The sequence below is a fragment of the Macaca fascicularis genome, chromosome 8, assembly GCF_037993035.2.
Source record: "Macaca fascicularis isolate 582-1 chromosome 8, T2T-MFA8v1.1".
Taxonomy (NCBI): Eukaryota; Metazoa; Chordata; class Mammalia; order Primates; family Cercopithecidae; genus Macaca; species Macaca fascicularis.
The window spans coordinates 94,016,426-95,169,858 of record NC_088382.1 but is presented as its reverse complement, the minus strand read 5'-3'; the positions used below and the strand labels follow the sequence as shown (position 1 = coordinate 95,169,858).

At 36.2% G+C, this 1,153,433-nt stretch overlaps 5 protein-coding genes, 1 long non-coding RNA gene, 1 other non-coding gene and 4 pseudogenes across 41 annotated transcripts; 6 read left to right on the top strand and 5 right to left on the bottom strand.

Annotated features, from left to right (window-relative positions):
* Positions 1-16,103: 16,103 nt before the first annotated feature.
* CA13 (carbonic anhydrase 13) lies at positions 16,104-52,810 on the bottom strand. 2 transcript variants are annotated; one of them, XM_005563640.5, is made up of 7 exons: positions 52,648-52,810; positions 47,653-47,850; positions 39,246-39,364; positions 32,127-32,222; positions 30,871-30,933; positions 30,200-30,355; positions 16,104-18,934 (listed from the first exon to the last, which is right to left on the bottom strand). In XM_005563640.5, exons 1-7 carry the CDS (start codon positions 52,682-52,684, stop codon positions 18,815-18,817), a joined length of 789 nt encoding a protein of 262 aa, XP_005563697.2. In that variant the 5' UTR covers positions 52,685-52,810; the 3' UTR covers positions 16,104-18,814. The 2 variants fall into 2 exon arrangements, with proteins under 2 accessions (XP_005563697.2, XP_073856140.1); XM_074000039.1 differs by lacking the exon at positions 39,246-39,364.
* Positions 52,811-76,868: 24,058 nt separating this feature from the next.
* RBIS (ribosomal biogenesis factor) lies at positions 76,869-83,556 on the top strand. Of its 2 annotated transcripts, XM_045398459.3 has the most exons (4): positions 76,869-76,955; positions 79,721-79,837; positions 82,172-82,288; positions 82,577-83,556. In XM_045398459.3, exons 2-4 carry the CDS (start codon positions 79,724-79,726, stop codon positions 82,646-82,648), a joined length of 303 nt encoding a protein of 100 aa, XP_045254394.1. In that variant the 5' UTR covers positions 76,869-76,955; positions 79,721-79,723; the 3' UTR covers positions 82,649-83,556. The 2 variants fall into 2 exon arrangements, with proteins under 2 accessions (XP_045254394.1, XP_065375498.1); XM_065519426.2 differs by lacking the exon at positions 82,172-82,288.
* E2F5 (E2F transcription factor 5) lies at positions 79,955-128,083 on the bottom strand. 5 transcript variants are annotated; one of them, XM_074000036.1, is made up of 9 exons: positions 127,582-127,763; positions 120,053-120,391; positions 94,446-94,555; positions 93,439-93,600; positions 90,919-90,962; positions 89,653-89,717; positions 87,736-88,003; positions 84,968-85,015; positions 79,955-83,460 (listed from the first exon to the last, which is right to left on the bottom strand). In XM_074000036.1, exons 2-9 carry the CDS (start codon positions 120,110-120,112, stop codon positions 83,351-83,353), a joined length of 867 nt encoding a protein of 288 aa, XP_073856137.1. In that variant the 5' UTR covers positions 120,113-120,391; positions 127,582-127,763; the 3' UTR covers positions 79,955-83,350. The 5 variants fall into 5 exon arrangements, with proteins under 5 accessions (XP_073856137.1, XP_073856138.1, XP_045254391.2 ...); XM_074000037.1 differs by having other exon boundaries at positions 120,053-120,386; XM_045398456.3 differs by lacking the exon at positions 120,053-120,391 and having other exon boundaries at positions 127,582-128,083.
* Positions 128,084-157,005: 28,922 nt separating this feature from the next.
* LRRCC1 (leucine rich repeat and coiled-coil centrosomal protein 1) lies at positions 157,006-198,654 on the bottom strand. Of its 9 annotated transcripts, XM_005563636.4 has the most exons (19): positions 198,346-198,654; positions 195,935-196,140; positions 195,562-195,627; positions 192,638-192,805; positions 190,441-190,616; positions 190,133-190,342; positions 182,155-182,348; positions 180,852-180,999; positions 179,266-179,414; positions 175,712-175,916; positions 174,842-174,981; positions 173,245-173,446; positions 169,912-170,097; positions 168,980-169,154; positions 167,245-167,408; positions 164,812-165,020; positions 164,580-164,717; positions 161,525-161,660; positions 157,006-157,690 (listed from the first exon to the last, which is right to left on the bottom strand). In XM_005563636.4, the coding sequence occupies exons 1-19, from the start codon at positions 198,447-198,449 to the stop codon at positions 157,568-157,570; spliced, it is 3,099 nt and encodes a 1,032-aa protein (XP_005563693.3). In that variant the 5' UTR covers positions 198,450-198,654; the 3' UTR covers positions 157,006-157,567. The 9 variants fall into 9 exon arrangements, with proteins under 9 accessions (XP_005563693.3, XP_005563694.3, XP_073856133.1 ...); XM_005563637.4 differs by lacking the exon at positions 161,525-161,660; XM_074000032.1 differs by lacking the exon at positions 182,155-182,348.
* A 183,796-nt stretch (positions 198,655-382,450) lies between these two features.
* Positions 382,451-1,118,787, bottom strand: RALYL (RALY RNA binding protein like). 21 transcript variants are annotated; one of them, XM_045399163.2, is made up of 10 exons: positions 1,118,567-1,118,787; positions 1,042,989-1,043,037; positions 759,815-760,093; positions 523,444-523,519; positions 492,805-492,837; positions 454,465-454,512; positions 442,254-442,411; positions 431,231-431,344; positions 416,075-416,247; positions 382,451-383,414 (listed from the first exon to the last, which is right to left on the bottom strand). In XM_045399163.2, the coding sequence occupies exons 3-10, from the start codon at positions 760,068-760,070 to the stop codon at positions 383,397-383,399; spliced, it is 876 nt and encodes a 291-aa protein (XP_045255098.1). In that variant the 5' UTR covers positions 760,071-760,093; positions 1,042,989-1,043,037; positions 1,118,567-1,118,787; the 3' UTR covers positions 382,451-383,396. The 21 variants fall into 21 exon arrangements, with proteins under 21 accessions (XP_045255098.1, XP_045255100.1, XP_045255096.1 ...); XM_045399165.3 differs by lacking the exon at positions 1,118,567-1,118,787 and adding an exon at positions 1,117,124-1,118,357; XM_045399161.2 differs by lacking the exon at positions 1,042,989-1,043,037.
* LOC123575419 (small nucleolar RNA U13) lies at positions 384,348-384,457 on the top strand (annotated as a pseudogene).
* LOC102123465 (glucosamine 6-phosphate N-acetyltransferase-like) lies at positions 467,652-469,303 on the top strand (annotated as a pseudogene).
* LOC102141377 (26S proteasome regulatory subunit 7-like) lies at positions 608,975-610,231 on the bottom strand (annotated as a pseudogene).
* LOC123575454 (U6 spliceosomal RNA) lies at positions 622,331-622,437 on the top strand. The gene has a single exon (XR_006700728.1). It is a non-coding gene; the product is annotated as a U6 spliceosomal RNA (small nuclear RNA).
* On the top strand, positions 1,118,426-1,126,549 carry LOC141407430 (uncharacterized). The gene is made up of 2 exons (XR_012416482.1): positions 1,118,426-1,119,328; positions 1,126,323-1,126,549. It is a non-coding gene; the product is annotated as an uncharacterized lncRNA (long non-coding RNA).
* Positions 1,126,550-1,138,744: 12,195 nt separating this feature from the next.
* Positions 1,138,745-1,140,243, top strand: LOC102122833 (tropomyosin-like; annotated as a pseudogene).
* Positions 1,140,244-1,153,433: the final 13,190 nt, after the last annotated feature.

Sequence of the window (1,153,433 nt, the reverse complement as noted above, 5' to 3'; positions counted from 1 at the left end):
GTTCCTGTATTAGTTTGCTGAGGATGATGGTTTCCAGCTCCATCCATGTCCTTCCAAAGGACAGGATCTCGTTCCTTTTTATGGCTGCATATTATTCCATGATGTATATGCACCATATTTTCTTTATCCAGTGTATCATTGATGAGCATTTGGATTGATTTCACGTCTTTGATGTTGTGAATAGTGCTGCAATGAACATACGCATGCATGTATCTTTGTAACAGAATGATTTATATTCTTTTGCCTATATGCCCAGTAATGGGATTGCTGGGTCAAATGGTATTTCTGGTTCTAAGTCTTTAAGGAATCACCACACCGTCTTCCTCAGTGGTTGAACTAATTGACATTCCCACCAACAGTGTAGAAGCCTTCCTACTTCTCCACAACCTCACCAGCATCTGTTGTTTCTTGACTTTTTAATAATCACCATTCTGACTGGCGTGAGATGGTATCTCACTGTAGTTTTGATTTGCATTTCTCTAATGATCAGTGACGTTGAGCTTTATCTCACATGTTTGTTGGCCGCATAAATGTCTTCTTTTGAGAAGTATCTGTTCATGTCCTTTGCCCCCTTTTAAGGGAGTTGTTTTTTCCTTGTAAATTTGTTTAAGTTTCTTGTAGATTCTGTATACTCAACCTTTGTAAGATGGATAGATTGCAAAAATTTTCTCCCATTCTGTAGGCTGCCTGTTCACTCTGATGATAGTTTATTTTGCTGTGCAGAAGCTCTTTAGTTTAGTTAGATCCCATTTGTCAATTTGCTTTTGTTGCAACTGCTAGAACTTTTTTTACCCTCTGTTTGGAAAGTACTAAACATCAGCAGTGACACCTAGTGTCTGGACCTAAAAAAGGAATCTGGAAATACTAGATTGTTCTTAAATCTCCCATGTTGACAGATTGTACACATTCAAACAAATAACAGCTAACATTTATTGAGGGTTCCAGGCACTGCAATAATTCCTTTATGTGCCTCATCCTGTATAAGATGCACACCAAACTTATTATACGGATACTATTATTATTTTCATTTTTATGAATTAGATAAGCAAGACCTGGAGATGTTAAGAAACTTGCCCTCCAGCCTGGGCAAAATGGCGAAACCTTGTCACTTCAAAAAATACAATTAGTCTAGCGTAGTGGTGGGCACCTGTGGTCCCAGCTGCTTGGGAGGCTGATGTGGGAGGCTCAGTTGAACCCAGCAGGTCGAGGCTGCAATGAGCCAAGATGTGCCACTGCACTCCAGTTTGGGTGACAGACCAAGACCTTACCTCACATAAAAAAAAAAAAAAAAAAAAAAAGGAAAGAAAGAAAAAGAAGAAACTTGTTCATTCTAACAAGCCATCGTACTTTATCCTCTGTCCTTCAAGTGAGAGTTAGTACTTCCCTCATGGCCACTGCCCTTAATCTAAATCTAAAAATATGCAGAAAGTCATGCTTATATTGGGCCTTAGGTGATTCAGTTGGGGGTGGGTAGGGCCAGCAATCCCAAAGGCTTCTCCAAATTTTTTCTTATATGAAAAAGCAGTACCTGAGTTCTCTAGAAACTCAAGGCTAGAAAATTCTAATCACATTCCCATAACTTTTCATGAACAAATAAGTGCTTTGCTTGCTCTAATGCTAGGAATGTCCTCTGAAGAATGGAGTCTTGTGTATGGATAACTGGGTAGACAAGGTACCACAGAGGAAAAAGCTAGGCTGGGCAAGGTTGTAGATTGCTTTTAATGCAATCGCTGAGCCTTGAAGGCAGGGATGTGGTCTTGACCCAGCGGAAAACCTGGAATTGAATAAGGAATGGAGAAAGAACAGTAGCTAACTTTCAAAGAATCCCAACTCACTGGGAATCTTGACAAGAATGGAGCATGCCAAAGAGAAGGGCAGGGAGGTAAGACAAACACAGGGGCCCTTTGTAAGAAAGATTTTTATCAAAAAGCTTTTGATTAATGGGTCTTTGAAATCCACTGGTTGATCAAAGCTGCTGAAGACCCTTGATCTAGTCCATCCCACCTGCAGAGAAGAACAGTGTTCACAGATGAGACTCTATGCCACTTGTGGAAAACTTAGAACAAGATTACACATTTATAGAAGTATAGGTGAAGAGTAATCCAACATTCAAGCAGCCTTGGCATTAGGAAATTTTAATCCAAACCTGCTTTTACCCGAAGCCAGTTCTCCTTATTTTGTGCTTAGTAGAGGTAGATCACAGAGGGCTGAGCACATCAAATGTTTACTGTTAATGAATACTTCTCTGCCTTCTCTTCCCTAGCAGCAGCAAAAGCAAGGCCCAGTGGAATCAGTTTGGGACCCAGAGGATTAACAATGCCCAGAGCAGGTGGCAGAGCTGCTCCCACAGGGAATGGTGGCCAAGTGATGCACCTGGAAGGTAGGAGGAGGAGAGAGGGAGGTGAAGACAAAAGAGAAGAAATTATGAGACACCAAATGCGAGCTGACTTGACTCACTCATGACCACAAATGAGACACTCTTTGGGAATATTTAGAAATAATTAGAAGAGGGAGACTTCGGAAGGGGCTGAACTCTTGCACTAGCAGGTGGGAGTAAAGTAATGGCCATGGTGCCCCATAGGCTCATGCACTCCCAGGCAGTGCAAATCAGCTTTTCTGATGCGACACCACCACCTGGTGGTTAAGATAAGGAACAAGTCACTGCTGTCTCTGTACCTTCCTTTTTCCTCTTTAGAGGAGATTATGCTCACATAATTGTTTCCTCTGAAGGCTTAATTCCTGTTAAATACTCCTTTTCCTTTACTGCATATTCTCCCTTTCAAGTACTGACCAGTTACTGTAAGAACATTTTATTTTATTCTCTCCATCCTCTCCCTCACTCCCTTTCTCTCTTTCTCACCCTAGCAGTGTTGTTCTGGAAGATAAGGGGCCCATAGTGAAGTGACCACCTGAGTATTGGGAAATATGGCATCTATTATATTGTGAGTAAGGATCTTCACTATGAATCAGCTACTTGAAATAAGATTTATATTGTTGAACATTGCATGAAAACTTTTAGGGGGATTTATCAGGGGAACCAGCTCCCAATATTTCAACGTAGGTTCTTTTCTATTTTCCCTAAGTGTTGGCCGGTCTGAGAAATAAAGGGAAAGAGTACATAAGGGAGAAATTTTAAATCTGGGTGTCTGGGGCAGACATCACATGTCGGCAGGTTCCGCGATGCCCCCTGAGCCATAAAACCAGCAAGTTTTTATTACGGATTTCAAAATGGGAGGGGCGTAAAACAGGGTGTGGGTCACAGAGATCACATGCTTCAAGGGCAATAAAGTATCACAAGGCAAATGGGGGCAGAGCGAGACCACAGTACCAGGGCAGAATTAGAATTGCTGATGAAGTTTCATGTCCCACTGGGCACGCATTGTCACTGATAACATCTTACCAGGGGACACGGTTTGAGAGCAGACAACCGGTCTGACTAAAATTTACTAGGCAGGAATTTCCTAATTCTAATAAGCCTGGGGGCACTACAGGAGACCAGGTCTTATTTCATCCCTTATCTGTAACTGTGTAAGACAGACATTCCCAGAGTGGCCATTTTAGAGACCTCCCCCTAGGAATGCATTCTCTTTCTCACGGCTGTTCCTTGCTGAGAAAAAGAATTCAGCAATATTTCTCCTATTCACTTTTGTAAGAAGAGAAATATGACTGTTCTGTCTGGCCCCTCAGGCAGTCAGGCCCAATGGTTATCTCCCTTGTTCCCTGAAAATTGCAGCCATCTTGTTCCTTTTGGATGCCCAGATTTCATATTGTTCCAACACACACGCTCTACAAACAATTTGTGCAGATAATGCAATCATCACAGGGTCCTGAGGTGACATACATCCTCAGCTTACGAAGATGACAGGATTAAGAGATTAAAGTAAAGACAGGCATAGGAAATTATAAGAGTATTGATTGGGGAAGTGATAAATGTCCATGAAATAAATATTCACAGTTTATGTTCAGAGATTGCAGAAAAGACAGGCATAAGAAATAAAAGTATTAATTTGGGGAAATAATAAATGTCCATGAAATCTTCACAATTTATATTCTTCTGCCATGGCTTCAGCCGGTCCCTCCATTCAGAGTCCCTGACTTCCCACAACAGGGATTTCAAAGTACTGAAGTACTACCGAAAACACTTTGTGAATATGTGCATGTGCATAGGTGCATTAACGTCTTAAAAACTGCAATATCTTTTAAGGGTTTTTTTTTAAGGAACACCCATGCACTCAATATAACATAAAAGCTGACATATAATTATAGATTTATACCTGATCTTCTATAGATGCACACAACTAATCCAGAAAATTAAGGATTATATTGTCAATGTATGTTAGTTCAAATGTGCATGAAAAAATATTTATTGGTTAATTAAATACCTATTGATGTCTATCATGAGTCAAACACAGTTTAGGTGCTAGAAACTCTGGGAAAAAAAAAAGAAAGAAACTCTGATTAACAAAATGAAAACCACATCCTTAAGGAGGTTACATTCTTGTAAGAGAAACTGATGTTTAAAAATAAATAATATTATGTTAATAATGTTGTAAATGCTATGAAAACTAATAAATCAGAGCAAGGAGAAAGAAAGTAACAGGGCTGCTACTTAGAAAGTGTGGTCAGGGAAGGCCTCTTTGAAGAGGTGACATTTGAATGAACGAGGAAGTGATTCATATGAGTACCTGGGGAAGAGCATTACAGGCAAAGAGAATATCCACTGTAAAGATTGAAAAGGCCTGGCAGAAGAAAAACAAGGAGGGTGTCAAGACTGAAGTGTGGTGGGTGGGACAGGGGGAGAGAATGGGGGCAGGAGCTGCAAGAGCACAGATCACAGAGTACTCTATATGCCATCATAGGCACAGCAGATTTTGTTCTGAGTGATAGGAAGTCACTGCAGTGTGGAGCTCAATGGAGTGAAGCACTCTGACCTGCTTTTTCAAAGAATCACTCTGGCCCCTGTGTGAACAATGTAGGGGGTAAAGAGTGGAGCAGAGAGACCAGCTGAGAGCCATATTTTAAGAGTAGCATCCATAGGACTTGCTAGCAGATTCAATCTGGGTGTGAGTGAAAGAGAGTGAAGAAATGACTGTGAGTTTTGTGTAGCTAGTGGTGCTATTTACTGAGATGGAGCATCCTGGGGAAGGGAAGGTTTCAGGCACAACAAGGGGATGGGAAGCAGAACTGAGGGATCTGGACATGCTAATGTGGAGGTCACTGTCAGACATTCCATGGAGCAGTCTTATAGGCAGTTGGGTATATGAGTTCCAAGTTCAGGGGAAAGACTGGGAATGGATATATATCTCTGATATATGCTGCTATACACACACATATATATAGTATATGTATCTGAATACATATACATATATGATATATAGTATATATCTGAATATATATACATATATGATATATAGTATATATCTCTGAATATATACGTATATGATATATATACACACATATATGAGACATATATACACACACATATATATATCTCAACTATGTTTTTAAAATCATGGGGCTAGAAAACAAAAATTACCTAGGAAGTGAGTGAAGTAGAGAGAGAACAGACCGGAAAGCAACAGCTGGTGAGGAGGGAGGAAACCAGGACATTCAGCTCAGAAGGCAAGTGAAGAGATAGAAACATGACATATACCCATGTCTAGTAAATAATTAAATTCATGATTAGGCATTCACTAATTCTCTGATTCTGCATCAAGCATTGAAGAGGAATAAGTGGGCAAGGGTGAAAAAGCATAGATAAATTTTGGTTTTGATTTACAACTTAGTTACAAAGTATTTCATATGTAAGCTTACCTATATGAAATTATTACAGAACAAGAGTAGGTAATTAAGTTTCACCAAGTCATTTGAAAGATGCTACCTGATCTAATGATAAGCTGACACATTCACAAGAAATATGAGCCATCTATAGAGACTCATTCAAGCATACTGAGATAGATACAGCTGAGATCTTTTATACAAAAAAAAAAAGGTTAAAATGGAATATATCCTCCTAGCCTTTTCAATCTTACTGATTTTTAACAAGCGTACACTTTCATTATATATGACAAAAAAGTCTTTGCTTGAATACAAATGAAGTGTATTCTCATAACAAAGAAAACAAACAGAGCTCTCTTTTTCTTCTCTTCCTTAATATTGGTTGAGAAGACAGATTTGGCTTTGCTTTTTCTTAATAAAGTCATTTATATAAAAGAACATTTGGAGCTCAAATTTCAAATTCTTCTGATGAGCGAGCAGGCTCAGCTGAAAGCATGCTTCTGGGTGGCTGCAAAGCACAACAGAACCTTTCATTATTTGAGGAAGGAGCATTTCAAGCTTGTGTTTGTCCAGGCTCCAATTTCTAAGGGGAAAAACACAGAAAGTACATCCACTATACAGGAAATAAGAGAAGGAAATAGATGAGGGTGTAGGAATTACTGTTTTACTTGATCTCAGGATGTCTGAATGACAGATGGAAAAACCCAGCACAGCATAGTCTTTATGCCAAGAGAAAGGGGCACTGCTAGATACACGATATTTGGGTATTCCCTTGGGACCAGGGCTGCAGAAGTTTCATAGATCCCAAAGATTTTTATTATACAATAACCCTGAAAATTGCCTTTAAAAGTCATTATACCTGTAAAACCTCTACGCAGTCACAGAGCTATGATTAGTCTTACTTATATTTATCTCAGTCAGTTCCTTCTGTCTGCATCCCTGTATTTCTCTTCTTGCACCTCATCCTAGCTGGCTGAGAAAACATTGCATCTACCTGTATCAAATGCTAACACAGGTTTCCTAGAAGAAAATTCCTATGAAAATAAAACATAAATTAAATAGATAAATAATAAAATAAAGAAACAGGTTATATTGAGTTTTGGGGGTTATGCTGTCTCATTGTCTTGAATTACAACACTTCACTTTCTTTTGATATATTCAATAAGTAGTTTTAAACAATATTGTATAGTCCTTGGGGGCTATACTGAGACTTTCCCACAAGAACTTGAGAATAAGTAAAGTGAGCTTAATATTATATGTTTGCTCTCTCAGAGTTGGACTTTGCAATATATACCTTATGAATAAGAACCAAAATATGAAAACACTCCTTAAAGGGCACAGTAGCTTCACATTTGAAAATGTTACTTGAGTGCATGTGTTAATATGTCCAATAAAAGGATGTGCCAACTAGGGAAATGGTGGATTTATCACAGAATAGAAAACTGAGAACGACAGAAGCACATATTGCTAGTTTATCCAAATATAATCCAGTGTTTAAGAAAACATTAGTCAACAGGCCAAGTATTTTAGTCCTTTTGGCAAAACTATACATATTTTGAAGAAAATGCTGGGAAGTACAGCCAACAAAATTCTATTATTATGTCCCACTTTGAAAATCACTCTTTAGATGAGTTGGATGTTTCAGACAATTTATTTCTCCTATTTGCCTTATTTTTTCTGAGATCCATACTCACCAAGTAAACATCTTATATAATTTGGTTTCCTGTGTATGGTGGACTTCCTAGTGGTGCTCAAGAAATATTTCTTGAATGAACGTTCATGTTTGATTAGTGTTCCAGCTAATGTAAGACTCATATCACTCATTATAAATTAATAACTTGATTTTTTATCTTATATTTCAGACTTGTGAACTCACTTATGGTAAGTCTGCCAATAAGAAAGGGACATAGTGCTGACAAATTAGGTTTCTGATTTTGCAGAGCTGAGGGCTTGACTCCAGACCTAGAGGACTTCATCAAGGTTCATTCACTCCTGAGACTCTCCAGGAAAATACCCATCTGGTCTACTCCCGGCCACACATGCCTATTGCATTGCTATAATCCAGCAAGAAAAAAAAAAAAAAAACCACAGTGTAACAAATCTGTCAAGATAGGTTACTGCTCTTTTCCAAGAGAAGAGGAAAGAATTGCAAGGTAGGGCCTTGGAGATGTAAATGCCTACAGGTAGAAAAGAAGGCATGAGAAAAAGTGGGAGGCCAATACATGTAAAAGTTGAGACTGGGAAAGAGCATGGCAAAGAAACTTGAAGCTCATGGTCAGAATCATTTAGAAATACACAAGAAAATAGAAGGCACTAGGGAGAGGTTTTCAAAACCGAATGCTTAGAACAAGAGGGGTGACAATTTGCTAGCAGCAAAACTAGGTAGGGAATTTTTGTACATTGAACCCAGGGAACTGCTTGGCCAGGGCCTTAAGAGACAATACAACAAGTTGTTGGGACTTGAATTTAAGAAATTAACTCAAACACAATGAAAATTATATTGTCCCTTCAGCTTCTAAACAGGAATTAACACAGATCCCTTGGCCTTGGACTTGATGGGAGGAAGTAAAGTGGCAAGGAAGAGATAACAGTAAAAGTGAGGAAGGGCCATAAAGGAAGAGGGAACCTAGAAGTGCCTGGACTAGAGTGACCAGTGCTGTGTCTAATAGTGTGAACACTATTACCTTTTGGTATCTGGGTAATATATTTGTGTATGTGTATATGGTTTGATTACAGCATATGCCACTCTGCTCAGTAGCACTACTTTAGAGGAAAGGAGTGCTGGGAAGAACAAGTGGTGGGACACTGAATCATGGGGCGTGCTTTATAGGAGTGCTTCTTTTTTTTTTTTTTTTTTTGAGATGGAGTCTTGTTCTGTCATCCAGGCTGGAGTACAGTGGCGCAATCTTGGCTCAATGCCACTTCTGCCTCCCGGATTTAAGCGATTCTCCTGTCTTAGCCTCAAAAGTAGCTGAGATTACAGACATGTACCACCACACCCAGCTAATTTTTGCTGTTGTTGTTGTTGTTGTATTTTTAGTAGACATGGAGTTTCACGATGTTGGCCAGACTGGTCTTGAACTCCTGACCTCAAGTGATCCACCCGCCTTGTCCTCTCAAAGTACTGGAATTACAGGTGTGAGCCACAGTGCCTGGCCACGGGAGTAGTTCTTAATCCTTCTGGTCTCAGGAACCTTTTCACTCTTAAGAGTTACTGAAGATCCCAAAGAGCTTTTGTTTATGTGGATTATATCTGTTGATATTTACTGAATTAGAAATTTAAACAGAAGATTTAAAGTATTTCTTTACTAATTCATTTAAAGGTAATAAATTCATATAACAATAAATTAGCATAAATAACAAATTTTGTGTAAATAATATTTTACCAAAAAAGGTACAAAAAAGAGATATTTACATTCTTTTTTATAAATCCCTTAATGTCTGGCTAAATAGAAGACAGCTGGATTCTTACAGCTATTTCTGCATTCAGTCTGCTGTGATAGGCTGTTTTGTTTGAACTGTTTGAAGGAAATCCAGACTCACACAGATATGTAGCTTGAAAAATGGAGGAGGAAGTTAGTAGCTTTTTCAGAAAATTGTGTATATTTGTCTTCAGTACTACACTAAAACCTAACAAGTGGTGGTTTTTTTTTTTTTTTGAGATGGAGTCTCGCTCTTGTCACCCAGGCTGGAGTGCAATGGTGTGATCTTGGCTCACGGCAACCTCCGCCTCTTGGGTTCAAGAGATTCTCCTACCTCAGCCTCCCAAGTAGCTGGGATTACAGGTGTCCGCCACTACACCTGGCTAATTTTTGAATTTTTAGTAGAGACAGGTTTCACCATGTTAGCCAGGCTGGTCTCAAACTCCTGACTTCAGGTGATCCCCCTGCCTCGGCCTCCCAAAGTGCTGGGATTACAGGTGTGAGCCACTATGCCCGGCCACAAGTGGTGGTTTCTTAAAACCATATGAATAAACTTTATCAATAAACCATACAAATAAACTTTTCATGCTTTCTTCCAGTAAAATCTAGTGTTCTATATTGAATTTTGAATAGATAGATTTTTCTGTGCATGACTGTAACATCATGCACTGGTCATTTAGAAAATATCAGTCCATTGAGTTAGGCATATCTTCAAAATATTGACACAATTCATTATAAAATATCTCCCCAATCACATTTATTCAAATAATCAGTGGTCTAATTAGAAATGTCTCTATCCCTTGAAAAGCAGGCAAGCCAACAGAGGCATATACAAACTTTCCAAAATCCAAATTTTCTCTTGAAAAATCTTATTTCACTATTGCCCACAAATACTTTAGCTTGTTTTTCTTGAAGTGACAAGCTCACTTTGTTCATTTCCAATAAAATATTTGCCAATTACCCAAGTCTGAATATCCATAGTTTGTCAGTTTTTCTATCAAATAAAAATGGTGCTCTACAAAAAACAAAAATGGCTAATTCAGTTTGCCATTCAGACGATCACAGAAGTGCTTCCCTAAAGGTAATCGTCATACTTCAATATGCAGCAGCAGTTCTTCATTCGGGTTTTCCATTTCTTGACTCCAAATATTAAAAGAATGTAGACTCAGGGTGGGGATTTAATAAAATTAGCAATTTTTACTTAGGAACAAGAACATTCTTGAAAGAAACTAACATTTTAAAACAGCGATTGGACAGTGGTGAAGACAATAATGACTCCTAGTATTGTTTACTGCCACAGCCTTGATTTATGTAAGAAACCAGAGGTTTTATCCATCAACCCTTTTGTAACAGCAGTGCAAATGCCAAAACAGTTATTAAAAAATGCAAATAACACTTGGTACCATTATAAAATAGTTTGACCTCAGTGACTCCTTGAAAATTTCTCAAGGATCCCTAGGGGCTTGCCAATCTGCTGGTCTACTGCACTGGCTGTGAAAGAAATTGTCCTAGTTGTCCAGATGATGGCAGCAGCAGATTTTACTCAGAGGAGAGATGTGAGAACCTTAGCCAGAACAAAAAAGGGCAACACTTGGTTAGAAATCCTGGGGAGGATGGGCGCCGGGCCTCACTCCTGTAATCCCAACAATTTAGGAGGCTGAGGCAGGTGGATCACCTGAGGTCAGGAGTTCGAGATCAGCCTTGCCAACATGGTGAAACCCCATCTCTACTAAAAATACAAAAATTAGCTGGGTGTGGTGATGTATGCGTGTAGTCCCAGACAATTGAACCTGTGGGGCAGAGGTTGCTGTGAGCTGAATTGTGGCATTGCCCTCCAGCCTGGGTGACAGAGTGACACCCTTTCTCAAAAAAAAAAAAAAAAGAAAAGAAAAAAAGAAAACCGAGACCATCCTGGGGAGAGAGGTTACCTATTTTGTCACAGTGCAATCTACCCTGCCACATCTTGGAGTAATTTCACAATTGATAAACTGGCATGTCCTGGGGGAATGAATTGCTTGAGTTTTTAGGTGAATAATCTATGGACACTTGCTATTTATTGAGGCAGAATAGGTTGCAGGATATGCTAATTTTACACGTGATCAGAGTGCTTATCCATGTGTTCATTCATCAGGGTTTTCAACAAGTACTTCTTGAACCACCTGCCAGGACAAGGCACTGTGAATAGAAGGCATGATCATTCCGTGCTGGTTGCTAGACAAGTTCAAAGAAGGCTAAGAGAGATGAGGATTAAATCTAACAGACGTGTCTCTGCCTTCTTGGAACTTCAGAGAGGCCAGCAAGAGACAGGCCACAATGCTCAGAACCCAGTGTCCACATGTGAGTCCCACATGGGACACCAACAAGATTGGGTCACCCAGTAGCTCTGTCCCGCTGAAATGCCAAGTTTGCAATTCCAGGTTTAGTTCCCAGGTCTGACAGTCCCTATTCTTCCTCATGCCAGTTAATCACTTTATCAAAGCATTAGCAAGAAAAAAAATTTAAATCTTATGCCTTATTGAAATGCTGACTCTACTTTTGGCTTGAGAAACATCTCTTAATTGAATGACAGTTATCTCCTGGAAACTCTGAATTACCTCATGAATTTTATTCTTTTCTGTCCTATTTGAGCCACTTTTTCAGGTCTAAATAGATATTTGTTGCTTTTGCTGTGCAGAGTATTTTCCCAACCTTTGGGTCCTAGCCCCCATTTTCTTTCACTGCAGTGTCCCTCTGAACCCCACCACTCTTAGTCTGCTCAGTTATGAAAGAAGCTGACTCCCGCTGCTGCCCTGAGCCAATGTTCTCTCCATTTGCCATGAGGACTTGATGAAGAATGGGCATGTGACTCCATCCAGGTCAGTCAGAATTCAAGTCAGACACTTTTTGAAGTCTTTGGACATAAAAGCCCTCCTTTACCTTCTAGAAGCTGTCTTATAGAAGGTGGTATAGGTACAGAGGTGCAGGCATTCATCTGCCAACACGAGGGGAAAGTCTCACTGCTAACAGAGCCCACAGAAGTTGGGGGGCAGCCAAGAAGTAGAGAGACTGAGGCCTGATTGCAGGTCCTGGCTTTGCCATGATGAAAGCCAGCTTTACCTCTGGACTTTTTGATTGTGTGAATCAATAAATTCCATTATTGGTCAGGCGTGGTGGCTCACACCTGTAATCCCAGCATTTTGGGAGGCCAATTCAGGAGGACTGCTTGAGGCCAGGAGTTCAAGACCAGTCTGGATAACATAGCAAGACCCCATCTCTATCAGAAAAAAATTAGCCAGGCATGGTGGTATACATCTGTAGTCCCAGCTACTTCGGAGGCTGAGAGGGAGGATCACTTGAGCCCAGGAATTTGAGGCTGCAGGGAGCCATGTTTTCGTCACTGCACTCCAGCTTGGGTGGCAAAGCAAGACCCTTCTCTAAACGAATAAATAAATAAATTATATTATTTGTTTTGGCTATTTTGAGCTGAGTTCCTATTATTCTAAAACAAAAGAGTCCTCATTGATACATCTCCCTGTCCCCAGACACTAGGTACCAAACCACACAGGGAACCAAAGAACTCAATTTCCAAATATACCACACTTGGAAATCTTCATGCTTTTTGTTAATTTTTCCAGAACTAATAATTTCTTCATTTTCTCCACATTCCCACAGCACTCTATAGATGCCTAAAATTAAGAAAACTAATATTTTGTATTGAGGCATTTTGTTTTTATACGTGCCGTGGAAGTTTGAGCTGTTTAAGAGCAGGAATAACATCTTAATCATCTTTATATCTCTAATCCCTAGCATTACATTTAGCATCTAACATGTCCAATAAATGGTGGTCAAATTAAATTTACAGAATGGGAGAGAAGTATAACATTGGTTTTCTCTCTCTGGAGACTTCCACCCTAGCATCAGAGTCTTTTGTCTGACCTAATAATGGAGGTGCTCAGCGCTGGTGTCTTGGCTGGTCTTAAGCCCATATGGTCTCAGATTCAATCCTAGACCTTTCCACTAATCTCTGTATCACAAAGTGGATGGCCTTTCATGTGTCTGGCTTCTGGCGAGGTTCCATCTACGGGTACTAGTGGAAATTTAGTGGATACAACAAAGAGAGAACCCAGAGTATTTCTCCCCTCCTCTCTGCCTCAAGTAAGATCTTAGATAATAACTGTGTTTTTTAAAAAAAATAACCAGATCCTACCACTCAGGCATATTTTCATTTCAACTCAGCTGTTCCACAGCTCCTGGGCTCCAAGAACACTGCCTCCTCCTGTGGAAGGCGGGAGCCTCCTGCTCTTGCTAATCTCTTGGTTGCCTCACTGTCCTCTGTTTGGTTTCTCAGCATCTTTCATCACTTGTATAATTAATCCCAAGTATTTACACCCTCTGTTTGGAATACTGAGTGGTTTCTGTCTCCTTTCTGGAACCTGACTGATACTATGCCATCTATTTTTTTTAATGCCAGTATCATTTAATTATGTGTTTGTGTATGTGTTGAGCCTTTAGACACATAATACAGTTATGTATCTCCTCCATAACACAGTTATTTCCAGGAGTCCTTCTTAAAATACAAAATCTTTGTGTAACATATTTTTCCTAAGTCATATCTTCCATAAATAACTTAGGGCTAAGTTATGGTTCATCTGATCTCATTGAGACACAAACCCACACAGTTTCTGCAACTCTCACTCTCTGAGCACAGCTAAGATAAACTGACCATTCTCTTCACCCAGAAGAGCTATATTGGAAGCAAACTCATTTGAAACAAGGAAGTTTAATGTACCCACTTTCTTCCGCTGGGTAACTTATTCTGGCAGGAGTGGTGAAGCAAGAAAATGCTGAAGATCTTCAGGAAGAAAGACTGCTGTCAGCCCATGACAGAGACGGGGGTCCTTGCTTGGTATAATTTCTCTTTAGGGAGGGAAAGGCACGTTTCCAGCCACACCAGAAAAATCGCCAATTAATTCGACTCAAGAAAGAGTGATTTCTATTCACCAAAATTGAGTATTTACTATACATCAGTCATGGTGCAAGGTGTTAGGGTAGAGTAAGCATACCAGCAAAACTGTGAAGTGGTTCAAGTCCACCTTGATTATCCAAACACTCAGATCATTCACTCTTGTATCAAGCTAACTTTCCTTCTGTCAGAGTCTTTGGTCCTACCAAAAGTTGACATATGAAGATCAGTTATACTCAAGTGCATATCACTACTGGTAACTTGGAAAATTTTCCTGAGTGGAGTTTGCATTTCAATGGGTATTGAAACCTTAACGTAAAGGATTTAGTCTTCTTCAGTAAAATGTGAAAGAGCTTGGTGAGGTAGTTATCTGAGGGCCAGGATGCCTTCCCATCCTCTCAAATAAGACCACTATTTCTTGACCTACATTTTCTGCAGCCCCACTCAGAAGGTACTGAAAGCCTTTCAAAAAATATCCCATTCCCACACCATTTTTGATAGAACGTGTATAAGTAAAGCTACTAACTTTATGTTAGAAAAACAAAAAAGGACTTCCCTATGAACAGCTCAACAAATATTTCAAAGCATAATCTTACTCTTATCCCAACCTCCCCTCCTGTCCCCTGCCCCTCCCCTTCCCTACACCCTCCCCTTCTGCCCTCCCCTCCCCTTCTCCTCCCCTTCCTTTCTGTTCCCTTCCCGAAAATTTAGTCCAATGTCTATAAGATAGAGCCAAGGAAGGTGGACACTGCATGATGACAGGAGGGACAACGCTGCCTAGCCCAGGATGCCAGAACCCAAGCTGAGTGAGACAGGCATCTGTGCAGTGTGAGGGTGAGAGGTGAAGTAGTAATGGGGTATTTGCTACACACAGAAGAATGAGCCAAATCAGAAACTATGTTGGGGATAATGGAAGCCAGGTTTCTCACTGTTGGAGAAGGAAATTACAAATATAGAAATGGAGAAAACTAGAATGAACACTGTAGTGCTGGATTAGAATTGGAGATATGAGTGTGAAATCATGTTTTAATGTAAATAAGTATAGACATGTAGATGTTTATCTGTGCGTATACATTCTCAACCACTGTTTATCAAGAGGGCCTCAGAGTAGCAACATTCCAATAGCAATGAGCTCACCCAAATCTTGGTTTTCTCAATACTATTTTCTACTAAAAGAAATCAGGGCTCCTTGGTTCTAGGGCTGGGAAAAGAAAAGTATAAAATGATCCAGGAACATATGATAGCTGCCAGAAAGTAAGTACATGGGGACATGACAAAAGGACACACAAGTCAGCTTGAAGGTGCTCCTGCTGGGCAAAACAAAAAATTTGAGCATCAGAATAAACAATGATAACAACAGATTACAGCCTATTAAATAACACAGGTATCTCTAAATCTATGCTGGAAATAAATGAATAAATTACAGGTTTAATGAGGAACAGAATATTTACATACTCTTAAAAGAATCCCTTCCTAACAAATATTTACAAAGGACACAATAACTTTAAAACAAAGACATCTAGGAGACACCATCTGATACAGTTTGGCTGTATCCCCACCCAAATCTCATCTTGAATTGTAGCTCCCATAATTCCCACGTGTTATGGGAGGGACCCAGTGGGAGGTAATTGAATCATGAAGGTGGTTTCCCCCATACTGTTCTTGTGGTAGTGAATAAGTCTCAGGCGATCTGATGGTTTTATCAGGGAAAACTGCTTTTGCTTGATTTTCATTCTCTCTCTTGCCTGCCACCATGTAAGATGTGCCTTTTGCCTTCTGCCATGATTGTGAGGTCTCTCCAGCCATGTGGAACTGTGAGTCCATTAAACCTTTTTTTCTTTATAAATTACCCAGTCTCAGGTAATTGAAGGACACATGAAGGAAACATGAAAACTAAGTGGACAAGTTATTCTTGAATGGATTGAGTGGTTAATAATAAAGCCAAGTTTGTGAAAATGAAAGCTTGTCTCATTTTCTTTATTGTGGTTGAATCCAATTTAAATTAAAATATGAAATGCTTAACAATCATAAAATCAATATTTGCTGTGGTAAACAAAAGAGATCTACACTAGTATTTACAACTTTTTAATTTGTTTAAAAAGGAAGCAATATAACCATTTTAACACACATTTAAACCTTTTGCCTCTAGGAGATATATCAGTTAACACACAATATTCAAGGAAATCAGTGCTGTATAGATATTTTTGGTCTATTAAGGTGCAATTTATAATACAGAACCAACACAACATTGCAGCAGAAACCATAAGTTACAAAGCAGTAACTCTCACAGACAGTAATTAGAACCCCTGTCCTACATGCCCCTCCGGATATAGCAACTTACATTCTTCGAGAAAATAGGTTCTTTCTCTGACTGGGATACTTCACAGGTCTTTCCAAACTAAAGAAACACTTTTCCACTCAACACTGGCTTTCAGAAACCATTAGAACTTTTAGTTTTACAAGTTACAATTAATTAGTATTCCTTTAAAAAGAAACTATTTTCAAAAGATAATGTATTTTACTTGTTATATTAACTTACAGTACATTTGATTTCAAGCAGAGAGATAATTACCAAAGACAGCAAATAAAATTTTTTTAAATATTTGATTCATTAAATAATTGCTACAGATCAATCTTCTAAAAGCCTTAAACTAGACACAGAGGGGAAAAGAACATTGACCAAAGTATTAGCTTCACTCTTCAGGAGCTCACCTTATGCAACAGTATCCATCACTGTTACACAATTTACTGATATTCAGTTACTCTATCAACATTGCAGGATAAGGTTAATTATTAAAATCTACATTCAAGCCAGGCGTGGTGGCTCACGCCTGTAATTCCAGCAACTTGAGAGGCCGAGGCAGGTAGATCACTTGAGGTCAGGAGTTTGAGACCGAACTGGCCAACACTGCAAAACCCCATCTCTACTAAAAATACAAAAATTAGCCAGGTGTGGTGGCAGGTGCCTGTCATCCCAGCCACTAAAGAGGCTGAGGCAGGAGAATCATTTGAACCCGGGAGGTGGAGGTTGCAGTGAGCCGAGATCATGCCACTATACTCCAGCCTCGGTGACAGAGTAAGACTCAGTCAAAAAAAAAAAAAAAAAACTACATCCAGAGGAAGAGAGATATAAGAAACAAATCATCAAAATCAAGGGAACTCAGGTAAACTTATGTTAGAAGATGACAAAAGTATAGCATGTGTTCAAATCTTAAATGTGGTTATTAAGTTAATGCTTAGTGTCTCTCCGTTTGTACCAGAAAGAGCAAAAGAAACACTACTCTTATCCCCCACCAAAAACAAACCAAAAAAAAATAATAATAATAGGTTAAAATTAAGATCAAGCTCCACCTGACAAAATTAAGAGATGGAGGGACATGCATAAAAGGAAAAGTGAGTTTTGCCATGGAAATGGGTTGAAGGGCTTAGGGACCCATTATATATTTATAGGAGACTGAAGTAATTTTTTCCACAAATTGACAGAATAATGACCCACACAAGACTGCGTCCTGCTTTGCTGCCAAAACACCAGGCAAAAACGGGCAAGGTGTTCATCATGCCTGAGGGCAGCTGTGACTGCACTGGTACTATGTTATATGTTAGTTTCAAACCATGTTAATGTCATAAACTGGCAGGCATTGCATTTTGTCAACTATCAGCCAGTTCATTATTAACATTACTGAGTGAATATTATATATGGTATAATTCATTACAGTGTAAATAGCCATTTATACCCTGAGGAATTCCTCACCAAGACCATAAGGAATATTTTTGATCAGTGGAGGAGACACATTAAGTAGCTTTATCCCATTGCCCTTAACTCTTATATTGTGCATTTTATTAAAGGTATCATGCAATGAGAGTTAGCAACATAATCACTGCAAAAATTATCCTTATAAGAAAACATAATCTACTTTTTATGAATTGGAATAACAACAAAATATTAAGCAGAATCACTTGTTTCAAAAAAAAGTATCACAATCCTATCATTTGAGATGTAAGTTTCCACCTAACATCACTGAGAGCTGTGACTAATTCAGTCTCTACGGCAAGGTAAAATTTTTAATACATTCTGAAGTTTGCAATGTTAACCATATTTTCATGCAGGTTGAAGTAGACATATTTCATGGCTTTTAATATATGTCAAACAATGCTTACTGTGAATATCCGTGAGTGCAAATATGAGACAGTAAGTTAGTAAAGAGATCTAAGCCAGTTGGGCTTGATGGCCCAGGCCTGAAATCCTAGCACTTTGAGAGGCCAAGGCAGGAGGCTCACTTGAAGCCAGGAGCTGGAGACCAGCCTGGGCAACATAGCAAGACTCCATTTCTAAAAAAAAAAAAAAAAATTAGCCAGGCAAGCTGGGTCCTACGTACTCTGGAGGCTGAGGTGGGAGGATCACTTGAGTCCAGGAGTTGGTAACTACAATTAGCCAAGACGGTACCACTGCACTCCAGCCTGGGTGACAGAGTGAGACCCTATCACTAAAAAAATTACAAAGAGAGAGAGAGAGAGATCTGGTGTTCTTTGTGACACTGAAGCTCATAGTAAAATGGTTTCTATAAATTAGAATTCTACAAAGGAGTTGTTGGCAGAGACTTTTGTGTTGTGTTTTGTTTTGTTTCATTGTCTCTCCACAGCCATGTTTGGGGGAGTTCATTGGTGATAATTTTTAACGGAAAGAGGCTCTCACTTTGCGGCCCTTCAGAGGCTGCGGTGGGCGGTGATTGCTCACCAGAAAAGCTGCTGCTTCACCCTCCGCTGTGCACAGGAGACTGCGGAATTTGGCCAGCTGTAGAAGAAGAAAAGAGTTAGCTTCAGCATAGAAATTCCCACCAATATTAATGAATTGCCCTGCATAAAGAATTAAGATATATTTATAACCAGGAACAAAAAATATTGCAACGAAATTTTTCTGTTATATGTCATATATAATAAAGAAACTCTTTTGCTAAATTCTCATCGCTCTACAAATACCTACAGGTTCCAAAATTAAATGTATAAGCATTTTTAAGTTGATGATCAAAGTAACAAGAGGAAACATCTAGAGTGTGGTTTAAAGAGTAAATATCTAGAAATCAGAGAATGTTTTTCAATGTTTTTCAATCTGTAAACACATACATTTTATGACAAAAATGAACTCAACTATATATGCTCTTTTGAAACCTAATTTTTTCACTTGGTATATATACTAGCCATTTTTGCATGACAATAAATATCAACCTACATCACTATTTTTTATTGCTGAAAACTTTTCTATTATAAATATGTTTTATAAATTTTTAACAATCCCTTGGTGGTTTAATATTATTTATTAAAAGTTAGTACAGGCCTAAAGTGAAGTTGGAAAAATTAAAACTAATTTTATCTTCTCAAAAATATGCACCAAAATTATATTGTCAATTAATAAAAGTAAATCTTTGGTGTTTGTTTTATTTTGATGAAGACAAATTAGGAATGAGAACCTACAGTCTCTAAACTTTGTTAACCATCTAATCTCAGAGTCAAGCAAATTCAGACTAGGACACATCCTTTAGGTTTTCATCAAATACTTGATGCCTAAAATGTTTCTTATACAGTACTAACCAGGATGGGGGGCAGAGGGGAGGGAGGGCCTTTATAAGAAATAGGCAACAGTTTGTAACTATGCTCTAAGGCAATAGGATCAACCATCATATATACAAGCAACCATGTTTTCCACATGTGGTATTTTGAGGGCTTTATTTGTTTGTTTGCTTGTTTTTTGAGACAGAGTCTTGCTCTGTCGCCTAGGCTGGAGTGCAACGGCACAATCTCAGCGCACTGCAACCTAAGCCTCCCAGGTTCAGGCAATTCTCCTGCTTCAGCCTCCCATGTAGCCGGGACTACAGGCACGTGCCACCACGCCCAGCTAATTTTTGTAGTTTTAGTGGAGATGGGGTTTCACCATGTTGGCCAGGATGGTCTCGATCTCTTGACCTCATGATCTGCCCTCCTCAGCCTCCCAAAGTGCTGGGATTACAGGCAGGAGCCACCACACCCAGCCATTTTGAGGTTTTTTTGTTTCGTTTTGTTTTTAAGTACAGATATGGGAAGGAGACAAATGTTTACAACATACTATTACTCATGTTTCAATAGACCAGATCATTATAGCTAAAACCACATGAGGCTTAAGAGAATCTCTGGTCAAGTAGCAGAGGCTAACAGCAGGGGCTAACCTCTGAGACCATAGGAAAGACACCTAGTCTTCTGCAGATCATGACGATCCAGGTCTGTCTGGAGTGGTCATTCCAGGTGGCTGTGCAGGAATTCTGAGTCCTGAATTAAAGCATGGGTCCACAGGCTTCATCAAGCAACCTGCCTCCACAGTGATACTGCTGATTCCTCCGAAGAGGTTGGCTTTATTTTTCTCCCACAACCCCAGCTCCTGCCCCTGTTCAATCCCTCTGGAAGTTGATCATGGCTCCCTGCCCCAGCAGCACTCTCAGCTCACCAGTCTAGAACTGGATCCGACTTCAGCTCCTTCTCTGAACAGCCTGTGTATTTTGGTAAGAGTTCCTAGACCTGTTCTGATGTCTTGCCAAACCCCTTCCCCTTATAACTGGGTCTCACAATCATTTGGCCCAGCTAGGTCAACCCTGTATTTGCCAGTCCCCATTCAGATTTGCTTCTCTTGGCTCTAGGTGTCCTCTACTACTGCCCTGGCCTTAAAATGCACATCCCTGGCTGGTTCCCACTGGTCTTATCCCTTTATGTGGTTCCAGGCTTTATCCAGGCAGGCAACAAAGCTGCCCCCTGTCACTGAGGCTGACTCAGTACCTACAGGTTCCCAGTAGAAATGTTCCCAGTTCAGCCTTGAGGCTGAAGCAGGTATGACCTGTTTTGCTGGTTTCCTTGACTCTAATACTGAAATTCTAATTTCATTGTGTAGCAACTCCAATAAGCTGAAATACTCTTCTTCTATGATTCTGTAAACAGCTTTATGTCACTCTTATGCTCAAACCTCTTTGATAGCACTCGACTGCCTGCCAAAATTGAGTAATAATAAAAATAAGTTCTGTTACGGAAAATGATGGACTAGGCACTGGGTTAAGTGCTTTACATTACCTCAGTTAATCTCCAAAATATCCTTATCAATAATATATAATTATTCCATTTTACAGATGAGAAACTTGAGGGGTAGCTGAGAAGTTTCAATAAATAAGCCATCTTGACAAGCCATGCACAAACCACAGAGAAACTTGTTTTCTGTTTCCCCATTTTCCCCTATCCTTTTAATTTACATTTTATTATGTAAATATTCAAAAGGACACAAAAGTAGAAAAAGCAACATCATAAATCACCAGGAATCCATGACCTAGCTTCAACAATCATCGACATACAGCCAATTTTTCCATCCATTCTCCCACCAAAGCTCTCTTTGCATTTGCCATCCTACCCAAACTAGGCTATTTTTAAGCAAATTCCAAACATCATATCATTTTAGTGTAAACATTTCCAAATACATCCCTATAATACATCACATTTCTAACATTTTTATAGGTACCCAAAACAAATGTGTCAGCATGGCTTCCAAGCCCCTTGACCACCCAGTTCTAACTAACCTTCCTAGATGGATCTATTATGTCCACACGCATGTCTCACTCTAAGCCAGTTTTGGGAGGGGTGGTCCCAAAGCATCTGAATGAAAATACTTTGAGTTAATTCTTAAAAATTCAGATCCCTGGACCCTACCCCAAATTTGTGAATTGGAATTTCTAATAAGGTCCAAGGATTCACTTTTTTCTTTCTTTCTTTCTTTTTTTAAGATAGAGTCTCGCTCTGTCACTCAGGCTGGATTGCAGTGGCATAATCTCGACTCACTGCAACCTCCACCACCTGGCTTCAAGCAATTCTCATGCCTCAGCCTCCGGAGTAGCTGGGGTTACAGGCAGGCGCTACCACACCAATTTTTTTTTTTTTTTTTTTAAGTGGAGACAGGGTTTTGCCATGTTGGCCAGGCTGGTCTTGAACTCCTGGTCTCAAGTGATCCTCCCGCCTCAGCCTTTCAAAGTGCTGGGAGAAAGATTCTCCCCAGGGCCTGAAAGCTTAAGGGAATGAATAATTCCTCCCTCCTCAGGCCCAGTCCCAAGGCGCAAGGCCACTTGCTGCAGCAGTGTGTGTCAGCAAGATAGCAGAAGCAGGAAATGAGCTGGCTGGAAGACACACACCCCCTGAAGATCCAGAGGGAGGCCGTATGGGTATATGCAGCGGTCACATCAGACTGGGACACTTCCTGTTTACAGAGGACTATAGAGTCCCTCCCCCATCCTCACGTGGGGATGACGCCATTTTAGGCCTCCCCCCATCTGCACCCAGGCGCTCATTACAACATCGTGTTGCTCCACACCGCCTCGTGTTGTCTGTCTGTTGGTGCGCTCTCAGGGTTCAAACCGATACACAAGCCTTGCATCTAGTATCAGTACCCGCCCTACTGTCCACGGCAGACCCTCCGAGCTGCCATGAGTGTTATCTATCAGTCTTTCCACTATGGAGGAAAAATACAACAATCCTTTACTTACCATACTCATACAGAAAAATCCTGTTATGGAATCTTAATCGAGGAATGTGTTGAGTCAGGGAAAAGTTACTATAAAGTAAAAAATCTAGGAGTATCTGGCAGTCGTAATGGGACTACATGTCCAAAAGGTAAGCAGTGGCTTTGCTTCACCAAAATTGGACAATGGGGAGCAAACACTCAAGTGCTAGATGATATAAAGAGAGAACAGATTACAGCCAAACAAAAGCCAACAGCCCCCCTCCAAAATTACCCGTGGCATTTCCATCCCTTTATATAAAACTACAAGCAGACATATCCCATCCTAAGCCAGGAAATAACCTGTTTGTAGATCTAGGAGAACTCATCGCCCTTACCATGAATGTGTGCAATCACTGGGTATGCGGGGGAGCCCATGTGAGTGAACAGTGGCCACGGTATGGAATAGACTCTATTCCCCCTTACTTACTAGCATCCCAAAACTCCAGCCTCACTTTCACTCCTCAGGAATGCCCACAGTCCTGGACACGTCTAGTAACAGGGACGATGTGCATATCCCGCAGGTGGAATAAAACCCATCACGCCATAGGTGAAAGCCCCTGTCACCAAACCCTAACAGTCAATGCCTCCACAGCAGAGTGGTAGCCAAAATTACCCCACGGAGCTTGGTCTCCTTCTAACTTAAGCTACCTCAATTATGTCTTGCCAAAAAAGGCCTGGTACTGTACCAACACCATTAACCCTTATGCCGCATACCCCAGCCTAAGTGCACTATGGGACAATCCTATTAACACCAGCCTACAACAGATTGCCCCTGATGGATTCTTTTGGATATGTGGAACCCAGGCATACTCATGGCTACCTTATCACTGGCAAGGTACTTGCTTCCTAGGCACAATTAAACCTGGATTCTTTTTTACCTCCAAAGCAGGCGGGCAACACCCTCGGAGTCCCTGTGTATGATAACCTAACCAGAGAAAAATGATCCTTGGAGGTAGGAGGGAGCCAAAGATGACAAGAGGACAAGTGGCCTCCACAACGGATCATCAAATATTACGGCCCTGCCACTTGGGCTGAGGATGGTCCATGGGGTTATTGCACTCCCATATATATGCTAAATAGAACAATTAGACTACAAGCTGTTCTAGAGATAATCACTAACCAAACCGCCTCAGCCCTAGAAATGCTCTCACAACAAAACCAAATGCACGCAGCAGTTTATCAAAACAGGCTAGCACTAAACTACTTATTAGCAGAAGAGGGTGGGGTGTATGGTAAGTTTAATATCTATAATTGCTGTCTTAACATAGACAATCATGGAAAAGTGGTTCTAGAAATCGCTTCAAACATCAGAAAAGAAGACCATGTATCAGTCCAAACCTGGAAGGGATGGGACCCAACAAACCTTCTAGGAGGGTGGTTCTCTTATTTAGGAGGATTTAAAACACTGGTAGGGACAGCAATCTTCATCATTGGGAGCCTCCTGTTTCTCCCTGTGTTATCCCACTAATAATAAAAGCATTAAAACTCTTGTTGAAACTACAGTTAGCCTCCAGGACAATCCAGACGATGCTCCTGCTACAACGACACGATGGATACCAACTCGTCTCTCAAGAATACCCCCAAATTAAGTTTTTCTTTTTCCAAGGTGCCCATGCCACCCTATGTCACTCCTGAAGTAGTTACTGAGAAAGTCATCCCTTTTCCCTTTTCTATAACCAAACAGACAGGAATGAAAGATTCTCCCGGGGACCTGAAAGCTCGGCAGGGGGTGAACAACTCCTCCCTCCTCAGGCTGAGTCCCAAGGCACAAGGCCACTGACGCCAGCAGCATGCGTCAGCAAGATAGCAGAAGCAGAAAGAGAGCTGGCTGGAAGACACATATCCCCTGAAGACCGAGAGAGAGAGGCCATCCGGGTACCACATAGCAGTTACATCAGACTGAGATACTTCCTGTTTACAGGAGACTATAAAACCCCCGCCTGCCCTGTCCTCACTTGGGACTGACGCCATTTTAGGCCTCAGCCCGTCTGCACCCAGGTGCTCATTAAAACAACGTGTTGCTCCACAGCGCCTCGTGTTGTCTGTTGGCCCGCTCTCGGGGTTCGAATGGATACAAGAGCCTTACATCCCCGGATGCAGACGGGTTGAGGCCTATGGCTTCAGCCCCAAGTGAGGACGGGGCAGGGGTTTTATAGTCCTCTGTAAACAGGAAGTGTCCCAGTCTGAAGTAACTGCTACGTAGTACCCAGATGGCCTCCCTCTCGGTCTTCAGGGGGTATGTGTCTTCCGGCCAGCTCTATTCCTGCTTCTGCTGTCTTGCTGACGCATGCTGCTGGTGCAAATGCCCTTGCACCTTGGGACCGGGCCTGAGGAGGTAGGAGTTATTCATTCCTTTAAACTTTCAGGCCCTCGGGAGAATCTTTCACTGGGATTACAGGGGTGAGCCATGCGCCCAGCCTGAGAAAGAGCTGTTATCCAGACTATATAAAGGACTCTTGCAAACAACTCAATGTTAAAATGGACAGATGATTTGAACAGATACTTAACAAAAGGAAATACATACATAGCCATTAAGCATATAAAAAATTTTCAAAATCAGTGGTCATTAGATAAATGCAAATTAAAATCACACATACCCACTAGAATACCTAAAGTTAGAAAAATTGACAATGCCAAATGCTTGCAGGGGTATGAAGCAACCAGAAATCTCATACATTGCTGGTGGGAATTTAATATGACACAGCCACTTTAGAAAATAATATAGTAGTACTTTACTCAGCCGGGCACAGTGGCTCATGCCTGTAATCCCAGCACTTTGGGAGGCTGAGGCGGGCAAATCACTTGAGGTCAGGAGTTCGAGACCAGCCTGGCTAACATGGTGAAACCCTGTCTCTACTAAAAATACAAAAATTAGCTGGGTGTGGTGGCGAGTGCCTGTAATCACAGCTACTCAGGAGGCTGAGGCAGGAGAATTGCTTGAACCCGGGAGGTGGTGGTTGCAGTGAACCAAGATCACACCACTGCACTCCAGCCTGGGCAACAAAGCGAGACTCCTTCAGAAAAAAAAAAAAAAAAGGAAAAGAAAACAATATAATAGTACTTTACAAAATTAAGCAAACATGACCTAGTAATTCCAGTTCTAGGTATTGACACAAGACACATAAAAATGTGTGCACACAAAAGTGTGCAAATTATTCCTAATATCCATATATGGATTGCCATTATTCATAATGGCCAAAAATTAAAAGCAAACCAAATGTCCATCAACTGTGAAATATATTTTTAAAATATAATATATCCATACCATGGAATATTACACAGTAATAAAAATTAATGAAATGGGTCAGGTACCATGGGTCACACCTATAATCCCAACACTTTGGGAGGCCAAGATGGGTAGATCACTTGAGGCCAGGAGTTCAAGACCAGCCTGGCCAACATTGTGAAACCCCATCTCTACTAAAAATACAAAAATTGGCTGGGCGTGGTGGTGAGTGCTTGTAGTTCCAGCTACTCAGGAGGCTAAGACAGCAGAATCACTTGAACCTGGGAGGTGGAGGTTGCAGTGAGCCAATATCACGCCACTGCACTCCAGCCTGGGCAGCAGGGCCAGACTCTGTCTCTAAGAAAAAAATAAAATAAAATAAAATGGATGAATCTTAAAAAGATTATACCAGTAAAAGAATTCAAACACAAAAATCTATTGTATGACTCATTTAAATAAAATTCTAGAAAAAGTAAAATTCTAGCGACAGCACATCAGTTGTTGCCTAGGACTATAGTGAAGAAGGTGAAGGACTGCAAGAGAGCACCAGAAAATTTTTGGCTGAGATCTCTATCTTTTATTTATTTATTTTGAGATGGAGTCTTGCTCTGTCACCCAGGCTGGAGTGCAGTGGTGCAATCTGGGCTCACTGCAACCTTGCCTCCCGGGTTCAAGCGATTCTCCTGCCTCAGCCTCCTGAGTAGCTGGGATTATAGGCGTACACCACCACACGTGGCTAATTTTTGTATTTTTAGTAGAGACAGGGTTTTACCATGTTGACCAGGCTGGTCTCGAACTCCAGACCTTAGGAGATTCACCCGCCTTGGCCTCCCAAAATGCTAGGATTAGAGGTGTGAGCCACAGTGGTGGTTGAGAACTACATCTTGACTGCAGTAGTTGTAGCATGTCTATATACAGTTACCAAAATCAGCAACCACACACTTAAAATTCATGAGTTTCACTGCATGCAAATAATATCATAATAAAAAATAGTTATTTTTCTTTAAAAGGAGAGTAGAAACAAAGCCAAGTATTTTGCATATTGAATTTCAGCTAAGTAACCCAATGTTGATGATTTAAGATAACCCAAAGAGACTTGGCAAGAGAAGTTGGCCCTCCAGAGAAAATGACAGATTTGTCTTCAAAAGGATCAGAAAATAGTACATTTATCTGCTCACTGGCATGGCAGTTAAGAATTTAGTCCTCAATGAGTGACTCTGAGAGAGAAAAATGGACTTAAATCAAGAAAAAGAAAATGAAAAACATCTGATTTGCACCTTAGGTCAAACTGTAACTTGACAGGAAACTGTGGAGAAAACCCTAGGAAAAAATCCGGACAACACTACACTTAATATTCATATCTCCTTGGGCATTTCTTGATTGTGACAGTGTCTCAGACTTACCTTGTTTTTGATGACCTTGGTAGTTTTAATGACCTTGAGAATACTATTTTATAGAATGTCCCCTGACTGGATTTTGCCTGATATTTTTTCATGGTTAGACTGGGACTGAATTTTTTTTCTTTTGCTTTATTCTTTAACTTTTAAAACCACCACAATATCAGATTTTAATAAATTGAATTGTTACTCAAATAACTTTCTCAATTTGGTTAGAAACTAAAATATGTGAAAGTGTTGCTACTAGAGGAGATTTAAGTGGATGCTCCAAAGTGAATTAACAATCACTTCAGAGCTCTAAAACACAGCTATTATTTTATATACTGTTCTGCAGAAAAACCACATTAATAATAGTAATCCATTGAGCCTCAAATAAGACAAAGTAGTGAATCCACAGCTAGGCAGTCATAATTCCTAAACTTGCAGGTAGATATTTTTAATAAGGTTAACTTTATTATTTTTAAGGAACTAAACTATATATTTTGATATATTCTCCTCCAGATCACTGGTGGATTGAAAGCAAAAAATAAAACTAAACAAAAAGTTATTTTCCAAGTGGCTTTAAGAAATAACAGTCTCCTTGAAATATGATGGAAAATATGATTCCCTTATTAACCACCTTGATGTTATAGTTTATTCATTCTTAATATCATTCAGTTCAAATTTAATAAAGAAATATAAAAGTAAACCATTTAGCATGTGACAGGGAGAAAAATGAATTCCCTTATTAAGGACTCTGAATCAGTAACAGGTCATTTTTCTCATGATACAATGATAGAAAAATTCACAGGAGTTTTCATGTCAGTCAAGCTCTGGATTTCTACACAGACCTTTGTAAAATGTTTTAAAAAGTATACACACTAGGTTATTATTTGCCTTTAATCCTAAAAACAAGGTCAACAAGGAGAAACACCCAACAGAAAGAAGGATGTGTTCAATGCTCCAAGGGGAAATGCTGCCTGAAATGATCTCGGTAAAGGTGGGCCAGCTCTGGTATCATTAGGAGGAAAAATAAAGAGGTAGGCAGGTGGGCAAGCCCAGTACATGTGTACTTTATTAGCTGCAAAAATTACTAGACTATCACGCCTGTAATCCCAGCACTTTGGGAGGCTGAGGTGGGCAGATCATGACGTCAGGAGATCGAGACCATCCTGGCTAACATGATGAAACCCCGTCTCTACTTAAAATACAAAGAATTAGCCGGGTGCGGTGGTGGGCGCCTGTAGTCCCAGCTACTCGGGAGGCTGAGGCAGGAGAATGTCGTGAACCCGGGAGGCGGAGCTTGCAGTGAGCCAAGATCGCGCCACTGCACTCCAGCCTGGGCAACAGAGTGAGACTCTGTTTCCAAAAAAAAAAAAAAAATTACTAGACTATGTTCATGATAAGATATTGCACCTAATTCAAAAAGAACAACAAAAACAAAACCAACGAAGAAGCACAGCATCCAAGAACACACAGCATCCACCCATCAGATTGGCCAGCCCCCTGGTTCAGCGCTCCAGGCACAGTTTTTGAACATTAAAGACTGGATATCCTGACGGGGCGCAGTGGCTCATGCCTGTAATCCTAGCACTTCGGGAGGCCGAAGCAAAAGGATCATTTGAGGCCAGAAGTGGATCACTTCAAGACCAGCCAGGGAAATAACGCAAGATCCTGTCTACGCAAACTTTTTCAAAGCAATAAGCCAGTCATGGTGGCGTGCCACTGTAGTTCCAGCTACATGGGAGGCTGAGGCAGGAAGATGAACAGCTTGAGCCCAGGAGTTCAAGGTTGGGGTGAGGTATGGTTGCATCCACTCCACACCAGCCTGGTTGACAAACTGGATATCCTGAGTCTGGCAGACTCTTGGCCTACAGGGGAAGCTCCATAAGCATTTAACAGAAGAATGAGTGACTAGATGTCTACACAAAAAGAGCCTCCCCACAGCCTCTCTACAAATGCTTTAAGCATTAAGCCCCTCAGACAGCCCAACAAAAGTTTTTGTCAACAAATGCCAAAAGATCAACAATTCTTCCTCTCCCTCTCACTCCCCTCCCCTTTCTCTCTCTTTTCTCTAACACTTAAATGAGATCTACCCTCTTAACAAAAGAAAATTTTTTGAGACAAAAGTCTTGCTCTGGAATGCAGCAGCATGATCCTGATTCACTGCAGCATCTGCCTCTTGGGTTCAAGCAATCCTCCCACCTCAACCCCTCGAGTAGCTGGGACTACAGGCACGCACCACCACACCTGGCTAATTTTTGTATTTTTTGTAGAGATGGGGTTTTACCATGTTGCCCAGGCTGGTCTCAAACTCCAGGGCTCAAGCGATCCACCCATCTCAGCCTCCCAAAGTGCTGAGATTACATGCAGGATCCACTGTGCCCAGCCTACCCACTTAACTAGTTTTTAAGTGTACAAAACAACAATATCTTACACTTAGCAGGCACACATTTCTTAAGGCACTGCACGAATCACTGTCCTCAAGTTTCACTTGGAAATTTGTAGAAGCAGGAGTGGAGACTCAGGTCAGAAAGAAAAATGTCACCTTCTATAAGTAGCCTGTCTCTGATTTTTTTGTTTGTATCTCAGCCTGTTTATATCCCCATATAAAACAGCAACAAAACAAAAGCAAATGATTATAGTGCTCAAAATGATGCTTCACTTTCATCAGTGTCGCTATGTACATTTCTAAGAAGTGGCAAATAAATCGTCTAATCACAGAAGGTCAAATATGAAAGGGGCACAGATCTCATCTAGCCCAATCACCCATCTGATGAATAAAGAGAAAACACAGACTTCAAAACACAGCAGAAATTAAGGGCAGGGTTGAAAAAAAAAAAAAAAAGCCCACTTTCCTCTAAGGGAATCAGTATCAACCTGGAAGAGATTATGTACCTGTTGAGAGCTGACGTTTATCGGTTGCTTTAAAACAATCCATATGACACTCTCAAGAAGAGGTGGAACTGTAAGAGAACCAGGATATGTCCAGTAGTCCCAGGACGGTGGAAGCAGAGATAATGGGTCAAAATTTGTGAATCGAGTTTGTTTACCCTGGGGGAACAAAAAGAATTCCCACAAATTATAATGGGATAGCTTTACATAGACCTCAAAAAACATACATCCATGCACATCCATTATAATTATGTAAATATAGAATATCTGCATCCAGAGTTATCTAATATCTTCTTTTAGTATCTTTTAAAAAGCATCTATCTTCATCTTAAAAATTTTAGATAAAGTAACATATCATATAGATTTATTTAAGAAGCATAAGGTTTGTTTTAATATAAGTGGTCCTTTAAATGTGTTACAATTAAAGGCTTACTCTGTAATATAATACCAGAGACTAGTTATGCATAAGTATATGTATTCATGTTGATTTTAGGTAATTTAAGACCTTTACATTCAAAAGATAAGTGATAACAGGTTACTTCTGCTTTTTTTCCATCAAGTATGCTGCAAACTTCAAAGCAGGCAGCATATGTCTAAGTCTTTAAAGGAAGATAAGAAAATGTGTGAGAGAACAAAAAATACGTTAATTATTAACAAATAGTAATTCATTTTACCTTTTCTTTAATGGAATCCAAAATGTCAGTAATCTTTTGCAGTTGGGAATTAGGTTCACCAATCTAAAAACATAAAATTTCAAAAGAAATGGTTACTGTAGCAGATCAGGTCGGAATCACTCAATTTCAGCCACCATTTTAAAATTATTTTTAAAAAACCTCAGCCAGCACAGAACATACAGTGATTGTTCTATAACAAAGCTTCTCTTTTACCTGCCAGTCTTATCATGACAGAAGGATCTGAACAAGATAATATTACAGGGTTCCTGTACTGAACTTGCAGCTTAGACCCAAAACTAATAGTAACAGCTTAATATTTGTTAAGTTTTATCAGTGTTTAAGATGTAGGTTAACTTGAGAGAAACTTTGTGTAAGACAGTCTAACAAATAACCTGCACTACCTAGCTAGATGTGACAGTCAGCCCCTCAATTCAAACGGACAATGGTGGCATCAAAATGCTAGATGCAAACATCTCACATTTGCAGCCTAAAATGATTTGAGGTTGCAAATCAAGAGAATATATCATCATAAGCAAACTCATCATAAATTATAGATTCATAAAGGATCCTCTTTTCATTATTACAGGTGTTCTGAATCTACCTGAAGGTTTTAAAGCACCTGGATCCTGCCACAACCACCCCTACTTGGTGTCCAGAGGCAAGGAACTGTTGCCATCCATGGTATTCCCTGTTCATGAGTTACAACATATGGAGAGTATGGGGTGTGACAAAGGGGCACGCCTACAAGAATGTGGAGGCGGAGGGAGGTGAGAAGCCCAACCTGTTCCCAGGTATGATGACAATAATTGTCTAACCAAATGTGAATATTAGATTAAAGGAAATACAATAAATTTTTTTTTAAAAAACCAGTGAGCACATTGGGACAATATGTCATTATGGTGAGACCAGTGCTTGAAAAATCAGGAGCTTGAACTTTATTCTGTCCTAAATAGTATACAATTAGGAAGAGCCCAGAATAAATGTTTTCTTCCAGTATCTCAGTTGTTATTTCTGCTGCTGTTCTTGATGTTGATGCTGCTGTTGTTATTCACATAAAAATGATCAATGGACAATAAGAAGACTTATAAGACAATGCTCCTAAATGAATATATAATTTTTAAATATTCATTGCAAAAGGAAAATGCTACACCTAAATTGAGTTTACTATTAAACAAGACGGTTAAATGTCTACTTCGTGACTGAAGCTCTTTCTTCAACAAGGCTGATCATTTAACATGAAATCAGTAGATTCTCACCTGTAAAAACACTCCCAAGACAGCCAGTCCATCTGGTTCATGAGCTGCCTCAACAAAGCTGGGGTATTTGTCTGAATTCCAATGAACAACATGGAGCTGAAAGGGAGATACACAACATAGTAGGAATGTTTTGTTAGACATCCTGAAAAACATAAATGCAAATAAAACATTTACAAATTTTCTGGTGCTGTACACTTATGTATAATGTATTTACCACAAGAATCTTGGACAGAATCCTCTTATTTATTTTTGTCCAAAAGTGAAAGTTCATGCAGTGAAGGATCACAGTCACGTAACTACCCTGTGGTGCACTATATTAAAGACTATATAGAATGCCTCGAGCATCCTAGCTGGATATGGTAGTGCATGACTATAGTCCCAGCTACTCAGGAGGCTGAGGCAGGAGAATTGCTTGAACCCAGGCGGTGGAGGTTGCAGTGAGCTGAGATTGCGCCACTGCACTCCAGCCTGAGCGACAGAGCAAGACTTCATCTCAGGAAAAAAAAAAAAAAAAAAAAGCTTTGAACATCCTTCACAGCCCCTCCAGCCCTAACAAACTCCAGTCATTGCTCCCAAGTAACTGGAGGCTCCTCCATGTCTTCCACAGATGAGACTACAATGCAGCAGCCTCAGATCAGATCCCGGCCGGCAGTAAAGTCCATGGAAGGGGCCCGAGCTCACAGGTAGGTGGAGAAGTCAACCTCCTACACAGTAGGTTTTCCAGGACAATCCCGCTACCAAGGACAGTGAGGTTGCTTCTAAAACTGCCTAGTTAAATGTTTACTACCTGTCATTTTAAGACTTTTTATGGCTTGAAAACACAAAGTCTCCTTATGAGTAATTATGTTAAATAGCATTCACACTTTTTTATTATTAAGAGCATTTTTAATTGGCAAATCATAAGTGTATACATTTATGGGGCACAATGTAATGTTTTAATATATGTATAAATGTGGAATGATTAAGTCAAACTGATGAACATATTTGTCATCTCACACATAAAAATGCTTATCATTTTGATACACTTACCACGTTCTATGAATATGTTTAGATACTTTGCTGAAAGCAAGTTTCATTGGGGGAAAAAGAGGTAGAAAATGGGAGGGTAGCTGGTGCTACTAAGGAGGGGGATAAATAGACAAGGGGGAAGGGAAGGAGGTGGAGGGCCTGGAACTCTGGAAAACAGACTTCACCCACCTCACAACTCTACTCATATGCAAGCAGCCTCATGCAACACCTAAAGGTATCCTAAATGTTTTACCATTGCAAGCAATACAGTATCTCAAACACACCCACAAGTGTGAAAGATTTCAGAATAACGATAAAGAAGAAAACCACTTTTGGGGAGTCTTCCCCAAAAGGACAAACTGAGACAGAAGCCAAAGGGCAATGCGACATGCCCAAAAGATTTAGCTACGATCATAAGTGGTGATCAAGCCATGGTGTCCAAGGACCTGATATGAGGGACTGACTTCAGACAAGATCTCCTTCTAATGAATCCCTTTTGTTTATCAGGAAGAAAATATTTTTGTGAGTCTTCATGCCCAAATCATCTTTCTAGCTGACTGTTACAGAGAGGATTTAGCATTTTCAAATACATCTTTATCCCATCCTTTAAATATAACTCTATGTCTTACAGGCAATTTATAGGAGATAATTTCTGAATAGATAACAATCATAAACAGTCAACTGTAAAACTATAAAACAGTGTACCATCCACAAATAATCAAGGAAGACTGCGATATCAGGCAAGTAATATAAAAGTGGATTCCTATAGTGCCATGTTGCAAGTTGGTGTGAGATAGTTGGGGGAGGAAAGAAACCTGAAAACACTGGGTGATGAAACAGAATTCATTTGGCTCACATGAGACAGATGACATTCACTGTCAGGGAAGGGCTGATAAGGATGTTAAAATTGTTTCAAGTGACTCCGTGCCAATGCACCAGTTCTCTTAGTAAGAGATGAGACCAAAGAGAGGAAGATATAAAATGACTTCTTTAGGGTCACAACCAGAACTGATTAAAATATGAATGTGTAACTAAAGAGAGATGAATGGACATATATATATATCCTACATATAACCATCCTTCTGCTAGCTAAAAATACAACTATTTAAACTATGATGGGAAACTAGGCCAAGAAAATATTTTTCTTTCTCTCCTACACACCTTACTTAACTGGCAGCAATAACTTCACAGAGAAACTGATACCACTTCTATTAACATTTATATTTGAATTAAAACATAAAAACCCCAGCAAACTCACATTTCCTGACTAACATTGACAACAGCAGTGATTTGAGCTGAAAGACAAGAAATTGTAGCCACTACAAAAATGAAAATTAGATTCTCCCCTACTGGCAACTAATTTCTAGATAATAATATTAAAATTTAGCAGTTTCAAACACATATTAGTGGTATGCAAAATATACTGCCAAATACTATGCCAAAAATCCATGATGAATGTTGAAATCAGTTTTATTATTAGTTACATATTTAAAATGCTTGCTATATATTTTGCCTCAACTTTCATTAGACAAAGTTCCAAACACAGAATGGACAATTAGCCTAGTTTTGCAGATGCCTAACTTTTGGGATAAAATGTTTCTTGATTTAGATCACTTTAATCTCTCTGTAATATCACAAACCATCATATTAGGCCTAAAATTAAATTTGTATATGTTGCAACTTTAAATGTCTTTTTTCTTTCTTTCACTTCTTCTTTTTACTTACAAGGGAACATAACTTGATGATGGTTATGAACTTAGTACAAAAGTGGCTGGAAAAACTAATCAACTCCTTGGAATCACGGAGCTGAGCACAAAAGGGTTCTTTTGAACGTGAAACCAAATGCAAGGACTCCCAAATGCCCCCATCTCCAGCCTTGACCTCTTCTTAAACTCGAAGTTTTTATCCAACAGCCTACTTGAACATGAGCCTAGAATGCCTAACAAGCATCTCAAACAACGTGTCTAAAACAGAGAGTGAATTCCTCTCTGCATCCTGCTCCTTCCCAGACTTGCACATTTTAGTAAATGGCACCACTAGCCTCCGATATGCTTACACCAAAACCTTAAGAGTGTTTCTAAACTCCTCTTTTTCCTTCCTTCAATCATGACATCCTTTTCATCAGCAAACCCTACTGACTTTATCTCCCAAACATCATAGATTTGTCCAGCTCTCTTCGTCTCCACCACCCCCATAGTCCAATTTACTGTCACTGCTCACTTGAATGACTTCCATAACCTAGTTCTTCTCCCTACTTCAACATTTGCCTGACAACAGCCTCCTCTCCACCCAGCAGCTAGTTATATTTTATAAAATATAAAGCAGAACATGTCATTCCCCTGATCAAAACCTTCCATTGTCTTCTTCCCACTGCATTACAGATAAACTTCAGACTGCTTACCATGCCCAACGGCACCCGATGTGGCATGGTCCCTGCCTGCCTCTCTGGGACAGAGCCCATAACTGTTCCTTTCTCATTAATTCCAATCCTATAGGCCAATGACTTTCTCCTGTTGAACATGCCAGCCACACTCCTGCCTTAGAGCACTTGTGCTTGCTGCTCCCACTTCCTGGAAAGCTCTCTCTAGATTTTTCTCACAGTGCTTTCTTCTTATCATTCAGTCTCAATTCATGTATCACCTCAACAAGGCTTTTCCTAAGCCCTCAGCCACTCTACCAGATCACATGGTATTGTTCCCATCAAAGAACTTACCATGCACCATTTATTTGTTTATTGTCTACCTCTCCCACTCCACCAACCCTGAGGTTTGACCCAGACTTTCTCTCTCTGCATTTCCTATCTCAGTCCAGAAACATGGATCCTGCCCTTCCTCACTCTCAAACCCACCAATCGACAGATCCCACTAAAGCTGCCACTGCCAGCCAGCCAGCCTCCACTTGCACTCTCATTTATTGCCTGGAACTTTCCCCAAAAGTTTCCTCCAAAGCTCCCCTTAGCCACTCCTGCTTCCATCCAATCTATTCTCAAACAATAGTTGTGAATTATTTTTGAAATGCAAATATCACCACTTCCCAATTCAAAGCCATTCAGTGGATTCCCATTGCGCTCAGAATCACCTTCATAATCCTTACCAGGACTTACCTCAGTTAGATCGGGCCCTTCCCAGCCTCTCCAACTTTGCCTCTGACAACTCTCCCCGTCATTCTCCATGCTCTAACTACACTGTTGAAGGACATACTGTTTTTCAAATGTGCAAGCCTCCTTCCCAACCCACATCCTCACACATGATTTTATGCAAAACTACTGCTATCTCCCCAGTTGACCTGGTTCCCTCCCCTTCATCCATCCATCCACCTGGTTTAACTTAAAACAGATGCCCATCCCATAGGGCAGCATTTTCTGACCTCAAATATGTGTGAGGCTGCACTCCCTTCAGGGTAAGCACCAGTAAGCTGTGTAAAGATTAGGAGCGGGTTTGATTCTCAAAGAATTCTTACTGAGTGAAAGAATGAATGAATATATAAGCCAATGAAATAAGAAATAGCCTTGAATGCATATTAAAGAACAGTATACAATTCCAAGGGTGGGTGCAGTGGCTCAGGCCTGTAATCCCAGCACTTTGGGAGGCCAAGGAGGGAAGATTGCTTGAGCCTGGGAGTTTCAGACCAGCCTAGGCAAGATGTCCAGACTCTGTCTCTACAAAAAATAAAAAATAATTAGCCAGATGTGGTGGTGCCCACCTGTGGTCCCAGTTGCTCCGGAGGCTAAGGTGGGAGGATCCCTTGAACCCAGGAGGTCAAAGCTACAGTGAGCTATGTTTGTACCGTGGCATTCTAGCCTGGGCAACAGATCTCAAAGAAAAAGAAAGAAAGAAGAAAGAAAATCTATTCCAAGTTTTATTCACAAAGCTTTATCTTTAAATGCTGGTGCTGGTCATAGCTTTTTTGTTAGAGTCTCTCATTAAAAAAAATAAAATAAAATACTGGCTGGGCGCGGTGGTTCACGCCTGTAATCCCAGCACTTTGGGAGTCTGAGGCAGACAGATCGCCTGAGGTCGGGAGTTCGAGACCAGCCTGACCAACATGGAGAAACCCTGTCTCTACTAAAAATACAAAATTAGGCACGGTGGTGCATGCCTGTAATCCCAGCTACTCAGGAGGCTGAGGCAGGAGAAGCACTTGAACCCAGGAGGCGGAGGTTGCAGTGAGCCGAGATCGCACCATTGTACTCTAGCCTGGGCAACAAGAGCAAAACTCTGTCTCAAAAAAAAAAAAAAATACTGTTTGTTTAAAGCATGCATAAAAATGTATGTCTTAAAATATACTTAAAAATTCCTAGATGCTTCCGATTTGTATAATATTTACCTGGAGGACTCATACTTAGGTGTCTTAACATGAATTGAGTCTCCAAGGTCTCCATGTGAAACAAAAGAAGGGAAAAGAACTATCTGTAATGTTGTAAGTTGTACCTAAGTTTTTGAATAAGTGAAATTTGCATTACAAATTTTTTCCATTTATAAATATATAAATGAATCAAAGGTTTTGGTCCTTTCTTTCACTGGTTTGCTTTAAATAAATAAATAAGTAATAATGATTTATTGCAGAACAACAACAACAAAAAGTCTTTATCTACAGAAATGGCCCTTGATCTGCAGGTAAGGACTCTGAGCCTTTGACACGTGTCAGGAGGACCCTTTTCAGGAAACTACTTGCCAGCTGGCAGAAAACCTAAGCCTCTCTGAGTATGTAGTACTTTCAAGTTTATTAAAGTACAAGGTGTAACTACACAAAGCATTTTGACCAATTTCCCTGAGTTGCTAAGGAAAATGAGAGACCAGTGATCCAAAGCAACCAGTAATTAGTCCCGAGGGTGCTTTGGACATTTAGTACAACATGTTATATTCAGAACATAAAACTTTAGAAAGAAAACATGAAAACTATTTGGTAAATGATCCAAATTGAGACACCATACAAATTCAGGAGTCCCACTTTCTACCTTCTTGACATAGTTTGTCCATCATCATAAAAAACTTTGTATGTACCTTTTATTTCTCTACCCTGAGGACAGAGCAGGTTCCATACCCTAAAGCTACTTGGCCTCAAACACAAGTGATTTAGTGGCAAAGCAAACGATTTGGATGATAAACTTAAAAGGGCAGAGGTACATGTCAATGGAAGAGTGAAACTGGAAAAAAGTTCGATTGTCGGATTTCTCTGAACAGCAGGGCTATACGGGGTATCTAAACTCTACAGCTCAGTAACCATGAGAACATGAAGAAAAACTGCACTTGCCTGATAACTTAGCTCTGTCTTGCCTAGGTGACTCAGAAACCAAATTATTTTCACAGGAATAGTACTGATTGAGTCATATAATTCATTTTCATCTCATGGTAAAGTTGGGTGTTAGTAATATTTAATCATATTAAATCTGAAGCTTATTATGCTTTGTTCTTTAACCAGAGGATTAAAAAAAGTAGAGTATTTTTTTAATCCAGATTCTGCACAGAGTATTATTAGTGAATATAATTATAAGGAAAAAGGAGTAGAAACAACTCAATAAATGCTTTATTGTGTTATAATTTACCAATAAGCTGAATAATTAACAGATTTTTATTTTATACCTGTAAATATAGAGACAAAGTGGAGTTCAGAAGAGTTTGTCTTTTTTTTTTTTCTCAGTGAAACTTTGCCCTTTACCTATTTAAATATTACCTATTTAATGTGGTCTTTACATATTAGTGGATATTTGTATCTGGATGAAATATGACCACATTTGGACATAAGACAAATGTTTCTCTCTCTACTCACTGGCCTTTCAATAGATAGAAACAATTTGTAATTTGGTATCAGACAGATCTAGATTTAAACCTGTTTCAATGCTTTCTAGCTGGATAAATCGCAACCAGTTTACTCATTTCTAAAATGGGAACATATAACCCTAAGCTCTCAGGGTTGGTTTAAGGCTTAGGAGGGCAACATTTGAAGCTCTCATATTGATAAACTCTCATATTGAATGAATAAAGCCATTTCAGACACTAAGATACCTAATTGGCTCAGGATCTGTTTGGAATCAGTAAAGTTGTCTCTGTACCCTTTAAATCCCACCATGTAGGAGAACCGTGAATCACAAAGATATGTCTGAGGGCTTACCTCTGCAGCATAGCTCACTCCATCTACTATGTGCTCGGAGCCGTGGTCATCAGCAGACCCCCAGTGAAGGTGAAACTGCCGTAACCTGTAGCTTCCAGCGAGAGGACCACCACGCAGAACTAAACACCAACATGTTTTATATTGTTAGCAAGAAAAAAAATTTACGTAAGCTGCTCAAACCACAACATCTCCCTGCATTATTCTGTACGTCCATGTCCTCCAAGGAATTTTTTACAAATATGTCATTTGTTTTGCTGACAAGAATACCACTTTTAAATACGTGTAGAGTGAAAATAGAACATTTCTAAAAACTTAAAGCGTCCACAATACAGATTTTTATGGAACACCTGAGAAATCATCTGGTTAGAAAGCTATAGAAATTAGGGCTTCTGAAAGGTAAGGGATGGTGGTGTTTACCTGAGGATAAGTCAGCCTGTCTGAATGAGGCTGTGACATGCAGAGAGGTCCAGTTTGAGCTTGGTAGAGCAGTGCAGCACTGTGGTTAGGGCGCAGCATGCAGCAGTTAGAAGGCCCACACTCATGCTGTCCTTTCCTAATTATGTGATCTTGAACAAACTCTAGCTTCTTTTTTTTCTTTTTTTTCTTGAGACAAGGTCTCACTCTGTTGCCCAAGCTGATGCAATCATGGCTCACCGCAACCTCTAAATTCTGGGCTCAAGTCATCCTCCCACTTCAGCCTCCCGAGTAGCTAGAAGTACAGGCGTGCACCACTACACTCAGCTAATTTTTTTTTTTTTTTTTTTTGTAGAGACGGGGTCTCACTATGCTATCCAGGCTGGTCTCAAACTCCTGGCCTCAAGCGATCCTCCCAAAGTGCTAGAATTACAGGCATGAGCTGCCACACCTGGCCACAAACCCTAACTTCTAAGCTTTATCTTCCACGTGTAAAAACAAGATAGTAATGGCACCTCCTCCTAATGCTGTTATTAAAACAGAAGAAAAATTGAAAACAAAGCACTTATTACTACCTGACACACAGTCAACACAATCAACACAGTTTTTTACTGTAAAAACAGGCAAAGCAGGCACACCTTTTGTCCTTAAATTCTGTATTCTTGGGGAAATGTGAAATACAGGACAAAAATAATTTTTCAAAAACCTGTCATATCTTTGTCACTTTGACAAAGTACATTTGAGTACTTTTCCTCAGCAAATATGATCTCTAAAACTATGACAATAAATCATATCTTAAGTATATAGAAAAATTTCTTAATAGAAAACATAGTCCTAAATTGTCTCATCCTAATTAATCTTTATTGGGCATGTTTAAAGCATATAAGAGAATCAGGAAGCGTTGGATGCTAAATATACCATAAGCATTATTAAATTTCCATGAACAGTCCTGGCATGATGGCTCACACCTATAATCCCAGTAATTTGGGAAGCCAAGGAGGGAGGATTGCTTGAGCCCAGGAGTTCAAGACCAGCCTGGGCAACATAGCAAGACCCCATCTTATTATTTAAATATATATTTATATAAATTTAATACGTATATATTTAATAAAAATATATGTTATATAGTTGATATTTAACATCTATATAGAGAGCTATTTTATATATATACATTTTTATTTTTTTGGCTGGGTGTGGTGGTTCACACCTGTAACCCCAGCACTTTGGAAGGCTGAGGCAGGTGGATCACTTGAGGTCAGGAGTTTGAGACCAGCCTGGCCAACATGGTGAAACCCTGTATCTACAAAAAGAAAAAAAAAAATACAAAAATTAGCCAAAAGTGCTCGCTTAAACCCAGGAAGCAGAGGTTGCAGTGTTTTGGGTTGTTTTTTTGTTTTGTTTTGTTTTTTGAGACAAGGTCTCTCTTGTTGCCCAGGCTGGAGTACAGTGAGGCTCAAACTCGCAGCCTCAATCAGTTCTCCCACATCAGCCTCCCTAGTGGCTGAGACTATAGGCGCACACAGCTATGCCCAGCTAGTTGTATTTTTTTGTAGTGATGGGGTTTCACCATATTGCCCAGGCTGGTCTCAAACTCCTGGGTTCAAGTGATCCTCCTGCCTCAGCCTCACAAATTGCTGGGATTACAGGTGTGAGCCACCATACCAGCCTTAAATTTGACTTTTTAAAAATTGTTGGTAATTTGCTAACCCTAGCCATTTTCCTAAACTACACTATAGTCAGCTGTCTTGAATGACAAACAAGCTGGCAACAGGATCTGTTTGCTCGTGCATTTACTCTCTGCCAATTAGGATGCAAATTCCTTTGAGGCAGAAACTGTTTTGGTCCCCTGTATCTCCAGTGCCTAGAAAGTACTTGAATCAATTAACATTACCAAGATAAAATATGAGACCTCACCTGTTAAGGCACTCCTCCACAAACTTTAGTTTGTAGGGATGCTACTGAAGTTACCTAGGAATCACTAAAATCTAAGTTCTTAGGACTAGTAAACCTGAGAATAATCACTTTATGGTAAACTTGTTCTCTGAAGTAAAGCTACATGAACAGCACATCTGCAATTTGCTTGGAATCTAGAGAAACAAGAAGCAAGAGCACAAATCTGCCAGGATTATGCCGAGAGAAAGACAGAGAGAGAGAGAGAGAGAGAGAAAAACCAAAGAACATAGATGTTCCCACTCAGTAGGACCTTGTATTATTTAGGGAGCCAGAGGAACCTTAGTTAAATCTGACTTACTTTACTCAGAGCATATATACACCAAGCTACTCTCTCATTCAACAATTATTAAGAGCTTACAATGGGCTAGCAACTATTCAATACTAATTATGCAATGATAAACAAGTTTGTTCTTATCCTTAAGAAACTTAGTCTATTGAAGGAAACAAATAATCATAATAGAGCTTTATATAATTATCACATCGTCATAGATTACCAATTCATTTCCTAGCTATCTTGGCTCCTGGGAGGATTATACACCTATGGTATGTCCACCTACTAAATCTTTTTCTGTTTGTTGTTTGTTTTTGTTTTTAAGAGCATATAGTGTAAGATCTTGTGAATAATTTGTTTGACTTAAGGCAGTTACCTAGAACCAGATAATGGAAGCATAACTGAAAAATTGGCATTTTCCAGAGATGAAAATTAAAGAACAATCACTGAATTCATCAAGTTACTGCTCTTCCTAGCAGGACTTTCTTAATCAGAAGACAACTTTATTTTTGAAATCTTTTTAAAATTTCAGCACACATATTTTATCCACAAAAAGAACACACACCATTACTGTTAGTAGTAGTAGTTACTAATTGTTATTGAATGCTTACTATAATCCAAGAACTATTTCATTTATAAAATACAAAAATTAATACCACATATTTTTTAAAAATAAAGGTTCCAGCAATGAATAATGTTTAAGTATTTAAGTGTTAAATGGTAAATATTAATTGATTTCTGGTGGTTTGTAATTTTATTGAGAGTTAATCTATGTATGCTAAGGCACCCTAATGCTGTGTCATGGTATTTTCCATGTGTTTCCGTCATACAAAAAGGTTTTTTTTTTTGCGACTTAAACACACATGTATTGAGTGCCTACCATGTGCCAGGCACCATCCTAGGTAGGTAAATAAGACATAGTTGTTGTTCATAGAGAGCTTTAGCTAAATGGAAAGACAGAGAAGCCAACTAGCAGTTAAAACATAATGTGGAGAGTTCTGTGTCAGGAAAATTCCAGGATGCCCTGGGAGCCACAACAAGGGTGATAGGGCCTCAGGTGAGCTTCCCAAAGAAGCAAGATACTGTTTGAGTCCAGAAAGACCAGGAGCTCAGGTGAGAACAGCCTTGTCTTTCTTCATCAGACTACCATTTCAGGTGAGCTTCCCAAAGAAGCAAGATACTGTTTGAGTCCAGAAAGACCAGGAGCTCAGGTGAGAACAGCCTTGTCTTTCTTCATCAGACTACCATTTCCCCTGTATATTACAGCCAACCGGAAGTCTTCCTAAAGAATTTCATGAGCCAGGCATGGCACAGTGACTCATGCCTATAATCCCAGCACTTTGGGAAGCTAAGGCGGGTGGATTACTTGAGGCCAGGAGTTCAAGACCAGCTTGACCAACATGGCGAAACCCTGTCTCTACTATAAATGCCAGGAGTTCGAGACCAGATTGACCAACATGGCAAAACCCTGTCTCTACTATAAATGCCAGGAGTTCGAGACCAGATTGACCAACATGGCGAAACCCTGTCTCTACTAAAAATACAAAAAATTAGCTGGGCGTGGTGACGTGCACCTGTAATCCCAGCCACTCAGGAGGCTGAGGTGGGAGAATCACTTGAACCCAGGAGGCAGAGGTTGTAGTGAGCTGAGATTGCACCACTGCACTCCAGCCTGGGTGACACAGTGAGACCTTGTCTTAAAAAAAAAAAAAAAAAAAAAATTTCATGAGCCAGGCATGGTAGTGTCCGACTGAGTGGGGAGAAGCACTTGAGCCTAGGAGTTCGGGACTTCACTGAGTTATGGCTAGGCCGCTGCATTACAGCCTGGGAACAAAGCAAGTCAAGAAAAGAAAGAAAAGAAAGAGAGAAAGAGAGAGAGAGAGGGAGGGCGGGAGGGAGAGAGGAAGAAGGAAGGAAAAAAGGAAGGAAGAAAGGGAGGGAGGGAAAAATTTCACATCCACCCGCTCCCTTTTGCTCTCTTTTGAAAGGATTTCTGAGTAGTTCTCTAAAGGTTTAACTATGGAGCATGGATGTGTCCAGCCAAACAAGCCCTCCAAGGACTATGAGGAAGATTTCATGCCTGTGGTTTATTGACATGCCTGAGGTGGGATTCAGGGTTAATCCTGGTAAAAAATGGCTTCTTTACAAAATGGAAACTGTTTTATTCAAATTAATGTGGTTTGCTACAGAAGGTATCTTTGTGTTTTTTATAGTTTAGCAAAAATAAAAATAAAAAAAAAAAACAGCAAAAACTTATTTCGTTTAACTACGGTGGTTTCTTCTTTTTAATTGACTTAATCTCCCAAATCGCCATGAAACAATCTCTTTGGTGGGCGGTAGGTTTATCTTGAGAAAAACAGAATAAGAATCATGACCCATATTTACATAGTTACTGTCTCAGAGGACTACAAAGTACTTTATGGATATTTTCAATTAATCCTGGTAATTTTATTGTGAACTAGATAGGAAAAGGATCTTCATTTAAAAGAAAGAACACACACTACTGATGACAAAGTATCAAATCTGGAAACATAAATTGATTTCACTGATTAACCCGAAGTAGACAGAAAACGAAAGGAAGAGAAAAACAGAAGAGAGAGAAACCTGGGTTCTCATACAGCAAATTAGAGTAGAAATTTTTTGCCTTATGAATGTCTACATTTATAAAGAAAATACTTAAAGTTTTAGATGAAGTAAAATGTAATCTTTTCTCATTCTAGAATGAGTAGCTTTACTTTTTTTTTTTTTTTTTTTTTTTTTTTAGATGGAGTCTGCTCTGTTGCCCAGGCTGGAGTGCAGTGGCACGATCTTGGCTCACTGCAACCTGTGCTTCCCAGGTTCAAGCCATTTTCCTGCCTCAGCCTCCTGAGTAGCTGGAATTTCAGATGTGTGTCACCACGCCTGGCTAATTTTTGTATTTTAGTAGAGATGAGGTTTCACCATATTGGCCAGGCCGATCTTGAACTCTTGACCTCAGGTGATCTGCCCACCTCGGCTTGCCAAAGTGCTGGGATTACAGATGTGAGCCACCACACCTGGCCTTATTTTTTTATTTATTTGTCTTTTTATTTTCTGAGACAGTTTCACTTTTTAAATGTTTGAGATATTGTAAACAGTAACAAACTACAATTATGGGTGGTATAAACTTTGTATTTAGAAGACTTGGACACTTTTACAATAAATCTATTACATTAACCACAAGAGATGGGGTCTTCCTATGTTACCCAGCTGCCCTCGAACTCTTGGGCCTAACTAATCATCCTCCTTCCCCAGCAGCATGGTGTACCAGTGTGTGCCAGCATGCTTGGCTTAACCATTTTTATTAATATAGATTCACAAAACTGAGGGGTTGAAAGAAACATAGTTGAATATGTATACAAAAGGCCAGGTCCCTCCTTACTTGCATTTCTTCCAAAAAGTTGAAAATACCATGTATTTATTTGTCTTTATGCATTTTTTACAATGCTTTGATGAAAATGTACTACTTAGGCCAGCATGGTGGCTCCCAGCACTTTAGGAGACCGAGGTGGGTGGATCCCTTGAGCCCAGAAGTTCAAGATCAGCCTGGGCAATATGGCAAAACCTTGTCTCCACAAAAAATACAAAACTTAGCTGGGCATGAGAGCACATGCCTGTGGTACCAGCTACCCAGGAGGCTGAGGCAGGAGGATTGCTTGAGCCCAGGAGGTCAAGGCTGCAGTGAGCCATGATCGCACCACTGCACTCCAGCCTAGGCAACAGAGCAAGACCTTGTCTCAAAAAAATAGATAAATAAATAAAAAAACTTACCACTTTTATGAATTTGACAAATATGAGGAAAAAATGTGTGTGGGCTTATAATTTTTGCTAACCATAAAGCTTTATATAAATATAAGATATTACTACTAATCTAAATCAGGGCTCAATTAGTAAGTAAAAACTTACTTTCAATTAAAGATTTTTAAAAATTAACTATATTTTTTCATTAATATAGCTAATACAGCTCCATCCTGATCTTAGACTAAAAATAAAAACAATCTGTCAGAGACCCTAAAAAGTGTTTCCAAATATGATTCTCTCTAATATTTTATCTCATCTTACATTTAAACTTGATACCTTGGGCAGAAACTCTGCCTGGGCAGTAGATCGTCTGAAGAGGGATTAAACATTCATTTCAAGAAAATGTTTTTTTCATCACTTAATAAATTAACAAATAATCTGTGAGTCCATTATTTATTCACGGTGTGAAAGACACTATCCCAAGAACTAATCATTAAATGAAATGATTACATGTCCTAGAAAAAAGTATTAATAGGGAATGTACAGAAAGTTTCCAATATTTATATATTTTTAAAATTAAACTTCTACTTTCCCTCCCTTCAATGTTCATTATTAGGAGAAAGGTACATAAATAACGATACGAGCATAGATAATACAATTCAACTTTTAAAATTATTTTATTTTTATTTTATCTTTATTTTTTGAGAATGGATCTTGCTCTGTCACCCCCGCTGAGTACAGTGGCACTATCATGGCTCACTGCAGCCTTGACCTCCTGAACTCATGCAATCCTCCTGCCTCAGCCTCCAGAGTAGCTGGGACTACAGGCACACCCCATCGTGCCTGATTAATATTTTATTTTTTGTAGAGATGAGGTCTCACTATGTTGCCCAAGCTGGTCTTAAACTCCTGGACATAAGCAATCCTCCCACCTCAGTCTCCCAAAGTGCTGGGATTATACGTGTGAGCCACCACACCTGGCTGCAGTTTAGCTTTTTAAACAAGATATATTTTAATCTGGAAAGATGTCTATAAAATATTTGTAAATGGGAAAAAAATTTCAGAGTTATATAGCATTATTCCAAATGTATTTTTAATAAGAAAATGCAAAGCAAGGATGATACACATGTATGTATACATAACTAAGCACTGAAATATTATGGAAGAAGTAGTTACTTCAGGAGAGACTGTGGGAAGAAAGAGATATTAATATTTGTCATATGTTTCCATATTGTTTTATTTACTATGAGTGGATATTACTTTGGCAATTAAGATAAGGGAATAAGTTTTTTTAAGAACTAAACTTTTTCTATTAAAGCATGTACTAAATGGCATTATAGGTTTGCAAATAATGCTAAGATAATTATGGCTAATATTTTGCAGAAACAAATCATGAAATATTTATAAAAGCTATTAAACTTCAATATTTTTATAATGGTAAATTCTAAGTTATAACAAGTTAAGGTCAATTTTAAATTATCATGCAACATATCCTTTTCTAAATACTCTTTATTATTTTAAGGTAAGATTATCTGAAGGTTCAAATATATAACAAGATATCTCAATTCACACAAAGAAAAAATGTGCTTCGATTTGACAAATTCCAGGTCTAGCAAAAACAAAACATGAAAGATTAGAGAGTGTATTCTAGGCTGGGCGCGGTGGCTCACGAAGGTAATCCCAAGACTTTGGGAGGTCAAGGCAGGTGGATCACAAGGTCAGAAGATCAAGACCATCCTGGCCAACATGGTGAAACCCTGACTCTACTAAAAATACAAAAAAAATAGCTGGGTATAGTGGTACGCACCTGTAATCCCAGCTACTTGGGAGGCTGAGGCAGGAGAATCGTTTGAATTCAGGAGGAAGAGGAGGAGGTTGCAATGAGCCGAGATCGTGCCATTACACTTCAGCCTGGCATCAGAGCAAGACTCCGTCTCAAAAAAAAAAAGTGTAGTCTAATTATTCAAATGCTTCACCCACCACCACACACACACAAAAAGAAAAGCCAACCTGATTTGTCCTCTGTGTCATCAAAGTCAACATTGAAGGAATGGCCGCTGTTGCTGATGATTTTAGCTGAGCTTGGGTCATACTTGATACTAAGTGGTCGGAGGGAAGAGTCATATTTCACTTCTTGGGTTTTAATCTCAATCGGAGATTGCTGATCGCCATCAGCAATAGGGAAAAATTCCTTCCAGTGAATAGGACCTTAAATATATAGGACCAAAAGAAAAGGATTAAATAAGGTCTTTCTTTCAACAAACATACATTGAGCATAACGCACTGTGCTTGAAATGGAAGAAAACACAAAGATTAATACAGTAAGATTCTCATCCTCAGGTCCTTGGCATCTAATTTTTTTTTTTTTTACAAGATGGGTTGTTTTTATTATAGATGTGGGAAACTCTTGGTGTGCCTTAAGTCATTTTCAAAATTAAACTAACCCTTGTAGACAAAGGAGTCTGTAAATTTTATAAAGTACTCTCCAAAGGTAACCTTCTACCAAACTAAAAACAATAATACAATTCATCATTGAAAACAATGACATTCAGTCTAAGCTCCAAGAATGAGCTGTTGCTCCAGAGGTCAAGTTTGCAGATTGGGAGAGTCAAAAAAGCTGAAAAAAGCCATGAAGCAAAGAAAGGGTGTCATTCTTAAAGATGCTGTGCTTACTTCTTTATTCTTCCTTCTATCACTCAGTGCTATCTTCTAGTGTCACTCAGGCCTCCACTCAATTACCTGTGATGTGCAACAGGCATACCAAGAAAACATACAAATTTTTCACCTAGGATAATCCAAATAAAATGGCTGCACCATATCAGGAAATGTAATATTGTTGATTATCTGCAGTGGAGTCAGGTTGTAATTTATTTCTCTCTTTCTTCATTTCAGAAGGTTCTTCTGTGGTTATTTTGCCAATGTTACATTTGAATTTTAACACAAGAGACAAGTGTCATCCCGGTCCTCTATTCAAAACGTCAAAATCGTATCCAGTTCACAAATCAGACACATTAGAGGAAACTGAAACGAGCCAATCAGCTGACAGTTCCCTTTTCAATCCTCTTTACTTCTTCGGGAGACTCTATAAAGTCTTGCCTCTCAAAATCAGCAGCAAAGCTGTAGTTTCATGTAAGCTCCACATCATTCTACAAATGTGAGTCACTTTATAGGTTATAGGTTCTTATTCTCTTCTCTCTACTATTCCTGAAATTTATACAGCTATCACCACCTACACTGGGCTACTGACTATAAGGTTTACCCACCTACTTTGCTAAACAATCTTTCACTAAAAATCAAGTACTAATTAAAGAAATGCAATATATCACAATCATCAAAAAACTCTAAAGAGTAAAACTCTAAATCTTTTTTTTTTTTTTTTTTTGAGACATGGTCTTGCCACATTGCCCAGGCTGGAATGCAGAGGTGTGATCTCAGCTCACTGCAGCCTCAACTTCCCAAACTCAAACAATTCTTCTTCCTCAGCCTCCCAAGTAGCTAAGAATACAGGTGTGCACCACCACACCCACCTACTTTTATAAAAACTGTTTTTTTGTTGAGAGAAAGTCTCACTATAAGCTGGTCTCAAACTCATGGGCTCAGGTGATCCACATGTCTCAGCTTCTCAAAGTGTTGGGATTACAGGCATGAGCCGCCACGCCTGGCCCAAATTCTAAATCTAATACCGCTTACTATGCATCATTTTTGCAAAAGAGAATGCACACATACACATATTTTTTCTTTCACATATCCTTCAGGCACAAAAAGTCATAGCATAAATATATAACTATACACTTAGCTTAAAAGATGTCATCTGACAAACTGGACTTCAAAGCCACTTGAGCATCAAAAGTCCTTGCTTAGAATGTATTACAGAAAAAGCCTTGTTTATTCAATAATTTTACCATCTTTCTGAGTACTTTTTCTATATATAACCCAGACCTTTTTTCCCCCTTAATTCAGAAAAAGCCTTCTATTTCACTGCCACCAAGTAAGAGTTAACCTAATGAAAATTCAATTTCAAATACGCAATGTGTGTTTCACAACATGCAGGTGACATTCTTCCAATCACTAAAGAGTTGCTTTCTTCTCCTAATTGCTTTGCTCTCCTATTTCTAGTCATTTATAAACAGAACTATTTTTCTAAAAAGTCAAACCAAAATAAAATACAAGTAATAATACTTTGTATCACATTTCCAATATTATCTACTAACTACCATAGTCAGTTCAGCACCCTGCCTCTTAAAGACGTACCCTTTTTCAATTTTTCCAAAAAAAATTTCCTCCTCCTTCTCCTCCTTCTCCTCCTTGTCCCCTCCATGACCCCGCAGGCTAGTCTAGAACTCCTGGCCTCAGGCTGTCCTCCCATCTCAGTCTTTTGAGTAGCTAGGATTACAGGTGCAAGCCACCATAATCGGCCTAAACATAATTCTTTTTTTTTTTTTTTTTTCAGACGAGTTTCGCTCTTGTTGCCCAGACTGGAGTGCAATGGCGTGATCTCGGCTCACTGCAACCTCTGCTTCCCAGGTTCAAGCAATTCTCCTGCCTCAGCCTCCTGAATATCTGGGATTACAGGCACGCGCCACCACGCCTGGCTAATTTTGTATTTTTAGTAGAAACGAGATTTCTCCATGTTGGTCAGGCTGGTCTTGAACTCTAGATGTCAGGTGACCCACCCGCCACGGCCTCCCAAAGTGCTGGGATTACAGGCGTGAGCCACCGAGCCCGGCCAGCAGAATTCTTAATTAGAGATATGTGGTGGTTGCTCAATTGATTTAGGAACTTTTAAATATCTACAGTGATACACACTTTTCAATGATGTCACATTCCCTAAACTAAACTAATAAAGCAGTCAAAAGTTAGGGGAAGACATCTTAAGTTATTTGTCAAGGCAGTACCCTTTCAGGGCTTCAAGACTTGATGTTTCATCAGTGTTGCTATCCCCAGCTTAAGTTTCCTTTTATCTGCTCAGTCACTGGATTTACCAATGTTTAAACAGAAAAAAAACAACAACAATAAAACTTGCCTAGTTAAGCCCAGAGCGGTGGCTCACGCCTGTAATTCCAGTACTTTGGGAGGCCAAGGCAGGCAGGTCACTTGAGGTCTGGAGTTCTAGACCAGCCTGGCCAACATAACGAAACCTTGTCTCTGCTAAAAATACAAAAATTAGCCAGGCATGGTGGTGCGTGCCTGTAATCCCAGCTGCTTGGTGGAGCTGAGGCGGGAGAATCGCTTGAACCCAGGAGATAGAGGTGGCAGTGAGCCAAGATAGTGCCACTGTACTCCAGCCTGGGCAACAGAGCAAGACTCATCTTAAAAACAAAAAACAAACAAACAAAAACCTTGCTTAGTATATAATACATTTCCAATAGGATTTTCCCAATCTTTCTCTGAAGACCACACCATTAAGTAAGGATGTGGTCTTCAGAGAGAGATTGCATCTAAAAGAAGGGAATGGCTAACTCCTAACAGAACAATTCCGAATAGAAATACAAAACCACTCCTTATTAATGGCTTTGCTAAGATGAATTTTTTAAATTCCTGAAATAAGCTTCATCTGGGCCAGTGATTTCTAACCTACTAAAGAGTAATCAATATCCATTGATTGAAATACCCTTCTTCCTAACTACCATAAGGGCGCAGTTGGGATTCAATGACTGTTAAATAACTCTAATAAAAACGACTTCAGCAGAGAGGGAAATGAAAATAGATTTGTCATGTTTTCCCCCTAAACATTCACTGGAAATTAGCAAAATGTAAGATTATAATTATGGCCTTAATCAAGAAGAAGTCTGTCTATACACCTTTTATTATTAAAGTTATAAATTTTACCTGCTGCCATTTTTAAACTAGCATGTTTAAAAACAGTCTACTATTAGAAATTAAACAGGCTACAATTAGAAACGGAATTTTTCTGTTAGTTTGTGAAATTAAACTTTCTATAAAATTTGACCATTCTATACTATTCAATCATGTACATGCTAATAGAAGGAAAGTATTATTATTCACAGCCTTAATTTTTTTCTTTAATTATTATTACGTATTTACTCCTTAAAAAGACAAAAATTGTATATATTTATGTGTACAACATGATGTTTTGAAATATATGCACATTGAGGAATGGCTAAATCAAGCTTTAATTTTGCCAGTTATTTACTATAAGGCTTTTTGGTGTCACTGCTATTATTTCAAATAATTATTATTTGAAACAATCAGTTCAGTTTAACGTAGTAAGAAGAAAAAATGTTTTTACTTTTGATAATGTGGGATATGCAAGATGAAAAGTGTATGTCTCGTTATTGTTTATCCTATAATTTCAGTAATCCTTTGCTCACCCTGCAAGGATGAGCATGGAAAGAGAGGAAGAGTGAAGAAGTAACCCACGATGTAACTTCATTTCCAGCAAGAACGTGAACCCTTACCAAAGTCCCCAGTAGTAGTCAACCAACTGCAAATTGCTGTGGGAATATTACAGTAACAGTTATTAGGAAACATACAGTTTTTTGTTTGCCACGAAGCCAACTTAGTCTTCAATGTCACAATGCAAGTTAAGATTTCCTAAATATAGTTCCAAAGATTTTCTATGATTTGTTTCTCCTAAGTGAATAGTGAGCTTAAAAGACTGAAAGCGGACTTGTCCTTATTTCATCAAAGTGTGTCATCAGACTTCTAATTTCCAAGCCTTTAATTGATAAGTGGCTGTTACTAGGCAAAGTCCTTGGCTTTTCAGATGAAGGTGAACGCACACGTATGAACACTTGGGAGTTTGGGGAATCCTGATAGAGATACACACCAACGCTCACATCCACTACCAACAACCCGTCCACCCTGACAAGCCAGCTCTCCGCTTCCTGCACTGGGCTCTGAGGAGTGCTGCTAGGTTTAAAGAGGAACCGAAAAGTTTCCCAAAGTGCGAGGCGAGTGTGCGGTCAGCGAGCGCCGGGGCGTCGCGCCAGTCCTCCCGCCCCCCCGCCCAAAGCCCCCCTCGGATCAGGAAAAGGCGCTCACCATTGTGCTCCCGGTATCCCCAGCTGAGCCTCGACATGGTCCCTCGGGGTGGAAGGCAGAGGAAGATGTGGCTGGGCAGCGAGAGCTCGGAGGGAGCGGGCGGAGAGGGGCGCGGGAGGGAGTCTGCTAGGGCGGGACCGCGGGGCGCCGGCGGCAGGAGTGCGAAACCGTGAACCCAGCCCGGGGCGCTCCCGCCCGCGTCCTACAGGCGGCAGAGGCGTGCGGGGAAGGCGCCCCCGCGGCTGGCTGAGTCCTGGAGGGCGCGAGTCCCTGGGGGATCTCCTGCCTTCTGAGAAGGAGTCACTCGGGAGAGGAAAGTTTTGCCTAGAGGGCTTCCAGGAAATAAATGAGTCACCAGAGCCTGGAACTGCCAGGCTGGGAGGTAGGGATCCCGGTGGAGGCGTAAAAGAGGTCGGTGATGGTCGTGGCAGTGGTGATTACAAATACAAAACAATAATGACGATGGTAATCACCACCATTGAAAAAATCACTACTTATTAAGGGCTTACCGTGGGCAAGGGTCTTAGCTAAGATGTTTACCCACGTTTTCCCATTAGATACTCTCAGCATTTCCTCCAGAAAGACGTGTGCCCCCTAATTAGGAGATCAGGCTTAGGAGACACGAGGTAACCTGCCCCAGGTCGCACAGCTAAAGCGGGCGGGGTCGTTGTTAGAGAGGACCAGCTCCCTGTCCTGGACTGGCTCCATTGCCCATTCACCCTTTCCTTACCCCTTCCTCTCACTCTGCAGACTTGTGGCTTGTTGAGTGAGGAAACCAAAACCAGTTGTTGAGATTTGGTCCCAAAATTCTGCTGTCCTCCTGACCCCGCAAGAAAGAAGGTTTTCAGAACATCTTTCCTGGATGCTTGGTGGGCTTGTTACCCTAGGACTGGAGTCAGAACTAGCTGCAGAGACTTGAATTTCTGGCCTGGAATCGTGAGTGTTCTGGGTTCAAAGTGAAAAATAAAACTTGGGTAGATGAACCACTTTCTACCTCCTTGTCTCGGGTCAGCTGCCTCATATTTTATAAATCCAAGCAACCTCTTTGTAAGGAACCTAGTAAACCCATTTTCAGTAACTGGATGATTTCGTATGTCAAGATGAATAATGTTCTTAACGTTCTAAGTAAATATCAGTTACTGATACCCAATAATAGTGGTTACATGAATGGATGAATGACTGAATAGACCAAAATTGTTAAAGAAATTTTGGTCGTCAGTGGGTTTCAAATACTTACCAAGTTGTTACTTCTATTGCTTGAGTACACAGTTTGTAACCACCCAGTGGGTTTAACTTGCCCGCTGTCAAGACAGAGCTGATTTATCAAGACAGGGGAATTGCAATACAGAAAGGGTAATTCATGTAGAGCCGGCTGTGCAGGAGACTGGAGTTTTATTATTACACAAATCAGTCTCCTCAAGCATTGGGGGATCAAAGTTTTTAAGGACAATTTGGTGGGTGGGGGACAGCCAGCAAGTCAGGAGACCTGATTATTTGGGTCAGAGGTGAAATCATAGGGAGTCAAAGCTGTCTTGCAGTCAGTCAGTTCCTGGGTGGAGGCCGTGGGATCAGCTGAGCCAGTTTATGGATCTGGGTGGTGCCTGCTGATCCATCAAGTGCAGGGTCTGCAACATATCTAAAGCACTGGTTTTAGGCTTTACAATAGTGATGTTATTCCCAGGAGCAATTTGTGGAGGGTCAGAATCTTGTAGCCTCCAGCTGTATGACTCCTAAACCATAATTTCTAATCTTTTGGCTAATTTGTTAGTCCTACAAAGGTGGTCTAGTCCCCAGGCAAGAAGAGGGTTTGTTTTGGGAAAGGGCTGTTACTGTCTTTGTTCTAAACTATAAACTATGTTCCTCCTCAAAGTTAGTTCAGTCTATGCCTAGGAATGAATAAGGACAGCTTGGAAGTTAGAAATAAGATGGAGTTGGTTAGGCCTGATCTCTTTCACTGTCTCAATTATAATTTTGCAGTAGTGGTTTCAAGTTCCTTCTTGTTTAAATTCATAGCTCAGTCTATATAATTTTCTAAAACAGCAACCTAAGTATTGGCAACAACCTTTCATAGGAAACTAGTTAGATCATCTGTAGAGCATCCATCACTCAATGGACTATTTTTTTTTTTAGATAGAATTTCGCTCTTATTGCCCAGGCTGGAGTGCAATAGTGCGATTTCGGCTCACTGCAACCTCCGCCTTCCGGGTTCAAGCGATTCTTCTGCCTCAGCCTCCAGAGTAGCTGGGATTACAAGCATGCCCTACTACACCCGGCTAATGTTTGTATTTTTAGTAGAGATGGGGTTTCACCATGTTGGTCAGGCTGGTCTCCAACTCCTGACCTCAGGTGATCCACCTGCCTCGGCCTCCCAAAGTGCTGGGATTACGGATGTGAGCCAACACGCCCAGCTGCCATTCAACGGATTATTGTCCATTTATAAAAAGAATGAAGATCTCCATGAGCAGAGCAGATGTAAAGTGAGTCCTGGGATGTATTGAGGATGCGGGGGCAGGGGAAGCAAAGGAGCAAAGAGTGTATATAATAGACTACATGCTTAAGAAAAAAAATTAGAAATAAAAAACTGCACACATATTTTCCGATTTTTACCAAAAAAGTAGAGAATAAGCCATGAATCAATAAAAATGGTTCCTTATAGAGGATGAGCGTGAATGGGGTGGAAGTGTCAGAGGCAATGGAACCAACCTCTGACTCCTAGGTTCAAGCGATTTTTCTGCCTCAGCCTCCTGAGTAGCTGGGACTATAGGCGCACACCACCACACCCGGCTAATTTTTGTATTTTTAGTAGAGACGGGGTTTCACCATGTTGGCCAGGCTGGTCTCGAACTCCTGACCTCGTGATCCGCCCGCCTCGACCTCCCAAAATGCTGGGATTACAGGCGTGAGCCACCGCACCGGCCCCTTTTGTTTATTTACTTCTCTAATAAACCTGCTTTACTTTACTCTGTGGACTCACCCCAAATTCTTTCTTGCATGAGATCCAAGAACCCTCTCTCGGGGTTTGGATTGGGACCGCTTTCCAGTAACAGAGGGATAGGGATTAGTAAAGCTTCTCAGTGTATCTTTTTGACTTTTAATCATAAATGTCATTAAATTAACTTCAGCCTAAAGCTGCCTACTTATATATTTTAGTTCAGCTTAAAGTTTTCTCTGTATATAGTGAACTCTAACCTAACTAGATGTGTAAATAGACTGTAGCCCACTCTTGTGCCAATCACTGAGTGTTGGCCAGTCAAAGGCAGCCAACTGTTCAAACCCTGTTCAACTAAGGTAAACTTTGAGCTGTAACAAACCAGCTGTTTCTGTACCTGACTTCCATTTTCTGTCCATCATTTTCCTTTCCCTGTCCATCAATCTAACCACACAGAAGGGCCAGAGTCTCTCTGAACCTATTCTGATTGGAGACGCTGCCCAATTTGCAAATTGTTGTTTGCACAATTAAACTCTGTTCAACTTAATTTGTCTAAGATTTTTCTTTTAACATTGTTCTGCATTTTTAAAAAATAAAATTAAATCAAAGAGAATAAGAAAGCAAACCCTGAAATTGAATTCAAACAGAAACAATTAAAATTAATTGTATATTGAATTGATAATGTAACCATAAAGAAAAAGTTAAATAGCATTCGAATATAGTACTTTGGCTATATATCCTTAGTAGGACATATAACATATTAAGAAGAAATGCAAGAAAATCTTGAACGTTACTAGTAGGTTTGTTTTTGGTAGGATGCTGGTGTTATGCTTCTGAAACCATTTTTCATTGGTTGGTTGGTTTGTTTGTTTTTTGAGATGGAGTTTCGCTCTGCCACCCAGGCTGGAGTGCAGTGGTGCGATCTCCGCTCACTGCAACCTCCACCTCCCGGGTTCAAGCGATTTGCCTGCTTCAGCCTCCCAAGTAGCTGGGATTACAGGTGCCCCTCCTCCCCAACCCCATGCCCTGGCCCTGGTCATTTTGTGTTTTTAGTGGGGACAGGGTTTAACCATGTTGGCCAGGCTGGTCTGGAACTCCTGACAAGTGATCCACCAGCTTCGACCTCCCAAAGTGCTAGGATTACAGGCATGAGCCATTGCGCCTGGCTGGAAACCACTTGTGTGAAAATCGTAAGATAGAGCAAATGAACAAATATATTGATAATCTCTGGAAGCATGATTTTCATTCTGGTTTATATAAAAATAGGAAATGACAGAAGCTAAGAAATAAACCCGTGGTGTTGCATTTGAACATTCTCTTCACTGAACGATCCTAAAAACAATAATATCCCAATAATAATGAAGCTAATAAACCTTAAAATCTATAGCCCTTCACTGAGGGACCACTTCTAAAGCCATATACTAATTTTATATTTGTAACTTTATGTTCCTTTCCTTAAAAAAAAAAAAAGTCCCAAAATTGTAGTAGCTTCAGGCTCTACAAATTTGAATCTCCCCCTTGCTATGAGACACTGAAACTGCCCAGTGGGTTCATCTTGCCCATTTCTTAGGCAGAACTAATTATTGATTAAGACAGGGGAATTGCAATAGAGCTAGCTAAATGAGTGACTGGAGCTTTTTTGTTTGGTTGGTTTTTTGAGACAGGGTCTCATTCTGTCACCTAGGCTGGAGTGGAGTGGTGTAATCATGGCTCACTGCAGCCTCCACCTCTCAGGCTCAAGCATCCTCCTGCCTCAGCCTCCCACGTAGCTGGGATTGCAGGCATGTGCCACCATGCCTGGCTAACTTTTTTTTTTTTTTTTTGTAGGGGGAAGAAACAGGGTCTTACTATGTTGCCCAGGCTGGTGTCAAACTCCTGGGCTCAAGCAATCCTCCTGCCTTGGCCTGCTCCCAAAGTGCTGAAATTACAGGTATGAGCCACCATGCCCTACTCACAGTTTTATTATTACACAAATCAGCCTCCCACCAAAAACCAAGGTTAGGGTTTTTCAAGAACAGTTTGGCAGGCAGAGGGCTAGGGAATGGGTGATGCTGATGGGTTGGAAATGCAATTATAGGGGTGTAGAAAATGGTCCTCATGAGCTGAGTCCACTTTTGGTGGGGGCCACAGAGGAGTTGCTGGTCTGGGTGGGGCCATATGGTCATCATAAATGCAAAAGCCTGAAAAAACATCTCAAAAGGTCAATCTCAGGTCCTACAATAGTGATGTTATTTATGGGAGTAATTGGGGAGGTTACAAATGTCGTGAGCTCCCGAACAAATGGCTTTGGGAAGGGTTATTACCATTGAAATTATAAACTAAATTTCTCCCAAAGTTAGCTTGGTTCACACTCAGAAATGATCAAGGGCAGTTTGGAGGTGAAAAGCAAGAAGAAGTTGTTAGGTCAGACCTCTTTCACTGTTATAATTTTCTCACTATTATGATTTTTGCAAAGGTGATTTAAACACTAGCACCCAGATCTTGTTTCCTAAACAGCAGTCCCCATTCGAAGGAACCAGAGCTACTTGGAGAAGTGACTAGTTTTGTTAGCAGCTGCGAATCTGTACAGGTTTACAGCAACCTCAATTCTTGCCTCCTCAGAAGAAAGAATTTGACCATGGGGCATAGGGCAGAATGAAAGACCAAGGCAAGTTTTAGAGTAGGGATGAAAGTTTACTAACAAGATAGAGGGAACAAAAGGAAGTAAAGTACACCTGGGAGAGGGCCAAGCCAGCAACTTGAGAGACTGAAGTGCACTGTTTGATCTTTGACTTGGGGTTTTATACATTGGCATGCTTCTGGGATCTTGCAATCCTTCTTCCCTGATTCTTCTTTGGGGTGGGCTGTCCACAGGCATAGTGAACTGCCAGCACTTGAAAGGGGCTGCACGCACAGTGTGTTTACCAAAATTGTGCACATGCTCACTTGAGGGGTTTTTCCCTTACCAGTTGAGTGTTCCTAGTGGAAGATCATATACCAGTTAAACTCTGCCATTTGCCTCTTAGTGTGCATGCTTGAGACCACTCAACCAACTCCTGAGATCCTATCAGGAAGCTGCTGATCACCAACTTTAAGTATTTCTATCTATTGGGAGATGGCCTTTTCCTGATGCCAGTTGCAACCAATTATTATTTTAGAGAAGCAGTTTAATAACCGCCTGACCATCACCTGATGGTTGTGTGACATTCTTGGTTGGGGGGCAGCAGGGGCTCTCCTGCCTTGCTTATGTCTGCCTGACTACCTACGTAAGAGTTTCAGGTCTAGAGCAGAGAAAGACCAAGATGAGCCTAGAACATATTTCTTATGCCAGAAAGCTAGAAAGCATTCAAACACACACACACACACAGGCACATTAACACACACACACACACACACACATACACAGATACGCACAAATAAGCTAGCTTAAAGGAGGACCTGCTGACAAATTTGGGATAATTTGACCATCAAAAGAAATAATGATAGTAATAGATTATAACTCCCCACCCACTGAATATCCATCAATGCATAGTGATGCCGAGAGAGAATGAGAGATCTTCTTTATGTCCACTAGTAAATACAGATTAAATGACAAAATTTTAAAACCACCATTTTTGCAAGGCCTATATAATCTCTGTATAGTCTCTGGTTCAGGCAAGGATCAGTAATGGGTACTAAAACTTCTGGATGAAAGGTTATTGGGGAATAGAATACAGTCTAGGATTAAAAGAGACAAAAGATATGTAACAACCAAATGCAATGTATGACACTTAATTAGATTCTAGGTTACATAAAAACTGTAATAAATGTTTGGGGGCCATTTGGATAAATTTAAATATGGACAGCATCTATGTGATATTATTAATTGATACTAATTCTCTCAGGTGTGATAATGGTACTGAGAATGATTTAAGAGTTCAACACTAAAGCTACAGGCTGAAGTACTTTTTTTTTTTTTTTTTTTTTTGAGATTGAGTGTCCCTCTGTTGGCTGGAATGCGGTGGCGCAATCTCGGCTCACTGCAACCTCCGCCTCCCTGGTTCAAGCAGTTCTCCTGTCTCAGCCTCCTGAGTAGCTGAGACTTCAGGCACACACCACCACGCCCCGCTAATTTTTGTATTTTTAGTAGAGACGGGTTTCACCATATTGGTCAGGATGGTCTTGAAACCCTGAACCTAGGTGATCCACCCGCTTCAGCCTCCTAAAGTGCTGGGGCTGAATATCTTGATGTCTGAAACTGACTTCCAAGTGTCTCAGTAAATAATTGATTAATCTAGCTGAAGGATATTTGGGAGCTTATGACACTATTCTTACTATTTTTCAGTAGGATTGAAATTTTTTCAAAAAAAAAAAAAAAAAAACTGAGGAAACAAAAGAGGAGGAGACTGCCTTGTCCTGATGCCAGCTGCATCTACATAACGGTTTCAGGTCTAGAGCAGAGAAAGACCAAGATGAGCCTAGAAATCAAATGAATGAATCCATTAACTTACTAAATAACCTTTCATAACTATTTGTGTGGTTTCTCCTTAACAAAGAGCCTCTGTCTCCAGGCTCACAACCATTAAGTGTAATCAAGTAAAAGAAGACTAACACTGGCTGGGCACACCTGTAATCCCAGCACTTTGAGAGGCTAAGGCAGGAGGATTGCTTGAGCCCAGGAGTCCAAGACCGGCCTGGGCAACACAGTGAGACCCTCTCTCTGCAAAAAAACCCACAACTATATATATATATATATATATATATATATATATATACACACACACATATATAAGCCAAGTGTGGTGGCACCCATCTATGGTCCCAGCTACTTGGGAGGCTGAGGTAGAAGAATCACTTGAGTCTGAAAGGTGGAGGCTGCAGTGAATTGCTTGAGCCTGGGAGACGGAGGCTGCAGGGAGCCGTGATCATGTCACTGCACTTCAGCCTGGGTGACAGAGTGAGACCCTGTCTCAAACAGAAAACAAAAACAAAAAGACTAACACTAACCAAATAACCCAGAAATGCTGACCCACAATATGGTCATCATCTCCACCTCACTCTTTTTTTGGTGGGTGGAGGTGTGGGGTTTTTTTTTTTTTTTTTTCACTTCACTTTTGAACCAGTTAGATCCAATTTAAGCTCCCTTAAGGAATGAAATGTGCCTAAGTCCACTCTCCTCTTCAATGACACTGTGTGTCATAATAAAGCAGCACTTGTAGATTACAAATCTAGCCATAAAAATAACAGTAACATATTAAGGAAATATCCCTCATAAGTTCATACTGTTTTATTAGGGCATGTATACAGACTCTCCCTGAGATGCACATTTTTCCAGGTATTCTTGTTTTTTTTTTTTTTTTTTTTTTTTAGACAACCTTGCTCTGTTGGCCAGGCTGGAGTGCATCCTCTTGGCTCACTGCAACCTCCGTCTCCTGGGCTCAAGCAATTCTCCTGCCTCAGCCTCCCGAGTAGCTGGGATTACAGGCCTGTGCCACCACACCCAGCTAATTTTTGTATTTTTAGTAGAGATGGGGTTTCACCATGTTAGCCAGGCTGATCTCAAACTCCTGACCTCAGGTAATCTGCCTGCCGCAGCCTCCCAAAGTGCTGGGATTACAGGCGTGAGCCACCGCGCCCAGCCCCCAGGTATTCTTTTTAAAAACTCTAAATGTGAACCGAAGTAGCTATTATCATCTGATTTTTATCAAGCACGAAACTTAGATGAGCAAGGTTCCCCAGTCCCCTAGAGAGGCAAGCCACACAGTCAGGGACATAGCCCCAGTCTGCAGAGTCCCAAGTCCAAGGTGCTTTCCAGTTTGTGCCCAGCTTCCTTTATTCATTGAGTCCTGTGATTTGTACAACCAGGACTTATTAACCACAAGAATGTCTTATCACTTGATATCTTGTGGAGATTGTTGACTTTATGGAACTGATACTATATGGGGTTTCGATTTCTTTATTTTCTTATTCCTAAGGTTAGGCTTGCATAATGCAGTCTCCCAAAGAGGAATTTGAGACCCAAAAGGGTTAAAGGACTTCCTCAGGTGACCAAGGTTTCATGCCAAGATAAGGATTCTCAGATCAAAATTGAAAGGATAATTTCAGTAAAACTCTTCTCCAGTCACCTCTCCAATGATAACTTTCAGAAACTAGAGCCAAACATTTCTTTGTCCTATATTGTCAGATAAGAACACATTGCTAATACCCAATTTCTACATTTTTGTTCTTTTTTAAATTTTATACAGTTTTCTAATCAAAATTTATCCAGACCCTATTTTGTAGTGTTTCATATCTTATTTGAGCATATTACAAAAGAAGGTAAAGTGTGAAAGAGAAAAAGGAGGCATCAAGACTATTTAAAGGGAAATACATTTGTATAAATATCAGGTCAGTGTTGAAAAGTCCAGATAATTCATGCCAAAGTAATTCAGCTGTTAAAGAATTTAGTGGTTCCTTGGCCTAGAATGAATAAGTCAATGTCATTCTATTGCTGTCAACTCTTTGAAATATAACCACAGAGAGATATTAGGGGTGTGATAGGAATTCTGTCATCAGCTCTTGTGAGGTTTATCTATTCCTTTCTGTCCTCTAGAAAAGGAAAGTTTGTTCTTTTTATTTATTTATTTATTTTTTTTTGAGAAGGAGTCTCACTCTGTCGCCCAGGCTGGAGTGTAGTGGCACAATCTCAGCTCACCGCAACCCCTGCCTCCTGGGTTCAAGCGATTCTCCTGCCTCAGCCTCCTGAGGAGCTGGGACTACAGGAATGGACCACCACGCCTGGCTAATTTTTGTATTTTCAGTAGAGACGGGGTTTCACCACATTGGCCTTGAACTCGTGACCTCAAGTGATCAGCCTGCCTTGGCCTCTCAAAGTGCTGGAGTTACAAGTGTGAGCCACCGCGCCCCTGGCCAAACAGTTTGTTCTATGAAGAGCAGTACCCATATCCCCCTCTCACCACTGAGGAAGGTGTGATTTACCCTCATTCAAAGAAGTTCTGACTTGGATGCCACCATTTCACTACTGAAAGCTTGCTGTACTAGCCTATGTGCCTAGCAAAACTGCACTCTTGCTGAACATATACTGTTTTATCCTTTATTGCCTCCATTGCCAACTCCATTCACTCTTCTTCATTATTGCCATCAGCATACTAACATGTTCTGGAATTTCTTCTCATTAGGAGGAAAATTTATTCCTGAATTTACATTTTCCATTTGCTACCCACCCATTCTCTCTGGAATTCCCTGGGTTCTTCTTTCTATACTCAACTGCATTATGTGTTAGTTAGGGTTTTTCAAAATCATGTATATGTATTGAGAGAGAAAATGAGATTTATTATTAAAAATGGCTCACTTCATTATGAAGCCTGACAAGTCCCAAGTTCCTCAGAGTGAGTAGCCAAGCTGGAGGCTGGAGACCCAGGAGAGCTGTTGGTGGAGTTTCGGTCCAGAGTCCAGCAGGCTTAAGACCCCAGGTAAAGCCATTATTTCAGTTTGAATTCTAGAGTAGGAAAAAGCCAATGCCGTATCCCAAAGACAATCAGGCAGAAGGGAGTTTCCCTTACTTGGAAGAGGATCCGCTTTTTTTTTTTCTCTCCAGGCTTTCAGCTGATTAGATGAGGCCCAGCTCCTTAGGGAGGCAGTCTGCCTTAGTCTGTCTACTGGTTGAAATGTTAATCTCCTCCAAAAACACCCTCACGTAAACATCCAGAATACTGTTTTACCAAATATCCGAGTACCTCATGGCCCAAATTGACACATACAATTAATCATCACACCAACCTTTAAATTTGGGGGTTTGGGGCTTTCTACTAGAATCTCTCCTCTCTCTACACTTTCTTCCTAGGCTCTTCCGTCAGTTCTTATGGAAGGAATCGACCTAGCTTAGACATCTATTCCAGAACTCTCCAAGTGCTAAGCATATATGTTACTTAAATTTTTGACTAGGTACACTTTAAAAACTAAAAAGGAAAGTGAAATTATTCTTAATGATATATATTATTTAACCTAATACATCCAAAATATCATTTCAACATTAGTCAATATAAAAAAAAATTAATGAACTCACGACTGTAATCCCAGCTCTTTGGGAGGCTGAGGGGGGTGGACTGCCTGAGCTCAGGAGTTTGAAACCAGCCTGGGCAACATGGCGAAACTCCGTCTCTATTAAAAATACAAAAAATTGGCTGGGCATGGTGGTGGGCGCCTCTAATCCCAGCTATTTGGGAAGCTGAGGCAGGAGAATCGCTTGAACCCGGGAGGTGAATGTTGCAGTGAGCCGAGATCATACCGCTGCACTCCAGCCTGGGTGACAGAGTGAGACTCTGTCTCAAAAAAAAAAAAAAAAACAAGTAAATGAGTGTTTCAGTTATCAATTTATTGTCTTTCACGTCTAATTTTACCCTGCATTACTAGCTCTGTGATAATGAAGCTTTAAGCATTTCTTTTTTGCAGCAAGCATAATGTTCAACTTTCTTCAGTGGAAGGTCATTGCTAGAGAAAGGAACTTGTCTTCCTGGTTCCTGAATGTTGTATTTTTTGTTTTATTCTTGCTCCTGTTGGGCTGCTTTCGGCAGCCACATGTGGCCATGTATAGAGACATCCAGGCACTCTGGCCCAGCAGCACACCCAGAGTATGCAGTCTCTCAGCAAGCTGACAACCCTAGCCCCAACCCAGTGACCACCTCACTTCCCCTCCCAAAACAAACCCCACATACTCCAGGTCTCATGCCACCCTATTGGCAAGCAGATGCCCCAACTCCCTCTGCATACCTGCCCACCAGCCTTAGTCTGCCTGCACCCCAAAGAGTGTTTCCCATGGCCTCCTCACACGGACACTGTGCACTCTGGGCTATGCATCTGTCAGCCAGAGTTGTTCCCAATGCTTTGAGTCCCTCTGCACACCTGCATTCTTGCACACCAGTCTTAGCCCACCTGTACCCTGTTTCTTGCTTGTCTAGTAACTGTGGACCAGCTCAGACCTGGACAACCCAGCAAAATTCTCTATCATCCACTGGGTTGCAACCGTATCTTCTCCAGTGATCTGAATCCCTTTGGAGTGGAGGCTGGCATCCAAGTTTGTCCCTCATTAGAAACTTCCTTAGCCTCAGGATATTCTTTAGAGTTCTCTTTTACATCTTTACAGTTGCTCCATTATACTTAATAATTCTTTACAGTAAACTTTCCCTGTTCAAATTACTGTGTGATTTGTCTCCTGATTGGATCTTAACTGATACTATCATATCTTTTACCTTCTTTTTACTTATTTACCTTCTTTTTACTTACAAAGAGTTCCAAATCTGGCATATATTTTATTCTGACAGCACATCTCAATTCAGGGTAGCCACATTGCAAGAGCTCAATAGCCACATGAGGCTAGTGGCTACTATGCTGGTGGCACAGCTCTAGATCTACTGAATTATATCCAATGACTTCAACTTAAATTGTTCACATGGAATTATATACTTTTTCCCTGTCCCAATTTCCCTGTCACATTTCTATCTCATCCAATGGTACCACCATCCACTAGATGCACAAACCAGAAACTTCATAGTCACATTAATTTCTGATTTTCTCTTTTTCTCCTCACCTCTAAATTTTGTCTATTTTAACTCCTAAGCAATCAGTTAATTTCACACACACAGAAAAAAACACCCCACTATACTATAAGCCTAAAACAAAATTCAGAAGATGTATAATTTTAAAACAATCTGTTTGCCCTTTCTTCCTAATCAAATTTTTTCTGCTTTTAAAAAAGTATCGGGCTGGGCACGGTGGCTCATGCCCGTAATCCCAGCACTTTGGGAGGCCGAGGCAGGTGGATCACTTGAGCCTAGGAATTTGACAACAGCCTGGGCAACATGGTGAAACCCTGTCTCTACAAAAAAAGAAAGAAAAAACAAAAATTAGTTGAGTGTGATGGCACAATCTTGTGGCCCCAGCTACTCACTGAGGCACGAGGATCGCTTGAGCCCAGGAGATGGGAGGCTTCAGTAAGCAGTGATCTCACCAGTGCACTCCAGCCTGGGCAACAAAACAAGCAAGATCCTGTCTCAGAAAAAAAAAAGAAAAAGAAAGAAAAAAAAGAGAGTGGCCAAGCGCGGTTGTTCACGTCTGTAATCCCAGCACTTTGGGAGGTCGAGCCAAGTGGATTACCTGAGGTCAGGCATTCGAGACCAGCCTGCCTGGCCAACAAGGTGAAACCCCATCTCTACTAAAAATACAAAAATTAGCTGGGTGTTCTGGTACGTGCCTGTAGTCCCAGTTACTCGGGAGGCTGAGGCAGGAGAATAGCTTGAACCCGGGAGGCGGAGGTTGCAGTAGGCTGAGATTGTACCACTGCACTGCAGACTGGGTGACAGAGCAAGACTCCATCTCAAAAAAAAAAAAAAAAAAAACCCACCAAAAACGTATAAACAATTTGTGTTAATGAGAATATGGTGAAACAGGAATGCTCATACACTATTGGTAGAAAAGTAGAATATATGATCTTTTGGAGAAAAATTGGTAATTTAAATCAAGAATTTTAAGTGTATTCATAACTTTAGATCCTATTGATAAACATGCTGCCTGAGAAAATATTAAGAAATTCTGTCAAAGATTATGCAAAAGGATGTTAATTACATTGTATTTATAACAGAAAAAAGATCTAGAAACAACAGAAGTGATAATGATAAGAAAAGGGTTGAAACACCTTATGTATATCAAAATGATACAATTTTTGAAAGACATTAAATACTGTATTTCCAAACTACTTATTAATGTGTATATATAGATACATAGATTATAAAATTGTATCTGCACAGAAATTTTAATTTTAATAAGCAATATAGTATGTATGCCTAGAAAAAAAGATTGTAAAGAAATACATCAAAAAAGCTGGGTGCAGTGGCTCACACCTGTAATCCCAGCATTTTGGGAGGCCAAGGCAGGTGGATCACCTGAGGTCAGGAGTTCGAGACCAGCCTGGACAACATGAAGAAAGTCTGTCTCTACTAAAAATACAAAAGTTAGTGGGACGTGGTGGTGCATGCCTGTAGTCCCAGCTACACAGGAGGCTGAGGCAGGAGAATCACTTGAACCTGGGAGGTGGAGATTGCAGTGAGCCTAGATCGTGCCACTGCACTCTAGCCTGGGCGACAGAGCGAGACTCCATCTCAAAAAAAAAAAAAAAAAAGAATGAATGAATGAATTAATTAATGAAAGCAAAGTACTTGCAATGACCTGCAGAACTCTATGTAACCGCCTTCAGCCGTGCTGCTCTCTGTTCATTAATCATGCCAGGCTCTCTCTGGCTCTTGGCCTTTCTGCCTAGAGCACCCTCCCCCTAGATATCTGCAAGACCCACTCCTTCTCCTCTTTCCAGTATTCTCTCAGTTTTTGACCGTCTGCTTTGGTTTATGTAAACTCTGAAAATAACACTTTCAACTGAAACACAAAATCATAGTTGAGACTTAGCCGAGAGTTTACATTATCAAACTTGGTAATTATAAAGCACTGCATCCTTTCATTTTTTTAAATTTAATAGCACACTGCCTTCTTTGCCTTTGCCAACTTTCTGAGTCTTAAATATGCACCTGCTAAATATTTCACAGTTCCTCTAATTTTTAACCATTACTCATATTTTAACAAAGTATCATAGTGAAAAAGGACGAGGCATGCCCTTGGAATATTTTTATTGTCTTTGTGATGTGTATTTGACCATTCTTAACCCTCGAATATTTCAAATGCAAGTCCTTCTTTGTGACTGTAATTAGTTCAGGTTCAAGATCCCTAGGCATTTGGCCAGGAGATGATTCTAAATCAAATTTGCTTAATTAAATTAATATGATATTTGTGGAGCACCTATCACATCCAAGAAGCAGTGCTACAAGAAGAAAAAAAGTGTTCTTCTTGGTATATCTTGGCTGTGCTAACAGTGATAGTGCTTTACAATCATTTTTAGTGTATGGCTGCAAACCCTTACCTACTTTTTACATTTCAGGAAGTTTTATTTCATTCAGCAAATGCTTCTTTCACACCTCCTATGTCAAGGAAGTATGTGTTCGTGAATGGAAATTCAAGGTGACTTTTTTTTTCTGGGCCCTGAAAAGAGCACGAGAGAAAAGCATGTATAAAAGTAACATGGTATTTGAATACAGAAACCATACCATGAAAAGCTAAAGCCTGTGACTCACCTCTTGCAGCTTCATAGTAATCTACTGATGGGAGTCACTTTTCCTTCAGTGCAAAGCATTAACATCTCTTTTCATTAACTGGTTCTTACCCTCCAGATATTTCCAGGAATTTGACCTAGATAGAAAGGTGGTGGATCCTGTTTATTCTGCTGCATTTTCTTATATAGGCCGTGTTATAAATTTTCATTTATAGTCTAGAAATAAATGCTCCTGTCATTAGGGGGTTAAAAAAAGATTCCCCATTTCCACAATCAATCATGAAAATGTTCATCTGATTGGTTCCTCATAAGAAATGTAGATTTCTTTTCCTTCCTTCCTTCCTTCCTTCCTTCCTTCCTTCCTTCCTTCCTTCCTTCCTTCCTTCCTTTCCTCCCTCCCTTCCTTCCTTCCTCCCTTCCTTCCTTCCTTCCTTCCTTCTTCAGTCTAAAAGACATTAGGTCTTATAAGGAGGAGAGAGATGGCATCAGCCCACAGAAAGTCAGAGCCTGAACAGGATGGGGAAACCACCTATTCAGGTGGCAGCACATGAAGATGGCAGCAGCCCAGGTGGATGATGAGAGTCCATGGGGGTGTGGAGGACACCTGCATGGCGTGGAGGTAGGGGAAGTAGGTGGCAACAGTGAAAGAAGACTGGTTACATACAGAAAGATGAACCAAATTGGTACATATATTTCAAATCAGGGAGCCAGGAAAAAATGACAAACATGGAAAGGTAGAAAACTAAAACCTGTGGTATTCAAATGAAATTAGAGATATCAGCATGAACTCATGGTACGTACATATAGAAATAAATACAGTTGGTGTGTGAATATTGATAGGTAGATAGACAAATAGTATGTACATACATGCATGTATTTCCTAGCCATGCTCACTGCAAAGACATGGAAGTATCAACTTCCCAGATCTTGGTTTCTTTTCTTTATTTCTTCTCCCTTTTTTTTTTTTTGAGATGAAGTTTCACTCTTGTTGCCCAGGCTGGAGTGCAATGGCACGATCTCAGCTCACTGCAACCTCTGCCTCCCAGGTTTAAGTGATTCTCCTGCCTCAGCCTCCCGAACAGCTAGGATTACAGGCACCTGCCACCACGCCCGGCTAATTTTTTTTGTATTTTAGTAGAGACAGGGTTTCACCATGTTGGCCAGGCTGGTCTTGAACTCCAAACCTCAGATGATCTGCCCACCTTGGCGTCCCAAAGTGCTGGGATTACAGACGTGAACCACTATACCTGACCCAGAGTTTGGGTTCTTTTCTTGTCTTTTTTTTTTTGAGACTGAGTCTCACTCTCTCACTCATGCTGGAGTGCAGTGGTGTGATCTCTGTTCACTGCAACCTCCGCTTCCTGGGTTCAAGTGATTCTCATGCCTCAGCTTCCCAAGTAGCTGAGATTACAAGTGTGCACCACCACACCTGGCTAATTTTAATGTTTTTAGGGTTTTGCCATGTTGGCCAGGCTGGTCTTGAACTCCTGGCTTCAAGCGATACACCTGCCTTGGCCTCCCAAAAAGTGCTGGGATTACAGGCATGAGCCACCACACCTGGCCCCAGATCTTGGTTTCTAAGTATCATTCGTCACCTAAAAGAACCAGGGCTCTGTGGAGAAATGACTGATTCTAAGATTGGCAAAGCATAGGTCCAAAATGAGCCTGAAATGCTTTGTTGTGCCAGAAAGTAAGGAAGTGGTCAAAGAAGGGTAGGGATGGACCAAAATAGTGGGGCAGGTGAAGGAGCACTCACTGTCCAAATCTGGGTCCACATGTGGGTCCACACTGTCCAAATGTGAACATCAAAATAAATTATAATAAAAGACTATATAGTCTGAGGCCAGGCGTGGTGGCTCACCTCTGTAATCCCAGCACTTTGGGAGGCTGAGGTGGGCAGATCACTTGAGGTCAGGAGTTTGAGACCAACCTGGCCAATATGGTGAACCCCTGTCTCTGCTAAAAATACAAAAATTAGCAGGCGTAGTGGCACATGCCTATAGTCCCAGCTACTCAGGAGGCTGAGGCAGGAGAATCGTTTGAGCCTGGGAGGCAGAGATTGCAGTAAGCAGGGATTGAGCCACTGCATTCCAGCCTAGGTGACAGAGGTAAACTCTGTCTCAAAAAAAAAAAAAAAAAAAAAAACCAGACTACAATCTGTTGAATAAGATAGCAACCTATGAGCTCACACTGATCTCAATAAATACATAAGTGGAGGAGAAAGCTTTTACTAGCAATAAAATGTCAACTGATGACTGCAGAAAAGATGGAAATACAAAAATTAAAAATTGGCAATCATCATAGTAACAATTCAGCCAAGAAACATCAATGTGTACCAAAAACAAAAGTTTGATGACTAATGGGATATTCACAGTTTAAATTGTCTCCTTAAAAAAATACTTACTGATTAAAAAAGGGATAACTTTCTGGTTTTCTTGGGTTTTTTTTGTTTTGTTTTGTTTTTTGAAATGGAGTCTTGCTCTTGTTGCCCAGGCTAGAGTGCAGTGGCGTGATCTCTGCTCACTGTAACCTCTGCCTCCTGGGTTCAAGTGATTCTCCTGCCTCAGCCTCCTGAGTATCGGGGACTAAGGCACGCACCACCATGCCTGGCTAATTTTTGTATTGTTTTTAGTAGAGATGGGGTTTCACCATGTTAGCCAGGCTGGTCTCGAACTCCCGACCTCAGGTGATCCACCTGCCTCGGCCTTACAAAGTGCTAGTATTACAGGTGTGAGCCACTGCACCTGGCCTGAGAAGGGACAATTTCATGGGAGAGAAACCTGATAGATACTGTCTTAACGAAGTGATCAAAATTCACATTTCCCTGTAAAGGGACAAATAAAATCATGTACCAAGTAATAGGATGTAATGAAAGATCACAGCACTACTTTTCTGGTATTTTTGTCTGTCTTTCTCCCCCATCACCCAAAACAGTATACACTAAATCTAATCATGAGAAAACAATAGAAACAGAAACATTCTAGAACATTTCAAAAAAATGATTGAATGGTTATTTTCAAAAGCATCAAGCCAGGAAAGCCAAGGAAAGATTGAGGTTCTATTCAGGTAAGAGGTACCTAAAGAGACATGACAACTTGATGCAACACTTTATCCTGAATAGGATTCTTTTGCTATAAAACATGTTATTGGGATAACTGATGGAATCTGAATGACAATTATGGATTAGATAGCAGTAATATGTCAGTATCCATTTTTTTAGTTTTGATGGCTGCATTGTGATTATGAGGGAGAATATCCTTATTTTTTGGAAATACTAAAGTATTTTAAAATACTAAAGTGAAATGAACCCTTCCTGGTTGTTAAGGCCCTTCATTAGTTTATCTTACCAGTCTCATCTTCAGCAGTATCTCTACAACCCCATCCTCTGCCCATATTAGACCTTTGTCACAATCATAGCATGTCCATCTCTGGGTCTAGGGCTTGCTCATGTTATGCTGTATGTATATGTGTATGTATACAGATATATGTATATGTATCCTTTAAATTTTTATTTATTTATTTATATTTTGAGACAGAGTTTTGCTCTTGTTGCCCATGCTGGTGTGTAATGGCATGATCTCAGCTCACCGCAGCCTCTGCCTCCCGAGTTCCAGCAATTATTCTGCCTCAACCTCCTGAGTAGCTGGGATTACAGGCATGCGCCACCATGCCCGGCTAATTTTGTACTTTTAGTAGAGATGGGGTTTCTCCATGTTGGTCAGGCTGGTCTTAAACTCCTGACCTCAGGTGATCCACCCGCCTCGGCCTCGGCCTCCCAAGATGCTGGGATTACAGGCACGAGCCACCACGCCCGGCCATATGTATGTATATCTACAAGGCCTTACAGCTCCATTTTTGCCAGTTAAAATGCTTGAGTTTAAGAAACTTCATGGTAGGGTATGATGATTTGCGCTTGTAATCCCAACACTTTGGGAGATGAAGGCAGGAGGATTGCTTGAGCCCAGGAGTTCCAGGACAGCCTGAGCAACAGAGTAAGACCTCATCTCTACAAAAAATAAAATTAGCTGGGCATGGTGGCATGCGCCTATAATCTGAACCACTCAGGAGGAGGGGCAGGAGGATTGCCTGAGCCCAGGAAGCAGAGATTGCAGTAAGCCTGTGTGACAGAGCAAGACCCTGTCTCCAAAAAGAGGATCATCAAAACACTTCAATACTTGAGAATAAGTGTGTTAGAAACATCATAAAACTTAAAATTTTAGATAAAATTAAATCTGACTCCGACTTTCCCTTCTTAATTTGGCATAAAAATGTGATCTCAGTCTCAAATATATGGAAGTGGGTGGCTTACCTGACGCCCAGAAAATAGGAAACTTTCTCTGGTCTTCAATTCATCACAGTGGCTGCTGAGTTGCTCAATGCCAAAGTCCAGGTTACATTTAAAGGCAGAAAACTCCATCCCTTCTGTGACATTTATTGGTGCAAGGATCTTACACTACTGTTCTTAGGGCTGTGGTAGGGGGTGCCACAGGGAGAGTCTCATGCACTTGCAGAAAGCCCTTAACCGCCCTTTCCCCAATCATTTCTCCAGTCTTATCTTCTCCTCTAGGATTAAGCCATTTCCTGTTTCCACTTTCTAAGACAGATCCAGGTGGAAATATCTTCTACATAACTGGGAGCTTCCATTTTTAGCCCAGAAGAATGAAAATTATTGATAACCATCAGATGAAAGGGAACCCAAACTCATGGCATTAAGGTTTTTCTACCTTCTTGAAATGCTGGGAGGAAAAATTCTTTTAAGCTGCCTGTGTATTTGAGTATAAAACAGCAATATTCTGAATAATACCACCATGCTGCTCAACTCTAATATAGGGATTGGCAATGTTTTAAAGTTTTAAATTGGTGACTGGGTGCAGTGGCTTACACCTGTAACCGCAGAATCTGGGATGCCAAGGAGGGTGGATCACATGAGTTTAGGAACGCAAGGCCAGCCTGGGCAACATGGCGAAACCATGCCTCTGCAAAAAATACAAAAATTAGCCAAGCATGGTGGTGTGCACCTGTAGTCCCAGCTACTTGGGGGTTCAGGTGGGAGGATCGCTTGAGTCTGGGAAGTGGAGGCTGCAGTGAGCAGTGTTCACGCCATTGCACTCCAGCACAGGCAACAGAGTGAGATCCTGTTAAAAAAAAAAAAAAAAAAAATCAAGGCCGGGTGTGGTGACTCACGCCTGTAATCCCAGAACTTTGGGAGGCTGAGGCTGGTGGATCACCTGAGGTGGGGAGTTTGAGACCAGCCTGACCAACATGGAGAAACCCCATCTCTACTAAAAATACAAAATTAGCCAAGCATGGTGGCGCATGCCTGTAATCCCAGCTACTCAGGAGGCTGAGGCAGGAGAATCGCTTGAAGCCAGGAGGGAGAGGTTGTGGTGAGCTGAGACTGTGCCACTGCACTCCAGCCTGGGCAAAAAGAGCAAAACTCTGTTCCAAAAAAAAAAAAAAATTAAATTGGTAAAGGACCAGGTAATAAATGTTTCAGGCTTTGCAGGCTATGCGGTTTTTGTTGCAAGTACTCAGCATTACGGTTATAGCATGACAGCAGCCAGATAAGATGTAAACAAATGAGCATGGCTGTGCTGCAATTACTCTTTGTGGACACTGAAACATGAATTTAAAAGAATATGCATGTGTCACTATATATCATTCTTATGTTGAGTTCCTCCCTATCTTAAGATGTAACTTCATTCTTAGCTCCCAGGCTATACAAAAATAAGTAGTGGGCTGGATCTGGCCTTTGAGCTGAAGTCTGCCTATTGCTGCTCTGAGACAATCAAATGAGAGCTTTAACATGAATATTTCCAGAATTCAGAATTATCTCCAGTCATAAATAGCATATTTTGTGCATTTATCATAGTTCTTATCACTTTGTCAAGAATCATTGTTCCCTGTGCATTTACAATCCAGACGATTGTGCCCTGAGAGATAGAAATGTGTTATGTACTTCCTTTGAGCACCCACAGAGCCTAGGTGTCCAAACTATTTTGACTTAATAGAACTGTGTGGTGGAGACAAGAGAGGGAGGTTGAATAAGTGAGACAAATTTATTATGGAGTATCATATATACAAGGCTGGCTCTGTTCCCTTAGAGGACTATGAGTTTTGTTATAGATGGTTTGTAATTTTATGTGGTGTTCTCATTTTCTTCTTCTCCTTAATTATCTTTGTTTACTTGTTGAATTGCTTCCAAGACAATTATATGAGGTTCAGGTCTGTATAAAGAACTCGGCATTGCCGAGTCTATCCCAGGAAAAGTAAGGTTTCTGAAAGATTATTTTTCTATTTATGATTTTATTGATCTTTAAGATTGTTAGAAAAACTGGAAATTTACTTTTTGCATATATTTTTAAAGATGGAAAATCTTTAAGCTATTTTCTTTATGTATGGTTCATTTGGAACATGGGTAAATATGGCTCTTAGAAAATTAACATGATCCTTTCTTTTGTTTTAGTAATACTTTATGCTTTCAGGTTTTATATTTCACTAACTCTGCACAATAATCCTGTGAAGTAGGTAAGACAGTGGAGTCAAGACTCTTTCAGGTAAAAGTGACTAAAAAATAAAATAAAACAAAGTAGTTTAAGCTCAAAGAAGGTAATATTTTAGTTCAGGTACTTGAGAAATAGAGGGATGGATCTTTCTTCCATCTATGGCTGAATCCAAGGACTCAAATGATCGCATTAGAGTCCTCTGCTCTGTTCAGTTCTGTCTTCTTGTGTGTGTTGCTCTCATTGTAGGAAGACTTCTTCCAAGTTGCTGGAGGAGATGGCCACTAGTAGCCTCCATTTTATATCATCCCAGCACAAAGACACCAAATGCAAGAGACAGCATTTGCCACAAGCTCTAGCTGGAAAATCCTTAGAGGAGGACTGTAGCTATCAGCCCAGCCAGGACCACTTGATCAGAGAAGAATGGTTATCCAGAAAGGGATGCTAAGCGATAATCAATGTTCTCTGAAGTGGGTATAACGACCGTTTACATGCATATGGGAAAGGGAGGCACAGAGAAATGAAGTAACTTTTCCAAGGTCACACTGTTGGTTGGTGGGAAAGGAAAACCAAAAACCGAGGCCTCCTCACTTAGATCTCTGCTCTTGCCTGTTATTTTGCCACTTCAAAATAAAAGTGAGACCTACCAGTTTCCATAAAACACTGTAATGTCGTTCTGTCACATCTATTTCTTTGCCTTCTGTATATACATCAATAGCTTCACATTCAAAGAACCAAATAATTATACCCAACTTATTCGCCTCAGTATTTGTGAATAACTCTGGCCTTATAAAAAGTCCAATGGTTTTGTATATGTTTTGCTCTTACACTTTATGGGCATTTTATACCAGCATTTTTAGGTGTTTTTAACAGGTGGATCTTCAGAAAGAACATAAAAGTTTGAATAAACATACATTGGCAAGCAATTATTCCTCTCTCCTTAGTATATTCTATTCCTCAATTTTTTTATGTGATGGGCATAAACATAATTAAATGATTTATCACAAAAATTGCTTATCTTTCTGTAAGTATTCAAGTGCCTGGTTTGTTGGAAGGAGGACTCGACCAAGTGCTAACCAATGTGGATTTGCGAATTACTAAATTTACAAAAACTTCTAAAAAATTGTTTTAAAAAAGTGCTTAGTTTTACAAAACCGTCTGGCTTTGTCAATTACTAGTTAGTTGTATGGCTGCCAGCAAACGACTTACACTAAACTTTAGTAGTATCATCACTTGCCAAAGAGGAGTGGTTTTATCACCTTATTTTGAGCATAGTGTAGGCTGAAATCTTTTGTAAGCTACAAAATGGCATGTAAATGTCAGTTTTACTGACAGAGCAGGAGCACCGCCATCTCGGACAAACACCGCCACTTTTAAGTTTCAGCTCCCTTTCTAGCCCCGTGCATTTCAAGGAAATCACTTCTTCTCTAACTACAAGCAGATACAAAGAGCAGTCAGTAAAACACAGATAAGACAGCTCAGGCACAGAGTGAAGTAGGGGGAAAGTCTCTTGGGTAACTACCAAACCTCAGTAAAACAGTAGGCCTTAATAAGCACATTCCTTTCTCTTCAGGTGCACTAAGATAGGGAAGCTAAAAGCAGACTTTTAGCTGCCAGTATGCCTGCAGCTGCAGAAGGATGTATGGGAACAGACACACAACTCTCCCTCCCAGATAAGCACAACAAAGAGACACAGAAGCAGTCCAAGCCTCTGATAAACTCTCCCACCCTGAATCCTTAAAAACTCTTAGTCTGTAAGAGAGTGTGGCTCTGACCTAACTCGGCCAGCCGCCACTCTCAGGTTTATTTAAAATAAAACTGTCCCTGTCGACTATAAAGCCAACCTTCGTGCTTCTCTCCTCTTTATTTCTTACATCTACATTTGTTTGAAATCCAGCTTTTCCTATGATCTCAACAAAATAAATAGAGGCACATGTGAAAAGTTAGCTTTAATAGGGTTATTCTCTTGGAAGAACTGAGTCAATTTTCTTAAAACAGAAAAACCTAGACGACATTATGGGTTGAATGTTTTAAGTTCCTTGGTACCCGCTTTACTTGTATATTTTATATTGTGCCTGGTTTCTTGTGCCTCTGCAGTGCTGCCAAAAATTTTCTTTTTGAAACAAGGAAGCTGCAATGAGAAAAGCATTTCTAACTGGCAGTGCATTACAAATCTTCCTTTCGGAGATTATAGCTCTAGATCTTTTCCAACCTCAAGATTCCCTCTAACGTCAGCAGAGCCCTGGAAACCACCCAGAAGTGCACAGCGCCTCCTCCTGGGAGCGTGGCAGAGTCAGCCGGGAGTTCGCGGCGGAGAGCTGACCTCCAGTGCGGCGGTCTTCACTGTGCAGTCACAGAAGCATCTCGGGAAGTTTCTGCACAAGTACCCACGCCAGGAAGGGGAGACTTGGCTGGCTCTATAATGTCCCAAGCTCGCTTGAGCTGAGGATAAGTCTGCAACACCGCGGAAGACAAGGGACGCTAATGAGACTGGACTTCCGAACCTCGCTTTATGGACGGGGTTTCGCTCTTTCAGTAAACCTTGCTCGGTCGAGTTGGCTCTATGAGCGGGACTACGCCAGGTGGGTGGGAACCCGCTCTATGGGCGGGACTTCCGCCTGTGGGCGGGGCTCCGTTCGGCGGGCGGAGCTACGGCTCGTGAGCGGAATCGTGACTGGTTCATTCTCCCCGGAACTTCCTAGACGCCGTACGTGCCAGATGGTGTCTGCTGGTGCTTAGGAAGCTGCACGCAAGTATTAAATTTCTGGTGAGAGTTTAATAAATTAAGTTTTCTGGAGGGCTGGCGTGAAGTTTGTAGGGGTCGGGGTTGGATTGGGCCGGTTTCTTACCGCTGTGACCTGGAGAGTCGGTTCCGTCGCGCTCTGCCTCAGGCAGCCATGCTGGGTAGCAGGCCCGAAACCCCGGTGCTTGTTGGGCTTTCATCTCCTGACAGGGTCCCGGGTTTTGGGGCTGTATCTTTCATGATCAGTTTCCACGTGGTTGTCAGAGAATATCCCTCCACTCGCACACCCCCACTAATGTATTACTTTCTCCACGAACCTTGCTCAGGTCTACAGCTCTAGTAAACCTCTCCACTTGTGTGCTGTCTGTGCATGGTCCTTGTGTATATGATAGGTAGTGTCATGTGTAATCTAATACCTATCATGTCTGTGTATGTTCCGTATATGTCCTGTCATTATGTATGTTCTATATATATTTTTTGTGTATGAAATATAAGTTCTCTACCACACCTGGCATACAGCAGTTGATTAATATATACTAGATGAATGATTGGATTTTGGTTACTATTGTAATGATTTTTAAAAATTTTTTTTTATTTATTTTTGAGACTGAGTCTCACTCTGTCGCCCAGGCTGGTGTGCAGTGGCGCGATCTCGGCTCACTGAAACCTCCGCCTCCTCGTGCCTCAGCCTCCCGAGTAGCTGGGATTACAGGCGCGCGTCACCACGCAGGGCTAGTTTTTATTTTTTTAGTGGAAACGGGGTTTCATCATGTTGGCCAGGTTGGTCTCGAACTCCTGACCTCAAGTGATCCGCCCTCCTCGGCCTCCCAAAGTGCTGGGATTACAGGCATGAGCCACCGCGCCCGGCCTGAAATGATTTTAGATTACTTCATTTGACGGATTTTATTATGTGTATTTTATTTTTTGCATCTTCTGTAATAACCATGTATTTTCTATGGCATTCTTTTTTAAGTAGGAGGAATACTGTTGGGGTTCAAAAGCATTGCTGTTTTAGTTAAGTAGTTCCTTAATTACTTACAATGTAGTAAGGCTACATTGAAGGAAGGTGCAAGGCTACGAGTGAGCAAAGGAAAAAAAGGAAGAATGTTGAAGATGTCTGTGCAAGAGAACAGTTAGACCAGGCTGGCTAGAGCAGGGTTTATAGAGACGTAGCAGCAGATTTAGGGTAGATTCAGCGTGCCAGTAATGTGCCAAGCCAAGGCACGTTGCCCCTTATACATTGGGAGAGCTGTTGAAGGTTTTTAACATTGGGAAGGTCGATCGCATAGCTTGGTGCCAGATAGCCACTGTGCAGATGGCTTAAGCCAGGGGTTGGCAGACTTTCTGTAAAAGGTCAGACACTAAATATTTTGGACTTTGTGGGTCATAGTTATAGCAGGAAAGCATCCATAGCAGCACGACTGAATGGATATAACTGTATTCCAATTAAACTTTATTTTTTATTAATTTTTTTGAGACAGAGTCTTGCTCTGTCACTCAGGCTGGAGTGCAGTGGTGCAATCTTGGCTCACTGCAACCTCCACCTTCCGGATTCAAGCGATTCTCCTTCCTCAGTCTCCTAAGTAGCTGGGATCACAGGCATGTGCCACCACACCCAGCTAATTTTTCTATTTTTAGTAGAGACAAGGTTTCGCCATGGCGAGGCTGGTCTCTGCCTTCGCCTCCCAAAGTGCTGGGATTACAGGTGTGAGCCACCGTGCCTGCACTTGGCCTCCAATTAAACTTTACTTACAAAGACAGGTGCTTGGCCTGATTTGGTCCATGGGCATAGTTTGACAAACAGTGGTTTGAACAAATGGACCTACGGACTTCAACAGTAACCCAGTCCTGAGCTAAGCAATACTATACCATGTTTTTGTATAGCTTTTATATTTATACATGAAGTGCAATACCACATAACGTTAGCTCTGATCTAGTCTGCCTGGCTGTAAGTCCTGGCATCTCCTGGTTATTGACAGTGTGACATTGGGCAGATTAACTTCTCTTTGCATCAGTGTTTTAATTTTAATCTTTAAAATGGGGATAATAGTACTTCTTAAAAAGGGTTGTTGTAAGGAGTAAATGAGTTAAAGCACATTAGTGTGCTTGTACATATAATAAAAGCTCAATACATGTTAACCTAATATTTTAAAAATTATTCCTCATATACATAATTAAAGGCAGATCTGAGAGATGTTTTAAGGTAGAATCTACTGGCTTAATACATCTCTAGCTACGGAGGAAAGACAGTATCCAACATTTCAAGGCAAGGGCCATTCACATAGAGGAAATATGGAAGTCATAAAAGTAATTTAAGGGAGAGAGGGAGGTAGGAAGTGGAGGATTAAGGACTGATTTTGATGGGATGCACAGGTGAGAAAGTGGGGAGAGTAAAGAGGAATAAAAAAGAAGTCAAGAAGGAGGCAGAATCAGTCTCTAAAGTATGATAGGAACCAGAATAGCACAGTAGTATATGGACTAACAGAAGGATGGGTACTGCTGAGAATAACAGTTATTGTTTTGATGATATTAATGAATTCAACCAGCAGATATTAATTGGATGCCTCCTATGGGCCCAGTACTGGGGATACAGGAAAGAATTAGATACATACTCTGTACTCAAAGAGCAGAAAATCTAGGAGTGAGAGACATGGAAATAATACATGCACCAACTTTAAAAATACGAGTAAGATGGAATTTCTTACATTTAATTGGTACCTTTAAAAGCTTAAAATTGACTTACGGTTCATAAATGTGGGCAATTTAATTGAATTTGTTTTCTTTTCTAGACAATGGGCAAGAACAAATTAAGAGGGCCGAAGTCCAGGAATGTATTTCACATAGCCAGCCAAAAAAACTTTAAGGCTAAAAACAAAGCAAAACCAGTTACCACTAATCTTAAGAAGGTGAGTATTAGTTAAGTACTCTGACTTTATTGTTTACAAGCAAAGTGTCATTGTAAGCTACTGAACAACTGTATGCTATTACTTTTTAAAAAGGTTCTTAGTTTTTCCTAGAAAGGTAAGGATGGTTTCATGCATTTGTCTAAAAAAAAAAAAAGAAGAAGAAGAAAAATAACCTCCCTTTCTTGAAAACAAATGTTGAAAAGAAAAAAACATTTTAACTACAAATGTGTGAAGCTTCAATGTAATAGTTTTACTGAAGCATAGAACTCATTTAAAAACCACAGTATGGGAAACAGTTCTTATCTCTGAACTCAAATATAAGAATGTATTAATAGAGGCAAGACATGGGATGTCAGTGAGCACCCATTCTTTTTCTACTAATTATCTCTTTGAAGACATCTGCAATTCAAACAAAAACCTGTAAAATGAAGATAAAAAATATTTATTGAAATGTACAATTTGAAAGGAGTTTCTTTCTTTTCTTTGTTTATATTTCAAAATACCTGAGAAATTTCTTCATCAAGATTAACTAGATTCTTTAAGAAACATTTTTAAAAAAATGTTTTCAAGTTTCAGTAGTAGGTGGGGTCAGCTCTCCAGGACTCAGTTTAATTGTAATAGTCCATAGAAATCTAACATTTCATCTTTCAACTTGCATGAGCTAGCTGAGTTAAGCTTTTTGGTTGAATAGTTTTATGATTTTATAAATGCTAAGAATGAAATTAAGCAGATGATGGGGGTTTTGGGGATAACAGTTTACATAGGATGGTCTTCATAGTTGACACATTGAAACCAAGACTAGAATGATGAAGAGCTAGGAAGTGTTGGGAGTGGTGGGTTTGAGGCAGAGAAATAGCAAGTGCAGAGGCCCTAAGCTAGGGAAAAGCTTGGTGTATTTGACGAAGATTATTTTATTTGGACAGGAGGTACTAGAACTTTTATATATGCCACCAGGTAGGATCTAAGAGAGAGATCTATGGGTAGGTAGCATAAGGTGCAAAGGAGGTAAGGGTTTTGAAGGAGAAACTGTTTGGCAGCAGCAGTGAAGAACAAGAGCACCAACCCTACCTCTCTTACACTTAGAAGAGGAGGACTCCAAGGGAAGCTGTCGTCAGGGGTCCTCCATTAAGACAAGAGGTCAAGGAAGGATTCAGAGATGTACTATTATGTTAGAAGGGACTAAAAGTATTTGATCCAGGTTTCTTGAATAGATGAGGGATAACAGCACTGTAGCCTAGAAAGATTTTGGTCACTCTAAGGATACAGGAAAAAACAAACTCAGTTTCTCTTATTCTCACTCTCATACAGTCACTCAACACTTCCAATACTGTGTTTATGGGGCGATTTCCCCCACACCTAATAATTCTGCAGATGAATCTTCAGCAGGCAGCAGCTAGGTGTCTTTTAATTCAAATCTGACACTGCTGACCTGGAGATAGCATCAGATTCCACAGGTTGAGTCCTAAGCCTCTCTCCAACTTCCAGTGACAATCGCAAGCCCCAGATGTTTTACCTGTGCTTCTCACCAACCAGCTATAAATAAGGGTTCCCATGACCACCTCCTTGGGTTTGATTAATTTGCTAGAGCAGCTCACAGAACCCAGGAAAATACTTTTACCAGTTTATTATAAAAAGTACTACAGAGGAGACAGATGTGTAGCCAGATGGAAGAGGTACAGAGGGCAAGGTACATGGGAAGGCGCATGGAGCTTCCCTGCTCTCTCTGGGTATGCCACTCTCTAGGAGCCCGCGTGTTCAACTATCCAGAAGCTCTTTGAACCCAGGTCTTTTGTAGATTTACGGAGGCTTCATTATGTAGGCATAATTCATTAACTCATTGGCCATTAGTGATGGGCTTAACGTTTATCCCCACTCCTCTCCCTGGAGCACAAAGTCCTAATCTTCTAACCCTGTGTTTTTTATCTGACCAGCCCTCTTCCTGAAGCTATCTAGAGACTCCCAGCTACCAGCCATCTCATTAGCATTCAAAAGACACTCTTATCCCTCTTGATACAATGATTTAAAAAGCTGTATGACAGGAAATGAGGACAAAGACCAAATATGTATATCTTATTATGAATCACAATATCACAGTCACATATTTTGGCCTTCTGTATCAGTAAGTGTGAGGCATATCCACATAAATTCCATTTTTTAAAAACCAAAACCTTTTGTCTAAAATTTCCCAATAAGACTGTAAGAATTTTTGAGTGAATTATCCCTAATTTGTTGGTAAGAGTTTTTAGATTTTAGATTTAACAGGTTAAGGTTGAATATATCTTATCTTTAGTGGTTATGAGATCATAGATTAATGCTTTTTTTCTTTTTTAAAAGATAAATATTATGAATGATGAAAAAGTTAACAGAGTAAATAAAGCTTTTGTAAATGTACAAAAGGAACTTGCACATTTCTCAAAAGGCCCTTCAGTTGAACCTCTGCAGAAAGAATTGGTAAGCAGAAATCATTTGGTTTTTTTTTATGGCTAACAAATTGAGGCTAATAAATTAAACTCCAAGTTTTCAAAGCCTGTAAGTTGAGTGTAACTTTTAGTACTTGGCTCTCTAGTACTAGGCTCTATAGTGTTAATAGCATATTCAGACTCTAAAACATTGTCTGAATATGCAGATTTATTGTTCTACTTCCAAAGATATGACTAGAAAAATTGAATAACAGATTATATAAGTCATCAGTCTGCTATTGTTGTCTACATTTTTAAATATAATACTTTCTCCTTTCAGATTCCTCAGCAGCGTCACGAAAGCAAACCAGTTAATGTTGATGAAGCTACAAAATTAATGGCTCTGTTGTAATATAGTGGTGATGCATCAAATTCTCCACAAAGACCAATAAATTAAATGTTTTATACAATTTTATTTTTAAAAATCTTGTTAATGTACAGGCATTGGCACATTTTAAAAACAAACTACATAAACAGATCTTTCCTATAACCCAGGAAAGTGGAATGTCAGAAGTCAACGAAATGTGATAAACTTAAAGTGCTAAAACAGAAGGCACTTCACAAAATCTGTTCACTGAAACAGTTATATATCCTCGTTTACATCCTTCACTTTACAAGTGGCAGTGAATGTCTGTTTGTATAGAAGGACATACAGAAATACAGGCAGTTTTGTGGCAGTAAAAATATAAGACAAACAAGTAATGAGCCCTTGGCCAACTTGTTTTTGATGACCTGTAGTGTCCTTTAACTTTCCTCTTATAAGAAGAAAAAACAGAAGGATTCACAATTAGAAGAAAAGTTGAAATCCAGAATATAGTTACTTTTGGGAGTGGGGAGGTTTGTGGATATTAAATCACTTATCCCCTAAAGCAATCAGAGCCCTTTGTTTTTATGGTTGAAGTTTTGTGAAGTAAAGAAAGTATTAGGGAAGAACACTTCAGAATCAGTGAACTAAAAAAGGTGTTACATTCATTATTTTAAATACTTAGGTTATTAAGAAGTCTAAAATGTTACACAGTTAGAGGTAGATAACAGTCCCAAGTTTCCATGGAATCTAATAATTTAGTATCTGGACATCAAACAGATCACAAACTCCTTCATTATCATCTAAATTAAAGTTGTAGTCATCTGCCGGGGTAGGAGAAAGCCTTAAGAGAGGAAACACTGCAAACAAAAAACAAATTCATTGTTAAAGATGGTTTCTACATATGGTTAATGATCTTTAACAAAATACTCTCAAATACATCATTCCAAATTAAAGACTTGTGTAATGTGTATTTTAAAAGATTCTCATTTAGTAACAGTTTATACATTGATATTAGATTGAGAAATATAATTTTTTTTGGTTTTTTTTTTTAGATGGAGTCTTGCTCTGTTGCCCAGGTGGGAGTGCAGTGACGCAATCTTGGCTCATTGCAAACTCTGCCTCCCGGGTTCACGCCATTCTCCTGCCTCAGCCTCCTGAGTAGCTGGGACCACAGGCACCCGCCAACACGCCCGGCTAAGTTTTTGTATTTTTAGTAGAGATGGGGTTTCACCATGTTAGCCAGGATGGTCTTGATCTCCTGACCTCGTGATTTGCCCGCCTTGGCCTCCCAAAGTGCTGGGATTACAGGCGTGAGCCACCGTGCCTGGCCTAGAAGTTAAATTTTTTATTGGTTGCACTTACCACTAAGATAATATGACTAAAAGGCACTAATGAGGCCAGGTGCAGTGGCTTATGCCTATAATCCCAACACTTTGGGAGCCTGAGGCAGGTGGATCACTTGAGGCCAGGAGTTCGAGATCAGCCTGGCCAACAAACATGGTGAAACCCCTTCTATACTAAAAATATAAAAAGTAGCCAGATGTGGTGGCAGGTGCCTGTCATCCCAGCTACTCAGGAGGCTGAAACAGGAGAATCACTTGAACCCAGGAGGTGGAGGTTGCAGAGAGCTGAGATCGTGCCACTGCAGTCCAGCCTGGGTGACTGAGGGAGACTCCGTCTAAAACAAAAAACACACAACAAAACACTAATAAAAGTGCTTTGTTTGCCACTTTGCAAACAGAAGAATGAACTGGGCTTACAAAGTCTGCTGATGTTCTCTGCTTCTAGTACATCTCTAGTTACCATAACATTTGCTAACTTAACTGCTACCACTTTGTAGGTTTCTACTATATTGTTAGGAACGAGGACTCAGATCCAAGAACTTACAGGAGAGAAATTATTAAAGTAATTAGCATATTGTAGCTAACTGATACTTAATAATTTTTCAGGTTAGATGACAACATGGTTAATGTTAATACTAATTCAGTGACTTCATATTGGCAGCTTGAAATTGGTCAGGGTAGGGGTATTTACAAAAGCAGGTGTTCAGATCATTTGCTGATTTAGACAAGTTATTTTACTCTTCTTGGGCCAAATCCTTCAGGAGTGGAAAGGGCTAACAGTTTATTTTCAATGAAGGTGAGAAGTATCCCCATATGGATTCCTTTCCCTCAAAATGCAAGTAAAGAAAAATAAATTCTGAAGGATGCCTATTACTTACTGTAAGTATTAAGGGAGAACTTTCATGAATCTTCATAGAAAAGCAGTTAGCAAATATATGTTCATTTCTTTTAAATCATGTTTCACTTATAAATTCCACAAAAGCATTACTTTATGAGTTAGTAAAATTTTTAACCTACTTACCATCAGAAGACATTAACTCATCAATGATATCTCCACTAATAGATCCTGCTGGAAACAGTATCAAAGTTTTGTTACATTTCTGTTAACAGTAAAAGATACTTATATTTAAACAAAAGTAGTCACAGCAGCAGCTTGACTGACATGCACATTTATTTAAAGTACTAGTACTTTGTGGACAAGTTGTTTTCATGAGCACCTACTCTGTGCCTGGCATTACTTTTAAACTCCCAAACTCAAGACGAAGACCAAAAGACTCATTATCTGCCAGGCGTGGGGGCTCATGCTTATAATTCTAGTACTCTGGGAGGCTGAGTGAGGTGGATGTATCGCTTGAGCTCAGGAGTTCCAGACCAGCCTGGGCAACATGGCGAAACCTGTCTTTACAAAAAATATTTAAAAATTAGCCAAGCGTTCGTAGCACGTGCCTATAGTCCCAACTACTTGGAGGACTGTGGTGGGAAGATCACTTGAGCCCAGGAGGTTGAGGCTGCAGTGAGCTGAGATCGTGCCACTGCACTCCAGCCTGGCTGAGAAAGTGAAACCCTGTCAAAAAACAAACCAACAAAGAAAAAACTCATCATCGTTCTACCAAAACTGACTCAGTTTTACAGTCAGTAGTTTTAATTCTCCCAATTATTCAACCTTAAAACTTCAACATCACTTTCCATTCCTCCTGTTAAAAAGTTATCTCCAGATCTCACCCATCAAATGTTATTTTGTCTACAGTGTTTGTCAAATCTGTTCGTTATTTCTCTTCCTGATCTCACTGTAATCACTATTTTAGCCTTTTTATTTATTTATTTATTTTGAGACAGGGTCTCGCTCTGTCAGTCAGGCTGGAATACATTAAGTGCTATCATGGTTCACTGCAGCCTTGACCTCCCAGGCTTGTAATCCTCCCACCTTGGCCTCCCTCCCCAGTAGCTGGACCACAGGCACACGTCACGATGCCTAGCTAATTAATTTTTTTTTTTTTTAGAGAGATAGGGTCTCACTGTATTGCTCAGGTTGGTCTCAAATTCTGGGGCTCAAGCAATGTACCTGCCTCAACCTCCCAAAGTGTTGGGATTACAGGCATGAGCCCCACCACACTTAGCCCTTGTTTTAGCCCTAATGTTCTCAGCTATATAACTGCAAACATCTACAGTTTCCATCGACTCTGAATTCTGCTTCCCAGGGCCAAAAGCATCTTTCCTAATCATATTCTGTGCGCACCATTAGAGGTAATTATGCTATTTCCTTGGTCACACATCTTCACTGGTTTATTGGATAAATGTCCTAACTACTCTGAAATTCAAAGCCTGCTCTAATTTGGCCCAAAATTACTTTCCTTAGTTAGGATTTCCAAATATGAAACCATAAAAACGGAATACTCACTTTTTAAAAATACTTTGTTGAAGCCAATGTGTTAATTGTGCCTAAGCTAACCCACGTAAAACCCATGTAAAGCTTGCCAGCTCTATATCCTAGATTGTACGCTTTTTAAGGACTACATTTTCTTTTTTTTTTTTTTTTAAGATGGAGTCTTACTCTGTCACCCAGACTGGAGTACAGTGGCACGATCTTGGCTCACTGCAACCTCCAACTCCTGGGTTAAAGCAATTCTGCCTCAGCTTTCCAAGTAGCTGGGACTGCAGGTGTGCACCACCATGCCCAGCTAATTTTTGTATTTTTTAGTAGAGACAGGGCTTCACTGTATGTTGGGCAGGCTGGTCTCGAACCCCTGACCTCAGGTAATCTGCCTGCCTTGGCTTCCTTAAGTGCTGGGATTATAGGTGTGAGCCACTGCGCCCAGCCAGGACTACATTTTCTATTGTGCATCCTAATGGCCTGTTGTATAGACATATTTATAGGGGAAGGAAAGGAATAGATGTGGGCAAAAAGAAGCTAAAAAACATTCTATGTCCAGTTAGATCTTGTTAGTGTCACTTTTAACCTGTGAACTCCCATTTTAGCAATGAGACACATCCTAGAGGTAAAATAAACAATTTGGATTATATACAGTATAGTTGTAAATTATCTGCAAGATGATATCTATATTGGCACAATTCATTCATTCATTCCCTAGTCACTGAGAAACTGCCTACCATGCTCCCTTTATTTGGAATCAGTAAGGTACTGCCAAATTAAGAGTTGCACTCTCTACTCCTGATACCCAGTGTGAATTGTTTTAGCTTTTTACAATTTCATAGATGAAACAACTGAGGAAAGTAAGATTTCCTACATAACTGGAATTGAGACCATTTATCAATTCTATAAAACTAAGCTTCCCAAATAAAAAGTATAACAAAGAATATGGAGAAACAAGAGGCATAAGTCACTATGGTTTATACTAGTTTGATTTTTCTTAAAGGTAGTTGGAACATATTTCACTAATGTATCCTAGACTTAGTAAGAGATAAAAGAACCTTACCAAGTAAACTTCAGGTAAAAGCTGACATCTATATATGCCACAAATGGAAAATTCCACACCCGACCTTGTGATAGGTTGCAGTCAAGCCACAGTCAATACTTTGTTTCACCCAAAAAGTAAAACTATTGTATAAAATTATCTTCAGGCTATGTGAATAAGGTGTGTATGAAACAAATGAATACTGTGTTTAGACTTGGGTCCTATCCCCAAGATATCTTATTATGTATATGCAAATATTCCAAAATGTTGAAAGTGCTTGGGACATTTCTGGTCGCAAGCACTTTGGATAAGAGATACCCAACCTGTTTTTATATTTCTTCCTCTCTAACTTACAAAAGAAAGGCTCTGAACCCACCTGAAGATATTTCTGTAGCTGATGTCTGCTGCAGAGTCTGGCTTCTTTCAGAGACATGTTGCTCAGGCAGATTTTCAGTTGCCATGCTGGATTTCTGTGGAGTCACTGGAGTCAAGGACTGCGAGGAAGGCTGTGTGAGGTCATCAGGTGGGGGAACAGGAAAAACCACGGGCTTAGATGAACTCGACTCTTTATTTATAAGCAGCACATGGATAGGTCCTGAATGACTCTTTAGATTGATCTGGTATTTCTTTTGTCCATTCTGACCCTTTGAAATTATTGGGTATAAATAAATGTATAATTATTAACATTTCTAGCTAACTTAAGACAGTAAAATAAGACAGGTAAAGCTATTAGGGACTTACTAAATTCACATAACACAATAAAGTCATTAAGTCAAAACGCAAAACACAAAAGTAGAGACCTAGAGTAGAATGTAATTTTGAGGGCTCTAAACCACTAGTTTCTGAAAAGTAAGCTTTTCATAAATACTGATCATCAAAAACTCTGTTGTAAAATTCTGGCAACCGTCCATTGTTACCATGTGTGACTACATAACATGTCAGGGCCCAGCAGTGCTCCAGGTATTCTCCATATACAGGAAATTTATCCCTTGGAGTTGGCCACCACAGATGTGATCATTTCAACATGCTTCACAGATCAAACTCTTTTTTTTCCTATCTGCAAGCAAAAGGACAACTAATTTCTCCTACAAAGAAATAAATATAACAGGCTTCCAGCTGAAAAAAGTAATCTGTATCCTGAGGCTTCAGACTCCAGTAATACAAATGCCTAAATGTAAACTTTTTGAATAAGGGGGTGGGGGAAGGAGGTAGATAATATAGTAATCTTTTTCTACTCCTTTTGGTTATTGCTTTCAAATTAGTTTGTTTTTAAAAATCTGAATCTGAAAACAAAAATCATGAAATTCATTTATAGAGTCAGTAAATGTCTTTGACTTAATAAGCCAGACAATGTTCTGTAAAAGACCTAATTGAAAGGAATTGATTGTTGATACTTACATTGAACTTTTTCCTCAGTGGCAATTTTTATATCAGTTGTAGATGTGGTGGTGGTGTTTTGAGACAGAGTTTCGCTCTTGTTGCCCAGGCTGGAGTGCAATGGTACAATTTTGGCTCACTGCAACCGCTGCCTCCCAGGTTGAAGCAATTCTCCTGCCTCAGCCTCCCAAGTAGCTGAGATTACAGGCGTGCACCACCACGCCCGGCTAATTTTGTATTTTTAGTAGAGATGGGGTGTCACCATGTTGGTCAGGCTGGTCTTAAACTCCTGACGTCAAGCGATCTACCTGCCTCGGCGTCCCAAAGTGCTGGGATTACAGGGATGAGCCACTGCGCCCAGCCCAATGTGGTCATTTTAACTGATTTTTATAGATTATTGGCCATATCATTAGTCATTTCTTGACATCCTCTAACTTAAAAAATTCAAATTTAAAATAATAATCAAAATGTTAACTCATTTGGTTACTTGGGGATAGATATCTTAGGGATAGGACCCAAGTCTAAACACAAAATTCATTTGTTTCATACACACCTTATTCACATAGCCTGAAGATAATTTTATACAATAGTTTTACTTTTTGTATGAAACAAAAATCACTTGTTAAAGCATTTTGATTACTTTTTAAAAACTGACTTTATTTGAGCTAAATGATACCAATAAATGACTAAGGATATAGTCAATAATCTTTAAAATCATTTATGATTGATTTAGTTCTGTAATTTTACCAAGGTATTAAAGATATACAAATTCAGGTATCAATACTTGCAGATAAAAACTTGAGTAACTCAAAAGTGTTTACACAATTAGCTCACATTCAGCTAAAGAAAATATATTTATCCTTCTTGAGACAGTAGATCCATTTTTTCCCACTTATATAAAAGTTATCCTACATACCATTTCTGGAATGGGTACCTCCAGTTGTGTACCAGAAGGTGCCTGAATGGCCAAAAGTGTATCACCTGATCAAAAAAATAAATATAAAAAGTTACATAAAATACTGTTGATCATGGAATACAATGGCAAGAATGTGGACTCTGGAATCAGAATGTTTGGTTCATCCCAAACTAGGTGACCTTGAGCTTTGTTTTTCAATTCTATAAAATGGGGGACACACAACCTCCTGCGTAGATGTATTTTGAGCATTAAATGAGATAATAGGTGTATAAGTATTATACATGGGTTAGGTATATGATTCTCATTAACAAATTCAGCTCAAGTTGATTTTGCTGTCACTAAGACTCCTGTAAAGTCTGAGATTCTTAAAACCATTTAGCCTCAATTAAATAACACTGTTCATTGGATTGAGGATACTGGATATTAGGTATGAGACAGTGAAATGTTGAGCTTAAATGAATTTATTATTTTTGAAGCCAAATTCTACAACAAATCTCTGTTGAGTTGCAGATTAACAGAACTCTCAGCAAACTTCCTTTAAAAACTCAGGAAATACAGTGGTAAAATAGAACAATAGGCCCATATGTATTTCCAATGTAGTCTTACATATCAGATTCTGCTTGATGAGGTACTTGGCTTTTTTAAATAGGTGGATAATAACACAAATTTAAATATGCATAATTTCATTTTACTTGTGCTGTAATTTTGGGAACACACACCCCCATTTTAGTTATATTAATAACTATAATTACTAAAATGATATTGTTATTTTTAAGGAGAAAACACAGGGGCAGCAAATTGCATAGGAATAGGTTTCCTGGTTATAAGATAGATTCACCTAATTCTTTCCTCATAGTTTCTTTGGGTTTCATTTGTGACCAGCATACTTACTGCATATAGTTTCATAAACAGTGCTGATGAGAACCATGTTCTAGTTCAAGTCTGGTCACTAACTCTGTGACTGTGTGACAATGACAGTTGCTTAATCCCACTCTGATTTAGCTTGCCCTCTGCCCCTGCCTCCTTCCCCTTCCACATACAGTTGATCCCTACCAGTGGAGCTAATGAAGTGAATGCTGTGAAAAGCAGCTATTCTCATGAAAACAGAAACAAAAGCAGCCTATCAATACACAGCACGGTACAGTGAGACACAATGTCCACAACTTCTGAAAATAATGACAGGATGAAGACACAGGGAATTCTGAATCACTCCACTAAATAGGTTAAGGAGAGGAAGAATGCAAGGAAAAGTCTAATGGTACTTACCATTAAAGCAATTACAGATGTCTTCATGAGTTACATAGGAAAATGTACTGTCGTAGGAGTTAAGGAACAACATTTATATCAAGCCCTAGGCATTTAAATTAAGGTAATACATCTGAAGGTCAAAATAACTAAATGACCATATGCACAGAGGGACTGCCACACATGGACAGATGAAAAAAGAAATCTAGTCTAGCAAGGTAAAGACAATCACAATCAAAGGAGTTCCTATCCTTTGCTCTTAGAAGAAGCCATTCTGATTGTGACATTTGAGGACCCTTAGGAGAGAGATGGAAAGCAGTGCACATTCTTCATGGAGGCAGGGCTTCTGGGGGAAGGGAATGATGGGGAAAAGGAGGTCATCAGCAACCATATCAGCTTCCACATCAGGAATTTTCTGTGATTGTTGATTTTTGTTCTTGTATTAAATGGTCAGGTACAGCCACAAGAGGACACAGAGGAAAGGAAAGGCTCAGAAAAGCAAAGTATTATACCCAGGTCCTAGTGATGGGAGGCAAGGCAGGCTACTCAGGGCCACGTGGTTAAGACACCAGGGTGGTTAGGAGGCAGAAGACAGGAGCGGGAGGAAAGCATTAGCCCAGAGCTTTTATTGGGGTTTCCTTGGGAAAAGAAATGCAGGGTGGCCAGTCATGGTGGCTCACACCACCCAGCACTTTGGCAGGCTGAGGCGGGTGGATCACTTGAGGTCAGGAGTTCAAGACCAGTCTGCCCCTGTGCACAGAGGGACTGCCACACATCGACAGATGAAAAAAAAAGTCGAGTCTATAAATGGTGAAACCCGTCTCTACTAAAATACAAAACTTAGCAGGGCATGGTGGCAAGCGCCTGTAATCACAGCTACTCCAGAGGCTGAGGCAGGAGAGCTGCTTAAACCCAGGGGGTGGAGGTTGCAGTGAGCCGAGATCGCGTCACTGCACTGCAGCCTGGGCGACAGAGCAAGCCTCTATTTCAGGAAAAAAAAAAAAAAAAGTGCGGGGCGGGGAGGACATTTCGATTAGCTAGTTTGGATAATTTTGTTTTGAGATGGAGTTTGCTCTGTTGCCCAAGCTGAACTGCAGTAGTATGATCTTGGCTCACTGCAGCCTCTGCCTCCTGGGTTCAAGCAGTTCTCCTATGTCCTCCCTGGTAGTTGGGATTACAGGTGCACGTGGCCATGCCCAGCTAATTTTTGTACTTTTAGTAGGGACTGGGTTTCACCCTGTTGGCCAGGCTGGTCTCGAACTCCTGACCTCAGGTGATCCACCGACCTTGGCTTCCCAAAGTGCTGGGATTACAGGCGTGAGCCACTGTACTTGGCCTAGTTTGTATAATTTTGGTGGGCTCTGAGCTATGCAGGTAGTCCCTAGTTGTCTGGTACCTGGCCCTGGGATGATTAAGGCAGAAGAATATTGCCACCTGGGTGTATGGGCTGGAGAGAGGAGGTCTGGACCTGGACTAGTTAGTTTATATCAAAGGGATGCTTCTGGCTGAGCCCTTGCTGTTTCTAAGAAGTGGCTAGTCCCGGGATGGGCAGTCTTTCCTCAGCCAGAAAGGTTTATTGAGACGTAAAAATACCGTAATATACAGAAAATTTTGTATGTATCACACATAATCATGGTTGGTGCATTGGGAATGGCCAGCATCTTGTAAAGCAGGGCAGCAAAGTCCAAGATAAAATAGATCAATGGCTTTTGAATTTCAGAGCTCCACAGAACACAGCTTGAAAACTCCCATTGTTCTCCAACTGTTAAGGGGCTCGGATCCATAGAAAGGAAATAACAAATGAGATCATGGACTTGTTCACCAAATACATGAAAACATGAAAAGTAAATTATATTGTATACATTAGTCAAAATTTCATGAGGTGCTACAAGGTAAAATATGGTTAGTTTCCTTATGAGTACAGGTAAGTTTATAAACTAAGAGAATCACAGATATCTAAGAGAAGACAGTGGTTTGTAAGAAGCACATGGATATATCAATAATGTTTTCCCCCAATATATGATAGGCACACATGACTTACACCCCTGTTCTCCAGCAGGAACTATTTTGGGGTTCATATTAGGCAGAAAGTATCAAGTATTGATTGTGGGCACATGATATCTCATCTTTAAATGAAAAGTTTTCAAAAGTTTGAGAGCTGCTGAATTTTATACTTCAGAACATTGAACATAATTATTTAAAAATACATATGTACTTAACAATGGCTTCTAATACTCACAGATCTCCTAAGCACACTGGCTAGCATACCGCATTCTATCAATAGGTAGACCAAAAGTCGATTAATCTCTTTTTCTCCCTCGATGCACCACAGGAATAATGCTAATGGATCTGTACTATATAACTTAAAAATGTTAACGTTTAAAAAATATTAGTATATATTATAAGAATATCATAAAATTAAAATGTTATATTTACTTATAAAACTGTCTAAAAACAAAGTGAATGATCTTCAGACTGAAATAATTTATACATACATATTCCAAAGCTATATGTATATGCATAACTTATTTAAAAGGATATCTATTATTAATGGAATCGTCCATCACATTTTTGATGCTTTGCTGTAGCCACAACTTCTGCTGATCAAGTTCTCTTTCCTTCAGTTCTAGATCTTCAATTTCAGCTTTAAGATATCTTAATCTATCTATGACTTCTTTAGTATTACAGCCAGCACCTACACCTCTTAAAAACATATGAGAATTAATATCCTCAGTATCAGATCTAGGTTAATATCACTTAATTTTTACTGTAATAAAACTGACTTATTTAGTAATGTATTCAAGATAGAAGTCTTTGCACTCTTAAAATCAAGCACTAAAAATGTTAAAAATTTTAAACACCGTACCTCTTGCTTAGAAAATTTATTGACAAGAACAACCAAATTACAAAAATTCTCAATCTTCCCTACAATGTTTTCTTGTCATCTGGAAGGCCAGACTGGTTGGTGACTGGGTGCCAAAAGAGTGTACTCAGCAGTCACACCTAGCAGTCTCAGGATGTGACTGAGGTGCTGGTAAAATAAATTACAACCTTTTAATGTTTTGGTGGAATTTTGGATAAAACAAAACAAAACAAAAACGATAGTCAAAGGGGACACATTAGAACAACAGAAATTGTTTGTTACATTCAAACGTATAACCAGGCCACAATTAATGACAACATGCATTTCAATCAATTACTATTTACAAAGTACAAATTCCTATGAAAGTAGTTCTTGCTCTCAAAGATGGGTAAAGACTTAGGAAGAGGTTAACACAAGATAGTATGCAATGTGTGCCAAATGAGTAATAACTCGAGGAAGAAAGTAAGATTTGAACTTTAAGAGTGAAAATCCAACATCCAAGAGAGCAAGGGAACACCCCAACACAGGAGTGACAAAGAGGTCCAGAGAAGTGTGTTCAGGGACAGCTGAGGGGCCTAGCTGAAACAGAAGATTTGAGAGAGATAAACATTGGGAAGGTCAAATTTTACAGAGCATTGAGAAGAAAAATAAAGGTTTCAGAAGAGGGTGCTGGTTTGCAACTTACTTCCACTGGATACTGTTTTTTGACTTTTTTTCAATCAAGTCAATTCCCTCTAAGACATTGGTGATATCATAAATTCTCCTTTTTTGCCTCACAGCCAAAGTATCAGCAGCCTGTTTAGGAAAGACAACGAGAACAGTGAAATAAAGGGCAAGTCATATTTTAAAGCCAAAAAGGGTTGATTATTAAGTCCACAGCAAGTCCAATCTCAAATTTGACCCAGTCAGTTGCTTGGGGACAATAGCTGAGCATGTTCAAAGCATCTCCCAAACATTGCAAATACCAAAGAAACTATTCCATTTAAAAGCCAGCAGATGTTGGAACAGAGAAAGAAATTAAGGTCATGACACAAAGCCTGCAAAAATAAAAGAACACAATAAGAATACTTTGTGTCACCTTATGGACTAATCCTGAGGAGGAGCTACTAATTGCCTATCCATGTCACCTCCTATCTTATTTCTCTGTTCATAAACAGTCTCATCTAAAGATGCATTATTTATTTTTTAAATTTTAAAGAATTACATCTCAGCAATTTACCTTGGTAATTAAGACACTTGGAAATTCTGAACTATATGTACACTCATAATACCTTAAAGTCAACATCTACATTTTTAAACTCATAATGAAAACAGAGGAATGAATCATGCCATCCTAACACAAAGCCCATCAACAAGAAATCAGAATCAATAGCTCAAGATTGCACTAGCAGCTGTTATACAAAAACTTGGTAGTTGCATTCACATTAGATAAGATCAATGAAAACAACATATGCTATCATGTTACGAATTAAACAACACTGTACAATTCTTCTGATTAGTTCCAATTCACATTTTTGATGTTTGTTCCCAGAAGAACAAAGAGAACCTCAAAGGAGTTTTCAAAGTGGATTAGACAATAGCCTGTTTTGAATGTGGAGCCACATTTTAAGATTCATGGTAGTTACAAATATTTATGTCTCAACTGACAATTTTCAGCATATTATCTAAAATATCTAAATGAACAGGATTTAGTTTCACATAATTGGTTAACAGCTCTCCCAGAGAGCATCCCTACTTTCTTCATTCTGTAAAAACCTAGCTCAGCACAGTGTTTGCAATCTGGACCTGCCTTCCCCCTGGAGCAGGTGCCACTGACAGCTATACTCACTGTACAGGCATTTGGGATCTAGAGAGAAATGTCAGTTCTCTCAAACCCATTTTTTTGTGTGTGCCACCAAAACCCCCAGGTTACTACTGTCCCATCATTCAGGTCTTCCTCAGGAAGGGGATTCATGCCTCAGTGGACCAGGAGAGTAAGCAGGATGTGGCAGGAGGAGGAAAAACTGGAGGGTGGGGCTCTTTGTTTTCCAACTCTAACTTGGCACTGTCCCTTCTAGAGAACCAGAAAATTAACAGTAGGACTAGCCATGGTTTGTTTCATTGATACTTTCTTCCCTTGTACTTAGCAATTCCCTTCTTGTTTTATCTGCCTTCATAGAATTTTTACTCTCAACTTTGAGGCTGTTTTTATGAAGAACAATAGATGACAGCAAAATTAACGGTACAAATCTGAAGCTGAGGTTTCATTTCTCACTTTCCTCTCTGTAGAGAAGTAACTCAGAGAACTCCAAGCCATGGCTCTGTGTTATTGGTATCTATGTACTCACAAAAGCGTTCACAGCCATAGCAACAGCACACTGGTTTTGGTATCAGAACATGTTTGTATGAACCAGACCACAAGAGCTAGCCTAGGTCATTAGGCAAAGTGCCATGAGATTTAACTTGTAGCTCAAAGTTTTAAAAAGGTGTCTTGTTTATCATTTATATTTATTACTGCTTAACAATCACAACATTTAAGCCCATTTTCTAAAACTAAACATTATTTCTCAAATACTTTACTATTTAAGTATGTAAACCTATAAATGACTAACATGTACAGATCATATGTAAAAGAATCTCCAGGAGGCTTTTATTTTGGAAAGTCCCATCATTCTTTTTTTTTTTTTGAGACAGTCTCCCTCTCTTGCCCAGGCTGAAGTGCAGTGGTGTGATCTTGGCTCACTGCAACCTCCACCACCCGGGTTCAAGTGATTCTCCTGCCTCAGCCTCCCAAATAGCTGGGACTACATGTGTGTACCACCACGCCTGGTTAATTTTTGTATTTTTAGTACAGATGGGCTTTCACCATGTTGGCCAGGCTGGTCTCGAGCTCCTGACCCCAGATGATCCACCGGCCTCAAACTCCCAAAGTGTTGGGATTACAGGCGTGAGCCATGGTGCCCAGCCAGTCCCATCATTCTTAAGAAATTCTGAAGCTAAACACACTGAGATCCAATCCCAGGGCTGCCACTTCCTATCTTCAGCTGGCCTCTATGCTCACTAAGCCTCATTTCCTTTTTCATAAAATGGTATAACATATACTGAAAGGAGTATTGTGGGAGTTAAATTGGATAATCTTAGCACAAGGTCTACTGCATAGTGATTACTTAAATATTGGCTAGTCAGCCTCATCATCAAATACAGGTTGAAACGGATTGTGGGTAAGATTGTGTGTAAGATTGGTTAAAGTTTGTGTGTATACAGACCTACCTTGTTTTATGTAGTGTTTGAAAAAGTTGTGTGTGAATTCTTTAAAAACTAATTTGGGGCTTAAATACCTAACAGAATCATACCACGAATCTCCACCACCACCACCACCACCACCATCACTACTACCTTCCTCCGTTCATTTAACACCAAAATGTTCCAGGCTTGGTTCTGGGTCTTAAAGATACAGTTGTGACAGAACAAAGTCCCTGCCCTCAAAGAAGGGAGGGAAGTTAATAATATACAAATAATTATGTTTGGAGAGAATGCAGGCAAGAGGAAGGTGCTATATCAAATAGGATTTTCAGGGAAAAAGCTCTCTGACAAGGTGATATTTGAACATTTGAATGGAGTAGGAGACCCCTGTGAATGTTTGCTGGCAGAACATTCTGGGCTGAGGAAGCAGCAAGCACAAAGGCTTTGAAGTGTGTGGGGTCCTTAGCTCCTTCAAGGAGAGGCAGGCAGGCCAGTGTGGCAGAATAATGAGAGGGAAAATGGAAAAAGGAGATAAAGACAGGAAAGGAGACCAACAAGAAGGCGATGGCAATAATCCATGCAGGAGATGGTAGTGGTATGGAGGGGTAGCTATGAAGATGGTGAAAAATGTTAATATTCTGGATATATTTTGAAGGTACGGCAAGCAGCAGGTCTCTAGAGAGGAATCAGAAATTACTTCAGTTTTTGATAAGAGCAGTTACAGATAAGGTAAACTACAGAAGGAACCAGTTTGGGGCACTGGAAATAAAGAAACTGGCCTTGGACCTTCTGACATCCATGGGGAGAAATCAAGGAGACCACTGGACATGAGAGTGTGTGGCTTAGGGGAGAGATCCAAGCTAGAAATATAAATTCCGTAGTCTTCAGCAAATAGACATTTTACACCACAAGAGGGAATGCACTAGTTTGATACAGGAGGTGAGCATAGAAGGGAAGGTTAAGAACCAGCTCTCGGGAAATGTAAGGTCTAGGAAATGAGGGAGCAACCTGCCACTGAAATCAGAAGAAAAGCAGAAAGTGTGGGGTCTCGGAATCCAAGGAAAGAAAGTGTAAGAAAGTGTGACCATGTCAAGTACTGCTATCACAGCAAGTTAGAATTGATCAGTGATTTGCCTTTGGAAAGATCATGGGTGACCTTGATCAGAGCTGTTTTGGCAGAGAGGTGGGGCTGAAAGTCTTAATGGAGAAATTTCAAGAAAGAATGGAAAGAAAGCTAGAGTAGACAACTCTTGAAGAGTTCTGCTGCCAAGAGGAAAGGAGAAATGGGGCAATATTTTTAGGGAACTATGGGGTCTCCAGGAAGTTTTTTTTTTCCTTTTAAAGATGGGAGCTATTTCAACATGTGAGTATGCTGATAGGAATGATCTGGTAATAAAGAAGGAAGAGGAATCATTAACAATGCAGAAGAGAGAAGGGACGACTGCTCGAGCTGGCCATAAGTAGGCAAGGCGGGATATGAATTCAATAAGTGAGGATTAGCCTCAGATAATAACAGGGTATATTAATAACTGAAGTCCAGCAGAGTACCTGGGTACAGATATAGGTACATTAGTAGACCAGGTAGGGAGAAAGGTTAGACATTTCCTTCTGGTTGATTTTTATTCTCTCATCAGCATTGGGATGGAGGAGAAAGGAAAGGAGCTATTAATGGTTGAGAGGAGAGGAGAAAGTGCAAAATATTCCTATAAAAAAGCAAGACAATAGGTAGCATGGAAAGAATGCTGGACAGCACTACTGGCCCCTTTGTAGTTGGCGATCATGAATTTAAAGTGAGACCTATCAGCATTATTTTCCATTTTCCTCCAGCCTGGACAGCTGTCTGGGTGCAGACAAGGGGGTAGGTGGAGAGCAAAGCAAGTCACCATTCCCATCCCATGCTTGCCACTGTAACTGTTGAATACGTATATGCATGTCTTAATCACATTTACTTTAAAAGGCTACATTTACTCTCATATGATTTTACCTATACAGCCATAAAGGAAGCATCTAATTGTATCACATTAACTCAGTTTACAGAAAAACAAACAAAAATATTCCTCTGAAAGAATTTTATCTCCCCTCCAAATATTAAATCCTGTTCTAAAAATATAACCAAAGGTGAACAAAGCAATGTCTATAGGTGGAATAAAATTAAAGCTTGCAATGCTTCTAAGAGGTGCTCAAGACAAATGAACCAGGAAAGCCGAAACAGGTAGTCCATAAGTGCTAAAAACGGCTTTAATAATCATGAGGCCACATCCCTTCATTTGAACAAATGAGCCCACTAAGACTCGGTGTTAACTCTGGATAGGGAGAGACATTATGTGGTAGCTTTATTTGAGTTAGGGTTAGCTGAGGCTCATTGGCTCAGGGTTGTTCTTCTGGTGGACCACGATGTTGTATTAAAAAGGCTAATACCAAAACAATAATAGGAAACACCCTGTCTTTCAGGTTCTCCACGCAAAGCAGGTACTTTATTTGCTGTCTTCCAAAATCACAAGAGTCAATACATGTACACTCAATAGTTTAGCTACTGTGATTCAGAAACTAACACTACAATGAAGCAGGCCAGAATCCCAAAATAGAAAATATGCAGCAGAAGTACTATATAAAACCAGTCAGTTCCACTTGAAAATAAGATGAGAAGGACCCCAAGTGATGCTCCAAAACTGCCTGTAGAGTATTTTAATGAGAATTAAAATAAAAACTGAAAGAACTTGCTTTCAACTCAGCCACATGGTATTTTATGTTGATCTATTCCATGATGAGGTTTGGACTAATTATTACCTAATTTTAAACACTGTTAAAGATAATTTATATCTTTAGATGTTAATGCAGAATGTTTGATTTCAATCCACAATTAAGAGGAACCTTTTATAGGTCAGTAACAGGATAATTGTGTAACAGAATCTTACAGAGACATTATCTAATTCAATGCTCATGGCAGCTTTGGTGTTCTCTCTGTTATATTGGAAACAGATTCACAAAGCTAATGAATGATCAAGGTGGAATTTAGCATTAACTGCATATTCATAAATACATTTTTGGTAAAACATTTTCAAATGGACTTATATAATTTCAAATGACTTTAAATAAATTTGGTACACAGCCAAAAGTTTCCAAGTTATATAACTGCATTGAAGAAGCAATTCAAATAACAATTGTCTACAGGAAGTTTCATATAAAGTGTATTAAATGATCTGAAAAAACAGAAAGATCTTAATTTCCACTTATTACTGAAAAATAATAAACAGTAACAAAAAATTGCATACATGTCTAAAGCTCTGGGACTGTGACCAACACCTTACAGAATGAGGTTTAAAAAATGAAATAGTACCTAAAGTAGACAAAATGTTATAAGAGATAGAAAAATAAGAGATTACTTAAGGTGGGAGCAAACAGGAAATAGTTCCTGGAGGAGGCCACCATGTGTTTTCAATGGGTCTGTAGGGGCTACCAAATCAATAAGGAAATTAAATATAAAAGAATAAATAACTTTAAAGACGCAAAGCGCTCCCTCCAGAAGCTGCATGTTTCAATTCCCAGTCACTACCCTACCACAAGGAAATCTCCTTAAAAAATTTTCAGGGGTCGTCTTGTCACTCCAAACTAACTGCTACTGTACTTGGTATTTCTGAAATGCATAAGCTTTAAATCTTTAAAAAAAAAATTTTAATAAACTTTGTATAAACTTTTAAAAAAGGAAATTCATTTCTATTGTCTTACCAATAGAAATCATTGAAGATGACTCAAATGAAAACAAGATATTTGATAAACTGCCTATTTAGGAAAATATTGCTGAACCTCAGAAATCTATAAATTATTCAGATCTAGAGATTGCTTGCCTACGTTTTCAATTGCATACTTTGAAAATTCTCTTGGCCGATGCAGTGGCTTATGCCTGTAATCCTAGCACTTTGGGAGGCTGAGATGTGAGGACTGCTTGACCCCCGTAGTTCGAGACCAGCCTAGGTAACAGAGGGAGCTCCCTGTCTCTACAAAAAAAAAATTTTAAATTAGCCAGACAAATTGGTACATGCCTGCGGTCCCAGCTATTTGGGAGGCTAAAGTTGGAGGATCACTGGAACCCAGGAGGTTAAGGCTGCAGTAAGCCATGACTGTACCACTGCACTCTAGCCTGGGTGACAGAGTGAGACCCTGTCTCAAAAAGGAAAAAAAGAACAAATAAATAATAATTCTCTTAAGTATTAACTTCCTAAAATAGGAGAAAGATTAAGTGTGAATCTGCTATTCTACTACTGAGATTTGCACCTCCTTCTTTGTTGTTGTTGTTGTTTTTGAGACAGAGTCTTGCTCTGTTGTTCAAGCTGGAGTGCAGTGGCACAATCTCGGCTCACTGCAACCTCCGCCTCCTGGGTACAAGCAATTTTCCTGCCTCAGCCTCCCGAATAGCTGGGACTACAGGCGCATGCCACCACACCTGGCTAATTTTTGTATTTTTAGTAGAGACGGGGTTTCACTGTGTTGGCCAGGCTGGTCTCGAACTCCTGACCTCATGATCGACCCGCCTCGGCCTCCCAAAGTGCTGGGATTACAGACGTGAGCCACCGTGCCCGGCCTCCATATTTAACCTCACCCTGTCAGTAACACAGCATAAAGCTTAGGAACATGGGCTCTGAGGCTGACCCCACTTATTAGCTGTGTGGCCCTGGGCAAGCTACTTAGCCTCAAATTCTTCATCTGTAAGATAACTATGAAGATATTGTTGCTGTGAGGACTAAATGAGTATAATATTTGAAACAGAAGAGTGTCTGGCATGGCCGGGCATGGTATTAAATTCTACAAAAATTTTAAAAATTAAAAAACAAAAAAACAAAAAAAACAAAGGGCTGGGCACAGTGGCTCATACCTGTAATCCCAGCACTTTGGGAGGCCGAGGCGGGTGGAGTTGAAGACCAGCCAAGATGGTGAAACCCTGTCTCTACTAAAACTACAAAAATTAGCCAGGTGCGGTGGCAGGCGCCTGTAATCCCAGCTACTTGGGAGGCGGAGGTAGGAAAATCGCTTGAACCTGGGCAGCAGAGGTTGCAGTGAGCCGAGATCGCACCACTGCACTCCAGCCTGGGTGACAGAGATTCCATCTCAAAAAAAAAAAAAAAAAGAAAAACAAACAAACAAAAAAACAACAGGGATAAACCTAAGCTAATCAGAAAACTAAGTTATACACAAAATCTCATTGCCTAAAGGATAACAAATGGTGTCAGGAACCTAGACTTGTCATATTCAAGAAAAATGTACTAGACAGAATCTACTAGAATGCATATGGATTTTTAAATAATCTAAAAAATCCTGAAGAAATTATAGTGAATATGAACTACGATTTGAGTTTACCTCAACTTTCATGTTAGCTGTCTTCATAACTGCCAACAGCCCATTCTCAAAACTGATCAAAACTCCCCAAATTACTGTGCACACACATACACAAACATACATGCATATACAGCAAAATGTCAAAAATTTCCTTCATGGGAACTGAAGAATATATAGAATAAAAAAGAATATATAGAATAAAAAAGATTTGACTATCTCAATAATTAAAACATATAAAAGAAAATATAAAAACCACAAAATAAAACATGGACAAAATACAGAACTCACAAAAACAAAAAAAGTTAATATTCTTGAAAAAGTTTTCAGACTTTTAATGAGTTAATAAAGGAATACACATTAAAACAATAAAAGTGTATCTATATGAAGGCTTATACATGAATTCATAGCAGTATTCATAACAGCCAAAACTATATATTTAGTAGAGTAAATGTATTCATAAGCAAAGTGTGGTACTTCCGTAAAACAAAATACCACTCGGGGAGTGGAAGGAATGAACCAGTGGTACATGCTACAACATGAATGAATCCCAAAAACATGCCAAGTGAAAGAAGCTAAGCACAGAGTACATATGGTACGATTTCACTGACATGAAACTCTAGAAAAGAGTATTCTAATTCACAGGAAAGAAAGCAGAGTGATGGTTGTTTGGGATTGAGGATAAAGTTGAGGACTGACTGGGAGGAGACAAAAGGGAACTGTTTGGGGTGATGGGAATGTTCCACATGTGGTTGAGGTGATGGTCTTTCAGGTACAAGTATTTATCAAAACTCATTTAACTGTTCGCTTAAAATAGGAACATTTTATTGATTGATTGAGATGGAGTCTCTCTCTGTTGCCCAGGCTGGAGTGCAGTGGCGTGATCTCCACTCACTGCAACCTTCACCACCTGGGTCCAAGCAATTCTCCTGCCTAAGTCTCCCGAGTAGCTGGATTACAGGCACCTACCACCACGCCCAGCTAATTTTTTAATTTTTAGTAGAGATGGGGTTTTACCACGTTGGCCAGGCTGGTCTCGAACTCCTGACTTCAAGTGATCTGCCCGCTCGGCCTCCCAAAGTGCTGGGATTACAGGCGTGAGCCACTGCGCCCAGCCAGGAGCATTTTAATGTCTGTAAATTATATATATAAAGTTGACTGAAAAAAAGTACTCTTCATTACTTTTCAAATTTGCAAAATATGAGAAAATTAGAATACCCAACATTTATTTTATGTATCCATCTACAATCTGTCATTTATCCAACAAACACTTCAAGGTAGCATTTACTATGTACCAGATGCTGTTTAAGTGCTTTAAAAGTAAAAACTCATTTTGATAACCTCTTTAATCATAACCACATGAGGTAGGTAATATTATTGTCCCATTTTTGCAAATGAGGAAACCAAGGCTGAGTAACTTGCCCAAAGGCACTAAACATTATAAAGTCAGGACATAAACTCAGAGATACCATGCTACTTCTGATGCTGTGAGATGGTTGGTCACAATCATATGCTGCTATTGGAATGAAAACTAATTTCATCTTTTTGTAATTTGACAACATTAAGTAAAGGACTTAAAAACGGTTATTATGTTCTGCTCCAGTAATTCTTTAGTATAAACTGTCTAAAAGCCCAAAATGTTTTCTGGAACGTTAATTACCTCTATTACTAAAACCAGTGGACACTATGAAGTCCTATTGCATCCTCTGTAGCACTCAACACTGGCTGGCTACTCCCTCATCCCTAAAACATCATTCCCTGGTTTTGGTGTTACCATACCCTCAGGCTTTTCTCTTATCTTATTTTCCATTTCTTCTGCCCTCTGTTACTGAACTACTAGTGTTTCAGAGTTCCATTCTTGTTCCTCTTTCTGCTAAACACCATTTTCCTTACATAAACTTCATAAATCAACCATATCCAAGTCAGACAGGAAGCCCTCAACTTTATCTTGGGTTCCAAATCTGTAATTCCGATAGGCTGCCAGAGACCTACTCTAGGATGTTCCACAGGCATCTTATTCATGTCCAGAACTGAATATACCATTCCTCTCAATTCTTTCTCCCTTTTGATAACTTCTAAGTGAAAATCGCCACTATCTACTCCGTTGACCAAGCCAGCAATATGGCAGTCATTGATAATTTTTCCTATACCCATAGACTCAGCACCAGGTTCTGTCACTTCCACAATGTGAAGTCACCAGAATCTCTCCATTTCTTATTCTCCCTGCCTCTAATCTAGTTTAGGTCTGTAAATCTGCCTGCAATCCAATATTCTCTTCATGCAACAGTCATCTGATTTATAGCCTCTCAAATGTACCCACATCTTTCTCTGCCTCTTGGCTCTGTCATATACTGTCTTGCTGACTAGGAATGTCCTCTCACTTAACTAAAAACTAATAGCTATTTGTTGAAAGCTTATAATGGACTGACTGGGTCAGCATTGGTAATACAGAAGACGGTCCCTGGCATACAGCGAAACATGGGCAAACAAAGGAATAAGTAATTCCATACTGTGATAAAGGATAGTAAGGCAAAAACCCAGGTTGCTGAGAAAGAGAATAAGCAGGAACCTACTTTAGTCACTTCAGATTAAGGAAAGAGTCAGGACAAGCCTCTGTATGCACTATATTCCCTTAGTTTCCATTGCTAACTGTCACAAATGACTAGAAATGTAGTTGTTTAAGACAATGCAAATTTTTAAAATAAAATTGGCAATTAAAAATTGTACATATTTATCATTTACAAAATGTTGTTTTGAAATATGTATACATTGTAGAATGGCTAAATCAGGCCAGTTAACATCCATTATCCCACATACTGATCTTTTTTTTGTGGTGAGAACACTCAAATTCTATTCTCTTAGCAATTTTCAAGAATGCAATACATTGTTTTTAACGATAGTCACAATGATGTGCATTAGATCCCTCAAATTTATTCTTGTCTAACTGAAATTTTGTATCCTTTGACTAACATCTCCCCAAGCTCCTGGTAACCACCATTCCATTCTTAGATTCTATGAATTTGACTATTTTAGACTCTATATGTAAGTGAGATCATGTGTCTTTCTGTGCCTGGCTTATTTGCTTAACAAAACATCCTCCAGGTTCATCCATGATGTCAAACACTGACAGGATTTCCTTCTTTTTTTATGGTTGAATAGTAGCACAAATTTATTATCTAATAGTTCTAGAGATCAGAAGTCCAAAATGGATCTCACTGATCTAAAATCAAAACATTGATAAGGCTGTGCTCCTTCTAGATGCTCTAAGGAAGAATCCATTTCTTTGCCTTTCCAGCTTCTAGAGGCTATCACACTTCCTGGCTCATGACCCCGTCTTCCAACAGCAGAAAGGTCATTTTCAAGCTTCCACCTCTTTGGTTCTCACTCTCTTCTTCCACTTTTAAGAACTTTCTGATTACAACAGGCCCAGCCATATATTCCAGGAAAAATCTCCCCATCTTGGCCGGGCGTGGTGGCTCACGCCTGTAATCCCAGCACTTTAGAAGGCCGAGGCAGGAGAATCACTTGAGGTCATGAGTTCGAGACCAGCCTGACCAATATGGTGAAACCCTAGTGTCTCTACTGAAAATACAAAAATCAGCCAGGCATGGTGGCGGGCACCTTTAGTCCCAGCTACTTGGGAGGCTGAGACAGGAGAATTGCTTGAACCCAGGAGGCGGAGGTTGCAGTGAGCCGAGATCATGCCATTGCACTTCAGCCCAGGCAACTCCGTCTCAAAAAAAAAAAAAAAAAAAAAAAAAAAAAGAAAAAAAGAAAGAATAATCTCCCCATCTTAAAATCAGCTGATTAGCAACTTTGACCTTAGTTCCCCTTTCCTATGTAACTGAACATATTCACAGGTCCTGGGAATTAGGACATGAACATCTTTGAGGGACCACTGATCTGCCTACAAAAACATCTAAAAGAAGGAAAAAAAAAAACCAAAAACAGATCAGACGGTTTAGAGAAGTGGCCAGTGTGTGTTTGTATATGTGTGGTACAGTGGTGGTGGTGGTGTGTGTGCATGTGTGTTTACACACATGCAGAAGTCCATTTCAGGCAGCAGGAAACGCCTGTGCAGCAGCCCTGAGTTGGGAGAAGAGGGCATGTGAGAGTGCTGAAACAGTCAGTGAGACTGGAGTCATCTAAGAGGGAGTGCATAGACCAGGTGAGAGAGGAAGGAGGGCCAGACTAGGCAGGATGTTGTAGGTGTCTGAATGTTGTTCTAAGTAGAGGTGTAATATAACCTTAAATTCTTAAATTTGATATATATTGATAACATCGGAATTCCTAGGTCAGTTCCCAGCTACTCCCTGAAGCCTTTTATGGCTTTTGTATCACCAATCCTCAAGGCTCAGGTAGGTGCTTCCAAACACCCCTCACAGTGTGAAAAGTGTGGAACTGCCCATTTCTCTTTTTCTGATAACTATAATCTGGAAACTACTAAAATAAAGAACAATGGGGCACATATCTGTGAACACATTTGTTGTATGAAATAGGAAAAAAACACAAAAACGTATATGCCTACTAATAAGAATGGCTAACTCTGGGTAATATGACAGATCAAAATTATGAAGACATTCTTTTTTTTTTTTTTTTTTTTTTTTTTTTGAGACGGAGTCTGGCTCTGTCGCCCAGGCTGGAGTGCAGTGGCCGGATCTCAGCTCACTGCAAGCTCCGCCTCCCGGGTTCACGCCATTCTCCTGGCTCAGCCTCCCGAGTAGCTGGGACTACAGGCGCCCGCCACCTCGCCCGGCTAGTTTTTTTTTTTTTTTTGTATTTTAGTAGAGACGGGGTTTCACCGTGTTAGCCAGGATGGTCTCGATCTCCTGACCTCGTGATCCGCCCGTCTCGGCCTCCCAAAGTGCTGGGATTACAGGCTTGAGCCACCGCGCCCGGCCAATTATGAAGACATTCTAAATCATGTTTACAATTTGGAAAAACAGGTTGGGTACAGTGGCTCATGCCTTATAATCCCAGCACTTTCAGAGACTGAGGTGGGCGGATCACTTGGGGCCATGACTTCAAAACCAGCCTGGCCAACATGACGAAACCCCGTCTCTACCCAAATACAAAAATTACCCAGGTGTGGTGGTGCACGCCTGTAATTCCAGCTACTTGGGTGGCTGAGGCAGGAGAATCGCTTGAGCCCGGTGGTGGAGGTTGCAGTAAGTCGAGATCTCACCACTGCATTCCAGCCTGGGTGACAGAGAGAGACTCTGCCTCAAAAATTATAATAATATTAATAAGTAGGAAAAATAAACATTTGATCTCAGCTATAAAAAGATGTAAGAAATGGAAAATGCTAAAAATTGTTGACAGTAGTTCTCCGTGAGTGTTGTATACTGGGCAAGTTTTACTCTAGACTATATTAACCTTTTCCCAAGCTTTCTACTATTTGTATGTTACTTCAGTGATTGCATTTAAGGTTGGAAAAGGAACATCAGAAAATATATCCTCACTTTCACAAAAATATTAAGATGTAAAAGGAAACTTATGGACTCTTAATTGAGAACAGTCAGTCTTCACTGGCAAAATTAAAACAATGATTTATTTAGGAAGAGATGGAGCAAGATGGCAGAGTAGGACTCTTCAGCAACTTTCCCCAGCAGAAACATCAATTTGAACAAGTATCCATGCTATAGCATACCTTCACAAGAGCTAAGTAAGCCATGTGAGAGATTATACTATCTGGATGCAGCACACCATTAAGAAAAGTCACATTGAAGAGGGTAAGAAGGGAAGTTTTATATTACCCAGTCATCCTTCCCTCAACCCTAAGAAGCATGGCAAGGAGAGAAACACCATCCCTTTAGCACCAATGCTAGGATTGCCAAAGTAAAACCCAACACTGATGAGACCACCACAACCCCCTGTTCCAGGCTAGTACCCATGGACTGAAGCTCTAGACCCAGCCTGGTGCCAAGCAGGATCACACAGCCCCAGGCTTCAGGCTTTCATGGCAAACTCAATTTCTGGGCTGCACCAATGCCAGGCTGATGTCAGCAGTCCAGGGCTCTGGACATCTCACAACACCAGGGATATCTCAGTGAACTTTGGCTTCAGATGTGCACCACTCCTGTGCTGGCCACATCTGCCCCAAGCTTCTGGCCTGCCTCAGTGCTCAAAGTGCTGAAAGAAGCCCTGCCAGCCAAGAATACCAAACCCAACAAAGCTGTCCTTCAGAAATGAAGAAGAGATAAAGCCTGTTCCAGAAAAACAGAAGATGAGGGAATTAATGACTACCAGAACTGTTTTACAAGAAATGGTAAAGGGAGGTCTTCAAGCTCAAAAAAAAAAAGGATGCTAAGGAGTAACACAAAACAATCTCAAAGTCTAAAACTCACTGTTAAAAGTAAGTACACTGACTAAAGATATAAGCAATTTATGCAGCATCATCACAGAATTAAAGTATTCTGGATTTTGTATAAAAGTTAAAAGACAAAACTATTAAAAATCATAATAGCCACAATAATTTGTTAAACAATAGACAATATAAAAAGATAAAACTTGTAACATCAAATATTCAAAATGTGAGGAGGGGACTGGAATAAAAGTGTAGAGGCTTTTTTGTTGTTAAGGTTTTTTTGTTTGTTTTTGTTTTTATGTGATCAAAGTTGTTATCAGCTTAAAATACCCCATTGTAAGATATTTCTTTTGTAAGCCTCATGGTAACAACAAAACAAAAACCTATAGCAGATACATAAAAAGGCAAGGAATCAAAACATACCACTAGACAACAACATAATTTAGCCACAAAAGAAGATAGAGGTAAAGGAAGAAAATGTCTACAAAACAACTATAAAACAACAAAATGACAGTATTAACTCCTTACCTATAAATGATAACCTTGAATGTAAGTGTTAATTAAGTTCTCCAATAAAAAGGCAAAGTAGTTAAATGGATTTTTTTAAAAAGACTCAACTTTATGCTGCCTATAAGAGGCTTGCTTCACCTGTAAGGACACAGACCGAAAATGAAGGAATGGAAAAATATACTCCATGCAAATAGAAACCAAAAGAAAGCAGGTGTGGCTATACATATATCAGATTAAATAGATTTTAAGTCAAAAACTATAAAAAGATACAAAGGTCACTATCTAATAATAAAACGGTCAATTCAGCAACAGGAGATATAACAATTGTAAATATGTGTGAACCCAATATTGCAGCACCTAAATATATAAAGAAAGCATCAATCTGAATGGAGAAATAAACAGTAATAATAGTAGGGGATTTCAACAGCCCACTTCCAATAATGGAAAGATCAAAAAGAAAGTCAATAAGAAAATATCAAACATAAACTATACTCCAGATCAAATGAACCTAACATCCATCCAACAGTAGTAGAATACACATTCTTCTCAACTGCACATGGAACATTCTCCAGGTTAGATTATATATGAGGCCAAAAAACCAATCATAACAAATTCTAAAAGACTGAGATAATTACAAGTATCTTTTCTGACCACAATCATTAACAAGAGAAACTACAGAATATTCACAAATACATGGAAATTTAAAAACAACATGCTCTTAAACAACTAATGAGTCAATGAAAAAATATAAAGGGAAATTGAAAAATAACAAATGAAAATGGAAACGATATAACAAAATCTATGAAATACAGCAAAAGCAGTTCTAACAGGTTTTTTTTTTTTTTTAATGCTTGGATTGTCAGAGAAAACTAAGAGGGAATTTTTAATATATACATATATACTTTAAGTTCTGGGGTACATGTGCAGAACGTGCAGTGTTGTTACATAGGTATACACGTGCCATGGTGGTTTGCTGCAACCATCAACCTGCACCTACATTACATATTTCTCTTAATGCTATCCCTCCCGTAGCCCCCCATCCCCCAACAGGCCCCAGTGTGTAATGTTCCCCTCCCTGTGTCCATGTGTTCTCCTTGTTCAGCTCCCACTTGTGAGTGATAACATGTGGTGTTTGGTTTTCTGTTCTTGTGATAATTTGCTGAGAATGATGGTTTCCAGCTTCATCCACATCCCTGCAAAGGACATCAACTCATCCTTTTTTATGGCTGCGCAGTATTCCATGGTGTGTATGTGCCACATTTTCTTAATCCAGTCTATCATTGATGGACATTTGGGTTTGTTCCAAGTCTTTGCTATTGTGAATAGTGCTGCAATAAACATATGTGTGCATGTGTCTTTATCACAGAATGATTTATACTCCTTTGGGTATATACCCAGTAATGGGATCACTGGGTCAAACGGTATTTCTAGTTCTAGATCCTTGAGGAATTGCCACACTGTCTTCCACAGTGGTTGAACTCATTTACACTCCCACCAACAGTGTAAAAGCATTCCTATTTCTCTAATCCTCTCCAGCATCTGTTGTTTCCTGACTTTTTAATGATTGCCATTCTAACTGGTGTGAGATGGTATCTCACTGTGGTTTTGATATGCATTTCTCTAATGACCAGTGATGATGAGCATTTTTTCATATATTTGTTGGCCGCATAAATATCTTCTTTTGAGAAGTGTCTGTTCATATCCTTTACCCACTTTTTGATAGGATTGTTTTTTTCTTATAAATTTGTTTAAGTTCTTTGTAGATCCTGGGTATGAGCCCTTTGTCAGATGGGTAGATTGCAAAGATTTTCTCCCAATTCTGTAGGTTGCCTGTTCATTGTGATGATAGTTTCTTTTGCTGTGCAGAAGCTCTTTAGTTAGATCCCATTTGTCAATTTTGGCTTTTGTTGCCATTGCTTTTGGTGTTTTAGTCATGAAATCTTTGTTCATGCGTATGTCCTGAATGGTATTGCCTAGGTTTTCTTCTAGGATTTTTCTGGTTTTAGATCCTATGTTTAAGTCTTTAATCCATCTTGAGTTAATTTTTGTATCAGGTGTAAGGAAGGGATCCAGTTTCAGTTTTCTGCATATGGCTAGCCAGTTTTCCCAACATCATTTATTAAATAGAGGATCTTTTCCCCATTGCTTGTTTGTGTTGGGTTTGTCAAAGATCAGATGGTCATAGATGTGTGGTGTTATTTCTGAGGCATCTGTTCTGTTCCATTTGTCTATATATCTGTTTTGGTACCAGTACCATGCTGTTTTGGTTACTGTAGCCTTGTAGTATAGTTTGAAGTCAGGTAGCATGATGCCTCCAGCTTTGTTCTTTTGGCTTAGGATTGTCTTGGCAATACAGGCTCTTTTTTGGTTCCATATGAAGTTTAAAGTAGTTTTTTCCAATTCTGTGAAGAAAGTCATTGGTAGCTTTTTGGGGATAGCATTGAATCTATATATTACCTTGTGCAGTATGGCCATTTTTACGATATTGATTCTTCCTATCCATGAACACGGAATGTTTTTTCCATTTGTTTGTGTCCTCTCTTATTTCCTTACGCAGTGGTTTGTCGTTCTCCTTGAAGAGGTCCTTCACATCCCTTGTAAGTTGGATTCTGAGGTATTTTATTCTCTTAGTAGCAACTGTGAATGGGAGTTCACTCATGATTTGGTGCTCTGTTTGTCTGTTATTGGTGTATAGGAATGCTTGTGATTTTTGCACATTGATTTTGTAACCTGAGACTGCTGAAGTTGCTTATCATCTTAAGAAGATTTTGGGCTGAGACGATGGGGTTTTCTAAATATATAATAATGTCATCTGCAAACAGAGACCATTTGACTTCCTCTCTTCCTATTTGAATACCATTTATTGCTTTCTCTTGCCTGATTACCCTGGCCAGAACTTCCAATTCTATGTTGAACAGGAGTGGTGAGAGGCAGCATCCTTGTCTTCTGCCAGTTTTCAAAGGGAATGCTTCTAGTTTTTGCCCATTCAGTATGATATTGGCTGTGGGTTGTCATAAATTGCTCTTATTATTTTGAGATACATTCCACTGATACCTATAGTTTATTGAGAGTTTTTAGCATGAAGGGCTGTTGAACTTTGTTGAAGGCCTTTTCTGCATCTATTGAGATAATCATGTGGTTTTTGTCATTGGTTCTGTTTATGTGATCTCTTTTATTAATTTGCATATGTTGAACCAGCCTTGCATCCCAGGGATGAAGCCAACTTGATCGTGGTGGATAAGGTTTTTGATGTGCTGCTGGATTTGGTTTGCAGTATTTTATTGAGGATTTTCACATCAATGTTCATCAGGGATATGGGCCTGAAATTTTCCTTTTTTGTTGTGTCTCTGCCAGGTTTTGGTATCAGGATGATGCTGGCCTCATAAAATTAGTTAGGGAGGATTCTAAGAGGGAATTTTATAGCAACAAATGTCTACATCAAAAAAGATATCAAATAACCTAACGTATCTTTAACAAATGAAAATGGAAACAACATAACAAAAGCTATGGAATACAGCGAAAGCAGTTCTAACAGGATTTTTTTTTTTTTTTAAATACTTGGACTGTTAGAGAAAACTAAGAGGGAATTTCATAGCAACAAATGTCTACATTAAAAAGTATCTCAAATAACCTAACATACTTCAAGGAACTAGAAAGACAAGAACAAACTAAGCTCAAAGTTAATAGAAAAAAGAAAATAATAATGATCAGGGCAGGAATAAATGAAATGCAGGCTAGAAATATAGATCAACAAAACTGAGTTGTTTTCTGTGTTTGTTTGTTTTGAATTTCAACCTTTATTTTAGACAGAGGGGATACATGTGCAGGTTTGTTACACTGGTATACTACATGATGCTGAGGTTTGGGGTGCAGATCCTGTCAACCATGCAGTGAGTACAATAACCAATTGGTGACTTTTCAATCCATACTCCCCTGCCTGCCTCTCCTCTCTAGTAGTATACAGTATCTATTGGCCCCATCTTTATGTCCATCTGTACTCAGTGTTTAGCTCACATTTATAAGTGAGAACATGCCATATTTGGTTTTCTGTTCCTGCATGAATTTACTTAGGATTATGGCCTCTAGCTGCATCCATGTTGCTACAAAGGACATAGTTTCATTCTTTTTATGGCTACGTAGTATTCCATGCCATATACGTACCACACTTTCTTTATCCAATTCACCCTTGATGGGCACCTACGTTGGTTCCATGTCTATGAACTCGTGAGTCCATGTGTCTTTTTGGTAGAATGATTTGTTTTCTTTTGGGTATATATTCAGTAATGGAATTGCTGGATCGAATGGTAGTTCAATTCTTAGTTCCTTGAGAAATCTCCAAACTGCCTTCCACTGTGGCTGAATTAATTTACATTCCCACCAACAGAGTATAAGCATTACATTTTCTCCACAGTCTTGCCAGTGTGTGTTATTATCTGACTTTATAATAGCCATTCTGACTAGTATGAGACAGTATCTCAGTATGGTTTTGACTTGCATCTCTCTGATTAGTGATCATAAGCATTTTTTCATGTTTGTTGGCCACTTGTGTATCTTCTTTTGAGAAGTGTCTGTTAATATCCTTTGCTGCCTTTTTTTTTTTTTTTTTAAAGACATGGTCTCACCCTGTTGCCCAGGCTGGGGTGCAGTGGTGCAGTTTCGGCTCACTGCAACCTCTGCCTCCCGCCTTTGCCCATTTTTTAATGGGGTTGTTTTATGCTTGCTGATTTAAGTTCCTTATAGATTCTTTATATGGTTCCTTATAGATTCCTTATAGATCTCACCTTGTCAGATGCATAGTTTGCAAATATTTTCTCCCATTCTATAGGTTGTCTGTTTACTCTGTAGGCTGATGGTTTCTTTTGCTGTGCAGAAGCTCTTTATTTTAATTAGGTCCCACTTGTCAATTTTTGTTTGTGTTGCTATTGCTTTTGGGGACTTAGCTAAAATTTCTTTGCCAAGACCAGTGTTGAGAAGGGGATTTCCTAGGTTTTCTTCTAGAATTTTTTTTTTTTTTTTTTTTTTTTGAGACAGAGTCTCGCTCTGTTGCCCAGGCTGGTGTGCAGTGGCGCAATCTCGGCTCACTGCAAGCTCTGCCTCCAGGGTTCATGCCATTCTCCTGCATCAGCCTCCCGAGTAGCTGGGATTACAGGTGCCCGCCACCACGCCCAGCTAATTTTTTCTTGTATTTCTAGTAGAGAATGGTCTAGTAGAGAATGATCGAGACCAGGATGGTCTCGATCTCCTGACCTCATGATCCACCTGCCTCAGCCTCCCAAAGTGCTCGGATTACAGGCATGAGCCACTGCACCCGGCCTCTTCTAGAATTTTTATAGTTTGACATCTTACATTTAAGTCTTTTATCCATCTTAATTGTTTTACATGGTGAAAGGTAGGGGTCCAGTTTCATTATTTAGCATACGGCTAGTCAGTTATTCCAGCACTATTTATTAAATAGGGAATCCTTTCCCAATTGCTTTTTTTGGTTGGCTTTGTTGAAAATCAGAAGGTTGTAGGTGTACAGGTTTATTTCTGGGTTCTCTATTCTGTTCCATTGGTCTATGTGTCTGTTTTTGTTCCAGTACCATGCTGTTTTGATTGCTGTAGCCTTATAGTGTAGTTTGAAGTCAGGTAATGTGATGCTTTCAGCCTTGTTCTTTTTGCTTAGGATTGCTATTTGGGCTTTTTGGTTCCATATAAATCTTAGAGTAGTTGTTGGTAATTCTGTGACATTGGTAGTTTGGTAAGAATAGCATTGAATCTGTAAATTGCCTTAGGTAGCATACCTATTTTAAAGATACTGATTGTTCCAGTCCATGAGCATGGAATGTTTTTCCATTCACTTGTGTCATTTCTGATGTCTCAGCAGTGTTTTCTAGTTCTCCTTGTAAGAGATCTTTCACATTATTGATTAGCTGTATTCCTAGGTAACTGAATTTTTTTGTGGCAATTGTAAATGGGATTGTGTTCTTGAGTCTCAGCTTGAATGTTACTGGTGTTCAGAAATGCTACTAATTTTTTTTTGCATTGATTATTGAATCCTGAAACTTTTGCTGAAGTCATTTATCAGTGTTAGGAGCCTTTTGGCAGAGTCTTTAGGGCTTTCTAGGTATAGAATCATATCATCAGCAAAGAGAAATACTTTGACTTATTTTCCTATTTGGATGCCCTGTATTTCTTTCCCTTGCCTGATTTCTCTGGCTAGGACTTCTACTACTATGTTCAAAAGGAGGGGTGACAGTGGGCATCCTTGTCTTGTTCTGGCTCTCAAGGGGAATGGTTCCAGCTTTTGCCCATTCAGTATGATGTTGGCTATGAGTCTGTCATAGATGGTTCTTACTATTTTGAGGCATGTTCCTTTGACACCTAATCTGTTGTGTGTGTGTGTGTGTTTTTTTTTTTTGTTTGTTTGTTTGTTTTTTTACCATAAGGGGATGTTGCATTTTCTGGAAAGTTTTTTTCTGTGTCTATTGAGATGATCATATAGTTTTCGCTTTTAATTCTGTTTAGGTGAATTACATTTACTGATTTGCATATGTTGAACCCACCTAGCATCCTAGGAATAGAGCCTACTTGATCATGGTGTATTAGCTTTTTGGTGTCCTTTTGGATTTGGTTTGCTAGTATTTTGTTAAAAATTTTTGTATCTATGTTCATCACGGATACTGGCCTGAAATTTTCTTTTTTCATTGTGTCTCTGCCAGATTTTGGTATCAGGATGATGCTGGCTTCATAGAATGAGTTAGGGAGGAGCCCCTCCTCCTCAATTTTTCTTCTTCAGTGATCTAACACTGCTAGTGGGGTGTTGAAGTCTGCCACTATTATTGTGTGCCTGTCTTTTTGTAGGTCAAAAAGAATTTATGAGTTTATGAACTTTTTTTACACATTTCTCAAAAGAAGACATACAATAAGTCAATGTGTATATGGAAAAAATGCTTAATATCACTAATAATTAGGGAAATGAAAATTAAAACCACAATGAGATATCACCTCATACCTGTTAGAATGGCTATAATCAAAGACAAAAGATAACAGGTATTGACAAGGATGTGGAGAAAATGGAGCCCTTGCATATTGGAGATGGGAATGGAAATAAGCAGAGCCATTATAAAAACAGTATGGAGGTTCTTTTAAAAACTAAAATTAGAACTACCGTATGACCCAGCAATCCTACTGCTGAATATATATCCAAGGAAAATTAAATCAGTATTTCAAGGAGATAGCTGCACTCCTGTGTTCACTGCAGCATTATTCAGAGTAGCCAGGATATGGAATCAACTTAAAATATCCATCAGTGAATGAATGGAGAAAGAAAATGTGGTATATACAGACCTACCTCCTTTCATTGCACTACTATTTTTTGTGCTAACAGATACTGTGTTTTGTACCAATTGGAGTTTTGTGGCAACCCTGCATCAAGCAAGTTTATTGGCACCATTTTTGCAACAGCATGTGCTCACTTCATGTCTCAGTATCACATTTTGGTAATTCTTACAATATTTCAAACTTTTTCACTATTATTATATCTGTTATTGGGATCTGTGATTAGTGATCTTTGATGTTACTATTGTAACTGTTCTGGGGTAGGAGAAACTGCACCCACATAAGACTATGAACTAATTCAACAAATGTTGTGTATCTTCTGACTGCTCCACTCCTGGCCATTCTCCTGTCTCTGTCTGTCTCCATGGGCCTCCCTATTCCCTCAGACAAAACAATATTGAAATTAGGCCAGTTAATAACCCTATAATGGCCTCTAAGTGTCCAAGTAAAAGGAAGAGTCATATGTCTTCCATTTTAAATCAAAACCTAGATATGATTAAGTTTAGTGAAGAAGCCATGTCAGAAGCCAAGACAAGCCGAAAGCGAGACCTACTGAGGTAAACAGCCAAGTTGCAGATGCAAAGGAAAAGTACTTGAGCGAACTTAAAAGTGCTACTCCAGGTGAACACATTAATGATAAGAACGTGAAAAAGGCTTATTGCTGATATGGAGAAAGTTTGAGTGGTCTGAATAGAAGATAAAACTAGCCACTACATTCCTGCAAGCCAAAGCCTAATCCAGAGGAAGGCTCTAACTCTCTTCAATTCTATGAAGGTTGAGAGAGATGAGAAAGCTGAAGAAGAGAAGTTGGAAGCTAGGTTGGTTCATGAAGTTTAAGGAAGCCATTTCCATAACATAAATGTGCAAACCACAAGTGCTAATGTAGTGAAACAAGTGCTGATGTAGAAGCTGTAGCAAGTTACCTAGAAGATCTAGCTAAGATAATTGACGAAGTGGTTAGACTAAACCACAGATTTTCAACGTAGACAAAAAAGCCTTCTATTGGAAGACGATGGCATATAGGACTTTCATAGCTAGAGAAGTCAATGCATGGCTTCAAAGCTCCAAAGGACAGGCTGAGTCTCTTGTTAGGGTTGAATGCAGTTGGTGACTTTAAGTTGAAGCCAATGTTCATTTAGCATTCCAAAAGTCCTAGGGCCCTTATGATTGATATTAAATCTCCTCTGCCTGTGCTCTATAAATGGAACAACAAATCCTGGATGACAGTACATCTGTTTACAGTGTGGTTTACTAAATATTTTCAGCCTGCTGTTAAGACCTACTCAGAAAACAAGATTCCTTTCAAAATATTACTGCTCTTTGACAATGCACCTGATCACCCAAGAGGTCTGATGGAGATGAACAAAGAGATTAATGTTGTTTTCATGCCTGCTGATACAACCTCCATTCTCCAGCCCATGAATGAAGGAGTAAATTCTGACTTTCAAGTTTTCTTTTGAAACACATTTTGTAAATCTATAGCTGCCACAGATATTGATTCCTCTGACGGATCTGGACAAAGTATAGCTTTCTGGAAAGGATTCACCATTCTAGATACCATCATGAACATCCATAATTCATGAGAGGAGGCAAAAATATCCATATTAATAGAAGTTTGGAAGAAGTTGATTCCAACCCTCATGAATGACTTTGAGGTGTTCAGGACTTCAGTGGAGGAAACTAAAGATTCAATTTTAAAAAAGCAATAGAACTAGAAGTGAAGCCTGAAGATGTGACTGAATTGCTGCAATCTTATGATGAAACTGTAATAGATGAATACTGGCGTATGATGGATGGGCAAAGGAAGTGGTTTCTTGAGATGGAATTTACTCCTAGTGAAGATGCTGTGAACATCGTTGAAATGACAACAGAGGATTTTAAATATTTCACAAGTTTAGTTGATTAAGCACAAGAAGGTTTGAGAGGGCTGACTCCAATTTTGAAAGAAGTTCTAATGTGGGTAAAATGCCATCAAACAGCATTTTATGCTACAGAGAAATCTTTGCTACAGAGAAATCTTTTGTGAAAGGAAGAGTCAATTGATGTTGCAAACTTCATTTTTGTCTTCTTTTAAAAAATTGCCACAGCCACCCCAACCTTCAGCCACCATACCCTGATTAGTCAGCAGCCATCAACATTGAGGCAAGATCTCTACCATCAAAACGATTGACTTAATGCAGGCTCAGATGATCATTAACATTTTTAAACAATATAGGATTTTCTAATTAAGGTCTGTACACTTCTTTTTAAGACATGCTACTGCATACTTAATATAGTGTAAATGTAACTTTTCTATGCACTGGGAAACAAAAAAATCTGTGGGACTCATTTTATTGCAATATTCATCTTATTGTGGTGGTTTGGAACTGAACCCACTGGAACTGAACATTATGTTAAACAAAATAAATCAGGCACAGAAAGAGAAACACCACATGATCTCACCCAAATGTGGAATGTAAAAATATTGATCTCATAGAAGTAGAGAGTAGCATGATGGTTACCTGGGCCTTGGGCGGGGCAGGGAGGAGTGGTTGGGGAGGTATTGGTCAAAGGATACAAATTTCAATTAGAAAGAAGTTCAAACAATCTATTGTAAAATATGGTGAGTGTAGCTCGTAACATATTGTACTAGGTTAGTGCAAAAGTAATTGTGGTTTTTGTGATTAAATTGCAAAAACCACAATTACTTTTGCACCAGCCTATACTGTGCTAAGAAAAATGCGGGATGTTAACCTCATCAAATATGGAAGAGAAACAACCTGTAGTCAAAAGGGAGTGATTTGTTAGGTGGTACCTGTCTATCTCGTAACTAGACGTACCAACCAGGGAAAGGCAAAGTATGGAAAGGGGTAACTTTTGTGCTTCCAAAGTAGCTAAGCAGAAGTGGGGAAGCAGTTTTGTCAAATGATCTTTGATTAGGCAAACACCGAGTTTTAAAGAGGCTGTCAAGTTGAGGCCACTTGGTCCATTAGCTGGTGCAGCAAGACCACTACTCAACATTTTCACACTGCCACAAGATTGTTCCTCTAATGGAGTAATGCCCTAGTTTCTCGGAGATGCTGTAAGTGGCATGATGTTACCTAACGCTTAGGCTTAGTTTGATTTCTGGGTCCACCATATGTGTTCTTAAGATGCCAACCTGTTGCTTTTTTTTTTCCATTTAAAAGGATAGTACCTGCTCCCTCTAACCACCTCACCCCATTCTTGAATGATGTTTTATCCTTTGGAAAGAACAAGGCTATGATGTAGTGACTACTGTCTGTATCTCCTGTGTGTGTCTGTTCTTGTCACAAATGTATTTGGGGACACTGGATGCACTGATTTTCTGTAATAAAGTTTTTTAATCACTCTTCCCAAAAAGTAAAAAATAAAACAAAAAAAATGCTGGATGTTAAGTGTTTTCACCACAAAAATCATAACTATGTGAGGCAATGCATATATTAATTAGCTAGCCAATGTATATATACTTCAACACATCATACAGTATATGATAAATATATACAATTTTATCTATCAATTTAAGAAATACAAACAGAAAAAATAAATATTTTTTAAAATACCAATATTTATCATACTAAAGAAATGGCATAATACAATATACATACCCAGTCAAATATATGTGTAAGCACATTAATAGGTATCTCATCCAAACATTTCGTGGCCATGTTCACTGATGGGAAGTGGCAGGATAAGGACCAAAAACTCAGAACTGGTGTCTTAAGTTTTAAGTCAATTTATCTTGTCCAGAACTAGAAAAATGAGATGGCTGACTCCCTTTCTTCTTTTATCTATTAAAGTTGTTTTTCAAATCATGCCAAAACTTCAGGGCCGGGAGCAGCGGCTCACACCTGTAATCCCAGCACTTTGGGAAGCTGAGGTGGGTGGATCATTTGAGGTTGGGAGTTTGAGACCGGCCTGGCCAATATGGTGAAACCCCATCTGTACTAAAAAAAAAAAAAATACAAAAATTAGCCAGGTGTGGTGGCATGCGCCTGTAATCCCAGCTACTCAGGAGGCTGAGGTGGGAGAATTGCTTGAACCCAGGAGGTGGAAGTTGCAGAGAGCTGAGATGGCACCACTGCACTCCAGCCTGGGTGACAGAGCAAGACTCCATTTCATAAAAAAACAAACAAAAAAAACTTCAAAGGTAGGTATACCATTTGCTTAGCATGTTGGTTCATGGCATCAATTCTGGCATTAGATTATTGTATTTCACTTACTGTGGATATCAGGTACGCCATTTAACTTCTTTATGACTTGATTTCCTAATCAGAAAATGGAGATGTAGTATCTCCTTTATACTTTTGCTATGAGGATTAAATGAACACAAGGAAAGTACCTGGCACAGTGCTAGTCATTTAGTAATAGTATAATATTTTTCACTATGATATAGCTTTTGTCTCCTGAGAATTATTTCTTCCATTTAGCCAAACGCCTTGCATTTGATAGATGTTTAATGATTAGACCCTGGAATAGATGTATCTTTATCTATGTATTTTAATAGGCTTCATATTTTATTTTAGTTCTATTTCCACAGGTAACAAAGGCTTTGTATTTTTAAGCAGTTTTAAATTCACATCAAAATTGACCAAAATGTAGAGAAAGCTCCCATATGCCCCCGTCCCTGCTCATGCACAACCTCTCCCATTTACAACGTCCTCCACCAGAGTGGTACATTTCTTACAGTTGATGAACCTACACATGATTATCATCCAAAATCCATAGTTAGGGTTAACTCTTGCTGTTTTACACTATGAGTTTTGACAAATGCATAATGACATGTATTCATCATTATGGTACCATTCAGAATAGCTTCACTACCCTAAACACGGTCTGTGCTCCATCTATTCATCCCCCCTACCTTCTAGCCTCTGGCAACCACTGATATTTTACTGTCTCCTTAGTTTTGCCTTTTTCTGAATGTCATATAGTTGGAATCATAGAGTTCACAGTCTTTTCAGATTGGCTTCCTTCACTCAGTAATATGCATTTAAAGTTCTTCCATATCTTTTCATGAATAATACTATATTGTCTGGATGTACAACATTTATATTTTTACCTGCTGAAGAGTATCTTGGTTGCTTCCCAAGTTTCAGCAATTATGAATTAAGATGCTATGAATATCTACGTGTAGGTTTCTGTGTAGTCATGAGTTTTCAACTCTTTTGGGTAATACCATGGGAACACAATTACTGGATTGTATGGTAAGAATATGTTTAGTTTTCTAAGAAACTGCTAAGTTGTATTCCCAAGTGGCTATACCATTTTGCATCTTCATCATCAATGAATGAGAGTTCCTGTTGCTCCACATCCTTGCTAGCTTTTAGTGTTGTCAGTCTTTTGGATTTTTCACCATTCTAATAAATATGCAGTGGTATCTCATTGTTGATAGTTTGTGGCAAAATACATAAAACATCAAATTTATCATCTTAATCATTTTAAGTGTACAGTTCAGTAGTATTAAGTACATTCTCAACATTGTGCAACCAATCATCAGAACACTTCATCCTGCAAACCTGAAACTATACACATTGTATGAGTTTGCTAGGGCTGCCAAAACAAAGTGCCACAGGCTGGGTGGCTTAAACAACAGAAATTTATTTTCTCACAATTCTGGAAGCTAGAAGTCCAAGATCAAGGCATTCATTGGCCCATTTGGTTTCTTCAGAGGCCTCGCTCCTTGGCTTACAGATGATCACCTTCCTGCTGTGTCCTCACATGGTCTTTCCTCTGGGTGGGAGCATCCGTGGCGTCTCTTTGTATATCCAAATTTCCCCTTTCTCATAAGGCCCCCAGTCAGATTAGATCAGGTCACAGCTTAATTTTAGCTTAATTATCTTCAAACGCCCTATCTCCAAATACAATCACATTCTGAGGTATGGAGGTAAAGTCTTCAACATATGAATTTTGGGGGACATATTTCAGCCTCTAACATCCATTAAGCAACAAATTCCATTCTGTCTTCCCTCAACTCCTGGTAACCACCCTTCTCCATTCTGCCTCTAAGAATTTGACTACTCTAGGTACCTCACATAAGTGGAATCATACAGTATTTATCTTTTTTTGTGACTGACTTATTTCACCTAGCGTTATATCCTCAAAGTTCATCATGTTGCAGCATATGTCAGCATTTTCTTCCTTTCTAAGGCTGAAGAATATTCCATTGTATATATACCATAATTTGTTAAGCTACTCATCTATTGATGGACATTGGGATTCCATCCGCATTTTGGCTATTATGAATGCTGCTGTTATGAACACAGGTGTATACACACCTTCTTGAGGCCCTGCTTTCAATTCTTTGGGTATACACCCAGGAGTTGAAGGGTCCTGAGAATCTGTAAGCATGCACTAAAGTTCTGGCTGTACTACCCACATATCTCTCCTTAGGCTAATTCTACCTTAAAATATTTGCCCGGTATTATAAACTAGGGTCTTTTGTTGTTGTTGTTGTTGTTGTTGTTTGAGACGGAGTCTCGCTCTGTCACGCAGGCTGGAGTGCAGAGGCGCGATCTTGGCTCACTGCAAGCTTCGCCTCCCGGATTCACGCCATTCTCTTGCCTCAGACTTCTGAGTAGCTGGGACTACAGGCGCCCGCCACCATGCCCAGCTAATTTTTTTTGTATTTTTAGTAGAGACGGGGTTTCACCGTGTTAGCCAGGATCGTCTCGATCTCCTGACCTCGTGATCTGCCTGCTTCAGCCTCCCAAAGGGCTGGGATTACAGGCATGAGCCACCACGCCCGGCCAAACTAGGGTCTTAAATTATTTATTTATCCCAGGATGTATGTAACTCAGGCTATCATAAACGGGTACGCATCAGGGACCTGTCAGATAAGACGCACCATACTTTATCACATTAACTCAGGTATCATTCAGGTAATTTGTAAGTTAAAGAATTATAATAAAGGAGATAAGCAATCTTCATCATGCTTAAAAAGCTCAAGATGACACCAAAATGGCAAATAAGATGTATAAATTTAGTTATAACTTACATTTAATAGGAATTTTCAAAACAACATACAGATACATAGTCATGACTATCTTAACAGTTGTTCAAATTCTTAACTGTGAACAAGTGGAATCCTAGCTTAATTTATGCAATAACAGAATTTGCCACCAATACCCTCATTTTCAGGAGCGCAGTACCTCCCTTTTCACAATGGGCAGAGGAATAAGAATAATCATGCATTTTTCCATGCCCTTACACAAATGGAAACCTACCTACATACATTTATTTTTGAAGACGACTGAAAGATGGTATAACACAGAGAATAACAATAAATGGTCTAGTTTTGAATCTTAGCTCTCACTTCCTACTGTGTAACTCCAGGCAAGTTATCTAACCTATCTTGGCCTACTTAACTAGAAGTTTCTTATGCTGTGAAATGGGGCTATTCTGCCAAAATGTTCACTGTTGTTAAGAGGATAACATTAGCTAAAAACATGTAAAATGTTTTGCATGTAGTAAGTTCTTGATATATATTAGCTATTAACAGCATAAACTGGCAAACCACATAGCTTGAAATAACCATGATATAATTTCTTATCTCACTGGAATAAAGAAATAATAACTATCCCACCTCCACTACTGTAAATGAGACTATATAGTGTGGGTGAAGCTGCAGAGATAATGAATAAACTTTCCTCAAATCACTTTCAATGTCTTTCTATTGCCTCCTAATTGTTAAGTTACACTATAACAGCTTTATTAAAATTGATTTTCTGTGTTGAGCCATGTTTTTTTTTTTTTGAGACACGGTTTTGCTTGTCGCCCAGGATGGAGTGCAGTGATGTGATATCGGCTCACTGCAACCTCCGCCTCTTGTGTTCAAGCAATTCTCCTGCCTCAGCCTCCCAAGTAGCTGGGATTATAGGCACCCACCACCACACCTGGCTAATTTTTTTGTATTTCTAGTAGAGAGGGGTGTCACCATGGTGGGCAGGCTGGTCTCGAACGCCTGACCTCAGGTGATCCGCCCACCTCAGCCTCTCAAAGTGCTGAGATTACAGGTGTGAGCCACCACACCTGGCCAAGCCATGTTTTCAATTAATTATACTATTAAGAAGAAATGTGTCACTAAGATACAACCTTACATTCTTATTCTTCAGCAGTATAAGACAGAAAAGAAATAGCATCTATGTGGTCTAGGATACTTTATGATATCCAAAATATTTGAATATTTTACTTGAAGTTTGATATACTTTTTTTATTATTTGGAATATTCAAAAACTGTTTCTTCAAAGCCAGGTGCGGTGGCTCATGCCTGTAATCCCAGCACTTTGGGAGACCAAGGTAGGCGAATACATTTGAGTTCAGAAGTTCGAGACCAGCCTGGACAACATGGCAAAACCCTGTCTCTACTAAATATACAAAAATTAGCCAGGCATAATGGTGTACACCTGTAGTGCCAGCTACTTGGGAGGCTGAGGCAGAAGAATCGCTTGAGCCCGGGAAGTGGAGGTTGCATTGATCTGAGATTGTATCATTGCACTCTGGCCTGGGCAACAGAATGAGACCCTGTCTCAAAACAAACAAACAAAAAAACAAAACCAACCAAAAAACCATATATATACATAGTTCCTTCAACTGCTTTTAAAAAGTCAAGTGTATAACTTAAAAGTTTCAAAAAAATTATGCTGAAATATGCCCCCACCAAAGTAAGAATACAAGAAAAAGAGAAAATGTGTCTTTATAATTTCAAATTAGAGGAAATTTATAATTGTCAGTGTGAATCCATCTCTAATATGTATTATCAAACATGTCTTAATGGGCATGGTATAGTGGCTCACACCTGTAATCTCAGCACTTTGAGAGGCTAAGGCGGGCGGATCATTTGAGGTTGGGAGTTCAAGACCAGCCTGGCCAACATGGTGAAACCCCATCTCTACTAAAAATACAAAAATGAGCCGGGAATGGTGGCGGGCACCTGTAATCCCAGCTACTTGGGAGGCTGAGGCAGGAGAATTGCTTGAACCCGGGAGGCAAGAGCTGCAGTGAGCAGAGATCACACCACTGCACTCCAGCCTGGGCGACAGTGAGACTTCATCTCAAAAAAAAAAAAAAAAAAAGTCTTAACGATCTTTTACTATGGTGTACAACACAAAATATCATCAGAAAGATTTCAATGTAAGATTTTTACATATATAAGTATATATAAATAAATGAAAAGGATGTAAAATACATAAAATGTATATGTTTTTCATACATATATACGAAAACTAATGACATTCAAACTCTTTTCTAGGAGTATAAAGTCATTAATATGAGACATAGTGTTATTGTAGAAACCTTCAAATTTTTAAGAGAGTTCCAGAATGAATAAAGCAATTATTGCTATGAAATATCAAACTTTATATCCTACTCACTGCCTCTGTGACTTCTGTAGGGCAATTATATGGCCACAGATGAAACAGGAGGAAGCTAAAGAATTTCAAGTCAAGAAAGGGCAAAGTTACACCATGTCCTGAGGCAAGCTGAGGGAGAAGATCTCAAAGTCTGGTCATCAGAGTTCAGTTTTATCCGGAAAACCCCAAACTTCCCTGATTTTCTTACAATAAAGTCACAGGCTACAGCTGAATTTCTAGATTTTGAAGAGCAGTTTGCAACCTGTACTTTGTAACATTCCTGGCTTTCTCTGATAACGTCATGACTTCCTGTGAAATTCTTTAAACAGAATCCATTTTAATTCACTACAGTTTAAATACTACACATGCCATACATCACTTTCAGGGAGAGAATGGAAAAAGGGGCTGTGGTGGAAAAAAGAGAACAAGGAATTTCTAGAGGTGGGAAAAAAAATTCCAGGAATAACGTTCCAAAAAGAAAATAGTAGAAATTACTTACCAAAATGCAAATTATGTGCAGCATGCCTCACTTGTATGAAGTTGAACAATTTAGATAATTCAGTTCAACAATCACTGACTGAACACCAACTATATCCAGGGAACGGAGAGGGCACTGAAAGATCTACTTCCCCTTGGGCTACACTGGAGGAAGGCCTCTAGCAGAAGAGTTGGCCCCTGCAAGTCTTGGCCCTTACATTCAGGGAGCTGCCACTGCTTTATGCAGAGCCTTGAGAATGCAGTGACACTCTCTAGCCAGGTAAGGTGGTCCAGGCACTCCCCTGGGTGCTGGTCCCAATCCTCCAAGGACACATTTAGGGAGTCAAAGGGGATTTGCAGTGATTACTGACCGGTTAGTACTTTTTGTTTGTTTCTAAAACTTTGGTTCTTAAACTTGGCGCGCAGAGTGACCACATTCTCTTTATCCTGAGCGCTGGTGAATTCTTCCAAATCCTTCCTAGATCGGTTAAGTCATTCTGTATGACAGAACAGCTTTTGATGCCTGCTCCTGTTTGAAAAATCTGAACGCAGTAAAGGACGACGCAGGGAGAAAGTTTACTGAGCACTTCCACCTCTTTGGATGAAAGTTGTAAAATATCCCCTTTTTGTGTGATAGCAGATCTCATTTTTAGAAACCCATGCCACATGCCACATGAAGTCACAAATCAAATATCCCTCCTAACTATCAGGGTGATGAAAGAAGTGCATAAGGAAGACAATACTATTTTATCGGGGAGGGGCGTGGAAAGAAGTAGTCTTTTTTTTTTTTTTTCCTTTCATCTGGTGGAGATGGCAGACTGGGTTTTGTTTTTCCTCCTTTTTATTTAAACTACAGGAACATGGTTCCAACTGGAATTGCCTATTAAAACCATCCATTCTTAACAGCAAAATCGATATCCACGGTGTCTCCGGGCAAAGCGCCCGTTACCCCGTGAGCCTCTGCCACAGGTGGACGCAGAGCAACAGACACTCGGTTGCCCTCAGGTCCCTGCGCCCGGAGACAGAAGCCACGCGGGCGCGCTCGAGGTCCTGGGCTCTTTGTCGAGAGCCCGGCGTGGCGCCGGGCCCTATTGGTTACGCGTCCGCTCGGGGCCATCCTGGTCCCTCGTCCCTCCCCCATCCTGGCGTACAGGACCTGGGCGCAGGCCACATGGTCCTCGGACTGTCCGGTCCCGGGTCCCCGCTAGGCGCGTCTACACCACGCCGCTACACCCACGCGGCGAGGGGCTGGGCTTCCCCGGGACCCACGGGTTCCGAAGTCCGCCCCCGTCCCCGCCTCCCGAGCTCACCGCTTTGAGATCCAGAACGCCGTCCTTGGCCTCCTGCAGCAGCGACACAAACTTGGTAGTGAGCAGCCCCAGGCTCTTCTCGTGCCTGCTGCTGCCGCCCCCGGCGCCCCCAAGCTGCTGCGGCGGCGGCGGCTGCGGGGCTTGCGCCTGCGGAGGCTGCGGCTGCGGCCGCTGGCCCTGCCCCTGCCCTGGCGGCGCCTGCTGGCCCGAGCTCGCGGGCTCTGCCGCCGCCATCGCGTCCCGGCCCCGCGGTGGTCGGGCCCCCGCGCACTTTCGCTCGCCGGCCCCGCCCGCGGCCACCTGCCGGGTCGGCTCCGCTGCGGCCGCTTCCCCGCCGGTCGAGAGCGGCAGTACTGGTCGCTGGCTGCTGCAAACAACAGGTGTGCGGCGCCCACGGGAGTCTGGGCCGCTTGTCACGCCGGGTCTCCGCCCCCTCCCCAAGCCCGGGGAAGCGTGAATGAGGCCCACGACCGTGGGGGGAGGGGGTGGAAACGAGGAGAAGGGGCTGCGAGGGGTGGGGACCTGAGTTTAAATGGCAGGAAGTGACGCCGCCGCCCGCCGTTGCCTAGAAACACATTTTTCTGTAGGAAGGAGGAGCGCACGAGGAGGAGGAGGGGTGTCGGCGTGTGTGTTTCACACTCGCCTCCCTGGCGTTCGCGAGCTGACCCGAGGAATGCTAATCTCACGCGGCAAAGCAGGGAGAAAGAAAAAAAGGAAACAAAAGAAAAAAGACTTTTATCTGGGCAGAAAGTCACAACGCCCAGCGGCCAAACGTTTTTGAGCCGTGAAGTTGGTTGACTGCTCAGTTTGCAGAGCTTCTGCAGTGGGTTACTTACTTTCTCTGGACGGTTTCTGCTATCTTGCTCTTTTCAAGCTCTAGCATCGTTTGCAAATATTTCAATGACTTGGACCAAGTGCAACGTTTTACTTTATAGCTCATCCTTTTAGATTCGGAGTACAAGAAAAGGCATCGTGGAGTGTTAGGGTTGGTTTTCATCAGTCCTTTCTAAGGCCTTTCCTTTCTACATAGAGAAACGCGTAGAGAGAGAAGTTGTGAATTGCCAAAGACAGGCCGTTAGATTCCAGATCTCCTGTGTTTGACCAAAGTTCTTAGTATCTTATTTGAACCAAATTATATTGTATTTGGAATATTGGGTAGCCACAGGCCCTTGGACTTCAGTGATATTCCAAACCGTTGATGGCAAATGACATCATGGAGATACGAGTAAAAGAAAGTTGGGATTTTTTTTCCTCATTATATTACAAACTCTTGAGAATCCAGACTAAATTTTAAATGACTTGGTGTCACACTCAACACTTTGAATATAGTAGACAATAAAGATTAGGTGAATGAGACCAGTAGCGGTGGCTTACTGGTGATTACGTCTGTAATCCCAGCACTTTGGGAGGCCAAGGCAGGCAGATCATTTGAGGTCAGGAGTTCGAGACCAGCGTGGCCAACATGGTAAAAACCCCATCTCTACTAAAAATACAAAAATTAAAATTAGCTGCGCATGATAGTGCCCGCCTATAGTCCCAGCTACTCCAGAGGCTGAGGCAGGAGGATCTCTTAAACCTGGGAGGCAGAGGTTGCAGTGAACCGAGATGGCACCACTGCACTTCAGCCTGGGCAACAAAGTGAGACTCTGTCTGAAAAAAAAAAAAAAAAAAAAAAAAGATGATTCCATATGGCAGTAATTAATCAGGAAGATTTCATGCAAAGAAAGATTTTGCTAAATTTTACATAACAATAAACTAACAAAAAAAGGTCACTGAAGTAGCATCAAATACAACAGCAGTGTTAACTAGTAAAGCTGAACACACCATTTATATAACACATCATAGGCACAGAACTTTATAACCTTTATTAATAACCTATTCATAACAGCCTTTATTTTAATCAAATAAATCTATAAACTTAAAGTTGAAAATCTGAAGTAAAACATGAAAAATTCAGTTGATGCAACCATTTTCCAACAACCTATGTGAGAAAGCCTATCTCTATGTGATTTGACATGTTTTGCAAATTTATTTTATTGATTATTGTCAAAGAGTATTTCTTAGAACGTACTGAATTAGGAAGATTCTAATTTGTTTTTAACTTTATAACAGAACATTCTGTTATATGTGCAGGGACAGGAATTAATAAAACTAAATGTACTGATATTTTTAAAACTTACACTTCTATGGTGTCTTAGTTTGAGAAAGTACCATAAACTGGGTGACTTAAATAACAGAAATTAATTTTCTCACAGTTCTGGAGGCTGCAAGTCCAAGATCAGGAGGCTGCCATGGCCAGGCTGTGGTGAGGGCCCCCTTCTTGGCTGTCGGATTGTGGCTTTCTCATTGTGTCCTCATATGGCAGACAGAGAGAGAGAGACAGAACAGAGAGAGCACAAGCTCTCAGATTTCTTATAAGGGCACTAATTCCATCTGAGGGCTCAATCTTCATGACTTCATCTAAACCTAATCACCTCCCAAAGGCCCCACCTGCAAATACCATCACATTGAGGGTTAGGGTTTCAACATACAAATTTTGGGGAGATATAGTTCAGTTCATGGCATGTAATCATATTTTATAGTAGCTATCTTGGTAATTTTTAAAAACAATATCTTTTAAATTTCAGCTTTAAAAGGTTTTCTACAAAGCAATTATTAGTGATTCTAAAAGGTCAATTAAAATTTTATTTTGTACTGTTATTTGTGTTTTTCACAATGAATTTTTCATCTCTTTAGATTGCCTGGGGTTCAATTAGAAATTATTCACAAATCAGCAGCCATTTTAATTAGCATTCAAAATCTTATGTCTGTCTGAAGAGCTAAAAATCACTTATACCAGTGGTTCCCAGACTTTAGGAAGAAAAATAATCTACAATGTTTGTTAAAAATATAGATGCTTGGATCCAAACCCCAGGGATCAAATTAGCATTTGATATGAGAATATGACCTGTGAGTCCACATTTTTCACAGTTCAGATAATTCTAATGCACAACATAGTCACTCTTTGAGAAACACCAAATAGCACAATGAAAAATAATGCAATATATATTTTTCCTAAAAATCAACAAAGAACAGAGACTGATAATGCAAAAGGTTTTTAAATATTGCTAAATGTTTTTAAAAATTCTATTTTTTTTAAAAAACTAAGAAGCATGATTTTTAAAAAGTTATGATACAAATAACCTTTAAGAACATGATATTGATCAGTTTTGTAATCTAACTTTTATTTCTGTATCCTTTTGACTATAAAGGAAATAACTCTCAAAAGTCTGTAAATTCCTACATCAGTTCTTTGTGCCATTTCTGACAAAGGCTTAAAAATTATTTCCAGCAAAAGTCAAAACTGGCTGGGTGCTCACGCCTGGCCGGGCACTCACTGTTTATAATCCTAGCACTTTGGAGGGCTGAGAGAGGAGGATCGCTTGAGCCCAGGAGCTCAGGACCAGCCTGGACAACATGGCAAAAACCCATTTCTACAAAAACTACAAAAATTAGCCGGGTGTGGTAGTGCACACTTGTAGCCCCAGCCACTAGAGAGGCTGAGGTGAGAGGATCACTTGAGCCCAAGTGGTCAAGGATGTAGTGACCTGTGATCCTGCCACTGCACTCCAGCCTGGGTGATAGAGTGAGAATCTATCTTAAAAAAAAAAAAAAAAAAAATTGAACTAAACTAAATTTCATTGACCTGTAAGGGTAATAAATGCATGACAGTAATCCTTCATTAAATTCAAATTATGCTGATTAGTTGGGTAGATACTATTATCTATTATAATATTGTTTATATGCCCCTGATTAAATTTTCTTTTTTAAATGCATTTTGGAAGTGCAGCTCCTTATCTAGTTCAGGACTAAGAGGGAAGGCTTAAATATTTTGAAATAGAACAATTTATTAGTCCACAGCTCTTTAAACTTATAGTATCTAACATTTGTGGAATTTCACAAATGCCATTTTTATAGAGATTCAGGATCAATTTACAATATGTACAGTTTTGTCATAATCTGGTAGTTAAATATTTAAGAAAATCCAACACAATTTTGTTTATTGATGATGGCAGACTTTTTTTTTTTTTTTTTTTTTTTTTTTTGAGATGGAGTTTTGCTCTTGTTGCCCAGGCTGGAGTACAATGGCATGATCTCAGCTCACTGCAACCTCCGCTTCCCAGGTTCAAGTGACTCTCCTGCCTCAGCCTCCCTAGTAGCTGGGATTACAGGCATGTGCCACCATGCCCAGCTAATTTTGTTTTTTTAGTAGAGATGGGGTTTCGCCATGTTGGTCAGGCTGGTTTCGAACTCCTGACCTCAGGTGATCCACCCACCCTGGTCTGCCAAAGTGCTGGGATTACAGGCATGAGCCACCACACCTGGCCATGCAGACTGATTTTTTAAGTGCAGTTAGCCCATTCGGTGATCATGAATGGTTGGAACTTGAAACTCTCAGATGCCCTTTGAGCTAACAAATCTCCATCAGAAGGCTGCTACATCAACCCTAATACCTCCTTCTTGTAATCTGTTAGTGAAAATAAAATACAGTTTTCCATTTTTCCTTTCAAAACCTTGCAACATACAGGCCAGGCACAGTGGCTCACACCTGTGATCCTAGCACTTTGGGAGGCCAAGGTGGGTGGATCACCGGAGGTCAGGAGTTCGAGACAAGCCTGACCAACATGGTGAAATCCTGTCTCTACTAAAAATACAAAAAAGTAGCCGAGCATGTTGGCATGTGCCTGCAATCCCCGCTACTTGGGAGGCTGAAGCAGGAGAATCACTTGAACCTGGGAGGCAGAGGTTGCAGTGAGCCACGATCGCACCACTGCACTCCAGCCTGGACAACAAGAGTGAAACTCCGTCAAAAAAAAAAACTTGCAACATACAAACATCTATCTTCTGCACTTTCTAGGTTAAAAAAAATAGAAATATATGTTTCAAAGATTATGAATCCTTTTATTATGATAAACAACATCATTCTTTGCCCACTCATGATATGCTTGGTACAACAATATGAGAGAAAATGCATAGACTTTGTCTTCAGAAGTTTGTACCCTATAAGTAGAAACAGGAAGTGCAGATTATACTCAAGCATACATAGAAATATAATTCATACTCTAGAGAGATTTTAAGTTTTATTTAGCGACTAGTACTCTACGTTTTTGCAAAACTTTATGAAGATTGCATCACTAAAGACAGCAAGCACACAGATTTTGTAAGTTCGGTAATGTTGACAAAATAATAGGTGATGCATGCCAACATTGTTAATACTGAGATTAGGAGGGGCTTTCCAGGATTAGGTTACAAAGCAATGTTCTCTTCGCCACTATTCAGGGGGGAAAAAAAAATCTGACAATCAAAGAAGCCCCTCCTCATACCACCAAAGGTTTAAAGACAACGGGAAGAAGTGGTGTAGACAGATCTCAAAGCCTCTCACCATGTCCTATTCTCAATGAGACATAGCCTAAGAAAATAGAATCTAAAAGCAAGACAGATACATTACCAACAAATACAGTAGTATGTAGATGAAAACAAAAAATGATTTAACAAAAATAAAATAATCCATTGAAAGCTGATATGGTTTGGATGTTTTGTCCTGTTTAAATCTCATGTTGAAATCTGATCCCCAGTGTTGGAGGTGGGGCCTGGTGGGAGGTGTTAGGGTCATGGGGGCAGGTCCCTCATGAGTGTCTTGGTGTGGTCCTACTGGTAATGAGTAAGTTCTCACTCTGAGTTCAAAAGCTGGTTATTTAAATGAGCCTGGAACTTCCTCCTCTCATTCTTGCTGCATCCATCGCTGTGTGAGACCGTGGCTCTTCTTGCCCTCCATCATGACCAGCAGCCTCCTGAGACCCTCACTAGAAGCAAATGATGGAGCTATGATTGTACAGCCTGTAGAATCATGAGCCAAATAGCCCTCTTTCCTCATAAATTTTCCAGCCTCAGGTATTCCTTTACAGCAACAAAAATGGACTAACACAAAAACCATGGCACTACAAAAGCAGACCATGGCAGGGTGGGACTGGGTAGGAGAGAAGGAATCATAACCATGAAGCATGTTGAAAGAATTGTCTACTAGAGGTAATATTGCCAGGCTGTGATTGAAATCCTAGAAAGATTTCAAAGATTCTCATAATATTGGACCTAGACTCCCAAATTCTCAAGGTTATAGAAACAACTGTTTCGTTAGGTTTAAATAAAAAGGTATTCTAATAGTTTAAAGAAATGGAGAAAAATCGAATTGCGTCTATAAATCACATGCTTACTTAATCTATGTGTATAATGACTGCAGTTGGTACATTCCTTGAAGGAAGACAAGGCAAAATTTAATCTAATTGCAGATGTAACGACTTTTCTTCTAAATATCATTTTATGAAACCTGGTAGGAGCCCTAGTGGAAAACTGCACAGCAACCCCTTGGTGGAAAGAAACTGATACAGTGTATTGCTATGGGAAAAGAATGTTTTGGTTGGGTGAGCCTCAGATAAGACACCACAGATTGATGCCCCTAATTCATTCTCAGTATGTATATAAACCAGAGAGAGGGTGCCTGCTACAGAAAGGATGATTTTCATCTCTTTAAAACCCGAACATATGGTCAACAAGACTCTGGGGCAAGGATCAGGGTGTTTATATTTGATTCTAGCCTTTGTTTCATAAGTTCTAGTAAGCAGGTGTTTGTTTTGCTGTGTAGGTGGCTATCCCTGTATGCCTGAACCAGCAGGTCTTTCAGGAAGTAAGAACTGGGTGAGAGATTTGGTAAAGTGCTCTAGGAAAGATATGGTACGAGCTATCTGATGGGAAGAAATTAGATCAGACTGGGGCTTATATCCCAAGCTGTGACAATAAATGTTGGGAATACCAGTATGACTGGGACATAATGAAAGAACACAGATTCTAGGGACTGTTTAACAACTGTTAGATTTATGAACTCCAGAGGAGTCACATGGACAAAAATGATGGTTACATCCACCCCACTGCATGGAATGTATAATTGTGAGTCAAGCCTTAGGATTAGGCATAGTAAGTGAGACCCCTTTTTCTCCCTCTCTCCACCAGTGTTATCAAGGAGTAGCAACACTATATCTCCAAAAGAAGTTAAAAAATAAAGAAGATAATTAGGGATCACCATTAGAGTTCCATTCTCTCTCTTTTGAATCCTCCAGTTATTTATGATCATCCCATAAATCATAAATTAGATGGGACATCAAGACTTCTTGATGAAAATCTACCAACTGAATTAAGTAGTCACAATATTGGCATCTTCACTCTCCTACGCCTGGAACATGTGGATTCATCTACTATTTGTCAGAGATTTATTTACTGGGACTTGCAATGGTGATATCAACCTAAGGATATGTACTTTTTTTTTTTTTTTGAGACAGAATCTCACTCTGTTGCCCAGGCTGAGGTGCAGTGGCGTGATCTCCGCTCACTGCAACCTCCGCCTCCTGGGTTCAAGTGATTTTCCTGCCTCAGCCTCCTGAGTAGCTGGGATTACAGGTGCGTGCCACCAAGCCTGGATAATTTTTGTATTTTTGGTAGAGATGAGGTTTCACCATATTGGCCAGGCTGGTCTTGAACTCCTGACCTCAACTGAGCCACCCGCCTCGGCCTCCCAAAGTGCTAGGATTATAGAAAGGAGCCACCACGCTTGGCTGGGTATTTACTTTATCCATTCCACCTACAATATTTAATATTAATAGAGTTTAATAAAGGAAGCTAGCAACTTTTCTTTATTCCCTAATACCTCAACAAAAAAAGAAAGGAGTTAAACTGTTATCCCCAAAAAAACTCAGGGTCTGGCCATGGGAGTGACCATACTGGGACCCCAAGGGATGACAGCAATAGACTTTTTTCTAATTATCTTCCAGAATGTTAAACTGGAAACTGTTTCCATAACATCTCAATCTTGAAGGAGCTCAGCAGTCTTGGAGAGAGCATATCTTGACTTTGGGAATTTGGTGGGCTGTATGCACACTAGTGCACAAGCTGGAAAATAAATGCATAAACATAAATATATAACGGTACATAAACTGAAAGACTAGGGACTTTGAGTTGAGATACTTTTATTTATTTATTTATTTATTTAGACAGAGTCTCACTCTGTTTCCCAGGCTGGAGTGCACTGGTGGGATCTCAGCTCACTGCAGCCTCTGCCTCCTGGGTTCAAGCAGTTGTCCTGTCTCAGCCTCCCGAGTAGCTGGGACTACAGGTGCCTGCCATCATGCCTGGCTAATTTTTGTATTTTTAGTAGAGACAGGGTTTCACCGGATTGGCCAGGCTGGTTTCAAACTCCTGACCTCAGGTGATCCACCCGCCTCAGCCTCTTAGAGTGCTGGGATTATAGATGTGAGCCACCATGCCTGGTCTGAGGTACCTTTAAATCAAGATTTTGGATTAAAGGATAGGATGCAGAGTAAGCGGCCCTTCTGGGACCCCATGACCCAGAGAGCCAAATGATTTGTAAAACCTCTGCCATCTTTTGAATCATCTCTAGGCAAACTGCACACACACGCATGCAGCATGGGTCAATATAATGCCAACTTCCCTATCACACAATGACCTGAGCTGCCTATTATGAACTGAGGATGATCAGCACCTCCTTCTCACAGATAAGTGAGCCTAATACTTTGTCAGGAAATAGAAATGGAATATTCAAAATTATATAAATGGTAACTAAGTCTCGCAGAGTGTTTGCTACCTTAGTGCACAGTAAGGATTCCACAGGTATCTTCATTTGTACATATCCATGTGATATTAGAGAACTACTCATTCCCTCCTGTAGGCTGAAGGAGACATAGATTAAACAGCAATAGAGAGTGCGATTGAGAGTGCCATGAGGAATCCTGGATCCTTGTCTATTTATGGAATATAGCTAATATTATAGCTAAGTGGTCAGAACTGAAAAATTGGGAGTTTTAGGAATTGGTTCAGGCAAAAATTGGACTCATTGTCTGATCTCACTCAAATTCATGTGTCACATATAGACGGATACCTGAAAAATAAAGGATAGGAAGCATAGAAAATAATGATGCCAATTTGGCATGGCCAAATACAGATGAGTACAACTTAATCTGAAGCAGATGCTATAACATCATTTTATCTATTATAGTTTTGAAATAGTACCAAGGATGGATGATGTGTTAATAAGGATGGCCTAGATTATGTTACAATAACAAATAAAATCTCGCATCTCAGAAGCTTAAAACATCATCATCTGCAGTGAAAATGTATTGACCAGAACTAGTTGCATAGACCCATCCAACCACAATGGTGCCATGAAGTGTGCCTCAAATGGAACAAAACTCAAATACTTACAAACGGCACTAGTGATGGCATGTTTGTGAAATGAGATTGCATAGATACTGTTGTGGCAAATCACTTCAACTACGAGCAAAATAAGTCACACTTAAGGACTATATCAGAGATGTAAACAGGCAGAGTTTGGTAAGAAAACTAACTACATAGGAGCTCACCAGCAGAGGGGCGTATAAAGGTCTTACGTAGGGTAACTATTTAATAAGAATGTTAGTTTTCATATTCATTGATAAGGTCCACAGCTGAAGTAAACGGCAGAGAGCTGTAGGCCATTGCTGCTCAAAATTGAGTGTAAATCTGTCACCTAGAGTACTTGTTAGGAATGTAGATTCTGGTTGGGCACGGTGGCTCATGCCTATACTCCCAGCACTTTGGGAGGCCGAGTTGGGCAGATCACTTCAGCATAGGAGTTCAAGACTAGTCTGGTCAATATGGTGAAAGCCCGTCTCTACTAAAAATACAAAAAATTAGCTGGACGTGGTGGTGCAGGCCTGTAATCTCAGCTACTTGGGAGGCTGAGGTGGGAGAATCGCTTGAACCCGGGCACTCCAACCTGGGTGACAGAGTGAGACCCTGTCTCAAAAATAAATAAAAGTGTAGATTTTTATTCAGCAAGTCTGGGGTGGGGCCTGAGAGTCTGCATAATTAAGAAGCTCCCAAGTTATATAAATGTTCCTGATCCTCGGATCATACTTTGTTTTGCTTTGTTTTTCTTCAGCTTTTATTTTTAGTTCAGGAGTACACGTGCAGGAGGTTTGTTACATAGGTAAACATGTGCCATGACAGTTTGCTGCACAGATCATCTCATCATCCAGGTATTATGCCCAGTATCCATTAGCTGTTCTTCCTGATGCTCTCTTTCCACCCGATGGCCCTCTTCCCCCACAGGCCCCGGCGTGTGTTGTGTGTTTTTCCCCACCATGTGTCTATGTTTTCTCATCATTCAGCTCCCACTTATAAGTAAGAACATGCAATGTTTGGTTTTCTGTACCTGTGTTAGTTTGCTGAGGATAATGGCTTCCAACTTCATCCATGTCCCTGCAAAGAACATGATCTCATTCCCTTTTATGGCTGCATAGTATTCCATGGTATATATGTAGCACATTTTCTTTATCTAGTCTATCAGTGATGGACATTTAGGTTGATTCCATGTCTTTGCTTTTGTGAATAGTGCGGAAATGAACATAACACATGCACGTCTCTTTATAATGGAATGATTTATATTTCTTTGGGTGTATACCCAGTAATGGGATCTCTGGGTCAAATGGTATTTCTGCCTCTAGATCTTTGAGGAATCACCACACTGTCTTCCACAATGGTTGAACTAATTTACATTCCCACCGATAGTGTAAAAGCGTTCCTTTTTCTCCACTACCTCGCCAGCATCTGTTTTTTTTTTTTTTTTTGACTTTTTAATAATAGTCATTCTGACTGGCATGAGATGGTATCTCATTGTGGTTTTGATTTGCATTTCTCTAATCTCTGACCACACTTTGAGTAGCCAAAGTCTAAGCTGTTACAGCACACCATTATGTTGTTTTTCCAGAATACTGTTCCTGGTTATAGACTCTATTAAAAGAGCAGGCCTATCAATGGGGAATCAAATCACAGTATTATTTGTACTAACTGCCAGTGGGATCATGGGATGGTATACTATAGACACATGAACTTTCAAAAGCCAAAGAAATTAACACTGGAAAGATTACTACCCATATTATAAGAAGTAGAACGTGAATTAAATCAAATATACTTTCAGATCTTAATTTCAATTAAGACAGTGGTGTCCTTGCTTCAAAGGGTAAAAATATCCCTGGATACCACTGTTGTCTTTCTCCCTTGGGCATTTACATGGGTATGGGACTATACTGAAATGTTGAAATGCTAACAGTGTATCAAAATGGGACTCAAAACCTGGTGATACAATAAATGTTGTGGAGGACCAGGGAGGATAGGATGGAATAGAATTGACTAATTATATAAATACTATTTTAAAGTGGAATGCAGAGGAAATTTGTGAGCAATATGCCTACTGCCCTCTGCAACATCTGAAGGCATTTGGAGGGTGGTTGCCATAGCAGAACAACCATTCCAAGAAAACATTTCATGAGGCCAGGCACAGTGGCTCACACTTGTAATCCCAGAACCTTGGGAGGCCGAGGCGGGAGAATTGCTTGAGTCATGGAGTTCAAGGCCAGCCTGGGCAACATGGTGAGACCTCATCACTAAAAATAATTTTAAAAAATTAGCCAGGCATGGTGTCATGTGCCTGTCATCCCAGTTACTCAAGAGACTGAGATGAGAGGATCACGTGAGCTGGGGCGGCTGAGGTTGTAGTGAGCCAAGATCATGCCACTGCGCTCCAGTCTTGGTGACAGAATAAGACCCTGTCTTAAAAAAAGAAAAGAAAGAAAGAAAGAGAGCGAGAGAGAGAGAGAGAGAGAGAGAGAGAAGGAAGGAAGGAAGGAAGGAAGGAAGGAAGGAAGGAAGGAAGGAAGGAAGGAAGGGAAGGAAGGAAAGGAAGGAAGGAAAGGAAGGAAAGGAAGGAAGGAAGGAAGGAAGGAAGGAAAGAAAGAAATACTCATCAAACTCTAAAATATTTGCAAAGTGATATTCTTGGGAGAAGGAATTTACCATCATGAAACAGTACCATTTATACTAAGAAAGCAAGAAAGGGTCTAAAGACTTAGATGGTACAAGTAGCAGTGCAACATGTATTGGAATAACATACAAGAGAGCAACTGAAGTGATAAAATCACCAAGTTGAGTGTTGCTATCATTCTGGAGGGCTAAAGTAGTCGTCTTCTAACATGAAAGTGCTTCCCACTTTCACCCCAAAGGTTTGTTCTTGGGTAGTGTACTTGTTCTCAGCCAACAAAAATTTCAATGGTTTAAATGCAGGTAGATATAAATCGCCATAACCTTGAAACAGATTCCAGGTGCAGTTCAGAGGAAATCCAGGTGGTCCTGGCCATCCAAATCAGCCCATTCCATTGATACAGGTGTCTTAGGTAGTACAGATTGGGGAGATACTTATTGCCAGGTGTTATTTTTAAGTTATGGCTTCCAGAAAGTATCAGTGTACTACTAACCATATAGGATGAGTTTGGAGGTGTTCCCTCTTTCTCCACTTTCTGAAAGACTTTAACTAGGGACTGGTGTGATGGCTTATGCCTGTAGTCCCAGCACTTTGGGAGGCCAAGGCAGGAAGATTGCTTTAGGCCAGGAGTTCAAGACTGCAGTGAGCTGTGATTGAGCCACTGCACTCCAGCCTGAGTGACAGAGTGAGACACTGTCTTAAAATATATAAATAAATTTTTAAAGAAAGAGGTTAGCTATGATTGGTTTTATTTCTTTTTGATCTCATTTATAGCAGGGGTCCCCACCCCCAGGCCATGGACCACTGCTGGTCGGTGACATGTTAGGACCTGGACCGCACAAGCAGGAGGTGAGCTGTGGACCAGCCAGCAAAGCAAAACTCCATGATCAGTGGAGGCATTAGAATCTCATAGGAGCAGGGACCCTACTGTGAACTGTGCATGCAAGGGATCTTGGTTGCACATTTCCTGTGAGACTCTAACTAGTACCTGATGATCTGAGATGGAACAGTTTCATCCCAATACCATCCCCAACCACCGTGCCATCTGTGGAAAAATTGTCTTCCACAAAACTGGTCCCTGGTGCCAAGAAATGGTTGGTGACCACTGGATTTTAGAATTTAAGTTATGGCTTCTGAACCAGTAAAGCCATCTGAAGCTGAGCTTTTCTTTGTGGGAATTCAATTTCTTTACTTGTTATAGGTTGATTCAGATCTTCTATTCTTTCTTGAGTCAGTTTCAGTAATTTGCATCTTTTTAGGAATTTGTTCATTTTAACTAAGCCATCTAATATGCTCTGTAGAGTCTAGAGTTGGTAATGCTGTTTCCTTTTTATTCCTGATTTTGGTAGGGTTTTTTGTTTGTTTGTTTTTTAAGATGGAGTCTCACTCTGTTGCCCATGCTGGAGTGCAGTGGCATGATCTTGGCTCACTGCAACCTCTGTCTCCCAGTTTCAAGTGATTCTCCTGCCTCAGCCTCCCAGGTAGCTGGAATTACAGGCATGAGCCACCATGCCCAGCCATCTGATTTTGGTAGTTTTTATTCTCTCTTTTCTATTGCCCAGAGTTGCTAAAAGTGCATCAATTTTGTTTATATTTTCAAATAACAAATTGTTGGTTTCATTGCTTTTCTCTACTGCCTTTTTGTTTTCTATTTCATTAATTTTAGTACTGATCTTTAATATTTCCATTCTTAGGCTTAAGTGGCTCTTATTTTTCTGATTTCTTAAGAGGGAAGATTAACTTATTGATTTGAAACCATTCTTCTTTTTAACATGGGCATTTAAAGCTATACATTGCCCTCTAAACATTGCTCTGCTGTATCCTATATATTTTGCTCTGTTTTATTTTTATTTTCATTTAATTCAAAATATTTTCTACTTTTCTTTGTGCTTTATTTCTTCACTCATAGGTTATTTAGCTGTTTACTGTTTAATTTGCAAATATTTTTGTATGTCTCAAATTTCTTTCTGTGGTTGATTTCTAATTTAACCACATTGTGGTTTCAGGTAATACTTTTTATGATTTAAAACTTTTTAAATCTGTCGAGATTTGTTTTGTAGTCTAGCATACGATATATGCTAGATAATGGTAGATGTCTACTTAAAAAGAATGCATATTTTGTTGTCTTTGAGCAGAGATCTCTAGAAAATATCAGGTCAGATTAGTTTATAGTGTTGTTCAAGTCTTCATCATTCTTGCTGATTTTCTGCAGGTTGCCCTGTGAGATATTGAGAGTGAAATATTGACATTGGCAAATACAGTTATTGAATGGTCTATTTTTCCTTTAATTTTTGCTCATGTATTTTGTGGCTTTGTTGTTAGATGCACATAATGGTTATATATTCATGATGTATTTGCCTTTTGTCATTATGAAATATCCATCTTATTTCTAGTAATATTTCCTGCCTTAAAGTTTATTTTGTCTAATACTAATACAGCCAACCCAGTACTCTTATGGCTGCTTTATAAGCAGTGAATTGCAGTATAATTTTCATACCATAAAGTTCACCCACAGTTAAAGTGTAAAATTCAATAATTTTTACAGACCTGAAATTTACAGAGTTGTGCAAACACCATGACAAAGCAATTTTAGAACATTACGATCACTCCAAAAAGATCCCTCTAGCTGATTTGGAGGCATTCACTCCCCATTTGTATCCCTAGCCCCAGTCATCCACGAATCTGCTTTCTGTCTCTGTACACTTGCCTTTTGCAGACATTTAATATAAATGGGATCATACAATATGTGACCTTTTGCATCTGGCTTCCTTCACTGTGCATATTGGTTTTGAGGTTTGATATGGTTTGGTTCTGTGTCTCCACTCAAATCTCATCTCGAATTGTGATCCCTACATGTTGAGGGAGGGACCTGGTGGGAGGCGATTGGATCGTGGGGGTGGTTTCCCCCATGCTGTTCTCATGATAGTAAGTTCTCACAAGATTTGATGGTTTTAAAGTGTGTGACTTTCTTTGCTGTCTCTCCTGCCACCATGTAAGACGTGCCTTGCTTCCCCTTAGCCTTCTGCCATGGTTATAAGTTTCCTGAGGCCTCCCCAGCCATGCAGAACTGTGAGTCAATTAAACCTCTTTCCTTTATAAATTACCCAGTCTCAGGTATTCTTTATAGCAGTGTGAAAACAGACTAATACAAGGTTATCCATGTTGTAGTACCTTTTCTTTGTTTCCTTTTATTTCCAAGTAGATTTCCACTGTGTGATCATACCACATTTTATATATCCATTTACCAGTATATGGACATTTGCATTGTTTTCCCATTTTGGCAATTATGAATGATGCTACTATGGACATACATACAAATCTTTGTGTGGGCATGTTTTTATCTTGAGTAGATTGCTAGGAGTGGAATTACTATTTCTGTTAACATGTCAAGAAACTGCCAAAGTGTTTTCCAAAGTGGCTATACCATCTTACACTCCCACCCTGTGTGTTCCGGTTTCGCCACATCCCTGCTAACATTTGTTATTGTTGGTCATTTTTATTAAAACCATTTGGGTGGGTGTGAAATGGCATCTGACTTTTATTTTAATTTTCATTTATCTCAGCCTAGTGATGTTGATCACCACTTTTGTGTGCTTATTGGCTGAATGTATATCTTTTTGGGTGAAATGTTTATTCAGATATTTTGGCCCTTTTATACTGTGCAGTCTGTTTTCGGAATTGTACACGTTTTTGTATATTCTGGATATAAATGTTTGATCATATGCATAATTTACAAATATTTTTTCTCAGTCTGTGTTTATCTTTTCATTTTTAATGGTGTGCTTTGAGGCACAAAATTTTTTAATTGTGGTGAAGTCTAATTTATCAATTGTATGTGTATTAGTTTGCTGGGGCTACCATAATATAATTCTACAGACTGAGTGGCTTAAACAACATAAATTAGTTTTTTCACAGTTCTGGAAGGTAGAAGTCCAAGTTCAAGGTATCATTGGGTTTGATTTTTCTGAGGCCTCTTTTCTTGGCTTACAGATGGTCACCTTCCCTATCCCTCACATGGCCTATTCCAAAGTACATGCACATCCTTGGTGTCTCTCTTCCTTCTTATAAGGACACCAGTCAGATTGGATTAAGGTTCATCAATATGACTTCATTGAATTTAATTACCTCTTTAGAGGCTCAGTCTTTAAATACAGTCACATTATGAGGGGTGTTGGGGGTTAGGACTTCAACATGTGAATTTGGGGTTACATGATCAACCCATAACATTATGGATCATACTTTTTCAAGTCTAAAGAATCTTTGCCTAACCCAAGGGCACAAAGATTTTGTTTCATGTTGTCATCTTTTAAAATGTACAAATATTTAATTGACAAAATTGTATTATTCAAAGTGTACAATGTGATGATTTGATATACATTATACATTGTGTATTTATTACTACAATCATCACCCATAGTTACCTTTTTTTGAGTGTGTGTTTGAGGAGAGGTGAGGAGGCTTAAAATCTACTCTCTTATCAAACCATACAGTATTATTAACTAAAGTCACCGTGCTGTACATCAGATCCCCAGAACCTATTCATCTTTTGAGTGAGAGTATACATTTTAACCACCATCTCCCAATTTACCCCAACCCCCAGCTCCCAGCAGCCACCATTATGTTCTCTACTTCTGTGAGTTCAACTTTTTTAGATTCCACATATAAGTGAGATCATACAGTTTTTGTCTTTCTGTGTCTGGCCCTATTTTACTCAGTATAATGTCCTCCAGATTCATCCATACGGTCGCAAATGAAATAATTTCCTTGTTTCTTATGGCTGAATAATATTTCATTTGAATCTACCATTTTTTAAAATCCATTCATCCTTCAGTGAACACTTATGTTGTTTCCATGTTTTGCCATTGTAAATAATGCTGCAATGAACATAAGGATGCAGATAACTCTTTGAGATACTAGTTTTATTTCCTTTGGATATATACCAAGAAGTGGGCCATAAACTTCTAAAAGTTTTATGGTCTTGGCTCTTATATTAATTCATTTTGAATTATTAAAATGATTGAATGCTTAGTCTATCTTTTCTCATCTTTTGCCTATCAACCGATTTGTGTCTTTGAGTCTAAAATGTGTCTCTTATAGGCAAAATATAGTTGGATCTTGACTTAAAAAAAATCTAGTCTGACAATCTCTGTTCATTGACTAGCATATTTAGATCAGGGATCAGCAAACTTTTTCCATAAGAGACTAGATAATACATATTTTAGACTTTTCAGGGAAGTCTCTGTTGCACTCTTAACTTTGCTATTGTAGCACAAAAGCAGCAATAGAATATATAAATGGATGCGCATGGGTGTGTTCCAGGGGAACTTTATTTTTCAAAACAAGCAGCAGACAGAATTTGGCTCGCAGCCTGCATTTGCCAAGTTCTTGTTTAGACCATTCACATTTAATGTAAATATTGATATTATTGCATGTACAGCTGGTACTTCATGATTTGCTTTCTATATATATCAAATGGTTTTATTCCTGTGTTCCTACTTTATTTCCTTCTTTTGTCTGAAATCAACAGTTTTAGTGTGTTATTAAATACCGAATTCTTGTTTTTTCATTATAGAGATAAAATTTACACACTATATAATTCACTAATTTAAGTGTATAATTTATTGATTTTTAATATATTCAGTGCCCCCCAAAACTAAATGTTCCTTTCCCCTCAAACTCCCAGCCACTGGCAACCACTAATCAATCTACTTTCTGTCTTTATAAATTTGCCTATTCTGGACATTTGCATATTGCATGTTGTATCAGTATTCATTTCTTTTTATTGCCAAATAATATTCCATTGTATGGATATACCATATTTTATTTATCCATTCATCACATGATGGATATTTGGATTGTTTCCACCTTTTGGCTCTTTTGAATAATGCTGTTGTTAACATTTGCATATAGGTTTTTGGGTGCACAAAATTTTCATTTCTCCTGGGTATGTACCTAGGGATAGAATTACTGGATTATATAATAACTCTGTTTAACCTTCTGCCGAACTGCCAGAATGTTTTCCAAAGTGGCTGCACCATTGTACATTCCCAGTAGGATTCCTATTACTACATCATTGTCAACACTTACTATTGCCTTTTATTTATTTATTATTTATTTATTTTCATTTTGTTTTATGTAATTTTTTTGAGACGGAGTCTCACTCTGTCGCCCAGGCTAGAGTAAAGTAGCGCAATCTTGGCTCACTGCAACCTCCAGCTCCTGGGCTCAAGCAATTATTGTGCCTCAGCCTCCCGAGTGGCTGGGACTATAGGTGTGCACCACCACACCCAGCTAATTTTTGTATTTTTAGTAGAGAGGGGGTTTCATCATGTTGGCCAGGCTGATCTGGAACTCCTGACCTCAGGTGATCTGCCTGCCTTGACCTCCCAAAGTACTAGGATTACAGGTGTGAGCCACCACACCCAGACAAGTTGATTTTTTTATATGGTGTCAGGAAGGGATACAGTTTCACTCTTCTGCATATGGCGAACTAGTTATCCCAGTACCATTTATTGAATAGGGAGTCCTTTCTCCATTGCTTGTTTCTGTTAATTTCATCAAAGATCAGATGGTTGTAGGTGTGCAGAATTATTTCTGGGCTCTATGTTCTGTTCCATTGACCTATATGTCTGTTTTTATACAAATATTATGCTGTTTTGGTTACTGTAGCTTTGTAGTATAGTTTGAAATCAGGTAATGTGATGCCTCCAGCTTTGTTATCTTTGCTTAGGATTGCTTTGGATATTTGGGTTCTTTGTTCCATATGAATTTTAAAATAGTCTTTTAAAATTCTGTGAAGAATACATTGGTAGTTTAATAGGAATAACACTGAATCTATAAATTGCTTTGGGCAGTATAACCATTTTGACAATATTGATTCTTCCCATCCATGTACATGGAATGTTTTTCCACTTGTTTGTGTCATCTCTGATTTCTTAGAAGAGTGTTTTATAATTCTCATTAGAGATCTTTCACCTCCTTGATTAGCTGTGTTCCTAAGTAGTTCATTCTTTTTGTGGCTATTGTGAATAGGACTGCATTCTTAATTTGGTTCTCAGCTTGGATGCTGTTGGTGTATAGCAATGCTACTGATTTTTGTACATTGATTTTGTATCCTGAAACTTTGGTGAAGTATCAGATTAAGGAGCTTTTGGGCAGAAACTATGGGGTTTGCTAGGTAAAGAATCATATCATCTTCAAACAGGGGTAGTTTGACTTCCTCCATTCCTATTTGGATGCCCTTTATTTCTTTCTCTTGTTTGATTGCTGTTGCTAGCACTTCCAGTACTATGTTGAATAGAAGTGGTGAGAGAAGGTGTCCTTGTTTTGTTCTGATTTTCAAGTGGAATGTTTCTAGGTTTTGCCCATTCAGTATGATGTTGGCTGTGGGTTTGTCATAGACAGCTTTCATTATTTTGAAGTACGTTCCTTCAATGTCTAGTTTGTTGAGGGCTTTTAACTGATGGGAAGCTGAATTTTATCAAATCTGGGTGCTCCTGTGTTATGGGCATATATATTTAGGATTGTTAGGTTTTATTGAACTGAACCTTATACCATTATGTATCGTCATTGTCCTTTTTGATCTTTGCTGGTTTAAAGTCTGTTTTGTCTGAAATTAGGATAGCAACACTTGCTTCTTTTCTGTTTTCCATTTGCTTGGTATATTTTTTTCTGTCCTTTTGTGAGCCTATGGGTATCAATGCATGTAAGATGGGGGTCTTGAAGATAGCATACCGATGGGTCTTTCTTCTTTATCTAACTTGCCACTTGGTGCCTTTAAAAAAAAATATATATATATATATATATGTGTGTGTATATATATATATATATATACTTTAAGTTCTAGGGTACATGTGCACAACGTGCAGGTTTGTTACATAGGTATACATGTGCTGTGTTAGTTTGCTGCACCCATCGACTCGTCACTTACATTAGGTATTTCTCCTAATGCTATCCTTCCTCCAGACCCCCACTCCCCAACAGGCCCTGGTGTGTGATGTCCCCAGCCTATGTCCATGTATTATCGTTGCTCAACTCCCACCTATGAATAAGAACATGTGGCGTTTGGTTTTCTGTCCTTGTAATAGTTTGCTGAGAATGATGATTTCCAGCTTCACCCATGTCCCTGCAAAGGGCATGAACTCATCCTTTTTTATGGCTGCATAGTATTCCATGGTGTATATGTGCCACATTTCCTTAATCCAATCTATCATTGATGGACATTTGGGTTGATTCCAAGTCTTTGCTATTGTGAATAGTGCTGCAATAAACATATGTGTGCATGTGTCTTTATCGTAGAATGATTTATACTCCTTTGGGTATATACCCAGTAATGGGATCACTGGGTCAAACGATATTTCTAGTTCTAGATCCTTGAGGAATCGCCACACTGTCTTCTACAATGGTTGAACTCATTTACACTCCCACCAACAGTGTAAAAGCATTGCTATTTCTCCACATCCTCTCCAGCATCTGTTGTTTCCTGACTTTTTAATGTTCACCATTGTAACTGGTGTGAGATGGTATCTCATTGTGGTTTTGATTTGCATTTCTCTAATGACCAGTGATGATGAGCATTTTTTCAAATGTTTGTTGGCTGCATAAATATCCTCTTTAGAGAAGTGTCTGTTCATATCCTTTGTCCACTTTTTGATGAGGTTGTTTTTTCCTTGTAAATGTGTTTAAGTTCTTTGTAGATCCTGGATATGAGCCCTTTGTCAGACGGGTAGATTGCAAAGATTTTCTCCCATTTTGTAGGTTGCCTGTTCATTCTGATGATAGTTTCTTTTGCTGTGCAGAAGCTCTTTAGTTTAATTAGATCCCATTTGTCAATTTTGGCTTTTGTTGCCATTGCTTTTGGTGTTTTAGTTATGAAGTCTTTGCCCATGTGTATGTCTTGAATGGTATTGCCTAGGTTTTCTTCTAGGGTTTTTATGGTTTTAGGTCTAACATTTAAGTCTTTAAGCCATCTTGAGTTAATTTTTGTATATGGTGTAAGGAAGGGATCCAGTTTCAGCTTTCTACATATGGCTAGCCAGTTTTCCCAGCACCATTTATTAAATAGGGAATCCTTTCCACATTGCTTGTTTGTGTCAGGTTTGTCAAAGATCAGATGGTCGTAGACGTGTGATGTTATTTCTGAGGCCTCTGTTCTGTTCCATTTGTCTATATATCTGTTTTGGTACCAGTACCATGCTGTTTTGGTTACTGTAGCCTTGTAGTATAGTTTGAAGTCAGGTAGCATGATGCCTCCAGCTTTGTTCTTTTGGCTTAGGATTGTCTTGGCAATGCAGGCTCTTTTTTGGTTCCATATAAACTTTAGTTTTTTTCCCAATTCTGTGAGGAAAGTCACTGGTAGCCTGATGGGGATAGCTATAATTACCTTGGGCAGTATGGCCATTTTTACAATATTGATTCTTCCTATCCATGAGCATGGAATGTTCTTCCATTTGTTTGTGTCCTCTTTTATTTCATTGAGCAGTGGTTTATAGTTCTCCCTGAAGAGGTCCTTCACATCCCTTGTAAGTTGTATTCCTAGGTATTTTATTCTCTTAGTAGCAATTGTGAGTGGGAATTCACTCACGATTTGGTGCTCTGTCTGTTACTGGTGTATAGGAATGCTTGTGATTTTTGCACATTGACTTCGTATCCTGAGACTTTGCTGAAGTTGCTTATCAGCTTAAGAAGATTTTGGGCTGAGATGATGGGGTTTTCTAAATATATAATAATGTCATCTGCAAACAGAGACCATTTGACTTCCTCTTTTCCTAATTGAATACCCTTTATTTCCTTCTCTTGCCTGATTTCACTAGCCAGAAGTTCCAACACTTTGTTGAATAGGAGTGGTGAGAGAGGGCATCCTTGTCTTGTGCTGGTTTTCAAAGGGAAAGCTTCCAGTTTTTGCCCATTCAGTATGATATTGGCTGTGGGTTTGTCATAAATAGCTCTCATTTTGAGACACATTCCATCAATACCTAGTTTATTGAGAGTTTTTAGCATGAAGGGCTGTTGAATTTTGTTGAAGGCTTTTTCTGCATCTATTGAGATAATCATGTGGTTTTCGTTGTTGGTTTTGTTTATGTGATGGATTACATTTATTGATTTGCATGTGTTGAACCAGCTTGCATCCCATGGATGAAGCCAACTTGAATGTGGTTGATAAGCTTTTTGATGTGCTGCTGGATTTGGTTTGCCAGTATTTTATTGAGGATTTCTTCACTAATGTTAATCAGGGATATTGTCCTAAAATTCTCTTTTTTGTGTGTCTCTACCAGGCTTTGGTATCAGGGTGATGCTAGCCTCATAAAATGAGTTAGAGAGGATTCCCTCTTTTAATAGAGATTGAAATTGTTTCAGAAGGAATGGTACCAGCTCCTCTTTGTACCTCTGGTAGAATTTGGCTGTGAATCCATCTGGTCTTCGACTTTTTTTGGTTGGTAGGTTAGCAATTATTGCCTCACTTTCAGAACTTGTTATTGGCCTTTTCAGCGATTCAACTTCTTCCTGATTTCCTCTTGGGAGGTTGTATGTGTCCAGGAATTTATCCACTTCTTCTAGATTTTCTAGTTTATGTGCGTAGAGGTGTTTACAGTATGTTCTCTGATGGTAGTTTATATTTCTGTGGGATCGGTGGTGATATCCCCTTTATTTTTTATTGCGTCTATTTGATTCTTCTGTCTTTTCTTATTTATTAGTCTTGCTAGCAGTCTATTTTGTTGATCTTTCAAAAAAAATCAGCTCCTGGATTCATTGATTTTTTGAAGAGTTTTTTGTGTCTCTATCTCTGTCAGTTCTGCTCTGATCTTAGTTGTTTGTTGCCTTCTGCTAGCTTTTGAATGTGTTTGCTCTTCTCTAGTTCATTTAAGTGTGATATTAGGGTGTCAATTTTAGATCTTTCTTGCTTTCTCTTGTGGGCATTTAGTACTATAAATTTCCCTCTACACACGTTTTAAATGTGTCCCAGAGATTCTGGTATGTTGTGTCTTTGTTCTCATTGGTTTCAAAGACATCTTTATCTCTGCCTTCATTTCGTTATGTACCCAGTAGTCATTCAGGAGCAGGTTGTTCAGTTTCCATGTAGTTGTGAAGTTTTGAGTGAGTTTATTAATCCTGAGTTCTAATTAGATTTCACTATGGTCTGAGAGAGAGTTTGTTGTGATTTCTGTTCTTTTACATTTGCTGAGGAGTGTTTTACTACCAATTATGTGGTCAGTTTTAGAATAAATGCAATGTGGTGCTGAGAAGAATGTATATTCTGTTGATTTGGGGTGGGCAGTTCTGTTGATGTCTATTGGGTCTGCTTACTGCAGAGCTGAGTTCAAGTCCTGTATATCCTTGTTAACCTTCTGTCTCGTTGATATGTCTAATATTGACATGGGGTGTTAAATCTGCCATTAGTATTGTGTGGAAGTCTAAGTCTCTTTGTGTGTCTCTAAGGACTTGCTTTATAAATCTGGGTGCTCCTGTATTGGGTGCATATATATTTAGGATAGTTAGCTCTTCTTGGTGAATTGATCCCTTAACCATTATGTAGTGGCCTTCTTTGTCTCTTTTGATCTTTACTGGTATAAAGTCTGTTTTATCAGAGACTAGGACTGCAATCCCTGCTTTTTTTTTTCCATTTGCTTGGTAGATCTTCCCCCATCCCTTTATTTTGAGTCTGTGTGCATCTCTGCATGTAAGATGGGTCTCCTGAATACAGCACACTGATGGGTCTTGACTCTTTGTCCAATTTGCCAGTCTGTGTCTTTTAACTGGGGCATTTAGCCCACTTCACATTTAAGGTTAATATTGTTATGTTTGAATTTGATCCTGTCATTATGATGCTAGCTGGTTATTTTGCCCATTAATTGATGCAGTTTCTTCATGGCATCGATGGTCTTTAACATTTGGTATATTTTTGCAGTGGCTGGTACCAGTTGTTCCTTTCCATGTTTAATGCTTCCTTCAGGAGCTCTTGTAAGGAAGGCCTGGTGGTGTCAAAATCTCTCAGCATTTGCTTGTCTGTAAAGGATTTTGTTTCTCCTTCACTTATGAATCTTAGTTTGGCTGGATATGAAATTCTGGATTGAACATTCTATTCTTTAAGAATGTTGAATATTGGCCCCCACTCTCTTCTGGCTTGTAGGGTCTCTGCTGAGAGATCTGCTGTTAGTCTGATGGGCTTCCCTTTGTGGGTAACCCGACCTTTCTCTCTGGCTGCCCTTAACATTGTTTCCTTCATTTCAACCTTGGTGCATCTGAAAATTATGCATGTTGGGGTTGCTGTTTTCAAGGAGTATCTTTGTGGTGTTCTCTGTATTTCCTGAATTTGAATGTTGGCCTGCCTTGCTAGATTAGGGAAGCTCTCCTGGATAGTAAACCGAAGAGTGTTTTCCAGCTTGGTTCCATTCTCCCCGTCACTTTCAGGTACACCAATCAAACATAGATTTGGTCTTTTCACATAGTCCCATATTTCTTGGAGGGTTTGTTCATTTCTTTTCACTCTTTTTGCTCTAATCATGTCTTCTCACTTTATTTCATTAATTTGATCTTCAATCACTGATATCCTTTCTTCCACTTGATCAAATCAGCTATTGAAGCTTATGCATGCATCAGGAAGTTCTCGTGCCATGGTTTTCAGCTCCATCAGGTCATTTAAGGTCTTCTCTACACTGTTTATTCTAGGTAGCCATTCATCTAACCTTTTTTCAAGGTTTTTAGCTTCCTTGCGATGGGTTAGAACATGCTCTTTTAGCTCAGGGAAGTTTGTTATTACCGACCTTCTGAAGCCTACTTCTGTCAACTCATCAAACTCATTCTCTGTCCAGTTTTGTTCCCTTGCTAGCGAGGAGCTGTGATCCTTTGGAGGAGAAGAGGCACTGTTTTTTGGAATTTTCAGATTTTCTGCTCTGGTTTCTCCCCATTTTTGTGGTTTTATCTACCTTTGGTCTTTGATGTTGGTGACCTACAGATGGGGTTTTGGTGTTGATGTCCTTTTTGTTGATGTGATGCTATTCCTTTCTGTGTTAGTTTTCCTTCTATCAGTCAGACCCCTTAGCTGCAGGTCTGTTGGAGTTTGCTGGAAGTCCATCCAGACCCTGTTTGCCTGGGTATCACCAGCAGAGGCTCCAGAACAGCAAATATTGCTGCCTGATCCTTCCTCTGGAAGCTTCGTCCTAGAGGGGCACCCACCTATTTGAGGTGTCTGTCAGTCCTTACTGGGAGGTGTTTCCCAGTCAGGCTACACGGGAGTCAGGGACCCACTTGAGGAGGCAGTCTGTCCATTCTTGGAGCTCAATCGCCATGCTGAGAGAACCACTACTTTCATCAGAGCTGTCAGACAGGGACATTTAAGTCTGCAGAAGCTGTCTGCTGCCTTTGTTCTACTATGCCCTGCCCCCCACTCTGTGCCTTTTAATTGGGGGCATTTAGCTATTTACATTCAGTTTGTATTTATATGCATGGATTTGTTTCTGTCATCATCTTGTTACCTGATTATTATATAGTCTTGTTTGTGTGTTTACTTTAGAGTGTCACTGGTCTATGTACTTCAGTGTTTTTGTGGTGGCTAGTAATGATCTTTCCTAACATTGTTTAGTACTCCCAACAGGACTGCTTATAATGCAGATCTGGTGGTAACACAGTCACTTAGCACTTGCTTGTCTGAAAAGAGTCTTATTTCTACTTTGCTTATGAAACTTAGTTTGGTTGGAAATGAAATTCTTGTTGGAAATTGTTTCCTTTACGAATGCTGAATATAGGCCCCCATTCTCTTCTGGCTTGTAGAGTTTTTGCTCAAAGGTCTGCTGTTAACCTAATGGGGTTTCCCCTGAGTTGCCTCTTTTTTCTTTCATTTGGCCTTGGAGAATCTGGTGACTTACGTGTATTAGGGATGGTCTTGTTTAGTATTTTGCAGGGGTTCTCTGCATTTCCTGAGTTTGAATGCTGTCTTCTCTAGCAAGGCTGGTGAAATTTTCATGGATGATATGCTGAAATGTTTTCCAAGTTGCTTGCTTTCTCTCCCTGTCTTTCAGGGATGCCAGTGAGTCACAGATTTGGTTTTGTTACATAATCCCATATTTCTTGGAGGTTTTGTTCATTCTTCATTAGTTTACTTCCATTTTGTCTGACTGAGCTACTTTAGAGAGCAGGCCTTTGGGCTTTGAATTCTTTCCTCAGCTTGGTTGATTCTGCTATTAATATACGCAGTTGCATTCTGAAGTTCTTGAAGTAAGTTTTTCGGTTCTATCAGGTCAGTTAGGTTCTGTCTCAAAATGGTGATTTTGGCTTTTATTTCCTATATTGTTTTATTGTAATCCTTAGAATGCTTGATTGGATTTCAACTATCTCTTGAAGGTTGATGATCTTCAGTCCAATCCATGCTCTAATCTCTATTTCTGTCATTTCAGCCATTTCAGCTCAGTTAAGAACGATTGTTGGGGAACTAGTGTAGTTGTTTGGAGGGAAGACATTTTGAGTTTTTGGGTTTTCATAGTTCTTGGTTCTTTCTCATCTGTGTGGGCTGGTGTTCCTTCAATGTTTGAAATTCTTGTCCTTTGGATGGGGCTTTTCTTGTTTGTTTGGTTTTGCTTTTATCTTCTTTGATATCCTTGGGGGGGGGGGGATTCTGACTGTGGTATAAGGTGGGTTCAGCCAACTAGCTGTTTCTGGATTTTTTGGGAGGTCAGGACTCAGCTGAGTATTCCTGGGCTGCATGTACTTCTAAGTCTGAGGGGCTGGTATTAGGCCCCTGACTTTATTCTCTGGCCCTCTGAGGTTGTGAACTCACCATGCTGGAAGTACCAAAGTGTTCCCAGATTGCTGGCCACAACACTCTTTAGGGTGGTTTCATCCAAAGCACTTTATCAAGTTGTGGCAGCAGGATCCATGCTTGTTAATTCATACCAGTGGCAGTGGCAGCACAGCAGAGCGTATACTTGTTGGCTGTGGTGGGTTGCTGATCAGCTGGGGCTGCCAGCCTCCATGTGGGTGTTGGAAGTGGTAGCAGCCTTAATTTTTTGAGATGGAGTCTCACTCTGTCACCCAGGCTGGAGTGCAGTGGTGTGATCTCAGCTCACTGCAACCTCCACCTCCCCAGTTCAAGATATTCTCCTGCCTCAGCCTCCTGAATAGCCGGGATTACAGGCATGCACCACCACACCTGGCCACTTTTTGTATTTTTAGTAGAGACGGCGTTTCATCATGTTGGTCAGGCTGGTCTCGAACTCCTGACCTCGTGATCTGCCTGCTTGAGCCTCCCAAAGTGCTGGGATTACAGGAGTAAGCCCCTGCCCCTGGCCAGCCTTAAACAATTTTTAAATTTCTTTTGTGATTTCTTACTTGACCCATTGCTTATTTAGAAGTGTCTTAAAATTTTCACATATTTGTAAATTTCCCAGTTTTTGTTGTTGTTATTCTAATTTCAGTCCTTTGTGGTCAGAGAATGTGCTTTGTATGACTGCAGCACTTTAAAATTTACAGAGGTTCATTTCATGGCCTAGCATGTTATCTAACCTGCAGAATGTTGTGTGCTTTTGATACAGATGTAACAGTATTCTGCTGTTGAGTAGAATGTTGTATAGATGTCTGCTAAGCTTAGTTGGTTTATAGTGTTGATGTCTTTTATTTTCTTGTTGATCTTCTGCTTAGTTGTTCTATCCATGAGTGAAAGTGGAGTACTTGTCTCTATTGTTTAATAACCAATTTCTCCATTAAAGTCTGTTTTTGCTTCATATATATTGGGGCTCTCTTGTTAGGTATCACTGATTACAACTTCCTGATTAACATTTTACCATTATAAAATGTCTTTACCTTATGAGTTGGGGAAAGTGTAATTGGGCTCCTGGTACTCTTGGCCTGCCCTATGCATGGAAGGAAGAGAGCCCCCTACAGTTTTGTTATGTGTACCAGGAATTTAGTCTTTGTTGTAACCCTATTGAAAGACACGAGGAATGCTCATGGCCTGCCCAGCTGGTGAAATCTCGTATTTGTTAGTGGAGAAGAAATCTTGTCTTCTTGGCCAGGAGCTCCAGTTACTGTGGAGCTGCCATCGGGCTGAACTGAGGGTGAGAGATGATCTTGGTTCAGTGCCACAGGTTTTTGCCATTCTTACTGAATTTAAATTTTTCTCGAATAAATGTTTCTTCTTTTGCTGTATACCCTAAGGATAATTTTCAGTGATTTTAAATGGCTGTTTTAAAGTACTTTGCACCAGTTAACGTTTTGGTGGCAAACAGGTCTGCAGAAGTCCTTATTTAGTTATTCCAGAAGTGGAATTTCCAGTGTTCATTTTTAAACTGTATTATTTTCTTAGTGGCTGTTCTAGTGATGACAATATGCATTTTAATTTAATGCAGCCATCTTTACTACTAATTTCATCCGGTAAACTTTTCTGAAATATAGCTCTATTTTCTTCCCCCAACTTTATGCCATTTTTGTCATGTTACATATTTTATAAATTCAACAATAGTTATCATTGCTTTGTGTCTCTAGCTAAAAGAAGAAAAATACATTGTCTTTTATGTAAAATTTTATCCACAAATTTTACTTTTTATAATACTAATTTCTTTCAATGGATTTGAGTCACTTTCTGGTATCATTTCTTTGAAGCCTTTAGGTTTTCTTCAGCGTTTAAGGCAGGCTGGCTATCAATACACTTTCTTGGTCTTCATTAATCTGAGAATGTCTTTATTTTGCATTTACTTTGAAGAACAGTTTTGCTAGCTGTAGAATTCTAGATTCAGTTCCTTTTCTTCCAGCATGTCAAATACATTGCCACTGCCTTCTGGCCTCCATTGTTTCTGATAAGTCAGCTGTTAAACTGTTGTTCCTCTATATGAGAATATTTTCTTGCTCCTTTCAAGAGCTTCCCTAACAGTTTCACTATAAAGTCTAGATGTCGTTCTTTGTTTACCCCAGGCTTTACTGAAACCTTGTATTTGTAGGTTTTTGTTTGTTTGTTTGTGGTTTAAGAGACAGGGCTCACTATGTTGCCCAGGCTGGTGTCTTAACTCCTGGGCGCAAACAATCCTCCTGCCTCGGTCTTCCAAAGTGCTGGAATTACAGGTATGAGCCACTGCTCCCAGCCATGTAGGGTATTTTGTCAAACTGAGGAAGTTTTCAGCCATTACTTCTCCAAATATTCACCCCTCTTCTAAGACTCCCATTATACATGTTATGTTTGATGTTGTCTCACAAATTTCAACACAAAGATTATCTATAATGAAATGGGGCCTCCTCCTTATGAAGCACTTAAATTATTTTTGTTCCATTTACTTTTAAAATCTTAGTTCAGTACCGATATCAAGAAAATGTATATTTTCTTCCTTTTGGAAATAGAAGAGGGGCATAGTACTTCAGACTTTTGTTCTGCATACATAGCATATGATGTGACAAAAGTGAAATAGTAATACCGTAATGACCTGGTATGGAATGAAATGAGTTACTGCTTCCAGTTACAATATCAGAATTTCTTCATATACAGTGACTAGAAGGGAGAATGAAGGTAGAACAGTGGTGTTCCTCTTAAGGAACAGACAATATTTATAAAACCTTAAATGTAATCTTTAATGAAAAGATATATGCATTATAAAAAAAGGGGTCAATGAGTGATGTGGAGATGGCTACATATACTTTCTTACGAATTCCACATCTTTTATCATACAGATTTCAAATGCTTTTTGGCAACATAAGCACTTTAAAAGAATTGAGCTACATCAACTAAATGACAATAAATATAATTAGTTCTTCATCATCACAATAAGACAACGATTAAAATATTTCACCTCATATAGTCAAAATACTAATCTTTTCATTTACAAATTTGTAGGCAAATGCGTAATTACCAAACAACGTATAGTACAGAAACAAGAAAAATGCTAAGTCTAGTTATGACAGTTTTTTTCTAATAGACAAAACTGTCAACAATTTATTATAAAAAACCTATACAATTAATACTTGATCAAAAGTCTTTAAAAATATATTCATAATGAAATGTGTAGAAAGAGACATTTCAAAGTCATAGCAGTTACTACGATTACAATATTTAATCATTTTTACAATAGGTCTGCTGGTCCATTTCAATTAAATTCATTCTCAGAACCATCACATATCTTGCTGAATTTCACTTAAAGCAAAAGCAAGTTGCTTAATTTTTGCTTCCATTGTTCTTTTGTTCTTGCACGTTTCTTCCAAAAGTTCACGCATTTCTTTTTCAATTTGATGGACCTAAATTGACATGTAAATTTTACATTTTAATTTCTTAAAGAAAATGAATTTTTAAAATGCACTCTGAGAGAAAACTTCCACAATTTATTCTTACACATTTTGAAATTTGTGATGTATTTGAAGAAATGACAGTAAAATGTAACTTGCTCAAATGCTAATAGGAAAAATACAGTATTTATACAGTATACAAAGTACTTTCATGCATTAATATATTATCTACTTAGTTTTCATAAACTTCTTGTGAAAAAGACATGGCTCTCTCTCTCTCTCTCTATATATATATGTATATATATTTTTTTTCCTTTTTTTGAGACGGAGTCTCGCTCTGTTGCCCAGGCTGGAGTGCAGTGGCGTGCTCTCTGCTCACTGCAAGCTCCGCTTCCCAGGTTCACGATATTCTCCTGCCTCAGATTCCCGAGTAGCTGGGACTACAGGCATCTGCCACCGTGCCCGGCTAATTTTTTTCTTTGTATTTTTAGTAGAGATGGGGTTTCACCATGTTAGCCAGGATGGTCTCGATCTCCTGACCTCATGATCCGCCCACCTTGGCTTCCCAATGCTGGGATTACAGGTGTGAGCCATCGCGCTTGGCCAAGACATGGAAATATATTTTAACTTAGCCAGGTGTGGTGGCTCACACCTGTAATCCCAGCACTTTGGGAGGCTGAAGTGGGCAGATCACTTGAGGTCAGGAGTTCGAGACCAGCCTGGCCAACATGGTGAAACCCTGCCTCTGCTAAAATTACAAAATTAGCCGGGTGTGGTGGTACACACCTGTAACCCAGCTACTCGGGAAGCTGATGGAGGAGAGTCACTTGAACCCAGGCGGTGGAGGTTGCAGTAAGGCGAGATAGCACCATTGCACTCCAGCCAGAACAAGAGTGAAACTCCATCTCCAAAAAAATATATATATATACACACACAGACACATACACATACACACACACACACAATTTTAACTCTATTTTAGAGCTTAGAAAATTTGTTTATGGTTGTACAGTTTCTATATATCATAGCTAGGACAGAATCCCATGCTTTTGATTAATCCTTCTACAGTCCTATGCTGCTTATCAATGCTGAGTCACAAGTTCAACTTAAACACCAGTTCCTTATAGATTTTTAAAACTGAAATAACCTCCTTCCCCAAAGAAACTCTATCTTTAATGTAGTGCCTACAGCTTTTCTAAAAATGCTGTTGGTGGTTATATATTGCCATCTTTTTGAGAGATCATTTTATCATTTATTCCTAACCTACATTCTCCTAGGAGGAGCTGTAGTTGATATCGTTAACTTCTAATTGAAATTGTCTTTCCTACGATATCATAACTTCTGATAATGTTACCAATATGACCATCTTTTTATGTTTACTTCATGCTTCCTAACCCCTAATATAGATCTCTCAATCTCTTGTCCCTTAGAAAACTAGTATTTCTCCTAATTTAAATAATCACCACTATCTGATACCTCATAATCCCCTGCCTGCAAACCCAATGATCATATATCATATTTAAGCTCTAGTGCTATTTCTAAAACTCTTCCCTTTGATATTACTTGAAACACTTCCCTTAAGTGTTTAAACCTTAAACTTATTTAGTATTGAGGTTAATACTTAAACTTTACTTAGTATTAACTTATTTAGTATTACCTGTAACCTTATTTAAGGTTTAATCCTTATTTAGTATTACCTGATGTACCCTTGTTAAACATTTGGTAGATTTTTAAAATTTTGAGATAGGATATTGCTGTCACCCAGGCTGGAGTGCAGTGGTATGATCATAGCTCACCATAGTCTCAAAATCCTGGGCTCAAGCAATCCTCACATCTCAGCCTCCTGAGCAGGCAGGTCTACAGGCGTGTACCACTACGCCAGGATAATTAACACATTTTTTTTTTTGTAGAGACGAGATCTTGCTATGTTGCCTAGGCTGGTCTTGAATTCCTGGTCTTGAGTGATACTTCCACCTCAACCTCAACCTCCTAGTAAGTGTTGGGATTACAGGTGTTAAGCCATCATGCCCAGCCTACATTTGGTAGCTTTTTTTAAATTTTGAGATAGAGTTTCACTCTTTTGCCCAGGCTGGAGTGCAATGGTGTGATCTCGGCTCACTGCAACCTCTGCTTCCCGGGTTCAAGCAATTCTCCTGCCTTAGCCTCCTGAGTAGCTGGACTACAGGCATGTGCCACCATGCCCGGCTAATTTTGTATTTTTAGTAGAGATGAGGTTTCTCCATGTTGGTCAGGCTGGTCTTGAACTCCCAGCCTCAGATGATCCACCCACCTCGGCCTCCCAAAGTGCTGGGATCACAGGTGTGAGCCACTGTGCCTGGCCTGCATTTGGTAGTTTTTAAGTAAAATATTTGGAATATCTGTTCACATGAAACAAAAGACTAAATTTTGGACAAGTTATATTCTTATTGCGATTATTTCCAAAGACCTTACTCCCTCTTTTTCTTTGCACAGAGTCCTGAGGATAATGTCATTTAAACAACAACCTTGATTATGATTTTTTTTTTTTTGAGACAGGGTCTCGCTCTGTAGTCCAGGCTGGAGTGCAGCGTGGCACAATCTTGGAGCACTGAAATCTCCGCCTCCTAGGCTAAAGTGATCCTGTGACCTCAGTCTCCCAAATAGCTGCGACTACAGGCATGTACCACAACACCCAGCTAATTTTTGTATTTTTAGTGGAGATGGGGTTTCACCATGTTGGCCAGGCTGGTCTTGAATTCCTTAGCTCAACTGATCCACCAGCCTTGGCCTCTGCTGGGATTACAGGCTTGAGCCACGGCACCCAGTCATATAATTTCTATATGGAGCATTACTTTGCCTTTCTGTTGGTGCACTCTTTTATAGTTGCTGATTTCTGTATCTCCAATTTTACAGATACCTTAGTTTCTTATTACCACTTCAGAAGCAGGAAAAAATGGAAATTCATAATTATCTCACCAGAGAGGTCACATAAGAATCACCTGTGAAATAAAAAAATACCTGAGTCTGACTTCAGACTTAGTGAATGAGTCTCTGAGGGGAAGTTCATGAATACGGTGTTTTTTTTTTTTTTTTTTAAGACAGAATCTTGCTTTGTCACCAGGCTGGAGTGCAGGGGCGCCATCTCGGCTCACCACAACTTCCACCTCCCGGGTTCAAGGCATTCTCCTGCCTCAGCCTCTTGAGTAGCTGGAATTACAGGTGCCCACCACCACGCCCAGCTAATTTTTGTAGTTTTAGTAGAGACGGAGTTTCACCATGTTGGCCAGGATGGTCTTGTTCTCCTGACCTCCTGATCCGCCCGCCTTGGCCTCCCAAAGTGCTGGGATTACATGCGTGAGCCACCGCGCCCGGCCTAAGTACTATTATTAAAAAGCTTCATAGGTGCTTCTGATGTTTGCCTGTGATTTAGCATCACTTTAAACTCATTACTTTGTTAATCATATTGAGATAATAAAGTTGATAGTCTTGAACCCTAGTACTCTTTGATAACTTTTTCCAAGATGGTGATGGATTATGTTTAATACATTCTGATTCTCACCCTGCCTATGTGTAACCAAACAGACTTCTATCCAAGATTAGATATGAAATTTTTATCCAGAGAGCAGAGAAAGTACACATTAGAATCCAATGTACAATTTTTGTTTAGAAATTAGAATTATGTTCTACAATTAATCTAAGTATTACCAACATTTTACCCTGGTTTCATGATAGTTTTGGTAACATTCTTCATATCTATTTGGTCATGAGATCATGTTGCCTTTTCTCTTTATAATTCTCGAAGATCTAACTTACTTAGCTATAGTCATGTAATATACTGATTACTGAAGTGAATTTTACTTACAGTACCTTTAAATTTGCAGAATCAATACACTTCTGCTTTTCATTTGCCAGTTGTGCTATTTCAGCTTGATGAGCTTCAACAATTGCATCAACTTGTTTTTTAAAGGCATCATCCATACTATGAAGCTTTTCCATTGCATTTCTTAAAAAAACAAGAACACCCACATATATATGTGTATATGTGGTGTGAATGTATAGATTAGGATGTTATTTCTTGTCGGGTGGCTCACATTCATACTAATGAAAATATAACTCAGTATTATGAAAATATCAAAGGGCTATTACAGGGTAACTAAAGATACAAGTAGTTCATCATCTAGCAAAATCTATTAGGGTAACAATTAGGTTAGGATCATATATCACTAATATTTGTTATATTTTCATTTTCTGAAAGTTAGAGTATTCTGTTTCCCAATTTATTTTGAGTCTTAGAGTATAGTTTTAATTTTATTTTATTTTTGAGACAGGGTCTGGCTGTGTCACCCAGGTTGGAGTGCAGTGGCATGATCATGGCTCAAAGCAACCTCTGGCTCCCAGGTTCAAGTGATTCTCATGCCTCAGCCTCCCAAGTAACTGAGATTACAGGCTGTGCACCACCATGGCCCAGCTAATTTTCTGTATTTTTAGTATAGACAGGGTTTCACTATGTTGGATAGGCTGGTCTTGAACTCCTGGCCTAAAGTGATCTGCCCGCCTTGGCTTCCCAAAGTGCTGGCATTACAGAGGTGAGCCACCATCTGGCTTGAGGGTATAGTTTATAAGCACCGTTACAGATGATGACTACTATCAATCTTTTTTCTCTAGGTTTTCAATGTGATAATTTGAGAAGTGCATACTACAGATGGTTTAAGTTTATGAACATATATTTGTGGCTTCCTTATGGTAATGCTTAGTGGACAAAACACATTAAATGGTATTCACAAAATTTTCATGCTAAAAGTATCCTGGAGGCAAAACAATTCCTTTATATAAATACAAATAATGCTATTAAAAAAGTAATGTTCATAAAAAGAACACATTTTCTGGTTTTGGTACAGCAATCAGTAATATAACAGATTGAACATAAGGAACATGCATCAAAAGCCTTTTTAAAATTGTACCACTTAGTAGCCAAGTGACTAGGGGCAAGTCACAAGCTGAGTTTTTCAACTATAAAACAGGACAATCCTGCCTGTTCTGCCAAACTTACAGGATTACTGATGGCTTCAAAATAAGATAGAAGAAATCAACCTATAAATTGTAAAAAGCTATACAAGTAAAACCTGTTATTATTAATAATAATTGGCTTATTTTATTACAATTCCATTAAATTAAAAAGTATTTATAGAGGTCTTAGTCATAAAGACAATTCATGTATAAAATCAGGTCTGCATTTTTATATTAACGGTATAATGAATAATGCAATGGAAAAGAGTCTAAAGATTGCTAGGTTTTATAATTTTTATTAGTTTTTTTTGCTAATTATAGAATATGACTTTCTTTTAGAATCTGAAAGACTCCTAACTGTAAATTTGTTACTGGCAGGATAAAAAACTGCAACAGATTCCAAGCCAAGGTTCTTGTTTTAGTACTTGTTGAAAGCAAAGTGGAACAGGATCTATCAACAGAAAACAACTGTGCTATCAACCAAAACTTTCTGCAGTATAACAACACTTTCCCATTAGACTGAATCACAACAAGAAATCAAATTCCAGGTTACATTAGATTTGACATAATTAGAACCTACCTTTAAGTGAGATTTTTGGGCTATCCATAGCCATGTTATCTGTATCACTCTGTCTTCACACAATAACTAATCATGAAGCTGTGCTACTTAATTTTGAAGGTTCCAACTGTATAAATTATTTTTAACAAGTTTAGTTATATTATTTAACACAGTAAAACCTTATTTCCTCTTGAGTATTTTATGGAACCCACATAACAGTGGCAACCAGGTACACATTTTATTTCCTCTCTTTAAAATCGGCTCTTGGCCGGGCATGGTGGCTCATGCCTGTAATCCCAGCCCTTTGTCAGGCTGAGGCGGGTGGGTCACCTGAGGTCAGGAGTTCGAGACCAGACTGGCCAAAATGGTGAAACCCTGTCTCTACTAAAAATACAAAAAATTAGCTGGGTGTGGTGGTGCATGCCTGTAATCCTAGCTACTTGGGAGACTGAGGCAGGAGAATTGCTTGAACCCAGGAGGTGGAAGTTGCAGTGAGCCCAGATTGCGCCATTGCACTCCAGCCTGGGCAATAAGAGCGAAACTCCGTCTTGGAAAAACAAACAAAAAAATTGGCTCTCATTCTCAGCTTGTACTGGCAACTGCTATCTAAATGTCCTCTAGCCTCCTCAGGAGCTCACTGCCCCTGGTAGTCAACTGGCAGTCTCCTCTAAATTTCACTTACAACAACTAAAATATCCCTAGCTGCTTTCATTCAAATACAGTTTAAAATGCTCATCATAATAAAAACAAAATGTTCACATAGCAATTTTTTTTTTTTTGAGACAAAGTTTCGCTCTTGTTGCCCAGGCTGGAGTATAATGGTGTGATCTCGGCTCACTGCAACCTCCACCTCCCAGGTTCAAGTGATTCTCTGGCTTCAGCCTCCTGAGTAGCTGGGATTACAGGCGCCTGCCACCCCGTCCAGCTAATTTTTTCTATTTTTAGTGGAGATGGGGTTTCACTGTGTTGACCAGGCTGGTCTTGAACTCCTGATCTCAGGTGATCCACCTACCTTGGCCTCCCAAAGTGCTGGGATTGCAGGCGTGAGCCACCACATGTGGCCTGCCTCATATAGCAATTCTTATGTGCCAAGCACTGTTCTAAGAACTAGATAATTCATATAAGCTATATCTATTCATAAATACACACACATATATATAAAATGTCAACCTCTTATCTAAAATTTAAGGTAGGTGCTACTGCTATCTTCATTTTACAGATGAAATGGAAATAAACTTCTTGGCAAGTAACTATGTCCTACGAGATTTTTAGCCCTCCTCTCTTTATACATATTTCACCCATTCCACAGTGTTTATGATTAAGGAGATCTCAAATCCTTTAGAACTTAATGCTTACTTTTGTAGTTCAATACTTTTGTCTCTTTCCGCTTTAAGTTTCTTTTCCTTGTTTTCAAATTTTTCTTTCACTTCTTTTACTTGTGTTTCAAGATGACACAGAAGTTCTCCTTTATCATGCCACTTCCGATTCAGTGTACTAATATGAGAAGTAATTTGAAAAATAAATAGGGTTTATTAAATCATTAAGCCACATTTTATTTCTCAGTGGGAAACACTGTACTATATAATACCTGTAAGCTTTTCTAATTTCTTCAAGTTCTACTTCCTTTCCTTTCAACTGTTGTTTTAGTTTTTCTTTTCTTTCATTGTGCCTTTCTAACTTCTCAAGTATCTCATCCAGTTGTGAGGATTTTTCATCAAGTTGTTCTTGAGTGCATTTTTCTATTTCTGTGATCTTTTCTTGTAATCTTTTGATGTGTTCATCTTTTTCTTGTAAACACTTCAAGACAAAAATTGGTGCTTTGTTTTTATTAACTTTAAATGCTTCATATTCTGGTTAATTAGATATGGTTTATCCTTTTAAATAATATTTTAAACACATAAAATGCTTCAAACTATACTACAAGGCTACAGTAACCAAAACAGCATGGTTGCCGGGCGCGGTGGCTCAAGCCTGTAATCCCAGCACTTTGGGAGGCCGAGGCGGGTGGATCACGAGGTCAGGAGATCGAGACCATCCTGGCTAACATGGTGAAACCCCGTCTCTACTAAAAATACAAAAAAATAGCCGGGCGTGGTAGCGGGCGCCTATAGTCCCAGCTACTTGGGAGGCTGAGGCGGGAGAATGGCGTAAACCTGGGAGGCGGAGCTTGCCGTGAGCCAAGATGGCGCCAGTGCACTCCAGCCTGGGAGACACAGACTCCGTCTCAAAAAAAAAAAAAAAACAAAAAACAAACAAAAAAACAGCATGGTACTGGTACCAAAACAGAGATATAGACCAATGGAACAGAACAGAGCCCTCAGAAATAATACCACACATCTACAGCCATCTGATCTTTGACAAACCTGACAAAAACAAGAAATGGGGAAAGGATTCCCTATCTAATAAATGGTGCTGGGAAAATTGACTGGCCATAAGTAGAAAGCTGAAACTGGATCATTTCCTGGATCATTTCCTTACTCCTTATATGAAAATTAATTCAAGATGGATTAGAGACTTAAATGTTAGACCTAAAACCATAAAAACCCTAGAAGAAAACCTAGGTAATACCATTCAGGACATAGGCATGGGCAAGGACTTCATGTCTAAAACACCAAAAGCAACAGCAACAAAAGCCAAAATTGACAAATGGGATCTAATTAAACTAAAAAGCTTCTGCACAGCAAAGGAAACTACCAGCAGAGTGAACAGGCAACCTACAGAATGGGAGAAAATTTTTGTAATCTACTCATCTGACAAAGGGCTAATATCCAGAACCTATAAAGAACTCAATCAAATTTACAAGAAAAAAACAAACCACCCCATCAAAAAGTGGGCAAAGGATATGAACAGATACTTCTCAAAAGAAGACATTCACACAGCCAACAGACACATGAAAAAATGCTCATCATCACTCGCCATCAGAGAAATGCAAATCTAAACCACAATGAGATACCATCTCACACCAGTTAGAATGGCAACCATTAAAAAGTCAGGAAACAACAGATGCTGGAGAGGATGTGGAGAAATAGGAACACTTTTACACTGTTGGTGGGACTGTAAACTAGTTCAACCATTGTGGAAAACAGTGTGGCGATTCCTCAAGGATCTAGAACTAGAAATACCATTTGACCCAGCCATCCCATTACTGGATATATACCCAAAGGATTATAAATCATGCTGCTATAAAGACACATGCGCACGTATGTTTACTGCAGCACTATTCACAATAGCAATGACTTGGAATCAACCCAAATGTCCATCAGTGACAGACTGGATTAAGAAAATGTGGCACATATACACCATGGATTACTATGCAGCCATAAAAAAGGATGAGTTTGTGTCCTTTGTAGGGACATGGATGCAGCTGGAAACCATCATTCTCAGCAAACTATTGCAAGAACAGAAAACCAAATACCGCATGTTCTCACTCATAGGTGGGAACTGAACAATGAGATCACTTGGACACAGGAAAGGGAGCATCACACACCGGGTCCTATTGTGGGGAGGGGGTGGGGGAGGGATAGCATTAGGAGATATACCTACTGTAAATGACGAGTTAATGGGTGCAGCACACCAACATGGCACATGTGTACATATGTAACAAACCTGCACGTTGTGCACATGTACCCTAGAACTTAAAGTATAATAAAAAAAAAAAAAAAAAAGAAAAAAGAAAAGGAACAAGAACAAAAAACAAAAACAAAAAACCAAAAAAAACACATAAAATGTTCATTGTCTTGTGACTCCTAACCCTTAATTGACACTGGGTATTTCCAGTTATTCCAAAGGCTATAATAAGATTCTCCATTAAATTCTGAAATAAAGTTCATTCCAAATTAATAAATATCATGTAGAACTTTTTAAGAGCAAAAGGGCAAATACTATAAAAAGAAATGCATGATAGTCTACCCTAAATTTTACAACAGTTGAAAAACACTGAAAAACAACTTTTGGATACTTTGATCCAAAGATTTTCAAACCTGCCATCTGCTCTTTAACCAAAATAAAATGTCAAACTTACATCTTTTAATTTTCTAATAGTTTCAGTTTGGTCGTCTATGATTTTGCACTTTATTTTTAATGTATCACTATCACTTTCATTTGTCTTTCGCAGACATTCATTCTCTCTAGATAAACTTTCAATTTGAGCCTCCAATTTGCCACGATTTTGGGCTAGAGAAGATCCTAAGAAACAAAAATCATCAATTACAACCTTTGAAACACCTTGGGGGTTTGTATCTTATTAAACTCTAACGAACTGTAATATAATAATAAAAAAAACTAAATAAAGAATCATAGCTTATAATAGTACAATACGAAGAGGAAAAGGGAAGCAAACAAAAAGGCCTCTTATACACTTGTGGGTATTTTAAAACCTGAAACCACAAATAAAGTTGAGAATAAGTAACTCAGATATGTAATATTAATTCATGCTATGACATTCAAACAAACAAGAGCATATTAAAAATTCCTACAGAGAATGAACGAATAAGCAATGCTCCATTACAACTGAATATCTTGGCTGGGCGCAGCTGCTCACTCCTGTAATCCTAGCACTTTAGCAGGCTGAGGTGGGCGGACCACTTGAGGTCAGGAGTTTGAAACCAGGCTGGCCAACATGGTGAAACCCTGTTTCTAGTAAAAATACAAAAAAATTAGCTGGGTGTGGTGGCACATGCCTGTAATCCCAGCTACTGGGGAGGATGAGGCAGGAGAATTGCTTGAACCTGGGAGGTAGGGTTGCAGCGAGCTGAGATCACACAACTGCACTTCAGCCTGGGCAACAGAGTGAGACTCATCTCAAAAAAAAAAACAAAAAACAAAAAACAAATATTTAGCTATTCATAATTTTAAAGGTATCTGTGAATGTAAAAAAACAAAAACAAAAACCAAAAAAAAAAACAACCCACTATATATCTCTTGCTTTACAGAGATTGGAAAGGGAATGAGACTGAGGATTTACTGAAAAATAGTTTTCATTCATATAATATTTTAATTTGTGCATGCACAATAAATGTTGCATATATCAGAAAAGAAAATTAAATGTGTATACTGTACAAATAACTTGAAATCACTGTATACTTATACTTATAATTCTTATAAGTATAAGAATTACTTTTCGCCAGGTGCGGTGGCTCATGCCTGTAATCCCAGAACTTTGGGAGGCTGAGGTGGGTGGATCACCTGAGGTCAGGAGTTTCAGACCAGCCTGGCCAACATGGTTAAACTCCGTCTCTACTAAAAATACAAAAATTAGTCAGGCGTGGTGGCATATGGCTGTAATCCCAGCTACTCAGGAGGCTGAGGCAGGAGAAGCGCTTGAACCCAGAAGGCAGAGGTTGCAGTGAGCCGAGACTGAGCTCAATCACACTCCAGCCTGGGCAACAAGAGCAAAACTCTGTCTCAAAAAAAAAAAAAAAAAAAAAAAAAAAAAAAAAAAAAATTATTTTTAACAATATATTTAGATGTTACTTTGTAAAAGTACACATGGTTCAGAAAAGTTGTCAAATTACCATGGGAAAAAAAATTTAAAAAATCAGAGCCATAACTTCTTCATTGGTGTAATAAACTATTTCTCATTTCCTAAGAGGTCTTCATTCCCCTGCGGCTGGCAAATGCCTACTTATTCTTCCAGATAAAGGGTCGCCTTTTTTCTTGGCATCTTTAGGCAGGGTTGAGTCTTTCTGTCTCCCATACCCAGATTTGCTCACTTATAAGAATAAGCTATTTTCCCTTTGAAAATCTGAGAATTTTACCCTGTTGTGCCAGCTCATGTCCCCATACTTTTCTTTCTGTCCTTAAACCAAATATTAGTGATTCCTTGGCTGCTAGCTCAGAAATAAGCTGGACTTTTTCGTGCTTGAGAAGTTCTATTTGAATACTCTTCTGCTTGTCATCTTCAATTAAAATTTCAAGGGTGTTGATTTGATTCTGTATATTCCCCGAAAAGATAAATAAGAATTATTATAAGTGCTTTATTTTCTATTTTTTCCATCTTACAATGAGAAAAAATGTTATTTAAGCAAATACAAGTAAACATTACCAAATTTTACATTAGAAGTTTTAGTTTTACTAACTAAAGACCAATGTAGATCATGAAATAAACAGCCGAATTTAAGAGACCACTCCTTTAAACAATCTGAATTTTACTCTAAAATTGTTAAAAAGAAACTATACCTGTAATACTCAAAATTTTCACCACGCATTTATATCAATAGTGTTAAAAGTCACTTTCCAGAAATAAATTTTGGGTAAAATAGCATTAATGTTTAAAATTGAGACAACAGCAATAAAGACATTAATTTAATGATTATTACATCTAAGTATATCTAAAACCACCAGCATCACCGCCACAAAATTAATATCAGCAATCCAAGTGGTGCTTCCCAAACTTTAACCATTTGAGTATCACTTTCACAATTTTTGCTGTATCATTGTACTGCTCGCACCTATTTAACTGAACATGTTTCTTAAAACTAATTTACTTATTTTACCTAAATGCTATCTCATGAGCTATACAATTTGTGAAATCATGAGTTTAATTTCTTTAGTTGTACTATTTTTCTTATATGCAATATATAATTAGTATCATTTAAAAGTTCCTTTTGTGTACTTCCTAAAATTATCACAACCTACTTGAGAAAATAATATAAAAATTTTAAAAACATATAATGTTGCAAAGTCTTACCTGTAAATTTGCTGCTGTTTCTTGTTTCAATTTAGAAACTTCTGCCAGTTTTGTTTTTTGTTCCTTTACCATACAGGTCAGATCTTTAATTAAAGAGGAAGACTCATTTTCTTTTCGTTGAGCCCAAATAAGAGCATGTTTGCTCTTTGCTAACTCAGTCGCAACATTTTCAAAACCATCTTTAACCTATATTCCAAAATTATATTATAAATAGCAGTTCTCCAAATAATTAGAAAATATTTGCTTCTGGAAATAGTATCACAGTTTTAGCAAAAGAGTAAGATTTAAAGATAATCTGTTTCAATCTACTAATTTCCAGATGATGAAACAGAGACCCAGGATGATTATATTTGCCTAAAGTGACCCAGGGAATTAGTGTCAAATCTAAAGCCAGAAATCATTTATTTGGGCTGGGCGTGGTGGCTCATGACTGTAATCCCAGCACTTTGGGAAGCCAAGGAGGGCAGATCACTTGAGGTCAGGAGTTTGAGACCAGCCTGGCCAAAATGGTGAAACCCCATCTCTATTAAAAATACAAAAATGGGCCGGGCGCGGTGGCTCAAACCTGTAATCCCAGCACTTTGGGAGGCCGAGACGGGCGGATCACGAGGTCAGGAGATCGAGACCATCCTGGCTAACCCGGTGAAACCCCGTCTCTACTAAAAAAAATACAAAAAACTAGCCGGGCGAGGTGGCGGGCGCCTGTAGTCCCAGCTACTCGGGAGGCTGAGGCAGGAGAATGGCGTAAACCCGGGAGGCGGAGCTTGCAGTGAGCTGAGATCCGGCCACTGCACTCCAGCCTGGGCCACAGAGCGAGACTCCGTCTCAAAAAAAAAAAAAAAAAAAAAAAATACAAAAATGAGCCAGGTGTGGTGGTGCACGCCTGTAAAATCCCAGCTACTTGGGAGGCTGAGGCAGGAGAATTGCTTGAACCTGGGAGGAGGAGGCTGCAGTGAGCTGAGATAGCACCACTGCACTCCAGCCTGGGTGGCCAGATATTGCTCTAAGCACTGAAATGCATCAGTGAATACCACAGATTAAAATCTTTGCTTTTGTAAAGCTTAAATTCTAGGTGGCAGGGACTGACAATATAACAACAAGCATAATAAATTATACATCATGTTAGATGATACTATATGCTTGGGTAAAAGGTTAGAAGGATGTGAAGTGTGTGAAGTGTTGGGAGATGTGGGTTCAAGTTTAACCGGCATAATCACTGAGAATGCAACAATGGAGCAATGACTGGAAGAAGGCAGGGACTGCAGCCATGCAAATGTGTGGGAAAGGAGTGTTGTAGGCAGGAATGTGCCTGATACACTGGAGGACTAGGAAGAAGGCTGTTGTCACTGGAGTGGCATAAATGAAGGGGAAGGTAGTAGGAGATGAACTCAGAGGGCTAGATTGTGAGGTGTTTTGATCACTACTCTGAATAAAATGAAGGGACAATGGAGGTCTTTGAGGAGAGGAGTCATATTACCAAACATGTATTTTAAAAGAACACTCTAGCTGCTGTGTTGGGCATAAACAGAGGGGGGTAGGGGAAAGATAGAGGCAGAAAGATTAACTTGAAAGCTCTTCATATAATATAAGATAATGTGACATACCAGAGTGGCTATGTTAGAGGTGGTAAGAATTGGCCACATGTATATTTTTCAAATAATGGTGACAGAATCTCTTGAGGTACTCAATGTGTAGTGTCAGAGAAAGAGTAATCAACAATAACTTTGTTGTTGGCTTAACCACCTAGAAGGATGGAGTTGTCTTTCACTGGGACAGGAGAAATGTCAAAGTAGAAGGTTTGGTAATAAAATCAGCAGTGAAGTAGAATATGTTAAATAGGTGGTTAGTCATAGAAGTTTAAAATTCATGCAAAACATCCAGGCTGGAGATATAATGATGCTGGAGGAGTTTACCAAGAGAATGAGTGTGTATAGAAAAGAAAAGGAATTTAAGGGCTGAAAACTTGGGCACTGCAATAATGAAATTGTGGAAAAAATAAGATAAACAAAGAGAGACTGAAAAGACGTGACGTAATGGAAAGCCAAGAAAACCAAGAAATGCAGTATGGTGGAAACCAAGCAAAGAAAGAGTATGGAAGAGGAGAAAGCTATCAACCCTGTCTAATGCTACACCTAGGTCAAATCAGATGAGGACAAACTTAACTGACAACTTTCATAGTGTGGATATTGCTGGTGGCTTTGATAGCACAATGCTAGAAGAGCAATAGAGATAAAAGCCAGATGAGAGCAGCTTGGAGAGGAGAGAAGTAGAGAAATCAAAGACAGCAAATGCCCAATTTTGAGATGTTCTGTTGTAAATGGAAGCAGAGAAACAACATAGTAGTCAAAGGAAGAAATGGAATCAAGTGAGTTTTAAGATGAGAGAAATCACAGCATGTTTGTATGCTGAAGGGAACGATCCAATATAGAGGGAAAAATTGCAGATGTAAGAGAACAAGAAAGAAGGCTTACTGAAGCCATATCTTTAAGTAGGGAAGAGGCAATGGGATCTAGTATACGTTTGGTGGGACTGGTCGGAGGAGCACAATTATTCCTCTATAGCAAGGGTTACCAAACTTTTTCTAGAAAGTGCCAAACAGTAAACTGTTAGGCTATACAGGCCAGGCCATATGAACTCTGTTGAAAGTACTCAACTATGGCTGGGCACAATGGCTCACGCCTGTAATCCCAGCAATTTGGGAGGCCGAGGCAGGTGGATCACCTGAGATCAGGAGTTCGAGACCAGCCTATCCAATATGGTGAAACCCTGTCTCTACTAAAAATACAAAAATTAGGCAGGCGTGGTGGCGTGTGACTATAGTCCCAGCTACTTGGGAGGCTGAGACAGGAGAACTGGTTGAATCTGGGAGGCAGAAATTGGAGTGAGCCGAGATCATGCCACTGCACCACTCCAGCCTGGGCGAGAGAGTGAGACTCCATCTCAAAAAAAAAAAAAAAAAAAAAAAAATTGTAAAAAATGAGCATGGCTCTGTTCCAATAAAGCTTTACTTAAAAGAGAAATAGGCAGCGGGCCATATTTGGCCTGGGGGCTTTAGTTTTGCCAATCCCTACTCTATAGTAATAGGAGGGAATTCAGGTTTTCTGATTCCTATCCCAATATTCTATAACGTTTACAATCTTACTTAGTTTTTGCAAGAGCAATAAATAGTAGCTATTATTTACTTGAGGAAACTAAGGCCTCTAAGAATGTATATATTTTACTTAAGATTATGAAGCCAACATTTAATACAGCTATGTTTCTAAAACAAGTCCTCTCATCAAACCATATCTTACTGATTCTGTTTTCAATAAAGAGCTGGGCGCCAATTCTTACATCTTGAAATCTTCTGGCTTCAACAGTTAAAGCAATACGGAATTCATTTTCTAAATCCATATACTGCTGGCTTAACATGTCAATTTTCTCTTGGTATTCTTTTATCACTTGCTCATGTTTTTTCTCTTCTTTGGCTATTTCTTTAGCTAAGGCATCCTGGAACTCAGTATCAGTAAAAAACTCCCTTGTTTCAAGTTCCTTCCTGGAGGGAAAAACATATAAAGATAAAAGGATGATACTCACCTGAAAAGAAACATTGTAAAGGTCTTCACATAGTTCTTAATATTCTATATTCGCTATTGTTAATTCAATATCGGCCTCTCGCTTTCAAACACAGTAATTGGGCACAGATAGGTACAAATAATATGAGTTTTATTTGATTGTGTATTTAATAGTGATGGGGATAAGGGAAATATATCAAATCTTAACTTAATGAGATAGTTCAGAATCATTCTATGGCTTCAGAAATTCTTCAGGTGCATTTGCATAAGATATTTCACTTTATCTACTACTTTGGCCAAGTGTTTGACTTGCAATAAATACAGTCTGATTAACACTGGTGGTTTGTTAATAGAAAAAGTCAGTTAAAGTATAAAATTATTTACTAATCTTTTGATATTGGGCCAGTTAGTCCATTCTTTACAGTTCTCCACTACTTTTCTTGCATTACTGAAACCTATAATGTGAAACCCATCATTTCCAGTTTTTGGTTTCTTTAAACTGGAATGAAACTAAGTAAAGCAAACTAAGTATAAAACTCCTGTATAGGAAACTAAGTACAAAATTCTAGATTTTTGTGATTATTTTCCCCCAATCTTTTATAGTTGTCTCTTCTACACATGATAACAATTTTCCCCAGAGCACCAAAATTTATGTAGATACAAAACAAAACAGGTTTGGGAATAAATACAATTAACATATGATAATCATACAATTTCACTGGTAGGATAGTACATAAATAACTGAAATAGATAAGCTGAAAATGTTCAAATTACTGCAGATTCTATAGAGCAAGAGTTGACAAACTACAGCCCATCAGCCAAATGTGACCTACAGCCTTTTTCTTTGTAAATAAACTTTTAATGTAACATAGCCATGCTGTTCATTTTATGTATTATCTATGGCTACTTTTGTGCTACAAAGGCAAAGTTAGGTATGGCCTACAGAGCCTGAAATATTTTCTATGTGACCCTTTACAGAAAAATTTCACTGACCTCTCCTTCAGAAGAATAAAGAATACTGATTAATTTACTGATTAATTTACTAATTAATTAACTTGGAGGTCAATTAAAAATTTTCTCTCTATATAAAGACCAACTTTTGGCTGGGTTTGGAGAAATGAAAAATAAGCTATATTGTTATAAACCTATACCTCAAATACTGATAACAAAGGCACCTATTCATTTTTTAGCTACTAGTTCTTGCTATAGGGCTGATTCTAATGTATACATACATGAACACGGCATTTTCCAATAACTGATTCTGTCAGACTATACCAATGCTCAGTCACTATCTTTAAATACTGGTGGTGGGGAACCAGTAGCTTTCTTTTTCTATTTTTAAATGCCAATACATTCCTGAGACATTTTTCATTTACCTGTGTTCCTGTTCTTTCAATGCAAGAAGTTCATGAAGTTGTTGCACTTGTTCTCTTTCTCGATGAAGGGAAGTTCTAAGTAAGTATATTTCTCTATCAGCAGCTGAAGCTTTGAGTTCCACCTCTTGGATCAGTCTTATCTGAGTAAAATGCACACAATTACAGTATTTAGATAATAATCTCCCTTGCTATTTTAATGTCAATTTCCATAAGTACCTTTTAAATGACAGTGTCTGGTGACTAAGTTGATTTTCAAAATTTAGGAAATTAATGATGTTTCAGTCACACAAAGTGCAGCCTTGGAAGGAACAAATATACTAGCATTAACTATTGCTTATTTGCATCACAGATTTTAATAATTTCCATTCAGAAGTATGAAAATGAAATTCCTTCAACCACCTGAAAGCCTTTTTAAAAGCCAGCTCTCTCAGAATAAAAGCCTAACTAACTGCAACATTTCTATCAACTTTTCTTTTTAACTGCTTTAAGAGCTAGTAGTGTTAATTTAGACATAATTCAACAGGCTTTGTGACTGTTAAATTAACAGCAATTTAATTTTTGCATATAGCTCACATTTTTTTTTTTTTGCTTATTTCCAATTTTATTTTTCCAATAATAAAAGGGCTTTCATTGTTGTTAACATCTAAAGTTCATTCAAGAAGATACCTACTATTAGACAGATTTTTTTTTTTAAAAAAAGAAAAAACATACTAGCTAATTAGCTAAGAAAGAAGCTTTGCATTTTGTGACAGAAGCTTCTTCCATTTAGCCTCACATCTTTTAGGTTTTCTAGGTGGTATAATTTGTTTCAAAATAGAAGCTATGAATTTGTTTTAATCTATGCCACTCATACACTAAATAGAGAAATACCTGTGCCGCCTGCTGCTGCCTTTTTTGTCTCTCCATTTTTTCTAACGATTTTTCCAGGGTTCTTAAGTGTTTAAGGTGATCCTCTTGTTGATCTTTTGCTTTCATTAGTTCAACAGTCAGTTTTTTAATTTCATTTTGAAGTTTGTGAACCATAACTTCGAGTTGTCCTTTGGAATTTCTCTCTCTAAAAATAATTTCCTTTAGCCTAAAGCAGAAGTTATATGTGGTGTTAAGTATATACACATATAAAAATGATAAAATGGTAATAAGTGTTCAAACTTAGAGAAGATCTGAAATATGTTTCAAATTCTAATTACAGTAAAAACTGGCAGAAAAATAGTGCATCTTTCCCCTACTCCTGAACCTAACATTATGATAAAAAGGAAAATATTTTATATAAATTACTATTCCACAGCAGAACTTTACTAAACAATTTGTTTCAGGCATTATACTAGATATGGACTTAAAGGCAAGCAAGATGAATAAGATGGAGTTTTCTCTGCCTTCGAGGAACCCAGCATCTCACAGAAGGAATAGACATGATAGATTTATAAAGCGATGTGACAGATGTGCTACATAAATAGCAACCTGTAAGTCAACTTGGACTCCTTGTATCTAACCCAGACACCCAATATTGCTCCCAGCTTTGTGCTGGTTAGAACCCTTTCATTACAACTGAAAACTCTTAATCAGTTTCAATAAAAGAGAGAATTTACGGACCTGCATAAGCAAACATAGAGAAGGATGTGGTGGCACTATGCTGAGGGACCACTGAAACCAAGAACATAACACAATCCTAGAATCTGGCTTCAAAAGCAGACTCTAGGAAATCAGATATCGGTGGTCTGCATGGTGTCATGCAAGAATCTTTATGTTTGGGGTAAGGGTACAGGAGGGAGACTATGAACATCTCTGGGATCATATTCTAATAGCCCTGAACCAAACAGGAAAGAGTATCTTTCTCTAGCTCAATTTAGAATGAGTCCTAGGCAAGGCTCTGATTAGTCCAATTGGATTCATATGTCCACCCCATGAACCAATCACTGTGGCCATGGGATACAGGATGTTTACCCAGCTTAGGCCAAGTGCTCACCCCTTACTACAGACAGGTGGTTGAGATGACAGACTGTAAGTCTACTGTTTGGAAACGGGACACTGACAAAGACGCAGCCTCATGAAGAAATTACTGAGTCATGCAGCCAACCCAGTGTAATTTCCAAGGCATATTTAAAAAAATATATCCATCAACTTCTACATCATGGTCATTTCTCCAATTCTTGTCCTTATCATCTTTCTTCTTGACTTCAATGAGAGTACTCTCCGAACTGGTCTTCCTTTGTTCATGCTCTCAACTCCTGTTTGGTATGCTATATGAAAGAGTGCTAGACTGCATATGGGTTGCGGGCAGGGAAGCCACCGAGAAGTAGAAATGGAACAATCATCTAAGCAACAGATAAGGGCCTAAAGAAAGGTAACAGGTTTGGGATACAGAGGAGATAGTTCAACATCTTTTAAGATGATATCAGTATTAATTGATGAATAAAGATATCAATAAAGATGATAATATCAACTGGCTGTGGGATAGGAGAAAGAGAAAGGAAGCAAAAAAAAAAAAAAGATTCCTAGATTTCTATAGCTTTAGTGACTGACTGGATGCTGGATGGGGCACCATTTATTAGGGCAAGAAATATATAATAAAGAAGAAGAATGAATCCACCTGAGGCCATGCTGATCTTAAAAAACTTATGAGGAATACAGACAAGGCATTTTTAGTAGATAATTAGATGAACAGATCTAGTCATCAAGGAGGTTTGGATAATAAAAATACCAAAGTAGATAAGATTCATTTTTTTGAAATTGTATGGCACCCACATGCCAGACCCTTTATTAGGGATACTGATTCCCTACCAAGGCACATAAGGGAATAGGAAGATTAGTAAGGATCTAATCTCAAACAAACATGTGGTAGTGGTGGGGGTGGGGGGTGGCATAGATAGAAGAATCAGAAAAGATTGGTTTTTCATGAAAACAATGAATGCATAACTTGGGAAACACAGGCACAACAATAGTTAAGTAAGAAGAAAGATAAAGTGTGCCCAAAGTCTTCCAGTTTAAATGGACTGGCTAGCAGCCCTAGACACAGCTTCCTCTAATATCCCGCTAAATACTTAGAATATAGAATAAAGTAAAAATTCATACACATATAACTGAAAACAAAAGATAACAGAGTGCCAAAATTTGGGAATAATTTCAATTATAAGGCAAATGGAACTAAATTGAAATTAAAAACAACTCCTCCAACACTCAGGCTTTGCCTCATGAAATTGCTCCATTCTGAAAAACGGAAGACAGATCTTTTCTCTTCCACTGTCTGTCCATGACTCAGTCACAGGGTCTCTATAAATCTGTCACTACATAATGTTGGTTACTTATCCACTTACTGAAAGCAGGAGTGCTGTTTTTCTGAGGTAGAGCACTCTAACTGAACCATCCTGTTCCCTCATCATACCCAGTGGCTTCTTGTGTCAATTCAGACAGACATTTGTAAAATACAAACAAGGCAGGAAGTTGGTGGGTAGTGGTAGAAGGGCTAACAATAACATTATGCATCATAGCTTTATAATTATAGAGGTTTAATAGCACGCATGTTGCATATTAGAATTGTCTTTATACTCGTCAGGTACAACATATCAGAGAACCATGCAGTGGGGTAGAAAACACCATGTCAGTATCACAAAAGTGCTTAAAAGAAACTGGGAACTGGGCTGTGAACTGTGTACATCAACTTATCCAAATGAGATTTTAGAAGGGGAATTATCCACTGCACAATCAGACAGGAAATGGAACCAGGAGCAACTTCCCAAAGTCTGTTAGCAAATGTCAAGTCTAGAAACCTAGTGCTCATTCAAGGATAAGAAACCATAAGAAACTCTAAAAATCTTATAATCATTTGAGGAAAAGCATAACATTAGAAATAATTACAGGAAACAGAAGAAAAAAAGTTATTGTAATTTAAAAAACTAGTATTTTCACAGAATGAAATGACAGACCTGTATTAAAGAATGCAATACAACAAAACAAAACAAAACAAAAAAACCCCAGATAAAATGGGAGACGTAATGGTGAGGATAGGATAAAAACATTAGATTAAGAAACTGGGCTATATGATACCAAAGCTCCCTGCAGAAGATGAGTATGTGATGAAATCAAACATGACCCAAGAAGCTGAAAGAAAAAGGCTGCCAATGCCTGCCCTTTACAGAATCTGGCACTTTATATAAAAAGTTGTTAATCACTGCTCTAGTCTCTTGCTGTTCTTTACTTATAATATTTACCCGACACCTTCCTGCTTGAGGGCTCAAATACATGTATCTGAATTTCTTGTTGATATAACAAGCTATTAAAGTGCTAAATTATCTAATACAATTAGTTCAAATCAAACTAAAACCACATACATTGTTGTTGATTGAACTACACTGAAACTAAGGAATTAAAGTTCTAAAGTCAGTATTCTTTATGCTATGAGGTATCTTCAGGTTTATTAATTTTTTTACCTATCTGTGGTAAGTAAAGCCAGACTATGAATATCATCTTTTTCATTTGCATGTTTATGCAGCTCATCGATATAATCCATGAGTTTATTTTCGGCTTGCTCAGCTCTCCATCTCTTCTCTCTCTCTTGGTCTAGCTGTTCAACAAGGGACTGAAAAAAAACAACAAAGTTATGTGAACTTACAAAAGTTACCTAACTTCTCACAGCCTCAATTTTCCCATTTATAACAGGGGAATAATAGTACCTACTTCAAAGAGCTGCGGTGAAACTTTTTATTTTATTTTTTTGAGTCTCATTCTGTCACCCAGGCTGGAGTGGAGGGGCATGATCTCAGCTCACTGCAAACTCTGCCTCCTGGGTTCCAGCGATTCTTCTGCCTCAGCTTCCTGAGTAGCTGGGACCACAGGCATGTCCCACCACGCTTGGCTGTTTTTTGTATTTTTAGTAGAGACGGGGTTTCACCACGTTGGTCAGGCTGGTCTCGAACTCCTGACCTCAAGTGATCCACCCACCTTGGCCTCCCAAAGTGTTGGGATTACAGGCGTGAGCCACTGCGCCTGGCCAAAAATTAAGTTAATGGTAGCAAAGCATATAGATAAGTGCAGAACAGTGCCTGCTACATAATAACCAATCAATAAATGTTAGCTGCCATTATTATGCCACAGTAGATAAGATTCGTTTTTTGAAATAGTATATACTCATAGCATGGCACCCACATGCCAGACCCTGTATTAAGGATACAGAGTCCTTACCAAGGCACGCAAGGAATATGAAGATTGGTAAGGATCTAATCTCAAACAAACTTGGGGGGGTAGAATCAGACAAGATTGATTTTTCATGAGAAAAATGAATATATAACTTGGGAAACACAGGCACAATAGGTTAAGTAAGAAGAAAGATGAAGTGTGTCCAAAGTCATAATGATAATTATTTATTTTTCAATATTAAAGCCTCTATAGTTGAGAATAAGGGGAGGAAACCAGTAGCCTAAAATGTACCAATTCTATTACTGAAAGAACAATACACAAGTAATATAAGGGGAAGTTAATGAAAAATATAAAATAATGAATCCACAAGTACTGAAGTTTCTCAACATGAGAATTGTCAAGAAAATTTTGAAGAATTAAAAAATTTTTGAACACCTCTTAATCTGGGATCCAGTGGTCCAAAATTGAGTTTCATGAAAGTCCATGAAAACCTTGAAATTATATACATTTGCTTTGAGTGTAAAAATAGGCTTCTTTGAGAAGACCTGTAGAGATTTTTAGATACTGAAAAGGGTCTGACACCCCAAAAAAGTAGGAAGCACTACATTAAGGAATAAGAATTTAAATATTCATAACTGCTTCTTCCTCCAGAAGCATATAACAAATGATTTCACTTAAATCTGATCATAAAAAAATGAAATTTTCATTCATTCAAAAATAACATTACATAAAATCTGGAAATCAGGAAGGAAAAAATAACCAATTTTCATCACTCCAATAAAATTCATACACTTTTTGCTAATAAAAGCATGCATAATTTTTCTGGGACTCTGTATTTAAAATTATTCATACTACTTTTTCTTAATTTCTTAAATCATACCTGGTAAGTGTTGTCTTCTGAGTGACTTTTGTCTACTTTAATTATTTCAGTCTTTGGCTTTTCTGATTCTTGTAACATAGGACAGTTCGCTAAAGATGAGCTTACATATAATTCTTTAAGGTAAGGTGGTTTCATTTTACGATTACAACTGTAAAGAATAAAACATAGCAAATCACTCAAAAAAGTGTGTTCACATTACTTTTCTCTAACATTAACATTTCTAGTTATATACGCAAACAGCTTTTTAAAAAGAATATTAATAAAATTATAGTAACTTGGACAAACTGCTTTATAAATTTTATAATGGGTGTGCTCTGTTGATTAATGAGTACCTCAAAATTTTAAAAAAGATAATGATTTCATAAATGTTCAGGGTTCAACATTTTCAGGTAGGGTAGAATTCTTGGATATATCAGAATAATTTAAAAAGTACTATGGTAAGGTGATACCTAAGAACTCGAAAAGACAGTAAACAGAACTACTCTTTGGGAGTTAAAAGTTTAAAATCGACACATAATGGATCAAAGTTAATAGATTCTATCACTTGGTAGGACCAAAGAAATTCCAGGGTACGTCCTGGAAAAAAGTACAGTGTTTGAAGTGAACTGAATGCCTCTGTGTGTGTGTGTGTGTGTATATATATATGTACATGTAAAATGTAATTGGGTAAGTATGGAAGAATTAAACAACAAAACAACAAAATATGCTTTGCAAAAGGAGAATTACAGAAGCAAAAGTTTACTGTAACCATCCCAGAGTAGTCATTTCTGAACCACTTGTCATGGTGATCCCAATTACGAAAGTACAGACATCGGTTTCCCTTGTCCTTATGGCATTAAACGCAATCATCTTATTCACATTTAATCCTAAACTCAGTGTCATCTGACTAGGACTTGGCTTTCCATCTAGATCTGCCTACAAAGAGAGAAAAGGCTAGTCATGTAGACTCATGTGTACCAGTCTTATTTCCCACTGTAAATGAATGAAACTAAAACCACATACATTCTTTTTGATTGAACTAAACCTAGATTAAACGAAGGTATTCCAGTTCTAAGGTCAGTATTCTTTATGCTATGAGATATCTTCAGGTTTATACATTAATTTTGCAACTAAGGTATAGACACAGAGAAAAGGATCCTTTTATACACATTTACATGAATGTACTGACCAGATCAGAACCTACAAGGCTGAAAAATCAAATATTCAGCATTAGTAAAGTAATAAATATCACCATGAGATAGCTTCGAGAAGCCAGCATTATTAACTTCTGTGTGCCTTAAATTTCTAAAACTAAAACAAGTACCTTACAAAAGAGTTGCAGTTTTTATTGTGGTGCTTAATAGTTTGAATGGTTTTGGCATAATACGGGATTTTTGATCTTCGAGGAACTTTTTTATTGCATTCTTTTCTGTTTCCATAGTCACTTTCAGAAGTTATATCTGTGTCTCTTTTTGGTCTGGGGTCTTTCTCAGGAACATTATCTATTGAATTACAAGTCTAGAATTTAAAAAGCCAACAAAGTTTGTTAAAAGTTCCGTATAAAAAAGATTGAAATTGGAAATTTTCTGAAATATTATGACTTTTTATATGATTAAGGGTTTATAAACTAGAAATGTTTGACATTAAAGACAGGGAATTAAGCTTCTGGTATGGACAAGTAGGCATCTACCATGTTGACTTTCCTGCAGATAACAATTATAAACTCTGGAAAAAATACAAACAAAACAAAACAAAAATAAAAACTACTTGAAGGCCTTAGAAAGTGAACAAAAGTAGGATTATTCTAGAGGGGAGGTGACACTTGGAAAATGGACCAGAATGAGGGTGTTTCTGTTTTTTACGGTTTTTAGCCTGAGAATGTACCACAATCAGTATCATGCAGAGAGTCTAAACCTCAGGTAGGAAAAACCAGACTTCTGGGCCTAAGGAACCAGAGGGCAGTATGAAGTGGACTGCAAGTGGCCCAGCAAAGAATGAAATAAATGAAATGAACTTTGAACTGCTACCTAAGATAAAAACATACAATCTGAGTCAAACCAAGTTAAATCCTTACTGAAAACAAAAATGCCAACACTCTTTGGAGGACTATAACCAAATCTAGAGTATCCACAACAAAACATTCACGATGTCCAGGATGCACTTCAAAATTGCTCGCCATAGGAAGAACCAGGAAAATGACCTATTCTCAAGAGAAAATGGAGACCAAACCTGAGATGACTCAATGTTTGAATAAGCAAACAAGAACTTTAAAATAGTGATCAAATAGTGATGTTCAGTGAGATAATAAGAAATACGCCTGTCATAAACAAAAAGACCAGAAAACTCAGCGCAGAAGTAGAACTATAAAAAATAGAAATTCTATAACTGAAAAATACAATGTCTGAAGTAGAAACTGACTGAGATTAATAGCAGAATGAGACAATAAAGAAAGAGTACACGAACCTGAAGCTAGCTCAATGGAAGTTATTCGATATGAAGAATACAGAAAAACAAATGTTGACAAAATGTACAGAGCCTTGGGGAATTTTGAGGCAATATCAAAAAGTCTACATGGAATCTGAAAGAGAGAGGAGAGAATGGAGCAGAATAAATATTGGAAGAAAGTTCCCAAATTAGGTGAAAACATAAAATTACAGATTCAGGAAGCATAGAGAAACTGGAAGTAGGATAAACACAAAGAAAACCATCCTTAGGTACAATGCAGTCAAACTGCTGAAAACCAACAGAGACAAATTCTTGACAGTAGCCAAAGAAAAATGGCATATTACATACAAGAAATCAAGGATCTTGAATTCATGTTAACTTTGCAATCAAAACTATGGAGACCAGGGACAGTACTGAAAGAAAAAAAAATTGTCAATTGAGAACTCTATATTCAGTGAAAAAGTCCACTAAGACTAAAGGTTAAACACACTACTATCCACAGATGTAACACTACATTTGCTAAAGGAAGTTCAGACTGGAAGTCCTGGCTGAAGGAATATAACACTAGATGGAAATTTGAATCCTCAAGAAGAAATAAGAGCATCACAGTTGATTTATATACAGATAAATACAAATAATGTTTAAACATTTTACTTGAAATGATACAGTATTAACTCTAAGTAGACTATTTCAAGTCTTTTTTTAGAGCATTCAGACCAAAACAAAACCTAAAGAATTGTGACTAAAAAACCAACATTATGAATTAAAACTGAATTATATCCCAGCACTTTGGGAAGCCAAGGTGGGTGGATCACCTGAGCTGGGGAGTTCAAGGCCAGCCTGACCAACATGGAGAAACTCCGTCTCTACTAAAAATACAAAATTAGCTGGCGTGGTGGCACATGCCTGTAATCCCTGCTACTCAGGATGCTGAGGCAGGAGAATCGCTTGAACCCAGGAGGTGGAGGTTGAGGTGAGCTGAGATCATGCCATTGCATTTCAGCCTGGGCAACAAGAGTGAAACTCCGTCTCAAAAAACAAAATAAAACAAAACAAAACAAAAAAACCTGAATTCTAAAAATTATCCAACAGAAAGTAGGAAAGGAAGAAAAATGAATATAAAACAGAGACAAACAGAAAACAAATAACAATAAAATGGTAGACTCTAATCTAACTTCATTAATGATTACAGTAAATTTTAACAGACTCTTCAAAAGAAGTGATGGCCAGATGGGATTTAAAAACAAGACTCACTTTTCTTCTGTCCACAAGACCCATTTAAATATAAAGACACAAACAGATTAAAAGTAAACAGATGCCACGATGAGGTATGCCTCTACACCCACTAGGATGGCTATAATGAAAATGACATAAAAGAACAAGATAGCAAGGATGTGAAAAAACTGGAACCTTCATATACTGCTGCTGAAGATATAAAATAGTGCAGTTACTTTGGAAAGTCTGGTAGTTGCTCCAAAGGTTAAACATATGACCCAGCAATTCTACTTCTAGGTATATAGCCAAGAGAAATGAAAATCTATGTCTACACAAAAACTTATACATAAATATTCATAGAACTATCATAATAATCAAAAGTAGAGGCTACTGAAACGTCTATCAACTGACAAAAGGATAAATAAAATGTGGTATATCCATACAATGGAATAATTATTTGGTAATAAAAAGAAATGAAGTATTGATACATGCTACAATATGGATGAACCTTGAAAATATGCTAAGTGAAAGAAGCTAGTCACAAAAGGCTAAATATTATGATTTCATTTATATAAAATGTTCAAAATAGGCAAATCCAGAGAGAAAGAAAATAGATTTGTGGTTGCTTAGGGTTGACGGTGTAGGTAAAAGGAAATGAGCAATGACTGCTAATGGGTAGCACTGAATTGCACACTTCAAATGGGTGAACCACAGGGTAAGTGAATAATGTATCTCAATAAGGCTGTTAAAGAGGAACATTTCATAATAATAAAAGAGTAACTTCATCAGAAAGACCAAGCAGTCATAAACGTGTATGTGTTTAATAACAGAGCTTCAAACATAAGAAGCAAATAAAGAACTAAAGGGAGAAACACAATCCACAATCACAGAGATTTAAACACTTCTTCATGCTGCAACTGATAGAACTAGATCAACCCCTCACCTCTACAAACAAAAAAACAAGCATCAGCAACTGATAGAATGGACAAAAAATGAGTAAAGACATGGTTCACCTGAAAATACTATCAATCATGCTGACTTAATTGTAGAATATACATTCTTTTCAAAAGCACAATGAATATCCACCTAGAAAAACCATATGCCAGGCTATAAAAAAACTCAATAAATTTAAAAAGATGGAAATTATTCAGAATATGTTCTCTGAACAAAATGGAAGTAAATCAGAAATCAAGGACCAATAACATATCTATAGAATGACAAATGGTTTAAAAATTAATAAAAGACATTTCTAAATATTTCTTGGATTAAGGAAGAAATCACAAAGGAAATTAGAAAAGTATTTATACAATAGCAAAAGCAAAACATACCAAAATTTGTGGCATGCAGCTAAAACAGTGCTCAGAGGAATATTTATGGCTTTAAATGATCATATTAGGAGATAAGTCTAAAATCAATGATGTAAGTATTTATATTAAGAAGTTACAGCTGGGGGCCGTGCCTTATGCCTATAATCCCAGCACTTTGGAAGGCAGAGGTGGGAGGATCGCTTGAGTCCAGGAGTTCGAGATCAGCCTGGGCAACACGGTGAAAGAAACCCTGTCTCTACTAAAATTACAAACATTAGCCGGGTGTGGCAGCACAGGCCTGTAATCCCAGCTATTTGGGAGGCTGAGGCAGGAGAATCGCTTGAACCCAGGAGCCATGGAGGTTGTAGTGAGCTGAAATCAGGCCACTGCACTCCAGCCTGGGTGACAGAGCAAGACGGTATTAAAAAAAAAAAAAAAGGCGCTAGAAAACAAACAGCAAAGTAAATTCACAGTAGAGAAGGAAAATAATCAGAAATCAAGAACACAGAAAACAAATATTTATCAAATTAACAAAGCCAAAAGTCTATTCTCTGAAAAGATCATCAAAACCCCTTGCTAAGCTAATCAAGCAAATAAATAAAAAATAGAGAAAACACATATTACCAGTATCAGTAATGAAAGAGATTTTCATTACAGATCCTATATAAATTAAAAGTATAATAAGGGAATATTAACAATTTTATGCTGATAATGAGATGAAATGGACAAATTAACTGAAAAATACAACTTACTCAAACTGACAAAGAAAAAAAGAACCCGGAGCGAGATTCTACAGTTTGTAAGGTGATTTAATTTTTTTTTTTTTTTTTTTTTAAGAAATTCATTAAAGAAATTTAGTGAAAAGAAAAGCGTTTTCTACAAATGGTACTGAGATAACTGAAAATCCACATGGAAAAGAGTGAACCATATATGTACACAGATCTAAATGCAAAAGGTAAAACCATTAAAACTTTTAGAGGCTAACACAGGAGAATGTTGTTTTGGTATGCACAAAAGTTTTTAAAGTTGCAGAAAACAATGATCCTAAAAGGGAAAAAAATGATAAATTGGACTTTATCAAAATTAAACACTATGGCTTATCAAAAAACCAGTAAGGAAATGAATGTGAGATCCACAAACAGGGAGAAAATATTCATACTAGATATATTTGACAAAACACTGGTGTCTAGCATATATAATAAATTCCTACAACCTGGATAAACAACCCAATTTAAAAATGGGCAAAAATTTTGAACAGGCATTCATAGAAGATAAATAAATATTCAACAAGCGCACAAAAAACTGTCCAACATAACTAATCATTAGTGAAATGTAGATTAAAATCAGAACAAACATCATGATACTCCCCCTAGAATGACTAAAATAAAAGCAATGCTCACCTCACCAAATATTGGTGGTGTGGCAGAAAAACTGGAACAGTCATACATTGTTAGTGAGAATGAAATAGAATAACCACTTTGAAAAAAGTTATCAATTTCTTATAAAACTGAACATACATCTACCCTATAACCCAGAAACTGTACTTCTAGCTGTTTACTGAAGAGAAACAAAGATACATGCTTACAAAAAGATTATACAATAATATTCATTGCAGCTCTACTCATAAACCTCAAATAACCCAGGTTATAAGCTACGTTATAACCTTCAACAGGACAATGGAAAAGTAAAGGGTAATATATTCACAGAATGGCATACTTCATAGAAATAAGTACTGATATACATAATAGCATGGATTTTTAAAAGGTTATGCTGAGTGAAAGAAGCCTTACACAAAAGAGTATACACTGTATGATTCCATTTATATTAGGTTCTAAAACAAATATTAAATAATATATAGTAGACTAAAAATCAGAAAAGTGATTGCCTCTGGAGGCAGTAGAGGACTGCTTGTGGGAGAGGCCATAGGGAACATGATGTTAACCTTCACAGAAGTTTGGATAACAGATATATGTATTCTCAATTCAGGAAATATGCAGACCTGTATTTTACATCAAAGAAAACACCTAAAAAATATTTAACTCTAATTAATGATATGCATGCTTAGTATTTAGGGAGAAATGTACTAATGTGTGTAATTTACTTTGAAATGTGTCATAAGATAGTCTGATACATGAATAGATAGCTACATGACAAAATAAATGTAGTAAAACCTTAAATGTAGAATCTAGTTGGTGGATATATTGATATTCAATAAGAAATTCTTTCAAGTTTGCTGAAGAATAAAAATGCTCACAATAGAATGTTGAAGAAAAACTAAAATAAAGGCAAAACAGTTTTTCACAGATATAAAATTTCCCACTTCGGCAGGGTAATTATGATTTTAAGTCCCATGATTAAGAAAAACAAATGTCTTTATTATAGTACAGCACATTGCAGTAATATTATGACTTTATAAGTTGATACTCGAGATGAAATCATTTAAGAACAGCTCAATGCAATTCAAACTGCATGTGTACTTTTTTCCACCAAGATAGACAGTTAACAAGAAGTCATTTTCTTAAACATTTTAAATATATATAGCAGAGAATCACCTTTCTTTCCAGATAGCTAGACTACTGTTTTTGGTTAACAAAGTAGAAAGAACTAGCACTGTAAGTGAGAAGCATGACACAGTTGAAGAATTTGATTGGACATAAGGAGATATGAATTTGGAGCTCAACTATCTTGCAAAAAAAGTACTTTTAAATAAGTGATTTAAATTCTGGAACTTCTTTTCTACAACACGGACAATAATGCATTAATCTCTATCTACTTGATTGGGTTGTCAAGAGAATAAAATGAGATCAGCCAATAAGAAACTGAAATGTTCACTTCACATTAAAGACATTAAAAGCTTCAATCTAAGTTCTTTCATTGGTAGAAGAGTCAGCCATTAGAAAAGATGAAAGATGAAACCTGAGGAAATGGAGGAGTCCAAAAGTCCAGCCATACAGTATCAATGATGTCAAATAATACGTAGGCAAGCATTCCTGTCTCACTTCTATTACTATCTCCTTATTGGCTCAAACTGAAATCTCTATGGATTTCTGAAACACAGAATCCTCACAGCCTTATTCACTTTCACTCACCTAAGGCAGACCTCTTGTGTATCCAGCATTGTTAATATTATATAAATAATAGTTCAGGATTAAAAACCTCCTGAACCATAACCATTTCATAAGCATTTTCTACTCCCCCCTTCCTAAATTTGAGAAAAAATTTTGACTAAGAAAATTTAGTTATAGAGGTTGGGCATGGTGGCTCTTGCCTGTAATCCCACTATTTTACGAGGCTGAGGTGGGAGAATCACTTGAAGCCAGGAGTTTGAGACAAGCCTAGGTAACAAAGCGAGACCCAGTCTCCACACAAAAAATTTAAAAATTAGCTAGGCACAGTGGCATGTGCCTATAGTCCCAGCTATTCAGGAGGCTGAGGTGGGAAGATTCTTGGGCCCAAGAGTTCGAGGCTGCAGTGAGCTATGTTCATGCCACCATACTCCAGCCTGGGTGACAGAGTAAGACCCTGACTCTAAAAAAAAAAAATTAGTAATAATAACTTAGTTACAAATTTTTAAGTTGAACTAACATTTGACTAATAGCCTCTTTGACCTATAGCACTATCTTTCTATCCTACACGCAGCTAGAAGGGAAATAAAGTAATAATCTATTGCAGTCAGATAGTAGTGGTACCCAAGAGAACCACTGCCACTGTGGATGATAGTGAGAATGCTGGAGCGAGGGTTGGAGACCTGAATAGCAGTAAATTCTAGGAATTGTAGTTCATAAACATAGCTCACAGATTCTAAAAACTAGAGATTCAGTAGCAGGGGTAAAAAAGGATTAACAGCTCAGGAAAGTATAGATTGATTAGGTGATGGTCTACTGGAAAATGAAATTGATACAGGAACTATGTAAATTAACCTGCCATTCAGCTGTAAGTTGTAGAGGTGATTTTGACCGTTAGTCCACTGAAGAGATCATACAGGCCAAAGTATTCCTTTGCGTTAAGTAACACTGAGTCCAAAGAGTTTCCCCCTTGCTTATGGTGGAAATAAAAGGTGGGTGGAATGGAAGTAATGTGAAATACTGCAGAACAAGACAAAGAAATTACATAATGAAGATGTAAAGGAAGACAAGTAAAATGAGTGAAAAATTTGTTACCTTTTACTACCATTATGCAATAACAGAACCCTATTTCTGTAGAGGAAAACAAAAATATATGAACAGTGATGCATTAAAATAGGTTGGTCAGCTAGTACATAATTTTTATTTTACATTTTCTTAACTATGTTTTCTTCAATAAACATGTCTATAAAGAAGTAGGAAAAATAGTTACTTCATTTAGAAGTTGTAAAATTTGATCATCTAATTTCTGAAGTTTTATCTCATTCTGCAAATCGCTTTCATGATTACTTTTCTCTGGCTCAGAAGACTGACACACGGACATAAAAGACGTCAACACAGCATCACTTGGTGGACTTGCAAACTGTTCCAAGGGAACTAACTCATCGATGGGTGCTGTTATCACTGGCATTCTATCAATGATCTATGACACAGAAACAAACCAAAATCCTTTTAATTTATATTCACTTATTGAAATTTGAAGGTATTTTTTATATTACGAAAAAAATGTAAATACTATACCTCATCTTCACTTATATTTAGGGGAGAATCAGAAGAAACTAAATTATCCAAAAGACCCTCTAGGCACTGCAGCTGTGATGAATTTATTTCTGCCAAATTTACTGGTTCGCCAAATATGTTCTTGCAATCTAGGATTCTAAGCTGTGGCAAAGTCTGGAGAATAACTGCTCTGTACCCTTGGAAACAAATCATTCAAAATGAAAACTTAAATATTAAAAAAAAGTCAATTATTTCTAGAATAAACCAAATTTATCAGCTACCAGATATATCCCAGGGAATAGTTTCAGAAGGCAAATAATAAACTTGTTACTTATTCAACTTCTCCAGCATGTAATCATTAAAATACAAATATAAATCATTACATATAAAAGAAACAAAACACTTCTCCTCCACTCTCCATCCCTCTCAAATAACCCTCCTGATGAAGTTCAAAAAGTGAAAATAACTATCTCTAAAAAATTACTTTAAATATATAATGCATAAAATCAGCAGAAATTTATTCTAGGAAGGAAGCTAAACATGTCTTTTATTTTTTAATATGATTAATATAAACAACATAAATGAACATAAAGCAGGATGATGTGGATAATGACCAAAATGACCAAATTTCCCTAATGAAGTCTCAGTATTAGCAAAATATCCCCTTTGTTCTTTTAAATTACACATAACTAATATTAAATCAGGTAAACTATCAAGTAATCAAGAATAATATGTGTATTTTCCCTAAGAACAATTAAATCTGACAAATTAACATTCCTTTGGTACTACGGTTAACAGGAGCACCTTAATCCTGCATAAACGTAATTTTAAAACTATTTCTAATAAAGACCAACAGAGTGATTGGAAGAATTCCAAAAGTAAGAAAGAAGTCTGACAAATTAGTATTAGAAATCTTGAGGGAAGACAAGTTTTTTCAGCAACAAGTTACCTCTCAATTCTTAAGGGAGGGTGACTGTATTGAGAGAAGTACCTAATCTAGGAAAAAAGGTGGAAAACAAAGATTCGAATTGTAGAAACCAGAGGTTCTTGAGACAAGATTATTTAAAAAAAAAAAAAAAAAAAATCCAACCCGAGGGTTTACCAGAGAAAAGAAAAATGCAAGGCTTTAGAAATACGGTTTTCTTTCCAGGAAAGGGTTTCCTCAGAAAACTCTCAAATCTGTCTTGATTTTCAGGGAGACTTTATGGAAAACAATAGGAAATATTTTCCACCTTCGGAAAACAATTACCAAACATATCAGATTTTCTTCTGTGAAATAAAATTACCAACACAGGTTTCCCATGCTGCAAAAAGCCTTCTTGTAGTTGTGTATGAATAATAAAATGAAGCCTCTGTAGCTAACTTGTACTCAAGCAGATCGTTAGAATGTATATTCACATTCTACACATTTCTCTCTTATTGTTTGGTTAAGCAATATAAGTGAGTTCTAGAAATGATAGTCTGGTCTGCTTTATCTTTGTCAACTTGATTGATTCCCAATTAGCTCAAATAGCATTTCAGCAGCACTAGCATCTCTATATATTAAACTTTCTCAAAACAAAATCATTTATTAAAAATGTAATAAATTCACATAATATGAAATTCAAAAGGAACATAGTGAAAAATTTTCTCGTTTCTTAATCTCCAGTTGCCCAGTTCCCTTTCCTGGAGTTAGCCAATATTATAATTTTTTAAAAGTGTGTATTCTTCTAGATGTTTTATGTACATACTGAGCACACACACACATGCATGCATACACATATATGTATGTATATAATGTTTGTGTCTGTGTATGTGTGTTACCCTTTTCACACAAATGGTGGCCTACTGTATGCAGTACTTTACAACCTGCTTTTCATCCTCCTAATGTATCTTGGACATAATTATCCATTAGCAGATAAAGAGATGCTATATTCTTTATTGTGGCTGCATAGTATTATACTATTATTAATAGAATGTACCATAATGATACAATTTTGAGGCATTCACTTATCAAATATGAAACTGCCTAAATAGGAGAATCACTGAACTGTTAATCTTGTGTTCCGTAACAGTCATTAGTCTTAATACACTAATTTTATTTGTAACCATGTTTTCTCCAATATAGAAAATGTTGCAAAGCTGAAGACTAAAATGAGGTCACAAACGCCAATTTCAGGAAAATAAGGAAGCTCTGAATATTAACTATTAGAAAAAATATTAAATTAATTGTTTTTACCTGGTAGTCGACAGACAGGGTTATCATCTCCATCTTTCTCCAAAATAAGATTGGTCAGGAAGTGCAATCCTATCGTACACTGAAGTAAGTGATGGATACTATCTATACAATTACTATGTAGATCAATATACCTAAGTTTATGCTTAATTCCATGAAGGGGAATCAACCCTGCAATAGGAAAATAATTCTTTAAATGCCACAGCAATAGTCTTTCCAATAGCTAATTAGAAATAGTGGCTAGATAGGTTATACTTTTAGAGGCAAACGGGCAGCATTAATAAGATCTTGCTGTGAACAGCTATATCTAATGAATAGGCTATTGGTAAAGTTATTTGTTGTTTTGAAGAAACACAAGTTTAACATTTCTTTGAGGCTTTAGTCCCCGAGGTTCCTGGGCTCTGGTTCTCTTCAAAACAAAATAAATCAAAAGAACTTCCCCAGGTGGATGCACACACTCATATGAGAAAAAGGTAAAGCAATGGCTTTAGGCTGCCTCAACACATCAGTCTTGATTAGCAGACATAAGCAAACCCTGTAGTACACTTCAATTTTGCTGGTTTGAATATAAAATAAATACATTAGCATTCATTTAATTCCCTGGTAATATTTCTCACACAAGCTTATCTAGAACATTTTGTAGCAGTTGCTATTGGTGCCTGGCCCAACTTGGACTTCAGCTGCAGCTGTCATGGACGAGTACTAATTGTACAATGGCAGCGTACCCTTCAACTACTTACAGTTTCTTTTTCTGCCTCAGAACTTTCTCCAAAATGGAGAAACCATATAAAAAGCCATGTAATCATATGAACATTCACGTACAGGTCTTTGAGTGGACACATTTTAATTTCTCTTTGGTAAATACCTAAGAGTCAGACTGCACAATTATATTTAAGGGTTATGTTTACCATTATAACAATAACAAACTGTCAAACTCAGCCAGGCACAGTGACAGCCAGTACAGGCTCACGCCTGTAGTCTTAGCACTTTGGGAGGATGAGGTGGGTAGATCACTTGAGGCCAGGATTTCAAGACAAGCCTGGCCAACATGGTGAAACCCTGTCTCTACTAAAAATATAAAAAATTAGCCGGGCATGGTGGAGCATGCCTGTAGTCCCAGCTACTCAGGAGGCTAAGACAGGAGAATCGCTGGAACCCAGGAGGCAGAGAGTGCAGTGAGCCAGGATCACACCACTGCACTCCAGAGCAAGACTTTATCTCAAATTAAAAAAAACCAAAAACCTCCTTTCCAAAGTGGTTGTACCATTTTAAATCTACCAGCAATGTATGCAAGTTTCAACTGCTTCACAATCTCACCAGCACTGTCACTGTTTTAGCTATTCTAGGGGTGAAATGGTATTGTGGTTTTAATTTGTATTTCATTAATCACTAAGGATTCCAACCATTTTTTTTTTCATGGCTTATTTGCCATTTATGTATCTTCTTGGGGAAGTGTCTGTTCAAATCTTTTGCTGATTTTTTTGGGGGTTGTTTTTCTTCCCCACTATAATGTAAGCCCTGTAACTTATCTTACTTATTGTTGTTGGTTTTTGCATCACTATAAGACAGTGTTTGATATAGTGATCTTCATAAACACGTACTGAGAGAATGAACTATCTTATCCATTCACATTTTTTAGATAAGGAAATTGCATCCAAAGAGTAAACACCTCGCTCAACATTACACAGTAATTAATGACAAGGCCAGGGTTGAAACTCAGTTCCTTCTTTTTTTTTTTTTTTTTTGGAGATGGAGTTTCACTCTTGTTGCCCAGGCTGGAGTATAATGCCGCAATCTCGGCTCACTGCAACCTCTGCCTCCCGGGTTCAGGCGATTCTCCCACCTCAGCCTCCTGAGTAGCTGAGATTATAGGCACACGCCATCAAGTCCGGCTATTCTTGTATTTTTAGAAGAGATGGGGTTTCTCCATGTTGGTCAGGCTGGTCTCGAACTCCCGACCTCGGGCGATCCGCCCGCCTTGGCCTCCCAAAGTGCTGGGATTACAGGCGTGAGACACCGCGCCCGGCGAAACTCAGTTCTAATACCTCACGTCTTTAGAGGAAAAAAGGTTTTAAAAAATTAAAATACAGTTGTTACTTCAGCTTAAGGGTACAAACTAGGTCTTTTTATTTTTTGCATACTAAGCAGCTGGCACAGGGTAGTGTTCTTTTAGTGGGGGAGAAGAGTCAACCAATGAATCAGATTGTTTCAAATATTGATAAGGATTGTGAAGATATTAGAGGAATTCTGCTAGTTCTAACAGATAATTCTAAGAATAGTTATGAAACTGTTCAACTTATCAGCTACATCACTTTAATCAATTAAAAAAGGCAACACTTTGAAAATCTTCTTAGCTGTATTACAGATAAAAAGAAAATATCATTTTATTTGCTCCTTAACTTGCAACAGCCTTTGGAATGCGGCATGTCACTGTTCAACATGGTAGCCATCAGCTACACGTGGCTTTTTATTTTCGAAGTAAAATTAAGTAAAATTACAAATTCAGTCCTTAAGTTGCACTAATTATATTTCTAGTGCTCAATAACCACATTTGGCTACTGGCTACCATACTGAACACAGATTAGAACATTTTTACCACTGTGAAAGTTCTATTGGAACTATTCTTCCCTATATAACAGTACATTGACTAATTGGCTAAAATTAAAACATATTCCCTTAAACTGGATCCTTTCCAATCAAATTTTTCCTGCTACTGATTACCTTGGTTTTTACTTCTAAATTTTGTACTCAGCTGTGGTTCTGGCACCAACAAAACAGAATTATGACTGGAATACACTCTGTAGATGAGCTCTTTGGCTAAAAATTAGATTAATATTCAGAGATATCCAACATGCTTAGCTGAGCTGTTAACTTATCACATGCGGCAAAACATTTAGCATACAGAAAACATAAGCATTTCTACTTACCACTAAGATCATTTATGTGGTTGTATGATAAATTTAGTCTAGTCAGATTAATTAGTTCTTCAAGTCCTAAAAAAAAAAAAAGTAAAATAAAATAAAGCCTTTATAAAATTTAAATAATTAATTAGAGAGATATAGCATTACAATGTTATTTCAGACTGTTCCAGTCTGGTAACAGCGAAATCACTTTTATTGGCATTTAGAAAAAACAGAATTTTAAAAAAATTGACACTTTTTTGGAGAAAATATTTTGTATAATGAGTTTTGGACTCAATTTTTAAGAGTTTCTGATAATATTTATTCCATTCTTTTGGGAAAAAAAAGGACCTAAATCATTTTCCTTATGTTAAGTGTTATAAGAAAATCGCTTACAAACCTTCTACTTTTGTAATCAAATTGCAGGACAAATTTAATGTGCAAAGTTTTGTCAGTGTGTTTAGCCCTTCAATTCGACTTATTTGATTAGATGACAGATCTAGATGTCGTAAATTCCAAATATGATCAATGGCTTCGATCTTGGAGATGTTATTGCAATGAAGATTGATGGCATGAAGAGTTGAATCTAAAGATAATTCTGATATGCTACAAAAGAAAATATACATTATTAAAAAAAAGATTTTAAAAGCATGACCAAATAACTAAAATTAACCAAACAGCATGCAGATACTAAATATGTGCTCTATTCATTGTAGAATGAAATCTTTCCTATTTGTGGTACCTTTGAAATGTCTCACAAAACACAGTGCTTCTTACAACACAACCAAGTATTTTGGATTATTTATACAAATGAGAAACCGCTCAAGGGAGGCAAGTGACAGTGGGCATTTCTAACTCCTATATGCAGTCATCAGCATATATTGAAGGCAGTGCTGAATAATAGTTAATAACTGTAAAGGCTTTGGAATCTTAATATCCCAGTTCGAATCTGCATTCTACCACGGTTTTGCTGTGTGATTTGAGCAAATGACAACTTAAGCCTCAGTTTTCTGACCTCAATTAATTCTCACAATAACTCTAAGCAGTGGGTATCTTAAGGATACCGAAGTGTATAGAAATTAAATAGCTTGCCCAAATTCTTGCAGTTATGTTAACAGAGCGTATGTCAATCCAGATCTCATGCTGGAGATTATAACTTTATTTTCTTCTTCGTGTGCAATAGCTATTTAATCCACAGTCTATTGCATTTTCAAAAAGAAACCATGTTATTGCAATTTCTGTTGAAAAAGTCCCTATTCTCCCTTGTTAAAAGTTAATGGATCTCCCCTAAACAGAACTCATCTCTTCACTCCAATTACTATTTAAAACTGAAGCTTCTCCTGAAGATAGTAGTTCCAGGAACATAAACTACAGTGCACACGGTTTGGAGTTGCTGGATGGGAGATACAGCCAGGAACAGGGACACACAATGTCATGGGCATCTGCTGTAGGTTCAGTAGCAGCTATCTTACAGTTGTAGGAAACTTAACTCTGACAGCAGGGAAGCATTTGCAAATTTCAGACTAGCAACCTTTAAATGTTACTATCTGGAGCATTTCGCAATTATCCCGCCCTGTCATTTACTTGAGTTCTTTCTTAGTGCCAGACCTTATGCTATCAACATATGCTCTTAATGACAGTCATTTATTTTCTGACACATTTCAGTTTCTCGACATTAATAATGTGCAGATAATGCGAGATCGTAGAAAAAGCACAGTGAAATTAGACGGAAAATGGGTTTGAATCCGAACTTCATTCTTTACGAAGTGTTTAAAGATGAACAAATTGTCAATAGACTCTGAGTCTCACTCATCACTTGTAAATGAGAAAAATTACTACCTTGTAGAATTACCGTGAGGATTAGTGATAATGTATATAACATGCACACACAGATGGCATTCAGTAAATGGCAGCTAGTATTAAATAGAAATGTAAAATGTCCCTTGAACACCATCTTCTTGGGATCATCTGGCAAAGTTTAAATCAGAATCCAGAACAAGATGTTTAATTATCAGTAGCAAAGTTCGCGTAGAGGACACGCTACAAAGGAACAGCATATGCAAAGGCACAGAGAAGTCTGCTATGGAACTGCCTGTAGCTCAGTACAGCTAAATAAAGTGTAAGTGGAGAAATGTTAAGAGTCGAGACTAAAGAGCCTCAAGTGCAGGCGGAGACCTGCTTTACAGAATTGCAGAACCAAGTGCCTCATACGCTTTGCACAAGTCGGGGCTTCGAGAGAGGGAAACGGTGAACTAAATATAGTAAGTTTAGTACTTTCAAAAAGTATATGACTATATGTATTGCAGTGTTCTGTAACAGACAAATGATTTCGAAGGGAGGCAAGGAGAACTGAGGCAAAACTAACAGGCAGCTGCGACTGCCCGCTCATAGCTGCCAGAGATACTATCCTGCAGGTTTTTTTTTTCAGAGGGAAGAAGAGGAAAGACGAGAGAACACGAGAAAACCAACAATTAAACGGCAAGCAAAGGAATAAGTAAGCAAAACCAGCAGAAGGAAACAGTGGTCATAAGCTGGTGGAGGACAAGGTCTTGGGGCAGTTTCAAGGCTAAGCAGAGTCGTGTGAAATGCTGGGCAGGAGACAGGGGCGGGAAGACATCCATCCATGGCTCATTCAACCTGGCACTTCGGCAGAGCAGTTTTGGAGAAGTAGGGAGGCCGAAAGCCAGACTGCGTTCACTTAGGGTCTTGGTAAAGCAGTGCCGCGCCTCCGCTCCGCTGTCGCCGCCAGCCACCCACGGCCCCGGCCCTGGCGAATGCGCGGGTCGCTCCTAGCTGCGGAGGGCCCTTTACCTCTGCAAGCCTTTGTCCATGAAGCATACATCCCCGCAGCTGCTGTCGCCGTCTTCGTTTTCCACTTCCGCCTCCGCCTCCGCCGCCGCCGCCGCCGCCTCCATAGCACCGGCGACGGGGAGCTGGGTCTTAACCGGCACCCAGCGAGGGGTCCCTGAGCTTAGGACACGCCTCCCGGAAGCGCGGAAGTGCGGCCCGAGGGGGCGGAGCGAGGACCCACCCTCCAACTGACAGCCGGGAACTTTCCCGCCCTGACGGCTCCGCAAAACTGGAATCCTCGTCCCCACCGTGGAGTTCTTTCCCTTTTACGGCATCTGCGGGTGCTACTCTTCAACTTGCTGTAAAGTGAAACTGCTTCCCGGGCGTGTAGGAGTTGGAGAATGAATGGATTTGTCCTGTGTACCTAGTAGCCGACTGACTTCTGAATGCGGTTTTCACAGGGTTTGGCTTTACGTTCCTTTACATAGTCTTACATACCTATAAATTGTTCCACTGGCCATTGCACCTCCTGTTGATTCATTGAACATTTGTGGGATGCCTTACTGTATGTAGTCACTTCCCTGTATGAGGAAGAAAAAGATGAAACTTATTCTTGTTCCTGGAAACATTCACAGTTCAATAGAGGAAACAGAATTGCCATACAGTATGACGAATGCTAAGAATAACACAAGGACATCTAAACCAACTCTAGAGTGATATGGGTAGTGGGTACGTTTTCTAAAGGAAGTGATTGATGACTGAATAGAGTCTTGCTGGGTCAAGGGGAGCTCTGGATGAAATGGCATTACAGGTGGGAAAGCAATACCTGTATGAGGTCAAATAACCCTCCTGGCTAGATTGCTTCCTAAGGCATAGTAATATTTTAAAACGGAGAAAATGGTGCAGTAGTCCATTTGAAGTGGTCTATTTCCTTTTGAAATAACTCATACAGACAAAAATAAAAAAGATGTTTTAAAAAATGAGCAAAGCCCACACGACATATAGGACACCATAAAGTGACCAAATATTCAAAATTTTGGAGTCTCAGAAGGCAAAGAGAAAACAATAGAGTTCGAAAAGCGGTTCAACAAAATACTATATGAAAACTTTCCAAGTCTAGCAAGAGATTTAGACACCCAGGCACAGGAGGCCCAAAGATTCCCAAACAGATACAATGAAAAAAGGTTTTCTTAAAAAAAAAAAGATTCATCTTATTTTTTATTTTAGATTCAGGGGGTACATGTGCGGGTTTGTTACATAAGTATATTGCATGATGCTGAGTTTGTGGCTTCTAATGATCCTGTAACCCAAATAGTAAATATAGTACTTGATAGGTGGTTATTCAACTTTTGCCTTCTCCCTTTTGGAGCCCCCAGTGTCTATTGTTCCCATCTTTGTGTTCATGCATATCCAATGTTTAGCTGCCACTTAGAAGTGAGAACATATAGTATTTGGTTTTCTGTTTCAGTGTTAATTCACTTAGGATAATGGCCTTCAGCTTCATCCATATTGCTGCAAAGGACATGATTTTGTTCTTTTTTATGGCTGCATGTTGGTGTATATGTGCCACATTTTCTTTATCCAGGCTATCATTGATGGGCATCAGGGTTCATTCCATGTCTTTGCTACTGTGCTGCAATAAACATAGGAATGCAGGTGTCTTTTTGGTAAAATAATTTATTTTTCTTTGGCTAGATACCTGGTCATGAGATTCCTGGGTTGAATGATAGTTCTATTTTTAGTTCTTTGTGAAATCAACAAACTGCTTTCCACCATGGCTGCAATTTGCATTCCCACTGATGGTGTGTAAGCATTCCTTTTTCTCTGCAACCTCACCAACATCTCATATTTTCTGACTTTTTAATAAAAGCCACTCTGCTGCGAGATGATATCTCATCATAGTTTTGATTTGCATTTCTCTGATTATTAGTGATGTTGAGCATTTAAAAAATATGTTTATTGGCTGCTTGCATGTCTTCTTTTGCAAAAAAGAAAAGAAGAAGTCTCCTTTATGGCCCATTGTAGTCAAACTGTTAAAAGTCAAATACAAAGAATTCTGAAAACAGCAAGAGAAAAATTAGTCATTTATAAGGGAACTCTCAACAGACTAACAGTGGGTTTCTCACCAAAAACTTTACAAGCCAGCAGAGACTGGGATGATAAATTCAAAGTGTGAAAGAAAAAAACAAAAAAAGCCAGCCAAGGACACTGTAAACAATAAAGTTATCCTTCATAAACGAAGGAAAAATAAAGGCTTTCCAAGATAAGCAAAAGCTGAGGGAATTCATCACCAGTCGACTGGACCTACAAAAATGCTCATGGTAGTCCTACATACGGAAACAAAAGGACAATATTTACCAGCATGAAAACACACAAATATAGAAAGTCCACTGGTAGATCAAACACACAAATAAGAAAAAGAAAGGACTCAAATATTACCATTACAGAAAACCACCAAACTACAATCATAAACAATGATAGAGATGCAAAGGAACAAGGAATATACAAAAATAACCAGAAATCGATTAATAAAATGGCAGGAATAAGCCCTCACATATCAATCATAACCTTGAATGTAAATGGATTAAATTTTCCACCTGAAAGATATACCTTGAATTAATGGATTAAAAAATGACCCAACAATATTCTGCCTAGAAGAAACTCATCACACTTGTAAAGACACATATGGACTGAAAGTAAAGGGAAGAAAAAAGATATTTTATGCAAATGGAAACCAAAAGCCAGCAGGAATAGCTATATGAATGTTAGACACAATAGACTGTAAGTTTAAAAAAGAGACAAGAAAGGTCATTATGTAATGATAAAGGGATTGGGCACAGTGGCTCACGCCTGTAATCCTAGCACTTTGGGAAGCCGAGGCGGGCAAATCGCCTGAGCTCAGGGGTTTGAGACCAGCCTGGGCAACATGGTGAAACCCCGTCTCTACTAAAATACAAAAAATTAGCCAGGGTTGACTGCATGTGCCTGTAATCCCAGCTACTCAGGAGGCTGAGACAGGAGAATCACTTGAACCAAGGAGGTGGAGGTTGCAGTGAACCAAGATCACACCACTGCACTCCAGCCTGGGCAACAGAGTGAGACTCCGTCTCAAACAAACAAACAAACAAACAAACAAACAAAAGATCAATTCAGCAAGATGATATAACAATTCTAAACATATATGCTGTCTACACCAAGGCACCCAGATGTATAAAGCAAATATTATTAGATCTAAAGGGAGAGAGAGATTCCAACACAATAATAGTAGGGAAAATTTAAGCACCCCATTCTCAGCATTACATAGATCATCTAGACAGAAAACAATAAACAAATGAACAAACAAACAAAAAATGTTTAATTTAAACTGCACTTTATACCCAATGGATCTAACAGACATTTACAGAAAATTTCATCCGAGAGCCAGAGAATACACATTTTTCTCATCAGCATAGGGAACATTCTCCAGGATAGACTATATTTTAGAACACAAAAAATGGCTTAACAAAATTTTTAAAAATTAAATAATGCAAAGTGTCTTCTCAGACTCCATTAAAACAAAACTAGACATCAATTACAAGAGGAACTTTAGAAACCTCACAAATACATGGAAATTAAAGCACATGCTCCCAAATTATTGAGGAAGAAAGAAATTAAAGAGGAAATCAAAAAATTTTTTAGACCAGTAAGAATCAAAACACAACATACCAACATGTCTGGGATACAGCAAAAGCAATGCTAACTGGGAAATTTATAGTAATTAATGCCTATGTCAAAAAAGTAGGAAAGATTTCAAATAAACAATTTAATGATGCACCTCAAGGAACTAGAAAAGCATGAAGAATCCCAACCCAACATTAGCAGAAGAAAAGAAATCATGAAGATCAGAGCGGAGCTAAATGAAATAGAAGCTTAAAAAAATACAAAGGATCAACAAATTTTTTTTTAAAAAAGGATAAACAAAATTGATAACATGCAAACAAAATTCACTAGCTAGACTAACCAAGAAAAAAAGAAGATACAAGTAAACAAAATCAGAAATGAAGAAGAAGGCATTAAAACTGATGCCACGGAAATACAAAAGAGTGTCAGAGACAATTATGAACAACTGTATGGTAATGAACTGGAAACCCTAAAAGAAATGGTTGAATTCCTTGATACATACAACCTACCAAGATTAAACCAGGAAGAAATAGAAAGCCTAAACAGACCAATAATTAGTAGCTAGATTGAATCAGTAATAAAAAGTCTTCCAACAAAGAAAACTCCAGGACTGGATGGCTTCATGCTGACTCCCACCAATTTTTCAAAGAAGAACCAAAGCCAATTCTCTTCAAGCTATTCAAAAAAATTGAACATGAGGTAATTATCCCCAACTCATTCTCCAAGGCCAGCATTACACTGATACCAAAACTAGACAGGGATGCAAAAAGTAAAGAAAACTACAGGCCAATATCCCTGATGAACAGATGCAAAAATCCTCAATGAAATACTAGCAAACTGAATCCAACAGCACATCAAACAGATACTAAATGATCGAGTGGAATTTATTCCAGGGATGCAGGAATGGTTCAACATATGCAAATGAACACGTGATACATCATATCAACAGAATGAAGGACAAAATCCATATGATCATTTCAGAAGATGCAGAAAATGCATTAGATAAAACTTAGTATTTTCATAATACAAAATCTCAACAAACTAGGCATAGAAAGAACATACTTCAATATAATAAAGGCCATATATGAAAAACTCACAGTTAACATCATACTGAATGGGAAAAAGCTGAAATCCTTTCCTCTAAGAACTGGAACAAGATGAGCGTGCCCACTTTCAGCACTCGTATTTGACATACTACTGGAAATTATAGCTAGAGTAATCGGCAATATAAAGAAATAAAAAGATACTGAAATTGGAAAAGAGAAAGTTAAATTGTCCCTGTTTGCAAATGGCATAACCTTACATCTAAAGAAACTTTAGGATTCTACCAAAAAACTCTTAGATCTGAAAAATAAATTCAGGAAAATTGCAGCATAGAATTTCATCATACACAAATGTAGCATTTCTATACACTAATAATGAACAAGCTGATAAAGAAACCAAGAAGGCAATCCCATTTACAATAGCTACAAAAATGAAATACTTGGAAATAAATTTAGCCAAGGAGGTGAAAGACAGCCTTTCTCTGCAAGAAAAGCTACAAAAGACTGATGAGGGAAATCGAAGAGTACACAGTCAATTAGAAAGCCATCTCAAGCTCACGTACCAGAAGAATCAACCTTGGCAAAATGACCATACTGCCCAAAGCAATCTACAGATTTAATGCAATCTCTATCAAAATGCCAACGTCAATTTTCACAGAAATAGAAAAAAGAATCATAAAATTGGTGTATAGAATCAACAAAGGGCTTGAATAACTGAAGTAATCCTGAGCAAAAGGAATAAAGCTGAAGACATCACACTACCTGACTTCAAACCGTATTACTCGGCTATGGTAACCCAAACAGCATGACATTGCTATTTAAAAAGACACATTGACTGATAGAGAAGAATAGAGAGTCCAGAAATAAACCTGCATACTTAAAACCAAGTGATTTTTGACAAAGGTGCCAGGAACATACATTGTAGAGAAGATATCCTCTTTAATAAATGGTGCTGGGAAAATCAGATATCCATGCAGAAGAATGAAATTGGACTACTATCTCTCACCATATACAAAAAGCAGCTGAAGATGGATTATAAACTTAAATGTAAGACTCCAAATTATAAGGCTACTAGAAGAAAACAGAGAAAACATTTCAGAACATTCGTCTAGGCAAAGATTTTATGGCTAAGATGGCAAAAGCATAGATAACAAAAACAGAAATAGAGAAATGGGATTAAAGTTAAAAAACTGTACAGCAAAGAAAGCCCTCAAGAGTTAGGATACCTGCTGAATGGAAGAAAATATTTGTAAACTATTTATCCAACAAGGGATGAATATCTAAAATATGCAAGGAACTCAACAGTAAAAAAATAATAATAATTTCATTAAAAAGTGGGCAAAGAACGCAAATGGACATTTTTAGAAAGAAGACATACAAATGATCAACAGGTACATGAAAACAATGCTTGTCATTAATCATCAGGGAAATGCAAATCAAAATCAGAATGAGATATCATCTTACCCAGTTAGAATTGCTTTTATTAAAAAAGAGAAAATGTAACAGATTCTGGCAAGAATATGGAGAAAAGGGAACTCTTATACACTGTTGGTAGGAATGTAAATTAATAGGGCCACTATGGAAAACAGTATGGAGAATTCTCATATAACTAAAAATAACACTACCATATGATCCAGCAATTCCACTACTGGGTAATTATCCACAGGAAAGTATATCATTATATCAAAGGGATACCTTCACTCTCATGTTCATTGCAGCACTATTCATAATAGCAAAGATATTGAGTCAACCTAAATGTCCATCAACAGATGAATGCATAAAGAAAATGTGGTAAACACAATGGAGTATTAGTTGGCCCTAAAAAGATGAGATCTTGTCATTTGCAGAAACACGGATGGATCTGGAGGTTATTATGTTAAGTGAAGTAAGCTATGCACAGATTGAGAAATATCACATGTTCTCACTCATATGTGGGAGCTATAACAGTTGATCCCATGGAGGTGGAGGTAGAAAGAATGGTAGATAATAGGCTGGGAAGTGTGTGTGGGTTGGGGAGGATGGATGAAGAGAGATTGGTTAATGAGCACAAACATACAGTTAGGAGAAGTAAGTTCTAATGTTCGATAGCAGAATAGGGTGCCTAGAGTTAACAACAATGTAGTGTATGTTTCTTTTTCTTTCTTATTCTTTGAGACAGAGTTTTGCTCTGTCTCCCAGGCTGGAGTGCAGTGGCGAGATCTTGGCTCACTGCAACCTCCACCTCCTGGGTTCAAGAGATTCTCCTTCCTCAGCCTCCTGAGTAGCTGGGATTACAGGTGTGTACCACCACATCCAGCTAATTTTTGTATTTTTAGTAGAGACAGGGTTTTGCCATGTTGGCCAGGCTGGTCTAGACTTCCTGGCCTCAAGTGATCTACCCACCTTGACCTCTCAAAGTACTGGGATTACAGGTGTGAGCCACTGCGCTCAGCCTGTAGTGTATCTTTCAAAATAGCTAGAAGAGATGACTTAAACTTTCTTAACACATAGAAATAAGAAAATACTTCAGGTGGTAGATACCCCTAATATTTTGACTTGATCATTACTCATTCTATGCATGTAACAAAATAGCATATGTACTCCATGAATATGTACAAATATTAAATATTAACAACACAATTAAAAAATCTGTTATCCCACTCCAAAATCTGTGGAAGTTGGCCAAAAAAATTCATAAGGGAAAATTTATAACTTTAAATAAATGCATTACATAACAAGAATAATAACAGCATTAAAGACTGAAAATCAGTAAACTTTCAAGGAAATAAAAAAGGGAAAGAATAAAAGAAATCCTAAATTAATTTATTAATTAAAATAAAGAATATGGTCATTTCAATGAAGAACTAAAAGTAATTTTTCATGATTAAAAAAGTAGTTAACAAACTAGGAACAGATGGAACAATTGTAACTTAATAAAGGATACCTTTGAAAATCCTACAGCAGTGTTACCCAATAAAACATTAAAAGTATACCTGCTATTGTCTAGAAATGATACTCAGACCATCATGATTGTAACCATATCAATTGTCCTAAAACTTACCTCGCGTTTCATTCAATCACAATAAAAGTCCCAACAGAAGCTTTCCTGGAACTTGAAAATATTATTTCAAAATATATGTCATTTCAAAAATGGTATTTTGATGAAAAATAAAGAAAGCAATTAACCATATCAAATATATAAAATATTTAAAAACTGTGGTTATTATAATTATAATATAGACAAATAAATGGAAAAATTAACACTATAGGAATAAACTTTTATAAATATGAAAAGAATTTCTATTACAGCAAATTTATTTACTCACAAAATTTCCTTTCAAAAATATTTATTTTTCAAATAATCAGATCATGTCTTTTTTTTTTTTTTTTTTCCTTGAGACTGAGTCTTCTTCTGTCTCCCAGGCTGGAGTGCAGTGGTGAGATCTTGGCTCACTGCAACGTCTGCCTCCTGGGTTCAAGCGATTCTCCTGTCTCAGCCTCCCATGTGGCTGGTATTACAGGTGCACACCACCATGCCTGGCTAATTTTTGTATTTTTAGTAGAGACAGGGTTTTGCCACATTGGTCAGACTGGTCTCAAACCCTTGACCTCAGGTGATCCGCCCTCATCTGCCTTCCAAAGCGCTGGGATTACAGGCGTGAGCCACCACACCTGGTCTGATCATGTCCTTTGCAGCAACGTGGAGGGAGCTGGAGGCCAGTATCCTAAGCAAACTAACACAGGAACAGAATACCAAATACTGCATGTTCTCACTTATAAGCGGGAGCTGAATAATGAGTACACATGGACACAAAGAAAGAAACAACAGATACTGGGGCCTACTTAAGGATGGATGGTTCAGGGAAGGTGAGGATCAAAAAACTACCTATTGGGCACTATGCTTATTACACAGGTGACAAAATAGTCTGTACACCAAATACCCATGAAATGCAGTTTACCTATAAAACGAACCTGCACATGTACCTCTAAACCTAAAAGTTAAAAAATATCTCTTTTTTAAAAACAAAAGTGGAAACGAATTTTTAAAGCATATTGACATTTTACTGCCATTTTAACATGATTTCTTTGTCCCTAGTTTTATTCTTAAGAGTTTAAAAATACATGATTAGCTAATCAGTTTTTCAGGAACAGAAAAGGAATCCAGCTCAGTTATAATTATTTATTTTTATTTGTCTTGTTTGTATAAATTTACGGGCTACAAATGTAATTTTGTTACATGCATAGATTGATTTCACAGTGGTGAAGTTGAGGCTTTTAGGATATTCAACACTTGAATAATATACATTGCATCCATTAAGTAATCTCTCATAATCTATCCCTTTTACCTCTGTTTAATGAATAGTAAACGTATTTTCTCTTCCATTAGATTTTCATAATAACATTTTTTAAAAAATCTAGCTTACTTTATTGTAAGAATATAATGTACAATACATGTAATATACAAAATATATGTTAATACACTATTTGTGTTATTGGCAAGGCTATTAGCAGTTAAGTTTTGGGGGATTAAAAAGTTGTATGTGGATTTTCAACTGTTTGGGGGTCAGCACCTGTAGCCCCTGTGTTGCTCAAGGGTCAATGGTATATGCAAGGGCTTATTTTGAGATTCTCTATTCTATACCCTTTGTCTATATGTTTGTCCTTATACCTGTAAAACAGTGTTTTGATTACTGTAGCTTTGCAGTACGTTTTGAAATCAGGAAGTGTGATCCCTCCAGCTTTGTTCTTCTTTTTCAAGATTGATTTAGCTACTTGGGGTTCCATGAGATTCCATATATATTTTAGATTTTTAAAATTTCTGTAAAAAATATCATTGGGCTTTTGACAGAGATTGCATCGAATCTGTGGATCTCTTTGGGTAGCATTTAACATCTTAACAATATTAAGTCTTCCAATTAATGTGCAAGGGCTACAGTTCCATTTACTTATGTTTTCTTTAATTTCTTTCAACAACGTTTTGCCGTTTTCATCGTGCAAGTCTGTTACCTTCTTGGTTAAATTAATTCCTAAATAATTTATTCTTTTTGCTGATAGGATAGATGAAATTATTTTAATAATTTCACTTTCAAATTATTCATTATTAGCGTATAAAAATGCAACAGATGTTTGAGCATTGACTTTGTTACTTTGCTGAATTCATTTATTAGTTCTAGCCATTTGTGTGTGTGTGTGTCTTTAGGATTTTCTATATCTAAGATTATATCCTCTGTGAAAAGGATAATTTTACTTCTTTCTTTTAAGTTCAAATTCCTTTTATTTCTTTTTCTTGCCTAATTATCCTGGTCAGAACCTCAAATACTATATTGAATAGAAGTGATGAGAGTGGGTATCCTTAACTTGTTTATGATCTTAGGAGAAAGGCTTTCAACTATTCACCATTGAGTACAATTTTATCTGTGAAGTTGTGCTATATGGCCTTTATTGTGTTGAAATTCATTCAATCAATACCTAATTTGTTGAGAATTCTTATCATGAACGATTACTGAATTTTGTCAAAATTATTTTGGATCAATTGAGATGATCATCGATTTTTTCCTTCATACTGTTAATGTAGTACATTATATTAATCAATTTTCATATATTGAATCCTCCTTGAATTTCAGGAATAAATCACACTTGGTCATGTTTTATAATTCTTTTAATATGATGCTTAATTCAGTTTGCTAGTATTGTGTTTAGGATTTTGGCACCTATTTTCTTAAGGAATATTGGCCTGTAGTTTTTCTTTTTTTGTAATGAGTTTGGCTTGGTATCAGGGTAATGCTGACCTCATAGAATGATAATGTTAGGAAGTGTTCTGTCCTTTTCAATTTTTTTGAAAGGTTTTAGAGGTATTGGATTAGCTCTTTTTTAAATGTTTAGTAGAATTCATCAGTAGAGCCATCAGGCCCAGTGCTATTCTTTGTTAGATTTTTGATTGCTGATTCAATCTCCTTATTAGTTATAGAACTACTCAGATTTTCTAACTCTTCATGATTTAGCCTTGGTAGGTTTTATGTGTCTAGGAATTTGTCCATTACAATTAGGTTATCCAATTTATTGGCATAGAGTTGTTCATAATACTTTCTTATACTCCTATTTATTTCTGTGGAATCAGTAATAATGTCTCTACTTCATTTCTGATTTTAGTAATTTGAATCTTCTTTTTTTAAAAAAACATTTATTTATTTATTTTATTATACTTTAAGTTCTAGGGTAAATGTGCACAGCATGCAGGTTTGTTACATATGTATACATGTGCCATGTTGGTGTGCTGCACCCATCAACTCGTCATTTACATTAGGTAGATCTCCTAATGCTATCCCTCCCCCATTCCCCACTCTGCGACAGGCCCCGGTGTGTGATGTTCTCTACCCTGTGTCCAAGTGTTCTCACTGTTCAGTTCCCACCTATGAGTGAGAACATGCGGTGTTTAGTTTTCTGTCCTTGCGATAGTTTGCTCAGAATGAGGTTTCCAGCTTCATTCATGTCCCTGCAAAGGACATGAGCTCATCCTTTTTTATGGCTGCATAGTATTCCATGGTATATATGTGCCACATTTTCTTAATCCAGTCTATCATTGATGGACATTTGGGTTGGTTCCAAGTCATTGCTATTGTGGATAGTGCTGCAATAAATGTGCGTGTGCATGTGTCTTTATAGCTGCATGATTTATAATCCTTTGGGTATATACACAGTAATGGGATCGCTGGGTCAAATGGTATTTCTAGTTCTAGATCCTTGAAGAATCGCCACACTCTTTTCCACAATGGTTGAACTAGTTTACAGTCCCACCAATAGTATAAAAGTGTTCCTATTTCTCGACATCCTCTCCAGCACCTGTTGTTTCCTGACTTTTTAATGATTGCCATTCTAACTGGCATGAGATGGTATCTCATTGTGGTTTTGATGTGCATTTCTCTGATGAGTAATATCCTGAAGAGTGTTTTCCAACTTGGCTCCATTCTCCCTGTCACTTTCAGGTACACCAATCAGACATAGATTTGGTCTTTTCACAGAGTTCCATATTTCTTGGAGGCTTTGTTCATTTCTTTTTACTTTAAAATTCTCTTCTTGCTTCATTTCATTCCTTTGATCTTCAATCACTGATACCCTTTCTTCCACTTGATCGAATCAGCTACTGAAGCTTGTGCATGCATCATGTAGTTCTTGTGCCATGGTTTTCAGCTTAATCAGGTCATTTATCATCTTCTCTACACTGTTTATTCTAGTTAGCTAGTCGTTTAATATTTTTTCAAGGTTTTTAGTTTCTTTGCAATGGGTTCGAACATCCTCCTTTAGCTCAGAGAAGTTTGTTATTTACGATCATCTGAAGCCTTCTTCTCTCAACTCATCAAAGTCATTCTCCGTCCAGCTTTGTTCCATTGCTGGTGAGGAGCTGCGTTCCTTTGGAGGAGTAGAGGCACTCCGATTTTTAGAATTTTCAAGTTTTCTGCTCTGGTTTCTCCCCATCTTTGTGGTTTTATCTACCTTTGGTCTTGATAATGGTAATGTACAGATGGGGTTTTGGTGTGGATGTCCTTTCTGTTTGTTAGTTTTCCTTCTAACAGTCAGGACCCTCAGCTGCAGGTCTGTTGGAATTCGCTGGAGTTCCACTCCAGTCCATCTTTGCCTGGGTATCACCAGTGGAGGTTTCAGAACAGCAAATATTGCGAATGGCAAATGTTGCTGCCTGATCTTTCCTCTGGAAGCTTCATTTCAGAGGGGCACCTGGCTGTATGAGGTGTCAGATGGCCCCTACTGGGAGGTGTCTCCCAGTTAGGCTACTCCGGGGTCAGGGACCCACTTGAGATGGCAGTCTCTCCGTTCTCAGATCTCAAACTCCGTGCTGGGAGAAGCACTACTCTCTTCAGAGTTGTCAGACAGGGACGTTTAAGTATGCAGAAGTTTCTGCTGCCTTTTGTTCAGCTATGCCCTGCCCCCAGAGGTGGAGTCTACAGAGGCAGGCAGGCCTCCTTGAGCTGTGGTGTGCTCAACCCAGTTTGAACTTTGTTTACTTACTCAAGCCTCAGCAATGGTGGATGCCCCTCCCCTAGCCGCACTGCCACCTTGCAGTTTGATCGCAGACTGCTGTGCTAGCAGTGAGCGAGGTCCGTGTGTGTGGGACCCTCCAAGCCAGGCGCAGGATATAATCTCCTGGTGTGCCATTTGCTAAGACCATTGGAAAAGCGCAGTATTAGGGTGAGAGTGTCCCGATTTTCCAGGTACCATCTGTCACGGCTTCCCTTGGCTAGGAAAGGGAATTCCCTCACTCTTGCACTTCCCAGGTGAGGTGATGCCCCGCCCTGCTTCAACTCACACTCGTGTGGCCTGCACTCACTGTCCGACAAGCCCCAGTGAGATGAATCTGGTATCTTAGTTGGAAATGCTGAAATCACCCATCTTCGGCATCACTCACACTGGGAGCTGTAGATTGGAGCTGTTCCTATTCGGCCATCTTGGAACCTCCCTGAATCTTCTTTTTTCTTACTGTATCTAGCTACATATTTGTTAATTTTGTTGATCTTTTCAAAGAATCAACTTTTGGTTTCATTCATTTTCTCTATCGTTTTTCTTTTAAAAATGTTTTATTGATACATAATAGTTGTACATATTTTTCTGTACATTTGATAAGTTGATACATTCATATAATCAAGTCAAGGTAATTGGGATATCAGTTTTCTTAACTATTCATCTTTTTTATGCTAAGAAGATACAAATTGTTCTCTTCTAGGTATCTTGAAATGTACAATCAATGTGAACTCTAATAAGCCTTCTGATATATCAAACACCAGGTTTTATATATATATGTATATAGTATGTGTGTATATATATAGTGTTTGTATATATTTATATAGTGTATGTATATATATAATGTATGTGTGTGTGTATATATATAGTGTGTGTGTATATATAGTGTGTACCCATTCATCAAGTCCTCTTTCTTATCACCTACTCCAGCCTGTTCTTGGCCTCTGGTAACCACCAGTATGCTCTATCATTATGAGAGCCACTTTATTATGAGTTAGAACATGCAATGTTTGTATTTCTGTGCTTGGCTTATTTCACTTAATATAATGATCTCCGGTTCCATCCATGTTGTTACACATGACATGATTTCATTCTTTTTTAAGGCTAAATAATATATTCCATTGTGTATATATATTACATTTTCTTTGTCCATTCATCCATTGATAGAAACATAGGCTGCTTCCATATTTCAGCTATTGTGAATATTGTTGCAATAATCATGGAAGTGCAGATATCTCTTTAATATATTGATTTCCTCTCAGACATATACCCAGTAGTGGAATTGCTGAATCATACAGTAGTTCTAGTTTTAGATTTTTGAGGAACCTTCATACTGCTTTCCATAGTGGCAGTACTAATTTACCTTTCCATCAAAAGTGTGTGAGGGTTTCCCTTTCTCCACATTTTTTGCCAGCATCTGTTATTACCTCTTTTTTTTTTTTTTAAATAAAAGTCATTCTAACTGGTGTGAGATGGTATCTTGTTGTGGTATGATTTGCATTTCTATAATGAATAGTGATGTTGAGCATTTTTTTTCATATATCTGTTTACCATTTGTATGCCTTCTTTTGAGAAATGTCTATTCAGATCTTTTGCCCATTTTTAGATTGAATTATTTCTGTGTTTTTCTGTGTGTTTGCCATTGAATTGTTAGACTTCATTATACATTCTATTTATTTTCAAACTATCCATCTGACAAGGGATTATTAATTATACAGAGTCAGTGTAATTACTAATACATACATTCTGTTGTACTTAAGTTAAAGTCTCAGATCAATTAGAAATGTCAACTTAAACACTTAAGAGGAAAGCTACCTAGTTTTAAAAACTAGTCCTAATAGTTTATGAAACTTTTTTTTTTTTTTTCATCTAGTTGGATCTGGGACTCTGATATGTATGTTGGTGGAGATGGGGGACAAGAGGGAACATGTTTGAGGTCAATACTGCCTCATTTTGCTGCTTAGAATCTTGTTAAAGTAGCCTTAATTACTAAAGTGACATAAATAGAATATGGATAGGAATGAAGATCATTGAGATTCAGAAAAATGGCAAAACCCAATCCAAGAAAACTAAGAATCACAATAAAATGATACAGTAGCTGAAAGATGAAATAGCCAGTGTAAAAAAGAACCTAACAGATGTGACAGAGCTGAAAACCACACTATGAGAATTTCACAATGCAATCACAAGTATTAACAGCAGAATAGACCAAATTGAAGAAAGAATCTCAGAACTTGAAGACTGGCTCTCTAAAGTAAGAGAGTCAGACAAAAAGAAAGAATGAAAAGGAATGAACAAAAGCTCCAAGAAATAAGGGATTATATAAAGGGGCCAAATTCATGAATCATTGGCATCTCTGAAAGAAAGGAGAGGAAAGCAAACAACTTAGAAAACATATTTCAGGATATCATCCATGAAAATGTCCCCAACCTTTTTAGAGGGGCCAGCAGTCAAATTTAGGAAATACGGAGAACCTCTGCAAGATTCTACACAAAAAGATCATGCCCAAGACACACAATCTTCAGATTTTCCAAGGTTGAAATGAAAGAAAATGGTAAAGGCAGCTAGAGAGAAAGGGCAGGTCACTTACAAAGGGAACTCCATCAGGCTAAAATCCTACAAATCAGAAGAGATTGGTGGCCCATATTCAACATTCTTTTTTTGCTGTTGTTGTTGTTTTGAGACGGAGTCTTGCTCTGTTACCCAGGCTGGAGTGCATTGGCAGAATCTTGGCTCACTACAACCTCTGCCTCCCAGGTTCAAGCGATTTTCCTGCCTCAGCCTCCCGAGTAGCTGGGATTATAGGCGTGCACCACCACACCCAGCTATTTTGTATTTTTAGTAGAGACAGCGTTTCGCCATGTTGGCCAGGCTGGTCTCAAACTCCTGACCTTAAGCATTCTACCCGCCTCAGCCTCCCAAAGTGTTGGGATTATAGGTGTGAGCCACTGTGCCCTGCCAAAGATTGTTAATATTTTAATTTTTTTATTTTAATCTTTATTTTAGATATCACGCTTAGATATTTTCAATGGGAGAGTTGATTTGAATAACTGAGCCTGCTATTAACGGAAATTAGAATTTGAGAGTAGCCTGGCTAAAAATACAAAATTAACCAGGCGTGGTGGTGTGGGCCTGTAATCCCAGTTACTCAGGAGGCTAAGTCAGGAGAATCGCTTGAACCTGGGAGGTGGAGGTTGCAGTGAGCCAGGATCATGTCACTGTATTCCAGCCTGGGTGACAGACCAAGACCCAGTCTCAAAAAAAAAAAAAAAAAAAAAAAAAGGCTTGGGACTTTCCATTATCTTTTAAGATTGTCAATATTTTATTTTTATTATATATATATATATATGTATTTTTTTTTTTGAGACAGAGTCTCACCCAGCCTGGAGTACAGTGGCGCCATCTCAGCTCACTGCAACCTCCGCGTCCTGGGTTTAAGCGATTCTCCTGCCTCTGCTTCCTGAGTAGCTGGGATTACAGGCGCCTGCCACTGTGCCTGGCTAAGTTTTATATTTTTAGTAGAGACAGGGTTTCACTATGTTAGCCAGGCTGGTCTCAAACTCCTGATCTTGTGATCCACCCGCCGCGGCCTCCCCAAGTGCTGGAATTGCAGGCATGAGACACCGTGCCCGGCCTTTATTTTTTATTTTTTGAGGCAGAGTCTTGCTTTGTTGCCCAGACTGAAGTGCAGTGGTGTGAACTTGGCTCACTGCAACCTCTGTCTCCCAGGTTCAAGCAATTCTCCTGCCTCAGCCTCCCGAATAGCTGGGCCTACAGGTGCATGCCACCATGCCCGGTTAATTTTTGTATTTTTAGTAGAGGTGGGGTTTCACCATGTTGGCCAGGCTAGTCTTGAACTCTTGACCTAAAGTGATCTGCCTGCCCTGGCCTCCCAAAGTGCTGGGATTACAGGCATAAGCGGCCATGCCAAGCCAAAGATTGTCAATATTTTATTTTTTTGTTTTATTTTTTATTTTAGATATGCTTAGATATTTTTAATGGGAGAGTCGATTTGAAGAATTGAGCCTGCTATTAATGGAAATGAGAAGTTTTTTCTCAAATTCGTCTTACCATTTTATTGTTTTTAAATATTCCCTATTCCCTGGTTTATGTTGAGCAATGTTCCAATGTTTCTCCTGATTTTACCTTAATTCGATACATTTTTATATTTCTATTTCACTTTTCCCTGAATTTTGCCAGCTTACATTTTATTTCTTTCTGTGGTCTTGACATATCTCCTCTGCACTCCTGCAACTCTGCTTTGTGCTCATATGTCACAGACTTGATTGCAGCATACGATTTTTAACATTCGTGGTGAATCCAAGGTCACATTTTCTAATGCATTTTATTGGTCAGCCATTTCTTCTTATTTCATTTCTCCTCTTTCTGTAGAATGTCTTACACAGATTTGGGGATTGTTCCTTTTTGATTAATTACTCATTTTTGAAACAAGCAAATTTTTCCTGGACCAGCTATTAATAGAGTTTCTGTTTAGGAGGGATCATCCAGATTGGCTAGTAGTTCCCCATGCTCTGGAATTTTTTTCTTTTTCTTTTTTTTTTAGATTTTGTTTCTCCCATATTAAGGACATAGTTATCCTTATGTCATTAAGGGACAAATAATTCAGAAAGCAACATCTTTCTTCTATGCTTCCAAAAATATAGATTTCTGAACTTATGGTTTGTCCCTCTGATGAATTTCTTTTTCTTTAAATTTAATTTAATTTAATTTTAAGTTCTAGGGATACACGTGCAGGACGTGCAGGTTTGTTACATAGGTGAATGTGTGCCATGGTGGTTTGCTGCACCTAACAATCCATTACCTAGGTATTAAGCTCCACAAGCATTAGTTCTTTATCCTGATGCTCTCCCTCCTTTCAAGTCCCACCAACAGGCCCCAGTGTGTGTTGTTCCCGTCCTGTGTCCATGTGTTCTCATTGTTCAGCTCCCACTTATAAGTGAGAACATGTGGTATTTGGTTTCTGTTCCTGTGTTAGTTTCTGAGGATGATGGCTTCTAGCTCAATCCATGTTCCTGGAAGGGACATGATCTCATTCCTTTTGCATAGTATTCCATGGTGTATATGTACCACGTTTTCTTTATCCAGTCTATCATCAGTGGGCATTTGGGTTGATTCCATGTCTTTGCTACTGTGAGTAGTGCTGCAGTGAGCATATGCATGCATGTATCTTTAAAATAGAATGATTTATATTCCTTTGGGTATATATCCAGTAATGGGATTGCTGGGTTAAATGGTATTTCTGCCTCTAGGTCTTTGAGGAATTGCTACACTGTCTTCCACGATGGTTGAACTAACTTACATTCCCACCAACAATGTAAAAGCGTTCCTATTTCTCTACAGCCTCATCAGCATCAATTTCTTGACTTTTTAATAATTGCCATTCTGACTGGTGTGAGATGGTATTTCATTGTGGTTTTAATTTGCATTTCTCTAATAATTAATGATTTTGAGCTTTTTATCATGTTTGTTGGTTGTATAAACATCTTCTTTTCAGAAGTGTCTGTTAATATCCTTTGCCCACTTTTTAATGAACATTTTTTCATGTTTGTTGGCTACTTGTGTGTTTTCTTTAAATGTCTGTTCATGTCCTTTGCTCATTTTTAAAAAATGGGGTTGTTGTTTTCTTGTTTTTGTTTGAGTTCCTTGTAGCTTTTGTATATTAGTTTAAAGGCAATTTTTGAAATGGTGTTGTGGCTGTTTTTATTAAGCCATGCTCTTCCCAGGACAGAATTTGTGTGTTTTAGGATTTCCAGAGTACCTTCACAGATTTTTTTCATTTTATTATTATTACTAATAATGTGTGAGGTGAGCTAATAAGACATCATTTTATTTTAGAGTTGAGATAACTGAGGATCAGTAACCTTGGATATGTATTGCCCATTTTATCGTATAAAATCTTATTTTCTTTTTCACCGTTTTATTTTTTAATGAGAGCTTACTACTGATTCTCTTTCATATTTAGGAACTCTTTATAACTGGAAATGTACAGTGTAAAAAAAATGTATTCTTAATATATTTGCCCTGATAAGTAAAGTTCAATGGAGAATGGAAGCTTTTAAAATTTGCCTATTTTTAGGGCAAAAAAAATTAGTTTCTTTACCTATATAGCAGTAATGAAAACAAATTCTGAAAACCTGAAAAATTTATTGTGAACTGAAATTACATACATATGGATAAATATTGCAGAAAGGTTCTGTATTAATTCGTTTTCATGCTGCTGATAAAGACATACCTGACACTGGGTAATTTATAAAGAAAAACAAGTTTAATGGATTCACAGTCCTATCTGGCTGGGGAGGCCTCACAATCATGGTGGAAAGCAAAAGGCACGTCTTATGTGGTGGCAGACAAGAGAGAATGAGAGCCAACTGAAAGGGAAAACCCATTATAAAAGCATCAGATCTTGTGAGAGTTATTCACTACCATGAGAACAATATGGGGGTCATGATTCAATGATCTCCCACCGGGTCCCTCCCACAACATGTAGGAATTATGGGAGCTATAATTCAAGATGAGCTTTGGGTAGGCACACAGCCAAACCATATCAGATCCATACATTCAGTAATGGGAAATTGAGTACTTGAAATGTCTATTCCCTATAGATTTTGGGCATGTGCCTGGAGACAAAACATATGAGTGACATTTTCTGGGGGGTAGATGTTAACCTAAAACACCCATGATGTCCTTAAAAAATATGTCCCAAGGGATTTAGTAAATATTCTTACAATTTTAATTCTGTTATATCCTATTTAATCTATTGTATTCTGTTTTGTTTTCCTTTTCCATTGTTTTGGTGCTTTCTGTATTTCTGCAGCTGGACTTTATTATTACCTATAATTTTAGCATATGCTCAAAATTAAAGATTGCTTAGTCATTTTAAACTTTTGTCTTTAAATAAGTAAATAACCCAGACATGAACCAATTTAGCATAATTCTCTTAAGGTAGGCAAAAAGACCTACTGTATTAGAGACCCCTCTATTTAGGGGAATAAGAAAGAATCTTGTCTCTGGTTCTAAGTAGCCATATCTGAGAACCCGATTCCCTCTGGAGTCAGGACTATTAGGTAGGACATTTTAACCAGTAAGTAAATCAGTGCCACAAGGGTAGGTGCAGTAATTACACATTTGGGGATATTTTCACTAGGGTTTTTCAGATCTCCTGAGAAAAAAAGGCTTTCTATATAACCTTTGAAAGTGCCTTCACTATAATATATAATAAGAAAAATAAATGAGTCTGCAAACAACAAGAGCTTATTTGTTCATTTTTGTTGAATGTTTACCATGTCTCTGGCACATTATTTATTCTAGTTGTGTTACAGGAAAGGGGTCCAATCCAGACCCCAAGAGAGGGTTCTTGGATCTTGCACAAGAAATAATTCAGGGCAAGTCCATGAAATGAAAGCAAGTTCATTAGGAACGTGGAATAAAATGACCTGCTGATTGCCCATTTTTATGGTTATTTTTTGATTACATGTGAAACAACAAGTGGGTTATTCATGCCTCCCCTTTTTAGACCACTTAGGGTAACTTCCTGATGTTGCCATGGCATTTGTAAACTGTCATGGCACTGGTGGGAGTGTAGCAGTGAGGACAACCAGAGGTCACTCTCATGGCTATCTTGGTTTTGGTGGGTTTTAGCCGGCTTCTTTACTGCTTTACTGCAACCTGCTTTATCAGTAAGGTCTTTATGACCTATATCTTGTGCAGACCTCCTATCTCATCCTGTGACTTAGAATGCCTTAACCATCTGGAAAAGCAGTCTAGTAGGTTTTAGTCTTGTTTTACCCAGCTCCTATTCAAGATGGAGTTGCTCTGGTTCACCTGCCTCTGACAGTTGTATTGTAATTGTATTAAATTCTGGGGTCTCAATGTTATATCCCTGAGATATTCAACATGGGCCTTTGGGTTGAGAGAGTATAACTCAACCTTTGGGTTGAGTTCATAAACCTTGAACTCTAGATCATAATGGGAGCTAACTCTCCCCTACCCTGTGGCTGACATGTTAGAATTGTAACTGTGTTAATGAAGGGTTAAAATAGCTTATCTGTCCATCTGGTCACAATATTCTAGGACATTCGGGTAGACTCTCCTGTACTTTTAACTCATTGGATTAAGTGTCTGGACTAGTTAAGCCTTGGATTAAACTTCAGCGTATATTGCCAACACCAAAACTGACATGGGTATTTAACTATTGGGAAAATACAAAATTATATACAACCTCTTCAAAATAATTCACATGCATTAAAGAGTAAAATGCAAAAAGTAAGACCATAATAATGTAGAGAAAAAAGTATTTATATGAAAAAGTATATATTTATCTAAATCTTGAGATGGGAAAATACTTTTTAAATATAAAGACAGTGAAAAATTAAAAGATCAATTGTTTGATACTGTAGATATTAAGTCTTAAAAATCTCATGAATGAAATTAAAAATTGAAGAACCAGCTGGGAAAAAATACTTGCCTCCCATCCTACAAGAAAGAAGTATAAATGATTGTGATCATTTGCAAAACTCTTCCCTCTCTTTAGTAATAGGAGAAGAAGTGGGATATAACACTGAGGTTTAATCTCCATAAGTCTAAGTGGCAAAAGAATGAGAAAGGTATGATAATGCCATGGGTAGTCACATTAAGGTATATTTGTAGAACCTTTCTGGAAGGCAACTTGGACAATATTTCTCAAGACTTTTCTTAATGTTTTTATCCTTTTTTAGTAATTTTACTTCAGGTTTTTTCTAATAAAGCAATGAGCGATCCAACCAAGATTTATATAGAAGGATGCCAATTGCAACAATAAGTATTAAATTTAAAATAGAAAAACTGGAAACAACTCTAGGATCCATCAATGAAGAAAATGGTTAAATAATGGTAAATATTCATGTGATAGAATACTATGCTTTCATTAAGACCCAGTTATATTTAATAATATTTGTAAATTCTCATTAAGTATGTATTAGCTCATTTTCATGCTGCTGATAAAGACATACCCAACACTGGGCAATTTACAAAGGAAAGAGGTTTAATGGAGAACTCATAGTTCCATGTGGTTGGGGAAGTCTCACAATCATGGTGGAAGGCAAGGAGGAGCAAGTCACGTCTTACATGGATGACAGCAGGCAAAGAGAGAGCTTATGCAGGGAAACTCCCCCTTATAAAACCATCAGATCTTCCGAGACTTATTCACTATTGTGAAAAAAGAACAGGAAAGACCTGCACCCATGATTCAATTACCTCCCACTGGGTGCCCACCACAACATGTGAAGATTCAAGATGAGATTTGGGTGGGGACACAGGCAAATCATATTAAGGTACTTTAAGTAAAATAAAGTCATAAGGTTATATGTGCTGTGTGATTCCCCCACCATAGGTGTGTACATGCGAGATAATTGGTTTAAAGTAATCTTTATTTTAATATATATTTTCTGCATTTTAAATTTTTTCTCTGGTGATAATTATAATTAAAAAACAGAGACTGATAAACTCTTTTGTTCAGTGGAAAAAATGCGATTTGCCTTGGAGTCTTTAAGCTGCTCCAGATTTATGTGCACTTGCTTTAATTGTAAATACCTGAAAAAATATTTCACCCTCCAAAGTTGGTAGGCCACATGTGTAGAGAGCTTATTGCATTTCAGCCCTCTAATAAAGTAAAAGCTTAGCACATCATATCAAAGCAACATACTGTTTTTTTTTTTTCCTAAGAATTAAAGTACTTGGTTGTTACATGTTTATAGCTTAGTGGTGGTTCTTATAATTAAATAAATTAATTTTACCTGCTATTCAGACAAGGACTCCCCAGCCTGAATACACATAAAATTCTTGGAGAAAGGCTTCTGCAATCTGTGAGACATCTGGAATTGTGGCATGAAAAGCTTTCTCAAACCTGACTAAGTGCTCTTTTCTTTCTCTCACAACAGCATTATTCCAGTTGGAGATATAAAGAGGAGAACTATCATTCTCATAACTGTTCTGAGAGTCACCATGTCACATCTTTCACTCCTCAAGCCTTCAGAATTCCAGTGCTAAACATTTATCTGGCATCTAAGGAATAAAGCATTCAGGATAGAAAGGCTGTGATACTACCCTGCTAGTGTCAATCCATATGCACCAGGTCCTGCTGAGGGGTTAAATAGGTTGATACAGGGATGGAAGAAAACAATAAAGTGTCTGAGAGAAATTCTGAGGAAAAAATACTGTGCACCGCCTTTAGGGAAGGTCACCTGTAGCTCTGCATGACTAAGAGCAGCCATCATAGACACTATGGCACAAGCAGCCCAAATACTCAGGGAGACTCCACATTGAGTGAGGTGTATTTTAATGGTCCTTCAGGAGAAACAAATATGCGCGTACCTATTTTGATACCGAATAACAAATTTGTTCCATGGAAATGTCCTATTACTCATTGAAGCCAGGTATTTTCCTCCTTCTTCATTTTTTAAACTGGAAACTTAATTTAGAAAGTTAACATAAATTCCCAGTTTTTATTCTGTTTGCTGTGCTTCTGAAAGGCTTCATGTAATCTTCTTGTAGTTAAGTATTTTGCTTTCCTCTTCCTCCCTTACTCAAATATATTTTGTTATAGCACCTAACATAATTTTTAAAACTCACTTGTGAGTTAATTGAACTAATTTCTGAAATCTTAATATTAAAGTTAAAATGTTTTACCTGTTAAGCATTTAAAAAGCTGTGCACAATTAAGCAAGTTAGACACAGCTAATTGAGAATAAGAGATGAAAAAAATGCTACCTCATTAATGTTGACCCTTACACAGTAATTCTTTACATTTGTACAATGAGAAAATTACTATAGAATGATGAAAAATATGAGGTTTGAATCACATGATAGCATATCTTGAATCACACACTCATCTGCCACTTCCTAGTAATTCTGTTTCTTATTGATTTCAATTTCATCATTAAACAATAGATCTGATAATCCCTATCTTGTTTTTAAAAATAGAATTATATAAAGGAGTTGAAGTAGTTTATCTATAAAGAAATACTAATAAAAATCTCCTGGTAGTGTACATAATGTACATTATGACTCCATAAATGTTAGTTTTGTAATTGGGTTATTCTAATTATTACTATCTACAGTATATAGAGGGTGCTTCAGCTACTTTAAGATGCTTTAAAATATTTTGTAGTTAGTTGCAAATTAGGCTTAATTTTCCACAAGCACATCACTTAGTACACATATTTTGGGTTTTATACTTCCTCTATTGAACAAATTTACAAGCAAAAAGACTCTTATATAAGCATAATTTATCTTGTCAACAATATGTTGAATTAATCTTTATCCTCTTGAAGCTCCTGTTTAAAGAAGATATATATAAACCAACAGTTTTTAATACAGCAGTTGTAAACTTAATAGCCAACCTTTCCGTGGCACCTACTATGTGCCAGGAGCTGTGTTTAACACTTATAGTAACTTATTAAATCAATCAGCTACCTTGTCAGATAATACAGATAAATAAGGAAATCAAGGTATAGGAAATTAAGTAATTTTCCAAGGTTACTGTTACATAACAAAAAATGTATATTCAGTCTTTGCCCCTGGTTCCTGGCACAGAGCTCCTAAAACTCTTGGAATTTCCTGAATGATAGACGTAAGAGGAGCATATATTTTGCTATTTATAATAAGCACCTTTCAGCTACCCCTGAATTTATGCTAGTGAGGTGACTCTTGGAGGATGGGGGCTGGTTGCGGGGATAACCACCATGTGATTAGAGGATTAGAACTTTTAACACCAATTCCAGGGAGGAAAGAAGGGCAGGAGATTAAATTAATCACCAATGATCAATGATTTGATCCATCATACCTATTTAATGGGGCATTTATAAAACTCCTACACTATGGGGTTTGGAGAGATTCTGGGTTGGTGAATACATTCACATGTTGGGAGCACGGTGCACCTCAAACTCCATGGGGACAGAAGCTCTGATGCTCAGGACTCTTCCAGACCTCACCCTATGTACCCCTTCATCTGGTGCTCATATGTATCCTTTATAATAGCCTTTACAATAAGCTGGTAATTGCAAGTAAAGTGTTTTCCTGAGTTCTTTGAGCAATTATAGCAAATTATTGAAGAAGGGTTTGTGAAAACTCTTGATTTGTAGCCAAGTTGGACAGAAGTGTGGGTAACCTGGGAATCTATTATAATACATATGCTTGGCATCTGATGGTGGTGGGCAGTTTTGTGGGACTGAGCCCTTAGTGTGTGAGGTCTGTGCTAACTTCAGGCAGTTAGTGTGAGAATTGAATTAAATTGTCAGATAACCAGTTGGTCTCTGTGGAGAACTGGAGTCTTCAGTAGAAAACCCACACATTTGGTGTCAGAAGTCTTGTGAGTACTAAAACTTCTTTTTTTGTGTAGTCACTCAGCTATTCACTTAAATGAACTGAAATTAAAAATTTAATGTTTATAAAATTTTTTAACATATTTATGATTTTACTTATAAAGAAATCTGTAAAGCCACAAAAAGTCAAGACACAATTCAATGATTGAAAACCGGTTTGTTTACTTAATGGCAACTTTTTCGTGGGTCCTTTACTTATCCAACCTCAGCAGTGCCTCTCCTTTGCAGGCACTGGATTAGGATTGAGCACCCAAGTCCAACTCCAAGAATAAGCGCATTGGTAGCCTCATTCTCCCTTTTCTCACAAGTGGTAAAGTTACCATGGTCTGTCAGTACAGGTTATTGCAACCAGATAAATAGACTTACGTCTTAACTGTGAGAATAGTGTTCTGAAAATCTCTATACCTGTTATAGTTAAAAGCAAAGCTCCTTGGAAATAGTCTACAGTGCTTTTCCTGTATTTTCCTTTTTCTGAAAAAGCTTTCTTTTCGTACTCAACCTATGATAAATCTTGGAACTAGCGTCCTGATGAAAGATTTGAAGTATAAATAGTATGTGGTATTTTGTTTCTAAAATTCTGTAATTTTGGCCAGGTGTGGTGGCTCACGCTTGTAATCCCAGCACTTTGGGAGGCTGAGATGGGTGGATCACCTGAGGTTGGGAGTTCGAGACCAGACTGACAACATGGAGAAACCCCATCTCTACTAAAAATACAAAAATTAGCCAGGTGTGGTGGCAGGTGCCTGTAATCCCAGCTACTTGGGAGGCTGAGGCATGAGAATCACTTGAACCTGGGAGGCAGAGGTTGTAATGAGCTAAGATCACGCCGTTGCACTCCAGCCTGGGCAATAAGAGTGAAACTCTGTCTCAAAAAAAAAAAAATTCTATAATTTTTTTCCTTTACTATCTCTTCTTCCACTTTTTATGATAGCTATCATAAGACACAATTTTTTTTAGGTAATTTTAAAATTATACTTTAAGTTCATAAGACATAATTATTAAGATAAATGTAAAATAAAAGGTTATTGCAATCAAATTTTGAAAATCAAACTGCATTAGCATGAAAAACAGTTTTATTAATATATTTATATGATGTTCACATATATTCAAATATATTCTTTTGATTTTTGTCAACCTAAATAACAAACAGGCTCTCTAAAAGAAAATATATTTATTTTTGAATAAAGCATCGCAGTGGGAATACTCATGCCATAATAAACTATGTACACATTAAGGAAGGCAAAGAAAGACAAAGGTTTTTAAAGGAAAAAATGAGGATTATTACACAATTGTTTTGAAATATTTTCCTTGGTTACATAGATCAATAAGAAGGGTGATGACAGTCAGTGGTTGTCCAGTAGAAACTTCCACTGGAACAGGCACCAGTGTAGGAAATCCTAAACTATAATTGATGAAGTGTGGAGGTTCAGTGTGGATAAGACTGAGAGATTAAAAACTCTGAAGGGACATAGAAACTCTGGTCGTAAGGGAGGCCCTCACATTTTGGTGAGTTTTACCACCAGGAGTTCTACCAGGTCCTCACAGCGAATATCAGAGAAAAATTCACACATGAATCTGTCACAAGGAGGGAAAAATGAACCATTCTGAAATATGCTAAAGCATTTTATTCTTCTTCACAAGGCTTTCCTGCAGGAGAAACTATTTTACCAGAGCTTGACCTACTGGGCTTATGTCAGAGCCTCATCTTCCTATAGGAAGGGAAATACTCAACTCCACTCATCTTGCTCTACCTAAGGGGGAAAAACTGAGAAGCACTTGCTACATTCACGGTCCAGAGTATACACTCACCAAAAGACTGAGATCTTATCACAGGATTGTAGAATACTTCCCCTCTACCTGTACCTTACCACTACATTACTAAAGACCTATTTACTGCAGTTTCTTTAACCCAGTACATTATATCTGCCTAGCAACAAAAAATAAGACATAATTAAAGGCAAATAACACAGTTTGAAGAGACTGAACAGGCATCAGAACCAGAACAAGACCCAGATATGGCAGGAACGTTGGAATGATCAGACCATAAATTTGAAAATAACTATGATTAATATGCTAAAGGCTTTAATGGAAATAGTAGACAGCATCCAGTAACAGATGGGTAATGTCAGCAGAAAGATGGAAATTCTAAGAAAGAATAAAAAAGAATTATTAGAGATCAAAAACATTACGGTAGAAATGAAGAAAGCCTTTGATGATAGGCTTATTAGTAGACTGACCATAGCAGAAAAAAATCTCTAAATTTGAGGATATAACAGTAGAAACTTCGAAAACTGAAGAGCAGAGAAAAAGGACTGAAAAAAGAAAAAAACCCAGAATATCCAAGAACTGTGGGCTAACTACAAAAAGTATAACATATGCATGATGGGGATACTAGAAAAAGAAGAAAGAGAGGAAGGAACAGAAGAAATATTTCAAGCAGTAATGACTGAGAATCTTCTCAAATTATTTTTAGACTCCAAAACACAGATGCAGGAAGCTCAGAGAACATTAGGCAGTATAAATGCCAAAACACTACATCTAAGCACATCATTTTCAAACTACAGAAAAAGAATCTAGAGGAAAAAAACACCTACCTCTACCTATATAGAAGCAAGGATAAGAAGCACACTTGACTTCTCCTCAGAAACCATGCAAGCAAAAAGAGAATGGGGTAACATATTTAAAGCATTGAGTGAAAGAAACCACCAATCTGTACTGCTATGCCTTATGAAATTACTCTTTAAAATTGAAGCAGAAATAAAGGTTTCCTCAGACATAGAAAAATTGAGGGAATTTGTTGCCAGTAAACCTGCCTTGCAAGACATGTTAAATCAAAAGTACTTCAGAGAAAAGGAAAATAATATAGTTCAGAAACTCAAATCTACATATAGAAGGAAAACGTGTCAGAGAAGCAACAAGTGAAAGTAAAATGAAAGCTTACTTTTCTTATTCTTAATTGGCCTAACAGAGAACATTATTCAAAATAATAATAGAAACAATGTATTTGAAAAAATATACATATTCTGTATATGCTTATGCATGAGTGAAATGAATGATAGCAATGATACTATGGGTGGGAGGGAAGAATTAGGAATATTTTGTTATTGTTAGGCATTTGCACTATCTGTGAAGTGGTATAGTATTATTTGAAAGTGGAGTTGGATTAGTCGTAAATGGACATTGCAAACTCTAGGGCAACCACTAAAAAAGTAGAAAAAAGAGGTATAATCAACGTGCTAACAAGGGAGAAAAATGGAATCATAAAATGGTAAATTAAAACCACAAAAGGCAGAAAAACTGTGCAATACAAAAACAGGAACAAAAAACAAGGGCAACAAATAGCACAACAAATATGGTAGCTTACGGTAGCTATTAATCTAACTATATCAATAGTCCCTTTGTGCATCAATGGTCTAATGCACCAATTAAAGGACAGAGATTGTCAGAGTGGATAAAAAAACAAGACCTAATTATATGTTGTTTACAAGAAATCCACTTTCAATATAGAGATACATATAGATTAAGGGTAAATTCATGGAGAAAATAATACCATGCTAACACTAATCATAAGAAAGTAGGAGTAGTTACTTTAATTTTAGAAAGAGTAGACATCACTGCAAGAAAAGTTAACAGGTTTAAAGAGAGCATTACATAATGATAAAGATTTCAGTAGTCAAAGATGACATATGAATCATGAATGTATATATACCTAACAATAGGGGATCAAAATTTGCAAGGCAAAAACTCCTAGAACTGCAAGGAGAAATAGATAAATTTGCTAATATAACTGGAGACTTCAGCGTCAGTCTATCAGAAAGAATGACGCACCCAGCAGAAAATCAGTAAGGACATAAACTCAAAAGCACTACAAACCCACTGGATATAATTGACATCTGTAGAGTTCTTCATCCAAGAACAGCATAATATACATTATTTTTCACATGGGACATTCACAAAGGTAGACCACATTCTGGACCATAAAACACATCTTTAAAAAATTTTAAAGAACAGAATTAATACAATTTCTAGTCTCAGACAATAATGAAATTAATAATAACAGAAAGATAGCTGGAAAAATTCCCACATATTTGGAGATTAAGCAACATTCTTATAAATAACCCATGGGTGAAAGAAGAAATCTCAAGATGAATTAAAAATATTTTGAACTAAATGAAAATGAAAATACAAGTTATTAAAATAGGGGATACAGAGAAAGCAATACTTAGAGGAAAATTTATAGCATTGTATGCATATGTTTGAAAAAAGAAAGATCTAAAATTAATCTAAGCTTCCACTATAGAAAGCTAGAAAAGTAGAATAAATTAAGTCCAAAGTAAGCAGAAAAAAATAAAAAATAAAAATTAGAGCAGGAAACAGGCTGGGCATGGTGGCTCATGCCTATAATCCCAGCACTTTGGGAGGCCAAGGAGGGTGGATTACCTGAGATCAGGAGTTTGAGACCAGCCTAGCCAACATGGTGAAACCCCATCTCTACTAAAAATACAAAAATTAGCCAGATGTGGTGGCAGACGCCTGTAATCCCAGCTAGTCGGGAGGCTGAGGCAGAAGAATTGCTGAATCTGGCAGGCAGAGATTGCAGTGAGCCAAGATTGCACCACTGCTCTCCAACCTGGGTTGACAGAGGGAGACTCCATCTCAAAAAAAAAAAAAAAAAAAAAATATATATATATATATATATATATATGCAGGAAACAATGAAATTGAAAACAGGAAATTAATAGAGAAAATTAACAAAACCAAAAGCTGATTCTTTGGAAAGATCATTAAAGTCAATAAACTTCCAGTCAGGCTAACTAAGAAAAAAAGAGAGAGGGGTTACTAATATCAGAAATGAAAGAGAGGACATAATATTGATCCCATAGACATAAAAAGGATAACAAAGGAATACCATGAACAACTCTCTGGCCACACATTTAATAACCTAGATGAAATAAATGGAGCAATTTCTTCAAAGACAATCTGTCAAAGCTCACACAAGAAGAAATAGGCAGTTTGGATACGTCTATGTTTATTAAAGAAATGGAATCAATCAAAACTTTGCAAAATAGAAGGCCCCACGCCCAGATAGGTTCATTGGTGAATTCTACCAAATATTTAAAAAAGATATTTTACTAATTATCTATAATCTCTTTGAAGGAAGAAGCAGAGGGAATTTTTTCTAACTCATTCTAGAAAATGAGTAGACAAATTATAGGCTATAAGAAAATATTTGCAAAGGATATACAGGACTGTCAGCCAAAATAAACAAAGAACTTAAAACTCAACAATAAGAAAATGAGCAACCTGTTAAAATGAGCAAAAGACTTGAACTAAGAAAAGAAGATAGGCTGAGCGCGGTGGCTCACGCCTGTAATTCCAGCACTTTGGGAGGCTGAGGTGGGCGGATCACCTGAGGTTGGGAGTTTGAGACTAGCCTGACCAACATGGAGAAACCCCGTCTCCACTAAAAATACAAAATTAGTCGGGCATGGTGGCGCATGCCTGTCAGGGAGGTTGAGGCAGGAGAATCGTTTGAACCCGGGAGGCGGAGGTTATGGTGAGCCGAGATCATGCCATTGCACTCCAGCCTGGGGAACAAGAGTGAAACTCTGTCTCAAAAAAAAAAAAAAAAAAGAAAAAAGAAAAGAAAAGAAGATAGACACATCACAAGTAAGCATATAAAAATATTCATCATTATATTATTAGGGAATTGCAAATTAAAACACTGAGATACCATTATACACTTAGAACAGTCAGAATCAAGAACACTGAAAACACCATTTGCAGGCTAGAATATGCAACAACGAGAACTCTCATCATTTATTGGTGTTGGAAATGTAAAATGATAGAGCCACCTTGGAAGACAGTTGACAGTTTCTCACAAAATGAGCCATATTCGTACCATATGATCCAGCAATCACAGTTTGTGGTATATACTCAAAGGATTTGAAAACATGTCCACACAAAAACCTGCACATGGGTATTTATGCAGTTTGTTCATTATTTCCCAAACTTGGAGGCAATCCAGATGCCTTTCAATAGGAATGCATCTATAAACTGTGGTACAGCTATACAAAGGAATATTATTCAGTGCTATAAAGAAGTGAGCTGTCAAGCCATAAAAAGACATGGAAGAAACGTAATGGAACATTTATGAAAGAAGCAATCTAAAAAGGCTACACACTGTATGATTCCAAATACATGACATTCTGGTATGGCAAAACTATGAAGACAATAAAATGATTATTAGTTGCCAGTGGGTAGGTTGGGGAGGCGGATGAATAGACAGAGAACAGAGGATTTTTTTTTAGGGCAGTAAAACTACTCTGTATCATACTACAGTAGTGAATACATGTCATTGTACATTTGTCGAAACCCATATAATGTACAACACCAAAAGTGGAATCTACTATAAACTATGGGCTTTGGGTAATAATAATGTGTCAACGTAGGTTCATCACATGTAACAATGTACTATTTTTGTGTGTGATGCTGATAGCGGAAGAGATTGTGCTTGTGTGGGAACAGGAGATACATGTGAACTCTGTACTTTCCAAATCAATTTTGCTGTGAACCTAAAGCTGCTCTAAAAATAAATTTTATTAATTAAAAAAATTGCACCAAACTATGAGTTTAAAGGGAAGGTTTGATTATATTACTGCTCAAATGTTTCTGCAGGTGGCAGACCTCACTGCTCAGGCAGGAGACACTTCTGCCTTTGGCAAAGAGAAACATGGAGAAAATTCTTTCTTGACTCTAGCTAGCTTTACAAACTCTGGTAAAAGGCACTGAGACATGGCATTTCTCCTTATTAGCTTTGGGATCTTGTATATGTCTCTTAACATGTCTAGCTTTGAGTTTCTCTTTCTATAAATGAGATAAAAATAACCCATACAGATTTGTGGTGAGGAATAAATGGAATGAATATAAGAAGGTGTTTGGTAAAGAGCTTGGTATATATGAAGCAGTGAATAAATCTTGACATGTGAATCTCAGTCAGGGTGATGCAACATAGAATCTTTACATTTGAGTAATGTTTTTCTAAGTGGCTGTGCTATCAAATGTTGTCTGCACAAGTTTGGTCATTGTTAAGAAAGACAGAAATCTAGGAGGCAGTGTAAGAATTAGCTGTTGAAGCTGGAAGTAAATTTATTGAAGTCTTCCTATTCATATGGAACACATCTCTCCTAAACACTTTGCATGCATTATGTCATTTAATCCATCAAATGACACCATGAAGTAGGCATTATTGCTCTCCTCTTATTTATAGGTTAAGAAAGTGTAGCTTACAGATCAATCAACTGTCTAACCTCAGGACCCAAATTTCTCTGTTTGCAAATATGGGAATCTCTATCCTCAGAACCACAGTTATATTCTGAATAGAGAGTTATTCTATTTTTATTTTTTTTCCAGTTTTGCTTGAGAAAGAAGCGGAGGGAAAGAGGAAATAGGGTCCTCACTGAATTTACATCTCCAAGGATATTTAAGCTTAATAGAAGATCTAAAGAAAGTTGATTATTTCATAGGGGTTCTAAACTTTGGGGAAATAATCCCAGAGAGTCCAGTCAAGGCAATTGTGATTGTCCAGAACTGCTCTGGTATACTCAAATGTCTAGAACAGAATCCAACATTCCAAAACTCCTTAGGGCTGAGTTTCCTGATGTTTGTTCCAGAACACACTGGTGTGTCCTGTGAATGGGATTCAGAAGTGGGAAAAATGTTGTTCTCTATGTGAGAACCTGGAGGGAGCCGTAGGCTGCCATAGCTTCCAGACTGCTTGCCTCCATCTTTGAGTCACTCATCTGTTTACTCCCGTGTGGCATGCCAGCATTTTGTTTGTGTACAATGATGCTATGTTCCATGAGCTAGAAGCTCAGCTCCCCAGAAGATGGATAATGAGCTTAGTAGAGAGTGTAAAGGGATAAAATGCCAAGGTTCACATAGCCAGAAACAAGCAAAGCAGTAAAACCTGACTGATGCGTGATTAGCTATTTCTTCTTCCAGGAACAACTGGTATCCTCGACTCAGAGCCATGGTGCAAGAGAGGGCATCAGGGACCATTAATCCCCATGCAAATGCGATTTTGTTAGATGGGAAATTGAGAGGTCTCAAGAGGTGGAGTGTTTTCATGCTCAGAGTTACACAGTGTCTTCCTAAGCCAGAATTAGATTAGTTATAGAATTTTGCACGGTCAGTGAAAGAGAGGAAGTCTAGGAATTGGTAAAGAAAGACTTTCATTAAGGGGTAATTGCAATAGAAGACTATTGTAATAGAGCTCAAAACCCTATTTCCAGAAACATTTCAAGGAAGGAGTGGGTAGGGAAAGCTTTTATATGCAGAGACTGGGGGATAGGTGGGCATGGAAAGAGGAGAGTGTGGAAAACTGCTGGGGGTGATCTTGAAATTTAAGGAACTGAGTCAAACATTGCAATAACAAGAAGTTGAGGTAGGAAATGTCTGTAGTCAGGCATGTGAGTGCATGGGAGCATGGCAGAGGGGTGAAGTCTGAACCTGAGATGGAGTTGACAGTGAAGAAAGTTCACACAGAGTTTAGAGCCTCCTTGTCCTAGTCAAGCAAGCCTAAGTCATGTCAAGATGAACATTTGATCAGTCTTGTTAATATCAAGGCACTATTGCTTTTAGCTACTGTCTACTTTTGTTTTCAGAGTTTAACAAGTAATGTTTTATATATATTTACAATATGTGATGTATCTTAAAGGAACTTCGTTCTTGCTACTTTTTTATGCTACCATTGTCCAGTTACCACAGTCTGTTTAAGGTATATCTACTGTCCTGGCTCTCATATTGTTAGAGCATATTATTATAGGTACAACTTTAGCAGTTGGATTACTGAATAGGTCAGTTGACTTGAAACAGATTTGAAAATTCTATTCAGGAGCAGACTATACTTCTAATCTAAGCTAGACATTTTGTGAAAGTGTATGCTTGGTAATAAGAGAGACTAGAGATTTATTTATTCAGTAAATATTTTTCTGTGTATTTATCATGTTCCTGGTAGTAAACTAGGAGTTGAAAACAAAAAGTTGAATAAAAGTTGTTTTCTGGATACAAGGAGCTCCTAATTTGAACTAAGAGTTATATTATTATGTGGTATAAGCTACATGTAAACACAAAGGTGGTATCTATTTTTTTTATGGAACATGGCCATACTCTTTATCTTTCAGACAGCTGGTTTAATGCCAGTCATTACTTTTCCTACATGGGAATTTGTCTTGACACTTTTAAACTTGTATGGGTTCCCCTTCTTTGTCTTATTTGTCATTTTCCCACTCCAAGGACAATCTTTTTCCTTGAAATTTTGTAATAGTATTGCATACTTCGAATCACATGCCCCACCCACTATGGAAAAAACTGCTGCAGATATTGTTACAAAGCATCAACCTCATTTATTTTTTGTTTGCTTGAAGAACCTAACTGGATTTTAAACACAGCAGTGCAAATCTTCAATATGATAGATCCCCTGGTCTTGCTGAAGGGAAAGTCACTGAGATACATGTGTTTGCTTCTTTGTGCTACACTTTCTTTGAGAAAAGGGACATGATAAGAAAAGTTGGAGTACACACCTGCCTCCTCCCTTCAACCCCTGTTGTCCTCTAAAGCTGACTCTAACTTTGTGATAAAGCAAAGAAGTTTTGAGATAAATAGGGAATGCTGGGGAAGACAAAGCATGAAGAGGAGAAACCAAGAGACATAAAAGCAGATGGTTGCAGCACAGTATTGGCCACAGCCGTATACAATTGTGCTGGACATGTTTCAAGGCTGCCGTGGTTCTTTGGGTCCTTCCTGAGTAACTCCTTACCTCTTCACCTAGCAGCTGTGCTCCTCCACCCTCCTTATGTCATATTATGTAACTTTCATTCTTCAAAACCCACTCTGTTGCTTCATACTTTATGCCTTTTTATATCTGTTGACATTTTGATTGTTTTCCTTATGCAATCTTCAAACAACACATGCTGAACTTGAAGTCAACTTCATGCATGTGAATTGCAGGTGTTAGGTCGCTTTCTTTACTGTTCTTATTGTTAAGTTTTCTTAATGATTTTTGGTAGGGAGCTTTGAAGATACATCAAATGTTGATATTGATCTAATTCTACTTTATATAATAAAATTTATTTTGCAGAGATTTTAAAAAAACTAATAATAAAAAGTCAACTTTAAACTAGAGTTCAGCTGACTAGAACTCTCAAGCAACTTTTTTCTCCTCAATTTTTACTTACAGAGAAAGGTATTGTGACAAGTCAGCAACTTATATAAGGGATATGCTTTAAAAAACTAACATCTCTAAGGTGAAATTTGAGAATCAGCCCACAATCTATTCTTTTTTCTTTTTTTGAGATGGAGTTTTGCTCTTGTCACCCAGGTATATTTAACATTTACATCAGTAGAATTGTGCAATGACAACTAAGGTTTAGAATGAATCATTAAGGAAGAATTTTATTTATTTAACAGTAATCGAAAGACAAAAATAAATGTTGACATATTTTCTATATATAAATATACACACATGTTTTCATAGCAAGGCTTAATTAAAAAGGATTTCAGTTGCTCAAGTTTCTGATTACCATGGGAGAACAATGAATTCCTTCAGAAAACTGTTTAATTCATTTTTCTTTTATATGTGACCTAAAATTTCTAACTTATGAGAGTAGTTGGAAGATGTTTTGAATTAGTATCTCATTTCAAAAGAGATAGGGATCTTTATGATTTGGTGTGACCTACTTCTTGGCAAGTAGTGTAAAAATATTTGGATATGAAAATGAAATCTAAATCCCAACTTTAGATCAGGATATTAAATATCACTCAGTAATTTACTTGGGGTTTATTAAATTCTGAATAAAATTTTGTCTGTTCTCTGTGGGAAGGAAAATCGTTACATAGTGGTATCAAGGGGTTCCAAGTCTAACGTGGAGGATTTTTCTTAGTGTCTGCCATGTCAAATGGATAAAGGAAATCATAAATAGATGAATACATTTGACTACATTAAAAAACATAAATCATATTTAATCAAAAGTCTTTTATTGATTTAATTCCTGCCTTGTTTAATTAAGGATATTGAGGTAGTTGAAGTAGACTAAAAAGGAAAATATGCAAATTAAAAGGCAAATAACCTTTAGGAAAAATGTTTTAAGTATGTACAGATAGTTAATTCCTTGATTAAATGAATAGCACATAAAATTGATAAGAATATTAACATTCTCATAGGCTAATGGGAATAAAAATTGACCGATACTTTGAAAAAAGGAACTAGAACTACGAAATAAATTGAGAAATGTGTCCAATGTCAATAATAGTAAAATAGATGCACATTTTATTCAATTGTAAAAATTATAATACATTGTGGATGTTTTTCAGTTACACTAACCAATGCTACAGATATGTTGAAACTGACATTTTCTTAACACTTGTGCATTATGCTTTGGTTTGCCAACACCTGGCCTATAGAATAACATCCAGATTCTTAGCACACCTCCCTTTACAATCTGTTCTCAGTCTAATTTTCTCAAGGTGCATCTCCATGACTTTCCCACACACAACTTTCTTGCTGGCCTTGCTGAAGAGATGTGCTTCTCACTCTTCACTACTACTGTCCATGTTGGTCTTTCTGACAGACCATTTACTTTCTACATTGTCATCCTCACGAATACCTATTTGTTACTCAAATTTTAGTACTGGTCTCATCTCCTCTCTACTCTCTGAAGGCTTCCCTAAAGACTCTTGTAATCTTTATTTTTTTCATTCTCTCTGCCCCATAAAATATTGTCTCCAACATTGTTATAAGGACTAGACTCAATAATTGCTTTGACATGTGGCAAATTTTCTAGGTAGGAAAGAGGTGTTCTGTGATACCTACTCATCACCTATCTGATACCCTATCAAGGAAATTATTTTGATACTTCATGCCTTATTTTGGCATGTTATTTCTATTTGACTAAGATAATTTACTTCTTTTTCTTACTTTATATGATTATATACAAATGAGCATAGTCTGTTATTACTTTTCAAATGCTAACTTTTATCCTAATATCTGTCTCTATCTCTCCTCTTTCATTAGCCTTACTTCTCATACAGTATTACTTTTAATCTTCTTACTTGTCTTCAATCCAGACTTTGTAAGGTACTTAATTATTGCAGGTGTAAGCATCTGTTAAGTTTGGTTTATCTTCTTTTGAGTCATACTGATCATTCACATTCATAGATTGAATTATGTGTTATTTTTATTATAAATTACTTTTATTTTCTGTTTTATTTTACTATTATAAATTATATGCTTGTTTGTTTTTAATTTAGTTGTGTACGTAGGCTAACTTACCAACGTATTTTATGTCAAGATAATAAAGAAATATTACACAATATTTATTATAAAAGAGGCACTGTGTCTGGCCGGTTTGAAGCTACAAACATAATGTCTCATGTCTACATAAGGTGTGCCTGGGAAGTCCCACAGAGAGCCCAACAGCCACCTTGTGTAAGAACTTTGTTAGCACTAACTAGGATGAAGCAGAAAGCCTGGAAATGTGAACTGACTATGCTGGCTATCTTTGTTCAACTACATTGCCCTACAAATGGTCAAGACTTCGGTGGCAGTTTTAAAACTGAAAATATAGATTACAATAGTCAAGGTTACTACTCTGGACATGCAAACTTTGAGTATAAAAAGTAATTTAATAGCTCTAAGGTGAAGTAAAACTTTGAATAAAAACCAGAGGTTTCAGTGTCATGTGGGAAATGGTCTAGATAATCTTTAATTGCAATCTGAATCTTTAGGTTCTTCAGATTCTTCACTACTGAATTCCTATAATTCTGTATACACAATGTTATCAGGTATATTATTAATGTTAAGTATGTTAAAAGTGAATCTAAATATCTTTTTTACCAAAGCAAAAATATTAAATAGTAATTATAAATTTTTGCTATCATATTGTATTTCTCAAGTCTAGCAATTGTCAATTTTCTTAAGTTTTCCAAGAATCTTTTATAGTCTTAAAAATTATGGAGGCCTCCAAAGAGCTTTTGCTTAAGTGGGTAACATCTATTAATATTTTACATAATGGAAATTAAAACTAAGACATTAAAATATAATGTAACAATTCATTTAAAGTGACAAAAGAAACAATTACATAATATTATACATAAATTATATTTAAAGAAAGAACTGTATTTTCTAAAACAAAAAATATAGTGAGAAGAATGGCATTGTTTTGCAGTTTTTCAAATATCTCTAATGTCTGGTATAATGGCTGGATTCTAATATTTGCTTTTGTATTTAATTTGTTGTTCTATGTTGTGGCTAACTGTATGGAGAAAATCCATTCTTACACAGATGCATATTTGGAAAAAAAACAAGGAACATTTTAATAGCCTTTTAAGATAACTGGATTTCTTTCCTGAAATATAAGTACATATGTCAAAACTCAACGTGTAATTGTTTCTTAACGGTTAGTTGGAAAACAGCATTGCAAATCATTTTAATGAACTTTTCACATACTGTAATATCAAAATCCAATGGCCTGTCTTGCATATTGAATGAGTCTACCTATACATGATTTTGTACATTATATAGTCTTAATTTAGAAAATGTGGGTTCAATTATTTCTGATGATCTTTTCATCATTGACTCGATATAAAAAAAATCACATACATCAGTATCATCACTGATCTCTTGAAAAAATCATTAAGTATTGTGAATCCACCAGTCTCATCACAGCAGATAAAAATCTCTAGCATTCTACTTTTCACTTAAAAGCGTGGATTATATCAGTGGTAACAGATACGCCTAATACTCAAGTGTGAATAACCATAGTGTTTTTGTCATTGTTTTAATTTAAGATGATGGTCCAAGGGAAAAAATGTCCAGTTCAGCCTGCAACTCAATAACTGTAAGAAAGCTTTTTTCCAAGAAATAATTGTATTTCTAGATGGCATCAGTGGCAATTTACACATACTTCCCCTTTTATCAACAGAACATTAAGGTAGGTACTTAAAGAGTCAAGATTTAATGTAATTTATGTTTTGTATTCTTTCATCAAAAATATTTTTAGGGAGCATATATTTAGGGCAACTTGAATCTATGTCTCCCAGGTTGCAGTCTTCAAATTCAGCCCGAATAAACTGTCCATTTACATTTAATTTTTTTTTTTTTTTTTTTTGAGATGGAGTCTTGCCTCTCTATCACCCAGGCTGGAGTGCGGTGGTGTGATCTCGGCTCACTGCAACCTCCACCTCCCGGGTCCAAGTGATTCTCCTGCTTCAGCCTCCTGAGTAGCTGGGGTTACAGGTGCCTACCACCACGCCAAGCTAATTTTTGTATTTTTAGTAGAGATGGGTTTTTACCATGTTGTCCTGGCTAGTGTCAAACTCCTGACCTCAGGTGATCCACCTGCCTTGGCCTCCCAAAGTGCTGGGATTACAAAGTGCTGTGAGCCACTGTGCCTTGCCAAAAAAAGAACATTCTTAAATGAAACCAGCTTTTTTTTTTTTTTTCCTGCACGTGCATGGTGGGAAAAAATACAATGAGCACTAATACAGTTTGGCTCTATTTCCTTGATTTGTGCTAAGAAGCACTATTTTTACCCTTCATTTCGCCATTGTAAAAATATTAGTTTACTTAATGAAAAAGGTAAATAACATGTTAGTACTAGTAGGAAAAGTTTTTGACAGATCCCCGCTGGAAGGGTCTCCATCTCAGGTGTTCACAGAACACCCTTTGAGAACTGCTTGTCTAGTCCTTCTATCTTTCTCTCTCTAGAATGATTATTTCTTGCTTTTTATCTATCCTAAAACTTATATCTCTGTCTCCATCCTCATTCTTAACTTTATTTACTTAAATATAGAGAATTTCTCAAACTCCTTTATCAAATCTACCTACCAACCAGCACCTGGGTCAAAATATTCTGCCTTCCTTCCCATTTCTGTGGCTGAATTATCTATTCATGCTCCTATCTCATGCCATCTCCACCACTTTTGCCTTTGATTCTGAGACAGGAGTTCAGCAAAACTTGTTTCTCAAGACACAGGTTACAAAGACCCTGCTGATAAAACAGAATGCTGTAAAGAAGCCAGCAGAAACCAGTCAGAATCAAGATGGCAACAAAAGCTACCTCTGGTTGTTCTTACCGCTCATTATGCACTGATTATAATGGATAAGCCTGCTAAAAGAAACTCCTACCATTGCCACCAGTTTACAAATGCCATGGCAACGTTTGGAAGTTACATGGTCCAAAAGGGCAGGAACCCTCAGTTCCACTCCCTGCTTTTTTCCCAGAAAACTGATGAATAATCTACCCCATATTTAGCATAAAATTAAGAAATAACCATAAAGATGGCCAGCCAACAACCCACGAGGGCTACTCTGCCTAGGGAGTAGCCACCCTTTTACTCTTTTGTTTTCTTAATGAACGTGCTTTCATTTTACTCTGTTGTCTCACTCTTGAATTCTTTCCTGTGCAAAGTCAACAACCCACTTGGCCTCCTGGCCTGAGCCTCAATTTTGGGGTTTGCTGTGTGACAATTCCATCTTCCCAAGATGTTTAAAATTGGACTCTTCATCTTCTTCCCAACATGGTACATTGGCAGTCTTCTCATCTCAATTAATGGCAACTCAACCCTTTCCATTATGTTGGCCTAAAGCATTGAAATCATCCTGCATGACTCTCTTCTATCATCCCTGACAGCTACCCTGTCAAGATACCACATTTATTCTAGCTTCAAAATACATTTAGTTTTGAGTTCTGTCTTAACACCCCCACTGCTACTGCTCTGGTTCAAGCCCCCACTGATTATTATTTTAATTGGTTTGTAATTGGTCTTTTGTCTTCCAATCTTGATTTTCTATAGCCTATTATCAAAACAACAGCTAAAGAGATATTTTAAAAACTTAAAGTCAAATCACATTAACTTCAAAAGTCATCCTATCACACTTAACGTGATAGCAGAAATTTTCAGCAGCCTGTCAGCTTTGCATGATTTGGCCTTCAATCTTTTCTTCCTTTCTCACTGACGTTATCTCCTTTCTCTCTTTGCCTGACTTACTTTGCTCAAATCACAGAGTCCTCCTTGTAGATCTTTGGAGCCACAAGGCATGATCCTAATTTACAGCCATGCTGTACTTCTTCCTGAAGGGCATTTCCCCCAATACCTGATTTCCCCCTTACTTCACATTGCTTCTCAAATGCCACTAATCAGAAAACTCTCCTTGCGTACCTATGTAAAGTAGCCTTACTACAGCCACTCTATTTCCTTAACTTGCTCAATACATACTTATAGTAAGTATCATCCTTGGACATATTATTTATTTATTTAATTATTTGTTGTCTATTTCTATGATTCTATTAGAATGTAAGCTCTGTGAAGACAGGGACATTTTCTTTTTCTTTAATTAATTTTTTTTTTAACTTTAAGTTTCAGGCTACATGTGCAGAATGTGCAGGTTTGTTACAAAGGTATCTGTGTGCCATGGTGGTTAGCTGCACTTACTAGCCCACTAAGCCCCACATGCATTAGCTATTTGTCCTGATACTCTCCCTCCCCTTGCCACCCCCCAACCCTTTCTAGCTCCAGTGTGTGTTGTTCCCCTCCCTGTGTCCATATGTCCTGATTGTTCAACTCCCACTTATGAGTGAGAACATGTGGTGTTTGGTTTTCTTTTCTTGTGTTAGTTTGCTTAGGATGATAGCTTCCAGCTTCATCAGTGTCAAGACAGGGACAATTTTCTGATTGTTACTGCTATGTTTCTGACTCCTAGAACAGTTCCTGGCATGTAGCAGGCATTCAATACAGATGTTTTTGACACTTAGATCAAGATGGCTGGCTAAAGGTGCTCAGCACTAACCTCCCTAAAAAAGAAGGACCAAAACAACAAATAGATAACCACAAGTTGAATAGAGTGTCTAGAGAACACTGGAATTTAGCAAGGAAGTGACAGAGACTCTCTGAGGCATGGAAGCTTGGGATAGGACCATAGAGAGCAAAGCAAACAAACTGGCCAGGATTAACTGGAAGAACTCATTCAGGGAGAAGTAAAGCAAGAGATCCTCAGCAATCCACACTCTTACTACAGATTCCTGCAGTCCTAGTTATGAGAGCCCAATAGCCCTGAAGGCCCCGAACACAATACAGGGAGCTGCCTGGAGTCCACAAAACTGTATTATTCCACAGAGGAATTTACACTGGGTCCTCCCAACTCACTGACACCCAGGTTACTGCAGCCTGGTGCCAATTTGAGAGGGGAGCAAACACAAGACTGCATCCTGCCCAGGGGCCTAATAGCCCTTGCATCTCCATATCCCTGGGGCACCATTGACATGACACCACATCTACCCAGAGGGCTGCAGTGTTTTGACACCAGTGATGCAGCCATGACCTTGGGACCCAAGCCAACACAGTGCCCTGTACTCTGGGGAACAAGAGGTCCAACACAGCAGGAAAGTTGCCCTCAAGAGAGTGGGAGCCAGTGTGTGATCTTCTCAGAACCTGAGAGCTGCCCACCTGGGGTCTGCTGCCCTTACCATCAGCAACTCTGTCCCCTTCAGCAGTGGAACCACCCAGGGGCTGAAAACTGGCTTGCCCATAGCCAGCTCACTGTTGTCGGCAACCCTGCCCCCTTCAAATTGGATCACCAGAGCCCAACAACCAGCTCACACAAGGCCTGCTGCCCCCGCTGTCAGGTAACTTTGTCCCTTTGGCAGCAGAACCACATGGGAGCCTGAAGATCAGCCTACATGGGGCTTACTACTGCCACCACCAGCAACCCTACCTTCCTCAACAGTGGGGCTGCTATGCACCTGCATGGCACCCAGAGGTCCAAGGACTGGTCTGCCTGGTTCTCGCTACTACCACCATTGACACCCTGCCCTTTCCAGCAGCATAGCTATTGCACACCTGTGCATGCCTCTCAGGGACCTGAGGGATCTACCTTCCCAGTGTCCTCATCCTCAGCAAAGCCACATCATAGCCTCCACAAGCAACCACAGCCTACACCACTGAGGCATTTGCAGACACTGCTGTTACTGATTATGGCCAAAGAAATCATGCAGAGACTACACTACTGCATCCACCCAGAAACAAAACCAAGCACCCTACCAAACTAACACTATAGGACACATTTACAGGAAAAGGTCTCTAATTATGGAAGCTACTTAAGTTGGGAGAAGTAACTATTTCACCAGAAGTTCAGATATAAACATAGGGCCACAAGAAACCAAAACCAAAACCAAAACCAAACCAAACCAGAACAAAACAAAAAACAGGAAGGAAACAGAACATCTCCAAAAGAACACAATAATTATCGAGTAACATGCCCCAAAGAAAAGGAAATGTGTGAAATGCCTGATATGGAATTCAAAATAATAATCTTAATATTAACAAAATCAAGAAAACAATTCATGATCTAATAAGATTCAGCAGGAAAAGCAAGGGTGGTTAATGGGTACAAAAATAAAGTTAGAATGAATAAGATCTAGTATTTGATAGCACAACAGGGTGACAATAATTTATTGTACATTTAAAAATAACAGTATAACCGGAGTGTTCATAACACAAAGAAATGATAAATGCTTGAGGTGGTGAATACCCTATTTACCCTGATGTGATTATTATACATTGTATGCCTGCATCAACATATCTCTTGTACCCCATAAATATATACAACTACTATGTACACATAACAAAAATCTAAAAATTAAAAGAGATTCAACAGAGAGATAGATATCATAAAAAAGAACCAAACAGAAATGTTGGAAGTGAATAATTCAAGGAATTAAACAAAAAATCCAATTGAGAGCTTCAACAATAGACTAGAGCAAGTAGAAGAAAGCATTTCTAAATGTGAAAACAGGTCTTTTAAAAATAACCATTGAACACAAAAAAAGGAAAAGAAAAAGGAGGAAAAAAGAATGAAGAAAGCCTGTGTGACATATGGGACACCATTAAGTAAACAAAGTTTTGTGCTGTGGGAGTTTCAGAAGCAGAAGAGGTGGGAAAAGGCATAGAAAACCTATTTAACAAAATAATAGCTGAAACTTTCCCTCGTCTTGGGAGAGATATGGACTTCCAGATACACAAAGTTCAAAGCTTCCCAAATAGATTCAACCCCAAAAAGTTTTCTACAAGACACATTATAGGCAAACTGTCAAAATTAAAAGACAGAGAAAGAATTCTAAAAGCAGCAAGAAAAAAGCATCAAGTCATATATAAGGGAATCTTCTTCAGACAAACAGATTTCTCAGCAGAAACCTTATAGGCTAGAAGAGAATGAGGTGATATACACAAAATGCTGAAAGAAAGAAATTGATAGGCAATAATAATATAGCTGATAAAACTATCTTTCAGAAATGAAGAAATGAATTCTTTCCCAGAAAAGCACAAGCTTGTCATTACCACTAGACTGTCTATACAAGAAATGTCTAAGGGAGTCACACATTTGAAAGAGAAAAGATGGTATCTACCATAATGAAAACACATGAAAGTGTAAAACTCACTGGTAAAACAGACACACAAATGAGAAAAAGAAAGGAATCAAACTTTAGTACTACAGAATATCACTAAACCACAAAGATAAATAAAAAGAGAAGAAGAAACAAAGGATACACAAACAACTAGAAAATATTTAACAAAATGCTAAGAGTAAGTCCTCGCTTATCAATAACAACCTTGGATGTAAGTAGTATAAGTTCCTGAATTAAAATATATAGACTGTCTAAATGGATAAAAAACAAGACCTAACTATATACTGCCTACAAGAAATTCACTTCACCTACACACACAAAAACAGAAAGTGAATAGAAACAAAAAGATATTTCACATACAAAAAAATCAAAAGTAAGAGTAGCTATGCTTATACCAAACAAAGAAGACTTTAAGTCAGAAAACATAAAAGAAGCTAGAAAGGCATTACATAATGATAATGATAAAGGAATCAGTTCAGCAAGAGGTTATAACTATGCTTCAGTATTACACGCACGCGCGCACACACACACACACACACCCACACCCAATACCGGAGCACCCAGATATATAAAGCAAATATTATTAGAGCTAAAAAGGTAAGGGTGGCATGTTAGGTACATATTTGTCATTTCACCATTTACTGGCTAGCAAGACTTGACAAGAATATGTGTCTAGCATGGGCAACTGAGCCTCACTTGGTATTTCATTTAGCATTTCAAGTGTGTGATGAAGTTGCCTTGTCTGGTGCAATTTTATGTGGCCAGATATGCACAGGTCTGAATTCACAAAAGACCTCACTTTCCTAATCAAGAACAGGTTTAAAAGAGATTCATACATGTCCAGAGGACTTTACTTCCAGGTATGTTGAGAGAGAGAGAGAGAGAGAGAGAGAGAGAGAGAAAGAAACACACAGAGAGAGAGAGAGAGAGAAAGGGGGGAGAGAGAGAGAAAAAAAAACAGAGAGAGAAAGAGACAGACACAGAGAGAAACACAGAGAGAGAAACAGAGAGAGAGATACACTAAAGGTAGAGGTTAGCAAATTGAAGACCTTTGAAGCATACCACTTTCTTTTCTGTATACTTGATTTCTAAAAAAGTAGAAGTGAAAGTTTACTTTACCATAGTAAATTCTAATAAATGCACCTTTGCTTAATTAAGCTTTGGTGATATTTTTGGAAATTCAACAATGTGAAAGTTCTACCAAGATCTTTTCAAGAAATCTTCATTGCAGCAACTCAAGACCCTCAACTCAAAAACAGTGTGCTTCACGAAGGTTCCTTGAGCCTCCTGTTTGGGCTATGCTATCTAACACTGCAGTATGAGATATTTCACCTTGGGTCTGACCTATTATTTGCTTTTTGTTGAGCTCCAAAATGCTAAGGTTTGTTTTTGTTTCCTCAGAAATTAGATCTCCTTTAATAATCCTTTTATTATGTAATCAGATTTAAAAGTTTTTTGCTTATTGGAAAACTGCCTTGCTAGTAATAACATTATTTTCTCTGTCTGTCCTTCTCCCTATTTGATGTGATTCTGCTACAGCAAATTCACAGGGAAGAGGACCAGTTTAGGCCCTGTTGAGCCCATTCTTTAAGACAGTCCTGGGACCTAAGGAATTCAGAAGTTTTCTCCTTAGAATGGCGTTCTTTGGATGCATTTTGCCTTCGGTCACTTATTAAAAACCTTACGAAAACTTTACCCACACTTACCTTGTTTTTTCTAGTGAGAGTCCGACTGCAGAAAAGATCTCCTCTTCAAACCTTCTATCTACTAGGAAATGCATATTTTTCAGATTTTAGGCAGCCCACCAATTAGGTTGTGGAGTCTCAAAACATTAAGAGCATAAGCAATGCGTTCAACTGATTGTTGCGTAGAATATGACATCTTACTAGAGGTAAAATCTGCCTGGATGGCAGAACTTAATCACGCTCACCAGAGCTTTGCCGACTAGTGAGTAATAATAGAGTTAAGATATCTACTGAAAGTAGTACGCCTTTGGAGTAGTCCATGATTTTTGAATACTGAAAAAATGAGGGTTTTTCTTTAACCTCTGCAGAAATCCCAGTGAAAAAAGTGAAAAATAATCAGCTCATTTAAGAATTTGTAGGTATTTTAATGCTTTCTAAGAAGGTAACTATGATAAAAGTATTAATCCATACAAGAAGGTAGAGCATTGAGGCTAAAGGAAATGCTCAAGCTGCTGATTGATTACACCTGACAGGCAGCCCTCACAAAAGAACTGGCCCATATAATGCATGAGGAAGCTGACTACAATGCACAGGCTACTATAAAAATGCCAGAAATGTGGCATCACTTTGGTTCCAAGTGTGAAACAGTTACTGGGGAAAAACCTGGTAGATAATTGGGCAATTGATGTCTGGTGCTTTCAGGACAAGTGCTTTGTGATGCCAGACATTACAAAATATTCCCTAAGCCAGAGAGGACAAATCAGCTATTATACTCAAGTAATTAGTGGAAGGGACTTTTTGCAAACGGATGAGGTGCCTTTGTGCATGTCTTATCTAACAAAACATTGAAAAATTATTATTTTCAATATTATGTGATCAAAATTCCAGCTGAGACCAAATAAGGCTACCAATAATAGTAGCTTTTAGATAGGATCTGAAAACATATTGCTTTGCACCATGGCTCAGTGTGGAAGTGCACAACGGGGAAGAAAGAAAAATATATGGTAAATATTAAAAATTACATACCTTTAAAAGTTGAGACTTAGAATAAGAAATATCTATCTGCAGTCATACTTCTGATTCTTCCTCCCAGAAGAAACCATTTTCTGTTATTTTCAGAGCTTGTCTCCATACTTCTAAGTATAATTTTATCATTTAAAAAAATTTTCAGTTTAGATATTAAAATTGTTAACTAAAGAGATTCAGCTCTTTTACATGAACCTACCAGTTCCATTATTTTCTCTCTTCCTGTCTTCCCAAAGTAGTTATATCACAATTTATTAAATTGTTATTTGGTTTTTGCACTGTCTACACCCTTTAAATATTTTCAGCTAAGCAATTTATTAAATTTATTTTTTCTTGTATTTTTTATTTTCTATTTTTCTTTCATGTACCTCTTACTAATTAATTCCCAAATATTTTGATGGAACTGCAATCTCTTGTCCATATATCCAAGCAGCTGTTTTGTTTGTTTGTTTGTTGTCCTTTTTAGATATTTCTTAGAGTTCTCAATCCTTCTGCTCCAATTTTTACTGGTTACTTTCTTTGTTTCACAGATGGAATCTTGAGACTCTCCATTATGATCAGTCTGGGAATTTCCCTTTACCTCTTTCCTTCATCCTATGTCCTGAATATCATGTTTTCATTATTTCCTGGTTTACACTCTGCTGGAGTACAAATCCTACAGTAATTTCTTGAGAAGGGCTGTAACTATTTTGCCTTCAGTTTTTGAGTTGTTTGGGGATTCATCTTACTGGCTTCCTGCATAGTCTTCCTTAGTTATCAGCTTCTCTAAAGGCAATGTCAGTTACTATCCATTCTTCTAAGTTCTAAAATTTTGTTTCATCTCTTATTTGCTGCTGTTTCCTACTCTGTTCTCTTTATCTTTACACATTGCACATATTTTATTCCTTTATTGTCATTGTAGTGGGGTTTCAGGAGGAAGCAAGTAGCAGCACATTTGTTCAATATACCGTGTTAACTATAAAACTCTCATCTCATTTTTAGTTACCAGAATCGAGAATGACTAATTTGATGTGCATACAGTGAAGGCCAGAAGTAGCTCAGGAAAAAAGTCATTCAACAGAACAGTTAATGTATTAAATTGCTGCTGCCAGATGGAGGTTATACATTCTTCACTGTTGAGGATATTGTGGGCTTTTCCTCCTGTTTTAATTTTTAGTTTCACTAAACAAAATGGGCACTAGATGGCTCTATAAAAGCATATGTATTCAGAACATTCCATTCAGCTCAAGAATTAAAAAGCATAAAATCTTTCAGTACAAAAGAAAATTTAAGCATCTTTTTTAGTTATGAGAAAGTGAGTTGAAAACTATTACTAGCCATTAAGGAATAAATTACACACTTTAAATTTTTGAAGTATTCTTTATTGTCAATAAATATTTATCAAATATGTATGAAATGCCAGCTACTAGGAGCAGTGCTGGAGCTGTAGTGATAAGAGAAACAAAAACGGCCCTGTGGAATTTACTGGCAAAAAAAAAAAAATTCAGAAGATAAACAGATAATTACAAATGATGAATTAAATAGTTCCAAGAATGCAAAGTTGTTTTTTTAAAAAATTTTCTACATTTATATCCTAATTTTCTTTTTTTCCTTTTTTTTTTTTTTTAATTATACTTTTAAGTTCTGGGTTACGTGTACAGAACATGCAGTTTTGTTACATACGTATACATGTGCCATGGTGGTTTGCTGCACCCCTCAAACTGTCACCTACGTTAGGTATTTTTCCTAATGTTATCCCTCCTCTAGCCACCCACCTCCTGACAGGCCCTGGTGTGTGATGTTCCCCTCCCTGTGTCCACATGTTTTCATTGTTCAACTCTCACTTACACGTGAGAACATGTGATGTTTTGTTTTCTGATCTTCTGATAGTTTTCTGAGAATGATGGTTTCCAGCTTCATCCATGTCCCTGAAAAGGACATGAACTCATCCTTTTTTTATGGCTGCATAGTATTCCACGGGGTATGTGTGCCACATTTTCTTAATCCAGGCTAACATTGATGGGCATTTGGGTTGGTTTCAAGTCTTTGCTATTGTGAATAGTGGAGCAATAAACATACATATGCATGTGTCTTTATGGTAGTATGATTTATATTCCTTTGGGTAGATGCCCAATAATTGGATTGCTGGGTCAAATGGCATTTCTAGTTCTAGATCCTTGAGGAATTGCCACACTGTCTTCCACCATGGTTGAACTAATTTACACTCCCACAAACAGTGTAAAACCATTCCTATTTTTCCACAACCTCTCCAGCATCTGTTGTCTCCTGACTTTTTAATGTTCACCATTGTAACTGGCATGAGATGGTATCTCATTGTGGTTTTGATTTGCATTTCTCTAATGACCAGTGATGATGAGCATTTTTCATATGTCTTTTGGCTGCATAAATGTCTTCTTTTGAGAAGTGTCTGTTCATATCTGTTGCCCATTTTTTGATGCTTTTTTATTGTTGTTGTTGTTATTTTCTTGTAAATTTGTTTAAGTCCTTTGTAGATTCTGGATATTATCCCTTTGTCAGATGGATAGATTGCAAAAATTTTCTCCCATTCTGTACATTGCCTGTTCTCTCTGATGACAGTTTCTTTTGCTGTGCAGAAGCTCTTTAGTTTAATTAGATCCCATTTGTCAATTTTGGGTTTTGTTGCCATTGCTTTTGGTGTTTTAGACACGAGTCTTTGCCCATGCCTATGTCCTGAATGGTATTGCCCAAGTTTTCTCCTAGGATTTTTATGATCCTAGGTCTTACATTTAAGTCTTTGATCCATCTTGAGTTGATTTTTGTATAAGGTGTAAGGAAAGGGTCCAGTTTCAGTTTTCTGCATATGGCTAGCCAGTTTTCCCAACACCGTTTATTAAAAAGGAAATCTTTTCCCCATTGCTTGTTTGTGTCAGGTTTGTCAAAGATCAGATGGTTGTAGATGTGTGGTGTTATTTCTGAGGCCTCTGTTCTGTTCCATTTGTCTATATATCTATTTTGGTACCAGTACCATGCTGTTTTGGTTACTGTAGCCTTGTAGTATAGTTTGAAGTCAGGTAATGTGATGCCTCCAGCTTTGTTCTTCTTGCCCTGGATTGTCTTGGCCATGCGGGCTCTTTTTTGGTTTCATATGAAGTTTGAAGTAGTTTTTTTCCAATACTGTGAAGAAAGTCAGTGGTAGTTTGATGGGAATAGCATTGAATCTATAAATTACCTTGGGCAGTATGGCCATTTTCACAATATTGATTCTTCCTATCCATGAGCATGGAATGTTTTTCCATTTGTTTGTGTCCTCTCTTATTTCCTTGAGCAGTAGTTTGTAGTTCTCCTTGAAGAGGTCCTTCACATCCCTTTTAAGTTGGATTCCTAGGTATTTTATTCTTTTAGTAGCAGTTGTGAATGGGAGTTCACTCATGATTTGGCGCTCTGTTTGTCTGTTATTGGTGTATAGGAATGCTTGAGATTTTTGCATGTTGATTTTGTGTCCTGAGACTTTGCTGAAGTTGCTTATCAGCTTAAGGAGATTTTGGGCTGAGATGATGGGGTTTTCTAAATACACAATCATGTCATCTGCAAATAGAGACAATTTGACTTCCTCTCTTCCTATTTGAATACCCTTTATTACTTTCTGTTGCCTGATTGGCCTGGCCAGAACTTCCAATACTATGTTGAATAGGAGTGGTGAGAGAGGGCATCCTTGTCTTGTGCTGGTTTTCAAAGGGTATGCTTCCAGTTTTTGCTTATTCAGTATGATATTGGCTGTGGGTTTGTCATAAATAGCTCTTATTATTTTGAGATACGTTTCATCGATGCCTAGTTTGTTGAGAGTTTTTAGCATGAAGGGCTGTTGAATTTTATCAAAGGCCTTTTCTGCATCTATTGGGATAATCATGTGGTTTTTGTCTTTGGTTCTGTTTATGTGATGGATTACGTTTATTGATTTGAGTATCCTGAACCAGCCTAAGAATGCAAAGTTTTGTGAAAAGATATAAGGTGGTGTTGGAACATGTAGCAGGATGTTTGACTTAGACTAGGTCAAGAAAGCTTCTTTGAGGATGTGAGGTCCCAGCTGATGTCTGAAGAATAAATAGACTGATGAAGCAACTGCCTGAAAAGATGTGTGTTCTAGGCTGAGGAGCAGCACAGTTAAGGTTCCCATGACATGGCAGAGAACATGAGACTGAGAGAAGGCCAAGCTTCCTGGAGTGGAGTGGATAGAGAGAGAGTGGGACTAGGTGAGGCTTGTGAGGTTTCAGGGGCCAAATCATGAAGGTCTGGGATTTCACACTGAGTCTCCGGGAGGTGGAAAGCTATGAGTGTTTTAAGCACACTAGTCATGAATTTATGAATTCATGTTTTTATAGCTAACTCTTGTCACCGTGTGAAGTATGGATTGGATTTGGTAAAATTTCAACTTTTCTAAAGTTGTCCAAATCACTGGATTAATGATGGTCACCAAGGAATGATTGAAATCGTGTATAGTAGTGGCTTTAAGGGTGTGGCTTAGAATCTAGTTTGGGACATGGTAGTCCCCTAGATAAAACCATCAAAGGAAACTTTTGCAGAATACATATATATATATATATATTTTTTTTTCCTCATATATCTTATATTTTAAAAATGTATACATGTATTCATATTGATATGGTTTGACTCTGTGTCCCCACACAAATCTCATCTTGAATTGTAATCCTCATGTGTTGAGCAAGGGAAGTGATTGCATTATGGGGGGTGGTTTTCCCCATGCTGTTCTCATGATAGTGAGTGAGTCTCACAAGATCTGATGGTTTTAAAAGTGGCAGTTTTTCCTATGCTGACTCTCTCTTTCTCCTGCCAGCTTGTGAAGAAGATACCTGCTTTTCCCTCTGCCCTGATTGTAAGTTTCCTAAGGCCTTCCAAGCCATGCGGAAATGTGTCAATTAAATATCCTTTATAAATTACCCAGTCTTGGGTAGTGTCTTTATAGCAGTGTGAAAAAGGACTAACACACACACACACACACACATACACACAGAGCACTATAGCTAAATGCTTACAGTATAATGTGGTCTATGATTCTTATTAAAGTTATTATTTTATTTTTTGATTGAATTTTTAGTTAAGTAAAAATTACTTTATTGTTTATTTTTAGTTAAATAGGCATTACTTTAATTGATATTTGGTTTGGATTGTATCATAAGATGTGAAGGGATTGAGAATGAGGTACAATGGCATAACTTTGCCTACTTTTTGTTATTTCTCATATATTATGTATAACATATAATATTATTCTCCACTATGTGTTTGTACTAGTTTAGCCTTAATCAGTTCAGTCTTCATTTGATCTATAATTGAACAACCCAAGCCATGGGAACATACTATAAATTTTTCTAGAAATTTTAGAGTTGGAAAGGGTGTTACTGATCTTTTTTTTTTTTTTTTTTTTTTTTTTTTTTTTTTTTTTTTTTTTTTTTTTAATTTTACACTGTGTTTTTGTGGAATCTTAGGCAGTTCTTTTAGGGTGTCTATAAGTTGCCTGGGAAGTGGATGAGTTTCAAACTGGCAATACTCTGCCTTCCTCTGCTTTAACTGGAGAAACCCTGCTTATTGGTAAGCTTTTGTGCAAAATTTCATATGATGAGAACTTCATGTTGATATAAAGTTGGAAATACTCTGATTTTGTTCAATATACTCATTTTCATGGGAGCACACTGAGGGCCAGGGTTGTAAAAGGATTTTCACAATTTCCAAATAAAAGAAACAGGACTTTCCCTTAGACATCTGGTGTAAGCAACTCACGAATTCCATTACACACAAAGATAAGCTGACATGTAAATAAATTTGCATGACTTTTTAAAATGAGAAAGCCCAAGTATTTCAATAAGAAATATAGAATTCCCAGAGTAAATAGAAATTAAAAGTTATACAATGTACATATAAAGGGAAAAACATTGTTCTCTTGTATGATGAAATCATATTCTTGTTTTAAATTGTACTGCTTTGCTTAGGTCCATGTTTAAATATAGTAGCATTTACTATAGTCTCTTACAGATTATAGATGTTCGAAATTTTTTTTCTGACCCTTTTTAGGAGTATCTGGAAGGAGGCTACACAGAAATTAGCAGGAAATAAGTGACAACAAAATTTATCAGTTAAGAAGTGACCAAAGAATTAACTGCAACCCCCATCTGGTGCACTATCACATGGTGAAGTGTTAAGTGACAATAGCAATGTAAGAACCTGGCTGCTCTTGGGGATACTTTCAGGTTGATAAGTCCTAAGAATTCAAATGCTGGAATAATAACAGTCCTAAGAATTCAAATGCCCATTTTTCTAGGAGAAAATTATTTTTTTTTTTTTGTAGTTTTGGGAATCTGGTTCAGAGAATCATGAAAGACCAGTGGAGGCATCACTGTGAGCAAGAGTAATAACCACAATATTTAACCATCAATAGGAAGAGGACTTAAAGCAATCAGAATACAGTAAGTCTGGATCAAAGTTTTTGGGGTCCTCTACTGATTCAGATATTATCCCTTCAGTTGCTGGATCCTGGGTTTGCTAGGGGGAAGGCATAGGGGCTTAGGATAGTGACTATTTACCAAGTACTACAGAAATATGTCAATGTACTAATGTTACTGGCTGAAATTCAGTTCCTTTTATGGGAATAAAAAGTCTTTCTCTTTGAAGAATGTTGCCCGGAAATTTATCTGGATCTACTGTATTTATTTCTTAAATCTCTTCTCTTGCCCATCTGTGCACTCATGCAAAATTTGATCGTGGATTTGCTCTTTAGATTCAGATATCACTCTGACTTATTATTTCATCTTTACCTCTTTCCCACATGCACTAATATTTTAGGCTTTGGTGACTCACTTATCTCTGCTATTATTGGTGGCTGACCTCAGTTTATTGCTTTTTGATTACTTTGCTACATTTGTAAATTTTTCAAACATAATTTTGGGAGCTCAAAGAATGCCAAAATTCTATACAAGAGGTGAGGGAAATATATAGAGTAAGTACCTTTCAAAGTTAAAAGGGTAGTGCTTCAGATGCAATTAATATGTGTTCTCTGGTAAAGTAGTTAAACAAATCGGGAAAACAATAAGTGGTTATGAATTTAGACGTTTTCTGTGGGAAAACAAAGAAAGTCTTGATAAACCTCCTGGGTTAAAGTTCAATTAACTATTGATTAATTAATTTAAATATTCTTAAAATTATAGTTATGGTATTATTTTCAAGCTTGCTTTCAGTCAACATTCCCCACAGCATTGGATTGTTGTGTATAGTGCTTCTTTAAAAATATTTATTTCTAGCTCCCATTCTGAAGAGAAATTTTTGTTACTGAATGAGAATTTCCTAGAAGAGGACCTGGAAATCTAGATGTTAAGAAACACCCCAATTAAATCTTATAAACAACCAATTTGAGAGACATTGTTCTGTTTTATAGATCATGTTGTTACAAGGCAATGTTCAAGAACAATCAGAGTGTTTAGTTGAATACTCATAAACATATTTGCTTCTAAATCTATATAAGTAATATTTTTTGTACAAAATGCATTAGTGCTTTAATAGCATAATGTTATAGAAAAGACATTATCTAACACAACTTTCAGTTTATCTATTGTAGATATAAGTTATTTTACAACTTTATAAGTGGTAGGATACTGGTAATGATAAAATGATTCTTTTCCATAGAAAGGTAAATTGTGTCTTATGTAAACGCAATTGATATTGACCTATTCTGCATGTTTTAAGCAAATTTATTATTTCATGCACACACATAGACATACACACACAAACACACACACACATACTCTTTGGGTCATTCTAACATCTTACTGGTTCTCTCAAGAATGAATGAGTCAGGAAGTCCTAGCCAGAGCAACCAAACGAGGGAAAGAAATAAAAGGCATTCAAATAGCAAAATAAGTCAAACTATCTGTCTTCACTGATGACATTATTCTACACCTAGAAAACCATAAAGACTCCACCAAAAGGCTGCTAGAACTGCTACAGGATTTTAGCAAGGTTTCAGAATATGAAATTAATGTACAAAAATTTCTGATGTATTTCTATACATCAGTAATGTTAGGCTGAGAGTCAAATCAAGAACATAATTCCATTCACAATAGCCACAAAGAAAATGAAATACTTAGGAATATAGCTAACCAAAGAGGTGAAAGATGTCGACAAATAAAACTATGAAACACTGCTGAAAGAAGTCAGAGATGACACAAATAAATGGAAAAATATTCCATGCTTATGGATTGAAAGAATCAATATCATTAAAATGGCCATACTGCCCAAATCAACTTACAGATTCAATGCTATTTGCATCAAACTAACAATGTTATTCTTCACAGAGTTAGAAAAAACTAGCCTAAAATTCATGTGGAACCAAAGAACAGCCTGAATAGCCAAGGCAATTCTAAGCAAAAAGAAAAAAGAGTCATCACACTACCTGACTTCAAACTCTACTATCAGGTTATAGTAACCAAAATGGCATGGTACTGGTACAAAAACAGGCACATAGACCAATGGAACAGAATAGAAAACATAGAAATAAAACTGCACACTTCTCACCATCTGATGTTTGACAAGGCTGAGAGAAACAAGCAATGGGGAAAGGATTCCTTATTCAATAAGTAGTGCTGGGATAACTGGCTAGCCATATGTAGAAGAATGAAACCAGATCTTTAGATCTTTTACTGTATATAAAAATTAACTCAAGATGGATTAATGATTTAAATGTAAGATCTAAAACTATAAAAATCCTAGAAGAAAACCTAGAAAATGCCTTTCTTGACACTGGCTTGGCAAAGAAGTTTTGACTTAAGTCCTCAAAAGCAATTGCAACAAAAACAAAAATTGACAAGTGGGGCCTAATTAAACTAAAAAGCTTCTGCACAGCAAATGAAATTATCAGCAGAGTACTTAGACAAACTACAGAATAGGGAAAATATTCATAAGCTATGCATCTGACAAAGGTCTAATATCCAGAATCTATAAGAAACTGAAATCGACAAGCAAAAAACAACCCCACTAAAAAATGGGCAAAGGACAAGATCAGACTTCTTAAAAGAGAACAAACAAGTGAGGTTGTTTTTTGAAAATGTTTATATCATATGAAAAATGTTCAACATCATTAATCATTAGAGAAATGCAAATCAAAACCACAATGAGATACCATCTCACATCAATCAGAATGGCTATTTTTAAAAAGTCAAAAAATAACAGATGCTGGTAAGATTGCAGAAAAAAGGAGATGTTTATATGCTACTGGTGGGAATGTAATTTAGTTCAGCCATTGTGGAAAGAAGTGTGGCAATTTCTCCAAGAACTTAAAAAGTCAAAAAATAACAGATGTTGGCGAGGCTGTGGAGAAAGGGGGATGCTTATGTACTGTTGATGGAAATGTAAATTAGTTCAGCCACTGTGGAGAGCAATTTGGACATTCTCTAAGAGCTTAAAACAGAGCTACCATTTGACCCAGCAATCTCATTATTGGGTATATACCTAAAGGAATATAGATCGTTATACCAAAAAGACACATGCATTCATATGTTCATCACAGCACTATTCACTATAGCAAAGACATGGAATCAATCTAGGTGACTATCAATGATTGACTGGATAAAGAAAATGTGGTACATATATACCATGAAATACTACACAACCATAAAAAGGAATGAAATCATGTCCTTTGCAGCAACATGGATGGAACTCAATGCTATAATCCTAAGTGAACCAGTGCAGGAACAAAAAACCAAATACCACATGTTCTTACTTATAAGTGGGAGCTAAACACTGAGCACACATTAACATAAACATGGGAACAATAGACACCATGGACTACCAGAGAGGGGAGGAGTGGGGAGGGGGGCATGGGTCGAAAATCTACTGGGTACTGTGCTCATGACCTGGGTGCAATATATCCATGTAAGAAACCTACACATGTACTCCCTATAAATGAAATAAAAGTTGAAATTAAAAAGAAAAGAGCCAAGACACTCAGTGAAGAAGCAGAGAGTAGAATGGTGGTTGACAGAGAAGAGGAGAGGCAAATAGGGAGGGGTTGGTCAAAGGGTACAAAGGTCCATTTTTACAAGATGAATAGTAAGTCCTAGATCTCTACTGTATGTCATGATGAAATACAACACAATACTTTATTGCATACCTAAAAATTTGTTAACAGGATAGGTCTTATGTTAAGCATTAACATAAGACATACACAAAAAATAAAAAGGATGAGAGGGATAAAGGAATTAATGAATCAAATAATACCTATGAGGAGTGCTCATTTAATATTTATATCACATTCATAATTATCCCCTCTTTAAAAAATTATCAACAGAAAGTATGTTATCCACATCTTTTGTATCCACCCAAGAAAGAACCAAGCCATCAGTTATTATACTGCTTTTTCACTCAAAAAGTATACATAGTGCCTAGTTGAAATTAATCAACCACCCTAACATTTACCTTTTATAAAGCACATTGAGAGTTATATTTTTAGAGGAATTGAGAAAACAGTTTCTAGGGGCAATGCCACTCTGGTGAATTATATACACTATATTGGACAACGTGGACCATGACAATTTTCAGAGCAGGAGGATTACTGTTAAGTTACTACTTGGGAATCTATATTTGTGCTCTGACACTACTCTCTGTTCTTCCATGGGAGAGAAAAGCTCTAACGAGTGTCTCAGTCTGGGTTGCCCAAAGTAACTGATGCAATCCTGATTCCATATGGTTTAGTCTTTCATAGGTACTTTCTCCACATTATTTATGAATATAGGTCTTGAGTTTAGTAATGAGGGAGATCACATTGCCTGCTTCAGTGACTCAGAACTGAGGCAGACACATAAACTTATTATGATATTAATAATAGAGGAAGGTACAAGCTACACAGTAACCATGGAAACATAGTTAAATGATCAAGGAGTATCAGGAATTTTTAACAGAAAATGTGACATTTAAACATGATCATAATTTTTTTTTCTAGAATGTTTATTTAGTCTTTTAATTATTAAAGTAGTACACAAATCCATTCTAGCCATAAAAATGTCCAACATGAAAGCAAGGTCCTTAAGGATGAATTAGGGAGGTGGGTCTAGAGAGGAGAGTACATGCCAGTGAGTGGAAAATCACAAGTGAAACAGGTGTCATGAAACAGGCATGACATCTTTGGGGAATGTGAATAAGTTATTCAATGTAACTGGGACATAGGATATTATGGGGAGTGATTGACATGAAATTGCAAAGAAGCCTGGGTCAAGGTTTTAAAAGACTATGTTTAGATGTTTAGATTTTCCCCTTTGGCAGTGGGGAACCATTAAAGAGTTTTAGGCACAGAAATAACTTGATTGGATCTGGATTAGAAAGATCACATTGGGAATGAGCTAAGGTAGGAAGGGTCTGAAATCAGAGAGAAAAACACAGAGTTTTATCTGCATAGTTTATTTGAAATCTCACACAAGTATAGGCATTGTTATTTCCATTTTCTTAATGAAGAAATCAAAATCTAGAGGAATTGGGCAATTATTTTCCAGGGTCATGAGCTAGTAGGTGATATGTAATAGGAATCTAACCTCATGCCTCCTGACCCAAGCCCAGGTGTTCTGCTTTAGTCTTTGCTGCCATTCCAGTGATGTTATTGTAGTTAGGTGAGAAATACAGAATGCACTGAGGGCATGCAATGGGCATAAAACAACCAGGAATCTGTTAGAAACATCATTGTTACTGACTTACTGACTATTGTGAGATAGACTTCTAAAGAATATTGAGACTGAAAATTACAGGACCTGGGTTCTTATCCCACATCTGATCTCAGCTGCGTCGGTGATTGTGGAAAGTCATTAAAACATTTTGTGATTCCATCTTATTCTCTGTAGAGCGAGGAGGTTGGTCTAGCTAATTTCTAGAGTCCCTTTCAACCTTAAACGTCTCTCTTTCTTCATAAACATCACTGTGGGCTGATGTGTTTACAGACAGTGAGACAGTGTCACGGGACAGGTGAGGCTATTCATCATTTCCACTCCCATTTAAGATGTGATCAATGTCTTTTTTCTGTTTCGTTGGCATCATATATTTGTCTTTAATGTACAAAATACCACAGTACATTGTAATTGCTTACAGGGGGAATATTAAAAAAAAATTTAACAACCAGTTCAGCATAGGTACTAACCTAATGGGAGAACCCAGTTGCAAACAAGCGGAATGGTCATCTGGTATGTGAGAGCCGAGTATCAGTTCTCAGGGCTTGCATGTTTGAGTCTTCTCTGGACTGTAAGTGACTCAAGGGCAGGACCTGTGTCTTTCTAATTTTGGATCAAATTTTAAGCCAGTACTCGTCTTAGAATTTCAACATTATGTGCCCAATTTGTTGGATGAACAAGTAATTAATTTCCAGCATTTCCTTAGTGTCTGACAATGCACATACCTGCGTTGCTTGAGCTTGTAGTTAGAGAAAAGGATGGCTGAATAGCTCTGCCTTCAATGGAAAGCTGCCAACCCTGAGAGTAAGCAGTCACAGAAATACCTAAGACACTGGGCATTAATTAATTTCTAAAGATCTTTTATTCCTTCTTTAGAGAGTCAATTGTATCATACAACTTGGACTTCTTAAATTTTCTCTTTTTTAAATAAGAGGATTTCAATGGCAACAATTTATTTCTTATTTATTTATTTATCACTTTATAAGCTATGGCGTTTTCCAGTGAAAGTTTTAAAAAAGCCACATAGGTTTAATTTTATCGGCATCTCAGGACTCTTCTTTTTAAATCTCTTCTTCACAGTTTATCCTTTTCCTGATTATCTAATCATGTACACTGTGATTGTAGTGATTGTAAGGCTTTCATAAGTCCAAGATGGCTGAGTCACCATTTTGAATTTATGTGCAAAGCAGCCATAAGGAAACACACACACACACACACACACACACACACACACACACACACTCCTTCAGTCAAGACATATTGATTAAAACTCTTCTTATTTGTTGCATGATGTTGCATGAACTGTACAGTCTTCAGTTCCTTTGTGTCCAGACTACTTTAACTATAACTATATTTAAGAGTGTCAGGGTCTAATTTAGGCTGATGTGTAGTCAAGCAGCTATATTGAAATCATGCAGCTTCTTGTTTAGAAAATGTATATCATCAAAACTCTTATGACTCTAGTTTTCTTTTTTCCTATTTTTAATTCTATGATTCAGGGCCACTTTCTCTATTTCTATTCTGTTTTACATTATTAACGCTTCCTCCAATGTAAACATTTGTTCATTTTTTGAGAGAATTTGCATATTCTCCAATTGTACATTTAGTATCTAACAGGAACTTTTCCCCAAACAGATTCAGCTCTTTGCTGTTTTGAATTAATGGCATGTTTGTGAGCTGAAATGTAATAATGTATTCATGACATGTGAAAGAGAGGTATACAGAGTCATTGTTAACAGCAAGGACTCTTTTTTTTTTTTGAGACGGAGTCTTGCTCTGTTGCCCAGGCTGGAGTGCAGTGGCCGGATCTCAGCTCACTGCAAGCTCCGCCTCCCGGGTTTACGCCATTCTCCTGCCTCAGCCTCCCAAGTAGCTGGGACTACAGGCATCCGCCACCTCGCCCGGCTAGTTTTTTGTATTTTTTAGTAGAGACGGGGTTTCACCGTGTTAGCCAGGATGGTCTCCATCTCCTGACCTCATGATCCGCCCGTCTCAGCCTCCCTACAGCAAGGACTCTTAGAATCTGCAGCCTGAATTCAAATCCTGCCTCTGCCCCACCCAGTTGTACATCATTGAGCAAGTTACTTTACCTGAGACTTGGTGTTCTGATATTTAAAGTCGGGTAGTTATGGTACCTATATCATAGAGTTATCAAGCAATTAATATAGGATTTGGAACATAGTAAGCTCAAAATGTTAGCTTAAAAAGTAAAAGCATAATGGAACTGTAAAGCTGATACATACAATCATGCATCACTTAACGATGAGAATACATTCTGAGAAATGCAGTGAGGTGATTTCATCATTGTTCAAACATCATAGAGTGTGCTTACGCAACCCTAGATGGCATAGCCTACTACACGCTTAGGCTATATGGTAGAGCCTATTGCTGCTACGCTACAAGCTTGTACAGCATATTACTGAATACTGTAGGCAATTATAACAGGATGGAATTTGTGTACCTAAATATAGAAAAGATACAATAAAAATACTGTATTTAATCTTATGGAACCACCATCTTATATGTTGTCCACCATTGCCTGAAATTTGTTATGTGGTGCAAGATTGTAAATGCACATATTATATCTAATATTATTAGTACTGAGCAAAAATTCATGATTAGCTATTTCAAAATTCATTTCTTAATGAAGTTTATTCCTTGACATCAACTGATTTACCATTCATTCCCACCCTTTATCATTGTGCACAGCACTCTGTGCATACAAACATAACCCTGGCGATTACATTGAATTATTGTCAGCTTCCATCCACTCCAGCGTTGGACCGTTACTCTTCCTTTATCATTTAAATAATAACATCTGGAACTCTTCCCTCCCTACCATGATGAGATACCCAGCATCTCTCTCATGAAAATGCCTCTGAGGTCCTCTCCTCTCTTGTGTCTCTTTTTACCTCTCCTGAGCTGGCTGTACTCATATCTGATCCTCTGTTCCTGATCTCTTCTCTCCACTCAAGCCAGCCCTAAATGATACAGTCTTTTCCCTTCATTTCCTGCAAACACCACTCACATAAGACATTTGTATGTATTAGACTTTTTATTTTCTGAGGATTTGAAAGGATTTGCTGTATTATGGAAAAATGTGTTAAATTATCTAAAATTGTATATTTCACATTTTTCTTCATAAGAGCTTCTCTTCTCACTACAGGGAATTTCTCAACAGCTTGCTTTATTCCTGAATCTCCTGATTTCCTGCCTTGGGCCTGTCCCACTCTCTCCAAAGACTCCCTATTCATTAATGTCCTCCTCCCACAGGGCCCAGAGCCCAACCTTTCTCCAACTTTATTATGCGAAACAATTCTGTTTTCTCTATGTCAGTTTTAGCCCATTTGTCCATGTCCTGAGGGCTTTTGTTTTGAATACACATTTTCTTTTAAGCAACTGCTTCCAGCTTTAAAATAATATTCTCTTTCTACCCTTAACTCAAAGATAAATAAGCTATAAATTTTGCTTTTGTAGCCACAGTTGATTCTCAACAGAGTGATCCTTTTAAATTGTGAGTCAGTTACTTCAGCCCCCTGCCATGGCTTCCAGACTCACTCCGAGCAACAGCCATGGTCTTTGCAATGTTTGCAGGACTTCAAGGACCTTCTTGGTCATCTCTCTGACTCTATGTTATCATACTCTCCTCCTCTCTCATCTTCCTCCAACAGTGCTGGCCTCTTTGTTATGCCTTGAACCCAAAGCCTATCAGCCACATATTCACCAAACATCTTTCTACCTCAGGGCCTTCGTACTTGTTATTCCTTCCCCATGGAAAGCTCTTCATTCAGATATCAAATGATTTCAAACTTCACTGCCTTTGAGTTATTTTCTGATGGCCATTGATAAAATAGCCAGAATTTGAAAATCTCTCCTTCTTTGAGAAATCACAGCTTTCCATATTACTCATTTACTTACATATTTGATTATTGTCTACATCTTTCCACTAGAAGGTAAGCTCCAGGAGGCCAGGGACTTTGTGTGTTCTGTTTACTGCCATATCTCAGCAATATATCAGGCACATAGGAGTTGCTCAATACACTTTTGATGATTGAATCAATACATGCAGAAATAGTGGTAGACATTAGGTGCTTGAGGGGCACAAAGAGGTGAGTTGTATTTGGAGGGATCAGGGAAAACTTCACAGACAAGGAAAAATAAACTAGATGAACAAGAAGCCAGGATAAGGAGAGCTTTCATGAGACAGAGGAAGCATGATGTGTAAAGGCATGAAAGAATGAGGTGCTTTTAGGAATCAAAAGACTTTTAATATTGCCAAACTGTATATTCTTTGTGTGTACAAAGGGCAGCCTTCCTCCAAGTATTGGCCACAAACCCGGTGCACTGGTGCAGATTTGCGGATAAGCTAATGAAGCTTCAGGGCCTCTCAATTGCATAATCTGATGAGAGGCTCTATCGATGTGTTTAGAAGGTTATGTTTTTGAAAAGTTTGCCACAGTAAGATATTTTAATTACAATTGGCTAAAAGAGCTGTCTCTTTCCACTCTGACTCACCTCTGTTACACTTCTCATGTGAGGTAGTGTTGAAACGGTCACAGGCAATTTTGGGAATGTGACCTGGGATTCTTTTAATTTGACCTTAGTGGAATACTACATGGTTCATAGTCACTTCCGTGTATAGTTAAATTTTCGCGGGTATTGCTGAATAACTTCCACAAAAACTATCACCTGTTGCATCAACTCACTGACATCAAGACATGAAGATGTAGGACCTGGAATCATACTGTGATAAGAATGTGTCCATGGTGTCCAATACTAGAAGAAGGAAGAGAGTGAGGAGGAACAAGTGAGAAATGTTCAGGGCCAGAAACTAGCCTGCAGAACATTCTTCAACATATTCTAGTTCATAGATAGAAGAAATCTAGTTCAGAGATACAAGAAAGACATTTTTTCTCAATTTGAAAACAATCTTCGCAATCTAAATGTATCACCTACTAGAAGCCTAAACAAACTCCCTAGCTTGCCCAAATTAAAATTTTGACGAGTGACTGAAATCCAAATTCAGCCTTGGGCCTCTGTGGCTTTTATGTTTTCCCTTGCCCCACCATGTTTATCTCTATCCATGCTGAGTCACCCCAAACCTCCAGACATGGATCAAATGCTAAATTAGGTAACTTGATGATACAACCTGGACTGTGGAGACTCGCAGCCCAACAGGATGGAATTTGGTCAGTGAGAAGTGGGAGGAAGAAAGAAACCAAGATATAAATTCCCTCTCCTTTTTACTTTCCTATAAGGTATGCTTTTTCTTGCAACCATTCAGAAAGTCCTCCTTGTTGAACTAGTGCACTGCTGAGAGATGTGACGTGTTTCTTTGCAGTTTGTTGTAAAATGCTGGCCAGCAGGGCCATGTAGCATGTTGTTTCAAGTCTTTCCTTGCCTTGCAGCTTTTTTTTTGTTCATTCTCACCTTTCCTACCTTGCACCTTCTAACTTAAGTGTCAGCACTTCAATCTTTGCTCAGGCTCTTGCCCATGGCAATCCAACTGAGAAGTTACGAAGAATGGACTGTGGCAGTACCAGTAAGAAAGGGAAGCACATGAGAGATGTAAGGCAAGTTAATTGAAAAGAATTCAGTGATCAAGTTAATACTGTAGGAAGAGGAGGTGGGATGAATTGACTATTCCCAGGTTTCTAGCGTGGGCACTGAGTGAATCATGGCGCTGAACAGGTCATATAGTAGAATGGATTTTAAGATAAATAATAAATTTGGTTTCAGACTTGTTGAATTTTATATGTCCTGGATTAAGAAGTAGTAGTTGGAGAGGACTTAACTCTGGAATAGACAAAATAGACAATAAAGTGAAAAGTGAATTAGGGAAGGCAAATGTAGGCATAATTATAGGCCAAATATGAAAAGAATTAGGAAAGCAAAATTTTCCCAGGAGGGAGTAGACAACTGTGACAAACGGCATAGAGATTTCATGAAATGGGAAGCTTACAAAGCAACAAGATGTCACAAGTGATAATTAGGACTTAATAACAGGGATGTCACAAGTGGTCTTGTGAGAGGAGGTCCAATGAAGTGGCCTGCAGGGAAGCCAGAGAGATGGGATTCAGGAGTGAAAGATCACTTGCACTGCAAGAACCATTCCTTTATGCTCAGTTTGTGCTCTTTTCTCAGTTTATGCTGAGCATAAACCTGTGCAGAGGAGACCCTGATGATTGATACTGCAGATTCCTGTTGTCTAATAAAATGGTCCATCACTTTTAATCAGCAATCTATTTATCCATTTCTGATTAACTCCCGCTAAGTTTCCTCATAAAAAATTGTTTTTCATCTCAATAAGATACAAACTCACATGACATCAGCAACACTCCATGGATACACAATTATGGTTACCAATCATCCCTGCTTGCCCTGGACCAAGGGATTTCCTGGGAAGTGGACTTTCAGGGCTAAAATTGGGAAAGTCCTGGGTAAGTTGGGACAAGACAGTCACCCCCTATGGTCCCATCTTACTTGTTGAGAATAAGAATCTAAGTGTCAGCTTATGGGACCTTATGTTTTCTCTGCCATAAAATTATTCTTTGATTTCCCTATATTCTGATATTATTCTATATGAGAAGAATTATTACTTTCTCCTTTCCAAATATAAATCATCCAGTTGTGTCCTGATCCATTGACCCTTGTATTTGGAATTTTGCCTCTTCAAGTGATGTCTCCTTTTTTGTTATTTTAGATGTCTTCCTTTCTTTAAACTTCTTCTTTCCACCTATAAACACACTTGTCTCTTCCCAGTTAAGGAAAAACAACTTCGCTTGGCCTTTTCCCTCTTATGTTATCTTATCTCTCTCCTCCCCTAGTATATGAAATTTCCCTCCCTCCCTCCCTCCCGCCTTTCCTTCTTTCCTTCCTTCCTTCCTTCCTTCCTTCCTTCCTTCCTTCCTTCCTTCCTTCCTTCCTTCCTTCCTTCCTTCCTTCCTTCTTGCTTTTGAGACAGGGTATCACTCTGTTGACCAGGCTGGAGTTCAGTGGTGTGAACATGGCTCACTGCAGTCTTGACTTTCTGGGTTCAAGCCATCCTCCCACCTCATCCTCCTGAGAAGCTGGGACTACAGGTACCCACCACCACATCTGACTAATTTTCCTTCCTATGTTGCTCAGGCTGGTCTCAAACTGCTGGGCTCAAGTGATCTTCCTGCCTTGTCCTCCCAAAGCACTGGAGTTATAGGCATGAGCCACCACACTCAGCCAAATATGTTAAATTTCATGAGAGTAGGGTGCGAACTCTGCCTGAACTCATGAGTTAGTTCTTCTTCTTCTCCTGCTTTTGTCCCCAGAATTTCACTAAAACAGTTCTCTTAACATCAGCAAGTGGTTCAACCAATGGTTTATTTTTTATTCTTTCACTCCTTCAGATTCCTGGATGAATTTTCCTGTATTGATTTTCTTCTTGAAATGCTTTTCTCTCTTGGCTTCTATGACACAGCCCCATCCTGATACTCCCTTGCTGTCTAATATTTTGTTTCCTCTACTGACTTATTTTTCTCTTTCTATCCTCTAAAATTTGGCATTCTTCAGTGTTTTGCACTTACTCTTCTTTCTATTCTACTAGTTGGCCACTATATCTCTTTTTGTTAGCTTAACAATTATTTCAAAGATGGTTCTAAACCCTTTGTTTCCAGATAGTCCCTTGAGACTGAAGCCTTTATTTCCAGGTACACTTTGTGTATCTTAAACCAGAAATCCTTCTGAACTCCACCTTAGCCTAAGTCTGAATTTAAGATATTCTTCCACTTCCTCTTCCCACCGCCAAAAGCTCCTCTTCCTGAGTCATATTTTTAATAGCTTACCACCTGTTTTTGTGGTCATCTGTGCACAAAAGTCCAAGATAACACTTCTCCATCATAAGGAGTTCCTTTGTTCTAATTCAAATTTAATCAATTACTAAACTCTCTGGAGTTTAACTCAGACATATCTCTTGAATATGTTTCTTTTATCTGGTGTTCTTGCTACCGCTACCCTAGGTTAGGCCCTTATGGCATTATGTTTTTCTTAGACCCTAGCCAGTATTCTTATTTCTGATCTCTCACCACCTTTCCATTCTGTGCTCTGCTTGCTTATACTGACCTTCAAGTTTCTCTAAAATATGACCTACAACTACTTTTTTTAAAAGCCCTTCCTCCTAGTAGTCCCCTAAGCACATCTATGCTCCACTGTAAGTGGTCTGTAGTTATTCCTAAAATATATTCTATAATGAATCATTGCATTGTTCTTTGCCCATGCTTTTCTCTCCATCTAGAATGACTATCCCATTGTAGACAACAAACTTGTGTTGATGCACTTCTTCTAATATCTTCAGAATTCCTCAGGCACTTGTGGCCTTCTAGTTAATTATTATCTATAACTTTCTTTTGCTATCTTCTTATAGTATGGACCATAGGATGTCCTCATAGGATCAAAATTCCTAGACTATATGGATATGGCAGCTCATGCCTGTAATCCAAGCACTTAGGGAGGCAGAAGCAGGAGGATCACTTGAGCCCAGCAGTTTGAGATGAGCCTGGGCAAGACAATTAGTTAGCTTCCTTAGTTAGTTAGATAGATTATTTTACTTTCTCCACAAAAAAGGGGAAAAAAGCCCTCAAAATTCCAAGACTGCTTAGATACTTTCATATGCTCTTTATAGTGACTTGTGTTCAGTAGATACTCAATAAAATGTTTATCAAAATGTACTTATGTATTTCAGTTTCATATGTTTGAGGCCTGAAATATTATTTCAAAAGTTTTTGGAATTGCATTAATTCCTTTGTTGATCAGAAGGGCAAAAACAGCTGACATGGTTTGGCTGTATCTCCACCCAAATCTCAAGTTGAATTGTAGCTCCCAGAATTCACATGTGTTGTGGGAGGGACCCAGGGGGAAGTAATTGAATCATGGGGGCCAATCTTTCCCATGCTATTCTTGTAATAGTGAATAAGTCTCATGAAATCTGATGGGTTTATCCTTTCGCTTCTTCCTCGTTTTCTCTTGCCACCACCATGTAAAAAGTGCCTTTCACCTCCTGCCATGATTCTGAGGCCTCCCCAGTCATGTAGAACTGTAAGTCCAATTAAACCTCTTTTTTTTCCTAGTCTTGGGTATGTCTTTATCAGCAGTGTGAATATGAACTAATACAGTACATTGGTACCAGTAGAGTGGGGTGTTGCTGAAAAGATACCTGAAAATGTGGAAGCGACTTTGGAACTGAGTAACAGTCAGAGGTTGGAAAAGTTTGGAGGGCTCAGAAGAAGACAGGACAATGTAGAAAAGTTTGGAACCTCCTAGAGGCTTGTTGAATGACTTTGAGATAAATGCTGATAGTGATATGAACAATAAGGCCTAGGCTAAGGTGCTCTCAGATGGAGATGAAAAACTTGTTGGAAGCTGGAGCAAGGGTGACTCTTATGTTTCAGCAAAGAGACTGGCAGCATTTACCCCTGTCCTAGAGATTTGTGGAACTTTGAACTTAAGAGAGATGATTTACGGTACATGGCAGAAGAAATTTCCTTTATTATTATTATTATACTATAAGTTCTGGGATACATATGCAGAAGGTGCAATTTTGTTACATAGGTATACACGTGCCATGGTGGTTTGCTGCACCCATCAACCCATCACCTACATTAGGTATTTCTCCTAATGTTATCCTCCTCGCCAGCTCTCTATCCTCTGACAGGTCCCGGTGTGTGAAGTTTCCCTCCCTATGTCCATGTGTTCTCATTTTTCAACTTCCACTTATGAGTGAGAACATGCAGTATTTGGTTTTCTGTTCTTGTGATAGTTTGTTGAGAATGGTGGTTTCCAGTTTCATCCATGTCCCTGCAAAGGACATGAACTCATCCCTTTTTATGGCTGCATAGTATATTCAAAAGGTGACTTCGGTGCTGTTAAAAGCATTCTGTTTTAAAAGGTAAATAGCATAAAAGTTTAGAAAATTTGCAGCCTGATGATGCAATAGAAAAGAAAAATCCATTTCTGAGGAGAAATTCCAGCCAGCTGCAGAAACTTGCATAAGTAGCAAGGAGCCTAATGTTAATCCCCAAGACAATGGGGAAAATGTCTCCAGGACATGTCAGAGGACCAGGAGGAAAAAGTAGTTTCCTGGCCAGGCCCAGGGTCTCCATGCTGTGTGCAGCCTAGGAACTTGGTGCCCTGTGTCCCATCAGCTCCAGCTGTGGCTGAAAGGGGCCAATGTAGAACTTGGGCTGTGGCTCCAGAGGTGGAAGCCCCAAGCCTTGGCAGCTTCCACATGGTGCTGAGCCTGCGGGTGCACAGAAGTCAAGAACTGAGGTTTGGGAATCTCCATCTAGATTCCAGGAGATGTATGGAAATGCCTGGTTGCTCAGACAAAAGTTTGCTTCAGGGGTGGGGCCCTCATGGAGAACATCTGCTCCGGCAGTGGAGAAGGGAAATATGATGTCCAGAGCACCCACACAGAGTCCCTACTGGGGCACTGCTTAGTGGAGGTGTGAGAAGAGGGCCACTGTCCTCCAGACCCCAGAATGGTAGATCCACTGACAGCTTGCACCTTTTGCCTGGAAAAGCTGCAGACACTCAATGCCAGCCCATTAAAGCAGCTGGGAGGGAGCCACAGGGGTGGAGCTGCCCAAGACCATGGGAACCCACCTCTTGCATCAGCGTGACCTGCATGTGAGACCTGGAGTCAAAGGAGATCATTTTGGAACTTTAAAATTTGACTGCACTGCTGGGTTTTGAACTTGCCTGGGACCTGTAACCCCTTTGTTTTCGCCAATTTCTCCCATTTGGAATGATTGTATTTACCCAATCCCTGTATCTCCATTGTATCTAGGAAGTAACTAGGTTGCTTTTGTTTTTACAGGCTCATAGGCAGAAGGGACTTGTCTTTTCTCAGATGAGACGTTGGACTGTGGACTTTTGGGTTAACCCTGAAATGAATTAGGACTTTGAGGAACTGTTGGGAAGGCACTATTAGTTTTGAAATGTGAGGACATAAGATTTGGAGTGGCCAGGGAAGGAATGATATGGATTGGTTTTGTCCCCACACAAATCTCAAGTTGAATTGTATCTCCCAGAATTCCTACATGTGGTAGGAGGGACCCAGGGGGAAGCAATTAAATCATGGGGGCTGGTCTTTCCCATGTTATTCTTGTGATAGTGAATACATCTCACAAGATCTGATGGGTTTATTAGGAGTTTCTGCTTTTTCTTCTTCCTCATTTTCTCTTGCTATCACCATGTAGGAAGTGCCTTTCACCTCCCCCCATGATTCTGAGGCCTCCCCAGGCATATGGAACTGAAAATCCAATTAAATCTCCTTTTCTTCCCAGTCTTGGGTATGTCTTCATCAGCAGCGTGAAAACAGACTAATACAACAGCTGAAGCAAATGGTCACCAGGTGGCAGTGCTACAGAGTTGTTTAGAGATCTGAACAGAAATAAATTAGGATATTTTCTGCCCTTATCCATAGAAAATCACAGAATCAGCTTTGGAAGGAAATTGAAGACACTGCAGTTCTATATTCTAGTTGTAAAGATGAGAAAATTAAGGCCCAATTATATAGAAATATATACGTCTCTCTATCCGCCCACTACCTCTCTCCTTCTCTTTCTCTCTGTATATGTGCAGACACGTATCTGCACATATACTTAGAGACCATTGGTTGAACCGCTGCTAGAAAGGATTTTCAAGATTTTTCTGGTTTTTTTTTTTAAATAGATAAAGAAAGTGAAATTATGACCATGGGGATATATCAGTTAGGACAATTGATTGTGAGTGTCATAAATTCAACATAAACTTGTTTTTAAATGAAAATAAAAGTAGGATGATTATTCACTCAAGCATCAGCAGAGTCAAGGGATAGTCCTGGCTTCAAGTAAGGGTGAATCCAAGGATGCAGCCCCCATTCCTGTCCTGCTTTCCTCTATGGAGGTTTTATTTCAAGCTTTGTAGGGTGGCCCCCCAGCCTGCTCTTGCCTTATATTACCCTACTGCTAAAGTTTCTGCAAAAAGAAAATAGCTTTCTTTTCTAATGGCTTCAACAAGAGCCATGAAATGGATCCCATTAGGCAAACTGGGTCACATATTCCAGCTGGAGTGTAGGTGGGCCCTGTTTACCTCTACCAGGAATGAGGGTGGTTTGGGGCAATGGCAACATGTACAGTTTTACAGGATGCTCACTGCAGGAAGGTGCCCAGCTACATGGTGACTAGGGTCTGAAATCCATCTGAGCTCCACTTGCCATGGCATGATCCACAGGGCCTAGACAGGAGACATTTTCTAATTTGCCTGTGGTCTGCATTATCGGAAGAATGAATGAATGCTGGGTAGACCTAAACAAAAATGTCTACTTTAAGTGGCTATCAAAAAATATTCTTATTAACTTTGATTTTATTTTTCTTTCTTTCTTTCTTTTAAAAATAGGAGACAGGGTTGTGTCATACAAAATGTGTGGGATTTAGAGTTGGAATGCCTAGGTAAAAATATTGGCTCTGCCACTTGCTGACTGTGGGAGTTTGGGAAGATTTAATATTTCTCATTCCGTTTACTTATATGTAATAATCACATTTCAGAGAGGTTGGAGGATTAAAAGAAATACATAAAAGTTGATCACACAGCATGGGACACAGTAGCAGCTCAATTAATGTTAATTAACTGTGGCAATTTAAAAACATGGGCCCCAAATTCTTTGATACTCCTCCCGGAGAAAGGTAGATCTCTTTCCCCTTCTTTTGAGTTAGGGAATACTTGTAACTGCATCAACCAACACAGCATGGAGAAGTGACATCATGTGACTTCTGAGGCTAGGTCATAAAATATCACTCAGTTTCCTCCTAAAATGCAGCTTCAAATGCATCTCAGAAGTTTCCTCTTGGCATACTCACACTTTGAACCCAGCCACCATGCTGTGAGAGCTCAAGCCACATGGAGAGACAGAGCTCCCTGTAACCTTTCAGCAGGAGGAATGTCAGAGAATTTTGGGGCCGTGTTTTTAAAACGCATATTGTGGAAAGTACTTTAATGAGCGTTATTTTCCTTATGAGTACTTATTTCCTTCATTATTGAGTGTCTATAATTGTGATGTTTAAACTTGGCTAGGTTATGGTGTCTAGCTGTTTGGTCAAGCACCAGTATAGATGTTCCTCTGATGATTTTTTTTTAGATGTGATTAACATTAAATCAGTTTACTTTGAGTAAAGCAAGTTGTTCTCCATAATGTGGGTGGGCTTTATCTAATCAGTTGAAGGCCTTAAGAGAAAAGACAGAAGTTTTCTGAAGAAGGAATCCTCAAGACTGCAACATAAAAATCCTCCCTGAGCTGAATTTGGTCTCAAGACTACAACATCAGCTGTCACCTGAATTTCTAGTCTGCTAACCTGCTCTATCAATTTCAGACTTATCAGACCCCACTATTGCATGAGCCAAGTCCCAGTTCCTTAAAATAAATCTCTCTTATATATAAAATCTGTTATATATCAAATCATATTGGTTCTGTTTCTCTGGTGGAATATTAATTAATACAGTAAACAATAAAAACAAAGAGAGAAATCTTAAGAGAGAATTTAATTTCAACTGCTAGTTGATTTTGAGTACTTCATACCTGTTCCCACACTTTAGAATTAGAGTGCTTATAAAGGTTCTTAAATTATTCTACATTTGTTTAACTTTGCAACCCTGATAAGAATGCAAGCTCCACATCTCATAATGCTAATCTTGTATCTCTCATACCTCCCATTGTATAGAATTCAGCTCAATAAACCTCTATAGGTTAGTCTCTGGCAGTGTGTGAACAAGTTTGCTCTTAATCATACAAAACTATTATTGTGAGGACTGTATGCCTATTTAATCACATTTTCAACTGACTTTTTTTGTTCCACTGTCTCATTGACTCATTATGTAAATGTCATTATTGTGCAAGTAATATTTGCAAGTAGGAGTGGGATAATAATTTCCCCTGTTTACACAGAGATTTGCGATCTGATGGTTGGAGATAACATTAGGTGACTCACAAAGTGTTGTCTTGGTAGAATATATCAAGGATGCAGCTTTGTGATTTATTGATTGCCTCAAATCAACCATCCTTTCCCCACCCCTCAATGACCTTCATGAATCTGACGTCTAGATGTTTTCATTTGTCTCATCGGAGCCTAGCAGATGGAATCCACACAACTTTTCCCCCCCAAGTTTCTATGTAATCCTATTAAAAACAGTCTGCATTTTGTCCAATTAACACTGAACTTTTAAGAGGAGAAGCACATGCTATAATGGGAAAAAATAAACAAAAATCAAAAGACCTAGGTGCTGGTGCCAGGTCTTGACTTTTTCATTAAATTAATAGGAGTTTCTAGACACATATCTTTACAGCTTCGATTTTTATCTAAAACATGACCAGTTTTCACGCCTGTAATCCCAGCACTTTGGGAGGCCGAGGCGGGCGGATCACAAGGTCAGGAGATCGAGACCACGGTGAAACCCCGTCTCTACTAAAAATACAAAAAATTAGCCGGGCGCGGTGGCGGGCGCCTGTAGTCCCAGCTACTCAGGAGGCTGAGGCAGGAGAATGGCGTAAACCCAGGAGGCGGAGCTTGCAGTGAGCCGAGATCGCGCCACTGCACTCCAGCCTGGGCGACAGAGCGAGACTCCGTCTCAAAAAACAAAAAACAAAAAACAAAAAACAAAAAGAAAAGAAAATTTGCATTTTACTACTTAGTAACTATTACATTTTAACTTGGGATCATTTCTGAAGAAATCTTTTTACCAAGCTCCTACGGAGTCATTGCTAAGACGTTGCCAAAGAGAAGTAGCTGAGATTGGCCTAATTTAAAATTTATAATTTATTAATTATGACCAGCTGCAGGGAAAGGAAAGCAACTAGCAGATTTCCTGCAGGGAAAGGAAAGCAACTAGGAGAGAACTGAATTTTTAGAAAGTAAAAAAGGATAATATATATCTTCTAGATTAAGGGATGAACTGGGCAATTGCCCCTGAGCTGGGAGAGAGATTATAACAAAATCATGAGCTGTTGCTGGAAAAAAAAGAGCAAAGATCCAACTTGGAGACTTTTAAGTAACTAAATAGTTGGAGCCTCAATAGAACTGCATTAAATCATTTCATCCAATGAAGAAGCTAAAAGATGTGGGGCATTACGTCCATCGAATAAAGGAAGGAAACTCTAGAGACAGTGTGGATCCATGAGAATCTGCCTAGAATCTCTAGAATAAAAGTCTCAGGACTGTTTCAGATAAAAATGGAACAACTTCTCTTCCCCACTAGCCTAACTTTTTTTCTAACTTCATTTCTGAACCAGAGGACCTGAGCCCTTTCTGAGTTCCTGGCCCATTGCCTACACCAAGCCTTGCCTTTTGGTTTTCAGTTCTCATTTGCAGGACTACCTACTCAGTAGACATCTGCAGGATCCTAACTGATCTGGAGTCTTGATGGGCAGTCTAGGATCCTGACAGGGACAATCCATGCTATTAAAATTTTTGGTTATTTCAAATCTGCATCTGTTTCAAAGAAGGAGATTCCTTTAGCCTGGACAGTGGGAAAACACCTGTGGCAATAAGCAATTTCCAAAACTTGTTTTAAGTAGCAAAATGTCTATACAACATGCTTTTGTAGGTCTGATGACGAATGAGGGCCTACAAGTGCCAGCTCTTCCCATGCATTTTGCATATTCTCACAGCAACTTTGCAAGTAGTTGTTTTTATCCCCATTCAACAAATAAAAACAAGTTCAGAGAACTTAATGTGTTAGATAGCAGAGGTAATGAAAAGTGTCCTCAGCATTCAAAACCAGGATGGTTAATTCTTTCCCTTAACAACATAGGGCCTGGATGGCTCTGAGTGAGTTACTTAGTTCTTTGTCATTTTACCATGACTAATTTAATATTTGTAATACTTAGTTTATAAGATTGTTGTTTATTTAATAAAATATACTTACTAGAGGCTATATTTGTAAGGCTAAAGTTTTGATAGAATCCAAAAAGTAAAACTGAAAGATGAAGTGCTTAGCCTAAAGATTGACTTTTTGAAAAAATATCATGTTATGCATCTGAGACATTTATTTATTTATAAAATATTTTACAAAGTTATTAAGTTTCAATGTGCCTAATCTACAACTGCACCTCTTTTTCCTCAGTCAACATCATCAACTATGATGGGAGCTTATTTATTTTATTCTGTAGTTTTCTGGAAAAATTACTTAACTTCTGATTCTGACAAGACAGCATGAAACTATTCAAGTAAGTGTCTCTAAAATGATAATTTTTATATCCATGGCACTTCTCAAGAACTACTGATATCATCTCATCTAATGACTTCTTGGATTGACAACACAGAAAAACTATTTTCCCACAAAAATGTGCTCTTTGTGGTAGACTAGATTCCAAATGTATGTGTTTCCTTGACTATTGAAAGGTATTGTCAAAATGATGTGAGAAAAATCCCATTTTAAGAACTACGTTACCAGGTTACTTTAAATTTCTCTCAGTATGCTAATAAAATGCGGAGCTAGATCTAGGCGTTTTTGTGCTTCAGGCAATTTTTTCTCTACCTATTGCCTTTTCCTCTACTTTGCTTTATGGACTGTCAGAACACAGAGTCTCCTTTGGAAGACTCAGAGTCAAGCTCTTTGGAAGTAGGAACTACTTTTGGTTATCCTCGAATAAGCAGGTAAAATGGCCATCTATCTTGCTTAAGAGATCTTAGTTTTAATGACCTTATGTATTGATAATTGATACTTAGCCTGATACTCTGCTAAGTATTTTTCATTCATTATCACAATCCTATGGGGCAAGTACTATCATTCTCATTTTACAGAAGAGGAAACTAAGGATCAGAGACACTGAAGACTTACATGATTTTTTGTCGCTACAAAGTGGTAGACCTTCAATATCACTCAGACCTTTGTACCTCCAAGGTCCAGGCTCTCAACCTCTCTGTTCTACTGTCACGTTCAAGGCTTTGGAGTTCCTTGTTTCTTCACAATCTGTTGAACCCCAATCAACCTTCCTGAGACTTGCAATAATAGTTTTTAATTTTTTTGTAATACTTGTTACATTTTTGCTTGAAAGTAATGATGCTAATCACTTAGCGAGCCTTTCTTTCTTTCTTCTTTTCCTTCCTTCCTTCCTTCTTTCCTTCCTTCCTTCCTTCCTTCCTTCCTTCCTTCCTTCCTTCCTTCCTTCCTTCCTTCCTTCCTTCCTTCCCTCCCTTCTTTCCTTCTTCCTTCCTTCCTTCCTTTGACAATCTGAAATGTTTTTAGTATGCAGAACTGGTTTAGGATTTTTACAACTATTTCATTAGAATTTTTACTCACTTTTTTTTTTGGCCTGAGTACTTTGTCTTTCATGAATATTTTTTATATATTGGTCTATGACTCACTGAATTAGAAAATACAGTTACTGAGTTGAGAAATAGCACTAATGGCATAAAGTTTAAGGAGCCAATTTAGACCTTCTTTTGGTTTCAAAGACTTAGAAAATTGTAGCCACTTCTGTACAAAATATTCATATTACATTAAGAGTGAATGAACTATTAAATAAAATGCAAAGTCAGAAGACTTAGCCTTGGGTTATCATCTGAATTTTCCTTTTGATTTATTGTATGGAATAGAATACATCTTCTGCTGCTTTACATTTTCTCCTTCTTCTCTTTCTTCTCTTCTTCCTTTTTATTTCTTCCATTTTAGTGTCTAAAAATTAGCCATGACATTGTTTCATATACTTATTTACAATAATATTATAAGGATTGGCAAATTAATTAATTTGTCAGAAAAGGATGTTATTACCTAGTGGAGTAAAACATCTCCTCTTTCTCTGTTCCCACCTTTGTAGAAGGAAGCTTTTGTTCATAAAACACACTGAATTTGAGGGAAAAATGGCTATGGCTACACATGTGTTTATAAAATGAGCCTTTCTAGAAAGTGGATGAATCAAACTGGGGCAAATTATTTATATTGTATACTAAGATTGGGGAGGAAGAAAGGGAGAGCTGAAAGCGTAGATACCAAACTGGTATGCTGATGGAAGACATATTTATATGTATATACACATATATGATATGTACATTTATGTAATATATAATATATATATGTGATGGTTCTTATATCAATATAGAATTTTAATATATTCAATTTGTGACAAATTAATTTCTAAAAATTTTCATAGTTCTTTGGAAAATATTTCTTCTAAAATCAGAGAAAACAGGTAAGTTTTGAAGTTTTTCTATTCTACTTCTGAACATGAATTCATTAATGTAAGCATGTGGCTATGCATACTATTTTTAGAAACTGAGTAATCTCATTTCTGTTCAAATATATTGTATAGAAAATTTGGACAAATGCTTTTAGCTTAAGAAAGTAATTGACCAAAATATAACCTTGTTAATGTCTGTTAATTTAGTTAACATTAATGGTATATGGCAATTATACTTTGGCAAATACTACAAAATACTATGTAACATGCTGAGAGTAAGCGTAACTTTTAGATCACACATAGGTACTAAGTACAATGTGTTTCTCCAAATTTATTATGATGTCAGGTGTAACTCTATTCATGGTACCAATTTTGAAAGTTTTTCATGTTGAAAATTTGCCTCTTTATTACATAGACAAAAAAGTTGTTATAAAATTGAAAATAAAGATGAAGCAAAAGATGATTTTTTTTTCCAAATTGTGAGAACTGCTACCCAGGTGAGTACTGGAATATCAAGGAACTCCTAGGTAACATTTTTGTGGGCTTTGTAAAATGTAAAAAAATTATTGTATATTCTTGGTTTAACCTTTAATAGTAATAGCAACAGTAATAATAGCAGCTAACACGTATTGAATGATTACTGTAAGTTAAAAAGGATGATAGGTGCTTTGTGTGTATTATAGTACTTAATATACAATAACGTTACAAAATAGGCAGTGATAATGCCTATGTCTTACAGATGAAGAAACAAAGCTCAGGCAGGCAGGCTGGCTGGCAGAAGTTCACAGAGCTGTGTCAGCAGCACAGCCTGACGGGAATCCACATCTGTTCAAAGCCAAAGACGGTGTTCTTAACCCTCATGCTCTTCATCAGTGCTGTGCTGGCAGCCTAAAAGAACACCGGCACTTCCCAAAAGTAGCTCATTTCTTTTTCAGGGATTAAATATACACTGTGGACCTCATACACGTGAAATATGTTAGGGCTGTTTATCAGAAGATGGAAAACTTTTAAGTTTTGGAAACATTTTATTGAAGAACTCATGAATATGGGAAAATAAGCATTCAACATTGAATTGAAATGTTTTTGATATTTTAACAAACAATAATTAAATAAAACATAAATTTAGGGAGTTACAGCAACATCTTAAATAATTTAGAGAAGAATGATGTTTCCTTACTGTTTTTGCAAAAGATGCTCATGGCCAGTCTCATTCATAGGCGAGTCTAATTTCAGAGTGGATGAAAGAATCAGAATTTTGCAGCTGAAGAGACTTTAGAAGTCATCCAGATAAATCACTCTGAGTTTTCTAGACAGAGGCTTGTCTCATTTTTCCTTAAACACCTCTAGTGATGGAATGTGCTATGCCTTCTGGGGCATCACATTTCATCCTAACAGCTCTTGTTAGTTCTTTCTTTCAATTGAGTCCAAATCTACATCTGTAATTTCCACCCCATTCCTTCCTTGTCTTTCCTTTTCCAAATAACAGCCCAGATCTTTTCTTTCTCTTGCTCCAATTCCCTATTTTTCTCAAATACTACATACGTAACATGGTTCTGGGTCCTCTTGTCATTCTGATTGATTTTCATAGTATATATGTTCCTTTTCTTTAAGTTCATTCTTAAGTGTGTGATTCCAAACAAAAGACAATGCACAAAGAACTGTTAGTAAATTGCAGAATAAAATAGCACTATCATTTTCCTTGATTCACAATGTTTTATGTGAATAGTACATGAAAATACTAACCACAAAAACATACAATAAAAATTATCAGCCTGCTGTTTACTCAGACTAAATGTAATGAAAAACTTAATCAATAATGCAATAATATAACATGAGGATTATAGTTATAGAACTGTATTGGGGGTTTCGTTCAATAAATAGATTTTTAGCTGCTCTTGTCACACAAAAAAGTGTGTGAGATGCTTCACTATAGTAGCCATATACATATACATATAATCATATGTGTATCACATAACATCGTGTTGTAAACTTCAAATATATGCAATAAAAATTATTTGAAAAACTAATATGATAATACAATTGCTCTTGCTACCAGCACAGTTTGAATTCAAAACTTTAGATTAATAATAGACTACAGAAAATACTTGGTCACAGAAAACGTTAGTCTTTTTAAGCTGCATCTAACTTGAATTTCTCCCTCTTCTCACCCATGCTTGTTTAATGACTACCCATTATTCTGTCGCCTCACCTTCTCTGTCCTCTAAGAAACTGCCCCTAAATATTTCAGCTTTGGTTGAGCTGCTTCTTTCTTAAATTCTTATTGAAAGTTAAAATTTTGTTAAAAATATCTTCAGTTAATAATCTACCAATAAAAAATTAATAATGTTGATGTTTATGACATCTATTATTTATACAAAATCTAATATTACCATTTCTAAAAAAATCTAAACATTAATTAAAGAGAACTATAAAGCTCAACATAGTACTGCTCTAAGTAGTTTTGTAATACAAGTTATAATTTAATATTGAATACCTTGGATTAATTTTAAGACTTGATAAATATGTTCTGATCTCATAACCCAGTTTTATCCACAATAAGTGAACTATTCTTTATATTGGCAATTGAGTAAATTGTTGAAAGTTGTAGTGTAATGAATGACATGCAATCAGTTAGAACCACTTAACAATTCTTTTAATAAATGAGCATACTCAAAGCCCACAAGACTTTGGTTCTGAGTTGTAAATTAATTAAAAGGTGAGCAGTTCCCTTCTTTGTTTTCAATAAATACATTTATTCAATTCCTTTCAGTAAAAATGATTATTTCCTCAGAATTCTAATTAAAATTCCAGTTAAATACTTAATTCTTTTGACCTCTAAATAATATACTTCCTTAATGTGCATTTGTGCATTCAAGTTCTTATTCCATGTAATGTGCATTTGTATAGTCTCCCAGTATAAACTGAAGTTTGTTTACTTGTAAAAAACGTATTGTTTTTACCCACTGCAAGATTTTAGAGGGAGCATAGGGTCTGCAGCCTGATCCATCTGAAGGAATGTTTATCTCCAGTATCTCTGTCTTGTTCATTGCAAACATAGCTCATTTTTGTCCTTGTCTGACAGATTTTCTTTTCAATGAAACATTTTGGTCTTTTCATAAATGCAATTTTTGCCTATTACTTAACCACTCTGTACCTCTATTTCTTCATCTGTAAAAGAAGAAGAATGGTTCTTTCTTACAGGGTGTTGTGAGTGTTAAATGTGTTAATACATACAAAGCATTTTGAACACAGTGAATAGCATGCTGTTAGTAGTAGTAGCTTGTGAAAGTGAATAATATGCTGTTAATAGCACATAGTGAATAATGTACTGTTAGTAGTAGTAGCTTGTGAAAGTGCCCATTACCAAGTAGTAAGGGAATCCACGGTTCTTAGTTGTCTGGGGAGAAAGATTTCGGCCGAGTGACAATTCAGATAACAGAGAGTTTTACTGAAGGGAAATGGAGAGCAGAGAGTTTATAGATAGAGAGACAGTACACTGAAAGGTGAGGCCGAATGGGTTGCCAGAAGAGGGTGAACCAGCAGCAGCCCCAGAGTTCTGTGTTGGGTTTTGATGCTGTTGGATTTTTTCTTGAAGTTAGCTCCTCTTTCTTTAGTCTCTGCCTTTTTTCTCTGTCTAGTTTTCCCGCTCCTGCCTTCAATCCCTGCTTTTTCCCCACCTAGTTCCTACCCCAGGCTTGTAGGACCCTCCCTTACTATTAGTTGGTGTGCACACGTGCGCTCGATGTTTGGATCTCAAATTTATCTAATGGCTGCGTTGCTCATTACCGCCACCCCTAGGAAGGTTGTTTAGCGGGTCAAATCTATACTTACTGTGCCTGCGAATCTCTGACAAATTTTCTCCTTTGAACTCTTCCCTTTTATCAGCATGTACCTAGTGACATTCTGACATCTTAACTGTAGAATGAGTGATTACTGGGCATCTTAAGGAGCACTGCTTCCTGTATAGGTTTTTCCCCTCCTCTTGGCTCGTATCTGCATGCATGTTTCGGGTGATCTCTGGGGTGTGAGATTATCCAGACCTCCTTTTTCTCAGGGGCTCTCACTCCTGGTCATGTCTAGCTCTAGCTGTCTGCCTACTGGAACACTACCACAACACAACACTAGTTGAAGTAATGCTAAATAATCAATACGCCAGATTTCTCCCCTACAAAATCTATAGCAATGGTAGTCATTTGCTGACATGGAATAACAACAATTTGGTGATTTTTTGCCTTTTTGCTCCATTAAGACTCCTAGATGAACTATAAATTCAACTTAGGTTTATACAAAATAATTTGAATTAAAGAAATATCAAGTGGAAAAATTTGTTCAGCAGGTGGAAATATATTAAAATTAGGGAAAGTATTATTTAAAAATTGTGCTTTTTAATATACTTACATTCATTTTTATTATCATTAAAATTTTTATTTGTTTCAAATCCTTGTGGAATTATGTCTCAGATTACTCAACTTCATGGTTGGTCCATTGGTTGATGCTTTTGAATGAAAATAACATATTCTAGAACTATCCTTACATGAACCAATAACAGAGAGGCTAAGTAGTTCTACCCTGGACTGAGAGTCAGTAATATAGTAATTTATTCTGCCATTTTCCAAATAATAAATGTATATTGACTGACTTCATTAGTAAGAAACTACTCTGTATTCAAAGGCCCTTCAGATTTTTAAAGAAACTTAGATTCATCAAAAGCTTGGGGCATATAGTCAGATCCCCCTGAAGATCCTCACATTAACAAAGAACCTTATTTTGGAGCCCAGAAACTTTTAGATAAAAGAAAGCTCTGTATTTTAGATAAAAAGAAAGCTCTGTATTCATTAGGACCATTTCACACCAAAAGTTTCTGTTTCTGTATAAAGGTTCTAACATACAGCATAATCTAACTAATACTAATTATGATGAATAGATGATTTAATTCCAAATGAAACTAAATTATAACTAGAGATGCTATTTTTTCCTCAGCTTAGACTAGCACAGTCTTCATAATTACATAAAAATATTACAGGTCTTGTCTTAAGAAAGATTTACCAGGGACTTGTGTTGTTTTTAGGTGCACGAACTCAGTAAATGTAAATTGAGAAACTCTTTGGTTCAGAAAATTCATTTGGTGCCTCTCTGAGTTTATTATTGTAAATGGGAAGTATATGTACATTTTAACCTATAATCCTGACAACAGAAATCAAAACAGGAAATATCAATGTAGTTGAAATAGTTTTTGCTGTTGGAATAGAAGGCCATGGAAAGAATGTGCTGCTAATACACACAATCCTCCACACTTCACCACTCTCACCCCACCAAACAAACCAACCTGAAAACACCCTTGAATGCGGAAAACTCATACCTGTCAGGTCTAGAATTGTTTTCATCTTAAGACTTATAGTTTTCTTAACTCTCAAGTTAAGATTTCTTTGGCTGTGAAGTACTGACTTCTAAATATAACTCCATAGTCTCCCAATAATTACTAGAATTGGAAACAAATGAGTGTTTTATTGTTCCAAAAATAAAAGACTGCCAAAAGAATGGGCGTTTGCCACCATTGCCTTCATTTAAAAGAACATGCCACTGACTTTGAAAGTAATTCTAAAAGAAGAAGTTAAAAAGCTTCAACAATGGCAGCATTATAAAAATGTCTACAGGGGGCTGACAACATCATTCACTTTTCATTTGTATATGTCTATTCTACCCTATTTTCAAATACTCATTTGGAAACACAAGTTCTGGTATTAAAAAAGACCCAGTCTTGTAACTTTATTACACTAGTATCATATGCTAAAAGAATTTTTACCATTCCACATTAATAAGATAAATACAACAGATTCCTTCAATATATTATTCCCCATATCTATCTGTCTCTCTCTCTCTCTCTCTATATATATATATATTTTAAAGAAGTATTTATTAGCACTTTAAAGAGTTATTTTTTAAGGAGGAGATAATTAGATGAAGTGATTCATCTTTTTGCTTGCTCACTTTCATCTAAGCCAAATGATACATCTGTAGAAACATTATGGATGGGAATCAGAATATACACACACTATATATATGGGGTGTGTGTGTATATATATAGTAACAAAATACATAGTATATGTATGTATATATACTATACTATGTACTGTACATATAGTGTATATATATTATATATATAAAAACAATAATTTTACTAATAAAATTACTTAAAGGAAAACTTTTGAAAGAATCGTACTTGACTTCAATCATGATCTAAAGATATTCTTTCAGGAAATCCAGGGATGTATGGGTTTTCATGAAAATGATTCTGAAGCCCAATTTTAGCAGCACTGAATTTCTTGTTTTTCTGTCATCAGTAAGAGGAATGCAGCGATTCATGAGCTTCTCAGCCTGTTCTTTGTCTCACCTGTGACACTAAAATAGTCCATTTTTCTAAGTGCTCCAGGCATCCCAAACTCAATTATTAACAGATTAAATTTCTATGAATGTTTAAAAACAGTTGAGGTAGATAAGAGTTGTGATTCTCTACTATTTTCCAAATAATAAATGTACATTGACTGACTGTATTAGTAAGAAACTACTCTGTATTCACAGGCCCTTCAAATTTTTAAAGAAATTCAGATTCATCAAAAGCTTGGGGTATAGTCAGAAAACTTGTTTTTACTGCTATGCTACTACTACCTACCTTAATAACTTTGGGAGATGTTTCTCAAAATCTTTTGTTGTATCTCAATTTCATTATTTTGATGATGGAAATGATAATAATGGCAATGACCTCACAGGCATTTGAGTTTGGGATTATAAAAGTGCTTTGTGACTAGAACAGTGAGTTGTTATTCGCATTATTGTGAACTGAACAGAACTACTCTGATGGCCACCAGCTTTATCATGGCACTAACAATAGAAAGAGAGTAGCCAATTTTCCATTTCATTATCATTCTGCCTTGCTACAGGCTATTTTAAAATGAACAGATTGTTAATAGATGCCCACCTTTTGTACCACTTATATTGTAGGGTACATAAAGATATATAAAATACGAGAAGCAGCTTGGTGTGGTGGAAAGAACTTGGACTTGAATCCTGTCTCTTTCCTTCACTTCCTCTGTGATCTAGGAGTCACTTAGCTTATCTGAGCCTCCATTCACTCTTCTGTAAAAGGGGTTAAGAAATACTCATTTTAGAAGACTGGTGTAAGAATTAAAAACTGAAACTGAGTCAAGTGCCTGGCACATTATATGTATCAGATACATTCTTATTATGGTACCTGATAAAAGGAAACTGAAAATGTCTGATGCTTAAGGAATATGCACCCCAATGCCCTCCTTATTCCTCATAAAGACATAGCTTGACCTGGGGGTTTAGCAAGTGAGACATGAGTCCTGACAGGTCACAGATGTCCCGAGTCTACTTGTATTTTATGATTTGTCCATGACTGACACTGCAACTTAACTCTTTAATGATAACTAGGTCCAGCACAGAGCTTTCTTTGAGGTCATTGCCATTATTATCATATCCATTGTCAAAATAATGAAACGGAGATACAACAAAAGATTTTGAGAAACATCCCCCAAAGTAATTAAGGTAGATAGTAGCACAGCAAGAACTTAAAAACAAATTTTCGGATACATACAATGTGCCAGGCACTTGACTCAGTTTCAGTTTTTAATTCTCACATCAGTTTTCAGAACCAATATGTTAGATAGATAAATAGATAGACAGACAGACAGACAGACAGATAGATAGATAGATAGATAGATAGATAGATAATAGGTAGATAGGTAGATTAGATAGACAGATAGATAATAGGTAGATAGGTAGATTAGATAGACAGATGAGAGATTTATTAGGGAAATTGGCTCACATGATTATAGAGGCTAAGAAGTCCTGCAGTAGGTTGTCTGCAAGCTGGAGAACCAGGGAGGCTGATAGAGTGGCTCAATCCAAGTCTTAAGGCTTCAGAACCAGGGAAGCCACTGATGTAACTCTCAGGCTAAGATTGAAGACCTGAGAACCTAGGGGGCGCTACTGCAAGTCCGAGGCTCCAAAGGCTGAGAATCTGGAGTTCTCATGTCCAAGGGCAGGAGAAGAATGGTGTCCCAACTCCTGGAGAGAATGAATTCCCATTTCCTCTGCCCTCTTGTTCTATCTGGGCCCTCAAATTGGATAGTGTCTGCCTACATTGAAGGTGGATCTTCCTTACTCAGTCCATGGATTCAAATGCTAATCTCTTCTGGAAACATCCTCACAGGTATACCTAGAAATGTTTTACTAGCTATCTGTGTCCCTCTTAGTCCAGTCAAGTAGACATCTAAAATTAACCATCAGAGTACCCATTGAATATTAATAGTTTACAATTACCTAGTTCTGTTTATTTTCCTTTCCTCTTCCCTAGATTCAGGTCCCAAGCTATGTAATCAAGCATATGTCACTTATATTTTTAGACTTCATCTTGTCCATCTGTAAAATGAAGGATTTGGGTTAGATGCCAGCTAAAGTTATTTGCATTTCTTACATTTAATGATTTCAGAAATTAGCAATCTTTTGCTGCAGCAAGACTGCCCCAGATCTGTCGTTGAGGTGCTGGTGATGATTACATCTGCTATGGAAGTGGACAGATGAAATTATAATGGGGGTCCCAACCATCTGAGGGCAAGCAATGAAAGAAGCCAGAGGGTCATGACAGAGAGGAGCACTAAGCATTATAGGCACACTTCATTTTTGAATGAGGTCTGGTGCCACTTCTGTGGAGAACACCCACAAATTGTGGACATAACAGCTACTGAGCAGGCTGTTAAATCAGGGAAATCCTGAGAAACTCCCTTTCTGCCTCTTCCTGCAGTATGAGTGATTAGAGTTCCATTTGCCCAGTTTAGTCCAGTCTTTCCTATATAGGTTGTTCTTTCCAACTTTTAAAATTTCCTATGTAGTACCACTGTCCAGATCAACAAATGCTTATTCCTCTGAAGAAATCTGGATTCCTAGTGCTGAGGACTGGCTAAGAACTCTTGTAAATGGTTACTTTTTCTAGTAGGACAGATTGCATTTCAAAGTGAAGAAGATTTGAACAAGCATAGTGCATGCTTTGGATTGACATGCAGACCTCCTTAAGGACAGCTACACAGTGATGGGACCTCCATGTTCTAATGTAATAAATTACACTGTTAGAAAAGGGTGGTGTCTGTGTCTTATTGTATGGATGTTGCTAATAATTTTCCATCTCTTTCTCTGGGTCCAACATCCCTGACTTTTAAAATTTAAATTTTCTTGTCTTGGACTTGCCATTGGTCCTTTGACTGGGGGAAGATACATAAAAACGGAACAAAGCTGGATGGAGAATGACTTTGACGAGTTGAGAGAATAAGGCTTCAGACGACTGGTAATAACAAACTTCTCTGAGCTAAAGGAGGATGTTCGAACCCATTGCAAAGAAGCTAAAAACCTTGAAAAAAGATTAGACGAATGGCTAACTAGAATAAACAGTGTAGAGAAGACCTTAAAATGACCTGATGGAGCTGAAAACCATGGCACGAGAACTACATGATGCATGCACAAGCTTTAGTAGCCGATTTGATCAAGTGGAAGAAAGGGTATCAGTGATTGAAGATCAAATGAATGAAATGAAGTGAGAAGAGAAGTTTAGAGAAAAAAATAAAAAGAAAGAGAGTGTTTATCTGGAAAATCAGTAAACTATTTTAATCTACAGTATTACCCTTACACTCACACAAAAGGGTCCTTACTTTGCTTTGGTTCTCCATTTGCCATCATATTTTCCATTATATGGAGAGTCTGTGGGTCCAACGGAACATGCCTATGCAAAATTTGCACCATCTTTTTATCTAGACCATGTTTTGGATATTTGGGATCCCAGAACATGAGGGAAGGGATGCCTTTCCCAAACAATGTTCAACTTACTTGCAGAATCTGCATGAGTCTTTTCCTTGAGTCTGGTCTCAGGCAAGATTTATGGTCCAAAATGAGAACTGCACAAATGATGAGTACATCTCTTGGCCCAAGAGGTGGCTTTGGAGTGGCTGGTTGCAGAATGGGAGATGTGGCTAGCGCTTAGATATGTAGGTTTGAATAGACATATCTGTGGCATGAGAATCCTCATGGTACGGAATGAAGCCAGATGCAAGGAAGAGAGAAAAAGCCAGGGACAGGAGCTGAGTGCACCTTGATGTGGGCCTGGCTTTTCCTACACTGCCACATTTTTGGGTGGCATTCTGAGGATTCCAAGAACTGTAAAGGCAGAAGTGTATTTTATTTGAGATTATTGGCTTCACCTATAACTTTAAATATTTAGGAGGGGACGGTTCCAAGATGGCTGAATAGAAACAGCTCCAGTCTATTGTTCCCAGCATGAGCAATGCAGAAGATGGATGATTTCTGCAATTCCAACTGAGGTACTGGCTTCATCTCACTGGGGATTGTCAGACAGTGGGTGCAGCCCATGGAGCAGGGTGGGGCATCACCTCACCCGGGAAGCACAAAGGGTCAGAGAATTCCCTTTCCCAGCCAAGGGAAGCCGTGACAGACAGTACCTGGAAAATCAGGACACTCCCACCCTAATACTGCACTTTTCCAATGGTCTTAGCAAATGGCACACCAGGAGATTATATCCCACACCTGGCTCAGAGGATCCCACACCCATGGAGCCTCTCACTACTAGCACAGCAGTCTGAGATCAATCTGCAAGGTGGCAGCGAGGCTGGGGGAGGGGCATAACCATTGCTGAGGCTTAAGTAGGTAAACAAAGTGGCCAGGAAGCTCGAACTGGGTGGAACCCACCGCAGCTCAAGGAGGTCTGCCTGCCTCTGTAGACTCCACCTCTGGGGGCAGGGCAGAGTTTAAAAAAAGACAGCAGAAACTTCTGCAGACTTAAACATCCCTGTTTGACAGCTTTGAAGAGAGTAGTGGTTTTCCCAGCATGGAGTTTGAGATCTGAGAATGGCCAGACTGCCGCCTCAAGTGGATTCCTGACCCCTGAGTAACCTAACTGGGAGACACCTCCCAGTACAGGCCAACTGACACATCATACAGCCAGGTGCCCTCTGAGGTGAAGCTTCCAGAGGAAGGATCAGGCAGCAACATTTGCCATTCTGCAATATTTGCTGTTCTGCAGCCTCCACTGGTGATACCCAGGCAAACAGGGTCTGGAGTGGACCTGCAGCAAACTCCAACAGACCTGCAGCTGAGGGTCCTGACTGTTAGAAGGAAAGCTAACAAACAGAAAGGACATCTACACCAAAACCCCATCTGTACATCACCATCAGCAAAGACCAAAGGTAGATAAAACCACAAAGATGGGGAGAAACCAGAGCAGAAAAGCTGAAAATTCTAAAAATCAGAGTGCTGCTTCTCCTCCAAAGGAACACAGCTCCTCACCAGCAATGGAACAAAGCTGGATGAAGAATGACTTTGACGAGTTGAGAGAATAAAGCTTCAGACGATTGGTAATAACAAACTTCTCTGAGCTAAAGGAGGATGTTTGAACCCATCGCAAAGAAGCTAAAAACCTTGAAAAAAGATTAGACGAATGGCTAACTAGAATGAACAGTGTAGAGAAGACCTTAAATCACCGGATGGAGCTGAAAACCATGGCACGAGAACTACGTGATGCATGCACAAGCTTTAGTAGCTGATTTGATCAAGTGGAAGAAACGGTATCAGGGATTGAAGATCAAATGAATGAAATGAAGTGAGAAGAGAAGTTTAGAGAAAAAAAAGTAAAAAGAAATGAACAAAGACTCCAAGAAATATGTGATTATGTGAAAAGACCAAATATATGTTTGACTGGTACACCTGAAAGTGACGGGGAGAATGGAACCAAATTGGAAAACATTCTTCAGGATATTATCCAGGAGAACTTCCCCAACCTAGCAAGGCAGGCCAACATTGAAATCCAGGAAATACAGAGAATGCCACAAAGATACTCCTTGAGAAGAGCAACTCCAAGAAACATAATTGTCAAATTCAACAAAGTTGAAGTGAAGGAAAATATGTTAAGGGCAGCCAGAGAGAAAGGTCAGGTTACCCACAAAGGGAAGCCCATCAGACTAACAGTAGATCTCTCGGCAGAAACTCTGCAAGCCAGAAGAGAGTGGGGGCCAATATTCAACCTTCTTAAAGAATTTTTAACCCAGAATTTCATATCCAGCCAAACTAAGCTTCGTAAGTGAAGGAGAAATAAAATCCTTTACAGACAAGCAAAAGCTGAGAGATTTTGTCACCACCAGGCCTGCCTTAGAAGAGCTCCTGAAGGAAACACTACACATGGAAAGGAACAACTGGTACCAGCCACTGAAAAAACATGCCAAATTGTAAAGACAATCAATGCTAGGAAGAAACTGCATCAACTAATGGGCAAAATAACCAGCTAACATCATAATGACAGGATCAAATTCACACATAACAATATTAACCTTAAATGTAAATGGGCTAAGTGCTCCAATTAAAAGACACAAACTGGCAAATTGGATAAAAAGTCAAGACCCATCAGTGTGCTGTATTCAGGAGATCTATCTCAGGTGCAGAGACACACATAGGCTCAAAATAAAGGGATGGAGAAAGATCTACCAAGCAAATGGAAAGCAAAATAAAAAGCAGTGTTTGCAATCCTAGTCTCTGATAAAACAGGCTTTATACCAACAGAGATCAAAAGAGACAAGGCCATTACATAATGGTAAAGGGATCAATTCAACAAGAAGAGCTAACTATCCTAAATATATATGCACCCAATACAGGAGCACCCAGATTCATAAAGCAAGTCCTTAGAGACCCTCAAAGAGACTTAGACAACTACACAATAATAATGGGAGACTTTAACATCCCACTGTCAACACTGGACAGATCAACAGGACAGAAATTTAACAGGGATATACAGAAATTGAATCCAGCTCTGCATCAAGTGGACCTAATAGACATCTACAGAACTCTCCACCCCAAATCAACAGAATGTACATTCTTCTCAGCACCACATTGCACTTATTCCAAAATTGACTACATAGTTGGAAGTAAAGCATTTCTCAGCAAGTGTAAAAGAATAGAAATGATAACAAACTGTCTCTCAGATCACAGTGCAATCAAACTAGAACTCAGGATTAAGAAACTCACTCAAAACCACTCAACTATATGGAAACTGAACAATCTGCTCCTGAATGACTACTGGGTACATATTGAAATGAAGGCAGAAATAAAGATGTTCTTTGAAACCAGTGAGAACAAAGACACAACATACCAGAATCTCTGGGACACATTTAAAGCAGTGTGTAGAGGGAAATTTGTAGCACTAAATGCCCACAAGAGAAAGCAGAAAAGATCTAACATTGACACCCTAACATTACAATTAAAAGAACTAGAGAAGCAAGAGAAAACACATTCAAAAGGTAGCAGAAGGCAAGAAATAACTAAGATCAGAGCAGAACTGAAGGAGATAGAGACCAATAAATAAATAAATAAATAAATAAAACAAAAACAAACCTCCAAAAAATCAACAAATCCAGGAGCTGGTTTTTTGAAAAGATCAACAAAATTGATAGACCATTAGCAAGACTAATAAAGAAGAAAAGAGAGAAGAATCAGATGGATGCAATGAAAAATGATAAAGGGGATATCAACACCAATCCCACAGAAATACAAACTACCATCAGAGAATACTATAAACACCTCTATACAAATAAACTAGAAAATCTAGAAAAAATGGATAAATTCCTGGACACATATACCCTTCCAAGACTGAACCAGGAAGAATCTGAATCCCTGAAAAGACCAATAGCAGGCTCTGAAATTGAGGCAATATTAATAGCCTACCAACCATAAAAAGTTCAGGAGCAGACAGATTCACAACCGAATTCTACAAGAGGTACAAAGAGGAGCTGGTACCATTCCTTCTGAAACTATTCCAATAAATAGAAAAAGAGGGATTCCTCCCTAACTCATTTTATGAGGCCAGCTTCAACCTGATACCAAGGCCTGGCAGAGACACACAAAAGAAGATAATTTTAGACCAATATCCCTGATGAATATAGATGAAAAGATCCTCAATAAAATACTGGCAAACCGAATCCAGCAGCACATGAAAAAGCTTATCTACCATGATCAAGTCGGCTTCATCCCTGGGATGCAAGGCTGGTTCAACATACAAAAATCACTAAATGTAATCCATCATATAACCAGAAGCAAGACAAAAACCATATGATTATCTCAATAGATGCAGAAAAGGTCTTCAACAATATTCAACAGCTCTTCATGGTAAAAACTCTCAATAAACTAGGTATTGATGGGACGTATCTCAAAATAGTGAGAGCTATTTATGACAAACCCACAGCCAATATCATACTGAATGGGCAAAACCTGGAAGCATTCCCTTTGAAAACTGGCACAAGACAGGGATGCCCTCTCTCACCACTCCTATTCAACATAGTGTAGGAAGTTCTGGCTAGGGCAATCAGGCAGGAGAAAGAAATAAAGGGTATTCAATTAGGAAAAGAGGAAGTCGAATTGTCCCTGTTTGCAGATGACATGATTGTATATTTAGAAAACCCCATTGTCTCAGCCCAAAATCTTCTTAAGCTGATAAGCAACCTCAGCAAAGTCTCAGTATACAAAATCAATGTGCAAAAATCACAAACATTCCTATACACAAATAACAGACAAACAGAGAGCCAAATCACGAGTGAACTCCCATTCACAATTGCTTCAAATAGAATAAAATACCCAGGAATCCAACTTAAAAGGGATGTGAAGGACCTCTTCAAGGAGAGCTACAAAACACTGCTCAACAAAAAAAAAGAAGACACAAACAAATGGAAGAATATTCCAAGCTCATGATAGGAAGAATCAATATCATGAAAATGGTTATACTGCCCAAAGTAATTTATAGATTCAATGCTATCCCCATCAAACTACCATGGACTTTCTTCACAGAATTGGAAAAAACTACTTTAAACTTCATATGGAATGAAAAAAGAGCCCACATTGCCAAGACAATCCTAAGTCAAAAGAACAAAGCTGGAGGCATCACACTACCTGACTCCAAACTATACTACAAGGCTACAGTAACCAAAACAGCATGGTACTGGTACCAAAACAGAGATAGACCCCAATGGAACAGAATACAACCCTCAGAAATAATACCACACATCTACAACCATCTGATTTTTGACATATCTGACAAAAACAAGAAATGGGGAAAGGATTCCCTATTTAATACATGGTGCTGGGAAAACTGGCTAGCCATATGTAGAAAACTGAAACTGGATCCCTTCCTTACACCTTCATACAAAAATTAATTCAAGATGGATTAGAGACTTAAATGTTAGATCTAAAACCATAAAAACCCTAGAAGAAAACCTAGGCAATACAATTCAGAACATAGGCATGGGCAAGGACTTCATGACTAAAACACCAAAAGCAATGGCAACAAAAGCCAAAATTGACAAATGGGATCTAATTAAACTAAAGAGCTTCTGCACAGCAAAACAAATTACTATCAGAGGGAATAGGCAACCTACAGAATGTGAGAAAATTTTTACAATCTATCCATCTGACAAAGGGCTTATATCCAGAATCTGCATAGAATTCAAACAATTTTACAATAAAAAAAAAAACAAACAACCCCATCAAAAAGTGGACAAAGGATATGAAAAGACACTTCTCAAAAGAAGACATTTATGCAGCCAACAGACACATTAAAAAATGCTCATCATCACTTGCCATCAGAGAAATGCAAATCAAAACCACAATGAGATACCATCTCACACCAGTTAGAATGGCGATCATTAAAAAGTCTGGAAAGAACAGGTGCTGGAGAGGATGTAGAGAAATAGGAACACTTTTACACTATTGATGGGACTGTAAACTAGTTCAACCATTGTGGAAGTCAGTGTGGCAATTCCTTAAGGATCTAGAACTAGAAATACCCTTTGACCCAGCCATCCCATTACTGGATATATACCCAAAGGATTATAAATCATGCTGCTATAAAGACACATGCACACATATGTTTATTGCAGCACTATTCACAATAGCAAAGACTTAGAACCAACCCAAATGTCCATCAATGATAGACTGGATTAAGAAAATGTGACACATATACACCATGGAATGCTATGCAGCCATAAAAATGGATGAGTTCATGTCCTTTGTAGGGATATGGATGAAGCTGGAAACCATCATTCTGAGCAAACTATTGCAAGGACAGAAAACCAAATGCCGCATGTTCTCACTCATAGGTGGGAATTGAACAATGAGAACACTTGGACACAGGGTGGGGAACATCACACACTGGGGACTGTTGTGGGGTTGGGGAAGGGGGAAGGATAAAATTAGGAGATATACTTAATGTAAATGATGAGTTAATGTGTGCAGCACACCAATATAGCACATATATACATATGTATCAGACCTGCACATTGTGCACCATGTACCCTAGAACTTAAAGTATAATAAAAAAAAGTGTAGATGTGTGCCATATGAGTCTCCATTTTTCTTTTGCTCCAAGATTCCCAAATATTAGGTGAGTCAGTTTGTTGTATATAGAAATAGAAATTTATCCTTAAAGTCCAAATAGAGGGATGCATCCCAGGACTGCAAGGATGGTTCAACATATGCAAATCAATCAGTGTGATACATTATATCAACAGAATGAAGGACAAAAACCATATGATCATTTCAATTGATGCTGAAAAATTATTTCATAAATTTCAACATAACTTCATGATTTAAAAACCCTCAAAAAACTGGGTATAGAAGGAACATACCTCAAAGTAATGAAAGCCATATATGACAGACCCACAGGCTAGTATCATACTGAATGGGGAAAAACTGAAAGCCTTTCCTCTTAGATCTGGAACACGGCAAGGATGCCCACTTTCATCACTGTTATTAAACATAGAACTGAAAGCCCTAGCCAGAGCAACCAGACAAGAGAATGAAATAAAATGCATCCAAATTGGAGAGGAAGAAGTAAAATTATCCTTGTTTGTAGATGATATAATCTTATATTTGGAAAAACCTAATGACTTCACCAAAAACTATTAGAACTGATAAACAAATTCAGTAAAGTTTCAGCAGAATATAAAATCAACATACAGAAATGAGTGGCATTTCTCTATGCCAACAGTGAACAATTTGAAAAAGAAATCAAGAAAGTAATTTAATTTACAATAGCTACAAATTAAATTATATACCTAGGAATTATCCAAAAAAATGAAAAATCTCTCAATGAAAACTATAAAATGTTGATGAAAAAAATTGAAGAGGACAACAAAAAATCAAAAGATATTCCATGTTCATGGATTGGAAGAATCACTATTGTTAAAATGTCCATATTAAAGCAATCTGCAGATTTTTTTTTTTTTTTTTTTTTTTTTTTTATAGGGTCTCACTCTGTCACCCAGGCTGGAGTGTAATGGTGTGATCATGACTCCTTGCAACTCCTGCCTACTGGGCTCAAGTGATCCTCCCACCTTAGTCACTCAAATAGCTGGGACTACCGGTGTGTGCCCCCACAGCTGGTTAATTTTGTTTTGTATATTTTGTAGAGGTAGGGTTTTGCCATGTTGCCCAGGCTGGTCTCAAACTGCTGGGCTCAAGCAATCCTCCTAATTTGGCCTCCCAAAGTGCTGGGATTACAGGCATGAGTCCCCATGCCTGGCTTGCAACCTACAGATTTAATGCAATCTCTATCAAAATACCAATGACATTCTTCACTGAAAAAGAAAAAAAATTCTAAAATGTATATGGAACCACAAAAAACCCAGAATAGCAAAAGCTATCCTGGGCAAAATGAAGAAGACTGGAGGAATAACATTACCTAGCTTCAAATGATACTACAGAGCTATAGTAACTGAAACAGCATGGTACTTGCATAAATACAGATACACAGATCAATGGAATAGAATAGAGAAACTGGAAACAAATCTGTACATCTATAGTGAATTCATTTTTGATGAAAGTGACAAAAACATATAATGGGGAAAGGACAGTCTCTTTAATTAATAATGCTGGTAAAACTGGATATTCATATGCAGAAGAATGAAACTAGATCTCTATCTCTCACCCTATAGAAAAATCAAATCAAAATGAATTAAAGACATCTAAGTCCCCAAACTATGAAACTACTAACAGAAAACACTGGAGAAACTCTTCAGGACATTGACTTGGGCAAGGGTTTCTTTCTTTCTTTTTTTTATTATTATACTTTAAGTTTTAGGGTACATGTGCACAACGTGCAGTAATATGTTGCCACAAACACAGGCAACCAAAGCAATAATGGATGAATGGGATCACATCAAGTTAAAAAGTTTCTGCACAGCAAACAATCAACAAAGTGAAGAGACAACCCACAGAATGGGAGAAAATCTTGGCAAACTACATATCTGACAAGGGATTAATAACCAGACTATATAAGGAGCTCGAACAACTCTATAGGATAGTATCTAATAATCTGATTAAAAAATGTGTAAAAGATCTGAATAGACTTTTCTCAAAAGAAGACATACAAATGGCAAACAGGTATATAAAAAATGTTCAACATCATTGATCATTAGAGAAATGTGAATCAAAACTACAATGAAGTATTATCTCACACCAGTTAAAATAGCTTTTATCCAGAAGACAGGTAATAACAAATGCTGTCAACAATATGGAGAAAAGAGAAGCCTCATACACTCTTGGTGGGAATGTAAATTAGTACAATCCCTATGGAGAACAGTTTGAAGGTCTCTCAAAAATCTAAAAATAGAGCTATCATATGACTCAGCAGTCACACTCCTAGGTATACATCCAAAAGAAAGGAAATCAGTATATCAAAGAGAAATCTGAACTCCCATGTTTACTGCAGCACTATTCACAATAGCCAGCAAAATGCACAATTTGGTGGCAACACAAATGACTGTCAACAGATGAATAGATAAAGAAAATGTTGTATATACACACAATGGAGTACTATTCAGCCATAAAAATAAGGAGATCCTGTCATTTGCAAAAACATGGATGGAACTAGAGGTCATGATGTTAAGTGAAATAAGCCAGACACAGAAAGACAAACTTTGCATGTTCTCACTTATTTTGGGGAGCTAAAAATTAAAACAATTGTACTCAGGAGGTAGAGAGTAGAATGACAGTTACTAGAGACTGGAAACGGTAGAAGTGGTGGGGGGTGAGGGGAAAGGAGTGATTGCTGTTGGGCAGAAAAAACAGTTAGAAAGGATAACTAAGATCTAGTATTTGATAGCACAACAGGGTGACTATATTCAATAATAATTTAACTTTACATGTAAAAATAACTAAAAGAGTATATTTGGATTGTTTGTAACACAATAGTAAATGCTTGAAGTGATGAATACCCCATTTACCCTGATGTAATTATTAAACATTGTATACTTGTATCAAAATATTCTATATACTCCACAAATATATATACCTACTATGTACCCACAAAAATTAAAAATAAAATACATTTTAAATCCAAATTGAGACATGTTTTTTCAATTTTCTTGGTGTTCTCATGTAATATTTACTGTCCTTTTTTTTTTTTTTAATAAGAAATGGGATTACCACCCTTGATTCAAAAGGATTTATTTTGTTACCCAAGAAAGCAAAAATGCTTTGTGACGCAGGTTATCTGTAGTGCTAGTTAGAGAAATTACTGTTTTCAATTCCTAGACTTTGGGAAATATTGACAGGCCCTCACATCCTCAACTTCAGTGTTACTAATACCTGTAGAACTGGTGAAACTGTTTGGGGCTTAGGTTCACAGAGGTGAGTCAGAGGATTTTATTCTTTTGGATTTTAACATAATGGCTTTTCTCATATTAGGCCCCTTCAGGAAGAAGAAAATAAGAAAAAAAACCTGTTGTTAAAATTCAAAGAAGGTTTACTAGCTAACTTCAGAAAGATGCTGGAAAGAATGATTAATTTTTATACAACATATTTGAAAATGTACCAGTTAATAAAAGGAATGCTATCCAGAATGGAAGCAACTTTTTCAAAAGCTTATTATCCTGGAGTCTTGCACATCAATGCTCATAATTTCCTGGGTACAGTAATAGCAACACCTATTTATGCACTACTTGTCATTTGAGATTTTTAAAATGATAAATAGCTGCTGTTTGGAATCTGCCTCTAGTTTGAATACCAAAATGACAGTATAGTTCAGAACTTCATGGTTCACCTAATGGGTATGTCTTGTTTACTGTTGAAATGTTCTAATATTCATTTCCATGATAATGACAACAAAAAGGAGAGCAGTGTTCTTTACCAATGGAGCTGCAGTCACACCAGAATTATCTTCTTATAAAACATCAGAGTGACAGGGATTATGATTGCTTTTATGTTCTGGGAATTATTTAATTTTAACAACTTAGAGAGATGCCACTACTATGAATTTGGATATTTTCTTTTTTCTTATGCCTAGCATTGCTTATTTTTATAATTTGTTGATTTCTGAACCTAGGGCAAAAAGATCTATTTATATATTTTCCCCTCAGAAACAATACCAATTTGTTAGATATCTCAATAACTTACCTAGTTTTTCAAGATGAAAGTGATATACTAGTAGAATGATTGATTATATAATTCATGTAGAAGACCATGGGGCTAGAATTCCCTTACATCTTTGGAGTCAAAATGGGAGATGAGTGGGAGTAGAGGGCTACCAATGACTGAAATGATAGTGCACTGACTTTTGATAAAGGATTAAGAAAAGATCTTATCTCATTAAATATATCTGTGTTCACCTAGTATGACAGTGGGTCATTTTGTATATGTTATCTATTACAGTTTTTTTCCCTTTGTAAATGTCATGAAACTAGTGATTTGACTTTTAAAAAACTATTATATTCAACAACTGATATCCAAGCAGAAAAAAAGTGACCAGCTGCTGTTATAGTGCACTATTCCAAAGCTGCCTTATCCACACTCAAGAAAGATTACCAACTCAATTTTCAAAATAACGTAAAAAAAGAGGAAGGTGAATATTACCTAATGTTGTAACAAGAGGAAACGTTGAGCAAAGAAGTTAATCATAATTATTGTAAATTATTCACTGCAAAAATGGAATAAGGAGTAACTGCTACTGTCTGATTTTTTGAAAAACAAAATGTGGAATAAAATATAAAGTAAGACAAGTTGACAGTAGATTACGAAAAGGATAATAGTATTTTTTTCAAATCTAAGAAATTACGTATTGATGTGCAAGCTACCTTTGCTCTGCATGAAAATAGAATTTACAGAGTTAGAAGAATGTGGAAGGAACAAGAGAGACACCTTAGAATTACCGTTATTCCACATGGGAGGGGAATTCTGTATTCCTGAGACTGTAGTTCCCCTCTGACCCTGGAGTGCTACATAATGTTTTTATTTTATTTATTTATTTATTTATTTATTTATTTATTTATTTTATTTATTTATTTTTTTTGAGACGGAGTCTGGCTCTGTCGCCCAGTCTGGAGAGCAGTGGCGTGATCTCGGCTCTCTGCAAGCTCCGCCTCCCGGGTTAACGCCATTCTCCCGCCTCAGCCTCCCGAGTAGAATAGCTGTGACTGCAGGCGTCCGCAACCACTCCCGGCTAATATATATATATATTTTTTTGTATTTTTAGTAGAGGTGGGGTTTCAACATGTTAGCCAGGATGGTCTCGATCTCCTGACCTCGTGATCCACCCACCTTGGCCTCCCAGAGTGCTGGGTTTATAGGCGTGAACCACTGCACCGAGCCAGAGTGCTACACAATTTTGACGATGCCTTCTTAGAAGAGTAAACCTGAGTTGATAGACTGTTCTGGAAAGACAATAGGTGTACCCAGATGTGGAGTATGTTTATATTCTATTCCCATGGTCTTCTACAAGGAGAAAGAGTAGAAGGCGTCTCCTTTGCCCTCACGGTGTGTTCAGAAAAAATGTTGCCTCTTAATGTAAATGTAATTAAATATATTTTAAAAATACTTAATATGTATTTTAAAAATCTAACACGTTCAAAACATCTTTAAATATAATATGATTTAATATTAATTAATGGGTTTGAAATCGATAATTTAATTTTCTGTAACAATACTTAGTCCTCCCTTCCAAAATGGAAATTATACAACTTGACCAGTGTTCTATGTGAAAATAATTTCCTTGATTTCTATTTACTATGAGTATCTGCATAGAAGTGTTATTCTTTTCTATGCTTATGAATCTAGTTAATTGTTCAAACTGTGCTAGAGTATAAATATTTTGGAATACGTATTTCATTAGATTCATTTACAACATAGATGGTTTCCAATGGGAATTTCTTACACTAACCTGATTATCAAAAAAAGGTGAAAATGTATCATCTGCTTTCAAGTCTAGTGTTATTTCAAAATATATTTTTCAATTATGCATTTAATTATTCAGCTAATGGGTTTCATAAATAGTAGAGATTTCATTTTAAATTATTTTTATAAATAGTTCTAAAACATGCTTTTTTGTTGTTTTTTTGTTTGTTTTGTTTTTGAGACAGGATCTCTCTCCGTTGCCTAGGCTGGAGTGCAGTGGCGGGATCTAGGCTCACTGCAAACTCTGCCCCCCGGGTTCAAGCGATTCTTGTGCCTCAGCCTTCTGAGTAGTTGGGATCATAAGTGTGTGCCACCATGCCTGGCTTATTTTTGTATTTTTAGTAGAGACGAGGTTTTGCCATGTTGGCCAGACTGGTCTTAAGCTCCTGGCCTCCAGTGATCTACCTGCCTTGGCCTCCCAGAGTGCTGGGATTATAGGATTAAGCCATCATGCCTGGCTCAAAAACATGTTTTTCAATTATTATTTTTCTAATGAAGACATATAATTGACCTATGTTTACACATGTATGTTCTCTATATAGTGAAACTTTTTAAAGAGAGAATAGTATGGAAAATTCAAAAGCTCTGGCTCTCCAAGGCAAAAGCAGAGAAAGGGCAACATTTTGTTATGCCTCCTGATTTTACTCCTTGAGTTTTATTTTCTCCCCTTGTCTATTTTTTCAATGCTAGAGACTGTTTTCTTAAGGGAGCATACCTCTTCAGGCAAGCATGATAACTGACAAATTTTAATACAGTGTGACCATATAATTGAGAAGTAATTACCTAATAAAGACAATAATGTTACTGTTTCGATTATTTTGGGGGAGGGGATGTTAGTTTTACATCATCTTAAACAAATCCAGGTTTCATATTCACTGGTAGTAAATATATTAACTTTCTGGATCAAAATGGAGAGCCTCTCAAGATAAAGAATTGTGCAGTCAGCAATGACAAATTAGTCAGGATAGCAGGAACCTGGGATCAAGCCTATCTTCACCATTTCGGTCTCACCACCATATGTAAGTGGGACCATAGTTGCGCTGCACTCATTTCTGACATCAGTGTGGCATATCTCTGTAGCACTGTCTTTGTCACAGATACTGCTCTGGGTAGCAGGAACTCTGATTATCCAGTTCCACTTCTGTAGGATCACATTTTTTACAGAGGTACGACAAATGGTACACAAGTTTGGTTCTCAACCTTGAGACGAGATCAGAGATATTCTTCTTATTGTCCAGGAGAACAGCAATTTGGATGTTTCTCTCCACAGTGTCCTCATTAGGATCTTTGGTAGAAGAGATGATGGTGAAAATAACCTGGGCCCACTTACATTTGTCATCAACAGGAATGATCCTCTCATCTTCATCTTGAGGTGTCACAAGAACAGCCTTAACAAAAATGGCCTAGACTGTCCAGAAAAGAAAATAGTTCTTCATGCTGACTTCAGTTCTCTTGAAAACTCAAATTCTAAAACGAGTCAGACACTTCCTCCAACGTTTAATATAGAATTATAACTAAATACATTTCAGAAAGAATAAAGGACAAGGAAGTAAGTCAAGAATAATTCCATTTGCAGAAAGAGGGCCTGCTGCCTTGTTTTATTTTATTTTTTTTGACCCAGGAAAGGTCAGGGCCCATTAACAAAGTAGAATCAACATTTAAATACATAAGCAAACATGAAGGCGTCTTTTCCTCTCAGTTTTGAACCCTTGGTGTCATCTGGGAAGTGGGTTGGTTTCACATCTGAAATAGGAGAAGGAAGGAATGAAGGAGTTGCCAGTGACCTAAGATAAATATCTGATGCATACTAATTTTTTAATGTTACCAGAGTGATCCCAAACTCCTTAGCTTTCTGAGCGCAACATGATTATAATATTCAATTAAATAGTTTGTGTCTTTTTGCGTTTTATGGCAGAAACTATATAATTCTCCTGTCTTGGTGGAATTTGGGGAGTGGATCTTGAGGCACTGCAGTTGCTCATCAACACCTGTGAGCTTAAACTCTCATTTTCTGCAAGCCTCTCCTAGTCCTCTTCCCAACATTTCATCGTTGTCCATGCTGCTCCTGCTCCTTGTTTATTTCTATCCAAAATGCCAAGAAAAGCTCTCCATAATGCCCCAACTTTAGGAACTAACTTTTCTTTTCCCTCATAAGTTGGAAAACAAATCTTCATATTGTTTTTGCATATAGAACTATTTAGATACTTTCAACCTGGAAATTGTCTTTCATAATCAAAAGACTCATACATATGTGCTTTTCTAAACCTGCTGATCTTAAACTGTTAGATGTCAGGACCTTTTACTCTTAAATTACCCAAGGCCCTAAAGAGCTTTTCTTTATGTGGTTATATCTACCGCTGTTTATCCTGCTAGTGATTAAATGAGAAATGTAAAAATATTACTGTCATCTGAATATTTGTAACACCCCAAAAATTTATTTGTAGAAACCTAATCCCCAATGTTATACTATTAACAGATTGGGGTCTTTAGGAGGTCATTAGGTCATGAGGGCAGAGCCTTCAGTAATGGGATTAGTTATCTTATAAAAAAGGCATAAAGGAGCTGGTTTGCCCCTTCCATCTTTAAGGACAAAGAGAGAAGTTGCCATCTGTGAACCAGAGCGAGCTTTCACCAGATGTTGAATCTGCTGGAGCTTTATGGTGGACTTCCTATACTCTAGAAGTGTGAGAAATAAATTTCTGTTGTTAATAAGCCACACAGATTATGGTACTTTTGTTTTAGTAGCCTGAACAGACTAAAATAAATATTTAAATATTAAAATAATACATTATGATATATTAATTCAATATATAATTATTCAGAAAAAATACAATTTGAGTTATGCAAGATAAGTTCTAGAGAACTGCTGTGCATTATGTCTGCAGTTAACAATACTGCACTGTGCACCAAAAAATATGTTAAGAAAGTAGATATCATGTGTTCTTATAGCAGTAAAAATTAACAATAATAAATTTATTGCAGTTTAACATGTATAACGTATTTTTAGGAAAAATAATTATATATTATAAAACAAAAAATTGTAGTGAGAATGGTGGCATTGTACATTTTCACAGATCTTTTTGATATCTGGCTTATTCATAGATGATAGTAGAGTCTCATTTCTGCTTCTACATTTACACTGTTGCAATATGTTGTTTTGGTTGAGGTTTATGAAAAAAATCTGGAGCAGTTTCTAAAGTATAGGAAGTATCCGAAGAAGCATATGAAGAAAATACTCTGGGAGGCGTACAGTCACTTCCGCTGTGAAGGCACAGATGAGTTCCTAAAAAGCACTGAGCTGTGCAAAACAGTACTTTTAAAAATACAGGGTTTATAAGAAAATGAGTTTAGGAATATAGTGCTCAGAAACTTTTCTGACACACACAAAACCAGATAGTAATCTAATTAAAAAGCAGTCTAATAAAAATGGTAGCACAGTTTTAGACATTAAATAGGCAAGAAATGAATGAATTCAATGATAAATACAGCATTACCTTATGGGAAATTTATCTGTGGAACCAGGTGTCTTCACTCCCCCAGGCTGCTCTATCTGGCTCCCAAGTCCACCACTCTACAGGCAAGAGGAAGAGAACAAAAGAGAGATGAAGAGAGAAAAAGGAAGGTGAACACAGAGGGAAAATGCAAAATAGGCTGAGAGAAAATGAAGAAATTAAAGAGAGGGAGGTTGGGGGCCTCCTTAGTGTCCTTGGTAGTTACAAGGGTTGCACCTTGTGAGATTTTGTAAAGTACTGGCAGGAAAGTGATGTGAAATTGAATGGAATGTGGTAACACCATGTGTAGATGGGTGTGACTTAATGTCCTCCTGAAGTGTGTGTCTGAGTGGGATGTTTGTATTTGTAGGAGGGAAAAAGTAATATCTCTTCCTTACCTATCACAAGGTTTGAAGCTGACACTCCTATAATGAAAGGCAGATTAACAAGAGGAAAGCATAACAAATATGTTTAACAAAGTTTTATGTGGCACGGGAGACTTCAGAAATGGAGATCTAGAATGAATCAAGGATAGTTTCTCAAAAAGGATATTGAGCATCTCTCTCTTTCTTCCTCTTATCTTCCTGTCTGTCTCTGTCTCTTTCTCTCTGTCTCTCACACACATGCACACACGCACACAAACGTGCATGAACATGTAGTGTGCCAGGTCTCCTATGAAGTACATCTTATTTTAGTTTGTGAGACAGTGATATGAAACCCAAATTTGGAATGATTTTATAATCATCAAGACAGAGTAGAGTACCACTTATCTTAGATATTGGATGTTCCAGTAGTTTCATACATTAACTCATGGTGAATTGAGAATTAAGAATACAGTATTTCATATTATTTGAGAAAATTATTCACTTTTAGGTTATTTTCTTTAATGTACCTTGAAATAAAAGCTTCACTTCAGACCCTAGGAAATGCTGGACGAAGGTAAAAATTACTTTGAATATTTCTGAAACTATAAAAATACTGCCTAGGGTGTTCTCTATTGATTATATATGCAGATTACCTTTTTAACTGCCTCTCTTATGAGGTATTAATTTGTGCTTGGAATATTTTATGTCCTTGATAACTTGATTGATTTTGAGCAAAGTCAGTAAAACATAGATCTTTATTTAAGTAAAATTCAATAGAAAGGCTTTCATCTGACATCAGTCAGATTTTATTGAGGATTTGATACAATTCCTTTTGATATATCTCATTTCATTAATAACAAATATAGGAATATATGCCAGATTCTGAAATGAATTACAATAGAAGCCATAGATGTTATTCTAAACCACATTCAAGTGTCAATTCACTTCCATTTCAACTAACTTGATAAATAATCATACCCTAAGTTTACACAGTTTCATATTCATTACCATATTTTTTCCTACTAACAACCCCCAAAACAGGTAAAATCATACTAGCATAAAACTTGACATGATGAGGCTATCTGCAGTGGTTTGGAGCCTCTGGAGAGAGGCCAGAACCTCCACCTTGGAGTGGGACTGAACAGTAGGGATAGAAGTGTTTGGGAACTTGAAAGGGTAGAAGTAGGAGCACAGAATGGTTTCAGATTCCAGAAGAAACTCAAGTCAGATGTATAGGTTATGGTACACAAAGTGTGTGTCTATGGATGATTGTCTAATATGTTCAGTTCCCATATGTGGGCAGGGAGTTTACCTGACAGGAAAGCCACAAGCACCTGTGCCACAAAAGGTTACTGGGAACAGGGAGAACTAGAGTGGTCAGAAGGAGGAATATGATCATATCATTATTAGGAGTACACATAAAGATCACCTACAGAGCTGGGTAAATGTGCACTGTGTGATTGGGTAGGTCCAGGATGGGGCTGTGGCCTGTTTGTTTTAAAAGCCACAGAAATGATACACTTGGTCTATGGTAAGAACCACGACTTAAATAAGAGTTCAGTCTGGGCTAGCAGCATTCATGACATAGGTAGGAGCCAGTGGTAGACTTGGGCAGAAAAGGCAGAGCTCTAAAGTCTAAGAGTTGAGGAATAGATTGTAGTGCCCTGTAAAATATCTCAGGGTGAATGTTTCAGAGCAATTATGGTCATACTTGTTTCTTTTTTAAAGGACACAGTGATGAATTCCATTGTGTATGTGTGTGTTTGTGTGCTGGCCATGTGTCAGAAAAATAGGTCTACCAAACTGTAGGCATAGGGCTGGTTGAGGCATGTTCATATTAGGGAGGTAAATTATTAGTCTGTGGGTTTTGCAAAAATGCAGTTGTCAGCAATGGGCAATTTATAACCAGTGTCTTTCAAAAATTCAGACAAGACATTAGCTTCAGGGATGTCTATCATGAGTAAAGGGATACCAAACACTCAAAAGATTCAGAGTCAAATACTTTTTTAAGAAAAATGGGAAGAGAAAATCAAGAGACATATTTAAGTCATAATATCCAATAACAAAATTGGGCTAGAGATATAAAGAGACAATTCATAGTAAAAGCACTAATGGCAAAACAAACAAACAAACAAACAAACAAAACACATAAGAAAAGATGTCCAAACTTTCTGATACTAGCAATAATAATTAAAGTAAGGAGATAATTTAATTTTGTTAAATTAGCAAACATTAAAAAGTAGTAGCATCTATATTAATTTCCTATGACTGTTGAAACAAATTATCACAAACTAGGAGGCTTGAGGCAACACAGATTTATTCTCTTACAATTCTGGAGGTCAGAAATCTGAAATCAGTTTCACTGCACTAAAGTCAAAGTGTTAGTAGGGCTGGTTGCTTTCAGAGGCTCTAGGAGGAGAATTAGAGGAGAGGGGAATTAGTTTCTAGCCTTTTCTAGCTTCTGGAGGCCACCTTCTTTCCTTGGCTGGTGACCCCTTCCTCTTAATAACTACTCCAATCTCTTGGTTCATCATCACACTGCTTATTTCTGTATCAAAGCTCTCTCTAATAAAGACATGTGATTACATTTGGGAATGTAATCACATATGTAATGAGGAGAGAATACTCTCCTCGTTAGGCTTCTATTCTTTCTTTTAAATTTTATTTTAAGTTCTGGGATACAGGTGCAGAATGTGCAGGTTTGTTACATAGGTATACATGTGCCATGGTGATTTGCTGCACTATCAACCCATTATCTAGGTTTTAAGCCCCCCCATGCATTAGGTATTTGCCTTAATGCTCTCTCTTCCCTTGACCCTTACCCCTGACAGGCCCCAGTGTGTGATGTTTCCCTCTCTGTGTCCATGTGTTCTCATTGTTCAACTCCGATTTATGAGTGAGAACATGCGGTGTTTGGTTTTCTGTTCCTGTGTTAGTTTGCTGATAATGATAGCTTCCAGGTTCATCCATGTTCCTGCAAAAGACATGAATTCATTCTTTCTTATGGCTGCATAGTGTTCTGTGGTATATATGTGCCAGATTTTCTTCATCCAGTCTATCATTGATGGGCATTTGCTATTGTAAATAGTGTTGCAATAAACACATGTGTGCATGTGTCTTTATAGTAGAATTATTTGTAACCCTTTGCGTATATACCCAGTAATGAAACTGCTGTGTCAAATGGTATTTCTGGTTCTAGATCCTTGAGGAATCACCACACTGTTTTCCACAATGGTTGAATTTATTTATACTCCCACCAACAGTGTAAAAGCATTCCTATTTCTCTACATAGACTTGTATTCTTTGTGTCTGGTTTCTTTCTCTTAACATGAAGTTTGTTGCAAGAGGCTGCAGTTAACTTACTTTCATTGTTAATAGTATTACATTGTATGGAATACCATAATTTAATCTATTTTAATACTGATGCAAATGTGGATTGTTTTCATTTTTTGATTTCTTAAAAGAGCAATGCAGCTACACTTCTCTTCTATATTGATGTTTATACTCTCTCCTAGCAAATCAAGAAGTTTAGACTGCTTTAACCCCATGTAATCTATTTCTGTCTTCACTCCTATACTGGCCATGTTATTTTAATTCTCTTTATATTTTAAACCTCTCAAGACATTAAAAAATTTTAGACAGTCATTATTTATTTGGGTATACCCACATATTTACTATTTTAATTTCATTTATTCCTTTTTGTAGCGCTTTTTTTTTTTTTTACTAGATTGTTATTTTGCCTAAAGAATACTCTTTTTCTAAACCACCAGGAAGAAGTTGAATCCCTGAATAGACCAACAGCAGGCTCTGAAATTGAGGCAATAATTAATAGCCTACCAACCAAAAACAGTCCAGGACCAGACGGATTCACAGCCGAATTCTACCAGAAGTTCAAGGAGGAGTTGGTACCATTTCTTCTGAAACTATTCCAATCAATAGAAAAGAGAGAATCCTCCCTCATTTTACGAGGCCGACATCATCCTGATACCAAAGCCTGACAGAGATCCAACAAAAAAAGAGAATTTTAGACCAATATCCCTGATGAACATCGATGCAAAAATCCTCAATAAAATACTGGCAAACCAAATCCAGCAACACATCAAAAAGCTTATCCACCATGATCAAGTGGGCTTCATCCCTGGGATGCAAGGCTGGTTCAACATATGCAAATCAATAAACGTAATCCAGCATATAAACAGAACCAAAGACAAAAACCACATGATTATCTCAATAGATGCAGAAAAGGCCTTTGAAAAAATTCAACAGCCCTTCATGCTAAAACTCTCAATAAATTCGGTATTGATGGAACGTATCTCAAAATAATAAGAGCTATTTATGACAAACCCACAGCCAATATCATACCGAATGGGCAAAAACTGGAAAAATTCCCTTTGAAAACTGGCACAAGACAGGGATGCCCTCTCTCACCACTCCTATTCAACACAGTTGGCTAGGGCAATCAGGCAAGAGAAAGAAATAAAGGGTATTCAGTTAGGAAAAGAAGAAGTGAAATTGGCCCTGTTTGCAAATGACATGATTGTATATTTAGAAAACCCCATTGTCTCAGCCCAAAATCTCCTTAAGCTGATAAGCAACTTCAGCAAAGTCTCAGGATAAAAAATCAATGTGCAAAAATCACAAGCATTCTTATACGCCAGTAACAGACAAACAGAGAGCCAAATCACAAGTGAACTCCCATTCACAATTGCTTCAAAGAGAATAAAATACCTAGAAAATAAAGTTCCTAGGTATTTTATTCCCACTTACAAGGGATGTAAAGGACCTCTTCAAGGAGAACTACAAACCACTGCTCAGTGAAATAAAAGAGGACACAAACAAATGGAAGAACATACCATGCGCATGGATAGGTACAATCAATATTGTGAAACTTGCCATACTGCCCAAGGTAATTTATAGATTCAATGCCATCCCCATCAAGCTACCAGTGACTTTCTTCACAGAATTGGAAAAAACTGCTTTAAAGTTCATATGGAACCAAAAAAGAGTCTGCATTGCCAAGCCAAAAGAACAAAGTTAGAGGCATCACGCTACCTGACTTCAAACTATACTACAAGGCTACAGTAACCAAAACAGCATGGTACTGGTACCAAAACAGAGATATAGACCAATGGAACAGAATAGAGCCCTCAGAAATAATACCATACATCTACAGCCATCTGATCTTTGACAAACCTGACAAAAACAAGAAATGGGGAAAGGATTCCCTATTTAATAAATGGTGCTGGGAAAATTGGCTAGCCATAAGTAGAAAGCTGAAACTGGATCCTTTGCTTACTCCTTATATGAAAATTAATTCAAGATGGATTAGAGACTTAAATGTTAGACCTGAAACCATAAAAACCCTAGAAGAAAACCTAGGTAATACCATTCAGGACATAGGCATGGGCAAGGACTTCATGTCTAAAACACCAAAAGCAATGGCAACAAAAGCCAAAATTGACAAATGGGATCTAATTAAACTAAAGAGCTTCTGCACAGCAAAATAAACTACCATCAGAGTGAACAGGCAACCTACAGAATGGGAGAAAATTTTTGCAATCTACTCATCTGACAAAGGACTAATATCCAGAACCTATAAAGAACTCAAACAAATTTACAAGAAAAAAACAAACAACCCCATCAAAAAGTGGGCAAAGGATATGAACAGACACTTCTCAAAAGAGGACATTCATACAGTCAACAGACACATGAAAAAATGCTCATCATCACTCGCCATCAAAGAAATGCAAATCTAAACCACAAAGAGATACCATCTCACACCAGTTAGAATGGCAATCATTAAAAAATCAGGAAACAACAGGTGCTGGAGAGGATGTGGAGAAATAGGAACACTTTTACACTGTTGGTGGGACTGTAAACTAGTTCAACCATTGTGGGAAACAGTGTGGCAATTCCTCAAGGATCTAGAACTAGAAATACCCTTTGACCCAGGCATCCCATTACTGGATATATACCCAAAGGATTATAAGTCATGCTGCTATAAAGACACATACACACGTATGTTTATTGCAGCACTATTCACAATAGCAAAGACTTGGAATCAACCCAAATGTCCATCAGTGACAGACTGGATTAAGAAAATGTGGCACATATACACCATGGAATACTATGCAGCCATAAAAAAGGATGAGTTTGTGTCCTTTGCAGGGACATGGATGCAGCTGGAAACCATCATTCTCAGCAAACTATCACAAGAACAGAAAACCAAATACTGCATGTTCTCACTCATAGGTGATAATTGAACAATGAGATCACTTGGACACAGGAAGGGGAACATCACACACTGGTTCCTCTTGTGGGTGTGGGGGGGAGGGATAACAATAGGAGATACACCTAACGTAAATGAAGAGTTAATGGGTGCAGCACACCAACATGGCACACATATACATATGTCACAAACCTGCACGTTGTGCACATGTACCCTAGAACTTAAAGTATAATAATAATAAAAAAAAGAATACTCTTTTTCTTTCATTTACTGTGAATCTGCTAGCAACAAATCGTCTTAGTTTCTATTTATCTGAAAATGTCTTCATTTTTATCTTAAATATTGAAAATAAAATTTAATTATTGTTCTTGTATGCTTGGCTTAATTTTTAAGAACTTATTGTATATATTTAAGGTAAACAACATGATTTTTCAATAGACTATTTTTAGAGCAGTTTAGGTTCACAGTAAAATTGGGCAGAAGGTATAGAGATTTCCCATATGCCTCTTCCCCGACACATGTATAACCTCCCCCATTATCAACATTCTCCACCAGAGTGGGACATTTGTTACAACTGATGAGCCAACATTGACGCATCATCATCACCCAAAGCCCATAGTTCACATTAGGATTCACCCTTGGTGTTGTACATGCCTGAGGGAACTGACTGAACACATGTGAAGCTGCATCCAAACTGTGACCAGATTAATTGGAAAAATGTAAAATGACATGTAGCCACCATTGTAGTATCATATAGAGTAGTTTCACTGCTATAAAAATTCTTTGTGCCTCTTCTATTTATCCTTCCCTTCTACAAACCCTGGCAACGACTAATGTTTTTACTGTCTCCCTAGTTTTGCATTTTCCAAAATGTTGTATAATTGGAATCAAACAGTATGTAGCTTTTGCAGATTGACTTCTTTCACTTACAATACATTGTTATTAACTGTAGTCCCCATGTACAACATGATGTTTTGATATACACGTACATTTCAGTACTGAAATGATTATGGCAGCCAAGCCAATTAACATATCCTTCATGCACAAGTACAGTTTTTTGTGGTAAGAGCACTTAAAATATATCCTTTTAGCAAATTTCCAGCATACAATGCAATATTAACTATAGTCCTCATGATGTATATTAGATATCTAGAAATATATTTATTATAGATTTCTAGATTAACAATATTTTTTCACCACATTAAAAATTTACTCCATTATTTTTTTACTTTCACTGTTCTTGTTGAGAAATTAGAAGTCATTTTGGCTTTTGCTTCTTTGAAGGTAATGTCTTTCTTCTTTTTTGCTTTTAATGTTTTTACCTTTTCTTTCTTTTTTACTAATTTTGCTATGTTGGACTAGATGGAAATGTAGATGTTAAACCCATCCACCGAGTTCTTGATTTCACATATTTTCTTTGTTTCAGATTTTCCATATGGTACTTTTTTACATATGCTATACAAATTGTCTATAGTTCCCTCATCTTTACTATATTTGCAACCATTTTTAAAATCTCTTTGAAGACATTATTTTATCTCCTCAAACATAAGCATAGTTATTTAAAAGTCTGTGTTTGATAATTCCAGTATTTGAAGACCTTTGTTCTCTTTGGATTATCTATTTTCTCCTGCTGGCTTTTCTTCATTAACTCTTAACTCCCCTGTGTATTATCTTTGATTATGTGCCAGACATTATATTTGAAAAAAAAAAGCCAGGAGCTTTGGAGGTTATTTGTGTTATTATAGGTTAATTTGCCAACATCCTTATAAAACAAGCCAGTCTCATCGATATTGAAAACCAGATCTTCCAGATATCCCTTTTCCTATAACACTATGCAGGTATTTAAAAAATTCTTCTGTAGCTTCCTGATTTGCAAAACCTGCCTTGCCTGTAATTTTAACATTTTTTTTAGGTGTATTACCTTTTAAAAGCTTCAAGCCAACCAGCACTAGCTAGAGGGGTTTAATATTTTCATAAACCCTGAGTAACATGACTGTAAATTTCTTTCGCTTTCAGCCTACAAAAACGTTGTCCACTATGCTTCTTTTTAAGTCATTATCTCACGAATCCCCAAAAGTAGCCACTTTCCATCTTTTCCATAGCTTCATTATACAATATAGATATTACATCAGCACTTTCTTAAGTGGCCTCATGTTCAGATTGGTGACTTTTCTTTCTTTTTCTGAGTGTACCATATTGTTGATTCATTAACATTGAATTCACAGCCAACAGCACTTGAACTCATGCCTAAAGGAAGCTTATCTAACACACACATTTTCTCTGTAAGGCACAATACAGCCTTTGTGTGCTTAAGAACGCTAGACAGCACTTCAGCACTACCCTTGGGAGCCATTTAAAGCAACAAAATCACCATCAAAAAGCATGAAATGTGAAAACACGGCACTAAAGACACTGTAAAACGGACACTTGTTTACTATACAGCATTGCATTTTGTTTAACCTCAGTTGGGAAAGCACGTGTTGGGTGACTCTGTGTACCTCTGTGAATGACTATAAAGGTACTGTGAGTATTGATTTATGGTTAAAAATAAATTTTAGTGAGTAGGCAAATTTACAAATATAAAATCCTTGGATAATGAGGATTGACTGTATCTGAGATTTCCTAAAGCTAGTTTAATTAATTAAATTTTTTTGAATCACATAGATGGTGTAAAGCTGGGATGCAGTTTTTTGTGAGCGCTGATACTTCTGGTGCACCTTTATTCCAGCACTGCAGCCTTTCAGGGGCCCAGTCACAGACAAGAAGGGCCCCAGGATTCAAATCTTCCCCCCTGACTCTGAAGCTGTCAAGAACACTGCTCAGTCATTGAGTCACTTTTTCTGGAATTGGTCACTGGCCTAATGATAAAAACTACCAGACTTCTCAATTTCTGTCTTTCCTGGATCTCAACTCAACGATTATGAACTAACAACATGGTTTTACATTTTATTATATCCTGATCATTTTCACATCATCACTAGATGACAAATTGTAAGACTGGACTGCAAGATCTTTTCTAATCTAAACTAAAAAATGTACTATTACAATTTTACAAGTTTGTTTTGTTAAGGTCACAGGGATAGATCACATGCTTGGAATTGATAGGAGTGTGGTTTCTTCTGTAGAGTAGAAACATTTTAATTTTCAGTCATTCTGGTTAGAGGTCAGGGCAGGGCTCAGGAGATGGGTTTTAGACTGAAGTGAGGTGAAGGTCATTTTCTCACAGACAGAGGATGTCAGGGGATGCTGTTGGAAAAAGTAAGCTGCTCTGGGTCATGAAGAGTCTGGTAAAGAATCTAGAACAGGTCTCAGCCTGGACAATGGTTGTAAATTACTCCTTGTGTTGACTTGCCTTTTATTATACTGTCAGGAACATAGCATCAAGTTTAATCAAAATTTGACCTAGAATCAAAAGTGCCTTGGGGAATTATGGGTGTAACCATTCCATTGCTAATAGAAAGGAAAATAGTTTTCTTCTTCTGAGATCAGACTAAAAGACAGCTATGCTCAACATAGCTGTGACCTCACAATGGCCTCACATGGATGGAGGCAGTATGATGGACATCTGTTTCCCAGGGCTGCTCTGATGAAATACCAGAAACTAGGTGGCTTAAAACAACAGAAATGTATTGTTTTCCAGTTCTGGGGTTAGAAATCCTCAATCAAGTTGTCATCAGGGCCATGCTTTGTCTCATGGCTCTGGGGGAGAATCTTCCTTTGCCTCTTCTAGTTTTACTGTGTCTTCTAGCAATCCCAGGTATTCCTTGGTTTATAAATGCATCACTCCAGTCACATGACTTCTTCTTTCTGTATCTTCGTAGTTTCTTCTCTCTGTGTGGGTATATGCCCAAATTTCCACTTTTTGTAAGGACACCAATCATATTGTATCAGGGCTTACTCTAATGACCTTGTGAATAAGTTGGTTAAATCTGAGACCTTACTTGGAAATTGTCAAGATCACATTTTGAGATATTGGGGATTAATATTTCAATGTATCTTTTTGGAAGATGTATTAGTCTGTTTTCACACTGGGATAAAAAATTTCCCTGAGACTGGGTAATTTATAAATAAAAGAGGTTTAATTGACTCACAGTTCCACGTGGCCGGGGAGGCCTCAGGAAACTTACAATCATGGCGGAAGGGGAAGCAGGCATCTTCTTCACAAGGCAGCAGGAGAGCGAGGAGCTTGAGTGTGAAGGAGGAAATGTCAAACACTTATGAAACCATCAGATCTCTTGAGAACTCACTCATTATCAGGAGAACAGCATGGGGGACACCACCCCCATGGTCCAATCACCTCCCTCCCTTGACTTAAGGGGGTTACAGTTCAGGATGAGATTTTAGTGGAGACACAGAGTCAAATCACATCAGAGAGGGAGACAATTCAGTCCATAATAATGAGGAATCCAAGGAAAAAATATCTGAGGGAACTGACTGAACACATGTGAAGCTGTGTCCAAGGAGGATCCTATTGTTGACTGGGCTTTGAGGCACCATTTTTGTGGGTTATACTATATTCCAAAATACAACATAGGCAAAGTGGGGCATGTATCTGTCAGGTTTCAGTCAGGAGAACAGAGTTACTGTGAGTGTTTTAAAATGAGGAATTTTAAAAATAGAATTTAGACCTATACAATTGTGGAAGGATTTGGTTAAAAAAAGTCCAGAAGAGGGATTGGAGGGTCAGAAAAAAGTTGTTAACAGTGCATTTGGGAAAGCAGTCACAGCCACCAAACGGGACCGGAAGGGAAACATTCATGGAGGGGCTGAAGGAATGGGAAGCCATTGCTTCACTTCAGCTGCCCCCTGTGTGGGTCTGCAGTCAAACATCTGTGTTGGACTAGGACCACTGTGGGGCAATAAGGTAAATGGTAGAAAAAAGAACTGGGTGTAAAATGAAGGATAAACTGGGACCTGCTGGGGCTATCTACAAATGCGTGCCAACCTATCCGACTATAAAGAATTTCACTTCAAGCTTCCAAGAGCTGCCAAACTGCTCTTTTGTCCATTTCTAACCTTGAAACATATAGGAATGGGATCCTGGAAATATAACTGTCATCTTTAACAATGTGCCACAAGGGAAGGACAAAGTTCTGCTGGAATTCACAAATTGGACATGAAACAGAAGTGAAATTTTATTACAAAGTTAATGGAATTACAAAAAGGAGATAAAGGGAGCTTATACTAAATGGGTTAGATTGTTTTATTTCATAGACAAGGAAAGTTAATAAAGTAATCTATAGTCACATAAGGCTTATGAGAAAGAAAATAAGCCCTGCTTGTAGCTGGAGTATAAAGACTAACTTTCTCTTTCGGATACTGAATGTAAAACTTGGGAGAGCCAAATTATGGTTTTCATATATTGAGCCACTGACTAGCTCAGTGTAATTCAATATATATATTTGTGTACCAGACTTTATGTTTGCGCAAAGATGCCTAACCAGGTCTTCCTTTCTCCTCCTCCCTGCTTTCTCCCTGCAAAATACCTGGTCAATTGTATTAGTCAGGATTCTCCAGAGAAACAGAGTCAATACGAAATATATTTATATCTTTGTGTGTGTGTATATATATATACACACACGCACATATATATGTAATAAGATATACTATATATATACACAAATATATGTGTTAAAAGATATACTATACATTTATAACTATTTAGAATAACTTTACTATTATTAAAAAACCATACACAGATGGTCCCCAACTTTTTTTTTAACTTTTATTTTAGGTTCAGGAGTCCAAGTGCAGGTTTGTTATATAAGTAAACTTGTGTTACATGGGTGTAATGTACAGATTATTTTGTCACCCAGGTACTGAGCTGAGTACCCAATTATTGTTTTTTCTGTTCCTCTCCCTCCTCCCACCCTCTACTCTCCGGTAGGCCCCATTGTCTGTTGTTCCCCTCTTTATGTTCATGTGTTCTAATCATTTAGCTCTCACTTATTAGGTGAGAACATGTGGTATTTAGTTTTCTGTTCCTGCATTAGTCTGCTAGAGATAATGGCCTCTAGCTCTACCCATGCTCCTGCAAAGGACATGATCTCATTCTTTTTTATGGTTGCATAGCATTTCATGGTGTACATATACTACATTTTCTTTACTTAACTATGGTTTTACTTACGATTTTTTGACTTTACCATGGAGCAAAATGATATGTATTCAGTAGAAACCGTACTTTGACTTTTAAATTTTGATATTTTCCTAAGCTAATGATATGTGATATGGCACTCTCTTACAATATTGAGCAGTGACATTGAGCAATAGGTCCCAGTCAACCACATGATCACTAGAGTAAATAACCAATACTCTACAGAGTACTGTGTTACCAGATGATTTTCTCCAACTGTAGGATAATGTAAGTGTTCTGAGCACATTAAGATAGGCTAAGCTAAGCTAAGCTATGATATTATATTTGGTAGGTTAGATCTATTAAATGCATTTTTGACTTACAATATTTTCAATTTACAATGGTTTTATTGGGATATATCCCCATTGTAAGTCAAAGAGAATGTGTATATAATATATATGTGTGTGTGTGTATATATATGTGTGTGTGTGTGTGTGTATATATAATATATATACGACATTGGCTCTTGCAATTACGAAGGCTGAAAAGTTACAAGATCTGCAGGGAGAGCTGACAAGCTGGAGACCCAGGAGAGCTTATGGTATAGCTCCAGTATGAAGGCTAGCAGGCTCAAGACCCAGGAAGAACCAATGTTTCAATGCTAGTCCAAAGGCAGGAAAAAGTCAATGCCCTAGTTGAAAGGGAGGTAGGCAGGCAGAATTCTCTCTTTCTTGGGAGAAGGTTAGTCTTGTTCTATTCAGTACCTCAACTAATAGGGAGAGGCCCAGCCATATTAGGGAGAGCAATCTGCTTTAGTCACTCTACCAATTTGAATCCTAATCTCATCCAAAAATGTCCTCACAGAAACACCCAAAATAAAGTCTGGTCAAATAGCTGGGTACCTTATGGTCCAGCCAAGGTGACATATAAAATTAACCGGCATAACATTATTCTCAACAACTTTCTGGATTGAGGCTTATTTTTGACCTGGGAAGAGCTTTTAAGTACTTTTATTATCTTAAGAGATTTAATTAATTTTCTTTTTCAGTTTGAGTGTTTATGTAGTTTTATATCTTCTGCATGTCTATTACAAACGTAAAAGAAAAACAAAACAAAACATATTAATCTAAAGATCCTCAATGGGAGAGGTTTTATTTGTCCAGGGATATTTGGCAATGTCTGAAGATGCTTTTGGTTGTCAAGGTCAGTATCTAGTGAGTTGAGTTCAGGGATGATGTTAAACATTCAACCATGCACAGGGATGCCCCATAAAACAAATCATTGTCTGGCCCAAAATATCAACATTGCTATCGTAGAGAAACCCTGAATGAATCATAATCCAAAAGAGATTCGATAATCAATTTCAGTTTCAGGCTACCTGAAGATGTTCTCTTTGTTCTCTGAATAAATATAAAAGTTAAGAGGATAAAGAATTTCAGGAACTAAACATTTTTAAAAGTGAAGTTGGCAGGGCAACTTTTGGCAAGGAAGGATCTTGATAAAGATGACCAGAGGTACTGTCAGTTTTGAGAGATCATTTTTCTTTCAATGCTTGGCTTACTCGGTTTCCAAGCTGGTTCACCAGGTCTTTATTCATTTGCTCGGTAGGAAGACTGACAGATTATGTCAACCTTGAATAAGAGATGCTTTTCTCCTAAGTCAACATTTTAGAGGAAAAGAATCAATTCAAGCAATTATCACATATGTGTAACTGAAGCACTTTTCAAGAGTGATTAGATGGTCTGTTGCCTTTCAAGTGATAGTCAAATATCAGGTGTGTTGTAGGGAGGTTGTGTAACACTTTTGCTTTGTATTCTTCAAATGATTTCAGGGGTGATGTATTAGAACAACGGTCTCATCAGAGGACTGAATGGGATTCTTGTGGTGTTTCTCCAGAGTGAGAAGCATGAGAGAACAGTGTTATGGGGGTGCTCCCATGTTCCCCATCCACACACCTTCCTTGCACATTCCACTTTCACACACATACACACACCCCGAGAATAGTGCTTACATTGTGAATGTCAAGTTTAGTAAGAAAAACTGAAGGTAAGAACATTAGTTTTTATAGTTGTCCTTTTTAGAATGGCAAGATTTTTTAAACCTTTATATTTTGAGAATGCAAATCAGATACTTTTTCCTTGTAGTACTACAAATTAGCTCATTAGAAAAGCTGGCCAATTTTCTTTGTGTGATACAGACATCCTTTTTTCTTGCCAATTTGGAGGCTCTAATGATCTAATTTGATAACTTGGAAAGGATGTGAAGGTTATCATCTAAGTAACTTATTTATGCTAATAAAGGCTTTCTACTTTACATTTCATCTAAAATTTAAAGGTTTTGTACTTGTGTTTTGATAGACTAGTGTCATTTATTTCAGACTTCTTATTTATGGAAATGGCTATGTTGTAGATTTCTATTCTTAGAGTTGGAAATACAGATTGGCAAGTCATAAAAATAGTAAAGCATTTTTTTCAGAAAGTACCATGAATACAGTAATTGGTCTCTAAAAAGATAAGGTTACAATTATGTCTTTTCCAAGAAATGAGAACCTGAAGATTTTATAATGAGATCATTTCTACTAATATCTGGCAGGCTTCATTTTTACAAATTTTATTTTAATATACATATGGATGATTTCATTCTAGGTTATTTTATTTCTACTGTCTAGGGAACTATATAGCCTTTCTTTAATCTATGAAAGTGACTGTATAATATCCTGATAAATTTAATATACTCTTTATATTATGGTGTTAGCCAAGCAGAAAAGCACATAAATAACTGAAATATCTTCTCTTTAAAAGGAGACATCGTGTTATAATTAGATCATTAACTGTAGCGAATTGGTCACATTTACAGGAGGAAAAAATAATAATGTATTTTTTGGTCATGAATCCATGGCTTATATCTAGGCAAAAAAAATGTGCTTCATAACATTTTTCTGACCATATCAGTGAGAAATTTGGTTCTTCTGCTTATTTTGTACTCCAATTTAGTTCCAATGAATTAATTTTCTATTTTTGTAATTAATTGTTTCATTTGATTAGAGCCTTTTCTCATCTGTCTTCACCCTCCTCTCATTTAGTTTGAACCAATGGTATTAGCTTTCTAAGTGTTTATCTTTTACTTATGATTCAGTGTTTAGTACTTGATTTCTCAGCTTATTATATTCTCTGATGCCCATCTTTGAGATAATCAATGAAGTGTTTCTTCTTTTCCTCTCCCTATTCGATTTCTCCACTTTTTGATTATTTTTGTTATTTCTACATTATCAGATCATACAATATTTATTTATCCCTAATCCAGTATTTGTCTTTTGTTGTGTAACAAATTACCCTCAAAACTTAATAGTTTAAAACTACAAATATTTATTATCTCACACAGTTTCTAAGGATGGAGAGTCCATGAATAGTTTAGCTGGATGGTTCAAGCTTAGGCTCTCTCATGAGGTAGCAATCAAGCTGTTGACTGGGGTAGCAGTCATCCGACAGCTAAGTTGGAGCTGATAGAGCCATTTCTAAGATCTTTCTATGGATGCCTCATTTCCTTGCTGGTGATTGGCAGTAGGTCTCAGTTCTTCATTATATGGGTATCTCTATAAGGCTGCTTGAGCATCCTCATGGTGTGGCAGCTGGGTTCCCCCAGAGTCAGTGACCCGAGACAGAGAAAAAAAGCTACTGTGCCTTTTATGACCTTGTCTCTGGAGTCACATACCATCGCTTTTGCTTTTTTTGTATTCATTAGAAGCAAATTGCTATGTCCAGCCCAGGATGATGGGAGAGGGATTAAGCTATACCTCTTGAAGGGAGCAGTATCAAAAATTTTTGGACATATTTAAAAAAAAAACACTGGTAATCCCTTTGCCACAAAGTATTTATTCCATATGCAAAATACATCCTCCCCTCTCAGAGATCTTAAATGTTTTATACCATTTTAACGTCAACCTGAAGTTCAGCATCTTGTCATCTAAATTCAGGTGCATTTGAGGTTCCTTGGGCATGGTTTTATTAGTACAGCTTCTCAAGCATAGCTTCCCTAAACCTGAAAACCTGTGAACTAAAGAGATAAGTTATCTTCCAAGTAATATGCCCATCATTCAATAGCAGGACAGGTATAAGACAACCTCTAAGCAATTCCTGCTAAAAGGAGAGTGGGGATTGGAGAGTCAAGGAGTTACTCATCTATAGCAATTCTGCAAATTCAGCTGGGCAAACATTGGAAATTCCTTGATCAGAGCTCAGTTCTGCTCCCACCTAGGAATCATTCTCCATGGCTCTTGGCTACACCCTCTGGGCTCATGGTTTCACCCTCTGAGTCATCCTCCTTTTTCAAGAATAGGCCTGGGTGCGGTGACTCATGCCTGTAATCCAGCACTTTCAGAGGCCGAGGAAGGCAGATCATGAGGTCAGGAGTTCGAGACCTGGCCAACATGGTGAAACCCTGTCTCTACTAAAAACACAAAAAAATTAGCCAGGCGTGGTAGCGGGTGCCTGTAATCCCAGCTACTCGGGAGGTTAAGGCAGGAGAATCGCTTGAAACCAGAAGGCGGAGGTCACAGTGACCCAAGATCATGCCACTGCACTCCAGCCTGGGTGACAGAGTGAAATTCCATCTCAAAAGAAAAGAAAAGAATAGTAAGCCATGTTTGAAGCTGTATAGTTTCTCATCCAGTTTCATGCCAGAATTTTGGGGAATTCAAGATTTCTTTTATTATATATTATCTCTGTACCTTTCAGTCTAAGCTGGAAGTTTTCTGAAAACATAGTTTTTATTAAAAACTCTTGAGTTTTCTGTGAATCTCAGTGAGGGTTTGCTCCATTAGATAAAAGATATGCTCATTAATCTCCTCAGGATAGGCCTTCCCCTTCTCTCTTAAGCTTCTGCTCAGGTGGCTGAGAGATTAAAGACTTTAAACTTCTTAGAAATACTACTGTTGGGAGATATGCCTCAGTGAAGCATGTCATGAAGCTCTTCATAGGGCCTATTCATTGAATGGCCCTCTTATGCACCACCATAGACCTCTCTGAGGTCTTCAGAAATAATTCGAATAAAGGTGGAAGTCACACCTGGTGCTTCAAATTTGGACCAAGTTTTTCTTGCACTGTCCTGTGTTTCGTCTTTGCTTGGAACCCACTTCTTAATTCTAGCATCATTTGTGATCTAGTAAGACTGGTAAATTTCAAAATAGTAAGTCGTAGCTCTTTTATTTGACAGGTTTTTTCCCCCTCTCATTATTTCCATTGTATTGTAAGCAGCAAGAAGAAACCAGATGGCAGCTTGCTAGTTCACCCAGCTCATTAGGTACATTTCTACGTAACTACAGGTCACAGTGATGATAAACTTTCTGCTACTACATAACAAGAATTCCCTTTCCTTCAGTTTTCAATAAAGTGCTCCTAATTTTCCTTTAAGCCCTTGATAGAAGACTCCTCAAAATCTACTAACAGTCCATTTAAGGCACTTTAGGCTTTCACTAACCATCTCCTCAAAGTCCTTTAAAATTTTCCCACTGCCAGTTTTCAAAGCCACACCCACATTCTTATTCATTTACTGTGAGCGTGCCCAACTTATAGCCACCAAAATCTGTTTTCATTATATATTGCTATATAAAAAAGTATCCCAAAAGTTAGTAACTAAAACCAACAAACATTTATTATCTCAGGCTGTTTTTGAAGCCCAAGAGTGGCTTAACTTGATGATTCTGGCATACGGAATCTCACAAGGTTACAGTCAATATGTTGGCCATGGCAGCAGTTATCTGAAGGCCAGACTGGAGCTAGAGGTTCCGCTTTAAAGATGGTTCACTTCCCTGGCTGTTGGCAGGGTGACTATGTTTCTTGTTGGCTATTGTCAGAAGGCTCAGTTCGTTACCACATGGACCTCTTCATAGGGCTGTCTAAGTGTCCTCATGACATGCATTTGGTATTCCCCAGAACAAGTGTTGTGCCAGGGAGAAGCTGAAAAATGGTAGATGGGAGGCAGGACTAGATTGCAGCTCCCCTCAGAAAGACAGAGCAGTGTGTAAACTCACATTGAGAACTTTTGCTCCTGAACTACTGCAGGAATAAACCAGGAAAGCTGAGATAACATGCAGATCCTCTGAAGGAAGTGGATTGCTCCTGTAGGACCAGGGAGACAGCCCAAATACTGTGAGTGCCCAAGCTGTGGAAGTGAGAAAGGCGGATCATCTGCCCCCTAACACACACCCCTCACTGGGGAACCTGAAGGCCTAGATCACAGGAGAAGGATCTGACCTTACCTGGAGCTGAGTCAATTTAGAGGGCCGAGCAAAATACAGAGGTAGAGGAAGCAGCAGGAAAAGCCCTGTGGGCTCTCTGGGTCCCCTGGGAAGCTATTTTGGATTTATCTCACAGGGGTCCTTGGGGAGGGCTGCTAGAGGTACCAAGAAAAGACCACAGGGAGCGGGAAAACTTCAATGAACTTTGTAACAATTCCAACCCAGCGCCGAATCTTCTGGCCAGAACTCAGGGGAGGGCATGAATTGGTGTGCAGATGTCCCAGGTGGGGAGGCACGAAAGCCCTGCTTGCTTTTGCAGCTGGGAGGCTGGTAACCTGGGGCAAGTTCTCAGACCTGCTTGCCCACTGCCTGGAAACAGACTTAGTGCTATTGGTTGGGGCATAGTGAGAGTGAGACTGGCCTTTTGGGTTGTGTGGGAGCTGGGTAAGGCCTGTGACTTCCGACTTTCTCCAACTTTCCTGACAACCTGCATGACATAGCAGAGGCAGCCATAATCCTCCTGGGAACATAACTCCATTGACCTAGGAACACCCCCGCCCCACCCCAGCCCCCACAGTAGCTGCAGCAAGACCTGCTCAAGGAGAGTCTGAGGTCAGACATGCCTAGCCCTGTCCCCACCTGATGGTCCTTCCCTACCCACTCTGGTAGCTGAAGACAAAGGGCATATACTCTTAGGAGTTCTAAGGCCCTGCCCATTGCCTGGCCCTCCCCATACTACCACAGCTGAGCCTCTCTTGAAAGTACCACCTCCTGGCAGGAGGCCAACCAGCACAAAAAATAGTGCATAAAACAACCAAAATTAAGGTCCTTCGGAGTCCATTTCACCCACCTGCCACCTCCACAGGAGCAGGTGCTGGAGCTGGTATCCATGGCTGAGAGAGTTGCAGATGGTTCACATCGCAGGACTCTGTGCAGACAACCCCTCAGTACCAGCCTGGAGCCTCGTAGACCTGCTGGGTGGCTAGATCCAGAAGAGAGATAACAATCACTACAGCTTGGCTCTTAGGAAGCCACATCCCTAGGAAAAGGGGGAGAGTACTACATCAAGGGAACACCCTGTGAGATAAAAGAATCTCAACAGCAGCCTCGAGCCCTAAATCTTCCTTCTGACATAGCCTACCCAAATGAGAAGGAACCAGAAAAACAGTTCTGATAATATGACAAAACAAGGTTCTTTAACTCTCTGCCGAAATCACACAAGCCCACCAGCAATGGATTCAAACCAAGAAGAAATTTCTAATTTACTTAAAAAAGAATCCAGAAGGTCAGTTATTAAGCTAATCAAAGAGGCACCAGAGAAAGGAAATTAAAAAAAAAAAAAGATATTAGAAATCAGGGGATAAATCTTCAGTGAAATAGTATAAATAAAAAACAATCAAAACTTCAAGGAATAAAGAATGCAGTTAGAGGAATGCAAAATGCTTTGAAAAGTCTCAGCATAGAATTGAACAAGCAGAAGACAGAACTTCAGAGGTCAAAGACAAGGTTTTCAAATTAACCCAATCCAACACAGACAAAGAAAAAAATGAACAAAGCTTCCAATAAGTTTGGGATTATGTTAAACAACCAAACCTAAGAATAACTGGCATTCCTGAAGAAGAAGAGAAACCTAAAAGGTTGGAAAACATATGTGGGGGAATAATTGAGGAAAATTCCCTGGTCTTGCTAGAGAACTGATATCCAAATACAAGAAGCTCAAAGAACACCTGGGAAATTCATTGCAAAAAGATCATCACCTAAGCACATTGCCATCAGGTTATCTAAAGTCAAGACGAAGGAAAAAAAATCTTAAGAGCTGTGAGGCAAAAGCACCAGGTAAGCTATAATGGAAGGCCTATCAGATTAACAGCAGATTTCTCAGCAGGAACCCTACAAGCTAGAAGGGATTGGGGCCCTGTCTTCAGCCTTCTTAAACAAAACAAGTATTAGGCAAGAAATTTGTATTCAGCCAAGGAAAAATACAATATTTTTCAGACAAATACTGAGAGTTGACCACTCCTAAACCAGCACTATAAGAACTGCTCAATGTTGAAACAAATCCTGGAAACACATCAAAACAGAATCTCTTTAAAGCATAAATCTCACGGGACCTATAAAACAAAAAATACAATTAAAAAAAAAAAAACAAGGTAGGCTGGGCAAGGAGGTTCATACCTGTAATCCCAGCACTTTGGGAGACTGAGGCGGGCAGATCACGAGGTCAAGAGATCCAGACCATCCTGACCAACATGGTGAAACCCTGTCTCTACTGAAAATACAAAAATTAGCTGGGTATGGTGGCATGTGCCTGTAATCCCAGCTACATGGGAGGCTGAGGCAGGAGAATTGCTTGAACACAGGAGGCAGAGGTTGCAGTGAGCCAAGATCATTCCACTGCACTCCAGCCTGGCGACAGAGTGAGACTCCATCTCAAAAAACAAAACAAAAACACAAGGTATACAGGCAATAAATAGCATGACGAATAAAATGGTACCTCACACTTCAATACTAACATTGAATGTTAACGGCCTAAATGTGCCACTTAAAAGATACAGAATTGCAGAATGGATTAGAATTCACCAACCAACTATCTGCTGCCTTCAAGGGACTCACCTAACACATAAGGACTCACATAAACTCAAGGTAAGGGAGTGGAAAAAGACATTTCCTGCAAATGGACACCAAAGTTTGCAGAAGTAGCTATTTTTATATCAGACAAAACAAACTTTAAAGCAACAGCAGTTAAAAAAGACAAAGAGGGACATTATATAATGATAAAACACCTTGTCCAACAGGAAGATATCACAGTTCTAAATATATATGCATTTAACACCAGAACTCCCAAATTTGTTAAACAATTACTGCTAGACCTAAGAAATGGGATAGGCAGCAACGCAATAATAGTGGTGATTTCAATACTTCACTGACAGCACTAGACAAGTCATCAAGACAGAAAGTCAACAAAGAAACGATGGATTTAAACTATGCCCTGGAACAAACGGACTTAACAGATATTTACAGAACATTCTACACAACAACTGCAGAATATGCATTCTATTCATCAGTGCATGGAACTTTCTTCAAGATAGACCATATGATACACCACAAAACAAGTCTCAATAAATTTAAGAAAATTGAAATTATATCAAGTACTCTCTCAAATGACAGTGGAGTAAAACCAGAAATTAACTCCAAAAAGAACCTTTAAAACCTTTAAATACATGGAAATTAAATAATCTGCTTCTGAATGATCATTAGCTCAACAATGAAATCAAGATGGAAATTAAAACATTCTTTGAACTGAATGATAACAATAACACAACCTAACAAAATCTCTGGGATAGAACTAAGGTGGTGCTAGGAGGAAAGTTCATAGCTCTAAATTCCTACATCAAAAAAGCCTGAAAAGCACAGGTAGACAATCTAAGGTCACACCTCAAGGAACTAGAGAAACAAGAACAGACCAAACCCAAACCCAGCAGAAGAAAGGAAGTAACTAAGATCAGAGCAGAACTAAATGAAATTGAAACAAAAAATACAAATGATAAATGAAACAAAAAGCTCGTTCTCTGCAAAGATAAATAAAACTGATAGACCATTAGCAAGATTAACCAAGAAAAGAAGAAAATCCAAATAAGCTCAATTAGAAACAAAATGGGAGATAATACAACTGACACTACAGAAATACAAAAGATCATTCAAGTCTACTCTGAACACCTTTTTGCACATAAACTAGAAAACCTAGAGGAGATGGAAACTTCCTGGAAATATACAATCCTCCCAACTTAAATCAGGAAGGATTAGATACCCTGAACAGACCAGTAACAAGCAATGAGATTGAAATAATAATTTTAAAAATTATCAACAAAAATGTCCAAGACCACATGAATTCATAGCTGAATTCTACCAGCCATTTAAAGAATAATTGTTGCCAATCTTATTGACACTATTCCACAAGATAGAGAAGGAGGGAATCCTCCCTAAATCATTCTATAAAGTATCACCCTAATACCAACACCAGGAAAGCATATAACCAAAAAGAAAACTACAGACCAATATCCCTGATGAACATAGATGTAAAAATCCTTAACAGATACTAGGTAAACAAATCCACAACATATCAAAAAGACAATCCACCAGGATCAAGTGGGTTTCATACCACAGATGCAGGGATGGTTTAGCATATGCAAGTCAATAAATGTGATACACCACATAAACAAAATCAAAACCAAAAATCACATGATCATCTCAATAGACACAGAAAAAGCATTTGACAAAATGTAGCATCCCTTCATGATTAAAACTCTCAGCAAAATCGGCATACAAGGGACATAGCTCAATGTAATAAAAAACATTATGACAAACACCCAGCCAACATAATGCTGAATAGGGAAAAGTTGAAAGCATTCCCTCTGGGAACTGGAACAAGACCAGAATGCCTACTCTCACCACTTCTATTCAACATAGTACTGGAAGTTCTAACCAGAGCAATCAGACAAGAGAAAGAAATAAAGAACATTCAAACTGGTAAATAGGAATTTAAACTATTGCTGTTTGCTGATAATAAAACTGTATACCTAGAAAACCCTAATGACTCCTCCAAAAAGCTCCTAGAACTGATAAATGAATTCAACAAAGTTTCAGGATGTAATGTACACAAATCAGTAGCTCTGCTGTACACCAACAGTGACCAAGCTGAGAATCAGATCAAGAACTCCACCCCTTTTACAATAGCTGCAAAAGAAACTTGAAAATACACCTAACCAAAGAGGTAAAAGACCTCTATAAGGAAAACTACAAAACACTGCTAAAAGAAATCATAGATGATTAAAACAAATGGAAACACACCCCGTGCTCATGGATGGATAGAATCGATATTGTGAAAATGACCATACTGCCAAAAGCAATCTACAAATTCAAGGCAATCCCTACTAAAATACCACCATCATTCTTCAGAGAACTAGTAAAAGCAATCCTAAAATTCATATGGAACCAGAAAAGAGCCCAAATAGTCAAAGCAAGACTAAGCAAGAAGAACAAATCTGGAGGCATCACATTACCTCATTTCAAACTACACTGTAAGTCCATAGTCACCAAAACAGCATGGTACTGGTATAAAAATAGGCACATTGACCAATTGAACAGAATAGAGAAATCAGAAATAAACCCAAATACTTACAGCCAACTAATCTTTGACAAAGCAAAGCAAAACACAAAGTGGGGAAAGGAAACCCTATTCAGCAAATGTGTTGGGACAATTGGCTAGCCACATGTAGGAGAATGAAACTGGATCCTCATCTCTCACCTTATACAAAAATCAACTCATGATGGATCAAACACTTGAATCAAAGATCTGAAACTATAAAAATTCTAGAAGACAACGTTGGAAACACCCTTCTAGACATTGGCTTAGTCAAGGATTTCATGATCAAGAACCCAAAAGTAAATAAAATAAAAACAAAGATAAATAGCTGGGACTTAATTAAACTAAAGAGCTTTTGCACAGCAAAAGGAACAGTCAGCAGAGTAAACAGACAACCCACAGAGTGGGAGAAAATCTTCACAATCTGCATGTATGACGAAGGACTAATATCCAGAATCTACAATGAACTCAAACAAATTAGCAAGAAAAAAACAAACAATGCCATCAAAACTTGGGCTAAGGATATGAATAGACAATTATCAAAATAAGATATACAAATGGCCAACAAACATATGAAAAAATGCTCACTATTGCTAATGATCAGGAAAATGCAAATCAAAACCACAATGCAATACCACCTTACTCCCACAAGAATGGCCATAATCAAAAATTAAAAAAAAAATACATGTTGTCATGGATGGGGTGAAAAGGGGATACTTCTACACTGCTGGTGGGAATACAAACTAGTACAACCACTATGGAAAACAGTGTGGAGATTCCTTAAAGAACTAAAAATAGAACTACCATTTGATCCAGCAATCCCACTAACTGGGTATCTCCCCAGGGGAACAGACATCATTATACAAAAAGATATCCGCACATGCTTGTTTATAGCAGCACAATTCACAATTGCAAAAATGTGTAACCTACCGAAATGACCATCAATCAATGAGCAGATAAAGAAACTGTGGTATATATATGATGGAATAATACTCATCCATAAAACGGAATGAATTAATGGCATTCGCAGCAACCTGGATGAGATTGGAGACTATTATTCTAAGTGAAGTAACTTCCGAATGGAAAACCAAACAGCGTATGTTCTCACTCATAAGTGAGAGTTAAGCTATGGGGATACAACTGTACAAGAATGACACAATGGACTTTGGGGACTCAGGGGGAAGCGGTGGAAAGGGGGTGAGGGATAAAAGACTATAAATAGGGTTCAGTGTATACTGTTCGGGTGATGGGTACACCAAAATCTCACAAATAACCCCTAAAGAACTTACTCATGTAACCAAATACCACCTTTTCCCCAAAAACCTATGGAAGTAAAAAATTAAAAAAAAAAAAAAAAAAGAACAAGTGTTGTGGAGTGAATGATTGTGTCCCTCCAAAATTCATATGTTGAATTCCTTGCCCACAGTGTGATGATATTAGTAAGTGGGGCATTTGGGAGGTAATTAGGTCATGAGGCTGAGGCCCTCGTGAATGGAATTAGTGCTCTTATAAAAGGAATCCCAGAGGGCTTTCCCCTTCTGCCTATGTGAAGATGCAATGGGGAGTTTGCAATCTGCAATCTAGAAGACGGTTGTCACCAGAACGAGAACTTGCTCATATATTAATCACTCCAGAACTGTGAGAAACAAATTTCTGTTGTTATAAATAACACAGTCTATGGTGGTGATGTTTCTCAGGGCAAGTAGCTCAAACTGACTAAAATAGTCAGTGAACTGAAAAAGGGGAATGCCAAGCTTTTTTTTTTTTTTCTTTTTTTTTTTTAGTGACCTAGTCTCCAAGTCACACACCATCACTTCTGCTTTTTGTTTTTTCCATTTGGAAGGAGTTACTAAGTCCAGCTCACACAAACTGGAGGCCTCTTGGAGGAGCATATCAAATAATTCGTGGACGTAGTTTAACACCACCAATCTGGAAATTTGTTTTAGTCTTAAATCTATAGTTAAATAAATTCATTCCTCATCATTAGTCCTATTTATGAAGTTTTCCCAATCATTTACTAGTTAAATGAAGATTTTTCTCTAGTAAATTCTTCAAGAACTTAGGGACATAATATTTCCTGAGTTCTGCATTTTGCCATTTTTTTTGGTACTGAAGTTCAGCTGGACTAGATGGAATTTGATCTCACATTCATTGCCACTGGTACCTTGTTGCTATTGCTTGAGTTTCTTCTAGACTTTAACGTTTAGGCACAGAAAATTATGGTAACTTAATTTTCATCTCTTTTTAAGCAACTCTTTTTTTTTTTTGCCTAGACACCCAAAGCGTTTTTTGCAAAGTTTAATAATTTTATCAGGATATGCTTGAGTTAACATTTTTGTCATTTTACCAGATATGTAGTATCTGCTTGCAATATATATGCAGGTCTTTTTTATTTCTGAAGTTTTCATTTCTTGAAAGCTTCTTGAATTTTGAATTATAATTTTAAACATGTTTTATGCTTAATTATTTTAGTTTTCTTCTTTGGGGGAAACATATATTTATATGGAAAATATATATACTTCAGGGGAAAAATATATGTATATATACATATATTATCATATAGTTACATATGTAATTGTTACTGATTGAATTGCACTCCCCCAAAAGAGATAGGTTGAAGTCATAACCCCTAAGTACCTCAGAATATGACTTTATTTGGAAATAGGGTCATGACAGATGTAACTAGTTAAAATGAAGTTATGTTGTAGTAAGATGGGCCCCTCGTTGAGTATGAACAGTATCCTTATAAGAAGTCAGCCATGTGAAGAAACGAACACACAGGGAGAATGCCATGTGACAACAAAGGTAGAGATTGGAGTCATGCAGCTGCAAGCCAAAGATACCAAAGATTGCCAGCAAACCACCAGACACTGGAAAGAGCCAAGGAAGGATTGATTTCCCTGCAGGTTTCAGAGGGAGCATGGCCTTGCTGACATCTTGATTTTGGACTTTAGCCTCCTGAACTGTGAGACAATTAAGTTTCTGCTGTTTAAAGCCACTCAGTTTGTAGTATGTTGTTATGGTAGCTCTAAGAAATGAATACATTATTTTTTTTGATTGACTTTTATTTATATCATTTTGGGTGATCCTTTTTGTGTCTGTTTCACTTCCTCTTCTCAAGGATTTTTTTTTCAGTTGCTCCGTGAAGAATAGTTTCTTTAATATAGGATGCTTTTTTGTGGTCAGGCTACCTTTGATTTTCAGAATCTATCTTGTTTCAGCTGAATCATACTATAACCTACCTCCTTTCTTCTTTATCCTGTTCTAGTAGTTGCTATCTCTAAACAGTAAAACCTCAGCCTTCTAAGGTGACTCTCTTTCACCCACAGATTCACTTTCTGGGACCCTTCATTGTAATTCCCCTTTGTTGGTGTTAAGACCCATCAGGCATAATATCTACTCTCAGAAGTTTCTTTCCAGGTGGAGCTCTGTTTTTTGGGTAACTCACCCTTATTGGTCCTGCCTTCCACCTCTGCAAAGACTCCCTACACCCTTTTGTGCATCTCCTGCTGAACTCTCCAAACTGCTCTGGTCTGGTGTCAGGGTATTATCCCCCTTTTTACATAAAAATTAAAGCTTGTTGAACTTTCCTCCTAGTGACACTGTGAGTAGTGGTTATGAATGCTATTATTTGTGAAACTATAGTGTGGGATCTATATTATGCAGAAAGTTAGAGTGAAGCTAAAACACTAGATCACCTAACTTAAAGGATGTGTACACTCACTTGTTTAGAGCATACAAAATGACTGTTGTGGTTGCTTGAACATTTTATGAAGTAAATAGAACCTTTGCTTTGGTTTTCTCAACTCACAGGTTTTGAATGTCATAATGGAACTTATATTATATGCACAAGATGGAGGCATAGGTATGGATTAAAATAAGGGAATAAGGGTTCATATTCAACAGAAGCCGAGATGCTCAATTTCTCCAACCCCCATTTTTCTTATTTATAAAGTGGTTCTAATATTAGTCACCTTGCATTATTCTTCTTAGTTCCACAATTGATAATTAATGTAAGCATAATATTTTTAGCATAGAGCATAGTATGCCATGGGCATTCAAAAATTGATAGATATTATTATTAAAAATAATATACCATTAATATTAATATAATCAGTGAACCAATTAAATACAAGCTAATTTGGCCTGTTAGTCATTTTAATATATGAAATTGATTTAAATCATAAAGCCCTTCTGAAGCTCTGGAGCACATCAACCTGTCAAAGGAAACTGAGAAGATGATTAAAAAAGCATTGGTTAGAAAAAGATAAGTTGTAAATTCATTCTCTCACTCAGCTCAGAGTGGCACATGCTGATACATTTTATACTTGACAGGCTTGATTCTTATGAAGCCTTGGAATAAAATGAAAATAATTGAATTAGAAACTGCATCATTTACTTCGGGGAATATTACAACAGGTCCTGCTGTGGATGCAAGTGCATTTAAAGAGAATATATACTCAGGTACATTGTTCAAGTTCCACTTGGAAAATAATATTATTTCCTACACATCTAGTGTCTAAGGACCTCATTTAATATGGAAATTCAATGCTCATAGATAGCACCAATGGTGTAGAAACTGAACATTTTTCTTCTGCTGTAAACAGGCAAGTTGAGTAGCCATACGAATTATGTGAGTATTCTGGTGTTATCATATTTGTTTCAACTATAATTTAAGGTAGTATTTTACAAACCTGCCTGGCCATTAGAACTACCTGGTAAACTTTTCAGACAAATGTGCTTCTGAGTGTCCCCCACACCTGCCGAAACATCATCTATCTGTTATAAGTTTCCCTCAGGTGGTTGGTAGAATCATAATTAGAGATGTTTCAGCTTACTCTATATTTCCTGGGATTTGGGTTATGAGGTCAGACAAGTAGATTATGAGGTTAGGGGTGTTAGAAGAGCAACACAGATCCTTGCTATTCAAAGTGTGGGTCCATGGGTTGGCAGCATCAGCTTCACCCGGGAGCTCATGCTGAACGGATGCCTTTCCTCAGATGTGCTGTATAAAACATAAATTTAAATGTGATTCCTGTGCTTCCTATGCATATCAAGGTTTAACCTGCATCAACATATCAACATAGACCTATTATCAAACACATTTTGAGCTTGTAAAAAAACTGAACATAAAAATTTCTTGGACCAAGTAAAGAGGGAAGATGTAAAATCAAAGAGGGAAAATATTGATGGGTTCATGTAGAAATTCACTAGAGTACAGTGGTTACTTTGTATATAATACAAAATTGTTATTGTACTTATAAATATAAAAATCTATTTCATTTAGTAGTCTGAAACTAGAAATGGGTTCATCCACTACCATTCATTATTGCTATGTTGCTTATTAAGCTTTGTAGTCGGAAACTGGAGGTCTAAGTTTAATTTGTAATTTATCTTTCTCTGATTGACAGGTGAAATTTGTAATAGAGGCAGCCAGCAAAGAAAAAACTAAAAATGAACATCTTGTCCTGCTTTTTTTTTTTTTGAGAAAAAAAAAATTTACAAAGTGGTTCACAGAAATTTATTAATTTCTCCTAGGCTTTTCCCAATTAGCTCCGCCAGCCTACCATCACTGCAACATTTGTGCTTCTCTGTTCAACTTGAGTTATGTCGCATCTAGATCTATGTTTTAGAATCACTTACTTATTTCATTATTCAGATTGTAATTCCTGGAGGGCAATTTGTAGTTGCTGTTTCTTGTAGTTCCCAATGCCTCCATTTTCTCTGTCTCTGCCATCCAGTAATTAGGGCGATCACATATCCTGATTTAATTGGAGCAACCCAATATGTCTGTTGTCTCAGAGTAATTATAAATAGTGCTTCCTTTCACTTTAAAAAGTGTCCTGGTTAGAACTATAAGTCATATGGACTCCCTATCAGTATTGAAGATGAAATGGAACTGTGGTTAGTTTTGTTTAAGGAGGCCCTTTTCTTCAGGGAGTCTTAATAGCTGTTGCCAGAGGACACTTCCAACTATTCTGCATCCTCCTAGTATATCCCTCCTCCCTTTTCTTCTCTTTGCTATAGCTGTCTTTGATAAGTATGAAAAAGCAAATATTCAAATGATGAGAAATGACTCTTTGGCAATTTGTAGTTTACTAGGTATGATTCTAGTTTACTAGGTATGACTGTATTGCAGTCATTTTATTTTATTTTATTTTCTCATGATACTTTAACATTTTAAAAGTTGATTACATTGTATATACTATTTGTTTTTTTAGGTCAGCATTCCCCCTACCCTTTGGTGGTTTCTTTATTACCCTTTCCTTTATGCCCTGTCTGTCCACAATTCATCCCCTTCCAAAACAACTGACATTAACAATATGTATCCTTTTGTATTTTTCTCCATGATGATAAAATATATCTGTTGGCATATACATATATTGAATTTTTGTTGTTATTGTGGCTTTTTTCTCTCACCAAAACCTTAAATTGTACCATGGATACAATATTCAAAAGCTGATGGCCTCTTAGAATGCTGCCATGGCCTTCAAAAGGCAAAGCTGTAGTGCCTGCTCAGAGGAACACTTTGGAAAGATGGGAAGCCATCAGAGACCTCTACATGATGCTCTGTTAACCATAGAAAGTGTGCATGTGCCAAGGAGAAAAGGGATACAAGCAGGAGTGACCCACTTACAATCACTCTCAGCGATAACTGGGGAAGGTGTGCTTCTGTCCACACGTCTTCACACTGCAGGGTTGGAAGGCCTGTTTCCCCAACGAGGCTCACTCTTGCCAGCAGACACATGAAAGACTCAGTTGAATATTAAGCTATGGCTGCTGCCAGGGGACTTTAGATACCTGATGTCCAGGAACCAGAAGACAAGAAAAAAAGTAATCATTTTGGAAGAGGTAATTGATGCTGATCAGCAGGAAGACATAGAATGCTTTTGCATAGGGAGGAATACATGTGGAAGTCAGGTGATTGACATTGATTCCTCTTGGTACATCTTCACTCCTTCATAACTGTAAACAAATACATGCAACAACCCTGGACCAAAAAGGATGTGATTACCAAGGATTCAGACTCCTTTCGGATATGGGTTTGGGTCATACCATCAAGAAAGCCACTACTACCTGCCAGGGTGGTAACTGTGAATGAAGGGACTTTAGAATGAATGTTGGAGGAGGGAAGGGGTGAATACTAGTTGTGACCCTGAGATCAGCTACAGCAATGGTGGCTGTAGTTTTTCCCACTAAATTCCCTTTCCAAATATTCCTTCCCAGAAGAGAGACTCATGGTAATCATGGAAGAAGTGCAGTTTAGGGTAGACTGTGACATTCATGAAAACATACCACAAATCTATGACTCCACCACGCATTTTTATGGAGACCACACTTCCCGCAGGACACTCTCTCCCTGTGATTGTGTTGGCAGGGATGTTAAGGCAGATCCTTCCTGTGGGACTCCTCTAATGGGTGACTTTAGCTCCAGGAGTCCTTATTGATCTGGTCAAAACTTTCTTAGATCTGTAGTTTGAGACTCTTCATACCAGCCTCCTCTTCCTCTTTCTGCATCATAAGCGTCAGAGCTGTAGCACAGTCTCATGACTTCACCCTCCTCCTCACCACCCTTTGTGTTTTCCTCTCAGGCATTTCCCTTTATAAATCCCTGGTATGTATCAACCTGTCTTGGGTGTCTGCTTCTCAGAGGAAGAAGAAGGAACTAATCCAAATATTAATTTAATATACTAGATTGAGATTCCTTCAGCCCTCAGAGGGGAAGTTTTTATTTGGAAATTGGTGCAAGAAAAAAGGTGTTTTTTGGGGGGTGGGGTGGGGGTCACTTTGCCATAGCAAATTTCTTCACTGAAGAATTAGAATTCAAGTACTGCAGTGTAACATTTCCCAAACTGTTTCCTATAGATCAGTGAATGCCATAAGGAAGTAAATAGTTCCTAAGATTAAATACACTTGAGAAATACTATTTTTTCTTATTGTGGATATTTATGATGCACATTAATATGTTAATGACTCTGTGAAGTTCTTTAGTAAAGGATCTAAGGATCTTTAGCCAGCATTTCCCAAAAACATTTGGCCATGAGCCCTTCTACCTTTTTAGTGGAATGTCTCTAACCCACTTAGAGAAGAACACAATTTGGAGTTATAGCTCTAGTGACTTCCCTTGAAGCTAAGGATCATAGGAAGATACAATTTCAAAGCTCATCTTTGACCTTGTGTCCTAAATCCCAATTCATCCCATCTCCTTAAAGATCATACTTACTTATGTTTATTCTGCAACTGTAACTTCTTTCTTTCTATTGGTTCTTTCTCATCAATATGATCAAGTTCCTCTTGTTTTGGAAAAATAAAGTCCCTTAGCTCTAGGATCTTCTTTCACTAAAACCCATAAACCAAGCTTTTTGAAGATGAAGTTAGTGTTCACCAAACCTACTTTCTCACTTCCACTATTATCTGGTCACTCTACTGATGATACCCTAATTATCACATACAGTGTACTTCTGCCTCTCTTTCCTTTTATGATATCATTGATAGCATTCATGTGTCCTGGAGACAGGTGAACCTTAGTCCAAACCTGATTCCACAAATTGTTAACTGCCGATCTTGAGCAAGTTGTCCTACTTTATCCACCTGTTGCATGGGAAATGCTTACTTTACAGACTTGTTTTGAAAATTAGATAAAATATCATAGAAGAAAATAGATAACATATTGCTTAGTAATTTTTACTTTTCCCTGCCACTTCTTTTTCTTGAAGTTTTTCCCCTTGACTTTTAAGACTCAATGCTGCTGAATCTCCTCCTATCCCTGACTTCTTTGTCTGCTTTGCAATACTTTCCTTCTCTTCCAATCCCTTCTTAGCTTTTCCTTCTTATCTTTATATGTGTTCTGGGTGAATTTGTCTATTTCATGGTTTCCTTTACCACCCATATTCTCATTATTCGTATGTTTATATAACTAGGCTTTATAAGTCTCTTGCAATCAGATTCAGTTGAAAAATTTCACACGCAAGTAGAGCTGAACATCATCAAATCTGTGTACTCTTTCCCCACATATGACCGATTTCTATATTCCTTTATCTAGCTAATAACATCACTATCCATCCAATCACACAAGCCAGAAACTCAAGTCATCTTACACCCCTCCAACTCGGTAGGAGTCTTTATGTGTCATGTCACCAATTCTTATTAATTCTATCTTCTAAATAATTATCAAATCAATCCTTGCTTTGACTGTAATAATTCAGCTCTCAATGGTCTCTGAACTGGTCTTTTCTCCAGCCTCAGACTTCTGTAATCTGTCCTCCATATTATAACCAGAATAATTGTTTTAAATGAAAATCCCATTGTGCCACTCTTTTATGTGTTCTTTGCATTACATACGATGACTTCAGTGAGTTTGCCTTTGCTTACCTATTGGATTCAGAGTCCAGAATGCTAACCATTACACCATGGAACCCTCCCTCTTTTTTTACTTACCTATTGAACCCTATCTCTTTTATCTACTTCAGCTTTTCACCCTTCTTCTCACAGTCACACTAAACCACTGATAATTGTCTTAGCTGGCTCCTTCTTCTTTTCATAATTCTCTTTTGCATGGGCCTCAGGGAAAAACATCTATTTATCTTTTAAGGCCATACATGAATGCCAGCCTTTCTCTGCAATTTTTCTCAAAAATCTAAATAAAATTAATGACTTCTTTCTTTTTTATCGCCCTAACTTAAACTTATCTCTATTATTTCCATAATAAGTGTTTGCAGGAAAATAAACATTCTTGAAATAATTACAAATATCTCAAGATGACTTATTTTCAGTGGTGACACATATTTGAATGCATATATTCTGATATGCTTGCTAAAACATCCATTTCATTACTTTGTAGTGTAAACAACTAATCCGTTGTGAGATCTGAATATGGAAAATTAAATATTGCAGCTTTGAGAGTAATGCTGTTTGTGGGATGGTATTTTCTACCATTAAATCAAGGATCTGAATGTAGCAGATAATTGTGTTTAGATTTTAGCCCTAATAATGTAGTGGGTGTTCACCTGTTATCAAAAAATAGTATTCTCAGCAGAATATAACATCCTGCTTATTCTAGTTTATGACTGTTTATAACATGTTATTTGATAAAATGATTAATAATATGTTAAATGTCTTCTACAATTGTGAAATCAAAAGATCTAGGAGTTTTTAAGTCTTCGTTTTAAATTACTTGACAGATTCCAATGAAGCTAATACAAAAAAGAAAAAGGCAATATGTATTTTACCTGTAAGATCTGTAAATCTCTCCTGAGTCTAGAATGAAGTAGGAGAGGGGAGAGAAATGAAAATCTTACCAGCTCAATTAGAACTACAAAATGCATGTTATCTCTATCAGGGAGAAACTCACATAAGAAAATGACTTGTGGAACGGAAAAATGATGGGTACCTGGCCTATAATTTGATACTAATGATATCTGACAAATTAGGTAAATGAATCAATGAAATATACATAAATGAGAGAACAAATAGCCTTGTATGTCTTCTATGTGTTAAATCAGATTTATTCTGAAGTTTTGAACATTTTATTAATTTTTTTTCATAAGGCAGTATAGAAAACACAATATATACAAATAATTAAAACAAATTGTAATATTAGCTATGAAAGAAATATATATAAAAGGAGTGGTGAGAGCCCAGTGGGCTAATGTTCAGGTTTAAGTAAGTGGAGGAAGGGGATAGGATAGAAAGGAATAGTCTCAGATGACCATCAATAAAGGTTTGTTGTATTTAAGATGGGATACCATATATGTTTGAGTTCATGTTAAGTTAATTTTTAAATTTAATTCCTAATGCTAAGAAAGATTGCCTAAAGTGTTGTTTTTCTCAATTTTCAGAAAAAATAAAACAGAGAAAATAAACCTTCATGTAATTTCATGTGAATAAATGACTTTGGGTAGTTCTCTGATTGGCCTCAGGAGCCTCTATGCAGTAGTGTCAGGTCTATCTCTCTGCCCTACTTTTCAGCTCCTCTGTAATATTGTCTGGGAGAAAGGGAGCCTCAAATGTCTGCTACAGAAGTCAGAGGAACTTTTACACATACTTTGGTAGAATGCCTCCCTTCCTAAACCTTTTTGTTAATAATGGATTGTGTTTCATCATTAGTTTCTCCTTCCATTTAAAATACATTCACATCTTTTACTTTGAAACTAGGCATATTATACCTATGAATTCCTTCATTTCCTTTCTATGTGCCACACATTATTATAGCCATATAATATAAGCAACATATGGCAGAGCCAGATTCTCTTCCTTTATTGGAGGTTGGAGAGAACTGGAAGAAGTGATAATTTTTTCTAAGATAATCACCTTTCCAAAGAACAAAAAAGAGGCTAAAAAATGGATGTTACTGCCATGAGGAATACACAGATTATTATGAACACATGGAAAGCAGACTAGGGGATGTAAACTTAAATAGGAGTGTGGAGAAGGTGCTCTGGGAGGAATGGATGAGAGAGCCCATGATTTTTGCTGATGGGAAAATATCAAGGAAAGGCACAGAGATTTAGTGATATTTGGTCTAAGCTTTATAATAGTGTTTATATATAAAAACCCTAAAATATGATTTGGAGTCTTTCCACTCATCATTGCTCAGAAAAAGTTTACTAATATAAGGCAATGTACTAAAAAGTTGACAAGAAATTGGGATTTTCAAAAAGTCATTCTGAGTCCTAACCTTTCTTTATAGTCCATTTCTTCTTGGAGATGGTGTATGCAGATTCTACTGCTGCTTGAGGTCTTGCCTCTATTTATTTTCAAATTAAATACATCGCAAGGCTCATACGTTTCTCAGCTTTGTGATTTATGTAGATAATAATTCAGTGATAGTAGTTGGGTAGAGAGCCCAACTTGGGACTTGTGAGCTCAAGGAAGGCTGGGTGATTTCTGAAGTCCATGATGCTTTTGATGATTGACATTTGTCCAGATTAGAGAATTCATATGAAGGTCTGTAGGCAATAAGCTAATAAAGTTATAGCAGTAAACCATAAATACAAGGTTAAACAGTTTGAACACTGATTCTAGCCCTCTAGAGTCAATGAAAATATTTGCATGGGGTAGAAAATGTGCAGAGTAGAAAATGATAAAAATGATATTTTAAGAGATTCTTCTTACAGAGGTATAATTGTCTGACTTATAAAGAGAATTTATGAAGAAATTAACTACTGGATTTGAAAAACCTTTGTTCAGAAGGCAGTAATAGGATTTAGATACTCATTAGATTTAAAGGGCAAAGAACAGAAGAGGCTGAGTGGGAGACTGGATTATTCATATCCCTACCTGAGAACAGACCTTGATTTCCCTGTTCCCCAGAGGTTGCAGTGACCCTATTTTGCGGGACTGGTACCTATAGGAGCAAGATAAAAATGAGCTTTTTATTGTGACGAATCCAAAAGGGCAATACAGAGTAAGTCCCAGAGCAGCGTTAGTGGTACTTGAGTGAGAGATGCAGTTGCATTTTTCTCCTTCTTGCCTTGAATGCCATTGGTGTCCCCTTCTCTAATAAGATAAGAGGAATATCAAACAAGAAACTAATTTCTATCGATAAAAGAGTTATGAGCAGTGAGGTTACATTGCTGAATTATATGTCCTAGTGAGGGCATGCAGTGACCGTATTCCTCCATGGGACAATGCAATGATGTTTGTACCACAGAGAATATGCATCAAATACACATACACCACGGTTTGAGAGAAACTTTATCTAGGTCAGCGAAAGAGGAGAAATGATGGGAAGTGCTCACCTGTCCTTGAATAATGACCATGGCCTGCCCAATCCTACCTCTGCCTAGAATCATTCTGCTCTTCTACTTAGCCACAGACTATAAAAAGCATCTGGGGTATGACTGGCCCACCATTGGATTTGGAAGGGCTCAGGGCCAATTGAGTTGCCAGTGGGGGATTTCCCACACTGAAGTACCCAAGGTTCCTCCAGCATGTACCATGGGATTGATTTCTAGAGAGATCTTAGATGTCAGCTGCTCTAACCTAACAGTTAATTACATTTTACTTTTAGGTCTATCATGCATTTTGAGTTCATTTTAACGAAAGTTGTAGGGTACATGTCTAGATTCTTTTTTTTCAAATGAATGTACAATTTTTCCAGCACTGTTGAAAAGACTATTGTTGATCCATTAAATTACCTTTGCACCATTGCAATGTATGTGTGGTTCTGTTTCTGGGATACCATTCTATTCCATTCACCATTCACCTGTTCCATAAAATCTTGATCAGTGTAGTTTTATAGTAAGTTTTGAAGCTGGATAATGTTAGACTTCCAACTTTGTACTTCTTCCTTAGTATTATGTTGGCTATTCTGCTTTTTGTTTGTTTTTCCATCTACATTTTAGAATCAGCTTGCCAATCTTTACTAACTACTTTCCTGGGATGTTGATTGGAATTGTGTTGAATTTACAGATCAGATTAGGAAAAATTAACATCCTAAAGTGGAGTCTTTCAATTCATGAACATAGAATATTGCTCAATTTACTTAAATCTTATTTGATTTCTTTCATCAAAGTTTTGTAATTTTTCACATATAGACTTTACATACATTTTGTTAGATTCCACTGATTTTATTTTTTGATGTTAGTGTAAATGAGATTTTGCTGTTAATTTCAAATTACAGTTGTACCTTGTTGGCATAAGCAAGAATAATTGATTTTTATAAGACGTTTTAAAAGCAGTTTTAGGTACACAGAAAAATTGAGAGGTAGGAATAGGAATTTCTCCCCTTACTCCTACACATACGTAGCCTGTCCCATTATCAACATCCTTCACCAGAATGGTACATTTGTTGTCATTGATAAACCTATATTGACACATAATAATCACGCAAGGTGTATAGTTTAGTTTGAGGTCCTCTCTAGCAGTTGTACATTCTACGGGTTTGGACAAATGTAAAATAACCTGTATTCATTATTACAGTATCATAGAGAATACTTTCACTGCCCTAAAAATCCTCTGCTCAACCTATTCATCCTTTTCCTCCTTCCACTACTTCTCACCAACACCTGACAACCACTGATCTTTTTACTTCATAGTTTTTCCTTTTTTGGAATGTTGTATAGTTGGAATCATACAGTGTGTTGCCTTTTCAGATAGCTTCGTTCTTTTTTATTATTATTATACTTTAAGTTCTAGGGTACATGTGCACAACGTGCAGGTTTGTTACATATGTATACATGTGCCATGCTGGTTTGCTGCACTGATCAATTTGTCATTTATAATACGTATTTCTCCCAATGGTATCCCTGCCCCAGACCCCCACCCCCAACAGGCCCCAGTGTGTGATGTTCCCTGCCCTGTGTCCAAATGTGCTCATTGTTCAATTCCCACCTATGAGTGAGAACATGCAGTGTTTGGTTTTCAGTCCTTGTGATAGTTTGCTTAGAATGATGGTTTCCAGCTTCATCCACATCCCTGAAAAGGACATGAACTCATCCTTTTTTTATGGCTGCATAGTATTCCATGGTGTATATGTGCCACATTTTCTTAATCCAGTCTGTCATTGATGCACATTTGGGTTGGTTCCAAGTCTTTGCTATTGTGAATGGTGCCGCAATAAACATACATGTGCATGTGTCTTTATAGCAACATGATTTATAAACCTTTGGGTATATACTCAGTAATGGGAAAGGTGGGTCAAATGGTATTTCTAGTTCTAGATCCTTGAGGAATCGCCACACTGACTTCCACAATGATTGAACTAATTTGCACCCCCACCAACAGTGTAAAAGCATTCCTATTTCTCCACATCCTCTCCAGCATCTGTGGCCTCCTCACTTTTTAATGATCACCATTCTAACTGGTGTGAGATGGTATCTCGTTGTGGTTTTGATTTGCATTTCTCTGATGACCAGTGATGATGGGCATTTTTTCATATATCTGTTGGCTGCATTCTTTTGAGAAGTGCCTGTTCATATCCTTTGTCCACTTTATGATGGAGTTGTTTTTTTCTTGTAAATTTGTTTGAGTTCTTTGTAGATTCTGGATATTAGCCCTTGTCAGATGGGCAGATTGCAAAAATTTTCTCCTACTCTGTAGGTTGCCTGTTCACTCTGATGGTAGTTTCTTTTGCTGTGCAGAAGCTCTTTAGTTTAATTAGATCCCATTGGTCTATTTTGGCTTTTGTTGCCATTGCTTTTGGCGTTTTAGTCATGAAGTCCTTGCCCATGCCTGTGTACTGAATGGTATTGCCTGTGTTTTCTTCAAGGGTTTTTATGCTTTTACATCTAACATTTAAATCTTTAATCCATCTTGAATTAATTTTTGTATAAGGTGCAAGGAAGGGATCCAGTTTCAGCTTTCTGCATATGGCTAGCCAGTTTTCCCAGCACTGTTGATTAAATAGGGAATCCTTTCCCCATTTGTGGTTTTTGTCAGGTTTGTCAAAGATCAGATGGTTGTAGATGTGTGGTGTTATTTCTGAGGTCTCTGTTCTGTTCCATTGGTCTATATATCTGTTTTGGTACCAGTACCATGCTGTTTTAGTTACTGTAGTTTTAGTATAGTTTGAAGTCAGGTAGCATGATGCCTCCAGCTTTGTTCTCTTTGCTTAGGATTCTCTTGGCAATGCGGGCTCTTGTTTGGTTCCATATGAACTTTAAAGTAGTTTTTTCCAATTCTGTGAAGAAAGTCATTGGTAGCTTGATGGGGATGGCATTGAGTCTATAAATTACCTTGGGCAGTATGGCCATTTTCATGATATTGATTCTTCCTATCCATGAGCATGGAATGTTCTTCCATTTGTTTGTGTTCTCTTTTATTTCATTGGGCTGTGGTTTGTAGTTCTTCTTGAAGAGGTCCTTTACATCCCTTGTACGTTGGATTCCTAGGTATTTTATTCTCTTTGTAGCAATTGTGAATGGAAGTTCACTCATGATTTGACTCTCTGTTTGTCTGTTATTGGAGTATAGGAATGCTCGTGATTTTTGCACATTGATTTTGTCCTGAGACTTTGCTGAAGTTGTTGATCAGCGAAAGGACATTTTGGGCTGAGACAATGGGGTTTTCTAGATATAAAATCATGTCATCTGCAAACAGGGACAATTTGACTTTCTCTTTTCCTAATTGAATACCCTTTATTTCTTTCTCTTGCCTGATTGCCCTGGCCAGAACTTCCAACACTATGTTGAATAAGAGTGGTGAGAGAGAGCGTCTCTGTCTTTTGCCACTTTTCAAAGAGAATGCTTCCAGTTTTTGCCCATTCAGTATGATATTGGCTGTGGGTTTGTCATCAATAGCTCCTATTATTTTGAAATACATTCCATTAATACCTAGTTTATTGAGAGTTTTTAGCAAGAAGGGCTGTTGAATTTTTTCAAAGGCCTTTTCTGCATCTATTGAGATAATCACATGGTTTTTGTCATTGCTTTTGTTTATGTGATGGATTACATTTATTGATTTGCATATGTTGAACCAGCCTTGCATCCTAGGGATGAAGCCGACTTGATCATGGTGGATAAGCTTTTTGATGTGCTGCTGGATTCAGTTTGCCAGTAATTTATTGAGGATTTTCGCATTGATGTTCATCAGGGATACTGGTCTAAAATTCTCTTTTTTTTGTTGTGTCTCTGCCAGGCTTTGGTATCAGGATGATGCTGGCTTCATAAAATGAGTTAGGGAGGATTCCCTCTTTTTCTATTGATTGGAATAGTTTCAGAACGAATGGTACCAGCTCCTCTTTGTACCTTGGGTAGAATTCGGCTGTGAATCTGTCTGGTCTTGGCCTTTTTTTGGTTGGTAGGCTACTAATTATTGCCTTAATTTCAGAGCCTGTTATTGGTCTATTCGGAGATTCAACTTCTTCCTGGTTTAGTCTTGGGACAGTGTATTTGTCCAGGAATTTATTAATTTCTTATAGATATTCTAGTTTATTTGCATAGAGGTGTTTATAATATTCTCTGATGGTAGTTTTTATTTCTGTGGGATCGGTGGTGCTATCCCCTTTATCTTTTTTTATTGCATCTATTTGATTCTTCTCTCTTTTCTTCTTTCTTAGTCTTGCTAATGGGCTATCAATTTTGTTGTGAAGATATCTTCTTTCATGAGTAATATGTTTTTAATATTCCTCCATGTCTTTTCAGGGCTCGATAGGTCATTTCTCTTTAGTGCTGACAGCCCATTGTCTGGATGTTACACACTTTATCCATTCATCTACTGAAGAACAATGTGGTTGCTTCCAAATTTTGGCAATTTTGAATAAAGCTGCTATAAACATCAATTTTCAGGTTTTTGTGTTGATATATTTTCAACTTCCTTTGGTAAATACCAAGGAGTATGACTGATGGATCACCTGGTAGGAGTATGTTTAGTTTTATGAAAAATTGCCACACAGTGTTTCCAAGTGGCTATACCATTTTGCATCCCCACCAGCAGTGAAAAAGAGTTCCTTCTGCTTCACAACTTTACCAGCATTTTGTGTTCTCAGTGTTCTGGATTTTGGCCATTCTAATAGGTGTGTAGTGGTATCTTATTGTTGTTTTAATTTAAATTTCCCTGATGACATATGATGTGGAGTATCTTTTCATATACTTACTTGCAATCTATATATCTTCTTTGATGAGGTACCTGTTAAGGTCTTTGGCCTTTTTTTTTTTTTTTTTTTTGAGATGAAGTCTTGCTCTGTTGCCCGGTCTGGAGTGCAATGGTACGATCTCGGCTCACTACAACCTCTGCCTCCCGAGTTCAAGAGATTCTTCTGCCTCAGCCTCCTGAATAGCTGGTACTACAGGCATGTGCCACCACATGTGGCTAATTTTTGTATTTTTAGTAGAGATGGGGTTTCACCATATTGGCCAGGCTGGTCTCGAACCCTGACCTCAGGTAATCTGCCTGTGTTGGCCTCCTAAAGTGCTGGGATTACAGGCATGAGTCACCATGCCTGGTCTGGCCCATTTCTTAATTGGCTTGTTTGTTTTCTTATTGGTGAGTTTTTAAAGCTCTTTGTATGTTTTGGATAATAGTTCTTTAACAGAGGTGTCTTTTGCAAATATTTCCTCCTAGTCTATGGCTGGTTTTCTCATTCTCTTGACATTGTATATCTTTCTTTTTTTCTTTCTAATTTTTATGTTTTTAATTGACCAAAAATTGTACACATTTATGATGTACAACGTAACATTTTTACATATGTATACGTTGTTGAATGACTAAATCAACTAACATATGAATTACCTCACATACTTATTTTTTGGTGAGAAAATTTTAAATTTATTCTCTTAGCAATTTTCAGTTATACAATACATTGTTATTAACTATTACTGTAGACGTGTTGTATAATAATTCTCCGGAACTTATTCTTTCTAACAAAAATTTTGCATCCTTTGACCAATATATTTTCAATTTCCCTTCTAACTCTCAACCCCAGCTCCTGGGAACCACCATTCTACTCTCTACTTCTCTAATTCTATGAGTTTCAGTGTTTTAGATTTCAAATATAAAGGAAGGTCATTCAGCATTTGCCTTTCTTTCCCTGACTTATTTCACTCAGCACACTGTCCTCCAGGTTCATTCACATTGTTAGAAATGATAGCATTTCCTTCTTTTATAAGATTGAATACAGGGTTCCATGTGTATATATAACATATTTTCTTTATTCATTCATCCATTGATGAACACAGGTTAATCCTGTATCATGGCTATTGTAAATAATGCTGCAAGGAACATGAGAGTGCAGATATCTCTTTGACATATTGATTTCATTTTTTGAATATATATCCAAAAGCAGAATTGCTAGATCATATGGTAGTTCTATTTTTAAGTTTTTGAGGAACATTCATACATTTTTTGCATAATGGCTGTATTAATTTACAGTGGACTTTATTTCTACAGGTTTATTTTTGGGCTCTATTCTGTTCCATTGATCTATTCGCCTATTATTTCAACAATATCACACTGTGTTGATTACTGTAGCTTTAAAGTGAATCTTGAAATAGAATACTGTGAGTCCTCCGATTTTATTATTCTCCCTCAATACTATATTAGTTATATTGGATCTTTTGCTTTTTCATATAAACTCTCAAATCAGTTTGTTGATATCCGCAAAGTAATCTGTAAAGATTTTGGTTGAGATTGCATCAAATCCATATCCCATCAAGTTGGGAAGAACTGACATCTTGACAATATTGAGTCCTCCTATCCATGGACATGGAATATCTCTCAATTTATTTCATCCTTCTTTGACTTCTTTTATCAGAGTTTTATTCATGTAGATCTTGGACACATTTTATTAGATTTATATCAAAGTATTTCCTATTCTTGGGTGATAACAGTGGTATTGTGTTTTAAATTTTAAATTCCATTGGTTAATTGCTGGTATATAGAAAAGTGATTGATTTTTTATTTCAACCTTGTATCCTGTGAATTTGCTATAATAACTTATTAGTTTCAATAGGGTTTTTGCTGTTGTTTATTCATTTGAATTTTCCATATAGATCATTCTGTTATCTGCAAATAATGATGGTTTTATTTATTTTTCCCCAATCTGTATACTTTACACTCCTTTTAGTATTTTATTGTATTAGCTAGGACTTCCAGCATAATGTTGAAAAGGCACGATGAGAGGAAATATCCTTGACTTGTTCCTGATATTAGTGGGAAAGCTTTTACTTTTTCACCATTAAGTTTAATAGTAGCTGTAGGTTTTCTTGTATGCTTTATCAAGTTGAGGAAATTCCCCTTTATTCTTGATTTACTGAGAGTTTTTATTGTGGATGGGTGTTAGATTTTTGTCAAATGCTTTTTCTGGATTTATTGATATGACCATATACTTTAAAAAAAAATATTGGGATCTTACTCTGTTGCCCAGACTAGAGTTCAGTGGTATGATCATAGCTCACTGCAGCCTCCAATTCTTGGGCACAAGAGATCCTCCCACTTCACCCACTCAAGTGGCTGGAACTACAGGTGTGCACAACTATACTTGATTTTTTTTAACCCATTGATATGCTGGATTACATTAGTTGATTTTTAAACACTGAACCAGCCTTGCACATGTTGTCTGTCTTTCTATGCCTGGGTTTTTTGTTTGTTTGTTTGTCCTTTAACATCCTCTGGCTTCATTCCCATTGCCACAGATGTCAAGATTTCTCTCTTTTTTATGGCTGAATAGTATTCCATTGTGTGTATATACACACATTTTCTTTATACATTCATTTGTTGATGGACACTTAGGTTGATTCTATATTTGGCTATTGTGAATATTGCTGCAATAAACATGAGACTGTGCATATTTCTTTGACATACTGATTTCATTTCATGTGGATGTATATCCAGTAGTGGAATTGCTGGATCATATAGTAGTTCTAATTTTAATATTTTGAAGAAACTCCATACATTTTTGTATAATAGCTGTACTAATTTAAATCCCCACCAACAGTGTGCAAGTGTTACTTTTTCTCCACAGCTGGCCAACACTTTTTCTTTTGTCTTTTCTGAAAAAAATTAATTATACTTTAACTTCTGGGATACATGCGTGGAATATGCAGGTTTGTTACATAGGTATACAAGAGCCCTGGTGGTTTGTTTCACCCATCAACCTGTCATTTAGGTATGTCTCCTAAAGCTATCCCTCCCTTAACCCCCTACCCCCGACAGGCTCACATGTGTGATGTTTCTCTCCCTGTGTCCATGTTCAACTCCCACTTATGAGTGAGAACATGTGGTGCTTGGTTTTCTGTTCCTGTGTAAGGGAATTATAATAATGCTTTCTCTGGCATTAGAACTGTTAAAAAGAAAAAAAAAACACAACCTATTGACTATTTGACATGTGGGGATTCACATCGATTGCTCTAACATAAGTAATAAAGTTTCTTGTCTCTGACCCAGGAGTTTTATGTTTTCTGTCAATATCCATAAAATAGTAACAGACTAACTTATTAAATAAAATTTCAAACCCTTCACAGTTCTTGACAAAAATAACTCATTCTACCATTAATTCCAAATAAGTTCTGTAATAAATTGTTTTTATTAGACATAATTAGCATTTTTCACTTTCAAAGAATAATTTGAAGTAGAATATTTTAAAATGCAAAATCTGTTGGCCTCTTTACAGTTGAAATTAAAAGGTGGTAGTATATTTACTGCAAATTTATTAACAACTTGATGTGCGTAGATACACACTTGATGTGCATAGATACACACTTGCAAGTTTATTAACAACTTGATGTGCATAGATACAACTTGATGTGCATAGATACACATGTGCATAGATACATGCTAGTGAAGCATGTAAAAATAACATATTCATATTTAAAAACCCCAGGCTAATATAGTGATATAAATTAAAGTCTCTTCTCTCCTTCTGCAGTCATCTAAGATACAATAGATAATAAGTCTATTCGGTGATTCAAAAGGAGAGATTTTTTTTCACCCTGTATAGCATTGTTCTCCCCAGTGAATTGTTCAATTTTCTTTCTTTCTTTGCTCCAGACTATCTTTTATAACTCTATTCTAAATACATTTTTTATATTATGTAAGATAAAAAATATGTATTCAATTTATTGAGGCATTTAATGTAGGCTCTGTTGACAAAGTTACTTTTTAGAAATTGACATTTATTTGTAAAAAATAACTACATGGGGGTCAAGAAATTGTAGATAAAAGCATACTTTTTTCACTGTGACATATAGTTTTTCTTGTTATGGGGTTCTTGTTTTCATTTTCTTTTTTGTTTTTGAAGTAAGTATCTTATCCGAAACTTAGGAATAACATTATAAATGCAATAAATTGATAAAATAGGGATTTTCCTCAGACTTCAATGAAGCTGTGAATAAAAATAAAATCAAATTACACATTACACATTCAAATGGTATTTGCTATTTGTTAGGTTTCCAAGACACTGATAAAGAAATTATGATACACAAGGGCCAATCAACTTGCTCAAGGTCACACAGCTAGAAAATGATCAGAGAAAGTATGACCTTAGGCTCCATATTCCTATCCACCTCACTATATTGCCTCTTAAATTTCATTGTACGCCCACATCAAACAACAACAACAGCAACCACTAAAAAAAAAAAAAAACAAAAAACAAAAAAAAAAAAAAACCACAGAAATCCAATTCCTTCTACTGTTCCTTCACCTCACTTATGGACCACACTCTGTGTCTTCCTAGAATAGGAGTGTATTTTTCTGCAATTACATTGTCATATAATTGAGGAACTAAACTATACAGAGTATATTTATGTAAGGTTTTAATAAAGATTAAAAATATGGCATAGCAGCAGAAAGATAGTACAGACAAATATCAGAGAGGTCTAAAACTTTCTCCTTTTTTTCCAGAGTCTGCTTACTAGTGAGGCAATTTTCCTATCACTTATTTGTACCACAACTAAACTATAAGATGTGCAAGAGGTGTTAAAGTGCCCCATTATTATCATGTGGGAGTCTAAGTCTCTTTGTAGGTCTCTAAAGACTTGCTTTATGAATCTGAGTGCTCCTGTATTGGGTGCATATATATTTAGGACAGTTAGCTCTTCTTGTTAAATTGATCCCTTTACCATTAGGGAATGGCGTTCTTTGTGTCTTTTGATCTTTGTTGGTTTAAAATCTGTTTTATCAGAGACTAGGACTGCAACCCCTGCTTTTTTTTTTTTTTTTTTTTTTTTTTTTTGCTTTCCATTTGCTTGATAGATCTTCCTCCATCCCTTTATTTTGTGCCTATGCGTGTCTCTGCATATAAGATGGGTCTCCTGAATACAGCACGCTGATGGATCTTGACTCTTTATCCAATTTGCCAGTCTGTGCCTTTTAATTGGGGCATTTAGCCCATTTACATTTAAGTTAATATTATTATGTGTGAACTTGATCCTGTCATTATGATGTTAGCTGGTTATTTTGCCTGTTAGTTGATGCAATTTCTTTCTTTACAATTTGGAAATATTAGACAGATCAATGAGACAGAAGGTTAACAAGGATATCCAGGACTTGAACTTAGCTCTGCACCAAGCAGACCTAATAGACATAAACAGAACTCTATAACCCAAATCAACAGAATATACATTCTTCTCAGCACCATATCGCACTTATTCCAAAATTGACCACATAGTTGGAAGTAAAGCACTCCTCAGCAAATGTAAAAGAACTGAAATCTCAACAAACTGTCTCTCAGACCACAGTGCAATCAAATTAGAACTCAGGATTAATAAACTCATTCAAAACTGCACAACCACAGGGAAACTGAACAACCTGCTCCTGAATGACTACTGAGTACATAACGAAACGAAGGCAGAAATAAAGATGTTCTTTGAAACCAATGAGAACAAAGACCCAATGTATCAGAATCTCTGGGATATCACCACCGATCTCACAGAAATACAAATTACCAGCAGAGAATACTATAAATACCTCTACGCAAATAAACTAGAATATCTAGAAGAAACGAATAAATTCCTGGACACATACACCCTCCCGAGACTAAACCAGGAAGAAGTTGAATCTCTGAATGGTCCAATAACAGGCTCTGAAATTAAGGCAATAATTAATAGCCTATCAACCAAAAAAAGTCCAGGACCAGACAGATTCACAGCCGAATTCTACCCAAGGTACAAAGAGGAGCTGGTACCATTTGTTCTGAAACTATTCCAATCAATAGAAAAAGAGGGAATCCTCCCTAACTCATTTTATGAAGCCAGCATCATCCTGATACCAAAGCCTGGCAGAGACACAACAAATAAAGAGAATTTTAGACCAGTATCCCTGATGAACATCAATGCGAAAATCCTCAATAAATTACTGGCAAACTGAATCCAGCAGCACATCAAAAAGCTTATCCACCATGATCAAGTCGGCTTCATCCCTAGGATGCAAGGCTGGTTCAACATATGCAAATCAATAAATGTAATCCATCACATAAACAAAACCAATGACAAAAACCATGTGATTATCTCAATAGATGCAGAAAAGGCCTTTGAAAAAATTCAACAGCCCTTCTTGCTAAAAACTCTCAATAAACTAGGTATTAATGGAATGTATTTCAAAATAATAAGAGCTATTGATGACAAACCCACAGCCAATATCATACTGAATGGGCAAAAACTGGAAGCATTCTCTTTGAAAAGTGGCAAAAGACAGGGATGCCCTCTCTCCCCACTCCTATTCAACATAATGTTGGAAGTTCAGGCCAGGGCAATCAGGCAAGTGAAAGAAATAAAGGGTATTCAATTAGGAAAAGAGAAAGTCAAATTGTCCCTGTTTGCAGATGACATGATTTTATATCTAGAAAACCCCATTGTCTCAGCCCAAAATGTCCTTAAGCTGATAAGCAACTTCAGCAAAGTCTCAGGATACAAAATCAATGTGCAAAAATCACAAGCATTCCTATACACCATTAACAGACAAACAGCCAAATTATTAGTGAACTTCCATTCACAATTGCTACAAAGAGAATAAAATACCTAGGAATCCATCTTATAAGGGATGTGAAGCACCTCTTCAAGGAGAACTACAAACCACAGCCCATTGAAATAAAAGAGGACACAAACAAATGGAAGAACATTCCATGCTCATGGATAGGAAGAATCAATACGAAAATGGCCACACTGCCCAAAGTAATTTATAGATTCATTGCTGTCCCCATCAAGCTACCAATGACTTTCTCCACAGAATTGGAAAAACCTACTTTAAAGTTCATATAGAACCGAAAAAGAGCCTGCATTGCCAAGAGAATCCTAAGCAAAAAGAACAAAGCTGGAGGCATCATGCTACCTGACTTCAAACTATACTAAAGACTACAGTAACTAAAACAGCATGGTACTGGTACCAAAACAGAGATATCGACCAATGGAACAGAACAGAGCCCTCAGAAATAATACCCCACATCTACAACCATCTGATCTTTGACAAACCTGACAAAAACCACAAATGGGGAAAGGATTCCCTATTTAATAAATGGTGCTGGGAAAAGTCATACATAGAAAGCTAAAACTGGATCCTTTCCTTACTCCTTATATGAAAATTAATTCAAGATGGATTAAAGATTTAAATGTTAGACCTAGAAGCATAAAAACCCTAAAAGAAAACCTAAGCAATACCATTCAGGATATAGGCATGGGCAAAGACTTCATGACTAAAACGCCAAAAGCAATGGCAACAAAAGCCAAAATTGACAAATGGGATCTAATTAAAGTAAAGAGCTTCTGCACAGCACACACACACAAAAGCTACCATGAGAGTGAACAGGCAACCTGCAGAATGGGAGAAAATTTTCACAATCTGCCCATCTGCCAAAGGGCTAATATCCAGAATGTACAAAGAACTTAAACAATTTTACAAGAAAAAAATCAAAAAACCCCATCAAAAAGTGGGCAAAGGATATGAACGGACACTTTTCAAAAGAAGACATGTATGCAGCCAACAGACACATCAAAAAATGCCCATCATCACTGGTCATCAGAGAAATGCAAATCAAAACCACAGTGAGATACCATCTCACACCAGTTAGAATGGCGATCATTAAAAAGCGAGAAAACCACAGATGCTGGAGAGGATATGGAGAAATAGGAATGTTTTAAACTGTTGGTGGGGGTGTTAATTAGTTCAACCACTGTGGAAGACTGTGACGATTCATCAAAGATCTAGAACTAGAAATACCATTTGCCCCAGTGATCCCAATACTAGATATACACCCAAAGGATTATAAATGATTCTATTATAAAGACACATGCACATGTATGTTTATTGCAGCACTATTCACTATAGCAAAGACTTGGAACCAACCCAAATGTCCATCAGTGATAGACTGGATTAAGAAAATGTGGCACATATACACTATGGAATACTGTGCAGCGATAAGAAAGGATGAGCTCATGTCCTTTTCAGGGACATGTATGAAGCTGGAAACCATCATTCTCAGCAAACTATCACAAGGACAGAAAACAAACACTGCATGTTCTTACTCATAGGTGGGAATTGACAATGAGATCACTTGGACAAAGGGTGGGGAACATCATACATGGGGGCCTGTCGTGGGGTGGAGGGCAGGGAAGGGATAACGTTAGGAGAAATACCTAATGTAAATGAAGAGTTAATGGGTGCAGCAAACCAACATGGCACATGTATACCTAAGTAACAAACCTGCACGTTGTGCACATGTACCCTAGAACTTAAAGTATTAAAAAAAAAAAAAAAAAGATGTGCAAGATGTGCTGATTGCCTAAGTTTTGTTTTGTTTCTAATTTTAAAAGTTGTGTTAAAATTCATATGATATGAAATGTTATTATTTTAACCATTGAAGTGTACGGATTAGTGGTATTAATTACATTCATAACGTTTTACAATTATTGCAGTCATCCATCTTCATAATTCATTTCATCTTGCAAAACTGAAACTATATGTTCATTAAACAATAACTCCTCATTCCTGACACCCTCCAGCCCCTGGCAAGTATCAGTGTATCTTCTGTCTCTGTAATTTTGACTATAAGTAATTACACAGTATTTGTCTTTTTGTGACTGGCCTATTTCATTTAATGGAATGTCCTCAAGGTTCATCCTTGTAGTAGCATATGTCAGAATTTCATTGCTTTTTAAGGCTGGGTGATACTCCATATGTCTATACTATATTTTGCTTATTCATTCATCTGCTGATGAACATGTGTTTCTTCTTTAGTTATTGTGAATAATGTTGCTATGAACATAAGCATAAAAATATCTTTTCAAGGCCCCGATTTCAATTTTTGTTTTTGGTATATGCTCATAAGTGGAATTACTGGATTACTTGGTAATTCTATATTTAATTTTTTGAGGAAACATCACAGGTCTTTTTTTGGACAAGATGTGTTTAATCTTCAGATTGTGAATCACCAAGATAGAGCGAGTTACCTTGGTCTCAGGGAGTCAAATTTACCAAGAGGTCTTTTACAAGCCACTGGTTATGTAGCTAAAAGCAAACTGAATAATTGCTTAAATCAGATGCAAACTACTGCTCTGTCTTTCTATAATATATGAAAATGTTGAATAATTTCTATTAATATGTATTCAATTTCATTGATCTTTTCTTTTGTCATATCTATTCTGCTTTAAATCCCATGCATTGTATTTTTTTGTCTCAGACATTGTATTTTTTTATTTTTGGAAATTTGATGTGATTTGCGTTTTAAAAATCTCCAATGTTTCTATTCACAATTAAATTTCTTAAGCTTTTGGAACATAATATCTTTGTTTACTAATTCTATTATTTGTATAATTTTTAGTTCAGTTACAATTGATTTATTTTTTTCTCATTATGGATTATATTTTCCAAATTTTACTTACTGATGATTTTTTTTTAAGGTATGCATTTTTATTGAAGTGGTCACAAGTCAGTACCAGTACCGACTCCCTATACACCTCTACCCAGTCCCAGAAAGATGAAAAACCTTCATACATTTCAAGCTGGGGGACAAAAAGAGGGGCTATGATGGCTGATCATTCAAAATAAAACAAAAAGTATGAAGGTGAAGATTTAAAAAATGTTGCATTGCATAATTTATAAGAAAGCAATGCTGTCACCTCCACTGTGTGGACGGGGAGAGGACTAGGCCATTCTTAGAGAGAAGTGGGATGAATTTTGGGAGGGCAAGGGACTTTCTGCAACAATGCATCTCATGATATGTAGAATGACTTTTTTTTAAAAAAAGAACAATGCACAATCAAAGTTCTCTGCCACAGTGTAGAATTTTTGGGGATGCTCACTCCCACTGACTTCTGTTACCGTCACCATTCATTTTTAAATCCTGAGTCATCAGACCTAAAACCCCAAAGCAAACAGACAAAAAACAAATATGTTCATGCCAATTTCATCTTTTTTTCTGTGCAAGTTAGGTTTTGTCAAGAAAGGGTTTAACACAACTAAGTAACAGTCTGCCTAGAAGCATTTGTGGTGGACGATGGAGGGGATGGATTTTTAGTATTCTTGTTTGCTGATCCATATCCACTGGAAAGTGAACAGGGAGGCTGGGATGGAGCCGCTGATTCACACAGAGAATGTGTGCTCATGGGATGCAATAATTTTAATATTATTGTGCTGGGAGTCAGGATAGTGATCTCCTTTTGTATTCTGTCCTGGATGCTCAGGTACATGGTGGTGCCACCAGACAGCACCGTGTTGGTGTACAGGTTCTTGTGCATGTTCACATCACGTGTCATGATGGAGTTGGATGTAGTTCCATGGATACCTCAAGATTCCATATGCAAGAAAGAAGGCTGGAAAAGAGCCAGGGGCTATCAAGAAGAGATTGTTGCAGATGGCGATTACCTGGCTATTGGCAGGGAAAAGAAGGATGCAGGGGCTGTCAGCTCCTGATTGAAGTCCAAGATGATCCAGCACAGCTTCTCCTTGATGTCATGCATAATTTCCCACTCTGTCATGATAGTGAAACTATAGCTTTACTAGGGGAGGATCTTCATGAGATAGGTCCCGGCCAGCCAGGTCTGGATGCAGGATAGCATGGAGAAGGGCATACTCCTCGGAGAAGAGCACACTGTAGGTGGCCCTGCCACTGGAATCCATCACAATGCCAGTGGTATGGCCAAAGGCTAGAGGGACAGCACGACCCAGGTGGCCATGTCCATAGCTGGGATGTTGAAGGTCTCAAACATGATCTGGGCCATCTTCTCTTGGTTGGCCTTGGGGTTCAGGGGACCTTTGGTCAATAGCATAGGTGCTCCTTGGGAGCCACAGTTCATTGTAGAGGGTGTGGTGCCAGATCTTCTCCATGTCTTCCCATTTGGTGATGATGCAGTGCTCAGTGGGGTACTTCCGGGTCAGGATGCCTCACTTGCTCTGGACCTCATTCCCCACATAGCAGTCCTTCTTCCCTATGCACATCATCAAACTCTGGTCCCATGGGCACCCCACTATGGAAGGGAAGAAAGATCAGGGGGCATCTTTGACCAGGAATCTGGCCTTGCACATACCAGAGCAGTTGTTGACAACAAGTGCAGAGGTATCATCTTCCATGGTGAGCTCGGGGCAGGTGTGAACCAGTGGCAAAGCAGTGAGGGTGAGGGTCTGTGCTTCCTGGGTGGATGAGGTTTTGGTGGTCTGCTGTTGATTTGTGATTCAATGCCAGACAACAGTTGGAATTTTTTAGTGTTGTTTTAAGCTTTGTTAGGTGACACCGGAACAACATTTAGTTTATTTATAGTTTGTACCCACTAAGGCAAGACACTTTTTAATGCTATAACTAATATCTGGTGAATCATAATGTTTCCCACTGTGGCTGTTGGGAATTGGCACCATCCCTGGCACTATGAGATTTCCAGGCAGTGGTTTCTCTTTTGGATGGTTCTTCTTCAAACTCACATAGTTTCCTCACAAACAAGTGTGGGTCCGCAGTCTATTCAGTACTCCAGAAGTACCCTCCAAAGATCTTTGTAGTTCTCTCTCTGTGCAGCGCTTGTCTCTCCTGCCACTGCTCTGTAAACTCTAGCCATCTTGGCTTTCCTGAACTCCTAGCTCCAGGTCTTCAACTCAGGGTTTTGCTTGGGTTCCCCCTTTACTACACCACCACATGGAAACTCTTCAAACACTAAGCTGGGATGACTGTGGGGCCAACCTCATTTGTTTCCTGTCCTTAAGGATCACTGCCTTTCATCATTTTAGGTCCAATGTCTTGAAAGCTATTGTTTCATGTATTTGATCAGATTCTCAGTTCCAGTCCCCATTATTCCATCTTGGCTGGAAGCCGAAGCTAATTTATACATTTTCAATAAACAATGTAGACAGGTTAATACAAAATGCCTCGAGGAGTTTCAGATTTTAAATAGCATACTTTAATCACTAGGTAGCACAATTTATTCCTTTCTTGGCCGAGGGTCAGAACCATGGCTCCAGGGTTCTATGGAGGCAAGCGCAGAGGTACCACAGAGACCAGCTGCAAATTACTTTTCTCAAACGGTTCTCTGGAGATGCCATTGTTGCAGACGTTCATGCATTTTTCTGCTGCTTGCCATTGTTCCCTTTTCTCCCTGGCTAGCCTTCTTTTACTGGACCAAGCCGAACTGAGCTTGTGCTACTACTATATCTAGTTCATTTTTTATTGCTATCTTTGTCACACTGTATTATATCAATACCCCTATCAGACCCCTATCACACCACAGGACTATGTCTGTATAGCCTCAATGCCTGACACTCTGGGTGCTTCATAATAATACATCAAATGAATTAATGAATAGACTAAATGAATATTTGAATATGAATTGTTTTAACTGGTAAATTAACGTAGAGAAATTTGGAAACTAGTATAGGAACTGTTACATAGGGTTTTTACTTTGTTACATATAATTATATTATTGAAGGAGGTATAGCATTTTTATTCCATTTAATTTTTTACTTTCTCACCAAGTTATTTTATACTTTTAGGAAATCTGACCTAAAATAACTCTTCCTGGCACTTTCTGTTTCAGCAATTGGATCAGTCGAATCTTCTCCAAGATTCCTGTACACAAAGTAGAGAAATTAGATACTACTGTCATGGTAGTTTGTGATTTTGACAGACTGTAACTCTCAGAAAAACTAGAATTTTATTTTATAACTGAACATAGATTTTGTTGTCCTTGATTCCCTACTTCTTCTTAGCAACAGAAAATTAATTTTTAACTTTCAGATATTCAGTCTAATAAAAAAGTTCTTCCACTATATTTAGTTATGATTGTCTAAGTCAGTTGGTTTTACAAACGTCAGCTGGGATTTCTCTTCTATTCTCTTCCTTCAAGTTGCTTATAAGCTGTGTGTGTGTGGTGTGTGTGTGTGTGTCCATATCTCTGCATATATATTTATATGTATCCATGCATATCTATGGTAAGTTAGAGTGCGATGGGGAAGGGAGGAGGGATGCCTATGCCTTGGACTCACCGCTATCTCTGTGTGGCTTCAAATGTGTATACTATCTATATCACTGACACAAACAATATATTATGCTGCCTATGTTTGATAGCTTCTGGATCATCTACTGCTTGTCTATGCAGCTATCTGACATGAAAGATTCTGTGAACTTCAGGCCTTATTTAGTCCAGACACTAATGGAGCCCTCCCTTTGCTTAGTGAGCTTGTCTCTTGGCTATTAATTTTGACTCGTGCTCCTAGCATCCACAGCTTTCTCTGAATCTGAGGAGTTGTATATTGGCACCAATCTCATACTTTTTTCCTGATCACAGATATCACAGATATTCCTCAATTTCAATGGGGACTCTTCCAGGAAAGGGTGGGAGTTGGGAAGGAAAGGAAAAAGAATCTGTTTTCCTTTCATGATTTATCAGAATCCCCATAAACTTCATTCTTTCATTTGTCTTCTGCTCCAGCCCTCATATATCTACCTGTGCAGGATTTTCTTTTCTTTTCTTTCTTTTTTTTTTTTTTTTTTTGAGTCTCACTCTGTCACCCAGGCTGGAGTACAGTGGCATGAACTCGGCTCACTGCAAACTCCACCTTTCGAGGTTGAGTGATTCTCCTGCCTCAGCCTCCTGTGTAGCTGGGACTACAGGCGTGCGCCACAATGCCTGGCTAATTTTTGTATTTTTGGTAGAGACAGGGCTTCAACATGTTGGCCAGGCCGGTCTTGAACTACTGACCTCAGGTGATCCACCCGCCTTAGCCTCCCAAAGTGCTGGGATTACAGGCGTGAGCCACCATGCCCGGCCCATATATCTAACTGTGCAAGTTTTATGAGAATACATTCCTTTTCACATCTTCCAGTTTTCTGTTCTCACTGCCTATCACAGTTGTATTAGTATGTATGAACTAGAGAAGTTGCTTCTTTGAGTTAATAAGCAAGAAAAAGTAGTTGGAGCCTGGTCACTACTCCGTAGCATATGCTGACACAGCTTGTACTGAGGCAGTTGCAAAGAAGGAAAACACAGCACTTTGTATCATGGTTCCTGTTATTTATTTAGCAAAAATAAGCACTTCACATATCATTTCATTTCGCTTTATAGATAAAATAATTTCTCAGGGCCTCACAGACCACTTGCGTCAAGCTGGAACTTACCAAGAAATTACAAGGCATTCTGCCTCAATGTTCCCTAACATTTCCTGAAACTGTCATTCAAGAATCCTGGGATGGGAGGGTTAACCATAATGTCTTGAAGATTATTTAACTGAGCCATCTCAAGGCCGTACAAATCATGAGGTCTTTTGTAATACATTTGGGTTTTTTCCAGAATAGAGATTCAGGCAGATTCATTTCCTTTTTAGCTGCTCTTTTGCTTTAAGGTAGCAGTTGAATTTCTTTCCTGACATATTTATTTCAGGTTATCAAACATTTATATCCTAGGCTTCTTTACTTCTCAGGCATAGAAAGGGAAACTCTTTTGCTAGATACCAAATAACAAAAAAGTTCTTCTTATTGATTTTATTTTTTGAAGCTATAACTTGAATTCTGCTTTGAATTGTTTTTTTAGTTTTCTTCCATGAACTAGGGATATGCATGCAGCAGATGGTCAATAAATGCTCACTGACTCAAGCCCAGTTGCTCTGTTTAAATTACATATATATATAAAAAAATGACAATTCAACTAGTACACGTGAAAAAGGAAATTTCTCACAGCTATTCAAACTTTTCTAAGAAGTCAGCTTTAATGGTTACATAATGAAGCGAGCGTCTAAATTCAGTTCATTGTATATGGTCAGTGAGCTTCACTAATGGCATTAATAAGCTGATCACATATATAGTTTGAAACACTGCAGAATTAGAAAACTTTGTATAATCACAGTATTGAGATTATTGATAGATTTTTGATAATCCAAGTATTATTCATTGGATCTGCATCTCTATGAGTGGTTTGAATCAGACATGAAAGGCAACCTTCATCTGCATCAAAGGAGAGGTCACAGAGAAAGGTTGTGCTTAAAGTAGACATAAAGGAAGAGAATGAGAATGGAGTGCTAATACGAAAGTCCTAATAGCATCACTGGACTTGCCACAGGTCAGTGACTACACACAAAAGCTTAACCAGGAGGTGGCTACTGCTCATGAAGAGCCAGGCTGTGTGCAGTCTTCCTTCTTCGTGATTCGTGTCTGGCTTGTGCAGATTATCCATTAGCGTGAGGTTGCACTCTTCAGGTGCAGCCACTGGGACAAGCACAAAAGTATTACATAGTATTTTACTCTGTAGTTTCTGTTTCTGTCAACCTCCCTTAGATGATTAATTCTTTAAAATTTTTGATTTTGTGTTCCGTGTGTGTTCAGAGGATGTGCTTGATAAACACATATTGAATACATGATTGAGTGGATAAACAATGATAAAGTGTCTACCTTAAATCCAAATGAAATGGATTGTATGTAGATGCACAGATATGTACATAGTTTTACTAAATACAAATGAGAGGAGGGGGAGATTGTCTAGCCAGAACACTGCATACAGAATAATATCTATAAATATTTTAAACACTGATGGACATTTGGGTTGATTCCAAGTCTTTGCTATTGTGAATAGTGCCGCAATAAACATACGTGTGCATGTGTCTTTATAGCAGCATGATTTATAATCCTTTGGGTATATACCCAGTAATGGGATGGCTGGGTCATATGGTACATCTACTTCTAGATCTTTGAGGAATCGCCATACTGTTTTCCATAATGATTGAACTAGTTTACAATCCCACCAACAGTGTAAAAGTGTTCCTATTTCTCCACATCCTCTCCAGCACCTGTTGTTTCCTGACTTTTTAATGATCGCCATTCTAACTGGTGTGAGATGGTATCTCATTGTGGTTTTGATTTGCATTTCTCTAGATTAAGAAAATGTGGCACATATACACCATGGAATACTATGCAGCCATAAAAAAGGATGAGTTTGTGTCCTTTGTAGGGACATGGATGCAGCTGGAAACCATCATTCTTAGCAAACTATCACATGAACAGAAAACCAAACACCACATGTTCTCACTCATAGGTGGGAACTGAACAATGAGATCACTTGCACTCTGGAAGGGGAACATCACACACCAGGCCTATCATGGGGAGGGGGGAGGGGGAAGGGATTGCATTGGGAGTTATACCTGATGTAAATGACGAGTTGATGGGTGCAGCACACCAACATGGCACAAGTATACATATGTAACAAACCTGCACGTTATGCACATGTACCCTAGAACTTAAAGTATAATAATAATAATTAATAAATAAATAAAAAAGAAAAAAATATTTTAAACATTTGTTTTACTTGCACTGAAATAAAAGAAAGACTGCAGTGTGTTTGTTTTTGCCAACATTTTGCCCACATGAAGAGAAGTGGGAAAGGAGAAGCCCAAATGTGTACGTTGATTCCAGATTATTCTGGAGCTGAAGTGCTGGGTTGAGTATGTAGGTAATGGCAGGCCATCCAGGTTTTGAAATGTAATTTTTTAAAACAAGGAAAATGATGATAAAATACTTCAGTGGAATTAAATTCACAGGAGTTTAATTGAGCAATGAATGATTCACGAATTGGGCAGCCTTTTGAGCCAGGGTAGGCTCAGAAACTCCAGTGCAGCCTCATGGTGGAAGAAGATTTATGAATGGAAAAAGGAAAGTGACGCTCACACCTGCAATCCTAGCACTTTAGGAGGCCAAGACGGGTGGATCATCTGAGGTCAGGAGTTTGAGACCTGCCTGACCAACATGGTGAAACTCCATCTCCACTAAAAATACAAAAATTAGCCAGGCATGGTGGCGGCCACCTGCAATCCCAGCTACTCGGGAGGCTGAGGTAGGAGAATCACTTGAACCTAGGAGGCAGAGGTTGCAGTGAGCTGAGATCGTGCCATTGCACTCCAGCAGCATGGGCGACAAAGCAAGACTCCGTTTCAAAAAAGAAAAAAAAAAAAAAAAAAAGAAAGGGAGGCACAGAAACAACTCATTTGGTTACTGCTCAGTGTTTGCCTTATTTGAACACAGTTCAAACAGTTGGCTACATTTGACCAAAACTCAGTGGTTGGCACAGGTTTGGGCTACAGCCTGTTTGTACTACCACTTGTTATAGTTCACGATGTAAAGATAACCTTTAGACTGGACTTAAAATACATGGAGGCAGCTTTAGGCTAAACTTGATTTAACAATTCCCCACTTTTCATCATTTTCTCAATTTTGAGACATTGACTAAAACTTTAGTCATTGATGTACTGTTTTGGTCTGGAAACTCACTGGGAAACAGCAGAACAGTGGTTTTTGCAAGGTGGGAACAAGGACTGAGTAGAGAGTACTTCCTTACGGAACATCCTGTTTACAAGAGAAATGCAAAACCTGGTCTCTTCTAGGACTTATGTGTTTTCTTAAGGTCTTAGTTTGATTATGTCACGTTTAGCATACATGATTCCATTTTGGTGTGGTTTAGGCTGTTAGGGCCTAGTGAATGAGCTCAGTCCAAAACAATGTTCTCTCATAATTTCATTTAAAAAAATTCCCCCATTTTGGCCAGGTTTTCACTCAGGTGAGAGTGTAACTAAAACTTAGGGCCTTAGCATCACCCTCAGTTACCATCATTTTGGGTTTCTGGCCTCAGCATGTCATTCATAGGTTACAGTGTCTTCATGGTTTCATATTTCTTTCAGCTCTTATCATTTCAGTTGAGGACAGACCATTTGATATTCTAGATATGGCTACATGCAAGTATTTAAAACCTTTGAGAGAATACAGCCTACAAGGGAGACTATTATTATGACTATCTGGGATAATACCAAGAGTTTGGCATATGCTCCTTACCCGATGTCCCCATAAACCAAATCACCTAAAATTAAGTAGATCAAAGAATAAGCTAGATAAAAAGTCTACTCACTTAACTAAACAGCCTCTTCATTAATCCTCTACAATGAAATGACTATAAGCTACAATTGATGTATTTTCCATTGTCTACAAGTACCAGCAGCTGCACAGATACTTTTCTGTTTAGTTAATTCTATTATTTAGCACACATTTCACAAGAGAATTTAAAGTCTATTGTGTAACTATAGCCTTTACAGTAGAATCTGCTATAGAGCCTATCATGAGAGATATTCCTAATCATTGCTTCTTTTACTCCAAACCATGGAAAAAGGACCTAACAAATGATGTCCTTCTAGAGGAGTGAAGGAACCCTCCTGGCAATTTTTTCTTTAACTCGTGATGTGGGTTAAGAGGAGTGAACCAATATTCTGTTTCTGACTGATTATGAAGCAACATATGTACCATTTAACTTTTTCACCTACATTGGGCCCTCATAAAGATATAAGGTTATCCAGGTATAAGGCTGGCTGCAAAATCCTTCACAAATAAAAGTATACCCCATAAGTGCACACAACAGACCTCCTTTTTCACTTCTATTGTTCATAGAGGTATAAGCAAGGGAAAAATATTGAAAGATAAGTGTCTCATAATAGTAGAGAAGTCTTGATCCACGATCTTGGGAAAAGCTGTTCACATCAAGGATGCCATCTTCTTTTGGGGAGAAACTTCCGTGGTTAGCTTTATCTTAAGGGTTCCAATAGGAGTACAGTTCCAAGAGTTTGGAGGGACCCTTCTCAGTTGTGAGATTATGGAACCAAGGTTCAAGCTCCTAAAGTTTTGTTGCAGTGTGGATGGCAAGGGCAGTCTTTCTCTGATGTTCTCAGAAGATCCAATCTTCGGGTTCTAGATTGTGAAGAGGTTGATTGTGCTCAGTCAGTGAACCATAAAAAGCTTTCTTTACCTGGTGAAAATACCACTGTGGCATGAAAATTTACTGTTATAACATCAGCCTTCTTGCATGGGAAAGTTTTGAATGCAACCAGAAAATGACGATTGAATAAAATCCCTCTACATATGTTTAAATGGCCCATCAGGTAGCCAAATGTACCAAATGTACCTGAAGCTTTGATTGTCTTCCCAGGCATGTGGGTTTGACAAAGTAAACATTGGTCATAAACTATTTTAGCAATTTAGAAATCACCACACCAATGTATATTTAATTTAGATCATTTTAGGTTTCCAGGATGAGTCATGGTATGCAAAACTTTTTTTTTTTTTTTTTAAGAACTCAGGAAGGACAAAGCAGCTGTCCTGGTTCTCCATGAATTCACGCTTAGCATTGGACTTATGTCCTCTAGAATACCAGTTGCTTCTTCAATTTAGGGGCATAGCACTAATAGCTGGTAGGTTATCATAGGTAATTTGACTTAGACCATGGAGTTCATTCAAATTGTATATCTAAACAATTTCACTATTGACTGATTTAGCATGAAAACCTGGCAAAGTATTTTCTTGGTATTCAATTAATTTTTGTTCTACTTGGGTTAGCATTTTATAAACCAGTCAGTCTTTTCATTAGAGTTCCAGGAATACTTACCCAGTCCAAATGATATGATTTTAAATTATCAGAAACCTGTATTCAAGAGTACTTTACAGGTCCTTTTTATTTTTTCATGAACCTCCTACAAGACACTGAATTCTGGGATTTTGCATGCTTGTGAAGCTTTCAGAAACTGCACCAGCATTAAGCAATTAATGGTGGAAATGACTTTAAATTGTCGTAGTTAAAGACACAATTGTCAAGGAAATTTAGTTATTTCTATAGTTTATAATAACTTAATAACCATAATTAGGATTGATAGCATATTCTCAGACATTAGAAGTTTAGAAATCCCATACAATTTTGGAACATATATTAATATCATTCACTGAAAAATATAACCAGAAGAAGTTTAAACATTATTTTTTATCTTGACAATGCTTCCCAGGTAACTTAATATGTCAAACAATGAGGTAGAAGAAGGTACCTCCTTTTTGAATGCTTCAGGGGCTCTCTGCAGCCCCTGAAGTTAGAGGTCAGAAAAGACAATTTCGAAGCTGAAATTTGATTTGGGGAAGGCTATCAAATATATTAAAGGTTTTAAACACTTGATACTATAAGATAGAATTCCAGGTCACCATAAGTCATTCATTCAGGCAAAATGATGACTCACAGATTTTAAAAAGTCAAAAACCATTACTCATTGAGAGAGGAAAGTCTTAGCTTTCCAATCAGTCTCTTGTCTTTCCCTTCTTCTTTTTTTTTTGGTAGTTTATTCAAAAAGCAATAACAAATCTTTCATTATCCTTTAATATTACACGAAAATCTTGTTCAAGAGAGAAAGCCAAATTTCACCCTTGCATTAATAGTGTATTATTAATGTCAACCCCAATCTTTTTTTTTATTTTTATTTTTTAAGGTGGAGTTTTGCTCTTGTTGCCCAGGCTGGAGTATAATGGTGTGATCTCAGCTCACTGTAACCTCCACCTCCCAGAGGTTCAAACAATTCTTCTGCCTCAGTCTCCTGAATAGCTGGGATTACAGGCACCCTCCACCATGCCTGGCTAATTTTTTGTACTTTTAGTATAGACGGGGTTTCATCATGTTGGCCAGGCTGGTCTCAAACTCCTGACCTCAGGTGATCCACCCGTCTTGGCCTCCCAAAGTGCTGAGATTACAGTCATAAGCCACCACACCCGGTCAACCCCAATCTTTAATATAACCTTATAGACAAATCTATCAATCTTAATGAGTTTGACCATAAGGTGAGATTTTCATAAACCTTTTATAACCCTTTACAAATCTTTGTTAAAGAGTAGATCAGTGCTCTAAGAACTTCCAATATTCAACTTACAGAAAAAAACTGGATAATACCCCTTTAAATTTAGCCAATGTGTTCATAGACAGGATCTCTTTTACAAATAATTTTTCACAAATCTTTCACAACTTGTTCAAACCTTTAGCTGTATTCTATCTAATTTAAAATAATCATTTAAACTAGGCAAAAATTTACATTCCCATGCCTTCTTATAATCTTTTACTAAAAGGACATTTTACTTTTCTTATCCGTCTTGCATGTAAAACTGTTTTTTCAGTAGTCTCAAGTATATGTTACAATGTTAACTCTTAGCAATTTTTTTTTTTTTTTTTTGGTGAAAAATCTGGTAAGTAAGTGATTGTAATTATGTATGGATAAGGTCTGACTCTTTCCAGCATAGCTAGGGACCAGGCTAACTCCACATGTCCCCAGGCCTTATCTAGCTATAAAGTAGGTAAGTTGAACAACTTTCAAAAACCAAGGAAGCAGTTTATGATCTTAAAGCATTAGCAAACCTAATATCTGACCTGCCTAATTTAGACCAAGTTTCTTTATTTTACTAATAATATTTAAAACTATTTTTATTTCCCAAAGATTACTAAAGTCACTGGAACTAAAAGGCATTACGGTGTTTTTTTCTTTCAAAATATTTTATTTAAATGCTTTTCTTTAAGCCAATTAATTTGAGCTGTTTTATGTAACCATCATACTCACAACCCATATATAACTACACAGACAGACAGAAGAAGATCCAGTAGTTGTAAGACCTTTTATTTACCAGTTTTTAAGTTTCTTAATTGGATTACTGGCTTCAAAGTGGAGCCCTTCAAGGATCAGGGCCAGGAAAGCAGGCAGTTTCCAGGGCCTAAGAGGCAGGCACTCCCAGAAGACAAAAACAGATCTCCAAAATTAAGGGTCTCATTTTATGCTGCATTGTGGATCCTCCAAAAGAGGAAAATAATATGGAAGAAAACAGTGCAATGCTTTTACCATACATTTCATTGCATGGCAACCCAAAGCCAGTTAGCCCATATTGTAATCTGTCCATCTCCCATGAAAGTCTTATTTGGGGGGCACATCGGGGGAAGGTATGGGGTGGGGATATTTCCATACATTCCAGGTGGCCAAGAGCATGCTTCTCAGATCTGCATGCAAAGAACCGAGTATCCTCCCATAACTGCCATTAGCCATTCCCGAAAGCAGATTTCCTACCTAGTTATAACACACCAAAGCCCTCTCATAATGCCAAGTAATTTCTGATACCCCTAAAAGTAAAAAAGTAAAAAACGTCAGATAATGCAATGCAAAACAGAACAGAGCCTTAGATTTTGGGAGGGATCTATTCACTTCTAATTCCTGGAGTTTCATGAGGAAAACAGAAGTTTTTCCCCAAATGGGGTCTGTGGCACCTCCTGTTATTCCCAAGGAGTCTTAGGCTGTTAGATCTTGGATATTCGCTTTTAGTTAAGCTGACTTTGAACTATAGCACTCTTTTAAAAAAGTCCTTTTAAATTTCTTATCAACTGACGTTAGCAAGGCCAAATGGCCAATATTTTTGGCTTTTAGACTTTACAAAAAGCAACCTTCCAAGTGAAACTAATAATCCTCAACTAAGTTTATGACTTAACCACAAGTGTATGAGGTATTTTCAAAGAGGGAGCAAACAGTTTTTACAAAATTTAGAATCTTCAAAGGTAGTTCAGAGAAAGGAAAATTTAAGGAGGGAAGCTAGAAGTTGTTCACGGAGGAGAAGGGAATCAACAAATGGTAAAGGTCACACAGATATCAACAAGAAATTTCCTATGCTAGGATTGAATCCAGGCCACCATTGTAAAATGGCACAGCCTTAGCTGTGCACAGCACTGGCAAGTTTCCATTGCTCTTCCCAGAAGGAGTCGGAAGCAAACAGTTTTGAGCTTGCAAAGACTTTTAACTGCTTGAAATAATTTTTAGTGCTATGACATAAATCCCCAAAATCCTATTCCCTGGAAGGCAGTGACCATGAGAAAGTACCACCACATGGTCATAAGGTCAAACTTTCAAGGACATACAAGGTGGAGACCTCATCTAGTTTTTTTGTTTGTTTCAGGGATCTGCAGCAAAGTTTGTTACTGACTGGCTTGCTGCGTCATCTTGAATAGTGAGCTTATGGGGTCCTGTATTAGTCTGTTCTCGTGATGCTAGTAAAGACATACTCGAGACTAGGTAATTTATAAAAGAGTTTAATTGACTCACAATTCAGCATGGCTATGGAGACCTCAGGAAACTTACAATCATGGTGAAAAGGGAAGCAAACATGTTCTTTTTCACATGGTGGCAGGAGAGAGAAGGAAGGATGAGAGTCAAGCAAAAAGAGGAAGCTCCTTATAAAACCATCAGATCTCACAAGAACTCACCCACTATCATGAGAATAGCACGGGGGAACCAACCCCATGATTCAATTACCTCCCACCGCGTCTGTCCCATGACACATGAGGATTATGGAAACTGCAATTCAAGATGAGATTTGGGTGGTATCACAGTCAAACTATATCAGGTCCTAAGCCCATGTTCTAGCCTAAGGTACTCCTCTTTATAATAGAACCATAAAGGAAGACAAACAAAGCACACCAGATTTGCTACAGCTTAAGACTAGCCTTCCTCAGAATCCTTTTTTGCATTAATCAAAAGTTTACAGAGTAGATGAACTGTGATTTCTACCATTCACTCAACCAGTTTGCACAGAGAGAGAGGCTAGATGTCTGACTGGTAAAGAGTCTTTACTCTTTTGCTGGCATGACAGACTTCTGGGTTTCCTTTCCCTGAGAGGCCCTAGCAACCCTGCTCACCACACTAGAGCCCTGGAAGCCAAGCTGCAATACAAAAGAAAATTATTATTATTTTTCTGTTTCAGAGAACCACAGGCAAAAGCCTCTCAATTTTATAAGATGCTGTCCAAGGGGTTGCATGGGGCAACCAAATTAACATTTTCCACTCTGGCCAGAGCAAAGCACATGTGACAAAACATAGACATTAGTCACTCTGATTAGCACCCAATATTGAACTGGAAAGGCTCAAACTTGCCCCCAGCTGATCCCTGTCATCTTTAATGCAACCTCTGACCAGGAGTTTCAACATGTGGTCTCTGGGTAAGATGGTTGCCCTGAGTAACAGAAGAGATAGGAAAGCGAAAGGAGAGAAAGAAAAACAAGCAATTCCTGTGGCAGGGTGTGGAGAAGGTGAGGAGCTCGGGGAGGCCAGTGAAAGACCCACACATTGCAGCGATACTGAATCAAAAGTTCAGGTGGCTGCTTGTTGGTCATGAAGGGATCTTTTCCAACAGAACCATCAGCTTCAAGTTTTCCCCTTTGGGGAGAAAAAGTTCCCCATGTTCCAAGGTCCCATACATGCCTCTCTGTCACCCATAGCTGTCAGCAAAGAGTGCAGGGCACATTAATCCAAAGACAATAATGGTTAACATCCCATGGTGCCAAATCCATTTTTAACCAAGAGGGATTTTACTGAGGGAAGGGTCTCTAGTCCAGTTCCATCCTTTACTCAGGCAAAATGTGACCCGTTACTTACCCAAAGTCAGCCAATTGGTGCTGCAATCTATTTCCTTTGAATTGGGATAGTACCTAAGCTAAAAAGTTAGCAGATTTAATTTTTTAAAACCAATTAGTTGCTTAAGCTTTTTATATGTCCTTCTTAAAGCCTTTAAATAAAAATATTCAAATCTTTTTAGAAGCTTCTTCATATCGATAGGCACCCCTAGATGAGACTAATTTGGGAGCCCTCATTTTCAAATGCACTTCAGTGTAGTTTTGTTCATTTGGAACGTTCCACTCTACACTATCTTAAGTAAGATTTTGCCATTTCTGTAAGACCTCACTGCTTCTGGGACCTAACATGCATGTGTAAGTCAGAAGGATCTCAGTACTTCGGAAATAAAGGATCCCATTTTTACCTAAGATACTGACTTTGCTCTCAGGTTCCCTTGATTAACTTAGCCAATGATTTTTTTTTCCTACCTAAGCATGCAAGAAAAAGGGAACAAAGGGGTAGAACATGAAAATTCCTGTGAATTTTCAAAAGCCAAATTTTGCACCCCCTGCAATATCACCATTTACTTTTTTTCCTGATCCAGTCAGATGTAAGATGCCTTTAACTGGATTCAAGCCGGATAATTACCAGATCAAATCTGATCCTGGACCCAGTCCAGTTTCTATCATGACCTTTGAGCCCAGTTTGGATCAGAAATTTGCTAAAAGAAACTTGGAGAGCTCAAAACACAGCTCTGAAATTTGAGAACTTACCATGCTCCCCAACTGCTCTGAGAGATCAGTGGACACAAATGGGTCCTGTGCATACCTTGCTTTGGTCACTCAGTCTTCCTGGGGGTCGTTAGAAACTCTACTCGAACCCTGCTTCTGATCTGATAAAAGAAAAACTTCAGCTGAATTAAATTTAAAGGAGTTTAATTGAGCAACAAATGATTCGTGAATCAGGCAGGCTTGTGGGCCATGGTAGGTTCAGAGACTCCAGTGTAGTCATGTGGTGGAAGAAGATTTATGGACAGAAAAAGGAAAGTGATGTACAGACAACGAAAGTAAGGTGCAGAAACAACTGGATTGGTTACAGGTCAGCGTTTGCCTTATTTGAACATGGTTCGAACAGTTGGCTACATTTGATTGGCCAAAACTCAGTGATTGGCACAGGTGTGGCAATCTGTTTACCAAAGATTTAACAAGTGGAGGGGTCTGTCTACTCTTCCACTTGTTATAGTTCATGATGCACAGAAAAATCTTTAGGCTGAACTTAAAATATCTAAGAAGGCAGCTTCAGGCTCAACTTCATTTAACAGTGATGTGATTATATTTGCACATTAGAAAGATTTACATGGCAAGAATCTATATTGTATTTAATGGAGAAGGCTACAGGGTAAATAAATTGAGGATGCTGTACTGAAATTATAAAAGGCTTTTTATACATTAGGCTGAGGTACTTTCACTTCATTGCCAGTGAATAAAGCAAGGCAAAAGGGAAAGTATCAACATGAATAAAGGTCAGTAAAAATGCGTTTCGTTTCTGGAAATTTTTGATAATAGTTTTGGCACTTTTTAGGAGATAAAGGTTTTTGTATTAACCACAGTGAACTAATCTCATTTGAATTGCTTTGAATCCTCCAGTTGTCAAGAAGGAATTTAACACATTTAGCAAAAATAATTGAGGAAAGCTAAAGGGAAAACCAGTCTTCTACACAGACTTAAGATAAATCATCAAAAGACAATGACAGTGGCTACACATTTTTTTCTATTTGTTTATAAAGAATAAGTGTTTTCTGTCTTAAAGCCTAACAAACAGAAATCATTAAAAAGTTAATAATGTTTTCTCCCAAACATAGGGCTAAAAACTAGAATTTTAAAGACATTTTAAAATAACATAAATAGAGCACAATGCATACAGAGAAATTACGATTCCAGAGAAGATTTTTACATCAAAGTTTCTTTCACTGGAAGAGAAAATTGACAGCAAAGCTAATCTTCAGAAAGATGCTCTTTTTGTTAGGAGTCTATCAGAGAGACATAAAGTTGAGAGGAATGAGTAGCTTTGAATGGGACTATTCTGTGTAAACTTTAAAAATTGGTCTGGCTCAAATAGTAGTAATGTTATACCTGAAGAAGTTAGAAGACTGTGAAATCTATAATGATTTTCCTCCAGAGGCTTTCAGTCTCAACTTAAAAGAGTGCTACACATTAGATCATTAGGGCATGGGACAGAGTAGTGAGCATAATCATATTTAGAAGACATCTTTTAAGTGGATTTCAGGTTATTTTGCATTTCATTAATGAACAAAATAGTCAGGGAAGGTAAAATTTCATAAGGTTAGTCTTATCTATGGACCACATCCTCTAGGATGTATGCAATTATAGCCTGATGCAGGCTAATAATTTTGAACTTTTTCTAATAGATGATCATTAAGTATTTCCTTGACATAATTGTGCATGTGTATATGTATGTGTGTTTTAATGTGAAGGTGAATGAAGTGAGTGAAGGATATTTGGAGGTTGAACCCTTATTTAAATACTCCATGGAAAGAACAGAAGAGAAAATTTGAATTAGCAGGATTACACTCTCTCTCCCCTTTATTACTGGTATTTCTTGGGCCAAGAGACAAACAAAAGTTGTTCCCCTAATTGCACACAGTCTTATCTTAAATAGAAACCATGGCAAATATATTTTTATTTGTCTCCTTCCATTTTCAATAAGCAGTTTTGCACACTTTACGGGTTTTCACCTTATTCTCTTGACTTCTACTTCCACCCCTTAATTCAGTCCTAATCACCAGTGACTAAGGTCTTCCTTTTTCACTCTACATCAATCGTGGGTGTTGAGTGGTTTCCAAAAGGAAATTAGGAAGTCAGGACTGAAGAGATTTGAGAGTCAAAGATGGATCATCCAAGAGTGTGTGAGCTGATGGATAAGTGGTTGATTGATTCCTGTTTTAGTCTATTGAAACTGCTATAAAAAATATAGTAGTTTATAAACAACATAAATTTATGTTTACAATTTTGGAAGTCCAAGATCAAGATGCTGCCAGATGTGGGTATCTGGGGAAGTCTCACTTTCTGTTTCCAAAATGGTGCCTTGTTTCTATGTCCTCATACAGTGTAAGGTGGAAGGGCAAAAGGAATAAATGTTGTGTCATGAAAATGCCAGACAGTCTCTGAAGCCTCTTTTACAAAGGCATTAATCCCATTAATGAAGGCGGAGACCTCATTACTTAATAACTTCTCAAAAGGTCCTACTTCTTAATACCACCACCTTAACATTTAGAGTCCAACATATGAATTTTGGAGGAACACACACATTCAAACCATGACACTATCTATACTAATTGGGAGATACTGTTTGCTATATCCCTAATGGGGAAGGCATCATCCCCAAAACTTACAAAAATTTGTAACAACTTATAGCACGCTATTGAAGTCTGCTGCTGACAGATCCTTCTGATATTCTCTTTGACAGATTGCAGACCTCAGTTACTCAGATGTATAAAATGACTGTCTGTGGGTATAATACAAAGGATTTTGGTTCAAATAAACAACATGTACCACAAATATATGTAGTAGGAAATATCAGAGGATTATCTACCTCTGTTCCTCATTTTGATTACTAATTCTCTGTCTTCTTTATTTTTGTCATTAAGAGTTCCAAGAGGTCAGCCCCTTGGTCCTCTCTGTTCCTCATTCATTGACATTTTTATTTATTCCTTCAGCTTTCTGTAGTGTCTCTGTGGAGAGTTCCAGAACAAATGCTTTCAGTCTTTATCATTTTCATGATAGTTAGTACACTTCATGCTGGAAAATTTCACATTGGATATATATGTTTTCTAAAATTAAACATGTCTAAAATTAAATGTATTATCTTTCGCCCAATCTCATCATGATTCATGCATTTCTGTAAAAAATAACTCTATCTTCCAGTTATCAACAATATAGTCAAAGTCCAGAAAAGTATACAGATGGAGGAAAAAGTTATATACAATCCAACATTTTTCCTGAATGCATTTTTTAAATAAAATTAATCATGTATACATAATTTTTATCCTTCTTTAATCCTAAAATTTTTACCATGTCATTAGAAATCCTTTCTAATTATAATTTTAAAGCCTACATAGTTTTATTCTTTTTTTCTTCTTTCTTCTGATTATATCTTTTTAGGTAGTCTAATTTTGATCTATTGTTGATGCTCTCTCTTTCATTTTTTATTTAATTCATTGCATTTTTCAGCTTCAAAATTATTTTAAAAATAATTTCAATCCGTTAAATTTCTTATTCTGCTCATTGATTTTTTTTCTTATTTTATTGAACTATTTCAGTGAAAGAAAGAAGAGGTAGGAGAAGTCAGCAGAGCCTCATGGGTAATGACAAAAGCTTTGGATTTACCCTAAGGGCATTGGGATGCTATGAAGTTTTAAAACGAAAGTGTAGCAATTTACACTTTACATTGATGTTTTGAAAAGACAATTCTTAGAGCTATAGGTAGAGAGGAAACAAGGAGATAAAGTAGGAGGTGATTTCTAGAATATTTGATATGAAATTAGGAAAAGTAGATGAATGCAAGGTATATTTGGAGATAGAATAACAAAACGTGGTGGCAGACTGGAGGTGGAGGGAGAAAGAAGAAATTTATGATAACTCCTAGATTTCTTGGTTTAAGTACATTAGGAGATAGTAGTGTCCCATTTCTAGAGATAGAATTCATTTTATGTAGAAAAACGAAGAGTTAACGTTTGAGATGCTTGTGACACATCCAAATAAAAATGTCTAGTGAGAGGTTGGCTATAGGATAAGAGAGGGCAAGGCTATGAGTGTACTTTTGGGCTCATGAGCATATAAAATAGCATTTAAAACCAAAAGAAGCTGGGTGCAGTGGCTCATGCCTGTAATCCCAGCACTTTGGGAGGCTGAGGTGGGTGGATCATGAGGTCAGGAGTTCAAGACCAGCCTGGCCAAGATGGTGGAACCCTGTCTCTAGTAAAAATACAAAAAAATTAGCTGGGCGTGGTGGCAGGTGCCTGTGAGCCGAGATCGCACCACTGCACTCCAGCCTGGGTGACAGAGTGAGACATCGTCTCAAAAAAAAAACAAAAAAAAAACAAAAAAAACCCAAAAGAGTAAAAGAGATCTTTGAGGCTTAGGGAAAAACTATATTTAATTAATAATATGTAAAGAATTGGCATGTTTTTAACTTCACACTTATCTGGGAACATCTTACATCTATTCATATATTCATATCTTTTATTTCTATGAACAAAAATTTGTAGCGTGTGCTATTGTAGGTTTGTGCATTTCTTACTGAGCTTATTCTTAGGTATTTTAACTAGATATATTATCATTATTGAATTGAATTTTTTCACTATATTTTACACCTATTATTTGTATATTGCAAAGCTATAAGTTTTTACTTTTATTGGTAAAATTTTAAAAAATGTATAATTAAGCCTAATAGTGTTTCTTCCTACTTATTTGGAGTTTGGATAATCCACATCATACTTAAATAAAAATATTTCTCATCCTTTCTACTAGTCATACTATTGATTTCTGTTTTTGCTTTATTGAACTACCTTCCTCTTATGGAAAAAGATAAAATATTAATTTAAACAAAGAATGTTCTTGTAAATGTAATTTAAATTACAACATCTTTTTCAGTATAAAGTAGAATATTATTTAAGGTGCATATACATATATCTATGTGTGTGTATGTGTGTGAAAATGTGTGTGAATTTTTGTCATAGAGTCCCACTTTGTCATGGGGAATCCTTTATATCGTGTTGAATTGTTTTGCTAGTATTTTGCTTTATTTCAGGTTTTTACACCAATATTAGCGAATTAGCTAATTTAGCTATATTTAGCTGTTGGGTGCTACTTTTTAGTCAAGTTTTTATATGAGAGTCAGTAGTTCCTTAAAATGAATTGGACAGATTCAGAGATTTAGGCCTTTTTATTGCTGTAAAATGGATTACATGGCAAGGAAATGAACACTATAAAAATATTTAACGGGTATCACATGCAAAATCTCTGAGCATGAAACTTTGGGGGGTTCATTCCATCATTTTTAACATTTTAATATTTTGTTGCGACTCTTCTAAGCAGCATATCATAGATTTTTGCAGACTAATTTTAGTTGTTTTTTGTCTTTCAATAGGGTGATTTGACTTACTCTCATTTAAAAAATGACAATTTTTTAGGCACTTAAAAATCTATTTAGGCATTTAACACGTACTTTGCTTCACATTCCATTGCCTGCCTTTCCTTCTTCCTCCTTTTCTCCTCACCCTTCCCTATTCTCTCTTTCTCTCCTTCCCTCCTTTGGGGTACAGGCAATGTCTGGTTTAATCTTGTCATTTTTGGGTTTGTTCTATTAGTGATTACCTTTATATGAGATATACACTTGATATGCTATAAGTTTCATCAAGGTGAAGGGTTTCATGTCTTTTGTTCACTGATATATTCTAATAATCTAGAATAGTATCTGACATATCGTAGATGCTTTGTGAATACTTGTTAAATGAATGGGCCTGTGCAGGATGAGGCATTTAACATACATTTGTTTTCTGTTGTCCTCTCCTAATCAACTTTATTAACTCAATCTGGAATTACAGAAGCAGGTTGTTATTTAGCAGCAACTATATTTACATATACATCATGTTTTTAATAATTTTTAAAATTCTATTTTAGAAACGTCTTTGCAACAATTATTTATATGTAACTCTATGACATATTGAATTCACTAGTCATCATTAGATATTTGTTCTATAAACATCTTTTGCATTTTTATTTTTCAATATCACATGGTACATCATCTTTAGGTTAATTGTTCCAAAGTGTTTTCAGGAATTCAGCATGAATGGCATACATTCTGAGTCTATAGAGGTATGAGATATTTCACACGTGTTTTCATATATTATACACATTGTACACTTTCACAAATTGAAGTATTCATGGCCCTGCTTGCTCTTATTCTGGCTTAGCACTTTTGATCATAAAAGGTTTTCTATCATAGATTCAGCCTTAGTTATTTTGGAGCAGCTGCTTGAGAGTCTCGTGGGGTTTGTTAGTTTTTCAGTTTTAGATTTCACTTTTCTTCCTGTAATTTTGGATTTTCTTTTAAAATAGATTTTTCTTAGAGTATAGTGCTTTTTTGAGTTGTAGATGGTCGTCTTTCAAGTAAAAATTTTTCTTCAATCATGTCTTTTACTTTTCCATATGTTCAGTTTTCTTTCTGAATGTTGTGATTTTTATTTTTATGGTTTCTTTCTAATTTAGTCTTGAGGTATCTCTGTCCAGAGTGGCCATAAGCCAAGACAGTCACTGTCTAGGACAGCCCTGACCAGGGGATTTTGGTGTGTGTGTCAGCTGAGACACAATGAGGAGGTGAAACCAATATGCATGAGACAGTAGAAATTTTTTACTCACAGGTCCCAGAGAGGTTAGGAGTAATGATGAAAGGCTTAGGGAAAGTCTTGATGTGACAGGGAGCTCAAGATGGGGGCTGGGAGGTGGAGAGAGGAGAGGATCTGTGGGACTATATGTTTATTAAGGTCCACGGCACTATCACTTAGGCTTTTCCATGGGGGTTGTGAATTGGCTAGTCAAAAAAAAAAAAAAAAAAAAAAAAAAAAAAATGAATGAGAGGGAAGAAACTTACATGACTGATGCTGAATAGATCTCCTTATACAGCACTGGGTGTGTCGGGCTGTAGGTCAGTGGGAAGAGGAAACAAATGGGCTATATCACCAGCAACCACATAGGGAAGGGAAGTTTTTACTAGGCCATAGGTGACAGGGTACAACTGGGTTTCAAACAACTTATGTCAGGCCTAGAAATTGATGCCCAGGCAGAAACCACATTAAAGAAATTTATGGTATTGAGTCGTCTTTCTCTGCCTTCAATATTTAATATCATCTTTTTTATATGTTCACTTTACTTTTGCTCTATATCACATAGAAGTCTCTTAAAGTTATCTTTCACATAAATACTTATTTTTCTAAATTATACAGCTGGCATTTGACTAATTATTTTGTTTACAAGTTCCTTAAGTTTATTTATTTAAAAAATGTCTGCCTTCATATCCATTGTTTTTATAATGGCTCTGTGCTCCAATTTTATTAAGGTCTTATTGTCTTTTATTTTAAAACCTTTTTTTTTTTTCTTTTTTTTTTTTTTTTTTTTTTAGCGTTTTGAAGCTCCTATTGTCTGGTACTTTTTTCCCCCCCTTAATACAGAGCCACTGTTTTCTAAAGTGTTTCATAAAAAATATGTTAGAGATCTGATCATTCTCTTAATTTTGAGTGAAGTATATCTTCTTTTTTATAATGTAGTTTATTTTTGATGTGTCCCATTTTGTTTTTCTCCCCTTGCATATGCACTTATCTACCAAAGACTTACTACGTCTTTCTGTTTGCAGACCGAAAGGTGGTTGGAATTTCATGATTGTCTTTGATTGCTTGTTTGCTGGTTGCTTCTACCTCTAAGATTCAGGCCTCCATGGCAGGTTAATTACCACAGCTTTTGGTACAATTTGAAGTATACAGAAAAAAAGAAATCTAGTTTGTTTTTTTCTGGAATTAACTGAAATATTTCTCTTTCTTTAACTATTTTGTTCTCTGCCCAGAATAGAGTATCTGAAAAAAAGTTCTTTACTGAGGTATATTAATTCGAAAAAAAACTCCCCCAAACAAAACAAAACAAACCCCCCTAACTATCTTATCAAGCATGCGCTACTTCTAATTAACTTCTTTTCCCTTAGGTAACTATAAGAATTATTTAGAATTTTTTTTCAGCTGCAATAACAGAAAATACAACTCCAATACAAAAGTTATCTGAGGCCGGGCGCGGTGGCTCACGCCTATAATCCCAGCACTTTGGGAGGCCAAGGCGGGTGGATCACGAGGTCAGAAGACCGAGACCATCCTGGCTAACACGGTGAAACCCCATTTCTGCTAAAAATATAACAAATTAGCCGGGTGTGGTTGCAGGCGCCTGTGGTCCCAGTTACTCAGAAGGCTGAGGCAGGAGAATGGCGTGAACCCGGGAGGAGGAGCTTGCAGTGGGCCGAGATCGTGCCACTGCACTCCATCCTGGGCGACAGAGCAAGACTCTGTCTCGGAAAAAAAAAAAAAAAAAAAAAAAAAAAAAAAAAAAAAAAATATATATATATATATATATATATATATATGTATATTTGAATGATAAGCATATTTATTAACTCATTTAAGTCTAGAGGTAGAGTGACTTCAGGGCTTATTTAGTGGATGGAAGGCATTATGAAGACCCAGATATTTTCATCTTTTCCCTCTGCCACCTTCAATATTCAGGTTACTCTCCTCATCATTAGAAGACAGGTGTTGGAGCTCCAGGCCTCAAATCCTCACAACACGGCTTTTTTTTTTTTTTTTTTTTTTTTTTTTTTTTTTACAAGCAGAAGAGAACCCAACCCTCAACCGTGTTTCCTTCACCAGCGAGGACACCTTTCTGAGGAGCTCCCCAGAGGGTAAGTCCTCATATCTTGTTGTAAAGAATTGCGTTACTAAATTAACCACTTGTAAGAGGAATGGATTTCTATAATTCGCTTAGGTCGGCGGTTCTCAACACAGTCTGCACGTAAACTACCTGGGCAACTTAAAAAAATAAAAGCAAAACAAACCAAAAACCCCTATAACACCCAACCAATTAAATCAGAATATCTGAAAGTGGCCTATGGTTTTCTGTATTTCTAAAAGTTCTTAATTATTGTGTAGCAATACACAGATGTGGAGAATCATTGGCTTAGGTTTATCTAAGTTCAAAATCCAGGCCTCAGGGTTAAGGAGGGACCCAGCCTTCTCAGAAGCACCTGGCTGATATCGTTTGGCTCTGTGTGGGCACCTGAATCTCATCTCAAATTGTAATGCCCACGTGTTGGAGGAGGGGCCCGGTAGGAGATGATTGGATCAGGGGGCGGATTTCTCCCCTCGCAGTTTTTGTGATAGTGAGTTCTCATGAGAGTTGATGGATTTAAAGTGTGGCACTTCCTCCCTTGCTCTAGCACTCTCTCTCCTGCCACCATGTAAGATGTACCTTGCTTCCGCTTTGCCTTCCTCTGGGATTCGAAGTTTCCTTAGGCCTCCCCAGCCATGCGGAACGGTGAGTCAATTAAACCCCTTTTTTAAAATAAATTACCCAATCTCAGGTAGTTCTTTATAGCAGTGTGAAAACGAACTAATACACTAGCCGTTTGATATTTGAACAAAACCAGGATCTTATAGTTGAAGAAGGGCTGACTGGCGGGTCGTCAAATTTGTTCTGTGCAGTTGGCTACCATTTTGTGTTCTAAGAATTGAAGCATTATCTTGACTATCTAAAGGGAGGAGCTGATGAGTATGCGGATGTGTGCCATCACCGTGGCTAATGTGGAAAAACATTCCCTTGTGTTTAGGTGAATAGCTATATTTTCTTCAATGTACAACTAGTTTGTGGAGTCAGTGTAAAAAGTTGTGGTAAATCTGAGCTTTGCCTGCTATACTTTGGGGCACCTATGCTGCTCTGTTACAGTCAACTAAGGTAATTTAAAAAATGTTTATCCATTTCCATCAGAGCTGTAAAAAGCAAGACTTTGGCAGCCAGTGTTCTTTTAAACTTGTAATATCATTTTAGACGTTTTTATTTTTTCCATCTTTATTCTGCTATTTCTCAGAATTGGTCACTAGACCAGACCAGGTACTTTGAGGAATGGAAATGTGTTTGTATTCACCATTGCATGCCCATTGTTATATACACATATAGAATAGAGTTAAGGCTCAAAAAATATTTGGTGAGTAAATGAACATGCTTCTCTGCTGTGATTAGACCAGTCTAGTCACAGGCCATGCTCATGTAGTGGTTTCTCAACCTACAAAATAGGGATTTCTGGGTTCCTTCCATTTCTTTAGTCTTTTCTCAATGTAGCAGCCCACATAGTTCTTTTAACCCTTATGTGAGATCATATCATTCTGCTCAAAACCTTCCCCTGTTTTTCCATCCAATGCAAAATAAAAGCCAATGCACTCAGATTCATCTGTAAGGCACTGTGATCTGGAATTCTAGCTCTTCTCTCGTCTCATCTCTTTTCTTTCCCTCATTTTTTCCAATCCAAACATACTGTCATGCTTGCTGTTCCTAAACACACCAAGTATATTCCTGCTTCGGGGCATTTACTTGCTGTCCCCTGTTCAGGAGACTTTTCCCATAAATGGTCACATAGCTCACCCTCTCCCCTGCTTCACATCTTTGTCCAAATGCCACCTTACCAAGGAAATTTCCCTGACCAGCCCATTTGAAAGGCTCATTTAAAACCTCATCAGCCCATTGTCCTTCTCTGCTTTGTTTTTCCCTTTGTGTTTATCATCATTTTCGTCTGCAATACTATACACGTGCTTGTTTATTGGCCTGTTAGCATGTCATCCCCAGAGGAGTACAAGCTTTTTAAAGTGAGGCATTTCAGTCTTTATTATTTACAACTGGACCCCTATTGCTGGGAACAGTGCTTGGCGCAGAATTGGTACTCAATAAAGAATTGATGAGTGAACAAATTATCTGCTTTCTTTACCTGTAAACTGGGGGTAAGAATACCTACCATGCAATTTTCCTTTGTGCATTAGTGATAATGCATATAAGGTAATTAGCACAGTGCTCAGCACATAGTACTTGCTGAACAAATTATGGCTTTTGTTATTTTTATAATATGGTAAAAACCTAAAACCCTGTTTCATCTAATTCCGTGAACATATGTGGATCAATTGTTATGTCCAAGGCACCATTTGTACAGAGTATAAAGACAGAAAAGGCAAAGCGCTTAACCTTATACGAGTAGCACATAAACATGGCAACTATTTTTTATATTCAGGTACCCCAAATTCTTGCATGATTCATATTCAAATTTCTAGAGTTTCCAGATATCTCCAGTGCTGATAGGAAGCCTTTTCAACAACAACAACAAAATAAATTCATGTGCACTTTCCTCCTCTGTAAGAATGCCTTTGAACATTAGTGCATCTCTCTCTAGGTTATATTCTTGCCTAGGAATTTGAACATCTCTAGAAAAGGTAGAACACAAAGTCACAGTCTATTTCAAATTACCACTTTTATCTATGCTTTTTATATCACCCACATCTCTGTATCATGAATATATGTACATCTATATCTATGTATAGATTTATGTGTAGAAACTTTTTATAGAAAAACTTTGTATTTCTATGTATAGATCTATATATAGAAACTATCTATGTATAGAAACTTTGAGATATAAATCACATACTTTTATTATAAGGAAGTATTTTAACCCTAAAAAGCAACATAGAGGAAACATAATGAATATCAACGTAGTCTATAGTTTTATCAAATCTTAACATTTTCCCATGTCTGATTCAAACATTTTTCCTAGTAAATCGATTATTACAGATGTCGTTGAATACTCCTATTTTATTTCCCAGATTCTATTTTCCTCTGTTTCTCACCAGAGATAATCCTGACTTTGTTGTTTCTAGTTACAAAGAATTTATTCTTTTTAAGTCTTATAATTAGTAAATCCTGGATATAAATCATACCAGGATTCACATTAGAATAGAGCAAAATAAACAAAATGAAATATCTCATTTTAAACTCTGGAGGTCTATTTTCTCTGGAAAAATCAGAAAACTTGGTCAATCCAGGTCTTCATTTCTTCAGAATTTCTTCATTTCAGGTACCCAGACGAAACTGAGAGATGGTTATCTACTCATCAACAGAACTGCATTTAACATCTACTAACTTACTTCTCGGTTATTTCTTTTATTTATATTTCTTATCAGGGCTTTATAAGTATTTGCATTTGTAACTTCTGTTTTCTAAACCTATTTTTTTTTTTTTGAGACGGTGTCTCGTTCTGTCATCTAGGCTGGAGTACAATGGCGCCATCTCAGCTCACTGCAACCGCTGCCCCTTTGGGTTCAAGTGATTCTCCTGCCTCAGCCTTCCAAGTAGCTGAGATTCCAGGCATGCGCTGCCATGCCTGGCTAATTTTTGTATTTTTAGTAGAGATGGGGTTTCACCATGTTGGCCAGGTTGGTCTTGAACTCCTGATCTCAAGTGACATGCCTGCCTTGGCCTCCCAAAGTGCTGGGATTACAGGCATGAGCCACTGCGCCCAGCTATTGTTCTCTAACTTTTTTATTTTTATTTTTTGAGACAGATTCTCCCTCTGTCACCCAGGCTGGAGTGCAGTGGTGCGATCTCTGCTCACTGCAAGCTCCGCCTCCTGGGTTCACGCTATTCTCCTGCCTCAGCCTCCCTAGTAGCTGGGACTCCAGGCACTCGCCACCACGTCTGGCTAATTTTCTTTTTTGTTTGTACTTTTAGTAGAGACAGGTTTCACCGTGTTAGCCAGGATGGTCTTGATCTCCTGACCTCGTGATCCACCCGCCTCGGCCTCCCAAAGTGCTGGGATTACAGGTGTGAGCAACTGCATCAGGCCTGTTCTCTAAACCTTTAACCCCTTCACAATTTTAAATAGTTTCTTTTTGGCTTATCTTCTGCTTCATTTTTATTTTAATTCACTTGGTTGTGCATTTCTGCTTTGATAATTATTCTTTTGTTGAAGATGAAAGCAAAATTGGTGCTTTCCCTTTTCACATTTCCATGAGTCACCAGTTTACCTACCTTTAAGCAATGGGCCTAATTTTTCATATTTTTTCTTGAATTTAATGTAGTGAGTAATGTCCTTCTTTTTCTTTTTCCCTTAGCATTGTTTTATGACACTGACATTATTTGGAGTTAGAAGAAGCTCACATTCACCTCCTCAGCCCTTGAAAGCTTTCTTTTAAGTTGTTAAACCAAACATTTAGGGATTACAATCCTAAATCACCTATACTTTGATTTGATATATATTTTATTCCATCTTTGTCATTAAACATTCTTAAACCAGGAACTGGTAACAGAGAGAAAGATCCATGGTTTTATATTTCAAGGTCTATGTGGAGAAAATCCAGTCCAATAACAAAGAATTATTTTTATACACTTTAATTATTTATCTTATTTTGAGAATAATGTCCATTGGGGAAAAATATGATACTCTCAATAATTTATGATAATGCTGGATTATAAATGCCACACTGTTTATTGAACACTATGAGGACAAATGACAAATTGGGAAAAATATTCACATACATAATTTTCTAATACACAGTGCCTGCAACACTTCTCTCTGGAGTATCAGATTATTCCTAGCAAATTCATCTATTTGGTGCAAACCAAGAAGCCACCCTGCTGATTTTATATAGAACAATATGCAGGTTATTTTCAGTTTCAAGAGTCTAATCTGGTGGTCACAAATTCTCCCATGACTATTTTGGTAATCAAAAATAGTTAACGGTGCACCACGGTATGGTTTTTGCAGTTCCTTGAAAAGGAAGTACATTCTTGATCCAGATCCTGGGTTCTATGTGCAACTTTCTACAGACTTTAAGTAGGAAAATTTAGTGTATTCATGTTATTTAAAGTTGCAATTCTTTTTCTTTGTCCAGAATTTTGGTTTTTAATACCTCTTGTTGGATAAAATGGCATCGTTTTTCATAAGCTTGGCTTCAAAAGAGAAATAAATTACCTTAAAGAAATTAAATAGAAAATTAAGGGAACACATACCAAGGCGGTTTTAAACTCTCCTCAGTTTCTCTGAAAAAAGAAGGGCTTAATCTTACTAAGTGTCCTTGGTGACATTTGTAGATGTTGTCTCTGTGCTCTTTGATGAGGAACTTGTAGTCGTTTAGGTACAGACTTTAAGTCTGGCAGAACATAAATACCTCCCGATGAACTAGTTTCATCTTCAGTAGTATTCTGAAATATTTTCTTAAAATTCTGTATTTGGAGGAAATATATACTTTCCTAAAATATAAACTGGAGTATGACTTCTGTCAAGGTTTGAAGGCCATCTGGCTTTCTTTTACATGGCAAATTATCATGTTCCAGAATACAGGTCACTCCCAAGAGGGTGTGGGCATGTAGAACCTATAATGCATACTTTGGTAAAAATACGCTACTTTCATTATGGTGATGATTTTGTGGTAGCACAGTGACTGAAAAAGTTCAAACTGAATATTAAAGCTAAATGTACCCCAAAGGAAAGATACACACCAACTTTGTTTTAAAAGAAACTGTATTTATTAAGAAATTATATGCTGAATTCTCCTACAGTCTGTGAAGATGGTTTCTTCCATTTCCACAGCACAAGACAACAGCTAAGATTATCTGGAAAACACTTGCAATGCTTGGGAATGGAGAGTTCCTAGGAACAGGAGGTGAAATGACATGAGTATGCACTAATTTAAACTTTTGGATCCAAGGGCAAGACAGTCTTTTCCTTGGCAATTTAGTCCTTACTTGTATGAACACTAAAACCTGTCCATGGAATCTCCTACCCAGACTGAAGTAATAATTGGATCATTTTAGTTCTGTAGAGCGGAGCATGCTCAACTTAATCACAGATCAAACCAACAGTTCTTTAACTATTATATCACATCTGAAATATCTGCATTCTTTATTAATAAAAAGGGTGCTTATACAGGGCAGAAATATAACTTTTTCAAGTATTTTATCATTATGATCTCAAGTACTTTAAACTATAAATTAAAAATAAATTATAAAAACTAGCATAAGATGCATATTTTCTTACATGACATTGTTGGAAATAAGCTTTAAATACAGAATTGCAATATCACCTTTTATATATGATCAACAGTGAAACATGCTAATCATAAAAATAGCTTTTACAAATATACATTTGTATATAGTGTCTCCCTTACCATTCATAAATGCCTTTCACATTTTAAGACTAAAAAAAAAAACATAATTAGCAAAGGGGAAAACACATTTACAATTTAAACCATAAAAACCTGACAATTGTACAGCTTAAAACATAGAAGAAATGGAATTTCTAAAATTGAGCAATACTGTCCATTTTATTTATTTGGGTTTTTATATAAATTGAACCAAAGATGCTGCTGTCCAGTAAGAAACCTCCTTTCACATTTCTGGGGGTTGTCACAGTTTCTCTTCTGCTTTGCGGCATCATGCGTTATTTCAGATCACTTTATCTGTAGAAACTGAGAAAATAAAAATTTTTTAATACAGAGATTTGTGTTTCATTGTTGATAGCATGCATATACTGATAGATTTTAAGGTTAAATCAGGAGAAGAATAAAGGAAGAATTAGATATTTAGTACAAATAATTTTGATGGTAGGTTCTTAGGTCCTTTGTTCTAGGCAATTCTATAATTGTTTTCACTTATGGAGTGTTACGATTTTTTAAAAATCCAGCTAATTTACTGCCTGAGGTCAGCAATTATTTTCAACTTGAGTTCTTGTCCAAGTCAAAGTAGGAACCACTTAAAGTTCTAGGCTAGGGAAAGAAATTTGAATTACTCATGAATCTTTGTTGCCCCTATCAAGACTGACCATAGGATACTTACCTTTGAACAGTGCAGTCCTAAGCCTTATGCATCTGGGATAGGAAAAAAAGCCAATACAGGTCTTTGATCTGCATTTCACAATCTTGGTTGCAAAAGAAAATCAGAAACATCTAAAGACTTCATGGTGCAACCACGAGTCTGAAGCATTATGTAAGAGCCCAAATTCAATTGGTTGAAGAACTGATTGAAATTGAATATGAAGATAAAATAATGCAAGACTCTATCAGTGGGGAAAATCATGTATTTATCTAGAATCCTATCAAGTTCCAGGGCTTTATATTTAGACAAAAATATTAGACCTACTGTTATCCCATCAACTTCAAAGGTCTTAGGGGTTAGACAGAAAATCTGTATATGTCTTAAGAGTCAAAGACATGCAAATCAAGGCATCAGTCTGGATGGGACATGTTGGCCTTTTATAAGTAGCCAGAGAACTAGGTAACTTGACTTTATTTACTAAAGATTTGAAGTCCATGATACAAAGATTATGAAAAAGACTGAGTATGGCAAATGGGTGGTGAGAATTTCTCTGGAAGTTTGCAGCCCCCCAGATTTCATGCTGGCCAAGACTACTGGTTGAAAGAGACTCAGTGAACATGATTGAGTTTTCACACTCACATGTGAGATGTGCCTCCTTCAAACCTTGTTATGATGTTGGCACATTACCTGTCTAACATGAAAAAAAAAATTAAACTGAACTAAAAATGAAACATACCCACTTAATAGTCTTTTCTACAGTCAAACACATTTAAAAACTTATATTCCTAGGAAAGAAACTTTCATGAATAAGACGTAAGTACATTTTGATGCTGTATTTTGATATATTCTCTTTCTCTGTTTCTCTCCCTCACTGCCTTTTTCCTTTTCTCCTCCCTCTCTTTCTCCTTACTCAATTTATACTCTACACTGATCATATATATATGAATTTTGAAAAACGAAAGCTGTATTCAAATGTGTTTCTCATGCAGTTCCAGGTTGTGTTTATGTGCATGGGAAGAGTCCATTTGGTACTTAAGTCACAAAGGTTCGAACTTATTATACAACATAAGTAGATTACTTTTTGGGTGGTGTAAAGGAAGTTTTGTATATGACCTGCATGCACGTATCAACAATGATCAATTATCAATATGAGAATGAATAACTTAAAAAATAAAATACAAGTAACCCATAGGTGAACACTGATATATGAAAATAAGGTAATACAATGTTTGAATTTTGATAGATTCACTTGTATGCAAAAAGGAAATAAGGCTATTTATATGATTGCAATTGCACTCTTTCCTCTAAGGCCTCCATTGATCACTTTCTTATTATAAATGGAAAATGCGAAAAATACTGCAGCAGCTGTGTATATAAAGTTTACTAGTCATGGTATTTCTCCAGGTTAAGTCATGGCAGTTGACATGAATTTGGTACATTCTTACACCATCCTGCATGTGTCAAAAGAGGTAATGGCTGTTTAGTAAATATTTACTTTGTTAAGATGAAAAAAACAACCTGCAGATTTTTTGTGCATAATTCATTACCCCCAGTATAATATTTTCTTACACCTTTCTTTGCTTCTTAATTGTAAATAATTACATAAAAATAATTGTTGGAGGAAGAAAGGTAGGTTTGAAAATAATTTATTGAAGTCTTCCTTCTCACCATAAAGCTTCAAAGCATTTGAATAAAACAAAAACCTCATTGACTTTGCATTGTGAAGCAGGTATTATTAACCATATGGTTACAAGTCATGAATATATTTCTCCTTATCTAAAAACAGTGGCAAAACATATTCACAAAGCTTTCCATAAAAGTGCTAGTATGAGAAAAGGCTTACTGTTGGCTGTAAAGCCTGGGAGAAAGAGGACAAACTATGACATTCATATTGCTTTTTTCTCAAGAAACATAGTCACTTACGGAGGTGATTGGTTTAGCATAATGTAAAACTAATTGTGCTCTCCTTCTCTGAATAGTGGGTAATTTATCTACTGGCTGTTTGGGAGCTTGGAAGCTTTTAAAACAAATTCTCCTGATGATGAATGCTGCTTAAACTTTCAATCTCTCCCATTTCTGAAAAACAACAGAGCTGCTCGGTCGGACTGGATTGTACTAAGCCAACCAATTACTTCTACTTGACAAAGATGAAATGGATAGTATTAATCTACATGTAAAGCACATTTAATTTTAAACTTTATGCATTACTATATTTGAAATAAAATAGTACAGCAATATATAGAATAAATCCACCTTATATATACCTCTGCCCCCAAAATCATACTTTTAAATAAGTCTTCTGACTTCTTCAGTAGCAGGAATGCTTATTTTTGTTCTAATTCAGATTTATAACTAATAAGAAATTAGAGAAATTTACATAATCTATATTTTTAGGGAGCATATATAAATGCAAAAAAGGTAAAAGAAACTGTAGGTAAGACAGGTCACAAAATACTTTATAGAAAAGCAAAGTCTTACGAACAGCAGTTATATTTGTTGCCACTATGGATCATGTTTCTTGAGTAATTGTTCAGCCATTCACACTTTTTACAGATAATGTGACTATATTTGGCTTTCACAAATCCCTCATTCTAAATGAGATACAATTCAATTCACATTTTTAAGTAACACAAACTAATTCCCAGCACCTATTATTCATCAGTTAAAACAACTCTTAGGAACCAAACTACATTACACTTTTAGGTTCAAATAATCATATCAAAAACTGTAATGGAGTGAAAACCAAAATGAGTAGTAACTTATTGGAATAACTACCAATGGTAGTTATATAACTGCTCCATTAGGTAGGTCTTGGAGGCTCAATAATCTCTATTCCTGAGTTGATGGCCATTTAGAGTGCAGGACAGTGAATCAGAAAACACAGGGGAGAATCATCTGAGATTTTCACTTTAAAAACAAGGCTTCGATGAGTAACATCTAGTATGTAATTTCCCAACAGGGTGACTACAGCCAATAATAATTTACTTGCACATTTTAATATAACTAAAAGAGTATAATTGTTTGTAACACAAAGGATAAATGCTTGAATTTAAATTGTTAACCCTTGACATTGTCTCTAGTGATTCTTGGTAAGTTGTGACTCCACTGGCAAACTGTCTTCTGAACATGCTCACTGCATTTTTACCTGTCTCCATTCTGCCTTCTCTTTCCTTATTTCCCTGCCCCTCCTAACTGTTCAGTTTTATAATTCGAACCCATTGTTCTGCCCAATAATTCTCATGTCTTTATCCTATTTTCCATCTGGCTCACAATAGTCATGAAATAAAAAAGACCAAGAAACGACAGGGCTTTTTAGCATAGTGGATCACAAATACCCATATCAGTGGGTTTTGTTATTTCATACAGAAATGGAAAGATAAAAAGGCTAGGAAAATCAGTCATTTTCTATAGTATCATAGAATTTAAGTTACTGTATATGGTATGCTAAGATGTTTTATTTTTCTCTCCTAAAACTGAAGCTAAACATAAAACAATACTATAAAACAATCATAAAAGGAAAAAGGAGGAACTTAATGTTAAAATAAATTTAACTTTATTTACCAAATCTACAGAAACTTTTCCTGCAAGTATTATAAAGTGACTGTCAAACTTTTGCACCATTCATGTTTTAGTTTAATTTATAAGATTGATTTATAGACACAGTATAAACAGCTTTTGATTTCAAATTGAAAAGAGTATACTAACATAAATTATAATTAGAACTACCATATTCTTTATGGACATTTGGTTTGGGACATGGCTTATTGTATTAGACACACCTGAGACTGGGTGATTTATAAGGAAAAAGGGTTTAATGGATTTACAGTTTCACGTGACTGGGGAAGCCTCACAATCATGGCAGAAGGCAAGGAGGAGCAAGTCACATCTTATATGAATGGCAGCAGGCAAAAAGAGAGAGCCTGCGCAGGGAAACCCCCACCCCCATAGCACAATCAGATCTTATGAGACTTATTTACCATCACAAAAACAGCATGGGAAAGACCTGCCTCCATTACTCAATTACCTCCCACCAGAACCCTTCTACAATACTTGGGCATTCAAGATTTGGGTGGGGACACAGTCAAACCATATCACTTACCATATGTGATTTTAAAGAACCCTCTTTTTCAGAGTTAATGACATCATTTTCTCTGTCTAATTACTGCTGTCTTTAATGAAGATGTTAGTGCAGTAATAGTTTTAACATCTAGACACACAGATCATTTGTGTTTCTGGAGTACATTTAACTGAAATCACAAATAATTTTCAAATAAGAGTCTATTTATTTTGGATTCTATAGGAATATTTTTTTTAGTTTGTTAAGATGTAATGATGTCAGGAACCATAATGATGTCTTCAGAACTGTAACTCCAGAGGCATCAGAGAACCAGAGTGGTTCAATGGTGAAGCTGGTGATTACTATCTTACAGTGATCTTGTCTAATCTTGCAAACAGAGCAGCAGTGCCTTTTACAGTAATTATGGCCAATGAATATGTAGCTTTGTCTTGACTATCTCAAATGATACAGAACTCTTAAGGCAGCTTGCTGTATTTGTAGATAATCGTGTTTAGAAAAGAATTTGTTACATTGAGTCTAAATCAGCTAAATGACTGAACTATTTATTAATGCTAAGCCAAAAACCTAGAGAGTATGACGATCAGTAAGATAGCCAGACAGAATGTGAGAGGTATTGAAGTATCGGGGGTTCTGAGCTATCAGCTATAATATTCAGGTGAGATCTTCCAAGAAGGCAAGAGAGAGTAAGGCAGAAAGCAACTCCAATGGGAGGCGGGTTGGTTTTAGAAAGAACATTAAAGACACCTGAGTTACCTACCTAAGGTTCCGTTAATTCCCTCCAGATAGACTATGTGGTCTCTATCAGAGTATGGAAATGGGTGTTTAGAATCTGGAACTGGGCTAAGCTTGTGGGCATGGGTGACAATCATCATAATGACACTTATTCATATAGTGGGTGGAAGTTTATAAAAATAGTTTATGTGTATATTTTCATTTGATTTCTATTATAAATCAGTGAGGTTCTTGGGCAAGAATCACCCTCAGGTTGATTATTAGTTCTTGTATCAGAGAATGAATGTTTTGCCTTTCAGCCCAGACTAGAGCTTTCTCTAATATTCTGTTCTGACTAGTCATGGGAGGAAGCATTGTAGTGAGGCAGCCTGGGCACATCACTAATTATAGCACAGATAATCTTTACTGGGATGTGAAAATACATACCCTCATAATGAGTAGGAGATAAGGGATGGAATTAGTGGAAACATATTAGGATTTCCCCATACACTTCTACATGCTTTTCCCTGATTTGTAGTAGTTCTGCCTAAATATTTTTTTAAGTTCAGGTTTGAACTAATTAAAGATCATTTTAATTAAGAACGTGCTTTAGGCATTTGTCTGAAAAAGACCTTTTTGTTGTAAAACTACTTTGATTAGGTAAAAAGAACAATTAACTTTACAGTAAAATTATTGTGAGTTACATAATTTTACTTAAAATGTGTAAAAATTTAATTAAATATTGAAAAAATTTAGTCACATTGTTTGGATGTTCTGTTACACATACATTAACATTTCTCTTATTTTATTCCAAATCGTATGCTGATATTTTCTGAAGATAATGATTATTGTATTTTGAGTATTTTGGGATCACTGACAATCATATTTAACTAGTTGGATTGATAGATTATAGTAGTTTTATTTGGCACATAATTTGTGTTTGATAATGCATCAATTTTTGATTTTTCATACTAATTATGTAGTGTCTAAAAATAATTATTTACTCCCAATGCTGGAAATGATGATGATAATTTTAGGATAGTACTCTAAATTGCCTAAGTTAATGCTAGTGCAAAAAAACCAAGTGCTGATTAATGCTAAGATTATGAAGTTTGAAATTTCACACATTTGACTGCTTTCCACAGTTGCTTATGGGATTAATTTTAGCACTACAAGTAGAAATATCTAAAAAATCACTTTATATCCAACAGGAAAATGTGATTTGGAATTAATTGCTTTACAGGAATAATTTTAAAAGCCCTTTGAAAATGTATAGTTAACTCATAATTCTGAATAGCTGGGGGAAAGGTTGTCATGGTTGTTTAACAATTTTCATTTAATTAAATTTAGTGTATACACATTCAAAGATTAGAATATAATAAAGTGACTTCATTTTTAAAATTGCATAAAATTAATCTGACAGTAAATGAAATAGTATAGTGAAAAAAAGACACTATTATCCTATAAATAAACCCTTTTTTTTTAAATCAAAGTATATTTGGGAAACATAGTTAATTTAAAAAAGAACACTTAAACCTTAAAGTTTTGTAATATTACCAAAACACTTTTAACACTGAAATTATGCGGGATATAATAAAATACTGGATAACTCAGAATTTCAGAGTCTTGTAGTACTTTATATTTCATGTTTATAAAATAATTTCCAGAATTATAACAGATGTAGAAGGAATTGGAAATTGGGTTTAATCTGTCTTATGAATGATCATGCCATATCCTCTGCAGGTTACTTTTTGAAATAGATTTTGGATACCAACTCACCTGTGTTTTCCTTTATTCATTATATGAGAATATAGAATTTAGAAAAATCATCAGTTATATGATTATCCTGGTATAGATCAAGATAAATAGAACACTGGAGCATTTTTAGTCAATAAATTTTTGAAATAATTCAGTAAAAGTTGAGTTCTCTCCTAGATTTTTGTGAACAAATCTGTTCCCAAATAAGAAAACAAACTTAATTGGAAGGGCTTTTTCCTTTATAATCAGATTCCTCTAATAAGCTACACTTTATAGACCTGAACACAATGCTCTAACATCATGTGTTCATTGGAATTTGACTGGGGTAATCCACAAGACTCATGATCACTAGACTGTACTTTGATAAAGAGGAAGGGTGCTGTGTTTGCCTGGCTTTCTTTCTGTTGTATCATCTACACCTAGCATTACTTGCTGAGCAAAGAAGGTATGGTGTTACTTAGTGTATATGTGTATCTATCTATCTATCTGTCTGTCTGTCTGTCTGTCTGTGTCTGTCCGTCCGTCCGTCCATCCATCCATCCATTCATCCATCCAGGGTCTGCACTGTACATCCAAAACTAAATTATTTATACTGTGTTTCACAAATACTCATCTTAATGAAGAGAATCCTGAGACACAAAGTCACTTGACCAGGGTCTTACTGAAGGTGATAAAATAAATCCAGCACAGAATCACATATTTCTGCACTTACCTGAGGGTCACATTAAATAAATACTTGATTTGAAATAAACATGACAGAATATTGATGTCCCTTGTGTGAAGGTTGGCAATGACATGTTCCCAACAAACCTTCCTCTAAAATCATGGGTCCTTGGTGGGAGTTACTTTTAGATTTACTTTGGGAACTGGGAACTGCTTTGATTAGCAGAGTTTTGGCAAGTGAGTGTTAGGAAGGGGGGCAAGCATCTATAGCACTGTTTTGGAGATCCTCTTCTAACAGTATCAACAAGTGAAAGAGCAGAGGGAATTCACTTCTGGGTTACAAAGAAGAATTGTGAATATTTACTTGCATATGTGTACATAACTTTAATAAATTTTAAATAAACATTGACCTTTTAAGGGAGTGATGAACAATGCTTTTTTGAAACTGGATTTCTGTATTTTTTTTTTCTACGTAATAAGGAATATATATTTTTGGTCTTAGTCTCTGGTTCCTAGCACAGAGCTCCTAAATCCCTTATAATTTCCTAAATGATAAGGGTGATGGGAGCATCTGTCATTATAATATTTGGTTTTCGTACAGAGCTTCTGGAATTCTTGTAATTTCTTAAGTGATAGCAGTGTCTTTTGTTATTCATAACAAGCTCTTTGCTCTCACTTGAGTTTATGATGATGAGGTGACTTAGGGTAAGGTCCCTAGATAGTCTCAAGATAGTGTTGATCTCCAGAAAGACTGAGTGATTAGAGGGTTTGAACTTTCAGCTTCACCCACTGACCTTGAAGAAAGTGAGAGGTGCTGGAGCTTAAGTGCCATAAAACTCTTGAACATGAAATTTGATGAGCTTCTCAGTTGGTGAAAATAGCCACATGCCAGGAGGAGGGTGCACACCAACTCCACTGGGACAGAAGCTCCTATGCTCAAAACCCTTCCAGTGAAGTTTTTTCCTGAATTCTGTGAGCCATCCTAGCAAAGTATTGAACAGGAGGAGGGGGTGCATGGGAACCTTGATTTATAGCCAGTAGAGCAGAGCACAGGTAAAAAGCTGGGACTTGCGCTGGTCCATGAAATGGGGGAGTGGGAAGGGTAGTCTTGTGGACTGAGTCCTTAACCTGTGGGTTCGGATGCTATCTCCAGATAGATACTGTGAACTGAATTAACTATAGGACACCCAGTTGGTGTCCACTGGAGAACAGCTTGCTGTGTGGGAAAACCCCTCTACCACCACATTTGGTCATAGAAGTGTTCTGTGTTGTGAGAATAGAATAGAATAGAATAGATCAGTGTGTTTTTCATCAGACCTTCTTACAGCTCTATCAATAGCTGCATACCAAAGTATTAATAATAGCGAAAAGTCATTGAATATTTCAATGTAATTGACTCATGAATTGGATATGTTTGGGTTATGAAAATATAGAACCAGTTTTATTATTTATATAGAAAATACCATATCTTGCATAGGAATAAAAAATAAAAATAAAAATTAAATAAAAATTAAATAAAAAATAAATTGAATCTTTCAAAAGCATATTCTAGTCAATGGATAGTTGCTAGTTGAACTTTCTGGTAGGAAGAGAAGGAAATTAAGCCTCAGATTTCCTATTCTGTCATCTTGCTGATGTCATTCTTTTTGGCTAAACTTTTTCAATCTAATATATCAATACTTCCAGATATAGTTACTCCCTTTAAGTTGATAGAAACAACTCAAAGAAAAATCTATTTGTTGCTTAGCATCAATAAATAATGGCGATAAAAAATGCCCATGAATATCAGAAAATGAAATATATCTTAAATTTTGAAATCATTTAAAATTCTGGGTAAAGTTTTAGAATAATTGGGTCTTATCTCAAAGTTATTAGTTTTCATATAAATATCAGAAAATTTCAAGTGATTTAAATTTATATTAATATTATTTTTCCTACAGCAAAGGTTAAGAATGATTTCAAAAAACATGATATTTTATATTTTACGGGAACAAAGATTGATTCTCAGGCACACAGGTAAGTTTCAGAGGACTGAAGTGCAATTAGAGTAGTGAGGTGAGAAGCTATGCACTTGATTATATAAAGAGCATTTTCAAGTGACTTTTAGATGTAATTACTTTTTATGTAGAATTCATACTTATCTCTTATATATATTTTTACTTTATAAACTTTTTAGCCCGTATTATTGATGGTAACAGATTTTTTGTTTTGAGATTTGAAAGCTGTCTCATTTAGACATAAAAACATACGACACCTATCAGTGTAAGTATGAAATGTGTATGTGACTGTCTGTATTTTAGGTACCCCTGTTAATAGTAGATTACTTATTTTAAGCATTTAACATCTTACAGCCCAAGACGTTGACAGCATGTCTAACAGAGTAGAAGTAGATCTTTCTCTGATATCTTTTTCTTTATTTCCAGTTTTTATTTGAAAAAAATTTATCATTTTTCCATGGTGGCAGTACAAATAGAACTGTGCCATGTTTAGAACGTACATATGGAACTTCATATACCATCCTGCTTCATGTTAGATTGTAATTGCAAGTGTCATGAAAAATGTTTTTCTCTTGATCCAAAGCATTGTGTAGGTGTGCTAAGGGGGCATGTTATAATTTGCATACCCTGGGTGCCTCTCTACTCTGAGACAGCCTCTTCCTCTGTCCATCCTTTTCTGAACCTCATTTGTTATTAAAATCTAATTAGCTATTGTTTGAAACAAAGTATGAATGTCTGATTCTCCAGGTTAAAGTGGGAGATGAGGATCTGTTAATTGTCAGAGAACACCAGACTGAAAATTTCTCCTTAATATACCTGGGTTCTTTAAATAGTTCTGTCACTGCTTTTTCCTTGGCAGTAAAACTTTGAGGCTTAACTTTAGTTAAAAACTTACATGTATTGAGGGCTTACTATATGTCAAGCCCCCTTTAAGTACTTTAAATATTTTTTTTCCATTTAATATTCACACCAGCACCACGAGGGAAGTGCCATCATTAAACTCATATTATAGATTAAAAAACTGAGGCACAGAGAGGTAAGCCATTTGCTCAAGTCATGTAAGTCTTCATATTTGGCTGTAACTAACCCAGTGCTTTGTTCATACAGCCTTTATTTCTTACCATTGTGTGTCATACACTCCTATTTACAGCAATTTAGATCATGCCTAAGCTCTCAACATCAGTACCCAAATAGTAATACTATTATATTTAGCAGCTAATGCTCAACTACTTCTGTGTTATATAAATAGAAGGTTTATTCAAAATTATTTGTTATCTATTTCAGTATTTTTGTGGTAGTTTCTTCCTATTCCCTTTGGACAAATTCTGTGGTATTAATTAGCAATGTTGACACCTTACATCCTTTGAAAGGCAATAACAGGCTTGTAAAGAGGCTTTATTGAACTATCTCTAGAACATTTGGGCACTAGCCTAGCAGTTTCTCTACAATCAACTTGCTCTATTGAAACAAATATGTATAAAATATTTATGACTTTAAGTGTTCTTTTCATTGTGTGTGTCATAAGCTTTCCTTGTTAAAAATGAGGACATCTGAGAAGGCAGTATTCTATTTTGATGGAAATCATTTGACATGTCACGGAGAGAGCCCAGGTGAGGGCATCCCATTGTCAGCAGTGGCTAGTGACCCAGAGGGCCATCTGCCTGCTGAGATCCTCAGGGCTTTGAAATACATGGCATGAAATGCTATCTCACTTTGAACAATTCTGAGATATCAAACTCTGTAAAATGTGGGATACTTTTCCAATGTAATCTAACAAGTCAGTCTGCAGGCGGAGTTTCTTCCAACTTCAAGTAGAAACTTGTGCCAAAAAACAAATAAACAAACAAAAAAGTGCTGGATGGTGACATCCAGTCAGAATATCATTCAGTGGCATCATCTTTTCAGACATGAGATGCAGATCAGCAGGATTGAGCTCTGCATTTCCTGGGGGTTTAGGGGAGGTGCACAAACTGCTAGGGCTGCCCAAGATATTGTTATATGGGAAGATTCATTAAAAATATTGACCCATAGTGAAAGGATATCTGCACTCTCATATTTATTGTGGCATTATTCACAATAGTTAAGCTGTAGCATCCACCTGAGTGTCTAACAATTGGTGAATGGATAAAGAAAATGTGGCATATATATACAATGGAATACTATTCAGCCTTAAGAAAAGAAGGAAGGACTGGCTTTTATAACACCGTGGATAAGCCTAGAGGACATTATATTAAATGAAATAAGCCAGGCACAAAAAGACAAATACTGCATGTTCTCACTTCTATGTGGAAACTAAAACAGTGGTCAGAAGCAGAGAGTAGAATGGTGGATACCAGAAGCTGGAGGTGAGGGAAATGTGGAGATGTTTGTCAAAGAGTACAAGGTTTCAGTTAGAGAGGAGGAGTGAGGTTTTTTGAGATCTATTGCATAGTATGGTGACTATAGTTAATAACACTGCAGTGTATATTTCAAAATTGCTAAGATAGCAAATTTCAAATGTTTTCATCACAAAAATTGATAAGTATTGGGGTGATGAATATGTTAACTTGATTTAATCATTCTACATATGTATACATACACTATAACATCACTTTGTACCCCTTACATATATGCAATTATAATTTATTAATATACAATAAAATATGAACATTGACTCATTGGATTGCATCAATGAGAATGTTTGTGTCAGTCTTAACATCTCTCTAATACTGTCTATTCTTTTTAATGGGAGAAAGAGAATGAGAGAGAAATAGAGGAGAGGAGAGCAGGAACACAGGGCTTTTTGGTCATACACAAACATCAAGCTTTTTAAAAAAGTTTTGTCTTTTCATTATGTTTATTTTAAATATATCTCCTACTTATGAAAAGAGATACTTGGTTTTTCATTTATTAGAGTGAACTAAAGTTGAGTGTTAGATACATTTATTTTAAATAAATAATGAGGTAATTTAATAAAAAACTAAGTAAAAAATACCAATGATGCATAGTTTCGGCACAAACCAAAAGGGGACTATAAAAATCCAAATTAATAAAATTTGTGAAACCCTAATACAATGAAAATATCTAAGGGTGTTAGAATCTTACAGACCCCGATTGAAGGCTGATTCTGCCTCTTACGAGCAATGTGAGCTTGGGGAAGTTACTTAACCTTTCTAAAATCAGTTATTTATAAAATAGCTACTCCTTGAAGTTATTTTAGGCAATAATGAAATGACATATATAAAAAACTCAGCATTGTTTCTGGAAGGTAGTGAAAATGGAAACAGTATTGTTTTCTTTCCCTGTTTCGTCCTGACTTGGAATAAAATAAAAATGCTCTCAGCTTTTCACTGTTTGTGTGTGTGTGTGAACATTATATCTTATTTTCTCAGATTTCTGCCTTTTTAAAGATAAGCTGTTTTCCACATTTTTGGAACAACTAAGGCCCAAAATGATTCCAGAACTTGTTCAATTCACACAGCTTTAAATAGCAGGGGTAGGTATTATTTCCAATAGACCACAGGCTAGGAAGGCCTACTTTTAGGAAAGGTTACTTAATATTATTAAAATCTATTCCTAAAACTGAGGCAAGACAAAAAATATCAAATATGCATAAGGTTTCTGGGATACTTATCAGGTTCCAAGTGAAAAGAATTCTTATCAGGTTTCCAAAGGCCTGAACTTTCATTTCATCTCAGGCTATCCTGGAACAGGCTACCCCAGAGCTTGTGATTTTCCATATTCAGAGACATTCTAAAGACAGCGAAGGTTTAGAAGGGAAAATTCTTAGGCAGGGCCAGGCTGATAGTGCAGCGTGGTTGTGCCAGTGAGAGATTTAATGGGTGGAGAACCAGCTGGGCACAGTCCTGGCTGGTGGGTGACAAAGGTGTACCATGCCAGGGACTGAGCTGGAGGATGCCTCTTTGCAACTTGAATGCTACCAGGATAAAAACTTTGTGCCAGTCATGAAAATGTACTTTTTAAAAAAATGAATTAATTTCCAGAATATGGGGGCAAGAATTGTAAAAGGTCAGCACCATTTTGGCAATAAATCTCTTTTCCACTGTGATTCTGTCTGTTGAGCTATGAAAAAAATTGGGGCAGAAAAGTGCTTCACTTTTCTTTTCTTTCAATTTCTGATTAAATGAAATGTGTTCATACCTGTTCCCATTTCTTCTGTCACAGATTATTAGATTCAGTGTAGCTTGAGCAGGTATACCATTAGTTTCCATCAGAAATACTGCTGTTAATGACTTTCTTAGCTTATTCAAGTACAAATTTCTTGCCCTGGTATTTATCAGATGAACATTGTCTTTTATCTATTCATTTATTTTTATTTTGTTTTTAGAGTTTTTACAGCTCATCATACTCAATATTTTAAAAAGCTAGAAAAAAAATCATTAAAGTCCTGTGCCTGTGAAACACTGGGAAATGAATCAATTATATTTGTATTTGGAACATTAAAAAAACAAAATTGAAAAGAATTTGTAGCTATTTGACAGATAAAATGCTTAGGCCACAGAAGTTCAACAACCTCTGGAAAAGGCAGTGAGAGGTCAGCATTTACAATTAACCAGCTTTTCCCAGAAAAGTCTATTAATGTATTCAATAAATACACTGTAGGGGAATTGGCTTGTGTAATATGTATATACTTTAACACTATTTGAATGAATTGCTGGATGTTTCTAAGAAATAAATAGCTTCTGGTATTTCTGTATAGAATATTTTACGTATTCAAAACATTTTAGGTTTAGAACTTAAAAAACATACAACTAAAGGTTCCAGTGTTTTTATAGATTGTAGGAAACAGAAGTATTACTATCATGTAGATCTGGAAGAAAGAGATGAGGTAATAAAAAAAAAATAGTATTCATAATTGCTTGAACCCGGGAGGCAGAGGTTGCAGTGAGCCAAGATTGCACCACTGCACTCCAGAGTGCAGATGACAGAGTGCAGGTGACAGAGCAAGACTCTGTCTCAAAAAAAAAAAAAAAAAAAAATATATATATATATATATATATAATATTCATATAATGGTAGTGCCAGAAAATTCAAGGAATAGAACACTGTTGTGTCAGGAATCCAAAAATTCATTGTTTAATAGGATAAAGAGAATTACTTTTATGTGTATCCTTAGAATACAAAGATAAGTGGAGAAATTGGAATGCTTGCACACTGTTGGTGGGAATGCAATATAATGCAGCCGCTCTGGAAAACAGTACGGAGGTCCCCCTCTCCACAAATAAAAAGAGAACCATCAGATGACCTAGCAATACCACTACTGTGTGTTTATCCAAAGAAATTGAAATTAGGATCTCAAAGAGTTATGTGCAATCTTACACTCATCACAGCACTATTCAAAATCACCAAGATGTGGAAATAACCTAAATGTCCACTGACGGATGGATTTTGTAAAAGGTGGTATATACATTCAAGGGAATATTATTCAGCCTTTAAAAAGAAGGAAAATCTGTCATGTGTAACAACATGGATGAATCTTGAGGAGATTATACTGAGTGACAGTAAGACAAATATTATGTGATTCCACTTATATGAGGTATCTAAAATAGTCAAATTTGTAGAATCAAAGAGCGAAATGGTAGTTACCAGGGGGCAGAGGGAAATGAACGTGTTGCTGATCATTGGGCATGAAGTTTCAGTTAAACAAGATGAATAAATTCTAGAGATCTGCTATATAACATTGCATAGTCAACAATACTGTATTGTGCCCTTAAAATGTTTTAAAGATGGTAGATCTCATGCTAAGTGTTCTTCTGTTCAGTCTCTCTTCATTGGCAGACAATTCTCCCATTTAAAAACTAAACAGTTAAAAAGTAATAAGAAAATTGGGTGGAATATGCATGTAACATGCTACAGTGAACAGAGGCGACATTAGAAACCAGAAAAGGAATAAAAAGTGTGGTTAAAATTTTATGAGTCTAAATGATATTTCCATGGTTACAGTGCCATTTTTAAAGATTACTTTTAACCAATGCAATTTGTAGAGTCTTCACATTTTCCCATAAACTGGAGGTGATTCTAGTTAAAGTAATGCTTTAAAAGTCAAATGAAGCAACTCTACAACCACTAGACAACCAGTGAATTATTTCTTTCTCATGAGTGGCTAACAGAAAATGGAAATATTTTTGAACATTTGTAATAGGTTTGGTTAAGCATACTCAAAAGCACGTGTTCACATATTTTGACATTATTTTCTTATAGAAATAAAATTAATTCTTTTGGTTCTCGTATGTTTACATTATTTGCTCAAATTACATTTTACCTCTTACAAAAATTGTGTAAATATTAGCATTAAAAATCACATTTTAATACTAGTTTCCTTAAACCTAGAAATTTAGAAAGCAGAGGTCAATTAGCAATGGTTAACAAAATTTACCTTGTGCTCATATTTATGTCTTAATAAATCCTCTATTTGCAATATCTATCATATCATCTATTTTTTTCAGTGAATTACAAATAGACCTTTTAATGGACAAGTCTGAATTTAAATAACAATGAGGCTTAACAATGGACACTGAAGTAAAAATGAATTTAATACTCCAATCATACTCCACTGTATTAGTTTTATAGAATATGTTCAGGTTGAATAATATATTTTACAATGTGAATCTTGGATATGTTTTAGAATATAATCTTCAATTTGAGAATGAAGCAGCCTGCCTGCAACCCTTTCTCCCCAAAAGAGGTTTTTTTCTTTCTTATTCACTTCCTTTTACTCAGCCCTTAGAATGGTGCCTGAGTACAGTAATCATTTAGTAAGTATTTGCTGGCTGAGTGAAAAAAAAAAAAAACGGCATTAAGGGCAAAACACATATCTAGACTAATTTTTACTCTATTGCATAAAACTCTTAATGTCACTAAGATCATTTTTCCAATAGCTTTTGCCCTTTGGAATTTGGGAATAATTTACAAGAAGAGAAAGACTTGTTTGCCTCTCAGAATCTTAGAAGAGTTTATTGATTTAATAAATTTGACTTGGCATCATAGAACTATAATACAGGTTTTGCCCACCCTACACAAAAATAAGCATTCTGTGCAAACTATGTGCAAGGTTATTTAAGAATCCTACGTTACTGATACTAGTATGTAGCATCTTACTCATCCTTATAGAACAATGGGAGTTACCTCCTGGGCAGGCAGAAGATGCCACTTCTCCCCATAGAACTCCCTCATATGTGTGTGTGTTCAGTCACCTGCCTGTAAGTGGTCTAGTCTGTCTCTCTGTGTTCAGGGCAATGTGAAGAGACTAAGGTATCAAAGGGCAAGGGTTAGGGTTGGGGATGGGATGGGATTCAAAAGATCAAAATACAAAGATTTAGAATTTGTGGTCCGATTATGTACGGCTAAGTAATGACAAACCCTTCTCCTTAAATAAGATAATTGTGTATCATCTCTTTTATCTTGATTAGTTCCTTTATTCTTAGTATTCCCATATAAATAAAAATAACTTCCTCCAAATTTGAAATCGCTGTAACTTTTCTCAGCAATTTCAAATGATTTGGTGTTACACTGTACCCCAGTTCAACAGAGAATACCTCAAAAGAGTGTCTTGATGTGAGAGACAAGATTGCTAATAAAATATTCTGGACTTTTAAGACAATAAAAGTTACAAAGGGTATGCATAAACACCATAACCAAATCATTTAAAAAAAGAGTCTTGCTATGTTGCCCAGGCTGGTCTCGAACTCCTAGGCCCAAGTGATCCTCCCACTTTGGACTCCCAAAGTATTGGATTACAGGCATGAGCCACCAAGCCTGGCCACCAAATCATTTTAATTTTTTTTGTTTCAGTGTTACTAAAACTTCCTGTAATTGGCATGTCCACTAAATTTTGTTCCTTGAAGAAAATATTAAGTTTGCCATACAAAATCCCATAGCAGGGATTTTCATAAACATGATCCTATTTAATCTTTTCAATAACCCAAAAATCTTCCTTTTAACGATATGGAAGTGAGCCTCAGAGACTCAGTGATTTGCCTAAAATATATCAATTAAAAGGCTTGTCCATCTGAACCTGAAATCCAAATAACCCCTAAAGCCTAAATAACCCAAATAACTGAATGATAAATGTATATCTGCACTTTGTAAGGGCAAATGGAAACAATTTTATCCATTATAAAAGACAAAGCACTGACTTCCCCTTTCCCCTTTCTTAGTGTATCTGTTTGGAGGCCTGGTGAATCTGTGTCCTCCCTCTTACCTTTTACATCAAAATAAATTTTATTAGGGATTAAGCACATTCTCCAATGTCTACAATGTAGACATATGATATAGTTTGAATATGTGTTCCCCGTCCAAATCTTATGTTGAATTGTAATCCCCAGTAACGGAGGTGGGATCTGGTGGGAGATGATTGGATCATGGGGGAGGATTTCTCCTGAATGGTTTAGCATCATCCTCTTGGCGCTGTTCTTGCAACGGTGAGTGACTTCTTGTGAGATCTGTCTGTTTAAAAGTGTGTGGCCCCTAGCTCTCTCTCTCTCTCTCGCTCCTGCTCTGGCCATGTGACTTGCCCAATCCCACTTCGTCTTCTGCCATGATTATACTTCCTGAGGCCTCCTCGGAAGCTGAGGCGATGCCACCATCATGATCCCTGTACAGCCTACAGAACTGTGAGCCAATTATACCTCTTTTCTTTGTAAGTTACCCAGTCTCAGGTATTTCTTTATAGCAATGTGAGGATGGCCTAACACATCTCCAAGACTGTGAGTCAAGTAATATCTGGATACATGATGATGTTGAATTTTATGTGAGGCTTATTGAGAAAGTTAAGAAACCCTTTGTTCTGGGAAATGGCTTACTGCAAAGAACCACCCTTCTCCAGTTGATTTAGATAAGATTCACACTTGTTTATTTACCTATACTAAGGCCAGACGCAAACACTCCGAATTCCCCCTCTTGCCCTCATACATGACTAACTGAACTATTCTGTCTCCATTGTTCAATGAGAATAAAATGCTTATTAATCAAACTTTGGTTAAGAGTCTCTCCTCCCAGGACCCCGAACTTCAGTCCACCCTCAGCCTGAGCCACCACCCATCCCCTCTTTAAGGGCCGTCCTGGAAAATATGCTGGCTTCAGGGTAAAACATCCTCTGATATATTTACTCAGTATGCCAATCTTTCATCCCACTTCTCCGAGACCTTGGGTTCTTTCTAATCTTGTTTACTCCTCTTATAAAAAGAAAAACCCTTCTTGCCTAGTACTTGAGATGCTTGCAGATCTCATGGCCAAAGCATTCTCCCTATTGCAATAGTCCCTCTGCCCCCTTGCAATAACCCTTTCAAATAAGTCTCTCATTACTAAGTCCAGATTTGTTTTTTACTTGACAAATGTAAAAATGTAGCCCTGGAATTACCTCTGAGATCTCTCAAGAGCTGTTCAGAAAACTGTCATGAAATATGATTTTTTGTCTCAGGGAAATAATTGTCCTTTCTTCTGTTTGGCCAAATAAAATGTGTGAGATTTCGTCCTGATGACCAAGAGGGTTTGAAAAAACTTTAGACCGAGTTTTTCCTGACTATTGCCTCCTGACCTCCCTTTTCTTAGAGCATTTACTTTAGAAAAATTGTATTTGTAAATTTTCCCTCTGCCCCTTGGAGATATAAATCTTCCCCCAGCTTCTTACCAGTTGCACAATCCCAGGAATATATTTCTTAAGGACCTGGAATCATACCTTTGAACTGTAATCATCAAGTAAGAAGCAGCCTCTATCTCTTTCTCTGTGGGAGGTGTGAACCTAACTTAGATAAGCAGCAATTAGCAAACACGGATGGCCTAATTTACACTGACCACCCTTCCCCTACCACCTCCAGTACTTTTCCACTAGTTACCTCAGTGCTTAAAATCTCTCCTGCCTGTTTCAGCAGAGCTGAGTCCAATCTCTCTCTCATTATGACAGTCTTGATTTCTGTTGAAACAGTCTTAAATAAAATCTTCCTTGCCTGTTTAACTTCATCCATTGTTATTTTTGCTTTGACACTAACATTGTGGTCACTTTGGTGCTATCTTACATGCTTTGGAATTTATTACCGCTTATACAATTTTAAAAATTTTGTTTTCCTACTATATTGATAGGGAGAGGGTTTTTTTTTCTTCTTCTTCTTTTTTTTTTTTTTTTTTTTTTTTGAGACAAAGTTTCACTCTTGTTGCCCAGGCTGCAGTACAATGGTGCAATCTTGGCTCACCGCAACCTCTGTCTTCTGGATTCAAGCCATTCTCCTGCCTCAGTCTCCCAAGTAGCTGGAATTACAGGCATGTGCCACCATGACTGGCTTATTTTTTTGTATTTTTAGTAGAGACAGGGTTTCTCCATGTTGGACAGGCTGGTCTCGAACTCCCAACCTCAGGTGATCTGCCTGCCTCGGCCTTCCAAAGTGTTGGGATTACAGACATGAGCCACCGCGCCCAGCCAGGAGTGGTCTTTTTGTTGGCAAAATGGTTTTATTTTTCTAACTACTTTCATAATTAGCTTTTTGAAATCTCACAGAATTAAGACTTTAGATTGCCCCATTTTCCTCTAACACATTATAGCATTTTTAGAAAAGGAACTATTTTTTCCTATTTTTGTATATTTAAAGCTTATTTTTAAGCTGCTTCTCATTTCCAAAGGACTCCAGAATCTGTTCTCTTCCTCCTGTGTTACCCTCTGTATAGAAACTCAGAAATGGTGAAAATATTTTATTTTGTTTGGATCTATACTCTAGATTTATTATTTGGCTTTTAACATCATGAGAGGCTGTTTGAAAATTGTATATCTACCACAATACTCTTAACATCTCAAAAATCCTTAGAACTAAAGCCTATTTTTAAATGATCACATCGTATGATAGCTGCACTGATAGCTGCAGTTGAAATCAGAGCATCTATCTTACTTATCTGGGCGTATTTTAGTTTTGAGTCCTCTGAAATTTACTTTTCTTTTGGCTTTAAAAATTGTAGATCAAGAGTGAGAGGAAGGCTTATTTTCTGGTTTGTTTTATAAGTCAGCATTCTAGCTTTGTTAACCAAATTCAGGTTACTTCAAATTTGCATCTCTATCACTTGTGGGAGACAATATTTCAGAACCACTGAAAACCAACATGAGAGAGTCAATACTGCTGTGTTGACTTTGATGTGTTGGTTTTAAGCCTCCTCCTGTTGTTCCTCCTCAGTGCCTTCAAGACTCAGGCTGCTGCCTGAATGACCTAGTGATTAAGCTGTAATGAAAACTGTTTGCTTCCATGCTTTGTATAATAATCCTCAAAATCACAGAGGGAATGCACACAAAAGTAATACTTAGAACACAATCTGATTATGACAGACAATAAAAATGTGCTTAAAAATGCTCATCATATATTTGAGGTAATCTGAGAACATTTTCCTCTCTCTTTAACAAATATTTATGAACATTAACATATGCTAAGCACTACACTGAGGAAAAACACAAAGTAAAACAACCCCTGAGAAGTTTACAAATCAGTGATCTAGAAAGAAGGAAAATCATTAATTACAATATAGTAAGTTAAGTATGAGGAGTTATGTACAAAGCATGGCCTAAAGAAAGAAGCAAACCCAAATGGATGTGTCCTTGTTGGGGGACAGATTTATGGAATGGGTGACATAGAATGATGATCTTTAAGAGAGAAGATGTTTTTGCCAGAGAGACAAAACATAGAAGGTAGAACGAACGGGTTATTCTGGGCAGAGGGAACAGCATACGTAAATGCGTGGAGGCATAACACAGTGTGTCAAAATCATCAGGTAACCCAACATCCCTCAATCTACTCACTCATCCATCCCCATAAAAATGCTAGATACTGTGCTATGCGTGAGTGATCCACAATGAAAAAAGAACAACCTGGCTCAAATGGTTTTAAGTCTAGTTGAAGAGAAAGACATTTTAAAAAGTGGTAGCAGCACTGAAGGAAGTGTCCTAACAGAGGTTTGCGGGAGTTGTGGAGGATGCACCTGAGTAACTTGGAATTTCAGGAAGGTTTCCAGATAAAACTGAGTATTGAAATAAAGGTGGATGTTCACCAGGATCAGGTATGGAATAATATTTCAGGAAAGTCAATCCCTACCCCTCACTCTTACCCTTCAGGCAACCTCTGTCTGTTTAATTGCAATGACACACTAGTGCTCCACTTCCTTGACAGCATTTGGTTATATCAGCCAATTTTGGTCAGTCTGAGTGAGGGTGTGCAGTGTTACAGTACTGTAGTTTTAATTTGTGCTTTCTTGAAGACTGATGATTTTGAGTGAGTTTTCATATGTTTACTTCTTTGGTGAAGTGTCTATTTGCCCTTTCTTCATGTACCATGTGCTCTATCCCAGTGGTTCTCAGCTTTGGCTGCACTGTAAAACATCTTTAGACTTTTGGTCTGGGCTCCGCCTTCTGAAACTCTGATTTAATTGTTACGGCTTGTGGCCCCTGTCATTGGTGTTTATGAAAGATACACCCTCAGTGATGTCATGTGCGCTCAGTTTTGAAAACTCTACTGTTGTACTTCAGGGTTCTCGAACTTCAGGAGGCACCACAATCACCTAGAATGTGTGTTAAAACATAGAGGACTGGGGTCCACCCCAGAGTTTCTGATGCAGTGAGTCTGGGTTAGAGCCTGAGAATCTGCATTTCTACAAATATTCCACATGATATGATGCTGCTGGTTCTGGGGCCATCCTCTGAGCTCCACTGCTTTAGCCAAACTAAACTGACAACTTCCCCAATTCTTTTTTTTTTTTTTTTTGAGACGGAGTCTCGCTCTGTCGCCCAGGCTGGAGTGCAGTGGCCGGATCTCAGCTCACTGCAAGCTCCGCCTCCCGGGTTTACGCCATTCTCCTGCCTCAGCCTCCCGAGTAGCTGGGACTACAGGCGCCCGCCACCGCGCCCGGCTAGGTTTTCTTCCTTGTATATACTCTCTTCTCTCTGTGTGGAATACCATCTAATTCTTTTTCTTACTTTGCATACATTTTTTCATTCTTCAAGAACCAACTAGAATGTTACACAGACTTTGTGAAGTCTGCTGTATCATCTTACTTCCCATACCCGATTGCATGACTTACGTGACATTTTTACCTATCATACTGTTTTGTTTATTTGTTCTGGTTGTAACATCTTCTCTTCTACCCAGAGAGAGGTCTGTGAAACCAGAAACCAGTAGGTCTTATTTTTTGAATCTTAAGCAACCAACAATATCTGGCATATTACTGAGTTTCCACTATTTAATTAAAAATTCTTTTGGTGGTTGTTTCAATGAATAAGTGTCTGGGTGACTAAAGAAAATGTGATATGTAAAGCTTCTTACATACTCAGTTTTCATAAACCACAAGTTACCATCTGTTACTAAATTCATGGCTAGATCACATGAGCCAGAGAACAAATCTATAGCAAAAACTGCAACAAAAGCCCTATATCATCACAGGATACTGTTAGTGTTATCTTTATTTAAAAAGCCGTAAGAATAGAATTTAAGAATAAATTGTTTTGAATTGAGTGTGCTGAGAACTATAAAATCAAATAAAAATGTAACAAGCTGAAATCAAATCGTAATTCTTCTCAGAATATTACAGTTGTTTCCTGAAGTCTTTCTTATCAAATAAGAAGTGCTTTTTAACAAATTTGAATACTCTAGCATTTTTAAAAATACAAAGTTTCATATGAAGATTATGTTGCTAGAAATGTAATGTTTTATTGAAAGCTTCACTGGCAAAATGAGATGATCATAACAATAGCAATAATGATAACAAGAGCTGCAATTTACTTGTTTACTTTGTACCAGTGACTTTGTTAAGTGCAGTCCATGCATTAAATTTTTTAATCGTTACAAAAGCCCCATGAGGTAGGTATTATTATTCTGTTTTCAAATCAAGGCTGAAAGAAGTTAAATAGTTTGTTCAAGGCCAATATTCAATTCCATTTCTTTGTAGGGGTGCCAGATAAAACACAGGAAACCCAGCTGAATTTGAATTTCAAATTTATTAAATAAAAACACTTTTTGGTACATTTCATGAAATATTTGGGACATGATTATATTAGAAAATCACTTACTATTTATCTGAAATGCAACTTTAACTGAGTGTCCTGTATTTTATTTGCTAAATCTGGAGACCCTATTTCTATCTGACTCCAAAAATTTTGCATCAGACCACTAGGTTGTATTGCATTCCAATTTTCTCTTATGTACAGGTAAGTATAGGTTTACTTATATGAAATTTCAAACTTTTAGCAAACTTCAAACATTTAGCAAAGCATCAAGGCCTTTTGTAATTTGCCCTCTGTTATCCTGGTCCCCACATTCGGGGTGCAGCAAATGCCAAGGCCTTGAAACAGGAGCTGAGCAGTGTCTGCCTGGAAGCTACAGAGCTGATGTGGGGTGAACAGGAGAGAACTAGGAGCCAGATCAGAGAGAGCAGGGACCAGATCATGCAAGACTTTGTAGATCATTGTAAGGACTTAAGTATCTATTCCAAGCAAGGTAGGCAGTTATTGGAGAGTTTTAAGCACAATGACATAGCCTGGCTAAAGCTTTAACACAACCAAATTGGCAGCTCTTTGGAGAACAATCTGCAGAAGAATAAGGCCAGAAGCAGGGAGTTATTGCAAAATATTCAGTCAGTAGCTCATGAAGCTGCTTTGTTCTGTAGTAGAACTCATGGTCCAGGCTTTAAGCTGTGTTACTTGGGGTCTTGGTGACAACTTCCAGCTTAGAGCTGGGGACAGGACATTATCCTTGTAACTTTAATGTGGAACCTGATGTGGCTTCTCTGGCACAATGAGACCTGAAGGGATCTTGCACCGACTGCACCTAGTGGGTCCTGCACCTCTGAGTGTGAGAGAGGCATACTGGTTCTTACAAAAGGCAGCAGCAAAGGCAGATGCAAGGCTGCATCCTCAAAGGGGAGGGCAGGTAGTGGGCAGGCAGAAGAAGCACATCATCAGATATGCTCCTAAGCACAGGTGAGATACTTTCTGTGACCCCCCAGAAGCAGCGGGGAGAGATTGTGAGGGAGTGGTAAGGTATTGCAGCTATGCAGAAGCTGAGGTAAGGCCAGTAGACTTTTATTATTAATATAACTGTGACTTAATTTATCCCATGTCTCGAAATACATGGAAACATTTGGGTCACCAAAATTAAATACACGAAGTTAAGTGGGACAATAAAACAGAAAATACAGGCCTGGCGCAGTGGCTCATGCCTGTAATCCCAGCACTTTGGGAGGCCGAGATGGGCGGATCACCTGAGGTCAGGAGTTCGAGACCACCCTGGCCAACATAGTGAAACCCTGTCTCTACTAAAAATACAAAACTTAGCCAGGCGTGGTGGTGGGTGCCTGTAATCCCAGCTACTAGGGAGGCTGAGGCAGGAGAATCAATTGAACTTGGGAGGTAGAGGTTGTGTGCAATCGCACCATTGCACTCCAGCTTACGTGACAGAGAGACTGTCTCAAAACAAAGAAACAGGCAAACACACAAACCAGAAAATATACAAAAGGATAAAAATGCCCTACAATAAAAACAGAAAGACTTGGCAAAGTTTTTCTGACTTTGGGAAAAAATATATAACAGGATACAAGTGCTCTACAACACAAAAAAAACCTAGCAAAGTCTTTCTGACTGTCCTTTTTTTTTTTTTTTTTTTTTGGTCATAGTGCAGAAGGTCACCTAGACTAGGTCAATTGCAAGACACATGCACCATGATTGTGTATCTTATCCCTAACTCCATCCAAATAATTTTTTTATTTCTTTATGCCTTAAATATCTGTTCTCAGTAGGACAGGGAAGATAGCTTATGATGGATTGATAGAGTTCAAGACGAAGGTCTTTGAATGCTGTTCTGAAATACAAAAATCAAACAAAATTCAAAATCAAACAGATTAAGTAAGTAAAGAGTAGCACAAAATGCTTACTCTGTGCCAAGTATGTGCCTTTTAGACATTACTTCATTTACTCCTCATGGCAATTGTGAGCCAGACACATATTATTGCCAACCCTCTTTTATAGTGGAAAAACTAAAGTCAGTGAAGGCACAGGTAAGGGGCTTGCTCAAAGTCATGGGACTTTGAACATGCTTCTGTCAGACTGCAGGCAGAGCTCTTGTTTCTAGCAGTTAAGCCATCCAACCTCCGGGAAAGATTTTGCCTTAATGGCAGAGTTCTTTAACTGAAATAAAAATGATTAAATCAAGTGAGATGCCAAGAGTAGCAAGTCTGAAATAAGAGGGGACACTTATTACAAAGGGATCAGAGCTCTTGAAGAAGTGGGATTCCAGGTGGATAGCTGGAAGCAGAGATATCTGCCTATTACACACTTTCCCTCACATCAAAGGCTGAGTCATACCCCATTTCTGTTGAGAATAGCTGGTCAGTGGGCATGCATGACCCATGCAGGTCGCCTAGGCCAGGTCAATTGCAGGACACACGCACCATGGCTGTTCATCCTATCCCTAACTCCATTCAAATAATGGTGCTGCTTTCTTTATGCCCTCACTATCTATTCTCAGTAGGACAGGGAAGATAGCATATGATGGATTGACAGAGTTCAAGATAAAGGTCTTTGAATACTGTGTTAAAATACATGCCCAAATCCAACAGATTAAGTAGTACTTTCTTCTTGTAATTTATAATTCTAACTAATTCAGTTGGTACTACCTTTGTGGAACATGTCTCACAAATTCTTGTTTGTCCTCTAGCCAGCATTCATTCAAAATGATAAGAAAAAGAAAGAGAAGCACAGTTGATAAGGGGGATCATCCAGGTGAAGGACTTCATTAGGAAAGAAACAAAAAGTCTCAAAAAGAAGGAGACATTTTCAGTCTTTCTCATAAAGAAAGACCAAGAATATTGACCAGAATGCTTTATGCATTACAGTTTTTCAATGGTGTACCAGAATGTTTGCTTTGAGTTGTCTTCAACTGCAGGATTGGATTTGAGGTCCAGACCTTTCCCAGTGTGCATAGAAATTCAATGCCTGGTAAGCCCAGGTGACTTACTGCTTAGTTGAGTGTTTTGTTAAATCCTGAAAGATGTATTACAACGTAGTACTCAGCTTGCATGTCTAAGTATTACCCAATTCAGCTAGGTAAATCTACTGTGGATTCTTGCTAGATTTACCTGATTTGATTGCGTGTAGTCAGTAAAAGGAAAAGTGATTATAAGTAGAATTCAAAAGAACTCAAATTCTCCTTCATCCATTTAAATGTTTTGCTTGTCTAGTTTCCTCTGGGAATTGGTTTAGCTCTGTAGTTTCAAACCTTGGCTTGATTCCAGGGTTGCTTCTTGAGATAATCTACACTGGCATTTTCAGCAAGCACCCTAGGTGTTGAGTGTAAGTTGACCAAAAACTCTCCTTTGGAAAAGGTGTTGAGTGTAAGTTGACCAAAAACTCTCCTTTGGAAAACACTGGATTAGCCTAAGGCTGCATAACACATCTGACAGCTTTATAATGTCCTAGAGTGTTCACAGAAGCCTTTTCTCATACACCTCAGGAGAACTCATTTGCTTTTCTGAATTAGCACTGTGTTAAGCACTAGCCTTCCTATAGTATTTCCATTATGGCAAAGGCCACTTTAATTTTGGATGATATTATTTTTTATAAAGAGGAATACAGATTTGGTGGATACAAATAAAGAGAATAAAAGAGTTTGAAATGTTGTATTTGTGAAGTTTCCAATAGTTTTGTTTTTTAAAATTCACCTTTATGTATCGTGTGACTTACCTAATGCATTTTGGATTTTAAATATATTTTCCATTAAATGATCTGGGGACAATGAAGGATGACTTGAATATTGTTTATTCAACTTTAGCACATGTCGTTTCTTTAATTTGTCATCCTTCAAGGTAAAGTTCCAACCCCATTTCTGCCAGGAGTCTTTATTGACCGTAGTGGCTATGTCTGGTTCCCCACCTGTAAATTATGTTTTTCATATGGTTCTTACCATGACATGCTGCGTTGTATTTTTTGTCTGTGGCCTTTATCCTCAGTCAGTTCATATCTTTCTTATTTTCCTCTTTATCCCCAGTGGTCAGTCAATAAATACTTGCTAGTGGATTTATTCAGAAACACGACTATAGTAGTGGTTTCATAGTGTACGTATAGTGCATCAATACAAAGAGTTTAACTGTAGATAAATCCAAATTTTGATTTCTATGCACTACCGAAATATATAGGTATAGATTATTATAGAATCACAGATTTTTAGTCTTGGCTGACTTCTTATAAATTATAAAGTCCAAGCTTGTTTTTTTTTGTTTTGTTCTTCTGTTTTTGTGCATGAGGAAATCAGTCATCTCTCTCGGTTTTTTGTTTTTTTGTTTTATTTTAAAAGAGTTTTTGCTCTGTGTGCAGGCTGGAGTGCAATGGCACAATCTCAACTCACTGCAACCCCCGTCTCTTGGGTCCAAGCGATTCTCCTGCCTCAGCCTTCTGAGTGGCTGGGATTACAGGTACCTGCCACCATGCCCGGCTAATTTTTGTATTTTTAGTAGAGATGAGGTTTCACCATGTTGGCCAGGCTGGTGTTGAACTCTTGATCTCAGGTGATCCATCCACCTCAGCCTCCGAAAGTGCTAAGATTACAGGCATGAGCCACCACACCCAGCCAGGAAATCAGTCCTTTCTCTACAAGCCACTAAGCTACTTGAGACAAGGAGTCATACTCTTAAACATTTCCTTTCATACATAAAGCAATGACTTTAGTTATTCCTGCATTTTTGGTAGCACCTGGTGCATGCAAGATAGATTCCCAAATGTTAGTTGAAAGAATTGCTTCATGGAAATCAATTTCACTAAGTGTATATTTAGAACTAAACATTATGTGGATAGTCTGTGCTCTTATCTTTGGCTTCTCACCATCTCACAAGAGGCCCGACCACCTACAGCTACCTTACTAGCTCATTTTGTTGAATCTCCTTCACTTTAGATCCAATTCTTATTTCCTGTTCATTCTTTTGCAATGGCATTCTGAGCAGCCTGAGCAGCCAAATGGGCATGTGGATACCAGCTCTTCTTTGTGAGAAAATCTCTAATTATATTGTATCTTTGCTGTTCAAATCTATGATGCCCTTTATTATCTAAAAAAAGATTTGTGTTTTTATTTCGCTTTTTGGGAGCCAAGGATGGTTTGGTTCAGTAGCCTGGAAAGGAGAAAACAGTGAACACCAGACTAAGGAATTTTCTCTTGGCCAATCACTAGGAGAAACTCCTTAGTTTCAATCTGGATTGCAAGGACTGAGTGTTAAACCCTTCCTCATTTATTATTTTCCAAGTCTTAGAAACAAAATGATATACTAGAGATAGGATTTATCTCTAGTTCCCTAAGCTTCCAGTGATAATAACAGGGTTGAGGGAGGAAACCTGAGTACCTCCAGGCAGGTGCTCAGTTCCAATCAGCTACTTTCTGTATATTTAGAGCATAGTCCAGATACCATGGTTTGGATTTATTGCCATGACTGTATGGTCAAGCCTTGCTCTTTCAGACATATTGCTCCTAGGAAACATGTGCATCCAGAGTAAAAATCAATGGTTTTTGAAAATTTCTGATTTTGCCTTACTATTTTGTAAAAAAGAAAGTCAAGAGAGACTCGGAGAAGTTATTTGGTTAGGTCGTTCAATTGGGACTGATAATGACAAATCTGGGACTGAAATTGGCTATGCCCTCTCTTTCATGTCAGCCTTTCGATAACTGTCTTACTCTTTCACTTTCTCATCCAATATTTGGAGTGACTTCATGTCCATCTAGATGACTCATCTTGCATCTGAGCCCCTTATTCCTTAAATTCTTCATCTGCTGTGACTTTGGCACTGATCCCACTTCTATCACTCCCTCCCATGGAGCATCTCATCATCTCTAACTGTCCACCTCTGAAATATCTTGGTCCCTAAGTACAGACTTTGTTTTTCTTTTATTCATTTAGTTCCTCCTTCTCTGGTCCTTAATGGTATATATAGGGGCTTTTTGTTCCCTTTGTGCCTTTATTTTCTCATTTTTAACCCCCTGCCCCAACCGTGTTCCCTTCCTTCCCCATTGGTTAGATTCCATGACCCATCTAGTCAGCCACTCTTTTTAAACTAATATCCTCAACTCCTTTTATTTATTGTTGCTTTTTTGCACTTATCTGACAAAAATGCAACTCTGAACATGTTTGCTTTCTTCACGCTTCCATAAGGGCTGATAAAAGCCAATGGAGAAAGGCAGATTGATGACTTCATAACAGTAGTTCTCAAAGTGTGACCCCAGACCAGCAGCATCAGTATAATTTAGGAACGTGTTACAAATACAAATTCCTAGAGCCCCCTTCAGCATACTAAATCAGAATCTCTCAGAATGGGACACAAGAATCTGTGTTTTTACAAAGTTCTCTAAGTAGTTCTGATACACTTTAAAGTTTGCAAAATACTATATTAATTCTTGATCTTTAACCTTAACTGACTACTAACACTGCCAATCTTTATGTTTTCTCAATTAGTAATCTTTAGTGTTTTCCATAGGAGCCTTTTCATATCTTTTTCATTCTCCTCAAATCCGTGATAGTGCCCATCTCTCCTCATTCCCCAGAGGTTATCACTCTCTGACTTATCTTAGTTTGTGCTTGAACTCCCTCAAACTCCTGCCACAACATCCTCAGACTAACCATAGTCACTTGCAGTGGAGGAGTCTTCAGTTATATATACTTGTGTTCTGGATTCCTTTCCTTTCAGCATTGGGGAACTTTTATCTTTCTCTTCACCAAGTTCTCTCTCTGTACTGGCATCCTTCATCTAATCTCATCACAACTTACATTCACATTCTTTGGGATTTTGATTCTATGTGTGATGAAAAACATTGTAGGGTTTTAAGCAAGGAAATGGCATTATCTGACAGTTTATAAAGATTTTTACCCTTCTTCTGTGGAGACTGGGTTGCATGAGGCAAGAGTTGAAGCAAGAAAACCAGTTTAGATATTATGGAAAATCTGAAGAGCAGGGATGGTGGCTTGGGTCATGGTACTTGTCGTGGAGTTGTAACTAACTTTGGGGGCGTGAGTTGGAAGTAGAATTAAAGATAAAGGTGGTGGTCAAGGATGATCTTAATCTTTGGTTTTAATAACTATGTTAATGGTGATGCTGTTTACCAGAATAAGGAAGCCTGGGAAAGAATAAAATGACTGGAAAAAAATCAAGACTGTTTCTGGTCTTGTTAAGTTTCAATTGTTTATTGGAGATCTGTGTGGTGATAGGCAGCTAAACATTTGACTCTAGAGTCCCATGAAGAGATCAGGGATAGAATGTGAATTTAGGAATCTTGGCCTATAAGTAATATTTAACACTCTAGTATTTGATGAAGACACCTTGGGACAGGGTGTAGAAAGAGAAGATGGCCTATGACAAAGCCCTGAGCTACCCTAATATTTAAAGTGGGAGCATGGAGGGACAATTTCTAGTACAGGAAACTGAGAATGAGCAACTGGTAAATTAGGAGAATTTCTCAGAAGATGGAAGTGGTCAGCTTATGCAAAATTCTGCTGAGAAGTAAATTAAAATAAGAACAGAGAAGTAACCATTGTAAATGGCAACATGGAGGCCTCCAGAGAGCTCAAGGAGTATAGTCACAGTGGAATCCTGACAGCAGAGGTCTGATTAGAATGAGTTGAGGAAATCATGTTGTTGAATTAGTCCTGCCGAATCATGTAGTCCTGCCTAAGGAGAAGCTGGGACATTTGTTTGTTCTTCACTCTAATCCTTAATCAACAGATTCCTGAAATCAATATCAGTCTCAGAACAGGTGCTTAAGTTCTGCAAACTGATACAGACTTTCGTAGAAATAGGGGTGGTTGTTAAAAGCTCATATTTGAAAAGTTTAAATGAAGGTGCTGGCTGAGCACGGTGGCTCACACATGTAATCCCAGCACTTTGGGAGGCCGAGGTTGGTGGATCACTTGAGGTCAGGAGTTCGAGACCAGCCTGGCCAACATGGGGAAAACTCATCTCTTTTAAAATTACAAAAATTAGCTGGATGTGGTGGCAGGTGCCTGTAATCCCAGCTACTCGGGAGGCTGAGGCAGGAGAATCGCTTGAACCAGGGGGGCGGAGGTTGCAGTGAGCCAAGATCATGCTACTGCACTCCAGCCTGGGTGACAGACTGAGACTCTGTCTCAAAAATAATTAGTTAATTAAATAAATAAACAAAAAATCATAAAGGTGCCATGAATTTTAACAGAGCTGGCATGTTAAAAGTCAATATAGAATCTATACAATTCAGCTGTCTTTGAAACTTGATAAAACAACCACCCAGACAAAATGAGTTAAGTAACAAAAGGTACAGTATTAAAACAAACTGGAATTGGATTTTTACCTGGGATAAGCCAAGTTTAATATGATCAGTCCATAGATATTTGGAAATTGGCAATATATACACACAAACTTGCCCGCATATCATTTTTATTAGTTCAGTCCTTTGAGATAGTATATTTAATTTCATGCTTGATAAAATATGAGAAATAACATCCTCATCAGCATACATTTACCAAGTCCGTGATGTGGTTATGCAGGAAAGGACGTCTGGAAATGAGCAGTGTAACGATTACAATATTAGGAAAATACAACTTGTAAAGAAGGTCTTAGCCAAATTCCCAACTCATAATAACTGATTATCAGGCAGTACAGGAATTAAAAATGGTGAACACGCCATCTACCAAAGTGTCATCTTAGGGAGCACACTGTAGACAAGACTGTTGGCCACAAAAATAGTATAAATAATTATCATCAGTTAGTAACCCAGGTATCTTCCAGTATATTGTAGTTTGTTACCAGGATATTATATCCACATATAGTTCACTTGTAATCGTATAAATGCAAGGTTCCTTTTGCAATGGAGCATTTTGGAGAGAATCTTTCACTTCGGACTTTAAATATACCTAATCACTTATATAATATTTATTTTCCTCCTTCATTTAGACCTTCCTATTTTAAGTTAGCAATTAAGTATTGAGCACTTATTATGTGCAAAGCACTGTACTTGTGTTCCCTTAAATATATGCATATAAGAGAAGTAAGCCCCAAATGATTTAATCCTTATTTTAGAATAAATGAGTTGCTAACATGCTAGTGTTGTTACCCAAAGGGTGTGAATACCAAATGTTTCGTTCCTACCAGCTCATGACCCCCATCTTCATCGAAGTCCTCCTCTATCCCATCTGTCATCTCTTCTCCATCAGCATCTGGCCCTCCTTCAGCAGGCTCCTCTGTAGAGTGATCTGCAATCTCTGACACACATTCCTCTTGGATCAGCACTAGACTCTCTTCCAATTGCTTCTTCTGAGCTTCTGGGGGGGAAAAAGCAAATGACTACTACCTTGGGTTGCTCATGAGCCATTTGGATAAACCATGAAAAAACAGTGCATGAAAGGGTAAACTATATGCTATTAAAGGTGTACAGAAGGTAAGGTAACATTATGCTTTAAGTGATTTTTTTCAATCATGTACAGTTTTCTATGTGCACTTACATGTAAGCATATTTAACAGAATTAGCAAAAATTAGGGAATCCAGATGGTAGTAGTACATAAATTAGTAAGATTTACATAAACAGATTGATTTTTCTGGCTGCTTTATTTTATATATAGTGCTTTCTAAAAAGGATGGTCTTTCTGAGAGGAAAATAGAGCAAAAACAAATGGCAAAAATCAGACTCATCATAGAAATTGTTCACTCAAGGAAGCAGGATGGAGAAAATTCATTGACAAGTTCAAACCTAAGTGAAAAAGACAAAGAAAAACTCACTGAGGAAAAAAGTACAAAAGCAAATATGTTGTTTTTTCAAAAAACATGTCTATGTGAACAATACCCTGAAAATTTAAAGTCTAAATTCTGTTGACAGATGTGGTTAACTTCAATGGTTAAGAACATAAATTCTGGGGTCAGACAACCTGGGTTCAAAGTTGAGCTTCATCACCTAATAGCTTTGTGATGCTGTTCAAAGTCAAAATGATTAACCCTCCATGTGTCTTAGTTTTCTCATCCATGCAATAAGGACAACAATTTCCTACACTTTCAGGGTTTGGTGTAGTGAACCAAAGTGTTAGTATAGTGACTTGCAAATAATAAGTGCTCAACAAACAAAGCTACACTCTACATTAGTAGAATTTCTTCTAGTTGTCAGGATCTGTGCATTCCATTCACAGAAACCTGCTCAAATGGAAAGTGTGCTGACAGTATCATAATTATTTCCTCTAGTGGGTGGTATTCATTTCCTATGATAATATAAAGAAATGTTGGGCATCTAATAAATTAGATAATCGTATGTTCCTCCTTCTCTACCTTATTTCCATGTGTTCATGACTATTCCAAAGTTGGTTGTTTTCACTAATTTTGCTGGGTTTTTAAAAATCAGATTATTAATCTATCCTTTGATCTGAGTTTTTAAATAGCCTAAATTTTGATAATTCATTACAATAAAGGTAGTTTATAGAGCTAAATAACTTTAAGGTATTCATTTCTGGTCTTTTTCATAATGTGAGATTAAAGGAAAACGAGCACTGATATAAACATTTTGTCTCAGCATGAAACTTTTCAAACAACTAATATGTAAATTAACAAACTGATAGAAATATAATGTACAAATAAGCAAATAAGCAGGTATTCTTTCCAAGAAATTGTTTACAATTAAAATAATTTTATAAATAAATGTGTATCTATACCTTCTTGCATTTTAATTCTCCAAATGATAAAGTTTATTGAAAATAAGACAGTAGTAGAGGGATGTTTTGCCTTGCCTCTGTTGTCAAAGTTTAGTTACTCTGAGCTCTAGTTGACAGGATTCTAGCTCTAGCTTTGTTACTTACCCACTGAATTATAGACACTGAGTTTGAGTCTAAGTTTTGGCCATTTGGTCAGGTCAGGTCATTTAAACAGATTAAGTCATTCTTTCTTCATCTATACCTACCTCTGGGTTTTACTGTGAGAATTAGCAGAGCTTGTATTTGGGAAATGTTCTGCAAATTATAAAGGACTACATAAATGTGTTCCGTGTTCTATTAGACACAAAAGGGAGACGGTATGCTCTTACTGTATGTTGAAGGAATAACAACAGTAAGCGTAGATCAAGAGGCCTGTTCAGATCAGAGAATAACACTCATGGGGCTGAGCATCTGTTTCAGAGGAGGAAAGGAGCTGGTGGATCAAACCAAAGCTGCAAATAATTACTATGGGTATCATAAATGACCAAAACATAGGCTCCCTTTCATTAAGAGAAAGACATTTACTTCATATAAATAGACACAAGCTATACACGTCTTGATGTTTTTAAAATCAACTTATTAGGTTCAAATTTCTCCATTTAACAACATTACTAGTGCAGTAAGGATGTGAACTCTGCTTTTAAAACTGTACTTTTTATCTTGATATGCATATACAGATGTACTGATGGAAGGAAGTATGGTATATAAATTCTTCCCATTTTTCCTAATGTCTATATAACATTTAGCACAGAAAGTCCTGTGAAGACTATAAAGTGATTATTGTAAAATATAACCAAGATTTTTTCTAAATACAGAAAATTATCCAATTTAAGAAGGTAAAAGTGAGTTAAAGAAAAAAAATCTGTTTAATCTAGAGAAGACTCAGTTGTCTGAATTAAAAGGAAGGTAAATAAGGCAAGAAAGACCAAAAACACTCTCAATTTTACTCTTACTGAATATTTCTAGGTTTTATTCTCATTTTCCTTCCAGATATCATTCATTGTGCTCTACAATTCTAGATCTGCAACCTAGGTCAACCCACATACACATCTATGAGTAGGCTCCACTGAGAAAACGATGTGATAGGTCGACTAGCTAGAGCACTGGACAGTTTTGAGTCCTCTACCAATAATCACATCTCTTGTTCTATTCTGTTGCCTCTCCTATCACTGATCCTTTGACTGCACGATGGAGGTGGCTACTCTGGTTTTGGCCCCCACTCTTCCTCCTAAAAAAGGTTTTTGTACATATCATCTAAACCCCTCACCTCTTGCCACTGTATGTCACCATTCCACTTGTTTGAAATGCCCTAGCTTTCAAGACCTGGTGCTGGTACCTCAAGAAAGAGGGAGAAATAGAAATTTGGGATTCTTATAATTCTATGCAGTGAAAAATGCTTTGAATCTTATAATTTTTTTAAAACCAAATGTTCTCAATGTTAGGTTATTGTGTTTATCAAACCAAACGTTCTCAATGTTAGATTATTGTGTTTATCTTTTTGTTACAAAACATAAATGGACTTTTGCTTAAGACTGACAAATATGAGGAATTCAACTGGCCTAGCATATCCATTTCTTCCCTCATGATTCCAGAAACATTTGGTTTTTGAGAACGCTTATGTTTTGATTTTGAAAGTAACATATACGTGTGTGTGATATATATATATATAATATTTATATATAATATCTATAATTATATCACACACACACACACACACACACACACACACACACACACACACACACATATATATATATATATATATATATAAAAATATATAATTTTTTCTCTAGAAGATCTCTGGCCAAGGAAGCATAGCAGATTTTCAAAGGACCCCTGTAGGACCCGACTTTAAAGATGCATAGTCCTCATCTGGCTTCATATATCGATTTGTTTCAGCTTGTATCAGGAAAGCTGACTTTCCTGATCTTCCCAGCTGAATGTAATCTTTCCCTCTTTGATCAACCAAGGCCCTGATCAAATGCTGTCTTTTTTTTTTTTTTTTTTTTTTTTTTTTTTTTTTTTTTTTTTTTTTTTTTTTTTTTTTTTTTTTTTTTTTTTTTGGAGACGGAGTCTCGCTCTGTCGCCCAGGCTGGAGTGCAGTGGCCGGATCTCAGCTCACTGCAAGCTCCGCCTCCCGGGTCTACGCCATTCTCCTGCCTCAGCCTCCCGAGTAGCTGGGACTACAGGCGCCCGCCACCTCGCCCGGCTAGTTTTTTGTATTTTTTAGTAGAGACGGGGTTTCACTGTGTTAGCCAGGATGGTCTCGATCTGCTGACCTCGTGATCCGCCCGTCTCGGCCTCCCAAAGTGCTGGGATTACAGGCTTGAGCCACCGCGCCCGGCCTAAATGCTGTCTTATAGTTAGTTAGTTCTATTTTCTTATTTTTTCATTAGTGTTTAAGCTTCCTGGAAATTTGAGCTATTGCCTCAGAAGATCGTTGTCACACTAAAAGGGGATGATATAGAGGTTCATCTTTTGTAAACTGAAAAGCACAATACAAGTCAGTTATCAAAACATTTTGTTGTGCTCTGTAGCCCTCACTAAATGCCTTGCACATGAAGAGGTAAGGTATCAGGAAGGATATAGAGTTTGAGATCCATACTTCTGCTAATTACTAGTCCTATTAATTGTGGTTTTCTTCTCTAAAAGGTAAGCATGAAAATAACATCTATTTCAGAGAATTGCTGTGTGCTCTAATGAAGAAAAAGATGTGAATGTGTTTTTTAGACTGCAAAGACCACACAAACGTGTTATAACAGGTTCAAAACAGTTCTTGAGTTGAATCTATATTTATTTCTTGATTGCTATAGACACATTTCCCATGTCAAACTTATTCACCCCTACTGATCATTAAGAATCGGGCACTACAAAGATTATTTTGAATTTTGTTTTCAAAATGGCCTTTTTAGTTCTGTGTTTAGACAGGCATAGTCTAGTACTGATACAGTTTGGCTGTGTTCCCACCCAAATCTCATCTTGAATTGTAGCTCCCATAATTCCCATGTGTTGTGGGAGGGACCCTGTGGGAGATAATTGAATGATAGGGGTGGTTTCCTCCTAGTAAATAAGTCTCACAAGATTTGATGGTTTTATAAGGGGTTTCCCGTTTCTCCTGACTCTCACTCTCTCTTGCCTGCTGCCATGCAAGATGTGCCTTTCATTTTCTGCTGTGATTGTGAGGCCTCCCCAGACACATGGAACTGTGAGTTCATTAAACCTCGTTTTTAAGTTAGCCAGTCTTGGGTATGTCTTTATTAACAGCATGAGAACAAACTAATACAGTACATAGTACATAGACACAGTTACTCTATTTTTTGTATTAATATACAACATACATGTGATTCTGATGTATTTCAAAGGCAGGGGTATATTAATACAGTTCATTGCAAAAAATCTTATATATTATTCTCATCATCCAATCATTAACTTGAAAGCTAAATGCTTGGAAGTCATTATCTGAGTTGAGCAAAAAAAAAAAGCTTTAATTATAATGGGAATTGATTCATAGGAGTTTAACAAATACAATCAGCCTGTGCGTTAGTAATAGGTAGTGAACATAGCTTTTGTCATCTCAATGGGAAATATTATAATCACTAAACAATGATAGGTTCCATGAATAAAATCACACATGAAAGCACATCTTCTTTATTAAACTGTTGGTTCACAGTTTAATAGGCAGTTTTGATTCAGTAATTATGTTGCTGAAATGGAGATAAAGCAACTTGTTCTTTTTTTTTATAAATAATTATCTAATTTTACTTTTCTTAGAGATGAGTAATGTTGTTTATTCTTAACTTTATACAATTCTCTTTATTTCCATAGTTATTTTTCTAGTCATCACTCTTTATTGTCAATGTGAGTGTGTGAGTGTGTTTGTGTGTTTGTGTGTATGTGCATTTCTCTCTCTGCCACTAAAGCTTCTTTGGGGCAGAAACATTTTTATTATTCATCTTTGTTTACCTGGTGGCTAACTCAGACCCTTAATCACAAATTAAGTGTTTGCTGAATATATTAATGAATTGTGGAATCAACTAATGAAAATAAATGTCAAATGTGTCAAATTCTTTTTAGTTAAAGTGGCTGCTGAATTTTACATACAGTGGTAACAAAAATATAAATCCAAGATTAAAACAAACAAACAAACAAACTGCAAAACCTCCTTGCCACATTCTACATAACAATCCCATACCACAAAGTCAAACTAAAATGTGAGGTGTGAAATTTTCTGAGAAGAAAATTGTTTGTGTTTATATTGACAAGTCTTCAAGAGAACAATGAAATGTGACGTCTTCCAGTGCTTATTGGAGGAGCGCTGCCTTCGAACACTAACATATTTTGGAGTCTGTTGGTTTCTTTAAGTCAGAGTGATGGATAACCATAGCATTTATTTTGTGAACAGAGAAATGAGTATCAGATTTTTTTTTAAAGAGTTGATTAGAAGCCAAAAAGCCAGCAGCTTATGTCTAAAAGACACCTCTAAGACACCTACATTATGGATTACAACAAAAAGGTTTATAATGGCTACAAGTTAGTGAGTGCTTATGAAGTGCTGGCCATGTAAGATTCATTAACTTTAGTCCTTGAAACATACTGCAATGTAGGCTTATTTATCATTTTACGCATGGGGAAACTGAGGAACAAATAAGTGCTCATGGTCACACAGTAAGAAGTGCAAGAGCTGGAATTCCAACTTAAAATTCCTAATCTTATAACCTTGGCTGTTTTCTTATATATCTCTTAAAAAAGAAGGCCTAATCTGACATACCAAGGGAATGCTTCAAATCTCTTCAATAACCAATTTTAAGTTTAAGAATGAAGAAGTCTGTTTAGTTAGGGGCACATGTTGTAGTTAGCTAAACAATGACTATCAAAGGAAAAGAAGTATAAATTACAGGTAAATATTTCTGTTAAGGGAAAATGCCTAAGGCTTTAAAAAGCCATGAAAGGAAAGAATTTAATATTACATTCCAATCCTCATATTCAAATTTTTTTTCTGCACATCTCATCTCTACTTCAAAAAGCTATCTATGATTCAGAAAACAAGTTAGAATTGTTGAGATTTATGTTCAAAGCATTTTTATTAAATTGAGTTTGCTGCATAGCTATTATCATTAATATAACTATGAAAATTGGTTGAGTTGGCAATTAAGTTTTTCGACATGCTGCCTTAATTGCTAGATAATTGCTAGCTGAATTGTACTTAGCAGATGGTTAGAAAGAATGTTGATACAAAAACAGTCACATTATTCACTAGAGCCAAGCTAGTATCCTTGAATCATTGTTTTTGCATACTAGTATAAACTGTATTTTAAGAAAAATTTTATATTACAACACCTGTATATAGTATGAATTTAACTCAATGGTTCCAATAAATGCCATTTAGAAAAATGCAACTTATTATGGATGGTATTACTATCAGCCACACAAATGAACATCAGGAAAATTACATAGACTGTTTTTAGATGAATATATTAGTTATGTAAGTACATTTTTGGAGGAAATGGCATCAAAGTTGTTCACATGAAATACCCAAGATTGTTGAGATGACACAAATGCAACATAAATCATTTAAAAATTACTGATATAATTGTGTTTATTTAAATATAAAAATGGTTTTAATGGAGATAATTTTCTCCATTTAATAGGTTTTATAAGGACTTTCCCAAATTTCATTCGGCTAGTAAGTTAAACTAGGTCTCTAGTGTGATGTGAACCTAGTTTTGTTTTATTCCTGTCTGGGACCTTAGATAATGTAAATCTGATTTCCACAAGGAAGATGAATTGGAGAGGAAACAAATCAGAAGTGGAGGCCAACTAAAAGGTGATGTTTAGGGGGATGAAAATATCCTAACTGATTTGTGGTGATGATTGTATCACTTAGTGAAATTACTAAGTCATTGAATTATACTCTTGAAATGAGTAAATTTTAGTCTATATAAAATATACCTCAATACATTTGTTTAAAAAATAAGGTGAATGCAACAGAACATATGAGAGATGATGAGGGTTTGGGTATTGGCGTATCTTTAGGAAAACAGAGAGAAGGGGTGGGGTAAAAATATACCAAAGGTATAAGATTTGGCAACACTGCTATAGTAGGAATAGAGGATAATGTTGAGACTGGCAAATTTATAGGGTACAGAGGAGTATATCTAGGTAGGAAAGTGAGGAGAAAGAATTCAATTTTGAAAGACTGTGATTCAGTTATTCCCAAGATGGCTTCAATATTCCCCTTGTCTTGACAACTACAGGTAGGTTTCTTCCTGACCATAGGCCCTGGAGCATCCTTTCCTTAGAGTGTTTGCTTTAACAAACTTGCAATTGTAAATTCTTTCTCTGCCCATTTGAGAGGCAAATTTTCTGTAACCCAGGAATATTTTTCTTAAGATTCAGGAGCTATTTCTTTGACATGTTATCATTGAATAAGATAGGGCCATTGTCTTCCAGTCTCCTTGGGAGAGTAGCAGCCTAACTTTAATAAGAGCTAATTAGCAAACACAAATGGTGACCAAATCTCCTCCTCCAACATCTTCCAATACTTTTGCATTAGCTTGCTCCAGCATTCAAGAATCTGCCTGCCTCTAGCTGATTCTAGCATTAAAAATATTATCCTGTGTTTTATTTTTGCAGAGTCTAGTTCAATTCTATCTCCTATTGCAATAGTCTTGACTAAAGCCTTCCTTGCTGCTTTTAATAAGTGTTCAGGGCAATCTTGCCTTTACAGTTAACTGAGGGATAGCTACAGGAAGCACTCCAGTAAGCAGTTGAAAGGTTTGATCTAGTTGCTAAAGACAACTCAGTGTCTTTCCTCTGCCTTATATCGAACTTCTTTAAAATATTTAATTTTTGTACTCAAATATTTCTACAAGCTTGCTATGAAAAACAGCAGCGTTTTGTTCCTACCTGTTCACCATTTCCAGCTCCTTAAAGGCTTTCCACTCACTTGGCTGAATGTTTTAAATACACGCACTCCTATTGGCTGAATCTTTTAAATACACGCACTCCTATCTCTAAATAATGTTTATATTGCTACTTCTCAATCAGTTTTATGCACTATCTGTTGACATTATCCCTAGGAAGCTGAGGATTCAGTTCTTGGTCCTGCAATCCCCACTCACTTCTCATCTCTCTAGAGATCATATTGTAAATTGGATTTAATAAATTTTCAGTTTTTACATAATTTTTACTATGAGAGTACTTTGTGCAGCTAAGCTGTTAGCACAGGATGAATAATTTTTCTTTCCTGAAGAGTATTTTATTTTCTCTAGAATTAAAAATTGCCTCAGGTTTTAAAAATTAGTTCTCTAGGTGCTTCTCTTTATGTACTTATGCAAACTTACTCCTCCTTCTTAACCAATCCTCTTTCCCACCCAGTAGCTATTTCATCAGGTTTGATGTCTTAAAAAGTCTATCCCAGAGCTTTTGAGCAGTTCTGACCTGGACTCATTTCTTTCCAGATATCTTGCGCAGCTCATCTCCTAGGATCTCTGTTACCTCTATCTTGAAAATTCCTTTTGTTTGTTGCCTTTAGAGTCCATGCTTTAGGAAGGCTGTTTTACTTCTTTCTTGGTTTATCACCGTGCTTTGGTGAAGTACTCTTTTTAGTACTTTTCAGAGAAAGGGTATATCAAAATAGTTAATTGGAAGGCCATTAGGCTGAGACGGTTCCTGTGCCTTGGGTTCCCACATAGGTAAACTGAAACCCAACTCAGATTGAATAGAGATGAAATATGAAAACTGCAACTTAAGCTTATTCAGATATTCATCCTTTAGTTCTCATATCCTTCCCCTGTTTTCCATTTCTGTTTTTTTTCCATATTTTCTGGGAGAGTTTCTCCAATTTTGTCTTCCAGTCATTGTATTATTTATTTGTGCTATCATATGTTAATTTCTAAAAGCTCTTTTATCAGCCCTTTGAATACTCAGTTTTATAATTTTATGTTTTTATTATAGTATCTTCTCATGTCTCGGAGGGTATTAGTGTTTTTTTTTTTTTGTTTGTTTGTTTGTTTTTTCCTTCTTTTTGAAGTTTTATTCTTCCTGTATATGCTTGTTTCCTCTGATTTTTTTGGCATTTGCTTATTATGTTAAATGTGTTCTTTCATCTGGTGATTCTTATTTGTTCACGTTAACAGTATTAAAATATTGATTGACAACTTTGTAAGTAAAGAGAGATACTGTCTCTGTAGGTGGACTGGCTGAGTGCTTCCTTAGTTGATCCTATATCAGCATCTTTAAGTCTTTCCTCTTTGGCTACTCATGCTCCCAACTGAAGACTCTTCTAGTGTCCTGCCAGTGCTCTGGTAGCTGAGTCAGGGAGAAGGTGGCATTTCTACATGTTAAGTTACAGAAACTTCCCCCGCCCGCCCTTTTTTTGAGGTGGAGTCTCGCTCTGTGGCCCAGGCTGGAGTGCAGTGGCCGGGTCTCGGCTCACTGAAAGCTCTGCCTCCCGGGTTCACGCCATTCTCCTGCCTCAGCCTCCTGAGTAGCTGGGACTACAGGCGCCTGCCACCACGCTGGCTAATTTTTTATATTTTTAGTAGAGATGGGATTTCACCTGTGTAGCCAGGAATGGTCTCTATCTCCTGACCTCGTGATCCACCAACCTTGGCCTCCCAAAGTGTTGGGATTACAGGCGTGAGCCACCGCGCCCGGCCCCCCAACTGCTTTTAAGTGCTCTCAAGTTTCCTTGTCATCTACCAGCCCTGAGACCCACTGTTTTACCTTCTCTAGAGGAAACTTCTCCAGCCTTCTTTCAAAGTGCAGCAGAGATAGTTGGGACATAAGAATCTGTTTCCTAAACAGACTTTCAACTGTTTATGTCCTCTTTTCCTGAGGAATATGATGCCTTGAATTGTGAACTTTTTGGGAGTTTGTGATCAAAATTGGACTTGGATTTCTAGGATGTGCTAAATTAGGTATACCTCCTGTCCAGCTGCTAAACCCTATCCTTATTTTTAACGCAGTTTCAAGGGAGAACACTGCTCAATTCTTGTGTTTAATTCATCATCTGTAACCAGAAGCATCACCAAATCTGAAGTATCAATGAAAGCAGTAAGGTATTCAGAACAGAAATAGTAGTCATGTTACAGGCTACAGCAGTCAGATTACATCTGGAGCAACACTTTCCATTCTGAGCAATGTAATGTTGACAGACTACATAATGACTAGAGAAGAGAGATGGCAATAGTTTAAGGTACAAAACCAAGTTAAATGAGAAGCAACTGCAGGAACTGTTGATATTTCTCTAGACCAAAAAGGCCTCTAAGATGCTGTGATCAAAATTTGAATGTAGTTAAGATAAATACCCACAGGCCAATGATATCAACTCTCTGTTCAAAGGTTTTGGAGGGCTGAGAATACTTATAGCTCCCTTAAAAAAAAAAAAATATATATATATATATGTATATCATATATATATATTTTTTAATTTATTTTTTAAATTTTTTTTTAAATATTTTGAGATGGAGTCTCACTGTTGCCCAGGTTGAAGTACAGTGGCATTATCTCAGCTCACTGCAACTTCCACCTCCCGGGTTCAAGCAATTCTCCTGCCTCAGACTCCCTAGTAGCTGGGATTACAGATGTGCCGCCACATCTGGCTAATGTTCGTATTTTTAGTAGAGACGGGGTTTCACCATGTTGGTCAGGCTGGTCTCGAACTCCTGACCTCAAGTGATCCACCCGTCTCAGCCTGCCAAAGTGCTAGGATTATAGGCGTGAGCCACTCGCTTAGAATTATCTAAGTATTTAAAGAATACTTAATTGACTGTTGTATCACAAGGAATTAGACATTAAATTAGACATTAAATTTCTTTACAGAGAACATAAAAGTGGTAACTGAACCAAGTGAAAGCAAAATACATTTTGGCTCAGTGTAAGGAAGACCTACAATAGGAGTCTCAGACATAAATGTGAACAGGGACCGATAATATAAATATGTGAACTGGCTGGATAAAGATATTAGCAAACTGAAAAGTGCATGCCATGTATAGAGTGATAGAGTGAGTAGCAGTATTGAAAAGTTCAATATTTTTAAAACTCAAATTTTGAAATTTATTTACAATATTCCAATTTTTTGACATTAATTTATTTTTGAAAACTTCATCTCTTATACCAAACATATGGGTAGGATGAATTGATCTTGTGGGACTCCTATTTGTAACCTCTCTAAGGCTTAGGTCTAACATCCCAATGTTATCATTGGAACTGTCCCAGTCAGATTTGGCTGCTTATGTATCAGGCTTAACAGTGAGAATAAAATTGAACTAAATAATGTCTAATTGCCTTTTGACTTCAGAAAGTCTGCACTTGAAATGTAATTTTTTTTTTAATAAAAATGTAGTTACCCATGGACTAACTGTGCCCATTGCATGATACCCAGTCTTTACTTTTCCTTCTTGTGCCTTTCACTGTTTTTGGTCACTTAACATCTTTGTGTAAAGCATGTAATTTGTGCTATGCATATGTGGCAACTTATATGTGGCTCTTTTAAAAGAATTATCTAAGAATGAGGCAAAATTGCTGGCCAAACTGATTTTAAGTGTTAGTTCTGGTTTTCTATATTCTACATAGTCACTATATCCCCAAAGAAGTTGTGTGATGTAATGGAAAAAATAATATATGCATGGTGGATGCACACTAATCGTAATTTTAGAAGCTGGAATATACATTTGAGGCCATAACCCATTCCTCTAGTTTACATTTGAAAGTCTTGAGACCTGAGAGAGTTAAATGACTTGCTAAGTTGTGCCCAGTACATAATACATGGTGTTGGGCAGAGTTAGGGAAGAGAAGATATGATCTTGTTCTGAGGAACTTAATGATCTCAAATGACAGGACACCACACACACATCTATTTGAGCAATTTAAGGTATAGAAAATCCAAAATAATGTACTGAGAGCTTAGGAGTTTACTTTCAAAAAAAAAAAAGATACTATGGAACTTGACCTCAGGCACAGCCCATGTTGTGTGTCCTTCCCCACACTTTCCGATTCTCCATCTCCTTCCTGCCATACTTCTCTGCTGGAAAATTTCACTATCAAATAACTAATAGTAAATTAGGAGTGAGAAATTTATGAAAGAGTAATAATGAAGAGTAAATGCTAGCTACCAAGTAATTAGCTTTCAACTAATTAAGCATTATAATGACTGTCCCCTTGAATAGGGAGGCAATGAGCATTTTAAAATGAGTTTTAGTGCATTTCACTCAACTTTCCATAAGGTAGTGTTAATTCCTTCCAGGTAACCCTGATTTCTTTTCATAAAGAAAATATGGTAAAATGTATAAAACATTTATCTTTTATCTCTATAAATACAGACACTATTCAGGAAACAATTACTAAAAGAATGGAGTTACAAATTAAATTAATTCATTTTCTTCATAAAAAGTTAAAGAGAAAAACATAAATATCAAAGGACTAAGTCTATTATTTTAAAAGCAACTGTCTCATGACTGGAAAAGGTTAAACATGTTCAAAAGTAAGTGACATCTCAGGAAAAAAAGATGCAAGCTTTGAATTTTAGTGTTACATTTCTCAATGATCTTCCAAAAAGATATGTGGAAGGTATTAGTCATTGCAGGAAACTGAAGGTATATTATGATGGAATAAAGATCACATTTTTCTCTTTGAGGTGATTTATATTTAAATGAGTTCTCCATAATCCTTTAAACTGAAGTGCAAATTGGTTATCAAAGTCCTTTGCTGTAAGGGTTGTTTTACATAATAATGAATTTTACAGAGTTCCTCAAAGGGAAATATTGATTTAGGCAACATCACAGAATATTTCAGTTACAGTAACACCTCAGTGCCATAGACAGCATGTAAAAACTTTCTAAAATCTAAAATTTTTTATTAAAAAGTATAGGCAGTGTACCTTTTCTGAATAGAAAATACACTTGTAATAGAAATTTTTAATTAAGAAAGATTCCATTTAGTCTATCATTACTCATCTACCTTAACAAGTGTTAGTGTGAGTTGACCATGTGCTAGGTACATGGCTTGTGTTTTTTAAAAATGGGCTGTATGAAGGTACGAGGAAATGTCCATTTGTCTGTACATGGGTATGTTGCTACTAATCCTGGATAACTCCAATGATTATATTTTTAACCCTGTGCTATATAATTTACATATGCTACTTTGTTTATTACTCACCATGTGAGGCAGCCATCAGTATCATTTTAGAAATGAGAAAACTGTGTATGTGGTATGTAATGATTTGAACCAGAGTTTATTTCTGTCATCCATTATGCTACACTACCATCTCAAATCTGCCTATTTTCATTCTTGAGCCCCATATGGCTCACCGCCAAGGGTAAGCTCCAACACTCACCTCAGTGATAAGAGTCAAAAAACTGACAGGCTCCTGTGTGTGGTAGCTCAGGGGCCCTAGGTCCCCATGAGTTCTCATCATTTAGGTGTTACCCAGATAGCCTTACTTCAGTGAAATCCTGGACCAAAGCCCTGGGGAGAACCTGAGATTGGGGCTGTAAATGGGAAAAGGCATTAAATTCAGTTACAAGCCGCTGTCAGTTTTTGACAGGCTCCTGTGTGTGTGAGACAGAGGTCTATCACTAACTAGATATACAGATCTAGGAAAATCACTTTACTTTTCTGAGGCTTTGTTTTCTCATCTGCAAAATGAAGAGGCCAAATTTATCAAGGGCTTTCACACTTTATTTATTTGTTTTATAAGAAGTGGAACTCTTCCAGCAAATTAAGTCTTATATTGAATGCCAGTATCTAGAACAGATACAGGGAAATGACACTGGTCAGAGCAAGGGCTGGGTTTTGAAGAAACATAAGTCTAGCTACCTACTGGGTCTCTTCCTAATCCCCATCTTAACTCTAAGGAGGCTTCGGAGGCATCTAAAGCCTTGTAGAACACACTTTTCAAACTGTGGCCTACTTCTTAGTTTATACCAGTTCTCATATACTCGTGACTTAAAAAATATCTGTAGCCGTATGAAAAGAGCATTAGAGTTGTACTAGAAAGGAGCTGGGTCAGGGCTGACAATTCAAAAGACAGAGGCTATTAAATTGTAAAACACGTAATCAAATAACTTGGCCTGTGGGTAGCCAGGCACATGCTCTTAGTCTTGAGGTTCCTGAACTTGGCTACTGAAGTGTTTCAGGGTGGCAGCAAAGGCAGGAGTGGGGCATTATAATAATTGTTGAAACCTGTCAAATTTTGCTGCAGTTAATTTAATTATATGTGAATATTATGTTAGCCTGATAGCATTATTCTGTTAATTGATTTTCTGAAAGCTTACTTGATATTGAGACAAACACAATTGTGACTCAACTAGTGCTGATTATTCCATCAAAACACTTTTCCTTGCCTTTTATTTTTAGTATGAATCTTAGAAAAATTGGTTCATGTTCTCTAAAAGAAAAAAATCATATTTTATTATTGCAACTCTTGGCTTAAAGATATTGTTGGCATATCTGTATTAACCGCTGTTAAACTCAACCAGTGTCTTTCTGACCCTGTACTGCCTCTGTGATTGACAATGTTTCACTGGTTCAATTCTGACCTGTCTGTGATCACAGATCCTTTTCACTTACCTGCCTCCGCCTTCTGCTGTTTCTCAATCTTCTCCAGGCGCCCTAGCAAGGAGTCAATTTTAGTTTTGATCTGGGTTAATTCTTTCTTGATGGTCTGTAACTCATCTGATTTCACTGGAAAGGAGAAAGAAGGAAGAAAACAGCAGAGCATCAAATGCACCATAACTCACCTAGGACCCAACTCACAGGCACCCCGTATTTTCTCAAGTCTGTGTCCAATCACATAGGATGTTTTTCAAAATTATCAACTTCTCATTACTTCTAGTGATCCTGGAATACTGGATGATTTTGCCAATTACAAATACGGATTCTCAGTGACATGAGCATTTAATCCTAAATCTTTTGACTGAAGGTTATGGAAATGGATAATGGAATTTAGAAATATTTTATAAAATGATAAATTTAGCATCATTTTACCAAATGATGCTAAATTAAGTTTTAGCAAATAGAGTAAATCTTCAATGTGAGAGGGATTCAGATGAAGGAATAATGAAATCATAACGGATACTACTTTGAGGAACTATGTTGTAATATATATTTTAGCAGTCAATGATATTTTAATCCAGCTCCTTGGAAATTGATGGAAACCAGGATATACAATTTATCCTTTAAATAAAATGTCTTAGATGCGAGAAAACTCCAGCTCCCTCAAAGTTGCTATGAAGCTTCAGTTTTTCTTAAAAAAAAAAAAAAAAAAAAAAAAACCGGCAGTGAGTTGTGCATGCCTTCCTCTAAGCCCTGGGCTTGATGAAAAGGAAAATCACTGAAGTTCCCATTGATATTTTCAATAGTAGTGGTTCCCATTCTAGATTTTTAGAGTTTAGTACCATTTCAAAGAAAACAAGTGGGGACTAACATAAGACTGGCAACTTTTCATTTTGCCAAGTATGGATGTTAAAAACAACAATAAATAGCCTACTGTTGACTACAGTAATTATTTTATAAGGCAAAAAGGCTTAAGGAAAGAACAGTCTCATATTTCAAAGACAATGCTTTAAATGAAATATGTTTATATTTGTAAAAAGTTTACTGCACTGTCCTTATTTTTCTGAAAACCATTTCAATTTTATCACCTTTTCATTACTTCTAGTGATCCTGGAACACTGTATTATTTTGCCAGTTACAAATAGGGATTCTCAGTGACATGAGTATTTAATCCTAAATCTTTTGACTGAAGGGTATGCAAATGGATAATGGAATTTAGAAATATGTTGAATCCACAACAATCAGAGATGAAAGATTTTAAAACTATCACTATGGAACAGCTATACCTTCCTCCGAGCTTTTATTAGGTGGACTGGCAGTATTCACACCTCAGTCAAGAGCCAAGTTTCAAGATATTGGACACTTATTTGATTCCGGTCTATTTCTCTTCTGTCTCTTTTCCTTCTGGTTTCTAATAATCTCGGACTAGATATTCCCCAGAAATTTCTGAGGGAATTAGAGTGTTTAGTTTGATTCTTTAGTCTTCAGACTTTTTTGAAAAAATAAAAAAATGCAATCTATGTTGCTTAAAATAGAACTATTTGTCAATTAAGAAATGATATAGTATACATGATATATTATGGATTATAAACACTAAGTCTCAAGGGAAGAACAGATTTTTATATAAAAATGAGAAAACTTTTCCCATTGTAAAATCAGATTTTTTTTTTTAAAGCAGACTTTTATTTACAATGCAAAGTTGTTTGCAAAATAAAAACTGCAAGAAGCATGGGCCCTCTGGAGTATCCCTCTGATGAATGACTAAACTGAAAGTAGTAGAACAGTGTAAAATACAGAATCACTCCTCATGTCAATTACTTCAAAGACATCAAAGTACCATTGTGGAATTGCAGCTAAATTTGAGAAACATCATCTGTCACAATTGCAAATTGATTCTGCTTTGAAGAGTGGTACTCATTCCTTTGATGAAGGCATATGCAGTTTTACTTAAACGTATCAAATTTAATAGAAAATATTTTATCTTATAACATTAGATTTCAATGCAGGAGAAATAAGACTATGGCTGAAAACTAACAGAATATATTTCTTAGCAATTAGAGCTACTCCTTAGCCCAGGAATGCAGTTGACTAATTTTAATTTATGTGTTGCCTTAAAAAACATAAACCAATAAACCACTACTACTCTACTTTATTGAACCTACATTAGAAAACAATTGGAAATACAGACTCATCTGGCTGGAACTTAGAAGTCTCCAGGGAGCCAAGGTTTTGTTTAAGTCTAGACTCATGTCTAGCACTGAAAGAACACCTTTCAGATCTCAGCTGGATTATTATGGAATTTGGGTCTAATAAGTTAATGTTACTCAAGAAACAATGCTCAAATGTAACACAGAAATCTGGAGAGATTCTGTCAGTTCTTTCCTGGACCTACCAGGAAATGTTAAAGTGAGCCTCTAACCCTATGCAGGCTGCTCAGTTCCTCTCTTAGAATGGGGGGGCAGCAAATGCTCATCTAGGTCCTGCAAAGCAGGCTCTACATATAATCTTGGCTGCCTCTTGAGCAATTGTAGAAGTCGTTTCCTCATCACACTTCAATATCTCAGTGCTGTCCTTGGGAGAAGGCTTGCCCCTTACCTGGTCCAATTGGCCTTAGTCCACTTTCCACTTTTCTTTATGCAGAGTCACTATCTATATATGGGCTATGGTTTTGTGCTATTACATCTGGTTTCTGGATGGAATGCCTGGAAGGAACCTCCTCTGTCTCTCATGTACTGTTCTTTCTAACTCTCTTCTGCTTTTGTTTTCTACTTTTTCCCCTCCTGTTAATAACTTCTCTACTGCACAGTGAATTATATTGTCCCTATTTTTGCTTACTATTATTCTCTAGTAGTTGAGTGTATATACATACATCAGAGATATTTTAGAAGACATTGGTAATACTATCTTCACAGGAAAAATATCTTTTGCTCTTTTTCTCTAGATAAATTTTGCCACAGAAAATACTTGTCAAAAATTATACACAAATATGGTGAAACCCCATGTCTACTAAAAATACAAAAATTAGCTGGGCATGGTGGCATGCACCTGTAATCCCAGCTACTTGGGAGGCTGAGACAGAGAATTGCCTAAACCCAGGAGACGGAGGTTGCAGCGAGCCAAGATCGTGCCACTGCCCTCCAATCTGGGTGACAGAGTGAGACTCTGTCTCAAAAAAAAAAAAAAAAAAAAATACACAAAAGCAGACATGCTGTCATAATAAAAATCTTTGGTTGTTTTGTTGAGGACAACTTATTTTTCTATGAGTGATTATAGGGCTTGAATTTAGAATTACCAAACAAAATCAGCAAAGTGATAAATTAAAAAAATTACAAAGTTCCTAGGACAAATTACTTTAGCTTATTTTTAGGCAAGAAGAACACTGGAGAAATAGAAGTCAGGTTGCCTCACTATTACTGTAGTATTTTTATTTTAAAAAAGAAGTCACATTAAGTCATTTCAGATCTGCGCTCTCTATACAGGTCATTGATTTGGTGATAAATGTTATTACATTCTGATACAGTTGACAAAATGATTGTGCCTTCTGCTGTGACGTGAGATATAATCCAAAAAGAATATTAGGCACATGGGATGATACCATCTGTCTATATAAAAATGTGTGCATTTCTGACTTATGTGGTAAAAAATATTTCAATTTATTTTAATCATCTTTGGGTCAAGTCTATTCTGGGTAAATAAAGAAGCTTCAGCTAACTGTCTAGATCCGTGGTTCTTAATAGAGGGTGATTTTGCTCTGCGGGAGAGATTCTACTGTCTCTGGAGACATTTTGGCTTGTTATGACTTGGAGGGGTGGTGCCACTGGCTTCTAGTGAGGATTTAGTCTGCTCAACATCCTACAATGCACAAGATAGCCCACACCACACCACACCACACCACAGAATTATCTGACCCCAAATCCTGATCATGTGAAAACTATTGAAACCTTGCTCTAGATAATTATATAACCTCCCTTACCAATATCATGCTTCCTATCAACTATTTAGAAAACTGAAAAATGTTTGTAATCATGTGGACTTTGACAATAAATCACATTTTGTTATTATTTTTATTTTCCCCAGCCATTAATACATTATTTGAATGTCCAAAACAAAGAAATATATTTGCATATCACTTAATTTATAAATCAGTTTTAAATACAGTATTTCAACAATAAAGAATCTGAGAATCTGATGATGTACAGCATTTTCCCAAAGTCACGTGATAATGCACAGGTAAGAGTTTAGGCTGAAACCTAGATTTTCTTACTTTCAATTCTACACTTTTTATTATGTCATGCAGCTTCAGTTGATGTGAAAAATATGATCATCAGTTTCAGTTATTTCCTTCACTATGAATTAATGAACCACTGTGTTTAATTCAATAATATTCAGAAAAATAAAAGGAAGGTTTCTGGAAATCTTTATCATGATCACTTCAATGCCTCTTCTCTGCTTCCATCTGTCCCCTTCTTTATATATACATAAATATCCCATAATAAGAAAATGAACAACTGGCCTGAAGTTATAGGACAGGTGATACCCTTGTAAGATAATACGTAATACAATTTTTTTTAAAGCTAATTTAATATGAAGAGGCTAATTTGCTAGTCTCAGAAATAGTTTTCAAAAGCCAAACTTTAAAGTATTTTGCTAAAATAAATTGCAGCATCTGGTTATCACCCACCCCATAGATGAAATTTCCTAGAACAGGGAATTACATATATATGCATATGTATGTATTCATAATACTTATGCCTACTTACATCTATACCCATTATTTCTATGTTTTTTAAAAAGGAAATGAAATGGAGAATGAGTGGATTTTATTCAATAAATATTCATTAAATGCTTACTATCTGCATCTGTTCATCTTGCATTTCATTAGAAGCTGCAAGTATATCATTTAATTTATTCCCAATATGCAAATCAGAATTGTTAAACTTACTTTTGGATTTGAACAGTGAATATTAGAGAAGTTAAGTAATGTGTTTTAGCAGGCTGGGCATAGTGGCTCAGCCTATAATCCCAGTGCTTTGGGAGGCTGAGGCGGGAGAGTTGCTTGAGCCAGGAGTTTGTGATCAGCCTGGGCAACATGATGAGTTCCCTATCTCCACAAAAAATAAGGAAATTAGCCAGGCATGGTGCTATGCGCCTATATTCCTAGCTCTTCAGGAGGCTGAGCTGGGAGGATAGCTTGAGTGCAGGAGTTTGAGGTTACAGTGAGCTATTCAATCGTGCCACTGCATTCCAGCCTGGGTGACAGAGTGATACCCTGTTTCTAAAAAATTTTTTTAAAATATTCTTTAAAAAGATTGCTTTAGCCAAGAGGCAATAATTCAAGTTTAGAGTGGGCTGCCTGACGCCAAAGCCATGGGTATTTAGGTCCTACCCTCCTACCCCCCACTGCCCATCATGAACTTCTCATCATGGTGAACTGCCTCCCTGGTCTCATGGACTCTATAACTAGGGACAGAAAAGAAATATGTAAGTAATTTATTATGATACGTATAACATAAAATACAAAAAATGAGAAATAGTAAAAATCTTCTGTCACTTGATATTAAAATTATCTCCCATTTTTAAATTTTCTGGTCCCCCCTGCCCCCAACCAGATAGTAAGTGCCTGAAAATGAAAGATCACATCAATTTTGTCTATGGAATATCAGTTCCTCAGGGCTCATGTCTATTTCATCAATGGAAAATTAATACCTGTCTGTGTTAGGTGCTGATTAATTGAACTTGTATCAACTATGTGGGCAAAGAGAAAAGATAAATTAGTTTTGATGATAACTGATTGTGAAAATAGTCATAAAAGAATAGTTTTTGAGTTATGACTGAAAAGATACTTTAGATTTCAGCAAGCAAACATGGCCTTCTAAGTAACAGAAGTAGCAGATCTCAAATCACATAACTTGAAAATACACGTCACACTGATTTCTCTTAGACCCTGGAGTGTAGGCCAGAATTTGTCCCCTTGTTTCACCGACTGATGCAACATATTCTGTAACTAATTTTCTCTGAGCTGTAGCATTTTTAAAGATGTGGTTCAAAGTCAACTGTAAAACGTATGACAAAAAGTAAAATGCAAAAAGCAAAAATAATAGTGATGTCACATTTCACAAATGTTTAAGAGTATAATCTGTGCAAAGCATAATCAACTTGAACGAATTTGTAATTGAAAATAGAAAGATTAGATGTCCATACAAATAACTACGACATGAAGCAGAAGAGTGTAAGTTCCATAATAAAAAAATGAACAGCTGGCCTGAAGTTAGAGGATAGGTGATGCCCTTGTAACATAGAGGGATCTAAACTTGTCCTTATAAGAAGAGGGAATTTATTAGACAAGACACATGAAGAGTAAACAGTGTGAAGACATGGGGATAAGATAGTCATCTACCAGTCATGGAGAGAGGACTGACACAGACCCTTACCTCACAGCAATCAGAAAGAACCAAGCTTTCTGACACTTTGATCTCCAACTTTCAGCCTCCATCATTGTGAGAAAATAAATTTAAAGCCACCCAAACTATGGTACTTTGTTATGACAGCCCTCGCCAACTAATGACACCCATCATACAGATGTCCTAAAATATCATTTTGAGCAGGTAGCACTTTGCTGAGAATTTTTTATCTTGGCCCTGCATGAAATCCAAACCCTTCAATATTCTGCACAGTTTTTCATTATCCTTTTACCCAATTTTATATCTTGTTTAATAATAATGTCCTCAGTTTATTAACTGACATTCCTAGCAATAAATCTTTACTTCAGACTAGCACAGTTTATTATCTATTAAGACTTTTATATTAGCTGACACTGTTCTAAGAGCTCTACATGTGCTAGCTCATTTAATCCTCACAACTCTACAGAGAAGGCAGTAAGATTATCATTCCCATTTTATAGATGAGGAAACTAAGGCACAGCAAGCAAGTACCTTGCCGCAAGACACACATAATAAATGGCTGAGGCACTATTGGATTCTAGGTGCAGCAATTACATGTTCCATGCTCCTACCTGCTATAATAATAAGAGTAGTAGCAATAACCTCATTGAACATTACTATGTGCCTAAGCATTTTATATACAGAAGTAGTTTAATTCTTACAACAACTATTGGATATACAGTATATTATTTTCAATTTCCAGGTAGAAATTAGAGGTATGTAGGGGTTAAAGGATTTCCCCAAGGCCACCATGGTAGTATACTGTGAAACAGACTCCACTCCAGGCAATCTGACAGGAAAGCCTCTGTTCTCCACCCAGATCCTGTCTCCCAGAAAGCAAGTATCTTTCATTCTACCTTTCTGAATGCACCGGCTCTTCTAAACTCAATTCAAAATTCTCTGTTAAGCCTTCTCTAACCTTTCCGGCTGATAGTACTTTCTCTCTTTAAAAATCTCTAAAGCAGAATATACTTTGCCTAGGATAATGGATGGATGGGAATGTTTAATGATATGTTGCTGAGTATTAATATTATTTCTCTGGTTGATGCTTTATCTCTGTATTTCAATCACATACTTTTGAGGGGAAGAACCCAACATAAAGCCTTCTTAGCATTGGGGATAAATTCTCAATTTTAACTTTAATTGAACTGTCTTTAATTTCCTATTAGATGTTTCAGGGCATTTATATTAGTTTGTCACCTATTCTGTCACTGAAAGTGCATTGACAAGTCCCTAAAGGCATTCAAACTTACCAGAGTCTTTCTTGTTAGACATTAGAATTTAAATTAATTCTTTAAAGAAATTGATATCAAATATTTTTTTCCAGAGGGCATCAATTTTTCCACTAAGAAACTATAGCTAAAGCTCACTGATATTCATGTTTTCTCTTTCATAAAATACTAATCTGCAATATCATATTTTCTTTATTTTATGACTCTATGATGTCAGGACAGGACAAGTTGATTATAGTTTTAGTTCAATTTGATTTGAAATGGGACAGAAATATCTAGTGGCAATCTATTTAAAGCAATCCACTTTAAATGCTTATCAGTATTCATTTTTGGTAAATTATCACATTAATATATTTTTCTTTATATAGTTTTCTCCTTAGCAGAATTCAGTCATATTACAAATTCTGAAATAAGAAATGACAAATTATCCAAGCTATAACATTAATTTCCTCTTCTGAACTTGCCAAACCATTAAATGCTGGAAACAGCTATTAATAAAAGAGTGAGATATATACCTCAGTAAATATTTATTCAGATTCTATCAATATTAACATAGTCTATTTTAAACTTCACTGATACTTTTCATTTGTGATTTGAGTTTGAAACTTTTGTTATTTCCAGAAACCAACCTAATTATAAAAAGTACTATAAATTTAATGAATATTTATATATGCACGTATATATTTTATGTACATATATGTACACATAATATAATCTGCCAATATGCTCCTAAAAAGAATATTAAATAATGATTCTAGTTATGCTTCCCAGTGAATTATAGATACATTTTTATGTTTCACTAAAGTAACACTAATTAACAGTTAAGTTTTGTGACTTGAGCTCTAAATGTATAGAAATATATGAAATGAATAGAATTGATCAATCTGTTGTCTTGCTGTAATAACAGGGGGCTGGCATCACGCTCAAGTACACCATGGCTGCCCCTTGTTTCTGGGTAATCTCTGATGTGACTGACCATGACATTGACTACTACACAGAAGCTCTGCTGCAGGGCTGGCTTGGAGGAGGCCCAGGAGCCCCTCTTCTCTACTATGTAAACCAGGCCCGTCAAGCTCCCCGACTCAAGTATCTTATTGGGGTTGCACCTATAGCCTGTGGCTTGCCTGTCTCTCGGCAGTAATCCCTTGGAGCTGTCTTATTGATGCTGGAAGCCACATGACTATTCTACCTCCAAGCTTAGATTTAATCCTTAGGATAAATCTTTTAAAGTGATTTTCCCCAGTGTTTTATATGAAATATTTCCTTTTGATTTAACTTCAATATAATAAAGATACAGCACTTAAAAACCTTAAGTAAAATTAACATAATTATAATATACTGAATAGATTTTAAATGATCATTTGTCTTGATTGTCCTTACAAAATCTTTTTACCACATAATTTATCTTTCTACCTATTGCTTATCTATATCTTTCCAGCGTAACAGAGATATTGTAGGATGCACAGTTCCAAAGAATGATTGCTGCAAAAAAGTAAAACACACCACATTTCTTTCAAAGCATCTCTAGTTTGTATTTAGTAGTCCAATTTTCAGATTTAGCCTTTTCTCAAGACTGTCACATCTTACACACACACACACACAAAAAAAAAAAAAAAAAAAAGAAAGAAAAGATGAAATTAAACCCCATGTGTGATTTACCATTGGATTTAAGGATAAATTCTTATGTTACATGTTGTAATGGTTACAAACTGTAAAGTCTCTTCACATTATTTCTCCAAGTAGCTGACTTTGGCAATTTGTCTTTCTATAAAAATCCCTTCATTGTTTATTTTTTCCAATGTAAGAAACAAGTCATTGAAATTTTCAACACTTGGAGACTTTTTGAGAGAGAGAAACTTGTGTATACTCCACATTGGGGTGACCTAACCTCCAACGAGTTGCTGCAGAAACTCCTTTTTTTGTTACTAAGACTCAAAAAGGAATTCATATTTACCTATCTACAGAATAGATACATGGATACATAATTACATAGAAATCCATAAATCTATGAATGTGCTATTGAAGTTATCTTAGGTCCACAAAGTTTGTTGAGTATAATAAACTTTAGCCTTTTCAGAAGCATCAGTACCTTCCTGCATCTTGAACTGAGTTTTGTAAAAACAAAGTATTTCAATAGTGATTCTTTCTCAGTATAGTGCTGAAATAAAAGGCAGTGTTCTACAGTAAATAGCCTATGGGCATAAGAACTAAGAGACCTAGGTTCTAGTTCTGGCTCTACTATATCAATTAGCTATATGACTTTCTGTGTTTACTCATCAATAAAACTGGGATAATAGTATTTGCCTTACTTGTCTTAAATGGTTGGGATGCAGAGTAAATCCAAGTCTCTGCAGTGGCTTATCAAGCTGCATTGGAACTTGCCCTGTGTCTAACTCTCTGACCTGATCCCCAGCCAGACTTTCCCTCACTGGCTCAGCTCTGTTGCAGTCACACTGGCTTCCTTATTGTTCCTTGACTATTCAACTTAAGGTCTCTGCACTGACCAATTTTTCTCCACAGAATGCTCTGTCTCTGACAGCTTCAAGCTCACTTTCTCTTTTCCTCACATCCTTTAGGTTTCCACTCAAATGTCACTTCAATCAATGAAATATAGTGTTCCCAACTTTCTCTATGTGTTTATTCTTTTACCTATTGATCAGTTCATTATTTGTTCGCTTTCTGATAAAGGGCAATCTCAAGGAATATGGGAAATTTTGTTATCCTTAGGAATAACAACAAATAAAATTTTTTTCTGAATCACTCCACATAAAAATTTAGCAGTGTGTTTAGTTGGAAAGTTTGTATCGCTGCTTTTTACTAATTAATGTGAAACTATGCAAATATTATTTTACTTTTTATGACATTAAATATATTTTCAGATACATATATCTCATAATAATTTATCACTGTATGGTAAATTATGCTTTTAACATTTCTATAGTTTGCCTCTCTTAATTGCTCAAATATTCAAACCATGAACTAATTTTGTATAATGCTTCTCTGAAAAGACAGTTTATGCACTCCCTTTGGAAGTAAATTGATTTCTTCATTAAAAGCAACATATTATGTTTCAGGACTTTAATATGTCACAAGCTAAGCTGAGAGCACGGTGTTATTTGCTCTGATAAAATACTTTTCAAATTGGTCCTGGGTTTTTGTTAGACATGTTTGTGTTTGTCTCCCCTACTGCAACACAGTATGGTGGAAAGCAGAGACCATTTCTTATCCATTTGATGATTTTCTAATACTTTATACATAGCAGGCCCTTCATAACTATCTGGTTAATTTATTGAATATAGGCATTCATGCAATGATAGTTAACCACCCCCTTCTTTAAGGAGAAATAAAATGAAGGACCTTACTTACATTTAGAGCCTGTTGACCCACTGGCAGTAGATCTCGATCCACCTTTCATGGAAAAGACTCCTTTCCCCCTGCGAGTCGTCGTGACTGCCACTCTGGGACGCTTCAGTGGAATTACTGCACGGGGAGGTGGAGGCACACGCCCGTGGTAATCAAATAACCTTTACAAAACACAAATGGGACTGAGAATTGGTTTGATACCCGAGAATTCTATCAAATATGTGAAATGATTAACAGAATAGCCCCGTAGAAAATTTCAATAAATGTTTTCTTTCTGCTGTTGTTCTCTAATATTCAGATGCAGGTATTATTTGGCAGATTTAATTTTCACTAAGAAAATGGAATGCTAATATAGTCTATGCTTTCTGGACTTTCGAGTGTGACCTCCAAGAGGAACTCATTTGTAAGGTATGAAAGGACTAGGAGCTTTGCTCCAACAGTACCATGCAATTGTTGAAATTATGCTGACCTTCATCCCTAAATATACTTCTTTGCTTGATAAAACAGATTTACACTTCTTATGAACAGAAATATTTCTCTTACACGTCAAACACTTATTAGCACATTCGTTTAAAAGAGGAAAGGATCTTGCAGAACGGGAACAAAGAAATAAAATTACTGGTCAAACAATAAACAGCCCAGCAAGATAAAAAGTAAAACCAGCTTAAAGAAAACAGCTATGAGAGACAAATCAATTTGGTGCTTCAGCTCACTCTAAGAATCTTTTCAGTAACAAAAGGCTCCTCTGATTGCAGACAAAAGGAGACAGTTTGAATGACATGGAGCTAGCATGAGGACAAAACTTTGTTGACTGCTTATGGTGGGAAGTATTTATCAAGATATCTTTTAATTATTCTGACCATTTGCTAGATGTGCAAATTGAGACTAGAGATATTTTTATAGTTAGATATTACAAGCATATTTAACAAAAAATCATAAAACTTAAAACCTTTGCTGAAAAGTGAAAAATGATATTCACCACAATCAATGAATTTCCATTAAACAAAGTATAAGGGTTAACTCATTTATAAAAATATGTAATTCATAGATTCAAAAGCTTCATATTATTTATATTGCATCCACATATACAACAATTTTTTATATGACAGAACATTTGAGTAACCTAAAAGGTCAATGAAAAAATACTGGGATACATTTACTCATTTTCATGACTATTTTCCAGTGAACCAGACATGTAAGTACATTATTCACTATAAAGAAAATAGCATTATTGACTTAGAATTATAATTGTTACATATTTTATTGTGACAGAATAAAATATTGGATTACATTCTTATAATTACTTTAAAACAGTCAATAAAAACAATCTAATATGGAAGTCAGAAATGAGAAACTAGAATGGGAAGAAAATAAAAAAAAATTCTATAATAGGTTAATTGATAAAATTACATCTTGTTTATACATACAGATGAAAATGTGATAATCTCTTTTTAGGAAATAATATATGAAATATAATAAAAGTTAAGATAGATCGGTTTCCAAATATTCATTTAGAGACATTTAAAACTATTATACTATGGGGTGGGGGAAGTGCAAAAAGCACTATTAAACAAAATTTAAAGCAAAATTCCTTAGTACTAAGAATATTTCCTACATTAGAGACTTAGGGTATTCAAAAACGATTTAGAACATGCTGGGGAAAAACTAAGAGATATCTGGAAAAGAAAAGAAATGAAATGAGACAGAGTTCAAGAGAGGTGCCATCTTCTGTGAATAAGCAAAGTCCATTAGAGCTGAAGAACAGCTAGCAAAGAATAGGTCATGGATGTCAACACATAATAGTTTACTTCAAAGAGCACAGGCAGGATGAGGCTGAAAAGGGTTATGAATATCATCTATATCACTAGGGGCTTGAGAATCAAAAGGGTCAGCTAGACCTGCCCCTCATTTCAATCACAAAACAAGGTCTACATTAGTTATTTATAAGTTGAATTCACAGAGCACCTTAAGTCAGTGAACCAAAATACAAAGGCACTTTGCATGAGCTATAACACCCAAAACTATTGAGCGAAAAGAAAATATGGCAATTGACTGATCTCTTCTAGAGTAGAAGTTGCTATTTGAAATGAAAGGCAAGCTCTTTTAGCAGGACCATTTCCCTAGGACACCAATGTGCAGTTTTACAGGTTCATTAAACAAGCCAATCTATAAATTGGGTTAAGAAAATCTCTAAAACACAATCAAAATATATAATGATGTAGGAATTCTATAGTAAAAACACAGGCCAAGTAAAGTTCACTACATTCACTGCTACTTTAATTGCAATGTAATTTAATACTATGTTTATAGGGAAGAAAAATGTTTATCGATATTTCTATTGCTTCCCCCAGCCAAGGATTACCAAACCTCCAACGGTGGCATGGCCTGATCTTATGCTGAGAAAGAGCCATACTTGCTCACTGTGTTTATGATATGCTTTTAGTATGGGGCATACATTTTAGTAATCTACATAGTATATTACTAAACAACTTTCCTTTGGTATAAATTCCTATGGTGAGTGGCCGGTTCTCTGAATATTTTGGTGAACTACTTCAAAGGAAAATGACTAGTTTTCTTTACTCTCTCTTTTGGTTTTTTGAGACAGAGTGTCACTCTGTCACCCAGGCTGGAGTCCAGCAGTGTGATCTCACGACAACCTCTGCCTCCTGGGCTCAAGCAATTCTCCCACCTCAGCCTCCCAAGTAGTTGGGACTACTGCATGCCATTGCGCCCGGCTAAAGTTTTTTGTATTTTTTGTAGAGATAGCATTTTGTCGTATTGCCCAGGCTGCTCTCGAACTCTTGGACTGAAGTGATCTGCTCAACTTGGGCTCCTAAAGTACTGGGATTATAGGCATAAGCCACCAAGCCTGGCTGGATGACTTGCACCAACGAATCAAATAACGTTTTACTGATTCTTTGGTAAAACTTTGATGGGAAGTTGGGCAGCATCAGGACTTAAATATTTTAATGTGATAGGTCATTCACAAAACAAAATTGGGAATGGGTGAGGCAGGAGAATAGGGTCTGGAGGCAGGGAACCTAAGGCTGTTTCATGCTGACTTCCTAGAACTAAACAAAAAGGAAAACCCCACCTTTCCATGCCCAAGTAACAAAAGGACCAGAGTCTACTCCCTTTGCACCCCTCCTCATCCCACCACCTTTTTCTGAATGGCTGATGAAAAATTGAAAGTACCTCTGATTGGTCCCCTTCCACAACCAATCAGGCTGCTCGTGGGCAAAGTCTTCATTTGCATAGGGTATACATTTGTAACTTCACTTCAGCCTCTGATTGGTCCCCTTACACAACCAATCAGACTGACCGTAGGCCACTACTTAATATACGTAGGGTGTACTCCAAGCAACCGATGGGGAAACCTGTAGAGGGTATGTAAACCCCAGAAAATTCGGTCACAAGACTCTTGAGCCCTTACGCTCGGTTGGCTCCCACCCTGTGGAGTGTACTTTCATTTTCCATAAATCTCTGCTTTTGTTACTTCATTCTTTCCTTCCTTTGTTTATGCATTCTGCCCAATTATTTGTTCAAGAACCTGGACATCCTCCACCAGTAACATGGGCTAACATGAGGGCATAATTTTTAATTTTACAACTTTTAATGGAGCTGAAATCTTTCTTAATTTGCATTGGGCACTCTTGAGTTAATTAGAAATAAAAGGAAGGAAGACTGGATGTTGTCCTAATGTACAAAAACATAACAAGACAAGGATAGAAAGAGGGGAATACTTTCTGGGATTGCAAGACGGGATACAGGGGTTCTTCAAAATGCAGAGGGAAGTAGGTGAAAGGCAGGCCAAGAAAGGCATTCTCATCAGAATTCTGTCCACAGTAAATCAAAGAAATTTTGCCTTTATCAAATATTAGATTGGCAAATAGTATTGAGACTAAGGAACTAGTTCATTTAAGATTATAGACTGACAGTAGAAATGGCAATCCAGCAGAATTAAATGGAATCTAAATCTCCAGGCTAGTTAAAAGCTTTAATTTTTTTCCTTCCTCTTGTTTTTCTTGTTCCTTACCCTTTTGGAGTTATATTTCCTCTCCTTTCCTTTAATAGTCCTTAATTTTCCCTAATATTTCTTGGTCAGAATAATTTTCTCCCAAATACTTACTCATCAAATAGATAATGGTTTCTAATGAAGCCAAACATATAATAATAATTCTTTCCTCAAGGTCTATTTTACAGTGAAAACTCTAAAACACCTGCTGTCAAGTAATAAATTTTAAAAATTCAGTCCAATTTTAATAAAACCAATTCATGAAGACAATTTGAGAATTTAATTTCTTCATTTAATAAATGTTTCTATTTTCTAGGTACCCTTTTCTTATTTTGCCTTTTAATGCTTTAAATAATATCTGACATATGTAACTTTATTACCTAGCAAAAGCTAAAAACTGGTAATATGAATTTTAATATTAGTTTATTTGATAAAATAGACATAACTTTTCTCTAGGAAGAATAAGGACATTTGATTTCATCCACTATTCTTAAACGGTAATTGTTTTTGGACAGAGGCAATTTTAAAACTAAGTGCCTTTTGGATAAAGCATATTAACACAGCAAATAAACATAATTTTAATTGTCTTTTAAAAATAAAGAGCTTGTTATTAAGCTTTAAAAATAATAAAGTAACATTTTGGAAAAAAAGTACATAAAAAAACTATAAAACTCGGTCAGACCTCAGAACAACTACTATAATCCTTTAATCTTTTTTCTATAAGCTTCCATATTTTTCACATAATTGAAAACATAATATATGTACAGTCATGTATTCTAGCTCGTTCTCTTTGGTTTATATTAAAAACATTTCTCAGGCCTGTTAAATGGTCTTCTTAATGTTTATTTTAATGGTTGTGGTGCATTTTCTCAGGTAGATACACCACATTCTAATAAATCATTACCTGATGGCTAAACTTCTGACTTGATACTTACATTTTCCTGTCAACAAACGTGGTTTCAAACACAAGAAAAGAAACTGGAAATGTAATATATGTGTAGTATTTTACTACTGAATATTAAATTTTCATTTTAGATTAGTAGTAACTTTAAACATTTTCTGATATTTACCTGTTTCTAAATTGCCCTCATGAAAACAATTCTTCCTTTTCTCTACTCATGAATCAAAACTTATAGTTACTAAGTAGTTGATGCTAACAAAAATATTTGGTCTTCCCTAGGGGGCTAAATTTTCTGGGCTGCGCAGAGGCAAAACCTGAGAACAAGTTTAGGGCCATATTCTCACCAGGACCTTTCAGTAGACCTACAAAGACCAATAACAAGACGACCAGAGAAGATCTTGCTCCATGTCTTGATTCAACCTCCAGACTTCCTTTTCATGATGCTTCACTTTGACAGATGTCTATGAAACCAAAGTAAGGTGCCTTTTCATTTCTAAGAAGGGATACATTTGAAATCTATACAAATAATTCTTATAGGCTGGTAGTATATCTGTTCCCTGTACTGTTTAAACTACTCAGAATTCACAAACTCTGCCTATAATTTCTACTCTGACTTCAAATAAGTCTTTGGTTACAATTGAATCAGAAAATAATTTTAAAAGACACACTTCACCCGAGACCAATAAATGAGTAAATTTCATTGCTCTTTTTTGTTATTAAGTTTTCCAAGGTTTTCTGTGAAGTTTTCTCCTTGGATCACATGGAAATGCTTCTTGAACATGCTTTTAAAAGCAAGTTGATTGCAATCTTGAATGATCTCTTTGGCAATATTTTGATTCTAATATAATCTTTGTAACATTTTGTATACAGCTTTGTGTAATTAAAAAGTTAACAAATTCAAAAGGTTGTTGTGGGGTTATAAGCCACTAAAATGACTTTCTCATTGAAGTCTTATAATTCTGTAAAGTCAGTAGTGTTAAGCCATTTTGCCCATGAAGGAAACTGGCCAAGAAAAAAGAGGTGACTTTTCCAAGCTTACCCAGTCAACACATGTGCATCTAGGCCTGAAATTCACATCTTCTAACTCCAAATAATACCATTGGTCAAGTGTACCATGCTGTTATTTTCAAACATTTCAAATGGAATACCATACTACCAGAGGATAATTCAAATTAGCATAACAAAACAGACATTGTTTCTTGTTAATGTTTTCCAATATTCATGAATATATATTGTGCTTTCTAATCAATGATCTGAAACAACTGTAACTTAGTGTTCTTTCATTGACTGCAAATCTAGTAGCTTCTTGGATCCATTAACACAAAGTCAAAATGGTTCCAGAACTGAACAATGCCTATTTTGGAACATTTAAAATGTATACGTGTTTTTTATAAAGGTGAAACACCTGTGGCATTTGTTTTTTCTCTGTTAATAAAAGTCTGCTTATCACTGGAAATTATAAACTGATCAGTGCTCTTCCTAATGTTACTGAAAAACGAGGTTGGATTTAGACAGCCAACATTGCAGAAGGTAAAAACCTTCCCTAGGGAGATTAAATATAATTTTAGGTATACATCTCCTTTTACTTGACTTGTTAGGGTATAAATACTTATGTTTAATGTATTAACATACAATGTCCTACATTCAGAGTCATACATGAACCTTTAAAAGAAAATGCCATTCAGTGCTGTAAACTATTGGGCAATGCTTTGTGTAAAAGAGAAAGATAAGAATTTAGAATAACCACTCATCTACTCTTTAATGATACTCTTACTGATCTCTGAAACCATGAATAGACAGGTCAATGAATCACAGTAAGGTGAAATATTTTGTAAAGTTTTCTAAGGTAAAACTACCTAAGGGTTGGAAACCCTCAGTCACATTAGAGTCTCCAAACCTGGCAGAAATAGAATGACAATATAATGGGGACATACGTCAGTTATTAAGCTATTGTTTTTTGGTTTCAGACCTACCCTTTGCCACAGATAGGGTTGGAACTCTGAAAACCACACTTCTGGAGGTGAGGGTTAGGGTTAGGGTTGGTTTTGGGAAGCTAGCTCTCTGCTGGGTTCAGCCAATAAAGGACCTAAGAAAGACTGCAGGACTGGAGCGGACTTGCTCCTTGTTTTGGTTTTTATTTGTGTTTTGGCTCCCTGCCCTTTTCAGCATTCCCCCAATCTAGTTTCTTCACCCTGACAACAACAATTCATTCCAGTAGCAGCAGCAGAATCCGGTCTGAGTAATTTTGCAACACTTGGAGAACAGCCACTCCACGCTCCCTCAAAGACCCCAGCACCTGTCAGCCCATATCCCCGTCTCAGAAATTTGGGTGTCAGCACCACAGGTTCTCCCTGTGGACTCAGACACAGCAGCACCATCTGAACATAATCTCCTATGCATAGTTTCAGCTCTGGTAGGCTCTTTTTCTACAGCAATTTCTGAGATCCCAAATCTTCCTTGGTTTCCCCAGTCCTAGAGGTGGTAGCAGCTTCCTGCAGTTGCTAACTCTAGTATACCATAGTGTTGTCTTTTTGCGTTTTCAGTTCTTCAATACCAAGTTAACAAGTTTCTATATGCAATTATCCCTGTTAAACAAAAGTAGTGTAATTTCTGTTTTTGAGACCTAAACAAGCAGCATGGGGTTAACAGAAACAGCTGAGCGCTCTCTGCAGGTAAGTGTGATCAGCTGTAGCTGGAATGCTTTGGGGAGTAGGAGAGGGAAAACTGGGAAAACAGAATAATCCAGAGAAGTCCCAAATAAACTACTATGGAAGAAAAACTGACCAACCAGTTTGTTTCTCAGTTTTATAGACACTGCTGTATGAATGTCAATATGAGAAATACATCTACCATTATTGTTTTTTTCTTTTTCTTTCTTTCTTTCTTTTTTTTTTAAAGACAGAATTTCGCTCTGTCGCCCAGGTTGGAGTGCAGTGGCACAATCTTGGCTCACTGCAACCTCCGCCTCCTGGGTTCAAGCAATTCTCCTGCCTCAGCCTCCTGAGTAGCTGGGATTACGGGCGCCCACCACCACACCTGGCTAATTTTTGTATTTTTAGTAGAGACAGGGTTTCACCATGTTGGCTAGGCTGGTCTCAAACTCCTGACTGCAGGTGATCCGTCCGCCTCAGCCTCCCAAAGTGCTGGGATCAAGCGTGAGCCACCGCGCCTGGCCCCATTATTGTTAATGGTTACTGTTAACTGTTAATACTAGCTAATATTGATTAAGCACTAAAAATATACCAGGCATAATGCTGACCATTATAATATGTTACCTCATTTAATTCTTAGAATGATTTCATGAGTTAGGAATTAATTTCATGCTTACCTACCAGAGGACGTAACAGATTTTGTGATATTAACTAACTTGCCCAAGTTTGCACCTCTACTAAAAAAGAGAGAAAACACACACACACACACACACAAATGCAAGAAGACTGTAACTTATGAGAAATGACTGTGGATTAGTAGTGACTCTGTAAGCTATGTATCTTATCCAGCCTTGCCATTCTGTTTTTATTTCATGGTATTCTATGTTTATAGGGAACTCTTGAGTATATCTACTAGTGGCAGATGCTTATGTCTTTCTTAGCCAAGTGCCAAAAATGGAAAATAAACTAATGAGAGCACAGACTGCTCAGACAGTCTGTTAACAATACAACCATACTGATCTACTGCACACTTATATGCCAAACAAATTGTACACAAAACAAATAAATGATTTTGAAAGTTGTTCATACTGAAGCTAAGTTCTTGTATAGTAGAGAGTCACCTGAAAGTGACAGCCTCTCTAATTATTTGACTATTTAAGGCCCTTGTTCTTTGGCAAGTAAGATGGATACATCAATCATCCATCCATCCATCTATGTATCTATCTATCTATGTATCTATCTATCTATCTATCTATCTATCTATCTATCTATCTATCTATCTATCATCTATCTCCATCCATCTATCACCTATGTAATCTAATGATTTTATTGAGCTATCATTTCTAAATAAAATGCAAATCCAGGCTTCCTTTTAAAGATGAGAAAACTGAAAACCTGACTCGCCTAAAGTTATAAGGCTAGTTACCATGTCAGAGGCATTCAAACCAGAGCGACTCCATCTTGAGTGAGGGCTAGGAAGAATGAGGCTGGGACTTGCTGGGCTGCATTTCCAGGAGATTAGGTATTCCTAGCTTCTAGAAGTTTATGGTTAAGGGAACAGATTAATAATGTTTACTAAACAGACCCAGGCCCATGAATGTCCTGATATCTCCACATCTTGAGAACAAAAGCATTCCTAATTTTGCTTTAAAGATAATCATATCGAGTCTTGCAAAATATAGTAATTAGAAAAATTAATCCTTTATCACAAACTTTGTGGTAGAGCACACCTCCCCATGGTTTTTGTTGTTGTTGCTGTTGTTGTTATCCTATGGATAAACAAGCATTGTACCTAGGGCGGGTGCATTCTTCCTCTTACTTTTGGGAATAGCCTACTCTGTCTATGGAGTAGCTATAGTTTCACCACCTTTCTTAATAAACCTGCTTTTGCTTTGCGCCGTGGACTCGCCCTGAATTAATTCTTGCAAGATGCAAGAACCCTCTCTTGGGGTCTGAATTGGGACCCCTTTCCAGTAACAGCCAGAACTTGGGTCTCTTACTGTGTCGATAAAACTCCACGTTAGGTGGAAATTCTTTAAATGTGTAAGGAAGTCACATGATAGAAAATAAAAGATGCTAAAATGGTTTTATATAGACAGAGTATAAGACAATGTACTTTATTCGTAGCAAGTGAAAAAAAGCTATAGTATGAAATATCTTTAAACTTATCAAAAACTAACATTTTCAAATAGTATAAAAACAGTCTAGATATCCTTCCTTAATAGTAAATGGGATTATTTTAATGCTGCCAGATGTTTACATCACGTTTAGAATAAGTTATTATAGGCTTCTTAATATTTAAAATAAATATATTTTATAGAAATTATAAAATGTTTTGAAAAATCATTCTTAAACATGATTTTTTTGTCAGAAAAGGATAACTAGTGAAATAAGGTGCTTAATTCAGTAGTGTGAGCATAGCAGCAATGCAGTTACAGTTGTGGGTCTGATTCCCAGGGAGGAATCGGCATAGCTCCATAGGCTGATATTACCCACCCCGTTGTGCATATTCACATAGTTGGTTATTGAATCTAAATTGGATACCTAGATTATGATCATAGTTCTGTCACTAATTAGCTGGGTGACCTTGGAAAAATGGCTGTGTCTCTAAATCTAAGGAGATGAATTAATAACACAGAGTATCCACTATGTGTATGGTTTACTGATAGTCCCCAAGGATACAAAGATAAGCAAAACTGATAATATGTTACCTCATTAGGCAGGGGAAGGCAGACAGACATGAATCAAACACCGCAGAAAATAAATATAGCAATATAAATTAGGAGAGGTGCTGTGAAGTAAAGGTGCTGGGTGCTGAGAGAGGGGAACAGAGGAACCTAATTTAATCTATGAGGGATGTTCGTGCTGAGATCTGAAAGAGGAGGAGTCAAGTGAACCAGATGGTGGAGGGAGGTATGAGGAGATGGAACAACACAGAGAAAGGACCTGAGGCAGGAAGAACTTCTTGTGGAACTTGCAAAGGGCTCTAGAGGCTGGAGCAGAGAGAATAAGACTCTTTAAAGGATCACAGTTTCTTCCTCTTTAAAACATCTATTGAAAACTTTTTTCTAAGTTTGCATTTTTATACAGTACCTAAGAGTTTTTTTTGGTGTTTGCATAATAGTTAAAGGCTTAAAATATATTTACCTCATTTTTTTGATCCAATAATCTATCTATAGTTGATCCTCATCTCTGGTATGCATACATTATTACCAATGTATACATTATTACCAATGTATGCATATCAGAGTTACCAATATTAGTTAAATAACACCAGTTCTCCGACAACACAAATTTTAGTTACTACAACATATAAACAGTAAGTAATAAAGTCCAAACTTTGCTTATAGCTTTTCCACAAATAAATACATAAATAATAAATGCGCATGATAATAACAATGGTCACCAATCACATTCCTTCTTTCAAAGTCTGTCAATGATTTTTTTGCTGTTCATTGATTATTCACTTCACTCACTTGTTTCAGATCATTAATTGTAATGCGTCCTTATCTCAGTGATAAAACATGTGGCATTTTACAAAATTGAATAATCAAAAGAAAGAATTGATCAACAAAGATGAAAATGCAGCAAAGAATCTAAGAGTGGTAATACTAGAAGTGAAACTCAAATAAAATGTAAATGAAATTACAGAAGAAATAGCTCACTACAGGGATGTTGATACTTCTCCACTCAAGAGACTCTAGGTATGGAGTCAGAGGAACTTAGTAAAGGGAAACTTATCGACATAAGTGAGGAAAGTGGATGTGATGTGATGAAACACATAAAGCTATGAAGGGGAAGTGACCCTGGCAAGAGAATCACACATTGAAAGAACTCTCAGAGATAGTTCACAACACTGATGGAATGTCAAAGCTAATTCAGCTTTAGAAAGGAGTATCCAACAAGGCATAAAACAGATGCCTACTCCGTATCCTGTCCTGAGTTAGGAAATGAGAAGGTATGCACTGTTTCCACTCCTTCTGATAAGTGTTCTTTACAAAGAACTAAAACACCTTAATTCTTAATATTTTTATTGTTTTAAATTATAGTATACTAAATAACAATTAGCTTTACTCTAGTTTCCTATTAATTTATAAAGAAGAGAATAAAAGTTGTTAATGTTTTGACAAACATGTTTAAGGTCATGAGACGATCCTGTTTCTTCCTCATTGCATGGTTTCATCTTGCATCATCACCTTTATGGCCTCCTATTGTCCTGCGAAGCAGGAACGATCTGTAAATTTTACGGACTCTACCCAATATAGCATTTTCAATGTTTTATTATGTACTTTAGAAGGTTGCAGTTATTTTTCTGAGCTTTCAAACTCGATCTTGAAGGATTCTAAATCAACAAATGACTTGGAAAATGATATTAGTTAACTAAATCTTTAGGATTTTATCTAAATATTAGACACCAAATCTTAGGTTTGAGCACCTCCAAAGTCCTAAAATTCCACGATCCACTGTACTCAAGTAAGTATAATGAAAATAGAAAAATCTGTATATTTTGTTGGGATTTAGTATTTTATTTTTAACTATAAAATATTGTTTTAAATACCATACTCAAGATCACCCATGAATAAAATGTACAAAATGGTTAAAAGATAATTTAAATCATAGGAAAACAAGGATGAAAAATTCACATACCGGTTGTAGAAATCATCTCTGTAGTAATCATAGTCAAAGACATAACCGCTAAAGAGGGAAACAAAAAAATTAGTTGGCATTTGTTTCAATGACATTAATTTTACTATTAACTTATGATGTTATAGCATAAAAGTTGTTACTTTTAAAATATTTATTTTCCAATGTAATTATGTATCCAAAGGACCTTCCAAGATAATGTCCAATTTGATATGTCATGCCAAATTATTACATGTTTGACAATGTAGAGACTGATAATGGTTTGTGTGGTTTGGAATGAAGATAAGAACAGGTAGCAAAATAAATACTTTAAAACTTTTAATTAGCTATGAATGAAGACCATAGTTTTTCATCTCAGACAAGATATCATATAGTTGTCCTTTCTTTCTGAGGTAATATAATTATCCCTTCTTCCTAAGGTATGTACAATGAGGCTACATAATGAACAAAAGGTATTGAAATAAGATAAATGGAAAGGTTTAGTAACCCATTCGTTATAGAAATGACAAACAGAAATGTAGTTCCTTGGAAATTCAGCATTTTTTAATTCTAAAAACTATGGATTCAATACTTTAAACAGAGAAAAATTAGAAAAATAACTGTGGCTGTCTTACCAACAATACCTTAATATTTTAGTATATTTAAACATGAATTAGTAAATGCATTTCAGTGATAAGGGTATTATGACTAAGCTCCCTAAAGGAATATATTTTAAAAAGTCACCTCCATCCACTTGCCTTGTTGTTTGAATTTATGAAGCACTTTATATGCATTTTAAATACAGTCATCAAAACAACTCTGTTGGACAGCATAACCCGAAGAAACTAAGGTGCAATAGACCTAAGGGACTTGCTCAAATTTGCATTCCTACTAGGTGACATTGCTGAGATTTAAGGGAAAGTTTCCTGATTTCACAAGTGGGGTCGTTTTCACAATACCTCGCACACTCCCCAACCTGGAAGAAGTCTTACTGTGATGATGAATGGAGTAACTGTACCACAGGGGAGTAATTAAAAAAAAAATTTTACTTACTCATTTTCTTATTGTGGCAAAACATACATAACTCCAAATTTACTATCCTAATCATTTTAAAGTTTATGATTCAATGGCATTAAGTACATTCACAAAATTGTGCATTGTCACTATCCATTTCAACAACCTTATCATCAACCTAAACAGAAACTTTGTACTCATTAAACAATAACTTCCCATTCCTGCCTCTCCAGACTCTGTCATTAATACAAATACAAATCGTACAATCACAGTCATACAATATTTGTACTTTTGTGTTTGGCTTATTTTACTTAGCATATTTTCAAAGTTCATCCATGTAGTATGTATCAGAATTTCATTCCTTTTTAAGTATGAACAATATTCCATTAGGGTGAGATATATACATACACACACACACACACACACACACACACACACATATATATATATGTGCCCATCTCCCAAGACTTTCCACTAAACTACTAAACAAAGAAATTAGAAAACTCCCAAATTAACAATCTAATACAGTACTTGGAGGAATTAGGAAAATGAGAGCAAATTAACCCCAAAGTTAGCAGAAGAAAAAAAAATTGCCAAAAGTGAAGCAGAACTGAATGAAACCAAGATGTAAAAATCTACACAAAAGATCAATAAAACCAAAAGTTGGCTCTCTAAATGAATAAACAAGATCCATAGACTGTTAACTAGATTAACAAATAAAAAGAGATCTAAACAAACACAATTAGAGGTGACAAAGATAACATTACAGTCAATCCCACAGAAATACAAAAGATCTTCAGAAACTATTATGAAGACCCCTATGTACACAAAATAGGAAATATGGAGAAAATGGATAAATTCCTTGAAACACACAACCTCTCATAATTGAACCAGGAAAAAACTGAAAACCTGAACAGATCAATAAAAAGTTCTGAAATGGGATCTGTAATACAAAAACCTATCAACCAATAAAAGCTCACGATCCATTGTATTCACAGCTGAATTCTACCAGACAAATAAAGAAGAGTTGTTACCAATCCTACTGAAACTATTCCAAAAAAATCAAGGTGGAGAGACTTCTCTCTAACTCACTCCATGAAGCCAGCATCATCCTAACACCAAAACCTGGCAAAGAAAAATAATACACAAAAATTGGTAGCATTTCTATATACCAATAACATTTAAACTGAGAGCCACATCAAGAGTGCAATCACATTCATGCTAGTCACAGACAAAAATAAAATACCTAGGAATCAATTTAACCAAGGAGGTGAAAGATCAAGGAGAACTACAAAACATTGCTCAAAGAAATCACAACATAAAATACAGAAAAACACTTCTTGTTCATGGATTGGAAGACTCAGCATCATTAAAATGGCCATGCTACCCCCATGCGATTTACAGATGCAATGCTATTCCTATCAAATTACCAACATTGTTTTTTAAAGAACTAGAAGAAACTATTGAAAATTCATAGGGAACAACAACAACAACAAAAGAAACTGAATAGCCAAAGCAATCCTAAGCAAAAAGAACAAAGCAAGAGGCATCACATTATCCAACTTCAAACTATACTACAAGGCTACAGTAACCAAAAAGCATGGTCCTGGCACAAAAATAGACAATAGACCAACGGAACAGGATAGAGAACCCAGAAATAAAGTCATACACCTACAGCCATCTAATCTTTGAAAAGTTCAACAAAACTAAGCAATAAGGAAAGGACTCCCTAGTCAATAGTGCTGTGATAGCTGGCTGATATGCAGAAGAATAAAGCTAGATCCTGACCTGTCACCATGTACAAAAATTGACTCAAGATGGATTGAATTTTTTTTTTTTTTTTTTTTTTTTGAGACGGAGTCTCGCTCTGTCTCTCAGGCTGGAGTGCAGTGGTGCGATCTTGGCTCTGCGTCCTGGGTTCATGCCATTCTCCTGCCTCAGCCTCCTGAGTAGCTGGGACTACAGGCGTCCACCACCACACCCGGCTACTTTTTTGCATTTTTCAGTAGAGATGGGGTTTCACTGTGTTAGCCAGGATGGTCTCGATCTTCTGACCTTGTGATCCACCCGCCTCGGCTTCCCAAAGTGCTGGGATTACAGGTGTGAGCCACCGCGCCTGGCTGATGGATTGAATATTTAAATATAATACCCCAAAATATGAAAATCTTAGAAGAAAACCTAGGAAATACTCTACTTGATATTGGCTACGTTTTCAAAAGCAATTGCAATGAAATAAAAAATTGACAAGTAGGACCTAATTAAACTCAAGAACTTCTGCACAGCAAAACTATCAAAGAAGTAAACAGACAGCCTGCAGCATGGGGGAAAATATTCACAAACTGTGCATCTAATAGAGGTCTAATATCCAGAATCTGTAAGAAACTGAAATAAATTATCAAGCAAAAAAACCAAATAACCCCACTAAAAAGAAGTCAAAAGACATGAACAGACACTTCTTAAAAGATGACATACAGGCTGACAACAAACATACGAATAAATGGTCATCATCACTAATCATTAGAGAAATGCAAATCAAAACCATAATCTCACACCAGTCAGAATGACTTTTGTTAAAAAATCAAAAAACAACAACAGGTGGAGAGGATGCAAAGAAAAGGGAATGGTTGCTAATTCCAATAAATATATTTGAGTATTTACTGTGTAGCAGAAATAGTGCTAGACATTTGATGCATTCAATAGTTATTGATTGAGGGGACAATCATTTTCATAGAATAGAAGTTCTCAGTATTTTCAGATGTAACTAAATAAGCTCACAAAGGAAATATGTGACTAAATTGTTTTTATAATTTTTTTCGGAGACTCTTTTTTATGCTGTAATCTCAGACAGCAGAATTTAATTGCAAGAAAAAAATATAACACACTTATCAATTATAAAGGTGTTGTTAATATAGATGACAGTAATGATTTCCGTTTATATGTCTTATACCTTCAGTAAATACTTCAATGATTGAAAAGCCTTCTGGAATTGTAAAAGTACACAAGAAAAGAAAGTTCATTTTTATTTTTTTTTCAGTTGCTGCTTAAATTATCTCGTCCAACCTGCTTATTTTTTGTTCAGTCCTGACTGCTAAGATGTATTTACAAGAACCAGTTATAGCTAAGTATTCTGAATTGTTTGATTCTCAAGTTCCACTGCCTGCCATCATAAACTCAATTTTACCTGTCAAAGTTAAAAATAAAATGAAATGCACAAACAGACCTGTCTTGGTAATCATGTCAAGCCTGCTTTTGTCTTAATGGTTTGGGCTTTTAGCAGAAATGTCATGGCAGTATTTGGCTCAGGTCATAAGCTATAAAATCAAGCTGGATTTCCAAGAAAGAGAAAGATATTCAAAGAGATTCAAAGATCACACCAGGGCAAGTCTGATTAATGGCAGCTATTGTTTCCCCAGTGTTCCTGCCCCCCTTCTCAGTCCTTTTTTTGCGGGAGAGGGTCTCTTTTTCTCTCTTTCCAGATTCTATCTTTCATAAAAATCCCCTTTTTCTTTCTGAGTAAACCTCTATTTGAAATCAACCACCAAAAGATGGCATTGTGAGGAGCCATACTCGGTTTTTTAAGGTATTTTATGTATCCTAGAACTGTATTGCCAAGAAGAATTGGTTTTTCAGTTAAGAAAAATCCCTGCCCCACACCCCTTTTCTCCCTCATGAACTGAGGGTGGTACTGTGATCCTTATGGGATGATCTATTTTAGAGAACTTTTGCAACTCTCACTTTAATAGTTTAGTATGACAATTTGGTTCTTAGGTAACTGAAAACAAAAATGATAGTAAATTAGATGTTTAGGGCACTGTCTAGGATGAAACTCAAGCAAGGAAATGCTGAGGTTTTTGTTGCTTGGAAGCATAACCAGTGGCTTACGGCAGGTGTCTGACCTAGAAAAATAAAATGATGGTTTTGAATGTTTAGTGAAAATAAATATTTCGTACTGTTTATTTAAAAATCTGGCACACTTTTATTAATTTTATCCTACTTCTCAGTGTGTCCTTAATCATTCACATTCACATTCTCTCAAAATGTAATGGGGAATCAGAATTGCTAAAGTAATTGCTTAGAGCCATACATCCACACTGTTTCTTTTATTACTGAAGATTAAATGAGGACCAAGTAACTTTCCTGAAATTTCATTTGAACTTTTTCATTTATAGAAGAATCACAACTCATTGGGTTTTACAATATATGTAATCAATTTTTATCTAATCCCTTTGAATTCATAAAGCCAGTTTCATATGAGTAGGCTAATACACAAAGTATTTCTTTTTATTTTCCTTCACCAAACTTCATTAAAATATAATCTTAAGAATATTAATAAATTCCCTAGCACAAGTAGGAAATATTTTAATGTTTTCTTAGCAAACATCTTGCCAATAATAACTACTACTAGAGCCTTCTCAATTGCTATAACTGGCTTCCTATATTAGGTTGAGTAATCAATTATTGAGTTCTTATTTGTAAGTCAGCTATAATACTAGGAGTTGTAAATAATTATATCAGTAGAACATGACTTCTAACCTCAAGGAATTTCAATCCGTATAAGAGATTAGACAAATACACAGATGAAAGTAAGTTGAGACAGAATTTGGTAACTGTCAATCAGAAATAACTTCTATGAGAGTTTATAAGCAGGGGAAATAGGATGTGGTGAGTGAGACACTGGGATCAAACATGGCTTCATGAAAGAGCTGGCATTTGAAATGGACCTTGCAAAGAGTAGGGATTTGACAAGTCAATGTTCAAAAGGTAGGTCTTTCTAGATGATCAAGAAACCTGGTGGTAGAAAAATGTGGAACAAGTATGGACAATATGTTTTATGGAGATTATTCTCTCTCTTGGCACAGCTATTCTTCAGAATACCCATGGTTAGTTCTAGAAGTCATGAGTGCAGAAGATATAATGTAAAAATAATGTAGTATACAATTCAGCTAACTGGCTGAATTTCCAAAGCATACTTCCCTTTGGATAGGTGAAATCAGAAGTATCCTTAGATGTATTTACAGGATCCTGCTTCTAATTCATCATAAAATGTTGGTGTAGGTTTCTAGTTGTCAGAGTATCTAAAGTTAAATTTACAAAGTTTGCCAATATAATATTGTGAACAAAAATCTGTTCATTCCACTTTAAGGAATACATATAAATTTGTACATTTACTTTGGTGTATGTCACCAATACATATGCACACATATATACAAAATTCCAAAACAGTGAAATAAGCTACTTAGTCTAAGTTTCATTGATGAAATATTCAATTTATTTTCAAGGACCTTTGTAGTGGGGGAGAAGGTGAGGAGAAACCTACTGGGACCTAAATAATTATAATATCTTTTATAGAGTTCCTGGCTACTGGTGAATCAGTACCTGTCACCTGAGGAAGAGAAAATGGCTAAGAAGTTCTAAAGATTAAAATAATCCACCTAACTTAAGAAAGAGTTCTCATGCTTCACTTGCTGTGAGTCAAGTTTACTGTCTCACACATTTAAAGGAGGATTACTTTAATTGATAGAGCAGTGACAGAATGTATGAAGAGTAAATTTTGGAAATGAGAAAAAGAGGAAGAAAAAAACCAATTATTTTTCTTTCTTTTGGCTAGTAACACAGGGTTTCTGATTTTGGAATTATCACTTTGAATGGGGTGCGCTGTTACTTTTCTCTGTACTTTGTCTGTTAGGAAGTGTACTTAAATAAAAATAACAGCAACAGCATAAAAACCTTCAATTAGTCCCCATGGCTTACAAGGTAACATGCAAACCTCTTCAATACTCAGGATTCTCCAAAATGTAGCTCCTTTCTCTGACATTCTTTCACTATTCATTCAATTACTCTTTTAATCCATCAGCATTTCTCAGCACATACGCTCTGCCTTGTGCTACTCTGGTACAAAAAAAAAAATCTTGCTCTCAGGCAGAGACGTTCTTGTATCTTGACACAATCTTCTGCATTAGCTCAGTTGATGGCTCAACAAAAAGTTTCCTGTTATACTCTCCATCCATAAACATGTGTTGTATATTCTTTCTGCTGGAAATATGTCCATTCTTTTTTTTTTTTTTTTTGTGATGGAGTCTCCCTCTGTTGCCCAGGCTGGAATGCAGTGGCACAATCTTGGCTCACTGCAACCTCTGCTTCCCAGGTTCAAGTGATTCTCCTGCCTCAGCCTCCCAAGTAGCTGGGACTACAGGCACCTGCTACCACACCTGGCTAATTTTTGTATTTTTAGTAGAGATGGGGTTTCACGATGTTGGCCAGGTTGGTCTTGAACCCCTGACCTTGTGATCTGCCCGCCTTGGACTCCCAAAGTGCTGGGATTACAGGTGTGAACCACCGTGCCCAGCCTAATATGTCCATTCTTAAAGGCCTAACTCAAGCTCCACATCTTCCCACATTATCAAATTTGTTGAATTAGACTAAATTCCACTTTCTGTGCTGTTCTTTGATTATAGCTTATTTGAATTTACATCCAACTCATGCTTGTCAGCTCTGTGCTTCTCTTGCCACTTAGCTAATCTGTATAGATTTATTTTTGTTAGCCTTTCCCGTCACAAGCCAGTGTTTCCCTTCCATTAATCATCCCCATCTCTCTTATTTGACCTTAATCTAATTTATGTGAATTTCTTGACACTGAAGTTTTCAGGGTAAAATATTCCAGGAGGGCTCATGTCAAAATCCTGTAGAGTATGATCGATCTCTTTAACTGTTCAATGTAGTCATTAATGTTCAGGTCTCATTCTTATAGCTTCTTAAACACACTTTCTTCTAAACATATTATATTGTATTTGACTCTTTATGAGTCTATCTCACTAGATCATAAGCTCTGAAAGGCAGGGTGTTTTAGTCACCCAAAGATATATTTTTTAAATCGAGCATTACCCATCTATGGAACTTTCCACTATAGTATTTACTTTCTGTAGAAAAGTAAAGTATTTTCATTAGAATTTTTCAAACACCAGAATATTAATATTAGAATATTTAAAGCATTACAATTGCTATATTGGGTTAGATCTTTCTTCCATTTATCAGTTTATTGCTGGTCAGCTCTAAATCTACCCTTTTTTTGAGCTTGCTTTGTAATAATGGAGCTGGACTCTATGAACATTCCTCCTTTGCCTGCTGACACAGTGTTAAAGTTTGGCAGTATAGGGTGCTGGAGTAAAACTGCAAGGCATAGAAGAAGAAGGAGCTTCTTTTTCCAGATGCTTTTCTTCTTATTCTCTGGCACAGCTACCAGCAGCTTGTCAGAGGCCCAGTGATAACCATGGGCATCTCAGCAGAAGTTTCCTACTCATCACCTCCAGTCCATCAACATCCCCATAGACTTCTCTGACCTCCGGTCAGCTACAAACACATCTTCTCCAGTGAGATTTGAATCTCAGCCCTGGGGAGAGAGACTCTCTTCAACTTTGTTTTTCCCTTGAGTACTCACCCTCAGCCACAGAGGTAGTAGCTGTTCCAAGCACTTTCTATTCCAATATTCTTTTGCAGATCTTGACTGACACAACCCAGTTTAGGCTGGGTTATATTTCATGTGTTTTGTGTTTTTGTATTCCATGTTTGTTGAGAATAACCATATGTAACATGTAGACAATGAGTACGCTTGTCCATTTACAAGTAAATGTTTTTCATAGTTCGTTGATATTTTTATAATTTAACAATGGAATTAAAATGATTTTTTCAAAGTTTTCCTTCAAGGGTAAATATATCAACTACACAAGCTCTTTATGGTGGAGACTAGCTTTTAAAAATGTTGGAGGATGATGTCAAAACAGTTGATAATAATTAATTATAATAATGTTAACAGTTAACCTTTACTGAAGGCTTAGCATTTATCAGCCACTATTCTAAATGCTTTACATATATCAAATTATTTCATTATCTTAAAAATTCTATGAGTTAGTATTAATATTATCTTGACTTTATATATGAGCAAACCAAGGCATCAATATAATCAAAGTTCATAGCATAGACTACTTTGATATTGCTGTAAGAAATTGCTTCCCAGATATTGCTGTAAGAAATACTTGAGTGTTTTTGTCAATTACAATCTCAATATTAAGCCACAAAGATAAGGAAATATTGTTTTTTCCTTTTTTTGAGATGGAGTCTCGCTCTGTCACCCAGGCTGGAGTGCAGTGACACAATCTCTGCTTACTGCAACCTCCACCTCCCAGGTTCAAGCGATTCTCCTGCCTCAGCCTCCCAAGTAGCTGGGACTACAGGTGTGTGCCACTATACCTGGCTAATTTTTGTATTTTTAGTGGAGACAGGGTTTCACCACGTTAGCCAGGCTGGTCTCAAACTCCTAACCTCAAATGATCCACCCGCCTCGGCCTCCCAAAATGCTGGGATTACAGGCGTGAGCCACCAGGCCTGGCCAGATAATGAAATCTTAATTGGCATTAAATGATTTGTAGTGTCTATTAAAAAAAGGAGTAATAATTCTATTGGGTTTTCACTTTGAGCCATCACTGGAAATATTTAGTTTAGTATGCATCAGTGCACTTTTAAAATTTTGACCAAGTAGGATATGTATAGATGAAGGAAATTAGGATGGCCAAAAGTCTCAAGACAATGCCCCTGCATAAAAAATGATTGAATTAAATAAGGATACTTGGGCTACAGAAGACAGTCTTTGGGAAGAAAGGTGCCTAACTGTTTAAATATTTGAAAGGCTGTTGAGTGGAAGAGGAATTGAATTTCTTCATTGTGGCTCCAAAAGGCAGAATGAGGATTAAAGGGTAGTAATCATAAGGAAGACTGTTACTGCTAAATTTAACTAAGAAATAAGATAATTAATACCAAATACCGCAAGCTTCTAGTAGTTTAAACAAAAAACAGAATCGTAAAATGGAAAACACCATGACAAAACATTGTATGTTGTAATATAACACACAGATATATATGGCACAAGAGCCTGAAAACTATTTGTTGGGAATTCTTTTTAGAGCAGAGGATTAATGCATTATAGCATTATATAGTTCTGGGATATCTTTCACGTTAAAATTTCATAATTTTATTAAAATTAAATTACATTGTTAAAATGTAACATTTATATATCGACCTCCAGATTTTCAAAAGCTGGTACCCTAAATCTGGCTCACTTTCCCTTAGTACTAGTTCAGTTTCTTTGACTCTCCCCAACCAAACTGATGCCAAGTCAAAAAAGAAATATTGCACTTCATATTCTCTAGAAAAAAATAAAAAGAATGCTTTTTCTAAGAGAAATAAAAAGAATGCTTTTTCTAAAATGCTTTTTCTAAGACACAGTGAATACCTGACTCAGAAAAATTTACAGCTTTAGATGCCTTCATTCTTAAAGAAGAAAGATGAAAAAGTAAAGAACTCAGACCTAATCTCATTAGACAAAGAGCAACCTATACACCAAAGTAAACCAGAGAGGTCATTAGTATCAGTTTCAGGTGTGGAAATCAACCAACATAATCTGGAACAAAAACAAATTAAAAGAGATTACAGATTTTATCTGTAAATGCTAAAGAGACATTTGATAAAATTTAAGAGGTATTTCTTATATTCAAAGTAAAACAGTAATAAGAAAACTACTTAAACACAATAGGCTGTAGCAAAAACAAGTGGGGAATATTAATTCAGCATAAAACAGTAAAACTATTCAAATTAAAATGAGAGGACAGCTTTTTATCACCATTATTATTTATAAATATTGAAGATTTTAGCAAATCTTTATATACTAAACATTGTCATTCCTCTAGACATATGCACTTGATTTTCTGCATTGCCCATTTTTCCCAAAATACCTAGCTATTTATACATGTCCTCTATTACCTTTTTATTACAAGCTCATACTGCACTGGACACATATTATCTAAAATGAGTATTTCATACAAATATTATAGAAGCAAAAGTAGCATATTGAATAATTCTTCCACTCCCATTGAACTGATTTACACTCTTTGTCAATTATGACCTTTTTGTGTAAACATGACTTATTATTGTGGTTTCTATTTTTTCCCCACCGATTAATGTCAGTTTTTATTCCTAAATCATGAATTTGTAGAAGAGATAGTGTCCCTCCTATTACTATTATTCAACTTTAAAAAAAAAATCTCCTCAATATTTTACCAGCTGAATTTTTTTAATGTCAAATTTTCCCCCTCCCTGATTATTTTCTACCCAGTCATTTTAAATGAATCACTTTATCCCTTCAATAAATTTCCCAGTTAAAGAACATGACTAAATATTTGTTAAACATATGTTTGTAAAATAGGTTGAGCCTTAAGATGCTGGTGTTCAGGATAGATAAAACCAGGTGAGTGGCTATCTTTCTAGAATTTTGTCTGGGATTGGTACATGATACATCATAATTTTCTGTTGGTGTCTTTCTGGCATACTTCACACATAAAAAATGACGTAGCTGAACACAGAGTTCTTGTGTTACAATCCTTTCCCTAAAAAGTTCTCCAGGATTATCTTCACATTAGCACATCACAGAGAAAACTGAGTTCGATTTTATCTTTTGTCTTAAAGTTAGCCTCTTTTTAAATTTATGGATTCCTATAGATTTCTTTACATTTCAAATTCTAAATGCCTCATTTAGAAAAATCAATGAATTATATATTTTACTTTTTATTATTGACTCATTTTCTATAAAATTGTTATCTTTGGCAATGGCTATTATTTACAGATTAAACTCAATGGTGTTTCATCCCATTTTTTCTTTTGTTCTCATTTTTGCCACTTTTCCTCTGTTTTTCTCATGGAATGTTTGTTAATTTTCCTTAATATCATTTATTGACCTTATTTTCATCTGTAGTATCAAATCTTTAATTTACTGCTTCAAATGGGGCATTGTATTGAATCCGGTGTCTTAAAGAGTTAACTGATATTTTCCAAATTAATCTCTTCTTATTATAACCTATAAATGTTTCTTAGAGGTACATTCCTTCTGAATATTAAGAAGACATTTTATCTGATATTCTTTAGTTTCTAGAAAAAAATCTTATTCTCAAAACCGAATCCTCTTTGAGCCCTCAAAATATTGCTCTGTTTAACTTGTACTGAAGAATTTATTTGTGAACTTCCATGTTTTTTCCTCATTAATTCTTTTCTGTTTGGTTAAGTCAATATTCAATGTTTATATTGGTATAACCACATAAATATTATTGGCCTACCCACATGAATATAATAGTTGAGGAACATACTGTGCAATGATTATATTTCCTTCTTGTACAATCATTGTTTACTTGGCACTTATAATGGTCTACTTTTTTCATTCTTCCTGGAGCATTCCACTTTCCTGCTGCAACCCAGACTGGTTCTCTCTGGGTCTGCTACAAAGCTGTCATCTTGGTACTTCTCTTCACCAGCCACCTTGAGGACTTCTTTCTCTTTTGTGTTAGACCCCCCCATTTTTTTTGGTTAGTTCGATAAGTTTGGTGAAACAACATTTAGATTTCTTAGAAATAGCTTGTGAGTAATTATATTTCTGAAAATACAGTTGATTCTCATTATTCATGGATTCTGTATTTGCAACTTTGCAAAATTTGTGACCTCCTAATCAATACTCACAGGGTTTTTATGATCATTCAGAAACATGCACAGAGGGTAAACATTTTGAGTTATATGTTCCCAGCTGAGGTCCAATGAGGTGACACTGCCTCTTTGTTTCAGTTCATACTGTAAATAACCATCTATGTTATAATCTATTTAGTGTCTCATTTTTCACATTTATGTGCTTTTCCTTGGTAATTATGTAGCTTAAAACGGCCCCCCAGTATAGTGCTGAAATGCCGTCCAGTGTTCCTAAGCACAAGAAGACTGATGTGTCTTATGAAGAAAATACGTGAGCTTCTTTAGATGAGCTTCTTTCAGGCATGAGGTGTGCTGCTGGCTGTGAGTTCGATGTTAATGAATCAACATACATATTGATATAACATACATTAAAGACATAGGGTCTTTAAACAGAAACACACCAACAGCAAGTTTGTGTGTTGATTGGTTGACAAAAATGTTGTGAATTTCCTCTGAGACCAAAAGATTCCTCTGAGACCAGAAGCTCACAGGAATCTAGCCCTATATTTCCCCTAGGACCAATGGTTCAGTATTTGCTAATTCAGTGTTTGCTGTGACTTCACAGAATATAACTTCCTCAAATAACAAGAGTCACCTGTCTAGAACTAGATGTACCATATGACCCAGCCATCCCATTACTGGGTATATACCCAAAGGATTATAAATCATGCTGCTATAAAGACACATGCACACGTATGTTTATTGCGGCACTATTCACAATAGCAAAGACTTAGAATCAACCCAAATGTCCATCAGTGACAGACTGGATTAAGAAAATGTGGCACATATACACCATGGAATACTATGCAGCCATCAAAAAGGATGAGTTTGTGTCCTTTGTAGGGACATGGATGCAGCTGGAAACCATCATTCTTAGCAAACTATCACAAGAACAGAAAACCAAACACCGCATGTTCTCACTCATAGGTGGGAACTGAACAATGAGATCACTTGGACTCGGGAAGGGGAACATCACACACCGGGGCCTATCATGGGGAGGGGGGAGGGGGGAGGGATTGCATTGGGAGTTATACCTGATGTAAATGACGAGTTGAAGGGTGCTGACGAGTTGATGGGTGGAGCACAGCAACATGGCACAAGTATACATATGTAACAAACCTGCACGTTATGCACATGTACTCTAGAACTTAAAGTATAATAATAAAAAATAATAATAATTAAAAAAAAACAAGAGTCACCTGTATCTTTTAAAAGTCTTTGTGTTTGATTAACAGTGTATTTGGTTTGATTGATTGTCTGGGCCTTCTGGCTGGAAATAATTTTCCCTCAAAATTTTAAAGGCAGTGAAGAGGGGCTGGGGGTCGGAAAGTGAGAGTGGGACCTGGTGTCCTGAGGGCCATGGTGGGCCTGCCTCAGCTTTATCAAACAGATCTTCCTGGAAAGATGAAACCTGATGAAACTCCTATGTTTGACCCAAGTCTACTTAAAGAAGTGGACTAGAATCAGAATACAGCTACATATGCTACAGTTATTTCTCCAACACATCTTGCCAGAAGGCTTGGTTTAAGGCCTCTTTGTCTACTGATGATATGGTTTGGCTGTGTTGCCACCTAAATCTCATCATGAGTTGTAGCTCCCATAATCCCTGCAAGTCCTACTGAATCACGGGGGTGGGTATTTCCTGTACTAATCCCATGATAGTGAATAAGTCCCACGAGATCTGATGGCTTTATAAAGGACAGTTCCCCTGCACATGCTCTCTCACCGGTCGCCACGTAAGATATGCCTTGCTCCTCCTTCACCTTCTGCCATGATTGTGAGGCCTCCCCAGCCACGTGGAACTGTGAGTCCATTAAAACTCTTTCTCTTTATAAATTACCCAGTCTTGGGTGTTTCTTCATAGTAGTATGAAAATGGACTAATACAACTAACATAGGGTTTTTTTTTTGTTAAGGTACTGGGTCAGCGAACTGCCACTGGAGTTGTCAACCCTGATAATGTATAAAGTCTTTTGAGCATACAAAGAAATCTGGGGATCATTATGTTATAGTTGTGGAAGATGTGACTCGGTGACAGAGTGTTGCTATGGCAACTCTGATAATAGAACGTAAATTCATCCATTCCTGTGCTAAGAGTGAAAGAGTAGATGCTGTTAGTAACGAATGCAGGGAAGACAGCTTGGCAAATTGTTATCAACTTGTCTTTGCTAAGGAAGAAACTGAACTGCTATAAGATTACCCTTGAATGTCTACTACAAAATGTTGGTTTTAACAAAACATTTGGATACTTTGGATCTGAGGAAAACGACATATATTAGAGGTTTCTAAAGTAAAAATCTTTTTAGAAAGACAATTGTCAAAGGAGTTAATGCTACAAAGCTATACTCTCACTGGAGTTAAAATGTTTTGTTGATGTAGCACGGTGACCTCCATAAATATTGGTCTGAAAAAAACTTATAATATTGCAAGTATAATGACATTTTAGAAGATTACCTTGGGCTGATGAGATATGCTGTGAATTTGAATTACAAATGAATATTATTAAAGGGATGATTTTTACCTAAAGGGGTTATTTGAATTTTTTCTTGCCTTGCATTTTTCTAGAGTGTGGCTTCATTCCTTGGTAGTCAAGAGTACTGATAGTAAAGAGTTCTGTATCTGCTATCTGTGCTGCTTATTTTTAAAAGGTATATATTTAATAGGCTGTTTCTTATCACATACATAAAATTAATTATTTTTGTTTCAAATAAACATATCTAAATACAGAGAGAGGCATTATTTCCCACATATTAAGTTGGATAAATTAGTTATTATACAAATATAGTACAGTTATCCTACTACGGACAAACAACCTGGCCAAGCCTTTTAAAGAAGCAGAAGAAATGAAAACTAACTTATAAAATGTGAAGCGATTCAAAGTAAAACAATTTAAATGTTTTACTAAAAGTTTATTTAGTTGTATGTCAATAAAAAGTATCAAGTGACTTATCTGTGAAATATATTAATAATTATTCATTTGTTAAAGATACCTATGAACAATTATTACAGGACATCTAAGGTACTTTGTAACAGTAACACTTGGAAATCTCAACATATGTATTTCTATTCCAATTTTTCTTTTTATCTGAAGCATCTCTTCTGAAAAACATTTTCATCAAAAAATGGAATATTACAAAATTGAGTGGAATGCAATATTTAATAAAATATATTGTACTGGATTTGTCACATCATAAAATTTTGATGGAAGCTTTTCTTTTTAATGTGGTTATAATGGCACTATTATTCTGGTAACTATCCTGTTTTGATTTTTTTGATTTTATTGATTTTAATTATTTTAAAAGTTGAAGTCAGAATTAGATACTCTAATGGCACTAATCTTCAGCATTCCATGTTACAATAAGTCTATTCATGTGATCAAAAGACATTTAAAGCCATTCTTCTATTGTCTGCACGTTCTAATCTTGAGAAATTTGATGTTATTCTGAGTCTGTCTTGGTATGTGGCTTTTATTCCTCTATTTAGACATTTAAGGTCTTATATACAGTAATCTGTTTTAGTTTGGGTCATCTTTCATTTATTGTGCTGAGCATATTTTATTGGAAAACTAGTATCTTTCAGTGTTGGGATATTTTATTGTATTCTGATTGAATAATGTCCTCTGAGTTTTCCCTTTGTGAGAACACTATTAGCTTGATATTGAACCCGTGGAGTAAGGGTCTAATTGTTTAAAAATCTTTTCTTTACTATTTTCCATCTGTTTATCTTTCTGATCTTTTAAGTTCATATTTCAAACGTTTATTAAATTTTCTATTTCTGCTATAAAGTTTTTAATTTCTGAGAAGATTTTTCTTGTTATTCATATATTCTTTTAAGTAATACTTTGAAATGTAGATACATTTTCCTATTTCTAGGGGCATTAATTATGAGTTGTTTAGTATTTTTGTTTAGTTTTGTACTCTCTCTATTTCCCCTATTTCTGTGGAAATCTGATTTTCTCTGGGATTTTCTTCCATGTTAGAGTATTTCCTAAAATGCCTGGTGATTCTTTCCTTGTTGATTAGCTTATATTTCAGGGCAAGGCATCAAAAAGCTGGCTGTCAGCTTTGTGAGTGTGTGTGTGTGTGTGTGTGTGGGTGGGTGTGGGTGTGTATATGAGTGTGTGGATGTACATGTGGGCAGGGCTTATCGACTGGTGGGCCTCACTGGAACATGGTAGTGAAGGGTCCTAGTAGTTTATTGGGCATGTCAAATGTCAGCATTTGATTGTCTTTTGGGGTGACTAATTTCCTCAGAGAGGAGAAACAGCTAATTCCCAAATAGAGAACAGTCTCATACTGGCCTAATATTAAAAAATGATGACATTTTTGATATACCCTAGTATTTTAAATATGTCATTAAGCTAGTGGTAAATTTTTTTTTCTCAACTGCAAAACAAGAGAATAGGCTGATGTACTAGGAATTTATGTTATTTCTGGTACCCAGCCAACATTTCACATATATTAATTTCCCTTCCAGTAGTGAGATCTATTGCAAAGCAAAGAAAGCTCCTTGTTGAAGGCATGCATTTTTTTTCAAGTTTTACTTCAGATTCAGGGGGTACACATGTACTTTTTTGTTAGTTGGGTGTATTGCATGATGCTGAGGTTTGGGGTTTGATTGATCCCATCACCCAGATAGTGAGCATAGTACCCAACAGTTTTTCAAACTTCCCTTCCCTCTCTAGTAGTTCCTAGTTTCTATTGCTGCCATCTTTATGTTCATGAGTAGCCAATGTTTAGCTCCTTATTATAAGTAAGAACATTCAATATTTCTGTTTTTTTTTTGTTCCTGCATTAATTCACTTTGCATAATGACCTCTAGCTACATCCATGTTGCTGCAAAGGACATAATTTTATTATTTTTCATGTCTGTGTAGTATTCCATTGTGTATATGTACCACGTTTTCTTTATCCAGCCCACTATTGATGGACATTTAGGTTGATTCCATGTCTTTGCTATATTTTTGTTTTTTGAGATGGATCTCTCTTTGTCTCCTAGGTTGGAGTGCAGTGGTGTAATCTTGACTCACTGCAACCTCTGCCTCCTGGGTTCAAGAGGTTCTCCTGCCTCGGACTCCCAAGTAGTTGGGATTACAGTCATGCACCAACATGCCCAGCTAAGTTTTGTAATTTTAGTAGTGATGAGGTTTCACCATGTTGGCTAGGCTGGTCTTGAACTCCTGACCTCAGGTGATCTGCCTGCCTCTGCCTCCCAAATTGCTGGGATTACAGGTGTGAGCCACTGAGCTTGGTGGTGTCTTTGTTATTGTAAATAGTGCTGTGATAAACATGCAAGTGCTTGTGTCTTTTCGGTAGAACACTTTGTTTACTTTTGGATATATCCTGTAATGGGATTGCTGGGTTGAATGGTAGTTCTATTTTGAGTTCTTTGAAAAACCTCCAGACTGCTTTCCACAGTGGTTGAACTAATTTACATTCCCACCAAGAGTGTATGAGTGTTCCCTTTTCTCTACAGCCTTGACAACATCTGTTGTTTTTTTGATTTTTTAATAATAGCCATTCTGACTGCAGTAGATAGTATTTCATTGTGGTTTTGATCTGCATATCTCTGAACATTAGTGATGATGACCATTTATTCACATGTTTGTTGGCAGCTTTTATGTCTTCTTTTGAGAAATGTCTGTTCGCGTCCTTTGCCTTCTTTTTAATGGGGTTTTTTGCTTGATGATTTGTTTAAGTTCCTTATAGATTCTGGATATTAGACCTTTGTCAGATATATAGTTTGTGAATATTTTGCTCCCAGTCTGTAGGGAGCAAAATATTTTGCTGTTTACTTCCTTGATAGTTTCTCTTGCATGCAGAAGCTCTTGAGTTTCATTAGGCCCCACTTCTCAATTTCTGTTTTCATTGCAATTGCTTTTGAGAAGTTAGCCATGAATTCTTTCCCAAGGCTGATGTCCAGAATGCCATTTTCTAAGTTTTTTTCTAAGATTCTTATGCTTTGAGATCTTTACATTTAAATATGTAATCCAATTTGAGTTAATTTTTGTATTAATTATTGAATAGGAAGTCCATTCCCCATTGCTTATTTTTGTTGACTTTGTCAAAGATCAGATAGCTGTAGGTGTGTGGCTTTATTTCCAGGTTCCCCATTCTGTTCCATTGGTCTATTGTCTGTTTTTGTACCAGTACCATGATGTTTTGGTTGCTGTAGCTTTATAGTGTAGTTTGAATTTGGGTACTGTAATGCCTCTGACTTTGTTCTTTTTACTTAGGATTGTTTTGGGTATTCAGTCTCTTTTTTTTTATTTCCTTTGAATTTTAGAATAGCTTTTACTAGTTCTGAGAAAGATGATGTTGGTAGTTTGACAGGAATAGTCCTGGATCTATAGGTTGCTTTGGGTAGTCTGGCAATTTTAAAGATACTGATTTTTACAATTCATGAGCCATAGATGTTTTTTCCATTCCTTTGTGTCATGTGTGATTTCTTTGAACAATGTTTTGTAGTTCTCCTTGTAGAGATCTCTCACCTCCCTGGTTAGATGTATTCCTTGGTTTACTTATTTATTTTTATTTTTTTTGCAGCTATGGTAAATGGGATTGCATTCTTGATTTGGTTCTCAACTTGAACATTATTGGTATATAGACATGCTACTGATTTTGTAGGCTGAAACTTTACTGAAGTGGCACATCAGTTGCGGGAGCCTTTTGGCGGAGTCTTTAGGGCATTCTAGGTATAAAATCACGTAATCTGTGAAGAGAGATAGTTTGACTTATTTTCCTATTTGGATGCCTTTTACTTTTTTCTCTTGCCTGATTGCTCTGGCTAGCACTTCTAGTACCATGTTGAATGGGAATGCTGAGAGTGGGCATCCTTGTATTGTTCCAGGCCTTAGGGGGAATGCTTTTAGTTTTTGCCTGTTCAATATTATGTTGGCTGTGGGTTTGTCATAGATGGCTCTTAATATTTTGAGATATTCTCTTCTGATGGAAGGCATGCATTTTTTGAAATGAAGAAAAATATAGAGAAGCAGCAGAAAGAAGGAGGAATAGAGAGAGGTGAAGAAGTAGGACAAGGAGAGAATGTGAGGAGAGAAGAAGAGAGAAGGAAAGAAAGAGGAGATGAGGAAAGAGAAGAAAAGAAGGAGAATGATAGGAAAATAAATAGGGGTCAAGGAGGAGAGAGAGTAAGTAAGAGAATAAGGCAGAGGCAGGAGGGGTGAGAAAGGGAGAGGGGAGTTGAAGAAAAGTTAAAACATATTCAGGGTTTTCTAGTCTCCCTTGATATAGTCATTGTTTAATTTTCTAGGCATGTCATCCAGTGTCTCTTTTAAGATGCCCTTTGGTCCAGCCAAATGGTGCTACTACCTATCTCCAAACAGAAACTAAACCCATCTGGCTTTGTGTGCCATTATGTATCACTAGTCCCACAACCTTTTATTTCCTCTCTTTCAAGAGTTTTCAAAGAATGACTTATGTTATAGATATATGTTCATTTTTATTTTATCTTCTTCAGCAGATTAGAATTCCCAAGCAATACCTTGTATTATAGACACTAACTTATTGGTTTTTGTACTGTTCATTAGATTACAACCTCCCCAAAGGCAAAGATGTAGTCTTGTCTAAGTCTTCCTGGCTTATTGTGGTAAAGGACCAAATTTTTATTTTTTATTTAAAATATTTACATTCTATCACAGTCTGATACTTTTGTACAAAATCATACATTTAGATATCATAGCCATATAAACATGCTATAAGTTTTAAAATGCTTACTCCTACTTTCTGAAATGAAATGGTAAAAACAATTCATTGATTGGCACTGCTTTACTGAATCCGCTATGAGATGAAGCAGCAGTTCAGTGCACCTCACATCTTGCTTTGCACCTACCAATATAACTTCAATGGAATTTTGCACTGAATAAATTTTATCTAAATATAACTGAATTTATTCAAAAATAACAATAAAGATACTGGAAAAAAAAGTCTTGATTAGAATGAAATTGCATCATAAGATTCACTTCCTATTTTTAACCCCTGATTTGCAGTTTGGAGGGTACTGTTAGGCAATTAATGATGCTTTTAAAAACAATGTGCATTGCGTAATTTTTTGAAGACATATTTGTTAGTTAAGTCTAAATGATTTTGATACCACTCTTCATCTTATATTGCCAAAATAAATGTCTAAATATTTTACTAAATTCCCTATCAAGGATGATTTGTTGTTGTATTTGTAATAAGGAAGGAAAGCTCAATTTTTAGTCACAATAATAGGAAACTATCCCTGTCTAGCAGGCTAGTTTAGAACAGCAACTGCCATTGTTATCACATGATATTTTGCACATACACGGTGCCCTTCAAATGTTGAATTGATGCACTTAATGAAATTAGACAACTGTTCTTCACAGAAAGGGCAGCAATGCTATCAAATCCTTTCTCAAGAGCTTCAAACTAAAACCTGGCAACTTAAGAAAATTAGGAATGAATGCTTTGATTTATTGGGCAGTCCCTTAATTTGTGACTTGGTGGCTTTACATGGGAATTTGAAGTGCTTAGCCTGCCATGGGCTGGATAATCAAAGGCCCATGATTTACAGAACACTTCTTTAAAATAACTTCTCTAGAGAATCTCACTTTTAAAAAGGCTTTCAAGACTTTTAGTATCCAATTGGGCTATAATATACACTTAACTGAAATACCACTTGCATGATATGATAATTTAGCCAGTATCTGGAAGAAATGTCTCAACAAGTGTTTCATCTTTTATATGCTTTTCATTGAAGCTAAGGGGAAACTGTAGTTGGTTGCCTAACACTGAATAAAACTACAAGCACATTATCTCATTTTGAAGTTGAATGTGGCCAGCAGCTTCTAATGGTATATTTTGAATGTGATCTAGTGAAATATTTACTAAGGAAATAATAACATTTCTAAAACATGAAACACTTGAGGATTGACTTTTCATTTTAATATCTACCTTAGCATGCCAAAATATAGCCACTGAATGCATTTTTTTCCTGATAAGCTCTTAAAGTATAAGTGATACATGGCTTTTGCTAATAGTTGGCAGCTATTGATTATACTATGATAGCTGACTTGTTCTGCAGAATAAAGTAGAAAATCCTTTTGAATCTAAAAGCATTTCTGTACTTTGAAAATGTCATTAAAAGTGTTGAAAAGGTCACATTTTGAGATTGATGAAATAAAGATCAGTCTTTCCCGGCTGGATGAACAGAAATGTGATTGGGAAGTGAGGCTTTAAAACTTTTGCTAGCACTTTTATAGTGCAAATCTGGGATTCACAATGGCTCTAAAAGCAATAAATTACTTTTTATGTACATGATTATTTTCATGAATAATTAAAGCTATTATTTAGACATTCAAGTGCAGATGAAACTCAGAAGAAAACATGAAGTGTTAAGATGCATGAAATTGCCAGCTTTGTAAGCAAAAGTCCCAGACTGGACTCCATTCCAAAATAGCTGCTGATATTCTGTGTTTATTTATGGAGTTATCATAATGTCTCTGTATCTCACTGATTCAGTATTAAAGGAATGATGATATCTATTCTGTTTTTATGAGAATCGGTAAAGATTCATTGAAGAACACAAAATAAAGGATAATCAATACTTTGAACTGTCTGAAATAAATGCTATTTAAATTGTCAAAAAATTATTTAGATAATTAAGTATTATTTAATTGAAAGTTCAGTCTTCAGTATATTTAATGGAGCTAAAAAAAAGAGAAATGAGTTCTCTTCAAGTAAGCTTAATTAGCTTTCTTTGAGATGAGTTGAAGGTAGTCGAGTGAAATCAGAGCACTTATTTTGCATTAGTTTTAGTGACTGCTTTCAGGACTGATATTAAAAGTATATGAGACTAAGATCTTATTTTAAATCAAAGCAATAACAACTGTGCAGTACTGATTCTACATATGACGTCTAATCTTAGCCACCATTTCTATTTTATTCATATACACATTCAGTAAATATATCTTTAAACAGCCTGACTATATGATTACCCTTTCCGATGTGGCTTGACACCTTAAAAAAACTCATGTTCCAATGAGAACACGTGGACACAGGGAGGGGAACATCACACACCAGGGCCTGTCAGGGGGTGAGGGGAAAGAGGAGGGAGAGCATTAGGACAAATACCTAATACATGCGGGACTTAAAACCTAGATGACAGGTTGATAGGTGCAGCACACCATCATTGCACACGTATACCTGTGTAACAAACCTGCATGTTCAGCACATGTATCCCAGAACTTAGAGTGAAATTAAAAAAACAAAACAAAATCATGTTCCTTGAAAACAGTACTGGTAGCAATAAGGAAACAGTGCTAGTTGTGTATATTAATACACATCCCAAAGCTCTGTTTGTTTTAAATGTGATTCTGAAACAACACTTAAGGTTAGTTCTTTCCCATGAGTGAGATCTTATGCATGTCTAGTTTACTGATTCATTTTCTTATGTAGAAATATTTGATGTCTATAAATTAGTTTGGCTAATTTAGAGTTGCATGGTATGAAGTGGTCATAAATCCTTCATAGATTTTAAAGGGTTTCTCATAAGACTTGCTTTTTTAAAAAATATAAATAAATGGCGAGGATTGCTACAACCAAGAGTTCAGAGGGTACAGTTAGATTATTTAGACAATATTATTTAAGTTACAATTTTAACAACATTTTATCTTAGAAACACAGACTAAGTGACATCAAATTGGTTACTGGGTTGAGTGGATTTAATGATTTAACAGGTTCTCTCTCTCTAATAGATTGATTTTTTAAATTCTATAATTTATTGTGATAAAAGATCTCATCAAACATTTTTGGGGCTGGGGTTGCCTATGATATATAACGATATCAATTTTTAAAGTAAAACTGATATGAATTGTGATATTGGGTTTAATGTGACACTTTATTATATGAACAAATTAGATAGTGGTGGAAGTGCTGATAACACTCTTTTGAAATATCATCAGCTATAAAGTACTGCACCACTGCTTTCTTTATAAGCAGAACTTAAATAAATCTATTTAATGATCCTATACATTTTCTTCCCTCCATGTAACACTATATTCCTGCCTGCTATAATCTGCAATTACTTCCTTTTCCCCAAGGAGAACATTTTGCTGAAGAAATAAAAGCCATTTCAGGCACAATCAGCCCCTCTGTTTCCGAAGACATTTTTTTAATTGTAAAAGACTGAGGGAGACTCTTTTTGATGACTCTACTGTATTTTATTATTGAACAGTAATGAGCCCCTACTTCTTAAAAATGCATCCAGGAGACTATGCATTCAAGACGCCACTGTCAAAATATGCACATACATGATTGATTACCCAATTTATTGGTGATATTGTATATGCCATCATAGTGCAGTTTAAATGATTTTGACAAGTACAGAAAAGTCATTGACAGGTGCAGAAATAAATGATGGGTTTAAGCTTTCAAATGTTTTTACAGCATTTCACTGACTGGCAGGTTGATAAATTAAAATTACAGTTGTAGCATCAGGCCTGAAAGCACAACTGCTTTAGATTACAAAAATAGCGCTGTGGAAACTTTGTGTACTCTCCAGAGAAGTAGCCTGGAGGGCTTTGGGGAAAAAAATGAAGCAAAATTCAGTTGGTAAAGAAATCATTAATTTTGTGGTAGCACTGTCTGAGTCTAAAAAAAACCCCAAAAAAGTAGATTTTTAGAAGAAAATTGGCTTTATCTCCTTATCCCTTTTTCCCTGCAGACATAGAGAAAATTGAAACCGCATCATCAAAAGACAGGCATTGAATTGGCCATTAGTAATTCCATGATGTTAGATGGGCATATTTAAAGCTTAGGGACAATTTCTTGTTAACCTTCCCTTAGTTTCAACACTATACATGGATTTTAGCTTGTCATACTGTCACCATGATCCCATCAAGTCTAACTGAGAAAACTTTAAGACATCACTCACTCACTGATTTCGACATTCTTAAAGAAAATGCGATTTCATCAGGCATTTTCTTTACATTCTTATTTCATTCTATTCAAGTCTTGCATCTTTTCAAGTCATACCTGAACTTCTGCAGCCGCTTTATAAGTGGCTCACTTTGGATAACATCATTCTACAGTTAAAAGCAAAACAGCCAAGCAGGTATACATCATTGAATGACTCCACTTCACCCATAGAATGAGCAGAAAGCTCCTTGTATTAGGATAATTTCTCAATACAGATTCTCCGTGAATTAGCCAATCTTATCTTTTGTCTTTTCCTGAATCTTCCTAGCTCACTAGACTGGAATGTCTGATACGCTGGGTACGGTGCCTTCTCTGCTGCCACTCATCCAACTCTGTCTCCCAGGAATGCCATTTTAGTAGCTCCGTACTGAATTCTTACCTCACCTTGAAGAAAAACTCAGGTCCTACTTTTGTCTTGAAAATTTTCCTAATAATCTGACCAGTTTCTTTAACTTCTCAATTCCTAAATGTTTCATAGACAGCTATCATTTGATGGCATTAATACAGATCTGCTTTTGCTTTTATGTGCTCTACTACCAACCATCCCTAAATTAGTATTGCTTTCCCTCTTTCATGTTCCTATTATTAAAGTTTTTAATATTGTACTCCATATTTTATATCACTCTAAGTACAGTCCAGAATTGTCTTCCTGTCTTCAGGCTGCTGTTTTGTTTTTTCTTGTCTCTCTTCCTCAGCGATCTCCCCTAGTAAAGCAGTCTATCACTCCTGTGCTGATTTCACTCTCTTCTGAACTGAGAATTTGATTCTCTTAACACTTCTAAAATATTCAGGCCTTTGGATTCAATTGGTTAATATTTCTGTGATTCAGTGAAACTTTAGAAAAGATTTATAATATAACTTAATTGCTGCACAGAATGTTTTTAATAATTGGTATTTATTTCCTGTTTACTATGTCAGACACTAAGTATTATCTCATTCATAACAGCTGTTAAGAGTTAGTTATGACCTGGCATGGTGGCTCACGCCTGTAACCCCAGCACTTTTGGAGGATGAGGTGGGAAGATTGCTTGAAACCAGGAGTTCAAGACCAGCCTGTCCAACACAGACCCCATTTCTATAAAAGATAAGAATTAGCCAGGTGTGGTGGCTCATGCCTATAGTTCCAGCCACTTGGGAAGCTGAGGAGGGAGGATCACCTGAGGCTGGGAGGTTGAGGCTGCAGTGACTGTGATTGCACCACTGCACTCCAACCTGGGAGACAGAGTAAGAATCTGTCTCAAAAAAATTACTTAATAATAATAATAATAATAAAAGGTTAGTTACTTACTAACTTAGGTGAGCAAATGGAGACTCAGGAAAGTTAAATTGCCAACGCCATCTATCTAGGAAGTGGCAGAATGGGATTCCGAGGAAGGAAATCAAATTATAGAACTTGTGCTCTTAAAGCAAGTGGCTAATACTATAATCATATATAGCATCTGTTACTAAATACGAGGTTTCCTACAAAACCTGGATAAATGTAAAATAATGTGAATCTTTAACCTAATAAGAATATCAAGGTTTAATAAAGTTTTCATAACAGCAGAAGTATATTGAAGATCTAAATTCTACTTCAAGACTGGAAAGAAAAGGGAGAAAAGATCCCTCAAGGAAAATGGTTTCGCAAACTACAGCTGTTAGCAATAATAAGATCATTTTTGGATGCAGGGCAAGCTTTGTTGCTCTGACAGTATTTACTCTTTCTTTTTTGGATTTAGTAGAATAGATCCTGTGCATCTCAAAGGATTTAGGAGATCCAGGCTTGGCTGGGCCATGCTTAGCTCACACATACAGTCATTGCTTCACTAGAGAGAAATATAATAATTCTGATATTTTTATCCTTGATGTATTCTTTTTACATATTTCTTTTTATAATTTTAAATTTTCTAATGTTAACTTTCGTGGGTGCATAGTAGGCATGTATATTTGTGGGGTATATAAGATATTTTCACACAGACATGCAATGTGTAATAATCACATCAGGGAGAATGTGGTGTCCATTCTCCCAAGCATTTATGCTTTGTGTTACAAACAATCCAGTTACACTCACAGAGTTACTTAAGATGTACAATTATGTTCTTATTGACTATAGTCACCCTGTTGTGCAATCAAATAGGTCTTATTCATTCTTTCTAATTTTTTTTGTATCCATTAACCATTCCCCCGGCCCCGCCGTGGTGTGTTCTTGAAGATCTTCCAACCAAACCTAGGAAATAATATATTCTGAGATATATAACTTTTAAATTGTTCTGAGTTATTTAAATTATTCTGATACAGAGAAAAAAATCTGAAGTTTTTTTACCCACGTAATAAACATCCTCATAATAAAGCTACTTATGAAAACTTCATCAAATGAAAAATTGGTATAAATCAATATTTAATTTCAAATTACAACTAATTCATATTAAAGTCTTCTTAAAAGTTCAACTTCATGCTGAAGAGACAAGAAGAAATAATTCATGTGGAGTTTCCTTTGGTGCTGTGAGTGTATGTTCAAAGTGGCTCAGTGTCTGCAAGGTATCAACAGTCAGTGCTTGAAGAAACTTCATGCATTTTTTGACATGTAATTTTACAATGGATATCTCAGCCTTCAAATGAAGGATCTTTGATTCCTTCTCATTTGTATTTTTCATTAAAAACTTGTAAATAGCTTTTTCAAGGCAAGACTGGTTTTAAACTAAGATTTATATATTGGACTCTTAATTGAGATGATCACTCTGTGCTTATTCACCTTTTTTTTATTTTTCGAGATGGAGTCTCTCTCTGTCCGCCAGGCTGGAGTGCAGTGGAACGATCCTGGCTCACTGCAACCTCTGACTCCCCGGTTGAAGTGATTCTCCTCCCTAAGCCTCCTGAGTAGCTAGGATTACAGGCATACACCACCATGTCCAGCTAACTTTTGTATTTTTAGTAGAGCCGGCATTTCACCATGTTGGCCAAGATGGTCTCGATCTCCTGACCTTGTGATCTGCCTGCTTCAGCCTCCCAAAGTGCTGGGATTACAGGTGTGAGCCACAGCACCTGGCCTTATTCACCTTTCTAAATGCAAACTTGATGCCTGTTTTCTCTCAGCTTATTTCCAAGATCAGATTCTATCTGATGCAACATTGAAAGGAACCATTCTCCTAGTAGAATTTTATTACATTAATTGCTCTAAAATATAATGTATCAAGGATGATTGGAATATGAGCCCCCAAACTTTAGCCCTCCATTAAAAAGCAAGGTTGCTTAACATCTTAAAAAATGTTAAGGTGTGCAAGAACTTTAATATTCAAATTTATTTTATAAATGTATTTTATTTATAATATAAACATATTCAATATTATGCATTTATACATTTAAATATAATAGTAAATATATAATATACTTACAATAGTTTAAAATAGAAAATATTACTATTTAATAAACAGACATTTATTAAATATTGAATTTATATTAATATTTTGAAGTTTAAAATTTATTATGATCCCAGCCTTAGGTCTAAGATGACATCAGAATGAATTTATATGTACTTTGGCATAGGCAGTGTGGAGGCTTCCATGGCATTTATTCTGGGCTCTTTGCATCTATCCTGGTCTCTGTTAAGTGAACTCTAAGATAGTTCTAGTTCAATGTGGCTGCCTCCACCACATGCATTTAAAACAGGGAGGGATTGTGAGACATTATATTTCAAAGATTTTTCTGAAGGGACTCCAGAGATGATAAGTGTTTATAATGACAGCTTGTGCATGTGTGTATGGAAAAAAATGGAGGGGGATGGAAGCACCTTGTAGATGATGGCTCCCAGGCCGCACTGGTATCAGAATCACCTAGGTAGCTTTGGAAAACACTGCATCTGTTGATGCAAACAGAATCACACTTTGGGATGAGCCTTCATGCCTCACTCTAGGTGTATTAGAGGGAAACTACATTAAATGAACACTGGTGGGGGAGTGGGTTTCCCCCTCAATGATACTATTTTAGAAATCATTTCCTGGTGCATATGAAGAAAGTTCTTTTTATATCATATATATAGTTGCAGGATCAGAGACCTGAGATTTCACTCAACTTCTTTTCACAAGTCCATGATCTTTCTCAGTAAGGAAATAATTTTCTGTAACTTTCTTTGACAGTTTTTTTTTCCACTGCAATATTCAGATTGGGTCTATGTTGTGACCAAAACATTTTATTTCAAAATTAGTACAGTACATTTATCCAGGGAAGAATTTGGCTTCTCAATTTAAAATGAGATGCATATTAAAAATATATCAATATTCCTACTTAAAAAATTTAAATGACAATTACCAGTATTCATCATTAAAATCTGAAACATCTGTACTCATATTGCTTGATAACTCATTTCATGACAATTTTTATTTTTCCCCAATATAATAACTTTTGTTGGTTTTTATAATGAAACTTTTGTTTTTTATAATGTAACTCAAAACGCTGCCTATAAAAATGGAGATTTATTCTATGAACTATTTTAAAGGTTTCTGATTGATTGACTCTTTATAACATGATACATAAATATACCTTCCAGAATTGTAATAATAGCTAACATTTATGAGCAACTCTTATGTACCAAAAACTGTGCTAAATGTTTGATATCAATTATCTAAATCTTTTAATCTCCATTTCACAAACAAGAACCTGAAGCTTGGGAGTTTAAGTAATTGCCTAAACTAACATATCTAGCTTGTAGGTGTCCGAGTCTATGAGGGCAAAAGCAACTTTCGCCAGTGCATATTAACAAATACTTTAAGACACTGATGGGCAGTGAACTGAAGTATGCAATATTTAGCAGTGATTTATTCATTAATATAATTCACACATTTTTATTGAACATAGAATTAAAATTAATGTGAGGTGTGCTGGGGAAAAATTCAATGTTATATACTCACATGTCAACTGATATAATAAACCACAGACCATGCACTTATTCTGGCATGTGACTAGGATTAAAAGTCATAAATCTGATCATCATGGAGGATGGGAGGCAGGACTAGACTGCAGTTCCCACTCGGACAGACAGAGCAGCATGAAGAGGCTTGTGTGGTGAATTTTAGCTCCAGATCAACTGCAAGAACGAACCAGCAATCTCAAGAGGACCCACAGACCCTCTGAAGGAGGTGGAGTGCTCCTGTAGGACCTGGGAGACACCCCAAATACTGTGAGTGCCCCAACGGCAGAAGTGGGAAAGGAAGATCCTCCTCTCCCAAACAGACACCCCCCACTGGAGAAACTGGAGGTCTGTTTGCGGGAGAAGTTTCTGACCTTATCTAGAGCTGAGTCAGTTTCAAGAGCTGAATGAAATACAGGGGTAGAGGAAACAGTGGGAAAGGCCCTGGGAGCTCGCTGGGTCTTCAAGCAGGCCATTCCTCCCTGGCACCACAGGGATCCATCAGGAGGGTGACCAGAGGAGTGGGGGAAAAACACCACAGGGAGTAGGAAATCTCCAGCCAAACTTTGTAGAACTTGAAAGGGGCAAGAAGCCTCCTGGCCAAAACTCAAGGGAGAGTGGGAATCCAGTGTGCAGACTCCACAGGCTGGGAAAGAACCAAACCCTTTTCTTCCACAGCTGGGAGGCCAATAGCCTGGGGCAAGTTCTCAAGCCTGGCTCATCCACTGCCTGGAAACCAACTTAGGGCTGTGAGCGGTGGCATGGTGGGATTGAGACCAGGCCTTTGATTTGCATGGGAGCTGGTTAAGCCCTGTGTCTGCCAGTTTTCTCCCACTTCTCTGACAACCTGCATGACTCAGAAGAGGCAGCCATAATCCTTCTAGGTACATAACTCAATTGACCTGGAAACCTCATCCCCATCCCCCACAGCAGCCACAGCAGGATCCATCCAAGGAGAGTCTAAGCTCAGACATGCCTAGCCCTGCCCCTACCTAATGGTCCTCCCCTACTCACCCTGGTAGCTGAAGACAAAGGGCATATAATCTTGGGAGTTCTAGGGCCTCACCCACCACTGGTTCCTCTCCATACTACTACAGCTGATGCTCCGTGGAAAGTGTCACCTCCCAGCAGAAGGCCAACCAGCACAAAAATAGAACATTAAACCACCAAAGCTAAGAATCCTGACAGACTCCATTAATCACAGGACTCTGCAGACAACCCCCAGTACCAGCCTGGAGCTGGGGGGACTTGCTGGGTGGCTAGACCCAAAAGAGGGACAACAATCACTGTAGTTTGACTCACAGGAAGCCACATCCATAGGGAAAGGTGGAGAGTACTACATCAAGGGAACTCCCTGTGGGACAACAGAATCTGGACAACAGCCTTCAGCCCTAGACCTTCCCTCTGACAGAGCCTACCCAAATGAGAAGGAACCAGAAAACCAACTCAGGTGATATGACAAAACAAGGCTCTTTAACATCCCCCAAAATCACACTAGTTCACCAGCAATGGATCCAAGCTAAGAAGAAATCCCTGATTTACCTGAAAAAGAGTTTAGGAGGTTAGTTATTAAGCTAATCAGGGGGGCACCAGAGAAAGGCAAAGCCCAGTGCAAGGAAGTCCAAAAAATGACATAAGAAGTGAAGGGAGAAATATTCAAGGAAATAGATAGCATAAAGAAAACAACAATAAAAAATTCAGGAAACGACACACAGAAATGCAAAATGCTCTGGAAAGTCTCAGTAATAGAAACGAACAAGTAGAAGAAAGAAATTCAGAGTTCAAAGACAAGGCCTTCAAATTAAACCAATCCAACCATGACAAATAAGAAAATATGAACAAAGCTGGTATTATGAAGTCTGGTATTATGTTAAGAAGTCTGGTATTATGTTAAATGACCAAACCTAAGAATAATCAGTGTTCCCGAGGAAGAAGAGAAATCTAAAAGTCTGGAAAACGTATTTGGGGGAATAATCGAGGAAAACTTCCCTGGCCTTGCTAGAGAACTAGACATCCAAATACAAGAAGCACAAAGAACACCTGGGAAATTCATCACAAAAATATCATCGTCTAGGCACATTGTCATCAGGTTATCTAAAGTTAAGATGAATGAAAGAATCTTAAGAGATGTGAGACAGAAGCACCAGGTAACCTACAAAGGAGAACCTATCAGATTAACAGCAGATTTCTCAGCAGAAACCCTACAAACTAGAAGGGATTGGGGCCCCATCTTCAGTCTCCTTAAACAAAACAATTATCAGCCAAGAATTTTGTATCCAGCGAAACTAAGCATCATATATAAAGGAAAGATACCATCTTTCTCAGACAAACAAATGCTGAGATAATTTGCTAGTACCAAACCACCACTACAAGGACTGCTAAAAGGAGCTCTAAATCTTGAAACGAGTCCTGGAAACACATCAAAACAGAGCTTCTTTAAAGCATAAATCAAACAGGACCTAGAAAACAAAAATACAAGTTAAAAAGAAAAAAACAAAAAACAAAACCAAGGTATGCAGGCAACAAATAGCATGATGAATGCAACAGTAGCTCACATCTCAATACTAAACATTGAATGTAAATGGCCTAAATGCTTTACTTAAAAGATACAGAACTGCAGAATGGATAAGAACTCACCAACCAACTCTCTGCTGCCTTCAGGAGACTCACCTAATACATAAGGATTCACATAAACTTAAAGTAAATGGGGTGAAAAAGGCATTTTATGCAAATAGACACCAAAAGTGAGCAGGGGTAGCTATTCTTATATCAGATAAAAGAAACTTTAAAGCAACAGCAGTTAAAAGAGACAAAGAGGCACATTATACAATGGTAAAATACATTGTCCAACAGGAAAATATCACAATCCTAAACATATATGCACCTAACACTGGAGCTTCCAAATTTATAAAACAATTACTAATAGACCTAAGAAATGCGATAGACAGCAACACAGTAATAGTGGGGAACTTCAATACTCCACTCAGCACTAGACAGGTCATCAAGACAGAAAGTCAACAAAGAAACAATGGATTTAGACTATATCTTGGAACAAATGGACTTAACAGATATATACAGAACATTTCATCCAACAACTGCAGAATACACATTATTCAACAGTGCATGGGACTTTCTCTAAGATAGACCATATGTTAGGCCATAAAATGAGCCTCAAAAAATTTAAGAAAATTGAAATTACATCAAGCACTCTCTCAGACCACAGTGGAATAAAAGTGGAAATCAACTCCAAAAGAAATCTTCAAAACCATGCAAATATATTGAAATTAAATAGCCTGCTCCTGAATGAGCATTGAGTCAAAAACAAAATTAAGTTGAAAATTTAAAAATTCTTTGAACTGAACGACAATAATGACACAACCTATCAAAACCTCTGGGATACAACAAAGGTGGTGCTAAAAGGAAATTTTATAACCCTAAATGCCTACATCAAAAAGACTGAAAGTGCACAAACTGACATTCTAAGGTCACGCCTCAAGGAACTAGAGAAACAAGAACAAACCAAAACCAAAAACAAACCCAGTGAAAGAAAGGAAATAACCAAGATCAGAGCAGAACTAAATGAAATTGAAATAAAAAGAAACAATACAAAAGATAAATGAAACAAAAAGCTAGTTCTTTGAAAAGATAAATACAACTGATAGACCATTAGCAAAATTAACCAAGAAAAGAAGAGAGAAAATCCAAATAACCTCATTAAGAAATGAAACAGGAAGTATTACAACTGACACTACTGAAATACAAAAGATCATCCAAGGCTACTGTGAACACCTTTATGCACATAAATTAGAAAACCTAGAAGAGATGGATAAATTCTTGAAAAAAATACAATCCTCTTGGCTTAAATCAGGAAGAATTAGATACCCTGAACAGACCAACAACAAGCAGGGAGATTGAAATGGTAATTTAAAAATTAACAAAAAAAAAATGTCCAGGACCAGATGGATTCACAGCAGAATTCTACCAGACATTTAAAGAAGAATTGGTACCAATCTTTTGACACTATTCCACAAGACAGAGAAAGAAGAAACCCTCCCTAATTTATTCTATGCAGCCAGCATCACCCTAATACCAAAACCAGGAAAGGACATAATCAAAAAAGAAACTACAGACCAATATGCTTGATAAACATAGATGCTAAAATTCTTAACAAAATATGGGCTAACTGAATCCAACAACATATCAAAAAGATAATCCACCATGATCAAATAAGTTTCATACCAGGGATGCAGGGATGGTTTAACATATGCAAGTCAATAAATGTGATATACCACATGAAGAGAATTAAAAATAAAAATCACATGATAACCTCAATAGATGCAGAAAAAGCATTCAACAAAATCCAGCATCCTTTTATGGTTAAAACTCTCATCCCTCAATGTACTAAAAGCCATCTATGAAAAACCCGCAGGCAACATAATACTGAATGGGGAAAAGTTGAAAGCATTCCCTGTGAGAACTGGAACCAGACAAGGATGCCCACTCTCACCACTCCTCTTCACATAGCACTGGAAGTCCTAGCCAGAGCAACTAGACAAGAGAAAGAAATAAAAGGCATCTAAATTGGTAAAGATGAAGTAACACTGTCACTGTTTTTGCTAACAATATGATTGTTTTTCTTGAAAACCCTGGAGACTCCTTCATAAAGCTCCTAGAACTGATAAAAGAATTCAGCAAGGTTTCTGGATACAAGATTAATGTACACAAATCAGTAGCTCTGCTACATACCAACAGCGACCAAGCTAAGAATCAAATAGAAAATGCAACCCACTTTACAATGGCTGAAAAAAAAATTAAAATACTTAGGAATATACCTAACCAAGGAGTCAAAAAACCTCTACAAGGAAAACTACAAAATGCTGCTGAAAGAAATCACAGATGACACAAACAAATGGAAACACTTCCCATGCTCATGGATGGGTAGAATCAATATTGTGAAAATGACCACACTGCCAAAAGCAGTCTACGAATTCAATGCAATCCCCATCAAAATACCACCATCATTCTTCAGAGAACTAGTAAAAGCAATCCTAAAATTCATATGGAACCAAAAAAGAGCCTGCATAGACAAAACAAAACTAAGCAAAAAGAACAAATCTGGAGGCATCACACTACCTGATTTCACACTATATTATAAGGCAATGGTCACCAAAACAGCATGGTACTGGTATAAAAATAGGCACATAGACCAATGGAACAGAGAAGAGAACCCAGAAATAAATCCAAATACTTACAGCCAAATGATCTTCGACAAAGCAAGCAAAAAACATAAAGTGAGGAAAAGGACACCCTATTCAACAAATAGTACTGGGATAATTGGCAAGCCACATGTAGGAGAATGAAACGGGATCCTCGTCTCTCACCCTATACACAAATCAACTCAAGACGGATTAAAGATTTAAATCTGAGATCTGAAACTGTAAACATTCTAGAAGATAACATTGGAAAAAACATTGTAGACATTGGCCTAGATTTTGTGACAAAGAACCCAAAAGCAAATTCAATAAAAATAAAGATAAATAGTTGAGACTTAATTAAACTAAAGAGCTTTTGCATGGTAAAAGGAACAGTCAGCAGAATGAACAGAAAACCCACAGAGTGGGAGAAAATATTCACAGTCTATACATCTGACAAAGGACTAATATCCAGAATGTACAATGAACTCAATCAAATCAGTAAGAAAAATACAAACAGGCCATGAAAAAGTGGGTTAATGACATGAATAGACAGTACTCAAATGAAGATACACAAGGGGCCAAGAAACATATGAAAAAATGCTCAGCATCACTAATGATCAGGGAAATGCAAATCAAAACCAGTAAGGTAAGCAATACTACCTTACTTCTGCAAGAATGGCCATAATCAAAAAATCAAAACACAGTAGATGGTGGAGTGGATGCAGTGAACAGGGAACACTTCTACACTGCTGGTGGGAATGTAAATTAGTACAACCACTATGGAAAACAGTGTAGAGATTCCTTAAAGAACTAATAGTAGAACTACCATTTGATCCAGCAATCCTCTGGGTATTCATCCAGAGGAAAAGAAGTCATTATATGAAAAAGATACTTGCACATGCATGTTTATAGCAGCAGAATTTGCAATTGCAGAATCATGCAACCAACCCAAATGCCTATCAATCAAAGAATGGATAAAGAAATTGTGGTGTATATTTATATGATGGAATATTCATCAGCCATAAAAAGAAATGAATCAGTGGCATTTGCAGTAACCTGGATGAGACTGCAGACTATTATTCTATGTGAAGTAACTCAGGAATGGAAAACCAAACATCGTATGTGTTCACTGATAAGTGGGAGCTAAGCTATGAAGATGGAAAAGCATAAGAATGATACAATGGACTTTGGGGACTTGGTCGGGGGGGAGGTTGGGAGTGGGGTGAGGGATAAAAGACTACAAATATGATGCAGTGTATACTGCTTGGGTGATGGGTGTACCAAAGTCTCACCAATTACCACTAAAGAACTTACGCATGTAATCAAATATCACCTGTACCCCAATCATTTGTGGAAAAAAAGAAATGGGTATAAAGCACCAGGAAAAAATAAATAAAAATTTACTTATAAAAAATAACTTCACGAGAACAAATCAGTCATACATTTGAATAACAGTACTTATGAGTAGACTGCCTTGTGCCTAGTATGCTTATATGTGTCCACTGATTCACTTCTGTCCATCTTCTCACTGAACAAAGTAGGAGAGAGATACATACATGCTTTTATTTTTTTGAGACAGGGTCTCACTCTGTTGCCTACGCTGGAGTGAAGTGGTGTAATCTCGGTTCGTTGTAGCCTCAAACTCCTGGGCTCAAATGATCCTCCTGTCTTAGCCCCCAGGTGGCTAGGACTACAGGCATGGCACCACGGCTAGCTAATTTTTGTATTTTTTTGTAGAGATGTTTCACCATGTTGTCCAGCCTGGTCTCGAACTCCTGCACTAAAGTGAGTTGCCCACCTTAGCATACATACTTTGGACAATCTTATTTAAAATAATTTTCTTGAGGGAATGGAAACATTTAGCTATAAATTAAAATATCCATTCAGCAGAATCATTTGGGTTGCCTTTCACACACTTTACTTTTAAGACATAGGCAATATCTTATGTGTGCCATGCTAATTTTCCCACTTTGAGCATTCGCTGAGTGATACATTATTATTATTTTTGGGGGGGAAGTTTTTCTCAGGGTTCTAATACTCAGTGCTAAACTCTTGAAAAGTTAAAACAAAGATTACTTAGGGTCTGCCTTTTAAAACAGAAGTATGCAATAAAAAAGGAATTTCATCTCAGAATAGCCAGGAGAACAGTAAAGGCTGCACAGAAACTGCATGAAGTGAGGCGTGAAGAGAAGCTATTTCAGGCCTTTTGACTTGAGGGCAGATACATATGCATTCAAACTAGAAGATTTCTTCAGGTGTAGAGATTTTTAACAATAGGAGCTGATGATCAATGTAGGGAAAAAAGCATGCTTTATTACCTTTTTTGGGCCAGACCAACTTGACCTTTCATTTTCCATGTAGTCTTCAAATAAATACATATATTCCATTTTTTGTCTTCCACATCCCCTAACAATTATTTTGATTTCCATGATTTGAGTGGCTTTCTGAAAAGCTTTTATGAAGAGTAGAAAGGAATTGGGAACCATGTTGTTGAATGAGTGATAGAAATATTCAATGGCCATGTACAAAGTAATAAAAGAATATTGATCTGGTCACTTAAAAATCTAACCCCATTCCATGTTTCTGGTCATTAACCATCAGTATTGTGGCTGCCTATATATGACAGCTTTTTTTCCCTCATCAAATATAGCACGATTTCTCTAGGCAAGACATCGCATTTTTCACCACTTTTTGATACAATATCATCTATAATATTGATGGTGCAAAAGTCCTTTCATAATAAACTTTAATATATTAGTCAAAGGAGTATTTGATCAGATACAAACAACATTGCTTATACTTAATTAGTTTTAAATGCCTAAAAATAGAACATGTGCACTCATGTAAACAACATATTATTATTATTTTATTTCTATTATTTTTTTGAGACAGAGTCTTGCTCTGTCGCCCAGGCTGGAGTGCGGTGTTGCAATCTTGGCTCACCGCAACTTCTGCCTCCCAGGTTCAGGCAATTCTCCTGCCTCAGCCTCCCAAGTAGCTGGGATTACAGGTGTGTGCCACCATGCCCAGTTAATTTTTGTATTTTTAGTAGAGATGGAATTTCACCATATTGGCCAGGCTGGTCTTGAGATCCTGACCTCAGGTGATCTGCTCGCCTCCCAAAGTGCTAGGATTACCGGCATGAGCCACCGCACCCGGCCAACAATATATTATTCTTAAGATATGTTTTGTGACTAAGAAGGATACCGTCAGAGCAGGCAAGCATTTGTCTTATCTAAATTTGCCTCAGGGTTCCTCAGCTTTGGGTGCAGAGAAGCAGTCAACGTGAGTGAGCTGGAGAAATTAAAGTGAAATGAGAGCTAAGGAGAAAAGATAGATATTGATTGTGAAGACAGACTTAGGGAAGGGGGTGAAGAAACAGTGAATAGAGTAGATTGAAAAGAAATGGAGTACAGCAATGGGTAGACAGGCTTGGAATGGTGAAGCTATGGCTCAGAGGAATTTTTAGGACCTATGTGAGTATACTTTTACATGAAGAGAATATGGATGATCACTGTGTACCTTGTTTAGCCTTTATAGAAGGTACAGGATTTCATATACATTCATTAGCTTCATTTCTGAGGTCACAATACAACCTAGGGAGCATTTTAATTAAGTCTGTATAAAACATAGATAGCAGTGTTGCATGCAATGATATGTATGATTTTGAATATGAGGTTAAATGACTGAAAATACCATCTCAGAAGTTCTTGGTAATTTGAATTAAATAATTAATACTTATAAAGTATTTAAATACTTACCCAACAGACAGGAAAGGTTCCTTTGATTCAAGTCTATGAAAAAATATGAAAATTTTCTTTTAATATAACAATTTGCTGTATATTCAAAAATGGCTTTTACATGCACCTGACAAAATTATACTTTTTTGGATGAAAATCCATAATGTACCACCAGTAAAAAGCTATAAATAATACATTAAGACCTAATCTGGACTAAGTAAATTTGCAGCTGGATTAATGCAGAAGCTACATAAAATGAGAGAGTCTTGGAATGAGGACATAACATTTAACTGATATATTAAGATGATCATAGTATTAGTCTAATTCTGATTGCACTCTCTGTCTACTCATTTTCTTTATTCATGGTAATGTGTTTGTAGAAGTTTCTATATATCTATTTGTGGTGGTTGTAATAGTGAAATAATTTATAATGTACTTGTTACATGTTAGCCAAATAACTGATTTACTCCGAAGAGAGAAGCAGCATACCATATATAGTTATTTATTGGTCTTAATACCACTTAGGGCTGGAGTATTTGGATTCTTCAGCCTCCTTTGTGTCTTCTAAAAACTGGGTATTTTCTGTACCTCAGTATCTCAAAGGGAAAGTCTAATCCTGAAGGTTGTGGTTCATTTGAGAAAGCCACTTTAAAACATATTCTGTGTCTTATTTTTTTCATTATAAAATGGGCTAGGCTTCTTCCAGCTACTTTTCTAACTTCATAAATTAACTTTCCATTTTTTTTTTTTTTTTTACAAAATGTAAGTAAATCAGGAAATAATCCACTTCTAAATAGTTCCTAGATAATAATTAAGGAAACCTGTTGGTAAATGTATTTTGGCCACACTAGTTTCATTATAGGTTTCCTAAGATACAATTAAGGGTTAAATGTAGGCAAACTGAAGATATTTTTAACTAAATCCTGGTGTTTAAGATTTTTAAGAAGCACAGTTGAAATGACTATCTTAGAATTAGGCTAAAAATTTATTTTTATATATGTGAGTCCAAACAATGAAGGCAATAATTACTTTTTTGTCTCTATTTCATTTTGTGTATGTAAAAAAATTGCTTATGAGAAATAGGCCTTGGTGCATTTATAGGCAGGGCTGACATGCATCTCTACCATATACCATGCTGCCTTGGGTGAATCATAATAGCAGGAAAGGGACATTTTTAGGGGACAAGTGCCTTAGCAATCCTTTTGGACAGCTCTAGGTAGGGTAGAAGCAGATAAAACCAATAGTTGGTGCTAAGAGTTTGGAGAGGTTTATTTATGCAACCTTTCCTTTTCTGAATTCCAGTATTATTCACATCTCTAACTGTAGGTACATTAATTGCCTTGTGTTTGTTTTTCTCATACATTTGTGATCTACATAAGCAAACAGAACTAGAGAGGGAAAAGCTGAAGATAAGTAATGAAAAATGTTTGGATATATTTGCTTTATAAGACATGACCAGTGCCATGTGATCAAAAGGAAATTACCTTGAACAAATGAGGGGGATTCTATATAATATGATGCAGGAGATTGTTCACATATTTTGACCATCAACACCATAATGATACTACTTTATTTTCCACCTGATAATACTTGAAATAAAGATAGCATGTGGGCATTAATGGGATCCCTTCTCTCTGTATTTGCCAATAATTTCAGCCTACCATTTATCAGACATTAGTGTATGTGTGTGATTTGCTTCTGTGAAGTGCTACCCTCCAGCCTCCTATGTTCCCCATTTTCTACACACTACATCGTCCCCCTTGCCTCTCACTGCTATGTGATTCTTAGTGGCACTGAATAATGTAATGAGACTATTTTAAAACATTTTATATCTTTCTTTCTCCTTTCTCTTTTTTCAGCCACCATGTCTCAGTAGTTAGCAAGTCCCATCAGTTTTTCCTTTGGGACTCTCATGTCCTCTGCATTCCATTCCCAGGCTGGTTTTCATTAGTTACCCCAGCCTAGTTAGTCTCTCCAGAATTCTTTGTTCAAAGTCTCTTCAACTTTACACACTGCTCTCACACTAAGCTTCTGTCAATGTTGCCAGTCACTCCCTTTGGGCAAGTACTGCATTGTACCACTTTAGGGTGGCATAAGCAACTTGAATAAAAGCAAAGCCCACCACTTTTGATTTTCCCTCTGCAATTATCAAAATACTGAGTTCAGAATTTTTTTTTTTTTTTTTTTGAAGGTTTCAGACAAGTAACTGTTGGCTTAGAGCATACAGGGACACGTGTTGGTTGTCCTACTGCCCCCTGTGGTTAGTATGATTAGTCTGACTAACTAAGTTATTAATAGTTATCCCCTTCTCCTACCACTTCAAGCCCACTTCAGCCAGCTCCTTCCAAATGCTCAAGAGAAGTCTTCAGAAGAAAATTCAAGTTTACAAAATATTGTTGGATTGAAAGTTCTGATGATGTTCTGCAAACCAAGAGTTTGCAAACTGTGGCCAAATCCTTTTCTCTTTCTGATTATGTATAGTCCCAAGCTAAGAATGGATTTTACATTTTAAAGTAGCTAGAAAATATCAAAAGAAGAGTAATATTTTGTGACACATGAAAATTACATGAAATTCAAACTTCAGTGTCCATAGGTAAAGCTTACTGAAACAGAGCCATGTGACTTCATTAACATATTGTTTAAGGTTGCTTTGTGCTATGGCAACAAGTTGAGTAGTTGTGGCAGAAACTGCATGTCCAAAATCCTAAAATATTTACTATCTGGCCTTTATAGAAAAAGTATGCCAGTGTGTGAGATATTATTTTGTTGGAAGGAACTGGAAACAGCCTCCTAAAATAGCTTTCTTTACTTTTAATACATATCAAGATATTTTCCCAGATTTAGAAATTCAGAATAATTTGAATTCCTTCTGTACATCACCATTTCAACCTCTGATCCTACCAACATACTCTCCTGAACTGTTTTTATGTCACCACGTTTCTTGATTTCATTAATCATAAGATGGTATCCAAACTTTTAAGATCTTCACAAACATGCCCTCACCAGTTTTCCATGATGTTTTTTATTGCTTCTCTTACTAAACACTTCATTCCAGAAAAACTAAGTATTGTCCAGACACATCTGATTTGGCTTTGCTTTGGTATAGTTAGCATTATATTTCTATACCAGATACTATTTTTCCCATGCATGATCTATTTATCATTTACATTTATCTCAATCTAACTCCTTCTTAAAGCTGATCCTGAAACCTTCATTTTACAGGGACAAGTCCGTCTCTGAGGTAATACTTATCATCACCATCACTATGACATATTCTCTGAACAATATTATTCAATTAAAAACTGAACTTAGAGTCTCAATAAGACTGGTAAAAATATTAAACCTGTACTATGTTTAGACAAGAGACTTCCAACAGTTTTGTGTTAAGTCTCCTGGTGGGACTAGAGGGAAGGTTGTTGCTGATGGTTCATGAACTGAGCCAAAATAAAAGATTATTGGTCATTGGCTCCTCCAAGCCATAGATGATAAGTCCAAGGTACCAGGACTCCCAAGTGTCTTCTGTGGTAAAATAGGGCAGGAAATCTTGGTGGGTGCCACCATCAGGCCATTCTACCTTTTGTCTCATCCTCAAAATGATGACACACTGCAGAGCGGAGAGACAACTGTCCTGTGTTGAATGATGTTCTGCTTTGAAACCAACTGCTCAGTTGTTGTTCACTACACTGAGGCAACTTCCCTAGGCTTGAGATGATTCAGGGACTCTGACTAACCTCATTTTTCTCAATTATATAGCAAACATCATAGCCAACTCAAGGAGTTTGGGGAAGAATATGAGATTTTCTATTTAGAGCATCTAGCACAGTTCCTGGCAGAGTGGATCCTGATGGTCGCGACCATACCAAGAACAGGTTGTTAACTCTAAAGTCTGAAACTGCTTGGAATGTATGAATAGAACATTTTAGTAGTGTTGGTCCTGAAACATGAAAAAAAAAGGTAAAAGAAAGAAACTTCTAGGAGAAATATTCCTTTGTAGAAAATTATTTATCAATTTAATCTGTAGAAACAGATGATTACATTGTGATATGCCTAGAGAGAACTTTTCTAAGATTTTTTTTTACAAGGTAATTGTTTCATGAAGAAAGGGATTGATTTTTATTTTTCCTAAGATTTACTTTTCATGTGAAATAGGTAGTGAATTTAATAATACTTCATTTAGGACCCACTAGAATTAGGAGTAGAATAAGAAAAACAAATGACAGGCTTCAGAAAAATAAGACATAGTGGAGAAATAAAATAGAACACAGAATGAAGGTCAATATTTGGAGCTAAATGAACTATAATACTTTTTATTTAATAAAAACTAAATTGTATTTACTGAATGCCAGGTATTATTCGACATTCTTTATAAACACTAATTTATTTAAACATCATGATACAATCTGAGGTAGTTCTCATTTTATAGATGAGGAAACTGAGACCAAAACATATTAAGTACCTTGTACAAAGTCACACAGCTCATAAGTGGTTGAGCTAGGATTTGAATTCGGACATTCTGACTCCAAAGTTCATGTGTCATCTATTTTAGTTGTTTTGCTTTGTTTACATGTGCCTCAAGGTACTGCCACATTGTCTCTCTTTATACTTCTATGCTCTATTGAGAAAGTTCATCTGGATTCAGATGTTGGAAATTCCAAAACTTACATCTCTGGCATCATTCTATTTATGATAGGTGGCTATAGCTGCCCACAAAATATCTCTAATTGTAGATGCCTCTAAGCTAACATATCTCAAACTAAATTTACTCTCTTCCTAGATGCCTCTAAGCTAACATATCTCAAACTAAATTTACTGTCTTCCTCCCTTATTTTGCTCTTCCTTTTTTTTCCCTAACTTGGAAAACTCAGACACTTAGGTGACCAAACTAGAAAGACTGGAATCATTCTCATGAACTCCTTTCCAACAACCTTTCTAGTTCTGCTGTTTCTGTTGGCAAAAGTCCTCTTGATTCCATACTTGCCTCTCAATTCTGATTTTCACAGTACAAGTGATCATCCAGTTTTATATGATCCACTAATCTCTTCAGTGACCTCCCTTCTTATTTCTTTGGTATTTCCATATCTACTAACAGAATGAAATTGCTAAAATAAAATATAATTGTGTAATTATCCTCATTACAAATCTCCGCATGTTTCTAGGAAGTATTTTCTTATAAGGCACAATGGGTTTGTTAGTGGTACTTCATACCTATTTTCATAGGACTCTGTAACACTTAACCATGGTGAATTAAAAATTTCCATTGTAATTGCCAAGCTTCCCCTAAGACTGCACACTCCTTGGAGGTACAAACTAACTGTATTTCAAGTACCTAGAATCATGCCTACTTCATTGGAGGCTCTCAGTAATGATTTTGTTAGATGAACATTCCCTGCCTTGCTCCCTCACTTCTAGTCCCATGTTTTGCCTACAGAGTACAGTCTAATATAACTTTATTACTATATTTATAGTGTTAATATAACTAAAAGTTCACTCACAGTCTGGTTACAGTGTACCTTCCCAGCCTTTGTCTTCTATCACTTTAGTCTACAGACTCCATGTTCCAGCCAAGCTGAGCAAATTGCTCACTGTCTGGGTGGCATCTTGCTTTTTCCCCTGTGCATTGGCATTTTGCTTTCCCACATCCTGCTTTTTCTCTTGTGCTTTGGCATATGCGTGTTTTTGCAGAAATAATTTCAAAAGTTTTTGAAAGACTAGAGCCTTGTCATGAGTCCAAAGCACGTTATAAAAATATCCACCTATTATATTTACAGAATTTTGTAGTTAAAACTTCCAGACAGTGATACTACTTACCATTATCTGAGTTACTCTTTTTAGCTATGACAACCCAAGCCCTGACCTACATTTAAGATGGATGTGCCAAAGGGCTTAAGTGTACAGGTTCTAGAATCACATTGCCTAATTCCAATCATGACTCTACCACCTCTGGCTGTGTGGCCTTGGAGAAGTAAGGGACTTCTCTTTGTGCCTCAATTATTTAATGTGCAAAATGGAAATAATAGTAGACCTATCTCAAAGAACTATTGTGAGAAATAAATACATAACTACACACATTAGATAACTAATTTAAATAAATAGTGGACAAATGCTTAATAAATATTAACCATCATTGTTATTACTATTTTTTTTTTTTGAATCTCTGAGTCCTTGAATCCTTGTTCCTGCATTCATGGCCAGTTAATAGAAAGAGAGTTCAGGTTGGGGAATAGGTTGGTGTAGTGGTTATATATCAATGAACAATGTTGGGATATATTGGAGAAGATATGCAGTAGCCAGCAGATGGAAATGTGGGCTCGAAACTCAAGTGAGACGTTTTGGCTGGAAATAGATTCAGGAGTCCTGTTATCAATGCAGAATTAGTATATTAAATCATAAGAGAGAATAAGTGTGCCCAGAGATAGTGAAGAATAAGAAGAAAAGGGTGGAGGGAAGATTATTTATTTGGCATCACTAACAGGACCTTAGATGTGTAGAAGCAAGTTCAGAAGGGGACGGGAGATCTGTTCTGGCAGTTGCATTAACCTGTACCTGTCATGGCACCCAACACATAGCAGGTGCTTCCCAAAAGTTGACTGACTGAGAAAACCTGTGCCTAGATCTACGCCACTGGCTTTCAATCTGTTCTGTAGGATAAAAGTAAATACAGAAGAGAACATTCTCTCTGAAAGTGGCTCCTGTGTGCCTTACTCAAGCCAGCAAGGAGCAGAAATTGAAAAGTGTTAACATTCTCCACTAAAGTCGATGTACAGGCCAAAGCTAGTGTCCAAATCTAATGACATTTGAAATCGTGTTTGTCTACCCTTTATGAATTAATCTCTTGATAGGGAATAGAGGACTTCTTTTTAACTGCATACTTTTTTTCTACAAAGGAATTTTCATATGCGTTTCAAAAAGAGTTTTAAAGACCAACATGGGTGCAAATATTTTATGTAGAAAAAAAACAGTGTGGCTGTCTTCTGTCTGTCCCTATCACACTTCCACAAACAATGAGGGAGTCTAACAATTATCACAAGAGTCAGAGCTTACGATGTGCCAGGGACTCCGCCAAGCTCTCTCACACATGGAATTTTGACAACAGCATATGAGAAAACTAAAGTTCAGAAAAACCTAGTAATTTGTTTAAAGCCATACAGTGCTATTATCTGAATGTCCTCTCCATAACTCATGTTGTAGTTTAATTGCTATTGTGATGGTAGCAAAAAGTGAGACCTTTAAGAGATGATTAGGCCATGAGGACTTGACCCTCACGAATGGATTTTTGTCATTACTGCAGATGTAGATTTGATCCGCTTTTTCTCTCTGTTTTGTGCATGTGTTTCTTCACCATGTGATGCTTTCCACCATATTATGATGCAATAAGAAATCCCTCACTAGACACTGCCTCTTGATTTTGGACTTCTCAGTCTCCAGACCTGTGAGCCAAATAACTTACATTTTTAATAAATCATCCAGTCTGTGTTATTCTGTGATAGTAGCAGGAAACGAACTAAGACACACAGCAAAGTGATGGAGTGTGAATTCAGTCACAGGCCTAACTCCAAAGTCTATACAGCCACTGTTCTGTACTCTTAAGAAAGGACAAAGAACACAATAAATGCTACACTGGCCAGATATTTAGTCTATCTGGCCCCACACTGGGTATGATGGTGGTCCAGGCCATTGTAAGTTATTCCTTAGTTAACTGATTGCTTGTTATTTATGGAATAATTTAGCATGATATTTTATAAATAACTTAATATACTTCTTGAGAATTATAGAAATCTTATTTTGATATTTAAAATTGTGTTTATGTCTCATCCTTAACTATTTGTAATCTAAACACATCCATATGACATTTTAATCATTCCAAGGCATTCTGATTTTAAAAAGCTTTTATTCAAGGTAAATGGTTAAATGGGAGCAAAAGATGATGACTGATCAAAGATAAGCACTTGTAAGTGATTCTTAGGTGTCTTCTTACAGAATATTTTGCATATTAAAATATAACATAATTCTATCGGTATTATTAAAAATTCATTTATTGCCTCAAGATTTAATAGTCTTCTTTATGTAATAGGGAAAGGACACTCATGGATAACTGTGGGTAAATTCTCTGAGATCTACCGAAGATCAGCATCTGTCGGTGGTACTTATTCTCTTAGTTATTCTTGTCCCCTAACCTGAAAACAAAACAGAACAAAACAAAACAATCCCAGCCTTCTGTGCTGGCTGACCTGGGCCAAGATGCCTAGGAGACACATTCTTAGGGTCTTGTTGTGGGGAGCAAAAGATTTATTAGGAGGAAGCTTCTCGGAGCACAGAATGGGAAGCAGCACTGGTTGGTCTGTACAGGCACTGACCTCCTCACCTCCATCTGCACAAAGAGGTCTGAGCATGCCGTCAGTCAGCTTCTTTGGTTGAATAAAAATCCAAGATATTGTTGGATACTGACCTCAATCGTGTACTCACAGTGGACTCTTGTGCCAGCCATATCCTTTCTCCAACTGTGGCTACTTACAAGGGTGTAGTGTTGTGATGAATACACAAAGATTATCCCAAATGCAGACAGTTGTGGTGTCCTATCAACATTGAAAAATTAGTGGCAAAGTGGGGGTGATACTGTGATGGGATAGTCTGAGGTGGCTGAAAGTGGGAATAAACATTCCTTTAAAGGTTGTGAGCTCTAAAGCTGGGGGGTCAAATCAGTTCTAATTTTCACGTCAACTGACTAATTGATGGTGGCTTCTGGGAACATCATGTTGACATGAATTCTAAAGCCTACTTAGGCCTCAGGGTGTAAGGGGCTGTAATTAACCTATGTCTGCCACAGGAATAAGAAGAAAAAGGAAAAGCATTATGTCCAAATATGTATTTACCAACTTGTGCTAATGGAAGGTACAGAAACTTGCTCAAGGCTACAAAAGTAATGAAAAGGTATAAAAGCCACAGTAGAACTTAGATTTCCAGACATATAGTCCATAAACCAATGTGTACAAATAATAATGTATATTTAATGCCCCATGTATGACAGCCAATATTTAGAATTTGACACACTATTTTAAGCATTTTCACGTATTTAATCCTCATAACTTTCTTGTGCAGTTGATATCATTATCATTTCTATTTTATAAATGACAAAACGGAGATAGAAAGGAATCAATAATTTTCCCAGGCTCTTAGAGCTAGAAAGTCACAGAGCAGGGTGATAACTCAGGCGGTCTGATTAAGACATTGAGTCTTAATATTTCAGAATATTTGTACTATTTTCTAATATGTTATTTGTTGATCATTAGAAGAATATCATATTTACCTACAAGGTTGAGGGGAGAGCCAGGCTCCTTCATTCCCATGGGATTTTCCTATATAGAATCAATTTCTCTGGAGTAAAATGTGGCTTTCCCCTCTATTTCCTGTGATATCTTTTTCAAAGGCTTTCATGCTCAACTGAAATCTCTGCTTAGGGCTATCATCAAGCCCTTTGGTAAGTTTCATTTGCAGTTACCACCATCTGGGCTGCTAACTCCAGGGACAGGTTAATGGATGGCTGTGGTATCAACCAAGAACCTCTGTGGCAGTTCTGACACTCAGACTCATGACTTTTGCCACATTGGAAATTGAGGCTGCAGGGCTCATCTCCCTTGGATGGGCTGTAATGTTCTTTCATAATTCTACAGGGAGGAATGAACTGTAGCAAGAGGAATGGAGGTGAAGGATAAACAACCTCTTGGCAAGAAAGATCATTAACCACTGGCAGATTTCCTAGGAGAATTGAAATGCTCCAACAGCTAGTGGGGATGGTGCTGGTAGATATTTGGCCAGGGTAAAGAGTGGGGTCTCATCCTTTCTCCAACATGATTCCAGGATTAACCTTACTGCCCCTCACACTGGAAAGGAGTGCACACGATTCTGCAGATGTTTCTATTAAAGTAAGAAAAATGATTTTCTGAAAAGAAATACTTTGAAACTTAATTATTTTCATCTAGCAAGATTTGCTCATCTCAGTTCCAGACTTGTAAAGGGAAGTAAATTTAAGAAAAACTAGCATGTGGCTTCTCAGCTGTCTCCTTCAATTGTCTTAGTTGCTTGCTAATGGCTGTTAAATCCTACAGAGAAACTGTGCCTTCTGTTAAGAGTGCAGCCTGGAGAAGGAGGTAATCAGTCAGAGTTATCCAGTTTCAGATCTTCATCCTCAGTCCTGCTCTTTGTAGAATGCCGATGCCATTTATCTTTTTCTCCACTTTAAGGTGAAGATATAAGAGTCAATACTCTGCAGTCTTTTGATTGCCCGTCCTAATAAGTTGTGCAGAGTGCAAATGGTGCTAAATGACATAATCTATGTATTTTCAAGGCCCTGGCCTAGTAGGTTGTGAGGAGCAGCTGACTTGTGTGTCCTTCCATGTCTCTCCCTGCTGCCCCTCATCCATTCCATACTCTTCACCTGTGCCCCACACTCTCATAACCCATCAGGTCCCAGTTTCAACCTCACCATCTCTGATCCTTTCTCTTACTAAAACACTTGAAACTCATTCAGACCAAGTCATAGCTAATGTCTGATATAGGCTTAGTGAACAACAACTCATTTTTACACGTGTTTTGCTCAGCTGAGTTTCTTCCCTCTTTCCTATTCCCAGTGACACATTGGTCTGGCTGGTTAATTTCTTATCTGAGTTTTTGTCTTGGTAACCTCAGCCCCTCTCCAACCAAGCTTTCCCACCCTCCCCTGGACCCTTGTTCTCTGAAGGAATTAAATCTTGGCACTGAATTTTAGAATGTAATTATTTTAACTGCCTCATATTGACAAAATTGTGTGATACCAATCACCTACCTGGATTATTGAATATTATCTACTCCTGGATTGGGTTGGAAGCTCCAAGTGACTGGCAAGGCTGCATTTTGGCTTCACCTTAGAATCCCTCCCACTCTGCAGAGCTGTATCTATCTTGTACTGATGTAGGTTTACAATTCTACATCCCCTCCTAGGATGCTCTCTGAGATAATTGTGCAGGATCAAGTCATAACTCCAAACCTGATGGATTCAAAGTCTTGTTTGTTTTTGTCAGTGTCTCAAATAGTCTCCACAATGCTAAGTTCAATGGTGAGTTATTAGGTAACATGAACTTTGGGCCGGGCGCGGTGGCTCAAGCCTGTAATCCCAGCACTTTGGGAGGCCGAGACAGGCAGATCACGAGGTCAGGAGATCGAGACCATCCTGGCTAACACGGTGAAACCCCGTCTCTATTAAGAAATACAAAAAAAAACTAGCTGGGCAAGGTGGCGGGCGCCTGTAGTCCCAGCTACTCGGGAGGCTGAGGCCGGAGAATGGCGTGAACCCGGGAGGCGGAGCTTGCAGTGAGCTGAGATCCGGCCACTGCACTCCAGCCTGGGTGACAGAGCGAGACTCCGTCTCAAAAAAAAAAAAAAAAAATGAACTTTGAAGAGCAGTTGACCCAAATGATTAATTCTTATTGAAACATTTTCTTCCCTGAGTTTCATACCACCCAACCTAACTACCTCACTAGTTGTTTCTTCCCAGTCACCTTTGCTTCTTGACTTCAAATTTGAGAGTGTTGTAGAGCTCAGTTCTTGGAATTCTTCTCTTTTCTATCTTTTCTTATCCCCTTTCTGTTCTCACCCAGTCTTGTGGCTTTGAATACCATCTATATACTGATGACTCACAAATACGCACATTCAGTCCAGATCTCTCCCCTGAACTCCAGATTAGATATTCAATTGCCTATGTGATATCTTTACTCACCACCCACCTTGGCCTACTCTAGTTTCTGTGAGTCTTCCCCGTTGCACTTAACTGCAACTTCATATGTCCAGTTGCTTGGTCCAAAAACCTTGGAGACGTCTCTGGTAGACAGTCTGGCTATCATCAGTTTCTTCCCCTCACCCATCAAGAGGTGGAGTCTATTTCCTTGTGACTTGCTCTTATAAAAAGAATGTGATGTGGCAGATGGGACATTCTGGAATTTGCAATCCAGGTTTGAAGAGTACAAACAGCTTCTTCCTCTCTCTTGAAGTCAGTCACTATATACAAACTCTAACTGCTTTGAGGGTACCCAAATGTGATAAAACCTAAGCTGGCCACAGGGAGAGACCATGTGGAGAAAAAGGCTGAGCCCACAGTCGTTCCTGCCAACCTCAGCTTCCAACCTTACCTGCTGCTGATACAGACAGGAGACAGGGAAGTACTGGGTAGAAGACGGTGGTTCCCCAGCAAAGGCCCTACCCTTAAGCCTGGAAACCCATGGCCCTAAATGAGAAAAGGCATTGCTGTTTTACTGCCCAAATTTGCCTTTTGGCCTGCCATGCCCCCTATCCAGTACACATATAAACTCCAAACCACCAGTTCCAGGAGGAGATGAAAGGACAAACAGAAGAACAGAAGAAAGGCAGAACGGTGCTGCAGAGAGAAGAGAAGAAGCGTCTGTACACCAAGAGGAGTTTGGCTGGGGACAGCTGGAGAGGAGATTGGCCGCTGGATGGCCAAACTCCAAGGGAAGATTATCTTCCCACTCCATCCCCCTTCCATCTCCCCATTCATTCTGCTGAGAGCCACCTCCAGGACTCAATAAAACCCTGCATTCATCCTTCATATCTGTGTGTATCTGATTCTTCCTGGATGCTGGACAAGGACCCAGGTACCAAGAGGGCACTGAGCTAGTTAACATGCTGTCTGCAGATGGCAGGGTTAAAGGAGTGCATTGTAACACATGCCCACTTGGGCTTCGGGAGTCTCAGGCTCCCTTTCCTGGATGTTGGCCTTGGTCCGGAGCCCGGGGATTCTTGCTTTGGCTTCTGCACCTGCCTATTTGCATGCTCCCCATCCCTTAAGGGGTTTGAGTGCACACATACGTGGCTGAACAGACAGAAGGGGACATACCCTGTCACACATCCTGTGGGGGGCGGAGGGGGACAGGGGACTCTCCTATTTTGCTCTGTTAGTGCCAAAGCAATCTGGGACACACAGAGCAGAACTGTTTGACTGAACTCAGCCCAGATCATTGAATATGACAAAAATGTTTTTTTTTTTAAGTTAATAAATCTTGCTACGTAGCAGCAGATAATGTGTTTATCCTCAACTCCATTCTTTCTCTCACAGTCCATTTCCAAGTTGTTAATAATCTTTTTGGCATTACCTTCAAAATCAATCAGTAACATAACCATTTTTATTTGACATCTCAGTTGCTACCACATAACCACATCACCATCTCCTGCCTGGTTTCTCACATTCTACCTTCACTCTCCACAATCCATTGTCAACATATGGCTAATGTGAATTTTCAGAATTTAGGTTCTGTCATGGTACTCTTCTGCTTAAAACCTTCCAAAGGCTCTTTATTTTACTCAGAGTGAAACCCAAAGTACTTCAAAGGCCTGTGAGACTTTACATCATTTGGTGCCTCCATTTACATCTCTGCCATTATCCTCTCATTTCCTCTTGGCCCCAAGTTTTGTTTGAATTTTCTCTGGAAACATTGGCCTCCTTGCTTTCTAAAACACATGGGAATGCTTCTGCTTTAGGACCTTTGCTAGCAAAGCCCCTCCACCTAGAATGCTTTTCCCCAGGCATCACTTTGCCTGCTCATCACCTCCTTCACAGCTGCTCAAATGTCATGTTCTCAGCTGAGCCTTCACTGAGCACCCTACAAAAATTGCAGTACTTGTCATCTTCCTACTTCCAAAATCTTCTAACTTGATGTTTTTCTATAACATCTACTACCTTCTAATTTATAATTAGTTTGCTTTTGTTTGTCTTTAGTTACCTCAAACGTGAAGGTAAGGTCAGAGATTTTTGTCTACTTTGTGATAAATCAAATTTAGCCTAAAGCTGCCTCTTTACATATTTTATGTTCATCCTAAAGGTTTCTTAGTACATAGTGAATTATAACCTAAATGAAATTGTAAACAGACTGTAGCTTACTCTTGTGACAATCACCAAGTTCTGGCCAATCAATCAAAGATGGTCAACTGTTCAAACCGTGTTCAAATAAGGCAAACATGGAGCTGTAACCAATCCGCTACTTCTGGACCTCACTTCTGTTTTCTGTACATCACTTTCCCTTTTCTGTCCATGAATCTTCTTCTACAATGTAACTGCATTGGAATCTCTGAATGTACTCTGGCTTGAGATGCTGCCCAATTTGCAAATCGTTTTTTGCTCAATTAAATTCTTTTAAATTTAATTCAGCTAAAGATTTTCTTGTAGCATTAACTGGGATATCCTTAGTACCTGGAAAAATGTCCAGTGGGTTCTTAATAGTTAATTGATGAATAAATGACTGCATCTGCAAATTTATGTCTCCATCTCCACTAGATCCATTGCGAATCTTTAATATAGGCTGAATTTGGTCAGTCTCTGAGCAAACTCTGTTAACAGAAGCTAAGAGATAAGTCATCCCTCCAGGCTTCAGATCCAGTGATCCGCTCCAAATGCTGGGATCAGAAATTCTTTTGCAAGTTTCCATTGTTCCTACATAGACCCTCAGGGCTGACTGTATGTGAAGTATTTATTTTGTGTTTCATCTCTCTTGCCACCAATTTGGTTTGTCCCTAAAATTTGGCTGTCTTGGCTCTTAAGTGCTAATGGCTGGTACCCCACAATCCCTCACGGAGACCAGCTGACTAGCTTGCCCTGCTTTTTTCAATTAACATTCCAGGACTGGCGCTTTGTTCTGGACTTTGTTGTATGACCAAGAAACTCATAATGCATTGACTGGCTCCCCAGATGGCAACTCTCACCAGTGAGACTGTCTATTAACTGACTGTCCATATGTGCTTCACCTACCCGTAAAGCTAGTCTTTCTTGCTTTTATTTCATTAGCATTACATTTAAAAACATAATACATTTACTTTTTCAGTTAAAATGGATACCCAATATTACTTATTTCTTTCATATTTACTTATGCCAAATATTACAACTTTTCTATACTCAATTTAGTTCATATATATTTTTTTCTTTTTCTTTTTTGAGACAGGGTCTCACTCTGTGGCTCTGGCTGGAGTGATTACAGCTCATGGAGCTTCAAACTGCAAGTAGGCTCAAGTGATCCTCCCACCTCAGCCTTCTGAATAGCTGGGATTACAAGCGTATGTGAACACACCCAGCTAATTTTCGTATTTTTTGTAAAGATCAGGTTTCACCATGTTGCCCAAGCTGGTCTTGAACTCCTGGGCTCGAGTGATCTGCCTGCTTTAGCCTCTCAAAGTACTGGGATTATAGGTGTGAACCACCACACCTAGTCCATATTTTCAATTAGATCATATAATTTTTTTTAATCCTCTAAACGTGAGATTTGCTATATTGAGTTGGAGTAACAAAGAGTAAAGAAAAAAATGAGAAAAAGATAATCTTCAACAAATCATAAAATTACATTACAATTCTATTTAAATTCTTCCTGAATTCTCACAGTATTGTAAGTGTCTTTGCCACTGATGTTGTAGATAGTTTTCGTAAGATAGGATTTAAACTCCTTTAACAATTGCTAAGTAATTCAACTCAAAATGCTTTTTCCCTCTTGATTATCTGTATTTTGTGGGTCATCTTCTGTTGCCTTTTCGAACTCAGCTATTGGTTGGTGTATCACATTCTTAAAAAGTACATTCTGATACATTTACTGAACTTAGACTCATTACCATTCGTTGCTCTGCACTGATAGAGTCTCTGAGTTTAGGAATACATCACGTATCTCCTGTTTTTCTGTCATGTCCCACGCTCTGCGTACTAAGGCTACAACCTGGACTTTATTCCATTACTCTTTTAGCTCACACACACTATGTCCTGTAAAAGCAGCAGCAAAGCAGCTGAATTACAGCTTTAAATACGAGGGGGCAGTTATTATTAGGCAGGCACCATTGTCTTCCTACCTGCTCACTAATCTGTAGTCGGAAGAACTGCCTTTAGCACATATTACTGATTGCTTATTCCACTGCACCACTTAAAGGCTCAGATATTTTGACTTTCTTGTTTTTGAAGATTAGATGACTTCAGCTGCTCTCCTGGCCCCCATATCCTGCTCCTTGCCCTTCGCTCTGCACACTGAACTCCGCATCCTGTCCTGGCCTGGACTGACTGACAGGCCACTTCCTGCAGTTAGCTCTAGTAGGAACTGTGCCTCCACATAGGGTCACTGGACTGCGCTGAACTGTGAGACAAATGTTAATGAAGTTGCCCTTTTAGAAAATTAACTTTTCTAATAACCACAGAGACTAAAGTAATCTGGTTCTAAAGATTAAGTGCTGTATGTGTTTCACTGGCTTTGCTCAACACCAGGACGCCCCCTCCTGCCCCCCACCAAAACCTTCACTGTTGCCTGCATGAGTAATTTGTATGGAGTTTGTAATTTTTCACTGAAAATATCTAATTTTAAAATACATCTTTTTTTGGTTATAAAATTCTCTTTAAAGAAAAATTACATTATGTATTAAAGTTATAAGAAAAATACTATCTGCATATGGCTAGCCAGTTTTCTCAACATCATTTATTAAATAGGAAATCCTTTCCCCATGACTTGTTTTTGGCAGGTTTGTCAAAGATCAGATGGTTGTAGATGTCTGTTCTGTTCCATTGGTCTATATATCTGTTTTGGTACCAGTACCATACTGTTTTGGACCCCTTCCTTACACCCTATACAAAAATTAACTCAAGATGGATTAAGGACTTAAACATAAGACCGAAAACCATAAAAACCCTAGGAGAAAAACTAGGCAACACCATTCAGGACACAGACATGGGCAAAGACTTCAAGACGAAAACACCAAAAGCAATGGCAACAAAAGCCAAAATTAACAAAGGGGATCTAACTAAACTAAAGAGCTTCTACACAAGCAAAAGAAACAGAGGGAACAGGCAACCTACAGAATGGGAGAAAATTTTTGCAATCTATCCATCTGACAAAAGGCTAATAACCAGAATCTACAAATAACTTAAACAAATTTACAAGAATAAAACAACCCCATCAAAAAGTGGGCAAAGGATATGAACAGACACTTCTCAAAAGAAGACATTTATGTGGCCAACAGACGTATGAGATGAAGCTCGCCATCACTAGTCATTAGAGAAATGCAAATCAAAACCACAATGAGATACCACCTCACACCATTTAGAATGGCAATCATTAAAAAGTCAGGAAACAACAGATGCTGGAGAGGATGTGGAGAAATGGAAACACTTTTATACTGTTGGTGGGACTGTAAATTAGTTCACCCATTGTAGAAGACAGTGTGGTGATTCCTCAAGGATCTAGAACCAGAAATACCATTTGACTCAGCAATCCCATTACTGGATATATACCCAAAGGATTATAAATCATTCTACTATAAAGACACATGCACATGTATGTTTATTGCAGCACTGTTCACAATAGCAAAGTCTTGGAACCAACCCAAATACCCATCAATGATACTGGACAAAGAAAATGTGGCACATACACACAATGGAATACTATGCAGCCATAAAAAAAAGATGGTTTCATGTCCTTTGCAGGGACATGGATGAAGCTGGAAACCATCATTCTCAGCAAACTAACACAGGAACAGAAAACCAAACACGGCATGTTCTCACTCATAAGTGGGAGTTGGACAATGAGAACACATGGACACAGGGAGGGGAATATCACACACCAGGGCCTATTTGGGGGTGGGGGGCTGGGGAGGGATTGCGTTAGGAGAAATACCTAATGTATATGATGGGTTGATGGATGCAGCAAACCACCATGGCACGTGTACACCTATGTAACCAACCTGCACGTTCTGCACATGTATCACAGAACTTGAAGTATAATTTTTAAAAAAGGGTAAAAAATGAAAAATTTATCTATATTCCCTCCATACAAAGAAAATTACAGTTAATATTTTGCTCTATTTTTTCTCTGCATATATTTTATTTGTTAAATAGTTTTTGTCATGATGTTTATATAATTTTTTTAACCAAAAGCAATCACAGCAAAAGCCAAAATTGACAAATGGGTTCTAATAAAACTGATGATTTTCTGCACAGCAAAAGAAACTATTATCAGAGTAAACAGACAACTTACAGAATGGGAGAAAATTTTTGCAATCTACCTATCTGACAAAGTCTAATATCTAGAATCTACAAGAAACTTAAACAAATTTACAAGAAAAAAAAAACCCTATTAAAAAGTAGGCAAAGGACATGAACAGACACTTCTCAAAAGAAGACATTTATGCCGCCAGCGAACACATGGAAAAAAGCTCATCATCACTGGTCATTAGAGAAATGCAAATCAAAACCACAATGAGATATCCTTTCACGCCAGTCAGAATGGCAGTTATTAAAAAAACAAGAAACAACAGATGCTGGTGAGGCTGGGGAGAAATAAGAACTCTTTTACACTGTTGGTGGGAATGTAAATTAGTTCAAACATCGTGGAAGACAGTGTGGCGATTCCTCAAAGACCTGGAACCAGAAATACCATTTGACCCAGCAATCCCATTACTTAGGTATATAACCAAAGGAATAGAAGTCATTCTATTATAAGGATACATGCATGCATATGTTCATTGCAGCACCATTCACAGTAGGAAATACATGGAATCAAACCAAAAGCCCATTAATGACAGACTAAAGGAAATGTGGTGTATGTATACCATGGAATACTATGCTGCCGTAAAAAATGAGATCATATCCTTTGCAGGGACATGGATGGAGCTGGAAGTCATTATCCTCAGCAGACTAAAACAGGAACAGAAAACCAAACAGCACATGTTCTCACTTATAAGTGGGAGCTGAACAATGGGAACACATGGACACAAGTGGGGAACAAAACATACTCGGGCCTGTGGGCTGTGGGATGGGGAGAGGGAGAGCATCAGAATAAATAGGTAATGCATGCTGGGCTTAATACCTAGGTGATGGGTTGATAGGTGCAGCAAACTACCATGGTACACATTTACCTATGTAACAAACCTACATGTCCTGCACATGTACCCTAGAACTTAAAATAGTTTTTTCCTCTAATCAAATGCTAATTTTTTTCATGTCATTATTAACATTTTGTGAACATTTCATCTAATAGGCACATCATACCCAATACTGCTTAATATTTTGGTTGGATCACATTACTCACTATTATAAATAAATTACTCACTACTAAAACTGCAAAGAACATCTTGGAATAATTTTTAAAAATGTTTTCAAAAATATTTAAAATTATCTCCTTAGATAGACTCCAAAGGATGGAATTAGTCAAAAGACATGAATACTGTAACACACTGCATCAAGTTTGAAGGAAAAAAGGTGTAAACTTAACAATAAAGCATATATGTCTGACTTTAGTCTCTGGATTGGGAAGTAAACAGCAGAATCCCAGAATGTTAGAAATGGAAATCAAGTAAGAGGTGTTTAGAAAATGGGGCTTAAAAGAAGTTGATTTTTTTTTTTATAATCACTTAATTAGTTTGGGCAGGGAGTAGCAGATACACAGCTTAGTTGCAGGTTTCCTGACTTCCAATCCAGTGCTTCTAATGAACACTGAAATCTTCAGGACTGAGTGGGAAGAGGAGATAATGTCAAATAAATATTAAAACACAAACTCTCATTATCATGCAATATACCCAGGTAACGGACCTGCTCATGTACCCCCTACATCTAAAACAAAAGTTAAAATTGTAAAGAAACAGGCCGGGCGCGGTGGCTCAAGCCTGTAATCCCAGCACTTTGGGAGGCCGAGACGGGCGGATCAGGAGCTCAGGAGATCGAGACCATCCTGGCTCACACGGTGAAACCCCGTCTCTACTAAAAAATACAAAAAACTAGCCGGGTGAGGTGGCGGGCACCTGTAGTCCCAGCTACTCGGGAGGCTGAGGCAGGAGAATGGCGTAAACCCAGGAGGCGGAGCTTGCAGTGGGCTGAGATCCGGCCACTGCACTCCAGCCTGGGCGACAGAGCGAGACTCCGTCTCAAAAAAAAAAAAAAAAAAAAAAAAAAAAAAAAATTGTAAGAAACAAAAAGCACCCCCAAACCCCACATAAACTATGTGGCATCTCAGTTTCAGCTGCAATGTAATATGCTTAATTCAAACAAGCCCCTTGTCCTTTGATTCCTTCATACAATAAACATAAGCAAAATAGATGTCAACTCTCAGAGTTGGAAGAAGATCTCTGAGTATTGTGATGTTTAGAAATACCAATAAAAATAAATTATCAATCATGTTATAATTCCACTAGAAAAAAAATTTAGAAAGTTTAACAGTTAATTAATTTCTAAAATAATGAATTTTTGTGTGAAGAATTCATCATGCACAGCCAACTACTAATCTAGTGAGACTATGCGGTGTTCCCTTTTGCCTTCTGTCTAAACATGGAAAAAGAAAGCCTATCTAGCTTCACCTCTAGTACTTACAATTCCATCATAAGAATTACTCTCACAAAGACACCAAACAGCTTATGTAAGTTTTATAAGGAAATTGTAGATTATTTTCTAATTAATATAATTAAAACCAACCAACACTAAAAAAAACCTATATGCCACTTTTCTACTGTGCAGAACTTGCTTATAACTGACATTAAAGTATTTCTATAACCTAGAATCTTCTAGCTTACAATTTATAATAAGTATTTTCAAACTTTAATGGACCAGGGAAAAATACATTTTTATAAAGATAATAGAATTTGCCAATTTTGTAAAATGATTTTATGTGTCTTAAAAAAATCATTCACATTGTAAGAGTAAGACTAGATGACCAAGGAAAAAGGGCTGTTTGGTTTCTCATTAATCACGTCCATCTACACTGTTAATATTCATTTCTTCTCTCCTCTCCTCATTTTATGTGGGCTCAAACATTCTTCTACACATTGTCAAATTGTTTATTACCATTTATTTCATTGTTAGAAGATACACGGTTAGTCTGTTGCTAAAGCATCTCTGCCTGCGTGAAGACTGTTATAGAAGAAGCCCTGATGTGGCTTCAGGGGCTTTAGAGGAGCAACCAGGAGGCGGAGCACAGGGTTCTAACTGCTAGGGAATGGGTGAAAAAAGAGGAACTTTCCGTCAGTCTTCACTAGTCGGTCCTTAAATGGCACTCTCAATTGTATTATTGTTTTTTAAAAAAATGAGACAAAACCCTAAAAACCTAAAATTAGAAGAAAAATACAGAATGATCTTAGAGTTGGAGGCAGGAAATCTGAACGCCAGCCCTAGGTTTTAGACTTCCTGGCTGGTTGCTCCCTTTTTCTGAACCTTGATTTTTATTCCTTGTGCTTCCAACGACAAATACAAATTAAAAACAGGTGGCTTAATTCTCCCTATTGAAAATAGATTTCCTTCCCTTATTTTGATTGGGGGATTTACTTTAGAAAAACTGTTAATTGCAATTACTCCATCTTCTTTTTGAAATACATATAAATAAATCCACTTGAAGACTAGATTGGCATTTTGTCAGCTTTATGACCAGGAATGTCTACCTCAAGGACCTGGGGAGGCAGAGTGGGGACAGGAGGCTTATTCCAAATTGCAGAACTACCTCCTTTCATGAGAATATGAAAAGTTTGTTTTTCCTTTGCATAAAGTCAATTAACTAACATAAATAAATGGCCATCCCAATTACCAGGAAAAGTTAGAATGAAGGACCCATGACAAATGGTGCTGTCAATCCTCTTACTTGAGGACTAGTTATTGATGATATTGAAAATATGTATGTAATAGGTTGCATGTGTTTAGCTACATAAAAAGGTAAGATTTCTTTCTGTCTTCAGTCTCTTAGGTTGCCTGTGATGTGCGCCACATTTTGGTTTAATGTTTATTCAATAATACAAGCCTTTTCTTTCTCCATTAGCTTTGTGGAAAGGATTTCTGAGTTGGGAAAATATTTGTTTTAATTACATTTCCCCAACAGTATGATGAGAGAGTAATGCTGTAACATTAAAAATTTTTGTCTTTAATTTGATTCATTTAGAGATAAATCTTTAGACATATTTCAATTTCTTTCATGCTACCCTACATACAGTAATATGGAAGGACAATCATATCCTGGAATCTTGAATAAAAGGATAGATTGAGAAGAAGAAGGTGATATGGTGAGCAAAAAGGGAATGAGATAACACTTCAAAAGTAAAACAAACCACGGACTTACAAATTTATCATAGGTTGGACGCTCAAGACCCTACATTCCCTACCAAGGACTGTCCTAAAACAAGAAACAGGTCACTGGATACAAAGACAATTAACAATACCAACAAAATGATGAAAACAAATGAAATCAACACTGACAGTGAAGATACTTCAACTTATAAGCAAGCAAGGGCATTGCCCTTTGCAAGATAAAACCCGCAAAGCATCTTCATCCCAGGCAGGGAGACCTTGCCCAATGACCCAGCAATATGAAATGCACACGTTCCTGCTAAGCTGGATTAGTAGGGACTAGCGCTGTTATTGGTGCTCTAACCTCAGTACCCCACAGTGAGATGCTAGGAGAATATAGCATAAAAGGCCATAACGTGAGTCCTGCTGATGAAGAGATCTTAGCTTCAGCACACAACCATGCTTTTATATATAAAAGAAAGCAACAATTTCATGACAAGCTACAGCTTCCAAGGTGTAGTAAAGTCAACAGTTAGAAAGAATCAGTTGCCTGTCTTCATTGGCACCTGCCAACTGTAAGAATGATGTGAAATTTCACCCCTTTCTATCCCATGCTTGGTTTACTATTCCTTTTCCACTTCTCCCCACCTCAAAGAAAGAGGAGTCTTAAGTAGCAGGTCAAGTGGTCACTGTATAAAAGGCTCTAGACATCCAAGCATGGTCTTTTTCTTCTAGTCTTAGAAGCTGAGTGGATAAGCCAACCGAAGGGTCAGCCCACTCTTGCTTTCTATCTTCTCCAAGTATGCAGCTATGTGGTAATTTGAAGGCCTGGTCTAGTAGTAGTATATGGAACACTACTCCTAGAATTGTATAGGATGATAAATTTGTCACAGTATAGTAAACTGCCTTGGGAGAAGCAGAAAGGAAAGGAATCTTGTGTGATTTGTTCTACTACAGTTTATCCTTGGCTTTTATTGAGCTCATAAGAAAAATGGCATCAGTTTTAAAACCTGTGTGTGTGTGTTTGTGTGTGTGTGTATGCATGTATTGTGTAAATGCTACTCAGGGTGGTACTTGCTATGCTGTTTAGATGACTTCCTATGAAGTACTATATAATAAGTTTACATCAGAAAACAGAGTTAGGAAAACATAGTTTCTTCTCACACATATTCAAGTATTTTCTTTTACTACATGGTTACATAGATTATTTTGCTCCTGTTTTCACCTTGACTACCAGGAATATCATGGCTAAGTTTGTTGTGCTCATGTAATACTTTGTGACTGCGTAAGTTTTATTAGTATAATTAAACTTTTGCTTGATTTGCTCGATCCTACCTGCCCTCCTCCCTCAGTTCCCACCAAATTATTGACTCTTGCTACTTTTCTTTTTTTAAAATTGGTTGCATGGTTTTACTTCCTTGGATTTTTATCATAAACTATTTCAAACCAAACAAATAGAAATGTAGTCTTTCAAATAACCTGAAGCCTAGCAACATAAACCGCAAAGGTCTTAGAGATGGATTCTCTGCATTAAGTTCTCCCTCAATCCCTACCCTATTCTTTCTATATGGCAGAAGGTATTAATGGATATTCATGCATTAAAAACATAACAGAAAACTGCAAATAGGACATTCTTTAGCCTAGCAGAGAGAATTGCCTGCAGCAGAACTATTTTAATGGGTATTGTGTCAGCACATTTTTGAACATTTTGAATAAAAGGTCTATATTTGCTTAGTGTTAAAATGTGAGGAACATACTATAAGTAAAATAATCTTTTAGAAATTTTTATTTTTAAAGAAGTTATAGGAATCATTAACCTGTTTAGTTGACTGTGTGAGATTTAGCAACATCATCATAGCTAAAAACATATAAAAATAACCTTTTCAAGCTGGACGCAGTGGCTCACACCTGTAATCCCAGCACTTTGGGAGGCTGAGATGGGCAGATTGCTTAAGCTCGGGAGTTTGAGACCAGCCTGGGCAATATGGCAAAATCCTGTCTCTACCAAAAATACAAAAAAAGAATTAGACAGGCATGGTGGCACACACCTGTAGTCCCAGCTACTCAGGAGACTGAGGTGGGAGGATCACTTGAACCCGGGAGGCGGAGGTTGCAGTGAGCTGAGATCACGCTCACTGCTCTCCAGCCTGGGCGATGAAGTGAGACCTTGTCTAAAAAACAAACAGATGGCATTTCTAGGTCTAGATCCTTGAGGAATTGCCACATTGTTTTCCACAATGGTTGAACTAGATTACAGTCCCACCAACAGTGTAAAAGTGTTCCTATTTCTCTACATCCTCTCCAGCACCTGCTGTTTCCTGACTTTTACAAACCTGCATGTTGTGCACAAGTACCCTAGAACTTAAAGTAAAATTAAAAAAAAACCTCCTAAAATACTTTATTATAGATGTTTTCTTTGAATAATCATAATGATGAAGATAACTAAAATTTGTAGAGTATCTCTAATAGTTGCAGGTTCCTTAAATACATTACCTTTTAGGAAATTTTATATCTTTCTTTATGCAGCCCAAAAAGCCGAGGAACAAAAGATCAAATTCAAACACTGATAATGCTCAGGTTATTTTAGGAGGTAGGTCTAACACTTTTTCCACCAAACAAACTAAACAAGCATTTGCACAATTTTAAACCATCAATAAAGTGAATGTTTGACACCTTTTCTAGTACAAAAGCATTTCAACATTGATTTGTGGAGATTTCTGAAGTAGAGAACTCTCCCTCAATTACCCAGATGTAAGGATATTCAGGTTTGAGTTTTAGAAATATACACTCTTTTTGGTATTTTCTCTTGTGGATCTTGATAACCATACATCAATAATTTGGTTGCATAGGAAAGATAGGATCCTGAGCAGAAAAAGACTGCAATTGCTATGTAGACCTAAGCAGTAACATACATTCAAAGTAAACCAGGGAGGCAGGTCAGTGTTTGTGTTTGTGTCAGTTTCAGAAGGACAGGATGTATTAATATGGGGAGGGGGAGAAAACATTTCCCTTTCCTCCTCACACTGTAGTTTGAGTGGACCCATCTGGCTGGGTATGTGAAATGGAAGGAAACCTTTGCCAGTGCAAAGGGAGATAATGATAATGGAAATATTAAACTTCTGAAAGGGAATGTGTATTATCTTTGATGTTATAAAAGGAGACAGAAAATGAATAAAATGATCAATAGCTAATTGGTAAACATTTCTCAGCAAACAGTACAAGTCAATGAAGTGAAAATGACCAGGATATTTTTCCTTCATATTGATTTTTGCTATTTAGCATTAGCTGAAATTAGCCTCCATTACTTTCATTTCTACTTTTAAGGTTCTGGAGGACATTTTAGGTGATTTCAGCGTCCCTTTTCCCATGATGTGCTAGAGCCACCATGAAGGATGAAAACAAAACTCACGTAGGTCCAGTGGTGAATGAATCACCAGAGATACTTTGCTGCAGTCACTTTACTTGGTCTGTGCTCTGAAAGTTATTTTTTTATCATTGGAGTTACTGTAATATAACCCACATTCATGGTGACCACCACCAATTGTGATGATCTTAAAATGGTGGTGATAACTGTAGGTTATCTTGTGACAATCTTAAAGACTCTTGAAATGACTTGTGAGAGTCTTGATTCTCATGGTCATCTGGGTGGGATGGGAAGGTTGCTACAAGAGGCATTTGTATGATAGCCAAAAGTGATATTTGGCAATGGTACCAGATGATTGATTTTTACAGAATCAATCAGATGAAACTATATATACTACATGTGTTACTGAGCTGAGTTCCCTGCAAGTAGGAGGGAGTCACCTCTGGGTGAATAAAAATCCATTCTTGTTCGGCTCTGATAAATAGTGTCTTTGTTCTCTGATATTTTTTGTTAGCTTTCCATCAAGGAGGAAAGGTCTGTCTACTTTACAAATAGAAGCAAAACCATCATACAATTATTCTCATTTAGCAATTATTGAGCATTAATTGAAAGTTGGCATGCTGGAAAACTCACATCCTGGGGGAGAATTATTATTTTAGAGTGCCACAGATACTGTGTAATGTACATAACATATTTGAAGCAGCAATTTATTAAAAGTTACAATGTTTTCCCTAGAGAATGGATTAGCTATTCACCATTAGGACCAGGTCCAATATTTATGAAATGTTCACAAATGATTAATTATGTTTCATTTACAAATAGACTCTAATGGGAGACATTTTTATTGCAAGTGCTATTTTAATGAATTGTCTTTATGAATTCATGTCCAAGACTGAAATAATTCCTTTTTGCTCCCTTTCCTCGACCTTACACTTGAGCCTGCCACTGCTTATCATGTGTTTCCTATTTCTTCTATTCTGCTCATGTGATCATTCCCTCAATAGCCTGAACTAGAAAACCTTGGACATATGTGTGACTCTCACTCTCCTCACACCCCACTTCCAATCAGTCACCATGTTTAAGTGGTTCCTTGTTGCCTACAGAATAAAAGTCAGCTCTCCTTAACCTGATATATGGATATATTCACAGCCTGGGCACCATAATGTCCCAGTTTTCCATTCCCCACCAAGTAGGCTATACTAGCTGCTACTATGAGATGCCCTTCCCGCTCTTTTTCCCTTCAAAAGCCAGCTCAAGTGTTGTCTTCTTCCTTTAACTTTCCAGATGTTTTTTACTCCCTTACCCCTAGGCAGAATCAGTAACTTCCTCATTTATTCTCTTATAGAAGTGTATGCATACTTCTCAGTTGTCTTTATTCATCTGTGCATCTAACTCATGCATAAGACTGTAAGCTTTTTGAAGTCTCACTCTTTTATTTTCTATGTATACCATGTTTACTTAGCACATAATAGGGCCTTATTGAAGGGTGCGCTTGGCTGAGTTGAAAATCCTATTAAAAGAAGAAACAAATCAAAGTTATGCCTCAGTGGATATTTCATGTGAACACCACTTCGTGATTGGTAATGGAGATAAAGTGGATGTATGTGAAGAAGAAAGTCTGGCAGCAGTTCACTTGGTGGTTCAAATAGAATAGTTATAGAGACATAGCAGTTTAGAGCAGGAAGGTAAATCAGAGACTATCTTCATACAAATAACTTCATACAAATAATCTGTTCATTACGTTATGCTCTCTCTTCACCCTGCTCTTGCCATTTTCTATGCTAGTTTCCTAAGAAAAGCACTATTACAGTCCCTAGACTAAATACATAATAAATATATCTTGTATAAATTAATGAATGAATGAACAAATGAAATGATTCCCCCTCTTGCATTTTACAGATAAGAAAACAGACTCAGAAGCCGGGTGTGGTGGCTCATGCCTGTAATCCCAGTGCTTTGGGAGGCCGAGGTGGGAGGATCACGAGGTCAGGAGATCGAGACCATCCTGGCTAACATGGTCAAACGCTGTCTCTACTAAAAATACAAACGATTAGCCAGGTGTGGTGGTGGGCGCCTGTAGTCCCAGATACTCAGTAGGCTGAGGCAGGAGAATGGTGTGAACCCGGAAGGCGGAGCTTGCAGTGAGCCAAAATCACGACACTGCACTCCAGCCTGGGAGACTGATCGAGACTCCATCTCAAAAAGGAGCAAACAACACCACCACCAAAAAAAAAAAAAAAAAAAAAAAAAAAAAAAAAAAAAATGAGACTCAGAGATGCAAAGAACAGGAAAGCAGAAACTATTCCTTTTCCAACCGCCACTATATTCTCTACATTGAACTAAGTGCTTTTACCCCATTTATGCAACTTTATCCTATCAGGAAAATTATACAACTATTATGTTACAAAAAGAACTTACTTGAAGCTTAAAACCAGTGCCCTATGATCACACAAATAGGTGGTATCTCTGTTTTTCTTATGTAGTGTTTATTGTATAGTATTTCCTCTTCCACTTGCTGGCATGGTATTCATGGACAGTAATAGTATTGATGTTTGGTTTGAGACTCAGAAAATCTCTACTTTCCCTATCTGTGTTGTTTAGATGGTAGCAAGTGACTAAATACAGGGAGCTGTAATCTAGTGATAAGAACACTACACATGAAGGCTGAAAACCAGAGCTCATTTCCTAGTCCTGTGATCTCGTCTTGAACAAACCTTTATCATTTTGGACACTCAGGTTTCTCATTTATACAGCATAGTATATACTACCAATTTTGTAGAGTTATCTGATGAACAGATGCATAATGACTATGAAAACATAGTTTATCCACATAAAATTAAGGTAATTTTTTTTAAGCTTACGTGAGAATGAGAAAATGTGTATAAAAGGGCTTCCTCAGCTATACATTCACGTTCTTGCATTTCCTTTGTTGCTGTTTTGCAATTTCAGTGTACCACAGCCTTAATTTGTATAAACAGATAAAAGGAGGATAAATAAGCACTTTCTCACGAATGTGGCTTGTATACAGTATAGCATGTTTAAATGAAATTCTGCTTCTAATTCTTCTGAACACAATTGAACATAACAGTAATACAGAAATAATAGTTAAAATGACATTTATTCTTGTCATGAGCTTCCATTCTCATAAGAAAATCAAAACAATCCAAGAAAAGAGAAAATATGAAAATTAACATCATTGCACAGACAGTAGCAACTCTTTGATGAGAAAAAAAGCCATTGGCAGCTTGTTTTAACAGTAATTGAAAATATGACTTTTCAAATGTTCTGCATTAGCTGCCGCTCTAATGTATATATTTACAAATGAATCTGATAATGTAATTTGCATTTCTTAGTTTTATAAATCGTCTCCTTTACCTCAAACAAGGTACAGAATGTGTCATTTGCTTCTTGTTGATAACATCATCTCTGCTCTTTAATGTTAATATTACCCTATGATCCACTATCAATATTTGTTATATTCTATTGCTTTCCATCTTTAAGAAAATGTTTTATTAAAACTAAATCAACCAAAATAAGAGAAATTATGATGTATTTTTCAGTATAGCTTTAAAAATCTCTGAATAGCATACAGTGGAGAGCCCTGGGGTACTGGGGATGACTAGGACCTTAGAAGTGATCTAGTTCTGACCCTCATCTTAGAGTTCAGAAAATGAGGCTATAAATGGCTGAAAAGAAGATATGCTAGTTTTCAAAGGACAAAAACAAGGAAAGTGCTCCAGGCTATATTTGAGCACTCTTCTTACTACACTAAATCAGAAAATAATCAATTTTAACACATACAACTTAATTCTCCTTTATCCAAATGATATCAGAGAAAAAGGAAGCCTCGCTCAACACTTCTATGTTAACTCTTCAGATGTGGATGCTGATGGACTGATGATATGTATCTGGGAGAAAACCAAATAAATTGGATGATAGGAGATCTCAATAGCCTGGAACAATTGGCTATATCTAACAAAAGAGAATTTAACTGCGATAGACACAAACTCAGCACTTACACTACAAAAACTAATGGCAAAAGTACATGAAGTGGGACATACAGTTTAACAGCAGAACATAATTTCTTTTCAGAAGTGGCTGTTTTTAAAGAACTGAAAGTTATATAAGTTTACTCCTGTACTCTTCCCCAAGTCAACTCAAGTCTACTTAACATAATAGAAGTATGTACAGAACAACAAAGGTGCTAAGTCTAGTCTACACTCTCCACCTGGATTCTCAGTATAGATATAGACACTGACAAATTGGGGCATGCAGAGGGGAAAGACCAGAGTGTTAATTGACTCAGACCCAAGCACTTCAGGAAAGGTTAAAGGAATTGGATCTGTCTCTCTGCAGAAGAGAAGGACTATATTTGTTGTCTGGGAAAAATGGGCATGAGAGAAACATGTACTTTGTAATAAACAAGGCTGACTGAGTGGAAAGAATTTAAGGTACAGAGGGCATGAGTCTGAGTATTGGTGACATTGTTAACCAGCTGTGTGACCTTGAGAAAAATCACTAAGAAACTGCATCTCAGGTTCCTGAGCTGCATTATGAGAACAGGAATATCTATGCTGCAAGAGCCTTGTGAAAATTACATTAAAAAACATATGTAAAATAGCTATAGAATATGGTATGCAGTTAATAGTCAACCAAGGGCCAGGCGTGGTGGCTCACGCCTGTAATCCCAGCACTTTGGGAGGCCGAGGCAGGCAGATCACCTGAGGTCAGAAGTTCGAAATCAACCTGGCCAACATGGTGAAACCCTGTCTCTACTAAAAAAATAATAATAAGGATAGCTGGCTGTGATGGTGGGCGCCTGCAATCCCAGCTTCCCGGGAAGCTAAGGCAGGAGAATCACTTGAACCTTTGAGGCAGAAGTTGCAATGAGCTGAGATTGTGCCACTGCACTCCAGCCTGGGCAACAGAGAGAGACTCCATCTCAAAGAAGAAGAAGAAAAAAAAAAGTCGACCAACATTGACCTTTCCACCCACTTGTCAGGGAGAGTTATTAGTGATTTTTATTAGATAAGTATCTTGTAGAAGGGTTGTATAGGCAGATATGAGAAGGTTAGGCATCTGAGATCCTTCCCAATGCAGCAAGATATATTTATATGTTGACCAACAACATTGGTTGAACTTTATTCCCATAAGGATTATTATTTAAAATAGTGGATGCCTTACAAGTTATATTGCCTTATAAAGCTGCAAGAAAATGTCACGAATACATAGAGTAAAACGGTGCTTATCTACCTACCTGTAAAGTGCAGAAAGGGGCCTCTTGTTTCCAGGTTTTGGTCTGTAGGGTTTGGGCTCTCCTGCCATGTTGATATCTGAAAGCATAAAATAAAACAGCACTGATTAAGAAAATATGAAACCATTTGAGAAAAGTAAATCATGAATTTTTATTTTTCTTTCTACTATTCGTTTACGCAAATATTGTACACCATTGATTCATTCAACATATATTTATGGAGCATTTACTCTGTGTCAGGCACTGTTTGGGATATGTCATGCACAAAACAGATTATACCTCTGCCCTTGTGGAACTTACATTTTACTGGGGGAAGATAGAAACAAACATAATAAATAAAAACTATATACCATATTAGAAAACAATGAGTACTATAAACAATCAAAATGTTGAGCAAAGCGAGGAGAAGCAATAATGCTTTTCTTTTTTCCCTAAAAGACAGGGTCTTGCTCTGTCACCCAGCCTGGAGTGCAGTGGTGCAATCATTGCCCACTGTAACCTTGAACTCCTGGTCTCAAACAATCCTCCTTTCTCTGCCTCTGAAATAGCTAGGACTACAGGCATGTGCCACTATGCCTGGCTAATTTTTAAAATATTCTGTAGAGATGAGGCCTGGCTAGGAAGCCCAGGCCGTCTCAAACTTCTGGCCTCAGGCAATTCTCCTGCCTTAGTCTCCCAAAGAGTTGGGATTACAGGCGTGAGCCAGTGTGATTGGCCAGAAATGCTTCATGAAACAAAAAGAGAATGAAATATTCTTCTGATTTTCATTTTTCCCTAAGAATTTTTCAGTATGCATAAACATTTGTATGAAATAGAGTTCTGTCCATAGAAGGGCTTATTAAATTTCCCATGATATATTTTCCATTTATATAGAAAAGGAAGCTAGAAGGATTTGATCATCAATCATACCAGGTTTACTAAAGGAACAAAAAAATGCACTCAGCAACTGGAATATGTAGTTATTGAATTCCAAGGTGGTCAAAAGGAGAAGAGAGCACATACTTTGCCTTCATAAACTGAAAATATTATTGTCTCTGAGATAGACAAAAAGAGGTTTAAGTATGTGACAAAACAGTCTATGCATACAATTGACCAACCTCAATCTTAAGGAAATATGTAAAACTATTAAGAAATTGGAAAGTTGGGAGGAGAAGGTTTGGAAAGTAATATAAATAACTAGATTGGATAAAGTTAAAATTTCCAAATGATGATAGAAAGGGAAATCTAAAGGAGATGTGCTTCAAGAAATGAGGGATATTATTTTGACAAAAAAGAAAGGGAAAACTTCTATTTCTTGCACAGTGGACTAAATGCAATGAGCTATCCACCACTGAAAACAACCAAAAATTCTGGATAAAATGTAAATGTATCCTTTTAAAGAATGCAACATAAAACTAGCAAGAAAGTAAGGGATTTGAAGAACATCTCACACCTGAGTGGAAACAGGAACTCAAACGGAAAAAGAACACTGCACCTGGCTTGTTCCTTAAAGATATTTGCTGCAGCCAGAATGCAAGTTTTAGTTTTCACCTCCTTGTGGTTCAGCAGGGACAGGTCACTATGCCCAGGTTAAAGAATATGAGAAATATAATCCTCTGATTCAACATAAGTGACACATATGTGACAAAATCCTTAGCAACTAGGAAGAGAAGAATATTTCCTTTCTTAACAAAGAAGATCTACAAAAATCTATATTAAACATTATACCTAATAGTGAGATACTGGGCACATTTGCTTTAAGATCAGGTAATTTAAAAGGACACCCGGTATATTAAACTGTATATAATATTATACTAGATGTCCTAGTCAGTGCAGTAAGACAGGAAAGCAATTTTAGAAATGAGAGAGAAGAAATAAAACTGTCATTAATTGCTGATGATACGTGGGTTCATATAAAAAAATTGTAAGGTGTCCTCAGATTATTACAATTAATGAGAGAGTTTAATAAGTTTATTGAATGCAAAGCCAGTATACAAAATTCAATTGTATATCTCTATACAACAATCATATGTTTAAAATATAGTCTAAAGTATATTATTTATATACTATAAAAGACAAAGTACTAAGGGGTAAATCTATGACAACACTTGAAAGACCTTAATGGAAATATAAAACTGTATTGAAAAATTTTACAGTAACCTTACATAAACAGAAAAATTAGTAGACTCAATACAATAAATATGTCAGTTCTCTTTAAGATAATTATGGATTCCGTGTAATTCCAATAAAATCCCCAGTATTTTTTATGTATATGCCTGAAGCTTGAGAAGCTGATTCTGAATTTACAGAATAGAACAAAGGGCAAACATAGCCATGATACACTTGGAAAAAAGGTATGAAGTTGATAAAGTTGCCCTATCAATATTTATTTTAAATCTGTGGTACTTAAGGCTGTAGCATTGGTACAAAGATAGGAAAGGGGCCAATGAACATGAAATACACACACGTATATATGACAAAACTGTACATGCATACAATTGACATATATAAACACATGGAGCCGACACAGCAGATCAGTGAGGGAAAAACTGATTCTTAATAATGCTGGAATGATCCACATGAACAAATATGAAATTGAATATCTACTTACACCATACCAAAAAAAATCAATTACTGTTGCCTAAATATGAAAGGAAAAAATATAAAATGTTTAGGAAGCAATAAAATAGAATATATTTTTGAGCTAAGAGTATGGGAGGATAATCTTAAACCAGACATAAAAAATCAGTAACCTTAATATATAAAATTGATAAATTCTGCTTCATTAAAATTAAGAATTTTTGGTCATCAAAAGCCACATAAAGATAGTGAAAAGGACCATAAACTTGACAAAGGATTTGTTTCTAGAATATGTAAGAAACTCATGCATATCATAGGAAAGAGAGTCAAAACACCGAATAGAAAATTAATCAAAAACCTAGTAAAGGCACTTTACACAAGAGAAAACATAAATGGTGAATAAACACATGAAAAAATGCTTAACCTCATAGTTGTGGGAAATGCAAATTAAAACACCATGAGATACAAATAAAACCCATTGAATTTACAGTTTACAAAGCCTGGTAATATCAAATGTTGGCATTTCTGAGCAACTAGAATGTGTGTAGAATGCAGATATAAATGTATATTGGTAAAAACTATTTTGAAAAATAATTCAGCAGTTTCTAATAAACTTAAAACTCTGTGATCCAGGAAGTACACACTTAAAAAATCTTTTACACATGTGTACCATATGATATACACAAGTGTGTTCATTGTAGTACATTGGAATTGAAAAGATTCCTGGAAAAAAACACAAATATCCATTGTATTTTTAATAGGATAAACAAATGGTAGCATATTTACCAAAAGGAATACTATACAACAGTAGAGAAATGACAGAGAGAGAGAAAAAAAATGAATTAGAGCCATTGGAAATATTGATACATTGATAACCTCAGAAACCTAACACTGAACAAAAATAATGCCCTGGAAAAATACAGTATGAATTCTTTCATGTAAATTAAATTGCAAAATTGAATGATATATTGTATAAAAATAAAAATACATGGGATAAAACTAGAAAAGAAAAGCTTCTACACAGCAAACAAAACAGCCAGAAGAGTGAACAGACAACCCACAGAGTGGGAGAAAATCTTCACAATTTATACATCTGACAAAGGACTAAAATCCAGAATCTACAAAAGACTCAAATAAATTAGCAAGAAAAAACCAAATAATCACATAAAAAAGTGGGCTAAGCATATGAATAAACAATTCTCAAAAGAAGATATACAAATGGCCAACAAACATTTGAAAAAATGCTCAACATCACTAATAATCAGAGAAATGCAAATCAAAACCACAGTGCAATACTACCTTACCCCCACAAGAATGGCCATAATAAAAAAATTAAAAAATAATAGATGTTAGCATGACTGTGGTAAAAAGGGAACACTTCTACACTGCTCGGGGAATGTAAACTAGTATAACTACTACAGAAGATTCCTTAAGGAACTAAAAATTGAACTACCATTTGATCCAGCAACCCCACTACTGGGTATCTACCCAGAGGAAAAGAAGTCATTATTTGAAAAAGATGCATATTTATAGCAGCATGATTAATATTTATAGCAGCATGATTCACAATTGCAGTCATTATTTGAAAAAGATGCATATTTATAACAGCACATGCATATTTATAGCAGCATGATTCACAATTGCAAAAATATGGAACGAGCCCAAAGGCCCATCAGTCAACAAGTGGATAAAGAAATTGTGATGTGTGTGTGTATACACACACACACACACATATACACTATATACTCAGAATATAGTATATATATGGAATACTACTCAGGCATAAAAAGGGACAAATTACTGCCATTTGCAGCAATCTGGATGGAACTGGAGGCTGTAATTCCAAGTAAAGCAACTCAGGAATAGAAAACCAAACATCGTATGCTCTCACTCACAAGTGGGAGCTAAGCTACGGGGATGCGAAGGCATAAGAATGATACAATGGACTTTGGGGACTTGGAGGAAAAGGTGGGAGGGGGTGAAGGGTACAAGACTACAAACTGGGTTTAGTGTATACTGCTCGGGTCATGGGTGCATCAAATTCTCACAAATTACCACTAAAGAACTTACATAACCAGATACCACCTGTTCCCCAAAACCTATGGAAATAAAAAATTTTCTAAAAAAGAAGGCAGAGATAAACAAGGAATTTAGGATGAAGGTTACCTCTAAAGGGGTAGAAAAAGTGTGGGACTTGGAAATGACACTCAGAAGACATTCAAGTTAATAGCAAGGTACTATTTCTATTTCTAAATTGGGTGGTAAGAGCATGGCTTTAAATTATAGCATTATTTCTCATAACTTACTTATTTTATTCTGTATGTAATTTATAACTAATAAAGAATTTAATAAGAATGAAAATTGTAAATTATGTGTTGATAAGTATTCACATCAGAGAAAATAGGTTTTTTTTTTTTTTCCTTCTGAGATGGAGTCTCATTCTGTTGCCCATGGTTCACTGCAACTTCCGCCTCCTGGGTTCAAGTGATTCTCCTGCCTCAGCCTCCCAAGTAGCTGGAATTGCAGGCACCTGTCACCCTGCTCGACTAATTTTTGCATTTTTAGCAGAGATGGGGTTTCACCATGTTGGCCAGGCTGCTCTCCAACTCCTGACCTCAAGTGATCCACCCGCCTCGGCCTCCCAAAGTGCTGGGATTACAGAGGCATGAGCCACCGTGCTGGGCTAGAGACATTAGGTTTTAGTGAAAAAGTGGTTTTAGCAGATTGTGAGCTGGTATATTTAAGAAAAGAGAACATGTTGTGGGTGGATTATTGGGTGTGAGAAGATCATGAGAAACCCCAATTAGAGCTTCAAACCTGATTTGAGTGGGATATAATTTAGGGTACTGAGTAGACGAAAGACCCAAGAATCAATCATGAAGACAGTGACTCTTGTATGACTTGGAATAAGACACAGCCAAGATTAAGACTGTCTGAATGTTTTAGATGTGACACAGTTGTAACAAAAAAAGCATGTAAAATAAAAAGAGATTTCTACAAGGTTTTTAAGCTCTATAATGATGGTAGCGGGCACATGCCCATGAAAATATTATAAGACATCTTTTATATATTTCTAGCTTAGACTTAATGACATAAAATTGACATGTCAAATTATTCTCATCAATGAAACGCTTGAGACTTAAGTCTACTGACAAAATATTGTAGCATTATCTTGTTTTTTAAAATAATATACTGTCAGTGATTCTGAAAACACACTTAGGAGTTTGACAGCATATTCATATGATGAAAAACCTTTCATGAAATGTTGTTAAACTCAGTATTTCCACACATTAACCTCCTTTCAAAGGTATTAAAAATGCTGAAGAAAATACTTTGTCACTTGTATACAATGAAGCATGTTCAAATGCAGAATTTTCTTTTGGATGTATGGAAATTTATGTTTAAATACAGATGGTCACCGAGTTACAACAGTTTGACTTAACGATATTTGAGTTTTTAAAAGGTAGGAAAGCAATTTGTATTCTGCAGAAACTATACTTCTCTCGCTTTACTGGGCAGTGGAAGTGAGCCATAGCACCTAGTCGGCCATGCATTTTCAATTTATAGTGTTTTGAACTTGCCAAGGGTTTATTGGGATGTAGCCCCGTCCTAAGTGAAGGATATCTGTATGCATATTTACATATTTTGCAGTGCTATATTGTTTATCATCTAAAACCTGGTTTTTGTAGACAGAAGGGTGAAAGGGGCAGAAAGTATTCCATGGAGGAGGGTACAGTGGGCAAAGAACTCAGGTAATCATACTGAACATAAGCTTTGCCAAGATTCAAATGAATGAGCAGTCCCTTTGTATTGAACTTTTATAAATACAAGATCTAATTGGGTATTCAGGACAATCCAGCTTCGTTGGAAGCCAAGGTTTAGGTTCTCAGGTCTCAAGAGCTGTTGGCCTTGAAGGGACCAGACACACAGTATGGCATCCTAGCAGTAACTCTGTGGTTACCAAACACAGAGAGGCCTCCTGAGCTTTCGTTCCCTGATTATCCTGGCACTGTGTAAGTTACTCATAAAGTAGAGTAAATGGAAGAATGACCAAGGTTCAATTTTCTACACTCTCGTAAGCTAGGGGCTTTGTAGTAAAACATTGAGATACAAAAAGTAAGATGTTATTTATTTGTTTTCTGGATTTACAAACAGATTTATACAAAATATCAATGTTCAGAGCTCTTAAATTGTTTTCAAGAAATGTTGTGGGTTTAACCACTCCCAATAAATGCTTTTGGCATATTTCAAAAAGCCTAGTTAAATTTGTAGTCATTGTGCAGAAGTACCTTTACAGACGCCTATATAGTAGGCTGGTCCACCTTGTTATCTGGCTATTAGAATTATATTCTTCTGAGTGAGGACTGATAAAACCAAACAGGCACCATTTAAATGAATTCTTTTGATAAGGCTTATTTATGTTTGGGTGCACTACACACCACATCTGTGTGGAGTAGCTAGCTACCCTCACTCCATTCCAGCCACAGGGATAAAGCAGAAGAGAACTAGCCGCAGGTTAAGAGAACTCTACCTGTAGCTAGTTGATGCCTGGCACGCCCCCACTTCAAGGGAGAAGGGCCATTTGCATTTTGCCATGATTCTCTGTAAACAGAGAATAGACCCATCTCTATTCTGAAGTTTCAATATTTCAAGTTAGCATGAAAAATGTATAAAAAAAGTAAAATTTGCTCCAAAATTATCCTTCTGATATTAAACCTCAGGTTCAAACAACTGAAAAATATCCTGTTGGACTACTAACTCTATCTTTTTCACAGTAAGTGAATTAAAAATGTATTAACTGCTCTCAAAAATTTAGCCAATTTTCGTTTCTTCTTTATTTTAAAACTGAATAAGCAATACCATGATACCATGACAGAAATAACTATAAAGTTATGGAACTGAAAAAAGTCAACGAGCTGAAACCATTCTAACTTGAGGCAAATGAGATGAAGCAAATGGAGACAGGTGCTATTCCGTAGTGTCATCCACCAAAATACTAACCAGCCACGTAAATATGTTTATTTGACCAATCTTTGTAAGCATACTATTACAGGTGATCGCAATGGCTTTCTAATATTTCATGTTTTTGAATCTTGGGAAGATACTTTCAATTCTGCACCCACATAGATGTGACTCTCCCTCTCGCACCTACTTTATTACACCATCTCCATGACACCGAGTATGGGTGCCCTTTGACTTTGGACTTCTAAAGGGCAGTCATAATTTCATTCAATTTCTTATGACCTTCAGCACCCCACACATTGTTGTTTAGGCAATAGATACTCAGTAAGTCTATTGTTAATTAAATTTATACAGACCAAAAGGGATAACTTTGTTTGGGCTCCAGTGAGTCTAACCAAACATATTTTGCCAAGACATTTTTTAAAGTGTTGTTTATCAGAACAATGTTTTGGGAGTTTTTCTTTTTCTTTCTTTTTTTTTTTTTTTTGAGACAGTCTTGCTCTGTCACCCAGGCTGGAGTACAGTGGTGCAATCTCAGGTCACTGCAACCTCTGCCTCCCGGGTTCAAGCGATTCTTCTGCCACTGCCTCCTGAGTAGCTGGGACTACAGGCATGTGCCACCACACCTGGCTAATTTTTTGTATTTTTTTTTTTTTCAGTAGAGATGGGGTTTCACCATGTTAGCCAGGATGGTCTTGATCTCCTGACCTTGTGATCCACCCACCTCGGCCTCCCAAAGTGGTGGGATTACAGGCGTGAGCCACTGTGCCCAGCCGGGAGATGTTATTAGGTATTGTGAAACAAATGTATCACAGTAAAACTGTTAGTAAAAAATGTTACATTATATCCTTTTCTTGGCTATTTACACTTAACAAATAAAACTGCAAAAAAAGATTCACTTGTATTTAACTCAAATGTTCTTACATATACATGAATTTAGGATATTTTGGATAATAAATCTATTAGCATCCATCAAATCAGAGCTCCTCCAGGATACTGCTTTATGAGATACCCTGACATATTTAGGAAAATATTGTATATTTATTTATTTGCCATGGATTCAATTTGGAGTACCCTCATTTTAAAAGTTAATGTAGTCTTTTAATTTAAGTATAATTTACACTGCTACAATAAACTGATACTTGGAACTTACGCTACCACTAGCAGTCCCTGCTGGCTCTGTCACTTTTCAGAGATATTTAACTTTGATATGGAAATGATATCTAATTTATAATATGATAGGACATCCAAACTATCAATATTATCTTCTAAACGTGGAAAAGTCTAAAAGAAACATTTTTCTGAAATAATTAGTTAAAAGACAAATCTTTATTCTTTGAGGTTTTTTTTTTTTTTTTCTTCCTCACCCAGGTTTAAATAGAAGTCTAAATAATTCAGTCATGGCATGCAGACTGCCAGGAAAAGTCATTCCGCATCTTTTATTGTTCACATTTAGAAGATTTAGGGATACACCGCTGTTCCATTGAATAAAAATTCAGGAGACAAAGAAAACAGTCTGTTATGTTTGACAAGTGAACGGACATAACCATACATTACCCAAGTATAAGCACCATACCACCAAAAAGTGTTTTGGTACTTATTATTACTTGAGATCCTCAGAACAACTCTGTGAAATAAGCACAGCAAGAGCCATTCTTCCCACTTCATATATATAGGTGTTTGAGATACTGAGAAATTAAATGGCTTTCCTATCTGTACTGTTAGTTCAGTTCACTATAACCACCTTTCCTATTGAGCAAAACCCATGCGCCAAGCATTGTACCGGCAAAAGAGTTGATACCCTGCCCTAGCAGCAGACAGGACTGTCTGAGAGTTAACAGTAGATTGAACTGCAGCTGCACCAGACTCCCAATCTAGAACTTTCCCCACTACCTCTCCTTGTTCTTCACAAGATTTTGAATGTCGCACTTTCTATGCCACTCAAACCCAGTTTGGCTGTGGAAAGCAGCCTGTAAAGCAATGCACTCTGCATCCCAGGAGCTCTGGCATCACAGGGGAGGATGAATGATTAAAGAGTGCTATAGGGAGATCTGTCTGGCAGCAGAGGAGAAGAAAATTCAACTCCCAACTGTGCTGCCTGCAATTTCCTGGCCAGGTGGGTTCACAGCCCTGTGGTTTACAAGAGCTACACAGCAGTGCTTTTACTCTGAGGAAAAAAAACAAAACAAAACCAAAAAACCCCCACAAATGTACCAGACTTGCAAATGCAAGTACAGCCCACCCTGGGCTCTAAACTATGAACATTTGAAGCATTTGGAGCCAAAAATTCTGAGATTGGAGCCAATTTTCTACAAAAGTAAATAGCTTTCTAATGTTGTTTTTCCCTTCACAGAATCAAAGCTAGTTTTAACACTTGAAGTATGTCCTTAATAGTATGTTAAAATATTCAGTGTTATAAGAATGAAACTGTAGTCTAATTTTACTGGGCAGTCACTGAATTGTGACCACTTTAATGAGCCTTTGGACCTAGTTTCATAAATTAGTTCTGACACAGCACTATGGCACGTTGGCCTCTGGTTATTAGAATGCTAATGTAGAGATCACTGGTTGGCCAGATTCCCATTTGTTACCAGAAAATTCTCCATGCTCCCAGGCTGTGTCTGCAAGGGCAAATCAAAGTGGAAACTTGAACTTCTTACTAGTTATTTGGTAAGCTTGATCATTGTATGTGACTTATTTAGATTCAGACTTTTTTCTCCCTAACAGAAACTGAAGTGAAAAAAAAAGTACAAATATATTGAATGCCCTTCTATATTTATTGTATATCATTCAAACGTTATATTACGAAGAAAATTAAAATGTCAGGGAGTATTCATTTTCATTGATCAAATAATTATTTGAATGTACAACACATGCCCGGTACCAGGCTAAAGATGGGGTAAACAAACATGAACGTTTTTGTGCGGTCAAGGATATCACAGAGAAAGGCAAACCTACCACTAACTATAGAAAATGTAATAAGCATCATAATAAAGATGTAGCCTTCACACTTTGGGAACATGGAAGCACACTGAGAACTATCAGTGAGAACATCATCAGGGTTCGTTCTTGGTATATGAGGTGGTTTCTTCCCGAGACACGGATTCTAATGTTGGACGTTTTATGGAACCACATCTACCAGGAAACTCGGCAAATGCCTCTGCTCTATCAGTTGAGTCATAGAGATCTGTCCCTGTTCTTTTGTTTGTTTGTTCTATTAGCTAATTGTCAAAACACCTTTGATTTACCTTAACACATAAGTGGCCATGAAACTTGATGAATCCTTGTGGCTTTGGTGCATGCTTCATCTATGTCTAGTCTAAACATTTTAGCTGAGCACACAAGCACATTTCATACAGGATACAAAGCAAACACCAAATGATAATGCAGTTAATTAACAAGTTTGTATTTTCTTAATTCCTAAAGCTTATAATTTGGATTGAAAAAAAATTATTTTGTGTCTTCTGTTATCTTGAATAAGTTTTCTGAAAAAGTATTTTCTATATTCCATGAACATCTTTCTCCTACAAAAGTTAAAAATGAAGGAGGCATATTTCATTAGGAGATAAAGCCTATAGAAATCCAATGAATAGAACAAAATCCAGACAAGTGTTCACCAGTAGCCTCCTGAATATGTTTAGAACTTTGCTTAACAGTTTGACATATACTCAGTGATAATTGACATCAACAGTGAATACAAGTGTTATGATAATCAAGACTAAAAATCACATGGTGAAAAAATCTCAGCTATATATTCATGATTAGTGAACAGACTTAGCACTATTAATTTCATTGCATCCCAAGAGTTTATTTAGTTTCATACCTGAGGACAAAACATTCCTTAAATAATATTCTGTTGGTAAAATTCAACCAACAGAAAGTTGGGATCATCAGTTTCCTTGAGAACTCTGAGGTTTTACCTCAGTTGAAGCAAAGGAGACCCCAAGATTTTGGTATTTCTTTTCTTTGTTCCCTCACTTTTCTCACTTCTCTCTCTTCATACACGTATATATGGACTTAAATTTCTTAGGTCCTTTTTGTGACGACTTTGTATTCCACATTTAAAAAACCAAGGCTACTGTGTGAGGTATTTTATAATTCATAAATATAATGAAAGGCAGAGGTAATGTTAGGAAGCTAAATGTGTTTCATGTGGAGAGAAGTATACAACCCTAGAATATAACACATTTAACTTAAATTCTTTCCTTCAATTATATCTTAGATACTTTATTGTTTTAAGATGTTTTGAAAAGAGAATACTAGGAATTCTGAGCAGAAGAATAAAGCTTTCAGGAAAGACATTTGAAAAATGCTTCTCTAAGCTTTAGAATGGAATAATGCTATATTAATGCATTGATGATAATAATGATTGGTAACATTTGTACATCATTTCATAGTTGAGCAAATTTTCACACACATTTAGAAAAATCTGACAATGAACTTGTGGTGTGGGTCTCATTATTGATTCCCATTTATAGATATTGAAGGTCAGAAAGTCTTATTCACATAAGGTAATGCAGCAAATAATTAGTGATGCCAGGACCCTGAGTTCAGTTCTCACTCCAAATATCATATTCTGTAGATAAAGCTGACTTTTTTATTTAAAAAATCCATTGCTTATGGCAAGGCCTATATAATTTGTTGAGAAATTACCAAATATTTAGTAATTTTATTTTCAAAAAGATTCTTTTCATAAAGTCTCTATGAGCATATATAAAGTAAAAAGCCATTGAATTAAATGTGATTCTTAAGAATTCTATAAGGAAGCAAAACTTCAAAGAGCTCTTTTGACTGAGAATGCATACCTGAAAGAGCAAGGAATCAAGGAATTACAAAAGATAAGATCCTTCACCAAAGACAGGAGAGAAATGGGATATCTGATATTTAATAACAAAGCCAAGCTAATACAAAAATAAGAACACAAAACATCCAGTGAAATAAAAATTCTTCTAGCTGTTGTGTAAGCAACAGTGTTTGGAGGATTTTGGAAGTGCGCCATCTGTATCTTTCCTCTTTCTATCCCACTGCATTCCTTCTCTTGCCCTTCATGTCTCATATCCTGCTACTGCCCCTTTATTCCTAACTATTCTGGTCTATTTGCTGCATCTCACACATGCCTGGTGTGTCATTGCCCTTCCCTGTAGCAGCTTCTTCTCCCCTGGCCTGCTCTCCCCATAGATAATGCATGGCTAACTCCCTAAATTCCTCCAAATCTTTGCTCGTGTCACCTTCCCACCTATTTAATATTGCAAATTGTCATCTCCCTACCACTCTTTACACTCATAAGCCCCATTACCCTTCTTGATGTTTGTTTTCCAAAGGATTTATAACTCCTAATACATGATGCTATTTTAAAATTTATTAGTAAGTTGTATACTACTGGACCCCCTCCCGTGTCTGCCTGTTTTGCTCAAAAATATATTCAATAAACCTAGAACAATACTTGACTCAGAGATGGAGCTTAGTGTTTGTTAAATACGGGAATGAGTTAATCAATGAATTAATGAGTATATTATCTGAGCTTCTATGACTCAACATAGCTGTGGAAAGTAAAAAGTGGACTCATGAACAAGGTTATAGTTAGGATGATCTTGCAATTTAGTATCTATGTGGTCACTTTAGAGTAAAAGGGAGCATTGAAATTATTAAAATTATATAATTTTAAAATTTTAATTCATTGGATGATACAATTATCACTGGTTCTATAGGTTCCATAAATTATTTTAATAAACATATTTAGGCTAAAGGGTAATTAAAACAAATTTAAGTTGACGATCTGAATATTAAATATAAATGAACTGAATAATTTTCCAGACATTTTGCTTAGGTTTTTTGACTTATCTGTGATATCCTGGTCACTTATATTTTTCTGTAAAATTAATTTTTCTGTATTATTTCTAATTTTTCATAAAATTTTAAAGGTCTTCAAAGTTGCATTTTCTCATTAATAGTTTTGACACTGTTGACTATTTTCCAATGACTTTGCTTTGTAAGTATTACATTTTTAATTGAGAAAATACTTCCTCTTACAGGTGCTGAGGAAAATAAGCTCAGAGCCAATTATGATAAATTGAAGAGATTCCCTATTCTATTTTTGTAGTGGAATATGTAAATATTTTAGCCCCAATATTTTTATAAGTGCGGTCTTTTTACCTCCATTCACAGAGTACTTTTCTTTAACATATTTTATATGATTAAACCTGTCAAAAATGTTTTAATTTTATTCTGAATGTCTCAGCAAATGTAGATGTCATGCAGTTACAGGCATTCTCAATTTCATTCTATTCTGGTACAGAAGATAATTATAAAGAGAAGCTCCATTAAAACCATTTCCTTCAAACTGAGATATTTCAGAGCCTAATAATTGGCATTCAAATTAAATCTTGTATTCCTTTAGATCTCTCAATGTTTATTTACTCCCTTCTTTGCTTTTATAAGAATAAATTTATCTTTTCATTCATGAGATTTACTCTTAATAACTGAAATTCTTTACAAACTTAAAAATCTGAATTTTGCTTAACATTTTGATTAGAGATTTCCAACTAATTTCTAATAAAACATAACCAAAATGTAAATAATTTACATGGTAAATGTAAACATTTCTAAAATCCAACTGTGATAGGTAGTAAAGAGACAGATTCTGTGGAAATATGCTGATATTTTCTTTTTATCTCAATATCAGATTATCACCAAAATTTTTGTATTTATGTTTCATGACTGTGTATACATAAAATATGTATAAAATGTGATACTCATATCTCAGCTTGTTTAAATTGGTAGAATATCACAGCTGTTTGGATGCAACAATAAATTATTTGTATAACATAACCAACTTCAAGTACATTTCTGTTCTATAGGTCTCCTAATCTACAAAGAACATTATTTTTACCACCATGCTCTGTTCCACCCAAATTTGTATTCATATCAACACGGAAAATAAATCTAATTTTATCTTCAATGTTGAATTTTAAACTAAATTTACAGTATCATTCACAAATAACAATCAATTTTATAATTTTTAATTTTATAGTAACAATGAGAAGTTTCAGTTTGAAAAGGAATATCTAAGGTACATGGAAAAATTAGCTTGGGGCTTGTTTATGAATAAAATATTAGAAGACTTTTGGCATAATTATTATGTCTAGGAATGGCCTATAAGATAGGCAAGTGGGGCAATATGTGATTCCTCAAAAAGGAGTCTTGATGTCTAGGCTAGGTACCTGCCTCAAAGAGCTGAGACATATAAATCACTGGTGGAGGGTCTAGACTATGTTTTCAAAAAGATATTGTTTATCAGTAACCTCAAGGATTAGAAGAAAAAGATCCGATCACAGATATGTAACAGTATCAATAGCAGTCATTTTATAAAACAGTACATTTTGGACAACAAAGAAGATGAAATAATCAATTTCTGAATTATAAATGAATCTGTACAATATCTGTGCAACATCAATATAATTTCCCTCATTTTATAAGTAAGAAAACCTTAGGCAAGAGAAATGAGTAAACTGCATAAGGCCACATGGCAGTATTCTAGTAAAACTCAGATTGTAACAAATTCTTTCTGACACCAGACGTATATATTTCTTAAACTAAACCCCATTACTTTCTCCTACTTTAGGGTAGAAATTTTATCCTACTTAATCTGGGCAACCATAGATGTCTGAGCAAGAGAAAGGTGTTGATGTTCATCTCTATTGGATACTGAATAACTAGTGCAGGTGGTTTGTTACCTGGGTTAGTGATTCACTAGACTTCAATAAATATTCTGAAAGGACTGGACCTTGAGTGTGTGCATTTCAGCAGGAGGATGATTCTAGGTACATTATTTAACAGTTACTGATTACTGTGGAGGTTTAAAAAATATATCCACGAATTATTTGACAACTGTAGTAGACAGAATAACCGTCCCCCAAAGATGTCAACATTCCAATTCCTGGGACATGTAAATATGTTACATTACAAAGTAAAGGGAAATTAAATTGACTTTAAAATAGGGAGATTTCCCTGGATGATCTGGGTACATTCAAATGTAATCAGAAATGTCTTTACATTTGGAAGAGGAGGGAAGAAGAGGAGGTCATAGTGGCATGATATGAGACTCAACCCATCGTTGTTGGGTTTGCATATGGAACAAGGGGCCACAAGCAAAGGAATACAGGAGGCTGCGAGAAATTGGGAAAGACAAGAAAATGAATGATTCCCTGGAGACTTCAGAAAGGAATATAGCCCTACTAATATCTTTATATTGGACTTCTGATCTACAGAACTGTATGATACTAAATTTGAGTCTTTAAAGTTACTATATTCGTGGTAATTTGTTGCAGCAGCAATAGAAAATTTAGAACTTAACTATTTCCACTTAAGTGAGGGTTGGACTTAGTGATTCTCTTTTATGAATTGAATATGACAGAAAATGTGATGTCACTTCCTAGATTAGTTCATCAAAAGATTGTGTCTTTCATCTTGGGTGCACTTGTGTTTACCCTTCGTTTTCTCTCCCTACCTGAGGGAGCTGGTTGTCATGTCATCAGGCACCCTGTGGGAAGGCCATGGGGCAAAGAACCAGGACCTGCCAGCAATCACATAGGTGAACTTAGAATAATCCTCCCCTTCCTAAACCTTTACATGACTGTAGCCCCAACCAACAACTTAATGGCAGCCTTAGGAGAGACTCTAAACCAAAAGCTTTCAGGTAAACTACTCTAACGTTCCTGACCCACAGAAATAGTGAAATAATAAATGTTTGTTGTTTTTGGCTATGATATTTTGGGATAACTTGTTATATAGCAACAGATAACTCATGGAATTACTCTAAGGTTTTATTTACCTACCCAAAGAAGGAAAACAGCAAGAAAAAGAAAAAGTACTAATCAGGTATTACTCCTTTCCACCAAATAAACTCTGATGTGAATGTGCAAACTCCATTGGAAAGCTATGAGAAAACTACCCAATATTTTTTAGCATAAGAATGCACACTTACAGAAGCTGACATTTCTATACATTTAATTTAATCAGCTTTTATTTAGATTACAAATGGAATAAAACCTCAGTGTTGAGAAAAGTCTTCTTAAAACACACTGTTACTAAGAACACATTCATCAATTTTTACACATATTTTAATGGATCAGAGCTGTCAAAACTACTTGGAAATCAACAAAGGCAATTAACCTCTAGTTTTTCTCTCTGTTGTTTCTTCTCTTATATTTTGCTTTTTCCTGGAAGTCTATACTTAATGGAACAAAGCATGCCAGAAACTCAGATTAATTAATAGGTTTTTTACTTTGCCATACAGAAATATTCTCTAAATTTTTAAAGCTTAATGACTTATAACCTAACATATATATCCATTAAAGAAAGAAAATAACGATTCAATCTAAGATACTTTCGGATTGAATATGATTATTGCAATAAAGCATCTTTTACCTCCTTTCTGCATTTAATTTGTTTTGTCTAACCAAATATATGTACTAGCCAAACTATATTACATGCCAGGTAGCCCAGTTCCATCTCCATCCCTCTTTTTAATTCTACTAACATTTAGATTACAAATTCAGTACTCACAACTTCTTTTAAATGGAAGTATTAGTACATCATATTCGGCGCCCCTGCATAGCTAAAATAGAATTCCCCAAATTCAGCTTAAATACTGACTAGTATATAAACAAACTCCTCCATGTATGAATATAAGAGATATACAAACTACACATTGGCAGTTTTTTCCCAATAATTTGAATGAATTTCTGTACCTAAATGTTGTAACAGGAAAAATTGTACTTGTATATAAATTGTTCTCCATTATTATTTTCTCTGTGAAATCTGAACTAGTTTTTACCTTTTGAAGCTAAATCTCAAGGAAATTCCAGTAGATAGAGATGATGTACTTTCCTTTTGTCATGGCATCTACTGCTGCATATGATGTTTCAGGCATCATATCAGACCTGAGTTTAATTAACAGCAGATAATCTAATATTCATAAGTTATCAAAAATATCTCTAAATTTTACTCCTATTAAGAAATAACAGATTAGTTCCTTATTTCTACATGGAGAAATATGGAATTCTTTTCAGACGCTCTTTTCCACCTTAATTCAAATTCTTGTTAGTATTTCAATACATATGTTATAACTGTTTAAGAGAGAGGCAAGCTATAGCATGACAGGGAATTTTAAATAAAAATGGTGTGCTCACATTCATGGTCTCTAAATCAAGTAAGAAATTGGCAAAAAAGACAAATAATTTTGTACCTTTTTAAAATGAGAAGAGTAATTGTGGTTTTGTTCACAGAGTAATCTAAATATGCTTCCATTATGTAAAGAAAACTGTATATCTACAAATCAATTAGTTCTGCTAATGAAAAAATAAAACAGCCTTTTAAAACATATCTTTTATAATGCTTTTGCCTCACATATGAAGTTTGGATAATAAATCATGACAAGCAATCATAATCAGCAATATGAATATTAAAATATGAATATAATTAATTATGCATAACTTCTCTCCTCAGAGTGGGGCTCCAGGATCAGCAGGTGATGTTGTATAAATTATTATGTTAACAGCCCGGCTGTTGGGAAGATAGGTGTGTATGTTACTAGTGGGTTCTTAAAATATCTACCTAAAATGGCACTAAGTCATCAATATTTATTCTTAAAGAGATGACAATTCAAAGCTAGCAAAATCAACATTTTTCAATTGTAGGAGCAGCTTGTGACTAGGATTTAATTATCGTTAGCCATGGAGTGGGGGCTGCTATGTGTTCTAAACTATTTACTGAAGTTGTCTTGGCAGTTTGGTGCACTGATCCTGCAATCTCTTTCTGCTCATTTTGATGGCCATCTATGAAGAAATTTTATATCTTCTTACCTCAAACCTCTGTTATTTGCTCTACTTTGTGTTTTGTCTTCTTTGCTTAGAAATTAGGTATCTGGAAAATTGTCTGAAGCATTTTATCACTCCATATTTCAAATATTCTTACTGGTTTTTTTGGGGGAGTTGAGAAATAGGTGCCATAGGGGTAATATAATCCATGGTACATTGGTACAGATAATGTATGACACTGCTACTTTATGGATATATTACTAATCTCAAAAATTCGAGAAAATGTAGGTTGCCTCCATTTGTTCATGGCAATAAACTAAAACACATTTTCTGTAAATCTTTTTGGAAAAGATCAGCTTACCCACAGCTTCACATGATTTAAAACTCTGTCTTCAATACTTTTAGCTTAATGGCATTGTCAAATGCCAAGAACACTTGATAAGAGGATTTTTTTAATAATATGCCATATTTTGCCTTTTTAAATAATATGTGTCAAGTTATAAAACATTTGCAATGAAGAATGATTAAACTAAGTGGATTACAATTTTAGGCATGATATTATAGAATTAGAATCCTCTTGTATTTCTACTGTGGTCACATAATTCTATTATCACCTTAGTGTAAAAATTTAATATATATATGATTAAATATTAAGAAACATAAGATTGGCAGATTATTCCTTATCACTTAACAAGGCACTTTTATACAGATACAGCACTCACACACATACTAACATGATTATGTTGCAAATTCTATTCATTCAGTAAAAACAATTTGCCAATTCTGTCTAGAAAATATTCAAACATGTTATGTGATGTCACAGGACTGAAGTCCAGTTTATTTACGGTTATAGAGTTTGTTGAATATGTGGGCACAGTGATATAGCGAATATAAACAAAGGGGACTATGGAGATTTAAAGTACCTGATATACATCATTTTATTTGATACCTTGAGAAGGTGCTTCTGTTGACAGCTTGTTATTCATTTGTGTATTTGTGGCAGACAACACTGATGTGGGGTTAACAACAATTTTCCCACCATGTCTATACAAAAAGACTGCTACTTGGTTTGTGAGACATAGCACCTGTTTTTAGGAGATATGACTGCTTCTTTATCTGATGGGCCACACCAGCATTATTTTCTTATCTACCCACTCTCTAGTATCATACTATGTTGTGTTTGTCATGTTTCAACAGCTACTTCATTGCACATCTGCTGTCTTCCTGAGTCATCTTGACAGTTGCACCTCAATCCTCCATAGCACCTAAGCACCTATAGTTGCTCATGGAGCCAGGCATTAGAACTGGAGTGCCTTGAATCAAATTCTAGCTCCACTTCTTGTAAGACTGTAAACTTGGGCAAGTTACCTAAGCACATCCACCAAAAAGAAATTTGTACTATCTCATAGTGCTTTGGGAGGAATTAAATGAATTAATATGTATAAAACACTTAGAAGAGAACCTGGAATATGAGTACTCAATGGTTACTGGTCTTCTTTTTCTTATTGCCATCCACCTCCCCACAATACCTACTGGATGGTAGCATCTATCAGTAATCTTTCCTCCTCATCTCTCTGTCCCTATTCGGTAAAAGAGGAGGTATTGGGATGTGAAAAGTTGCCTTTTGAGAGCATGCAATAGTTGTGAACTGTCTTCTCCTTTCATTTCTACATTGAAAAAGGAGAGAATGGTACCCAACTGGTGAACATCCTGCCAAGGACAGGATATCCTTAGAAAAACACTCTTCAAGTGTGAGGATTTCAACATGAAAGAAAGACTGATAGTCAGTTTCACCATTGCATTTATACTTAATCATGTGGCTTATCTGATGCTACCTGGAGAAGAGAAAGGAAACTGAGGAGAGGGTAAAGTGGAATGTCTAAGTAGAGAGGGACAAGAATCACCAGTATGAATTCATAATTCCAGAGAGGTATAGAAGACAGATTCTTCCTAGGTCCACCTACAACTAGTATGAGTTACCTATGAAGGAGAATTCTAATTGGTAGCAACAGACTTGCCAAAAATTGATCAACCTGGTATATTAGTCCATTTTCACATTGTTATAAAGAAATTCCTCAGATTAGGTAATTTATAAGGAAAAGAAGTTTAATTGGCTCACAGTTCCACAGGCTGTACAGGGAACATGATGCTAGCATGCTTCTGGGGAGGCCTCAAGACACTTTCAATCATGGCAGAAGGCAAAAGGGGAGCCAGCACTTCACCTGGCTGGAGTAGGATAAAGGGTGGGGAAGAGGTGCCACACATTTTTAAACAATCAGATCTCATGAGAACTTTTATTATGAGAATAGCACCAAAGGAGGAAATCTGCCATCCCCATGATCCAGGCACTGCCCACCAGGCCCCATCTCTAACACTGGGAATTACATTTTGACATGAGATTTGGGCAGGGACACAAATCCAAACCATATCATTCTACCCAGGCCCCTCCAAAATCTCACATCCTTCTCACATTGCAAAATACAATCATACCTTGCCAACAGTCCCCCAAAGTCTTAACTCATTCTAGCATTAACTCAAAAGTCCAAGGTCAAAAGTCTTATCTGAGACAAGGCAAGTCCCTTCTGCCTGTGAGCCTGTAAAATAAAGATCAAGTTAGATACATTCAAAGTACAATGGAGTTACAGGAGTTGGGTAAACATTACCATTCCAAAAGGGAGAAATTGGCCAAAAGAAAGAAGTCACAGGCCCCATGCAATTCTGAAACCCAGAAGGGAATTTATTAATCTTAAAACTCCAAAATAATCTCCTTTGACTCCATGTCCCACATTCAGGGCACACTGATGCAAGGGGTGGATTCCCAAGGCTTTGGACAGTTTTGCCCCTGTGGTCATGGCTGCTCTCAGGGGCTGGCATTGAGTGCCTATGGGTTTTCCAGGCACACAGTGCAAGCTGCCAGTGGATCTACCATTCTGGGGGCTGGAGGATGGTGGCCTTCATCTCACTGCTCCACTAAGCAGTGCTTCAGTGGGGACTCAGTGTGGGAACTCTAACCCCACATTGCCCCTTTGCACTGTACTAGTACAGGTTTTCTGTGAGGGCTCCAGCCCTGTAGCAGTATTCTGCCTGGACATCCAGGCTTTTCCATACATCCTCTGAAATCTAGGCAGAGGCTCCCAAGTCTCAACTCTTATATTCCATATACCTGCAGGCTTATTATCACATGCAAACTGCCAAAGCTTATGGTTTTCACCATACTTATCATGGTCACAGGAAATAGGTGAAAAGCACAGTGATATGGCCAATAAAGGACTAACAGTTTCCCAAGGGCAGGTATGTACAAAGACAGTGACTGTAGTCACTTTCTTTCCTATCCTCCCCACATCAGCAAGATAAATGCAGGGAAGAAAAAGAGGGAGTCTTAGTTCATTTTCTGTTGCTTATAACAGAATACCTGAAACTAGGTAAAGTGTAAAGAAAAAGGATTTATTTCTTACAGTTACGGAGGCTAAGAAGTCCAATGTCAAGGGGCCACATCTGGTGGGGGCCTTCTTGCTAGTGGGGACCCTATGCACAGTCTTGAGGTGGTACAGGCCATCACATGGTAAGGGGGCTGAGCATGCTAGGTCAGGTCTCCCTTCCTCTTCTCATACAGCCATCAGTCCCACTCCCATAATAACCCATTAATCCATTAACCTATCAATCCATTAATCTATGAATAAATTAGTCCATTCATAAGAGCAGAGCCCTCATAACCTCATTTCCTCTTAAATGCCCCATCTCTCAGTACTGGCAAATTGAGGATTACATTTCAACATGAGTTCAGAAGTGAGCTTGAGAGCAGGTGGACCACACTCCCTCTCACTGGCTGGAATGGCTGATTGATCATCTTCAATCAGGAGCCAGAGGCCACAACACGAAGGGTAAAAACAACAGCTTTATAGAAAGCACCTGGGTCCTTATAAAAGTTACCACATCAGTCCGAGATAGGTTGTGTTCAGACTAATGTGTAAAGGTAATTTCTATCTTGTTAAAAACCGCTGTATTTTGTTTTGTTGCCTAATCTGTATCCAATACAAGACTGATGTATCATTTTGTAAAAAAAAAAAAAAAAAAAATTCTTCTCTTTAACTCTTTAATCAGCAACGGTTCTGATTATATAAGGTAACAAGGTTTTTACTGTACTGGAGATTGCAGGACAGTTTTCTGGCTGGCTCTGGAGTGACCCAATTCTTTCCTCTTTCTTATGTGTAATACTTAAGAATAATCACAGAGTGTGCTGAGAGTACAGCATCCTGAGATAAGGCTCACTGGCTGGAGCAGCTAGGTTCTGTTCCAGGCTTCTCCCAGAGCAGAATGTCCTTCACTAATTTAGCTCAGCAATTTATGTGACTGCAAGGTATATAACCCAGGATGAGCTGCCTCTCAGAGTTCCACATCTGTGGCATAAGTGGGGCCATGCGCAGCCCAGAGCTCATCCTCCCTGGGCAGCTTTCGACCACAATGAATGCTGGACTTCTGTTCACAGAATTGAATTCAGCTCACAATAAATCTTGGGCTTCTATTGTTTCTTGCTGCCTATCTGTAAGTGATACATCTGCTTCATGTAACTTGTTGCTTATAAGTGTGTTCTGTCTCCCTAGACTCAGACAAATTGGTAACCAGTGCACAGTGAACCTGCTTCACATAGATCCTCAGCTCTCCCAATGCTACATTCTTTCTCTTACTAATTTATGTCCTGTGAATTTTTGTCTGACTCATTTAACTGAGTTTTGCTATCACTTCTTGGGGACACTTGTTCCTGACTTCTTGGTGAGAAAACCTTGTCTATGATGTTTAGGTTTACCTCTTTCATAGTATGTGGGATATTATATTTATTGGTGACTTCTCCTGAGAGAAAATGCCAGATTCTCAGCACATAGTAGGTGCTCCCCAGTGACTTGTGAAACAAATGAATACTAGACTCAAAAGGAGGGTAACAGGTGCAGAATTGCATTTAAGGCAAAGCCATATGGCCAGAAGTCTGTAAAAAAATTGGTATAAGCAAATATATCAGGCAGAGAGATCAGTTCAGACACTATTAGAATAATGTGGATAAGAAGTGAAAAGGCTTTCAACAATAACAGTGTTTAGGCTGAGAACCATTGGAAAATTTTTTTTTTTTTTTTTTACAGTAATTCCCATTATCTGTTATCAAAGGATCCTGTGTCTGGATTTCAATCTGCATTTTTGAACATTTGGGATACAAGGTTTTTTTTGTTTTTGTTTTTGTTTTAACTTTAGTACTTTGTTTAATTGCTTGACAGCAGAGAGGTTAACTTATTGTGGAATTCAATTATCAGAGTAGTGCTGCTGCCATTACTGAAAATTCTCTTTTCAGAAAGTAGCAAAAACAAATATGATCAAGTAATTGCAGACAAGAAGGTGTTAGGGGAACTTTAGTTTGCCAAGGAAAGTAGAAAAGAGACAAAGGACATAAACAAAACAAGAGAAGGCGGGGAAATGCCGGCTCATTGATATTTTTCACTGGATCAAAACCTACATCAAAATATAATCATTAGGTTAAACAGTAATATCTTGTGTTGGTAATAGTATTTCGAAAATGTTCATTATGGTTACATAAATCTAATTAGTGATTATTTGCATTCAACCAATATAAAATTCCAAGGTTCTGGTCAAGGATTAAATATTAGCATAGTTTGGAGTTAAGATACAAAGTAAATCTATTTAAAGTGAATCATTCAGGTTGCATGATAACATGAGAAAGAGATGTTTTACTGTTAGCTTCATCTTTTTCAATAGTAGTTACTGGCTTCAGAAACTTTTCAAGACAGTATATAGCTTCCTTTGTTTTTTAAGTAACTCAAAGAATTTCAGAATTAGGAAGATGGGGCAGGATTACAATAGATCATCTCATCCTTGAGAGATCTTCCAAAGATTGAATATAAGAGCCAGGCTTGATTTAGATCTTCCCATTTTTCATCTGAGCTGCTACTCTCCTATCTTATCCATCCTTCATCTATATTATCCAAATATCATTCAAGCTCATACCATGTCAACTGGAAGCTGCACATTTTATTTGACAATTAGGTCAATTGCGCTTGACATTCCACTACAGACCTACCATTCCTACCTTCAAATATATGCTTGTGTTCATATACTCTGCTGAATTATGGCCAACAGTCAAAAGATAAAATAATATGAAAAGAACGAAGAATCCTTTCAGTCAGTAAGATTAAATAAATTAATTCAAGTGGTGCTGGAATATACCTGAAACCTAAGTGGGATTGAAGTATTCTACCTTTCTACCCAAACAGCTAAAAGCAGTTTAAAAAGTATTAAGATAACATTTGACAGAGGAGACAAGTGATTCATCAAGTTACAAAACTAATTCTCGGCAGATATACATGGATTTGGCTTCTGTTTTTGAACAAGCAGATAGAAACCAACTACAAAAAACTTTCAGGGTATTTACTTGTAACTTAGTTTGAAACCAAAAGAACGTAAGGTCCCAGGTTATTTTTTTGGGGGGTGGGGGTGGGGGGTGGCTCAAATATGTGATTAAGTAATAAATGTCTATCACATGATCTTAGATTCTGTCTACAATAGTAACTGTGTTCCTAAGTATGTGTAAAACCTTGAAAAGATTAACAAATAATTAGAGAGATGATAAATCAAGTCACTGTTATTATTTTTCTGTTCAACTTAAAAATATACAGTGTATTCACTTTATTTGAGGTATTAAATACAATTTAGAAATCTTTACAAGAACTGCTTATGTTCTTAGGAAGACTGTATGCTCCCTAGGCTTGTCTGCACTTTCTGATATTTAAAATGTTGAGAGAATCACATGTACTAAAGTTATATTTTTAATGTCATAAGTGTTTAAGACAATATAATTAACTCTGTAAATGAGATTAACTATAGAGAGAAATTCAATCTCTTAAAATTAACTTGAGTATTAGTCAAAGGAGACATGATATTGCTCTTACTTCAAAACAATTACCTAACATATAAACTGGTTTTTAAAAAGAATGTACTATTAATCTAAATATTTTTTCCAATAAAAATATTTTTATTCATTCTTCTCCACACACACTTTTTAACACCTTTTTTTTTTTAACATAAAACATTTTGTTGGATGCTGCAGAGTAAAGGGTATCAAAATTCAGAAAAACATTAAAAGAGAAAACAATCATGCTTTTGCCTTCTATTTAAACATACTCCTAAACATTGTAAACAAATATTAGACTCTTCAACTTATTCTTCATAATCTAATTTTAAATGGACATATGGTATATTTGTCACTGAAAAATTATATCCTGCAGACTGTTTTTATACTCAGATAAAAATGATATTTTGTATTAATTTTGTTACAGAGCACAATGCTTATTATTCCTACTCTTCCAAATAAATGTGTGATCATTAATTTGCAATTAATTGAACCTAACCTAAGAAAAGACTTGAATGTATAACTTTTATAAATTGAATAATTTACATAAAGTAAGTGTCCTTACATTATCTACATAAAAATTTACAGTAGACAGTAACAATCTTAAATAGTAATATATTTGGTTATTAAGTAAATTTTATTATTTTAAATGACTTTATTATTAAGAATTTGAAATTTAAGTCAACTCCAACAAATTTCTTCAACTTTATGCATGGAGCTAGTTTCTTCTTGAACTATCCTAGGGGAATAGTGGAACATTTGTATGTAATTTCTTATTAGGAAATATTTATTTCTCTACTCACAAGTTATGAGGAAATCTGTCTTTCAAGAGTAAAGTTTGGTGGTATAGTTCAATACAGTAGAAAGGCCACAGGACTTCTTTTCATGGACCAGGACTGATCCTCTTATTTCCTCTTTGTCAAATACTGTACTTGGGTTTGACTTGATGAAGAAATGGCTGTGCTTTATCTAGGGTAGAAAATTACACTTAGCAAAATTTTCTGACATAAATCTGAGGATTTGAGGAAGGTGAGATTTTTCTCAATGTGCTCTAAACATTATTAAAATTTCAGTTTTATGTTTTTCAATGTTTATATTTTTAAGTATCATATAAAATACAGTATCTATGCCAACTCAAAGAGAAGAGGGTCATATAGTATATGCGATAGAGCTAATATCTGTTGGAAAACATTAATTGTTATTGCCATTCTTTTACATTTCCTCTTGAGTGACTTTCCCCATCCTGTGACAGGCATATTCTGTCTTTGGAGAGAATTCAAATTGTTATTGCAAGAATGCAAAAAGAAATAATCAACTTTTAAATTTTGATATCCAAAGTAGGATTTTTGAGACTGAAGGTAAAATATAATCTTTAAAGCCAGGCTTTGTTGAGAGATGAAAGGATTTCCTCCAATTCTTTATGCTAGTTAATGTCAAGAGATACCCTGCAGCTCAATCATAGGTTCTTCTATAGCCTGGAGTGCCTATTGCTTGCATCAATCTGGCTGAACCATGAGGCTAGTTGTACCTGGAAGAGGAATAATATATAAGAGAAGTCCAGGCTAAAAAAACACAGGAATGAAAGTCACATACTTTTAGGCCCAAGGGATATGGAAAGGAGACAGGGATGGAAGCACTGGATAGTAGTGAGATCTATACACATTAGGTCAAATGACTAGAATGAAGTGAAAGACAAAATTACAGAGATTTTGCAGTTTTTGTTTGAGATTCTTGAGGAGAGGGCCTAGAAGGCCATTTCTTTATAAAATAAGAGATGCTTCACGAGAGTAAAATCTTATATGCTACCTTGCAAGTGGAGACCTCATGAAGAAAAATATACTATGGGCCATTATAGATAAAGAAGGCACATTTTCTTTGGGCTGTGAATCAACAGAGAGTAATACTGTGACAGAAACTTACGTAATACAACCATTTCTTCTCTAATACATATGTGTGCCTAAAAATCACTGTAGTACACTTAATTACACAATAGAAACCCTAGGGCTTATGAAAAAACTGGGGTTGGTGCATAGCACTAAAAATTTTTCATCATACATGCATTTAAAAATAGGATCTTAATAAAGCAGTAGCATAATTTTACACAAATTAAACTATTAAAAGCTATATAAATACTATAATAAATGTGGCAGTTGGTCTTGAAGAAGACTTGATATTTGCTTGTGGAAGTGGGTTTTGGAAGGATTACAGCATGTGGATTAATGTGATGGAGTAGAGGGAGGGTGATCTGAAATCATACAGAACATTGTTAACACTAGATATAGATGGACCACGATGACTGGTGAACCAAGGCAATATACTGCGATGTGTGTGTGTGTGTGTGTGTTTTGGGAGTGGGGTGTTGCATGTGTCTGTTCAGCTGGGTTCACGGAGGTGAGTGTTTTGTGCTCAACTAATGTTTTTTCAGATGAATTTATGTGTAAGAATACTGAAAATTCGTGCTATTTCTAAATTATTCAATAGTATATCAATTACTTTGCAACAGAATTCATGGTTTAAAAACAAATATTACAGCAAAGCTCCCTGTACTTCAACTCTTTCATATCATCTATCTTTTATCATCATTTCTGGAAATGAGAAGTTCTGTATCGAGACCATCATCCTGATACCAGTACTAGATCTATTCTTCACCAAATTAGATGATTTGCTCTGATTTGACTATCAGCAAAATGGAAGATAATTCTGGAACACAGTTAATGACCTTCCTTTGAAAAGCCTTGAATGGCCTTGGTCTTTTTGTGAGTAGTTTAGATAGGCAATTTTCAAGATGTGGTCCACAAACAATACTTGAGTAATACACATTCTAAGGTCTGTTTTCAATGAGACTACTGTACAGTTCAATGGAATCTAGTTTGTTTCCCACAAAGGTCAAGAAATTAGCACTCTGAGTGTACTGGGCTGAGTCCAGATTTCTTTGTCTCTTTAAGAGTGGCTTCCTGCTTTGCTTGAATGGGACCTAAAGAGAAAAAGGCAATGACAGGAGAATGTCAAGCTCAATCCTGCAGCATTTTAAGGAAAAATAAGCAACACTTGGTTTGTGTCTGGGCAATCCACAGTGGAGCTCAGACTGCTTCCCTGTACCTATCTCAGTCAAGGTGCAGACCAGAATCTGTGGGGCCAGGGATGACAAGAGGAGCTTTGAGCTTAGAATTACGGACGTTACAGAGTAAGCAGTGGCTAAGCAAATGTTTGCTTCCTGTTCTGATCCCATTCCTCTCACAATTCTCCAATATCTAACTATCTCCTGCCCATTTCCTCTTATTTTTATTTTTTTAAAAATTGTTGCAAGATAAATAACATACAAGTTACTACTTTAACCATTTTAAGTGTACAGTTCAGAGGCATTAAGTGAGTACACATTGCTGTGCAATCATTGCTACTGTCCGTCTCCAATTTTTTTCATTTTCCCAAACTGAAACTCCATACCATTAATCGATCAATCCTCATTCCTCCCTCTCTCTCAACTCCTGCCTACCAGCATTCTGCTTTCTGTCTGTATGACTTTAACTATTCTAGGTACCTTATATAAGTGAAATCACATAGTGTTTATCCTTCTTTGACTGGTTTATTTCAGGTAGCATAATGTCTTCAAAGTTTATCCATTAGTAGCACATATCAGGATTGCTTTCCTTTTTAAGGCTGAATAATATATCTTTCTCAAATTTCCTTTTTATGTTGACTAAAAAAGTACATATTAATTTCTAGACATTGTCTTGTTCCTTTTTGTTGTAGCATGTAAGATAAAATGTGATCTTATGTCTTGGTTGTCTCAAAAAGCTTAAAACTACTCACTTACTTTTCAGGCTTTGCTTCTGCAGACTAAGTAGTTCTCTTCAGTAACTCCCTAGCTGTGAATAAAATTTGTGACTGAAATGTGAGAACCCTTTTCTTAGGCCAATATGTTTTCAAATATTGAGCATAAATAGTCAGCATCTCCATAAGAGACACTTTTTTTTCTTGGCGAGGGGAAGACAATCAGCAAGAATGTTAAATGACATTTCATCATTGTTGAATCTTTCATTTTCTGATAATCATTGTGATCCCGTGCAGTTTCAAATGAAAGCCTAAGGAGAGCTCAAATACAAAATGACCTCTGAAGCAGAGGAAAGGACACAGAACGAAAAACTTATCCATTTAGCTCTTTCCTGTGTCAGGGAATCACTATCTTATTTTAGAACGCTGTCATTTTAAAGCTTTGAAATACTTTCTGTAGAAATGATTACATTAATCCTGTAGTCAATTTGTCTAAGGTTAGCAAAGTGTTACAGCTATCAGAAGCACTGCAAAAATAATTGAATACATTTTTAAAACTACTAGATATTGTAACCATAATATATTTTCCTGAGATTGCCAAGGAATAACAGAAGAGAAATAACTCTGTCAGGCAGCAGAAAAGGGATGGATAAATCGAATGATACCACACTTAATATTATTCAAGGATCTCACATGGTCAATAAGTAGTATTAACTTCTGCTTTCAATTATTGTTCCCCTTAGGAGCACGAAGAAATCAGGACAACGATCCTTTCTTGATTTAAACTGTATGTGCACAAATCAGCCTAATGGGTAACCTAACCACACTGCTGAAGGACAGCCTGTTTCTCTGCAACATTTCACCAAAACCAATATGTAATGTATTATTTTAGGACTCATTTTATTCTCCCCTTGGGAGATGTTCCATTATACCTTCATTTCTCTGCTTTTAATGTTTGGTACACATTAAAATCATTGACCTGTGAGGGTTGGTGTCCACCTCTCCCAGTTTCCTCTGATTCTTGCTTACTCTCTCTGGAGCCACAGTCATGGAACATGGGACTTAAGGCAGAGAACGGAATGAACTTGAAAAATGAAGTAATCGATTATGTAGATATATTCATCTTCCTTTTTGGTATATAGTTTTCTTTTTCAGGTTAACTTTTTTTTAAAAAAAACAACAATTTTTTTGGTCCAACTAACTTCTGTGATTATACAGATATTTACAGTGTTTTCATGTAGTGTTTATTTGTAACACACTTGCAACTGTCTAGTACTTGCTAATGACGTTTTTACAGGTAAAAACAAATTTAACCATAGTTTTAAATGTCTCACATATTTTTAAAAATACTATTTTATCTGAACACTGACTCTTGTTGGCAGAAAATTTTGCTATTACATATAAAAATGGTAACCAATTGTCCATGAATATATTTGATGGTAACACTGGACTATTTATCCATTTAGATTCATAAGGCTGTAGTCTGAGGTTTGTTTAGAGTCTTGCCAGTGTTTCCCTACCTAAACTTGTAATAGAAAAAGTTATCAAGAACATTTGAGCTCCTTAAAATGTATTATTTGTATGACACAAACTTTTCTTTTGTATCTTTTCACCTCTTCTTTTTCTTCTCTCACTCTCAGTTTCTCCCATATCCCCCATGACAGGCTCAAAGGAAAGGGAACCAACATAAAAAAATATGGCCCTGGAAATAATAGACCTGTCTAATGTCCAAACCTTGAATGTTAATGGCCCAGAATTTTAGTCCACTAACAATGAAAACAGTATGAAGTATGGAATATTGTAAAACTTAAATTTTGTTAAAGTAAATATTTCCTTCTATGACAATAAAAGGTTTGTACACTCTAGAGCAAATTCTCTTTCCTTTCAAAGTGATATTTTCTTCTGTAAATTATAAAGATATCCATGGTTTGGATGTATGTGTTCCCCAGAATTCATAGGATGAACCTAAGACCCAATGTGATAGTATCAAGAGGTGGTGGGTCTTTAGAAGGTAAGATTAAGTCATGAGGGCTCAGTCATTACAAATGGGATTATTGACTTTGTAAAAGGGCTGGAGAGAACCAGCTATTCCCTTTTACCCTTTAGTTTCCTTCTGCCATGTGAGTCCACAGCATTCAAGGCACCATCCTGGAAGTGGAGAGCAGCCTTTGGAACTGAATTTGTTTTCACCTTGATCATGGACTTCCCAGTCTCCAGGGCCATGAGAGATAAATTTGCATTATTTATAAAGTAACCAGTCTGAGGTATTTGTTGTAGCAGTGCATGCAAACTAAGACAGCTAGCTGTGTGATATCACTCCTGAATAATAGGCACTGAGGAATGGAGTGATGGGCAGTGACCCTGGAGCAGGCTGCATCAAGCAGTGCCTCAGAGGGGCCAGCACTGTGGTCATCATCTTCCTTTTCATCTACTCCAAGAGACATGATGTTCTTTCTCTTCCATGTCTTTACTGAGTTCCATCCAGGATAAGTCATACAAAGGAGAGGAGTCAAATCATTCTAAAATGGCCATTCTCCCAAGTCCATTTTGGGGACTGGAGCCTGATAAACCATAACTCCTTTTCTTCTGGCCCCCCAATTTTGAAAAGCCCTCCATCCCGTCCTTCCTCCCTTCTACTTTCCTTTATTATTTTTCTTGCAAGACTCTTTAGGTCTCACAGTACCTAATATATAAAAGTGCATAATTATAATAGTAACCCAAATAGATGTCACCTGGTACTTTAGTTACATTAAGAACACAACCCTCTTATTACCTATTCCCAGGGACTTTTCATCACTGAACAGTCTGGCAAAGACTTTGATAGCTTTCAATTACTAAAAGTTTGTGCCAGAATAGCAGAAATTTCTCAACCACTTATGCAGAGTCATCAATTTTATCCACACTACACAATTCAATTGTGGTTCATTTTTAACCTCTGGAGTTATAACACAAATTCAGGAGTACATTAATGTGTCATAGACATAAATAGGTATAAAGTTTTGGTAATGCAAAATAATTAAGTTTTTCTAGTAACCTGCTGAACAACTTCGTGTATATAGCTAACAATACTGTACTGCACACTTAAAAATTTCAGAAGGTAGATCCATGTTAAGTGTTCTTACCACAATAAAAAGTTTCCTTTAAATTACTGATTTTTCAAAGCTTCTAAAGATTAGGAAAAAGAAAAATAAATTACTTTCTTTTTAGAATAAATTATGCTTTGTTGTATAATCTTTTCTCTATCACTGGTTGTTTTATTCTGCCCTCTTTGTTTCTCTTTTGTTCTCCTGACCTTTAACAATAGCCTTCAATACTTAATCTTTTTTCCTCATTTCTCAGCATTTGATCCTGCAGAGAGTAACTGACTTCTCCAAGTTTTGAAATGATCTCCCAGTGGATGAATCTAGATATTTTAGTCTTTCACACTGTTTTTGAAGTCTTCTGGACATTAGGCACAGCCGAAGTATAATGCAGAAAACTAAGCTAGTTGCCTTCCTTCTTTAAAGACACCTTTTCCATCTGCTCCTTCACAAGTATTAGCATGCCTTCCTTCCTCACATTTCTTTATATGTTAGACTTTTATTCTTAGGCTTTATTATTCTATTCTATTTTTTCTTCCTGCTGTACCTTGGGACCACTCTCTAATGATATAATTCTTTCTTATTGCTAAAGCCGCCACCCTCAAGCAAACCCCACAAAACAAACCTGGGCTAATGTTTGGATTTATTGCTTTCTTCTTATATATAGTGACTCCAATTCTTATATATATTATTTCAGTCTTTTAAAGGTGTCCTAGTTAGTTTTAACATCAAAGTTTGTATTAAAGTTTAACTTTAAAGATTTTCATTAAATCATACTCAGAGTCTCAGATTCGTTTCTCAAAATTCATCTTTAATTATTAATGATTAATCTATTTATTTCAAGCGAACCACTTAAATTCATCCCCAACAACATCTAACTACATTGATAATTATTGTTTTCATGACTTTGCTGTTGTGTGTGTGTGAATATATATATGAAATACATATATATACGTGTATTTCACCTAAAATATTTTCACTCTTTCCTGCTCAACAATTGGTACTATTTTCTTCAAGTGTAGGTGGAACCATATCTCCTTGAAAAATTCTAATTCGTATCTTTCCTATATTCTTTATTTCCTTGACACTTACTTAGTCATTTATTTATATTATCTTATTTTACATGTTTCTATTTGACATTAATTTTTCCTAGTTTTTTTGATACTAAATTGTAAGCTCTTTAATTTAATTGGCTAAGATCTGTGATAGCTTTTTTCTCTTTCCAGTGATTATGCAATGTGAAGTATTTTATAATTGTTTATGAACCAACAAAAGCACTTGATAATTTTTTATGAATTTACCAAAGAACACCATGGCATTACACCAGAATATTTTCAGCCAAATATAATCACCTAAATGAGTTTAATTCTTAATAGAAACTAATGAAGATACAACATACAAATGTAAATTGTCTGAGTTAAAGTTATATCTTAATCATGGACACATTAATTTTGAATTTCCACTATCTTATTTTAGATTTTTGTTGGAATTTCCAATGTCATCTTCATAACATGTATTCACATATTAAAAAGGTTCATATTTCATGGGCCTTCCACATCTTAATCAGTTTCACATGGAATGATTGGTTTAGAAATACATATTTAAGTTTTGAATTAAGTTCCATTGGTTGAGAAAATAATTGATATTAAATCTCTCAAAAATTGCAAACATTCATTAATTAAACACTCAGCAGGTTTGGGCAGTTACTGTTAGTACTTCTCCATTGATGTTCACTGCATTTATCACAGTATTACAGCTATTTCCAAGATCTTATACATACCAATGTCAGGATATCTAGAGTTATGGTTTACAATGTGCTAAAGTATGCCCAATTAGTATAAAATAACATTGTGTTGTTATCTATGATGCTCATGTTGATAGTAATACATAATCATGCTATGCTGAAGATGTAGCTGCAGAGGCAATATCAATTTTGCTTTTCCAACTTATTTTCCCATTTAGAAAGAAAGTGAAAATAAAAAATAAGAAAGGATAAGAAAAACATCTGAAAGAGTATTTCTGCCAGTGATGCAAATCTAAGTTTGAAGTGTGTCTGAACATCTATACCCATTCCCCACTAGCTTTCCTGCGATGACTCATGAGATTTCAGGATAGCATTTTAAATCTTTGATCATAGCGTGGTTCTATGGTCTTGACTGAGGTTAAGATTATGGTGAAGATCATAGCATGGTCTTAACTATGTCTCTTGAGGACTTTTTTTGGTACTTCTTGCTATTGCTGCTTTCCCACTGGGAAAGTCTTTCACCTCTTTCTTTCTAATTCTTACTCTTTAAAACTCAACTAGACCAGTCACTCCTCTTCCAGCCTTTCCTAATTATACTATGTGATTTAGATGGGGCTCCTTGTGCTCCCACAGCACGATGTGCTTCATTTAATCACAGAACTTAGACAATCACTGACTTAACTTATCTGAATCTTTTACTTGGTTGTAAGTTCCTGAAGGGAAGAAATCACACCTAATTCGATCACACACCAACACCTAGTACAATGTCTGACATTGTCTTGGTCTGTTTGGGCTTCTATAGAAAAACATCATAGACTGGGTGCCTCATAAACAACACAAATTGATTTCTTACAGTTCTGGAGGCAACTCCAAGATTAAGGTGCCAGCAGATGATTCTGTGTCTGGTGAGAGCATGCTTCCTGTTTCCTAGAGGGCCATGTTTTCACTGTGTGCTCATTTGACAGGAGGAAGGAATCTCTGTGGAGCCTCTTTTTTTAAAAGCATAAATCCCATCATAAGGAATCTGTCCTTATACACGAATCACCTCCCAAATACCCGGCTCCAAACACCATTACATTGCTGATGAGGTTTCACCATATAAAATTTGGGGACAGAAACATTTAGTGTGTGACAGACATACAATCAATATATTTTTAAATGAAAACATGATTGATTTTGATAAACTAGATTTAAAGTTAGGCTAATTATCATGAAATTTTACACATTTCATATGGGCATGTCCTTTACTTGACATATAGTCCCCCCAATAGCACTAGTCTGTGTATGTTATATAAATGTGTAAAATAACCTGCAATATATAGATTATTAGGTTTGGGAAAGAAAGAAAAGAGGTAATCTAAAATATCTCCATTAAAAGTTTGACTATTAGTAGTACATAGGGTAATATCAAGCAATGTTGCATAAAGGTCAATATAATATTTATATTTGGTAACATACTTTATGAGTTACAACAAACTTAAGGATTTATTTAGCTTTAGTTGTACTGCAACAAAATGTAAGTGTAACTGCTAATAATAACAGCTAATAACTTTTCAGTGATTGAGATTTAAAAATATTTCTGCATAAAAGTGTGGTGATTTAGACCACAGAAAATTTCTGTCTTGGCTTTCTCACTATTACTTCTTTGAGCTCTGAATGGGTAGAATTGTTTGACTACTGTATCAAATTCCTAACCCAGGGCTGATTACAGAAATGCTTAATGCATAGTTTTTGTGTTGATGTGGAATTCAGGCATCTTTGAAAACAGCATGATTTTAGTAGTAATATTAGAGTTTCATCCTTCAAAATTTGTTGAATAGCAAGTAGGATTTAGGAAAAGAAAACACAATGAAATATTTCTTTTAAAGATGTTTTCATACTAGGAGTAGGTGAAGGGGTAACATAATATCTATCATGAAGTTGATAATAATAAGAACAATGATTGTTCTAAACTTCAGATAAAGGACCTCTAGGTAGGCATAGCAAGAAGCTCTGGACACTGGAATACAATAAGAAGTGGTTGAATATTGTTTTAGAAAACATTAAATTCAGAATAATCAATCAAATGTAATTGTGAATCACCTGATAATAGACCTCTAGGCATTTCAAGTGGAGTAATTATAGTTCAATGGACATCGAAATGTTTACCTATTACCTATTATACTCACACATGATAGACAGTATGAAATATGATGACAATTTTCACAAATCTGATGTTTCAGGTGCTTCAGCTATTTTTACATATTTTGCATGTGTAGCTCATATTGCACCTCTCTCATGAAACTTTTTCAGTCTCTAAGTTCCTATAACACACGGGTACCACTAAAGTTTCCATTGGATTATATTCTGTCTTACGTTGTCCTTTACTTGTTTCCAGTCATCCCCCAAATTATACTTACTAGAAAGAGAAGATGAGTTTTTTTCTTATCCTCTTAACATAATCGATAGAATTGTTTGACTATTGTATCAAATTCCTAGCCCAAGGCTGGTTATAGAGAAGCTTAATCCAGACTTTTTGTGCTGATGTGGGATTCAGGCATCTTTGAAAACAGCATTAACTCTTTCAGTATATGAATATATTTAATGCACTGGGAAGAAACTTAGATATAGTATTTTTCTTATTATTCTAATTCTTTGTTCATTATGAACTTAACTGGTCTCACATCTGCCTCCTGTGTTTCTCACATTGCTAGAAAAGTATGGCTAAAGTCTGTGTTGGAGTGTTGCAGTTCTGTGAGAGTATCTTAAAACCTAATGTGTCTTAATCGCATGTGTTTGACTTTGCAGTATTTTGGGATGGTGGTCTCTGTGAGGCTGGTCTCCAAGGACCATGGTCAGAAATAAAAACTTCTGTGTCTGAGATGACATCCTGAATGACATCTCTGGACCTGTGCATTTTCTTCCTCTCTCTCTCTCTCTCTCTCTCCGCTCCCTGCTCCCCACCTACCCCTGCCTCCTGCCCCCTCAGTTTGTATGTTAAGGAATGGGGTATGTTTTTTTTTTTTTTTTTTTTTTTTTTTTTTACCCATAGCTGATAGTAAAATCGTCCTTGTAAGAAGGTTTATTCAAGTTCAACCAGACGCTCAATAATTGGCTGGAGAGAACCTCACTGTGTAAGGGTACTAGTAAAAAGGATAGATAGTCAGTGTTCCAGTTAAGTGGGCTGAGTTTCAGGCTAGTAGACCAGTCTAGGAAAGGAAATGGAACATTTGTCTAAAATTAGGTTAGGACTCAGTAATTGAGACTCAATACTTGAACTTCAGTTGAGGCTTAGTTGGCAGTTAGCACATGGGAAACTCTACTGCTGGGGTGGAGGTGACTGACACAGCTAAATTTGGCTCTCTGTGGTTTCTGAAGCCATGCATAATAGAATTTGTAGAATATGAGAAAAAATTTTAAAAATTGCCTTTAAGTTGCTTTGTTTTTTAACCTAAGATACTAAATTGTTAGTTGGATAGGATTTTTTCCTTTTATCCTTTATTAATGTTTATTTCATGAGTCTAGTGTGGCAGACACTGTTCTGGGTCCTGTGGATACAGCATGAAGGAATAAGTCCTGTGGAACAGTATTGCAGGAATAAGCGTTGAGAATTCATTATCTAGTCTGCTGATACCCAGGCTACTCCTTGGGGTATTCAGCTTGGTACTGAGAAGTGTCTAAGTTGGTAATGAACAGCCCATCAATATGACAAATGAGACTGTGCTTCTGACCATTTGTGGCCAATAAAATGTGACTGAACTTTCAGGTAAATGGAATACACACATACACAAACACACACACACACACATACACACACACACACACACACACACACACACACACAGAGTATTTTGGTCCTTAGGATGAAAATATCCAGCTACCAGAGGAAAAGGGTTTCAGTCTATCAGTATAGAGAGAAACAGAATTTTAGAAACAATAAAGTCCTAGAATGCCAAAATGCTTCCTACTTTCTGGTGATATTCTGTTCTTGACAGTCACTAAAGACATGTTGATAATTCTTCTAAGATTGTTCTGTTCTGAGTCCCTGCATCTTGGTTGTTCTATATATTTATCTACATATTTTATTTTATTCAGTGACATACATATATATATATATATTCATGTTGTAAATCATGATTTATAGCAGTATTATTCATATTAGTCTTCTCCAAACCCATGTTTTAAATTTGAAACTAACTTGTTTAATTGTTGGTTCTTTCTACTTTTATTCTTAGGTACTTTGGTGTACCTTATCATAACTCCTTTACTGTAATATTTTTCCACACCATCCATGTTTTTTACGTTTGTCTGTGCCTTCAGAATTCATGCTAATATATACCTCTTAGTTTTTTTTATTTTCCTATTTCATAGATAATGCCATTTTCAGTTAGAACAACCAAGATGCAGGGACTCAGAACAGAACAATCTTATAAGAATAATCAACATGTCTTTAGTGACTGTCAAGAACAGAATATCACCAGAAATTAGGATGCATTTTGGCATTCCAGGACTTTATTGCTTCTGAAATTCTGTTTCTTTCTGTACTGATTGACCAAAACCCTTTTGCTCTGGTAGCTGGATATTTTCATCCCAAGACTCAAAATACAACTCCTTTATATGAATGAAATGTTAACAATGAAGAAATAGTTAAGGAATTATTTTATAAAGTTGTACCTTAAAAATTAAAGAAAAAGTCATCTTTTAGCATAAATATTCTCTTACGGTAAATCTAATAAACACAGAAACTATACCTAAGGTCTTTGTTTAAACTAATTATAATTTTTAAAAAGATGAGTAAAGATATTTATTTTTTCCACTCTAAAAACCATTCCCTTTATTAAATTAGCTTGTCAAAGATTTAAATTAAGGGGTGAGATGCACAACAGGAATAGAAAATGGAATTAACAATGAAAGCTATTCAGCAGTAAACAGAGATAAATGTGGCTGCCCACTTGCTGATTCAAATAGACTATGCAGGATTTTCATATTATAGCCTGCCTGCACAAATCATGCATTTTTTACACAAAGACTAAAATGCTTATTAGCAGTCATATCCCCACATGCAAAAGTTATGTATATTTGCACCAAAATAATACTTTGTATACAGAACTAACATTCCTTTTGTAGCGATAGGGAGTATTCTTTCTACCTTTTTCATATTTTCTTGTTAGTCTTCTTTGAACATTCATTTCAGAAATTAGTGGCACTTTATGCACATGCAAATCAGTAGCATCTCTGGACTCGGCTGATAGCGACGGGTCAGGTATTTCAAGCAGCAGCAATGCTAACCACCATTCACCAAGTGATCACCGTGTCCCACTCACAGTGCAAAAGATTTCACAGACACTTTCCCATTTACCAAAACAACCATGTAATGTAAATCCTGTTATTATTACTAATATATGGATGAGAAAACAGACTGGCAGGAACAGGGAAGGATTCAGATGTTCTGGTTCACTTGATTTCAAGACCAGCAGTTTAAAGCTCAGGCTAAATTTTAACTCTTTTCTTATAAATGACATGGTTATTATTTTCCCTCATTCTCCATATTTAGGACGTTAACTTTGTGGTCCTAGTATCAACGCTATTAATAATATTATTTACTTTTCCACTGTATGTCCTCAAAGCATTGTGGTGACCAATTCTCCTTGATGAGGTAGATAGATGAGGGATAAAATAATAGACTGTCAGAATGAAAAGGAACCTTACAGTTCATCTTGTTTTATTTTTTAATTTGGTAGCATAAGGAAATTTTGGAGATGGTATAGGTGGATGAGAAAGTATATTCTAGTGGTCTGAAACAAATGACATATGCTGATAACAGGTGACAGAACTAAAGTTGAGTACAACACCGGGCCTATTGCTCTGTATCTGCTTCCTGAGCCAGAAGCTAGTGATTCATTTGTACCCTCTTCATAATCTCCATTTACCTGACAGCAGTAAGCATCAGCACAGGAAAAGGGGAATTTAATAGTATGCTGGGCCACAATTTCCATTTTTATCGGTCACTATGACTTTCCCAAAAAACTAATATCTGACTCTGGGCCCCAAGAAGACCAAGGTAAAATGCATATTAATTTTCAAAAATAATTATGTAGGCCAGGCACGGTGGCTCATGTCTGTAATCCCAGCACTTTGGGAGGCTGAGGTGGGTGGATCACTGGAGGTCAGGAGCTTGAGACCAGCATGGCCAACATGGTGAAACCCCGTCTCCACTAAAAATACAAAAAATTAGCCGGGCGTGGTGATGAGCGCCTATAATCCCAGCTACTTGGAAGGCTGAGACAGGAGAATCGTTTGAATCCAGGGGGCAGAGGCTGCAGTGAGCCAAGATAGCACCACTGCACTCTAGCCTGGGCAACAGAGCGAGACTCCATCTAAAAAAAAATTATATATGTGTGTATATATAATTATTATTTAATAATTATAATAAAATTACTCTTGTTAGATAAATTACATATTTTATCCTTTTCAGGTACTACTTGAACATTAAAATGTATTTTATATTTATTTAATTTGTATTGAAATGATATTTCTCCCTCAAAAAACATGAGTTTCGTTCTTTGTGATCCTGAAATTTTTGTAGTTGAATAATAGCTAATTATTTCAGTACTTTCTATATGTCAAAAACTTTAGATTGTGACTATCTTTCTTCATCCAATGGAAAAAGAGAAGCTTGTGGAGCTTACAAAAATTACCCAAGGCCATGCATTTAGTACATGGAGAAGCTAGAATTTAAGCACAGATGAGGCTATTAATCATTCATGGTCCATTCAACACATATTTACTGAATACCTATTCTATGTTGGATGTAAATTCTCAGCATAAAAGAGCAAAAAAAAAATCATGATATCTTCCTCATGGTGCTTTTAGACTAACAAAAGGGACAGATTTGGAACAAAAAACATGTTAATACATATATGTATGAGAGGGGTAAGGGTTTCACAGGAAAAGCACAGAGCCATAAGAACCTATAGAAGGGGAATTTTCTCTGTTTGCAGGATCAAGGAAGACTCCTGAGGAAGTCACATTTCACCTGAGGTCTGAAGGACAAATGTTTATTAAACAAATAGAGGGGGAAGGGTAGGGATGAGGACTAGAGAATGTTTTAAGAAAGGGAACAGCATGAACAAAGTCCCAGCTTATCCAAGCACATGAAACACCACCAGTGTGAGCGCTACATGGAAAAGTGAGGGAAGATACAGAGGTTGGTACTGCTGCCTATGGAATATCCTTTGGTCACTGAAGGACTTTGGTTTTTTTAAAGGGCAATAGAAAGCTATAGGTTTTTTACATTACTATTTTACTTTTATTTTAGGAGGCAGAATGTGAAGACTAGGTTTGGATTTTAAAAACATCATCCTGGCTATAGTATACAAAACAAACTGTAGCAGGAAAATAACAGATGTAGGAGGCTCCATTTAGAAAGCAACTGCAGTAGCCCAGATACAAGATGTTAATGTTTGCAATAGCAAGGTAGCAGTGAAAGTGGAAAGAAGTGGATGGATTATAGAACAATGTAAGAGACAAAATCACTGATGTTCGGTGATCAATTAAAAATGGAGGGTAAAGGGAAAGAGGTTTCAAAGATAATTACCAGATTTACTGCTTGCACAATCAGTATGTATGCTGCCTCTCTGTACCCCAAAATAGAGGAAGATTTTTATAGCAGAAAACTTTACTGTATGCCCTTAAATAAAATACTTCTCTGAGCCTTATCCTCAAAAGAGGGTTAACCATCCCTGCTGATCTCACAGTTACAGACAGCGAGGGCCAAATGAACATGAGTTTTGCTGAATCCAATTCTGTGGGTGCAGATCTCAGCCTCCTATTCTACAGACTCTGTGGCCACAAGCAAGGGAGGCTTTCCAAGCCTTTATTTCCCATTCTATAGATTAGAGATAGTAATCGTATCTCATGCATAGAGTTATCATAAAAAAGTAAATAAAATAATCCATGTGACGTAGTTGTTTAGTTTACTTTTTGCCAAATGGGATTTTTACCAAAAAAAGTTTCTGTCCCTCTTTTTCACATTCTCTTCTCCTCTATCCCCTATTTCTTCTGCACCACCTTTTCCTTCTTTCTCCTCCTCCTCTTTCTGCTTCTTATTCACTAACCTAAATTCCATCGCACCATTTTTTATTATTTCTTTTATTTTACTTTTCTTTCCATTCTCATTCCCATCATCAAGTATCAGCCTTTGTTTTTTAATTCCTCTACCATGATGAACTGTTTCATTGCTTCTAGTCTTGTGGCTTTCAAATCGTGTGACATCCTGCTGTTAATGTGCCCAAATTACTAGTTTTGTTGTATCCCACGGTGCTGCTCAGAACGTTGTACAGATCCTCACTGATGGTAAGTGGAATGAAAATATAGTCAAGAGTTAGGCCTCTGGAATAAGAAAGATTTTTGTTGTTTTGTTTTTTGATTCAGACACTCATCAATTTTGGGGAAATTTTTGCAACCTTCAGGGCTTAATGTTCCCTTTTATAGAATGAAGGTAATAACTCCTTACAGGCTTGTTGTGAAGATCAGCTAAGATGATGAATTCAAATGCCCAGAATCATGTCTCATACATCTTAAGAGACGCCCAACGTTTGATAACATTATCTTGGAATGAATGTCACACTTCTAAGTATATTGATGAATATCTTCCAAATCCGATGTGTATTTTTATTATAATATCTCATAACCCCCTTTTCAGTAGAGCCTTCCAAGGGGAATTTGGTGCTCAGCTTAACCCCTCTTCATTCCCTAAACACACCTAGTGTCTTCCAAGCTTCGTTTGCTGTTTCATTCTATACTTTAATCTCCACTTCCATTTATTGATAGTCTACCCATCCTTCAAGTTTTCAACACTATAGCAGAAATAATCTTATTTTCCTGAGGACTGCAAAGGCATTTTGTTAACTGCCTTGTGTTGTGTTTGTGTAAACTTCCTGAGGATGGGGATCACCCTTATTTATATTTACAACCCTCACAAGGCCTAGCACAGTACATTTCCCATTGAATAAATGTTTGCTAAGTAAATTGGTGAATTTAATGCTCTTTTCATTTACAATCTGAGAATAACTTGGGCTGGAGCCATAAAAAAGACTTGATAAAACTGAGAAGAGCAGGGCAAATATAGCAAATTATTGGAAATTGGCTCCATATAATAGATTCTCTCTACATCATATATATGTACATATATATATTGCTATTTTATAAGGTATTGCATGGTTTCTTTTAAATGTGAATTTAAAGTAATCTCTACCTTATAAACACTTGTTAGAAATGACATAGTGCTATTTTATTTCTCTCTTTTGAAAGTCAAAATAGAGTTGAAATCATATTAGGTTACATATTATTCTTTAGTTACAGTCTACCAACATCAAGTGAACTGCTAGGTAGTAACAAAAATACTTCTTTTATACTTTAATTTTCAACCATTATCTGTAAGGAAGACATTACACAGGACTATACCTACAAAAATAAAATTATATATAATTTTATTTATATATAAATAGATATATAATTATATAAAAATATATATAATTTTATTTTTATATAATATGTAAGTATGATCTAGATTAGTTACATTACCACTGAGCAGGTTTGACTATATATGCAATTATTCAAAATGATGATTGTTTATGGTTTTCTTAATTTTATATACTCAAGTTGCTTTAAGGCTATTTTATACATCTGGAATTACTTTTATAACAAAGAAATACATAGTTGCCTTAAATTTTTGTAAATTTAAATTTTTTTGTTTAAATCCCATGAAAATATAAACCTAGTTGCTTATAAAGCATAATTATTTTCATAGTCCTCATTTTAAATTTAAAGGAAACTGATGATTTCAAACTAAGATTGCTTAATATTATTAAATGTGTCTGTGACTCCTATGTGCATCCAGAAAAATATCCACAAAATATACTTATGTGGGTCGTTGGTCAACTAAATTAAGCTTTTCATCTTTTCTAATGTTTATGAAAAGAGTATACAGGAATCTGTATTATTCATTATGGGTTTCATTTATCTGTATTCTCATAGTTTAATAATCTCTCACAGTAACTCATATTTCCAAATTGAAGGGCTCATAGATGTATATTACATAATGTGAGAACTCAACTAGACATGCTGAAATATAAAAATTGTTATTAAAGAAACTGAAAATTAAGTTTGCTCACAAAACATCATTCTTCTACGTGTGAACAGATGTATCAGCTACTAAAGGACACAACATTGCTTTGATTAAAGCATGAATAAATCTACTTAATCTGTTTCAGTAGTTCATTCCAATATTATCAAAGTTACTGTTTAATACATTATTTTTTCCTTGGTAACCTGATTAGATTGATTGGATTCAGTGTTCAGAATAATTAACTACCATTATCACAAATCAAATTTCTATAGTAATGGAAAAAGAAACAAGTGTGGCCTATATCCATTCTTTGTTGATATTTTGTCATGGCAATGTACTTTGATATTTTATTTAATGGCCTTAGCAGTCACATTATATCAAGAAAGAAAAAACTTAAGCCTTTGCCTAGACTATGAAAATGACTTTTTTGACATAAAACACTTGAATAGCATTGGTACTAAGATAATTAAAAAATAGTATTGATTTAGGCAGATCTTAGGCAGTAGGAAAATCATAGAATATTCATTAATTATATATAATTGAAATATATATATAACTACCTTACCTGCCATAAAATTCAGACTATGATAAACAGCAGGTTGATTGCACATCAAGGATAAAATCAATGAAGCTGTGCTTCATAATTAATAAGTGATTGCAACATAACATATTCTTAGAGCTTATTACTTCCATGTTGAACACAGCATTGAAGTATTCTATTTGGGGAGATTAATTAAGCATTGTGAAAAATACAGAGTATATATACTTAGTTTTTAATTAAGGACTATTGATTTGATGATTATCTGGTGAATTTCTAAGCACAAATTCTAGGAAAATGAGAAATTTGCCTACAAAATCTTAAACAACTTACTGTACATAGTGTGGGGAAGATGGTGAAATAAAATCCAATGGGATAATTGAGAACTTTGATGAAATAATGAAGCAGGATATTTTCTGGTCTTGGTTTTTAAATGACTTGGAAAATAACAGAGCAGAGGTCAAAACAAAGTTGCTTTAGAAGTTCTGAATCAAAGCCTGTGACTGTGGGCCAAAAGTGATCAAGGAGATGAATTCTAAATGAATGTCAAATATGGTACTTTTAAAGTTTGCCAGAAATTGGAATACTAGGTCAAGAGCTTTGAGTATTTTTCCTCTAACATAGCTAAGTAGATGGCTAGCCAAATATCTTTAACAAAGATTCCTCTGTGGTATGCTTAGCACTCTAAAGGGGTGAATACATGATGATGAATTATTTATGATTCAGATATGAAAGTTGTCATTTATACTGTTACTGAGAGACAATGTAAAGTTCTTAAATTGTGAATGTAGACTAGTGATTAAATTGCCAACCATTAAGAGGCATTAATTCAGAGGTTTCACCCTTTGTAGCCTTGCACATTTTAGAAAATGACAATAATATTATGGCTCCCTCTGGTACAATTTTATTAGTAATGGTAAATATCAGATTTAATTTCTCCATGTTTCATTACTGAATATAAACAGAAGTTTTAAAAGTATAATAAAAACATACTCAACAATATTACTGAATTCATTCATTTATTCATTCATTTATTCATTCATCAAACACTCACTGAGTCCTACTATGAACCAGGTACAGAGCCAGGTAAGGTGATGCAAAGATAACAGAACTACTCTTAATGATCGTAGTTTACTGGAAAGGAAATAAATATAATTTACAGCATGATAAGGATTTTAATAGAATAAAGGGTAATGAGGGTTGGGTGGGGGAATGGTGAGTATAGAAAAAAATGGCTGTTATTAGGAAGAGAGAATATTGCAATAATAAAAATAACTACTTAAAGATTGATGTTAAACAGAAGAGAAGAATATTATCATGTGAATATTAAATTTTAACTTTTCAGTGACAACATTCCTTTTCTAAAAAAAGTGAAGTAACTAATGCTGTAGAAATTCCTAGTTCCTCAAAGAAGGAAGATGGAAAGACACATTTGTTAGTTACCATTTCTGGTGGGCAACAGAACAAACCTATTTCCTCTATGAAATCAAAAGTTTAGCTTCAAAAACTCTGAAGTCTTTTTGCTTTCTTCCATGTCATTGTTGCGTTATGTTTATAAAAACTGGAGCGTAGAATCAAAATAACTATTCAGATGATTCTGCCCAACTGAATCTAAGTCTATGAAAACCCCTATGATTAAGTGTGATGCATGTGATAACTTTAGGTTCAAATCCACAGTAAGTCAGTACTGCACTGGTAGTGGAGATGTAAATTTATACTTATTAAGAAAGATGCCATGACACAATGTCAATCTAACTAGACAAAGCTCGAACTTTTCTTGCTAATTCTTCTCACAGCAGGGCCTGAACCAAGCCTAAGCCTTCCTCAATAAAACAAATCTCAGATTCTTCAGTTCTTTCATGGTGAACAAAATCAAGTTTCCTACATAAATTTAGTTACACCCATTCTGATGCCTCAAGAGAAAAGACAACAGCATACTTAATTATTTCAGTGTCCTTTAAATTATTTACAATTTTACTTATGCATGCAAGGATATAATGAAAAATATTGAGACTACCTTCATATACTTCAGTGAAGCAAGGTTTTTGTTGTTGTTGTTTATTATACTTTAAGTTCTAGGGTACATGTGCCAAACGTGCAGGTTTGTTACATATGTATACGTGAGCCATGTTGGTGTGCTGCACCCATTAACTCGTCATTTACATTAGGTATATCTCCTAATGCTATCTCTCCCGCCTCCCCCCTCCCCACAATAGGACCCTTTGAAATTGTAAATATTTCATGTCCTGTGAAATTTCAAGTGTGTGAATTTGACACCTGATCAAAAAGTAAATGAAGTGAACCTGGTTGATTTTTACTGCCTTTATAAATTAAAACAAAAACAAATAATTGTTATTCAAACACAGTTATTCTCCCTTTTTTATACAAAATTGTCACTATATATATATATATATATATATATCTCTAGTGTTATGTGTATCCATATGTAAAGTGAGTATATTGCTAGAGTGATTATATATATTAAATAAACACACATACCATACAATATACATTGTATATACATATATACACACAATATTATATATGTGTGTGTGTGTATATGTGTGTGTGTATATATACACATATTATATATAATCACTCTAGAAATATACTGACCTGGAGACATTGTAGTTCTCATGGCTGTGTATTGGCCCTGACCTGTTTCTCTCTTTCATCTACTGTTGTGTTGGGACCAGGTCCTTCTTTAAAGAATGTCTGGGCAGGGTGCCCAGAATGGTCTGTGACCCACAAAGAAGATAAACTACCTGGGCCACAGAGAGCTCAACCCTACCACCCTGGCCACTTTACCCTGGTGTTCTAATCACCTCAGCTAAAAAGGTTGATATGAATTTATCAACCATACAATATTTTGTCTTCAATTCTTTATTAAATTACTTATTGCTCTTTTAACAATTTTATCTTTTTTTTTAAATTACCAAGTCCAGAATGTAAAATGAACCCTCAGTAAAAATTCTTGGAAATCTCAATTATACTCAGAAAAGAAAGAAATATGTGTAGCAATCTAGAGGTCCTTTCAGAGTATCTGCATTATTCTAGTAGCTTTTTTTCAACTCTTACGTTCTAAGCTTTTATGTAAGAAATTTGCCAAAGCTGAGAATAAGTTTGGGCTGTAACTGTTCAAGTTAATTTAATGTGCGGCAGTCATTTATTGACAGAGATTGTACATCCATGTAATTGAAACACTGAAAGCCCTTGAGAGAGCTTTCACCTGCAATAACTTTAAATGCTTTAGAAATGAGGTCACTTTTAGTTACAATTCAAGAATTTCCAGTTGATACCATTACTGAGTAGCAATAATAATGGAGAAGACAATGAAGGAACAGAGTAAGAAAGTGGGCAGTGAAATTACGTTGTAGACCATTCTAATCATATCCCCAAATTCCAAATTTTAAAGTGGCATAAATTAGTGACAAAGATTTACTATATGACATGAAGTCTTAACTTTCATAGATTCAGCCAGTATGTCCTGGACTTGGTTCAAATTATTCCTTCCCGTCCATGTCTTTCTGATGTTGATATTAAAAAAAAAATCATTCACTGAGTTCTTGCTGAGATTAATAGCTACAAATCTGTGGAAAAACAATTTGTTCCTCTAACTGATGCAAAATTGATTTAGTGAATAACGACGCTTAGCAGCAGAGACAACTCTTGGTTGGGGGGGCAGAAACAGAATGTGGAGAAACAAGTTTTAATTCTGAATGTGTTATCAGCTATGAGTCTTCATTTCTTAAAATGATAAAATAATCTGGAAGTTTTAAATAGAAACTATTACACTGTGTATATGCAGCACATTTTGTTTATCTATTCATCTGTTGATGAACAATGAGTCAATTCCATATGTTGGGCCATTGTGAACAGTGCTGCAGTAAACATAGGAATACAGATATATCTGGACATATGATTTCATTTCTTTTGGGTATATATCCAGTACTCAGTAATGAAACTGCTGGGTCACATGGTAGTTTTATTTTTATTTTTAGATGTTGTTTTCTTTCTTTTTTTTTTTGTTTTTTGTTTTTTGTTTTGTTTTGTTTTAGAAAAAAGGGAAGCCTATGTTGCCCAGGCTTCCCTTGAACTCCTGGCCTCAAGCTATCCTCCTGCCTTCGCCTCCTGAAATGCTGGGATTACAGGTGTGAGTCATCTTGCCCCACCTTATTTTTAGTTTTTGAAGGAATCTTCATACTGTTTTCCATTGTGGCTGTACTAGTTTGCATTCCCACTTCCCTTTCTCCAAATACTCCCCAGCATTTGTTACCTTTTGTCTTTTTAATAATATCAATTTTAACTGGGTGAGATACTATCTTATTGTGGTTTTCATTTGCATTTCCCTGATAAGTGATGCTGATGATTTTTTCATATACCTGTTATCCATTTATATGTCTCTTTTTAAGAGATGTCTATTCAGATCTTTTGTCCATTATTAATCACATTTTTTTTTTGCTATTGAATTGTTCGAGTTCTACATATAATTTGGATATTAACCCTCTATCAAATGTATAGTTTGCAAATATTCTCCATGATTCTGTAGGTTTTCTCTTCACTCTGTTTCCTTTGCTGTGCCGAAGCTTCTTGGTTTGATGAAATCCTATTTTTCTACTTTTGCTTTTGATGCCTATGCTTTTGAGTTCTTGTTAAAAAAAGCTTTGCCTAGACCAATGCCATAAGGTATTTCCCTTATTTTTCTTCTACTGTTTTTATAGTATATAAGTATTTAATCCATTTTGAGGTTTTTTTAATATACAGTGAGGGACAGAAGTCTAGTTGCACTCTTCTAAATGTAAATAATCAGCTTTTCCAGCACTATTTGTTGAAGAGGTTGTCTTTTCCCCACTATACATTCTTGACATTTTTGTCAAAAATCAGTTGGCTGTAAGTATACAGGTTTATTTCTGGGTTATCTTTTCTGTTCCATTTGTCTACGTGTCTGTTTTTTAGGACAGTACCATGTTGTTTGGATTATTATAATTTTTGTAGTGTATTTTGAAGTCAGGTAGTGTAATGACTCTAGTTTGTTCTTTTTTTCTAAGATTTCTTTGGCTATTTTTTTTTTGTGGTTCCATACACATTTTTTAAGATGGGTTTTTCTATTTCAATACAATATGTCACTGAAATACTATTTAGCCATAAAGAAGATTGGAATCCTATCATTTGTGGCAACATGGATGAACCTGGAAGACACTACATTAAGTGAAGTGAGCTAGGACAGAAACACAAATATGATATCGCTTATATAAAGAATCTAAAAATGCTGGTCTCATAGAAGTAGAGAGTAGAATTGTGGCTACCAAAGATTGGAGAGGGGAAAGGGCTGGGGTATAATGAGAAATTGATTAACTATATGTGGTCACAGTTAGATAGCAGGAGTAAGTTCTGGTATGTTGATTATAGTTAACAATATTGCATATGTTCCAAAATAGGTGGAAGAGAGAATCTTGAATGTTCTGCCCACAAAGAGATGATGAAAATGCTAAATATCCTGATGTGATAATTACCCAATATATATGCATCAAAACATCATAAATATGTACAGTATAATAAATAAAAGATAAGCCATGAATTAACTAGAAACTAGTATCATTGCTTAATAGTACAACAATAGACTTGTGAGAAAGTCACAATATGGATTTTATGGCACTTTCAAAGTATGCCTTAAACATTGTTAAATTGCCCAGGATATAAGTATTTTTAGATTCCTTTTAATACTTCTCATCAAATAAGGAAATTAGGGTTGTCATTAGAAAAAGTAACTCCAAAAACTGAGAACAAAAAGGCCTTAGCAGGTGATATCATGCATACACATCTGTGAATATAAAAAGGCAAGAGATAGTTCACCAACAGCCTATATCATAGTAACATATTTGGGGCAAATGACTAAAATTTCTAGTTGCTACAACAGGTACATAAGTAAGGCAATCCATTCTGTTTAGTCTTCAAAGTCTATTAATTGAGGGCTTCCTAGGCCAGACCATGCTGGGGATATAGAATGAAAATAGAGACCTGATCTCTGTCTTTCAGGGTTAGAGTCAAATGACTACATAAATTATCAATTACATACAGAATACATACAGGTTACACAGGAATCCATAACAAAGATAAACTCTACTAGCCACCAGAAGCTTATAGAAATGTATCAGAAGGAAGTGATTGTCTAAACTGGCACCTGAAGGATAAGTAGAAATTAGCTCAGAAAAGAGGAGAGGACAGTGTTCAAAATGGAAACAACATAAAGTATGAATGGTGGAAAGAGTGCTTCAGAAAACAAAGAATTTTCAGTATCATATACTAATCTGAAATATGCCAGGTGAGATGTCAACAAATGAATCTTCAAAGTAAGATAATACTAGATCAAGAAATGCCTTGCTTTTTTAAAGTCATAAAATCAGACAATGTTTCTTTTCTTTTCGTTTTAAGCTGAGTTTCACTCTGTCACCCAGGCTAGAGTGCAGTGGTGTGATCTTGGCTCACTGCAACCTCTGCCTCCTGAGTTCAAGCAATTCTTCTGCCTCAGCCTCCCGCACAGCTGGGATTACAGGCATGCACCACCACACCCAGCTAAATTTTCTGTATTTTTAGCAGAGATGAGGTTTCACCATGTTGGCCAGTCTGGTTTCAGACTCCTGACCTCAGGTGATCTGTTCACCTAGGCCTCCCAAAGTGCTGGGATTATAGGCTTGAACCACTGCGCTCGGCCAAACAATGTTTCTTAACATACAATTTTATGCAATAATTTAAAAATCTGTTTACTATAACAACTAAGAAGTATAGTTTGTATGAGTAAATAATATTAAGGCTTTCAGTTAATAATAATGAAACTGACCCAGAATACCTACAAGAAGCAACTAATAAAACCTTTAGTTGATAACACATACTTATCAACTGAAACGACCTCTAGAGATATTATTTTCCAGGAAATTTGGCAGTTTATGTTTATTCCAATTGGGACAAGTAATGAAATATATACTTCTATTCAATACATAGAACAAAATCTTAACAATTTGGTAATAATCTGATTGAAGATCCCTAGTATTTTTCTTTTCTAGACAGAAGATAATAAAATTTCGCAAGACATAACAACCAAAAGAATTGTATTATTTTCAATCATGACAAATACCCATAGGGGAGTTTATAATTTTTCTTAAGTCATACCACTTTATAATAGTCATAAAAAACTCAATAATGACTAAAAGCCATAAATAGTTTCATAAAAATACCTTAAACTAGTTTTATTATGACATAAATATGGCAATGGTATTTGTTATGAAGCTACATGAAATTGTACTGTTATTAAGTATATAAAAGCCTACAGCAAGGTATAAAAAATGCCCATTAGGAAGTCTCCTAGGGTAAAGAATTGTGTGATGACAGTCATATTCCAAATATCAATCTATACCAGTGATTGGAATGTTAGTTACAAAGAATAATGAAATATTATTATCATTGTAGTACATCTTACGCATTTCCAGATTTAATTATCCTGGACCCAAAATGAAATTATCATAACTGATGTGATGACACTGAATTACAATATTTAAAACATGCATTTTTAAAATGAATATTAAAACAGATATTCCTTCCACCTTTTAGGCTATTGCTAAGTTAATATTGGTAAATATTAACAACGTGGGCAACTTACTGAGAATTGCAGGCCCAATGCCACATTATCCTTTAATATTCAAATAAACAAGGCAAGACAGTTAATTTGGCTTGAAGTATAGGGTAAATTACTACAACTGTTGATTAATTGCTGCCAGTAGTAATCTAAGAGAAATAGTATTATCAAAGGCTAGTATCTTCCCTAAGCAAATGACTATGTTAGATGGCTGTTTATACAGTACAAAAAACACAGCATCTTTAACCTGATAAACAACTGTTTCTAATATATAAGAAATGGTTAACTTAATATAGTTCTAATTTCCAGGGACCCATTTTCAGAGACTAAAAAGAGAATATTAGTAACAAACACATCTATGATCTTTTTTTTTTTCTTTTTTTTAGACGGAGTCTTGCTCTGTCACCCAGGCTAGAGTGCAATGGCATGATCTCGGCTCACTGTAACCTCTGCCTCCTGGGTTCAAGCAATTCTCCTGTCTCAGCCTCCTGAGTAGCTGGGATTACAGGCATGTGTCACCATGCCTGGATAATTTTTGTATTTTTAGTAGACAGTGTTTCACCATGTTGGTCAAGCTGATCTCAAACTTCTGACCTCGTGATCAGCCCACCTCGGCCTCCCAAAGCATATCTATGATCTTTATGCTACAATTTCTTGTATTTTGTTCCTGTACTTGGTTATTAACTTTTTTCCTAGATGCTCAAGTTTCAAAGAATATTTTTAAAGTAGAATTTTTAATGATTTGTTTTTATTTCAAAATCAAATACACTGTTATGTACATTCAAATAGAATTTTCTCAAACTCTAACTTGGGTTCTTGAAAACTGGGATGGTGAAAAATATGCAAAATATTTCTGTCTAGATAGTGAATAAGCAAACAAATTCTAAAAAGCTTCATGGAGTGTTACTGCTACAGTCTCTTTAGGACAGTTTAGACCCATTTATCAAAATTGAGTGTATCATCTATGTTACAAGTGATCATTAGAAAATGACTAGCTTCATATAAATAGCTCTGGAGGACAGTTTAGTGCTGAGAAAAATTTTATGACCACTTGTAAAATTCAAGTGACCATCTTTCTCTTGCTACCATATGAAAGCCAAGGATGTGACCAACTAAATGAATTTTTCCTCATACCTCAATTAAAACTAAACCTTTTCTGAGTTTTGTCTAAGTTTATTTTTATTTAATTGTGAGCCAGCCTCTCACTAATTACTGAGTCTATAAATTAAATAAAAATTAAATATTCCATGTAGTCTGTATGCATTTACAGGTGTCTTAAAACAAATGTGAGTTGAAAGACACTGTTAAGTGTGGGAAGAAAAAGGTATGAAATAGACTTATCTACATGAACCTAGCAGAGGTGACTTCAAAGTCAACATTTCTATTGCCTGTGGAGCCTATTAAGAAGACAAATACTAGCAATTTGAAGAACAAAGTGTGTTTATTTAAGGAAATACATTCAGCTGTTCCTCTAAGGCAGTTTCAGGTTTACTAGGGGTCAAAAGAATCGTATAATATGAAATATAACATTTTCCAATGATAGGTAGCCCAAGGCATGGAACATTACAAAAATATATGCCACATACTCTACAAGGATTCTAAGGAAATAAATGTGGACTTTATTTTAAATACAAATGAAGCTCTAGAGATAATATGTCAATAATAGACCATTAATACTTTGATTCAATATTTACACATATATAATGTTTCCCTATATAACTAAAGGTGTCAGAAATTCCATTGTTAAAATAAGGGTGCAATTCAGTAAGAAGAAAATCAATAACTAAGAAAAAGGAAAATGAATCAAAAGGTTATGCCAAATAACTTAGCTGTTCTAGATCAAGAAGTGTGTAATGACTCACAACGAATTACTAAAATCACTGCAGAGAACTTCACTTATTCTAAGTTCTGGAAACCTTTCATTCCTTTGCAGAAAAGATAGCATTTGAGGCAAATACATTCATTTGCAGATACTTTGTTTACATATATTTATGTAACACTTTCCTCAATATATTTTTTCTGTTTCTGTATGATTTAAAGGGTAGGGATATTGGTAAAACATTACATTTTGCTTTTTAAAGTTAATTTATTAGATTCCTTAGGAGATACATAAGGTTGCTTTCTAATTCTATTCAATGTTCATATTTTAATTTAATTTTGGGTGTCTAATTTCCTAGAGATTAGAAATAAAATCATAGCATTTTGAAATTATAATAAAAATGAAGTATCACAGATTACTTCATTATTCTATTACATGTTTGATTATTGCTCTCTTATGTAAATTACATTAGTCATCTATAACAAAATGGTTAAAACAGTGCCTGATATATGGTAAACATTCAATATATTTGTCATTTTTATTATCATTACCCAATTCATTTAGAACTACTCAATTTTCCATTTGGATGAAAACAAAGTTTTAATGATAAAATATGTAAAATTAGAATTCAAATGCTTATAATCAACATTTTAAGTTTAGTTGGAGGTAGATACTTTCTAGAAAAGTTCTGATAATCTTCAAAGCTCTGATATATCACTTGCAAAAATAAAGTCATCTAATCTATGTTGATGACACTGAACATACTTTCAATTTTTTTGTAGAAAGTTTAACCTTACATATCCTAAAGAACAATAATGCATATATTCCCTAATGTAATTAGATATTTTTAGTGTATCAAGTAATCACACCTGGTTAACTGTAACAGCCCTATGCTTTTAACGCCAACTTGTGCCAAGCGTAATGGCTTATGAGACCCACCTCTCCCCTTTGCTTGCCCACTTATGCAATAGCTGGTATTTATTAGATTTAACCATTGATTTACAAAACTGGTGATTTTATATTGCTCAACCAAAAAGATTTCCCAAAACACATAATTATGCCAGATCCTGGTTTTTAAGAAAGTTGCTTTCTGTCGTTTCAAAGATGGCATATATTAGAGCAAAAAAAACACTATTTCCTACTCTACATTGATGTTTATGAATGGTTATCTTTTCTTTAGTCATGTCCAACTGCTTGCATTCATGACAATATTTTATTTTATTTTAGTTTTTTAATAATGAAAATTTTATGTATATATAATGTTTTGATATATGTATGTATTATGGAGTAGCTAAGTCAACTTAATGAATTAAACATATCCATTACCATGTCTTTTTGTGAAAACATTTAAAATCTCCCTTAGCAATGTTCAAGCATATGATATATTGTTATGACTGTAGTCACCATGTTGCACAATAGATCTCCTGAACTTATTGCTTCTGTAACTAAAATTTTGTATCTGTTGACAAACATGTTCCTATTGCCCTTTCTGCCCACCTAGCCTCTGGTAACCAGCATTCTACTCTCTGCTTCTATTAATGAGTTCCATTTTTTTAGATTCCAAATATTAGTGAGATGATACAGTATTTATCTTTCTGTACCTGGCTTATTCATTTAACATAATGTCTTCTAGGTTTATCCATGTTGCCATAAGTGACAGGATTTCCTTCTTTTTAAAAATTGACTAGTATTCCACTGGGGTGTGTGTGTGTGTGTATGTGTGTGTATCTAACTATATGAGATATATATATCTCATATAATCATATTTTTAATCCATTCATCTGTGGATGGACATTTACATATGATATATGTCATATATGAGACATGTATATATCTGAGATATGATATTCGTATATTATATGAAATATATATGTCATATATTTTATCCTATCTGTGAATGGACATTTATGTTGATTCCAGTCTTGATTTTTCTGAATAATTCTGCTATAAAAATGGAAGTAGAGATATCTCTTTGAGATAACTAATTTTATTTTCTTTGAATATATTCCCAGAAATGAAATTGCTGGATCATTTGGTAGTTCTATTTTTAATGTTTTGAGGAACCTTCACACTGTTTTCCATCATGGTTGTACTAATATACATTCCTACCCACAGTGTAAAGAATCCCCTTTTCTTTATGCACTCACTGACACTTGTTATCATGTCACTTGTATAACAATTCTTCTAACAGATGTGATGTGATATATCATTGTGGTATTAATTTTTAATTTGTATTTCCCTGATGATTAGTGATTTTGAACTTTTTTCATATGTATGTTGACCATTTGTATGTCTTTTTTTGAGATATGACTTTTCATATTCTTTGTCCATTTTTCAATCAAGTTACTAATTTTATTGCTATTGAGCTGTTTGAATATTAAAAATATGTGAAGAGTTTAATATTGAAAATATATTAATCAGAATAGAAAGCCCAGCCATAAGTCTAAGCATTTTTAGTCAACTGATCTACCAAAGTGCCAAGAACGCACAATGGGGAAAGCATAATCTCTTCAAGAAATGGTGTTGGAAAACTGGATATCCATACATACGAGAAAGAAATTTGACCCTTATTTCACCCCATATACAAAAATAAAATGAATTAAAGAATTAAACATAAGCCCTACAACTATGAAACTACTAGAAGAAAACATAGAAGAAAAGCTTGTTGACATTAGTTTGGGCCAAAACTTTTTGGATATGTCCCCAAAAGCACACGCAATACAAGCAAAAACAGACAGAATTGCATCAAACCAAAAAGCTTTTGCACAGCAAAGAAAAATAATAACAGAGTGAAGAGACAACCATGAAATGGGAGAAAATGTTTGCAAACCACATGACAGTATGTTAAAATGATAGACTAACATCTTAGTTTAACACCAATCTTATTTTCCTAAGAGTCAAGAAGACACTTAGGATATATATGCATAATTCTTTTATCAATATGTATAATTCTTTTATCAACAAATACAAATTAACATTATTTTTTAACTGTAACATTTTTTGAAGTGATAAAGTATACTCTGCAGAGGACATTTACCAGAACACCTGGGGACAGAGTCAATGCCACGGTTTTTATGCAAGTGTAGATATAAATTCAGTACAGATTCTGAGAAATTAAAAGAGCAGGTGATGTACGATAGTCGTTTTCTGAAAGTACAGAAGAGAAATGGACAAATGCTCACACTCCACAAAAGTGACCTTTGAGTGTGTGGGGCATTGTTAAATAGAAAAATACATGGACAGATCATCAGATTTTTTGAGACAGAGAGAGAGAAAGAGAGAGAGAGACAGAATATATTTCTGCAGGCAGAACCAGTCACAGGCTAGAGCCTGTAAAAGCCTGTGATTAAGGATATGAGGCAGACCAACATGTATTTCCATTTAAGGTCAATCTGTATCAGGGGGGTTATCAGTCAGCCTTTGTACTTCTCTGCTCCCAGACTGGCATCTATAGTCCCATTGTGCATGCTCAATCAGACTGCATTGATTCTATCCATGCACACGATTCCATGGAAGAATCTATAAAATTACAATTTCTCAATTTCTACCAGTTATAGAATTCATATTAGAACTTGAGAATAAAAAAAGGCTGAAGATATCATATCAGATATTGCAGATATCATATCAGAATTCCCTACAAACCTCAATAATAGATAAAATCAAAGATTGAACTTAATAGTGCCCTCTAGAGAGCCTTTACCGATCAAGCCTAAAAATTGTTTTTTTGGTTTTTTTTTTCTGATAAAAACTTAAAAAAAAGTTTTAAAAGTTTTAAAACCTAGATCACATTTTCAACTGGTTATGTAATAAAAAACATCAACACTTAAGATATGAAATAATTTGGGAATAACAAATTATTTCTTTTGTCTTCACAGTTACAAAGAAATCATGGTATCAATATAAGTATTTGTTTTAAATAATACTCCATTTTTATATTGCTATTTAATTTGTAATAGTCAATTTCAATAAGTACCTTTAAACAAGACTTCTTCAGTTAAATTCTGTTGTGTGTCCTACTCTATCTATCTAATGTTCCTGATGCTTTTTTGACCTCATCTTTATTCACTCTACTTACTGGACTCCTTCTTGGTCCTTCAATTATCCCAAACTTCCTCATGGACTTTGCATATGCTATTTCTACTTGGAACTATCCAGAAAGAAACTGAACCAATTTCCTCACTTCTTTAGGTTGTCTGATCAAATGTCCCCTTAGTAAGTGGCTTTTCCTGATTTCCCCATAGATAATAGAAATTCCTCACCCCATGTTCCAAAACTCCATTTCTCCCTTACTAGATTTATTTTTCTCCATAGCTCTTAGCATTACATCGCATATTATATATTTATTTGTGAGTCATCTTATCTTAATAAAGTGTTGTTTTGTTTGTTGCTATAGCCCTACCATTAGAGCAATCTCTGGAAAGTAATAGGTGGTCAAAAACATGTATTTAAGTCAATAAATTTCATTAGACAGCCTTGGATTTTGATGGGCAAAGCATCATATGCACGCACTGAGGATGTATCAAACAAGAATAAAAAATACCTTATATGAAAGAAACTTTCATATAAGTTTCACATAAAAAATACCTTATATGAAAGAAAGAGATTAGTGGTGTAAATAGATAATTTTCTATATATAAGACAGAATATAAAAATTTTAAGAAAAATTACAATATATGAACTGAGGCCAGGTGTGGTGGCTCACAACTGTAATCCCAGCACTTTGGGAGGCCAAGGCAGGAAGATCACCTGAGGTTAGGAGTTTGAGACCAGCCTGGCCAACATGGTGAAACCCCATCTCTACTAAAAATACATAAATGAGCCAGGCATGGTGGTGGACACCTGTAATCCCAGCTACTCAGGAGGCTGAGGAAGGAGAATCACTTGAACCTGGAGGCAGAAGTTGTAGTTCAGCAATCTCAGCTTGCACTGCTGCACTCCAGCTTGCTGACAGACTGAGGCTCTGGCTAAAAAAAAATATATCTATACACACACACACACACACACACATATATATATACACACATACACATATATATATGTATATATGAACTGAAAAGAGAGAAGGGAAAGAGCGATTTGACTTAGAAACTGAGGAATCATTTAGGAAGGATGTGGCATGCGAGTGAAACCTTCAACAGAGAGGTGTGAAGGTGCAAGTGAAGGGCATCTATCAACAAGAAGATAAATGGGCAAAGGCATAGAGATAAGAGTATATAGTGAATTTCAGGGACAATTGGTAGCTTTTTTGCTTATTTGTATTTTTCAGATGGAGTCTAGCTCTGTCACTCAGGCTGGAGTGCAGTGGTGCAATCTTGGCTCACTGCAACCTCTGCCTCTTGGGTTCAAGTGATTATTGTGCCTCAGTCTCCAGTGTAGCTGGGATTACAGGTGTCTGCCACCACGCTCGGCTAATTTTTGTATTTTTGGTAGAGATGGGGTTTCACCATGTTGCCCAGGCTGGTCTTGAACTCCTGAACTCAAGTAATCCTCCCGCCTTAGCCTCTCAAAGTGCTGGGATTATAGGCATGAGACACTGCACCTGGCTGACAATTGGTAGCTTGATGAGGCTAGAATATAGGTGGTATCAGGAAGAGAAGAAAGTAGTGGGTGGATGACAATCATGTAAATTTCTGTATTGTAAGGTTTTGCTTGTATTTGCTTTCTAGTTCAGTGATTCTCAACCTTCGGGAGTATGAAGTTTTTTTGTTTTGTTTTGTTTTGTTTTTTAAAGAATACTGAAACATAATGAGGGCTGCATGTACTATAGTTATTTTTTAAAATAAAATATATCGTATAAAAAGCTATTACAAACACAGTACCACCTTTTAAATACATGTTTTTATTAAACATATTTTAGAACTTTAAAAGCATATGTATGTGTGTATGTTTATGTATATATACACATGTGTATGTCCATATAAACATATATCTTTCTTCATTATACAATGATTCATATTTATATAAATATTAATATGCAGTAACCTTGTAGTAACTCCATGGGCAACCATGGATCTGAAGCACACAAGCCCAGAGCCACCATTATCTAGTCAGTGAGAAACCATTAATGTCTTTGAGTAGGGGAATGACCTAATGAGGGCTGTGTTATGGAGGCACTGAGGGTTAGAGATGGAAAGTACCCTACAGAACACCTTCTCAGAGCAATCTACTAAAGTTACAGAAGAGATTGCAACCCACAGAAGTAACAGATATTGGCCAAGACCATAAGCAGAGGGCTATGATGACTAGTATTTAGATTTCTGAAGTGATCTCATCAAGTATTTCCAATGATAATATGGATAAGGTTGATAAGCTCACCCAAAGATATTATTAGCAATAAAAAATGCATGATCTATTCCAATTCAGTAAAATAAGATGAAATGTTACACACCTGAAACTCGATTCACACTGTTTTCTTTGCCATGGTACAGGTATTGTGCTATTTTCAAAATTCTATGGCTTCTACTCTACTTTTTCCTCTACATCGGTGTTTTAAAAACATTCATTTTTTAAAAATGTACCTTCATGTGTCTTTTATAAAAGCCCAAAAATGTTTTCTCAAGGTCATGTGGAGTTTCAGCAAGGGAGGTTACAAGTTTTCCTTGCTTTATACAGAAATTTTTGAAAATTTAAACATAAACTTTATAGTTAAATAAATATTGTTATTATATATGTGTAAAAACTTAATATTTAAATGAACTCAAAAGTTAAACGTTAATTCCCAACTCAACCTGATTTGTAAAAATAGGTTTAACATGTATTAGAATTCCTTAAATTGGTCTGTACCTGTTTGGCTCTGGCAATATCAGCCTCTGATATATGCCAACATTTTTTAATACCACTCAAAAAATTCTGTATCTAATTGAAAGGCATTAATGCAATTTTGCATAAGTAAGATCTATTATCTGAATGAACACCACGCTGTTCCTTTTACCTAGCAATTGCTCTATCAGGAGCAAGGCAATGGGCACTCTTCCCTCCCTCTCCTCCTCTTTTATAGTGAATTATAAATAACTAATCTCAATATGCGTGAAGAATGAATTTCAAAGTCCCACATGAATCTTCAAAGGTTTAGTACAATTTATACTTTAAAAACTCTTTTATAAGTATTTTTGTTTTCCCCTTTTTCCCCAAACTCCTGACATAGCCACATGCACCTTTACTTTTCCTCTTGTCAGACCGTCTGAAAGGAAACACTTATTTTTACTAGAAGATATAATATTAAATCTTTGGATAAAGGGAATAATTAGAAAGTTGATTTATGTGCTATCTCATTTTTAAAGAAAATTGTAAGAATACTTTCCTTCTTTCCTACAGTGAGGTTTTGTTTAATGTACAATTATTGCCTTAATTGGATTACAATTGCCTTTAGGTGAGTTTATGCCTTTGGTATGATCAAAAACACACACATAAAAGATATTATTGAAAATGGAAATGCCCTGGATTTTGGTGATGGGAAAATTCCAGTTTTTCTGTTTACCTATTGGATGGCAAACAATTGTATTATATTCTACTTTTGCAAATATTGTTAGTGTAAGAAATTCATTTAAGGATTCTATTTGCTTTTATTGCTAAGCTTTCTATTTAATTTTATTATGTTCCTGCTCTCTGATATTTTATATTATTAGAATATAGAAACACTTAATGCAACATAAAATAGTTGATACGATTAAACTTAAGTAACACATTAGTTTTTTTTAACTGAACCATTCCAGTACACCCTACTGTGTTTATGCCTGTATAATTATACGTCTTCTGACTTGTCTCATGTAATTCACAATTTCTTCCTGCTGCTTAATCGCAGACTTCAGCAAGCACATTTTAAGGGGAGACACTGAGTATAATTTTTCTGTGAATCTCTTATTTTCCATGTGCATTAAGGCATTGATAACCCACAAGAAAAAAAAATGAGGGATATATAAAAGATACAGGAGTAAAGGCGCAAGATGGTTTTCAAATATATGCATAATTTAGATTTATTCTTGTAGGAGGAAATCACAAGAAAATTAATCAGCAATATATGTGTGGACTTCATACCAATCATTTTTACATAAAAAAGTAGCGGTTATCGTATGTTGTTTCTTTATCACAAGAAAGAACTGGCATCAAAAGGCAATCAAGCTTATAGAATCAAACTGGCAGCCTAGCCCTCAGAGCTTTCTGTGGTGCATGAAACTTCTTTGAAAAGGAGAAATGTTAGTTTTCAGATCTTAGGTGAAAATAGACCAAAGAATAAATTATCACACTAAAAATTATCTTTCTATGATTTATTGGCTTTTTGATAGTATAATTGTGACTGCTAGACTTTGATTTCCAAAATATTTGATAACATTTAAAGACATCAAAAGAAATAATGAAAAAGTACAGACTTTGTCTACAGAATAAGTTGCCGTTACCTGTCTATGACAATAAATAGAGACAGTGACAGACCATTTTGAGCTAAATATGTTATTATTTACTTTAGACAATAGAAACGGTAAAGTGATAAAGAGTTAGACTTACTAGAGAGAGGTGATTGTAAAGCTTTTCATGAGAGGCATATTGCTTCACCATAAAATAGTGTTGTTATAACAATCTTTTGATTTTTAGCGAGATTCCGATAGCTTTCATTTCCATAATAATCTTTGTTCTGGACTTTAGGCCAGGGTAATTGTGCTGCTCCTTTTCAGCCAGAATCAGTTCCTTTAGGGGAGACTGCAGATGACTCCTTTTAACCCTTTGAAATGGTGCCTGTAGTGAATTATGTCACTAGCATGCTCTGGACCAAGAAGTTTGGCAATGAATATCCTGTTAAATATTCAGCTTGTCTTTCACAATTAACTCTCTCCCCTCCATTCTGAACTGTTTTCTTCCTCCTAAGAGTTGTAATTGAAATTGGATGAATAAACAGAAGTTTTAGGCTAGCTTCCCAAACCTTTCAATAGACTTCCAGGAAAGAAAATCTATCACTCCTAGAAAAGCAAAAAAGAGAACTGTCCAGTGATCATGCCTGAATGTAGGATGCTGAGCTAGACTGAAATTGCATTTGATCTGTTTCTCTGTTGATTTTGTAAACCTTTCCAAGGGTTTCCATAGTAACAAGTGAATTATCCCCTCTCCCCTCAACATCTTTCATGCATGTTACAGGAATAAAGATAAAGGTTAGGGTGAGAAAAGCTACAGTATCTTTTCTACTACCAGGATGTATCTGAAGAAGTCATGATTAGTCTTTTAAGAAATCAAGTATGCTTTCCCTACTCCAGTGATATGAAAAAGTTGGGTCAAATTTTACTTACATCTCTGATGTCTGCGTTTGCTCCTGTACATGGTCATTTTGAAAAAAATCGACTTTCTAAGAAGTAATTGATTTGACCACGGAGACAAAGAGACGGGTTGTGCTCCTGCTTTGCAGTAAGACTGTTGCTCACTGACAGAAGGTAACCAGCAATCACACAGTGAAAGCCAGGGTAATACCATTCTCATAAAATTACAGGGGAGATGCTACAGCCTGTAACTACTCTATCTAATGTAAATCTTCTAGGGAAAATTGTATTTCCTTCACCTCCCCCCAACCTATAGCAGTTAAGTTCTCTAATGAAATCTGTACTACTAAACTGCCATCCGTGAAGCAATGTTGGATTAAGAATAGATTCATATATTTAGCAAGAATCGCAAAACTGAAAATCTAAATATAAAAACCATTGTTTAGTATTTATATAAATTAAAAGTTAGGTTCATATATCTTTTAACCACTATAGAATACTGAAATTTATATATGATTCTGAAACTCTGCTAAATTTTTTTCTTCTGAGAACCTCTGATACACTTTGTATGTTCAATTATTAAAGCAATTATCCATTTTAGTTTTTGTCTATTTCCCCAAACAGTCTGTGCTGCTCACACAAAACAGAAATTGCACATTTTCACATTTATATCCCCAGAACTTTACATAGAAGGTGCACATAATAGGTTCTCAGGCTCAGTGCCTACTATGTAGCAGGCACTCTGCTCCTTCTTGCAAGAAGCCTCTCCAGAAGCTTCCCCCACCCCCAACCCCTGGGGCCTCAGTTTAGTCCTCAGTTCTCTACTTTGACAGTATTTGGGGCATAATCTTATCTGAATATGTTTCACACTGTCACTCAAGTGGACAAGGTGGAAGCTCTGCCTTCATTATGGCTTGTACTGTCCTTTTCTGAGAGCAATGCCTGGCATGCAGCAGAAGCCCAGGAACACTGCCTCTCCCAAACACTCCAAATGAGAACATGGTTTCAAAAACACCTTTGGGTGCTGACTGGGGTGTCTGAAATTCAGTTGTTATTCAAAATGCAGAAGGACCCACATGCGAGTGAAGAATTTCTATGTCATAAGACTTCCTTGTTATGTATTAAGTTTCACCTTCTTGCCAAGAAGCAGAAGTGGAGATATTCAACTGTTGAAAGTTAATTTTTTTTTAAGTGTGAACAAATCCAGGCTACCTACTAGTAGCTGGAAATATTGTCTCCATAACTCTCCTTAATAGAAGCGTTATTTCAGTGTAAAGGATTTTTTTTTTTTACTTAAATAATTACATTTTGTAACCACAGATACCAAGAATAATATTTGATAAGTGTTCAGCAATATTCTGTTCAGGGTTCTTGACTTTTGACTAACTAAACTCTTTGGTAAGACGTTTGTCAAAGACCACTATGGTTATTTCCTGCTTTAGGGCATAGTCAGTGTCTGTATTACTATACATTCCACTGCTGTCTTTCTCTTCCTATTAGAACATACATTTCTGAGGATAAAACTTCATTTCCTTCAGAGATGTATATCCAGAGGTTAGATCAATGCCTGGCACAAAGTAGGCTCTTAATAAACATTTGTGGAATAAATGAGTTGTTTTGTGTGTGTGTGTGTGTGTGTGTGTGTGTGTGTGTGTGTGTGTGTTGGGGAGGGTGGTGGTACGGAGCCTTACTCTGTTACCCAGGCTGGAGTACAGTTGTGCGATCTAGACTCACTGCAAACTCCCCCTCCCAAGTTCAAGCGATTCTCCTGCCTCAGCCTCCTGAGTAGCTGGGATTACAGGTGCCTGCCACCACGCCCAGCTAATTTTTGTATTTTTAGTAGAGACAGGGTTTTGCCATGTTGGCCAGGCTGGTCTCGAACTCCTGACCTCAGGTGATCCACCCACCTCGGCCTCCCAAAGTGCCAGGATTACAGGTGTGAGCCACAATGCCCGGCTATGAATGAATTTTAATAAACAAGTTTCAGTTATAAAGTCCATACAATCACAAATTCTTTTTCAATAAATTTAGACAAGAGCTAATTCATGTTTATTGACTACAGTAACTTTTCTATGTAATTAAAATACTTGTTATTTCACATATTTTAGTCCCAATGTTAATTTGAATGCATTCTCTCATTATATGAATTCTCAATATGTAGATTTTGATGAAATGTATATATTCACAAGTATGAAGATCTACTGATGTATTTTAAAGTCACAGAAACAAAGTCATATTTAATAAGCAATGACTCCTTTACAAAAGCTATTTGCTGATTTCTTGGGCACCAATGCCGTAAGACCAACAAGGCATGAAAACTGTTGCAATTTAATAAAAGTAAAACAGTTTTTCTGACATAGGTGGTATATATTTATGATATGAATAAACATGGTGATGATTAGGCAGTAATGGACTAATGACTCAGATGTCATTGATATTAGCATTATTCTTTGACTATATACAGTCAAATTTGTAGTTTTTCACTTTTTACATTTTTTAATTCTCCATTATCTATAATTAATATCAATCTGAATAGTTTTTGGAAAGACCATATGACAATTTAATTAACTTCATTCATATGGACAAGAAGCCCTCACCCTTCAGCCTCATCGATCATCACACCTATACACATTAAAATCCACATGTATATATAAACAGATACACACTAAAACAACTAGCCTGACTTGTACTCATCAATGTTTGGCCCAGCTTTCTCCTCCAGACCTTTATATCAGGGCTGACTTTCTTAGGCTCCATATAGGGGATTTCCATCTCATCAGTCTTTTCTTATGTTACTTTTCTGTCTCACATCAGTGCATTTAGAGCATCTACTCCTGAATCTCACATCTGGGCCTAATGGCTTGGATCCTGGAGGGCTTGAGGCCAGCAAGTTTGGGGATCTCACATATACCCGGTGAATACAAGCCAACTTCATGAGCACCATGCCGCAGTAGTGTAGGCAGGTGAGAGAAAGGCAGGGGCAGTGGCTTAGGGGGTGCAGAGTCCTTGGTGAAAGTGGAACCTGGGAAACCTTCATTCCAAAAAGTAGGAAGACAAAATATAGACATAAGGGACAGAGAGAAAAGTTGAAGAGAGGGGCATGTCCAGGCACCCCACTCTTCTTCCTACCCTCTTCAAGAATCCCAAATGGGCTAGAGTTGTTTTGTTTGCAAAATCAGTTTTATGCCTATAACAACAGAGGCCAAAAGATGCCTTAATTAACAAACTATCTCCTCCTCTACTCCCTACAATCTACTTTTCTTTTACTTAAATTGATCTTTATACTCCACACTTAAAATGCAAATCTAATGAGTGTTGATACATTGGGATACATGAATTCTCATTAAAAATCAAATAATTGTATCTATACCTTTCATTTCTTGATGGAAGGAACCAGTAGAAATAAAAGCCTATAGCATGTATACTTTTAATATAAATGTATAATATAAACTGTCCTTTTAACAGTAGTAGAATAATAAATAGAAGACAGACAGGAGAGAGAGGAAGAAAAGGAAGAAAGAGAGAGTGGGGAGTGAGATAGGAGGGAGAGGGAAAGAGGAAGAGAGAAAGGGAAAGAGTGTGTGTGTGTGTGTGTGACAGAGAAAGAGAGAGAGAGAGAGACTATGCATCTAGCCCTGTGCTAAATATATATCATGTCACATAATATTCTGTTACTTGGGTATCTCTATCCCAATTTTGAAAATGGGTAAACTTTAGCCAAATGAGGACATGTAGAGGTAATGGTCAGGGACACAGCATGACTTACATAGTTGTGTTGAGAGCATTTTACCGGAAACTAGGTCAATATGATTTAGGGCCGAATTACGTGGCAATGCACTGGGTAGCTTCTAGGGGAAACTTACCTAAAAGGGGCTCTATGGTGTCACCAGTAATGTACTGAAACCAAGGAAATCATATTTGCCAGAACTCAACACAGGGAGTGAATGCTGTGTGATTTAAAAAGAGCTAAAATTTAGAGAATGCTCATTGGGTGCTGAGGTCTTTTCTAAGTATTATATGTATTATTTCATTGAACACTGAGAACAGTCCTATGATGTATGTATTGTTATTATTGGTTTCATTTTTATTATCATCATCATTCTTATTTGATGCTTCGGTAAAGTGAAGCTAAGAAGTTATGTCTGAATAAAGTGTCACAGAGGGCAAGACATAGTGTCCTGATTAAAATCTGGCTAATATTTCTCCCAAGACAGTTCAACATAACATGCCATGTGAGGCGAAGGGATATTTTGAGTAGTTGTTCAGGAAACAGGAGATGAGACTCCACAAGGGACATGTTTCCACAACTAGTTGTGCTAAATTACCTTCTAGAAGGGGTGAATCCAGTTGACTGCAGGGCTTCTGGCTTCCTGGCAGGGACATTCATGTTTGGAGCCAGAGCTGACTTGGGATAACAGAACAGGCCTTCTCAGCTCTGCAGCAGGGATGAGTACCCTGTCTTACTGGAGTCACCTCACTCCCTCTCTTCCTGATCCTCCAGCCCTCATCCTTTCCTCCAAATAAAACCCTAACTGGGTATTTCCAGAATATCAAATGTATCGAATTATTAGCTCCTCTGGAGTATTGACATCTTTATCTGGTTTTCAAGTTAAAATATGTGTTGAATTTCATAAACCTTCTAAGCATTTTTGTCAATACACTGTATATAGAGTGTACAGAAATCTTTAGCTTGAATTTTATGATGCCTCCATTTCAGAGAATTGCTAGAATAATTAAATATTAAAGCTGAAAAGATGCAGCAAAGTTCTGTTGCCCAAATTCTTCATTAATAGATGTCCGATACAGACCAGACAGCTCCTACAAGTTTGCTGAACAGATAACTGAAGGAAGACGAGGTATATGAACTCATGCAACTTGGACCATGTACTCCCAGCAGGGGCTTCAATCAGGACTTCCAAGAGCGATAGGAAGTGATATCTCAATTCTCCTTTCTCAGGTTTGAACAGAAAATGTTTATCAGGTTTAGATGCAAAGTTACTCACAGTTAACCTTTCTCCTAGGTCATTCATATCACCCAGCACCATGATGCATGGGTGGGACCCTTCTCTTACCCTATCCTCCTTATCATATCAGCTGCCCCTGTGGTAACACTCGCTTTTCTCCTCTTAGAGATCAAGGCTTCCTTCTTTTGAAACACCTCCTTATTCATACAATTCCTATAAATTCTTTATATGAATACTCTCCTCAGGTTCTTTCAAGGATAACAACCAAATAATTTTCAACCCCAGAATGATCACCAATCCATTTTTTCAGCAATTAAACAAATATATATCTGTATCTTTAACACTCATCTGTATTAAATTACTTGCTGTCTTGACAACTGCCTGGAGATCTGGACCCACATCCATCCACCCCAAGTCAAGTGCTGTCCTGTAAGTAGGTAATCTAAAAGTAGTTACTAAAATATTTAATGGCTATCATATTAAAAACATCTTGTCATTTCATTCAATGCCTCATTTTACTTTATTTATCATCGTTCTTTCTTGAATTGAAGGAAATAAAAAACTTCCTTAAGTTTGGTTCAAGTTTTCACTTGTGATATTGATTCAAATTAGGGAAAAATAACGATTTCCAGAAAGATGCTTCTTTATTCTTGACTGTCGCTAAAAGTGAAATAAGCAAACAAATCAATTCTGTACTCCTTAGTTTTGTTCAGTTTTTTTATGTATCCGGAAGAGACTTTCATTGTTTTTTTAAACTATAATTGGGTTTTATTAAGTCTTTATTCATTTTTTTGGACTTTGTCCAGTTTCCTATGCATTGTCAAAGAAGTCTTTAAATTATTATGATTCTGAAATATTTAATACTTGCAAGTATTAAACACAGCCAAAAATGTTTATCCTTTATAACTCAAATTACAATTGATTTTATTTTTACTGCATCTCCTTAGTGGTAATTGTTTTTTAGCATTCTTGTTTTTGTTGCTTCCCTTTCTTTGTATGCTTTCCATTTAATTTTATCTGAGTTTTATCTTTTTGTAGCCTAAATTTGATTATCCAGACTTAGTTTTATCTTCTTGGTTGCCTGATTTTCTCATTTATACTTGGATAAATTTGCAGTGTTTTAAGGATAATGAAATTCTATCTTCTTTATCCTTTGTCCTTTACCCTTTATCCTTTATCTTCTATTCTTTGGATGGGTTCAAGTATTTCATGGTTACAAAAGAGTTGAAAAATGTCTTTAATTTCCTAGCGATTATACTTAAAAATATGAAGGAAATTATTTATGCCTATGTAAATAATTTACCTCCTTTCAACATATTTTTAACAAATATTGGCTATTTTATACCTTAAAGGTATAATGTAAAATAATCCTGAACTTTAAAAAGCACAAGATCTCTTTTCAGGTGATAGCCACATAAAAGGTACTATCATATGCAACAAACTACCTCACAGACATATGGAAGCGATAATATAGTTTATTGGAGGTGTGCATTGCTATGGTCTAAATGTTTTTGTTCCTCTCCAATTAGTACATTGAAACCTAATGCCTCCTGTAATGTATTTAAAGGTGGGGCCTTTGGGAGGTGATTAGGTCATGGGAGCAGAACCCTCACAAATGTGATTAGTGCCTTTATTAAAACGACCCCAGAGAGATCCGTTGCCTCTTCCACCTGAGGACACAAGAGAAGTTGCCTTCTATTGACCAGAAAGAAGGTCCTCACAAGACACTGAATCTGCCAGCACTTTGATCTTAGACTTCTCAGCTTTCATAACTCTGAGAAATAAATTTCTGTTGTTTATAAGCCACTCAGTCTATGGTATTTTAACAGCTGGAGGGGACTAGACCAGCATGATGTGGGAGAATTGCTGTACCATGCTCCCTAGAGATCTTTTACTTATGAAAAATACTTCCTCAGTAGCTCACAACTTTGCTCGTCTCAGTAGCTCACAGATGCTCGTCTCAGAGCATCTCCACTGTGTCCTGAGATGAAGGGATAGTACTGAGTTTATAGAGAATCATGATAAGAAATTAAAACATCCTGGCCGAGACGGGTGGATCACGAGGTCAGGAGATTGAGACCATCCTGGCTAACACGGTGAAACCCCGTCTCTACTAAAAAATACAAAGAACTAGCTGGGCGCGGTGGCGGGCGCCTGTAGTCCCAGCTACTCGGGAGGCTGAGGCAGGAGAATGGCGTGAACCCGGGAGGCGGAGCTTGCAGTGAGCTGAGATCCGGCCACTGCACTCCAGCCTGGGCGACAGAGCGAGACTCTGTCTCAAAAAAAAAAAAAAAAAAAAAAAAAAAAAAAAAATTAAAACATCCTTGAATTCATATTAGTTTCTGTGATCATGAAAATTATGCATAGAATCTTACTATGAAAGAATTTACAGAATAGGATATATACACTTATCTATCTACTACCTATTCATCTGTCTGTTATCTATTTATCCTATCTGTCTGTCTGTCTGTCTGTCTGTCTATCTATCTATCTATCTATCTACCTACTTACCTACCTACCTACCTACCTACCTACCTACCTACCTACTACCTACCTACCTACCTATCTTAAAAGCCACAGGGTTGTGAGTGGTAAAGCTTCCTAGCAAAACAGTGTTCTGAGGTGTTTGTAGGATGTGTCATTCTTCAGTGGCCAGATTGTAGCTGGAGAAAATTCTTAAGCACAGAAGACCCAGGACAATGGTGGGGACCAGCAAGTGGCACGTGAGGCAGAGGAGGGCAGAGACATAAATTAGGAAGTATCCTGTTGTACACACTGCTGACTTCTCAGAGTTCTGCCTTTCTCTTTTCCTGGCTGATTCTATCTTAGTCAACATCTGTCTTTCCTGAAACTTGCCCTGACTTTCTTCTTTCTGGACTCTGAACTAGAGTATCTGGTTTCATCTTTCTATTCTGTGGGGTTTCTTTCCTCTGTTGTGTTTTATCTATATAAAATTCATTGTATTTCTACTCTATTTTATATATGTGGTAGTAGGGCACAAATTCTTGGTGTGAGGCAGGTAATAAATACATGATGCTAAAAAAGATGAACTGAGACTCAGCACTCCACTGTATGATACCTTGCATTTTCTTCTTCAAAGAATATATGTTATTATCGTTGGGACTCTATATTATAATTTTGCATCATCACCCCTAGAGTTCACTAATGTTAGCTTTACAATGTAAGCAATGAATTAAATACATGAGATATTTTAATTAAAATAGTTCACTAATCAATTACAGAAGCTAAATGGAATCATAAAAATGAACAATTATTAAGTGCTTACTTTGTGTGAGGGATTTTGTTTATGCTACTTTAATTGTAAAGCAGTGATGTGAGGTAGGAGTCCTCATCCTACAGATAAGGGAACTGAGGTTCAAGGGCCAAGTTCAAAGAGTTTGCAAGAAAGAAGCAGAGCTGGAGTCTAAGTTTGTGAGCTTCTAAAGCTGTACCCAGTTCATGATACCACTATCTCATGTGTTGAAAAACTAATTGTCAAAGAAACCAAATTCAGAAAACAGTTGAGAATAGAGAACACTATCTAGGATTTTACTTTAGTTGGAATTATTGGGGTTATTGTCATTTTGGCAAATATACATGCTTTTAAAGTGTCAGACAATGGGAGAATATATTTGATATGTGAGATTTCAATAGAGAATGCATTCTGATACTTACCTATCCTCGTACTCCAGATAAAGAGTACAGTGTGTTCTCCCTTGTAAGTGGGAGCTAAATGATGAGAATATATGGACACATAGAGGGGAAAAACAGACACTAGGGCCTTTGGAGGGTGGAGGGTGGGAGAAGAGAGAAGATCGGAAAAAATAATTAGTAGGTACTAGGCTTAATACCTGAGTGATGAAATGATCTGTACAGCAAACCCCCATGACACAAGTTTACCTGTATAACAAAACTGCACTTTCACTCCTGAACTTAAAACTTAAAAAAAATTCTAGAGGTGCCTATATTGTGATTCTAAACATATTCAAGTAAAGCCTAATCAGTGCATGAAGTCCACTGAAATGATATATTTGCACTAATCTAAGGTCCATTATGGATTTGGAAAATGTTCTTCAGGGAAAATAATCAAGTAGGTTAGAATGACCCAGAACAAATTTCCATTTAAAAAGAGGTAACATTATATCAGAAAATTAGGTGCCCATACACACACATAACCAAACTATTTTGAAAATGTTGGTCTAGACATTAAGAAGATTTGTTCATAGTTTAAAAATATAAATGTCTAAAATAGACAAAAACCAATACTATGACATGTAATTCTTTATGGACTTTAAAAAACATCAATTTTGATTTATGGATCATATTCAGCATAATTTTGTTTCTAAGAATAATATCAACATTTTTACCCCAAAATTTCTAATTATTTCCAATTTAAAATGTGCATAAAATATTATACATTAATAGAATTCATTTCAGCCTGTCTACAAAAGTATTATACACAGCAATCCTGTTCTCCTAATTCCTTTCCTGTTCCTATTTAGTTATAATTACACCACATTGATGAGCTACTTCAGCCTGCTGAGTTGAATAGAATGAATTTTCAGGTATAATTTAGCATTACATAGCCCAAGGGCATTTCAGAAATCCATCTCCAATCCTCATTTTGTGTGTATTTGTGTCTGCTAAAGGGCTTAGAACCACCTGGATATTCTTTGACCTCTTATATGTGTTTCAAATAGAACTATTTGAATAAACTCTGCATATGCCATTACCAGCACAGCAGTATGTGAACAGTAAATATGTAAATGAAATTCATGATTCTCTTACCATTATAAAAACCATTTTTAGATGTTTACTTAAACGGCCTTAGATACAGAAACAGAAATTATGGTAGGAAAAAAAGAGTCTCACATTTTATTTTCAAAACTTCTTTAGTTTGGCAAACACAAAATCTTATATTATTTTTAAATCATGCCTTGAAAAGCTATAGAAAGCTCACCTGGAGAGCGCAATAAATACTTAAATGAGTCATTAGAGGATTCACAAAATCTGAACAGAAATACAGCATGTGAAAAGGTGATTATTCAATTTTAAAAACCTTTGGCTCCCAACTTCTAAGACCATTTAAAGAAACATTTGTAGGAAAATAGTATAACAAAGAAGGAACCAAGATTTCAGCTTGTGACTACCTAATCTTGATGGAATGAGGAAAAAAATTTCTGTTTTGTGGTTGCCTTTTTCTTGGGTTGATGATCACATATGTTTTCAGCAGCATAAACAGTTATGTTCCCATCTGGATAAGATTAACCTTTTTTTATTATAACATTTAGGATTTAACATATGATCCCTCATTTAAATTAAATGAATTTAACTTCAGTTTTTTAATAGTATACTTGTGCACTTAAATTGTGTCATCTGGTTGATGTAATGCTAAGTAAAAACAGACATGATTGTTGGTATAGCTTTTATTTGGGAATACAGACACTAATCATGTGATCACAAACTTACAGAATATATTCATTCATTTGATTCATCATCCTGTTCATAGCAGATTTGTGGTGCTATGACAGTGTATTGAAAAAATGGCCCTTGACAATGAGTAGTCCACTCTTCTCTGAGGCTGAGTGAATGAGTGCTGTATTAGGAGTGTTTAAAGAATGGAGCCATGGGTAACAATAATTAAGCATTAGTGACAGAATTACTGAGAGGGGTAGAAAGTTCAGTGGACTATGTTGATCTAAGAACAGGATGATGATACATAATTGGTGTTCAACAAATAATGTTGATACATGCTTTTTCTTTTTGCTAAGTTTGCTACCAATTTGTAATCATAGTGCAAACAATTTCTCATTACTCAGATTAAGAAAACAACAATTAGTAAATAGAATTCTATACTTCATTGCTTCTTGCAACCAATACTAAGTGTATACTTGTCCAAGATACAAGGGGATAAAGATAAAATAACCATCATCTTAATCGTAAAATTTTGCTTATAATACGTGATTCATAAAGTTTTCAAAAATAATATTTCAATACTACCAGTTAAAATGTCTGTTTATATCAAAGAGAATGAATGTAATCAGTACCCTGACACTTGAAATAATGGTTCTAGTTTTGAAAAGTGGCAGTCAGTGGTGATAGAAGGCCCTGTAATATGTCAATACATATATGACAAGAATTCCATGAAGATCACGGGGCATGACATTTTGGAAATTTTCAGCAGAAGCAGAATAAATTATTTATGTCTTAGATGATATTATAAAAATGTAAGCTGAGATGTGTATGAGTTGGTGCCCATGACATGAACAGATTAGTGACAGCTTAAAAAATTACTGAAAATAAAAATAAACTACTGAAACATATGTGTAGACCTGACACATTATCAAGAAATAGTGATTAATAAATATGGCTTCAGAAAATGGAAAAAAGAAAACTTTTATAATAAAAATACTAAATCAAGGCATTTCTGGTTAATCCTAATTCTTCTTGATATTAGTTAATATCTGACAATATTAATTATCTTTTTTCCTGAAAAATCCATTTATTGGCTTCTGTGCCATTTTTTTTTTACTTTCCTTAATAAATTTATGTTTGTAGACCAAATACCTGTGTAGAACTCTGTTTAAATTTAATAGGCATTACAATTTTTATGGTTTAACACCTTTGGTTCTTGAACAACACTGTCTTGCCTTATTTAAATCCTAGTTTTGCCATTTGTCAGCTGTGTGATCTTGGTCGAGTTACTTCATATTTTTGTACCACAGTTTCTTCATCTATAAATGTTTCCTCACCTATTATATATTTACAGGACTGCTATAAGAATTAAATGAGTCAATACATAAAAAGTGCTTAGAAGAATGACAAGTATAGTATTAGCTATTATTACTGGATATACCCATGTAGCTGTTCAAAATACATATCAAATACAACATACACAAAAACAGCCTATTCCAGTGTTTCTGGTTAGAGCATATCATAAAACAATAATTTATTGGCAAATGTCACTACCATGCCACTTTGATTATTTTAGCTTTGTAATATATTTTAAAGTTCGGTGGTATGATGTTTCCAGCTGTGTTCTTTTTGTTCAAGATTACCTTGGCTATTGAAGGTCTTTTGTGGTTCCATACATATTTTAGGATTGCTTTTTGTATTTCTGTGGAGAATGTCATTGGAATTATGGTGAGTATTTTATTGAATCAACAGATTGCTTTTAGTAGTCATTTAAAAAATACTAATTCTTTTAATCGACAAACACAGGCATTTTTCTATTTATTTGTGTCTTCTACAATTTCTTTCATCCCTTTTTATAGTTCTCAGTATACAGGTGTTTCACCTCCTTGCTTAAATTTACTCATGGATATATTTTTTATGATGCTATTGTAAATGAGATTGTTTTCTTAATCTTTTTTTCCAATAGTTAGTGAATAGAAACACTACTGATCTTGGCATGTTGATTTTGTATCCTGCAACTTTATTGAATTTGTTTATCAGTTCTAATGGACTGATACGAATCAGATTTTTGGTGGAGTCTTTAGGATTTCTCTATATAAGATCATGTCATCTGCAAACAGAGAAAATTCAACTCCTCCTTTACAATTTGGATGCCTTTTATTTCTTTGTCTTACCCAGTTGCTTTGGCTAGGACTTCCAGTGCTATGTTGCATAGAAGTGGAGAGAGTGGGGATCTTGTTCCTAATCATAGAAGAACTCTCAACTTTCCACCACGGGTTAAATGTTAGCTGTGGGTTCCTCATATATGGCCTTTATTGTGTTGAGGTACATTAGTTTTATACCTAATTTGTTGAGAGTTTTTTTGTAACCATGAAAGAATGTTAAATTTTGTAAAATGTATTTTTCTTCAACTCTGAGATGATCATATGGTTTTTCTCCTTCATTATGTTAATATGGTGAATCACATTTATTGATTTACATATTTGAATGATTCTTACATCCCAGGGATAAATTCTACTTGATCATGATCACTGATTCTTTTAAAATGCTGTTGAATTTTATTTGCTTCTATTTTGTTGATAATTTTTACAACTATGTTCATCAGAAATATCAGCCTGTAATTTTTTTTTCTTGTAGTGCCCTTGACAGGCGTTGGTATCAGAGTAATGCTGGCCTCATAAAATGAGTCTGAAAATATTATTTCCTCTTCAAGTTTTCATGTATTATATTAATACGGTTTGGTTGTGTCCCCACCCAAATCTCACCTTCAATTGTTTTTCCCATAATGTCCACATGTTGTGGGAGAGACCCAATGGAAGGTAATTGAATCATGGGGGCAGTTATCTCCATGATGTTCTTGTGATAATAAGTGAGTTCTCATGAGATCTGTTGGTTCTAAAATGGGCTTTTCCCCTTTTGCTTGACATTTCTCCTTCCTGCCATCATGTGAAGAAGGATGTGTTTGCTTCCTCTTCTGCCATGATTATAAGTTTTGTGAGGCCTCCCCAGCTTTGTGAAACTGTAAGTCAATTAAACCTCTTTGCTTTATAAATTGCCCAGTCTCAGGGACTTCTTTTTAGCAGTGTGAGAATGGGCTAATACATTTATCCCCAGAAGCCAGCCAGTGTCTGAGATATATTAGTTGCTCTACAAATATTTATGAATCGAATGAGTGTATTAGTTTTCTGTTATTGCTTTAACAAATTACCACAAATTTGATAATTTAAAACAACACAAATTTACTCTGATGGTCTTGGAAGTTAGACATTTAAAATAAAGTATGGGTTGGGCTATGTTATTTATGAAGATTTCAGGAGATAATTTCTTTGCTGGCCTTTTCTAACTTCTAGAGGCTACCCACCATCCTTGGCTCATGGCGTCTTCCTTCAACTTAGTGCATCACTCCACTTCGTGGATCCATTACCATGTCTCCCTTTTCTTACTTTGATTCTCCTTCCTCTTTAGTAGAAGGATTCTTGTGATTACATTGACCCATCCAGATAATCTGCCATCACTGTCATTGCTACAACCAAAGAGACTCAAGTATTTGGAAAATATCCAGATCCTGAACCATGCCGTACCTGTTACAACATACACATGCAAAATAAGGCTACATACTTTGCATTTTCAGCTTTTCAGTTCCTGCAGCAGAAGGATTCATACCAGATATATGTTGAAATGGATATTTCATTAAATCTGTAGATTAATTTGTGAGAAATTATATTTTAGGTCTTCAAATCCATGAACAGGTTTTGCAGGTTTCACGATAGTGGTCTTACACACATTCCATTAGATTTATGCTGAAACATTAGATTTGTAAAAGTTATTCTAAGTGATACCCCTTTAAAATTTCATATTCTATGTTTGATTGCTATTGCTGGTACATGGAACGAAAAATGACTTTGTGTATTGACCTTCTGGAATTGCTTAACTAACTGAGCAGTCCATATTGTTTTTGATTTTTCTGTATATTCAATCAAGTTATCTATAAATAGGCATGGTTTTTATTTCTGTCTTCAGTGGCTATGACATCCAGTGTAATACTAAATATAAGTGATGAGAATGCGCATCTTTTTCTCACTCTTCATTTCAAGGCATAAAGTTTCAATAATTCATTGCTAAGCATGATTTTACTCATGTGCATGTTTTTCTATTTTCAGAAACTTGTTACATGAAAGACATCCCTTCTATTCTAATTTTCCAAAGGGTTTTTTTTTTTTTAAATCATGATTGGATATTGAATTTGGTCAAATATATCTACTGATGTATATTTTTTCTCATTTATTGTGAAATATTTTGGTATATTTTTAAATGTTTTACCATATCTGCATTTCTAGAATAAACCCAGTGTGATCATGATGTTTTATACTTTTTATGAATCACTACATTTGATTTGCTAACATTTTGCTCTTGTTTAGGATTTTTGTATCTATGCACATGAGGAAGTTGGACTATATTTTTTCGCTCCAATGATTTTAGTATCACTTCTTTTGCATGTGCTTTCTATCTACCTGGAATATCCCTTTCCTGCCTTTCCTCCAGGAGACTCACTCTCTCCTATTGCTTTCCTAGCACTCCAGGAATCCATCTTCTATAGGCCTCACCACTTCTATTCAAGATATGAGGGGAGGGGGAAGGAAAACCCAGTGTGTGTGGTTTAGAAGGTGCCCATTTGCTCTTTCTTGAATTAAATGGGGCTGTGCTTACCTCCTTAGGAATATAATCAGATAATGATTTGTAAGTCTTACTCTTTGTTTTTGAATCTTTCTCAATTCACTGTCATTTCAACTACTTAATGATGAAAAAAAAAAAAACATTTAGAGAACTGAAATATAATCTATACTTGCAAATAGCCAGAGATGGCCAGAATGCCCCAGATTCTATCTCAAGAGTGATCTGTGGACAAAACAACCTCCTTGTAAACCAGAATGCCATATTTTATATATGACAGAAACCAAAGTCCCTTTGGCTTTCCTTCAGGAGAGTTCATCACAGCCCATTTATCATTTCTAGATCCCATATAAAGTGATCCTGACAAACAATAGAAAATGTTTGTAGTCTAATAAAACTGAAGAAAGTAATTTTAACTTTTAGGTTTAATAAATGCCAGCCATGTGGAAATTCTCCAAACAGTGCTTTGACTTGCCTGGAAAATGTTATTACTATAAAATGCTTGGAGATGCTAGATTTCTTTTCTTTTTCTTTTAATCTCAAAAATCAGTCTTACAAAGATAAAAAATATTAGCAATTCCACCATTTGAAAGTAGTTATGTCATTTTCCACCTATACAATTACATTTCTATAACTTTGCTTCACTGATAAATTTATTTTAAAATGTAAATTAATGAATGATATCACTGATATCTCCAAAATCTGGGTCCTCATAATCCAGCTTTAGAATTCATCATCCACTTTCTTTTCTTCAATTTTCTGATTTAAAATATTTAATATTTGGCTATAAGACTTAAAGACGGATTTCTTTTTTTTTTTGCTCTGAATTATTAACTTTATTATAAATTATGTAGTTGAGTGTCATTTATGATTTTATTATATTATTATTATTATACTTTAAGTTTTAGGGTACATGTGCATAACGTGCAGGTTTGTTACATATGTATACTTGTGCCATGTTGGTGTTCTGCACCCATAAACTCGTCCTTTACATCCGGTATAACTCCCAATGCAATCCCTCCCCCCTCTTCCCTCTCCCCTCCCCATAATAGGCCCCGGTGTGTGATGTTCCCCTTCCTGAGTCCAAGTGATCTCATTGTTCAGTTCTCACCTATGAGTGAGAACATGCGGTGTTTGGTTTTCTGTTCTTTCAATAGTTTGCTGAGAATGATGGTTTCCAGCTGCATCCATGTCCCTACAAAGGACACAAACTCATCCTTTTTTATGGCTGCATAGTATTCCATGGTGTATATGTGCCACATTTTCTTAATCCAGTCTGTCACTGATGGACATTTGGGTTGATTCCAAGTCTTTGCTATTGTGAATAGTGCCGCAATGAACATACGTGTCCATGTGTTTAAAGACGGATTTCTATTTGTATATTATTTGCATTTGAGAAACAGATAATTTTACTAAAAGCAATAGTTCTTTTACATTATAAATTTCTTTTTAAATCTTTTTTTGTTTTTAAATGTTTCTATCTTTATTGAAATATAATTAACAGATAAAAATTGTATATATTTACAATTTATAATTGTATATGTTTTGATGTACATATAAATTAAGAAATGATTACCATAATGAAGCCACTTAACATGTCCATCACCATTTTTGTGTGATAAGACCATTTAATGATAAGATCATTTAAGGTCTACTCTCGCAGCGCTATCTATAGCCACCGTTCTGTAGGTTAAGTCTCCCAGACTTATTCATCCTGCAAAACTGCAACTTTATACTCTTTGACCAACATCTTCCCATTTCTCCCATTCCTCAGCCCCTGCCAACTACCATCCTATTATCTGCTTTTATGGGTTTGACTTTTTTAGATTCCTCAGGTAAATGAAATCATGTAGTATTTGTCTTTCTGTGACTGGCTTATTTAATTTAGCATGATGTCCTCTAAATACTTCCATGTGGTTAGACTAAATAATATTCCACTGAATTTATATGTGCCACATTTTCTTTATCCATTCATTTGCTGATGGAAACTTAGGTTGATTTCATATCTTGGATATTATGAATAATGCTACAAGGAACATAGGAGTGATGATATTTCCACATACTGATTTCATTTCCTTTCAATATACAAGTAGCGTAATTGCTGGAGGATGTAGCAGTTCTAGATTTAATTTTTTGAGGAACCTCAATACTGTTCCATCATGGCTGTACCAATTTATATTCACAACAACAGTGTAAAAGGGCTTTTTTCTCTACACTTGATGACACTTGCTATCTTTTGTCTTTTTGATAACAGTCTAATGTGTATGAGTCAGTCTAATAGTGTATGAGTTAATATCTTATTGCGGTTTGGATTTGCATTTCCCTGATCATTAGCGATGTTGAAAAGTTTTTTCATATACCTGTTGGCCCTTTGTATGTCTTCTCTTGAGAAATGTCTTTTGACATCCCTTTGGCCATTTCTTAATCAGATTTATTTGTTGTTCGCTATTGAGTTTCTTATGTATTTTAGATATTAACCCATTTTTGGATGTATTGTTTGCAAATATCTTTTCCCATTTCATAGGTTGCCTCTTCACTCCATGATTGTTTCCTTTGCTGTGAAGAAGCTTCTTAGTTTGATGCAACCCTATTTTTCTACTTTTACTCTTGTTGCCTGTGCTTTTGGGGTTATAGTTAAAAAAAAAAAAAATCATTGCCCAGATTAATGTAAAAAAAGCTTTTTCCCTAAGTGTGTTTCTAGTATTTTTAGTTTCAGGTCTTATGTTTAAATCTTTAATCAATTTTGACTTGATTTTTGTGTACAGGGTAAGACAAAAATCAAGTTTTTTTCTTCTGCTGTATTAAGATGTCCAGTTTTCCCAGTAACACTTACTGAAGTGATTATCCTTTCCCCATTGTGTGTTCCTGGCACACTTTAATTGACCAAATATGTGTGGTTGTATTTCTGGGTTCTCTCTTTTGTTCCTTTGATCTATATATGTTTTTATGCCAGCATCATGCTGTTTCAAGTACTAGAACATTGTAGTATATTTTGAAATCATCTTATTAGATACATATTTGCATTTATTTGTATCTTGTTATTTTGTCACCTAACATTCTAGATTATGGAATTCCAAGGCCTCTTCCAAATAAATTCTATACTGATGAATATTACATATTATTTAACACAGAAAGGCAAGACTTATCTAGAATTGTTTCATATTACAAATATGCATTCTGAAGTTAAAGAAAAAAACTATGAGGGATAGAGAAGTAGCTTAGTTCATCAATGGCAGTTGGGGGAGGAATTAAATAAATGAAATACTTTGAATGTCCATTTGTCCATTTAAATTCTTTTATTTATCCCCCAAAAGAGTAGTATTAACTGATTATGAATATATTATCTTACTCATATTATTTTCATCTGTAAAGTTCCAAAAAAATGAACTGAGCAAAAAGGTAGATGAGATCATGAGAAATAAAAATAAGAATCAAAGGATTTACCTAACAGAGTTTACATTGTAACAGTCATTACATTAACTATCTTAGCAATTTCAATGACACAACTGTCTTCAAGATGTAGTGAAAAAGTGAATGAATACCCCAAACAAAAAAAATTATAGAATTTTTGCAGAGAGTAAGTTTTTATAAAACTTCTGTAGAGTACTTCATAGAACCCTAAAAAATTCAATGTACTACAAGTAGTTTGAATAGTTCAGTGATTTTTGCCAATTATGCAACACATTTTTTTAATTATTAATTTTCTGTGTTTCAAGTAACTGAGTTAACCAAGATACTTGTCTATATAAAGCAGTAAGTTACTAGAAAACTTAGATTTCAGTGTCCTCAAAGGATCAGAAACTATAATAAATTTGATCATCCATGTGGAGTAAGGCCTATGTCTATCAGGAAATCAATTAACCTAATCAGCTGAGTGAAATAATAGTGTTGTTTTCACTCGGGTATTTTTTCCCATTCAATGTGCTTCTATCAAGAGTGTTCTGGGTACAGATATACCAATACTCAACAAGAGGGAACATTGGAAATTATAAGATGTGAATCGAAATGAAATAGACTTATAGACCCTAAGATCATTTTATCCATATGGTAGGAATTTAATAAGCGATTAATTGATTTAATGAATCCATGTAATATAAGAATACCTTTTATATTTTGTTAATTTGAAATAGAATAGGTTAAATTAAACCTCAAGGAACAATATTTCTTTGGCTGAATTAAAAATTCTAATTAACATTAAGCCATCAAGTTTGTAATATATCAGAACACAAAAATATGAAAACATGATTACCCCTGGATTAGAATTCATGAAGTTGCCATTTTTGTCATTTCAAAGTATGTGAAAGATATTTATTTTCTAACATGGAAAGACTATTTGTAATATTTAACGTCAAGGCAAAGTTAATTCAGTTCGATCAAAGTATTTGAAATTTTTACAATGTTACCATATTATTAGGTGGATTACACAAAAATAAAGGCACATATATAAAATGAAGATTTTACACATCAAATGAAGGCAAATTATTTTTCCCATCATTGGAGGAAATGAGAAATAAAGAATCAAATGTTGGAAAAGGAAGTGATTTATAACATTTATGATGATGAAAATAATAAAAGTTTGAAATAACTTTTAAAAACATTATGATGTAATGGCTGAGTGTGGTGGTTCATGCCTATAACCACCACAGCACTTTGGGAGGCCGAGATGGGAGGATCATTTGAGGTCAGGAGTTTGAGACTAGCCTGGCCAACATGGTGAAACCAGGTCTTTACTACAAATACAAAAATTAGATGGGCATGGTGGTGTGCCCCTGTAATCCCAACCACTCAGGAGGCTGAGGCAGGATAATTGCTTGAACCCAGTAGGCAGAGGTTGCAGTGAGATGAGATTGCACCATTGCACTCCAGCCTGGGCGACAGAGCTGGACCCAGTCTCAAAACAAACAAACAATATGATGTATTAATATAGCAAAATAACATGCTGGCAGTTTGCCAAACATGATGTTCTCTTTCACATTTGATCCCCTCTATGCATGTTGCTTCCTTGGCCTGGTTCTCTTTCCTCTTTTCTGCTGATACATAGCTTTTCTTGTTAGAAGGCTCAGTTTACTTTGCCAGTTTTGTGATGCTTTTTCCAACTGTTCAAGGCACAATTATTGTCAGTTCTGCTATAATGCTTGTTTTGAAAACGTAAATATGTTCTAAAGAAATTGATATAAAGAAAAAAATTAAGGTTGCTTATGCATGATTTCCTCCATGAGAAACATGAGGGGAATGCAAAAAACTGCACCAGCTGTGTCCAAGCTACGTGGGGATACACAAAATGTACCCTAATCCACACATACCACAAACATGCACCAGCTCTCTCCATTCACTGGGTGTTTTATAAGCCACACCTATCTGCACCTAATACAACCTTTCCTCTGATTTCAGCTCACCATCCTCCTACTTCCTAATAATTTGCAAGCTGCAACTCTTTTAATATCCACTTCCAAAAGCAAACCAGATTTTATGGTAAAAATACTCACATTATTGTATCATTTATGTGTTTCTTAACTATTCACACACACACAAACATTACCATTTTCATTAGGTTCTTATTTTTAAAAATATGGCAGTCACAACATTTTTGAATGTTCGACTCCAGCCCATTTTACCATTATCCCTGTGTTTTTTTAATTGTATAATGCTACATGGTGTGATACTTTTTCAGGAACACATATGTCATATTTATAACAGAACTGACTATAGTACCATTAGCAACTTCTGTCATTCAGTAGTACTTAGCATACTGAGTTGCATTTATTTGTACACTTACCTATTTTCTCCACTAGAATGTGCAAATGTCCTGAATTGGGAGAGAATCAGGTACTAGAAAGGAGCTGAATAGTGCTGAGGAGGATGGTGGAATGAAGGCGGGTAGTGGAGACGATGGTGGGGGTTGGGTAAAGAGCAGGAAGGGAACCAGGATGAAGACTAGTGCAGTAGCCTCACCTGGTGGTATAGAGTTGATGGGTTATAATGGGTAGAGAAAAAAGTAGATTGTATCTTCTCTCTGAGCTACAATCAGTCAATCAATTGACCACTCAAACCCACTGATTTCACCTCACAGCTGCTCTTTTGTTTCTTTCCTTCTCCCCTGTTATGGACTCAATGTTTGTGTCTCAATGCATTCACATGTCAAAACTCTAGCCTCCAATATGACTGTATTTGGAAATGGGGCCTTTGGGAGGTAATGAGAGATAGATGAGGTCATGAGGGTAGAATCCTGATAAAAGGATTAGTGCCGTCATAAGGAAAGACACCAGAGAGCTTGCTCTCTCTTTGCCCCAACAAAGAAGTCACGTGAGCACACAGCAAGATGGCGACTGCCTACCAGCCAAGAGGAGGCCTCAGGTAAAACCTGCTTTGACAGTCCCTTGATGACTGACTTCTCTACCTCCTAAACTGTGCAAAAAATAAATTGCTGTTGCTTAAACTTTCCAATCTATGACAATTTGACAGGGCAGCCTGAACTAATACAGCCTCAGAAATATAAACTGTACCCTGACATGTATGTAAGGTATGTATACCTTACATGTATGGCATTTCAAAGTCCTGATTGACTTTTCTCACCTATAGGAAAAAGTTTGAGTACCTTAAAATGTCATGCCAATTCTTACATGATTTTAACTCTGAATACCTTTCCAGCCTCAGGTCTTGTCGGTTCTGACCTTTCAAATACTAACTTCTTTGTAGTTCCTTGAACACAGATAGTGTTTTCTCATCAATGCTTTTATCCACACAACTTCTTTGCTTAGGATGTCATTTCTCTTCATCTTCAAATGCAAATCTTCTAATTTCTTTAATATGGAGCTCAATCATAAACTTTTCCAGAAAGCTTTACCTCAGGCTAGTCTGTGCTTTCATAATTTCCATCGAGTCTCCTTATCATTGCCTTGGGCATGTCTCTTTATATGTGATTATATGCTCCTTGAAGGCAGTGATCATCTTCCTTATCCTAATTCATAGTGGGTACTCAATAAATATTTATCAAATAAATATAAATGGCCAGCACATTAACTTGGCACAAGTATCACATATTCAGTAAATGACAAATACTATTATTATTATTTTATAATGTTGAAGCCTTTTTTGTGAAGTGGTTATTAACAACTCTATAAAAGGTTTGGATTCCAATGAAAAGATGTGTTTTCATTTGAAAGCCTTCAGGGCTCCATTGTGTCATGTTAGCAGTGAGTAGTGCTGAATTTGGCATAATAGTTAATGATCTTATTTATGTCTTCCAAGCAATCCTCAGTAGCAATTTTTAACCATACTCTGGTCAAAAACATACCAGCTTCGGCCAGGCATGGTGGCTCACACCTGTAATCCCAGCACTTTGGGAGGCTGAAGTGGGCAGATCACCTGAGGTCAGGAGTTTGAGATCAGCCTGTCTAACCCAGTGAAACCCCGTCTCTACTAAATATACAAAACTAGCTGGGTGTGGTGGCACATGCCCATAATCCCAGCTACTCAGGAGGCTATGGCAGGAAAATCGCTTGAACCCAGGAGGCAGAGGTTGCAGTGAGCTGGGATCATGCCACTGCACACCAGCCTGGGAGACAGAGTGAGACTCAGTCTCAAAAACAAAAACAAACAAAAACAAACAACAAAACAACAAAACCCAGCTTCTATACAAAAGCTTCTAATCTCAGCCCCAGTGCTGTTTGGATGTAGTTGTGCTAACCATGCAAATCTGGTATCTTTCAACATCCATTGAGCAAGTATGAATCTTAAAGATGTGAGTCTGACCCTCTAGATCAGGTAAGCTAAATTCAATCTTTCTATCCAATTTCCCCGGCTTCATCAGTGCCGAATCCAAAGTATCAGGTCTGTTAGTGGCCATCAGCACTTAATATTGCCTTGATGATCAAAGCCATCCAACTGATGAATTAGTTCTCACATTTTTTGTCTGTACTTCATTGTCACCTCCAGCACCATCATCAAACTGAGTTCTTCCAATAGCATCAGTTTCATCAAAGAAGATAAGGCAGGTGTTTCTTGTTCTGGCCATTGGGAAGAGCTTATGAACCATTCCAGCCCCTTTGCAGGTATAGTTCTGTAAAAGTTCATATCCAATAACTCGATGAAGCAAGCATAAGTCCCATTTAGCAACCACCTGAGCACAGAGTGTCTTGCCTGTACCTAGTGGACCAAAGAGCACACTCTTGGGGGGCTCCATGCCAAGGTTAACAAATCTCTCTGGATGAAGTAGTGGGGTTTCAACTACTTACAATTTCTCAATCTGTTCCCTACAGCCACCTACATCGCTGTATATGACATCAGGTTTTTACTCCACTGGCATCATGGTAATTGTTGGGTCAATCTTAGAAAGCATGGAATATGATTTTAATTCACATCAAATTTCATCCCTGCTTCAATGTCAGTAGATCCCTGAGGTCCACCACAAACTTAGCAATCTGCTACACACTGACAATGTATTTTGAGTTCTCAGAATCAGCATTTACTGTCTTTCTACACCTTGCAACCTGTAAACATTGTTCACCCTGGAGCATTTGCTTATTTGCAGCCAAAGCCCAGAGTGCTGGTGGTGGCCAGGCTAGTGTCAGACTCTTTAATACTACTGAGATAATTTTCTTAAGGAGTTGTTGAATGTCATTCTCAACCTGCTTAATCTTCCTAGAATAAGTGCTCTGACCATGATTTTTCAGCAAGGCAGTATCCTCTTCATTCAGAGCTCAAAAGTGTTTGTCATCCTTCTCATCCTTTTTGATTTTCCACTGATCAGCACAGAGGTAATCCAGCGTTTTAAGAGATGCCAGTGATTCAGCTCCTTAGTGATTACACTGCCTTACTATTATTTCTTTTATGCACTGTTGCTAGTGAACTTTTAGCTTTCTGCAGGAAATGTGAAAGTAATAAAGAGACTCAAGAAAACTCCATGTTGAAATAGGTTTGTACAATTTTTCTGACCTTTTGCAGCCTCCTTATAAATTCTTTATCATGTGCTTGTTCATATTTTAAAATGCTACATTTGGCTGGGTGCAGTGGCTCACGCCTGTAATCCTAGTACTTTGGGAGGCCAAGGTGGGTGGATCATATTAGGTCTGGAGTTTGAAACCAGCGTGGCCAACATGGTGAAACCCTGGCTCTACTAAAAATATGAAAAAATTATCTGGGTGTGGTGGTGCATGCCTGTAATCTCAGTTACTCAGGAGGCTGAGGCAGGAGAATCACTTGAACCCAGGGTGTGGAAGTTGCAGTGAGCTGAGATCTTACCACTGCACTCCAGCTTGGGTGACAAAGTGAGACTCCATCTCAAAAACAAAAACAAAACAAAAACAAAACAACAAAACTACACTTGCAGGGCAGAGGAGGTCATTTGTATAGGAAGTAATTCATAAAACTCACAATTTAACTATAGTAATCAAGAGTTGTCCATTCCCATATAGACAATGTTAAAAAAAATGTGTGAATAGCAAAGTGCTTTTGTATAACTTATGATATCAGTGGAATTTGAAATTTAGAACTAATGATTTTTTTTTTCAGTTGGTTGGTAACTTAAGAGAAAAGTAATATCGCTTGAATTCACTCTGAAGCACACATCCAGAAAAATCTATAGCTCTAGCACTCCAGAGAAGTTCAACCTCCTATAAATGAAGAAATAGAAAGTGGTTTTATTTTCCACTTGTGCTGTACATAAGTTTATTTCTTGAAAAATGCTATCTAAGGTGAGTAAAGGGAAAGTAGCCTAGGCTAATAATTTAGGCTAGAAGTATATGAATTGAAGGTACATTGAAAATGTCATAAAAAAGTCATTTCATGTGGGAGTTCAGTTAGCCATCACTTTAAGAAGTTTTCTTTAAAAACAGCTTTACCTGAGAAAGCAGCTGACGTAATTGCATCTTTTATTTTCTTTTATTGCACAAAATATCAGTACTGCTGGTTTTAAGCATTTTCTGTTCAGAAGCAATCTTTATTCTTTTCTATTTCCATTTTTATCACCAGTTTAAATTGTTAGATAGAATGTTATAGGTACACTTTTCTGATTCAAAAAATCTCTAAAAAACACATTTTGTTGAGATAATTAAGAAATAGGCAAATTATTTATTCTTGATATTATAACATATCATTTCTTAGTAGGCAATCTATGCCTATTCCCACTTATACTTTCTTTTATTTCCTTTTAAGGTTATAAGTAGTACAACGACCAGGTTTAACTGTTTATATAATCTTCAATCTATACTTAGTGCTATATGAAAATAACTGGACCATGTTATTCAAAATACATTTTACAAACATAATAATTTTAACTTTTTATTAGTTTATTTAATAAAAGACAAATCAATATCAAATTTTATTTTATCTGGGACATTGACAACTAGAGAAAAAAAAAGATAAAATCTTTTTGCTTCTTCATTCCTTTAATTCTTTATTTCTTCCTTTAAAGTACGAGACTGCATTATGGGCAGGGTGACTCACACCTGTAATCCCAGCACTTTGGGAGGCTCAAGAGGGTGGATCATGAGGTCAGGAGTTCAAGACTAGCCTGGCCAACATGGTGAAACCCCATCCGTACTAAAAATACAAAAATTAGCCAGGAATGGTGGCATGCACCTGTAGTCCCAGCTAATTGAGAAGCTGAGCAGAAGAATTGCTTGAACCCAGGAGACAGAGGTTGCAGTGAGCTGAGATCAGGCCACTGCACTCCAGCCTGGGTGACAAAGTGAGACTCCGTCTCAAAAAAAAAAAAAAAAAAAAAAAAAAATTCCTTTAATATGTAATCAAGCCCAAGCAATAAAAAATCTTTTGAAAGGATTATAACTTTTGCCTTCATTTCTATGTTTCCCCATAACTCTGAGCACAGAAGGGCCTTAATAATCATTTAGTTGAGGCTTAATGATGACATAACCAGCTATAATACAGCTTCTTGAAACCCAAAAGGCTGTTTTAGGATTGGGTGGGGACCTTAAATGGTCATTTGCTATTAAGCACGATCACACTAAAATTCTAGAGACAGATTCAGTTATCTCATGGACTCATTGTGAACTCAGTTTGTTCACATAACAAAATGCTAACTGGGACATGGGATTTGGGAGCACACTGGGAATGTTAGGACATGGTTTTAATTGCAACATTCTCAAACTATCTGTAGGAAAAAAGGGGTTATGCCTACAACCAAGTTTTGTATATTTGCATACAAGCCACACACTAAGACCTATTTCTGCTGTATGGACATCTGCAAAATCTCAGGGACCACATGGAGAAGGGAATAAGCTGCATTTCTAATATAGTCATAGTATAAGCAACCCAAATTTGCTATCCATATCTCTACATTAGTGATTCCTGGTTTTTGCAATTGCAATTACTTGGATCAGAAAAAACCCAAAGGGAAAATATTCTTTCAAGTAAGGACATTTATAAAATATTATTGCTTATCACTATCATTTCATTTATTTATTATTTTTCCCCCTTTTTCCAGCCTTATTGAGGTATACTTGACAAATAGCAGTTGGATATATTCAAGATATACAATGTAATGCTTTGATATACACATGCATTGTGAAATGATTGCCACATTAATTAACACATCAATTGCCTCACAGTTCTCTTTTTAGTTAGATTCACCAACTCATGTGCTCTTTTTGTTTGTGACCAATAATATTTTTCCTTTTTATTTGTACAAATCTATGGAGTACATGTGTAATTTTGTCACATGCATAGATTGTATACGGGTAAAGTCAGGGCTTTTAGAGTACCCATCACCTGAATAATACACATGGTGGAGAAGACAATCTAACATCTATGAACTGTGGTGAAAAGACAAGGAGAATATCTACAGAAAAGGGGGAACTCAAAAAGACAAAGTTTTTTATGTGACCAAACACACAAAACAGTGAGGAATTCCACAGAGAAACAAAGTTGACCTTTCAGAGAAAAAGAGATGTTTGAATTTGATAATATTTGTATGAGCATGAAAATCATCAAATATTGGTTACTAAGTCAAAAATCAACTCCTAAAATTTCATTTTGTAATTCAGTTTTGAAAATATTCCTCAAGCATAAGCTAATTTTTATCTTTTTGAAGTAAATTTTAAACTAATATTTGGGGAATTAGTTCTATTCCATTCAGTTCTCCTATCTCCTATTTAAAGAGGCATTTGTAAGCCTCTATTAAGTCAAATTTCTTAAAAACATCAGTAGAAAAGTAATAGAATTGGTGGACTGGTTATACTTTAATACATATTTTTGAAAAAAGAGATTCTTCAAATAATCTCAAAAACCACCTAAGTCATCCAAAGTTACACTGTAATTTAAGGAATAAAAACATTTAATAAGCATATTTTAAAAGTTTAGTGAAAAATTCAAGTTTATATTCAACTTAAATATTTATTTGCTAAGCTTTCAGAATAAAATGTATTTCTCAAACATCATGGAATTGGAAATACGATAAATCTTATTTGTTATGGGTTTTATGGTTTAAAAACCTTCAATTTAACAAGTTACAAACGTAATTACATTTTTAAGAACTCAGAGCTACTTAACAGTAGATGCAGTACATTTTATGTCTTCTTTTTTTTTTCACATCTGCACTACTGGCATATATCTTCTTATAATCAAATTTTAAATAAACATAGTAAGAATAAATCTAAGAAACAACTTTAACTCAAACTATGCTTACTTTGTATACAATTTGCTTTCAAAAATTTAAGAAGAAATGTATCTTCTTCTAAATGTTCTGTAATCTTGGATTTCATGCGTAATAACCTAGTAAGCCAGCATTGACTACACTAAGAGCTTAACAGAGGAAATTTTGTTAATCAAATTTTATTGACTATTCTCCATATGCTAAAAATATGCTAAGAATAAAAGACAAATGGTCCTGTCCACCTGGATTATACAGCCTTGATGAGATAATGATAAAAAGAATTACCTTTGAATACTTTTAAAGTACTGTGTAATCATCCAGAGTATACAACTTGGCCTTTGGAAGAAGTAGGAAGAGCCAGAGAGAACTATAAAAGAATGCTGCATTTAGAGTAATGTTGAAAGATAGGGCAGTCACACACAGCCAATATCATACTAAATGGGCAAAAGCTGGAAGCATTCCCCTTGAAAACTAGCACCAGACAAGGATGCCCTCTCTCACTACTTCTATTCAATATAGTATTGGAAGTTCCAGCCAGGGCAATCAGGCAAGAGAAAGAAATAAATGCATTCAAATAGAGAGGAAGTCAAACTATCCCTGTTGGCAGATGACATGATCCTATACCTAGAAAACCCCATTGTCTCAGCCCAAAAGCTTCTTAAGCTAATAAGCAACTTCAGCAAAGCCTCAGGATACAAAATCAATGTGAAAAAATTACTAGCATTCTTATACACCAACAACAGTCAAGCCAAGAGCCAAATAAGAAACGAATGCCCATTCACAATTGTCACAAAAAGATAAAATACTTAGGACTACAGCTAATTAGGAAGGTGAAAGATCTCTACAAAGTGAACTACAAACCACTGCTCAAAGAAATCAGAGATCACACAAATTTTAAAAATTCCATATTCATGGATAAGAAGTATCAATTTCATGAAAAGAGCAATTTGTAGATTCAGTGCAATTCACATTAAACTACCATTGCCATTCTTCACAGAATTAGAAAAAATTATTTTAAAATTCTTATGAAACTGAAAGGGAACCCAAATTGTCAAGGCAATCCTAAACAAAAGAAACAAAACTGGAGGCATCACACTACCCAACTTCAAACTATACTACAGGGCTAGACTAACCAAAGCAGCAAGGTACTGGTGTAAGAACAGACACACAGACCAATGAAACAGAATAGAAAACCCAGAAATAAGACTGTACACCTACAATTATCTGATCTTTGACAAACCCAACAAAAGCAAGCAATGGGGAAAATATTCCCCATTCAATACATTGTGCTGGGATAATAGGCTAGCTATATGCAGAAGATTGAAACTGGACCCCTTCCTTACAACATATACAAAAATCAACTCAAGGTGGATTTTAAATGTAAAATGTAAAACTGAAACCTATAAAAATCCTAGAAGACAACCTAGGCAATACCATTTAAGATATAGGTATAAGCAAAAATTTCTTGACAAAGACACCAAAAGCAATTGTAACAAAAGCAAAAATTGAAAAAATGAGATTTCATTAAACTGAAGAGCTTCAGCATAGCAAAAGAGACTATCAACAGAATAAACAGACAACCTAAAGAATGGGAGAAAATTTTTGCAGTTTACCCATCTGACAAAGGTCTAATATTCAGCATCTAAAGGAACTAAACACATTTACAATAAAACGAACAACCCCATTAAAAAGTAGGAAAATAACTGAACAGACACTTTTCAAAAGAAGACATACATGTGGCCACCAAGCATATGACAAAAAGCTTAACATCACTGATCATGCAAATCAAAATCACAATGAGATACCATCTAACACCAGTCAGAATAACTACTATGAAAAAGTCAAAAAATAACAAATGCTGGCAAGGTTGTGGAGAAAAAGGAACACTTATACACTGCTGGTAAGAGTGTAAATTAATTCAGCCTTTGTGGAAGACAGTGTAGATTCTCTGCAGATTTGACTAGTGCAATTACATGAACATATTTACAAAAACTGGAACTTTTTGGTTGATATGGTTTGGTTGTGTCCTCACCCAAATCTCCTCTTGAACTGTAGCTCCCACAATCCCCACTTTGTCATGGGAGGGACCTGGTGGGAGGTAACTGCATCATGGGGGCAGGTTTTCCTGTGTTGTTCTCATGATAGTGAAGAAGTCTCATGAGATCTGAAGGGTTTATAAAGGGCAGTTCCCCTGTACATGCTCTCTTGCCTGCCATGTAAGATGTGCCCTTGCTCCTCCTTTGCCTTCTGCCATGATTGTAAGACCTCCCCAGCCATGTGGAACTGTGAGTCCATTAAACCTCTTTTTCTTTATAAGTTACCCACTCTTGGGTATTTCTTCATAGCAATATGAAAATGGACTAATACAGTAAATTGGTACTAAGTAGTGGGGTGCTGCTGTAAAGATACCCAAAAATGTGGAAGTGACTTTGGAACTCGGTAACAGGCAGAGGTTGGAACAGTTGGAGGACTCAGAAGAAGACAGGAAAATGTGGAAATGTTTGGAACTTCCTAAAAACTTGAAGGGCTCATAAGACAAGATGTGGGAAAGTTTGAAACTTCCTAGAGAATTGCTGAATGGCTGTGACCAAAATGCTGATAATGATATAGACAATAAAGTCCAGGCTGAGGTGGACTCTGATGGAGATGAGGAACTTGTAGAGAAATGGAGTAAAAGTGACTCCTGTTATGCTTTAGCAATGAGACTGGTAGCATTTGACCCTGCCCTAGAGATCTGTGAAACTTTGAATTTGAGAGAGATGATTTAGGGTATCTGGTGGAAGAAATGTCTAAACCAAAAAGCATTAGAGATGTGACTTGGGTGCTCTTTAAAGCATTCAGTTTTATTCTTTCACAAAGACATGGTTTGGAACTGGAACTTAAGTTTAAAAGGGAAGTAGAGCATAAAAGTTTGGAAAATTTACAGCCTGACAATGCAATAGAAAAGAAAAACCCATATTCTGAGGAGAAAATCAAGCTGGCTGCAGAAATTTGCATAAGTAATATGGAGTAAATGTTAATTGCCAAGACAATGGGGAAAATGTCTCCAGGGCACGTCAAAGACCTTCTCAGCAGCCCCTCCCATCACAGGCCCAGAGGCCTAGAAGGAAAATATTGCTTTGTGGGCTGGACTCAGGCCTCTACTGCTGTGTGTAGCCTAGGTACTTGGTGTACTGTGTCCTGGCTGCTCCAGTCTTGACTAAACTGTGCCAAGGTACAGCTCAGGCCAGGGCTTCAGAGCATGGGAGCCCCAAGCCTTGGCAGCTTTCATGTGGTGTTGAGCCTGTGAGTGCACAGAAGTAATGAATTGAAGTTTGGGAGCCTCTGCCTAGATTTCAGAGGCTGTATGGAAACGCCTGGATGTTCAGGCAGAATTTTGCTGCAGGGGTGGGGCCCTCATTGAGAACCTCTGACAGGGCAGTGTGGAAGGGGAAATGTGGGGTTAGAGCTCCCCTCCCAACACAGTCCCCACTGGGACACTGCTTAGTGGAGCTGCAAGAAGAGGGCCACCATCATTCAGACCCCAGAATGGTAGATCCACCAACAGCTTGCACTGTGTATGTGGAAAAGACACACACACTCAATGCCTGCCCATTACAGCAGCCAGGAGGGAGGGCTATATCCCGCAAAGCCACAGGGACAGAGCTGGCCAAGACTGTGGGAGCCCACCTCTTGCATCAGCATGACCTGGATGTGAGACATGGTGTCAAAGGAGATCATTTTGAAGCTTCAAGATTTGACTGCCCCGCTGGATTTCGGACTGACATAGGGTCTATAGACCCTTTGTTTTGGCCAATTTCTCCCATTTGGACATGTATTTACCCAATGCAGGTATCCCCATTGTATATAGGAAGTAACTAACTTGCTTTTGATTTTACAGGCTCATAAACAGAAGGAACTAGCCTTATCCCAAATGAAATTTTGAAATGTGGGACTTTGAGTTAATGATGAAATGAGTTAAGACTTTGGGGGACTGTTAGGAAGGCATGATTGGATTTGAAACGTGAGGATATGAGATTTGATAGGGGCCAGGGGCAGAATGATATGATTTGGCTGTGTTCTCACCCAAATCTCATCTTGAATTATAGCTCCCATAATCCCCATGTGTCTTAAGAGGGACCCAGTGGGAGGTAATTGAACCATGGGGGTGGGCTTTGCCATGCTGTTCTCATGATAGTGATTAACCCTCATGAGATCTGGTGGTTTTATAAAGGGCAGTTCCCCTGCACACACACTCTTGCCTGCTGCCATGTAAAACATACCTTTGCTCCTCCTTCACCTTCCACCATGATTATGAGGCCTTCCCAGCTATGTGGAAATGTGACTCCATTAAACCTCTTTTACTTTATAAATTACCCAGCCTTGGATATTTCTTTATAACCATGTGAAGAATTACATAATACATTGGTATAAGACATTGTGACATTTTTTACATAATTTTTATAATCATTACTTTGAGGGAGATCAGATGTCTGACATTTCTCTTTCTCAAGGGATAGTCAACAGAAATTGCTAATTTGCATACAAGCATTGTGTTCAATATGAGTTGAATGTGCAGCAGAAAGAGTTGTGTAACTCCTCAAGTGGGAAAAGTATAAAAAACAACAAAAGAGCTTTGAAGTCCTTCATGTGTAATTTTAGGGGAAAAATATTAAAAGTGATGCTAGGCAGAGTGTCCATGACCAGGATCCCATTATCAGTGGGAAATTAGTACAAGAGGTGGGCGGTTATTATTAGTGTTTTTTTGTTTTTGTTTTTGTTTTTTCCCAGCATGAAATAGTCAGAGAAGATGCTTTAAAATGAAGAAAACAAAACAAAACAAAACAAAACAAAAAAACCCTGCTTCAGAGGAACAAGCTCTCAAGAATTTTGATGTCAAATAAGCAAGAATCAGCACCAATCCCCTTGGGGGTGTTTTGAGACTAAATTAAGAAAGATGAATATAAAGAGAGACTGAAAAGACTAGGAATCAGTGGAAATTAGCACTTCTAGTTTGCAAACTGCTCTATTTACAAAGAGGTTGCATCAAATAGCAAAATACTTGGTGTTTGATTGAAAATAAGTTATGCTTACTTTAATAAGTAGATAATTTTAGAGAATTTTTCATTTACAAAGCTATGGTATGAATCTAGGGCAGGAGTTGGACACACCTTCTCCATTAGTAATGGAAGTACACCATTTACTTGAGGTCTGGACTGTAAAAAGTGAATAGCCATCTTATATGATAGGGTGTTTTGAATCCTTGACATTTAAAAGTGAATGGCCATCTTATATGATAGGGTGTTTTGAATCCTTGACATTTGCTGTGGACAGACTTGATCAAAAGCATGCTCAGCTCCACAATCTTAAGCAAATTAATGCAGGAACAGAAAACCAAATATCACATGCTCTCACTTATAAATGGGAGTTAAACACTGAGCACACATGGACATAAAGATGGGAACAACAGACACTGTGGACTACTAGAGTGGGGAGAGAGGGAAAACATTGTGGGCTGAAAAACTAACTATTGGGGACTATGCTCACAACCTGGATGCAATATACCCATGTAACAAACCTGCACAGGTACCCCCTCTATCTAAAATAAAAGTTGAAATTTTAAAAATGCTCAGAAGCACATGGGTGTTCCAAAATGGTAATGCCCAAATGGCCCTGCCCAAGCCCAGAGACTATTCATGATCAACTAGTGTCAACATTTAGTGAAAGGGATGAATACCTAATTACTTTGGTTTAACATACAGAGTCAAAGTATACCCAGTGAGATGGACTGTTCAGTGGTGATCTGACAAAATCAACACTAGGCTGAAAGTTGTGGCTGTGAATCTTAGTTATCTATTACTGTATTACATCATTTCAAAGGGTGGGACCAAGTTTTATTTTTCTATGTGTATCTTGAAAGACACATGAATATAATAGGCCTTGATAATCATTGAGTAAATGATTATGAATGAATGGATGGATGGATGGATGGATGGATGGATATGTTGTTGAACACTTAACCTCAATAGCTCTCCTGTAAATTATCTGACATTTACCAGTAAATTTTTCGGATTCTTGATTGTCTACTTTTTATGTTCTGTAATTTTTTAAAAAAAATCCTGTAATATCCTTCTCTGTCTTATCAGGTTATTTCTGAGCTCTAACTACCCTACTTTGGTCTCACTCCATTATTGACCAAGCTCTAATAATAGTCATCATAAGCAAAATTATGTTGTCATCTTTAAATCCTTCCTCACATCCACTCACCAGAATGACTGGTCTATTTGTACAGTGTCTCAGTAATACATGCCTCTCTAATGCCAACTGTAATTACCCAAGTTTAGATAATAACTTTGTAAGTGACCTTGCTACCCCAACAAACTGACTCAAAGTGTCTTCTCAGCATAATGCTGGAACTCCCACACATTCTATACTCTAACCACCTGGATCTACTACTACCTTTCCACTTTTAAATCACTGAGTCTTTGTCTTTATTACAGGTGTTCTGTTTTAAATAATGCCCCAAGTCCCCACCCCCTGTTACATACATACACACACACCAAAGTTTTATTCCTTTAAGACCTTTACCAAAACTCACTCCATGACTATTTCTCTTTTTCACTCAGGCAGAATTTATTACTTTCTTGCTCTGGGCTCCAACAATAGCATTCATTACTCTATTGAAATAAGCTGAAGGACAATGTGAAATAAGGTTTTAATCCTGTTTGAATCCCTTAAACTAGCATAGTGACTATTCAGTAAGCATTTCCTGATCATATACCTTGACAGACACAGAACGCCATGAAATGAAGTGGTAATTTATAAAACGATTGCCTGCCATTATCACACACTTCTTCATCATCAAAGGAGTTAAGTCATGGAGGAAACAGCCTATAAACAGATGCCTTAGAGGATTAAAAATAGTAATGAAAAAGAATTTTAAAAGGCTGTTGTCTCTATGGCATGATTTTCCTGCAGACCACCATGCACTCCTCAGCCTATGTGGAATGTCCATTTTCTTGCTCATTATCAGAAAAGCACTGCCATCCTCCCTAGGTTATATAACTCCAGGCAAGTTTTCAGATTGATTCCCTAAACACCAGCTCCCACTAAGTTACTTGTTGGGCTGACTGGTTCTCAGTGTAGATCAGGAATGGTATAAGAGATATTGGTTACATTCTATCATACCGGAAACAAGGAAGTTATCAGTGATGACCGAGGTCAAGTCTAAAGTTCTCTGGAGCCAATCTGAAGTGGTTGTCATTGATCAAAGTTGGGATTATTCAGGGAAAAAAATTGTAATGGACTGAAGAGATTAATTTTTAAAAACATGAGTTCACAATAACAGGAAAAATCCTTCAGCAGTCTACTTTAACTGATATTTAAGTACCAACTTATCATTTTGAAAACTGATAAAGAAGCAAGCCTTTATCTTGATTTTCTTATATTCACTGTACTGCAGCATAACTAGCCAATCAGAGAAGTTTTATACCTGCAGATTCTAGTGCAGAGCCTGGTTCATTGTTAAATATTTATCCTTGTGTGTGCCTGTATACATGTGTGTGCCTGTATATGTGTGTGTGCACATGCGTGCTCATTTTCATATGCATATTTTGTTCACATGAATAAATATGAAGGCCCTTTTTCAATAGTGCATCTTCACTATGGTCTCAGAAGTAAGAGACTCAGGTCATGAAGCCAATAACAAGCAAAACAGGCTAGTATTTCAGAGCAATGTAAAAATACGTTATGGTGGTTAGATACATACATTAAAGCTGACTCTTCATGCAAGAATAGAGCCAACCTTGGTTGGCAGAATCAAAGATCTGTTATCTTTGTTTTACTGACAAAACATATACAGATCTAAAAGTATATCAATACCTGAACCATTAGGGTGATTGTTAGTTCTCTATGTGATAAGACCAATATATATCCAGAAAACAGTAGATAAAATAACAAGTGGTCTAGTATTGTCTTTTTTCTTGTTGTTGACACATTTTTTAGTATGATCTTTTATTTGATGATATAAGAGAGATGAAAAATAGTTTAGATGCCTTAGTCAAGACTTGTGTTTGTGCTTGCTTCGGCAGCACATATACTAAAACTGAAATGATACAGAGATGATTAGCATGGCCCCTGCACAAGGATTACATGCAAATTTGTGAAGTGTTCTGTATTTCTCCAGGAGTTGGATTTTGAAGAACAATAATAAAATAGACTTCTAGCTAGCTAATAAAGAAGAGAAAAGAGAAGATTCAAATATACACAATCAGAAATGATAAGGGGATATCACCACTGATGCCACAGAAATACAAACAACCATTAGAGAATACTATAAACACCTCTATGCACATAAACTAGAAAATCTAGAAGAAACAGATAAATTCCTGGACACATACTCCCTCCCAAGACTGAAGCAGGAAGAAACTGAATCCCTGATTAGACCAATAATGAGTTCTGAAATTGAGGCAGTAATAAGAAGCTACAAACAAAAAACAGCCCAGGACCAGATAAATACTACTAGAGGTACAAAGAAGAGCTGGTACCATTACTACTGAAATTATTCCAAAAAATTGAAAAGGAGGGACTCCTCCCTAACTCATTCTGTGAGGCCAAAATCATCCTGATTAAAAAAAAAAAAAACCTGGTAGAGATACAACAAAAAAAGAAAACTTCGGGCTAATATTCCTGATGAAGATCAATGCAAAAATCCTCCACAAAATACTGGCAAGCCAAATCCAGCCACACATCAAAAGGCTTATCCACCACGATCAAAGAGACTTCATGCCCAGGATGCAAGGTTGGTTCAACATACACAAATAAATAAATGTCCTTCATCACATAAACAGGACTAAAGACAAAAACAACATGATTATCTCAATAGATGCCAAAAAAAGACTTCAATAAAATTCAACACCCCTTCATGTTAAAAACTCTCAGTAAACTAGGTATTGAAGGAACATACCTCAAAATCATAAGAGTCATATATGACAGACCCACAACCAATATCATACTGAACAGGCAAAAGCTGGAAGCATTCCCCTTGAAAACTGGCATAAGACAAGGATGCCCTCTTTCACCACTTCTATTCAAGATAGTATTGGAAGTTCTGGCCAGGAGAATCAGGCAAAAGAAAGAAGTAAAGGCATTCAAGTAGAAGGAGAGGAAGTCAAACCACCCCTGTTTGTAGATGACATGATCCTATATCTAGAAAACTCCATCATCTCACCCTAAAAGCTTCTTAAGTTGATAAGCAACTTCAGCAAACTCTCATATACAAAATCAATATTCAGAAATCACTAGCATTCAGATACACCAACAACAGTCAAGCCAAGAGCCTTATCAGGAATGAACTCCCATTCACAATTGCCACAAAAAGAATAAAATACCTAGGAATACAGCTAAGCAGGGAAGTGAAAGATCTTTACAAGGAGAACCACAAAACCACTGCTAAAAGACATCAGAGATCACACAAACAAATGGAAACACATTCCATGCTCATGGATAGGAAGAATCAATATCATGAAAATAGCCATACTGTCCAAGGGAATTTATAGATTCAATGCTATTCTCATTAAACTACCACTGACATTCTTCACAGAACTAGAAAAAAAACTATTTTAAAATTCATATAGAACCAAAAAAGAACCTGAACAGTCAAGGCAATCCAAAGCAAAAAAAAAAAAAAAAAAAAAGGTGCTGGAGGTATCACACACATGCTACCTGACTTCAAACTATGCTACGGTGCTAGAGTAACCAAAGCAGCATGGTGCTGGCACAAAGACACAAAGATCAATGGAACAAAATAGAGAACCCAGAAATAAATCCACACACTTACAACCATCTGATCTTCGACAAACCTGACCAAAGCAAGCAATAGGAAAAGGATTCCCTATTTAATAAATGGTGCTGAGATAACTGGTTAGCCATATGCAGAAGATTGAAACTGGACCCCTTCCTTACACCACACACAAAAATCAATTCAGGATGGATGAAAGACATAAATGTAAAACCCCAAACAAAAAATCCTAGAAGAAAACCTAGGCAATAACATTCAGGACATAGGCACATCAAAGATTTCATGATGAAGATGCCAAAAGCAATTGCAACGAAAGCAAAAATTGAAAAATGGGAGCTAATTAAACTAAAGAGCTTCTGCACAGCAAAGGAAACTATCATCAGAGTGAATGGACAGCCTGGAGAATGGAAGAACATTTTGCAATCTACCCATCGGACAAAGGTCTAATATCCCGTGTCTACAAGGAATGTAAACAATTTTACAATTAAAAAAACAACTCCATTAAAAAGTGGGCAAAGGACATGAACTGACACTTCTCAAAAGAAGACATAAATGCAGCCAACAAACATGAAAAAAAGCTCAACATCACTGATCATTAGAGAAATGCAAATAAAGCCACAATGAAATACCATCACACAGTAGTCAGAATGGCTATTATCAAAAAGCCAAAAAACAACAGATGTCGGTGAGGTTGTGAAGAAAAAGGAACATTTTTGTTGGTGGGAGTGTAAATTAGTTCAGCCACTGTGGAAGACAGTGTGGTGATTCCTCAAAGACCTAGAGGCAGAAATACCATTCCATCCAGCAATCTCATTACTGGTTATATAAATAAAGGAATATAAATCATTCTATTATAAAGATACATGTGCACGTATGTTAATTGCAGCACTTTTCACAACAGCAAAGTCATGGAATCAACCCAAATGCCCACCAATGATAGATTGGATAAAGAAAATATAGTACATATATACCATGGAATACTACGCAGCCATAAAAAAGAACAAGATCATGTCCATTGCAGGTACATGGATGGAGCTGGAAGCCATTATCCTTGGCAAACTAATGCAGGAATAGAAAACTAAACACCACATATTCTCACTTATTAGTGGGAGCTGTACAATGAAAACACATGGACACAGGGAGGAGAACAACCCACACTGGAGCCTGTTGGAGGGTGAGAGGAGGGAGAACATCAGTAAGAATAGCTAGTGGATGCTGTGCTTAATCTGTAGGTGATGGAATGATCTGTGCAGCTAATCACCATGGCACACGTTTAACTAGGTAACAAACTTGCATATCCTGCACATGTATCCCTGAACTTAAAAGTTCAAAATCCAAAAAGGAAATAAAAATTATATATGCATTTTATACACGATTTTATATAAATATGTAGTAATAGATTAATTGTGGATGACTATATATTATCTGAAACTATATTAAAATACATTTCCATAATTTGATCCAAAAAGTTTTTATTTTGAAAAGTTTCAAACATATACAAAAGTCAAGAGATTGGTATAATGATTACCATGTGTTCAACATCCAGTTTAAACAATTATGAGCTCAGACAGCCTTGTTTCATGTACTTTCCAACCTCATATTATTTTGAACCAAATCTCAGACATTATCATAAGCCTCTCATCATATGTATGTAAATAGTATTTCTTTGTTTAAACAAAATCAAAATACTATCATATCTAAAAACATTAAAATTATGTCTTAATTTCATAAAATCATTAGTTAAATTACCTTGATTGTCCTCAAAATATTTTTCTTTATATGTTGTTCAAATACAGATCCAAATAAGATCTATAAACTGATCAAGGACCTAAAGCATATATTAGTGTGAATGTGTCATAGAGTGTAAGAAGTGAAGTTTTCAGAAGCAAGGTAGGAAATGAAAGCACATTCCTTCCATGAAGCCCATAAGCCGGGTGAAAGAGTTTGAGCATTATACGGAGAGCAGTGAGAATCCACTGAAATATTTTAAAGATTGAGACATGAGCATATTTAAGAGGCAAATAAATTGAATGAATATTAAGGGAGCTAGAAAAAAGGTCACATGTTGAATTGTGGGTTTCATAGCTTTCGAACTGTTTTATGTATTGACTATTTTTCTGTGAGAACTAAATTTGGAGGTCTTTAAATATTATGAGAAAAGATACCTTAAATCTCGACAACTATAAGAAGTATGGGACCACAAGGAAAAAAAAAAAAAAGAAAAAGAAAAAACAGTAACAAAAATGTGACTATGACTAAGTAGAGCTGGTTCCAGCTCAAAGAAATGTGAAAAAGGGGTTTTGCAGAATTCCTTCTACACTGCCAGGCCAGTTTATCTGGGAAGAAAAGAGGCAAAAAGAAGAAATAAATGACATGGACTTAGGTGGATCTTCCTTTTGTTTATTAAAAAATGTATGTAATGAAAACTATGTCAAAAAACTATTGCCATAAATTAAAGCCATGACTATATCAAAATCAGAGAATCTAGAAAGTAAACATGGATTAAATTCAAGGAAGAAGAATGAAGATATTGTTACAATAATAAAAGTACATTTGATTTGAAAGCCTAGTTATTAAGACAGTACTACACATACTGTATAATCAACAATAAAGATTCGTTATCCAAAATTTATACAGCAAAAATGGAAGAGAATGAAATAGCAGAATGAAATTGATTTATCAGAGGAGTGGGTGATTTTGACTGATATATCTTACCCTATGGTATATCAAAGAGGGCAAAAATAGTAATAACTTATAGTCTCTCTCTATATTAATAATAATGTGGGCCAGGCACAGTGGCTCTTGTCTATAAACCCAGCAATTTGGGAGGCCAAGCCGGGCGGATCACGACGTCAGGAGACGGAGACCATTCTGGCTAACACGGTGAAACCCCGTATCTACTAAAAATACAAAAAGATTAGCCAGGCATGGCGGTGGGAGCCTGTAGTCCCGGCTACTCGGGAGGCTGAGGCAGGAGAATGGCGTGAACCTGGAAGGCGGAGCTTGCAGTGAGCCGAGATCGCGCCACTGCACTCCAGCCTGGGCAACAGAGAGAGGCTCAGTTTCAAAAGAATAAATAAATAAATAAAAATAATAATGTTAAGACATTTTATATGTATATGAATATACTAAATTCTACATCCTGAAAATAGAACACAAACTTTCTTTTCAAATTCTCTTGGGAATACATTCAAAATTTGTTCTATATTAAGTCTCAATATAACTTCAGTGAATTCCACACTTACACATAATATATACCTTGCTTTTTGGTAACAATATCAAAGTAGAAGTTAAATTTTAAAAATAGAATCCCCCTCAAAAGGCATCTTTAAGTTGAAAACCTTTAAACTGGGGAAAAGCAAAAAAAATGAAGAATATCTAAATATAATAGTTGGAAAACATGAAAAACCACAATATGAAATATGGAAATAAAATATAAACTATGAAATGATTCACTATAAGAAAGTTTATTGTCTTAAATGCTAAACATTGAAATAGGAAAATATAAATTAACTATTAAATTAAAAAAGCAAAATAAATACCTCTAATGAGACAGGAGGAAAAGTTAACCAAGATAAAAGCAGAAATTAATGACATTTAGAAGGTACGAACAGAGTAAACCTAATACAAATCAAGCATATGGTTATGTGAAAGAACTGATAACATAAACTACTTAATAAACTAATTAGGACACAAAAACAGAAATAAAAAAGTAATATTAATGAAATAATGAGAAAATTCAATTAACTCAGTTCTCAACTTTATGTACATAAATTTGAAAATTCAGAACAAATATCTTTTCTTCAAAAGGGATGCTACATTCAAACAGACCAACTGTAGTAGAATAAATTGAAAAAATTGTAAAGTGCCATGCCTACATCACTTCAAACTTAACCACCTACCAAATATTCGTGGAATAGAGACTTCTACTATTCTTCAAATTGTTATTCTATTATTCGCTCCCTATTGGTAACTATTGTAAATCAGAATAATATACTTAAACCTCTATTTCTTGTCCTATTCATATAGACAGTATTTACTGATTTCTAACTTTACCTTTTAATGATATTAGTAATCCTACTCTCTTTCACTACTTTTCACCTTCAACTTCAAAATATTGGTTATCTATAATTTTAATTTTTGATTAATATAGGGATCATATGCATTCATTTGTAGCCTTGTAGTCACAAATCCTCCAAATTTCAACAGGTTGAATATAAAAGGCAAAAAGCAAGACATGATATTCGTATTACTGTGACTAGGTAAAGCCACATGATCATATTTCCTTTCTAGCAGTTTGCCTTGAGCCTCCATCCAGTCCTAGCCCATGATCACATATTTTATAGCCTTTCTTTTATTTTCTTGTATTTGCTACCTCTCTGCCAAGTTCTTCTGATGTCTAAACTTATTAAACTGCTTAGGTCCCCTTTAAGGAAGAGCCTGCCTCAGCAGCTGGCAGTGCTGCAATAAACTACCTTTCTTCATCAAACAGCCTTTTCTGATTGCCTCCCATTGACCAAAGGCACACTCTTCAGGGGTGGCCCTCATCTGATGTCTGATCCAGGGAGGGGTACAATGGCTCTCTCACATTTGGCCTAATGGGAACACCGCAGACAGACCCCATCAACTCCAGAACTTCCTCTGGGTCAGCTTAAGATGTTGATGTTGCATCACAGTACCACTTCTCTCTCTGCCTGATGCTACTTCCCCACACCCCTTTTTAAAAGGTGTTGATGTCTACAGAGTTTCTAATAAACATTCTACAATCTAATTTCCATCTCAGTGTCTGTGTCCTGAAGAACCCACTCTGCAACAATGCTGTTTTAGTCTAACTAGCTCCTTGGTCAGTAACCTGGAAATATGCCATTAAACATTACGCCTAAACAGCCTGAAACCACTAGCACCGAAGAAAAATCTGTCCCACTTATAGTAAGCTGTCTTCCCTGGAAACCAGTCATAGTCGACCTAGCAATGCTCCTTTCCGTCTTTTTTTTTTTTCTATTAGAGAGCCTTGTCTTTTCACGGCAGCCATATCTAGCTGCAAACTGAGACAAAAGGCAAAAGGCGAGTTTGGCTTAATATGAGACTGAGATGTAGTTTCCTCCTTTTTCCCTACCCCAATTCCTCTTTCAATAAGTCCCCTCTTCTCTCAACACCATATCTGACAAGCTCTAGCCACAGACTATCAACCTGGTTTTTTCTTTTACTTCACTTTTCCTTATTTATATCTTTTTATAAGTGTAAGGGTCATATACAAAGAAGCTTCATCTCCAAGCAGACAGACCATCAGCTCTGGATTGTGAGTTTTCCACTCGGGCTATCTGTCTATCCATCATCTTACATAAACTGTTGGAACCGCGTTCTATGAGATCACTAGTACTGATGACTCAGTTGTTCCTCAGCACACTTACTGCTAAACTACATGGTTTATCCACAATTTCCCTGTGATAACATCTCATCTAGAGCTAGATCCACAATTTCCTGGATCTCCCTTCTTCTTTCTTGATTTATTCCCCCAGTTTTAGAGAAGACTTCCTCAAGTGGTCTCTTTGCCCTTCTATTATTAGAGTGTTCTTTCTCTGATCTGTTTTTTCACTTGACTTCCTTCCGCCAAAGTTTTATCTTGTAGAAATCTATTGAAGGTTTCATCTGCAGATAGATGCTTTCCTATTCTCTTTGAACTCGCTAATGTATATCCTATAAAGTCCCTTTACTAATGCACTGTTTGAGGAGAAAGGTATGCACATGAGTGCTTTCTGTGAGCCTCAACAAGAAGTATTCTAAGTTTCAGTTGAGAGTAAGACTTGGATTCTAGGAAGGAAGAGAAGCTTTCTTTTAACTGCAGTTCTACTGAGCTGTGGAAATTTTTACTTTGAAAGCATACTCCTTTGTTTTTTAGTAAAAGAAAACTAATTTGATAAATGGACAAATACTAAACAAGCAACTACTACATTCCAGACACTATTCTGGATGGTTTTTAAAGGATACAAGAGATGGAGAAAAATCCAAAACCTGTTATGCAATTTGAAAAGGAAATTGCCATTGCGACAGAACAGCAATTTCTGGATTTGTTACTATACACTAGATCTGTGGAAGCCTAGAGGTTTTTGGTCTGTTTCAAAAGTAAAATAAAAACAATCTTTACAATGTCAGCAGCTGAAATTTCTTATATTAATGTAATGTGGGCTTTGAATAATTTTTTATCATTATATAAAATCTGAATCAGCTGCTTAAAGTGAGCTCATTTTGCCTCATAAAACATTTTTTTCCATTGTCCCATGTGTTTTAGAATGATTCCAGCTATAAAATTGTAATAATCATAATCAAACAAAATGGAAAAGTTTCCAGGCTACTTTGGATATTTAATGGGAAAATAGCCAGTTGATTTATCTCATATGGCTTCTTAAACCCAGTGCATTTTAAAACATAATTTTTCTCATTTTATATACATTTCAAGTATATTTATCTCAGATAGATAATGCTTTAACTTTAACAATTACACTAATTATCAAGAAACCTACACTCACTTTGGGGTAACCTGGTATATTTGTATTAACTTTTCAAGTATGATAATAAAACGTTGGATCTGGAAGAGGTGGTGAAACAAATAAAGGCACTTAACACTTTGTGAATTGCTCACTGTTTACCAAACATCATGAACCTGGATTCTAAAACTCTGGTTTTCTTGTTATAAAATCAGAATATGAATATCTCATCTCATAAAGTGTGAATGAGGACTGAGTGTGCCTAACTCACAGTCAGTAATCAGTCAGGGATATTATTTCCCTCTATATTTACATCTTTATGGATTAATTTAAATGAGTCTGGTCATATTCCTCTGAGTAGAAAACACTATTTCAAGAAGACAACTATTTTTCAAGGTTGCCAAAAGAGTTGCTGATCAATATTTGTCTATCAAAGGAGAACCTCAATAATATGAGAAAGGGACTTGTCTTGGGGTCTGCAGAATTAGCTCTACAAAGACACATGGTATAACTAAAAGGAAACTGAGCTGTGCGCTCAATCGGGGTGAAAACCAATCTTGTGCTTTTGTAATCAGTTACACTGCAAATATGTCCTCTTGCATATAAAAACAAAACAAAACAAAACAAACAAAAATAACTGACTTTGGTTATGAACTTACCCCGTATACCCTTCTGTAACTGCGAGAAAGAGGCAAATTATGAAATTCATTTCCAGTATGTAGCATCATTTTCAGCTTTGGTGAGATATATGCCATATACCTGATATATGCTGGTTCTCTGTAATGCATAAGATCTTAAAAGTAACTAAACAAGGTTGCTGATTCAGGGGATACTATTGTTAATTTCTGAAACATACTTCCAGCAATTGAGACAAACTGTCATCTCTAAGCTGAAATTCAGCTTATTTGCAATATATTTCTTCATTCTATTTGTCAAGTTATATTTATTGAGGATGTACAGTATGGCAGACACTGTGGTATATATTGCAGTAAAAAGACCCCAAACACTTCCCCACTAAATGGAAACAAAAAATCCATTTCACAAGGGATTAATCATCAGAATATAAGGAGCTCAAATGACTCTATAGGAAAAAAAAATCTAATAATCTTTGGCCGTGGTGCATGTCTGTAATTCTAGCACTTTGGAAGGCCAAGGCTGGTGGATCACTTGAGGTCAGGAGTTCAAGAGCAGCCTGGCAACATGCAAAACCCCACCTCTACTAAAAATACAAAAATTAGCTGGGCATGGTGGTATGCGCCTGTAGTCCCAACTACTCGGGAGGCTGAGGCAGGAGAATCACTTGAACCTGGAAGGCAGTAGTTACAGTGAGCCAAAATTGCACCACTGCACTCCAGCTTGGGCAAGAGAGTGAGACTGCCTCAAAAAAACAAAAACGAAAACAAAAAACAAACAAACAAAAAACCCTAATAATCTGATTTAAAAAGGGGCAAAAGATCTGAACAGACATTTCTCAAAAGAAGACATACAAATGGCAAACAGGAATATGAAAAGGTGCTCCACATCACTGATCTTCAGAGAAATGCAAATCAAAACTACAATAAGATATTGTCTCAATCCAGTCAAAATGACTTTTACCCAAAAGCTAGGCAATAACAAATCCTGGTGGGGATGTAGCAAAAAGGGAACCCTCGTACACTGTTGGTGGGAATATCAATTAGAACAACCACTATGAAGAAGAGTTTGGAGGTTCCTCAAAAAACTGAAAATAGACCCACCATATGATCCAGCAATCCCACTACTAGGTATATATACCCAAAAAGAAAGGAAATTGGTATATGGAAGAGGTATCAGTATTCTCTTGTTTACTGCAGCACCATTCACAATAGCTAAGATTTGGACGCAGCTGAAGTGTCCATAAACAGATGAATTAATAAAGAAAATGTGTGGGCCGGGCGCGGTGGCTCAAGCGTGTAATCCCAGCACTTTGGGAGGCCGAAGTGGGTGGATCACGAGGTCAGGAGATCGAGACCATCCTGGCTAACATGGTGAAACCTTGTCTCTACTAAAAATACAAAAAACTAGCTGGGCGAGGTGGCAGGCGCCTGTAGTCCCAGCTACTCGGAGGCTGAGGCGGGAGAATGGCGTGAACCCGGGAGGCGGAGCTTGCAGTGAGCCGATATCGCGCCACTGCACTCCAGCCTGGGAGACACAGCGAGACTCCGTCTCAAAAAAAAAAAAAAAAAAAAAAAAAAGAAAATGTGGTACATACACACAATGAAGTACAATTTAGCCACAGATAAAAACGAGATCGTTTTTGCAACAACATAGATGGAACTTGAGGTCACTATGTTAAGTGACATAAGCCAGGCACAGAAAGACAAACGTTGCATGTCCTCACTTACTTGTGGAACTAAATATTAAAACAATTGAACTCATGGAGATATAAAATAGAAGGATAGTTACCAGAGGCAGGGAAAGAGCAGTGGTGGTAGGAAGTGGGGATGATTAATGGGTACAGAAAATAATTAGAATGAATAAGAGCTAGTATTTGGTAACACAACAGGATGACTACAGTCAACAATAATTTATTGTACATTTAAAAATAAGTAACAGTATAATTGGATTGTTTGTAATACAACAAAATGATAAATACTTGAGTGGATGGATATCCCATTTACCCTGATGTGATTATTGGACATCATATGTCTGTATCAAAATATCTCATGTACCATACATATATGTGGCACATGATATATACATATGGTACATGAGATATACATATAGGTTGGTGATGGTTTGTTTTAATTTTATATATGTACATGGTGGTGGTGGTGGTTTGTTTTAATTTTTGTGGATACATATATATACTATATATGTAACATATGTGTATATATTTTTTGGATATCTACTATGTGTGTGTGTGTGTATATATGTGTGTGTGTGTTTACATATACATGTACTATGTATCCACAAACATTAACACAAAACAAACCACCACCACCACCAAAAAAGCAAAATACAAACCCTGTACTCAGTGGGCTTATCTTTTAGAGAGGCAGACAGAGAATAAGTGAAATCAATAAGCGTAAAATAAGGTATGTTAGAAAGTGTAAGTTCTATGGAGAATATTAAAGTAAAAATACTATATATTAGTGAATATTAAAGTAAAAAAGTTAAAAAAAATTTTCTTTAATATTCTCCATAGAACTTACACATTCTAACACATCTTATTTTATGGAGGTCTGTTAGGAGGTCTGTTTTATGGTGGGATGTTAGGAGGTATGTTTTATGGAGGAATGGGGAAAAATAAGGTGTGTGGTAATGGGGCTTTTGCTGTTTAAATCTGATTAATCAGAGATCTCCACTAGAAGATGATATTTTGGCAAAGACCTGAAGGAAAGAAGGAAGCCGTTGGGAAATGAGAGGGGAAAGTATACCAAGTAGAGGGATTGGCAATTGCAAAGGCCCTATGAGAGAAGGGAGCTTAATATGCTTCAGGAAATTAAGGAAGCTACTGACTGGCTGAAACAGAATGAGTAAAAGAAAAGTAGGTGGTGAGGTCCAGAATGTGTGTGTGTGTGTGTGTGTGTGTGTGTGTGTGTGTGTGTGTGTGTGCACATTGCATGTGTAGCTCTATAGGCTATGTAGGTGCTTTTTGCCCTCATCCTCAGCTTGTGTATATTTATGTAGAGATAGATTTGTTGATATTTTCTTAGAACTCTTTTGACTAGTAATAACCTATTTTGTTGAATATTGGTTTTTAAAAAAGTGGCATATAATTAAAAGCATCTGAAGATGAGTAGTTTTATTAATCAATCTTACCCAGGGGCAAATTCTTTCTAAAGAAAGCATGTGTGCAGCATGCATAACTTTCTAATATTATACTCTGGTACTTACTCTCAAGTTTCATATCCCATTCGTTCGTTTGTTGTTTTCAGCATTGGACTAACTGGTGAACACAGTGAGATTTATGTAAGTGTCCTGGAGACATTAACTTGAATAGATGTTCAAGTTCTCTATTTTTCTTTAAGCATTTAAAGTGGAAACCACATTTCTAGTTTTCCAGTAAATTGATGCAATGTCTGAATCTTGATTAAATAATCCTGGTTTCTTAGTGTGGTCTAGAGTGACCATAAAATTTATCATCCAAATGAGACACTTCAGAAGAGGACAAATGCTAAGCCGGATAGGCAACAATCAGAACTGTCCCAGACAACCAGATAAATGGGCCCCAGAGATAGACTGGGCAAGAGTTTTGGTGGTAAGCAGACCAAGAATTGAATCATAGCCTTACCTCTTACTCCCTTTATGGACTTAAATATATTATACAGCCTGTTTTAGATTCATAATATGGGGTTATAAAACCTAACTCACTGTTGTTTACAAGGATTTATTCAGATTAAAAAACATACATGTCTAGTACAGAGCCATTTCAAAAATGGGATCTAAGCAAAGATAGGAACATTGGAAGACTTATGTTCAATTATTGTAAAAGTTATTGACAGGGGATTGCTATAATACTTTCCTGGGTGAAGTTACTCTAAGGCCCTAGCAGCATAGAACTATCATTACTCAGTGAGTATCAAAGAGACTAGCAGGAGTTCGGAGCATCCTGTGGCAAAAATAATAGTGCAATCATTTAACTCAAATCATACCAATTGAAGCGATGGAATCATCAAATATAGTATCCATTATACTTACTATTAGAACAGTAAACCTTATAGCAGAGAGATAATTTCTAAGTTTTCAGGTATCAGACTGATTGATTTAAAATGCTAAGTTTGATAACAAAAGTTTCTTTGGAGGAAGAGATTTATATTCTTACCCTCCTCTTACAATTATGGTCCAGTGCTGTGCCTACTTGTAGAAACACATTTGGCAGCAAATTGTCTTATACTTAAGATTTCTATGCGTAATCACAGGGACTGGAATCCTTATGAGGCATTTTAGGCCTTTGGATTTAATAATATGTTCAATTTTCATGTCAAATAAAAATGTGAGGATTCTGGCAAAAGATTCTAAGATCTTTACACAAAGGCCTGTTGAAATATTCTCATTTTCTCAGATTCAAGATATTTGGACTTTTTTTTCTACTCTTTTAAACTATCCTAATCCAATCGACCTGCTCTTTTCTTTCCCAGGCTTTATCTACAGAATCTGATAGTCTGTTCCTTTTCAACAATTGGCTCAATACATTACCGACTTTGCTCCAAATCTAACTCAATAACTATCTTTATTGCCTCATCTTTCTCTCAAACATCCATTTCTCTTAAGTTTTTTCATAGAACACGTTGTATGAAATGGTCATAATTTTTGATAGTCACCTTAACTTTAGTCAATTTCCATAGTCTGTAAAGTATACCAAATGACCTATTTATGTATTCTGTTGCTTATTTTTGACATTTTAAACTTTTCAAGATGAAATAAATTCAAATGCTGTGTTTATCCTATGGAAAGCATTTGCCTCTATCTCTAAATTTAATTCTTGCCAAAACCTGGAGGTTGAAGTAAATTTCTGTGTTTCAGCAAATTTCCCTATTTGTCTCATAATTAGGATTGAATTTAGTTATAAGTATTTTATTTTCACTGTTTGTGTGTAGAAATAAGCAATCTAATATTGTGGTTCCATACAAGTTATTAACTATAGCATAAATATTAACTATATTAACTATATTATTAACAGTTATGGCATTTATATCATGCTATCCGTACAGCCAGGCATTGGTCTAAATAAATTTTAGAATGTTAAAGATTAACATAGTCTGTAACCTGAAGGGATTTATAAAAGAGTTTTGGTGACAACATATGCAATCCTTATGTGAACCCAAGAAATGAGTGAATATGATTAATTAATAAGCTTTTTATAAAAATAACACAAAGGGAGGGAGGTCTTGAGAAGATAACACTGTGAGAGATTAATTCAACAAATGTTTACTCAATGAATGAGCACCATGTGGTGTTATGCTTAAAGGGATGATAAATAGACTATAATTTTCCATCCAGAAGAACAAACTCCAAAGGATTTGGTGAGAAAATCTTCTCAGATAGGTAGATGGAACCACCATGTATTCCCTGTATCACTTTTGTTAAGATATTATACTATTATTAAAACTATGTTATATATACACAATACACATATATATTCATAACTCAATGCATTGAATATAAATTCAAATAATGTATTAATTTTATCAAAATGCTTAAGACATCCTTTTTATGATTATAAAACATGAGAATTAAATATTTTCCTCTTTTGAAATTTATACACTTAAACATTTTAATAAGATGCATGATGATTTATTCCATGTGTAGTAATATGAATATACTATAAAGTTTTAGATTTTTCTTACATTAGTAGCTCACCACATGTGAAAAATGTTTAGCATGGTCAGGGAAAAAGGTATCAGAATCATTGGACAAAAGATTATCTTCAGCAAACTAATTCCAGCCTTGTAGTGAAAAGTAACCCTCTGGCACCATCTATTGACTGCATTGCTTTACTTTCTAATCAAACCACATGCAGATTAGTACTGAATGAATAAAACATAAACTTTTCTTCCTCATTTTTTGTTGATGATAGGGAGCCTGAGCCCTGGATGCTGACAGCAGTTGATGAATTAAGATATATTGGCAAATTTATGCAGCACCCTTGGAATCTGATGTTTTCTAATTACTAATTAATCACTAATGAAAACGTGCTTTAATGTGTCTGCAGGAGTCTACCTCCACAGGTGATATACTGGAATGTTTAATCAGAGACCAAAATGATCTTTGCCAGAATTAATTGGCAATGTCGTGTGTGTGTGTGTGTGTGTGTGTGTGTGTGTCTGCGTGTATGCACATGCTTAAGCATTTAAACTCTGCTGGAGAGTCCCTGACACAATATTCTGTGGTACTAACTTTAAACCTGTACATTGAAAAGACAGCTATGCAAAGAGCACCCATTAGCTACCACTGTATAGGGAAATACTTTGACACGGACCATTTAATGTAATCCTTCCCCAAATTACAGATGAGGAAATTAGGTACAAAACGGTTAAGAACCTTGCAGTAACTCACATCTTCCAGGATTTTCATTCAAATGTCACTTTTTCAGTAAGCTCTCTCATAGCTGTCTTTCCTAAAATTCTGAACATCTCTCCAGCACTCCTTATCCTTCTTTCCTGTTTAGTAATGATCACTATAATATACTGTGACTTTTGCTTACATATCATGTTTCTTGCGTATCTCCCTCCATGGAATGAAAGCTTCATGACACCAGGAGTTTTATCAGTTTTCTTTAAGAGAAAGGTGAGTACTAGAGATAGTAAGTTGAGTCTACAAAGACCTATCATTCTCCCACACTAGAAGCCTCTTTTGTGAGCTACAAAACTGCATATTCTGGGTTATATTTCATTATAGGTTAACTTAATAAAATCTCTTTATGAATTTCAACATTATATTGTGCAAAGAACACAAGGTGTGAATTCATGTAGACAGATTTGAATATCACCTTCTCCAATTTCTATCCTCAGGCATGTTTATTCAGTCCTTACAAATACACATCACCCTCTTACTTCTCTGACCTTTTGTCTTACTCTTCTTTTCCATATTCACCTGCACATCCGTAGTCCACTCCAGCTCCCCTCATTTCTGTTCCACAAACATGCCAGACATGCTTATACCTCAAGACCATCATGCTGTTTCATCTGCCTGAAATACATCCCCGTCCAAAATCCCACTGCACAACTTTCTAATCCTTTTCAAGGCTTTGTTTAATGTAACTTTCTCATTATCTTCTCTGTCCACCTTCAGATCTTAAAGACCTATAGGCTTGGAGAACAAGGTTGGCGGTATGAGCTTGAATCTCCCCACTGATCCTTCTCCCAAAAAACTATAAAACCAACAAGGGGAACAAACAAAACCACAGATGATTCACACGTCCAGGAGCACTAGGAAGTATTTTCATTGCCTGTGGGTGTGGAGAAAAAAGGAGAGGAACTTTAAGAAATAAAAAAATAATAGGATTCTAGATGAATTAGATAAAACACAAACAAAATCATCATCAAAGTGAGAAAGTTCAATACGAATACCAAAAAGCTGAATACAGGTCAGAACTTGGTGGTTCCTAACACTGGGTTTAGCAAAAGTGAGTGGTGCCAGAAGTGGCAATGACAGGGAGTTATTGACAATAGATGGAAGGGAGAAGTCAGATGTATAAAGTTGGAAAGGAAAAAAACAACGAAAACAAACAAAAGAGAATAAAACACTCCAATCCCTCCACAACACTGCAATCAAAACATCATTCATAAAAGAAATTACACAGATTTGGGCTGAATTGAAAGAAGTGGGTACTCTCAAACTATGAAGAGTATAGCCATAGAAAAAAATCAGACCACATCCACACACAATTATTTTGAAAAATCACTAAAATTGAATTGACGCATTTCAGCTGATGAAAATTCTTCCCATAAAACCAACCAAAGAACTCAAAAGACCTATAATACAATACACCAAACTAAAGTAAATATCCTCAGATGAGCATCTGGAAAGTTTTTCAAAGTATGCTGAATTAGAAAGATAAACAATGAAAGCAGCAAAGGACAACAACAGGAAGAAATAAAATGAGAATCAATTGAACCCAAGAAAGAAATTAAAAAATTAAATATCAGAATTGAAAAGCTACAAAATGACCAAGAATATGAATTCAAATGACAATTTCATAAAGGGTATTGAATAAAGAGAAAAACAACCAAGTAATGTAAAATACTTTTTTTATTAAAAAAAAAATAAAAAGGATCAGAGAGAAGGTGCTTCAAACGTAAGCTAAGTAAATGATGTCCAAGATTTGCATATCTGGAGCCTTTCACTAAGAAAACCAAAACCATGAAAGAGAACTAATATTTAAAACTATAGGTCAAGGAAACTTTCCAGAAAACAAAAAGAAGACCTGAATCTGCATCTTGAAATGGTGTATTAAGGAAAATTGAACTGGTGTGAGCAATTCCAAACCATACTTAAGTAAAACTATTAGACTTAAAAAATCATAAAGTATCCTTAGGGCCTCCAGGAAATGAAATGACAAGGTACAAAAGCATGAGAATAGACAGGCAATGAGACCTCTCAAAAATAAAAAAGCAAACCAACAGGAAGTGGAATTTTCAAGAAACTTAGAAATTCTGACATCAGCCAAGTCCTTGAAGTGTGAAAGGAATAGAAAAAAGTTTTGAATGTGCAAAACACACACGTATGTGCCCTTTCAAAGGATTCTGCCACAGGATGAGCTTCATCCAACAAAGTCTGACCAAAGGACTTGAGGGTATTTCATATTTTTACTAGTTAGACCTAAGACAAAGAACTGAGCCTACAAAGTCTTAATCTTGGGTAGAAGAATAATATGTAAGCATAATATATTCTCACAAAAGTAAACTTAAAAAAGAAAACATGGAAAAGGAGAAAGGAAAGTAGAATCATTTCATTAACTATTGTCCATGTCTTAGATAGGATTTGAAAGATACCAGTTAAAATTGACAGAAGAGATTGTAAAAGTTTTAAAATGGAGGAAACAAAACCAGAAAAATTAAGACTATATAAAATATTAAAACAAAAAATAATCACTAGAGCTAGAATAGAAATCTTTATAAATATAGTATAAATATATAGTTTAAACAAGTTAAAATGTAGTATAAACAAGTTAAATGATGTAAACAACAACAAACACACAACACAGTGGGGGGGAACACAGTAAAAATAAGATAACATAATATACTCAGTAATTACAACATAAGATACCATGACAATTCAGACCCAACATATTAGTCACATCCTAAATGTTATTATGGATGTATTCATTTAATCATAATAAAAAAATTAAATTTGGCTTATAAAGCAAAACTGAATTCTATGCTATACACAAAAGATAAACTTGGCCAGGCACAGTGGTTCACGCCTGTAATGCCAGCATTTTGGGGGGCCGAGGGAGGTGGATCACTTGAGGCCAGGAGCTCGAGACCAGTCTGGCCATCATGGGGAAACTCTGTCTCTAGTAAAAATACAAAAATTAGCTGGTTGTGGTGGTGCATACCTGTAATCCCAGCTACTCAGGAGACTGAGGCACAAGAACCTGTGAGGTGGAGGTTGCAGTGAGCCGAGATTGCACCACTGCACTCCAGTCTGGGCAAGAGAGCAAGACTCTGTCTCAAAAAAAAAAAAGACAAACTTGAAACACAATGATTCAAAAAGCTAAACATAAAGGAATGAGCAAAGGTTTAATAGACAAGATAATATATAAGAAAGCAGGGATGCAATCCTGTTGCAGATAAAGTAGAATTTAAGCCAGAAACATGAAATGAGTAATATTGCTACGTTTTCCCTGCTATCACTCCAGCAATCAGATCTTCCTTACACTGTTCTACCTTTTCTTTTTTCTAAAGAATGTATCAAGTTCTAATATATAATTTTAGTTACTCATTTCTTACGTCTAGTAATAAGTGAGAAGTTTCTTATTAGAATGTCAGTCCATGAGGATAGGAAGTTTATCCATTTTAAAATTAGTAATATCAAATTTCTAGAATAAAGCCTAGCTCATACAAGATGTTCAATATTTGTTAAGTGAATGAATAGTAAATTTAACCTGTTTTCTTACCTGTGAAATGGGAATAATAATGTCCCTTTTTTAGGCTAAAGGGTCTAGCCTAAAAGTGCGTTTTAAAACTTTTCCCCCCTTTTCCCCTTTTTCCCTAGTCTCAAAATGTTACCCTTAAACATATTGTGGAAACCTTCTCTTCTCCTCCTTAGTCTTAAGCTATAGCCTTGAAATAGACTTTATTTGAAACACCACATCCCTCTCTTTCTCACCATACACTCACTTACACCATGCACATTTATCTAACTGTATACTTTTTCATTATTAGCTTATTTAGAAGTCCCAGGTGCTAGCCTTAAAACAGACCACACCTAGAGACCCATCTGTAAGTTTCCAGAGATTACCTCAAGGCAGTTATGAGCAATCTGGCTATTGCTGAGATGATGCCAGCCTGCACTTCAGGAGGACCATGGCTAGAAACAGTCATTGGAACAAGATATACAGACCTTGTACTCAGTACCCTTCCCGCATGCCTCCCATTCCAAGTTCCTCTTTTTAAACCCCTATCCCTAAAGTATGAAGTGGTTACTTTGGATGTGAATTCGGCTACTTCTCTATTATTAGTTTTAGTAAATAAATTCACTTAGTTTTTATCATCTCACACTTGTTACTGGGCTCTGAAAGCAGCAAGTGGCCATATCTCCATTCGGTTACAATTTTGTTGACCCATATGGGGACCGCTGTGTGCTCTGGGGTCTCCAGCCTGCCGGTCTAATTTCTGTATGATAGGGCATAGGGATTCCTGTGAATGCCAGCTGCTCATGGCTGACCCCATGGCTGGAACGTTAGGGAATGTCCCTGCTGCTGCTGAGATGCTTTTGTCTTGTGGATCCTCTTTCTCTTCCTGTTGCAGTGCCTGCTGCCTTCAACGCTCCTCTGGTGCAAAGAAAGTGACCACTGGAGAGGTCAACAAACTTTTGGACTGAGTGAGTGAGTTAGAATGCACCCAACTATCCTCTGCCTTTTTTTAGGTTGTCACTGGGGCTCTTCTCTATTTAGACTCAACTGCTAGGGATACCATTTGAGCGTTTTATGCATTTGTATTTGTGGCACCCTTGGGGTTTTGCTTGGTTCAGACTCAGCTGGCGTTTGGGGGTCGGGGGGCTGTTTGAAACTGAGGTGATACATTTGGGACTCTACCCAGCCCCTTACCTGGGGATTTTTTGGAGGTATGTCACTTGTTTGTATGTGCGAGTGTGTGATCTTTGTGTGTGGGTCCTAATCTCTCTTTCCCCTCCTTCCAACTTCATCCTCCAGATTATCTCAGGAGCCACCTACAGCTTTATTCCTTTAGGCCAAAAGCATCTTTAGCTCCCTCCAGCTGGAAATGGTTCACCTTAACTGGTGACTTGCAGAGATGAGAGGGATTCACCCCATACCATGGAGGTATGGGGTGCTGAGGTTCTCTCTGACAGGAGATAAAGTAAGATGGTGGGGGGTACTGACCCTGAACCTTGAGGTGGCTGGAAGGCTCACAAGCTTCTTCTCCTTCCTGTCTCTTTCATCCTCTCTTCTGTAAAACCTGACCTCCTTTCTTCTCTCCATTCCTTTCTTTATCTCTTTTCTTATTAAATCCAGGGACACCAGCCCTGAAGGGGAAAAACAGCTTCCAACATCTTAGCCCCTGAGTTTGTCATCCTCTTTAAGGCTACAGCTGGTTACATATTATGGCCCTTTTTGTGCCCATTTTGAACTGATAGACAAATTACAGCAAGAAAAATTCAGAGCTCAAATGGTGAATCTGCAACTAGACAGTTAAGTGGAATCTTCTAAAGCTCTCTATCTCGTTATCTTTTCTTCCTACCTGCTTTAAATATGCTGTTACTAAGTTGCTGGTGCTGAGATAAGACATTATTTATGGTCTATCAGAATGTAAACATTGGAAACATGTTTGAAACTGAAAAGCAAAAAAAAGGTAAAAGAGTTTTTTTTCTTAAGTTTAAAAAACCCCACAAATTTCCATAGAGGCTGCTTTACTCAAAATTTTGGTTCACAACTTTCCTTGGATTACCTATCAGGGCAAATAAAGTTTAGCTATGTGAATAGGTTACAATTTTGTCAGAAAAATAACTTGTGGAGTCAGTTATCTTTTATAAGTCAATGAGTTTGTGGTGCTATTTCATGGGTAGAGTTCCAAGGTAAAAGCTATTGGATCTTTGTTTGTGCATGTATGTATATGTGCATTTAGATGTATTTATGTAATATACATGTATTATGTTCTGTGTCATATTTAGTATGCTACCAAATTAGCTCATGAGTAAATGAGTACTCATAAATTAAGTCCAAATGCTTTCCATTCACATGAATCTTTGATAAATAAAACTAGTTAGTAAATAAAAATATTACTAAATTTTTAAAAATGCCTTCAGAAGCATGGGAATAAATTTGTGTCTGTATAAATAAGTTTTACATTTGCCTTTGCTAAATGTTTAAAGTATCAACGTTTTGGCATAAAGGTTGTAAGACCTAGCCAAAAACAAAGTAATCTCTGTTTATATGATTTTTTTTTTTTTACAAATAAGATTAATTTATGATTGCTGTTTCAATAAAAACTGCTGAATCGTTTGAGTTGTCGGCAAAATACACATGTGCTTAAGTTTCTTACTTAGGTATTCACCTAATGTTCAGACTTTAAAAATGGTCAACAGGGAAATAACTTTAAATAATGACTAGCTTTGTGTAATATGACACTTTTCAGAAGTAATCTAAACTGCTAAAAATGGAAAAAATTGAGTATATATTAATGACATACTTATAAGTATACTTTTTGTATAATTTAAAACTGAAAATTATTTTGAATTAAATAATAAGTGCTCCTTGGATGTCTCTGTCATTCCCAATTAAGAAAATATCATGATGTAGGAAAACATGTTTCTAAAACTGTGGAATGGCTTAATCTATAAAATGCTAATATCTGACAAATAGTTCAGGATTTCTTACCCCCTAAGTTTTTACTAAAATTGAAGGTTACTAAAATTCATAATTCTAGTTAATATATAATTCTGTTAATTGTATTCTTATGTTAAAAAGGAATAATTTGTATAATTTGGAGGTTATTTTAAATTTATTTTAAAAAGGTAAAAATAAACCAGTAAGCAGGGGACAGAGATATAAAGAAAGTTATGGATATAAAATATATTTTAAATAAAAAGGTTATAAAGAAAAGAGAATAATTTTGTAGGAAAAAAGAGCTTATATGATAAATGATAAATTCTTGTCCTAAAATAAAATTATTGGTTATTTAGAAAAGATGAAAATTTAATATAAGTCAGAAAGTCCAAGCATGGTATAAACGGTCTATGTAAGCTGTAATAAGGTTCGTGAAAGAAAAATTATAAAGGAAGTTTTGTATATAATGCAGTTGACTATAATTACAAGGGAACTATTTATAATGGTCTTTGTAAGATTGATCTCCTTTGTTATAATGAGATTTTCTTAAGATAGTAATTGGCTCTTAATAAAATTACAGGAGATTTTGATTTTTAATTTTATATCCTGTTTCTTTTGAGAACTTCTCAGAATCATACCTCAGAAGTTCAGTTTCTGTGCTGTCCCACCGCTTTTAGCTTTTTCTCTCCTTGAGAAAGCTTGAGATAACGCTCTCCTTCAGCTTTTTCATGAGCTTCTGTAAGTTTTTTTCCTCCAGTTCTAACTATTGTTGAGGCCTGATGTGAAAACATTTTATCTTGAGGGTCTAGAAAAGCAATGTTTTCCTCCAGTATAAGTTGATTTTGTCATCTTGGCTTTTCTTGATGTCTAAATTTTTCAATGTAATCAGAAAACTTCTTATGCAATTACTAAGAATAATATATCCCCTTGCTATACTCATAATCTTAACACACTCTTCCCACAACTGATTAAATTCATGTACTTTTTCATCAGATTTAATTTCCAAGTTATGTAAATGGGCTTCCCATAAGAAGCAGTCACATTGCAGGTTTTTCTTTGACTTTCTGGTAACTTGCTTAAGAGACAACATTTTAGGTTTTATCAAAATAATTCCTATGCTGTCTTTATGAGGTTTCTAATTCCTTAAAAAACTGATATTTAAAATAATTAATGTTTTTACATCCATGTAATCTCCTGTATTGCGTTTAAAGTCTTTTGATTATTACTTGGGTTAAATGAGTAACTATTGTTTTACAATGACCTGTGGTTCTGTTGCAATAAAATATTTTGAGCCTTTTAATATCTTTGTCAAACATCTTGAAGAACAAATCCTAAATTAAGTCTCTGATTTATAGCTAGGGCTTATGAAAGCTATACAAATTTATTCAGACCCTCCAAGTCAGGGATAGGCACACAGATGCCTAAACAGCTGAACAAAATATTTGTGTTTTGTATAGCCAATTTCTACAAGCCAAGATCATAGTAGCTAAATGCACAGAATTTATAGATTAGTCAACTTTATGACCTTATTTTTTGGCTTCTGGATTTTGCCTATTATATTGATTAAAAGGTTTTAAGGATTAATGAGTGCCTTCCCACCTCCATGCCTGTCTTGCTTAGAGCATTTAACTGGCTTTAATTCTTTTGACTCTAGGTTCCTTGGCCATAAGGATCCCACCAAGGTATATGATGGACCAGGGGCAGGTAGCACACCACCTCAGCACTGATATGGGGCAAAATAGAAGGTTGGCCATCAGTACTGCCTCTGGTATACTTTGGCAAAAAAGCAAGAATATGAACAAAAAATAAAATAATTCTAAGTCCCCCAGCAGACTGAATGGATCCCCCATCTTGGCCAAAGGAAATCCCAAAGAAACCTAAAAAACCAGTTCAGGCCATGACAGCAAGTGAAGACTCAGATAAGCTTTGCTGTACCTTTCCTCACTTTTTTTGATTTAGACACAACTGATCAGCATTAACATTAAAATGGAGATCATAAGGCTGACACAAAAGGCTTGTTGTAACAAAACACAAAATTATGCACAGGACCTAAGATGATGCCAGGCATGGGTTAAGTCACATACTCCTACACTTAAAGAATAAACTATGTTCTAACTGCCATACAGTTTTTCTTTATCTCTAGCAGTCAACAAGCTGACTAACTGGCTCCCCCAGCCCCTTATTCCACCAGCAACTATAGCTTTAATTAAATAAAAGATTAATTTTAGTAAGTTTCTCCTGAGAAAAGACCACCAGCCATGGGCTAGTTCTGCCCAGTTTACAGAAAGTGCACATTTGCATGCCTTTATGTCATAAAAAGACCTTTTGACTTATAAGGCCTAGTGTAATACATTAAATATTGAGTCTCCATCCCATCTCTCTCTCTCTCTCTGTGTGTATGTGTGTGTGTGTGTGTGTGTATAGATATATATATATATTTTTTTTTTCTCACAATATAACCCAAGCTATGCATGCATTAGATACTCATATTTCTGTTATAGATGATCTTTCTCAGGACTCCATAACAACATGGTTTAGTTAACTTCTTAATACAGACAAGACTCTCATATACAATATAATTGGTATTTTGCTCATTGTTTGTTTACCTTGGTTGCTAAGGATTTTATTGCCATTGTACACTCTGCATAGGGTTGAGGACAGACTTTGTCAGAAGCTCTTAGTTCCCTGCACCATAATGCTCCAGCAAATTTCTGCTATAAATCTCCTATTTTGTTTCTAATTGAGTTTATTTGGATTTCTCTCTTTTTTTCTTGGTTAATCTTGTTAACAGTCTATCAGTTTTATTTATTTATTTCAAAGAACCAGCTTTTTGTTTCATTTATCTTTTGTATTTTTATTGTTTCAATTTAGTTTAGTTCTGTTCTGATCTTGGTTATTTCTTTTCTTTTGCTGGGTTTGGGTTTGGTTGTTTTTGTTTCTCTAGTTCCTTGAGGTGTGAGCTTAGATTGTATATTTGTGCTCTTTCAGACTTTTTGATGTAGGTATTTAAGGCTATGAACTTTCCTCTTAGCACCACATTTGCCGTGTCCCAGAAGTTTTTATTGGTTGTGCCACTTTTATCATTCAGTTCAAAGAATTTTTTTAATTTCCATCTAGATTTCATTGTTGACTCAATTAACATTCAGGAGCAGGTTATTTAATTCCCATGTATTTGCGTGGTTTTGAAGGTTCTTTTGGTAGCTGATTTCCAAATTAATTCCACTATGGTCTGTAAGAGTACTTGATATAATTTCAGTTTTCCTAAATTTATTGAGAATTGTTTTGTGGCCTGTCATATGGTCTATCTTGGAGAAAGTTTCATGTGCTGATAAATAGAATGTATATTCTGCAGTTGTTGGGGAGAATGTTCTGTAAATACTTGTTAAGTCTATTTGTTCTAGCTTTTAAATGTACTTTCTTTGAAGCACCACATCCCTCTTTTTCTTACCATACACTCCCTTAAACCATGCACATTTATCTAACTGTATGCCTATACTAATTATGAGCTTACTTAGAAGTTCCAGGGGGTAACTTTGAAACAGACAATGCATGGAGACCCAGCTGAAAAATTCCAGAGATTACCTCAAGGTGGTTAGTCAACAAACCAGCTATTGTTGAGATAATCCCAGTCCAAACTCCAGGAGGACCACAGCTAGAAATAGCCACCAGAACAAGATATGCAGACCTTGTACTGAGTACCCTTCCCTCATGCCTACCATTCCAAACTCCCCCTTTAAAGCCCCTCTCCCCAGCCTAAACTTTGGTAGATTACTTTAGATGTAAATCTGGCCACTTCCCCATTACTAATTTTGGTAAATAAAGTCACTTTCTTTCTACCATAACTCACTCTTGTTATTGGATTCTGCAAGCAGCCAGTGGTTGGACTTATGTTTGGTTATCCTTGCAGGCCTGATGGGAGCACAGGAGAAAATGCATACAAATCTTCTAGGAAATGTCACCTGACCTTGGATACGTTTACTACTGCTACTACTACTGCTACTACTACTGCTACTACTGCTACTACTACTGCTACTACTGCTACTACTGCTGCTGCTGCTGCTGCTGCTACTACTACTACTACTACTTCTTCCCCTACTATGAACTGCAATAGTTTCAAATCTAACTCCTCATCTCCTTAAATACCTGAAAATACAGGTTTGAAAGGGCAAAACTGTCCTAGAATAAGCAAAACTTGAATTGATGAAGTCAATAGTTTTTGATTGGATAAAATGTCTGCAATATCAAATGAAACATATTTTGTCTCTCTCGCATGTTAGAATCATGGACTCACAATATTTTGGAACATTAAGGATAAGAACCTAAATAGTATAATAACATTTTACCAAGTATCTACATAACTGTATGTATATTTTCTGATAGGAAGGTAGTTTGACTAATTTTCTGTTATTAATTTTCAGATATGACACTGAGTCCAAGCTTCCATAGGTGAAGACCAGCCACAGCAGAATAGTTAGAACATCAGCATAAACAGCTATTCCGTTTGGGTGAAGGGATGAGAAACAAGCCATGAGGGACTTTTTCTGCAAGAAACATATGATATTGTTATTTTACCCATAAACAGATTTAAAGATGTGCTTTAATGATGGTATATAGTTTCCCTCCTCACATTTGAAAAATACGTATCAGTCCCAGCAATAAATTTTTATGACAATAGAAGGATTTCCTTTATCAAAAAGAAACCAGTCTAAAAGTAAGTGTAGAATAGCCCTGTTTGTCAATAAGATAAATGCTTGTAAAAGATCCAACAATCTGTAGGTAGAAAAAGCAGAGTAACATTTAGGTGATGATGAAAGGAAAAAGTGTGGTGTTATTCTTGTGGTAGTATACAATAGGCTGTCCAGCTAGATGGAGGACACGGTGATATTGTCCTAGTATAGATCACTCAGCTGATAGTATCAAGATGTAACAAGGGGAGAGCTACTAATGGGGGTGCTTTTGGATACTTTTATTGTTATAAAAAATGTGTGTATTTCCTGACTCGTCCTGCGTACATTCCATCTCTCACAGGAAGAATTATTCTATTCTATGATACTAAAGCAACTTGCTTGTATTTACCAAACTACAGGGGAAAAGTATGTTTCTATTTTGAATTTATATCATCCAGAAAGGAATCACTGATAAGGGTGATGAATTCCACATTTTGGAGAGTAGATATAAGACATTTCAGAGCAAATACAAGAATAATGGTTCTAGACAGTGCTGTTAAAAAGGAAGGTGGCTTTTTGTAGACATGCACAAAATTAAATCCTGAAAATATAATCAGAAAATTCTGATAAGAAAGAAGCAGAGACTCTAAAGAAAATGTGTGGTAATAGAGGATTTTCAAATGAACTCTTGTTGGAAAATGACACTTTACATTATTGAAAGAGGTCACATAAACAAGAATGGGACAGAATGGAAGAACCAAAATACTGGTGTCTGACAGTCTTATGTTAGGATTAACCAGAAGTTCAAAAAGCCAAGGAGTTTTAATTATGTTCAGATTGAGAAAACCAAAGATACTGTAAGTTCACATATTGTGTTATAAAGCATGAAGTTAATGGTTGAAAATGAGAGTTCAGTTTCCTCATCTCTAGAACACAAAGCTAATAGGAAGAGGAGCTAACATTGATTGAATACTTCCATTCCAGGCACCATGCTAAGAGCTGTGTGTTAAATAAGTTCTCTTCTAGATCTATACTTTCAGTGTCATTTTATTATATCTCCTGGACCTAAAGAAAGAATTACCTCAAAATACTTTATATCCAAGGGCAAGATGACATAATTTTACTTCATATGAAAATATCTGGAGGGTTTTATGATTTTTTTTTTTTTGTAAATCTCTCAATAGTATCTGTACCTATCAAAAAGCTGAATGTAATGTCAGTAGAACTGAAGTTGCTACAGTAAGAGAACTGATCATTCTATTGTGCTTGGAAACTATCTCCAAAAATCTTTTAAAAGAGTTTTTTGTCCACATTATCATATTCTGATAAATTTATCCAGAAAACAAAAGGCCTGGAGACTTTGTCATTTAAAAAAAATGGTTGAAGAACCTGGAAATGGCTCTTCTATAGAAGACAGTACTTAAAAGATATGACAGGTATTATAAACAATTGGAAGGGATGTAAAGCAGAAGATAATCAGACTGATTTTACCTTTTTTTTCCAACATAGTGTAACAATTAAATATTGTTTCACTTTTTGATGCCTCCATTTTGTTTTTATAGAACACCTTCTCATAGAAATGTGAGAATAAAATAAAAAATATGTAAAGTACTTAGCCTGCTACTTAAAGCATTGTAAATGTTCAATCAGTTATCCTCATTACCCTTAGCAATCAGGATGTTCACTTTATAATGGCAGGAATAAAGAATGATTACTATCTTGCATACCTTTTTCACCACCATTATCTGGCAAACAGCAGGTTCTCCCTAACTACATGAATAGGTGTGGGCTTTTCAAGGTCAGAACTAGAATCCTGAGTATAGTTTACAGGATTAAAGGCTTCAACTCAATAAATGCCATGGAACCAACCTAAAAGAAAGTAGTTTATCATTTTCCCACCATTTGATATATCAATAGAATGAGTTCAAGAAAAAATGGGGTGGTTGTCAATTTAGCGTGTTGACCTCCTCCAACTCCTTGAAGTTCTCTTTTCTCTCTGTGACACACTGTACTATGGCTTCTCTTCTATCTTTCTGACCAGCCCTTCCTCAGTCTTTTATCGATTTTTTTGCCATTATTTAAACTTTAATCCTAGAAAATTTCCTGACTTCTTAGCCCTTATTAATAAGTGTATTGAATATATAAATATAATAAGGGCTACTAAACCTTTATTGATAAATGTACTGAATACATGAGACTGTGTTATAAACTATGGAGAATTAAAATAGAGGACAGTAAATGTATTTTGGTGCCAGCAACTCATAGACCAATAGGACAAACATTTCATCATTAGCTTCAGAAGTTTAATAAAACGACAAGTACTGTAGGAATGGCAGAGAGTGACAGTTTTATTTTAAACATGTTTTCTAAAGAGCTTCATGGAAAATATAGTGGTTCATCTGGGATTTCATAAATGCAGAGCACAGGCCTTTGAAAGGCAGACATAAAGACAGAGGAAGAGTATTGTTAGCAGACAAAAGATATTGGTCAAAAGTAGGGAGGAAAGAAATAAAAGCATAAATGAAGAGATATGTTTAGGGGCAACACATAAATCCGTGTCACTAGAGCATGTTATAATGTGTACTCTTATTTACATGTGGAGCTCATGAATACAAAATGTAGTAATATGAATTCTAATCGAATCTAACAATATAAAAGTTAACACTGTCAGGTTGATACTTAGTTTAATCTGTGATCTTTACAAGTACAGTTATGACATTTACTAAGTAATGAGGTATTTTGTTTGGCAGGAACTGTACTAAGTCATTTATATTCATTATATCATTTTATCATCAGTCAACATTTCCAACGGTGCAAACCTGTAATTTCGTGAAGTCAAGACTTAAGAAAAGTTAAGTATCTCATCCCAAGCCAATTTTAAGTAGGACTGGATTGAAGTCTAAGTTTGGTTGATTGCATAGACTTTGATGGATCTTTCTATGGTAGCAGAATGCCTCTGTCTTAACAGAAAAAACACGTGAGAGGTAGGCATACACATTTTCCTAATTTAGAAGTGATATGACCCATACAGTTTGCATATATACAAAAACTAAGCTGTTTGGTCCTCATTTCCCAAATGCCATATGCAATTTAATCTTTAGTTAGTATTGACTCATAGCCTCTTTTACAATGTTTTGTTGTTATTGTTACCATTTTGTTGCTTTAAACACATCGTCTGATTTGTTACTATTATCTCTGCAATTAAAAAGAAATAACATTTTACCAAAAGGAATGTTTATTTGTGAAACTACTCAGGACTTATTTTTCCTTAAAAGTTGCTGTACTTCAATTCACTATCAAATAAATACAAAAATGTGTTTTTATTCGAACAGCCTTTTTCTATTTTAAATTGTGCAGCTAAAAATTTTTTTTTAAAGTAGGGGTGGGGGAAAAGAAGCAGGGGAGAGCCAGTTTCTACTTTATTTGCCTGATGTGATAAATAGTTATCTCCTACTGTCCAAACTCTATCTGGTTGTTATCAGCCTGTAATCTCATCTAGCTATAAACTCTATTGCTGAACCAGGACATTCTGAATAATACAAACATAGTATACCACTAGAAAAGTACATTAAATGGAGATTTACTAAAGACTCAGTCTCTAACATTTTAATAAACTGCAGGCAATATTGAAAAAAAGCCCAATTCTCTCAATTGTAGTAAAGAAATTAGTTTATGATAAATCTGTATCTATGGCTAAAGCCTCCAATTTTATGGCCAGAAAAAGTGCAGCCAATTGCAGTTAGTTGCTATCATAAACATTTGTGGGATAGATATTTAAAATGAATCATCTATTCCATTCTGAATGGAAACATGATACACATAGCATGAAGTCATTATAAAGTCACGTTCTCAAAATAGCGTCATATTGAGTCCGTTACTTACTCAAGGCCATGGGGCTATGTGTAGTGGGAATTCAATGTTGCTGAAATGAAAACACTGTATATTCCTCTGAGAAAAGCTCTCCTTCATTTCTTATTCAAAATAATGTTGTTTGGAGATATTCATTAGGCTTTCTATAAAACTTGGTGGGGTACCTTACAAAATAGTAGAATTTAACCCTGATCTCATCTAGAATAAATCAAGGTCACCACTGTACTGGAATATACTAAACGTAAAGTTCAGACAGAAAAATAAAGAAAAATACACACACACACATGCGTTTATATAAAGTCACAACCAAATATCTGAATTGACAACTGTTATTTTTTCTTAGGATATTACAAAGCAGGTTATTGTTAACCACCACTATCAAAGATACATATAAAATGGGACATGGTACAACACTGCTTTTATATCCAAATACTCAGAATTTCTAGAATGGACTTCTAATAATATCATCTGCCTTAAACATAGCAAATTTGTAGCTGGAAAAAAAATTTCTTCCCATTTTAAAGATGGAAATAGAAGTCTAAGATATGTGCCTTAGTTCATTTGGGCTGCGACAGCAAAATACTATCAACTGGGTAGCTTATAAACAATATAAGTTTTATTTTATTTTATTTTATTTTATTTTATTTATTTATTTTTTTGAGACGGAGTCTCCCTCTGTGGCCCAGGCTGGAGTGCAGTGGCACAATCTTGGCTCACTGCAAGCTCCGCCTCCCGGGTTCACGCCATTCTCCTGCCTCAGCCTCCCGTGTAGATTTTATTTCTATTTTTTACAGTTCTGGAGCCTGGAAGATCCAAGTCAAGTCACTGGCAGATTCTGTGTCTTATAACGGCCTGCCTTCTTGTTCATAGAGGGCATCTTCCAGCTGTCCTCTCACATGGTAGGACGGGAGAATGAGCTATTTTATAAGGACATTAACCCCTTTCAATAGGCCTCCAGCCTCATAACCTAATCACCTCCCAAAGGATGCACTTCTTAATTTCATCATTTCAGGAGTTACAATTTCAACATATGAATTTGGCAGGGGGGTGGGGTGGAAACAAGCTTTTAGCAATATGGAACTTAATAATATGGAATTTGCTTAATAATATAAATGAGTAATGCCAATTGAGATTAAGAAATGTCTTCACCTTTAAGTAACAGTTGTTCAAATCATACAAACAATTTTATGTGTAATTTTTCCAGGACCATATGAGTCTGCAGAATATAAGTTTTAATGCCATCAAATATATCAAAAAGAAGGATGTTGGAGAAATTAATGAATAGTTTTTACTACTGACTTTCTCCCAAGACTCTGTTCCTGACCCTCTTTATTTCCAGTACTTTCAACTTCCTCTATCCTGAATTCTATACCTCAGTCTACATTTACATACAGATCTTCCCATCCAAAAAAGAAATGTCTTTTTGACCCTGTTTACTACCATCTGAAGCTACCATCTTGAATACAGTGCTATCTTGAAAATTATGACATTTATACTAATATATTTGAGCAGTGTTACACAGTTTTCAAAAGATTTTCATATAATTGATCTTTCATCCCATGACAACCTTAAGCAATTTTGTTAATATTTTTGCTTTTTAATTGAGAGTGACACTCAGATATTAATACTTCTTCAATTTCTAAACACTAAAAGGCCTTTAAAAGATCAAGTCAGAACCCAAATATGAACACACAAAAAATAAACTGAATGATTTTTGGGCAGGGGTCACCTTAAGAGAACAACATGAACCAACCTAATACCACTTTCATACAGTCTGTATTTCTTTTCTTGGACAATAAGAGGGATTTGTGAAAGTCAGACTTTGCTAAAATAAGCAAAGACCTTGCTGAAATGCAGAAACATTATAAAGGCATTTATAAAATTTATCAACCTAGTGACACTATCAAAACATGAAATAGTGTTTGGGACTTGTTGGCAATCTCCTTATGATCACACTTTTCTTCCAGAATGTTCCTAAAATTCCTAGAATTTTTACCTGATTTTAGTGTCAGTTTCACCTGTCTGTTGTTCATGCAATGCATCCTGATAATAAAAACATTTATGTTTCAATCTGCTGATGCTCTACAAAGCTCTTTAATTTTTATAAAATCTGATCTAATTTGCAAGTTTTTCTTCTTGCATTCCAAGTGTATATTCTTTGGAAAATGCAGATGAATTGGTTAAATTATTTTGCTTTGTCTGATAATCTTCACATTTTTACTCTCCTTCACAGATGTTTATGGAGTACCTACTCTCCACAACAGTCATTGAGCTGGGCACCGGGAACACAGCCATTACCACTGTCATTTAACAGTTTTTAGTTTGGTAAAGTCAGCAAAAATATTTTGGTGTTTAGTGTTCTCAATATCAACTTCATTTACCAGTTTCTAGTTTAGTGAGGCCAACAGAACATTTGGGTCTTCAGTTTCCTCAACGTCCTAATTTAAACATGAGCATTATTGAGGAGACACATGGAAGCAGCAGAGAAACTGCATCATCTTTCCCACTTACCCACACAAAATTCCTTTTGAATCAATGCATATTCTAAGCAATCAAACTTACTCATCATACTTCCCTTTTTCTGCTTGAATATAGGGTTTCTTGTTGTTGTTGTTTGAAGTGTTTGAAAGTTTGGTGGCCTCCCTGGCTATCTTCATGTACCTGTCCTGAATTATGACTCATCCCTCCACACTAGAAGGCCCCGGTTACACTAAGCGTTCTTTGGAGAGCACACTAGGTAGCCAGGCTGTATTTAGGATAGCGTTCCTGTTCCTAATTAGTAAAACATTTGTAATGTCAAATATTCCATTTTCAGAGTCTTCTACTCATTCTGAATTCCATTTCCAATTAAAAGTCTACCTTTGTTTTGAATTTTATTTTTGTAATTTGCTGTGCTAATCTTAGCTGGAAAAATTTCTAAATCATATAGCCTGATTGTCCTAATCTTCCATTTGCTTAAATGATGTTTTCTCTTGGCAATCAAAATTAAGCTTGGAGTTTCAAGTCCTTATTTCTTTTCTTAGTTACTCAGAGTTACTCTTTGAAAGGAAAATTAAGATGCTGCATGATCTTTAGCATGTCATTTAACATTTTTGGATGTCAGTATAGTCATTTATAAAATTTCTGGAGTAAAGATTCTTTTTAAAAAACCATATATCCTTTTGGTTTTTCATCCAAAAATGCATACTCATTGTAGAACAATTAGAAAACACACAAAAGGGGAAAATCACACATAATTCCACTCGAGAACCACTTTCAGTATTGTAGTGCATAACCTTTCAAGCTTTAGTCTATGAAATACTGTGCGTATATACACACACAAATATATGCTCTATTGTATACTATCATACATATTACAAAGACTGTTCTGTCATATGAGCTGAGTTTACCCTGAGCAATATATGTAAAATATCTTTACATCTCCACAGTATCATTTTCATTGTCTGCTTAGGTTTGCATTGTGTGGAATTTCCAGAATTTGTTTAATGAATCTGCCATTATTGAGGATTGTTAAGTTTTATTCATTATTATTATAGAAGTGTCACAATGAATATCATCATATATTTGTATTGCTCACTTATTTTCCTAGGATGAATGCCCAGAAGTAGTTTCTAAGTCTCAGAATATATGCATTTTGGAAGTATTTTTCCCACACTCTCACATTATTTCCAGCACAATATTGTAGTTCACTTTTATTTCAGTCCATTAAAGAAAAGTTTATTGAGCCCCTGCTATCTAGGTGAAGGAGATACTAAAGTTAACAAAATAGACAAAGGTTCCTGTCTTCTTGGAGCATACATTCAATAAGGCAGGACAGTCAATAGTCAGATAAATAAATTACATAGTATATTAGAAGGTGATATGCACAACAGAGAAACACTAGGGAAGTCACCGAGAGGATTCAATTTCCATAACAGCCTAGATTTTCTGTAGCCACTTCCAGTGTATTTTAATCCTGAGTCAAGGTTCTAGGTGTAATCAAATGCTGTGCTTTTTGCTGAGTCAATCAGGCATCCAGATAGTTGAGATGTCTATAATGGCAGTTTGTATTTTGTATCTATGCCTATTAGGTTATCTGTTTCAAAAGATTATCCTCCACAGTTTTCTTACTAGACAGACCATCTGAAATAAGATCTTTCACCATTAATATTTTCGGTTTTTTACCATTAACAAATTTGGGTTTTAATAAACAAAAATTATTTTCCAAAATAACTTCCATCAATATTTCAATCTGAGACCGTAGATGCTCATGAAGACTGCTACTGTCATTCTTGCTAGGCCCCTGTATCCATCCTTTTTACTTGGTGTTTCCTTCAGCAGCACCCTACCTTGATGGTCCTCCCCATCAGTACTCTATCCTCCCATGTTTCTCAACAAAATGTTATGATTTTACTTAGCTTTTTCCACGATGATTTCTTCAGACTTTAACTGCAACACAAGTTGATGTAAAAATATATTCATTTACTCTTTTGGTGAATATCAATTATTACCTACTCTGTAGGACTTAAATAATGTAGTAGGTAAAAGTAAGTTTGTCTACCTTCAAAGGAATTTATATTCTAACAAGGGAAATAGATAAGCAAATAAATGTTCACAAATAAAATAAATAAAATACACAATAATGTCTATTGGGGATCATAATGGGACAGGGAGTGAGGAAGGCCTTTATGAGGAAGTGTTACTAAATCTGAAACCTGAAAGATGAGGAAGAGCCAGGGAAACTAAGAACTATTTAAAATTAAGACGTGTGAATGCAGGAAGAAAATACTTATAGGCTGAGAAGTTGCATAAATATTGGTGACTATGGAATAATGAAAAGAGGGAAGAATTACTTAAGAAAGAGGAGCGAAAAATACCAGCCAAACTGTATCAAGTTTAGTAGTTAGGATTTTACTCTGCATCTAATAGTAAGTCATTGAAAGGTATTACACAACAAGTAGCATTAGGTGTATTTATGTTTTTAAAAGATTACTTTGAGATTCCAGAGGATAGATTGAAAGAGGGCAAAAGAGAAAGACACAACAGCAATTAGGAGTCTAATATGGATAGCCCAAATGGAAAATTTTAGAGTAGATCAACTTTTGACAATGGAAATAAACATGAATTTAGTGGGGTACAATTTGAAATAGATTTGATAAGGTAAATTGAAGGATTGAATTTAAATATGGGCATTAAAGAAGAGAGAGGAAACAGATGGGTGTGAGATTTCTCATTTGCGCAGTGAGAGAATGGATGGTCATATCATTCATTATGGTAGGAAAGTGGAAAACATCAATAATCCAATTTTATCTGTAAGACCTCAGCTCACAGAAGAGGTCTGAGCTAGAGAAATAAATCTGGTGTTTAACAGAATATAGAGACAGAAGTGAAGGAGACAGGGAAAAAGAAGCTGAGAAAGAGTGGCCAGAAATGTGTGAAGAAATCTGGAACACAGTTCTGCAGGAAGAAAGAAATGCTGTATGTATTAGAGAGACCCTATGAGATAAAAACTGAAAATTGTCCATGAATTTGGAATCCTAGCCACTCCATAAGACCTCTGTCTGGAGAGCAGTGAAAGCACACTAGATGACTGTAAAATTAAGAATGACAGTATTTCCATTGAGGCTTCCTCCCAGTTACGCCTTAGCATAAAAATGTCATGTGGGATAGGGATTTCAGGTACCCAGATTCTAAACAAAGAACTGGAAAAGTATCGTGGTCTAAGAGAGAGAGATCATTCCAAAAGGACTGATCACCCTGTGAGAAAAAATAGGAGGAATTATTTGACCTAGGAGGACAAATACTAAGTTGAAGACTTCAGAAGCCCTTTTTAGGTCATTCAATCCAACCCTGAAAGGTTAACAACCACGTTTCTATTGTTGCAGTCATTTAAAAGCATTGTAACATATCTTGGATAACAAATTGAAGATATATTGTTAAAGATCAAGAGTGTACCAGAGGCAGTATAAATACGTAAGGTAATGGTATTATTTTTTTTCTTTGTCTAGAATCTATCAGTTCTTTACATTTTCCTTGGAATAGGGGTTTAATTGATTGACCTTTCAGTGTCACACGAAATAAGGCTTGTGAAAGCACAGCAAACTGTAAGGTGCTCTACCAGTATCATTTGTTGCTACTCTCTTCTAAAACATTATTGATTAAAGGTCGAAGACTAATATTTTATTAAAACTTGGCAGGATCATACACAAAATAGAATGTAGCTTGACAATATACTTGTGTACAATCACCTGTTTTAAATGAATTCCAAATTTGATTCAGACTTAATAAATATGCTTTTTCAGTGTCTCTAAACAATTTTTAAAATCAATGCTCCTGGATTAATTAATGCTTTCCAGCAATCTCAATTTTCATTTTAAATAACCTGAAGCTGGTTCTGAATACTTACCGAATTAATTGTTGTGTTCCTTGCCAAAGAGAACCTAAATTTTCAGATGAATATTCTGAAAATTTAAACGTCTTTTATTCCAGCTAGTGTTTGACTGGATTGATTTTCTTAAAAAACAAAATCAGTGTGAGGAAACGTGAAGAAATGACTCCATCGTGTGGTCAGAAACTAATAATACAACAGAAGTAGAGAATGGGAGATCTTTAGACAATCAGAATTTCACTAACAAATCATGCAGAGAGTAAAGCTTGGGCGGAATTCGCACAATGCAAGCGCACACGAATGCCGCCGCCTAGTGGCAGAGCCTGGAATTCTCACAAGCAGCTCTATTTCAGTATGTTCAACTTAAACTTTCTGCTCTTATTAAGTGTTCTCTAACTTAGTAAATTACAAAAGTTCAAAAGTCAAAGTATAACACTGAGTGTTATCTCTTATCTCTTTTTTATCATATCACATACTCATGTGTACAAATATCACATCCTGTTACTTTACTTTCTATTTATCACTTTCAGCATTTTTTTTTTTTTTTTTTGCCTGCTCTGCTATATTTTTGTCATATTTTACCTGGATAAGTGTCCTGTCTCTGAATTACCTTTTAGCATGTTTCTCTTTTGATCACTTCCCACTCCCTCCACATAACCACAATCACAATGACAACCACAGTGACATGTGACCTGACCATGATGCTCTTCTGTTTAACCCCACTAAGGGAGCCCTTCCATAAGTGGCTAAGGTCCCAGCTCTAACAAAAATTCCTGCTGACATTCCTTATCATTCACCACTCTTTGTTTTATTCATTATATTCTGGTTATCCTGAGAGCCAGTATAGTGTAACACAATCTTTGAATTCAGACTTCCAGAGTTTTAAACCTTGGATTTGCTATACACTGTTGGAAAGTTGCTTAACCTCTTTGTGCCTCAGTTCCCTAAACTAATGAATTTAGGTAATTATGGTGTCTACCTTACAGGATATCTATGAAGGTTAAAGGAATAAAGCACTTAGAAATGTTAGCTGATAGTCAATGCTAATCAGAATTTAAAGGTACTGCTAGTACTATTCATATGAGCTTCTTGATATTTACCAAATATACTCCCTCTATAATGTTTGGTGCTTTACAGTGTTTTTGCTTCTTCTATTTCTGTTGTCTGGAAGCTTTTGCCATACAGTATACTTTCCTAACTTCTCATCTACTAAAATTTAGCTCAGGAGACAAGTTCTTTACGAGTTCTTCTGCCCGAAGCTATTTTCCTATTGCATCCTATAATTACTGTATCATTTCATTTATTTTAATACAATAAAACCATTTGTGCCCATCTTCCCAATTAGCCCCAGGCCATTAGGGTAGAGATTGTTTCATAAGGTAACAGTAATGTTCAATTAAGGACTGTGAAATTGAACCAAATTAAAATCAACTTCCTTGAAAGACAGTTTCACCACTTTCTTTTCAACAAACATAATTTTACATCTAAACTTCTTTTTCATATTTTGAAAAGGACACTATAACATGAACTTCTAAGAATATACTGTAATGCTATTCAAATAAACTCCAGTTTCTCTGTACTCTGTGACTTTCAAATTATATATGAATGCATTTCTCTATATGTATAAAAAGAATACATGATGTCAATGATGTCAATATGACTTATGTTTACTTATGGGCACAGCAGTTTAGGAGAAATTTTGGGGAAAAAAAGACAAGAGCCCCTGAAGTTTACACTGAAACATCTGATAGGATTACTCTATGGAAAATGACTCTATTTTGTGTCACAATTCCATAAGGTAAGTCAAGAGGCAGTGTGCAAAATATTTAAACCTAATACAAGTGTGATGGGCAGAATAATCTTCCCCAAAGACATCCATGTCCTAATCCCTGTAGACTGTGAATATGTAATCTTACAATACAAAAGAGGCCTTTGCAGATGGGGTTAAAGTTGTGGACCTTGAGATGGGGAGATATCCTGATTATCCAGAAGTGCTCAACCTAATCACATGCACCCTTAAAAGCAGAGATCCATTTCCAAGTGCAATCAGTCAGAGGAAGATATGACCATAACAGAAACACACAGAGATAGGCAATGGTGCTGGCATTGAAGATGAATAAAGGGGGCCATGAGCCAAGGAATGTGCATGGCCTTTAAAAATCAGAGAAGACAAGGAAAAGGATTCTTTTTTATAGCCTCCAAAAAGGAACACAGTCTTAGTGAAATTTTGACTTTAGCCCAGTAAAACCCACATCAGGCTTCTGACTGACAGAACTGTATGATAATGCAGTGGGGTTGTTTCTAGCAGCTCAGTTGTGGTAATTTGTTATAGCTGCAGTAGAGAACTAGTACAGTAAGAAAAGGTTTTCTAAAAGTTAGTGATGTCTAAACATGGAAAGGGCTGTCCTTGAAAAACGGAGCTGCTCGTTGCTGGATGGCCATATTCAAAATATCTGAGCACGATTCATCTGACTCCTGGACAGAGAGGGATGTCGAATATGACAATCTCTAAAGACTAACAATAACCCAAAGTGAAAATGTCAACCCTTTTCTGTCAAGACTTGTTTTTTCAAGTGATTATTTCACACAGAAAATAGTACCAGTCGAAAGAGAAGTATCTCATCTCCCACTATCAGACCTACCAACCTCATGTATTCAGGATGGTCAGACTTTCCACGTTCATGATGGGGCCATTGGTCCCTTCCTGATGAAACAAATCCTTCTGCTTAGGCTTGGATTCCATGCTCTTTGATTCACTCAAGGATTTTTAAAAATTTTTTTCCTCTCACTCTTTTTTTCCCCACAGCATATTTGTGATAGTCCCCATCATGTAAAGGGTAACTATTTGTACCGACATCCCTCCACACCTTCAACCCCCACATGATTTTCCTGCTCCTGTTTAGAGAAAAACTTCAAATTGCCGTTTGTAATCTTTCATTTCACGTTCTCATCTCATACTCTCCCCTCAATGCACCCCAATTGACAACTTCCTCTCCCTACTTCTCTAAAATAATTATTCTCAAGGTCAGCTATCATCTCAATAGTAAGAGTATGTAAATTTGATTCTACTTACTGTTGATAACTTACAGGACAGTAGGATGACCTAAGGGGTAAAATAGTTTTTGGACCACTATTTTGGAGATTTATTAATTTCATAAACACAATTATTTTCAACACTATCCTTCTATGCATATCAAGATATGCCCTTTAAAGTGAAAATGGGTAGTGATCATTATTTTATGCAATGAACTGGATCAAAATAATCTTTCATGCTTTTAGACTAACGTATCTAAAATTAATGTGTCATGAAAATATAACACATTAATTCTTTACCTAATGAAAAACTTGTGCCCACTGAACATTTAAACAACACATTAAAAGAACAAATCTAACAGCATGTCATAGCTGACAAGTGGAACTCAGCTCATCTTTGAAAATGGAATAAAACTTAGAAGAAGTTTTTATTGCCACATTAGGGATACATTTAATTTGTTAGAACTTAGCATTGAGAATTGTGTCTATTATAATCAGAACTGGCTTTCAGTCACAAGGATCTTGAATTTTAAGCATGTATGGTGTGCACAATGCCTTAAGAGAGTCACTGAAAATGTTACATGATTATCTCAAAAAGGTGCAGTCTTTAATTTGTTACAACCAAACTTCACATCATATAATAATAAATACATCTACTTTTTTTTTCCTTGTAGATAACAACGACTTGGTGTATACACATCAATTCATATATCTTGAGACACAGATATGTCTACTTTTCAAATTAAACAGTACTGTTGTTTCCTTTATTTACCATTATTTTCTATGTGGGCTTTCCATAATCCACAGGACTTTATGAAGGCAGAGTCCTTACCATACTGATGCCAGGCGGCTTCAATCTCTTCCATATGACAGTAAGGAAATTAAATAGAAATTAGTCTTATGGCGTCTGAGAGAGACTTCTCTGGAACAATTATAAGTATCAATGCCCCTATACTCTGTTGAGCACTGTCCTGATCCCTGGACACACTAACCCTGAGGACATCCCTCTGTTCCCTACATTTGTTGCTGCTGTTTTTCTAGGAAATGATGCCACTCTCTGTAAAATCTGCTCAAAATTTAGTGGCTCAGATAACGTTCCAAAAGTTTTAAATGCTTAAAACATAGCCTGGCCCAGTAAACAATGCTCATGTCTGAGGCTGAATTCTGAGCTCAAAGAAAATGACAGTGTAGATTTCTTTAACTTTACCCATAAAGCAAACACTTTTATATCTTCCTAGAACAAATTTTGAACGAGCCCTTCATGCTAAAATATACTTTGGGATAAGAGTTTCCCTTAACTCTCTACCAGGTTATTACCACATATGACCCCTTTTTCTTTGTGGCATCAAACTCATCTTTCCTCTCATCTCATTTGAGTGGTAAAGCTCAAATTTTCACTTACTACTATGTTTGTCTTGAATTGTTTCCTTCTCAATTCTATAACTGATACAGTAGCAACTCATTGTGACTTCTGGTTAATTCCATGCATTTAAAGTTTTAACTGAAACATTTAAGTTAAATTATTGGTAATATCCATTATGCAGATGTAACCTCATAATTAATAATTATGCAGATGTAACCTTGTAATTAGCAAATGCTAAAAAAGCCTTACCAAAGTGTCATAGTAAATTGGTTTCACAGAAAAACAGCTTGAAAATAATGGCTAAATTAGAACTGCAAAGGACTAGAAATCCACATAGACTAGAGTTGACATTATACATATTCATAAGAATCATGCCTTTGAGAATCTGTCTGAATTTAGAACTCATCTTTTCCAATCTATTCTCTCTTTAAATCCACAAGGCTACAGCTAACCAGTCTACATTAGGATAGCAAACCTTGAAGTAAATTAGAAAAAGGCTTTTAAGCAGAGAGATTGTTTTTACGAAGTTTACTTTTTATGAAGTTCATGTACTGTACTAAAGTTCTATAGTCAGGCTCTCCTAGAACCTCCTGACTTATATTTGTAGTACACTGTTTAAACTGATTAATCAAATTTAATTTAACTCTGCGATACCTTTATTGAGAGTTTAAGCCGGTGTCATTCTTTTCTGGAATAAGATGGTATATAAATACATACTGACATTGATAGTCTATTATATGCAGGTGCCCACGCTAAGCATAAGGACATTCTGTTTTTTTTTTTTTTTTAATGTATTTAACATGAAGCAGGAAAGAGGACTCTTTAAAGCTGATACAACTTGGAAATAAGAGCTCAAAGGAGAGAAAGAATCTCTAACAGTCCTCTGCGACTAGCTAAATTAGGTAAAGTAAACTCAGTTTAATAAAGGAGTAGAGCAAAAGAGTAACAATTCACTTTAGAAATATTTCCATAAAACAAACTACAAAGTATCTTAAAGTGCAACTTTATGGAAACGTGCTGCTTAAAAAAGCACACATATTGATTATATGGTTTTGAAATACCTATTAGTTGTCAGGCACTGTGACCAAGACTGAACATATGATAACACATAAGGAAATCAGTGGTTTCTGCCTCTAAAGCCTCATTTTACAGTAATATTCGCCATCATTCCTCAAGGGCAGGTATCAGGAAGATGTTTTATTGAGGTCGTAAAATGCCATGTACAGTGACTGGACTGAATCCTCTTGGATAATTCTGGGGAAACTGTTCTGTGGGTTCAAATCTACCAACATATTTTATAAGATTTTAGAAAATATGAAAATATGTAAATATTTCTAAACAAAGAAAATGAAAAAAAAAAAAAAAAAAGAAGGAAAGAAGGGAGGAACAATCTGACTGTAGTCTTAGCTCTTTCCACAGCAGCAGATCCTGACTTTACAGCCCTCTGTAGACCCCAGCTGTTGAACTAGTAGTTTGGTGCAAAGGTAACTGTGGTTTTTGCCATTAAAAATAAGGCAAAAACTGCAAGTACATTTGTGCCAACTTAATAATTCACTTGCAAATTTCTTTCCAGCCGTAAACACCTGAGAATCTATACAATATTCCACAGGTAAGTTAAACGGCCTATTACTGAGGGAGATTGAAGGGCTGGAGGCACAGTCATTCTGGAGAAATGGGGAAGATGTAACCTAAAGTTTAGTGACCACTCTTCCATGCAGGAGATGCATCTTTTATGTGTCCTTCCCGATTCTGAAAAGCAACCTCAAGTCAGGAAAGATCTATATTGCCAGCTGGCCTTTGTGATTTCATTCCTATAACACTAGCTCAGATTTTGAGTGTAGGGAGAACTTTTAGTCTGTTCTTATAAGACTACTTCCAACACCAACAATAATACCTACTCTGAGAGTAATATTGATATTAGTACTTATATTAATAACAACAGCAACAGCTAAGGCTTAACTGAGTTCTTACTATGTGCCAGGCACAATGTGCTTCAACTAATTATCTTTGAAAATTGATCCTAAGAAACACTAATCTTTACAGCAATTCAATGTTGTAGGTACTATTAGTGGATCCCATTTTACAGATAAGGATGCAGAGGCATAACAATTTAGTTAATCTGTAAAAGCTTATAAATTGTGGAGATGAAATTTGGAAGAGAAGACTCCTTGACTCAAGATTCTATACTTTTTAGAACAAAGAGAGAAGGTGGCTGGTAGGCTACAAGTTCTGTAGCTGTTGAAATAGGAATGGCAAGATTTGTATATTATATATATAAATCTGAAGAACATTGTTTAAAGGAAAAACTGCAGATTTCTGACCTTAAGAAATAATTGTGCATGAATTAGGAAAATATTTGAGAGACTAAACAACCTATAATGATATTAATGTTTCAGCTGTGTTGTTGGGCATTGTAATTTTTCAAAAGACTTTTTTCCCCCTGAACATTATTGTATGGGATCAACAGGATTCTGTAAGTGATAAAAATGCATATTACCTATTAAATCTACCTTGAATTTCTGCCTACTGCAGTTAATGTGTGATTTTGGATAACTTATTTCACCATTGTGTGTCTAAATTTTGTCATCTAAAATGGGGATAGTAACAGCAGTTCCTTTCTAAGGTTGCTAAGAGGATGTAGTTAGTTACCACATGTGAGATACCTGTATCAGTGTCTTGCACATGTCAAACATCCAGTGGATTCTATGGTTATCATTATTATTAAGAGTCAGGATCATGTCACATGAGCTTTCTGCCCAAATTTTGTGATTATGTTTAGTATCAATTATTTTGTGAAAGAACACAGTAAAAAGATCAAGGATGTTTATTCTTCTAAAGTATATCTTTTATGTTTTTCCTCTATTTCCAACTGAGTTTACTGTGTTAAACTTGATTCTTAAATGATTCATTTTTAGTTCTTATGCAAATTGAGGCTTTAGGGTTTCAGACAGTAATTCTGTAAGACAAGCATAACTCTGCCTACCTTAAATCTTTTATCTTGAAGTTGTATGTTTACCTAGATATTTTATTTTTTCCAGTATTTGATTAACTTCTTTACCTAAAGCAACTCATAAACCCATAATCTTTTCAAGAGCTTCTGCAATCCATGAACTTGGATCACAAAACACACTTTGCAACCACCTTCAAAGGGAAGAGTGAATATAATCCATTTTGCACAGTAAATTTTACTACCAAAACTAAAGTGGTATTTACTGGAAAATACAAGCAATTTACATGCAGTGGTGATTTTTTTTTCCTTTGTGCAGTGTTACTATGGATTCATAAACATGCATTTAAAAATAACATTAGCAATGGTGTTCCAAGTGTATTGAACTTGGTTTTCTTACTCTTTTTATACCTAGTTTATTCAGAGGACATTTAAATGACATTTGTAATTTTCCATTTTGCACCAACCTACACAAAGTAATACTCCCAAATAGCACAGAGTTATATAAAATTCAAATTATTTTTGTAGTAATTAAAGGAAAAGAAAGTTACATATCTCAAATAAAAGAATTGTATTATCTCCAGAAAGGAATATTGAAGACTGTTTATTTTTAGAGTCCTTGCACATCTCTCTTCTGGAGTAGAGTAACAGGCTGGATTGCTTTTCTTTTGCATAGTCACTTCCTCAAGCTTTATAAGATTCATTAGTGGTCTTGTCCTGGCTCATAGATAAATACGGTATATACCAGCAACAAAGCCTACAAAAGGGGGACTTTGTCACAGGGAAAGTGTTACAACTTAAGTATGCTCTCCTGCCTTTACTATGCTCTCCTGATGTGAGATGTGATTTTACGACATTTATCATTTCTGGTAACTGATATTGCTAGGTATTCATGACTTGGGTAATACACAGACAACCACATGGGCCACTTTTAATGCTGTGTTTTTAACAAATAGCATTTTTTAAGTTTTACAAATGACACCAGAGCCAGAAGTTATGAAGAATAATAAGTAAATCTCACTACTGGAAACACACAAACCCCCCAAATCCCAAAATATAAATCTTCTACATAGCAAACAAGTCAAACCACAATCTAAGAGAAAAAGGTTAGTATATATTAGAAAATAGGCTAATACCATTACTATGAAAAGAGCTCTGACTAGTAAGACAAATACAAAAATTAACAAAAAACAGGAACAGTAAATTTCTTTTAAAAAATAGAGACAAAATAACCAAAAACAGAAAAAAAAAATCACATCCACAAATGCAAATTCCAACACTTTGTTTACTAGTATGAGAGTGCTTTCTGTAATTGGGGGAGTGAACCCACTATAAACATGGCTATAAAAACAAAGCTTTTAAACTATCCCAAACATTACATTAGTACAGTTTAGAGAAAATGGAGATACAGTGGTAAAGAGAAAGTAGGTGGAAAGTATTTTAAAAACGGACATGTAATATGTAAATACTTATATGATGTATGACCATATATTTATTGCATTAATCAAACAGGTTATGAATTCATTCAATTAACCTAATCAGTCACTCATTTAATTTACAAATATTAATACAGTGAACCAGCCAATAAGCTAGGGATATTCTGATGAAAATATTCAGACATAATGTCAACTTTTGTGTGTGTGTGTGTTCATTCATATACATGTGTGAACACACACCCACATATCTCTATCTAAGTGTCTCTATTTAATACCTAATTATAATTGTTATCAGAGCTGTGAAAAGAGTGGCTGATTAATTCTTGCCCAGGACTTTCTTGATTTTAAAACTGGGAACTGCCTCAGTCCTAGAGAAAATGGGATGGTTGTAATGCTAGGAAGAAAATGGGTAGGTAAATGGGAACAATGGGTATATAAACATTTATTTTCTATAAAAGTAATCATTTCACCTCTTTGATATACATCATACTTTTTAGGAAGTTAATAACACTTTCATCAATCAAACCACAAGAAACTGGAAAAGCTTACATGAATAAAAAATTTCCAAAAGGCACTCAGTGGCATCTTATTATACCACTTTAAGTTTTCTGTAAAGTAGGATAAACTATGATGATAATAACACCATGAATGTGGACATTAAAATCCAAATGCCTTAAAGAAATTGTACTGTAGTAGAAACAAGCATGCCTAGTGCCCAGATCTTAGTTTCAAATGCCATTCTCCTTTAAAAACAACTAGGGATGCTTGCAGAAATAGCTGATTGTATACTGGAGTAGGAAATATCCAAACCGAACCTGGAGCATCTTGTACTGCCACAAAGTAAGAAAATGCTAAACAAACAAAATATACACAAATACACACACGTACATTGACGGAGAGATGTCAAAGTGCACAGGAACCCACTGAAGAAGCTCCGAGTGGCCAAAGCTGGAAGTATTCGAGCAACAAAATAAGTAAAATATATCATGGCTAATAACACTCAAGTAAAACAAATACCCATCATTCCATACTGATATAAACAAGTGGTTTAATAAACATATAAATGCAGGAAGAGGATTCCAAATAAATTATGCAGATACTCCTCTCTAAAGGAGACAGCATAACTACTCACTCTTTGAATGTGGGCTGTATATAATGATTTCCTCTCAAAGAGCACAGTACACAAAGAAAAGCAGAAGAGAATAACATTACAGTGGAAAAATCTGACAAACACTACTTCAGTTGGTTGATCCAGATCAGCACCAACAGTTATAAATCAACAGCTATAAATAAAGGATATATGTATCCTTTGTTGTGATGTGCTAAGAATTGCCTTACCTCCGTGATGTTCCTTCCAAAAAGCTCTATCCACAGTCTAATCATGAAAAAAAAAATCAGACAAAATACAACAGAAAAGCATCTTACAAAATACTTGACCAGTATTCCTCAAAACTATCATCAAAAACAAAGAAAGTCTGGGAGTCAAGCAGCCAAGCAGAACCTAAGAGGACTTGACAGCTAAGTATAACATAGTATTCTAAATGGGATCCTGGAACATAAAAAAGACGTTCAGTAAAAACTAAAATAAAAAAATCTTAATAAACTTTGGACTTTAGTTAATGGTTTATCAACTGATATGGTTTGGCTGTGTCCCCACCCAAATCTCATCTTGAATTGTAGCTCCCATAATTCCCATGTGACATGGGAGGCATCCAGTGGGAGGTAACTGAATTATGGGGGCGGATCTTTTGCATGTTGTTCTCATGATAGTGAATAAGTCTCATGAGATCTGATGGCTTTAGAAAGAGGAGTTCCCCTGCACATGCTCTCTCTTGCCTGCCACTACGTAAGGCATCCCTTTGCTCTTGCCTTGTCTTCCACCATGATTGTGAGGCCTTCCTAGCCATGTGGAACTGTGAGTCCATTAGACCTCTTTCCTTTATAGGTTACCAACTCTCAGGTATCTCTTTATTAGCAACATGAGAACAGACTAACACATCAACATTGGTTCAATAATTATGGGAAATATATTGTGCTAATATAAGATGTTAATAATACGGGAAATTGTATGCAGAGCATTCAGGATTATATAGGAACTCTGCAGTATCTGCTCAATTTTTCTGTAAGACTATAATTGTTTCAGAAAGTTGTTTTAAAAAATTGAGTTTTAAAGTAGGCACTGGTTATAGTGAATTTTAACTAGGCAGTGGTTATAGTGAATTTGTACCTTCTAATGAATACTTTGAATGTGTATATTCACATGTAGTGACTAAAGGATTTGAGTTTAACAAAACAGACAAGAAAGGGGAAGGAATTCTCATGCATTGAGTTCCTCATATGAGGTAGCACCAACGGTAACTATATATAATTAATTTTCATACCAACTCTATGAAATAGATTATTCCTACTTCACAGACAAAGAAACTGAAGGCAATAGTTAATTAAGTTGATCAAAGAGAAACTATAAATTTAAGTTCCTCAGAACTAAAATCAGACTCCTTAATTGTTTCCAGTTCTCTGTGCCTCCCACACATTGGAAGGGATTCAAAAGATCTTATAGAACCTCAAGATGACGTAAATTTCTTTGATGTATGGAACAGCAATGCAGCAAAGGTGAACATTTTTCAGAAATGTCTACTAGTTTCTTTCTCAGATATATGAGGAAGAATGATAAACTGGAAAGGTCCCTGGACACTGAGCCAAAAATCTGGTTTGAAGCATCTGGTTCCTTGCGCTAGCTGTGGGATTGGGGGTAAATTGCTTCAACTCTCCGGACTTCAGAGTCCACATTTACAAAAAAGAAAAAAAAAAGTCTGTTAGACATTGCACTCTTTGAGTGGATGGGTTTGGTCTTATGCAGCATTGTAATCCCAGAACCCAATGTGGTGCCTACCCAATTGCGGGTATGAAACACATTTCTGCTGAGCTAAACTGTACTGAGGATTCATGGCAGATCTGGTTCCTAAACCAGGGTCATCAACACAGACATTTCAGAGGTGGCATGGCAATGAGGTGTTACAATGGCTAGAATTAAGAAAATCTGTGTCGTTCCTGTAAAAATCTTGGAAATCCATGAATTTAGGATAGGCACACTTTATCCTGCTAATAGTTTAAAAGATTCATTTTCAGAAAAGGAAACAGGAGTAAACCTGCATGGGAATCTGGAGCAAATGCACTGAACATGAAAACCGGCAGCCCTGGGGAAAGGCGAAGTGGGAGGCAGGAGCAAACCTCAGAATTAGTCTAACAGATCCAGGGAGTCCAGGCTCACGGAACAGCAGGGCCCTCAGAAATATAGAAAAATACTGGCAAAACTGCAATTGCATCCCCACTCAAATGTTTGCTGGGAATGGAGTAAGAGGGTAAGAGGAGGAATTGCTGGGATCCTGGGCCCCTTTCTTCCCATTCCCAACCCAGTCCTGCATGAGGTGCCCACGTCTCCCTACAGGGACGTATTGGCCCATATGTCCAAGTTCTGTCCACAAGCCCACAAGACCCACCAACAGTTTACCCTAGGTTATCCCGCGGGCCAAGCGGTTCCTTCACCACTCGTGGGAGAATGATCCTGGAGGAGATGCTCTAGGCAACTGTGACTGGCTCGGGACCTTTGCGCAGGAAATTCAGGGGGCCTGAGGATTGGCGGTGTGATTTAGAACACTGCTACTCAACGCATGTCCATAAACAGCTGCTGTCTGGAAACTGTTACCGGAGCTCAACAAGATACATACAAAATTGAGGGTAAGAGCTTAGAAACTTCACAGCAACTTGACTGAGTACTTACATGTCTGTTAACACTAATAAAAAAATAAAAAACCCTAGATGCGTATAATTTATATTTCTTTTAAATTACATTTTGTCTTTTTAGAAATTTATTTTTATTGTATTTTTATCAACATATTGATCCTCAAAACAGTGAAGAGAAAAATGATCCTTGTCCCTAGAGGGTTTGAGAAACACAGGTTGACAAGAAGGGCGGAGGATCTAAGTATACACACACTCAGGTGGAGAATCTAAGTATACACACAATAGGTTCCTCATTGGTAGTGAACATACAGATTGAGGAAAATATTGCTGGGAAAGGAGCAGAGCAGAGTTCTCTAATGCTAAGTCCAGGGCAAGCGATCCAGATGCCCAAGTGGACCGAATTACTCTGCTTTTTACAGTTTCCTAATGGTTGAGAGTGGAGTTAAACACTGATTGGGGATTCTGTGGTCTACCTATGGGCAATGTGGGGACACACTGTAGAAAATTGTTGGATATCTGAACTGATTTTAAATTTTAAATGAAACTATGCAAAGGTTCCTTCATTTTGAATTACCATTTTGCTAAATATTTTGCTGATTTTTCTCTCACAGTTTAAAAATCATTTTGAATTTATAATTACTCTGAGTTCATATTTAATTACTCTGACTAAAATTGCCTTTGTAAATTATCCTAAATTTAGTATTGCATTACTGTAAATTATAAATGCACTTTGGCCAGGGAGGGTCAAAAGGAAATGAAGCAGTTGATCTGTAAGAATGTGATATGTATCGCTTCTTCTCCATAATTTACTGCTTTTTGGGAGAAAGAAGCAGGAAGAAAAGAGGGGAAAAAAAAGAGAGGAAGAAGAAAATCTGGGAAAGACACAGGAAAAGAAAGAAATACTGTTTGGGTTTTACTGAGTTAAAAATAACACAGATAATCATTATAGAACAATTAAAATGTATGAGTCATGAATGTGGCACTTTAGATTTATCATCTTTAAACACACACACACACACACACACACACACACAGAGCCCACTTCCAGAAGGACAGCATTATTTTCTCCATTTACATAAAAAGTTTTCACTGAAATAAAAATATTAATAAGTAGTTAATACAGTTGAGAGTAGAATTGGAACTCAATTCTATGACTCCAAATCTTTACACTACACTGAGCTTTTCCCTTATATAATGACCTTAAACAAATATATATATGGTATATTGCCCTTTAATACCTTTTTGATACTCAGTTTATAAAAAACATTCATTTATTACAAGACTATACCTACTAATTGTAAAAAACAAAGGTCCATATATGAATTCCCAGCCATTCAACATCAGGTTGGATAGACACTTAGAAGCACACACTAGCCATATTTGAATTATATGCATGCAATGGAAAGACCATCCACTTCTTTTTAGAAAAACATATTGATGTCTTCAGGGGAAAATTAAATTAAATATATTCAACTAAATTATTAAGGACTCCATATTAAGTTGTCTTCTGTTTTCACAGAACGGTTCCAGGCTCTAAAGCGATGTCCTTGTGTTTTTTAAATTAAAACAATGTAAAAAAGTACCGACAGTGTTTCACAATTCTGCAGGCACACATGAAACCAAAGATTAATATTAAGGATTATTTACAAGCTCAAGGTCAGTAGTGAGCATGGCATGTTCCTGCTCAAATAACTGGGGGATTTTTGCTGGAAACGATTCATTCAATTTCCTATGATTGAAGAAATTAGTAAACTCTCTGTCTCAGACAAATCATCAGAGAAACTTTGTCAAATGTGGCACAGATTGGCACCTTTTTAAAGAAACTGAGGGGAGATATTTGATGTGTGTGTGAGAGTGCAAGAGCACCATGGGAATAGGCGAGTACCAAAAGAAGTGTGATATAGCAGAGCAGTGGAAAAGAGCTGGACTGATTTGGGTTGAAAACCTACTGTGATCTTAATAACACGCACTGAGGAGGAGTTAGGATGGGGTCAAGGGGCTCGCAGAATGGGCTCAAGTGTGTGGCTGTCTGTACATAGAATGTGTGCAGATTAATGAATCTCACAAATAACTCTGGCTACTTAAACTTGGCTCTCCTAGGTTTAACCTGGAAGCAGGGGCATTTCAATGGAAATATTTATGCCAATTAGCCACGAGCATCATAGTTCAGCCTTCCAGAGGATGTCAGAATCCAGGGTTGTGTTCTCCCCCAGTATGTAAGTGGTGTGCTAGGTCATTGAGGCAGGAGTTCATACTGGTTGGGCCAACACAATAGGGAGGGAGAATAAGATTGCCAGTAAATCGGGATTTACAGGGCATGCCCATGGCACTACAGAATCTAGGTTTGGAGCAAATGAAGTAATAATGGATCCAATGTACACAATGATGCCATGGCTATGGGCATAGAACCTATCTGCCTGAGTTAAGATCACCTAGAAAACTGAACAGGGTTGAGCCTATAGATTGAGAACACAAGTGTTAAGTGAGAGGCTCCTCAAATCGTAGGCTGATTGAAATGAGCAGCAGGTAAACGGAGCACAGAGGTTAAGAGCACAGACTATGCTGCTGCTGGTGTTGGTAATGATTATGATGACAGTACCTACCACAAAGGGTTGTCAAAAAGACCAAATGTTGGTTTTTGTGGACCGGTTAGAATGGTTTCTAGTAAGCCACATTAAGGTTTGTACATAAAAAGAGAGATGATGTTCTTTGATTAGAATGCAGAGGTACTCAGGCCTGAGGCTGTGTATGAAGATGAAAACCCAAGTAAAAGTTATTGATTTAGTTCAAACATAATGTTCTTTTATTGAAAATCCTTAAATGAAGCTTATAAATCAGGTCTTACCCCCTATTTCACATTCAAAGGGAGAAAAAAAGAGCAAGTGAGCTCTGGCTGAAAAGTTAAATGTTATTCAAATCAATTTCTGAGACTTCCCTTGATTTACTTTATAATAAAAATTCACCTTTTCAAGGGTAATGGGAGAACTAGATTTTAGGAAGGTAATGGAACAAAAATTGTGTATGCAAGTAGAATGTTTGAAGAACAGAATGTCCCAGGATAGTTTCAAAACTACCAAATCTTATCCACGTGGTGGCACCAAAGTGCTTTTCAAAGATTTACCATTCTGCTTTTATACATTTGTTGCACTGTTTTCCTTCATCTATCACATATAATAAGTAAAAGCTACTGAGCATTCTTCATCCTCTAAAAAGGAACAGGAAACCTGACAGTTAAGTTTCTCTTGGTAACAAATCCCGAATGTGACACATCAATGGATCTCAAATTGATATTGAGGTTAAGGGAGGGAATAAGAATAGATGGAAAACAACCCTATTAAAATGTGCTACAATATCAGAGACAATAACCTCTTAAACAGGGTGTGGTAAGCTTTCCTGTATTTCTGATATGTTTAGAGAAATACTTTAAATGCTTTGCAAAAATTCAAATTAGGAGTATGTAGGAATGCTTGTAGGAAAGTACAGCACACCCTGCCAGCAGCAGCAGCAGCGGCAGCAGCGAGGTGGGACTATACTTTTTGGCACTAGGGTTAGGGACGGCTGTCAGTACATTTCACATCAGCCTCACAGCTGCACAGAGGGAACTCCTAAATCTACCTTATTTTATGTGTTGACATGTGCCCCTTGTGTAGATAGCAAAGGCTTAAGATAAAAGTGGTTGAGATAAACAAAAGGCAGCCAAAATTGAGGTCTTTCTTATATAGACTAACAATAAGCCACATGTTACTTAGTATACTTTCCTGGATTTCACAGCTTACAAGCAACCTAAAATACAATATTTGGGTAGATAGGACATGGAAGCTGATTATTTATTATAAGAGATTCAAATAGATGAATCTAAAGCTGTGCTGTCAGAAGGGCACTCAATATGATAAAAGGAGAAAAATATCCATTCATTTTTAATTGGTAAGATAAAACTGTGAGGGTGGAAGGAGCTATGATTAGCTTTCTTATTCAAGTATTCAAGTCATTGGTTCCATACAGTTATTGAGCTCCAAGCTCTGCTCTTATAAATAGTAGGAAAATGAATAGAAATTGTCAGATATTTAAAAAAAAAAAAAAAAACCTGAAAAAAAGGGTCCAGAGCAGTGGTGGGTGAAGTTTTCTTAAGACAGGTTCAGGAAAAACATTTTTCAGGAAGTGACATTTTAGCAGACACCTTAATGAAGTGACAGTAAGCCACCCAGACAATTAATCAAACCATAACAACACCAACATATCTGCAGCCCATAGTGCAAATGTCTATGTATGTCAGATTAAATGTTACTTATTATTTAAGTCTCTTTTTTAAATGAAAGTTTGCACTTGCTTTGCAGCCAGCCAGGCAGGGAGTCATCACCTACCTCTTTCACTTACTCGTGTGCCAGTGTGAATGTGTTACTTCACTTCTCCTGCCTCTTGTCCGCAGTGGGCAGGAGGTGAGTCTCACAGTGTGATTGTGAAGCCAAGTGAAATCTCACACCTACATCAGAGGCATTTTTCCCACTCCCCTTTTCTGACTCTTTTAATATTTTCTCAATTATTTACAGTAATAATAACACAATGTCAATTGTTCATTCATTCATCCATTTAAATACCAAAGGAATTTAAAAGAAGAGTAACATTTAACCTGACAAACACAAAAGGAGGATGCTTTTTAGGTAATATTAATTATAATAAAGCAACAATAATAATAGCAAACTCGTATAAGGAAAAAGCAATAGTCAGTGTGTTACGTTTTCGGGGAATTAAGAATTACAAATGGTTCACTTTAATACCACCTTTCTCATCCCTTACTCTCCTACCCCACTGGCCTGATAATTTCTAGAAACTTCCAGATCCTTTACCTCTTCACGACATTTAAAATTGCTGTTCTTTTTTTGTGGAGGTACAATATACATATACAATTTACCATCTTTATCATTTTTAGGTGTATAGTTCAGTGGTGATATATCTAAATTTATATTCTTTATTTTTCTGTTCTTTATGCCTAGGACATTTCAATCCTCGACACTTCAAATTGCTAAGTCCTCATCCTTCAAGCCTCAGCTTAAATATTACCTTTTCAGAGAGACCTTCAGAGATGATGTAATACAAAGCACTCTCCCCCACCATTATTCTCAAGGACAGAAATCTATTTTCTTTATTTTACTAATCACAGACTGATCTTATTTTGCTGACTTTATTATCTGTCTCTCCTACTTGACAGTAAGTTCAATGAGGGCCAGGACAAAGTCTGTAGCCCCAGCAATTAGTTAGCCTGGTTTTCATACATATCATTTGCTCAATAGCTATTTATTAACTGGATAAATGGAAATAAATGCAAGTGATAGGATAGATACAGAAGAGATTAGATAACTAAACCAAGGTCAGGAAATGCCATGCTAAACGTTTGCACTACATCTTTAAAATTCTGGAAAAATCCTTGAAGGATCTCAGTGAACAAATACCTCCAATACATTTCTGTTAAGGAAAATCACTCTCATAAGAATGTTGGGGAATTGACTGGAATGAGAGAATGGAGGGAGGGAGATCCATTAAGGGTCTGGCTGCAGTAATTCAGATGAGAAATACTGCAAAAGCTTAGGCTTAGTGGCTGTAAAGATGGAATAAATAGAGTCAAGGGTTATTACAATCTGACAGAATGTGGTTTCTGACTAGAAATAAAAAGACAATCTAGAGAAGTCCAAAATGACTTATAGATTTCTGACTTGGGCAACTGAGTAGATTAGAAAACAAGATTTGTAGGGAAAGATGAAAAACAGTTACTGGGTATTTTGAATTTGATGTGATTATTGGATATGTTTCAGTCTGGAACTCAGGGGAAAGATCTAGAAATACAGGTTGGGAAGTCGCTGCGTATGATTCACGGTTAAAGCACTTTTATGGCAACATTACATGCCTCTTTAACAACAAGGAAAAGGATGAGCTCACGGAGAGACAGTATGCAGTGCAAATACTTCTTGCAGTGAGAAAATTACGAGACAAGAATGGAACTATGGGAAATAGCATTAAGAGGTAGGAAGTGAAAGAACAGTCTACAGAGAAAATAAAGTGTAACTAACCAGACGGTTATTCCAAAACCAAAAGTAAGTGGAGTTATACAAATCAAGGAAGCTAAAATGTTGAAAAGGAGGAAGACTACAATAGCATCATAGCCTCAATAGTTTAGGTTAAAGACAGATTTTGTTACTTAAGTTTCCATGAAGCTTCAAATAACAGAAAATCTGATTTTCCAATGGCTTAAACCAACAGGGCTTTATTTATTTATTTATTTTTCTCTTAACAACAAACATGGAGGAAGACAGCTGCTGGCTATGCTATGTTCACAACTCATCTCAGCCAAGGTCTAGGCATGCAATTCTCTCTCTCTCTCTTTTTTTTTTTTCTCTTGTTGCAAGATGGTGGCAGCAGGTATGGCCATTGCATCTGTGTTCAAAGGCAGGAAGATGGAATTGGGTGAAGCAGGGTAAAACCAGCTTCATCTGACCTAATTTAAATCCCATTAGTAGGCTTCCCAGCAGAAAATCTTCCAAGGCCACTATCACAAAGTGGGTGTTTAGTTTCCATATAATTTCTCATAGAGGCAGGCATCTGCCCCACCATTAAGTACATTTTTGATTTTCCCTTACCCTGTCTTTGCTTTCCCTAGGCATTGTAGCTTCTTGGTAAACACAGGTTTTGAGATAAAGCATTATCCTCCTGATGACCTCTCATATCTAGGGCCATAACTTGTCTGCATCTCATCTCCTCCCTTTTAAAATGGAGATAACTTGTTATAAGATTAAATGTAGGTCATACATAACACAATTTAGTGAATTGCTTATCCATAGTACTAAGATATAAGTGGCATCAATATTAAAACTATGCTATTTGCACATATTAAATGGCATTTATTTTATTCTCTGGATACATCTGTGCTCTGCCATCCCCCATTAGAAAACTTCTTGAAAGAAGGAACCACATCTCAGATATCTTTGCATATCTAAGATTTTCCAAATAGTTTATACATTATAGGCACTTACTAAATGTTTCCCGAACATGTTGTTTAGCTTAATTCAGTCATTGTTGATAACCGATAGCATCATGATGCAAATCATTGACAGAAACACATATGACATGAAACCTGACACCTTTCCAATATAAACTGACATGTCAACAGGTTCTGTTTGATGTTTATTTCTAATACCACACTGTCAGTTTGCCTTTGATGGCAGAATCAAGTTCATCCCAACAATGTGGCTTTGTATTTAAAGAAAAAGTAAGTGACTATAGAAGTAATTTTTAAAAATCCCCTCTTCATTCCTCTCAGTCATATCTAGATCGGCTTGGCATAGCTTTGCTCTAACAGATGGGCTGTGCACAGAGTCCCAAAGGCCTGCAAATTCAGTCTGTGAGATCTAGAAGGAAAGCAAATGTCAGCTATGAGGATCCTCCCAGGACAACATTTTGCCTCAAATACCAACCTCTCTTTACCTACTAACTTTTTAAAGTACAGACCTTTCTACACAGGCTGCAAAAGCAAAAATGTACGCTCAGCAGGCAAATAACAGAAAGTGGATGGTCACAAGATAAACTAAAGTCCAGCCAAGAAAAAGAGTCTAGCATAAACCAAAATGTCAGAAGATAGTTCACGATCAGTGATTTGTCTGTATTTATATATAAAGAACAAAATGCTTCACCTTAGCCCTTGGAGAGGTGTTCTAATTTCACACGATTAAAAAAGAAAAGGACTACGTTTGATGAATTGAAGATGAGTCCTGCTTAGGGGACGGAATGTAGTTAAACATCACACTATTCTGTATTAGAAGGGAAAAAGGAAAACAATAAAACCAATATTAAAACAAAAATAATAACAGCAAGTTCCCAAGTTAAGCGTTTTGGGTTGAAATAAGTCAAAGATTGACAGACAGCACTGTGAAAATTGATAAGTGTATGTGCTTAGGATATTAACCATCAATTTGGCAAAGATTGGCAATGTAAAAATCAGATTCAAAACAGAAAGTAACCCATCATCAAATTAGCCTAGGTCATGAGAGCTCATAGTTCTACAGATAATGGCAGAAGAAAAAAACATACCTCCTGCTAACCCCTGGACAGATTTCTCACATCCTTCCTCAAATAACAAAAGCAAAATGTTCTTTTTGGAACAATTGGTTTGAAGAAAAAGAGATTTAAAAAATTGTAACTCTAAAACAAAATTTCCTTTAAGAAACACATACACATACATTTGCAAATGCAATTGAATCAATCCAAATATTTGTTGTTGTTGCTGGGGGAGAGGGTGAAAAGAATGAATGATAAAACACCTAAGACATTCGATATTTTTATCTTGTTAGCAAGATCAAAGGGAGTAATTCCTTTGAATATCTCAATAATTAATAGGTTTTAACCATGGTAGGAAGCTCAATAGATATATATTGCCTTATATTCTTTGAAAATGACATTTCATGAATGTTTAATTAGTGATATGTTTGCTATAGTTATTTTACTAACTTCTATGGGAGGAATAAGCCTATTTTGTTATATTGTTTTTTGACTTACAAAATAAATACAAAGCATTATCTCTAAGTTTTATTTTATTGCATATTGACAAATTATAATTGTATATATCTACCTAAGTACAATGTGATGCTATATTAATGCTAAATTAATCTACACTAATTTTTTTCTAGCTAATATTAAATATATAAAATATTTCACATGTATGAGGTTTTAATATTTTCTATAATCATAGCACATATATGAAATTTTTAGTGGTCAGTGATACATGATAATAAAGAAAATAGCAAGCCAAGTTGTTTAAATATTTATGAAATGTGTTATCCAGCCCTATGAGACCAATTTATTTTTACATCTAAATAATCTTAAGGTTATATATGTTTTTGCTACAGTGTTCCTAAACTGAAAATTAGATATTTTTGTAATGACATACCGAAATTGAATGTTCAGCATCACAAATCATCAGGGAAATACAAATCAAAACCACAATGAAATGTCATCTCATCACAACAGAATGACTGTGATCAAAAAGACAAAAAGTAACATAGCTACAGCGTGGAGAGAGAACCACTATTGAAAACAGTATGGGGGGATCTCCAAAAACTAAAAACAGAAATACCGTATGATCCAGCTGGGTAATTTTCCAAAGAAAAGAAAATCAAAATGTTGAAGAGATACCCACATTCCCATATTTATTGCAGCATTATTCATAGTAGAAAAGATTAGAAATGTTTACAAATAATTTTAATGCTACATTTTTGTTATCAGATGATACTGTTTATAACATTATAAAAAGTCCTCTTTAAACCTAACAGACTACTGTTGATATATATATGTATCAACTATATATATATCAACTATATATATATCTCTCTCTCAGACATTTTAATTTATTCAACAAACACTGATTGAGCCACTATTAAGTGTGAAACACTGATATTTACTGGGGATTAAAAAAATGAGATCCTTTTCCAAGTGTTGATGGGTTCAAAATCCAGAGCTTGCAGTTTAGACACAAGCACAAATCGATATTCATAAAATAATGTGGTATGTAGGACAAGAGAAGTCAGGGAGGACTTACTATTCTAGGTGGAGGTCTACAGAATTAATCTGGAGGAGACGACCTCAATACGCCTTCTACAGAAATGAGAAACAGAGCTTGGCATGGTGATGCACACCTGTAGTACAAGCTGGGCATGATGGTGCACACCTGTAGTGGGAGGCTGAGGCAGGAGGATTGCTTGAGCTCAGGAGTTCGAGGCTGCAGTGAGAGTTATGAGTGCACCACTGTAACCCAGCTTGGGTGAGCAAGACCCTGCCCCTAAAAATAAATAAGTAATGAGAAAGTCAACATGATAAAGAGGGAGGAGTAAGGCATTCCAGGAAGACAAGCATAGGAACCAAGAACAATCTAGTGCAAGGTAACATTATAAACAAGGGTGAGGCTGGAGAGAATAGGGCTCAGATAGCAGAGGTTTGTATGTTATGCTCAGGGGGGATAGAGAGCCTCTTGTTTTCTATCAACTATCGTTATTTTTTTGTCACCTAAACCCTCATCCTGCTTTTTTAAGTAACAGGGAGACTCCCACTTTCTGCTCTATTGATATCAGTAAGAGTTCCCGTAGTTGCCATATACAAATCAAGTCCCAGGATAGAGGGAAAGAAGTTAGAGCAAAAGCAAATTAAAGAAAATCAATGAAAGGAAAAATGCTTGTAAACCCAGGAATTTGCTACCTTTCTAGTCACCTAATTAGCTGATTCAGAATTATTCAGGAGAGTTGAGACCAGGAAAAATTTTCCATAGGTACCTAACAGGAGCGTGAAGACAAACCACAGACACTGAGAAAAGGAACTCACTTCTGTAGTTTGGTTGGGTTGGCTTCACCATGGCCCTTGTTTCCACAGACTCATCACAGGGGAACCAGAAGCAATCAAACAGCTAAGACCAGCAAATTAGGCTTCTTAAATTAGAATTTCTTGGCAAGAGTCTTAGCTTAACAAAAGAAAAAGAAGGGATTCTTTGCTGGACAAGATGGTTTCTCTTAACCCTGAAAAACTGATGGTTCCTGTCCAGTATTTCCTGAGAATTTAAAACCAGGTGTCAGAGAAGCATACATACTAAGTCTTTGAGAGACAATTATGAGATATGGTTTTCAAATATGGCAGTTGCTGAGAAAAAACCCACACAATTGAAGAGGTAAAATATGGATCAATTGAAGTATAGAAAGTGATGGGAATACGAAGCAACACAAAATTGCCAACAGTAGTAATTTGGATAAATGGGCAAGGGGACACACCAATAATGACTTGATTGAAAGTGTCAGTATATTTATGTAGAACCAAAGAACCTGACATCTTCTCAAAATTTACACTGAGCTCAAGTAAACAGAATTGTGACTTAGGTGTCACAATTTATGTAATTGACTTCTTATCCATTTGATAGTAAACTCATAGAATATCTAAAAAATTCTTAGCTGAGCAAATCTCGTATCATGTCTAAGGAATGTGGGTGTCACTTGAAATTTGGTGCTCAGAAAGGAAAGAATGGGTGGTTTGAGAAGGAATGTGAGTTTCTCTCACCTTCCTCTCTGAAAGGGCTCACGCTTGCTCAGGATTCTGCCTGCTCTTCCCATGAGCATGTAATCTTCTTCCATTATGGAGATGCATGCCTTAATGATCAGGCTCATACTACAAATCCCATTTGCTCTGATTTCTTGGACACTAAAAAAATTTACAAGTTTACCTTCACTCTCTCTGATTTTCTAGAGAGGAAAAAATACTGTTGCTAGAAAATGGATTTTCTATGACCCTTGTCAGTTATGTTTCATATTTTATTGCTACCTATTTAAAGAGGGCCTCCTTTTTTGAAAGCACAGTTTCAAACATTTTGTTTAATATTAGGATGCTTAAAAGTGCCTGTTATTCACACTTTTAAAAACTTAAAGATGGTTTAAATTTACCCAAGGGCACATGGCTTTAAGTGCCGCTGCCAGAATTCAAATCTTGTTTTTCTGGGCTCCAAACCTACACTGTAGTTACTCTACCGAGTAGCCTCATTGTACATCAGTCATTTAGTTCTCTGATAAATATTCCAGTACTTTGTGAACTGTTCACTTTGAGATATTCACTCTGTGCCCAATTAATTCTAGGGACCACTGTTAATCCAAGTAAATCATATTCCAACAATGCTCTTCTCTTAATGAATCAATAGGCAACACAAATAATTGTGTTCAAAGATATTTTCAATTCTTTATATATATGGTACAGCAATTTATTTGGAGATGTAATTTGGTAAATAAAATACATCATGGCAGGCTTATTATTTTTATGGAGTTTCTGCCCCATGCCCACCTTTTTAGTTACCAGTATATATTATGTTCGAAGGGTGACTCAGTATTTACTCCTTACTCACTGCTCTGCATGTTGTCTGGCTTGCTTATTTAAATATATGCCTTGTTCATTTTGCCTGTGTGGGGGTGGTTATATATCACAAACTTAGTTTGCTCTAACATCCATACTCCAACATGTCAATGATATAAGATGTTACTGGAGATGATCTCTCTGTCTTTAAAAGCAACCATGCTCTAAAAGCTCAAGGTTAATAAAAGTGTGACTGGAAGATCAATTTTCTAAATGGAAAAGGTTCATTCAGGCTGAAACCCCAACTTGATAGACTTCTCTGGTTAAAATATTCCATTTAATGAAATAAATCAGTTTTCTTTGAAGATTCAGATCTAGGATCAATAGGCTGGAATAATTTAGGTTAAAAAAATTCACATTAACATGAAAATGTCTCCTTTCCTAAGCTAGCCACAAGTACATTCAGTTTTAACTAAAGTAATGATTGTGGCAGATTGAGTAATAATTTATTATGCTATAATATAAACATTTATTTTATATTAAAATGGTCAGGCTGATAGTGGCTTGCATTTTTTAAGGCAAACTAAAATGTTTTAGCTCTCTGCTCCCAATCTTATTAATAACAATATAAATATTCTGAATACTGAAATTGTTAGTAACAAATCATGTTCATTTTTATCTATAATTAATTTCAGTACAATCTTGTTTATACAATAAGCCCTTAAATGTTCTCACTTTGGATCAAAAAAGGAAGAACATTTATGTCTTATGAACAATAATTTGTTATAAGTTGTTTCTAATACATCCTTAAATGCTAGACAACGTGATTATATTGCTTATAATATCCTATTTTGTCTAATTTATTGTAGACTGCACTGTGAATTTCATTTCCTAAAAGGGAACTACACTATTAAGTGAAAATAAATATTTCAGAGATGTTAATGCTTTTTAGGCATTGGGGTTGATGGATAGATAATACTTAAGTGGGCTGGGAAATTAGAAGCCAGAAATATGAACTGAATGAGGATTTAGGTAGAGAAATTCAGGTAAAGAAGGTTAAATAGAAAATGTCGAAATCAGTAGGACAGAAAACATGGTGGGAGCTGATGTGGAAAAAACTACAAGAAGCATTAAAGTGGACACAAATGCTACTATGAGTGAGGCAGTGAAGAAATAGTTGTTCATGAGGCACAGCTACAAGGAAGATGATCGTAAACAAGTGGACGGAAAGGTTCTGAGGAAGGGAAGTGCATATAAGGGTGTGTTAAATCTAGCAAAAAGAGAGACTAGACCTGAGTTTAGGCAGTTATGGAGGTAACTGTTCACTCTGCAAAGGAGAAGTTTTATCTCGTACCAAAGGAATATATGCAGTGTTCCTTTAGGGCTAAGGTGAAGAATGAATAAACTATTCAGACCTCTGCTTTAAATGAATCAACTTAGAGATAAAAGATACAATCCATGAAATTATAAATGGCCTATGTACAGAGATTTACACTGGACTCTTGAAATCACAAATGCCTGACACAGCTAAGGCTTTACCTTCACAAAGTCTTCTACTCTGTAAGAAGGCACATGGCTACATATTATAAGTATCCCATTCTATTTCATATGATACCCTATTAGAGGTTAAATGCAAAAAGCCTGTGTCCTACTGGACAAAAGCCAATTGATAAGCCACTAGAGATCTTTTTGAAAATTCTTCCCAAATAGAGATCACAGTGTTTAGTGACAGCTAGATTTTTTATTCAGGACTCTAAATTGAAGATTGGCAACACATGAGGAAAGTTTATCAGTTAACAGAACAGAAGCTAAGGCAGCTTAAGAAGAACACAGACAATATGGAAGATTTGAAAGCCTGAACTGCAGAAATTATAAGAAATCACAAATTATGAGTGAATAGAACTCACAAGATAGGGAAGATCAGACATACAGGGGAGAGCTTAAATTAGGTTGTTGGTGAAGAAGGAACTACACAAGCAGAAAGAGTGAATTTGGACTCTTACCTCTCACCATTTACAAAGATTAAAAAGATAAGATCCAAACTAATGTACTTAGAAGTGCACTGTAAGTAGGTGATGTGAAAAAAGCAGTCATATGTTGTAATGAAATACAAAGTCTAATGCTGGTGCTCTATTATACTTTTGGAGTTCACCAGTGCAGTCAGTACATTAACCCAAGAAGCCTGTTTGATTCTCAAACAACCTTTAAGCAAAATATGTGTATATTAGATGAGATAACTTTATCTATTAGTGGGCAATATCCTTATCCTTGTGTGCAAATTTGAGAGTAATGAAGGTGGAACTGATAAATTTAATAAAGAAAATATGATATTCATTTATTTTCATAGTTATTGAAACATTTTCTGAAACTTTTCATTTTTATGCTTTATGCTTATAAACCCACTCTTCTCGGCTTAACCATAAATTGGTGGATATTTCCTCTGTTCCAGGTACTATTGTGGGATATGTCCCATTATAGTAGCCTACTTAATTTTGGTATGCATTAATTAGCTTTGTTCAACTGTATTCACATGCCCACATTCAATTAAGCGCTTTATAGTGTTTGATGTTAATGTTAACAACAGATTTGGTGAGATTAAAATTAGTAATTATAGCGGAAACTACCACAGAGTTTAAGGAAACTTAAACTATATATTTCGCATATCTTATATAGACAGATCTGTATCAATCTACAAGTCTTGCCTTTCAACAGAGGGCAAAAATAAAAAAGAAAGAAAGCAAAGAAAATGAAAGCTTTGGTTATTCCTGAAGAGAGTGAGCACAGTTATTTTTGAAAGGAAACTTACCTTTAAAATTTTTAAAGTAAAAAAGGGTCCTGTCCCTGTGTATATTTCTGATAATATCTGCTACCATTTCCTTATGGCTTTTAAATAGAATTGCTATTCTCTGCGGTATGGAAACTGAGCAAGTTATGGGAATCTTAAATAGAGAACCCGGCCTTTTGGAAATTGGGTTTTATGGGTCATGTAGGTTTTCCTTGCTTTTCTTTTTCTGTTAAGTCACCCATCCTGGTTAGAATCACCTGGCCAATAAACAAAATGCACTGGTTAGCTGCTCATGTGTGTGGCACACAGAAACAATAAAATATAAAAGAGCTACAGTACAAAATTAACACTGAACAACAAAAAGAAAAGAGCTATGGTGAAGATGGAAACAGAGGTGTCCTATCAAGAAATAAAAGCCACAAATATCATAGGTGTCAATATATAGCCACTGCCAATTCTAGATACAGATTATTCAGCTAAAGGTAAATTATAGTTTCAAAGTCACTTTGACATACTGGATCTGTGAATTTCATTATTTTTCCCATGTTCTTTCTTTTTCCCCATCATCATCACACAGTCCTACATCAAGTCTGGCTCAAGTCCTGCCCTGTTTAGTTCACGTTGTAGAAGTATTTTATGAGTGATATTGGGAGACTATTAGCCATGGTTCTCTCATGTTTCTGCATGTCTTGTGAGAAAGGCAATGACCTAACTTTGTTTTGGAACATCTTTCCAAGGATATTGGTACAACAAGCAGCCCAGGATAATAGAGATTTTCTCCCTTGGAGAAGAGGGAAAGTATGCTTACTATCCGTTATTTAAAAATTGGGTTCCTTACGCAAACTTAGCTTTATCTTCTGTAATGCAACCTACTGGGTGTGTACGCACTATCTGGGCCCATCTGCATTATACCCCTGAGATCTGGTGGCAAGAGGAAGCCACCCAAACACGCTGATGTCTATGCTTTTTGCTGTATTATAAATAAGAAAATCATTTTTCTTTATCTCAGGAGTCTTCAGTCTTCTGTTAACATCTGTGAAACTGTGGTAGCTTTTGACCCTGAAGTCTCAGGTATTCAATCAACATCCATAAAACTGAATTACGTTATCTTGTTAATATGCAAGTTGGGCAAAAACTCAGACTCTTCACAGTTTTTGAAAGATAACTCATGAAAATGTTATTTTAATACTATAATAAATATTTCTCTTATATGTTGTTTTAAAAAATACTATCCTATATTAATTTCACCATACACTCAAATACTTTTGGTATGCTTCTAAGTCCAAGGTTTCTAGACTTCCCATAAAAGAGAAGAATATAAAAACAATGCAGTTGCTTATCTTACAAAATTCATCATATAGAAAGGTATCTATAAAGGAACTAAGGATGTACATATACACCTATAATTAATAAGACAGAATATAAATACCAGTGAGAGAGTTGAAAGGTTACATAAGTGAAAAAAAATACAAGCTGGAAGTCTTAAAGTCAGAGGAGAGAGCTTAGAAGTCATATAATCATTACTTTCAGGTTTGACTGGAGGAATGCTTTTTATATAATCAACTTTCCCGACATAGTTATACAGTTATTGCTTGGCAGTATCCAAGGACACCAGAAGAAAACTCACCCACTGACAAAGCAGTCAATTCCATTATTTGATAGCTCTGGTTGTTAACATGTTATTTCCTGAATTAAAAACTGTCCAGTGGTAAATTCCATAGGTTCACTTGCCTGTAGATCTAATCCTTCTTCCACATGAGCATCCTTCAAATGTGCAATATTTTCATTCTCAACTGAGAATAGCTCATTCAGCCACTCATTTCACACCTTATGTCTCCTTATGCTACATTTGAACAAATGATCATTTAAACTCAAATACACAAGTTTTCAGTTCTGCTCTCATATTTCATCTTGCTTATTTTGACCTTGAGTGACACACTGAGATAATCCTGAATCTTGATTCTACTTTGTGACTATAGAAGGGTTCCAACATAATTTTATGATCATGAGATATCCTGTAGAAATTATTGAATAAGTTTTACAATTATATTTTGAACCAATAATTATGTGGAAGCTTTAGTTTGCTAACTGTGGAAGTTTACCAAAGCCTGGCGTGGGCAGGACGGAACCCAAGTACAAAACTTCTGATGACCATTGGATAGATTTCATATTCCTGTGATATTTCCATTTGCTACTTTTAGGAGTATGATAAATTGATTATCTGATGTCTCTTTAAAGAAATGAATTAGGAAGATTGTGTCTTCCAAGATGTACAGAACAAAGGAATTAAACCACACCAGATTCAGTGTTATTAATGATAATATATGGCTATTGGAGCTAAAGAGCTTTCATATGTCCCCTTCATTTCTCTGAGTAATTAGATCCTCTCATTAGAACACAATTTATCATGTTCAATGTACAGATAATGTGATGATTGATGTCTTTGCCACACGCTACATGATACAGAAATATTATATATGACTTTTTAATAATTTTAAATAACAGAGTGTCTGAGTTTATTTCACATTCATATGTTTTTCCCCTTTTAGCATTCTTATTGCTCTTAAAATGTGACACAGAGAATTAATTTAGGCTGGCATTTGCCCTCTGGTTCTGATGTTACTAGATATGATCAGCTGAAAATAATTAATATAATAATTGGACTTTCAGCTATGAATTAAGATAATAAAATATAATATTAGCTATTTAAAAGTATTTTCCTGATACATAACCCGAAGTTCTAAAATATATTTCCCACACTGAATTATGTTCATTAATATTTCATAAGTGATTACATATATACATATGAAATATATACTACTTCGATGGTTTTTCATGTAATTAATCTCATAGTAAGTTAGTAAATTTGTATTGTTTTAATCTATTAATACAATAATTTGGTAATTCAACATAAAGTTAATTACCTGGAAATTAAACATGTGATTTCTGTAACTGGCTTACTAGACAGGCTGAATCTAACAGGGCACAATAAGAAAAAAGCTACATTTTTCTCCTATCCATATGTTTAAGATTTTCTTTGGGGAATCCCTTTCAGATCCTTGGAAGACATCTCATTGGGATCCTGTAGTTCCACAATCACTATTGATGATTAGAACAAGTCCTATACTGGGAGAGAGGGGAAATAATAAAAAAACAAAAAATACCTCTCTTCGTTATGAATAACTCCAGTCTTGGGGACATTTAATATTCACATTTACATTCAATTAACTACTGTTCCTTTCCCTTCATCTGAGGTCTGAGCTGTGGTTCTGGTACTCCCAGTGGGAGGGAATTTGGCTCGGTCTTTAGCTCTCCTTCCGCTTCTTTCTTTCTTTTGGCTTTTCCAGGGTCAATGCAGTGGAAGAGGAATTTCAGGTAGAAATGCAAAAGTCTTATGCACTAATTCTGCTATAATTCTCACTTGGTTAATACTGGCTGAGCATTACGCCTTCCACCACGGCATATCTGGAAACACTGGCTCTTTTGTGAGTCACATTTGTGATTTCTTCAGAGAACATTGCTCTGTTACACACCTCACATAAATAGTACTGCAGTTTCCTAAGTGCATTATATATACCCGAACACACCTCCCACCCTGGCAACTATTTCCAGTGACAAACCTTATGGCTTCTTTCAGCCTTATTAGGTAGGCTCTCTGAGTGAGCCATCACATAATCGGAAAATGCAGAAACACAGATTTCTTTCCTTATCATGGCACAAGGAAAGCTGTTTTACCATAACAGCTCACAGCTTGGCAAAAAGGAGACAGGGGAATCAGACGTTCATGCACATTCCTTCATTTAACAACCTAGGTGAGGCGTCCCAAAAATTAACTTAACTCCCCTCAAATGCACGTACTGGTCCTACACATTTCTACAGCCCAACACTTCACCAGCTGAGGAGAGTGATGCCTCCCTGGGCCTTCAAGCAGACCCCAAAGTTCTGTCAATGTTTCTCTTGGGTTAGGAGAAGGAGCAGAGGTTACCTCCCACGTGTGGGGTCTATGGGTAGGAAATACGATCACACTCTTTAGGAGGCTGACAGCTCTACTTCCACAGCACTCTGCTACCATCCTTTTGAATTTCTGGCCTTCTGTTAGAGGGGCTCGAGGAAGGCTAGAAACCACTGGGCATACCCACTGTCATGTCGTCATGTGCTCAGTTATTGTGAATGCGTCCAGCCATCCTTAGGAGAATGTGGGCTACTCATAATCTGATGTTCTCAGTTTTGGAGTTTCAGCAATAATCTGAGACACATGGAAAGTCTCATTCAACAGTTCTTTAGATTTTACATGTTTCTAATTCATATAAGTATTTAACTTAAAATTTTAGTAACTACAGTATGCTATTCAAATTGTAGTATTTTTGTCGAAAAAAATTCTTAATTTTGGCTTTCAATCAAAAGAGGTTTTCTGATCAAATTAGTTTAGAAATGCTGCTGTAAAATAACTCTTCTCTGGGGAATGAAAGGTTCTATAAAATATTATTAAAACAACATCCTTTTTAATTTTGCTTAACTTAGATTTCCCCAGATTTCTTTGACATTGCTACATTTTTCTACATAAACTACTATCTTATATATACTATTTTATAGAACAAGTATCACTGGAACACAATTTGGAAAATATATTTTGAAATAGCATTTAATACATATGATAAAGCAATGTGAAATTCAATATGATCATTGTAAAGGGATAATGAACTGTAGGTTAAAGTCAATTATCAATTCCTCAAGAACTGAATAATTCTCTAGGACTTACTCTCTTGCCATTATGCCTCAAAAAAGCTTTCAATCTCAGGAAATTCTAGAAATTAATATAAACTCTACTACAGCAACATTTAGCTGAAAAGTTTGTATCTCAGTTTTGCCACCAGAATGTGTCAAGAAAAGCTCCACTTTTAATGTATATTTGTTTGATAACCCTATGTTCTAGTTGTATTTAAGTGTGCTATATCTGTTCCTCTCTGCTTCTTAAGTGTGAGTACTGCCACTGAAATCCTGGGCTGAAGTTACTGAATGTTGTGTTTAATGATACGTTTAGTAGCAATCAATATTTTAGGCTTGGACAGTTGAGACACACATGTTGCTCTTTAACCCAGAAAAAGTAAACCAAATGAGTCATTTTCTAATAGTGATGTAGAGATCACATACAAAAAAAAATTCTATGGTGCTTTAGCAATGGTTAGTCCAAGCAGAAGAAAAGAACATGCTTCTCCAATAAGTTTAGAGTATTATTAGGGTCATGGGACATTTTTTTTTTTAAATTTAAGAAGTATATGGGATTCATCTTTAACCCTAGGAATATATACAAACCTGCAATATGTAGTTAAGATGGGAAAAGATTGCTTTGTATGATTTTCAAACTCAACAGTACCATAGTAGCTGTGAGACTAAGCATTTGAATATTAGTTTTTATTTTTCTGTGGATATTAAGTATCAATCATTCAAATTGTAGTTTTATTATACATCCTTAATAGACTAACTTAGGGAAGACTTTCTATTACATAGATCCAAGTACATTTTCTGATTTATTGGATTCTTAAGGCTTTACGTAGGCAGTCATTAGTAAATAGCCAGAGTTTAGGCCTTGATGTGCCTGGCAGACTTGGAATGAAATTTCTACTCTATGTCTTTGGATAAATTAATCAAAAGTTCCTCTAAGTTCTCATTTTCTTACATGAAAAGAGAAACAAATATCTGCTAAGGTTCTTTTGAAGTTTGCATTTAGTTAGTACATGATAATGTTTAACAAGGACAGTGCCTTTCTGAAATCAGGAGAGTATTTTGTATTTTTACTAAAGACGGGGTTTCACCATGTTGGTCAGGTTAGTCTTGCACTCCTGACCTTGTGATCTGCCTGCCTCAGCCTCCCAAAGTACTGTGATTACAAGCATGAGCCACCGTGCCTGGCCAAAAATCACATTTTTAAAGGAATTCTTGGATGAAGTTTCCACACCCGATCCCAGTCTCAGCATTCAGCACCGTAGACTGCAAGCACCCATTTACTTGTGTGTGTGTTTCATGTTGGGCAACTTGAGGTCAGGGGCCATTTTTTGTTTCTCCTTTTGTCTCCAACATGTAGCAGAGTGCTCAGCACATTTGGAATATTTGTTAATGTATAAATAAAGGGCATTTTTGAATTTACTACAATGTCAATGCAAACAACATTTAGTTGTATTCTGCCTATGTTGTTTAAGAGTAAAGTATATTTAAATAAAATGTAAGAAAGTCACTGAGGAAGCATTTTCTACTATAATATGAACATGAAGAAAAATTATTGAATATGCATACATATTATGTTTATATATTTATATACATGCATTAATTGTACTTCCTTTATTAACAAAAATAAAACTTAGATCTAGTTATCTGATTCCCGTAATAATCCATGTATACTATTATCATTACTATGAATCAGTAACAAATATTAATAACATTGACAATTTATATTTATTAATAAACATTTAATGGGCTAACACAATGACTTAAGAATATACACAGCACTGAATTAGACTTTTCCCAGAGGGCTTTTATTCCAAACTAGACAGGCAGATCAGACACAAACATAGAGAAAGAAGGTTAATGCATTCAGGGAAAGAATGACTGACATCATGACATATAGATCAATACCTGACACTTAAAAGGAAAGTGAGAGATCTGAATTACTTAATGCAATTTATCACCGTTATTAAAAAAAATACCCATAACAACCACAAGGACTCAAGCACACATTCTGGGAGAAGGTTGACCTAAAAGTCTCAAGTTAAGTGAGGACCCTGAATATATTAATCATTGAACAGCTAGTGAGACAGAAACAAGGTTTGCATTACCCTAGATATTGAATAACATGGCATAGAACAGGGTTGCTCTAGGGCAAACCACTCAAAAAAGCTTTCAGTGGAAGAGAAAAATCATCTGTCTAGCAGTTTCTTTATGATCCTAAGAAGATATGAAGAGACGGAAAGAAGTTATGTTTTAGCAAATCTATTACCTCTATGTGATTATTATTTTCATTTTCTTTTTTTCTCAACTTATGGATCCCACATCTTTAACACAAGTGTTGCAAAGTTTCTGTTGTTTCTGCATGTCTTGTTATTATAAAGTAATATTAGTTCATGGAAAAAGAAACTTAAAAAAAGACACACCTAAATATTAATAACTTTTTAAAGGACTAAGAACAAATAAAATGATATAGCTATTAAATCATCAATAATTCATTTTTTTTTGAGACAGAGTCTTGTTCTGTTGCCAGGCTGGAGTGTAGTGGCGCGATCTTGACTCACTGCAACCTCTGCCTTCAGGGTTCAAGTGATTATCCTGCCTCAGTCTCCTGAGTAGCTGGAACTACAGGCGCGTGCCACCATGCTCGGCTAATTTTTGTATTTTTAGTAGAGATGGGGTTTCATCATGTTAGCCAGGGTGGTCTCAATCTCTTGACCACGTGATCCACCCACCTCGGCCTCCCAAAGTGCTGAGATTACAGGTGCAAGCTACCACACTTGGTCTTAAATTGTCAATAATTTTAAAAAGGTAAGAAGTTGTGGGAATGTGGTACTTTGTTTCTGTAAGTTCCTCTGTATATGTTCTGCTATATGATCTATTCTTATATCATCCAGATTATTTCCAATTAAAATATATCCACTAGTATTTGATAGGACAACAGGGTGACTATAGACTTCAATAACTTAGTTGTACATTCACAGATAACTAAAACGGTATAATTGGATTGTAACACAAAAAATAAATACTTGAGGGGATGGATACCCCATTCTCTATAATATGATTATTATGTACTACATACCTGTATCTAAACATTTCATATATCCCATAAATATATACAACTACTATGTACCCACAGAAATTAAAAATAAAATTAAAAATATATCCACTCAGATATGTGGTCATCTTAACCATAAAATCAATGGTTATATTCAGGTTCTAAACTGGGTTAATAATTTTGCTATTCCTAAGTCTCTGTTTTTATGACAGTCCTATAATAACTTACATCTCAACATTGTTGCAAGGATTTAATAATGCAAGATATTTTAGCCACCTTGCAGTGCCTGGCATATACTATATGATAAAAATGTGTTTTTTAAGAATATATTTTATAATTGTGCAGGGATGTCTCCTTCACTCTTCCAGAAATATAAAACAATTTAAGTTCCTTGTAAGGTCTGACAGTAAATATAAAGAGTTTACTGAGCAATTTTGCTGTTTAACTTTTCATTAATACAAAATAACCTAAATTTTACTAGACTTCTAAAAATCACTTCTAGAAATCTTAGTTATTCGAAAAATTAGATACATTTTAACATTTGATTATTTATTAACTTAATTTTAATGCATTATGAACATGATCTCTGAAAACTCTTCAATACACTTGGCTGTCCTGACAAGTTTACAGACAGACTAAAGTACGGCACTGCATTGTGCCTGAACATGTTAGATTTTATTATCCATTTTTATCAAAGTGAAATAATATTATATATAGGCACATATTTCACTCATTAATTGTATTAGTCATATTCAGGAATTCAACAATTAAGTTTGGAAACCTTCCAACTCACCAATCTCAAATCATTCTTAACCTAATCATCCACAATACTGATCTCAGTAAGTTCCTATGTTCACTGAAGGACAAGAGGTCTAACATTACTGTATTTTATTTAAAAGGCACTGTTATTTATCAGAAGTTAAAGAAAATGTTGGGTCAGTTTTGAACCAGGAGAATGGAACACAGAGACAAAGAAATCAAAGATCCAAATCACTATCATTGATCTCTGTTACTAAGGCAGCTCTATCTTAGTGTACAGATAGATGGAGTCAGGAAATAAGTCAAGAATGTTATTGACTACTTAAGAATAAAGGAATTTAAATCAGTGTCTCACAGCATCCCAAACTGTATCTAACTTGCAGTTTATACAAATATTGTATAATTAACATTGGTCATTATGCAACAGAAATCTATAGTATATTTTATGAAATCAAATACATTTGTAGGTAATTGACCTTATAGATTCTATACCACACCAATAATTATAGTGAAAATCATCCTGAAGGGCTCTGCAGCATGCCTAAAATCAGTTATTTTGCTAGCAATTGAGACAGTACTAGATCCCAGCTCTCCTAACTTAGCTCAGTGATGCTTTCTAACAGCTTTGCTTCATCTAGACTTCCGAACAGTTTTAATATCATCTGTGAACCATATGTAAGAAGCTAATTACAATGTCCCAGAAAATATTGCATATTTGCAATACAAATCAAATACGTGGTATGTAAAAAATCATGAATGAGAGATCCTTCAACAAGGGTTAGATTTAGTTAAGTGGAATATCTGGCACTTTTTTTTCCAGTTACACTGTAGAATGGGGAAAGACTGCAGCTAACACACCAGCCTGATACAGCATTTCCAATATGGTATGATTCGTTATGGATTCATGCTTTTGGACTGTGGTAAAAATAAAGGTATAATTTAAACAAAAATATGAGTTACATTTGATGTAACAGTAGTTACCATTTCCATTCAAATACTCTCCACATGGTTATTGGTAGAATTAACCAATTTTAAACTGTGATAGTCATTACTGGAGTATAAAATTATAAACATATATGAATAGCAATTTCTTAACCACTTAGAAATGACAATATAACTTTGTGTCAACTTTTTTCTTAATCTTCTATACTAAGGTAAGAATCAGACATGTAAGAAAATAGCTAACAATCCTAATTTTATTTAATTAATTATAAAAGTTTCCAACAGATACCCAATGATTATTATTGTCCGTCTGGACACCTACTTGATTTTAATTAGTTTTAGACTATTTGCAGAACACAAATGATCTTATGTAATAAAATACATCAGAATTAAACTGGCCAGAATTTTTCTTTATCTATTGTTTGGAATAAATTACTACTTCCTCCTTTTGGTTGATTAAAAAGAATAATTCATTGAGACATTTGTCTCAGTTAAAACTTCTAAACAAATTTTTATAAGATACTTGGCTTACTATGTACCAGACACTACAGTAAGTGCTTTATATGGATTATCTCATTTAATACTAATAATATCCTATCAAATGTACTATTACCTTCATTACAAAAGAGAAACAGAGGCATCAGGAATTCAAGTAATGTAATCAAGGCAAAACACATGACAAGTCATGGAGATGAAACATGAACAAAGACTTATCATTACAATAATAGCTGTTTAAGACACTTAAAGCTAACAGTTATTGAACACATCCAATGTGCCAGCCCTCTGAAGTATACTTAACATGTATCAGTTAATGTAATCCTCAGAATTCTGTATTATGTGTGTAATAAGGTTGCATTATATCAGGCTCTGGGCATATAGTCATGAAATCTCTGATGAATCTCTGAGTACAGTCAATATTTAGGGTTACAACAGATATATCCAGGAGAATTCGTAACTCTGGATATGGGAAGGTGTGAAGCAAAGTGTTCAGAAAGAAAAGTTGTGTGATCATTGTAAAACATATGCTAAAATTCTGACACCTAAGTAAAGAGGGAAGATCTATGCCACCTCCTTCTGAGTAACAAATGAACTTAATGACTTATCTGAAATCAATGGAAAGGAATGGAAATGATGCTGTGTGACTTCCAAGGCATAGTCTGATAAGGCAATGCAACTTTGGTCTTATTTGCTGCAACACTGGCACTTGGAGCCCTGAGCCCCAACATGGAAAGTTCAATTTCAGATGCTAAGCAGTGAGGAGGTCAAACTACATGGAGAGGCCACATGTAGCTATACTTGGCCATCCTTGTCTTTAAGTTTACCCAGATTAGGCAACAGATACGTGAGTGAACAAGATTCTAGAAGATTCTAGATCCCAGACATTGAGCCATTCCCAGTCAACAAGACTTACCTTCAAGGCTGTAGAACCTGTGGAGTAGAAACATGTCACCTCCGCTCTGCCTTTTCATATCCTTACCACAGAATCTATGAGCATAACAATATGGTGATTTTACACTAATACAATTTAGGGTGACTTATCATGCAGCAATAGTAATTGGAGCAATGGTTTTAGTAATTTAAACAATATTCATAAGATACATTACTAATATTGGACATTGTTTAGCTTGACAGGAGAATATTACTGAAAATAACTTGAAAATATCTATAGTTTGAATATTTGTTCCCTTCAAATTTCACATTGAAATTTGATTCTCAATGTTGCAGGCGGGACCTAATGGACAATATTTGGGTCATGGAGATGGATCCTTCACCAGGTGAATGACTTCTTGCTGTATGAGTAACCATAAGAGCTGGTTGTTTAAAATAGCCCGGCACTCCCCCACCTCATTCCTTTCTCTGCACATGCTGGTCCACTTTATCTTCCACTTTGAGTGGAAGCTGCCTGAGGTGCTCATCAGAAACTGAACAGATGTCAGCACCCTCCTTCTTGTATAGCCTGCCGAACTGTAAGTCAAATAAATCTCCTATAAGTTTTATTTACAAGTTACTCTACCTCAGGTATTCCTTTATAGCAACTCAAAATGGATTAAGACCTAGACAATAAAAATATATTCACCATTAATATTTCATTTATTGACTTCCATGTACATAATGAATAAATGAGTGGAATGAAGATAAAAACTATCCCAATTTGTGCTGTCTTATATAACACAAACCACATTTGGCTATCAATCAAATAGAGATGTGCTATAAGTATAAAATACAAGTGTTTGAAGACAGTTTTAAAAATTATGTAAAATTATCTCAATAATTTTACATTAATTAACCATTGAAGTGATATTTCGGATATCTGAATTTTTATATTGATTACATGATAAAATACACTATGAAGATTAATTTCATCAGTTTCTTTTTTAAATTTTTATTAATTTTGGTTCCTAGAAAATGTTAAATTTAATGGCAGCTCATATCTGTGATTCATATTGTTTATCTATGTGACAGCACTAGACTGACCATTATTTTATCTTGGAAAATACTGAAACTAGTGAAAGAAAATAGTATAGAATCTGATTAATAATTTTTATTTTGCCATAATTTTCTCAAATTCCAAAAAGTGAGTAGATATTAGTTTATCCAATGATTTATATAACCCAAGTAAGTAAAATAATGACTTTGAGATGCTTGTCATTCAAAAATAAGAAAGCAAAAAAGACTTGGTGTCAAAAACACACGCACAGTAAAGTTGATGGTACTGCTGATGCCAGCCCTGTCTGGAACTGCCATTACTAAGATGCAGGGTGCACAGAGGAAGCACAGCCAGGGTTGTACACTCCACAGAGTCAGCGGGTGCCATGAACAGGGAGGAACCCTGCCCCCTACCAAGTCATCAGGGCTGAAGCCCCATGCTCCTGGGCACAGCTGCAGCTGACCAGCCATGGCTCTGGACCCAGGCATCCCTGCGCTCTTGGGAACCCAGGAAGCCCCTTGCCACTGCAGGCTTGAAAGGGCTTGCTCCCACTGCCTGTCCTCTGCCCACTCCTGGTGCCCGGGAGTGGGCGGAGCAAAGTTGTGGCCAAGCCTGGGTGCTGTTGTGACCTGGCTGCATGTGTGCATGCTTGGGGCAGTGCAAACATGACGGCCTCCTGTTGCCTTGGCCCACTCCAGACTTTGGGCACTGATGATCATGGGAGGGAGGCCTGGGGGGCTGAAGGCTGCTTGGCATGGGCCTGCAGGCACCTTTCCACATGAACAGCCTGGGTGCCATGGATGATGTTGATTGTGGGAGGAGGCAGACAGGCTCCTGGGCAGAAAGGGGCAGTCCCCAGTGAAGCCCCACCTTCAAGCTGGGGACAGCCTGAAGCCTGTGGGCCAAGCTATCAGTTCCAGGTGGGTCTGTGGCCCAGAGTGAGAACTTATGGTGCTTTTCTGGGCATGCCAGTGGCCGCCTATGGACCAATAAGCATGCACTTCCTCCCTTCTGAGCTCATAAAACCCCCAGACTCAGCCAGACTCACACAGACATTAAGGCTAACAGCTGCCCAAAGGAGCTAACCACTTCGGGTCTCCTTGACTTGTTTAGACAGCCTGCCTGTGAAATGAGCTACCCACTGTGGTTCATCTCTACACTGAGAGCTGGAGACTTGTTGGGACAACCTGCCTGTGGATAGGAGCTACCCACTTTGGGTCTCCTTTCTGCTGAGATCTGGACACTCATTGGGATGACTTGCTTGTGGAAATGAGCTACACACTTCGGATCTCCTGAGAGCTGTTCTGTCATGCAATAAAGCTCATCTCCACCTTGCTCACCTACCAGTTGTCCATGTACCTCATTCTGTGGGAAGTGGGACAACTGAAAGAGCTTTATTTCAGTTGTAATAAACTGTTTAGAGCTTTATTGTAACACAAACAGGGCTGAAACATCAACCCTGACTTGCCACATTGCAGGCAACTAGAAGGAAAGAAGAGCTGCAGCCCTTCGGGAGCCAGACCTAGGTGCTCCCTGAGCCAGGGCTGTGACACCCTCTTTGGGGTTCTGTGGTTGCAGCTCCAAGCTTTCGGGCACCACTGCATTCCCCTTGTCCAGATGTAGATGTCCACAGCACAAGCCACTTGTGGTGCATCTAATCCAGCCACAGGCTTGCACTCAGTGCCTGTGCTATCACCCAGAGCTGCCCACACCGCTGCAGCAGCTGATGTGCCTGGCTGTGTGCAGTGGCCAGACCTGTGCTCACTCACTTATGCACCCCTTGCCACTCTGTGCCTGGCTCACCCTTGGCAGGCAGGGGATCTGGACCAATAGCATCAGATGAGTGCACCTGCCAGGCTGAGTAGGCAAAACAAGTCCAGCGGGCCCAAGCAAAAACTCAGGCAAAGGCACCAACAGCCACAGAGGTTTTCAGCTGTAAAAGCAATACCCTAAGGTTCCCATAACAGTGTCAAATTAGATGCTTTATTTTATTAAATTAAGGGTGCTCTATTTACCATTTTTTGTTAGACTATTCAAAATCTTGATTGACTTAGAATCTCTTTCATTTTCACACAAAAATATAATGAATCAAAACTTTTCACAAATTTTCTTAATTTTCTCATTACCTTTAAATGTATTTTCTCTAATCTCTTCCCCTTTAAGATAATTTATATTTTCTCACATTTCCCTAGCTCTTAAAGCAGAGACTAGAGTGACAAAATGCAGTAAGTACAATAATCTTTAGATAGAATCTCAACATCTTGAAAACTGTTTAAAAAAAGGGAATTCATATTAACATTTCAAAAGTAAATGGATTAAAAGTTATTATTTTAGTAAAATTCTGACAGTTTTTCTTTGAACTGTTAAAATAAATTTTTAACACTTAAATCTGTATATGTTTTAGCCTTTCTATCACTAATCAAACCCCTTGCATGCTCTGAGCACAGCCCAACTTCCTTTTCTGCCAGCAGTCTTTTCTTTACCACCCGCCATTCGTCTGTCACTCTTAATTCCAGACTTCACTCTACCTGCCATGCTGCTACAGAGCTGCCACCAGTTTCATCTTAAAAGCTTGACATTTAGCCTTTCCTGCTCAGCTTCAGTCAATCAACTACTTGAACTTTGTGAATGTACCTTGCAAAATATGTGGATAGTGTCAGCCCGACTAAAAACTGTGAGATTGACTGTTTCCTTCCCTCAAGGAAGTGTGTAATTATGCCAAATGCAACTGTTGGCCTGCTAGTCTGATGGCGTTTCTGTCATACACTCTCCTCAGAAAGACCTAAAAACTGTCAGCTAAAGCTGTGTGAAGTGGTTGGTGTCACCTCTGGGAAAACACCTGTCAGCTTCTATGTACAGTCAAAAGTTCAGTGAACAAGAAGACAGTCAAAGTGGTGGAATTACAATGAGAGAGAGAGGTACTGTAAATTAACATGCAGGTTGGCCAGGAGTTCTGTCAATAACCACCAGTCATTTTGCTGTGGACCAGTGCAAAGGTCTGATTAAGGTTTAGGGTTGCAAATTCAAATGTCTTCAGAAGCCAGGGAGGTAAGATGTATTTGTGGAGAGACCAGATATTAACTTACTCTTACTAAAACTCTTACTACAACTATTATAATTATTGAGAACTTACTATATGCCAGGTTTTGTCTCAAGCAATAGATACATAGATCTGGATGTAGATCTGGATCTTTATTTAATCTTTTAAACATGCTATGAGTTAGGTACTGTGATTTTCATTACTTTATGGATAAGTATAGTGAGGTGTAGGCCACGTGAGAAAGAAGTGTGACATTCAAATTTAAACTACTTCCAGAGACTGTGTGCTAGAGGTAGTGGTGGCACCTGTGTCAACCTGAAGAGCAAATGTATTACCTTAAGGCATTCAATTTTGGCCACATAAAACAAATGCCTTTACCATCCCAATTCAGTTAGTGATTTGTCTACAAAATCAAAGTTGGAACATTTTTTTTTTCTAAATTCCAGCCATGTGTTCTCATGCAGCCTGAAATTAAATATAAATATTTAACTGTAAAACTCAATTTTGCTGTAGTAATCAAAACACTTGTTTTACATACAACCTCTTTACAGTATCCCTTAATGCTTAAGTTCAGTGCTTTTTTGTTTATATTTATAGTATAAAGAAGAAAATAACATAAAAATTTCACAGTATATGAAAATGAATGTTGTTTACTTTCACAGTCTAAAATACAGTTTTAATGTTTTGTTTTTAAACCAGCAAGTAAACGCTTGAAGAAAAAAAATCACTGACTATTCCTTATTTTATGGTCAAATATGTGACACTCTCCTTTTTAATATTAACCATTGGATATGCCATTGTAAAATATTCTTTTTACTTTATAATTAGGAAGGACGTGATAGAATAATAACTTATTTCATATCCAATATTGTCATTCCTTTTTTTTTTTTTTTTTTTTTTTTGAGACAAAATCTTGCTGTGTTGCCCAGGCTGGTCTCTGACTCCTGGGCTCAAGCAATCCTCCCACTGTAGCTTCTTAATTACCTGAGATTACAGGTGCACACCACTATGCCCAGCCAATATTCTCTTTTCTAACACTGTAGGGTAATCAAAGCTAGAACTGCCTTCAATCGCTTTCTGTCTCTGAAGCAGTCATCAGATTTAGGTTGCTGAAATCACTTACCTTTATTTTCAAATAGAGACTCTTGGATATGCCAATGAGATAAAATCCCCCCCATTAGTTTGACATGCTTAATAAAAAAGCAGAGGATGTCCATGTCTGAATCTATTATGGCACAGAGTTCTCATTGATGACCTCGTGCATTAAGAATGAGCCTTTGCTGTGTCAGCAAGATAAGCCCCAAAAGAATGATCTTTTATTGACTGAACTGTCTACCTCAATCTTGTGCGGAAGAACACTTGTCATGCTGCACTGGACAACTATTGACCAGCAGTAATGCATAAAAATGTAAAGTAAATTGTTTCATTAAAAATTTTATTCTCAAACTAAAGCAAAACAATTATACCACTTCTATAATTCTACAGAAGAAAGTAAGTCTTTCAAATTATCCTAGGTTATGTTTAAAATTTTTTGAATAATCTTAAAACATATATATCTCAAATACAAGATTTTATGTTTATGTTTGACTAGAAACAAGTAATAGGCACACATGTTTAGGTCTGGCTTATAAACAAGTGACAGGCACATGTGGGGGTTTTAATGGGAGATTCAGTAGCACTGAAATAAATAGAAAAGACATATTTTTAATTTCTATTGCAGAATAAAAATGTAATGCTGTAATTACATACCATAATCTTTTTTGCTTTTATAATTCAGTAATCTGAGGTTGAAGTTCTCTGCATCATCAAGGGGGAAGAAATGAAAGTAAAATCTTAGATTATTCTGACACTGAGTAAAAACAGCCAGAACTCTGTGGATTCCAGAAACTTTTACCTTATATATCATGTAAACAACAATTGTTTAAAATTATAGATAAAAATATATGATGATTCTTAATAAGTTTTAGTCTGATGTCATAAGAATGGATAACCAAATATTTAACTTTATTAATGGTTAGAAATATGCCAAATAAAACATAACTTAATTCTGCTTTAGCCATGAGAGTTACTAAAATCACCTTGAGCTTACTGCTGTAAATAACTACATACACTGACTATATATATAGGAAACAAACGTGTTCTGAAATTGAAAAGTAGGCAGCACAAGACTGAGAACACAGAGACAAGAAACATGTGATGAATGTCCTATGATATCATCCAAGCTTTCTGCCAGGAGGATTTTTTCAGATCATAGTGAAAAAAAGGTGTGAAGGGTAGAGGGAGGGATGATTAGTGACAATAGGCTTTCTGGGTCTAGGAGACAGAAAAAAAGAGTTTGGGAAAAATTAGGCACCTAGAATATCTTGGGCAAAATGCTGGAGAAAAGGGAGCACTGTGGAAAAAGAGATAAAAAAAATCTGCATAGGAGTCTTTCTGAGAGTGTTACTGAATATTAAGTCATGCATATATATGGAAAAACTTCAGAAAGCCAGCCAAAGAAAAACTGTGGCAGCTATAAAGGTAAGTTCAACAATTCTCAGAATTCATAAAGTACTGGAGATATATCAGTTCTGATAAGTCTTGTTTGAACAACCAAGGAATTAAGGAAAGGCATTAGAAGAGTCATATTATAATAGAAGGGTAAAAGTAGGCCATTTTGGAAAAGTTTTAAAATATGCCTCAAAAAGAAACAAGCTAATCTACAAGTAACTTTAGTTGCTTGTCAGATTAAAGCCTAACACTCTTTAAAGACAACTAAACTCAACAATGACATCAACATAAATTTACAAGGTCCAGTAACCAAGTAAAGCTTAACAGACATGTGGAAGAATGTAAAATTTGTAACAAGTTAGAGGAAGGTTAGTAGAAAAAGATACTTAGAAAGAAATAACAGAGCAGGTGGAGATACTATAAGCAAACCTAAAATTAAAAGAAAAGCATGAACATAATGAAGAGAGAAATGAAAAGTATATAAAAGAACAAATTGAACTTGTGTGGATGAAAAAGACAATTATCAGAAGTGAAGAATTCTGTGGATGGGAATAATAGCTGATTTAACACTATTCAAAAAAGATCAGTGAAAATACAGCAAGAGCAAATATCCAAAGTGAAGAACAGAGAAAGATAAATGGTGGGAACTGACAAGAACTTCAGTAAACAGTTTACAAATATCAAGAGGCTAAACATACGTGAATTGGAGTTTAAAAAGAGAGAAAAATAAATACTTGAAAAACATTCCATATTCTATGAAACAAATGAACTTACTGATTCAAGACCTGTAAAAAAACAAACAAACAAACAAACAAAAAAAAAACAACCTTACTGGGTAAATCTAAAGACAACCATACCAAAGTATTTTCTAATGAAATTGTTGAAAACAAGTGAAAAAAAGAAAATTTTGAAAGTAGCCAGAGGAGAAAAGACATATTTTGTACATAGGAGCAAAGATTACCACAGTTTTCTCACCAAAACTTAAGTGGGAAATCAATTAAATTCCATTTTGAAAGACCTGATAGGAAAAAGAAAATACTAAAGTTCTATCCAGCAGAACTGTTCTTAAAAATGAGGACAGAATAGCTGAGAGAATTTGCTGCCAGATCTGCAAGGTGTTTTTCAGATGGAAAGAAAATAACCCTAGAAGGAAATTTCCATTTACATAAAGGAATAAAAAATACCAGAAATGATACATATATGAATAAATTTAAAAAATATTATTTAAAAGACAAGTGATAGTTTAAAGTAAAAAATAATATATTGTCTGTTAATAATATACATAAAGTATAATGTGAAAATAGTAGAAAAAACAATAACCTTTTATTGTTCTATAACAAGAAAAGGTTATAGAAGTACACTGTTGTAAGATTCTTATATTATATATGAGGTGAAATAATAGGATTTGAAGATACACTGGGATTGTATAAAGTTGCAAATTTTAAACTGTAACCCGACCACTAAAAAAATTAAGCAAAAAAATCCAATAGTACAGATAAAATGATATTCTAAGAAATAATTATTGAGAAGATTGGAAAAAAAGGAAATAGTACAGTGAGTGGACAAATGAAGGCAGATAAGATAGTAAATTTAAATGTAACCATAAGTACATTATTATTTAAAATGCAGATAGCTTAAGACTGAATCATTTTCTTAAATGTCATTGCAAAATTTTTCACGTTTCTTTTGCTCTTTCACTTCAAGTGCATCAAAATCAGAACTTCAAAATCTATACATGAATCAATCAGAACAGAGGATTCTATTTGTTATTGTAAATAGAAGAGGAGAGTGGTAAGAAGTGAAATGAGCTAAAATGGTAGGAAAAATGATTTGCCTAATTTTGCCAATACCACTGTATAAGACAGGGTTCTATGGTGAAACAGAACCAATTGGTTGTGTACTTGTGCATATATGTGTGTATAATTTTAAGGAATTGGTTGACACAATTGTGAGAGTTGGCTTATCTCAAATCTGTAGGGCAGACCATCAGGCTGGAAATGTAGGCAAAAGTTGATGTTGTAGCCTTGAGACCACAATTTGTAGGCAGGCTGGAAAACTGAAAACTCAGGCAGAATTTATATGTTACAGTCTTGAGGCAAAATTTCTTCTTTCTCTAGGAAACCTCAGTGTCTGCTCTTTATGCCTTCAATTTAATGGATGGTGCCCACCAATGTTACTGAAGGTAATATCCTCTACTTATCAGTCAATTGATTGCAGATGTGATTAACATCTGCAAATATGTTCATGGCAACATCTAGACTAGTGTTTGACAAAAACAAAACAACAAAAACTGGGCACCATTGCCTAGTCACATTGACACTTTCACTCTCAAGAGTGAACCCTATTTTATTAACAGAGGAGCACCAGTTTAGAGGATATATTATATATTAGTCAAAATGGGAGGTTCTGCTGACATTTTGACTGTAAATTATGACAATGGGTAAATGTTCACACAATAGAATCTTCTAGAGGGCTTGTTAAAAATATAACTGTTTGAAACCAAAGTCAAACAAAGACATGACAAGAAAAGAAAGCTACAGACTGATCTGTTTTATGAAAGTTGATGTAAATATCCTCAATACTAGCAAATTGAATTCAGCAGTGTATTAAAAAATTATACAACATGACCAAGTTAGATTTATTTCTGGAATGTAGGGATGGTTCATTATGCAAAATTTGATCAATGTGATGCTTTACATTCATGGAATGAATTAAAAAACATAAGATCATCTCGACTGATGCAGAAAAAGCATCTGACAAAATTCAATGGCCTTTCATGATTTTTTAAAAAAAGGAATACAAGATAAAAATCTCAACATAATAAAAGCCATACATGTAAAACTCATAATCAACATTATACTTAATGGTGAAAGATTAAAGGACTTAAAAAAAAAAAAAAAAAAAAAACAGGAACAAGGCACAAATGCATGCTTTTACTACTTCTATTCAACAGAGCACTGGAAGTTCTAGCCACAGCAATTAGGCAAAAACCAAAAAACAAAGCAAAACAAACAAACAAAAAAAAGAGGCATCCACATTGGAAATAAATAAGTAAAATTATCTCTTTTTTTCCAGATAATATGATCTTATATGCAGAAAATATTGAAAATGCCACTAACAACTGTTAGAGTTAATAAATGAATTCAACATAGTATCAGGTATCAGGATACAAATTTAATCTACAAAAATCAATTGCAGACAATAAAAAAATCTAAAAAAAATTGGAAAAAACAATTCAATTTACAATAGTATGGAAAGAAATAAAAAACTTAGAATTTAATTTAACCAAGGAGGTTAAGACTTACCCAATGAAAATTACAGAATAAATTAAAGAAGACATAAAGAAATGGAAACACATCCCACGTTCATAGATTGGGAGACTTAATATTGTTAAGAGGTCCGTATTACCCAAATTGATCTGCAGACTCAATGCAATCCCTGTCAAAATCCCAATGATATGCTTTTGCAGAAATAGAACCCACACTAAAATTCATGTGGAATCTCAAAGGACCCTGAATATACAAAACTGTCTTGAAAAAGAACAATAAAGCAGGAGGACTCATATTTCCTGGTGTTAAAAGTCACTACAAGGCTACAGTAATCAAAACTATGCAGTACTGGCATAAAGACAGACATATCAACTAATGAAGTAGAAGAGAGAACCCAGAAATAAATCCTGGCATATATGGTCAAACGATGTTTGACAAGGCTGCCAAGATCACTCAATGGGAAAAGAACAGTCTTTCGGACAAACAGTTCTGTGAAAACTGATATTCAAATGCAAAAGAATAGAGCTCAACCCTTACCTAACATCATATACAAAAATTAACTCAAAATGGATTAAAGACCTAAATGTAAGACCTCAAACTAAACTCTTAGAAGAAAATATAAACTAAAACTTAAGGACACTGGATTTGGCAATGATTTCTTGGATATGACCTAAAGGCAAAGGCAGCAAAAGAAAAAACAAACAAATTGTGCATCATTAGATTAAAAACATTTTGTGCAACAAAAGGTAATATTGAGTTCTGGTATTTGTGATGTCTGACTAGAAGCAGCTAGTGGGTGCCTCTCATGGAAGAGAATTAAAATAGTAAGTACTAACATTTCAAGTGGATCATTTAAGAAAATATGCTTGAATTCATTAGAGAAGTGATAGGATTTATAGAAAGCAGAGGAGAGTGAAGCCAGGCAGCCTACAGAGCTCACATCACAGCAGAGCTGGGAGAAGCTCCTTAATATGGGCAAGGGGTGAGTGAATGAGACACTCCCAGGGTTTGACACTTTCACTATGGACCTTTACAATCCTAGTCATAAGGGAGTCTCTTTGACCCCCTTGGGCCTCTAGATGAATACAGAGAGCTGCCTGAAGACTGTGTAGAGGCACTGCTCAAGACAAGGTGGAATCCCACAGCCTTTTAATTCCTGAGCATCCTGGTGTCAGCTGTTGCCACCTGATAAGGACGGAGTGGGGAGGACAGGCACTTTTACACATCCCAAAGACATATTGCAGATGTGGTAGGAAGGAGTGGACAGACTACACACTGCACAACTCCCTGCTTCCACTGTTCCCTGCTAAACAGGGCCCACCCACCTCAGCATTAGGCTCCCAGCAGAGTTGCCCTGTTCCCACATGAGCACTATGGCTGCAGTTCCTTACAGTCTGATATCCAGGCTGTAAGGACAACAGTAAGCCCTTTAGCTCCCAAAAAAGTCACTGCCACTACCACTACTGCTTCTGCTGTCCTTGGGGCCAGGGAGTGAGCAGAGAGTCAGGGCACATTCATGCACTCCCAACAATGAAATGCACTGATGCTTCTGTGGGAGGGAAATTCCAGTCTCTATTGGTCCAATTGAGTGAGGTGTGACTTCCCCAGTGAAAAGCCCACAGCATAACCACCCTGCTATAACCTGACCATTTCAGTCACAGCCTGGAGCACTTCTGACAGCCCTTCCACCACAGGTTTGTGATCTGCCCTCAGGCTCCTACCACCTAAGCATTCTGCCTGCTCCCACCTTACAATTCTTCCAGTGACCCTAAGGAACAGTGTTCCATGCCCTAACACAGCCAGCACATGAATTCTCGGCCCCAGAGAGCAAGACTGGTGGTGTGGTCCTGGTCCAGCCCTTTCAGGATATGTCTATGCCATGCAATAGACCATCTAGGGGTTTGGGAATTGGGAAATTGCCTAGTCCAGTCTAACACTACTGGCATCTGACCACTGCCCCCAGGGGCTGAGGTTGGGCTGACCCAAGTAGCCAATACCACCACAACTGACATGACTTGTATGGAAGCTTAATGTGTGGACTGTATGAAAGCTCAATGAAATGTAAGAGAAAGTTGAAAAGCAACACAAAGAAACCACAAAAGCAATCCAGGAAATGAAAAAAGGGACAGATATTTAAAACAAACAAACAAACAAACAGAACTACTAGAAATAAAAAAATTCATTAAAGAAATTTCAAAAAACAGTTGAAGTTTTAACAATCTACTAGACAAATCAGAAGAAAGAGCTTCAAAGCTTGAATGGTTGAAGGTCAACCTTTCAAATTAACCCAGTCAGACAAACATATAGAAAAAATAATTTTTAGAAAGGACTTTGATAAATATGGCATTATGTAAAGTAACAAAACCTACTACTTGTAGGCATTCCTGAGAGAGAGAAAAAAGTAATAAATCTAAAAAACATATTTGAGAGAAAAATACAGGAAAATTTCCCTGATCTTGTTAGAGATGTAGACATTCAGATCCAAGAAATGCAGAGAATTCCTGAAAGATACTATACAAGACAAACATCAATAAGTTATATAGTCATCAGACTATCCAAGGTCAACATGAAAGAACAAATCTTAAAAAGCAGCTAGAGAGTAGTTATATCACCTATAAAAGGAATCCCATGAGACTAACAGCAAACTTCTCAGCAGAAACATTACAAGGCAGAAAAGATTACAGGCCTATTTTCGGCCTCCATAAGGAAAATAATGCCAGCCAAGAATTTCATTTGCTCCCAAATTAAGCTTCATAAATGAAGAAAAGAAAGTTAAGTCTTTCCCAGACAAGCACACATTAAGGGAATTTATCACTATTAGATCAACCCTACAAGAAACACTCAAAGGAGTTCTAAACATGGAAATGGATGGATGATAGTCACCATCATAAAAGGACATGGAATCACAAATACCACAGATCCCAAAAAATAATTACAGATATGAAACTTCAAGGCAACTAGCTAACAACACTATGACAGGAAAAATTCTCACATATCAATATTAACCTTGAACATAAATGGCCTAAATGCACCATTTGGAAGATAGAGTGGCAAAAGGATTAAAAAAAAAGACAAGAAAAGAAAACAAAACAAAACAAAAAAACCAAGACCCAAACATCTGCTGCATACAAGAGACTCACCTAATTGCTAAAGACACATACAGACTCAACTTTGGACTTAAACTGGACTACAGACCAAGTGGACCCAATGGACATTTACAGAATATTCTACCCAACAAAGGCAGAATATACATTCTTTTCATATATGCATGGAACATTCTCCAGAATTTACCATATGCTTGGCCATAAAACAAGTCTCAAAAACATCAAATTCATATCAAATGTCTTCTCAGACTACAGTTGAATAAAATTAGAAATCAATTCCAAGAGGAGCTCTCAAAACTATAAAATGTCATGAAAACTAAACAATTTGCTCCTGAATGACCTCTGGCTAAATAAATAAATTAAGGCAGATATCAGAAACAAATTTCAAAACAAATGAAAATGGACAAACTATAAACAAAAACCTCTGGAATAAAACAAAACTGCTACTAAGAGAAAAGTTTATTGCATTAACTGTCTACATAAAAAAGAGAAAGATCTCAAATTAACAACCTAATATCACACCTTAAGAAACTGGAAAAACAAGAACAAATTAAACATAAAGCTAGCATAAGAAAATAAACAGCAAAGATCAGAGGAGAACTAAATGAGATTGAGACCAAAAAATTTATACAAAGGACCAATGAAAGAAAAAGTTGGTTCTTTGAAAGGATAAACAAAGTTGATACACCACTACCTAGTTTAACCTAGAAAAAACGAGAAGATTCAAAAAAGTACAATTAGAAATTATAAAGGTGATATTAACAACTCATATCACAGAAATACAAAAGATCATCAGAGACTACTATGAACACCCCTATTTGCACAACTGGAAAACCTAAAAGAAATGGATAAATTTCTAAAGACATACAACTAGCCAAGATTGAATCAAGAAGAAATAGAAACCCTTAACAGACCAATAATGAGTAATAAAATTGAATCGGTAATAAAAAAATCTTCCAACAAAAGGAATCCCAGGACTAGATGGATTCATAGCTGAATGTTACCAAACATAAAAGGAAGAGTTATTTCAAAATATCAAGGGGGAAGGGTTCCTTCCTGGCTCATTCTAAGACATCAGTATCACCCTGATACCAAAATCAGACAACAAAAAAGAGAACTACAGGCCAATATCCCTGATGAACCTAGATGCAAAACTCCTCAACAAAATACTAGTAAACAGAATCCAATAGCACATGAAAAGATAATTTATCATGGTCAAGTGGGTGTTATTCCATGCATGCAAGGATAGTTCAACATATGCAAATCAATAAATGTGATTCATGACATAAACAAAATTTTTAAAAAATATGATCATCTCAAAAGATGCAGAATAAGCATCTAATAAAATCCAACATCCTTTCATGATTTAAAAAACCCACAAAAAACCAGGCATCAAGGAAAATACCTCAAAATAATAAGAGCCATCCATGGCAAATACACAGCCAGCATCATATTGAATGGAAAAATGTTGAAAGCACTCTGCCTAAGAACTGGCACAACACAAACATATCCACTTTCCTCACTCCTATTCAACATAGTATTGTAAGTTCTAGCCAGAGAGATCAGGCAAGAGAAGGAAATAAAACGCATTCAAATTGGAAAAGAGGAAGTCAAATTATCTCTGGCCCTGATGACATCATTATATATCTAGACAACCCTAAGATTCCTCCAAAAGACTCCTAAAGTCAATAAATGATGTCAGTAAAGTTTCAGGATATGAAAATAAATGTGCCTAACTCAGTAACTTTTCTACACAACAATAATGTTCAAGCTGAGAGCAAAATCAAGAACCCAATCCCATTTACAATAGCCAGAAAAAAAATACTTTAGAATACATTTAACCAACAAGGTGAAAGATCCATACAAGGAGAACTGAAAACACCAATGAAAGAAATCATAGATGATACAAACAAATAAAAAAACCCAATGCTCAAGGATCGAAAGTATCCATATTGTTAAAATGATTATACTGCCCAAGGCAACCTACAGATTCAGCATAATTCCTATCCAATTACTAATGTCATCTTTCACAGAATTAGAAAACCAATCCTAAAATTCCCATGGAAACACAAAAAGAGCCAATTGTCAGCAAAAGAAGAAATCTGGAGGCATCACATTACTTGAATTCAATTTATACTACGAGACTATAGTAGGTATAAAAGCATGGTACTGGCACAAAAATACACATGTAGATCAATGGAAAAGGATATAGAACCCAGAAATAAAGACACATGTCTACAACTGATTGATTTTTGACAAAAAGGTCAAAAACAAAGAATGGCAAAATGACAACTTACTTGATAAATGGTGCTAGGAAAGTTGGTTAGCAATATGCAAATAAATGAAACTGGACCCCCTAGGCAAAGAAATTATAATTAAGACCCTAAAGATAAATGCAACAAAAGCAAAAATAGACAAATCACACTTAATTAAACTGAAAACCTTCTGCATAGAAAAAGGGATAATCACCAGACTAAGCACACAACCTACAGAATGAGAGAAAATATTTGCAAATTATGCCTCCAACAAAGGACTAATAATATCTAGAATCTACAAAAAACTCAACACATCAAGAAGAAAAACAATAAACAACCACATTAAAAACTGGGAAAAGGACATGAACAGACACTTCTCAAAATAAAATACACAAGCAGCCAACAAACACATGAAAAGAATGCTCAACATCACTTAACCAGAGAGAGACAAATTAAAACCATACTGAGGTATCAACTTGCCACAGTCAGAATGGCTACCATTTAAAAGTCAACAAATAACAGATATTGGCATAAATGTGGAGGAAAGGGAATGCTTATGCCCTGTTTGTGGGAATGTCAGTTAGTTAAACCTCTATGGAAAACAGTATGAAGATACCTCAAAGAACTAAAAATAGAATTACCATCCAATCCAGCAATCCCACTACCTGGTACCCACCTAAGCAAAAATAAATCATTATAGAAAAAAATGAAAAAAAAAAAAAAAACCTTCACTCGTATATTTATTACAACACAATTCACAATTGCAAAGTCATGGGACCAACCTAAGTGCTCATCAATGGTTGATTAGATAAAGAAAATGTGGTATATATACACACCATGGAATAGTATGTAGCCATAAAAAAATAACAATGAAATTGTTTCCTTTGTGGCAACATAGATGGAGATGGAGACCTAAGTAAAATATCTCAGAACAAAACATCAAATACTGCATGTTTTCACTTATAAATGGTAGCTAAACACATGGACATACAGATAAAAATAATAGGCACTGAGGACTCCGAAAAGGGAGGGTGGTAGAGGGTGAGGTTTGAAAAATTACCTACTGGGTACAACACTATTTGTGTTTTGGGTACACTGGAAGCCCAATCCCCACCATTATGCAATATACCTATGTAATGAACATGCACATGTATCCCCTGTCTAAAATTAAAACAAAATTTTAAAAGTTAATACGAACTGAGTTCTAGAAAACCCACAGAATGGGAGAAAACATCTGCACATATATCTGATAAGTGATTAATGATCAGAATATATAGAGAACTCCTAAAACTCAACAACAAAATAAACAACCCTATTCAAAAAAGGGCAATTCTTGAATTACTCTAAGAAGTGATTCTTTCCTACAAGGCTACAGTAACCAAAACAGCATGGTACTGGTACCGAAACAGAGATATAGACCAATGGAACAGAACAGACCCCTCAGAAGTAATACCACACATCTACAGCCATCTGATCTTTGACAAACCTGACAAAAACAAGAAATGGGGAAAGGATTCCCTATGTAATAAATGCTGCTGGGAAAACTGGCTAGCCATAAGTAGCCAGTTTCCATAAGGAAACTGGATCCTTTCCTTACTCCTTACACGAAAATTAATTCAAGATGGATTAGAGACTTAAATATTAGACCTAAAACCATAAAAACCCTAGAAGAAAACCTAAGTAATACCATTCAGGACATAGGCATGGGCAAGGACTTCATGTCTAAAACACCAAAAGCAACGGCAACAAAAGCCAAAATTGACAAATGGGATCTAATTAAACTAAAGAGCTTCTGCACAGCAAAAGAAACTACCATCAGAGTGAATAGGCAACCTACAGAATGGGAGAAAATTTTTGCAATCTACTCATCTGACAAAGGGCTAATATCCAGAACCTACAAAGAACTCAAACAAATTTACAAGAAAAAAACAAACAACCCCATCAAAAAGTGGGCAAAGCATATGAACAGACACTTCTCAAAAGAAGACATTCATACAGCCAACAGACACATGAAAAAATACTCACCATCACTGGCCATCAGAGAAATGCAAATCAAAACCACAACGAGATACCATCTCACACCAGTTAGAATGGCAATCATTAAAAAGTCAGGAAACAGCAGGTGCTGGAGAGGATGTGGAGAAATAGGAATACTTTTACACTGTTGGTGGGACTGTAAACTAGTTCAACCATTGTGGAAAACAGTGTGGTGATTCCTCAAGGATCTAGAACTAGAAATACCATTTGACCCAGCCATCCCATTACTGGGTATATACCCAAAGGATTATAAATCATGCTGCTATAAAGACACATGCACACATATGTTTATTGCAGCACTATTCACAATAGCAAAGACTTGGAATCAACCCAAATGTCCATCAGTGACAGACTGGATTAAGAAAATGTGGCACATACACACCATGGAATACTATGCAGCCATAAAAAAGGATGAATTCGTGTCCTTTGTAGGGACATGGATGCAGCTGGAAACCATCCTTCTCAGCAAACTATCGCAAGAACAGAAAACCAAACACCGCATGTTCTCACTCATAGGTGGGAATTGAACAATGAGATCACTTGGACACAGGAAGGGGAACATCACACACCGGGGCCTATTGTGTGGAGGAGGGAAGGGGGAGGGATAGCATTAGGAGATATACCTAATGTAAATGACGAGTTAATGGGTGCAGCACACCAACATGGCACATGTATACATATGTAACAAACCTGCACGTTGTGCACATGTACCCTAGAACTTAAAGTATAATAATAATAATAATAATAAAATATGCCACACTGAAAAAAAAAAGAAGAAATGATTCTTTCCATATTCAATATAAAAGAGGGATGGGAGGAAATTGTTCGAGGAGATGGGATAGGTTGGTAGAGAAATTTTATAAGAAACTGTAAATGAGAAAATTATGTTTAAATGTATTAACACAGTCACTTTGAAAAATCTTATATGATCATAGACTCAGGAGTATGTTGGTTATATAAAACTGTATAATTCTTTAATTTTAAAAAGCTGGGAAAATTGGGGCCAAGTTTCAATAATTTAGATAACTTACCCACAAGTAATTACTGGTTTTAGAAAAACTAGAGGTACATTGTTTCGCTCTTATTTCAGTTTCCTAAAAATAGTATATTATGCAGTAAATTTTGGATTATGCACTCTCAAGGTTAGTGTCTGATTCTATTCCTGCATTAATTTGGATAACTGCACCATAAAGGTCTTCAACCACCTAAAAATAATCATGGGTATGAGTTCTTGTTTAGTTGCATAATTTCTCAACAGACATCCAGAGTCAATATACATTTGTAGTAAATGAATAAAATGTTCTAAGAAAGCAAAAGTGTCTACTGCTATATAATAAAGTATAATGTGAATTAAGCAGAAAGTAAGTGGCTCTAGTATGTACAGAGAAGAAAAAAATCCTTGGCTTTGTTGTAGTTTGCTGAAGTCTTTAGTTATTCTAATATTTAATTTTCTTTTAATTTAGGAACGTATCTGCTGTTTTGATTGTTTATTTTTCATAGTTTGCACCCCTGCCCCACCAACTTTTTCCATAGTTTGAATTTATTTGTACGTTTTTATTTTTTTTGTTCCAGTATAGAAGAATATTATCATAATATAGTTTAAAAATTCTTTTGTTGCAAACTTTCTCTTAAAAAGGGAAAGAGTAAAGGGCACAGCATGAGAAAGCACGAAATGTTCTATGCAATTCAAGATCATCATTCTTTCTCCTAATAACATCCAAATGACCTACAGTCTAATGGCCCCTGTGAAAAAACACACACCATAATACTTCCATTATCAAAGGATACTAGTAGCCAAATGACCGAACTTTTGCGTGACCTAATTTAAATGAATTGGTTTTATGTTCAATGTACTAAGGCACAAAGCAATTAATTCATTTCATCTTTAGTTACTGGAGGAAGAGATGGGGTAAAAGAAGGAAATAAACAATTTTGTGCTATTTTATTTCATATACATTTTTTTACTTAATCCCCCAAGGTAGGTGGTATTAACACATTTTACAAATGAGGAAGTTGAGGATGCTCAGAAAAGTTATGTAAATTATTCAGGATTCACAGCATAAGTAAATAGCAAAGTTAAAATTTGCACCTAAATTAATATAACCTTATATCTTTCTTTAGTTGGCACTTCATCACAATCAACAGGCATTCATACATTAATTTCATAACTATTTATTGTCATTTATTATTACTAGTTCTTTTTCTAGGAGTTGAAGATCCATAAAACTAATAATCCTATTGTTTAATGTTTTCAAAAAAAATTCTAGGATAGACTATTATTAAGCAGATCATTTTTTCAATCCTCATTAATCCCTTATAATGCATAATATCATCAAAATTTATAAAACCTTTTTCATATACAGCATAATCTTAATTATAGAAATTCTCTTCAGAAACTAGCTTTAATTTCATATGACCAAGGGATACTAAAATAAATATTTCCTGTTTTAATGCTAGATGCTACATAAGTGTTACAGAAATTGATTATCTTCATTTGCCAAGATATTTAATAAAAATATCCTGTGCCAGTCAAATGGGCAACATAAGAGAAGATGGCTATGAAAACATATCGTTTGGTAAATTGATAAGTAGTTGAGCTTCTGCACTAAAATTGTATTAGCTAATTAATCTATTTGTCATTATCTACATATGTAATTTACATAGTCCAGGAGAGAGATTCTTTGGGATATAATTTAATACTGTCCCATTCATTGGTCACCAGAAGGTAGATAACACAAATCTCAGAGAAGCTGCTAATATATTATAAAATAGAATAAGACATTTAAAATAATTTTTGTAAATGAAAATTATGAAAGCACATTAGCAAAATGAATATCAGCGTTGATAAATATAAAGCCTTGATTTACATTCAGATAAGTAAATTGCATGAATACAGCATGAACACACACTTGCCTAAATAGGATTTTATATGAGCTTTTTTGAACTTATTTTATATGAATGTTTTTATGAAGATTTTAATATATTTGTTGATTGAACAATCATTACAATACAAAATAAAAGTATTGCTAAGTAAGGTAATTAAACTTGGGTCACACTAATATAAATATGATGAAATGTAGTTTGGGAGATTCAGGACCTAAAAAAGCTTTTATTTCTGGTATTCAGACAATAATTTTAAAAGCCTTTATGTCTGTAAAATCACTATTCTTTACAAAACTAACCAACAATTCAGGGAGAAGCCATGAAAGGATTAGCAGGAAGATAATAAAAGATCTAGAAACTATGAATGGGAAAAACATTGAAGGGATTGTGGCAGACAGCAAAACATAAAAGACTTTCACAATAAAATGTTGACAATTTAAAAATATCTGAATGGCTATCATATGGATTGAGCCTTAAGCTTCTCTAAAGATGCAGATTATAAGCTTGGGAAGAAGTTAACATTATGAAAATGCAGGGTGAAGCTTAGTCCAGGAAATATTTCCCAATAATAATAGTCATTCTTGAAAGTGTTTAAGAGAAGCCAGATTATTATGTGTGACAGATATTAATAGTGGTGTTTCTACAGAGTTTGAGATTGGGCTAAGGATACATAAGAACTTTTTGCTTTCTAAGACTTCTATTCATAGAGTACATAAGAACACCTACTATTTATAGGAGGAAACTTATGTTAAGAGATAATAAAGAAAGGCAGAGCTAACTTATATTTTGTACCACTTTTTAAAGTTAGAATTGATGGAAGAAACATGATTATAAGAATTAAATCTAAGAGAGGTAAAACCATTATAAGATAGTATTTAGTCATTAGAAAGCAGTTTATATGAATAAATTGTTTCTTTTTGTATTCTTTTGTGTATATATGTCTTCAATTCCCCCAGGGAAATTCTCAAATACATTTTTACATACCTGTAAAAATTTTACATAAACGCAAAATTCTAGAAACTCCTGAAATCACATTGAAATCTTTTTATATTGTTAAAATAATGTCCCTTAAATGTAAAAATTAAACACAAAGCAAATAAGCATTACATTTTTCAAAATCTATAATAAAGCATAAATCCCAAATACATATAGAATCATGTAACCAAAATAAGCAACAGAATCATAATATCATAAAACTTAAAAGTGAATAAGAGGGAGACATCTTTTTAAAACATTATCTTTAATCACAGTGTACGGAAGAAAAGGTTTATTTCTAGTGGAGCAATTTCCTGCACATAAAAACAACGAAGAAAAGATCTACGTTCACTGTGCCATATCAACTGCTGGGAATTAAAACAAAAAAAGTGACCAATTTAATCAGCCAGCTTTGCTTACACTAAAGGCTCTAAATCTGCCCCAAATACTGGTTCTTCTAAGATAAAGCACAGTTTTCCCTTAGGTTTCCTTGAAACCTGAAGGTACATTTCCATACAAAATTGTTCCAAGAAAGCTGGATTAAATACAGAAAGAGTAAACGTGTCCATGTGCTAAATAACTATTTCAAGATAAGAAAATTAAGGAAGATATAATTATGTTAGTCACATATAACTATTTTCCATTTCTAATATTAATTTCCATGAGAAGGACCTGTATTTTCTATTTTAAGAGACTAGAGGTTTCTTAGCAATGGTATTGGCTTGCTGGGTGAAATTGCTGCAATAATCGCGATAACCACAGAGTAAAACATCTGGAGCAGACTAGAGCCAGGATTTAGATCATGACTTGACTCTATCACAGTCCTGCCAAAAAAATTTCCTATCCTACTAGCTTCTGTGGCCTTGGATATGCCAATGAGCAGCTGAGGCACCAAAGAAACTCAAAAGTAAGGACGCAGATGGATTCAGAGTGCCCGGGACTATTCACAGCTAAACTCTTTTCCCATTTTGCAGATGAGAAAACAGACTTGGGTGAGAAAATGGTGATCATATACACATCTGAACATACACTTTGGATACTTCTGAATGATTTCAAACTTTCTGTGGGCTTCAAGTTTCATTTTCCAGTGGTAGCCTGTATTGTATGAATTGTCAGTCTTATGGATGTAAATTTAACTTGACTATGCAAGAGACTGTACTTAACTCATATAAAGGTTCTCAGGAAATAGAGTGTGAGTGCCAATGTAATAGTCAGCCTCCCCCAGTTCTTCTTTCCTTGAAGATGCTTGTGCTGTTTAGTTTTCTTCTTTTTCCTCTGTATAATTTCTCAATGCTCTTAATGGCATTGCTTTCTTGTTTGTTTGTTTGTTTTTGTGTTTCCTCATGAGCTTATGTTTCATGAGAATTAAGCAAGATGTTATGGAATCTTATGCAGAAATAACCTGTATCTGTTCCTGTGGTTCCGTGATATGCCAGTTGGAAAGCCACCGGTCCTCCACTGAAAGAATTAGGAAATTGCTCTACTCCTGAGTTGCTTTGCTGCCAAAGCCACTACTGTCATATTCTCTGAGCCAGAAAAGATCCAGGTCTCCTGCGCAGTTCATCTGTTACAAAGGGGTCATCAGGTACTCCTAGGACTGCCCATGTAAGAGTGACTGCCATTTCTTTCCAGAATCAACATTTCTCTGCAAGGTAAGATTTGTCCAGGTATTCAGACCTTCATCCAAAGGACTCTATGCCATAAAGCCACAGGCTTCTATATTGCACATATGGTGATTGAGTCTTGTGCCCAAGGTCTCTCTGCATGGTATTCCCGGTCTCTGATCACCTTGGTAGATTAGCGTAATGTCTCCCTAACTGTAATCAGCACAGGCATTGCCTGGAGACCTTATTAAAATGCAGAATCTGATTCTGTAGGCCTCTAGTTGGCCCCCAGTCTGTCAAGGGAGACAGATGTTTCTGCTCTGCAGACCACATTTTGTTTAGCAAGAAGGTAGTTAGTCTAGTTAGTAGTGATTTGTAAAGGCGAAAGTGGCAAGTAGCTATATTAGTGAATAGTGGTCACTGCTAAAGCTGAATGCCTATCTGTTCCATTTTGCAGGAATCTTTTCCCATAAATTTTATACCACCATCTTTCACCTACTTGATGGAACTCCTAATTATAACTGTAAGGAAAAAACAAATTATATTAATATATTAGTAGAAATATTAAATTGGTAAATTTAGGAGAAAATGTGTTGGTCGAAACAATATGTGAAGATGTTAATGAGTTAATATTTGCTTATGAGTTTTTGATACCATTAAACGTAGAGGGCATCACTAGTAAGACCAAAGTTTATCACAGGGAATAACAAAAGACTGCAGGTTTTAAACTCGCTGGCTGGTTATAGTTCACTCTCCTTATGCAAATGAACTTTAATGAGTAAGATCACATGCAATTAAAGTAAATATTAGTCAGGGATGAGGTTACATGATAGCTGGCACACAATGGGATTCACATAAGGGATTTTACAGCAAGAATTTTGGTCAGGATTTGAATCCAAGAGACTACTGAGTTTGCATTTTTAATCCCTAACATAAGCATTTGAAAGTTAAATTGTACGATAGCTTCTGAAAGTTCACATGGCTTGTTCAGCTGTGAAATGACAGTAGGAAAAATGTCTTGTATACTGAAATCAAAGAACAACTGTTCGGTGGAAATCTAAAAGGCCAGGTTGAAAGAGTTCTTAGATATATCAGCTTCAGTAATACTTCAAAGTACCTGGAGGTCAACTGTTGTTCAAAAATTTTAATTGGAAAATTCCATAAATAAATAAATAATCAGTTTTTAATTGTGTGCCATTCTTAGTAGTGTGATGAGATCTCACAGGGTCCCACTTCATTCTAGGACCCAAATCGTCCTTATGTCTAGTGTATCCATGCTGTCTTCACTACATGCCCGTTAGTCTCTTAGCGACCATCTCAGATCCGATAAGATTGGCTGTCTCACTATTGCAGTGGCTGTGTTCAAGTAACCCTTATTTTGCTGAATAATGGCCCCAGAGTGTAAGAGTAGTGATGCTGGCATATTGTTATAATTATTCTATTTTATTATAATTGTTGTTAATCTCTTACTGTGCCTAATTTATAAATTGAAGATTATTATTGTTATGTACATTTAGGAAAAAACATAGTATACATAGGGATCAGGACTGTCTGTGATTTCAGGCATTCACTAGGGATCTTAGAATATATCAGCCACAGATAAGGAGGGGACTACCGGACCTCATTTTTAAGCATACTCATCCTACATAATAGTAACTAAATCTTGCTATTCCCCCCCTACAATCAGTCCCACTCCTGGTAACTACCATTGCTACTCTCTGTTCCTATACATTATACTTTTTAAATATTCCATTTTTATGTGAGATCATGCAGTATTTTTCTTAGTCTGGCTTATTTCACTCGTAAAATTGCCATTTATAGAAGAAAATGTAATAGGCAGCATATGCAATCCTAAATAGCTCTATTGTCAGGTTCCTAGGTTAAGAAAAATTAGATTTTCGGAGATTGGTATTAATTATTGTTAACTGGCATAATGCCTGACATATTGTATTCAATAAAACTTATTGAAAGAAGATGGGAAGGAGCTTCTGAAAAATACACTCAAAATTCTAGGATTTCAGAGGTTCCCTAAACTCAACACAAAATATGATTCCTTTGCTGCACAATCACAAAATCTAGAGCGAGGAGAAAACATCCATTTAATAATTAGAACCAGAAATAGAGAATAGGTAACTCTTGATGAAGAGAGTTAGCCAAGGGCATTTAATTGACAAATTCTCTGACTTGAAACCTCTTCTTACAATGTCTTCCCCAAACAGATAAGCAGGGTGATGGGCTGCCTCTCTGCAGTGGTCAACCCAGGCATCCGTGTCTATCTTATCCCTTCTTCTTCACTTGAAATTTGGTCTGCAATATCATTTGCCACTGATAAAATAATTTACCCTAATCTGTATTATCCTAAACCAAACTATTTTTGAATGCAAAATAAGAGGTGAGTCTTTCAGCAGAAGAGAATTCTCTGGCAAAGAGAACCACTATGTTTTGGTGGTGGGGGAGCATTGCTAGAAATAGTAATCACAATTAAGACACTGAAATAGCAATGAATGGAATAAAAACATTATATACCAGGCTACAGTGTCTCTATTGTTATTGTATTGTGCCTTCACAATCTTTTTGGTATCTATAGAAATACCTATGGCTCTGGATAGTTTCTACCTTTTGTTGCTAACATTATTATTAGTATATTTAGTTGTTTAACTTCCACTTCACCTTCTTTTGATAATTTCCCCTTTTTTGAGAAATTGTCTCTTTTCCTATTGTTTATAGCCTAGTGAACATTTTATTTAAAGTATATTACCCTTCCCTAGCCAAGAGATAGATTGGTAACCTGACACAGATATTTGGACACTCTCTCCATATAATCCAAATAATGGCATAAGAATGAAATTTGAAAATGTGTTCATGTGACTCTAGCTAGCAATTAGACCTTTTAGACCTTGTAGTTACTTTGGATTTATCATTTCCCATGTCTGATTCTCCAGTCTTCTCATGGAAATTATAAACTCTCAGATAGTCTTCCAGTACATTCATTTTTGCTTAGGTTAGGCAGAGTTAGCATCCATTTGAGGCAATTAAAAACAAAAGAAAACAAAACAAAAAACCCTAATATATTGCCTACACTTGATTGTAGGAGTTCAGAACTCTCTTGTACTATGCCTCTACAGCACACTTGGAGCTCATAACCCAGCCCAGTGTCTACTAGCAGCCTCCTTTCCAACCCCTGTTTCTTGCCCTTTTATTACTGACCTATGTTAGCCACTACTCTGACCTGATTTTAGCTGTATGAAATAATCAGCCACAGCTTGGTCATATCCTGAGATGTCTAATTTTTTCCCACCTGAGCCCCTTAAATCCTGAATAAGTTATCACTTTCATTATTTTATTTTCACAAGCCAGATCTCTGCTTATTCTTTAATTAATATTACTATTTTCCATTTTATTATACCATTCCTGATGTTCTAATTATTAATCAAAATAGTCCAACCTAACAAACTAAATTCACAATCATCTACATGAAAAATGAATCACCATGAAATGCAAATTTAATTTCACGAGAAATAAGTATTTTCCAAACGCTGAATGGGTTACATAAAAAGCTATGTTAATGACTTCAAAATTAAAAAATATATAAACAAAGGACAAAGGATCTGTTTTCTGCTTTTTGAGATTATCCGAAGATATATTTGTGGTTGAATAAGAGAATAAATATAGTTCTTAATTGTTTCTAAGACAATTCCACTCTGACTTCCCTAAGTATAATTATTTTAATGTTTTCACACTTACTGTATTTTTATGATTTCAAAATAATTCTTACATTTAGTACTTATAAACCCACTATTGAATATACTTCATTAATTAAACTTCTAACATGAACAGAAAAATATTATTTTATCATCTTTTTTCCCAAATAAATAAAAAATATCACTTAGTAATTAAAAAAAAAAAAGTTAGAGGAAGAACCACACAAACAGAAAGTGCTATTTTGCGTCTCTGTTAAAGAATATGGAATCATTTTTCAGAAAAAACATGATGGTAATGACATGAAAATGTGATGAATGCTTAATGAGATTTTACTATATTATTTATAGTATTGTTGATTACTATTGTGTTCCTTCACAGACTCGGTGCAGTGCAGAGGGCAAAGGCTAGTGACCTCCTTTAGAAGAAAGAGAATGATGTGTTTCAGGTGCCCTGAACTCAAAGCATGGCGCCAAGGACAAAATCAGAAAGTGCTAAAAGCAATTACAGAGGACAATCCTCACTGAAATTTACAGCACATGTTGAAAAAACTACATCCATATTGCCTAATTATCTCTGTAGGAGAACTTTTCCTCTCCAGCGACCAGAAATTTTAAATTCAAATTTTAGTATATATAGGTCAACATAAACCCAGAAAAAACCCTCATAATTGCAAAACTAGGAAATAAATTAAATCCACAGAAATGGTTTAAACTAACAGAAATAGCACAGAAGTGAGTTCAGCTAACAGAAATAGAAACTATCATTCCACAACAATTTTTAAAAAAATCATTCTTAAATGGAAATACAAAGAAATGCTCTAATCTCTTATAACTAAAAAAGCCTATAAGTGAAACAACCAGGCTGAGTCACAAACAGTAACTGCTCATCTTTTAATTGGCAGTTTCACAGATGATTTACATATACTGCAAAATACAAAGAAACATGCCAAATATAGTAAATGAATACCTAATTTGGAAACTTGTGAGACCCAGTTTATTTTTAAATTTGTATAGCTAATACCAGGCAAGTTTATGCTTTCAAAATAGTGTTTTCATTAATGAATATAAAGGAAAAGCACGATTCTTATAAAGGAATAAGCCTTATTAAGGAAAAGCACAATTCTTGCTAACCTCAGTGCTGACTTAAATTATATGTATTACACTACTAAAATACATATAAATGTGAAACGAAGTATAGCGTCTTTACACTTATAATTTAAGCAACTATAAAACTCATTTATAAATTAAACAGTAATAAAACCATAATATCAATAAATTCAAATCAGCAACATTAAATTAATGGGAGGGATTACGAAACTAAGTAACAGCTTACAAGATGAATATACTTACTTATGTGGTTCGGGAATTTTAGACTTCTACATTGTCCTACATCCCGGAGTAATGCTCCTAATGTCTGTATTATATGGTTTTTCTAGTAAAATTATTGCAAAATCTTCTTTTGGGCAGTGTGACTTGAAGTCTTTTCACTCAAATTTTTCACTGGCCTATTAATCAGCATTTTTTTTTTCTCATTAGGCCAGGAAATCATAGCAACAATTTTCTATAGTAAATAGATCTTCTAAATACTCTAGAATAAATAGTAAATATAGTAAATAGTGTCAACTCTATTGTAAATACACACTTTGTGTGATAGACACAATTAAAAGGTAGCCATGTTTAAATTAAAGTATGATTCAGATTATGCATGCATCATTTTAATTAACATATTGTAATAAACAGGTTTAAATGTTCATAGAGAACGCATAAGCTCTAGGAATATTTTTGCTGATTTCAGATTGCAATATAAAGTGATCAATGATATAAAAGAAGTCACAATAGTCGTTTAATTCCTCAGCCTGTCACTGTTTCCCTCTGCTTTGAGACTCTTGCTTCCTTTCCACCCAGTAACTGCTGATTGCTCTGGGTCCATCCCAGGCCTGTCCAGTCATGGGGAAAATTACTTTGATGAACATATGCACAGTAAGGCATTGCTTACATACTGAGTAACTGCTCCCAGGATTATTTATAAAAACTCTCTCCTTCGAGAAAACAATGCTTAAACAAGATGAATTAATTTCTATGATCTCGTACCATAGTGGGGATATATATTTACAAAGAAGCCTTTCCCTGGCACCAGGACAACAAAACTATTCGGGCTATGTGGGGTGAAAATATATTTCTACAACAACTTTCTGCTTTTCATATGCAGTAGAAGAAAACTGTGACAAGTTAGGTTTCCTATTGCAAAAATGTTACCAATTAGCTTTTTAGATCTGGGGCTGTATCTCCTAAATGCTTGAAAAGCATATTATTTAGCTTCTCTAAATTAAGCTATGCATCGAGTAACCCCAAAATATCAGTAGCTTTAATATTTACTTCCCACTCAAATGTTATGCCCTTGGTGATGGTTCTGCTGCTGTGTCTCTGTTTCAGGCTTTGGTTGGTGTGGTCGGTATTCATATCTGTGCTAGGTGTCTTAGAGACTCAGGCTGAAGGAACAGCTCTACCCAAAACATGCTGTTGTCATAAAAAAGAGTAGAAACAGAGTGGTAAAATCAAACCATGTGAGCACATTTAAAGCACCTCTCAGAGGTGGTGTATATCATGTTCACTTGTGTTCTATTAGCCAAAGCAAGTTTCGTGGCCAATACTGACATCAGGAAAGAGAAATAACTCTGTCTACAAAAAGTCATTATAAGGATGTCAAAAATCGAGACCAATGTTGTAAAAATTACCAGAGTAATGTGTTAGGAATGTGATTAAATAATAAAGATGTGTTTTTGTTTCATAATTTATTTATTTATTTTTGTCTTTTACAAGTCCTTCGTGGTCGATAGGAGTTAGTCTTTGGAGTCAAACAGCCTTAGTAAAGCTCCAACTCTGACACTTCCTAGGTGTTTGGTTTTGAGTAGACCCTCTGTGTTTGAAAATAAATTAAAAATGCTTATCTCACAGCTTTACTTTAGGTTTTGAGATGCTTAATGTAAAACTCTTGAATATCTTTTTAGAAGTTTCAGTGACTTCATACATTAATATGATTTCCATCTCACTCTTATCCATCATCTCCACACATCATATCACTCTTTTTAAAATTCTGAAAAGTACATGCAATGTGCAACTTAAATAGTAATTTTCAAGAATATGTTGCATAAATCACTCTTGTCCTTAATCACATTAAGTGACTTTATTTTGTTTTATCATTTGTCAGATTGTTCCTGCAAATGTATATATGATACAAAAGCAATTACCCTGGGGAGAGAGTGCAGACCATAAAGACACACTGTAGAGGCAAGCCCAAGTGAGCAGGTTATTTTAAGTTCTGGTGTTCTTTCTAATGTTTATGACTTTATTGCAAAAGCAAATTATCTAAAACAGGGCAAATTATGTACACTACCCTTCACCTGCTCTTTATAGTGCAAGTTTCCACATTATTATTTTTATTCCACTCTAAACTGTTAGCAAATAGCTTGATCGTTATATACTGATGGGATATCTAAATTTAGAAAATGTTATATAAGCTACAATGATTATCATATACTTGGGAGATTATCTATGTGGTGAGAATGGGGCTGTTTCTAGCAGATGTTAAGTGGCAAAAGTTTAGAAGCTAAATATACTCCAAAAAACCTAAAAGAAACTTTAGAACATATTATTCAATTAAAATGTCAAAACAGAACATTCACATTACTTTTATTCATCCAAATGTTCACTGATTCCGAAAATGTTTCCTTGAGTGGAGTTGTACCAGTTAGTGAAAGAGAAGGGAGCAATTTCTTCCAGTGAGTCTGTGGCATGAAACAGCCTAAGGAGGTTCCACAGGATGAAGAGCCCAAGAACGAACATTTATGTAGCATGCCACTACCTGCCAGTCATCAGAACCACCCTGGTGTATAAAGCAGAGGTTTCCTATATTGTCATGGAAATTACTGTCTAGGATGAGGAGTGTTAAACAAGTAATAATGGGGGAGTCAACATATGTGTGTGTGTATGTATATATATGTATGTGTATACATGTATATATGTATATGTCTGTGTATATATGTGTGTATATGTGTGTGTGTGCATATATATATGTGTGTGTGTATATATATATGTATATATTGAGATGGAGTCTCTGTCGCCAGGCAGGAGTGCAGTGGCATGATCTGGCTCACTGCAACCTCCGCCTCCTGGGTTCAAGCGATTCTCCTGCCTCAGCCTCCTGAGTAGCTGGGATTACAGGCATGTGCCACCATGTCCGGCTAATTTTTGTATTTTTAGTAGAGATGGGGTTTCACCATGTTGGTCAGCCTGGTCTTGAACTCCTGACCTCGTGATCCACCGGCCTCAGCCTCCCAAAGTGCTGGGATTACAGGCATGAGCCACTGTGTCAGGCCAACATATTTTATAGTTAGGATCGAAAGACAGCATATAAAGGCAAAAAAAAAAAAAAAAAAAAGTTATGACTCAAAATTATCCTTGAAAATTCTTTAAATTAATAAAAATATGTGTGACTCACATGAAAACTGACACTCTGTCATACTCTTTTGTTTTGAAGAAGTGATTTATCACATTTTCTATACTAGGTCCAAAGAATATTTTTAGACATTTTATTTTATTTACTTGGATTTATCTAGGATTATTCATCCTAAGGGATGAGGCACTCTTGAATGTGAGGACCCGCTGAAATGGGAGTTCAAATGATTGGTATTTGGTTTGTGATATGGAAATAGAATGTGTTGTGGCTAAAAGGATTCTTCTGAGCTAGGAGAGCAAGAATCCCAGAAATTACCAGGTGCTGGAGAAACGGGGTGCTCTGAGGGGCTGTAAGTATTACCGGGACTATGTGTCTCCATCTCTTTGACATTTGGTGATTAATACACAGTGATTGGAATATAACTTGGAATGTTTTAATATTTTTGATTCTCTGGATTATTTATTTGAAAATAGTGCTTACATAGACAGACATTTGGCTCCTAGGTTTTTAATATTTATATTTTCATATAACAGAAACACTAGACAACAATTAACACCATTATTTTGATACCTTTCTCTTCAAAAGATGCACTCTCACGTTTAAGAGAACATGTTCTGGTTGAAAAACAAAACACAACGAACTGCCGTAAGTTGTTACATCTCCAGTGTTTAAATGTGTGATAGTCTAACTTAAAGTGAAAAATACTGAGATGATTTGAGCTAATGATAAAACATTGCTGGCTACACACATGACTAAATGTCTTTCAGTCATGATTACTTAATTTTGTTAGGAATTTTGTTATTACAAAACTACTATTGTATCATGATAATCAAGTTTCTAAAATGAACCTATTAAGTTTCAATTCAGTAAGAGAATTAAAGAAATATAAGAATGTAAAACTCTATTAGGGATGTGATTATGTCAGATTAATTCTTTGTTTTCAAGGCATTTTAAAAAACATTTTGCATTCTAAAGTATTTGAAAATAGTTATGTGCATGGAAAGATGATTCATCATAACAGCAAATGTTTGTATAACACTTAAATTTTCTGCTTCTACTACTTAATGTCACTTGGCTAATAATATTTAAATATTAATATAGATATACACTTAAGAAATAAAATAGGCAGCATAGGCCAAATATATTAATTTTTTAAAGGTCCACTGCTACCTATAGCTTGATTTTACTTTGGATATTTAATAAATTCTCATTCCTTTTTTTTTTTTTTTTCTGGGCACAATAAGAAAAGGTTACTTTAGTTCCCTTTAGAGGTTACAAAATAATTTATTAGATATTCTTTTAGAAATACTTCCAATTCTTAATTGTGCTATTTTTACCTTGAAACAATTTGAGGTACAGATCTCAGTCCCCGAAACATGTCTCATTTGAGGGATGTTGTGAGGCTGGCAGATGGAACCTGTGAGAAACAATTTCCTCAGCACCAGTACATGTCATTGACCTTTCCTCCACTCCTGTCAATAAGAAGAGGAGTCTTGGCCAAGCACAGTGACTCACACCTGCAATCCCATCACTTTGGGAGCCTGAGATGGGAGGATCACCTGAGGCCAAGAGACCTGCCTGGGCAACATCGTGAGGGTCCAATCTCTATCAAGAATTTAAAAATTAGCTGGGCATGGCAGTGTGTGCCTGTAGTCCCAATTACTTGGGAGGCTGAGGCAGGAAGATCCTTTGGGCCCAGGTATTAGAGGTTATAGAGAATTATTGTCATGCCACTGCACTCTGGCCTGGGCAACAGAGTAAGATGCTGTCCCACTCCCCCTAAAAAAAGAAAAAAGAAAAAGAAGTGAAAGAAGTGAAGTCTTTCCCTAAGCAAATTATTTAAGATTAAAATTTGATTTTACTTTATATAAATTCAAAGTAGTTTAAAATTTGTAAACTTATAATATTTAAGTATTTTTCCATATAATTGCATAAGATTTCCTGTTATCCCTCATCTAGTTTATTTATGTATGTATGTGTGTGAAATTTTTCCTTCCTTGAACCCATTCAACTCCTACCTACCCCAGGATCTTTAATCATGTTATTGACTAGTCCCTTCTTTATTTATCACTTTGTCTTATTTTAAGGACTCTTAATAATTTGCTCATTATGAATGCTACTTACTATAAAAATTTGATGGAAATATTTTAAACATGAGCTGGTGAATTTAATTGACATGAACATGCACTTCATTATATGAAGTTGCAACAAGAAGTCAACTTTTGGAACGTGAAGAACAAAGGGGGTCTAGTTAGGAAACCAAAGTCAAAACAAAGAGCCAAAATCAGAGTACCAGGTTAGATCAATAGCAAGGAGTCTAAGACCAAGTGGGGTCAAATAATGAAAAGTGGGACAAATATTGGCACCATGAACCAGGAATATCAGGACTGTTAACTTTAGCTTATAAGTGAAACTGTTCTCCTCTGTAAAATTGGGCAGGTTTGCTTGCCTTATCTTCTAAGCAATAAGTGTGTATATAAGTGAGTTCATATTGGAGACAGAGTCATCCAGTTAATCACCAACAATGGCAACAGTTTGACAGAGCTACCTTTGCTGTCGCTGCTTTCTCAAATAAAATATACACCCTACTGTAGTTTACACAATAGGTAAAACAACAGAAAATGATTTAAATATCATTGAAAATATTGGAAAATATAACCATCTTATTTGTATTTTCTCAGCCCTTTTCTGAAACCACATTTCTCCCAGTGCTGCACAACTTTGGAGAGATTTTAAAACTTTCCTCTCACTGTTCTTTTTCATTTTCTGAATCTAATAGTCAAAAAAATAAAACTTCCTCTTCTAAAAGTTTCTGACAGAGTTACTCCATCCACTTTATTCATCGTTCTACTTTTGAACTTATCAAAATGTGCTGAACTCTCTCTATGTGTGTGTGTATATGTGTGCACATGCATGTGTATTTTTTTTTCCTGTTATTCTGTAGCCTTTGGAAAAATGGGAGTATCTATAGTACTGAGGCAATGTTTTATTCCCTTTGCAATAGTCATTCAGAGCAAAGTCTAGGATAAATTAATGATTAAATGATTTCTTTTCATTTATACAGTTAACATCTTGGTCCAAACCAGGGTAAAAATGGCATAGTTTTATTTTAATGAATATTTATTCAGCACCATGCACCAGCCTAGGAGATACAAATACAGCCAAGAAATTATATGTGGCCCTCTGCCCCCAATGTATTCCCATTATCTTTCTAGAATTATCTTTTGCTGTTCTCCAACGTAATCCCTCACTGCCATTAAATACCTTTTGTATTATTATCCACTTCTCTTTCCTCAGTTTTTTTTAAAAATCAAGTTATTCCTCTTAACCAGAATGCACTTACCTATCAACTCTATCAAGTCTCTAATTATTTAATATTTCAACTCAAAAGTCGTCTTTTAAAGAGGAAAAAAGCCTGACCTAATTAACTCCATTTCAACTTCCTCTCTTATTTATACCATCTTCATCTATCACATATATATGGAATAATTTGTGCACTCTAGGATTGTGGCCAGATTTGAATTTAAATGATTCTGAGTTAGAATTTATGTCACACAACTCCCATCTTCAAACTAGAAACAATTATGTTGGTCAATAAATCATTTTTTAAAAGAAATACATGTTAATGGAAACAGTGAAAAGTGATGTTGTTAAAAAAAGACATAATTATTACAGTTACTTTAAAAGACTGATTTCAGGTACCATTTATATTCTTCTCTAGCTTTTATCTGGTAGAAATTTAAATTTCAATATAAAACAAAACAGAAAATTACAATGTAATAAATTTAATACTAATAAAAATTCTATTTTTAAAAACTAGAGTTATTCAGTGGAAAAATAGAAAAAACCTGCCATATTATTTTCCGGTGCCTCCTCAGTTTGTGTGTAAATGTCACTACCCTTAAAAATATTGTTCACGCTTTATTTTCTTCATTTCTCTATTTAATGTAAGTTTATATTTATACCTTGGGTAATGGTTATAGACCAAGATTTTGTTGCAATGAAATAGTTGTTTTCTTAATGTTGAAACAACAATTTCGGTTTCCATGGTGATTTTATGATTATTGTATAGATAGCAATCAGGAGTAAAAAGTCACTAAGAAATTTGGAAAACCTTTATTTTTTATAATGAGCTTTAATTTACTTTCAACATTGGAGAAAACTGTCAGAATAATAGTATTTATAAAAACCGTGTTCATAATTGCTATACTCTGAAATAAAGAGACTGTCATAAGTTTCTAAAGGACAAACATATTTCTTATAAACCTACTTTTGCTCTTATAAAATAAGATAAAAAGGTGTATTATAAATCAAATATATAATATTTTATTAAAGAAACTATTTTAACGAAGTCTATGTGGGTAATTTTTCAGCTTCACTTTTAATTATTAGTGGTTAAAGAAAAACATGGTACTACTTGAAGTCTAGAACTTATAAATATTTTCAACATCATGAGAGGAACATAAAGAAAATAAGTTTGCTCATGTGTTGATTCAATTTCAACTACTATGTTAGCAAGGCTGTTCAATTCTTAGAAAATATCTTTACTGTTAATTGTAGCAACTTATTTGATATCTTTAAAATTGTGAAAGAAAGTAACTGCCAATCTAGTTTTTATAGCTTCTGAAGATAATGTTGAAAGTGAAGCTGGGACATCACACACCGGGGCCTATTAAGGGGACGGGGGAGGGGGGAGGGATGGCATTGGGAGTTATACCTGATGTAAATGACGAGTCGCTGGGTGCTGACGAGTTGATGGGTGCAGCACAGCAACATGGCACAAGTATACATATGTAACAAACCTGCACGTTATGCACATATACCCTAGAACTTAAAGTATAATAATAATAATAATAATAATAAAAAAGAAAGAAAGTGAAGCTAAAGGAAAAAGGAGAAAGTTGGGGGGAGAGAGAGACACCCAGATTAACACAAAATTGAAAGAAATGTTTGCTCTCAATATTAAAGAAATGCTAAAAAGTTCTTTGGAAAGAAACATGGAAATGAAGGAAAGAACAATGAGTAGCAGAAAGGGTAGCTATCTGGTTAAATGTTAATGAATATTGGCTCCACCAAACAATGACAATATGGTCTCCTGTTGCTAAAATGTATGTACAGAGTGTTCTGGATAGGTGGTGGTGGCAGTACTCCACAAATGTTCCTCATAAAAACAGACACCACAATTACAATGGTGAAATCAAAAAAATCCAAATCCAATATATACAACAAAATTGGTGACAAGGTTGAGGAGTTTGGCTCCTGTTCAAAGAAATCTATGTGTGAATTTTTTAGGCTCAAACACAGGCAATTACAAAGGCTTTACCGGACAGGCCTCCTGGGGGAAAGCTGCCCTTCCTACCCTAGACTGAATACAGGGCACCGCAGGCACTGAAGGGAATTGCAGTTAAGGACTCAGGCTCCCTGGCCTGCCATACTCTCATGCATATCTGCATTTCTAGATCAGGTATTTCCATTCAGTAGTTTATTTATTTGAGCTTTTTCCCAGAGGCCTTCCTCAGGGCTTTTGCAAAGATCTCCTTATCAGGGGAGAGGCAAGACATTTTGAAGGAATTTTCTATGTTCAGACTCAGTACTCAGCATTTTTCCACTTCTAGCCCTAGCCCCTTGTCTTCTCCCAGCTCCTGGGTCCATAAAATGGCAAACTCATTTTGTTCAGAGCTCTGTCATCAATAAGATGACCCTCAAGTCTGTTTTGATCCACGTGAACCTCAACTATCACACCAATCCATGGGAAAAATGGATTGGAAGGGGATGGCATTGTTTTCCTCTGTTTTGTTTCTAGCTCACACTATCACAGTAAGTGATTACAGCGTTGACTGTAATCTTCATTTCAACTTGTTGTTTTACTTGGCTACTTTCTCCAGCTTAGCTGAACTCCTGACAAAAATATGCCATGAACCCTCAAAGATGAGTAAGTACGTGGAGAGAAATTATTACCTGCTGCAAGATCTACATAGCATAGCTGTATCTGTGTGGGAGAAAGGGGAATAAAAATAACTGGGCCTCTCTGAGAACAGGACAGTTCAAACAGCTACTCCCTTTGGATGTAGTAGATCCATATGGAAAAAGCATCCAAAACTTCCAGAGGGCTCTCATGATCCAATTGGTGAGTACATAAAAAGGGTCTCTATTTTGAGGAAAGTTCTTCATTCTAGGGGGGTTTTGACCTTTTAAACTCTCAATTAATAACCAATAATTTCCTTCCAAGCAAAGCCAACCATCCCGGTGAAAAGAAATTGCATATAATAAATTCCAAGTTGAACAGAAAGCAAATTAGGTCCAAAAAGAAAAAAGAATAGAAAAGAAATGGCTTAAATAAAATTGAGGAAGAAAGAACAGTAAAGAGAACTCAAGTTATAAAAGGACATGTTTTAAAATCACTTTTGAAAACAACAAAAGTGAGAATTCTAATGATATAAAGCTAGAAAACCTATTCTGCCTTACTTTATCCCTTCTGAAAACACTGAAAAGTGAATTTCCTTTTAAGAAGTACAACAGGAATAGATCATGTTCAAGTCTCCAAATCAGTTTTAAGAGAAAATGAAAGTAAACATGAACTGGAAATACATCCATACAGATGACAAAAGAACACTGGAAATACATGGCCACAAAAAAACAAAATTATAACACATAATTTCGATATGTGTTAAACTTTTAAGGAAATGGTAGTGACTATTAAATAAGTATAGCAATTAGAATAAGAAAGTCCCTACAATGACATGAGTAAAGGGTTTCTGTAAACACGCGACAGAACTCAGGAAATATTTGAAAATGACAGAAAATAATTTCATAAAGAAAGTCTATGCTAGAAAAGACGTGAACAAATAAACACAGAAAATCATACTGAAGAGAAATACGAGATGGAAAGGAGGCAAAATTTAAAGAACAAAAATAAACTTTAAAAAAAGATAAAAAGGATTTAAGAAAAAGTGATCAATGTAGAAGTTAGCAGAGAAATGTTAAATGATATAAATTAACTACTATAAATTATAAGTTGAGAACACACTCCTGAAAAAAAAAAAATCTAATTTGAAAATATATACTGAAGGAACACAGTTTTAACCTAGAGAAATCGACCCAGAACAGCTAACAAGTGAAAGTGACTTTCAAGGATAAAGGCTACAACTTTGAGGATAAAAACAAAATCTCAGGGAATATTTTTCCCATTGGCCTTTCTGGGGAATATACTAAAAGTCAAGCTTCAGACAATGAAAACCACTGGAAACCTGGGTAAGGACCCATGGTAAACATTTACCAGAGAACTCAATTCTCAAAAATGATATCAACTTTTAGATACGTACCATATCATTCACAGGAATGTTCACCAAATTGTGGCATATTATCCCACAAAGAAAACTTCAATAATACAATAAATTAATGACAATAAAAAGGTCTTCCTAGTGGTTAAAAGAAAAAACTTGGCCGGGCACAGTGGCTCATGCTTGTAATCCCAGCACTTTGGTAGACCAAGGTGGGTGGATCACAAAGTCAGGAGTTCGAGACCATCCTGGTCAACGTGATGAAACCCCATCTCTACTAAAAATATAAAAAATCAGCTGGGCGTGGTGGCGGGTGCCTGTAGTCCCAGCTACTCAGGAGGCTGAGGCAGGAGAACCACTTGAACCTGGGAGGGAGAGGTTGCAGTGAGCTGAAATCACGCCACTGCACTCCAGCCTGGTGACAGAGCAAGACTCCGTCTCAAAAACATAAAAAAAAAAAAAAAAAAAAAAAAAAAAAAAAAAAAAAAATTAAAACAGTTCTTGGATCAAAGAATAACTAAAACTAAAACTACATAATTTTGGAAAAAAATATAGCATATCAAATGACAGAAATAACGCTAAATACCTATGTTGATTTGAAAATAAAAATTAAGAATAAAAAGTTACACCCACTTAAAAAGATGGAAAAAATGTTTAAAAATAAGTGGGAGTTGAACAATGAGAGCACAGGAGGGGAATATCACATACCGGGGCCTGTTGGGAGGGAAAGGGGAGGAAAAGCATTAGGACAGATACCTAATGCATGTGGGGTTTAAAACCTAGATGACAGGTTAATGGGTGCAGCAAACCACCATGGCACATGTATACCTTTGGAACGAACCTGTACGTTCTGCACATGTATCCTAGAACTTAAAGTAAAATTTTAAAAAAATTAAAATAAAACTAGAACTAAGAAATAAATCTAATAGCTTTTATTTGAAAACTCGAAGAAAATAGACAAAGCACTATCTATCCTAACCAAAATAACAAGGGGGAGAGGAGAGTAAGAAAGCACAATTATTACTGAAGAAATAAAGTCATTCAAGAGACCTACCCACCCCTAAAATCCCTAGATACACTTGGTTATCCAGGGAATCCTATCAAATCTTTAAAGATCAGATAACCCAACACAGTAAAAGAAGAAATGTTCGGAATTCATATTGTGCCAGAGTATAAGATTTCTCCAAAAAACTAAACAATTAATCAACTCACTTATAAACAAAAATTCTAGATTCTAAAATTTATCCAACAGAATTCAGCAGCATAATAACAAATACATCACAGCCCAAGTGACATTTATTAAGAAATTCATTAATTCAAAGTCATCTGTCACACTGGTGGAGTTGTGGAGAACAGTCAGATGGTCCTCTCCATGATGCTAAAATGATGTCTGACAAAATTCAGTACACAAATACATATTTACATTAAGATTTCACTCTTGGCTGGGCGTGGTGGCTCACATCTGTAATCCCAGCATCTTGAGAGGCTGAAGTTAGGCAGATCAGTTGAGTTCAGGAGTTTGAGACCAGCATGGGCAACATAGCAAAACCCTACTTCTACTAAAATTACGAAAATTAGCTGGGCATGGTGGCATGTGCCTGTAGTCACACCAGCCGCTGAGGTAGGAGGACCACTTGAGCCCAGGAGGTTGAGGCTGCAGTGAGCCAAGATTGTGCCACTGTACTCCAGCCTGGGCAACAGAGTGAGATCTTGTCAAAAAAAAAGAAAAAAAATTCTCTGTTTTACTCTTCTCTCTTTCTGTCTCCCTCCACTGTCTCATCCCGCCCTGCCACTTCCTCCTTCTTACACACAGCACACACACATAAATTCAGTCCTAAAGTCAGAATCGTAATGTGGAAATGTTAGAAAATTTACTGCAAAATCAGGAGCAACACAAGAACATTCACCACTGTTACTAATACTGAAGTTCTTTTGGAGCTATTAGTTAATACAGTTTGACAAGGAAAAACATATAATTTGATAAAACATAAGATATCTTTATTTGCAGATATGACTATATAGTTTGACAAGCAGAAAATATCAACAGGACCATTAATAAAGAGACAATTTGTAAAGTAGGTCATTATAATATTGCTCCCCCAAAGCTCAGTAGCATTCATATATGAAAATAAAATCAGTTATAAGATATAAAGAAAAAAAGATATGAGAAAAGACTCCATTTATGCTAACAAATTTAAAAGAATGTATTAAAACAGAAACATAAAAAATATGCATGAGGATCATACATGAAGTAAACCATAAAACACTTCCAAAAGACACAAAAGTAGATCTGGACAAACAGAAATACATATTATGTACTTAGTTGCAGAGTTCTAGTATCAAAAAGTTGTCAACCCTCTATATTTATTTATAAATTTAAAGCAAGCCCATTTAGAATATAATATTGTTCTGTATCTAAAAATTTTGAATAAAAATTTTATTTGAAAGAAAAATCTAGTAGGTATAGAGTGGACAGTTTTGAAAGAGAAGAGCACGGAGGAGGACTGTCCAGCCAGATGAAAAAACTACTCTTCTCCAATGAAAATCATTTAGTATTGACAGGTTTTAGGTCAGACAGACCAATAGAAGAGAAAAGCAAATCCAAAAATAGAACTGATTGCTTATGGAAATTTTAAATACCACACAGGCAGGATTTTAAACTATAAAGGAAAAGATGGATTATAAAATAAGTGATGATGGTATAGCTGGATAACTGTATGGATACGGTAAAAAATTGACCAATTTCTTATATTGCATATCAATGTAAACTCCACATGGATAAGAGACATAAACTGCATAAGAATAAAAAAAGGCAAGTTTTTATAGATGTTAGAAGTGGGAATTTTGTTCAGAAATACGATTCAAGGAGCAACAGCTAAAAAAGAATTTAATTGTTTTCTTCATTGACACAAACAAAATAAAAACAAAAATAATGTATAAGAAAAATACAACTGATTTCACTTATAATAAGTTAAATACAAATTAAAATTATATGAGATACTACTTATCATCATCCATCCATCAGATGGGGAAAAATTCAAGTCTTACAATATATATTTTATGTAGTAAAATATATTCCAGATATATGGTACATGGAATACATGGAAAACAGATGCTGCCAAACATTGCAATATAAAATTTGAAGTTGAATAATATGATAGATGAAAATATCTGGCAAAATATAATACATGTTCTTACTATTTGATCCCACACTCATTTCTGGGAATCTATCTCAGTGTACCCTATGTAAAATATGAAAGAGCATATTCATCAGGTTATTTTATGCAGTATAACTAATGATACGAAAAGACTGGAAACATTTGAATGTCAGTAATCGCCTCAGTAGTCTGGTTTAATAAACTATGGCATATGGAGCATCTATACAATAGAATACTGTACAATGATAAAAACAGTATCTCAAAAAGATACAAAATTTTTCCAAGAATAGACAAATAAAAAATCTGACATGGATAAAAGTATGTTTAACACATCATGATTTATCTAAAATGAAGGGTATGTAGACAGAAAAATAGATTAGATTTTTAAAAAAATAAAAGTTTACAAGTGGGAAGAAAGAGAGGAGAGTAGAGGGAAAAAATAAAAGCTAAATTTCTTTGAATATATATATATTTAATTTGATTTTGGAATCGTGTAGGTATTATGCATGGTTGTAGAAAATTAAAGAAAAGCGGGGGGGGGGGGGGGGTGCGGAGCAAGATGGCCGAATAGAAACAGCTCCAGTCTCCAACTCCCAGCCTGAGCCACACAGAAGACCGGTGATTTCTGCATTTTCAACTGAGGTACTGGGTTCATCTCACTAGGGAGTGCCGGACGATCGGTGCTGGTCAGCTGCTGCAGCCCGACCAGCGAGAGCTGAAGCAGGGCGAGGCATCGCCTCACCTGGGAAGCGCAAGGGGGAAGGGAATCCCTTTTCCTAGCCAGGGGAACTGAGACACACAACACCTGGAAAATCGGGTAACTCCCACCCCAATAGGGCGCTTTAAGCAAACAGGCACACCAGGAGATCATATCCCACACCTGGCCGGGAGGGTCCCACGCCCACGAAGCCTCCCTCATTGCTAGCACAGCAGTCTGCGATATAGCGGCAAGGCATCAACGAGGCTGGGGGAGGGGCGCCTGCCATTGCTGAGGCTTAAGTAGGTAAACAAAGCTGCTGGGAAGCTCGAACTGGGTGGAGCTCACAGCAGCTCAAGGAAACCTGCCTGTCTCTGTAGACTCCACCTCTGGGGACAGGGCACAGTAAAAATAACAAAAACAGCAGAAACCTCTGCAGACGCAAACGACTCTGTCTGACAGCCTTGAAGAGAGCAGTGGATCTCCCAACACGGAGGCTGAGATCTGAGAAGGGACAGACTCCCTGCTCAAGTGGGTCCCTGACCCCTGAGTAGCCTAACTGGGAGATATCCCCCACTAGGGGCAGTCTGACACCCCACACCTCACAGGGTGGAGTACACGCCTGAGAGGAAGCTTCCAAAGCAAGAATCAGACAGGTACACTCGCTGTTCAGAAATATTCTATCTTCTGCAGCCTCTGCTGCTGATACCCAGGCAAACAGGGTCTGGAGTGGACCTCAAGCAATCTCCAACAGACCTACAGCTGAGGGTCCTGACTGTTAGAAGGAAAACTATCAAACAGGAAGGACACCTACACCAAAACCCCATCAGTACATCACCATCATCAAAGACCAGAGGCAGATAAAACCACAAAGATGGGGAAAAAGCAGGGCAGAAAAGCTGGAAATTCAAAAAATAAGAGCGCATCTCCCCCGGCAAAGGAGCGCAGCTCATCGCCAGCAACGGATCAAAGCTGGAAGGAGAATGACTTTGACGAGATGAGAGAAGAAGGCTTCAGTCCATCAAACTTCTCAGAGCTAAAGGAGGAATTACGTACCCAGCGCAAAGAAACTAAAAATCTTGAAAAAAAAGTGGAAGAATTGATGGCTAGAGTAATTAATGCAGAGAAGGTCATAAACGAAATGAAAGAGATGAAAACCATGACACGAAAAATACGTGACAAATGCACAAGCTTCAGTAACCGACTAGATCAACTGGAAGAAAGAGTATCAGCGATGGAGGATCAAATGAATGAAATGAAGCGAGAAGAGAAACCAAAAGATAAAAGAAGAAAAAGAAATGAACAAAGCCTGCAAGAAGTATGGGATTATGTAAAAAGACCAAATCTACGTCTGATTGGGGTGCCTGAAAGTGAGGGGGAAGATGGAACCAAGTTGGAAAACACTCTTCAGGATATCATCCAGGAGAACTTCCCCAACCTAGTAGGGCAGGTCAACATTCAAATCCAGGAAATACAGAGAACGCCACAAAGATACTCCTCGAGAAGAGCAACTCCAAGACACATAATTGCCAGATTCACCAAAGTTGAAATGAAGGAAAAAATCTTAAGGGCAGCCAGAGAGAAAGGTCAGGTTACCCACAAAGGGAAGCCCATCAGACTCACAGCAGATCTCTCGGCAGAAACTCTCCAAGCCAGAAGAGAGTGGGGGCCAATATTCAACATTCTTAAAGAAAAGAATTTTAAACCCAGAATTTCATATCCAGCCAAACTAAGTTTCATAACTGAAGGAGAAATAAAATCCTTTACAGATAAGCAAATGCTTAGAGATTTTGTCACCACTAGGCCTGCCTTACAAGAGACCCTGAAGGAAGCACTAAACATGGAAAGGAACAACCGGTACCAGCCATTGCAAAAACATGCCAAAATGTAAAGACCATCGAGGCTAGGAAGAAACTGCATCAACTAACGAGCAAAATAACCAGTTAATGTCATAATGGCAGGATCAAGTTCACACATAACAATCTTAACCTTAAATGTAAATGGACTAAATGCTCCAATTAAAAGACACAGACTGGCAAACTGGATAAAGAGTCAAGACCCATCAGTCTGCTGTATTCAGGAGACCCATCTCACACGCAGAGACATACATAGGCTCAAAATAAAGGGATGGAGGAAGATTTACCAAGCCAATGGAGAACAAAAAAAAGCAGGGGTTGCAATACTAGTCTCTGATAAAACAGACTTTAAACCATCAAAGATCAAAAGAGACAAAGAAGACCATTACATAATGGTAAAGGGATCAATTCAACAGGAAGAGCTAACTATCCTAAATATATATGCACCCAATACAGGAGCACCCAGATTCATATAGCAAGTCCTTAGAGACTTACAAAGAGACTTAGACTCCCATACAATAATAATGGGAGACTTCAACACTCCACTGTCAACATTAGACAGATCAACCAGACAGAAAGTTAACAAGGATATCCAGGAATTGAACTCATCTCTGCAGCAAGCAGACCTAATAGACATCTATAGAACTCTCCACCCCAAATCAACAGAATATACATTCTTCTCAGCACCACATCGTACTTACTCCAAAATCGACCACGTAATTGGAAGTAAAGCACTCCTCAGCAAATGTACAAGAACAGAAATTATAACAAACTGTCTCTCAGACCACAGTGCAATCAAACTAGAACTCAGGACTAAGAAACTCAATCAAAACCGCTCAACTACATGGAAACTGAACAACCTGCTCCTGAATGACGACTGGGTACATAACGAAATGAAGGCAGAAATAAAGATGGTCTTTGAAACCAATGAGAACAAAGATACAACATACCAGAATCTCTGGGACACATTTAAAGCAGTGTGTAGAGGGAAATTTATAGCACTAAATGCCCACAAGAGAAAGCAGGAAAGATCTAAAATTGACACTCTAACATCGCAATTAAAAGAACTAGAGAAGCAAGAGCAAACACATTCGAAAGCTAGCAGAAGGCAAGAAATAACTAAGATCAGAGCAGAACTGAAGGAGATAGAGACACAAAAAACCCTCCAAAAAATCAATGAATCCAGGAGTTGGTTTTTTGAAAAGATCAACAAAATTGACAGACCGCTAGCAAGACTAATAAAGAAGAAAAGAGAGAAGAATCAAATCGACGCAATTAAAAATGATAAAGGGGATATCACCACCGACCCCACAGAAATACAAACTACCATCAGAGAATACTATAAACACCTCTACGCAAATAAACTGGAAAATCTAGAAGAAATGGATAATTTCCTGGACACTTACACTCTTCCAAGACTAAACCAGGAAGAAGTTGAATCCCTGAATAGACCAATAGCAGGCTCTGAAATTGAGGCAATAATTAATAGCCTACCAACCAAAAAAAGTCCAGGACCAGATGGATTCACAGCTGAATTCCACCAGAGGTACAAGGAGGAGTTGGTACCATTCCTTCTGAAACTATTCCAATCAATAGAAAAAGAGGGAATCCTCCCTAACTCATTTTATGAGGCCAACATCATCCTGATACCAAAGCCTGGCAGAGACACAATAAAAAAAGAGAATTTTAGACCAATATCCCTGATGAACATTGATGCAAAAATCCTCAATAAAATACTGGCAAACCAGATTCAGCAGCACATCAAAAAGCTTATCCACCATGATCAAGTGGGCTTCATCCCTGGGATGCAAGGCTGGTTCAACATTCGCAAATCAATCAACATAATCCAGCATATAAACAGAACCAAAGACAAGAACCACATGATTATCTCAATAGATGCAGAAAAGGCTTTTGACAAAATTCAACAGCCCTTCATGCTAAGAACGCTCAATAAATTCGGTATTGATGGAACGTACCTCAAAATCATAAGAGCTATTTATGACAAACCCACAGCCAATATCATACTGAATGGGCAAAAACTGGAAAAATTCCCTTTGAAAACTGGCACAAGACAGGGATGCCCTCTCTCACCACTCCTATTCAACATAGTGTTGGAAGTTCTGGCTAGGGCAATTAGGCAAGAGAAAGAAATCAAGGGTATTCAGTTAGGAAAAGAAGAAGTCAAACTGTCCCTGTTTGCAGATGACATGATTGTATATTTAGAAAACCCCATTGTCTCAGCCCAAAATCTCCTTAAGCTGATAAGCAACTTCAGCAAAGTCTCAGGATACAAAATTAATGTGCAAAAATCACAAGCATTCTTATACACCAGTAACAGACAAACAGAGAGCCAAATCAGGAATGAACTTCCATTCACAATTGCTTCAAAGAGAATCAAATACCTAGGAATCCAACTTACAAGGGATGTAAAGGACCTCTTCAAGGAGAACTACAAACCACTGCTCAGTGAAATAAAAGAGGACACAAACAAATGGAAGAACATACCATGCTCATGGATAGGAAGAATCAATATCGTGAAAATGGCCATACTGCCCAAGGTAATTTATAGATTCAATGCCATCCCCATCAAGCTACCAATGAGTTTCTTCACAGAATTGGAAAAAACTGCTTTAAAGTTCATATGGAACCAAAAAAGAGCCCGCATCTCCAAGACAATCCTAAGTCAAAAGAACAAAGCTGGAGGCATCACGCTACCTGACTTCAAACTATACTACAAGGCTACAGTAACCAAAACAGCATGGTACTGGTACCAAAACAGAGATATAGACCAATGGAACAGAACAGAGTCCTCAGAAATAATACCACACATCTACAGCCATCTGATCTTTGACAAACCTGAGAGAAACAAGAAGTGGGGAAAGGATTCCCTATTTAATAAATGGTGCTGGGAAAATTGGCTAGCCATAAGTAGAAAGCTGAAACTGGATCCTTTCCTTACTCCTTATACGAAAATTAATTCAAGATGGATTAGAGACTTAAATGTTAGACCTAATACCATAAAAATCCTAGAGGAAAACCTAGGTAGTACCATTCAGGACATAGGCATGGGAAAAGACTTCATGTCTAAAACACCAAAAGCAATGGCAGCAAAAGCCAAAATTGACAAATGGGATCTCATTAAACTAAAGAGCTTCTGCACAGCAAAAGAAACTACCATCATAGTGAACAGGCAACCTACAGAATGGGAGAAAATTTTTGCAATCTACTCATCTGACAAAGGGCTAATATCCAGAACCTACAAAGAACTCAAACAAATTTACAAGAAAAAAACAACCCCATCAAAAAGTGGGCAAAGGATATGAACAGACATTTCTCAAAAGAAGACATTCATACAGCCAACAGACACATGAAAAAATGCTCATCATCACTGGCCATCAGAGAAATGCAAATCAAAACCACAATGAGATACCATCTCACACCAGTTAGAATGGCGATCATTAAAAAGTCAGGAAACAACAGGTGCTGGAGAGGATGTGGAGAAATAGGAACACTTTTACACTGTTGGTGGGATTGTAAACTAGTTCAACCATTATGGAAAACAGTATGGCGATTCCTCAAGGATCTAGAACTAGATGTACCATATGACCCAGCCATCCCATTACTGGGTATATACCCAAAGGATTATAAATCATGCTGCTATAAAGACACATGTACACGTATGTTTATTGCGGCACTATTCACAATAGCAAAGACTTGGAATCAACCCAAATGTCCATCAGTGACAGATTGGATTAAGAAAATGTGGCACATACACACCATGGAATACTATGCAGCCATAAAAAAGGATGAGTTTGTGTCCTTTGTAGGGACATGGATGCAGCTGGAAACCATCATTCTTAGCAAACTATCACAAGAACAGAAAACCAAACACCGCATGTTCTCACTCATAGGTGGGAACTGAACAATGAGATCACTTGGACTCGGGAAGGGGAACATCACACACCGGGGCCTATCATGGGGGGGGGAGGGGGGAGGGATTGCATTGGGAGTTATACCTGATATAAATGACGAGTTGATGGGTACTGACGAGTTGACGGGTGCAGCACACCAACATGGCACAAGTATACATATGTAACAAACCTGCACGTTATGCACATGTACCCTAGAACTTAAAGTATAATAATAATAAATAAATTTAAAAAAAAAGAAAATTAAAGAAAAGCAAGTATAATAATCACACATTATAACTGTGCTTTTACTTGGTGACATAACCTCACAGAGGAGAACAACTCCAAGTGACTTTAAAACATAATAATTTTGTTGTTCTTACCTAACAGAATATTCTCTATGGAAAAAATGTAGCCCTCAAATGAGAAACTATTAAACTCTTTTCAGATATCATAATGATGTTGGTGCTGGTGGTACTGTTTTTCTGAGACTTATGTGTATTGTGGGATAAATCAAATGAGTAGTCATAATAGTGTCATTGAGAAGTGATATTTCTGGCAATACTGATAGAAGATGTCACTGTAAGACCGATGAGGTTAATGAGCTTTCTTAGCAGCCAGAATATTAGATCTAAATAGTATTTCTCACTAAATGATACAGAGTTTTTTAGAGACCTGGTTGATTTCCAACATGGGGCAGGAAATTATGATTCAGGAACATTTTGTCATATCAGAAATAAAGGAAATTATCAAAGATTCTTAGAGTTTTGTCAAAATGACCCAGAAACCAACATGAATATGGTGTCAAAGCCAAAGTTATAATAATTTGACCATTAATTGAGATAATGGCAAGGAACTGAAATATATCTACTATGTTTAATCCCTGAGTTCATAAAATTTTTAAGAATATTTTAAAACTCATTTTTAGTCTTTAGAAAGTACAAGGAAACCACTTTACTAAGCTTTTTAATTTTTTTTTATTTCCATAGATTTTTGGGGAACAGATGGTATTTGGTTACATAAGTTCTTTAGTGGTGATTTGTGTGATTTTGTACTATTTTGAATACTGCTATAAAGGGGAAATAATAGTAAGTTACCCTATTTTTCTATACAATCATAATTCATAGTAATCAAATATGTAATGAAAAATGTTTCTCTTTTTAGAATAATTCCAGCAAATAAAAAAAAAAAACAATAAAAAGATAGGAGTGAATTTTATATTCACTGGCTGTTTGCACCACAAAAGAAGAGAAAATCAGACATGTACTTTCTGATGGAAGTTCACAGTCACTAGGAATAAATCTTTAAAAAATTCCACCTGAATCTAATTAAGCCTCTAGATATAACCAATAATTTCCAGGAAGTGCAAGAAACAGAGAAGCAAGTTAAATGATACCAGAAGGATGCAATAATCAAACTATAGACCTGTACAATTATATAAGACAAGTGATTTTGTTCTTTCAATGGAGTCAAAATGCATTTCAACATAAAATACAAGGGGATGCAGGGATATATTAGAAGAACTTTTAAATTAAGGGACTTAAGGGACATGTCAATGAATGTCAATCTCTGTATCTTTTATGAATTTCAATTCAAACAAATTAATTAAACAATTATGAGAGGGAACTGTGAAAATAGGATTGTTACTAAATTTACACTAAGGAATTACAGCAATTATCTTCAGTGTGATAATGCATTAGTCCATTCTCATGCTGTTATGAAGAAATATCCGAGACTGGGTAATTTATAAAAGAAAGATGTTTAATTGAATCACAGTTCCTCAGGGCTGGGAAAGCCTCAGGAAACTTACAATCACGGCAGAAGTAAAAGCAAACACAGCCTTTGTCACATGGTGGCAGCAAGGAGAAGTGCCAAGCCAAAGGGGGAAAAGTCTCTTACAAAACCATCAGATATTGTGAGAACTCACTCACTATCACCAGAACATAATGAGGGTAACTGCCCCCATGATTCAATTACCTCCCAAATGGTCTCTCCTGCAACACGTGGGGATTATGAGAACTACAATTCAAGATTAGATTTGGGTGGGGACACAGCAAAACCTTATCAGATAATAATATTGTGGTTATTTAAGAAATTATAATTTATATATTTACATATATACATATATGCGGAAATATATATTACACATATACACACATGCATGCTGAAATATTTGCAGATTAAATGATGTAATCTGAGATTTGGAATTTACTTCAAAACAATCCAGGTACTGAGGAGGAAATGGATGATGTATAAAAAAATTAAAATGGTATATGCTGATAATATGGAGTCATGTGTACACCTAGTTCATTATACGGTCTCTTCAATTTTATGTATGCAGCACACTAACATGGAACATGTATACATATGTAACAAACCTGCACGTTGTGCACATGTACCCTAGTACTTAAAGTATAATAATAATAGTAAAAGAAAATCTCCAAAATAAAGAAAGAAAGCAAAATATATGTAAAATTAAAATTCATTGACCACTATAACATAAAAGGTGGGAGGTGGACAAATGAACTGGAAGTGTTCTGTGGATTTAAGATTATCTGGGAAGTAGTATGAAGTATAATTTACATTAAACTAACAAATCAAAGATACCTGTTGCAATCTCTAATACTAAAAGAACCATAAAGTATATAGAACTTAGGAGCTAACAGAATGGAAACGGCAAAACAATATAAGAAAGATTAATCTAAAAATGGCCATAAATTAACATGCAGTACATGGAACAAATTTAAAAAACAGCAAACGTGTAGACATAAATTCAAATTTAACCACAATTAAATGCGAATAGGTTATTAGAATTAAAAAAACAAAGGCTGTTATACTGTGTTTGGCAGATTCTATGTTCCTTGCAAGAACAAATTAAATATTAAGACACTGAATCACTGAAATTAAAACGGATGAAAAACGATATACCATACAAACACAAATCAAGAGGAAGTGAGTTAAGGAATATTAAAATTAAACAAAGCTTTTCTCTAAGATGGAAATAATTACTAAAGATATAGATATATCATACTATATAAAAGGATGACTACATTAGGAAGATACACTAATTCCAAGTTTGTATTTACTAAATAATATTGCTTCAAATATATAAAGCAAAATAAAGAACTAAGAAGATAAACAGAAAGATCCATAATCATAATTCACATCTATTAATAACTGATGGGAAAGAAGACAAAAATCAATAACGATGCAGAAGGTCAGAGTAATTCAATTAGCAATTTTTGCCTGTTTGATACATAAAGAAGGATGCCCAGAACAACAATAGAATATATGTACTGTGTGTCAACTATGTATAGAACACTAACTAAAACTGACCATATCTAGGGCTATTTAAAAGTTCTCATTGAATTTTAATTAATTTTATGATTTATTATTCTCTGGTTACAGTGAAATTAAGCTAAAATCAATTTTTAAAATTAAAATTTCAGTAACAAACCTCTCAATAACCCATGGTCAAAGAATAAATATCGACATGAACTAGAAAATATTTATCAACTAAATGATTCTGAAAATATGACATACTAGAACTTGTGGGATGAGGCTGAGGCTGTGCTCAGAGAGAATTACAGACTTATATGCTGTTTTAGAAAACATGAGAAGCTAAAAATCAGTGATCTATGTCTTCATCTATGAAGTTAGGAAAAGAGTGGCAAATTAAACTCAACAAGTAGAAGAAAAAAAATAAGGATATTATTCCAGAGTAATGAAGCAAAAATGAACATGCCAGAGAAAATACATGCCAGAGAAAATACACAAAGCCATAATTTGGGTACTTGAACAGATGACTAATCTGACTTAAAATCAAAGAGTTAAGGGAAAAATTATCACTATTCTGATTCAAAAATAAAAAGATATAACCTAAAATTCTTAAGAATCTTATGCTAATATATTTGATAATGTGTATCAAATGTATACTTTTTTTGAAAGCTTATTTTTCCATAACTGACATAAGAAAATATTTTTAAAATCTTGATAGTACTTTTCAATGAAGGCAATTAATCAGTATCAAAGATATTTCCACAAAACATTCCAGACCCAATTGGCATCACTGATGGATTATCCAAATGTTATGAAATATTACCAATCACATGCAGATTCTTCCAGATAACAGAAAAAGTAAGACTACTTCCTAGTTTGTTCTATGATGCCAACATCTCCTCGACAGTAAAAATGACATGGACATAACAAGAAAAAAAAATTATAAGCCAATCTTTCATCATGAACATAGAGGTTAAAGAAAAATGCAAGATAACACTTTTTTTTTTTTTTTTATCATGTTGGGTTGATTCCAGAAGTATGAGACTGATTTCACAATCAAAGATCAATTGTAGTTCATCATACTAACAGAATAAAAGGGAAAATAAAAATTCATTTTAATGTGTGCATGAAATGTAGTTGATACAATTCATCATGATTTCCCGGTAAAAACTGTTAGCCAACTAGAAATAGAAGATAACTTCCCTAATTTAATATAGAGTTTACACACACACACACACATACACACACAATCCTATGATAAACAATAATATCAAAATATTGACAGGTTTCTCATGTAATGAGATAAAGATACCTACCATCATGATTGCTCTTCAATATTATTCTCGAAGTGCTATCCTATGAATAAGCAAGGAAAGAAATGTGTACATATTGGAAGATCATAAATAAAACTCATTTTTTACAAGAGACATTGCTGGACACATACACTGATTTAAAAATCTATAGTAAGCTTAAAATTTATAAGTGATTTTAGAAGATCATAAGTACATCAATAAATAGATCAGGAATAAACAATTAGGAAATATGTCCAAAATGGTGTCATTTACAGTATTTATCAGTATTATTTATGATATAATATTTGCAGCATATATTTAATTACATGTAAATTGAAATGTGCGTTTGTGTGTGTGTGTGTGTGTGTGTGTCCATGCACATACATATATACATATACTTGATTACTTAATATATGTTCAGAGGGACGTTTCAGGGCAGTTAGAAATCAAGAGTCTCTTCAACAAATCCTGTGAGATTACGTGATATTCATATGGGAATGAGTGAATCTTTTTCACTACCAAATACCATACCAAAAAATTCAGTTCCAGAGGTAGTAAAGTCTAAATGTGAAGAGTCAAACCAATATAAAAGTCCCTTAAAAGGAAACACAGAAGGATGTCTTTATGGCCAAAGAGGAGGCAAAGATTTTTTTCAACAAGACAGAAAAAGCAGAAATCATCATAATTATTTGGTCTTTTTTGGGATCTTACTGATTAACTAGTCCCATAGCTTCCCCACAAATGAGGAAATTAGAGCCAGAGAACATAAATTCTTGTCACAGGACCAACACCTTCAGAAAGCTAAAGATCTAGGACCTGTTTCTCCAGTTTTCTAAATTCATTTTTAGAAGGCATTAAACAATAGGTCTTAATTGGATGTCTAGCCCTTTTGCCTTCTTTTGAGACTTTGTATGTCCCAGGAATTGTTCTTAACCGTTTTACACATATTGATGCATTTAATCCTCATAACTCTATGAGGTGGGACCTATTCTTATATCTACATTTTACAGGCAACACAATAGCAGCTGTTTCTTTAGTAACTTGTCCAAAGTTCCACATGTCCTAAGTGGAGAGCTAGGATTCTAACACAGGAATTGTGAGTCCTGAGCCTTAACTCAAAACCACCACCTTTCACAAACATTGCAAGCTATATTTCAATTCTGTGTTTTGGTTTCAATTAAAATTACTTAAGAATTGCAGTCTCTAAAGATTTTCTTCATGATTATACTCAATTTGTTTGCCACCTATTTTAGATTAACAGTTAAATTCAAATCTACATTTCCTAACAGACCTCCAAAAAACCTTATAATACTTTTTATTTAAAATTCCAGTAGCACTTGACGTGTGTTACAAAATACCTTATCTTGAGTTTCCCACTTCCTATTGTGTATTGCTTCATAGGTGAACATTTTACTTTACAACTGGCCCATAAGCCTTTCTTAAATGAATTTACAATACTTCATCCTTTTATGGTATTTGATCTGTATTACATCATGCTTTATCTTGTATTTACCATCTTCATCTGCATGTTATCTTACGTATACATATTTTACTCTACACTTAGAATATTTTCCAAGAGTAGTGATCTATTTTGTTTTATTATTTTACTTTATATTTTATTTTATTTCATTTTGGTGGGTTTGGCATATGTTTTTATTCTCTTTTATAATTTAATATGTGTTGGCAAGCATCTACAACAACACATGTAGTGTTGAAAGAATAAATATTTCTCGTAGTAAAGCACTCTAAAATTAGTTCATAAATGACTTTCAGACATTTTATTCCCCACATTGAAGGACAACTTCAGACACTGATTTTTTTCTATTTTTTTAATATATTATTTAGCTTTGTACTAGGGATTAAGTAACAAACAAGTTAGAACTAATAAGATCTTTAAATGTTGCTCAGAAGTTTCCAGTGATAGTTTTAATGAAAAAACTTATTTACAGTCTCTACCACTGCTTTCACTAATTTAGGTTCAGTGATTGAGTCAAATAACCAGTTTTAGAAATAGAAAGCAAATCCCCTGGGCTTTCTATCATCTGTGGGGCCATGTATCTCCCTGGCTGACAGACCGTTAGTTCTATAATTCACTCTATCGTGGAAGCTTGCTAATTAGCATTTGTTTACAGCATTTTAAGGAGCTCTGTTTAATTACTGAAAACTTTGAATGTCTGTTGTGCTTTATAACCCAGATAGTATTGTTTTTGTTACTTATTAATTTATGACAGTGAAGGATGAGGATGAAGACTTCTTAAACAATTACCAGATGTATATACACATACATACACACCTTGGAAGCAGAACTAAGGAAACTTACAGTAATTATGCACAATGTTGGAAGAAATTTCTGAGACTTTTGTTTTCACAAAAACCTGCTCTCTTTAAGTACGTTATAGAATTCACTTATTTGTAAAATGGGCTTAATTAAATCTACTATTTAGTTTCCTTGAAGGATGTTGGAAAGATAATTTTTTAAAAATGTAATGAAGTGTACCTCGATCTTCTTTGAGAAGGTTGATGAGGAAAAAATGACATATAAATAAAAAACATTATTAGTACAAGCCACTGATATGGGATGGCAATATGTTTCCATGAATCCCAGAAATGATGAAACAAAAGTGATTTGTACTGAATACCATTTCATAAGTAAGTTTCATACTCCCACTCATTTGCACACCATTTAAGTCCCTCCACAGCCTTGTGAATAGAATTTTTTTTTTTTTTTTTTTTTGAGACATGATTTCACTTTCACTGAGGCTGGAGTGCAGTGGCATGATCACAGATCACTGTAGCCCACTACCTCAACTTCCCGGGTGCAGGTGATTCTCCCACCTCAGCTTCCTGAATAACTAAGATCACAGGTGCATGCCACCAAGCCCAGCTAATTTTTGTATTTTTTGCAGAGATGAGGTTTCACCATGTTGCCCAAGCAGGTCTGAAACTGCTGGGCTCAAGCGATCTGTTTGCCTTGGCCTCCCAAAGTGATGAGATTATAGGTGTGAGCCACTGCACCCAGCCTGTGAATAGAGTTTTTAAAACAAATATAGTAGTCATCTCTACATAGCATTCTTCAATTGATGAAGTACTTCACATAATCTGTATAACATAAAATCTCTTAGGAAAGTTGGATGTTTAAAATATAGGAATGAGTTGAACATGTTGTAGGCGGAAAAAGAAAGCTAGCATGGTGAATAGTTTCAAAGGTTGTTAAGAAAAATTCCAAGATTTATATATTCAAATATTTTTGTACACTTATTGCAGCGAATATTTAAAGTAGCCGAAGGACTAACTTTTGATTTGTATCTTCAGGAGTGGAAGTTTTGTTAACCTATCAAATTAAGAAATTATGATAACAATATCTTCTTTAGACACTGAGGCAAAAGCTAAAAATTATCTTTTTTTCTCAGTCCAAATGGTAATAGAATTACATAATGGTGCCTTGCTGAAAGTGCTATTTATTATCTGCAGCATTCTTTAGATGTTTTCTACAGGATTTTTCATGACATAGAAATCTCCATAAGGTTCACGTGCTTGTTTAGGGGTTCTGCGGTAGACTACTTTGTCAAAAATGATTATCCATACTAATTTCACCCCAGGCTCTTTGTCAATCTGTCCTTGCTAGATGCTCAGATACTCCATCTAATTTGAAGCTAGAGACATATGTAGAAGAATAATACTTACCAAAATGAAACAGGATGGATGCTTGGTAAAACTAATGCATTTGTTAGAGACAACATCAACTAGGGATGCTGCGGTTCTGTCTTTGTCTTAACAAGTTTATAGTGTTGTTGTTGAATAATATGTATTTGAAGATCATCCTAAGCCTCTGAGTAATCTTGGTACTCTGTATTTTTCACTTAACACTTCCATGATGCTTTCTTTTTCTTCATCATTTCTAGTGGCGATTAGACATGTTTGAATGGAGGGATCTAATGAAGAAAAATCACACCTCTAAAAGGCAGTGTATTAAAGATGTGAAGAGACAGAGGACTTTATAACAAACCGGTGATGTAAGTGGGTAAGCCATGGTCATGAATAAATTGAAATTGCCCTGAAATGTGCTTACTGAGTTTTATTTTCTGAGAAATTGGAAAAGATACATTCTTATTATAAATTATGAGTTACTGTCAAAATAACTCAGAGCATTGTTTTAATATAGTTTATCCTAAGACCATTAGAACATTTCTGAAAATTAATGGCGTTTATTTTGGTATGATTACCCTAAAATAGTAAAGGTTAACTGGAGTGACTTTGCCTTCCAGGAGACATTTGGTAATATGGAGACAATTTTTGGCTGTCACTATTTGGAAGGGGTACTAGAGGTATCTTGCAGGTAGAAGTCAGGGATCCTACTAACATCCTACCATGCACAGGACAGGCCCCACAAACAAAGCAAAATCAGTGAGAGTAACCTTTCCACTCTCAAAAGTATTATTGTTTGGATGACAGACTTTATGATCACTCTGCTGAAATGGAATAAATTTCTGGAAGGAGAAATAGTAAAAATAATTAGGGTTAGAAAACGTGAGCCAACAATCTTGCACCACCATTTGTGTGATACAGACTAAGTTCATTTCTCTGTGCTTTGGCTCCTAGCCAGCAGAATGGGCATAAATACTAATATTACTTCTTGGCATTGTTGTGAAAATCAAAGAAGATAATATGTGCATGAAAGAACTTTGACAATGATGAAGTGCCATGCAAATATACAGCTATTAATAAGAGAAAACTATGAAAGGATGACATTTTAAGGAATGTGTAGGAAGTTTTTCATAAATAGAAATCTTTCTTCAAACCAATATATCATTCACTCTAACCTTTGAATAAAGTATGTATGTGTTAATATTTCATGCTTATTAAATACTGGATTATATTTATAAAAAACTGAAATCAGGCCTATGGAACAGTTACCTTTGGAATGTCTGTTGAAGGATTTCAAGGTTAAATTCCTAGTCTCCTTAGCAAGCTGATCACAACCACTTTGTCTTCACTTAACAGCAACCCCAACTATATCATCTAGCTTTCTGGGGAAGTTGCAATTGCCCCTTCTCCTTCCTTCTTTTCCCTGTTCTCTTCTTATTCCTCCTCCTGCTTCTTTTTCTTCTTCCTGTGGTACTCTTTTCAATGTGAGGGACCCCTTTAGACAAGTCCATCCATTCCTTCAACTAACCATCTATCCAACCATTCATCCAGTACATCCTCACTGAGCATTTGCCATGTAAGTGTGTGTATATATATATACACACACACACATACATACCTATATATAGTCCATGCCCTAAGAAACTTATAGCTTAGAGAGAGAAGGGACAGATATCAATTACAAAATAATAAATATAAAAATACAATTGAAAAGAAGACACTTGCTTGAAAGTATAGTAAAACACTTCAGCTAGCTTTGAGGGAGACAAGTAGGTTTCACTAAAGGACTGAAATTTCATTTGAGATTTGAAGAATGATTAGCCAGGTAAAGGGGATAAAGTGGGGACGTAGGGTGAGGTGGTGCAGAGTTTCATAGGGAAGAACATTCTGGGCAGTCAAGATAGCATGTGCAAAGGCCCTGTTGGGTGACAGAACACAAGTTGTTCAAAGAACTGAAAGAAGTCAATTTAGCTGGAGCTCTAAGCAAGGCTGAGGGGGCTATGATGTGAGTCTGCAGGTGACAAAGAAACAAATGATGTAGAAACTTGTAGCCCACAGCAAAGGTTTCAGTCTTTTTTTCTGAGAACAATGAGAAATCCCTGAAAGTTTTAAAAGACAGTGACATGATTAGATTTGCATTTTGAAAAGATCGCTCTGGATGCAAAACAGTTGGGGATAAAAAGATGCTTGAAATCCATTGCTCTCAGCACATGCTTGACAGGAATTGTTACAAGCATTTGAATGTTCTCTTCTTTGTTCTTACGCAGGAAATCTCTCCAACATCTTCCTCTCTACTAAGACAATTCCATTACTTTCTTCAGGATCTAGTTAAGTACATTCACCATATTTACTTTAAAACTTACAATCTCTATTCATCATGTCCCCACTTTGAAATCTTTCTGCATTTGCAAGACACTTACAATGTGATAAAATTAATTTAATTCTCTGCTTTATATATTCTTTTCCAAAAGCAAACTTTGCTTCTTAAGGACAGGGGCCTGCATATGAGTCTCAGGACAAAAATGATTGCTTTAGATAAATTAATTTTCAGTGTTTGGTTCCTCCTACTATCAACAGCTGACTTGTCAAGTTCATAAATTGTATCTTTCACAAGCATTGTAAGAGTAAAATAATAATCTGAATATAAAGAAAGACATTGCAAATATTTTATTAGAGCATGTTTGTAATCAAGCCAATGTAATCAGTAGATACATAAAATTGGCACTGTCTAGTCTGAGTCTCTAACCTCTGTATAACATTTTGTGTGAAAGGACACTTCGTGTGTAACTACTCATAAAAATTGTCTCTATTAAGCATTTAAAAAGTTTGTATCTTGCACATGTGTTTGAGGAAAAAAGTTCTAATGACTACACTTAGATTGAAGAATGAAATAAATATTTCCAATATTAACAAACTTAGAATTCAAACTCAATTAAATATTAAGAGGATATGTTAAATTTTACCTGCTAATATTTAAATTGTATTAAAATCAATTAAATAACCAAACATAGACAGACAGTTTTATGAGGATTTTTACATTATAGGAATTGTGATTTAAAAAATTCTGAATAATTTCATAGATATATTCTGACTTTTTAAGACTCCTTAAGTAATATGAGTCAAAATGCAATCTTTTTCTTTTTTTCCACAGAGGGTTTAGCAGTGTTCTATTATATATCAAAGACACGAAGTTAAGAATACAAATGGATACTCTCTATCATGGTGCAAAAAATGTGCCAAACAACTGGAAATGTATAAGAAAATAAATTAAATTATGGCCAAGTGACCTATAGTCTTCATAAAACTTTAAGAATGCACATTAGGATGTTTAATTTTTTCTGGTACTACTGATGTATAATTTTTAATCTCTAAATTATATATAAACATTTTAAACATGTAGTAAATAAAATACTGTTCCTTTTCAGAAAATGACATACAAATACACATTATTTGAGATCAAATAAGGTAATACGGGTAAAGTACTAATCCAGTGCATGATCTAATCAACATTAATTTCCTTCTCACTCTTAAGAAAAAGAAGAATGCTTAGATCGGTTGTTGTAGCTGATACTAATAACAATTTCATGTAATAACGGCCTATTATTTAATCCATAAAAAATGTGCTTCATATTAAGAACTTGCTAGGGTTTGTTGGGGGGCAGATTAGAAAGGGTTTATTTGGGAATCAAAAACCTCAAGAAGCAAGTGATTAATATGCTTGAACCGAAGTTTTGCTCAAATCATCAAAAACAAAGGTATGATACTTAAATCTAGAAATGTATACACATCCTAGAAACTAAGGGTCTTCTTCAGGACATGATGGAGGAACTAACTTCTATAGGGAACAATTGGAAGATATGCCTTTGCCTGAGTTTCTAGCAACACAGGTAAAACAAACAAACAAACAAACAAAAAACGGTGGATATGGTCAAGTGCTTGACCTAAACAAAATTGTTGGATAAATTGTAACGTACTTGCTTTGTATGAAAAGTCATTCAGCTGGCCGGGCGCGGTGGCTCACGCCTGTAATCCCAACACTTTGGGAGGCCGAGGCGGGCGGATCACAAGGTCAGGAGATCGAGACCACGGTGAAACCCCGTCTCTACTAAAAATACAAAAAATTAGCCGGGCGCGGTTGTGGGTGCCTGTAGTCCCAGCTACTCGGGAGGCTGAGGCAGGAGAATGGCGTGAACCCGGGAGGCGGAGCTTGCAGTGAGCGGAGATCGCGCCACTGCACTCCAGCCTGGGCGACAGAGCGAGACTCCGTCTCAAAAAAAAAAAAAAAAAAAAAAAAAAGAAAAGTCATTCAGCTTGGAGAGACGTAGTGAAAGAAGAGATTTGAACTAAAGTCTAAGACTTGGTTTCAGGCACAAAGTGTGATTACAGATGATTAGGATATATGCTCTAAAGAGTTACCTGAGGACAAAACTAAGAGAGGATCTAAGAGGAATGACTGAGAATGAGAAATGGTATCTTAAAAGAGGCACAATTTAACTTTGTGCCTCTCAAAACAGAGCAATTTGGTATCATTTTCTTCCTTGGGTTTGTGTAGGTAAGGCACTACATTGTTGGTGTGGTATTTATCTTTGTTCATTGCATTCTTCTCAAAAAGACAATCAACTGAGTAGTGATAGGAAACAGAACTCCAGAAGATTAGCTGTAGCTCATTAAAAAGTGAATCAGAGTTTTAATTGATCTTAAACTGATGGTTAATTTTTTCAAACAACAAAAATAATTAAATGCATTTCCTCAAGTATTTGTTAGTTTCGTAACAATCAGGGTACAGACAGTAAATAGAGCTTGCCCTGAAATGTGCTGGGATATGGCCCTGAATTAAGACTTTCAACTTAAAAAGAAAAACAAAAATGTCAGAAAATTCCCATATCAAAGTAAGCAAGCAGAATGGAGGCACTAAGGAAAACAAAAAGACAAGTGGAAAATACACCAACGTCTGTTGAAAAGCACTTCCTTTATTTCCTTTCTTTAAAATATAGAAAGTTGGATGGGACCAATGTAAATAAAAATTATATTCCTATCTGATAGTGATTTTTTGTAGTTAAATATCAGGCACTTATGCAAAACATCTTTTGCTTTTTTCCCTCAAGACTATTACCTCTAACGTCTCCCACATTTTAATGAATTCCATACCTTCCCAAATAGTTTTAATTGTGTTATATCATGTGATAATATTCACAATATTCTTAACACTCTTCTAGCTTGACTTCTCTATACTTTTAACTTGCTTCTTTTGTATGCTTCTTCAGCTTTATATTTGTGGTCATGACACAGGTAAGATTATACATTAAACTATGTAATCTAGATCCTGATAGGTGCCATGAAAAAAATTAACACAGAGTAATGGAATAGACAGTGAAAGAATGAGAAAGGTGACTATTCTATTTTAGATAGGCTAGTCAGTAACAGCCTCTCATTGCAGGTAAATTTTGAGCACAGCACACTCAATAAAGTAGGGAACAAATAATTACCAAAGACCTGTTGTCTGAACAGAGGGAATAGCAAATACAAAGCCTCTGAAGTAAGAACAATCTTGGAATGTCTGAGGCATTATCAAGGCAGCCAGCATAACTAGAGTGGTTCAAGAAGGGAGAGAGAATAAGGAGATAGAATTGAAGATGTGGCAGTGTAGGGCATTGTAGGTATGGTATAGAATGTGAATCTTATTCTGTATGAGAAAGGCATTAGAGGTTTAAAGGAGGTTAAGAACATAATCTGATCTATGTTTTTAAAAGACACTCTGGCAAGAGTAAAAAGAAGTGGACCAACAAGGGAGTTATTTCAGTGCTCCTGAGATACAATAGTGGCCTGTATGAGATGGCCTTTAGCACACATATAAAAGGAGATTGCATTTGGAATATATTTGAGATATATTGACAAGTGAACTTGATGATCGAGGAAGTTAAGAATCAAAGTTGTTGTAGTTGTTGTTGTTGTTGTTGTTGTTGTTGTTGTTTTTAAAAAAAATGGATAAAATGGGGGTTCCCTTTATTGTAATGAGGAAGCTTGGGAGTGGAGAAGGCTGAGGGTGTGGAAAATCATGGGTTTTGTTCTGGCCATATGAAACTGAAATGCCTTTTGAGTATCCATGAGAAGATGCTGTACAATGAGTTTGATACATGAATCTAGAGAGAACAGGAAATATAAATTGAGGAATCATTACTATATTAACTGTATTTTTTTCCTAAGGTAGAGAAACATATAAATAATTATCTGATTTTTATTTTTATCTACACATTAATTATAAAATATTTTTTCCAAGTTTTTAATTTTATTTCAGACTTCACTGTTTCCCTTTCTGTGAAAAAACTACATTGTTTCTTGAATGTTAGAAAGAAATCTGATTATTATGCATGATTATATAGGCATAATATACAAAATCTTTAAGTAGATTTTTTAAATGTGAATTATATTCCTTTCCCAGTTCTAAAAATTTACTTTCTTTTGCTATTTTCTATCCCTTCTCCTCCAAAACACAGGAAATGAGGAAAATGCATTAGGCTCTCAAATCAAATGCCGTAAGTATAACAAGCGAAGTTATTTTTTGCATAGGATAGTGTTTCCTGGAAGACAGACGCTATCTCAAGTCAAATAAAGTTAAATCTGATGCATATTTATTATTTGCCTGGCTGTGTTAGGATTGGTGGAGGTAATAAGTATTGCAAAGTCGCCTTGATCTCAAATTTATAAATTTATAGAGAAAATAAGATACCTATATATAAAACAATATAAGGATGAAAAAATATGAATTATAAATATAAAATCACTCTAATTGGTTAAAGAAGAGGTAGAAACAACAGTGTTTTTGGGTTTTGAGCAATAAAACAATTTCCAGATATATGAACAATAACATGAGATCCATGTCTGAGCATGACTTACCAAGTGGTTGGCCAGCGATGACTCTGGCATTTTCTCCAGCCACTGCAGCTCTTGCATGTCGCTCACTCATGTACTGTACAAATGCATAACCTTTGTGAACGGAACATCCAACTATTTTTCCATACTTTGAAAAAATGGCTTCAATGTCAACTTTCTTGACAATTGCCGTATTTAGATTGCCAATGAAAACACGGGAGTTGATGGACTTGGGGTCATTCTTATTGGTGACATTGCTGGTCTGTGTTTTGCCAGTCATGATTGGCTCTCCTTGCTTTAATCCTTAAACAAACAAACAAAACAAATAATCAAAAGCTAAATCATTAGATTGAATGGGTATCACTGGCTTTTTAACAGTTTTTCAATATTACACTCAGGAAAACTCCAATCCCTAAGTATTAATAATTTTCTTGAGAAGAAAATTAATATATTTAGTAATATAAAAGGTAAATATTGCATTGCTAAATACAGTAGAAAAAACTTATAATGACAACATACAGTTATAAAAATTCTTGATTTGTTAATGACTGAACATTTTGCAGTCGTTTTTATATTTAAGTCTATCTATTTTGCAAAAGAAAGTTTGAGGAAAATCTGCCTTATTCTATCAACAGCAACCAAAAGTCCAATACGGCTAAGGTCTGATGATAGATGTATTACAGAAATGTAACCTCCATCTTCTGTTTGAGTACATGCATTTTTATTTTTTATATTTCTATAATAGGTAGACATATTGTCTATTTCAATATCAGAACCCTTCTGTCAGAAACAACAGTTTTCTCCATTAAAGGCTGTGGAAAAGAAAAAATGGTATTAGAAATTTAATTTGAAAATTTAACATAAGAAAACCATAATTTTAAAAATAAGCAACTTAGCCAGAATACTATATATGCTATTTATTTGAACCAATAGCACATGTCAGTTTCATAAAAACACAAAACAAAACATATGAGCCAATGTTCATCAATGATCAGCAAATTAGGAGATTAGGTAACTGTTGAAATGTTATTCTTAACTTCACTTTCTAATTCACTTAACTAAGGGCTCCTATGTTGCCTAAAGATTGCTAGTATTTTTCAAAATCATTTTGTGAGGTTGGTAGAATATTTGTGTCTAATTAAATTCAACAAAACTTTTATTTCTAAGTATTCCAGCACATACAGATTTTTAAGGCCTTGAAAATTCTTTTCTTCCTTCCTTCCTTCCTTCCTTCCTTCCTTCCTTCCTTCCTTCCTTCCTTCCTTCCTTCCTTCCTTCCTTCCCTCCCTCCCTCCCTCCCTCCTTCCTTCCTTCCTTCCTTCCTCAACATTTGCTAACAACCTATTTTTTGTCATGCATCATTTACAGTACCTATTATAGACAACATTAAGGCTAAACTAAAATTTCAACACGGTTACAGTCTCTGAATTGATGATCATTGTTGAACATTAGCTAATTGATACCGTTTGTCAGTGACAACTATATTTTTATATGAAGTCTCTCTTAAAATATTACAGCTATAAAAATAAGTGCATCTGATTTTAAGAATCATTTAAAATGATATTTCTAAATTAAACATTAAGGCGGTGGAAGTCTTTAAGGCATGTAAATTGGATATGCTTGAAAATGTACTTATGCATTTAAACCAGGTACTCTTGAAATCAAGAGCAACAAAGTAACATAAAATGTTTCAAATTAAGTTGTTCAATATTACCTCTGGGATTTTTAAAGCTTTACTTCATATTGGACAGCCAACATTAGAAATATCTCCTTATAATGAAGATCAGTTTCACAAACAAAACATTCAGTTATTCACATAAAAATTAAGAGTAAAACATCATTAGAAACAAAGATTATAACACTGCCGTGTATTGATTCAGATTAGCTACATTTAAGTGGTACCTGTACAAATTATTCAAAGTAGAGTTGAAAAAAGGAAAGTTGATATTTTTTTTATCTTGAAATTTGAGCTATTGCATATCTCAAGACAAATGCTCTGAGAATTAATTGAAACAAGAAAAATCAAGGTAGGTAATCTAGAGTCAGTTTCCTTTCTTACCATTCCAGGTCAACATCAGTAATACAATCCATAGAAAGCATACTATTTTGTTTGTGCTCTCATGTGACACATACTTTTAGAAACACCATAGAGTTATTTTTAAGGGTAAACAATTCTTATGGTTGACATTTTATTTCCTGGACAGATATACATTGGTTAAAATGCAAATATAAGAATTTCTAGAATAGATCAGACCTGTGGTTTACAGAGCCCGGTGGTCTGCCATTGATAGTAACCCTTGGTTAAATTTAATTTGAAGGTACAGTTGTACTCTGAATGCTCACTGTGAATGTCAACATGCTATCTTGGAGTCTGCTCTGTTCTTTTAGTCTGTGTGGATGACACTCATACCTGTACCTCCAAACTTACAACTGTGTAATTCTAATTAATAACTCTTACCTACCTTAAAATCTATACATATCTATGTATCTAATTTTTTTCACAACCACTGACTTGCTAGTTTCTATCAGTGTTTATAATTGTATATAAGTGTTTATCATTTTAAATGAGTCTATCTTGGTATATAAGTTTTGTTGTAGTATTACATTCTGTCATTTCAACATTCTCTAAAAGTTAGGCCTCAATTCATAGTTTAATATCTTTTCTATTACAGAAACTTTTAAATCAGTTGAAGAAAGACTTCTACTTTCAGCGATGATGGAGTAACAGTGACTAAATTAACCCTCCTGGTTCAAAGAAATAGAAAACCAGGGAAACACAGATGAAGCAACTGTTTTTCAGACATTAAATACAGGCAGTACAGAGCCATTACATCTGAGAAAGAAGAGACAAACAAGTAAAACTTAGGAGAGCCAAGCTTTCTGCCTGGAAAACATATTTCAGGTTTAGAGCAGTGTCCGTGGGGTAGGGAGGATCTCACAAACTGAGAAAGTGACCTACTGAGTTGAGGAGATACAGACCAGAGTTCAGAGCATCTGGGGCAGTTGGAATTTGTGTGACAGGTTTCTTGAGACAGAAGAGCTACACAGAAAAAGAACTCTAGAAATCTGCTTTAAAGTCCTTTGAACCTATGCTGATTTCTAAGTCATATATGCAAAGGGTACAGTTTCATGAGGCTGGGCAAGAAGTTATTGCAAATTTGTGGACTGAATGATTCCAATAACTGCAAAAGGCCAAGAATCATTCATGTTCCTACCAGCAGCAGTGGAGAGGCCAAATTGACTATCTGGAGAATTAAATTTAGGCATCAGAAGGGTGGGCCTTAGTAATGGGATTAAAGATTCCAACAGGTAAAGGTATTCTGTGACCACGCTAGCGAAAGCTGAAAACAAGGCTTAAGATGATCAAACTAAAGCAGAAACAAGTCAAAAGTCTATCAAAGAAAAGTATAACACTTCTTTAAAATCAATAATAGGGCCAGGTGTGGTAGTTCATGCCTGTAATCCCTGCACTTTGGGAGGCTGAAGTGGGCGGATGGCTTGAGGTCAGGAGTCTGAGACCAGCCTGGCCAACATGATAAAACCCCATCTCTACTAAAATACAAAAAACCCCAAAAAACGAACAAACAAACAAACAAAAAACAGCCAAGTGTGGTGGCACACATCTGTAAATCTCAACTACTTGGAAAGCTGAGGCAGAAGAATCACTTGAAGTTGGGAGTCAGAGGTTGCAGTGAGCAGAAAGCACCCCACTGCACTCCAGTAACAAAGTGAAGCTCCATCTCACAAAAAAAAAAAAAGGAAAAAATAGAACTCAGACATTCAATCACATAAAATACACTATTTTCACCATCATGCAAAACCTCCTACAGATCTTAAGAATTAAAATATGACCCATGACCAGAAGAGACATTAAAGATTTTAAAAATGAATCAAATGGGACTTTTAAAGATAAAAACTATAATATCTAACAATTTTTTTAAAAATCACTGAATGGTGATGAAACTTCAGAAGAACAAATTTGTGAATTAGAAGTTGTAGAAATAGAGAATATGTAAAATGTAGTATAGAGATAAAACACTGAAAAAATATACAGAGCCTCAGTGAGTTAATATTGAACTCTGTCAAGCTGTTAAACACATAAATCTGGAGTCCCAGAGGGGCTGGTAGAAAAATATTCAAGAAAATTAATGACCAAAATATTCCACATTTGATAAAAATGATAATCCCACAGATACAATAATTTCAATGAACCTCAAGCAGAATAAATATGTATAAAACCACACCAGACACATCATAATAAAATTACTGAAAACCGGTGATAAAAAGAAAAATTAGAGAGCTGTCAGGCATTGGAAAAAATACCTACATTTTGACACAAAAATGGTTTATAACAGTCAAAAAAATGTTACAACTATAAAACAAATGACAAGGGAAAATGAATTTTTCAGTGCAAACAAACTGTCTCTTTGTTTTTAATTTAGAAGTCTGGATGGAGCTCATGTAAAGTGTCTATCTATGAAAGCTGCTGTAAAATAAAAGATAAACTGTAAACTACTGTTGCTGTTATTCCAAAGAATTTTCTATGAAGGTAGAAACATTCCGTATCTACAGTATCCAAAAAGTTAGTCAATAACCACATGCGACTTTTGAACCCTTGAAATCTGGCTAGTATGATTAAAAAACTGTATTTTTAATTTCACTTAGTTAAAATTGAGGCCACATTTTAATGAATTGCTTTACCCCAAAAAGCTAACAGGGCTCTTGCCTTGGAAAGATACAGGATGAAAGTAAATCAGAAATATATCTAGCTATTGATGTTTCATTCAAACCTAGAGAACGGCTATGTTTTTGGTCCTGAAAACTTAGGAAAGATATGATAATGTAGCTGTATTTCAGAAGAATAAAAAGTTCAAGTATCTGTCATATGATAACTAATTTAAAAGATTAAGGGTTTTCATTCCGGAAATATCAGATTGAGGTGGTAAGTGCTCTGTAACATTATAAAGAATGTTATCAGAATAAATAAAGTCTTTTAATTTGTATTCGAGAGATTTTTACCTTTGAATCCATATATGATACATTTATTATAAATTAAAGGCAGCTCAAAAATGTGCTTTAGATAAAATGTTTTTTTGGAGCAGACAAAATCACTAGCCAATAAACTCTACCATTCTGCTGATTTAGTGGTCTTGAATTTCCGTCTAAATTACAGAGTCACTAAGACACTTACACTGATCAAAAAATTAAAAACAACAACAGACAAAAAAAAAAAAAAAAAAAAACCACCACCACCAAGTAATATGGATTGTCCCTGTGTCCCCACCCAAATCTCAACTTGAATTGTAATAATCCCTATGTATTGTGGGAGGGACCCAGTGGGAGGTAATTGAATCATGGGAGTGGGTTTTTTTCCCATGCTGTTCTCATGAGAGTGAATAAGTCACATGAGAGCTGATGGTTTTATAAAGGTAAGTTCCTCTGCACATGCCCTCTTGCCTTCCGCCATATAAGACATACATTTGCTCTTCCTTCGCCTTCCGCCATGATTGTGAGGCCTCCGCAGCCATGTGGAACTGTGAGTCCGTTAAACCTCTTTTCTTTATCAATTCCAGTCTTAGGTATGTCTTTATTAGCAGTATGAGAATGGACTAACACAGTAAATTGGTGCTGGGAGTGGCATGCTGCTGTAAAGATAACCAAAATGGGAGGCATCTTTGGCATTTTGCCTGCCACCATGTAAGATGTACCTTTGCTCCTCATTAGCCTTCTGTCAAGATTGTGAGGCCTCCCCATTCATGTGTAACTATGCATCCATTGAACTTCTTTCTTTTATAAATTACCCAGTCTGCCATTCCGGCTAACATGGTGAAACCCCATCTCTACTGAAAATACAAAAAATTAGCCGGGCATGGTGGTGGGCACCTGTAGTCCCAGCTACTCAGGAGACTGAGGCAGGAGAATGGCGTGAACCCAGGAGACAGAGCTTGCATTGAGCCAAGATCACACCACTGCGCTCCCGCCTGGGTGAAAGAGTGAGAATCCATGTCAAAAAATAAAAATAAAAAATAAAAATAACCCAGTCTCAGGTATGTCTATTAGCAGCATGAGAATGGACTAATACATCAGGTATTCACAAGAGTCTGCCAACAATATTAATATATACAATATTCAAAAACCAAGGAAAGGATGAAAGAGAGGCAGAAATGACTAAGAAAGAATGGATCATATACTAAAAGTTATTTGCTGAAGTCTAGAGCTATTACTCAAGTAAGTACTATAATACAAGATAAACCATGGAAAATGCTGCAATAAATACAAACTAAAGTTGTCACTTTTGGAAAAGAGAGAAAGTGATCATACCCAGTTGAAAATATCAGAGAAAACCTCTTAAAGTAAGTGGTATTTGAATTAAACAATACTATAAAAATTCAACAGGCATACAGTAAATATCTCAGCATGCACAAGAAGACAGTTGTTTTCCAAATATTTTAAACTCATCCCTGGAACTTTTTTCATTAAACAGGTTAGTATAAAATTGTTCATATTCAGAATTAGAATAAAGGAAAAAGTGAACTGAAATAAACTAACAAATTTAAGCATCTCTTCCTGGACAAAATAAAGAATACCAAGAAAATTCTGAATTCATTCTTCAAAAACCACCCATGATTTAGAATATGTAACTTATATCCACCAGAGCAGTGACAATTCTTCAATAGATCTTTAAAAAAAACTATTTCTTACAAGTTAAGATACTATTTATAAAACAATTTTGTGGAAAATTTTCTGATTTTTCCTTTCGCTGTGAAGAAGTTATCATAGTATATTTAGTGATGTCTATGTCATATATGTAGTTAAATATCACAATTATGTTTAAGATTCCATTATTTAAGCCTCAAACTGCTTTCTGAAATAAATCAACATACTGATTTATAAAAGTAAAGATTCATTGAATATGTAAATAATAAGATGATATATACATTTAATGAAAAAAGAATATAATCCCAACCTGAAGATGTTTACAATTTATATCTTGTTGTATTTTTTATCTCTAGTATCTAGAGAAAAGCTATAAACTAGAAAAAAGTTAACATAATCTACATACCAAGTATCATTATTTATTACTTGAATGCTTATTTAATTATGCTGTTAAATATTTACATTGGCTGTAGCCTAAATAGTTGCATAGTAATAAGGCTAAGCCATCACTTTCTTTGTATGCTTGATAGGCATTTAGCTTGTTTCCATTATTCTCAGGTCACAAAAATATCTGAGATGAACACTGACACATTTAATAAGCATAAATTTCCAGTACAGTATTGACATTCCTGGGTCAAACAAAACGGATGATGTTAGTTATCAATCCCCAACTACTTTCCAGAAAAGTCACACACTTTTCTTCTCCCACTAGGACGTAATATGGTGCCTGTTTTTGCATACTCAAAGCGGTTTTGATAACTGCCAGCTCTTCCCTAAGTAACTCCACTCAAAACTGTTTTCTGATTCATTAAGTTAAATGGAAGAATGAATAGGCCATAAGCCAAATAAAAGGATACCCTGATCTATAATAGTAATGAAGTTCAAGAGTTTAGCAAGGCTGCTGCTAATAATAGAAATATCATAATTTCTTTGTACTTAGGGAAAATGGAATTAGCGTTGGAGCTTCCCAGATCTCACTAGAGAAAGTCATTATTATTGAAAAATATTTTAAAAATTATTCTGTTTTCCTTTGTTAAATCTTCAGATTATATCTTAACATATTGGTGTTATAATAATAAGTGCTCAATGATTACTTAAAAATCTAAAGTTGATTATAAATTTAAAATTCTATATATAAGCTCTTGATCTTTCTGCAGTTTTTCTATCTTTGTATTTCAATTCAATTACTACAACTCTGGATAACAGTCACAGTGGAAGTGAAATGTCCTACTCAAAGTCTTTGAAAACTAATTACATTCACATAACTTTTTCTTTCCAATTTTTTAAAAACTATGCTCCTTAGACACCGAGTATAGTATTTTGTCAATAGCACCAGGAATCTAGAAATTCAGTTTCCATTTTCCTTTCTATCTTTAATTTTGTGTATAAAGAATTAAAGATATAAAATATTTTATTAAGAACCCACTGAAAATAGAGGTCACATGATCAATGTCACAGTAAATTGATCAATGTGAGAGATTTTATAAAGAAAAATAGCTTAAAATACCACTAACTGGAATCTAGAAATATTTCAAAAATTAGGCAAATGATAGTATTTCATTCAACAGCTCATCAAAATTTAATAAAATTATTGTAACAACATAAAATTGAAATTACTGTAGAATAATGGGAATGCATTAATTTTTGTTAGAGCAAATAATGTTAGCTAAAATATCTTAATAGCAGAAACTAGGTTTGAATAGAACAATTAGGTACTAAGAAATAAGTGTTTTCATTTGGAGATTGAGATTAAGTAATTGGAAAGCAAAAATAATATATAATTGTAGATAATACAACAACTATAGTTATAAAAAGTTAATAATTTATTGGTTATTTTAACTACAAAATTGGAAATCAATGGATATTGGTAAGTCAACATTTAAAACTTAGTTGAGAATTTGGAATATTAATAAATTTCCATGTTAAACAATAATTGTTAAATATAAATTAAATGACATTTTGTAAATAAAGAGTAATAATAAGTGGTAAACTATCTCTTGGGGAACATTTAATGAAGTGCTGAAGATCCAAATGTAATTTGGCAGAGGGTTATAGTCTATAAGGAACCATCACCTTGGTTCATAAGGGGGTTAAACACATTCATGCAGATGGAAGAACACAACTGGCTGGGTCAGGCCACAAATAGAGAATAAATAACCAGTGGAACAAATAACCAGTGGAACTCCTTTCTCTGTTGATGTATTAGTCTGCTCAGATTACCATTTTAAAAATGCCATACTAAGTAGCTTAAATAACAGAAGTTTATTTCTCATAGTTTTTGAGGCTGGGAAGTCCCAGATCAAGCTGATCACCAATTTGGGTTCTGGTGAGAGCTCTCTTTCTGACTTGCAGATAACTGCCATATCACTGTGTCTGACATGTAAGAGAGAAAGAGCTCTGGCCTCTCTTGTACTTCTTATAAGGGCACAATTCCTATTATGGGATCTTCATGCTCATGACCTCATCTAAACCAAATTACCTACCAATGTCCCCACCTTCAAATGTCATCACATTGGGGGTTAGGGCCTAAATATATGAATTTTGAGAAGACATATTTCAGTCCACAGCAATTCATATTACCCAATAGTAAGAACTCACTTTTTGTTTTGAAGTTTTGGGGAAATGGAATAAGGTCCCTCTGAGCCATAAGAGGTGTGTGATTGTTGCTAATTATTCTGTGAGGGCTCATGTAAACCAGTGGTCCCCAACCTGTTTGGCAACAGGGACTGATTTCATGGAAGACAATTTTTTCATAGGATGCAGGTGGTGGGACAGGGGTGAGAGATGGTGAGGTGGTTTCAGGATGAAACCGTTCCACCTCAGATCATCAAGCATTAGTTAGATTCTTGTAAGGTTCAGGCAACGTAGATCCCTCACATGCACAGTTCACAATAGGGTTCACACCCCTATGAGGATCAAATGCCACCATTGAGCTGACAGGAGGCAGAATTCAGGCAGTAATGGTGGCTCACCAGCCGCTCACCTCCTGCAATGTGGCCCTGTTCTTAACAGGTGACAGACTGATACCTGTCTGCAGCCCAGGGATTGGGGACCCCTATCTAAAAAATGTCTATGTATCCAATCACTAAGATCACATAAAACATTCTGATGGAATTTTTACAAAGAAGAAAAGTTAAATGTCAATTTTAAAAACAAAAAAAGACTTAAAGAAATGAGATCACACGGTGGTATCACTAAGAAGTATTCACTTCAAGAGGCTATCCTAAAGTACATTCATATTCTCTGGAATGTGACCAAATTTAGCATATGTGATAATCTGAAAAGCATTTTCCTCTGAAAAACAAAGCTTAAAGTACACATATTGTCTAAATATACTGACCGCAGTTATGCTTCCATGATAACTTTCCACTCACCAAGATGACCTAGTAAGAAGATAGTTTTGAGTTATATAGAAAAGTCAAGTGAACAATAATTAGACTTTATATTTTACTGGGGGAAATAGATCAAGCAAGGTCAGTACCCACTTGTGATGTAAGGATTTTGAGAAATGGAGCAATTAAGAAACAAGTTTCCTTTGGTGACTAGCGATGTTGTGATTGGTGCTATGTGGACACTATCAGGGATTGTGCACCAAGCACAGATGCAACCCTATGCCACTGATTGATATTTGAATCATATTTAGTAGAAGGCTGAGGACTATGGGACTCCATTACATTGTTTTGTGACTGGTCAGCAATATCCTGTAAAAAATCAAAACCCATTTGGAAAGATCCCTTACTGGGCTGAGACTGGGAAGTCAGACTAAAGTGGAGAAGAAGAAATCAGTGCCACTTTAATTCTTTACTCATATCACCCCTCTTGTTTTAGTGCCTGCTGTAGACATTGCTAAAAGGGGTTCCATTTAGGAGATTTCCCATTTAAAAGACAGTCTATAAACCATTAAAACTATCTTTAAAATTATTCTGAAATGCTTAGTTTATATGTAATGAGCATAAAACACTTAAGGTATATCTGCCATTGGTCTAAGTGATTATGAAATACTCATTCACTTACAGCAGTGAGGAAAGGGTTTCACTTCTTTGCTTTGTTTCCTCTGGGATCTGGAGTATTTTCAAACAGTGTTCTAAGTTACTTAGAGAAGATACCAATCCTACAGAATCCAAGGAGTCTACACTGAGAGACTTATTTACCACCAAATCGTTGAGGAGAATAGCTACAAACTGCTAAGACTTTGTGGTTTATATGATTTATATTAAGAGAGAGGATGGTAGTTTAAAAATATCTTGAGAATGCCCAGAAACTGTTAAAATTTTTCTTAAATTATAGATCCACAAATCTACAAACTCCAGCTAAATTTCCCTGAAACATGTAAAATAGAGTATATAACATATAATTAGAAGTCCCTGAGCAAGATGGCCGAATAGGAACAGCTCCAGCCTCCAACTCCCAGCGTGAGCGACACAGAAGACGGGTGATTTCTGCATTTTCAACAGAGGTACCGGGTTCATCTCACTGGAGAGTGCCGGACAATCGGTGGTGGTCAGTTGGTGCAGCCCAACCAGTGAGAGCTGTAGCAGGGCCAGGCATTACCTCATCTGGGAAGCGCAAGGGGGAAGGGAATCCCTTTTCCCAGCCAAGGGAAACTGAGACACACAACACCTGGAAAATTGGGTAACTCCCACCCTAATACTGTGCTTTACTGAAGGTCTTAGCAAACGGCACACTAGGAGATTATATCCCACACCTGACCCAGAGGGTCCCAAGCCCACGGAGCCTGCCTCATTGCTAGCACAGCAGTCTGAGATCTAACTGCAAGGCAGCAGCAAGGCTGGGGGAGGGGCACCCACCATTGTTGAGGCTTAAGTAGGTAAACAAAGCCACAGGAAAGCTCAAACTGGGTGGAGCCCACCACAGTTCAAGGAGGCCTGCCTGCCTGCCTCTGTAGACTCTACCTCTGGGGACAGGGCATAGCTAAACAAAAAGCAGCAGAAACCTCTGCGGATGTAAATGACCCTGTCTGACAGCTTTGAAGAGAGCAGTGGGTCTCCCAGCACGGAGGTTGAGATCTGAGAATGGACAGACTGCATGCTTGAGTAACCTAACTGGGAGACATACCCCACTAGGTGCAGACCGACACCTCACACCTCACACATCTGCGCACACCTCTGAAACGAAGTTTCCAGAGCAAGAATCAGACAGCAACACTCGCTGTTCAGCAATAGTCTATCTTCTGCAGCATCTGCTCCTGATACCCAAGCAAACAGGGTCTGGAGTGGACCTCAAGCAAACTCCAACAGACCTGCAGCTGAGGGTCCTGACTGTTAGAAGGAAAACTAACAAACAGAAAGGACACCCACACCAAAACTCCATCAGTACGTCACCATCATCAAAGATCAAAGGCAGATAAAACCACAAAGATGGGGAAAAAGCAGGGTAGAGAAGCTGGAAATTCAAAAAATAAGAGCGCATCTCCCCCTCCAAAGGAATGCACCTTATCACCAGCAACGGATCAAAGCTGGATGGAGAATGACTTTGACAAGTTGAGAGAAGAAGGTTTTGGTCAATCGAACTTCTCAAAGCTAAAGGAGGAACTATGTACCCAGCACAAAGAAACTAAAAATCTTGAAAAAAGAATGGAAGAATGGATAACTAGAATAATCAACGCAGAGAAGGCCATAAACGAACTGATAGAGATAAAAACCATGACACGAGAATTACGTGACAAATGCACAAGTTTCAGTAACCGACTCAATCAACTGGAAGAAAGAGTATCAATGATTGAAGCTCAAATGAATGAAATGAAGTGAGAAGTCTAGAGGAAAAAGAAATGAACAAAGCCTCCAAGAAATATGGGATTATATGAAAAGACCAAATCTACATCTGATTGGTGTGCCTGAAAGTGAGGGGGAAAATGGAACCAAGTTGGAAAACACTCTTCAGGATATCATCCAGGAAAACTTCCCAAACCTAGTAAGGGAGGCCAACATTCAAATTCAGGAAATACAGAGAACGCCACAAAGATACTCCTCGAGAAGATCAACTCCAAGACACATAATTGTGAGATTCACCAAAGTTGAAATGAAGGAAAAAATGTTAAGGGCAGCCAGAGAGAAAGGTCAGGTTACCCACAAAGAGAAGCCCATTAGACTAACAGCAGACCTCTCAGCAGAAACTCTCCAAGCCAGAAGAGAGTGGAGGCCAATATTCAATATTCTTAAAGAAAAGAATTTTCAACCCAGAATTTCATATCCAGCCAAACTAAGTTTCATAAGTGAAGGAGAAATAAAATCCTTTACAGACAAAAAAATGCTTAGAGATTTTGTCACCACTAGGCCTGCCTTACAAGAGACCCTGAAGGAAGCACTGTGGAAAGGAACAATGGTACCAGGCATTGCAAAAACATGACAAAATGTAAAGACCATTGATGCTAGGGAGAAACTGCATCACTAAGGAGCAAAATAACAAGTTAATGTCAAAGTGACAGGATCAAGTTCACACATAACAATATTAACCTTAAATGTAAATGGACTAAATGGTCCAATTAAAAGACACAGACTAGCAAAATGGATAAAGAGTCAAGGCCCATTAGTTTGCTGTATTCAGGAGACCCATCACACATGCAGAGACTCACATGGGCTCAAAATAAAGGGATGGAGGAAGATCTACTAAGCAAATGGAGAACAAAAAAAAGCAGGGGTTGCAATACTAGTCTCTGATAAAACAGACTTTAAATCATCAAAGATCAAAAGAGACAAAGAAGGCCATTACATAATGGTAAAGGGATGAATTCAACAGGAAGAGCTAATGATCCTAAATATATAGGTACCCAATACAGGAGGACCCAGATTCATAAAGAAAGTCTTTAGAGACATACAAAGGGACTTAGACTCCCACACAATAATAATGGGAGACTTCAACACCCCACTGTCAACATCAGACAGATCAATGAGACAGAAAGTTAGCAAGGATATCCAGGAATTGAACTCAACTCTGCAACAAGTGGACCTAATAGACATCTACAGAACTCTCCACCCCAAATCAACAGAATATATACTCTTCTCAGCACCACATTGCACTTATTCCAAAATTGACCACATAGTTGGAAGTAAAGCACTCCTCAGCAAATGTAAAACAACAGAAATTATAACAAACTCTCTCTCAGACCACAGTGCAATCAAACTAGAACTCAGGATTAAGAAACTCAATCGAAACCACTCAACTACATGGAAACTGAACAACCTGCTCCTGAATGACGACTGGGTACATAACGAAATGAAGGCAGAAATCAAGACATTCTTTGAAATCAATGAGAAAAAAGATACCACATACCAGAATCTCTGGGACACATTTAAAGCAGTGTGTAGAGGGAAATTTATAGCACTAAATGCCCACAAGAGAAAGCAGGAAAGATCTAAAATTGACACCCTAACATCATAATTAAAAGAACTAGAGAAGCAAGAGCAAACACATTCAAAAGCTAGCAGAAGGGAAGAAATAACTAAGATCAGAGCAGAACTGAAGGAGATAGACACAAAAAACCTTCCAAAAAATCAATGAAGCCAGGAGCTGGTTTTTTGAAAAGATCAACAAAATTGATAGACCACTAGCAAGATTAAGAAAGAAAAAAAGAGAGAAGATTCAAATAGATGCAATAAAAAATGATAAAGGGGATATCACCACCAAACCCACAGAAATACAACTACCATCAGAGAATACTATAAACACCTCTACGCAAATAAACTGGAAAACCTAGAAGAGATGGATAAATTCCTGGACATTTACACTCTCCCAAGACTAAACCAAGAAGAAGTTGAATCCCTGAATAGACCAATAGCAGGCTCTGAAATTGAGGCAATAATTAATAGCCTACCAACCAAAAAAAGTCCAGGACCAGATGGATTCACAGCCGAATTCAACCAGAGGTACAAGGAGGAGATGGTACTATTCCTTCTGAAACTATTCCAATCAATAGAAAAAGAGGGAATCCTCCCTAACTCATTTTATGAGGCCAACATCATCCTGATACCAAAGCCTGGCAGAGACACAACAAAAAAAGAGAATTTTGGACCAATATCCCTGATGAACATCGATGCAAAAATCCTCAATAAAATACTGGCAAACCGGATTCAGCAGCACATCAAAAAGCTTATCCACCATGATCAAGTGGGCTTCATCCCTGGGATGCAAGGCTGGTTCAACAGTCGCAAATCAATAAACATAATCCAGCATATAAACAGAACCAAAGACAAGAACCACATGATTATCTCAATAGATGCAGAAAAGGCCTTTGACAAAATTCAACAGCCCTTCATGCTAAAAACTCTCAATAAATTCGGTATTGATGGAACATATCTCAAAATAATAAGAGCTATTTATGAGAAACCCACAGCCAATATCATACTGAATGGGCAAAAACTAGAAGCATTCCCTTTGAAAACTGGCACAAGACGGGATGCCCTCTCTCACCACTCCTATTCAAGATAGTGTTGGAAGTTCCGGCTAGGGCAATCAGGCAAGAGAAAGAAATAAAGCGTATTCAGTTAGGAAAAGAAGAAGTCAAATTGTCCCTGTTTACAGATGACATGATTGTATATTTAGAAAACCCTATTTTATCAGCCCAAAATCTCCTTAAGCTGATAAGCAACTTCAGCATAGTCTCAGGATACAAAATTAATGTGCAAAAATCACAAGCATTTTTATACACCAATAACAGACAAACAGAGAGCCAAATCATGAATGAACTTCCATTCACATATGCTTCAAAGAGATTAAAATACCTAGGAATCCAAAAGGGATGTAAGGAACCTCTTCAAGGAGAACTACAAACCACTGCTCAGTGAAATAAAAGAGGACACAAACAAATGGAATAACATACCATGCTCATGGATAGTAAGAATCAATATCGTGAAAATGGCCATACTGCCCAAGGTAATTTATAGATTCAATGCCATTCCCATCAAGCTACCAATGAGTTTCTTCACAGAACTGGAAAAAACTGCTTTAAAGTTCATATGGAACCAAAAAACAGCCCACATTGCCAAAACAATCCTAAGTCAAAAGAACAAAGCTGGAGGCATCACACTACTTGACTTCAAACTATGCTACAAGGCTACAGTAACCAAAACAGCATGGTACTGGTACCAAAACAGAGATATAGACCAATGGAACAGAACAGAGTCCTCAGAAATAATACCACACATCTACAGCCATCTGATCTTTGACAAACCTGACAAAAACAAGAAATGGGGAAATTTAATAAACGGTGCTGGGAAAACTTGCTAGCCATAAGTAGAAAGCTGAAACTGGATCCTTTCCTTACTCCTTATATGAAAATTAATTCAAGATGGATTAGAGACTTAAATATTAGACCTAAAACCATAAAAACCCTAGAAGAAAACCTAAGTAATACCATTCAGGACATAGGCATGGGCAAGGACTTCATGTCTAAAACACCAAAAGCAACAGCAACAAAAGCCAAAATTGACAAATAGGATCTAATTGAACTAAAGAGCTTCTGCACAGCAAAAGAAATTACCATCAGAGTGAATAGGCAACCTCCAGAATGGGAGAAAATTTTTGCAATCTACTCATCTGACAAAGGGCTAATATCCAGAACCTACAAAGAACTCAAACAAATTTACAAGAAAAAAACAAACAACCCCATCAACATGTGGGCAAAGGATATGAACAGACATTTCTGAAAAGACGACATTCATACAGCCAACAGACACATGAAAAAATAAAAAATGCTCATTACTGGCCATCAGAGGAATGCAAATCAAAACCACAATGAGATACCATCTCACGCCAGTTAGAATAGCAATCATTAGGAAAGAACAGGTGCTGGAGAGGATGTGGAGAAATAAGAACACTTTACACTGTTGGTGGGATTGTAAACTAGTTCAACTATTGTGGAAAACAGTTTGGTGATTCCCAAAGGATCTAGAACTGGAAATACCATATGATCCACCCATCCCATTACTGGATATATACCCAAAAGATTATAAATCATGCTGCTATAAAGACACATGCATACGTATGTTTATTGTGGCACTATTCACAATAGCAAAGACTTGAAATCAACCCAGATGTCCATCAGTGACAGACTGGATTAAGAACATGTGGCACATATACACCATGGAATACTATGCAGCCATAAAAAAGGATGAATTCGTGTCCTTTGTAGGGACATGGATGCAGCTGGAAACCATCATTCTCAGCAAACTATGGCAAGAACAGAAAACCAAACACCACATGTTCTCACTCATAGGTGGGAATTGAACAATGAGATCACTTGGACACGGGAAGGGGAACATCACACACCGGGGCCTATTGTGGAGAGGGGGGAGAGGGGAGGAGGTAGGGATGGCATTGGGAGTTATATCTGATGTAAATGACGAGTTGATGGGTGCTGACGAGTTGATGGGTGCAACACACCAACATGGCACAAGTATACACATGTAACAAACCTGCACATTGTGCACATGTAACCTAGAACTTGAAGTATAATAAAAAAATAAAAATAACATATAATTGTATATTAATCTTCTTCTGTTACTTAATAATAAATGGTATGACAGTTCACATTAATGAACTTCAACAAAGCAAATCTGGAGAGTCAAGGCAAAAACATTATCATATTCATCTATAATTGATGTAGTATATGATGACAGCAATTTAGAAAGAATAAGAAGGTTGTTCTTGTGTGTTCACTGGAATCCAAGTCTGCTGTATCCCTCTTATTTCTCCACTGAACAAAACATCTTTCTCCATTTTAAAACTCTCTGGTCACAGAAAGCTAAATTGCAGGGAGTAAATACTGTCATGCCCACAGGAGAAATTCACTCAATCCTAGTTAACAGGTTCATTCTATTCTTGTCCTCTTTGTTCAAACTGTCAATCATGACAGTTCCCTCAGAAATTAAGACCACTAAGTGATTTGATGTAGGCTACTATACTGCCCAAAGAGATGCACAACTTTCAATCATTATTGATGCAGCTTTGGAAGTCTGGCCCAAAGTGAAAGATCTTAAATCCCATAATCAATCCCCTGAAATTTCTTGAACTCTTCTAAAATAAAAATAAATGTAGTACAATAGATGCAATGGTGAATTTCCTCCCACAAACTTGAATGTTTGGAGTTGTATTAGGCAGCAAATAAAAATGATATATTGAAAATGCCTACTGTATGTCTAGATAAGATAAAGTTCCTATTTACACATTCCTTAAATTCAACTGCTATGACTGTAGATGCAATGTCATAAATGATAGCATCTAGCAACGCATTATTGTAAATACTGACTTAGAATGTAATTTCTCATTGGTAAAATAAATAATATTCCTATTGATGCAGTAGTCTATGATGATATCCATGAGTTTCCACTTCTCCCTTCCCCTTAGCTATAGAAAGCAGAATTTCCCTAAAACTTTGGAAAATTCCAAGAAATGTAGACATTAAAAATTATGGATGTCTTTTCTTTAAATAAAAGCTAGTGTTTAAGCTTAGTCAAGGTTAAAGTTTGTTAAGATCTTACTTCAGAAATAATAGAAAGGAGATAGTTGACTATAGGTATAACTATACCACTATGTCTTAGTTCACTAGACATTTGTTGTCTCCACTTAGACTTTGCACTAGATTTTAATGTTAGCATAAATAGTATAACATAGAAGATTTTCAAACTTGGGGGAATAAATCTACCTTAGCTTTTTAAGATGCTTAACCATTAGAGTTATGCCAACAAAGATTCTAGGCTCAGCACTACTTCTTTTTAGCTGAGTAACTTTTAGCAGTTATTTAGGCTTTCTGATCGTCAGAGTTCCATCTTTAATTTTAAAATGGTGATAGGAACAATGGATATGACTTTTAAGAAATTTAAATGAGATGCAGTAAGATACTAAGCACAGTATTTGGCATATAAGAGGTACTTTTAAAATATTAGATTAGTTATTATTCAGAATATATGGATAAGTTAGAAATTCATGCCCTAGATTATTTTTCTTCAGTGGAAATGTTTTCAGGCTCGTTGTTTATCCAAGGATGTTTTACATCTCCCCTTTGAATACTTCCACATTCTCAGGCAATTTTCCAGCAATCTGATAACTTCTCTGAAGCTGAATTTGGACTTTGATTACTAGTGCTTTACATAAGTTCCTTCCCAAATGCATTTGCTGGGTCCTTTGGATATATGACACAGCCTCTAGAATTTTATCTGATATAATTTTAATCTTGAAGTAAGCATGTTGGTCTCAACAGTTTCTTGTGAATCAACATTGCTGGAGAGTATTTTAATTAACAAATGACATATAACACCCTTGGTTGATACTTACCTTGTACTCAGGAACAGCTGTGATTCTACAGGTGTCTTTCCTTCAGTATTATGACCTAGTCTTTGGGTATCACTAGCCCATACATAATCAAGTCATGATGTTATATAAGCTTTGGTGTTTTGTTTTGGTCCATATATATACTCTCAGGAATGACTTCCATATTTTGTGTATCTTCTCTTTGACTCCTTGATTTTGCAAGAAAATCCTGTGATAGCCTGCATGAGTCCAGAATGATTGCATGGATCTATGATTCAACTGGAGTGTATATTTTATGTACTCAAGTAACAGTGTTTGGCCAGTGATCTTTTTGACAATTTATGTTAGAATTTTCTTCTACAAATTTGATAGCATTACAATACAAATAATGAGATAATTTGTAGGGTTAATACTCAGGGGAGGTCAGATGCCACAGATTGGTCAATTATATGCAGGCTGTTGTATTTTTGCAGAAATATGCTATGTGTGCTCTTATTAACTTCAACGCTGATGAGATAGAAAGTAGTATTCAAATGGTAAATTACACTCACACACTGATATGGCAGGCTTTTAATCTACAAATATCAGTATTAAACTAAGAAGACAGAATACCCATATTAGCTCTAGACCTCTCAGCAGAATATGAAATGTGAATCCCCAGCTGAAGAGAGATCCTCCCTGAACCCTCTTGCATTGGGATATCTTAATGGGGACTTGATAACCAGGGATGTTCACTCCAGCAAAGTGGAGAAAGGTGTTAAGTCTCCTGCTTACATTAAAGATCATCTATCCTTTCTTCATATTAAAAATACAACCTTGTTTTTTTTTTAATATCAATTTTGGTCCAATAGAGTTGTTACCAAAGAGTTTCAAAATGAACTTCATATATAAATTATTCTTAGAGTACTATATTATTATTAAAAATGCTTCAAACTGTAGTGCTTAAATATATTATACAGCTCTAAAAATGAGCCACAAAGTAGCTTCTTCAGACTAGGTTTTCATTTATGAAATTTGAATACATGGATTTGGCTTTTAGTTAAGGAAAAATTATACAGAAAAAGTAAAATACTGGTCTATATCTCTCCACTTATGCATATTAGATCTATTAGTTTTCTTATTAAATGCACGGATGAGATATATTATAAACTATGTATATTTGTCATATATATTTTAACCCTGTGATATAATTTAACACATGGTTTTGAACATATTACATATTATTGCTGACTTCATTAATGTGTTTATAACCATCTAAAATGTATGACTAGAAACCCAGATGCATATTATTATTTTTAGTTCTTATTGATATTGCCAATTTGAATTAACTATATCCCTACCCATCCCTCCCACGCTCATCCCCACCCCATCCTCCCCAACTCCCCACCCCCACTACCACAAACCAGGCAAATAGCATCTGGAATATATTCTTTTTATCTTTTGAGATAATCTTATAACAACAGCATTCACTGGTAAATCCACTGCTTTTAATAGTCATATGATGAATTTTCTTGACAGTCAAAATTCCGAACAGGAGCAATCACAGATTCTACCAGAGGAGAAATCTTTCTGGTAGGTTAACATTTGTAAAAGGGTCTGTCATACCTCTTGGGCTGGAAAAATGTTTTTTTTCTTTTCCCTGTTGTGTCAACTGAAAATTTATTCCATTTTTATACAGAGTATCTTAATAAATTATTTTGTCCTATACATGCAAAGATGGTAATCACCTTCCTTTCTGGCATGACCAACAATCTAAATCAAATAGAAGAGCCTATGTAAATTAAATGGATTGAAATACACCATCTAGAATATATTATCACATTTCTGGAAAGAACAGGAGCACAATTTTGAGAATCAGATACGTAAAAAACAGTTTTGACTACTGTTGTTAATGGTGTTATTTTAAACCTTTTCACAAATTTTAGGAATCACGTTGAAAGGAATATATGCTCTGGTACTGAATTAAGGGACATGTAATTCCCATTCTGAATGAATCTCATCTTAAGACAATATATATAACATTCCTCCATACGAAAACATGCTAGTGCCCACTACATACAATATAATTAATTACACAGGAAGGTAGAGCTCTTTAAAAAAACAGACGGGGAGTGATTCCTTTCATGCATAAAGAAAAAGCCTGTATTTTACTAAAGTATATTTAGAAATAATAACTACCACTATATAGCTATTTTTTAGTTGAACACTGTGAAGTTTATTTGGTAAAATAAAGTGGAATACTGCTTAGGGTCGTAAACATCAACAGTAATGACTTTAACTTTGCAGAGATTTATACAGAAAAACACAGTTATTGCAACTACATAAGCAGATTTTATAGGCTTGAGACCAGAAGCCAAACTGATTTTTAAAAGAGTGCTGATACTCTCTAACCTACTGCATATTCAGCAGGCATTATTTGTAGTGTTATCTGATTATCTCTAAGGTTCTATAAAACACTTTACCTATAACAGCAACTTCTAGAGAACCATCTGTTAGAACTATAAGGGCTCTCGAGAGGACTTTCTCATCTTTAATAATACTAGCACCTACAAAATCCTATTACTGGGGTGGCCCACACCTGCAGGCAACAATCCACATACAACACAAAGTCTATTCACAATTTGGGCTAAGGGCACATAATGACTATTCTTAGATTGAGACTAAACTGATGCTGCTCTATGTGTCTCTTAAAATTTGTATGTTGGAATTTAGACTCGCATGTGGTGGTATTAAGAGGTGAGTCCTTTAAGAGGTGATTCATGAAGCAGAGCTCTCATGAATGGAATTAGTGACCTTGTAATATAGTTGGAAGGAACTAACTAGACCCTTTTTCTTGTCTCTCTTTTTCACCCTCTTTTTCACCGTGTGAGTACACAACTTTCAAGGTGCCATCTTGGAAGCAAAGACTGGGCCCTCACCAGACACTGAACTCACTGGTTCCTTAATCATGGACTTTCCAGACTCTAAAACTGTGAGAAACAAACTTCTATCATTTATATATTACTCTATCTCAAATACTTTATTATACCAGCATAGATAGATGGTCAGTTACCTATTGTTAAATTTTAAACACACCGGAGACCAAACAAAATGTAACATTCAAAACATCTTAACACATTCATGTTTTTCATGACTCTTCAGTGACAACAGATTACTGTGTTATTACTTTTAGAAGTTGCAGTACACTTTCTTACTTTGTAAAGCTAAAGTGAGTCAGAAGATCTAAGTGTCACAAGATCTATTGGTATTCCTTTCTTTGTCTTTTCTTTTTTTTTTTTTGAGATGGATTCTCACTCTGTCACCCAGGCTGGAACGCGGAAGCATGATTTTGGCTCACTGAAACCTCTGCCTCCAGGTTCAAGTGATTCTCCTGCCTCAACCTCCCAAGTAGTTGCAATTACAGGCACCCACTACCATACCTGGCTAATTTTTACATTTTTAGTAGAGAAAAGGTTTCACCATGTTGGCCAGGCTGGTCTCGAACTCCTGACCTCAAGTGATCCACCTGCCTCGGCCTCCCAAAGTGCTGGGATTACAGGCATGAGTCACTGTACCTGGCCCCATTGGCATTTCTTATCTTCAAAGAAGGAGTTTATTTATAGGTACCAATTTCATTCATATTGTTTCTTCTATATTTTGTATTTTAAGAGTCAATGACTATGTTATCTATTATAGTGATTAACAATAGGAAACAATTATAGAATGTGTATAATTAAAAAAACTAAAAGTTTATTTAAATGTAACAAGATAATAAAAGTTGCAAATGTTAATTAAATGTCATCAACAAAGTCCATTCCAACTGATTTAAACCTTGGAATCCTTAATCAAGGTATAAATTTTTACTTGAGATTACATCTTTATCTCTCATAATTGATTGTGCTTACCACAGGTTAATATTTCAAACGTGTTATGACTTTTTCTTAAATAATATTTCTCTCTAATATTTTTAAAAATTAAAAAAATAAAAACAAGAATCTCAACCAAACCTGACAAATAGCTACAAAAACAAGAATCTTAACAAAATCTGACAAATAGCTACAAAAATTGCTAACACTTGGCAGGATATAAAATCAACTCACAAAAAATCAGTAATAACAAATTGGCTAAAAAATCAAAGAAAGCAATATCATTTATTTAAATAGCTACAAAAAATATCTGGGAATAAATTTAACCAAGCAGATAAAATAGTTCTATAAGGAAAAACATCTACTGATGAAAGAAATTGAAGAGAACACACATAAAAAATGGAAGATATTTCATGCTCATTGAAAAGTTAATATTTTTTAAATGATTATACCACCCAAAGCAATCTACAGATACAAGGTAATTTCTATCAAAATACAATGACATTTTCCACGGAAATAGAATCCTAAAATTTATGTGGAACCAAAAAAAGACCCTGAATAGCCAAAGCAATCCCAAGAAAAAGGAACAAAGTTGGAAGCATCACATGACCTGACTTCGAAATATAGTCCAAGGTTATCATAACCAAAATAGCATGGTATTGGTATAAAAACAGGTACATAGACCAATGGAACAATACTGAGAACCCAGAAATAAATCAACATATTTATAGCCAATTGATTTTCAACAAAGGTGCCAAGAACATATATTGGAGAAAGTAGACCCTCTTCAACAAATGGTGCTGGGAAAACTGTGTATCTATATGCAAAAGTATGAAACTAGACCCCTATCTATTACCATATGCAAACATAAACCAAAATGGATTAAATAAATAAATGTAAAACTGAAACTATGAAACCACTTAAAGAAAACATAAAGGAATCACTCCTGGACATTGGTCAAGGCAAATATTTTATGGCTAAGACCTCAAAACTACAGACAGCAAAAACAAAACTAGACAAATGGGACTATATTAAACTAAAAAGCTTCTGCACAGTAAAGGAAACAATTAACAGAGTGGGGAGACAGTCTGTTGAATGGGATAAAATCTGACAAGGGACTAGTATCCAGAATATACGAGAAATTTAAACAACTTAACAGCAAAAAACAAACAATCACATTAAAAGGGAAAGGATCTGAATAGACATTTATCAAAAGAAGACCAAAAAATGGCCAATAGGTATATGAAAAATATTCAACATCATTAACAAAAAATGTAAATCATAACCATGATGAGACATAATCTTACCCTAGTTAGAATGGCCATTATCAAAAAGACAAAAACAAAAAACAAAAAACAAACAAACAAAAAAACAACCCAGATGCTGATGAAGATGTGTTGAAAAGGGAACTCTTATAAACCATTGAGGGGAATACAAATCATTATATCCATTATGAAAAATAGTACAGAGATTTCTCAAGAAATTAAAAATAGAATGACAATATGATCCAGGAATCTCACTAGTAGATATTTATAGAAGGAAAAGGAATTCAGTATATCAAAGGGGAACCTGCATCCCCATGTTTACTGCAGCACTATTCACAATAGCAAAGTTATGGAATCAACCTAAGTGTCTACAGCAGATGAATGGATAAAGAAAATGTGGTGTAGGTACACAATGAAATACTATCCAGCCAAAGGAAGGATGAAATCTTGCATTTGCAAAGCATGGATGGAGCTAGAGGTCATTATGTTAAGTGAAATAAACCAGGCCTAGAAAGACAAATACTGGATGTTCTCACTCATATATGAGAGCTAAAAAAGTTGATCTCATGGAGGTAGAGAGTAGAATGATAGTTACCCGGGACTAGGAAGCGCATATGTGAGTATGGGGAGAGGTGAGATGATGAGCGGTAGTTCACTGGGTACAAGCATACAGTTAGACAGAAGGAAATTCTAATTATTGATAGCACAGTAGAGTGACTATTGTAAACAATAACATATTGTAAATTTCAAAATAGCTAGTAGAAAGGATTTCAAATGTTCCAAACACAAATTATATATGCTCCAGGTGATGGATATCGTAAATACCCTGACTTGATCACTAAACATTGTATACATGTATCAAAATATCACATGTACCTCATAAATATGTACAACTACTATGTATAAATAAAAAATGAGAAAATTCTAACACTTATTGAAAATGTACTATGTGCCAGGCATTGTTATAATAACTTAACATTATTAATTCACTTAATTCTATACCTATTATGCATGAATGCAAATTGAAGACATTTCAAGCAAATGCCTAAGTTTAACTCCAGCAATTTAGCTTGAGAGTCTGATATTCTGTTTCACTAGAAGACTAAACTTTAAGCACATCTTTGATAAGCACAAGTGCTTGTTATTTTCCATGTTAAAAGAAGAAAATTGATGACTGAAAGCAGAGTAAGTTGTTGAATTCATGGAAGTAGAGTAGAAGGATGGTTGCAAGAGGCTTAAGGGGTAGGGAAAACAAAGAAATGGAGAGTTGTTTATCAAAGGGTAAAAAGTTTCAGATAGACAAGAGAAATAGGTTTTGAGATCTATTGTACAGCAGGATGACTATAATCAATAATTGTATATTCCAAAATAAGTAAAATTCAAATGTTTCAGCTTAAAAATGATAAGTGAGTGAGGTGATTGGTCTATTAATTAGCGTCAGTTAATCATTCCACATTGTATACATATATCAAAACATCACAAGATTTCCCATAAATTTATACAATTACGGTTTGTTTATTTTGAGACAGAGTTTTGCCCTTGTTGCCTAGGCTGAAGTGCAATGGCGTGATCTTGGCTCACCGAAACCTCCACCTCCCAGGTTCAAGAGATTCTCCTGCTTCAGCCTCCAGAGTACCTGGGATTACAGGCATGTGCCATCACACGCAGCTAATTTTGTATTTTTAGTAGGAAATGGGGTTTCTCCATGTTGATCAGGCTGGTCTCGAAATCCTGACCTCAGGTGATCCACCTGCCTCAGCCTCCCAAAGTGCTGGGATTACAGGTGTAAGCCACTGCGCCTGGCTGAAGCTGTTATGGTTTTTTTGTTTTTGTTTTAATCAGAGTATGGTAAAAAAATTGCTACTGAGGATTGCTTGGGAGCCATAAGCAAGTTGTACATAATGTATGTGATACGATACTTCAAGGTTTTGGACACTTTGTGGAGTATTGCGACACACAGACATGGACACATACTAAGCATAGCTATATTCAATTTCAGATTAAGTTACCTAAGGATAACAAATCAGTGCAGAGGAGTGAAGGAAGAATACTTCAGTACTTATTCTCTTGGCCTTAGAGTCACAAACTGGGAGATTGGAAAAGTTCAATTATTGCTACTTTTTCTCAACATATAAATCACCAATTGAGAATAATTGCTAATACCAAAACTAGACAAAGACATTACAAGAATAGAAAACTTCAGTCTGAAAGAATTGACCAAAAATATCTCCTGGAACTAATAAGCAATCATAGTAAGGTCAATATTCAAAAGTCAATTGCTTATATGCCAGCAATGAACAAATGGAATTTGAAATTAAAAATACAGTATTGTTTAAATTTACCATAGGGATCACTTCTTGGCCTTTTGGCTAAGATCAAGTGTAAATTTACCATAGGTATAAATTGAACAAAATATGTATACAACTTATATGAGAAAAGCTACAAAATTCTGATGAAAGAAATCCAAGATGATCTAAATAAATATATAAATATTCCATGTTCATAGATAATGCCAAGATACCAGCTTTCCCCGACTTTATCCATAGATTCAATGCAATTCCAATACAAATTCCAGGAAATTACTTGTGGATATCAACCAAATGATTCCGAACTTTACATGGAGAGGCTAAGTTCCCAGAATGGGCAACCTAATATTGAAGAACAAAGTTGGAAGGGACACAACCCAACCTTGAGAGTCAATATAAAGCTACAGTAATGAAGACTGGTATTGGCAACAGAATGGAGAAATAGATCAGTGGTACAGCATAGAGAGCTCAGAAACACACCCATATGAACAGAGTCAACTGATCTTTGAAAAAGTAGCAAAAGCAAAACTATAGACCAAAAAATAGTCTTTTAAATAAATGGTTCTGGAACAATTGGACACCTACATACAAAAAATGAATCTAGGCAAAGACTTTACACCCTTTATATAAAAATTAACTCAGAATGGATCCTTGACCTAAATGTCAAGTGGAAAACTATAGAACTCCTAGAAGACAACATAAGATGAAATGCAGATGGCCTTGGATTTGGTGATGACATTATAGATGCAGCACCAATGGCATGATCCAGGAAACAAATAACTGATAAGCCGAATTTTATTAAATTTGAAAACCCCTACTCTGCAGAATACACTGTCAAGAGAATGAGAAGACAAACCAAAGACTAGGATAAAATGTTCTCAAAAGTCTGCAATTCCATCATGCAATTATGATCTCATATAGCAGTACAATTTATTTCAAAATTTCAATATTGGAGGATTTGACAAGGGTTCAGAGCATCATAAATGCATTCAATCAAGGAATATTTTTCTCGTTCTCAGAAGATTCTTCTCTTTGAAGCACCCCATTTTTCTATAAAGACACATTGAAAATAAGGGAAAAACTTGTTACCCAGCAAATTAAATCAAATGCATGAACCCAAGTGGTCTATACATCAAAGAATGTGTTCATCCAGGCAGATATTCCTTTACTTCAATAAGTGTAGTACACAATACAAGATATTACTTTTAGGAATTTCTCTTTCTCCAACAAAATATCTTTTATGATATAATATATATGTAATCAACATGCTTTGTATATTTTTTCTAACGTACACAAGCAAAAGTATAAGCAGAAAATATTTTTGGAAATGCAAATTTATTTATTCAAGAAACATAGTCATTATGTTCATTTACATATTAATGATTACTCATTCTATTCTAAAAATCTAGTTACAATTAATCCTTCAATTCTATAAAAATATATCTACCTTATTTGAAAAGATTCTTGAGCTTTTATTAGAATTTTTATAATGCATCATCAGCCTGGTATAAGGTATCTTATCCAGGATCATAATCTAAGGCAAAATGTTTAACAACATTGCATTCTCAATTTCCTCCAAGTAAACATGGGTAACACTTCTTTTTGATAAAACCCAATCACAAACGCTTGGAAAAATTCATCTTTTTAAAAACATATATATACATAATTTGTGCAGTACTTGGCATGCAGTACTAAGAAGTTTTTTTTTTTTTTTTATACTTTAAGTTCTAGGGTACATGTGCACAACGTGCAGGTTTTGATACATATGTATACATGTGCCATGTTGGTGTGCTGCACCCATTAACTTGTCATTTACATTAGGTATATCTCCTAATGCTATCCCTCTCCTCTCCCCACAATAGGACCCGGTGTGTGATGTTCCCCTTTTTTAATAATCAGCATATAGGTAACACTACAGATCCTTTCAAGATTTTTAATTTAAATTATGTTTTATATTTATATAGCACTCAAATCGTGCAAAATACTTCACCATTATTATCTTCTTGATTCTTATAATAACCTCGTGAAGTTGATGGAACTTGTATTGTTGGTGCTCTTTTATACAGAAAGGAACTAAGGCTAAAATGTTTGGAGATATTGATCATCCAGCTAAAGGGCTAAGTCCAAGACCGACTAAGATCTAACTTAGCACTTACACAGCATTCCTATGTGTGATGCATCTTAGTATAAGCCTTTGGGTTAACTCAATCATTGTTTGCTAAGGACAGAGTCAAGCAGTTGAGGGGATGAGTGTTTATCCTATTTATAAATTAGAGGATCTTATTTACTTTCAAGGCATGTGAACTTGAACATCACATCTTATTATAATTCTAATCTGAGGGATAATAATATCTAAAAAATAGTCTTTTTGAAATACTATAAGACCTTTACATGTGTCTAACATAACTTCTTTTATTCTTTTCTAATTATTTCCCTTTACAATGATAGTGAAAAGAACACATTGACTCCAATGAATCAAGTTAACAAGTGTTTATTTCAATTCTTTGACATAGATGCTGAGATATGTCAGTCATTTATCTACTTCCAGCTATCAACTCATTAAATACATACTTAATTTTCCTCCTTCAGAAAGGATTAGCAATGAATTTGAGGCCTGCCAGAACAAAAGGCTACAACTGTCTTTCAGCTAATTGTGCAATGTACTGTCCTCAGGACTTAATAATCACTGTATGAAATGTAAACTCAAATAAACTGCTTGTAATTATTGACAACAGTGTCCACGGCCATTGGCTAGTGCTCACCTCTATGGATACAAGGTGAGATCTTCTCTGTGCCAAACATGTGCTCTGCCTTTGGAGGGAAAAATAAACCTCTGTTACCTATAAAGTCATTTGAGCTTATCTCCTGTGTCAGAACAACAAGGAGCAAACAAAACTCTATGTGCTTAATGAGACTTGACAATTTATCCTTGATGGCAAATTAATATACTTTGTACTTAGGTAGACCTTTTTATTTCCTCCTAATTGCAAGATACTAACCAGATGCCACAGCCTGACTTTCGGACTAAAAGCCTGACAGTGTATTTCACCCAACCACAATTTCTGGGTGTTGTCTCACTTTAGAATTGCATACCTACTGAATTCATCATTAGCCTTTGGTATCTAGTAATTAAATATAGTAAAATGGGTCATGCATGGAACAATGATGTTCATGTTTCACAAACCCAGAATTATTATGAATTTAATTCTGTGTACCTACAGTCAATAAGAAAAAAATCAAAAGAGAAACTTACACTCAAATAATTGTAGTTTTATATCTGATGGATGAATAGACTTCGGGGATAGTATCCTGGTAATTATAGAATTTGTTGTTTGTTTATTTTAGATGGGGCAGGAAAAATGCAGAGTAGAAACAGTGGTGAACAATAAAAACTCTACTATTGTTAAATTTACCAGGTCAATAAAAAAAAAAAATTTATAGTAAGTTCTAAGCACATTTTGTGAAAGTATATACGGTACTTTCTAGGTAAGTATCAGCTAGATGACAGTCTTACTGATTACATAAATATAAACAATTTATGGATAAATTGGGCTCTGCCATGTGACAGATTTCAGAGGTAAAAACTTTCATTACCTTTGTTACCTTCAGAAGAGAGCAAAATATCTGTTATCCTGAAAATTTAAAGTGTACAATTGCTTAGGTTTAAAGGGGTCAATCAAATAATAATATTTCAACCGGGTAAAATTTTACTTGTATTCTAGCTCAACTAAACTATTTAAAATAAACACAATACAGGGATAGTATGAAGATTTCTTAATATGTTAAATAATTTAAAATGTATCATATTTTAGATAAAAAGTAACTCAAAATTAGTCTATTTGATATTATTTTAAAATTATTTTTAAAATTTTAATGATATTCAGAAAAACTAAACACTTAAGTTCCTTCCCATTATTTCATTTAGAATAACTAAATACATTTCCAATCCTGAATCATCTAATAACCTAATACTTCCCAAAATATTTTTATTATTAGCATTTCAGAAAACAATAATTTGATTGATAAACTTTATAATGATTATATGACAGAAATCAAATTTAGAAAAACTTCAATTTTCAATGAATTAACCTATAAATATGGATGCAACCACAGAATACTGAAATCATAGAACCTGGAATCAGGTGGCTTTGGTTCAAACACTGTACTCTATGAGTTGTGTGTCTTTATGAAAGTTACTTAACTTTCCTGATCTTCATTTACCCTATTTGTAAAATATAATTGGGATAATGGTATCACTTTCTTTATAAAGCTGCAGTGGAGATGAAGGCAATTATTGTAAAACCTGGGTTGTTGTAACACTGAAAATATTACTGACAACATGGTGACCTAGTTAGAGAACTGAGGGAAAAGTAATTATGATGCTTAGAAATATACCAGAAATTTCAGAGAAAGGTATTCTAATATTATGATCAATTTGATTAGTGTTAGATTTGTCATTGCTTCCATTGCAATACTAATTATGGAGTTCTGTTTCACAATACACTAGAAAGTATAAAGAAAGTACAAAAATCAGAAAAACTTAGCACACATAACGATATTTACAGATGAGTAAAAATGACAAATCGAAATAGTCACCTCATACCAGGTAATATGCCAACATTTTTATGAAACTTGTATCTTTAACCTTACCATCTCATAACTATTATTAAAATTGTAATGCTTGCTCTTCTAGCTTGCTAGTCTATTTTAACTTTTAGCTTGCTATTCTAACTTTACCATTTAAAAATATGTCTAATCACAGGTCGGGCGCGGTGGCTCAAGCCTGTAATCCCAGAACTTTGGGAGGTCGAGACGGGTGGATCACGAGCTCAGGAGATCGAGACTATCCTTGCTAACATGGTGAAAGCCCGTCTCTACTAAAAAATACAAAAAATTAGCCGGGCGAGGTGGCGGGCGCCTGTAGTCCAAGTTACTTGGGAGGCTGAGGCAGGAGAACAGCGTGAACCTGGGAGGCGGAGCTTGCGTGAGCCGAGATCGCGCCACTGCACTCCAGCCCGGGCGACAGAGCGAGATTCCGTCTCAAAAAAAAAAAAAAAAAAAAAAAAAGTCTAATCACATGCAATTTTAGATTGTTTCCATTTAATATTAAATCATCTAAAACTACCTATTGGGTTCTATGCTCCCTACTTGGGTGATGGGATCATTCATACCCTAAGCTCAGTGTCATGCAATATACCCACGTAACAAACTTGCACGTGTATCCCCTGAACCTGAAATCAAAGTTGAAATTTTAAAAATATATAAAATGTTCACACTATTCTGTATATGTTTGTATTTTAGTTATTTCCTTTAATCTAAATATTTTTAACTGACAAAAATAATACAATTTACTGTTGGTAAATAATATGTGTGGCAACACAGAACATGTATAAATAAAAATGACTCCTTCCAATACTAAGATGCCTCTCCCCTCCCCAGATTAAAATATGAACTATGTATTTGTTTATCTTGTTTGAAGCACATATAAACGTAAAGGAGCATATATTAAAACGTATCAAATTTCAAGGCAAAAATTTGTCACATAAGGGATATGTTTCTGGAATTTCAGAGCCCAGATCAAACTGTGATATGAGAAAGAAAATGAACAGGATACTAAATCGAGGTCAGGTGCAGACTGATGGTAAATGGGAATCTCAGGATGCTGAAAAGATGGAGGCAGGTGTATTGTTCATGGACACATGGCATCTGACTCTTCTTTGTGCCCTAAGATGAGAATGAAGTATTGCTGATACTGAATTTGGGTCATAAGCAAGACAGCCCAATATCTATAACATCCCCATACACAGCATCACTTAGATTGATGGTTTAAATTCTTCCCCCATTGGTGACTTACATGTTGAGAAAAAGTAGGGGTATGGGGGTAGCAATAATTGAGCTTTTCCAATCTCCCAGCTTGTGACTCTGGGGCCAAGAGTATATATACTGAAGTATTCTGCCTTCACTCCTCTGTACTAATTTGTTATCCTTAACTAACTAAATCTGAAATTTATTATAGCTTTACTTGGTATGTGTCCATCTATGTGTCTCCATACTCCCTAAAGTATCTAAAACCCTGAAGCATCATATCACATACATTATGTACAACTTGCTTATATTACTTAACAATGTAACATGGGCATCTTTTCAGGCCATTACATAGTTACTCATTCTGTTTAAATGTTGCCTTTTTCCTATAAGAGATAAAACATAATTTGATTAATCATTCCCTATGTAAGCACCATGGAAACTGTTCTTGATTTTTGCCATCAGAATTAATATTTTAAAAATATTTGATAATATTTAATATGTTGGCCTTTTATTTATGTAGAAAAATTATCAAAAGTCATTATAGGGTAAAGTTATATGCAGAGTCAAAATGTTATTAGATGCTGATCTCTTAAATTCCAAAACTGTTATTATTCATAGCATTTCACAGTTACATGAGGGTATCAATTTCTCCATTCCCACTAAAGTATTAAATATGAATAAAAATTTAGTTTATATCAATCTGGTGAAATGAATGTTATTGTTATTTCCTTTTATATTCTTCTATTAAGAATATTTATCACGCCTGTAATCCCAGCACAGGTCGAGGCGGGTGGATCATGAGGTCAGGAGATCGGGGCCATCCTGGATAACATGCTGAAACCCCGTCTCTACTAAAAATACAAAAATTCAGCAGGGCGGGTGGCGGGCGCCTGTAGTCCCAGCTCCTCGGGAGGCTGAGGCAGGAGAATGGCGTGAATCTGGGAGGCGGAGCTTGCAGTGAGGTGAGATCACACCACTGCGACAGAGCGAGACTCCGTCTCAAAACAAAAACAAAAACAAAAACAAAACAAAACAAAATAATATTTAACCTCATCTCTTTAGCATCCATTTGTTTTTCCTTCTTTTTTGAATTGCCTGTTAAACAACTAAACAACATTTACCCATATTAAAACTTTAATTTTATTTTTCCTATCACTTTTAATGTTGTTTTTTACAGTAACTATTATTTTATTTTATTTAAGTATCTCCCAGGATTCTCTGTCTTTCCTTATGCTGACTTTCATCTGCAAGGGATTTTTATTCCTAAGCAATCAGGTATGGTCATCTTTTTCTTTAAATCACCTGGGTTTCATGTCTGTCTGAATTAATATCCCTACATTTTTTCTAATATTTGATTATTTTGTCTTTACTTTTGAATCTTTATAATCTTCTGTATATTTTTGGTTTTCATTTTTTTTTCTTGCTGTGTCCCCCAGGCCGGAGTGCAGTGGCGCGATCTTGGCTCACTGCAACCTCTGCCTCTCAGGAGTCAGGCCGATTCTCCTGCCTCAGCCTCCAGAGTAGCTGGGATTACAGGCACCTGCCACCATGCCCGGCTAATTTTTGTATTTTTAGTAGAGATGTGGTTTCACCTTCTTGGCCAGGCTGGTCTTGAACTCCTGACATTTTGAACCACTCTCCTCGGCCTCCCAAAGTGCTGGGATTACAGGGGTGAGCCACCATGCCCAGCCTTGCTTTCATTTTCTATAGGTTTAGAATGAAAATTGATTTCTGACAGATGGCACAATATTTCAATGTTATCTATTAACATTATTTATTCTATTGAAAAATAAGTGAAGTGGGCATGAATGGTGGCTCATGCCTGTAATCCCAGTGCTTTGGGAAGCCAAGGTGGGAAGATCCTGTGAGGCCAAGACTTTCATACTAGCCTGGGAAACATAGTGAGACCCTATCAAAAAAAAAAAAAAAAAAAAAAGCATTAGCCAGGCATGGTGGTGTGTGCCTGTAGTTCCAGCTACTTGGGAGACTGACACGGAAGAATCCCTTGAGCTCAGGAGTTTGAGGCTGCAGCCAGCTATGATCCCACCACTGCATTCTAGCTTGGGTAACACAGCAAGATTCTGTCTCTAAAAAAAAGAAAGAAAAGTAATGAGTGAGGCCCTTTTTGCCTTTTTACATATTAAAACTCACATAGATATTGCTCTGGAATTTTTAATGCTTGTCAATATATTTTTTTCTCTATTCCCATGCCAACACTTCTTATTATTCCGTTACTAAAACTGATTATTCAAATGATTCTCCAGTATTTTTCCTCTTTAAAACTTTCTTTCAGGTTTGTTCTTCAAATTATAAATCTAAATTATTTTTCCATTTTTTTTTTAAAGAGTGGTTCTTTCATTGAAGCTGAAATAAATATATTAATTAAAGTAAAAGGTAATTTCAATGCTATTAAGTATTTCCATACAGCAAATTTACTAAGTCATTATTTAGGTGATTTTATGATATTCGATGAAATTTAAAGTTTTTATGATAAATTAACTCTAAATTATAGTTATACTCTAAATTACTTTTCCAGGTTTTTTTTAAAGAGTAGGTGTTTGAATGAAGCAGAAATAAATATATTAATTAAAGTAAAAGGGCATTTCAATGCTATTAAGTATTTCCATACAGCAAAATTTATCAAACCATTATTTAGGTATTTTTATGATATATGACGAAATTTAAAGTTTTTATGAATAAATTAACTCCAATAAATAGTAGCTGGTATAATTTGTTTTCTGTTTTGTTTTGTCTCATTATAAATTCATATTTGCATATTCATGGAGATTAGGAAAACTGAAAACACACAGGAAGAAAAATAACCTCAAGAAAAATATAATTAACTCTATCATATTTTCTTTCCAATTTATTTCTTAGTCATCTTTTTACAAAGAAAACTTTTGTATTATATTTTTATAGGTTTATATCCTATCATAAGCATTTAATTATTATTGGACTTTAGAGTTGCTTATTTTTCTCCTGTTGCAAATAGCAATTAAGTATAAATTTGGTTTTTTAGTCTCAGAATTGGTTCTCAGAATAAAAAGAACTTGGTCAAGGGATGCCTGGGATTTACAGACTTTCTTCATGCAGAGTGAGACTACATCTGATGTTTCTTCTAAAAGCAGCCAGTTGTTCTAGCACTACTTAATGAATAATTATTTGATCAGTTAATGGACTTCAATGTATCCTGCAAGATATTATATAGTCATATACATATATATACACCCACACACGCGAAGATTATGCTAATTGTCATATACACATATATGTATCTGTATAAACATTTACTGAATTTCTTTCAAAATAGTATATATAAATAGAACAATTTACTCTTAGATAAAAACTTTAGAATCATTTGTCATTTGCCAAATTGTCAAAAAATGGTATTTTGATTGGATTGCTATATAAACTACAAAATCGTTTGTGAAAAAAATCTGCACCTTTACAATAGTCAATCTTCTGGAAATGTGGCTACAATATTTTCAATGGTCTAAGGCTTCATATTTAATTCTCAAGTAAAATTCTATGATTTTTAATATAGATCCCAATTTATTATTTATAAATAATATATGATATAATATATATAGGATAAGGACCTATATTATTTATTAACATATTATTTATTAATATAGGTCCTATTTCTGGCTATACAAAAGAACCATCTGAGGAGTTTTTAAAAATTGCCATTTGTGAGCAATCCCCAGAGATATTTATTTTCTAAGAGAAAGAGACAGATAAATGTAGATTTATAAAAACTATATAGATTTAAACATAGACATGGTTCTATACAATCTGTCTTGAACACTCACATTTATCCTAGTGATTTTCCAATTTGTATATGTTGGTTTACAGGCTGTCTGCAACAAATAATCATTCTGCAATATATATTATGTTTATATCTTAGGGAAATGACCATGACATTAAAGAATATGTCAAATAGGACACATGTGGCTTTTATTGGAATATTGCCAAAATTTCAGTTTTATAGAGAATTACGCTGGCTATTTATTAAAATGAATTGTGTGCATATGTAAGTGTGTGTTAAGAAATGTTATTTCTTCTAGTGTTCTAGAAAATCTATGTGGAAAGTTAAATTAGATATGTAATTACATTTGGAGGGCAAACAATATGTTTTTTAAACAATATGTCTTTTTAAATGTTATCTAACTTTGGAGAGCAAAAGAAACACAATTTACATAGCTGCACTTTCTTAAAGAGCTTCAGAAAATTAACATTTGCTTAGAACTACCTCCTGGTGAACTGCAGTGTTTTATAAAAACAGGAACTTTCCTACAAACACATACATCCACATATAAAGCACATTTAATGACTATAAGTATTCCGTATGTAAATGGCACTATAGATGATGACTTATATGTTACATTCAAGGTTATTAACATGAATCTCAAAAGTACTCACAGAAATGATCTGATGAAGTTTGACAGCCAGAATTGAAGATTATTGTTTTATATCATCTTGTCATTCCAAATAATTATAATATATGTGTGTGAGGTTGTATATTCTCTACTTAATCCTGTCAACAAAATTAATTATTTGACAGAACTAATTATTTTGAGATTCAAAATCCACTCAGCGGGGATAGAAATTACCCTTTTACATGCAAACCTAGCTCCCGGGCCACCCTGCCAGAGCACCCAGCATCACATTTAATTTCCATTAGTGAGGCCAGTCATTACTCTAATATGATTACACAGTCTTGTAAAACGGCCCTTTTTCATGAAAAGCAATTTATTTTCATTTAGTAACATTTTGGATGCAAGTATTTAGAAGGGACTCCCCAGAATGCAGTTTTTCCCACAAATATTCATATTAACTTCCAAATTAGTATCAGACTGGAGACAAAGACAAGCAAAATAAACAGGAAAACCTAGATTCTAAATGTCATCACTAATAGCAGATTAATTTTGAATATTCCCATTCATACTAGGATATTGATAACAAAAAACAAAATTCCAGTTCAAGAGCTACCGAGTAAGGTCTTAAATATCAGCACTTAAAAACAGTTCATTTAAAAATAGATATAGACATGTAATAAGTATGTGTAAATGTTTTTTCATCAGACTTGATTACATACTGATTGTAGATGTTATAAGTTATTCAGCCTTGATTATCAGTAAAGTTTACCAGATGTCATAAAGTAAAAGGCCAGAAAAAGGTTGCAAAATAAACACTGCCACTCTCAAAGACACTGAAAAGCAGCCATTTGCAACGTTTTAAAATTTTGGTTTTTAAATCATCGTATTTCAGTTTTACAGAAATTTGTCTTAAGTATTACATACATGGTGATAAATTTACACTGTGTCATATAGGCCTAACTGTGGTAGAAAATAAATTATTTAAAAATCAGTCCAGGCACAGTGGCTCATGCCTATAACACCAGCACTTCGGCAGGCTGAGGCTGAGGCTGGAGGATCACTTGAGCCCAGGAGTTTAAGACTAGCCTAGATAACATAGCCAGATCCTATCTCTACAAAAAATAGAGAAAATTGGTCGGGCCTGGTGGCACGTACCTGCAGTCTCAGCTACTCTGGAGGCTGAGCTGTTAGGATGACTTATGCCTGGGAGCTTGAGGCTGCAGTAAGCCATGATGGTGCCACTACACTGCAGACTTGGTAACAGAGTGAGGCCCTATTTCAAATAAATAAATAAATAAATAAAATATTACATCATTTATAAACTCCTAAATCAAAAATATAGGGTTCCCCACTCCCACCAAGAAATGCCAATGTGTTTTAAGGTCTCTCAAGTCACAGGAGTCCAAGGTTAGACCTTTATCCCTAGAAATGTAAGGAAACAACACGATTTCTGGGGTGGCTTTGCCTTGCCTGGGAGCTCCCAAATCACACTGCAGAAGTACATTATATAAGAGGTCTCTCTGGTGTCTGCTCAATGTTTACCACATGCAATCACTTAACTTGTTAAATGACAATAATATTGGCAAATACAAATACAAATTAAAAATAATCTTCAGATCTTATCAATTATTTTCCATGCTTCCCATTTTGTTTCTCTAAGATTTGGTAATCAACTTCACAAGGCACTAACTTAATTTTTACTCCCCTTTCCCAAAACCAGTATTCTATTGATAACAAGGACAACCATCTAGTTTGAGGGAGTGATGTTTAAAAAATACATAATTGTTATGTATTGTTAACTACTTAAGAAAGCAAAAATGATAAGGGTGGGAGGGAGGTAAGGGTTGAAAAATTACCTATTGGGTACAATGTTCATTGAATGATGGGTGCCCTAGCAGCTCAATCCTTACTATTACACAATGTATCCATGTAACAAACCTGCACATTTACTCTCTGAATCAATAATCAAAAAAAAAAAAAAGAAAGAAAGAAAGCTGATGGCATAGTCTTTATATGTTACATTCACCTTTTAAGAGTGCTCCCCTTATAATAATAGTGGATATTTTATAGTTTTCCCTAAAGAAAACTCCTGTTTATCCAAGGGAATAACTTCCAAATCAGTATTCCCTGTATTCCGCTGGATAAACAGGAGTTAACTAATTGTAATTAGGGTAGAAAAACTATGAATATTATCATGCTGTTTTTTCTAGTTCTTTTAAAGTTATTAAATTTTTTGTCTAACTCCTCAGGAAATTTAATCATATGACTTTCATAGCATTGTGTTTACGATTTTTTTTTACATCTTTGATAATATTTAAGAGTCGTCTGTTGAAAAGTGTGTTATCATTACTTTATTCCTCTTAAACGAATGTATTAGCAAAGGGCAGTTTCATTTGGATATGAATAAGATAAAATGTATACAGCTTTATGGAAACTCTGGTGATTAAACAAAATATATTGCAATTCAAGCACCTCCTACTTTCCTCAACAACAGTAAAAAATACCATTGATGAGGTATATTAAATACTAGAGGGGTTAGAAGTGCATCTAGCTATCAGGCATTGAGTATTTTATTTGAGGTGCCATGCTAAGAAGCCTTAAAAAGGAGATCCATTAGTAGCTTCGATGAGGCTTTTTAGTCAAAGTAAGTAATTAATGGAATTATGAATAATGATTATTCAATTTAATAATAGGAAATGGCACTGAATATAAAAAGGACTTGATATTGCTCAATAAAGTGGTTAGAATTTTGAAAAGCTAATCATATAATGGGAATAATATCCTAGGATGATAGTCTACAACTCGCAAATTGAAGAGAGCATATTCATTTGGACCGCGATATTCTTTTATAAATTTCAAATTCATACATCTGTGTATTATTCTAGCTACTGCATGATACATGGTAAGCACATGGCTCTTAGTGATTAGCAATTACAATGGAGTTATGTTGGCTTCCAGCAAAAAGGAAAGAAATTTAAAAAACTACCTATTAGGTATTATATTCACAATCTTTGTGATGGGTTCAGTCAAACCCCAACCTCAGCATCACGCAATATACCTCTGTAACAAAGCTGCATGTATACCCTCAATTCTAAAATAAAGTTGGAAACAAAAACTAAAACAAACAAACTTAAAAAGCAACCTTAGGCCGGGCGCAGTTGATCACACCTGTAATCCCAGTACTTTGGGAGGCCGAGGCGGATGGATCACAAGGTCAGAAGATCGGGACCATCCTGGCTAACATAGTGAAACCCCATCTCTACTAAAAATAGAGAAGATTAGCTGGGCGTGGTGACGCAAACCTATACTCCCAGCTACTCCGGAGGCTGAGGCAGTAGAATCTCTTGAACCCAGAAGGTGGAGGTTGCAGTGAGCCGAGATCATGCCACTGCACTCCAGCCTGGGCGACAGAGTGAGACTGTCAAAACAAACAAACAAACAAACAAAAGCAATCTTAAAAATCATTCATTTCCATTTCTGAAATTGTGTGTATGAGAAAGGTGAAAGAAACATATTGTTAATAACTTATATAATAATATCCTCACTTATAAATCTTAGGAGTTTGGCATATTAAGAAAAGTGGAAAGTTAACTTCTCTACCCAAGCTGTATTCTTTGCACTCTACATGCACATGTATATTGTGAAGGAGTAGTTAAATTTGTGAACCAATTAGCTAATTTTGGTTCCTCAAATAAACCATAGTTACTCATAGTTACTAGTAGGTATATTCACCATGTTGTGGAAGATACAAGTCACACTTTGCTCCAGTTTTATGGACCTGAGTGAATAAATTGATTTTACCCTCACAAAAGACCTTGTAGACTTCCTCTCTCTGATTTTTCCTCCCTCTATATGCTTGAGAGTAGCCACCAGAGACACGTTTCTGTATGATTCTGTGGTGCCTATCAGTTCTGTACTTTCTAACACAAGGTATGAAAATTCTAAGATATGGATAGAGGTTTTCATGGATGGTAAGTGGCCTCATCTTAGATCATGAGTTAAGTGGTTCCAGGACACATGGTTTCAGAGATTTGCATTAGAATATTGAGTAATCAAGCAGTTGTTAATAAAAAACATATTTGGGCTCTTACTGGTTATTCTTCATACATGTAGCTTCTTCAGAAATTCTAATCAAACAAGAGGAAGATATTTCTGTTTTCTTGCATTTCTGGGTCATAACGCCATGGAAAACATTCCAAAATTATTCTAACACTATACTGATTATAATAAATGCTTTAAAATGGGATAAGGTTGAAGACAAAACTGCAATTACATTACTTTGTGTATCACTGACTGTGGTTTGAAGGGTTTTTGGAAAGTGTGAGAGTTGGATAACATACCATATATGGAATAGGTAGGTAGTTGATGATAAATAGATGATATATTTTAGAAATATATTTGTAGATACACATAAGATAATAATAATGTATTTTATGCATATAGGTAAACTTATGTTTGCATTACTAAAGGGATTCAGCCTGTAAATGACAGTCATGTTTCCAAATGGATTTAAGTGTATATATAGCAGCCTCATTTGCTTGGTTAGAGAACTGTGCCAATAATGCCATGGTTATGAGATGATCACATTATAGGGGTACCAAACCAGCATACAAGGGGGAATATCCTGTCAGTCATGTAAATCTTCCTTCAGAAGGCATCTGCAGCATTCTAATGCCGCCATCCTACCTGAAACTAAACACTCAGTGATGGTACCAACAGGTTTGCAAACTTGAGACCACAAGTATTGTTGATATTTCATATTTACTTGTTATTTAATTACTTGCTTATTCACATGTAGAAGAGACTGAGGTACAAATGGACCAATATACACTAACACCATGACTAAACCTAAAAGAAAAACAATAAACCGAGTAAGGATTTAGTATAGTTGTGGGGTTCTTTTTATGCTGCTATTAATAGTCTCATTAACTAAAAACCTCTAGGATACCATGAACAAAGATCAATTTTGCTAGTAGAACAGGCAAACAGTATTTAATAAAGATATATCTGCCTGTATAATGCATAGTGCTTTCACTTATTGTCTTAAATATCACCAAATGACATAAAATATTTTAAAGATAAAAGACAAAATTCAGAGAAGTACATCTTAAAAAAATATAGCCAGTGAGTAGTTATGTGGTCTATTTGGCTATCTTCAAAGTCTATTATCTTTTCATTACAAAATACTAATAACAACTTGTAATTGGTAGCCCAGTGGTTTTGCTATCCTTGTTACATCTGAAGAGACACTTTACGCATTTGCTTCTGGCTGTAATGCTGAAAAAGTGACAAAGGTTACAAATAAGCAGAAGAGAAAATATTAAACTGCTTAAGACTGTAAAAATGTAAGACAAAAAAGAAAAGTGAGTATCCAAAGTTTTCAGAATAAAGATAAACAAAAATGAAAGGTCAATGAGATAGTTAAAATGATTTTCAAATACCATATACCTTGTATGAATGAATTAGTTCCCTGTTTCTAAAAGCTTCCATATGCCAGGAAAATGTAAGAAATTATGAAATCTGCACTTTTTAAAATTTCAAGGTGTATTTCTTTATTAGATATTTTTAAAATATAAATTGAGAAATACTATCAAAACAGAAAATAAAAAAATTAAATTGAGCTTTTAATAAATCATCACAAAATGAAAATGACATTTTTCAAGTTGATGTCTTAAAAATATTTTACACCCTCTGACACTATTTTAGTTATCCTGAAAAGAGGTAGAACCTGTGTATTCCTCTATTGTCATCTAACAAAGACATGAAACTATGAACCATATGCTAATTTCCAAGTGATTATTTTTCAAAAGAAATTTATTCTTCAAAGAAGATGCTGAAATGGAGATCTTAGTGTTTCTTGTGTATCTCAACCAATGACAAAAACCACATGATTATCTCAATAGATGCAGAAAAGAGCTTCAATAAAATTCAACATCTCTTCACGTTAAAAACTCTCAATAAACTAGGTATTGATGGAACATATCTCAAAATTATAAAAGCTATTTGTGACAAATCCAAACCAATATCATACTGAATGGGCAAAAGCTGAAAGCATTCGCTTTGAAAACTGGCACAAGGCAAGGATGCCCTCTCTCACCACTCCTATTCAACATAGTACTGAAAGTTCTGGCCAGGGCAATCAGTCAAGAGAAAGAAATAAAGCATATTCAAATAGGGAGACAGGAAGTCAAGTTGTCCCTGTTTGCAGACCCCATGATCCTATAGTTAGAAAACCCCATCATCTCAGCCCCAAAACTCCGTAAGCTGATAAGCCACTTCAGCAAAATCTCAGGATACAAAATCAATGTGCAAAAATCACAAGCATTCCTGTACACAAATAATAGACAAACAGAGAGCCAAATCATGACTGAATTGCTATTCATGATTGCTACAAAGAGAATAAAATATCTAGGACTATAGCTACAAGGGAGGTGAAGGAGCTCTTTAGGAACTACAAGTCCCTGCTCAGGGAAATAAGAGAGGACACAAACAAATGGAAAATCATTTCATCCTCATGGACAGGAAGAATCAATATCATGAAAATGGCCATACTGCCCAGAGTAATTTACAGATTCAATAACATTTCCATCAAACTGCTATGAGCATTCTTCACAGAATTAGAAAAATACTACTTTAAAATTCATATGGAACCCCAAAAGCCGACATAGCAAAGACAATCCTAAGCAAAAAGAACAAATCTGGAGGCAACATGTTACCTGACTTCAAACTATACTACAAGGCATCAGTAACCAAAACAGCACAGTACTGGTATAAAAACAGACATATAGACCAATGGAACAGAATAGAGACCTCAGAAATAAGACCATAGATGTACAACCATCTGATCTTCGACAAATCTGACAAAAACAAGCAATGGGGAAAGGATTCCCTATTTAATAAATGGTGCTGGGAAAACAGGCTAACCATATGCAGAAAACTGAAACTGGACCCCTTCCTTACACTTTATACAAAAATTAACTCAAGATGGATTAAAGACTTAAAGGTAAAACCCAAAACCATAAAAACCCTAGAAGAAAACCTAGGCAACAGCATTCATGATATAGGCATGGGCAAAGATTTTATGATAAAATCACCAAAAGCAATGGCAACAAAAGCTAAAATAGACAAATGGGATCTAATTAATGTAAAGAGCTTCTGCACAGCAAAAGAAACGATCATCAGAGTGAACACGTGACCTACAGAATGGGAGACAATTTTTGCAATCTACCCATCTGACAAAGAACTAATATCCAGAATTTACAAAGAACTTAAACAAATTTACAAGAAAAAAAAAATCAAAAAGTGGGCAAAGGGCATGAAGAGACACTTCTCAAAAGCAGACATTTATGTCGCCAAACATATGAAAAAAAGCTCAACATCACTTATCATTAGAGAAATGCGAATCAAAACCACAATGAGATACTATCTCACACCAGTCAGGATGATGACTATTTAAAAGTCAAGAAACAACAGATGCTGGAGAGGCTGTGGAGAAATAGGAATGCTTTTACTGTTGATGGGAATGTAAAACAGTTCAGCCATTGTGGAAGACAGTGTGGCAATTCCTGAAGGACTCAGAACCAGAAATACCATTTGACCCATCTATTCCATTACTTGGTATATACCCAAAGGAATATAAATCATTCTATTATAAAAATATATGCACACATATGTTTATTGCAGCACTATTCACAATAGCAAAGACATGGAGCCAACTCAAATGACCATCAATAATAGACTGGATAAAGAAAATGTGGTACATACATGCCACTGAATACTATGCAGCCATAAAAAGAATGAGATCATGTCCTTTGCAGGGACATGGATGAAGATGGAAGCCATCATCCTCAGCAAACTAACACAGGTACAGAAAACCAAACACCACATGTTCTCACCTATAAATGGGAGTTAAACAATGAGAACACATGGACACAGGGAGGGGACCACCACATATCAGGCCCGTCAGCAGGGCAGGGGAGGGGAGGGAGACCATCAGGACAAATAGTTAATGCCTGCAAGGCTTAAAACCTAGGTGATGGCTTGACAGGTGTGGTAAACTATCATGATACACGTATACCTATATAACAGACCTGCACGCACATTCTGCACATGTATCCCGGAACTTAAAAAAAAAAAAAAGATGGATGTATATTGTGTCTACTCTAAGTAGGTGCTCTGGTATAAAAAATGTAAAATAATGGGACTCTTCTGAGAAAGAAAATTTATTAAAGGACAAATACAACCATAGTCACAAATATAATGCAAGAAACTACATTATGTAATACCTTTTGAAATATATATTTATTCATTTATATACATAATGTGTACCCATTTGTATTATGGTTAATCACAAGAGGGAAACACACAATCTTTTTCTCGTATCCAGTACACTTTATGGAGATAGTGGCATTTGAAAGGTTAGTGAAAAAGAAGGGATTTCAACAGATTAAAAAAGCATGAGCAGTTTCATAAAATATTCAGTTTGATGAGTGCACTACATACATATAAAGCAGCAGCAGGAGATCCACTAAAAAGATAAAGTAAGGTCAGACTGGAGACTTTGAAGGCTAAGCAAAGGAGTTTCAGTGTAATTCAGTAAACAGGGAAGATTTATTGAGGTCTTTTTAGTTTGCTTTTGGAACATGGATATAATAAATTTTGCAAAAAGTATTTTATAATCAAATCTCTTTTAAAAGCTTTGCTATAGTTACACAATTGAATTATATGCATAAATTAGGTTTCTTAAGAGTGGTTTCTTCTAAGTGTAGGGATTGGTGTTCTGGTTTGGGGATGGAAAGTTACTTTTAGTTATATACTTTTTAAAATTAACCATGACCTGTATTAGTTTTGCAATTTAAAAAGTAAAGTGGAAAAGATGGAGAAAAACTGTATTATACAGTACATTCAGATTTTGCATTCTCTCAATTATTTTGCAATTGGAAACATTAGAAGACAAAAAAAGTTTATTGTTTTTATAGTTTTAAGTTATATTCTGCTTCCATAATAGAACTGTTTTATGACTTCTAAAAAATGCCTTATTTGTATGATTTTTTTTTCTTTTAAAACTGAGATAACACAAATTGCCCATCACTTACTGTATTTCATAATTTTACAAATAATGAAGAGTCTAAGGATATTGAATTGGATATAATGCTCCAATAAAAACATAAAATTGGAAAGAAAACTACAAGTGCTCTAGGACTACTTCCTTCTCAATTTAGAAATTGAGTCTATGGAATCTATGAGAGATCATCATCAAATATATCTAAGACTAATTCTGATAGTAGGAAACTATTTTATAAGACATCCAAGAAATCCAAATTCATTTTAAGGGAAAAATTTTAGATAGTAAAAAGTGTTTTTTTTTTTTTTTTTCTTTCCTGAGCTTCCCTCTTTTGTTCTTGTTAAAGCAAGTGGAAATTCTGAGAAAATCAGCTCAAAATCACTCTTCAGAATGTTATCAGGCTGACTCTTGAAACATTAGTAGGACTCAGCTAGGCAATTACATGGCTTGAAAAAGGAATTAAAAGGAGTTGGAAATTCCATGTTAAGGACATAGAAAGACCCAAAGTTTATGGAAATAAACATTGACTACCTAGAGAATGCACCCCCACCTCAGGCATTGAATTTAAATACATTTCTCTTTGTAATTATTTCTGTTTATCCGTGTCAAAAACAAGTAAGATTAAAGAGAGTAAGAAAAAGGCGGAAAATAAAATAAGCCATATTTTGAATGTTGTTTTTATAAAATTATTTCTGGTGAAAACACCACATATGATGTGATGCTATTTACCTAAGCTGCATGTGTAGGGGATATATATATATATATATATATATACATGCACACACACACAGACAGAGAGAGAGAGAGCCCAAGTAGTGTTAAAGATAGTCAACAAAAAGATTTTGCATTGACATTTCAAACGTATTCGTATTTCCTTTCTATGTCCTTTTTTCATTTTTAATAATTAGCATATATTACTTATATAGACAGAGGAAACAATAAAGCTATTGTCACTTTGGGCAAAAAAAGTCCTTCCCTGTTTTGATCATAAATGCTTCCTCATACTTTCTTCATAGGGATCTTCAACTCTGCTTTAAAAATATCACAAAATTAAATGAAATCCTTCCTCCAACATGAATGGTTTCTAAAATATGAATTGCTATTAAAATTGTATTTGAATATAAATTTAAATCACATTGAATGATCCCTGCAGGATTCTTCTACCAATCATCTAGACGTCCTTGCTTTCCCCACAGAAATCTTCCACGGTCAGTTACCATCCTAGAACTTAAAATTGTCCCTCTCTAATTCACCCTCAATCAAAAACATATCCACATCTTTTTTATCCTAAAATATATTCTTGGAAATGCCTAGTTCCTTCATTTAATAAATATTAATTCACCTTTTCCAAATGCTCTTCTAGCCCCTGCCTTCCTTCTTTCCTCTCACAGACAAATGAATTAAAAGTTTTGTCTATTCTCATTGACTCTATGTTCTTATTTAACAGTTCCAACTTTCAGTGTCCAAAGGAAGTATTAAAATAACAACTGAAAATGCTTGGCTCCAGGAATCATTCTGGGCAACAAGCTTCAATCTTTTCTTCTGTATATTCTTTTTTATTTCACCTCCCATTGACCCATGAGCAGATTATCTCCTTTGATATGACCCCTTGGGGGATTTGCTAGCTTTTTGTGAGTACAGTAAGCAGAGGAGATTGTATAAAGATAAATTTAGAAAATTTTTAAATGGGTAGGGTGAGATGAAAGGCTCAGAATCCTCATAAATTAATAAATTTTACCAAAGCTCAAGTCTTCAACATTTCTTATTAGAATATGAAAATTATTCCCTCCCCACTCAACACACACACACACGCATGCACGCATGCAGGTAAGCAGTCCGACTTCCACGATCCTCCGAATGTAATTCTTACAAAAGTAGATCTGATTGTGTCACTGTCATTAAAATTCAACTTCATTCTTTATCTGTAGAAAAACTTTTATATCTGGATATGGTCTTTTAAGATTTGGATCCTTCTCCCTAATTCAGCCTGTTTCTTGACACTTTAAAACAAAAATACGAATTCTAGTCATTCCAAACCACTTGTGCTCTCTAAATGGCCAACACTTGTTTATTTCCAGGCACTTTGGGTCTTTCTGTTTCCTTGATATGGAATTTCCAACTTCTTTTAATTGCTTTCTCATGCCATGGCATTGTCTATCTGATTACTACTCATCTTTCAAGAGTCAGCCTGACAACTGTGTTCTGATAATTGGCTCTTCTTAATGCTACCTACAATTTCCTCAGTTGCTCTTTCTAGGTGATCCCATAGCACTCTCTGTTACTTCTATCCTATAATAAAATATATAATATGCAGTAATTCCTTTTCAGCTTGCCAGTTTCTGCAACTGGACTGCAAACTGCCTGAAGGTCTTTTGTGTCTTAGGTTTGAATCCCAAGAACTGTGCCACAGTAAGTTTTCAATAAATGTTTGCTAACTATATGACACGAACATCTGGCATGAAAATATTGAGAATTTCATATATGATTTTTCAAAGTTAACTATAAACATTCGTGTTAGTTCTAGAAGTTTCTTTTTTATGTCTAGCTTATTGATTTTAACTTTTTAACAAAAGTTTTAACAAAAGTTAAAATCAATAATTAACTCACAGGTTTCTGAACTGGGTTTCAGAGCTCCTAGGATAAGCCATGCTAAAAGGAATAGATATATCATTTCAACAATAACACAAAAGCCAAAGGGAAGAAAAGGAAAAAGAAAGAAAAGCCAATAGTAGCTAGCAGTTTTAAGATTACACTGTCAAGATAGAGATGAAGCATTCCTTAATGCTCATATTTGATAGGAAACTCTACAGTATATAACACTTGAAGATAGAGACCTTGAGCACACAAATAATAGCAAGGCACAGTATGTGAAAATAGTGAATACACATGGATATCTGTGACTTATCATTAAGCAAATAAACCTTATTCAACCTTTATGTGGCTTCTTTTATTATGATAACTTGTCTTAATATCAGTGTTTTCTCTCAATTAAAGTAGTTCTTTTAAAGTATTTTGGTGGCTCTTACAACTAAAACACACATGCTATTTGTAAATATAAAAGTATAATTCACAGTAATACCACTTTAAAATGTATAACTTATGAAGTAGATATTAAATATTAGTTTGGAAACAAGAAGCTCTTGCCCACCACTTTGGCAAGGTGGGCCCAGTATTACTTTGAAAATGTTCTTCTTTTTAGGCACCAACTCAGTGACCCTCTCACTTAAACAAATGTATGCAAGTAATCACCTTTCTATGAATGGGAGATGGGATAACTTGAACTTCAGTGGTTTCACTACCATCTGCTCTATACAGTTGTTCCTTTGTACATGGAAATGATTGTACAGGAGGAACTAGATAAATTTAGAGTTCAAGCAGCCTATTGGGAAGAGAGGGAGCAAGGTTCAGAGGTCCACATCAGAGCCCACAGAATACCGAAAATTCAGGAGCAATTTACAGCAGAACATAGAGCAACAACAGGAGGCAAAGACATTTTGAAAATGGGAACTTTTGTGTGCTTCCTGGGCTCTCTAACTATCCATATGTGCGTTCTTTAGACTAAGAAAGCCTACAAACAGCAATTCTGGATGTTGAGACCTCAAAAAGTTGATATTAACCTTCTTGCTAAAATGGATAGGTGATAACTCATGCAATTAATTGGACAAGTGCAATATTCAACTGTATTTGTATCACCGAACTGGTGAAGCCAGTCACAGAACTTATGCTGAAGGAGGAAAAAAATCACATTTGTTACAATCATTTCCAGATATGAAATATTTGTACCATGAAAATATCCATCTCTATAAAGTGGAGTTATAAATCATCTCATGATAAATTATTTCCTGTTACTCTACCTTGTATGGATGCTAACACTTCAATCACTCTTCCTCTATAAAAGCTATTTTGGTTCCAATATTAATGCAAATGCAAAGTTAATGTTTCATAATCTCACTCCATGGACATAAACATCTTTTCTCTGTTGACTTCACAGTCATGTTAAAAACACTGTTGCCTCAGTAACACTTTCCTCAGATAGCAAATCATTCACTGCATACATTCTGGCCAAACTAGATAGATTTTATTTGCTTTTCTGTTTCTCATTAACACAGTTAAATAAATAAATTCATTATAAAGTAAACTTTAACACCAAATTCTTTCTACACAATAAGAAAGGGTTTATAAGCATTTTCTGTAAGAGGACAGATAGTTTAAATTCTAGGCTTTGCAGTCCATTTTTTGATATTTGTTTCAATTATTCAATTCTTCTTTCCAGCTTGAAAGCTGCATACAGAATATGTAAATGAATGAGTACCACCATTTTCCAATAAAACTTACAAAAACTGGTGGCAGGTCATATTTGTTCTGTGATTCTTAGTTTGTTGACCCCTATCATATATTTAAAAACTGGCAAATAATCTAATGCTTTAAAGGACTTTTTCTATTAACCAACCACCATTTCCAGAATATATTTATTATAGGCCAAAGGTTCAGCTAAAGTAGAAGTGCAGTGAAGCAGAACTTGAATTCTGCAAATGTATTAAATATTCTTTTAAATACAGAACATTTATCTTGAATTTCTTATCTCATAATCCATTAGTCTACCAAAGATGGAACAGTAGGAACAGTCCAACAGGGTGCAGGCGACTCCAAGCAATGTCAGTGAAAAATTATTTTTCTGAGAAAATTATTTATTGATCTAATCTCTAAAAAACTGATTTGGTTATTTTTTGAATTTTAATACTTTGCTTATTAGTTTCAAACTGTCATGCTTTATTATGTATCACTAAAATGAAAAAAAGCACTGTATTCTATATGAATGCTAATTCAGACAACTTCATTATATAATCAATCAAGAGTAAATTCATGAAGTTCTGAGATTCTTTAAACCCACTTGGCACAGTTTATAAATCCAATGCCCGTGGTGTTCTTACCTATGCCTGAATTTAAACAGTAGATCAGGTCGGCACCTCCCCCTTGGGCATAAAGTCTCAAAGATACAAGATGAATCAATTCTAGAGATCTACTGTGCAACATTATTCCTATAATTAACAATCCTGTAGAGTACACTTACAAATTTTTTAAGAGGGTAGACTTTATGTTAAGTGTTTTCAACCACAATAAAATTCATTTAAAAACTCAGTTAATTCTACATAAACATAAAAGATATTGTGATTATAAAAAGAAAACAGTTTATTTCACTTATTCAATATAAACACAGTTTTTTATGAATTTTCTGGAATTTATTGTGAAGTGGGATTTTTATATATCTCTTTCAAATTTAGCTGCATATTAAAGGGTTTTCAATTTTGTGTATCTCTTATTTCATATGAAAGAAACTTAAAAAAATTAAAACCAATAAAGTGTCCTCTGACCAAATATGAGCATAGACAGATCAACATATCTGTTTAAATCCTCTATTAATTATGAATATACAAAGCACAGTAATCTAGCCGAAGTCATTGACAGTATGCAGAAGTTAAAGCTGGAAAACAGAATGTTAATGTTACTGTTTATGATTGTAACCAGACAAATGCAGATACAAGCTTTCTTTTTTCAAAAAAGTGTAAATATAATTTTAAAATATTAAGCTTTTAAGTATTTTTAAGTATTTGCTTTCCTGCTAAATAGTTTATTTTTTAAATTACTTATATATATTGTCATGATTATATATACAAAGTTGAATTTTTTTGGCTTATTTGCTGGCTATTATTACTTATTTTATTTCATTATCATTATAAATTATATTCTTGCTGTATCGGTAAGAGAAGTTTTAAACAATAATCCAATGTATGTGTCAAATGCACACTAGGTACACTGTTGCTGTATTATATAAAAAGAAAGTTGGGGAATCATATCATGTGGAGCCTTGTAGCCTACTGTCAGAATTCTAATTCTTCCTTAAAAAAAAAAGTTTTTGATTTTCAAATTACAGGAGTCACATCCTGATATAACTTACATAATAGAATGAAGACACTGGCAACTTTCTTGAGAAATCCATTGCAATGAATTGTGAGAGGATCAGTAGAACGTGGACACTGATTAGGAAGATGCCATCTTAAAAATATAGACAAGACATAATACTTGGATATCGGTGGCAACAGAGGGTGTTGTGAGAACAGGCTTCATATTCTGGATATATTTTGAATATAAACTCATTAATTTCCAAAGATTTTGGATCTTGGATGAGAGAAAAAATAAGTCAAGAAAAATTTCAAGGTATTGTCCTGAATAACTGAAATAGAATTGCCATCAAGTAAGAGATGGTGAAGACTGAAACAGAAATAGGTCTGGATATATCAGTAGTTTTTGTTTTGTTTTGTTTGTTTTGAGACAGTCTCGTTTTAACATCTAGACTATAGTATAGTGGAATGATCTCGGTTCACTGCAACCTCCGCCTCCCTAGGTTCAAGAGATGCTCCTGTCTCAGCCTCTCGAGTATTTGGGATTACAGGCGTGCACGACCATGCCTGGTTAATTTTCACATTTTTAGTAGAAATGGGGTTTTGCCATGCTGGTCTCAAACTCCTGACCTCAAGTGATCCACCCGTCTCCGCTTCCCAAAGTGCTGGGATTAAAGGTGTGAGCCACCGTGCCCAGTCATATCAGTAGTTTAAAACTGGGCATAAGTATAGGATGTCTGCTAGGCCCCCGGGTGCTGACATCAAGGAGCTGGCTTAATATATGAGTTTGGCTGTTAGGATATACAGAAAAATAAAACTCATGAAACTAAATGACATCACCAAAAGACAGAGTGTATAGAACTAAGAATAGAACCCTTAAATATTCCAATATTAGAAAGTTAGAAGAGGATAAAGCTACAATGATGCCCAAGAAGGGGGCAGCAGAGAGGTAAGCAGACATCCATTAAACTATAAGTACAATATGGGAAGCCACTTGAAAAAGTCTTTAGAAGAATAATAAGATGTTGGACTAAAACAGTTTTTACAGAGCTTGTCATATAATAAGAACTCAGTAACACTAGTTGTTAATCATTATTATGGTATGATATTTTGATATGTACTTAAATTGATTGGCCTATTCAATTCACAGATCAGTGAATAAACTAGTTAAAAAACTAGTTTCTTGTTTAGTTTAAGCTCACCATGCCCCAAAATAAAAACTCACATATGACTTTAGTTAATGTTGATAATTAAATTTTAATTGTTTTTTTGAGGTTATTTTTAATGAATAGATGTGTTTTGGAGTTTCATTGTTGTAAAAGCAAATATTACATATGTAAAAATAACAAAAATAATTTGAATGAATATAGATTGGCAAGATCTTTTTTTTTTCTTTTAACGTATTCTGTTCATTACTCATGTTTGAGAGAAAGTGCCCTAACTACGGTTCTGCTAGACTACTCATCATTCCCAGTACACACCCTGACATTTCACACCTTCCTGCTTTTGCTTATGTTCTTTCTTCTGCTTGATATCCTTCCACTTGAGAGTTCCTTCTCCTCTGAAAAGCACAAACAGAATTATTCATTGCCTCTTTGGTTATCCTATAGCATTTTAAATATATCTCTATTATACTGCAGTGCTAATTTACTAGACTATAGCCTATTTAATTTTTTACGTATTTACTCTACTTTCAAGAACTCTGAGAAGATTAAGACCTGGTTTGTCCTTCTTGCTGTGGTTTTCTTAGTACCTAGCCTTATCCCTTGCAGAGCAGACACACTCAATAAATATTTGTTAAAGTTTATTGAATGTTAAAGTTTTTGAATTTGTTATTCAATGTTAAAGTCATTGAATATAACAGTTACTGAATGTTAAAGTTATTGAATTTGTTAAAGTTTATTGAAACCTTTTTTTCTTGATTTCTAAGGGGATATCTACTGCAAAAAAACCTGTCAACTCAATGCAAGTGTTTCAAAAAAGAAAAGCTTCATTAAACATGTGCCAATTTTAAAATATATCTTAAGAAACATTAAAATAGAAAAAAAATTATTTACATATCTCAATTGATGTAATTCACTAATGTCTACCCAAAAGAAGAGCTACACATATTAAAACAGAACAGAGAATGTAAAAACAAATGAATAAAACAAGATGTGAAATATTCCAAAGTAAAACTGTATATTCTGTTTTAGAAAATGTCACTGCATATAAAAATGGCAGACTTTTGTTCAGAGATGACTTTCAATTGCAACTCCGCATGCTTTGTCTCTTAACAGCTTTGCAAAAACACAATAGCTTCTATCTCTCTGTTGTGTTTTGATAATACCTGCCCTCTCAATTAATCATCTCATCTTTTCACCAATTATTACATTTTCCACCTTTGAGTTGATGATGTCTTTGCTTGGTTATATATAGGCAAAATTAAGCTTAAGGACAAAGGTACATTATTTAAGTGACTTGCAATTATTTGTGCTATTATTAAATAGAGAGCAGAGGACTATTAAGGCAAAGTCGAAATTTCCAGAATATCACCATCCTATGAAAGTCATTAATCAGTCACAGCAACATGGCCTAATTGACCACAAGTACTCAGAGGCCTTCAGTAACTTCACAAGGTCTATATTGCAATGGTAATGAATACTCTACACCTCCAGAAGAAGATGAAGAGTAAACAGTTACACACCGAGTCTAGTATTTCAAAGTTTATATCTAATCTCCAGAGGAAAAAAATTAAGCTATACCTTTTTAGAGTATTAGAAAAGTATCATATCATGTTATGTAGCCATGCGAGTTAGAGAAAAATAAAATCACATTTAGAGGTAGCACTGCAATTTGCAATTAGAAATTGAAACATGTTATCTTTATTTTAAATGCTAGCTCTCATTGAATAGTGAATTTCATGTTGATTATATTCTAATTTTCCAGTTTATGTATCTTCATAATCTTTTCAAAGTATACTGTGCAATAAAAAATCACAAAATTAACTTTTACATAAAGAGATTAATTTGAACACAATACAGAAAAATAGTACTACACATAGTTTTTATATTCTGTATCTAACAATCTAGGCACAAAATCAAATGTGTCATTTTCACTTCATGGCTATATAAGACTTTAATGTCTCAACAGTGAATCAGTGACCTACAAGAGTGTCATTATTTTTGATAATAGTGCACAAGCTATTAAACTTATGCCATGGCAAACCAAATAATTTGGTTATCTTGCAATTCTTTTAATGATGAGTGCATTAGTGGAGATCATCTAATCTACAAGAACAGGAGGTGAAACAGACACACAGCTCCCTAGAGCAATTTAAAAAGTAAAAACAAGTATTATAAAGACTATTGAAAAACATATATTTTGGCATACACAGCTCTTTGTTGTGATATCTGTGTTCTGTTTTCATGACCATTATGGTCTCTTTTCATGACCATTTTGAGTGGCTTAAGTGTGGCCAGTTACAGACTAATGGAGATTTTTTTAAGTTGTTAAATGTTAAGTGAAATTGGAGAGGCTACTTGTTTGCAAACGAGGACAGATAAATAGGACAATTATTTAATGGTTTAAAGAGGAAACCAGAAAGCTATTATTTAAGCATAAATGAACACACAAAAATATCACAAACAAAATAAAATTGATTGTGCTAAATATTCATTATAACCAGATCAGTAAAGCATTTTTACTAAAGATCAGAATTAAACACAGAAATAACTTGGTTACACAGAATACTTTTTTACTAATGCTCTCTATAATGGGATATTGTCTTTATCCTCATTTGAAAAAAATTGAACAAGGAGAGCTGTATTCCTCTATTCTCAACAATGTGGTTCTACTAATCAATTTATTATTTTTTTAAAATTTCTAGTTTTGTTAAGGACTAAAAGTGTAAGCCTATTATTTAAAGAAAATTCACTACTGAATAAACTTACCAATTTTCCTTACACAGCTTTGGATATAAGTATGAGAACAATATTAGAACAACATGTTCTTGCAAAGTTCCTTTCTTAATTTTTAGTTTGCTTTTTCTCTTTTAAAAATTAGGTATTGGCCGGGCGCGGTGGCTCAAGCCTGTAATCCCAGCACTTTGGGAGGCAAAGACGGGAGGATCACGAGGTCAGGAGATCAAGACCATCCTGGCTAACATGGTGAAACCCCGTCTCTACTAAAAAATACAAAAAACTAGCCGGGCGAGGTGGCAGGCGCCTGTAGTCCCAGCTACTCGGGAGGCTGAGGCAGGAGAATGGCGTAAACTCCGGCGGCGGAGCTTGCAGTGAGCTGAGATCCGGCCACCGCCCTCCAGCTTGGGCGACAGAGCAAGACTCTGTCTCAAAAAAAAAAAAAAAAAATAGGTATCATTTACATACATTAAATTATGTAACACTCAAATATTCAATTTTATGAGAGTTGATAATTGTATATATCTCTACCAGAGCATCCAAGCACAATATAGAACATTTCTACCACTGAGAATATTTTCTTGTCAATTCCCAGTCAAATCTCATCCTCGGCCATAGGACAATCATCTTTTTAACTTACAGATTAGTTTTACTGTTTTAGATAATCATACAAATGAAATGTAACGTGAACTCTTTTGTGCCTACCTTCGAATGATTTGCATAATGTCTGTAATCATTGTTTATATCAATGTTTGTACATGTATTCTTTCTTTTTTGTTGCTGAGTATGCTGTTGTATGAATATATCATTACTATCCAATCATTTTTTATCCATTATCTCATAGATAGTCAGACTCTAAGTTGAAATTATATTTAAATTGTATTGTAAATAGAATTTCTATGAACATCCATAATAAAGTCTTTTTGATAAATTTCAAAATAGGAATAGAAGGAGTCCTAGTTATTTGGGAAGCTGAATTATTAGGATCACCTGAGCCCAAGAATTTGGGGCTGCAGTGAGCTATGATGGTGCCATTGCATTCCAGCCTGGGTAACAGATCAAGATCCTGTCTCAAAAACAAACAACAACAACAAAATACTCATGAATTCTACAACAAATCTAAAAACCTCATGCTTCAATTTTGGAATTTTACAGGATGCAAAGTCAATATACCAAAATAAATTGTATTTCTATATAATCTAGTGAAAATGGAACAATGAAATTTAGAACAACATAATTTATAAAAGTCACTAATAATCTCTTAAAAATTGACCTGTTCTCAAATCCTAATTCTTCTTTTTATCTTGCTTTGCTCAAGGCTTCTACATCTCCTGCTAGCACACCGAACTTTGTTTCTGCTATTTATAATACTTGGCTATGATAACAAAGTATGTATTTTGTAGCAAATATGTTCAGAGATCTGTAAGCCTGGATAATACTAAACATAATAGTATGAAAACAATGCAGGAATATGGAAATTTTCTCTTTATTTTAGACTTTTTTTCCTCTATCTCTATTTTATGAGCTCTTTATAAGGTCATCCATCAGTTTCAGATAAAATTAATTACAACAAAGATTATTAAGTCTACCTTGGGCATATTTTCATAGCTGTGCTTTATTACTCAGAATGAGAAAGCTGTACAGATATAAAAGTCATCTCTGCTATCACCAGTCCTTCTACTTTCTACTAGGAACTCCAGAAAATGGCTTCTTTTTTCAGCACAATAGGAACTACAAAAGTCCCCTATCTTGAACTCTGTCTTACCACCACATTTCTTGGCTTTCTTTTTCTCATCTCCTCTTGACTAATTTGCTTACATCCTCTTTACTTTCATTCCTGTTTACTTTCCTGTATTTTCTCCCAAGAAGCATTTCAGCTGTTTTTCTTGCTCTATCCAATTTAGAATATGCACAGAAGTCCTTAATTACAAAACCAAAAACACTCATTAAGGTGTATTCCTAAACAAAGAAGGTTGTCTTCCTAAGGGAATCCTACAAACAGATCTTAAAGTAAGCATTTTCATTTTCTCATTGAGGTAAGATCATTAGAAGCACAAAGTACAGTCAAAGGCAAGATTATTCATTAACCCACTTTAGTTTCTTTTTGATGATAATGAATCAGTAATGAGTTACACAAAACAAAGTGCACTCTTTGTATTTCATCTTTCCCGGATATTAATGATATTCTAAATTTAACAGATACATTACATAGATATTTCTCGATCAGTTCAGAATAACATTATTTATACTCAGCTTAAAATATATTAATTAATAATCAAATACTATTTATTTGACACAATAAGAACAATGAGTCAGGTTGGATCCCACTGGTCTACTGGTCCATATGTATTTGACACATACCACATATTACAGTTTTTTCCAGCAAGATTAAATTAGCCTATGATGCTACTATGGATCAAATCCATTTGCTCAAATCAGCTTTAACTTCCAAATCTCAGATGCAATTTTTAATTTCATTCACATTTCAGTCTCTAACAACTTACTGCTGGACATTAAATGATACCCTGGTAATCAGAAGTCATTAATGTTTCTAAATTCTCCGAAGATCCTGTAATCTACCATGGGAAAAGTAGCTCACATGGAAAACAGCAGGATTTTTATTAAGAGAATACTTAAGGAATATTTGGATATACTTTTCTAATGTCTAAAAACTAGATTCAAGGGGAGGAGGCAAGAGTATAAATAGTAGCCCAGTAATCTCAAAAAGAGTATGTGTTCTCACTGCAGTACCTTTTTCCTCTTTTGTAAGCATAATTATTAGATATACCAACCATATAATAGTTTCCAGAACAAAGACACCGAAACAATCAACCAACTGATCATTTTAAAGTTAGGAAATAAAATGATTTGAAAATAACTGAACTTGTTTCTCAAGGTAAAATTAGTCCTTTGGGAATTCCAGGCACTATTTTAATCCTAAAACACAGGCTTTGGCCATTTTAGGAAAACAAATTTGGGCCATGTTCATGGTTAATAAAATGGTTCGCCCAAACTTTCACTTTAATATGCAAATGTTTATGCTATGCTGCCTATCTTTGATTACAATGTCTATGAAAGGAAGAGAAATACATTCATTTTTGCATTCAAAATAAAAAACTTATTTTAAGCATAAAATTCTCATGTAACATTTGTGTATAATGATGATGAATAGAATCTTCAGGGAAAGAAAGGCACACGAAACTTAAGGTAATTTAGGAAAGTTTAATAAAAGGATTATCTACAGAAGTATATGAGATTAAAGGGGAATCCATAAAGGATATGCAGAACCCTGTGTACAGAGTTTTTTTGTTTGTTTGTTTGTTTGAAACGGAGTCCTTCTCTGTCGCCCAGGCTGGAGTGCAGTGGCGCGATCTTGGCTCAGTACAAGCTCCGCCTCCCGGGTTCACGCCATTCTCCTGCCTCAGCCTCCTGAGTAGCTGGGACTGCAGGCGCCCGCCACCATGCCTGGCTAATGTTTTTCGTATTTTTAGTAGAGACGGGGTTTCACCGTGTTAGCCAGGATGGTCTCGATCGAACCTCGTGATCCGCCCGCCTCGGCCTCCCAAAGCACTGGGATTACAAGCGTGAGCCACCGCTCCCGGCCTGTGTATAGATTCTTAAGGCAAAACAACCTGAAGAGAGTATCTGAAGAGAAGCTCTGTGCAAAAGCTATGCAAAGGAGAGAGAACAGGAGCTTCGAGACCATCTGAGGCAAACAAAATGACGAGATGTGTGGTTACCCTATGTGGAATACTCACTAAAATAGCTAGGCCTCTATTAAGATTAGAGGAACAGTATTGATACCCAGGAATTCTGTTTAATTTTATTTAGGGTAAGGCCAGACGTAACTTTTAAAAGCTAAAATATATGATCTGATATGTAGAGAATATCCACGGACTGCTTAGATTTTTGCTTGTGCAGAAAAGTGATTAGTATAGAAAACTGGATGTTACAGTGTTTTCATTTAGACATTTGATTACATTTACTTTTCTATTCTTTTATTCAACTCAATTGCTGCCTTCTGTCAGAGCACATGTTATACTCATTTCATCTTCATCTTTCCTCCATTTCGCAACAAATTATCACTCTCTGGGACAATCTTTTTATCAGGTTGTATTTGTGGTCTTAGTGGTGTTCAATCAGTATATTTTGAATAGATATATAAGTGGATTTCATTAAGACATAAACATTACAAATAAGCATGTATCAACATAAAGTAAATTGTTGGGTTTTTGACTCATTTTAAAAATCTACAATATTAATACAAATTCTGTATCACAAAGGCTTTTATTGACAATCTTTTACTGAGACTTCACACTTGAAATGATAAAGGAGTTTTAAAATATTTAAAAAATACATAAAATACTGTTTTATTTCTGAAATTTTAAAAACTGTTCATTTATTCAACAAATATTTTGGTTAGGGACATTAAAAATTAATGAAAACTATTTCTTATCTATTAAAAAAGAAGTTTCTTTTCCTGATATTCTTATACTTGCATGGTTTGATACCATTTTCATGTCAGCCTATTTGACCGGTGTCACATCTTCCTCTGACTCCATAAAGGTGTTAAGGATATCATTTCCACTCATTTTATGAGAAATAAAGCTAGAAATATTATTGTCTTTGCTCTGAGGATCAGGATAAAATGGTAAAAATTACTTTCTGTGAAGCTTTAATTCAATTCTTTTCATTAAAATTCAACTTTCAAATAATACTCGTTATTTCTGCCATTGTAGAAAGTGAATATGATAGGGAACTGGAGGTCATCATTATTGAATTTATGTATATATTTATAAGTTTATAAACATATATATTTTTATTTAATATACATGTATCATTTTTATTTGCTATATATACATTATATATATATTTAACGTATATATAAATTCAATAATGATAACCTCCAGTTCCCTATCATATTCACTTACTGCAATGGCAGAAATAATGAACATTACATAAACGATCAATTTATAAATATGTATTTATATATATGCATTATATAAAAAATAGATATAAATCAATAGATAGATAGATGGATACACACACACAGTGTTTATGATGAAAAAGCAACAGGGTTAGATGCTAAAGGAGATATCCTAACTCCCAACCCAATTTGGTTAACAAAAATAGGACATGGAAGCATGAAGTTGTAAAGAATTAGGGCTTTCTGCTAGTTAAGTCAAAATGATGAATATAGCTAACAAGTGGCAATAAGAACAAAGAGTTCAAATTTTATCTAGAAAATAAAGTATGAGTCAGATTGGTTCTTTACATAGCAGTAAAGAAAAGACACTGAAGAAAAGAAAGCTGCATAGTATGATTTCAAATTTATCACAATGTTTATTGCCCTGTGTCAGGATCAAGGAACTCTACTTTGTGTTCCTTTTATTCCATATTATTTCTCTGCCACATCTTCCAAAACCATGTCTTCATTACCACATAAAAATCTGATGTGACAGAATCTGTTTTGCTATGAATGTATATTCAGATGATCCCCAAGTGTAGTTATTGCAGTCAGCTCCTGGACTTCTTCAAACTGAGAATGTTCACAATTGAATCACAACTTCTTCCTAATGTTGTGCTCCTTTCTGCATCTGCTGCATCACTGCATAGGACCAACATTTCCCCTAAATCATTAACACATCAGAAGCCTGGGAGGGCATAATAAAAAATGTTTGCCCTGATTCCATGGATGTCTGTATAAACAGAGTATTTGAGAAATTTGGCAATGAGGGAATAAAGATACTAATATTGATATGTATGGCTAGAAGAGATAGTAAATATGAGACAAGAACCTTCAGGTATCAGGAGGAATAAGATATTGGCTTAAAATCTTAAGAGATTATTAAAAAGTAAACTTTTCTGCTAACCTCAAGGCAAGAACAGTAAGAGCTGAAGTAGCAGCAATTTGATAAGATAAAAAGAAGATTAAGAATAAAATACTTTACCTTGCATGGCTTTGCTTTTTATAGAAAGTGAAAGAGGTTTTCCATAAGAGTCAAAGCATTGTGTATGGGGGTGGAAGCTTGAAAAGAGTTTCGACTAGATACACTGTCTGTGGAATGTAAAAGTACTGGCAAGAAATCATTCAAGGCTAGCTTTCCCTTGATATATATATATATGGATATATGAAATAGATTAATCTCACATTGAAATTAGCATAGTATCTGGCTTCCCTGTTTAAGGTTAAAGACTTCCACTAGAAGGCTTCTTTACTACCATGTTTCTTTACTGGCAATTTTCTTTATGAAATGTTCCCCTCTGTACCATGTCTATCTCAGACTGTAAGATGCAGGACTTCAAGGACTGTATCCATTTCATTCACCATTTTATCCCTGAAATGCAGTTATAACAAATATTTATTTAATGAATGCCTGTTATTACTATAATCCTTCTGACTTCCTAAGCTGATTTGTATTTATCCACATATCATTTAGCAACATTAATGCAAAATTAAAAAACTTCTGGATTGTAATTCCTTTGACTAAATGGTATTTTTATATATCATATATTCGACCTAGACTATGCCAGCCTAGACTACGCCAATCTTAATGGAACAGATTTGATCCACTCCAAAGTAAGGGACAATAGCAACTATAGTAGGTTTAAACAAATTCTGGAGACCATACCTTCAATAACTTCTTAGCCACAAGATTCAAAAGCTTTTTTTTTTTTTTAATCACTTTTTTTGTGAACACAAATTGTCTAATCTATCAACTAACAATTTCTCATAATTCACAATTCTCATGAAAGAAAATAAATTATCATCCCTTTTCTTTTGTGTATGTCTAAACCCATATTTCTATCTTTCTAGCCCTTGACTAAGCTAAAGGTATTTGCCCTCAAAAATTTTATGTTAGAGTTTTCTAATCTGCCTAAAACACTTGTTTTATATATATTTTAGATGTCTCTAAATATAAATTCTTTAAACAGCCCGGGCAACGTGGTGAAAACCTGTCTCCACTAAATTACAAAAAGTTAGCTGGGCATGGTGGTGTGCACCTATAGTCCCAGCTACTCAGGAGGCTGAGGTGGGAGGTGGAAGGATTATTTGAGCTCTGAAAGTCAAAGGTGCAGTGAATCAAGATGGTGCCACTGCATTTCAGACTGGGTAATGAAAGTGAGACCCTGTCCCTTTGCAGGGGCATGGATGAAGCTGGAAACCATCATTCTGAGCAAACTATCACAAGGACAGAAAACCAAACACTCAATGTTCTCACCCATAGGTGGGAATTGAACAATGAGAACACGTGGACGCAGGGCAGGCAACATCACACAAGAAGGCCTGTAATTGGGTGGGCACCTGGGGAGGGATAGCATTAGGAGAAATACCTAATGTAAATGACGAGTTAATGGGTGCAGTAAATCAACATGGCACATGTACACCTATGTAACAAACCTGCACGTTGTGCACGTGTACCTTAGAACTTAAAGTATAATAAAACAAACAAACAAACAAAAAAAGGTGGGGGGGAATTGCAGTTACACCTCTGATTTTTCTATTTCCTTTTTTCAAAGAAACAGACATCAGAGTACAGTGTTTCACATTCACCACACAAAATTTAGTCTAAATAAATGCCATCCAAGTTTCTTAGCGAAAGTCTTGATACAGGTACATTTACAGGGACGTCTCTTTACAATGTCATGAGACTGAACTTTCACCATCAGAATCCCACCAAGACAAAACTTGAGAGATTATTACACATTACAATTGCAAAGAAATCAGAGCTTGAAGTTCCATTGAGGAATTTATTCCACATACACAATGCTCTAAAGAGCTAGAACACAGACTCTAGCACTATGAAATTTTTTCAGAAACTTGCACTTGCCCCATTTCCTTGTTATAAAAATAGTTTATAACCAATTAACATAAAATTGTAGTAGGAAAAACAATTAGAAATTTACTTTTCCCTGAAGTATTCTTACTGTTTTTTATTTAAAATATCTCTTTTAAACCTTTCTTCCTCAAACAACTCCAGAGATTTCCATATTTTTGGCAAATTACAATATGACCTTTTACATGAACAGGCATGAAACTACTCAAGTGGAAAGCATGTGCTGTGAAAATTTCACTCCTACTGTATTTAACCTTTCTGCTTTGAAGTCATAATTAGTCAACAGTTTATTTCATTACTAAACCTCCATTTCTTTCCCATTTAAAATTTTGTTTTAAAGACAGTGTCTACAGTGGTGAAGCTGGCAATAAATCAATTTTTGAAACAGCAAGTAAACCCATCTTTTGATATCAGAGCTCATAATAAAGAGAATGTCATGGGTTTGCTACTTAATGCTTCAGAATCAATAACTCCCTGAATTACAAGTTACTTTAAGTAATGTGAACAAGAATTTCATACAATGAACCAAATTCCATTTTAATTTTCAGATAAAGAATTTACAAATTTTATTCTAATGAAAAGTGATAATTGTATTTATAATAATATTAATACTAATAACCAAAATATATGAGGAGTTTATTGGCCTAATATGCTCGTTTCACATGATAGATCAGATAAATATAGTATAGAACATATTAATAACTTATTTCTTAAAAATAACACTGTCTATTAAGTGACATAGTGATCACATTTTCTCAACTTAAAATATTTCTACTAATTACCTAATGAAAACCCAAAGGACACTGATAAAAGAAAAAATGTACACAAAATGAACATATCCAAAAATGTTCAATAAATACAATGCTGTATGTTGTTCTAAAAATAATTTGCCACATAAGGACTATTTTTTAAAGAAAAAGCTTAAATAAAGTGAAAGATGTCATTCTTTATAACATTCACATTCAAAAAACCATTTAAATGATATAACATATTAAAAGTAATAAATTTAACTGGCATTTGATTATTCTATATCAAATATTGCTAATTACATGAATTCACTTTCAATTTTTTTGTTTAGCTCTTGGTAAAAGCACTTTAAAGATCATGATGATGTTTTTAAATCTAACATCTCTCTTCTGGCAGATTCAAATGGGCTCTAATATTATTGCCTAACTAAATTATCTGATGAATGTAAAAGTTTTTCTCTAATATTCTTCCACTTTTAAGTATGTAATTTAGAGTTTTTAAGAATGTTTAGCACATATATATATATATTTTTTTCACTCCTGAACATTTATTCCAAATGTATGAAACCTTATGATTAAACAAAGACTGTCTACCTATGTCTCTTGCTGCTTTATTCAAATAGCTAAAAACTAAAGCAAGCTAATACTTCAAAAAATGCAATACAATGGATGAACTATTGGTATATACAAAAAGTTGAATAAATCTCCAGGTAATTATGCTGAGCAAAAATGTCAATATCAAAGGTACATATTGTGCAATTCTGTCTCTATAACATCCTTGAAATAACAAAATTATAGAAAATGGAAACACATTAGTAATCACTAATGAGAGTTGAGGTGGGACGGTGTGAAGTTGAAGTGTGTAGGCTATAAATGGGTAACATGGGCATCCTTGTGGTGAGGACAATATTCTGTATTATTTTATATTGTGGCTATATCAGTGTCAGTATCTTGGTTGTGATGCTGTAGTATATTTTCTTTTTTTTAATTTATTATTATTATACTTTAAGTTGTAGGGTACATGTGCATAACGTGCAGGTTTGTTACATATGTATACTTGTGCCATGTTGGTGTGCTGCACCCATCAACTTGTCATTTACATCAGGTATAACTCCCAATGCAATCCCTCCCCCCTCCCCGCTCCCCCTGACAGGCCCCTGTGTGACATGTTCCCCTTCCTGAGTCCAAGTGATCTCATTGTTCAGTTCCCACCTATGAGTGAGAACATGCGGTGTTTGGTTTTCTGTTCTTGTGATAGATTGCTAAGAATGATGGTTTCCAGCTGCATCCATGTCCCTACAAAGGACACAAACTCATCCTTTTTGATGGCTGCATAGTATTCCATGGTGTATATGTGCCACATTTTCTTAATCCAATCTGTCACGGATGGACATTTGGGTTGATTCCAAGTCTTTGCTATTGTGAATAGTGCTGCAATAAACATACGAGTGCATGTGTCTTTATAGCAGCATAATTTATAATCCTTTGGGTATATCCCCAGTAATGGGATGGCTGGGTCATATGGTACATCTAGTTCTAGATCCTTGAGGAATCGCCATACTGTTTTCCATAATGGTTGAACTAGTTTACAATCCCACCAACAGTGTAAAAGTGTTCCTATTTCTCCACATCCTCTCCAGCACCTGTTGTTTCCTGACTTTTTAATGATCGCCATTCTAACTGGTGTGAGATGGTATCTCATTGTGGTTTTGATTTGCATTTCTCTGATGGCCAGTGATGATGAGCATTTTTTCATGTGTCTGTTGGCTGTATGAATGTCTTCTTTTGAGAAATGTCTGTTCATATCCTTTGCCCACTTTTTGATGGGGTTGTTTGTTTTTTTCTTGTAAATTTGTTTGAGTTCTTTGTAGGTTCTGGATATTAGCCCTTTGTCAGATGAGTAGATTGCAAAAATTTTCTCCCATTCTGTAGGTTGCCTGTTCACTCTGATGGTAGTTTCTTTTGCTGTGCAGAAGCTCTTTAGTTTAATGAGATCCCATTTGTCAATTTTGGCTTTTGCTGCCGTTGCTTTTGGTGTTTTAGACATGAAGTCTTTGCCCATGCCTATGTCCTGAATGGTACTACCTAGGTTTTCCTCTAGGGTTTTTATGGTATTAGGTCTAACATTTAAGTCTCTAATCCATCTTGAATTAATTTTCGTATAAGGAGTAAAGAAAGGATCCAGTTTCAGCTTTCTACTTATGGCTAGCCAATTTTCCCAGCACCATTTATTAAATAGGGAATCCTTTCCCCATTTCTTGTTTCTCTCAGGTTTGTCAAAGATCAGATGGCTGTAGATGTGTGGTATTATTTCTGAGGACTCTGTTCTGTTCCATTGGTCTATATCTCTGTTTTGGTACCAGTACCATGCTGTTTTGGTTACTGTAGCCTTGTAGTATAGTTTGAAGTCAGGTAGCATGATGCCTCCAGCTTTGTTCTTTTGACTTAGGATTGTCTTGGCAATGCGGGCTCTTTTTTGGTTCCATATGAACTTTAAAGCAGTTTTTTCCAATTCTGTGAAGAAACTCATTGGTAGCTTGATGGGGATGGCATTGAATCTATAAATTACCTTGGGCAGTATGGCCATTTTCACGATATTGATTCTTCCTATCCATGAGCATGGTATGTTCTTCCATTTGTTTGTGTCCTCTTTGATTTCACTGAGCAGTGGTTTGTAGTTCTCCTTGAAGAGGTCCTTTACATCCCTTGTCAGTTGGATTCCTAGGTATTTGATTCTCTTTGAAGCAATTGTGAATGGAAGTTCATTCCTGATTTGGCTCTCTGTTTGTCTGTTACTGGTGTATAAGAATGCTTGTGATTTTTGCACATTAATTTTGTATCCTGAGACTTTGCTGAAGTTGCTTATCAGCTTAAGGAGATTTTGGGCTGAGACAATGGGGTTTTCTAAATATACAATCATGTCATCTGCAAACAGGGACAGTTTGACTTCTTCTTTTCCTAACTGAATACCCTTGATTTCTTTCTCTTGCTTAATTGCCCTAGCCAGAACTTCCAACACTATGTTGAATAGGAGTGGTGAGAGAGGGCATCCCTGTCTTGTGCCAGTTTTCAAAGGGAATTTTTCCAGTTTTTGCCCATTCAGTATGATATTGGCTGTGGGTTTGTCATAAATAGCTCTTATGATTTTGAGGTACGTTCCATCAATACCGAATTTATTGAGCGTTTTTAGCATGAAGGGCTGTTGAATTTTGTCAAAAGCCTTTTCTGCATCTATTGAGATAATCATGTGGTTCTTGTCTTTGGTTCTGTTTATATGCTGGATTATGTTTATTGATTTGCGAATGTTGAACCAGCCTTGCATCCCAGGGATGAAGCCCACTTAATCATGGTGGATAAGCTTTTTGATGTGCTGCTGAATCCGGTTTGCCAGTATTTTATTGAGGATTTTTGCATCGATGTTCATCAGGGATATTGGTCTAAAATTCTCTTTTTTTGTTGTGTCTCTGCCAGGCTTTGGTATCAGGATGATGTTGGCCTCATAAAATGAGTTAGGGAGTATTCCCTCTTTTCCTATTGATTGGAATAGTTTCAGAAGGAATGGTACCAACTCCTCCTTGTACCTCTGGTAGAATTCAGCTGTGAATCCATCTGGTCCTGGACTTTTTTTGGTTGGTAGGCTATTAATTATTGCCTCAATTTCAGAGCCTGCTATTGGTCTATTCAGGGATTCAACTTCTTCCTGGTTTAGTCTTGGAAGAGTGTAAGTGTCCAGGAAATTATCCATTTCTTCTAGATTTTCCAGTTTATTTGCGTAGAGGTGTTTATAGTATTCTCTGATTGTAGTTTGTATTTTTGTGGGGTCGGTGGTGATATCCCCTTTATCATTTTTAATTGCGTCGATTTGATTCTTCTCTCTTTTCTTCTTTATTAGTCTTGCTAGTGGTCTGTCAATTTTGTTGATCTTTTCAAAAAACCAACTCCTGGATTCATTGATTTTTTGGAGAGTTTTTTGTGTCTCTATCTCCTTCAGTTCTGCTCTGATCTTAGTTATTTCTAGCCTTCTGCTAGCTTTCGAATGTGTTTGCTCTTGCTTCTCTAGTTCTTTTAATTGCGATGTTAGAGTGTCAATTGTAGATCTTTCCTGCTTTCTCTTGTGGGTATTTAGTGCTATAAATTTCCCTCTACACACTGCTTTAAATGTGTCCCAGAGATTCTGGTATGTTGTATCTTTGTTCTCATTGGTTTCAAAGAACATCTTTATTTCTGCCTTCATTTCGTGATGTACCCAGTAGTCATTCAGGAGCAGGTTGTTCAGTTTCCATGTAGTTGAGCGGTTTTGATTGAGTTTCTTAGTCCTGAGTTCTAGTTTGATTGCACTGTGGTCTGAGATACAGTTTGTTATAATTTCTGTTCTTGCACATTTGCTGAGGAGTGCTTTACTTCCAATTACGTGGTCAATTTTGGAGTAAGTACGATGTGGTGCTGAGAAGAATGTATATTCTGTTGATTTGGGGTGGAGAGTTCTATAGATGTCTATTAGGTCTGCTTGCTGCAGAGATGAGTTCAATTCCTGGATATCCTTGTGAACTTTCTGTCTCGTTGATCTGTCTAATGTTGACAGTGGAGTGTTGAAGTCTCCCATTATTATTGTATGGGAGTCTAAGTCTCTTTGTAAGTCTCTAAGGACTTGCTTGATGAATCTGGGTGCTCCTGTATTGGGTGCATATATATTTAGGATAGTTAGCTCTTCCTGTTGAATTGATCCCTTTACCATTATGTAATGGCCTTCTTTGTCTCTTTTGATCTTTGATGGTTTAAAGTCTGTTTTATCAGAGACTAGTATTGCAACCCCCACTTTTTTTTGTTCTCCATTTGCTTGGTAAATCTTCCTCCATCCCTTTATTTTGAGCCTATGTATGTCTCTGCGTGTGAGATGGGTCTCCTGAATACAGCAGACTGATGGGTCTTGACTCTTTATCCAGTTTGCCAGTCTGTGTCTTTTAATTGGAGCATTTAGTCCATTTACATTTAAGGTTAAGATTGTTATGTGTGAACTTGATCCTGCCATTATGATATTAACTGCTTATTTTGCTCGTTAGTTGATGCAGTTTCTTCCTAGCCTCGATGGTCTTTACATTTTGGCATGTTTTTGCAATGGCTGGTACCGGTTGTTCCTTTCCATGTTTAGTGCTTCCTTCAGGGTCTCTTGTAAGGCAGGCCTAGTGGTGACAAAATCTCTAAGCATTTGCTTATCTGTAAAGGATTTTATTTCTCCTTCAGTTATGAAACTTAGTTTGGCTGGATATGAAATTCTGGGTTTAAAATTCTTTTCTTTAAGAATGTTGAATATTGGCCCCCACTCTCTTCTGGCTTGGAGAGTTTCTGCCGAGAGATCTGCTGTTAGTCTGATGGGCTTCCCTTTGTGGGTAACCCGACCTTTCTCTCTGGCTGCCCTTAAGATTTTTTCCTTCATTTCAACTTTGGTGAATCTGGCAATTATGTGTCTTGGAGTTGCTCTTCTCGAGGAGTATCTTTGTGGCGTTCTCTGTATTTCCTGGATTTGAATGTTGGCCTGCCCTACTAGGTTGGGGAAGTTCTCCTGGATGATATCCTGAAGAGTGTTTTCCAACTTGGTTCCATCTTCCCCCTCACTTTCACGCACCCCAGTCAGACGTAGATTTGGTCTTTTTACATAATCCCATACTTCTTGCAGGCTTTGTTCATTTCTTTTTCTTCTTTTTTCTTTTGGTTTCTCTTCTCGCTTCATTTCATTCATTTGATCCTCCATCGCAGATACTCTTTCTTCCAGTTGATCGAGTCGGTTACTGAAGCTTGTGCATTTGTCACGTATTTCTCGTGTCATGGTTTTCATCTCTTTCATTTCGTTTAGGACCTTCTCTGCATTAATTACTCTAGCCATCAATTCTTCCACTTTTTTTTCAAGATTTTTAGTTTCTTTGCGCTGGGTACGTAATTCCTCCTTTTGCTCTGAGAAGTTTGATGGACTGAAGCCTTCTTCTCTCATCTCGTCAAAGTCATTCTCCGTCCAGCTTTGATCCGTTGCTGGCGATGAGCTGCGCTCCTTTGCCGGGGGAGATGTGCTCTTATTTTGGGAATTTCCAGCTTTTCTGCCCTGCTTTTTCCCCATCTTTGTGGTTTTATCTGCCTCTGGTCTTTGATGATGGTGATGTACTGATGGGGTTTTGGTGTAGGTGTCCTTCCTGTTTGATAGTTTTCCTTCTAACAGTCAGGACCCTCAGCTGTAGGTCTGTTGGAGATTGCTTGAGGTCCACTCCAGACCCTGTTTGCCTGGGTATCAGCAGCAGAGGCTGCAGAAGATAGAATATTTCTGAACAGCGAGTGTACCTGTCTGATTCTTGCTTTGGAAGCTTCCTCTCAGGGGTGTACTCCACCCTGTGAGGTGTGGGGTGTCAGACTGCCCCTAGTGGGGGATATCTCCCAGTTAGGCTACTCAGGGGTCAGGGACCCACTTGAGCAGGGCGTCTGTCCCTTTTCAGATCTCAACCTCCGTGTTGGGAGATCCACTGCTCTCTTCAAAGCTGTCAGACAGAGTCGTTTGCGTCTGCAGAGGTTTCTGCTGTTTTTGTTATTGCCCTGTCCCCAGAGGTGGAGTCTACAGAGACAGGCAGGTTTCCTTGAGCTGCTGTGAGCTCCACCTAGTTCGAGCTTCCCAGCAGCTTTGTTTACCTAGTTAAGCCTCAGCAATGGCGGGTGCCCCTCCCCCAGCCTCGCTGCTGCCTTGCCGGTAGATCACAGACTGCTGTGCTAGCAATGAGGGAGGCTCCGTGGGTGTGGGACCCTCCTGGCCAGGTGTGGGATATGATCTCCTGGTGTGCCTGTTTGCTTAAAGCGCAGTATTGGGGTGGGAGTTACCCGATTTTCCAGGTGTTGTGTGTCTCTGTTCCCCTGGCTAGGAAAAGGGATTCCCTTCCCCCTTGCGCTTCCCAGGTGAGGCAATGCCTCGCCCTGCTTCAGCTCTCGCTGGTCGGGCTGCAGCAGCTGACCAGCACCGATCATCTGGCACTCCCCAGTGAGATGAACCCAGTACCTCAGTTGAAAATGCAGAAATCACCGGTCTTCTGTGTCGCTCGCGCTGGGAGTTGGAGACTGGAGCTGTTCCTATTCGGCCATCTTGCCAGCACATATATATTGAGAGTTTAATTATTAAAAATATTTTAGTCAGTTTCAAAAATAAACCACACTATTACTATTTGGATTATTCTAAGTAAACCTGGGTAGCCCTGCCCATTTCACCTAAGAGAGATGCACAAAAATGTAAAGGACTACAAGGAATTTATTTAAAGCTTCCTAATTTTTTCATCACTTTTGAGTGACAGAGTACTAAAGCTGAGGCTCAGCAAGGTTAAGAATTTTGGTTTGATGACTTCTAAAAGAAGAGTTTTGCAATCCAGTCTCAAAGATTATTCCATGAAAATAAATCCCTGTAAGGGAGTAAGCTAGCAGGCAATCCGCATACAGCCATTTCCTGAGGAAAATAATACTTTCAGAGCTGTTAGAATGAAGGGAAGATTTTGAAAAAGTAAAAACTGTTAAATCAAAAACATTTTTGTTCATCATTCAAACTCTAACTAGTGGCCAGATCCAGATTTATTTCACTCAATGATCCGAACTTGCCTACTTTTTTTTTTTTTTTTTTTTTTTCAGGCTTGAGTGTACATTCAAGGAAAGTCCCTTTCTGTTTAATGAATAAAGTAAAAATCTTCACTTGCATTCAAAGTTCTCTATGATCTGGTCTAAATTTTATTCCCAATCTCATATCCCCCAGCTATATTTTATGTATCCCAGTGAAATGGACTAGGTTCTCTAAACACAAAGATATTAAGGTACATTTCTTGACCTCTGAGATTTCATAGTTCTCTTTGTTTAGAATGTTCTCTTTGTGTGTCCAAATCCTATCATTTCTTCAGGGTCTATTTAGAGTCTTCCTCCCTCTCTCAGAGAGAATTAACAGTGCCACCCTTTTGAACTCACTAGGGATTTTGTTCTCCATCTGTTTTTCAGTACCCTCTTTTTGTCCTGTATTATACAAAATTCATATACTTATCTCCCTTAAAAGAGGAAATAAGAGGAAGCATACCTTATACACACAAAGTTGCATAGCCAAGGATACAGGAAGTTCTGAATAATGAATAAATGAATGAATGGTCAAATAAAGGAATGAAAAGCATTATTTTACAAGTCGTAATTGAATGTTTGGTTAGTAGATAAGCAGCAGATGAGAAATTAGCCAATCCTGGACAAACAATTACAGTGTTTGGATTAAATGATAAAAAGTACTATTCATACTATTTTATGAATAAAGTAATAAAAGTGTTCCTACTGAGAATTTTGCAGTTCCGTTTACTAAACAAACACTGAGCCTCTAATTTCTATGTGTAAGTATTTTCCAAAGTATTATAATTCAATATAATGTTAGGATTACCAAGTTTATTTATATAACAAACACTCCACGGTATTTTTTATGTACCAAGTAAGTGTCCTAAGAACCTTAACTATATTTCCTGCTCACAACATCCACTGGGAAATGCCTTACTAGTACTCCCATTTTACAGATGCAGAACATGAGGTACCTAATGTTTAAGAAATTTGTCAAGGTCACCGTGTTAGGATAAACAAGGCCTATGCTGCATCTATCTAATGAAGTTTGCATTAGATGATGCTTATTTATTTTCATACAATGCTGACTTTTATACAATCCTGTGTGTCCTGTGTGAGACTGAGACACCAGTCTTCTTCTTCTTGTTATTGTTGTTATTTTGGAGACAGGGTCTTTCTCTGTTACCCAGGCTGGAGTGCAGTGGCACGATCATAGCTTACCGTAGTCTCAAACTCCTGCGCTCCAGCCATCTTCTCACCTTAGCCTCCAGGGTAGCTAGGACTACATGTGCACACCACCACACTCAGCTAAGTTTTTTTTTTCTTTTTTTTAAATTTGTGTACAGATGTGGTTTCGCTATGTTGTCCAGCATGGTCTAGAACTCCCGGCCTCAAGCAATCCTTCCACTTTGGCCTCTCAAAGCACTGGGATTAGGGGTGTGAGCCATTGTCCCTGGTGGGTTGTTGCTGTTGTTTTCTATCTTTCTTGAAAAAGCCTAAACAAATAGCTAATTTTAAAAATCTGCATTTTTCTTAATAGCAATAACTTTGCAATATATTTGTTTAATATATTTTCTACCAGACATGGTGTGATTTGACTTTCTATGTGTAAGAAATTAGAAAATCAACACTTACTTTGTAGGAGAAATCATTCTTTTGATAAACTCTTATATTGATCCCAGTTTCACAAAATAACTGAGAGCCAAGAGGCAGTGCTCAATGTTACAGAAAAGAGGCAATGATGAACATATGACTATAAGTGTTCTTTCTAATATATAACAGGTTCCAATTTGGGGAATGCCAACCCATAGTAACATGGCATCTGTGTTTTAGGGAGGGTGAGCTCCTATTTAAATGATTGTGATTAACAACCAAAGCTTTATATACTAACAAGCCAAGTTTGACTGTAATTCATTGGTGTATAATCATCCCTCTAACATATAATTATATACAATGACTAGAGAATTTGGAAGAAACAAGAAAAGGACATGGGATAACTTTCAGATTTAAAGAGGCAGACTCTGGAACACAAACTGGTATTCTGCTGACACACCGCTGGCATATCATAAGAGCTACTCCACAAGACCATTTAGAAGTCACTGGGGAAAATAAGCAGCATTCACATCTGATGTACCTCACAATAGGCTGGCAGGCTACAATGTCAGTAAAACATCAAATTGCCAGCAAGATTTCATGTTGCTACTAAAATTTGAAGAGTGCAATTACTTTAATTTTATACCTTTCTTGTTCAGCTCAAAAAGGCTTTTTTTGGCAACAGAAAAAAAAAAAACCATACAATCAGTCATACCTTGGCCTTTCAATCCACACGTTTCAAGGAAACCACCTCCTGTTTTTAATTTCATCTCAAACTATATGACCACAAACATTACAAAATTATATTTTTTGGAAAACGTGCCCTTGGGAATTCAGTTTTCATCTGAAATAAATAGATCAATATTTCAAAAAATGATAGTGTAGGCCTTAAGAGAATAATCGTTCTCTTAATGTTATTGTCTCCATATTCTATGCAAGCGGATGTGTACATCTTTAAGCAAGTAATTTAAAAACAACTTATAAAAAAGACATTTAATTTTTTAAATAATGAACTGGATTTCAATAAAATTAAAAACTTTAAAAATACATATTAGTAAGAAAGGAACTCACTACTGATAAATGCAACAGCATGGAAGAAGGTCAAAGAATTATGACAAGTGAAGGAAGCCACACCCAAAGTGATTCCAGTTATATGACGTTTTAGAAAAGGCAAAACTATATGGATACAAACCAGACCAGTGGTTGCCAAGCATAAAAAACAAAGAGACAAGTGGAAATATATGGAGTGATGTAATTGTTCAATACCACGATTGTGGGCACACAACTATGTGCATCTATTAAAATCAATAGGATGGTACACTAAAAAGGGTGATTTTTTAAGGTATATAAATTATTTCTCAGTAAACCTTAGTTAGAATTATTTTCATATATATTTCCATGTTAATTTCTCAAAACACATTAGAAGGTAGAAAAGGCAAGCATTGGTATCGTCATTATTTTACAGAGGAGTAATCTGAAGCCTAAAGAAGTTAAATAACTTACTGAGCACAACCAACTAATATGTATCAGACACATGCTAAATCTGAATTTCACAATGCCAAATGCAGCATTTTTCTATTATAGCACATTGCCTCTTTGGATACCTTCATATAACACACGATTAAATTAAAATTAATTAAAATTAGTCCCCCACTAGTACATTCCTTCAAGGCACCTCATATTGAGATTTTCCACACTTGAAAAATATTGAATATGACCATCAGGCAAATGTTAATTTTATAATGAATTTAATATGATAGTGCAGTATGCTATTTTGGCAGCAAAATACCAGTGATTTAAAGCTTAATACAGGATGTTGTCCATGTCACAGAAAGTAATATACCCATATTACATTACACTTAACAGAAGACTTCTAGAACAATGTCTGTAACTGAGTAAACAATGTCATGAGAGGAGTACAGACAAGTGAAATTACACCCAGATACAAGTATATCAATGTCACATTAGGAATGTTTGGAAGAACAGAAAACTGCTAAACTATGAGAAACAGTGAAACATACTCTAACTTATATGGAAGTCAATGACATTTAAGAGTACAAATATTTGTGTATTTCTCAAAAGGATGAACCAGGATATAGTACTTTTAGGTTGAGTACAATAATTTCTTGGACTAATATCTGTTAGAAAATGGGTGCTCAATATATGTTGAATTAATGAATGAATGAATGACTCAGGTTATATAAAACAAAGGTGGGTTGCTTTATAAAATCATCACCTATCCTTTAGTGTGAATTTGATGATGAACTTCAGGATGTTATGGAAGACATTCCCCATTATAAAAGTGGCTGGAAAAATATGGAAGATTCCTTTTAAAAGTGTGGGCTAGTTTGGAGGAAACAGAGAGAGAAAAATGAGCTTGAAGCCATTTATTTTATGAAGAGACTAGAAAGTCAGTAAATAAATTAAGAAAAATAAGTTTTACAAAATGAAGCCTTTTGCAACAAATGATGCCAGAACAACTGGATATCCACATGCAAAAAAAAAAAAAAATGAATCTAGACACATACTTTTTTCTTTTCACAAAAAGTAACTCAAAAGTGATTACAGACTCGCATATAAGATGCAAAAGTATAAAACTCTTAGAAGATAACCTAGTAGAAAATCTAGGTGACCTTAGGTTTGGCAATGGCTTTTCAGATGTGAAACCAACAGCATAATACATAAAAGAAAAAAATGATAAGCTGAACTTCACTAAAATAAAAATTGCTCTTTAAAATACAGTTCAGAGAATGAAACAAGTCAGACTACGAGGAAACGAAAACATTTGCAAAAGACATATCCAAAAAGAGACTGGTGTTCAAAATACATCGAGAACCTTTAAAATGCAACAATAAGATAACAATCTAATTAAAACATGGGCAAAATATCTGAAAGAACATTTCATCAAAGAAGATAAACAGATGACATAAGCAATAAGCAATGAACATACATCATTAGGCGATTGCAAATTAAAACAACAGCAAGATATCACTATACACGATAGACTGGCTAAACAAAACAAAACAAAACAAAAAACTGATTATACCGAAAGGTGGCAAGGAAGTATAACAACAGGAGCTCTCATTCATTGCTGGTAGAAACAAAAAATGGCACTGCTGCAATCTGGGCAGCTATCTTGTATGATACCGTAATGGTAGATACATGTCATTATGCATTTGTCAAAACCCACAGAATGTATAACATAAAGAGTGAATCCTAATGTAAACTATGGACTTTTATTAATAATAGCATATCAATACTGGCTCATCAATTGTAACAAATGTACCACTCTAAAAACAAGATGTTAACGATAGGGGGAGGAGTGAGGAAGGAGGATGAAGACTTATATGTAATCTTACTGCTTAGATGTTTCCACGTTTCTAAAACCATTCAGTTGAAGGCTATTTCAAAAAATCTAATCCCAATTACAGTAAATGCATTAAACATCAACTTTTAAATAATTATTTTGTGCCATGAAGAAGTATAACGTTATTTTTTGACCTCTCTCATGACCATACATTTAATAGACTTGTGAATTATTAAGTGAAAAAACAGACATGTTTCAGAATATTTAATTTTACAATTGTACTAAAATTTCTAGCTTATACCAGAAAACATGATTTGGCAGACACTGTACTTATAGAATATGGTTGTTTATCTGAATGTTTAATGGAAGTTATCCCTTTATTGTCAATTATGCTGAAGATGTAAAATTGAATGGTTATTCATTTTACTTGTGAATTCTGTGGGTCTTCTAACATTCTGTGTTACTCTTCATTAGATTTGTCTTGTAGCCTCATTATTGCCATATTCTCTTAATTTAGATGAGTAAATGCATTTTATTTATGATAACAGATAAAAGTTCTTAGTAGGTACATCTGTCACAACACTGATCTTTGATTAAAACAGAAGGTATCATAGAAGATTCTACATTTCTCTGTATTATATTTCATTGCAAACTATCAAAAACAGGGTTTCCACATTTAAAATAATGGAGTCTCAGGAATTATCTCAGAGTAATCTTTTAGAAATTTTTCCCCTTTAGTAGTAACATTCAGAGCATATTGGTCCAACTTGCTCAAATGTAAATAATACATATGCACTAAGATATATTCAAAATGCAAAGAATAAAAATTGCTTGCAATCCAATTCTACCACCTTCAGCAAACACTGTTGATATTTTGGGTGTACTCTCATCATTTTACTATGCCTGCATTATATAGGAGTTATAGGTATATTCTTTTGTAATTTTTTTCTTCCCTGCCCTAAGCTCATTATTTTGAATATATTTCCAAGCTACTAATATAAGATTTACCATAACTTATATGCTTATATTTGTTACATCTTTAGTTTGATTTAAATGTACAAATAGTAATACATTCTTATAATTCAAAATTTATATTGTATGAAAAAATATACAATGAAATGACCATGAAAGTTCTTTTTCTACTTTTGTCCCCTGACCCTCCAACTTCTCATCAGCAATTAGTTATATTCTTTTCTTATACATTTATTTGAAAGTATCTTACACACAGGTATGCAAATACATATATAGGCTTTTTCCCCTTTTTTAAGATTGCATTATACCACACTGTTCTGAACCTTGATGTTTTTCTTTTTAATTAACCTTGTATCTTGAAGAACATTTTATATCCATAAAGAGTTTTTGCATTTCTTTTTATAGCTTCATAATGTTACTTTTATGGATGCACCATAATAAGCCTAAGCAGTTCTCTATGATGGGCATTTTACTCTTACAAACAATGCAGCAGCAAAATACCTTGTACAGCCTTCATTTTGCAAGTATACAAATATACCTGGAGGTAAAATGTGTAGAAGTGGAATTTTTGGTTGAATGATATTTGCACTTAAAGTTGACGGACAAGGTTAAATTGCTTCCATAAGCATTCTACCCATTTAGAATTCCACAAATATAGATCTTCCATAATTTATTTAAGCCCTCCTCAGTCACTGCACATTTTAAAATCCTATATTCTACCCTTTCAAAATATCCTTCTATCCTTTCAAGATTTTCATACCCATGTGTATAACCTCCAGGTACATTCGTATACTCGCAAATATATTTTATTCCCTTCTGCATTTAGTCAAAATCCCACATCTCATCACTTCGAATACACTTCAACATCTTTAAACCTTGTTTCTGTTTTTTACATAAAGTAAAATCTAAATTTCAGCTCAACCTACCTAGATTTCTATAGTTTAAGAATTTAGTGTTTTCTGTCCTTTCCTATGAACTTCCAAAGAAGTAGAAGAAATATGTGAAGCAGTGTCCTGAAAAACTGAAGAGGAAGTTCAACACACCCAGCAATCATTCCTTATAGCTTGGCAGAAGAGTTCTCAGTCCCATTTCCCCACAGATGATATTTTATGTCTTCACCACATTCCATAAACATTCTACTCCACTCTCCTCTCTCTCACTTACTGGAGATGATTTCAGCAATCTTATTTATAGAGAAAATAGAAGCCAACAAAACAAGCTTTCTCAATCCACTGTCCTCTCCCCTGGCTCCCTTTCTCCACAGTTAGAAACATCTTTACCACCAATGCCTCCATTCCTCAATGCAAAGGACACATACTGATGTTAGTAATTCCACTTAACCTCTTTCAATGACTCCCCATTGCTTTCATGATAAACTCCTCAATATGACCTACAACACCTTTAATGATTTAAAACCAGTTGCCTCCCCATTTTCTGTCTGTTTACTTTTATTTGCAGTTTACACTCCCAAACAATTCCCCGATTGACCATGTTTGTCCTAATCTTCTAATCATGGCTTTGAAATGTATTTCCTTTTCTTTCCTATTCACCTCGTTATGCCTCCAAGTTCTTCAAGTTTCAACTCAGATGCAACATTTTCTAGAAAGTTTTCCTAGACCTCTCAGTCCTAGTTAACTGTCCCTTTTAGATGATTTAATAATCTATTTTGTAGACTTTAATAATTGCCTTATCACACTACATACAATTATCTGTTTTGTTGACATCTATTCCATTATGCCTTGTCTTAACTTCAGTATTAATCCCATTGGTTACATAATTTGTATTCTTTTAAGTCTATTTCATTATTTGTACATGTCTTTCTCTTTTCTACTCATCTTGAGCTGATGAACTTGAATTACCTTTTTGCTCTGAACCTTAAGTCAGACCAAGTTAGAATAACTTTTCTTGTTTTTTCTATAACTGTTTTCCTTTCTTGTACTATTACTCATATACAGTCTAGATGCTCAATAAATATGATATAAAATATTTATAAATTAGCTTGCATTTGTTTGACTTAATATCTTTTTTACTTGTTACTGTCATTATGTTTCAAGAATTTTTAGTAACAAATGCTTTAATTTTAAAATACAATCAAAATTAACAGTTCATAATGATTTTTATTCCCTTGAGCATTCTTCCTTCTCATGCTATCTCATTTCATTTAAATAAAAAAGTACATACATACTTCATCTAAGACAGAGGGTGATCTGCTGAAAATCATCTACTTAAAATATAAGGTGTCCAGGAAATTATCCATTTCTTCTAGATTTTCCAGTTTATTTGCGTAGAGGTGTTTATAGTATTCTCTGATGGTAGTTTGTATTTCTGTGGGGTCGGTGGTGATATCCCCTTTATCATTTTTAATTGCGTCGATTTGATTCTTCTCTCTTTTCTTCTTTATTAGTCTGGCTAGTGGTCTGTCAATTTTGTTGATCTTTTCAAAAAACCAACTCCTGGATTCATTGATTTTTTGGAGGGTTTTTTGTGTCTCTATCTCCTTCAGTTCTGCTCTGATCTTAGTTATTTCTTGCCTTCTGCTAGCTTTCGAATGTGTTTGCTCTTGCTTCTCTAGTTCTTTTAATTGCGATGTTAGAGTGTCAATTTTGCATCTTTCCTGCTTTCTCTTGTGGGCATTTAGTGCTATAAATTTCCCTCTACACACTGCTTTAAATGTGTCCCAGAGATTCTGGTATGTTGTATCTTTGTTCTCATTGGTTTCAAAGAACATCTTTATTTCTGCCTTCATTTCGTTATGTACCCAGTAGTCATTCAGGAGCAGGTTGTTCAGTTTCCATGTAGTTGAGCGGTTTTGAGTGAGTTTCTTAGTCCTGAGTTCTAGTTTGATTGCACTGTGGTCTGAGAGACAGTTTGTTATAATTTCTGTTCTTGTACATTTGCTGAGGAATTTCCTGGACACTTACACTCTTCCAAGACTAAACCAGGAAGAAGTTGAATCCCTGAATAGACCAATAGCAGGCTCTGAAATTGAGGCAACAATTAATAGCCTACCAACCAAAAAAAGTCCAGGACCAGATGGATTCACAGCTGAATTCTACCAGAGGTACAAGGAGGAGTTGGTACCATTCCTTCTGAAACTATTCCAATCAATAGAAAAAGAGGGAATCCTCCCTAACTCTTTTTATGAGGCCAATATCATCCTGATACCAAAGCCTGGCAAGGACACAACAAAAAAAGAGAATTTTAGACCAATATCTCTGATGAACATCGATGCAAAAATCCTCAATAAAATACTGGCAAACCGGATTCAGCAACACATCAAAAAGCTTATCCACCATGATCAAGTGGGCTTCATCCCTGGGATGCAAGGCTGGTTCAACATTCGCAAATCAATAAACATAATCCAGCATATAAACAGAACCAAAGACAAGAACCACATGATTATCTCAATAGATGCAGAAAAGGCTTTTGACAAAATTCAACAGCCCTTCATGCTAAAAACGCTCAATAAATTTGGTATTGATGGAACGTACCTCAAAATAATAAGAGCTATTTATGACAAACCCACAGCCAATATCATACTGAATGGGCAAAAACTGGAAAAATTCCCTTTGAAAACTGGCACAAGACAGGGATGCCCTCTCTCACCACTCCTATTCAACATAGTGTTGGAAGTTCTGGCTAGGGCAATCAGGCAAGAGAAAGAAATCAAGGGTATTCAGTTAGGAAAAGAAGAAGTCAAATTGTCCCTGTTTGCAGATGACATGATTGTATATTTAGAAAACCCCATTGTCTCAGCCCAAAATCTCCTTAAGCTGATAAGCAACTTCAGCAAAGTCTCAGGATACAAAATTAATGTGCAAAAATCACAAGCATTCTTATACACCAGTAACAGACAAACAGAGAGCCAAATCAGGAATGAACTTCCATTCACAATTGCTTCAAAGAGAATAAAATACCTAGGAATCCAACTTACAAGGGATGTAAAGGACCTCTTCAAGGAGAACTACAAACCACTGCTCAGTGAAATCAAAGAGGACACAAACAAATGGAAGAACATACCATGCTCATGGATAGGAAGAATCAATATCGTGAAAATGGCCATACTGCCCAAGGTAATTTATAGATTCAATGCCATCCCCATCAAGCTACCAATGAGTTTCTTCACAGAATTGGAAAAAACTGCTTTAAAGTTCATATGGAACCAAAAAAGAGCCCGCATCTCCAAGACAATCCTAAGTCAAAAGAACAAAGCTGGAGGCATCACGCTACCTGACTTCAAACTATACTACAAGGCTACAGTAACCAAAACAGCATGGTACTGGTACCAAAACAGAGATATAGACCAATGGAACAGAACAGAGTCCTCAGAAATAATACCACACATCTACAGCCATCTGATCTTTGACAAACCTGAGAGAAACAAGAAATGGGGAAAGGATTCCCTATTTAATAAATGGTGCTGGGAAAATTGGCTAGCCATAAGTAGAAAGCTGAAACTGGATCCTTTCCTTACTCCTTATACGAAAATTAATTCAAGATGGATTAGAGACTTAAATGTTAGACCTAATACCATAAAAATCCTAGAGGAAAACCTAGGTAGTACCATTCAGGACATAGGCATGGGCAAAGATTTCATGTCTAAAACACCAAAAGCAACGGCAGCAAAAGCCAAAATTGACAAATGGGATCTCATTAAACTAAAGAGCTTCTGCACAGCAAAAGACACTACCATCAGAGTGAACAGGCAACCTACAGAATGGGAGAAAATTTTTGCAATCTACTCATCTGACAAAGGGCTAATATCCAGAACCTACAAAGAACTCAAACAAATTTACAAGAAAAAAACAAACAACCCCATCAAAAAGTGGGCAAAGGACATGAACAGATATTTCTCAAAAGAAGACATTCATACAGCCAACAGACACATGAAAAAATGCTCATCATCACTGGCCATCAGAGAAATGCAAATCAAAACCACAATGAGATACCATCTCACACCAGTTAGAATGGCAATCATTAAAAAGTCAGGAAACAACAGGTGCTGGAGAGGATGTGGAGAAATAGGAACACTTTTACACTGTTGGTGGGATTGTAAGCTAGTTCAACCATTATGGAAAACAGTATGGCGATTCCTCAAGGATCTAGAACTAGATGTACCATATGACCCAGCCATCCCATTACTGGGTATATACCCAAAGGATTATAAATTATGCTGCTATAAAGACACATGCACACGTATGTTTATTGCAGCACTATTCACAATAGCAAAGACTTGGAATCAACCCAAATGTCCATCAGTGACAGATTGGATTAAGAAAATGTGGCACATATACACCATGGAATACTATGCAGCCATAAAAAAGGATGAGTTTGACTCCTTTGTAGGGACTTGGATGCAGCTGGAATCCATCATTCTTAGCAAACTATCACAAGAACAGAAAACCAAACACCGCATGTTCTCACTCATAGGTGGGAACTGAACAATGAGATCACTCGGACTCAGGAAGGGGAACATCACACACCGGGGCCTATCATGGGGAGGGGGGAGGGGGGAGGGATTGCATTGGGAGTTATACCTGATGTAAATGACGAGTTGATGGGTGCAGCACAGCAACATGGCACAAGTATACATATGTAACAAAACTGCACGTTATGCACATGTACCCTACAACTTAAAGTATAATAATAATAAATAAATTAAAAAAAAAAAAAGAAAAAAAAAAAAAATATAAGGTGGCTTTAGAAATAACCTTTATCAACACTAATGTTTATAATTTTATATTTTAATACCATACAAGCAAAATATAACCTATTTTTGTTTTGTTAGGTTAAATAAACTACTTTTTATGTGATAGATCATTCTTCCTATCAGTTATGAACTTTCAGTGGCATTATGAAGACTACTAGGTTCCAACTTTGATTTACCTTTTCCTTTTATAAGACTATGAGATATATTTTAAGTTTGAAATCTTTTGTCCTTAAAACATATTTCAATGAATTTTTTCCTCAAGAAGAAAGAAAGATAATGGAGCAGCTCTGTAATTAAGGGAAAGCATATCACAGTATCATGGGGGTCCAAATTTGAAATAAAATGATTTCTGTTCTAGGACTCAAGACTTGATATAATCAACAATATAAGAAAAATTCTAGATACAGTATAGTACCCTATGTGTTCTTTAAAAGATGTGTTGAAAATATTTAATTTTGAGTCATAGTTGGAAATATAGAATTATACTTTTATGCCCTCATTGTTTTACTTAAATGGACATTTTTACAGTATCTACACTCAGCCAGGGTACAAGATGGAGGACTACACATTTATCATCTTTGACATTTGTAATATTACTTAAATAGCAAACCATCAATTGTCACATGCAAGGAACTATTAGAGCAAAGTACAGATGAAGTTGATTATTTCAAACAATTCAAATTTTATTTCCTGACAAATGAAAGAATTAAGTTGAGGTCAACAGGATATTAATTTATCTGGCGGTAAAAATTAATTTTGAGCAGATGCCAATGGTCTTTTAGGCTATTTATATTCAACAATTTAAAAAATGCTTATTGAGGATGTGCTCTATGTCAGAAGCTGTGCTTGGCACTGGGGCTAAAAGCATAAAATATCCTCTATAAATAAGATAGAGTTTGATATCTTGTAGATGACATAGCATAATTTAGAAGACAGATAATTACCTAAACAAGTTCAATACAATGTGGTAAGGAGTAATAATACAAGAAAGGAAAAACAGTTACAGAAAAAACGAGAGGAGTTATTCTAACTTGATCTGACTTAAGGTTCAGAACAAAAGGGTAATTCAAGTTCATCAGCTCAAGATGAGTAGAAAAGAGAAAGAATGTGCAAATAATGAAATAGGCTTAAAAGAATACAAATTATGTAACCAATGGGATTAATACTGAAGTTAAGACAAGGCATAAGATATTAGAGAATGCTTAAAATACACTTAAATAAGCCACAAAGTGTTATACATCCACAAGGATGTCGTACAGAACAATTAGAAAGTGATTCTATTCTTGCGAAAAAAAGTTTCTAAAGGTGGAACGTTAATATGTCCCTTTTTCAAAATACTGCAAAAACAACACTTTGTATATCGTTAGAACTACTCAAGACATTTGGTAAAAGGCAACATGGCCTACATGATTTAAGTTAATTTAAGGATAGAAAACGTTATCAATAAAAACAAAAATGAAAGACACTCCTGCCATCAAAAAGCATTTAAAATTTTAAAGTGAACTGTATTATTTATATTATCCAGAGCTAGGTTTAGAAGAGTGGCTGTGAAAATGATATCTTGTAATACTACTTATCTATTCTATGAGCTATGGTACATCATTTAGGGATGAGGGAAAAACAGCTTTTACTTCTTTTATTAATGCAGAGCAAATTCAACTTCCAACTCTGCATTCCATTTATGCTTCAGAATGACAACTGGCAAGGAACTATGATTCTAGAAGTGTTACAGTTGTGCTTGCCTGTGAAAAGGGGAAAAAATGAGACATTTTAAGATAAGCATTTGCATTGTCAGTACAAAAATAAAATAGAGATTCTTAATTTTAGATTAGTCCTTTTATTTTCTGGTAAGTTTTATGAACTGTGTATACTGCAGAAATGTGTGGATGCTCAAAGTGACTCCTAAAATTGAGTATCCAAGGAGGGCAATTACATCAACTCAGTACAAAATGTACTATAGTATCTTTGTCAGAGTTAAATGCCTAAATGATAAAGAATATCAATTTAAAAATTTTCTGGCCAATGTAATTGTACTTATTCTAAGATGATGTAATGTAGACTGAAACTTCCTATGATGCAATGTGAACAAAACACAATATATAATATGCGTTCCCCTTCTGAATCTCAGTCACTTGTATTCAGAATATATCTTATTCACTTGTAGATGCCCAGTGCCTGTCCCATAGTAGGAACACAATGATTATCTGTTGAATTGATGACTAGAGAGAGGTTAATAAATACTTAGGGAATGCATTACACACATTGAATCATTCATTCACTTTTTTTTTTTCTTTAGAAGCAAGGTCAATTATCCAGTAACTTCAATAATATAATCAGGTCAGAATATGGAGAAGAACATTTGCTTTGGGCTGGATGCCCAGGGGTAGTATTGCATTTGCACCACTTACCAGTTGTGTGACTACAGAAAAGTCATACACCATTAGTGAACCTTAGTATCTTCTTGGCTTCCTGTTAGTATAATAGTGATAACAAATTCAGACGAGTGTTGTGTTAAATGAGTTAATTAATGTACAGTGCTCAGAAGAAGCATATGATTGATTACAGCTTAAAAGGTCATTTTTAATGTATTCAAATACTTTTGGGGGATCCTGCAATGGTCCAACATCTGTGCTAGGCACTAGGGAGCAACACCTCACCCAGTCTCTGCTTCAGAGAGCTACATGCCTTTCTCTCTGTCCCATTGGTCTCTCTTCCTCACTACATTTTAGAATTCTGTACATTTTACCCTGGGAACCGAGAGAAAAATACATCTAAAATAGACTGAAAGAAGAAAGAGGGTATGCCTGAGTTGAGTTCTGAAGAAACAGTATGGGCTACTTATCAGATAGATTTGAGGTTGAGGTTGGGGTACTAGGCAGAGGAAATAGCATGGCTGAAGACAGAGTGGAACTGAGATGAAATTAGGAAGATTCTACGCAATCAGACTAGATGAACTGCCCATGTGTAAGTTCTGATGTAAATTATTTTCAGGAAAAATAAATTCCCAAGATACCAAGAGTTCTGATAAAACAGATATAGAAATGTATATAGAAATGGACTTAAGGGTCATTTCAGCCCAGTTAATCTAGAGATCCAGAAAGCAAGAGACTGAATAATTGAATTGATTTGTTAATGTTTAAGAAAATAAATACATGTAAGAGAGCTTTGGCTGTTGGATTATTATGGATGTTTGTGATTGACTTTGTCTTCTATTAGGTCTAGGTTAAATCCATTTTTCAATATTTAAACCCTTAATGGCTCAATTCTTTGATATGAAGAAAACAGAATCCTATAAAAACTATATTTCCTCTACAAATACCAACCTCTGAGCAATTTGGGATACTTCTTGCCGCAAAAACTCAGTACTTTTGGAAAATGGCTAAATCACAGATTTATTCTATTTGAACCTATTTTTCTTTGCTCTGATTAAAGGTTTCTTCTTCTCTCATAATGAACTCATTTTTCCTTTTGGAAGAGAATAATACCACTTTTCTGATTTTGTATTCCACAGTGAATGCCTTATCTTTTACACCAGACATAAGGTATACCTTATGTAGTCTTGAAGCCCTGAATAATTCCAATTTAAAAAAAGGGTTAACATGAAGAAAGCATAGTCTGTTTTGAAGTGACATTAGCTGAACAATCAAAGGAGACCAATGAACTTAGCCAGAGATTTACTTACACAATAGGCCTCTACTTCAGAACTATTCCCCAATCAATGTTCCCAAATTCTGTGCAGTTCCTGGCTCATTTTTATTCCCCTTTGCATGGCAATGCATTTTATATTATACTATGTATAGTTACCCCAATTCATTCCATATAAAATAACTTGTTTCAGATTATGTGAATCTTTTATGCATTGATATAGTCTTTCAGAAGTGTGAAGAGTATTCTCTGCTTCTAATTTCCAGTACATAGCAAAATCTGCTATACACAATTGTTAGCTTTTATTCATTCATAAAATAAAGATTTCCTGAGTACCTCCTACATGCCTTGCACTGTGTTGGGAATAGGGATTCAGAAATAAGTGAGACATTGTTTGTTTCCATAGACGTTGTGACTCTGTTGTGGGAGAGCCTTTTGGGATGAGAAGGTACCTAACATTGAATGTTAAAAGAGAGCTTCCTGAAAGAGTAGATGCATGAATTGCTTTTTAACTAGATGCAAAGGCAAATGCCAAGTGAAGGAGAGCACCAAAGAGGTGCCCATAAAGCCTCAGTCAGTGCATGTGGCCTCTAGTTCATGGTTTTAACTCTAGTATCCATTTGGAACAAGGACTCCACTCAAACACAAATCGAGTTTATTTAAAATGTGAAGCTCTTTATAAATTGAAGGTAAATACTCTACACTTCCATTATCCCTTCCTTAAACTCACTGATCCTTAAAGATCGCAAGTAGTCTATGAAGCCTATGAAGTTATGTATAGCAGTGTGCATGTATGTGCTATTTTCTGGAAAGAACTGACAACCTGATATCAGAGTTTTTGAAAAGGTTTGCCCTATCTCCTCAAACACAGAGCTTCTAGAAATATAATTCTTTTTCTACCGGATGCTAGTCACCACTTCCCCATCTTGCATCTCTAGAATATGACTCTGACTTTGGTCTAGCTAGCATTCCATCCATGCTCTCTGCCCTACCTGGAAAATAATCTATCTCTTCCTTGCTGATACCCATGTGGCACACACCCCACATCACAGTATGTTCATTTTGTTTTTAGAAGTGCCCAGACTGCCTTGATACCAAAGATGCATTACTTCTGACACTGGAATTCTGGAAGTATATGAAGTCCATTTATTATAGGTAGTCTTAAGCATGACTTTATACCTTAATGATAACATCTGACCACCTTTCATGTTTGAGATTGAATTACCCTACCTCTGGATTTGGTATAATCAAACAAATAAAAATAATAGTACACAATTTTGTGAAATGGTAGGCAACATTTTGCTTTCACTTAAGGCTTTAAAATATTCTCTTTTCCTACTTCTATCTACATGCTCTCAGAGCATAAAAGATTTTATTTTTTTTAAGCCAACAAAACCTGTTGTTTGAGATAGTATTAATGAAACTAGTCAGCTTATTTAATTCATTTCTGAATAAGAGATGTTCAATGTCATTGACACTGTGTCCCTGAATGCAGACAATATCAGCATCAGTCCAAGACAATTGTTCAAGATTAAATTAATTGTCCTTTCCTTTCTCTGAGTTGCCTTGGCACTTTGAATATATTTCTGTGATTGCAATCTCGTGTTTTGAGTTGTTTGTAAATTATATGTGTTTATTTCTCTCTCTCTCGTTAGATATTAAACTCTGTGGACCTGGACTCTGGTTTGGTCTTGTTTATACCAAAATGTGTTCTTGATTTGTAGCTCAACAAACTTAACTGGACAAATAAATCAATTGTATGATAAAATATTGCTTTCTCTCCTATCCTTATATACATATTCTCTCTGCATCCTATTTCCTTCATAGATATCATGTCTGAAGTAGACATATTGAAGGCTCCCCAGTTTAGGAAATTGTTAAGCACCTCTTGATATAGAATTATATGTGCTATTAAGCTTCTAAATAGCCAATAACTCTAATTATTGATACGTGTATATATGTATATGTTTATATATATGTATTTGCTTAAACTCTATAGAGCTATTACAGTTGTATAGAGATATACATATGTGTTTAAAAATGCTACTTGCTCAAATGAAATAGCAAAATATAATATCACATATCAAGGAATTATGAAGAGAATTCTTAGCACTCCAAAGTATCAAATTCTATGACCGTCTAATTAATTCTTTAGAAGCTCTGATAAGATGCAATAGGAAATACTGTACTGCATCTATTTTAAGCAGTGTATTCAAATAAGATAAACACAGCCCCTTTAGATCAAGAATATAAAATCAGGAAATGGGCTGAATTTCCCTTTAAGGAGAAATGCCCACAAACATCTTAATTATAAATATACATATATACACAAATTCAAAAATAAAGGCTTTGACTTTCTTTTGGATATTTTTATCCAGTGATCTACCCCATTTCATATTTAGAAAAGAAGGTAATGAAAGAAATGTACAAAAAATACATAAACTTTTCTACACTAAATACAACAACGTTCACTGAACAATGCAATTCTGAAAGCTTTGGCAACATTTCCTTAACTCTTAAAAAAATTTCAGCTCTCTGAAACTTGTAAGGGAAATACAGGCATTATAGCATCTTCCTTCTAAAGAGTACTACCAACAGCTAATTCAGTTATAAATGTGTCATACTTATATTGATAACCAATGCTTACTTTATTTTTTACTAGTGAGATGAGAACCGAAATAATTTCCTAATATAGACAAAAAGAAAATATTGGACTTTCATAATTGGCAATAATGTAATCACCCAGAAGTTTTGACTTTAAATGATTACTGATACTTTTATACACTTTATAAAGGCTGCATTTTATTTTAGGATATAAATAGTATTAAAACAAGCAAAAAAAAAAAAAGAATGAATTATAAATCTAAAGACAATTGACTTGCCTCAAACTCTGGCAGCACATAACTTTGTGAGAGCTCTAGTTAGCAACTTGGGTGGAGGGGGGGGGTGGGAAGCAGCATCAACAACAAACCAAGCTGTCACCCTGAGCAAAGCTGGAAAGGTCAATATGATGTTTTAATGGTTAGGCAGACTGCCTTATGGGTAAGAAACTTTTTTTTTTTAAAGCATGTATGGGGAAAAAAAAGTCACACTGCCCTATCTGTGGGTAACCATTTATTAAATGGGTCAAGGAACACATATTTCCAGTAAGACTGTTGGCAATAAAGGGCACAGATTTGGTCTGTAATAAACATCAGCCTGATGCTCACCGAAATAATGCTGTCAGGCCTGCCCTTTAGAACATTGATCCAGTACTGGTAAATATCGAGTATGAGAACAATATAGCAAATACAGCCATGAGCATTTTGTAATTCAATTATAGAGAAAAACAAAGTACCAAGTAGAAAGTAAAGGGGAATGATAAGTAATGCCAACTATTCTTAATTTTAAGATGCTAGGTATAAACACTTAGCCATAAGGCAAATGTGTTAGCAGTGTCCCTTATTAACTTTAAAGCATTCATTTTGATCTGTTAGGAATGGCAAAATCCAATATTTAATGCAAAATTGTATTTGTTATTCTAAGCATTTCAATGCTCTCTTTCATTGTGAAAATTATCTAGTCTTAATTATATTGATCTTAAAGTGGCAACTTTTCCATCAGTTACTAAGAATTCAAGCCTGATAATCCAACACCTAGGCAAGGGATATTTTAAAATCAATTCCTAACTCATAATATCACTCAACAATTTGGCAAATACGTACATTCTGTATATACATTAAAATAAATATATGAGTAAGTTGAAATTGTCAGGTGAATTTAATTGATCAATGTTGTCTTTGGGCTGTGACCTGAAAATATATTACAGTCCTCAGAATTGGGGAACTTACTGTATCAAATTCTCTCTCTTGCTCTGATTTATTTTTATATCACTAGCTGAATTAGGGTAGTGGAGATGCTGAACTAAAAATGAATGTTTATGAAATATGACAAAATACTTTTAGATAATTACATATTTCTTTATTTCACCAATAAAACCCAGAAAGATAGTTGGATTATTAGAGAACAAAAAAGTGAATTCAAGAGGATACTGACCCAAGGCCAAACTTTAAGCCATAAAGACTCAATTATATTCTCTTTGGCCAGAGTTAATCTTATTTACCCAAATAGAAATTGGAAATGTTTACTTGAAATATTCTTACTTAATCTGCTAGCTTTTGACTTGCTTGTGGACTGCACCGAATTGGTTGGGAATGTAGAAAAGCTGTACTCAGTTTGCAGCTCCTGAACATTGAGAACAGACACCCAGACATAAGCAGAACCCCATGTATGAAGTAGAAATGTGTAAAAAGAAAAGGTTTATTATCAATTTTTTAATATCTTTTTTAAACATGAAATTTGGCGACTGTTATGTTGAGTAATTTGATGGAATCTTTTTGAAAATTTCACCCCCTTTGCCCACAAAATTCGCAAAATTAAGCATAATAAAACAGTACTTAAGAGGATGTTATTTTTCTGGAGTTCAAAATTAAATAAAATTTCATAAAGTGCCTAACTTTTTCGTGAAATACAAGTAGAAAAAAATGCAAGAATATTTTCTGTTTTATAGGTCTTCAAAAAAGCAATTTAATATTGAGTAAAAAAGAAAGATATTATCTGAACTGTAGGTATTGTGAAAATGGTGCTGCAAAAATTAAAATACTAGTTTGTGCCGCAGCCATAAATTACTAAACTAATTATCTAGTAGCAGGCATAACTGAATCATTCAAAGGGGTAATTAGCAATCAGACATAATGAGTACTGCTGCTATTTCTTGTCATACTGTATTTAGCTTCTGTGCAGCCTGGAGGAACTGAATTATTTCCTATCCTTCTCAGAGGGCATTACTGCTATATTGAGTGTATCAGCCCATATTATTACTCCCAGTAGTTTAATTCGTCACTGGACTGCACATTTTTGATTTCCCCCGTCAAAAGTTTCCCAGTTCTCCCAGGCCCTTTAAAGCATCTTCTTAGTAATCATTCCTTAATATATATGTAAACTGCATCAAACCAAATTATATTTCCTTTATTAGTTTTATAGAATTCTGATCCAATAACACAAGCTGTATCATTTTAATAGTAGTTTCTGGAGCAATATCTGTAAGTTTTAATTATATATACAAACTAAATTATAGAACTTTTCATGTATATTTTAGATGCAAATCTACAACAATGCTATAACTCATTCTTTTTTTTTTTTTTTTTTTTTTTTTTTTTTTTTTTTTTTTCCTGAATGCCTTCTATGCATTCAGACATGAACCTGGGACCTGGGACATGAAAATGAGGATGATATGATCCCTGAATTATGGATTTCTTAGTCTACTGAAGATTTAAATATTTGCAAAAAATATGGTACATGCAATAATGATGCAAGTGAGGGAAACTCTATGTATACAAGATACTACCATATGTCACCTCCTCTTAGTGCCTTCTCATATTATGAACAAATTTCAAAAGATTAGATGGCAGGAATGCAATTTATAAAATGAATCAATTAAGGGAGACAGTATATTTCAGATAAAATATAAAAATTTAATTCAGTGCATATTTTTCAGTTGAGATTTACTAAACATCCATTCTATGAAAATGCACGGGCTCTGAACCTTAGCTTCAAGAGGGTAAAGTTTGGAAATTCTGATTTAGAAAGTCTCAGGGGGAGCAAAGTTTCCAAAAGCTAAGCCAGGGAGCCAGGATTGGGAACCACTGTGTGAAGGCACTAAACAGTTAAAATGAGAAAATCCCTTTTTCAGCCCCTAGATTTAGTCAAAGAACATACAGGGACATTTAAGGTAGAGGCAGAATACAACCATAAATGAAAGGGTTTTTAAGAGAGAGCTTTGCGAGCACTCAAAGAGGATCTTATACTTTTTCTTTTCCAGAAATAATCAAGGAACATGACATCCCTTCTCTTCCTGCTGCAGAGGGTGCTAAGTGCTTCAAAGCTCCCCACTGTTGCCATTTACTAAGGGGACTTCACCTCCTGCAGTCCTGCTCTGCCCTGTATTAAAATAGCAATTAACTGAAAGAAAAAAAAATAAGAGAAACGTAAATACACACAGATTTTAGGAGATGCAAACTTAATGTTTTTTAAGGACTTATTTTTTAATGTCCTGAGAGGAGATCACTTTGCAATTAGCACAACAGCAAACAAAACAAAACAAAACAAAACAAAACACAAAACAAAACAAAACAAAAACCTAACAGTTAACAAAGCCCTGTGCTACAAGCTTCATACTCACATTCCGTTATCTGAATGGGGTTGGACCACATGCTTGCTGGATACTTGCATATTAACATGACACCTGAGGATAAAAGTTATCTATAATTAGGCTGCAGATTCTGAGGGTTTTTTGTTCTGTTTTTGAAGAATGAAAAGTAAAGAGAAAGGAGAAGAACCTAGCATGACCAGAACACCCACTCTATATCAAGCATGGTGCTCAGGGTTTTAAATGCATAGAGGGAGTGGACATACATAAAGCTCATATATCCCAAGATTTTTAGACTATAAGAGGTGAGGTCCCCAAAACAAAATGTACAAATCTCTACAAGTCAAAAAAGACATGCTACTTGTTCTACTTGTCTTCATTTTGCGGTTTTTACCTAACTAGAGTCAAGGATTCCACAATTCAGAGAGTTAATAGAGGCAATACTCCTTGAAGTTAATTCCTTACTGAAGAAAGTGTCTAGCAGTGCTTTGTTACATGACAGTCCTATCAAGTGAATAATCCTATATGAAGGTTTTTCATCATCTCTCTTCCTAAGTGGCACACTATATAGGGGCGGCCAGAAATGTAATTGAGGTAAGAGAATAGGTGTCTTTTTAAAAACTAACATTCTTTTTAACGAGTCATCAAATGGAAACTGTCCATGAGTTGCACATAATTTCAAACATCTCAACAACTAAAACTGGAGCAGGCTTAAACTCTCTGCCCACCTCAGGCACCATGTTATATGACTTGTATTTGTGCATACAGACTCACTCATGCTTGCACACCTCCACACAAACAAAAGCCATACATACAAAACACTTACGATATGACACTAGGTAAGTGTAGAAGGGTGGGTTAGAGAGTGGTTGCTAATAAAGAAAATAATCTCGGCCACTCCTTCCCTTATGGAGTCCCTTACCAGTAATTTGACAGAATACTGACATTACCCCCTGGTCACTCGTTTATAAATTTAACTATATGTTATGCCAAATGATCTAGTAAACAAAATCTTTGTCTCAAAGATTACCAGGTAGTGCGCTCTCTCTCTCTCTCTCTCTCTCTCCCCCCTCACTCTCGCACTCTCTCTGTTGCTAATACACAAAACCTTACATGTTCTTCCCCTAGCCCCTATAATATTATACATTATAATGTGTTCACTTCCTCCATGTCAGTCTTTCTCACTAGAATCTTAAAACAGTTTTCAACATGTGGAAGGTGAACCATAGATCTTCTTTAATGAACAAACACATAACTGCAAGGTCAGCTCTGGCTATTCACACTAATATACCCGAATAAAGTACCATGTTACTTTGTCACATCTGCCTGAGCAATCAGAACCAGTTCTCTGTACTGAGCTTCCCACAAAGTGTCCTCATTCAATCCCAAATTTCTTGAAGCAACGAGAATGTAATGAATACACCGTAGTCATTCAATAAATATTTTTGATGTAAATGAAGGAATGAATGGATGGAAGTGTGTTAACCATGAGAGGGCAGCCACCCATTGCTGTTGTTCATTCCTAGCCTGAGACTGATTTATTTTCTCACATGAATCAGGCCTAGGATAATGCAGAGGTTAAAGGGAGAGACTGGGCTCTGGGCCACACATTGTGGGCCTTTGCGTGACCTGAGACATGGCATGCTGAAACAAAAGTGAGCTCCAAGACCAGGCAGGCCATGCATTTAGGTATCACGCAAAACAGAGAGGAACCCAGGAATGTGAAAGAAAGGAAAGCAGGGATCCAGACACGAAGATTCAGAACTGAAGTGTGTCCCTGAGTAGGTGAAGAAAGTGACAGCTGCTCCCTACAAGAGTCTGTGTCTCAGTCTTCTTGGAGCAGGTGGAACCGAAGTCCTCAGAACCAAATCCAACAGCAGTTACATAGGTCATAAAAAACAGTCCCGGATATGTTAATTAGGGCCGCAAACTCAGATGTGTCCTGGAATCAGACAAGTAATATAATGAATGGAAGCAGACCTGTGACAGAAAATTTGGACTGATGGGACCTGGGGTGGAAAAGGGAACTCCTGCCCTGCATTTTAAGCTTTTGAAATTAGTGCGCCATTTGCAGCCTGTACTTTTTGACTCTGGCAAAATGCTGGGTTGCGTGTGAATTATAGAAATAAAATATATTAACAATTTTTATTGCAGTTTTGATTCTCATATTACCTATAAGTATGACATTGCCAAAATGCTTTTGGCCCTAAGGAATCTTGGATAACAGAACGGAGAATCAAGCTTATTTATAACTAATAAGTGGGGAATGGGAATGCCCCCTGCATGGCACCGCCTCAGCTCCTGAAATTTCATATTCACCTTGGACAGCCCTCTTGACAACTTTATATTCACAGCCTGCCCCCACCAAAGTCCCTATTCCATCACCCCACAGACATATTCTTAATAATCAATACTCAAGTGAGCCAGGAGAATATGTTATTTCCCACAGATGTGTTCATGCAGAGACTAAGTTGATTTAATGCAATTGTCTTATTAAACATGATAAAACTGACATACCAGGAAGAAACATGACTTGCCCAATCCCATATAGATGGTCCATGAGACAGCAAAGATTAAATCCAGGTCTCTTAATTAACAGTCTATTATTGAAATAACCCTAAAAAGCCCTTTCAGAGCTACATCCATGAATATAATGATTCTGTAATTTTTTTTTTTTGCACTCAGTATACTCTTTCAAGCACACAAACACAATCCCACTTATACACAGAACATAATGCTTTCATTTAAAAAAAAGAACTATGATTTTTTTTTTTCTTTCTTAGATCTTCTCATTATGTATGCTACTTCCTTGAGGCATGTGGAAACAATACACATGAATAGTTTGCAGAGTAAAACAGAGAGGAGCACCATGAATTTCGAGAAATATGAGCACATATATCAAACACAGGGAACACATAGAATATAAAATAAATTATGTGCATATCTTGGAATGTCAACCAAAACAGCTAATATAGCATATAAAATATAAAATAAGGAAATCTAAATTTGTCCTTTCCTCTTTTTTTCTTGATATTTTCAATATAAATTTGAAAGCCAATAGTTTAAAATATTACATAAATCTTTAAACACTAATCAGAATCAAATATTATCAAATATTGGCCTACTTTTTAAAAAGTAGAATAAATTATCAATAAAGAGAACACTATTACATTACTATATAAAATTATATATAACTTTACTTGTGAAAAATTAAAGACCATACACAGGTGACTTAGTGTGGCTCCAAAAGAAATACAGAATAATTGATGTTGTCACAAGAGGGAGCCCATGTTTTTCAATTAATGCAAACACATTGTAAGTAAATGAAATGAAAGTAATTTAATTCGGACAAAATATGAAGCTATATATTTTATAGTATAATTCATTATTGATGACAAAATATAAATTATTATTAAATATCAGTATTAACCACTCTCTTTTTTTTAGTTTATCTGGACCTTTTTAATGATTTATTTTCCAAACAAACATAGAACTAGGATACGCAGGAAGCAAATAAAACACGTAATAGTTTTAATACAAAAGTTTAAAAGGAAAATATATTGTTCTGGCAGTGTGCAATGAAAAGAGAGACTAGTTATCTTCTGTTCATAATTATATATTAGATATCCTTCTAAATTAACTTCAATTTTTTCTAGAACCACTATTAAGTGGATGGCAAACAAAAGAAAAAATACTGATTATAAAGTCATGTAACTTCCTACAATTTATATAGACTTCAAACATGTTGCAGATGATAAATACATACACTTTGTCACTTTAAAAATTAAAATTAAAAAACTTCATGAAACTTCCTAAAAGATATTTAACGTCTTTGAAATTAAGTTTTCTGCATCTAAAACAGAATGTGAAGCTATCTTTCTACATGATAGTGAGAATTAATGTGATAAGCTAATAACACCTGGAACATCAGTGCCTGGATTTTGGTCACTGTTAATAAATGGCAATTTATTTCCACCTTTTGAGTAAACATTAGAGACATAGCTCTAATAATAAACACTTTTAAGTTCCTTTTGTAAAAATAAACACTTTACTGGTACTTAATTCACTGTCTAAGCATTGATTTTCATCACTGGTTTCTTTCTAAGTTCTCAAAAGAATAGCATACATTGGACATTATAATTCTTTCACCTACCAAAAGCTCTCATATCCATTTCTGAGTAAATTAAAGCTGCCAAAACAAAACGGCATTTTTCAATGTTTATCTTACTGGGTCCTTCTGAAGTGTGTTAAGTAATTAAATTACTTAAATTTAATTTTCCTCTCCAATCATTCCTCTTGTTTCTTGCATGGACTCTTCTCTCTTATTAATGGCTTTACCCAGATTTAAGCCATAGCCTCCTTGTTTTTTCCACTATATCTGTGGTCTCTTGAAATATCTTCTTCCATAGTTTCACTACCACCTCTAGAGTGATAAAATAGGTAGACAAATGGATGTGCTAGAATGATTTATCTAGCATGCATATCTAACCATTTCTCTTTCCTGCTGAAAACTCTCCTGGTATTCTCCTTACGTACACAGAAGAAGGCTAACTGGGGGATCAAACAGCATGTTGTTTTTTCTGGTTCAGATACCCTTGATCTACATAATGTTTTGTCTTGATGTTCTTGTTTTGGGTGTGTGTGGTGTTTTTCTTTCTTTTTTTTTTTTTTTTGACAGGATCTTGCTCTGTTGCTCAGGTTCGTGTGACGAGACATGATCATGACTCACTGCAGCCTCAAACTCCTGGACTCAAGGGATCCTCCCGCCTCAGCTTCACAAGTAGCTAGGACTATAGGCATGCACCACAATGCCCGGCTAACATTTTTATATTTTGTAGAGATGGAATCTATGTTGCCCAGGCTAGTCTCAATTTCTTGACCTCAAATGATTCTCCTGCCTTGACCTCCCAAAGTGCTGAGATAACAGGCATGGGCCGCTGAACCCATCCTGTTTTGTGTTTTTTATTTGAATACTTTTTCACACAAAGGAAAAGGAGATAAAAGAGAAAAATTCACTCCTCTGGCTTTGGGTAAAAGTTAGAAAAACTGACAATATTGGACACATAGTATCTGTTTCATCATCATTCCCCCTGTTCTCTACCATTTTGCTGACACTGGAGGTTGCTATCATCAAATCTGTGTTATTTTACTTATTAGGATGTAATTAAGAGGTAGGTGAAGCATTTTTTATATCCATGCCTATGTCGGAAGTGGAAAATTTAAACCTAAACACAGGGGATATGTACATCAAGATAAACTCAAAGAAGAAGATACTGTACCCCCCCAAAAAACTTAATAAACCTACATATAATTAGGCCAGCTGCTTCACTTAGCGCCCTCATGCCTGGCTCCTATAGGCATCAAGATTGTGATCACAAGGCTGCATGTGAGAGCATGCTCTATACCAATCAAGGGACTAAAGGTTTTACATGTGCAGACTGAGTAGACATGCATTAAGCTCATACATTCCAAGCTCTTCAACTGTGATGAGATTCCTTGTTCATATTTGCATGACAAGGCATCCAACCAGCTCTAACGCTCACTGATAAATTTGATGGATATTTTGGGCTGTGAGATGTGAGTTTCCAAACATTAACTGAAAATAAAAATCTCTGTGATGTGCTAGTTACTCTCCTTGTCTTCATTTGGAGCTTTTTACATAACTAGGGTCAATGATTCCCTAACCCAGACAGTTATAGAGGCAATACTCTCTGTGACGTTATTTCCTTATTGCAGAAAAAGACAACCTCTACTCACTCTTCATTAGGTGGTACCATTTACTTCCCATGTAATGTTAGTTTTATCAGTTAAAGTCTCTGAATATGAGTTCCTCTTCTGTAAAATAGGCAATAACATTCACCTTATAAAATTGTAGGAAGAATTAACTGACCAATGTAGTAATATAAAAATGATAGCTGACTTGTACTAAGTACTTACAATGTGGCCACAGGCTTCTTAGCTTTGCAAACATTGACTTATTTAGCCTTCACAACAACTTCATAAGGTAGGCTCTTTCACATCACTTCCCTTTATGGATAGAAAATTGAGGAGTAGAACAGGAGGTCACATACAAGAGGAGTGTTAGAACAAGTTCTGAAAGCCAGGCATTTTGGTTCCACAAACCATTATATTTTATACCTGACTGATAAAAGATGCTGGCTGTCACTCAGTAAAAGGAAGGTAGATTGGTATGTCTGTAGCATGACACATTAGTTCTTTTGTTGCCTGAGTGTTTTCTGTTATTCCCTGCTCTGATCTTTCCAATACAAAAATAATACATAGAATATCCTCTGCCTCCAAGCTTGCAACCAAAAATGTAGTTCACAGTTTCCTTTTGCTGTTTCCTGTGAGGGAAGAAGCATTCCTACCCACCCTTCAATGCAGCACAGGAATTATTGACTCAACATCTGTCTCTCTCCTTCCAGAGGAGCTCTCATGGAAACTTTATCCCATGTTTGACCATAAGCACCCTGAAGTTAGGAACTAGGTTTTATTTGGTTTTGGGTCTTCACAGCCTTTCATAGTTCCTCCTATGTAGAAGACAGCAAAAATGCTGGTTTTAGGAGGAGTAAGAAAAAGAACAGACAATAAACATTGTATAAAGGATTTACTACTAGAGAAAATAGATTCTATGTACAGCATTTAAATTAGAAGCATTCAATTAGAACCAACTTGTGAGTGCTAAAATAAACTGATCCTAATTTAAAACCTGAACAGCCATAAAATAGTTTGTTACCATTTAAATTTAGCTATGTTATCACAATGATGTATATTTATAACCTTTTTTCATATTTACACAAAAATGAGTATAACAAGAAAATTTAAATTTTAGAGGAGACAGAAAAGGAAAATCACATAGGAGAGTAACAAACATCCCAAATGCATTTCCATGGTTTTTCCTCCATTTCTTTCTTTTTGCCTTTGTTATTGCTCCCTGATATCCAAATGTTCAGCGATATTCCCTTTTATTTAAATAGCATTTCACTGTTCTCATATTATTTACTTAATGTTTACTTTCAGCTCATTTTTAAGCTGTGAACAGGGGAATAAATATACCTATATGCGGCTGTGGGCAAAACATTGTGTAAATTGTAACCTAGAGAGGAATTTCCAAAGCCAGCCTTACAAATGCCCCAATGCTAGTCATGAGATATGAATTGCTATGGGCAGTGAGATGAGGAATTGACGTATATGCTTAAAGAAAACAATGAAAACCCCTTTTTTTAATTGATAAGCTACTACAATTTTTATTAATATTACTGATACTTAAATCAATCATAATGTGAACAAATTTGCCGATTTGATTTGGCATAGGTCTAAGGATTTATTTAGTGCACTGCTCTTTTCCTCTTATGGTTCCTCTATCTCCGACAGTTCCCTGTGCCATCTTTTCCACAGATGTAAATACATGATTGTTCATGCCTGAGGGCTTTAAAGCAAACTCAAAAAGAATAAATATTTTTGTAGCTAGCTCAAAAATAAAATTATTTTTCAATCTCTAATTCTGACCTTTCAAAGCTTTCTTCCACTTTATTGTTACAAACATAACAACTACTATTCTAATCCTTATCCACCAATCAGCAACATTTATCCATTCAGTTGCTAGACTGGACTCTGTTTTCTCTCTGATATATTCTGAGGCCTAAATTTTGGGCTCCCTCCACCTCAGTGCCTTTGACAAATTACGAACTACTTGAAATCAGAAACCATTTCTTATTTACTTTTGAATCTGTAGACATCTCACATTAGCACAGAAAATAAAATTAAACACAAAAAATTTCTCCCCTGGGAAAATCTAAAATAAAGGAGAAAATGTGAAGTCTTCTTAAAACAAAACATACAAATTTGTAATTCCAAGTTAGTTTAAAGACTGTTTCATATGTTAATATGCTTTAAAGTATTATTTATTATTAAAAAAAAATACCACTGTTACATACCTATTAGATTGGCAAAACATATAAACAAACAAAATCCTGACACTAGTAAGTAACAAAGAGAATGTGGAACAATGGAAAATTCCATTCATTTCTGGTGGGAATAAAAAATAGTAAAACTACTTTGGGAATAAGAATTTTTTTTCTTTTATATTGTTAAACATACACTTACCATACAAACCAGAAATCCCACTTGTAGAGATTCAATCAAGTGAAATGAAAACTTATGTTCACCTAAAAACTTTTATGTAGCTATTATGTAGCTTAATGTAGCTTTGTGCTCATAATCATCCAAACTTGGAAACAACTCAAATATGCCTCAACTAAGAATGAATAAACAAACTGTGTGATATCCATATAATGGAATACCGCTTGGCATAAAAAGGAAAATAATATTAATACGCGGAACAAGGAACAACATAGACGAATCTCAAATGCATTATGCTTAGTGAAAGAAGAAGCAAGACTTAAGAGAATGTGCTTATGTTTATAACATTCTTGCCAAGATAAAATCACAGGTACAGAAAACTAATCAGTCATTACTATGGGCTGGGACACACAGCAGATTAATTATAAGAGTTGCTGCATTTCCTGAGTGGTTGCCATGTACCTGCATCTTATTCAGTCCCTCCAAATCACTCCTATACAAAGTACAAACTCTTTTTTTCTCCATTTTACAGAAGCCACTGAAGTTTTAAAAAGCCACAATTTGAACTTAGCCCCTTGCTGTTAATCACTTCACCATTTTGTCTCTCACAGAGTTAGGGACATGCCAAAATTTCAGATGTCATGAGAGTGACCACTGTGAACATTATCAAATACATCTTTTTAGTACTTAAAGAAAATATATGCATAAAGTTATGAAAATAAATATCAATACTGTCAGCCAGCTGAAGACTTCCAACTATTACTACCTCCAACTCTAACATCTAAACTTGTTTGCATGAAATGAGGAAAAGTATTTTCTTTCTAAAGAAATTTTGTAGTAAAATCCAACATTCTTCCTTAATCGTAATGACTTACAAATGTAAAATAATATGGAGATATTAATAATTAACTGTGATTTAATGCAATTCTGACTTAAATTTTGTTACTGAAAGCAATTATAACTGCACCGTATCATTATGCTTACACTAGTTAAAAGGGTTTGAACTCTTGGGTAACCAGTGAAGATTACTGATATGCATGAGCAAAGGATTAAGTATAAATCCAGCATAGCCAATCAAATAATTTTTTAATTATAAAGAAATCTAAGTATTAACACACTTACAAACACCTTTCCCTTAATTGTGAACATAAGAATTTCACAAGTTACTCAATTTGACTGAAGAAAATGCTAGTATACTGAACTGTGTTTTAATTACTAAAATCAGGAGCACAGATCAATAGAAATGATGAGCAAAAGAAAATCACATATATGAAAAAACAACAAAACATCACAATTAAGCTAATCTCCATAATGCAGAAAATAAATCCTGAAAACAAAATGACAGATGATGCATGTAGCTTAATGGAATAAGATTCCCTCAAAAAGGATGATCCAAAAGACAAACTAAAAGAATGCTTATATTAGACAAAATACATATTGGAAAAGTATTCTATCAAAGTGTACTTGTTTGTATTATTTATTTCTAGTATATATTTAATCAAGTTTGCCACCTCTAAACACATCCCCTGCGTTGTACACAGCAGGAACATTCCTACCAGGCAGAAACGAGAACACATTAGAAAAAAAGGGAGCAAGCTGGAATAAAAATGACTCCTGTAAGTTGAAAGATCTCTATAAGGAGAACTACAACACACAATGGAAATACATCATAGATGGCACAAATGGACAAACATTCCACATTCATGGATTTGAAGGATCAATATCACTAAAACAACCATACTGCCCAAAGCAATCTATGCATTCAACACAATTCCTGTTAAACTATCAACATCATTTTTCAAAGAATTAAAACAAAATCTAAAATTAATGTGGGAACATAAAAGAGCCCAAATGATGAAAGCAATCCTAAGCAAAACAAAACAAGGCTGAAGGCATTGCAAACACACACACACACACACACACACACACACACACACAAACACAGACACATAGACCAATGGAACATAACAGGGAACTCAGAAATAAAGCTGCACACCTATAGCCATCTGATCTTTGACAAAACTGAAAAAAACAAGCAACGGGGAAAGGACTTCATTTTCAATCAATGGTGCTGGAATGGTGGGCTGGCTATATGCAGAAGAATGAGACTGACCCATTACCTTTTAGCATATACAAAAATTAACTTAAGATGGATTAAGTCTTTAAATGTAAGACCGCAAACTGTAAGAATCTTAGAAGGGCCAGGTATGGTGGCTCAAGCCTGTAATCCCAGTACTTTGGGAGGTAAAGGTATATGGAGCACTTGAGCTCAGGAATTTGAGACCAGCCTGGACAACTTGGCAGAACCCCATCTCTACAAACACCAAAAACAAAATAGCTGAGTGAGATGGTCTATGCCCGTACTCCCTCCTAATTGTGAGGCTGAGGCAGGAGGATGGCTTGAACCCAGGAGATAGAGGTTGCAGTGAGCCGAGATTGTGCTACAGCCCTCCAGCCTGAGGAACAGAGTGAGATTCTGTTTCTAAATAAATAAATAAATAAATAAATAAAATAATACTAGAAGAAAACCTAGAAAACACAATTCTGGACATCAGCCTTGGGAAGTAATTTATGGATATATCCTCCAAAGCAATTGAAAGAGAAACAAAAATTGGTAAATAGGAACTAACTGAACTAAAGAGTCTCTGCAAAGGAAAAGAAACTATCAACAGAGTAAACAGACAACCTACTGAATGGGAGAAAATATTTGCAACTAATCTGACAAAGGTCTAATATCCAGAATATATAAGAAACTTATTCAACAAGAAAACAGCAATCACCCCACTAAAAAGTGAGGCCAAAGATGTGAACAGATACTTGTCGAAAGAAGACAGCAGTGGCCCACAAATATAGGAAAAACTGTTCAACATCACTAATTGTATTAGGCTGTTCTTGCATTGCTATAAAGAAATATGCGAGATAAGGTAATTTATAATGAAAAGATGTTTAATTGGCTCACAGTTCTGCAGAATTTACAGGAAGCATGATGCTGGCATCTGCTTGGCTTCTAGGGAGGCCTCAGGAAACTTACAATCATGGTGAAAGGCAAAGAGGGAGCACATCACATGATGAAAGCAGGTGCAAACAAGAGAAAGAAAGGGGGAAGGAGAAATGCCACACACTTTTAAACCATCAGATGTCTCGAGAGCTCACTATCATGAAGACAGCACCAAACCATGAGGGATCCACCTTCATGATACAAACACCTCCCACCTGGCCCCACCTCAATCACTGGGAATTACAACTCAACATGAGATTTGGGCAGGGACAAATATCCAATCTATATCACTAATTATCAGAGAAATGCATATCAAAACCACAATGAGATATCATTTCATAGAAGTCAGAATGGCTACTATTAAAAAGTCAAAGAACAACAGATGCTGGCGAGGCTGCAAAGAAATGGGAATGCTTATGTGCTGTTGATGGGAATTTAGTTAGCTCAGTCATTGTGGAAAGTAATTTGGATATTTCTCAAAGATCTTAGAATTACCATTCAGCCCAGCAATCCCTTTACTGAGTAGCTATCTAAAATAAAGTAAATAGTTCTACTAGAAAGACACATGCACTTGTGTGTTCATCACGACACAATAGCAAAGACATGAAATCAACCTACATGCCCATCGATGGTGGATTGCATGAAGAAAATGTTATACATATATCCCATGAAATGCTACACAGCTATAAAAAGGAATGAAATCACGTCCTTTGCAGCAACATGGATGCAGCTGGAGGCCATCATTCTAAGTGAATTAATTCAGAAACAGAAAACCAAATACCGCATGTTCTCACTTACAAGTAAGACCTAAACATTGGACACAAATGGACATAAAAATGGCAGCAATAAACACTGGGGACTACTGCAAGGGAGTGGGGAGGGGGGAGCAAGGGTTGAAAAACTCTTGGGTGGTACTATGATATCTCCTTGGGTGACACGTTCAATCGCACCCCAAACCCCAGCATCATCCATTATACCCATGTAAGAAATCTGCACATATACTCCTTAAATCTAAAACAAGACTTGAAATTATTAAAATAAATAAATAAATAAATAAATAAATACATTGTTCAGATGGTAGATCTTATGTTAAATGTTCTTACAACAAAACAGGAGATGGGGCATATAGAAACTTTTGAGGGTGATGGATATGTTTATTATAATCTTGCAGTAAAGTTTCACAGATGTATAATATGTCTGAACTCATCAAACTATATACATTAAATATGTATGCTGTTTTTATATCAATTATACCTCAATAAAGCTGTTTTAGAAACTAAGTTAAAATGATCCAAGAAGCACATCCACCACTGTCTTCCCAAACAATAAATAAGTCGTTTAAAACTTCAAAAAAAAAATTAGTAACTCCTATGATTGTTGAAAAGACACTCTTTTTTTTAGTGCCTCTGCAAAGGTTTTATTTTTTGTTTTTAAAAGACATCATAATGTGAGAGGTTTTCAATATAAAACTGATCTCATAAAAAAAGGATAGGCTGCCTTATATATGCAGTAAATTCTGAAAAATCATTTTGGATCAGAAGCACTCATTCATTTTTAAGGAGTTTTATTCTTAGCTTCCTCTAACCCTCTACCTCTTCAATACTGCTTGGTTTCTAATGAGAAGCAAACGTTCCCTTTTCATTCAGCTGTGAGCGTTCTGGAGTTCTGAGCCTGTCTGGGAGTAGGGCGCTTAGTCATCCATACCAGAATCATCTAGAGTATTTAATAATTTTTAATCTTCTTCAAATTGCCTAGATCAACTACTTCAGACTTATTGGAAATGGATTTGGGAATCTCTAATTTTTTTATTTGAATAGGTTTTGGGAAACAGGTGGTGTTTGGTTACATGAATATGTTCTTTAGCGGTGACTTCTGAGATTTTGGTGCACCCATCACCTGAGCAGTAGACACTGTACCCTATGTGAAGTCTTTTATCCCTCACCTCTGGACACTTTTAATCCACAACAACCATATTTCTAGAGAAGAAAGCATCCTTTCTATCCAATCCTGCATCTCCATCAGGGAACAGCTCTGAGTAAATCTAAGGACAGTAGGGAGAGTAGGAAACACTGGGTCCTGCACTGAAACACAGTTCAATGCCTTATTTTTAGGAGTGAAAGAAAAGGCCAGTTCTAGAACTACGGGCTAGTAAGATTCAGGGAAGAGGGGCTAGCCTTAGTTTCTTTGATGAGTATGGTAGTGATTACCCTGATTATTCAATTCCTGGGAAACAAGGCAAATGTAGTTCTGTGATTAAGATGACAAGCTTTAAACACAGCACTTCACAGGATCCGATTTTGTTACACTGTGGGTAGTAAAAAGTAATTGTGGAACATCACCAACTTACAGTTACTTATATTAATGTATGTCTCTAGAGTTCATTAAAAAGTCCCCTCTGAATAGTTTTTTCCCCCTTTTTTCTCTAAAATTTCTGAAAACTACTAATTATTATTTAGTGTTCTTTTTGGAGACTGATCTGAATAAATATATTTAGCAGCATAAATTCGTGCATTGAGAAAAAATTTCATCCAAGATTTGTAATATTTCTACCAACAGAGGGATAATGCGATCTCTATACACTAAATGATTTTTAGAGAAGGGAATCACATTCCTTCTCACATACAGAAATAAATTTGAATTACATATAGCTATGAATTCTAATATCTGTGTAGGCTAGTAAGCTCTGGTACAGAGAGAAATAATCACAGTGTGAGAATCACAGAATCCTCCACATCAAAGAATATAAAAGCTTTCTTTTTTCCCTACTAGCTGTTTTTCATACTCTTCAAAGTTCCTCAGATAAAGACAGTACATCCTGTAAGAGACTAATGCATTCTCCTTCCATCTAAAAGCCGAATGGAGCAATTGAAGAGGTCATGTCATATTCTTGAAATGGTTATGTTAGTGTGTTCAAATATCAGTTGTCTCCTTTGCATTCATTACTTTTAAGACATTATTACTTGAAAGAATAGGGATTACTATATTGAAATCCAAATCAATATTGTCAGTTTGATCAAGCATATTATACAGTCTGGGCAACATAGCAAGACTTTGTCTCTACAAATATATATATATATATATATATTATTTTTTGCCGGACATAGTGCTGTGCACTTGTGGTCCCAGCTACTCAGGAGGCTGAGGTGGGAGAATTACCTGAGCTCAGGTAGTTGAGGCTGAAGTCAGCCATGATCTATTTTTTCTTACCTCGAGAAAATTACCAAGTTGGAAAACAACACTGACAGTAATTATTTGATATGAATACTCTTTGATTAATATTCTTGAAGTTTGCTCTTAGAGAAAAACATTATCCACATGAGTTTATGGCTAAAGTATAACTAGCACATACAAACTAAATATATTCTCAGTGTGCAACATGTTTTGGTATCTGTATACATTGTGAAATGGCTAAATCAAGCTAATTCATGTGTCCGTCACCTCATATACTTTTGAATATTTCACAGGGCTTTCTAGAAAGTTAGCTCCTTAGGTAAGAATCTGTACAAAAACAAGTTATTCATGCCTTGTGCTTTGTGCTGAATTGTGTCTCCCTCAAATTCATATGTTAAAGTCCTAACCCCCAATATCTCAAAATGTGACTGTTTGGAGATGGATTATAAAAGGGGTGAGTTAAAATGAGGTCATAAGGGTGGGCCTTAATCTAATATGACTAGTGTTCTTTTTAAAAATGGAGATGAGGACACAGACAGGCACAAAGGGAAGACCATGTGAAAATACAGTGAGAAGACAGTCAACAACAAACCCAGGAGACAGCCTCAGAAGAAACCAACCCTGACAACCCTTGACCTTGGACTTGTAGCCTCCCAAACAGTGAGGCAATGCATTTGTGTTGTTTTAAGCTACCCAGTCTGTGGTACTTTGTTATGGCAGCTCTAGAAAACTAATATACCTACCTTCCCTTGAGAAGGGAAGACATCATTAAGCTGATCAATTGAGGGACCCACAAACAAATTTTGATATGAATGCCAGAGACTGAAATTTGAATATATATATTTTCAAATGTTATACATGGTATTATACATACACACACACACACACACACACACACACACACACACACACACACACACACAATAGCCCATTATCATGCTGCTGATAAAGACATACCCAAGACTGGGAAGAAAAAGAGGTTTGATTGGACTTAAAGTTCCACATAGCTGGGGAGACCTCAGAATCTTGGCGGGAGGTGAAAGGCACTGCTTATATGGTGGCAGCAAAAGAAAATGAGGAAGGAGCAAAAGCAGAAACCCTTGATAAACCCATCAGATCTCGTGAGAATTATTCACCATCAGAAGAATAGCACTGGAAAGACCAGCCCCATGATTCACTTACCTCCCCCTGAGTCCCTCCCACAACCTGTGGGAATTCTGGGAGATACAATTCACGTTGAGATTTGGGTGAGGACACAGCCAAACCATATCAAACATCGTCCTGTTTTAGGTGCTATATTACAAAAGTATAAAATATAATCCTCTCCCTCTAAGAATTTATAATCTATATACATAAAGAAAATAAGATAGTTAAAATACAAATAAATACTACAAGGCAATATAGACCTAAATACTGATCCAAGTGCCATAAATGATGAACGTTAAGTCTGGAGTGAATGTGCTACTGGCTGAAGTGGAAAGAAACTTCCATGTCGAGAAAGGCACATATTTGTCACCTGAAGGACTACACAAGAACACTGTGGTTTTACAGAGTTTTAACTTTTGCAAATTACATACAGGAAGTGTTTGTTTTTTTAAAAGTCCCATAAGCACAGACTTCCCCACTATTAGACTACATAAAATAGGAACAATCGCATTTGAGCAATTATCGTACCTAATACTTTGCTCACTATTTCGTATAATGTCGATTAAATATACGTGTGTGTGTGTATAAGAGCTTCCATAACAAATGACCACGAACTGGGTGGCTTAAAACAATGGAAACGTATTGTTTCACAGTTCTGGTGGATAGAAGTCTGAAATTGTGATGTCAGCAGGGCCATGCTCCCTGTGAGACTCTGGGTAGGAACTTTCCTCATCTTTTTTTAGCTTCTGATGGAGGTTGGTCATCTTTGTTATTCCTTGAATTGCAACTGTATAATTCCAATCTATGTCTCCATCATCATGTGGCATCTTCTTTTGTATATTCACATTGTCTTATAAAACACCAGGCATGTTGGATTTAGAACTCAGCCTACTGTAGTATGACTTCATCTTAACTAATTACATCAGCAAGGACACCATTTCTAAATAAGATCACATTCTGAGGTACCAGGGTTAGTGCTTCAACATATCATTCTGGGGGACACAATTCAATCCATACATATTATTGTGGTGAGAACATTTAACCTGTGATCTACCCTTTTAACACATTTTTTAAGTATAAAACACAGTATTATTGACCATAGGCATGATTTAATACAGATTTCTAGAACCACATATAATTTGTATAGGCATTGAATAGCAACTCCCTATTTCTCCCCTACCCTCAACTCCTGGCAACCACCATTCTATTCTCTGCCTCTATGAGTCTATTTTAGATTCCTCATATAAGTTAAATTCTGCAGTACTTGTTCTTCTTTGCATGGATTATTTCACTTAGCATAATGACTTCCAGGTTCATCCATGTTGTTGCATATGACAGGATTTTCCTTTAAGGCTGAATAATATTCCATTCTATATTTATACCTCATGTTTTAGCTATTATGAATCATGCTACAACAAACAGGGGAGTGCAAACAATCTTTGAGACCCTGATTTCAAATCTTTTGGATACATATCCAGAGTAGAAGTGCTAAACCCTATGGTAGCTCCATATTTACATTTTGAAGAACCTCCATGCTATTTTCTATAGCTGCTACAGAATTTTACATTCCCAACAGTGTGCAGGATTCTAATTTCTCCACATTCTTACCAACACTTGTTTTCTTATTATCCAACAATCCCCCCCACTGGGTATATAACCAAAGGAAATGAAATCAGTATGTTGTAGAGATCTCTGCACTACCATGTTTATTGCAGCATTGTTCACATTAGCCATGATATGAAATCAGCCTAAATGTCCATAAATGGATGAATGGATAATGTGGTAAAGACACGTAATGCAGTGCTATTCGGTCACACACACACACACACACACACACACACACACACACACACACAAAGAAAGAAATCCTGCCATTTGCATCTCCATGAATGAACCTGGAGGACATTATTGTAGGTGAGAGCAGCAGGACAGAAAGACAAATTCTGTATGATCTCACTCAAATATGGAATCAAAAGAGGTTAGTACCATACAACTAGAGGGCAGAATAGTGGTTACCAGGGTCTTGGGTGGTTGTGTTGGTAGGAGTTGGGAAAATGCTGGTCAAAGGATGCAGAATTTCAATTAGACAGGAAGATTGTCTTTTGTTTCGGTATTTGATTATAGCCATCCGAACAAGTTTGGCGTGATAACTCACTGTAATTTCATTTGCATTTCCCTCATAGTGATACTGAGCATTTTTTCATAGACCTGTTGGCCATGAACGAAAAAAAAAAATCCTAACTTTGTGGTGAGTGGTGGGAGTCAGGATAGTATAGTATATTGGCCAAGTGCACAATTTGTGGAGTCAAAATGCCTGGCTTCCAGCACTGGTTCTGACACTCCTATCTGTGTGATGCCCCTTCCTGCCTTTCAGTTGTCCCCTCAGTGGAATGAGGCTTAACGGTCAAACCTTACAGGCTGTTGTGAGGGCTGAAGATGCTAATGCCTGTTTATCTGAGAAGATCCCAGGTGCACTGTAAGTATTCAGGACAAGCTGGCTACCATTATTAAATTCCTACCTCAGTCAGTTAATTCTCCCAGAGATTTTATGAGATCGGTATTACTGCCCTATTTTACAGAAGAATTCTTACTCAGGAACATTAAGTGACAAACCTCACACAACACAGGAAATAAGCAGGACATTACAAAGCCCAGCTGAGTGACTGAGGGACTCACACTCTGTCATTGACGGTGTGGAAGGCACTGTTCCATCTAAAGAAGCAGCGAGAAAACAGTGAAATTAACACCTGCTATTGAAGGTTATATTACAGGAACATTTTCCTCACCACCATAATCTGCTTTGAATATTAGTAAATAATTTACATACTTTTACTCATATATTCTGAAGCTATCTAGTAAGACATGTTTTAAAAATAGTTAAAACGTTAAAAATTCAAAATTGTCATTCATAATTTTATAAAAAGTACACCTGTGCCTTGTGCTGTACAATTTTACAAATAGCATGATTTTTTCCATAGCCAAATGTTTTACACTAGAGTAAACCACTGACACTCACTGGTTTCCTCCCAGTGGTTCTTATTGTCTTTATAAAGCTAGGTCTCAGGTGGAGAATAGATGTTTTTCTAGTCCTTTGCACATTGCCACTTTGTGAGTGACTTTTTTTCCTCTCTTTGAACAAAGAGAAAAGTACAATTGTATTTGAACTTAACAACAGAGTACAAAAAGAAACTCCATAAAGCAATGAATATTCTCCAAAGAAAATTATACAGTACTTGAATTGTCTTCAAATAACTAATGTTTAAAATAAATTACTGCACAGTAGAGGAAAATATATGCTTTTGAGTCCAAAAGAATTGGATTGAAATTCTAGTTATGGTGACCCGAAAAATTTTTATCACTATGTTTTCCATTTGCTCACTATAAAATAAAGGGAAGGTTATTCTGACCAATATATCAAATGTATGATTAATATAACTAGCAAGTTGTTTAGCATGGAATTACACACTCAACAAATGTTTTATCTTCTGTGGCAAATTTAACAAGGACAAGTAAAGATCTGTGTTGTACATCTCCAAGAAAAATGGAACTCTTTTGTTTTTAAGCAAACTCTCCTAGAAGTCTATTTCCTATCTTTTCTTGTTTCTTTCTTCACCTTTCAGAGTAAAATGCAAAAACTTGGCAGACGGGCAATACATATGAGTTATCTGAAGGTAAAAATTTTGTCCATGTTCACGATTCCCCAGTGATAGTGCACAGGTGTTGTTGAAAAAGCAGATAGCAGACATCCTTTAACTCTCTTTGTCTAGTAAATGACATGTTTTGCTTTCATAATTGCTGATGGGAAATTTACATGCAGATTTAAGAAGCTAACACCCAGATACCACCTCCAATTCCCAAGCCTCTTCTAGCACATCAAATAATTTTTGAATGCTTACAGTGTGACAGTCATTCTATTTACAGGAAAGTATAGGGGGATAGAGGACTCTCTTAACACTTTAAGAATGGCAAGTCAACCACCTCAGAAATAACCATGTGAAACAAACTAAAAATAGAGATGTTTATGTATCTGTATCTGTGTTTTTCACACACAAATATAATGTGGACTTTGGGGGAAAAATTATTTTTCTGTAAAAAGCATTTTAAAAATCTCATTTGTTTCAGCCCTCATTTAAAGTACTGGTCCGAAATGCATTGGGATTTCATTCAACATAGGAATAAAGATCAAAACTACAGCTACAATATCAGGTTTTTAAAGATGTCAAATCTCAACAGCACTAAACCAGTTCTTCATTGTTCGCATGTTATTCTTAGTTTGTAAGTACTCAGACAGCCTGTGCAATTCTTCACTGCTTCTTTTCTGCAATGATTTCCTTTTCAATGATTTAAGCAGTCTATTCTCAAAAGCAATGCTCAGAAATCCAATTACCATTCCAACACCATGCTTTTGTAAGCCTAGAGCATTAAGCCATAGAATATGCTTTTCTCGTGCCCCGTCCTCGCACCTCTCACTCAGCATTTCTCTATCGAAAGGGATTTTGGTTTTGTTTCCCTTTGCTTGGCTTTCACTAGATAAAGGAATGTGGTCATAAATTACTTTAAAACAATGGGGAAAATCTCTATAAATCTTTCATGTGTCAGTAAATCCTAAGGTATGTATAAATAAAAAAAAATTGAATATGCAAATTTTCCCCTTGAAATAGTATTTGCTTTGCATTAAAGGTGGTTTATAAATTATAAGTCATAATGTATTAATAGACATAACTCACACAATATATTTCACATTGAATGCAGAGGTGGTCAGATAAATTAGGAAATGTAGAGTAGAGGGTACAATGGTAATTATACTATGCAAAGTAACTTCACCCCATATATGTTTTCTGTGTGAATTCCTTCATCTGCAGGTTACACTGTATGTGTCTGTGTATCTGCGTGCATCTTAGCATATGTGTGTGAGCAAATTAAAGGTTAGAAAAGGACAGAAACATAGTAAAATTTCTAATTTAATTTCTAGAAGCAATAGACAAAGATACTGACAAAGGGTCAAGGAAAGAGAGAAATCTTTAATTAGATTGAGGCTGACTACATCCATTTACATCAAGAACTCTGTTTAAGACTTTGTTTTACATTGAGCCATTTCTCACAGCCCTACTCAAGAAAAATAAGGAAAAAAGAGGTAAGTGATCTAAATCGTACATCTGAATTGAAACCAATTTTTCATACCCCACGTTAGGATGAATCCAAGATACATGTGAATCTCCTCAGAGGTGATGGAATTTTTATGTTTATAGAATCAAAAGCCCTCATGATTAATGACCATCTGGCTACTTTGATTGTCTTCTTATCTAACATTAGCTTTGGGAAACAAACTATGTTTAAAAAACGAAAGAAAACTATAACTAATAAAGAGTTTATTCTATAGAGTTATTTATTTTAAATAGTTTTGGTATAAACTTAAAATATATTGAACCACGTGTGTGTGTGTGTGTGTGTGTGTGTGTATGTGTGTGTGTGTGTATGAGAGAGACAGAGAGAGAGAGAGAGAGAGAGAGAGAGAGAGAGAGAGAGAGATCCAGATCAATAAGACCTTGTTTGGTAAAAGTCTCTCTGGCAATCTTTATTTTACAGGTAAGGAATCTGAGACACACAGATTTGAAGATACATTCATTGCCTTAGCAATAATGAATTTCATGCCTCCTCTATCCAGGCAGTGTGGCAGTTACAGAAGATGAAACCGTGACCTGTACATATTTGCTTAATTTAAGAAGACCATAGTCAACACAGGTGAGGAGGGTAGAGATGGGTAATTACAAGACAATGTGAAAACTAGTTTGCAAGGATTATGAAGACAAAGCTAGAGTGGTAGAGGATAAGTGTCTAATCTGGCTAGGTGACTTGATGAAAGCTTCTCAGTAGTAGAAGAACAGGAGATATTCTGAGCAAAAGAAACAGTAGAGCATAATTAAGGGCACAGAGGAGAGACAGGACATTGGAAGATGAGTAACACATATGGCTAAGGCACAGAATGCCTAAGGGCCAGTAGTAAAAAATGATACTATAGTATGGATTTTCAAAGTTTTGTTTTGTTTTTTTTTTTATTTTTTATTTATTTATTTTTTTTTTTTTGAGACGGAGTCTCGCTCTGTCACCCAGGCTGGAGTGCAGTGGCCGGATCTCAGCTCACTGCAAGCTCTGCCTCCCGGGTTTACGCCGTTCTCCTGCCTCAGCCTCCCGAGTAGCTGGGACTACAGGCGCCCGCCACCTCGCCCGGCTAGTTTTTTTGTATTTTTTAGTAGAGACGGGGTTTCACCGTGTTAGCCGGGATCGTCTCTCGATCTCCTGGCCTCGTGACTCGCCCGTCTCGGCCTCCCAAAGTGCTGGGATTACAGGCTTGAGCCACCGCGCCCGGCCTTGTTTTTTTTTTTAAATGCATACATACCTTTGATATCATACTGTGGGTCAGTGTTTTCTCAAAATATAAGTTGTGGAACAATAGCAAGAGAAAAACACAGAATGCTTACTTAAAATGCACATTAATAGAACAAGCTTACAATCTAACTCTGTAGGATGTAGTCCAGAAACCTTCATTTTACCAAGTTTCCAATCACTAATGAGAAAGGCCTGCTATTATCAGTTTTGTTACCTAAAAAGGAAGATATGGAAACGGTGTGGAGAATGAACTAAAGGGCCTCAGGGTAGAAGCTGGAAGTCTAGTAGGGAGGCTACTGCCATAGCTGAGGCAAATGATGATGGTACATGCCATTGTGGTAAGGTACCAGTCTTCTCTAATGTACACATTTGCTAGTTTCCACTGGGCGTATCTGGGGTGAACTGCCCCTTTAAATTTCGTCTTAGAAAATAAGCCTTTGATGGCTGCATAGTATTCCATGGTGTATATGTGCCACATTTTCTTAATCCAATCTGTCACTGATGGACATTTGGGTTGATTCCAAGTCTTTGCTATTGTGAATAGTGCTGCAATAAACATACGTGTGCATGTGTCTTTATAGCAGCATAATTTATAATCCTCTGGGTATATACCCAGTAATGGGATGGCTGGGTCATATGGTACATCTAGTTCTAGATCCTTGAGGAATCGCCATACTGTTTTCCATAATGGTTGAACTAGTTTACAATCCCACCAACAGTGTAAAAGTGTTCCTATTTCTCCACATCCTCTCCAGTACCTGCTGTTTCCTGACTTTTTAATGATCGCCATTCTAACTGGTGTGAGATGGTATCTCATTGTGGTTTTGATTTGCATTTCTCTGATGGCCAGTGATGATGAGCATTTTTTCATGTGTCTGTTGGCTGTATGAATGTCTTCTTTTGAGAAATGTCTGTTCATATCCTTTGCCCACTTTTTGATGGGGTTGTTTGTTTTTTTCTTGTAAATTTGTTTGAGTTTGCGTCCTTTGTAGGGACATGGATGCAGCTGGAAACCATCATTCTTAGCAAACTATCACAAGAACAGAAAACCAAACACCACATGTTCTCACTCATAGGTGGGAACTGAACAATGAGATCACTTGGACTCAGGAAGGGGAACATCACACACAGGGGCCTATCATGGGGAGGGGGGAGGGATTGCATTGGGAGTTATACCTGATGTAAATGATGAGTTGATGGGTGCAGCACACCAACATGGCACAAGTATACATATGTAACAAACCTGCACGTTATGCACATGTACCCTACAACTTAAAGTATAATAATAATAAATAAATAAATAAATAAATAAATAAAAAAGAAAATAAGCCTTTGAAATTAGTAAAATTACATATATGTACCAATTTATCCATTCATCTATGAGTTGTTTCCATATCTTGGCTTTGTAAATAACACTACAATGAATACGACATGGGAGTGCACATATCTTTTTTTCTTTTCTTTTTTTTAGATGGAGTTTTGCTTTTGTCACCCAGGCCGGGGTGAAATGGCACGATCTTGGCTCACTGCAACCTCTGCCTCCCGGGTTCAAGCAGCTAGGACTACAGGCATGAGCCACCACATCCGGCTACTTTTTGTATTTTTAGTAGAGAGGAAGTTTCACCATCTTGCCTGGTCTAGATGATCCACCCGCCTCGGCCTCCCAAACTGCTGGGATTAGAGGCGTGAGCCACCGACCCAGCCAAGTGCAGCTTTCTTTATGAGGTGGTGATTTCATTTCCTTTAGGGATGTGCCCATAAGATCATATGGTAGTCCCATTTTTAATTTATTTATAAACCTCCATACTGTCTCCATAATGGCTGTACCAAACTTCATTCCCACCAACAGCATGCAAGAGTTCCCTTTCCCCACATCCTCTTCAACATTTCTTATCTTTTGGCTTTTAGATAACAGCCATCCTGACAGGTATGAGGTGGTATCTCACAGTAGTTTTGATTTGCATTTCTCTGATGATTAATGGTGCTCATTAATCTGTTGGCCATTTTCAGCGTCTTCTTTTGAAAAAAATGTCTAGTCAGGTCTTTTGCCCATTTTTAAATCAGTTTATTTGTTTTTCCACAATTCAGTTGTCACTAAAAAAGGACAAGATCTTGTCATTTGCTACAACATGGACAGGACTGGAGTACATTATGCTTAGTGAATTATGTCAGACATAGAAAGGAAAGTATTGCATGATCTCACTTATATGTAAAATCTAAACACACACACACACACACAGAGGGAGAGAGAGTGAGAGAGCGCGCGTGAGACAGCGCGCGTGAGAGAGGGAGAGCTAGAGCCAGAGAGAGAGGGGGAGAGAGAGAGTGAGAGAGCGAGAGAGCGAGAGAGAGCAAGAGAGAGCAAGAGAGAGCGAGAGAGCGAGCGAGAGAGAGCGAGAGAGCGAGCGAGAGAGAGCAAAAGAGTAGTTACAACGGGCAGGAGGCAGGAGGAATGGGGAAATGTAGATTGGTGGGTACAAAGTAGCAAATATGTAGGATGCAAGAGTGTAGAGATCTAACCTACAAATGAAGGCTATAGGTAGTCAAATTGTGTTGTATATGAGATTCATGCTAAATAAGTAGATTTTAGCTGCTCTTGTAACAAAAACAAACTAAAAATAATGGGTAACTATGTGAGATGATGGATATATTAACTTGCTTCACTGCAGTAACCTTTTTACTATCTATATGTATCCCATAATGTCATGTTGTATACCTTAAATATACACATTAAAATTTATTTAAATAAATACATTTCATTAAGTAAATAAATTAGTAAAAACATTTTGGTTCTCAGTTCAAGCAGATATGAGAGAGATTTCAGCCACACATGATATAAAGGGATAGACTGTTATCCTGGATTCCTCTGTATTTCGGACAATATACATACTCTTTATTTCCTAGTTCCAATGACCCCAAGGGATGCTGCAAAAATGCTGTACTGGTAGCAACCAAACCCTAAATTCTCACCTCAAGTTCTATCAATAGCTGACTAACTTTCAAGCAACACACACACACGCGCGCGCGCGCACACACACACACACACACACACACACACACACTACTGGCTTTCTAAAAATTGAGGCTGCAATTGCATCCCATCGTTGGATTGATCATGTTTCTGAAGGGTCTCTGGAGTGACAATCTTCCAATGGCATCAGGATAGGATATTAGGTTTAATAATCAGCTGGAGAGAAAAATTTATAACTGCTGTTTTGGAAAATTGGACAAGTGGCTGTATAAGAGTTCATAGAAGTTAAGACCATAAATTTGTAGTAGCAGCTATAACAGACTTCTCAGGATAGTACTAGCCAAGTAAATTATTAGATGAAGGCAGGTTTTAGGGATAATGACACAGATGCAGAATGGGATAAAGACAATGAAAGTATTGGAAAGTCACTGAGTTCCAGGCAGAACAAAGGAAGCAAAGGAAGCAAACCCAGAAGGGATGGCAGAAAGTGAGTTTGCTAAAGCAGAATGGAGGTGGCAGACATTAATACCAAAAGGCTCAAGAAAACTTAAGGAGCCCTCGTGATGTCATAAATTATGCTGAACAAGAAGACTATGAGCCACAAATGAAAGTCCTCTGTGAATATACAAGGAGGCCACAAGAATGAATAAAGAGTAGCATGGCTGGAGGGAATAGACACAGAAAAGGGGTTGGACTACCAATCTGGGAAGTGGCAAGGGAAACTGAATTGCTCACAATATCCTCTTTTCACCTTATCTTTTTTATATACAGAGTTGGAGAGAAATCATATCTGCAACAAGAGACGCATGTAAAATAATTCTATTAAAGAGAGAACTAGGCTGCAGTTGGGATAAGAAAACATTGGGAATTATTAGGGAGATACTTAGACAATGCAAGGGAAGCCTACTTCACATGGAAATGAGGTTTCAGGTGATAAAATGGAAAAAAAAAATCCAAAAAATGGCAGCGCTTTAAGCAAGTTAAAGAGAACATCTGATGCAAAAGGTTGGTTTGTGGAGGGAGACAGAAAGACAGTGAATCAACTGAACTTAAATAAACTAATGGTATTGCATGTAAAACTTGAAGACTAAGTTCAAAGTCCCAATGAATATAGATTTTAATGATGTACTGAGTTTGGAGTTTATAGACCCAAAACTTCATTCTAACAATAGAATGATTCATTTCTTTTTTCGGGGGGAGAGGGAGAAGGTAATTCATGTAAGGATGTAGAGAAGACCATAGTCATTAAAAAATAAAACTGTACCTGGAGTGTTGTTGATGCCTTAAAGAAAGAAAGGAGTAAATACAAGAGCACAGCTACTCATTTTAGGGTCCTTCTTCTGTTTTTTTCACCCTCCTGCTAAACTAATTCTAGTCAAATAATGGCGGTTCTAGACATCATGCAAAATAAATTGTCATAGACATTTGTAATACTAGCTAACACTCACTGAGTGCCTAATGTGTGCCAGGGTATTTTGTATGAATTATTTCATTTTAATTCCATAAGAAGTCTATGTGGAAGGCTTTATTATAACTTCCAAGTTACAGATGAGGAAGCAGATACATAGACTGGTTAAATACTGTGCCCAAAGTTCCGTAATCAGTAACTATCATAGTCACAATTAAAACCCAACCATTCTGACCCCATATTTTTAGGCACCATGCTGTATGAGGATGCCCTATGTTGGACACTATAGATCTTGTCAAAAACGAATAACGAATACTTTGGAACTTTAATCAGAATATAAAGAGGTCAATTACTTGTGTGTTGGGAAAACCAGGTGATGCATTACAGGTCGGATTTGTATTTCCATATTTTCTTTAAACTGATCATCCCCTGTTGGGCAACTTAGTGGGGGAAAAGATCTTTATGTCTTCAGGTAGGTGCTTTTACTGAATAATAATAATAAAAAGAACAGAATAGAAAAGCAAAATTATTTTAATTTCCAAAAGCCGAAGTCTTGAGACTATCAATAGAATTTTTTAAATACTTACTAGGATTTTAATATCTTCCCATTTGAGAAGTGCTCGGAGTTTTCTGGATTTAGAGGGGAAATAAAGAATTGGAGAGGGGAAAAATATAAATATGGAAATGGCATGTCTCTGATGTACATCCTTTGTCTTTTCTCCTCTTCCCTGATATAACATTAGGATATTTAAGTGTGGGAAATCTGGCCTAAAAGGAATCCACACTCTTGATATCTGAAGACAGCAATCTCCCATTGTAGTGAGAATAAAAAGAGAGGTGATTACAGTCCCAGCAATGAGGAATATGGAAAACTCAGTTGATCTAGGAAGGTACACCACAAAAGAAAAAAAAAAAAAAAAGACTATAGGACCGGATATCTTTCTTTGCTTTTATTATACTGTGTCAACCTCCCAAATTTAGTTGCAACCCAATAGAAAAGTAGTGCCACCATCAAAAGAAAATAAGTCAAGCTCTTTTCCCCAGTATTTTCTTTCCCTCTACCAAATACTGAGGATTCTGATTCAGACTTTCTAATTCGTGTCCTCTAAGGAAGATCCTATCTTGCCCAAGAGATTATCACATCTTAGGACATGGAGAATCAGAAAATAACAGACTTTCTTATTATTTTTTTAAACATTAAGAAAAGGTCAATAGTCTCCAACAGTATCTTAAAAATACTATTTTTTTTCTTCTCATAACCAGAGCACATATTACAGGTGCTTTCATGCCTTCTCAAAGCACCCTCTCAAATTCATCTTGTTTCCTCTTTTTTGTTCTAGTTCCTGCCTATTTAACTACTATATACCCATTGCCTGGCACTATGCCATGCATAAGGTAGACATTCCATACCACTGGTTACTTGCACTTTGAAAAGTAACAAGAAAAGGAAGGAAAAAAGGAAGAAAATAAGAGAAGTTAAAATGTTGGTTATTTGGTAGCTTATTTTCCCTATATGAAGACATTGTACAAAACAAAAAGTAAGAAGGCTACACTTTCATATGTATGCATTTACCAGAATTCCTTCCTTTGCAACTTTGTTTAAGAATTGAGTAAAGTATATTGTCTTTTATTCTAGATACACTAACCATAAGATTTGGTATCCAAACTAGAATGCATTTAGGAGTAAAAAGGTCATTATTAATATTTTGTTTTCTGAAAGAGTGCTGAAACTGTTATAATACTGAGACTGCCATAATAAGGCAAATTAGGAAAATGGTCATTCTAATTTTTGATGACCTTCAGGAAAACTGAACTCCTACAATCCAATGTATTATTTCTGCAAAGGTAAAAGTAATCCCATAATTACACATGAAAAAAAAAAAAAGATTTCAAATACTTGTAAAAATGTCACTTTCCACTGTCCCTCTTTTTCTTTCAGTTCCTTGAAAGCACCAACACTTTTTCATTTATTCTTCTCTCTTCCTATGGGAACTATTTGCCCACTTACTACTTCCTAAATGCCACCTTCTCAGGAGACCCTTACCTGCCCCTGGGCCTTTATCCACCTCCACTCCTCCACAGACTAGTTTAGATCCCTGGATTACTGCACTTACCACAGGTTGAATTTTACAATTATTTGCATGATATTTAATGTCTGTCTTGATCAGTAGCTCTTAGGTGTGATGAGGACCAGAATGAGGTATAATTTTGTCTATTTTTGTATTCCCAGCTTTTATGATTGCATCTGGTACAGAGTGAATGCTCAATAAATGTTGAAAGAATGAAAAATAGTGAACAAATAAAACCAGTGGATAAATGAAGGATACGCTTTCATTGCCAAAGGGTGTTAATTAGGTAAGAGATCTCAAAATGCCAACTAAGCAGTAAATTTATATGATACAAACATATCCACAAGCTATTTGTACCTTGTCTTTAAATGATCCTTCGTCAGTCACTTTCACTGGCATTACAAAGTTCTGAAATCCAGACATGAATCTGAGACTTGACCATGAAAAGATACTCATATCTGAGAGCACTGACAAGTGTGTTAGAGATTTTTAACACTTATTGAATGAAGAGGATTTGTGTTAATATTAGAGAATCAGTGCATTTCTTATAAAAACAATACAAATACAAAAACACTAAGTACATATACAAACACATACACACTTATACATATTAAGATTAAGTAATTAAGTACTATTGTAATGCAATATAGCAATTTGCTTTTATTACTTTTTTGTTAGGTATACCGGAAAACAAAAAAACAACCAACAAACAAAAAAACCAGTGTCTCCTAGATGTTGTCTGTGCATAAAGCAATAGTGCCCCTAGGGCACAGAGGATTTTAATAATTTTTTCAGAATTGCAGAATGGACTGGCAGATACTGGCAAAGAAACTGGTGAGCAAATTTCTGGATTAACTAAAAGAGTGTTGGCCGGGCACGGTGGCTCACGCCTGTAATTCCAGCACTTTGGGAGGCCGAGGCGGGTCAATCACGAGGTCAGGAGTTCCAGACCAGCACAGCCAACATGGCGAAACCCCATCTCTACTAAAGATACAAAAATTAACCGGGTGTGGTGGCAGGTGCCTGTAATCCCAGTTACTAGGGAGGCTGAGGAAGGAGAATTGTTTGACCTAGGAGGCGGAGGTTGCAGTGAGCCAAGATTGCACCATTGCACTCTATCCTAGGCGACAGAATGAGTCTCCATTTCAAAAGAAAAAAAAAAAAAAAGAGTATCTACAAGTAGAATAACTTCCATTTTTAACAAAACAGAGGCAGAATATTAGAGTGAAGGGAATATTAAGTACCCGAATGCTAATTCCAATTCTACTAGTAAGAAATCACAATAACCCTAAAACCCTCTCTATAAGACTAAACGCATGAGTAGGTATTTTCAGTCTTGACAGACCATTCCAGTGACCTATGGCTTTAAAAATTATAATTCAGGACCCATCCTGAACTTGGATTTTAGAGCTGCCAGTGATAGAGTTCTGACCTTGTGCCTCAAGTGCTTCCGATGATTACCACAAACATTCAGGGGTAAGAACCACGGAAGAAGTAAAACATTCATCTCCCTTGGCCCATGTTTCCTGAGCTGTATAAGTGGGTTGCTGTATAGAACTCTAAGGTCTCTTTTAGAACAATACTTTTATGATTGAGGAATAATAAAGTATAAGCACCAGCAAGCCATGGGAAAATGCAAACAGACACACAAACAAATAAAAACAATTCATTTCCCAGTATTAGGAAATTTTGCCTGCAGCTACAAAATGGCACTCAGTATTTTTATAAAAACTAAACTTTTAATTACTAAGCAAGTGTTGATAGTTGAATCTTAAATATACTTGCACGTCAACTATGCTCAAAATCATTTATCTTAGAAGTAACCAAATCATAGTGGAAGGCACAAAAACAGGAATAATAGATGATCTAACCGTATTATACACCAGTTAAAATATTTAGTTTACCTCTTCTTTAATTCCCTTCACCTGCCATTATAGAAACCAAAAATGTTTAGTCATTTGAAGCACAGATGCAAGTAAACTTTCAGAGTAACAGTCACATGTGGTCAAAAGAGGCTATTTTTAGCATACCTTATAAAATGCACATTAATGAAATATAGATAAAACGAAGAATGACATCAGGAGGAGGCCAAAGTGAACAAAAATGGCAAAAATATTAATTTTCTTTGCTACAAAGAATAACTATTGATAGAGTAATTTATATTAACAGATATGAAAATGGTTTTCATGAAAAACTTATAAATGTTTAAAATGTCATGGACATGGGATTAAAGGAAAATCATAAATCTCATCAGGGACAAAATGGAAGGAATTTTTTCAGATCATTTTTCTATTGAACTCAATAGAAGTTTAGCTTGAATATGCCTTTAATTACTCCATATTTTGATTCCTTGATTTCAACAAAAAGGGTCTGAGGTTACTTAGAAAAATCCTAGCATACTCTAATGAGATTTTCAGTAAATAGAAAAACTGTCATATATGCCATACGAAGACAAATAAGGTTCAAAGTAATAAAATATGTGGTCCAGCAAGATCTATGCTACAGATTTAATGATGATGACAATAATTTGGTTCATGATTCAAAATAGGAAATAAGCTGATATTGATTTCACTAAGAACTGCCTCTCATAACACTAATTCTATATGGAAATCATTAGTAAAATGAAGATTATCTGTTCAATTAATAGAAAATCTTATGAATTTATCCTTTACTTTGAGTGAATCATGAGGTAGTAGTTATAATATCTTGGCACTTTTATGGATGTTCTAATTGAAGATTAATTTTGAAAACTTTAAATATAAGGTTTATACAAAGAATATATTACAAAAACTCATTAAATAAGGCAAAGTGAGATACTTTTTTCATATGCAAAACATATAGTGAAAGATGTTCAAATGTCCATATAAGTTACACAGCTCATCCCAAACCATATCTAAATATACAGAATTTGGGTATCAATGTAATAACAGTGTCTAATAACAGGAGGGATTTTTTTTCTCCATCAGTAAACATACAATGTACAGCTGGACTAATACCTAATTTTTCCCAAATAACCAAAATGTTTCTAAAAATACATAATAGTTATTTATAATTCTTTGAAATTAGTAAAACTGTTGTATAAAATGTAAAAATAACCAAAAAATATTAAAGCTTTAAAAACTCCTTAGATCTTTAAAAATTCCCAGAACTTGATCACAGTGGTCTTAAAGTTACTATTTTTATTGAGACCTCTAAGTTATTTTGTCAAATATTTTGAAGAACCAGAAAAAAGTAATTACATATATAATTATATATTTAGTATCTAATTAGTAATATATATACAATTAAGATTATAAAATAGCAGTGAGAAAGGGATGATAGTAAGCATTTAATTAGGGAAAACCTTTATTAATTCTTTTTGCTTCTTCTCTGTTGCATTCTTTCTCTTTGCTTCCTTATCTTACCTTTCCTTTTAGTGAATTTGATTTCTATCTTCCAGACGGTAGGACTTTGCTCTCATAACCACTTGGTAAGGTCACCAATTACTGGGTGCACCTTGGAATTTCAGGTCAAAATGTTTTACTTTAGACTATGTGTCCCTACTTGAGCCCAGTTCCTTGTGCCATTAACTGTTAGAGAATCGTAGTTACCTGGGTGCTTAATGACAAAGCTCTGTCTGCATATCTAAATCTATTTTCTCTCTAAGGAGCCAAGAAAATATCTACCTAATTGCTTTTAGCATAAAAGTTATCTGAGAGAGATTAGAGAGATTGCAGATTAGTTTTATCATTAACATAGAGGCTGAAATTAAAGGAAAAGGAATCTATAATTAGGAAGCTATTAAAGGGGTAAAAATGGGACCTCAGTATCCCAACTAGTAGTAATCATCTTACAAGGCAAACACCTTTGGGATTCACAATTCACTTGTGATATAAATGAAACCCAGAGTGAAATCTCTTCAGACCAAAAAATGTCCTGATTTCCTGAATAAGGGACAATCTATAATCCATGTGAGAAAGAGAATCTAAGTGAACTCTCAGGTAAAGAACATAGATAACACATTGGCTTTTATTATAGTCAGAAAATATGTTATTACTATCAGAAAAAACAAAAATAAAATTTTAATGAGCACCTACAAACTCTAAGAATCTCAGCTTGTCTGCTTTTCCAAATTTGATAAAATCCCTTCTGATAACCTGACACTTCTTCATAGCTTTAAATATAATTTGTACTTTGATTTGTACCTTTGTATTTTTTTTTTGCTTTCTAGACAATAAGAAATATAATTATCATTGTCCTTTAAAGTCAAACAACACAATTAGTTTTTAATAGGGTTTCAATAGATATTTGCTGGAATAATGAATTTTAGATACAGTGAAAATTAATAACAGCTAGTATTGTTAGTACTTAGCATGTGGCAGGCACTTCTAAGCATTCTGTGTATATTAACATACTTCTTTACTGTACTAGAGATTTTTTTTTTTATAATTTACACATGAGGACACAGAAGCAAGTTTAAGTCTTCGGACAGTTGTCATACAGCTTGTAAGTGGCGAGGGTGACATTTAAGTCCAGGAAGTCTGGCCCCTGACCCTGTGCTCCTAATCATTATTTTATTCAGTAATTTTTGAATAGTAGAAGACATATGATGATTTTCAACCGTTGGCAAAATACATTCAAAGGCAAGCAATTTTACTGAAATAAAAGTATTTAAACAAATAATCAATGGTTGGATCTTTGCCCACAATTCACTAGGGGAAAAGATAAATAATAGTTATTATTACGTGCCTGATATTTTGTTAAATGCTTTACACAGATTATCTCATTTAATCCTCAGGACGGTGAGATGATGAGGATGTGTTTGATAAAGCAACTTGAAGACAGATAGAAGCAGTATGATGACACTCAGAACTGTTTTAACTTTTAGAAAAGTCACTGAAACAACTACAAAATGGAGTCACTAGAAAATGAAAACAAGGAAATAAAATACTATAAAACATCAACTGGGAACTCATCTGAAGTGTCCTGGGTAGTGGACCCCATCAGCAAGATGGGATTGTTTTGTCCAGCGATGTTCTATAGTTTAAGCATGAAAGTGGAGAAAGCAGACATTGGGGTGGATATTCTTAATGATAATATCATGGGAAAAACTAAAGTTCAAAATATTTGATTATTAAAAAAAGATATTTTTGAGAAAATTTGTTCTGATTATTACCACATTCCCATTGATATGGTGTTAATTACATTTTTAAACAGATTTTGAAAAAAATTTGCATTCTCATATTGTCTAAATCAAGATTATTTATTGATCTTGGGTGCTTTTGAAATAAGAAATACTTCCTGCTTTCAGTGAAAAGGCCATAACTTACTAAAATAAGATTCGTCCAAGAGTTTATTTCCTTTCTCATTTTGTATGTATGTCATAAACTGGGAATTCAAGCAGAATATAAACTCCTATTCATTCTTTAATATTCCAACTTAAATTTGGGGTAATATTTTCTTTAACAGATAAGAAAATGACAGTAATAATATAGATGCAATTTTATCAAACATAGAAAATGTTTCGTATTAAATCTTTTTTTGTTTAATCTAAAAAACGCTCAAAAATAATATAATGCCAATATAGTATATTAAATGGGGCCATTATATATTGGAATGTGATCTTAATCAGTTTTTTAAAACTACATATTGTAAACAATAATGTCCTGATATTTTAACTGGTTTATAATTTAACAGTTTACATGTGGAAAAAATTATCCAAAAATTATAAGGCAGAGAAAAGAGGGATCTTTTTAAAGAAATAATGTACCGATGAAAGCTTACACTTATTACGCCTAATATATGACAGATACACTCTGTTAAGTGTTTTATATTAATTAAATCATTTACTTATCTGTTCTGGATTATGCAGTTATTACCATAATGAATCCCATTTTACAGATGAGAACAGTGACGAATAGGCTGGTTAGAAATGTAAGCCTTGTTTCAAAAGCCACAGAGTTTTTTTAATCAGAATTTGAACCTACGCAAGCTGGTTCTAGAGTACAGATTCTTAGCATCATTTGACACTGCTTCTCCTACATTACTATGAACAAAAAAGAAAGCATATATACACTTAAATTCAGGAGTAGCTAAATTATCAGGGAGTATTTTTCATGTTTAACAATTAAAAACCTACATCTGACATGTAAGCACTCAAAGAATACTGTGGGAATTTCAAGTGAAAATAATGTTTATCTCTAAAAATACCTCAGAAGTTGTTCTTCAGATCATTATATTTACCAGAGACCATATTAACAGAAGATTTTAAGATTCTGTGGCTGGGTCATTTCTGGGTTTAGTTCCATTCTCAGTCAAATAATGACATGTCATTTGTTCTACAACATCACAGAACCATTATAATATAAAAGAGTTTTCTGGATTACAAGATGAAATATGATTTTAAAACTTCATGGAACACATACTTAATTCTTCATAGGTTTAGAAGAAGTGGATTTGTGCTCTAAAAGAAAGAATAGAGATAACTGGTAATGTGTTAAGATTTCATTATGGTCTTTAGGGTCTTAGTTGAAGTACATATTGTTTTAGAAGACAGCAATCTTTGGTCTAGTACAAGAGCAGTATATGATGGAAAAAGTCTCATATCAATCATTTTTCATTTAAAAATGTCATAAACTTAAGTGAGAATCATTAATACACAGACATTATTATTTCTTTTCACTGGGCCTCAGATTTCTTAGTCTATAAAGTGCAATTATATTAAATGAGCTCTATGATAGCTCTCCTCTGAAGTTCTATTATTGGAAAACTTAAAATCAGGTGGCCCACCAGAATAATTATTTGTCCCTGTTTTCCAGAAGCTGTCTCCTTTTTCACCTGGTGTTCTGGAGTGATTATTAAGAGCATCCTTTTCCTCTCAGTAGTGTCCAGTTTGGGTAATTAATTATACACATTGTAAAGAATCAGAGATATATTAGAGCTAATTTTCACTTATTAATATTTATCCTAGAGCACTCAATACAATATTTGAGTAATTTTGAATACCTAATAGATAAATTAACATATACATGAGTAAATGACAACTCAATGAAATAAAATCACCTGCTCTGATAAACATTTAGCATACTTTCAATTGTTAAAATATTTGATATTAGTTTATACAAGATTATGCAGGATCTAGTAATGGGTGGACATGGCTTCTAATCTTAGTCATTTACTCACTTGGGGAAGTCAAACTTACATTTTCTTTTCTCATCACATAATTGAGAGATAATTATACCACTACGTTTTCCATATCAGAATGACTAAAGTTAATTATAGCATTTTGCTAAGTATTTAAGGGTGATAGCATTCAAAATATTTTTTTAAAAGGTTAATGCACAGCTTCCTTTTTTTTCCTTACATAGTTATATGTAGCGTTGCCATATTTAGCAAACAGAATACGTAAAATCTGGTTAAATTTAAATTTCAGGTAAATACAGAATAATATTTTAGTGCTAATATATTCTACATATAGCACTGGCGTCCTACATTTTATCTGATAACACTACCTCCATGGCATTCTTATTCTTAGATTTCTTGACTAATGACTACTAGTGATGACTACTGATGAACAAGTGTCCATGGCTGTTTCCTCCATGCAATCATTCAGGAACCCAGCTGTTGAAGATGGAAGAGCCCCAACCCACCTGGGTTCCTGAATGACTTCATGGAGAGCTTCCCTGGACAATGGTTCATCCGCCCCATGCTGCTATATGAAATAAGAAGTAAGTGTCTGTTGTTTTGTGCCATTACATGGATTTGGGGTTTATTAGTACAGCAGCTGGGCTTGCCTAAATAATGGAGTTCTTAAAATGATATCATTACAGGTATAATTAAAATAATAAATATGTTTTTTAAAAAACTTTCTTTTTTAAGTAAAATAAGGTTTCACAGTGTTCTTATTCTTGGTTTATTAGGCTAATGACTATAAAATGTTTTGAGATATGTCAAAGTGGTTAGGAATAGTCTCTAGAGACAGCCTTGGATTTATATTCTAGTCTTGCCACTTGCCTTGGACAATTTGTTTACAATTACCAAACCTCAATTTATTCATCTATGTAATGACGATTAGAGTATTCCTTAATTAATAGGGTTGCTATGAAAATTGAGATAATGCTGAGCCTGTTTCATAGAAGTAATCAATGATTTTAGCTAATATTGTTATTATTCTCATGAAAAATGTTTGACATATTTTCTTAGTAGTATCAGTTTTGCAAACTGAATGAATTTTAAAAGCTTATCATTTATAATTTCTTTTTCTTGTAAAAGTTGATTCTGCCTTTAGAGAATTTGTTTTCCTGAAACCCATCTATCTAACAACAGAATATAGGTAAATATGTTTATTTGTTACAGAGACATAGGGAAATGTATTACATCAAGAGATATGTAAAAGTATATGGGGTAGTGAACCTGTTCAGTTTTGAGCCAAAGTATTTTCATTACCTTTGCAAATTATTTATCTTAACATTGTAGATACTGATAATTGTTGATAACTGAATAAGAATGATAGACACATGGGGATTCCTTCATTCACTCATTGTCTCTACTTTTGCATATTTGAAATTTATCATAATGAAAAGTTGTTTTTCAAAATAAGATACTGTTTAATGCTTTCATATTTTCTTAAATATGGAACTATTTCCCATGATGAGGAAAGGCAGCAAACTATGTAGTGGTGTGGTCTTCCCAACACAAGTATTGAGTACTTATCATTTGCCAGGCACTCTTTCGTGTGCCATTTATACAGTGCCTGATTTCACACTCAGACTAAACCTATGCTGTATCATCATAATTATTTCCATTCCATAGATATGGAAATGGCAGATGACGACTTTGAATAGCTCATTCAAGGCCACACAGAATGTATTCTCGTGTGTGTGTTTGTGTGTGTACGCGCGTGTGTGTGTATATATATAGAGAGAGAGAGAGGGAGAGAGAGGGGGAGGGGAGAGACGGGGGGGGGGGAGAGAGAGAGAGAGAGAGAGAGAACAAACAAAAAATATCAGCAATGTTCCTGTGTTGCTATGCAAGGTTTCTTTCTGTTTCCAGATGCTTCAAGGTCTATTAAAATTATTCTGCTTATGTCTGCACAGGCACTCTTTTGAAGATTATATTTGAGAACTAGAAGTTTTGACAGTGTAATCACCCACCATCTCCTTTCAATGCCAAAAGGACAAATTCCAGCAAATACTGAATGCATGAGGTTCTTTAAAGCTTCCAGAAACTATTGGTATTTTATTCATTTCAACAAGCCTTAGACTCCTAGGGCCCATGGTAGTCAAAATGTTTCCTGATTACATAAACTTAATTTAGGTATTCAGTTTTGATGTTACTAGGTAAGAGGTTGTATGCATATGTTTGTGTAAATGGTTTATTCAAAATGGTTATATCAAAAGAAAATGCCCAGAAGTGCCACCTCTTATTTTCCACTTACCCAGCACTTTCGGATCCAGAATATATTTGAATATATTTACCTAATATTATATTCCCAAATGTTATGTAGTAAACCAAGCAGAAGATAGGGATTTTTCTCCATTTACGTTTCATCACTACTCCCACATGGCTTCATATTGCCAAGTTGATTTTCAAAGTGGGTGTAAAACCCAAGGTCACAAGAGGTAATATAACTGGACTTCCTAAATCCTGAAAATCCATAATCTCTCTGGAAAGAGAGAATAATAAGCACTTAGATATGCATACATACATAACACTTAGGTATATTACATACAGAATTTCAGCTATCGAACATTTACACTACTTGTATAGCCATTTAAGAACATGAAAAAAATAATGCTCTGAAGATGCCTTAAGAAATGTAAGCATACATATAACAGTTCATCTAGAACTAGATGTACCATATGACCCAGCCATCCCATTACTGGGGATATACCCAAAGGATTATAAATTATGCTGCTATAAAGACACATGCACACGTATGTTTATTGTGGCACTATTCACAATAGCAAAGACTTGGAATCAACCCAAATGTCCATCAGTGACAGACTGGATTAAGAAAATGTGGCACATATACACCATGGAATACTATGCAGCCATCAAAAAGGATGAGTTTGTGTCCTTTGTAGGGACATGGATGCAGCTGGAAACCATCATTCTTAGCAAACTATCACAAGAACAGAAAACCAAACACCGCATGTTCTCACTCATAGGTGGGAACTGAACAATAAGATCACTTGGACTTAGGAAGGGGAACATCACACACAGGGGCCTATCATGGGGAGGGGGGAGGGGGGAGGGATTGCATTGGGAGTTATACCTGATGTAAATGATGAGTTGATGGGTGCTGACAAGTTGATGGGTGGAGGACACCAACATGGCACAAGTATACATATGTAACAAACCTGCACGTTATGCACATGTATCCTACAACTTAAAGTATAATAATAATAAATAAATTAAAAAAAAAAAAAAAAAGAAAATGTGGCACATATACACCATGGAATACTATGCAGCCATCAAAAAGGATGAGTTTGGGTCCTTTGTAGGGACATGGATGCAGCTGGAAACCATCATCTTAGCAAACTATCACAAGAACAGAAAACCAAACACCGCATGTTCTCACTCATAGGTGGGAACTGAACAATGAGAACACTTGGACTCAGGAAGGGGAACATCACACACCGGGGCCTATCATGGGGAGGAGGGAGGGGGGAGGGATTGCATTGGGAGTTATACCTGATGTAAATGATGAGTTGATGGGTGCAGCACACCAACATGGCACAAGTATACATATGTAACAAACTTGCACGTTATGCACATGTACCCTACAACTTAAAGTATAATAATAATAAATAAATTTAAAAAAATAAAATAAAAAATAAAAAAGAAAAAAGAAAAAGAAAAAACAGAAAAAAAAAAAAGAAATGTAAGCATACATATAACAGTTCCTTACTTAAATAAGATACTATGCTCTATATTCAGAATAAAATAGGTGGTACAGTTAACTTTTTATTATTATTATTATTATTTACTTTAGGTATGAAATGGTACAGAATTACCTTGCTTTTTCATATTTAACAAAAGCCCGTAATTGTCTTGCATTATTCTTCTAGATTATGGTAATTGTCCATTAAGAATGAAAATATTGGGAGGCTGAGGCAGGAGAATGTTGTGAACCCGGGAGGCAGAGCTTGCAGTGAGCTGAGATCACGCCACTGCACTCCGGCCTGGGTGACAGAGCGAGATTCCGTCTCAAAAAAAAAAAAAAAAAAAAAGAAAAAAGAAAAAAGAAAAAGAAACTAGATTATTAAACTGATTTAAAATTTAGCAAGAATTTATTTACACACATCCTTATCTATAGTTTTACGTAATATCCTACAAAAATAGATTAGTGTATTTGAAGAAACAATTCTATTCTCTTGTTAAAACTTGAAAATCAAAGTCATCTTTAAAACTAACTCTTGAGAGGGTATACATGTGCATGAATTTATCAGTTTCTTCTAGATTTTCTAGTTTATTTGCACAGGGGTGTTTACAGTATTCTCTGATGGTAGTTTGTATTTCTGTGAGATCAGTGGTGATATCCCCTTTATCATTTTTTATTGTGTCTATATGATTCTTCCCTCTTTTTTTATTAGTCTGGCTAGCGGTCTATTTTTGTTAATCTTTTCAAAAAAAACAGTTCCTGGATTGATTTTTGAAGGGTTTTTCATGTCTCTAGCTGTTTCAGTAATGCTCTGATCTTCATTATTTATTGTCTTCTGCTAGGTTTTGAATTTGTTTACTCGGGCTTCTCTAGTTCTTTCAATTGTGGTGTTACAGTGTGGATTTTAGATCTCTCCTGCTTTCTCCTGTGGGCATTTAGTGCTATAAATTTCCCTTTAAACACTGTTTTAGCTGTGTTCCAGAGATTCTGGTATGTTGTGTCTTTGTTATCATTGGTTTCAAAAAACATCTTTATTTCTGCCTTAATTTCATTATTTACCCAGTAGTCATTCAGGAGCAGGTTGTTCAGTTTCCATGTAGTTGTGCGGTTTTGAGTGAGTTTCTTAATCCTGAGTTCTAATTTGCTTGCCCTGTGGTCTGAGAGTCTGTTTGTTATGATCTCCACTCTTTTGCATTTGCTGAGGAGTATTTTATTTCCAATTATGTGGTCAATTATAGAATAAGTGTTAGGTGGTGCTGAGAAGATTGTATATTCTGTTGAATTGTGGTGGAGAATTCTATCAATGTCTATTAGGTCCAATAACAAGTTCTGAAATTGAAGCAGTAATTAATGCTGACCAGCCAAAAAAACCCCAGGACCAGATGGATTCACAGCCGAATTCTACCAGAGGTACCAAGAGGAACTGGTACTATTACTTTTAAAAATTTCCAAGCAATAGAAAAAGAGAGACTCCTCTCTAACTCTTTTTATGAGGCCAGCATCATCCTGATACTAAAACCTGGCAGAGACACAACAAAAAAAGAAAATTTCAGGCCAATATCCCTGATGAACATCAATGGAAAAATCCTCAATAAAATACTGGCAAACCAAATCCAGCAGCACATCAAAAAGCTTATCCACCACGATCAAGTCGGCTTCATCCCCGGGATGCAAGACTGGTTCAACATATGCAAATCCATAAACATAATCCATCACATAAACAGAAACAATGACAAAAACCAAATGATTATTTCAATCAATGCAGAAAAGGCCTTTGACAAAATTCAACAGCCCTTCATGCTAAAAACTCCCAATAAATCGGGTATTGATGGGACATACCTCAAAATAATAGGAGCTATTTATGACAAACCCACAGCCAATATCATACTGAACGGGCAAAAGCTGGAAGCATTCCCTTTGAAAACCAGCAGAACATAAAGATGCCCTCTCTCACCACTCCTATTCAACGTAGTATTATAAGTTCTGGCCAGGGCAATCAGTCAAGAGAAATAAATAAAGGGTATTCAAATAGGAAGAGAGTAAGTCAAATTATCTCTGTTTGGAGATGACATATTATTTAGAAAACCCAGTTGTCTCAGACCCAAAACTCCTTAAGCTGATAAGCAACTTCAGCAAAGTCTCAGGATACAAAATCAATGTGCAAAAATCACAAACATTCCTATACACCAATAATAGACAGAGAGCCAAATAATGAGTGAGCTCACGTTAACAATTGCTACAAAGAGAATAAAATACCTAGGGATACAACTTACAATGGATATGAAGGACCTCTTCAAGGAGAACTACAAACCACTGCACAAAGAAATAAGAGAGGACACAAACAAATGAGAAAACATTCCATGCACATGGATAGGAAGAATCAATATTGTGAAAATGGCCATACTGCCCAAAGTAATTCATAGATTCAATGGTATTCCCATCAAGCTACCATTGACTTTCTTCACAGAATTAGAAAAAACTACTTTAAATTTCATATGGAACCAAAAAAGAGCCCATATAGCCAAGACAATCCTAAGCAAAATGAACAAAGCTGGAGGCATCATGCTACCTGACTTCAAACTGTACTACTACAAGGCTACAGTAACCAAAACAGCATGGTTCTGGTACCAAAACAGATATATAGACCAATGGAACAGAAAAGAGGCCTCAGAAGTAACATCACACGTCTACAACTATCTAATCTTAAGCAAACCTGACAAAATCAGGCAATGGGGTAAGAATTTCCTATTTAATAAATGGAGTTGGAAAAACTGGCTAGCCATGTGGAGAAAACTGAAACTGGACCCCTTCCTTACACCTTATACAAAAATTAACTTGAGATGGATTAAAGGTTTAAATGTAATACCTAAAACCATAAAAATCCTAGAAGAAAACCTAGGCAATACCATTCAGGACATAGGCATGGGCAAAGACTTCATGACTAAAACATCAAAAGCAATTGCAACAAAAGCCAAAATTGACAAATGGGATCTAATTAAACTAAAGAGCTTCTGCACAGCAAAAGAAACTATCAGAATGAACAGGTAACCCACAGAATGGGAGAACATTTTTGCAATTTATCCATCTGATAAAGAGATAATATCCAGAATCTACCAGGAACTTAAACAAATTTACAAGATAAAAACAACCCCATCAAAAAGTGGGCGAAGGATATGAACAGACACTTCTCCAAAGAAGACATTTATGCAGTCAACAGACACTTGAAAACATGCTCATCATAACTAGTCATCAGAGAAATGCAAATCAAAACCACAACGTGATACCACCTCACGCCAGTTAGAATGTTGATCATTAAAAGTCAGGAAACAACAGGTGCTGGAGAGGATGTGGAGATATAGGAACACTTTTACACTGTTGGTGGGAGTGTAAATTAGTTCACCCATTGTGGAAGACAGTGTGGTGATTCCTCATGGATCTAGAACTAGAAATACCATTTGACCCTGCAATCCCATTATTGGGTATCTACCCAAAGGATTATAAATCATTTTACTATAAAGATACATGCACACGTATGTGTACTGCAGCACTATTCACAATAGCAAAGATTTGGAACCAACCAAGATGCTCATCAATGATAGACTGGATTAAGAAAATGTGGCACATATACACCATGGAATACTATGCAGCCATAAAAAAGGATGAGTTCACGTCCTTTGCAGGGACATGAATGAAGCTGGAAACAATCATTCTCAGCAAACTAACATAGGAACAGAAAACCAAACACCACATGTTATCACTCATAAGTGGGAGTTGAGCAATGAGAACATATGGACACAAGGAAGGGAACATCACACACTGGGGCTGTCAGGGGGTGAGGGTCAAGGAGAGAAATAACATTAGGAGAAATACCTATTTTGGATGATGGGTTGATGGGTGCAGCAAACCACCATGGCACATGTATATCTATGTAACAAACCTGCACATTCTGCACTTGTATCCCAGAAATTAAGTATAAACAACAACAACAACATCAACAACAACTGGAACTCAAGGGAAATATGAATCTTTTTGAGATGTGCTGATAATCTGAAAGAGCATGTAATTTACAGAGGTAAGGATTGGAAATGGTCTTGGCAGAGTCTATTTTCACTACTGATATGTGGCAGAAGTCAAGGATTTTCTATTTCTTAACACAAAGATCATCAGGCTGTAGAATAGTGTTGATTCCTTCATTGAGTTTGAACTAGGACAGTGGGCCAGTTATACCCAGTCTTGTTTCAGTCAACTGGTAGGTAGTTGATCATGCAGACGGTCTTTAATTTTTTTTTTTAAGAGAAGCTCTGAAAGCTGCCTTTATTTCTAGAAAATTATTATCATGAGGTAGTCTATATATTAAAGTACAAGTTATAGATTTGAGATACAATCAACAAGAAAGGATATTAAAAAACAATTCTCATGCTGTACTCTCAATGAGTTCTTATAGTGAATTAACTACAAATGAATAAAGTTAGGTTGAGCTATGCAGCATATTTATCTTAGGTAGCATATTTGCTATGGTGATGTTTATGTGTATAAGGATGAGTCATTATTATTTCAGTATCATCTATTTCTCTGTAGGAATAATAATTTAATTTAAATAAAACAAAACAAAAGTGGTATGTCTTACCCTTTTACACACCTCATATGGAAAGCAGAATGGAAAAGCCAGTAACATTTTTCTGAAGTTGCCACTGCATTTGGAGATTATTCAAGCTTGTGTTCAAGAGATTACATAAGGGCCATCAAAAAGTAGGAAGATCTCTGAGTTTATAGTAAAGTCAGAGGGTTACAAGTGATTTCACAAAGGATATGAGATCTGAACTAAGCCTTCAAGAGCAAACAAGATTTTGACAGGATAACTAGAAAGGTGCTCGAGGCAGAGAGCATGAGCAAATCAAGAAATGATAGTCCTTGTCAGAAAAAAAAAAAAAAGTTTTACTGCAATGTCTGTCAGGCTATAGGGTCATAACCCATTTTGACATCTCAAAAACAGAGCTATTGATCTTTTACATAAGAATGTTCTCTGATGTACTACAGGATGTTTAACAATATCCCTGACCTCTGGTTACTAGATGCTAATAGTAAGGTCCCTTAATTCCTTTAGTCATGGAGAAAATCCAGTTTTCTTATATATTTTCAAATGTTCCATAATGGTGAGTAAACCTTCCCCACACTGAAACATTGAGTCAAGGTTCAATGAAGATCATTTTTTAATAGAAAGTAACAGAATAGAAGAAAAGATTTTTTTTAAAAAGTACATTTCAGTATAAAGAATGATCAGATGATGGGCAGCCTGGACATAATTGACTGTTGAGCTGCTGAATTTTAGAGCTGACAGGAATATGATCAAGCAGTCTCGGTGATTTTCAAACTTCGTATTTTATTAGCATATCCACTGGGGGAAAAAGTTTATAAATCCCACACACAGCTTTATGGAAACTAACAACCAGAAAACTTAAGTGACTTAACAAATTAAGATGCCTACCCCAACTAAGTTGATCAATCACTGGACATTTTGAGAAGGAATACCAATTAAATACACTAAGAAAAAAAAATGTGTTAATAAGAAAATATGTTTCCTTCTTAAATAATAAAACAAATGACAATACCTTTCCTACTTCTCTTTGTTACTTGACACATGAACAATGAAAATCTCTTAACCTGTACTTCGTGATCCAAATAAACTAATGGTGCCTACACAGCTTTTCCATAGCTTTCCTTGGAGGATTTAAACATCTCTTTCACCCTTAAATTTTCATGTCAAAAATTTACATGCACTTCATCCCAAGTCCCTTAAAAAATGACTCATGTCTGCCTTACACTATGGCTGTCACAATCATCTACAAAATATAAAGCCTGATTTAGAAATGTGGCTCCAGTTCCCTTCCTTAGCCACTATCACTCCATATTCATGGCCATAAGACACCGAATACTACAGGCTAAATTTTAATGCATTTTGTTGGCCCCTTCAATTTATGCATCCTCCTCAGAACTCAACTTTTCGCTTGACTTTTGAGTCTGAACATTCCTGCAATTCCAGCACAAGCTGAGCATCCCAAATCTGAGAATCTGCAATCGAAATGCTCCAAAATCCAAAATTTTTTGAGTGTTGACAGTACACATACACATGGAAAATTCCACACCTGACCTCAAGTGACAGGTCACACATAATTATTAATAACACTGTATAAAATTACCCTCAGACTCTGTGTATAAGGTGTATATGAAACATAAATACATTTTATGTTTAGAATTGGGTTCCATCTTATCATAGCTCATTGTGTACATGCAAATATTTAAAAATCCAAAAAATGACACACTTCTGGTCCCAAGCATTTATTTGCTTTTTTGTTTTTGAGACAGAGTCTCACTCTGTCGCCTAGGCTGGAGGGCAGTGGTGTTATCTTAGCTCACTGCAACCTCTGCCTCTGGGTTCGAGTGACTCTCCTGCCTCACCCTCCTATGTAGCTGGGGTTACAGGCATGCGCCACCATGTCTGGCACATTTTTCTATTTTTAGTAGAGACAGGGTTTCGCCACGTTGGCCAGGCTGGTCTGGAACTCCTGGCCTCAAGGGGTCCATCCACTTCAGCCTCCCAAAGTGCTGGAATTATAGGTGTGAGCCACCACACCTGACCCCAAGCATTTTGGATAAAAGATTCTCAACCTGTGACTCCTTCAGGCTTAGAAGAGAATTCCTTCTTCCCTCCTAACAACAGGTAAACTACATGACTGGGCTAATGGGTAATCCTTTGCCATGGAAAGGGTTTTAAGACCTTGTGACTACAATGTAATTACAACGTAATTCTGTTCTCTGCATGTTTTCATTCCCTGATAAAATCTAAATAAGATTGAAATAAATAAAGGAAAAATTATGCATGTAAATGAATGGTTTTGAAAGCAGTGTGGCTTTGTGGTGAGTTAAAAACCAGAAGGCTGAAACCTGAATACAACCCGCAAATAAAGTATTGGTTGCTGGATTTGCAGTTTAAATGTAAATGCATGTAAATTGTGGACAATTTGTTACAGTATCCACCATTTCATATTGCGTTATACTGGACAACTTCATAAATCTATGTTCCTGTACGTTTTGAGTTTGCACTTATTGGTAGTCTTTAAGGACATGGATTCTGATGTCCTACAGAGGGATTACAAGACTGTGTTCTCCATGCGACTGTCTAGCTATAAAATGGGGGCACTAACAGAAATTATTTCTAAGACTCACTGTGAGCATTAACTTAGGTGATGCATATAAAGTACTTACCACATGTTCCATCATATAGCAATTAATAAATGTTAGTTTTTTATTATTCTTTAGCAATGAAACTCCTGCTGCTTGTGATATTGTATTAGAGCAGGAAACAGGAATAAAATGCTTTGCCTGAAAGCAGTACTACCTGGGCATAATTTCATAAACTTAATTTTATCTAGGCAACTTTAACAGAAACTGACATTAGGAAAGTGAATTTTAGCAGCAGACAAAACTATAATAAGATTTCTTTGGATTGGTTTTTTTTTTTTTTTTTGAGTCAGAGTCTCATTCCATTGCCCACGCTGGAATGCAGTGGTAAGATCTCGCCTCACTGCCACCTCTGCCTCCTGGGTTCAAGCAATTCTCCTGTCTCAGCCTCCTGAGTAGCTGGGACTACAGGCACACGCCAACACACCTGGCTAATTTTTGTAATTTTAGTAGAGATGGGGTTTCACCATATTGGTCAAGCTGGTCTCGAACACTTGACTTCAGGTGATCCACCCACCTTGGCCTTCCAAAGTGATGGGATTACAGGTGGGAGCCACTGCTCTGGATTGGATTGGTTTTTAAATGTGGAACATTCATTTAACCAATTCTTGAGTTCCAAAGTAAGGTAGTTTTCAGACATGTATTCCATATATCATTTTTCCAGGTGTGTGACTCCATGAGCTAAGTGCTTAAAAAGATTAAAATTATGACACAATATCTAGAAAAGATATTACTACTGTGAAAGAAGAAAGGGTCTTACACTGAGTTTTATAAAAATGAAATATTTTCTAGGTCCTCTTATCTTTCACAGTATTTACTGAAAGAAGAAACTTTCAAAACTTACAATTTCACTTTATTCAAGAGACATGTATAGGCTAAAACTGTTTTGTGGTTTCGTATACAATATCTAAAAAAAAAAAAGATGAATAATGCATTGGTAAGGCTAGAAAAAAAAAAATAAGGAAACTTTACCTTGTAAAACCAAAAAATGTTCTGTTAACTGAGAAGTGGATAGAATGTTCAAAGTGCTTGCAGATCAAGCTCTCTGTAAAACCTGATTTATACTGCAGGCATCATAATGCCTGCCTACTTCAGAATGAATAATAGTACCAAGCTGAAGTCGCAACAGCAGCCCCGGAGCGTTAACAGCAAATGTTTTCCATCTTAATAGCTCAGTCTGTGCCATTCTCTACACTTAAAATTCTGAGCATTTAACACTTCTTGTTGCATCTAAATCCAGATACAAAAACCTTCAAATCAAACTATTTACCTCAACTGAAATTTGTCTTGAATAATTCATAAGAAGAAAGAAAGATGGCAGTGAAGAAAGCCAAAGGGAGTTTTAATGAACTCTAGAGTTTCAAAACTAATGGCATAGAAGCTATTACAGCTTTTCCCTTCACCTTATAAAAGGAGGTATGAGTCTCTCTTAAAATTAAATACTCCCAGAAAACAGAGGAGCACTACACAGTTCAGCTTTTTGCTTGTCTGCCATTGATGCAAGAACAGGATCATACAGATTACCAGGAGGGGCTCTCTGAATGTGTGACAGTTGAAGAAACACCTAAATTTTCATATTATTCTTAAGTCATTTCATAAAATTCTAGTGGTATCTGGGGATTCAGTTAAAAGGAAGCTATGAAAAATCAGTAAATGTGGTGGTTCTGGCTTAGGTTACGTGAGTACCTGCTTTTGTATTGCTTTGCTACCTTCAAAGATTTAGTTGGTATAATGGGCAGTTACCAGCTAGCCTACATTTGTTAAAGGTTTCACACTCTGCTCTAATAGATAATCATCTCTGCAGTGATTTTTCTGGGGAATAAACCTGGCATTTTGTTAAATTATCACAACAGAGGCCATTTTACAATGTTATAACTGTGTAGGTTTGTATTAATTTCCTATTGTTTCTGTAACTAATTATCATACGTTTAAGTTACTTAAAATAACACAAAATTATTTTCTACAGTTCTGGAGGTCAGAAGTCTGAAAGGAGTCTTACAGGGCTAAAATTAAGGTATAGGTAGTGGTACACCCCTTCTGGAGACTCCTGAGAAAATTTTGTTTCCTTGCCTTTTCCAGATCCGAGAGGGTGCCCTTGGCTGGAGCCCTCCCTTCATTTTCAAGGCACATCACCCCAGTCTCTGCCACTGTTGTCCATTTCCTTCTGCCTTTGATCCTCTGCCTGTTATGAGGACCATCTAATCACATTGGGCCCAACTGGGTAATCCATGATTGTCTTCCCTTCTCAAGATCATTGACCACATTAGCAAAGTCCCTATTGCCATGTAACTTAGACCTAAGTTCTGGGGATTAGGAAGTTGATATTTACTGGGGTGGGGGAGATTATTCTGTGAACAATAAGATTATAATAACCAAATTAATTGCTTACTAGAAGTATAGTTACACATTAGATGTTAGGCCCTTGATTATAAAACAGAAACAAAAGACAATCCTGATCATTTTAGTGTGACTTTTTAGAAAATTTTTTTCAAATATTTTCTAGAACTATATCTCACACAACTTTAAAAGCCTACTGAAAAACTTTAAAAATTTATAAATTTCTGAGTTGTTAATCTCTATTAATTAAAAATAGGTGGACATTTCAAATATAGGTAAGACCTAAGTATTTATATCAAAGCAATTTTCATTAATTTTCTTGAATTAACTCTAATCAACACTTAATAATGTAATATCTTCTTTAAAAGGGTTTCTGTGTCTGTCGTTTTTCCTTCTAGTCCACAGGTGATTATATACTCAGTGTCTAGAATATGAATAAGGGTTCTTTAATGTTTATAGAATGAATGAATGAGTGAATAAATGAAACAATTTCATTTTGTAAAAATCTACTTTTATCTTAGCAGACTTTTTAAAGCACAATAACATTACTGGTTGAAATATTAAATGCAGACCTGACATTTGATGATCTTTTAAGAACTCTATAAATGAGTTTTTAGGCAGCTTCATTTTAAATGTATGCCACAAATACTTAAAGTGAGTCCATCATGGGAAGGGAAAACTTTCAAATAAAAACAGACCATTTATATTATTCTTATTTGAAGTTAATTCAAAAACATCCTGATCTAGGACCTAATCTAGATGCATATGACAAACTCAACCATGTTTCTAAAGACTTGCTGAGTTTATAAACAATATAAATCTTTGAAAAAATTACTATCAAATGAAAATAGAAATATATTAATTGATAAATCAGTCTGTATAGTCAAAGCAATATGCTAAAATGAATGTATTTTAAACTTTAAAAAAATACATTCACTTCTAAAACTATTAACAAAACTTCAAATTAGATATTATTCTATGAAGAATTGCACTCTTATCCTAGAAGCAAGACCATTTTAACAGGTGACTTATAAATAAAGATTAGAATAGTGAAATTTACATCCGTAGGAAAGGAAGTTTTCTAAGTATTTTACATTGATATTTCTCATTCTGGGAATTTTTATCAAAGATAGAGATTTTACCAAAGATTGATTCATAATCTATTTCAAAAAAGAAAGAGTATATTTTAAAATAGTTATCCTCACACAAATGGTCTCTGTTACTAGATTATACCTAAGGATATCATGAACATGTTAAAAGTTTGCTGCTACTTTTAAGGAATATTGGTAACCATATGAACATACGTAATGTGCTAAATGTTATTTAATAGAAAACAACAAAATGCTATTGATTTGAATTTCTATTATAATCTGAAGAAAAGAACGAGTGCTGATAGCGGATTATGTCATTTACAGATTACACTGAAGATTTTTAGAACTAATCAAATCAGCACTTTTCACAAAAAGATAACAAGTATGTGATCACAGAAATCCTCACATATTTTCAATTCAAAATTCTGAATTATTGAAAACAACTTCACTCCAAAATTCACAAACAACATACAAAGAAAAATTTACTTTTTAATATTGTTATTCTATATTATTTATTGGAAATGGAGTAATAAGAGGACACAATGTGGTTGCAACAGAAATAAAGCATCCTAACAGTGACAATAAAGACAGAAATAAAAAATGCTTCAAGCCTAAATCTTCATTACATATACATGTATACGTATATGAGGACTTTAAAAAATCATTTAATAAAATACTAATATTCCAATAGAAAAACGTGATCTTATGATCAATGTCTAAAAATATGCATTAAATGATTGGTCAGCAATTGTCTATGAGTTATGGTAACATTATTTTCTTCTTTGTGTTTTTGTTGTTTCTAAATGTTTTACCAGGAGCATGTATACTTTAACAAGCAGAAATAAACAATGTTGATCTTTCCAATAAAAATATAGTTTGTGTTTAATATTAAAGCCAAAAATAAAGGAGTAAATGAACTTCATTTTATTATGTTTTTTAAGGAGAATAATGAGAAAATGCCACTCCGGAGAAAAACCACACTTCCTATTTTTATGTGAACTTGTAAGAATTGTGAATTTGGGAAAAAATATTTGCACCTTCTTTCATTTTTGTAAAAAACCTTTGCATATAACGGTGAACTATCAAAGAGTGTGTATTCCATTATTAATCAAATCATGAAAATCTATATTTAAAAACATTCATGGGTTTATCACCAGTGAATAAGCATCATATATATGGATATATCCAGTAAAGATTTCATTATAGCATATAGATAAATATTGCGTATCCTACAACTATAAAAAAATATATCTGCCTAAGCAATGATAGACATAAGGAGTTTTTACAGCAAGTGTCCTAATCATATTATTGCTAAATCACCTGACTTACATTAAATGCAGTACATAGAAAGAAACATGAGGCACCAAACTGTATTCTGCACTGTGCTTACAGCTTTCACAACAATTTTGATGAATCTGGAAGTTCACAAAGTGTTTAATAATATTTGCTGACTTCACTTTCCTGAATTTTGACTTCACTTTCCTAACTGACCGTCTACTGCCTTTTCAGCCTGCATTTTTTGACGAAGGGGTCATATGGAGAGGGTCACCTGTCAAGGAACTGAGGGCAGCTTCTGGTTAACAGTCAGCAAGAAACTGAGGCCCTCAGTCCAACAGCACTTGAAGTACTGAATTCTGCCAACAACTATGTAAGTGAGCATGGGAGTGGATCCTCTATCAGTCTTGCTTTCAGATGAGATCCTAGGCCTGAGTGACTTGATTGCAGTCTTGTGAGACACCCCAAAGTAGAGATACCAACTAAGTAACACCTGGATACCTGACTCACAGATGATAACTGAGATGAGAAATGTGCAGTGTTTTAAGCCATTAAACTTTGGGGTAATTTGTTATATTGCTGTAGCAGGACAAGCCGCAGACAAAACTCCTCAGTAACCAAGTTAAAGAAGGAAGGGGTTTATTCGGCCGGGGAAATCGGCAAGACTCCTGTCTCAAGAGCTGAGCTCCCCAAGTAGGCAATTTCTGTCCCTTTTAAGGGCTCACAACTCTAAGGGGGTGCGTGTGAGAGGGTCGTGATTGATTGAACAAGCAGGGGGTACGTGACTGGGGGCTGCATGTACCAGTAATTAGATCAGAACAAAACAAGATAGGGATTTTCACAGTGCATTTCTATATGATGTCTGTAATCTATAGATAACATGACCGATTAGGTCAGGGGTCGATCTTTAACTACCAGGCCCAGGGTGTGGCGCCGGGCTGTCTGCCCGTGGATTTCATTTCTGCCTTTTTATTTTTTACTTCTTCTTTGGAGGCAGAAATTGGACATAAGACGATATGAAGGGTGGTCTCCTCCCTTATCGATGGATAATGAATGACACTTCCTTTAGGCAAAGACTATGTTTTATTTGGCTTTATGTACCTCCCAAATTGCACTGTTCCTGAAACACAGAAAGCAATTCTTTATGCCAATTGACTAACAGTGAATGAATAATTTGAAGTTTGAGATTTTATTATTCTATGTAGATCATAAAACACTTTGTCTGCCACAATCCTATCTGCTTTATCAGAATAAAAGATATTACAAGTAAAATAGCCCAAATTCGATAACATTTTTTTTTCTCTTCTCCCCACCCACCAGCCTTAATGTACAAACAAAAGGTTCACCCATTGGGTAAGTATACTATTTGGTAAATTTTGGCAACTATGAAATATTCGTGTAACCACTATCACAGTTGAAATACAGAGCATTTCTAACTCCTGAAAATGTTTCCTCATGTCTCTTTACAGTCAAGTCCCTCCCCAACTCCTTCAGGCTGATCAGCCTTCTCTCACTATAGCTTAATACTTCCTAAAATTCCACATGCAGAGATGTATTTTTAAATATTTTAAATGTTGCATTTAAAATATTTGTGCTGCAAATGCACTAAAGGATAAAGATATCAGTCCACATAAAGCAGCTATGATTGAATTTTTTTGTTGTTGTTTTTCACTCATTATTTTTTATGGAAATCTCTTCAATGGATTCAATTTACAAATGAATACTTTATCTCTAGGAAAAGAACTAAATATTTCAAATGGCATTTTAACTAATTGATCTTTAGTGGATTAACCTAACAAAGAGGGCAGTTTCTAAAACTCCTTAAACATCCCTGGGATTTATCCGGATTTTGTTTCCTTTGAGCAGTAAGAGAAAAATAAGAATTATTATTGTACCTTATTAAACTATTCTGCAGTGGCCATTTATCAGAATGTTCTAAATTTAAAAACTGAAAGAAAGTTGAGGCTATTGTGGAGCAGAAAAGGATTTCAAATTTAAAGTTTAAATTCCCTAAATTTTGCTACAATTTGGCACTTTTAAATGCGTTCTTGCTGATTAAATGTTCAACTCTCACTCAATCAGCCCGCTTTCAAAGCCTGGCATTTCTCTTACTTGCATCTAAGGAAAATGCAGTCATCCAATAAAAATTCTGGAGACATTTCCTTGAATATAAGGATTGATGACAGATGCATGAACAAAAGTGAGACCGTCACAATAAAAGTATCAGAAAAAACTCAGCAGAAGTCATTATTTGTTAGGAGTAGCAGCGTCAGCTCACTTTGGATTCCTGCAGTCTCTCATTTAACCAATATTTACCGAAGTCTCAGAATGAGTTAGGTACTACTTTAGCTATATCAGGTATTTTCTTCACTTACTGGGGGAGAAAGACTAATAGTTATTAGCTGCACAAATGCAGGAGCCAATTAAGCTGGCTAGCCTCAATATGCCTACAATATAAAAACTCAATTTTATGCTGTATCTAAATAAATACTGAAAAGTTCTGTTGCTGTTTATCTCAACTTATACATGTCCTACAGTAACTGCTTACAATTGAACAATCATATTTGGAGGTAAATAGTGCAATGAACCAAAAAGTAGGTTTGGGGTCAGAAAAACCTACAGGAAAATCAGATTTTGACTTTTACTAAGTAAATTTTGTGGCCTGAGGGAATATAACCTAACTTCTAGAGTCACATTTTTTTAGATGTAAATGAGTGCATTAAAAGTACAAGATGTGAAATAGGACTTTTCCTTGTTTCAAACATTTCAGTTAAAGCCTAAATATTGAGAACAGTTAACAGAAAGGATTCTAAAGAACACTCACTAGGCACCTCTCCTAGGGCTTCCAAAAGCAGCCAAACTGGCTACCAACATAGCACCTCTGGCCTCTCAAACGCAGAATTATGGAGTATTTCGAGAGAGAAAGAGTCGTCCAAGCAATGAGATGTTATCCAGGGGAAGAGAAGGGCTTCTGACTTGTCTTCTTTTCACAAGTGCTCCGATATGTTAAGAGAGTGGTGCACTTTTCAAGGCAAAGGAAGCAGTGTCTCAATTCTTACCTCAGGCTTGCTGAGCTACAGAAATGTGCAGCCAAATCTCCACATAACCCTGGGATGAGAAGATTCTGAAACAAACTGACATGTGACCTTAAACTTTGGAGGAACGTGTGAACATTGAGATGACTGCTTCAGTCCCTCCTGGAGAATTCAGAATGCATAATGTTGGTGGAGGCAGTCTATAACAGCAGAAAACAAGGACAGGAGACAGCAGACTGGGAGGAACTACTTCTCATTATTAGACATGACAAGAATGCCTGCATTTCCATGGGTTCAGTCATCCCACAGAAAGTAATTTGCTAGCTTTATGAGATCCCAGTGAAAAGAACCACCTCCCCAAAGAAGTAAGGGAAGTGAAGAAGAAGGAGATTCTGGGATTGCTGCTGAGGGCTGGAGCTGAGTGGTACCTAAAGTGAATATGTCCCTTGTCAGAAAGATGGGATCCCAAATAGTGTATTGTAGGGGAGAGAGTGGTTCTCTGAAGAGTTTACAAATATATTCTACGTGGCAGTCAATCCCTGCCATTGACAGAGGCACTGATTACTGAGAGAGACTTACAAAATACAGTCAACAAACTCTGCAATGCAGAGCTACAGGCAGGAGTCAGGCCTGAATTAAGGGGGGGGGGGGGGAGTGATTTTGAACTTTAGTTAAGTACAGCCGGAAAATTTTAATAACTAAAAATAAGTTTTAATTATTGAAATTACATTGAGTTTATGACAAGATCAGAAAAACTATGGTCTCTACCTAAGATGAATCAAACCACAAGATGAGGAGATTTGATAACATGCTTGAAGAGAAAAAGTAAAAGTGCTTTTTGGTGGTGAGTTCAGGCCATTCAATAAAATCATTACATAAGGATTACAGATAATACACGTTAAGTGCCTACCATAGTACCTGGCACACAGAAAATGATTTTAATAAATATGAGTTATTGTTAGTTTTATTACCATGTCCCTGGCACTGCTAGTTACTTTACTTATATACATTACCTCTAATCCTTCCAATAAATCTACAAGGTAGCTATTACTATATTTGTTTTATAGACAAAGGAAAAGAGGAAACAAAAGTGAAGGAGACACTCTCTGCCCTCACAAGCCTTATCAAAGGGAACCAATAATTTAACGGCACTGATGGCTAAAAGAGGTTTCAGAAGACATCATCTGAAGCCTACTCTGATGACACAGGCGTCCCTGGAGGATCGGGCCCAACAAATAGGTGTTAGTTATTGAGGTGGAAAGGACAGGCAACATTTCCAGAGGAAGGGCTCTCCATGAGGTTTAGAACGCTGAAGTATAGGAAGGGAACTAGCAAGAACAGGACGGAGGAGATAGGACAGAGTGATAGTGTGAAAGGCCTTGCAACATTCCTTGGTAGTTTATCCTGAAGATGATGTGGAGTCAATGAATGAATTTAAGCGAGGAAGAGGCAGGCCAGTGTGGTGTGAGGTTCACTGTGTGATACCCAATATATGGCATTGGGGTCTGAAAGCTCTCAGTTGCTGAAACAGGAAAATCTGTGAACTCTTGAACCTCCAGTATCCTCATCTGTAATGCCCTTCAGTGTCCTTATCTTCAAAACAGAATAAAGGTACTACCTACCCAATGGAACTATATTGAAATGTTAAATTACAAAGTGGTCATGGGTCTTCTATTATGGGCTCAAAAATGGAAAATTTCAAAGTAAACATTCCTAATTTTTGTTAAAATTAACAATTATATTACCACCAATTAAATTTCCCCTCTGCTTGTTGATACATGTTTTATAACAAGTAAATTAAACAATATTCTTTGTACTAGTCTAAAAACTTTGACCTGAATTTAAAATATCTGTTTCTAATATAAATTCTAACAAATGGGAAAGTAGCAAAATATGGTAGGAAAGTCAGGATGGATAAGGGCAAACGCTAACTATGGAGGCTTCACTTGAAGCTTGCAGAGTGGCAATAGTAATTACAGGTTTGGACTTCTGGCAATTATAGAAAATTCTCAAATGTAGTCTTTCTATTTCCTCTATAAATCTGCAGTGACCTGGTAATCTAATTCAAGTATCAGAAAAGACCCAGCTTTGACAAGATGACTCTCTTTCCCAAGTGAATGCTTACACTGCTTTGTATAAATGCCAAGAGAGGAGAGAGACAGAGTGAAAGTTGCCAGGGTGAAATATAATAAAGCCAATTTGAGAGGCAGTTGAATGATACAGAAAGGAGGGAATGGCTACTTGGTCCTGGAATCAGTTCCTCACCATGCCATCCTGGAGATGAAGGATGGTGAACTTTGCCAACTATCTTAGATGATGAAGGTGAATGGCAAAGTTAAGGTCCAGCCACAGATCAGTTTACTAAGTGTGGTCTGTGAGATGCCCGAATTGTACATGACATCAAAGGCTAGTTAGCCCTGTCAGGTGCAGCTAGGAAAGTCACAATACGATGGCAAAGATAATTCATAAACCTAGGAACTGTTCAGTCAAGTTCTGAGACAAAGAGAGTCAATCTTGAGGAGAAGGAATGTGGAAGATTCCAGGAAAGGAGTAAGAGAATGAAGACAGACATTGTCCAATGGTCTATAGCAATGTAGCTTTTACTCCCAAGACTGGAAGCTAGGAAGAAGCTCTTCAAAACTAACCACTGAGAGTAGATGGATAAGGTGTACTCGTCCTTGTTCTTTTTGTTCTAAAACTATCCCTCACACATTAGATGAAGTAAGTACCATATTTAAGGTTCATTTCTATTCTAATCTTTTGTCTCATATAATTAGATGGTTCTTAAGAACTTCCTTTAAAAAATAATGTTATATAACTGAAATTTGGGTTGTCCTAAAACTAATTTATATAGCTCTTGGAAGTTGATTGAATTTAACCTCCTCCATTTAATATTATAATCAGCATTTTTTTTTCTTTAACAAGGTTGGAAAGTAAAAGTAGTTTAGTTTGTAACAGATTTGCTATTTTTTCCAAAATAACAATTTTAAGATATGTAAATGGATCATCTGATTACTCATATACATGTAAAATGCTTGAAAATATACTGCACATCTAGAGAAGCTGACTAAACAATTAACTTTTGCTTTACTTTCCTGGACTTTGTGGGGGTGGATGAATATTTAGGTCCTCGTACAACCTATATTTACCAATAGGATTCTCTTTATCTTATTGCCATTATTATGCCCAGGGCACAAAACAAATGTTGCAAGAATTGGGGTAATATTAATTGGAGAAGGAATGGAGTAGAGGAATAGGTAGCCTTAAGAATAACTAGAACTCTCTTTAACACATCAGCTTTTGAATGTGGTTGATACCAAGCCCTAATTTTAAGCTCCACCACATAATGAGCATGATATTGCTATTACCTCCTTAAAACACCTTCAATGTTTAATTTGGTACCTAGGACAGACTGTTGTCAATCCACAGAGCGATGGATGGTGCTTATCAGAGAATTTGAATTCACAGAGTAAGAAAAAGGTAAAATCAAAGGAAAGGAGGATGGGACATACAGTCAAGTTTTTATAAGGTACTTTATTCAATGAAAATTTCATTGCACCCATGTAATATGGGAGAAAGGAAGCTATGAAATGAAAGAGATAGGAAAAAACCCTCAGAAGTATAATGGTCCTTGAAATGTGTATTAGTCTTCATCCAGAGTTCAAAGAATATCTATAATAGAAACAATATTATGGTTTCATGAAAATGCATTTGTCGTTGATTAAAATAGAGTAACATGATAAAAATCTTGTGGGACATGCTCTACAGGAATTAGGGGAGTAACATGATAAATGGAAATTGAAATTGCTTCAGGTTCATATAGAGGGCACTGTATAATCATAATGATGACAGCTTGCACTTGTAAAGGATTTTCGTTTTCAAAGTGCTCTCATATCCATCATTTCTTCTGATCCTTACAACAACCCTGTGAGCTGGGTAGGGCAAGTGCTATCCCCATTTTAAAGGACAGTAAACTTTGTATCTTTTTCAAATAGGTAATGTTATGTTTCAAGTGACTGTGTAACATCTTACTCTTCTTGATACAAAGGCATTATAAAATATTTTGTAAAAATGAGAGTAAGTAAAGAAAATTTCCTAGAAAAAAACAGGCAATTAAAGAGACTAAAACTATGTGAACATGTATACACATTTGATATGGTAAGTGGGACATGGAAATTATTTTGCATAATGTAGTTTAAGTTGCTTCTTTATCCTTTGAGATATTTTCACATAAGTATCTGACTGGCTATTGTCTCAAATTCATACATCAGAAACTCACCCACACCTCTCAATTCTTCAATCTTGGTATAGCACCTTTCTTCATGTATTTATCCGGACTTAACACCTTTGTTTCAGTTTGGCCACCCCTTTTTTTTTTTTTTTTTTTTAATGTAACTGTCTCAAATCAGTCACCCCATCCTCTTTTTCCTTCCTTTCACAGCTGTTGTCCCAACCTTAACACATGTCTTCACTGACTCAATTCCACACCCCACTTCAATTTATCTACTTTTCAATCTACCTTCAATCTACCTCAATACACCACTGGGTGCAATTTTTTCTTCACAGTCATTCATTAGACCTGTATTTTTTTTTTTAACTCTTTGAAGTAAAAAGTACTTTGACTGCATTTCAGATTCCTTTATATGTAGATGAAATACCACAAAATTTCCAAACATACACTTTTCTTTTTTAATAAGCTCTGGAGCCTCCTATACCCTCCAATAGTTTATGATCTTTCCGTTATCAAGCCCTCAATGTCTTGCTCCATTTATGTGGAAAGGAAAATTTCCTCCTATTTGTTGCAAATATTTCTTTTTGTAAGCTGTACTCAACAGTCATTTCCATGAGTCTGATTCTCCACAAAAGACCCTCTTTTCTGAATACCTATTTGATTTGTACTCTGTGATAGTCAAGTAGAATTAATAGGACAATGTTTTATACTGAAAGTGACCCACATGTATTAACCTGTGTCTTCAGTTACAATACTGAAGGCCTCTGACATAAGGCAATATATTTTAATATTGTTTTGACAACATCAGACATCAAGTGATGTGAGTGGATCATTTTAGTGAATAACTATATCAAAACTAAAAACAAAATGCTTGAAAATAAATACACTTATTCATCTCAATTAGGCAATTTGTTAAACACTGAGAATATAATGACTAAAATATTAACCTGTTGCCTACCCTCACAGAGCTTATGGTTTATTACTATGAAGAAAACAAATTAACAAACACTCTCAGTGGGAAAATTCGGGATGCCTACAATCATGTAAGGTGGCGTAGATAAATAACATAGAAAATTTGACCAGTCTTTATTACGAAAGAAGCTCACAAATGAAATAACCCTTTTTGCTTCATGAAGCATGAAGGGTTAATGAATATTGCTCTTTTACATATGGCAGCACAGGGACCATAAATAGTTCAACATTACATGAAATATGAAGATAAGTGAAATGCCTGGCATTTCAAGTTGGCAGCTGGAGGCAAAATGATTTATAATTCAATGATATATATTTTTATATTCACCCAACACTATAGGGCTAACATCATTTAATTTTTAAATAGAAATGAATAATTACAATTAGCCTAATAAGCCTTTAAAATAGCTTGAGGAACTTTAACATTTTTTTATTCACTAACAGAATAAATAAATTATGTTAATTTTAGTTAATTCTTCAAATTTATACAGTAATACTGAATTTAACTTGCAAATGTTTGATAATCCAAGCCATCATAGAACAATCTGCTTAGTTGATGCATTTTCTTTATGTGTCAGTATGTATTACATGGAGATTTTTGCAAGATGAACATTTATTTGAGAGTGTTAAACCATAAAAAAAAAAAAAAAAAAAAAAAAAAAAAAAACAGTGACAATCTTAAAGATAACTATTTCAAAGGAATTATTTTGGTTACATTTCAATAAAAAGAACCTCACTGCAGTTTTTTTTTTTTTTTTTTTTTTTAATTCTGATGCTGGCTTAATGCTGACAAATAGCACATATTTAACTTCCATCCCAAATGTATTTTAACTAGCATGTGTTCATTTTTTGACAATGTTAAGTATGATTTTCTCATAGAGAAAATAAAAGGAGAAAGAAAACGTTTGCAATGTAAAACTAAATAATTTTTTATTCTATTAATTGGATTATATAATTTGTTTATAATTTGGAGGGATCAAATAATGACATTAGAGATGGGCTATATTTCCAATCATCAATAAAATTTATATTATCAATAGAATTTTAATGTTTCAAAGATTATTTCTCTTTTTCCCCATGGACAGATTCATTATATGAGAGAAAGGAAAAGCAAGGAAAAATGCCACAGAAATAGTGACCAGGTAGATGAAAAGCAAACCAAAGAAAAATAATGTCACAGAACTAAAAGTGAGAACACTATCAAGAAGAAAACAGGCCATATTAGATGCAGCAAAAAGAATAAATTGGATGAGGGACAAAACCAGGTTAACTGACTTAGTAACTAGGTAATAGGTAAATACTGCAGTCTGAGTATGATTGGGAGAAGGTTAAGAGCATGCACACCAAACATTTGTTACCATTTCAAAGAACTTGATAGAAATTAAAAATATTGGCCTTAACTTATGTATAAATGTGGGTTGAAGGAAAGAGAGGGAACATGAGCCCGTTTGTAAATAGAGAATATTAAAATGGTAGAAAAAAAGAAATTAAGATGAGAAATGAAATAGGTTAAGTAATGGAGTAGGATTTTGAAAAGTGGAAAGATAGAGAAACTGAAAGAACAGGTGGAGAGTTAGTGTTAACAAGGACCCCTGTTTCTCCGAGATAAGAAGGAATGCTGGAACAAGAAGTTATCCACATGGAAAATGGTAAAATTAGATCCTGACTACATTTCATACAGATACACACACATACACAATTCTCAGTGTCTTAAAGATCTAAATATAAATATTAAAACTTTAAAATCATAGAAGATAATATAGGAACATGTGACTTTTGTGGAGGACAAGTAGGCTTAAATGCTCTTAGTGAGGTTGGAAACAGTGTCGTGGCTGTCCTTGGAGTCATCTCTTCCCTTTGGAGAATTTCCCTTTACCACCTGGTCACTGGGAGTTTCCCTGGCTTCTCTTACTGGGATTGCACTTGATGAAATTTTGTTCTCTTGTATGATGAATGTTAGGACCTAGGGGTCCTCTTTTTGCTAACTTGGTCTCATCTTGACTCTTGGTACATTGGTGGACCTTCTGAACGCAATCACACCCTCCACTCAGCTTCTGCCTGAGCTGCCAGACCTCAGATTCTGTGGGGAAGACACTCACGCTCAGTTATGGAGCCCCTGATGCAGGTAACCTACTTCTCAACGCATAGATCGTGCTGTCCACGAACAAGGCAGGTAGAAACTTCTGCATTTGTTAAGGACACCTGGGATGACTAATTTAAATCCTTTCTGTGCTTAAACATTTTCTGAAACACTTTTTTACTCTTATTGGACCCCCACCACTGACACTGGCCTATTTTAAGTAGCTTCTCAATAAGAAGAGACACAAGCATCTGCTCCTTTTCATTCTCCACTTCTAAGATTTCAAACAGAAACAGACATGTGGTTAACTACTTGCTTCTTTTTTTCCTACATTCTAAAGGACCAGAAAGAGTACGCTTTCCCATTTCTCTTTCCATCGAATCTGAATTTATCTTACATCATTTGGCCATTATTCTTGTAGGTCGGGAGCCTCATGACCTAGTAAACTCAGGTGGAAAGAGTATCCTCTCCATAATATAAAACTAACTCTCCAATGAAGGTCTACCAGGGGTGGCTCTTGATATAGACTGATGAGACAACTAGGGACTAGAAATTTCCAAGAAAGAAAATACATTGGTTGGCTTATATCTCAGAAATATGATGCCTATTATATATTTTTTCAAGGAAGAAATTACAGGCCTCAATAATGGACTGGATGTGAGGAGTGAGGGAACCTGGGACACAGGTATCATTCTCCCCATTTTGCAGATGAATAAACCAAGTCTTCAGAGGAATTAAACAACCTGCACCACATCAAATGAAGAAAAGTCAAAATTCCAACACAGGTCTGAAACCAAAATGCATGCTCTTTTTACAGTTAAAAAAAAAAAAAAAAAAAGTCTACACCACACACACACACACACACACACACACACACACACACACACACACACAATTTTGAGAAGCATATAGTCTACCACCATTAAAGTTTCTTATCACCTGATGGGTGATACAACACAATAGCCAAATATCTGTGAAATCAGGTTAGTCATCATAATAGTCTCACCTTAATAAAACAGTATTAAAAAAGCATATTTTTTATAGATCCTAAAGGAGTAGAGTTGCTTTTTTTCTTTTTTGAGCTTGAAAAAAACCAAAGCTAAGATGTTTCCAGATTTGGCAAATGTCCCTAGGATAAAAGCAACTTTTTCTCACTCAATTCCTGCCCTCATTTATATTTTGGCCTAGATAAGTATTCTCTTGTTTGTACTTCTATATGTTTGGATGCTTTTACATTTTTTTTTTTTTTTTGGAAGAGGCAGTTATGAAACTTGGTCCACCCTATTAGTGGAAATGAGAGTACAGTTTAAATATTATTTGTTGTTTTATAGTCTATCATCTTTAGGGATTTAAAAAGTTTTGCTAGGTTTATCCCCAGGTAAAATTCATTATCAAAGCTGATATCAAAAATATCTCCAAGCACACTAACATAGTAATATGAATGCTAGAAAGTATTACATTTTTACTCACAAACACTTGGATGCATAGTTTAATAAATATTGACCTCACCATATGTGACTGAAGTTGTACAATCAGTCAAGGGAACATAAACCACTGCATTTAAACCTGTGAGAAACAATCTAGGCCTAATTTTGTTACTTTTCTTGCCACTGCCATTATTGATAGAAATACAATTAAATAATTAAGATTAAGCAATCCATTAGAAGATTACTAAAATTATATCTTCCCAATGCCTCCTACGGTAAGATTTCTTAATAATTATAACCCTTAGAGACAATTTGAACTTTATTTAAATGTTCTGCTCAAATCTAAATTTCCTTCTCCTAGGCTGAAGCCTGATCTAAATAAGGAAGTAGTTGGGATATATACACAGGCTGTCGAATATGGAACTGCATCTGAGAAACAGACAGCAGCAACCAAAAGCAAAGCAGGGACTGAGAACAGGCAGGTTCCAAGAGCAAAATGGAACTTGAAAGCCAAGTACAGTTCACTGTAAAGGAGAAAATATAGAAATACAGAACTACAACACCTGGTCTGGGATGTGGTAAGCACCCAAAATATAGGAAAACTGTATGAATTCTTGTGAAGTAGTAAACTATGATATTAAAATAATCCTGTGACACATAATAATCCTGTGGCAACAAACTCAAAGGAGGGAAAGAGGGGCTTTATTCAATGCTGGAGATAAGTGGGAAAAAAAAAAAGTGAAGTGTCTCAAGGACAGAAGTTATCATCTCAAAAAGGCACATCAGCTAGATCTCATGGAAATCATATGATCATAATTCTAGACTCTGTTCAGTATTACAAAAGCCATAGTTTATGAGTAATCTGTTTCTTTCATTTATCAACAAGTAACTCTGCTGCAACTGTAGTGAAATTTTACATAGGGCAATTCTTCTGTCTCCCAGACACATCTATTGTTTTCAGGGGTACACTAGTGACTATGAAATTGAATTTTAAATGTACATATATTGTTTATTCATACATCCCTAAAATACATGAAATGTATTATTCATGTATGCCTAAAATACATGAAATGCTAAAGAAATACATAATTAAACTCTGAAATACACATTTATCTTTGGACATAAGAGTTTGTCTAATTCAAAAGCTATATATATTGAAAAGATTAAATAGAGCAAGCCATGCCCAATCTTACTTTGATCCTGTGAGTTCAAAGCACCAGAGATAGCTCCAAATGACTGACCTTATAACTTTATTAACACACATTAAAATGTGTTATAGTTTTCAGAGAATTAAGAAGGCATAAACGGATATAAGCATAAATGTTACCTTGAAAGTAAAACAATTAAGTGGATATCTGTTTTTGATAATAGGAAAATCAAAGAATAAAACATAGTTTATCTATCCAAGGAAACATTGAAGAGCATGTGTTCTAGAAAGAGGCAACTATACTAAATATGACTTCAAGAGCACTGGTCAGTAATCTCATTGCTTTGTTAAATTATTTAAATAAATCATAGGAAAATATTCACGTACCATTCTCACAACCTATTATTTACTTCTTCACGATGGTGAACATTGACAACTCTACTAATTTTGATAACTATAATTTATTTGTATCTTGAAAACTTTGCAGAACTCTAAGCTAAGCCTAAGGTCACTGAACACTGTTTTTATGGATGTTGAATTCTGACATTTGTTTGGAGGTATTCTTTATGAACTTTCAATGGTTTACATGAAAATAGCTCTATTTTCCTAGTTTCTAAGATTCATGGTATGTATTTGAGTAGAGTGGATAGATAAAATACTGAGTCTTCTTTGGGAGATGTTAGTATAGAAAAGGATACTCTCACATGTTCAAGAACACTAAAACACAACCTATTTCTAAGGACTTAACTTTCTACCTACTAGACAATAAATAAGTATAAATTTTTAATTGCCTCAGGCTATGAAAGTGGTATCATCTACAAAGAAAACTGATCTCGTGGGATCGGTTTAAGGGGGAAAAACAAACAAACAAACAAACAAACAAAAAACGGTTACCTTTGATGATATCTCCTCAAAATGTTAAGGCTGTTTCCAGAGGAATATATTCAGTTTCTCTTGACAACTCATTTTGGACATGATTTATTTTAAATTCTTCAAGATTCTATTGTTTAGCCCACATGATATTTTGAGGGCCACAAAATCCATAAATTAAGCACAAAATTTGTAAGTCAGTGTGTTCCAAACTTACCTTCTCACAAGATTCATTTGGGGTACTTTATTCAGACTCCACACCCTCAATAAAGAATACTTTTAAATTACACTAGTTGTGATACTTAAAATACAGAGTCTGGAATCTGTTGATATATATAAAATTTTTTCATAATGATTCCAGGGTTTAGAAAATATATCTGTTTAGTCTATCAATACCAGCCACAATTTCATTAACTCTGCCTTTTATTTCTGCCTTAGTATACTTCAGATTATTTTTACATCCTTTCCAACTTGTAAACAATACTTTTTACTTCAGTGGCTCTTCCTCAGCTTCACTATATGTATTTTAACACACATGAGACCCAAAATTGTATATAGTATTCCAGGTAGGGGAAATTGACTAAACTGGGCACTTATCTTTGTTATAAGTTCTCTCCTTTGCTGGAGTGAATGATGTGGAGCTGCAGAATCCAGCTGACCCCCAAGGTCAGAAATTAATATGAACTTTAATCAGAAAGACAGGAAAATACTCTCAATGTAGAAGAAATTAAAAAACTCATGAACATCAGGGTCAAGAGAGCCTGCAGGGAGTCCTGCTTCAACTTGGCCTATTTCTCCTCTGATTTGACTACTCTTCTAATCCCTGTTCATCTAGCAATCAAATTTCTTTTATTCCAGTAATCTCAGGCTCAGTTTTGACAACCTGCCATGTACCCTGCTTCCTCAGTGGGAGATGTCATGCCTTATACATGCTAGCCTCCCATAACACAGATTTCTGTCTTTCTCTTACCCATTCTTTCCAGTGCTAGTAATTGCCTCTGTTATAGGCAGGTAAGTGGTAAACTTTCTGGGATCACACATATAACCTTCTTCTAAAGCATTATCTTGTATTTGCTGACAATAAAACTTCTATACAGTTTTATTTCTTCACTCAGATCCACTTGAAATATTTGTGGCATACCTGGAAATCCTTAGTATTATCTGTCAAATTACAAATTTTACTGGGCACGCACTGTCAGATGTTTTGTAAAAATGTAAAATAAAACTCTTCCAAGTACTGAGCCTTAGTTCACATTTTTTTCTTGCAAAGAAGTGCCTGCCCTTGTTCCTTGAGTATAAGTCAATTTTCTATTCATGATAACATAAGCCATTTTACAATGACTTAGATTTTAAATGGTCTTTGGTGTGCCATCTTTACAAAGGGATTTTTAAAGCTGCAAACACATTATGTATGGTACATCTTTCTTGTAAACATACTTATTCTTCAAATAACTCTAGAAGCTTTTCCCTTTCTGAAAATGTTACCTTGCTTCATTCTATTCTGTTTGTTTCAGTCCGCCAGTTTGCAAGGAAAGAAAATGGAAATCACTAGTCTTTTTTGGAGACTTTTACAAAGGCAGTCGTGTTGCTCAATCATCCAAGGCTCCAATAGATTGAGAATTTACAAAGACTAGTGGATTTATTTTGGCCAAGGACTTCTCATTTCACTCTTACATATTTCAAAATCTTTGTTGGATGACATATTCTAATAAAGTAATTATCTACTTTGGCAAATAAGTTGAATGCTCATTATTATTTACTATAATATTAGCAAAATGAATCAAAATCATTAGAAAGGACAGTCCTCAAAAAAGCATGAGTTTGCATACCATTTTTGTACCGTTAACCTCCATGTGTTCAATTATTATAAATGGGATCAAATAATTCTTTCTATAGGTTCCTGATAGTGGGATTAACGTGTTCCATAAAATAGTTTTTGTTATTTAACTCTGTGAGAATAAAACTTCTATTGAATTAGGTATAAAATACCTACTTTATTCTTTCATTCAAGAGGTATTTATTAAACATCAGAATGTGCTCTCAGACTGTAAAAAGCAAAAATTATGTTGAGTGATAACTCTAAACTTTAAGAAGCTCAGAATAATAAAGAATCATATGGTTCATTAGGGACTTGGCTCACACTGGAAACTAGGACAGTTTGTATCCACCACAGTATTGGGTATTGTTTGTGGGTTGCAGTCAAGATACTGAATGGCAAGTAATAGAAAATGACTCTGGATATCTTGAGCAGAAAGTAACCTAAATATATAAGTGATGTGTGGTTCACAGAACATAAAGCAAGCATGAATGCTTGAAGTGATGGCTGCCCCATTTACTCTACTGTGATTATTACACATTATGTGCCTGTATCAAAATACCTCATTTATCCCCTAAATACATACACCTACTATGTACCTGCAAAAATTAAAAATGTAAAAATTTTAAAGGAATCATTGAGCTTGAATGTGATTCAGGCTTGAAAATATTCAGAAAGGAAAGAAAGTTGGTGGGTTAGAACCACAAGCAAAATTATTCCACTGACTGTGTTTCTAGTTTTCTATTTATTTTCATTTTAATTAATTAATTTTTATATTTTAGTTTCAGGAGTACATGTGTAAGTTTGTTATAAAGATAAACTCATGTCACAAAGGTTTGTTGTACAGATTATTTTGTCCCTCAGGCACTAAGCTTAGTACCCAACAGTTAATTTTTCTGATCCTATTCCTCCTCGCACCATCCACCCTCAAGTAGGCCATAGTGGGTGTTGTTTCCCTTTTTGTGTGCATGATTTCTTATCATTAGGTCCCACTTATGAGTGAGAACATGAAGTACTTGGTTTTCTGTTCCTGCATTAGTTTGCCTCTAGCTCCATCCATGTTCCCACAAAAGATATGATCTCATTTATTTTTATGGCTGCATAGTATTCCATTGTGTATATGTACCACATTTTCTTTATCCAATATGTCATTGGTGAGAATTAGGCTGATTCCATTTCTTTGCTATTGTAAACAGTGCTGCAATGAACATTGATATGTGTTTAAGATAGAATGATCAGTAAAATAGTTATTGATGGAACATATCTCAAAATAATAAGAGATACCTATGACAAACCCACAGACAATATCATACCAAATGGGAAAAAGTTGGAAGCATTCCTTTTGAAAACCAGGACAAGACAAAGATGCCCTCTGTCATTACTCCTATTCATCATAGTATTGGAAGTCCTGGCCGGAGCAATCAGGCAAAAGAAGAAATAAAGAGCATCCAAATATGAAGAAAGGAAGTCAAACCATCACTCTTTGCAGATGACATGTTTCTATATCTAGAAAACACTATAGTCTCAGCCCAAAAGCTCCTTCAGCTAATAAACAACTTCAACAAAGTTTCAGGGTACAAAACGAGTATACAAAAATTACTAGCATTCCTGTACACTAACAACAGCCAAGCTCAGATCCAAATCACGGACACAATCTCATTCAAAATTACCACAAAAAGAATAAAACACCTAGTATACAGATAATTAGGGAGGTGAAAGATCTCTAAAAGGAGAAATACAAAACACAGCTCAAAGAAATCAGAGATGAAACAAACAAATGGAAAAACATTCCATGCTCATGGATAGGAAGAATCAGTATCATTAAAATGGCCGAACTGCCCAAAGATTCAATATTATTCCTATCAAAATCCCAATGACATTCTTCACAGAACTAGAAAAACAGTATCTTATAATTCATATGAAACCATAAAAGAGTCTGAATTGCCAAGGCAATCCTAAGCAAAAAGGACCAACCTGGAGGCATCACGCTACCTGACGTCAAACTATACTACAGGGATACAGTAACCGAAGCAGCATGGTACTGGTACAAAAACAGACACATCGACCAATGGAACAGAATAGAGACCCGGAGATGAAGCCACACACCTAGAACTATCTGGTCTTCAACAAAGCTGACAAGAACAAGCAACAGGGAAAGAATTCCCTATTCAATAAATGGTGCTGAGATAACTCACTAGCCATATGCAGAAAATTGAAACTAGACTCCTTCCATATATCATAAACAAAAATCAACTCAAGATGGACTGAAGATTTAAATGTAAAACCTAAAACTATAAAAACCTTCAATGATGACCTAGGTAACACCATTCTGGACATAGGAACAAGCAAATATTTCATGATGAAGATGCCAAAAGCAATTATAACAAAAGCAAAAATTGACTAAAGAACTTCTGCACAGTAAAATAAACTATCAACAAAGTAAACAGACAATCTGCAGAATGGGAGGACATTTTTGCAAACTATGCATCTGACAAAGGTCTAATATCCATCATCTCTAAGAAACTTAAATTCATAAGAAAAAAAAAAAACCCCATTAAAAAGTGTGCGAAGGGCATGAACAGACACTTCTCAAAAGACATACATGAGGCCAACAAGTATATGAAAAAAAGCTCAGTATCATTGATCAGTAGGGAAATACAAATCAAAACCACAATGAGATACCATCTCACACAAATCAGAATGGATATTATTAAAAAGTAAAAAAATATATATATGTATATATAACAGATGCTGGTGTGGTTGTGGAGAAAAAAGGGAACACTTACACACTGTTGGTGGGAATGTAAATTAGTTCAATCTTTGTGAAAAGCACTGTGGTGATTCCTCAAAGACCTAAAATCAGAATTGCCATTTAACTCAGCAATCCCATAACTGGGTATATACCCAAAGGAATATACAGTCTACTATTTATTTACTTTTTAGAGACAAGGTCTCACTTTGTTGGCTGGAAGTCATTAACTCAAGTGGTTCTCCCAGTTGGCCTGAGTAGCAGGGACTACAATCTCATGCCAGCATACCTGGCTAGCTTATTTTATTTTTATTTTTTTAAGAGACAAGATCTCCCTATGCTGTCTGGGCTGGTCTCGGACTCCCAGCCTCAAGTGATCCTCCAACCTTAGCCTCCTGAGCAGACAGTTTTTAAATTGCTACTGGCCCCATTGTTCCCACCTCTATTACTGTATGCAGGCTGCTGCTGCTGCTACCACATGCAGAATAGATTTTGAACTATTCTTGTTGCTTCATGATACATCCAGACTAAATCAATGCTAGGAGAATGTTTTTGATTGACTGAATGTAGGTAAATGTGTGCCACTCACGTGCCAGGGTTCTCAGAAGGCAAATACCCGGCCTTTCTTCTGCCAAAATAGTGGACTCCAGTCACAGATGTTCACTAAAATTAGCCCAGTAATTTTTATTTGCTGTTATTGACCTGTATGTAAAGTAATACTGGACTTTCTCCATTAGCAGCCAAGAAATACCATCTCTCTAACATTTATCCTTCTTTCTTTACATTTTGAAACCCCTAGTATGGTTTTTATATGAATGACTTCATTTGTTGCCAAGCACTCTAAAGCATTTTTTTCTTTTGTTTTTAGTTTTTTTACAAAAATTCATGTAAAAAACTTTATATTCTGGTCAGGCTCTTCTACTGCTAATCACAGCTGAGTGCTTTATTAGCAGGCTGCACACAGCATCGATATCATCTTCCACAAGACAGAATTCTCACTGACTGCATGTATGTGTGTGTATTTCCTGAAATCATCAGTGCTGTCTCTCTCTATATATATAATAAAAGCTACACTGGCATTTGACAACTTTAATTTTTTCCCAAGAAACCTGTTCATAAAGACATTATCTTCAAAGGATTCATCTTTAGAAACAGTTCTCTAAATTGTTGATGAATCTAAGTTTTCTCATCTCTGATGATGTGTATATCATGGCACAGTACTTCACAAAGCAGCCCCCTTAGGATCTTTGAATTTTGTATTCAGTCTACTCAGTTAAATAATATGTAAAATTTTCCTGCTCCCTTCTCTCTCTCCCTCTCTCTCTCTCTCTCTGTGTGTGTGTGTGTGAGATAATCACAAATTTCTTCCCTATTTTTACTAAACTTGTGCTCCAGAGGTTAAACATTACTTAATTTTATCTATGATGTTACTCTCATGATCATAAAGAATTCAATGCAGAAATACAAGGAGGAAGTAAGTTCCAAGTAGTTTTTTGTTATGGCTCTTTTTGTGATGGAGAAAAGAGAGAGACGCAAAATGTCACTGTGTATCACGAAATATGTTATACTAAACATCTTATAAAATCTTCCTCGGATATTGCTGTGTATCTGTTTCATAGTGAAAAATAAAATAATAGCAATGCCTGTTATCATAAATTAATTTCCTCAGATAATATTAAATATATGAATGTGCTTAGCTCAGGTCTTGACATAGAGTAAATACTGAGTGAATGTGGGTGTGACGAATCTGCTTCTATAGGGGTTGTCACTGGGGCTTCTGTGAGGAGGAGCGAGAGGAAGGGGTTATAAGGATAAGGAAGTAGCACAATTAATCCCTACTCTCACTCACATCATAGACCAGGCTGTGTTTGCTTAGTTATTTAATTTCAGCACTACCACTCTTTGAGGATTTTTACCCAGAGATGGGTAAAATTATGGGTAACATTATTATCATCATAATAATCTTATTAATGAAACTATCTTTGTCTCACTTTTCTGGAACAAGGCAATTTTGCAACCTCTGACAATCTAAGGCAACTATGTATACTGTCCACATAGTGACCCTCACTTCCTGCTTCTGCAAAGTGAATAAATTGAAATACCCTCGTTCTGTTTCCAGGCTTCTACAAACTTGCACATGTATATGATTTGAAAATATTTCTGACCACCTAAACATCTGTAGTTTGTGTAATTACTGAGATTCTAAACACTTCCACTTAGCTTTACTGCAGATTTTACATTGCCATTCACTTGGTGCACACTGCCTTTTTCTGCTGCTCTCGTATTTTCTTTTTCATTGTTCCTGTTTCTGACCCTTACCATTCTAACAGACTAATTTTACTGATCATATGGTTCCCCATTTAAAAGACTCATGATTAGTTTACACTGAAGCACAAAACACTTTATGTGTGTATGGTTGTGTGTGTGTGTGTGTGTGTTTGTATGTAAAATTTCCCACATTAGTTCTAACTACTCTAAAACTACCTTTCATTTACGTCAAAATTAATAACTTCTTATTCTTGACAATCCTGTTACTTTAGCAGGTTAGGATGCTTATCTTAGTCTTCCTACCAAAATTTTTACTCATAACTAAGTTAAATCAGGTAAGTAGTAGTATTTCCCTTATAAACAGTGAAACTAAGTATTTATTGTCTTTTACAGCTTAACTCTTCAACATTCACTGGAAGAAATATTGGCTATATTAATACATCCTAGAAAAAAAAATTTTATGCCTGTCCTTAGAAGCAAAATGGTGTAAGGACTACAATTATTCAAAATTTACATGGTTGTGTAAAGCATCTCTGTTGGAATTGTGTCCCACTGTTGTTAATAACATTAAGATGAACAAAGGCCAAATAAGACTCCAGGCTGAAATCATAGCTTGTATTGAATGTTCAGTATCTGAATGTCTCCAATCCGTCTCATTTGAAACTGTGCCACCAAAATGATGTTCTGTTTTAATTCATTATACTAACTGATTTGAAGCCTAAATAATTTTCTTTGGGAAGAAAAAAACTCATAAGAATTTTTAATGGTTTGCTATAGGCTAATATACTGCAATTGGAGAGTACTTTCCTATAACTACTTAAACTAAAGCATTCTGTGAGAGATAGGTATTTTTTATTCACTAGTATCATTTGTTTTCCTTATTCTTTCAGAATAAGTAATTCAGCTAGTTCATTTGCAGCATTAAAATGCTGTTTCTTTTTTTTTAAGTTTAAGGTAACATGTTTCATTGAAAAGTAAAGCCAACAATTAAAGAAGAAAGAAATCCTCCTAGTAATGTCTTCAACAACCTACCCCGCCGCGAACCTCCTTGAATGTCCTTCATGTCTCCTTTAAATTCAGCTCAGAAGATCAGTAGGAAACAACTCAACTGGGTTGAAGAGAGAATTCACAGTCAGAGAGAAGAAATAATCTGCAGAACCAAGATTTTCAGTCTGAGGTATTTATTGACAGAAAATTACCAGTTTCCTGCAGAGGCTGGTCTATATTTCTTTTGACCTTTATCAAGTTAAATAAACAAATTAAATAAATAAATAAATAAATAAATACTAGTTTTTTCCCACTGTAATTGTTAAGCTTGATGCCAGTTTTCTTGTCAAGAATTTATTGGATTTCAAGAGGACAGTGTGAGTGCTGCTCACTAAATAATCAGGGCTGCTCTCCACCGTGTCCAGGGGAGGGTGTGGCCTGTGGACACCAATAAACTTCAGTACAAAATACGTGTCAGGAACAGAAGCAAGCTCAAAAACTCTTTCCCAAAAGACTACCTTCTGGTCAGAAAAATCATGTATTTATAGGCTCAAAATCCCTTATCCATATAGCTAAAGCCTAAAACCTTTTTAAAGTTAAAAGTTTTGTTTCCTAATTCACGCGATGGAAAAACTTGACCTGATCTAAACTAATGTGCCAGACAAACTTGGCATGAACTTGATGTGGAGTTTTGTTTATTTATGAATACTAAATTTATTTTAGGTTTGTGTATTTATGAATACTAAATTTATTTCAGTGTATAATTGCTAATTTCTTTGATTATGGATTGCTGACTGATATGGTTTAGTGGTGTCCCCACCCAAACCTCATCTTGAATTGTAGCTCCCATAATTCCCACATGTTGTGGGAGGGACCTGGTGGGAGATAACTGAATCATGGAGGCACATCTTTCCCATGCTATTCTCTTGATAGTGACTAAGTCTCAGATCTGATGGCTTTATAAAGGGGAGTAAATTTCCCTGCACAAGTTCTTTTGTCTGCCACCATGTGAGATGTGCCTTTCACCTTTCACCATGATTGTGAGGCCTCCGCCGCTACGTGGAACTGTGAGTCCATTAAACCTCTTTCTTTTGTAAATTGTCCAGTCTCAGGTATGTCTTTATCAGCAGCCTGAAAGCAGACTAATACACTGACCAAATGCTGCTGGGAGTGTTGTGTAAAACATGGTATATGCACTACATTATTTTTTCTAATTATAAATTCTAAAACATATCTCTAAGCATTTTAAAGGATTGTGCATCAAAATTATAATAGTACATTATCATATAACTAAGTATCCCTACAAATAAATTATATGTACCACAATTTCAAACTACATATGTAATATACACACACCTTTCTGTATCTAGACTTCTTTCTCTTTGAGTAATGTCTTTGAGAAAGAGGGAGAGGATAGCATTTGCATATATATAAATAGATACATGTACTTTTTATGTTTCTTACACATTTGACTTACCCCATTTTTCAGTTACAAATTCTCAGCAGAAGGGTGAAATACATAAAGAAACATCAACTCAATGAAACTTCTGCATATATCACAAGTTGGAGACTTGATAAAGTAGAGTGGTATGACAGAATCATGTAGTTTTAGAAATCAGAGTGATCTTAGAACCATTTAAGACACTCCCTCATTACCACATGAGAATATTTAAAAGGAAAGAAAAGGTGACTTTTTTAAGCTCAGAGAATAAGTGACAGCATAGATCTGGAATCACTTTTCTAAACTTCAAATCAATGGGATATAGCTTTTTAAAATTCTAGTCCACTGTGATTTGAGGCCTTTTAATATTATTTATTTGCTAGGATATCTTGCCTATAATAATGAGATAAAGCAAAAGGACAGGGGAAAATTCTAATAACACTCAAGTGGTCTGGGTGAAAGATACTACAAAAGTGTTATTTCTTAAAGGAAGAAAAGTATGGGAGAGATTGCTATATCTTGTGACACAATTTGCAGAAATCAATATATTCTCAAAAATTATAGAAAAGGTCTATGCTTTTCCTAGCCTTTGAATTTTGTGAGGCATCTGAAAAATAGTAATTTTTCCTGACAGATATAAACCTTATTGAAAGATACAAAAAATTATCAAACAACATATAAAGGTATTATAAGAAAATGAGGCTGGGCTAATGGCTCACGTCTGTAATTCTAGCACTTTGGGAGGTTAAGGCAGGCGGATTACTTGAGATCAGGAGTTTGAAATTAGCCTAGCCAAGATGGTGAAACCCCGCCTCTACTAAAAATAATGATAATAATAATAATAATAATAATAATAATAAATAAATAAATTAGTTGAGCAGGATGGCAAGCACCTGTAATCCCAGCTACTCAGGAGGCTGAGGCAGGAGAATTGCTTGAGCCTGGGAAGTAAAGGTTGCAGTGAGCGGAGATCATGCCACTGCATTCCAGCCTGGGTGACAGAATGAGATTCCATCTCAAAAAAAAAAAGATACATATTCCTCTATTCCTCTAAAATTGCTATGTAGTATGTAGGTGACTTCGTTTTCAACAGAATTTCTACAGAGTGTTATTTTTTCCCCAAACACCACAGTAAAGCTTCTCCTTTCATCTGTCTTAAATAACCTAAGATATTAGTATGTTAGGTCATATAGAGGCTATTTCCTGCTATTCTCCAATTATGTAATCCTTTGCCACTGTTGTGAAAAATCTGATTGGACAGGAATAGTATGCAGCTGTTATTATGTGTTTGCATACTGAGTGAACAGCACATGTTGTACAGATGCAGGCCTGACAAACTCCCAGGATACCCCAGCCAGCCACCACCTCCTTTTGTTTTTTTTTTTTTTTTGAGACGAAATCTCACTCTGCTGCCAGTGGTACGATCTTGGCTCAACTCCCTGGTTCAAGCAATTCTCTTGCCTCAGCCTCCCAAGTAGCTGGGATTACCAGCACAAGCCACCATGCCTTGCTAAATTTTGCATTTTTAGCAGAGGCGGGGTTTGACCATGTTGGCCAGGATGGTCTCGATCTCCTGACGTCTCGATCTGCCTTCCTCAGCCTCCCAAAGTGCTGGGATTATAGGCGTGAGCCACCGCACTCGGCCTCCAGCCACCTTTTAAACATCTTTTTCCATCTCTGATATTTCTCATTATTAAATAATGTAAACATTTTCCTTATACACTATCATTTTCACTCCCACTACTATAGATCTTTGGTAGTTGTAGCTGTTGTTTACAGAGTGTCTACATTATCTTTCTAACTAAACTGCAAATTAGTTATTTTAGAGGTAGACCTTATCCACTTCTCAATCTTTGTTTTGTACATTTAAAAATTGGTATCTAGAAAGGTTGAATAATTTGCCCTCTTAGGTCATACAACTTTTTAATGGCTTTAGTGCTCATTAGTCATTTTGATGCATACATATTTCCTTCCAATTTTGGGAGATCATCTTCTTACATGTTTTGATTAAAGGTAGGGTCCTCCCTCCCACAGCAGAATCTGAAAATTATAGTTAATTGCTCCCTCTGGCACCAGACAACAGAGCATAAACATGTGACCCCAGTTCAACAACTGGATGATATCATCTGAGACTATGAATCTAGAGCAAGTGAAACAAAGAATTAAGAACAGTTCAGAACTGATTACAACAGAAGCTACAGTGAGGCACCCATGAGTGGCATCCAATGCCACCACGTCCATGTGGTCAGTGTGTGGTCTAGTACCAACAGCAGGGACCTCCTAGCTACTATTCAAAGAGCACAATCTGGCTAAGTAGATGCTTTAGGTTCTTAACCATTTCTAATTCTGTGGTTTCTGCTAATTTTCCAGCATTTCCTTCAATTCTATGTACTAACAATTTCCTTCTAAAAAATTCCTTTTCTGATTAAAACCCATAACCGCCTTCTGTTGTTTGTACCCAAGAACCTCGATTAACATAATATCAGTATTGAGTTAGCACACAGATTCACCAAACCTTAAAACTTTATTCTTCTTCTATCATAAGTAACTCACTGCTTTGATAAAATACATTTGCTTCAAATTTCTAGATACTATCAGTAGTAGGGTTTGCTGCCAGTAATTTCTTTTTAATTGTTCCTTTTTTATCCTTTTATTATATGAAATGAGTTATAATTACTAACAAAAATTTCTTTTATAAATAGTTTATAGATTGTAGGCAATGTATTGATTTTGATGGCCAACATAAGTTTTGCAACACTGTAAATTTGATTCATCCTATAGATGAAGACTGATATATAGGTCAATCATACAATTTGAAAAGTAAAAACATGTTTAGCTGGAAATGAGAAAGATACTGTGTGAATATATGAGTGAAATATTTATGCCTTCAATACGTAAGAGAAGACTCATGGAACCTTCTAGAAAATATAAAATGTATCATACATGTATGCCCAAGAATGCCCAAACACCTATTTTACATAACTGACTAGTAATTTACTATTAAGAAAACCAGGTAAATAGTCCAAGAGTGAAAATTGTTCATTTGTTTACTTATTCATTCACTGATTTGCTCAAAGCACCAACCATATACCAGTTGTCATTCCTGCTTTGTTGCCTATTTAATAGCGTCTATCATTCCCATAGGATATTTATGCAACAAAATGCATGGAAGGGATGTTTAGCAAGTAAAAAAATATTTCAAAACTATTTATTGGAAGCTGAAAATAACTTTATCTCTAAACTTCTATACCTCATTGAAGGTAAACTTTTCTAAATCATATATTCCTTTCTTTTAAAATGTATTCAACTAATTTTGTGATGTAACACATTAGCAACAATTGAAAAGCTTAATCTGAACAATTATGAAAAGATTGTGAACTGAAAAACTAGTGTAGAATATACTTTCCTAAACAGTACTGTTTGTAAAATTTAAAAAATGCAGTGCGATGATTTATGAGTTAGTGTTAATGAAACATGAGTTTTTATCATAATATACACAACTTTTACTCATATGATTCAGTATTATTTTCTCTTTCAGTGATTTAATCATAGCATTAGATGTTTTATATCAAATCATGGCCACACTTTTCATGTGATTACATTTTTTATATTTTATAATTTTGGGTAAAATAAGCTAAGCTAATATACCTCTTTTCTTTCCTCCAACTTATGCCAATAAATTTCAATAAAGAACGTTTTTAGTAGGTCATTTGCTACTTCATTGAAATATTAAAATGTTTTTAGTTTCTATCAGAGGGTTATTGTCAAAGCTGATAAACATCTGCATTGTTTATGAACACCATTTGCCAGTTACAGTATTATCTATAATTGATTCCTTAATAGAATGATAACAAGTGAATCTTATATTACTTATAAGAAAAGCGCACTACATATATGACAATGGCAGGCTCCCTCATTTTCTCAGAAGTGATGGTTCATGGTGTGTAGGAGCCCCCCACCCCAATCCCTCTCTTCTCTCCTTTGAATGGTATTAGGTTAGGCAATACATGCTCCAGTTGTAATCCTCAGTCCCACCATCTTCTTTGGTCTCACATTTATGGTTTATATCTGGCCCTTGGGGACACCTAAGTTTGAGAACTGAGAGTTACTGTATAACAAGACTATAGGTAACTTGAGTTGTAGAAGAATAGGTAGGCATGCCTGTCTTTAAGGAGTCAAGAATACACTGGTGAAAACAAACATACAAAAGCTACTACAGAATATAAAACAGTAATTCTCAGCTTTATTGCACATAGATACATCTAAGGGAAAGAATACTTTTACACCAGATTGGTGACTTGCTACACTATGATTCTTCAGCAGCAGCAGGGTTCGTGTTCATCCTCTAAAGAAACTGCAATCAAAATTGCAGGGTTCAGGGAGATGAAGCAACGGAATGGAGGTGATCAGCTGGAAAATGCCCCCAGCATCATCTTGGGATGCCTTCCTTATTCATCCGTTTCTGTGCTTCCCAGCCCCTCCTCATACCTCTCTGTGAGAATTGCCAAAGCAGAAAGAGTTAGATCAAATGACAATGCTGCCCTATGAGAATAATATCAAACCTGTTCTCTCTTCTTGGGAGTGATTTTGCACTGTGTCAACATAGCTAAGCTAAAAAGTAAATTAAGTAAATTCCCCAGAACTCCCTTTCCTGTGTGGCATTGGGTTAAGTTGATTATAAAGAAATACACACTGTTTATGGAAGGCACAGATAAGGCATTACCCATTGCACATTACTTACATTGTCACTGATCTGACGGTTTACCTCATTGGTGTGAGAAAGCAGCCAAACTGGTAGTTCATCCAAACTTACCCTTTTCCCTGTCTCCCTTCTGTTTGTGAGTCCTGGGTCATGTGCCTGTGCAGATACCTGATGAAGAGACTTAGCTTTTCCTGCAGGTGGCCAACATCACTGAGATTAGAAGAAATGAGACACAGACATAGCTTCCAGTTTGTTGTAGGGGCTTTGAGTATTTTCTCAAGGTTTGTTTGCACTCATCAGTCCCAGTTTGTCCTCATGGGTCCAAGCTTGTCTCTGCCTTGTCTCTGCTTTATATTCAGCTGCTCAGGGCACCTACAATGCCTTCACGCCCACCACCAAAAGCAGTGGTGACAGTTTTCCATACTTCTTCACAAGTTCCTCTTCATGATCCTTAATTCGTGTGTGTGTGTGTGTGTGTGTGTGTGTGTGTGTGTGTTTCTGATCCTTCAATCTCCCCCTTTCATACATGTATTTCCCCAGTTTCCTGCAATTGTATATAAGGTTTAATCCCAATCATAAATCCCTTAGTCTAAATCACACATTGTGGTTCTTCTATTTTTCTACTCAAACTATAATGTTTTGTATAAGAGTCTTCAATATATTCTCAAATCCTGTGGGACTAGCCAAGGTGCTGTTCCCAAAGATGAAGAAATCCCTCCAGAGCAGTGGTCCCCAAACTTTTTGACACCAGGGACTGGTTTCATGAAAGACAATTTTTCTATGGACTAGGGGTTGGGGAGATGATTTTGGGGATAAAACTGTCCCACCTCAGATCGTCATGAACTAATCAGGCATTAGTTAGATTCTCATAAGGAGTGTGCCACCTGGATCCCTCGCATGTGCAGTTCACAATAGGGTTCACGCTTCTGGGAGAATCTAATGCCACTGATCTCACACAAGGCGGAGTTCAGGGGTTAATGCTCGCTCGCCCCCTGCTGTGCCACCCGGTTCCTTCCAGGCCAGGAACTGATATGGGTCTGTAGCCCGGAGGTTGAGGACCCCTGCTCTAGATGGACACATCATATGCTGAGATGTCTGAAACCATTATGATCCCAATAAGAAAAACTGCCCAAATCAGATGCAATTCCTGTCTTCAATTCACTTCAATCTTGGTGCCTCCTTCTCTATTGTTAGTATAATGCTGATACTCTGCTGCTAGTGACCCATATTCTAAAGACAATTTAACCATGGTAAGGCAATTTAAGAACTAGTGAACTACCCCTGATTGTAGTCTGTTTCTAGCACTCTCTGGTATTCTGTGTATATTTAATAAATGTTTACTGAATGAATGAAGAATGCATAAATGCTAAGAGCACTCTACTGCCCACTGAAAAGTCAACAAAATAACAGTGGCTACTAGTTATTAATTTTCTACTGCATATCAGGCACAGTGGCTGCTCACTTTTGAAACACAGCAACCTGGAAAATAAGAATGATTATGGGACTTTTACGGATGAAGGAGCAGAGATTCAGTATTTTGCTCAAAGTCTTATAGACAGTCTGTGAAAATAAACTTCTCACCCTAGAACAGGGGCTGCTTCTACTACATCAGGCTGCCTAGCAAAAGGACACTATCTCTAGTGAAGGCTAGCACAATTTATCTCAACTTCCTCACCCACCAGCTCTCTTCTTGACTGTTCCCCTTCCAGTATAGGTTTTTATTCTTTTTCTTTTTCTCAAAGATGGTATTCTGCAGATTTAGAATGCCCCTGTATCCAGCCTTTGATTCCTGCTTTCCCCAAATTTGGCCTTGTGTGTATGACTCAGCTTGACCTGCTTCTGCTTTCCATTTTAAACCTGGTGAAGAATTACATCACTAGATTAAAATGAAAAACTTTAGCCATTGGGTTTTCAGACGAGTTATGGCTTAGGATTTCTTCTTTGATGTAAACAATATGTGACTAGATTCACTGCAACTCTGATGCAGCCACTCCATCCTCCACGGCACCGTGCTCAGCTCTGTTGTCCCAGTTTCTTCTCTGTACAATTTCTTCCAATGCCTCTCTAGTGAGTGCATTTGGGCCACTTCCCAAATTCCTGGTTGTCTGTAGCTCTGACCTGAGTGCCTGCTGCCTCATTTCCAGCACAGCCAAGGGCTTGAATATTGGAGTGCTGGAACAAATTCCAGGTGGCTGAAACACCAAACTTGTGTAATTCTAATGGAACATTCTCGAAATGGCAACTAGAGTTTATCACATGTGAAACTAATTTTACTGTTCAGATTAAAGGCAAAAATCATTATTTCATATGTAGTTTTGAATCACACTAAATACATTTTCCCTTCAACTCAGCTATAATAGGAATTCAAGATTTTCCAATAATTGTGCTTACACTCAGACCCAAATTATTTCATTCTTACTAGAGAAGAGGAAATACTAATCCATTTCAAACATTGATTCTTAAAATAGAAAAGTATTGGCATTTTGTATTTTTCTTTTTTTTTCTTTACTGCATTTGAAAAGTTGTTGAATGTAAGGTAATATTTTGGGCCTGATTCATTGCTAGAAAATCAGTCTGGAAACCTGACTCCCTGAAGAACACAGTGAGAATTATCCAATTTTATTGTCCTCTACAGATTCATAGAATTGTTGGTGTGAGAAAACCATGACAATGAATCTAATTCATCCCCACACTCAATGCCTGCAGGCATATCACATACCTCCCTAGAGAGATTGAAATGTATTCTATTTTTAAGGATTTCCCCAAATCCTACAACCTCACTCAATAAATCCTTCCAATGTGCAATTACTTTCCACACCGGGAAACATTTCTTCATATCTAAGTAAAATTTCTTTTTCTACAGTATCCTTGTGCCCTCTGCTTCCTCTTGTCTTACTTGTAGTCAAGATTAAGAAGGAATGCTTACTTGTTGCCTTATTCATTAACCTTTGATTTTCATTGGAATGAATAACACATTAGAACTTTCTTGAACTTTTCAGTGTCTTTCTCACTAGAAGTAAAGTTCTTAAACACTGCAATGTCATTTATAAGTAGGAAGTTTGTAAGTGGATACATCTCTTGTAAAATTAAAGACAACATTTATTGGGTTAATACAAAATTTTCACATTTATCGTCCATCACAAGTGCTTACTTAGCATCAACTATATTTCTTGATGGTTGGCAAAGGTCTGGGTTTCAAAGTTCTAGCATTAGCTGCAAAAAGTAATCTCTAAAAAGTTCAAAGGATACTCAAGTAACACTTTGTGCTCAACAGCAAGAAATGAACGCGTGGCTAGGGATGGTGGCTTATGCCTGTAATCCCAGCATTTTGGGAGGCCAATGTGGGCAGATGACTTAAGGCTATGAAATCACGACCAGCCCAGGCAACATGGCAAAACCCCATCTTTACTAAAAATACAAAAATTAGCCAGGCATGCTGGTGCATGCCTGTAGTTCCAGCTATTGGGAGGCTGAGGCATGAGAGTTGCAGTGAGCCAAGACTATGCCACTGCACTCCAGCCTAGGCAACAGAGTGAGATTCTGTCTCAAAAGAAAAAAAGGTTAAAAAAATGCTATTTTTAATTGTATTTCATTTTCATTAATTTAAATCTAAAAAGCCACATGTGGCTAGTGGCTACTGAATAACACAAGGCAGATCTAGTAGACATATCTGCAAAATTGTTTAGTAAACATTATTAAATGTTAGAATTAAGGACTTTTCATTTTTCTCTTAGAGCATGCTTTATTACTGCAGGAGTTAATTCAGACTTTAAAAATGTTATTTTATTATATACAAATGAGGAGAGTCTGATATTTGTTTTATTCTGCAGTGATTTTAGTTAAATAGGTATTTTCAAAGTGGTTAGACAAAATAAGAAAATGTACAGATATGATTATTAGACATGACTAAAATACTTCTTTCTAAAGGTGAAAGAAAGCATTACTGAAGATAGCTAAGGATATTAATGGTTTAAATATTAAATCTATATATACAAATATATTATAAACATATTTTCTTACTTTCCTACAACAAATCTTTGACCCTACAAGTAAATCATTAATCCTTCATTCAAATCACTTCAAAAGGATAGATGGTTAATGAACAAAAGTAGTTTACGCTAATTCATTAGAAACCTAAAAAATAATAGCATTCAATAATTAAAATTTGTTTGTTCTTAAAAAAAAAAAAAAGGTCTCAAAATAATTTAAATACCTTATAGTTCAAAGTCCCTCCAAACTCCCACCTCTTTCCCAAAGAAAATAAAAATAGGGTTACATACTGTCAAATAATGGGGAGAAATAATATTTTCTTTAAATTAAACTTAGTAAAATGGATTAATATAGTTAAATATTTTGTGGTACATAGGTGCATACTTTTCAATTTTTCATTACGTTATATTTATGTATATATATTTATATTTATGTATTTGCCATCAATTTAATCACCTAATTCTTTATCACCTAATATTTAAAGTACTGAGCAATTTTACATATGTTCTGGATCCTTCCAACTCTGCACTTCTCCAATAAGCTACCATAAATACTACCTCACATATAGTTCTTATAATGCCAGAGCCTAAAGAATCTCTACAAGGTTCTTTCATTTTTGTCATCCACATCTAAGACATGAAATCAACAATCTCTTCATTCTCTCAACATTTCTATTTTTAACTAAGCAATTGTCAATTCCTTATTAACACAGTTTCACCAGTGCAGTTAAGCCATTCTTCTTACATATGCAATTCAGGAGTGTCTTATTTTCTCCATATTTTTCTCAGCATGTAATATCATGTCGGTATTCTAGGCTTCACATACCCATCATTTCTTCAAGCCCCTGCTCAAAACCATGCTCATCATTTACTAATCCATCATTCACTAACCTCTTCTTTCACCTTTTACTAATCAATCCTACTTTATATTCCCTTATGTGAAACATCACAACAATAAGCAACATTGTTTCATGTATTCATAGTAGGCCATTTTATCATTTTATTGCATGTGCACATACATAGACACACAATTTTATCTTCTAAGAGCCTAAAAGCTAAGAAGAGTTCTGGGGAACTCTCTAAATTCTACTATTAAGTCTTATACTCAAAGTGTTTCAATTTTGCTTCATAAACTAATTAAATGACTGTTTATTATTAAATTAATATTTTAAGAGGAGTTAAGAAATTTTATGACCATGACTTGGTATTTCAATGTCTTCATTAAAAAGTTCAAAATGAATAAAACAATGAATAAAATATGACTCACCATATTTAATTCATTCATCAACATCTATTTTCTGTTTTCTACTTGACATTGTTTGATTTAGTGAATAATTCTAATTTACCTTAAATGCAGAAAGCAATATGAATGGCTCCTACAAATACTAATGTATTCTTCAAAATTATTTTGCTTTCTCTTATTAAAATGTTCATGTAGATGGTGAACCACATCATGAAGAAAAATATTTATTTCCTTCATGGAGCAGAGAAAATGTAAAACATATAAACTTTAATGAAATCAGCCTTTACCAACTAAATTAAGTTTTTTCTCAGGTAAACCAGTTAACCATTTTTCAAGATTAATTTTACCTTTTGATTTTTAATGAGCAAATAGCCACCATCAAAATACATACATAACTATGTATATTTATATATATGGCAAGCTAAATTAGAATGAATAAGGAAAAAAGGTTAAAATCTATCTAGTTCAAGAGGATGGTAGCCTATAGATGCCATTGGTTTAAAAGAAAACAGTCTAAAATGATGACGCACTTTTCTAGAGTTCTAAAGATATAAACTAGATGTTTCATTAAAATTCTTGAAAAGATGGATTAAAAACTTGTTTCTTAATTCACTTTAAAATCACTAGCATACATTTCCCCAGTGCCTAAGGTACCAGGCAAGATTTCCCAAGGAAACTTTAACCTTACAATTAGTGTTATCCTAGACAGAATTCATTAGATTCTTTTAAGGCTTGGTATATAATGAGAAATTATTGCAGAGTAACCTTTAATTTAACTTTGTAGTGAATGTCTGTAACAGCTATAGGCGGTAAGTGGGAATGCATGAGATGCCACTCAGAATCAAGGAAATCAATCTTTCTTTGCTTTCGGTTGATCTTACATTTCTATTCTGATGTATAGTGTGTAAATTATACCTTTTTTTCTTGGAAATTTGCTTGTCGCAATGATTGGGGACATTACTGGCGTTTGTTAGTGAGGTCTAAGAAGTGTCATTCTACAATGTGAGGGGACATAAGTGCATTATCAAATAATTGTTCTGCATTTCCTACCACTCTCCAATGTGCAGCAGGACTGCAAGTAAAATATTAATCAGGAAACATTATACATTGTCTTAATCGGAATGTTACCAAGAGTTGTCCAGTATTTTAGAGAAGACAACAGTAACTAGACTCATTCTGTTTGTGACACCCTTACAGCAAAAAAGTATCAGTCTGCATCACTGCTGTGTGTTTGTTGTGATTCCATATATTGCTGCAAACACTGTTTACCCTATTATTCTATATATGTAGTTGCAAGAATCTAATTACCTCAATTTGAATCTGGCCCAAATGTTTACATATTCTTTTATTTTCCTGTTTTATGACAAAGAGAACACAACATTTTTTCTTGTTAGGTTATGTGTGTAGGTAAATTATATCATCTGTGAATTTCATTTCAGATTACTAATCAAAACAGTTGGTGTCTAATACAATTGAGAATAACTGTTCTAAAGCTAATTGTGATGATCTCTCTCTCCTTTTCTAAACAGTCCACATCCTTCACAGTTTGGAGAGGCCATGGCTGTGTAGACCTATAAATGAATCTTCTGGAGTCTTGGAGGTAAAATTTTGCTTGTTATAAAAGGGGTAAGAGCAAGAGGAGAGCATGTTAATACTTTTCTGTTCCATCCTTCTGCCTTTAATAACATGTCTGTTGTAGCCATTTTGTAGCAATGTAGCAATGAGGCAACAAGCATGGACTAAAAGGGCAAAATATCACTGAAGCAATGTATTGTCTTGGAACTACCCTCTTGATCTTCCTGATATGTGAAGGAAGGGGAGTTTGTATGGTTTCAACAGTCATTTCTGTTTTGATTTTATGCAGCCTTAATCAATTGCAACTGATACAAAACTGAATTTAATATCCTACCTTCAAACCTGGTTATTATCCTATGTATTAGTTGGTTCTCACATTGCTATAAAGAATCACCCAAGACTGGGTAATTTATGAAGAAAAGAGGTTTAATTGACCCACATTTACACAGGCTTAACAGGAAGCATGACTGGGAGGTCTCAGGAAACTTACAATCATGGCAGAAGATGAAAGGGAAGGAAGCACTTTCTTCACAAGGTCGCAGGAGAGAGACAGAGTGAAGGGGAGAAGTGCCACACACTCTTAAACCATTAGATCACCCGAGAAGTCACTCACTATCATGAGAACAGCAGGCAGGGAAATCCATCCCCATGATCCAGTCACCTCCCATTAGGCCCCTCCTCCAATTCGACATGCTATTTGGGCGGGGACACAAATCCAAATGAAGTCATTCTACATTTCATACCACCATTCACCTAGCTGTTAATGCCAAAAACATCAGAGTCACCTTTATCACTACCCCTTCACCTCCAACTCCTAATCATATACTAAGTGTTCTTGATTTGCCTGCATATAAATAAAGAAATCCATCTACATTTCTCACTTTCCACTTCCACCCTCATAAGCCTAGTGACCATCACATGCTATCTGTACTTCCTGCTATCATCTCCAAATTGGTTGTACTGAATCTCCTTCACCCTCTACTGCATTCTCTTTACATTGCATACTTACCATTTTAAAATACAAATTTGATCACATTGGTTCTCTTAGAAAAAGATAAATTCCTTTTGCTCAAAAACAAAATTTTAAACTTTTATCCTGGTACATAAGATCGTCCCATGATCTATTCATGAGCCATGCTATCTCCATTCCCACCACCCTACACACAAACTCACTTTTCACTTCCTTGGAAAAGTTTTTCCTAATCCATATATTTGGAAAGCCATAAGTTATCCACTCTTACTGAACACTGTTTTTCCTTCTGAAGTAGTTTTTTTGAGTTTTGAATTTAATACTACTTCTGCCACGAAACTATGCAGTATGGGGACAGCTGATGTGACATATTTATCATTATAGTCCTAGTTCCCAGCAGAGCCCTTGTCTCAGATTAAGTACTCAATTTGCAGTGATAGAAACAATGGAAGAATGAACTTTTAAGACCCCTTGGTATGACTCTAGATATATCAAATAACTTTCCTAGAGTAAAATTTGGCTCTCTCCTTACGTCTTCCTCGTGGAGGAAATGAAGCAGACATATCAAACAAAGAGTCTTGTCCTCTCAAAAGTCATAATTTCCAAAGTAAATTATTACTGTGATTTTACATCCTGGTTGTATATTTGTGATGAGCATGAGATAGAAGCACTCTTGGTATGCTGACAAAAACGCAGGATTCATTGCAAAGCTGACGGCTTTTCCCAGGAAGGTGGTAAATTTACCCAAGTAGAGCCGTTGTGTGAGGCCCTAATGGTGTGGCTTTTCTGAAGAACCATTAACCAAAAGAAAACTGAAACCTTAAGATCTCAGTGTGATAAACATAAAAATCCCAAAGTATAAACAGACATAAGCTTTGAGCTACCCCTACCTTCTAAGGAGGACCCTTCCTTTGCTCAGGTTGACTCCCAGGATTCCATTGTACTGACTTTAATATTTAATGTAGAGAAACATTAGAAGTCTTAAGAGGTTAAGTTATATAAGAATGAATCACATGCCACAGAAAAAGAATAGTTCTGAATGTGGGAGAAGGGGATCAACTTGGAATGAGAAAGTCCTGAAGCTACAGCTAGAATTTTCAAAAAGCAGCTGAGGAGAAATCAGGCTGTAGAGAGTGGTCTTGAAGGATCTGACTCCTTTCTCTTTCCAGAGAAAGGTGGAAGAGAATTTCTTCAGAAGTTTTACTTTGTGGTGTATGGTGTCTAATCCCAATCCCACCACACACCAAAAGCATCCCGTGAAAACTCCTAAGAGCTGTCCAGAGTTGGTTTTATATTTTACTTTAAGGGAGAATCATGTTGAGATGGGCCTTAGGGAAAAAGAGTTGCATCCCAGAATTGGGTTACAAATTTGCCAAATACATTTAGTTCAAGTGCCTTGTAGTAACTAGAAACTTCTAGCAAATTGTTTTTAATCAGGGTGGCGTTCACTGAGTTGAGGCAAAGGAAAAATTATTATTATGCAAATTGTAATTCTTAACATTGTTCTGGGAATTTCTTCAGTAGCCACAATATGTTTTCTTTTAAAGGGCCATGTGAAAAAAAAAAATCTATTTTTTAAAGATAGTGATTCCCTCAGGCATGCAAATAAAGACACACAAAAGCACTTTGTCACTGTGAGTCATTGACAACAACTCCAGACTTCCAAAAGATATCCTGGGATATCCAATAACTAATATGCATGTGCTTTAAAATCAAAAATCTCTTACTCAAAATGATCCTTTTGTTATATAATGGCTTTCAAAGAGGAACAAAGACATTTATGACAGTATCAAATATAGACAAAAATATTTATATTTTTAGAGGATTTTATAAGTAAAAAATTACTCAGCTCTATTAACACTGTTCAGAGGAACAACTCCCAGTCCTCTAACAAATGCTCACCAAAACAGCCTTTTTAGGTGGTTAAAATGTTTTTCTGAAATTGGAAAGGCAGTTAATGTTAAGTCTTACACCTTGTAACACATCTTGACATGTCCTGTGAACAAAAAATGATTCATACTTTCTCAATGACTCATTGATTAATCGTCAATTTGCATATCTAAAAGTAGAAAATTGATGAAAATTTCAAGTTACAGGGAAATTATAAACATTGTCACAGCTGGAATCTATTTAGGTGAAGGGATGAATTTTATGAAGCTGCATGTTATAGTCCTGTGATTGAAAATAGTGTAAAAGAAGAGATGCGTTGGGAATATTGCTATGGCAGGTGATCTGTGGGAGACACAAAAATGAATAAAACACAATTTCCGTCCCATGGGGCTTAAAAGCTAGTAGGAGATGGAAAGTTTACAGATATCACCAAGACAGTACAGTAAATGACTCACTGGAGTGGGCTAAGTGATGGGAGTAAAAACCATGCAAGTTCTGTGAAGGGCCAGAATTTGATCTTTATATTCCCCAGTACCTAGAAAACAGTCTGGGACATAGAGGGTGCTCAATAAGCATACGTTGAATCAATGACAGTAATATGGGAGGGACTGTGTATGTATATGTTAATATGATTATATCTGGGAAATTATTCATAATTATAGTTTCAAAAACCTAGAATGACTTTATGCAGCATGGTAGCATGGACACTTTCAAGTCCACAGGTGTCCTGGAACCGTCTAGGGGTGGTCCAACAGGGGTCAGGGCAATTGGCATCTTATCTAGCTTAGGTTTCTATAAAATAGATTATTCAAATAAAGTATTTTCTTACTAAAAAGAGTTTATGATTTTTTGCAGAGTAAAAAAGACATAGGATCTGCAGTCCAGAGCTCAATGTTCAAATGCTAGGTCTACTGACTACCCGTTCCCCATGGCCAACACGGGGAAATAGTTTAACCTTTCCAAACTTGTGTTTCATTATGTGAAAAAGGAAGATAACAATAGCTAACCCACAGGATGGTAATGAGAAATAAATAAGCATCAAATGCCAGCAGATTGCTTATTATATAGTTTGCATTTTTGCATTTGATGGATCTCAGTTCCCCTTCCATTTCACTAATAGTTTGTAAAAGTAGCTTAATTCCAGATTTAGTCTTGACTATTCAGTCTTGACCTCCTGTTAGTTGTGTGACTTTGGGAAAATTATTTAAGTTGTCTGACATTCAGTTTCCTCATTTGTAAAATAGGAACAAAAGTGGTATCTGCTCTCAGAAATACTACAAAAGCATAACAAATATCCTAAATGGCCCTTCAAATATCTTAAATTTATTTGAACCCTGTATGTTGGGATTTTCAAGGATTTGTTTCTTCTCAATATTTTTAATTTCCATATCTCTCATTTATTAGTTTTCATTATTAATTTCTTATTCCTTATTAACCTCAGTTTTTTCAGAGGTTCTAAATTACTTAAGAGTATAACTAGAGAACTGAACAGGTAAAATCCAAGACATGAGAAATCTTTTCCTCTGAATTTAGCACTGGATTTATATTACTAGCACTGAAATGGCAAACTGGAGGGGAAAAAGTCTTTAATATCCCCCCAAAGTAAGAATTAAATTAAATATATATTGGTGGATAAAACTTTCTTAATTGGGTAGCTCTCCAAATTTAACTTGCTTTAAGGTCAAAAGAACAACTTCTTCTGCAGCTTCCTCTCCAACGTGGGGTAAGAGTCAGGTTTACACACATATATTTCCATCTAAAAATTCACAATTACTGCATGCTGTGAAATTAGCCTCTCCAGGTCGCCTTACAAACTCTTAACTCCCATTCCATTCAGTCATCATGAACTTAATTCATTTGCTTCTTAAATTGCAAATGTAATGACTATATTAAAATGTCAAAATACCTTTTGTCACAAATGAATAAGCACAATGCATATTTCTAGATACTCTGTAGCATCAAGTACTTTATATACCTTTTAATAAAGTTATGGAACAACCATATTATACCACCAATTGTGCACCCCATCCTTGAAAACAAATAAAAATAAAAACATGGTAGTCTTAAGAGACCTAACAAGGACAGATAAAATGAAGCTGCCCAGAGGAAAAAAAAAAATCAAATTAACAATATGGGAGACTATCAGAAAGAACTGTCCCAAGATAAAATGGGCCATATTGAAGAGTATCTAGTTGGCCACATTGTAGGGATATTGCAGAGGCAAGTCAATCATCAACTGGCCAGTAATACAGTAAAAGGAAATTCATGTACCCCTGAGAGCTGGAAAAGTCCCTCTGTACCACAGGATTCTGTAAATTCTAAGTAAAAATAATAAAGAATAGGCTATCTTTTAAAATGAATGTCTAAAGCAAAATTCACATTTAAAATAAATCACATTAAGTAATAGTTTGAGGAACAAACCACGACTCTAAGTACATAATATTAATGACAGTTTCAGAAAAGTAATACTCGAGAATACTTAAAATTGTCCTCTTATTGATCAGTTGAGAACATTCTTAACAGAATAACTACTCAATCAGATTCAAGATGACATTAAGTTATTACTTAGTATTGAACTGGTTTTGTCTGTTATAAATAAACATTTTAACATAACACTGTACGATATTTAAAGTTCTAAAGAAGAGTTACCCAGATCAAACAAACTGGAATAAATTGTTATCATTATTATTTTTGGTAGTTTGCTTTGCTATTAACATGTTATCAAAAACAATGTCATGCCACAATCCGCTCACCCCTCCTTATCCAGGGCAGTCCCAGGTATCTCCCCTACAGAGGTCCTTAGTGCCCAAGTTTATTTCCTACTATAAAATAACTCTATTTTACCACTGAACAAAGATAGCTGGGAAAGCTCTTCTGAGCACAGACAGCAACTCTTCCAGTGATTTCTCTCCTTCAAATAGTGCTCCAAATCCTCCCTTCTAATTATAGTATTTTAGTCTACATAAAACTACTTGCCCCTAATTACTCTTAGCCATTTTCCACTGGAGAGTTTTATTTGTGTTTTGCTTATTTGGCAGTAGTGTCCCAATAATAATGAGAAGGGGCCACTTGTCATTGTAAATGGTGTAGCACTCTGATTAATGTGCCTTTGTGAAGTTTACTAGTGCCTTGGTTCTGAGGCAATGTATGCATGGCTTGTTTTTATTTACTAATTTACTTAGTTGCTTATTTTCTTACAGACTTATTTATTTCATTCTGGAATCCACAAGCAGACCAGTATAGTACTGTCTCAACCAGGGACAATACAGATTTCAAATGAACATTATAAAACAAGAAACATAAAGCAAACTAAATTCACAGGCAAATATTTTAAAAATTCTTCATTTTACAAAAACCCTTGAAAAACACACTCAACAGCAACAATTTCTGCATAGTTTTGCAGTATAGCAAATTGTTATAAGCATTCACATTTGAAACCTGATGTGCATTTTAGAACACTGTGAACTTGTTGACTGCAGAAGATATTGGGAGTGTCAGGGTATGTGGGGGAAATAAAGCTATAGGGCTAGCCAACTGTGGTGGATATTGGTCATACATGGGGCTGCCCAGTGTCTTATGAAAAGTCCTTTGGTACTTGAATACATTTTAAAACTATGAATTCTACCCTTCCAGTTCGGAAGCTCAACTTGAAATAAGCAGATTCCTTTGCAGTTGTGATATAGACATATGACCTAGGCTCCAGAAATCAAATTCAAAAATCAAGAGACACTTGTATTCAAATGGGAGTAATGTGAAGAAATTGTTTATATTTTTGCTGGGGGATTGGGGGTTGTGCAGTGGTGTCTGGATATACTTGTTGACAGCAGCAGAGACAATGATGACCAAAATAATGCAAGGTCAAGTTCTTGGCTCAGACCTAACCTCACTGAGGTGATGGGTGATTCCTCCATCTCACTGCATGGTAGTTACTAGGCTCATGTTCATGTAAGGCCAGCCTTGTGATACGCTTCTAAGCATATCTCTTGAAGATGTAACCTCAAACTTGGCTTCCCAGAACTCCCACCAATTCTGTGTTCTAATAAACATATTATAATGAACACCTTTGATACTTAAGTGTTTACATGTGTTGGTTGCAATTAAGAACAATGACTGAATAAATAAATAAATAAATTTTTTTTTATTTTTAAAATTTTTTATTTTATTTTTAATAAAAATTAAAATTAAAAAAAAAGAACAATGACTGATAATGACTGAATATAAGGGTAGGTGGAGGGAGAGAAAATATCAAGGCAGACTCCAGAATTTGAAGCTCAAGTAACTGCATAAGTATGACCTACTAACCAAATATATACCATGTGGTAGGGAGGGGACAGCAGCAGAAGTTCTCAGGAACTTGTGATAACCAAAATTTAGTCAAAGACTGATGTGTGTTTGGATTTCAGCTCTTCCCCTTGCTCTATTTCTTAAACTGTAATACATAATGTTCCTGTGAGAACTGGATATAATCTATGTGAAGTACTTGCCAAAATTCGCAATACAAGTTGTTGTTATAAAGATGAGAAAGGGTGCAACAGCATTTTTCTGAAAGAATCATCTAATTTGTAGACCTAGCCCTGGAGAGGGATAGGTGGTAAGTATTAGAGTACTGGAATTCTGGCCAAATAAACTGGGTTTTAAATGTTGGTTCTAGTTCTAGGCGCGGTCTGGAAATATGATAAAACTTAAATAGGAAGGTAAATCCAGGGAAAGCCAAGAAAAATGGCCTCTGAATGGTTATTCCCTGGACCTTAGTGTATCCATAGGTTAATCTCAGCCACACTTGTCCCAAGCCTTAAGCAGCAAATCTAAACTGGTGGTATTAGGCTTCTCTTCCCTACCCAGCCTGTTTCAGGATTGGCTGAATAACTTGGCCTGCAACTGAGGGCAACTGTAACCATAGGTGAGTTAACTACAGGTTAGTTAACCATAGTTAACCTATGGTTAATTCACCTAACCCTAACCCTGGCCCAGAAATGTCAAAACTTTCCATACATCTTATGATAATTTACACACATACACCACCCGAACACACATACACCATAATCCTTTTCCCTCACAATTTTCTATTATAGGCTCGGAACTTGTAAAAGTTGGTTCTAAATAAATATTTGTAAGATTGGATTAAATTTTTTAAATTGAATACCTTTTGAGAAACTGCTGGAATATGGTTTTCTTATTATTTTGAACTTCAGAAAAACGTTGACAGTCGATAAAGCAGTAATTGTTCCCGGTGGTGTAACTGCCTAGGCATTGTGCAATCATTTGATCATCAGACCCTTTATACAGACCCTTCTGCACATTAAATGGACAACTGGCTGGGTAAAATAACCTGCTTTGTAAAATGATGCTGATGGGAATGGGGGTGCAAAATAGCCTGGGAGGAACGAAGTCAGTGGGACATGCAGTGAGCTCTTGCAAGGTAAGTGAAATGCAACAATGTCAGTAAAAAATACAGAAAAAGTGCATGGGAGACAACTTTAAGCTCAGTTATCACTCAGTCAGCAAACTATCTCTGAAAAATCCATACATTTTGACAGTATAGCCTGGTACAAAGACACCAAATAGTGAGTTACTTCCTCAGAAGTGATTTTGGCAATAGAGCTGTTAAATTAAATTTGTCTTAAAGCTGCCTACATATGTAGCAAACGGCAACCTTACTTAGTATGCAAATAAACTGTAATCTGACTTAACAGTATATTCCTACAATAAATAGCTAAGTCTCAACCAATCACAGCAGCCAAACTTCAGCCATCATAGATTGCCAAATCATCAGGTTATGTCCATATAAGGCAAATGCCTTGTCCCACCATGCCCAAAAAAGGCAAATACTAAACTTCAACCAATCAAGTTGTTTTTTTTTTTTTTTAAATTCCCTTTCTGTCTATAAATGCTCTCTACTACTGGGGAGAGCTCTCTGAACCTCTACAGGCTCAGTGTGCTGCCCAACTCATGAATTGTTCTTTACTCAAACAGCAAGCTTTGCTGAATTTAATTTGTCTACAGATTTTCTTTTAATAGAGCCAAAGAGGCAAAGCTGCTGATGCTAATCCTCTCTCTGCAGAGGCTGGAGTTTTTAATTTCAGTTGCAGTGACACAGCACAAATAGAGGACTAAAATTTTCAGATATAGTTTATGCATACTTTATTTTGTCTGCTCAGAAAATAGACATTAGGAAGTTATGCCCTTCCCTGGATTTGAACCAAGGTGAAGCAATGGGCAAAAATAGTTTGGGAGATGAGAAGGAGGATATATTAGATTAAAGCTAAACGGGAAGAGATCCTAACTCATCAAGAAGAACAGGATATTAACCTTAGAGAGGGCAGATTAGCAAGGATCTAATGCCTAAAATCAGAGGAAGTAGGAGCAGATAAAAAAGGAAGATGCCAGTGGTTAGGAGAAGACAGAGAAAACATAGTTGAGGTCAGAGATACCAGAGAAATGATACGGATGGGGTGGCTGAGGATAGTAGAGGATAAAATCTGCACAAGGAAAATGAAGAAATGCAAAATAAATGAACAGGACAGCAAAGTAAAGAAGTCAAGGGCCTACTACTTTATTATTGTTATTATTGTTCTTAATAACAAGATGGGGGGGGGCTAAAATACTGTAGTGGTAAATGTGTTTGTTTGTTTCTTTTCTTTTTTTTTTTTTTTCAATTGCTCTGTCACCCAGGCTGGAGTACAGTGGCACGATCTCAGTTCACTGCAACCTCCACCTCCCAGGTTCAAGTGATTCTCCTGCCTCACTCAGCCTCCCAAGTAGTTAGGTTTACAGACACCCGCTGCCAAGCCTGGCTTTTTTTTTTTTTTTTTGTATTTTTAGTAGAGACAAGGTTTCACCACATTGGTCAGGCAGGTCTTGAACTCCTGACCTTATGATCCACCCGCCTCGGCCTCCCAAAGTGTCCTGAGATTACAGATGTGAACCACCGCACCTGGCCAAATGTGCTTATTTCTTAAAAATATTTTATAAATATCAATTCCTTATTTTAGAATACTTATTTGTGTATGGTCTTAAGTATTCTGACATTTTTACTTTCAAGCTATGGATTGTATTAATTTTTAGTTCTCCAATAAAATCAATATTCTGGCATAAATATTCATAGGCCTGAAGAGAACATTGGACTTTGGGAGGCTGAGGTGGGCAGATCACCTGAGGTTAGCAGCTTGAGACCAGCCTGGCCAACATGGCGAAACCCTGTCTCTACTAAAACTATAAAAATTAGCTGGACGTGGTGGCACACACCTGTACTTCTATCTACTTGGGAGGCTGAGGCACAAGAATAACTTGAACCCAGGAGGCGAATGTTGCAGTGGGCTGAGACAGCGCCACCACACTCCAGCCTGGGTGACAGAGTGAGACTCCATCTCAAGAAAACAGCATTAGAAACTTTCATTTATCAATCTTTCCTACAACTAGCATAACCATTTGTTAATTCATGCAATACATATGTATTTAATCTCTACCATGAATACAAACATACTCCAACGACAAACAGTAACCATTTATACCAAAAAACTAACATGGGTAATAAATCGCTTTAAAGAAAGGCAAGCCTGTCAGCCAATCTCTGACACCATTAAAAGAAGCATCTGACATTGCATCTAAATTGGGGAAATCTGGTCAGATGTTGGTCATCAATCTGCTTAAATACATTTAAAATTCAACAATGCAATATTTTATTCAAACATTTATTGAACACTTACTATGGAGCCAGGCACCTCACCAAGGGCTATGTCTGCAAAGGAAGAGAAAATTGAGCAATTGCTCATCCGAAAATATACAAGCCCAAAAATATACAAGCAAGTGAGCAACCCATTTCATTAGGATAATTTTGAATAAGAGAAATGCATACAAGTTACAATAATTGTCCCAAGGAGGTAAATTAACGAGGACTGGAAGGTTGAGTGAAGGTTTCACAGAGGGAAAGGGCACATATAAGTAAAGTAGTAAAAGACAACTTGGAAAACTGCTGCACAGTCCGTGGTACCTAAACTTTTCCACAGCATGCATCATAAGTATAATTATTTGGTGAATATCTGTCAATCCCACTAGCCTCTGTGAAGCTCCCCAAGGGGAGGATGAAGTCTTTCTGGTTCACTCATATTTAACACTTGTATCTAGCATAGTGCCTGACTTCTTTGTGGTGCTCAATTTACATTAGTGGGGAAGTGAATGAAATGTGTTTCTATATATTAGGACATGAAGGAAGGTAGATAGGGAAAAGTGAAAATGAGAGGGAGATGCTGGAGGGTCTTTCCAAAGGCTGCTTTAGTAATAGTCTAAGAGTAGATTTTCTTTTGAAGGTGATATCATTTCATTGAATTAAATCCATTAACTACTTAGAAAAGACATAAAAAGACTCATGTATCTAAAGATAACGCTGGGGCAAGGGTAATACGTGTATAGATTGAACAGGAAGAGACTGAGGTAGACATGTCATAGTAGAGAAATTATGACAGCATTTATTTCACTTCCATGATAAAGTATTTCCAAACTGCCTTCATGAAGGGAAGGTAATACTTTCTAATGAAAAGTGGGCAGACACCATTGACCTAACATCTCCCTGGGAGCATCTTACTGAGTAACATAATAGAGAAGGCTACAGTTGGTGACTTTCTGAGGCCCAGTACACTCCATAAATATGTTCTGTTTATCTCCCAAATGTGTGACAATGTAAAGAAAGGGAACCCTTGCACACTGTTGGTGAGAGTGTAAAATAGTATGGCCATTATGGAAAACTGTATGAAGTTCCTAAAAAAAAAAAAAAAAAAAGAAAAAAGAAAAGAAACTGAAACTAGAATTATCATATGATCCAGCAATCCCACTTTGGTGTATATATCATGAGGAATTAAAAAGATATCTACTCCCATGTTCGCTCTAGCATTATTTACAAAAGCCAATATCCGAAATCAACCTCTATCCATTAGTGGATGAATGGATACAGGTTTGTAAGCTCAATTACTCAGCCTTGAAAAAAGAAGGAAATTATGTAATCTGCAACAACATGGATGAACCTGGAGGGCATTATGTTAAGTGAAATAAGCCAAGGACAAAAAGACAAATACCACTGATCTCACTGATATGTGGAATCTAAAAAAGTTGAACTCATAGTAGCAGAGGGTAGATTGGTGGTAAGGGGATGGGAATTGGGATGGGAGATAATGTTATCAAAGGGTGGAAAGTTGCAATTGAGTGATTAAATAATTAATATTTAAGATGATGGATATGTTAGTGTGATTTAATTATTCCACACTGCATACACATATCATAACTGTGTACCCCACAATTAGTCACAATAAATTATAAAAAATTAAATTGAAACAAACATGCTCCCAGAATAAGAAAGTAAATATAATGAGGTAAGTGTTACTATGTCAAACTAAAAGCAATCATCTTACACCTTCCCCAACAGACTCATTTATTCACTTATGTCACTGCCCAGCTCCTGAAAGTACATAGGTATGTTACACTACTTTAAATAATCTTCCTTGAAAAAAAAGCAAAAAAATACATACAATTATAAAGTTTAAAGGTATGATCATAGTACTTTCAATAATAATATAGTTTTCTATTTTTTTGCATAACAAAATAATCTTGATCAATTGTAAGATTTACAAGTATTTCTTAATAGATTAATCTGTATTATACCTAATCATAGTCTCCTCTGTGAAATCATGGGTTGCAACTGCTATAAAATACAAACTAAAGAGAAAACAAATCCATTTCAAGTCCTCTCCCACTGTGACAAATAACTATAAAAAATGAAATTCCTGTTGCACAAGATTGCATTAATAATAAGTATAAACCATAAGAAGTATTAGGCATTTTAATATGAAATTGAACACATTGGGGATCTTTCTAAACATGATCACTAAACCAATTGCCATATATCACTGTAGGTCATATCCAGTTATCTTTAAACTTGAGCTCAGGAGTTCAAGACCAACGTGGGAAACATGATTAAACCTCAGCTCTACAAAAACAACAAAAATTAGCCCAGTGTGGTGGCTCATGTTGGTAGTCCCAGCTATTCGGGAGGCTGAGGCAGAAGGAATGGTTGAGCCTGCAGTGAGCCATGACTGCACCACTGCACTCCAGCCTGGGTGACAGAGTAAGACCTTTTCTTAAAAATAAAAAATAAAAATAAAAAAATCATATTGTGTTAGCCTTCTGTTTGTCTGTGCTGCTTCTTGAAAGAAAGAATTAAGAGGAAGAAAAATATCACTTGAAATAAGGGTATAATTACTTAACTCACTTACATCTAAGTATTTCAACTGCAAAATATAAGACTGCTTATTTTATTTAGCCTTCCAGTTTTTCAATTTTGTAATATTTGGATGATTCTTTGCTGAGCTATGTAGAAAGGTATCAGTGTCAGCACTGATAAATGTATGTACTCTATTTGCTTTTCGAAGGGCAAGGAGGATGTATCCGATATTCAAAGTGAGCAGAGCAATGCTTATCTGCATTTCTGAAGGTCTGCAAAAATTCCATAAATTGCCGGGCGCGGTGGCTCACGCCTGTAATCCCAGCACTTTGGGAGGCCGAGATGGGCGGATCACGAGGTCAGGAGATCGAGACCATCCTGGCTAACACGGTGAAACCCCGCCTCTACTAAAAAATACAAAAAACTAGCCGGGCGAGGTGGCGGGCGCCTGTAGTCCCAGCTACTCGGGAGGCTGAGGCAGGAGAATGGCGTGAACCCGGGAGGCGGAGCTTGCAGTGAGCTGAGATCTGGCCACTGCACTCCAGCCTGGGTGACAGAGCGAGACTCCGTCTCAAAAAAAAAAAAAAAAAAAAAAAAAAAAAAAAAATTCCATAAATTGTAAGAAGCTGACAGAACTAATATTTCACACCACTATGAATATAACTCGTTAATAATATAAACCTATTGACAGTAAATATCCTCCATATCTCTCTGTGGAAGGATTTTCTTTAAATTTTCATAGAGAAGTAACCTATAGCACTAAATCTTTAAAATACACTCCTTTCATAAAAATTATTCTTTAACATCAAGAATCACAGCTGTCAATGCTGTGATCCACTTTGGATGCAGAGTGACTTAATTCTTTACTTCTGTGATGCCTACCAAATGGTCAGTGTCTAAGTATCATATTACTCTGCAGAATTTCTGTACATTTTAAAAATAGGAAAGATTGGCATAATTCTATTATGACTTTTGATTCAAGTTCCAAACAGTAGGAAAAGCTAGATGCCTAACAGGAGTTCTGCTTGTCCACTCATTATACTTAGTGATTACACACCATTTACATCACCTGCTTCATCAGATTTTCCAACCCAGACCATTTCCTTCTGCTGTAATATGTTCACACACCAAAGGAAGCCAAGGTAAAGCGCCACCTGATGAAACGAAATATTACCCAGGCATGCAGAAGTGACATGATATGAATCTGCGTTACCTTGGCTACTGGATCCCACTGTACCACATCTAGGAGTAATTGGCATACGAAGCCTAGGTCAAACATTTATCTCTTCAGTATGCAATTATAGAAATGCTTGGCTTATCCATCATCATTTGGAAATAAACACCTACTTCAGTGATTTTTCTAGATAATAGAAATTCGCTTCTTCAAGCGCCAAAGCTTTTTGTTTGCTCAATTTTCATTTTCTGTTCAGTGTATTATATATTCCTCTGTTATCTCAGAAAATAAAAACCATAGACATCAATTTGGCCCTATGATAGAGTGTGCTGATGCCTTCACAGACGATTCATGTGTGTAGGCCTGGCTATTCTCATATAAACGATTTGGGAGGACCACACTTTTTGAGTTTTATATATATATTGCACGATGCTCTGTACCTTCACTCACTGTCAAGGCACTGTTAACAATTTTTGCTGCTGTGAACTTGACTGATATTATTAGATTCTCCTCTTTTTGTCCTTTTTATTTTCTGAATTACAGTTCCCTAAGTAAAGGTTTGGTTCTCCTATAAATGAATTTCATCAACTTTAGTGTATGCGTATGTTCATATTTCATTTATCTTGTCAGTCCAGTCTTATTAACAATATTTTTTCTTGCCTATATTATCATAATGCAAATGATAATAATGCATCTAATCTTTACCATGGGCCATCCTGTGTTAGTTAATTAGGTTATCATGTGTAACCTAATTAAATCCTCCTTATCGCAATTTTATGAGGTATGAGCTACCTTTGTCTATTACATTCTACATATAGGAAACTCTCCATAACTCTCAAATGATAGATATTATTTTGGAATAGTGACTTGAATAGTGACTTCTAGATGAGTGAAATGTATCTGTACAATGTTTTTCTTTACATTTGGTTCACATTGATATTTTCAAAGAAAATCCTTACATAAGAAGCTTCTTTGGGTTCTATGGGCATATTTTCAAGAATGATGTGTTTATATTATTAGGAATATTTTTAATTTTAAAGAAAACAGGCAGTCATTCTTCTGAATTAACTTATTTATATATACAGTTAACTTTTCCAAGGGCAATTTAAATTAGTTTGGATACCAATGGAATGTTATAACAGAATTGTAGATATATAAATGCAATACTGATGCATTATAGACAAACAATTTTTAAGAAGGAAATTGTTAAGTACTTACTATGTACCAGGGGCTACGGGGTTACATGCTTCCTAACCTTGTTTATGCCTCAGGTAACAATCGTCTCAATTTTAAAATCGGGGAACTAGATTCAAAGAACTAGAATTTGAGCACATAATTTCACGTTAACCTGCATGCTTCACCCAGTTAACAGCAAGGTGAATATGATATTTTAATACTAACGACAATGTACATAACAGTATTTCAATAAAATTTTAATGTTTAGTCTCTCATTGGCAAACCACTTATCTGATAAATGGTTAATAGCCAAAATTATAAAACTCCTACAAATCAATGGCAAAAAAAATCACCTGGTTAGAAAACAGGAAAGAACTGGAATAGACGTTTCTCCAAAGATGACATACAAAAGGTCAACAAGCATATGAAAAGATGCTCCATACCACTAATCATTAGGGAAACGTAAATCAAAACTACAATGAGATGCCATCTCACACCTGTTAGAATGGCTATTATTATCAAAAAATAGTAACAACAAATACTTGCAAAATTTTGGAAAACCTGGAACCATTATACACTATTGGTAGGAATGTAAAATGGTGTGGCCTGTATAAAAACAGTATAGCAATTCCAAAAGACTTAAAAACAGAATTACAATATAATTCAGCAATTCTACTTGTGGATATATATCTGAAAGATTTGAAATCAGGGTCTAGAAGAGATATCTGCACTCCCATGCACATTGCAGCATCATTTAAAATAGCCAAGATATGGAAACACTTTACCCACTGATAAATGAATAAATAAAATGTGTTATATCCAAGCAATTGATTTATTCTTCTCAAATAGTGACTTGAATAGTGATGGAATATTATTCAGCCTTAAAAAGGAAGGGAATCCTGCCAAATGTGATGACATGGATGAACCTGGAGGACATTATGCCAAGTAAAATAAGTCAGTAACAGAAGGATAGATACTGCATGGTTCCACTTACACGAACTATCTAAAATAGCCCACATCTTTTAAATAAATAGTAGAATAATGGTTACCAAGGGTTAGTGGGAAGGGAAACGGGGAGTTGCAGTTCAATGGATATGGTGTTTCAGTTATGTAAGATTATTAAGTTCCAGAGATCTGCTGTACCACATTGTGCCCACAGTTAATAACACTGTATTTTACACTTAAAAATCAAATGAGTAGATCTTACATTGTGTTTTCTGTTTTTTTAAATTTAGTTTAGAAAAGGCAAGACCTGGCAAAGGCATGATGTATTAGTCCATTTTCATACTGCTATGAAGAAATACCCGAGACTGGATAATTTGTAAAGAAAAAGAGGTTCAATGGACACATATTTCACATGGCTGGGGAGGCTTCACAATCATGGTGGAAGGCAAAGGAGGAGCAAAGGCATGTCCTGCATGATGGCAGGCAAGAGAGCATGTGCAACAGAACTGTCCTTTATAAAACCATCAGATCTCATGAGAATTATTCACTATCATGAGAACAGTATGGGAAAAACCCACCCCCATGATTCAATTACCTCCCACTGGGTCCCTCCCACAACATGTGGGGATTATAGAAGCTACATTTCAAGATGAGATTTTGGTGGGGACAGAGCCAAACCATATCACATGATAACTGTCCTTATAAAATGAAAGAACAACTCATGGAGGAAGCACTAAGATTTGATATTAAGTTGTCCTGTGAGCAGAACCAGGAAGAGGCATAGGTCAATTTCAGCTTACTGCCAATTTTTCTGTCACATCCCTATGCTGATGGGGGAAATGTTTTCGAGTCCAGCAGTCCCCAGCCTTTTTGGCACCAGGGACTGGTTTTGTGGAAGACCATTTTTCCACAAACTGGGGGGTGGAATGATTTCAGGATAATTCAAGCACATTACATCTGTTGTGTACTTTATTTCTATTATTACTACATTGTTATATACAATAAAATAATTATACAACTCACCATAATATAGAATCAGTGGGAGCCCACAGCTTGTTTTCCTGCAACTACATTGTCCCATCTGGGAGACAATGACAGATCATCAGGCATTAGATTTTCATAAGGAGTGCATAACTTACAATGGGATTCATGCTCCTATGAAAATCTAATCCTGCCATTAATCTGACAGGAGGTGGAGCTCAGGAGGTAATGCTCCTGAGGAATGGGGAGTGGCTGTAAATACAGATGAAGCTTCGCTGGCTTGCCTGCCACCATCTCGTGCTGTGCAGCCTAGTTCCTAACAGGCCACAAACTGGTACTGGTTCATGACCCAGGAATTGGGGACCCCTGCTCTAGTACATCTAGGTTACATGCAGTCTCTTGGTAGTCCAATTTATGCAAAAAACTAGGTTGTAAATTTGCTCATGTGTACAAAGGGGACATCATAAGCCTCTGGGCTGAGAAGATTAACCCTAATCCCCTTAGCTCTAGTTAACCTCATCGTCAGATCATGTCTGAGCCACCCTGACTTTTGGTGACCTGTTTGTAGTTAGTTTCTGATGATACCTCTTATTCTTTGTGAGCTTATTTATGCCTTTATAAAATAGGTTTGCTATATTTTTAGAATTTCTATCCACTTGTTTTTGAATGGATTGCAGGTTACTGATTTTGACATATTGGCAGAACCATCAAAATAAAACTCTTTTGGAAAATAATATTCTGTAAAAGCATAAGATGCTATCATTATGTCTATTAGTGGTATTCTAAATTGTTATCAGTGTAGTTTACATGAATATATGGATGACTATGTCAGACAATGTGTTAGTATCAGAACTCTCTACTCATGGAAATATTATATAGATTACCTGTTTTATAGGTATAAAACAGACCAAAGAGGGCTGTTTGATTTAAAAGTCTAAGCAGCAGCTGTACTAATTCAGTTGTGCTACTTGAGCACTAAGTTATACTTCCACTCAAAATATGTAGTATTATTGTTTCAAGAGAGTTCTTAATATATAATGTTCCCTCCTCAAAAATGGGTTGGGTTGATATTATTAATATACTAAATCTGTTTCAAGAGGTTTTATTAATTGTTTTTTTTAACACTAATTTCATCCTCTTAGATTAAAATATACTTCCTGATTAATTGATCTTAACATCTTTAGTTCTCTTTGGACAATTCTTATTCTATGTTCTTCCATGTCTCTAGTAAAATTAATTTATTTCTCTAAGTAAAAACAATGTAATATATTAAAGTACAGGAGTCTACACTATGGTCCCACTCTGTGCCTAACACTAATCTCTGTGTAATTTCTCTTGCCTATAAAATGAGAATAGTACATAAAATTCCTGTTTCACAGGATTATTATAAATATGTTGTAAAAATGTTTTTTAAAGTTTCTTTTTAAGATGGAGGAATGTAAGGTATCTCATTCTCTAAAAATACCTAGTATTTTAAATAACAAGAAACACAACTATTTCACATTAAGACACTTTACAAAACCTGAGTACAGGTAATTTCTTGGCACACTAGTTTACTCTCCTAGCCAATGTACAGTCTTAGTTTTTCCTTTGAGCTAATTTGAGCTGTAAGAATTATGAACAGATAGTGTATATTATGGTACCCAGAATGATTCTGGGAATTTATTAAGCACCCAGTGAATGGTAGCCTTTCTTTGTATTATCTTCCTTATAGGAAAAGTGGACAACACAATTCGGAGAGTAAGGAGAAAATTCTATGCATTTAAAAGGTTAGATGAGTGTCTTTTACGAGCCTTTACAAGGTGTATCAAATGCCTATTTACAAAAGTAAGGAAACTGTCAATTTGATGAAGTACAACTCACAACTCATTAGTGCTGAACACAGAAGAAGTACTCCACATCAAAAATGCCTGCTGAAATATTCACAATTACCAGCTGCTCAGAAACCATTTTATATGAATAAAAAACATGTCACATTTAATTTATCAGATGTTTTCTGCTGTCATACTTTCTTTCGTTCAATGTACTGAAAAGTTATAAAAACAACTTCAGTCTTACTGTAACCATGTATAGACACTAAGAATAACACAAACCCATTAGCCACCACAATATAATTTTATCTACATGGATGAATAGATCTTCTGCAGCTTTTTTGCACTCAATTCTGAATTAAGTGTTCCTTTACAGATATCTGAAATACAGCATTCAGTATCTCTATTAAAAAACTACCATTTCAATATAAAGAAAAAAAACACAATTCATTCCTGAAGCTATATTCCTCGAATGAGCTGGCATTATTAGCCTCATTTCTATAGTGACGACAATGGGAGACATCATCAGAAAAATAATGCCAGCTTAATTTTCTAACAACTCTGAAATGAATCAAATATGCACCAAGCACTTGTGAAAATAAAATAGTAACAGTCTAGCTTTCCATTGTAATGTTATGATGTAGGCTTCAAGTAAAAATGTAATAATTTGATTAACCCTTTTCAATAATTATTATACATAACCAACTGTTAAACTAATTCTATGATGAAAAGACTAAAGCAACTAGATACATAGTACATAGACAGATTATTCCCAAATAAAAAAAATATGAAAACAAACACTAATAGTGTACAGATTTCCATTTTATATTTAAACCGTTTTAAACCTAGCAATGTTCAAACTAGTGTCTACGGAGGGCCCTGCTCTCCTAGGCTCAACTAAACGTGCAGCAAGCATCACTTCTGCTCCACTACATTGCGCATCACAGACTCAGTTCAGTCACGGACCTCTTAATGGATGGCCCTCACTTTCTGTTTTCAGAGTCAGCTGCATTGATGGTTGTGGCTCTATATAAACTGTTGGCAGAAGCTGTTTAATACCATGAAAAGGAAATAAGGCTTGTTTCTTTGGAACTTCTCATGTTAAAAAAAAAAAAAAAACACATGACAATCCCCTAACAATTACCAATTTGTGTTTCTTTATTTTTAAATGATTCCCCAACCACTATAAAGGGATATATAAGAACACAGCCTTTTACATACTTTAAAAATATCCCATTCTATCCCCCTAAGGCATGTAGAAACTGGGAATGAGGTCCTTCTCTGATACAAAAGAAAGTGTTAATAGCTATCCTTCCAATAAAGTTATTTACTTATACATTACTTTTTTACCAAACATCATTTCTAAACTACAAGTCTACATGTGAAGGAAAAAGTGAGGACACTGGAAGAAAGAAAAATGAAAAAAAGTAAAATTAAAAAGCCTGGGTTGAAACTAACCCAAACATGCATCTTGCTGTTTTGCACTTTTTCTAGAAGTGAAAAACCATCTCAGCTCCAGTAGATCTAGCAGTCATCACAAGTGAAAAACAATCAATTTCAGTGTCCATAAGGTTAAAAAAATCAGTTGCTCAGAAATATGACTATTCCAAGTACTGTGGACAGAGACAACAGTCTCCTGTAATCCACGTAGAGAAGTCACTGTACTATAAAGATTGTAATCAATCCCCAAAAATAAATACAGAAAAGCTTACAGGATGATTTTACATTATCACTGAATATCCACATATGCCATATGCTAGACTATTCGGATTATTAGACTTAGTCCTGCTCATGCACAAAATCTCCCTCTAGAAATTAAACATTGTCTTCGTTTGTTTTTCTCTATAGGAGGACAGGAGCTGGAAATGTTTATTTAATTGCACTTGTTAGACTTAATCATTATCCTGGATGTTTCAAGGACCTCTGTCTCAGTTTTCGCAGAAGGTCCCAAAAGCAGAAGCCAAAATAACAGGGCACATGCTCTTATGTTCCCAACGGAAATGTTTGCCCACTAAGTAAGATGAGCAAATGATTTGGCAAAATCAGGTCTTGTAAAAAAAAAAAAAAAAAAAAAAAAAAAAAAGAGGAAAAGACAAATGTTAGAAATATTAAACCACTCTTTGGAATAGTCAAAATGATGACATGGTATTTTTTTCTGATCTTCTTGCAGGAGTGAAGGGGAGAAGATTGCTTTCCTTCCCCTCCAGTCAGGTAAGAGAGACGATTCAATACAAAATTCAGAAAATTTTGTATTGATTTGATTTGTGTCCCCCACAGTTTGCACAATAGGTTCCTGACTCATAGCCCCCAAAGATTCTAAGATAAACTTAATGGAACTGCCTGCTTAGCTGTAGAGGGAAAAGAAACAGCCATATTAGAAAGCAGCTGTGCTTTCAAAGACAATAGAGCAAAAGATGAGTGTTTCCCATGGACCGAGTGAATACTGACCATGCAGTATGCTGACGGACTGAGACAGTTTCATCTGAGAGCAAGGAAACATCAGCAGAGAGAAGATGGATATGCACCCATCACATTCAGAAGCTGAGAATATGTCGTAAGAGGCCAGCAAGAGGAGAGAGACTGCTGTAACCAGGAGCTCTTGTGAGGAATCTCTGAAGGCTGTGGAGATGCTCCACTAGAGTATTCTTTGAACTTAGTAAACCCAGAGATGAACAATGCCACCCACTGCAACAACAGTGATGTGTGGCTTTCCCTCCCTCCTGCCTCTCCCCTCTGCCAACCCTAAGGAGGTCAGAAACAAGAGTTACTCGACAAAGAAGCAGCAGTGAGGGGTGGGATAAAGTATAAAAGAAGGAAGGAACAGAAAACTATCTGACATTGCCTTCCTCTTCCTTTACCATGATAGGCATCCAGTCTAAAGTAGGGTTGAGTTGGATAAGATGACAGGGTTTAATTTAGAAGATGTTTGGAATTCTGACTCTAAATGGGACTGGACTAGAGACTGTGCTAATGGAACAAAATATCAAATATTTTAGAATTTATTCTTCATAATGCCAAAAATGTAAAGGTCTAGAAAGCTGAAGTTGTGTTCCAGACTAAGGTAAAATAAACAGAAGTGACAACTAAATGCAATAAATTATTCTAGATTGGATTGTGGATATAGGAAGAAAACAGCTATAAAACACATTACAGGGAAAACCAATAAAATGTATATATACACTAAGTTAAACTTCTTGATTTTTATAATTACATAGTTTAATTACACATAATATTACATGTGAAGTTACAATTTTAATTTACTTTAATATGTAATTATTTAATTATATATTTTATATTTATAATTTAAGAATTATGTAAAAGGATGTTCTTGCTCGTAGGAAATACATACTGAAGCATTTATGTGTATAAAATAACATGTTTGTAATTTGCTCTAAATTTATTTCTCTATATAAATTCATTTCTATATCTCATATAAAATTATTATATATAATTGATATAATAGTTACATAGTATAATTTGATATAAAATTTATTTATCAACGTTTCACCTGTCAATATTTTTCCTGATGATCAAATACATGACTGATTTAAAATACAGAATATGGTGAGATAAAAAGTGCTAAAACTGATTTTTTAAAAAGATGGCCTGGTATTAAAACATGGCCTGGTGAGGTGGCTCACACCTGTAATCCCAGCACTTGGGGAGGCCGAGGCAGGTGGATTGCTTGAGCCCAGGAGTTTGAGACCAGCCTGGGAAACATGGCTAAACACTATCTCGACAAAAAATACAAATTTAGCTGTGTGTGGTAGCATGCACCCATAGTCCCAGCTACCCAGGCGTCTAAGGTGGGAGAATCCCTTGACCCCAGGAGATGGAGGTTGCAGTGAATAGGGATCACCCCACTGCCCTCCAACCTGGGCAACACAGTGAGACCCTGTCCCAAGGAAAAAAATTAAAAAGTTAAAATAAGACTCTTTCAAGCTGCCCCCACCCCTGCTGTTCAAATTCCAAAATAAATAAATAAATAAATAAATAAATAAATAAATTGAGGTATATACTCTAGAGGATTATCTACATCTGGAAATATGCAACCATTGACTTTTCCAAAAAGTGAGATTACAGTCTCCAACTCTCACCTAAGCTTTCTGACTCAATTATAGAAAGACAAGCTCATCTGATCCAAATGGGAGCATGTCAGAATGTCTGAAAATGGAGAGTCAGCAGGCTTTCTAGGCCAAGTCATCTGTATTAGAAGTTGACTCGACCAGATAAAGAGCATAAGAGAAATTCCTTTGGGCTGTTATTAGGGAATGGGGAGTGGCAATGAGTGGTCATTTCAAAATCAAAGCAAAAAGATTGTATAAGAGTCTTACCTAATATTTTTCCATTTTAACTATGATTACATGCCTATATTATTTTCCCTATTAGACGGAGATGTTTCTAAGGGATAGACAATGTTTTAATTGATCTTAATAGTTTTCACTGTGCCTAACACAGTGTGTTTTCTTTGCAAGCAGACCACTAATATTAAAGAACACCTAGGGCATGTCAGGTGTTTTATAGGCACTTTCATCATTATCTCAATTATATTCATGGCAAGACTGAACAAATAACTGAAATGATATAGTGAGGTGTCCAACATTAGCACAGTAAGGTAAGAACACGCATTGGTTATTCCAAGTGTTAATTCAACATTAAACTTGAGACCATTCTCTTGGTAGGGAAAACAAAAAACAAAAACAAAATAACAAGTAGGACATAACCAAATATAAATGGATTCTAAAGTAGCTATGATGAGTCCTCTGTAAAATGTCTGAGTATTTCTGCATTCTTATATGCTGGAAATTCTCTTTCTTAGCGTAGGAATGTACTAGAGTAAGGCCTGCTTTCTTGCTTAAGTGGTTTGAAATAACAGGGCTGCTGATACATTTTTAGGGAAATCACCCGGGGACCACTGTGAGATTTAATTGTCTGGGTTCACTTCTGAATCTTAGTTTAGTTTCCAGGTCACCTCCCCTCCAGCTCTTTTTCTCTGAATCCAAAGAATGGCCTCCAGAGGCTCATCTTTGCTGCCATTATCTGGGCATACTTCCATTAGTTTTTCTCTGTTCATGGATCCTCTTCTAAAGGTCACTAAGAAGACAGGTGCTGGCGGCAGGCAATAAAAGAAAAATAAGAGTTTAAAAATTATAAACTTGTACACATAAAAAAGGGGAAAATATTATTAATAACAGTATTCACAAAATATAAATGGAGATAAGATTTCTCTTTATTACCTTGTTCCTTCATTGACTGGTTTCTCGTTTTCTGTAAGACTAACTTTTTCAAGGATCCAACCCTGTGTAATCCTCCTATTTCCATTTCTCATGCTCCGAGAATTTCCCTGTCCCTCTGTCCTCTGTCTTTTGAGTCAGACCTTGTATATACATATACAGTAAAACACTAACCAATTGCATCAAACTGTGTATAATCTTTACATTTTCCTTTCTCAGTCTATGAATTCTTTCCTGTCCCCTGTACCTTTTTTTTTCTGTTGTTTCTTAAGAATCAAGCTCTGGATACCTCCACAACAAAGAAAGGTAATGTGAGGCAATCAGACCAATAAGGCTGAAAGAAGAGTCAGATGACACTTCAGACTGACATGTTAGTAAAATGCCCTTCTCTTCTACACACACACGTCATGATATTTTTCTTATAAGGAAAAGAGCATTATTTGAGGGAGCCATGTTGCCTGCAGCAGTAAGAGAAAATTAAAATCCCATAAGATGTGAGAGGCAGAAAAAAGATTAAAAAGAAGATTCTAGACCCCAAAACGTTGGCAGGATGGGGTTGTTAAATGTCAGGTCATGTAACCAACTATTTTAAGAATCCTATAACATAAACATATAATTGCACAATATTCAAATAATATAACATATGCCTGTTTACTATAATACATTACAGAGATTTAAGGAATTATTATGATTTGCATAACTACAATATTTACTCTGAACCATCAAGAATAGGTAGAAGGTATGTGTTTTGATTACAGATTATGCTTAATAAGTCAGCATGTGTTTAATGCGTATTAGAATTTATGGAAACACTGTCACTTTTATGAGAAAATAAGACAATTATATACTGACCTACTTTATGCACTGCTTACTCATAGCTAAATTTACTTCTATGAAAAATATCTTGGGAAAAAATTAATTTATATAGGCCTTTCAGATAAGTTTTTATTTTTAAATTCAGAATGCTGTCCTCATCCCTGCAGTGAACCTTGGCTGTGAGCATACATCAACACTTCTGGATGCATAATGAAATACTAACTTTTGTGGAATTTCTGAAGACAGCTTCAAGAAATGTGGAATCCAAGTCCAGAGTCTGTAACCAGTCTAAAATAGTAATTGTTTTAAAAGGTAACATCAGATTTTATTGAATCCCAAGGACATCAGGATTATTACAGTAATTTGATGCTGTGGCTCCAGTGTTACACATTATAATTGTACAATATAAGATGAGCCTTGTTCTTCTCTGTGACTCAGACACACACGCTCTTGGATATTGCCTTGATGGTAAAGACACAGATAACTGTTATGAATGCAACAACTCTCAAAGTGCGAAGATCAATATTATGGTGACTAGCTACTCTAATAGGCCCTAATAGACTATTGATATAAGTTCAGTCTTTGTGGAGATGATTGATGAGCCAGGATATCACCTTAGGCTAAGGATATGTTAGAATGTCTTATATACATTTCCAATAAGCAGAATATTCACTGTTCTTCCTGTTTATAAAGAGATTGAGTACATTACATTCTTCAATAAAATCCACCTTAAAATATCAGTGTTTCTTCATCATTTCCAAGACCAAATGCTATCCATTTCTCACAGCATACAATGCTCTCCATGACTTTTCCTGCCAGGCTCAAGTCCTAGAACGCGTGCAAATGAACACAATGCAGTTTTCTAGAAGCTGATGAAATTCTTCAAATACACCACCATTTCTGTACCCTTGTTCATGCTATTTTCTTTGTAATACATTTTTAGAATGTTGATTATGACTCAATTGTATTGATTTAATATCTCAAGAATCAATCAAAACCCACAGTTTGAAAAAGTATGATTGAAGGAGAAAGCTTGAGAAAGGAAGTGAGTTGGGTAGAACTTTGTGAAATGCCAAATTTAAATGCCAGTTAGGGGATAACAAGCCTTCAAAGATAAGCAAAATTTAGAGGTATTAGAAGAAAACTCAAAGTATGCTGTGATGGAAGCAAAGGGAAGAGTACTTGAAAAGGAAACTACATTTTATGTTTTACTTTTACTTGTCACTTATAGTAGCTGAATAATATCCATTTTATGAGTGTATCCTATAGCATTTTGCCAACTCCCAGCAGATGATAACTTTGGTTGTTTCTACTTTATTCACAGTATCAACAATGCTGTGATGAGCAAATTTATGCATGTATCTTTATGCCCTTGATCTACTATTTCCTTAGCATAAATTCCTGCAACATTACTAAAATAGGTTTGTAAATAGTATAAGATTTAAGATGTGGTACATACTGTCAAACACTCCTTTAGAAAAACTAAAAATTATGCTCTTATAAACAGTAGATTAGTGTTGCTATCAATAGAGCAAACAGACAACCTACAGAACGGGAGAAAATATCTGCAAACTATGCATCTAACAAAGGTCTAATAACCAGAATGTATAAAAAATTTAAACAGTTCAAAAAGCAAAAAACACATAATCTCATAAAAAGTGGGCAAAGGGCATGAACAGATATTTCTCTAAAGAAGACATACAAGTGGCCAATAAACATGACAAAGTATTGTACATCACTATCATCAAAGAAATGCAAATCAAAACCACAATGAGATACCATCTCACACCAGTCAGAATGGCTACTATTAAAAAGTCAAAATCAACAGATGCTGACGAGGCCATGGAGAAAAAGCAATGCTTACATACTGTTGGTGGGAATGTAAATTAGGTCAGCTACTGTGGAAAGCAGTTTGGAGATTTCTCAAAGAACTTAAAACAGAACCCCCATTTGAACCAACAATCCCATTATTGAGTATATATATATAAAAAAAATCACACCACTAAAAAGATAAATGCACTTGTATCTTCATCACAGCTCTATTCCCAGTAGCAAAGGCATGGAATAAACCTAGGTGTCCATCACCGGTAGACTGGATAAATAAGATGGGGTACACATACACCGTGGAATACAATGTAGCCTTAAAATGAATGAAATCATGTCTTTTGCAGCAACATAGATGCAGCTGGAAGCCATCATCCTAGTCGAATCAGTGCAGTAACAGAAAACCAAATACTCCGTGTTCTCACTTGTAAGTAGGACTTAAACACTGGGTATTCATGGACATAAAGCTGATAACAATAGACACTGGGGACTCCCATTGTGAGGAGGGAGAGAGGGGGACAAAGGTTGACTAACTGTTGGGTACTATGCTCACTATCTGGGTGACAGGATCATTTGTATCCCAAACGTTAGCATCCTGCAATATACTCATGTAATAAACCTGCACGTGTACCCCAGAATCTAAAAGTTGAAATTATAAGAATTAAAATTAAATTAAAACCCTATAATAAGCTGGGAGGCAAACAAAAGTGCAAGAGTTTATGGCTTAAGGCATTACCTTTCAAGTACACATTTGCCATGGCAAGTCTTTTTCTGTATCTACAAATATAACACTCTAAAGTGATTGCTGTTGACATGTGGAATTAAAGCTTACAAAGGACAAAGGTAATGCAGTAGGCAGTAATTATGTGAAGTACAATGTCTGTCAGATTAATGTAGAGTTAATGAATGACGCTTATTGTGTATTCATACTGTATGACAACTTCATGAAGAGCACTTAGAAAGCTTCAAGTTTAAGAAAACCTAGGATGACTTGGCTTTGAAAAGAAGTCATTCTTAAAACTGACAAATTTCTAGGTCTAGAAATGGTGAGCTAACCCAGATGTTCTCTGCAGTTGTTCAGTAGTTGTCATGCCCAGACTGGTGTACTGTAGCACTTCCTGTTGTGTTGGCATGACAATGAACACAGCCAATATAATTCCCAATAATTAATGTTACTGCGATAAGTTCTAAGTGAAAGACTGTGAAAGACAGCCTCAAAAACTAATTAAAATAGCAACCAAAGCCCGCCATGCTTTCACTGTGAAAGTGTGGTCCTCCTTTCCCTTCTTAAGCAAATTCTTTAATACCTTTTTGGCAAACTCTTTAATCATATTTTTTTAGTTTGCTTTCTATACTGGTGGTAAATAAACTATTTATAGTGCATATTCTTCTGATTCTTTCGCATTCTAATTTCTAAACATAGTCTACATTAAAAATTAAAAAAAGAGCAAAACAGAAAAAACTAGGAAGATATTCAAAATAAATGAGCTGTTACTCCACACTTTTTTAAAAGAACTCTCATTAATGAATTCCTAATGCTTTAAAGCTTCCAAGAACAAATGATGAGAGAGATGAGGGGAATGGCATGTTTTTTGTTTGTTTTTTTGTTTTGTTTTGTTTTTTATGTGAAGGGCCAGATAGAAAGTATTTTGGGGCTTTGTGGGTCATACCGTCTCCATCACAACCACTCAACTCTGCCATTGCAGCAGGAAAGCAGCCATAGATACATAAGGCAAACAACTGGATGTGATTGTGTTCCAACAAAACTATTTCCAAAAAGAAGTGGCAGGCCAGATATGGCCTATGGGACCCTAGGTTGCAAGACACTGGTCCATAAGTTGAAATTGAAACATACATGGCCCTTTACATCACACCACAACCTGCCGCTATAGACCTATCTCCTACCACATTCCCTCTGCAGACTCCACAGACTGCCACTGTGGAATTGTGCCTCTTCTCTAGATTGTGTCATTTCATAATAGAGTTTGTTTTCTTGTATATCAGACTACCTAGCATATCTTACCCTATACTTCACCTGAAAAATTCCTAATTAAACTCAAAGTCATTTACAAGTGCCTGGTCTTCTCTGAAATGCTTTTTTTCTCCTCTCCACCCCAAACTGAGTTAATCATTTCCATTCCTGAGTTTTCACTGAACTATATTCCAAGGCTCTACCATCCCCTTTCACATTGCTTATAATCTTCCAAGTAAAGGCCATATTTCATTCATTTTTATATCCTCTGGATCAAACGTGGTGTTATGTCAACCAAGTGTTTTTGGAATATGACTACAGAAATCTCATGAATATCGGAGGTGGAGACTGCTAGTTGCCTCCCAATCTCCATTAATGCTTCATTCCTTACTCATAGAACTTCCTATTTCAAGTCAAGTACATGGATGCCTAGAATAAAGTCTATATTTAAAGCCTGCCTTGCTGATAAGTTTTATCCAATGAGATTGAGACAGAAATACTACATTGCAGATTCTGAGTATTGCCCTTAAAAAGATTTTTATATGGGAAAAGAAATTGTCTTTTTAAACCATTTTAATTTTGATATCTGTCACATATAATTGCATTTTACCTTAATTGTATAAAAATATACTTAATGCAGTAACAATAAATAAATTTAATGTTTATGTTTTGATCTTGAAACATGTTGCGGCAAAAATATAAACATGTATTTATTGGGCTGGTATAATGTTATTTTAAAATATTCCTTTTCATTATATATTATTTTAAAAGAAAAATAGCTAACATGTTTGAGGCATAAACTAAACAAATAATATTTAAACTGTCTACCCATTGTAGGGATTACTTCAATTAAGGAAAGTTAAGCTGTTAGCTAAGTGCAAAGAGAAAATACTCTAATTTAATCTCCTAGAGAAGGAGTGAACAGTCCAATTGGGACAATAAGTGGTCATCAGCAAAGAAGCAATCAAGAAACGCTGGAATCTGAAACAGCTTAAAATGGATCATAAGAGACATATTATCTAAAACAGTATACTAAGGATTAGAGTAATAAGTGGAATTGTCATTAAATTTTTGGCATTGTTATTCATACACATTACACATGGCACTATAATGTGCACACTCATATATGTATATTTAATTGTTAATAGTGAATAAATCTAGTAGTTTGTAATAAGTGCTTACTACTTATTGTTTTGCTTTGTTTTGAGACAGAGTCTTGCTCTGTGACCCAGGCTGGAGTGCAGTGGCATGATCTCAGCTCACTGCAACCTCCACCTCCCAGGTTCAAGCGATTCTCCTGCCTCAGCATCCCGAGTAGCTGAGACTACAGGCATGGGCCAACACACCTGGCTAAGTTTTTATATTTCTGGTAGAGATGGGGCTGGTCTCAAACTCTTAAGCTCAAGAGATCCAACCGCCTCAGCCTCCCAAAGTGTAAGAATTACAGGCATGAGCTACTGCACCCAGCCTATTTTTTAATAAATAAGTGACAACTATTCTTGTTCTGTGGATTTTCCATAAGAGACACAGACCAAAAGTTACCTGCTACCCATGTAGAATGGTGATAGCAAAGTGAGACTTTTGAATGCTAAGAGTCAGGTCATCTCAGATACTAACTGGGCAGTGTGGAAACAAATTGTCTTCATCTCTAACCTAGCAACAGAAGTGGACAAATAAAGAATATACAGGAGGACCAGATTCAGGTACAAATTTATCAGTTGTCAGCTCAGTGTTTGTCACTTGTCAAAAAAGTGGAGAGGCAGTCCTTGCCTATCTTTGAGACTGTCAAATCAGAAGTGGAGAATTTCTGAGAGATGACACTTTTGAAGAATTGGCATTGCCACTGGGTGGCTGAAATGAAGAAATGTCAAAATCCAGAGGAGTTGAGTACATCAGGAAACTGAGTTTAGCATATTTTATCAGTTGTAAATAGTGATTTTTACAGTCATAGCAGAGGGCATTAGGAGGAAAGTATAATTACTAAATTTATTAAGAACAAGGGAAATCTACAATTCAGTGAATGAAACTGACTAGGCTATTGAGAACAACTACAACTGAATGGCTTGGTGATATATTTCCTGATGATAATGAAATTTTGAATATGGTATCCGAGAGCAAGTTGTGAGGTGCCCTCTCCCCATAACAGAAAATCTGTAAAAGTGAACTTGGTGACCTCCACTGAAAAGTTTCACAGAGTTGTGGACATAGGAAACACTAAGGGAAATGGAACTTCTTTTCTACTAGTACAACAATCTTTATGCCACAATGAGAAAGGTGATTAAGAGGCTGGAATGGAAGAAGTATGTATACACAGTATGATTCAAGCTTCAAAGAACTAAGGATACCATGGAAGTGACAGTGTGGGAGGTACAGAATAACAAGGGCCTTTACATGATATATTTTAGGATGCTTCCTGATGAAAGCACATTATTATGGTTACGAAGGAGGGAAGCATTAGTAACAGAATTATGAATTCAACACCTTCATAATCCAGCTAGGTGGTACAGTAGCTAAAACTTGATTCCTCAAGTGATAAATCTTCCAAAAGTTTACCTTCACTGATCTGTGGGAGTGGGAAGGGAGCAGGATTTTGGGAAGTAGTAATAATTCCATAATATTTCTATTAAATAATGTAAAACAAAAGCATCACTCCAGCAACCAAAAACTGTTTTTTTTTTTTAATAAAACCTGGAAAAGTTTACAAAAAAACCTCCCAACTATTTACTGAAAAAATATGAATAGGGAACTGAAAGATTCCTAAAGGAATATAATCCTTGTAATGAAACTCCTTTGAATGGGTTCTCAGTATATTGAGAACTTTAATATGTTTAATGCATTCTTCAAAAGAACTCCGCGAGGTTGGTTCTAAATGAGGAAACTGAAGCGCAGAATGATTTATAAAGGTCACTAGTAAATGACTCTAAGCTACACAACCACTCAAAGTTCATTTTGTTTGAAGTAAAGACAGTGAGTAATGTTATCTTCAGTCATAAAGAGGAAGGAAGGAAGGAAAAAAATAAATTAACTGTATGTGGAATCAAAACGATTGATACAACAGGAAAACAATCAAGATACTCAAAGTCAAACAACCAGTCTACTTAGGTGAATAGCTCAAATCACACATTCTTCAACGAATTAGTGAAAATAAAGAGACCTTTTAAGATATATTAGAATACTTGTATATTAGACAAAGTATTATTATTCACAACCCACACACTGTCACAAACACACACCTGTGTATACTTCAAAATTTAGTACAGCACTGTTCTATTGTTTCACATACACTAATAACTATATTACATGATCCAACTATAATACAAGAGACTCAAAAGAAAACATTTAAAGGATAATTATATAATTGTTGTAGTGACATTCAATGTATTTAAACACAGTCTAGTATCTCAACCCTGTGATTAAAGAATAATTTCTGCACTGAGTCATATTGTAGCACTCATCCATTGTAAGACATCATATTTAAATTTTTAATTGACAAAATACCTGTTTGATCATGAAGGATGGAAATCAGAATCCAAGAAAAAGTTCCTTTCATAGTAACACCCTGGAATCTAATATATGTGGTCATACAGGAAATCCATAATTTTCTTCATTTGGTTTATCTGAAGATATTTAATCTAGAATAACATTTCAAGTGCCTTTACCTACTGATGTGCTGGTTTATCAGTTTAACACTGTGCATTGAACTACACAGAATAAACTGAAGAGCTCAGCTCTAGACCGATAAATGAAATGATTTTTTGTTTGTTAAAGGACATATACTGAGATCACAGGAAAGTATAATTCAAAGTTCCAAGGTCAGTCTTTTATAGAAACTTAGTTCATCTTAACACTTCTAACAAGCTTTTTTAAATTTAAAGGAACAAGAAATTGGAAATGCTTTTTATAGCTAGTTTGTTAGCTTTAGACCAAATATATGATACATTAGAGTTACATTATTTATGTTCTGTATATACAGCAAACTGCATGCCTTTGTATAAAATATACTTAATTTTATATGCAATATATTTATATTTATGAGCTTTTCCTAAAACTTGAGGCATGTTTTATTACTTAAAATAATTATTAAGGATTACAATTCATCTAACATTAAAACAACTTCTATTTATGAAGACCCAAGCTGGAGGAAACGAAGTTGAATAAGTTATAGTCCTTGCCCTTACGAAACATGACTGTAACATAATATATCTTTTCTTTGAAAAATATTATTTCACAATTCAGGAGAGAAAAAGATGCTGTCTGATTTTAACAATCTTCTCTATCTCACTTCTATCTCAATCCTCATCCCATTACCCAAGAATAATATATACTTGTGACTTCTATTTGCAAAGTCACCAATCTTATAATAGTCTTTTCACATACATATTTTAAATAATATGAAGTGATCAATGTGGGATATTTGATGAAAGTATCCTAGCAGCAATCAATTGATCTGCAGAAGAAAACAAGATTTATTGGTAGGAAGATGAGAGCCAAGAACAGTTGGCTGGGAAGTAGGGAAGCTTGAGACTGATGAGAAATAGGACATGAGAAAAATGCAAATACTCTACCAGGCACTGGTCACTCTCTAAAACTCTTACTTATGAATGAATCAGTTCTAGATTTAAGCCATCCAACCCAGCTTCACAAAAGGTAGACTTGACTCCATATTTAAAGAGTCAACAAAGTCTTGGTTAATGTTAGGTCTCTGGCTTTAAATCTTGGCTCTGCCACTTAGAAATTACTCAAATTCTTTGAGTCTGTTTCCTCATCTGCAAATGATGACAAAAGCCCAGATGAGAGTGGATGACCATTAAATGAAGTCATGTATGTAATAAGCTGGGAACACAACCCACCTATATACAGTAAAAGCTCAGTAAGAGGTGGTAGCTATTATTTACTTTTACTCTTTTCCTAGCTTTATTCTTTGTTCCTCCTACCTATAATTTTTATTTCTGCCAAAATTATTTTGAGATAAATTTTCAACTGTATCACTTTCCCTATCTACATTCTTTTCTGGTCTATTATGAGCACATAACAGGATCTGCTGAGATGGATATTTCATGTGAGCTTGAGAAGAATGTGTACTCTGCTGTTTTTTATTCTATAAAGCTCAATTAGATGAAGTTGATTGATATTGCTACTTGGGTCAATTATATTGCCAATAAGTTTTTGTCTGCTTTATGTATCAGTTACTGAGGGAGGAGTATTAAAGACTCGAATTATAATAGTAAATTTGTCTATTTCTCCTTTCAGTTCTATCAGATTTTTTATCACGTTTTGATACTCTGTTGTTAGGTACATGCATGTTATTATTAAGCAGTGTCTCTCCTATTTCGGATAATTTTCCTTGTTCTTATATCGTTTTTGTCTAAAATCATAATAGACACTGCAGCTTTCTTTTGACCATGGTATATTTGTCTCCATTTCTTTACTTTAAGTCTGCCTTAAAGCTCTTTCAGCTGTAATTTATTGTTGTTATACTAGAGCCTTGTTGATGTAGCGGCAACGTGTGAAGAATGGGAAAGATTCTACTATCTTATGGTTAAATCTCAGTCTTTTCATGGCTCTGTGTCCCTGGTTACGTCCCAAGTGTTTCTTAGCTTCCCCCTTCTCCCAGCTTAGGTGACAAAGGAAAGATAGAGGGGGCTGTCAGAGAAATCCCCCTTCCATAACTATGAGAGAATATTTCTCAGTTCCACAGGAAGTAAAACCTATACAAATATGATGACCTCCCCACCAAGAATGTAGTCCCAAGAAGTTTCTCACTTTTGTGTTATTCCATAGGCTCCAGCAACTTATTAAAATTACCTTGTGTCTCTACCAGCTTATGGCTCCAGTGGCTTCTGCTTCGCTTTAAGTAAGCAGATCTTTGATGTGGCTCTCTGGATTAGCCCATCTCTCCAGATTTCAGCATGGCAGTCTGCCCCAAGACATCATTTCTCTTATGTGCCTAAAAATGTCATTGATTTTCAGTTTATTCAGCTTTTTTCTTATTGTAAAGTCAAGAATTACGATTTCCAACTTCTTTACAAGTTGAAGCAAAGATTGTAAGTCCCACTCTTGCATTTTTTTTTATAATGGAGGTAAAATACACATATATAATTTACCATTCCTGTCTTATTATTATTATTATTATACTTTAAGTTCTAGGGTACATGTGCATAACGTGCAGGTTTGTTACATATGTATACTTGTGCCATGTTGGTGTGCTGCACCCATCAACTCTTCAGTACCCATCAACTCGTCATTTACATCAGGTATAACTCCCAATGCAATCCCTCCCCCCTCCCCCCTCCCCCCTCCCCATGATAGGCCCTGGTGTGTGATGTTCCCCTTCCTGAGTCCAAGTGATCTCACTGTTCAGTTCCCACCTATGAGTGAGAACATGCGGTGTTTGGTTTTCTGTTCTTGTGATAGTTTGCTAAGAATGATGGTTTCCAGCTGCATCCATCTTTTCCATCTAGTCTCTTCTTCTTTCTATTACTATACTAAGAAAAAGCTTTTCCCTACCACACAAATAGAAGTCTTCCCTAACCCCTGACATTTCCTTAGAAAATTTAGATATTTTGCAATATGCCAAAAAATGAAAAGGTTGAAGAACGGTGCTATGGTAAGTCACTAAGTCCAAGTAGGAGTTACTTTCATGACAGGAAATCAGCTTTTCTTTTACTCCTAGACAGTCCTAAGTTAGCCTCAGAGGCACTGTAGAAACAGAAAAAAAACATCTAATAATCTATCTTGGCTGGATTCATGAAGAATCTAAAATTATATTTTAGTTTTCTAACTCTAGTTTATTTGCACAAACTAGAAAAGTGAATCAACTACCCAAAAAGGCACTGGGGGAATGGAGGCCTAGGAATAGGAAGAAGGTTATTTATTGTACTCTAATACGTAGCTGATATTAAGTAACCATTTGTTTAATGAATAAATTATTTAATTTCATTTTAGCTTCAAAAGCAAGAACAGTTAAATTCTGTATCTTTGGTATTTGCATTTAATTGTGTTATGTAACCAACACATAAGACATATATGTATATAAATCTGCAACTATAAATGGAGCACAGCTTTATTACAATAAATGTTTTAATAAAAATTGAGACTGGACACAAGTGTGTATGTATGCGCATGTATATACACATACACCCATGTATGCACACATATATCACATATGTGTGCATATATATATACAGTGAGAGATATATATATACACACACACACAATGAGAGATATATATAATGAGTGAGAGAGAGACATATATATATAGTGAGAGAGGGTAGAAGGGGAATAGGAAGATGAATGCATAATGAAAATGTCAAGCTTAGCACCCCTATTATGTCCCCACCTATATTTCAAATGACTCTAGCGTAGACAGCATAGAACAACAGTTGTTATTATGTGCCTCATGGAAAACCTAAGCAAAATACGGTAAATCTGAATCTGACATCAACTATTCTGACATTGGTAGACATGTGTGTTTTACTATCAAATTACTACTATGGCAGAAATTTAGAATTCCGACTATAGAGACTGGAATTCAAATGTGGAGAAAGCATTTGCCCAGCTTATATTTACAATAAATATTTTATTTAGGGATTTATGTACACTGACACCATTTATGTATTTTAAGTGTAATGCAAGAGTGTTATACATAAATATATGTAAAAATAAGTTATAGAAGAAAACATAACTATTTACATATTTGAATTCTATCTTATAAATTACCTTAAAGAATTTATATTTTTTGAAAAAAATATTATCTTATGACTACAGTTCAGAAGATACATTTTCCTTAGAAGGTTAACAGAAACATATTCTAATATATTTAAGTGATGGAATGATGGGGAGAAAAAGTATTGCTTTCTTCACCTCAAATTGTTTCATCTTTTCTAAGCCTCTTCTGTGCACCCATAACTCAAGAATCATTAATGAAAGCTTTACTTACATTTAGCAAATATTAAGACTTCTTAAAGACTTGTCAGCTGGCTATGATTAAAGAAGTGGAAAGTTAAAAAGACAACCAGCAAAGTTCTTTGAGCATATCATCTCGTATCTGCAACAACTTTAACAAGAACTTAAAGAAGGCTTCCTCTGTCTGACTATCATATCAATGAAAAAGAACAACTACTCTTGCTTTTTGAAAGGAGAGAAGGTTATGAAATTGGTCATCTATTCACAAAATAAATGCAGTTTAGATTCTTTTAAATAGATCTATCAAAACTACTTTCAAACCAAGGACAAAATTCAAGGACCCTTTAGAAAAATCAAACTTTTCTTTGAAAAATTTTACCGTCTATATTCACTAATAAGACAGAATATAACATTAAGAAATGCTTTCTAGACCACTTAAAACACTCTTAGCATTATGAATAAGTACAATAATTCTGTTGTTTTAAGTATAAATGTAACCAAGTTATTTATTCTATGAATACTGAAGGGAGATGAACCTTCAAGTTACCCACCAAGCTTGTTCCAGTTCCTGATGCCAATATATAGTTGACTGAGAACCAGTCACACGGGTAAGCCATACGTATATTTCAAATTTATTTAGGAAAATAGCTCTTGGTTATCAATGGAAAACGTATGTTAAATACTTAAATTCATGTCACTCTGTTAATGTCCATTCCTAGGCAAAGCAGTGTTATCCATGTTAAATGCAGCATATGTTGGCAGGCCATTCTATTCTCCAGAAATAAAGCCTATAAGACTTGTATGAGGAGGAAAATATTAATAATCTTACATTGATTTAATTTCAAATATTTTACGGATACTGAAACTAATGGACATGCTTCACAGAATCACCTGTTAATTTTCCTATATTGTAAACATTATTGTAACAAAAACTACATTTATCCTACTGTCAACTCTTTTATCACTCCAATACTGCCATTCACTTGATGAGTATTTTTGAGACTCTTGTACAGGCCTGGCCCTGTGCTAGGCAGTAAGGTTTTAATCTACAAATAAATTTGATCTTCCTGACTAAATGGCCCAATAACAAGAAGGGAAAAGAAAATTAGTGTGCAAAAATATTGCAATTTATATTACAATGGCTACAGAAAACATCACATGGTAATTTGCCAAATTCATGAAGTCAGTGAAGGTTGAAAGAGGATGTGATGAATGTTATGAGAGAAAAAGAATTTGCAAATACCTAGTGGTATGATGATAAAAGAGAGTCAGTGAAAGATTACTATGGCTAGAGCACAGAAGTAAGAACAGGGGCTGGTATGTTGTAGATATAGATAAGATAATTAAGCTGATAACATTTAGTTCATGTTAAAGATGTAGATCCCCATTCTGAGAGCAATAGAAAAGATGTTTGGGGACACTGGGTGGAGGACAAGTTGGAAAGCAGGGCCCAGCTTCACAGGCATGCAGCTTCTGCAGTCCCACAGGGTCCCACGCTTGAGCTGATACTCTATTGTTGCCACACTGAAGTTCTTAATACGTCTTTGAACAGAGGCCCCAAGTCTTATTTTTACACTAGACCCTACAAATGATGTAGCTAGTCCTACCATAGAGGGATAATAGTAAATTAGGGTAGACATGTTTTACGGCTATTTTAGTTGTCTACAAAAGAAATAACGTGAACCGACTAAGGTGAATATAGAAGGTAATGGCATTTAAGAGGAAAAACAGAAAAGACTGGTGATAGATAAAAAAATTTAATAATTGAAATAATTAAGATAATAATGGAGAGAGAAAAAAGGTAGAAAGAAAGAATAAAAAGAAGCATAAAATAGTCAGTTTCCGTGAAACCTAGGACTGTGATTTTCCAAGTAGGTCAATGTACATTTTAATTGCCAAGACAAAAAGCACAGATTGATCATGACACTTCCCTCTTCAAAAATTTTCAATTTTACAGCAGACACTAATAGTTGCTTACAGATTATACATCCCTTCCCTCTTCCCTCCTGGCTAGCAGAAGCCCAATTTTGTTCTGCCAAAACTTCTTTTTACAGGGCCACGTGCTCAACTAAGCTCATCATGGCAAACCCATTCCCTCTGTTGGTTATTGCTTTGGAAGCAGTGGTATGCGGCACAATTCTGACTGATGAAAAGTCTGTGTAAGGGTTACTGAAAAGATTCTCTCATTGCTGAAGAGACACTATCTAGTCTCTTTTCCTACCCTTTTCCACTTGAGCTTGCCACATGACCTTAGAACTGAGGCAGCTATCTTGACATCATGCAGAAGGAAACAAGCTCAGGATAACAGGGCAGCAAGATGGTAAAAATCTGTATTTAGTTGCTGAATTACCCAGCCTCTGATCATCTACTTCAGAAATTTGAAAGTACGATCATAAAATTCATTTGGTTTAGATTTAATATCCTTAAGGTCAGACACTGTTTTATTCATCTTTGTTTTGCCCTCCAGCATCTAACATAATGTTTTCCATCTCTTTGCTGCATCTCATATTACAAAAGATGAGTTAATTTAGGAATGAAGGATTATAACTAAAATATCACAAAATAATATGTAGTGCAAGTTTTTATGTGTTTCATCCCTGCTGCTCTGACTATATTCCTTTTAACATGGGATCATTACGTTGAGTAAGAAGTGGATATTTTTGCTTCTATGAATCACGAAATCTAGCTCTGGAGTGCTTTTGAGAATACCTAACCTAATTAAATGAAGTGTTATTAAATTTTAATTAATGTGTGCTATTCAAAATTAATCAGATACATAACTAAAATAGTGCTAAGCAAATGATCACACACAAAAAGAAGCAGTAGCTCTCTATGACTTCAAATATGTTTTATTTTTAAAAAGATTTAGTATACCATTTTTCTACTAAAATGGAAAACCTCCCATATGTGTCTATTTCTTACTTGGTCAGAATAGAGACTGATAAAGATCATGGATGTTAAGAAGGGTAGCATTCTAAATTCAAATTCTAGGAAGCTGCTAAATTTAAACACTGAATTTGCAGATGCAGAATGAGAACAAACATTTGAACATGCTTTAATAAAAAAGAAATAGATCTGCCAGGAAAACAACTACAGATGCACAACATTTAAGCAAACAGTAGAAAGAATACAAACCGAAATAATAAATCACTGAGATTTAATCATACCTACTAGAAGGTATATGTAACAAAGAAAAGTACCTTTTCTTATTTTCTGTATAATTTTTATGTCAACTAATAAAACATTATAATGTAAGTACTAATGATGACTTCACTTATGGAAATATAGTAATTTAACTTCCTCACTTTTAAACCTGATATTACAGAAATACTTTTTGAGAGAAGTATAATAAATGATTTAGAGTATATGAAAGATTGTTATAGAAAGAAATACCACCAGTACAAAATTTTCCATGTGTTTCTTATCCAGAACGTCTGGAAACAAATATAAATTTCAAATGAGGGATTTAGGCTGACTTTGGGTAGAGATGCTAAAGAGTAAACGGTTAACAAACATAGTTGTTATTTCTGGGAAATCAGAGTAAAGATGGCTTTGTAAAATCCTGATGGAAACATGAGCTTTAAGGACTTTCCAAATATACAGTTATCTGAATCTAAGTTAATAAAAAGTGGAAGACACTTTTACCCCTAGGTAAAGATAATTTTACCAAGTGTTACATTCTTTGTATTTCAGTCAAGTAATTGGACTAAATAGCATCAGTTGCGCTTAAAGCTTCATCTTACCCTAAATTTTATTCAGTCGTTACTACCAAAGCAACCTGTAATTTTCATTTAGGTGAAAAATTCAATAAGATGTTCAATACAATTGTAATATTTGTGTCCTTGATTCAGAAAGTTTTTTTCAGGCAGTGGGATCACAGAGTGTCAATTTCTTGCTCTAATTAAATATTTTAAATTGGCTATAAATTATGCTGCTAATGGATTTTCCTATGCACTTGGGCTACATTCTTCTAAAGGCTACATGAGTCCTCATTGTACTTTAATATATAAAATCTACTTAACAGAGCTCACATTAACAAGAAATTTGGCAGTTTATTCAACCAAGTTTGATTGATGTGTGGATGTTTCTGAAATTAAAAATTTTTGAATGGTTCAAAATTCAGGAAGCATATAAAAGTTACTCAGTGAAAGTTTCTTAACCTACTATTCTCACCTAGACCTACAATTCCTTTTCCTAAAAGTTGCAAATTGTTATCAGTCTCTTGTATGTAGGTATATGATGCTGCATATTGTACAAATGTTCTTTGTTCTTTTATATACAAATAGCTTTAAAAATTAAAGTAAGCACACTCTTGGCAAATCATTTAAGATAATTGGGAGATTATCCCCCATCAGTACATAGAGACTTCATCAATCCTTTTGAAAGCTGCTTTTGATTCTATAAAGTGGATGAATATATTTAATGAGTGTTCTCTTATACATATGGGAATATGCATATATAATATATCTTACATGGATTGTGTATATGGGTTGTAATTTATTTAACCTCTGGCTTATTGAAGCACATTTGGTTTATTTCCGATGTTTTGTTATCACAAATAATATTGTGTAAAGTTTTATCTATATCCTCTTGTACATATAGGAATGTACCCACAGAAAAATTTTCAGATACGCATGGTAATTTCTGTAAGTCTTCAAACTACATTTCACCTATGCATGGAACACCTGTCTCTCCAAAGTTATGTACCGAAGAGTGACCTTGAGGTTATTTGATATGTTTAAGAGCTATTTATTTTCTGTGAACAGTGTGGTCAGATCTCTAGCTTATTTTTCTATTGAACTGTTTCTTATCAATTTATATTTTTAAAAAGCTCTTTATAAATATCTTAAGAAAATACATATCAAAATCTGTCATTCTGTTATATTTTGCTTGTGGTGACTGTGTCTTTAAAACTGATTAAAGATGGGGTCTCACTCAGTTGTTGCCCAGGCTGCAGTGCAGTGACACAATCATAGCTCACTGCAGCCTCAAACCCTAGGGCTCAGATGACCCTCCCGCCTCGGCTTCCTGAATAACTGGGACTATAGGCATGTGCCACAATGCTCAACTATGTTTTTTGATGTGTTTACATATTATCATTTTAATTTGGTTTTGGTTTCATATATATTTATTGAGAAGATAATTTTTTTATATATGCATATATATAATACCCATATTTTTATATATAAATACACATATTCTTGTGTATTTATAGTCATTATCTTCTTTTAATATTTTCCCTTTCTTGTCTTTTCTATTTGCTCAATTTAAACTATTGAGGGCTTAAGGTATTACATATAATGCAAAATTTATTTATTTTCCTTATTGATATGGTATTGCTCTGCATCTCCACCCAAATCTCATCTCAAATTATAATCCCTACATGTCAAGGGAGGGATCTAGTGGGAGGTGACTGGATCATGGGGGTGGCTTTCCCCACACTGTTCTCTTGATAACGAAGGAATTCTGACAGGATCTGGTTGTTTGGTAAGTGTTCAGTGTTCCCCCTGCACTTGCGCTCTCTCTCCTGCTGCCTTGTGAAGAAGGTACTTTCTTCCCCTTAACCTTCCACCAGGATTGGAAGTTTCCTGAGCCCTCCCCCAGCCATGCAGAACTGTGACTCAATTAACCCCTCTTTCTCATAAATTACTCAGTTTCAGGTAGTATGTTTAAGGCAGTGCAAGAATGAACTAATACAGATAATTGGTACCAGGATAGTGGCACAGTGCTATAAAGATAACTTGAAAATGTGGAATCAACTGTGGAACTGGGTAACAGGAAGACTTCGGAACAGTTTGGAGGGATCAGAAGAAGACAGAAAAATGAGGAAAAATTTGGAACTTTGTAGAGAGTTGTTGAATGGTTTTGACCAAAATGCTGATAGTGATATGGACAGTGAAGTCCAGACTGAGGTGGTCTCAGATGGAGATGAGGGACTTCTTGGGAAGTGGCATAAAGGTGACTCTTGCCATGCTTGAGCAAAGAGACTGGCAGCACTTTGCACCTGACCTAGAGATCTATGCAAATTTGAACTTGAGAGTGATGACTTAGGGTATCTGGCAGAAGAAATTTCTAAGCAGCAAAGCATTCAAGAGGTGATCTGGCTTTTCCTGAAAGCATATGGTTATGTGTTCACAAAGAGATGATTTGAAATTGGAACTTATGTTTAAAAGGGAAGCACAGCATAATGATTTGGAAAATTTGCAGCCTGACCATGATAGGAAAACCCATTTTCTGGGGAGAAGTTCGAGCTGGGGCAGAAATTTGCATAAGTAATGAGGAACCAAATTTAATAGCCAAGACAATGAAGAAAATGTCTCAGGGCATGTCAAAGATCTTCAAGGCAGCCCCTCCCATCACAGGCCTAGAGGCCTAGGAGGGAAAAATGGTTTTGTGGGCCGGGCCTAGGGCCCCGGTCCTCTGTGTAGCCTGAGGACTTAGTGCCCTGTGTCCCAGATGCTCCATCTCCAGCCATGGCTAAAGGAGGCCAAGGTACAGCTCAAGCTGTTGCTTCAGAGGTTGCAAGTCCAAAGCCTTGGTGGTTTCCATGTGATGTTAGGCCTGCAGGTGTGCAGAAGACAAGAAGTGAGGCTTCGCAGCCTCCATATAAATTTCAGAAGATGTATGGAATCACCTGATGTCCACACAGAAGCCTGCTGCAGGGGCAGAGCCCTCATGTTGAACCTCTACTTTAGCAATAAAGAGGGGAATGTGGGGTTGGAGGCCCCACACAGGGTCCCCACGGGGGTATTAGTAGAGCCTAGTGGAACTGTGAGAAAAGGGCAACTGTCCTCCAGACCCCAGAATGGTAGATCCACTGACAGCTTGCACTATGTGCTTGGAAAACCCACAGACATTCAATGCCAGCTGGACAGGAAAGGCAGCCACCAAGGCTGTACCATCTGGAGCCACAGAGGCAGACCTGCCCAAGGCCATGGGAGCCCACCCTTTGCATCAGCAAGCCCTGAGTGTGAGACACGGAGTCAAAGGGTATCATTTCAGAGCTTTAAGATTTAACGACTGCCCCCACCATGTTTTGGACTTGCATAGGTCCTGTGGCTTCTTTGTTTTGGCCATCTTCTCTCCTATTTGGTACCCAATGCCTGTAGTCCCACTGTATCTAGGAAGTAACTAACTTCTTTTGGTTTTACAGGCTCATAGGTGGAAGGAACTTGCCTTGTCCCAGATGAAGCTTTGGACTTAAGACTTTTGAGTTAATGCTGGGATGAGTTAAGATGTTGGGGGACTGTTGTGAAGGCATGATTAGTTCTGAAATGTGAAAAGAACATGAGATTTGAGAGGAGCCATGGTGGAATAATGTGGTTTCGCTCTGTGTCCCCACCCAAATCATCTCATCTTGAATTGTAATCCCCATGTGTTCAGGGAAGGACCTGGTGGGAGGTGACTGGATCATGGGGGGCGGCCTCCCCTATGCTGTTCTCTTGACAGTGAGGGAGTTCTCGCAGGATCTGCTTGTTTGGTACATGTCAGGCATTTCTCCTGCCCTTGCTATCTCTCTCCTGCCACCTTATGAATAAGGTCCTTGCTTCCCCTTCATCTTCCACCATGATTGCAAGTTTTCTGAGGCTTCCCGCAGCCAGGCAGAATTGTGAGTCAATTAAACCTTTCTTATAAATTATCCAGTATCAGGTAGTATGTTTACAGCAGTGTGAGAATGGACTAATACAAGACTGTTCCAACACTGTTTATTGTATAATCTATCTGATTTGATTATCACTCTTATACTAAATTCTTTTATGTATTTGTTCTATTTCTGTTACTGTTTTTGGTATTGTTGTTCTATCTCTCTTTCTAAGTATATTTACAGTACCACAGTACCATGCTTCTTAAATGATTGAAACATTGTAATAAATTTCAATATCTAGCATGGCTAGCTTCCCTTCATTACTCTTCATTTTCAGATTACTTTAGATTTTTATTCCTTTGTCTTATCCAGAAATCATCACATAAGGTACTAAAATAATCTCTACGGTATTTTGCTGGGATCCTATGAATTCCGGAGATTACAGGTAACTGATCCTCTTTTGGATAAGAGTTCAGTCTTCCATGTCCATAGAGCTTTATACAGCTGTTGCACATTTCTTCAAGTTTGTTTATAGTATTTTGTTTTTGCTACCATAGTGAAAAATGAGTCTTCTCTCCCATTCTATGTTTAAGCATTGTCATTTATGAACAGGAAAAGTTATTAACTTGCTGAATTATTTTATTGTTTATAGATCTTCTGTTTATTTTTCAGACAATTGATTATTATTGGATAAGATAATGATTGTATGCCTGGAAAACATTTTCAATTTTATACTTATTGTTTCAATGTCTTCTTTAACTGAATTTTTATTAAATAGTAGTGGTGATAATGAATAGCCTTGCTTTAATTCTGAATTTAATGGGATTTTGTAAAGGTTTTTTACAGTAAGCATAATTTTAGTTTAGGAGTTGATAGACACCTTCTTTTCACAATTGATTATACATAATATCCATTCTGTATATGTTTTCCATATTTATACTATACACTAATATACATTTTAATCATACATTACAATTAGCCGTTTACTTCTGCCTTACCAAGAATTCTATCAAATGCTGTTATGACAATCCACAGTTAACTGTATATTTTCTCCTCAAATTCATATTTCACATTTGAATATGACTGAACAAAATTTGTGCCATTTTCATCCTTGTCTATATTATTTTGTTCTCCCTTCATCCCTTCCTTCCTGCCTGCCTTTAATCCCTTTCATTCATTTCCCTTCCCTTCCCTTCCTTCCTTCTTATTTTCTTTTCAGATTTATTGCAGTCTTCCATTTTTCTTTTTGCTTTTTCATCTTTTTATATATATATATATATATATATATATATATATATATATATACACACACACACACACATTGTGTAATGATTACCTCTATTAAATTAACATATATTCAATTTTTCTCTGTTGGGTTAGCCAACTTTTTTTTTTCTTAAAAAAACACATAGGCCAGGCACGGTGGCTCACGTCTGAAATCCCAGCACTTTGGAAGGCCGAGGCAGGTGGATCATGAGGTCAGGAGTTCAAGACAAGCCTGGAGCACATGGTGAAACCCATCTCTACAAAAACACAAAAATTAGTCAGGTGCGGTGGTATGTGCCTGTAACCCCAGGTACTTGGGAGGCTGAGGCAGAAGAATCACTTGAACCCGGGAGGCAGAGCTTGCAGTGAGCTGAGATCAAGCCATTGCATTCCAGCCTGTGTGACACAGTGAGAGACTGTCTCAAGAAAAAGAAAAAAGAAAAGAAAACACAACACTTAGAGGCCTGGTGCGGTGGCTCACACCTGTAATCCCAGCACTTTGGGAGCCCAAGACAGGCAGATCACCTGAGGTCAGGAGTTCCAGACAAGCCTGGCCAACAGAGTGAAACCCTGTCTCTACTACAAATACAAAAATTAGCTGTTCGTGGTGGTGGGGGTTGCAGTGAGCCTAGATGGCGCCACTGCACTCCAGACTGGGTGACAGTGGGAGACTCCATCTCAAAAAAAAAAAGAAGAAAAAAAAAAAACTCACTCACTTAGCTCTGAGATTTCTTTTCTTGTGAAGTTTTTTACTGTTTTGCTTTTTATTTTTATTTTTTTTTTGAGTCAGCTTTTTCCACTGGTACCTTTATTAACGTTTTCTGGTTTTGACAGGCTGATATTTCCATAAATTATATGCTTATTTCATCTAACTTCTTTTTTACTAATAGAAGATAATTTTGGTCTATGAACAGATTTCTGAGCACTGTTACCTCTATTTCACTAATCTGGATATTCAGCATTTTCATTATGTTAATTTTCTATACTTACTATAATGTTTTATTTTAGAATTACTTAAAAGTGTTGTAGAGAGTATTTTTATTTTTTAATACCAAAGTGGTAAGAATCTTTTAAATATTGTTATTAATATATTTTTCAGTGCATTATTAGTATACATTCAGTATAGCAATGTTTTCTATACTACTTCTGATTTGCTTAAGACTGTTTTTACAATCTAAGATGTCAATTCTTGTGAATTTTCCATTGAGATGAAAAATGATATGTATTTGATCTTTTCAGGTTATAGCATTATAGAACATTAATGTACCTAATTAATTATATAATTTATATTTTTAACTTTTGTTTGTTTAAATCTATCATGGTCTAAGACAGGCAAATTACAGTTTTTTACTTATAAGAAGAATGTGATTTTGTTCTATTTAATATGTTTTCCTATAGTTTTTGCTTTCATGGATGTTGATACATTGTTTGCATGCAAATTTAGTATAATTGCTATACATAATTGTATAGTATATACTTTAGCATAATTTTATGTAAATTAGTAATTCTTAGCCTTAATTCAACATACAGTGATATAATTATCATGACCCTTGATATATATTAGCATTTTCTTTTTATAACTTTGCCCATGTTTTCATCAATCTATAAGAATGCCTTATTTTAGAAATATTTGTTGTTGAAAGAACAAAATTGGACTTTGATATGTGATTAAATATAACACATATTTCTTTCAATAGTTAAACTCAACTCATTTTTATTTATTTGTATTACAGATGTTTGTCTTAGTTTTGACAGTACATTTTAATCTATTCTTTAAATTTAAAAATGCACATTTTTTCACACTTTTAACAACTCTGAAATTGGGATGTACTATTAAAATCCATGGGGTAATACAATTTTCAGTGTTTTACAATTGCTTTTGACTACTGGAAGTTATTACAACTTCACTGCCTAGCATGCATAAACTATCTAAAAAGTGAAGTGGCCTCAATGTTATTCAAGGTGTCATGACTGGATATCTGTGGTCAACAATCTGTTTGTGGGTCATTTGGTTATTTGTCTGAAATATTCTATTAACTGCTTGAGAAAGAGACCTAGAAAGTGCCAGCATCCAACAAATCAATGGCATGAAAAAACTTGGGAGTGGAGACTGTTCTAAAAAAAATTTTTTTTAAATTAAGATACATAATAATAAGGCTCTTATGTCTCTATATTCTCTATAAGCGCTTGTTTTACTCTGGTACATGTTTAATAGAAGCATACAAACTTTAAATTTTTGTTAAGATGGTTTATTTTTATCTGCTACATGGCTACATTTTATTATTTTAGTAAGTATTTTTCTTCTCTGCTCTTTGTCTTTTTTGTCTTTTCTGTCTTTGTTGGTTCCCTTTTGATTACATAACCTTTATGTTCCTAATTTTTTTCTTGGTGATCTATTTATATGTGGCTTTTGTTTAGAAAGAATCAGAGTTATGGTCTAACAGGGATTTTTTTTTTTTTTTTTTTTTTCCTGACCTAGGGTTTTGAGTGGCAGCTCAATTAGCCTTTACTTCTTAACAGCTAATGGACATAGGAAACTAATTTGCTTTTTACAACTCAAGGACTTCCAGCTACTTCCTGAAATTACAGCTTTGGTGACCATTCCTTATTTATCTGAGCCCTTTGTTTGTGAGAAACAAACTACAGTCTGGAAAGTTCCTGATTCAAGCTAATAACCCCATTCTGACTTCTGCAAATAAAAGATGTAGTCCTGTGTCTCAATTTGTACCCTGCATCTTGAAAAGTGAACTGGATTGGTTTTCTCAGATGTGCAACTGGGGTGGTCCTTGCTCCTCTTTCTTCCCCATTCACCTCTGCTCCTTCTTTTGTTTAGCAGCCCTTCAAACTTCTTGTCACCAAAAATATTAAAGGTCTGTGTTCTGTTCTCCTTCTGGCCTTGAGTAAGTTTCAGAATGACAAAGAGGAAATTTTTGGTTTTGATGCCATTTTGAATTGATACTACTTTAATAAATGAAATAATTTAAAATATACGTGGCTGTGCTTTTCTTTTTCTTCATTTGGCTATGAATGACAAGATATAAGCTGGAATTGATAAGAGAGCGCAAACTATTTAATCTCTCTGTAATTTTCTGTTTCATCTGGGCTAACCTTTAAGCCCTGATTCATGATATTAATAAAAGATCCATTGAGTGTGTTTTCTGAGATGTTAAAGCAAATATACCTGCCAAGATAGGTTTTGAGATTGATTAACTATGCTATGAACCAGGGTGAAGTGGGCCTATAAATGGCTGAATAAAAAGAGAAGGAATAAAGGCAAGTCTACTCTCCATATAAATACAGAGGAACTTCTGAATGGGGTTTCTATTCTCTTCCTAACTCATAGGAAGATCACTATTCCTCCCTCTGTACTTAATGTAAAACATCACCTTAGCTGAGAGTGTGAATCAACCACTGGAACCCTCAAGCCTCACTTGTTGATTCTAAAGGATTAAGGAGTTAATATAAGCCTGCCTTGTTCACATACTTGTCACATACTTGTGGTAGAACTTGTCATTCCCCCCGCATCCACTCCAAGTGGAAGGAATTAGAGAGCTTTTTGCTGGTGTAAGCTCATGCCATATAATGCACATGCTAAGACTGGGAAACGTTCCCTCCAGGTAGTTTAGAATGTTTGTGCCATTTTCTTAATCCTGATCTAAACACCAGGATACAGAACCCTAGCAATTCAACTTGACCTCTTCAGGCTGAAGATTCTGCTTTTGTAGAATAAGTTACCCAGAGTTATGGGAAGTTTTTATCCTCATCTTTGTTCAAATCCCTTTATCCTCACATCTTTGGGCTGAGTGGCCACTTCAGAAAGGATCTTCATTGTCAAGCAGTGTCAGTTCCTGCAGAGCAGTCCTGAAGTGAGACAAGGGGGCCCAGCCTTTGTGTCCCTGCATCAGTTTGTCAGTGGTTGTAGGCCGCCCCCTGAGAGGTATAACCTTGGCCCAGGCAGTTTCCTGAAGTTGAAGTGAGGCACATCAGGCACTGCAGGTAATTGTGGATGGGTGTATTGGCCCTGAAGAGGAATCAGGGAGGTGTGCCAATGAATCCATGACAACACCAAAGTCTGACCTATACTTATCAAAAGACGGTTTAAAAACACTTCACCTGATAGACGTGGTTCCAGAATCTATATAGTTAGCAGACTCACCCCAAAAGATCACTTCGCAAATAATGCTCTTCCTTTTTATCATGTATAAGCATCCCCCAAAAAACTAACAGCAGCAAAAATATTTTCCTAAGAATCCAATTTGGTATACTCATAGGTACCTGAGACTTATTTTGAACACTGTTAGAATAAGTTTTGCCACTGAAAGGAGTGGGGTTTTCTTTTTTCTTTTTTTTTTGAGACTGAGTCTCGCTCTGTCACTCAAGCTGGAGCGCAGTGGCGCCATCTTGGCTCACTGCAAGCTCCGCCTCCCGGGTTCACACCATTCTCCTGCCTCAGCCTCCCGTGTAGCTGGGACTACAGCGGCCCACCACGAGGCCTGGTTAATTTTTTGTATTTTTAGTAGAGACTGGGTTTCGCCATGTTAGCCAGGATGGTCTTGATCTCCTGACCTCATGGCAGTGGTGGGGTTTTCTAAAAGTCTCTTTGCCTCTTAGGACACTGGAGCCATATATTCTTTTTTTTGTTTTCTTCCTCAACAAATCATAGTGCCTTCCTTCATTTAAATTAATAGTTCATTTTACCTTCAATTTTCTAATCCAAATCATCCCACTGGTGTTGAACTATTGCAGTAGAGGAGACTATCCAACTTGCTGGGATGAATGCTCACTATTATATTCAATTACCGACCAGCTTGTTTTCCTTACCATTAGTGGGGGAAGATAGAGGATGAGACCAGAAGAGGGAATACAAGTTTTCAAATAAACTATGTGAAAAATGATACACTACTAATCCAATCTATGACTCTAAATTATGTATAAACTACAAAAAACAGCTATTGAAGGAAGATGGAAAACATATACTTTTTCTTCATTTGTTTCATTTGCAATTTGTTCCCTTTTCTCACATTTTACACAATTAAATCTATACAAATTTTTAAGTACTCCTCTATATACGTTATTTTTCCAAACTTAAGTTTAAGATAACTGTTTTTTAATATCCTCAAATTCCTGAACATATTGTTTCTTATTTCATGTAAATGAGCAGCTGTTGCTGAATAAATATCAGTTGAATTACTAGATGAATGATTAAAGCAAGGAATCAGTGAAAGCTAGAGGTATAGATGAGTCTTTTATTACTTTAAGAATTTTTTACCTGAGAGAAACAAGAAATGGGGAAAGGATTCCCTATTTAATAAATGGTGCTGGGAAAATTGGCTAGCCATAAGTAGAAAGCTGAAACTGGATCCTTTCCTTACTCCTTATACGAAAATTAATTCAAGATGGATTAGAGACTTAAATGTTAGACCTAATACCATAAAAATCCTAGAGGAAAACCTAGGTAGTACCATTCAGGACATAGGCATGGGCAAAGATTTCATGTCTAAAACACCAAAAGCAACGGCAGCAAAAGCCAAAATTGACAAATGGGATCTCATTAAACTAAAGAGCTTCTGCACAGCAAAAGACACTACCATCAGAGTGAACAGGCAACCTACAGAATGGGAGAAAATTTTTGCAATCTACTCATCTGACAAAGGGCTAATATCCAGAACCTACAAAGAACTCAAACAAATTTACAAGAAAAAAACAAACAACCCCATCAAAAAGTGGGCAAAGGACATGAACAGACATTTCTCAAAAGAAGACATTCATACAGCCAACAGACACATGAAAAAATGCTCATCATCACTGGCCATCAGAGAAATGCAAATCAAAACCACAATGAGATACCATCTCACACCAGTTAGAATGGCAATCATTAAAAAGTCAGGAAACAACAGGTGCTGGAGAGGATGTGGAGAAATAGGAACACTTTTACACTGTTGGTGGGATTGTAAACTAGTTCAACCATTATGGAAAACAGTATGGCGATTCCTCAAGGATCTAGAACTAGATGTACCATATGACCCAGCCATCCCATTACTGGGTATATACCCAAAGGATTATAAATTATGCTGCTCTAAAGACACATGCACACGTATGTTTATTGCAGCACTATTCACAATAGCAAAGACTTGGAATCAACCCAAATGTCCATCAGTGACAGATTGGATTAAGAAAATGTGGCACATATACACCATGGAATACTATGCAGCCATAAAAAAGGATGAGTTTGAGTCCTTTGTAGGGACTTGGATGCAGCTGGAATCCATCATTCTTAGCAAACTATCACAAGAACAGAAAACCAAACACCGCATGTTCTCACTCATAGGTGGGAACTGAACAATGAGATCACTCGGACTCAGGAAGGGGAACATCACACACCGGGGCCTATCATGGGGAGGGGGGAGGGGGGAGGGATTGCATTGGGAGTTATACCTGATGTAAATGACGAGTTGATGGGTGCAGCACAGCAACATGGCACAAGTATACATATGTAACAAACCTGCACGTTATGCACATGTACCCTACAACTTAAAGTATAATAATAATAAATAAATTAAAAAAAAAAAAAAAAAAAAAAAAAGAATTTTTTAAAAAATTGCTCTGAAACAAAAAGCTCTCTGATTCAATTTTCACATGAACACATATATGCTTAATAAATTGTTTATATACTTGGATGAAAGAATGAATAAATGAATGTTTTCTTTTTACTTAATAGTTCATATATCTTTTAAGTTTTAAGCTTAAAACAGAAAAAATAAAACTGTATTCTATTTTATCACCTCATTTCTCACTCTGTTAGGTGCAAAGAGCTCTGACAAACCAGCTCTGTAATGTTTCGCAAAAGTCGTATGAATAAACAGTTTCAATAAAATGATGATATAACTGAACAATAAAAGCCTTCCACACTAGTATGTAAAAATTCCAAGATCAGAACTGTTTAGCAAATTTACCATAAGTGCAGCATCTAGAATTCTCTAGAATAAATGTTCCTATCTCAATTATTGCAAAGCTCAATTTAAGGACATGTCATTAACAATCAGCTATCAGTACTGTACAATCTTACCTATTCTGATTTGTTTTGGTCAACTTTAATATTAAGAAAAATATGATAGCAAACCAACTAATAAAATGTACAGATATGTAGAAAGAGCAAAATATTCCTATGACTTTTCTTTAATAACTCTGATTGTGAGGAAAGTATAGCATTAGAAGTCACTTCTTTTAAAAAAAAAAAAAAAAAAGTGTAAACTTTATGAGAGTTTATTTTACATAAAACACAGGATATGATGTAAAAGTGCTAGTGTTTATTAATTTAAATAAGAGGATGAGAACAACTCATTTTTTAAAGAAGATAACTGAAGCTAAAGAATTGTTAGATGAAGGACTTCACTAATATCCCATATTATATTAGTATTTGAACAGAAACACAAAATGGAGTTGGATTAAAAAATAAACCTTTAAAAAATAATGAAATATGATGAGTTTTATATTTTATCAATAGAATTCCAATAAAAAGAGAAAATGTCAAAAGTTAAATGTTTTTAATATATAGGTCATAGAAATGTGCACTTACTTTTGCTAATCTACAATTCAGATGGAAATGGAAATACCCATAAAGTCATAGCTGCATGCATGTGATATATTTCCCTAACCAATGGAACAACAACAACAAAAAAATTATTCTGAAGAAGAAAATAGAAATTAAATTATACCAATTTTACCTACAGTAGTACATTGTATTATATCCAAAGTCCTCAAGAACTCTGCCTTTACTGAGCTTTCCTTTCACGTCACACATTTCTGTTTTAAATTTCTTAGCATGTTTTAATGAAAGACTCCTAAATACCTACATCTCTCTCTGATTAGCTATCTTAGAAAACTAATTAAGTAATCAATAAACAGAACAAGTATAAGTCAATAGTACCTCTGATAAGCATGTGTGATCTTCAACCTACAACAACACAGTTGTCAGCAATTACAGGGGAAGCTATATCTTAAGTTCATTAAAGACACTTGTAAAGCTATTAAATGTTATCTTGAAATGTTTTTTGTAGTATTTACAATGCTGCTCTTCATTACTAAATTTTAACTCACATCAATTTACTTTTAAACAAGGTAAATAACAGACAACAAATTTTATCCAACTCACCGAAATACATAATTTGAATAATAACTACACATTATGCCTATCATTCATTCATTTACTTATTTATATTTTTTCTAATATGTTCCAGATGCTCTGCTATTTACAAAGAGAAACATTAACATGTCAGTCTCTCAAACATCAGTCAGACAATAGTCTAGTGAGAGACAGACATATATGGAGAATAATTTAATTTATTATAAGTGAAAATGTACCCTGAATGTATCCTAACCTCAACAGCATATTGGTAAAAATTAAAGCATATTAATATTAATATTAAAATTCTCTAGTACATAAACTCCTACCTACATAACTATAAGACTTAAGATTCTCCATCCCAAAGTCCACCAACTATTTCTGGAAGTGCTTTGGGTGTCTAACATAATATCTTAACTAATCATCTACTTTTACTCCGCCGGAGCAGAAATAGAAAGACTCCCAGAAATAGTTGGAGAGACCTTATAAATGCTCATTGACAGAAAGGTACTTGAAAGACTCACCCTGCTCAATTCATAATTAAACTCCCCTGCAGATCCCACTGTCCCTCATCGACTCCATTCCTTTTTCTAAAATGCTGCACAGGTATCTTCATAGAGATGCAAATCTGCTTATCTCACACCTCTGCCTACTACCTATAACCCTTAAATGGCTTTCCACTGACTTGAGGATCAAAATCAACATTCCATCTCCCAAGATGTACTACCATGCTCTTTGGCACTACAGCAATCAGGATTACCAAAAGGATAAAATTTCTAAATTAATAAACTCTCTTGGGGATAAGCACAATAAAAAGAGTAAAGAGGGTGGAACTAATTATCCTATTAGGTTTTCAGAAATCAGAAGGCACGAGAATAAACTACAATCTAGAGAAAAGAGGGACATGAGCAGGAAAGCTCTTTGAATGTTTAGCGAGTATCCTGTTCAACAAGTGGGCTTAGTTCTTAATATCTAGAGAAAAGAATAAGGGACCAAGGAAAGTCAATGAGAAGTCTTTGACTTAACAAGACTAAATTTTTCAGTGATCACTGTATTAGATATAATGTGAAGCTCTCTTAAGGAACAATCTTTCAAAAGTATCAGAATGTTCACGAATTTTAAAAAGATAATCCCTACATTGAGGAAAAGATGGGGTAAGTGACACCACATCTCTTCTATGTCTCAGTTGTATGATAATCTTTGATACAGCCCAGCAGTTGCTCCACATTTCAAATATTGCATTGGTTAATACTCCAAAAGGCTAAATGACAATTCTATAAAGACTTGTATATATCATGAATGTGCTTGCATATATTTGATTTGTAATTAAGGTAGAGATTATTTTTAATTTCCATTACCCAAAATATGACTTTTTAAATTGAAGAAATGAAAAACCTGTATCACCAAAAGACACATTTTCCAAATTGCTTCCAATGAGTAGAAAGGATGCTCATTAGATATAAGTTATACAAGGAGAAGAGAAAGACAAGTACTTAATTTTTATACAAAATTAATTATAATTGGGATTAATAAATTACATATAAAACAAAACACTTTCTCAATGTTTCTAATGTTTAAATTACAATGCACTAAATAATATTAGTTTACTAGTAAAATTATCTAGTTACTTTATAAGACCACTAGAGCCCCCAAATGGAAGTTTTGCTATTAATTTCCCCTATGGATGTACAATTTAATGCAAAAGAGTTTTAAATACTTTGACAAAAATTTAAAGATCACAGAGCAATCATAATTCTCCCATTGATTATCAAGATCACTTTGTGAGTTTCAGCATACAGTCATTTTTATGGTCTCGCACTATGGTTAAAAGAAAGAAATGGGAGAGAAAGCAAGTTGGATAAGATATTTGAAGATATTGTCCATGAAAATTTCCCCAATCTCTCTACATAGGCCAACATCAAACTCAGGAAATGCAGAGACTGCCTGTGCAATACTGTAAAAGATGACTTTCCCAAGAAATACAGTCATCATATTCTCCAAGGTCAACATGTAAAAAAAAATAAAAAATAAAAAAAATAAAAAATTAAGGCAGCTAGAAAGAAGGGTCAGGTCACCTACAAAGGAAATCCCATTGGGCCAACAGTGGACCTTTCATCAGGAACCCTACAAGTGAGAAGAAATTATGGGCCTATATTCAGCATTCTTAAAGAAAAGAAATTCCAACCATGATTTCTTATTCAGCCAAACTAAGCTTCATTTAAAAAGGAGAAATAAAAGCCTTTTCAGAAAAACAAATACTAAGGAAGTTTGTTACCACCAGACCTACCTTATAAGTGGTCCCTTACACAGGGGTTAAATATAGAAACAGGCCATTACCAGCCACCAAAAACACACTTAAATATATAGATCATTTACACTATAAAGCAATTACACAATCAAGTCTGGAGAATAACCAGCTAACATCAGGATGACAGGGTCAAATCCACATATATCAATATTAATCCTGAATATAAATAGGACAAATGCCCCCACTTAAAAGGTATGCTGGCAAGTTGAATAAAGGGACAAGACCCAACTGTATGCTGTCTTCAAGACACTCATAGGGTCAAAGCAAAGATAAAACCAAACCAAGCAAAACCAAAAAGCAGGGGTTGTTACTCTAATTTCAAACAAAACAGACTTTAAAACAATGATCACAAAAGACAAAGAAAGGCATTACATAATGGTAAAGTGCTCAATTAAACTATGCTAAATATATATGTACCAAACACAAGAGTACCCAGATTAATAAAGCAAGTTCTTAGAGAACTACAAAGAGACACAGATAACCCCACAATAACAGTAAAAGAGTTCAACACCCCACTGACAGTATTATTAGATCACCAAGGTAGAAAACTAACAAAGATATTCAGGACCTATACTTGACTCTTGACCAAACGGACCTAACAGTAATCTATAAAAAACTCTCCAACCAAAAACAAAACATACATTCCTATTATTTGTAAATGGTACATATTCTAAAAACCAGATAATCAGTCATAATATAATTCTTAGCAAATTAAAGAAAAAAAACCCTGAAATAATATCAATCACATTCTCAGCCTACAATGCAATAAAAATAGAAGTCAGTACTATGAAGATCACTCAAAACCGTATAATTACATGGAAATTAACCAACCTGCTCCTGAATGACTTTTTGATAAATAAAATTAAGGCAGAAATCAAGACATTCTGTGAAACTAATTAAAACAATAATACAACATACTAGAATATCTGGAGTATATCTAAAGCAGTGCTAAGAGGAAAGTTTATAGCACTAAATGTCTACATCAAAAATTTAGAAAGATCTCAAATTAACAACCTAACATTCACACTTAGAGGAAGTCAAAAAATAAAAGCAAAATCAACCCCAAACCAAAATCAGAGCTTAACTGAATGTAATTCAGACACAAAAATCCATTCTAAAGATGAATGAAACCAGAAGTTGGTTCTTCGAAAGAATAAATATGATTGACAATTAGTGAGACTAATAAAGAAGAAAAAGAGAGAAGATCCAAATAAACACCATCATAAATGATAAAGGGGAAATTACCACTGATGCCTCAGAAACACAAAAAACCCTGCAGAAACCATTTCAAACTCTCTATGCACACAAACTAGAATATCTATAATAAATGGATAAGTCCTGGCTATTTACAACCTCCCAAGTTTAAATTAGAAGGAAATTGAAATTCTAATCATATCAATAATGAGTTCCAAAATTGAATCAATAATTAAAAGCCTACCAACCAGGGAAAGCCCTGGACCACACAGATTCACAGTTGAATTCTACCAGAATTACACAGAAGAACTGGTACCATTCCTACTGAAACTGTTACAAAAAATTCAAGAGAAGGGACTCCTCCTTAACTCATTCTATGAGGCCAGTATCATCCTTATATCAAAACAAGTAGAGACACAACAAAAAAAGAAAACTTCAGGCCAATATTCTTGATATACATAGACACAAAAATTTTCAACAAAATACTGGCAAACTGAATCCAGTAGCACATCAAAAAGCTAGACCACCACGATCAAGTAGGCTTCATTTCTAGTATGCAAGTTTGTTTCAACACATAGGAATGAATAAATGTGATTCATCACATAAACAGAAGTAAAATGAAAAATCTCATGGTCAATAGATGCAGAAAAGGCTTTCAATAAAATCCACAGATAACATCATACTAAATGAGGAAAAGCTAGAAACACTTCTCTTAAATATCAGAACTATACAAGGATGCCCATTCTCACCACTCCTGTTCAACATAGTCGTAGCCAGAACAATCATGCAAGAGAAATAAAAGGCATTCAAATAGAAACAGAGAAGTCAAACTGTCTGTTCGCAGATTATATGGTTTTATACCTAGAAAACTCCACAGTCTCTTCACAAAAGCTCCTAGATCTGTTAAACAACTTCAGCAAAGTTTCAGGATACGAAATCAATGTACAAAAAAACAGTAGCATTTCTACACACCAGTAACATTCAACTGAGATCCAAATCAAGAATGCAATCCCATTCACAATAGTCCCATTCACACACACGCACAAAAGCTAGGAAAACAGCTAACCAGGGAGGCGAAAGATCTCTACAAGGAGAACTACAAAACTGTGCTGAAAGAAATCATAGATGACACAAACAAATGGAAAAACATTTCATGCTTATGAATAGAAAGAAACAATACTGTTAAAATGGACATACTGCCGAAAGCAACTTACAGATTCAGTGCTATTCCTAATAAACCCATCAATGACATTTTTCAAGGAATTAGAAAAAACGATTCTAAAATGCATGAGACCAAAAAAGAGCCCCAAAATCCTAAGCACAAAGAACAAAGCTGGAGGCATCACATTACCCAACTTCCAACTATACTTCCAAGGCTACAGTAACCAAAACAGCATGGTACTGGCACAAATACAGACACATAGACAATGGAACAGAATATAAAATGCAGAAATAAGGTCACACACATAAAACCATCTGTTCTTCAACAAATTCATCAAAAACAAGCAATGAGGAAAGGACTCTATGTTACAATAAATGGTGCTGGGATAACTGGCTAGCCTTGTGTAAGGGATTGAAATAGGGTCCTTTCCTTTCACCATCCACAAAAATCAACTCAAGATGGATTAAAGGCTTAGATGTAAAACCTAAAACTTAGGTGTAAAACCCCAGAAGAAAACTACGAAATATCATTCTGAACATAGGCCCTGGCAAAGATTTCATAATGAAGATGCCAAAAGCAATTGCAACAAAAATAAAAATCAACAAATCAGTCCTAATAAAACTAAAGAGCATCTGCAGAGCATAAGAAAGTATCAACAGAGTAAGCTGACAACCTGCAGAATGGGAGAAAACATTTGCAAACTATGCATCTGACAAAGGGCTATCAAGAGTCTATAAGGAACTTAACAGTTTAACAAACAAGAAAACAACACTATTAGAAAAGTGGGCAGAGTGCACAGTCACTTCTTAAAAGTAGACATACACACAAACAACGAGATATGAAAAAATGCTCAATATCACTAATCATTAGAGAAATGCAAATCAAAACTACAATAAGATATCATCTCACACCAGTAAGAATGGCCATTATTTAAAAGTCAGAAGATAAAAGATGCTGGCAAGACTGCAGAGAAAAAGAAATGCTTATCCACTGTTGCTTAGAATGTAAATTAATTCAACCACTGTAGAAAGCAGTTTGGAGACTTCTCAAATAACTTAGAACTACCATTCGACCCATCAATCCCATTATTTGGTATATACCCCCCAAAGTATAAATCATGCTACCATAAAGACACACGCATGCACATGCTCATTACAGCACCATTCATGAAAGCAAAGTCATAGAATCATCCTTAATGCCCATCAAGAGTAGACTGAATAAAGAAAATGTGGAACATATACACCATAGAGTACTATGCAGCCACAAAAAAGAATGAGATCATGTTTATTGCAGCAGCATGGATGGAGGTGGAGGCCATTATCTTAAGTGAACTAACACAGAAACAGAAAACTAAATACCACATATTCTCACTTATAAGTGAGAACCAAATATTGAGTACACATGGATACAAAGAAAGGACAACAGACACCAGGGCCTACTTGAGGGTAGACAGTGGGAGGAGGGTGAGGAAGGAAAAACCGACCCATCCGGTACTATGCTTATCATCTGGGTGATGAAATAATCAGTCGGTAAACCATACTCCTGTGGCATGCAGTTTACCTTATAACCTGCACATGAAACTCTGACCCTAAAAGTTTAAAAAAAAAAAAAAATTAAGAAATGCTTGTACTTTCTTAATTCTAATGATACAACACTTTGTTCTTCAAAGTTTTTCAGTTTCTTCCAGGACCAACTCATCTGTCACATACAGAATTTAAGGTGCTTATTCAGCTCTCTCTCATATATATCTTTACCTGATAAAAGAAAAAAATGCCAATATTTCTAAGACTCTTTAGGTAACAAATCAAAGTATAATATTCAGCTGATCAGCCTTACATATTCATTTACTTGTGAAGTAGTATATGCATGTCCCCACCAGATGCTTACTACTCCATTTATTGATTGATCATTTTTAAGCAAAAGAAACAAGTAATTACTCTAGATTTGTGCAAAACCAAGTAAGCTTGCAGCAGATTTAATTTTTCCTACATGTTCCTTGAGAGATACACCTCTCAGTCAAAAAAAAAAAAAAAAAAAAAAATGCAAGAGAGAGAAAGATCTCTCCTGCTCTAGGGAATAGGTAAAACAGGCCTTTTTTTGTGACTCGGTATGTCACATCTTTGCATGCAAAGCTCAGAAAACTGGATGGAATAATTAACATAAGGAGCCTGGGGCATTTTCAAAGCAAAGGAAAGATGAATATGGTGAATAGGGTAAGATGTCACAGACCTAGGAAAGATGTGTCCTGGGATCTATGTATGTGATCTACAAGCACAGATCACTAAGATAATTTTCTGGTTTCTTGGGAATCTTTTAGTTGTGAATTCTCTGATCTAAGTCTATCATTAGGAAAATTTCCACATCTTGAATAATTGCTACCTTTGAGCAAATCTGCATTCAGCCCATAGCAGATGTCAAGTTATGGCTTTAGTGGTTATACACCCTGAAGTTAGTTGAAAGACACATACAGCAATATAGAGTGCATGTTTCTCATGCACATAGAACTTCTTTAAAAAATCTTCTACTACGTAGACATCCTAGAGCCACTCTCCCTTAATCCTCCTCAAGGGCAATACCTATTAGGATGGTGCAAAAATAATTGTGTTTTTGCAATTATTTTTAAATTACTACATTACCCTATTCACCAGAAGTAGCACTGCTTCCCCAACTCAGTAGCTTTTCCCCATTAGCTCAAAGTGTCCTGGTAGTGTCCCTTCCACAGTCAGCAAAAGCAAACAACATCAAGTTCCAAATAATACAAGGATTCTTAGACCCATAGAGAACACCTGTAGGAAGAATAAACAGTATTTGTAGAGAACGCTACTAGGAAATAGAATGCAGTGTATAATTCTGAGAGATTTCTTCACATAAAATGTGATTATGAATTTGATATGACTATTTCATATATTGTGCAAACTTCAATACAGGACAATGTTATCTAGGGGAAGAAAGAAGACAAGGTCCAAGTAAAAACAGCAAAAACTGTCTACTCCCACAGTTGGTCTATACACTGAAAATGAACACCACACTTCAGGCTGGGTGTGGTGGCTCATGCCTGTAATTTCAGCACTTTGGGAGGCCAAGACAGGAGGATCATTAGAGCACAGGAGTTTGGGAAGAACCTGGGCAACACAGCAAGACTCCATCTCTATAAAAATGAAAATATAAATAACTAAGTAAAACAAAACCATTCCACACTGTCTCTACAAACATGAGTTTACTCTTATTTTGTCAATAGCATGACTCTTTTTGAAGGTGTCTCCTGCCTAAGCAAAATGGTTTGATTGTTCATTATAGGAACTTCTTTAAAGATCTCCTCAATGACAAACATCAATAGGCATTGACTCACTCACCACAAAATCCTTATCTTGCTGTTTCAAACTGTCTTAGTTGTATCTTTATCCTTACCCAACTCTGATCGAACAAATTCAGGTTTGTCTAATCAACAGGTTCCACTGGTAATATCTGGGGAGTGAGAGACCATATATGACAATAGAACTCTGATGAGCAACATCTGCAGCAATCAATCCAGCAGAATCAGGACTCGTCCACGACTGTCAGCTTCCCTGATTTTCGCCCCTGCATTGAATGCAGGACCAACCCCAGAGATTATGCTCCCTAGCCAAACACAAAAGATGCCTCCCATTCTAGGTAGCCCACCTACAGTTTCCCCATGCCAACAACCTCCAATCAGAGCAAAACTGAGGTCTTCCCAGATTCTTTTTTTAATAGTACAAAGTTAACCCACTTCTCTGTCTACCTTTGAGTCTCTGTCAGACACAAGTGAAGGTGGGTGACCTTTATTGTAACAAGGTCTGATTGAGTGGCCTCTATTTGCTCTCATTTTGGTGACCTTCCTTGCTTTCTACGGGAGCCAGTTTTTGACAACAGGACTTGAAAAATACAGGAGAAGCTTTTAGAATAATGAATTGGTAGCATGTTTTTCAGACTAATTTTCCAGTCAAGCTTTTAATAGGAATTAGTAAACTCCCTGCCCAGCCAAGAGTTTCAGGGACAGCTGAGTTCTGGATACGACTGTTGTCCTCTTATGAAACTGAAGACACCAATAAGCAAGCATTGCTGAACAACTTAATCTAATCTATGTATAAAAGTCATCCTCAAAAAAAAAAATAACTTTTCTACATCCCTCATTTTGCATCCTCTAATTCCATGTCTAGCTATCATGTACTTAGATAAGCACAATTCACTTTTTTCTACTTCAGCACCACTTACAACAATCCTAAATTGTTGATTTTATTATCTTTTAAACCCTTCTTACTTGCCAACCACATTTTCTAAGTATGTACTTTTTTATCAGGCACCAAAATAAACTAAAAAGTAGAATATAAAGGATTATAAAATTATCATTTTTCTTACTTAGAAGTGGAGAGGGAATACCCTACAGTTCTTCATGCAGGATAAAGAGAAAACAAATAATATGCCTTCTAAGAGAGTCACATAATTTTTCTCCAGGGTGGATGACTACTCAGAAAAATAATGTTACAGGTTGTTTTGGTATTATAAGTAAAGGACTGCTGCAACAAGAGAAATAAGAAAATGTGGAGAAACAAGAGGAAAAAGAATTTAGTAAGGAAGGTTTCAGTGCTTGGAGAGTGCCGTTTGTGAATCCCAACACTTATCCTAAAAGTTGAGATGAGGACGTGGATGTTTGATGACAAATGACAGCCTGTGAGGAATTCCAACAGTGTAAATGAAAGAAAGACTGTTAAGAATAATATTCTACTAGTAAGAACAGTCTAGTATTCAATTTGTTATTCTTTTCTATGCTGTGCTACTCAAAATGATTTAGAAAGATTATGCTAAATTCAAGAGCTTTGTGATCACATGGGTTTGGAGTATCAAAGAAAAAATACGTAGGTGTTTACATCAACACAGAATACAGAAAACAGGCCACAGGAGAGAATTCAATGGCCATGTGAAATCAGGCCAAGAGGTGATCTGGAGAAATGTAGATCCCAAGTGTTCCTAAAGATGGTGTCAGGGAAATTCTGGCTTTTCTCTAATCATTAGGATGGAAACCAACATGAATTTTACTTATTTATCAAAGAATAATAATCCGCTCAGGACCACAGGATTTGGGCACATCTAGGCAACCAACATCTAAGGGATAGACGGTTCTATCATTGTAGTCACATGAACGTTAATTAATAGGACTAAAAAATGAAGTTGTTCTTTCTCTCGCTCGCTCTTCCTATTTTGAAAAATTTCCCCTATTGCTCAGTCTGTTGGCATTTATTCTCTGCTTTGAGTTTTAAACTTAAAAAAGTAGTTAAACTTAGTAGTAGTTCCTTTTCATTTCTGCCATTCACGTTTTCCATTACCATATTATGTAATTTGAATGTTACATATTCAAATGTAATACTGAAGTAATTTTTAAAAGGAATTCATTAGCACTACCAGTATTCAGAAGGTGGAAGCATGATGTGGAAAGTAAGAAATGTGTGAGGAGTTATTTCACTGGAGATTGAGACCAAAAGAAATGTTATGTGAGAAAGAATTCAGGGCAAGTCCACAGTGCAAAGTGAAAGCAAGTTTATCAAGAAAGTAAAGGAATAAAAGAATGGTTGCTCCATAGAGCAGCTCTGAGGGTTGCTGGTTGCCCATTTTTATGGTTATTTCTTGATGATATGCTAAACAAGGGGTAGGTTACTCATGTCTCCCCTTTTTAGACCATAGGGGTAACTTTCTGACATTGCCATGGCATTTGTAAACTGTCATGGTGCTGGTGGGAGTGTAGCACTGATGATGACTAGAGGTCACTCTCGTCGCCAGTTTGATTTTGGTGGGTTTTGGCCAGCTTCTTTACTGCTACTTGTTTTATCCAGCAAGGTCTTTATGATCTGTATTTTATGTTGACCTCCTATCTCATCCTGTGACTTAGAATACCTTAACCATCTGGGAATGCAGTCCAGCAGGTTTCAGCCTCATTTTACCCCACTCCTATTTAAGATGGAGTTGCTCTGGTTCACATGCCCCTGACATTTCTCTCCTCCTTTTTTTAAGCGATCTGTGTGTACTCTGTTAATAATCTAATGTAGGTTAAAGAAAATCTGTGAGAAACAAATTTCAACATAGAAATATGAGAACAGTAGAATGCTATGCACTTGTAACTGGAATTTGCAGGTTTGGGGTAAATGAGATTGCAAACTGTTAAGAATATAGATGTATATCTATTCCACATAACTACTCCTCACCTTTTATGATAATGATTGAGATTCACAAACTATACTCTCCAAACATTGAAACTTTTCTCACTACTTCATGTTCTTCTTATTATTTGTTTCTCCACATTTTATTGTATCCAAAATTCAGTTCTCCATTTTTCTTGTTTCAGCAAGCCTGACTTTTTAAAGCAAAACAACCTGTAACACTATTTTTCTGAGTAGTACATGTATATGTATATTCCGCATATATATTCCATATATAGCTAATATATATTCCTAATACATGTACTATATAATATATATAATCTTTGTATATTTAGATCCTATATATAAATATATTTATTATTTTTTATTATTTACCTTCTTAAATTTGAGCAATGGGAAATGTAAGATATCTTCTCTTAACAGTTCATCAGAAAGCACAATTTATTCTTAATTATCTTCATTGAGGTTCTGCATGAACATAATGCCATTTTATTGGTTATAATTCAATCAAAATCAGCCAGGCACAGTGGTTCACACCTGTAATCTCAGCACTTTGGGAGGCAAAGGTGGGCAGATCATGAGGTCAGGAGATGGAGACCACCCTGGCTAACATGGTGAAACCCCATCTCTACTAAAAAAAAAAAAAAAAAAAATTAACCAGGCATGGTGGCAGGCACCTGTAGTCCCAGCTACTCGGGAGGCTGAGGCATGAGAATGGCATGAACCTGGGAGGCAGAGCTTGCAGTGAGCCGAGATCACGCCACTGTACTCCAGTCTGGGCGACAGAGCGAGACTCCATCTCAAAAAAAAAAAAAAAAAAAAAAAGATCAAATGGTCTTTTTTTAAAAAATACAGGACCTCCCATTCAAACAAATAAGCTTCTTGAAGCTGGATGACAATTATATCTATAGTAAGCACATTTTTATAATCAATATACATAATATAACTAGCTTTAATTATTCTCATCAGCAATAAAGTCATGGTACTCACCAGTCATTAATATATTGGCTTAAGTTCTTAAGCAATGTTTTAAAAATTAAACTTTTGACCATTAACATTTCCTAGAAAAAATATAATTCAACTGATATTTTTTATATCCATATAATTATTAACATGTATTGTACAAAGAATTTTAAAGATTTTTTAAATGCCCATTTATTCTAAACATCTTTTAAAACTAGGTCAAATGTCCCTAGCTTTCCCAACTTCTGTACATTTTTACTCAGCATTATGTGACAGATCCTATGGTAAATTCTAAGTGGGCAAAAGTAAAAACAAAACAGTGTTTCTCACAAGTCTTTCAGCCAATAGTGCTTCTTTTTAAAATAAGATTGGATTTCTCTCAGGGCTTGGCAGTTAGAAATCACTCAGTAAACTTTAGTCTCACCGTCTTCTTTTCCCTTACTTCTTTCTGTTTATACCTTTTATGAAGCCTATGTTCCAATATACTTCACTGAAATTACACACTTTTAAGATTGTTCCCTTACAATGAGCTTGTAGGGCTTCATTTCAGTATAGAATAGTGTTTATTTTACAATAGGCAATCAATTTGTTACTTGAAAGGAGGAGATAAAAGTAATAGATACGGAAAAGAAAGAGATCTGAATGATATCAATATTATAGAAAGATATCAAAAGTATTACAGAGATCTGAAAGATATCAAAAGTATTATAGTAATTTCAATATACTACTTTTCTCCAAAGATTGATGGCTGTTACTGAGAAACACTGAAGCTTTCAGAATTTAATGAATATATAAAGATAGGGAGACTTAAAAAGGCCAAAGTATGTAAACAAGAGGTGACTATCAAAGTGCCACCACCAAGAATGTTTAATATAACAATTAAAACATGGCGGATATGGACCTTGGTGTGCTGTGTTGCAGATGGGTGGCTGTTGCTGGGAGAGAGGCTGGGATGCCACATGAAAGCAGTTTTGTCTTTCCTTCATGATAGTTTTGTTTATCAGTTGATGTATACTGCAAAATATTTACTTACTTTTCTCCAACAAGCAGTGATTGTCTCTATGCAACAGTGGTATCAGTGTCTAATATTTTATTAAACTAAGATACAGCAATTCCTTTTGCCTGGAGCCAAAATGAGAAAATATCCTCAAACTAGACAGTCTCCTACCCCAGGTGTTCTTATTCTAAACTAAGGAATCTAGTGGAAACAAAAGTGTGAAATTTCCAGGGAAAAAACAAATACCCAGGTTTTATTAGCTCTTGGTACAATACAGATTTTCTCCTGTTTCTGAACCAGTAAGCAGAATAATACTACAGTTTTCTTTAAAAGTAATATAAACAGTATAAAAGAAAAATTGTAGAAAACTTTACAAAATGGCAATTCCCGGAAAAAGAATTACAAAAGAACAATAAATATATTGTTAAAAGTTTAATTTCTGTAGAGATTGGAAGTGAAATATTCCATTCTTCATTTAAACACTTGTCCTAATAAGCATAAAATCTGGAAAGAGTTCCTTTAACAATCTCATGTTGGCACACACATAGCAAAATGGAAATCCTCATACTCTACTAGTGGGAGATAAATTTAAAAAAAAAAAAACAATACATTCTGAAGGCAATTTTCCAATATGAATCAACTGGTTTTAAAACATTCTTGCACTCACCTTGCCATTTACAACTCTTCTTATATAATGAGAAATAAGCATTGATCAAAATGACCTTGGGGTTCTCCTTAGCTTGGGAAAACTTCCTACCTGCTTCCTTCTGACTCTATGCCCTGATTTCCGTTTTCTTACAGCACTTTTTTCTTTACTTTAAAAAACTTGCAATAGTAAATTTTTCCTATGCTCTTATGTAAATATTTTTAAAAGCCTGTTGCCAGTTTTACAACGCAGAAATGTCTTTCTCCAGGACCTGGAAGCCATCTCTTTCAAATGTAAACATCAAGGGAGATAGTGCTGCTGTTTCCCAATTTTGTGGGATGGTAGAAGCCTGACTTCTGCTGGAGCCTTGCTTTAATTATGAAACTACCTCCTGTCACAACAATAGGAGAAAATTTATTTTTCCTTTGGGTGAAGCCAATTAGCAAACACTGATGGCCTCTGGTCTCCAGCTCACCCCAACACTTTTTTAAAAGTCCTTCCACCCTTTGTTTCAACACAGTCAAGTTCAGACTACATTTTGGTCTCTCTCCTATTGTGATAGCTTTAAATAAAGTCTTCTTTGCCGTTCAACTTTGTTCAGGGCAATTTGTGCTTTCACAGCATAAAAAGGTATATATTATTGTATTTATTAATGCATTATTTATGGCAGCAAAAAAGAACTTTCAAAGATCTAATTATACTAATTACTTAAAGTATAAATATTGTAAAGCAAATAAAATGCACAGAGAAAAATATATCTTTCCTTTTACAAATCTCTACATACAGGTTTTTAGGTAGAAAAGCAAAGAAACTGTAAAATGAAAATATCTTGCATCTCTTCCCATTCATGGGGTTAATATCTTTGATAGTGAATTATTATTTCAAACTGGGTAATAAAATTCAATAGAACAATAATATGCAACTAACAATGCAAAAAAAAAAAAAAAAAAGATACAACATGACATTAAAAACTTTCCTCACAGAATTTCACGTAATTGATGAATGTAATGTTCTGCAACTACTTATATAACAAGCTAATCCATTGAAAAATGAGGCCCTGTCACAGTTTGAATAGATACAACTGAAGAAGAGAAAATCGGCAATGATGACATGACAGATGCCTTCAATGATTTGCATATGATAGAATTAAGAGATACTGTAGCACAGTGGCCCTCAAATTGGCTGCCCATTGGAATCAACTTCAGGAATTTTTTAAAATACTGATTCCTGGGGATGTGGCCTGGGTGTCAGGATTTTTTAAAGCAACCAGACATTTCTAAGGCACAGGAAAAAAACAAACAAACAAACAACACCAAAAAAAAAAAAAAAAAAAAATCCACACAGGAGAACCACCTCTGTAACCAACACTCTTGGTCCTCTGCATAAGTCCCCCAGTGCTCAGCTCTGTTTCCATGTGCACACTGGCCTGACTTCCAGCCTGACACTCAGCCTGTGGGTTTTATTTGTTCACTACAGCTGGATCAATCTCATTCTGTTTATTTCAGAATACTTATAGTTCTTTCTTTGCACAGCTCTGTGATAACAGATTTGACAGTAACATGCTTTGATTTCAGTAATCACAGAACCAGGAGAAATGAGGATTGTTTGTACTTCAGCCATCATGAGAGTCCTAGACACCAAAGTTATATCTCAATCCCCATGAAAATATTTTATATCTTTCTACATCCCCCAAATGACCCCATTTCTAACCATTCTCCAATTCCTGAAACTATTGGATCTTCTAGAATTAATCAAATTATCAGCAAAATTATTTTACACACTCCTTCTGAATATTTCCATCATCTTCTTACTCCCATGTGTCCACAGAGGATAATGGTTTTCTTATAGCCCTGTTAAGCGGGGCTTTTTTTCTCCCATGGCCTTTGAAACAATGGGTTGTTTCTGTTTGCCACTTCCAGACCATTTCCTTCTATTCTCCCTACACTCTCTGCTTTCGATTCTCGTGTAACAAGATGCCACCCACAACCCTTCTTTTTATTCTTCTACCAACTGCCACTCAATTCCCCTCCTTCCTTGAGGATTTCAGATCATGACTTACTTTTACTCTTTCCCAAACTAACTGTAACTTTTAGTGATTTTGGTGATTTCAATGATCTTCCTAATAACCTGGCCCAATAGTTTCCTGGGCACTTAGTTTCCATATGTCTCTCTCATCCACTACTATCCCCAACACACCCTCACCTTTTTATTATCCAAATTAAATTGTTCAGCCTATCATAATGAGATGGAATGGAGATCCCTCTTAGAGGCCCACTCCCTGACCCTCACTCCCAAGCATGGAAATAAAATAAAATAAAATCTTGAGTTCCTCCAAAGGAAATTCCAGGCAACTCGCTAGCCCTGAGAAGTCAATGAGCAATCTGATAAGCAAGAAAGTAACAGTAGCTTAAAACAGTAGTCAAAAAAGTCACAGTCACAAGAAGTTTGATCCTCTATGGAAGCTAAAGATAACATGTTCATCTACATACTTAAGTTGTTCTCCAGAAACCAGGACCCCCACCAAATGGATTTGTTGGAATATAGACCTCAGATAAGGAAGATCTGGCGACTGAACCCTGACTGCCATTCTTTTTTCTAAATGGCCCCTTCTGAAGGGCCTAAGGAAGTCACACCCAGAGGCTAGAACTAACAATTTTTTCTGTCAATCCCAACGTTTTAGATAAAGCTTTGCCTCCTTAACAAATCATAAATCAGAAAATCTTTGAATCCACTTAAGACCTATGGGCTCTCACATCAAGATGTCCCACCTTTCTACATCATACTGATATACAGTCTCCATGTATTGATTTATGACTTTACCTACAACCTCTGCCTTCCTGCCTTTAAACCTCCTTATCTATAAGCCATTTAAGAATTCGGGTTTTAAGCATGAGCTCCCAGATTCTCCTTGCTAGATGCTCTGCAATAAATGCTACAGTTTCTCTTGCTGCAATCCTCATGTGAATGTTTAGCTTTGCTGCACCACACAAGTGGACCCAAGTTCAGTTCGGTAACAAAAATGATAGCTCTTTGCATGTATACTCCACTCCCTAACCCTCTCTTGCCTCATTATACCCACATGAAAAAAGATCAATCTTGGATACATCTAACTCACCATATTCTTATTTCTGCTTGCACAAACCAAACATGACCAGAGAAAAAAACATAGCTGTGCCAGCTGATGCATCTCCATCCTTTCAGTTGTGTAATTATAACAAACTGTCTCTCAGACCACGGTGCAATCAAACTAGAACTCAGGATTAACAAACTCACTCAAAACCGCTCAACTACATGGAAACTGAACAACCTGGTCCTGAATGACTACTGAGTACATAACGAAATGAAGGCAGAAATAAAGATGTTCTTTGAAACCAATGAGAACAAAGACACAACATACCAGAATCTCTACGACACATTTAAAGCAGTATGTAGAGGGAAATTTATGGCATTAAATGCCCACAATAGAAATCAGGAAAGATCTAAAATTGACACCCTAACATTCACAATTAAAAGAACTAGAGAAGCAAGAGCAAACACATTCAAAAACTAGCAGAAGGCAAGAAATTAACTAAGATCAGAGCAGAACTGAAGGAGATAGAGACACAAAAAACCCTTCAAAAAAAAAAAAAAAATCAATGAATCCAGGAGCTGGTTTTTTGAAAAGATCAACAAAATAGACTGTTAGCAAGACTAGTACAGAAGAAAAGAGAGAAGAATCAAATACCCACCATAAAAAATGATAAAGGGGATATCACCACCGACCCCACAGAAATACAAACTACCATCAGAGAATACTATAAACACCTCTATGCAAATAAACTAGAAAATCTAGAAGAAATGGATAAATTCCTGGACACAAATACTATCCCAAGACTAAATCATGAAGAAGTTGAATCCCATAATAGACCAATAACAGACTCTGAAATTGAGTCAATAATTAGTAGCCTGCCAACCAAAAAAAGTCCAGGACCAGACGGATTCACAGCCGAATTCTACCAGAGGTACAAAGAGGAGCTGGTACCATTCCTTCTGAAACTCTTCCAATCAATAGCAAAAGAGGGAATCCTCCCTAACTCTTTTTATGAGGCCAGCATCATCCTGATACCAAAGCCTGGCAGAGACATAACAACAACAACAAAAAAATAGAATTTTAGACTTATAACCCTGAAGAACATCAATGCTAAAATCCTCAATAAAATATTGGCAAACCGAATCCAGCAGCACATCAAAAAGCTTATCCACCATGATCAAGTGATCTTCATCCCCGGGATGCAAGGCTGGTTCAACATATGCACATCAATCAACGTAATCCAACCTATAAACAGTACCAAAGACAAAAAGCACATGATTATCTCCAAGGATGCAGAAAAGGTCTTTGACAAAATTCAACAGTCCTTCTCCCTAAAAACTCTCAATAAATTAGTTATTGATGGGACATATCTTAAAATAATAAGAGCTATTTATGACAATCCCACAGCCAATATCATACTGAATGGGCAAAAACTGGAAGCATTCCCTTTGAAAACTGGCACGAGACAGGGATGCCCTCTCTCACCACTCCTATTCAACATAGTGTTAGAAGTTCTGGCCAGGGCAATCAGGCAGGAGAAAGAAATTAAGGGTATTCATTTAGGAAAAGAGGAAGTCAAATTGTCCCTGTTAGCAGATGACATGATTGTATATTTAGAAAACCCCATCATCTCAGCCCACAATCTCCTTAAGCTGATAAGCAACTTCAGCAAAGTCTCAGGATACAAAATCAATGTGCAAAAATCACAAGCATTCTTATACACCAATAACAGACAGAGAGCCAAATCATGAGTGAACTCCCATTCACAATTGCTTCAAAGAGAATAAAATACCTAGGAATCCAACTTAAAGGGATATGAAGGACCTCTTCAAGGAGAACTACAAATCACTGCTCATCAAAATAAAAGAGGACACAAACAAATGGAAGAACATTCCATGCTCATGGAAGGGAAGAATCAATATTGTGAAAATGGCCATACAGCCCAAGGTAGTTTATAGACTCAATGCCATCCCCAACCAAAGACTTTCTTCACAAAATTGGAAAAAACTACCTTAAAGTTCATATAGAACCAAAAAAGAGACTGTGTTGCCAAGTCAATCCTAAGCCAAAAGAACAAAGCCGGAGGCATCATGCTACCTGACTTCAAACTGTACTACAAGGTTACAGTAACCAAAACAGCATGGTACTGGTACCAAAACAGAGATATAGACCAATGGAACAGAACACAGCCCTCAGAAATAATACCATACATCTTCAACCATCTGATCTTCAACAAACCTGACAAAAACAAGAAATGTGGAAAGGATTCCCTATTTAATAAATTGTGCTGGGAAAACTGGCTAGCCATATGTAGAAAGCTGAAACTGGATCCCTTTCTTACACCTTATACAAAAATTAATTCAAGATGGATTAAAGACTTAAATGTTAGACCTAAAACCATAAAAACCCTAGAAGAAAACCTAGGCAATACCATTCAGGACATAGGCATGGGCAAGGACTTCATGTCTAAAACACAAAAAGCAATGGCAACAAAAGCCAAAATTGACAAATGGGATCTAAATAAGCTAAAGAGCTTCTGCACAGCAAAAGAAACCATCAGAGTGCAGCCTACAGAATGGGAGAAAATTTTTGCAATCTAGTCATCTAACAAAGGGCTAACATCCAGAATCTACAAAGAACTCAAATAACTTTACAAAAAAATAAAAAACAACTCCATCAAAAAATGGGCAAAGGATATGAACAGACACTTCTCAAAAGAAGACATTCATCCAGCCAAAAGACACATGAAAAAATGCTCATCATCACTGGCCATCAGAGAAATGCACATTAAAATCACAATGAGATACCATCTCACACCAGTTAGAATGACAATCATTAAAAAGTCAGGAAACAACAGGTGCTGGAGAGGATGTGGAGAAATAGGGACACTTTTACAGTGTTGGTGGGACTGTAAACTAGTTCAACCATTGTGGAAGGCAGTGCGGCGATTCCTCAAGGATCTAGAACTAGAAACACCATTTGATCCAGCCATCCCATTACTGGGTATATACCCAAAGGATTATAAATCATGTTGCTATAAAGACACATGCACATGTATGTTTACTGCAGCACTATTCACAATAGCAAAGAGTTGGAACCAAATGTCCATCAATGATAGACTGGATTAAGAAAATGGCACATATACACCATGGAATACTATTTAGCCACAAAAAAAAGGATGAGTTCATGTCCTTTGCAGGGACATGGACAAAGCTGGAAACCATCATTCTCAGCAAACTATCGCAAGGACCAAAATCCAAACACCACGTTCTCACTCATAAGTGGGAATTGAACAATGAGTACACTTGGACACAGGAAGGGGAACATCACACACCGGGGCCTGTCGTGGGGTGGGGGGACGGGGGAGTGGGGAGGGATAGCATTAGGTGATATACCTAATGTAAATGACGAGTTAATGGGTGCAGCACACCAACATGGCACATGTATACATATGTAACAAACCTGCACGTTGTGCACATGTACCCTAGAACTTAAATCATAATAAAAAAACAAACCAACAACAAAAACATTCAGCCAGGCACGGTGGCTCACACCTGTAATCCCAGCACTTTGAGGGACTGAGGCGGGCGGATCATGAGGTCTCAAAAAAACATTCAAGTCATCCTTTGCTTCACTCTTTCTCTCATACCGTAAACTCAATCATCAGCAAATCCCACCAGTTAAACTGTCAATGTATATCTAGAATCTGATCATTTGTCATGACCCGCTTCTATTACTGTGATCTAGGTGATCTAAACCACCAAAATTTCTCACATGTTTCTTACTACAATAGCCTTCTCAGTGAGCTCCCTAAGGTGTCCATCAACAAAACACCCAGAGGTCCTTCTAAACTATAAATCAAATCATGTTACTCCTCTACTCAAAACCCTCCAATGACTTCCACTCTCACTCAGTAAAAGGCAAAGTCCTCACTACTGACTACAATTTTCTCTATTGTTCAGTCTGACCTCACTTCCTTTGGCTGTTCTCCCTTGCTTACTCCTCATTAGTTACACCAATCTCCTTTCTGTTCCTCCAACATGTTAGGCACGCTTTCCCCCAGAACCTTTACACTTGCTATTCCTCGAGCATAGTCTCCTCTTCCCAAGATATCCCTGTAACTCTTCTCTCAACTCCTCCAAACCTTTATCAAATGTTATTGTCTAAGTCACGACGTTAGTTAGAATGATAATGGCCCCCCGTCCACCATCCCTGCACTCCTGATCCCCCTTCCATGTTCCATAGCATTTATAACCATCCATCACACGATATAATTTTTAAATTATTCTTCTCCCATTAATATGTTTGTCCTTAGGCTTAGTACCTTAAAAAATCAGAAGACTTGCATATCTTGTTAACAATTATCAGTAATAATTAGACCTGTATGTGTTACTTATTTTTACTTGAGTGATAACTCTCAAATCACAAAATATATTTTCTATACTCCAGAATATATACTTAAATGGCTTTTTAGATCTTTGACCTCTAGTAAGAATATTTTTGGATTGTAGCACTGAAATGAATCTTTATAGTTATTATAAGTATTACAGGTTTTGTTAGCGCTACTAGCTTGTAAGAGTGATGACACGGAGCCATGTTTGGCATTAGCGCAGCATCCAGAATCTCAGGAGGACTGCATTACTGTGCTTGAATGAAAAAAATGAACTTATTAAGCCTTGGCCTTCCAACATCATATACAATCATAATTCTCTCCTCTCATTTCTCCCTTCTTGGCCTCTCTTCAACTCACCCCTCCTTTGTATTTCACATTTTTTCCACAGAAAAAAAAATTCGCTTGACTATTGTAGTTTAAATAGACACCCGAGTAGATCTTATGTTTAATATGCTTCCAGCATTAGAAATGACACTAATTTTAGGTTTGCTAGTTATTATATCCTTCACTGCAATTAATATAATTCAAAGTACATATTTTAAGATAATGGAAAAAATACTAGTTACAAAGAAAGAGCTTGGCCCTAACCATCTTCTGCTATTACTGAGTATATGAAGTATCTCTGCCAAATGAATTTTAACCTGTGTCTCTTTCCAATTAATGACTTCACGGGCTCCTTTAATCCAAAAATCTCTAGGAGATGCCCAGGCTGACTGTCAATGGTCTACTACGAATCCTTTCCATTGAAAACTGCTCTATATTACCGCAGAGCTTTCCTTGAACAACCCCATTATGAAGTGGTGAAAACATTTGTAAACAAGAAAAAATTGAAAGCTACATAACTGGTCCTTATGTGTTTCTAAGTCACTTATTTCAGAATATAAGATTTCATTATTTAGCTAGAAGTGTGCTAGCTTGTTTAATAAAACACGAATGTCACTATTATAAGAGAATAAAAATGAATTTTACATAGCCTAACATCATACATTTCTCTAATGCTGAACTACAGATGACTTTTGAAGCTAAAAAACAATCATTCAAACCGAGCAATTTTCTGCATTACTGCTTGACTTTCTGAAAATAACTACCCTTCTATATAATGGAAAATTGAAAGAAAACAGTATTACTAAATAAGATATTTTCACACCTGGTAATCCGGGGTAAGGAAACGCAGTATGTCTGTCACTGAATGAGACTGCATCTCATTGCAATGTTTTCTTTGTCCAGAGTTTATTATAATACAGGAATAATTCTCTAAAGACTACTTTGTCAACTATTTCAACTATGTCCACCTATTTGATTTGTTGCTCTATCTTTTCTTTAGTCTTTACAACAAAATTATAGTTTGTATTATAGTCAGTATCCTATTTTAATTTATTTCCTTAATTTACTGTTCTACAATAGCTTTAATTTTTTTTTACTTATCTAATGTAAGGTTCCATTTAATACATATAACCAATAACTTTTATGATTCCACTAGGATATGTATTCACTTCTGGGAATCAGCCATTTCACTGACTGTGAGAATTAGGTGATAAATATATTCCAAGTCTCCACCTCCCAGAAAATTTTGAATCCCTTAGACATGCTACCTTCCCATCCTGACTGCCCCTCCCCCAATTTCTCTTGGGTAAGCCAATCTATTGGGTAATACTAAAGACAACAAATCTGTAAAAGATTATTTTGGGTACAAATAATAGAAAACCCAACTAAATGTGGCCAGAATCATAAGAATGTTTTTGATCACTAAAATGGTGTTTGGTTTTCTGGGATCCTTCAGTGATTAAATAAGGACCTAGTCTCTTTTACTTAATTACAGCATCACGTTGGGATTTCTTCCTCATGTTAATTATATCATGGTCCCCAAATGGATGCTACCTCTCCAGGATTATAGCCTGAAACCAGCATCACAGGAAGAAAAAGGGAACAAGGGAAATCATTTTCTCCTTATGGGACTATCTTTTAATATGAAAGAGAGCTTTTGCCTGTTTTCCTTTTATGGCTATTTCTAGGTAGTGATGCTGAGAAACAGCAGAAAGACTCCATGGATGTGCAAATATATGATTTTTGCCTACAATGACTTGACTAGAGCAAAAGAAAGGCAACAGGTCAGCAATGCCCAGGAATCCTATACATCAGCAAACTCAGGTTAACTCTTTTATACATAATTATTTTATACATAACTCAACATTTATACATAACAACTTATACATAACTCATGTTTCACACATCATTACGTTATTCTTTATGGTACAAACGCTTTTCAAGTTTGGGTGCGATGGCTCATGCCTGTAATCTCAGCACTTTGGGAGGCCGAGCACCTCACGAGGTCAGGAAATCGAGACCATCCTGGCTAACACAGTGAAAACCCATCTCCACTAAATATACAAAAAATTAGCTGGGCGTGGTGGCGGGCGCCTGCAGTCCCAGGCACTCGGGAGGCTGAGGCAGGAGAATGACGTGAACCCGGGAGGCAGAGCTTGCAGTGAGCCGAGATTGCGCCACTGCACTCCAGCCTGGGAGACAGAGAGAGACTCCGTCTCAAAAAGAACCAAAAAAAAACCCAAAAAACCAAATGCTTTTCAAATTCCTTCATTAAACCTTTTTTCTTAAAAAACAGCTAGCTGTAATGACATTTCTAATTAGTATAATTATTCTAATTAGTGTTTACTACATTTCCATGTGGATTATCTTATCATAATGCCATTAAAACAGGGAGGAGCAGTGTCCTACTTGTGTTCCAACCAGGAAGGATGCAGACAATCCACTTAGTTGAGCACGCTCTTCCATTTTGTCCAGTTTCAACATTTTGTTTGGTCTAGCCCCAAAAGACTGGGTGACTTATACATATATACTCACCTGATTTTATAGATCTAAATTATATATATATAGATAGATAGATATGGATACATATACACACATATATATGTACACACACATTTTCTTTTTAGTTCTTGCTTAGATATCTGCTCCTCAATTGTCAACATAGCATTCTCCTCTGAACAATCCCAAAACCTCAACAAAAAGGGCAGAACAAATGAATAAACAGGACCTTGCAAAATTTCGTCTAGGTCTTTGTGCAGCTCAAGAGAGAGCCTTGAAATTATGAGCCACCCCTCATCCCTACCTCCTCCTGCATTTTTACTCCCAGTAGTTCAGAAGGTTCACACTTTGAAAGGAATGACAATATAGAGCAAACAGAAATAAAAATAGAAATATTGTTTTATTTACTCATAAGTTCATCCAAATATTCTTTAGCAATTACTATGTGCCAGCCATACCACTAAGCACTGGGTAAATACTGGAGAACAAAAGTAATAAGGACACCTGACCTGGTGGAACTTACAATCTAGTGAGAAACAGAGACTATAATCAACTAAACAAATACATACACATAATTATAATTTTTCAATGGTATATGTAAATATATGTCAGATAATACCTATAGTGATAGAGAATAAAAGAAGGAAGTCACTTAGAGAAAATTCCCAGGGCACAAAAGTCTCTTTGAGCTTGTACATCTTGAGGCAAAGACTCATGAAAAATAAGACAGGCAAATACAGAGGAGGGGTAAGAGATTTCCACCAAGACTATCATGTACAATTTCTTTAGGCAGCAGAAAACTCGACATGCACAGAGAACTGAAAGGGCACATTAATGGCTAAATCATAGAGTACAGAGAGAAGAGTAGCATTAACATGAAGTGTGAAAAGCAGGCAGGGGTTAGATCATGGTAGAATTCAGGCATACATTCAAACTGAAATGGGGAGTCATTGGGCATGGAGGGAAAGAGTGTGTGTCTGTATATACATATATACATACAGACACACACACACATACATACACGTACATAGAGATTACATATATACATGCATACACACATCCATACATACATATGCATATAATTTTTCTTATTACTTTCAGGTGAGTAGATTAAAGAAGGAAAAATAAAAGTTTGGGGATAGATATTTGGGGAAGACTAGCTTCTGCTGAGTTTTTCCAAACATGTTTAATATTTCACATACCGGAATTAGAAGAAGATAATTCTGGAAAGGAGGGTAGGGCAAGTGTCAAGTGAATGAACAGTGCTACGTGCGCAAGAGAGGACACTCTGTGTAGAGTTATTTTTAGCTTCCAGCATTCAATTATTTCATTCATATGCTGTAAAACCTTACATCTTTTATCAATTTTGAGAAAAAAAATTCCACAAAAGCATCTTCGTGTTGATAAGTGAGGAGATATAAAGTACTCCATATCAATTTTCCTTCCAAGAGATGACTCTTAGCAAAACTGATATAATAAAATCAACATTAAAAATAACCTCATGTTTGTTCATGTATCTAAAATTACCCAGAGATATTTAGGCATCCAGAGATATGCCAGTATCCCAAGTGATTTTAGGAAATTACTCCACTTAGATGTCCCACCACAAATTGAGTCTTCTATCCAGAATCAAAGTCAAAAAGCAAGCCAGGAGTCAGGCCAAAGAAAAAATCTCTGTATAGGCATGCTAACACCCCTTTCCAGTGCTAATGAAAGTGCTGCATAGTTATCAGCTTGGACTGCTCATTCACACAAGCATCTATCCTGGTGATAATGCACCTCCTCTTCATGCATACTGAAGTGTGAAAACACAGGCTCACAACATCACAGAGCTTTAAATGTGGAAAATAAATAAGCAAGAGAGTCAGTTTGAATACTCTCCATGTTTTTACTTCATGGGATAACAAAAAATATTCTCTCCTCATCAAAAATGTATTTTCACACAACTAACCATTTATAAGTGGGAAGAGTTTACCCATCTTCCAGTTAAAATATGCATACATATATATATTATATATATGTTTATATATGTGTATATGTAGAGACATACATGTACTTTGTTGGGTACTGTGAATTCAAAGCTAAGCTATGATGTACTTAAGGCAAAATAATTGCTGCAAAGATAAAGTCAGGGTCTTTGAATTTTTTGTTGACCTTTATTATGGTATGGTGATGTATTATGCATATGGTGTTAAATCCAGAAATAAAAATATATTACTGTTTCTAATAATAACTCTGTCTGAAATTTTTCAACTCCCTAAATTAGAAATATAAACTAGTTTTGTACAAGCTTTGTAAATAAAATAAAAATTGGTAACACACTTGTTTTAGGAAAGTAGGTGGATATATTATATCTTCCTTTTCAATGAAATTTTAAAAATATCTGTAAATTAATATTTTCCCATGTAGAAATTTTGTTATGTTTTCTAACCTATAAGAAAGTTCTAGAGTTCTCATCTAGATACCTTAAAGATACCACAAGTTGCTGAAATTTAAGTATTTTGTGGTCAAAAGCTTTCAAGGGCAAATGGAAATATACCACTGTATATTCATAATTGAGACATGATTGTAATGGTATAGTCACATGGAATCAGTAGACTGTATCATCTCATAGGTACTGATAATTCTTTTCAGAGAAAGCCATTACAGCACTTCTTTCAGCATTTCTACCTCAGCTGAACTGTTACTACTTCAAATAAACCTACCATGAACATCCAAACTGACAATGCCCTGTCTACTCAAGATTATTCTGTTACCTATATTCACTCAGTAGGCTGAAAAACTCCCCCCAACTAAGATGCCCACATCCTCATAAAAAGAACCTGTAAATATGTTATCTTGTTTAGTGAAAGTACACTGTAAACGAGACTTAGGATTCTGAGGTAGGAAATTATCCTGGATTAGCTGAGTGGGCCACAAGTATAAGCACAAGAGTCCCTGTAAGAGGGAGGCAAGAAGGTAAAAATTTGTGGTAAAAGATACGACAGAAGAGATTGGACCATCCTGGCTAACACGGTGAAACCCCGTCTCTACTAAAAATACCAAAAATATATATATATATATTAGCTGGGTGTGGTGGTGGGCACCTGTACTCCCAGCTACTCGGGAGGCTGAGGCAGGAGAATGGTGCGAACCTGGGAGGCAAAGCTTGCAATGAGCCGAGATCACGCCACTGCACTCCAGCCTGGGCAAGACAGCAAGACTCTGCCTCAAAAAAAAAAAAAAAAAAAGAGATTGCAGTGATACCAGGAAAAAGCCATAAACCAAGAAATTCAGGGAAAGACCTCTAGAATCTGAAGAAAGCAAGAAAGTGGATGCTCCCCTAAAGCCTCCAAAAATAATGTAGCCCTACTAACACCCTGACCTTAGACTTCTGGCCTCCAAAATGTAAGAGAATCAATTTGTTCTAATACTAGAACTTTTATTAGAAATGTTCTATTAGAAATTTTAAGCCACTACTAGCAATAGAAAATTAATATACTTCATTTTTATTTTCTTTAATAACATTTACCTGTACCTGAAATTTCCTTGTTTCTGAATCTCATAAATATCTTTCCAATTTTGAATATAAACTCTTTAATATGGATATCAAAATTACCTACCTTGTTGGCTGCAGAAACCACAGAACTTGGAGGAACAAACCAAACATAGTAAGTGATATCGTTTGGCTGTGTTCCCACCCAAATCTCACCTTGAATTGTCATAATCCCGACATTTCAAGAGTGATGCCAGGTGATGATAACTGAGTCATGGGAGCAGTTCCCCCACACTGTTCTCGTGGTAGTAAGTTCTCATGAGATCTGATGGTTTTAGAAATAGGGTTCCCCTGCACATGCTTTCTTGCCTGCTGCCATCTAAGATATGTTTTTGCTTGTCCTTGCCTTCCGCCATCCCCAGCCATGTGGGACTGTGAGTCCATTAAACCTCTTTCCTTTATAAATTACCCAGTCTTATTTGTGTCTTTATTAACAGCCTGAGGACAGACTAATATAGTAAATTGGTACCAGGAGTAGGGTACTACTATAAAGATACCTGAAAACATGGAAATAACTTCAGAACTGGGTAATCGGCAGAGGTTTAAACCATTTGGAGGGCTCAGAAGAAGACAGGAAGATGTGGGAAAGTTTGTAACTTCCTAGAGACTTGTTGAATGGCTTTGACCAAAATGCCGACAGTGATATGGACAATGAAGTCCAAGTTGAGGTGGTCTCAGGTGGAGATGGAGAATTTGTTAGTAACTGGAATAAAGGCCACTCTTGCTATGCAAAGGGACTGGTAGTATTTTGCCACTGCCCTAGAGGTTTGTGGAACTTTGAACTTGAGAAAGATGATTTAGGGTATATGGCAGAAGAAATTTCTACATGGCAAAGCATTCAAGAGGAAGCAGGACATAGAAGTTTGGAAACTGTGCACCTGACAATGCAATAGAAAGGAAAAACCCATTTTCTAGGGAGAAACTCAAGTCAGCTGCACAAATTTGCATAATTAACAAGTAACCAAATGTTAAACACCAAGATAATGAGGAAAATGTCTCCATAGACCTTCATGGCAACTCCTCCTATCACAGGCCTGGAGGCCTAGGAGGAAAAATGGTTTATTGGGCCAGGCCCAGGGATCCTATTTGATACAGCCTTGGGACATGGTGCCCTGCATCCCAGCCTCTTCAGTTCAACCTGTGGCTAAAAGGAGCCAATGTACAGCTCAGGCCATCACTTCAAAGGGTGCAATCACCAAGCCTTGGTGCACAAAATTCAGTAACTGATGTTTGGGAACCTCTGTCTAGATTTCAGAGGATGTATGGAAACTCCTGTATGTCTAGGCAGAAGTTTGTTGCAGGCGCAGGGACCTCATGGAGAACCTCTGCTAGCGCAGTGTGAAAGGTAAATGTGGGGTTGGAGCCCACTCTTGGGCACTGCCTAGTGGAGCTGTGAGAAGAGGTCCACCATCCTCTAGACCCCAGAATTGTAAATCCACTGGCAGCTTGCACTATGCCCCTGGAAAAGCCATAGACACTCAATACAAGCCCATGAAAGCAGCCATGAGTGAGGCAGTATCCTGTAGGGCAACAGGGGTGGAGCTGTCCAATGCTGTGGGAATACACCTCTCGCATCAGCATGCCCTGGATGTGAGACATGCAGTCAAAGGAGAACATTTTGGATCTATAAGATTTGACTGCCCTGCTGGATTTCTGACTTGCATGAGGTCTGTAGTCCCTGTGTTTTGGCTAATTTCTCCCATTTAAAAATGGGTGTATTTATCCAATGCCTGTAACCCCACTGAATCTAGGAAGTAACTAACGTGTTTTTAATTTTACAGGCTCATAGGCAGAAGGGACTTGCCTTGTCTCAGATCAAACTTTGAACTGTGGACTTTTGAGTTAATGTTGAAATGAGTTAAGACTTTGGGGAACTGTTGGGAAGGCATGATTGGTTTTGAAATGTGAGGATATAAGATTTGGGAGGGGCTGGGGGCAGAATGATATGGTTTTGCTGTGTCCCTGCCCAAAGCTCACCTTTAATTATAGCAAGCCTCACGTGTGAAGCACCAGGTGGAGATAATTCAATCATGGGGGCAGTTTCCCCCATACTGTTCTCATGGTAGTGAATAAATCTCACAAGATCTGATGGTTTTATAAATGGGAGCTCCCCTGCATAAGGCCTCTTGCCTGCCACCATGTGCCTTTGCTTCTCCTTTGCCTACGACCATGACTGTGAGGCCTCCCAAGCCATGTGGAACTGTGAGACCATTAAACCTCTTTCTTTTAAAAATTACCCAGTTTCCGGTATGTCACTATTATCAGCATGAGAAGAGACCAATACAGTAAATGCTACATTAGTATTAAAGGTTCAAGGCAAAGATACAGTAGATATATAAAAATACACAGAGATGAGCATCAAACCTTGTGCAATGGCAACTGTGTGCTTTCTTCACCTTACATCAGCATTGCTTTTCTTAGGGAAAACAATTATCTGTTGTTTTTTTTTTTTTATTATCCCTGACATGAAGACAGAATGATGACAATATGTTTTCACATAAAATTGTAATCTAGTCATTGTAAATGCTTCATTGAAAAGTCTAAACTTTTCTAGAGTACAAATATTAAATAATTTTGTTTTATTCTCCAATCATAATACAACTCTTTCCTGTCCCTGAAGAATGTCTTGAACAAGTCCAAATTTAGTCCAATTTAAAGGTCAAATATCAAACCTCATTTAGCACTCACCTCCTCCTTGTTCTCAGGGATTCTTCTTAAATTCCTTTTCATCTGACCGTTATCTGCTTATAAGGACACAAGGACTGAGTCAATAGGATGACTATAGCAGGCCTAGTTCTGATGCCTTTCAATAAACTTTCCAGAAGTATACTTTATGTCTTCTGTGTTCAACTTTGCTTCTCAGTTTGCTTAACCACAATATGGAAATAACAGCTTTCTTTCTTACCGCAGGAAGATGTTATATGGTTCAAAAAGCACGAATTAGAAGAAAATGTTTTGTAAAATGCAAAATAATAAAGACTACTGGAAGTGAGGTTCAGTAAAGACAGTGGAGGGAAATCACATTTGCTGAGCCACATTACGTTCCATAAAGGTGCCTTACACGTGCTGGAGCACTTAACCTTCCCAATAACACATTTCAGTGTTTGATAATTTAGGGTTCAAAAACAGTAGAATCATGACCACATTCGTATTAGCTAATAAGTGTCAGAGCTCAGATTCACTCAGTCTCCAAAGCTCTTCTTTTCAAAACACCACAGATTATTAAGAAACAAACAAAAAATAAGACAATGTATTACCAATGGAGCTTTTTGACTTCAAAAGTTATGATACATACATCAATAATACATATAGATGGCAGACGTACAGTTAACATGTTTTAAGAATAAAAGCATAATAAAAAAGCAATGTGATGTTTTGTATGCCACTGAATGCAGGCTTGTGAGATGAACATTTTTTTAAAAAATGAGTTTACCAAAGTAAATTTAATTTTTGCGTTATAGAATATAAAAACAAAAAACGTCTCAAGGGTACTGACTTCTGGTTAACTCATTTCAAGCATGACATTTATAAAGAACTTGCTGAGAAATTTTTTAAAACTGACTAGATTGGCTATTTCATCTTTCCAAAGGCTATCCTTGCAAAAGAAATGAATATTCAACTGAGTCTAATAGAGTTGATCTCACAAAACAGAAAGTAGAATGTTGGTTACCAAGGGTTGGGCAGGCTGGCATATTGAGAAGATGATGGTCAAAGAATATGGAATTTCAATTTGATAGAAAGAATAAATTCAATGGATCTGTTGCAGAACATCATGACTATAGATAATAACAATACATTGTCTTGAAAAATGATGAGTGGATGTTGGCTTCTTACCATGAAAGTGATAACTATGTGAATTAACTAGATTTAGCCATTTCATAATGTATATATATTTCAAAACATGCTGTACATAATACACAAATTTAAAAATTCAATAACAAGTTAGTACTGATTTTACAAATATAAGTTGCTTATAATATGAATTCCAAATTTAATATTGGCTTCAAATTCATGTATAATTCCAACTTCTCAGTGCAGTTACGAAATATACAAACAAGTTAGATTATATTTAATATACTTGCATAAAATACTCAACAAATAGGCTGAGATTTCAAAAACGTTAGAGGTTTAGAGATGACAACAGCTCTAATGCAAGCACAGAGAGTTGAATCAGTGTTTGTTACACTTGTAATAGAATTCTCTATCGAAAAGTTTCTAAAAATAAGGAAAATACATTAAGCTTAGAGACCAAAAGAAGATGATTTGTAACTCATAACGTTTGCGTATTGCCCTACATGCTGACTGCAGTTGACTGGTACAAGAGGAACACCAGATGCAAATACAGCCAGTCACAGGATCTTGACTCTCAGGCCTCAGCCGATTGTTTCCAGAGTAGAAATGTGACCCAAACCTGACAAATCTCAGTATAACTCTGGGATTTTTTCACTCTGATGGTAGAGCTCTAGTTACAGATCTTTGAAGACTGTCTCTCTCAGATGCCATATGGCAAAAACCTACCATAAGAAGAGATGACAGAGTCTTGGCAGAGTTCTAGACATTTACACAGTTTTAGTTTTTAATCTTTTCTTTAGTAATATAGGAGACTTCCAATAAAACAACAATTTCGCCTGTGCTCATTTGAATTAGATTTTCGTGATTTATAGAGATACAATTCCTGAATTATGCAAAAATGCCAACACCAAAGGAGCCGTCTCTTATGGTGTCAGCAATAGTTTTATTAATGTCATCTCTGATACTTATTTAAATGTTTTTGATTTGCTTTATTGTCCGAAAAAGACTAAGGGGCAAAAATTTATGCTTCTCCTTTTACTTTAAAGATGAAAACATTATTCTTTTTTCTTAGGTACATTACCTAAGAACGAATAACTTAGTTTCAGGGCACTGTGTACTGATTATGCTGAGTACTCTATATTCAGAATACACAGCTCAGCTTCCTGAAGTTAACCAGAGCGAATATTAGTGTATTTTATCTCTTGATTATTGTGTTTAATAAAATTCATTAAATGGAAAAGAAAAACAAAGATAATAGTAAATAAAATACATTAAAAACATATTAAGGGATGAAAGTAAAGGCATTTTGCTAGACTTGTAACATTTATCAATAGCTTCCTAAACTAAGGCACACATATGTATCACCACCACCAACGCTACCACATTTAAGTACTATGGTTTTTAAAGAGCACATTTCACTTTTACATTGAAGCAAAATGTTATTCTAGGCATATAATCATGACCCTGAGTTTGGGGACATCACAAAAGGTTGATTAAAAAAAAAATTGTTTTGCCAATTTAATTTAAAGGTGAGTATGAGTTTTAAAATGAGAAAAAAGAAAAGAAGAATGCAGTGGACAAGCGAGGAATAAAAGACATATTTTAAATGGTTTCTAGTTTTCTTTTGTCTCCACCCAGATTGATGCTAAGTGAAAAAACAGACAGTAACAATTTATATGGGAGCATGATTTGTATGCTATTCAGGCAACCCTGTACTTCTTATTCCTCCCCTTGAGACAAAATATATTTCCTCCTGCCTTTATCATTATATTGTCTGATTTTTAATAAAAAGCCTCTTGCCCTTCAACTGTTAACAAAGGAGTCTTACACCTACATTTAATCCAGACTTCCTTTGTACAAATTACATATTTTCACCAGGGATGACATGTAAAGTAATACTAACAGCTAAAGTGAAGCCTCTCCCAAAACATACATAAAGACAGATGTGTAGGCATCCTTGAAGATGGCTGAGATGATATGATGACCCCTACCTCCTTGTGTCATGTCCTTGTGTAATCCTATATCCCTGAGTGGGGATTTAATGACCCTTCTCTGCTGAACACTATGTGGCAGGGGTGACAGTTTACTTCTGAGGTTAACTTACAAAAAGACTGCAGCTTCCACCTACGTGCCTTCGCTTGCTCTCTGGTTACTTGCTCTGAGGGAAACCAGCTGCCATGTCGTGAGCTTCCCTATGGAGAGGCCCATGTGGCGAGTATCTGGCCCAAAGCCAGAGAGTACCTGAGGCCTGCCAACAGCCACACATGGGTGAGCTTGGCAGCTGATGCTCTCCCACTAGAGCCCTGAGCTGATTTAATTGCAGTCTTGTAAGAGGCCCTGAGTTAGAAGCACTTAAGACTCTGGATGTCTGATCTACAGAAACTGTAAGATAATAAGTGGTTGGTGTTTTCAAGTGCTGAGCTTTGATTACGTAGTAATAGATAACTAATAGAAAAAGCAGTAAATTTGTCCTCTGACTATAAAGCATTATGATCAACATAAATTTTCAGTGCTGAAAAATGCAAATCCATCTAAGTAGGCTGAATAATTGCTAGAATAAAAGGAATCAATCTAACAAATGTATATCACTATCTCTACATACGTATCTACACCTATATGTATATAATATCTCTGATGGGGATGGTTAGCCATGGAAAAATACTATCCTTGCTGTGGAATAAAGAAATCAACCTATTGTATCCTGGTTCCAGAAAATGTCAACTTTATCTAATTAACTGCCTTAGTTGTGAGTCTGAACTTATCGAGCGAAGTGCTAATTTTTATGTATTTTATGAGCCATTCATACGGGCTGACATTCTTGACTTTGCCATTGCTATTACCTAAAATATACCAATGTATTTCATTATGATTGATAAATGAAATTTTCACTTTACTTTCTATATAGTTCTGTTATCAGCACTAAAACTAATACATGTATACTAGTATCCTGGCCCATGTGACAACGGTATTTCTCATCCTGCTGACAAAATCAAGTTTCTCGGCCAGATATTCCATCACAGTAAGTTTACCAAGTTAATAAATGCCACTTTCTGAAATCTCACAGGTAACAGCAGCCTGCTAGTCTTCTCTCCAGATGGATGCTTTTCCTTTCAGTGTGTCTCTTTCAATTAAACATGTACACACTTGGCCAGGTGCAGAGGCTTACACCTGTAATCCCAGCACTTTGGGAGGCTGAGGCGGGTGGATCACCTGAGGTCAGGAGTTCGAGACCAGCCTGGCCAACATGATGAAACCCCCTCTCTACTAAAAATACAAAAAATCAGCTGGGCGTGGGGTTGGGCGCCTGTATTCCCAGCTACTCAAGAGGCTGAGGCAGGAGAATTGCTTGAACCTGGGAGGCGGAGGTTGCAGTGAGCTGAGATTCAGCCACTGCACTCCAGCTGGGCGACAAGAGTGAAACTCCATCTCCAAAAAAACAAAAACAAAACGAAAGAAACAAAAATACATGTACACACTTTTCTCACTAAAAAAAGAAAATAACCTCAGATTCTCATTATAGTGGTAGGCTAATAATAGTTTAGAGCTCTACTGAGGTAATTTACTACCAGAAAATTCATCTATTTTAAGCATACAATTCAATTTTAGTACCATTATATTGTTGTGCAATAATTATCACAATACAATTTTAAAATTATTTCGTAACTCCCCAAATTGTGCCCATTTACAGCCTTTGTGCATTGTGTCCATTTACAGCCTTTCCTCACTCTTACTCTAAGCACAGATCTGCTTTCTGTCTCTATAGCTTTGTCTTTTCTAAAACTTCAATATCAGTGGAATAATGTACTATTTAGTCTTTTGTGTCTAGCATCCTCTGTTTGGCATAATACTTTTGAGATCATTCATGTTGTCGCATGTGTCAGTGGTTCATTTCATTTACTGCTGGGTAGTAGTCCATCATATGGATACACCACATTTATTCATCCATTCACAGGATGATGGCCATGTAGGTTTATTCCATTGGCCTATAAGATGCTGTGTGGACATGTGTTTTCATTTCTCTTTCCTAGATACTAGAAATGTAATTGCTGGATAGAATGTTAAACATAAACACACACACACACACACACACACACACACACACTTATTTTCTAAAGTGGCTACTAGATTCAATTCACTATTCCCAATACTGCATGAGGGTCCTAGTTTCCCCACATGCTCACCTGTACTTGGTATTCAATTTCAGCTATTTTCATGGGTTTGTAGTTGTAACTCACTGTGAATTTAATATGTATATTTCCTAATGCCTAATGATGTTGAGTACACTTTATGTGTTTGTTTGCTATTTGTATATTTTTGTTAGGCCTATTCAAATATTTTTCCCATTTTTAAATTGTGTTGTCATTTTGTATTTTAGTGGCAATAGCTCTTCACTTTTTTTTTTTTTTTTTTTTTTTTTAGTGTCTGTTATCAGATACACATTTTGAAAATGTTTCATTTCACTCTTTAGCTTGTTTTGACTTTCTTGGTGGTATCTTGTAAAGAGCAAATATTATGTTTACACTTTCTTGTTCTTAAAAATTATTTTGGTAATTCGCAGATTACAAATATTCTCTATGTTTTAAGAATTTCATACTTTTAGTTTCTGAATTCATGTCTTTTAGATGTTATGGCACATGGAATTCCATTTGACTCCTTTGACTTCGAATGATTTATGCTGACACTGGAATATCCCATGAGATCCCTTGATCTACCACTAAGTTAATCTATTCACTATAATTTGTTAAACTCAGGACAAATTAATTTTAAAATTTTAACATTTACTAACATTACTTGCCTATTGGCAAATTTTAAGAAATGTGTAAGAAATTTATTTCACTTCCCCATTTTTAATACTAAAAAGTAGGAATAAAAAGTGTGGAACAAAACATGCAGTATAAATATTATAGTGTCTCAGTGTCATCCCTAGGACAGTACAATGTGTAATGTTTTATAGAAAGATATGTGAAAATTACACACACACACACACACACACACACACATATACACACATACACACACTAATTTCATATCACTGGTTAATCGAAACCTCAAGCCGAAAGTTTCCTCATGTTGCACTCCTTTGAACGTAAGAATCTCCTTACAGCTCTTATGTCAGTATTCTCCCATTTTTTCTCTGAATAATTACTTTGAAGATCTTTGTTTTCAAATACATCTTAAATTCTGTTCTAATCTATGTTTGCCTTTGTCTTGTGTGTGTTATCAAAAACCTTTCAAAGAGCACCTTTGGAGCTTGTATCTTATAATGAGTTCCACCATCACCACGTCCATTGACCATTATTTGTGCTCCTTCTTCCTTCCCACAGAGTGACTAGTTTTTTACTTTCCTGTCATTGATCACAACGCATATCTTAGAGGTGGTCCTCATATGTGCAGGTGTAAAAGACAATTTGCTCTTTGGATTTGTTAAGAATCCAAAGATTTAATCCCTTGCTGGTGAGCACTAATGATTTAATCCCTTGCTAGTGAGCACTCAGTCCTACCTTCACGCAGTACTGCTCACATGATGTCAACATTCTGCCTGTGGCTTTTGTCCATAGCAGTATTATTATGAACAATAAGGAGATGTCTATTATAATTAAGGCATTCCAACAGTAAAATTATACAATCAAAAACTAGTTTCTTTACCCTAATTTACTCTTTAAAATTTTGGAAATGTTAAAGATAAACATTTCTACTATAATTTAAAAATATTAATAATCGAATAACGAGTTTCAATTAAACTTCTATATTATTAGTTTTAAATACATTTTCTAATAATATATTTGGATTTTTTTCCTATGATCCACAATATTAGAACCTATTTCTCCTAGCAAATATTTATAAAAACAGAAAAAAATTAACCATACAGTATTATATCACACTCAGTTGATGATCTTTCTTAAAAATTATAATTAGATTTTCTACACATTATATACATTACTGAAGCCATTTTGATATTACTCAGCCATTGCAAATCAGTCTGAACGATTAATTAAACTTAATAGGCAGTGTTTTCCTGTCATTGACAGCATGTGGTTTATAATTCCTAAATAACTTAAAGTAGATAATGGAATTGAAACTGAAAGAAAGGAGAGCCAAAACAAAGCAGGTTTAAATTAGACAACAAAGAATATATTTCACAAGATACAATCATTAATTATAAAGTAAAAATGCTACCTCTGATTCATAATCTGTATTCATAATAGGAGACATGCGTCCCACATTTGTCAATCACTCCCACTAAGACTTCTGTTGAATAATGCAATTGCTTACTAAAGCATTCAGTGTGCCATGGCACTAGTGGCCACCAGTCCATAAATTTCAAATTAATTAGTTTGTAATTTAACCTATACTCATCAGTATAATTCTAGTATCACTATGCAGTTGAATCATTCTTTCCCATATTAATTGTATAATTTCAATAGAGTAAAATAAGAGGTATTGCTCTTGAAAGACCTAAAATATTTAGAAAAATAATAAATTACAAGCTCATTACCTGAAAAGAAGCAACACTAGAAGTTTATTACACCTATAAAATGTAATGTGATTTCACCATTTATGCTCAGTACTTACTACTCAGTACTCTTTTATCTTCTAGATCTATTGTATTTAGTAGCGGGCAAGTTATAGCGACTTTTAAAGATACCCTTAATTTGACTGCATATGCTACTAGATTATCGCATAACATTCAAGCTTTTTAAAATTCTCTTTCTCATATATGATATGCTTCCCTTGCCTTATGGCAACTTACATTCCAAATAATAAACATTAATTAAATATGAGATACCAAAAGACCTATTCAGTTTTCTTCCTTACTTGAGAAGGCTACAGCACATGGCAGCTATTACATCTTTGTTATACAAATTGCTTGAATGGACTGGATAAAACCATCACCCTCGGTAGAAAGGAGTAACCCTAAAATGACCTCTGTCTCCACTTGTACCTCCAATTAATATAGAAAATGGTAGCTATACTTTAATGTAGTTTAGCATTTCTTAACTAATTTGTAAAAGAGGTATTTCTGTGTTTTGGGGAAACGAGTACCAAAAGAAAAAAAAGTTCCAAGCAATACAAAAAACTATACAACAATGCACCTATTATCACCTTCTTATTAATCATACTATTTATTATGTGCTTTGATTTGATTTGACTTTAGACTAAGTCTACCCTAATTATTTCCTGGAAACACTAGAATTGAACCTCCATATTACATATTAAATTGCTGATGAGTTTTAAAAGTGAAGTCTCTCATGGAGGTGATTTTTAGCATGCAGGTATGACTGAAAAGCGCAGAAGTCAGCTAGTGACCCTCTAAGTGGCCCTTATAAATACATGAAATGTTGTCACTGGTTTATGACTGCAACTGTTTCAAGAACCTCTCATCAATACCTAACTTATTGAGAGTTTTTAGTATGAAGGGCTGTTGAATTTTGTCAAAGGCCTTTTCTGCATCTATTGAGATAATTGTGTGGTTTTTGTCTTTGGTTCTGTTTATATGCTGTATTACGTTTACTGATTTGCATACGTTGAACCAGTCTTGTATTTCAGGGATGAAGCCCACTTGATCGTGGTGGATAAGCTTTTTGATGTGCTGCTGGATTCGGTTTGCCAGTATTTTATTGAGGATTTTTGCATCGATGTTCATCAGCGATATAGGTCTACAATTCTCTTTTTTTGTTGTTTCTCTTCCAGGCTTTGGTATCAGGATGATTCTGGCCTCATAAAATGAGTTAGGGAGGATTCCCTCTTTTTCTATTGATTGGAATAGTTTCAGAAGGAATGGTACCAACTCCTCCTTGTACCTCTGGTAGAATTCAGCTGTGAATCCGTCTGGTCCTGGACTTTTTTTTTTTGGTTGGTAGGCTATTAATTATGGCCTCAATTTCAGAGCCTGTTACTGGTCTACTCAGGGATTCAACTTCTTCCTGGTTTAGTCTTGGGAGGGTGAATGTGTCCAGGACTTTATCCATTTCTTCTAGATTTTCTAGTTTATTTGCATAGAGGTGTTTATAATATTCTCTGATGGTAGTTTGTATTTCTGTGGGAACGGGGGTGATACCCCTTTTATCAATTTTTATTGCATCTCTTTGATTCTTCTCTCTTCTTCTTGATTAGCCTTGCTAGCATTCTATCAATTTTGTTGGGACGTATCTCAAAATAATAAGAGCTATTTATGACAAATCCACAGCCAATATCATACTGAACGGGCAAAAACTGGAAGCCTTCCCTTTGAAAACTGGCACAAGACAGGGATACCCTCTCTCACCACTCCTATTCAACATGGTGTTGGAAATTCTGGCCAGGGCAATCAGGCAGGAGAAAGAAATAAAGGGTATTCAGTTAGGAAAAGAGGAAATCAAATTGTCCCTGTTTGCAGATAACATGATTGTATATTCAGAAAATCCCGTCGTCTCAGCCCACAATCTCCTTAAGCTGATAAGCAACTTCAGCAAAGTCTCAGGATACAAAATCGATGTGCAAAAATCACAAGCATTCTTATACTCCAGTAACAGACAGAGAGCCAAATCGTGAGTGAATTCCCATTCACAATTGCTTTGAAGAGAATAAAATACCTAGGAATTCAACTTACAAGGGATGTGAATGACCTCTTCAAGGAGAACTACAAACCACTGCTCAACGAAATAAAAGAGGACACAAACAAATGGAAGAACATTCCATGCTCCATGGATAGGAAGAATCAATATTGTGAAAATGGCCCTACTGTCCAAGGTAATTTATAGATTCAATGCCATCCCCATCAAGCTACTAATGACTTTCTTCACAGAATTGGAAAAAACTACTTTAAAGTTCATATGGAACCAAAAAAGAGCTCCCATTGCCAAGACAATTCTAAGCAAAAGGAACAAAGCTGGAGGCATCATGCTACCTGACTTCAAACTACACTACAAGGCTACAGTAACCAAAATAGCATGGTACTGGTACCAAAACAGAGATAGAGACCAATGGAACAGAACAGAGTCCTCAGAAATAATACCACACATCTACAGCCATCTGATCTTTGAAAATCCTGAAAAAACAAGAAATGGGGAAAGGATTCCCTATTTAATAAATTGTGCTGGGAAAACTGGCTAGCCAAATGTGGAAAGCTGAAACTGTATCTCTTCCTTACACCTTATACAAAAATTAATTCAAGATGGATTAGAGACTTAAATGTTAGAACAATAAAAACCCTAGAAGAAAACCTAGGCAATACCATTACGATATAGTCATGTGCAAGGACTTCATGTCTAAAACACCAAAAGCAATGGCAACAAAAGCCAAAATTGACAAATGGGATCTAATTAAACTAACGAGCACAGCAAAAGAAACTCCATCAGAGTGAACAGGCAACCTACAGAATGGGAGAAAATTTTTGCAATCTACTCATCTGACAAAGGGCTAATATCCAGAATCTACAAAGAACTCAATCAAATTTACAAGAAAAAAACAACTTCTTCAAAAAGTGGGCAAAGGATATGAACAGACACTTCTCAAAAGAAGACATTTATGCAGCCAACAGACACATGAAAAAATGATCATCATCACTGGCCATCAGAGAAATGCACATGAAAACCACAATGAGATCCCATCTCACACCAGTTAGAATGGCAATCATTAAAAAGTCAGGAAACAACAGGTGCTGGAGAGGATGTGGAGAAATAGGAACAGTTTTACACTGTTGGTGGGACTGTAAACTAGTTCAACCATTGTGGAAAACAGTGTAGTGATTCCTCAAGGATCTAGAACCAGAAATACTATTTGACCCAGCCATCCCATTACTGGGTATATACCCAAAGGATTATAAATCATGCTGCTATAAAGACACATGTACACATATGTTTACTGCAGCACTATTCACAATAGCAAAGAGTTGGAACCAACCCAAATGTTCATCAATGATAGACTGGATTAAGAAAATGTGGCACATATACACCGTAGAATACTATGCAGCCATAAAAAAAAGGATGAGTTTGTGTCCTTTGTAGGGACATGGATGCAGCTGGAAACCATCATTCTGAGCAAACGTTTCCAAGGACAGAAAACCAAACACCGCACGTTCTCACTCATAGGTGGGAACTGAACAATGAGAACACTTGGACACAGGAAGGGGAACATACACACCAGGGCCTGTCGTGGGGTGGGGGGAGGGAGGAGGGATAGCATTAGGACATATACCTAATGTAAACGATGATTTAATGGGTGCAGCACACCAACATGGCACATGTATACATATGTAACAAACCTGTACGTTGTGCTCATGTACCCTAGAACTTAAAAGTATAATTTTAAAAAAAACCTCTTACTGTGTCTGACTGCCTCTTTGAGTCTCAACCTTGTGAAGCCATTTGCTAAAAAAGATGTAACCTATTTCTGATAGCTTCATGTCGTATAGGATTAGCTCTACAGCTCACAGCCATCACAAATTGTTTATGTTATTCTCAGGGATCTTCAAAGTAGTTTTCCTCTATTCTTCATGTGAAACTATATTGTTTATTATCTATTTTTTAATGACCTGAACAAATGGAGCAAGTTTAACATTGATTAACACTGATAGTCACGTTAGCATGCATTCAGTAAAAAAAAAAAAAAAAAAAAAAGAAAAGAAAACGGTAAGATAGCCTAGACTGCCTAATACTGAATCTAGTATAGTCAATGTTCTTGAATTCTCTCTACTTTGATTTCAGTTGCAGTGATAGGGTGTATGTAAACCCTGTTTTTTTGTTTTGTTTTATTTTTTTGAGACAGAGTATCGCTCTGTTGCCCAGGCTGGAGTGCAGTGGCCAGATCTCAGCTCACTGCAAGCTCTGCCTCCCAGGTTTACGCCATTCTCCAGCCTCAGCCTCCAGAGTAGCTGGGACTACAGACGCCAGCCACCTCACCTGGCTAGTTTTTTGTTTTTTTTTTTTTAGTAGAGACGGGGTTTCACCGTGTTAGCCAGGATGGTCTCTATCTCCTGACCTCGTGATCCGCCCGCCTTGGCCTCCCAAAGTGCTGGGATTACAGGCTTGAGCCACCGCGCCCGGCCAATAAACCCTGTTTTAAAAACAACAACAACTAAAAACACCTCTCAATTCTTGTGCCCAAATTTTAAACTATTTTGACCAATCAAGAATTTTATAAGTTATTGAATCAAGTGCAAAGATGTCTATAAACGTTCAAATAATAAACAGTTTGCCTTTTTTTTTTTTTTGGCTGTATTTCTCTGGGTATGCTGAAAGGGGGTGGCTTTCTTGGTAGCAGGTAGTTTTAAATGGTATTCCAGGCAGGGGAAAAAGAACTTAACATAGGCAAGACATGGCATAACACAGGCAGAAGAGTGCTTGACTTGAGGTAAATATTCAGTAAACATTATTTGAGTGATAGTTCTGTGTGCACTTTTATGAATACAGCAAAAAATAAGGATAAGGTGCTACCATCAAAGAACTTATAATTTGGTTAAGGAAATGTAACAAAAGGAGGTGATAATGAAAACACAATATACAATTTAAATAAGAATGAAAGATCATGAATAAGTCTCATCAGCCAATTCACGATTACATTCATCAATGCATGCTTCACGTATTAGAGGCTTCTGGAGTTTACAATAGGGATCAAAATATTTAATATTTGAACCGGATATTTTGAAGGATTCTCAGGAAAATAAAGGCATCCTAAAACTCATAGATCACTACGAAATATTTTTTCTTTCTTATTTGAAAGACGAAAAGAAAAGATTATGGTCATTTTCCTTTAGCAAGACTGCCAAGCAAGACCTCTCTGCCCTTTCCTGTTAAGATTCCTGCAGATCTGCTTTGAGAGTGAATAATGAGCACATCTGTTGCTTAAGGCCTCATGTTTATACTCTCTCTCAGTATAAGTCCCTGAATACTCATCAGGGAGACAGGAATCCCTTTGTTTCTCACATCAATTTAAAGGATTGTCATTTACCTACTGAGGTTGTAATTTGATTTCACCAGGATTCTCAATCTCTGTCTAGGAAACAATGAAAAACAAAGGGTCAAAATGCTCCTTGCCAGAGGGCTAGCCTGATCTATCTGACCCAGCTGTGAAGTCTAGGATAGTTTGATATTTGCAGATTCCTGCCTTCAGGACTACACAGGAAAATGATTTTGGAAAAATCAAAATACTATCTGAGATTACATTTGATGGGGAAGAAAGGAACATGATTTCATTGGTCTCATTCTCTTGGAGCTCTGAAGTTTCCTTTTCATTGTTTTCAAAAGAATAGAGCAGAATCTATTGCAGGGGCAAAGCATTTGCTAATCTGAAAGACACTAAACAAAAGAGAACTAGGGTTTGAATTAGCAAAGTATGCCAGTGAGTAAATACGTTGAAGGTGAGAGGAATGAGACAGGCAAAAATTTCACACTGGCAAAAAACCAAGAGGTATATCTGGGGAATTCTGAAGGAGTCAAGTTGCCTAGGTAAGATGATTTCTGTAGAAATATGAGATATGAGAAATAATAAATGTAAGTTGAAACCAGGCTGCAGAGTACCTTGAAAGCTATACTACAGAGGCCATTAACATCAAGGAACCATTTAAAGTTTTTGACTTGGGAAGCAACAAGATCAAAAGGAGTATAAAAAAAATTTATTTAAAAGGAGGCTCAAGTACTTGGCAAGTCTAGATGTGATGAGGCCAGGATTAGGACTGTGGGTACAGGAAAGGAAAGAAAGGGATGAATGTGAGAACTGGAACGACTCAAAGACTGCAATATCTCATCTTGTTAAAAAAAATTATATGTTTGCATATAGAAGGTGGTGAATGACAGATTCAGGAACGATTAGGTAAAGAATGGTACCTATCAAACCAATCACAGAGTTACCATTGGCTGTCTGAACCATCACTGTGATGGAGTATATGCTGCTATTGCAAATTAACCACAACTTTAGTGTTTTAAACAATCCAAGTTTTTTTTTTTTTTAATTTTACAGTTCTGCATATCACAGTCTGACATTGGTTTCATCAGGCTAAAATCAGTTTCACATGGCTGTGTTCCTTTCGGGTGGCTCTAGAGGATGACCCACTTCCTTGCCCATCAGGTTATTGGTAGGGTTCACTTTCATCTGGGTGTAGCACTGAGGTCCCTGTCTCCTTCCTGGCTGTCAGCTGAGGGCCTGTCCCAGCTTTTAGATGCCACCCACCATTCCTTACCTCACAGCCCTTTCCTCCATCTCCAAAGCCAGTAATGGCAGGTTGGGTATCTCTCAGAGTTTGAATTTTTCTTCCCTCTGCCATGGTATCTCTTTCTGGTCACAACTGGAAAGATTATCTACATTTAAGGACTCATGTGATTCATCTGAGCCCACCTGGATAGTCAAGGATAATTTACCCATCTCAACGTCCATATCCTTAATCAGATCCTCAAATTACCTTTTGTGTGTAAGGTGGCATTCACAGGTCCTAAGGATTAGCATACAGACAACTTTAGGGGGCTGTTAATATGTGCACACCAACAAGGACTATGAAAAAGATTATCTTTCTCTAGAAAAAGAAAAGAGGCAGCTTAGGGCAGGCTTTACAAGCACATCTAGCTCATGACAGCACTTTTGCTTATGAAGTTCCCCCTAATCTAGAACACAGCAGACTAGTCATTAGCATTCAGATCTAGTCCGACTGCCTTTAATACTTTTTCCAACAACTTGAGATCATACTAGCTCCTTCGTTCTCTAACTACATGTTAAATTTTAGACATTACCACAGTTTTCCCACATCATGTAAATCAATTCATTCAATAATCCATTCATTCAACAATACTGAGGTTTTGTTAAAGAAACTACTGCAGATATGAGAGTTATAAATATAAACATCATTGTTGATTTCAAGAGCTCACCTATTTTGTGAGTTTTTATTTTATCTCCTCAATTAAAATGTTAGTTTCTTGAAGAGAGAATACACCTTTCAGCAGAATACTAAACCAAGGTACAATTATATGACTGACCAATTACTAAGAATTAAAAAAATCTAATTCAACGAAAGAGCTTCTGCACAGCAAAAGAAACTATCATCAGAGCGAACCGACACCTAACAGAGTAGGAGAAAATCTCTGCAATCTATTTATCTAACAAAGGCCTAATGTCCAGAATCTACAGGGAACTCAAACAAATTTACAAGAAAAAAAAAAAACATTAAAAAGTGGGCAAAGGACATGAACCATCACATCTCAAATGACATTCACGTAACCACGAAACATATGAAAAAAGCTCAACATCACTGATCAATAGAGAAATACAAATAAAAACCACAATGAGATACCATCTCACACCAGTCAGAATGGCCATTATTAAAAAGTCAAGAAACAACAGATGCTGGCGAGATGGTGGAGAAATAGGAATGCGTTTACACTGTTAGTGGGAATATAAATTAGTTCAACCATTGTGCAAGATAATGTGGCAATTCTTCAAGGACCTAGCACCAGAAATATTATCTGACCCAGCAATTCCATTTTTGGATATATACCCAAAGGAATAGAAATCATTCTATTACAAAGATAGATGCACATGCATATTCATTGCAGCACTATTGACAATAGCAAGGACGAGGAATCAACCCAAATGCCCATCAATGATAGACTGGATTAAGAAAATGTGGTACACATATTCCATGGAATACTATGCAACCATAAAAAAGAATGAGATCATGTCCTTTGCAGGGACATGAATGACGCTGGAAACCATTATCCTCCACAAACTAATGCAGGAATAGAAAACCAAACACTGCATATTCTCACTCATAAGTGGCAGATGAACAATGGGATCACATGGACACAGGGAGAGGAACAACGCACACTGAGGCCTGTCATGTCAGGGTGAGGTGAGGGGAGGATAGAGTATTAGGAAAAATAGCTAATAGACGCTGGGCTTAATAGCTGAGGTGATGGGTTGATAGGTACAGCAAATCATTATGGCACACGATAACCTACGTAACAAACCTGTACATCCTGCACATGTATCCCAGCATTAAAAATAAAAATAAAAAATAATCAGTCTTCAATACTAACCTAATAGATTAACCTTTGATTAACAACTACAGATTTTTAAACACAATAATTATTCAAATTGCATTCAGAATGAGGGAATTCACATTTTTACTATTTTTTATATATTATACTTCACCTCATTTTGAAAGTAACTTGTCATGTCACAACATACAAGTAATAGAAACCTGCTATTTTTAATATTGTAACACTTCCTGTTGTGTAAGTCAATACATTAACTCTTACACATGGAAAGTTTTCTGTCAAAATACTTCAAGTATGACAGACAACTGTCCTACAGTTATGAATAATAAACTGAGAAATTCGAGGTAAATCAATACATGAGTGCCAGGCATTTTAGTATTAAAGAAAGCATTTAATACAGGAGGCGAATATTTACTTTGAACTTTGAAGACGAAACTTTCACACTTTTCCCAATTAATAATAGCTAATCTTTATTTTATTTGCATATATTCATATAAGTGGAATTTTGTTACACTGATATATTGCATTTTGGAGAAGTCAGGATAGAATATTTTAAAATAGTCTGTGGCTCATCAGATTACAACTAGAGACACTAGACTTAGTTCAGTAATGAAATTTAATCTTGTTATTAAAAAAATTAGAGTCACTTCTCAACAGGTACCTTTCCAATTGATTTGACCATTACCCTTAGCTAGAGGCATATTTTACAGTGACCAACCACACATAAATGTATAAAACTGAAACAAAATCTTCATGAAATAAAATCTACTCCTCACTGCACACCTATGTATTCTACTATTCTTCATTCTGATCTATTTTAGTCAATTTGATGCCTTTTTGTTAATGCCAAGTTTAACCAACAAAGTTGATTTCATGACCCATTAATAGATCACCAACAGGTTGGACAGCTCTAGTTGCAGAATATCCTATATAATTCACCTAAGAATGTAAAAACATTATTATTTCTATTTATCAAAAGTCTATAAAAGTAATTCAGGCCAGTTATTTTACAGAACAGGATAGGACAATTCATTAAATTATATGTAAGTGTATTATCATTCATTATAAAAACATTTATTAAAAACAATAAATTCTAGTTTTATTCGCTTTTTATTTACAGAAATGCTCAAGAAACAGAATGTAATTTTATTCAATAATTATCACTTGGTGTCTCCAGAAAAAGAAACTCTAAACATTTTGATAACACATTGAAAGACTGTCTGTTTTCAGTTTAGGTTTGTAAATAGTCTTTGCACATAAGTAAACTTGAAATGTTATTTTGAGTCTCCATTGTGAATCAGAACAAACACTCTTATGCCTATAAAAGCCATGATTTTTTAAAAAAGTGCACCATATTTTTCCACTCGTGAAATAACACAGTTGCCAGAATGAAATGTTAAATCAGAGGACTAGGCTTTAAACACTAAAATTAATAACATCTACAAACAGAAAACATATCAAAAATCTCTGTTCTGGAACCATGACTCCACATTCACTGGTGTTATACAAATTCCTATCAACAGAACAGAGCTGAATTTATTGCCATGAGACTATTCTGAGTATGGTAGTGATGTAGTAGAAGAACATTTTTAAATAACTTCGAGTTTAATAAGTGATGACACAAAATTTTCTCTGTCAAGTGTCTTTATTATGTGAAGTCTAAACTGCAAGGCAATTGAGAAATAAATAGTGCATTTTATTTTTTTGATTATGAAAATCTGAATTAATGTGATGAACTTCAAAAATGCAGCTTAAAGTTTTTAAGATATACATCTTAAAAACACCAAGATTGCTATTCTAATTCCATATCACAAATAAAGTAATAAAGCATATTTTAAAAATTTGCACACATTGGTTGCCTAGAAAATGAATAAATTCAGGTAAAATTAATAAAAGCAAGCCCAGATCATTTGGACTAATATTGCAGAGCCATATATTCAGATTTCAAAATAGTATTCTACAGGAAAAAAAAAAAAACCTGAACATTTGTTAAATATTTGCATCAGTCCATTCTCATGCTGCTATAAAGAACTGCCTGAGACTGGGTAAGGAAAGAGGTTTAATAGACTCACAGTTTCGCAGGGCTGGGGAGGCCTCAGGAAACATACAGTCATGGCAGAAGGGGAAGCAAACGTGTCCTTCTTCATATGGTGGATGCAAGGAGAAGTGCAGCGCAAAAGGGAGAAGCGCCTTATAAAACCATCAGCTATCCTGAGAACTTACTCACTATAAGGAGGGGAGGATGGCAGAAACTGCCCTCACGATTCAATTATCTCCACCTGGTCCCTTCTACTGCACGTGGGGATTATGGGAACTACAATTAAAGATGAGACTCGTGCGACGACACAGGCAAACTCTATTAACATTGATAAGAAGTGGTAAAAACAGACACAATTCATGATTTTGCTGATATAATTTATAACTAAATCAGATATTTTTAAAGGAATCATAAAATTAATTAAAAATTAATTCTACCTGAATAAAACAGGAATTAATGAAAAACTAAATTGTCAAAAAACTGTAAATAACCTATTGTAGTTACACAAAGTCAGTGGGACAAAGCATATTTAAACATAATTAAGTATCTTAAGGCAGCAGAAACAGTTAAACAATAAATATATAGATCACAGAAATTCAAGATCCCAAAACTGTCATCTGCTAGTTTTCAGAAAATGTTTATCACACTGCAAAATTACAAAAATTGCTACATAAATGGTGAAGCATAACTGTAACAACAGAATTAATCACAGATTGGTTTACTCCAAGAAATTTGGTATTGTTAGGGTTTTTAATCAACATATAGAGAAACACCATTCATATGATTTTTAGGTAACTAGCTCTATGATCTTGAAAAATTAGCAATGCAATTCCAGAACTCACATCTTTCTCTCTGAATGTTACTGTTTTCCTGGTTGGTCATGGTAATAGCCAAATGCAACTATGGTCACCAACAGTGGCCACCATCAATTCTCCTTAACCCTTTCATGCATATTGTTCCTGTCTTTAAAAGACAATTTCTCCTCCTCTTTAATCTGAGCTGGGCTAGTGACTTGACTTGCTGTGATCAAGAGAATGTGACTAAAGTGACATTCTTGTACTTCAGAGTCTGGGCCTTAATCAGATTGGCAGCTTCCACGTTCTCTCTCTGAGAACTTGGCACAAAGTAGCTGTCGGAGCAGGCCACATAGAGGAGAACAAAGGGGCTTCAGCTGACACCCCAGCTCGACCACCAGCTGACTGTAGCTGCATGAGTGATCACACCTGAGACCACTCTAAGTGGTCTTGTTCCTGGGACAGGAACAATAAATACACATCATCATGAGAAAAAATAAGTGCCAGTTTGCTAAGCCACTAAATTCTAAGGCAGTTTCTATTTTTTTTCTTCCAACTTTTATTTTAGGTTCTGGAGGCATATGTGCAAGTTTGTTTCATGGATAAATTGCATGTTTCTGGGGCTAATGTTGTTTCTTTGACAGAAAAAAGTATCAGAAATAATCAGTTAACTTTTTTCACATGGTCTTAACTCTTCTTCAGAAAATATGTAAATTGTAAATGCAATCTTTCTTGTGTAGCTGCCAGACCAGACCCAGATAGACCATAATAAAATAAAACACACAGTCAGTTTTTAATGTAAGCCAAAATGACTCTTCTGTATCTTTAGCCTTTCCAGCGAATACAGTGAACTCAGAAATCCCTGCTAAATCTGATGAGTAAATTGCAACAGCCTGGTCTCCGTTCTTGGGGATCTAGAAAGGGAACCCAGTGTGTATATTCACATGAGCTTCCATCACACAACTAGACTGCTGAAACACACAGCATGTTATCACTGCTTTTTTTAGGCACTAAGTTTTATACACTTTTCTGTTTTTTTTTCTGGCTGTTCAGAATCATCAATAAGTATGAAAATTAAAGGTATGATAAAAAGATAATAAGTAGTTTGACCTCAAAAACACAAGCCTGTATACAAGCATAATCAGGAAAAACATATTATTTAATGAATATCTGAATCACTATGTCCCCCAAAACGTGAAAATCTCATCATTTCACATAGTCCATCTAAAAAAATTATTGAACTGCCACGAGGAAGATTGTGTTCTGGTCTCACATTTAATGCTGAGTATCCCTGTTCAAGTCGCTTAACTTCTTTATGCCTCATTTTACTGAACAATTAGAATGATAATACCTGTCCCTACATACATCACAGGAAATTTGTTCAAATAAATGAGATAACATATATGAAAGTGCTTTTGAAGACTACCTAAGAGGGTAGTTAACGACACGAGAAAAATGTAAGGCATGGAATACAGAAGTTGGAGGGGAATTTAGAGGTCAGGCTATGCAACATTTCTTCTGCATTATCATTCACCTTGTGCTTGACCTACAGTGTAAAGGCGGGCCATTTCATTTTCAGACAGCTCTAATTATTAGTAATGAGCTTAAATAATCTGTGTCCTTGTCACTTCTGCCCTCTGGCCCTATTTCTTTCCTCCAGAGAACGATGGAACATTTCTATTACACCCCCAGTTCAATTTGGTACAAAAGCATATTGTCAGAAACGAGCGAGGACTTAGGCCACAGACATAAATAACATGTTAGTAAGATGAGGTCTGCATTCTCACATCCCTTGCAGTCTAGCGGAGACGGACACAAGTATCAATAAATTAATGTCTTTCGATGTGGTAAGTCCTCAAACAATAAAGATAGAACAGAAACACAAAGAGAACACAAAAGAGGGAGTGGTTCATACCTGGGAATATCGAGGAAGTCCTCACAGACAAGGTATCTCTAGAGCTGAGCTGTGAAAGACATCATGGGAATGAGTTTGTGGGAAAATGTTAAAAAGTGACTTTGTGGGGAAAGGCAATACAGTAACAATCCTTGAATTATATGCACCCAATATCACCTTGGTAAAAAATTATTAAACCATCTTTATATCATCTTTAAACAAATCATCTACTTTTGAATCATTAAAATTACTGTAATTTCTCTGACTGTATTACAATCTTTTTTTTTTTTTTTTTTGAGATGGGGTCTTGCTCTGTTGCCCAGACTGGAGTACAGTGGCCGGATCTCAGCTCACTGCAAGCTCCGCCTCCCGGGTTCACACCATTCTCCTGCCTCAGCCTCCCGAGTAGCTGGGACTACAGGCTCCCGCCACCTCGCCCGGCTAGTTTTTTGTATTTTTTTTTAGTAGAGACAGGGTTTCACCGCGTTAGCCAGGATGGTCTCGATCTCCTGACCCCGTGATCCACCTGTCTCGGCCTCCCAAAGTGCTGGGATTACAGGCTTGAGCCACTGCGCCCGGCCTGTATTACAATCTTAAGAATGAGAATCAGAAACAATATGCCAAGTCCCAGACACAAGTTATAGAGAGAATGCCTTTTTTTGATACAATCAAATACTGCAACTTGTTTATTTGGGCAAGGAGAAGGAGTTGTAGAAGCCACCTGTGAGGAAAAGAAAAAGTAAACGAGAGAACACCTAGTTCATCTTCAACTAAGCACTTTAGAGTGTGGCTTCACTAGTCTTTCTGTAGGACTGTATTTACTGTTTCAACGTAAATGTAGAATTTAATATTTATTCCTATAAATTTTCATTTTGTTGACACTGATTGTAGTCAAATAAAATTTACTGAATTCTCATTTTGTTGTATAATATATTAATTATATCACTCATTTTTACAATATTTGAAATCCTGAGATACTCACCCACGTTATCTGTGCTCATCTAAATTACTGATGAGACAAACAGATAAAGGAAGAGGACCACAAGCAAATCCCACCACCACAATCCTCCACTTTATTGAAAATCTGATAAACAACACTACGTACATGTGGCTACCTCAGTCCTCAGGCTTCAGACACCAAATAAGCTGTTTCCAAGTTCAAGAACTGTATGTCTAGATATCCTCTAGAATTTTCATGTAGATACCCAACAAGAACTCTAAATTCAGTAGTCCAAAACTCCTTTTTTATTTCTATTTGTCCTTGAAATATTTTCCTGTTACTATCCCACTTGCTTAGAGGCAGTTTTATCCTAATAGTCTCATCTAGAAATGAGTTTTTTCCCCCACAAAATAATTTGTTCTTTAAAGAGTAAATAAGTTTTAAATATCCACAAACTGATGTTTGTAGCAAACATTTTTGCCTATTTTAAATTTTTACTGGGAAAATCAAGCCAATGAAGCTTCAGGAGTTGTACCTTTCCAGTTAGATAGCTTATGAACTCACACAGAGAAAAGATGCTTTGAGTATGACAAGTGCCTGTTGCCTAATGCCCTAGAGTTACTCCTAGTCTGTCAACAATTGGCCACGAATCAGGCATGATGTAATTTCTGACCTGGTTTTAGAAGGCATATGTTAATATCACCATGATGATGTTGATGAAAATTTGTAACACCAAAAGGTTTTCCTGCTATGAACCTTTAGCATTTTATGGCTGTGCCTGGTATTTTCCAGTCCCATTAAGTAATTAAGTGGGGCTTCATTTTGTCAAAGTGTCATTGCTCTAAGTATGACCCTTCAACTCCAGGCATAGCCTGTTGTAACTGGAACTTAAGTAGGCAAAAACAATGAAATCCTGCATAAATTTTCTTCTGTAATTATAAGATTCAATAATCTGTGACCTAATGCTCTATAAAGCAATTCATGCTGAAAGTAGGGCTCTACCAACCACCTGAACATTTTCTAATTGCATTTACTGACCAAATTATTTATGCAATCTTTTTCTCAGCAAGTTTCTTCACTTTATTAAGAAAAATTTTTGTTGTAAAAAAAAATTACTTTAAAAAAAAATCTCTAATTCCCCAAAGTTTATACTCACAATAAAAAACTAATAAATATAATAAATAATATAATAAATATATTTATATTGGGGTTATATTGGTTTAATATGCTTATTAAGCATCTGTTATGGCCAGAAATTATCTCATTTAATCCTCAAAATAATACAGCAGATAATATTAGCGAGACACAGAAGAACATAGGTAAAGTTATGGATTGGGGGACAGAAGCCCGACTCAATTCCTATGCTTGCATTCAGCTGTCTGGGTAAATTACTTAACCTCTTTCTACTTCAGTTTCCTAATTAAGAAAGTTAGCATGATCATTGCAGTACCATTCCCTAGAGTTGTCTGAGAATTAAATAAGTTAATTCATGTAAGGCCCTTAGAATAAGAAAAGTGAATTGAGACACAAAGAGGTTAACTCATTCGTTGAAAGTTACAAAGTCAATAAATAACACTGCCCTGATTCAGAGAAATTTCTGTTACCTAAGTGCAGTTCACTTTCTCTACCACCGCTGCATGATGAGCCTACTATTTTAAGGATACAGCCAAGATAAGGACATCAAGTAGTGCCAAAATTACTGAAAAAGTTCTCAGGACAGGAAGCATAACCTTCTAGAATGTCTTTTAATGTAAATCACTCTCAGTTAATACATAGGAAGCCCCTTTCCTGCTATTTGATATAAGAACACAACTTGAATTAATGAAAATTGTTAAGTAGCAAAATACAGGTTTCTGCTAGAAAATTTAAAATGCTGTTCAGAAAGTAGAAATGTTATTCTTTGTGTAAGAACACATGTTAAGAGACAAACCTGAATATATTTTTGCATATACATAACTCTACTCTTGCCAGGAATATTTGAAGACTTTATATTAAGACTCAAAACTAGAACAGAAAATGTGGTACACAGAAACAGCTGACAGATGTTGGCAAACAAGCCAGCACATATAACCCTTCCCAACCTCAGAGATAATTATACCCTTCACCAGCAATCAGACATACCCTTTGCAGCTCTGGCCTTTGGTGGACCTGTAATTGTGCAAATTGTTTCTTTTACCATCACCCAGATTATTTCATGATATTCAGTCTATGCCTTTCAAAATATTTTTAAATGAAACCTTACTCATAATCATAATAATTTTGCTAAGTGGTATCCTTAGTTATGCTCCTGGTTATAAAAGGGAAAAATATCTTCTAATTTAGTCTACAGTGAAATTATATGGAATATCTCATTCATTCATCCATTTCCATATAATTGGTTTTGAAAAATTTAAATAAATTTTCTGGGGAAAACTCTATATAAGTGCATGTAAACATGGACATAGTCATTTCAGATGTGCACCTCTAATTATGTCATTTATAATTTATTTTTGCACAAATATTTATTGTTTATTCTGCAGCAATGTTTAATGAATAGAAAGATAAACAGGGAAAAGTTTCTCCATGAAAAAGTTCAAGTGATTAAAAAAAATGTCAGAATCTTAAATTTGGATTTCAAATCTCTGCACCCACTGGTCCTGACTGAACTTTCTAGAAAAACTTGCACTAACTCCATCAATGATCTGAAGCACCAGTTAAAACAGGTTCTTTTGAATTTACAAATACATCCTGAACTTACCTGGTTAAAATATTTGTTCTAAGGGTTTGATGATGTTTTCCCAAATTCTGTCAATTTAAATTCAATATATCTTTTAATATCATCTTAACTAATTTTTCCATGCTCTTCACCAATCAAAAATAATCTGTATTTTTTCAGCACTTTCAAATTACTTTTACATGGCATTTCAGACTCTGCAGTGACTTTGGTAACTCTTACTATAAGAAAGTTCTATAAAGGCAGAGTCTGTATCTAAAATTTTATGTCCTACACATTCTAGCATAGTAGCTTACACATACAAATTATTCTGCAAATATTTACTGAAATAAGTTTTTTAAATAATTAAGACTTTCAGTTTAAGCATGCATCATTTTGTGATATGAAACTGACTCACCCTTCTGATATGGTTTGGCTGTATCCCCACTGAAAATCTCATCTTGATTGTAACCCTATAATCCCCATAATGCCCACATGTCAAGGGAGAGACCTGGTGGAGATAACTGCATCATGGAAGCAGTTTCCCCCATGCTGTTCATGTTCTCCTGAGAACTCACTCACGAGATCTGATGGTTTTCTGACTGTTTGGTAGTTCCTCCTGCATTCATCATTCTTCCTGCCACCTTGTGAAGAAGGTCCCTTGTTCCCCCTTTGTCTTTGGCCATGATTGTAAGTTTCCTGAAGCTTCCCCAGCCATGCTGAACTGTGAGTCAATTAAACCTCTTTCTTTTCTAAATTACCTAGTCTTGCGCAGTTCTTTACTGCAGTGTGAAAACGAACTAACACACCTCCACTTTTTCATTCAATTTGACACCACCCTCACTCCCACACACACAAACTTTAGCATTCCAACATATTAATTTGTAGAACTCAGGAAAATATTCACAAGCCAAAGGCAATTGGAGCCCTCAGGAAAGATACTCAAGCTAAATGCAAGTAAAGGAAAGTTTGCTCACCCTTTCTATCATGATGTGTCCCAATGTCAAAGGCACAAGGGTTTCCCTGATCACAGGGCCTGCAATCCCACAGACTTTTATAGAACAGCTAGCCAAGGAGACCAAATTTCATCTCTACTTTCCTTCCATTTGCACTTCTCTGACTACATTATTTGAGGGCAGGCTAGCCAAGTATCGGAATTGCTTCTTGGAGTGGTACAAACAATCTGAACAAGTACATTTAATATTATAATTTAATCTTATATCTTTAAAGCAAAAATAGTTTACTGTTTTTTAAAATATATACAACAGAAGATAACATTAACTTAGCTCGTGTTGATAATGAAAAGGCAAATAATTTTAGTAATGGGGGTAAAAGGAACATGGTCTACTAGAAGTTACAATCTCTGGGAAGTTTATATTTTATGGTTGCTAAAACCAGTAGAGCACTGAACATATCATGATGCGTTGGTCAACCTATTTACAAAAAGTTGAGGAATAATATTTTCATCTATTCAGGAACACCAGTTTCCACAAAGACAGTATGGATTGAGCTGAAGTGGAGAGGCAATAACATGCCACATGTTGGATAAGAAATTGGCAGTAGGCAAGGATGAAGCAATGAAAAACTGTGAGAGTGCTTTTCTCTATCAACAATGTCAGAGGAAGAAATACCATTTTAAATTATCCAAGAATAAATTCTACTTTACCTAGCCAGACGGAGGGTAACTGAGAGATTTCCTAATTCAAGAGACCTATACCTATGCAAAAACAAGATCCAAAAAGGACGATGTTTACCTGTCAACTGCTTTTCTATTTTAAGGTCTGATACAAGAACTGTAACAGCACCCCAGGGGTTCAAGAGCAGGATAATTAGAACCTTTCCCAATCAATTACTATTCAAATAACAGACATGGAAAGACCTCTTTTCATTCAACAGTAAATAAAGTAAAATGAGACTACAGGGCCGGATGTGATGGCTCACGCCTATAATCCTAGCACTTTGGGAGGCCGAGGTGGGTGGATCATGAGATCAGGAGATGGAGACCATCCTGGCCAACACGGTGAAAGCCCATCTATACTAAAAAAAATACAAAAATTAGCCGGGCGTGGTGACGCACTCCTGCAATCCCAGCTACTAGGGAGGCTGACGCAGGAGAATCACTTGAATCCGGGAGGTGGAGATTGCAGTGAACTGAGATCGCACCACTGCACTCCAGCCTGGGCAACAGAGCAAAACTCTGTCTCAAAAATAAATAAATAAATAAATAAAAATTTTTAAAAAAGATGAGACTGCAGAACTACACACAGACACATACACACAGACATATTTATAAGAAGGGCAGTAATATTGTTTGAAAGGTATATATATATCAAATAAAGGGCACAGGCTATTAAAGAAGTAGTTTTAGTCAACGTAAGTACAATGGCAAAAAGAAAATCAGAAGCCATACACAAAGTCCTTACATAGAAAACTAAATCTACAACATAAATGACAAATTAGAAGACTCTCACATTATGCGAGGAGATAAAGATATGTGGAAGCAAATTAAACATAGGATACTGATGTTCTTAAAGAAAATATCAGAACACATGGCATATATACAACATTCAAAAATTAAGTAATTTATTTGGAATGCTAAGCTTGAAAACTGAAGGGGTTATCAATTATACATCAACTTAATTAAAAACCATCATCAGTTAAGCCTATTTCAGGGATTTTTTTCTAGTTATTTGAGGATAATGAAAAAAGTCAGGGAGAGAAAAGCAGGTCATGTGCATCAGGAATCGAACTTGCCTCAGACTTCTCTTCACCACTAAATTATAAAGATCATTCAAGCAATGTCTACAGGAACGCTAGCTATCTATGACCCTAAATAGCCTGTTGTCATTTCTTTTTTTCCATCTGAGCTTAAAAATACATAGTTGAATATGAATGCCTTCAGAATAGGCCTGCATCTCTGCATCATGCCATAGACTTTACCTATGATCTTACATTAGGCACATTTCACAATTTACATTTCCAGCTTGTACCGTGTAGGCATTTGTGAGTTTTCATTAACCTCTAGTTTATGAAGAATTTTATAACTAACTAATATTTAATTTGTTTCTGAAGCAAAAGAATTTGATTTCTGATACAATATCTTCATGTAACTCTGAAAAATATATCCAAAAGTGAGCACTGGCTACCTATAAATAAAACAAATGATAGTAATAGGGAAGGCCTAGTTTATTAAGTGTTGGTAGACTATGCCGAAAACAGTGAAAATGCCGAGGTTTCTCTCAATGTTTGTCACAAATAAGGTGCACCACAAAATGTAATTGTAGAAAGTTTGGATTCAAAGATAAAAATACAACAGTTCATTTTATGTAAGGATATATCAACAAAACCTGTGAAACAAGTGAGTTAAGGGGATAGGGGAAGTAAAGAGTACTAATTCCCCTACTTTACATAGATTAAGTTGATATAATTTCCTCATTAACATTAATAGAGAAATATAGGTTCAAGTATTAAGAAAAAACAAAACAAACAAACAAACTGAAATGGAACAGGATAATTTGAAAAGGAAAATAAATCTTTCTAAAACTTCTCCCCAATCATTAGAGACAAAAAAAAGAAGTGAAAATAAATTCCACATATTAAAAGAAAAAAACAAATGTATAAACAAATACACAAAAAACAAAAGGCAGGAATGAAAACAGCAAATATAATAGCCTATCAGCTGTGACAGTAGAAGTCAATAGATTAATGCCCTTATTAAAATACAAATATTTTCAGATTGTGAATAAAAATCAGCTATATGCAGTTTTCAAAAAAAAAACCATGAAAATGTCATACAAAGGTAAGGTGAAATGTACACTCAAGGACAAATATATCAATTTCAGACAAAGTGGAATTTTTTTAATGGGTGTGTTTGTTTGTTTAATATCAGTCTAAATAGACTCTAGACTCTAAAATTAGATAGAACTTGCTTCTTTGAAAAAAACAAACAACAGTTTGCACTGCCAGAAAAGGACCATAATTCAAAAGTGGTGTCAAGGAGACAATTTTATTATGTAAGAGTCAGCATATTTACTATTTGACAATGAAAGTAAATTACTATCAACACTTATAATAAATATACTAACAACTTTGTTTCTGTATCCCAAGACAGTATCTTTGCAGAAATAGAATGGCAACTTGATCCGAACGGCAGAATTTCTGAGTCCTCCTGTGAGGTCTACATTTCACAACCTTGATGCTGCAAAAGCCATCATTTAAAATGTTATTTGCTTTAGTTTTCTTAATTCTTTAAAGAAAATAATAATGCCTTCCCCATCTACATTTGTACAAGAGTGTGGGAAGTAAAGAAGGCATTCACGGTTAAAAACAACTTGTAAATGTTTCTTAGAACTCCTTACCTGTCATGTTGTGTTCTGGAAACACTCTTTCAACATTACTCCTTTTCGAATATTAAGAACCTATTTAATACTGAAGAATTAGGAACAAATAACTGTGCAAGAAAGAATAAAAATCAACTGACATGCTAAAACCGAGTAGAAGAACCCAGGGAGATATGGTTACAAAGTATAACTTTTAGAATAGTTACTTTCGTCCCGGTGCGGTGGTTCACGACTGTAATCCCAGCACTTTGGGAGGCCGAGGCGGGAGGATCACAAGGTTAGGAAATCGAGACCATCCTAGCTAACACGGTGAAACCCCGTCTCTACTAAAAATACAAAAAAATTAGCCAGGCGCGGTGGCGGGTGCCTGTAGTCCCAGCTACTCAGGAGGCTGAGGCAGGAGAACGGCGTGAACCCGGGAGGCGGAGCTTGCAGTGAGCCGAGATCGCGCCACTGCACTCCAGCCTGGGCAACAAAGCGAGACTCCATCTCAAAAAAAGAAAAAAAAAGAAAAGAAAAAGAAAAAAAAGAAAAAAAAAAGTTACTGTCTAGCCAAAGGTCGAGGAAGTGAAAATGGGGGCTGTTTGGTCCTCTCTTTTTATTCATTACACCCTATTTTCCATTAATTTACAGATAAATCTTTAGTAAAAGTCTCAAAGAAAGTACATGATAGACTGAAAAATCACCTTTTTCACACTAAGGAAAATCAGCATTGACTACAACATCAATTTTTGCATATAATTTTTTGAAGCAATTCAGCAGCATGTATGTATTGTTTTCACTTTCTTCTAAGCAAAAATTCATATAATTCTATATTTCTATGAAATTGCCTATATTTAATATACCAAAGTTTTGTCCATAACAATATTAAAAATGGCCATTATGTCTCTGGGTGGTGGACACCTGTAATCCCAGCTACTCAGGAGGCTGAAGCAGGGGAATCGCTTGAACCCAGGTGGCAGAGGTTGCAGTGAGCTGAGATCATGCCACTGCACTCCAGCTTGGGCAATGACAGCAAAATTCTGTCTCAAACAAGCAAACAAACAAAAAAATGAAACATAACATCTCTGGACTGCATTTCAATATAAATTAAACAAACCACGTATAAAAGAGGAAGATACACCTGAAGCTCTTCTTACTACCATCTGCTCAGTTGCTTATTGTAATTTGAAGTTCAAAAAGACTTTTTAAAATTTTAGAACATTATTGTGAACTGCTGTTTGACTGCCATATTAAAATTTTTGAGTGCTACGAAGCCTCTGTTTCCCTACAATTAAAAGGTATGGATAGATAATTTGATTTCTAGCTTTCCTTTCTATATTGTCTCAGCTGTTTCATAAAGCAGGACATTGGATAGTGTAATAAATTAATCTGAAACATGAATAAAATTAGAAATCCCATATCAATATTTTAATAAATTTTGGAACATTTTTCAAAATATTTTACTTACTAAAAAAATCACCTTTTTGTATCTTCCTGTTATTTTGTTATTAATAGCTTGATTATGTGTGTATAGGAAAAAAAAATATTTGAACTCAAAATTAACAATACATTAACTCCAGGTACTATTATTTATTTTATATTTTCTCTCCCTGGTAATTTTTTTCAATGGACTTGGAATCTTCTACATGTAGTATAGTGCAGTAGAATATATATTCTCTAAGACATCAAGAGGCCCAAGTGGTCCTAGATTGAAAACAATCTAGAGGCATCCTCTGATTTTCCAGAATTCAGTTTAGTCTTCTATAAAGTGCAGAGAAAATATGTCCTCAACTATTTTTCAGTTTTAAGACTATAGTATTCCACATTCACCTTTATCACTTCCTCAAGTAATTGTGTTTTGGCCTTTAAAATAGTAGAATTGTAAAAACTAAGTTAAAAGAATCACTTATCATTTCAAAAATGTTTTGATAAAGTTACAAATTTTAATCGCTTATTGATATAACGTAAGTTGCTGGCGTATCTTAAAGGAGACACTTTAAATTTGGGTTATACTATGTTTTCTTCTCAATGATGTGGAACTCAGATAGGTCAGGTCTAAACATTTGTCTAAACTCTTACACAGTTTTGTCTTGCAAATTTTACAGCAATCTAACAGGTCAGATGATTGTGCCTGGCTAAATACAGTGAAATTATAGTAGGAAAAAGGAAGAACATAAATAACAACTTTTTATTTTAATTTATAAAGTTCCAGGCAATCTTCCTTTAATTAATTCCTTACCCAATTTTGTGATGTTAGAGTTTCTTGAATATCAGCTCGTTTGTATTTTTCAGTATTTTAAATAATTCCAATATTGTTTCACGCTGCCTCAATATTGCCAACATAGTTCATTTTAAAATAATATTGCCTCTTTTATCATAATGAATAACTACTTTTGTTCAAGAAATGCTTCTTCCATGACTATAAAATAAAGAAATATATAAAAAGAGAACCATGACTACAAAATGGTATTTCTTTTTTTCTTGACATAATCAAGTTGGATAATTTATGTTTGTGGTATTTCAAGCTACCTTTAAAACATCAAGTCTCTGAAGACTTCGTTGATTTTCTTCTTTATATTCTGTAACTCAAAAGGAAAATGTAAATCCTGCCACAAAATGAAACTGCTGCTGCTTATATGCTCTCATTTTGGAAGCATATAAATATGAGTTAAATATGAGTTTGAATAATGCACAGATTTCATGCCAACATTCAATACGATAGAGTCTCAACCCAAAATGTCCAATAGCATCAGAACAGATAACAAAAAAGAAGAGTGAGAGGAAGAATGTTTTCTCCATCTACAGCATCACAATGTAAATCTAAAAACAGGAGAGAACGTTTTGGTGGAGAATATAAGATGACTACGGATTACGCAAAAGCAAACTATATTTGCAACAAACGAAGACAGCATCGAATTACTGCTGTTACCATTTTGTGGAAACAATATTAGAACAATCGTTAATGATGTATGAATTCTGACCACAAAGAGCTCGTAGGTGTATTAAGAGGGACACATCAAGCGCTATCCCCTGGGAAAGACAAGGCATTGTTTGCCTATCAGCAGATTATTTGGTCCAGGTTTGATAAAGTTGCTGAATAGGACTATTACTGACTAATCTTTACTTCTATTTACTCCCAAAAACTACCTGAAATGTTGTTCAGGCTGTAAGCCTACACCTGGACAATTTATTTATGAGAATCCTAAAGAGATAACTCCTGATGGCCTGATGTAGCCAACTAAACTTAATCACATATTTTGGTACCAAGCATATAAATTGGTAATCCTCTTATTTTTTCCTCTCAGGTACATAAAGCCCTCCCCTAAGCAAATTAAATGAGGAATAAGCTGCATGTACCTCATTTATGTATATTACTGTTGTAATTATCATGATTAAAATTTATTAGTTTAGTAAACTAAAGCACAAAAATTGTTTATACTTTGAAATTATTTTCCACTTGACAAAGAGCTTTTATAAAATATATTCCTTTGACATAATACACAGAGGAACTGTTTCTACTTTGGTGTCATTCTGAAGATGTACAAATTAATGCAAAGCTAGGATAGTCTTGAGTCCCACCATTTATTTTATTTGCATAACTGAAACTCTGGCAGACTGTTTTTAGTGTTATCACTGCTTAAGTAGCAGAACTGTGAGCAGATGGTGAGCTGGCTCACTTCGATTAGACATGTCTGGATTATTACACTTGAAGGGGTACTTTATTATAAGCTCTTGGAAAATAATACAAGAAATTCTTTTTAGAATAGAATTTGGAATAACCAAAACCAAACCAAACAGATTTATTTAACAATTCACTGGTAATTAAAGCCTGCATCCTATTCTATGTTTACACATTTCCAGGTTTGGACTACGTTTTTTTGTTTGTCTGTTTGTTTGTTTTAATTCAAAATGTATCATTAAATTGTTGCACAAACTTGCAGGAATAAACTTCAAGAAAACCTGATCTTTGACCTGCTAAAGGATAGTACACTTGGTATGCTAACCTTGAGAAAAATTCAGTAACATGTTGGGAGTGCTACTACCAGTTACATGTACCTCTTAAGCAATACATAAATATTAAAACAAACCAAAAGGGTTTAAGACATCACAGAAGAATGATAAAGAAACGCCAAGAAAAACCTAATGGTCCAATGAATGCTAGGGCACATTTGACATACTTGAATGGCGTGGGATATTTGCTCCTCTAATAGGAATAATGTGGAAAGTTTCTGGCTTCGTACAACCATTTCTACCCAGTTAAGTTCTTGTTAACTTCTTTAAATTCAAGAAACTTGTATACTTTGACGGTGATGTCTTTCCATAAATCACCATCGTGATTTGGATAATCGCAATTTGGATAATTACACTAACCCTATAAAACAGACATGTCTATGCAGTTTATGCTACAGATGTATGTACTGAAGGCCTGACTGCACAAGTTCATGCAACTAGTAAATACAAAAGCTAAGATCTGGACACAGCCAATCTCACTTCAAAGTCTGTGTTGTTAACCATCATGCTTTCTGAGGGTCATAGACATTTGATGGCCATTAGAAAATAATACAGATGGATGATCGGGTTTTTTTGGTTGGAGATTGGTCAGTTGTTTTACTTAGTGGTGTGGAAAAGCATCCACCCATGTCTCTCCTCCTCCACATCCAGGTCTTTGGTACATACCACACCTGGACTGTGGCAATAGCCTCCTGGAGGCTCAGCCCTCTATATACCTCCTCACCACCCATCAGTCCTCTAAGCAGAAGCCCAGTTCTGCTTTAGGATCCTGCTTAAGTCTCCAATCTCATCTCAGATCATTTATCCACAGGGACTTTTTTCCAACCACATTGGCCTTCTGGCAGTTTCTAATTGTGAGAAGGTCTTTCCTATCATGTTTTCCATAGCAATCCCTTCTTTCTACATCTGGAAAATTCTTATCTGGATTTACATCTCAGCTTAAATATCAGTTCTTCAGGGAAGCTTTTCTAGTCTTTCAATCTAATTTGGTTGTCCCTTGTAAGTTTCTTCCCTGAAAATCTCCCTTGCAAATTTTTATGATTTGTTGTCATATATTTGTTTTGTTTCTCTTACTAACTTGTAAGTTTCTTGAAGGTAAAAACAGTTGCTATTCACTACCATAGCCTTAGGTCTGAGCATAGTGTCTGACACAAAGTAGATATTTATATGGTGAAAGTTGGCGGAAAGTAAGAAAGGGAAGGAAAGAGAGAATGAGGCAGGGCGGGGAAGGAAGGGAAAAGCTCACTCTAAGTGAGCTCCATCTGTCTTCACTGGTGCTGTTGTCTACCTCTTGGGGGTACACCTGTGTTCTTGGCATAATTATCCAATTATGAAATTACCCAAAGAACACCTCTCTCTCAGGACCACTGTCACTACTACCATTTTACTGTCTTCCTTTGGCTTCTGAATACCAACACATGATATTACACCATTCAGGGCTTGATTTCTCCATGCTCTCTTTTCTGTGAAGCTCTCTCTCTCTGCTTTTGCTTTCAAAGCTGCACTTTCTCTTTGTCAATTAAGATTCCTCCCAGGCTGTGCTTTAATTATTAAAACATTCTTCTTTGTAGTGAGGGTAAATCTGCCTTCTCATACCCTTTATTCATTGATCCTGATTCTGTATCCTGGAGCAGCTAAAACCTGTTGCCCCACCCACCCTACAGCATTCCTTCAGATTATTTAAACACGCTATCATGCATACCCCTGTGTCTACCCTTCTCCAGGCTAAAAATTTACTTTAATGTTAATAAATGTCCTTATGAATATATGCTATCCAAAACTATTCAAACATCTTAGACGTGATAAGTCACACGCATATGCTCAAACAGCTAATGACAACAACAATAAGAACAGCAACAGAGTATGTGAAGATTTCCTGAATATCTAATTTGCTCCTTTCAAGCATTTTCTATGTGAAGCCTTCTCTGAATCAAGACCCCCAAGCAGAATTTATCAGCCTTTCTTTTGGACCACCAATCTAAGAGTCCAAATTCCTCTATATTTTTTTACAATCTGGTAAAACTGTTTATATCAATCTGTCCTAAAAGACACTTCAGAAGCTGCTAATTATTGTTTAAAGTCCATTGTCCTCTTCTTCATTTTACTGGGAGAAACTTCTCAGTGAGTCTCTTGTGTTTCTGCACATCTTGCTAGCAGAGACAATTGTTCCAGATTATCTTTCCAAGAATTTTTGCAGAGCAAAGAACCTCGGAAGACAGGAACAGCGTCCCTCTCTAGAACAAGGGTAGATTTGTTTGCTGAACAGTCGGAGGATCATGTTGCCCTTCAGTGCAAAGTTCAAGGAAGTTTACTTCTAGCCCATTGCAAAGATTGAGATTTTCCTAGCTCAAGGTTGCTCATCTGTGAAGCGTATACACTACATGTGCAGTATCCACTTGAGTCACTCCATGTTCCACTTGTAGGACTTAAGAACAAGGGTAATTGCGTGAACTTGAAAATCACTCTCCCTTCTGTGCCTTAATTAATAAAGTCTTTTGTCTCTGACTGAGGAATTTTGTGCCTTCTGCCAGCGTGTATGATAGCTTACGTATCTGGCAAAATCTCAGACCCTTCACCGTTCTTCACAGGTCCCAACTAACAGCAAGAATCCACCTTCAGATATAAATGAAGGAAACTTCTGATAATTCAAGCTCCTGACCTTTCATTCTCCTAGCAGATCCACAGAAACTGTAATGTGTCTGAATGTGTAATCCACAAAATGTGAAAGATAATAAATGGTAATTTTTGTTTGAAGCAGGTTTCGAGGTAATTGGGTTAACAACAAAGACAACTAAGACCTGGAAATGAAGTATTGTCCTGACAAAAAGAAATAGTGCAGCAGATGTAAGACAGTACAGTGGACAAAAAGTGGAAGGGTCTGAAGAAACTTTTAGAGAGAGCCTGATGGCCCTCAGAATAGCTTAAAGAAATGTGACATAAAGTGACACTGAAAACTGGAAGGAAAAAGACTGTCATCCTGTGGTACAACTCTGACTACTCAGGTTGTTCAGAAACTTTGGTGATGTATTCAGATAAATGTAAAAAGAGAAATAATGGAATGGTGTATAACTTCATGTATACACCATGCTTGGTATATCAAAATTATTTGAGGCTGGGCGCAGTGGCTCAAGCCTGTAATCCCAGCACTTTGGGAGGCCGAGACGGGCAGATCACGAGGTCAGGAGATCTAGACCATCCTGGCTAACGTGGTGAAACCCCGTCTCTATTAAAAAAAAAAATTGCAAAAAACTAGCCGGGCGAGGTGGCGGGTGCATGTAGTCCCAGCTACTTGGGAGGCTGAGGCAGCAGAATGGTGTAAACCCAGGAGGCGGAGCTTGCAGTAAGCTGAGATCCGGCCACTGCACCCCAGCCTGGGTGACAGAGCAAGACTCCGTCTCAAAAAAAAAAAAAAAAAAAAAAAAAAAATTATTTGAAAGACATTATCTAAGGGAAAAGAACACTAAACTTTTGTCCTAATTAAAATGTTAAGAATTCTGTATTCTTATGTTTCTGTATCTTTTCTGGGAACCAGTGAAAAAACTACAAGCCTTTGAGTCAAACCCAGTCTGGTAAGTCACTTAACCTTAGCTGAATCTTAATATACTCATCCACTAAATGGGATAATGTCATAGGATTACCAGAAAATTTATAAGGAATAATCATCATATTAATCATATTAATGAAATTCACAGTTGTTTCTATTTAATTGAATATGCATGATTAATCTGTCCCTGCCCCAAAGCCACTAAATGGTAGTAAGGAAAAAAAAAATTTACTAAGCTACATAGAAAAAACGAAGAGGAGAAAGACAAGAACAAGTAAGAAACCTATATCACTTATACTGATGGAAAGGTCTTAGAGAGGGTGCATGTCCTCCTGACTTATATCCTCCCAGACTCCTAACTCATAATGCAAGATTCCAACTCTGTGAAGCTAGGTACTGCCCTTTTATGCCACTACACTGTGACTACCCAGCCCAGCTAGAAGGGTTATTCTCTTGAAAAAGAAAATCTGAAAGATCATGGATTGGAGGAAACTCGGCATAGCAAAGCACAAAGCAAATTAAACCATGAATAAATGTATATGGAGGGTGGGAAAGTGAGTAATTAATTGATGTCTACATATTTAATTCTGCTGTTTCTCCTCATCTAGCTTCCAGAACATGTGTAGAGAGATGCATACCTCCCAGATTGAAAACTACAGTGTTCCACTCTGAAAATCTGGTAGACCTCAAAAAAAAAAAAAAAAAAAAAAAAAAAAAGTCTGAAAGAGGACAGAAACAAACGGAAAAATATTCCATGCTCATGGATAGGAAGACTCAATATTGTTAAAATGACCATAGTGCCCAAAGTAATTTATACATTCAATGTTATTCACTTTAAACTACCCTTGAAATTCTTCAAAGAATAGAAAGAATTACTTTCAAATTCATATAGAACAAAAAGAGCCTGGATAGCCAAGAAAATCATAAGAAAAAAAACAACAACAAAAAAACACACTGGAGGCATCATGCTACCCAACTTCAAACTATACTATAAGGCTACAGTAACCAAAACAGCATGGCACTGTCACAAAAACAGACACATAGATCAATGGAACAGATAACTCAGATATAAGACTTCACATCTACAGCCATCTGATCTTCAAAAAGCCTGACAAAAACAAGTAATGGGGAAAGAATTCCTTATTTAATATATGGTGCTGGGAGAACTGGATAGCCATATGCAGAAAATTGAAACCAGACCCCTTATACAAAAATTAACTCAAGATGGATTAAAGGCATAAATGTAAAACCAAAAACTATGAAAACTCTAGAAGAAAATCTAGGCAACACCATTCAGGACATAGCACAGGCAAAACTTTCATGATGAAAATGTTAAAAGCAATTACAACAAGAGCAAAAATTGACAAATAGAATCTAATTAAACTAAAGAGCTTCTGCACAGCAAAAGAAACTATCATAAGAGTGAACAAACAACCAACAGATTGGGACAAAAAATTTTCAATCTATCAAATCCATTTGAAAAAAATCTAATGTCCAGAATCCACAAGGAACTTAAAAAAATTTACAAGTACAAAACAAACAACCCCATCAAAAAGTGGGCAAAGGGCATGAACAGATACTTGCCAAAAGAAGACATTCATGCAGCCAACAAACATATAAAAAAAACTTCAACATCACTGATCATTAGAGAAATGCAAATCAAAATCAAAATGAAATACTATGTCGCAGCAGTCAGAATGACAATTATTAAAAACTCAAGAAACAACAGGTGCTGGCAAGGTTGTGAAGAAATAAGAACACTTATACACTGTTGGTGGAAATGTAAATGAGTTTAACCATTGTGGAAGACAGCATGGCAACTCCTCAAAGCTTTAGAGGCAGAAATACCATGTGCCTCAGCAATTCCGTTATTGGGTGTATACCCAAATGAGTATAAATCATTCTGTTATAAAGATACATGTTCACTGCAGCACTATTTACAATAGCAAAAATATGAAATCAACCCAAATGCCCAACAATGACAGACTGGATAAAGAAAATGTGGTACATATGCACTATGGAATATTATGCAGCTATAGAAAGGAATAAGACCATGTCTATTACAGGGACATGGATGGAACTGGAAACATTATCCTCAGCAAACTAATGCAAAAACAGAAATCAAACACCGCATGTTCTCACTTATAAGTGGGAGCTGAACGATGAGAACACATGGACACATGGGGAGAACAACACACACTCGGGCCTGTTGGGGGTGTGGGAGGGAGGAGGGAGAGCATCAGGAAGAATAGCTAATAGATGCTGGCCTTAATGTGTAGGTGATGGGTTTATCTGTGCAACAAACCATCATGGCACATGTTTACCTGTGTAACACATCTGCATATCCTGCACGTGTACCCCAAAACTTAAAAGTTGAAGAAAAAAAGAAAAAAATATGGATTCTAATATTTGTAAGACCTCCTCCATACAGACTTTTTTTTTTTTTGAGACAGAGTCTCCCTCTATTGCCCAGGTTGGAGTGCAGTGGCACAATCTTGGCTCACTGCAACCTCTGCCACCTGGGTTCAAACAATTCTCCTGCCTCAGCCTCCTGAGTAGCTGGGATTACAGGCATGCAACACCACGCCTGGATAGTTTTTTTGTATTTTTAGTAGAGATGGGGGGGTTTCACCATATTGGCCAGGCTGGTCTCGAACTCCTGACCTCGTGATCTACCCGCCTTGGCCTCCCAGAGTGCTGGGATTACAGGCATGAGCCAACGCGCCAGGCCCTCCATATAGACTTTAGTCCAATTCACTGATCACATTCAGCAGCTGGAAAGCCTACCACATTCTCTCTAAACAAGCAGGATAATCAAACCAGGAGGAAGCAGATACTATAAAGAGAAAGAAAAAAAGACACATGGAAATAACAGCAATAATACTGACAACACACCTCACTGTAAACTTATCAGAATGAATTCATTGGAAAAATATATGGAGGGGAGGTACTTGTGTGTGTACACAGGCACTCATGTACACGTGTGTATGTGTATGTTTTTTTTTCAGTGAGCAAAGTACTATAACAAAAAACCAACAGATCATGTCCAAAATACATATATATAAAAGTATATATATTTAGAAATGACAGTACATCTGTATTATTTTAACACACATAGGGAAATATTAAAATTAATATTTAATAGAATTTTTCCCTTTTAATACCAAGGGAGGTAGGGAATGAGGTAGGTGTCTGCTGACTCTGTTTATAAACCTATTGCCATTATTTTATTCTGAAGCTATGTGTATCTATTGCTTTTTTAAAAGAATACACCTTTTTGTAAATAGTGCTGTTACTGGGATATAGTTCATTCTCAAATGTGAGCTTTTAATCATATCTTTTCTATTCCTGCCTGTTAAAAAGTCTATAGCTTAGCTGGAAAGTGTTTTAAAGTTACTGATTAAAAAGTTCCTAGAAATGCCTAATTCAAGTTGGTCTTTCCATGAGAACTTTTTAAATCCATAATGCTGAAGTATAAAGACCTCTCTCCTTCAGAAATGCAATAGTACATCCTGTCTGTTTTATTCATGTGGAAATGAATTCACATATCTCACCTTGTGACATTTCTTCTATCATCTTGAAGAATGAAAGTTCCCCACAACAATGCATGTTCTTTGAAGATATTTATTTCTTAGTAACAGTGTTGCACTTAATAGGCATTCAATAAATATCTGCTGATTAGAATCGATCACAAGAAAGAGGCCAGACTTTCGATATTCTAGATCTCAGGAAGTGAAGAGTTCAAAAGCAGCAATACCTCAATTGACATTAATTGGAATTTTGGAAGGATCAAAGCTAAAGAGAATTTCAAATAGAACGATTTTCTAGAAAACCCAGATTTCACATGATTTAATTTTTAAAAAAACAATAACTTATCAAAACTATAATTGCTTTTTAATTTTTTCCCTTTCTGTTTTATCTAAATTTACAGACTGTGGGAAGTTTTTGTTACTCATTTGTCTCAATTCTGGTTTAGAAAGTATATAAATTTAGTGTGTCTACAATAACATTGGCAAACAGTGACAAGTAGTATTTAAAAATTTAGTCATTGCTGTCACTGATTCTTTCACAATGAAAATATTGGCTTTCTATTGTTGGTCTGTCACTTTTACTATGTAAATCAATTTTAAGGAGAAAGTACCAAATGTGATGCAGTACTTTGGCACACACACTAGAGCCAGAGTGTCTTTTATTTTTATATTTATTTATTTATTTATTTATTTATTTATGTATTTGAGATGGAGTCTCACTCTGTCGCCCAGGCTGGAGAGAAGTGGCGTGATCTCGGCTTCACAGTAGCCTCTGTCTCCCGGGTTCCAGCGATTCTCCTGCTTCAGCCTCTTGCATAGCTGAGATGACAGGCACTCACCACCACGCCCCGCTAACTTTCGTATTTTTAGTAGAGACAGCATTTCACCATGTTGGCCAGGCTGGTCTGGAACTCCTGACCTCAGATGAACTGCCTGCCTCTGCCTCCGAAATATTAGGATTACAAGCGTGAGCCACCACGCCCCGCCAAGCCAGGCGGTCTTAATGTAAACCCTGGCAGCTACTATCTGAGTGATTTTGAGTAAGTTATTAACCTATGTCTCAGTTTCCTCATCTGTACAATGGAAATGAGGTAACTACTCTGTGATAATGCCATAGAGATTTAATGGTCTGAGACATGTAATGGCTGGGCATTGTATAAACACATGTAGCTATTTTAAATTATTAACTGAGGTATATTTTTCTACTTAAGCATATTACAATTTGATTTTGTTACATTTCCCGGTTCTGAGATAATAGAAAATGACCCAAATTTATTCAATGCATGAGCGGGCGCAATTATATTTATCAAGTTATGTTTATTTGAGTTGTCCATGGATGAATGTTCAGTTGGTGAGAATTTCTCCTGTTCTCAATAATAAAAACATCATAATTTTTAAGGCATTCTCTGTATACCTACTAACTATGGAATTGTCAAGCCATACATCAAAGGGGGAAAACTAGCAATGTGATTATGTAGCCTCATGCCATTTTGATGCATAGTTCACTGGCACCTATAACAGAAAGCTGCTGTACATCTTAGGTCGTTTCGGTGCCTAAAATGGTATAAGATGTCTTTACCTCCTTGTCAGCCTAGGTAAAGCCCCATGGTTCACAGTAGAACCACTAATTCTGAGCCACAACTTGTAAAACTCGTAACAAGAAACAAGATGCATGCTATAGATTGTCATAAAACTAGATGGTGTCCAATTCATTAAATTAATTACAGATCTGGAAGTCACAAAGTGAGTGTGAGCAGCTGCCACCATCCTGCTTTCTGATTGTTGTCACTCTGTGCCCACATGGATGTGCTGACTCCTACTAAGCTTGATGGAAGAAGCTCTAAAATTTCCCTCTCCTCTCTCATACCCTACCACTACAGCCTTCAAAGGGCTTGACTTTTCATCACTTTTCCAATCTTCCTCCTTGCTTCTCTGCCAAGCTCAGTAAACACCCCTCTCTGGTCTTACTCACCAGGTTCACCATGAATTTCAAGACATAATAAAATAAAAAGTTTCCCTCTACTAAAAATTTGAATATCACAGTTATAAGGTAAGTAGTAGCTGGTTGATATATGCTACAGTTCAGGCAGCAAATGTTAACTGTGCACCTAGGATGCATGTGGCATCATGAAATGCTCTAGAAATATAAATATAAACAAAGTCTTCCCTCAAGAAAATTTGAGTCTTCGGAGAAAAAAAAAATCTATATACATATATAATACATATGTATAGACAGATATGCAATGAAAATATTTACAGCAAAATAATCTACCTCATAATATGTATAGGATCAATTTCTGGGCATCATCAAAGAAATATTTTATAAATATTTCCCAATTTTTAATTCATTAATGAACATCACACTGTCTGAAAAAAACTGTGTACGTCACTTCTGATAATAGACCATTATATTTTTATGAAGGAGAAAGTGTGGGTCATTCTACAAAATAGTTTATGCTTATTAAATGATTTACAAGCAATTCAGTTTAACATTATGGTTATCAATTTCTTCTTATAGATTCACATTGTATGTTTTTAATTTTTTTCAGTTTTTTCTTTTTTCTTTTTTTTTTGTTTTTGTACTTTTTTCTTCTTTTTTTATTCATATCTTAATAGCTGATTTCCAATTACTTTCATTTTTAAAAAATCTTTGGCCTCTTTTGGTATATATTTCTATTCAATTTCCTGATTTTATCAACTCTTATGTCACATCCTTAATTCACATCCTGAGTTTTTAAATTTCGAATTTGAAAAGTTCTTTCACATATGCAAATGTTTAATGATATTTCTTCTGAGTTGTGTGTTGTATTTGGGAATTTTAATCATCAGATAAAAATACTTACTTTTTGTTTTCTTCTTACAGTAATGGTGTTTGAATACAGCCTGATGTTCCTCTATTTATTTTAAAATATCTGAGTGTTTTCTGCACTAACAAGAAAATTGTTCTGTCTACGAAAGAGGAATTTGAATTTTATTGTTGTTGATGTCAATAGAACTTTTTTTTTGGTGTAATAAAATGTATTTTAAAAAATTATTTCCAGAAAGGGAGTGGTAAGTCAATGATTTTCAGATACTCATTCCTTTCTTTAGTACCTCAAATTTCTACTAACTGCTTATTTTCTTTCCTTCACCTCTCAGCCTCTTAGAGATTCTCCCGATGAGGCAGTGCATACCCAAGACTGTCACTTCTGCTCTGTATAGCTTTAAGACTCTTCCTTAGGATTCTCTAGCACACAGCGGTCTCATCCACCAGCTGCCAGACCTGTTCTCAGTACTGTTCCCTCTTTTCTTGGGAGTGATCTTATTTATGTCCAGTCACCACGAGAATCCTGCTGCACTCCCCTCTTCACTTCTCTCTCTGCCTCCACTGGTTCCAGCATGGGCTTTGGAACTGGCTGTGTAGGTTTCCTGTAACTTATTTCCCATTTGGAAGTATCTTGAAATGTGCAGTATTCTTGGTCTGCTAATTATTCTGTAAGCTTGCTTGGAAAGAGTTTTATTTACTCTCCTTGTTGATTTTTCCGTAGGATATTTGGAGAGATCAAATTTTGACAGCCATCATTATCCTACAGGAACCTAGATGGTTCACCATCTAAGAACCAAATACATTTATTTACTAATTAGGTGCTAATTAAGTAAATTACACTACAACATATTATTTCTTTCAGCTTAATAAACTTTTATTGAAGTACACATCACCTCCCATCATTTTATTATATTCTACCTGTGTCTGAAGCATGAAAGCATTTTCTTTTGGTTTCCAGCTTTTTCCTTTGCATTCTTATTAGGTGTCACTTCATTTTTTGACACAGTGGAATAATATTACTGCAGTCACCTCATGAAGATATTGACTGGAAAAGTATACTGAGTGATGGGAAGGCCACAGTCCTTACAATGTCTGTGTCTGGCATACACAGAGCAATCTTTAAGTTCCAGGGTGCTCTTTCTGCATCTCTTTTCCTTTCAGCGCAAATTCTAGTGTCTTGCTTTACTAGACACATAAGGTGGCAACCCAATCACGACTTGGCCAGGATCATTATAGAATACAAAAGGTGCCTATCATATGGGCAGATTCAAACTCTATTCAAGCAAGCACCACTGAATGGCAATAAAGGAATCCCATAAAATCCTTCCTGGGGGGAAAGGTCGTTTAGCAAAGGCTGTGAATCTAAATTCTTGGTAACTATTCAGCTGATGAAAAATATTTTATTCTTAAACAATTCACTGCCTGTGTTTAACATAAATTTTGATTACTGTAATTTATGTATATCGTTTGTGATCCTGAGTTACTTTATATCATTGGACAGATGCAAAAACTTGTTGATAAATATGTGACTAAAAACACATTGGTGCTCTCATCTTTCCAAATATGTCTTTAGTTCATTTTTAAAAATGTAATATATACATTGCAAACTATCTTACTCAAGTTGATTATACTGGATGTGGTATAATTATATTATCTAATGTCCTAATAAACAATGAAACATAGCCACAAGAACAGCTTTAATGAACTGGAATCATGTTGGTGATATGTGTAATCCCACCACTTTTGGAGGCTGAGGTGGGTGGATCACAAGGTCAGGAGATCAAGACCATCCTGGACAACATGGTGAAACCTGGTCTCTGCTAAAAATACAAAAATTAGCTGGGTGTGAGGCATGTGCCTGTAATCCCAGCTACTCAGGAGACTGAGGCAGGAGAATCGCTTGAACCAAGGAGTCAAAGATTGCAGTGAGCCGAGATCACGCCACTGTACTCCAGTCTGGTGACAGCGTGAGACTCCATCTAAAAACAAAACAAAACAAAAAACAAAAAAACAACAACAACAACAAAAAGAAAGGTATTGGATAATATTTAGCAACTCATATCAATGTAGTTTCACCCTCTTTGAATTGGTGACATAGTGTGTACTAAAAGTATTGCTAACTATCAGATGCTGTGTTTAGGTTTTAGCATCTCTGATAAGGTAACCTGTTGATATTCAAGATTCCAATTCTGGATTTCTTCTTCTATGATTTATATTACTGATATATGAAAATCTTGCAGGACATTCTGAGGTTATCTTCCGGCCATGCCAACTTCAAATTGACTTCAAATTACAGAAACAAGAAATGGTTTAATACAAATTTAGGAGAACAGACACAAATTCAGAACTGAAGTCACCTGTCTTACTACATTTCAAGGAGCCATAATTGGCAATCTGAAGTATAACTGGTACATGAAGTAAAAGGGGAAGATTTCAAATCTTATATTGTAGAAGAGGGGAAGGTGATAATGAATACCTATGTCTAAAGTGGTTCAGCTGCCCCGAGCCAGTTTGTCTAACTGACTTCTTAGCCTGTATTTCAACTTCATCTGAATATTTGTGTATTTTGCTACAAATTCTTAAAATGAAAATAAAATTGCACTTGTCAAGTAAGTTTCACATTATAATCAGATAAAAAGAGACTCTGAAGAATGCAAACTTTGAATAACAATTGTTATAAAATATTCACAATAAACAAAATGGAAAATGCCACTTAGAATAAAGCAAAACATTTCTATTTGTAAAATTCTGCAATTCAGTAAATAACAAAGTACAGTTGCACGTTCTCTTGGAAAATTGATTTTAAGATGTTTAAAATGTTTAAAAGGTGGACAGGTGAACAGAAAGGAAAGGGCATTCCAATGAAGGGAAATAGCTCAAAAATGGTGGCACTTTCCAGAGAAGGAAACTCAAGCTTAAAAAGGTTACATAACTTTCCCAAAGTCACCCGGCTGAATCAGTTATGAAACATGCTTTTTAAAATAAATCTCTATCTTAACATTAAAGATCAAGTACTTAATTATTATATCACATTGTATCCTGGTCATCAGTTTAAGCTCAAGGATTCAGGTTGAAGGAGCCTTGCAAGATGATGTTATTTCTGCTGAAGATGTGAAAAAGAAGCATGTCATTTTCTAATATAGAATAAGAAAATACACATATAAATGTATCCTTTATAGAGTTTTTTATAAAAGATACTATTTTTATTTGAGCCAAAAGACAAATGGACATATAGGCTAATATGCCAAAGCTAAGAAATGACTGAGCAAAGAGGAGAAATTAGCAAAGACTAGACCCTTGAAAGTGTGTGAACAATTCAACTGTGGATTTTTTTCCAAAAATGCCTAATGCACTGAAAATTATGGGAGTTATCTGGCTTTCCTTATGATATTCATGTTTATACTTCATTCCACAGAGAGATACCAAAAGATAAATAGGCAAAAGAGATGCCAACAAGTAAGAAAGGAAGACAAGATAATCAAAGGTGCATCATCAGGATATTACAGACAAATGAGACTGAAAAGCTCACTGCACATCCATAGAACAATAGCTGGCCATCTACAAGTTTCACATTTTTTATCTGAAGCACAGAAAGAAAGGAAATCACCATCCAAAAGGTAACAGAATACGACTAAGAGTTTAAGATGAAACATGATATTTTCAAGAATTTTAGTAGCAGTGCTAGGATAAATTAAAGGGAAAAAGACAGAAGGAAACAAGACCAACTGGAAAGTTATTGAACTATCAATACCTACAAGACCTGAGATTATGATAATGTTGGTCCAAGTGAAGGAAAAAGAATGGATGGAAGAATGAGTGGGACTTGCTGAGGTTGGCTAAGGCAAAGAAAAGGAAAGTTCACACAAAACTCCAGGGTTTTCAGTTTGAAGGGTTGGAAGAATGGAGGTGGCAGAGTTGTGATTAAGAAGCAGTACTAGTCCTTGCTTTCTGCTGTCTCAAATTAAAAAGGCAAAGATTAATTCCAACTCTACTCAGCCCCAGACCTAAAGCAGACCAAGGCTGGAACGGGTGAAGTGCTTTGGGGTGGGAGTTAGTCTAGCTCCCTCACACTAGTGACAGTGTTATGGGTATACCTAGAACCCAGATCTGCCATAGTAATCAAATGTCTCCACCAAATGCATCAGATTTTTTTTCCTACAAAATGGAAGTTTTTGTTTTCTCTGAATATAAAAATTCATCATGTATAAAATGTAAATATAGGCTGAATGCAACTCTGTAATCCCAGAGCTTTGGGAGGCCAAGTCGGGAAGATGTCTCAAGGCCAGGAGTTTGACACAAACCTGGGCAATGCAGTGAGACGTCATCTCTACTAAAAAAAATTAAAGATTATTTGGGTGTGATGGTGCACATCTGCAGTCTTAGTTGATTGGGAGGCTAAGGCAGGTGGATCGTTTGAGCCCAGGAGTTTGAGGTTACAGTGAACTATGATTTTGCACCACCACATTCTAGTCTGGGTGGCAGAGCAAGACCTTGTCTTTTAAAAACAAACAAACAAAATACAAATTTTAAAATGCAAATGTAGAAAAGAAAGAAATTATATCTAGAATATGCGAAAGGATTCTTCCATATTCAGAAATATTACTATACCACTTTTAATGGCTGTTTTATTATATTATACAATATAACATAATTATAATTCTACAGTAATATGATCACTTTATAAGATATTAATATAATATAATCACACATTCATATTATATAGTTTTTTTAATTTACAGATAAAATTTTTATACAACACATATATGCCTACCATCTCTCTTCAAAACAACATGAAGTTTTGTTTTTAAGTATATTTACATGTAGAATGACTAAATCTAGTTAATTAGATTAGAGTCATAAGCATTACCTCACGTAGTTACCGTTTTGTGGTGAGAACACTTAATGCCCACTCTCTTTGCATTTTTTAAGAATATAATATGTTGTTATAATCACCACATTATAAGACAGGTCTCTTGAGCTTCTTCCTCCTATCTAACTGAAATTTTGTATCCTTTAATTTTAAAAAATAGTTTTGAATTGGATAGGCTAAAATGGGTATCTCATTATCATTTTATTTGTACTTTTTAGATTATTAGCAAGTCTGAATACATTTTAACATTTTATTGTGTATAGTAACCATTCATCTCTCACTATGTTGAACACAACTTTCACAGTTATTTTTCTTTCACCATGTATATGTTATTTCATAGCAGAAAAGTTTGAAGTTTTTATATAGTCAAATTTGTCTTTTCCTTATGGATTTCTGTCTTCGGCATCATTTACTGAAAATCCCTCTACATTCTAAGTCACCCAAATTTTGGGTTATTTTCAGTTTTCATGATTAAATCTCCCATTCACCCAAAATTTATATTGATATAAAGAGTGGAGTACTGACCAGACCTTTCTTCCCCCAAATGATTAGCTGGTTTTAATAAAGCCTTTTTTGGAATAATCTGCCTTTTCTATGATGACCTTCAATGTCACCTTTTTTATTTATTAAATACTTATATACCAGATATCTTTGACAAATCCCATATTACTATATTTGTCTCTCAGTTTCCTGATCTGTACTCAACTTTTCTGAATAGGAAGAGCAGTCTCACCCAAAATCCTAGATATTTAACTACCTTCTCATGCACAGGGCCTGGTATATGGTAATTATTCAATAGATGTGTACTTGAAAAGGATGTAATGACTACTTTGAAAGAGTCTGATGGACAGTGATAACCCAACAACTACAGAGATATTTGCAGATGTAAACATGTAACTTAAAGTATGTAAGAAATAAACAGAACTCTATATATTTTCCTAGGTTTGTCTAACCCAAGAAATATGTTTTAAAAACAGAAAAAGTAAAATCTTTAAAAATGCCTTCCAGCCCTCACTGGGAGTCATGGTTACAGCCTCCTTACTGGTTTTCTTCTTCCCAGTGTGGCCCCTTTCATGGCACTGTGCTTTATGTTCAGAGTGAACACAGAGAACAAATATGGCCAGTTTTTCAATAATATAAGGTCATCAACAGTATCTCAATAACTATGGAATGTATTGTAACCTTTCTTATATATGATTAATGTGAATACATTCATACAATATCTGCTAATACATGTGCCTTTTTCTCTAGCTGTATTTCTCGCTTCAGTCTATTTGAAAACTATACTTTTCCCCATGCCGTGTCATGGTTCTTAGTCTTTTCTCAAATCTGGACAACTATGCATTCTCTCATCCATCCAACATTTCTTTATCTTCTAGTCTCAGCTCAAGCATCACTTCTTATACAAAGCCTTTCCTTGGAATTTCTAAGTAGAAAGGATACAACTTCTTTGATGAGCTGACTGTGTTCTTATGCCTGACTGCCACAGCAACTGTAAGATTCCATTGCAATTGTTTAGTTAAATGTCTTCTCTTCTGGAGAAAGTCTGGAAAGGCTGAAGCTATTCTTTTGCTCTTGGCATCCCTAATATCTAAAAGAGTGTTAGTATTTAGAGGTTCAATATATATGTGAACAGAGGCAGTGTAGCATAGAAGTCAAGAGCATGGGCTTTGGAATTAGAGAGGGCTGGGCCTAAGTACCAACTGCACTATTTAATGGTTGCTTGACTTGAATCATTTCTTTATTCCCCATGAGACTCTGTTTCCTCATCTGTAAAATGTGGGTGATAATAACAAACCTGCAAGAATATTATTAGAATTAAGTGAGAAAATGTAGAGAAAGGACTTAGCACAGTGCTTGGCATATAGCTATACTAGTATAGCTATACAAGTAAAGAGTAGTAACAAGTAGCATCCATAGTAGTAACTATACTGGTATGAAAGTCAAAAAACTTAAAGCTCCATTTCTTCAGGACTTGTAAGACTTCTAAGGAGAATAATTAGAGAGTAAGTTATCATATAACTAATTGATATTTTAACTAATGTAAATAAATAGGTTTTTAAATACCAATATATTTGCTCTTGTTCACATTATTCACAGGATATTTATAACTTTCATTAGTATATTAAATTTCCAGAAAGTTCTGTTTAATCATGTTATTTTATTTTTGTCATCCATATTAAACGAATAAATTTGTATCGTCTTCAAAAATTCTCCTGCAATATTTATTATTTATTCTTAGGGTTGGTTGCAACTCTCCACGTATACATTGTTTTGAGAATTTCATAAAATATTTAATTAACTTATGGAATGAAATACACATTTCTTTAATTATATTAGCTACCATAGAAGAATTTTTGTGAACTATTACACATGTATTTTTAGAAATCAGGAATTTGAAGCTATTTCTATGTTTATATGTAGTCTATTGGCACTAGTGGATTTTCAACAATTAACCCTATATATGAGGACTACATTAGATTAAGCTTTGTTTGTTCAAGTATAAATTACTTCATTTATTTGTTATTTATATCCTACCTACTTCTCAAATTAATTAGGAGTGGCATCCAAGTAAAATTATGTATAAATATTATTTTAGTAATTTTCTATTTCACTTATATTACACTCAAGTTCTCAGGTTTTAATTCTACACACAATCTTCTTATCCTATATTTCAAAATCAGATTTATCAAGGGGAGAAAATCACTGCAGGTCAGGAACTGTGAGTTCCAGTCTCAGCTCTGGCACTACAATTGTGCCCAACCTGGGATGTCATATAATTTATATTTTCCTATGTAAAATGAGAAATTGGGCAAGAAGTATCTCAAGGTTACTTCCAACTATAATTTACCTTTCCTCTGTAAGTTCCATTCTCTTTCTTAACCTCAAAATATTTAATTATTCTCCAATTATTTATATTTTAAACCAGAGTTATCTTAACATTTAGTGAGATATGTGGGCAGCTACACAAATTACTATTATAGGCTGGAATGAAAAAACAGGACTGGAAGTTAATGTCAACTGTTTTGAAGTTACTGAGTCTCAGGACTCGAAATTGGAAATTAATATTTGGGAAAAATAGTTCCAAGTTCTCTCCTAGTGGAAGAAATACAAGTAGCAATTGGTTCTTGGTTATTTAATACGTATTACCTTCTGTGCATTATTAGCACTTGTTCATCCTTTATTTTGCATTCTACATGTTCAAATATTGGTTATTCCTCAAGACTCAGTTCAAATTCCACTGACTCTGTGAAATCTTTCTTGTGTTTCTTATGATGACTCAGAGAAATGTATGCATGCATCTGTTATGACTCAGAAGACTTCCTATTTTCCCTTTAAGAAAGAGACTATGTTTCAGATCATGGTGTCTATCAAATAAACTAAAAGTATTACTAGCTTTACAAATTTTCCTCCCCAAAATGCCTGACTGATTAATTGACTAAATGCATTTAGGTATGTATGCATGTATGAATGAACAGATGAATGAATAGCCTGAGATGAAATTCCATAAAAAGCTGGAGCCTGAGTATGGCAATGGTGCAGAAGTGCTTACATGCATCTTGAATGTGGGAATGTGATATGGTTTGGTTCTGTGTCCCCACCCAAATCTCACCTGGAAATGTAATAATCCCCATGCATCAAGGATGGGACCAAGTGGAGATAATTGCATCATGGGGACAGTTTCCACCAGACTGTTCTCATGATAGTGAGTGAGTTTTCAGGAGATCCGATGGTTTTATAAGGGGCTACCCCCTTCGCTCAGCACACATTCTCTCTCCTGCCACCCTGTGAAGAGGTGCCTTCTGCCATGATCATAGGTGTGCTGAGGCCTCCCAAGCCATACAGATTTGTGAGTTAATTAAACCTCTTTTATTTATAAATTACCCAGATTCAGGTATTTCTTCATAGCATCATGAGACCAGACTAATACAGAGTGTGCGTACAAAATGCAGCTTAGATGAACATTTCCATTTATATAGCAAATGATGTACTCTTCCCTACTATCCTAAGACATAGAGAGGTGTTTTCCTCTATCTGCCAGTTTTGGAGATTCTCTTCTACATACTGATATTCTTACCATTTCTAACCGCATACAAAAGTTGCAAGATTTTTATCAGTTGATACCCTTCATGTCTTGGATTAGTTCTCTTTTCAAGAATCTAGTACTACCTCATCTACCTATGGTTAAGTGTACCTGAATTAAAAGTGCCATCTTCTATGGTAGTAATTTCGTATGTGCTCTCTCACACACTTGAAAATCTATAAACCCAGGATGGAGCTTAAATTATTTAACTTGGCTTATTCTTGTGACTCTATTTCATAGCCCTCCTCCACCCTCATCTCCCATACTATGCTATTTTCTCTGACTGGAACATTAACTACCACAATCACATTTTTTTTTTTTTTTTTTTTTTTTGCTAAACTATTTTCATTCTTTATGTCTTCACTTAAGTAGCACTTTGGGACAAAGGAATTTCACTGAACATTTAAGAATAGGGGAGTATCTCTTCAATTCACTCCCTTACAGCTCTATATTGTTATTGAAGCACTTATCCCATTGTGTAATGTAACTATCTGTTTACCATTCTGTATGCGCCATGTCAGTGAGCCTTCTCTACGGTCTAGGAAGGTGTCTTTTAAATTCTGGTGGTAGATACAAAGTAGTTTTTGATTAATATTTGACAAATGAATACATAAATGCCATTTATGGTAGTAATAACAATTTTAAAAGTCAAAGAGGAAAAATTGTTTTCTGAGACACATTACAATAATGAAACTGATTTCTAAGATTTAATTCATAGTACCTAATTACCCATAACTACTGTAATCATAATTAATTCTTAAGTTTACGTTATTCCTAACAGTAACGGGGGAGTCAGGGGAAATTGTGGATAAAGAAAAAATATCATCACATAGTGTGACTCTAATAGAAAGACTTGCAGATGAAATGCCAAAAAATCAAAATTTAAAAATAAGATAAAAATTTAATAGTGTAAGAATAAGATCATGTAACTTTTGTTTGATAAGTATTGAATGTACAATTTTTTGTTAGTACCTACAAACAAATACCTGTTCAATTCTTTCTCAATGAAACCGTTAATAAGACTGAGCTAGCAAGAACTGTACACAAAGATTTTACAGTCATTATCACCCAGAACAGGGGCTTTTAAATATTTTTTACCAGAGCCTTTTTAAAAAATACATTTTTTTCATGCCGTGCACGGTGGCCCACGCCTGTAATCCCAGCACTTTGGGAGACCAAGGCAGGTGGATCATAAGGTCAAGAGTTCAAGACCAACCTGGGCAACATGGTGAAACCCTGTCTCTACCAAAAATACAAAAATTATCGAGGTGTGGTGGCATGTGCCTGTAGTCCCAGCTACTCAGGAGGCTGAGGCAGGAAAATCGCTTGAATGCAGGAGGTGGAGGTTGCAGTGAGACAAAACCATGCCATTGCCCTCCAGCCTAGGCCACAGAGAGAGACGAGACTCTGCCTCAAAAAAAAAAAAAAAAAAAAAAAAGAAATACATTTTTTTCTGGAAGCCTACCACAGACAAAAATATAAACATGTACATACACACAACTGAATCGAATTCCATGAAACAATACCTAACCTATTGTGCAAAGTACTCCACTCCATTAATTCACTAATAATACATCAGCTGAGATCAACTAATAGATATTTATAGCAACACATTGCATTGTGATTCACACTCCAAAAATCCTGTCCTGGAAGGAGGTCACTAAATCTTAGTCACAATCCAACTGGATTTTTAATTTTGAAAATTTTTCTTAAACCCTGTATAGAGAGATTAGAACTCAACTTCAATGATAAACTCTATTTTTCAAACACATTCTACTACTGTTTTTAAAAAAAAATCTGAACTTTTCTAAAGCAGTCTTCAGCTAAGTACAATTGAAAGGGTAGTAGATATAGATGTAAATTCTCTCCCTTTTAAGCCACATTGCTTCCCAGCCACCATTTATTTTACACACACACACACACACACACACACACATATATATATACACACACACACATATATATATATATACACACACACACACACACTGTAATCCCAGCTACTCGGGAGGCTGAGGCAGGAGAATCACTCGAATCCAGGAGGCAGAAGTTGCTGTGAGCTGCGATTGCACCACTGACCTCCAGCCTGGGCAACAAGAGTGAAACTCCACCTCAAATAAGCAAAACAAAACAAAACAAAACAACAACAACAAAAACCATAGTTTTGATATACTCTACGCCAGCAATCCCCAACCTTTTTGGCACCAGGGACCAATTTTGTGGAAGACAACTTTTCCGTGGATGGCAGGGACGGGGTTGGTGGGGTGTAGATGGGGATAGCCGCAGGATAAAACTGACCCACCTCAGATCATCAGGCATTAGATTCTCATAAGGAGCTTGCAACCTAGATCCGTTGCAAGGGCAGGTGACGATAGGGCTCACACTCCTTTGAGAATCTAATGCCACTGCTGATCTGACAGGAGATGGAGCTAAGGCGACAATGTTCCCTAGCCAGCAGCTCACCCCCTGCTGTGTGGCCCAGTTCCTAACGGGCCACGGACCAGTACTGGTCCACAGCCAGGGGTTGGAAACTCCTGCTCTACCCATAATAATCAGCTCCTCCACTCCTTCCATTAAACTCACTAAAATACCTACTTCTCATTTCTTCTCACTCATTTATTCATCACAAAGCATATTGGTTCTACACATGTCAGACATGGGGTTGAGTGATAATAATACATTAGAAATAAAGAGATACATGGTTTCCATCTTCATGCAGTACTCATTCTAGAGAAGCAGTCATGTAAACAAGTACACACATTTGAGACTGTGCTAAGTGTGACAAAGGAAATAAAGAGGACACCGTGAGGGTGGAAATCAGGAGTGGGGGCAGTCACACAAGTTTGAGGCCAAATAAAGCTTCTGTTAGTAGGTGGAACAAAATCTTAGACATCAAAAAGGTGACAAAATCAGTGGTGAAAAGAGCTAAGGAAAGAAATTCCAGGCAGAGAGAGGAATAGCTAATATTCTGGGCAGAAATAAAGCTTCTTTTGAAAACTGAGAAAGACTCTGTGACTGAAATATAATCATTAAGAGGAAACAAGACAAGGTTGGAGAGATAAGCAGGAGCCAAGTTAGACAGGGCCTTGTAAGCCACTGCAAAGAATCTGGATATTGTTCTAAGGGTAATGAAAATCTGCTGAAGGACTTAGCCAGCTTGTGACATGATCTGATTTGCATTTTGGAAGGATCACTTCTAACTGCTATGTAGAGAATGGATTAGAGCTTGTAAACGTGAAAGTCCAGCTAAGGAGACTATTTCAACAAATCTAGGCTACAAATGACATGACTTGGCCTAGGGTGGTGGCAATGGATACAGGAAAAAATACACAAAATTTCAACATATATTTTATGTAAGAATCTTAAGACTTTGGAATCAGAAAATAAGAACAAGGCAAAGAGAAGAATTAAGGATAACTTCTATCTATCTTGAGTAACTGGATGGATGGTGATGTCATCAACTGAGACAGCAAAGTTTAGAGGAAGGCAGACTCATCCATAATATCTGTAGGTCCCAAGGCTTAGTTCCAAATGAAGTTACAACATATGCTTAAGTGTTTTAAAAGTATTAATGAAGTGGCCAGGTGCGGTGCCTCACGCCTGTAATCTCAGCACTTTGGGAGGCCGAGGCAGGTGGAACACGAGGTCAGAAGTTCAAGACCAGCTTGGCCAACATAGTGAAACCCTATCTCTACTAAAAATACAAAAATTAGCCGGGGATGGTGGCACATGCCTATAGTCCCAGCTACTCAAGAGGCTGAGGCAGGAGAATAGCTTGACCCCAGAGGTGGAGGTTTTGGTGAACCAAGATCATGCCACCGCATTCCAGCCTGGGCAACAGAGTAAGACTTTGTCTCAAAAAAAAAAAAAAAAGTAATAATGAGGTTAATAATACATTAAATAATATGTTGTATCATTCTACACTCATAATAACACCTGGTAATAAACTTTATACTTAGCTTAAATATATAATTTTCACATTTCTTAGAATTTTGTGCAGGAGCATAGCAGCACAGAGAACACAGGCCCTTGGCCCCTAGCCTAAACCCTTTATTTTTCATACCTTGCTACATCCTTCTCAGCCAGCACCCTCACTCACATTCATTTGGACACTCCAATTTAAATATCCAGTTCTGTTCAGTCTCCCACCGGTGCAAATATCCACTTACTGAGCCTCAAGGCATTTTTGAGAATGAGACTGGGGTTGAGAGCTATACAGAATCAAAAGTGGAAAATGGACCATTTGGGAAATTAACTCTTGGACTCAGGATACTTAGAGCTTGGTTCTGATGTGGAGGAAAACACTACCTTGCAGCGAGAATGACCATTTTGCCCCCAAAAGTGAGCTACAGCTGGAAGAAGTCACAGTAAGCACAGTGTCAAGGGTAGGGACCATTTTTATCTGTGTTTAAGGGTGGTATTAGAGAAACAGAAGGATTGGAAAATATGAGAATCAGAATTTCTAACTATGTTAGGGTAAACTTAAGATATCTATACATACTCCGGCGAAGATATCCAGTAAGCTAATGGCCATAAGGATCTGGGATATCTAAGTAATGACTGAGTGTTGGGTACCTGGTTCCTTTTCATCTCAACTCCTATTGACATACTGGAATAATTTAATTCATAACACTCTGGTCTCACATTTTCTTGATCATGTTGAGTTTAATGATCTTTACACATTCATTTACTCATTCAGAAATATTTACTGATCAGTTACTATGTGCCACTTCCCACAAAACTTAAAAAGTTTTACAGGACCAGATGTTGCAGCATCTGTGTAGCTTAAAATCATTCAACTTTAGCACCACAGGATCCCACGATTACATCCTGGAATCTCAAACTTCCTTCCAACCAAATACTCTGTTCTGAGAGCTACTAGAGAAAACGTTGCATTATATAGATTAAGGCAATAACCAACTCATGGTTTATCAGAGTTCATGGTGCAACACCCTGCTATTTGGCATTCTCTTTGCATATCATTGCTCAGCTCTGTCTCCCTTTTCTTATAGTGAATATTACAAACTTCTACCATCATCCTTGCCCATCCTTCCCTGTCATCCCTAAGTGCCACCAAAAATTAGTGTGTTAACACAGCAAAGATGTAACATAGAAAATCTAATGTGACAGGTGTTCAATAAATAATTGGTTCAATAAATTGGTTTATATGAATAAATTATTGGTTTATATGGATAAATTTCAACTTACCCTTGCAATCAATTTTTAATTTATTTTCTTTAATTATTGCAAGCATAATAGTAATTTACCTCTGTATACCATTCATCTTTCACAATGCACTATTTTGGAAATTAATATCAGCTCATGGGGGAACTGATATTAACGCAGTCATGAGATAGGTGATTAAGCAATGCTCATTTTACTTGCCCAATATCATAGGTACGGTATCCTTCTACTTCAAAATATTTACAATAGTCACAAGGAGAGATATTTAAAATAAATTATAATTACAATAAATAAATACTTAAGATTATGTATAAAACACACCAACTGTCTGCTTTGTGTTATAAAATGACACTAGCAGACTCTAGAAAGACGGACCACACCAGAATCCCAAGACTACAGAATAGCTATTTCCATTCCATTTTTATTCCAGTGAACCTACATCCAAGTATAGGGATACTGAAACATAGGAGATATTAAGTTTTTCTCACTTTATTTTTAGATTTCCCTTTGTGTCATGATATGATTGGGAAAAAGACATTTATATCACGTGGACTTCTAGTATCTAATAATAACAGACAAGATTTATTTAGCATTACTGTGAACATTTGACATACAGTACCTTAATTTTTTAAACACCCTTTTTCGAGTATATTTTTATTCCAATTTATGTTGACAAACCCCAGATTTAGAAAAGAGAAGTAATTTGCATAAGGTCTAACAGCTAATAATCAATAAAGCAAGTATCTGAACCCAAGATTTCCCCAGAGCTTACACAGTTAACTGTCATACTATGCTGATATGCTGACTTCCTGTCAAAGTGTATCCTGTCACCTCCAGTTCTGTGAATTCCTGAGCTATAACTACTTGTCTCTTCCACGAATGTGAAAACAGTATTACTTGCAATTCTTTCTCTTTGCACACACACACACGCTTTCCGTTTTCCCATAAGATTAGCTTATTTTTTTAAATGTTGTTTATGATGATACCAAAATCTCCCACTGGAATTAATTAACTGATATTCTCTATTGCACTGTAATATGCAAAGTAATAAATGCCTTCTCAGATTAATAGCTGAAGCAAAACTAAGGTGGTTAATGAGTCTCAAAGCCTATTTACTTTGAGACAATAGTGATTATTGTTCTTTTACAGTCAACCATATCATTAGGAGGAAATACAAGAAAAATATATCTTACCTCACCTGAATGTGCTGAAAATAGTGTTTCTATAAAGTATTCAGCAAGACACATTCTAATACTACATGATATAAATATATTGGTAAAAATTTTTTAATGATTTACAGTTTGGTGAGGTTTACTAAGATGGTATCATTTATATTAATAAAGTAAATATATATGATAAAAATTTTAACGAAGTAAAGGAAATGAAAAATTTTCCTTATAGTAATAATGCACTCTTAATCATTTATGTATAACTTCCATTTAATGTTTCCAGTCTGTGGTTTACAAAAATTGTTCTTGTTTGACTTAATTGCATGAAACTCACTGCAAAAGAAACTCATATAAGTGTCTACTTTCATCACCTGGGGGAAATAAAATATTAGCTAATTCGAAAGTTGTTTCAAATGGTTATTATATGTACATAAAAATTATGCTCTGATGTAAAAGTCAGGAATACATTTGGAAATGGGTTATGTTTTTTCTCGATTTTTATTATCACTTACCATAACCTTCAATAAAATTATTTAAAACCATGAGCCCTATGTCAATCATTTGTAAGACAAACTATATTTCCCAAAAGTTAGTGTTACTGGACAAGAATATTATCTGCTTTCCAGTTGTGGAAATATACCATGTTTTGCCATGTATATAAGGACTGGCCTTTAATTCACACCAAACTCATGCATGTTATGTCAAGCAAAATTATTCAAAAATATATACTTAGATACATGACAAAGCAAGTTACTGAATACATAAAAATAGTACAAATACCTTTATCTAGTCTTAAAGAACTTAAGATTCCATAATTGTTTACAACAGTAGCAGTATTAATCTCATAACTTAGAAATACAAAATTTTAAAGAGAGGAGTGAACACTATATTACCACACACAATTAGCTATCTTGGTATGAAGCACTGGTTGACCATATCCAAATTATGCAACTAAGGATGGTAAAACTTTGCTGAGTACCCTAGTAGAACATTCATTGACATGACTAAGGCAGGGACATCAGGCATCTAAAAAATCGAACTGTTAGTGTTGTGATGCACAAAATATAAAAGACTCAATTTTCCTCAGTTTCACATCACAAGGCATAAGAACGTTTGTCCAATCTTTTATTATTGATTCATATCTATCTGTCTATCTGTCTATCTATCCATCTATCTGTCTTCTGTTATCATTATGTTTGAAGAGGGGAAAAGCACTAATTTTCTGCTTCCAATATCCTCATCTCCTTACCTTATAGGTCCTACTATCTTGTTAGACCCCGTCAAAATTATTATTACCCAATAATTTTTAGTATTATCATTTCTTTTTATTTCCTTTTACTCAGTTATGCTATGTTGCACCCTGCATTCTCATCCATTTCTCTGGAAAGAAATATGATTTTCTTTCCATTTTGTTACGCACTCACATACACACAACATGTCTTATTTATTTTTAAGTCACACTTAATATGAAGTGTGAGTGAAAATAGGCAAGAAGATCATTACACACACACACAAACAAAATTTATAAAGTATTAATACATATATTAGTCAATTTTCATACTGCTATAATGAACTGCTCAAGACTCGGTAATTTATAAAGGAAAAAAGTTTAATTGACTCACAGTTCATCATAGCTGGGGAGACCTCAGGAAACTTAAAATCATGGCAGAAGAAGAAGGGGAAGCAAGGCACCTTCTTTACAAGGCGGCAGGAAGGAGAATGAATGCAAGAGGAACTACCAAACATTTATAAAACCATCAGTTCTTGTGAGAACTCACTCTCACAAGACCAGCCTGGAGAAAACCGCCTCATAATCCATTTACCTCCACCGGGTCGCTCCCTTGACATGTATGGATTATGGGGATTATAATTCAAGATGAAATTTGGGTGGGGACACAAAGCATAACCACATCAGTACACAATCACAACTTTTCGTGTACATGTTTTTTTTTTTTTTTTTTTTTTTTTTTTAGTTCACTGTAACTACCTTCAGGTTTTAGTTCTGCATCACATTATCCAAGAAGGTACTAAATTTTATCGTTTTCAGGATAACTTGAAAATGTCTCTGAAATATGACCCAGATGAGGGAAGTTCGTCTTTGGAAGAGTTTAAAAGGAAAAACTTAATTTGGTATTGTGGCTACTACATCACTACATCAGCAGCCCTTCTGTGTATTATCCGTCCATTTGTTCCTTCATGAGAGTCATTCAGCACCAACCATATGCTGGGCACTATGTTACAATTTTTTAAAAGGTTATCATACGTCCTCAGGGCTTTGGAAATCGTGTGCTAGGTACAGAAAATCAATAAATTGACTGTTGAGGTAAGCTTCAGTGGAGCTGTGTACAGGTGTTGTAGGAGCTCACAGGACAGGCATCTAATTCCAATCAGAGTCGGAGTTAGAAACACTCTCCAGAGGGAGTGAAACCTCACTGGAGTTCTGACCTGTACAGAATGAAGATTTTTCCTGATATCAGTCTGCACTATTTACAAAAAAAAAAAAAAAAAAAAAAAAAAAAAAAAAACATTGCACCAGAGTAATCTTTGTGAAAAAATTACCCTATTTCTTGTAATTTTAAGGACGTATCTATCACATTTTAACAGCTCTGAACACAGGCCATACTTTGCAATTGAAGGCATGTCATAGCTGAATTGACAGCATTTTTCTTTTTAAGAAAATAATGGTGTATCTTATAGTTAATGGCATCTTCAGCTTGATGATATATAGGAAGCCATCATTCTGCAAGACATCACTTGGGCAGTATTTCTGCTGAGAGAGTGTAACTAGCCCTGACAGTTTCTCTGCAATTATATAAGGTTACTTCTCCCACTTACTCTCCACAAAGACTTAAACTCTCTTAATTTCAGCTATTAACTTGGAAATTGGCTTAAATAAATTGTCTATGACTAGTCTCTCTACTTGCAAACAATGGCTGCCTCTCATCCATAGTTTCCACAAATGGTGAAGTAAAATGTTCTAGAATATCTCTTCTAAAGACTAATTTTTTTCGGAAAATATGTTAAAACATTGTAAAAATAGTTTTAAATCACTTGAAAATGATAAGAAAAAAACATCTTAAATGTTCTCACCACAAAAATCTAAGTATGTGTGGTAGAGGATATGTTAATGAGCTTGATGTAGCCATTCCACATGTATGTTTTTTAAAAAGAAAACATCTTAAAACAATACTTAAAACTACTAGATCAATGAGGAGAACTAGTTTATGGAAAATTCTATTAGGCTCCTAGTTTTATCCTCAATCATCATTTTACAGCCTAGTTATGCAGATCATATTAAAGGCAGCAATTTTAATGAAAAAACAGGTAGTGAGACAAAGTAATTCCAAGGATGATCTATTGTAAATATTCATGCATTCTGCTTTTCAGGTGGATTTGAGAATTCCCACTATGTATGGACCATGTCCCACAAGCCTAAAAAAATATGATACAGGTATAAAAGCCTTATGTTTCCAACTTTAATTCATCATTATTTTCCTTTCTGTGCAACACTATAGTGTCTAACCTTGTAGTGTTAAATATACTCCAGCTTTTTAACATTGTACAACTTGTCATCCTCTTTTGAAAACTATTTTATTTAAAATAGTCTAGGTGCACATGAGAAATCAAAAATAATACAGTTCAAATGTATTTAATATTTACTGTATTTAAAATATTTTCATATATGTTTACAAAATTCATTTTAATATGTATTTGCTAGATAATTTTTATTTTGGAAATTATAATCATTCTTTTTGACTAATAAAAAATAATGACATTAAATGGCTTAGTAGTTTCTAGAAACTAAATTCCTACAGCAAATTAAAATGCAAACTGTGCTTGTCCGGTAAGATTATTCACAGGGAAACAAGGACACACTAAGTGGATCACAGTTTTGAAAGAGCTTACCTACTGAGGGTAAGATTTACATATTAATGATACAGAAAGTTTGCACAAGCTCAGAGGCTAAGCTGTGTTCAGGGATGAGCAGGCTTCTATTTAAAAGGGTTATAACCCATTATAACCCTTGTGCTATTATTACAAAGTTACTCTATGCTAGCAGCATATAGATGCAAGCTAGTTCCAATTTTATCTCAGGACAGGAACAGAGCATACTGCTTACAGGACCGGTCTGGTCTGCTGCACCACCTCTATCTAGCATGTGAATTAGTTCATAGGGATCAGCAAATAGTGAAATGATGGCAGCACAATGTGGAGATCAATTGGTTTATACCTGCTCTTTCCAATTTGGTGGTCACTGGCCATATGTAGCTATTTACATGGAAATAGATTAAAATTAAATAAAATTTAAAATTCCATTTTTTAGTCACAGTAGTCACATTTCAAGCGATCATTAGCTACATGTGACTACCATACTAAATAGCAGATCCAGAACATTTCCCTCAATGAAGAAAGTTCTGTTGGATAGCCTTGGTGGACACTTAATACTTCCCAAGAAGTAAAGAGTCTGCATCAGGGACCTCTGCTAAATGACTGAGTTTTAGCTATTCTTGCCACATGCACACAAAACAGAGAAACTATGTGAGACGACGAATATGTTGATTTGCTCATTGTAGTAACTATTTTACTAACCATACGTAGCCCGTAACATCTTATTGCATACCTTAAGAATACACAATAAAATGTATTTAAAAAAATTTTTAAAGGTTGTCTCTTATAACTTCCCTATTACTTCTTTATTAAAAAATTTACATTTCTTTTAAACTCTGCTGAGACTTTTATTAAAATAATGTTATATTTCTTCATAATCTTGCTACATAGGCTTTTGGTGGTATAACTGTATGTCCATTTTCTCCCATTAACCTTCAAAATTTTAGTGTATAATTTTGCAAAACATTAGAAATGTATACACGAAATCATAGCAGAAATACCTGTATATGTCAAGTCTCAAAATTTGGATCTGAAATCCCTGCAAAATCTTCAATCCATAAGGCTGTTTTCTCATCTGTACAACAGAGGTAATTATAGCCCTGGGTCACAGCATACTGAAAAGAGGTCATGTGCCTTAATACATGATAAGTGCAAAATGTGAATTTTGCTGAAGTTACCATCTATTGTCAAATGTTACTCTGGGACTATACATTCTGAGAATATTGTATTTTCTCATACAAGTAGCTGGCCATAGTTTCTTGCAGGGAATGTGCACAGTGATGAGAAGGGAGACATACATTTTATTTTATCCCTTTTTGTACCATTTGTTGTTGTTTGCCATGTGTACGCATTACTTATCCAAAAGTATCATTTTTTTTTAATGTTCTTTAAAGATCCTCTTTCTGTGTTCTTCTTTGTGCACTTTAGAGACAGATCAATTAGCACAAGCAGTGTGACCCAGAAATCACTGAAGCCAACCAAACCTCCGATTTAGAAAATAAAGTATTGGCTGGCTTATGAATTTAAGATTAACAAGCTATTGTTAATACGACAAGGAAGTAAATCGGCAGGAAAGAGAGAAGAAGCTACAGATAGCAAAATGAAGATGTAAACTGCAGAAGAGGTCAATTTTAAAAATATGACCTGGGATTAAAAAAAAACACTTATGTGTAAATAAATGCATATTTATGCATGGATATGCATTTATATCCATATATAAATATACTGCATAATACATTGCTTTTAAATGAATAAACTTTTAAATATAATAATTTTTACATTATTCAGAATCAATAAATGGTAAGGTATAAAGTATTTTCTTTACAAACAGAAGGAACACATTTTAGTGCTGATGACCATTTCAATAAAATGTTTTGATATTTGAATCATAATGCCAATTTTTACGTTTTATATGTCAAAAATCATTATGGATATGACATTTACTCAAATATGACACTTTATTTTATTGTTACAGTGATGATATTAAAATGTGTACTATATTTTGGTTGTAGTACTGAATTTTTTGAATCATGAATCAGATAAATCAGTGGGTTTTTGTTTGTAAAACTTTAAGGAAGGACCAGGCTTCTCCTTTCCCCCCAAAACCGCATCTCTACTAAAAATACAAAAAATTAGCCGGGCGTGTTGGCGGGCGCCTGTAGTCCCAGCTACTCGGGAGGCTGAGGCAGGAGAATGGCGTGAACCCGGGAGGCGGAGCTTGCAGTGAGCAGAGATCTCGCCACTGCACTCCAGCCTGGGTGACAGAGCGAGAAAATAAATAAATAAATAAATAAATAAATAGTTAATTACTAGAAAAATGATACAAAATGTGACACACAAAAAAGCCAAAATATTTATTAAACACAATAGGTAAAAATTACTCTGTTGTTTGGCATAAATGGTCTTAAATGCTAATTCCTATTTCTGTCTCCCAACAAACCTGTAACAAACACTGGTAACATGACAGTGATATAGTGAATAGACTACACTCCGAGTAGCACTGAAGAGGGTTAATACACAATTCAGTAAAAATGTCTCAACTAATTCTTGACTGTTAGGTATATTAATGTTATCATGGATATTACAGTAAATGATATTAAATTGCCTCTCACCGTATTTAAAAAAATTTAACATATAACTAAAAAGGCAAAATCATTATTGCACATTTTAGAAGCATTTAGGTAAACAGGATTTTTAGTAAATATGTAATTTTATTTATGCCAAATATGAATATATATGCAAATATTGTATTTTCTCTACTTAGTTTATTTAAATTTGATAAGGCATAAAGACTCATTTGATAAATCACAGATTCATTCCATCCCAGGCTATATAAATCTATTTAATTATCAGAAATAGTTTGACCATAAAAAAATCCACAATTCTATTTCTTATTATATGTATATGAAATACCAATTCCTTATATGCAACTTATCAATTTTCATTACTCAGAGCTCATTTACATGCTTCCTAATTACCTTGTCTTATCTTTTCCACCCAAGGTAACAACCTAACAACCTAAGGTAATTTGACCTAATTAAGCATATTCTATAAATAATTGGCCTAAAGTATTAGATACAGGTTGTGGCAACAGATAGCAATAATGAACCACAGCCACAGCAGAGAAAATTAGCCAAAGACAAAACCAACTGATGGGCTAATACTTTAGACATAAAATTAGAGGAACTTTAATAATAAATTCTTAAACTGTGTTACATTTTCTTCATTCAAATTCCAATAATATTAATGAAAAGTTCAATAAAACATATCATTGTAATGTCATTCTTATAGTAATAAGGCACATTGAGGGAATTAACAATACATAGATTGATCATCATCGCATACGTAACTTCCAACATGTATGTATGTCAATTGAACATTCAAACATATATTCTGAGGACAGAACCAAAATATAAATATGTAATTGTAATACTACTGTTATTAATGGAAATACATGAAATTCATTTCAGGGATTTGTTTTCAAAGTGGGATTTATGTAACACATATCCTGTAGCATGTATTTTGTGTTAGTGTTGTGAGTACTTTTATCTTGAACAAAAGAGAGACACATACATACACACGCACAATTTTCTTTTGAGAAGTAAAGCTAATCTATTCCAAATACAATATTTTTAAAAAGAATAGCTTTTTAAATAAAATTTGAAGCATGTTTTCAAAATAATTAAACATAAAAAAAACTTTTACTATTTGCAGAAAATTTATATTCTCTATTTTCTTTTTTTTTAATTTTTATTTTTTGGTTGTTATGAGATGGAGTCTTGCTCTGTTGCTCAGGCTGGAGTGCAATGGCTTGAGGGATCTCAGCTCACTGCAACCTCCGCCTCCCGGGTTCAAGCAATTCTCCTGCCTCAGCCTCCTGAGTAGCTGGGACTACAGGTGCTTGCCACCATGCCCAGCTAATTTTTGTACTTTTAGTAGAGAAGGGGTTTCACCACGTTGGTCAGGCTGGTCTCAAACTCCTGACCAGGTGACCAGCCCGCCTCAGCCTCCCAAAGAACTGGGATTACAGGCGTAAGCTACCACACCTAGCTGAAAATTTCTATTTTCATACAGTGAGTAAGGCAGCTATCAACTGTATCTATATACTCTGAGAATTGTCCAGAATGTAAGAAAAGAGAACAACGATAATTCATTAGGCATGCTATTAAGAACAGTTTCTAATCAGTCAAAAAATCTTATTTTGTTTGGTATATTTATGTAAGCAGAGAACTTTTTATTGTATTACTTATTTACAACTGAACTGTCATTTCTGTTATGTATCTAAATCTTCTTAAAAATTCTTTAAGATAAAAACTGCCATTAAAACAGCTTGTTCCAGACATGCAAAGGTAATTGAAGAAAAGCATGCCTAAGAGAATACTGACCTTTTTCAAGTATACATTCATAAACTCATAGAGCATATTTTTAGGGAAATACTGAAATTATCAGTCTTGTTTTTCAATGGAAAGACTTCTATTTATACATTGCTCACATTTGCTGTACCGCACTTATACAGCCTGCACTTCACCTACAGCTCCAGATATTCCTATCAAATCTTGTTTCCTGAATTCTGAAACTATTTCATCAAAATTTAGATGAAGAAATAACCTTTGTGGTTTGTGTCTTCAGAGACAAATGTGTGTTCTTTTATTAAGCCTGGGATACACTTGCTGGTGATTTCGTGCTACTTATTACATGTCTCTATGACCAATTTTTTAAATTAAACACAGAAAATCATATCCCCAGAAAAAAAAAAAATGAAGGCGTCATGAGGACGGTATCAACTATTGAGCATGGTTTTGAAAATACAAATGTAGGCAAATAAATGATTATATAATTTATGGTAAGGCAGAAAGCTAGAATACAACTTTTATGTTAAAAATATATACAATGTAAAATAAATTGAATTTCCATTTATTTGTCAAAAACACTACAATGCCGTAATTCATAGAAAATGTTTTACACAAAATGTATAGTCAGAATTATTAACCTCTGCTATGAAACTTCATGTACATTAAATCTGCATTTTATACTCAACTGCATTTTCATCCATTTTATACTCAGAAGAGCTTTCTAAGAGGCAGAATTCACAATTGTTAAGAACATAGAATTTGAACTACAACTGCCTGAGTTGCAATAGTAAATTTTCTGTTCTGTTTCTTTGGACTTACCTTCTCTATGCCTCCATTTCTTCCTTGGTTATTGTAACTATTAAAGGTAATACAGTTCATGCAATGTGCTTATAATATTGCTTGGCAGTAGATAAGCACTAAATAACTTTTTGATAATGTTTTATTATTATTACTATTATCATTATATCTCCACAGATTTTTCTCTAGGGTTAATTTTCCAGGTTCATGTATTTTCTGTAATTCTAAATCTGTTTTCCCATGGTTGTGATTGACTGCAAACATTTATACACAGCTATATAAAATCATAACACATCTTGGTGTCAGCCAGCAAGGCAGTTTCCTGAATTTCATGGAATTCATCACCATTCATCAGTATATAATTTTGGATCAAGGTACATGCAGTTAGTGGATTAACCTTACAGCCATTTTCAAACATAGAACAGAGAGCTTCTTATTGCTTAGATTGGAGAAACTACAAGCTAATCATTGACATTGTAATCTAATCACCAAATGATAAAAAATATTATGGGAGGAAACAAAATCTACGTGCTGGATCCAATTACGTTACTATTCAGTAGCTTGCTGGAGAAGATGGGCACGTTGCTGCAGCCATTTAAACAATCAAACATTCAATAGACCATTCCAGGCCCCAGTCCAAGCTGCGAGTGGAAAGCTAGTAGTTGTGCATTTCAAATCAAGACAAGTTGTTAAAGTATTAACTAAGAGGCTTCAGGAACTCTAATTCTTATGATCTTTAAGTAACAGCAATCCTGTGGTAGGAGTTATGATGATGTATGAGAAAGAGGTCAGGTACAGTCAGAGAGATATAGTTTCAAATCTCTGCTCTGCCACTTGACGACTGACATGAGCAAGTGACCTAATTTTCCAGTTCCATCTGTAAAATGGGGATCACATTGATCTTTCAGGGATTATATAAAGACAGTGGCCACAGAATATCTGCACACAGTTGGCATTCAGGAATTGGTGATGTTTTTTATTGGCGTCATAAAATAATAAAAAAATTTAAGAAACAAGTCAATATTTAAACATTATAGAAAACTGCATTATTATTCACTAGAATTATATAAGCAACAGGGAGATTATGTTAGTTATTCATACACCAATGCCAAGCACACACTAGGTACACAGAGCTAGTTATGACGCTGATGCTAAACGATGCAATTTATGGAAACAGAGTGAAATGAATAATCCATGTGTATCTGTCTCTTGTACAAGCATGAATGGCATAGAGCCTTGCTGAAAAATTAAGTTGCTGAAAATAAAATATAATAAAAAATGTACAGCAAACTATACAATAAGCTTTCCGTGGCTCGTGACCTCACAACATGGATTCTGCCAATGAACAAAATAAAGCACTGTATATTATGAACATTCCTAAATTTTCTGCACTGGTAGAGGGAATGACCTGGAAGAGCAGACAATTTATGCTTTATTTCTATTTTGACTCTTGAATAAGCGCTTGTATATATTCATTACATCACAATAGCTTTGTTTTTTTAAGTCAATGAAGCATTGTTTTTCTGAATGACCCACTAATTAAGAGAGAGCAGCAACTTGTGCTGGTACTAGCATTACTGGTCCTGTGGTGATATAAGGAGTTGCTTGGGGGGAAAAAAAAACATTTTGAGAAATCTATAATTCATTTAGCATTATTTATTAAAATGTTAAATACAGAATTTAAAGATTTATCAGCTGTCAGTACAGAGGCTCGGTAAAAGTAATTTCAATAATTTGAAAAGTAATTAAGAAGATACATATATACACATGCACACGTACATATATGCATATTTATTATTAACCTTGTGCAATTCTGAAGCCACAAGACTAGACAGCAAATAAAGAAGTACGGTGCATTTCAAAAACATCAGAATATCTACCCTGAGCTGTGTACTGTCAATCCAAAGTAATCAGCTTCAGAGGTACACATTTAATTCCAGTGATGCTGTCACTAGTCCTCTTTAATAACTGCTTTTGCCTTTGTGTGAGCTTTCCATATGAGAAAAGTAGCTACATTAATTCATAATCACACTACATAGGTTGTCAGCCAAAGAGGAGTAAATATGAAATGAAAAATAAAAAGAAGCAGTATCCTAAGTAAAGAGTAAATAATAATAGCTACCTATTCAGAAATAGTCACTGTATTGGAACACACCCACACGTGTACACATACACACCCACACATGTACGCATACACACCCACACATGCACATATACACACCCACACATGTACACATACACACCCACACATGCACGCATACACACTCACACATGCACACATACACACCCACACATGCACACATACACACCCACACATGTACACATACACACGTAGTTGGGGATGAAGAGGTGTCAGAACACTACACTTGAATGACAAATCTATGTTGTCATGTTTTTCATTTATCTGATGGTATTACAGCACTGGTTCCCATCTGATAGTACCATACAACGAACTGGGGAACTTCTAATACATAGATTTCCAGCTCCATCCTAGGCTCAGGTGAACCTGAGTCTAGGGTCTTCAAATCAGAGTACTAAAATTTTTTAAAACTTCCAGGTAATTCTAAATTTGGCATAAGGGCCACTGAGTTACAAAAAAGATGCCATCGTTTTTGAAAATATTGCCCTGTAGTGACTCAGTTTATCAAAGGTGACACTCACAATAACCATTAGAGTTAAGATGTTTCCAACCCCATTTTCTTTCCAACAAAAGGAAGCTTTTAGAGCTTAGGATGCAAAGCTAGTATCTGAGTCCAGATACGTCTGATTCAAAATTTGTGCTTTTTATGGCACATCACACTAAAACTAAAAAGCTTTCATAACCGGGGACACAAAGTGGCCACAGAAAGGAAGGTTACAAAAACCTAGCACTTATGCTTTGTTCAACCGGCAGCAATGTTTTGAAAACTGCACATGCATCTGTTGGACATCAGGGAATATCAGCAAGACAATACCTCCTAAAAATAGGCTTCTTGTAATATCTCACATGCACAGTTTTTCTTTTCTTTCTTTCTTTTTTTTTTTTTTTTTTTTTTTGGTGGAGGAGGATGTTTATGCAATATTTGTTAAATCTTTTTAAATGTTTTTATTTATTATTATTACATGTCTGTGTGCATGTGTGTACATACAAAGTCTCTCAAATTTAAAACTAAACTACAGCCTTCACCTAACTCCTAAAGGGATGAGAGCTTCACGCAGCCAATACAGTCTTCCAGCTAAAATGTCTCCTTCCTTATTCATCTATTTCACCCTGGCTTGCTAGACAGGGCTGCTACTCCCAGGTACCTGAGTTAAAGAACCCTCTTATATCGTAAAGGGAAAGTCTCAGCCTTGTTTGTGACCCCTGCTTTAAGACTTCCCAAATTTTAAAACTTAAACTTAGGAAGGAATTATAATAATGCATTTGAGTAACACTAGCCTAAGTGGTTCTGTCAATCATTTTATTAATTAGGGTAAAATGTTTGGCATCATTTCTATAGATGAGGAAACTGAGGCTCAAGGAAGAAAAGTGTGGAATGAGCTCAAAAGTCAGGGCAGAAATTATAGGCAGGTCACCTGCCTGCCAGCTCCCAGGCCCTTCCAAGGTTCTCTATTCTTGAGAAGCTTAAAACCCTCTGAGAAAGCGTATGCTCCTTCTGAGGGCATTAAGAACCATCACAGAAATAACAGTAGGGCTATTTACTGATTAGTTAAAAAAAATTTCCAGACACAGTGAAGCTGAGAGTAGGTCTAAAAAAGGTACCAATCATATTTTGAGGGGAGAAGGATTACTCATGATAATGTTTCTAATCTGCCATTACATCTGATATACTTAGACACAAAGAAAAATCGGATTTAAAGAGAAAAATGGCATTTTGTCAATGAAATTTTAAAAATTCAAACACAAAAATTTTTGTTTCTGTGCAAACGATTTTTAACACACAGACCTTTATTACTGATTTCACAATTTAATACTCCACAGAAAAGAGCTTCATATAGCCGATCAATCTTGTGTTACTTAGAGAGTATCATAATCCCTAATGTGTACCAACAGCCCATGAAGAAAACTCAAATTTTTGGCCGGGCGCGGTGGCTCAAGCCTGTAATCCCAGCACTTTGGGAGGCCGAGACGGGCGGATCACGAGGTCAGGAGATCGAGACCATCCTGGCTAACACAATGAAACCCCGTCTCCACTAAAAATACAAAAAAATTAGCCGGGCGTGGTGGCGGCGCCTGTAGTCCCAGCTACTCGGGAGGCTGAGGCAGGAGAATGGCGGGAACCCGGGAGGCGGAGCTTGCAGTGAGCCGAGATCGCGCCACCGCACTCCAGCCTGGGCGACAGAGTGAGACTCCGTCTCAAAAAAAAAAAAAAAAAAAAGAAAAAAAAAAGAAAACTCAAGTTTTTGATGGAAAAACGGTGGCTTTGATCTGTTCTTTACTATTGCTAACAGAACTCTGCAGCTCAAGATCCTCCCTCCTAAAAACATCCTAACAAGTTAAATGCATTTCTAACTTCTTCAAAGAGCAAATTGCAAATTCTACTTTGATGAAACGTTTTTTCCCTAATTGTATTGAAGTATGACACACAAAAATTGGACATATTTATAGTGTACAATGCAATGTTTCCATACACACACACACACACATTATGAAATGATTGTCACAGTCAAGGTAATTAAAATACCCATGACCTCACACAGTTTCCTGGGGGGTGGGGGTTGGTGAATATATTTAAGATCTGATCTCTTAGCAAATTTCAAGTATATGATACAGTATTATTAACTATAATCACTGTGCTGAGTATATTAGGTCTTCCAAACTTAACCTTGGACCAACATCTCCCCATTTAATCCATCCCCATTCCCAAGCAACCATGATTCTGCTCTCTGCTTCCAGCTTTGACTTTTTAAGATTATACATATAAGTAATATAATGCAGTATTTGTGTCTCTGTGTCTGGTTTCTTTCACATAGCATAATGCCCTTCAGGTTCATCCATGGCGTCTTACATGACAGGATTTCCTTCTTTTTCTAAGACTTAATAATTTTTACTCGTATATATAACATAATGTATATTATATACAGCATAATATATAACATACTTCATATATATAATGTTATGTATGTAACATTTTCTTTATCCATCCATTGATGGACACTTAGGTTGTTTCCATATTTTGGCTATTATAAATAATGCTGCAATGAATGTGGAAGTGCAGATATCTCTTTGAGATACTGGTTTAATTTCCTTTGAATTCCCAAAGTGGGATTGTTGGATCATATGAAAGTTTTATTTTTAAGTTTTTGGGTAATCTCTATACTGTTTTCCATAATGGCTGTACTAATCTACATTCTCACTAAAAGTGTATAAGAGCAGTCTTTTCTCCACACTCTGGCCAGCACTTACTATCTGTTTGATGTTTTTGCTAAGTTATCTTAACAGGTGAGGTGATATCTCATTGTGGTTTTGATCTGCATTTCCTGATGATTATGCAACATTTAGCATTGTTCATATACCTTTGATCATTTGCATTTCTTCTTTTGAGAAATGTCCATTCAAGGATGGGGCTTTTGCGCATGATAATCTCTGCCTCAGCTTTCACAGAGCTACACAACTTTCAGCTTTGTCACTGGTTTGCCTTCCTTTGATTCAGTCACGTTCATTCAGCATGCCTCATGATTAAATATGCGCCACAATCTCTTTGCTGCCCACAATTCCTTATTCCCAGAGAAATCCATTTTCATTTCAACTATCACATATCACCTCCACTCAGATAGTTCTAAAATCTTTCTCTTCATTCCTAACTATTCCTCAAAGTGAATATCTATTACTCTACCTAGAGACACCTCAAACTTCTCACTTGAAAAAAGGAATTCATATTGTCCTCTAATTGAATTTACTTTTAGCACTAATTCAGTCCTTAACCACATGCACTCACTAAACTGTTTTTTCAGTGTCTCGTGTATATAGCCTTGATGAAATAATTACATTTTCTAATGAGAAAAGTGCCCTCTTAAAATAAGTAGCTTTTGAGTGATTGAGCAAAGAACACTTTCCCAGCTACTCAGATGAGGTCACCTGACTTTAGGTACCATGAGAAAGGCTGCAGTTACCTCCAGATCACCCATGCACTCAAGCCGTGGCTATTTTACTTGGTCCCACACAGAATGGTAAACTACTTGAAAACCAGAACTGTGATCTATTCTCTTAGTATTCCCCACAGTGCTTAGAATAATAATTCATACGTGTTATGGACTCAATTGTATCCCCTACAAAGGTCATGTGTTGAAGTCCTAACCCTCAGTACTCCAGAACATGTCTGTATTTGGAGAAAGGGCCTTTAAAGAGTTAATAAGGGTAAAATGAGGTCTTATGGGTGAGACTTAATCCAATAAGACTGGTGTACACGTATGTTAAGAAGAGGAGATTGAGAAAACAGGGAGGCATGCACCCACAGGAAAGGCCAAGTGAGGATACAGCAAAAATGTGGCCATTTGCAAGCCAAGGAGACAGGCCTCAGAAGAATCAAACCTGCCAACACCTTGATCTTGGCCATCCAGCCTCCAGAACTATGAGAAAGCTAAGTTTCTGTTGTTTAAACCACCAGTCTCTGCTACTTTGTTATGGAAGCCCTAGTAAACTAACACAATGTTCAGCATTTATTTGCTAAATTGATGGGAATTCATTATGCTACTTTTATCACCTTCTCAGACTAGGTTGTTAAGGCAGATTCACAAAGATAGCTTACTGTACATCATGGATTTCCCACTTCTGCTCTTAATTGATAACTAGTGCTAATATTCAGATCCAAATATATGTTAAATTTATTCCTTCAAGTAACATACTCGCATTAGAAGTCAAAGAATATTGAAAAGATAAAACTTCCAACTAAAATAGCTACAGTGGCTTTCCCTTTGCATACCTGGTATATGTGTTAGAGGGGGACTGTGTAATATTTTCAGGTTATAATACTTTTTGGGATCCTCTCTAAATCAAACTTAAATAGATCACTGCTTAACTCCTGAACAGAAAAGGGTTTCATGCAGTTGGTTTCTAGACATATGGTCTTCCTCATTGTGATTCACTTATTTGACCTTGAAAAGCTAAAGACAACAGCTATTAGAGGGGTGGACCCTGGAAATCATTACATTTTTCTCTTTAGCTGACTTGAGCCACATTTGTAAATATTCAATAATTGCATATTGAGAACAGTACCTGTGGCCAAGGGCTTTGAAGATATTTGGACATAACAACATATGTTTTATTAGGCAGAAAATATACCAATGGGTATCGCCATGTTTGTAAATAATCAAGTCTTAGTTAACCTAGCATAGAAAATAAGATGAGAGTAATCTAATGGGTCAGAGTTCGAAGCTTTTAGAATCAGACTGAGGCTTAAGTTTTAGCTCTGCTACTTACTAGCCCTGTCATCCTGGGCAAATAGCATAGACCCAGTGAGTCTCCGGTCTATCATCTATAAAATAGGAATAAAAACAACAAAGCTCTGAGGACTATTGTGAGAAAAAATACACATACTTTGTATGTCTAGCCCACAGTAAGAATTCAAATAAGTGTTACATATTATTTAACTTAGTACTGCTGAACACTCTCTGCTTACTGAAATTATGTCTTCAGAGTGAATTATTTTTGGAATGATTATATAAATACATAAGCTTTATAATGAAATTGGAGAAAGCAGTTAACATATGGCATGCACAAAGTAGATACATTTAGGAATTCACCAAATATTAGAAAGGAGCAAGGTATCACAGCAGTACTTTGGGGAACATAGTATGGTGAGATCACATTTTTGTAGAAACAACAACAAAAAAAACCTAACAGAGGAGCATAAAGCAGGGTGACTTGATTTACGTAATATTGTTGTTCATCAAGAATATGCAAAAGCATACTGGTAGAACCAGCAGGCAGTAATGACATGCACAGTTATGATACCAGTTTTTTTCCATTCAACATGAAACAGATTAGGTCAAAATACGTGTAATCTTTGTAAGGAAGAAAAAATATCTTATTCCTCATTTTTTAAATTTTAAGACAATGGCAGGATATTATTTATAGATTTTATTTATCAGTATTTTTCTAGATATTTTAATCCAAAGATAAAAATATATATATTTGTGTTGCTCTTCCTCTCATTTTTTTTCTGAGCTAGAGTCAACCTGTTAAAAGATCATTCCAATATTTATTCAGATCTTTTAGGTAAACTACTGAGACTATCAATCTCTACATGATATTTCTGTGTTCTTATTCAGAATTCTTAAACTATAGGAATAATTCAATATTATAGGTGATGATTAATTTTGAAATTTAGGCAATTTACACAGAATGCCACAGGCTTAAAAAAATTATACACTGAGTATGTATGATAAACATTAAACATACACACACACATATACATTTAAGGAAGTACAATTCAATTCCAGGAATGTTTAATCTATAAGCACTTAGGCAACTACTCTCATAGTGAGATATTCTCTGGAGATTGTGAGTCCATTGAGAATGGGATGATGTTTTTTTTCATCCAGGGCATCAGTGACTAACATTATGTCAATAGCATTATTGAATGAATGCCAGAATATGAGAACAAATGAATGACTGAATTTCACAATCCCTATTTTTAAGAAGCATATAATCTAGGAAAAACTAAAATTGTGTAAATGCAATGTGTGTTCTGTATGTGAACTACTCAAGTTATCTATATTGTGCTTGAGAAGCTCATTTTCCATTTCCAATCAACCACAAACCAGTATTTTACAGAATACAATGAAAATATATTACTAGAAAAGTGAAGGAGAAAACACAAAGACATATCATGAAACATAAAATTATTCTGTAAAATTGTTATGGAAATCTCAATTCTTGTTTCAAAACAGCAACCAACAGGCTACAGAATGTATTTTAAGCAGCACCACTTTTTACTATCACTATGAACAACCTGATGGGAGAACACCCCACTTAACACATGGGTAAATTAAATAAAAGCACTTGAAAAGTTCCATTAAGATTTGTTTAGAAAAATCTGCTGGGAAAAATTATCATTTTCTTCCTGTACCTTCCAGAATTTTACAGTGATTCACTCAAGTGAGAAGGAAAAAAAAAAAGAAAAGAAGGAAGGACCCCAAATGGTTCTTTCCAACAAACTAGTCATCCTGGCAACTCTGCAGGACTCAAAAGGATAATGTACTTTACATCTTCTTTTCTCTAGAAAGGCTCCACAGTATCAAACACTCTCCTTATGGTAAGTAAGAAACCCAAACCACTTCAGTGATAATGTCAAAAGCATAGTTCTCATTTTCATTTTTTTTTTCCTTTGCAAATAACTAACATTCTTTTGTTTTGTGGCTGGAAATAATTTACAACTACATGAGGGACTGATCTCTCGGCTCCGTTCCTGTGTAATTCTGTTTTTATGTTATAGGTTTCAAGCAATTTTCACCTATGAATGATACACTACTAAAAATGTGTTACCATTTGCACTCAGAAGCTAATATACATATATGTGCTGAAAATATTAAGAAATCATTATAACATTTTAAATTTAATGAAACAATATAGCAAGTTTTTAAAGTGAATGTTCAAAATGTCATGCCCACACCAGGAAAATATTGTACAAAATGCAATTTCATAGTATAATTCCTAGTGGTTAGATTCTAAAGTCACCATGAAAGATACATAAAAATTACTTCTAAAAATTCCTTCAATATAATACTTATACATAATTTTATATGTTTTATATCATCTTTAAGTAAATCTAACACAGCCAGTTTTTCTACCAATGTTAGATAAAAAGATAAAGTCCTTTAGATGAACACTAGCTGAAGTGCTAGGCTTGTTGTTTTTGTTTTGTTTTGTTGTTTTTGTTTTTGTTTTATCAAAAATATAAATTAAGTCTATGAATTCATATAAATTAACAGTACATACAATTCTACAATATTACAGTAAAACAAGCACAAAAAGGTGTATGGAAATACACATTATTCAAAATAGCAATGAAAAGAAAGTGAAAAAAGAACCAATTAAAATATTCACAATGGGTCATGACAAAGTACATTATTACAACGGAATGCTGTATAACCATTAAAATCCCAACACCTGTTGTGAGGGTTGGATATAAAAAAAGAAAATCTATGACATAATATAATTTACTTAAATGTAATATATATCACGCATCTTTAAGGGACAAGGAGACATAGTATCAAATAAATTTGCTAGCTGGGAACAGTGGCTCACACTTGTTACACCAGTGCTTTGGGGGGCTGAGGTGGGAGAATCGCTTGAGGCCAGGAGTTCGAGACGAGCCTGAGCAACACAGTAAGACCCTGTCTCTACAAAAGATAAAATAAAAAATCGGCTCGTCATGGTGGCACACACCTGTAGCCCCAGCTACTCGAGATGCTAAAGCAAGAGGATCCCTTAAGCTCAGGAGTTCAAGGTTACAATGAGCTATGATCATGCCACACTGCACTCCAGACTAGATGACAGTGAGACTTGGGGAAAAAAAAAAAAGCAAAATGAATGAAAACTACTCCTCTAATTAGGCAACTAAATACTTAATACCATTTCCTAAAGCTGTTAATAAGCAATTGATTTCTCCAGACACACTCACACTCATACTTACAAGGGCATATCCCCTTACATACAGAGATACACCTTGAAAGACCTATACTGGGAATACTGACATATGCTTAGCTCTAAAACATCAAATAAAGATAGATGATGGATCAAAATTACATGCTCATATTTCCCTATCAAATTCTCAGTGATTCATAAGTTTTAGTCAAAGATACTAAATCAATTTAACCTCAAAGACTATACACAGATTATTTAATATTCTATAAACTTGAAGTATTTCTTTCTATTCATGTTATTTTACATATAGTCTTGAAAAGCTGATTTGACTTCACTCACCTCATGATGGGTCACATTTTGCAGCTGGAAATGCATAGGAAGGTTAATCCTCTGATTTAATAGAAAATAAGATACTATCTTAACCCTGAACTTTACTTTTACTTGTGAAATGTATCACCATCAGCCCCTTCTGCACTGTAAGCTCCATTCTTACACATTTTATAATGCCTTGTGACACACAGAAGGATAAAAAAAATGAATTTTCATGAAATATTTATTGGATAAATACATTAAAAGATTCATGAAATAATGTGAAGATAATGCATTTCTTAAATTAATATAAACAATATACTCATAGTTTGTGAACTGGTAAATGAGTAAATGCCATAAACCAGTGATTATTCAACCTTAAAAATACAATTGGCATCCCATCATCCCATTAAAAGTAGGAATCCATTTTCAAGCCCTTTAATTTTACACTCACAAGCTATTTGCAAAATAGCCCAAGAAACTGTTAAAATACATCACCAAGATCATCTTTTAAACAAATATTGATCCTATTTGTTCAAGCTTTAATTAATGTAGATAGAAAAGTATATCTACCCTTTTCAAGCAACAAATGTCAAAACTGTTGTGGTTTAGTTAACAATTAAAATTATTTTAAGATACTCTTATTTTCAAATAGTTAAAATTCTTAGCAAAAACTGCATGAAGGAAATGATTTTTAAATTTATTTAGTCTTAGGACACTTTCTTTTAATGAAAATCTATATAAAATATCCTAAATTAGATATAAGTAGTAACTTCTGCCTTAAAATTACTTTTTAATTTACACTTGTGAAACTCTATTTTAAAGTTAATCAATACCTGAAATGACGTTGCTTTGATGAACACAAAGCTTTGTATCTGGAGTCCATAGATCATTACTGCTATCCTATATCAGTCTCAGCATCCAGTGTATTTATTTTGTTTAGTGTACTGTATTGTGAAAATTCTTATCAATATAATTAAGTATTTGTAAATGATAACAGTTTAGCTGTTCATGATAACTATTAAAATCTCATGATATACTAAACTAATACTGTTAGAGAAGCTCAAACGAGTAAAACTAGAAAACTTTGGTTTCAGGTTGAATCATAAGAATATACAATATTTTGAACTGGTTATCATAAATGTAATAAGAAACACCCAAAATTATATAACAAGTACTGGGATTTTCAAACTATTCCAAATAAATGACTAAAATTAAATTAAAGAGGATCTACAGAACTCTCAGGCTACACTATTACCTTCCAATGCAATTGACAGAGATAAGTTCTTTCCATGACATTTACTAGGTAAACAGACTGAGTCACTTCACCTCTCAGATTAAATTCAACAATTGGAACAGAATAGAGAACTCAGAAATAAATTCACACACCTAGAGTGAACGCATTTTTGACAAAGGTACCAAGAACATGCATTGGGGAAAAGACAGTCTCTTCAATAAATGGTGCTAGGAAAACTCGATACTCATGTGCAGAAGAATGAAACTAGACCACCATCTCTTCCATACACAAAAATCAAATGAGTATGGATTACAGGCTTAAATCTAAGACCTCTAACTATGAAACTACTACAACAAAATATTGGAGAAACTCTCCAGGACATTGGTCTGGGCAACAAATTATTGAGTAATACCCTACGAGCATAGGAATTAAAGCAAAATGGACAAATGGGATCACATCAAGTTAAAAAGCTTCTGCATAGCAAAGGAAACAATCAACAAAGTGAGGAGACAACCCACAGATTGGAAGAAAATTGCAAACTGCCCATCAGAAAAAAGATTAATAACCAGAATTTATAAGGAGCTCAAACAACTCTATAGGAAGGAATCTAATAATCTGATTTTAAAAATGAATTTTAAAAATGGACAAACGATTTGAATAGACATTTCTCAAAAGAAGAAAACAGGCATATAAAAAGGTGCTTAGCATCACCAATCATCAGAGAAATGCACATTGAAATGACAATGATATATTATCTCATCCCAGTTAAAATGACTTACATCCAAAAGCCAGGCAATAACAAATGCTGGCAAGGATATGGAATAAAAGGGAACCCTTGTATACTGTTGGTGGGAATGTAAATTAGTACAACCACTATGGAAAATGGTTTGGAGTTTCCTCAAAAAAACTAAAAATAAAGCTACAATATAATCCAGAAATCCCACTCCTGGGTATATACCCAAAAGAAAGAAAATTAATGTATCAAAGAGATAGCTGCACTCCTATGTTTGTTACAGCACTGTTCACAACAGCCAAGATTTGGAAGCAACCGAAGTATCCATCAACAGATAAATGGAGTTGATAAAGAAAATGTACTATCTACTACACAATGGAGTGCTATTCAGTCATAAAAATGAATGAGTTCCTGTCATTTGCAATAACATGGATGGAACTGGAGGTCACTATGTTACACGAACACAGGCACAGAAAGATCAACATTGCATATTCTCACTTATTTGTGGGATCTAAACATGGAAACAATTGAACTCATGGAGATAGAGAGTGGAAGCATGATTACAAAAGGTTGGGAAGGGTGGCAGGGAGGTGGGGATGATTAATGGGTTCAAAAAATGGAAAGACTGAATAAGACCTAGTATTTGATAGCACAACAAGGTGACTATAATCAATAATAATTTAATTGTACACATTTAAAGAATACTAAAGAATATCACTGGATTGTTTGTAACATAAAGGATAAATGCTTGAGGGGATGGAGAAATCATTTTCCATTATGTGATTGTTATGCAATGCCTGCCTGTATCAAAACATCTCATGGACCTCATAAATATATATATACCTATCATGTACCCACAATATTAAACATTAATAAATAAAAATAAATTTCAATATTCAGAAATGAAGCAGTGAGGATAAAATTAAAATGTATATGAAAATTTTTTGAATGATAAAGCCCTCTACAAATGTAGGGTAACTCTGTTAAGATAAATTATCACTTCAGTAAACATACCCTCTTAGCAGTTACGTCCTTTCTCCTTCATGCTGGAGAAATTGTTTCCCTTTTCACATTTTTAGAGATAACTATCATGAATTGTAGTGAAAGATTCTCAAAAACCTTTTTTTTTTTTTTTTCAGGTTCTACCTACGTCCTATTAAAGAGTGTATACAGAGATACTGGAACTATCTAGAAAAGAGTTCAAGTGCAGTAAACCAACAGTGAGGAACTAATTCACTAATTAATTAATTCAAAAAGGTTTATTGAGTGCTTCCTATGTGCCAGGCACTGTCTAGGTACTGGAAAACATCAATAAGATAAACCATATTGTCATAAAGCTACCACCTAATGGGAGAAGAAGGCATCAAACAAGAAAGCAGACAAACAGAAAAGAGTGAAATAAAATTTCAGGTATTGATAAATAATCCAAAATAAGTTTCATACTTAGATAGTCTCATCTCCAGGAGCTCAATGGATAGAGATGAAGGGGAAGTAGAAAAAGAAAGCAATGGTTTGGAGGACAACACCTGATACATGCTAAATATTAAATAAATGTTGGTTGTTTTTGTGGTTGTTAATATCTTTATTATCACCTTTCATCTCAAAAATGTAAATAGGATATAAAAATAGAATGTTAGAAGTTGTAGGACTATCTTCTTTGTATAAAAATCAGGACCTAAAAATAGGTAAACATGTCTTTAACGCCATAGTAGAAAATGTGTGAGACTCAGAAGAAACTGGTCTTATAAGAAGAGAAGAATGTGGGGAAGAAAATGAGACTAAGTAGATTGTGGGGTTTCATAGTATACAAGCCTCTTGATTTTCCACATTTATGGACTTCAAAAATGCAGGAAACAGATAGCTAGATAAGGATTTTCTATTACATTTTCAAATAACTTCTGAAACTAAGTTGGTATTCAACTGGTGTTAAATCTCTTAGCAAATTTACATGTTAAGTATATCATTCTTTTTTTAAAATAGTGAGTGATTCTCTGCAAGGCCATGGATAGCTCTCATTAAATTAGGTGTTAGGTAAATACCACTAATATAGAAGCCTATCCTATGAAGATGTTATCAATTTCTGACAATTGCATTACTTTCTTACCTCCAGGGCCAAATAACAAATGAGAGACTGAAAAAGCAAATTTAGTAAAAGTGGCCATCTTGCTTCCGAAGAACAGTAAGTATCAAGATAAATTTAATATTTCCTAGTCAACGGGACCATATTTTGTGATAACTTTTTGGCAAAAATGAACTTCAATGGATTTCTATTTAGGCTTTAATAAAAAGTGAAAGCTGAAATTGAAATGATCAGAGAGTATTTTAAAAATCTATCTTGGATAATCTCTGTTAAGGAACAAATGCCAAAAAGAGTTTGAAAACATGACATAGCCCTGAAGCCTCTTTGAGCACTCTATATTTGCACTGTCCTATGTGATAGCCACTGGCCAATGAGCTCCTGAAATGTGGCTAGTTCTATGCTGTTAAGCATACAAGAGAAACTAGATATCAAATACTTAGCACAAAAAACAGAATATTTTAAAAGTAATTTTATATTGGTTACATGTTAAAATAATTTTTGATACATTGAGTTACATAAAATAATTATGAAAATTAATTTCAGCTGTTTCACTTTTTAACTTTTTAAATATGCTTTTTAGAAAATTTACAGTTACATATGTGGCCGGCTTGCATGACTTGCATTGTTTCTTTTGGACAGTGATCTAGAGAAAACTTGGGTCATGGCTACTGTTGACCTCCTTCCTTCTCTTCCATTTCCTTTCTCTCCTCTTCCACTCTTCCCTTTTTCTTCTTTTCCCCCCACTTAAGTTATACCAACGTCCAGGGGGAAGACTAGAATAGGGAAAAAGACCTAGCAATTCTGCAATAAAAAGATTGCATATATGATGAAATGGGTTCAAAATAAAACAAAATATTTTCATATTATTGGTTCACTAATCTACTTTAAATTATCAATAAAGCTATATCATTAGAGCCATTGTAAAAAATCTAAAAGCATAGGTATCTTCTAAATTCATTTTGTATATTTTATAGTACTTAACAGTTTCTAGTAAGTTTATTTGAAGTTTTGAGTAATCTCAATATATTCCAGGATAAACTTCATTCTCCCGAACAATAGACTATATATTAAAGCATAAAATAAGGATAAATACAAAGGTGCAAACTCATGTTAATTGTACCTCTACCCTGACCTTCTCTTATTTTCCTCAAAATTTCACCATTTACTTTCATCTTCCAGTTTTTTTTCCATACAGTTTGCTCTAAATCTTTTTGTTGCTATTGTTCCTCTCACTTGGCCCCCTTTACTTTTTCTTCTACACACCTCTTCTCTACACTGTCATACATTCCTGACTCTGGAATACAGTGGAACAAGAGTAATACCTAATCTCCAACCTGAGGACTCACCCAGTCACTAGAAAGGGGAGAAAGAAAATGTATGGCTAGTTTCTTCAAGTGCCTTAATAACCTAAATAACTACAATCAATCATCTTTACTTTTCTTAACACTCATAACTTTATGCATTGTCACTTTTCACATGCAGCGTTTCCTTTTCCAGAAAACTGTCTACTCATGAGGGTAAGACCAACGTTTTCTGATTTTTTAAAGTATTTTTTATTTGTTTGAGAAGGAGTCTCGCCCTGTCGCCAGGCTGGAGTGCAGCAGCGCAATCTCGGCTCACTGCAAGCTCCGCCTCCCAGGTTCAAGCGATTCTCCTTCCTCAGCCTCCCAAGTAGCCGGGACTACAGGCACATGCCACCACACCCAAGTACATTTTTGTAGTTTTAGTAGATTTGGGGTTTCACCATGTTGGCCCAAGACACAGTGACTTACATATAACAGATCCATGACAAATATTGTCTAAATATACAATTGTTGAAATTCTCACCCATTATGGCCACAGAAGAAACATTATGGAAGACTCCGAAAAGAGGGGCTAGAATCAGAATCAATTGCACTACAGTTTTAAATGTAAGCATTGTGTGTTTTTAACTTGCTGTGCATAGGAAGCTATTGTGAGGGCATTAATTATGTGAGCGTGTCTATTTTATTGGACAAGCGATGCTGACCTATTGATGTACCAATCAAGGTATCTCCTTTTTTCCATCTTTTGAACAAGACACAGTAGTCCACATTCAAGTTGTGAAGCCAAAAACTCCTGGGTTCAGATCTTTGCTCAGCCATTTAGTAGCACTAAGACATTTAACAAGTCCACTGTCTGATCCTCCCTTTTCTCTTAAATATTATTATCTATGATAATATACTCTCATAGTGTTGCAAAGATGAGGCTCTATCTGACTAAGCACTTCTCAGTCAGTCTGGTCCAGAATGTTGATTCACAAATAGAATGAGATCTCAGCAGAGCAGCAGCAACAGAATTAGCAGTTAATACAGCTATCTATCTGCTATCTGGACTTCTGATGTTAACAAAAATGTATTAACAAATACTCTGTAGCTTTCTTTTCAATCTGAATCACTCACTGTTATACTTGATTATAGGAGCCTATATTCATTTCCTCGGTTTTGATAAGAGAATTCCTTACAAAGGGTTGCATTGCTGTATACACTGCAGAATTTATTTCTGTACTAACTGAAAATTCTTTTCAAATGCAAGCAAGATACATACATACATTACATATCTATAGCTTTCTTCAAAATGTTCCAAATATAGGACTAAAGTCCTAGAAGTCACAAACGAAAAAAAAAAAAAAAAAAATCTGTTTTGGTCTTAGTTGATTGTAAAGCTCTAAAAATGTCATTGATACTTTTGACACATTTATAGTTTTCCTTTCCACCTTCTCACCTGTTGTCTTGTTACAGGTTTTTAAAATCACATTTTCAAAATTACACTTTTAATACTCAGCTTCACCTCACAATATCTTAACTTCTCAACATCAGCAGTGTCCTCCTTTCTTAGCCACATGCTTTACCATACTCTAAAATTTATTCACCATTTGAAGATGTTCCACTGTCAAACGCTGGAAATACAATATTCTTTTCTGACCAAACCCATCCATCCTTGCACTGCTCTCATTCTATTAAAATTAGTGAGCCTGCTATTCCTTTTCATCCCGCTCTTCAGGCTCTCAAATCTTACCAGTTCTTATTGTGTTCGTCTCGTGGAGCTGCCCTTGCTCTCTTTCTCAGTCCAGATTTATTTATGTCTTCATATTCACTACCTCTGGAAAGCTCATCACTTTGTTTTATACAAAGTGGATGCCTTGCTAGTCTAACCAAGTAATCCTCAGCTGTTTCCTTAACCCATTCAGATTAAAGGCTGTTAAGTGTTGCTGGAGAAGTGATGTAACTGTGTTGACTAAAGTGACAACAAATACTAATTTTGCCAAGTTTCTCATTATGGCTCTAGAATCTTTTCTATACTTCATGCTTATTCCCTACTACACTCTCCTACCTCCTATGTCCATACCAGTTAACCTCAACCTAGGACTTCATATACAATTATCTGAGAAGACTGACGTCACCATTAGATGGCAAACTCTTTGCAGTCAGCGTTGTTATCAGTTTTATTTACCACAGAATCCTCATCCTCCAGCACAATATTTACAAAGAAAACGCTCTGACAATATTTACAAAGAAAACGCAATATTTACAAAGAAAAAATATATGTTGAAGAAATAATGAGTTAGTTTAACTAATGAACTGATTCAATTCTCTTCCTCTTTTGAGATGTAACCAGCCTCTCCTTGTACTACCTTCTTAGAATATTCTGAAATTGACCCTGAAAAATTATTTTCCTTTCTATTATACCTCCACCTCTTCCTGCAAGAGGATTCTATCCTGAACAACATAAATATGCATTCACATTTTCCTTATTGTGGCTTTAAAAATAGACTTCCTTCAGTAATATCAGTTCCATGGGTAATATTTCATTCCCACAATTTAACATTAAACTTCATTTTGTTTCTATCTCATAACTTCAAGATACCAGATGACCTTAAACATGGGCAATTGGACTTCTACTTCCATTTAACCTCAATAAACATATTTTTTTCTCAATGGCAACTAATAGACTACTCAACTTTCTTTATGAAAAAAAATTCAAATAGATGGAATACTTGAAAGAATAATACAATAAAACCAGCATAAGCACTCCCTGATTTAAAGTTGGTTAACAAATGATTATTTATTTTACATACACACATACACAACCACACACACACACACAAACACACACTCCCTCCCTCACTCCTTTGATGACTCCTAAGAAATTCAGTTGCGGGCCAGGCACAGTGATTCACATCTGTAATCCCAGCACTTTGGGAGGCCGAGACAGGTGGTCACAAGGTCAGGAGTTCGAGACCAGCCTGGTCAACATGGTGAAACCCCATCTCACTAAAAATACAAAAAATAGCCGGGCGTGTTGGCACATGCCTGTAATCCTAGCTACTCAAGAGGCTGAGGCAGGGGAATTGTTTGAACCTGGTAGGCGGAGGTTGCAGTGAGCCAAAATCGTGCCACTGCACTCTAGCCTGGACAAAAGAGCAAGACTCTGTCTCAAAAAAAAAAGAAAGAAAGAAAGAAAGAAAATTCAGTTGCATGTATCACTGCATTTATCCCAAATAATTCAGCACTTATCTCCTAACACCATCTATTTTCTAGCCCATATGAAAAATGTCCCAATTCTACCAAAATTTGACTTTTTATAGACCATGTTTTAAAAAAGTGAAATAAAATAAAACTTCAAGCACTGCATTTGTTTGTCTTTAGTCTCTTTTAATCTGGAAAAGTCCCTCCACAGTGGCACTGACTTTTTACAAGTCTACGCCACAGGGCTGATATGTATCTTAAATGTAGAATACCTCACCTTATGCATTTGTCTCACTATTTCCTCATGGTTTAGTTTAACTGGTCCTTTCTCTGAATTTTTCTGTAAACTGGAAGTTACATCTAACCAGGTTTTATTAGATTCAGGTTAGACATTCTAGCAACAATATTTCACAAATGGCACTGTAGCCTTCATATGGCATCTCATCAGGAGGCTCATGGTGTCAGGTGGTGTATTGGTGATGTTGGGTTAAATCATTCAGTCACTTAAAATGACTTGCAGATGCAATTAATACTTGAGCACTGCGAGAATATGTTATTCACTGAAATAATTTTAATTGATGATTTTATCACTTGTTGATCATCTTTGACTGAATCACTTACTTCACTGAGAATTACAAACAGTAATTTTCTAATTCTCACATTTCTTACACTTAACTCACATTATTTTGTGAAAATCTGTCCCTCATCAACCAAGAAGGGTAGGCTAATCATTTAATTATTTCAATTTAATTATTAATTGTCATTTTTCTTTTTTATATTTTTTCTTTAGAGTATCATTACGCACTCATGGATTTTACTTTATTCACTGTTTACAATTTGTTATACTCACTCTTAAAATTCAAACTGATTTAATTGCACAACTGGAAGGCCCTTCAAGCTAGCACTTGTTTACAACGATACAGCCTTATTTGTCTTTGACCATTTCCTTACTTTCTGGCACAATGAGTTCTCCCAGGCTCATCTTGTGTTTTTTCTGCCCAGACTTAGAATCAGCCAGTTCTAGGTTAAGGAAGACTAAAGGGCTCTTATCCTCTTGAATGGGGAATGATATTAAGAAGCCATGTTTTGTGCACTAGATGTGTTCATTGCTTCCTGAAAGACATTGCTTTGAAGATTTTTCAGTAGACATAGCTAGTAAATATCTTTATTTTTAAAGCTTTATAGTGTATTTTATTATCTAAGAGGTTAGCCCTCTTTTTTCTTTCTCAGAATATTCTCTGCTATTTTTGCATATAATATACATTTTAAATCAATTTCACTAGTTCCAGTAAAACTTCCTACTGGTCTTCCTATTTAGATCATGTTATCACCATACACACACACATACACACACACCACACACACACACACACACACACACACACATACACACACACCACACACACACACACACACACACACACACACACATATACACACTACACACACACACACACTACACACACACATGCACATACACACTACACACACTACACACACATACACACATACTCACATACACACACACACTACACACACACTACACACACACATACACATACACACTACACACACACATACACACATACTCACATACACACACACACTGCACACACACATACACACATACATACACACACACACTACACACACTACACACACACACATACACATACACACTACACACACACTACACACACACACACATACTCACATACACACACACTACACACACACACACACATTACACACACCCACTACACACACAACTACACTACACACACACATACACACATACACACACACACTACACACACACATACACACATACACACACACACACTACACACACACATACACACATGACACAATCCTGGGAAAAACAGCCCTCTTTATGATGGCTGCCACATCATATTGAGGATCATCTATCACATTCATTTAGTTTCTTTTAAAAATTCATGGATTTTAATGGCAGATTACAAAGCTTTTATCTCAGGCCTTACCTTCTTTTAAGCCTATGCAGCATTAGCTCTGCTGAACAATATTTATACACACACACACACACACACCACACACACTTTTTCTGAGCTTCAGTGGCTATCATTCTAATTCTATTTTTCTGCCTTTTATCAGCCCCTTTAACATTCACTCAAAAAAAAAGAAGATGTTCCCAAATTTCTACCTGTGCAGGACTTATTCCCACCTAAAGAGTTTTAATGTAGATGATACTATCATATCTCCTTCTAGCCTTAAGTGTGCTTCCCAGTTCAATACCTGAATTTCCATTGCACATTGGTCATTTAATCCAGAAGTTAATGTCAGAACTTCAAATTACTATGTTCAAAATGGAATCATTTTCCCACCTCCAACCACAATCAGGCTCTCCTAGAGATATTACTTTCTCTTGTTTTGTTTTATACCACCTGTTTTCAAGATACCCAGATTCCAAAATTCAAAAGCAGCATTTAACCCTCCCTATACTTTGACCTCAAAATCCACTGATTTTATGAACTTGTGGACTTATGACCAAGTCGTTAAAATCCATCTCATCATGTTCATTCACACTGTTTCCACTATAGCTTATGTCTCCTATTCTACATTGAAAATATTCACTTCTTCAAGTTCTAAGGAAACTGATGAAACACTTTCTTGCACATCTGAAGAGGCAACTAAACACAGAATCCTCAAATAATATGTTACATTTAAATGTGTTTTATGTTACTAACTTAAAATGAGCTTGATAAATGTCACATCCAAATACGTGTAACAGTAAAATTGTGAGGTGGTATGATGTTGATGGTGCGATTTTGGTAGACAGACAAGACACCTATATTTATAGAACTCTGTGTTATGAAAGAATTAGCTGTTCAGCTTTCCTTGCACAAAAGACTAATTTTCCACATCATACTACAAAAGCTTCAAGGGTAGAGATTACATTTTGTACTCAGGAAGTCAATGTTGAATGTGTTTCCCAGGCTCTCTGCAAAGCAACTGAGGACAGAGAACCGTCTCTTCTGACCCAACCGCAGAGCGACAGTGGTAACTCACAAATGTGATGCTATGCATTGGCTCTCTTCAGAAAACCTGTCTTGGAGAGATGTGTGATGACATGGTCATAGGAAGGTCCTTTCAGGATCAGTTAACAGTATCTGTGTGGGGCAATTTTCTTTTGTTTCTGCTCAAAGCACTCACTAGTGGAAAGCACTCACTATTGAAAACTTGCCAAACTACAGACATTTTAAGGAATGTATCAAGAATAAATATATAACAGTTGTTTTACATTAGGAAAAACAAAACAAACAAAAAAATCCTCTCCACAAATGAAGCATCTCTGTGTAGAAGAAAAAACATGAGGTGTCAGTTAAGACTTCCTGTAGGTCAAATTTCCTTTTACCACTTATGGAGCTCTGAGCTCCAAGTCTCAGTTTCCTCCAACATATAAAATAATAATATTATCTAATCATGGAGGGGAAGTACAAATGGAATTGCATTAATTTGACACATCAATTTCTTTGCCTCTCATCTTGATTTAATGAAAACATAGCCATTCCTTACTCCCAGCTGTTAATAATTTCTGAAATGACTCAGAAATGTCTTGCTTCTCTTATTATTTAGCATATGGCTATCAAAATGTGCATAAACATTTTCTCTAAACACATGGATTATGTATGAATGCAATTAATTCCCACTCTGAAGTCTGGGGAAGAATTTGACCATATTATTCTATGCAAAAAGTATATTAGTGAGTTAAATGGAATTTTGCCAAATATATTTATGCCCAGAAAATTTCTAGTATTTTGTGATATAAGAGCACTGAGTGATGCATGTTATTGTATCTTTCAGAAGACCAGTGCAAGACTTCCACGTTCTACTCCACAACTTTCCTCTCCATTTAGATTTTTACGTGATCAAATAAATAACTCTTAGAGTCTTGACCCCAGCTGAGGAGTCTGCAAGGACAGTCCAGAAAATATAAATCCTAAATACTATAACTGAAGTCCTCCAACTACCACCTCTGTGGCTACAAATGGAGAGAAAAAGATATTAAACCAATCCCTCTTTATTTTCCAGGACTCAGTCCCCGAAAAATAGCAAGATAATTCAAAACTAACACACAAAAATAATTTTAAATGTACGGAAGAATTTAGAAAAACACAAAGTCAATTTTCCACAAGGTAAGTTTGATATTTAACATAAGTCTAACAAAAGAAAACAAAATTACCAATGTATGATGGAGAATCTAAAAGCAATGAGGATAAGCAAAACTACTAAAGTTGGCAACAGCTGTGTTATATCTACATAGTCTGCACATCAAAATTTAATTTAAGGAAGGGTGATGACAAGTATAATTATGTAAATTTGTTAACAGTGTAACTTGCTATTGATACATTCAGAAATCAGGTTTGCTTACATGTTATTGAATATTGTTTTCAAAATCATGATGTAGCAAAATAAACTTTTTATTGCCAATAAAATGAAAGTTTATATTGCCTGCCAATTACTGAACAGAAATTTATTAAATCAAAGAATCATACTGAATTATAGAAATAGGATCTTTACAAGCATTTGTACAAGTCACTGGAAGTAGACAGTAATAGTAATAAGAGAATAATAACAATAACTGCAGATCGATAAGGACCTTTTTAAACATGTTATTATTTACTTTCTGGAAGTCCATAAAAATTTGAAGAATAAAATTAATCATTACTTCAGGTTTTCATAGCAAAACACAGAATTGTCATAATGACAGTATGATAAAAGAAGAAATAATTATTTTTAAATCTCAGCTAATCATTATTTAAAAATAAAGATTTCATGTGTGATAAGACTATCTGTACAGCAAACCCCTGTGACATGCAGTTTAGCCATGTAACAAAACTGTACATGTACACCTTGAAACTAAAAGTTGGAAAGAAAAAATAAAAATAACTAAAATAAAAATTAAAGTTTCAAAAGTCAGAGAGAAAAATCAATTGTAATTGAAATATTTTTCTCAAATTTGTTCTTAATATTCAACCTTACATATCCACTTCACTTCTCTTCTACTTCTATAATGGAGCTTTTTGAAGACTTGAAATGTAGTTATATCAATGAATGCCCTACTTGGTTGCTTACACTATCACTAAACAGTAAACAAAATATGACCACACTTTTACTGGCGTAGAGTTGCAAAAATGCAACAGACATATACTTCTCACTGGAATTTCTATATACTTACTACTGGCTCTTAAAATAAGTAAATACGGCATTTAAGAAACAGCTATCCAAATATTTCACATTTCTTTTAACTAGGAAGAAAATGTTTAGCATATCAAATTATTTTTCTAATTAATAATTTTTATATTCTGAAGGCATCATTTGTTTGTATTATTATAGTAGCTCTTTCAGCCACTAGACTTTCATACAAATTAGAGAAAATAAACCAACTATCATTTTTAAGAAAGGTAACGCATCTATTATGGCTAAGGATGTGTCTTTATAATTGTATGTTTGGAACTTTTCCCCCTTGTATATACAACAACACAGTGTGACTATTTGATGCATGTTAAGAAAAAAATTAGGGTGCTACGTGATTGTTTATGTCCATGAAAAATACATATAAAAATAATTAATTGTTAATCTTCAATGATGAAAAGTTATTCATTTAAATATTATTCGACAGACCACACACTCAAGACAGAATTCCAACTAGAACTTTCTTTCTTTATATCGATTGAGAAAGACACTGTAAAATTAATTTAGTAATCCAAGATTTTAAACAATACCCACATTTTATTATCCCATAGAAAGTCCTAGAAAATTTAATAGGTTTTCATTTTGTGATTATTTCTTTGTCACAGTTGAGACAGTAAAATGTTTGAGGTCAGATAGTGATCCAATGCCAATTTAATTTGTGGGTCTTCTTTCTCTCGGTCCCTACCTTTACCCTGGAAACCCTCTCTCCTTACAGCATACAAACTTTTTTTCCCTCCTTCTCTCTCAGTAAGCAGTTGAAAAGATCTGCACAATTAAATTGATGTAAATCCCTGTGGGTTTCTTGGCGAATGAAAAAATGTATTTTTTCCACGAGAAGCCAGTAGGCGGTGCTAAATGTAGGATACTACCTTCAACAATTTTAAATCAAAAACTAAACAGGTGGCCAGTTTAAGAGTTGTAGAATTCCAAGTATGATTCACACAGGAAGAAATTTGAAAATTTTGAATGTAATAGGCACAAATGTAATACAAGTATACAATATAATCAAAAATGAATCTTAAATAAATGAAAACATAGATAACCAAAGGTTCTTAGAACGGTCTTAAGTTACAGAAATTAAAGCCCAACTACCTCTCTGTCCTCACATTAAAATCGTCTTTGGTCCCATTAATGGTTTCAATCTCATTGGGAAAGATCATACAATACAGCTAGTGTTTTGTCCAATCTTAAGACACAAACTACCTCTACCTTAGGGCAGCAACTGATACTCTTAATGAAAATGCAGGTTCGATCACTCAAGCTCTTTCTTGCTTGCTTGCTCTGTCTCTCTCTCTCTTAAAAGAACTAAACGACATACAACACATAAAACATACAAAAATATATTATACACACAAATTGTCTTGCTTTTTAATAAATAAGCACTTCTATGTACATACATTGTTATAATTTAAATGATTTTTAAAATCACAGAATGTTGCAAATGGCTTTTCAAATGTTTTATGTTAGCTATTTGAACCATATGTTAGCTGTTTGAACCATATATTTTAGTAATTAGCTCACTATACAAAATAAGAAAATCCTAATTTCAGGCTTAGTGCCATCATATTGGCTTCAAATCTTAGAACTATACACATCAAGATATCAAATATGGTGTCCACAGACAGTGACATAAACTATCTTCTTTATATAAACGCAAGAGGATTTCCTTCACAGGGAAAAGCTACTGTGAGAACAAAATACCTCACATACAATGAAATGTCCAAAGACTTTTGAGATACTTGCATGAGTTGTGAATAAAAAATATATATAGCTTTCCAGATATTACACTAACTTTTAATCTTCTACAGATAAATGGCCCTTTGCACTCCTTACTTTTTGACCACAAAGAGTAAAAAATAAGGCATAAAACTTTTCATTCCACAAACTGAGGTTACAGTGAAATATTTGCTTGAAAAAGCCAGTGTATGTTATAAACCCCTTTGTCATGGGCCCCTCTGTATGTTGGAGTCAGTTTTTATTTCTGTAGTTACCCAGAAGAAAACTTCATCCGAGAGGTAAAAAGTTGTTTCATTTGCCTTATGTTTATTTTACAGAATCCAAACTACATACACATGATAATTTAAAGCTAAGCTTTTCATTTAAGGGGGGGAAAGGTAAGAAAATCAAAGTATTTAAATAATGGTGACTCTCCAGATTTTAAGATGTATGCCTTTACGAAATTTATTTGGACAGAAAAATTTCCAGCAGATTCTGTCACAGTGTTAAATACAGAAAAGGCTTTTTATTGCGAACTGGTCCATCTCTGAAAAGTAATGCTAAATTATATTGAAAACATGTAACAGGATAATCATAAAATAGAATACATTCAACACTGAGTATTTCAATGCTACCAACACACGAAATCATCACCTCTATCACCAACCCCTCACTCCTGCCCTGTACACAGTTCTCAGGGGAAAACCTTTAGAGCCAGTATCAGGTGGTTAAAAAGAGGGAAAACTCTCCCTCTAATAAAATTTAAATAAGGGGCATTTTTATACCTTACAGCTGTAGGGTCATTACTGCAAACTAACAGCGTCGTCCTCAACATTAAACCCAAGTGACCATCTTATAAGAAACTATTTCCCCATTCCCTGGAAGACGACACCAGCAGGCACTTAAAACCAACGCAACACAACAGGCATAAAGAAAAGATCCAAAGACAGCACCACTAAGAAAGCAAAGCCCTTTGGAAAAGCAAAATAGGCTGGGAAAGACCTACTGCGTCGTTTACTCATTGCGAAGAGGAGGAGCAGGAGTTGAGCGTGCGGGGGCCGGTGCCATCCTCAAGGCTCTGGAAATGTCTCGAGCTCCGGCCCCCGTGGCCTGGAGCCAGTCCCTCCGGAAGATGCGGTCTCTGCCGCTTCTTCCCCCATCTCCCGGGTGCTCTGGGGGTCCCCTCTAGCCGGCCCGACGGCCCGCGCCACGTACACGGCCCTCGCCCCTCCTGCTGTGCAAGTGGCCCTCGGAGAACTTACAGGGCCCGCTGGCCACCTAGTGCCCGGCCGGCGCCGACCGCAGCGCAGACACCACCCGCCCAGCCGGGAGATGACCTGGGCGCAGCTCACGGTGGGGGGTGGGGGGAGGGGACTGTATTTTGTGCACATCTAGAAAACGATCCTGAAGCCGGGAACTGACTTTGGTTTTCCCTGGCTCCCGGCGCGGCTCTCCCCACCTCCGGCGCGGACACTGCCCGGAGATACGCGCGCGCAAACACAGACACACACACACACACACACACTCACACTCACACATTTCTTTGCTAGGACCAGTGTTGCCACTGCACACCCGGGAAACGCCTCCAAGGGGACCAAGTACCTGCTCTCTGCGAGCTGCTCAGCTGTTCACTTCATCCTCCGTTGACAAGGAAACCAAACCGCACTTCTTTTTTTTTTTTTTTTTTTTTTTTCCAGAAAAACCTTCCACTGCCATCATTTGAAAATTGATTTACGGGGAGGGAAGGGGGAGAAATAAGGGACAATATAGATATAGATATCAGGATATCTATCATAAAATTATCTCGGTTTTTTTAAAAAAGTCAAATGTGCAAAAGTCATAGTTAATTTAAAGGAGGAAAAAAGTATTTTGCTTAAAAATGATCCCAGTCACCAGCTGTAAGAAAAGTTTCATGTTATCAATGGGTATCAAAAACAGGAGGGAAAAAAACGAATTTGTTCTCACCGGCTTCCAAAAAGGGCACAAAAATATAAAATTAATGTCTTTGCTCAGTGGTTTGCACCAGTATTGCAAGACCACAAACTTGTAAACACTGCCGTAAAATCCCACCTATACAAAAATGTTATCAGAAAAAGAGTATGCAAAAAAAAGAGTTAGAAACATGCTTTTTATTTTTACAAAGGAAAAAAATAGGCACCATACTTCACATCGCTTTTTCCATAAAACCAGTTGCACATTTTGCTGGACTTGGGAGACGCTCCCAGCGGGCACGGTCGCCGCGGACTCCGAGACACAGCGCCTTGTCTACAGAACGATCGCATGCTAGAAAAACTTGGATTCAGGAAAAGGCTCAAAATCATGCTCCTCCAGCTTTCCCAAATATAAACAATAATCAAAGAAGTGGAAAAAAAGAAAAAAACAAAAACAAAAACAAAAAACAAAAAACAAAAAAAAAGGACAAAAAAAAGAATAGGACAAGAATGCCACTGAGAAGGTACTCACCGAGCGGGAGTAAAATGTTGTAATAAAAATGAGATTTAGTATAAAATACAGTATGGCGGTGGAAGAAGGAATGAAGCGCGTTTTTTTCCTCGCAGTCTCTGCCTCAGGCACTGACACGTGACTCGGAGCCAGGCTGACTTGCAGGCAGCGGGGAAGGACCCAGGCTGCGAGGGGGGAAGCCCACGGAGCCCAACTCTGGCTGGCGAGGCGGCGGCGGCGGCGGCGGCGGCGACGGGGAGCCTGGCGCCTGCGAGCGGCAGCACCAGTGGCGGCGGCAGCGGCAGCGGCAGCTCGCAGCAAGGCTGCCTCCGCTGTGAGCCCAGACGAGCAGGTGCCCCTCACGCTGAGGCTGAGCACACGCACACGCACACGCAAGACAGGCAGGGCGCCGGCGAGAGGGGGAGCCGAGCGGGGTTGGGCCCGAGGCGCGCAGCTGCCGCCGCCTCTGCCGCCGCTGCCGCGATTGATGCTGCTGCCTCTGTTGCTGCCGCCGCCGCCTCGGATTGGGAGCGTGTGCTATGGGGGGAGCTCAGAGGGTGCTGATCCAGAGCCTTGAGAGGAGGTGCACAACTTGCTGCTCACCTGAAAGTTGTTGCTTGCCACTTCCTTGTGTATTTCATCTATATTTCATCTCGAGGGGAGAGATCTCACCTGGGGAGAGATCCCATCCTCTTCTCTCTGGAAGTTTTACTATTCAAGCCCAGATTCACTCATTCGTTGTTTTTTTTTTTTCCCCCCTGATCTTCCATTTCCCATCCCTCCCAAGCTCCCTTTGCCTCTGCTGTTCCCTCCTCCCTAGATCTGCGTTTCCCCCTCCCGATTCTCAGGGAACCTGGCTCAGCGCGATGCTGGGGGCGTTGTCACAGGCAAAGCCACCGTCAATCTTTATTGCCAACTGAACGCACAGCCTCTCTTTCGCCGTCTTCAAGGGGGAATGCTTGCAGTTTGAAAGACACAACATAATCTCTTATTTAGGAAACCCCGTCCCGGGTTTCTTTCTGCGGGTTGCGGAGCGGTGGGTGGGGGCATGAGTGTCTTCAATTTATTCATTTGTGGACCAGGCATTGTTTGTTTTGTCTGTGTGTGCGCGCGTGCTTCTGAGCTGGTCTGGAAAGCTCTACGGGTCTATGCTCTATGACAGAGACTCCTGCTTGACTCTTGCTCAAGTTGTTGGTTGAGGCTGGAAGTCAAAGGAGAGGGGCAAGGGAAACAAGTGAGTCCATTGTGTGAGTGCTGGCCTGGAGGGAGCAAGCACTTGGCGGTCGAGAGGGGGAGACGTGTACCAGCAGTGAGGCGGTGGCGCACCCCGTGGGAACCCAGGTGGCTGAGCAGTGGATTCTGAAGGTGAGGGTGGGAGAGGAATTTCTTCACCCAGCATCTGGGTTAGGGCTCTGATCGATCGCCTGAACAAAGATGCCATCAGCCAATCGCTGGGTGCGTTGGGCTTCTATTACTGCCTGTTGAAGAATCAGCTTTGTGGACGCTGGAACGCATCTATTTTTCTTCATTTTTGTACAATACTCACCTCAGGACCATTTCCCTGTGCTGCTTTGAATCTAGGTTGTGTGGAATTAATTGGCATCTCTATGTTTGAGAATGAGCAGTTAACACAATTCTGCACTTCACAGATTCCTGCTTCCGATCTTTATCTCAAGGTTTCCAATGCTGACGTTTCAGATAAAATGCCTCCACCAGAGATGATCTAACCTCGACATTCTGAAAATTAAGTACACATCCTTCACACAGAGCTTCAGTAGCAAATATGGTTCTCAAACATTGTGCTTAGAAATTCATTGGCCAAATAAAGTTTTAATCTGCAATTTAAATAAACGAGGTTTAAAATAGCCATTAAAATATCATTAAATATTTATTTTGGTGAGTTGCCAACTGTACACCCACTTATTATACATACTTTCCAGGGAGGATTGTTGATTAGAAATACTGACTGAGAGAGATGAATACATCAAAGTGGATTTGATAACTTTGGAAGCCTTGAGTTGTACTCGGAAATCACAGGATTTTAAGCTGGTTAATACAGATCAAATATTGTGCTTTCACTGTAAAACATGTTGGACTTTTTTTTTTTTTAAGTAAGATCTCTTTACACGTGATCTTTTTCTTCCATAACTCCTGAATGAATTTTATCTAGGATTTAAAACTTGGTTTGTTAAATTTTCCACATTTTCTCTTCCATCTGAAAATATATCTGATCTAAACATTTAGGAAGAAAATATTTTAATGCATATATTTTTCCATCATTCATATCACAGTGGTATTCAAATGTGAAAAACTTCACTTTAAAAATGAGTTTTGAACCTTTCAACCAGGCTGGGCAATGTCTGGAATTTAAAGAGTTGTTCAAGAAGAACTTTGAAAAACAAGCTATTTAGAATTACACTGCAGTAATGGCTGTCAGCCAATCACAATGATTGTCAGTCTTTTATTATTCAATAAAATGACTCCCCTTTATGTTAAATGCAGCTCTGCTGAAGAAAAGCAAGACATCAATATCCTCCCTGCACTTTTCCCATTTACTTACATAATTAACAGTAGAGTACTCAAAATATTCCACTATCATTTATTTCCAGTGTGCCATTTTCATATTTTTGGGTTGTATCACTGCATTATAAAAAAGAGTAAACAAAGTCAGGTTGAGGCAACTGGTATTCAGAAAGTATAGCCACTCATTTAGTTTTTGTAACAGCTCCATGACATTGACATTATACTCATTTTAACTATTAGAAAAATAAAGTCAGAGATTTTGAGTAATTTATACGAGATTGTATTGTTAGTACATAGAAAAAACAGGATTGAACCAAAAGTATATCTGGTTTTACAGCTAGAATAAAAAAATTCAAAAAATACATCAAAGATACTGAATACTTTTCAATAATGTCATCAAAGCCAATTAACAAAGACATGATTTGCTCAAATTCAGGAGATCCGAAATAGATTTGTGAGAGTTAATTTAGTTCTATTACTGCCACAAATAACAATTGCAGTACACATATTTATATTCACTTTTTTGATTCTATAAAATACATGAAGAAAATGTACGAAATGCAGAGGTGAGGGGGTTAAATTTTTCTTAACAAAAAAATCTGTACAAAAGATGTGGCCATGTTATCATGGTTATGTCTTCAGGAGTTACCTATAGAGACTTTTTAAAACAAAGTTTTCATGTAAACTGTTCCTGTTGATGTCCATTCCAAACTAAGTCATGGTATAATTGAAAAAGTACACTAAATGTAAGATAAAACAAATGATGATAACTGAGGGAAAAAAATCTATTTTAAAATTTGTGCTATGTAACCTCAATGTTTGTTTCCACAAGAAAATAATGAAGATGTATGAACCACAACTATATATATATATAAAACATATAAATATATACTTAGAAATTAGGTTAGAATATCATGGTTTAAATGCATAGTTTTACATTCGGTACTCTCAAATCATTTTCTTTCATTTCGCCTGCTAATTTTTTTCATAACTTTATGACTTTTATGTTTGATCAATTTTTTTCCTTATTTGTCCTATCTCTGCCTATGAATATACTTCACTGGTACTTCTCTTTCAATGTCTGATTGCACTTTTTCAAATATTTTTGTTTGGAGAAACTACAAATACCAAGACATATGAAATAATGTGTACAAATAACCAAAGAAAATATATGAAAACAAATATTAACATTATAATATGTCATGAGTAAAATAAAGCAAGAAGCACTATCACAATTTCTGTGTAATTTAATTTTTAATATGTTTTAACTGTTTTTTACATATTTTTAACTTTTACTTTAAGTTCGGGGTAAAAGTGTAGGTTTGTTGCGTCGGTAAACTTGTGTCATGGGGGTTTGTTGTATAGGTTATTTCATCACCCAGGTATCAAGCCTAGTACCCATTACTTATTTCTCCTGATCCTCTCCCTCTTCCTACCCTCCACCGTCCAAAAGGCCCAAGTGTTTTATTTCACTCTTCACATTTTATATTAATGGATTCAAAAAATTCTGATAGGTAGACTAAAATATATAATACATTAAGCTTTACTATGATTTAGGTAAACTCATTTATTTCCGTATTAAATTAATAAAATGTCTATTCTCTAGAAAGTTAATGTAGAACAAATTAATGTCTACTAGTATTATTGTATAAATATGTTTATTTTGAATTAAATACATGGATTATAATTCTAGGATACAATAGCCTACAATAGTGACAGGGTGTGTACACAAGAAATCATTGAGGTGTTTCCTAATAAATATACGTGAGGCACAGAGAGAAAAAAGAACAAGACATGTTTAGGATTCTGCATCATTTGCTATTATTCACTGATTACTGATCTGATAATAATCCATTCTAAACAGAGTTTAAAATGTCACTTGATAAATTTAGCAGCTGTGAATTCATCCAAGATGCTTCTTCAGATTTTAGGATCTAAAGATATAAGTACTACTATTCTGGAGCCAAAAATAGGCACCTGAAAAGGTTCCACAGGTTAAAAATATTGTTAATTTAAAAATACATGGAGAAAGTAAGGATACAAAAGAGAGAAGGAAAGATAAAGGAAAATTGTATGACCAAGAACACTGCGGGCCTGGAAAATCTCCAAAATAATACTTGAGAAATGTATGACAAGTGCAAACACTGGACAGATTTGGGTCATACAGATGAGTCTTAAAAGACATATGGCAAAAGCACATTAGAAAAATATTGCAGACTTTCCAGTATGTTTTTGCCTAAAAACTTGAGGAAACAATGTTGCTGAGGTTAACAAAACTCTAAATCAGAAGAAGTAACATTTTTTTAAAAAGAGAGAGAAAAAAACAGAAAAAAATATCTTTATTTATGTCTAAAAATCAAGAGATTTGTTGATGTGAATGACCAGACTGATTTCACTGCAAAAGTAATTTTAAGTAGAAGAATCTTGAAGATGTACAGAGAAAACTGACATTTTACTGTCCACCCACAAGATTTTAAGGTATGAAGTTGTTTCTTTGTATACCATGATATAAAGTCATCCCTAGACATGGGGGACTGCTTCCTCAAGTACCAAAATCTTGTATGCTCAAGTTTTAAGATGATACAGTATTTGCATATAACTTATGCACTTCCTCATACTTTAAATCATCTCTAGATTACTCATAATACTTAGTGCAATGTAAATACTATGTGAATAGTTGTCATACTATATTGCTTTTAAATTTGTATTCTTTATTGTTTTATTGGGTTTTTTTCCCAAAATATTTTCAATTCATGGTTGATTAAATCTGTGAGGATTCAGAACCTACAGGTATGGAGAGCTGAAGTTATTATTCTGTTATATTTTCTCTTCGTTTACTTGTTTTTATTTTAAAAACCTTAGATTTAGAGATTATGTGGATTTTAAGTATCAATATTAATTTAATTAAACTCTGGAATTATTTTTTTGAGTTAAGGGTTATTCATTTGTTCTTTGTTTAAAGATTATAGCAATCAAAAGATGAACATATGTAATCAGTTGATTATTATCAAGTCTCGGTCTCCTGTCAATAAGACTTCTAATATCTGTGAAATTTAGTAAATTATGTACTTTTATCAGTAATAATCTTAAAAGTGGAAGATAAAATTTCCTTTTCTAGGAATGAAATTAAGAGTTTTTCAAAGGTAAGTATATTAAAATAATTTCATTATGACAAATCATGTGACAATATTCTCTGCAGCCTCTTATGAGAGAGCTGAACATTTAAATAATTAATATTTACTCATTTGCATCCTTTGTACTCACAAATGTGTGAATAGATATTTGGTAAAAAAAAAAAATAATAATTACAAGAAACAGTTGATTAAGTTGTGGTATGTACAGATCTGTACTCTTTTTGGTCTCATTGAAACCATAAATAGGTTGTTTTTATATAACTTTTCTGTTTTATATTCTTAATTTCCTCTGATACCCTCTGCTCTCTTCTTACTCTCTCTCATAACTCAGATCTCTTATATCTTCCTATACATATTCTGGGTATGTACGTAGGGTGAGATACTACAGAAACTTGTATGCTAACAAATGTGTAAATAGGCATTTGGTAAACATAATTATAGGAAATAGTGATTATGTACATGATATGTATATGTTTGTAATCCCCAAATTCCTTCTTTTTCCCCTGTGGATATTTCTCCCTCTTCAATGTAGTGGGGGTCAAACTTGTTAAGACCTGAGAAGATCACAGCCCTCAGCTGTTTGACTTCAGGGTAGTAAATTATTTGTTGTTTTATTCATTTCAAGCTCCAGAGAAAACAGGAGCAAAGATCAAATACAGGCTTTCCAAATAAAAATATAATGAACTACGAGTAAGCCACTGGACAAAATATGAATATTTCAAACAACAAACTTACAAATATGCCAACATTCCAGTTAAGCCTCACATCACAGAAAAGCAGTATATCAATCTTTACATATTATTTGTAAAGATTCTCAATATTTTAAATTCAGATTAAAATGTAAACTGATTCATAATTGATTCTACTTAATTATCCTTAAGTTTTCAAAAAAACTTAAAGTTTTTTTATTATAATAAAACAAAATTTCCTAAAGTTTTCAGAGAAATCAACATAGCCGGCATCTGGCATGAATTAGTTTCATCAACAAAATATTATTTCACCTGAGAACCTTTGGTCTCATTGGCTAATGAAGGAAACACATAAATTTACTAGGCAATATTAACTTTATTTTAGTACCAAAATCTCAAAAGAGTTTATTATTAGATACTTGTAATGATACTTTTGCCATAAAGAAAGACTTTCAAAGAAATATTTACATATTATCTTTATATAAAGATTGAGAAGCTAGTATTAAATCTCAACTTAGTAAAAGCATTTCTGCAGGATTCTGTTTTCTATCTATCCTGTAACTACACAGGGTTTGGTTTCTGAGAAGCTGGAGTAACAGACAGTTAAGGTGTCCCCTACATATTGATAAATATCAGATTTTCAAGCAATCCTTTCCCCAGTTCTGTATCACAGTCAAATCATGGTTGAATTATTTGACAGATGCTTGAAGTGCTGATAGAGTGCTGAATAGCAATTCATATGCTCAAGATACCAAGCGTTCAGGTAGTAGAAATGATATCACTTGTGAAAATTTAGGGTCTGATTTGTACGCGTCAATCAGGTGGAGAGCCAGGTCACTCCCTCAAAGTGGTGTGATGTAGGGTAGACATCAGTAACTGGGTACATTTTTTGCTTTGGAAGAAGCACTGGGTAATTTGGTTATGTGTTCTATGAAGACTCAGAATCCTGTCAAGAGGAAGAAGTAAGGTCCTAAACAGTTTTAAGGACAAATATTTCAATAAGAAGCCCAAATAAAAGGGCAGCTTTTTAAAAAGTTTTATTTTATTTTTAATTGATAAAGAATAGTTACACATGTTTATTGGGTGCAATGTGATGCTTTCATACATGAAAACATTGTGGAATGATCAAATCAGAAAAAATGGCTCTAATATTGAATAGAACTGTATCCTTAAGGATCCGACAGGATGTCAAGGTTAAAAGCATTCCTAGAAGTATCCAAATCCACATGCTTATCTTTTGAGATTACTTATCATTATCCTTGCAACGATGTAAGAATCCTGCCCCAAATAGCAATTCAACAAACATATGAAACATATTTATCCCAAGGCTAAATGGCTTTATAGTTGTTACCAGTTTGTTCCCCTTCTGAAATGCCAGGGAACAAAAATTTTCACGGTCCATGGCTACCATCATTTGGTTGCTTATTCATTTATTTCTCTGCTCATTCATGTGTTTTGTTTACTCATTAAAGTGAGCTTTTGTCCAGACATGCAACACCCCCTACACTACTTGCTCAATGCAGGGGAGACAAAAATACAGGACGCAAGTTGCTATGTCCAGCACGTGCCTCTAGATAAAGCAACCTCAATTGCAGCTGCGTGGCCTTTTCCAAGTCCTGCCTATGCTTTCCCCCTGACGTTTTTCACATAAGGAAGCTGTTTCCCTTATTCAAGTCCAGTCCTTTATACTTTTGTTACTCTCTTTTCTCCTTACACATGGGATCTTATCTTCTACATTATGGCTATAGCCAATCTAGAACTTGTAGGATAATTTGGAGTTTTGAAAGGGAGGAGAAAGTATAGAGAAATGAGATGAGGGAAGCTGTGAGAACAGACAACGAAGGAAAGAAGTATCTGTGAAAGATTCCAATGAAAATCTCTATTGCACAATTGGAAAATACTTATCTGGAGCTCAAGAGAGTGATCCAGATTAGGGCTAATAAATATGGATAAAATCAGTTAATATGGTAACAACCATATGTCATAGATACTATTATTATCCTCATTTTACAGATGAGCAAAGTGATATGCAAAGAGGTGATGCAATTTGTCCACAGTTACACACCATCTGCAGTGTGATTTGAAGCTCTTAACAAGCTCCCAAGAAACGCCAATATTTAAGATTGCAAAGGAACTGTCAAAATGCAATGGAAACTAGAAGAGTTTTGAGACGGCAAGAGTGGTCAAGAGAGTCAAATGTTGCTGAGAGTTCAAGAGAAAGAAGTGATTTTGTGCAGAAATAGATGATACAGAAGAAAAGCATTAGAAAGACTCTAAAAATATCTCATTGGTGAGAACTTTGCAATCAGAACACCCATACCGCAGAGAATGTTGTTACTGCTATCTGTCCTTAAGGGAAAAACATCACCGGTGTTACGGCAATGTCACTAGAGAGGTGTAAAGGTGAGAACTGAAATGACTTTGGGAAAAGGTTTTGGAAGATTGAGAAGAAAAAAAGAGAATACAATTCAATGTCACCTTTTTCCTGAGAGAATGAAGTTATCCTTGTTTTCTTTAACAAAAAAAATAAATAAATAAAGGAGGGGGTCGCAGGGAGTTGGGGGTGAATTGGTGTTGGAACTTGTCTTGGAAAAAGTTGTTAATTTAGTTTGGGGCATATTGTGCTAGAAGTGACAGGAAGAGATACAGATAGAATTACCTGGTTGGTAATAAGAAAAAGTGCTTCTTGTAGCTTAAATTTCTCAGTTGTCTCTTCAGAGTCTTGAGACTAATTGGCATAGATTTTGAGAGTTGAAGCTCTTTGAATGGATGAGATCTGCAAAGGTAATACCTGCAGAAATCACAGGGGCTAAAGTTTCAAGAATCCAGATTTAAAGAGGAAAGTGAGACAAGGGAGTAAATTGAAAAAGAGGTGTTAGAGAGTTTAAGTAGAGAGCATGTATATTTCACTACATTTTTTCTTCAAACTGTGATTATCCGATACAGTCTAAGCATGTTATTACCATATTTCCTTAATTATAAGAATTAAAATTGTACTTAACATGTTTTATTTGGATTATATTTTATAGCAGATATAGATATTTAATATAGAGATTTCTTTCCCATTCTTGATAAGATCTTACTAAATAGATGTTGTTTCTTTTATTTGATAGTTTCTTAGAATTTAAAAATGCATATTACCAGAACTCATAGACTTTCACTTATGATTTATACATATTTTATTACTGTAAAGGAGAGATTATTTGTTATCCTTCATGTTAACTCAGTTTATGTAGAGTGGGAGGAGGTAATATATTTAGAAATTTAAGATCCATTAGGAACCTGTTCAGAGCTCCAATAGTGGTGCCTACGCATGGATACTGAGGGCCAGAGGAGAAAGCTTCTTTTTCTAAAGCCCCAATTTCCTGCTCCACAAATATCTAGGAGCATTAAAAAAGATGACATGCAGATATCTGCTACATGTATTGTTAATACTGCCTACATGTATAATATGAACAAGTGATGAGGAGTAATAATTATAATGAAGCAGTTTTAAACAGGTTCAGGAAGAATTAGCCGTAAGGAAGATACTGCTGAGATGCTTATGAAGGCTATGGAGTTGTCCCTTGTGATGTGCTTTGTCAGGAAGAACTAATTATCTGTGGATGATAAGAGAAAATATGGGGAAAAACAGCAGCCATTTCCCATAGCGGGAGTATCCATTTAAAACCCAATAACTCCCTGAACCATGAGATAATTGAAACAGTACCAAAGCTGGCATGAATAACAAGGCATGTACTGTCTTTCCTGGAAGGTGGTGGGGGCTGACAATGAAAGTAAGTCCAAATGCACCTTAGAAAAATTAAATTTTATTTCAACTGATTGACATTATTCAATTAGAATAAGAAAGGAATTATATAATGCACCCACACTAAGGATTTCTAGCCAGAAAAATTAACTTAGTTTGGTGAAGTTGGCAGATGGCATAATCTGATATGTTCCTAATCTTTGTATTTTGCAGTTTTAACATGAAACAAACTTGAAAGATTTTTTTTTTTAGTATATCTTTGCTTACATATTCAGCAATTAAAATTAAAATTTAAGGGTCTCAATGAAATTTGTTTCAAATTAAAAGAAATGTTATTAACAGAACTTAAATATTCTAACAAAAAGAAAGTTATTATTTCTCCTGAATTCAGTTAATAGTAACAAAGAATGATATATAAATTTGTTTGCTGCCATTTCCCTCTCACACTATTCTGCCCCAACACCCAGCATCCCAATTTTCCAGGGCCAGGGTATCATCTAAAGAACTCATCAAAGACCGAATCTCTTCTATGGGTCTTTTCTTTTATGCTTAGACTGTGACTTTCATTATCCTGCTGCTAAAACTGCTGCCTCTGGTCAACAGAAAGGTATAAAAGTCAGAAGGCAAAGGAAGCCAGGAAAGTCACCATTTTAAAAAAATATTGTTTAATTATTAATTTTAGTGGGCACATTGTAGGTGAATATATTTCTGGGGTCCATGAGATGTTTTGATACAGGCATGCATTGCATAATGATCATGTCATGGAGAAAGGCATATTCATCCCCTTAAGCATTTGTCCTTTATGTTACAAACAGCCTAATTATATACTTTTAGTTATTTTTAAATGTACCATTAAATTATTATTGACTACAATCACCCTATTGTGCTATCAATAGTAGGTCTTATTCATTCTTTGTAACTATTTTTTGTACCCACTAACCATCCTCACCTCCTCCCAACACCCCCTACTCTTCCCAGCCTCCGGTAAAATAAGGATTTTGTTAGCAAAGAAGGGGAGAATAGGTATTGTTAATGCAACTAGCAGTGTTTGCCAGATATATTACTTTTATCAGATAAATTACTTATCTGATACTCAGAGAAGTAATAGAACAGGGATTCCATGTCTCTTAGAATATTTAATCATATCCATGATGAATAGCACAGGGACTCCGAGAGTAGCCCTTAATATTTATGTATTCAATAAAGAAATCATCTGAATGTTGCAGACAATTTGTGGAAAAGAATACAAAACATTCAGTAAAACTGCTAAATTTTTCTAAGATGAAATTTAAAAATTGAATAAATGGTCAATAAAAGAGGATATTTGTTTGAACTTTATCAATTTATTTTCTCTGTGTTATATTTCCCATTCTAAGAATAATCAGGAGACAGGGCGCTGTGGCTCATGCCTGTAATCCCAGCACTTTGGGAGGCCAAGGCAGGTATATTGCTTGAGGTCAGGAATTCAAGACCAGCCTGACCAACATGGTGAAAACCTGTCTCTACTAAAAATACAAAACTAATTAGGCGGGCGTGGTGGTGGGCACCTATAATCCCAGCTACTCAGGAGGCTGAGGCAGGAGAATTGCTTGCACCCAGGAGGCAGAGGTTCTAGTAAGCCGAGACTGTGCCATTGCACTCCAGCCTGGGTAACAGAGCAAGACTCCATATGAAAAAATAAATAAAAATAATCAGAAGTTAATTGTAAATAGAAGCAATGTGGTACACTACATTGTTTATAAAAATGAAAGATGACTGAAAATTTCTGTTATGATTGTTAAAAACATATGTTTTTGGGTTTTTTACTGTAAATTCTAAATAATGATGAGATAGAAGTGAGGTTTTTTTTTTTAATCTTTTTTGTTTTGTTTTGTTTTTAACTGCAGTGGTGTGCTCATGGCTCACTCACTGAGGTCTCGAACTCCTTGGCTCAAGTGATGCTCCCTACTCCCATCTCAGTCTCCCAAGTAGCTAGAACTACAGGCATGCACCACTACACCTGGCTAATTTTTATTTTTATTTTTATTTTTTTATAGAGACAGGGTCTTACTATATTGCCCAGGCTGGACTTGAACTCCTCAACTCAAGTGATCCTGCTTCAGTCTCCCAAAGGGCTAAGATTACAGCCATGAGCCACCATGCCCAGTCCCTTTTTTTTTTTCTAACCTTTTAAAAATGCTCGTTTCTTTGTTCTCATTGAATTCCTAAAGAGGGATGTAAGTTATGATAAACTGCATTGCTATTCATGTGTTCCTTTTTTTCCTACTGTCTCCTCATCTCTTCAGAGAGGCAGAATATTTTTTTTTTTTTTGAGTTTATAATGATGTTGATAGCCAGTTTAAATGCAACTGTCAGGGAGCAATATAAAATCAACTTAAAATCAGTAGGTTTTATGAATCACTTCTTAAAATGGAGATTTTTAAAAGAATGTACATGTATGGAAAGATTGAACTTAGAATATTTGCAAACAGTAATGATATCAACATATTAAGAAGGTGTAGTAGAGTATAAAACTGTGAATGCTAACATAATTAGAATATAACTGTTCACATAATTTTTGAAACAGTGTATCTGTTGTTAAATGTGATGCTCACTTATCAAAAGAGAAAAATATTTTCAACTCTTTTCAGCAGAAACTGCCAGCATATTTAAGGTAAAACACATGATCCAAAAAGGAAATCACCCAAAAAAATCCCAAAAAAGACATGAACAGACATTTCTCAAAAGAAGACATACAAGTGTCCAATAAACATATGATAAAATGTTCATAATCACTAATTATCAGAGAGATGCAAATCAAAACTGAAAGATTCTCCCCAGGGCTTGAAAGCTTAAGGGAATGAGTAACTCCTCCCTCCTCAGGCCCAGTCCCAAGGTGCAAGGCCACTTTCTCCAGCAGCATGCGCCAGCAAGATAGCACAAACAGGAAGAGAGCTGGCCGGAAGACACATACCCCCTGAAGACCTAGAGGGAGGCCCTCCGGGTAGGTAGCACTCACATCAGACTGGGACACTTCCTGTTTACAGAGGACTATAAAACTCCCGCCAGTCCGCAATTGGGGCTGACACCATTTTAAAGGCCTCAGCCCACGTGAACCCAGGCGCTCATTAAAATAGCCTGTTGCTCCATACCACTTTGTGTTTGTTGGCACACTCTCGGAGTTCGAACCTATACAAGGGCCTTGGAAAAACCACAATGAAATACCATCTCACACCAGTCAGAATGGCTATTAGTAAGAAGCCAAAAGATAACAGATGTTGGCAAGGGAAATGCATATTCACTACTGGTGGAAATGCAAATTAGTTCAGCCCCTGTGGAAACCAGTTTGGAGATTTCTCAAGGAACTAAAAATAGAATTACCATTCAACTCAGTAATTGAACTACTGAGTATATACCCAAAGGAAAATAAATTATTCTACCAAAAAGACATTGCACTAGTATGCTTATTGCAGCACTATTCACAATAGCAAAGACAAGAAATCAATCCAGGTGCCCATCAGTGGTGGATTGGATAAAGAAAATGTGGTGATACACACCATGGAATACCACACAGCCATAAAAAACAATGAAATCATGTCCTCTGCAACAACATGGATGCAGCTGGAGGCCACTGGCCTAAGTGAATTAATGCAGAAACAGAAAAACAAATACTGCATTTTTTCACTTATAAGTGGGAGCTAAACATTGGGCACATATAGACACAAAGATGGGAACAATTAACAATGGGGATCCTAAAAGGAGGAAGGAAAAAAGAGTTGAAAAACTATCGGGTACTATGTTTACCATTTGGGTGATGAGATCATCAGAAGCTCCAAACCCCAGTGTCACATAATATCCATGTAACAAACCTGCATTTGTACCTCTGAAAATAAAATAAAATAAAAAATGTTGGTAAAACCTAGGGTATTATTACACGGACACCATTTTTAAAAATATACTCACATTGGACCATTGGACCCATTAGGAACATCACAAAATGAAAAATTATCTAACAAATAATTGCAAAGATACATTTTTACATTCTTCTAAATGAGAGTTATTGTAAAGTAGTAACTATATTTTGGCTTTTAGCAATTTATAATACACAGCAGCTGTAACTAATTTTATACACACACACACACACACACACACACACACACACACACAGAATAGGGTGAGGAAATCCTATACACATATAAAGAAGAACACCTTGGCAGAAGAATGTAAATTGCTCTCCTTACATATAAAAGAGAATCCTCTAACTGACATGAACTGAAAAATACAATGAATCAAGTAGTTTCCCAGAAAGTTGGTGTAGCAGGAAAAAGATCTTTTCTGTGGGGTTACAAGAGAGTTTAAAGTACAGAAAGAAAATCCCTGCAGGAGGGGAAGAAAAGTTACTGAAATAAGATTAATTTTTTTAAATTTCTTTCTTGTTTCATTAAAAAAAGTAAGTGTTGTAGGGATGGATCCATTGTGGTTTTGAAAAAGGACTGGTTAACATGATCTTTCAATGATGTAGTTTAGTGAATTTTATATTTAGAAGTTATATTATATAGGGAAATGTATCTGCTTTTTAAGTGGCAGAATTCTTAGAGAAGGGAACTCTGAGGAACTGCCTGATGGACATTTGGCAATTTGGGAGGTGAAATTAACTGAAGCCTGGGCTAAGACATCACAAATGCAGCAGTATAGTATTTTAACAAAATGGTCTGGCTTGGGAGTCTGCACTCAACACAGGTTATTTTCCTTTTTCTCTTTCATTGTCTTAAGAAGCTTTATTTATTGTTTATAACCCAAAATGTAGTTGTTTATTAAAGAGCCAAATTCAATTAAAATCACATTATAAAACTTTCCTGTGACCATTAGGAAAGATTTTCTTCTTATGCTGAATCTATTGCACTTACAATCTGGCTTATTTTCACAATATTACCTTACAAATTCATAAACCATAGTTATAGGAATAAATTCCTATTGCTCTTTACTTTGAAGCATATCTCATGGAGTTCCCTATGGAAGATGGAGCTTAATTATAAATCGATACTTATAAACTCAAGCACCTGGCCTCATGACTTTTTATTTGGGCCTCATATTTGAAAACAGCATTATCTCTGTTCATGTTGTCTAGACATTATGGTGGGTCTGTTGTCTGTTACAGTTAGTATCCACATAGGCCTCTGGTATCAAGGTTACAGCTACTCTTCGTGTTATTTTGATCTCTTGAAATTGTCACGTGGGCCCTTGAAATTAAAAATCAATTCATGATTTTTTTTTGAAACAGGGTCTCGCTCTGTTGCGCAGGTTGGAGGGCAGTGGCGCGATCTCAGCTCACTGCAACTGCCACGTCCCAGGTTCAGCGATTCTTCTACCTCAGCCTCCCAAGTAGCTGAGATTACAGGCACACGCCACGATGCCCGGCTAATTTCTGCATTTTTAGTAAAGACGGGTTTCACCTTGTTGGTCAGGCTGATCTCAAACTCCTGACCTCAAACTCCTGACCTCAAGTGATTCGCCCACCTCGACCTCTCAAAGTGCTGGGATTACAGGCGTAAGCCACTGCACCCAACCAATTCATATATTTTCATATGATGCCAAAAGAGGAAATCACAGACTTTTAGGGTACCACACATTTGGGTGATCTACTGTATTGTTATGCTTGATTTGTGATAATGTAACACATTTATTTAACAATATTTGAAAATATGCATCTGTGTTTGTGTTTTGTCTCTTTCTTGCTGTGTATGTGTGTGTGAGAGAGGGACAGAGAAAGAGAGAGAGAGAGGGAGAGACAGACTCGTATTTCTAACTAGATTCTGGTCATTGAGAGCAGATGAGCACGGTATAATTTGCACCCTACACAATAATAACAGTTGATAGAGTAAAAAAATAAACATAGTATACTGCTCAACAATAAGCTGAGTAGTGGGATCTGGAATCAAATATGGGATACTGGAGTTAATCCATAGCACTATTATTTCTTTATTCTTTAAACCTCTGGCATATACACACATGCACATTTTAGTTACATTTAGTTACATAAGGCATAATTCATGCTTATTAATAAAAAAGCAAACTTGGGTTACACACATGAATGTCCATCTCTAGACCGGATGGCCTCCAGCATTGGATTTCTGCTCAATTCCTTAATTGAGCAACAAACGCTTGTTGAATAAATATTTGTGATACGCAAATGATGCTTCAGAAAAAGATGTATGGGATCCATCATGTTGAGTTGGCCTGATGTTGGTGAAAACAGTTCAGTCATAAAGACATCAGTGGCAGCTCTATTTTGTTGGTACATAGAGTAGCAATCCTCATTATTTTTGTTTTCCGTTAGAGAGGGCTGTTCAAATGCATGCAGCACTCCCTAGGGTTACTATGTTGCTAATTGTAAGTGCAGCTTTATTATTCCTATCAAGAAACATATTGCCACACAAATGAGTCAAACAGACACTGTGTTATGGATATGTTAGAAAATAATTTATTAAACTTGTAAATCACATATATATTTCAATTCTTTATAAGTACTAGTAAATTGTCTGTAACCTCAAAAAGTGTATTATATCAAAGCCTGACTACACAGCAATTAAGAACAGCTGCATAAATAAACAATATTGCATTTTCGTCATTAGGTTTTCCTTAAAGTGCTATTATATTGATTCTATAATCACTCTTCTGTCATGGTAACCATGATGCTTTCCACATTAATGATTACTTTAAAATTCATTTTTCAGTAGTGTTGATAGACCTTGAGAGATCTCTTCTGAAGCCTTTTGTTGCTCCAGAATGTGCCAGAGTGCTAATAAAAATTGAGAATATCGGTGTGGTCAAAATGTTTTATTTATATGCACTTCTATTGTGTGTCAGGCTTTTGCCAAGCACTTGAACAACAATAATGAAAAGAACACAGACTCTTTGGCTTTTATGTTTTTAAAAAAACTGTCTGATGATATAGATTATATGTACTATGTAGAGGAATGATAGAGTCTGAAGAGTACTTACAACAAATCATTATGACCTCAGGTTAGAGGATGGTTTTGAGGAGGCAAAGTTGTAGACAGTGAAAATTCGAACAGCTCAAGTGACAGCTGGTAAAGACTGGAACTAGGCTGGAGTGAAAAAGTTGTAGAAATAATGGGAGGAAGTTGCTTTGAACATCTCAGGAAGTAGAATGAACAAGGACTTGATTATTGTGTAGGAGGCAGAATGAGAGACATAGAAGAGACTAGAATGACTTTGATGACTGGTGAGTTGACTGGGTGGACAGTAGTGTTATTAATGGAGATTAGGAAAACAAGAGTAGCTGATTTAGTGAGGGAAAGATGGTGGATTCAATTTTGGAATGTCTGGGTTAAGGCACCTGTGGAATTCAATTATTTATGCGCATCAGGTAGTTGGAGTCTTTACTTCAGGGTAAGAGTCAGGATCCAGGAACAGATTTGGGAGCCAGCAGCTTCAGGTGGTAATGTAAGACAAGAAAAGAGATAAACTCCTTCAAATAGCATGTAGAATGAACAGCACAGGGATTGTGGATTTTTAGAAAATCAACATTTGAGGGGTGGGCACACCATAACCTGAAACAATAGATAGGATGAGAAGCTCTCAGTGCTTGAGAAATGAATAGAGCTAAGATTTTCACAAGGGGAGTAGTTAAGCTGAGCATGGTGGCACTTGCTTCCCAGCCACTTGGGAGGCTGAAGCAGGAGGATTGCTTGAGCCCAGGATTTTGGTATCATCCCAGGCAACATAGCAAGACTTCCAACTCTTAGAAAAAAAAAAAAAAAAAAAAAAAGTGAGTCAACCACACAGCACCGAGATCTTGATTTCTTTCTTTTTTTTTTTTAATTATTTTTTATTATTATACTTTAAGTTCTACGGTACATGTGCATAACGTGCAGGTTTGTTACATATGTATACTTGTGCCATGTTGCTGTGCTGCACCCATCAACTCGTCAGCACCCATCAACTCGTCATTTACATCAGGTATAACTCCCAATGCAATCCCTCCCCCCTCCCCCCTCCCCATGATAGGCCCCGATGGGTGATGTTCCCCTTCCCGAGTCCAAGTGATCTCATTGTTCAGTTCCCACCTATGAGTGAGAACATGCGGTGTTTGGTTTTCTGTTCTTGTGATAGTTTGCTAAGAATGATGGTTTCCAGCTGCATCCATGTCCCTACAAAGGACGCAAACTCATCCTTTTTTATGGCTGCATAGTATTCCATGGTGTATATGTGCCACATTTTCTTAATCCAGTCTGTCACTGATGGACATTTGGGTTGATTCCAAGTCTTTCCTATTGTGAATAGTGCTGCAATAAACATACGTGTGCATGTGTCTTTATAGCAGCATGATTTATAATCCTTTGGGTATATACCCAGTAATGGGATGGCTGGGTCATATGGTACATCTAGTTCTAGATCCTTGAGGAATCGCCATACTGTCTTCCATAATGGTTGAACTAGTTTACAATCCCACCAACAGTGTAAAAGTGTTCCTATTTCTCCACATCCTCTCCAGCACCTGTTGTTTCCTGACTTTTTAATGATTGCCATTCTAACTGGTGTGAGATGGTATCTCATTGTGGTTTTGATTTGCATTTCTCTGATGGCCAGTGATGATGAGCATTTTTTCATGTGTCTGTTGGCTGTATGAATGTCTTCTTTTGAGAAATGTCTGTTCATATCCTTTGCCCACTTTTTGATGGGGTTGTTTGTTTTTTTCTTGTAAATTTGTTTGAGTTCTTTGTAGGTTCTGGATATTAGCCCTTTGTCAGATGAGTAGATTGCAAAAATTTTCTCCCATTCTGTAGGTTGCCTGTTCCCTCTGATGGTAGTTTCTTTTGCTGTGCAGAAGCTCTTTAGTTTAATGAGATCCCATTTGTCAATTTTGGCTTTTGCTGCCATTGCTTTTGGTGTTTTAGACATGAAGTCTTTGCCCATGCCTATGTCCTGAATGGTACTACCTAGGTTTTCCTCTAGGGTTTTTATGGTATTACGTCTAACATTTAAGTCTCTAATCCATCTTGAATTAATTTTCGTATAAGGAGTAAGGAAAGGATCCAGTTTCAGCTTTCTACTTATGGCTAGCCAATTTTCCCAGCACCATTTATTAAATAGGGAATCCTTTCCCCATTTCTTGTTTCTCTCAGGTTTGTCAAAGATCAGATGGCTGTAGATGTGTGGTATTATTTCTGAGGACTCTGTTCTGTTCCATTGGTCTATATCTCTGTTTTGGTACCAGTACCATGCTGTTTTGGTTACTGTAGCCTTGTAGTATAGTTTGAAGTCAGGTAGCGTGATGCCTCCAGCTTTGTTCTTTTGACTTAGGATTGTCTTGGAGATGCGGGCTCTTTTTTGGTTCCATATGAACTTTAAAGCAGTTTTTTCCAATTCTGTGAAGAAACTCGTTGGTAGCTTGATGGGGATGGCATTGAATCTATAAATAACCTTGGGCAGTATGGCCATTTTCACGATATTGATTCTTCCTATCCATGAGCATGGTATGTTCTTCCATTTGTTTGTGTCCTCTTTTATTTCACTGAGCAGTGGTTTGTAGTTCTCCTTGAAGAGGTCCTTTACATCCCTTGTCAGTTGGATTCCTAGGTATTTGATTCTCTTTGAAGCAATTGTGAATGGAAGTTCATTCCTGATTTGGCTCTCTGTTTGTCTGTTACTGGTGTATAAGAATGCTTGTGATTTTTGCACATTAATTTTGTATCCTGAGACTTTGCTGAAGTTGCTTATCAGCTTAAGGAGATTTTGGGCTGAGACAGTGGGATTTTCTAAATATACAATCATGTCATCTGCAAAGGGGGACAATTTGATTTCTTCTTTTCCTAACTGAATACCCTTGATTTCTTTCTCTTGCCTGATAGCCCTAGGCAGAACTTCCAACACTATGTTGAATAGGAGTGGTGAGAGAGGGCATCCCTGTCTTGTGCCAGTTTTCAAAGGGAAATTTTCCAGTTTTTGCCCATTCAGTATGATATTGGCTGTGGGTTTGTCATAAATAGCTCTTATTATTTTGAGGTACGTTCCATCAATACCGAATTTATTGAGCGTTTTTAGCATGAAGGGCTGTTGAATTTTGTCAAAAGCCTTTTCTGCATCTATTGAGATAATCATGTGGTTCTTGTCTTTGGTTCTGTTTATATGCTGGATTATGTTTATTGATTTGCGAATGTTGAACCAGCCTTGCATCCCAGGGATGAAGCCCACTTGATCATGGTGGATAAGCTTTTTGATGTGCTGCTGGATTTGGTTTGCCAGTATTTTATTGAGGATTTTTGCATTGATGTTCATCAGGGATATTAGTCTAAAATTCTCTTTTTTTGTTGTGTCTCTGCCAGGCTTTGGTATCAGGATGATGTTGGCCCATAAAATGAGTTAGGGAGGATTCCCTCTTTTTCTATTGATTGGAATAGTTTCAGAGAGATCTTGATTTCTAATGGTATTCTCTAATAAAAGGAAGCAGAGATCCTTGTAGAAATTTGGGCCAGCAAATACACAAGATGATCCTGGAGTACCTTGTAGTGCCTGAAAATAAGACACTCCTCAAAAAACCAAAAACAAACAGAAAAACAAATAGTCTGATTTAAAATGGGAAAATGAGCTTAATAAACATCTCTAAAAAGAAGACATAAATGCACAACACCACTTATGAGGAAGAGTTAGGAATGAAAGTGCGAGCAGCAGCTGGATGGTCACCATGGCTGGGACCATCACCATCAAAGTGATAAAGCTGGAGATCCTGGCTCCGCAGCATCACAGGCTGATGATGCTCAGGAGAGAGCCAAGTGCTTCCAGTGAGAAGTGTAGGGAGAAAGGCAGTCCCAGGAACAGGCTGAAGCTGAGAAGCCTCATTGAACCTTAGGTCCAACTGGTTGAAGATGGGCAGGATCACACTCAGGAGTGTGTGGTCACTGCCCTGCAAAACCTGGAAGAAGTGCAAAAGCTGCTGATAAGATTAACAGAGATATAGACCAGGCACGGTGGCTCACACCTGTAATCCCGACACTTTGGGAGGCCGAGGCGGGAGGATCACCTGAGGTCAGGAGTTCAAGACTAGCCTGACCAACCTGGAGTAACTCCATCTCTACTAAATATACAAAATTAGCCAGGCATGGTGGCACATGCCTGTAATCCCAGCCTGTAATCCCAGCTACTTGGGAGGCTGAGCCAGGAGAATTGCTTGAACCCCGGAGGCGGAGTCTGTGATGAACTGAGATCATGCCATTGCATGCCAGCCTGGCCAACAAGAGTGAAATTCCATCTAAAAAAAACAAAAACAACAGCAACAAAAAACAGTGAGAAAGATATGAAGGTTATTGAAAATTGGGCCTTAAAAGATGAAGGAAAGGCAGGGCATGGTGGCTCATGCCTGTAATCCTGTAATCACAGCACTTTGGAAGGCCAAGGCCAGCAGATCACTTGAGCCCAGGAGTTCGAGGCCAGCCCAGGCAACATGGGAAACCCCCATCTCTATTAACATATATATATATATATATATATATTTTTATATATATATATATATATATATATAATTAATTGTCCTTGTGGCACATTCCTGTAGTCCAAGCTACTTGGAAGGCTGAGGTCAGTGGGTCACCTGAGCAGACGAAATAGAGGCTGCAATAGGCTGAGATCATGCCACTGCTCTCCAAACTAGGCATTGGAATGGGACCCTATATCAAAAAAATAAAATAAAATAAGAGAGAAGAGAGAGAGAGAGAGACAGACAGAGAGAGAGATAGGGAAGAAAGAAAAACAGAAAGAGGAAGAAAAGAAGATGAAGGAAAGATGGAATTCTGAGAAATTCAACTCAAAGAAGCTAAGCATATTGAAGAAAAGGCAGATAGGAAGTGTGAAGGAGTGGTTTATATATTGGTGATTATTGAAAGAGACTTGGAATCCACAGAGAAAGGAGCGGGGCTGGCAGAGTCCTGTTGCCGAGAGGTGGATCAGCCAATCAGACTGATGGACCAGAACCTTAAATGTCCGTGTGCTGCTGAAGAAAAATACTCTCAAAAAGAAGCCAAATAAGAGGAAGAGATCAAGATTCTTACTGATAAACTCGAGGAGCCAGCTACTCATGCAGGTTTTGCTGAGAAATGAATAGCCGACCTGGAAAAGACAACTGATGATTTGGAAGATAAACTGAAATGCACCAAAGAGAAGCACCTCTGTATACAAAGGATGCTGGACTAGTAGACTCTGCTTGAAGGAGATGTGGAGCACCCTGGTCCTACCCTGCCGCTGCTCTTCCCTCTGCTGCTGACTCCTTTGGAGGCCAGCCTTCCTCAAGCTGACATTGAAACTGAGGGCTGATCTTTAACTGGAAGACTGGTTTCTCCTTTCATCACCCCTCCACCCATCTGTGTCTTTTTCATCAAACTGTCTCTGTCTCATTCCAGAGATTCCAGCGGGGTTAGAGGCTGAGGACCCATAGGAACAATGTTGAAGGGAATGCAAGCACAATGCAAGATGTCTTTAATAGCATGTTGTGATGTAAACAGTTGGTTTTTCTTAATTTTTTTTGTCTGTTGTTGGTGGGTTTTGTGTGTTTGTTTGTTTGTTTTTTGAGACAGGGTCTCACTGAAATACCTAGACTGCAGTGCAGGGTTGCAATCACCACTCACTGCAGCCTAAACTTCACAGGGTCAGGTGATCCTCCCACCTCAGCCTTCCAAATAGCTGAGACTACAGGCGTGCACCACCATACCTGGCCAATTTTTGTATTTTTTGTGGAGACAAAGTCTCGCCATGTTGCCCAGGCTGATCTCAAACTCCTGAGCTCAGGCCATCTGCCCCTGTTGCCTCTCAAATTGCCGTGATTGCAAGTGTGAGCCATGGCACCCTGCCCTACACTTCATAATTACTTTTTTTGTTGTTGTTTTGTAGCAACTATTTGTAAACTATTCCAGATAATTCCACAGCTTTGAAACAGCAATCTAATCCCTTCCGCACTTTTGGAAGGTGACTTTTCAGCTTAATGCATATTACCCTCACCATAAAGGAGGGAAGACTGTATGGGCCTGCCTTACTGAGAACCAGAGCTCTGGGAAAGACTCCACCACCGGAAACCTCATTGTTCTGTACAAAGTAGCAGATAGACCAGAAAGATTATTCCAGGAGGAGTTACCCAAATAACAACAATATTAAATGTGCTGTTCAGGTTTTCAGCTTGAAAGTGTCTTTGGATAACTTTGTTTTTATTTTTTTATTTTCTTCATTAGAAGTGAGCAAATTAAGATGGTGAGAACTCTGAGAAAATTTTTGACCTATCTCTACCCACTTTCCAACAGCTCACACAATGGGTCATGTGCCCCTTATGTTAAGGTGAAGTAGAGATTAGAACAGTGGTTAGCAGAGGCAGGGAAGGATAGGGGAAAAGGGGGAATAGCCAAAGGTTGGTTAATGGACGGAACAAACGGTCCAGCTAGGTAGGAGAAATAAGTTCTAGTGTTTTTGAGTACTACAAGGTGACTATAATTAACAAGTTAGTATATGTTTTCAAATAGCTAGAAGAGTACATTTTGAATGTCTCCAGCACAAAGAAATGATCAATGTTTGAGGTGAGGTGATGGATATGCTAATTACCCTGATCTGATCTTTACATATTGTATGCATGTATCAAAATATCACACTACACCTCATAAATATGTACAATTATTATATGTCAACTAAAATTAATAATAAAGGCAAAAATAAATGACAAGTCACGGACTGGGAGAAAACATTTGCAAATCACATGTGTGGTGAAGGACTTATATCTGGAATATATAAAGAAGTCTTAAAACTCAACAATAAGAAAACAAACAGCTCAATTTTAAAAAATGGGGAAAATATATATAGAATACTTCACCAAGGAATATACAAAATGGCAAATATGCATGAAAATATGTTCAACATCATTGGTCATTAAGGAAAAGGCAAAGTACAAAACAATGAGATGCCACTACATACACATTAGAATATTTAAAAGAAAAAAGCAAACTGATAATACAAAATTCTGTTAAGGATTTGGAACAAGGGTACTGTCTTCTACTGCTGATAGGAATGCAAAAATGATATAGCTCCTTAGGAAGACAATTTCCTAGTTTTTTGATAATATTAATCATAGACTAGCTCCTAGATATTAACCCAACTTATTTGAAAACTTATGTCAACCAAAAAACCTGTATGTGAAGGTCTATGGCAGCTTTATTCATAATTACTAGAAATCGGAAGAAACCAAGGTGTCCTTCAATAAGTGAATGGATAAACACACCATGTTACATATCATGGGAAAAGTCTTCAGCAAGAGAAATGGAAAACACTATTCATCCACACAATAGCATGAGTTAATCTTAAATGCATCTTGCTAAGTGAGAAAAACACAGCAGAAATGCTATATGTTGAATATATAGCACTCATAAGATATTCTGGAGAAAGCAAAAATATAGGGATGAAAAATCAGATCAGATCGGTGGTTTTTAGGAATTAAGAAAGGAAGATTTCCTAGGGAAAACATAGGATATTCTTTACAGTGATGGAACTAACCCATATGGTACTGGAGTCATGGATATATGGCTCTGCATTTATCAAAACTCACAGAACCTACAGCACAAACAGTAAACCTTTATATATGAAAATTTCATAAAAATCAACCAGGAGGTCAAGGATACAGTGAGTAAAATAGATATTGTGACAATGCTTAGTGATTTACTTCCAAAGAGCAGGATACGGTAAGGGAGAATAAAAGTACCTTTAAAATGGTAAAACATGGCAGTCACCACCTTAAGCAAGAGATCAAAGTTAACGTCACCAAAAATGGGACAAATAAATTTTTCTGTGCCTTAAATTGTTCTGTGCTTTCTGATATACTGAGAAGAACACAACATGACTTCTGTTCATGACCAAAATATGTAATATAAATTCAAGCATGAGAAAACATCAGGAAAACAAATAAAATTGAAGAATATTCTAGAAAATAATTGGATTATACTCTTGAAAACAGTCAAGATCCTGAGAACAAAGATAAATCTGGAACTGTTTAAGACTAAAGAGAAGATATGACAACTAAATAAAGTATGTGATACCGGACTAGATTTTGAACCAGAATAAATTGATCTATAAAAGGTATTATTGGGACAATTAGAATTTGAATGTGATCTGCAGATCGGAGCTGAGGCATTAGTACTTTTTATAGTTCACCAGTAGATTTCTATGTGCAATCAAGTTCCAGAACTAGTAGAATCTCTCCCTTGGTTTTCATTTAGATTAACTGCTGGCCCAGTTAGACCAGGTAGTTTCTAACTCCACATAAATTGTGTCAGGATTTCTAGGAAGCTCTGAAGACAGAGATATTATAAAAATGTAATGCTAGGATTTCTAGGAAGCTCTGAAGACAGAGATATGATAAAAATGTAATGCTATAAACCCAACATTGGCATGCTTTGATGGTAATTAGTAAGAAGAATGATTATGTAACTACATTAATATAGCTGCAGATGACTTGAATGGTGGAAATAATCTCCCTTCCTAATCTCACACACACACACACACACACACACACACACACACACACACACACACAAACACACACACAGCATTGAAGAGATCAAGTCAATGTGACACAAAAGTCAATTGAAAGGCTCCCAATGGCTAAAGGTGAAATAAAATTGAGCAAGAAAATAAAATTATGTTTGAATATAAGCCAAAGTATAAAATAAGTATACATAAGTCCATACTAATACAACTAAATGATTGAATATATAAATAGTAGGAGAATGAACAAATCTCCCATATAAACTAATTTAAATAATTTATGTAGATACCTTACCCTTAAGGAGGGAGAGCATAAATCCCACTACAAATATGTATATTCTTCTCCCAGCACATACTTATCTATTCTTTTCATATCTCAACTATAGATTAATTCAGGTCAACTGGAAAATGTGATCTCATCTACAATAACAAATCTGAGATGGTCTCTAGTAGAACAATTTCTTATAACTTCTAAGGCATAGAGATAAATCAAAGTGATTGAGAATGCTCAGAATTGTCCCACCCTTGAGACTAGGTATGTAGCAGAGATTAAATTCTAAGCTGATATACAGTGATTCTTCCTGAATATCTTGGACAACACCTTTTTAGTTATAATCTCTCCCTTGAGATCACACCTATCTTTTAAGAAGTGACGATTTTATGAGAATAAATACAGGGAGCTGAGGTGAGCTATATATCTTCCAAGATATTTAACTAGAACAAGGGTCTTCATATCATGTGATATGGTAACCCTGAGAAACAGGCAAAATACGATGTAAGCATTATTTTACCTCCTTTATTTTCTCTCTTAGTGCTTTTATAGATCAGTTGCTTTTTACACCTGCCCATGTAAGTAATCAAAACCTTTCATGGACTCTTAGCACTCAGATCTACATTTTCTCAGTTGGCCTCATATATTATACCATCTTTCTCTGTCAACAGCAAAAGTATCTTTCTTTGGTCCCATTCTTTCATAATTTTTTCTTTTTTTCTTTGATGGAGTCTCACTCTGTTGCTCAGACTGTGGTACAATCTCAGTTCAATGCAACCACCACCTCCTCGGTTCAAGTGATTCTCCGGCCTCAGCCTCCTAAGTAGCTGGGATTGCAGGTATGCACCGCCATGCCCACCTAATTTTTTTGCATTTTTAGTAGAGGTAGGGTTTCACCAGGTTGGCCAGACTGGTCTCAAACTCCTGACACAAATGAACCGGCGGCCTCAGCCTTCCAAAGTGCTGGGATTACAGGTGTGAGCCACTGTGCCCCCTTCATATTTTTTAATTTTGCTGTGGTGTTACTAGCTTCTTGCTCAGAAACATATCCTTTGATTTAGCAAGAAAACTATACAAATAACATCATAACCAAAAGGGGTAATTCTAAAGGTAGAAATTTGGGGTTATTAGTCATTGAATAAGAGTGATAATTTCATGTATGTGCTAAAGTTTTTCAACTCTAGGTTAGAGCAAACAAGTGGCTTCTAGGAAGATTGCTGGGGTGCTTATGTGGATCACATACATGAGATGTCTAGCATAAAAATTATATTCATAGATGTGTATTTTTGTATGTATATACAACCTTCCTGCTCACTAAATAGAATTATTGAATGACTTTAAGACAATTGTTAAAAACCAAAAGCAATAGAATTTGCATCTTAATTTTGTTAGTATCACACAGAGATATATTGAAATTATTGATAACATTTGCTGTAGACAATGTTAATCATTTAAATAATTTTGTGGTTATTAAATAACTTGTGGATATCAAGTTATTTAATGGATAACTATCTCCATTTGCAAAGTTTGCTCACATTTCATATATTATAATTCTAAATCAACACAACCAATGCAGCAGTATGCTATGCACATAATATTGAAATTGCAGGTAATTTAGTCAATGAAGCACAAGCGCTAAGCATAAAGTGTAAACTACATGCCGTTAGAACCCACAAGTTCAAAGCCAATTCTAGGTAACTAGGTCATCCAGGATAAAAGACACTTGTATTAATTGGAAGGATAAAGGGTAAGTGGCTGTGGCAAAAGGACACATAAAAAATGCAGTGGCTTAAAAAAGATGAAAGTTTACTTTCCTTTCATATAAGAGTTAGGCATGTCTAGGTTGGTGGGCATGTCTGCTTCACATCATCGTGAGACCCAGTAGATTTCTCTTTCTCTATTTAGTCCACCCATTCATCAGCGTTGTCCAAGTCTCCTGGCTGTAAGCTTTATCCCTGACACTTCTGTATTCCAGCTCAGAGGAAGAGAAAGAGAAAAGAAGACGTCCTGGGCCAGCAATTTCCTTTTAAGCATGTGAGGCGGAAATCATACACATTCTTTGTGCTCACATCCCAGTAGAGAAAACCTGATCACATAGCCACAGTTTAGAGGTGTAAATGCTGAGCTTTTTTCTAAACTTTGTTTTATAAGGTGAAAAGCTGATCCGAAGCCTTTGGCTTAAGAAATTGAATGCAATGGGTATGGTAGTGCCTATCCCGTTGTTGTTGTTTGAGAAATTAACTAAATAAAATAATTTCTCCTTATGAAAGGCATGTTGTGATCATTCACTAAATTTTAGGCTTCCTTCTTTCTCCAGATGTTTCCATCAAGCCAAGTGATCTAGGATTTGTTTGGCAAATTGGTGATTGGTGATATTTTCTAGAGATACAATGACTCAAAATCCTTTTGAGCACAAAGAGAAAGATGCCTATAAGTAAGTCAGGATTGGTAAGCAAGGGCTTCACTGCACAATGCCATAAATTTCTGCTGAGAAATAATTATTCCATCCTATGTGGAACCAGGTTATAGTCTCCAAATTGAAGAGGAATTTGATTTGGTATTCAAAGGTCACGGAATGTGACAGATTATTGCTAGGTAATATGGTCTAGAAAGCATGATATTAGTACTGAGCAAATGTATTTGCAGAAAATTCAAGAAAAACACAAAACATAAGAGGAGATCTGTCTTCTCAGGTAGAATAGTTAGACTGATTTATTATGGAAAGTCTTAGACTGTAACTATTTTGTGTTTTGGCAAACATCAATTCTAATTGAGGATCTATACAAAGTACTCAGTGCTTTTCTCTTAGGCATTTCACCTACCTGTGAAGATCTTCAAGAATATTATTTGTTGAATCAACGAAAGGTATTCATTTTCTGGGTTTATTTCCCCTCCTTTTTGCTAAATTGTTATGCTACGGCATAGGAGAATGATGATTTAGGCCGGGCGTGGTGGCTCACACCTGTAATCCCAGCACTTTGGGAGGCCGAGACAGGCGGATCATGAGGTCAGGATATCAAGACCATCTTGGCTAACACTGTGAAACCTCGTCTCTACTGAAAAAAAAGAAATACAAAAAATTAGCCGGGCATGGTGGCAGGTGCCTGTAGTCCCAGCTACCAGGAGGCTGAGGCAGGAGAATGGCATGAACCCGGGATGTGAAGCTTGCAGTGAGCTGAGTTTGCGCCACTGCACTCCAGCCTGGGCAACAGAATGAGACTCCATCTCAAAAAAAAAAAAAAAAAAAAAAAAAAAAGGGGGGTGATGATTCCAAATCTATACCTATATGCACAGGAATTTACAATACTTACACATTTTAGCATCATGCCCTAAATATAATTCAGTATGCAAGGCATATTCAAAACCCAGTCCAAATGCTAAAAATAAATTCCTGTCAGCAATTTATTTCCTATCACACCATCAGTGTTTTCTCTCTTTTGTCAACAAACTATTTTAGCACATGACATTTTCTGTATCATTTATGTGAAGTTTAGTCTGTAATATTTATCCTTATGTCTTGTCTCCTCATCTAAGTGATGAATTAGTTGCCAAGCAGGGATGTGGCTTATGCTTCTTTTTCTAGACAGCACATGGGGGTTTTAAGCCCTATGTGCTTTACAGACTCTGAAGGAAACTTTTCAAGCATGCAACCTTTTTTTTTTATTATATTTTTCCCTGTTATGTCTTAGACAAATATATATTTGTTTGTATTTAGGGAAATGAATTACAAATAGTTACACAATATTAATCAAAAAATTAACATGGCTAAATATAAAATGTTTTAAAATACCCATCTACAGAAGGTTTCCATCCAGAAATGTTCTAAAATGTGTTGATAATTATCTTGCAGATTCTATAAATCTCTTCAAACGGCCAGAAAATGAAAAGCTGGGTAAGGTAAGTGATAATCTGGGAAATTAATAGTGTTTCTGACAAGTAATGAGAACCAGAAAAAGTTATTAAAGGCTAAGATTTCCCATATATTGACAATGGTTAGCACTGGCATAATGTTTGCTATGCCCAAGCACTGTCCCTAAAACAAGTACTGAAGGGTAAATGCTAAATATCCCCACTTTGGAGATGAGAAAACTGAGGCACAGAGAAGTCAAGTCACCTCTCCCAGGATTCAAAGTCAAGATTTCAACTGAGACATTCTAGTTTAAATTCTAGCTTAATTTAAGGAAGAATCTACTCTGGCCAACACCCTTATATGCAATCTGTGTAATGTCATAGTGCTAATGCTGACTACTATTTGTTGAATGTTACTATCCTGTGACAGGCACACGAATGTTAGTATTTGAGGATTCGTGGGTGTTTGTGCTTTCAGTCCTCCCTGTGGCACCCCTCCTAGCTCCCAGGTCTTTCATTTCATAGATTTGGTTAATACTGAAAGTGGAAACAAAAGGCAATAAATAAGGTTAAGATAAAATTGATTAATTTGACAAATGACTCCAGGATAAGAAGAATAAATTCAGAAAGCAAAAAAGAGGAGTGGGATTGTGAGATGAGAAGCCAACAGGAAATGGAGGGGAGTTGGCAGTTGAGAATTTAGGAGATAGTTCAGAGATAGAGGGCCAGGCTGCTATACTCTTTTCCTTTAGGCCTTCTAGACCCAAGAGGGGCCCCAGATTTTGCACCGAAGGAGGCCTCATGCTTAAAAAAAACTTTGTTGATCAGAGGCATAAAATATTATTAAGGGAAAATGAAATATGCAGAATAACACAGAATAATTATGAACTACCTGTTCAACCTAGCAAACAATATTTTGTTATATAGGATCTATGGTATGGGATATGAGACATATTGACTATATCTATAGTATTTCAGCTAATTATTTTGGATTAGACAGGGTAGTTCTAGATTCTAATAGCTCAGGATCATCAAATGTTAAAAAGTCCTGGAAAATGTTGCACATTTACCTGGTGCTTGCTTGACATTTCCTCTAATATCATTTAAGTGCTCACAGATTTATCACTTATCCTATGTAAAAGAAATGCTCTCTTTTTTTATTTGAATTTCACCTTTGCCTCTTACATGTTTCATATCTGCATTTGTTTCAATGTGACATATTGCAATAAGCTTATTGCTAATAAAATTGACACATTTTCTGTTGTGAGTCCGCAAACAAGTAGAAAAGCCTCCCTCTTCAACATTTGTCTCATTGTCCAGTGCTATAAAAAAATGCTTATAGTCCTGGCTATTATAGAAATCCTTAGGAGGACGATAAAAAAGAGAACCATTTTTAGGAATGCAGTTACTATTGCCTAAAGATTTCAAAAGAAAATATGGCTGGAAGAGGTGTTCTATGTTTAGTCAATAAAATTACAATGGTTAAGTTTAACATGATCAGAAAATGAATTATTTTTCTCATTTATTCTTCATTCCATGGTTAAGATGGCATTCTGTGGAGACAGGAAGCACAGTAACAACTTTGGAGAGAGTTATTGGAAGCCAATATACCAAGACACCGTGATGGATGATCCAGAATCATGGGTAAAGATGTAACCAGTGTTAAGTAAACGTTATCAGGGAATTGTAGAGATAAGAAGGTCCATATTATTTCAATATGAATAGGTTCCAAAGAGCCACGACATTGTAAGTAATAATAGTGTTGTTAACTTTTTCTTGTGGGGGTAAATATGCAGTTCTCTAGTAATAATACATTTGAAAATAAAGAACAGGAAGAGATGGTTTCCGGACCTAAAAAGATGCCTGGAGGATCTTTGCATGCCCTGACTGAACAGTAAACAATTATGTAATCCTTGATTTTCCATCTGCTAGTCTAATTTGTTATTGATATATAGTAATACTTCATATAGGCCCATGAGTTTTGTGTTACTGATTTTAATTAAAATTTTTTTTTTTTTTTTTTTTTTTTTTTTTTTTTGAGACGGAGTCTCGCGCTGTGTCACCCAGGCTGGAGTGCAGTGGCGCGATCTCGGCTCACTGCAAGCTCCGCCTCCCAGGTTCACGCCATTCTCCTGCCTCAGCCTCCGAGTAGCTGGGACTACAGGCGCCCGCCACCACGCCCGGCTAGTTTTTTGTATTTTTAGTAGAGACGGGGTTTCACCGTGTTAGCCAGGATGGTCTCGATCTCCTGACCTCGTGATCCACCCGCCTCGGCCTCCCAAAGTGCTGGGATTACAGGCTTGAGCCACCGCGCCCGGCCTAAAATGTTTACATTGGCAGAGACCCACCAGAAGTATTTCTCCAGGTCCCTGCCTACCCTTCAGGATGCACTGCCCTTTGGAATATTGAGAGAGACAAAGGATTTTAGAAAGTTTTTGTTGCATATCATGAAAGGACTTTCCTTTTGGTACCTTTTCAAGAAATTTTATTCATGATTTAAATCATTTTTCTGCAGGTCAGATTGATATATCCTGTACAAACAATACCAGTTTTACAAATGAGAAAGTTCAGAGGAAAAAAAGATTTTCTAGAGATTGCTCAACACTAAAGAATGAAGCTAAGGTTTGTGTCCAGATTTATCTGATTCCAGAAGTCTTTGTCTCCACCATACTGAACACACCTTATTCTTCTTCTGATGAGTAATTCAGGCTACCCAGTTTTGGTGAAAGTGACCTTTTGCTTTACTATGATACCAAAACAATCTCACATTAATTTGATTGCTTACATGTTACTCACTAACAGAGAATAAAATCACTAGGATCGTTAGGTCGGATATCTTCAGCACTTGTCTTGTAAACCAATGAGCATTTGTTGCTGTAGGTTTCATTGGGTGCCCATATTCTCTAGAGTCCTACCATCATCTTGCAATGACATAAGTTTCTCTGCGCAAATATTGAGGATTCGGGTCTGGACACATTTCTCTTATGTTAGGTTTCTGAGTTCTCAGGCAATTCTGACTATGTAGACATCTATTGACCTTTCGTTTAGGCAGCTTGACAGTATAGCCATCTATTGTCTTTTCTATTTATCTAATTTATCTAAAATTATCTTAATTTTAACATAGCCAGGACCTGCCCATATATGATTGGATAAATATGTGTTGAATAAATAAAAGAATGAATGAATAAATAAATCAGTCAAGTTACATCACTATCTGAATAATTTTTGGTCAATATTCTAACACACAGTAGAGAGCTATATAGATCTATGTTTTATAGATTAGATAGATTATATAGATCTCTACTATGGTTTATTTATTAAAATATTTAAAGTATTAAGTATTTCCTTATCCTTAATAAGTGCTTAAACATTGATAAAATAAAGCAAAATTAAAAAGTCTAATACAATCTAATATAAATTTTGCTAGAAAAGGAATAGATTTTTTAAAAAATTGAAATAGTTTTATTTCAGAGAATCCAGATTCTAGGTCATGGGTTCTGGCTTTCATATGTTAATGAATCATTTTACTTTTCAAAGGTATTTGTGGGTAAGTCTGGGAGCAAGGCTAAAACCCCAGTTGATCCAGAACTCAAGCTGATCAATGAGAAAACACAATGAACTTCCAGCAATGTGAACATTGTTTCTACCAGGTATTGATTATCTAATTTATAATTTAAAAAAAGAATGTCTTTGCTCTTATTAAAGGCTGTATTTCTTCTAGTATTAGGAGGGGAGTGCAGTAGAATGAATAAGCTCTGCACTGGAGGTTTACACTTAGAAGTTGGTAAAATAAAACACATGCTCTCCTTAGTATGAATCTCTTTAGGTCAAGGCTATTTTTATCCACACTGGTAAAATTGTGAGACAGCTTGTCACGGTCTACAGTTAATATTTTCAGGTGCTTTAAAAACATTATATCTTATTATAATGCATTCAATGCTGGGAATATGATTATCACCCATTAGTCACTCAAATAAAAATGTTCAGTGAATGAATTGATTAAATGATGGATAAAACATTTTGAAACTGGCTTCATAACAGTCACTTTATTGATTTCTTTGTACTATGCAACCTTTAAATATTAATTATCCAGGATGCTTAGGTAGATGACTAATTAAAATGATAAAACTGTTCTATCATTTTGCTTTTTAATTACTTGAAATTATTTTGATGCAATTCCTATCTCACTTTGTATATTTCTTCATATATTATGAAGGCCAAATTCATATTCAAGAAGTTGAAAATAATTTCTGGCTAATGAGTAGAGACAGTATTCTTGCTATACAAAATATTGGTTCTGAATGATTTATTTACCTGATTTAATGCCATCCTGATAACAGATATGTACTTTCTCAGTTAACTGCTGTTGGGGAAATGTATTAGAGAAACATGTTTTCCTGACTCAAACATTTCTCCACAAAAGTAACAGATAATGAACACAGTTTTATGATTAAATAAGCATTAAACCAGAATGTGATATGCATCATAAGCAATCTGCTAAGAGGTTGCAAAGACAGAAAGAAACCTAACCGTTTTATACAGGCAAGCCCTCAAGAAAGAAGATTTGACAGCACCATTTTGTCACACACAGTTCATCCTAGATTCACCTGATAATTGAGATAATCATCTATGTTACCTAATGAGCTTTATCCAGAGGTAAAACAAACTTCTCAAATCTTTATGAAAAAGGTAGCTTTACAAGAGCAAGGTGCCCACCGAAGCTAAACTTGGCTGATAGGGATGCTATCTCCCTTGATATATACATTTCAAAGAGAATGCTTCCAGATTCTTGAGAAAGACATTCCTGGGTCATAAAGCTGACAAAAGTCCTGTCTACTTTCAAAAGGATTTATATACATTTCAAATAGAGTGGAAAGTACTTACAAGTTTTCTGAAGTATGTTCTCTAAGAAAAAGGAGGGGAGGGACATCTCTTTCCTCATTTTCAACAGGGAGATGAAGCTTCTTATTTATTCTTTAAAAAATAATTAGGTTGCTTTTGCAGGGACATGTGCGAAGCTGGAAACCATCATTCTCAGCAAACTAACACAGGAACAGAAAACTAAACACCGCATGGTCTCACTCATAAGTGGGAGTTGAACAATAAGAACACATAGACACAGGGAGGGGAACATCATACACTGGGGCCTGTCTTTAGGAGAAACACCTAATGTAGATGATGGGTTGATGGGTGCAGCAAACTACCATGGCACATGTATACCTATGTAATAAACCTGCATGTTCTGCATGTGTATCCCAGAACCTAAAGTTCTGGGATAATAATTAGATTTATTGAGGTATAATTTGCATAGAATAAAGTTCACTCATCTTTAATTGTACAGTTCAGTGAATTTTGACAGTGTATATATATATATTCAGGTCACCATCATTACAATGTAGATGTAGACTAGTTCTATCAATCCAAGTAGACCCCTCTGCAATTCCCCCCCTTCCCCTAACCCCACCTCACCTCCCTGGCAGTTTTGCCTGCTTTAGGTCTTTTTTTTTTTTTAAGCTGTATTGAGATATAATTGACAAATAAAAATTGAATATATTTAGAGTGTACAACCTGATGTTTTGATATAAGTATGCATTGTGAAACAATCACCACAATCAAGCTAATTAACCTATTTATTATCTCACATAGCTACCTTTGTGTGTGTTTGTGTCTGTGTTAAGCTTCTTATTTTTCGTGTATTTGTTGTTACAATTTTACTTGTCCTTATACTGGTCATATGTTGTGTTCTTTC

Bases quoted from the DNA above. Each gene is read 5' to 3' on its own strand.
- RBIS (XM_045398459.3), top strand. From the start codon at position 79,724: ATGGGCAAGAACAAATTAAGAGGGCCGAAGTCCAGGAATGTATTTCAC. The intron at 79,838-82,171 runs GTGAGTATTAGT...CTTTTTTAAAAG, and splicing joins TTACCACTAATCTTAAGAAG to ATAAATATTATGAATGATGA. The intron at 82,289-82,576 runs GTAAGCAGAAAT...TTCTCCTTTCAG, and splicing joins AACCTCTGCAGAAAGAATTG to ATTCCTCAGCAGCGTCACGA.
- CA13 (XM_005563640.5), bottom strand. From the start codon at position 52,684: ATGTCGAGGCTCAGCTGGGGATACCGGGAGCACAATG. The intron at 47,851-52,647 runs GTGAGCGCCTTT...TATATATTTAAG, and splicing joins GGGATACCGGGAGCACAATG to GTCCTATTCACTGGAAGGAA. The intron at 30,356-30,870 runs GTAAAATGAATT...TTGTTCCCCCAG, and splicing joins TGGATTCCATTAAAGAAAAG to GGTAAACAAACTCGATTCAC.
- E2F5 (XM_045398456.3), bottom strand. From the start codon at position 127,815: ATGGCGGCGGCAGAGCCCGCGAGCTCGGGCCAGCAGGCGCCGCCAGGG. The intron at 94,556-127,581 runs GTGAGCTCGGGA...TTTCCTAAACAG, and splicing joins GCGTTCTGGATCTCAAAGCG to GCTGCTGATACTTTGGCTGT. The intron at 89,718-90,918 runs GTAAGTACCATT...TTTTTTGATCAG, and splicing joins CATCTGTAATTGCTTTAATG to GTGATACACTTTTGGCCATT.
- RALYL (XM_045399158.2), bottom strand. The intron at 523,520-759,814 runs GTAAGTCATGCT...TTATGCTTTCAG, and splicing joins CATCGCTGGCCAACCACTTG to ATATCAACATGGCAGGAGAG. The intron at 416,248-431,230 runs GTAAGTGAAAAG...TTTCCCCCCCAG, and splicing joins ACAGCAGAAGGCGGAGGCAG to AAGCTCAGAAGAAGCAATTG.
- LRRCC1 (XM_005563636.4), bottom strand. From the start codon at position 198,449: ATGGAGGCGGCGGCGGCGGCGGCGGAGGCGGAGGCGGAAGTGGAAAAC. The intron at 195,628-195,934 runs GTTTGTAAGCGA...TTTTTTTTTTAG, and splicing joins TTTGATTACAAAAGTAGAAG to GACTTGAAGAACTAATTAAT. The intron at 192,806-195,561 runs GTAAGTAGAAAT...TTCCTATTGCAG, and splicing joins CCACATAAATGATCTTAGTG to GGTTGATTCCCCTTCATGGA.